Source organism: Bos taurus, chromosome 11, assembly GCF_002263795.3.
Source record: "Bos taurus isolate L1 Dominette 01449 registration number 42190680 breed Hereford chromosome 11, ARS-UCD2.0, whole genome shotgun sequence".
Taxonomy (NCBI): Eukaryota; Metazoa; Chordata; class Mammalia; order Artiodactyla; family Bovidae; genus Bos; species Bos taurus.
Genome location: NC_037338.1, coordinates 69,756,259 through 70,863,451, shown reverse-complemented (window position 1 = coordinate 70,863,451; position 1,107,193 = coordinate 69,756,259). Strand labels below are relative to the sequence as shown.

The 1,107,193-nt window shown below is 43.1% G+C and overlaps 4 protein-coding genes, 3 long non-coding RNA genes and 1 other non-coding gene across 13 annotated transcripts; 3 read left to right on the top strand and 5 right to left on the bottom strand.

The window, feature by feature from the left end:
- Positions 1-35,366: 35,366 nt before the first annotated feature.
- Positions 35,367-80,766, top strand: TOGARAM2 (TOG array regulator of axonemal microtubules 2). Its single transcript, XM_024999762.1, is given in 20 exon segments — positions 35,367-35,378; positions 35,874-36,027; positions 36,174-36,317; positions 36,996-37,277; positions 37,931-38,142; positions 38,842-39,029; positions 44,738-44,784; positions 47,082-47,248; positions 52,220-52,370; positions 52,597-52,761; positions 54,675-54,828; positions 55,697-55,802; positions 56,571-56,806; positions 58,913-59,071; positions 63,208-63,325; positions 63,716-63,810; positions 65,322-65,514; positions 66,388-66,604; positions 74,843-74,929; positions 80,375-80,766. Coding segments are annotated over 20 exon segments (3,279 nt in total).
- On the bottom strand, positions 71,132-71,204 carry TRNAS-GGA (transfer RNA serine (anticodon GGA)). Its single transcript has one exon. It is a non-coding gene; the product is annotated as a tRNA-Ser (tRNA).
- Positions 80,767-93,795: 13,029 nt separating the features above from the next.
- Positions 93,796-102,980, bottom strand: PCARE (photoreceptor cilium actin regulator). The gene is made up of 2 exons (XM_002691493.4): positions 98,775-102,980; positions 93,796-94,162 (listed from the first exon to the last, which is right to left on the bottom strand). The coding sequence occupies exons 1-2, from the start codon at positions 102,518-102,520 to the stop codon at positions 93,985-93,987; spliced, it is 3,924 nt and encodes a 1,307-aa protein (XP_002691539.1). The 5' UTR covers positions 102,521-102,980; the 3' UTR covers positions 93,796-93,984.
- A 12,830-nt stretch (positions 102,981-115,810) lies between these two features.
- CLIP4 (CAP-Gly domain containing linker protein family member 4) lies at positions 115,811-194,125 on the top strand. 4 transcript variants are annotated; one of them, XM_005212978.4, is made up of 16 exons: positions 115,811-116,057; positions 136,384-136,531; positions 140,049-140,188; positions 141,312-141,405; positions 142,728-142,889; positions 144,588-144,706; positions 148,358-148,594; positions 149,184-149,319; positions 157,342-157,482; positions 166,664-166,753; positions 167,758-167,901; positions 171,336-171,470; positions 174,854-174,977; positions 179,588-179,652; positions 188,966-189,038; positions 191,921-194,125. In XM_005212978.4, the coding sequence occupies exons 2-16, from the start codon at positions 136,399-136,401 to the stop codon at positions 192,240-192,242; spliced, it is 2,115 nt and encodes a 704-aa protein (XP_005213035.1). In that variant the 5' UTR covers positions 115,811-116,057; positions 136,384-136,398; the 3' UTR covers positions 192,243-194,125. The 4 variants fall into 4 exon arrangements, 3 of the variants coding, with proteins under 3 accessions (XP_005213035.1, XP_005213036.1, NP_001421943.1); XM_005212979.5 differs by lacking the exon at positions 115,811-116,057 and adding an exon at positions 130,807-130,959; NM_001435014.1 differs by lacking the exon at positions 115,811-116,057 and adding an exon at positions 130,807-130,963.
- A 6,158-nt stretch (positions 194,126-200,283) lies between these two features.
- ALK (ALK receptor tyrosine kinase) lies at positions 200,284-933,117 on the bottom strand. Of its 2 annotated transcripts, XM_024999478.2 has the most exons (29): positions 931,469-933,117; positions 705,048-705,167; positions 685,095-685,259; positions 526,660-526,861; positions 391,840-391,967; positions 328,709-328,840; positions 319,236-319,367; positions 316,735-316,835; positions 297,112-297,281; positions 277,061-277,155; positions 276,761-276,889; positions 258,424-258,586; positions 244,415-244,565; positions 239,999-240,130; positions 239,089-239,233; positions 236,347-236,529; positions 235,040-235,138; positions 234,410-234,562; positions 232,849-232,953; positions 230,696-230,882; positions 229,962-230,052; positions 229,769-229,833; positions 228,226-228,355; positions 221,830-221,927; positions 217,774-217,866; positions 215,147-215,248; positions 206,010-206,144; positions 205,187-205,277; positions 200,284-203,076 (listed from the first exon to the last, which is right to left on the bottom strand). In XM_024999478.2, exons 1-29 carry the CDS (start codon positions 932,151-932,153, stop codon positions 202,393-202,395), a joined length of 4,866 nt encoding a protein of 1,621 aa, XP_024855246.1. In that variant the 5' UTR covers positions 932,154-933,117; the 3' UTR covers positions 200,284-202,392. The 2 variants fall into 2 exon arrangements, with proteins under 2 accessions (XP_024855246.1, XP_059747785.1); XM_059891802.1 differs by lacking the exons at positions 239,089-239,233; positions 239,999-240,130; positions 244,415-244,565; ... (10 more) ...; positions 705,048-705,167; positions 931,469-933,117 and having other exon boundaries at positions 236,421-236,492.
- On the top strand, positions 353,098-367,620 carry LOC132346520 (uncharacterized). Of its 2 annotated transcripts, none has more exons than XR_009496344.1 (3): positions 353,098-353,198; positions 359,612-359,898; positions 367,164-367,620. It is a non-coding gene; the product is annotated as an uncharacterized lncRNA (long non-coding RNA). The 2 variants fall into 2 exon arrangements; XR_009496343.1 differs by lacking the exon at positions 367,164-367,620 and adding an exon at positions 359,994-360,424.
- On the bottom strand, positions 795,277-810,655 carry LOC132346519 (uncharacterized). Its single transcript, XR_009496342.1, has 3 exons — positions 810,571-810,655; positions 809,030-809,221; positions 795,277-795,423 (listed from the first exon to the last, which is right to left on the bottom strand). It is a non-coding gene; the product is annotated as an uncharacterized lncRNA (long non-coding RNA).
- Positions 933,118-950,664: 17,547 nt separating the features above from the next.
- On the bottom strand, positions 950,665-1,094,707 carry LOC132346602 (uncharacterized). The gene is made up of 3 exons (XR_009496495.1): positions 1,090,671-1,094,707; positions 953,396-953,499; positions 950,665-950,992 (listed from the first exon to the last, which is right to left on the bottom strand). It is a non-coding gene; the product is annotated as an uncharacterized lncRNA (long non-coding RNA).
- Between the last annotated feature and the right edge of the window lie 12,486 nt (positions 1,094,708-1,107,193).

The window sequence follows — 1,107,193 nt, the reverse complement described above, 5'->3', positions numbered from 1 at the left end:
AAAATAGTTCTGAGAAGAGCAGGGTGATTATAAACCGCACTTTATGGGGTGAGGAGTGTCAAAGGAAAAATCCCCAAATTGAAAGTCATCACTTAGAAAATTGCCTGGCATATTCTTTCTAGGTAATAATGGCTCAAAGGGCGAGGAGATACTATACTTCTTGGAGGCTGAAGTTTAAAAGGGATTTCCTAATGGAAATAAATGTGAAGGAAAACATCTTGTTACAGTCTTGCCTTTGGCCTTGTGTATTTTGTTCCAGTTTGAAAGAGGGGAAGGGTCCTGGTTGCCTGGCAGTGCGGTCTCTGAGGTCAGGGACAACTGGGCAGCCGCCTCAGCGGGCCCTGTGTGGATGTGATGGTCCGGAACCGGGCCACAGCCTCACAGGTTCAGAAACTTCATTTTGTCCTCCATGGAGTTGTTGTAATTTCATACAGTCAGAACACTGGCCAGGCTTCCAAGAGAAATTGATATTTAAATGGTGTATTTATTAATAGAAATACACTACATCTCTCAAGTGGAGCAGTGCTCATATTGGGTGGTGACCTGCACAGAAGAGTCACGCAGTAAAAACCAGTTTCGTAATGGGAAGACTGTCTTTGTGCCAGAGCGTGGAATTGGAATGGAAAAATGAACTGGATGGTCTTAATAGCTGAGGGTAGCGGCCCGTGGGTCGTCTGTACTGAAAGGGTCAGAATTCTTCCCTGCGTGTTGCTCTGGTCCTTCCTGTAATAAACAGGACTGTCACTGTGGGTGGAAGGTTGGTGTTGGGGTCTCCTCAGGCACCTACTGAGGGCTGCCTGTTAGGGTGCATTCCAGTGGTTCAGGGACCATGAGCACCACAAGACCTGGTTACAACTAAGAAACAAGCTCACTATTGTTAGTCAGTTCAGTCACTCACTTGTGTCCGACTCTTTGTCACTTTGTGGACTGCGGCACGCCAGGCTTCCCCGTCCATCACCAACTCCCAGAGCTTGCTCAAACTCATGTTCATTGAGTCGGTGATGCCATCCAACCATCTCATCCTCTGTCGTCCCCTTCTCCTGCCTTCAGTCTTGCCCAGCATCAGTCTTTTCCACTGAGTCAGTTCTCCCAACCTGTCAGAGTCTGTGCTCCCCCTCACTTTTTTTCTTTTGTTATGGTAAAATATACATACCATTTTAACCATTTTTAAGTGTGTAGTTCTGTATCATTAAGTACATTTACATGCTAGTTCAACTGGCAAAATCTCTTAATTGGTGATTTTTGTGGAAGGATCAAATCCCAGAAATGAAAGAGCAAACTAATACAATCCATCAGTCTGTTGTGGAGACACTGGATTTGAGACCAGAAACTCCGATGATGAGTCTACACTGCAGCATGGTGACGATAAACCTCTCTTTTTTTTTTGGCCTGTGACAGGAGAGTAAGGGCAATGTGGTTTGTTGCAAGGATGCTGTGAGCACATACACTGGAGCACAGCGCCTGGCAGAGGGCTGAGTTTTGGAACAATTAATTGTTGGGCATTCGCCCTTATGGGAGAGGAGGAGGGGCACATGTTCCAAGGGAAACCCCTTTCTATCTCTGGCATTTAAAAAAAATTCAGACAAAGTAAGAACAATTCCTCTTTTCCACGGGTAAGAAAGTGAACTTAAATCTTTTTAATGTATTTTTAAAACACATAAATGCATTTCATACATTAAATTTTTTAAAATACATTGTAAAATACAAATGGAGGTCCAGTGGTTAAGACTCCATGCTTCCCAGTGCAGGGGGCACAGGTGTGATCCCTGATCGGGAAACTAAAATCCTGTGTGGCATACAGTGGCTTAAATAAGTAAAATGCTAGGAATATTTATTTTAAAAAAAAGAAAAATAGTTAAAAGATATAGATACAATATAACATTACAAATGGTTCTCTCTCTTAACGTTTTATTTTCCTTCTTTATGCTTTTTGATATGTTCCAAAGTTTACTCAATGAATGTCATTATTTGTAAAACAGATTTTAAAAATACATTAAATGTATGTTAATACATTAAAAAAGTTTAATGTATTTTAATAATGCATTTGTATTTAAAAATGTGTTAAACATTTTTAATGTATTAAATTTAATGTATTTTTACATTACATTAATGCAGGAGACTTAAGAAACGTATTTTTACATTATATCCAATGCAGGAGTTGTAAGAGATATGGGCTCCATCTCTGGGTCGGAGGATCCCCTGGAGGAGGAAATGGCAACCCACTCTAGTATTCTTGCCTGGAGAATCCCATGGAGAGAGCCTGGCAGGCTATAGTCCAAAGGGCCTCACAGAGTTAGACAGGACTGAAGTGACTTAACACAGCACTTTCTCGTTAGAAGGATGTCAATGCAGAAAATAACCACTAGGTGTCAGCCTGGCTTTGTGCAAATTTCTTATCGCAGTCCAGGCATCTTGAGGAAAAGCTTCCCTTCTTGTGTAAACTCCCATGACGCTCGCGGGGCTTGTGTTTTCTGAACCCCACCTCTGGTCTTGGCCCAGAAAGGCTCTGAGGTGCTTCCAGCTCTCTTTTCTGGTGTCCTGGTCCCAAAACAGAACCTTGAATGTCTATAGCCCAGTAGCATGTATCATGAGAGGGACCAAAAGTGAATTCAATTCAGAGGAGATAGAATGTCTAGGCTGTGGGCCAGTACCCCCAGATACAGTGATTTGGCAGTGCCCATGGAGCAGGCAACTGGTCTACCTCCATCCTGGACTACCAAACACCAGTCTGACAATGGGCTCAGCTGACAGGGAAGCAGCAGCAGCTCTTAGTCTCTGAATCCCAGAACATGAGTATAGAAAGTTAGTCGCTCAGTTATGTCCAACTCTTTGTGACCCCATGGATTCCTCTGTCCATAGCATTCTCAAGCCAAGAGTACTGGAGTGGGTTGCCATTTACTTCTCCAATGCATGAAAGTGAAAAGTGAAAGTGAAGTCACTCAGTCGTGTCTGACCCTCAGGGACCCCATGGACTGCAGCCCTCCAGGCTCCTCCATCCATGGGATTTTCCAGGCAAAAGTACTGGAGTGGGGTGCCATTGCCTTCTTCGGTTCCAGAGCATAGGAAGCTTGAATTGATATTTCCCTGCATTTCCTTCAAAAATGAAGTAATAAGAATAAGGCAAAATCAGAGAAAAATCACAATACTGTTCATCAACTACATTAATTTCCCAGTAGACTTTGTCCATGAAAACCAGGACTTTACATTGTCAATGTCAGTGTGGAGGCAAAGTTTTTTTCCCTTAACTTCTTTTCCCACATTATGAAAATTTCAATACACAGAAGTTAAAAGAATAGTATCATTATCTCTATGCACACTGCTTAGATTGAACTGTTGTTAATATTTCACTTCATCTACATTTGTGTGTGTGTTTATTTTGGCTGATCTTTTAGAAAGTGAATTGGAGATGTCATGACACTTTACTCCTAAATACTCTAGTGTAAATTTTCTAAAAATTATGACCTCTAACATTATCACAATACCATATTACACCAAAAGAATCAAACAGTGATTTTTAATATCTTATATCTTTAATATCTTAATACTTAAATATTTTAATATTTAAGTTCATATTCAGTTTTTCCCAATCATTGCCCAATTATCTTTTATAGTCGGCTTTTCTCAAGCCAGGATAGTTAAAAGCACTCATTGGATTTGGTTGTTAAGTCTTCTTTTTTGACCTTGCTGCTTAGCTTGTGGGAATCTTAGTTCCCTGACCAAGGATCGAACCTATACTCTCAACAGTGGAACTGCAGAGTCCTAACACTAGACCTTCAGGGAATCCTCTATTAAATCTTCTTTGGTTACTTGAGACTCTAAGACTGAGTCCTCCTCTTTCCCCCTTTAGTTTTTTCTGACGTGACACATTGAAGAGACCAGGTTTATTGTCTTGTATTAATAGAATGAGACATGTGCTGGATTTGTTTCACTGTTGTGGGTTTAATTCATTTCCCTCTCCCTGTATTTTCTATAATCTGGATATTATATCTCAGTATTACCCAACAGAACTTTCTGTGATGATGAAAATGTCCTTTGCAATGTCCAATATGGTAGTCACTAGCCACATGTAGTCACTGAGCACTTAAAATTTGCCGGTGTGGCTGAGTAACTGGATTTTACATTGTATTTAATTTGTATGCATTAATTTATATTTAAATAGCCACACGGAGCTGGTAGCTGTGGTATGGAACAGCATGGATCTTAAGGCTTGATTAGATTTAGCTTTAGTAGTTTTGAAGACACCAAAGGTGATGCTGTGCATTTTACATTGCACCTCATCAGGAGGCAAGAGAGTAACACACTGTCCCGCTAGGAGTAGAGTAGTTTTTTGAAAAAACTTTATCAAGGTCTAATTTACAGTCAATGAAAGCATTCTAAGTGTATAGGTAAATAGGTTTCAGCAAATGTTTACTCCCGTATAACCATGACTCGATCCAGATATAGGAAACCTCTATCACCCCAAATGGTTCCTTTGTGCCTATTTCCAGTTGACCCAAATGTGCCCCCTCCTAACAAGTCTGGGGCAACCATTGATGTGCCTTCTGACACTATGGAATAGCTAGCTATCTTTCAAAGAGCTTCATATAAATAAAATCAATAAATGTACTCTTTTTCTTTTCTTTTTTTAAAACTTTTACTTTGTATTGGAGTATAGCCGATTCATAATGTTGTGATAGTTTCAGAGCAAGGTGACCCAGCCACTGCTGTTGTTCAGTCATGTTTGACTCTTTTCAACCCCATGGACTGCAGTACGTCAGGCTTCCCTGTCCATCACCAACTCCCGAAGCTTACTCAAACTCATGTCCATCGGGTTGGTGATGCCATCCAACCATCTCATCCTGTCATCCCCTTCTCCTCCTGCCTTCAATCTTTTCCAGCATCAGGGTCTTTTCCAGTGAGTTGGCTTTCACATCAGGTGGCCAAGGTATTGGAGCTTTGGACTCTTATGGACTCAGACATACACATGTATGTATCCATTCTCCCCCAAACTCCCCTCCCATGCAGGCTGCCACATAACACTGAGCAGATATAGCAGCAATATTGTGTTGGTTTCTGCTGTACACTAACATCCTAAAGGAGATCAGTCCTGGGTGTTCATTGGAAGGACTGATGTTGAAGTTGAAGCTCCAATACTTTGGCCTCCTGATGCAAAGAGCTGACTCATTGGAAAAGACCCTGATGCTGGGAAAGATTGAAGGAAGGAGGAGAAGGGGAGGACAGAGGATGAGATGGTTGGATGGCATCACCGACTCAACGGACATGAGTTTGGGTAAACTCCGGGAGAAGGTAATGGACAGGGAGGCCTGGCATGCTGTGGTTCATGGGGTCGCAAAGAGTCGGACACGACTGAGTGACTGAACTGAACTGAACATGAATCAGTCATGGGTACACATATGTCCCCTCCCTCTTGAACTTCCCACCCCATCCCATCCCTCTAGGTTGTTGCAGAGCCCCCCAGGACGAGCTCCCTGCGTCATACAACAAATTCCCATTGGTCATCTATTTTACATACAGTAACGTATATGTTTCCACGCTGCTCTCTCACTTCGTCCCGCTCTGTCCTCCCCCTACCGTATCCACAGTCTGTTCTCTCTGTCTTTGTCTCCTTTGCTGACCTTCCAAGGAAATATACTCAACTGAATGTTTTGAGATTCATTGATGTTGTAGCATGTATCTATGGTTTGTTCTTTTCATTGCCAAGTGGTATTTCACTGCATGGATATGCTACAATTTGTTTATCCCTTCTGTTGATGGAGACTTTGTTGTTTCCTATTTAGCACTGAGAGCTAAACTTTCCCTCTCAGTGCTCCTTTAGCTGTATCTGACAAATTTTGATAGGCTGTGTTTTCATTTTCAATCAACACAAAACATTCTCTGATTTCTCTTTTCTCTTAAGAGCTCTCCTTTTTAAAACCTATAGTTGATTTACAATATTATATGTTTCATGTGTGTGACATAGTGATTCAATATTTCTATAGACTGTACTCCATTTGAAGTCATTATAAAATATTGGCTCAATTTGTGAGTTCTCCTTTGACTCGGGGATTACTTAAAGTGTGATCTTTAACTTCTAAATACTTGGGGACTTTCCAAAGGTTTTTTTGTTAATTTCTAAGTTAATTCTGTTGTGGTAAGAGAAATTCCTCTCTGTAAATTATTTTTAAATTCTTCTTAAGACTTATTTTAGGGCCGAGTTATATGATCTATCTTGGTGAATGTTTCTTATTCACTTGAAAAGAATGTGTATCTGCTCTTGTTGGGTGGAGTGTTCTACGTTTGCGTTTGTTGTTTGGTTGCTGAGTCGTGTTCTACTCTTTTGTGACCCCACGGACTGTAGCCCACCAGACTCTTCTGTCCATGGATTTCCCAGACAAGAATATCGGAGTGGATTGCCATTTTCTTCTCCAGGGGATCTTCCCGACCTTGAGATTGAATGTGTATCTTCTGCATTGCACGTGGATTCTTTACCACTGAGCCACCAGGGAAGCCTGGATTGTTCTGTAAATATCAATTCAGTCAAATTGTTTGAGGGGCTTCCCTGGTGACCCAGTGGCTAAGACTTTACACTCCCAATATAAGGTGTCTGGGTTTGATCCCTGGCCAGGGAACTAGACCCCACATGCCTCAGTGAAGATCCAGCATGCCATAACTAAGACCCAGTTCAGCCAAATAAATAAATATTTAAATAAGTATATACCCCTTAAAAATTGTTTCATAGTGTTGTTCAGGTTTTCTACTTTCTGTGTCTACTTTCTTATTGATTATCAAAAGAAGTCTATTGCAGTATTAACTATAAATGTGGATTTGTCTGTTTTTCTTCAATTCTTCCATTTTTCTCTGTATGTATATTAAGCTTTGTTATTTCTTACATACACATTTAAGATTGCTGTATCTTCTTGATGAATTGACCTCTTTGTCATCATGAAATGTCCTTCATACCTGGTAATAGCTCTTATCCTAATGTCTACTTCATCTAATATTAATGTAACAACTTCCGTTTTTTTATGCTTACTGTTTGCACAAAAATCTTTTTCCATCCTTTTACTTTTAACTTCTGTTTTAAATTTTAAAGTGTATCTCTTGTAAGCAGCATGGGCTTCCCTAGTAGCTCAGTTGGTAAAGAATCTGCCTGCAATGCAGGAGACCCCTGTTTGATTCCTGGGTCGGGAAGATCCACTCTGGGATAGGCTACCCACTCCAATATTCTTGGGCTTCCCTGGTGGCTCAGCTGGTAAAGAATCTGCCTGTAATGCGGAAGGCCTGGGTTCGCTCCCTGGGTTGGGAAGATCCCCTGGAGAAGGGAAAGGCCACCCACTCTAGTATTCTGGTCTGGAGAACTCTGTGGACTGTATAGTTCGTGGGGTCGCAAAGAGTCAAACACAACTGAGCAACTTTCATTTTCATTTTGTCAGCAGCATATACTTACATCTGGCTTTTACCCAGTCTGACTCTCTTTTCCTTTTTTTGAATGTTTAGACTGTTTACATTTAATGTAGTCATCAGTATGATTGGGATTAAGTGTACCACTTTGCTAATTGTTTTCTATTTGTCTCCTCTGTTCTTTGTTCCTTCTTTTCTCCTCTTTTTGTGACTTTTGGGTGAATATTTTAAAAATTCCACTTTATCTTCACTACTCACTAATTTGCTCTACTTCTCTGTTTTATTTCTTTAGTGATGGCTCTGGGGTTTGAGATATTCATCACATGGTCCTACTGAATTCCCTAGTGAATGCCCTGAGTTATCATCAACAAGGACTCTCTCCTTCCTGGTTAGTTAAAACTTAAGCGCTGTGTAATTTCTGGGAGCAGTTCAGCTCAGTGTTTCTTGGTAGCTCTTTAACCTGGAGTTTCATTCTACATGTGAGCATCTTGTATTCAGTAAAGACTCAAGGGCACTCCTGGGAAGGTGTTTTTTTTTTTTTTAAGCTGTTTTTCTCCCTACTTCTCTCCATCAGAACTCAGTCCTTCAACTTCCAAACTTCCAGGTATCTCAGCTTCTCTGAACCCCCATCTCTGTCTCCTCGACACACTGGCTTGGGGTTCTCTGTCCTTGCTGTGTGGTCTGGAGGGTGCCTCCAGGAAGAAAGTAAGGACTCCTACCAGCCTAACTTCATCTGTTTCCTTTCTTTAGGACTCACTGTGCTACCTGTTGTCCATTGTCTGAACAAGTGTTTCATATGTTTTGTTTTGTCTGGTTTTCTAATTGTTTATTGTGGGAGGGTAAATCTGGCCTATGTTATTCTCTTACGTCATAAAGAGAAGTCTCATTTAACTTTTGATTATTGATCTTTATTATGTGGCTACATAATCTTCATTATAATAATTTAAAAATGCATATAAATAATCTATGTTCATAGCAGAAAATCCTTGAAATGCCCATTGAACTAAAAATCATCCACAATCTCCTCTATCCTGAAGTAAGCATAAATAATGTTTTAGCATATATCTTTCCAGACTTTTCTATGTGCATATGTATCTATAAGTATGAAACTAAGACTATACTATCCACTGCGACGATGGTTTATAACGGCTGCCTGGTCCCCAGGAACACAGGAGAAATGGCAACTATTTTTTTCCATATTATGACAACTCATGAGTTTTATAGGAGAGCCTCCTACATTTCAGACACATTTGTAAGACTCTGGATTTGAGAAATTTCACATGTAAAAGAAAACTGTGTGTACATGTATATGTATATAAAATTCTGCAAGTCTGCAAATGTAAAATTTTGAAAGAGAAGGAATTTTATATAACCTCCCCCCCCAAATAAAAAAATTACAGATTTAGCATCATATTTTTAGGCCTCAAAAGGGTTTGTCATCAAATGCACTGTTTGAGTGGGCAAAGACCGAATTTTTTTTATGGATTGTCAGATTTCAAGAATTTTGTTCAAGTCCGGACTGTTTATTAATTTGGACCTTTTAAAGTTAAAAAGAAATAAACCAAATAAGCCAGCCTGCTAAAAAAAGAAGAAGGTACAAATTAAAGTTCTGTAGCTCTTTTCAGAAAATGCCCTCTACTAGCCAGATCAGAAGTGGCCACCAGTCAGCAGGGAGTGAGCATAGCAAAAGCTTTGAGGTTAGAGTCGTGAGGACCCAGACTCTAGCTGCAAACTCTGGCAATTTCCTCATCCACAAAATGAAGATAAGTGTGACTCAGAGGCTGACTGTGAAGACGAAATGAAATAAAATTTGTAATGTGTCCAGTGACCAAAACCACACAGGTGTTCAGTAAAAAACCTCAGAGGTATTGCAAAACCAGCTCCAGATCATAGAGCCAGCAGAGTGTCAAGTACAAAGTCACCTTCTCCAGCCCTCAGTGTATTTATTCCCTTTATCTTCATATATTTTTCCAGCTAAAGTCTCTCTTTTTAAAGACACTTTAGTTGTTATGTTTTTCCAGAACACTGGAAACTCTATCCATGACCCCTTGGTTTCCACAGTCAGATGTGCTCAGCTGTCATGGATATTTTCTCCGTGTCTCTCTGTCTTTCCCTTCCCTCCCCTCCCCAAGTCGGTCGCTTTTCCTCTGTGCGTCTCTTTGGTGGAGGGGAGGCCATCTTGATTCTTCATACCTTTGTCCTTCTCCTCCAACCACATACCCTAAGAAAAGTGTGTGTGCTGGGTGTGCTTCTGGGGGATACACTCTTCTGTGTCACCCACTTAGTCCTTAAAGAGCCATTGCTGGACATCCCTGGGGGTCCAATGGTTAGGGATCCACCTACATGTGGGATCCGGGAAGATCCCATGCACCAGGAGCAACCGAGCTCGTACAACGCAACTACTGAGCCCGCACACCTAGAATAGGTGCTGGGCAGCAAGAGTCACAATCACAAAGAGAAGCACGTGCACCGCAACTAGAGAAAGCCTGAGCGTAGCACTGAAGACCCAGTGCAGCCAAAGATTAATACATAAATTTTAAAGAGCCATTGCTTCCATGACTGTGGTCCAGTCAGCATTCCAGAGGCACTCTTTCCCCCTCCCCCTCCCCCCTCAATTCCCCTCAGGTTCACCCTGCCTCCATCAGCCCCAAGAGCTCCAGGAATATCAACATGAGAGGAATGCAGGATATTTGCTCCTTGATCTCACTGGAGGAACGTGCCATCACTATCGGAGGCAAGAATGACAAATGTCCATCTATATTTTATGACAAACCGTCAGGACATTCTCTGCACAGATGGTTTTAGAAGGGTTCTAGCTGGGCTTCGGGGACTTCTCAAAGTCTGCAGGCTGCCTCTGGGGGTTGAGATTGGCCATGTGACCTTCAGTTCTGGTTTAGTGCCATTCATAGGTGAAAGTATTGGGTCTGTCACTGCCTGTCAGGGGGTACCTCAGATGACTTGGAGGCGGGGTGTCTTGGCCCATGATGGCCACCTTCCCAGGTGGGAGGTCAGAGGCTTTAACCTTTCTGTGGCCAGTGTGGCAGGACATGCCCACACCTGTAAGGCAGAGATTAAAAGATTGGAGTACCAAGGAGATCTGGGTTATTAGTGCTAATGGGTTCTTCTTGTACTCATGGCATCTCGATGTGCAAAAACAAGCAATAAAACATAATAACCAAAGATTTTGGAACCAGATCGACCTCTGTTGGAATCCAGACTCTTGGGCTTCCCAACTGTGAGGTCCTTGACAGTGGCTCTCCCCTTAGGTTCCTTGTCTTTCTTGTAGAACTAGAGATTAGCCACTGTAAGTAAAAAAATGAAACTGCTCTGTACATAGTAGGTGATCACTGAATGTTAATATCCTTTCTTTTTCTCTTTCCTAAACTTGGATTATCTTTGACATTGTTCTTATAGCAATCCTTGGACATAAACAGTGACTTCCCTGGTGGCTCAGAGGGTAAAGGATCTGCCTACAATGTGGGAGACCTGGGTTCAATCTCTGGGTTGGGAAGATCTCCTGGAGAAGGAAATGGCAACCCACTCCAGTATTCTTGCCTGGAAATCGAATGGATGGGGGAGCCTAGTAGGCTACAGTCCATGGGGTGGCAAAGAGTCGGACATGACTGAGCGACTTCACTTTCACTTTCACTTTGGTCATAAACAGGGAGAATATTTGTATTCTCATTTTAGAAATGAGAAAATGGGATTTGCATAAGATAACAGGAACAGGACTGGGTCTGGACCCCAGAAATTGATGCTACAGTAGAACTGCTATGGAAGAAGACAAGCTGAGCTTTCATCCTGGCCCTACCCCTGTTTGCTGGGTGACCTCCCTGAGCCTGTTTCCTCATCCATAAAGTGAGGATAATAAGAGAGTCTACCTCCAAATGTTATTGTGAGGATAAAGGAGCTAATATTTATAAACTGCTTAGACTGGCCAATAATAAACAGTGCATGCTAAGTTGCTTCGGTCCAATCTGACCCTTTGCCACCCCATGGACTGTAGCCCTCTAGGCTCCTCTGTCCGTGGGGATTCTCCAGGCAAGAATACTGGAGTGGGTTACCATTCGCTTCTCCAGGTGATCTTCCTGACCTAGGGACTGAACCCATGTTTCTTATGTCTTCTGAATTGGCAGGCGAGTTCTTTACCACTAGTGCCACCTGGGAAGCACATAATAAACTGCAGCTCTGATGATTAAATGAGACTTACAAAGCCCTCTCTCAGCGGCTTATTTTTGGATATTTTCTTGGGGCATTCTGGGAGAGTGTCCTTTTGAGTTCTGTGTGTCCTGAATCTTAATGAGGGATGCTGTTGTGCTGTGCTTAGTTGCTCAGTTGTGTCTGACTCTCTGTGACCCCCTGGACTGTACCCCAGCAGGCTCCTCTGTTCATGGAATTCTCCAGGTTAAGAATACTGGAGTGGTTTGCCATGCCCTCCTCCAGGGGATCTTCCCAACCCAGGGATTGAACCCAGGTCTCCCACATTGCAGGCAGATTCTTTACCATCTGAGCCACCAGGGAAGTCCAAGAATACTGGAGTGGATGGCCTATCGCTTCTCCAGGGGATCTTCCCGACCCAGGAATTGAACTGGGGTCTCCTGCATTGCAGGCAGATTCTTTACCAGCTGAGCTACCAGGAAAGCCCTAATGAAGGGTAAAGGGAATTAATCAGTATCCATCTACGTCCAGTTACTTCCCCCTGACAGGAGGGTATACTGTGTGGGCCTGTGAGTGCATGTGTGTTATGCTGGAAACCAGGGTGGGCTCCCTGGAGCAGGCGTCACTCAGGCAGCAGACCTGAGCTCGCCATCAGTCACCATCTCCCATGTGTATGTATCTTTTTGTGACGGTGGCTCAGGGAGAGTCCACTCTTAATATTCAACTGGCAATGACAGGCACCAAAATTTGATTTATATCCATGGTAACGGTCACCCAGGGGAACAGTGAGAAAAAGAGTCTTTTTTCCCATCCTCGTCAAACAGAGCCAGTGCCCAGAGACCATCGGGCTCTCCTTCTGGCTCTCCTTCTTGCTGGCCCCAGCTTGCCTCTGCAGAGAAGATGTGTATGTCTCTTCCTCATCTCTCCCACCCAGGGAGCCCCGGCTTATGGTTCGAGGCTGCAGATCAGCAGACCTGAAGGCAACAGAACAAGGACCCAGCCTTCTTGCCTCTGAAAACTTCCCTGAAGCCTGGCTCCTCAGGTGCTGCGTGGGAGGCTTGGGGAATCCGTCATACTCCAGATAAGGCTGAATTGCTCAAAAAGCTTACATTTGTGGTAGCTGATAGTTTTGCCAGCAAAGATTGGTGGTGGTGGAGGGCGCAGAGGAGATGCTTGACGGAACTTTCTGGCTATGGGAAGGCCTCCTCCCTCTCTCTCCTCACTCCTGAGGCTGCTGGCATGTCTTCTCTGAGGTATTTTTGCATGGGAAGGGGTTTTCATCCTCATCTGCTTCTGAAAACTTCTCTGTAGAGAAGTAAGGATGTTCTGGTACTAGATGGAGGGGGAGAGCCACACCCTGACCGATCTGGACAACTTTGTTGAGATCTGATGTGTCTTGATGGGCCCAAGGGGTAGAATATGGTTTGATTTATAAATCTGTTAGTCAGTTGGGCTTAAGTTGTGGGCTGGTTGCTTTGGAAGCTTTGAGACAGATCAGAGCATTGTTTTGTAACTTACGCTCCTTAAGACTGTGGTCCTGAGAAGTAGTTCATGAACAAACGGGTCTATGGTTGTATACATTTGGAAATTGGTTCATACTCTACTCTGTTTTGTTTTTTGACCTCGCTGCTCGGCTTGAGGCAGCTTAGTTCCCCGACCTGGAATCGAACATTGACTGCCATAGCAGTGAAAGTGCTGACTCTACCACTGGATCCTCAGGAATTTCCCAAGGCGGTTCAGTTGCTAAGTGGTGTCTGACTCTTTTGTCTCCATGGACTGTAGCTCACCAGCCTCCTCTGCCCATGGGATTTTCCAGGCAAGAGTACTGGAGTGGTTTACCATTTCCTTCTCCAAGGGATCTTTCTGACCCAGGTATCAAACCTGGGTCTCCTGCAATGCAGGTGGGTTCTTCACTGTCTGAGCCACCAGGGAAGCCATAAAGGGAATCCATATAGGGCTTTCTCATACTCTATCCCTTTATTGGAACATTACAACTCATAGAACATGTGAAAATGCCCTGAGATGTGGTATCTTTAAAGAAACTATTGCAGCATTATCTAAGTTCATGTTTCCTAGACATTCTTTACCAGAATTTTTTTTTTTTTTGCACTCACATTTGTTCCATAAAACAAACTGGGGAATGGCTGGAATGGAGATTCCCACTGGTCCTAATGCAGGTCTTGCCAATAGCATGATTTCAGAATACAGCTGGAAGGAAACAAGACCTAGCTGAGATGAAGAGGACTGTGTGGCCCATTTCCCCCACATTCCAGAATCACGGAGCCGTAAGTCTTCTTAGTGAGGTTGTTGTTGGAGGTTGGAAAGAATGAAAAATGCCCATTGAACTGAGAAGGTATCCTGAGGAAAAATGAGGCAGGCAGCTCTGTATAATCAATGAATTAATTTATTACAGGGTAATTTACTGACAGGGTAGATTTGGGCAGACAACTATCTGGAAGCTGCACAATTTGATAGTTAACCTAAGGTAGGGGGTAGGTGCCTGGAAACTGGACATACATTTCTAATCAAGATTTATGACAGGTAACTAGTCTCGTAGGTGCTGGGAAAATATCAGCAAAGTTCCTCATCATTGTTTAGGGACTAACAGAGCGTAGAGTCCACCTGGTTCTAATGATTATTAAACATTATCTATTAATTACAAAACCTCTGCCAACAGTGAAGTAATTTACTGCTCAGTGCAGTCTTGGGGAGGGTCAGTGGAAGGACAGGAGGAACTGAATGGACCCAAGACGGTGTCAGTTCAGTTACACTCACAGCTAATGGATTGGGGAATGGGAGGCTGGCTGGGAGAGCCTGGAAGAGGGCTGTCTGCCTTCTCCTCACACAGGCCTAAGGTTAGAGACTTCACTGCCTCCTGCGGGATCCATTTGTGAGCTTGTTAGGAAGCTCACCTTCCTGTCCATAAGTAGTGTCCCAGCCCCTGGAGTCATGGAGCTGAGCCCAATCCACTGTGGATTGTTATCCCTTCAGTCTGGAGAAGGGAATGTCTACCCACTCCAGTGTTCTTGCCTGGAGAATTCCATGGACAGAGGAGGCTGGTGGACTACAGTCCATGGGGTCACACAGAGTCGGACACGACTGAGCAACTAACACACACATGCATCCCATCAGTGGCTCAGTGGAGCCCTCACATTCCTCTCTGAGGTCTTTTTTCCTATGTCTTCTGTGTTGCTTATGTAATGTGGTCTAGAGCTCCTCACGGTCATGTTTTCATTCCTCTAGATAGGCTGCTGCTGCTGCTAAGTCACTTCAGTTGTGTCCGACTCTATGCGACCCCATTAGATGGCAGCCCACCAGGCTCTGCTGTCCCTGGGATTCTCCAGGCAAGAACACAGGAGTGGGTCTAGATAGGCTGTGCTTGGCTAATATCCTTGCACAGTGTGGTGAGGAGGAGTAGATCTGAACACAGACTGAGCATTTTCTTCAGAGCAGCACCTGCCCCCAGTCTTTGGCCCAGAAAGGTCAAGTCTGGTCTTACCTACTTGCCTCTCTTGTCCAGTGGCAACTCTTATGTGTTGGGGAAAGGTCCTTTGATTAGCCTGTCTGTGCCACACAGGTCCACAATAGGAATCTGATATGTGTTCATGTGGGTTAACAGGTCTTGCCCCAGTGAGAAGGGTTGGCTGAGGTTTTCTATTTAGTCATTACATTCTCCTCAGCATGAGTGTCTTTGGATAGGAAGTCTCAGTAAGCCAGTTGCCTTATCAGTTAGGATTCTGTCCATGTCAAATGATAGAAAACTCTCCTCAAAATGCCTTAAACAATTAAGACCTTTACAAGCACACTAGCCAGCATTTAGCTGTAGCCTGTGTGTGCTAAGTCACTTCAATACTGTCCAACTTTTTTGCGACCTTATGGACTGTAGTCCACCAGGCTCCTCTGTCCATGGGATTCTCCAAGCAAGAATACTGGAGTGGGTTGCCATGCCCTCCTCCAGGGGATCTTCCCACCCCAGGGATCGAACCTGCATCTCTTAAATCTCCTGCATTGGCAAGTGTGTTCTTTACCACTAGCGCCACCTGGGAAGCCCCAGCAGCAGCCTAAAATGCCTCAAATGTGCTCTTTCATTTTGTTTCTTGTCAAGAGTTTTAATTTCTTCTATTTACCTATAATCTCACTCTCTCTCTCTTTTTTTTTTTTTTGACATTGGATATGGCAATGACGGGGCTTCCCAGGTGGCACTAGTGGTAAAGAACCCACCTGCCAATGCAGGAGATGTAAGAAATGCAGATTCCATGCTTGGGTGGGGAAGATCCCCTGGAGGAGGGCATGACAACCCACTCCATGACTGTGGTATGTTTTGAAGCGGATTTTTTGGGGTTTATTTTGTTTGGAATTGGATCAACTTCTTGAATCTCTAGATTAATGTCTTTCACTAAATTTGAGAAGTTTTCAGCCATTATTTCTTTGAGTATTCTTTGCCAACAGTACAAATGTTACATCTTTGGTGTAATCCCCCAGGTCCCTGAAACTCTGTTCATTTCCTTTCAGTTTATTTTTTCTCTGTTGTTTATATTGGATAATTTCTGTTACTCTATCTTTAATTTTACTGATTATTTCCTCTGCCAGTCATATTTACATTGTGTTGTTTATTTCAGTTGTATTTTTCAGCTCTAAATTTCTAGATGGCTCTTCTTTATATCTTATATTTCTTGGCTGAGACTTTCTATTTTTTTAATGTGTTTTAAGCATGTTCATAATTGCTCATCAAAGCAATTGATGCTGCTAAAAATCCTTGTTAGACAACCCCAATATCCATATCATCTTGTTCCTTCATTGATTGTCTTTTCTCATTTAAGTTGAGATTTTCCTTGTAGGTATGATGAGTAATTTTCAGTTTTATCCTGGACATTGGGTGTTGGGTGTTATGTTGGGAGACTCTAGATCATATTTACCCTTTCTTTGCAAGCAGTTACCCTGTTTAGGTGAAGCCCACAGACCCAAGTAGGGATGGATGTTCAGTTTCCCACTGGATCCCACTCACACCATCCCAGTAAAAGCAGGTTACTGCCTCACACTGCCAAGCCTTGTCTCATTGCCAGTGAATGGAGATGGAAGTTCCATTTTCTACTGGACCCTGCTTGGTGGAGGCTTAAAAAGAAAGAAGCAGTTTAATTCATTTTGCAAATTGAGCCCAGGCGTTCTCCTCCATGGGGTCCCCAGGGGGGCCTTGTCCCAAGTGGTCCATGTGACCTAACCTTTCTGAGTGGCTAGGACAGTGTTAGTTTTTAATAAGGCAGTGCCAACCAAGGGGTAGAATCCCCTCCGCCCATCTGCCACCCAAAATGTGGTGCCCAGAGTGGTCTGTAGCCTGGAGATAACAGTCCCCCTGCCTGCTTCTGGGAAAAGCTGTTAACACTGCAGGGAAAGGGAACTCCATCCCCCTCCCCACCCCCTCCCCTCCACACTGTCACTCCCACCGTGTATTTTGAGAGTCTGCTGTGCACTCTGGCTGGTGCTGTTTCTAGGGAATCTTAAGACCTGAACTGTGCTGTCAAGGAGCTCACAGCCTACTGTGTGTGTGAGTGTGTGTTTGTGTGTGTGTGTATGTATCTGCTTGCACGTCCAGGTAAAGGGAAAGTGAAAAGTGAAAGTGTTAGTCACTCAGTTGTGTCCAACTTTTGCGACCCTATGGACTGTAGCCCGCCAGGCTCCTCTGTCCATGGGATTCTCCAGGCAAGAACACTGAGTGGGTCGCCATGCTCTTCTCCAGGGGAGTCTTCTCAACCCGGGATCGAACCTGGGTCTCCCGCATGGCAGGTACAGGTGGACAATTACAGCTCGGTGTGCTGTGTGGAGCCACAACATGATTAAAGAAGCAGAGGAGGCCCTGGAGAGTCAGGGAGGGATCCCCAAAGAGGGGTGACCAGGGGTGGTCTGTGTATGTAGAGGTGTGGGAAGGGCCTTCCAGGTGGAGGGAACAGCATGAGCAGAAGCCAGGAGTAAGGAAGAGAGTGGGCACTTGCACCCTCAGTGAAGTCCCTGCTGAGAGCCCAGCTATGTATAGAGAAGCCTCTTTGTATATTTAAACCAGGGAATCTGATACTTTACAATGGAACATATAGTCTGGGCACTGCTGGACCGAGGCAGTCTAATTTATTTTACAAATCAACAAGGACCAGGAGGACCTCAGTGACATTGTTATTGAGGGAATAGGGTCAACGTGTAATCGTCTTCCATTGAGAAAATTCATCAGCATGGGAAATTACAGAGTGTAAGTTTCTGCAATCTTGAGCTGCTTTCTGGGTAGACAAGGGCTGTCCTCTGTGGATGTGGTGGGGACGACTTCTCTGGTATTTTCAAGAGCCCTTCTCCTGGCTTGTGATCCTGCATGGTCGGTTAGTCCATTTAATCCATTCATGTCAAGTGTTTATTCAGTGCTTTCTGGGTAGTCTGGGCCTTGTGCCCTGAGCTGAGTGTTTGTAAATAATCACTCATAACCTTTGTTTTCAGGGAGCTTGCAGAAGGTGGAGGGACACAGACATGGAGTCATCAAGCTCAGCAAAGAGTGCGATGATAGGAACATGGGGACTGGTTGGAGACAGAAGCATCCTCGAGTTGGGTGATTGGAGCAAAGTGTCAAGAGGGTTTATGCAGGTGCAGGCAGGATATGGAAAAACTGCAGGGTGGTACAGCAGCTTGCTGGTCACACGGAACCTCCATCACTCATGGACGTGAAAGGAGTAGTTGTAAGTCCTCCAAGACAAAGAGGCTACCTGGCAGGAGCCAGGACTTTCATGTGAACAGCAGGACTGTGTGGAGGAAGTGGGGGAAGCCAAACCTTGGCCCCTCTTCTCTCGCCTCCATTAGCTAAACCCGAGGGAACCAGAAGGCAAGAGGGCCTGTTGATATAGCCCAGAGAGGTGGGCCTCCATCTGCTGATGGGCACAGAGCAGAGTTGGGGGGAAGGAGCACAGAGCAGGGTTGGGGGGAAGGGGCACAGAGCAGGGTTGGGGGAGGGAGCACAAAGCAGGGTGGGGGGAGGGAGCACAGAGCAGGGTGGGGGGAAGGAGCACAGAGCAGGGTTGGGGGAGGGAGGACAAAGCAGGGTGGAGGGGAGGGAGCACAGAGCAGAGTTGGGGGGAGGGGAGCACAGAGCAGAGTTGGAGGGAGGGAGCACAGAGCAGGGTTGGGGGGAGGGAGCACAGCGTAAAGTGAGGGGAGGGAAGCAGAGATGTGCTGCTCTCAGACTTTTGCAGGGAGCACAGGGGAGGCTTCCCTTTGGAGAGGATATTTGCGCTCCATGTTAGTCTCCTGGGCATGCCGTAACAAAGCACCACACACTGGGTGTTTTGGAACAGCAGTAATGTCCTGTCCCCAGCGCTGGAGGCTAGAAGTCCAAAATCAGCTGTTGGCAGGGCCCATTGCCACTGAAGGTGCTGGGGAAGGAAGTTCCAGGCTGCTCTCCCGGTTCGTTCGTGGTAGTTGCTTGGTTGTGGCAGCATCACTCTAGTCTTCACATGGTAGTCTCCCTGTGTGTGTGTCCAAAGTCCCCCTTTTTATAAGGACACAAGTCATGTTGATTCGGGGGTCCACCCCTTAATTTAGTTAATTACATCTCAAATACGGTTTCATTCTAAGTTCTTGGAGGCCAGTACTAAAACATACGAAATTTTAGGAGATTCAGATCAACTCATCACAACCTGTGTCTTGAAAGATGGGTAGGAATTCACCAGGCAGACAAGTACATGTGTATGTGTGTATGTGTGTATGTGTGTGTGTGTGTGTCCTGAAAGTTGAGTAGGGATTCAATAAGCAGACAAAAGATGGGTAGGGATTCACCAGGCAGACAAGTACATGTGTGTGTGTGTTTGTGTGTGTGTGTGTCTTGAAAGATGGATAAGGATTCACCAGGCAGACAAACACACACGTGTGTGTGTGTGTGTGTGTGTGTGTGTGGTGGGGCTGGGGGTAGAGCTATGACTTAAGAGGCCTAAGAGCCACGCGTCTGGGGCCTGTGAGCACTCGCACTTGAAGGTGGCTTTGGAGGCCCTGTGATCTGGTCTCTCCTCCCTCCACACCTTCCCTGCAAGCTCCCACCCGCTTGGATTCCTCCAGACCCTCTGCCCTGGCTAGCAAGTCTCTCTAGAGCATCTGCCTGCATCTGTGGAGATTGATGTTTAAATAACTTGGGGGCTTCTTTAAGAAAGAAGATAAAATTAGATATGAAAGTCAGTGAGGAGCAGAAAGGAGAGAGCCGGGACCAGGTTGGAGGGGCTTGTTGGCCGTGGTGTTGAGTGTGGCCTTTACCCCAAGGACACTGGGAGCCATGAGAGGTGTCCAGCTGGGGAGCAACCATCGGACCTGTATTTCAGAACCTCTGACTCTCACTGTGATGTGAGGATGAGTTTGGGAGGAAATACAGCCACCCCCTCCCCCCAACCCCTGGTGGAGTGAAGGGGCACAGAGGCTGACCTCCTCTTGTCTCCTCCCTGTCTGGCACTCTCATTGATGACTTGCTCTCACTAACAAGCTGTGGGACGTGGGCGAGGGCTTACCATGCTGGGTCTCAGCTTCCCCATCTGTTTCCCATCTTCATGCCAGTTTCTTCGTGCCTTCTAACCTTTCTTCGTGGATCCAGTGCAAAGCGGAGTTAAGTCTCTCCTCACTTCTTGCAGCCATTGGTCCTGGTTTCGAGGATGTGCTTCCTTCCTGGGGCCTCTGCTGGAAGGAGATCAGAAGTTCTGTTCCATTGACCAGCTTGCCTCCCGAGGGGCCATGGTGAAGGTCTCCCCCTGAGGCCCAGCAGGCCTGTGGGCTCAGAGCCAGTGTCTGCCACAGGGGATCTTGTTTCTGGTACTCACTGCCTGGTCCTCCTTGGCCCTCCTGGAGCTTGGTTACTGCCAGCTGCTCTTCCCAGGGCCTCAGGAGAGTCCCCCACTGGCCCAACCTCAGTGATGTCTGTGAGAAGAGGAGAGAAGCCCTGGAAAGGGCCAGGAAGGCTGGGAATGGGTGCAAGTGACAAGTCTTGTGTATGTCGATTCAATTGCCAGGCCTCCTAGATGTGTGAACAGCTTCCAGCCAACCCTCTCTGCTCTGTATTTCACATGCCTGCTGATTCTTCTGTAAAGAATGCGGGCGGGGGATCTGCCTGGAAAGATTCTTAGCATCTTTGGGTGAGTGGCTCTTTGCACGGCTGCGTAAAGTCAGTGAGGCCTCTTGGATGGTGAAGGTGAGAGGGAGTAGCATGAGGGGCAGGAGCAATTGTCCTTCCAGGTGGGAGATGCCAGCCCGGGATTTCTGTTCACTGGCCTGGACTCAGTGAGGATGTATACATGGGCTGCTAGGATTCATGTTTCCAAAAGTTGGAGCAGTAGAATCTGATTTGGGAGAAGGCCATAAGTGCTTCCTGCTATGCAAATATTTCAGTGATGGAGGGCCACGATGGGCTAGACAGACAGGGTGTTACACGCACCTGTTATTTCTTACAGCAACCCTAACAAGTCATACTGTTAATATACCCATTTTCTAGATGAGGAAACTGAGAGTGAGAAAGGTTAAGTACTGGCCAGATGTCATACAGCTGGAAGATGCAGAATCAGGATGCAAACTCAACTCTGCCTGCTGCCAAGGCCTGGATGTTTATACCACCTGCCCTGCAGCCTCTAAAAGTGTCTTGACAGTTGAAGCAGAATTGGGCCCAGAGGCCAACTGAGGCCAAACTAGGGGTTATTTGCCTTGGAGTCCCCACCCCAGGCCTGCCGTGCTGGCCCTTGTTTGGGTTACCACGAGCTTTCTCAGGCAGCCCCACAGGACAGGCTGGCCACTTGGGAGTGCCCAGACCTGGGCAAGCCCTGGAGGAAACAAGGCTGTGGGGAAATGTCTCCTGGCTCCCTCTACCCCACACAGGGAGCAGCGGTTGCTATGCAGCCTTGTTTGTTCAAGGCCAGCCAGGCGACGGGCAGGAGCGTGCCAGCAGCGGGGCCAGTGGCTGCCCCCAGCACCTGCCCAGACGAGAGGCCCGCAGCCCAGAGCTGCAAGGCTGGGCCGGGGCCAGGGCAGGCCAGGTGTGAGGCTGCCCTGTCTTCACCTCCCTGGACCCACGGCAGCATCATCTGCAGAGAGACCGTGGGACCTGGATTCCTCTGGTGGCAGGGGTCTGGCCTCTGGATGAAGAGGTGACAGGTGATGTGTCCGCCAAGCTGTGGGTGCGGGGATGGGAAGGGAGGGTGAGTCAAGGTGCTTTAAGTCCTTGGTGGGTTGTCAAGGAGCTGATCTGGAGCAAGGATGAGGGTGCGGTGAGAGGAGGGATACCAGCCGTGATGGAGTCTGAGTCACTGCCGGAGTGCCTTCGCCTCTCTGGGCCTTGCTGCATCAACTTTGCACGGGGAGGTTGGGTCCCTGCTCTCTGAGTGGAGACCCAGGAAGGAGGAGCTGTCCCGGGCTGTCCCCTCTCCGGCCAAAGCCTCTGCCAGAGCTGGGGGTCAACACTGCATGGTTCAGGCGCCCATTCAGCTGAGGCTTCCCGGGAGAGGGACATGGGTGGATGTGCATGCTATAAAGAATGTTAAGGGTACAGGGAACTCATGTGAAATGGAAGTCTTGGAAGGGTTCTGGATTTGAATTCTGGCTTTACTTCTTACCTTCTGTGTGGACTTAAGCTCCTTCCTCTCTGAGCCTCAGTTTCCTCACCTGTGAAGTAGGGGTTAAATAATACCTCCCTTGGCACTGCTTGTGAGGCATGGAGACCATAAGCCCCTGTGCTAGACAGAGGCCACTTCTCTTCATGCTGTTAGTATTGGAGAGATGACCCTGTTCCTTACCAGAACAGACTTCAGCTTCCTGAAACTGAGGTTTTGCCAGCCAGCCCTCCTGGACAAGGGCCCATGCTGGCCCAGGGGCCTCAGGAGGCTGATATGTCCTCGGGAGCACTGGGAAGGCTGGGGAGGACCGTGCTTGGTGGGTGGGTCACTGAGGTTGGTCTCTGAGCATGGGGTGCTGGCTCCAGGCGGGTGGGCAGGGCAAGTCATCTGGCTGGCCCTGAGCCCGCCAAGCCTGCACTGCTCTCCACCACATCCTGGGAGGATGGAGCCTGTAGCTCCCCGACCCCAGGCTTGCTGGATCCCAGGACTGGCTCTGTTTCAGCCCCTGGAGGCTTGCTCTGACAGATTTGAAGGAAGAGCATGTAGTGGGAGCGAGGGACGCAGAGACGTCAGGCTGGGCTCTGGAGAGACTTGCCTCTGAAGGCCTCCCAGTGCCCCTAGGGCCACCGCAGAGGCCCCGGACACTGCTCAACAAGTGTGGATACTTAGAAGTTGATTACTGTATGCTGATAGAGGAATGTATAGAACTCACAGTTTTGAAGAGTGAATGTCTGTGTAGCCACCACCACCAGGTCAGGAAACGGACATCCAGGCAGGACCCTAGAACCGTCCCCCATGGAGGTCTTCCTTGTCACAGCCGCCTCCCTCCCCACAGGGTCAGTCATATCCCCATTTTCCCTTGTTTTGCCATAAGGTTTTCCCATCTATGTATGTTTTTCTAAATGCTCAATTTAACCTTGTCTTCGATTGAACTTCCTATACGCAGAATTGCTCTCTCTGTGTCTTCTGTGTTTGACTTCTTTCACTAAACATTACTCTGTGCAGTTGTCCTTGGTGTTGAGTAGAGATCCGGTTTGTTCATTTCCATTGTCATGGAATATTCCATGGCGTAAATACACCACGACTTATGTCTCTGTTTTCCTGTGGGGCGTTGAGATGATTTCCAGATTTTGTGTGTATCATCAGAACTGCTGTGAACATTCTCCTCCTTCTTCCTTAGTTCACGCATACGAGGTTTGCTCTAGGGTAGACGCCTAGGATGAAATTGCTGGGCATAGGGTTTGCATGCCTTTCCCTAGCGGTTGACCCATTTATGCCTCACCCACCACACATGCTCTGCGTCTCTTCAACACTTAGTACCATCTACAATTTTAATTTTTGGCAACCTTTGCAGATGGGTAGTAGCATCTCATTCTGACGTTAATTTGCATTTCTGTGATGATGAGGAAATGAACACCTGCCCTCGCCTTTCTTCCTCCTCACTTTCCTTCCTTTTTGGTGCTACCATCCACCCGGATCTCTCTCTTAGCTCCCGCCTCCCCCACACTCTGCTCAGGTTCCTGACTTCCCTTTTTCTCTCTGTCCTCCTGCCCCTCTCCCCACTATCTTCTCATCCTGCTTCTTGGAAAACCAATCTCTCATGTGCATTATTTCTCCATCACTGATCTTTGAGCTGCTGACCTGGGCTCCAGAGGAGCTGTCTAGAGGTCTGAGATATTCACTTTGTCTCTGCTTCTAAATCTCTGCTTCTTGGTCCAACTCACATCCCTTCTTGGGCCTTGGATTTCCCTTCACTTAAACAAAGACAGAAAAAACAACGACCTTCTGAAGAAGCCGTTTCGATTTCCCAGGATAACCTGGCCTAGACGCTGGAGAGGCACGTGGAAGACTCTAGCTCTTGGTCAAGAAGAGTTGAGCTTCTCCTGGGGGCACTGGGAGAAGGACAGAGTGGTGCTCTGGTGTCAGCTGAGGTTCTTACAGGGAGATGGTTGTCAAGGGCGCTTTCCTGGAATGTGACAGACACTTAGATGCTGGGCATGGTCAGAACCAACTTTGCTGAGACTACGATGGGAAAAGATGTATTATTTCTTCCCAGTCTCTTCTGAGCCTCTGGTACCTGTAAGTGTTCGCAGACTACAATTTAAAGCTGGGAGCTCCAGCTACTGGGCAGGGATCTCTGAACAGCCAAACCATATACAGAAAGCGTTCTGGGGACAGTAGACCAGAATTTAAGACTCCAGAACTATGATCAAGCTCTAGGATGACTCGTTCCTGAAAGTGGGACTCTTAGGGTGGGCTGCAGGCTTCCAGGTCTAGCTGCATGATTTCAGGAAGAATTTGATTCAAGTAGCACTGAGTCCCACTAAGGAATTCAGACCCTGGGGAGACACTGTCATGGCTCTGACCAGGCTTTGCACTGCTGAGTGACCATTTTGAGAGGGCTCAGTAGAAGACTGGAAAAGGCACCTTTCTTCCCAGCCCTGCTCAGGGCCTTGCCAGCTAGGGGCTAGAATGATGCCTGCAGGTAGGCAGTGGTAGGCAGTGGCTCTTGACATTCCTGGGTATGTCATACAGCCTTTCATGAGCCCCTCTTTTAAGAGCCAGGAGAGTAGCTGACCTCTAAGATTTCCTTGCAGCTTGAAATTTAGTGGCAGGAGAAGCAAGTAAAGACACATCCTATTCCCACAGCGCGAAACTTCATTGAATTAACTAGGACAGGTTTTGATCTCTAATTTACATTTCCATTAACATTATATACAAGAGTGGGGAAAGGCTCAGAATATTCTGGATTTTATAAATTTATGGATATGTTACATACCTATTGTTCCCAGGACTGCCACTTGTTCATCTGGTACTTTTGTATGAGTTAGAAAAAGATGCCTCTTTAAGACATTTGGAGCTTCCCTGGTGGCTCAGATGGTAAAGAATCTGCCTGCAATGCAGGAGAAGTGGGTTCAAGCCCTGGGTCAGGAAGATCCCCTGGAGAAGGGAATGGTGACCCACTCCAGTATTCTTGCCTGGAGAATTCCAAGGACAGAGGAGTCCAGTGGGCTATAATCCACGAGGTTACAAAGAATCAGACATGACTGAGTGACTAACATTCACTTTTCACTTTCACATAAGATGTTTTACTTTTATTCATCAGAGAAAGGCTATAATAAATGTGCAGATCTGTAGCGTCTGCAGTGTGAATGGTGTCTCCCCTTAACTATGATGCTCTTGTGCAGTGTCCAACCTGAACAATCAGACAGGGCAGCCCTGCCTCTCTCCCACCTTCATTATTTTTCAAATACAGCCTAAGTAAAACTTTCTTTCATATGTAGGCTTTCTCATATCTTTGAGACCAATGATTCTTATATCAGAATTCCTGGGGAAGGTGTAGGGAGCTCTTTCATATGTCACAGACCTAGACATACAGGCAGCTGTCCTCTTCCTCTCTTTCACTCATCCCCCCAAAACACACACTGAGCTTTACAAGTTGAAGACCACAATCCTCAGCTGTGTTGGGGCATAAAAATGGTTGAGAAGTACTGCTTTGGGCTCCTGACCATGAGATTCACCCTGTCCCAGGAGGTCACTGAGATGTAGGTGTGTCCTACCCCAGCCTACCCACTGCCTCCTGCTCACCCCACGGAACTCGTGCAACAGACGGACATTCTGTTGCTTTAAGTGGTGCTTCCGCTTTGCCACCCAGCCTGAGCCAGGCCTCTTTAATTTTTATTTATCTTATAATTTATCTTTGTCTGTGTTGGGTCTTCATTGCTGGGCACGGGCTTTCTCTAGTTGCAGACAGCAACTCTTCACTGCAGTGTGCAGGCTTCTCGTTTCGGTGTCTTGCCTATCGCGGAGCATAGGTTCTGGCGTATGGGCTCAGTAGTTGTGGAGCACAGGCTTAGATGCTCAGCAGCTTGTGGGATCTTCCTGGACCACAGCTTGTGAAATCTTCCTGGACCAGGGATTGAACCCATATGCCCTGCATTGGCAGGCAGAGTCCTAATCACTGGACCATCAGGGAAGCCCAGCCAGGGCTCTTAGCTTCTAGCCTCAAAGACTTTCAAAAAGAGCATTTCCCGCTCCTTGAATGTCTGATTGCCTGCAGTAAAATTGTTATTAAACAAACAATAATGTTAATAGCCACTGTTTATTGAGTAGTCGCTAGGGCCCAGACACAGTGTTACGTGCTTGTCCTATTTTATTGAATACTGTCAATAACCGTGTGAGAGTGTTATTTCCATTACAGTTATGTGCGTGCTCAGCAAAGTTTAGTCACATGAAGTCACACAGCTAAATGGAATTTAATTCAAGTCTGTTGACTCCTAAGCGTCCTCTCTGGAGTACTGTGTACCACCACCTCCAAGAGCAGAGGACTTCAGCCCTGCTGCTTCCGCTTAGTTGCTCTGTGGCCTTGATAGTTACTAACATTTTTTTTTAATGAATTTTTTTTTTTCTATTCCAAATTGTGTGTGTGCATGCTTAGTCACCAAGTCATGTCTGACTCTTTGTGACCCCATGGACAGAGAAGCCTGGCAGGCTACAGTTACCAAGTGAAGGAAACTAAGATTTCTTACTTCCGTGTTGATATGTGCCAAGAACTGGGCTGCATGGTGCTAAATATTATGCCAACTTCACTTTCTAAATCCAATAACAAGGCAGATATTATTGTCCTCATTGTATAGAAGTGACTATGGAGAAGAAAATGGCAACCCAGCCCAGTATTCTTGCCTGGAGAATCCCATGGATTGCCATTTCCTTCTCCATAGTCACTCAACTAAGTCTCAATCTTCTTATCTATACAATGAGGACAGTGCTTGGCACATATCAACATGGAAGTAAGAAATCTTAGTTTCCTTCACTTAGTTACTTCTCAGTAAAGATGTGCTTTAATTTTGATTTCTTCATTCATTCATGATACAAGCAGTTATTAAGAGTTATTACTGGGATGTCCCTGGTGGCCCAATGGCTAAGGCTCCAAACTCCCAATGCAGGGGGTCCAGGTTTGAGCCCTGGTTGGGGAACTAGATCCCACATGCCGCAGCTAAGAGTTCACATACCACACCTAAAGAACCCGTGCATTGCAACTAAGACTGAGAACAGCCAAATAAATACATTCAAAAAAGAGTTATTACTATGTGCCAGGTACTGGGTTGGACATTTGTCTGCATTTCTGAAAATCCCCATGGGCCTACACCTGATACTGCCTGGAGGACAGAAGGGATATAGGAGTCTTGATCTCACCTGATCCCATGACAGCAGGAGAGCCAGTGGGTGCAGCTCCAGAGCTGGCGGAGGGGCGCAGAGAAGGAGCAGTTAAGGTGGGGGTGCCGTCTCATCTGGGCATTGCCTTCCTGCTGGCCCATGTGCCACCCATAGCTTGAGGCAGTGGTGGGGAGCGGGGTGCCCTGAGATGCCTCTCACAGAAGGTCTGGTGAGTGTGGGTATTCATCTCCTGGTTCTGGGTGGCAGGAGGCTCTAGGGATTCCCAGCGCCAGGAGTGGCCGAGTCCTTATCTGGAAGTTGAGAGTCACTGAGGAAATCAGCTCTGCCTCAGGCTAACAGAGATGGAGGCATCCGGCTGGGGCAAGGGTGGGAAAAGGAACAAAAATTTTTTTTTTTTCCTGGGGTCAAAATACGTCATATTCCAGGGCTTCACTGCTCTCATGCTCTTCGGCCTAACCTCCTATTTCATGGATGATATCAAAGCCTTCCTGCCCGTTCCCTCCGGACTCCCCTCCGCTGCCTCCCTTCACATCCAGGGACCTGACCATGCCTAAGCCAACCCCCCTCCGCCCCTCCACCTCACCTCCCATCCAGGTAGCTCTGGGATCCTGCTCCATCAGTTCCCCTGCCTCCCTTCACATCTACAGCCTTTCCCTTCTTCTGGCTCTTTTTCCTTCTCCTATGCACATGCTCCAGCAGTTCCTATCCTTAAAAGAGATACAGAGAACAAGCACCAACTTCACCCACCTTCGCTCCTCCCCAGCTGCCACCCACGCTCTCTCTTCTTTCCAGCAGCTCTGAAGAGTAATCCCTACCCATTGTCTCCTTGACATTCCACACACTTCTCAACAGCAGCTGCCTGTGATCTCCAGGTCCCCCAGGCACAGAAGCTGCTATAAGTAACCTGGTTGATGTCCTCAGGGCCACATCAATGGGCTTTTCTCACTCCTTACCCCTCCCGACTTTTTTGCTGTGTGGACACTTCTGCTTATTCTCTGCTCTCTGGGTTTTCCTGGTACCCACTCTCTACCTCCCTGAGTGTCCTCGCTCTGGCTCTCCTTTCTCATTGTCAGGGCTTCCTGGTTCCAGGACCTTTCCAGAGTCTTAGATGGTAATACTATAGAAATGAATATTGCTTCCGCAAGACTCTTTTTTTTTTTCTTCTAATCCACGCCCCTCCCCCCCTTTTTTTTTGCCATGCCATGTAACTGGCAGGATCTTAGTTCCCCAACCAGGGATTGAACCCAGGCCACCTGCAGCGAAAGCACCAAGTCCTAACCACTGGACAGACAGGGAATTCCTGCACAAGACTCTCAGGCAAGCAAAGCTTTTCATTGAAAGAGATAGTTTATGCTCAAGGTAGAAGGTGGGGAAAAGGGGCCAGCTCAAGGGGTGAGTTGCTTTTATTAAAAAAAAAAAAAAAGAGAGGGCTGGTCTCATGAGCACTGGTAATTTCCAGAAATAGTCAAACATCTTTGATCAGCAGTGGGTGGCTATCAGGAATAGGGAGTGTTTCTGTGGGGGAAAGGTTGGCATGAGAATTTTCTGCAAGAAAGCACAGGGACAGATAAGGTTGAAATTGACAGTTGAGCTTCTTGTCTTGTGGCCACTAGATATGCCAGGCATTTGTTCTTTAGCTTGTAGGGCTTGTTTTGCCCAAGGCTGTTCCCGGGTCCTGATTCCAAGATGGTTGTACTCTTGCCTGTCTTGTTCCTACTGACAACATCTGCTCTCATGGCTTCAATCGCTGTCTGATTCTCAGGGGTTTCCTGGCCTGTGTCTCCAGCCCAGATCACCCTTTCTTGAGTCTCAAACCAACTTTCTGGATGCCTTTACCTGGGGGCCCTGGAGAAGCCACAAACCAACCTGTCCAAACCAGGACTAAGGGTCTCTCCCAGGTTGGCACCTGCTACTGTGTTCACCATCTCAGCAGCAGAGGCACCCTGTGCTCTGGCTCTCTCTTCAGATCCCTAGACTCGGCTAGACTCTCCCAGCCCTCCTATCCTCATCAGTCTCTCTGTCTTGCTGATGTGGCTCCTGCTTCTTTCTCAGATCTGACCCTGTTCTCCCATTTGAACCACCTCTGCCCAAAATCACACTCTTCTCTTCTCTCTCCAGAGTTATTTCCACAACCTCCTGCCCTGTCCACTTACATCTGTCTGCCAGCTGCCGTGAGGTTCATACATTACAGTATGTATGTAGAATACATACAGTACAGTATGATGCCACGGAGTATTGATTGCTTACTAGGGGCCAGACTCAGTACTGAGTAATTTTGTGTTTTATTGAATGTATTATTGAAGTAGGGTAGGCAATATCTCTATTTTTGCAGTTAAGGAAACTTTGGCTCAGAGAAGTTTGGCAACAGGTCTGTGGTCACACATCTCACAGGTGTTGGAATTTAATCTCATTCACCTTTGGATTTTAGTTCCTCACATACAGCTCAATGAGTGAGCAGATCTCAGACTTTCAGTGATAGGCCGAACTCAGGAGGTCAGAGTCCAGGGGGTCACCTGAGAACATACAGAGTTTTCCCTGGAAGGCTATGGGGTAGGCTACCTCCTGTGGGGGGAGGGAACAGGGTATGTATGGGAGTGGAGGTGTGGGTGGGTGATTATTTTCAGGGGACACCTGGGGTACAGGCAGGGATCAGATCTAAACTCTGACATTAGAGGCAAATCTTGGTTAAGTCACGTATCTTTTCTGTACCTAGTCCAGAGGCTGAGCTAGTGTCTCTGCTTGGGTCCTAAAATTTTGTCAAAAACTTCCTTCCCTTGGAAAGTTCGTCCTGGGTCCCCATTGAGGGGTCTGCATGAAAAAAAAGGTTAGATGATGTCATTTCTCAGCTAGAAATCCTTAGAGCTCCCTTTGCCTGCAGAACAAGCCCAGACTTGACAGAGCTGTGCAGGTACCGGCCCTCGACTACCTGCCTAGACTTGGGCCCTCCCAGCAAACTATTTGGTCCTCCGTGCCTTTGCTCAGAGTTTCCTGAGCCTGGATTGCCTTTCCTACTTCCCTGCCTATCTAGGTCCTACTTCCTTCCCAGCCCATTGAGGATGCAGCTTTTCCACAGAGGGTCTCTGGGTGCCTAGTCAGATAGCACTGAGGCTCTCCCCATGTGCCTATCCCTACCCAGGACCAGGAAGGACTGGATTCTCCAGGTGTTGCAACAAGCATTCCCCGGGCAGTATAGAATCACCATGAAACTAGCTGGCGACTCATCTGGTTTGAGCTTCTTACATTGTAGACATGTCTGACTCTTCCTCGTGAGGGGTGCCTGTGTCACCTGGGTCTGTCTTGGAGGAATGGAGGGCTGGCCCTGGTAACTTTAAAGATAGCGTGGGTTTGCACGTTTGTGCGTGTGTGTTTATATGCAGGGTGGGGGAGGGAGAGGAAGAGCTAATACTAGACATTAGTGATTACCTACCAGCAATGGTACTAAATTATGTTTGTACACAACTTCACTGAATCTTAACAAAATCCTTTGTTAGAACACTTTTTCAGGTAAAGAAATCAAAGCTCAGAGGAATTAAATAATCTGCCCAGGTTCATTCAAGAGGGCCAGGGCAGGGTCCCAGCCTCCCTGTGTCAACCGCAAAGCAGAGTTCCAGGAGTCCCGAGTGGGTGTTCAGGGCAGCCTGGGGTGGGGGGTGGGGTGGGAGGATTACTTACCCCCAAGGCCCCTCTCCAGTGGGTATTTCAGCAGGGATATATTTTGGGTTCAAACTCTAGGTTTGGTGACTCAGTCATCTTTCCCTTCTCCTCTCTCTCCTCTCCTGGACATGGCGCCATCATTCCCATCAAACATATCTGAGTAGGTGAGCTCTCTGACTTACTGGAACCCACGTCCCAGGACTGGGGACCAACCCCATCCCAGTCCCCCTGTGCTGACCCTTCCTGCCTCCTCAGAGCCTTGCCCTCCTGCCTGAGGACTGTTCATTTGAGGACCAGGATCTGCCCAGCTCCCTCCGGAGCAAGGTGGACCCTGTGGGCTGTGTGAGGCACAGGGCGGTGGGGACTTTGTCCTTGGGGCTGAAGGCATTCTTTCCTGGGACAATACCTGTTTGTTCCCTTTCTACTTGAAACCTGAGTCCCCTTCCGTCACCTTTCTTCATTCCTGCGATGCTGGTCACCATGGAACCTCTTTAGCCATCGTTTTAGTGGAAGGAGTGGACAACAGTCAGTTACTTTGGGTCACTCCGTTTCCTGAGTGGGGACTCTGAGGCTGAGGGTGGAGGAGCCAGCCACCTTGGGTGATCCAGAGCATCAGGGGGTGAGGAGGGGACCCCGGTCCCCAGAACCCCCTCACTGTAGCCCTTTAGGTCAGGGACTGGTTTTCCCTTCAGGGGACAGTCACTCCTTGATGCCCAGGACAGTGATGGGTCAAACGGGGGTTCAGTGGATTGTGCCTCAGAGGTCAGCACTAAGTACTGTCCATGCCAAACCCCAAAGCTTTGTCCTCATTTGGAGTGGAATATCTGATTGCGGCTTTTATAGTTTGGGCATAGATCTTTAAGTTTCCACCAGGCCTTGGGGAGGCGCCACCCGCTGTCCTGACAGAAGACGTGGTTGTCCGTACACAAGTGTAGGCACCTCCCATTGGCAGGCGCTGAGGAGGCCAGTATGTAGACCCTGAGGGCCTGAGGGGTCAAAGGTGTGAACATAGGAGGGGGAGGCCTGAAAGGGACTCTGTCTCATTGGCAGGTGCTGAGGAGGCCAGTATGTAGACCCTGAGGGCCTGAGGGGTCAAAGGTGTGAACATAGGAGGGGGAGGCCTGAAAGGGACTCTGTCTGCTGGGTTGCCTGGGCAAGCCATGGAGTGTACTCACCTTCCCTTCCATACTGTTGGTGTCCCTCAGGGCGTGGAGGGACATGGGCCATCCTGGTCTGCCGGGGAGGTAGTAGTGAGAGGGATGGAGGCAGTCTTGCTCAGAAGGTGCCGTTGAACCTTATGTGTCTGGGCCCTCAGGCAGCTCTAAATCTTCTTTTTAGCTTCATAGACATGATTACTATGGGGAGACTGAGACAGCATATCCACTTTGATCGCCTAAGGTCAGAGTCAGGGCTGGGGTCTTCTTATACAGGGAGTCTGAACTACAGCCTGTGTGAACATCAGAGTCACTCAGGAGTTAAGGGAAGAAAAATAACCAGACAAAGCCCTGTGGCCGTTCTCTGGAAGAGTCTGCTTCTGTGGAGATCTGGGTATCACCTCGGAATCTGTCGTTCTAATCAGTTTCCAGGAGATTTTGATCTGCAGCTGAGACTGAGAACAAGGGCTATAGCCAAACACCACGTTTCCACATGTCATTCACACAGAAAGCCTTCACCCTGGTTAGATACAGGTAGCAGGAGTCTGTGGTGTCCAAAGCCTGGACTCCAGCTTGTTTACTTTGATTCAGTCTGTCCCTCGAGGAACGTTCTTTCTGGGTTTTGCTGGAAGCAGCCATCTTGACAAATTCTTGAGTCTCTCTTGCTCAGAGAGGTGAGAGGTGGGGTGTTGGGACCCATGGAATAAATCTCCCTCCACTTCACTCTGGAGAAGGGCCATGTCTCTCAGCTATTCCAGGCTGCTTGTTACTACTGTGACAGGCAGTTGTCTTCTCCTCTGATTGTGAGGAAAATTCTCCTCAGAGAACCGAGTGGCTGGAGGCTGTAATCAGCAGGACCTCAGAGGCTGGGCTGGAACCTCTCTTTGGCTAGGGGTTGCTAGGAGCTGCTCTGCCTGCTGGGGTCTGGGTGGGGACATGGTGGGCCGGCTTCCAGACAGAAGGCAGAAGTTTTCAGTTCCTGGGTTAGGATTTGTTGCTCAGCAAAAAGAGTCTGGCATTGCCTCCTGCCCTGTCCCCAGATGGTATCTCAAGGGACCTACTCTGGGGCAGAAACTGGGGGATATGGAACGTGTGGCCTTTGTCCTGATTTTATCCTTGATCATCTCTGGTCACCTCCCTACCTGTCAGGGTGGAAATGGGTCACTATAATATCAGCAGAGAATTTATAAAACTGAGTGAACTTGCAGAGTCTGCGGTGAGACCTTTATTACATGGGAAAAGAATGAAGTCAGGTCAAGGGCAGGAATGGACGACTGACCCCGGAGGGTTAAGGGAGGCTGGAAAGAGGCTTGGAGGGGTCAAGCGGTCAGCTTAGGACAATGAAATGGCTGGGAGTGTCTGAGGTTGGCTTGGTCAACAAATTGAGAATGAGGGCCAGGAACTTTGTGCAGAAGACCGGTGTGCCTGAGAGAAAACAAGGGAGTTAGTCTCTGCAGAGTCCCCTGCTGCATCCTTGAGTGATAAGAGGGGTTGCAAAGCTTGACTCAGCATGAGCTTCCAGGGCAGCTACCAGAGTAATGAGCAAAGTAGAAACTGGTGGGAAAAGGAAGTGTCAGACTCCCCCTTGATAAGCTCCACCTTCCCCAAGACCCTGAGGTGACCATGTCAACGCCAAAGCCACCAGCAAAATTGGGTTCATGCGTTTCACTGACACTGTTCATAATGGACTGTCTACAGTCATGCAAACTGTCTACATGGACTGTCTACATAATGGACTGTCTATAGTCATGCAGTCTGGAGAGTCCCTTGGACTGCAAGTAGATCCAACCAGTCCATCCTAAAGGAAATCAGTCCTGAATATTCATTGGAAGGACTGATGCTAAGGCTGAAACTCCAATGCTTTGGCTACCTGATAAGAACTGACCCATTGGAAAAGACCCTGATGCTGGGAAAGATTGAAGGCAGGAGGAGAAGGGGATGACAGAGGATGAGATGGTTGGATGACATCATTGACTTGATAGACCTGAGTTTGAGCAAGCTCTGGGAGTTGGTGATGGACAGGGAAGCTTGGTGTGCTGCAGTTCATGGGGCTGCAAAGAGTCAGACATGACTGAACGACTGAACTGAACTGAACAGTTATGCAACCTGGGGACTTGGAAACTTTAAAGTGTCCAAGAGAGTCCGAATGTTAAAAGTGCCCTCAGTCCATGCCAAGTGCCAAGTCGCTTCAATCACACCCGACTCTTTGCAACATTATGGACCATAGCCCACCAGGCTCCTCTGTCCATGGGATTCTCCAAGCAAGAATACTGAACCGGTTGCCATGCCCTCCTCCAGGGGATCTTCCTGACCCAGGGATCAAACCCATGTCTCTTTACATCTGTTGCACTGGCAGGTGAGTTCTTTACCGCTAGCACCACCTGGGAAACCAGTGGCAGATTTCTTTACTACAAGAATGCTTTAAGGGCTTCTCTGGTGGCTCAGCGGAGAAGGCAATGGCACCCCACTCCAGTACTCTTGCCTGGAAAATCCCATGGACGGAGGAGTCTGTCCATGGGGTCGCGAAGAGTCGGACACGACTGAGCGACTTCACTTTCACTTTTCACTTTCACGCATTGGAGAAGGAAATGGCAACCCACTCCAGTGCCGTCTATGGGGTCACACAGAGTCAGACACGACTGAAGCGACTTAGCAGCAGTAGCAGCAGTTGGTGGCTCAGTGGTAAAGAAACAACCTGTCAATGCAGGAGACACAGTTTCAATCCCTGATCTGGGAAGATCCCACACGTCTAGCAGCGACTAAGTCCCTGTGCCACAATTATTGAGCCTGTGCTCCAGCGTCTACAACTATAAAGTCCAAGTGACACAACTACTGAAGCCCGAATGCCTAGAGCCTGTGCTGAGGCAAAAGAAGCCAAGGAATGAGAAGTCCGTGCACCACGACTAGATAATAGTCTCTGCTTGCCGCAACTAGAGAAAACCCCGCACAACAACAAAGACCCGGCATAGTCAAACATAAATAAAAATTTTAAAGCTCTTAAAAAAATAAAAAAGAAGAAAGAATGCTTTAACTCCTGTTGGGCTTCCCACAAAGTGGTTTAAAAAGAGTTTGTGATTTGTACTGATCCTCTCTGCCTCTCTCCATTGTATGTCCCTGGATGTTATAGGTTGGGGTCCTCTGGATGCTTGAGGATTGTGCTCACGGCCCAGAAACTAGCTGCTGCCTCTGGACAACCCCCCAGGTACCTCTTCGACCCAGGGCATGGGCACCCGTGACGATGTACCCCCAGGTAAGGGGCCCCAAGGAAGGTTGTGGGGGTGGGGATCTTCCTTGAATACTCCCACGGGCTCTGCTTGGGAGATGTGGTCAGGCCGCCAAGCCTTTCCATCCCGGCCAGACTCTGTGGGCTCTCCCTGCTCAGCCTCCTGTGGGGGGCTCCCTATCTGGCTCCAGATTCCAGGGCTTTGCTTCCACTCTCTGAGCTGATGGGCTGACTGAGGATAGTGTTCTGTAGTGGGAATATGAAGACGGGCCAAGGATGCAGGAGTGGGTCCATGGGAGGGCTGGGTGGCCCCGTTTTCCTCAGCTGACAGGGCAGGAGACAGTGTGGCCAACTGTATCAGCGTTCCAGGCCTGGTGCTGCCGCTGGGAGCCAGCTGTGTGAGCCTGTTTCCCCTGGAGGGTGAGGGAGTCAGAGGTCCTGCCTGGAGCGAATGGGTGCTTGTGAGGTGGAGCTGCTTCTCCTGGGAGGGGCCTCTACAGGGGCCTGGAGACTCCTTGCTAGGAGTGTGGAGAACCGGGAACGCCTGAGCAGTTCAGGGAACAGGCCACTGTGCTCAGGGCCGAGGACCGGGAGCTCATGAAAGAGGCTGAGAAGGTGCAGTGTGGGGAGGGTTTGGAGCAAAGCTGGGAGAAGTCACACGGAGCGGGCTGGAAAGGTGGGCTTTGGTGGGGAGCACGGTGCCCTGGCCGGCTGGGGTTGGGGTGGCAAGCCCCCACCTGAGGGCAAGGCTCTGATTTGGGGGATGGGCCACAGAGTGCCCGGGACCATCTGTCCCCTATCCCGGCCTTAGTGGACTCTAAGACACTGCTCTCCCTGCCTTTCTGTCCCCAGCCAAAGTTCCGGCTCCTGTGGCCATGTACGGTGGCAGCGTTCCCCAGAGCAGTGCTGGGCCCCTTGCACTCCCAGGTGGAAGCAGTGACTCCAGCCTGGAGACTTTTGGAGAAGGTGAGATGGAGGGCCTGGTGACTCCATCACATCAGATGGCCTTCAAATGTCCCAGCAGCCTCTCTGGGGCCTTGGAACAGAGATGGGCCATTCCACCTGGCAGCCACACAGACAGGGTCAGTGACCACAGAGCAGAGCCTGGACCTCATCCTGGAGGGAGGAGATGGGTGTGTTTAGATGCCCAACTGTGTCCTCAAGCCATGGCAGGTATTAATTTTACCCAGGTCCCTGCTGGACATGTCCTTTGGTTTTAGGTGGGTCCTTGGGCTTCCCTGGTGGCTCAGATGGTAAAGTGTCTGCCTGCAATGTGGGAGACCTGTGTTCGATTCCTGGGTCGAGAAGATCCCCTGGAGAAGGAAATGGCAACCCACTCTAGTACTCTTGCCTGGAAAATTCCATGGACAGAGGAGCCTTGTAGGCTATAGTCCATGGGGTCGCAAAGAGTCGGGCATGACTGAACGACTTCACTTCACCTCACTTTTCAATTCTCTGCCTCAAAGGATGGAGGTGTACGGAGGGCTCCCGCAGGAACAGGGAATAAGTGGGGTTCTCCTAGGAATTGCAGGAAGGCCCCATGAACCCCAGGAAGGCAGCGCTGAGGTCCTGGGGCCTGGGTGGTGTTAGCACCCAGGGAAGTGGGGGGAGTGGGCTCCTCTAGCATAGCAGTTCTTGTCTCAGCCTCCCTCCAGCTAGCACCCAGCGCCCTCCTGGAGAAGCCATCACAGCTCTTGAGTGGACGTGGGGACCCTGGCAGCCTCAAACTGGATGCTCCCCTGAAGGGCTGGCAGGCCAGGAACGGCCACCCCAGGAACCTTGCAGCCTTGTCTCTGGGTCCCCACCCGCTGGTGCCGCTCCCTTCGCTGAAGTCAGAGGCCAACAGTGTGGCCCAGGACACCACCCAGATCAAGGACAAGCTCAAGAAAAGGAGACTCTCAGAGGGCTTGGCAGCATCTTCCCGTGGTGAGCCCTGGGCCCTGCCCAGACCCCAGCCCTAAGGTCAGGGACCCCAGGCCACTTGGACTGTGAGAGTCAGCAGGTGTGCAACTGGCAGCTGGGGTCAGAGGTGGTCGGGGGGCACCCTCTCTACAGCCCCTGCCTCCTCCATGGAATGCCATCTCCCACTTAGGCCTCTGCAGCGGCTCCCAACCGGACTCCCCATTCCCACCCTCGCCTCCTTCTAGTCTTCACTGCAGAGCAATTCTTTTTGAACACAGATCTGACCACCTTCTTCCTCCCACTCCTGCCAACTATGCTAAAGCCACCCAGTGGCTTTCAAGTGGATACAAGGACTAGAACCCGCTGCTTTCTCTCCTAATTCAGTACTGATTTTGTTCCCCTTTCTACCCAACCTGCCTCTGAATTTTAATTATTTAATTAATTTATTCTGAATTTTAAATAGGTGACTTTGACTGACACTTACTACCAAATTTTACAGGAGTGGGAAAGGACACTCAGCACAGTCTAGGGGTGGGCTTGGGGCTGGGGGAACATCTGCCCCCTCCTCTCACCATGCCAGCCTCCCCAGGACACAAGGCCCTGTTGCCAAGCAACTGAATTAACTCCACTCCCCACACTCTGGGGACTCACTTACTCCCCATCCCTACCACATACAGCCTCTCTGGATCCCGGTGGAGGCCCCAAAGGAGTTCCCCTGAAGACTGCCATCCCCCGGGCCACCTCTCAGAGGCTGCTGAGGGTGTCCAGGCCGATGCCTCCCATTCAGAGCATCCCCACCACCCCAGAAGCCAGCATAGCCAAGGAGAAGGGCCTGGACCCGCCCATAAGCCGTCAGGGTCCCCAGGAGCTGAGACCTGGTGCCCAGGAGGTAAGGCAGTTGGACTGCTCTGAGTCTTGCCTCCCTGTCCTTCTGTTTTTCTTTCGATCCTTTACCAATCCCTGTTCCTGGGCCCTGAGCATCTCTGAAAGTATCTTCTCTGGTAGTTGCCCCAGAGGTACCGAGCTGGCTCCTTCTAAGCAGATGCTGTGTGATTATCCATCTTACATGTGATGGTTCTCAAGCCTTCTCTGATCTAAATGTTCCAGAATTTCCTATGGTTCTGACCCTCCTCACTTTTGGCAAGGGACTGTGGCAGAGGGGAAAGAATACTGGGTTAAGACTCAGGAGATTTAGGTTCTGGTTTCCACTCTGCCCCTCACTGGCTGTGTGACCATGGGCAAGTCACTTCCCTCTCTGGGCCTCAGTTTGCACTAAGAAAAGGGAATTGGACCTGATGTTTTTGAGGATCCCTTTCAGCTCTGATGTTCTAGGATTTTCTGAAATGAGAACAGAAAAACAACTAATAATAATGACTAAAGGGGTTGGAGGAGGAATGAGAGGACCCCTTTTTGTTTAAATGGTAAGGAAACAATGAGCTCAGAGGTCCCAGGTTGTGCTATTAAAAAGAGAAGCAGGATACTTACCAGCGCTGTGGATAGAAGGGACCACTCGCACGAGGCACCTGGGAGCTGAGCATCCAGAGTGGACTGTTTCGTGGACCAGACCCTCCCCTACCTCTGCTCCCAGGTACAGATTTCCCAACAGTACCTGCACTGCAATGATGAGAAGATGCACAAGTCCCTGGGAGGCATTGTGATCCCACCCATCCCAAAGGCCAATGTACCCACTGGGACCTCCCGCACACCTGGCTCCCTTCCCAGCCTCTTGCCTCTGGGCCAGGACATCCTCACGGGCCTGAGGCCCCCCACCACACGGTAAGCAGCCCTAAATCAAAACTACCTATGGTCCTCTCTCCTCTACCCTCCAAGATCTGCTTGGACTCCCTATGACTGAGTCTCCACCCCAGGGCAGAGCTCTGGGAGCCAGATGTGTGGAGGGCAGGGTCCTCCACCATGAGCCTCTGACCTGGGGCAGTCACAGAGCTGGCCCTTGACTCCAGCAGGAGGGGTGCATAGGCTTAATTAACAATGTCTTGACCTCTGTTTTCTACCAATGTCCTGATACGTGTGGTTGCTGCCCTGATGAATAGAATATGAATATTTTTAAAGCACTATTGGATTCATGATAGCTCTTTGTGATGGTGCATTTTCTTAATGAATGGACGTTAAAAATGCAAGCATTATTGTGTCTATATATGGGGGTAGTCTACAAAAGTTTTGGACTAAAAAGGGAATCAAAAAACTGGGAATCAGTGAATAGGGAGAGTGAATAGAGAATCAGTGAATAGAGAGAGAGGGAGAGATTGAGACAGGGGGAAGTAGAGAGAGCGCTCTCTTTGGGGTCTGCTGTGCCCATTTCTCTCAAGGGTCTTCTGTCTCCCACATCGCCTCCCCTTCTGTCCCAATACATGTCCACATCTTACTGTACCCTGGTGAAGTGTGGGAGCCCATCTGTGGACCTGCTCCTGGATTTAAGCTCTCTGCTCGATTTTTCCACCGACCTCTTCCTCTACCGGCCTCCACCTCCTCACCATCGACACCGCCTCCTCGTTTCCTGCTCAGACATCCACCTCTTCCTCCCCTCTGAGAGTTCGTGGTGGCTTTCATGACTCTCTGGCCCCCGATAAGTGACCTTTCCACCCATCCCACTGCTCTTGAGCTGTTGATGTCCTTGAATTCTTTGCCTTCCTCACCTTCCTGACTTCCAGGCAGTTTCCTGTGTGCCCCCTCTTTCCTTATTTCTTAAGTGTATTCCAGAACTCTTCGCCTCCATCTCCTTGTTCTCCCCTGGGAGGCTTATCTGTGCAGGTGGCTTCCAAGGTCAAGTGGGATGGGAGACTTCCGCATCCCCTGGGCTTCCCTCCACCTGTTGAGCATTCCCAGGCCCTCAAGGCTGATGCAGATCCAGCGTTGGAGGCAAGGAGGGAAGGAGGGTATATCACCACCACAGCATCACGGATGGAGCTCTTCGTGTTTCCCCTAACTGTCTCTCCCCCATGACCCCCTAATTTCCACTGGGCTGCAGGAGTGCTCTTTGATCTTCCAATTTCAGCATCATTTTCAACTCTTGCCCCCTGTTCCTAACAGATTGCCACATCCCATGCGGGCTTTCTTAAGCAACGAGAGACAGTACGGAGGCTACCACCCCTGCTTGCCCTGCCTTTGCTCTTGGTTTGTACTTGCTGGCTCCCCTTTGACCTCCCCCTGGAGCTCCTACCCCATCTCCTGTGGCCCTGAGCTCTTCATCCTGATCTTTTGTTTTCATCCACCCCCCCTCCCCAAATATACCCCTTCTATGCACCTCACTTCTATTGACTTCCTGGTGCCAGCAGCTTAAACAGGAGTCTCCTTGGCCAGACATTCAGGGTGTTCCAGTCCACCACTTCACACTTCCTCCTGTGCTGCTCTCTGGGAGCCTGAGTGGCAACCCTCTCCACCCCCATACCCCTGTGTCCAGCCCTGGACGGCACCTCCCTGCAGCCCCAACATGAGCCTCTTATCCTTGGCCTGCTGGTCAGTTCCTACATTTTTCAAGCCCCAGCTCCACGTCCACCCTCTCTGTCAGGTCTTCCCTGGCCTCCTCGGGATGTGGGGAAGGGCTCTGTTCACACAGCACCCAGCCTGTGTGCGGTCCAGTCACCTCCCACCTACTTATTTGCTCACCTTTTATTTCAACCTCATTTCTATTCTTGAACTTGCAGCACTATAAGGCAGGGGCTATATCTGGACACTTCTGTGGCTCCCAAGGTGTCAAGCTCCCATGTGAACTGCCATGGATTAGTCACACGTGGATTAGGCAGATAACATCTGAAGTATCTGCCTATTTGCTGTCAGGTTGTGACATGGATTTCTCTCCATTGACTCCGTGAGGCTAGCTAATGGCTGGGAGGGAGACTCCATTACCATTTCATCCATCCTTCATCTGTCTGTCTGTCCATGTGTCCGTGCATCCATTGAGTCACTGTTAAGAACCACTCTGTGCCAGACACTGTGTCAGGCGCTATGAAAGCAAAGCCAAACAAGACATTCCCTGTGTTCTGGGAGCTCATAAGGGAAATTTACCAGCAGACCATTGACTAAAAGTCCCAGTGAGGTAAACACTAAGGTAGAAGGCTGCCTCTCATTCTGAGGAGCGCTGTGGAAAATTATTTCAATCAGGCCAGGAAGACTTCTCAGAGGAGGTGAGGCCAGTTGAGTTTTGAAGGCTGAGGCAGAGTCTGTGAGATGGAGAGAGGGAGAGTTGGGAAGGATGACTGACTGAGGCATTTAGGGCATGGCTAGTTTTCCAGCAGCACTGTATCTGTGTGTGACGGGGGGTGAGGTACGCAGGGCTGAAGGGCCCGTGTGCTAAACTGAGGAGTGTGAGCTTTACCCTGAAGCAGTGAGGTGCCACTGGGGGCTTTTTGGTGTGGAAGTGATGTCAGATCTGATTTAGGAAGGCCACTTTGGCCACGGCAGTGTGGCATGGGCTGTGCACACAGTCGGGGTTGCCTCAGGGATCCAGGGAGAAGCTGTGGGCACCTGAATGGGCAGAGGCTGTGGGGCCCTGGTCTGCAGTGGTCAGTGTGCAGAGGGGCTTGGAAAGTGAAGAAGTGGGGGAGGGGATTGGTGACTGGATGTGGGATGAAACAGGTAGGGAGCTGAGGCCCATGCCAGAGTTACTGGATAAACAGCCAGACAGATGGTGGTGGCTTCAGCAGGACAGGGAATTAGGAGGAGAGGCAGGCTTTGGAGCCTTGGGGTGGCAGCTTGTGAGTGGGTTCAACTTGTGCTGCTGGGGACACTGGTAGATGCTCAGATGTCTGGCCAGGTGCATGGAGAAGACTGTTGATGCAGTAGGGCTTTGCTGTTCCCATCATTTTCGTGTGGCCTGGTGGGACCGCCTCAGGTCACGGTGGGGGTTCAGAAGAGGGAGAAGGGGCTAGAACGCTGTGTGGACAAAAGTGAAGGCTCTCTGGGTGTGGGTGACCTTGGCCTCTGTCCTTTGTGCTAATGGGTCTCTAGAGAAGGAAAGGCGGAGAAGGCAATGGCACCCCACTCCAGTACTCTTGCCTGGAAAATCCCATGGACAGAGGAGCCTGGTGGGCTGCAGTCCATGGGGTCATGAAGAGTCGGACACAACTGAGCGACTTCACTTTCATGCATTGGAGAAGGCAGTGGAAACCCACTCCAGTGTTCTTGCCTGGAGAATCCCAGGGATGGAGGAGACTGGTGAGCTGCCGTCTATGGGGTCACACAGAGTTGGACATGACTGACATGACTTAGCAGCAGCAGAGAAGGGAAGGAGAGGTTTGCCAAGGTCCACAGCTTGAAGAAGGCTGAGCCACGTGCTCTGAGGCCACGTCCTCTGCTCAGAGGGGAAGGGAAAACAGCCTCCAGCTCGAGGTCAAAGGGGCGAGGCTGTGGGCCAGGAGCCGGAGATGGCTGGGTCTGAGGGAGGAAGCAGTGCCATGATTACTGGTGCCCTGTACCCACTCTGTGCCTAGCCAGAACCACCAAAGGGACTTCCCAGCTCACCTCTGCCCAAGCCCTGTTAGCACAGCTGGGCAGTGGTGGGTTCCAATGGCAAAGACCTAGTGCCCTAGCTGGGCGCCCTGGGGTGTTTGCCTGTGTCTCCAAGCCACACAGGCCCTCCCTGGGGGTCCTGATCTAGGAGGCTGTGCCTGTCCCACGGAGCAACTCAGAGTCTTGGTTGGCCCAGGCTCTGGCCCTTCCTGTAGACCTCCGGTCCCCTGACCTCCACGGTCCCCTCAGTCAGATCAGATTAGTCCCTCAGTCGTGTCCGACTCTTTGCAACCCCATGAATCGCAGCACACCAGGCCTCCCTGTCCATCACCAACTCCCGGAGTTCACTGAGACTCACGTCCATCGAGTCAGTGATGCCATCCAGCCATCTCATCCTCTGTCGTCCCCTTCTCCTCTTGCCCACAATCCCTCCCAGCATCAGAGTCTTTTCCAATGAGTCAACTCTTTGCATGAGGTGGCCAAAGTACTGGAGTTTCAGCTTTAGCATCATTCCTTCCAAAGAAATCCCAGGGCTGATCTCCTTCAGAATGGACTGGTTGGATCTCCTTGCAGTCCAAGGGACTCTCAAGAGTCTTCTCCAACACCACAGTTCAAAAGCATCAATTCTTCGGCGCTCAGCCTTCTTGACAGTCCAAGTCTCACATCCATACATGACCACAGGAAAAACCATAGCCTTGACTAGACGAACCTTTGTTGGCAGAGTAATCTCTCTGCTTTTGAATATGCTATCTAGGTTGGTCATAACTTTCCTTCCAAGGAGTAAGCATCTTTTAATTTCCTGGCTGCAGTCACCATCTGCAGTGATTTTGGAGCCCAAAAAAATAAAGTCTGACACTGTTTCCACTGTTTCCCCATCTATTTCCCATGAAGTGATGGGACCAGATGCCATGATCTTCGTTTTCTGAATGTTGAGCTCTGTGCCAACTTTTTCACTCTCCACTTTAGGGACCCGATATCTGGGCAGGCACTCAGGTGGGCTCTCCTACAGGCTGTGTTCCGGCCATCCCAGCCTGGGTCACCCTGCTGAGTGAACACTCTGAGGCCAGAGCACAGGATGTTGTGTCCCAGTTCTCGTGGCTTGTCACCCTGTCAGCCCCCCCAGAGCCTTCTGCTGTCTATGCATTTCCCAGTGAGAAGAGAAAAGTCCATGTTAGATAATGTATATCTGGTCTTCCTGGGAATGTAAGGCCCATCCATGCATCACCACCTGTCTTAGTGATGTTGTATTCTCAGTGTCCACACAGTGCTTTGTACATGGTACATCTTCAATAGGGTATGGTAACCCACTCCGGTATTATTGCATGGATAATCCCATAGACAGAGGAGCCTGGCAGGCTACAGTCCATGGGGCTGCAAAGAGCTGGGCCTGGCTGAAGCAGCAACATGCATGCACAAATGAGTAAACAGTACTGTTTACTTTAAAAACTGCAATTAAAACCAGTGCCAGGAATGCCTCATCTTCCCTTCCTGTGCTCAGTTTGAACTGAACGTCTCCTACAAAGCAGTGGTGATTTCCCATTAGCAGCAAAGGGGGTCATTCCCTCTAGACCCTGGAGGAGAGAAGGAGTGGGTCTCCAGAGTTGGGAGAGGACTTGAAGTCAGTCTGTCCTGAGGTGGGAGGAGATTCACCCCCATCTCCTTCGCTCACAGCAGGGGCAGGGCTTCCTGTTGGACTGAGTGGTTTACTCATGGAGGCTGGCTTCCTGGGGAATCAATGGTCTATGCAGCAAGAAAACAGCGTTCTGAGTTTTGTCTGGACCAAGCCTGCCGGTCAGCCTGCTCTCAAGTCCAGAAGGAGCTGCATCTCCTGCTGCCTTGAAAACCTGGCCAAGAGCCTCTTTACAGAGGCACCCACGGCCCCCTCTGTCTCATCCCCCTCTCAGCTGTCACCCCATCCTGGAGCTAGCCTGGGAGCTAGCTCTTGCTTGCTAGCTAGCGCAGCAGGAGCTCTTGCTTGCCATCTCTCATGGTGCTTTTTTCTCCCCCATTCTTTTAAGATTGGTCTGGGAGCATGGGCCTTGGGAGAAGACCCCCAGATCTCTGGGTATGTACTCGTCTTGCACCCTTCCATTTGTTATTTGACTCTCTGGTTCCTGGGTTGGATCATGGGATTGGAATTAGGGCTAGAGGAGATCTGGGTGCTCTTAGACTCATTGCCTTCATTTCATGGAAGGGGAAGCAGAAGTCGCTCTGGTCCCAGGGAGGGTGGCCCCTGCTCTGTGGTACCCTCCACCAGCATAGGTTGCTTCATGATCACCCGGCTGAGAGAGATGGTGCTGTCCCATCTGATGGAGGAAGGGTGCACTGAGGTTCACCAAGATGGACCTTCTTAGTGCACAGAAAGCACGCAGGTCCTTGCGGCTCCAAAGGTGGGGTTTGTCCCATCCTATGGCTGCCCCTGGGCTTCCCAGGTGGTGCTAGTGGTGTGGTAAAGAACCCGTTTGCCAATGCAGGAGATGCATGGATCTAAGCGAATAGAGGATTCCTCTCCAGACAGAGTGAGAAATTAAACTGCATCCCGTGAATCCCTTGGTCAGCTGATCCCAGGAGGTTTCAGCCTCAGGGGAAGAGAGCCAGCTGGGCTGGCAGTGAGGCAGGTGGTTGAGGCTCAGAGAGGCTCTCCAGCCTATGACCTAATTCGTGGGGAGGATGGAAGGTTGAGTGAGGGGACATGGGCAGAGTACCCTGGGCCACAGGCCTAGGGGGGTTGGCGGCAGCTGCTGTGCTGACTGGCAGGAGCGGGTGGACTGTTGCCCAGCTTCCGGGCAGGTCACCCTGTAATCAGCTCAGCAGCAGGTTAGTTGGTCAGGGGGAGGCTGCTGCCCATGAGGCCCCAGGGTTAGGATGCCCAGGTGGGCCTGAGAGGCAGGCCTGGCATGGAAACCTCTGCTGTGGCCAGTCTTCCCTCTCTGGCCAGGCTGTGGCAGGGTGAGCTGGGGCAGTCCAGTGTGACACACACGGGCACCCAGCGTCCCTTGAGAGCTTCCTGAGAGCGCTGGAAGGGGTTTTGGGCCAGGGGACGCCAGCCTAGAGCTACTCCCCTGTCTGCCCCACCAGGTTGTCACTTGAGAACCAGGTCCTTGTGGGGCAGGGGCCAGGCTGCTTGGACAAAGCTTTCCAGGGAGTCTCTTGGAGGCATAGGTGAAAGGGGGCTACAAACTGGCAGAGTCCTCAAGAAGCTCTCTGACCTTCCAGCTGTCGGCAGAGGACAACACTGCCCAATGTGGGCACCACGTCTAGCATGTAGTCGGGGCTCACGTGGTAGTGTCTGAAGCTAAGGGCTTGCCTGCAGTCCCTGCTCTGGTGAGCTGGCATCTGGGCGCCTATGCCCTTGGCCCTGCCTTACTTCCCGGCGGACAGAGGCTTCGCCCCTCCTCCCCCTTGGTTCTGGAGTCTTCTCCCAGGAGGGATCTTTGGTAGAAGGCAGGGGCTGGACAGAGATCTGGGGGTCCCCAGGAGCCCTGCCAGATCCCCAGACTCTATACCCTTTCCAGCCTCAGGCAGCCCCAGGTGGTGGCCCCTCTTCCCAGAGGAGCCCTGATTTGCAAGTTCTCTCAAGGCCAGTGAACTCCAAACTTTGTGAGCAGGAGAACCTGATTAACGCTGCCTTCATTAAAGGAAAACTAATGGACCTACCCCCACACTGTCCCTAAAACAAGAAACATGCTCTTAAAGTCTGGTAATTGGGAAAACATGGAATGACAAAGATATGCTATGGATTTGATGTCATTTGGAAATGAATTTGAATTTTATTAATCATAAGAGCATCTGAAGGTCACTGGGTCTCAACTTTCCCATCTGTTAAATGAGAGCGTTGGGCTGGCTTTAGTCCTCTGGCTCTTTCCTGTGGTGTTACAGTCTCAGACAGGAGCATGGTAGTGTATAATGATCAATGGGCTCATTTTGTTTTTCCTCTTTCTGAAGCACATGCCTCCCAGTTAAGACAGACTTACATTCTCAGGAAATATCTTAAACCTCTTAGATAACAGGTCTGCCCCTATTTCCTGCCCATGCTCCTCTCCACCCCACCCCACCCCACCCCACCCCAGTCTTAGAATAAAGTGTGCAGTAACTGTTGATAGATGGATGCAGGATGGATGCATGAAAGGGGAAGGGTGTTGGTCCTTAGGCAGCCTGTTCTGTTCCTCCCAGTGCTGCTCTGTAGAGTGAATTTAACCTGTGCTTTCCCTTTTAAGGCAGCATAGGGGAGAAGCACTGAGGGTAGAGGGCTTAGACAGTTGCATGTTATACCAACCCCAGGGCTGTAGAGCCTTAATCCCAGCGGCTGCTGCTCTCGGGTGCTGGGTGTCCTCAGTTTTACTCTTGTTCTCCACTCTTCAGAGCCAAAACCTTTGATCCCGCCTGTCAGAGACAGGTCTGCTGCCCCTGAGAAGCCTGCCCTGCCTTTATCTCAGTCTGCTCCGATGCTGACATCCTTTTCCTTCAGCCATGCCAAAGAAGCTCATCCCTTGTTAAAAGAAGAGGACCAGAAGGAGAGTGAAACCAAGGTACCTGGAAAGCGAGGGGAGAGGAAGCTGGGGTCAGAGCACACCACTGGCTGAAGGCACACATGCTTCTGAAATACGCAAGTGTGGGCCTGGCTTGAGGAGAGCAAGGAGGAACCCGAGGCAGCTGCTCCAGTCCTTAAGGCTAGAACCTGTAGATGGGTTGGGGTGAAGGCTATGGCAGAAAAGAGAGGAAAGAAAGGAGGAAAAGGACAGAGGTGAGGGGGCCTAGGTGAAGGGGAGAGTACAGCAGGGACCCGAGGGGTGGGGTTGAGGGAGGAGGCGAGGACAGGAGGAGGTCACACATGGTTCAGAAGGAAGCAGGATGTGGGGGAGATGGCAGAAGGGCTTAGGTGAACCAAACCAAGTAATCTGAACCAGCACCCAAGATAGCAACCTAGAGGCAGCTGACTCAGAGGCAGATCAGCCAAATGCTGTGTTTCACAGGCTGACAAATACCTTGTACTTCTAAGGTGACCTTGATCCAGATGATTCATACAGATCCTAGTCTGGATGAATTTAGTGAAACTTGGGGAGTCATTGGGCTTCCTACATGACCCAGTGGTAAAAGAATCCATCTGCCAAGGCAGGAGTTGCAGGAGACCCTGGTTTGATCCCTGGGTCTGGAAGATCCCTTGAAGAAGGCAATGGCAACCCATTTCAGTATTCTTGCCTGGAGAGTCCCATGGACAGAGGAGCCTGGTGGGCTACACTCCATAGGATCACAAAGAGTCAGACAGGACAGAGCATGCATGCATTCAGTTCAGTTCAGTCTCTCAGTCGTGTCCGACTCTTTTCAACCCCATGAACTGCAGCACGCCAGGCCTCCCTGTCCATTACCAACTCCTGGAGTTTACCCAAACTCATGTCCATTGACTTGGATAAGGTAATGGCACCCCACTCTGGTACTCTTGCCTGGAAAATCCCATGGGCAGAGGAGCCTGGTAGGCTGCAGTCCATGGGGTCTCTAAGAGTCGGACATGACTGAGCGACTTCACTTTCATTTTTTCACTTTCATACATCGAAGAAGGACATGGCAACCCACTCCAGTGTTCTTGCCTGGAGAATCCCAGGGATGGGGGACCCTGGTGGGCTGCTGTCCATGGGGTCACACAGAGTCAGACACGACTGAAGTGACTTAACGACGACGATGTCCATTGACTTCCCTGGTGGCTCAGACAGTAAAGCGTCTGCCTACAATACAGGAGACCCGGGTTCGATCGCTGGGTGGGGAAGATCCTCTGGAGAAGGAAATGGCAACACACTCCAGTATTCATTCTTGCCTGGAAAATTCCATGGGAGGAGCCTGGTAGGCTATAGTTCTATGGAGTCGCAGTCAGACACGACTGAGCGACTTCACTTCACTTCACATGTCCATTGAGTTGGTGATGCCATCCAATCATCTCATCCTCTGTCATCCCCTTCTCCAACTGCCCTCAATCTTTCCCAGCATCAGGGTCTGTCCAATGAGTCAGCTCTTCACATCAGGTGGCCAAAATATTGGAGTTTCAGTTTCAACATCAGTCCTTTCAATGAACACCCAGGACTGATCTCCTTTAGGATGGACTGGTTGGACCTCCTTGCTGTCCAAGGGACTCTCAAGAGTCTTCTCCAACACCACAGTTCAAAGGCGTTAATTCTTCCGCACTCAGCTTTCTTTATATCCAACTCTTATATCCATACATGACTACTGGAAAAACCATAGCCTTGACTAGACGGGCCTTTGTTGACAAAGTAATGTCTCTGCTTTTTAATATGCTGTCTAGGTTTATCATAACTTTCCTTCCAAGGAGTAAGCGTCTTTTAATTCCATGGCTGCAATCACCATCTGCAGTGATTTTGGAGCCCCCCAAAATAAAGTCAGCCACTGTTTCCCCATCTATTTGCCATGAAGTGATGGGGCTGGATGCCATGATCTTAGTTTTCTGACTGTTGAGCTTGAAGCCAACTTTTTCACTCTCCTCTTTCACTTTCATTAAGAGGCTCTTTAGTTCTTCACTTCCTGCCATAAGGGTGGTGTCATCTGCATATCTGAGGTTATCGATATTTCTCCAGGCAATCTTGATTCCAGCTTGTGCTTCTTCCAGCCCAGTGTTTCTCATGATGTACTCTGCATATAAGTTAAATAAGCAGGGTGACAATATACAGCCTTGATGTACTCCTTTTCCTATTTGGAACCAGTCTGTTGTTCCATGTTCAGTTCTAACTGTTGCTTCCTGATCTGCATACAGGTTTCTCAAGAGGCAGGTCAGGTGGTCTGGTATTTCCATCTCTTTCAAAATTTTCCACAGTTTATTGTGATCCACACAGTCAAAGGCTTTGGCATAGTCAATAAAGCAGAAATAGATGTTTCTCTGGAACTCTCTTGCTTTTTCAATGATCCAACAGATGTTGGCAATTTGATCTCTGGTTTCTCTGCCTTTTCTAAATCCAGCTTGAACATCTGGAAGTTCAAGATTCACGTACTGTTGAAGCCTGGCTTAGAGAATTTTGAGCATTGCTGTCCTAGCATGTGAGATGAGTGCAATTGTGCGATAGTTTGAGCATTCTTTGGCATTGCCTTTCTTTGGGATTGGAATGAAAACTGACCTTTTCCAGTCCTGTGGCCACTGCTGAGTTTTCCAAATTTGCTGACATATTGAGTGCAGCACTTTCTCAGCATCATCTTTCAGGATTTGAAATAGCTCAACTGGAATTCCATCACCTCCACTAGCTTTGTTCGTAGTGATGCTTCCTAAGGCCCATTTGACTTCACATTCCAGGATGTCTGGCTCTAGGTGAGTGATCACACCATCGTGATTATCTGGATGCATGCGTACATACATGCAGAGTCACTGTTATGGTCTTCCTTTAAAACAGACATATAAAAGTGCAATAAACGTATCTTGAAAGCCTGCTATGTGCATGTGCTGTGGGATCCAGTGATGCTGATAAGGTCCAGCTACCACATCCTCCCTCTCCAGCGGTGGTGACAGACCATGGGGCAAAGGAGGAAAAATTCAGGGCCATGAAATGATCTCATCCTCTACCCACCTTAGCCACTCACTCCCATGGTCATACCGTAGACCTTGGCACTGCAAATAACATCTTCCCTGCCATCATCTCAACCTCAAGCAGCCCATTTGCTCACTTCCCTCTCCTAATGTTCGAGCTCAATCCATCTGACATCCCGATTCTAGCACTGGTCTTTCTCCTGCATCAACAATAATTTCCTTGAAACTGGATCATTCCCACTAGTATCTTAGTTCTCTCTCATCTTAAGAAAACCAAACCGAAGCAAAAATTCTGCCTTGTCTCTTTACCAGTCCTCTCCTGAGTGTGGGCCAGTAGGTTTAGTCCCCACAGCCCCACTGAAATCACCCCCATTGAGGCACTGGTGGATCCACCTTCCCGTGAGCAGCAGTCACAGTGCTCTTTCAACTTGACCCATTGCCAGCTTTTGTGGCTCATCCTTCTTGAATTCCCCACCAAGGATTGGAAATGAGGGCTGCTTCTTTCTTGCTTCTCTGACTACATCAGTTACATCCTTCCTGGTCCTTCTTTGCTGGCTCCTCCTTGTCTTCCTGACCTCTATGTGATGGCACTCAGAACTCACACCTCTAGCATCTTGTCTATTTACACTGACTGCTGTAACCTGATACCCGACCTATGGTGGCATTAGGTACCACCTCTATGCAGCTGCTGCTACTAAGTCGCTTCAGTCGTGTCCGACTCTGTGCGACCCCATAGATGGCAGCCCACCAGGCTCCCCCGTCTATATAACTTTTTATTTTGACACAATTAAAGATTCACAAGAAGTTGCAAAAATAGAACCAGAATTTCCACGTGGCAGGACTTAGACTAAGATAGCCGGAAAAATGATAGAAAAAAGTTGGAAATATAACTAGAGACCTAAATGCAGATGTTGAGTATCAGTGCTATATAAATGCAGTCATATAATTTAACAGCTCCTGGAGTTCAGGGGAAGGTCTGGGCTGGAGAGGGAGATTTGGGAGCCCTCTAGGTCTCTAGTTATATTTCTAACTTACCTTATCCAAGATTTTAACTGTTGAATTCTCATCTACCCGACCCCAAAACTTCCTTTTCCTAGTGTCCTCTCTGTGAATGGCAGTAAAAGGCAACTCCAGACTTCCAGCTGCTCTGACCCCAAATCGCAGCCCCATCCCACCTCCTGTCTCTCTCTTATCCCACACCTCATGTATCAGCCAAAGCCGTGGGCTTTACTTTTGAACTTGTCCAGAATCCGGTCCTTCTTTCATTTTTCCGGCTATCTTATAAGTTCTGCCTGGAAATTCTTGGTTCTATTTTTGCAACTTCTTGTGAATCTTTAATTTTATCAAAATAAAAAGTTATAAAGAACAATACTTAGAGAATCCCCGCACCCAGCCAAAAAAAAAAAAAAGGAAAACAAAAAGAAAAAAAAAAGAGGGAATCAGATCATGTCATTCTTCTGTTCAGAACCTCCAGTGACTTGCTGTGTCCTCCAGAGGAGAAGCCCAAGTCCCCACCAGAGACCACCGGGCCAGTGTTCTGTGGCTCCTGCCCCACACCCACCACTCCCGACCTGTGTCCTGCCTCACCTCTGACTCTGGGCACACCAACCAGTGTCCTCCTCGGGGCTCACAGCCACATCCAGCAGCCCCCAGACTCAGGGTCTGCTCCTCACTTTGTTTCTGTCTCTGCTTCAATGTCACCACCTTGAGATTGCCCTACCTGAAACAAACCCCATCACCCTGTGTCCCTTACTTTCCTTCCCGTGCATGGTTGCCTGACATCAGAGGCTGGTCTGTTTGCTGCCATCTCACCACTCTACATAGTTCTTTGGGAGCAAGGCCTCTGAGTTTTTGATCATTTTCAGAACAGCTATTGGCACCCAGGAGCCACTCATGTTCCTGATGACTGAATGAATGAAGAAGGTATAGAAAGCACAATTGGGTCCGCAAGGTGATGGAGTTTGCTTTGACCTTGTGCCAGATTCAGGTCACCATTGCCAGGTCTGCCCAGGAGAAGATGAAGCTGAAGCAGATGAAGGAGATGGAGTTATTCCGCAGGGCAAAGGAGCCGGAGAGGGACAGAGAGCTCACTTCCCAGAGCCTGGGCTCCCGGAGGACCTTGATGAAGGAAGGTACTGGGTGTTTGGGGAAGGCACCTTCAGGCTGGGGACACTTCTTACCAATACCTGGGCCAAAAAGAGAACATTTCCACACTTCCCATCTACACAGTCTACATCCTGAGACTGGACAGGGAGTCACCTTTGCTCTCTTGTAGTTCACCGATGGGCCCATTTCCAAAGGGGGGCTCTGGGGCCAGGCAGGACCGGCTCTGTCCAAGGACTTTCTCTGCCTCCGTAGGCCTCCTTCCTCTCCGGGGCAGTGGGACCCTGTCTGTGCCCACCGGGCTGAGCAGCCCCCGCAGGAACAACCTCGGCGTCATCCTGAGGAAGCGGGCCAGCCGGGCCTCATTGCCCAGCATCCCCATCAGCAAGAAGGAACCCAGCTTTGCCCGCCATGCTTCAGGTGGGGCCCAGACTAACTCGTGGGGGGCACATATCCGTCTCTTGGTATGCTGTCTTGGATGCTTAGGGGCCTGGCAAGGGTGACCTCTGCTGCTCTGCTTCTGCTTGTTGCCCTTGATAGAGCAGGGGGCAGCCTGGTGTTGCCAGAGAGAGGAACAGTAGTGAGTCTATCGGCCAGCCCTGTTGTAAAGGGAATTGTGGATGGCTGGACAGGTGTGCCCAACCTGTGTGACATGTCCTAGAGGACCCACCAGAGCACCAGGATCACAGATGCTAATAACAGCCTCTGTGGAAATATCTGGAAACACCCAGAAGAGGAGAAAAGGCTTCTGGGAAAATCTTGGGCTTGTTGCCTCATAAAATGTCAGGGCTGGACAGGGCTGGTTACAGACTGGGATGCAAGGACCTGAAGGTTCTGTGGGACACTCAGGAAGGTGCCAAGGGACAAGGGGAGGCCCTGTCCCCATTCTACCAAAGGAGGGTCTATTTTGCCTCCCCTTTTGGCATATTAGGTTTCTATGTGGGATTTCATTTGAAAAGATTTTGCTACAAAAGAACATTTGAAAACAACCAACTTGGTTCAGAGTTTCTTTAAGTATAGGATATTGTAACACATTGGTGGGAGAATAGAGCATCATTTGGGTGCTAGAAATAATACCGGCTCACCTTTCTATTTCATTCTCTTTCTATTCTTTTGATACCATCAAGTAGAAAGCCCTAATCTGGTGCTAATTTTTAACCCCTTACTAAGACTTTCTAGTTTCCTTTCTAAACAAAGAGATCTTCCTGGCTAGAAACATCAGAATCTGACTGCCACTTTGTAGCGAGAGTTTATAATATTCTTTTACTCTGACTGTAAATATTTATCACACACTATGACAAACAATCATTTACAAATTATGGTAGTGATATACATTTCCCTTAAATAAACTTATTTAGGGGTTGCCATTTCCTTCTCCAGCAGCAGCAGCAGCCTTTGAAAAGGGAGTTGAAGGAAAAATACCCAGTAAATAAGGGTACAAGTATTTAAGAGATATGGCAAAAAAAAAACCCCCCAAAACCTATGGAAGTGGTAACTGAATGGTTGGTACTTGGGAAACATTGATCTTTCTAATCTAAGCTACTTCTTTTATAGACAACAGACTGAGACCCAGAGACTCAAAGTCACCCAAGGTCACCCAAGATCACGTAAGGTGATGGTGGCCCATAGGGACTTAGACTTTGTCTGATGACTCTTGATCCATTGGCAAAGTTGAGAAGAGAATCCAAGAATGAATGAGGTCTTTGTGTCTTGGCTTTAAGGAGAGTACTACCCCTCAGCTCAGTCTTGCCTTGGACTTCCTGGGTACCACATTGTGAAAGCCACGTAAAGATGAACCTCTGCAGAGAACTAGGCGGGAAGTGAGAAATCTGGATTCTGGTCCTAGCTCTGTTAATGAAGGAGCTAAGGGACTGTCGGGAGGACCCTGGCTTCACCAGAGGATGGAGAATTGGGGAGAAGGAGGAGGAGAAGTTGTAACACAGGCTCCTGGGTGGAGACAAGATTAGAGCCAGGGAGTCATTCCTTCATAGAATTGCTGGCCTCACCTCCAGCCACAGACAAGGGCAGGATGGGGGGGCGGGGGGTGGGCTTGGTTACGTGACATTAAGCAGCCTATCACAGGCCAGTGTGTTTATCATAATCAGGTTAGCAATGGTAGGGATAAAAACGGTCAATGAGAGGTTGGCGTTAGGTGGTCTCCATGGTTCCCCAGGGAGTGCAGCCCAGACCCTGGCTTCTAGCCCTTACAAGTCCATTCAGCCTGCAGACCCCCCACCCCGTCTTCCCTTTCTCAGTAAGGTGGCTTCAGTGCCGTGCTGTGGAGGCCTCAGGTCTTCTGGGTGAACCACTCTGCTCCTCTCGTTTTCTCACAGCTCAGTCCTTACCTGCGGTGCTCACTTTGGGGTCTCCTGAGTGGGAAGAAGAGGAGGAAGAGACGGATCTTCGAGCTTTCAGGGAGTTGAGGCCTTTCTCGAACCCTGAGCTGGGGCTGGTGGATGCCCTGCAGTGCCTGGAGAGCAGTGACTGGTGAGGAAACAGCCCGTGTACCCTGTGATGGGGTGGGGTGGGGCTGCATAGGAGCTCCTGCCCCGTGCCTCTCCCCCACTGCAGACCCTGGTCCCACGGAGATGGGGGGAGGGGACTGTGTGTGAGTCCCACGGCCAGCGTCTGTCCCGGGCTGCCAACAGTCCTGTGTGTGGCTCTGTGGTGCCCCAGAGCCAGGCCTAGGAAGTACATTCTGACTCTGCAACGCTTCCATGGGGACCTGAGGAAGGTCAGAGTCCTTCTTTTCTCTAAGTCAAGTTCATCCCGCTCCGGTGTTCCTCCCCCACACAGTCTTGTGTGCTGTGTGCTAAGTCGCTTCAGTAGTGTCTGACTCTGTGTGACCCTATGGACTGTGGCCCGCCAAGCTCCTCTGTTCACGGGATTTTCCAGGCAAGAATACTGGAGTGGGTTGTCATGCCCTTCTCCAAGGGACCTTCCCAACCCAGGGATTGAACCCGGATCTCTTATGTCTCCTGCACTGGCAGGCAGGTTCTTTACCACTAGCGCCACCAGTCTTGGTCGTGAGCAAAGTGATGACTTGAGGTCCCATTTGTGGGAAGGCCTCCTTCAGTCCTCATGTTAAGAGCCTTCTCTTGCAGGCGCAGGCTCTGTGGGTGGCCTAGGCTTGGGTTGTGGGGGTGGGCCTCTATCCTGGGTTGGGGTGGGTCACGGACCCCGTAAAATGGCCTGTATTGGGCTGTTGGCCTTTCAGCCTGGCTGTGACACCAGGACATTGCCGCTGATGCCATCAGATCCCTCCCCGCTGCGGCGAGGGTGGTGGCCGTGTGGGCGCCCTGTGTAGAGTGCCCTCCCCCAGTCACCTGTGACAGGGCCTGGACTTGCTTCTCAGGCAGATGAAGGAGAGGGGCCTGGTGAGCATCCAGCGCCTGGCAGCCTGTCACTCAGAGGTCCTGACCGGGAGGCTACATGATGTGTCCTTGGCCGTGACCGGGGAGGTAAGGGCTCCCGTGCCCCGTGTGCTCTGCTGGACCCCCAGCCAGTCCCCCTTCCCTGGTGCTACTGCCAGTGCCGGTCACACAGCAGCTGCAGAGGGGTCCGTGGCTCCCAGGGCATCCCTGCTTATTTCTCTGCTCTCAGCCACAGAGGTGGGAGCTAGACACCCATTTCTTAGACTGGAAAATTGAGGCCCAGAGTTTCCTTATTTCTAATCTCTGGGTATTTAGATCTGTCACAGCCCTGCATTGTCCTCTGTACTTAGAATACCTGAGGAGGGATGGAGTGTTCTGGGCTAGATCTCCAACTTGTGGGCAGTTGTAACATTTCCCAAATCCTTTCTCCTGTGAGGCTAGGGCTGGCTTGGCCTAAGGGCGGGCCCAGATGGGCAATAAGATGTATCTTATCACAAGCAGAGGCAATGCCCCCTGTCCTTGGGAGTAGACTGTCCCCGTTGGGGGGCCTTGTGAAGATCAAATTAAACATTAATTGTAGAAGTGCTTTCAAGACTAAGTGTTGTACAAATTCCAGATGATAATGATAATAGGAGGATTGATAATTATGATGATAACAAAAGTAATGATGTTTTTTAAAAATGAGACTACTTTGCCCAGAGCTACTGCAGGGTTTCCATTTCCAGTCTGGCGAGGCCTAGGCCTGCGTGAGGGTGTGGGCCACAGGAGGGCTGGTGCAGGGTTCCTCCTTCCTATGTGTTGGAGCCCTTGGCAGGGCCCAGCAGTCCTGCAGATCCCCGCCCATCTCTCTCCAAGGTCACCAACCTCCGCTCCAAGGTGTCCCGCCTAGCCATCAGCACGCTGGGAGACCTCTTCCGGGCCTTGAAGAAAAACATGGACCAGGAGGCCGAGGAGATCACCCGCTGCCTGCTCCAGAAGATGGCAAACACCAGCGGGTTCATCCAAAGGGCAGCCAACCGGTCCCTGGGGGCCATGGTGGAGCACGTGACCCCTGCCCGCTCCCTGGTGGCCCTCACCTCCGTGGGCATCTAGTACGTGGGGACCTGAGGGGGGGGCAGCCTGGGGAGGTGAGGCAAAGGGGAGAGGCGCTGGGTAGGGGCAGAGCAGGGAGATGGTGCAGGTGCCTCAAGCATTTCCCTTGGGGAGAAAGACCCCTCCTCCCCGGTGGACCTCTCTCCAGCCTCTCCTGGGCCAGGCTGGGGATAATGAGGGCAGCTTGTAGCTGTCCCAGGCACCAGCTGGGAAGGGACGGGTGCTACTCTGTGCTCAACACTGGGGAGCTTGAAGTAGCCGTGGTACTGTCCCCAGAGATGGGACGGCAGAGGCAGCCTTTGGCCTGAGTCTCACTCTACCCAGGGGAGGGATGCTTCTTTCTGATGAAATCTGGGCCGTGAGCAGAGCAAGGCACAAAATCTGCTCTAGCTGGCCCCACTTGGCCTTCTGGCGAGGAGGAGGGGACAGGCTGCTGTCAGAGCCCTTCTGCAGCCAGATCTGCTCTTTTCAAAAACCAACACCAACAGCAAAACCAGAAGCATTCCCCCAAGCCCTTTCTCCCACAGGGTGACACAACTCTCAGCCCCAACAAGATAGTCACTGACCGTTATCCCGGGTGGCCTATTGGGTAGAACCCAGGGTGAGCTGTCATAGCTAGAAGGCCTTTGCCCACAGACTCCTGAACCACATTACCTAAGTTCTCAGCCTGGATTGTTACTAAACTTCCCCCAAGCTTCTGTTTCCTCATCTGTAAAAGGAGACCAGGGATAATAATAAAATTGTTAGGAAGAGTACAGGAATTGATTCATGAAAGAGGGGTAGGGGAAGCGCCTGTCTCACCTGACATTGATTGAGTGCTGATTGTGGTTGTTTCTAACTAGGGAGAAAGCAATTGTATTTTTTTTCTGGATTCCTCCCCATGCCTCTGCTTCCTCGCCTGCAAGATGATGATGAAATTAGCTTGTGGAGTTGAGGAGACCCTGGTTCAAAGGTGTCTAGTGCAGAGCCTGTCAGGGAGGGTGTGCTCATGGTAAACCGAGCCAATTGATTCTTGTCAGGAAGAACCATGGGAGCCTGGAACAAGGCTGTGCATTGGAACTCCCTAGGGTATTGCTTGGAGAAGGCAATGGCACCCCACTCCAGTACTCTTGCCTGGAAAATCCCATGGGCAGAGGAGCCTGGTAGGCTGCAGTCCATGGGGTCACGAAGAGTCGGACACGACTGAGCAACTTCACTTTCATGCATTGGAGAAGGAAATGGCAACCCACTCCAGTATTCTTGCCTGGAAAATCCCATGGGTGGAGGAGCCTGGTAGGCTGCCGTCTACGGGGTCGCACAGAGTCAGACACGACTGAAGCGACTTAGCAGCAGGATATTGCTAAAGTGCAGATTCTGACTTGTATGCTAATGCGCTGGTCCCTGGGCCACATGGAGTAGGGAAGTCTCCCTTTGTGTTCTACTGGAATGGTCCCCAGTGGGGAGGAAGGGGCCAGTGTCACCTAATGCAATGGACTGTGGACACATTGAATGCACAAGAGGTGACATCCCAATGGGTTCCTCCTGTAAGATTTCAGGTTCCCCTAGAAATCACCCATCGATCTCCTATCCCACCTCCTGTTTCAATTCAGCTCAGTGAACACACAGTAAATGCCCACGAAGTGCTGAAGGGTCACCATGCCAGAGGGGAACAGGGGATTCAGTTGAGAGGAAGACTTAGTGTCTGATCCTTGGGAACCATGGGGTACTCCTGTATTTACCAGGGGACAAAGGACAGTGCCCTTCTCCCCCAGAAAGTACTAGTTTTGTCTGGGGGCTCAGAAGGCAGAAGTAGGGTATCCTAGGTAGAGAAAAGGTGAGAAGTGAATTTAGGCAAAGGCAGCACATGAGCTCAGGAAGGCACAGGGGTGGTGGGCACACGGTGGGCCTGGAGACGTCACGTGGCTTCAGTTCCATTGTCAGGAAGGGACTGCTCTTCCTTGAAGATTCCCCTGAGCCCTGGAGGGACAAAATTGGGAGCCCACTGTGGCATGAAACATGGAGACACAACTGTAGGTCCATGTGTGCCAGTCTGGGGATGCCCCCGACCCCCACCCAAAACCCCATTCCTTGGCTGAGCCCTTGCCTGTGACTGTGTTTCCTTTCAGCCACCGAAACCCCTTGGTCCGGAAGTGCACTGCCGAGCACCTGTCGGTCGTCCTGGAGCAGGTAGGCGCCGAGAAGCTCCTCTCAGGCACCAGAGACAGCACAGACATGCTGGTGCACAACCTGGTGAGACTGGCCCAGGACTCCAACCAGGACACCAGGTAATGCAGGGCCTGGGGGACGGCTGACCCGGCCAGCCCAGGGCAGACAAGGCCGTCGGCCACCCTGAGGGTCTTGCTCATGCAGCTCAGCTTCCCCAGGGCCACGGGGAGGGACAGTGATGGACAAAATTGTGTCCTTTCCTTGCAGCTGTCATCCCACCTCTCCACACCACCACAGCCAGAGCCAGGCCCGCTCAGGGAATGGCCACTACCCTCTACCTCCAATCTCTCACCTTTAACTCCCTCTCTAGCCATTGCAACCCTACCATCTGCCTCACATCCCTCACCTTTCACTCCCCCTCTAGCCACTGCAGTCTTGCTCTAGTTTCTGTCCCGGTAAATGCCCATGAAGTAGGCTCCATTCCCTATAAAGCTATCCATTCATTCATTTTTTTCAAGAGATATGCGATATGCATTCTGTTCATTACTATGAGCACAGGTGTGAACAGGAAAAATTAGACCCCCGTTGTCTTGGATCTTACCTCCTAGTTGCATAATAAACAAGTAAATAATTATGACAATTTTAGACACAGATAAGGGGCAAAACAAAAATGTAATGGAGAACTAGGTAGGGACTACTTTAGGTTGAGAGTCAAGGGATATCTCACTAAAGAGTGACATTTGAGTTGAGAACTGATTGGCTAGTAGGGCCCAGCTCTTTGAGGATTTGGGGTGCAAGAGTCCCAGCAAAGGCAGGTGGTACATCCCCTGGGATGGGCTAAGTTGGGTGTTGAATGATGAGAAGGCGAGGCTTCGTGGAGCACAGTGAATGAGGGGAATGGTGGGCAGTTCTGGGGAGGAAGCAAGGCCAGGCCGGGGAGGGCCTCATGGGTCAGGGGTTGGGATTTTGGTAGAAGTCTCTAAAAGCTGGAGTTGGGGTCATTTATCATACTTCTCAGTTCGTGATGTGTTATGTCTGAAGCCCCCACCACTCCTGGTTCAGCTCCAGAGGACACGTCCAGACTGTTCTGTGTTGTGTGCCAGGCAGTGCGTTCACATGGGCTGTCCCAGGGTGTAGCCGGGAAGGCGGCATTGCACGCATGCACCCTCCTCATGCACTCCCACAGGACTGCGCCTCAGGACTGCAACCCCATGCACTGCAGCCCTCCAGGCTCCTCTGTCCATGGAATTCTCCAGTCAAGAATACTGGAGTGAGTTGCCCTTCCCTTCAGGGAATCTTCCTAACCCAGGGATTGAACCCAGGTCTCCTACATGGCAGACAGATTCTTTATTGTCTGAGCTACCAGGGAGGCCCCTCCTCTCCTGCCCCTGAGGTGCCTACATCCTCACAAGCTTGCAATGTCTGGATTTCACATTTTTACCCATCTAGTGGATAGAAGTTCTAGGTCACTACTGCTTCTTTCCTTCCTCCCTGATTGCTAATGCATTTGGGTGCTTTTTGATATCTTTGCTAGTCTTTTACTTTTTTTGAAAAAAGTCTCTCTGACCACTGGAGGATTGATAGTTGGGGAGAGGAGCCAGGGTGCAGGTGGGATGCTGGGTGGATGGCTACCCCAGAATCTGGGCAAGTCATGTTGGAGGCTGCAGAAGAGGGAGAGGGTGGATTGGGGTGTATTTTGAAGGCAGAGCTGATCGCAGGTTGGTGGTGAGGATTTCAAAAAAGAATCAGAGATGACACTTAGGTTTTCAGATGAACTGTGGGGTGACTGAAAGGGCCATCTACTGAAGGGAGGAATATTGTCAGGGAAGTATTGAATAGAAGGTTTGACTGGTTTGTTCTTCATCATGGGTGGGGGAAGGGACGTTGAGATCTAATACCTCTCCAGATCTAAACCCCTTGCCGACCTCTCTCTCACACTGGATGGCATTGACTGCACTTCATTTTCTTTCTTTGAACCCTATGCTTCTGGTTTCCATGGTGCCACACTCCCTGGTTCTCCTCCTTCCTCTGTGTCTTTCTCCCCCATCTCCCCCCTCACCTGGATGCCCATGGCTTCAGGAGTGTCTTCAGTCCTCACCCCCGCCTTGCAGCTTTCTTTGAGCGACACCATTACTTCCTGTGGCTCCAGTCACAGTGAAACTCTGATGCTCCCCTGTGTCTGCCTCCAGGCGGCTCCTTCTCTGAGCATCCGTCCATGTCTCTGATGCCTCCCCAGGACCCATCATTGGGATGTCCCATTGTCATCCTAAATGAATTTACTGCCTTCTCCTGAAGGCTGCTTCTCTGGCTGTGTTCCCTCTCTTATTAAAAGTCACTATTATTTACTGAGTCATCTGAGATTAAAAATGGGGACGTTATACTTCATTTTTCCCTGCACATTTTAATGTCTTAGAATCCTAGGCATCTCACAGCTGTTGTTGGCCAGGCAGCAATTAAGACTTTGGTTTTACTATCTACACAATTGCAAACTTGATGCTCGTTGCTCATCATATAAACCTTTGAATTACTGTCTGTGTTGTAGGAACTACATTATGAGACTTTGTTTGCTGGTTAGCCTTTTATATTTATTTTAAGAAGTCCCTGTGGAGAATTGTTGAGTTTAATCGTTGTTTAAAATGTCTTTAGAAATATTACACTGTTTTTGGCATTGAAATGAAGAGTTATTGTATATGAGAAAAGGCATGGAAACAGAGTGTTGGGGCATAAATTCGATATTAATGCAAACATTCATCATTGAAGGAAAGACCCAGATTCCACAGTTTCTTACAAAGCAACCATTTGGTACTTTACCTGACCTAAGGAAGGAAGGCAGTCCCCACAAGAAGTGTTACTTGTGTTTCTGAGATAGCATGTAGAAGGATGGATGGCTTTCACATGTGGGGCCGTGTCACTGAAGGCAGTGGAAATTGCCCATGTCTTCCTTTTCTGTTTTTCTTTTGTAAATAAATTAATTGTGCATTTTTACAATTAATGAAGTTTTAGATTGAGTGAATATGATAATTCTGGATGCTTCAGGCTCCACCTCCAATCAGCTGCCAAATCGTTCAATTTCATCTTCTTTAGCATCTCTTGAATCTGATCATCCTTACTTAACCCCACCCTCCTGCCTATGTCAGGCCTTAGCATCTCTTGCCTGGATTATTATAGTGACCTCCTAATAGGTCTCCTGGACCCCAGCCTGGTCCTGGAAGATCCATTCTCCACACTGCTGCCTGAGACATTAAAAAAAAATTGTTTATGTATTTATTTTTGGCTGTGCTGGGTCTTCGTTACTTTGTGTGGACTTTCTCTAGTTGTAAGGAGAGAGGCTTCCTCTTCATTGTGACGTGCAGGCTTCTCACTGCAGTGGCTTCTCTTGTTGCGGAGCACAGGCTCTAGGCACACGGGCTTCAGTAGTTGCAGCAGGCACACAAGCTTAGCAGTTGCAGCTCTCAGGCCCTACAGCGCCGGCTCAGGAGTTGTGGGGCACCGGCTCAGTTGCCCTCGGCCTGTGGGATCTTCCTGGACCAGAGATCGAACCCGTGTCCCTGGCATTGGCAGGTGGTTTCCTTTCCTGGTTTCCTTTCCACCGCACCACCAGGGAAGTCCTGAGACATTTCGATTTTAGTGCAAATCTGGTCATTCCTCAGCTTCAAGCCCAGTTCCTTCACATCTCCCTAAACTGGGTCTTACCTTCCTTCTTCTCTATCCTGTTCTCTTCCTGGGTCTGGTCTCTGCATGCTATTCTCCAACTGCACTCCTGCAGGTCCAGTAGACTGTCTTATGGGGTCCCCCCACATAATACCACCACTATTCATCAGGTAGAGCTGACCCCTCCCTCCTAGATTGCCCCACCACATCCTTTCTCAGACTTCTAAATGTCTCATGCTAGAAAAAAAGTTATTACTCTTTGGTGTAGCCATCCAACAGAATATTACTTAGCCATTAAAAAGGATGACATGGGGAGATGACTAATGATAAAGTAAAAAAAGCTGGGTAAAAGTTGTATATACATTCTGATATCAACTAAAAATATATATGTAATATATAATAAAATAATATAAAAATTTAATAGTGGTTTTCTCCTGGTAGTGGGATTATGGTCAGTGTTTATTCTGAGTTGGGATTACTGTCACAATAGAAAAAGTATTAAAAATTCTCTTACTATAATTATAAAAATTATGCAGAACTGTAAAGCAAATTTGTATTGCATTCCTGTGGCTGTTGTTTCATCCTGATCTTTCTCCAATGGCAGGTTTTACGGCCGGAAGATGGTGAATATCTTGATGTCAAACACAAAGTTTGATGCATTTCTGAAGCAGTCCCTTCCATCGCATGACTTGCAGAAGGTCATGACAGCTATTAAACAGCGGGTGAGTTGGCAGGCGGTGAGGTGTGAGCTGGTCTGGGGTGGGCATCAGGGTTGAGCCTGGCAGCCTGCAACCCTCACTCTGGTCAAGGGGAGGGGTCATGCGCTCTAGAGGCTTTCATTTTATCCATGATGCCTGATGGGTAGAATTTCCTTCCCGGTACTCAAACCTGGTTCTGCCTCACGATGCCTGTGTCCCTTGTGCCTGCCTAGGTTTTCTTGCCTTCATCTTCTAAGTGGGGATCTTGACCCCTGAAAGGCTCCCCAGGGCCCTCCCAAGCTCTCCTGGGTGGAAGGGGTTATTCCTCTTGTTTCGGTCTAGACTGGAGCATCTGGCAGTTCCCCAGAGGTCCGCCCCTTTCAGCTCATGTTGTGTGTGTATGTATTTCTCAAGGGAATAGAAGATGGTGATGAGCTTCCATCCGCCAAAGACCGCAAGCTGTCAAGAAGTCTGGTGGTGTATGAGAATGGGCTGCCTGGCCAGGACGGGTACAGTAGCTCTTGTCTCCCTAGGGCTCCCCATCCAAGACTGCTGACCATGACATTCTGCTTGGCCTGGGGCCTGCAGTGGCCCTGGGTGGGGAGAGGGGTATGCATTTGGGCTGCAACTGAGCCCTACTTGGTCGGCAGGACTCATGGGTGAGTTTATGGGGAGAGTTCCCCCACCCACATCTCAGGGAGGGCAAATTGTGGGCTAGGGAGCATCTGCTGGTAGAGATGGGTTCCTGAAGTCTCAGCCATGTAGCTGCTGTTTAAGGGGGATGTGGTCAGGCTCCATGTGAACTCAGGGTTTCTCCATCCACTTAGAGCACCTTTTGCCATCAGAGGGGCCATCCTGGGACTAATTTAGAGGCAGAGGTAGAGTCAAGGCAGGTGAGAAGGAATAGGCCCAGGGGTGAGAGAGTGGGCGTCAGGAGGAGTTAGACACCCAACAGGAATCTGAAAGTCACTCCTGCACTTAAAACTAAACTCCTTCTGCAGGAGAACATCTGGACTCTTTAGCTGGACCCCTGGGGGAAGCCCCCTCCATGTCTTCTAGATTAACTCCCTGCTCTCAGCCAGACCTCAGCTCCCCGGCCCTCCGAGTTCTCTCTTTCCTGTGCCTCTGCCTATGCTGTGTCATCTGCACCTGGAACGTGCCTATTTATTCTATAAGATGTGACCCCACCGTGACCTTCCCCCAGAAGCTCTCTCTGCCCCTCTGCCCCCATGTCCCCTAGGTGGACAGGTTGCCCCGGCCTTCAGTCCTTCACCTCCCATTGGTCCATGAGCTCCTTGGGCAAAGACCACACCTCTCATCTCATCGCTCGCAGTGTCCAGCAGAGCTCTTGGCACACAGTTAGGCAAGGAGCCTGGGGATTAGAGATGACTGTCAGAATGGATGATGTTGGCCTCTGCTGGGTGGGACTCAGGTGTAGGGCAGAACTCAGAGACCCAGGTGAGCACTGGGGCTGGGGGATAGGAGTTCTGTGTGAAGCAGCTCTCTTGTTGGCTGGAACAGACCAGGGGAATATGATGGGCCTGTGATGTTAAGACAAATGTTAAGACAATAGGGCTTCTTAACATTTCCCTCTTCCCAGAGGATATGAGCAGAGCCTAGACAACCAGGGGTCAGGATGCAGGCTCCTGGCAAGACCTTCCCCAACAAAATGTGTCTGTTGTCATTCCATGGATTTCCACCCTCACTCCAAGCTCCCTCACCCCATTCCTAACCTACCTTCTGAAAAGAGGAAGGAAAAAAAAAAAGCAAGAATAAAGAGCTCTGCCCACTGATAAGAGGACAGAACCCCAGGCACCCAATTGGCACCCTCCTGAGGAAAAGGCACTTCGAGAGTTTCTGAGGCCTGTGACCCCAAGCAGTGGGTGGAGGGGAGGCTCGAGTGGACTAAGCTGCAGGTCAAACTCTGGTTTCAGCCCCATCTGTCTTTGGGGGCTGTGCATGGCACACGATGTATGTTCATTCCCTGGGGCTGCCCAGGTCAGATGCTTGTTCCATGCAGGCTCTGCTCTAATGGCCCACGGCTGGTGGGGCTGCGCTCCTCCATGCGGGGTGGCTTGGAGATGGTGGAACAGCTACGGGAGCTGACGCGGCTGCTGGAGGCCAAGGAGTACCAGTCTCGGATGGAAGGTGTGGGGCAGCTCATTGAGCATTGCAGGGCCAAGCCAGAGCTCATCACTGCCAACCTGGTCCAGGTGAGTGTCACCCCACACCTGTCCTGTCTCTCCCCCCAGTGTATGCAACTTCAATCTGGAAAACTCGGGAGAGGGTTGGACATTGTGCCAGACCCTCCAGGGTAACGGGAGCCTGACAAACACTTGCTTTTCAGTTTCCATGGTGACATAAGATTATCTGGAAGTGGCCAAGAGGACAAGGGCATTGCTTCCTGTTGGGCACCTTGGGACCACTCAGAGACGTGCTGGTCATTTTTCATCCTCCCAGCAGATTTATAGGGAGGAGGGTGGAGATGGAGGTTGCCATGGCTAAGGGCTGCCCCAACCCTGCTATGCACATGAGGTTTGGGGGTAGAACATGTGGTTGATCAGGCAACTGGGCCAGGATGGCTGGATGGGTGGGTTCAGAGAAAGCACAGGTTTCACAGTCTGGAAATGAAGGTAGATGCCTGCTTCTTCCCGGAGTGAGGCTGCTGACACTCAAGGCACATAGCAGAGTAGTTAAGACATAAGCTTGAAGTTTCTTACTAGCTGTGTGATCTGGGCAAATCATTTAACCTCTCTCAGCCTCAGGTTTTGTTTTGTATTTTAATGGTAAACTGAGGATGAGAACCTGTGCTTCATGGGTCATTAAGACTACTCTATGAGTGAGTGCAGAGTACCTAACAAGATGCTCTATGCCATTTGCTCCCAACGAGTACTCAGTATACAGTCCTTCCCCTCTTGTTGCCTCCCCCTTTGAGAGGTGAGCTCTTCATCACTGGGAATGCTCTGACATAGGCTGGATGGTCCCCAGCAGGGAGGAGGAATCCCTGCCGAGGGCAGCTGGTTGGGCTGTAGGACTCCTGCCCAGCCTGGGTTCCCATGGGCTCTTGGTTTCTGTTCCCTCAATAGGTCTTTGATGCTTTCACCCCGAGGCTTCAGGATTCCAACAAGAAGGTGAATCAGTGGGCGCTGGAGTCCCTCGCCAAGATGATCCCCCTCCTGAGAGAAAGCTTACAGCCCATGCTGCTCTCCATCATTATTGCTGTAGCAGACAACCTCAACTCCAAGAACGCAGGAATTTACGCGGCTGCGGCGACGGCGCTGGATGCAATGGTTGAGAGTCTAGGTGAGCCTACTCTGAGCCCCTGCTGGGCTCTGGTAGGTGGCTGGCTCCCTCCCTGGCCCCTCTGTTAAGCTTAGGATGGACATTTCCACCTTCCCTCCTTTGGAATCAGCAGAGCAGTGAAAAGGCATTGATTGGCTCTCAGGTCAAACACTGAACTGGCCGAAAAGTTCATTTGGGATTTCCTGTAACCCCATAAGTTTCATTTGGGGTCTTATGGAAAACCCCAAATTACCTTTATGGCCAACCCAATATTTCCTGAGGCTGCATAGGGCATGGGTGGGCAGCCCAGGGTCTCCCAGGTTCTTTATTTGTAGGCTTTTCCATGTCATGTCCATCTGGTAGAAGTGGAGACAACCTAGTCTTGCCTCCTCGTGGTACACATGATGGAAATAACTCGCCCTGGGTCATATAGTGCCAAGCAAGTGAGCCACTGGGGCACTGATGCAAAAACAGATCAGGATCACTGAGAAGGAGTTAGAAGAGCTGTCAAGTTTTTTTTAGTTGTAGAGATAGTAGTAGGGGATGTGGTCTGTATGGGAACCAGGCAGGATGCTGGTGAGACAGGAGGGCAAGCCTGTTGGAAAGGACAAAGGTGACCACCTTGACTGTCTGATATAGGAGTCAGGTTGGGATCCCTTTGACTTTTTGAGCATGGAATGAATGAGAATTGCCTTTGCAGTGATTTGGGGTGAGGAGTGGAGAGTGACAGTGGAGTGAGGGATGGGGGAAGAATGAAAAGAACAAAAAGGCAGAAGCCAAGGGAGAGACATGAGGAAAGACGGTAGCTCCTCTGTCCCTTATCAGCTTTGCAGGATCACATCTTGGTTCTGGAACATTAAGTGGGAATTTTGGTGCATCTATTTATTTTTTTTTCAGACATTATATTGTTAATTTTTTTTTTTTTTTTTTTGGAATAAAGCAGATTAACCAGGCTTCACAGGTGGTGCTAGTGGTAAATAACCTGCCTGCCAGTGCAGGAGACATGAGATGTGGGTCTGATCCCTGGGTTGGGAAGATCCTCTGAAGGAGGGCATGGCAACCCACTCCAGTATTCTTGCCTGGAGAATCCATGGACAGAGGAGCCTGGCGAGCTACAGAGTTGGATGTGACTGAAATGACTTAGCACGCACGCATGCATAGCTGATTAGCAAGGTTGTGGTAGTTTCAGGTGAGCAGTGAAGGGATTCAGCCATACATACACGTGTATCCCTTCTCCCTCAAGCCTCCTTCCCATCCACGCTGGCACATAACATTGAGCAGAGTTCCCTGAGGTTATCCATTTTGTTGTTGGATATCCATTTTGAATACAGCAGTGTGTATATGACCTTCTGTTATCCATTCCTTTGCTAGATGATTAGATGGTCATATCTGGTGTATCTAGTACACAGACTGAAGTGCAAGTTCAAAACCTCAGGTATGTGAGAACGTAGTAAATGATAGACTCATGTCCAGACCAGTAGTCTTTCACAAACTAGTCTTGCCTTGATGTAAGGAAATGTTTGATCTGAGAACCACTGTTGGCTCTGTTGCCATATGTTCCGATGAGCACAGAGCCATGTCCTGCCTCTGGAATGCACAGAGCATCCATCCCCATGGTGCGGCTGGAAACGCCGCCTGGCACACCTACCCCTCCTCCCCATCCCACACCCTGGCCTGAGCCCAGCTCCCTGGGGCTGGGACACCAGCTGTGTCCTTGGCTGGAGCCTCCAGGAGAAGTTTCAGTTACAAATTAAAGGCCTGGTCAGGCCCTTCTCTGCCTCTTGAGATCATAAATATTGTCAATTTCCTCTCTTCATCTCAGAGGGAATTTATGATTTGCTGAGTTTGTTGCTGTAGAACAAACAAAATAAATCCAGCTCTAAATTACAGCTTGTTCTCTGCACTGCTCTGGGTAAGTGAGATTGCTGTTGCCAATAACCAAGGCTCTTGGTAAATCACCGTGGGCCCTAGATTTATTGGGAAAACCAGCACCAAGCAAAATAGGCTTTAGCTATTTGAAGAGGCTGAGCACCCTTGTCTGGGGAGAGGAGCTTTTAACTCTTCCCAGTCCAGGGATTTTAGTTTCCCCTTTTCAGCCATTGAGCTGGCCTCCTTGAGCACACCGGAGCACCTGAACTTTGAGCTACAGAATCTGATGTCTCACACAGTCACAAGGCTCATGTCTCCTCTACCTGGGGCCCTGCTGTACCTACCTGGGCTGGACACCCAGAAAAGGGAGCCTAGGGATGGCCTGCTTTCATGATCTGACCCACCTTGAGGCAGGTTGCAGCATCCAGGAAGATGTCTAAGGTTCTCCTTTCCTCCTGGAACAGGGTCCCCTTGGGGATGGCTGATAGCGCTCCCTCTGTCCATCAGCCTGACGATTTGGTGCAAGGAGAATGGAGGCAGGGGAGGCGGCCCCGTCCTCTTCTCTAATCTTTAGGTTGGTGCTAGGCTGGAATGGAATGGAGTTGGCTTCAAAGGGATGGATGGAGCCCACTGACCCCCTGGCACAAGGCTCCTGTGGCTCCCAAAGTGTCAAGCCCAGGGTCTTGGCTCCTGGTCATTTGAGCCATGCCCTTCCAGCCTAACCAGTAATGCTTGGTTTTGGAAGTGTTCTTAACTGTGAAGTAATGAGCCTACTTCTCAATCCATGAAGGTCAGAACTGGTAGGATTCAGTTGCTAAGCTTTCCCAAAGAATAGTCCTCTTCTGCCTGGAATGGTCTAGGCCTGCCCTGCAGAGGAAATAATGGATGCAAGAAACAAAACTTCCCAGTGCCCCGGGGGACTGGGTGGTGGATGTAGAGACTGCAGCAGGTGTGACAGGAGAGGAGGGGCATACATCCTCTTTCCCGAATCACCCAGGCTGAGCCCGGCAGCTCTAGTTGACCCTTAGCCCCCACAGACCCCTCCTGTAGTGGCATGGGGTCCTTTGAGCAGAAGGAGCTTTCTCCCAAGCTGGCCTCTTCATGCCCCATGAGGGACTCTGGGCTCCAGGCTGGAGAGAAGCTATGAAATGCTATGAGATAATTGTGTGGAAAGTCACAGCACATTACTGTTTGTTTCCCACTCAGTGGGGCTCAAGGGGGTCAAAAACACAGACGGGGCAGGCTGTCTTCTGGCATAAGGTCCAGTTGACACAGCCAAACTGGGAGATTGGTCTTTTCAGGTGACCTCTTGTTTTTAGGTGACCTCTTGTTTCTAGAATCGGGTGATATAGTCTGGGCTGCTGCTGCTAAGTCGCCTCAGTCATGTCCGACTCTGTGCGACCCCATAGACGGCAGCCCCCAGGCTCCCCCATCCCTGGGATTCTCCAGGCAAGAACACTCAGATACCATATCTCTTCCAGTCCCTCACTTTTCCCCGGGGTGAGTGGGCCACTGGTGTGCTGGCTGACACAGCAGGTGGGATTTCTGCCCATGTGAAAAAGGAGACATGTCGGGAGCCTTGTTCCCTGTCCTCTGCCCTTGGTCACTGCCTGCCTGAGGGCGTCTCCGGGCCTGAGCCTGGGGTGTCATCTCTTCTACTCAGCACCAAGACCTTCTGATTTCAGGAGAGTTATTTCGGGGATCAAGGAGGTTCCTGAGCAAAGACTGGCTGGCTCTTTCTTTGGGCTCTGTTACTGGGACAGTTACAGAAGAAACTTCATTATTTAAAACATTAGGCTGCTGACAGCTCACCTGGTCAGACTGAGCGCCAAAGAAACTATTTAGTGCAGCCCCTGGCTATTGCTGCAGGGAGCAGATAAGCTCAGAAATGGGCAGCATCAGATCTACTTTTGCTCTTTTGCTCTGACTTTAAATTCATTACTTTATACAAATCATCTGACCAACATTGTATTGTTAATGAAACATAAAATTCATCCGAGGTGTCCCTCTGATATATCCACTGCTTAAAAATGTCTCTCTTATCTTCAGTTTTTTTGTCTGCATGTATACAAATTTCATAATATTAATAATAATGTAAATACAATTTTGACTTTGCTCCTTTCACTTGCTGCTGCTAAGTCACTTCAGTCGTGTCCAACTCTGTGTGACCCCATAGATGGCAGCCCACCAGGCTCCCCCGTCCCTGGGATTCTCCAGGCAAGAACACTGGAGTGGGTTGCCATTTCCTTCTCCAATGCATGAAAGTGAAAAGTGAAAGTGAAGTCGCTCAGTCGTGTCCGACCCTCAGCGACCCCATGGACTGCAGCCTACCAGGCTCCTCCGTCCATGGGATTTTCCAGGCAGGAGTACTGGAGTGGGGTGCCATTGCCTTCTCCTCCTTTCACTTAACACCACTCAATTTCCCATGCTGTTAAGTAGTCTTTCTAGTTAGCTTTATTAAAAATATAAAGTTTACTTTCCACCTCTGTAAAAGTCATACTTATTAATTACTGAGCAAAAGAAAAATGGAAGCATTTGGAAGGAAAATAACTTACAGTCTGGACTCCTTAAAGAAACCATTGCTGACAGTCAGCATTTTTCATGTTAGGTATTTTTTTCTGTGTATATTTGTGTACGGTGTCATGATAATATTACACATTGAAATTTGCATCCTGTTATCTTCCTGACCCAGGGATCGAACCTGGGTCTCCTGCATTCCAGGCAGACGCTTTAACCTCTGAGCCACCAGGGAAGCCCCTTTTAAAAAGCAGAGCATGAGTATTTACACATAATTATGCACTTGAGTCACTTTCAACAGCTCCATCACGTGCTATGTCATAGCTTGTATTTTTCTGTTTTGGTGGCTTATTCCCAGTTTCCCTGCAATGAACAGACCTAGATTTGGTGGCCACAGAGAATTCAGGTGTGTGACATAACTTACAGGTGGTGGTGGTGATTTAGTCACTAAATTGTGTCTGACTCTGCAAGTCCATGGACTGTAGCCCCCCAAGCTCCTCTGTCCATGGAATTCTCCAGGCAAGAAAGCTGGAGAGGGTTGTCATTTCCTTCTCAGGGGATCTTCTCAACCCAGGGACTGAACCCGCATCTCCTGTTTGGCAGGCAGATTCTTTACCACTGAGTCACCTGGGAGTCATAACTTACTGAGTCTTGTGCTTATTGTTGGGAGCCCAGTTTGACTCCAGTGTCTTTGCTTCCACTGTTTATGATACCATGTTTGTTTTTTTTTCATGCTTTCTTAAAAGCTCTTCTCTGGCTTCCCAGTAGCCTGGGAATGACATGGCCTGGTAGCCTTGGAATCACGTTGAATGAGACAGTTGTGAGGCCTGCTAGACCTCAGCCCACTGTAGAGAGGGGAGGCTCATTGTAGGCTCAGGGAGGCCGAGATGACTGGCTTGCCAGCCCATGGCTAATTTCTCTATACTGAAGGCTTTGCTTTCCCTTTTGTGTGGACAGCGCCAAGGCCAGTGTGGCTTCTTATGGTATGTAAAAGGAGCCTATGAAAACTCTGTGTTAGTCTAATTGAGCATGGATTTTAAGTTTTTGAAAGTTAGATTCCAGCCTCTTAATTGAAGAGGATTCAATTAAGGTTGCTGAGGTTCATGAAGGTTGCTGGGCTTTCAGAGTATTTTAGGGTAATTATAGTAATAGTAGCAACAATAACTTATATTTGCATAGTAACTGTCTTCTCAAGGCAGTATCCTAAGCAGCTCTATGTGGAAAGTACTAATATTATCCCCATTTTATAGATGGGTAAACTGAGGTTTAGAAAGGGTGACTTGTCCAACATCTCACAGTGAAATATGGAAGGGCCAGGGTTCAGACCCAGGCGATCTGGACCCAGTCTACCCCCTTAGCCATTGTCCTTTACTGACTCCCAGTAAACCTAGGAGTGACACAAACGGTGAGCTGTCACTATGGAAGTAGTCAGAGGCAGAAAGGCAACTACTTGGGGTGTTATCTGGGGTGCATAGACCAGTTTAGGCCAACTTAGTGTGTCTGCTTTAGCATTGCCTTGCTGTCCATAAGCATTTATTGGGCATCTGTTGTGTGTCATGCACCATGGGAGCATGGGCTGGCACAGATGTCCCCTGGCTGTGCATTTTCAAGTATTCCCCAAGATCTCCACTTCTCTCGGGCTCTGGGAGGTCATATCAGTGGCCAGGGGTGGGGAGGTCTAGCGGCACCCAAGAATGTTCTGGACTGAGTGTTGATGGGGGAGAGCAAGGGGAAGAAGTCCTTGTTCACAGAGGTGAGCTCATGGCTGTCATTAGCCATGGGTGGGGTGACAACCAGAAGCACCTGGAAACAATAATGCAGGTGATGTTGATATAAAAATCTATTCTTACACATTTATAGCTTTACCAGGACACCCTGAGACCACTTCTTGCTAACTGAAATATTCTAGAACCTGGTATCTCTTTTATCTTTCCGAACAAATTATTTTACTCTGGAACTTTTACAAGTTGCAGAGATGCACAGGATGTACATGTATACATTTTCCCCTCTGTGTTTCTTACAGGTCTCAGCAGGGAAGCAAGGGAAGCATAAGTTAGCTCTTAGCTAGAATGGCTGCCTGAAGGGAAAAACAAAGCTTTGATTGCCCATCTCTGGGGATGCTGAGGCTCGGTGCTGAGGCATGGAAGGAACTCAGAGAAGGTGGAACACGCCTGGAAAAACTTCCTTAGGCAGGTTGCTCATCTCTGTCTCCTGCAGAGAGATCTGGCCTTGAGATGGTCAGCTCCTGAAACAGGACACCCTTGCTGGGTGCACCTCACCTCCCAGAGCCACATCCCTGAAAAATGCATTTTGGTCCTTGCTCACCTCCCATGGAATTCTGCTGTGCCTGCAGTGATTGCAGATACTGAGAGCTATGTGTGCTGGGCACCTCCTCAGATCTTGAAGGGGGCAATCCAGGAGTAAAAGGAGTCCATTCCTGCCTTGTGTATAGTCTGGGTTAGCACCCCTTTCTCAGGTAAAGGGCCACTGGCTTAATCTTGCAGATCTTTGGTGAAGGATACAGGACTTCAAGTGTAGTAGTTTGGGAAACCAGGAGGTGTCAGTTAGAATGGGGAAGAGGGAGCAGCTTCTGAAATCAGTAGCTGTGGGATCTGGCTGGAGTTTACTTTAGAAGTACAATCAAAGAAGATCAGTGAGTCTCTTTATCCCCAGAACACCCCCTAGCCCATTTTCTGGGGCTTTATCATTAGTGGTCCATCTCTAATAAACACTCCTTTAAAAGGCAGAAGAGCTCCGGCCCCAGGCTTCACCCATGGGTAAGACTGGGCTGCTGAGTATAGGGGTGCAGGAAGGTTATAAACTACCGAGAGATCACTTGTGCCCCTCACCATCCCCAGCCTGCACATTCCCTCCTCTGATCCTACCAGAACCAGCCAGGGCTTCTGCTCCAGATAGGGTGACCAACCATCATGGTTTCCCAGGGATGCGGGGCTTTCAGTGCTAAAATGGGGAAGGTCCTGGGCAGATGGAGAACATGTTGGTCACCACAGCTCCAGAACCCCCAGGCTCTTGCTTACATGAGCATGGAGCCTCCCACTCTCTGTAAGAGTTCATGATCGAGTGTCTGTCTCTTTGTCAAAGGAGTCTCTTGAAGGAAAAGAGGAGCAGGAGGAGGACCAGGTTTCATTTAGTTCTTAGCTCCATGCCTGTTACGTAGTGGATATCAGTAAATGTTCAGTGTGGAAATAATTGACCAGCCGGCTGTGGGTATGTTCTATTGGTTAGAGCCCCCAAGTTCAGGCTTTGAGGAGATACATGTTTTCTGAATTCTGATCCTAGTTATGATTATGGCTCAGTGCCTCAGTTTCCACTAAAACTATATCTCTATATCCACATCTGTATCCATTCATCCATCTTTCTCTCTATATCATTCATCTATCTGTTTTCTCTTAATATCATCTATATCTATCATATTCTTTGTCTATCATCTACCTATTATCTATATCTATCATCTATAATACTGATCTACCTCTCAATTATTTAGCTATGTTGCTTTCTCTCTCATTTACCAATCATGCATCTATCATCAGTCATCTATATCTGTCTATCTACTTATTTTTCTCTAAAGCTCACAGCAGTTTTGAAGAAATATAGACAATATGAACCAGATCTTCTGGGAGTAAATGGGGCCAATGTGGGTGCCAGTCTAGCTGTCATAGGCCGCTCACTGTTCCTCAAACACTCCGTGTACATTCACTATTTTTCCAGGCACCATTGTAACCTGGAAAAATTAATCTAGCTTCCCAAAGGGGCTCTTCCCTATGAAGGTGCAGCGGGTACCTTGCCCTGAACAACTGGTGCCTCTGCTCAGGCCACGGGATCATGACCGCTGACACTCTCCTTCTCTTCCAGACAACCTTGGCCTTCTACAAGTGTTTGCTGGGCGGGTGCGCTTCCTGAGTGGCCGTGCTATGCTTGATGTCACGGAACGTCTGGCCGGTGAGTCCCAGCCTTCCAGCCCATCTCTCTTCTTCTCTTCTGGCATGTAGTTGAGCCACCCACTTAGACAAAAAAAACCATCAAATAATCCTATAGACCATTTAAAAAATGTGATAAGCTGCTTGTTTAAAAAAATGTATTATTTATTTATTTAGCTATGTTAGGTCTTAGCTGCGGCATGAAGGATCTTCGATCTTCCTGTGACAGGCAGGATTTTTTCTTTTTTAGTTGCTGCATGCGGGATCTATAGTTGTGGCATGTGGGATCTAGTTCCCTGACCAGAGATTGAACCTGGGCCCCCTGCCTTGGGAGTATGGAGTCTTAGTTCCTGGACCACGAGGGGAGTTTCAATAATCTGCTCTTAAAAAATAATTCCAGAGGTGCTCAGTGTGTGTTGCCTGCCTGAGGGCATCATTCCCGCTCCTCTGCCCACCCTCATCTCTTGCTCCTGGTCTTACCTCTGCACCCTGGTTCAATCCTCCCAGGGCCCCTGGAGTGGCCCCTTACTTCCGGTCCAGGTGCCAGGCCTGCTCTGAACAGATGGCCTGAGTGAGATTGGGCTGGGGGCTACGATGCAGCTTCAGGGCCAGGTTGGGGTGCCCTGAAGTGAGAATGGGGTCATGTAGCACCTTGGGTATCAGACGATGAACCCTTTCCTGTTACTCAAAATCAGCATTCTCTGATTGTATAGGTACTTTATGGGCCCCAGAGGTGAGTGGATATCCATTTACTGTAAATATTATCCATCTATTTCCAATTGAGCTCAAAAACAAGAGTTTCTACATAGTTCTTCTATTAACTCTGTGTCAGCCAGGAACAGGGAAGAAAACTTCAATTGTCACAAGGCATGGACTAATAATAGCACAGCTTAACACGGGAGTAAATCTTCTGTTAATTACTTTAGCTGCCTTTTAAGCTCGACTTTAATGGCATTTTCCTCATGATGCTGGGACTGTCAGCTGGGGGGACACCCAGCTCCCCTCAGGCAGGTGAATGTGGACTGAGAGTGGAACTGAGCTTTCTGGGGCCAGGGTGTAGATGTCTCACTGCCAGAGGGGAGAGTCCAGGGGAGAGGCGTCATGGGGGGAGGAGTGGCTGAGGTGTGACAGATTAGGGGGAGGTGAGCCCTTTACCCTTTGGTGGGGTCAGGGAGCCTGGGCTCAGCTGCCTGGGATAGTTTTCACCTCCATGTTCACAGGAGAGATTCAGTGGAGATTTAGGAAACCTTTGAGTTATTTGTTGTTGTTCAGTAGCTCAGTCGGGTCTGACTCTTTGCGACCCCATGGACTGCAGCATGCCAGGCTTCCCTGTCCTTCGCCATTTCCTGGAGTTTGCTCGTGTTCATTGAGTCAGTGATGCCATCCAACCATCTTGTCCTCTGTCACTCCCTTCTCCTTCTGCCTTCAATCTTTCCCAGCATAAGGGTCTTCTCCAAAGAGTCAGTTCTTCATATCAGGGGGCCAAAGTATTGGAGCTTCAGCTTTAGCAGTAGTCCTTCCAATGAATATTCAGGGTTGATTGCCTTTAGGCTTGACTGGTTTGACCTTCTTGCTGTCCAAGGGACTCTCAAGAGCCTTCTCCAGCATGACACTTCAAAAGCATCAGTTCTTCAGCACTCAGCCTTCTTTATGGTACGACTCTCACATCCATATGTGACTACTGGAAAAACCATAGCTTTGACTATATGGACCTCTATTGGCAAAGTAATGTCTCTGTTGTTTAATATGCTGTCTAGTATGGAGGGTTAATCGGATGATTCGTTTTCTTTCCCTTCCATCTGGCTGCCCCTGACTCCTCCCCCTTGCTCCCCCCCACCCAGTCCCTTACCCCTTTCCCTCCCCTTGCCCCTCCCCTCCCTTGTTCCTCCTCCACCACTTGCATTCCTCCCACCTCCCCTTGCTCTGCCCATCTCCCTTTGCTCCTCCTACCCTCCCACCACCCTTGGGCCTGACCAGGTGGCTTCATGGTTAACTGTGCCCTTCCTTCTCAGCCTGTTTCCAGCACAGGTAACATAACTCTCACTTCTTGGTTCCCATGTTATGACGTCAATGTGGCTGAGTTGGCTCCTTTGGTGCAGTCCTGCCTTCCCAGGAATGAGGACCTCTTTGACTTTGGAATTTTCCAGAGTCAGTTTTCGTTCCAATCCCTAAGAAAGGCAATGCCAAAGAATGCTCAAACTACCACACAATTGCACTCATCTCACACGCTAGCAAAGTAATGCTCAAAATTCTCCAAACCAGGCTTCAACAATATGTGAACCATGAACTTCCAGATGTTCAAGCTGGTTTTAGAAAAGGTAGAGCTCAAATTGCCAACATCCGCTGGATCATGGAAAAAGGAAGAGAGTTCCAGAAAAACATCTATTTCTGCTTTATCGACTATGCCAAAGCCTTTGACTGTGTGGATCACAATAAACTGTGGAAGATTCTTCAAGAGATGGAAATACCAGACCACTTGACCTGCTTCTTGAGAAACCTGTATGCAGGTCAGGAAGCAACAGTTAGAACTGGACATGGAACAACAGACTGGTTCCAAATAGAAAAGGAGTAGGTTAAGGCTGTATATTGTCACAGTGCTTATTTAACTTCTATGCAGAGTACATCATGAGAAACGCTGGACTGGAAGAAACACAAGCTGGAATCAAGATTGCTGGGAGAAATATCAATAACCTCAGATATGCAGATGACACCACCCTTATGGCAGAAAGCGAAGAACTAAAGAGCCTCTTGATGAAAGTGAAAGAGGAGAGTGAAAAAGTTGGCTTAAAGCCCAACATTCAGAAAACTAAGATCATGGCATCCGGTCCCATCACTTCATGGCAAACAGTTGGATAAACAGTGGAAACAGTGTTAGACTTTATTTTTTTGGGCTCCAAAATCACTGCAGATGGTGATTGCAGCCATGAAATAAAAAGATGCTTCCTCCTTGGAAGAAAAGTTATGACCAACCTAGATAGCATATTAAAAAACAGACATTACTTTGCCAACAAAGGTCCGTATAGTCAAGGCTATGTTTTTTTCAGTAGTCATGTATGGATGTGAGAGTTGGACTATAAAGAAAGCTGAGTGCCAAAGAATTGATGCTTTTGAACTGTGGTGTTGGAGAAGACTCTTGAGAGTCCCTTGGACTGCAAGGAGATCCAACCAGTCAATCCTAAAGGAAATCAGTCCTGAATGTTCATTGGAAGGACTGATGTTGAAGCTGAAACTCCAATACTTTGGCCACTTGATGTGAAGAGCGGACTCATTGGAAAAGACCCTGATGCTGGGAAAGATTGAAGGCAGGAGGAGGAGATTGAGGAGGAGAAGGGGATGACAGAGGATGAGATGGTTGGATGGCATCACCGACTCAATGGGCATGAGTTTGAGTAAACTCCGGGAGTTGGTGATGGACGGGGAGGCCTGGTGTGCTTGCAGTCCATGGGGTCGCAAAGAATTGGACACGACTGAGCGACTGAACTGAACTGTGTTACTGGGCATGCCCCAAGAGGCCCGCAGTGTGGGGTACAGGAACCCTGAGGGTATGGCCAGAAAGTCAAGATACACATTCCATGGGAGATGGCACAGGGAAGGCCTCAGGCTGAGCTGAGGGGGGCCAGGCCATCCTCGCTGGTTCACCACTGTCCCAGGCTGGCTCTGAAATCACAGGGGCACATGCTGCAAAGTATCCTGGGGGATTGGATGAAGTTGAGTTGATGAAGGAAGGACAAATTGGGGGTCTCTCTAAAAAATAAAACTCCAGACCAGCCCCTGAAATGTGGTACTCCTAGAAATCTGGGGCAGCGAGCAGTGGGAAGAGGGTGGGCTTGGGAGTCAAGGCAGGCTTGGCTTCTGCCTTCTGCCCTTGTTAGCTGTGGGGTCTTGGGCCATCTCCTTGACCCCTGAGTGTTGGTTTCCTTCTCTGTGAAACAGACGACTGTCCTGCCTCTCAGGTGAGAGTGAAATGGAGTCACGATAGAAACCTCTGAGCCCCGGGCTCAGGCTCAGGCAGTGCTAGTTTCCAGGATGTGTCTCAGCTCAGGAAAGCTTCCAGTTTCTTTGCCCATAAATAAATCAAGTGCTTCTCTCAGCAGTCTTTGCCTTCACCAACACTTATCCTTTGGCAGAATGACACGCAGAGTGTGCTGATTGTCAAGCAAGCATTGTTAGCATGAACGCACTTTAGTTGATGCGACCAAAGCTGAGGGCTCTAGCAACCTGTCTGAAGCGGCGTGGGGTACCCCTTGACATGGCCTTGACATTGGGGGCAGCCCTGGCACTTTCTGTGTGATGGAGGGCTTGCTGGCAGGTTTTAGCCTGTCTCTGAGTTTTCCAGGGTTTAGAGAAGGCAGGGGGCCTGGGGTAACCAGATTTGGAGGGTTCATCATTTGAATGAACGACTCTGAATGAGGATCCGTGCAGAGCTTGATGGTTTACAAAGCACGTTTGTGCCTCCTGAGTTACTACTGGGCTTGTCATGAGATTTGGCATTGAGACACCAGGGAGGCCATGATGGTCTTATCTCCTGCTGGCAGTTTTATTTTCCAGAATGCTTCATTTGAGAGAATCCTGATCTTTCTTCCTAGAACAAGTTTTCTCTGTGTGAGTTCTCCTAGGTGGTAATGCAGATTAAAGCACTTCTAGGGCTAGCTTCTCCGTCATGTGCATACCCGCACAGGCACTTCACCTGCATCTATTATCTAACAATCTCAAGACTTTGGTTCAGAATTCTTTTCCTCACTTTACAGGTTAGGGGATAGGCTCAGACAGGTTGGGTGGCTTTCTCAAGCTCACACGGCTAGTAAATAGCAGAGAGGATTGCAGCCCAGATGTGCCTGCACCTTCCCTTTGCCCTGGGCTTCCGGGACCAATTACTCCGTCACAGGCTCTGAGCTCTTTTGCCTTTGCATACCCCCTCCTCCATAAACCAACAGACCCAAAGTTTAAAATTATATTTATGATTGGTTGATATGAACTCAAATATAGAGCAGGTCCCCTCCTCCATAAACCAACAGACCCAAAGTTTAAAATTATATTTATGATTGGTTGATATGAACTCAAATATAGAGCAGGTCCCCTCCTCCATAAACCAACAGACCCAAAGTTTAAAATTATATTTATGATTGGTTGATATGAACTCAAATATAGAGCAGGTCCCCTCCTCCATAAACCAACAGACCCAAAGTTTAAAATTATATTTATGATTGGTTGATATGAACTCAAATATAGAGCAGGTTAGACAACTTCATACTTTTTTTTCCTTCTGATTTTAAAAGAATTTAAAATATTTCCATGGGTCCTAAAGCAAGTTGTGAGCCCTAGGTCATGTGTCTAATGACCCAGGCAGTCGGCCCCCTGGGTTGCCTGCCTTTTGGAGGACAGAGTTGGTGTCCCCTTCCAAGAGAAGGCGGTGAGAGAGGGAGAGAGTGCCTGATTCAAGTAACTGTCCCTCTTTTCTGTATGACAGTGATGGTGGCCTCGGTTTACCCCCGAAAGCCTCAGGCCGTGGAGCGCCACGTCCTTCCAGTCCTCTGGTACTTCCTGAACAGCATGATGGGGAACGGCGTCCTGCCCGGGCACAGCGGGAATGTCCGCAGGGCCGTCTGCCGGCTGTGCAGGAGCCTTCAGGAGCAGATGGGCTCCCGGCTGCAGGACTTGGCTGCCGGCCAGCCAAAGCAAGTCCTCAAAATGCTCCAGGAGCTCTTAGACACAGAATCCCCGTGAGGAAGCCCCGAGGTCATCGACGGGGGGGAAGGCATCCAACAGCCGGACAACTGGCAGCTCAGGCCCCTTTCTTCTGGGTTAAAGGTGGATCTGGGATGGGCGACTGTTATTTTTATCTTATTTTATTTTTTATGATGGAATAATCTCCTGGTCTATTTTCCCTTAGAGTTCCAGATGTATATAATATATTTTGAAGTAGAAATAAAAGAATTGCTTATTTTTCTAAGGTTTTATTATCTTGTATTTTTTTCTTACCTCAGAGAATTTTTCAATAGTTAGGTTTGTGCCAAAGAAAACAGAACGCGATATGGAAACACCCTAAGTGCCCAATTTTGGGTGAATGGATAAAGATGATGCAGCACACGCGCTGCCCACACGTGTAACATATGTGTGCACCTGCACACACACATACACACACACACACTGTAATACTAAACCATAAAAAAGATGAAATCCTGCAACAACATGGGTGAAACTTGGAGGTATTACGATAAGTGAAATAAATCAAGTGGAGAAAGACAAATACCTTAAGATTTCACTCATCTGTGGAATATGAAAGAACAAAAGCAAAACAAACAAACGAACAAACTAAACAGAAGCAAATAGTTACAGAAAACGGAGTACTAGTTACCATAGAAGAAGGGTTGTAGCGGGGATGGGCAAAAAGGGGTAAGAGGATTAATCGTAAGGTGATGAAAACCTTTGGTGGTAAATTCATTGTAATGTATAGAGAAGTCAAAATATAGTATTGTACACATAAAGGATGTGTACCTGATGCTGGGAAAGATTGAAGGCAGGAGGAGAAGGGGACAACAGAAGATGAGATGGTTGGATGGCATCACCGACTCGATGGACATGATTTTGAGCAAGCTCTGGGAGTTGGTGATGGATGGGGAAGCCTGGCGTGCTTGTTGTCCATGGGGTCGCAAAGAGTTGAACATGACTGAGTGACTGAACTGACTGACACACAAAGAATTCAAGAAAGAAAACAAAACATGGCAATAGTAAAACCAGTTGCTGATGCTACTGAGACAAAGAACTAGGGAGAAAAAGTGTGGCACAGACCCCCCCATGTGGCAGACCATGTTGCAGCATAGCTCCTGTCTGTGAAAAGCTGGAGAAGCCCTGCTGCACCCAGAGACCCTGAGCTGGTCACTCAAATCCAGCGTCATAAGCCTGATGTAGGGTGAACGCAAGCATCTCTGGAAGCATCCTGCTCCTGCTTTACAATATCTTCAGTGCGGCATCTGCTGGTCCTGTGGGAACCTTTTATTTTATTTTATTTTATTTTATTTGTGGGAACCTTTTAAAGGATCTAAAGGCAAGGAGAGTTTGATACTGACATTGGCATTACTAAAAGCCTTCTCTGGAAGGTGACTTTCTGGCTAGTTTCTGAAGAGGACTAGCTTATGTTTCACACTTGAAACTTTTTTTAAACTCTATTCACTTATTTATTTTTGGCTGTGCTTGGGCTTTGTTGCTGCACAGGGTTTTCTCTAGTTGCGGCGAGCAGGGGTGCCCTCCAGTTGTGCTGCAGGGGCTTCTCATTGCAGTGGCTTCTCCCGTTGTGGAGTACGGGCCCTAGGGCACGCGGGCTTCAGTAGTTGTGGCACGTGGGTGCAGTAGTTGTGGCTCTTGGGCTCTAGAGCACAGGCTCAGTAGGTGGCACACGGGTTTAGTTGTCATTCAATATGTGGGATCTTCCTGGATCAGGGATCAAATCCATGTCTCCTGCATTGGCAGGTAGATTCTTTACCACTGAGCCACCAGAGGAGCCCTCACCCTTGAAACTTAAAGGACCGGATGAAGAATAAAGCTCCAGATGTGCACATGTCTTGTGGGAGCTCTGAAACCACACAGGTTAATCTGGCTGGGTCAGATCATGGAGTTGGAGAGGTGTGTTGGGTGTGGGCTGGCCCAGAACACAAAGGTGGAGCCACTGATGGAGTGATGAGAGAATGGGAGACGGGGTCCTGGCAGTGAGAGGGGAACAATGTCTCAGGCTGGGGTTCTGGACACAGTGAGCGTGGCTCTGTCTTGCCTAGGGCCAGTGACAGGTTGACAACAGTATGACCAGGAAGAATTAGAGCTCAGATCATAACCTCTAACACATGGTACGGTGAAGGCTGAAGGGGCAACATCCCAGTGCCAACCAAGGAGCCATAGCACCTCTAGGGCAGATCCGAAGGCAAGTCCCCGAGGCCCGGCTTCAGACCAGCAAGTTTTCTGGCAGGCCCACCAGTGGACCCCTCTCCACTGTCACCCGCCCCCAGGTTCAGCATCAGGTCCACTTCAGTGTTCTGAGCCCCTCCTGAGAGTATAGCCCAGAGCAGGCTGGGAAGCTTTGAACCAACTCAATTATTTCCAAACCCCTGGATGCCCCCATCTGGGGAAGCCTCTTTTTCATTATGTGGTGTTGCCACTGCATAACTAGGCTCTCCCCTCCCCTTGGCATAAATGCCCTGGGGTGAGGCTAGCCGTGGTGCAGTCATCCTGGGACTTGGGCTTTTAATAGGCGGCTTAAGTGTGTGGGTAATTCCAGTCCCAGCCTGAGCGGCTTCTCACCTCCTTGTGACCTTTGCTGGGGCTTCCCCCTGCACCACCTCGCCCTTTGTTGATTCTGACTGCTGCTGCTGCTGCTAAGTCGCTTCAGTCGTGTCCGACTCTGTGCGACCTCATAGATGGCAGCCCACCAGGCTCCCCCATCCCTGGGATTCTCCAGGCAAGAACACTGGAGTGGGTTGCCATTTCCTTCTCCAATACATGAAAGTGAAGTCACTCAGTCATGTCCGACTCTTAGCGACCCCATGGACTGCAGCCCACCAGGCTCCTCTGTCCATGGGATTTTCCAGGCAACAGTACTGGAGTGGGGTGCCATTGCCTTTTCCCGTTGATTCTGATTGGCTGAGGTTAAAGACCTGCTAGCTGGTGAACCCATCAAAGATACCCAAGAGGCTGATTTTACACAATTTAATTAATTGAGTCTGCTTGGACTCTAAGTAGGCTTTTTCGGTTTGGTTGGGAGACTGACTTTTTCTGCTGGTCCAGATCCTAGAGCCTTAGGGACTTCCTTGGCATCCAGTGGTTAAGACTTCACCTTCCCATGCACGGGGTGAGGATTCAATCCCTGGTTGAGGAGCTAAAATTTTTTTTAAGAAAAAAAAAGTTCCTAGAGCCTGTCAGAACATTCCAGAATTTTTTTATAACTGTAGACATTCGTGCTAAGTTGCTTCAGTTGTGTCCGACTCTTTGTGACCCCATGAACTGTAGCCCTAGCCTGCCAGGCTCCTCTGCTCATGGGATTTCCCAGGCAAGAATACTGGAGTAGGTTACCCTGCCCTCCTCAAGAAGACCTTCCTGACCCAGGGATGGAACCCGAGCCTATTATGTCTCCAGCATTGGCAGGTGGGTTCCTTACCACTAGCGCCACCTGGGAAGCCCGATAGAACTGTAGGAGCTGAGGGATTTTGAAGGCAGAAGTTAAACTCAGAGACATTGCCCTGTCTTCCTGCACTTGTTCTGCCTTCTGTCTTCAAACCGGAAGCTTTCCATCTCCTATACTTTGTACCCATCCTCATAGTTGGGTGTTTAACTGAAAACATCTGAAAAGCAAAGAATAAATCTTTATGTGTGGTTTTTTTTTTTTCCTTCACTATCTTAGGATTTAATCTAGTCTCTGGGCAGCTGGGCTCTGTGGGTGACACTCCTGGCACAAATCAGTGGGGAGGGGCTGGATGCTTCTGGGTGCCTCAGGAAATTATGTGGAACCTAGGAAAATGGTAGAGATGATCCTATTTGCAAGAATAGAGAGGTGGATGTAGGGAATGGATGTGTGGACACAGGGTGGGGCAGTGGGGTGGAAATAAGCCAGGAGATTGTGATTGGTGTACTGCCATGTGTAAAGCACCCAGCTAGTGGGAACCTGTTGGACAGCACAGGGAGCCCAGCTCTGTGATGACCTGGTGAGATGGGATGGAGCAGCGTGGGAGGGAGATCCAAGAGGGAGGGGCCTATGTACATATACAGCTGACTCACTTCATTGCACAGCAGAGGCTGGCGAAACGTGGTAGAGCAACTATAATCCAATTAAAAAAAAAAAAAGTTCCTGAATCATTACTTTTAAAGCAAAGGGAAGACAGTTTATTAGTAACCTGGGCCTGTCAGGAGTGCCTGGAAGAATGAGGCTTATTGGGAATGAAGACTGTCCTGAAAACATGGCGGGTTTGAGCAGAGCCCACTCCATTCTTTGCTTGGTTGTGTGCAGCCAGGAGCTCTACTTACAAGATGCCCTTGGGGTGGGAATACAGCCTTGAGCAATGGAAGAGCTTTTTTCTCTCTCTCTGTCTGTCTTACTTTCTCTTTCTCCAGTGTCAGAATCAAGGAACAAAGGCTTGTCTTCCTTGCTTGGGAGTTTTTGACATTTTCTTACAGGCTCCACTTCTCTTATTCTCTCTTCCCTGCTTCATTTCTTGTCTCCTGAGTGAAGAAATGTTTCTCCATTCTGATTACACTTCAGAATCATCCAGTGAGATCTGAAAAAATGCTGAGGTTTGGGCCCGCCCGTGGGGGTTTTGATTCAATCCATATGGGGTAGGGCCAAGGCAGCTGCTTTTTCTGTTTTTGTTTATTTATTTATTTATTTTTTGAACTTTTATTTTTAAAAAATTTTTATTTTTTAAAAAATTTTATTTTATTTTTAAACTTTACAATATTGTATTGGTTTTGCCAAATATTGAAATGAATCCGCCACAGGTATACATGTTTGCAGGATACAGAAGTGAGAGGGGTGGGTGGGAGGGTGGGGGGGTGGTGATGGTCTGAGGCATGGGGAGTGTGGGGAAGGGTGATTGGAGACTGGAGATACAAGACTGTTGCTCTGTGCAGGTTCAACTAAGCTACATGCTTCTTCATGGGCTGCTGCTGCTGCTGTGAAGTCACTTCAGTCGTGTCCAACTCTGTGCCACCCCTGAGACGGCAGCCCACCAGGCTCCCCCGTCCCTGGGATTCTCCAGGCAAGAACACTGGAGTGGGTTGCCATTTCCTTCTCCAATGCATGAAAGTGAAAAATGAAAGTGAAGTCGCTCAGTCGTGTCCGACTCTTAGCGACCCCATGGACTGCAGCCTACCAGGCTCTTCCGTCTATGGGATTTTCCAGGCAAGAATACTGGAGTGGGACACATGTTCAAAAGACGATGGCCTTAGCATGTTCTGAGAGTGTAGTTTTTGGCCCTGTGACATCAAGAGGTCATGACATTTACACATGCCCATTTGGAGGATGGGTGGTCCCAACCAGTCTTAACTGGCTTGAGCTGGGCAACAGCTGACTCCAAGTTCCTGAAAAACAACTTGGGCAAACAATAATACATAATGCTTGGAAGACACACAAGTTTTTGTAAAAACAATTGAAGTGAGCTTAGTCCGTAAAGCCAGGTTACAGTTATTATTTATTAAGCAAGTTATAATTTAATGGGTCTAACTGATGACTAGTCTTGGTTTCACAACGTATTGTTTGATACATTTATATATTGCAAAATGATTACCACCATAGCATTAACTAAAACGTCCATCTGGTCACACAATCACTACTGTTTTTGTGTGTTGAGAACATTTAATATTTACTCTCTTGGTAACAGTCATCTATATAACACAGAATAATTAGCAGTAATAGCCATGTTGTATGTTAGATTCCCAGAATTTATTAGCCTTATAACTAGAAATTTATACAATTTGATTAATATCTCCCCATAGCACAGCCCCCTGCCCCTGCCCCCTACCTCCTCAGCCCCTGGTAACCACCATTCTACTGTCTGTTTTTTGAATTCACCTTTTTTGGTTCCACATGTAAGTGAAATCATGGAGTATTTATCTTTCTCTATCTGACATTTCACTTTGCATAATGCCCTGAAGTTTCATTCAAGTTGTTGCAGATGGCAGGGTTTCCTTCTTTCTCGTGACTAAATGGTATTCCGGGGTGTGTGTGTGTGTGTGTGTGTGTGTGTATCTCACAGTTTCTTTTCCCATTTCTTTTCTGTCTTCTCTTTTCTCAAGTGATTCTAATGGGTGACCAAATTCTGAAATCACAGTAAAATCAGAGGAGTAGAAAGCAGCAATGGCTTTGGCCCTGTGGGTGTCTGGCCTGTCAGCTATCCCCACCTGGCAGCCCTGGGGTGTCCTGGCTGGGGACCGAGACTGATGGAGGCCAGGTACTGGAGTCAGGCTAGACTCAAGTTCAGGCACTGTTGCTTCTGGTGCGTGGCCTTGGAGCCACTTGTCAACCTCTCTGATCTTCCCTTATCAATCTTGTGCGTGTGGGATAGGAAGTGTGGAAATCAATGAAGACCAACCAAATGAGAAGTACAAAGACTCTTTATTCAGAGCTTGCTATAGCCAGGCAGTGTTTTGGCAAGATCTCGTGCTTTGGCAGAGGTTCAAGGGCAGGCAGAAGATTGGGAAAAGGGGAAGGTTTCAGGTATGCCATCATTATTGGAGGCTGTTGTCCTGGGGAAGGTGTAGACACCATGTGGACCATGGCCTGCTGGCAACAGCAGTATCTCTAATGCTTGTTAAAGGGGGGACCCTTGGGTCATACTCCAGGCCAACTGAATCAGAAACCTCGGTTATCCTTACACACTCTGAAGCACCTGAGCCACAGCTTCAGTGCTCTGAGTGGTCGTTAGGGTCCCAGACTAGTCCACACTTGGGAATGAGCATCCCTAAGTCAGTATTTCTCAAATGCAGTTGATGAAACCTTTGTTTGGGAAGAGCCATGGAGACTGGAGAAGGGAGGGAGACAGGAAGCAAGGTGCTTGTTAAAAATCAGATTTTTATTCTCAGCTATAGACCTGTCCCTGGAGTGAGGCACCTGGGAGTCTGATCTGCCCAGGATCAGACAGGTTGCAGAAGCAGTGTCCTGATTGCCTGTTCTCAGCAGGGCTTCAGGAGTCCCTGCACAGGCTGGCAGGGCAGCATCACTGTGTGTACAGATTGCTCATCAGGTGGGCATTTCTGAGTCAGGGATCATTCAGGGGGCCCAGTTTGGTCCGTATCGTCACTGGGGCTTACTCAGAGGGCATTATGGTTTCTCTGTATCCTACCACCTGGTGTTCCAGTGAAAAAAGTTACAACATTTGAAGGTTTTGTTTTGCTTTAATCACAGCTGTATAATTACCTCTCTGTGGGTTGACGGCTATTATTAGCGTCACCTTGGGTTCTCCTTGAGAATTTTTACATCCAGAAAGTGATTCAGCACCTCTGTGGGCTGTTGTCAGAAGCTGTTAACTGAACCAAAGCTTTAACATATCACCAGGTTTTGTAAACATAGCCAATCCTTTCCCCTTCCAAAGGAGAAAAAAAAAAAAAAAAAAGCCAGATAAATAATTTTCATGAAGGCAATTTGTTTCTCAGGGGCTGTATTTCCTTTTTGTCTCATCCAGCAGTTTTTTACTGCTCTGGGACACTGACAATAAAGTAGAAGAGGTGTCTCCAGAGTAAGGCTTCGTCTGCTCCTGCCAGAAGGCTTCACCTGGAAGCCCACTCTGGGGGTCATGGCAATGAGCAACAAATATTTTTTGAAAATGCTTTTTTTTCCTTAATGCCAGGGAGAGTTTTATGTGGTTGAGGTGCATAGAGGGGATTATTATTTTTTTAAATTTTCTTGGAAATTTTGAGTTTCCATCTAAGTTAGTTTAATAGGAATGGCTAGCGCTATAGCTAGACTTTGGCTGGATATGAAACATAATTTCCTTTCTGTAAAAGTTGGAGAAAACAGAATTTCTTCCAGAGAAGTTTGTGGTTTTCCTAGACTGTTCCCCAGAATAATCTGAACATTGTTGCAATGTTGCAATTCTCTCTGGCCAGAGAATAGGGGACTTTCTTTGCCACAGGCTGACAGTGTGTCTTTGGAGGAAAACATCTGACATCTCTCAGCCTCTCTTTTACTCCATTTGTAAAAGGCAGTGAAAAAATACTGACTTTGTTCATCTCCTAGGATTTTTTGCCCCCAAAGATCTAATGAAACAATGTAGATAATTGTATTTTGAAAAAGTAGAGTGTTACAAAAAAATAATTATGATTAACTCTAGTCTTATCCCAGTAAAACCTGCTATTCTGAAGACATGCCAGTCATTCCTACCAGCTGACTGACAGATCACTTACAACTCAATGTGGGAATAAATGGGAGATTCAGAAGCTTAATTTGCTTTTCCCCTGTTTGGTATGTTTGACATATGTAGTTGCGATTGCCAGCAAAATGTTTTAAAGTCTTTTCACTTTGAAAGACACGGAATTCTTCAAAGAAGGAAGTCAATTCTAGTGGAGTTTGACAGCTGTTTTTATCTCTCTCTAAGGATCAAAGCACAGATCTAGGAGGGGGAAATGGTCCTGAGTTCTTTTCTTAATCAGAATCTTAGCATGCGGAGACGGCAGAACTGAAGACCAAAAACAAAGATGACAGAGGGCTTACGACTTCAGTCCCCCCAGATGGCTCCAAAGATGGTTTAGAAAAGGCAGGTTTGCTCATGTCTTACAGATGGCAGGATTAGTTGGTTAGCGTTGTTATTACTGCCTGGTAGATGAAGAAATGAGCCTGTAAAGCCAGGTCACAGGGCGGGTCAACGGAGGTGTCAGGTCTCCAGCCCAACCAGGAGGGGAGGGAGAGTTTGGCTCCCAGGGCAAGGATCACATTCACCACTTCCTCCCTTCTTTCTCCTTCTGCTTCCGTTCTGTTCTGCGTCCGTCGCTTCAGGCCCGTCTGGTTTGTCTAGGGGCATTACCTCAGTCCTTAGAATTGTTGCTTTCCGGTCAGACTGTTGCCTTGGGTGCCAGACTTCAAGGATGTCTGAAATTACAGCATTTGGAACCCAGACTACCAGGGTGGTCAACTTCTTCAGTCACCTGATGCCAGGCCCACAGACTATGGTAAAGTTACCTTCTGAAGTCCATGAGTGTAATCAAGCCAGCAGCATCCAGGGTCCTCCATAAAATTGAATTAGAGTCCCGAGTGAATTAACTGTTTGCTCCTTTGCGTGTGCAATGCATCTTTAATTACATTTCATAAAACTGTCTGAATGGATTGATGGAACTTTATTTAAACTTCTGGTAGTACAAGGAGGAACCCATAGTGCAGTATAACATGTTCTGTTAATATAGGCTTGAAACACATTTACTTTATGGCAGTTCAACAGACTTTGATGTAGGGCTACTTAAAAATATATTACCTTTGATAAGTTTGCTTTGGCAGATAAGAGTGGGTGTTGGCAGCCTATATACAGTCAATCAGATGATTAATTGACAAGCATGTTGACACTTAATAATTCGTGGCACCAGCTCCCCTGATACATACAAAAATACTGGGTTATTTTAGGAAAGAAGAGTATATTTCTCAAAATCCCTTTCATTCACCTTGTAGGGTTTATGAGGCAAGTCTTGTCAAACGTAAGCTCTTCACAATGAAAGTAAAGTCTCTTTGGTCTGTGTCTGCCCTGAATTTCCTATCAACGTGGGTTATTTTAGGTTCTGGACTGGGTATATGATGCGAGGAAGGAATATAGATCATGCTTATAGTAAAGAACCACACAGACCCAAGCTATGGAAGGAAGTTATATTTCATTCTGAAGATTGTTTTTATATTTGCAAAAAGCTATCACTATTCCACTTAAATATTATATTTACCTTTTTTACTCCATGAATCCTTTTGGCAGAACTAGGAAACTGTGGTTCTCCCTTGGGGCAGTACTCTTTGCTATATTACTAACGAGTTGGATAAAGAGGGGGCTGAACACCTCCCTCTCCACAGCTCTGGGGTCCCCATGGGCATGGAGGATGGCCGTCCCATCCTCCAAGAAGAAAAGGAGTTGGCCCCAAGAAGAATCTGGGTATGATATGCACCCCTTAAATGAATCTATGTGGACTTGCTTTGCCTTTATACTCAATATTCCTTCTTGGTTTCTAACTATGAAGAAAAAGAACAGACTCATAAGTCTTTAACAGGTTGGGTCCATTGGCTTAATTAATTAAAAAAGACAAAACAAAACAAAAAATCTCTGCTCTCCCTTCCCCTAGAGGACAGGAAGTGGGTTGGCCCCAACACGGACGCAGGTCTTAGGCACCGGGAGAAGGCGGGTAAGAGTGACCCATCTGAGAAGCTCTAGAGCTGGGCTTGCCCCACATGGCCACCAACAGTGAGTTTTTTCCAAGGCAGAGCCAAAGACACAGGTTTGAGGAAAGGCCTGGCCACAAGAAAGGTGAAACAATGGATTTTCACACAAGTGGTTCAATGGGGTGGATTTAATTTATTTTTACAGAGTTTAATTCAGAATGTAATTTGGGCTGAATGCAGTAGTTGGGATGAGTGAGTGGAAGGTAAGTGAAAGTCGCTCAGTTGTATCTGACTCTTGGCGACTGCATGGACTATACAGTCCATGGAATTCTCCAGCCAGAATACTGGAGTGGGTAGCTGTTCCCTTCTCTAGGGGATCCTCCCTAACCATGGGTTGAACCAGGGTCTCCCACATTGTAGGAAGATTCTTTACCAGGATTCTGAGCCACAAGGGAAACTCGTAGTTGGGATAGTTGGGTTGGGATAGCCAAACACATCTTTGGCTCATCTGCCCCTGGGCCAGCTTGGCACTGCTTCATCTTAGACCTTTACTGACCCCTAGCTCTTTGGCCTCAGCAACCCCTCCCCTTTGCCACTCTCCTGGAAGATGACAGGATTCTTGAAGCCTTTGGGTCCTTGGGCATCTTGATGGCTATACTAGTTCATTGCCCCTGCTGCCTGGGCCTAGAGGTTTCTGGGTCTCTCATTATATGACATATGAGAATATATGGCGGTAGCCTGGCCCTGTCCTGGCACAGCAGGTGCTCAGTGGAGGTAGGGGGAGGAAAACTCATCAGCTGCTTCACTTCTGATGGCAGGAATCCTGGGTGCCCTGGATCCCTCTACTGCTGCCTGCAGGACAGACAGGAGGGGTGGGTGTTGGCTGCTATTTTACCAGCCTAGCTTTCATGGGGGTGGGGCTCTCCTCTTACAGAACCACCTGCCAGGCACCCTCATGAAGGCAGCAGTGGTTCATTCCAGACCTTTTCAGGGCATTCTATCAGATACTGAGCCTCCTCCATTACACAATATGCTCCCTGGCTCCTAGCTGCCCACTTTTTCCTCATATCACTGCAGCTGGGTACACTCAGCCCACCTCCCACCCCTCCACACTCAAACCAGCCAAAAATCTCTAAGATAAGGCCTTTTGGGGGAGGGTGGCAGGGCCCGGGCTGGAAATCAGCCTCACTTTCCATTCTTTCAGATCTTGCTTCCCATTCTCATCCTATCACTAGACTTGTCATTGCTGGGTTTATGTCCCCACGTAGCATCCAGTTTCATCAGCTGGGTCCCTGTCTCATATCCTGGCAGCTGGGGTTCTATGTTGTTTCTTTAGACCTCCGGGAAGCCAGCCTCGAAACCTCGGACAGGGCAGGACCCCTTCTGACCAGTTCTTACCACTAGGCTGGATGGCTCCACACTGCTTGCCTCCTGAAAGCTTGCCTATGATAGGGGCCCAACCCTCGGCAGCATGCTGCCAGCCTAACCATGCAGGGAGATGTCCTGAACAAGTTTTATCCCTACCTCAAACAAGTTCCCTGAAGCTGGCTGCTCTCACACACTTACCCAGGGCCTGCCTGCTTGGGTGGCTTTAAACTTCCAGGGTTTCCTGCAGCCTAGGCAGTTCCCAGGATCCACCCTCCTGCCTGGGGTGTGACTCCACCCCACAGTGGCCTGAGTTCTGCTCTGAGGATTAGAGCAGATACACGGCAAACACGATCTCACGGTGGGCGTTCACAGGCATTTCCCAACAGAGGGGCAAGTTGTGGCCCCTCGTGGTAGTCTCATCAACACTTTCTTGGATGCCTTGGAAGAGATGATCCCTGTCACCTCTGTCTGAGTATCTGAACAGGTAAAGGAGGGATTCCCTTATTTAGAGCTTCAGCCTGTCCATGGGGGAGGTAGCTGAATTCTCAGGACCCAGTTTAACACGTTCTTGAGTCATGATCCACTGCAACAACACAGGGCTTGAAGACTTTAATATTTTCCAAACTTAAAAAATCAGCTTTGCAGCAAAGGTGGAGGATTGACCCTTTGCTGTACCCTGTGGGTGAGAATTCTTGTCTTTTGACAACCCACTGCACTGGCACTGAATCACCCAATTACTGCAATTTTTTTTCTAAATAGAAAGCATGCCACAGCCTCCAGTGGAAAAATTCCAAAAGCTGCCGCAAATATCTAGCTCAATTGGCAGAAGCAGAGTTTTGGCATGAACGATGGCTCTTCACTTTAATTTCAACTCCAGCAGAAGGTCTGCAGATGACTGGGAATAAAGTTGGCTGAGAAACCCCTGCGGGAGATTGGTTGTGTGTGTGTGTGTGTGCGCGCATTTGCACCCCTTACCCACATGTCCTTCTGTGCTTCAGTCCTCATGGGGCACAGAGAAAAGGCTGCCTTGTTTGGGAGGCTTGGTTGTACCCACTCAGTCTGAGAAGCATGTGGGTGTGTAGGACAGAGCATCTGAGACACGCTTAGCTGGAAAGGCAACAAGACTGCACCAATGGGCTGGATGCTTTGCTTTCAGGGCTTTGGAGTTGAGCTTGGGAAGCAGAAGAAGGAGGGTAGGTAGAGCTGTGTGTCTTAATCTCACCTCAGGCTTCTTATGTCTGGAGCAATCAGCTTCTCAGCAGAGCTCATAATGGATATTTGGATGCCGTGCCACTTTTTAACCTTAAAAAAGCTTTCTGTTTGTACAAGTAAGTGCATGCTTTAGGCAAAGGGAATGATGTGATAGTCAAGGGCAATGGAATGTTTAAAAAAAAGTAATGAAAGATAATAGATTCTAGTGCCAGGCACACCTGTGCAATTTTTCCTGCTCTTCCTAGCTGGGTGAGTTCAGACAAGACACTTGGAGGGTGAGTAGGCGTGGGGGTACTTTGGTTTTCTTGCTGCAAAACTAGGAGAATGCTGTCTGCTCCCTTCAATGTTTAGAGAATTAGATGGGTTCATGGACACCTGGCTCATCAAGCATGCTGGAAATACATTTTCCTGCGAAATTAAGGCCAACACTTGAAGAATTAAAGAGTATAATTGTGGAGTCCATGTTGATAGTTGATCTTTGACCCTCGAGGCAAACCAGGACCCAGGGCTGCACAGTAGTTGTTCAGAATTTGCAGACCCCTCGGGCAGTGCCCCTTCCAGGCCTTTCCTGCATCTCAGCAGGAGTCTGGTTGGCCTACCCTCTTTGGGGCTAACGCTTGGCTGTCACCCTTGCTTTCTGGGGTGACTGACATCAGTGTCACTCAGGTGGCAGCCCGTCAGGTCACTTCCTTCTGCTGGGACTTGTCCTGGGCATGGCCCACACTGGCCTCTCGCTGCAACCCGTGGCCCAGCACACAGAGCTCTGGGGATGGCACACCCCTGCTGTTGCCCTTCAGTTCTAGGCCACAGGGGCTTTTCCATGGCTCTGTGTCCTTGGGGCTCTCCTCGCTGCCGCTGCAGAGAGAAAGCATAGGTGCCAGTCAAACCCTCCTCGTTGCTTCTGGCCCCGCCCCCTCTCCATTCTGTCTCTCTCTAGCCCTCCTGTCTGTGTCACCCACAGACCTGGTGGGCCCTTGTGCCAGGCCTCTGCCTTTCTGTATCAGCTTTGCCTGCTGGTGCTGTCCTTGTGGGTGTCTCCTCTGGTGGGGCACCATGGGAGCCATGCTCCTGGCGTTTCGGAGGACAGGCTGAGTCTTGTTTTTTCCTGGCACAATCAGATCCTGCAGCTCTGGACAAAACAGATCCCTCAACTCAGGCTTTTATTTTGTTTTGTTTTAAAGTGTTAGTTGCTCAGTCGTGTCTGACTCTGCGACCCACAGACTATAACCTGCCAGGCTCCTCTGTCCATGGGATTCTCCAGTTTAGAATACTGGAGTGGGTTTCCATGCCCTCCTCCGGGGGATCTTCCTGACCCAGGAATCAAACCCAGATCTCCCACATCACAGGCACATTCTCTACCATCTGAACCACCACTTCTTATTCCATAAAGGGCTAGGCTTAGCTAGTTGAATTAAAAATAAAAGCAACACCAACGATAACAGCAAAAACCAAAATAAAACAAATGCAAAAACAACCCAGCTTTGCTCTGCTGCCACCCTTTTCCTGAACAGGATAAAATGAAAACTGCTTGGCCCAGACCTGGCCTTTGAATAAGACAGAGCTTCCCAGCTGCTGAGTGCCACAGTGAAGGGGCTCTGAACAAAGAGTGCCACCCAGTGTGCTCTGGCAGCACAGAATGGAGGGTGGTCCCAAGCATGGAGCAAGCCTAGGCCAGATGGGGAGCCAGCTCAGAGAGCCACCCTGGCCACGGGCAGCCAGGCTAGTCCTGTAACAACTGCATGGAAGGTGGAGTTGTCGGTTTAGGTTCCCGCCCTGGCCCTTCCACTTACTAACTGTGTGACCTGGAGAGTGTTGATTAATCGCCTTGATTCTCAGTTTCCTTTTTCGTCAAAACGAGGTAATAATGATACTCATCTCACAGGACACTCAAAGGTTTCAGTATTGGATGAAGCATGGAAAACTCTCCACACACCACCCAGCACACCATAGGCACTCAATAAGTAGTCAGCTGTCACTGGTACTCTTTTGTAGCATGACCAGAAATTCACGCCCGCAAGGGACCTGAAGGACCACTCTGTCATATGGCACCTGAGGCTCCGAGCCTCTCCATCCACTACCCCAGGGCCAGGACGAGACCCAGCTCTCCATGTGCACAGACCAGAAGCCCTTCTCTCTGCCCACAGCAGGACCTTCCTGACTGTATTAGGAGTGTGCTCGGCTCTGCATCCTTAGACTTACGTGGGATATCCAACCAGCAGAGGACAAGTTTGAGTTTGGACCCTGACCAGATCAGGGTGGCAGGAATGGGCGTGAGTGGGGTGGGCACTGGCATTGGCTGACATACATAATTTTCAGGCAGTGAGGAACCCACTCTGATCCTTAGAGCCAGTCTTATCTATGGCAGCCTCTGGCCCCATCATGAGTTCCTGCAGGACCCAGTGGTGTGCAGGTAAGAGCTCCCACCTTACTGTTTGTCTTCCCTGTGCCCCTTTGGAGGGGGGGAGGCATGATCCTTTGCTGCCCGTGGATGGGAGCGGCTACCAGGAACAGGAGGGGCAGGCCCAGGGGACAGGCTGTGGTGCCCAGCATCCGTGGATGCTGACACTGAGGTCTGACACAGGATTTGGTTCTAGCATTGTGTCTTCTCCATCCCCAGCCAGGTCCTACATCTTCATGAGGTTCAGGCCAGGAGGTCAATATTTTCAGTTGCTGTATGGCTGTGGCTCCACCTGTTCCCAGACCTGATAGGGAAGCAGGCTGCCCAGGTCTCTGGATCCAGCAAACATGGCTGCTGAGAGCCCCTGCCTGGCTAGTCCTATCCTGGCAGAGAGTAAAACACTGCGTTTGCATTTAGGGGAGCAAGTCTGGACACACTGAGACCTGGAGAGAGACAGCTGCCTCCACCAGAGGATTCAATACTTAAATAACAGTTGAGGCTTAGTAACTGAGCTTCCTGGGGAAGCCTCCAAGGACTGTGCCCAATCCCCGGGCCCCGAGATGGGGAAGGTATCAACACCATCATGTTTTCTAAAAAAGGGGCTCATGCCTAGCACAGAATGACAGATGGGAGATCAATACCAGATGCAGGCCAGTGCGTCCTGCAAGCCTGCCATGGCTGCAAGATACTATGGGTGGGGCTGCTCCTGCAAGTCCCCACTTGGGGAAACAGCCTGTTCTGAGCAGTTCCTGGCTTTCTGGCACTGACTTGTTGCATGATCTTGGGGAAATCAGGCTCAGTTCCCTGGCATTGTTTCCCATACACAGGAGGGCAGAAAAAATGCTTGTCTGCTACAGAGCTGCAAACGCCCTGCTCTTAGAGCTGGTTGGCTTTTGCTTCCAGATGCCAACTTTACAAAGGTTGGGTGGGGAGTGTGGAGGGTGTCTGGGGAAGGAGTGTTTTCCCACTGCTTCCATCACATGCTCACAGTCGCACAGGTTGGAAGAGCTTGGAGGTGTGGTCTGACCAGGAGACAGCAATGGGTGTGAGCCACTCTGTGACCTTCCACGTGACCTTGGGAAGGCTCCTGTTTATGCATCTTCCTCTTCCTCCCTCTTTCAAGCTACAATCACTCCGCACCCCACCCCATCTCTCCGCATATTGAAATTCAGGACCTAAAACAACATTTTAGGCTGCCCTATTCTGAGGAGAAGCCTGAGAGAATGGCAGTATTTTCTCCTTGAACAATTTTATGTTACTTTATTATTGCTCCTGCTGTTTTAAAATGTTAGTGTTTTTAATTAATGCCATTTTATTGTGCCTGTTCTCTCAAGCTCTTCTCCTGAAGGGCACAATTTTAGAAATCTAATCACTGAGTAAGTAGCAAGTGTGAGGAATAATGCATTAACATTTATAGAGGTTCTCAGATGAAAGGTACTGTGTTGTAGGAAGCTCATTTTAGATTTAAGAAAAGAGCAACGTCACATTAAGATTCGTGCAAAAATAATCAATATTTCATTTCTTTCAAGTGGCTGGGAAAGTTTATATAACTATAATCACGCACAACTTTCCCGAGATAATATCTTTATTTAAAATTGACTGCCGAGTACTTTGTGAAAAATTACCATATACGCCTCGACAGACTGTGAAGTCTGTAACACGTATCACTCTGGCAGAAATTAACTTCTGATTTACACAACTGTGGGCACGGAAAAGATAGCAAGGACTGGTGCAGGCTGAGCTTTGTCTGATCTGATATCAAGACACATTGATAAAAGTCCCTCTTTAACTGACCTCAGATGTACACGTTTCTCCCCATGCCACAATTCAAGAAAAGATACATGTCCCTGTATATCCTGTAAAATAACCACATCACCATATGAGTCCTTTCAACGGCCAGGCAGTGGCTATACTTTGAGTCATGTCCTCTCACAGCCGCCTGCCCAGGCCTGTCTGTGTGGCTGGGCCAAGGACATGCCCAGCAGCCGCCCTTCATGAGAAATGCGCACTCGGAACTCAGCCAGCCCAGGGCAGGCAGGGGGGCCCTTCTGCCTGCGTTCTCGAGCTCAGTGCTCATGGAAAGTCTTGTTCTTCCTCTACGCACTCTGAAAGGGGAGACGGAGAAGGAGGCAGGATTGGGCGTCCTCAGGAGTAAGAGGAAGCCAAACTTTTATACTCAATACCTCCAGGATCAGCCGTTCTTAAAGTGTGTCCCCTGGCTGCCTCCCAGAACTTTTCAAGGAAGGTGTTGTGTCTAAGTTGTCAAAACTGTGTCCATAACAATATTAAGATGTTATGTGCCTTTCCCACTCATTCTTTCATGAATGCAGAGTGGAGTTTTCCAGACTACAGGATGTGTGACATCACAACAGATTGCCTGCAGATGAAGGTCTGAGAACCCAGCTGTCTTTCTGTGAAGCCCACACACTAAAGAGGTTTGCAAAACTAAAGACAGTGTCACTCTGCTCACTCAATTTTTTTTGTTGTGAAAAAAAATAGTTACTTTTCGTTATATTATTTATGTTAACGTAGAATGGGGCATTTTAAAAATTAATAAACACTCTAGACATCTCTCAATTGTAATGCAGTAAAAAGCGATAGATGCAATGCACAAAGGCCCCTTGAGGGTCTCGGTTTTAAAGAGTTTAAAGAAAGTCCTGGGACCCAAAGCACCTCCCGCTAAGACGCTGGTCTACTGGTGTAAACCAGAAAGGACAGGAATCAAGCTGCTGGCTCCGGACAGGTAACAGGACTCAATTTTGGGGGCCAAGTCGCTTCATCTCAATCTCCCCACATGTGAAATGAGGGGCATATGTGGCTGGACCAACGTGGTTGTTTTAAACTTTATTTGTATTACAGCAGAGCCTCTTGCAATGAAATCTTTCATGGGGACCTGAAACGTGTAACAGAGGAAAAATTGTTGCTTCAGGTTGGGGCACTGGGAGACCAGATATCTTGATACCCCCTTTCCATCTTGTTCTTCTCTTGGAGCACAGTTTGAAAACTACTGACCCAGATGATCCTAAGGGCCCCTCAGCTCTGTTCCCCAAACCACAGGACTCTCCTTACCTGCTCTGGCCATGCTGGGATTCACAAGCACTGCTGGTGGCGCCCGGGACAGGCAGGTGAAGGCGGACGCCCGGCCGGGGGTCAGAGGCTGTCCTTCGGATGAAAGGTTGAGGGTTTAGGGCACACAGAGTTGTCCCTCGCTGTGAATCCGTCCTCATTCGTGGCCCTGAGCTGCCCCTCCAGCCTCCTGTGGGGGTCTCAAGAGGCCCCCCAGCTTCAGGGGGCAGTGATGATGGGGTGAGTGGATGTACTGTTGAGAATGGTAGTTTAGCTTCAAACAGAGAGGAGGTGGCTGGGCAGAAAATGGAACGTGTGTTTCCGGATGCTGTGGCTGCCCGACTGTCTTCAGAATCTTGTGTTTCCTTGGGCCCCTGACTGGGAGATGCTGGGGGAGAGGGGGAGGGGCCAGAGGCCAGGGAACCGGCTTCTGTGCGCTGGGGAGGGGGACTGGAGATCTTGTGCTGAGCGAGTGGGCTTGCTGAGGGAGGGCTGTGCAGCTTGTGCTGGAGGGGAGGGGAAGCTCGTTTCTTCACTGTTGGGAGGCTTAGCCCCCTGGGACTCACTGGAGGGCTGAGGGGTGGGCTAGGGGACCCATGTACACAGGGTGCACTTGGCTGGGCAGATCTGTGAGTGGAGGGCAGGCCCGAGTGCCTCTTGTCCACTCTGGGCGTCCAGTGTGCCCTTGTGGGAGAGGCCTTCCTGACTAGCACAGGGCTTCGGCCTTGGGTCTGCCTTGGGGCCTCAGGAGAATGTGGTCCCCGCATTGGCCTGCTCAGGCTGGGTTCTGAGATCCTGTTCTGCCCAGATGTGTGGCTGGAATGGAGCCAGTGGATGACCTTCCGGGGAGGCTTGGAGAGGCCTGAGGCCCGGTCTGCCCGTACCTGACTCTGCGCCCTGCTGCTCTGCACCTCTGGGTTTCCGCTAGCTGCTGGTGGGTGGTTGAAGTCCAAGGCGAGCTTTCCAGTATTGCAGCTGCCCTTGCTGTTCCCTGGTTCTGTGCTGCGGGCCCTGGTGAGGGTGGCGGTGCTCTTGCTGGGCAGCAAGTCAGTGGGGCTCATGGAGACCCTTAGTCTTGGGGAAGCCCACGTTCTCCGGGCAGAGCCAGTCCCTCCCAGCCCTGGCACATGGGTCCCTTCAAGGGGGCTCTCTGCCGGCTTGTTGCTCTCTGGGGGTTCCAGAGAAGTGAATGATTGGTCCATCAGAATTTCCAGAGGCGGTGGAGGGAGATCCTCTGGGTTCTCCTCTGTTTCCCAGTTGAGGTCCTCACTCTTGGTTGCTTCAGCTGTGAGCAGAGGGGGAAAGGTAGGAGCTAAGGGCCTCCAGCCTGGGCCCATCCTGAGAGATTCTCCACCCACTGCTGGAGAAATCCGAGGCTTTGGATACAATGGGGCCAGCCCTCTGTAAATGGGGAATCTGGGAGGCATGCTGGGGACCCCCCACTTCTTGGGGCAGGGGCTTGGCCCCGAGTCCTGGGAATCCCCCAGTGTCCTTAGACTCTCGGTGGGACTGAAGGTTTCAATGAGTTTCTTGACCGATGTTCTGGTGGGACAGCTCCTGATGGTCTGGTCCCTGACTGCTGGAGCCTCATGGGCCCTCTCGCCCGGTGGGATGATGCTTGGGAGCCCCTCAGCTTTTCCCTGCCCAGGCTGTTCTCCCTCAGGGCGGGAGCAGCACTTCTGCAGGATGCTCTTGTCCTGACTTGGCAAAATGCTGAAGTTCTTGGTGAAGGATGACTTTAGCTTGCTGATGGCACTGCTTGGAACCACCCAGCAGCGGTTGTCAGGCCTCAACGTTGCAGCTCTGGGCTGCATGACTGGCTCTTGGCTCTGCCCCTGCCATCGGGTGCCCAGGCTGTAAAACGCCTCCAGCCTCTGGCTGAGGTCCCTCTGGACCCTCTGCAGCTCCTGGAGGGTGGTATCTTCTGTGTGGCTCTTCAGACACCCCTCGGACTGGGACCTCCTCTGCCTCGAGGGGGTCCTCCTGCTGCCGCTGGCCGTGCTGGGTCTTGGGGGCACCGTGGTCCTCTCCTCTTCCTCCATCCAGTCCTGGTGCTCAGAGGGCACAGGAACAAACTTGATCTTTTCACTGATCGCTTCCTTCATCTTCAGAACCATCTCCCGGGCCTGGGGGCTCCTGAGTCTCCGGGGGTGTGGCTGAAATGGGCTTTCAGCACTGGCAGGTGAAGACCGTGGCCTTGGATGGGAAGCGTTTTTCCGCCAGGTGCATGGGCTCGTGCAGCTCCCTTCGTCCTCCTCCTCCTCTGAGCTGCTGTCCTCACCTTCACTGAAGGATGGAGCGTCCATGCACCTGGAGCCTTTAGAAAGGTGTGCTTCACCGGAAGTCCCCATCCCAGGGGGACCACACGGAGCACTTTGGCCTAGCCCCCAAGGCCTGGAGGCAGTATTTTCTGGGCCTGCAACAGAGGACCAGGGGCTCCCTGATCCACCCTGCACTGCTGGATGAACCTTAGCTGTGAGAGGCCTTGAGAGTGGGCAGTCCTGGGGTCCATCTAAACCCATCCGGAATGGACTTTGCTGCCAGGTGTGTCCTGACAGCCTGGCCTCCACTGTGGGTGAAATCGCTGGCCTCCACTCTGCAGCCTCCGGCACTAAGTCCCAGCTGGCTTGCTTGCCCAGCTTGTCTGCTAGCTGCACGGACTCATTGTCTGCACCGATGCCACTGTCCTCAGAGCACAGGGGTAGATCCCATGCTTCAGGGTCGCTGTGGCTGCTCGCCAAGCTCTCCAGGTGCCCCAGAGCCCTGAGGAGGTGTTCATCCGCGCCCCTCTTTGTGCTCAGCTTGTTCCCCAGGTGGGCTGCAGCAGCGTTGAGGTAGCTGCCGGAGCCCTCCAGGAGGCTGCTGGTGAGCAAGGCCACTGTGCTGCTGAGCTCCTGCAGCTTGCTGACTGTGTACTGCAGAAGCTGCTGCAGGAGATCTGGCTGCTCCTGGGGCTCTCCTTTCTTCAACGGCCAAGCCAGATCCTTCCGAACCTCCTGGAGGAGCTTGTCTCCATCCTTGGAGATCTCCCCCAAGAGCTGGTTGACCTCATCAAAACACAGCATCAGGAAGCTGACCATGGGCTGCAGCAGCTCGTGGGTCTGGGTGGCCTGATGGGTGATGCTCAGAACTGCTTCATATTTGGAGAGGCAGGCATGCAGATAGGTGTAAGTGCGCTGGTGGGCCTTCACCAGGGGGTCGGGGAAGTCCACCTTGTCTTCAGACTCGTGGGCAGGAAGGATGGTTTGGCGGTAATGGCCCTGTTTGCTTGACCTGTGACACTTTGGTCTCTTTGCCCATTTGGAAGTCTCCTGGGTAATACTTTCTTCACTCTCTTCCCCGGAAAAGGCTGCCCCCTGTGACCCATGGGAGCTCTGTCTCTTGAATGGAATGTCCGTAGCCATGCAGCTTTGTGATTTGTTCAGCTGGGATGGGGAGGTTTTGGTTTCTGGGATCAGTCTCTCCATATCTTTTGCTTTGCCTGCAGTGGGATCCCTGGTGGGCTGACAGAGACTGTCAGCCACGGTCTGGGTCCACCTGGGACTAGGCTGTTCCTCTTCTGCCCGTTGTCCCTGTGATGAGCCCCCTCCAGGGTCATAGCAGGTGGAACTTTGAACCAGCAAAGGGAGGGAGCCTCTTTCACTGGCCCTCTGATGTGCTGGCAGAATTGCTTTGGGCTTTTTAAAAAACTGGATGCCACTCTTGGCAACACTGTTAACAAGATCACTGTGGGAAGGTGTGCATCCCATGATGTCAGCCTGTCGTCATCTCCCACCTGCAACCCTCACAGTTTTCAGAGAATCATATTCAAAATAGAAACAGAGGGCAGTCTTACTAGTCCATCCAGGCAATCTGCAGGTCAGAATCCTTTGAAGTCCGATGCAATGTCCTAAACTTGCAACCAGCTCTCTTCACTTCCTTGGCCCCATCTTGCAGAGGTAGTAATGCTGCTCTCCTGGCGATGTTCTAAGGTTTGAGCCCTCTGCTGCTAGTAAGCAACAGGGCAATTCTAAAGGACTTCAGTCTCGTGGATTATGGGCCTCTGAGTGTTGCTCGTATCCTAACAGATGTGCATGGCAAGTGGAACTTTAAGCCTATTAGGTTAATCATGCCCCAGCCAGTCAGCACTCACAGTGTGTTCTAATATAGAACTTCTCAGCATTTACTATCTTGGGAAGTGGATTATTTTTGCACGTGCTTATGCTTTTAATTCTGCTCAGATGCCTGCCATATGAAACCTAGAGAAACGAGCCATAATTGCAAAAGGCTCTGGAAGAGACACATTTGTGGAGAGGAAGTAAAGGGCTCACTGATGACAGATCCTTAAAGAGAAGTGACCTTCACAGTTTAATAAGGGCACAGCAGGCTCCAACCTGTTACTACCCAGAGGACCCCAAAACACACAATAGATGGGAACTGAAGTGATGCATTGCTGTTTGTGTGGCTTATAAAATAGACCACGACTTTATAGTGCTGGTGAACATCTCTAAATAAGACAGGGAATAAAGAAGGTCAGGTGGCTTTCCTTTACACTAGAAAAGGAAGGTAGATTGCTTGGAGGCCTGGAGGGGAAAGCAGAAAAACTCACCACCGGCTCAAGGCCAGTTACTGTGGACTATAGCTGCTCAGGGAGGCAATGCTCTCACAGGAAAACACTTTTTATTAAACCTTTCTCATAGGAAAAGAGAACAAACAAACTGTGGAAAATTCTTAAAGAGATGGGAATACCAGACCACCTGATCTGCCTCCTGAGAAATCTCTATGCAGGTCAAGAAGCAACAGTTAGAACTGTACATGGAACAACAGACTAGTTCCAAATTGGGGAAGGAGTACACCAAGGCTGTATATTGTCACCATGCTTATTTAATTTATATGCAGAGAACATCATGAGAAATGCTGGGCTGGAGGAAGCACAAGCTGGAATCAAGATTGCCAGGAGAAATATCAATAACCTTAGATATACAGATGATACCACCCTTATGGCAGAAAGTGAAGAAGAACTAAAGAGTCTCTTGATGTGAAAGAGGAGAGTAAAAAAGTTGGCTTAAAACTGAACATTCAGAAACTAAGGTCATGGCATCCAGTCCCATCACTTCATGGCAAATAGATGGAGAAACAATGCAAACAGTGAGAGACTTCATTTTCTTTTTTTTTTTTTTTTTGCAATAACAACAGAATTCTTTATTTACAATAGCATTATTTAACATCAAATAAGCAAATAGCATCAGCAAAGCAATATTAACTTGCATAAATGTATTTAAAATTTCTCTTGAATATATCTACCTTTTGCATAAACTGCTCACACTAGAAATACAAACATCACTGCAGGTGAACAAAGTGACGTTTGGAGTCAACTCCATTTTGAAAATAAATCACAACCTGAAGCACTGTAAGCTTTCTCCTGAAGAACCATAGTTAATATATTGCTTAATTTTACCCTTGGATAATCTTTTCATATACACACATCTCAGATGCAACTTCATGAGGAACTGTACAAATAAAACCACAAATGGCATAAGAAAAAAAAAAGACAGTTAAATGTTTGAAGAAATGTATCATCATCACCATTCAACAACATAAAGTTTAAGTGATGATGCACTTATTCAAAAAATTGTACACGGTTCACTATACAAATATAATACATCGGACAGCTATGTAGGAATATACAAGACTTAAAAACAGATCTAAGGCATTATGCTAGATTTTAGCATTTTGAGGTTCTTGCACATAGCTTTTACCTGTAGTAAGAAACTTAAAAGGTTTCGTTTTAGTCTATAAAGAAACACCAGGGAGAAAATTCTAATTAAAATCTAAGCCACTACAGTAATTTTCTTTTGTGCAGAGAATGCTTTGCTCGGAGGCAGCATACTACCATACAAATACTAGAAAATTTTAAATTCACACCAACAATTAATGGCTTAAGTTGCATTTCAAAATTGATTGTGTATCTTTGGGTTCTGCAAGGGGATCTGTGCCACCCATTTCATGTGTTAAGCCCATAGGAACTCCGTTTTTACACACAGATTAAAAACTGCATTATATAAACTGCAAACTTCATTTTCTTGGGCTCTAAAATCATGGCAGATGAAATTAAAAGATGCTTGCTCCTTGGAAGGAAAGCTATGACCAACCTAGACAGCATATTAAAAAGCAGAGACATTACTTTGCCAACAAAGGTCCATCTAGTCAAAGCTATGGTTTTTTCAGTAGTCATGTATGGATGTGAGAGTTGGACTATAAAGAAAGCTGAGTGCCAAAGAATTGGTGATTTTGAACTGTGGTGCTGGAGAAGACTCTTGAGAGTCCCTTGGACTGCAAGGAGATCCAACCAGTCAATCCTAAAGGAAATCAGTCCTGAATATTCATTGGAAGAACTCATGCTAAAGCTGAAATCCCAATACTTTGGCCACCAGATGTGAAGAAATGACTCACTGGAAAAGAATCTGATGCTGGGAAAGATTGAAGGTGGGGGTGGGGGGGGGTGGAGAAGGGGATGACAGAGGATGAGATGGTTGGATGGCATCCCTGACTTGATGGACATGAGTTTGAGTAAGCTCCAGGAATTGGTGATAGACAAGGAAGCCTGGCCTGCTGCAGTCCATGGGGTTGCAAAGAGTCAGACACAACTGAGAGACTGAACTGAGCTGAACTGATAGGAAAAGAAGCTAAAGTGGGGGCAGTGGAGAGCAGTTATGAATAGAACTTAAGGGAAAAATGTGTTTTCCTTTCAACCCCAGCTTCTCAATCTGAGCCTGGTGCTCTTGCCCATAGCTAAGGTAGCAGCTGCCCATTTAAAAACTTCTTTAAAACTGTCTTTGCTGCCCATAGGGCTTCACTTGTGGATCAGCTGGTAAGGAATCCGCCTGCAATGCAGGAGACCTGGGTTTGATCCCTGGGTTGGGAAAATCCCCTAGAGAAGGAAAAGCCTACCCATTCCAGTATTCTGGCCTGGAAAATTCCATGGACTGTATAGTCCATGGGGTCACAAAGAGTTGGACACAGAGGTCACAAAGAGCTGGAAAGAGTTGAGCGACTTTCACTTCACTTGCTGTCCATAAAGTGCAGAGCAGACATTTGGAGTAGGAAGACTTGGGTTTAAATATTGACTCTTCTCCTTTAAGATGGGGGAATTTCCACAAGTTATTTAACTTCCCTGGGGCAAAACTCATCTTTGAAATGGAGATAGTGGCACCTACTACTTGGAGCTGTTGTGGGGATTAAGTTAATTAATGCGAGGTAAGTGAAGTGACTTAGCAGCAGCAGCAGCAAGTGCTTGGCACAGTGCCTTGCAAGTGATAGGTACTCAAAAGAAAAGAAAAGAATTCCTTATTCCTCTCCCCCGGCATCTCAGCCACTTATAATAATAAAAGTCATGAGAAAATTCACTAGTTTGCCCAGGACCAAGCCCCAGTCCTTTCGGGAGTTGTCTGGAAATAACTGCCTACTGAGGCTTGGAGGCCCAGATCGGGTTTCTGTCGCTCTGCTCTGCGTCTGTGCAGCCCCTTTGCTCAGGACTGCTGAGCAGCAACACTGCTGCCCCAGGACTTCTCTGAGACCTCCTTGTGCCATTTTTCTGTTTTTAAGCACACAATTGAAAGTAAGTGAAGTCGCTCAGTCGTGTCTGACTCTTTGCGACCCCATGGACAGTAGCCTACGAGGCTCCGCCATCCACGGGATTTTTCAGGCAAGAATACTGGAGTGGGCTGCCATTTCCTTCTCCAGGGGATCTTCCCCACCCAGGGATCAAATCCGGGTCTCCTGCATTGCAGACAGACGCTTTACCGTCTGAGCCACCAGGGAAGCACAATAATTCCCACCAACTGCAGGAGAGAGACAGGCTTCAGATTTGGGGATATTCAGCTTATTGACAATGTTTAATTTTCCTAATAGAAAAAAAAGATTGCATGGAGCACCTCCTAAAGTTACTGAGAATGGAGTTACATTCTGCCTTTATTGCTTTCATTTTCTCTTACTGAGTGCTGTACAACCAACAAAAATAACTGTAGGTTTTAGGACTTAGGGATCCCTTTTCTGCCGGGAGCAAGCTCAAGACTGGCTACCAGGCTGTGTGCAGAACCTGGTGTCTATCACAGCCCTATGCCCCAGAGTGCATAATTAATAAAGTTCTCCGATCTGTTTATTTGAAGCAAAGCTCGTGGGAAACACAAAGCTGACTCACTGCCTGGGGGCGAACTGTGTTAGGCATCAAAACGTTGTTTCATTTGTCAGAGCCTCGGCTGGCCCAGTAAACAAGCATGCCAAGTGGGAAGAGTTCTCTCTCTTGCATTTAACACAGTGCCACGCTCATCTGAAGGGTTCTTTATGTAAGTTCTTCTCCTCTTGGGCTTTTGCTTGAATCATCTTTGTGAAAACTTTTGATCTAAGTGGCTAAAATTATTTCCAAACCAATGATCAAAATAAAAGTATTTTCCTGGAGGATCAGCTGTCAAACAGCTTTGTGCCTTATAGACAGGTTTTCTTGACTATTCCAAATAATTTAGGAAGCACTTTCTCCACTGCCTCTCATTTTTCATTAAGACTCACTTTTGTTTTTCTTCCTTTTCAAACTTGTGTTGCTTCAAATTAAAAAAAGGGAGAAGAATTGCTTTGAGTGGGAATGTAAAATGACCCAATTTCTTTGGAAAGCAGTTAAGCATACACCCACCTCCTGACCCATCATTTCTATTCCTAAGGATTTACTCAAGAGTGTTGAATGCCAAGATCCACAAAAGAGACTGGTACAAGAATATTCCTACTAGCTTTATTCATAATAGCCTCAAATTGGAAACTATCCAACTGTCTGTTAATAGGGAAATACATAAATTTGGCGTTGGAATACTTGCCAACAATAAAAGGAACAAACTATTGAATATGTAACAACATAAGCTTAAAAATTGGTATGCTGAGTGAAAAGAAACCAGACGGGTCCCACCAGAGGGAAGGCTACAGGGTTAGGGTTAGAAACAGCCCTAACCTAAGCAAAGTAGTGAGAAGCAACTCTGGATTTGTTCTGCAGCCCAAAGAAGTTCTCCAGGTTGCCCTTCCAAATTGTCTCTGTCTCTGATAAGGCCCTTTGGATTGACGGCTTGGCTGGTGGTCGCTGGTTTAAAGTCTGTCTCTGGGTAGAGACTTTCAAATGACCCTTAGTGTGAATCCTAGACCCACAGGAAGTCCCAAGCTCTGCCACCTCTGCCCTCAGCCCAGATGGCTGGTTCTCTGGCCCTCAGCTGGCTCACCTCCCAGGGCTCTTGCCAGCCAGAGTGGCGGCTGGGGCCAGGAAACCGAATATGGTAAATGGCTTCATGCGCGTGTGTGTGAAGTTGCTTCATGTTGTGTCTAAGTCTTTGCAACTCTTTGAACTGGCTCTTCTGTCCATGGGATATTCCAGGTAAGGATCCTGGAGTGGGCTGCCATTCCTTCCTCCAGGGAATCTTCCCCACCCAGGGATCAAACTCACATCTCCTGCATTGCAGGTGGATTTTTTACTGCTGAGCCACCAGGGAGCCCAAACGGCTTCATATTAACTATCAATTAAAGTCTCTAACTGGTAAAGTAAACTTCTATTTCCAGTGATATTTTAAAGTAAGACATGTTGATTTCAGCAAAAAGCTTGTATTTTACATACCTTTTAATTTTAATTTTTATTTCCTTCTCTTTTTTTGTGCTTATATTTTACACAGGGGCTAATCATTAGGCCATTGTATTATCTGCATTAACTTAAACATATTATAGACATTTTCCATGTTATAGTGTTTTCCCATGGATGGAGGAGCCTGGTGGGCCGCAGTCCGTGGGGTTGCTAAGAGTCGGAAACAACTGAGCGACTTCACTTTCACTTTTCACTTTCATGCATTGGAGAAGGAAATGGCAACCCACTCCAGTGTTCTTGCCTGGAGAATCCCAGGGATGGGGAAGCCTGGTGGGCTGCCGTCTATGGGGTTGCACAGGGTCGGACATGACTGAAGCGACTTAGCAGCAGCAGCAGCAGTGTTTTACCACACTTGAGGGAAAGACAGAGATGTGTATAGTGAAGGCAACAACCTCTTACTTTAACAAAAAGGTAAATAGCCAAGAGTCTATATGTATAAAAGAAAGCACAGGTCATGAATTTACTAATTTTCCTTTCCTGAGGCAGATGTTTCTCAGTGTGAAATCCTTCATAGAAATGCGTATAGATGTAACCCCTATACCTACCCCATGGCATAGGTGGATAAAAAAAGACCAAATATATAGGATTTGTGTGAAAAGCTAGTGTCCGAGGCAGAGACAAACATCTTAATGAAGCGGTGAAGCTGGACTTCAACCTCAGGTCTGGCTGACTCTCAGGCTCTGGGTATTCCCACTGTTTCAGGCTGTCTGCTGTGAAAGCTCAAAATCAGCAGGTGGAAGTGTGTTGATGATTTTCAAAGTGCCCTCAGGAGCCATTGAGGGGTCTGAGGGACACTTCAGCTTTAACTGACCACTTCCACTTTTCTCTGCTTAACATATGGGTTTTCCTGTAAAATACCTTGTGAAGGGATTTAGTAAAGATGTGTTGGGACTTAGCCACCTGTGCCCAGCTCTAGGCTGTTACAATCCTTGAGTCATTTCACAGATGATTTCCAAGGTCTGTTCTGACTCTAACACCAAGGTCCCTTCTGACTCTAACAACCTTGTTGTTAAGACTGTGGTTCTGTAATAGTTTGGCTTTAAGAGAAAACAAAGTATTTTCCTTCAGAGCAATGATGTAGAAGTCTGATTGCCATCCCTTCCTTACGAGTGGTCATTAGGAGATCCCCAATCTTAAACCCTGTAACAGAAAAGCCCCCTCAATTGGTCCAGACTTTTTGATCTGATTTCAGCTCAGATAGTACAAACATCAATCAGATTATACAATACTTTCATGCTCTTCCAACTTCTTAATGCAGTAGTTAGTTATCATAGTATTTTTTAAATCAGAAGAAGATTTTACTATTTAATGTGAAGACAATTCATGCACACAAATTAAACTAAGAGGTGAACAATCTTAGTGACTTTGAGATGATGATGATGATATTTATTGTCATGAATGTTTCAGGCTCTGTTGCAAACACTTCACATATCTTCATTAATTATATTATATGTAGCTCATGCTTCCGGAGGAGCAGGTTGAGAAACTGAACATACGCAAAATAGAGTTTAGCATTATCATTAGACAAGACCCCACACCAGGAAGAGAGGAAAGATTAAATTAAGCCTAATGTCTCTGGGAGTTGGTCCCTGAGATGGTTGTAAAGGATACTCTGTACTGAAAAGTCCTTGATTCACTGGGTGAATGGATCCCTTCCTTTCTTCACTTCTGAGCTTTCTTCCACTTCTCAAGCCCAAGAAAAATCCCTAGCTTATTGCCTTTGACTTCCAGATCTCAGTCTCTCCTCCTATAACACAGGGATGGTGCAGGGGAAGGGCTCCTGGCTTTGAAGTCAGAATACAGCACATGGGGGAGGAATTAATTAAGATTCTTCCTAACTGTCAGATCACTGCTCACATGTTATTAGAAGGACCCTTAGAAAAATTGTGTTAACAAGCAGATAAGCTGTGGGACCACGTTAATTCCCAGTAGGGAAATAGCAGAATCTAATTTCTTGACTTGAAGACACTAGTTGTTTACTTGTATATTTACTTTAAAACATATGTACCCTGGGCCTTGGAAAGGTCTTGGTTGCTAGTTGTACAAACTTCTCAAAATAGACTCTTTACTCTTGTTATTTTTGGATTTGTGTATTTGGCACATTTGGGGAAAGACATTGGGTGATGACATGAATTCATGGTGGAATGTGGGTGAGGAGCCAGTCTCACAATTTCTCAGGGTTCAAAAAGCAAGTAGAGAGAGTTTTTGTAACATCGTAGCCTACTCTGTGCATTTATCCTTATATTTAAATACTGTAATATTTTCTGAGCAATTGCCCTTGGACTGAAGAGCAGACAGCAGATTCAGTTCTCTCTCTCTTTAACATTTTACATCCATAAGAATGGCTTGTCTGTGGTGACTGGGGGATGAAACGCCAGCCACTGCATATAACCTAACCTGGGAAATTTCATTCCTGTTCATTCACAACTTTTTGAATGCATTGCTTTTATAAATTTAGAATTATTAAGACAAAAACAGCCTCCCTCCAAACAGCCAAGTATTTACAGTAATGTTTAAGGGAGGTTAATTATCTAAGGATAATTGGAGAACAAATAAGGCAGGTGATAATTAAAATACTTGATATTTAAAAACTGAATCAGCTGAAACTTTGGATCTTGGACTTCTAGTCTCCAGAACTGTGGGAAAATAAATTTGTTACTAAGGCCACCCCATCTATCGTATATTGATATGGCAGCCTGATGAGACTAGAGAGAGATTATTTTTTAAGAATGGTATATTTTTATTTATTATAGAAACTTGTATATGAGTGTTCATAGCAGCATTATTCACTATAACACTATAGATAAAGGTGGAGACAATAGAAATGTCCATCGACTGATGAAGGAATAAGCAAAATGTGGTATAGTCATCCAATGGAATATTATTCAGTCATAGAAAGAGTGAAGTGTTGATAACATTGTAACATGTTAAACCTTGAAAACATGCTATGTGAAAGAAGCTAGATACAAAAGGTCATATCTGATTCCATTTACATGAAATATCCAGAATAGGCAAATCCATAGAAAGAGAAAGCAGATTAATGGTTGTCAGGGGCTGGGGTGAGGGGAGAATGGGAGTGACTACCTAAGGGGTAAAAGGTTTCCTTTTGTGGTGATGAAAGATTCTGGAACTAGAACTTAGTGATGGTTGCATTAACATTGTGAAGGTACTGAATGCCTGAAGAGGTCAAAATGACAAATGTTGTTTTATGTGCATTTTACCACAACAAAAGAGCAGTATATGCAAATGTAAGCATTTAGAAAATACAGATAAGCTCAAAGGGAAATAAAAATGATTATCTATCTATCTATCTATCTATCCTTTTCAATAAAGGCAGATTCTGCTGTACTTACCATTTGGCACCTAGCTTATCTCTTACTGTATCATGAATTTATACTCATATAATCAGGTATTCTTTACAGCACTTTTAATGGCTACACAATATTCCATTGAGCAGAGAAATGATAGCTTCTTTTGCCGGACTCTTACCATTGATAGGTTATTTCTATCGAAGTATTCTTGAAATGTCCTTGTAGATAAATCCATGCTCACATTTGTGATTATTTTCTCAGACTAAATTCTGAAATGTGGAATTGCTTAGCCAAAGAACATAAATTTTAAAAAATTGACTTTAGTTTTTAGAACAGTTTTAAGTTTACTTGGAAACTGAGCAGAGAGTTCCTGTATATGCCCCTCCCCCAGCACTCAGTTTTCCCTATTGTTAGTCTCTTACATTAGTGTGATACAGTTGTTATTAATTAAGGAACCAACATTGACACATGATTATAACTAAAATCCACACTTTATTCAGATTTCCTTAGTTCTTACCTGATGTCCTTTTTCAGGACCGCATTCAGAGCACCATATCACATTTAGTTATCACAGCTTCTTAGGCTCCTCTTGACTCTAACAGTTTCTCAGACTTGCCTTGTGTTTAGCGATCTTGCCAGTTAAGTCCTGGTCACCTTGTAGGCTGTCCCTCAGTTGAGTTCTGTCTAATGTTTTTCTCATGGTTAGACAGGGGCTGGGGGGTTTTGAAAGGAAAATCATAGAGGTAATGTGCCTTTTTTATTGCATCGTATCAAGGATATGTACTGGCAACATGACTTATGGCTGTTGATGTTGACCTTGATGCTGACGACCATGATGTTGGTGTTGACCTGACCGATGCAGAGCGCATCAGGTTGCTCAGTTGTAGTTATTCCCTCAAATTCTCTCTACTCTTTGGAAATATTCTGAGCAGTCCCTTAGGGAGAAGGGAGTTACACTCCCCATGAATATAAATATTTTTAAGGTTTTTGGTATAAATTGTGAAGTTATTCTTCAGAAACATTTTACCAGTTAACATTCTCGGCAGCAGTGTGACTATGTGTCTACTTTACTGTAAATTTTCCAACACTGGATATTATCCTTTAAAAAATATCTCCTGAATTTAAAGAGGAAAAATGGCATCTCATTTGCATTTATGAGTATATTAAAAAGTTGGTATATTTTAAAAATTATATATTTTGTTGGCCATATTAACATTTTGACTGATCATATAAGTTGTCACACTGCCAGTAAGTTTTTAAAAAGTTTTCTCTTTTCCTTTTAATTTTGTTTATGGTATTTTGGAGGGACACAGACGTTTTCATTTCACATGATCAATTCTATCAGTCTTTCTTTATAATTTCTATCTCTGTTGTCATGTTTAGAAATGCCAACTTTATACTTTGTAAAATACCTGGACAAATTTATATTCAGGGAGTTATTATTATAGTGTTCTTTTTCTTTTATTATTGCTCATTTTTTTACTTGTTTATTTTTTGTTGCTTATTATTATTGTTTCCTTGTTGTTGGTTGCACTGGGTCTGCGTTGCTGGGTGTGGGCTTCCTCCAGCTGCGGCTTCATTGAGGAGCATCTGCTTCCCACTGCGGTGGCTTCTCTTGTTGTGGGGTGAGCTTCAGTAGTTGTAGTGCATGGGTTCCAGTAGTTATGGCGTGTGGGCTTTAGTTGCTCCATGACATGTGAAATCTTTCAAGATCAGGGATCAAACTCATGCCCCCTGCATTGGCAGGCAGATTCTTTTCTTTTTAGGAAGCATTTTTTTTTTTTTTAAGTTGAGTTCCCATGAAATGGGAGGATGTGGCTTGACTAGATCAAGCTGTCCACTGAAACAGCTAACAGTGGACACATTTCAAGATGGATAATTGTAACTTATGGCCTCTCATGGAGATTTCTGGGACTGGCTTTAATATTTTGAGGTATTCTCGAAATGGAAGTGAACTGGCTGACGTATGATACTAAGTTATTTGGGAGCTACACAAATAACTGGCAAACAAATGGGATGACTTGGAAAATGTGTATGTGAGTACTTAGTGAAAGACGAGCTTTGAAGTTCATGAGGATAAAAAGTGTGACTGTTAAGCGAGGATACTAATTTGATCACCATGCTTCAGTAATCTACATATTTAAATAAGCAGTCAGATGTGAGGAGAAGGGGACTTGGGGTGCTGGGATGCTGGGGTAACCATAAACAGGCATTTCAACAAACAGCTGTTTCCCCAAAATACGTTAAAAACAATCTCATTTAGAAATTTCTTCTTGGACAGTTTCAATCATAAAATAAAAGTAATCTAATACTGTTAGTTGTATCTTACAAGATAAAATAGTGAATGGAAACAAACCAGACTATACTGTGGCAGAGTGGAATGTGGCATGTCAACGGATGTGCTCTTCTCTTTCCTTACACTCATCAGATTTCCGCCATGCATCTCACGGCGTCATCTGGAGGGTGCTGAGAGAAGAGGTGCTTGCATCCCCTCCCTGAACCACAGACTGAGGTTGGAGAGAGAGCAAGCCAGAAAGCCTTGGACAGAAGTGCTTAAAATCAGGTCACCTCATTGTGCCAGAGTAGGAATGGTGTGTGGTGTGAGGCATGTGAGGTGCAAGAGGATGGAGACTTGCTCATTCCCATCTCCCACAAGTCAGAGTGGCAAAGGAGGACACCCACAATATCCCAAAGGCTTCCACGTGGAGCAAACTGAGCTGAGAAAGAGACAGAGCCCAGGGGGTTGGCCCAGGATGAGGTATGAAAACCAGGTGAGGATAGAGCTGTCCTCTTGATGTGCATGTGTGTGAAGTCACTTCAGTTGTGTCTGACTCCGTGCGACCCTATGGACTGTAGCTTGCCAGGCTCCTCTGTCCATGGGATTCTCCAGGCAAGAATACTGGAGTAGGTTGCCATGCCCTGCTCCAGGGGATCTTCCCGACCCAGGGACTGAACCTGCCTCTCTTATGTCTCCTGCATTGGCAGGCAGGTTCTTTACCACTAGCACCACCTGGGAAGCCTTTTAATTGAGAGGATTAAATGGGAGTCCCCTGGTGTCCCACAAACTATCCAAAGGAGCTCGAGTCATCTGCTGCAGCCAGAGCCAGACAGCACAGACTAAGAGTAAGAAGCAGGTGCCAAGGGAGCTGAGATCAGGGAAGAGAAGGGGGCAGCAAGGATAAAAGAGGACATTTTCAGCTTAATTTTGACTGAATTATAAACTTGAATTGACTACGGAATGACTGAATTCAAACGAATTTATCTGAGAGTAACTAGATTAAATGTTCTCTGCTTTGAGGCAGAATGGAGACTCAAGGCAGAGATTACACTCAATTATAGGAGAATAGAGAAAATTAAGTTTTTGCACACTCGAGTCAGTGACGGTGAAATTTGTACTGGCTCCAATCATTCCAGGCAGCCAGGTGTCAGTAAAGTCTCAAGAATAGATCACAGAATCATTATGGGCTGCACTTCCAAGTTATTACCGCATCTGCGGCCACAGTGCAGAAGGTCCACACAATGTCTCGTCATCAGAAATCATGATGAAATCCTTTCAAATTTCTGTTCAAAATGTTCCCTTTATATTAGAAAGCAGAGCTAATGCTTGTTGGTGGAACAAGTACATTTGTTGAAGTTCTGAAGAGATTCAGTCCAGATTATAACCCTATGATTCTAAAAGCAGAAAGTATGCAATTGCAGGTTGCTGTGAATATCTTCTTGAGTATATCTTGTAGAACCATTGCCAAGACTCAGTGCTGAGGGCAGATTGGGGGGTTTGGGGGTGGGTGGGACAGGGCCTTAGGGTTCCTGCTTCTGAGAGATATTGGCAGGAACTTGGAGAGAGGGAGAAGAATGAGTCAGGGTATCGATTCTCCCATCTCGCTTTGGGAGAGTCTCCTCTGCTTCCTAGCCCTCTTCCTTGCTATGAAGTGAAGGGCCGGGCCATTCCCCCTCCTCTGCTATTGCTGCTGGACCTTCAGTGGTAGGTTAAGGGCCATAGCTGATGGCCTCTGGCCCTTTAAATCTGGTATCCGTAGCGCCACAGGCAATGTCATTATTGTGTAAGTGCTGCCTGTAGGGAAGCAGGCTGGCAGTACTCAAAGGAAGACTCCACCCCAGGGAGGCAAATCGAAGCCTGCCACCACCACCCAGGCTTTCTCCAATTGGAATCTGCATATGGGCCCAGGGGAGCCCATTATGAAAACACCTATTTCCATACACTCCCAACCAGCACTCTAAACAATTTGTGCTCTTGTTGAGGAAGCCCCATGAGAAATTGAAAATTTTTTTTCTGGGTGATGTTGAGAAGACCGTGACATGATTTGGGTAAGTTTCATCATGAAATGAATCTTGTGCCCACCTGGGCCTCTCTTGAAATCTCATTTCTGGTAAGGCACAGGTGAGTGTCCTGGACAAAGCACACTGTTATTTAATTTTCTAATTTAAATTAATTTATTTATTTTTGGCCACACCTCGTGGCTTTGTTGTTCAGTTGCTAGGTCATCTCCAACTCTTTGCGACCTCATGGATGGTAGCCCAACTCTTTGCAACCTCATGGATGGTAGCACGACAGATTCCTCTGTCCTAATTCCCAGAGCAGGGGTTGAGCCCGTGCCCCCTGCAATGGAAGCGAGGAGTCCTAATCACTGGGCAACCCCGCATACTATTATTTTAGACAAATTAACAGGGGTTTCAGTGATTGGACATATACTATGAGGCAATTTAGACATGTTTTACAGAAATGCACCCTCTTTTATAATTGCATCAAAAAGTCAAAATGTCAGTTCAGTGCTAAAAACCTGAAAGGAGTAGTAAAAAAGCTTCAAAATCTACCCTTTATTCCCTTTTTATAACTGACAAGCCAATATTAATGTATTATTTTTAATTAAAGTCCATAGTTTACATTAGAGTTAATTCTTTGTGTTGTACAGTCTATGAGTTTTGACAAATGCATAATGTTGTGTCTTCACCATTATAATATCATAAAAAATAATTTCACTGCTCTTAAAAATCCCCATGCCTCATCTATTTGTCCTTTCCTCCCTCCTTCCCCAGCCTCTGGCAACCAATGATATTTTTACTGTCTCCAGTTTTGCCTTTTACAGTATGTCATATAGTTGAAATCATATATGTCACTTTTTCAGACTAGCTTTTTTCAGTTAACAATATATATTTAAGATTCCCCCAAGTCTTTGTGTGGCTTGATAGCTCACTACATTTTATTGCTGAATAATATTCCATTGTACCACAATTTGTTTATCCATTCACTTATTGAAGGATGTCTCAGTTGTTTCCAATTTTTTATAAATAAAGCTGCTATAAACATTTATGTGCATGTTCTGTATGGATGTATGTTTTCAAATCACTTGAGTGTGTACCTTGGAGTGAGATGGCTGTATCATTTGGTAACACTATACTTAGCTTCGTAAGAAGCTACCAAACTGTGTTTCAAAGTGGTTGTACCATTTTTCAGTCCCACCAGAAATGAATGAGATTTCCAGATATTCCAAAGTCTTGCCAGAATTTGTGGGTTTTAGGGGTTCTTTTAGGATCATTGGGATTTGATTTTCACATATACCTCAGGGCAGGTATTTTGAACCCTTCGCTTTCCTGAGTCAGAATTACAGGCTCATTCCACAGAATGTTTCTAAAGAGAAACACTGTCTGGGGAAAAGCTATCAAAAGGGTCTGCAGCTTTTTCATTTGGTACAAGAGTAGAATTTCATGTACACACATCAGGAAGAAAGTAACTTGCTTGAGAGGTCAAAAATAGTGACACAAGGCCCCCTGGGAAGTTGCCCTGAGTTCCCTAGGCCCCACTGTCTGGCTGCATTGAACTCAGTCTCTTTGAAGGTCTCTGTCATTTCTGGCAGGCAGAGACCTCTGTGGGGGTCTCTGAAGACTGGGGAAAGCCAGGAGGGAAAAGCATGAAACCCATAGCTTTAATCTCTTCTTACTACTAAGAGAAGAGCAGATAGGACATTAAATACAGTTGTTTTTTTTTTTCTTCTTTGGTCTGAGTTAACTTACCTCAGTTCAGTTCAGTTGCTCAGTTGTGTCTGAATCGCAGCACGCCAGGTCTCCCTGTCCATCACCAACTCCCGGAGTTCACCCAGACTCACATCCATCGAGTCGGTGATGCCATCCAGCCATCTCATCCTCTGTCGTCCCCTTCTCCTCCTGCCCCCAATCCATCCCAGCATCGGAGTCTTTTCCAATGAGTCAACTCTTCGCATGAGGTGGCCAAAGTACTGGAGTTTCAGCTTTAAGCATCATTCCTTCCAATGAAATCCCAGGGCTGATCTCCTTCAGAATGGACTGGTTGGATCTCCTTGCAGTCCAAGGGACTCTCAAGAGTCTTCTCCAACACCACAGTTCAAAAGCATCAATTCTTTGGCGCTCAGCTTTCTTCACAGTCCAACTATCACTTCCATACATGACCTCAAGAGGCCACTTATTCAGGTCACCAATAATGACCCTGCAGGGATTAAAAAATTTTTTTTCACAGTGAAAGTACACATTCACATTCAGAATTTTAGTCAATAATTTCTCCACAGATGTTGTCTTCCTTCATAATGTCTCTCTGCATCCAACTCTTCCCACTCCTCTATTCCTGTTACCACCAGGTGAGTTCAGACTACCTACCAGACTATAAAGGTGGCCACATACTTCATCTCCTTGGCTCATACTTCATCTCCTTGGCTGCATAGTCCCTCTCATAGTGACTCAGGTTCAAAATATTGAATCCATTCTTTTCCTTCATAAAGTCTTATTCATTCTTTCTCTGAAGCATCTCTTCATCTTGATTCTCACCTTATCCCCAGACTCCAGCACCTTACCTCTAACTCTCCCATATATTCTGCATCAAATCTAGGCTCTTTAACTTGGATCCAAGGTGTTTTCTCCAAAAACTTACAAGACCCATGCATTGCTCCTGTCTTCAGTCCACTGCTGCTCATGTGTATCCCTCTATCTGGCATTTCCCCTTCCTTCTTCCTCTAAAGAACATTTGAATTCTACTTCCTTTATCTAGGGTTGCCATTTCAAGCAAATAAAATATCCAGATATCCAGTTAAATTTGAATTTCAGATAAATAACAAACAATTTTTAAAAAGTATAGTACATATTTACACTGAAAAAATTCCTTGTTAATCTGAATTTCAAATTGAATTGGGCAACCTATTTTTATCTGCTCACTCTACCACTATGGAAACTTCTTGTTACCTGATCCAATTATCTTTTTTGTGGGGCTGTTCTGTGTGACCTATGGGATCCTAGTTCCCTGACCAGGGATTGAACCCAGGCCCTTGGCAGTGAAAGCATGACATCTCAACCACTGAATCGCCAGGAAATTCCCCAATCCAGTTATCTCAGATCTCATTTTTTTTTTTAGTTCTACAAACAACTAATTCAGCCTTTCATTACAAGCTATCTTGTATTATTGATTGTATATACAGAATTAATACTTGTTGGTCAATTATTAAATACTAGACATTGTGCTTAGTTCTTTTTATACAATAGCTTATTGAATTCTTAGAAGAAATATGTGATATAGTAGGTACTACTCTGATATCCATTTTACAAATGAGGAAGCTGAGTCTTTGAGAGGTTATTTTGTTTGTTCAAGATCCCCAAACTAATTAAACTTCAACTTTCATTTGTCTGTGGAGTGACCAACTTGTTCTGGTATCCCTGGTACTGTTCTGGCTTTAAAACAGAAAGTGCCATATCCCGGGAGCCCTCTTGGTTCCAGGGAAACCCTATATCTAACTTCAAAGCCTAGAATCCTATCCTCCTTCCCCCCCCTTTTTTGTGAATTTTAATTTTTTGCCTAAGTTAGGCTATAATGTCCCTAATTCGGGGTAGTATCTAATGGCATTTATGATACTTAGAATTATTTAGCATGTGCTTGTCAAAGGAGAACCAGGAGCTCCCCTCACTTGTCATATCTCTTTTCTTGGGCCTCTTTGGATGGCAGGAGCTGAAGACTGGAGCAGTGTGCTTGGAGATGCTCAGTCTCAGATGCCACTGAGATTTGTGCATGGCCAGTAGCCTTTGCAACAGAGGCACGCAGGTCCATCCTTGCTTGCAAAGATGCTAGTCTTTTGTTACTATCAATAGCAGCAGTGCCTCTAAACTGATGAAAATGCAGCTCCTTATTAGCTGTGTGGTGCCTCACATGACAAGCTGAACTTGGAGAGACTTCCTTATTTGGATTCTGAGTTAGGACATGGGTGAGGCTGGAGAAACAGAAACCAAGGCGCCAAGAGGAGTGAAATGCCATATGATGGGAGCAAGCACATCAGCACCTTGCCGGATGGACAGCATCCAGGGAAGCCGAGTGGCTGGTGGTTTATTTTTTTTGCTGAGATAGTGCTTTTGTGCAATAGGCACATATCCAAAAGATTAATATATTATTACATTATTATGTAATAACCAAGTGGTTAAAATGATGATATGCAGGTCTTCTTGTTATACTGCAAAGTGGTTATGAGGTATGATGGAAAAGGCAGAAATAGTAGGTTTCCATCCCCTAGGGGCATCTGTAAAACTTGTTTCAACCTCATTTTGAATGCAGGTCATTATTGAGCATGTGTTAAATATAAAAACTAAGCTGTGCGTAAAGATATCATTTATAAAAATCATTTGCTATTTAAAAAAAGTTTGAAATTGAACTGATAAAGGCTAAGACTCTCAAGGTAGCTATTTTTAGGTGCTAAATTTCACTTCAAAATGCTTGAGTTTTAAAATGCACTTTTGTTTCAGGCTTTGTATTAAGAGAGTATACCAGATATGGGGCATAAAGCTTAGGTGCAATTTCCATTTTGAAGAGCGCTGACAGATTCTTTCATCTTTCCCTCATCAGAAACTCAGGTGTCTTTTCCTCATCCCAACAGGATAGGCTCTCAGTCTGTTAGTGTGACATTCAAAAACAACCACCTTGCCTTTCCAGCTCATCTCCAACCAGTAGGCACCATAGACTCTTCTCCACCTAGACTCTTTACTGTCTTCCAAACAAATGAGAATTTAGTTTTTCTGCCTCCAAGTCTTTCTCTTGTGAAGTATCATTAGATATTTACTCTCTTGCACTAGACTCTCTGGGTTCAAATGCTGGTTCTGCTACTAACTACACGATCTTGGGAAAGTTATCTAACTACTCTATGCCCTGATTTCTCCAACTAGAAAGTGAAGCTAAAATATTTCTCCTTCAGGGATACAATAATTCATGTCAGTGCCTAGAACAATGCACAGCATGTACTAAGCACTCGGTAAATGCTAGTTCTTCATTTATATTGCTGGATCTCATTGTTCTCTCAACTTACTTCAAAATACATCTCTTCCTTGTAAAGTAAGTCAGGCAGAGAAAGACAAATATCATATGATACCACTTATCTGTGGAATCTAAAAAAAAAGGCTACAGGACTTTAATGGTGGTCCAGCGGTTAAGATTCTACACTTCCACTATAAGGGGCATGGGTTTAATCCCTGGTTGGGGAAGTTCATGCCATGAAGTGTGGTCAAAAAGGAAAAAGAAATTTTAAAAGGGTACAAATGAACTTATCTACAAAATACCGAAATAGAGTCACTGATGTAGAAAACAGACTTATGGTTACCAGGAGGTAAGGTGGGAGGAGGGATAAATCAGGAGATTGGGATTGACATATAACACTGTTATATATAAGATAGATAACTAATAAGGACCTACTGCACAGCCCAGGGAATTCTACTCAATACTCCATAGTGATCTATATGGTAAAAGAATCTTAAAAAGAGTGGATATGTGTATACACATAACTGATTCACTTTGCTGAACACCTGAAACTAATACAACATTGTAAATTAACTGTATGCCAACAAAAATTTTAAAAATATATGTACAGCTTCAAGGATAAATATATATATAACTTCAAAATAAATAAATATAGATTAAAATATATATATATATATATATATATATATATATATATATAGCTTCAAAATAAATAAATACCCTCCTTGAAGCTTTTCCAGATCATCTCATCCTGCAGTGTGCTCTTCTTCTTGGGAAATCCCTAGTTACTGACACTGTTTCTTTGGCAGGTGGTTGATGTTCTTTTCACCTGCTCATGTCTTATAGCCACACACACACACTCCAGCCACACACTGTGCTGTTCAACCAGCTATTTGTTGAGAGTTGGACTGTGAAGAAGGCTGAGCGCCAAAGAATTGATGCTTTTGAACTGTGGTGTTGGAGAAGACTCTTGAGAGTCCCTTGGACTGCAAGGAGATCCAACCAGTCCATTCTGAAGGAGATCAGCCCTGGGATTTCTTTGGAAGGAATGATGCTAAAGCTGAAACTCCAGTACTTTGGCCACCTCATGTGAAGAGTTGACTCACTGGAAAAGACTCCGATGCTGGGAGGGATTGGGGGCAGGAGGAGAAGGGGACGACAGAGGATGAGATGGCTGGATGGCCTCACTGACTCAATGGTCGTGAGTCTCAGTGAACTCTGGGAGTTGGTGATGGACAGGGAGGCCTGGTGTGCTGCGATTCATGGCGTCACAAAGAGTCGGACACGACTGAGAGACTGATCTGATCTGATCTTGTGCCCAAGGCATCACAGGGAGGCAAGCCCTCTTTATGTCATTTGGAGAAAATTAAGGAGACAATTAAGGAGGAGACAAAGGAGAAAATTAAGGCTCAGAGAAGTTAAGTGATTTGCTGGGGTTTCAGAGGTAAGGGTTGATGATTCTGGGCTTCCAACCCAGGTTGCTCACTCTCCCTCCTTTACTAGGAAACAAGTGAATCTTACACCAAGGCTGCCCTTAACATAGGAGGCACTCAGTGTACTTTTCTGGTGGTTTAATGAATCAATATGCAGTTTGGTTGCCTTTATAACTGTCATTCAGTAGTGCATTATGGTTGTGATTATCTTGATAATGATAAAGATTCTGCATGAAAAATTTTTACGGGCTTTGAAAAGATAGACTATAACTTATTCCTCTTGGGTTGAACCCTGTGTGAATCTGAAAAAGCAGTTCACATTCATTTTTACTTGAACTGTTCCCTGCTGTTGTAAATACAGTTAGATATGGAATGTTAGAACCGATTTTATTATCACTGCTGTTTCTGTCACAAAGGAGACTTCCCCATGACTCAGTACCAGCTAATTGGCCTGTCAGTGGCTTTCTTTGTTAGGTGAGTCATTCGATCCATTGTTGACAAGGTGCAAGCTGCTTTCTACCCACACTCAGGAAGCTCCAGTGGGTCTGACATTCTCAACCCCTAATCAAGATGTTGTTAAAGCAGCTGATGATTTACAGTGAACAAGGGTGAAACTGTATTGGTTTTGTAAATGGCTGCTGGAAAGACAACTTCATGTAGCTTTGCTGATGTATGAATGCCTCCCCCCTCAGAGTATGTGCATGCATGTGATACAAAGGCAACTTCTGAGATTTCTAAATTCCTTGCATACAATGATCTATCTTTACTGAGAAATCTTAAAGAGCCAGGCCCATTCAATCAACAAATATTTTATTAAATTTTTACTATGTGCCAGATACTGTTGTAGGTACTGAAGCTACAGCAGTAACAGAAATAGACGAAAACTTCTGCCCTCCTCAAGCTTCTTCTTTTAAAACTTTTTATTGGGAAAAAATTGCAAACTTACATAGAAGGAGAAAGAATAATTTTCCTATTATTTGGCTGTAATAATTATCAATGTGTTTTCATTCTCTTCTCATCTATCCCTGCCACCATACACTTTTTTATTTTAAAATGAAGCATTTTAAAGCAAATCCCAGATATTAAATATTTTATCTTAAATATACTTTAGTATGAATCTCTATCAGATAAGAATTTTTTAAATAAAGACAAAATCATGTTAATATTATACCTAACAAAATTAGCAAAATTACTTGATATCATTTAATATCTAATTTGAACTAAATTTCCCTTGTCTCCAGAGTTTTTTTATATTTCTTTGTTTGAATCCAGATCCAGACAGGGTGTGATATTTTAGGTTGTAGAGATGGCTCTTATGTCTCTTTTAATTTATACCAATTCCTCTTAGCTATTTTTTGGAAGTGGTTATTCAACCTGGAGAAGTTCCCACAGTTTGGATTTGGCTGAATGAATCCTTTCAAAGTTTGTGATCTTCCTTTATGCCTCACATTTTCTATAGAATGATAGATATATCTATAAACTTGATTAGAGTCAGTTTCAATGTGTATGTTTGGTGGGGGGGTGGGGTGCGTATTGGAACTAACTTCCTAGTTGAAACTGGCCTGATGCTGTTTTTGTGTGCTAGAGATGTTTCTGGAGGTGTCTTGGTGTGCTAGAGATGTTTCTAGAGGTGTCTTGGTGGCCAAAAATTTGAGTGTGTGTGTTAGTTGCTCAGTCGTGTCCAACTCTCTGCAACCCCATGGACTGTAGCCTGCCAGGCTCCTCTGTCCATGGAATTCTCCAGGCAAGAATACTGGAGTGGGTTGCTATTCCCTTCTCCAGGGTATCATCCTAACCTAGGGATTGAACTCATATTTCCTGCATTGTAGGCAGATTCTTTACCATCTGAGCTACCAGGAAATTCCAAAAATTTGGGTGACCAGTATGAATAACTTAGCTCTTGTACAACTGTAGCAGTTTTGATCCTGATGCTATGACAAATTCCTTTTGTTCCTTCTTCTTTTATGCTTGACTCTAAAGAAAATTTAAAAGTGGTTGTGTCACGTGATGTTTGTGAGTGGCACCAACTGGAGGGCCCCAGAAGCAGTGTCCCACACGGGAACAAGGTGGTTTTGAAGAATTCATTTGATATTGTCTTCTTGGAAAGCAGGCTAACAAAAGAGAGAAAACACTTATAGAATAGCCTGAATCTAAACGAGATCAGTTGAACTAGAATATCTGAGGGTCTTTAGTGTTTATGTATTTTGTGAAAGATATCCAGGTGATTTGAAAGTGCAACCAGGAATGAGACCCATAGATTAATAAGGCTTATGAGATCTTCAGCAGGCAGTCCCCAGTTGAAGTCCTGAGAAAGAAAAAGAGGTAGATCAGGGAAAGGCAAGCCCAAACGAAGCATCAGTAGGAAGTTCCTGGGATCTCTGGTGGCTATCGATTTGTAAGGATTTCAGTGGTGTTGATGAATTTCTTCATTAATAAATTATGTTATGAACTTTTTTTTAAAGAATGACAAGGGGGACTTTACTTTGTAGAATCCAAAAATATGAAAGAAGGAAGGATGATTTTATGAGCCTACAGCAGAGGAGAGTTGCTATTTACTGACATGGGAAGGTTATAGGGAAGGGTTCTATTTTGAACATGTTATATTTGAGATGCCTATTAATGAACAGATGTCTATTAATCTAAAGCATATTCTAGATTAGAAGCCGAGTAGGCAGTTGAATACATGTCTGAAATTCAGGGCTGGAGGCAGACGTTTTGGAATCATGAAAATAGAGACGGTATTTAGAGCCATGGACTGGATAAGATTACCTAGTAAATGAGAAATTGGCTTCATGGAAACCACATGAACAAGATTCCTACAGGACCCTTGTAAGGGTTTCTCTGAGGTGTATCTACAAAGGTGGCTGCTGAGTCATAAACAATGCTGATAATTTTTCACTAAATATTACCAGATTGTTCTACAGAATGTATTTAGCAGTTTAAATTCCCATCAACAGTGCTTGAAGCTTCCCATTTCCCCATATCTTTGCGAGCGCTGGAGAGTATCTTTTTGAATTTTGCCAGGCTGATGGGTAAAGCAGTGACATGTTGGAGTTGACCCATGAGAACTGATGGAGCACACTTCTTCCCAATTACTTTTCAGTGGCTTCACACTGGAAGCTTGGAAGCTTGAAATCATCACGGGTGAGAGTATTTGTACCTTGGAAATTAGCAAACACTACAAATTAGGACTCTCCTTCAACTCCTATATATACCAGCAAACCAGTGGCTATCAGCAATATCACACCATCTGTCTTTCCATTCTCTCATTACTAGTGAGTTTGAGCGTCTCTTCTATGAATGTTTGCCATTCTAGCTTCTCCTTCTGTGACTTCGCCTATTCCTACCCCCCCCCTTTTTTATTATTATGTTGGGTTCTTTGATGTCTTTTTATTGATTTGCAAAAGTTACTTACATATTTTAGATACGAATCCCTTGCTGCTTTTGAATATCTGTTTTCTTCCAATTTGTCAGCTGTTAACTTTTTCCATGGCATTCTTCACTGAAGAAAAACCACAGGGATACAGCCAAATCTCCTAGTCTTTAGTTTGAAGGTTTGTGCTTTTGCAATCTTGTTTTATGAAGTAAATCCCTACCCCACATACATAAAGATTTTCTTCCACATCTCTCCTACTTTCTACCTACTTTTCAAATGTAGATCTTTAATTAATCTGGAGTTCACTCTGAATATGGTAGACATGGGGCATTCAACTCTATTTTTTCCTTCTTAAATTAAGCTCATTTTCCCCAAACCACCTTCTAAATAATTTGCAACTTTTCTCGTTAATTTGCAGTCCCATATTTACATATATTGAGGTGCCAGGGTCTGCTTCTGAGTGTTCTATTTTGTGTGGCTGTTCAGTTTGTTCCTGTACAAGTAGCATGCTATTTTTATCCCTATGTAGTAATGACATACTATCTGCCAGGGTAGGATTTCTCTCAAATTTCAAAATTGATTTGATTTATTTAACATTTGATTTTTCTTTATTGAAGTTTTCTTTATTGAACTTTATTGAAGTTTCTTAAAATTTGAGTTCCTGTTGGAATATTGGTTGGTATAACATTGAATTTAAAGATTAAATGGACATTTTTTACACTGTAAAGTCATCCTATCCCTAGTATGTCTTCATTTATTCAATCTTCTTTTATGTCCTTAAATAGAACTTAAAAATTTTCTCCATAAAGATCTTGTAAGTTGCTAGGTTAATTCTTAATATTATGCTTTAGTTTTATTGATATTGTGAATGGTCTCTTATGGTCTAGTATATTTCCTGGGTGCTTACTGCTGAAGTAGAAACGTCTGATTTTTAGAAACTGATCTTGTATTTGGCAACCTTGTTTGTTACCCTGGCCTATAACTTCTAATAGTTGATTCTGTTGATTTTATATGCTGTTCTGATATTCTATGTTTAACTACCTCTTTGTTAAATGTGTGTGTGTGTGTGTGTTAATTGCTCAGTCGTGTCTGACTCTTTTGCAGTCCCATGGATAGCAGCCCACTAGGCTCCTCTGTCCATTGAATTCTCCAGGCAAGAATACTGGAGTGGGTCATTCCCTTCTTCAGGGGATCTTCCTGATCCAGGGATCAAACCTATGTCTCTTACGTCTCCTGCATTGGCAGGTGGGTTCTTTACCACTAGTGCCACATGAGAACTACCTCTGCTAGTTGGGCTCCAATCTGGCATGCCAGTTCTAATAGCTAGATGTCTCTTGTTCACTTGCATTCTGGAAATGAGCCCCTGTCTTCCTCCACTGTGAATCATATCCAACCCTGAGCCCATGTACAGGAAGTAACATTGTGTTCTTTTGATTTTTTTCCCCCCACTCTTTTCTCATGGACTGCAGTCCTGTTAGGCACTGAACAGACCTTCCAGATGCTAATGTTCTGTTTGTCTACCCGAATTTCTCAAAGATCCCTGCTACTCATGCAGCATTCCTGTGTCCTGAATGCCCCCAAAGGACACCTGTGTAGATAATACAACACAGTGAATCATCACAGGCCTTCATGTTACACAGACTTGGATTTGAATCCTATTTCTGTCCGAGGATACAGTGAGTGAGTTCCACAGCCTCCTGGAGTCTGAGTCTTCATTAGTAAAGTGAAAACAACTAAGATCCAAAAGATAGGAATCAAACTGTGCTCATAATGAGCATAATGAGTCAGTAATGCCCCTGTCTCCACATTGATGCTGACTACAGATTCTAGTCAACTTTTGGGACTTGCAGATTATTGCTATATTGTCCAAGAACCTTGTTGTGCCTTCAGATATAATTGAATCTCAGCAGCTGCGGCTGGACCATTTCCCCGTGTGCTTTCCCACCCCTTTGGTGGTTCACATTCCAAATTCTGGCTCCATATCAGTGCCCAGTCCAACTCTTGGTTTGAGAACTGTATAGCCCATGGGGTGTTCCAAGAAGCATGACTCCAATGAGTGCTTGCATCCTTGATCATGGGCTAGGGAGTAACTTCAGTTTTTTGAGTAAAGGCAACCAGGTGAGTGGGAGATTCTTTCTCTAATGGCTTCGTATCCTTGGAATTTGCCAATGAACTAGACAATGTTTGGGTAAGGCAGAAAAAGCCAGTTGCCTGGCTGGTTCTAACACAGACTTTAATTATAGTGAGGAACAACCCAGCCAGCCACACCCTGTCACCCACAAAGTGTGTTCTCAGAGGGATAATTTAAATCAGCAATAAAAGTGAACTGTATAGGTGGAAAGTATAGCAACTTTTGTTACATAGAGAACTTTATGAGTTTCTGTGGCTCATTGACAATTGGGCTTATTTCAGTTCAGTTCAGTTCAGTCACTCAGTCGTGTCTGACTCTTTGAGGTCCCATGGACTGCAGCACACCAGGCCTCCCTGTCCATCACCAACTCCCAGAGTTTACTCAAACTCATGTCCATTGAGTCGGTGATGCCATCCAATCATCTTATCCTCTGTCTTCCCCTTCTCCTCCTGCCTTCAATCTTTCCCAGCATCAGGGTCTTTTCAAATGAGCCAGTTCTTTGCCTCAGGTGGCCAAAGTATTGGAGTTTCAGCTTCAACATCAGTCCTTCGAATGAATATTCAATACTGATCTCCTTTAGGATGGACTGGTTGGATCTCCTTGCAGTCCAAGGGACTCTCAAGAGTCTTCCAACACCACAGTTCAAAAGCATCCATTCTTCGGTGCTCAGCTTTCTTCACAGTCCAACTCTCACATCCATACATGACCACTGCGAAAACCATAGCCTTGACTAGACGGACCTTTGTTGGCAAAGTAATGTCTCTGCTTTTTAATATGCTGTTTAGGTTGATCATAGCTTTTCTTCCAAGGAGTCTTTTAATTTCATGGCTGTAGTCACCATCTGCAGTGATTTTGGAGCCCCCCCCCCCCCTCCAATAAAGTCTTATTTACTTACAGTTCCTTAAAGTCAGCCAAAGGCAGATTGCCTTCCTTCTTTCAACCAGTTAAACAGGTGGGTGGGGTCAGACAAGAACTGGGTGTGGTGAGAGCAGGGAGAAGGGGCAGGAAACCTCAAAGGGAGGAGGAAGCATCTGTGTTACTTCGTTCTCCTGAGAGTTTATGAGGTGCTGGACCTGCGGGGACAAAGAGACTGGCAGCTGACCAGGGACTGTGGGATGGTCATGGTGTTTACATATTGCATAAGCACTATGGATTTTAGTTGACAGTATGCTCAACCTGATTCGACAATGTGATGTGACTGTTGCAAATGAGTACTTTCATATTTTGAGCTATGCTAATAGAAGCACAAGACCAAGAAAGAGGTGGCAGGCAGTCTCTCCTGTCTGCACTCAACAGGACATCCCATTCATTCCTGGGCGTCACAATTAAGAGAGTTCTAGACAAGCTGGGATGCACCATAAAGAGGCCCTTAAAATGCTGGTGAGTGGATATTAACAGAGTCATATACGGAGCAGCTTAGGAGCACTGAGCATGCTTGTCCTGGATTCCTTGGAGTTGCGCATGATCTGAAGTCTAAAGGGGAGAAATGGAACCCATTAAGGAGGAGATGCAGGATACAGCATTTTAGCTCTCAAGGTAGGAAGAACTTTTCAACAAGGCTAATCAAAGATAAAATACCCACTTTCAAAGGAGGGGCACTCGTGCTTACTGGAGGTGCTCAACTATGGCTACTTGGTGGGAGGATATTGTAAGGGGGACTTAAGCATCTTTTCTAATGTCTGGAGCCAATTATTCTAACAGGAAAAGATGTTCTAGAGCCGGGGTAGCTCTTGCCAGGACTGTGTTTGGTCAACGTGGAAATACAGTGTAGCAGTTGGTGTATGAGATCAAAAAGGCCTCAGAGGGAGTTGTTACCGTGTAACACTACTGGCTTAGGGTTACAGGCTTCAGTCACGGGAAAACATGGACTTGTTCAGTCCCTTCATTAAGGGACTGTCAAATAACACCTATTCTTTGAATCAGGATGCCAGCATTCATCACCACTTTCTGGTTCTTAGGGGGCATGAAGAAGGGGGCCAGGAGAGAAGGGGGTGAGAAGGGAGCAACGTAGCAGGGGAAATAAACTTCTGGGACAAATACTGGTACATCCTCTTCTGCATCTACACTGCCATGCCTCTGCTGCTGCTGCTAAGTCGCTTCAGTCGTGTCCGACTCTGTGCGACCCCATAGACGGCAGCCCGACAGGCTCTCTCGTCCCTGGAATTCTCCAGGCAGGAACACTGGAGTGGGTTGCCATTTCCTTCTCCAATGCATGAAAGTGAAAAGTGAAAGTGGGTTGCCATTGCCTTCTCCCTACACTGCCATACTTGGGTGTAATTATTCCACTTGGGTATAGCCTTGACTAGGCTTTTTACAGCAAGACCTGCAAGCAGGTAATTGACTAATGGCCCTATTTTGGGCCATGCACGGAGCGATACCGGGGAGCCCCCAAAGGGTAAAACGTGATGCCTGCTCCTAAGCAGAGTATTGGAGCGCTGCTAGTCCAGGGATGCGAGACAGAGAAGCAGGTCAGATTGTTTTAGCTAAAGGCTTTGACGGAGAAGCTTCTGTACAGCAGGCCACGGGCTGCTTCCCCAAGCATGGCCTAGGGCCAGATGGGGTTCCGCAGAGATCCTGCCTTGTGTTGCGGTGGAAATATCCCAGTGGCGTCTCACCCCCTCAAGGTTAACGCACGAAGCCCACCAGACTTTCCTGTCCTCGAACCCCAGCCAGGGTCTGCGGAGAGGCTGCAGGGGAGCAGGCATGAGGCGGCGAGCACGGGCGCGCGCTTCCTTACAGTCCCCGCTCCTCGGCGCGTGCGCGGGGCCGGGACCGGGGCCTGCGCGCCGCCCGGGCGCCTGCACTGCGCGCGCGCACCGACCCCGCGTGGGGCCCGGCTCCGGCGCGCGCGACGCGGAGGTGGCAGGCGGGAGGGGCCGGACGAGGGCTGGGAGAGGCGCGGCGGGAGGCCCCGCGGTCGGCTACCGGAGACAGGCACTCGGGTGGAGAAGCGCGCCTCTTGGCCTTCTCTCCGCGCCCCTGCGTTCCCGTCGGCCGCCCGGAGAGGACCGGAGGAGGCAGGTGGGGCGGGAGCGCGCGGGGGCCCCGGGCCGGGCGGGCGGGGGCGCGGGGGCCTGAGGTCCGGTTGGCGGTTCGGGGAGGGCGGCGCGGAGGCGCTGGGAGCCCCCCTCCCGGGTCGCCTGCAGTGGGCGCCAGTGTCGCCGGCTCCTGGAGGCCTCCCTGGGGCGGGGGCGGGGTTGGGGCGGCCCACGGGCCGGGACGTGGGTGTCTGGTTTCCGTTTCTCTCCGCCTGTTTAACTTCAGGATGAGATACCGCCAGGTGTGTGGGACGGGCAGGACCCTGCTGCGCCGCCCCAACCTTGACCGCCCCGGCGCCCTTGGGAGAGCCTCTCGCGCGCAGTGATGCGCAGCGTGCTGTGCCCAGCCCTTCGTGGTTTTCCTGTGAGGGCCCTCTTCGCATCTCTCCTGCCACCCCTTTGCTTATTAAACTGTTTGAAGAACCTTTTGCCGGAGAGAATTCAAAGATAAATGACTAAGATAAATGACTCTGCCTCCAGTCGTTCGCTACCCCCAGATTGCTTAATTCTAAATCATGGGAAGTTGGGGGAAAACACTTGCTCAGAGACTGCTCAACAGAGACGCGGGTTAGACCTCATCCTTGTGAGCTGGATTGATGGGTTTATAACGTCAGCTTTCTTTTGAATTAGATGTCAGGTTGTTCATTAATCTAGAGACTATGTAGGCAATTTGGATTTTAACTCTGAGACAATGTTTTGATATGTATCAGAGGAGGATATTCTCATGGGATAATAACTTGCTGTATGTTCCCTGCTTGAGTGTGGTTCACATTGTAGCAATATCAGAGTGTATATCGATGCCTTTTAAAAATTTCAGTGAGGAAACACCCTCCTTTTTTGAAACATCAGCCAAATACTTTACTCGTACTTCACTTTCACATTGACACTTGTCATTTATGTATCTTCTGCACAACTTAAAGTCGTCTAAATGGCAGAAGATCACGCAGTGGAGGACATGGAGCAACTGTGTAGAGAAAGCAGAGAATTGGAATTGGCAGAAGTCTGCATTTTTATGATGCAAAGCCATCCTGGTTCTACCCTGTTTTGCTACCATAATTATGCATTTTAAAATACTGTCGTTTGTTATGGACAACCTGGGCGGAAAGAGTGAATCTTGAAATGGAATGAATATGTTTATTTCTGTCTTACAGAAGATTTGGCATATGGTATATTATTTGTAGGATTTATTTCAGACGTTTCATATTTACCAGAAACAATCCCACCAGTAAGGCTTTTAAAAAATAATATTTATATGATGTCTTTTATGGCTTGTAACAACTCCAGTTTTGAAACATACTAGTGATCTTCATGTAATAGAATCAACTGAACTCTTTAGCCCTGTGTAAATCTGTGAACATCTGGTTACTTTTAGACTTGCTATTCCCTTGTTAATGATGTATAATTAAGTACCACCGTGGGCTTGCTTAGTTTGTTAGCCTCTGTTTTTTATTTTGTCATTTCAGGCATTTTCTCATCTGGAATTTGAGTCCACATAATTTACTATTCTGAGGGAAGTGTTCTTCTGCAGTGTTCAATACGGTGGCCACTAGTCACATGTGACTTTTGAGCCCTTGTATGGGGCTTGAGCAATGGAGGAACTAAATGTTTAATTTGTATAGACACATGTGGCTAATAGCTACCTGGTTGGGCACTGCAGTTTTAAATTATTCCCTTAGGAAGCCTTCACTGGCCCCCTTGAATCCAGCACTTATTTCAGTTATATAGTAATTTCAAATTTCTTGTAGGAATTCTGTTCTTAACTGTAATCTACATGATGACAATCTGTTTTCTTTACCTTTGCTATGCCAGGCTAAGACTTAGTAAGAAACACTTGATAAATACTTGTTGAATGACTAAATGAACTTGTTGAGGGCAGGTATCTTTCATGTTCTCTGTAAGGCCTGTTGTTGTTCAGTCGCTCAGTGGTGTCTGACTGCAATCCCATGGACTGCAGCACACCATACTTGCTCAATGATTAAATAGATTTCATGTAGATAACAAATAAATAAATGGGTTATTAGAAATATACTTAAAATGCTTATTTTGGTAAGATTATGTATTTTTGTATCTTGTGAAAATAAACACTCATAACAGAATACTATATGAAAGTGAATGAAAGGGCCTCATGTTTCCAACTCATGTGAATGCAGCTTGGATTTCCTGATAGCTGAGTAACAACTTAAGGATATGAGTTTGAGTAATATGCCCTTGAACTGTATTCCAAATAAATCTGAGGGCATCTCTTGGTCTCAGTGAGGTTCCTTAGTGAGGTCCTGATAGCCGTGAACCACTCTGAAGAAGTTAATGGGCAACTCCACTCACCACCATTCAGTGTTAGGGCATTGACCAGGAATCTCTGAAAAACAATCACCAAATATTGGAACCATGTTACAAGTTGCTTTTACTCAGAGCTGTTTGGGGTGATGGAATTCCTATATAAATCATAGTTTAGGGAATTTGATTCTTGTTATTGCATCTGTTACATACACAGTTAATTAGGGCCACCTTTTTTTTTTTTTTTAATCTTAGGTTATTCTGCATAACCCATTATCACCAATTAGCCATAGTAGGATTTGAAATGAAAATATGTACTCAATCCAGCTCATCACAACTCTAGATTTGACCAAGATTCCCAGATCTTTAGATCCAGAAATCACTTTTAGGAAAGGATTCTAAAACTATACAGAAGTTTGTAGAGATGTATAGTTTTCTTAAATGGGACAAAAGGTAGAAGGTTGGGCTTTTCATGACAGAAAGGAAATGGGACCAGGGAAAAAAAATGAAATGAAGACACAAAATACCTGTTAAGAATGTTCACTACATTCTTCAGGTAATATTGTAGCTTTTTTGGGTTTGAAATACCTAACATGTAAAATAAAGTTGATTACATCTTGTTGAATGAATCATCTTTCCACCTTGAGTCTGGGTTTGAATATTTATTCAATGTGTATATTTAATAAATAGTTATTAAATGTGTTTTTGAATGGGAAACTCCACTTTTTGAAAGGGAAGTTTTGAAAAATGGCTCCCTTTTAACCAACTGAGGAAGAAAACCACTTAATCATTTTATTGAAGAATTAAGAGTGTAAAAAACATGGCTGAGTCCCAAAGTGTGACTATAGTCAAAGATTAATCTTCCTAAAACAGCTTGAATTAGGACAGTCCCCTTTTAAAAAGTCAGTGATTTCTCACTGCTCATGGAATTAAATGGTTGGTATTTGATTAGGTACATAAAGCATTACTAAGGAGAGTCCTAAAAAACCATGACAGCCTTACCTCTTACTAGATGTGCCCAGTTCCAACCTGCTGTTCTTTTGATGGGCTCCACTTTTAAATTTCTGCCTACTCATCTTTCAAGACACTTCTCAAATGATGCTTTTTTTCACTGCACCATTTCTCATTTTCAGGAGCTCATACTGCAAACGTTCCTTGTCCTGAGGTTATGGAATATATTTCACTCAGTTTTATCAACTATAGTTATTAGTACTATTTTATTCACCCTAGGAGAAGGAAATGGCACCCCACTCCAGTGTTCTTGCCTGGAAAGTCCCATGGGCGGAGGAGCCTGGTGGGCTGCAGTCCATGGGGTCGCTGAGAGTGGGACGCGACTGAGCGTCTTCACTTTCACTTTTTACTTTCATGCATTGGAGAAGGAAATGGCAACCCACTCCAGTGTTCTTGCCTGGAGAATCCCAGGGATGGGGGAGCCTGGTGGGCTGCCGTCTGGGGTCGCACAGAGTCGGACACAACTGAAGTGACTTAGCAGCAGCAGCAGTAGATTGTAAGCTACCTAACAAGCATGGGCCATATGTTACTCATTTTTGTATTCTCTGAAACATCTAGAATAGTGTAGTGCCTTGTACAGATTAATATTATTAAACTTTATTTCTGTTCCTTGGCTTCAAAGGACACTTCATACCTGGTATACACTGTTTTCCCCAAATTTACTGCTAATTAGTAGAGGCCAGCAAGCAGAAATCCTGACTGACTTCGAATACAGGGAAGCTGCAGTATTGAAGGAGAGCTGTCCTTGTGGTAGGCGCTACATTTTTTAGTATTTGAGGAAGTTCACCATGCCGTATGGCAACAATTTTTCCCATTTATGTGGCCAGGTTAATGTCAAAATGATTCAAAGTATTGAGTGGTGAGACATTTTAGCATCCAAGAAACGTTGAGAGCCTTTAACATAGTAATACTGGATTAAGTTATTTAATATATAATATCCATGACCATGTAAACCTGTCCCTTATGAGAAAAAAGAAATTGCCTTACTCTTTACCAGTTTCTGCTAGTATTTAGAAAACATATGAATCTAATTGGAAAGAAACCACTTATCTCAGAAAGGTGACTGCTTGGAATAGGGTGGTGGTGGTAGGGAAGCGTGATAGGTTAAGGTGATAAACTGCTGGTTACCCAAGTAGAATAGAGCACACATTGAGTAGTACCTAGCCTAGCATTATCTGCTACACTATCAGTTAACCATCTTTACTTATTCTATTCTTTCTACTGAAATAATCTATACTCATTTTTATTTAGCTTTGTAATATAGTTTTCTGCTTATATTTTAAATAGATACAGAGATTCATAATATTTCAGACTTCAAAGATTTGATGCAGAAGAAACTGGAAGGCTTTTAGCCTCATAGTTGAGGTTTACTAACATTTTCTTTTCATTCTGTGTCATCTCTGATATGTGGGTCAGGGTGCAGCGACTGTCTAATTTGGAGCAAATTTATTCTGAGTGCTCATGTTTCCTGGGAAAAAGAGGTAACATAAGTGATGTGGTTTAAAGGCATGACCTTCCATCTTCCGCTGGATGGACTAAGTAGATCCTCTACCTTGTTAAGAAGTGAAACAATGTCAGTAAGCTAGATTTAGATTTGTACGAGTGATGTGGTCAGTTTTCAATTAAGTTTTCTGGGATGTCAGAAAATAATAATGCTCTAAACTAGGTTATTTTCATGTGATGAGCAGATGGCACGAACCATTGGATGACATGATAGAAGCTGTGTCAGATCCTATGAGAAATTTGAGATGCATCTACCAGGGATACTATCTCCTTGCTTGTTACTGCAAGTAAAGAGGACATCACCCATTTAGATTAGTTCAGCATTTAAAAAATGTGTTTACCTATTATTGGGAAATACACAGTCATTTTTTATTCCTGAGCTTTGTCCAAAAAGATTACGTATGCTGTTGACCCTAAGAGACAGTGTGAAGCAATGTATATTCGTTTAACAGTGGTTTGCCAAAAGGAATTTTTTCCCCTTACTCTCTAAAGAGATGTTTGAAGGTTGACAATAGGTTAGATATTTTAAAAAATAAGCTATTTGTGATTGAAGGCAGTTATTCTAAGTTGCATACAAATATAATAGATATGCTTTTTTCCTCTCTCTCATTAAAGGTGGCTTTCTAGAAGATGACCATAGAGGACCTTCCAGATTTTCCATTAGAAGGAAGTTCTTTGATTGGAAAATACCCATTTTTATTTCAAGGTTCTGATACACCAGTTATCTTTTCCATTTCTGCAGCACCAATGCCTTCAGACTGTGGTATGTTAAGTAGCTGTGTTTATTTTCCATGAACTGGTAACTTGACTTCTGTTTTATACCTTTTTGTATTCCTAATTTTTCCTAAAACCATTTTTTGTGGTTTTCATAAAATTGCTAAAGTTTTACTTTTTCAAAAATAACAGTTGCTTATTGCTTTTCCTGCCTTTCAAGCTGAACACTTAATGTCTGCTGTCAGCATTTTTACTATGTAAAAATGTTCATTTTAAGCACCACAGTGGATTCAGAGGATTTTATTTTTAAAATGCAGTGGTGCTTAGACACCTAGCATCCTTCTGCTATTGATATATATATTTTGGTTAAATATATTGACTTGTTTAAAAAGCCATGTATGAAAAAAAAAAAGATGTAAAAACACTGTAAGGTAGCCTTCTTTAAGGGCCCTGTTATCTCTGAAATACTGGGATTCTAATTAACAAGCCAAGTAATCACTGCTGAAATGATCCAAATTTGGATGACCATGTAACAAAAAGTAATGTGTTTTAATACACAAACAAGCCTAATTTGGATTCTGTTCAAGTGTCTCCCATTGTAATGATCAATGTGTTCACAAATATAGTAAAATAAAACCAGATAAGCCGTGTACTTATGCAGAGAGGGTGAGACCTTTCCTGGGAATGTGGCTTGAGATTGATTCATATTTAAATTGGTTCATTAAATATTCTTTGTAAAATATAAATTTAGTAGTATTCTGGTTTTTAATCTATTTAGACTTGTTTTCCTGGGACTGTATTTTATCAGATAGGTGATAAAGGAATAAAAGAAAACTGGAAGGTAAACTTGATGGATGTGTTACATTTCTAATTTAGATAGATTTTTTTCAAGTAAAATATTGGGTCACCATTTCAAATTGTCTTTGAAGGTAGAGATAATGCAGTTTTTAAATATTAGTGAAAATATAATGATTGGATTGTGAATTTGTCTTTTTAGCTATATCCATTCTAATAACTATTCATCTCCAAGTATGCTATTTTTATATGTTCAGATTCTGTAGCAGCTTGCCTTGTAGTCATCAAAGGTGTTACATAAAACCCATGCCTAGATCTTGGGAGTTATTTGCAGTTTTTACAAAAACTGACTGGATTGATTTTCAGATATAAAAAAATCAGTTATGCAGGAAAAACCTTGAAAAGCACTTTGCACCTTGCTTATGGCACTTATCTTGTTCTATCTTGAGTCATAATTGTCTTCTTTCCTTTCCCAGACCACAGCTCTTTGGATGGAGTAGAAATCACATTTTGCTTTTGATTATCTCATTGGGCTAAGGTAGTCATTTGTTGATATTAGTTGCTCAGTCAGTGTTTGTTGAATAAATACATTGAAAGATGAGAATGGGCATTGATCCCTTTGTATAACCAAAATTAAACATTGTATGAATTCTTAATAGGTCCTTAGAATCTGAATGGACCTACAGTTCAGCTTTCCCTACTCATTTCCTAGTATAGAAATTCTGTTTCAGGATCTCTGATAGGTAACCATTCAGCCACTTGGACATCTTCAGTAGTAGGAAACTAATAGTTTATTTCATAGCTAAAGTTTTAGTTGTGGTAAAAATTGTTTTTGTATATGGACTCAAAGTATGCCTCCTTAAAATTTTGGCCAAATGGTTTGATATGTTTTTGGAACAAACACTTTTTTATGTGATAACCTTCAAACGTTTGAAGATAATTTTGATATTTTAAATTAGTCTATACTTCTTTAGGCTACACATTTCTGATTCCTCTACCAGTCCCTCATCATCAGGATCTCTAGACCCTTTTCACTCCAGCTGTTCTCTGTTTAGTATGCTGTAGTCAGTGTCCTCTTAAACCATGGCATCCAGAATTGCGTTTGTTGAGTATTTGTTGAGGGCCTGTTATGCGCTAGGTTGTTGTCCCAGGTGCTGGGGATAGCACAGTGACTGGGAGCGACATTCTAGGAAGGAAAACAGACAATAAAAGAACACAGGAATAAACAAAATGTGGATTTTATAGGTTATAATGAATTCTGTGGCGAAAAGAAATGGACAGAGGATAATGGAGCAGAGTGGTTGTTAGATGGGCTGGTCATCTGAAGAATCAGAAGCATCTGGTTGAGAGAAGAACCTGGAGAGACGTGTTCCAGGCAAAAGAATAGGAAATCAAAGACATGGAGTTGGGGAAAAAACTTTGGTGTATCCAGAGAAATAGTGCTTCTCAGCCACAATAGCCGCTGTGGCTGAGAAGCAAAGTGGTTGAAGGGTAGAATGGCAGGAGATGAAACTGGGGAGGAAGGCAGGGGCCAGACCAGGCAGGATCATTTAGGCTTCAGAAAGGAGTTTGTATTTTTCTCTAAATGTAATGGGAATGTAATTTTGTCTGTCTCCTTCTACAAAGGAATCTTGGTGAAATTTTGATTGATTAGAATTGAAATTATTTTAAATAATAATTAAACTTTAAAGTTTAAATAATTTAACTTATGTATGCTGCTAAAATCTCTACATTTTAGCTCAATAGTGAATTTTCTTGGGGAGGCAACATCATAGAGGAAAGACGATAGATTTTGGAGGCAGACCTGGTTTTCTGCCCCAGATTTGTCACTTGCTAGCTGTTGGACTTTGAGCAAGTATTAGTTAGTCTGAGCTTATCTATAAAATGAGACTAATACCTATCAGGTAAGGTGTTTGGTAAAGTGTAACCACTCAGCAAATACTGCTTTTCTAATGAGTCTCTTCTTTAGATGCTTCTGATTTTTTAAGAGTCCCTAGCTTCTTTTTCAAGATTAAAGAATCTGATTTTCTTCTGTTCTCTTTTATTTTCTGGCCATAGGATAATCCGTTCTCTGAATCTTAAGGAAGTTTTAAGGAATTTTAAAATCATGTTTAATTTTGTCTAGTATTCCACATCTTTACTAATACATATTCCAGATAACCCAACCTCTTGGCCTCAATGCTTCCTTTCTGCATTATCACATATTACTTCCTTATTGTGTGTACATAGCAGTTCCCCACTGGCTTCTCAGTGGGTAAAAAGTAATGCCTATTTACTATGGAAAATTAGGAAACTACAGAGAAGTAACAAGAATATTTAAAATTACACATCATTCTAGTACCACTGTTAATATTCTGCCATGTTTCTTTCTACTATGTATGTTTTAATCATGGATGTGAATCTACTATTCATGACATATTTATAATGTTTTGAGAGGTGAAAATACCTGTAAAATTTGGCAGATTTTCTGTGCTTTAGAGGAAGTTCTTGGACAGTTTAGGGTTTGAGATCAGTGCACTCAGATTTTTGTTTAATTTGTGATAAGATGTGGTGTGATGTGTGAAAATCTCATTCTCACAGCACTTCAGAAGTGTTTCGTAATTTTTGGTGATCCTGACTTGCTATTGAGACTTGCTTAAGGTAAAATATTTCTAGCACCTAAAAGTATTTGTGTCATTTGAGTCCTGGTCTTGTTGTTTATTATTTTTAACATATGCTTTTGGAAATTTTAATAAATATAATTTATGCCTTTTTTTTAATTCTTTAAACAGAGTTTTCTTTCTTTGATCCTAATGATACATCATGCCAGGAAATTCTCTTTGATCCCAAAACTTCTGTATCAGAATTATTTGCCATTTTAAGACAGTGGGTTCCTCAGGTCCAGCAAAACATTGACGTTATCGGAAATGAGGTGAGGAGTTTTTATATCATAAATCCTATGTTATTAGGATTGTTAATTGTAAAATATTCTTCCCCCATTGGAATGAATAGGTGGTGATAAAGGGGAAGCCTTTTAAAGATGCTGATGCTTGTTCTTTGTATCTCTGGATTTTTCACCAAAAGTGAATTAGTGCTGTATAGTCTTTCCATCGGGGCTTCCCATGTGGCTCAGTGGGTAAAGAATCCACCTGCAATGCAGGAGACGTGGGTTCAATCCTTGTTTCTGGAAGATCCCCTGGAGGAGGGCATGGCAACCCACTCCAGTATTCTTGCCTGGAGAATCTCATGGATAGAGGAGACTGGCAGGCTACAGTCCACAGGGTCGCAAAAGAGTGGGACACGACTGAAGTGACTGAGCACGCACACAGCACAGTCTTTCCATCATTCCCCTGTGCTCCTCACTTCCTTACATCTGGAGTTCTGACATTTGACTCTTGATGGGAGCAGGCATTTTTCATATTTTCATACAAATTAATTTATAAATTAAAAAAATACTTTCATGAGGGAATTTGATTACCATCATGTTTATCTATACTTTTGGGTGGCTTGGTAAAGATCTAGACTTAAATATAATTTAAAAACTCTAAATTTTTTGCAAGAGGAGTAAAAGAATAATGCTGGGTTCCTTGACCAGCTTACTGTCATGTGTTAAGGAAGAGGGGCTTATACTTTTTCAAATACTGTTACTCCCATTAGAAAGGAAATTTGCTTGTCCTTTGAGAGGTTAAGGAACCTATTTTGAGTGACAAATTACTTGGGAATACTCTTCAAGAGTTTCCTTTGATCTGGTGACAAGTTCAATTTTCATTATTGTTAAAATTCACCCGTAAGAGAAGTCAGTTCTGTCTACTCATTTTGTGCGTTATGCTCAGTTGCTAAGTTGTGTCTGACTCTTTGCGACTGCATGGACTATAGCCCACCAGGCTCCTCTGCCCATGGGATTCTCCAGACAAGAATACTGGAATGGGTTGCCATTTCCTCCTCCAGGATTCATTGAGAACTAATTCAGTAAGACTGACTATCCTGGTTCCTCAGTATTGGTTTGAAATCAGTAGACTCTTATATTGTAATCATATCTTCCTTGGTTTCCTCAGATTCTTAAGAGAGGTTGCAATGTGAATGACAGAGATGGATTGACAGATATGACTCTTTTGCATTACACATGCAAATCTGGAGCTCACGGTATTGGTGAGTATGTGGCGAGTCTGTTAATGGCTTGAGACATCTATGTTTGTGCTTGTATGTTTATGTCAACCAGAGTCCCTGCAAGGGCACCTAGGTGATGATGATAATATTCCTTGAATAGGCGAGGATTCAGTTAGGTCCTGCACACACCTTGTTCCTGTTCCTCCCTTTTCTTGAGGGAGTCTTTATAGTCTCCTGGTACCTCCCAACTTTTCTGGAACAGGCTTCATGCCTGCCTGCTTGCTAGGTGAAAGTAATTAGTAACACCCAGAACCTTCCTGAGGGTTTATAGCAAGGTTTAACAGTCCATGCTTTTTTCCAGGCATCCCGCTCCCTACAGACCTTGGTCTTTATGTCTGTCTAAGGTCTGTTCCTACATACATATGTGCAGTTTCCAAAATTGGTATTCTCCTGTGCTATACCTGGTGGCTCAGAGGTTAAAGCGTCTGCCTGGAATTCGGGAGACCCAGGTTCGATCCCTGGGTTGGGAATATCCCGTGGAGAGGGAAATGGCAACCCACTCCAGTACTCTTGCCTGGAGAATCCCATGGAGGGAGGAGCCTGGTAGGCTACAGTACATGGGGTCACAAAGAGTCGGACATGACTGAGCAACTTCACTTTCACTTTCTTTGTGCTATACCATTGCCTTTTAATGATAAATTGTGAATACCTATACCTGTTTCAATAGTCTGAGACAGTGCTTCTTAAACTATTGATGATGAAGGACTCTTCTGCTTTTTCTTTCTGCAGTCCATCATGGACTGATACTTTTGTAAAATAAAATAAAAATGACCTTGTAATAGAAAAATGAAATTAAAGACATATAAAATACAAGCCCAAGTATTTTTCAAAAGCATAAAATTGCATTTCAGTTAATATATTCAGAGGAAATGATTACACAGGGAAAAAGAGAAACGTTATTGGAAGTGCAAATTACAGTTTGGGACTGGCAGTGGTCCACAGAGTGCACCCTGAGCAGCAGGGGTCTGGCACACTGGTTTTAATGCTCTATAGTATTCCATTATATGGATGTCTCATAATTTATTTAACCAGTGTCTTATTATTGTACTTTTAGGTTGTTTCACAATTTTATTCATAATAAAAAGTGCTGTGATGAACATCTTTACAGCTATGTGTTTATCAATATCCTTGAGTATGATTATTTTGTTAGAAAGAATAAATTTCTTGTAAAAGTGACAGGTTTTGAGTTGTAAGTGTATATTCAGTGTGCTGTTTGCCTTGGCTTTTTAGATGAGGTAGTAGATGGCATGCATTGGAACTTAACATTTGTATTGAAGGAAAGTAATTTAGAAAACCTTTTCTAGGTGATGTTGATACAGCGGTAAAATTTGCAACTCAGCTTATTGATCTGGGAGCAGATGTTAGTTTGCGGAGTCGATGGACAAACATGAATGCCTTGCATTATGCAGCTTATTTTGATGTTCCTGAGCTTATAAGAGTGATTTTGAAGACATCTAAACCAAAAGGCAAGTACTACAAGATCACCACTGGATGTTATTAATTGAACACATTATTGATGGCAGAAAAATTATAACTCAAAGATATTTTTACTTGTGATCCATCTTGTTCCATATGACTTCCAATCCCATTTTATTTTTCAGAAATAGTTTGAATTTTGTAAATTGAAGTTTAGTTACTATCTTTTCACAAAAGATTTAGTACAGAGACATACAAAATAAAGTGTTATCTCATTTTTTTATATCTCTGCACATTCCCCAGTAGAACATGGATTTTATAAAGTGTAGTTGAATCTATGTATAGTTCTTTTGCCTTATTTGGGTAGCTAGAAATTTAGAGCAATAAAACCTTCAGAGCTGAGCGCTGAAATCATGAAGAATATTTATTTTAGGTGGTATTCAGTTCTGAAATTCTGTGATTCCATTAAAGGATAGATTTTCATTTTTTTTCTTCTTGTCTTGATGGTGCTTGATGTCCCAGAAATGAACATCAGGATGTCTAAATCGCAGTCGTGGTTCTTTTCAGTGGGCAGTTTTCTTTAGAGAAAAAATGACAACAAGTGCAGTAGTATTACTTTATGTTGAAGATCGTATGCGGTGTTTCCTCCATTTGTAGAAGACTTGTTTTAGAGATTCAGTAAATTTCCCAAACTCTGCTTCATATAGTTGTCCAGCTCTTCTTTCCCTTTTTGTGTTTTCACGTTTTGAATAATGTTAGGAAGAAAGCCTCTCTTGATGGTACAGTGTCTTTAATAACTCAGGACAGTGTTCTGAGTGTGTCTTGGTTTGTTTACAGTGTGGGTAGGGCATGTAAGGTGGTGAAGCGGTCGTTTGATTCAGGTAGGATTAGCAGAACCAGAGGTATATTAAACCCATGTTATAAAAAACAGTTGAAATGGGATATCCGAATCTGGAGTATATCTAGTGTCTGTGTATAGCATCCTGATGATTTGTTGAAAGTTCTTAAAATGTTCTTAGAATTGCAAGATTCTCATTCTTCCTGTGAAATCCAAATTCATCATAAAGTATTGTGAATGAATACAGCATGTAGCATATGTTTAATTACACTTTAATTTATTCCGGGTTTGAGAAGTCTCCATTGTTTTACCTTCTTTTTTCTATGAAGAGGCAGATAGTAAATATTTTAGGCTTTGTGGACCACATGGTCCCTGTTGAAACTACTTGATTCTACAGAGAGGTGTGAAAGCAGCCACAGAGAATATATAAATGAATGCAAGTGGCTGTGTTCCAATAAAACTTTATTTATGAAAACACGATGAGTTGGATTTGGCCATGAGCCGTGGTTTGCTAGTCACTGATCTAAACCCTGCTACATTATCATTGTTGTGGCAAATATCCAAGAGGTTTAGTGAAAGAGTGTGTTAAGACAGTTACTTTTACAAATACGAATTATTGCCATTAATTGCTTTTAAGTATACTTTAGTTTGTGATGGTTAGAAAACCCATGATAACATGAGTCCATTTGATAGTGAAATTTTATTATACTAAGGAAAAAATTAGTTAACCAGATTGTAATATGCAGATTTTATTCCATTGTGAGAATGGTCCTTCTAGTGGGTTGGTTTAAGTCTTGTCAATAGCTTATACCCCTATTCCCCCAAATAAATCCAACCCAACCTGCCTCTTTTCACATTTTAATAGATTAACTAAAAATTTTGTTAATATACTTGTGATGTTCAATTACAGATGTGGATGCCACTTGCAGTGACTTTAATTTTGGAACAGCTCTGCATATCGCTGCATATAACTTGTGTGCAGGCACTGTGAAATGCTTATTGGAGCATGGAGCAAATCCTGCATTTAGGGTAAGAGGTTAAATTAAAAGTGAAAAATATTAAAACATCCCACATTATCTCCCAGGAAAGAGTTGAATCTGGATGCTGTTGTGGAACTCTTATATGAGTAAATAATTTATATTTTTTTGTGCTGCATATAAAGAGTACTAATGATAAACTTTTATCTCAAATAAGTTTAAGGCATAGCAGTGAATTTCAGTCCTTTTATATCGATAAGCTCTACTAGCCTTACTTTCATTCAGCTAAATAAAATGTTCTTTAGAGTTTATCATCTTTGAGTTTAAAAGTATCTTTCATTTAGACTTTTGCTTTATTTATAAAGCCTTTAGCTATTAAATAAAAATGCATATATTAAAGTTTATAGTTCTGCATTAAACCATATTTTAAATTCTTTTGGAAAGAAGTTTTATTTCAGACAGTCTAAAAAAGGCCTATTTAAGAATGGAGTAAACCTTTAAAATTGACTTAAAGGAAAAATTTATTTTTTCACGATCAAGTTACATACTTACAAAGTTAACACACAAGACCGAACTTCATAAACTTCAAGTCCTATTTTATTGTCTTCACCAAAGTGGCTCTGCGTGTTCTTTTCTGTTGCATTACTAGCAGTGACTTGCTCTGGCAGGGATTCTTCACTGGGTCTGTGCATTCTCTTGAAGTGGCAGCAGTGGGCAGTGCTAGCAAAAGCCTCCTCCCCTTCTCTTTTCCTTGCTTTCCTGTTTTGCCTTCCCTCCCCAGTTCTTTGCCACTTTTCTTTCTGTTTAACCCCATCAACCCCTCTGTTCCTCCTTCCCTCCCTCCATCCTTCGTACCCTATTGTTTATTAGGCACTGGGAGAATACATGCGTCTGGGACAATACATATGGCACTGGGACAATAAATGTGTCTCTGTCCTCAAATAGAATATCATCTAGAGGAGGGGACAAACAAGAGAGCAGGCAGATTTACTCTAGGGTGTCAAGTTGAGTGTGTTAGGATGGGAGACGGGCGGGGTGTGGCACAGAGTGTCATGGGGTTCCATGGGAGGGGAGTCTGTCCAAGCCTTAGGAAGCCTGCTTCCTGGCATAGGTAAACTCGAATACTTAAACAGAGTTGAGAATTAACCAGGTACAGGAGGGAGTTGAGAAAGGCCCGTTAGGCAGAGAGAGCGGCGTGCACAAAGGCCAGGAGTTGATCGGAGTGTGAGGGTGATAGGTACTTGCTTTTGCTAGTGCAACTCTTGGCAAGACCCCATTAATGGAGCGAGTATTTTGAATCTAGTAAGATGCAGTGAGGTATGTCACGGAGGTGAATTACCAATTCAAGCCCAAAGTAATTAATAGATTTTACCCACTTTTGGTAGTTAATACTTAAAGATATCTACATGTGGGTCAGCAGTAGCCCTTGGATCAGACCCTAACTTAGCCCCTACTTTAGAAAAAAGTGAAATTCTATCATCATGAACAAGTCTTCTTATGTTAACATGACATCATTATTATTTTATTAGTATTTAGTATTTTTTAAAGACTGAAGTTTTAGTTGCTAAATTTTATGTAGGAATTAATAGAAGTGTGTGACTTACTCTAGAAAGGTGAGGACTTAAAAATCTGAAGTAAAATATTCATTGTAAAAGTAGCCTATCACTTAACAGAACAGGCTTGTTGATTTTAAAAAAGTTTTTTTCCCTTCTTTCTTTTTCTCAAGAGTACATATTAGCACTATAGATAATTTTCTTTATATTTTGTACTTTAAAATTGGGGATCAAAATAGTTCATCACCATCCCCCAAATTTGATAACATGTCTTCCTACCGTATTTTTACTTAGAACCAAACTGACTTGAATTTTAAAATAAAAATGTACCACAGCTTTCTTATCCATTCGTCTGCTGATGGACATCTAGGTTGCTTCCATGTCCTGGCTATGGATAAGAAAGCTGTGGTACATATACACAATGGAGTATTACTCAGCCATTAAAAGAATACATTTGAATCAGTTCTAATGAGGTGGATGAAACTGGAGCCTATTATACAGAGTGAAGTAAGCCAGAAAGAAAAACACCAATACAGTATACTAACGCATATATATGGAATTTAGAAAGATGGTAACAATAACCCTGTATACGAGACAGCAAAAGAGACACTGATGTATAGAACAGTCTTGGACTCTGTGGGAGAGGGAGAGGGTGGGATGATTTGGGAGAATGGCATTGAAATAGGTATAATATCATATATGAAACGAGTCGCCAGTCCAGGTTCGATGCACGATACTGGATGCTTAGGGCTGGTGCACTGGGACAACCCAGAGGGATGGTATGGGGAGGGAGGAGGGAGGAGGGTTCAGGATGGGGAACACATGTATACCTGTGGCGGATTCATTTTGATATATGGCAAAACCAATATAATATTGTAAAGTTAAATAAAATTTAAAAAAATTAAAAAAAAATGTGAAGCCCTTGCAAACTAAGTGTTCTAAAAGCCTCATTCTTTTATCCACATGGGTCATTTGAAGATAATTATCAGAGGGGAAGAAAAGGGAAAAAGGTTTCTGAGCCAAAGAATCTTGGTTCATCTCATTAAGAGAAGATTACAGTCTGGAATCTTTCTGATAAAATCTGAGTTTTTGGTTAGGGAGCCTAGAAGAAAGAGGGTTTGTTCGAGGGAAGGACAGCATGGAGCAGGAGAAGAGCTGAGAGTCCAGCGGTTGCTGCAGTGAGTGTGGGCTGACTGAATGCCGTCTCTGCAGTAATCATGGAGATGAATGACGCAGAGCGATCACTCAGTCATCTCTCCTTGCCTAAGTCTCCTAATTGGCAAACTGGAAATGGTAGTAATATTTTACTTGTTTAGTTGGTCCCTCCTGCTGCAATAAAAACAAATTTGTAACAGGCAAGGATTTTTACCTCTGTCATTCACAAGCTTTTTCTTGATGTGATAACCAAGTGAAAATCTATGGGATACAGTTTTGCTTCTATAAACACCATGCAAATGTTAGTGGGCCCTGTGACTGACCGTTTTTTTTTTTTTTTTTTTTGCTGCAGGATAAATCCCAGCCCCAATTTTAGAAGTGTTGAAACTATGGATTCTGTTCTCGAAATCTGAGTCGCACCATGAGTGGGCAGGGTGGGTTAAGGTCACGGAGTCTAGGGGGAGGCTCAGGAGACCGGTGGGAGTGTCGGGTCCAGGGTTGGGAAGCCAGGCAGTCCTGTGACTTGTATCTCCAGAGGTGCCTTCTCCAGGCATGCCACCCACTAACAGCCTGAGCTCCTGCTCTTCCCTCAGCCTGGACTGCCATCCCCACCAGCTAAGCTGCCCCATGTTCACTTCCCTAGGCCTCTGCACCAGTGCCGCTCAGCACCAAGGCCTTCTCTGCCCCCGTATCCATGTTCCTCTTCTCTGCCTTGTTCTTCTCTCTGCCACTTTTCACCCTTTGATACACCATACATTTTATTTATGTGATTATAGTCTGCCCCTCACTAGGCTGTGTGCTTTTTGAGAGTGGAGCTATTGATTTCTTCACTGTGTGTGTCTTTAGCACTTAGAATGGGCAGGTAGTAGGTGTTTAGTGAATAATTTTGAATAAATAAATGATCAATTTAACTTAAGTTTTTTCCCAGAATACTTTTAGGTGGCCATGTAGAGCTCTGAGCTGATATGAATTGAAAAGTTTCTCTTTATCTGTAGAATGACAAAGGGCAGATCCCCGCTGACGTTGTTCCAGACCCGGTTGAGATGCCCTTGGAAATGGCTGATGCTGCGGCCACTGCTAAGGAAATCAAGCAGATGCTGCTGGACGCAGCGCCTCTGTCATATGATCTCTCAAAGCCCTTGCTTCCAAATTACGATCGTGTTACTAGCAAGGCGATGCTGACGTCACTTGGCCTGAAGCTAGGGGATCGTGTTGTTATTGCAGGACAGAAGGTATGATAGTAGCTGCCGTCTCTAAAGCCATGTCCAAGGTCACTACGTGGCTTATGTGCCAAGGGTGCGGTGTGGCTTGGGGTGTTTTTTCGCTTTGTTTTTAAGTTCAATGTGTAGGTAGAAAGATACTTAATGGAAAACATGAGATTTAGATGCATGGTTACTATAAAGTATAACTTAAGAATATAAACTATTAGTCAAACTGAATAATGAAGGCATCTGTATTTAAATGGGAGAAAATTGGAGGGGCTGAGTGAATTTACAGGCTTCCAGTCTGCAGGTTTCCCCTTGCAGCTCCCTCTTCCCCGGTAGTTACAAGTTACTACCGTATGAAAATGCAGCAAACGGGACTCTCACTGTTCCTGCCTTAGTTGTTGAGTGCATATAGATTAAGGATTCTTATACCTTCTTGGTCCATCAGCTCTTTTATCATTATTTGTGTCTGTTTTTATCCCTGGTAATATTTTCCTTCTTCTGAAGTCTGCTTTGAGTGAGTGCTTTTTAAAGACTTCTGTGATAAAGTTACAAGAGTAGAAAATTTGGGATTGCAAGTAATACTCAAAAGTTACCCTGATTTATATTTCTTTAGGTTGGAACATTGAGATTTTGTGGAACAACTGAATTTGCAAGCGGACAGTGGGCTGGCATTGAGTTGGATGAACCAGAAGGAAAAAACAATGGAAGTGTTGGGAAAGTCCAGTATTTTAAATGTGCCCCCAAATATGGTACGGTAGATACTGCCTAATTTGATGAGAATTAATTTAAAGTAATACAGTTTTACTCTTTGATTAAAAAAAAATTTTTTTATGGTTGAATTTGATCCATAATGCTGAGGCACAGCGTTTAATGACCCATTTCAACTATTTCATAGACTTTTTCTTTTCTTTTTTTAGTTTATTTTTTAATTGAAGGATAATGCTATACAGAATTTTGTTGTTTTCTGTCAAACCTCAACATGAATTAACCATAGGTATACATATAACCCCTCCCTTTTGAGCCTCCCTCCCGTCTCCCACCCCATCCCACCCCTTTAGACTGGTACAGAGCCCCTGTTCGAGTTTCCTGAGCCATACAGCAAATTCCCGTTGGCTATCTATTTTACATATAGTAATGTAAGTTTCCATGTTACTCTTTTCATATATCTCACCCCTTTTCATTATTTTTAAATAAAACGTTCTCCCTGGTTATAAATGAATGAAGAGTCTGCCCTTTTCTTACTGAGCAGTCTTGTGACTGATAGAGTATGTCTTACTAGGAGTGCACCCAGCTCTGTGGACCTTCCTGAATCCCGCTGGTGGTGGTATCAGGACTGAAGAAGGGCTTTTATTCTTTATTACCAAAGAACTACAGTACTCTAGAGGCTGAAGAACTTGAAAAATTAGAAAAGCAAGTGAGGCCAACTTTATTACTGTGCTTCTGAGCTGGAATGATTGTTTCTGAGAAATGTTTGCTTAATTTTATTTTCTCTGCTTCTTTCTCTCTCTCTCACACACACACTCTGACACATTGATTTCTAATTGCTTTTGTCACTTACTATGTTGAGAATATTTTCCCAGAACATTAATTTCCCTGTTTGCACAGTATTTCATCTTGCAGCTTGATAGGGAGGCAGAACAGGGTAGTGTTTGAAGAGTATAGGCTTTGGAGCCTGATGGCTGGGGTGTGAATCAGCTGTTCTCTCTACTGGCTATGGGACCTTCTTTCTCTTCCTGTGTCACCTCAGTTTTCTTCTGTAAATTGAGGATAACAAACCTACAGAGTTCATGTGAGAGTTAAATGTATTGATAAATATAGAAAGCACCTAGAAAAGTGCTTGGTTCCCTGTAAGCACCCGAAAAATGTTAACTACCTGCTACCTGTTGTAAATGTATCAAATGGGGGGTTGTGTTATTACTGCAGGACAGAAGGTATGATAGTAGCTGCCGTCTCTAACGCCATGTCCAAGGTCACGACATGGCCTCTGTGCCAAGGGTGCAGTGTGGCTTGGAGTGTTTTTGTTTTGGAGCCTGGCCATTTGGGAAACTCACCAGTTTCCTTTCATCATACACTTAAGCTGGAGCCTCATTTTTGGCTCTATTAAAATTTTTCTTTATAAAAAATGTCCATGATGTTAGATTTAAAAAACATAAAAAAAGGAGGAAAAAATGTAAAATCGCCTGTATATGTATTCTGTTTATTTTTTCCCACACAATTTGGATTATAAGTAGATAGTCTGCATTTTTAACTGACATCCTACTAGAATTTCTGTAAACCTTTAAATATTTTTTGAAAGTATGATTTTTTATATGATTCCATTTCCTTTAATTTTTCTAATTTGATAGGTGAAAATTGTTTGAATTCATATTTCTCTTGATTGTGGTGAAGTGGAATGTCTAAAATGTTCTGTTGTAGCACATGTATTTTTTGTATTGTCTTGGTAATTCCCAAGAAATAATTACTCATATTGTTTGCCCATTAAAAAATTGGGATATTAGTGTTATTTAAACTGACAATAGTTTTTAAAATATGAACGCATGTTTAGGATGTTAAGCCTTTGTGTTTACTACAGATACTTGGCCTAGTTTGTCATTTTCCTTTGAACTCCATCTGCAGTGCTTTTGGACATGTAATTTTATGCAGTTAAAAAAGACTTTTCCTTTATAATTTCTTAAAATTGCTTTTATGCTAAGGTAGGTCATTCTTCCGAATCCAAGAATTCATTATAGGTTATATATTTTATTCTTTTGAATGTGTTTATTCTTAAATACTGTATTAGGCAATTAATTTGGAGTTTATTTGGTTAGTTGTATGAGGTTAAGAATTTAATTTTCCTCTATTAGCTAATTTTGGCAACTGTCCAGCAGACTAAGGGCAAGACCGAAACCATTAGCAGCAGAGAGAGCCGATGTAGATCAAAGCCCTGGGAGAGGCTTAGACTGTAGCAGAGTGTGTGTGGCCTCCCTAACCCCATCATCCCAAGGAGAGGCATGCATGATTAGGACAGAGGTGGATCCCCAAGGACCCTTCCTCCATTCCCCTTTCCATATTTCAATGGCAAGTTGGGTGGCAAGGGTCATATGTTGGATTATACAGAAATGGGCATAGTCCTTCCTGCTGAGCCAGCTCAGCAGTCTGAGCCCAGTCTTTGCTAAACTACTTGAGGTGTGGGGAGCAGGAGAGGTGGAGCACCCCATGATGAAGCAGAAGCCAAAGGTTTCTCAGCAACAGGTTTTTTTTCCCCTTCTCCCTAAATCTATCCTTTTCCCTTTGACTTGTTGTGCTTCCTTTAATATGAATTAAGTTCTAAATGCTGCAGTCTGTTTCAGGATTGTTTTGTTCCATTGATCTGTTAATTCTAGCACATATTAGATTTTTTAATTATAGAAATTTTATCTTCTTTGGAGAAATGTCTATTTAGTTCTTTGGCCCTACGGGGAGGGAGGAGGGAGGGGAGTTCAGGATGGGGAATACGTGTATACCTGTGGTGGATTCATGTTGATGTATGGCAAAACCAATACAATATTGTAAAGTAATTAACCTCCAATTAAAATAAATTTATATTTTAAAAAATGAAAAAAAAATGAAAAAAAGAAATTTTATAACAATTTTTTAAAAGTTTTTTTTTTAGAGCAGTTTTAGGTTCATAGCAAAATTGAGAGGAGGGTATAGAGATTTCCTGTAAACCTCCTGCCCCATACATGCATGGCTTCCCCTTTCATCAACATCCCTTCACCAGAGGGTACATTCCTTGCAATTGTTGAATCTATATGAACACATCATAATCACTCAAAGGCCATAGTTTGCCTTAATATGCACTCTTCATGCTGTGTATTCTGTGAGTCTGGACAAATATATAATGGCATGTGTCCACCAATGCCATATTATAGAGTATTTTCACTTCCCTCAAGATCCTGTGTGCTCCACCTATTCAGCCACCCTCCCCCCACTGCCCCCAGGCCCCTGACAATCAATGATTGTTTTACTGTCTTCACAGTTTTGTCTTTTCTAGAAGGTCATAGAGCTGGAATCATACAGTATGTAGCCTTTTAATATTGGCTTCTTTCACTTAGTAATTTGCATTTTTATCTCTTCATTGCTTGATAGTTCATGTCTTTTTAGCACTGAATAATACTCCCATGGTCTGAAGGTATCACAGACTTCCATTATTTCTCCATTCACCTACTAAAGATATCTTGGTTGCTTCTAAGTTTAGGCAATTATGAAAATTTTATAATTATTTTTACTATTTGATAAAACTGTTTTTATTCCTTTTAATAATTACCAAAGTAAACACAAATGCCTAGTTTAATTAGTCAAATTGTGTTGTAAAACAATAATGAAACCCTCCCCTGGCTTGTACTTCCTCACTCCAAGTCCCGTTCTTTAGAGGCAAGAATGTTTTTTACTTCTTTAGCTGTTATCTTCTGATGTTCATTTAATATTTTGACTAATATATTTATAGAAATCTTTCCAATTTTAGACATCTATTGACTTCATACTATGAAGAGAAAGATTTGATATTCTTACTATTCTGAGTCAGTTTTGTTTTGTTTTTTTTTTTGGTTGACTTCTTTGTTTTGGTGGATCACATCCTTCAGTAGCTTTTTCATAGAGGACTCATGGGAAGTAAATTTTTTGAGAGTTTCCATTCCAGAAATGTTTATTTCTACCCTTACACTTCATATGATAATTTAGTGGGATCAGGAATAGGTTGAAATTCACATTCTTTCAGTATTTGAAAGGTGATACACTATTGTCTAATGCAATTTGGCAAATGTTTTCTGTTAAGGGCCAGGTAGTAAATAATTTTGGAGAAGGAAATGGCAACCCACTCCAGTATTCTTGCCTGGAAAATCCCATGGATGGAGAAGCCTGGTAGGCTACAGTCTATGGGCTCACAAAGAGTTATGGGCCATATTTTAGGTGTTAAGCTGGCTTAAAACTCAACATTCAAAAAACTAAGATCATGGCATCCAGTCCCATCACTTCATGGCAAATAGATGGGGAAACAGTGACAGACTTTATTTTCTTGGGCTCCAAAATCACTGCAGATGGTGACTGCAGCCATGAAATTAAAAGATGCTTGCTCCTTGAAAGAAAAGCTGTGATCAACCTAGTTCAGTTCAGTTCAGTTCAGTTGCTCAGTTGTGTCCGACTCTTTGCAACCCCATGAATTGCAGCACTCCAGGCCTCCCTGTCCATCACCAACTCCCGGAGTTTATCCAAACTCATGTCCATTGAGTTGGTGATGTCATCCAGCCATTTCATCCTCTGTCGTCCCCTTCTCCTCCTGCCCCCAATCCTTCCCAGCATCAGGGTCTTTTCCAATGAGTCAACTCTTTGCATGAGGTGGCCAAAATATTGGAGTTTCATCTTCAGCATCAGTCCTTCCAATGAACACCCAGAACTGATCTCCTTTAGGATGGACTGGTTGGACACTCCTTGCAGTCCAAGGGACTCTTAAGAGTCTTCTCCAACACCACAGCTCATCAACCTAGACAGCATATTAAAAAGCAGAGACATTAATTACTTTGCCAACAAAGGTCAGTATAGTCAAAGCTATGATTTTTCCAGTTCTCATGTATGTGAGAGTTGGACTATAACGAAAACTGAGCACTGCAGATTTGGTGCTTTTGAACTGTGTTCTTCACATCTTCACCAGATGTGAAGAACTGACTCCTTTGAAAAGACCCTGATGCTGGGAAAGATTGAAGGCAGGAGAAGGGGGCGAGAGAGGATGAGATGGTTGGAAGGTATCTCCGATTGGATAGACATGAGTTTGAGCAAGCTCCGGGAGTTGGTGATGGACAGGGAGGCCTGGTATGCTGCAGTCCATGGGGGTCACATAGAGTTTGACACGAGTGAACTGAACTGATGGGCCATACAGTCTCTTGTTGCAACTCTTCAGCTCTCCTATTGTAGTGAATAAGCAGGCATAGACAATATGTAAACAAATGGGTGTGGCTGTGTTCCAACAGAACATTACAGAAGTAGGCGGCAGGGAGGACCTGGCTCTCGGGCAGTACTTTGCCAGCTCTTATCTTGAGATTCCATGTTGCTGTTTACAAGTTTCAGAGTCTTCTGCTTTTTCCTTTTCCCTATTTTTGGAAACTTCTTTGGAAGCTTTAGTGTTTTTTCCCTTTTTTTTTAATTTTATTTTTTCTTTAGTGTTTATGTTTTTATTTCTTATTAAAATTGTAGTGGAGTTTTAGGAGAAATTGTGGGTAAACAAAATGGGTTATGTTTATCTAGAAATTCATTACTCTTCTGTTTAAAAATAATTCTTCCTTAGATGTTTATTTTTAGTTAAGCCTTATAATTATATGTGAGGATCTGAGGAGAATCCTATCACTATTTTGATTAGCATGAGATTCTAAACAGGAAGGTTAGCATGTATATGGCGCACACTTTGGACTTTGATTGTATCCAGTCATTGCTTTAAATTTAGTTTTGCTTCTCTCAAATGATTTAGTTAATTAAAAAAAGCAAGGAGGATGAGAACTATATAGTTCATTCATTGAACAATGTTATTGTGACTTTAGTGACACAAACAAATTTGAAAAATAATTCATAGTCTGCACTGATAAATATGTTTTGGTTTTTGATTTTTTTTCAGTCCTTCCTATATCCACACATATAACTTCTCACAGATAATCATAATGCAGTCAAACTTACAGTTCAATTTTTGTTTTCTTGAATTTGCTTTTCATATTTTTATATATATCTACGTAATCTTTGTTGTTCTAGTTGTTAATGGTGATGTAATAGTTCACAAATATAGTTGATTCATTCCTTCTATTGCCAAATAATTGTTTTCTCTTATAATATTGCAGTGTTGGCATATTCAGGTACACAGTCTTTTCCTCCAATTTGGATTATTTTCTTATAATTTCCAAAATTGTGATTGGGTCATAGTAGAAAACTAGAAATTGCTTTTATTCTTGAAATCTATCTTCTCCTTATAATATACATGTGTAACCTTGTTCACTGGAGAAGGCAATGGCACCCCACTCCAGTACTCTTGCCTGGAAAATCCCATGGACGGAGGAGCCTGGTGGGCTGCAGTCCATGGGGTCGCAAAGAGTCTGACACTACTGAGCAACTTCACCTTCACTTTTCACTTTCATCCATTGGAGAAGGAAATGGCAACCCACTCCAGTGTTCTTGTCTGGAAAATCCCAGGGACGGGGGAGCCTGATGAGCTGCCATCTATGGGGTCACACAGAGTCGGACACGACTGAAGCGACTTAGCAGCAGCAGCAGCAACCTTGTTCACACCTCTTAAATATGAGTATTTCCTTATAGTTAGTATCATAAAGTAAATTAGGGCAGAATTCTTGTCTTCCAGTAAGATTTTACAAATGTACATCTCACAGTATAAAATAATTTATTTCTTCAATCCCATGACTTGAGAATGTATGTGTATTTGGCAAGGAAAATAATTTAGAGAAAAGAATAGAAGGTCAAATAAAAATCTGATAGTCGGGAGATAGAAGAGAAAAAACATTGTGGAGAAGTCAAAAGATCTGGGAAGATCAGAAGGAAGTACTGTAGAATCCAAGGGAGGAAAGAATGTCAAGATTAGCAGAAAAGCAGTATAGTTTTCACTTGTTAGCTATAAATAGAGCACTCACTTTTTGTTGTCCTTAAAAACCTATTTTAAAACAAGTTGTTTTAATGTATTACATTTTGGTCATAATGTATCTTTGTTAGTTTAGGTGTAAACACTGAATGGAAATGTATCGTACACATATTATGACTTTATTTTTTCTTCTTAAATGTCTTAGCCAAATAATCTTGGTATTTACAGTTCATATTCACTGTTTCTAATGTCTGCCTGTTTATATATGCTGGAATTTTATGCCCAGATAAACTTCTTTTTTAATGGAATTTTATACTCTCAGCTGCAGCAGAGAGGCTGCCCCTTCCCCCATCCCCACATGCCTCGCATCCCCAACACACACTGTATTGTTTCTGATTTTCAGGTGTTGAGGGATAAGCCTTTGGGGAAGATTATATTTTGTATTCAAAAGTATTTTATATCCCTACTATGTGTCAGGCACTATAATTAGGTACATTGGGGGAATGCAGAGATGAGTAATCTTGAATTTTGTCTTTAAAGTCTGGAAAGGAGATAAAACATGGACATAAAAAGTTATAATATGGGAAAAAATATGTCCTAAGGAGCTATAGAGAAAGTGATAAGGAAGAGTAGTTTTTATACTGTATAGCAGGGGTCCCCAGCCTCCGGGATCTAATGCCTGCTGATGTGAGGTGGAGGTGATGTAATAAAAACAGAAATAAAGTGCACACTAAATGTAATGCACTTGAATCATCCTGAACCATCCCTCTCACCCCAGTCCATGGGAAAATTGTCTTCCACACAACTGATCCCTAGTTCCAAAGAGGTGGGGGACCACTGCCTATATAGTACATCATTATTTGCTGGTACTTAGAAGCAATTATAATGTATAAAAGTATACTTATTACTTCTACTCATTCCTCTTTTTCCTTAGTTTCACTTAGTGCCTGACTATGTTACATGCTTCTTGAATTACTGTGTATGTTGTTAGTCTTGACAACTAGATTGTAACCTCTCTGAGGGCAAGTACTGATTCTTACTCTTTTCTCTCTCTCTCTCACTACAAGGACACCTAGTAGACACTCAAAAAGAACTTAAAGATGTTTTGCTACTGAATGGTTGTACTTGTCCCTTTATTTGAAATGCTTTCAATTGTTTAATATTAAAATTCTGCCTTCTCTCTTAGGTATTTTTGCACCTCTTTCAAAGATAAGTAAAGCAAAAGATCGAAGGAAGAATATAGCACACACTCCTTCTACAAAAGCTGGACCTCTCATCAGGTCCCAGAAAATTGATGTAGCTCATGTAACATCAAAAGTAAATACTGGTAGGTCAAACCAGAATGTTAGCTATCTTGTTTTAATTTTAATCCATGTAATACCTTATATTGCTTCAGACTTTTTGTTTAGCTACCTGTGAAACCTGAACTTATTGCCTGCAATGTATTTGGTTTATGATTTTAATTCCTAACAAGAGTATTTCAGATATGTACCTTCCCTTTCCCCCCAGCTATCTCCATACTTTTATCTAACCTCAAAGCTAGACTTTATACTTCTGATAAATATTTATGCAACACAACCAGCTTTATGTTTCTCACCTATTCAAGAATTTTAGTGACTTTTTTAAGATTTTTTTTTTGATGTGGACCATTTTAAAAAAGTCTTTATTGAATTTGTTACAATATTGCTACTGTTTTTATGTTTTGGATTTTTTGGCTAGGAGGTATGAGTGATCTTAGCTCCTTGACCAGGGAAGGCAAAGTCCTAACCACTGGACAACCAGGAAGTCCCGACTGAGTCTTTTTTTTTTTAATCAGAGAAAGTCATGACTTTTGAAACTGGCTGTCAGAGACCTTTTGTTGATGGAGGGTCTTACTGTTTTGCAGTTGAGCTGTGGTTGATCATGTCTCACTGTCTTTTGTATATATTGTCCTGGCTCTTCCCTTCATACTTGTCCCAAGCTGCTTCTCTGCAATGTTTGACTTCTCCCGGAGGTCCGTGTCTTTGTGTACCTCCTTACTCACATCCTGTTTCTCTGTGAGGACCCCCTGATGACCCAGGTCTCTTTGATCTCTTCATTGTTATCCACAATGCCTAGTTGCTATTTGTTAGCTTGGGTTTTGTCCTCTGATTGCCTTATCCATGCAGATCTTTTATTCTGTTGGCAAAATCTTAAACTTTAAATGGACTGTGAGAGTATTTTGTACTTTCATATTCACTGTGGCTTCCCTGGTGGCTCAGATGGTATAGTGTCTGCCTGCAATGTGGGAGACCCAGATTCAATCCCTGGGTTGGGAAGATCCCCTGGAGAAGGAAATGGCACCCCACTCTAGTACTCTTGCCTGGAAAACCCCATGGACAGAGGAGCCTGGTAGTCTACACTTCACGGGTTAGCAAAAAATCGGACACAACTGAGCGACTTCACTTTCACTTTTCATTCATTGTGGCACATAACACAAAATAGGCACTTAATACAATGAAACTAAGCCATGCCATGAGGTGCCACCTAAGATGGGAGGGTCATGGTGGAGAGGTCTGACAGAATGTGGTCCACTGGAGAAGGGAATGACAAACCACTTCAGTATTCTTGCCTTGAGAACCCCATGAACAGTATGAAAAGGCAAAATGGTAGGATACTGAAAGGGGAACTCCCTGGGTTGGTAGGTGCCCAATATGCTACTGGAGATCAGTGGAGAAATAACTCCAGAAAGAATGAAGGGATGGAGCCAAAGCAAAAACAGTACCCAGTTGTGGATATGACTGGTGATAGATGAGATGGTTGGATGGCATCACTGACTCGATGGACATGAGTCTGAGTGAACTCCAGGAGTTGGTGATGGACAGGGAGGCCTGGCGTGCTGTGATTTATGGGGTCGCAAAGAGTTAGACATGACTGAGTGACTGAACTGAACTGAATTGAACCCATCAATAGCTGAAGCAGGAGGGCTCTCTACCATGAATAAAGGAGTGTGTCCAGGAATTGGGTTGCCCTTTCTACTCTGTTCCACTGACTTATTTGAATATCCCTGTGTCAGTACTGCACTTCATGATTACTATAGGTTTTTTTTTAAAAAAAAAATCTTGATTTCCATTAGAGGAAAGCCTCCTCTCTATTTTCTTGAATGGTGTCCTACCTGTTTGGCCTTTTTTATGTTTTTATTATTTTTTTAAATTAATTAATTTTTTAACTTTACAATATTGTATTGGTTTTGCCATTCATTGACATGAATCTGCCGTGGGTGTACGTGTGTTCCCCATCCTGAACCCCCCTCCCATCTCCCTCCCCATCCCATCCCTCTGGGTCATTCCAGTGCACCAGCCCCGAGCACCCTGTATCATGCATTGAACCTGGAATGGCAATGCGTTTCACATGTGATAATTTACATGTTTCAATGCCATTCTCCATATCATCCCACCCTCTCCCTCTCCCACAGAGTCCAAAAGACTGTTCTATACATCTGTGTCTCTTTTTCTGTCTCACATACAGGGTTATCGTCACCATCTTTCTAAATTCCATATATATGCATTAGTATACTGTATTGGTGTTTTTCTTTCTGGCTTACTTCACTCTGTATAATAGGCTCCAGTTTCATCCACCTCATTAGAACTGATTCAAATGTATTCTTTTTAATGGCTGAGTAATATTCCATTGTGTATATGTACCATAGCTTTCTTATCCTTTCGTCTGCTGATGGACATCTAGGTTGCTTCCATGTCCTGGCTATTATAAACAGTGCTGCAATGAACATTGGGGTACACGTGTCTCTTTCAATTCTGGTTTCCTTGGTGTGTATGCCCAGCAGTGGGATTGCTGGGTCATATGGCAGTTCTATTTCCAGTTTTTAAAGGAATCTCCACACTGTTCTCCATAGTGGCTGTACTAGTTTGCATTCCCACCAACAGTGTAAGAAGGTTCCCTTTTCTCCACACCCTCTCCAGCATTTATTGCTTGTAGACTTTTGGATAGCAGCCATTCTGACTGGCGTGAAATGGTACCTCATTGTGGTTTTGATTTGCATTTCTCTGATAATGAGTGATGTTGAGCATCTTTTCATATGTTTGTTAGCCATCTGTATGTCTTCTTTGGAGAAATGTCTGTTTAGTTCTTTGGCCCACTTTTAGATTGGGTCGTTTATTTTTCTGGAATTGAGCTGCAGGAGTTGCTTGTATATTTTTGAGATGAGTTGTTTGTCAGTTGCTTCATTTGCTATTATTTTCTCCCATTCTGAAGGCTGTCTTTTCACCTTGCTTATAGTTTCCTTTGTTGTGTAGAAGCTCTTAATTTTAATTAGGTCTCATTTGTTTATTTTTGCTTTTATTTCCAATATTCTGGGAGGTGGGTCATAGAGGATCCTGCTGTGATTTATGTCGGAGAGTGTTTCACCTATGTTTTCCTCTAGGAGTTTTATAGTTTCTGGTCTTATGTTTAGATCTTTAATCCATTTTGAGTTTATTTTTGTGTATGGTGTTAGAAAGTGATCTAGTTTCATTCTTTTACAAGTGGTTGACCAGTTTTCCCAGCACCACTTGTTAAAGAGATTGTCTTTTCTCCATTGTATGTTCTTGCCTTCTTTGTCAAAGATAAGGTGTCCATAGGTGTGTGGATTTATCTCTGGGCTTTCTATTTTGTTCCATTGATCTATATTTCTGTCTTTGTGCAAATACCATACTGTCTTGATGACTGTGGCTTTGTAGTAGAGCTTGAAGTCAGGCAGGTTGATTCTTCCAGTTCCATTCTTCTTTCTCAAGATTGCTTTGGCTATTTGAGGTTTTTTGTATTTCCATACAAATTGTGAAATTATTTGTTCTAGTTCTCTGAAAAATACCGTTGGTAGCTTGAGAAGGATTGCATTGAACCTATAGATTGCTTTGGCTAGTATACTCATCTTCACTATATTGATTCTTCTGATCCATGAACATGGTATATTTCTCCATCTATTAGTGTCCTCTTTGATTTCTTTCACCAGTGTTTTATAGTTTTCTATATATAGGTCTTTTGTTTCTTTAGGTAGATATATGCCTAAGTATTTTATTCTTTTCATTGCAATGGTGAATGGAATTGTTTCCTTAATTTCTCTTTCTGTTTTCTCATTGTTAGTGTATAGGAATGCAAGGGATTTCTGTGTGTTGATTTTATATACTGCAACTTTACTATATTCATTGATTAGCTCTAGTAATTTTCTGGTGGAGTCTTTAGGGTTTTCTATGTAGAGGATCATGTCATCTGCAAATAGTGAGAGTTTTACTTCTTATTTTCCAGTCTGGATTCCTTTTATTTCTTTTTCTGCTCTGATTGCTGTGGCCAAAACTTCCAAAACTATGTTGAATAGTAGTGGTGAGAGTGGGCATCCTTGTCTTGTTTCTAACTTTAGGGGAAATGCTTTCAGTGTTTCACCATTGAGGATAATGTTTGCTGTAGGTTTGTCATATATAGCTTTTATTATGTTGAGGTATGTTCCTTCTATTCCTGCTTTCTGGAGGGTTTTTATCATAAATGGATGTTGGATTTTGTCAAAGGCTTTCTCTGCACCTATTGAGATAATCATATGGTTTTTATTTTTCAATTTGTTAATGTGTATTACATTGATTGATTTGAGGATATTGAAGAATCCTTGCATCCCTGGGATAAAGCCCACTTGGTCATGATGTATGATCTTTTTAATATGTTGTTCAATTCTGTTTGCTATAATTTTGTTAAGGATTTTTGCATCTATGTTCATCAGTGATATTGGCCTGTAGTTTTTTTTTTTTTTTCGTGGTATCTTTGTCAGGTTTTGGTCTTAGGGTGATGGTGGCCTCATAGAATGACTTTGAAAGTTTACCTTCCTCTGAAATTTTCTGGAAGAGTTTGAGAAGGATAGGCGTTAGCTCTTCTCTAAATTTTTGGTAGAATTCAGCTGTGAAGCTGTCTGGTCCTGGGCTTTTGCTTGTTGGAAGATTTCTGATTACTGGCCTTTTTATAAATCGAACTTCCATGTAAACTTTAGAATAAGCTATTCAGTTCAGTTCAGTTGCTCAGTTGTGTCTGACTCTTTGTGACCCCATAGATTGCAGCATACCAGGCCTCCCTGTCCATTACCAACTCCCGGAGTTTACTCAAAACTCATGTCCATTGAGTTGGTGTTGCCATCCAGCCATCTCATCCTCTGTCGTCCTCTTCTCCACCCGCCTTCAATCTTTCCCAGCAACAGGATCTTTTCAGATGAGTCAGTTCTTTTCATCAGGTGGCCAAAGTGTTGGAGTTTCAGCTTCAACATTAGTCCTTCCAATGAACACTCAGGACTGATCTCCTTTAGGATGGACTGGTTGGATCTCCTTGCAGTCCAAGGGACTCTCAAAAGTCTTCTCTGACACCACAGTTCAAAAGCATCAATTCTTCGGCACTCAGCTTTCTTTATAGTCCAACTCTCACATCCATACATGACTACTGAAAAAACCATAGCCTTGACTAGACGGACCTTTGTTGGAAAAGTAATGTCTCTATTTTTTAATATGCTGTCTAGGTTTATCATAACTTTCCTTCCAAGAAGTAAGCGTCTTTTAATTTCATGGCTGTAGTCACCATCTGCAGTGATTTTGGAGCCCCAAAAATAAAGTCAGCCACTGTTTCCCTTGTTTCTCCATCTATTTGCCATGAAGTGATGGGACCGGATGCCATGATCTTAGTTTTCTGAATGTTGAGCTTTAAGCCAACTTTTTCACTCTCCTCTTTCACTTTCATCAAGAGGCTCTTTAGTTCTTCGCTTTCTGCCGTAAGGGTGGTGTCGTCTGCATATCTGAGGTTATTGATATTTCTCCTGGCAATTTTAATTCCAGCTTGTGCTTCATCCAGCTCAGCGTTTCTCATGATGTACTCTGCATATAAATTAAATAAGCAGGGTGACAATATACAGCCTTGACGTACTCCTTTTTCTATTTGGAACCAGTCTGTTGTTTCACATCCAGTTCTAACTGTTGCTTCCTGACCTGTATACAGGTTTCTCAAGAGGCAGGTCAGGTTGTCTGGTATTCCCATCTCTTTCAGAATTTTCCACGGTTTGTTGTGATCCACACAGTCAAAGGTTTTGGCATAGTTAATAAAGCAGAAATAGATGTTTTTCTGGAACTCTCTTGCTTAATAGAATAAGCTGTTATGTTTCTTTAAAGAAAAATCTGTTGGGAGAGGGGTGGGGCACTGGGAAAAAGGGGATTAGGAGGCACAAAATTGTAGTTAAAAAATAAGTCACGGGGATGTAGTGCATAGCATAAGGACAATGATGCTGTTACAATTCTGTAGTGACAGATGGTAACTAGACTTCTTGTGGCAACTGATTCATAATGTCATATATACAAGTGTTGTACACCTGAAGCTAATATATTATTTATGTAGCTATACTTCAGTTAAAAAAATAAAAAGGAGAAATAAATAAATAAGATGATAAATGTATCCCCAGGGTAAGAGAATATTAGTTTGCAACTATAAACTGGAATTATATCTCAAAAGTGCTTGTCCAAAAATCAAGAGTTATTTTGCTCCTCAACAGAAAATTACCTTCTGGACAAATGAATTAACAAATTATGTTAATGATATTTTTAGTGTCAAAAAATAAAAAATTATCTGTTGAAATTTTAATTGGTATTGCATTTAAGCCTAAAATCAATTTGAGAAATGACTTTGATATTCAGTCTTTTAATTATAAGCTTGGGATATCACTTTATTTAATTGGATCATTAAAAAATGTCTCAGTAAAATTTTATGATTTTCTGTATATTTTGCACTTGTTTTGTTCTATTCTTAGGTACTTTGTACTTTTTGATTCTCTGTAAATGGTATCCTTTTAATGTGAAGCCCAGAAGTACACAGCAGGTATGGAAGGAAAGCTCAAAGAGGAGCCCTCTATTTCTGGTCTGAGGAGCAGGAAAAGGAATCTCCTACTAGACAAAGTGGAGGAAATCCCTGTTATCCTTTTCAATTGCTTTTAAAAAAATCTCTTTGGTTCTTTCACACCCTAGTCCCTAAGCAATCCTGCATCTTGTAATAGCAGCAGGGGATGGCCAGGCACCTAAAACCCCCAAGGGAGGGAATCCTTTTTTTTGGCCAGAGAAACTGTGGTCCTGAGAATGTGGATGGAGTCCCCATTAGTTTTTCTTCTTTTTTCTCACTGCTTGGCCCTCAAGAGATTGTATGACAGAGCAGAGCAATGAAAGCCTAGTCATTCTATCCAGAATATCAGGAGGAGGGTGCTTCTGGAGACCATGTGAGGAGGGAGCTCAAGAAAGTGCTCTCAGAATGGGGGAGCTTACTGCAAGCTGTGTGTACATGCATCTGACCACAGGCTTTGGTCTGCACAGACCTCCACTCAGATCTCAGGCTGCCTACTGGGTGGCACAACACACAAGCCAGATCAAAGAGGCTTTGGGAACCAAACTGACATTGGTACCACAGTCACAGAATGTGGATAGGAACTGCCAGCCTGAACCTAACTGCCTGTTGACTGTCCAGTGCCTGCGAAAACAGAGCAGAACAAAACAATCCACATTCTCCATAGAATTTTAAACAAGACCCAGAGTCCTATAAAATAATGTTTATAATGTACAGGATACAATGAAAAGTTGTTCTAAATATGAAAAACCGGGAAAATCTCGACAGCTCTGAAGGAAAAAGGCAATCAAAGATAACAACCCTGAGATGAACAATTATCAGGTTTTCAAAGAATATATCGTAACCTTCTAAGAATTAAGGGTGAACCCTCTTGAGACAAATGGAAGATTTCAGCAGAGACATGAAGATAAAAGGAAGAACCAAATAATGCATGTGCACACACACACACGAGCACACCCAGGAGCACAAGTAGCACTGAGGTAATCTGAGCTGGTGGATTGCAGCAATGTCAGTATCCTGGTAGTGATTTTGTGCTATAGTTTTGTAAATGTCACCGTTGGGGGAAACTGGACAAAGTGTGTGAGACATCGCCCAATATTGTTTTTCACAACTGCAGTGAATCTCCAGTTATCTCTAACAATTCAAGTAAAAGGAAAGGCTCAAATGGCTATGTTAGGACTGACAAATGTAACTGAAAATAAGAAATTTACTCTGTGGGTTGCCTTCACAAAGTCTCTCTTCCCAACCAGTCCATCCAGGGTCTGTGGTTGTAGTTCTGGCCCTCACTCCCGGCCTCTGCTTCCTGTCTCTCCTCCTTTTGATTCCTCCTAGACTTTGCTGTCCGGTTGACATTATCTACCTGTGAGTGGTCACTCCAGCCCTCCTTTCCACAGTCCATCAGAGGCTTGTTTCTTACTGAAGAGCGCCAGCCCTGTCACCCTCTAAGATTGTAATGTGACCCATCCATCCGGTTTACTTCTCCTGCGTCCCCCCAAAGTCCACTCCATTCCACCCAATCCACTTACTCTTCTCTGACCCTGTCTTTCTTTATTTTCTCTTTGTCTGTCCATAATGCCTACCCTAGTTCTTTCTGACCATACCTCCAGTATTCTCTGCAAGAAATCCGACCTGTCTCTCAAGACACGTATAGGAATGTGATGTTCTTGATGAGGTGTTAATTTATCTTTACAGCAATGATTATTGTCTCCTCCCTCAATGCTAGGGCTTGTATCAAACATGTCCTTGTATTTCAATTATTCATGTCTTTCTGCCATGCCAAATTGAAAAGGTCTTTCTTTAGGACTGAGACTATGGCTTGCTTTGTTTGTGATGCTCAGAGTGCCAAGCTCAGTTCTCCACCCAAAATTCTTCATGAGCAAGTAGAATTGGAATGGATTCCACATGGAATTCAAAACTGGATGTCATTCATTAGGTTTCTTATTTAAATGGTTTCATTCTGTAGAATTAAAACAGAAGTCTTAATAAAGTAGATTATTATTCACGAGCTTGTTCTTTTTTAAACTGCACTTTTTTTTTTTTGGTGGGAGTTGAGTGTAGATGAGAGTCAGGTAGTCATTTTCAGAATACCAGTGACAGAGAGTACAGGGTTTCTTAATATCTGACTTCCACTTAAATGAAAAGCTTCTATAATGATTTGCAAAAAAAATTTTTTTTTACCACAAATCCACTATCTGAATAGGCAGTCTGCCCCAGTGAATTTGCCTGCACACACCAGTGAAGTCCTGAGTTGTGCGCAGATCTTAATAAGTGTGCAGCTGCCGTAGGCATGTTAAGTTTGTTTTACCCGCGAGTACTAAGGAGTGTACTAAGTATCAGATGGTTAGATAGCTGTGTTTTAAATGCTTTATATTATATAGAATTCCTAAGTGGATTTTAAAATAAGTTTAAAAGATAGTTTAGGGATACTTGGGGAAATTGATTGGGGCTTTCAGATGGGCTAGGAATACATTCTTTCCTTTCCCCTTAATAAAATACTGGCCCCTGATGTCTGTGAATTTATTATCCAGTGTGTTCTCAGAAGTAGAGAAGATTTCAGTTAGGATTGTCTGTACTTTAAAAGTGAATCCGTATTTATGTTTAACATTAAAATTCTTTCTTGCTGAATGTGTTTTGTTTCTGTGTTCTAGGATTAATGACATCAAAAAAAGATAGTGCTTCAGAATCAACACTCTCATTGCCTCCTGGTGAAGAGTTGAAAACTGGGGCAGAGAAAGATGGTAATATAATTTACAACTTCTATTCTTAAAATTTAATGTACTGATGGAACTTTAAAACAATATAGTGATATAGCTTATATGAGGCTAAATTTTAAAGTTTGTAAGGGAAGACTCAGTACAGTAAAAATTTATACTTGAAAATCCCCTAAACATCTCATAGTAAAGTGCACACACACACATATATTTTTTGTATAAATTCCTGTGTTGTGATTCTTATGTACATGTAGTGAATTACAGGACTAGATGCAGAGAATAAAGTGAAATTCCATAGTGTAGATGGCTTGATAGAATTATTTAAAGTTACCTTTACAATTTATACTTGAAAGTTGCTGAGAGTAGATGTTAAGCATTGTCACCACTCACACACACAAAAAATGAACTATGTGAGGTGATGGATGTAAATGTGTTATCTTGATCTTGTTAATCATTCCACTGTATCTTTTAATCATAGTATTGTACACTTTATATACAATTATATTTATCAATTATTACTCAATAAACTTGAAATAGATAAAAAATTAAGTTGTCTTTAGCTGTCAAATCACTGGGTGAATAGAGCATGAATAGAAAATTCAAAAGTATTCCTGCTTGCCTTTAGGTTAACTCAGAACATTTTAAATTAAGCTTTTGTTACCATAAAAATAGATTAGTCATATTTTTTTATATAAATAAGTTGTGATTCTACTAACTCATCTCAAGTGAGAGGTGAGAGACAGTGGTGGTTAGAATAGGTAATTGGTCTAAATTGATTACATGACAACACTTTTCTATATAAGATTGTCATACTATGGTGTGGATCCTTTGGGTCCTTAAAATTGCTTGGGCTCTAAAATCTTGTGTGTATGAACTACAATGTATTTTGATGAAATCAGGCATTTAACTCAACACTAAGATAATCCACAATGGAAGAAGCTGAATGGAGGATTTACCTGGACAAGCATCTAATTAATTTACTGCTTGTTTTCCACCCTTTGATGTATTCCTTTCCTTTACTGTTGTTTTAGTTCCCCTGATTGGATCCATCAGCAGCTCCTCCTCTATATCTTCTTTGGAGCACAAACAGAGCCTCTCCAAGAAACTGAATGCACGTGGCAATAACAAGAAGACAATGAGCAAAAGCCCTTCTCTCTCGTCTAGAGCCAGTGCTGGTATCTATGGCTTTTTCAACCAGGCTTTCTTGGTGTTTTTTATCTTGGTTTGTTTGTAAGTAGATTTGCTCTTTTTAAACGTGTAGAAGGAACCCTTTACTTCAGTCAGATTGAGCTACTTTCCCCTTTCCTGTCTTTCTCCCAGCCCTCACCCCTCTCCTCTCTGTGAGCACACCCTGGATCTCTCTGCCTTTCTCCTCACGCTCCTGCCATTTTCCCTTGTCTGGATTTACTTCTTCTCTTCCTTGTGTATCTAAGGACTCCAGCCTCTGTAAGGTTCCTCTTAGAACTTTTTGACAGATCCTCAGATACTTGGAAACTGTATGATCTCTTCTCTTTCTTTATGTATCTCTTTTCTAATCTAAACCTAATATTAATAATTAACATGTCAATATGCATTATTTATTATTTCATATCTATTAAAGGCATTTTGCATATCTTATTTCACTTAATTCTCAAAATGAATGAAATACCATGACCACCTTCACTTTATGAATGAGGAAACTGAGGCTTAGGGATGTCAGGTATTGGTGCATGATGGCAGTTTCTAAGTGCACACCTACCTGGGCTGCACCCACAGGTCTGTCTGATGCTTCTCTGCTATTGTTAAACTCCACCTCCGTCTCAAGTACCTTCAGCTCCTCCTTGTGCTGTAGGGTCCTTAGGACCCTCCCAGCTGGCTGGTAGAGAGCTGAAGCTCTGCCTCTTAGTACAAGTCCAGCCTGAGGATGCTCATGCAATTTTGGTGACCACACTGTATCATTGGCTCAAATAGAGCCGAAAGCTAAGTTTCTTCATTTTATGGCTCGATGTAGGACTTTACATTTATTTTCATTTAATTTAATGGTAGAATTTTTATCCCTCTGAGTTTTGTTTTTTACATCTTGCGTGTAGCTTTTCACACACTTTAGAGTTATCTTCTTATTTAAAAAAGCATGCTTTCTCTATTTTTAGTCAAGTCATTGTCTAAAACTCTGTAGGAGAGGTTGACAATGATAACCTGTTTAGCTCACTGTGAAGCCTGCATGATCATTCCATTCAATCCACATTTCTTCAGTTATGTGTAAGCATATAGAAAACACTTTTTCTTGTTGGAATCAACACATGAATACTGAATTTATTGCAGTTCACTTATTTGCCTATGGGCTTCCCTGGTAGCTCAACTGGTAAAAAGAATCTGCCTGCTATGCGGGAGACCTGGGTTTGATATCTGGGTTGGGAAGATCCCCTGGAGAAGGGAAAGGCTATCCACGCCATATTCCGGCCAGGAGAATTCCATGTACTGTATGGAATTGGGGTCGCAAAGAGTCGAACACGACTGAGCGACTTTCACTTTCTTTCACTTTATATGCCTACTACATAGAAAAGAAATCCGGTCATTTTAACATAACTTGTTTTTAATAAGTCTCATAGTAATTACTAGATCCTTTTTCTAATACTTTTAATACTTGTGCTGAATCAGTATTTTATTGTGAAAAATGTTCAGGACAGGATTTTCTTAAAGATATTTTATTGTATGGGGGAAAAAACAAAAAAAATCCTTGATAGTAACATTGATGTAATAAATGTAAAAGTTCTCCGAAAGTGGAAAACTGGGAAATTTTGCTTGAATATCTATTTTCTGAATATATTCCCCTTCCCCTGAAACCAGTTTCTCTTTAATGCTGTGAGGAACAGAGGTGAGACAATGCAGTGATGTAGCAATCCTGTTTGTCCTCATTTTAATTATGTTTTAAGGCCTTCTTCATTTGGAATTTAGGCTTTGACAGTGACTTGATTTTAAAATTTATGTATGGGTATGGAATTGTCTTTTTTACCTTTTATATAAAATAGTTCTAGTGTGCCTTCTTATTAACATTTTTTTCTTTTTATAAATTTGAGGGGTTTGTAAGTTTAAATAATACAGATGAAAAGAGTTATCAGTTAGAGTAAGAAAGAGGTCCTTTTAAAAAGGGAGGGAGAGAGAATGGGTTACATGTGAGAGAAAGTCCATATTCCAAACCCAAAAATATTTCCTTAAATTTTTTTTTAGATTGAGTGATTTGCATTTGGGGAGGTGTGGATCGCAAAGAGTGGACATTATTGGAAGTTAAGGACAGAATTATTAAAGAGAAAGAGGAGCGGAAAGAAGGGGTTGGGGGATGGGGAGGTCGGGGAGGAAGTCTGTGAACTCAGCCCCGCTGTGCCCCACGTTGAACTCATTGTCTTGATCCATTGTCTGCAGACAAATCCATTGTCTGGGTTTTAAGTCAGGTGTGCCACCTACTCCCTGTGAACACCATGTCTTCATTGATTCCCGAGTTTGTATCTTGTCTATGATTATAATTCTCATGATAAGCACTTTGTAAACTGTGAAGTGCTTGGGAAATGTTAGTTATTTTGAGAGCCTAGGACTTCTTAGTATACAGTTGATCTAGACCTTCCTTCTCCCCGGGTTTGTGGGAAACTGGAAGGCTGTCATCTGAGAAGGGCTAGGGAACCCTCTGTGAGGGTACTGGATACAGGGCAAGTCAGGCTGTGAGCATGTTTTTAGTTTCTCCCTGTTCGCAGCCTGACTTGCCTTGTATCCGGTACCCTCACAGAGGGTTCCCTAGCCCTTCTCAGATGACAGCCTCCCAGTCTGTTTTTTGGACTGATGGGAGAAGCCTCAGACGTCCACCTGTCCTCTGTTATAACTGAGCAGCTTTCTAGGTAGTGTTGCTCTAGAACGTCTGATGTTCAGTAGTGGGCACTTGAGGGTTTAGGTTTGAATCAAGGTCTGAGGGGAGGTGGTGTGTGCTTTTGTTTCTAATAAGGAAATCAGTTTGTGGTTAATTGGAACCTTATAGCAGTTCCACTTTTAAATTACACTTGTGTATGTATTGTTTACACCAAGTCCCACTGAACGATTATGATTCTCTATTCTATTTACTAGAATAGAGATTGGTGGACTGCAGCCCATGGGCCAAATCCAACCTACCACCTGCTTTTGTAAATAAAGTTTTACTGGAACAACATTGTGCTTTTTGTCTCTGTCTGCTTTTGAGCTACAACAGCAAAGTTGAACAGTTGTGACAGAGTAGCATGGCTTGCAAAGCCTGAAGTATTTACTACGTAGCCCTTTGCAGAAAGGGTGTGCTGATCTCTGTTCTTGTAGAGTGCCCCCAGGAAGTCAGGATAAAGTTGATGCCTCACCAGGTGTCATGTGTAAGTTCCCAGAGCAATGATCATCTCAGGAAACCCTTCAAATTTCATTTGAGTAGCTTTCCTTCACATCTGAGAAACACAACTATAGATACTGTGTGTAAGGAAGAAAGCAGCATATATTGAAACCTCCAACTAACTAGACTGCTTAGAATACATGGTAATTTTTTGGCTAATGTGGTATTTGAGTTTCCCTTTGTTTTTTCTCTCTCTTCATGTCCCACCCCCTTCCCCAACCAATCCCCACACAGGTTTGAATTCCTCAGCAGCATCTGTAGCAAATAGTGGGCGCTGCGAAGGAGACCTCCGAATTGGAGACAGGGTGTTGGTGGCAGGCCAGAGAATTGGTGCCATTAAGTTCTTTGGGACAACAAACTTCGCTCCAGGTAACTCACCTGTACAGTCTTTGCTCAACTTGAATTCTTTAGAATACCAAAGGTTTAAGAATTTACATGTAAATAAAACGTAGAGTTCTGGATTAATAGTTCTTATGGATGGTCGCTCTGGCACAGAGCAAAATGCAAAATGTTGATTCAGATGCAGACTGTTTTCACGCAGGTCGATTATTTCTTATGAATTTTTCTTGCCAATTGTGTTTTAAATTGTCTAAAGTTAAAATCAGTTGTTACTCTCCAGTTTCACTCTCACTGATTGCCAAGTGTGCTAAATAACAGAGAAAACATTTTAGGATTAGATTTGTGCTAAGCACAATCTTTGAAATGAGTGGATAATGAGTTCATTGCATATAGCTTTTAACAGAATGGCTTAGAGAGAAAAGCAAACAAAGAGATTCAAAGGGAGATGAAAAAGGTTTTGCGCACCCTGGGACCTTAAAGATGCATGTTTGTGTATTTATATATTCATTCCAATCTAAACTTAATACTGCGTTTCCTAAAGTGAAGATAATCTTTCTTTTGCATTTTTGGTGATTGTAATTTCAAATAGAAGCCAGTTGAATAAAACATTTGTATTTTTAAATAGCAATATGCTGTGTTGACACATGGTGGCATTGCAGGATTTTTTAGGAAAAGGTTACTGAGAACATTGATTTTTTTTAAAAAAAGTGTGTAGCCTTCTGTCAGGAACTCTGAAAGATCTGAGATTTTACCCTATTTGCAAGATGGATGACCACAGTTCCATCGATGCTGGCAGAAGATGGTAGACTCCTGGGTCAGAGACAGAGAACCTCAGTGCTCTCATCAATAGTGGTGGCTAGAGTGGCAACATTTTCTTCTGTTGATTTCCTGGGCCCCAGTTCCCAGAGAGTAAGATAGGGAGGAGAGCCAGGCGACCCCAGTATACCCAGGAGTTGGTGCTGCAGGAGAGGAGCCCCAGGCTTAAGCAATCTGAACCTTTATAGAGACAGTAAGTATACCTGTCCTCTTGTCAGGGGAGGCCGTCTCCATCTCCCAAGACTGTCTTCTCTACAAACATCTGTAGACACATGGTCAGCACCTGTCTCCATAAGACATGGACAGAGAATGGTCTCCTAGCACATTCTCGTTTCATTAGTACAATTTATAATTGCAGTCCAGTTACTAATTGATTGGGGATGGGCTGTGTGTTTTATAATTCATGTCCCTTGAAATAGTAGTAGTAACTGAGGTAGTAACTTAGGTAGTAACTGAGATTAGTTAGAATGTTCTTTATATGGTTCTCAAATAAAAATTTAGAAATCCCAAAGGTAGTTTATTTTTCCACAGTCACCATGTCTTCTCAGTTTCCTTTCTCTGGTTTTGTTAAACAAGGCTTGAATGGTTTGATTCATTTGGACACGATTGTTCTTAGGTTGACTTTTAAGTTTTGAACTCCTAGTAAAGAGCATTTAGGGCTTCCCAGGTGGGACAATGGTAAATAATCCATCTGCCAATGCAGGAGATGCAAAAGACAGGGGTTAGATCCCTGGGTCAGGAAGATTCCCTGGAGTAGGAAATGGTAACCCACTCCATTATTCTGGCTCTTCCAGTGGAAGAGCCTGGTGGGCTACAGTTTTCCATGGGTTGCAAAAAGGTGGACACGACTGAGTGACTGAGCACACACAGAACACTTAGAAATTTGAAAAGTAATGATCAGATATTGGACTTGAGTTTGAGCAAACTCTGGGAGATACTGGAGGACAGAGAAGCCTGGTGTGCTGCAGTCCATGAGGTGGCAAAGAATTGGACACGACTTAGCGACTGTACAACAAATAAACAGTATAAAAACTGGAGATTTTTTGTTAAAGTCCTTCTGCCCTGTCAGAAAGTAGTAGGATATATTTCTTGTGGCCTCAAAATGTAGATCAGTCAGTTCTATAGAACTTTCTACCTCTGAAGGAAAGGTGCTGGTTGCGTGGGGCGATGTCCATCCTCACCACTGCTAGGCAGTGTGTGAGTCACGCTTGTTAACACTTGCTGTGATGCCTTCCTGCTGTGTGCTGTATACTTGCAAGAGGTATACACTACATACTTCTAGAGGTATGTAGTGATTGGTATATTAAAACGGGAAAATGTACAAATTATATAGGAAAGCATCAAAGGCAGGAGGATATAAAACTTGGAAAATTGTAACTGTGGCACTCAGAAATAACAACGGCAACCAGAATAACCTGGTTTAATGACATTCAGAAATGCAGTGCCCGGCATTAGTATGGCCAAGCAGTAGGTCTGTATACATCTCGTTGGACCTGTGCAGAGTAGGTTGTTTCAGTATAGAAGACTATCACATGCCTTATACTAGTCTTTCCAGTTCAAACTCCAATATCGGAAATCGACTCAAGTGTCATCATTTTGAATATAAGAGGAAAAAAAAGTTAAGAACTTCTGGATTGTCATTTTAGAGGTTATATAATTGACTCTCTGCATTATTAATCTGAAGGAAACAATATTCCGTATTTTGTCATTTGTAGCAAATTTCTCAATATCCATACCTTTATTTGATACTGCTTCTGAGAGACCAAATAAAATCATTATTGTATTCTCCTTTTAAATAAGAAATGAATGGACTGTTGGGTATGTTTAACTAATCTGGAGGTACCTTCATCCAGAGGCAGTACTCTAGGAGTCTATGTCCATTTATTTAATATTTGCTGCACTAAAAGCAACCTCACTGTTTTAATTTTATGCTCTCTGGAAAAGGAAATCCCATTACTCTCCTCAGAGTGCCCTTTTAAATACTTGAAAGCCTTTTAGAAAATTCTTCCTATTAGCTAACCTAAATCTTTTAGGTTAAAAATGATTTTTTTTGTCCCATCTTGGGTGGGGAAAAAAATGAAAGAAAAAGAGTCACCGTGAAGTCTAGCCATTTTCCATATCGTTTTTGTCCCTCTTTAATTATTTAAGAACTGTTTGTGGTATTCTCATGTTGGGAGAGTGAAATGAAAAGACCATGTTCTTTTATGACTTATGCGTCTCAATATTACGCTCCATTGTTCCCATCTCAGACTGTATTACCAAGTTAAGGACGGTTTCTTATTGTAGCTTTTAGATATATTTTGGTCAAACACTACTTGCATAATAGCTAATCCTTGCCAAATTTGTGTTTGTGCATTTTGTCTTCCTTAATGTACAACTCTGCAATTATGCTTGTGAAATGTTTTTCTGGTTCATTTCTGAAACTTTCAAATTTTGTTTTATAATTTTATTGTTTGAAGGCTTAATGATCACAATGATCTTCCATCACTTTGGTCATATGTGAGAATGTTAAGCCATCTAGACTGTGGGTTTGTGTAATAACATAACAGTTTTGGATAAAGTACAGATGCTTTTAAAATCCAGTATTCTTGTTCTAGGATATTGGTACGGGATAGAGCTTGAGAAACCCCATGGCAAGAATGATGGTTCAGTTGGAGGTGTGCAGTATTTTAGTTGTTCCCCAAGATATGGAATATTTGCTCCCCCATCCAGGGTTCAAAGGTGAGAAAAAATGAAATTTACATTATTAACAAGAACTTTTTGTAATGCGCAGTGAGTTAGAGTCATTAATTCTATATGAAAGATATGCACTAACTACAGACTATGTCTTCTTTCAACGGGTTAACCAACCACCTTCTTCAGAGGGTAGGCTCATGGTAGCTAAATTTGCTTTGCTGAGGATTTGCAGTTTTAAAAACCTCCTTTATTCCTCATTTGCAAACCCTATGAGTATGTGTAGGCTATTAGGAGTGGTGTTTGCTGCTCAGAACAGTGAGAGCAGCAAGCTTAATCTGTCATGCAAACAAAAGTGAAAATGCTCTCTGATTGCTTCAGTCACATCCTAACTACATTAAATTTCCTGCCAGCAGGCACCCCATTCATTCTCCTACAAACCTAATGGAAGCAAAATGGCTTTTTCCTGATTTCTTTAGTTTTCAAAAATAGATAGGCAGTACATCTTTGGGGGGAAGTGAAGCTTCAAGTATTTATATATAATATACCTCCTCGGTGTTTCTTCTGAAGATAGTACACTTTTGCTCCAGCTCACTCTGGCTTTTAAAAAACAAGTTGAGCAGAAACAAGTCCTTATGAAATTCCAGGTACACTGTGTGAAATGACTTAATGTGCTGAAAGAAGTTGGCTGGATATCTTTAAATAGGCAGTAACACGTATGGTACAATCACATTCATGAGACTAGACCTGCCATCTCAACCTGCAAGTCCTGTCTCATCCCCTTCCAACTGGACTGTGTGACTGCCTCCTGGCAAATTTAACAGTTTTCATATCCATTTTCTTTCTCATTTTTTAAAATTGAATAGTTACATATAGTTTTTGTATTCCTTTCCTTCTTCTATGATGTACTTGATATAACCCTTTTCTTGTTATTTATGATTTTATAACATTTAACTTGTAATGCTTTGCAGTTATAAGTTAACTGCAAAGAACTTGACTAAGTACCCTCAGTTAAATGTTTTGTTTGATTCTAATACATATTTAGTCAGGTAAACTAGAAAAGAATAACTGCCGATGGTCCCTGACTTACAGTGGTTCAGCTTACAATTTTTAGACTTTATGATGGTGCAAAAGTGGTAAGAATTCAGTAGAAACTGTACTTCAGATTTTGAATTTTCATCTTTCCCTGGGCTAGCTGTACATAGTATGATACAGTCTCATGAGGCTGGGCAGGGCAGCAGCTGCAGCTCCCAGTCAGCCCTGTGATCATGAAGGTGAACAACCCAGGCACCTACGACCCTTCTGTACCCACACAACCGTTCTGTTTCTCACTTTAAGTACAGTATTCAATAACTTAAATGAGACATTCAATGCTTGATTGTAAAGTAGGCTTGGTGTTAGATGGTTTTGCCAGGGTGTAGACTCATGACAGTGTTCTGAGCATGTTTAAGGTTGACTAGGCTAGGTGATGGTGTCCAGCAGGTTAGATGTATCAAATGCATTTCAACTCAAGATGGGTTCGTCGGGACATAACCCCATAGTAAGCTGAGGAGGATCTCTACAAACATTTACTGAGCATTTAATGAGTGGTGGGCTCTGTACCATGTACTTCATCAATTTCCCCCAGACCTATGAGATATAAGGTATTACGATTATTCCTATTTTGCAGGTAAAGAAAAGTTTCACGAGATACAGTAACTGCTAAAGTCATGTAGCTGGTGTAGGGGATGAAAAACTTGTCCCATACCATCTTATGTTCACTAACTGGAGGGGGCGGAGTCTGTGAATTAAACTGACAACAGATAAACAGAAGAAAAGGCATAGCATTTATTAAATGTTAACTTTACATGCATGGGGGAATCACAGAAAGTGATGAAAGCCCGAAGAAATGGTGACATTGGAGAATTTATAGACCATCTTAATGGGGGAAGGGAAGGGGGGCGGAAAGGCCGCTTATGGGAGAGCAGATGATGTTAGGGAAGATCAGTGGGCCTTTAGGAAAGTGGATGGGAATGTGATAGTCTGTGACAGTGTCTGTCTGGGTGTGGTGTTAACTCCCCATCTCCTCTCCTGTGATGCAAGTCAATCTTCCATGCTTGATGAAATTCTGGGGAGGGGATTTATGACAATTGAGTTCTTCTTTGGGAAGATCTGTTTTAGGCAGATAACGGGAGTTCAGAGAAAGCCTCTTTTTGTAATTGTTTATTCTCGAATGTCTTTAGCCCAAAATAATCCCTTGTGCTAGAGCAGCCTGTTTGGGGTAAGGTATTTTGATCTCCCACACTAGTTAATGGTGGAGCTGGACTCAGCCCAGGTTTATTTCTTTGCTTTTTCCTAAGCCCTTGCTTTTAGACAGTTTGCAGGGGGGCTTTTGGTAGTTATTTTATAAATAAAGAAAAAGAGGCAGTAGCTGATGGCACTTAGATGTGCTGGCACTATTTTAAGTGCTTTATATGTATCGTTTAGTCTTCTGTAGCAATCCTGTGTGTCAGGTACCATAACTATCCCTATTTCACAAGTGGGAAAATAAGGCACAGAAAGATTAAGTGAGGTGTGCAATTGTGCCCAGGGCCCAAGTGAAGATTTGAGCCCAGAGAGTTTAGTGTAAGAATCTGTGCTCTTAACCATTATCCTGTTATGGTTAAGAGAGGCTCAATGACTTTCTTCAGGACCTATATCTTATAAGTGATTGATTTGGGAATAAAATCCATACTGAGTCACCAGTCAGTCTTCTGGGTTCTTATATTACTTTGAACAAATCTTCATTAACATATTGCTACAGTCTCTTAAAAGTTTGCTTTGTCTCCTAGTCATGAGGACTGGGCTTCTCTGTTTCCTATTTGACTACCCGAGGAATATAGTTTGGCATATTGTGCACGCAGTAAATGTTGACCAGCTTTCATTCAGTGTCTTTTATGCTGTAACAGCTTTCTTCCCTGTTATATTGTGAAGCCACTTTCTCCAAGTTTTAACTTCTTTTTCTTGCTTTGTTTATAGAACACACATTTTTTGCTTGCTTTCTTTTTTTTTTGGCATCTATTTGGTCTTCTTTAAGGTGATTCACTTAAAAGCAGCCCCCTCGTCTTAGACGAAGCACGGCTCTCTCTAAATGAACTGCTGTCTCCAACCAGCTGTCTTCCTGTCATCTTCTGATTGTCTCATTCATCATCATCAAATACTATTAAGTGTCTTTTAGCACTTTGTGCTGTGCTCGGCATTCTATAAGCGAATAAAACAGACATGATGCCTGATTTTGAGGAGTTTCTAATTTAAACCAGCTTGGGAGCTCTTTAACAATCACACTGATCTTCATGAAGGGACTCCTGAGAACAGTTGTTAATCACATAGTGACCAATCACAACCTCACCTTGCATCACTCTCCTCCCCAGATTGTTGCTGGCCTTTTTTTTTCTTAAAAAAAACAAAACAAAACATTTCCATTAAAAAAATGTGCCCCTGTCCCAGAATCTTTGCACATATTACTTGCTTTGCTTGTATGGCTTTCTACTATCACCCAACTATCGTCTAGCTAATTCCTTTTCTTCTATCAACATATATAAAAGCCAGTATTTCTTTAGAGAAATTCTGAGACTCAGTGACTAGATCTAATCTCTCTCTCTCTCTCTTTTTTTTGCTCAAGTGGTTTTTTATCAGCATAGTATTAATTTTCTTATTCTTAGTTCATACCATTAGGTACTTCTTACTAATGAACTGATCACTTTTAGAATTAAGTTTTCAACTCTCCATCACAACTAAATTCAAGTATCTGTCTGCTTCATCAAGTCATATTCTTTGCATTCATTAGTCTTTCATTGATTGCTCTGTGTTATGTATCATGTAAAGATGATGCACGTGGATTGCAAGATGAAGTTACAATTAATGCAAGAGTTGCAGGATTTCTTTATGGTAACAAAGTGTGCTGCAACAAGTGATGGATAGAATGAAGACTTTTCTGGTTTAGGCCAGTAAACAGTTGAAAGAAAATGAGACTGTTATAGGATTGGCTTTTTAAAAATAAAGAATGATTTGAATATAAAAAAAATAGACCTGTAAAGAATATGTCCTTTATGATTGTGCTTAGAGTCAAGTATAACATAAAAGATGTTGGTTTTATAAGAAGAATCACATATATACACAGACTCAGCTGATGTATTTTTTCAATATAAAAATGTAATGTTTTTATAATTATAACCTAACATTTGTTATATTTAACGTAAAATAAATTTTCACTGTTTTTAGTTCCATCTTTGAAAATAAACCTCCAAACAAAGTTGGGCCCCTATTTGAAATGAATTCACTTGAAGCTGACTTTCTCTGTACTTGCTATCCTTATATAACAAGGACCTCTTCCGTCTGATTAGTGCCTGTCTCTGGTGCTAAATTGAAATTCACTTCTGGCTTATTAATAAATACTCAGTAAATGCTTGTCCAGCGAGTAAAACAAGAAATGACCATTGAATACATGTATATGTATGACTGAGTCCCTTCGCTGTCCACCTGAGACTATCATAGCATTGTCAGTTGACTGTACCCCAATATAAATCAAAAAGTTAAAAAAAAAATATAGCCATTGTTGTGAAACTCTCAGTTAAGTGCGAGTCTTAAATATGAAGACCAGCTGCTTCTACTTAGATTTGCATTCCTTCTTTTATTCACAGGGTAACAGATTCCCTGGATACTCTTTCAGAAATTTCTTCAAATAAACAGAATCATTCTTATCCTGGTAAGATTATGATTTTGTGTTCCTAGTAACTGTTTCTTTTCTTTTCCTTTATTGAACTTTTTTTTAAATTGTAAAGTGTATGTGTATATAGAAGAATGTATGAAATATATTTGTATAGCTATGTAATCATAAAGTGATATCTATTACCCACCCCATGGTCAAAGATGATTACCTGTGTGTCCTGAGTATTGCCCAGTCTCATCTGCCTCCCTTTTTCCTATACCCTGTCTCCAGGCTATGTATCTTGCATTGAATGTTGATTATTCCCTTGATTGTTTTTAATGTCTATCCATCATATATAGATGGCAGTGAATAATGTATGTTTAGTTTTGATTGTTGTTTACTATGTTGTGTAGAGGTGATGGTGGTTTAATTGCTAAGTCATGTCCAACTCTTTGTGACCCCATGGACTATAGCCTGCCAGCCTCCTCTGTTCATGGGATTCTCCAGGCAAGAATCCTGGAGTATGTTGCCATTCCCTTCTCCAGGGGATCTTTCTGACCCAGGGATCGAACCCAGGTCTCCCACATTGCAGGCAGATTCTTTACCATCTGAGCCGTCTGGGAAGTCATGCTATGTAATGTTCCATTAAAATATATTGTGCTTGTTTGCTAAGTCACTTTAGTCGTGTCTGACTCATTGTGACCCTATGGACTGTAGCCTGCCAGACTCCTCTGTCCATGGGGCAAGAATACTGGAGTGGGTTGCCATGCCTTCCTCCAGGGGATTGTCCCAACCCAGGGATTGAACCCACGTCTCTTATGTCTCCTGCACCGGCAGGCAGGTTCTTTACCTACCACTAGCACCATCTGAGAAGCCCTAAAATACATTATCCATTCTATATTTGAGTTATATCCTGTTTTTGACTATTCAGAAGCTATGCCATTGTACACATTTACAAAAGTTCCTCTAGGATTGCCAGGCATGGGATATCCCTATCTTCAGCCTTCCTAGTGTGTCAGACTGTCCACATGGGAATGGATGAGAGTCTCTGTCACTCCTCACCTCAGCAACAGTAGTCCCGTTTGATTTAGAAGTCTTTGCCCATCTGGAGAAGGCAATGGCACCCCACTCCAGTACTTTTGCCTGGAGAATCCCATGGATGGAGGAGCCTGGTAGGCTGCAGTCCATGGGGTCGCTAAGAGTCAGACACAACCGAGCGACTTCACTTTCACTTTTCACTTTCATGCATTGGAGAAGGAAATGGTGACCCACTCCAGTGTTCTTGCCTGGAGAATCCCAGGGACGGGGGAGCCTGGTGGGCTGCCGTCTATGAGGTCGCACAGAGTCGGACACGACTGAAGCGACGCAGCAGCAGCAACAGCAGCAGCCCATCTGAAGGATGCAGATGGCATCTCCTTGTGGTTTCAATTTGCAGTTTTCATATTACAAATGAAGTTGAGCCCGCTTCCATGTTTATGGACCACATACATTGCCTTGTTTATGACATACCTGTTCAGGTCTTCTGCTCATTATTTTTTTTTGAGGGGGGGGTTGGTTTGTTTTTATCTTATTAATTTGTAGGTTTCTTTATATATTTTGGGCACTAATATTTTGTCAGTTTTGTTTGTTGCAAGTATCTTTCTCCTTTTTTTGCCTTGTCTTTTGTCCCCTTTCCTTCCCTTTTTTGATGTCTTTTGATGAGCAGAAGCTTTTAATTTTTAAGTAGTCAAAATAGCAAACTTATGTTCTTCCTTATTTTGTGACTTGGCTTTTCGTTGTCTTAACAGTGTCTGTCATAGAGCAGAAGTTTTTAATTCTAATGAAGTCCAAGTTATCAGTTTTTTCTTTCATGACTAGTGCTTTTGGTTTTGTATTGAAAATGTCTTCACCAAACCCAAGGTTACCCTAATTTTCTCCTATCTTCTAGAAGTTTTATAGTTTTGTGTCTTACATTTATATCTGTGATTCATTGAGTTAATTTTTGTGAAAGGTGTAAGTCTATGTCTAGATTCTTTTTTTTTTTTTGGATGCAAATGTTGGTTGGTCCAGCATATTTGTTGACGAGACTATCTTTTCTCTGTTGAATTGCCTTTGCTCTTTTGTCAAAGAGCAGTTGACTGTTTGTGTGAGTCTATTTCTGGGCCCTTTATTCTGTTCTGTTGATCTGTTTGTCTTTTTCTTTACTAATACCACATTGTCTTGATTACTGTAGCTTTATAGAAATTCTTCAATTGTAGTAGTAGACTCTGATCATCTTCCTCAACTTAGTGTTGGTTATTCTGGGCTTTTTGCCTTTCTGTGTAAACATTGCAAATGGTTTGTTGATGGCTACAAAATAATTTGCTGGTATTTTCATTGGGATTGCATTGAATGTATAGATGAAATTGCAAAGAACTGATGGCTTAACAGTATTGAATTTTCCTACCCATTGATATATTTAGATCTTTGATTTCTTTTCATCAGTTTTATAGTTTTCCTAATGTAGATTTTTATATGCATTTTATTATATTTATACCAACATGGTTCTTCCATTTTGGTGTTAATGTCAGTGGTATTGCTTTATAGTAATTCTCTTTATCTTGTATCAGCCTTCTTGTGGTTAAGTATTTGTCTAAAAACTTTTTTTCTAGCCATTGCCTTAATCTTTCTATGTCTTCATGTTTTTGGAATATCTTCTAAATAGAATATAACTGGATTTTACTTTAAAAAAAAAGACAATCTTTGTCTCTTAATCTGAGAGTTTTATCTATTTGCATTCATTGTATAACTAATATATTTGGATATGTTATTTATTTTTTTCTAATATTTCAACTTTTTTGTCCTTAAATGTTTTCCTCTCTTGACTTCATTCTGTTTATATTCCTACCCTCTATTTTTCTCGTTTTGTTTTCTACTTGTATAAAAGTTATGCTCTATAAATATGCTTCATAGTAATTACTGTAGGTACTTTGACATACATGCTTAACAAAGCCTAAAGTAGATTATTATGTTTACTCTTTTCCAAATAATAGAAAATCCTTATAAATTGAGTTATTCTGTTTCTACTTTATTTTCCTCACAAATTTCACATTATTATAATAGTTTTTATATAATTGATATTTATTTAATTTGCTTATACATATTTACCAATATCTTCAATCATAAATCCTCTGAATTTCCTCTTGAAATCATTTTGTTTTTAACTCATTTGTATTCTTAAAAATTTCTTTAAGAAAAGGTCTATTGGTAGCAAATGCTCTCAGTTTTTAACTGTCTTTCCTAATGATAGTTTTACCAGGTAAAAATAAAAATTGATGGAATTTTTAGTTTGAAAGCTGTTTTCTCCCTGCACATTGACATTATCATTCTTCTGTTTTCTGTCTTCTGTCAGTGTTTTGAGGAGTCAGTTATGAGTCTGTCTAATCTGTACCATTGTAGGTGGTTTCAGTTCAGTCAGTCACTCAGTCATGTCTGACTCTTTGTGACCCCACGGACTGCAGCATGCTAGGCCTCCCTGTCCATCACCAACTCCCAGAGCTTACTCAAACTCATGTCCATCGAGTCGGCAATGCCATCCAACCATCTCATCCTCTGTTGTCCTCTTCTCCTCCCGCCTTCAATCTTTCCCAGCATCAGGGTCTTTTCCACTGAGTCAGGTCTTCGCATCAGGTGGCCACAGTATTGGAGCTTCAGCTTCAGCTTCAGCATCAGTCCTTCCAATGAATATTCAGGATTGATCTCCTTTAGGATGGACTGGTTGGATCTCCTTGCAGTCCAAGGGACTCTCAAGAGTCTTTTCCAGCACCACAGTTCAGAAGCATTAATTCTTCGGCACTCAGTTTTCTTTATAGTCCAACTCTCACATCCATCCATACGTGACTACTGGAAAAACCATAGCTTTGACTCTACTGACCTTTGTTGGCAAAGTAATGTCTCTTCTTTTCAATATGCTGTCAAAGTTGATCATCGCTTTTCTTCCAAGGAGCAGAATCTTTTAATTCATGGCTGCAGTCACCATCTGCAGTGACTTTGGAGCCCAAGAAAATAAAGTCTGTCTCTGTTTCTGTTGTTTCCCCATCTATTTGCCATGAAGTGATGGTAGATGTTTTATCTTCGCTTTTTGACTGCTTTTTAAGATCCTTTCTGTTTGCTTTATTTTGTACAGTTTTACTCTGATTGTGTCTAGGTGGAGACTTCCCTTTGTTTATTCTGTTTGGCATCTTGGGTCCTCCTGGATCTGGGAATTAGTATCTTTGATTTACTCTGTAAAATTGTTCATATTCTGAAAATATTTCTTTCTTCATGCTCTTTATTATGTCCTTCTGAAACTCTGATGAGTAGGATAGTCCAGTTTTTCACTTTTCCATGCCTAGTTTATATTTCTCAGAACTTTCTCTCTCTTGACTGCATTCTGGATATTTTCAGAGTTACCTTTCTGTTTCTTTCTTCTGCTGTGCTTATACTACTGCCTAATTCAGCCACAAAGGTTTTTAATTATAAATTTTTCATTTGTTTTCTTTTTGTAAGTCTGTATGGTTGTTACTTATTGTCACTTATTATTTTCCTTTTTTTCCAAGATTTTTTCTTTTATGTTATTAAGCATTTTAAATATTATTACCTTTTATGTTTAATATTTCAATATCTGAAATCTTTGTGAGTCTGATTCTGCCATCTATTTCTGTTGAGCCTAACTTGTGGCACTTTCTTTCCTTGTGAGTTTTGTAATTTATTGTGAAATACTTATTTTACCTACTTAGAATTTAATATATGGAAATTCTCTGAAGCCTGGGTTGATGCCTCTCAAGAAGATTATACAGGCATATCTTGTTTTATTGTGCTTTGCTTTTTTTGTGCTTTTCAGATATTATCTATATATGTGTATATATATATATTTTACAAATAGAAGGTTTGTGGTAACCTGCCTTGAGCAACTCTCTCAGCATCATTTTTCAAACAGCATTGTGCTTACTTTATGTCTCTGGGTTGCATTTTAACCCAGAGACAGGGGTTAAATTTGAAGTTTTAAACTTTTTTAACATTAATTTTTTTTAAGTTTCATTTTTGGCTGTGCTGGTCTTTGCTGCTACACAGGCATATCTCTAGTTGTGGCAGACGGGGGCTTCCCATTGTGGTGGCTTCTCCTGCTGTAGAGCTCAGGCTCTAGGCTGCGTGGGCTTCAGAGGTTGCAGCACATAGGCTCCCAGGTTCTAGAGCACAGGCTCAATAGTTGTGGTACATGGGCTTAGTTGCTACGTAACATGTGGCAGCTTCCCAGACCAGGTATTAAACCCATGTTTCCTGCATTGGCAGGCTGATTCTTTACTACAGAGCCACCAGGGAAGCCCCAGACTTTTTTGTTATTATGATATTTTTTGTGGTGGATCTGCAATCAGTAATCTTTGACATTGTTTTGAGGCATGGTGAACCTCGTTCATATAAAACGGCAAACCTGATCAATAAATCAACAAAGGTCCGTCTAGTCAAAGCTATGGTTTTCCCAGTAGTCATGTATGGATGTGAGAGTTGTACTATAAAGAAAGCTGAGTGCCAAAGAATTGATGCTTTTGAACTGTGGTGTTGGAGAAGACTCTTGAGAGTCCCTTGGACTGCAAGGAGATCCAACCAGTCAATCCTAAAGGAGATCAGTCCTGAATATTCATTGAAAGGACAGATGCTGAAGCTGGAATGCCAATACTTTGGCCACCTGATGTGAAGAACTGACTCATTTGAAAAGACCCTGATGCTGGGAAAGATTGAAGGTGGGAGGAGAAGGGGACGACAGAGGATGAGATGGTTGGATGGCATCACCGACTCAATGCTCATGAGTTTGAGTAAACTCTGAGAGTTGGTGATGGACAGGGAAGTCTGGCGTGCTGCAGTCCATGGGGTCACAAAAAGTCGGATACAACTGAAACGACTGAACTGAACTGAATCGATACATGTTGTTGTTCTGACTTGCTCCACAACTGGCTGTTACTCCATCTCGTTCCCCCTTCTTGGGCCTCCCCATCCCCTGAAAACCAACAGTATTGAAAGTAGGACAATTAAGAACCCTACAACGGCCTCTGAGTGTTCAAGGGAAAGGAAAAGTCTCATGTCACCCACTTTAAATCAAAGGTTGGAAATGATTACAGTTAGTGGGGAAGGCACGTCAAAAGCAGAGATAGGTCAGAAGCTGGCCTTTTGTACCAACGGTTAGCCGTGTTGTGACTGCAGAGGAAAAGTTCTTGACGGAAACTAAAAGTGCTACTTCAGAGAGCACACAGATGGTAAGAAACAACCTTATTGCTGATGCAGAGAAAGGTTTAATGGTCTGGAGAGATCAAAGCAGCCACAACATTCCCCGAAGCCGAAACCTAATCCAGAGCAAGGCCCTAACTCTCTTCAATTCTGTGAAGGCCGCAAGAGGTGAGGAAGCTGCAGAAGAAAAGATTTGAAGTCAGAAGAGGTTTGTTTATAAGGTCTAAGGAAAGAAGCCATTTCCATAAGATCAAAGCACAAAGTGAAGCAGCCAGCGCTGATGTAGACGCTGAAGCAAGTTACCCAGAAGATCTGGCTAGCTCATTAATGAAAGCGGCTCCACTAAACAGTGGGTTTTCAATGTAGACATGGGTACATATGTGTGCTCAGTCGTGTCCAACTCTTTGCAACCCCATGGACTGTAGCCCACCAGGCTGCTCTGTCCATGGGATTTTTCCAGGGAAGAATACTGGAGTGGATTGCCATTTCCTCCTCCAGGGGACCTTTCCGACCCAGGGATTGAACCCATGTCTCCTACATTGGCAGGCAGATTCTTTACACTGAGCCACCTGGGAATCCCTCAATGTAGATGATATAGTCTTGTATTGGAGAAGATGTCATCTAGGACTTTCACAGCTAGAGAGGAGAAGTCAATGTGAGGCTTCAAAGAAGGGGTAGCCTTTAAAAAGAAAGATTGATTTGGCTGCATCAGGTCTTAATTGTGACATGTGGGCTCTTTAGTTGTGGTATGAAAACTCTTAGTTGTGGCATGTGGGATCTAGTTCCTGGACCAGGATCAAATGAGGGCCCCCTGCATTGGAAGCTCAAAGTCTTAGCCACTGGGCCATCAGGGAAGTCTAGGCTGACTTTCCTGTTAGTGGCTAATGCAGTGGGTAACTGTTGAAGTCAGTGCTCATTTACCATTCTGAAAATCCTAGGGCCCTTAAGAATTACATTAAATCTACTCTGTCTGTGCTCTATAAATGGCACGATAAAGCCTGGAGGACAGCACATCTATTTATAACGTGGCTTACTGAATATTTTAAGCTCACTGTTGAGGCCTATTGCTCAGAAAAAAAGATTCCTTTCAAAATATTACTGCTCACTGACAAAGCACTTGGTCACCCAAGAGCTCTGATGGACATGTACAATAAAATTAATGTTGTTTTCATCCTATGAGTCAAGGAGTCATTTTGAGACTTCCAACTCTTAGAATTTAATAAATTCTTTTCATAAAGCTATGGCTACAAGAGATAGTGATTCTTCTCTTAGATCTGGGCAAAGTTCATTGAAAACCTTCTGGAAAGGATTCACCACTTTAGGTGCCATTAAAAATATTCATGATTCATGGGAGGAGGTTCAAATATCAACATTAATGGAAATTTGGCAGAAGTTGATTGTAGCCCTCATGAATGACTTTGAAGGGTTCACAACTTCAGTGGAGGAAGTAACTGGACATGTGGTAGAAATAGCAAGAGAGCTAGAAATGGAGCCTGAAGATGTGACTGAATTGCTGCAGTCTCATAATAAAACTTGAACAGATGAGGTATTGCTTCTTATGGATGAACAGAGAAAGTGGCTTGTTGAGGGGGAATCTACTTCTGGTGAAGATGCTGTGAAGACTGTTGAAATGACGATAAAGGATTTCAAACAGTACATAAACTCAGTTGGTATAGCAGCAGCAGGGTTTGAGTGGATTGACTCCAATTTTGAAAGAAGTTCTCCTGTGGGTAAAATGCTATAAACAGGCAGGCTGCACAGAGGAATCATTTGTGGAAGAGTCAATCGATGTGGCAAGCTTCATTGTTGCCTTATTTTAAGGAACTGCTGCAGCCACCCCAATTTTTAGCACCCTTCACCCTGATCAGTCAACAGGCATCAACATCGAGGCAAGACCTTCCACCAGCAAAAAGACTGTGACTCACTGAAGGCTCAGATGATGGATAGCAGTATTTAGCAATAAGGTATTTTTAAATTAAGGTACATGCATTTTTTTAAAGACATAATGGTATCACACACTACGGTGTAGTGTAAACTTTTATATATGCTGGGAAACCAAAAAGTCTGTGACTCACTTTGTTGAGATATTTGCTTTATTGTGGTGGTCTGGAACCGACCCTGCAGTATCTCTGAGGCACGCCTGTATTTACTTCTGCCAGTTGCCTACAAGGCACTGCCAACTTTAGTCTACATTCTCTGCAGTGTTGTTGCCTTTATATTACTCAGATAAAATGAACTTGCCTTCTGCAAGGTAGGGTTGACACAGGCTGCTTTCCTTTGTGTTCATCTGAGTGGTGCTTCATTTTGTTTCTCGTTTAACTTTATACTGAGGGTGAGCTGCTGAAGACCCTCACTTTTGTCAGAACCCCATCTTGGCAGGCCCCAGGTTCTCCAGAAGGCAGTCTAGTCCTGGGGTACAGGGTGATGGATTGTTTGGGGGGAACCTCTCATGGTTTCTCTTTTTGGTTTTTGGCCTTTTTGGAATTGTGCCACTTGTATGAGCTCAACAGTATTTTTCTTTCTTTCTTTTTTTTAAAGATTATTGTTGTTTAAAATTATACTTGCTTCATTCAAGAGATTGATTGAGCACATCTGGTGTGCTGTAACTGCCAGAATTGGAAATCCCATTATTTTTTAAACACATCTTTTAAAAATTTTACCTTTTGTGAAGTCTCTCTTTTTTTTTTTAAAAAGAACTCTGTCATTTGGAGATGCCAAAACCCAGAAGCTCTGAAATTGATTGTTCACAATATATTTAGTAGTAGTGTTTTTAAAACCATTTTAATCCTATTTTTAAAATGTGATTTATCAAGATTATAATATTTGAGAGTAAAAAGATTCAACTCTATCAATATATAATCTGATTTTATTTGGTATTCAGGAAAGTTTATAATAAAAACTTCCAAAAGTAATGTCATGATCTTGCCTTATTCATGTAGTGCATGGTTTGATGAGAAAGGTAAAATAGCAGTTGTCAAGAAATCTACACTCATGTTACACTCCACATGCACTTATTTTCTTTTCTGTCTGTTTTCAGAGAACCATTTAGTAAAATAGAAGTCTATAGAAGAAATGATAAAAGATAGCTTTTAACAAGAACTGCGAATTTGTGATTTATTTTTCCTCTTCTGACCTTGACTTTCATATTTAGGTTTTAGGAGAAGTTTCAGTACAACTTCTGCTTCTTCCCAAAAAGAGATTAACAGAAGAAATGCTTTTGCCAAGTGAGTATTAAGAAGATTTAGAAAAACATCTTTGAAGATGAATATGACAGGATTCTGTGAAGGAAGAAAAGTAGAGTTTTGTATCTTTTACATTGCATGGTAGAATTTTAACACCTAGGAGAAAAGGTGTGATGAGTGTGTCAGTGAGAAGAATTCTTTGTCCCTCCTTTGCAAGCTCAATTAAAAATGTCACCAATGACTGAAGGTAGTATCCTGAATATATTTTCAAAGAGGCTTAGTACTATTAATAAAAGTTGGAGGAATTTACATTTTGTGTTATCTTTGAATAGGGTGGATTGATTTTACACTCTGTTTACTTAATTAGAGAATTGACTTATTTTGGGGAGTCCATAATAGAAATGTCAGGCCTATTTGCATAAGGTAATCTTACTATTATTTTAAAAAATATTCCTGCTTCCTCTTGTATAATATACTGCTGAAAAGGCTTTTATTGTTGTTTCTTTGTAGATAGAATCTCCTTTTTCTCTTTCTCATTTGTATTTATTTCCCCCAGACACACTTTATTTCGTGGGTAGAATAGATAACTTAACAGATAACTATTAAGTTATCTGAAACTTTCAGAAACTTAAAAAAGTTTTTTTTTGAGGAATATGAGGCTCTTCTAGACTGATTGGGTTAAGGAGTTTATTATTTTTTTCAATTTTAAATTCTTCCAGTTACTCTATGAACTGCGCCCTGGGGGGCAGAGGGGAGCGTCTAGCTGAGTTAGGGACATGCACTAGTCATGGGGTCCTCAAAGCCACCTGGAATTACAGCCCATGCATCAGAACTTAGCAAACAGATGAGCATCAGTCAGGTGGTTTGTGTAATCAGATGGTCTGAAGTTACTGGGAAGCCTCACAGAGATCTGAGATTTGACGTGAGAACCCTGACGGGGACTGAGGCGCTACCAGGTACTATTTCATAGAGTTGGGTGGGTTTGGTTTGGTTTCTACCCCTTCCTCAAAACCTTTACCAATTGTGAGCTTTTGAAATTGGTCTCCTCACATGACTAGCTGAAAGAGTTTAAGGGCAATAACTTTATGCTCCAGTTTGTTGAAGATATTCAAGAGTTCTTAGGCAGAATGGAAGAAATTACTAAGAAGAGACAACCAGGATATAAAGGATTTCGAAGGGGGAGAGGTATCAAAATCAGTGTCAAGATGTTGGTGAGTGAAAGAGCATGACACAGAGAAACCAGGGAAGGAGAGAGAAATCTGAACCGTGGGGATGATACAGCAGGTATGGATACGTACAAGATGATGAGTTGACATGAGAAGAAAATATCAACACTTCTGTTGGTTTTCCTTGAAAATAAAAATAAAGGAAGCTTTACTCATCCTTCTACAGATTGACACTAGTACCTGTTTTTTTAAAAAAAACATACTCTTATTGAGGAAATATAATCAATTTAAAATGTAAATTTTGCCATATTATTATCTTTCAGCATTTTCTCAATTATTAATACTCATTGAGGTTGTGAGCAAGAGCCTGGCCTTTGTCCTTGGATAGCTTGGATCTGAACACCAGCGCTCCTCTTTGCCACCTCTCTGACCTTATGCAAATAGCTTAACTTTTAATTCCTCACTGGTTTGGGTGAGGTTGGATGAGATAATGTATGTGTTTGGCACATAGTAAGTGCTCAGGAAGTGGTAGATACTGTCACGTGAAATTCAGAGTAATTTCATCAAGTTGCCAAAAGACATCACTTTGGGGAGGATACACACACACACATGTATTATGTATTTCTTTGTTAACTTTATCATTATATTTGTACATTCAACGTGGTAAATAATCTTTTTTTCCCTTTGCATTTTAAAACTCAGATTTATCAGATAGGACAGGTTTTTTACCTCAGTTTTCCTACCCAGAAAATTAGAGTGCTCTTCCTTTCTCCAGCATTAATAGGTAGAAGTATGTAGGAAGGAGACACGGTGTGTGATAATGTATTTAAAAATACAGAGAGTGAAATAAAATGGAAAACAAGCAGGACCCAGATTCTGCTCACATCAGGCTGCATGCAGTTTTGGTAACAGGTTCTTTGTTATCTCTACTGTGTGGCCAGGATAAGGGTTTCTCTTGGTGGAGAGATGGTGTGGATGGTGGGTGGATGGCTTCATGGTGGTGGTTTCTGGATGACTGTTTTGGGAGGTCTCAGGTTATAGAGCAACAAGATCCTGGTCATATTTCTATTTGGGGCAGGTTTCAGGATTAGCTACTTCCCAGGGACTGGAAGAAGCTCTGGGCAGTGCTGGCAGAAGGGCTTGTCTGGGCTGCATGTGGGTGCCTGGTGGTTGTGTCATCAGGTCATGTGGGTGGCAGGTGCTTGGAGGCAGTACCTTGTAAGTAATGTTTTGTTGTCGAGGAAAGGAGAGGAATCCTGTTCTAGGCAACTAAGATCCTTCTTGATGTTAGTGACAAGGGGGAGTGGCGAACCCTTAAATGTAACTGGAGTTCCTTCATAGAAGGTGTGTGTGTGTGTGTGTGTGTAGTTTCCAAAGCTGTGGATTCACAGTTTTTAAAAATGGTTTTCATGTAAAGAAATATTTGAAAGGTGAACAAAAGGTAATTTTAATTTACCACGGCCAAATACCAGGTTTCATTCTTTTTGCTTCATTAAATAGGTATAAAATGTGTGTGCACATACATAAATCGCTAGTGAAATCTTAAATCCAGATGAAGGTAGCATTAAAATAGCCCGAAGAGAAAAACTTTAAGCAACAGTATATCCTAATGTTGCTGCGTAGAATAGGAGAGATCCAGTTGTGAATGCCCAGTGTGCTGTTTGGTGAGTGACTTGTGGACCTGGCCTGGAGGGGAGCATGGCACACGGCGTCGCGCAGCTTCATGCTGAAGCATCTCCCTCGGTCCCCTGTGCGCAGGTCAAAGCCCACCCTGCACCGCAGCTGGAGCAGCAGCTCGACGGCCGGCGGCCTGGAGGGTAGCGTGAAGCTGCACGAGGGCTCCCAGGTCCTCCTCACCAGCTCCAACGAGATGGCCACCGTGAGGTACGTGGGCCCCACCGACTTCGCCTCAGGGATCTGGCTGGGCCTGGAGCTTCGAAGCCCCAAGGGAAAGAATGACGGGGCAGTGGGAGACAAACGCTACTTCACCTGCAAGCCCAACCACGGGGTCCTCGTGAGGCCCAGCAGAGTGACCTACCGGGGAATAAACGGGTCCAAGCTGGTGGATGAGAATTGTTGAGTTAGGCTTCTACATTGTTAAAATAAATGAGCTTACACACACAGACACACACACACACACACACACACACACACAAAGTCCATGACTAGTGGTTTACTTCACTTAGCCATTATTTAAAATTTGAAAATACAACTATCTTCATATAGACCATTATAACAATTCAGAGAGACCCCTTTAAAAAGCTTGAAATATGAACTGTAGGAATCATGGGTCTCTTAAAACAATATAAAACCAAGATTTTTTTTAAAAGCTTTTAAAGCTTTAGACCCAAGAAAATTCTTAAACTTGGGGAAAATGTGCCATGAGGTGACTGGCTGCTTTTGCGTCTCATTTTTGCACAGAAGAGTGGATTTTCCATGTACCATCATTGTGCAGGTTTTCACTAGCTTTGGTTAATGTTAAGACGTTCATGTGACCTTGTCTGGAGTTTTTCTTTCTTTCTGTACCATTGAGGACAAGGCGAGAGCAGCTGCATGATGTGCGTTTTTCTTGTCTTTGGGTTTCGTTATTTGCCCTTCTGGGAATGTCCCACCTACAGACACTTTAGAGCTGTGGGGGTAGATGGGCCCCCGGGGCTCTGGAGCTCAACCTCTGCTGCTGCGGGGTTCTGAAGCTGCTCTTCCTCACCTGGGTCATGAGCTAGCTGGTCACCAGACCGTCCAGCTAGAATGCAGGTCTCCCACCTGTGGCCTGGGCCCTTGCTGCTGCCCAGTGCGTCATCTCAGACCGTTCTTCTGTTGGTGACTGCCTCATCTGGAGGAGCTCCAAAATCCCATGATTAGGGTCATGAATTCAAGTCACAATTGGAACTATTTGCACATATTTAACTTCCTTATTAGACATATCTATAAAACACACACACGCGAAGCACTTTGAAAATAAAACATGATGCACTTTCCTCTGTGGAGAATTTGCCACCATTTCCTCTGGGGATGAAAAATATTAAAAAAAAGTATATTTAAGACAGAGCAAATTAAGATATGTTAAGAAGAATGTAGTAGCTATTCATTTAAATGGTTATGGTCTTCGGTGTTTTATTATTCATAAGATTGGTGTTGCCTTTGCTGTTGCTGCTGGTTTCATGTTTTCAATTGTTGCAGAATTCAGCCTGTTATAAAGCTGCGGAGCTGTAACATGTCTTTATTTTCCTTTTGAGTACATGTTAACAAACTAAGCTTCATGATAGAGTGATATAATAATGCAAAACATTTGTGTTGTGGATATGTATTGAAGTTTGTCCTATATGTACAAAGATTTATCTTTTATCATAGATATTCAGACTCTAAACTACCACAGAAATATCAGAGCAGTTTGCTTTATAAGATAAAAAGCATCCTTCAAAATGGAGCTTGCTTTGTGCTTTAGAAAGAATACATTGAACTATTTTGCAATATACTGTTTAAAATCTAAATTCTGTTGCTTTGCTGCCTTTTTTAAAAAAGTATGAAATTACAAATATTGCTAGAGCTATTTTCCTGAAATACATTTGCAAAGTAAGGCTGCTTTATAATCAAGGAATATTTTTGATTGAAGAAAGTGACTGTACTATGATTCAAAAGTAAACTTATTTTATTATATAGTTTATTTCTTAAAAACTCTATTTATATCTTACCATGAAATCCATGACTACACTGAACTTGGGTGTCCATAATTCTTCCTCTTAAATGGAAAACCCTATAAGTTAGTAACAGTAATGTCAACACTGAATTTATTTTGAGGTTAGAGAACCAGTTGTTCTCATATTTAGATTAGGATTATTAAATCCATGTAATGTGTATGTTTACATATACTATACATAAAAATTAGGTGTTTTCATTTGTGTTTTGCTTCTGTCATTCAAAGTTCCCATCTTGAACATTAATAAAAAGGGAAGCTGGTTTGGAGTGGCATGTTGTCATTGACCCTGCCTGCAGTACCTTTTCTCAGATACTCAGATTACATATGCTTTGTGTTTAATTTTTTTTCTTCTTACAGTAATGACTTGGATTTGTCCTATACCTATTGAGAGTCTTAAAAAGTGCCATGCTTCTACTCAGCAAATAAGGTTATGTTTTCAGCTACTTTCTTATTACTTTGTTTTGATGCACAGAGAGTCATTTAAGAAAATAATGTATTTCTGTGGTTTTCTAAAATTGCTTAATTACCTTTTATACCAGTGGGATTTCATTTATTTAGAGTAGGATAGAAAACATTGAGTTTACAGATTTAAAATTATATATAAATACATGTCTACTGAAAGGCTTTTGCTTCTATATTTTAAGGTAATTTGGTGGCAGTATGTTTAAGTGCTTTAAATGTGTTCAGATAGAGACATTTGCAGAGTCTGAGCTGAGACACTAACCATGGTGAGTCCCTCGTACCATCCTCTCCTGAGCTTCTTATCCCTCTCATGTGTTATTATTCTACTTAGCATTTACCACCCTTGGTTATGTTCAACTTTGTGCTCATTGAGGAGTGGGTTCTAATTGTTTTGTTCATCGCTTCATCCCTAACACTTGGAATAATACTTGGTACCTAGTACATGCTGAGGAAATACTGCTGAATGAGCCGAGGCAGTGGAGGCCATCAATGGTTTACAGTAGAGGTTGCCAGCTTCAGCCAGGTGGGCTTGAGAAGCCAGGCCACGGACAGGTACATTTTGCTGGGTAAGGGAGGACAAGGGACAAGAAAGGTTTGAATCATGGTAGCCCACCTTTACCCCAAATAGTGACATGCTGGGTGTCAAGGGTAGAAAAGGGAACAGGAAGGACAGTGTGGTCACCTAATTGCCCATCTGTTTTCCCTGGGGCCGACTCTGAATTTCCGTTGTGCTGGTGCTAATTCAGAGGACACAGTAACATGTGTGCTCCAACACAGAGAGGGTGGACTGGATCTCAGCCACGTGTGTACAGCACTGGTTTCTGGAGTCAAGCATTTTTATTTCAGAGTTTTATTTTGGACCTACGTATTTAGACTATGTGATATTATTTAAACCACATTGACCAATGGCTAGAGACCTAATGTGTTCAGAATCATCTTAACTAGGATCTGGATCTAGTAATTAACTGTTCACTGGATATTTGTTATCTAAATGACTGACCCAGAGACATATAATACATTTCATTGCATGACAAGCAAGTAGGAGAATTTTTTATTTTTCTTCATGCCCTTTGCTTTACTACACTCATTTATTATACAAACACAGTAGTTAATACAAAGCTCACATTATCACATATGATTTTAGTAACTGTTTAGTAATATCCCTTGGTACATAGGCCCTTATTTACAAACAATGTCATATAAGCTGCTTGAATACACAACAGACATTCTTAATGGAGACTGTGTGGGGTTTGAACAAGTTACGTAAGTTGTGTTAAGATTTTATTACAAGCAGAATATGAGGCCTTTGCATAGGCAAAAATAATTTTTTTATAGCAAAATTTTTGCCAGTGCTCCTTTTAAGGAAGGAGAAAGAAATTTATGTGGAGGAGAGTGGATGGGCACATTACTGACAACAATGTATTTTCATTATGCGTGGTAGAAATGAAACTCTTTTCTGCTCATAGCCTTTTCCCTTGAGGAGAAAGGCACGGGTTGGGGGGTAGGATCCTTGTTTCTTCTCATTCTTTAAAATATAACAGAATTTTCATGATAAAGCAGCAGTAGGTCTTGTCATTTTTTAGTTCAAATTGAAAAGTGTGGTCCTGGTGCTGAGGAGAGGCTGGCTGTAAGTTCTGAGCTGTGTTAGTGAAGACACTCTAGGTGTTTAAATTGAGGCTGTTTAGCTAAAACATAACCTGTCTCCAGCGATCACTGCCATCATTTGACCAGCGATCGTGAATATGATTTAATTGCAGCTCTAAAATCCTTCATGCACCCCCAGGTGTCAAGCTTGTTGCTCCTGTAGATACTCAGGTCTTCACGCGCACACCTTGTATGCCTCTGTTCTCAGAGGAGCCGGTCTCAGGACTGGATGTTTTGTCAGAGTTGTTTGAATTGGATAAATTAAATTAAATATGGAGTCTCAGGAAGCTACTTGCGCTGAACTGAATTTGAAGCATTCCTAAAGTTTAGGAAGTTTAAATATCTACATGCTGTGTTTTCTTTGACCTGTGTTGATCTCATAGAAGCTAAGTTCTTTCAGCTCCAGCCTGAGAGAGGCATTACTTGAAGAACGCTTACCTTCATGAAGACCAAATCAGTGATTTTTCATGTAACAAATCAAATAAGACTGACATGGAAATGAATCATGTTAAAATTATGTGCACAGTTTCAAATCATCCTTTTTATTCTATGTCTAATATGACTTCTGAGATTCAGCTTAAGTCTTAGTCAAGTGTTGATAATATTGGCCATCCTTGACAGTTCTCGTTATGAAGGATAGGTGTTGCTATGCAGTATCTTTGGGAGAATATCCTAATGTGGATTTTTGAATGAATTTTAATAGTCGTAAAAATTCCATATTGATGGCAAGGGAAAGTGGATTTTGCATTATACACAACAGAGAAGAGGATGAAAGTGAAAATTTTCAGTTTCCTTTATTGAACCTGCCAGTAAAGATAGATTTCCATTAAGAATTCCAATAGATTATATGTACCTGTTAAAAATGTGATTTTTCTCAAGCGATCTTTTCTCTTTCTTGAAGGGACTAGAGCTTAGGGAATTAAGAAATAGCATGAGGTTTCTTGAGGCCTCACTTCACACTCCCTGGTGTGAGACAGAGGAAAATCCAGTCCATGTCCTTCTTGAGTTTGTTTTCTTTTATGAAACATCACCTGCTGCTTACTGGTTACATTCATGAAGAAAAATAATTTGTCTTTAATCTTACTTCTCTGAGAACTGTGAAATATCACATAAATATTCTTGTGGAATAAAGAAAAAATATTTTAAAATACTTTTCTCAACTGTTAGATACACTAAAATATAGAAAATTGTCTGCAGTCGTCACAGTCTTCTCTTTTGGTGGGACACTTGAATTGGCTATCTTTTGGGGATTCCCTATTTCTCAGTCCACTATAAAGCTATATAATCCAGCACAGGTTTCTAAAAATTGCCCTCCAGTGGCAGTGGGTGTCTCCACAAAGCTGAGAAGAGGGATTCTAACCAATCCGATGGTGGTTGGGAGAGAGGACTCCAGTTACTATGAATTCCTCATCATAAATGGTTCCACGATGTTTGTTGAGGGAGGCCTGACTCCATGGACACGCCTGGTCTCCAGCATGCGGCTCATCATGGGCTTTGTTACGCTGGGAATGGTCACGGACAGAAAGTACATGAGATCTGTCATTGGACATTAGGCATGGTGAAGGAGAACCTTCGAGTGATAAGTCACATGATTTTACCTTGCTAATAAGGCTGCCACTGTCGCAAACGTAACAAAAGAGAAATAAGTCGTGTCATGGTAAGTGTGAAGGTCATTAAGATATGATTTTCATAGTCCTGTGTCAGCTTTGCTTCTTTCAGGAAACCATCTTGAATTAACCTCATTTTGCTATGTTAATGATTTTATGATTTATTAAAGAGATCTTTGAATAGAACAATAAACAGAGAACTGATGCTAAACTTCTTTCTGGTCTCCTTTTGAATGAAGATTAAATATAATTTGCATCACTGGGATTGTGCACTGAATTAATTGGCTTTGAATGAATTAAGAGTCTCTCTCTCTGTCTCTCTCTCTCTCTCACACATATACCCACACACACACCCCTCTACCAACTGTGGGCCAGATGTAGGGATTTACCTTACACAGGAGTAAAGTCTTACAGAATCAGACTTCAGAGCTGGAAGGGGGCCTTTGAGACCAAACTGCTCATGTTTTTAAATGAGAAAGTGAGAATTTAACTTGCTGGAGTCATGTAAGTAGGTAATTGCTGTCTAATACCTATACTCAACTCCTGCACTTGGTCTGCATGCTACTTCTCAAATAATTGGTGAGTGCTAAACCATGCAAAATATTACAACTGTGTGAGGTTTTTATCAGTCTGATAATCATCTGTACTGGCAAATAACCTCTCACAATGTAAGTGCTCTAGGGAGCACTAATATACTAAGGCTTAGTGGATTCATTTAGTAAGACTGCCTTTCAACTAACACTGGCTGAAAAATCTGCCTGCCCAATGAGGCTTTTAGTGATGGCAGGATAACTTATTTTGAGTAATTGCTTTCAGGGAGGCAGTAGGCCTTAGTAGAGGAATGGAGTGGGGTAACTGCTGGAGCACAGGTCAAACAGAGGGATCTGAGGAATGGACAGAGCACAGTATTGCAGATAAATGCGGTATCTGGGGTTCTCTTGAGGCAAGCCTGGTGGTGCCATCTTTACGTGGAAAGGTAACACGCTCATTTACATTTACTGAACACTGAAGCCGTGTTCCTCCCGCCCCCAACACTATGTCATATTATTTCCTTACACTGAGCTTTTCAAATGTTTTAAAAGTTATTAACTTAGAGCTAAAAATAGCTTTGTGTTTGAGTGGTGCATTAAAAATTAAATACACCTACTCAGGATACCAAATCAAAACAGAATCTTAATAGAAGCCTTAGTATTTGTTCTCAATAATTATCTTTTGTTTTAGGGCATCTTGTGGAAGAATATAGGAATTTCTGGTTTTTGTTTTATATGTTCACACAACAGCACAGGGAACCATCTGCTGCAGTGAAATTAGCAAAGTCAAGTTGTGTGTTCTTTGGGGACCCATTTAAAAAGTCATTAGCTAAAGACAGATTGACAACGCACTTCATACATTTTATGAATCTTGCCATGGGAAGTCTGTTATTCAGAGTAGTCTAAATTCATAAGCATCATGTTTTAGGTCTACAAAGCTCATGTGAATTTTAATTCTACTATTACTAGAGAAAAATCTGTTAAAAATAGCCTGATCACTTAGAATTTTTAGTGGTACATGTGTGCTTAGTCATGTCTGCTTCTTTTCGGCCCCATGGACTGTTAGCCCTGCTGGGCTCCTCTTTCCATGAGATTCTCCAGGCAAGAATACAGGAGTGGGTTGCCATTTCCTCCTCCAGGGGATATTCCCCACCGAGGAATTGAACTTGTGTCTTCTTCAGCTCCAGCATTATAAGCAGATCCTTTACCACTGAGCCACTGGGGAGTTTTGGTGGTGCGCCCTGTGAATCTGGAGGTAAAAGCCCCAAGTGTTACGGAATAAAGTTAATCTGTGGTTATGTAATATTTTACAGCTGTAGGTTTATAAAAAACTATATGGAGAGGCCAGACACTTCAAAAAGAATTCATTAAGTTGATTAAATGTCTTCCTCTGTTGCTCATTTTTTAACACTTAAGTGTAGCAGAGAGTCTTCACACTCTTCTTTTGAGCTGAAAGGACTTGGTTCTGGTCGAGTTCTTGCTACTGTCATTAAACAACTGATGCCCACGTGGCACAGAAGGGGCGCTGGGAGGACCAGATAGGACTAGTGGGAGGGCAGGCATATAGAGACACATGCCAACTTTTGAAATTCTCCCCACAATCAACCCAATTCATTAAGGAATTCAAGAGGTATGAGAGGGAATGCTTGTGCTTTCACAGTTTGTAATCTCCCTGAGGGCCAGGGAGAAAGGGACATTATTGTCCTCAATTTGTATATGGAGACACTGAGGTACAGACACATCTGAGAACCCATAGACAGCCAGGACGCACATCCTAACTGGACCTGAAGAATCTGGTCTTTCAACTACCAAGTAGATCTTACACTTTCTAAAAAAATAAAAGTTTGTTCCTGATATATTGATCTGCTAAAATATTGAAGTACCACCTATTGATAAACCAGTCATTCCTCACAAATTGTCAATTTCCCAATGGAATGATTGTGAACTTATGATGAGCTTCTTTATAGATATGGGACATGAATAATTATACTAGCTTATGGCTTAATTAACGTAACTTCTACAGACTTTAATTGTGCCTGTCCATGTTCTAGGTGGAATTTTCCATCATAATTAATAAATATGTGAGTCCATAGCATTAGTATGAATTGCTGGAGCCATATGGCTGGAGTGCTGATACCTGGGCGATTAGCAAGTTAAATGAAACATCTTGAGGTCATCATATCTCGGTGTGGAGTTGTTTATTATCCATGTATACAGGCTTTTAAGATTGGACTACCATTTACATGAAAACTGATACCAATAAAGATGATTAGAGAGAATCAACAAATCAATCTCCGTGGTAGTAAGGCACAACCTGAAAATGTAGTGGATGTGTAATTTTTAAGAAGAGAAAGGAATAAGATTTTTCCCTTGTTAATGAAAGAGTTGGCTATTTAACCACGTAGCATGCTCCCTGCTTAATTGGTTACTGGTGTCACAAGTATAAAGTAAAATTGTTCTCGTTATGACAGTTGCTCTGTCATCCTTTTAGGAGGGTATTTTTCAAAGTGTGATTCTTGGACAACTTCAGGTGGTTTATGAGTTAATGGTTATATAATTAGACTATTTACTTTGTGCCGGGCATGAGCTAAAACTTTATTGATACAAGTATTTAGTGATGAGTTCATTGATGTTTCATCTTCATGTGTGTCCGATGAAGATACTTTTGGCAGTCAAGAAGATAAAGAAAAGTGATGTCCAAGGTATCTGAGCTTCTAAAGATGTGAAGAACTACTGACTAGGCAAGGCTCTGCCATAGGGGAATCAACACTCACTGGTCTGGTGTTGGCTTAGAACAGAATGGCCTCATGTCCAGGTGAGACTGTTGATGCAAGTGGAGTTGAGAAGGCAGGGGAAGGTGGATAGACACAGTCCTTTTGCTTGGGAATGTTTAGTGCTTAACAAGTGATAAAAAATGCTTTCGTCCCAAAGTGAGGTTCTGGCACAGCTACCACCAGAAATGAAACTGGGAAAGAGAATGGAGGGGAGCAGAAAGAAAGAGATGAAAACTTTCTGATAAAGCATCATTGCATACTTCTGTGTGTAAGATTTAACAGATTCCTAACTTGTCTGCAATGGAGATAAATTTCACGTGTGAAAACCAAGTTCAGAACTCTTTGTAACATGTCACTACCAACCTCAGCACTCCATGTGTTCCTTAATTCCTTCACTTGTCACCCAGAGAAAAAAACTGTTTTGCTCTGTATTTGACAGGTATACAAATTATGCCTTGTGTTTCAGTCAATTTCTGTTCCCATATGTGCTAGAATCACACACTATTAAGGAGCCGGAACTGGGGAAAAGCCTGGAAGGAAGGATACTGAATCAGTACCTCTCCTTAGGACCACTGGAGGGCCTGCTGCTCCTGTGATTCATCTCCAGGAGTAGAAACTTCAGCTTGGTAACCTTCATGATTGAAATTGTTAGAAAGTGTGACACTAATGCTCATGAATGGATACATTTTTATGCCTCGATGTATCACTGTTGCTTACATTAAAAAAAATTTTTTTTTAATTATATCGGAGTTTATTTTAGTGCTAAGTTTTAAAATAAGGAATTAAAATTTTAAATCTCAAATTTCCGACGCAGTAGGAAACCTCACACTCCACTGTTCACCGTTAGTAGTAGGGTTTTCTTAAGGCTTGAGGTATATTACCAGGATGTTGGACTCTCTGGATCTTACCATCCTCAAAGCACTTTGAGTACTTGTGTTTCATTCAGATGAGTGTATACACATTTTCTCTCTACTACTCTTAACTATTCACCACATTTGTATGATATGATCGTCGATGACTCAGCACAAGTGAAAGCACCCAGCATCCACAGTGACCTTCCAGTGAGTTCTCTATGATTCTTTTCCAAGTAAACAATGTCCCCGCGCTGACACTAAAGAGAACTTTATTTCGGTTCCCTCTGCTCTCAAGTGGTCCAGGCCCACATTGACCAGGTAAGGGAACACATATGACTCCGACTAGCAAACACGGGAGCGGCTAGCTCTGTGAGCGTGGAGCAGAGCACACGGGACAGGGAAAGAAGCAGGAGCAGGTGGGCACCAGCCATCCGTCAGAACCCTACGCAGCCCCGTCCCGGCCTCGCGTTGATCACTCGTCTTTATATGTTCTCCTTTTGCAAGACTGGGATGAACAACGTGTTCCAAACCTTTAGAAGCAATTTGAAAACACAGCTTTTGATGTGGCACTTCAAAACAAGTTGGCACAGAATGAAGAGTGACATTTGGTCAGTGGTTTGCGGAGGAGCCGTAGCCTGTCCCTCCACGGGCCGGGCTGGGGCTCAGGGCGCAGGCTGGCTCTTGGGCGCGGGGTCCTCGTAGCGGCCCGGGCCGGGGGCGGCCTCCGGGGGGAAGCCCTGCTGCTGGTAGCCGTAGTTGACGGTGCCGCACGGGAAGTGGCGCAGCCTGAACAGAGGCACGTCCCGCAGGCTGGCGGTCAGCGCCGACGGCTCGAGGAGCAGCGAGGCGCCCGGGTGGCGGGCGGCGGGCGCGGGGGCCGGGACAGCACGGGCGCCCTCGCCGCCCGGGGGCCCCCGCTCGCGCTGCTCCTTCTTGGCCGGTGGAGTGTTCTTTTTGGTGGGTTTCTCTGTAAACCAGGAGCCGTAGGTGGGGTTCCAGAGGCTGGTGGGCTTGTTCCTGGAGCCCTGGACTTGGGGCAGCTCCGAGGGCGGGTTGGACTGCGAGAAGGCCATGTTGACGTGTCCCCCCTCCACGGCCGGCGGCCGGGCGCCGCCTCGGACACAGGCCTCCGCGACCGCGGGCTTCTTGCCGGCCTTGCCGGGCGGAGCCGAGGGCAGAGCGGCGGGGGCGGCCGGCTCGCGGCCCTCCTCTCGCTTGGCCTGGGCCGCCGAGACCAGGAGAGGAGGGATTCCCTCGGGGTCCTGGGGCCTCATGGGCACCTTCTCCTCCTCTTCCACGAGGGGCCCGTATTCTACCGGCAAAGCGGTGTTGATCACATCTGGGTCCTACAGGCGGGAGAGATGGACGGATGGAGACTTTGAACCATAGGCCAAACGTGTGGATGGGAAGATAACCTTAGCGATGATGTCATCCAAACTTACTTAACAGATGAGGAAACCATTCAGGGTTTACTGGGAATATATTAATTTGTAAGCACGGGAGAATAAGAAACACGTGCGAAAACGTCCTCATCTTTGTAGAGCTTGGAGGAGAGGCGCTATTATAGAAGAGCGTGCTGGGACAGGGTGCCCAGAAGCGGCCCCACTACCTGGGGAAGGGGAGTGGGCTCAGGAAAGAAAGGCTTTGCAGAGACCAGCTTTAGGCAAAACTTACAGACGAATGGATTTAAAAAATTATAAATTAGTTTTTTAAAATGGTTACAGTCTGTTTCCAGTGAAGTGTGCTCAGTCGTGTGCTGCTCTTTGCAATCCCATGGACTGTAGCTTACCAGGCCCCGTCCATGGAATTTTCCAGGCAAGAGTACTGGAGTGGGTTGCCATTTCCTTCTCCAAGCGAACTTCCCGACCAGGGGATCGAACCCACGTCTCCCACATGGCAGGCAGACGCTTTATCCTCTGAGCCACCAGGGAAGCCCAGTTCCCAGTGAAATACGTAAAAAAAAAAAAAAAAAAAATCTATATGTTTGACTTCAAAATGTGTCTGTTGAGAGTGAGAGGAGGGGAGGCGAAGGGAGGAGGGACACACCATGCTGGCTGACAAGGTTAACCTCTGGTTCTCCTAGCATTTCTATCACCTTTGGATGGAGGCTGCACTGGATCATAACGTTTCTGGGTTATATCATCACTTCATTACACATGCTGATATCACAATGCAGTGGTTTTTCAACAAGTTTGGATCTGATGAAACCCAGGAAATACTGACGTGCTATGAGGAAAACCACTTACAAAATCAACTCTGTGCTAGATCATTTTTACAGCGACAGACTGATATAGAAAAGCAGAAGGCAGCTGCTAGAGATTTGAGGAAGATTTGTGGAAGAAAGCTTAAAGTTGGGGAAACTTAATCCTGTACTATTTTGTGCAAATTGGGAAAACCATCACTTCAGGTTAATAGAAAAGCACATAGGTCCAGTATTCATCAGTAAAAAGTTTAAGCATAAAAAATAACTACCTTCTAATTCTCTCTGCTTTAGTCTTTAGTTCCTTCTCTATTAATTATTAATTTCTAGAATGAGTCATTCAAAATATGCTTGTACAGAGCTCCCAGCTTTTAAGAGGGATCTTATGTGCTTTGGAGAAGAAAATTACTCCAAAGTATATGTACTTAAGTGGATGCATCCCATTAATATTACAACATAATAACCTAAAAGCCACTGAACATCAAGTTCTCTAAAACAAACAAAAAAACCCCCAAATAACTTGAAGTCTATATAGATAAATGCTTTCTGAGCTCAAAGGACCCAAAAGAATGGAATCATGAGGACAGGAGGTGACTCCAGTGTGAAAATGTATATGTCTATTGTTACAACTAAGAGGAGAGGGAATTTAGAGAGGTAGCGGTTTGTTGTCTGACTTCTAAAAGGTTCTCCAGAATCTGATATTCTGGCAGAATGAGAGGCAAAAAAGAGGGAAAGAAATTCACGCAGCCTGGAGGTGAGAAGTGTCGGTGTGAAGGTCCCTGAGACGTTGAAGTAGAGGAGCACACCCCTCCACCGAGGATGGTGCAGACAGACGGAGGAGATTGGGGGCCAGGGCTCTCACTTGATGGCCTCCACTCTTGAGGAGGTAGAAGGCATAGTTATCTGCTGAAAATCTCCCCATTTCTATTAACATCAAAACAGGAAAAAGGCAGTCCTTACTGACGGAATTGGGAGTGGAATCTGGACAGGGACCAGCAGGACTTCGGGAAGCTGCGTGGCTTGGACAGACCCTCTCCCAGCTCAACTCCTCTTAAGCGATAGCAACTAGTATTTGTTTACAAAACAGGCAGACTGAGATACCACTCATTGTACTTATAGATAATTAACATTCATCTTCAAGAGCATAGCTTATTTCTCCTGGCTGGTGTAACTGTTATTTCACATTTTGGCATTTGCCATCTTCAAGACTTTTCCATATAAATACTAGCTGAAGGAGGTGGGGGGGATGTGTATACCTGAGTGCAGTATTCAATCCTCTCCAAAATTATGGCAAAGTTGGGCCTGTCTTCAGGCTGATGTTGCCAGCACTGGGTCATTATCCGGTATCTAAAAGAACAAGGACATAAATTAAAATCAAGAAAAATGGGATGAAAAATAAGTCCCGCCCTCCCCCCCCAGCGCTTTTCTAATAGGACTGGAACAGCACTGTCTTCTAGGGTGGGGACTCATCTTGTCTCCGTGTTTGCACGTGCCGCCCTCTGCTGATGGGCAGGGTGTGAAGGTATCACACAGGGCTCATTTGTTGCATTCCTGAATTACCGTCACCTCTGGGGCAGAATATTCTAACTGTATTTCCCATCTGTCTTGTCTGTGGGAAGGAGGTGAGACAGATCGGTTCAGTTCAGTTCAGTTGCTCAGTCGTGTCTGACTCTTTGCGACCCCGTGGATTGCATGAGGTCCGTGGTGAGACACACAGGACAGCAGAAAACCCAGGGGATAGAGATGCTCTAGGGAGACTCAAGACCTGTGGAGTAAGGCAGCAGGGACGGAGCCCACGACACAGACCCAGGAGATGCCTGAGGCCAGTGAGCCTGGTGAGTCCACAGCCTCCATCCAGACAATGTGTACCTTTTGGGGTGTGGCATTATTGCTGTCAAGGGGCAGGTAAGAATAAACCATCTCATTGAAACTACAGACACACTCCTATCTTGGGGCATATTAAATGAGGTCAGCCATCTGTTCCTTCGTCTTAAAAATTAAAATGCATATGTGGCTGCAGATATTTTTTGAAAAGGAAAATTGTGCTTAGTAAATTGTAGAAAATCCTCAGAGTCATACACAGGCCCTGGGCAGTTCTTAGGTGGGTCCATCCGTCCTCCACTGGTGACGAACTCCAGGACTTCCTGGTTGCTTTTGCTAGGGTATGGCATGTATCCAAGAGAGAAGATTTCCCATAGCAGCACTCCGAAGGACCTGCACACAGGACGGGAGGTGTGGGTGTGGGTGTGCACACACACATACACAGAGACTCAGACATACACACAAATACATTCACAGATGCTCATACACAGACACACACACACACATGTAAATACCCCGACACACTTACAGAGACATATGTATATGTATACACAGAGACATAAACATATACACAGTCTCAGACACACACAGACATGCACACATGGAAAATTTTAATTGCTTAATTTCATTTTTCCACAATAAAAGTTTTTAATATGGAGAAATAGAAAAGAATGAGAACGTAGCCCTACGTGAAGATCCATAAAAGGATAACTAGCATGTTATGTTTCTTCGTTCAAGATTCTGGGCTTAGAATTTTTTTACATAATTGCTGTGATTTTCTTTTTTTGGGGCAAATTCCATTATAACATAAACATTTTGCATGCTAATACAAACCCTTTTATAAATAGAATTTGACATAGCTATAAAAAATTCCACTGAGTAGTTGTGCCATAATTTGCTCTATCATTTCCATATTGTTTTCAATTTTTGAAGTATTTTAAAAACATTGTGATGAACATTTTTATACATTTTTAAAAGGACAGTTTCCTTAGAATAACTTTCCGGAATTTAGGATTAGGATAATCTAGTAAAATCTAGGATAATTCTAATGGAATGACTAGATCAAAATAATATGAACGCAGAAAAATTATTTCTGTATATTGCCCATGTGACTTTCTAGTGCATTGCTGATCATCAACCAGCACTGTGCATCAGACACTCTTACCAACACTGAGAGTTCTTACTAAAAATGAGAACTTTTGCTGATTTTTAAGGTAAAAAAATGGTAGATTATTTTAAATTATGATTATTGATTGGATAATTAACATGGTTGAATGTGTGTGTTAATTCACTCTGTTTTTTTCCTGTGAATGTTTCATGTTTAACCACATATAACCACCCTAAACCACATATTATATTTTGATTTATAAACATACTTTATCAAAGATGTTAATCTTTTATTCAAAGTTCAAACACTTCTATTAGTTGCTTTCTTATTTTCCTTGTTAGCATACCAAAGATTTTCATTTTTAGGTAGTTGAATCTATTTTAAAAAATTCTGTGATTTCTTCCATCTGTTTCAGAGATGGTACAATCCTCTCTTTACCAATGATTAGATGAATGTTTGCTATTTTCTTCCAGTTGTATTAATATTTCTTTTTTCTTTCTTCTCACATCCAGTTGGAGTTGAGTTTGGTGTAAAGTGGGAGGTAAGGATCTCATTTTATTCGCTCTTCTAAAACCACTCTTTAACACTACCTATTCCTATAATAATTTTCTCGTCAACTATTGACTTGTGAGTAAGATAGGTCTGTTCCAGGATATCTATTCACTTCATCTATTTGTCTGCTTCTTGCATTGATACCATTTTCTTTTACTTTATTTTTTGGCTGTGCCGAGTCTTCACTGCTGCACGCAAGCTCTTCTCTAGTTGCGGTGCACGAGCTTCTCACTGCACTGGCTTCTCTTGTAGAGCCGGGCCCTAGAGTGTGGGCTTCAGTAGCTGTGGCACACAGGCTTAGTTGCCCCTGGGCATGTATAAACTTCTTGGACCAGGGATCAAACCTGTGTTCTCTCATTGGCAGGCAGATTCTTAACCATTGTGCCACTAGGGAAGTCTCTCTTACTTTTTGTGTATTTATGTTTTAATATCCGGTAGGACATTTTTCCTTCTCTCTTTTTAAAGAAATGTATCTGATTTCTCACAATCAAATCAAATGTATTTTGATTTCTCAAAATAAAAAATACAAAAAATGTATTTGATTTGTTTTAAATGAACTTTAAAATGATTTCTATTGTGTTTCAAAATCATCTCCTTTGATATTTTGCCTAAAACTTTAAAACATTTAATTTCATAATTAGTTTTTTTAGCCAAAAAAGGCTATCTTTGTTTTAGTATTTGGTTGCAGTTTTATAATGTTAATATTACCTCAAAAATTTACGGAACTATAGCTCCTCTGGAACTATAACTCTTGAGTCACTTGGACTGCAAAGAGATCAAACCAGTCAATCCTAAAGGAAATCAACCCTGAATATTCATTGGAAGGACTGATGCTGAAGCTGAAGCTCCAGTACTTTGGCCACCTGATGTGAAGACCTGACTCATTAGAAAAGACTCTGATACTGGGAAAGATTGAAGTCAAGAGGCGAAGGGGATAACAGAGGATGAGATGGTTGGATGGCATCACCGACTCAATGGACATGAGTTTGAGTAAGCTCCGGGAGATGGTGAAAGACAGGGAAGCTTGGCGTGCTGCAGTCCATGGGGTCGCAAAGAGTCAGACAGAACTGAGCGACCAAACACCAAAGCTTCTCTGGGCTTCCCAGGTGGCACCTGTGGTAAAGAACCTGCCTGCCAATGCAGGATACTTAAGAGATGTGGGTTTGATTCCTGGGTTGGGAAGATCCCCTGGAGGAGGGGTGGCAACCCACTCTAGTATTCTTGCCTGGAGAATCCCATGGACAGAAGAGCCTGGCAGGCTACGGTCCATAGGGTCCCAAAGAGTCAGACATGTAGCAAGTGATTTACACAAAGTACTTTTATTGACATCATTTAAGTGAACTTTCAAAGATTCTTTTGGGGAGAATTGGGCAAAGGTAGCTTCTATATTTTTCAGGTGAGAAGGCTGAAGCAGAGATTATTATACAGTTAATTCAAGACAGACTGGAATATGTTATTAGATTTCTTGATTCTACTGACTACAAATTGCCTGGTGCATATATTATTCTTTTCTGTTTGGTGGTCTTTCTGCCTCCCCCCAGGGCAGAACAAAATAAGCAAAATCATGGATGAAACTAAATAGCAGGGCTTAAAGAATCCCAGCAATATGTTTTCTGCCTATCTGGATAAATAGCTAAGGAGACAAATTGCAGTATTCTTTGACAGAATCACTGTATGGATTGCAAATAGATGTTTATTTTCTTAGAGTTCAAGGGAGTGAGAAGTCATGTTGGTTACAGAACACTGGTAATTTCAGGTAAGTAATGTTGTGAGATTTAACAGATAACCATACAGGATACTCATTAACATTTGAATTCCAGATAAACAAGAAATACATTTTTAGTATCAGTATATCCCAGTTGGATTTCCCAGGTGGCGCTAGTGGTAAAGAACCCTCTGGCCAGTGCAGGAGACATGAGAGATGAGGGTTCGATCCCTGGGTTGAGACGATCCCCTGGAAGAGGGCATGGCAACCCACTCCAGTATCCTTGCCTGGAGAATCCCATGGACAGAGAAGCCTGTGGAGCTTCAGTTCATAGGGTCGCAGAGAGCTGGATGGGACTGAAGCGATTTAGCACACATTCATATCCCAAATACTGCATGAGACATACTTATACCGTACAATTTTCATGTGAAATTTCATTTTAACTGGCCATTTTGTATTTTATCTAGTAATCCTACAGATCAGGTAAATCTATATTTTGTATGCCAATTTTTTTTTAAATCACCTATAAGTTAAGCCTGTCTTAAACAGGAGCCACAAGGCCCAAAGCTTTGCACCAAAGCATTCAAAAATCAAATAAGACAAATATTTTTTAAAAAATCCCACATTGTTTCTTCTGATATAAAACTTGCTCCTCTGCTTCATGAGGCCTGGGGTGGGATTGAGAATTTGAGTTTATGACAAGGTCCCAGGTGATGCTGATGCTGTTGCTGTTGATCGGAGGAGCACACTTTGAGACCCACTGGGTTTGGGTAAGTCAAATCTCAGTGGCTTCAAACAACAAAATCTCTTATGCACATTATCAAAAAATGGATCAGAGGAGGGACTCTGGTCACCATGGCTCCTCTGTCTTCTGACCTTATCTCAATGCAAGGCTTTCAGAATCTGGAGGATTCTTGTCCATTTTCTTGGTTTCCCACATTGCTGTTGAGAAATTCAATTGTTTGGATTCCCTGTCTTTCCTCTCTGATAATTGTTTACTATGACTTTATTTGTATCTTTGGAAACTTTTACCACCTTGATCACCATTTGTCTGAAATTTCACAATGATATATTCATGGGGTTGCTCTTTTTATTCACAGCGCTTAGCACTTTCTGGATGCTTTCATTCTGAAAACGTACGTCCTTCTGGGAAATCTTGAATTATTTCTTTGATGTTTTTATTCCCTTCATTTCTGCTCTTCATTCTTTCTGGGACACCTATTTGTCAGCTTATTGGGTCTAATGGTCTAATTCTTTTAATTGTCTTTCTTTTCCTATCTATCCGATCTATTTATAGTCATTTTATTTTCTAGAGGATTGATTCAACTCTGTCTTCCAACTTTTCTTTTACTTTCACACATCTATTATCATCTTTTTTTAAAAAAACACTTTATTTTCTTAAGAACAGTTTTAGGTTGTAAAGAAATTATGAAGATAACACAGAAAGTTCCCACAGGCCTCACACGCAGTTCCATTTTTAGCTTCTTACATTAATGTGATACATTTGTTACAATTAATGAGCCAATACTGAGGAATTATTATTAACTAAAGCCCATAGTTTATTCAGGTTTCCTTAGCTTTTGCTGAATTTCCTTTTTGTGTTCTAGGACTCCATTAGAATATCACTTTATATTTAGCTGTCATGTTTCCTTAGGCTATTCTTGACTTTGGCAACTTCTCAGACTTTCCTTGTTTTTAATGACCTGGACAGTTTCAAAGAGTTCTGGTCAGGAATTCTGTAGAATGTCGTATTAGGATTTGACTGTTTTTCTTATGATTAGACTGGAGTTAATGGGTTTGGGGAGAAAGACCTCAGAGGTTAACTACCATTTCTTCATATGTCAAGGTACGTGCTATCAACATGATCTACCGCTGTTGATGTTGACCTTGACTGCCTAGCAGAGGTAGTGTTTGCCAAGTTTCTTTCTTCCCCCTGCTTTTCTCTCTCTGTGCCTTTTGAAAAAAATGCTGCTGTGTGCTGCCCACATGGGCTCCAGGGAACTAGGCTCCATCTCCTTGAAGGCTCTCTTATCACATTTTTCTATACAGGAGTTTTTTCCCTAAGAACATTTAAAATAATTAGTTAATTGATTTTTGGCTGCATTGGGTTTTAGTTTTAGCATGCAGGATCTCTCCTTGCGGTGTGCGGACTCAGTCTTTGCGGCAAGCGGGCTCAGTTGCCTCTTGGCATGTGGGAGTTTGGTTCCCCAACCAGGGATCAAACCCGTATCCTCTGCATTGAAGGCAGATTCTTAACCACTGGACTGCCAGGGAAATCCGAAAAAACATTGTTTTAAATAATCTTTTGTCCTTAAGATTATGGTTACAATAACTTAACTTTCTGAGGATATTGTTTTTAAAAGTTTTCCTAAACTTTCTACATTCTTATTCCTCCAAGTTCCTTTGTATATGTTTGCTTCCTTCAGATCAGAATCTTTCCTCAAATGTTTGTAGATTCTTGGCTCTCTGTTCATATATTAAGATTGGAACCCGACAAGATGGGAAGCTCTGTGTAGATGAGGCTTGCTAACTGGAGAGCAACTGACTTGCTTGTTTCACGAGGGGCCTTCGTTTCCTGGCTGCTGTAACAGTGTACCACAGACTTGATGACTTAAGACAACAGAAGTTTATTCTTTCACAGTTACGAAGGCTGGATGTCTGAAGTCAGTATTGAGAGCTGAAAGTGAAGTATATGCGAGACCACACTGTTCCTTGCCTCTTCCAGCTTCTGGAGGCTGCTGGAACATCTTGACCTGTGGCCACATCTCTTCAACCTCTGCCTCTGTCCTCTGGGTGTGAGGCAAATCTCCCTTTGCCTCCTGTGAGGACACTGGTGATGCAGACTCCTTCTCCTGATGAGGGTTTCTGGGATGAGATCCTGATACCACTGGAGGGCCATTTTTCAGCCCACTAACACTCACTACCACACAATTGCACTCATCTCACACGCTAGTAAAGTAATGCTCAAAATTCTCCAAGCCAGGCTGCAGCAATACGTGAACCGTGAACTTCCAGATGTTCAAGCTGGTTTTAGAAAAGGCAGAGGAACCAGAGATCAAACTGCCAACATCCACTGGATCATGGAAAAAGCAAGAGAGTTCCAGAAAAACATCTATTTCTCTTTATTGACTATGCCAAAGCCTTGACTGTGTGGATCACAACAAACTGGAAAATTCTGAAAGAGATAGGAATACCAGACTACCTGACCTGCCTCTTGAGAAACCTATATTCAGGTCAGGAAGCAACAGTTAGAACTGGACATGGAATAACAGACTGGTTCCAAATAGGAAAAGGAGTACGTCAAGGCTGTATATTGTCACCCTGGTTATTTAACTTATATGCAGAGTACATCATGAGAAATGCTGGACTGGAAGAAACACAAGCTGGAATCAAGATTGCTGGGAGAAATATCAATAACCTCAGATATGCAGATGACACCACCCTTATGGCAGAAAGTGAAGAGGAACTAAAAAGCCTCTTGATAAAAGTGAAAGAGGAGAGTGAAAAAGTTAGCTTATAGCTCAACATTCAGAAAACTAAGATCATGGCATCTGGTCCTATCACTTCATGGGAAATAGATGGGGAAACAGTGGAAACAGTGTCAGACTTTATTTTTGGGGGCTCCAAAATCACTGCAGATGGTGATTGCAGCCATGAAATTAAAAGATGCTTACTCTTTGGAAGGAAAGTTATGACCAACCTAGACAGCATATTGAAAAGCAGAAACATTACTTTGCCAACAAAGGTCCGTCTAGTCAAGGCTATGGTTTTTCCAGTGGTCATGTATGGATGTGAGTGTTGGACTGTGAAGAAAGCTGAGCACTGAAGAATTGATGCTTTTGAACTGTGGTGTTGGAGAAGACTCTTGAGAGTCCCTTGGACTGCAAGGAGATCCAACCAGTCCATCCTAAAGGAGATCAGCCCTGGGTGTTCTTTGGAAGGAATGATGCTGAAGCTGAAACTCCAGTACTTTGGCCACCTCATGCAAAGAGTTGACTCATTGGAAAAGACTCTGATGCTGGGAGGGATTGAGGACAGGAGGAGAAGGGGACAACAGAGGATGAGATGGCTGGATGGCATCACCGACTCGATGGACATGAGTTTGAGTGAACTTCGGGAGTTGGTGACGGACAGATGTGCCTGGCATGCTGCAATTCATGGGGTTGCAAAGAGTCATACACGACTGAGTGACTGAACTGAACTGAGCACTTGCTATGTCTAAAGTTTTTCTCTTCATGGGTCGGTTCCTTCACTGAGAATCTTCTCATCTCCTCCTGCCTAGCTGCCATGTGCTTGGCACTGAGGGGAGAGAGGATGCATGCACCTTTAGGTAGGCAGACTTCTTAAACTCTACTATTTCTGCTTATAGTAGAGAATCCATGTTTGCTGATGTCTGATATCCCCAAGGTCAAAAAGAATTCAATTCTTCAGAGAGGGAACCCCTAGCCTTGTGTGGTGGTAGAGGAGGGGCAGAGGTGAGGGGATGATCTAGTTACTTTTTAAACAGATCTGTAACTCATGTTCCTCTCTGCAACACCTCTACTTAGAGGTGCTGGCACCTTCCACTCCTGGGCCTTTCTGGGGCTCCTGACCAGGCCGAGTGAAGCAGGCTACTTCAAGATGGATGTAGGTGTCAACTTTCTAGTCTCCTAAGTAAGGGACCAGGCTTCCCTGGTGGTTCAGATGGTAAAGAATCCATCTGCAATTCAGAAGACCTGGGTTCGATCCCTGGGTTGGGAAGATCTCCTGGAGAAGAGAAGGGTTACCCACTCCAGCATTCTGGCCTGGAAAATTCTATGGACAGAGGAGCCTGGCAGTCTACAGTCCATGGGGTCACAAAGAGTCAGACACAACTGAGCCACTAAGCACACACACACAAGTAAGGGACCATTTGTCTGTAAACTTTCCAGTTTCCAAAGTTATGTCATTGTTGTCTTTGTCCTTGTGGATTTTTATGCAAAGAAGATTCCTCTGTGTATGAGTGTATTTTGGGAGGGAACACAGGTTGACTGCCATTTAAAATTATGTGTTGCTCTTGTAGGAATTATGTAAAACAGTATGGAGAGTGCTCAAAAAATTAAAAATAGAACTACCTTAAGATCTAGCAATTCCACTTCTGGGTATACTACATCCAAAGGAAATAAAATCAGTATTTTGAAAAGGCATCTGCACTCCCAAGATCATTGCAGCATTATTCACAATAGCCAAGATATGGAAACAACCTAAATACTGATGGATGGGTGAACGGATAAAGAACATGTGGCATGTATTTTACACACACACACACACACACACACACAGAGGAATATTATTCAGCCTTAAACAAGAAGGAAATTTGCCATTTGCAACAACAGGGATAAACCTGGAGGACAGTATGCTGAGTGAAATAAATCAGGCACATAAAGACAAATGTCACATGACCTCACTTATAAGTGGAATCGCAGAAACAGAGAATGGAATGATGATTGCCAGGGAAGAAGAGTCTAGTCAAGGAGCACAAGGTCTCAGTTTTGCAGGATGAATGATTTCTGGAGATCTAATGTGCAGATATTGTTTTCCAAACTGATTTTTAGCTGTAGATCACCATCACTGATATTTTTGTGCTGATAATAATTTCTTTTTCTCTGTTATTCTGTCAACTGGAGAATTTCATTGATCATTTTTCTAATCTTAACTCAATGTTTTCCTGGGATAAATCCAACTTTGTTATTATGCTAAAAAAATTATGTGTGGCCCTGTGTGTGTTTCACCAGCCTGCAGTATCAGAACAGCCTGGGAATTTATGAGAAATGGAACTTCTCAGTGACCTCAGACTTCTTGAATCCTGAGCTCTCAGGGTGGGGTCCAGCATTCAGTTGTGTCTTACCAAGACTTCCTGGTGATTCTGATGCTCTGTTGATGTGGGCCCTGCTATAGAGGTATGCTGTCTTCTCTCTTATCCTTCCACAAGAGAGTGTGGGCTCGTTTGACTCATGAGCTCTACTTGAAGGCTCATGGTGAGACCTGGATGAGGGCAGCAGAAAGACTCACCACGTGTCTGTTTTAGAAGTAAATATTCCTTCCATGAAGGCCTCTGGGGGCATCCACTTGACTGGCAGCATTGCACAGCCTCCCTTTCGGTAGTAGCTCGCTCTGCAGGGAGAAGAGAAAAGCAGACTTGGTTCTGGAGATGGCTCCGAGCCAGGTACCTTGAGGGAGTGGCAAAAAACAAGGTCTGTGAACTGAAATTAACGAGGGGCTCTTGTGGTTCGGGGGAACAGCAGGGGGCACAGATCATCTAGTTAACAACCTTAGTGTCACTTAATAGGAGACGAAACAGCCTGCTGGAGGTGTGAAAGAAAAGATCTATGCAATGACTCAAATACCCACTAGCAGATGGTTAGATTTCCCTGATGGATTTTGTTCACTGTAACTCACAATGAATAACATTACTCCAACCTTATGAGTATAGTTCCTGATGATCCACGGTAATGCGAGATGCACAATGGGAGGACTAAGAGCGGGGCTGGTGTCCTACTAGTCTGGGTCCTCCTCGGCACTTACACAGCATCTAATTCAACACAGGCACGTGACTCCAAGTCCTCTAGGTGGCTGGCGGGAAGCTGCTTCCTTTAGCACAGCCGCCAGGGAAAACACAGGCCTGGGGTGGAGCTGGCGTCCGAGGGATGAGGTAACTAGTTTTTGTCAGTGACATCATCAATGCAACTCACTCATAAAAAAACTAATGAATCAATTCCTCCCTCTGAAGCCAGCTCCACCCCAGCCCTGTGTCCTTGTGCCTGGTATGTTATGGGAGGTGGCTTCCTACCAGCTGCCTAGATTAATTACTTCAAAAAATAACTGACTGAAATATGAATTGAGTGGTTAGCTGACTCATTGGAAAGGACCCTGATACTAGGAAAGTTTGAGGGCAGGAGGAGGAGGGGTCAACAGAGAATGAGATGGTTGGATGGCATCACTGACTCAATGGACATGAGTCTGAGCAAACTCCGGGAGATAGTGAAGGACAGGGAGGCCTGGCGTGCTGCAGTCCGTGGGGTTGCAAAGAGTCAGACACATCTGAGTGACGGAACAACAACGTGTGAGGTATTCTGCCACATGCTGAGGACAGAAATAAGTCATAGTCTCTCTCTTCCAAGGATGTGGTTTAGTGGAAGAAACAGACATAATTAACTGCAGTAAGAACACACATATGATGACAAAAGTATGTATTCAAGAGGAAACTCAGTGACCAAAGAAGAATGGGTTTGTTCTACCTGGGGTGGGGGTGGTGGGTGGAAAAGTACAGGAAGAGTTTCTTGGGGGTGCTGATGAAGCTGAATGGCAAAGAAACTCTCACAGGAGACATTCGTGACACATGCTGTCGCACGGGGCCTGTGGGAGGCAGGGGGCTGTAGGGAAGCTAGGGTACTGAAGTCTAGAGTTGGGACCTGTCAGTGCTGAGGATGGAGGGGAAGGGCCGGACCACATGACTCGTTTAGTCTCACTGCAGAATTCGAGTCTTAGAGGACAGGCAGTCCTGGGTGCTCCGAGACAGGAGGTGAAGGAACGCTGAGGCTCCGGGTGGTGGAAGAGGGTGAAGCGGAGCTTTCCCAGGTATGCGGTGGATATCAGTGGTAGTAACAGTAGGTGAAAACATTGCTAACTCCTGAGTTTCTGTGTGCTGCTGCCCTGCGGTAACAGGATGCCATCAGGAGATTGCTACCAGTTCCTTGGGAGGCTGACAGGGGTCTCCCTTATTGTCCGAAGACTGAAAGGTCTGCCTGACCACCTCTCCTCACTCTACTGCTGGATTAGGGGAGGTGTGATTAGTGACTGTGTCAGACAGTGGCTCACTCAGCTCATGGAGTGAGTCACTGTTGTTAATAATTAGACAAAGATGAAACCCGGGGTTGGGAAGAGAAGTGTGGGATAGTATACAGTAGAGGTTTGCTTTTTCCAGTTAAATTTTTTATTTTATTGGTTTCTTTTTAATTAATTACTTAATTGGCTGCACGGGGCCTTAGTGGTGGCACACAGGATTGTTGAATTTTGTTGCGGCATGTGGGATCTAGTTCCCTGACCAGGGACGAAACGCAGGCCCCTTGCATTGGGAGCGCAAGTCTTCACCAGTGGATCACCAAGAAAGTTCCCTGTTTTTTTTTTTTTTGATGTAGCCTCGAGAATGTGACAGGGAAAAAGAAATGAAGCTGAGCTAAGTACTGACGGGCTTTGAACTATACTTCCATTTCTCCTGGCGTGGGAAATGCAGAGCAATGCGCTGGGCCCAGTCTCTTGTCAGTTCTAAGGTGCTCTTGCCTAGAGTAATGGAAGCTAAGTCTGTTTGGAATTCCTGAGTATTGAGGAAAGGGGTTAATTAAGCTAAAGTTTACCTAGAAGCTTTTTCCAAGTGAAGTATCCAGGTTATTCTGTCTCAGAACATGTTAGGACTAAAGAGTTGGAACCAGAAAGACAATCTAATTAACAGGTTAGTGTCAATTATTGCAGGCAGAGAGATCCTAGAATTAGTCCTTCAGGCATGAACAATAATTCAGGCTGCCCCTGTGCTGAAAAGAAACTTAATGCCATTTTCGGCGGCAGGTTGACAAGGCACCAAGGTGTTCTGGGGGATGCGGTTGAGAAGTGGGCTCTGATGGGTGAGGGCACTCTTCACTCACCTGTAGATGTCACGGGCCATTCCGAAGTCTCCGATCTTGGCCACTCTTCCAGGGCCTGGGCGGGTCAAGAGGCAGTTCCTGGCAGCAATGTCCCTGGGATGAAAAAAAAAGGTAAATGCATTTCGTAATTTTATTCCTAAAAAGATAAAGGTATAAGAATCACAAGAATTTTCACCTCCAATCTAAAGTTCAAATAGTTCCCTTTTCTTCTCTGCATTTCCTTTACATTAGACCTCAGTATGAAAGAAATAGCTAAGCAATTCTAGGTCTCAGAACCAACAGGGAAATGGAAAAGGATTAGGGGAGATGATTGAAAATGTTTAATGGGATAATAATAATGAAAATAACTATAATAGGAACTAGAAAATTGATTGTCCTTTTACTAGGTACTTGAGCACTGTTCTAACTGCTTCATATCTAATTCTCACCGTAGCCCTGTAAGACACAAGGTGCTAGTATTATCCTTATTTTATCAAAAAACTTGGAAGATAATAGAGGGACATAGAAATGTATTTGGCCTTTGGCTATTGTTCTGTACAGATTGCTGGTTGGTTTCTGCTGGTTGTTTGACGGAATGTTCTGGAACAGCATGGTTCCCATGAGATTCAAGTAGGTCAAGGCTTTCCCCAAATAGTTCTAGTTTTATATTTTAATATGCCATCATGGTTTTTACATCCGTGATTTTATCTAAAGCCTTTGTTAAGCTGTATGCATCATGGCTATGAGGCCAAAGAATCACTTCTTTCCTGTTATAAAGTTATCTTGTCTTAGTCATTATGTTCCAGTCGTTAGGGCCTATTCTTCCATAGCATGAGTGTAAGGCTGGATCAGAAGCTTTCCAAGACTCATCAGCTTCTACTCACTGACTGCTAACCCATTCTTGAGCTGCACGTGGGGGTTAAGGATGCAGCCAGACGAAGTCTGGAATGTTGTTGTTGTTTAGTCACTAAGTCGTGTCTGACTCTCTGCGGCCCCATGGACTGCAGCATACCAGGCTTCCCTGTCCCTTCACTATCTCCTGGAGTTTGCTCAAACTCATGGAATGGGTTTCTAATAATATTAAAGTCCTGGACAGAAAAAAATGGTGCTTCTTGGGGGGAATGGGTGGTGTTTTTATACTTTCAACTGGTTTCATGATCATTGGCTGAGAAAGAAGGATCATGGAAAATAAACAGCTGGATATTATTTTTTAAAAAAAGATCTGGATGCAGGATGATGGCTTAGGATAGCAGAACAATTGGTCAGGGTGGGAGATGGGTGTTATTAATGCCATTGCCCTAATCCAGAAGGTTTAAGTTGAATTTTGAGGCACAATGGTGCATAAAATGCCCTAAGAAAACCATAAAAGCATAACATATATGACATCAAAAAGAAGAAAATATAGTAGGATATATAGCCATTGCTTCTCAAGAGAAATATAGTGAAGTCGACCAACAACAATATTTATGGCTCTGGAAAGGTCTTTCTGTTGATGTGCATGGAATGGTTGCTTAAAAAATGAATCTTGAATTTGATGGCAAGAAAGTAAATGTAATATCATAGAACACACCAAGAATTGGTAGAATGACACATATTTCTTGAAATGGCAATAAACCATGTCCAAAGGAAACAGATCTAATAGAAAAATGGGAGTGTGTGGATCTGCGAGGGAGTCCGCTCTGAATTCACGAGGTGTGTGTGCATGGGAGTCTGTGAATCTTAAGGCAGATGGTGAAGGAGAGAGAATTAAAGTAAACCTATTGGGGGAGGGTGCCATCAACCTCGAGCCAGTTAGAAGATATAAAAAGATGCGTTCCTAAAACCAATTACCCCAGAGACAGCTTTGATTGAGATGGACAATTTCTGCTAATCGTCACCTTTTGCTTATAAAGCAGATCATCGAACACACTGTTGATTCAATCTTTGACAATTTCATTTCTTGAAAAAGATAAAAGAAGCAACAAAATATTACTCTGGGATCTTATTGTGACCTTCAGCAACTATTTACAGATACGGAAGCAATAGGAATCTCGAGTGAATTTTTGCTCCTTGTTATCTTATTTTCAGTAATAACAGGGCACTGGATATAGTCAAAATGTATCACCCCTTAGGAAAGCAGATTTCAAAACGTCAGAGGAAAAGTAGACACAATCCCTCAGTCAGAGAATCTGGACACTTGGTGATTAATGTGAGGGTGGAGATGAAAAGGCAGAGACGACCTCGGGGAGAAGTGAAGGGAGAGATCTGACGTCACTAAGGTGATAGGTCACATTGCTCTCAGATGGGCTCAGACTTGGCGCAGGTAGACATGAGCTGGAGAGACTTTATTCTTTCCAGGTACACCAATCTGAGAAACCACAGTGGAAAAGAATGTGAAAAAGAATGCATACTTTGCCGTACAGCAGTAACACAACACTGTAATTCTGCTATACTTCAAAGAAAAAAAAAAAAAGATGGAAAGATGGCTCTAGCCAAGGACTTATTCTAAAAAGGGCACAACCCTGTCACGTCTGAGCAACAATAAAGCCCCGAGCTGAGATTTATGGAAAGTTCTGGACACAATAAAAAGGGCAAGAACAACAGTGGCAGTGCTGTGAAGCAGAGAGTGTGGCTTTGGGTGAGAACAGAAGAACTGGGGCTCGGCTTCTCTCTTGCTTCTGTTATTTCTATCAAGCACGAGGATCTGCAAGCTGGAAGGACTGAGGCTCAGGAAGATCTGGGGGCCAAAATGATGAAGCGACAAAGGATGAGCCAGTGTGAGCGTCCGGCCTTGTTTTCAGAATGATTTCAGTAAACTAGGCCAGTGTATTTCTTGATCTTTAACATCCCCTTTATTAGGGAAGAAAACATAGCTTGTTATCTACCTCCGTGCTCTTCTGTTTCTAAACTCTTACAGCGCTTCTTTTTCATTCTCTACGTTATTTTTACATACTCTAATGATTAGCAACATGTCTTATACTCCTTGATGGGTTCATGAATGTTTATTAGTTCACCGGGTTATTATTTACTAAATGAGAAACAAATCATTAAGAAAAGCTTTGCAAAGAGTCTAACAATCTATTTGACTTTTCAAGTTTCAGAATCAAGCTGTCTGTTGAGAAAGCCATGGATAGCCACGTGGAAAGAAATATGTGTCATCTCTCATGTCTATAGCGTTACACATGGACTTGATGTACCAGTGCAAACACCATTTAAACACAAGGGTCATATAGAGTAGAGGAAATGAAGTACAGAGGTAAAGAAAATAATTCTCATTCTTCATTTCTGAGTATTTTAGAAAAAAATAATTTATCCAATAAACATTTATTGTGTGCCACTATATGCTGGGGATATGAAGATGAATAAAATAGGGTTGTTGCCTTTGATTTATCCATAGCCAGAGATCCGAAAATACAAACTCCTTAAACTTCCCTTAAGGAGCCCGATTTTTTAGATGATATGGCATGCTTGGTCACTCAGATGTGCCTGACTATTTGTGATCCATGGACTGTAGCCCTCCAGGCTCCTCTGTCCGTGGGGATTCTCCAGGCAAGAATACTGGAGTGCGTTGCCATTTTCTTCTCCAGGAGATCTTCCCTACCCAGGAATTGAACCCTGGATGCTTTGACAGGCAGATTCTTTACCATTGAGCCACCTAGGAAGCTCAGTGTTCTAGATATGGAAACATTAACATGACCTAGGGCTTGACACAGGCGGGGGTCCCTGCAGGAGGTCAGACAGAGCTCATCCAGGTCTCCAGCGCTGATATAGACGTTTTATGATCCCACTTTGCTTCCCTGGTGGCTCAGTTGGTAAAGAATCCACCTGTAACATGGGAGACCTGGGTTTGATTCCTCGGTCGGGAAGATCCCCTGAAGGAGGATATGACAACCCACACTAGTATTGTTGCCTGGAGAATCCCCATGGACAGAAGAGCCTGGCAGGCTATAGTCCATGGGGTTGCAGAGTCAGACACGACTGAGTGACTAAGCACAGCACTACACATGATCCCACTTTACATATGGGCCAAACAAAGCCCTAGGGACACGTAGGGGAGCATCTGGAAGGTGAGGGCAGAGCAAGGTCACTTAGACTCACCGGTGGATGAAGTGATTCTCCTCTAGATACTGACAGCCGCAGGCAATGTCCCGAGCCACGTGCAGGAGATCCAGCATGACCAGGGAGGAGGGCTGGTTCTGTAGGAGACAGTAGTGACCGGCTGGTGAGGAGCTCTCAGGGGAGAGAAGGTCTGAAACGCTAGGCTCCCGTGTTCACCAGGAGGTCAAAGGCAGGCTGGTCACCCTGGGGTCTTGGCCCTGGCTGCACATTGGCGATCACCGGTAGATTTATACAAATGCACATGCCTGGGCCTCAGCCCAGAACAATGACTCCACCTCTGTGCGGGCGCAGCGTTTACAAAGTCACAGCTGCCAGGTGAGTGGGGCTGGAACCCACATCACAGACGTCCTGCCCCTTCGTGTTTTTTTCTGCCCAGTCTTCCACCACTATCTTCATAAACATTTGAATACCCTAAACGTATAAACAGGCCTGTGAGGAAATCAAGGCAGGGTAGTGTTGCTTTAAAATGCTCTATTTCAGGTTCGATGCACGATACTGGATGCTTGGGGCTAGTGCACTGGGACGACCCAGAGGGATGGTATGGGGAGGGAGGAGGGAGGAGGGTTCAGGATGGGGAACACATGTATACCTGTGGTGGATTCATTTTGATATTTGGCAAAACTAATACAATTATGTAAAGTTTAAAAATTAAATTAAAAAAAATAAAATAAAATGCTCTATTTAAATGCTTAAAAATATTTTAAAAAATTAACTTTCTTCAAGAAGACCTAGATCTGAAGTGGACTGAAAAAGCAAACCTTCCAGAAAATACTGGGCAGCTGAAGAGCCATCTCTGGCTTTCCTGCATGAAGTCCCTTTTGTGCAAAAGTGGCTGCCCGCCCCTCCTTGACCCCTCCCGGGATGCAGCTTGGCTCTCTTTCCCCCCGTCTGGTGGGGTGGCCAGAAGTCTTTCCTGAGGGCGGCGCCCTTCTTGGTGTCTTCTCAATTCCTAACCCTCCAAGTCCGCAGGCAGCTTCATGTGCACTGTGCTGCTCTGGGCTTGTTCCACCACGTCCCCAAGGAAACTTTGAGGCTCCCGAGGCAGGGCCTTTGGCGTCCACTTCCATGGTCTCCAGCGTGATGCTTAGCTTGCTGCCGAGGTTCAGTGAACAAGGGGGTTTGTTGGTTGATCACAGCTGAACTAGGGTTTTCCAGATGCCGCCACAGATCAGGGCCTCCCTGGGACTCTTTGGAGCAATAGCGTGGGTCTGGGGGAGGTGGCGAGGAGTTCGTCTGGGGCCTGCTTCAGTTCCAGGGGAGACGACTCAGGGAGGGGAACATTTGCTGCCCATGGACCATCAGGCAGTCCCTTACCTGCAAGAGGGCAAGTCCCAGGACCTTTGATGCAACATCCTGTGTGGTCAGTAGGCAAGCAAGGTTACCTCCATATTGACAATGAGAGGGCTGAGGGCTCAGAGAGGCTCAGTGACTCACTCCAGGTCACACAGCTAGTAGGGTGGAGCTGAAACTGCCCTGAGCTGGGCTTTAAGGGTTTGGATTGGGGGAGGCGGGATTCTAGGAGTTAAAATTGAGTTTCTTAGGATAGCATGTCTGAGAAGGGCTGGAGTTCCCGTGGACTCAGTGCATGGTACCCACGTGAGCACAAATACAGTGCACAGGGTACATTTCAGTGCTCGGTTGAGCTGAGCTGGGCTTCATCCTACTGGGTCCCTTACTGGCTGTGTGCCCTAGAGCTGACGGCGCTCCCTCTGTCCAAGCCACCGTGTCCTCGTGTGTGAAAGTGATGTGACACTCTCAGCCTCCCTGGTTGTTCTGAGGACTCATAGCAAGAGGAACAGAGTGAGCGCTTCACAGAGGGCTCTGCATTCATGGAGGGGGTTACTCCATGGAGGGCGCTGTGGGGACTTGAGAAGTGGCTCGTGTGTTTGGCTTCTCCCAGGACCTTGTTCGGGTCAGAAGTACTGGGCACTGGGAGAGAGAGAGTCCCCATTTCCTGGGGACAAGAAAAGTAATATATTTTTGAGAGAAATATTCATCCATCTTGCTATAGCATTAGGACTATCTTTTCTCTTTCCAGGAAAACTCTTTCTGTTCCTGCCAAAGAGGACCATTCCTAGCGCTCATGGAGTCTCTTTGTGTCTTAGCCCCCATCACTCAGGATGCAAGGACCATTGATGTCTCAAATGCTCCATAAGTCTGCTACACTGCAGGGGCTAAATCTTCTCAGGCATTAACCCAGGGGCTGCATTTATTGGGGCTCCCTGTCTATGGCTGTTCAGAGCAAATTAACTGCGCCGATAATCAGTCTTCACAGAAGCAGATTGTCTGTAACCCAAGGGGTGTGTCTGCATGTCTGTGTGTGTGTGTGTGTGTGTGTGTGGTCTTGGGGGTCTGCAGATGCTGTGACCAAACCGATATTGAAAACGAGCAGTGCAGAGCATAGCCAGTGTGCCATCTGTATCCAGCCTGGGCAGAGAAGGAGTTGGAACCAGGGCTCTTTTTCCTTGATTTGCTACTGAATATGGCCCTTCCTTTGGCAACTTCAGGCAATTTTTATTCTGTCCAATACTCAGAGAGGATTTTGTCCAGTACCTCCCAAAGCAGGCTGTAGGATGGAATTCAATCAAATAGGTATGGGAATTCCTGGCTTCTTCATCAGAGGAATTATCAGAGTCTTTGCTACATACTAGTGTGTATTGAGAATCAATCAGAGGGGAGTCTGTGTGGCTCTGAAACTGGCTTGACCATGGAGTTCTTTTGAGCATGCCTGTGAGTGTGTACCACTCAGGGTTCTGACATTCCCATCAGGACACTGTTTTGACCAATATCTTACTTTTACAGGGGCAAAAACAGGCCCACTGAAGTGAAATGATCTCTTTGCTCACAGTTCTTGAGGTGCTATTTCCAAAGGATAATGTATATACCGATAAAAGACAGAATAATATTAATAATAATAATAATACTTCCTTAAGTAGCTCCTGCATTTAGAGATGAAGGATCACAGGACATGGGCAGGGGTGGGGTGGGCAGGGGAGAACTGTTTCACCAAGTGAAAAACAGAATAAGGATACATTTTTAAATTGATGGCTATGGGAATAAGAGGGAAAGATGAAAGGAAGCAGCAAAGAATGAAGACAGGGGACACAAGATATTAAAAGTGGCAAAAACCCATTTTGAAAAGTGATGAGAATGGTGCTGGCCTCAGATTCCTGGCTGCAGACATGGTCAACAAAATGCGCTCAACGAATTGTGGAGGCAACATTAGTATTTAGCAAAATCGAAACCAAAGATGAAAACCTAAGCACTAGTTGCAATCAGAAGTTCTCATCTCCGTGCTGTGCTCTCTGGCGTCCGAGGAGCCACCATGCATATGGAGCGTCTTTTCCTGAGCCACTACCTACCAGACTACCATTCCCCAAGCAGGTGCAGAGGCTATAGTGGGCAATGACCGCCCCCTTTAATACAGAGATTACTGACTCCTTGATGGCCTTTGTCATTATGGATTGAATCAACTGATACTAAAAGATAGCTACTAGCCTATATCTGGCATATATTAAATCCTCAATAAAATTTTGTTCAGTAAAGAGGGGGGTCTGCAAAATTATATTGACATTAAAAGGGTCCTTCCTTCTTGAGGTGGTGGGGTCCTGGGACCGAACAATGTTTCCTTCTGTACCCATGAATTTCATTTCCATGACAGACATAGTTGGCCCTGGCACCCATTCTGTCCTATGAGTCTGTGTATCTATCATTACTTCATATCCATGCATTATCTGAAGCCAGAGCCTCTTAGACCATCTCTGAGATTCTTCCATCCTGATGTCTATGGAACTGCTGAACCCCAGGGATGGCAGGAAGTGAGCACAGAATGTGAGTCTGATTCTGAGCACCCAGCTGGGAGCCTGCACACAGCAGGTTAAGCCTGGAGAGATGCAGGGGCTTCAAACAAATGAACCAGGTGGACCTCAGGCCTTTGAATTCAGTGAGTTCCAGCTTGGAGGCACAGCTTTGCCCACCCCCTCCTCAGGGTGTGTATGTCTCCAGCCCCTATGTCCATCAGCCAGTCCCTCCCTCCTTCTTCAGGATTTACTGATATTAGCTACCTCGGTCCACTGTAAATCCTGCTCCTTTCTCACAGTCAACCTGGTCCTCACTCACTAAGTTGGAGTTTGTGGTTCTGAGAATCCATGCGGGACACCCAGCAACCTCCCACCCACCCTGCTCCCACCCCGGCTGGAAATTGCTGCCACAAACACATTTGCATGGGGTCACTCTGGAGGGCTGTCATCTGACATTTCAAATCACCCATCATGGGCAGTAAGTACCTCAGGAAGGACCAGCTCATCTGAGGTAAGTGGGTGTGTAAAGGAGTAAGGAGGATACCTGGGCTGCCACCAAGACCTGGGAGCATGGTTGGCCAGGAGAGTCACACAAAGATCAGGGTCAAGGGTTAAAAGGAAGATTTGGTGGGGGGATCCTGACCCTTAGAAGCACCTCTCTCCCAAGTAGAGTTGACCTTCCCCTGGCTGTGGGCATCCCTGGGGTGGTACCTGCAGCCAGAGGTTGGAAGCTGGCAGCAGGCTCCCACTGCAGGCCTCCTTGAGGCGGCACTTGGGCTGGGAGGTGGTGGGAGATGTCAGTGATCTGTCTTCCTCGCTAGTGCTTTGTTCTTTGAGACAACATCCAAATCATCATCAAGAGAGATACCTTTGCCTGTGAGAGAGGTTCTTGGTCTTGCCAAGTGATGGGTTCTCAGATTCCCTTTACAAGGAAGTCACAATACTCTCCTGTCCTCAAGCCTCAGGAGTGTCCAATGGGAAACCCAGAGCTGGACCTTCTCCCAGAGAGTGACGTCACATGTCATCTGCCGGAAGCACTGCTGAGATGCTCAGGGCATGAGGCTGAAGGCTCTGCCCTGGTGGGTAGGGGTGGGGAAGCTGAGACTGGTGCCCAGACCCTGGCAGAGATGCCTGCATAGCTGGCGACCTTTGCTCTCAACCACCTGCCCTCACCTTGGCCCTCAGGGCTTCCCCACAGGGACCACAGGGATCAATAACATAGCAGGCTGGAGTGAGCAAGGAATGAGGAGCCATAAGGCCTGAGTTCTAGTCCCAGCTCTTCCACTTCCTGTGTGACCTCGGCAAGTCACATAACCTCTCTGAGCCCCTGTTTTCCCATATCCAAAATGAAGTGGGATCTGTACTGTCTACTTCATAGGGTGGTTTTGAGAAACATGAAAACTCTGGGGAGGAGGAGGATGGTGCTGCAGACGAGGGTTATCATGAGGTAGGGTTAGTCGTTCTCCCCTTCCTCCTGCCAGGGGTGCTGAGTTGCACACGCTCACCCTCTCAAGAAGTTAGATTGGATTCCTTTTAGATGGTCAGCCAGAGGCTTGCAGGAATGGTGTGGAGGCTCTTAAGAGCCCGAGTGAAGGTGGGAATTGGAGCAGGTGCGACTTTCTGAGGTTTCCACCACCATATTGGGTCCATGTGAGGAGGGTGTTCAGTCCTGGTCTTGCTGTGGCTGCGTGGCTGTCGGCCTTTCTCTGCTTTCCTGGGGGTGGGGAGGGTACAAGTCTTCCCTGTGGTCCTCACAGTTCAGCAGCAACTTTAAGATGGCAGGTCCTAACTCATTGGGGAGGGTACAAGTCTTCCCTGTGGTCCTCACAGTTCAGCAGCAACTTCAAGATGGCAGTTCCTAACTTAGAGGGTCTGCTCTGCTCCAGTTCCCTGGGCCCAGGACCTCTTGAAGACCCTGGCAGTGATGGGAATGGACAGCCGGCCCCTGGGCTCGCCCAGTGTGCTGTGTTTTATAACTAGCTCTGACCAAGATGTTCTAGCCTGACCCTCAGAGTTCACATCACAGATCCTCAGGTTAGAGGGGGTTGGCTGCCCTAAACCAGGTTGTCTAATAATCAATTGGGGGGAAGTGTGCGTGGGCCCACCTAGGTTTCTTCACCCCCATGAACTCTAGCCCTTTGACCATAACATGTATGCAGCACCTTCCTAAATACCTCAGCCCTTCATTTTGATTGTAAAACTACAAGGTCAGGAAGTCCCCATCTGAGATGAGGACACTGGGGTTCACAAGGGGTGGAGCAGAGTGACCTGCCCCAGGTCAGATGGTTGAGTGAGTGACACAGCTGGCATGAAAGTCCCCCTCTGTGCTTGTTCCTAGTTTGGTTTTCCACAATCAGCGGGTCATAAAAATAGATACTGGCTAGAGGAGACATTGCTCAAGGCTTGGGCAAGCTCCCTCGGACCAGGCTCAGCCGTTGGATACCTTCTGTCCCTTCTCTCCTGCCCATCCCCCAGATCAGAGCCCAGGGGCTGGCCCTGGCTGCCCACCCTGGCTCCTTCCACCCCCTGCTCTGTATCCTCAGAACCCCCAATGGGAAAGGTGTTTCTCACTCACCGGACGAGGACGCGTCTCCCGGAGGAAGGACTTGAGGTCTCCTCCCGCCATGAGCTCAAGCAGGATAAATCGGGGCAGGGCTTGCAGACTCACACCAATACAGCGCACGATGTTCTGGTGGTTGAATTTGCTGCAGAGCGGAGGGGAGTAACCGAATTTAACTGAGCTGAGTCTGCAAAAATCTTAACTGGGTGAAGCTGGGTACAGAGTTATGTTTTCAGAGCCACGTTATGTAAAAGCTTTCTGTAAATACGGGGAGCAGGGGTCCCAGGCTGGGCCTAAGCAGAGGAGAATCCGGTTGCTGAGCAGCTGGAAGAACCAGAGGGCAGGCCTGGTTGGGGTTCAACACGCATGGAGTGTTCTTGCTTGGAGTGGGGGGCTGGGGAGCGGGAGAGAGGGCTGTGCATAGGCACTGAGCAAGAAGGCTGGGATGGAGGTGGGCAGGGAGACAAGGGTGTCCAGGAGGCTGGCACCAGGACTGCTGGCCAGGATTCACAGGATTCTCGGAGGAAGGCCTCAAGTGGAAGCTGGAGGGCTTGCTTTCCCGAGGGCCTGCCTGAGACCTGCCTGCTGACTGTGTGCAGAAGAGAACAAGGAAGAGGGCCGCTGGATCCCACCATGGACTCTTTGCGGGGGCTCTGAGATTCGGGTTTTCTTGTTAACATGATCCTATGAGGACACATGAGGCAGTGGGGCCAGGGAGCTCCACGTGGGCACGTTTGGGCAGAGCTGATGGAATGGGTGACCGTGCACCCAAATACAGTGCTGCTTACTTAACTGCAGAGGAGGGAGACTGAGTGACTCGGGTCTCCTTCCATCTACTCTTCTACTTTCCAGGTTTTATTCAATAATCACTATTACATGGGCAACCAGGAAATACGTCATTTAAGCAGGAGCTGAAGCTACCACGTGTCCTCTTACGGACACAGCACATCACACATGCTGCTCTGGCCTCATTCCCTCGGCTGCTTCCGCCAAGGCCTCCCTAGCCTGTCAGGATGTTTGAGGCTCCCCGGTGCACCAGGAGGCCATGAACCTGGCCAGCTCTCAAGGTCGAACCTCTGCTGTCTGAGCCTTGGACACTGTCACTCCCAGTGGTGGGCCTCAGATCCACCAGCTGAAGGGTCGGGCCAGCTGGGTGGACCAGGGTGGGCACCTTCCATCACGTGGGGGCCCATTTCCTTTACTTGAGAGTTGGGAGCTGGGATGGGTGAAGGACCTGGTGGAAGAGTTACCTGGAGGAAGATTGTATTTTCCACTGTTAACAACCAGCATGCTCTGTTTCTTAAGAAAAGGGGAAAAGAACCAGTGGGTGACACAGGGGTGCTGGTAGAAGGCCAAGTGACATTGACTGGGGCTACAAGATTCTTTTCCCGAGAAAACCAGATGGGGGCTGGTCCACTCTGGTAAGATGTGCTAAGGACTTCGGGGGGCGGGGAGGTCTCCAGTTAGAGAGGAGGGATGCCCTGCAGGACAACCCTGTTTCCCTTGGAGATGTGCCTGTTAGAAGTGTCTTGTGTCCCTCACAGGCTTGGGCCATTACCTGATGATCAGGGCTTCCATGAGGAAATCCAGTTCGTCCTGTTCAGAGCACACCTCCGGCAGCGTCTGGGCACAGAAGGGAGGGTGGGAAGGAGGAGAAGGCTGTGAGCCACAGAGGTCAGAGGCTGTCGGCAAAGGGCCGTGCTTACAGAGACCCTGGCCAAGGTCAGGCCCATGAGGAAGCCCCCTCTTACCTTTACAGCCACTTGCAGGGGGCTGGGGTCGTTGGGCATTCCAGACACCTGACCTTCATACACCTCCCCAAATGCGCCGTGGCCCAGACCTCTGTGCAGAGGAGAAGGTGTGATGAGGCAGGGGTACACTTAGAGGCCACTCACAGGAGGCAAGGAGTCACGCACACCCTCGGGAGTAAAGCCCTCAGTGTGGCTTTGCTCCGCAATCCCCAGCCTCTATTGCTCTATGGGCAAGAAAGGATCCAAGCCAGGCTTCATGACGTTGGCTGATATTCCTTCCGTGAACACTTACTGAGTCTCTAGTATTTGCCCAGGTCCTAGAGGTGACCAAGACATGGATCTGGTGGCAGAGGACAGATGGCTGGCAGACACCTCCTGGGGAGCGCTCAGTGAATGACAGACATGTGCAAAGGGTTCTCTGGGAGCTGGGAGGGGGAGGGGAGCAATGCTTGGGGAGGGGCATTTGGGTGGTTTTGAGGAGCACCCCATTTCTCCCATCTAGTCCTCCTGTCATTGTTCCAACCTCATAAGTTAGATAATTAAATAATTAGACCCCCAAATGGCCCTGGACATTAAACCTTCTCCCCCCGGGAGGGCTGGGGGTGCTCCGAGGGGTGGCTGTGCTGGCCTCTTGTTGTTGGAGGAATCTGTGGTCCAGGGATGACATCTGGCTGCCTAGAGCTCTCCCTTCTCTGCCTCCCGCACCTTCCACTGCCCCAGAAGACAGCACTCACCGGATGAGAGTGATGTTTTTCCGTGGCACCTCCTTCAGGTCACTGATGGAGGAGGTCTTGCCAGCAAAACAGTAGTTGGGATTGTAGTCGGTCATGATGGTGGAGGTGCGGAGCTTGCTCAGCTTGTACTCTGGGCTCTGCAGCTCCATCTGCATGGCTTGCAGCTCCTGGTGCTTCCGGCGGTACACTGCAGACAGATGGCGGTCCATACAAGGTGGCCTGGGCCAGGCCACCTCCTCCAGGTAGCCTTCCTGAATCTCTAGCTCCTCCGCTGGGGTCTAAATCTTTTTCCATCACTCTTAGTCATACTAACAAAATGATTATAGATGTGAAATTATACTTTTCATTGAAAGATTAAAGCAAATTAAAGCTTAAAATCATATGAATGAAAAGATTTATTGTATCATGCAGGGGCAGAGGCACATTAGCTTGGGTCCTCTGAGAAGCAGACCCAGGACAGAATTAGAAGTGCAAGGATTTCATTTGGGGAAATGTCTATGAGAGATGATCCAGGGGGAATCCAGGAAGGCTGGGAAGCTACTAGACTGTTTTGACTCCATGTGAAGGACAGGGTGAGGGAAGGTTGAGCAAAGACCCTAGATGGCCATTCAGTCTAAAAAGGTTCCAGCAAGGCTGTTGGGAAGTTCTGGAGTCAAAGTGGGCCATCAGAGGAGTCCCACCCCTCCAGGAGAGGGCTTGCCTTGGTAGCTCTGCTCTGCCCAGGTGCTGCATGAGGCAAATGTGGCAATAGACTTGAGAGTACAGCTGGGGCTCTTGGTCACCTGTGTTTCCTACAGATGAAGAACCACCAAGCCACATAGCTGGATACAACTGCAGAGTGGAAGGTCTCTAAAGTGGCTCTAAGCTGGTGCCCGAGGACCTGAGTTCTAATTCCGCCTTTGATACTTACAAGCTGTGACACTGACAAGTGACATGTGACCTCTTTGGATCTCAGTCTCTTTCTCTGTAAGCAGGGACAGTAACGCCTGCCCTGTCTCCTAAACCTCCACTCCCCATCCCCTGGGATTGTGATAATGAAATGAATTCACCAAAACAGAATAGTTTCAGAGGGAATTCCCTGGCTGTCCAGTGGCTGGGACTCAGCGGTCTCACTGCTGGGCCTGAGTTCAATCTCCGGTCAGGGAACTTAGATCCCACATGCCGAGTAATGCAGTCAAAAGAAATGGTTTTGGAAAGTTCTAAAGAGCTCCCCAATACAAGTGACCACTATCACTGTTATTACTATATGTGAGAACATTCTGTATATAAGGCAAACTGCATGGGAGGTGATTCACAGGGTGGATTCTGCTTTTAAAGCTCATCCCCACCTCTTACGGGCCAGGGCAAGTAAGTCAACTTCTGTGCACTCAGTTCCTCCTCTATGAAACGTGCCAACTGTGATCACAGGGTTCTTTGAGGGTTTATGAACTAAAATGTGTTACTCACTCAGCGTGTGGTGAGTGTGCAGCAAGGTAGCTCTTGTCATCCTGCTCTTTGCAGGATGGTGTCATGGGAATCACAAAGGTCCACTGAGAACAGGGAATCCCTGTCCACCCCCAGACTCCCCCGGCCCCATGGGGCTGGCCTCAAAGTGCTGCCTGGAGCCTTTCCTTTCCTTTCCTTCTGCCTCCCCTCAAGTTTCTGCCCACCTACCCCAGGCATTTCCAGCAGAAAGAGCCTGGCTGGGTGCTCTGTGATGTGCAGATCAGTGCCCCTTGGCTCACAGGCCTAATGGGAAACACTGAGAAACCAGCTCTGCATTCTCTGTGGAGAGGGGAAGTGTGGACTGGAGGTGTGAACCAGACTAGAAGAGTCCGCTGAAGCCCATGTCTGATGAGAGCTAAACTGAGGTCTGGAGGAGGCTGGGGAGTGGGGGCGGTGGTAGGCTTTAGCCATGGTGTTCTCCTCTGAAGACCCCTCCTTGAGCAGCCAGCAGGCTCTACACAGGGCTGAGGTTCAGAATCAGGGCTCCTAGGAGCCAGGAATGTGCTGGAGGCAGGAGAGGGGCTTCTGCTTTGGCTTGGGCTGTCTTCATTACCACCGCCCAGAATGACCCTTCAGCCTGAGATGGCACAGCCTGAGATGCCACTCTATTCTGCCAGATCTTCCTTCCCTGCCCTGCTCAGGAAGTGCTGGGGCTCTGGGACACTCACCGATCATGATGCCAGAGAAAGCCAGGACGAGGGCGGCTACAAGGGCAGAGGTCACGACGGACAGAATCAGCGAGAGTGGCAGGTGGGGCTCCGGGGTGGGCGACACTGGAAGACAGTCCCCACGGGGCACGGATGACCACATTGATTCTCCTCTGAGTTGCCCCCACATCAGAAAGACCCTTCCCAGCCCTGGACCCACGGACTGCCAGCCTTCTCGGAGGATGAGGGCGTGAAGCAGTTTCATCCTGGTTTTACAACTTTTAACAGCTTTTGTGGAGAGGCACTATGTAACAGGGATAAATACCACAATCTTGACACTGATCTGAAACATCAACTGCGCATGACAGAATGAGGATGGAAAGTGAGCCAATAGGGGCTGTAGAAGTGATTCAGGTGCCTTGTGTGTGCGTGTGAAGTCTCTTTAGTCGTGTCTGACTCTGTGTGACCCTAGGGACTGTAGCCCACCAGGCTCCTCCGTCCACAGAATTCTCCAGGCAAGAATTCTGGAGAGGGTTGCCATGCACTCCTCCAGGGAATCTTCCTGACCCAGGGATCGAACCCACATCTCTTACGTCTCCTGCAATGGCAGGTGGGTTCTTTACAACTAGCACCGCCTGGGAAGCCCTTCAGGTGCCTTAGTGAGTGAGTGAAGTCGCTCAGTCGTGCTGACTCTTTGCAATCCCATGGACTATAGCCTACTAGGCTCCTCCATCCATGGGATTCTCCAGGCAAGAATATTGGATTGGGTTGCCATTTCCTTCTCCAGGGGATCTTCCCGATCCAGGAATCGAACCTGCGTCTCCCACATTGCAGGCAGATGCTTTACCCTCTGAGCCACCAGGGCAGCCCTCAGGTGCCTTAGGTGACTACAAACTCAGTATGACCCAAAGATAGAGTGTGCCTGTCAGTTAGACTCTGGAGGCTGAATTGATGCTTTATCCATGAGAGCACTGGGCCAGCGCGTGGGAGGGAGAGCTGGGTGCATGATGGTACTGACCACACCAGGCACCGAGCCTGGTCCCGGACACGGCATTTCAAAAGGGATGTGAACAACTGCAACAACAGGATGGGAAAGAGACATAGACTCGTGTCCCATAGACTGGATGGAAATAAACGGGCTATTTAATCTGGAGGAGACTTGAGGAGGAAGAAGGCAGCATGCTCTTCAGACGCCGTGTTCAAAGGGCCACTACAAGCAGGGAGCCGAGGGGTGGAAGTCGGGAGGAGAATGGGTCTGGCTCCGTAACTCCCCAATGGGAGACCCTGTGTCTTAGGAGTACTGAGGTCCTTGGTGTTGGGGTGTCTGGTGGAGATGAGCTGGCCCCTTGGTGGGGATGTGGGGGTCGCATCCTGGGCTAGTGGTGGGACCAGGTGACTTATGACTCCTTCCCAAGCCATGACCCACCTTTCGCACACAGGTCCCTTTGCCTGTCATCTGAGCACCCATGCTGGGGGCAGACACAGTGTCAGGAAGTTTACAAAGCTGCATCTGAGGTGTCCCAGAACCATGGAAACTAGCTGTGGCTCAAGCTCTGTGCCCGCCCACCGCCCAGCCCCTTACCAATGCAGGAGACGCCATCCTCAGCCAGCACGGTCCCGTGGTCGCAGAAGCAGATGATCTTGTGGCTCTCGGGGTCCATGTGGCACTCGTCTACCTCGCAGTGGCTGCAGTTTAGGTAATGCTTAATGTTCACTTCCCCGTGGCCCTCCATCACTGGTGACAAGGAGGAAGGGTCAGCCTCAGGCAGAGGCCACCCTGCACCCCACCCCGGGCTCTGCGCTTCATCTCCAGCTGCCGGTCCCTGTTCCTACATCCCACTGCCACTGGAAGCACCGCCTGTGCAGGCAAGCCCCTGATGCATCTGGTGAGCAAAACTCAGAGGACCTGTAGGCAGGCGGGAGGGTCCACATGAAGGACCCTTAGATTGGCTGCCACAGGCACAGGGCCCATTACTGTTGCATTTACCTAGGGCTGACCTGCCTGGAGTCAGTCTTCTTTTGTGAACGTATCAGATCACGCATCCTGATTTCCAGAAAACTTGGCGAGGCGACCACTAGGAAGACTTGCCTGCAAGGGACCCACGATCACACCTGTGTGTCCTGGACTCATTGAGTAGCCCTGGGGTTTCAGCTGAGAGGGAGGGAGCACTGGCCCAGGGAAGCGGGCTCTGCTACTTGGCAGAGGGTGTACCTTTTAAAGCCGGGGTGTACAGGATGCCCAGTGGGTTGATGAAGGAAACCCCGTCCTCCCCGTCCATCTCGGGGTCATTGTTTGAGGCTGCATTGCCACCTGTGGCAAACCAGAGAAGAGTTTAACGCAGAGAGGTGGGTGCCTAAGTCTGGATACACGTGCGCATCAGCGGGGTGAGCAGCAGGGTCAGGGAGGGGCCTTGAGGGCGGGGCGGTGGGAGGGAAGGGAGCTCATGGCACACAGGATGCAGTTGGGGCTCGGTTCTGTAGCTTCTGGGTGCGTGGGCCACTGTCTCCTCCAGGGCCACAGTCTCCTCTGCTGCTCTGCTGGGCTCTCCCAGGAAGCAGTCCATGTGATCAAGAGTCAGAAAAGTTCTAGTCTCCCCAGGCTGGGTTGGCCCCTTGGCCCCTCTTCCAGGACTGCCTGGGGGGTGGTGCTCCTGTCCCATCCAGTGAGGGTTGGGGCAGGGGGATGGGCCCCTGTGCCTTTAGGCTCCTGTCCCTCCTTTCAGCGGGGCTTGGGTTATCTTTGGGCTCCCCGCCTTGGGCTCCTCCCACCCACCCAGGGCTTGGAAAAGAAGAGCATCTGGTTAACACAAACATCTTACACACAGCCTTAAAGCAAAACACAGACAGTACATCACAGCGCGTGCATGCATCGTTTCCTAATCTAGGGGGCGCTGGAGCCATCATCTCCCAGCCTCTCAGCTTCAGAAGGCTCTTCTGCTCTGCTCCAAAGCCCAGAGGAGAGCCAGGGCCAGGGGCCAGCTGCGTGCTGAAGGGCTGGGCTGGGATTGCCCATGGCTGCTCTCAGGAGTAGCCCCCATCAGTATGGGGAATGGTGCCCCTTCTGGAAGCTGGTGGGCTGGGGTAGGGAAGGGAAAGTAGGGAGTCCCTGAGGCCAGAAGCTGCAAAACAGGCCCTCGGGGAGCTGGCTTGGCAAGGACTGTGGGCAGGCCATCCAAAGGGAGGAGTCTGGCCTCCAGGGTTCTCATGCGTCCTTGGGGGTGGCTCAGAGAGGAGCCTGGGAAGCCAAGGCCCCTTTATCATCAGCTTTGGGGAGATCAAGAGTCAATGGGATCTTGATGCTGTCCTGCCAAAACCTTGAGGCAGGATGCTGGCTCGGGAGCCAACACCCTACCTCTGGCTCGTTTGGCAGGCTGGGAGGAAGGCGTGCATGGTCACATCACAGTCCACACGTGGGGCGGGCCAGGGGCGGGCAGGCGAGGGCTGGGGAGAGGACAGGGGAGGGAGGTGCCTAGGACTAAGAGGGGAGGGAGTGACACCTTGAACACGAATCATCTTTACCTATATATCCTCCGCCTCCTCCACCGGAGGAGCACCCCCCTCCACCCCCTCCGAAACCCCCTCTTGTCTCCCACCCCCACTTCTTCATGGCCTGGGGGCAGGAATGTCCTCCGGTGGCACCTTCCAGTAAAGATTTTCCAGACCAGAGCAAGGAAGTGTTATCACTCCAGCCACCTCCACCACCTGTAGGCAGAGACAGAGAAACACCTAAGTAAGGATTCTGGCTGGTTCGGGCGGCTGCTGGGTCTGGAAAAGAATGCAGGACTTCTGTCTTCCAGGGGTGCTTGTCCCTATGCAGCACCCAGGGGGTTTGTCTTCAGTGGGGCCTGGGGCCTTCAGAGTCCACGGCTAGAAAACCAGGCATCTGCCCTTTGCTGGAGGGAGACCTGCTCTGGCCACAGCTGTGCATGTCCAGATGGAAGCGGGCCGTGTACCCCTGCTTCCTGTCAGGCCTCTGGCTCAAAACCCCAAACTGTGCTCATTAAGGGACGGGGGTGGTGGGGGGGACAGGCGGCATGACGACTAAATCTGTTCCTCTGCCTTCCCTCTGGGCCTGCCAACTCCTGAAGCTCCTGGCCTTCATGTGGTTAACTACTTCTCATCCCAACAAGAACAAGGACCAACTGTCAACACCCCACCAAGGTCACAGCAGTGAAATTCGTAGCAGCAATCCTGGATTAGACACCAGATAACCCAAAGGGCTATAATTGTTTACTAGGCAAGAGCTTCCCTAGGCTGAGCCTTGGTTTCCTCACCTGTAACTTGGAGATAACGAGACTCGCCTTATGGGGTGGATGTTAGGATCAAAGGAGAAGGGGAGTGTGTGAGATGTTTTATAAGCCACCAGGTGGAGGGATCGTTGGACATCTGTGAGACACACACTCATGCAGAAGGCCTCACACCCCAAAGCCCAGGCAGGGTCTTGCCAGCGGCGTCTAAGTTGCTCTAAGGTCAAGAGCAAAGAGGGCTGGAGTCAGAGGCGGTGATGCTCTGGCTACAGGGGCAGCAGCTGGAGCTGTGCTTCCCTACGCCTGGGCCTGCTCTGAACTCTTGCAAAGGGTCTGTACAGAGCTAGCTTGATTGCAACTTTATCTTAAGGCCACAGGCAGACCGTAATACATCTCTCCAGAGACCCTTGAAACCCCAGGATCCCCACTTTGTCTCCCCCTATTGTTTCATATGACATTTCATGAGGCAGTTTACTCCCAGAGACTCCAAAACCCTTTCTGCTCCAGCAGAAGGTCGAGGGCGGGAACCTAGAGAAATAACAGTGCCTGCGTCTGCTGGGACCGTAAGGGTTAATCTGCCTGGACACGGCTCAGTTCTTCGGGAGAACTCCTGGCCAAGGTTCTTCTGGACCCAGAGGGGGCAGCAGAGGAACGTGTAGGTGGGGGGAAGCTGCAGACAGGGCTGACTCTGGTGCGAGCAAGAGGGAGACAGGTTTCAGGAAATGAGGTCAAGGTCACGAATAAGCTTGGGTATAGAACAGGGATAACCAGAGCCCTGGGCAAGTCATGGGGACCATCTGCCAGTTCTGGAAGCAGCAGGACTTCAAGAATCTGGCCTCCCTCTGCCAGCCGGAGAGTGGGTGTGGGCCTGTCGAGGCTCTTTTCTATGTCACGTGGTGGGGGGAAGGCCCCCTCAGCTTCATTAGCGGGAATCGGGCTCTGCTGGCTACGTGGGGCCATGAACTTAATAAATTAGGATGAGATGAGCCTGAAACCAAGTCTGCCCCCCAGCACCCTACCCTTGCATCCTGCACGTCCCAGCCTTCAAGCAAATGTGTGGAAAAGAAAACAATGGGCGTGAAAGTAAAAACACATCAACAACAGCGTTTTAAAAAATGGATTAAGTATGAAACTGTTTGGTCATCCTGAGGGAAAAAAAACCCCTACAACTTTCAATGAGCTTCTTGACACTTCTGTAAAATGAAAATAATATGTCTGGAAAACCCTACAGGACTGTTTTGAAAAGAACATGCATGATAGATGTGGAAATGTTTCGTAATTTATTAAATGCTGACTGACATAAGGGGCGCTGTAAATATCACTGGGGTAATCCCTCGCTGTGGACACAATGACTGTTTCTCCCTCCTCTTTCTCTAGCCATCTCTCAGTTGAAGAGAAAGTTTGAGTATTTATTTTAATTAAGCTCAAATCTCTAAATGCCTTCAAAAATCCTCCCTCGGTCTGAGTGTGGAGAAAAGAACACTCAAAGATGAATGGTTGACTTCAGAGGAATTAGGGAATTCACATCTCCTTCAGAGCCTGTCCCCATCTCTGTGTGACTGGCTCTCACTAAGGAGGCAGACAGCCCTACCATGGACAGAGATTTTCTTTCCATGTGAGGAGTGTGTGAGCTGGCAGCCCAGGGCCTGGAAGTACAAACAAACCACAGGGACCTGGGAGGCTGACCCCACTCAGATCTCTTCCATCTGCTCATATCTAGTTGCATTTGATAAATCCCAGGGAGGGTTGGGTTGGCAGTCAGAACGCTGCCTCCTGCCTCATTTTGTCAATGACCTTCTGCAAGTCCAAACCCCACACCAGCAAGACGGCCTCTGGATTCCCAAGGTATGACCTGTCTTTCCTCTTTTGATCCCAGTACCAATATCCAGAGCTCCCAGCATCTCAAGGGCCCACAACTAAAGTGCCCACAGGTATGTGATGGTGCCCAGCCAAGGTGACGCTCACACAGTCCTCGGGGACCATTCTGGGAGAGGCTGGGCTTGCAGAGATTTACCTGCAGCTCCAGAATTGCCGTTCAGCCCTAGGACTGAGGAGTTATTCTCCAGTCTCTCTGGGTGGAATGTGTCTGTCTTGGCCCCATAGGCCCTGCCACCACCGCCGGCTGCAATGATCAGAGGCACCGGCACGCCATCCTTCATCTGCCGGGGAGAGACATTCAGAGATTGAGAAGCTGAGCAGGGCTCCCACCCTGGAGACCCCTGAGCCATTTAAATGCTTAAACATGTCTGAGTGTCTGCTGGGTAGTGGGTGACATCTCGGTGGTCCGAGGGCTCCCATCTCATGTTACAAGAGCCCATGAGCTCTTCTGTCCCCTTCAACCCCCAGCTCCTGTATCAGTCCAAGTTCGTAAATGAAGCAAAAGCATCAGGAGATATAAATGTCTATGAACACTGGGAGGCGAGGATCATTCTTTGGGGCTGTTTATACCACCCCTTTCCTGAAGCGCTTCTCGAGCCTCAGGGATCTGGGAGCTGGTGCTCAGGGCAGGTCTCTTTTCTCTCCTTCCTCTGCATGCAGGGCTCTCTGCTTTGACCACACAACTTCAAGATTAAGCCCTCAGCACCGCTGGCCCTGCAGGAGGACCCAACAGGAAATCTTTGTCTATCTTTGATGATATCAGAAAAGTCCAACTGAGGACACAAGAGGGCACAGTGGGACCCTCTGGGGCTCTGAAGCAGGATGATGAAGGCCTGCCTAGTGAAATCGGGCTGGGACATCAGCATGAGAAGGGCCTGCCCTTTCCTGGACAGACAGGGAAGCTTATATCCCTATGGGTCTCCGCTTCCTCAACTTTAAATGGAGCTAAGAGCACCCAAGGTGTGTGGTTCCTTGGTTTGTCCTGAGGATTCAAAGCCAGGATGCAGAGAAGGCACCTGCCCTGGGAAATGGTGCACAGACCTCACCTTAAACACGTAGGTGGCTCCTCCCCCTCCTCCGCCCCCTCCTGCCCACTCGTGCACGCTTTTGTTCACGCGGATTTCTTCTTCTATCACGTTGTTTTCTCCAATGCAGACTTTCTGGATTAATCGGTTTGTCTGGAGAAACAAAAATACCTCAGGTTTGTGCCCAGGGTCCTCCGCCTCCCAGCAGACAGACCTTCTATACTAAAACATAGGGTCTGACCATCTCTCAGATAGCTTATGGTCGAGTTGAGGAGACAAAAAATACACATGGATAACTGTCACTCTGGGAAATATTGGAGAAGGACTACAGGGACCTCTTAGACAGAAAATGCACGGGAAGTTGAGGAGGGAGAGTGAAGCTTTGTTGCTGGACTGCTGAGCATGGAGGACTGCCTGGGGGAGGTGGCATTCAGTTGGGCCTTGCAGGATGTAGAGCTTTTTAAACACTGAGAATGGGAGAAAGTTATGACATTGCAGGGGAGGAGATCAGCAGGAACTCAGAGGGAAGGCGCTAAGTGGGGGTATTTGGGGGAAATGTGTAAGGAGTTTCTTCAGCTCAGAAAAATCCATCTTAGGACAGAGAGGTGGTCCAGGACGACTTGTTAGGACCCTGTGAATTCTGAAGAGGGGATGACAAAGGCCCCATGAGGTAAGACAGGGCTGGAGGGAGTCCAAATGGGAGTGGGTAGAGGAGGCTAAACCAAACAGTCAGATCATGGCCAGAAGCCTCAAATACAGAGAAGGACTTCATTCTCTAAGCAGCGAGAAGCCATTGAGGTTTTTTGAGAAGTTGCAGTTTGAAGCATCATGTAAAGAGAAAAAAAAAAAACAAAACAGTGGGTAGCCAAACTTGGATTTTATTCCACCTGATGCAGACCTGGGCATCTGGGAGTCTCTGGGGACATGCTGGAAATGCCTGTGACCCAGAATCCTGGAATCCCTGAACAAAGAGGGTGGGGTTTCAAGAAGAGCTACTATGCTTGTAGGTCACATCAGCTGAGATGAACTCACCACACATTGGTCTGACCTCATAGGAAAACAAATTTTCTTTCACTTAATAGAAAAAAGGCCAATAAAACATCAAATTTTCATCAAATGTGGCTGGGTAACCAGCCAGTGGACATGGCAATTCATCTTGAGCCACTCCTTACGCTAAAGCACTCAGGGGTGCCGGGAATGAGTACTAGAGAAATTTCCAGATAAACAGCTGAGATGCAATTTGTTTTATGGCATTTTGGATTTAATGATGGAAATAATTTGATATTTTCTAGAGTGGATTTAGTGTGCTTGGAAGGCTGTGAATTGCTATTGTAGACAGCTGACATTTCTCCTATGTACGTGCAGTGCTGGTCAGGGCTGGGGTGGGGGCAGAGTGGCATGGAGTCTGCTGGAAGGAAACCCTGCTAACTGCCACCAGGGGGAGGCCTTGAGATGCTGGGGGCATTCCCTGTGGGCAGAGCCAGGGACAGGGGATGGAAATGTGTGCTGCCAGCCGGGCAGAGCAGAGCAGAGTTCAGGGTCCAGTCTAGCTTCCTGACTGGAGATTTGCTGGCCCATCTGCTGGATCTGCCTCCTCCATAAATTGGGGAGCTGCCCAGGGTGCTAAAGAAGGTCTGTCCCTCCGCCCTGCTCCTTTTCCTCCTGTCCTTTGTCCGGCAGCAGTGGGGGCCCCCACCCCTTGGGGAGGCCCTCTTCTGAGCAGAACTTGCAGATGGCTGGAGATCTCCGGAGGAAGCAACTGGGCTGAAGGACGGCCTTTTGGTTTCCTAGAGCCCAGACTCATGGCCATGCCTCACTGCCCTGGGTGAGGTGACCCCTTGATTTGAATCTCAGTCTGCAGCTTGCTGGGCCCACAGCAGCATTTGGAAGAGATCACTTTTCCATGATTTGCTTTCTTTTTCTGACCTCTGCGAGGTCCTGAATACATTTGAAAGACTTAGGAGCTGGGTGAGTGTGGGCTGACTCCTCACAATATTTGCCTCAGGAGTGATGGGAGTGGTGGGAACTGACTTTTAGACCGATGGTTTTGCTGTCCTGGAGATGTTTGGAAATGTCTGGGGGCATTTTTGATTGTAATTTCTGATGGATGATACTGGCCAGGGATGCTGCTCAACAGGGTGTAGAGGGCAGGGATGCTGCTAAACAACCTACTGTGCACAGGATCGGGACTGAGGAATGTGTGTGTGGGATGGGAGGCGGGGTTCCAGCAGCTGGAGCCCATTCCAGGCTCTGGTTGGCCAGGCACACAGGAAGAGCCACTCCATGCAGCACCAGTAGAATTGCCAAAACCTGAAGTTTAATTCTTAGGGTCCACTTCATTCTCTAGAAGATCCTCTCTACACACCATTTTTCAGCCTTGGGAGGACCAGAGATTGAGGTGGTGCTTGTACAAGGTTTTCTCCCTTACTCAAATGGGCCCCTGGGGGGAGCGGAGGTCTGGAGCTACTGGGAAGACTAATTCCTTTCCCCAAGCCCATGCTATGCCCAACCCGATCAGAAGAGAAGGCTATCCTCTGTCCCTGGCTTCTCTGAAACTTGCCCGGCATATCCTCAAAGTCTAAGAGCAAGTAGATTGATTAATGGGGCTTCCCTCGTGGCTCAGACAGTGAAGGATCTGCCTGTAATGCAGGAGACCTGGGTTCGATCCCTGGATCAGGAAGGTCCCCTGGAGAAGGGAATGGCAAACCTCTTCAGTATTCTTGCGTGGAGAATTCCATGACAGACCATGGGGTTGCAAAGAGTCAGATGCGACTGAGTGACTAACACTTTCAGATTGATTAATAAAATGATAAAATGCAGCAATCCAGAGGAACAAGTAGATTACAACTGAATTAAAAAAGAAGGATGAAGTCTTGTGAAAAGACATAACTGATTACGATCCAATCAAATAAAAGTCCCTTACAGAAGTGAATGCAATCTTTTTGCTTAGATGAAAGAATTACATTAGCACTCAATAAATTCCTGTGAAAATTACAGCAGCTTGTAATTTAATGACTTAATATATTATATCAGGTTGGAAAGTCTTGATTATAGCTGCTAAATAAAAGGGTCCACGCGTTTCTCAGGCACGAGGCTGCACCTGTGAAGCTTACTCCTGCTGCTTCGTGTGGGGTTGGGGGTGGGACCCTGTACTTTACCCCTGGCTCCCAGCCTGACACCTGATTCTTAGGAACCCTGAGGTTATTCTGTGGAATTGAACTCATCACCTTTGTTACCACTTCTGTCTTCCAAATCTGCTCTTGAATAAATTTCTGGAGAAGGAGCCCTGTGTCCTGGTCCCAGAAGCTGGATCCCTGCCCCGACCTCGCCCGGTGCAGAAGTTCACCATCAGATGAGGGTGTGGCCTGCCCAGTGTGGAGACGCCCTGTGGAGCGCTGAGTTCCCATGTGGAATAGCCAGCACTGCTGCGTCTTGCCGCCTCCAGCACAGGCCAGAGGCATGGCTGCAGCTTTGTTAGTTCTCACTGTCTCCCCCTGCTGGTCACCTTAGATCACTACTGGCTTTCTTAAGTGTTGCCCTTGGAGCGCTCAGTGTGGACACCCCAGTGGGATCAGGAACCAGAAGGAAGGGCTGTTTCGGGCTGGAGAGGATGACACCCTAGCTAGTCTAGGGTGGTATGCTATAAGAGGAAAAGGGAGAAAGGGGGTAAAAACTGAAACCCCAGCACATTCGGGGCATCAGAAACAGGAGGCAGAGTCTCTGTGAGCATTATGAGTGACTCTGGACAAGTCCTTTCACCTCCGTGGTCTCCACTTTCTCATCTGTGAAATGGGGTTGGGGGAAGTGGATTACATGATATTCCAGCTCTGATTCTATGCTTAAGAAAACTTAAAAAAATTAATCACACAAATAATATGTGAATGCATTCTTTTTCTAACAATATCAGACATTATGGACAAAGTATCCTCAACTCTAGTCCCCGCTCCAGAAGCAACCACCATTGTCTGTGTCCTTCAGAACTTTTTCTGTGGTTTTATATACATATATTGGCTATGAGTCTGTGATTTCGAGCTGAATAAGACATGTTTGGTCTGGCATTTTCCTTTTTATAATGATACGGCTAAAAAAAACTATGCCCTTGCAAGAAAGCTTAGAAAGGGGGCTTTGACTCACACTTGTGCTGAGAGAAACAACCGTTTGCCCATTTCAGCAGAACTCAGGACTTCAGTTTTAAGGACTGCTCATGAAACCCATGCCTCAGCCTCCATCCTCATACGGATGTGCAGCGCCCAAAGCCACACCACCCACTTTCTTAGGCACTGGAAAGGGAGGAGCATTTGCAGGCAGAACAAGGGGTGAGTCCTGCCGTTTTTGAACAAGAGCTCCCTGATGGGGTGTGTCTGGCGTTGGTGTCCCTGAGGGACCTGCCTGGGTCCTGGGGAAGGTGGAGGAGAAACTCCCACTCTGGGTACTTACGCTGGGGCAGGCGTCTTCCCCTTGCTGCCCGACCAGGATGTACAACGTGTCGTCCTTCTCCAGGTTGAAGATGCCCAGCACAGACACGCCGTGGGACCGCATCATGGTGTTCTTCCCACCTTTCCCACCAGCCGCCCCATAGCCGGAGATGCTGCAATAGGACAGAGCGCATGGGCTCCTGCCATGGGGTGTGAGGACCGACTCCCTTCTTGCCCACCCCACAGCTCCCAGCAGGCTGAGCACACTGCCCTCGCGCTGGAGGGCTGGCCCCTGCATCAGCCCACGAGGTCAGCAAGGAGGGTCCTCTGTCTACTGTCAGGAGAGGGCTGTCAAGTTCAGAGAGGGACAGGAAATCGCCTCATTCACAGAGCTAGGAGGATAAAGAACTAGTAAGGGGTACAAGAGAAGGAGAGGGAGGAGGAAGAGGGAGACAGAGAAGACAAGACAGGGAGAGTCTGCATTAAGGTGGGGTGTTGCAGTGACGGTGTCCCAGATACCTGGAGTTTCCTATTATGGATTTCTCTCCCTGTCGAAGATCAAAGGACTCATGTGGTCCACCTTAGACAAGCAGCTTTCCTGTTCTTCATCTATAAAGTGTTCCTGAACGTTCCTGCTCCTCATCGATAAAATGGGGATGAGAAAAACCTACCTTCTAGCCCATGTGTGTGGTGAAGGGTAAAGCAATGAGGTCACGTCTCAGAATTGTGGCTGGCACATAAGAAGCACTCACGGAGTATTTGTTATTATTCTTACTGATGGGAGTAGCAGTAATTGACTTGGTACAAAGTTTTAAAGTCTCCCCACAGGCTCTAGACACAAGGAGTCCCACATGGAATGACTGAGGAGAGTGGTGTTTACGAGCACAGACTGTTTATTCCCATCTCGCCAGTAACTCCTTCTGGAGCCATGTGTGTGCAGAAAACAAACAACCAATCGTGATGAAAATAAAACCAGAGTGTGGGGATGCAGGGGTATTCCTGCTACCTCTGAGGCTGTTGAGATGAAGTCAAGCAAGGATGGGAGACAAAGAACGCAAATGGTGAACTGTATGAGAAGAGCAGCGTGCCATGGAGACAGTTCCTGTGCCCACTACACGTACCTCCCCAGAGACTGGCTGCCAGGGAGAGGGGTCTGGGGGCTTTCGAGTCCCTGCATATTCAGACCCAAGGTCTTTTATGAAAAGCTTTGAGGGAGAGCTGCAAGGTGATTTTGTTCACATGCACACGTGGTGGCTTCTCCACCTTTAGTTCTAGGAATGTCTTGTGTTCCCAGCATGGGAGGGGGATCCTGGGGGCTGTCCTAAGGCAGAACTCAGGCCTGTTCTGCAGAGACAAGGCTGCTGGGCCAGCTGATGGCTGACGTGGCAGTTTAGAAGCCAAGATCTCCGTAGAGAGTGAAGGAGAGTTGAGCCCATCATTCTGTCTCCAGGGCCAGTTCCCCTGCGAGCTCGTTGCACATTGGTGTAGGGTGTGTGCCTAAAAGGAGATGGGAGACGGGCTCCAGGCCCTCTAGGGGCTTACAAAGAAACTGGGGAGATAGAGTTATGACCAGAGAAATCTCCCTGTGGGAGTGCTGAGACAGGGGAGGCAAAGTGGAAGCACCGAAGGGCTCTGGGCCTCCACGCCCAGAGTGGACCATGTGTGTCCCCTCAGGGTCCCAGATTCTTCCCTTGTCAAGGAAGAACCATTTATTCCTCTCCAAATGTACAGGGGCATGGGGAGGTCAACGTCAGGAGGAGATAATGGTGTGAAGCTCTGAGAAAGCGGCAGCTCTCTGTGCAAATCGGGGCTGTCAGGTGCCTGGGGCCCAGGAGGGGCGGACGACAATGACAGGCATGGCGGCAGCAGTGCTGGGGTCCTGGCTGCTTTTGGGGGGGTGCGGGGTGTGCGTTTGAGGTCTGCTTTGTGATGGAGATGAAGGATGGGTAGGACTCTCAGACAAGCAGAAAGAGGTGGAGGGTAGCAGTCAGGCTTGTGTGAGCAGAAATGAAAAGGGAGAAAAGTCAGGGGGCTGGGGTAGGGAAGAGGGGGCTGGGAGGTCTGCAGAGGGAAGTAGGGCCGATTCCTGACCATATGCTAGGCGTGAATGCATATGGCATCCTCCTCAACCCCCGAATCCAACAGCCAAAAGCCATACACAGGAGCTGTTAGCGATCTCATTTGACAGATGAGGAAACCAAGGAACAGAGGGATTCACTGGACCATGCAAACCCTGGTCTAAAGCTCCACACTTCCCCTCATGGAGGCCATCTGCCCTCCAGCATGCTGCTGCGGGTTATATGGTCTGAGAAGCGACTGGCCTATCCTGACTCACTCAAATTGTCTGCCAAACCCTCGGTTCCAACCCATTAGAAACAGAGAGGTGATGAGGGCGGTTAAAAAGGCTGAGGAAAAAGGAAGGCTCATTGGTGAAAGGAAAGCAGCAGAATCATTTAGCTCAGAGAAGGCAGACTCGGGCCGGGGGTTGGGTGTGGTGGGCGTTGCAGAGACCCGGTCGAGTGTGGAGATAGTGACGTGGACGTGTACTGGCCACATCTGTCCAGGGCCCTGGGGCCTTGGCACATTGCCTCAGAAAGTCATTTTGAAGGTGAGGTTTGCTTGGAAGACTGCTGCCCAAGAGGGAGTCCTTGCTCTGCCCACTCCTGCTATGGTTGAGAGGTGAGCTGTACCCTTCTCTTCCCTCTGCCTCATTTGCATAGTCATTTGCATCAATCTGCATGTATTATGAATCATTCTGAACTCTCTCACATGTTTAAATTTAGCCAAAGCATTATATTTTAGATGTTGTTTGTTCCTGACACTTCCCATCCCTCAAGCCTTCTTTCCTATTTCTCCTACCCCCAACCAAGTCTGAACTCCAGCCCCATCTGGGTCTTGACCTAGTTCTTGGCAGAGAAGTAGATGGAAAAAGCCCTGAGTTCTGAGTCATATCTGGGCACTCTGTTGGCTGTGTGACTTGGGACAACTTGGTTCAACTATCGGAGCCTCAGCTTCCCCTGGCCAAGGAGAAAATGAGGAGAAGGACCCCTGCCCTCATGAGGGTAAGTAGTGGATTTGAAAAGACGGCAAACTGCTGCCAAGTGCAAGGTAGGGGGGACTCTGGGCTGGGGACATGGGGGAGCTTGGCACCCAGGTGTCAGCAGCTGGACTTGGCTTTCCTGTGTGATGGCCTCAGCCCCACGTTTCCACCTGGACTAACATCTAGACACAGGGAAGAGGCAGCTACCTGCTGGGACCACTTGTAGGGGTGATAGTGCCCCTCTGGTCAGTCTGGTGAGGCCCGGAATTCCACCACTGAGCTTCACTCCCTTGGAAGCTTCTAGCTACTACAAGGCCCATCTCTTCCAGGTGGCTGAACCACAGTGAAAAAAGCACAGGCTGGTGCAGACAGTTGTTGCTATTGTTCAGTCGCCCAGTCGTGTCCCTCTCTGTGACTCCATGGACTGCTGCCCGCCAGCCTCTCCTGTCCTTCACCATCTCCTGGAGCTTTGCTCAAACTCATGTCCATTGAGTCGGTGATGCCATCCAATCATCTCATCCTCTGTCGACCCCTTCTCCTGCCTTCAATTTTCCCCAGGATCAGGGTCTTATAATGAGTCAGCTCTTCTCATCAGGTGGCCAAAGTATTGGAGCTTCAGCTTCAGCATCAGTCCTTCCAGTGAATATTCAGGACTGATTTCCTTTAGGATTGACTGCTTTGATCTCCTTGCAATCCAAGGGACTCTCAAGAGTCTTCTCCAATACCACAGTTCAAAAGCATCAATTCTTCAATGTTCAGCCTTCTTGAGGGAGAAGGAACTAGCAACCCACTCCAGTATTCTTGCCTAGAGAATCCTGTGGACAGAGGAGCCTGGTGGGCTGCTGTCCATAGGGTCTCGCAGAGTCAGACACGACTGAAGTGACTTAGCAGCAGCAGCAGCAGCCTTCTTGATGGTCCAACTCTCACAACCATATGTGACCCCTGGGAAGACCATAGCCTCAACTATAAGGACCTTTGTTGGCAGAGTAATGTCTCTGCTTTTCAACATGTTGTCTAGGTTTGTCATAGATTTCCTGCCAAGAAACAACTGTCTTCTGATTTCATGGCTACAGTCACCATCCACAGTGATTTTAGAGCCCAAGAAGAGGAAATATGTCATTACTTCTACCTTCTCCCCTTCTATTTGCCATGAAGTAATGGGACCAGATGCCATGATCTTACTTTTTTAAATATGTAGTCTTATGTCAACTCTTTCACTCTCCTCCTTCACCCTCATCAAGAGTCTCTTTAGTTCCTCTTTGCTTTCTGCCATTAGAAGGGTATCATCTGCATATCTGAAGTTGTTGATGTTTCTCCCACCTATCTTGATTCCAGCTTGTAATTCATCCAGCCTGGCATTTCTCATGATGTGCTCAGCGCATAGGTTAAACAAACAGGGTGACAGCAGACAGCCCTGTCATACTCCTTTCTCAATCTTGAACCAATCACTTGTTCCATACAGGGCTCTAACTGTTGCCTCTTGACCTGCATACAAGTTTCTCAGGAGACAGGTAAGATGGTCTGGTATTCCCATTTCTTTAAGAACTTTCCACAGTTTGTTATGATTCACACAGTCAAAAGCTTTAGCATAGTTGATGAAATAGGGGTAGATTTTTTTTTGAAATTCCCTAGCTTTCTCTATCATCCAGTGAATGTTGGCAATTTGATCTCTGGTTCCTCTTCCTTTTCAAAACCCAGCTTGGAGATCTGAAAGTTCTCAGTTTGCATAATGCTGAAGCCTTAGCATGCAAGATTTTAAGCATGACGTTATTAGTATGGGAGATGAAGGCAATTGTCTGATGGTTAGAACATTCTTTAGTACTGCCCTTCTAGGGAATTGGGATGAAGATTGACCTTTTCCAGTCCTGTGGCCACTCCTGGGTCTTCCAGATTTGCTGACATATTGAATGTAACACCTTGATGGCATCATCCTTTAGGGTTTTGAATAGCTCTACTGGAATCCCATTGTATCCACTAGCTTTATTAACAGCAGTGCTTCCTAAAGTCCACTTGACTTCACTCTCCAGAATGTCTGGCTCTGGGTGACTGACCACAGCATCATACTAATCCAGATCATTAAGATCTTTTTTGGACGGTTATTCCATGTTATTTTGTACAGTTATTCTTTCCATCTCTTCTTGATCTCTTCGGCATCTACTAGATCTCTACCATTTCTGTCCTTTATTGTGCCCATCTTTGGACGAAACATTCCCTTGGTATTTCCAATTTTCCTAGAGAAATCTCTAGTCTTCCCCTTCTGCTGTTTTCTTCTAGTTTTATGCGCTGCTCATTGAAGGAGGACTTCTTGTCTCCCCTTGCTGTTCTTTGGAACTCTGGATCTAGATCCAGCTCTGTCCCTCATGGCCGGGAGCTGGGTGGGACATCCCCCACCCGAGTGCTGAGTGAGACATCGCCTACCCAAGGAGCTGGGTGAGACATCCCCCACTCAGGATCTGAGTGAGACGTCCCCTATTCAGGTGCCAGCCTTGCACTTGGGTCACCCTGAGAGCCAGAGCCTCCTGGACTTTTGTGTTCAAGGCACCTTGCTTCCCTCTTCTGGTTCTGGCCCTGTTACCCACCAGCTTTGTGACCTTGAGCAGGTTATGTACCCTCTCAGAGCTCCAGTTTCCTCATCTATAAGAGGTGGATAATAATACTTACCTTGAAATGTTGTTGTGAGAGTTCCATGAGATAATGCCCCTTATAAGGGGCCTGGGGCTTCCCTGGTAGCTCAGCGGTAAAGAATCTGCCTGCAGTACAGGAGCCACAGCAGACGTTGGTTCAATCCCTGGGGTTGGGAAGATGCCCTGGAAGAGGGCATGGCAACCCACTCCAGTATTCTTGCCTGGAGAATCCCATGGACAGAGGAGCCTGGCAAGCTACCATCCATAGGGGCGCAAAGAGTTGGACACGACTGAAGCAACTTAGCATGCACGCATGCTAAGGGGCCTAGTTCAGCCCCTGGAGGGTAACTAGTGAGTAACAGATGGTAACTGTTCTAATGTACCCCTGGTGAGCCTGTCCACTCCTCTCTTGGAGTGACTTCCGGGAGGCAGAAGGGGGTGACTGGATGAGGCCCTGGATTCTAGAGAGCAGAGCAGTAGGTGGAGTAGAGTGTGGCCAAGGGGCCAGGGTCAAGGGTGTTCAGTTTCACCCTGGACCTACCTCCACAGGGAGTACAGGCCAGCCCTGGCGCTTCTGAAGACCCCCTAATCATATGAATCATGGTACACAATCTCCTGCCAGGATAATAACCTCAGCCTGACTCTCTGAAGCTCTCTTCCCATCCCTTGTAAACAGCTTATTTTGATGGTTGACAAATGCCAACAAATTAATATACCTGCCACTCAAGTGGGGAAAACGACTCGCCGTGATTCCAATTTACTGGAAATTACAGGATACTGTTCTCAACGAGCTGATGCTGTAATTTTTTTGTTTTTCTTCATCTAAATCCATGTCCCCTGGTCAGAATGAATGTTTATTGGGTTTGCGTTTTGTATTATTGACTGTGAGCTATTGTTACCTGATGTAATTGAGTTGTGAATCTTTTTTAAATAAAGAATTAGCAGCAAATCAAAGTGGCTGTCTGCCGGAGCCTGAAAGGAGAGCGCAGCTGGTGTGCGGCACGGGGCTGCCAGGGACGATGGAGGGGAGGGAGCGAGGGGACCCCACTTGGAGAAGCAGGGACACCTCATTTCTCTCCTACACCTGATCTGGGCTCTGCCTTTAATACCTAGCTGGACTTCGGGCAAGTCCCTCTGTCTTCTGAGGCTTGGTTTCCTCCTCTGGGAAATCAGAACAGTAAGGTCCACCTGTGTATCCATCCAGCCTCTGGGGTGCTGTGAGAGCGTGGAGATGCTGGGTGTGTTCGGAGACGCTGGATGTGCGCAGGGCTTTGGCAGCACGAGGTCTCTGTTCATTTGTATAGTCAGATGACCCAGATGGGTCCTGCAAGCCATCAGGTGACACCCAGGTCAGCAGTAGAGGCTGTCCCTGTTCCAGTCCAGTTTTGCACCGATGAGCAAGACCCATTGTCCACTCGTGTTCCTTACCGCCTTCCTGACCCAGGAGTACGAGAGCTAGAAGAGACCTCAGTGACCTCTCCCTCTCACCCCTCCTTTGCAGATGAGGCCCTAAAGCAGAGGGAAGGCACACTTCCAAGGTCACACACTGTATCGGAGGTAGAACCCAAGCTTCATTCTGCCAGTGGCTCATGGATCTTCGCTCCATGCACCCCCCAGGCCCACATTCTGACTTGCCCTGCTCTATGCTCCCTAGGGCGATGGCCATCTGCACAATTACCCTGGCAAGGAGTTATGCCTACAACTCTCCTCTACGCTTGTCTAGAACTGTCCTGGCATTGTGAACTGTTACTGAACTTTTCTGCTCTGCAGTCTTTGTAAAGACCAGAGGCTCAGTCCTCTCTACAAGGTCTGCGGCTCCAGACAGACAAGTGGACACCACCCCCACCCTTTTCCTGGCTCAGAGCCGAGCACGCAGTAGGTGCTTCATGGCTGTGGGTGGATCTGAATAATGGTGTGATCCAGCTGCACTCGCTGGTCTCTGGAGCCAGGTGAGGAAATGAGTGTCAGGGACAGAGGCCATCAGGAACAGCTGCGGCCAAGTCTGTGGGCGGGCTTGGCTGGCTGCAGCTGCAATCTGGGACCTCCTGCACGCTATGTCTGAGAAACAAGCGAACCGTGTGAGAGCTGCTGTCAGGAGCTGTGGGCCTTGCTTGACAAATGAGACAAATGATTTTATGGACAATCTGTGTGAGCATGCATATGTGTGTGTGTGTGTGTGTGTGTGTGTGTGTGTGTGTGTGTGTGTGAAGCTGGGGGAGGAGGAGGGCTGGGAAGGATGTGGAACCCTGGAGAAGTAGTAAGGAAGGAAGACAGGCAGGTGGGCTGGGGGAAGGGAGAGAAAGATGAAGACGGGAAAAAGTCAGGAAGAGCCAGAGGCTGGCTAGCCAACACCTCTGGCGTGTGGCTGCCCCAGCACGGGTGTGTCATACATGGAATCCTACTAAATACCTCAGAGCTGGGCACGTGCCTCCATTTCACAGTGAGGCTGAGACTCTTGCCCCAGCACAACCCACAGTCCATGCTCACGCTCTGACCCACCTCGGTCACCCACCCCCACAGGCACTCAGAACCAAACTGGAAAAGTGAAGTTGCTTAGTCGTGTCCGACTATTTGCGACCCCATGGACTGTAGCCTACCAGGCTCCTCAGTCCATGGGATTTTCCAGGCAAGAATACTGGAGTGGGTTGCCATTTCCTTCTCCAGGGGATCTTCCCGACCCAGGTATCAAACCCAGGTCTCCCGCATTGCAGGCAGATGCTTTACTGTCTGAGCTACCAGGGAAGGTACCCCCCTCCCTGTTATCCTTGCCTGTCCTTCCCAGTCAGGCTCCTTGGGACAGGAGGTGTCACTCACTGTCCTGGCTTCCTCAGCCCCTGATTCACTGTCCTCCTGGTATTGTCTGCTGCCCTATCCCCCATCCACTCAGTCCTCCAGTCACGCTGACTCTGCCTCCCAAACGTATCAACCCCTCTCGCCATGTTTCCCCTGCCCTGGTCTAGCTCCACTTGACTCTTGCCTAGATGACCTCAACAGCCTTCCCTCTGCTCTCTTGCCTCCCTGCTTGTTTCTCTCCTCATCACACCATCACCAGAAGGAGCAAGATGCGTTTGGGAGGTGAGGCTCCAGTCTCAGGGCCAGGTCTTGCCTCAGCTCCTGCAGGCCCCGGCTCCCCCAGGAGCTCTTTCCACCAGGAAAGCCCTCCCCTCTTATTCATAGACAACTCTGTCACCTTCAAGACTGAAACTCAGGCTTCTGTCTCCTCGTGGAAGCTACCCGTGAACTCAGGCCCTTCCCCTGGCCTCTGATGCAGGGTGGTGTGAAAACCTCCGGTGTGGCATTTGTACATCACACCGAAATGCTTTGTTCCTACATCCACCATTGGCTGGGGCTCCTTTGGAGGCAGAGACTGCATCTTGTACCCTCCATATACTTAGGTGTCAGGCACAGTGTCCTAATAGGTGCTTAGTATGGTTCTCTGAGATTTGCAAAGCAGGAGGAGAGCAGGTGTGGACCCCTCTCCTGTTTTGACAGAGAAAGTAGAAAATCTAGGGGAAAGGGAAGCTCAGGACAGTACAGCTTGTGTGTGTGTGTGCGCGCATGCACGCACGTGCGTGCATCTGTGTGTGTGGGGGGGGCTTTCAGTACGATATAAAATAGGTAACTAATAAGAACCTGGGCTTCCCTGGTAGCTTAGATGGTAAGAATCTGCCTGCAGTGCAGGAGACTTGGGTTTGATCCCTGGGTTGGGGAGATCGCCTGGAGGAGGAAATGGCTACCCACTCCAGAATTCTTGCCTGGGGAATTCCATGGATAGAGGATCCTGGTGGGCTGCAGTCCACGGGGTTGTAAATGGTTGGATGCGACTGAGCGACTAACACACATACACAAGAACCTACTATACAGCACAGGGAGCTCTACCCAATACTCTGTAATGACCTACATGGGAAAAGGATCTAAAAAAGAGCAGATAAAGGTATAACTGATTCACTGTGCTATACAGTAGAAACTAACCAACATTGTACATAACTATACTCCAATACAAATTAATTACAAACAAAGAGTGGGGGTGCTTTCACCTGTACACATCCCTGAGGAAGCCTCAGACAATGATGCCCCACCTTGGCAGACAGTAGGTGCTTGGGAAGTAGTAGTTTCTTTTCCTTAACCTCTCCGATCAATAGGTAGTGCCGGGTCTCAGGCTGCAGTCAGACAGCACTAGCTGAGTGCCACACTCTTCCAGGAATAGATGGACTCCCTAAGGAATGCTCCCAACCTTTCTGTTCTCAAGAACCTTTGATCACATCTGTCTTCTGTGTGTCCTGTTTGTGTCACCAGATGAACTGTACTTACTAAATGAGGATTAGTACTAGTTACTATGGAGAAAATATCTTCCAGAAAAAAGGTGCCTGATCCCTCAACCTGGATATTCTGACTTTGGGGCCTCCCAGGGGGCTCAGTGGGTAGAGAATCTACCTGCCAAAGCAGGAGACACAAGTTCAGTCCCTGGGTTGTGAAGATCCCCTGGAGGAGGAAATGGCAAACCACTCCAGTATTCTTGCCTGGAAAATTCCATGGACAGAGGAGCCTGGTGGACTATATAGTCCATGGGTTGCAAAGAGTCAGACACGACTGAAGCGACTAAGCATGCATGCACGCATAGCACTTTGACATGCTGTAATGATTTATAGCACATCATTAAATGGTCTGCTTCTTTGATGCGACATTATGTGACCAACAGACATTATTGTCCAAGTTTCAAGCCTCATCTAAGGTCAAGGATTAGATGAGGGTCAAGAATTAGATGAGGGTCAAGAACATCTGTAACAGCCTTTGTTGGGTTAAAAAACAAGGAATCAACAGCAACAACAAAACCCAAACCAAACATTTTGGGGTTTGATTCTTTCGTATTGATATGGTGCTTCTCAGGCCAGTTCAAAAAAGTCCCCTTTAGCAACGTGGACATTTCAGTGTCTTGCTTCAACAGAAAAACAGCTCCTGTGTGTGCTTCTGGTAAGTGTGCAGTAGGCAGTGCTAGGGGCTTCGAGCTAGCTAGTCTCAACATTCCAAAGAGAGAAATGGAAACAGTTCTCCCATTTGGGCTGGGCTTATAGCAACACCGGAGAAGGCAATGGCACCCCACTCCAGTACTCTTGCCTGGAAAATCCCATGGATGGAGGAGCCTGGTGGGCTGCAGTCCATAGGGTCGCTTAGGGTTGGACACAACTGAGCAACTTCCCTTTCACTTTTCACTTTCATGCATTGGAGAAGGAAATGGCAACCCACTTCAATGTTCTTGCCTGGAGAATCCCAGGGACGGGGGAGCCTGGTGGGCTGCCGTCTCTGGGGTCGCACAGAGTCGAACACGACTGAAGTGACTTAGCAGTATAGCAACACAGGGTGGTGATATTGTGGCAATTCACGTAGATCAGAAACCTGGCTAGACTTAGACATGGCTGTGATTACTAAAAAATGGGGAAATGAATTAATTATTATTTAATAAGTGTAGTTTGGCAGGCATAATCTTTCAAAAAACCAGAAAAAAGTCCTTGGAAGCACAGAAGTTGGAAACTACTATTGTTCTGGAAATGCTGTCTGGCCACTGCCTGACACTATGGTTACTCCAGCAGATTTCTTGCAGATGTTGGGCTGGGCAGCACCTATCACGTGCAGGACACGTGTGACATACTTGTACATGATCTTTGCAACCAGCTGGACAGGTGTCAGCAACTCCCAACCCTCACCTTTAACAGATGGGAAAACAGAGTCTCAAGGGATTCAGTGACCTGCCCAAGTTTGGAAGTGGGTCTGATTCACCCTGTCTCAGGGGAAACACAGCCTTAGAGGACCTCTGTAAGTCTCAGGGGACTTTGAGCCAGTCTAACTTGGGAGTCGCCCTGGGCAAGGATGGGCCAGCAGGTCTTGCTGGAGGTAACTGTTGAGGTCTCTGTCTGCCTTGCCAGTCCTCTGCCGCCTTCCTCATGTTGCTTTTCATATGTGGGGATTTACATCAAGTGCTGGGCTGGCCAGTCTCCCTTCAGGCAGTGGGGCCTCCCCTCCCAGGCTCTCATTTCTGGAGGCTTCCGGGAGGTGGGTGCTGCGTGGGTCCTATGGATCCCCCTGCCCCCATTTCCTGTTTCTTGTGTCTCAGACTCCAGATGTGAGTTTTAATGTAGGGAACACAAAGACTTTGAGCCTGAGGGTCCTTGGTTCAAATTCCATCTTTGTCACTGAGGGCCTTTTTAGGGGGGCCTTAGGGGGGCTTCTCAGGTGGCACCAGTTGTAAAGAACCCACTTGCCAATGCAGGAGACGTAAGAGATGAGGGTGAGATCTCTGGGTCAGGGAGATCCCCTGGAGAAGGAAATGACAATCCACTCCAGTATTCTTGCCAGGAGAATCTCATGGACAGAGGAGCTGGTGGGCTACAGTTCGACTCTTACAAACAGTCAGACACGACTGAAGTGACTTAGCACATATGCATGCACACACATACATGCGGCCTTAGATCTGTTGCTTAACTTCCTGACTCCAGTTTCTTCATATGGAAACAAGGGAATACAGATAAGAACAATAATAATGACATCTACCTCATTGTTACAAGGAAGAGAAATACCTAGTGGGTCCTCAACAGACATGCATCCTCTTCTCTCTAGGACAGTGGTGACCTCTGGAAAATCGCCCAGGCAGGAAGGGAGGCCCGGCCTGCTCAGTGTGGTAGGAGCAGGGGTAGCCGGATGTCTTTGGCCATTTACTGGGGATTTGTGGGACCTGGAGCTGCTAATCTCATTGCAGCCAAACCTTGTTATTGCATTCCTGCCCAGAATGTCATTTAAAAAGCACTTAGGGTTTCCCCAGAATGCATTTACACGAGGTCCCAGGGGGTGGGACTGCACATAAAACAGGGCAACCTGAGAAGCTCCTTTCCTTCCCTGGGGGCTGAGGCTGTATGGGGGTGGGGTTGGGCCTGCAGGAAGGGAAGCAGCTCATTTCCCACTCCCCTCTGGGGAGGGGAGGGGGCATTTGCATGAACAATGGCACAATTATGCTTCCTGTTTACTCAGCCCAGCCATGTTCTGTGCAAGGAGCCTCCACTGGCTGGGCCTCAGAAGTCTGGGCCTGGAGGCAATTTCTGGACCCCGTGGCTGTGGGGAGGCTCCTGACTCTGAGCTTCAGTTTCCTCCTTTGTAAAAGGAGGATTGCGGCATTGACCTTGCCCCCATCATCGAGCTGTGAGAAGATGACAGTCTGGGGTGTGACGAACCCAGTGGTTTTCGGGGGTGGCATCAACATCACATGAGAACTTGCTAGAAATTCATATTCTCGATGAACGAATGTGTGGATGGATTCCAAGAGTACAATGAATACCACTTAGGTCTCCCTCCTCAACCTGCATCCAGTAAACGTCAATGTGTTGTCATATTTGCTTCATTAATGTAAAAATGTTTAGCATGAAAAAAAAAAAAATGAAATGCATATTCTTGGGCCCCACTCCAGACCTATACAATCATACTCTTCGCGAGGCTTCCCTAGTGGCTCAGATGGTAAAGAATCTGCCTGCTAATGTAGGAGACCTACATGAGGTCAATCCCTGGGTCAAGAAGATCCCCTGGAGAAGGAAATGGCAACCCACTCCAATGTTCTTGCTTGGGAAATCCCATGGACAGAGGAGTCAAACAATCAGATACAATTAAGTGACTAACACCTTCACTTTTACTTTGCGAGTAGGCCCAGCAATCTGGGCCTTGTACATGGCTGGGCTGCGCAAATAGGAAGCGTAACTATGCCATTGTTCATGCAAATAACTGGCCTTCCTGTCATTCCGATGCCCGTTCAGGGTTAGAAGCCTTGCCATTAGCTTGGCTTAGCTGTCTGCCCGTTGGAGTTGGGCCTCCCTCAGCCTGGCCTTGCTCTAGTGGAATGCTCTAAGGTGGGGGTTGGGCCTGGGATGATAATTCAAGAATAGTCACTTTACTAGCAAACAATGAAGGCCCAGGAAAGGAGGCTCAAGGATAAGAAACATCTTTCATGTGTATCATACTTTTGTTTCCCAAACATTTTGACATTCATTGCCTCATTTGAACAGCATGAAGTAATAGTCAAAGAACAGCCCATTCAATTTATAATTATTAATAAAACTAGAGAACGCTCTGAAGCTAGCTCATGCATGCATATTTTCTCCACAAATGGTCTGTGGTGTGGGCGCCTGGCAGAGGACATAGCTACCTTTCCTGCCATATTCCATTATCCCCAATCTCCCCATCTCCAGCCCTCACTTCCAATGTGGGCCAGAATCTCTGGCCTTGGCCTGCCTGGGCACCCCAGTGGGTCAGGCATGCACCCACAGGCAGGACCCCAGTCCTCTTCAGGAGGGCGGGTCTGCCCTTGACCCTCCCCTCCTCCATACCCACCTGTAGGTGTCGGTGGCTGGCACCTTCCAAGTCTGGATGCCCTTCAGGGGGCCCTCGCTGCCCACCACCACGCTCAGGTTGGAGTTCCGGTAGGCATTGTTGCACTGGGCCTGCGTGGGGCCGTGGGGCCCACTGGCCCCGCATGTGGTGAACAGCCAGTGAACTGCACACGAGAGGAAAGGCAATCACTCACTTGGCCTGGCCCTCCCTTCTCCAGGGGTCTCCCTCGCTGCCCCTGAGCTGTTGGCTCCATGGTGCCAAGCCCCTGTTCCAAGATGGCACCAAGGCTGGGGCAAGGAACACTAATCAGTCATTTGAACTGGAAGCTTCTGTGAGGATCTGCTGTGCGCCAGGCCCTGGACTGGAGGTAGAGACACATACATGGAGCAGACTAGGACCCTGGCCTTCACAGACTTACAGGCGACTAAAAGGAGACCCAAAGGGATGCAACAACACAGGCCAGGAAGGGAAAGAGTCACAGAAGGGTCCAGCTAACTCTGCACCGTGAGAGTTCTGAGGAGGGAGAGAAGACTCCTCTCAGGTGAGACAGGCACGAGCGGGTGCTGGTCCTCTCCTGGTTCTCACCAGGTCCAGGACAGCGCTAGGCAAACAAGAGGTGCTCAATGTGTGCTACCGTGACTGGCTCTAACCTGACTTTCGCATACAGGATCCTCTCAGCCTGAAGAAGGTCGAAAGAGTAAACTGGGCACAGAGTCAGCTCCATGCCATCCTTCCCCTCATTGGTTGTGCTTGGAAACACAGTGGAAACAGCTCTGTGCTCTCTATTTAATGTAAAAATAGGAAATGGATCACTTGTGCCTCCAATGCATGTCCTCCTTTTCCAAGCCCCTCACCACTGTCTGGAGGTTTGTCCTCACCCAGAGCACCCAATGCTTTTCCATGGCCTTTCGGGGGTGTCTCAGGAACACTCAGCATACCTCCACCCCTCCACAGCCGCTGGGCCATTTCCTTACATTTTATCTTTGAGTCAGGCTGGACCTTGGAGAATTGTCAGATTTCATCCTGGCGGGAATTCTAGCATGTTTAGATCTATAAAAACTTTCCCCCCAAATGTGCTCTTGATAAAGTTACTTTTACTTAAAATACACAAATCTCATTATAAGATTGGAGAAATTATTTCCCTTTAAAGAGATGAAGTCGAATCCTACCTACAGAAAATTATGAAAAAATTAATTTGGGTGTATATAGCTTTATTCGCTCGGAGAAGGTGATGGCACCCCACTCCAGTACTCTTGCCTGGAAAATCCCATGGACAGAGGAGCCTGGTGGGCTGCAGTCCATGGGGTCGTAAAGAGTCGGACACGACTGAGCGACTTCACTTTCACTTTTCACTTTCACACATTGGAGAAGGAAATGGCAACCTACTCCAGTGTTCTTGCCTGGAGAATCCCAGGGACGGGGGTGCCTAGTGGGCTGCTGACTGTGGGGTCGCACAGAGTCGGACACGACTGAAGTGACTTAGCAGCAGCAGCAGCAGCAGCTTTGTTCTCTAAAACATAAAATTCTTTTTGATGACTTTCAACTAACTTGATGCAAAAATGAGAAGTTAATTTGGGTTGCTAATTATCAGCAATCAGATTGAGATTACACAGGGGCAGTTTTGATAATCTAAAAACCAGGCTGATTGCCGTGGGCTTTTGTCATGCTGCCCCAGCCCGGGGTCAGGAGAGCAAAGTTCTAGTTGAGGTTCCAATGCACACACAGCTACTCAATACTGAGCCCTCAGGGCTTTTCTTGGCTTCATTTTCTCCAAAGAAAGATGTTGATTTCTATTTGGTTTCTGAAGGTCGTTTCAAGGGCAAGAAGGTAATGAATCCATTCATCTTTGGTGTGAATGCTTGAGTGTTAATTTTCTCATCTGTTTGCATTGTAAGGGGGTAATCTGTTAATTCAAAGGACTGACTCTTTACTGGAAGCTTTTCAGCAGAGCTGTCATGGCCAGTTGACTTTTCACCCTCTCCAGTGCTCAAATTACACGTGTGGGCTGTGCCAGGGGGAGATGTGGTAAGGTCACGGACTCTGAAATCAGCAAGAACATTTGGGCTTGGGAGCAGTCTCATCACTTGTTGATTATGGGACCTTGATCATCTTTTTTGTCTGTGAAAGGGGCTAGATTGGTATGAGAATTAAAGGGAAATGAGGGGTATGAAAGGTTATTATAAAATCTAAAACTCTATAAATGTAATAAGTTATGTTGCTGACTCCTGCCTACAACCCAAGTCTGGTGCTGTTCCTGACAATGGGAAATGTGGACAGGCTTTCTGTGAATATGGATCCCCCTGCCAACAGCACCTAGGAATTTAAACTCAGTGAACTGGGGATGAGGGTAGGAGCAGGAAGAAAAAGAAAAGCTCAGAAAAGAAGTTTAAAAGTCCATTCCACCCCATGGTCTCTAGCTCCTCTAAGTCTATTCTGCAGGTCAGTCTGTGCCTATAGCATGCAGCCTGGGTTTGGGGGCAGCCTTGTCAATCTGGGGCAGAAGCATGGTGGTTCATTTAGTTATTCGGTCCTGGAAACCAAAGAATTCAGACATAAATGTGTTTTTCCTCCCTGGAGAGCGTGCTGAGGAAGACAGCTAAAAGAAGGCATGGACTTGGCGCCTTACCTGAGCATCTGTCTTCAGCAGGACCTCTTCTAAAGCCAGCCTCGCTTAACACTGTTGTGAAGGTTCTGAGATGTTCTCAGAGAGTCTGGGTTTCTACTTCCTGGCCAAGTTGGGCATCTGATGAGGTAGGAAGAGGGGCATGGGCTTTGAATCCAGATGGGCCAACTTTTCTCACTGGATTTTACCCCTGAGGAGGTGTGAAAACTGGGGTAAACCCTGTAGCCTATCTGAGCCTCAGTTTCTTAAGCTGAACAAGTGGAGATACAATACCCAGTACTTAGACGTGCTGTGAGTATTAAATGATGACCATTAGAAGAACATTATGCATTAGAGATGCATAAAGAATATAGTTTATAAAGTGTGTAACTTCCTGTTCAATTTTTGACTGTAGGAAAGCAGAGACACCCAGTCTCAAGATTTACATTCCTCAGTCCATAAAGAAGGGACTCTAAGGCTGTTTCTCAATAAAAGGAACAGTATTTTCCCAACTCATTGGACAGATATTATTAGTCTCAGGTGGTCTATATACGCAAAATTCTGTTTTCATTTGCAGCGACTGCAGATGCAAAGGTCCAGAGTGGGAATTCTTTCTGAAGTGGATTCCGCAGAATGAGGATTCGCCATCCCAGGTCAGACCCATGATTCATCCAGCTGAGGTCTGTTGCGATCGCAGCCTTTGAGGCATGGAGGTCCTCTTTGCTCCCTTCGATGGCTCTGATTCTCATAAATCTGCCCAAGGTTGTTTGGAATTAATTTCTGTGTCCCTCGAGCAGCACTTCTTAGGGGTATGGAGTTTCTGAGTTTATTGCTCATTGAACAAGAGCTGTCCTGCTTCTGCTGTGTATGGGCTTGCCTTGCTGAAGCTTCATCTTGTTGGTTCTCTTTGCTCATCTGCCTGGAATCTCATAGACACCATAGAATGCCACAGCAAGATGGGACAACCCTGGAGATCTCTGAATTTAGTGGTTCCCAACCCACCTAAGGACCTTTAAAAATACCAGTTCCAGGGCCCTGAAGATTCAGATTTGTATGGAGGAAGGACAATATTTGCATTTTGTGAAAACTTTTCCAGAAAAGCCAGACTGCTGTGTGCAGAGTGGATAAATAGTCAAGCTAGGAGTGAAACATGGATCTTCAGAGTTTAAGTTCAAGACTTAAAAAAGTGCTACAACTACCATAAAATCCTCATGGAAACTTTCTGTGAGTCTGGTTTTATTTTCCTTATAAATCCATGAGCCCAGGGCTCAGTTAAACCCAAACAAGTTTGCTCAGGCCCAGAGAGCAGGCAGGCCACCATGAGGGGAGAGGTGAGTTGCTCAGGGTATGTGGTAGGTAGACCCTCAGTTCTAGAAGGTACCACAGTGGCTTAGCCTAGCAGAGTGTGGGTTTTGGAGTCATAGGCACAAACCAGGGAAAGCAGGTGATCAGTGTCAGGACTCTGGTCCCCTGAGAGGTCATGGGGAGCCAGGGGTTGTCAAAAGACTCCAGTAACTGGAGTGTTTGCAAGATCAACCAGCAGACATATGAGAGGGACTGGGTAAAAAGCAATGAGGTAAAATCTTGGTTTTTAAAGAGAAGATCAAGGTCATAGTGAGACTGGCAGTGAGGTGGGCTTGATGTGAGCTGCCAATCTAAGAGTCCAAGGGTCCTCGCATTTCCCCAGCTGAGAGTCTACATTAATCCCTGAGGCTCCATGGAGCTGTAGGAGGATTAGATGGCCCCCAAGGAACAGCCTGGATTGGAAGCACGGGAGGGAAGAAGCCAGGGAGGAAAGAAGCCCGGTTCTTTCCTCTTCTCTTACTTAAAAAAAAACAACAAAAACCAAACTATTATATTAAAACTCATTTATGAGAGACAGAAAGAGAAAAAAGAACTGCTTTATCTTGTTCTCACTTATACCACACACTGGAAACCTAGTTTAATACTCACTCACATCTAAATTGTGTAAAGAACCCACAAACATCAAAATACTGAATGGTTATAGACAGCTGAGTAAAGAAAAATCCATTAAGCACTGGGTTTCATTTTAACTATATTGTAGCATCCTCCAAGAAGAAACAAATCAATTAGTAATATACAGCACAATGTTAAAAAAATAGGCTAGATAGTGATTGTGCTGGTTTTATTACTGTTCCTAAGCCATCTCATCTGCTCAATTGAATGCAAAGAAATAAAGCGTGATACAAAGGAAAATAAGTTCTCCGCTATCACTATTAATCACAATAATAAGGATCTGCCTCACGTCGAAGGCCTATATGGTTGTGCCATGGAAGTGAGCTCAATGGCTCCTGTGGATCTTTTATACTATTTTGATTCTGATCCATGGAATTGAATTTTATCCATATTTGTTGACTGAGCTGAACTTTATGGGAGCTGTGGCATACTGAACCATGATGCCACTGTAGATCCCATTAAACTAAATAATGACCCCAAATCCAAGCAAATACAGTCATTCACCATCTATAAATGTATCTGATGCTATTCTTTATTATAAATTGGAGAAAGTAACCCTTTTTGTGAGTACATGATGAAAATTAACCAGCTGTTTGCCTTATCAGGGAAAAATGAAAACAATACATACTGTTGCTATTGTGAGGTTAAAACATTTTAACTCTTTAAACAATGGAGCAGCAACCTCTTCCAGGTGCCAGATCAATGTCTGATTATTTCTGTCTTTTTTTGATGTTAGCAGTTGTTGAAGCATAATGCCTAGATATGTTTATTTACTGAGAGTTGCAAAATTATGATATTCAGATTATATCCTTTTTCCATATTTATTAGTTGGGATATATTTTTAAAGAGGTGCTTCTTCTCACCTACTATTTGGTTGCCCAGTGATACAGTTCGTATAGGGAAGGCAGATAAATGCTCCATTCTTTCTCCTTGTTTGGAGCATTCAATGTAATGAATTGGTCATCTACCATGCTCTGAAGTTGACTAGTTGTTTGTATATCACTATGACTACATGAATTTAAACATATTTTGAGTTTTAATTAATAATTATTATTTCTTAATAGCTCAAACTGTCACATTTTTGGTGAGTGGTAGCGTCCTGAGTTCTTTTTTTTTGTTGTTGTTATTTAGTAGTTAAGCTGTGTCCTTTGGCCCCTTGCTATCTGGTGTGATGAAATGTTCCTTAGCCAGACCTGGGCTCAGCCATTTTTCAAAAACTTTGGTTTCTTTTATTGAAAAAAGGTATTTTAAGTATACAATCTGGGTGCTATAGAGACTTATTGCTAGTGGGTATGTGATTGTTTCTAGGCTTTTTAGTGGACAGAGCTAGGAAATACACAGGCTATATACACATGTGTGTGTGATTGTTTCTAGGCTTTTTTAGTGGACAGAGCTAGGAAGTACATAGGCTGTAAACACACGTGTGTGTGTGTGTGTGTGTGTGTGTATGTATACACATTTATATGACAAAGTATCCATGAGTTTACATCGACAGTTCCAAATCAAATTCAGGACTAGAGGGTTTTTAATTTAATCTCTTCTATAGTACATCTGTATTTATTTTTCCACACTGCAAATCTTGCTTCTCAAGAACAAAGGTGATAATGGAATTAGAATATTCTCTAGTTACGCGTACACTTTATGGTGCTTTGTCCTCACTCCTTTGTATTTGAGAGTTGGAAGGGACTACCTTACTAAAAATTTTTTGCTGTAAATATCCATGGGTTTTCAGTTTTGATATATGTTTGCTCAATTTTTGCATAGAGATTCAGAGAGGTTAAAAAAAATATGCTGTTACCACCAAAGGTGCTGTGCATCGTTCCAGGATCCTTAAATTGTTTTTAAATTTAGGAATCACTTGATATCTCTCTGGTCAGGCTCCCCACTTTTATTCCTACTCTTGGAACTGCAGGGTTTTTTTTTTAGATTTTATCTCAGGGACATCCCCAGTGACTACTGTTGCATCATATTCTGCCTTTTTTTTTTTGATACAGCCTACTGAGTATAATTTAACTTCTTCATGATACTGCCATTTGGACTTGAGTTGACGGGGCTATTTGACCCTTTACTAAATGACTGTAGACATAAATATTTTCTATTAACTCACTTTCTTCTCTCTTTATTGTCAGGTTTACTTTCTTAGGGCTTCAGGATGTTCTATGATTAGTCTTATTTGGTATCTAGTGTTGGGTGAGGGTGTGCGAAAGCACAGAGAATCTCTGTGCATTAGACTGAGGGGCAGCTAGATGCACAAAATCTTTATTTCAGGGTTTTGGAATGTATTCACATTTGATACTTGTATTTGGTGGATGGTGGAGCATACTAGAAGAATCTTCTAACCTCAGGTAAAAGGATGTTGTTGTGATTTTTCACCAACAGAACTGGGAATCTTTGGCCCTCTATTTCAATGTATTGAATTACAGTACACTGATGGGTCACTTCCACTCTCCAGTTTGTTTAATGTCTTTAAAACATGTTAGATCAGTAGATAGGGAATGGGGAAGAACTGTTACTTTTATCTCATAAGATGATCAACCAGGCAGAAAAGTTTAACAACTGGCTTGCGATTATAGAGTAAAGTGAGGAGGGGACCATCACATTTATTCTTTTTACAACGTTGTTTCATTTGATCAATTTTCCATGTTGTTCTAGCTTGTTTCTCACACTGAACTATTTTGCATCTATACACACACACATATACATACACACACGCCTTGTTTGTTCATGCATTGCTTCTTGGTCATTTCTCTCTTATTCTGTTTTGATGATGAGACGTTAGGAGTGGGTAACAGTGGTAACAATAACAGCCGCTCTGACTTTCGTACTAGACATGCTCACAGAATGATCTGTTTTCACTTTTACATCCTTGTCTCCTAGGGGCCTCACACTCCCTCTGGATGGGCAGGATGCCTGCAGAAGCTGAGGTCACCCGGGGAGCAAAGACCAGAGGCCCACATCCCTGTCTGCTGGGAGCAGACATCCCTTCATGAAGAAGAACCTTGGAATGAGCCAGCTCCCCATCAACAGGGAAGTAAGTCTGGGCTGTTGAGATAAAAGCTGCTTTCAGGACTGAATTACCCTAAACAGCTCTGACACCCAGCCATCTGAGGCAGTTTTTAATGGCTCCTGTGATGGCTTCTTGTGTTCTCAGCCACCCTCTGTTCCCTGAGGGAAAGTGAGTAACACATGAGAGAAGAAATGTCACAGGAAAAATACTATCCTGAAAGCAGAACTGTAAAAATTAAGTTAAGGGAGGTCTTGGGGCTAATTTGGTTATTTCCCGAGTTGGCGTCAGGCCAGAGCTGTGTTAATAAAGTATTGGATATTGAGATGGGTGCTGTGGACTCACTCATATGGGGGTTACACACAACGGGTTTGGTTTTGAGGCTTAAGTGGGCTTAAGTGAGTCTCTAAGGAAATGCTCAAATCCTGCTGTTTAGCAGTAAGGACATATCCCTGGCTCCATGGTTGATGGAGCTGATTGGCTGATAGACCGAGTGAACTAGTTAGTAGGATCCAAGTCAGAAATCTGGGTGAAGGAAAAGAAGTGCTTCTCTTTTTCAGGGAGCTCTTCTGACTTTCAGTTGTGTTGCTGGACAAGCCCAGGCAGTGCCTTATTTTCCTTACTTATGAACTTTAATTCCAGAATTGGATTATTTTGTCAGTCACTTAATAATAAATAAAAATTAAATGAATAAAATATGTTATTACATTATTACAAAGTCACTGTCAATATTCACTATAAAAACCAAATCAGGCCTTTTAGACCCAACCACCTGGATTGGTTTAGGAAGCTGTCCTGGAGAAAGTTCTGGAGTCCCCATTATTTCTGGGACTCTGACACTCTTTCAATTTGTATTAAGGAGTGGGTCTTCTGGAGGCGTTCTTCTATGTCCTCACTCAAGTTACATGTTTCCCCCAAGTAGAGTATGAGGATTTCATCTACAAATTGATGATCAACTGGGTTGGAGGAACCGATTGAACAAAAGGATCCCACATGCAAAATGCTGTCCCCTTTTCCCTTAACACGGTTGGTTTTAAGAGGTCAAAAATTAGAATGTGTTTGAAAGTTTTGCAAAAAAAAAAAGGAAAAATATGCCTAGAACACATATTTATGTATAAATAAAAAACTGCACAGCTCACAGGTGGAGGAGGATTATAAATGAACTGAAAATGTATAGAAGGCAATCTATGAGGGAGAAGTGAACTGGCCCAATCTTTTCTGTAATGTAGTTTGATAATGTTAATAATATCACACACTTTATATTAGTATATTCTTTTATACCTTTCAGAGCAAATGATCTCATTTGCTCACCACAATAGCCAGCTCTGAGAAAGAACCGTGGCAGGTAATTATTATCCCTACTTTAGGGATAAAGAAAACACTGGGGCTGAGACTATATGACTCTTCTGAAGTCCCCAAGCTGGAACCACGGTCTCTAGGATTCTTTCTGATTCATTTTCCATCTGGCTATGGACTGGCACTCAGTAGGTACTTTGTGATATTTGAGTGTCTATGGAATGTTGAACAGAGAGGCTTAAGATTGCTGCCAAGATTTTGCCCCATCAGAATCTACAATGAACTCTCAGAGCTTCCTGGTGACTGGTTGCTCTCCTACATACAAAAGCCACTGCAGGTAGGCTGTTAGGGGGCCCGAATGATCTCTACATCCTGGTGGCCACAGCCTTGCATAATCCCCTCTCTTTCAGTACAGGCAAGACTTTTGAGTTGCTTCTAACCAAAAGAATATGGCAAAGGTGATGGGATATTATTTCCATGACTATGTGACATAAGACTGTAACTTCCATCTTGCTGGCAGACTCCCTATCTCTCTCTCTGTCTCTCTTTCTCTCTCTCATCAACAGCTTCTCCAGGAACTACTAACAACCACATGAACTTGGGAGTAATTCTTTCCCTAGTTGAGCTTTCAGATGAGACCCAGCCCTGGTGAACACCTTACGGAACTTTATGAGAAACTATGAAGCAGACGACCCAGCTAAGCTTGTACCTGGTTTCTTGACCCACAGAAACTGATATAATAAATACGTGTTGTTTTAAGCCACTGTGTCTATGGTAATTTGATACAGAGCAATAGATAACTGTCTGCATAACCCAAATTCCTCCCCAGAAGCCAGTGCTTTCTCTGGCCTCCTCTTTTCTGTGAGCACCCAGCTTGGAGGACCCTGGCTGGTCTGAGTTCTTCTCTGTGCTCTCTCTCTCTTCCCTGAATCAGTGAAGCCTAAGCTGATCCCACTTCTTGGCAATGGAGGGGCAGGCAAAAAGGAGCTGACTTTGGGGACCTAGCATTAGCATTTCAGGCATTCCTGTCATAGTTTCTCTGTTCAGTTCTGTGCCCAAACAAATTTTAAAAAAAGTCTTTCTGTCCAGGATCACTGAAGCTTTGCTGCAAAAAGCAAAGAGCTGAATAGGCTCTGAGGGGACGTGGGGTTGTTTTGCAGGCAGAACCAGCAAGTCTGAAGGAAGGATGGTAATTAAAAGTGGACTTCCCAAGTAACAAGTGCTTAATGCACCTGCACTGATGGAGGGGCCTTTGCGTCCTGCTGGTCTTGGAGCTAAACGGTACTAAGGCGTGCTGAGATCGGAGTTCCCGGATCATTTATTGTCTCCCATTTATGTAACCTTTCACTGAAACAAATGGGAAAAAACAACATGTTTTCTCAAGCCAGCCAAGAAGAGAGAGAAAGGCAATAGGTCCTCTCTGTTGCTGACAGGGCCATGGCATGGTGTGAAGGCATTTTGTCTGCAGCTTTGCTGTAATGCCAACCAGCACATCACGTCAGACTGGAGGTTCCTGAGGCCTTGTTGAGTCTGTCAGAGCTGGATGCTGCTGCACTATTTTTCCAGTGGGGCCCGGGGTCGGAAGGTTATTGGGAAGTTATGAATCCACTACTGATTCGTTGCTTTCTCAGCATACACTGGATTTCTCTTCAAAAATGATGCTCAGTTCAGCATAATTGGCAATGCTCCAATCTTGGATAGAGACCTTTGCACCACAGGGCAGGATAAAGTCAGAGCTGGGGCTTGGGGGACCAGTCTGATTACTAGCTGTGCTCAGGAAGGGATGCTGGAAAGGGACCTGGAGACTCCCTGTGTTGGGGTAATAGTGGCTTCCTGTCAGGCTTATGTGGGCCCAGCTCTGGGTGGTGTATTTTCCATGAGGGGCACTTTGGATTGTCCCCAGCTGCAGGCCCCGAGGCACCCAGCACAGGGCTTGATACAGAGCAGGCACCAGTACAGACTTGTTAAATGAAACTCAGCTTCGTGTGACTTTTATTCCCCCCTGGGACTGAGATTCAGGGCTCTGTGAACACATTAACTAGAAAGCAATGATGTCTTCTGTGTTGAACACTCAGTTGCACCTCCGAGTGGAAATGCAAGAGAAGTGGAAAGAGAAGATGGATGTAGCCAATCTGGATGCAGCAGGAGCATCTCCCTAACCGTGGTCAGCAGCTGTGTGGTATTTGGGATTGTTCCTAATGGGCATGGAAGCTGACAACTTTGGGGTGAGCTGACTTAGTGGGAACCCTGGCTCTGCAGTTGACTGGTAGGGCAGGCGGCATAACCCTTCTGATTATGTCTCCTGAGTTTTAGAATGGGAAAATCATGATGGTTCATGCAGTACATTTTGGGTCAAGCGCCTCTCTAAGCCCTTGACACCGATTCACTCATGTGAACCTTTCATCAGACCTGTGTGATGGAAACCCGAAGAACATAAGCTCCATTTTTTAATGTGAGGAAACAAAGGCACAGGAAGGAGAAGTGAATGGCTTTAAGTAAGTGGCAGAGTTGGGACCCGAATAGTGAAATCTATCCTGGGGGACTGGGTGAGGGGAGAGGCCGTAAGGATCATATAAGTGACCCCAAGAGTACTTAGTAGCTGGAGACACAGGTAAGCAGAGGAAAGGGGGCGTCTGCAAACCCATGAGACTCCGCTGCCCAGGGAGGGAGGTCAGCCTCTCTTCCAGGCTTTGGTGCCTCCCTCTACCTTCACCAGGTCCCTGCGGAAGTGCTGCCTCTCCTTCGGCCACCAAGCAGCCCCTGGGCCTTGGTGTCGGCCACTGCCTGGGGATGCTGACTACGCTGGAGGGACTTGAGTAGCAGGGATCATGAGTCCCGAGTCACGAGTCAGTTCTACGCCACCTGCCTCCCCGGAGCATGGCCATGCTGGCTCCCGGGGAAGGGAGTCTGTGCCCAAATGAAGCGTGACAGCCCAATAGGAAGGGCGCCAAAGCTGCTGCAGTGACTAGGACCCATGGGTCTTGTTAGGGCTCGTGATTCCTGCGTCATCACAGCACGCTGGCTATAAATAGGTGATAATCTAAAATTAGTGAATGAGAGAACTCGCAGCACATGGTTTAACAGCAGGCCAGCTGAGCAGGGAGACGGCCAGTGACCGAAGGGGTTCCAAGGATTATATCTACAGAATCTGCCCAACTCTTACAGAGGTGCTCCCCCCAACTGAACCAGTGCCGACAGAAGTGCCTTTCATGTGCACCCGTGAAGGCTGGGGTGCACGGGAAGACGCCAGTTAGCTGCAATGATCGGCTCTCTTACACGTGCGGGAGTGCATTGTACCTGCTGCACCGTTTTGCATGTTAGTGAAGATGCCTCTGTGTTCTGTTTAAACAAAAACTAACATTTTCAGTTCAGGGTGTTTCAGAGAAGAGAGATTCCTCCAGAAGACCCACTCAACAGTGGGATTCCTTTTAAGGTTTCTTTAAGGAACTTTGCCCTTCCGAATGTTATCTGGCTTAGGAAACTTTATTTTTCACATGATTTTAAAGAAACATTCTTTAGCCTTTTACACAGCTGATATAACTTAGGGCAAGTTACTTCCTCTTTGTGGACGTCATGCTCCTCAACTGTCAATATTATCATACAAGCAAATGAGACAATGCATATGAAAGAGTCCTGCATACTTCCAGCACCCGGTGGTGCTCAGGGATCGTGGTTATTATTGCTGTGTGAAGAGGAGACCCAGGAGGCAAGGCCTTTGCTGCCTGAGAACTAAACCCTCGGAGCGGGCTGTGTGGCTCTGAGCCCGCCTCCTTCCCATCTCCAGGTCCACGCCCATCTGTAACGAGGATGTCAGGCTGTGGTCTGGGGCTCCTAAACTCTGTTTTAAACCAGGATTTGCTTGTGAGTTTGTTAAAAAGGCAGAGTTTGCCCTCTAATCCTCAGACATGATTTTACAGGTCTGCTGGGCCCAGGAATCTGCATTTTAACCAAGAGCACTCGTGGGTCCCCCTCACCCTGCCAGGTGAAAGAAACAGATGACGTGAGAACACACGTGATGAGCCCTGGGCTGGATCTAGGTCCCTGACAGCCGACCTGCTTGCTTCTTTGTTCCTGCACTCCCAGATGGTCACTGGTTATTTTCCATTAACGATGCAATGAGACCAGGAGTCTAATCCGGGGTCCCCCTGGAGTGAGTGGGCTTCTACCCTTCCTTGTTGCCTCCCTCCCAGTTCTCTGGGGGCCTCCTGCCTTCAAAACTGGCACACGGTAAAGAGCCGCAGTTAACACAGGGGTCCCAGCTTCGTCTCTGCCTCCAGCCTGGCAAGAGGTTGTCGGCAGTGCCCACAGGTGATAAGACAACAGGATTTTCTGGAACCGGATTAGATACATGTTCTTTACTGGGCTTGCAGGGCTGGGGTGTGGAAGGCTCTGATGGAAACAAAGACTTCCAGTGAGTGAGAAGACAGTTCTGAGTGAGGGAGGCGGGCCCTGTGAAGCCTGCCTTCCAATAATGCTGTCATCCCCAGAAGGGCTTGCTTGGAGCATAATGGCTCTAGCTACAAATTCTATTAACTCTAATAGTTGTTCTGTGGTGAATGGATAATGCGTTTAGCAGAAATAGACCCAATCAATTTATGTGAAACACATAAAACTTTCTCATTGGAATTGGCATCTGTTGTTGAGTCATAGGAGCGTGTGTGTGGACAGTCTGTCCTTCTCACTTCTGGGCACGTTAGCAGTGCCATGGGTTAGTGAGCTCTGGCTCACTTATACTCTGTCCCTTCAGCCCGAAGAACCACAGAGCTGGGGATGATGAGGGGCCTGGAGACAGTCTACTTTAAACTTGTCTTTTAAATGCAGCAGTTTTTAGCCTTTGTTTGTGTTTGTGTTGGCCCCGCAAACACCAGCTGTTACTTGGGGCTTTGCTGACAGGCATCAGCCATCAGATGAGGGGACAGAAGGCCAGGGAGAGGTGAGCCCTGCCCCAGGAGGACAGTGGAGGCCAGCAAGTGTAGGCCAGCTGGGGGTTCTGACTGGTTCTGACCAGGGTCCAGTGCTCTTTCCCACTCCTTTTAAATTGCCGTCCCTCCCCCCACCACCTTTGGCAAGAGACGTGTACTCAGAAAACAGTAAACCAACTGTCATCAGCCAACTCAGAGGCAAGACTTTGGCTTGAAGCCAAGATTCTGCAAGTTATGGATACTTGTGGGTTGGGCTGGTTCTCATATAAACTGAGATGATTCCATCCTGCCCTCCTACATAACATGTAAGCTCACAGGAGAAGGAGAGAGAGGTTAGAAAGCTGAGGCAGGGTCCTGAGGCCCAGGGCAGGGGATGGGTGGGGATCCTGCCTGTCCTTCCCTGGGCTTTTAGAGAGAGAGAGAAGGTGACAGAGCCTGCCTGCGCCTCTTCACCCCTAATGTTCATTACTGCCGGGTGGGGAGCAGGCAGAGAGAGAGAGAGGAAGAGAAGAGCTCTGCACCCATGATCGCATTATCCCAACCATTTGGATAGTGTAATTTTATGTGCAAAGCTGACAAATGTAATTTCCTAGCCTTAATACTTGCCCCATTTTCTCTCCCAGTTTCTTCATCTGATTAGCTGAAGTGACCCAGAAGCTTCTGAGAAGGTTCCATGAAGCACCTGGACAGGCTCTTTCCTGCCTGGATGCTCCAGTGGCTCAGCTCTGCCCCCTGGGCTGGGGGAGAGGAAATCCCCAGACTCCGAGGGTTAGGCCCTCATCAGAGGGAAGGGATGGCTTGGGGGATGTGAGGAGTGTTTAGAAATTTGGGAGCTTGTGAGTGATGGTTTTTGGAAGACCTGACTGGCCTTTGCATTTCCAGGAGCTGCTCTAATGCCTGCCAGAAGGAGAGTTGAAATGCCACCAGCCACCTCTGTTCCAGTCGAGCAGAAACTGACAGCACTGAACTTTGGGGAGAAATCTTATTATCCAGCCTCCTCCGTCCTTTACAGGGATGGCTGGGAGCTGCTTTGTTTACTGATCATACAGGGCCTCTTGTCTGGGACGCTCTCCCACCTCTTTTCCATGTAGAGTGTTATCTCTGAGAGGGAATTGGATACCCAAAGTAGTTCAGTTGGTTGAAGGATGCAGATTTCAGGGCCACATCCTGGCTCATTTTCCCACCAGCTGTATGGAATGCTTATGTTCCTCCCCATCACCTCCCTTATCCCTGCAGTGCTAACAACAGCAGGGGGCCCTGGGCTGGAGTGAGGGCTAGAGGAGTCAGTGCATGAGAGCCCCCCAGCCCAGGGGAAAGCATACTCACTGATTGTTCTTTCCTTTTCTTTCCTCCCGGCCTCAGCCCCCATTTTCTCTCCAGAGTCCCTCCCTGGGTAGAAACTCTGAGTTAGGTTAAGCTTGTCATCTACAAATTGGCACTTGCCATCTACCTCTACAAGGATCACATCACTAGCTGCTGCAACTGCTGACCTTTAACAGTCCCTGAAAGGAGTTCAGGGTGGAGATCAAGAATGAGTCACTCTGTGCTCTGGAAAAAGTGGCAGGACAGGCCATCAGATAGTTAGGTATTTTCAGGAGAAGATTTTATGAGCCCAATTCTTGCATTTCATCACATCTGAAAAAAGCACTAAAATCTTTCATGGTGACATCTACTCCTTGTGGCTACCAGTAACCTTCACGAGCCTAGCAGTGGCCTTCTACAAAAATGTGTGCCCAATTGCATGTACCCCCTTTCACCAAAATCACATATACACTGACCTTTCCCTCTGCCTCTTTAGAGCAGTTCCTCAGAGCTATCTGAAATGCTGTCTCCCGGCTACAGTCCTCAAGTTGCTCCAAATAAAACATTGTGCATTTTTTTCAATTGACAAGCTTCACATTGCAGACTGTGACTTGTGGGTTCACTGGCTGCCCTCTCTCCAGGGGCTGGAATTTCCAGAACCGGTTCCCCTCTTTGTTGTTGGAGCTGCACAGCCCCAGGGGCATGGGAGGTGCCAGGTAAACATTGCCAGGTGATTATCACTGAGTGGCTGTGGTCCTGACCTTGGCCTCTCAAGGAGCCGCCTGTACTTCCCCCTCCAGGTCCCTCCCTCATCACCACTTCTCTCGCTGTGGGCACCTTGAGCTCCACAAATCTTCCCAGCGTTTGTCCTCTTGTGCTCTCCTATTCTAGACGGTGAGCTCTCTGAGCTCCTAACCTGGGTCTGGACTGCCCACAGAGGAAGTGTGCAAGAACTGTGTTGGGGGGGCAGGTTAGATGAAAGCCAAGATGGTAGGCCTGTGCATGAACCCAGGGGGTGGCCTGTTTTCCCTGACCATGAAGGTGGGTCCTGGCTAAGTGCCGCTCCAAAGGGCTTAGTGTACCTTGTCGTGCAGAAGGTGGGGAAAGGAGGCCCTGCTCCCTCTCCCCTCATTAATCCTCCAGATGAAGACAGACACCCTCACCCTGGCAGGCCCATCAGATGGGAAGGTGCCTCCTGCTACAGGAACACAGCTGGGAAGGGGTGTCAGGAGCCCGCCTCAGCTCCTCGCTCACCTGAGCTGCTCCCTGACGTGGCAGTGGGCTCCTGGGAAGCACAGGCTCTGTTCGGTTCTCTAAAACCTGCCTGAGGAGGCTACTAAGGCTGCTTGGGAACGTGTTTGCCTCAGTGTCCTCTTCCTTTTGAGTTGGGGTCACCCTGGAAGGGGTCTAGAGACAGAACACCGACCCACAGCCACTTGTTGACACTCCTGCCTGAGGCTGGGGTCAGGCAGCCAAGAAAGGTTGTGTTCCAGCCCTGGCATCTCCACCCTCTCAGGCATCCACTTTCTCCTAATTTTATTTGGAGGTGTTGGTGGGGCACTGCCACTTTCGAGCCACTGTGAGATTTCATTAGTCTGAGTGGCCACTGGACAGACCCTTATTGATCAACCTTTTAGGGGCAGTGGGAGTTACATGGCAATAAACCTGGGAGTCAGGCAAGGCGGATGTCTGCCTCCTAAATGCTGGCTGCGAGGAAGACGCTGCTGACATTGGAAGATCGTACTCAAGCATCAATCACCTACAGTCAATCAATAAGTGTTTTTGGAGCCCCTGCTATGTAATCAGGGGCTGGTGGTGACGAGAAGTAGGGCTTGCAGTCATGTTTGCTGGGCATGTCCTGTATTTATCGCAGGGAGGCAGTGGTTAGCCAAGGGCTATGGAGGTGAGTTGCTGGGATGGGGGGTGGGGAGGGTGTTGAACGATTAATAGAAAGCTGCCCCCATCATGTTAGATGTTCTTGCAAACCACAGGGCAGAGGGGGAAGTAGAGATCATGGTTTAGGAGACCAGGTTCCCTGTTGCATGAAACAAAAGACAAGATTTTTTGAGGTTCTAGCTCAGGTGAAGGGAGGAAAGGGGGAAGGTGATGGTAAAAGCAGCAAACTCTTTCCTCTGGTTTGGCGGCTGGATTAGATCTGGTGGGAACTGGAAGGGATGAGAGTTAATCCTGCGACAGCATTTTAGGGGAAGGAAAGGAAAGGGTTTCTTTCTTCAAAGACAAAGCAAAGCTAATAATATTTGTTTAATAACTTGAGGGTCAATGCATTTAGTGAAAAGACATAGCCTTTACTTTCTTTTTCTATACTTTGTACTCAACAAAGATTTCACATTAAAAGTAGAAATAAAAGACTATCATTTATCTCTTGCTATCTTAATACAGAATTACCTTTTACAGGAAAAAGAGTATGGGTGGACTGCGGCTGTACCCCTGCCTCTCCGAGTTACTCATGCTGGATGGAGCCTCATACCTCCATGCACCGCTGGGTGACCCCCTCGACCTGCTAGTGTCGGGCTGGGTGGCCTTCATCAACTTCTCTGGGGCTGATCTAATAATCTCACAGATCTAATAATCTCTGACCAACCTCATACTGGGTTTAGAGACTCATTCCAAGAGACTTTCTCCTGGTACAGAACAGCTGAGAAGTCACGTCCATGGTTTAGGGCCAGGTGCTCAAGACGCCTGTGTTTGAGGCAGCAAGGGCCCATGAGAGGTCTTCCAGCCCACGGGAGGCTGAATCGAACAGCTTCAAAGGGGAGCCAAGCTTTGGGGAAACTCATCGAACCTGAAGCTTTGGGGTTTCACCACTGACGAGCTAGTCTGCCTTTGTGCAACAGATATCCTTGACCTTGGGCCCAACCCTCTTTATGAGGAGAAATCAATGGAAAGTTTGCTTTGTTCAGTAAGTGTGGAGTGGTTTCGAAGGACTGAGTTGAGAAAAGGATACCAGCTTGCTTCTCCCTTTTGTGTTGGGGCCTGGGTATTTCCCTGGCATGGAGGACAGTTGCTGCTTTGCACAACTTCTAGAAACTTTATTTTCCCAGAGAAACAGCTTCCTCTTGGAGCCCACTAACCAGGGTGTAGGTGATGTTCTTCCTAAAGGTTGACAATGTTATTCTTTAAACACAGCTCCCCACCCCAATCACAGCATATATTTTTTTTCTGCTTTTTGCAACAAAAAATTACTTCACTCAGACATGTGAGTTGAACTCTTACCTGTAGGGTCAAAGATGGGGGTTTCTTTCGATGGGTTCACCCAGGGTTTCAGCTCATTGTTCAGGTTTCTCTCAAACAGATTTCTTGACTTGGGTGCTGTGTTCTGTGGTATCTTGTCCTCCCCACTGACTGTAGAGTAGAGAAGAGCCCATGGGCTGAGTTAAGGGAGGTTTGGTTTAAGGGACATGGAGGAGTATGCCCCAGGGAAGGTGGGAGAGACCAGGGCTTGGGTTGAGGAGGGACAGTGAGGCTGGGATAGTCTGGGCTGGGGGACAAGTGCCAGGGACAGGGAGCACTCACTGGTGAGGTAGCAGTCCAGGCTGACGGAGATGTTGTCAAAGGCCACCGTGGCTCTGGATCCTTGTCCCCACCACGCGACAATCTGTAGCCAGAACCTGTACGTGTGTCAAGAAAATGTGTGAGGGACGACAGGGGTGTGTCGCATCTTAGGATTCAACATCCTGCCCCATTTAATTGTGAAGACCCAGCTCGCCTAATCCCAGGGAGGTGGTGAGGGGGAGCTGTAAGCATCTCCCTACTTTTTCAGCAAAGAACACTTCCCTCTCTGAAGGACTGCTCCACAGGTTAATGAAATGTGGGGCTTGGGGACTGAGAGCAGGACTCCCCGATAGTCTGAGGAGACTCTTTGTGCTTTCTGTGTGGACAGGGTAGACGGGAAGTACTGGGCTCCATATCTTCTGGTACTCATGGGCAGAGCTGAAGCCATTATTAAGCTACTGAGACGCTTCTGTGCCCACTGAAGAGGGCCTCTGTCCCCCATGTGTCCTGTGCTTGGTTACCTCAGGTAGCCTGATCTGCCCCTGCCTCCCCTGGATTCCTCATTATCCAGCAACTGAAGGGTTAACTCCTCACACAGAGCGAGGTCTCTAGAAACCTGGGTCTTGTTCAGTATCAGAGATGACTGGGGTTGGTCTGTGCAGTGCTTGACTGATTACTAAATATTAAGTGATTTGACTATGATCTTTGGGGGTGATTGTAAGTAGTATAGAGTGGACTGTAAGTGTTAACAGTAAACCCATGAGATACTGCTTCTTTCCATTTCTTTCACAGCCTTGGAGGGTCAGATCCTGGGACTGTGGCCAGGGGAGGCTTTAGAGTCTGATAAATGGAAAATACCTTTCATTCATTTGTTTCCTGGGAAGTCATGCTTCTGGAAGACTTCAGTCAGCCAGGCCTGAATTGCTGTAAAGTGAATTTCCTCAGAACTTAAAAAACTCTCCCACCTTTCAGAAAGTCAGTCCTAGAGGACCTGCAGAAACATGCATGGCCTCTGGTGTGGATGTTAAAACATCAAGAGAGACAACCAGTGCCCATCAATTGGTGACTGGATGAACCACGTACAATGGAATACTATCCCTGATAAAAAGGATTGGGTGTAGTTCTAGGTGGGGCTTCCTCAGTGGCTCAGTCATAGAGAATCTGCCTGCAATGCAGGAGACACAAAAGACAGGGGTTCAATCCCTGAGTCAGGAAGATCCCCTGGAAGAGGGCATGGCAACTCACTCTGGTATTCTTGCCTGGAGAAATCCATGGACAGAAGAGCCTGGGGGGCTACAGTGCATGGAATCTCAGAGTCGGACACAATTGGAGTGACTGAGCACATGCACATAGTTATAGGCTACAAAATAGATGGATCTCAAAAACTTTATACTAGGTTTAAGAAGCCAGACAGTAAAGACCTCATGACCCTATTCATATACATTTTTCCATTTATATGAAACATTTAAAATAGGCAAGTCTATACTCAATATGCCAGCAAATTTGGAAAACTCAGCAGTGGCCACAGGACTGGAAAAGGTCAGTTTTCATTCCAATCCCAAAGAAAGGCAATGCCAAAGAATGCTCAAACCACTGCACAATTGCACTCATCTCACACGCTAGTAAAGTAATGCTCAAAATTCTCCAAGCCAGGCTTCAGCAATATGTGAACCGTGAACTTCCTGATGTTCAAGCTGGTTTTAGAAAAGGCAGAGGAACCAGAGATCAAATTGCCAACATCCGCTGAAGGAGATCAGCCCTGGGATTTCTTTGGAAGGAATGATGCTAAAGCTGAAACTCCAGTACTTTGGCCAGCTCATGCGAAGAGTTGATTCATTGGAAAAGACTGATGCTGGGAGGGATTGGGGGCAGGAGGAGAAGGGGACGACAGAGGATGAGATGGCTGGATGGCATCATTGACTCGATGGACGTGAGTCTCAGTGAACTCCGGGAGTTGGTGATGGACAGGGAGGCCTGGCGTGCTGCAATTCATGGGGTCGCAAAGAGTCGGACACGACTGAGTGACTGATCTGATCTGATCTGATAGAGATTTAAAGCAGAGTAGTCAGTGAGTGAGTGAACGGCCACGGGGTAGAACCCCCCGCCCTTGTGCCCATGAGCAGATGAACTCTTCTCCACGTGCAGAAGGGTTAGATGCTAGGGTCAGAGAAGAACTACTGTCTCTGGTGGAGAAAGACTTGAAATCAAAGGCAAACTTTTATCTAAATATGTACTGTGTACGTATTTGTACACAGTAATTCCATCTATGCCTTCACCTGTCAGGTGAAATCTGCTCACTCACAGTCCTTCTTATTTGAAAGTCACACTTAGAAGATCTCAATCTGGTCAGTTCTAAAGAGGAAATAACTGAGTCCGTTGTACTCATGGCCAACCCTACAGTGCCCGCAGGCCACACTGCCCATGATGGGGTCACAAGCCCCTTTAGGAGAGATGTGTGAAGAGGGTTGGTGGTTGGCTGAGTGTGGAAAGACGCATGCCCAGTGGAGGATTCCCAAACCTGTTCTGGGACACCTGGGCTGAGTGACTGTGCATGAGGTATGGGCAGCGCTTGAACCCACCTGCCTTGTCTGGTCAGCTGTTGGCACCTGGCACTTGCCCCTGAGAGGCATCTTTCATTACGACCTTGAAAAGCACCCACTGAAAGGATTTTCATTTCACATAGACCACTCATGTCTATCCACTGGGTCCTACTTTAGATCTCTAAGAAATCAGACAGGAATGCTGCCTTCAAGTTCTCTCCCAGTGAAAAGACCAACGGTGTAGAATCAGTTAGAAGAAGGTGACTACCATACAAGAGGTGCAGGTAAGATGCTCTGAGAGCTCAGAGGAAGGAGGCATTCCACCAGGCTGGGGGGATGCAAGCACATCACAGAGGAGGTAGTCTTCAGGTTGGTTCTGAAGGAAGCAAAGGACTCAAACACGTGGACATGGGGATGGAGAGCAGTGAGGGGAGGGGGTCTCCAGGAGAGGGGCTGGACTGGGAGGTGGGTCAGAGTGGGAGAGGGCCCCCCGAGCTCCAGTGTGAGGGCTGTGGAAGGAGGAAAAGATGGTTAGGGTTAGTCCAGGTTCGATGCACGATACTGGATGCTTGGGGCTGGTGCACTGGGATGACCCAGAGGGATGGTATGGGGAGACAGGAGGGAGGAGGGTTCAGGATGGGGAACACATGTATACCTGTGGTGGATTCATTTCAATATTTGGCAAAACTAATACAATATTGTAAAGTTTAAAAATAAAAAAAAATAAAGAAAGAAAAGATGGTGAGAGGCCCGTAGGTCTCATGCACCTGCATCAGGTTTCTCCAAGAGTCTTGGCGAGGTCGGAGCTATGGTTTCCCTGGATCTCCCCAGAGGACATGGTGTATAGATGGACTCTGGACTGGAGCCTGTGTAACCCCCAGACACAGCCAGACCCAGGATTCTCAAGGGACAAGCACGTGCTCTAATAGTGCAGTCTTACAGTCCCGGAGGTGAAGGAGACACAGCTCTGAGGGAGCAGGAAAACAGGTACATAGGTCCACTTGGAAAGGACGACCAGAAAGAATCCTGCTCCCAGGTGGAAGAGCAGGGAGGCCAAGCTGCCTGATGCTCCCGCACGTCAGTGGGGAAGGGGTCCTCCATCCACCTTTCCAATTCTCTACTCTGGTTGTCATCTCCTAGTCTGACCTCCAGAGGCAAAGGGGCCAGGTCAGGCACTGGTTTCACTGTTGAGCCGCATCATGGGAGTACCTGCCGGGAGGGCCTGGGGTACCCCAGCAAGTGACATCCGGTACCTGTGGAGCATGGGGGCGAGGGCCAGAATCCCTTTTATCCCTAACTGAGCCCTTGCCCTAAATGCATGTCTCCTCTTGTCCCTCTGCTCTCCCTGCCCCTCTCCTGCCTTCTTTCTTATGACTAAGCGATTGAGAGCTGCAAAGTTCTCAACCAGCCCCTGGGCCTCTTAGCATGGATGGCAGGATGCAAGCTGGTGCTCGAATGGTTTCTAAATGGAAGAGTTTCTAAAGTGCTCTGCAAGGCAACGGCAGTGGCAGCTGCTGTTTAAAAGAGTTTGATTGACACTGGGAATTGCACATATTTTGAGTCAGGAACACTCATAACAATCAGGGAAGACTCAATCAGATGCCGAATCAGATGTAAACATGTGATGCTGCCTCTGTCCACCCAGGAGGCCATGCTGCCAGTTCTTCCCCAATGCTCCAGACTCCAGAAACTGCAGGGAAGGGACAGGTGGGACAAAGGTGGGCCATGCTGGGAAGCAGAGGAGGGCAGGGGTGAATCGAGACAGTCTGGGAAAGGGGTCTGGGGATGCTGGTGATGGGGCAGGATGGGAAAGAAGACCCAATCTGGGAGCTTCTTGCTGGTGGGGGCACTGGCCAAGAGATCATGTGGCCATCAGGGCCACCCAGATTCAGGCTTCTCTACTTTGGATGGCATCGGATTGTGTATCTTTCCCAAAGAAGACTCTTGAGAGTCCCTCAGATAGCAAGGAGATCAAACCAGTCAATCCTAAAGGAAATCAACTCTGAATATTCATTGGAAGGACTGCTGCTGAAGCTCCAATACTTTGGCCACCTGATGCGAAGAGCCGACTGACCCTGATGCTGGGAAAAATTGAAGGCAGGAGGAGAAGGGGATGACAGAGGATGAGATAGTTGGATGGCATCACTGACTCAGTGGACACTAGTTTGAGCAAACTCCAGGAGATAGTGAAGGACAGGGAAGCCTGGAGTGCTGCAGTCCAGGGGGTCACAAAGAGTTGGACACTACTTAGCGACTGAACACCAACAAGTGAAGAAGAGTTTGCTCCTGGCTCTGCTCGCTCTCCTTGCTGGAGATGGTGGGAGTCCTCAAGGCTCTCAGAGTCTTTCTGGTTTAACTACTCTTCACTGTTGAGCTCCCCCAAAGTACAGACCCTAAATCACTTTGCACAGCCAGCCAAGGTCTTGGGTCTTGGGTTTTGCACATACCAGGCAGCCTGCTCTGGGTCTGAGGTGAACAAGGTCCATGCCACATTACTGCCCAGATGGCAGGGGCCGGGTGGTTCTAACACGTGCACAGGTCACTCTGCTGCCCCAAAGCCTTTGCTCTGTGTGGGGAAAGGAAGCAGAGCCTCATGGCTGGCCGAGCCTTGCTCTCCCTCTCCACAGGCACCCTGGTCAGGGAGAAGGAAGAGCCAGCTCCCTGGTGCTTGTCCAGCTCCTTTACGGAGCTGTGCCATTTCAGAACATGGCAGTTGAGACCCTCTGTCCAGCCCTCCACATTGGGGATCTCATTCCTTGTCCCTCTGTGGTTCACACCTGCTCAGCTCTTTCTCTTTCTCCAAAGAAGACATTTTTGATGGCCTGGGTGATGCTGCCTTTTTCCATTTTTTTCCAGCCAGTGGCATTTGGAGCTTGTTGCTAAAACACGCTTGGCTAGAGATCTTGGTTGGAACCTGGCTTTGCATAAAGAACACATCCCCTGACTCCATCTTACTTAGCTTTACAGAGAGGCCTGTTGAAAACTAACCTGGGGGTTGGGGGCTTCTGGGAGGTGGCCGTTGGGGCAGAGGGCCAGGTTTAGAGGGGCAGCGGCCTTGGTACTGGTTACCTCCCAAACGCATGGGGCCGATCTCTGCCTGGGTGATGCTCAGGCAACTCACACACAGCTCAGAAAACACACAATCCTGCTCAGGCATCAGACTGTTAATGGACAGTGGATATAATGCCGTATTTGCCACCCTGCCAGCCTGAGGGATGGAGAAACCTAATTAAGTTCCCTTAATGATTCTAAGTAGCTGACAAAAAGGTGTATGTCTGAATGTGGACTGAGGGAATAGGGAGGCTTTGCAGGGAGACTAGAAAGAATGGCTGGGCTGGGTAACAGGCGTTTAATGGATGGCACAGCGTCTTGGATTCCTCGGTAGAGCACTTAGTGTGCTTGGAAGGCAGAGCACTCCACCTCCCTCTCTGCAGCTGGGGCTCATCTGGGCTCTGTCTGCTTAGGATAGAAAGGGGAGATGCTGCTGAGGAAAAATGCTTTCTCTGGTTTCTCACTGTGCACTTGATTTGCTCGGCAAAAGTCTTCTAAAATGGACTGTCACAGAGCTTGGGCCACTGTATGCATTTCTATTAGAATAATGTATGTGATGACAAAGCCCTCTGCACCCATCCTATTATCTGTGTAATTGACTTCAGTTACCGCTGAAAAGGAGGGGCTGATGGCCAGCCTCAGGGGCCTGGAACCAGTCCTGGCTGGGATCAGTGTGGCTAGGGCTGGGCTCTTGTGCCCTGATGCTAGGGATCTTTGGCTCTGGCACAGAAGAGTAGGGGTGGGCTGGACATTCAAGGCCAGAGTTATTACTGGGAGATCCCTCTGCCTCCCGAGGTCCCACTCACAGAGTAATTTACCATCTCCCGACTTGGTCTCCTCTCTGGGCAAAATAAAACCAAGAACAGGGTTGGCAGGGGAGGTTGCGGGGAAGTCAGTACAGAGCAATTCCAGGGCTAATAAGGGCCACAGAGCTCTTTCACAGTGAATCTGGCTTCTGCAAGGGAGCCCTTTGGGGTGGAATAGGGGAGAAAATGAATTTTCAGTTCAGCCGTGCACGCGTGGAGAATCACTCAGACTCAATGTTGTTGGGCCCAGCCTTCCAGGTGCTGGCTGTCTCTGCTCATTTTGGAGGCTGCCACTTACGGATCTGGTTCCCACACTTGCTCTGGCATGCCACCCATCAGAAAGGAACAAGGATATTCTGCCAGATCACATGGTGGGGAGCAGCCCTGTGCTAGCAGGTTCCCAGTTTACTCTTCCACTCTCTCATTCTGGGTCCTGTGTATTGAGTTCTCTCTGGGCCCCAGGCTTTCAGGAGGAAAGCTGAAAGGGAGATCTTGCTTCCTGGAGCCCTGACCCATCAGGGGAGGTATCTGTGCACAAAAATACCTGCCCCAGGAGCTTGAGGGTGTCATGGGTCCCAAGGAAGGAGAATTAATGCATTTTCCCAGGGGGAGAGGCAGGGAGGGAGAGAGAGAGTGTGTACACTTGAGAGAGAGCCAGCTTCTTAGGCTGGATGTCCCCTTCTGAGTTACTGAGGCTAGATTATCTCTGGGATGCGAGCATAAGAATAGAGTTTATGAAGGAAGGGCAGGGACTTCTGGGAGCATGGTCTGACTTGCCAGGTCACACAGGAAGACAGTAGCTGAGGGAAGATGGGAATTCGGGCCTCTTGCTTTCCAGATAGAACCATCGAAATTCATTAATCTCATGTATCCTCTTACGTCCTCCATACTGGGTTTCCAGGTGGCGCAGTGGTCAAGAATCTGCCTCCCAGTGCAGGAGATGCGGGTTCAATCCCTGGGTTGGGAAGATCTCTGAAGTAGGAAATGGCAACCCACTCCAGTATTCTTGCCTAGAAAATCCCATATACAGAGAAGCCTGGCAGACTACAGTCCATGGGGTGGCAAAGAGTCAGATGTGACTGAGTAACTGAGTATGCACATAGGTCCTTCATACTACTGGTGAACGTACATACAACAACATGCATACATCATACATACAACCAGCTCCTTGGAGCCACTGGGGGCTTGGAGGGCCATCCAGAGCTGGAAAGCACCCATACCCTCTCATTTCAGAAACACTGGGATACCTGTTTCACCTTTCTCAGGACACCCAGGCATTTCCAGCACAGACCTCATCCTCCACTCCTGCTTCTGTGTGGCCTGTGGCTTGAGGCCTTAGATGCTGCTGCTAGAGATGGTGGCAGTCCCCCATTCCCTGCCCTCCCCCCCACCATGGAGAGGAGATCCAGGGGAAGGGTGGTTGCTGACTCCCTTCACCCGATACAAATATCTTCATGAGAGTGAATAAGTGGCCTTGGCTCTCTGTTTGGGGAGGTAGTTTCAAAAGGTAGAGTGACACAAAGAACGGATTGTATACTTGGCGGGACCCCAGGGAAGTCACTGAAACTTGTCAGGTGCTATCTTGTTTTTTTTTAAATGTATGTAATGTGAGTATTTCCATCAGTTCAGCCGCTCAGTCGTGTCTGACTCTTTGCAACCTCATGGACTGCAGCACGCCAGGCCTCCCCGTCCATCACCAACTCCCGAAGTTTACCCAGAGTCATGTCCATTTAGTCGGTGATGCCATCCAACCATCTCATCCTCTGTCGGCCCCTTCTCCTCTCACCTTCAATCTTTTCCAGCATCAGGGTCTTTTCCAATGAGTCAGTTCTTCACATCAGGTGGCCAAAGTATTGGAGCTTCAGCTTCAGCATGAATCCTTTCAATGAGCATTCAGGACTGATTTCCTTTAGGATGGACTGCCGGGAGCCGGTGAGGCATTCCACTCGTGACAAAGGTCATGAGGAAGGAGGCTCGGCATACGCAAAGGCGGGATCAAGCCTCAGGAGTCCGCCCGGATATTCTCGAGCATCTACCCCACAAAAAACCAGAGTCTGCCTACTTTATTGCTTTGTGCTCTCACCTCTGACTTTACTGGGGGCTGTCCCTTACCACCATCTCTCTCTCTCTGTCAAAGAGTTAACTTACAGCTCCAATTAATAAAGTTCCTGGGCAATTAGGAGTGTTTAAATCCAAACCCCTTAGATGGCTCTCTAACTCGCCTGACAAGTTTACTGAGACTCCTACAGCTATGCATACGATTGTTTACAGTCTCCCAGCCTTGAGAGGCACGGGAAGCTTAAGATATTCAAATAGTTTAGAGCCTCTCAGAGAGTTAGAAACTGTCAGAATAAACTAGTAAAGGATTTCATTGATGAGCCAATGATTGTTGCCAAGTTTTCACATCCCCTGAATTGTATCCTTGAATATGTGTTAATTAATAGTTGGTATGTAGAAAAAATAATTAGTGACCTTGGTGTTAGTAACTTTAGACCCTTAAGGTAGTAAATTCTTTTCTTTGTTGTAAACCCATTACACATCCGCCTATAGGAATGCAATTTTATCTTCGGAAGATGGTACCAAACATTAAAATAATTACTCTTAGAGAAAATAAGTCTTTGTTGATAAGTCCTTGTCAAGAGTCATAAAATGTTAGTAGGCCTTCTGGCCAGAAGATGATGTAAATCACCTAAACCATTTGTATACGATAAATTTGCAGGAAAGAAACCCTGGTTTTTGATAAGGATCAAAAACTGCTGACTTTGCATACCCTATTATCCTCTATGTGTAACTTAGGGTATATAAGCCCCAGTTGAAAATAAAGCTACGGGCCTTGCTCACCAACGCTTGGTCTCCCCATGTCATTCTTCTCCTTAACTTCCGGCTGAAGTCTCCATCTGGAGCGCAGATATCCTCTGCGACCACTTATTTGCCTGGGCTTCTAAGACCCACTCGAGAAGGTGTCTAAGGTGGGGCACCTTCCGCTATTCGAGAGGGCGCCTGCGGCCTCCGTGGTCAGAGCTAACCTGGTGTCACGGGTTATATTGATTTTCCGCGTAAACCAAGCTACTCAGCCTCTTTTCTCCACTGAATTTTCCTACTGAGCTATCCTCATTCTATTACTCTTTATATCTCTAATTACCATTTGAATAGGTCGCCGACGCCGTCTCCCCTTCGAATACCCTGGATCAGCCGGGGCTGGACCTCGGTAATGGACTGGTTGGATCTCCTTGCAGTCCAAGGGACTTTCAAGTGTCTTCTTCAATACCGCAGTTCAAAAGCATCAATTCTTTGGTGCTTTCTTTACGGTTCAACTCTCATATCCGTACATGATTACTGGAAAAACCAGAGCTTTGACTATACGGATCTTTGTCGGTAAAGCAATGTCTCTGCATTTTAATATGCTGTCTAGGTTTGTCATAGCTTCCCTTCCAAGGAGCAAGCGTCTTTTAACTTCATGGCTAGTCACCATCTGTAGTGATTTTGGAGCCCCCCAAAATAAAGTCTGTCACTGTTTCCAATGTTTCCCCATCTATTTGCCCTGAAGTGATGGGACTGGATGCCATGATCTTAGTTTTTTGAATGTTGAATTTTAAGCCATTTTTTTTCACTCTCCTCTTAACTTTCATCAAGAGGCTCTTTAGTTCCTTTTCACTTTCTTCCATAAGGGCGGTGTCATCTGCATATCTGAGGTTATTGATATTTCTCCCTGCAATCTTGATTCCAGCCTGTGCTTCATCCAATCTGGCATTTCACATGATGTATTCTACATGTAAGTTAAATAAGCAAGGTGACAATATACAGCCTTGACATACTCTTTCCCAATTTGGAACCAATCAAATGTTCCATGTCTGGTTCTAACTGCTGCTTCTTGACTTGCATACAGATTTCTCAGGAGGCAGGTAAGGTAGTCTGGTATTCTCATCTCTTTCAGAATTTTCCACAGCTTGCTGTGATCCACACATTCAAAGGCTTTGGCATAGTCAATGAAGCAGAAGTAGATGTTTTTTTTTTTCTGAAATTCTCTTGCTTTTTCTATGATCCAATGGATGTTGGCAATTTATCTCTGGTTCCTCTGCCTTTTCTAAATCCAGCTTGAACATCTGGAAGTTCTCAGTTCACGTACTGTTGAAGCCTAGCTTGGAGAATAGTATTTTCATAGTGGACGCCTTTCTTTAGTATGGGAGAGTCTAGTTCATTGTTCCTTGTTTATATTATTTTCTATTAAAAATCTGTACCTCCTCCAGAAGTATTACAAATTATGTATCTCCTCCTCTGCCTTCAAACAAAGATTATTTGAGCACCTCCTGTGAGTCAGGCACTGTGTCTGGAGCTGGGAGTATAGTGGTGCATAAGACATGGATCTTGACCTCAGGGACTACGGACAGATTTTTAATTCATATTATTCACTGGCCATGAGATTTCTAAAGTCCTTACTGGTTCTGCCCCCAACAGAACTAGTGCCTTCACAACCTGAGAAAACATCAAATCTGGGGAGTGAGAGGAATCAAGAAAGACTTTGAAGAACTGAGTGCCTAGAAAAGAATGGTAGAGCTGGGACAGGAGAATCATTCAGGACTAGGGTGAGGGTAGAAGTCTAGCTGCTTTGCTTCAGGTATCTCAGCAGTCCAGGTATCTCCTCAATTCCAGACTTTGTGCCTGGGGAGAGAAGGGACTGAGAATACATGGCTGTGTTTTCAGAGGCAGTAAGTTATGAAAAACATATGCCTCTGTTGACTTGTAAACCAAGCTGTGGATATTACCAGGAAAATCTTGAGCAGATCGGAACATCCTGTTATTCTAAAGTGGTTCACTTACTGCTGTTTTGAGTGATTACTTCTTAAACCAGGCTCACAGGCTGGATCTATCTTACTGCTCTGCGCTCTTGGTTGTGGAAACTTAGCAATCAAAAGCAACAACTTTTTTCAAATGTCACAGTAAATCAGTGTTAGAAATAGGATTTAGAGCTTGGAATTGCTAATCTACTCCTTGCTCCAATGATCTGGGATGTTTTCTGAGAAAGAAACAAGGCTAGATCCTCCCACTGTTGCAAGGAACGTTTGATTTGTATGTATCAATGCCTGGCTGCACACTGCATTGCTAGGATCTCAGCCACACTCTCCCACTCTTCTGCCTGACCCAAGCCTGTGCTGGCCGATGGTGCCATTTGGTAGGCTGTGGCAGAAGGGCTCTCTCCTCCTCCAGCTCCTCCTCTAAGCTGCACTCTGAGGCTCACAGCAGTTCATATCTGGTCCCTCAAAAGAGCCTCCAACAGTCCCCACACTCTGGTTTCCCATCCTCGATTTTATCTCTGTGTCCAACGGCTCCCTATACCCCACAGCCTGGAGTCCAAAATACTTGACCTCTTATCCACTCTCTCTAAGGAGATTGCTCAGAATTCTCCGACATAGAATCCTCTTGAGTATTCTTGAACCTGCATAAAACATTCCTGACTCTAAGCCCCTGCTTATCCTGATGGTCATCTCCAGAATACCCTTGTCCCTTTCCCATTTCCCTAAGACCTAAATTGTCCTTAAGGTCCAGCATATATATAATAAACCCATTTTCTCCATAATGACTCCCTGACACATAGAAGTCACTGAGCTACCTGAAGACCAGCCACACTCTGCCGGACCCAGCACAATGCTCTGTGTGCTGCTGTTGGCCTCTCAGTGTGTATGCTCCACATCCCCACAGCATGCAGCTCCTGTGACCCAGCAAGAGGCTGCATCATACACCCCTTTCCATTCTCTGTGCTCAGTGGAGGCTTAGTACATAACTGCTGACAAGGTGACAGCCAGTGACACTTCTCCAGTCACTTGATTCCCTCTCTTGTCCATAAGACAGCTGGATCTGACATTTTATGCCCGTGACTTTCCAAATGTGGTTGACCCTCTCAATTTCTTAGGAAACTTAAAAAAAAATATTCTTGGGTCCAGTATGTGATTGCTGAATCAGAATCTCTGTGCATGGGGTCCAAGACTGCATTAAAGCCAGTTTTCTAGGTAAGTATAGTGTTCAGCCAATTTTGGAAACCACTGTCCTAAAATGTCCTGCTAAAGTCTTTTCAAAATACGTTTCCTATTTATTTGCTTAATTAATTAATTAATTAATTTTTAGAAAGACTATTTTACTGAGAGAAATTCTCCCTAAAAGTGAGAAAGTGAGGTTTTGCTACATCGTAAAATTTGGGGAATACAACATTCATACCTTAGAATAGAGGAGAAAGGCATGGCAACCCACTCCAGTATTCTTGCCTGGAGGATCCCATGGACAGAGAAGCTGGGCAGGCTACAGTCCACAGGATTGCAATGAGTTGGGCATGACTGAAACGACTTAGCATGTATGCACATGTGCACCTTAGAATAGATCCTGGAATTGATTTCAGCCTTGAATTATGAAGGTTCTTGGAGAAGACTAATCAATGCTCAGAGTAGCTAGATAAGGAATCAGTATTCTCAAATGACAGTCTGATTGATGCCAAAGATGGAGGCTCTATTCCTTGGTTTAACCCATAACACAACACACACACATATTTTTTCATCAAACCTGTTTCACTTTTTTCTATATATCCAAGCATCTGCTGTATGCAGTTAGTGATGGCTAGGTAACTGAGTTGTAGCCAATGGAAAGTGAGCTGATGTGATGACTCATAAAAATCTTCCTATGCAAGGATCCTCCAGTGCTCTTTCCTCATTGGCTGTCTGAAGGCAAAGGAGTCAAAACTGGAGAAAATGATGGATCCACAGAGAGAAAGAGGCTGGACCTTTGAATGACCAGATGGAAGGCTACTCGCCAACTGGCACATTCATTTTTGCTATGTTTCTTTTTGTACAGCCCAAGGATTGGAGGATTAATGTTATTCTGGGTAGTGTTACCCCAACTACCATATCGTGTATCACAAGCCTAGTTACCCAAGTGTGTTCAATGCACCCAACACGGTTGGGTCAATGACTAACCGCCCCTGGGGGTGGGGTGCAGGATAAAGTTAGCCCTAGGTTGGCTGCAGGCCTCCCTGCAGCTGCAGGCTTCTCCCTGCACAGCTGCACTACGGCAGGATGAAGGACAAGCTGGGGGAGGCAGAATGGGCTTTAAGGAGTGGGGTCTAGTGCTCTAAGATGCTAGTTCCTCCTCCCTCTGGGAAGTTAAGGATAGCAAGGGCAAGTGACTTGTGAAAAGCTTGAGCTTGATGGGCTTGTATGTGCATGCTCAGTCACTCAGTTGTGTCCAGCTCTTTGTGACCGCATAGACTATAGTCTGCCAGGCTCATCTGTCCATGGAATTCTCCAGGCAAGAATACCGGAGTGGGTTACCATTCCCTTCTCTGGGATCTTCCCAACCCAGGGATCAAACCCACATCTCCTGCATTGCAGGCAGACTTGTTACTGTCTGAGCCACCAGGGAAGCATCAAAGGCATACCAGAGTGGTGATTTAAAAAGGCACATGATGACCAGCACAATTTTTCCAGTAGTCATGTATGGATGTGAGAGTTGGACTATAAAGAAAGCTGAGCGCTGAAGAATTGATGCTTTTGAACTGTGGTGTTGGAGAAGACTCTTGACAGTCTCTTCGACTGCAAGGAGATCCAACCAGTCCATCCTAAAGGAAATCAGTCCTGTGTGTTCATTGGAAGGACTAATGTTGAAGCTGAAACTCCAATACTTTGGCCACCTGATGTGAAGAGCTGACTCATTTGAAAAGACCCTGATGCTGGGAAAGATTGAGGGCAGGAGGAAAAGGGGACGACAGGGGATGAGATGGTTGGATGGCATCACTGACTGAAAGGACATGAGTTTGGGTAAACTCCGGGAGTTGGTGATGGACAGGGAGGCCTGGCGTGCCGTGGTTCATGGGGTCGCAAAGAGTTGGACATGACTGAGCAACTGAGCTGAACTGAACTGACCGGAACAATGGCCTGGAAGGAAGTGGGTAGAATCTTCTTTGCTGGTGATGCTGGCTGGCTGGAGGTGTGAAAGAAGGAAGGCAGGGAGGGTAGTGCTGGGCAGGGAGAGGCCTTTAGCAGGAGCTGGTGGTAGGGAATTAAGATGATGGATTTCAAGGAGTGGATGAGGTAAAGGAAACTAACTCAAAATGAGTAAGAGGTGTAGCCTAAAAAAAAAACCCAAACCAAAATATTTTGTTAATTATAATGGCTACCATTTACCAAGTTTTCAACTACATGTCAAGCACATTTCTTCACATATGTACATAGGAAGAAGACTAGCCTCAGGATCAAGGGAAAATTATTTCTCCTCTTTAGACCTCAGTTCCTCTTATTAAAAAGAGGATTAATTATAGAATCTATCCCAAGCAACTGTTTTAAGGTTGAAATGAGATAATGCATGTTAAGCACTTGTTACAGTGATGGCCAGGCAGTGAGTACTCAACAAATGTTAATTTTAATCATTGTCTACAATTTCCATGGCTCTATGAGGAAGTTGTGATTCAACTTAAAAATATATGAATCAAATACAACTTTTTCAGGAATGTGCCTAGGCCTGCAAACTAAGGTTTGTTGGAGCTCTCTGGATTTCCACTCACTGTGTACTTCTCTATTCAGGTGAGAATAAGCAATGAAAATGTCCCTCTCATGCTGGTCTCATCACAGAAGACACTACACAAAGAGAGAGTATTGTGTATGTAAAATGGGGATTCTGTAGATGAGAAACAAGAACATATTAGGAGAAAAACCTTGCCTCTGTGGAGTTTCTGGGCTAAGTACATGAAGCCACAACTCTCAGCCCAACTGATCCCGTTTAAAAGATGTGTTTGTGAAGCACACCACTTGTCATTAGGACAAAGGATGCAGAGGGAACAGACATCTAAATATCTCCAGAGGGAACATTTTCTTCTTGTTAGACTGTGTATTTAGTGAGCAGTTAAAAGCCTTTATAATGATAATGCTAGAGAATGAAGCCTACATATGTGTGGTAAGTTATGTACGTTCTACTTGGCTGTACGATGCAGTGATTTGTGGGGCACAGTTTGATCCATGGTGTTTCCAAATCCACCTCATAATGAGTTGAACTTAGCACCTGCTTCTGTGCTGTAAGCACATCAAAGCTTAGCATAGTGTGGGAGCACTGCGCTTAACTTACTAGGATATATCATTATAAAGAGGAAAACTAGGGAATCCCTGCAAGAGGCTGGAAATTAGAATAAGGGGAGAGAACTTGTCCTTTTTTTTCTTTTTTTCTATTTTGAGAAAAGGTAGAATTAATTCTAGTGATAAGAGTGGCAGTTGGATGGCAGGGCGAGGAGGGAAGCTGATGAGGTGGGGAGAGAATACAGAAAGCATTTATATGAGGTAGAGGTAAAGTAACAAGATAGCTTTTAAGCCTACATCAAGCCAGTATTTGAATTAGTGCTGTCCTTCAAAATTACCTTGAGAGCACACATCTGTATTCCAGGGATGTTACCACTGCTCAAAACATCTTGGGCACTTACTGCTCTTGGAGATTTCTCTTGTTACTATTTATAGTAGGTTGTAAAGTTAATACCATTTCATAACGATGACAGACTATGGCATTATTTCTATCACTTTCCCTGTTTGTAAATGGACAGGAGAAATATCCTTCCATGGATCAATGCCTCCCTGTCAGCGGCCTTTATATACCTATGGCATATTCTCTGAGTCTTTACGGAAAGACTACTGTGTGGTGGGAACAATCTGAATATAGCTCTCAAGTGCCCAGTTCTGGATCTCCCTACTTACAAGGACCAGGGCACACAATTAAGATCAAAGTCTTTTTTACAAAGTGATCCTGACAGGAGAGTGCCCAGAGACAAAGGAAGCACAGGTACCAGGCAAATCTCTAAAGAAAATACCTTGTCACAAGAGTAACAAATGCTGTTTGGGTTCATCTGATGGGACACAGGCATTGCTTTGATATACAGAACTCTGTGTAGTAGTATTTCTTATAACGTGATTTTATCTGCTCTGTTAGACGCAGGTTGAACAGAGGAGGAATGTTAGATGGATTCCAACAAGTGAAATTCTCACTTAATTCAGCCGGAATTTGAGAATACAGCAATTTCTCTCGATACTTCATTCTGTCAACATGCATCTCTTGGGCATACTATGTGTTAGGTATGGTACTAGATGATCAGGAAGCAGCGCAGTATAAGTCAGACCTGATTCCTGCCTCGTTGATGTGTATATTCAGAAAATAAAAAACAGATATCACTGAGTGAAAAGGTATCATAGGAGTGTTTCAAGAACCATGAGACTATATTGTAGCTATACTGTACAGTCTAGGGATTTTGGGAGGCTTTTTTGAAAAGCTAAGGAAAAGTAGCAGTGAGGAAGATGGAAGGTGGAAGAATGTTGCATGTGGAGGGAACGGCAGGTGCAAAAGTCTGCCAGTAAGAACTTACCACGGTGCAATTGAGTTGAAAGAAGCTTAATGAGGTTAGCAGGTAGAATAACAGAAGAATAGTATAAAAAGAGGCTGGTGAGATTATGGTTGGGTAGATCACATGTGGGGCTAAATAAAGAGTTTTTTAAAGGAAATTGAAAGGCACTCAAAAAACCACAGAAGCCATGGAAGCATGTTAAAAATGGGAAATGATTAGATTTACATTTCAAAAAGTTTATTCCAGCTTCCTTGCGCAGACTGGATTGGGTGGGGATAAGACATGCAGGCAAGGAGGCAAGACTGGATGTCACTCCCAGGTCTAGGCAGGCACTAGTTTCACGTAATACCCGGGGGCTATGAGGAATGTCCAGAGCCTGGGAGCTCTTTAGGGCTAATCTTTAAGCACTAATAAAGTTGCTTTTAAAACTTGGTAATGTGTGGAGGTTGGGCAACCTCGGAGCAGACGGTGGTTTGGGACAGCACAGGGAATGAAGTCTCGCCCTCTAAAGGGCCATGACTGGGGAGCTGTCCAGGAGGCAGGTGCTGAATAACGGAAACAAGGACTTGCTTAATGATACTTCATGGGATGTGGGCAGATGGTAAGGTGCTAACACCTACCTCAGGGTCAGGAGGAAGGGAGTTAACCTTTGGTTTTTTGTTTTTATCCATTTTCTTTTTCTCTTTCCCTCATTTATTTCCTTCCTCTACCTTCACTATCCTCCCATTTTCATTTTCTGGAGATCCAGGCAGCTAGAGCACACTGTCTGAAAGTAAGAAGGATAATGTGCTTTCCCTTATAAGAAGCCTACAGAGCATCGATGACCACAAATTCATAAGAACCCTAACCCCCACCCTAGGGTTTCATTACTGGTTACTATTGCTAAATTGGCCATCTTAGCCTCTTCTGACACATTAGATGGGGAGATATTATTATTACTACTAAATCATTGTTATTATGAGTAGTTATTACTAAGCATTTACCATGCAGCAGGCAGTTCACCAAGTACTTTACTTCTCCAAGCCTAAGAGGTAGACTTTATTATCTTTGTATAATTGAATATGGCTTGACTTAGAAGATTGGAGTTTGTGGTTTGTTCCCTTCATTCAATAAATTATCTGAGGCCATAAACTAAGGGATGATGATGGAGGGTGTGGGAAACAAAACTTATTGATACGTACTAGACATAGATGCTTTCGACAGTCATTTTTAGTCTTATAATAATCCTGTAAAGTTGCACTGGTATTATGCTCATGTTGCAGTTGTGGGTGCAGTTGCAGGCCTGGAGAGGTTCAATTGGCTGAGGTCACACAGCTAGTAAGTGGCTGAGCCAGTTTTTAAACTTAGGAGTCTCTGACTCTAAAGCCTGTGCTCTGCCATCCACAGTTCTTCAGTTTTATGGGGCAGCCACACATACAGTGAGGTGGATTTTAGCATGTGAAAACTGCTCTGCCTCCTCCTGCAGTTCCATTGCCTCAGGGTCTGGATGCCTTCCCCTATCACCTCTAGTTCCAGGGAGGGGGAGGCCAGCATCCCACATCAGAGCATGTCAGTGGCGTGCAGGCTCCTGGTGCGCAGGGCCACTCGCATAATTGCACATTTATTAGGTCATGAGGCATCATCCAACCAGGCTGGCCTTTGTCTCAATCCCCACTGGACAGTTTGGTCTCACTATTAATATTGGAAATGTCAGGCTGGTAACCAGCTTTTAACAGGAAGGAGGGAGGCTGAGAACAAAGTCTCCTTCAAACAAAACTGGAGCCGATGGAAGTGAACAGAGTCAACATCTTACTGGCCTTAAATCCCCTGGAGTGGCTATGAAAGAGAGAGGACTAGCTGGATTGAGGAGGAAAAAAACCTTTTGATTCATCTGAATTAATTTAGCATCTCCCAGAAGGGAGGACTCTGGCATAACCTGCCTGTTCTCCATCCCCTGCACACAGCCCCCACAATCCCAAAGGACAAAAGACTAGTCTAGGGTGAGGGCGCCCACACTGCCCCTTCCTCCACTTTAATTAAATCCATTTGTCCTGGGGGCAGCACTGAGCCCTGGGATGTCCGAGAGCTTTGATCTTTAACCCATTTACATCTGAAGGAGTGGGGAGCTGGTGCTCAGAGGCCGATGGCGTCTTCCTGTGACAGCTCAGCTTGAGTTATGAGCTCTTAGAAATCAGCAGACTGAAGTCTGGGTGAAGAATTTGAGATTCAGCTTTATATTTACAAACTGTGTGCCAACTGGCATCACCCTCCCCTTTACCTGAAGCCCTTTGCCCTCATTTTTCGAAGGATCCACTAGGACGGCAAATTGGGGAGTCGAACGCAGAAGCTGCTCTGGATCGTGTGGTTTGACATTTAGCCTGTTAAAGATGGCTTAAAGATCCCTTTCAGATCCATTTATATACATGACTCCCTCCTTCCTCCCTTACTTTTTGGTCTGGAACAGATCAGCTCCAATCATTGAGGGTTCAGTGTGACACAGTGGAGCACCATGTGAGCAGCTGGGGTGGTCAGGCGCTGCTTGCTCCAGACTGACTGCAGGTGGCAGACTGGTGCCATCCTGGGCAGACAAGTGGCAGCCGAGCAGTTACTGCTCCATTTCAGAGCCACAAGGCATTAAGGATCTTGTAATCCAACCCTCTCAGTTTAAGATGAGGAGACTGAGGCCCAGAGGAGTTCAAGGTTACAAAGGTCATTAATCTTAGAATCTAACTAGGAATCTGGGCCTCTGGTAGAAGCACTCCCTTCTTTACTGAATAATTCTTATTCACCTGCCTCACAGACTAGACTTCTAGGAGCACCAGAATGGGGTTGGCTGGAGCATCTGTCCTCACTCCAGTGCTGACCTGCTGGTGCTTCATCTCTTTGGTTCTCAGTGAAGGAGAACCTTGTCAAAGGGCAGGAATGGGGATACATGAGGTATGTCCTACCTATGTCACAGGTTTTCTTGTCGCTAATAAGGAATAACTAAAACGTCAAATGGGAAAGTAAGGCAATATCCATTAATTAAGAGAAAATGCCATATACATATAAAGCCTGATTATTATCATATGAGTTGTTCGGTTTTACTTTTTCCTACAGATACCAGAGGGAGCCAATCAGGCTAGGCCAGAGGTGTGAGAGATGAGTGCTCATTAGCATGGAAATCCCTCAGAGTATCAGTGCGTCCTGTAGGTCTCCAGAAAGTGTGTGTATGAACATTTGTATGTGCGCATGTGTGTGTGAGATCTGGATAGAAGGAGTGGCAGGAGGGCAGACAGGCCCCCTCTTGCATTCTGGCTGACAGAGGAAGCGGGACAGATGGGATGGGTAAAGGCCCACCTGTCGGCCACCTCGAGGAGAGGCAGCACCGTCCACTGCCACAGGCTCAAGCCTTCCAGGGTGGCAACACGCCAGATCATTCGGCTTTGTTCCTTCCCGGTTTTGTTCTCCACCAGCATCAAGGAGACATTTCCCTGCAGGACTCCACGGATGAGCCACGACATTCGGAGCTGCAAGGAAGAGAAGAGTCAGAAGGACAAGGTGTTACTGTTGAAAGGAAACTGTAGGTCGCATTTCTGGAATTCTCAAGAATTTTGCTGGAGACTCAGCCCAGGTCTTCCTGTGAGGAGAGCCAGCCAACCATAGCCTGACTTGGTTCATTGTCTCCCGTTTTCACCAAGGTTCGAGGAGCTGGGAGGGGAAACCGATGGGCAGTTTCGGAACTTTGTTCAGGTTGATGGCATCATCCTAAATTTCACAGGCTTCTGCCTTCTAAGATGAGTGGGGTATTAAATGAACTTTCTAAAGAGGATTCAAAGAGTCTTGTCTGTGGTCCCAATTCACTTTGTGACCTTAGGCAAGTGATTTGGTGATTTAATTTCTTTTAGTGATTTAGGTATCAGTGGTTTTTATTCCTTTTAAAGACTAATAATCTTGTTTGAATGGTACCACGTCATTTGTTAGCTAACTGGAGACCCTATGACTTGATACCTGTGGCCATTGGTGGGCAAGGGTGAGACAAGAACCTACCTATCAACATTTTAAAATATGATTTCTTTCAGAATGAGGGTGTACACTTTGCCTAAAGCAAGATACAATTATATGTTTTCATTGTATCTTTATTAAAGGTTTCTATGGCATTGTACCCTAAGACATACGAAAGGGAATAACTAATTTATCTCAGAAAGCTTCAGTACAGTCATGCCCAGAGGCAGTATATACTATAAACAAGATCTCTGGTCTTTGTGCTTAAAATAATAGAGGTTGTATGTTTGATAGAAAGTCTATAGCAACATTTAAAACTTAGGACAACTACAGCATATCACTGCCCCAAATATTCCTGTTCAGATCCTTGTAATAGAAATGGCTATTATAGAAAGGAAGACAATATATGTCCTATGGCAACCTGGAGTTTTCATCAGCTATGGTGCCTCCTTTTCTCTGATTCTCATTGTCTGGAGACATGCTTCTTTGTAAATCACTACTCCTTTTCTCTCAGTCTCTAAGTTCACAGTTGCCTCACAATTTGATTAAGGAGGTTACATACCATGAAGCACTTGAAGCAGAAGACCCCTCACTCTGTTGCATACCAACGCTTCACTAACAAGCCACCCCTGGCATTGCAGTGCCCATGTGCTCTTCTATTTCTGAGAGCTGAGCCTGGTGAGCCTGGTCTATATAACCATAACCTCTTCACTTCTATCTTTCCCATCTCCCTGCATCCTGTGTACCAAATACTTGTCTCCACTGCACATCCCTAGCGTAATTTCCCAAATCTGTTACATTTTTTTCATTGGCTCCACTTGGTTTTCTTGAGCAGTCTGGATGCCATGGTTGGAAATTTTAAACCTACTCTTGCTAATGAAGCTCCCTCTGCCCTCAGCTCATCATCCTGCAGTGCCCGGCTTGGGATGACGCTTGCCACATACTTTTTGCTTTTTTTGCTCCCTGGCCACAGAATAGTGCTGATTTGGACCGTTGGAGCCTCAGTGTCCTGGATGACTGGTGATACTTATTCATCCGCTGGTGACTTCCATAGCTGATTTCTTAACACATGTGGTACAATGGGTGTTTCAAACTCTTCCTCAAACATTGATTTTGTCACCCTCTGGTCCCCAACACCCAATTTATTCTTTTGATTCCTACCTTACTGATGAAGATTTACTATATCAAGTGCATTCTCCTTCAACCTCTTTTTTTTCTCCATAGCGTAAGTATCTATCCAACTTCTCCCTTTCCTGTTTTAGAGGAAGATGTACCCTCCGCTTTCTTCTATGTTAACCCTTTCTCTTTTCATCCTGCAACCTCTGTCCTTCCTTTCTTCAGCACCTTCGAAGTCTCTCTACTTTCTGGCTCCTCTGTCTACAAACAAGATCAGGTTTCACTTCTCCTAGAAAAATATCCTTTATTTGATCCTGCTGGCTGCTCTGGCTTACAATATATTTCTATATGTCAATTCACATGTTAACATCTTGGAAAACTGGTATGTAACCACTGCTTCAATTTCCTTGTTGCCCATTCTCATAAATCCTTTCAACCTGTCTTTTATCCTCACTAGTCTAAAGTAACATTCACCATGTCCTTTACAACTTACTCATTGTACTCTAGATTCCATAGCCTCCAAACGTGCCTCTCTATCCGTTCTTTCTCCCTTCTAAATTCTTTTGTATCTCTGTCACATTTTCCTGTTTATCACTGCCATCTGTGACTCTTCAATGGTTTCTCACTCTCTATCAATTAATAGCAAGCCATTCACATTCCTCTATAATCTAGGCAAATCAACTTTCCAGTCATTCAATAGATGTTTATTGAGGACTTTTGCTGAGCCACATGTATCATCCTAGGATGGTCTAAGAGCTCTGGAGTCTGAGAGATCTGGATGCAAAACTTATTCCTGCCACTTTGGAAAATGTGAAGCTCAGTTCTCTATTCTCTAATATGGGAATTATTTTAAACTTACAAGGTTATAGAGACAATTGAATGAGGTAATAAATAGTGGAACAAAAGGTTAAAAAGGAATTCTGGCTGAAGCATGGAGGCAATAGATACTGCATTTCAATGGAAAGTCTGACAGCACAGTGCGGTACAGGGCTTTCAGAGAGGTGGGTGAAAACAGGGTACACAGTTCTTTATCCCTTGTCCATATATTGGATGTAAAAAAAGTTGGTGGCTGACTACTAGGAGAGAGTTTTGGGAAAGTGCTTTTGGTGTATCACGAGTTCCACCTCACTTTGAGGAAGGCTGTTTCTTCACCCCAACTGATGAGAGTGTGGTTTCAGTGATCCCACATCAAGTACTCGACATTCACCCCCTGCAATTTGGGAGCACAGTGGATTAGTGTCTATCTCTCATCTGGAAAAACCTGAAGTATGAACAAGAGGATGGTTAGCTTCTCTGATGGCAGAACAGAGGCAGAGTGACAATTTTGGCAAAAGAAAAAAAAAAAGCATGAGGGCTTGCACATAGGCTACACCAGAGTGAGCTGTGTACAAAGGAGCCCATGTCAGTCATTTCAGATCTTACCTGAGAGGGCTGTTTGGAGGGGAAAATATAACTCAGCAGAAAGCAGCTGCAGGTATACTGAGATGCTCAAGGGCAGGGGAAGGATTAAGTGACCACCTGGACGGGAGAGACACATATGCCCTAGCCAAGGTAACAGATGCCCAGCCATAGTGGAGGGACTGGGGAAAAAGCAGATCTCCAAAGAAACCACAAATATGTCCCCTGTAAGAAATAGTAAATCCTTAAATACTTGTCATGTCTGGAGAATACCAGTGAAGATCACCACAACGGGCTGGGCCCAGTAAGAGATTCCCTGTCCCCTTATCTCTTCTCCTTCCCCACACTTAAGATCTTGAAGGGTCAGTTAGCAAGAAGAGGAGAGTTGGGTGATGAAGAGAGAGATCAATGACCACCCTCTCCCTGATTTCAGGCTTTTCATCTGCAATAAGGCCAAGCATGGTGGGTGGAGGGGAAAGGACGAAGCCCTGACATCAAAGTGAGAGGGAAGTTTTGATTTCTACATAGGCCTGTGTTTGGGGTTTTGAAGTGACTTTAGGTCTGCATTACCTTAGAGTGACCAGGTAAGTAGTGGGATCTGCTGAAATTTTTACCCAGGAGTCCACACGTGGGGGCTCAATGAAGCGGGTTCCTAGATCCCTCCCACTAGCCTACATGCCAGATTCGCACTTGCCATTCATTTTTCTGCTTCTGTGCTTTTGATCCTTCCATTCTTCTATCTGCTTTTTCCTTCTTGCCACTTATAAAAAATAAACCTTTTTGTTCATGGAGCCATTTCTTATCTATCTCAGAAATGACCTCCCACTCATCTGAAATCTTATAACTGAGGCTGGTGGGGGCATCACAGGGTATAGCTCTGCCACCTCGTCTTCCCTCCCTACCCTCAGCCCTCTTGGGCCACTAGTTCCTTCAAAGCAGGGACTGCTTTATTGACCTTGGATTCACAGTAGTTGTCAAGTGTACGCACATGACAGGCACGGATCGATGTCAAAAGGAACAAAAATGTACACATACACAGGAAAACCCTCCTCTTTACCAGGTCCTCCTCTCAGGGATGCTAACCAGCTCTGCATCCTGTGATGCTCCTTAGCATTTTCCTGCATTCCAGGGGTCAGGTTCCAGGAAAGCGGGGAGGGTCTACCCACTTCACAGCCAATGACTATAGTCAAAACTGCATACCTCTTGGCTATTCTTAGGAAACTACATTTGAAATAGATTCTGCTAGTGGTATGAGCATGTTGGTGAGGTCTAGTCCTGTCTCATAGACATTGGGTGCCACTGGCCAGTGACTGCTGAGCTTTCTCCATCTTTCTGCACTATTCACTATATTTTATGACAGTAAGCCTGGGCAAGAAAGAACTGGGCTGGCTGCCAAGAGATGGTGCTAAGGATGGCATCCTTAGCTTCTGAGGTGGTGACCCAGGATCCCTCTTGAAAAAGATGACCATTCACTCATTCAGCAAATAATTATTGCATTATCTACTCTGAACTGATTATGCATATCTTCCCTGCCTTCAAGGAGTTTATTATCTAGTGAGGAAGTCTGAATTTAAATGAATAATGGCAACTGTGCTGAATATGGCAAGGGGGAAAATAATCAGAGCCACTTGACAGTGTAGACATAAGACAGTCAAGGCACCTGACATAAGATAGTCAGGACTTGGGTTAAGATGGCCACTTGATCCAACTGTTCAGTGCTATGGATAAAGAGAGGAATTAAACTTTCATTACAGTATTACCATCTATTTAGAAAACATATATCTATAGCCAAACTCAAGCCCAGGGATGCACTGTCTGAGTTTCAGTGAAGTCTAGTTCTAGAAACAGATGCAAAAGGTTTAGAGTAAGATTGCCTCCTGGTAGCCAGTGAGCAGCTAGCAAAGCTTGTTTTTTGGCCATTTATGTTTTCATCCATTGACTATTTGGTAAGATGATGTATCCAGGCAGATGCTGTTCTTTTTCAAGATACAGGCAGTGCAGAACATATAGTCTTTCACTTAACCATCTTCACCTGTACTTTCCCCAGTGGTTCCAGATTCTGCCTCTAAGAGTCAGTCAGTGCTTTGCCACTCAGGGAGTGATCTTCAGACTGATATCATCCACGTTACCTGGGAACTTGTTAGAGATACAGAATCTTTGGCCTGACTCCAACCCTACTGCATTAAAATCTGCAGAGAAGCCTGGTACTAGAGAGTAGCCTCTAGGGTCTTGTCCTTGTGCTCCTACGACTCACCCCATTTCCTTTCTAGAAAGTACCAGAAGAATCTTTGTATCAACATTCATTCTCCAGTGGCTTGTCAGACTATCTTTGTTTCCTTGCCTGTTGACAATGGGATTACTTGGAGTTTGTGCTCCAAGGCCAACAAAAATTAACTGTATGACTTTAAGCCAACCACTTGCCCTTTCTGAATCTCTGTTTTCTTAGAGACAAACTTATGATAATAATCATATCTTCCCTGTTGGCCTTAAAAGGTGGTTATAAAGATTGAAGGAAATAAAGAACATGAAAGTAGAGCTCACACTATGGTGAATCAAATGGTTAAACAGGGGTTTTTCAACCTTTCTGGCAGATTAGAATCACCTGGAAGTTTCTTGCTCCCTCACACCTTTGTACTCCACCCCCAGAGGCTCTGACTTAATTAGCCTTTGATAGCTCCTGGGCATTGGCCACTCTTCAGATCTCTCCAGGCGATTCTAAAGTGCAGCCTAGGCTGAGACCACTGGGGAGAGCAAGCTACTTTGCGCAGGAAGCAGCCTGGCCTTCTTGGTGGGGTGTCCATTTTCATCTTGGACTTTGAGTAAGAAGCAATTCGTAAATAGCTAAAAAATGACTTATGATGTGCCCACCATCACTAAGGTAAAGAGCGTTTTTCCTGCAGTGCGGGAGGATGTATTCCTCAGCAGAGGGTCCTCACATGGCTGCTACATTACCCCTGGACAAAGACTCAGAATGACCTTGAGAGTGAGAGATTTGTGGGCTTAGAGTGAATAGGGATGATCTGAGGATGCAAACAGGACCACAACTTTCATCTTGGACGTACAGCGTAAGGTCCTCTCCAATTTCTTAGAAGGACTGGATGATTGATGTCAGTTCTTACAGAATATCTCTTATTAATTACTTGTATCTAAGGACATGACTTGGGAGAAGGCAATGGCACCCCACTCCAGTACTCTTGCCTGGAAAATCCCATGGACGGAGGAGCCTGGTAGGATGCAGTCCATGAGGTCGCTAAGAGTCGGACACGACTGAGCGACTTCACTTTCACTTTTCACTTTCATGCATTGGAGAAGGAAATGGCAACTCACTCCAGTGTTCTTGCCTGGAGAATCCCAGGGACAGGGGAGCCTGGTGGGCTGCCGTCTATGCGGTCGACAGAGTTGGACACGACTGAAGCGACTTAGCAGTAGCAGCAGCAGCAAGGACATGACTTAGTAACTGAGCATGCAACTATACAGAGGAACTATATGCGATTACCAGAACAGACTGAAGGCTCAAGACCTTTTCAAACTCTTCCATTTTCCTTATATAGTCCTAGGTTCAAAAATCCTCTTGATATCACTTTATACAGATACTCAAATCAGGTAGACTGGTTTGATCTTGCAGTCAAGTTCAGGTACCCAGAGCAGGCAAAAAGCAGTCTTGGAATTTGATCTTAGTAAGACCAACTTCTCTCTAGGTTGCCTATAGGATAAAATACTTCATCAACTGACTTTTTATTAAATATTAGAGAGCTGTACTATGGACTTGTATATATTCTGTCTCATTTTACACTCATAACGTCCCTTCCTACAGAAATTATCACACCCATTTTTTGGATGTGGAATCTAAGACCATGCACATAATGCCTGGTCACTAAGTTCATATACTGCAGACCTGGATTCCATACTATGTGCTATGCTCTTTCCACCATGTCTATAGCACTATACAAGCGTAACATATTAGGTGATACTTAAATCTTTTGGGTGTGTTATTGTGAAGGTTTTCTAGATGCTTGTTGCTCACAGTGTGGCCTATGAATCATCAGTGCTGGTGTGTCCTGGGAGGTTGTTAGAAATGCAGGTTCTCAGGCCCTACCCTAGACCTGCTGAATCAGAATTTATATTTTAACAAGGTATTATCATAGAAATAATATTGGGGAGAATAATGGAGATAGTGGATTTTAAGCCATGTACAACCTTTTTTTCTGCCTCTGCCAGAAAATTAAGTTACAAATGTGTGTGTGTCTGTGGGTATCTCAAATGTATTCACACAAATATGAGAAATGCTATACAAATCCTACATAATATTTATGGGATGTAAAACTTGTTGGAACCTGTAACAATAAAGTTTTTATCCTTTCGAGGCCCATTCTAATAGATATAGGCTATAAGTGATAGCTTTTGACTAATAAATTCTTTTACATGCTGACAGCAAATGAGACAAGTGAAGAGAGACAATGCCAGGAGCACGCCACCAGCAATTACATCTTCTGGCTCCAGCCCGCCCTTTCCAGGCCTTCCCCCTGCTCTTGGTGGGCCTGATAGACTTTCCAATTATGCACCACCAGTGTTTGTAGTTTTATTAATTAAAGTTCTGTATGTAAAGCAGGACCAGCCTTGTGGCTAGGCTTAATGCTATTTTTTCTCTCATGGCCCTTTCCTCCTCCACAGGTAATTACTGCAATTTGATGTCTAGAATATGCCCCGTGTTTGCTATGAATATCTCACGGGCAACTTCACAAGATTATCTTGAATCCGTAAAAAAATTCAGCATGGGATGGAATGTAGGCTGAAGTTAGACAAAAGAGACCCAATGGTATCCATAATGTCCATTAACATGCAGCGCTCTCAAACATAGGGAATGGTATGAGGGGGAGGTGCTATGTTTCTTTGAATTTCTAAAGGGCGGTATATATTCCAGCAGTAGATACAAGACCAAGGACAGATGCTCTAGTGTGTATTTCATTTCAACAGAAGAAGAAAACACTTTTTAACAGACTGTGACGCTCAGAGATGAGCTTGTTTCTAGCGGGTGGGATGGGTACTCCCCCAGTATTCCCCACACTGGGGGTCGTCCAGTAGTGACTGGATGGCCAGGATTGGGGACGTTGTCAAGGACATCCAAGGTTTGAATGGAGGTTAAAGCTTCTTTCTAATCTAAGGTGCCAGGGCTGTAATTCTGGGTGTGAACCTGTAATTTTAAGAGTTTTAATGTGGTCTTATTAGTTTTAACTGAGACTATTGACACTGCAAAACCCAACATTTTGTACACCATCTTCTAATTCACCTGGAAAAAATAAATACCAACTCTCTAGCTATAAATAGCCTAATGGAAAATCAACCGAACTCAGCATGAGGCAGGCCAGATGTGGATTTCTGATAACAAGCAAATAAAATATGCTGGGAAATACTTGCAATTACAGAGGCTTAAGGAATGCTGGATTCCTGGCCATGTAAGAGACTTAAAAGATTGAGATTGTTTCTGAAAACAGCACCCCACGTCTTTCCTTCTTTCTCAGGCATCACAGTGAAGCCAGAGAACACCCTGCCAGGGTCATCCACATGCCCCCTTAGTAAAAACACAGCAAGCAGTGAAGATTATATACAAAAATAATAACTGTGGGGTTCCTAGCTGGTGAAGTTACAAAGTTATGGCTATATTATTCCTTCTTTGGCCTTTTCTTTTCTAATATTTTTATAATGAACATCTATTACTTTTGATAACTAGAACAGACTCAGTGTAAAAGCATATTTTTTGAAGAATAATATTGATCTAGGAAAGAATAATATTAAGCAAAGAAAGAAGATACAAAATGCTTATATGGTATGATTTATATAAATCCTTTGTCTATCCCTCTGCTCAAATCTACATTTATCTGTCTGGACAGAAATGTACAAATACGGTGACAGGGGTTATCTTTGGAGGGTAAGGTTGTGGGCAATTTCAATTTTCTTCTTTATATTTTCCTAATATCCTACAGTGAATGTAGAGCATTTATGTAATCAGAAGAAACAATAAATACTATACTAAAAAAGGCATCAAGGGAGGATTCTGATATCACTGGAAAGTGGGAAAAGAGTGCCATCTTTCCAGCACTTTGAGGAGGATCTAGTTCTCTTGCTTGAACTGTGGGCTTTGCAAGGAAGACTAAGGGCAAGTGGGAGCTTCTGGGGAATGAGATTGGGTCATGCTGTGGCTCTGAAATCAGAAAGAACATTTCTGTCTTTACTTATGACATAATATTGAATCACAAGTTGGAATTAAGATTGCCGGGAGAAATATTAACAACCTCAGATATGTAGATGATACCACTCTAATGGCAGAAAGTGAAGAGAAACTAAAGAGCCTCTTGATGAAGGTGAAAGAGGAGAATGAAGAAGCTGGCTTGAAACTCAACATTCAAAAAAGTAAGATCATGGCATCTGGTCCAATCATTTCATGGCAAATAGAAGGGGAAAAAGTGGAAGCAAAATCATTGCAGATGGTCACTGCAGCCATGAAATTTAAAGACGTTTGCTCCTTGGAAGGAAAACTACGACCAACCTAGACAGTGTATTAAAAAGCAGAGACATCACTTTGCCGACAAAGGTCTGTACAGTCAAAGCTGTGTTTTTTCCAGTAGTTATGTATGGATGTGAGTGTTGGATCATAAAGAAGGCTGGATGCTGAAGAATTGATGCTTTTGAGGTGTGGTGCTGGAAAAGACTCCTGAGAGTCCCTTGGACAGCAAGGAGATCCAACCAGTCAATCTTAAAGGAAATAAACCCTGAATATTTATTGGAAGGACTGATGCTGAAGCTGTGAAGCTCCAATACTTAGGCCACCTGATGCAAAGAGCTGACTCATTTGAAAAGACCCTGATGCTGGGAAAGATTGAAGGCAAAAGGGGATAAGGGAGGCAGAGGATGAGATGGTTAGATAGCATCACTGACTTAATGGACGTGAATTTGAGCAAACTCTGGGAGATAGTAAAGGACAGGGAAGCCTGGTGTGCTGCAGTCTATGGGGTGACAAAGAGTTGGACACAGCTTAAGGACTGAACAACAACAACAAATCTCAGGGCCTCAGTCTTTATCTGTGAAATGGGGCTAATCATACTCTCCTTATAGAGTTGCTGGGAGACTTTAGTAAGATTATGTAAGCCCAGTACCCAACTTACCAAATACATTTATCAATGTTAGTTCCTTCCTCCTGTATTGGAAAAAGCAGGCAGGGAATAAGTTTAGAAATAAACAGCTCACACAAACAGAATAGGACAGGATGAAGGATGCTGTATTAAGATTTTCAGTCCAGTGTTTTATCTTCCGGGCCCCCTAGAGGATTATCTTTCCAATTTGTGTGAAGAAAACAATGTTTTCTTTTGAGTTACACTGTAATGAGGTGATCTTGGACAGACAGCCTCCTCTGTGCCTCAGTTTCCCTGTGGGTAATAGAGATGATGCTGAGAAATAGCTTTAGAAATCCTTATACTGGGGAACAGGATCAACTCAGTGAAATGAAATTCCTACAATCTTCATAAACAGCCATCAGAAAGAATCAGTTCTAATGAGGTGGATGAAACTGGAGCCTATTATATAGAGTGAAGTAAGCCAGAAAGAAAAACACCAATACAGTATACTAATGCATATATATGGAATTTAGAAAGATGGTAACGATAACCCTGTATGTGAGACAGCAAAAGAGACACAGATGTATTTAACAGTCTTTTGGACTCTGTGGGAGAGGGTGAGGGCAGGATGATATGGGAGAATGGTATTGAAACATGTATGTTATCACATGTGAAACAAATCGCCAGTCCAGGTTCGATGCATGATACAGGGTGCTCAGGGCTAGTGCACTGGGATGACCCAGAGGGATGGGATGGGGAGGGAGGTGGGAGGGGGGTTCAGGATGGGAAACACGTGTACACCCATGGTGGATTCATGTCAATGTATGGCCAAACAATACAATATTGTAAAGTAAAAAAATAAATGAATAAATAAAACTGTGATTAAAAAAAGAAAAAAAAGAAAGAGAATGGACTTCAGGCATCTCCAGGTGTCTGCAGGACCCATAGCCACTCAGGGAGTATATTTATTCCCTGGGAGAGTGTGCTTTCAACAGGTTGGCCCCTGTGCATCCTGGCCACATGAATGATCGCCACTAGTGGGAGCCACGAGGGTGTTTGATTAACAGATAGACTTGGAATGGGACCTAAACCGAAATCTCTGCCAAGTGCCCGGGAGGTTTTTTATTCACACCCGTGAGCCTTGACAGTAATTCTTCTATGCCTCAGTTTCATCATGTAATGTCTGAGGTATTAATTTTGAATGACTCAAAGGTATTAAATTAATTATGTCCGACTGTAATTACAATGACTGTTGATTACTTTAGCCCATTAGCATGTGTTCTGGCAGCATCAACCACATCGCAGGAAGTGGTGACAGAATGCTAGGTTCCAGCGGCTTCCCAGCTCTAGGTACTAAGGTAAGAATGATTCTGGCCCCAGATCTCAGTAGGGCCATATTTGTTGGGTCCTTGAGACTTAATGAGGAGTCACCTTGTTTGCGCTCATCCTGGACCATGGCCATGCTCACGATTGAGAGGCTGCACAATTAATTAATTAATTAGGATGAAGCAGGTTCGTTGGGCACATCCCCCCAGTGCTAATGATCGGCATTGTGCAAAATAATGCTCCCAAGCTGCCTGCATTGCTAATTGACTCAGAGGAGAAATAAGAATATAGCCTGTCTGAATTTATGTCAGCAGTGACTTCTTCACACCTATGCAGAGTAAGAAGAGGGATCATAATAATTGCTGCCATTCATAAAAGATTGAAGAGAATACAAAGAGTTTTTGCATTTTAATCTAAGTCTCGAAGCAAGTAACACAGGCATTTTTATTCCCAATTAGGGACACTGACTGACTTGAGGTCCTATGGCTCATTACATGGCAGTATTGGGACTCACGCTCAGGTGACCTGAGTCAAGTCCAATGACGTTAAGAGTGTTTGCAGGATTGGCCTAGGAGTTGGACAGACCTGTTTTGAATCCTGGTTCTGCCTCTTAATAGCAAAGGTGACTAGCAAGTTACTTAAGCTTTTGAAGTCCCAGGTTCTGCATCAGTAAATGGGGCAACAATTCCTTACAAGTCTCTTTTGGTAATGAGATAAGGCAAGTGACCTGCTTAGCACAGTGCCAGCCACACGGGAGGGGATCACTATTTTAAAAAAATACAGTAGTCCTCTTATCAGCCATTTCACTTTCTGTAGTTTCAGTTTCCCGAGGTCAAGTTCAGTCCAAAACTATTATATGGAAAATTCCAGAAAAAAACAATTCTTAAGTTTTAAATTCTATACCATTCTGAGTAGCAGATCAAAACCATGAAGACTCATGTTTTCATGAGGACAGAGGCTGACCCCCTCTGTCTCGCCTGAGACATGAATCATCTTTTTGGCCACTGTGTCCATGCTGTACACACTACCCACCTGCTAGCATAGGAAAAAATATAGGATATACAGGGTTTGGTACTATCCGTGGTTCCAGGCATCTGCTAGTGGTCTTAGAACGTATCCCCTCCTTTGATGGGAGGTGGGTACTGCACACCTTTAGTTACTTTATGGTTATTAAGGGTCCCTCCCTTGGCCCCAGACTAAGGGAAGGTTTCTTTCTCCTAGGAGTACAAAGATTTAGGGTGTCTGAGGGCTCTAGTTAAGGATTTTGGCTTGCGTTTTGTAACATAGCCGTGATTCATAAGTAACTTGGAGACCAGGACCTGTCATATTGGAAGTAAGTGTTCTTAATTTTCTGCTGAATAAACACTCTTAAAAGATCCCAGATTCCTGTGGTCTGTCTCCTGCATGGCTGGCTGGTTACATGGTGGGTTTGAGAGGAATACTTGCTGGCTCACCGCCTGAGTGAGGACCTCCAGCCAGCCATCTGTGTGTCCGTCCAGCCCAGCCAAGTACCATGCTACCTTTCTGGCCCTGTCCTGGCAGCTGCCACGCTTCTTGTCCTGAGAGTGAGGACCCTCGCTTAACTCTCCAGATTGAGGGTCATTGGATAGGGCAGGTCTAGCCTTTGATCTTGGAGTCATCACAAAAGTCAGATACTAATAGTAACAGCAGCAGTTACCTGCAATGCAGGAGCTGCTGGAGACATGGGTTCGATTCTTGGGTTGGGGAGATCCCCTGGAGGAGGAAATGGCAACCCACTCCAGTATTCTCACCTGGAGAATCCCACAGACAGAGGAACCTGGTGGGCTTTAGTCCATGGGGTTGCAAAGAGTCAGACATAGCTTAGCACACATGTATACACACAGCAGTGGAGAAGCAGAAACCACACTTATTAAACATCTACTATGTGGCCAGATACAGGCTGGGCGCTTTTCTAACTTGTCTACTTGTTTATCCCAACAGCTCTGCAGAGGACCCTGAGGCTGAGAAAAGTGAGGTGACTTGCCCAAGGTCACCCTGCTAGAAAGTGGCAGGATTCTACCAAGGACTGTGGGACCTCAAGGAGCTGCTCCAACCACCATACCACGCTGCCTTCATGATGCTCCTTTTGCCCTGGCCCCAGATGACCAGCTGGGTTCCTCTAGACACAGGAGATGTCGTGCTTGTTGGGCCGTAGGGCAGGAGGCAGGCAGCTGCCTGGGGCCACCATGCTGCTCTGACTTACTTCAGATGTCAGCGTTACCCCATGGGAGCCAGAGGGAAACTGCTTCCTGCCAGGCCCACCACGATGTCCTGGCCAGGGATGGACCACCCAGCTGGGTATTGCAGAGCTACCATGGAGTCTGTCTCTGCTTCTTCAAGGCTCCCCAAAGCAAGAAGAGGAGGGGTGCAGAGAACAGAGGGTGTGAAAACAAGCCCTGGTGAGTCTAGCTGCATTTGCTGTTGATTTAGGCAAACACTGAAGCCTGCAACTACCCAAAGATGAGAGGGATTTGCTGCTGAGTCGGTGAGCATTCTGTCACTGCAGTGGATGTCACAGTGTTAGATGAGATGGGAGTTGGATATCCAGTCCAACTCAGGTTAGTGGAGGGATCTAGGGAGGGTATTGCCCCAGTCTGCCCCTGAGCTTGGCACTGGGCCCTCACTGTTTACAAAGAGGGTCTCTACGGTCACCAAAGGTGTCTGTGCAGCATCACTTGGCCACACAGGGGCAAAGGCTGTCCTAGGTGGACTCAGCAGGAAACTGCTTGTTCCTCTACCAGTCAACACTCCGCAGAGACCGAGGGGGAGGACAGTGAATAGGAAGAGAGCAAGGGGCACTTTGCTTCCCCCAGGCGGGCACATGTTCAATGCAGAAGATGGGATGGATTCGGGACACAACAGCTTTATTCAGGATCAAGCTCACGAGGCCTCTTGAAATAGCCTCTCCTTCCTGATTTGCTAAAATAAGTGAGAGCACGTGAGGCTGGGAACAGCGCACACACAAGGCACGAATAACACCGGGCTTCGGCGGGTAAGCGGCAATGTCCCCTTGTTGCCTAGGAATTAGACCCAGTGACCAGTCCCAGCTTGAGGAGAGATGAAGCAGGTAACTAGTCTGTTACAAAATGGTTGGTATGTCTTTCCTCCCTGTCTCTGGAGATGAGGACCCCGTGGTGAGGAGGATGGGGTCTCTGGGTGAGGTGGGAGCCACGCCAGTCCTCAGGGATGCTTCCAAGGCCCACGTCAGCTCCCCGGAAGCTGAGAAGGTACCATCTGCCCCTGGCAGGGGCAGGGTAATGTGACAGAAAGAGCACAGGGCTCAAGTCATAAGACCTGAGTTTGATCCTGATTTTGTATGTTCTGGCTGTGCACATTGGGGACATTACTTTCCTGTCTTGTGGAGATGGGCTGTTCTCTTCCCTGGGCCGCCCTGCACGCACCCTGACCCAAATCACCGGCGGGGCAACCCCTGACACATAGGATCTTCTCCAGGAAGTGAGCTACATAGAATATTCTCAGCATCTTTAGCCCCTGCTTGTGAGGGTTTGGTGGGGTTGACACAGGAAGAGCCCCTCAGCTTTTGCATTTTCCCTTGCCCCAAGTCATCCTGTAGTAATTATGATTACTCTTATTTTTCTTTTCTTGACCATTCCAAGGGGGATTTTGCCATTGAATTAATAAACTGTTAAAACCCAGGGGTCTCAAAGTTCCTTTCTTCTTCCTATCTGGAAATCCTATTTGTTTACCCAAGGGGAGGGAGTGAGGCCAGACTGACTAAGCCCCATCAACAGAGCCATGACACTCACTGAGATACGGGTTTACACTGAGATGCTGGAGAACGTCTCACCAGCCAAATCCCCAGGAAAGGATGGGCTCTGTGTCCAGGAATAAGCTCCAGCAGTCTGGAAAGCCTTACAGTATCAACCAGAGAGCAATTTGCTGAAAAACTCCCTGGCTTCCTGCCACAAGAGGCTCCTTCCTAGTGAGGCTTTGCACAAAATTTAATGGACAGCAGAGGGCAATTCCAGAGGCCAAACTCCTCTCCCACCTTCCTCTGGCCATATTCATTGGTTTTAATGACTGAATGGAGGTCTCCTCCCTGTGGACTAGATAGCCCATGTCGACATGGAGGAGTCCCGCTGGTCACCTTCTGCCCTGGTCTCAGCAGCTCCCAGTCACTAATCAAAGCTTTTATCACTACAGGGCAGATGCCAGAGACAGAAAGGCCAGGTGTGTTCCAGCCCCAGGGTGTGTGTGCCTGAGTGTTTGCACATGCGTGTATGGAGAGGACAGAGGTGGCTGCAGCTTCAGCAAGGTCAGAAAACCAGTAGCCGAGAACTGGCCTGCCCTAGGGTATCAGCATAAATTAAGTGGGTCACCTCCCACTTCCTGGGTCCCTTTCATTTCTGCAGCTCATAGAAGGAAAACTACTACATTGTGGAGGGGGAAAGAGACTGAGGGAAGCCCACTTCCCCCCCTCTCCCCCCCAGGCCTTGTTCCATCCTGAGAACATGGTTTAAAATATTCTAGTCACAGCTCAGACTATTCAAATAAAATAGAATTTCAAACCACACGGGGCTTGTTGAGACATTCAGTCTGCTAGGATGTGTGAAAGGCAGGGGGAGGGGCGGAGACGGCCCCTGCCACTCTCCCGTCCTTTTTATTACCAGCAGCTGCAATGCTAGACACATCCCAGTGTGTGTCCCCACCCGGGGGACGCGAGCAGTTCTGACAGCAAGCAAGTGCATGAAAGCCACTGCAAGGCTCCCCTCCCCAGTGGCAACTTTAATTATTTGAACTGGAGCTCAGCAAAATCAAAATAAAATCTGAATGTGTTTTAAGTGGCTCCTCAGTTTCTTGCAGAGAATAGTTTGTGGGTAGGAGAGTGGGGCAGGGCTGGGCAGAGGTCTTTAAATATTCATGCCCCACATGCCACAGTGCAGAGCCATTGAAGTGGCAGCATCTGCACCAAGGCCAGGCAGTGGAGAGAGGCCCTGGTGACAGTGGCTGCAGGGATCTGGAGGGAGGAGGCCAGAGCTGGTATGCTTCTGAAATGCCCTGGAAGCTGGTTGGCACAAAGGCACACCCTGGGTATGTCTCCATCATCGGTAGGCCACTGACCTAGATCCACGTGGCTCTCAGAGTGGCTCCCACTTCTGTCTCCACCACCTCTGTTCCCCACCCCATCAGTCAATTCTAATCCCTCCTCGGACTCATCTTTCCAAAAAGGCAAGTTATATCATAATCTTTGGCACCCCAGGTAATGGAGGATAGCTCTCAGCTTGGGTTCAGAATAAATTTCGGTCACAACAGGCAAGGACACCTATGGATAGTCACTCTTAAGCTTCAGTGTGCATCCAGATCACCAATGGTGGGGCTTGAAAATGCAGATTCCTGGGCCCTTGTCAGTGATGTCATTCAGGAGGTCTGGGGTGGGGCCCAAGAATCTGCATTTGTCATATTTTCCAAGTGACTGCAACTGGAGAAACACAGACCTACTAGTAGCTTGTAGCCAGATTTTCAAGGAAATGCATTGAAGGCAAAACCAGTTTCCCTTTGGGATCCACTGATGACTGTAGTTTCTCAAGAGTATTTTGAGTTATTCGGCAATTACTTCAACTCTCTGGAGGCGTGGACCAGGACTGTTAGGGTTTAGAGAAGATGCTCAGGGGTGGGTGTCAGCTGGGAGCTCAGTGCTTCCAGCCTGTCCCCAAGGGCCTGACTCTCACCAGAGACTTCCACCCATGGCTCTATTTAGTGTCCACCTTCCTGCACCAGGGCTCCATAGCCAATGGAGGCCCCTTTAGGGTTGGAGGGAGGTTAACCTCACACAGTCCCACACAGCAATGCAACATCTGTTTCTCTGTCACCGACATTCAGCCAACCTGGGAGAAGGAAATCAACTTCCTGCCTTCTGTATTTAGGATTCGAGAGAAACAGATGGCAGGGCTTACAAACCTGGAAATGCATATTTCTATTTTGGCCATTTATTTTTCTGATGAAAACATTTCTCCAACATTGGGAATTCAAAGACCCAGCAGCCTGAGATGAATGATCTGAAACCCTGAATGTGAAATAACTGTGAGCTGAAAACGGAGTGGTCTCCCTGCCTTCCCTTCACTCCTCATGCTGAGCCAAGCTCTGGAAAAGGGCAGGAAATAGCAGAAACTGCCCAGAGCAAATGTGACTGGGGGAGTAATAAAATAGGCCAGTAAAACAAAACACCTGTTTAAGCTATTGATCAACCCAAAGGTTATTAGAGAAATGATGACGTATTAGAAAAATATCATTTTTACCTTGACATTTCTTTTTTTTTGAAATCAGGCTCACATGAAACCTAGTGAAAAATAAATTTGAAGACGAAGTGACTTTAAGGATTCCCCTTGCCTGTCAGACAGGCCAATCACCTCTCCTCATTTAGACTTCCTCTTAAGAAACTTCCCTTTCTAGGTGATGCTCTGAGACACCCGAGAAGTATCAATGATGACTGAGTAATTCCACCATTTGCAGCGGAGAGCATGGTTTCTCAAATACAATTTAACATAATGAATCTACTTATTTGTGCCCTGACTTCTTCCAGAAAGGATTTAAGGTGGCTCACAGAGATACATAAAACATACACTAGGAGAAGGTGAGGTTGATGGGGGTAGATGTCAAGTAACAATATAAAAGCGAATCAGGAGCGAGGCTGCTGCAAACTTACTGGGTAAAGACAGACTTAATTCTACCATTCTTCTGATTAAAAAACCATCACTGATATATCTTTTCCATTCTCCTTTGCTTTATGTCTGTGAGTTTTTATTTCACAAAAAGACTAGAGGGCTTGGATTTGCCTGTACAGGAAACGGCAACCCACTCCAGTATTCTTGCTGAGGAAATACCATGCACAGACTGGTATTACATGGGTAACTCTGGCGGGTTACAGTCCATGGGGTCACAAGACTCGGGATTCAGGGACTAAATCACCTCTTTCCTGCACCTCTCGTGGTCAAAGCCCCGCTTGCCGGGCACTGCTTCCAGCCTGCTCAGGGGATGTGAATGTGGTCAGTTTCACAATATCCACAGCTTGAAAGGCAACAAATTGCTCCGAGAGCACAAAGCTATTCCTGAAAGAAGCCAGGAAGGAGTTTCTCCTGTGAGTTTCCAGAAAGAGAGGACTGGCCAAATTTAAATTCAGTCCTGACTTCCTACATGTGCGTGGTACTGTCGCAATGCTGGGCCAGTGTGGAGAAGCGCAGTCTGGTTGTTGGCTAAAGTTCTCTTCCTCATCCCCCATTCTTCTTTGCATATTTATACAGGGTTTCAGACATTGTTGGTTAATCTTTGTGCTACTTACTTTGTACTAGACCGCATGACAAGCCCTTTACAAATATTAAGCTATTTAAGCTTCACCTCCCTGGGGTAGGCACTCTGAGTCTCTACTTCCAGGTGGGAAAACTGAGGCACTGAGAGATTATTAATGGATAAAACAAATTAGGCCACCAGTCAGCGGTGGAACCTGGATTGGACCCAAGTAGTTGATTCCAGAGTCCATAAGCTTACTCACTGGGCCCTCTGGGGGTCTAAGCTCATCTCCTGGTCCCTAGAGAATATGACCTTGGGCTAAGAATCCTGGCACCAGGCCCTCAGTTCCCACACTGAAGGGGTAACAGCTACGCTAACTGTCTGGGCCAGTGGCTCAAAGTGTTGATGCTTTGAAACTTTGAAATGTATTGTAAGAGACTGACATCTTAGACTGACATCTAAGGATTCTATAAAAAGTTGCTGTTACCATTGCCTCTTATGTCTTGGAAATATTTTGGAGGTTTGCTGCCATCAAAGTTCTATTGCAAATAGTTCAGTGCAGCTGAGTGTGGTGTTTAAGGTGAAATTCACTGCCATGCCATGTTGCTAACTACTGTCTGCCTAGAAGATGGTGCAAACGGTCTTCTGGTCCTCCCACAGGAGAAGAAGAAGCCTGACCATCAGTCTATTTTGTGTGTGTTCACCTGGAAGTGCCCTGAAGTGGGAGGAGCAGGCAGAGAACTAGAAGAATACCAAGACTTGCCTCACACGGAGAGTTCTTCATGGGCGCAGGAAATGTAGCGCTGGTCACTGTGGCATTTTCAGAGGTGGGGGCATCAGTGATGCTGAGCAATAGGGCGTGGCCTGGGCAGAGAGGAGAAGAGTCAAAACTGCACCATCCTTGTGCACTGAAGGGCCTTGGGGTGCAAGGTTAACGGGCCCCACACTATTCTTCTCTAGCCTCGGGACTGAAGATGCTGTTACTTCTGCTTCCAGTGGGTAAGACAGCCTGCTTATCACTGACTATGAGACTAGGCTTGTGCAGAGGTCTTCGTTCTAAACAGCCTGTGACACTCCAGCACCGTACATCTGGGTTACTGCATTCCCTGATCTCCCATGGCCACCAGCTTTCGCTCATAGCCCGGGAGCAGCCTGAAGCACGCTGGACTTCCCCAGGTCCACCCTGCCCCCCATTTCCAGTCATGCCCGTGCTTTGCCCTCCAGTGGTCTCAGAACCTTCACTATCTACTCCCCTCTCCGGAGCTCAGGTCAGCCTGTGCCCCATCCCCTGACCAGGAAGACTCATTTATTCTTTTCTAAGCACTGACCTGCCAGAAAACCTGGCAGAACATGAGCCTCAGTCCAATGTGGTGGTGGGAAGGAGCATCTGCAAATGTCCAGGAGTGCTTGCCGATGTTTGGTGCTGTGGAGGTGGGGGACAGAGTGAGCCCAGGGCGCTCACTTTCAGGGGGCTCACAGAGCCCCAGATGGGACTCTAGTTATTCATTTCTGTGTTTCTCTATCTCATAGCAAAATGTTTATAAAGTTACTAACAAGTAACAAATTCAGATGGGTCCAGAGGAAAGTAACTAGACCAGGCCAGAAATCTTGGAAAACACCCTCCCACCCTTGAGGAAAAATCAAATGGCCAGGGTTATGTGACCAGGGAGGGAAAAGACCTGTGGTAGAAAGGTCATAATGGTTGTCTTCAAATATCTGAAGGGCTGCCTCTGTGGGAGAGGGCACAGTTCAGTTCTGTGGGGCTCCAGGAGATGGAAATCATGGTCACTGAGAAGAATTTACAGAGGGGTGGGGCTCATCTCCAGGTAAGGGAACGGATGTGTGACTCTGAGCTGTTAAGCAACAAAAAGGGCTGCTTTTGGAGGCAGGGAGAGACCTGTCACAAGAGGTATTCAACAGGGCTGGACACATTTGCTATGGGTGCTGTCGGGGACCATCAGAGCAGAGACGAAGATCACGTCTCACGTCGGGCTGTGAGCTGTTTGTCTTCTCTGCTCCTGAAGACCAGGCACTGGGCATGAGGCAGTGCAGTGAGAAGGCTGGAGGAGAAGTGAGAGCTTTTGGCCTCCACATCTGGGGAGGGCCCTGCAGACTCCCCCATGGTCCAGTAACTCAGCCTCCCTCCCAGCCGGGCCCAAAGCCAGCTCACTAGATGCAGCCGGCTCTGGGGACCACGGACAGAACTGCAGGGCTGCTGAGATCCTCAGTGGTAGATTTGGACCTTGTCCTCTCTCATACTTTTTACTATTAATTCTTAAAGGAAGCTGTAGGACGCACAAGCTTTGCTTGGAAAGAGAGGAATTTTGGTACAAGGGACTTCAGCTGGAGCAGGTAAACACAGGGGAGGGGGGAGAGACCCCCTCCATCCTACAGAAAGCTGGGGCCCCCAGGCCTGCTAGGCCTATCCACGGTGCACAGGCCAAGGAGAGGCCCATGACTGGATGGTGTGGCCTCTCTAGGGGCCCAGCTCTGGGAGCTACACTGGCCGCACAGACCACCTCTGACCCATGTCCAGGCCAGCACTTCCAGGTGTGGAGTCAGCCCAGTGTGGGTGGCATCTCTTGGGTATGTGGAGACCCCATGCCCCCCTGGCAGTCAAGCAGGGCCTGTGAGAAGATGAGCTACAATGTGAGAAGGGTGGGAGTTGCCAGTTTCAGCCGGATATAGTGGTAGGGTTTGGCTGAAGAATTTGGGCCCCAGGGAATGATCTAGATAAGCAAAGTTCCTAGGCACAATCCTGGGGCAAATGGCAGGAGGACCTCCCTGAGTCCCAGTCTCCCACGTCATAAAGTCTCCCACCTCTCTGCAGGATGGAGGGGGTCTCTCTCCCCTCCCCTCTGCTCCCCTGTGTTTACTTGCTCCAGCTGGAGTCCCTTGTACAAAATTCCTCTCTTTCCAAGCAAAGATTGTGCAATAAGGAAAAAGAACAGTTTTCCTTATTTCTCAGTGAGTTCTGTGCCTAATACACAGCAGGTTTCAATAAACTTGTCAAATTATTATTATTGTTATTGTTGTTCTTATTTTTTAGCTAATCTTTTATCAAAATTCTCATTTTAAGGATCAAAGGATCAAAAGGTAACGTCAGCCTTGGCTTGATTTAATCACTCTAATGCCCAAGGAGGTCTGAAGAAATTGTGTGGGCGTACCCCAGGGCAGAGGCAGGGAGGTCCAGTGGCTCAGGGTGGTGCCCCATTTCTGTCGTGTGGCCAGGTAGGGACCAGGGAAGGGAAGAGAGGGTGGTACCTTGGTGGTCTTGGAACCGGGCATCCTTTAGGGTCCGGACTTGCCATTGGGTTGTGTGGGGTGATGGTGAGCTTTGGGTCCAGCCGCAGAAGCCGTCCTCGAAGTCGCAGTAAAAACCAGCAGGGAGTTTACCTGCAGGGAGAGCACAGGGGCATGGTCATTGCCGGGACTGCTAAACCCAAATCATCAAGTAAAATTACCCAGGCATGACCATTCTCTTTAATAACAGCTCCCTAACCAGACCCACAATGTCTAATGCTGCTCATAGTGAAGAGAAGCCTAATCTCTAACTTGTACGTGTGCTGGTTTCCTGTTTTCTGATCTTCTGAAAATAATAACTTCACAGCATGGGGTATTGTTAACCCAGCTTTATATATGAGAAAGCAGAGGCTCAGCGATGTTAAGCAACTTGACCAAGGTCACAGAGTAACCCAGCTGGGATTTGAACCCAGCTCTTCTGCCTTATTTGGAGAAGGCAATGGCAACCCACTCCAGTACTCTTGCCTGGAAAATCCCATGGATGGAGGAGCCTGGTAGGCTGCAGTCCATGGGGTCTCGAAGAGTCGGACACGACTGAGTGACCTCACTTTCACGCATTGGAGAAGGAAATGGCACCTCACTCCAGTGTTCTTGCCTGGAAAATCCCAAGGACAGCGGAGCCTGGTGGGCTGCTGTCTATGGGGTCACACAGAGTCGGACATGACTGAAGTGACTTAGCAGCAGCAGCAGCTTCTGCTTTATTTATTTATTTTTGGCTATGTTGGGTCCTTGCTGCTGCGCACAGGCTTTCTCTAATTGTGGAGAGCAGGGGTTACTCCTCGTTGTAGTGGTTGGGTTTCTTATTGTGGTGGCTTCTTCTGTTGCCGAGTGCAGGCTAGAGGGCATACGGGCTTCAGTAATTGCAGCACACAGGCTCACTTGCCCCACAGCATGTGGGATCTTCCTGGACCAGGAATCAAACCTGTGTCCCTGGCAGTGGCAGGTGGATTCTTAACCCCCAGATCACCAGGGAAGTCCCTCTTCTGCTTTTAAATTCTGTGCTCCTCACACAGAGCCACCATGAACAGGACCCTAGAAAAGCCAGTGTGTGTATATATATATCACTGAAGTACATTTCCAGTGATCGGCACAATTGATAAGACTGTGGTGGTGGCAGTGGTGGTGTTGGTTGGGAGGTGGTTGCTTTGGGTCCCTCAAATCACCTCTGTCTGCAGAGACACACACTGCTCAACGCTATCTGTTTGTTTCCCAGTCCCCTTGCAGTTAAGTGAAGGCCCATGGCTGGTTCTGGCCAATGACATGTGAGTGGAAGTGATGTGCATCTCCTCTGGAGTGAGGCTGTGAAAAGCCCTGGTGTAGATTTCAGTCTCTCTCTTCTCCTGCTGAAGTGACTGAGGAGAATTCTCGTTCCTGGGAGCGCTGCTGCAGGAAGATGGCGCTTCTGCCAGCAGGAGAGATCCTGTGGGGTAGGGGCCCCTCCCCCCAACCCTCAGTGGACAGGAAGAACCGTAAATGTTATGTTAAGCCACTGGAATCTGGGGATGGTTTATTACTGCAGCATAACCTAGCCTATCCTGACTAAGCAACCCCAGCCCCTGGGGCCTCTTTATATCATCTGTTGGCTCAGCATAAACGGTCCTGTTAGCACTTCTCTCCTTATCAGCCCGACCTCAGGTCCCATTAAATAGGCCACCGTCAGTTCTAGAGACCATATATTTCCCCACGGCCCACAGAGAAGGACAGGAACAGAGGGGTAGAGAGAGCTCCCTTGCTTCAGCTCGCTCATAGAATGGCTGGAAGCCTCTCAGCCCTGAGGAGTTAGTGGGTTTTCCAGACTACCCTGATGGTGCCCAACAGCCCCGGCCAGGCCTGTCTCCACACGGGAGCTCTCGAGCAGGGACCAGCACCTCCAGTGTCCTTTCTTTGTCTCAGCCTTCTTGGCAGCAGCAGGCTGACAACGAGGGCCCTAACACTTCCTGGCTGTGACAGCACCTTAGTGAATTATTACTCATTTCCCCCTGATTCTCTGTGCATTTCACACAGAGGCAGAATTATAAATTAAAACAGGCTGTCACTGACTCTGAGCATCTCTTCCCATTTATACCCCCCTGAAGAAACCATCCCCACCCCCAGCCCCACATGTTCCTCTGATTAAAAATCCAAAAGCAAAGGAGATCTTTCTATTTTATTTTTTATGCCCCCCTCAAGGAATTTCACATTCATTTCTTTAGCAAAAACTAACTGGTAGCTGGAAGCGACCTTCCAGAAAACGTCCTTCACACATGTGCTTAAACCAAGACCACAATGGAAAATTCCAGCAGGCAACGACAAGCTTCAGGTAGAAGGAAGGCACAGGGCTGAGCTGGGTCCTGCACAGCGTATCGCCCCCTCCTCACCCTTCCAGGAAGTGGAGGCAGAGAACTTAGCCTGACTTATCGGTGTTGGTGCCTCATCAGTACCGGACACCTGCGCTCTGGTCCTAACTTCTCTGCTTTCTGCAGGTGACTTCAGATAAGTCACTTCCTTCCTCAGATCCCTCATCTGTAAAGTGGGGTAAGGTAGTGCATATTTCACAGGGCTGTTTTGAGGACAATGTAAGAGAGAGAGTATGGAAACATTCTGTAACCACAGCAGTAGTGGCATTATGAATCATCATTCATATCTAGGCAGGGAAACTCAACATCTGAAACTGCCAACACTGCCCTAGGGGCCAGAGATGAGTCCCTCAGCTCCTCTCTGGAAACGCCTGGGCCTTCCACTGAGACAGGAATGAGGAAAGCCATTGGCATTCTCCACCTTCTGGAAGCCCATTCTTGTCCTAACTTGACATAGGATCCAGGGTGAGCTGAGGTCAGAAGCCCCTTTCTTTTTGGATGATTGAATAAAGAGAGACGAGATAGGCCAAAATAGGTCAAAGGGCAACTTATGTGACAACGAAAACCTTGAAGGGTGGGCAGGGGTGCTGAGAGGATTTCTACCGCTGTAAGAACATCAGAGCATGTGCTCAGCAAGGAGCCAGTCCTGAGGAAGATGGTGGGATGGTTGCCAGCATCAAGCCCTTGGCGGATCAGGCCGGGGCGGGGAAATTGCTGCTAAGACCATTGTTGAGCAGTGTTAGCACCCCGTGTTGGATCTAAGGTGTTATGTTACCTCATCCATCTCAAGCACCTACTCAGTGCCTAGCATGTTGCAGGGCCTCAATACTCATTTGTTGAATGAAATGGGAGTTGGTCAATCTCAGGGTCGGGAAGGAGGAAATGACAACCCACTCCAGTATTCTTGCCCAGAGAATCCCATGGACAGAGGAGCCTGGCAGGCTATAGTCCATGAGGTTGCAAAGACTGAGGACACGATTGAGTGCTGACACTTTCACTTTCTTCAGTCCCCTAACTCTCTGCCACTTAGAATGTGGTCCAGGAGCCAGCCACACCTGCATCACCAGTGAAACTGTTAGCTGTGCAGAATCTCAGGTCTCCCCTCCCTTCCCCCACCTACTGAATCAGAATTTGTACTTTTAATGCTCTTCACATGACTCCCAGACACCTTAATGTCTGAAAGGCACTGCTGTAAGCCACCTTCTTCTTGGGCTGCAGCCAGGTACTTCGCTGGCTGGATGGCCAAATCAGCTATGTGTGGGTCAGTCAGTCCCACAATATTCGGCAATTATGACACCTGATTCCACTCTAAGAGAGACAAATTGGTCGGGTCACAGAGATGTGACCTCAGAAGCAGCTGCAGGAGCTGCCAAGTATAAACTCCAGGCCAAACGACACTACTTCTTTTCCTTCCTGGGTGACAACTCTGTTAATATTTTTGATAAATATGTGTTATACATTTCTTTGAAAATATAGAGTCATGGGAAAAATGCTAGAAGAAATACATCAAAATATTATGGTTATCTCTGAATGTCTGAGAGGGAGGATTATGGGAGTTATTTCCTCCCGTGTACTTTTTGATTTTCCAAATATTTTACAACCAACATGTTTTATTTTACAATAAAGAAATAAACCTAAAAAAAAAAAAAAAACCAAACAAACTGTTTTCGCCTGACGGGAAGAGTATCCCAATAAACAGAGGAGATTATTGAGTACGTGGAGGGGGAGTGAGCTGCCTGCAACACTGAGCGAATCCACGACCCACCCAAGGAATGAAGGGGGGCAGCCTGAGGGACACTGCATGCCTTCAAGGCCATTGCTCAGGACACAGAGGGAACCTTGAAGACACCCTTCAATGGGTCACAGCATTCGGGGATGTAGACATAAACTGGCTATGTTTAATTAGAAAAAGGTGTGTGGTATATGCAGAGAAGGCAATGGCAACCCACTCCAGTACTCCACTCCAGTACTCTTGCCTGGAAAATCCCATGGGCAGAGGAGCCTGGTAGGCTGCTGTCCATGGCGTCGCTAAGAGTCGGACACGACTGAGTGACTTCACTTTCACTTTTCACTTTCATGCATTGGAGAAGGCAATGGCAACCCACTCCAGCGTTCTTGCCTGGAGAATCCCAGGGATGGGGGAGCCTGGTGGGCTGCCATCTATGTGGTCGCACAGAGTCGGACACTGAAGCGACTTAGCAGCAGCAGCAGCAGTATGGTGTATGGTGGTGGGCTTGGAGGATGGGATGTGAATGGACACGTTCCTGATTGGATGGAGAAGTGCCACCTCCATTTCAGGTCCCCAACTCGTCTCAGTCAGAAATGCCCCTCAAGCTTGAGCCTGATAATCTGAATGAAGCTTAGTGTGAGTGTGGGGAAAGTGTAGGGAGTTGAGGCTGGGAGTTGCCAGGATACAACCTACTTTTTCCCTCTGAATTTCAACCATGGTTGAACACCCTGGCTTAAGTTTAGTGACCCTCATGGGGACATCCCCAACAATCTTAAATGACTACTGCTCAGAGAATATGTTCCAACAGGTTCCAGACCACCTGGGAAGGACCAGATGAGGTCAAGAGCATTATCTTTAATGCATCATGGACAACAGCACCTCAGCAAGCATCATGTTCCAACTCGTAGTACTGATGACGAAACTGAGGCCTAGAGCGTGGAGACGAGTGATCTGAGTGACCCCTAGAAGAGCTCTGGACCTTCCCTGCCTTTTCCTGGCCTCTTCTTCCTGCGTGGATATGTGATGAGAGTTGTGTTGGAAATTGCCGGAAACTCATGAAACTAGTGAGTCCGGCTTGCAGTGACTGAGAGCATGGGCTTTGAAGTCAGTCTGGATCTGAATCAGTGCTCAGCCACTGGCTAGCAGTCTGACAGACTCCAGGTTCCTCATCTGTAACACGGGCACAATAGCATTATTGCACTAGGACTGCTGTGAGGGTGAAATAAGTTATGTGTGAAGAGTGTTCAGAGCAGCTTCTAGCATATAGAAAATTCTCAATGTTAGTTGTTACTATGCCTATTGTTATTTTCATGGGGTTGGTTTCCAGAATCAACATTAGCCAGTGTGATGGGGAAAACAGCTTAAATGCTGAGAGAATAGGGGTGCCCATAAAAGAAAAAGGATATTTACCAAGAGTACAACCAAGATCAGAGTGGCAAAAATATCAGAATAACCCTCCTTCTAATTGGACTTTCCTTCTATCAACCGACTTCTGTAGCGAAGAGCTCGGTGGGGTGTTCTCCAGGATGGAGCGGTCATTCTGACAGCTGGTCAGAGCAACTTTTAAAGTCTGGCTGAAAAGGTTTCTGGGCTCCAGGTGCCCACCCTCCTTACTGGAACCGGGCTGCCCTCAAGCTTGGGGTTGGCCCTGAAAACCCATTAATGGCAAGCCCCAAAATGGTGGGAAAGTGCCCTCAACCCACAGTAATGAGCTGGATCCCGCAGGTTCAAAGCTCTAATCATAGCTCTGTTCCCGACATGCTGTGTGACCCTAAACAAATCAATTACCTTCTCTGTGCTTTCATTTTCCCAATTGTAAATCAGGGCATGGACTGCCTGACCTGTGTCCCAGCTGGGAAGTGGGTATCACAAACTTTAAAAAGGCCAAGACAAAGTCACACAGTTCAGAGGCACTGCTGGAAATACTATAGAGACAAATAAGTAGACAGAGACACACATACAGGCTGGGTCCGGGGCAGCACAGGTGGGCCTGGCTTCTCGTTGGTCCCTGTGTGTAGTGAGAGCTTGGAGAAAAAGCCAGGAGCAGACCAGTGTGGAACAAGCCAAGGGCTTACCTGCAGCTCATTACCGAGTTTTATCTAAACCACTGAAAGTTTTGTATAAAAAGGAAGATTTTAAAATGGAAAAATGGATTTCTTTACTGTTTCACTTGAAAGGGAATATATAAAACCTTTTTTCTGTTAAGGGAAAAAATCTGTCCTCCAAATGACCTTGGGGACACTGTGAACTTCTTAGAGCTGTTTGGCAGGCAGGCCCCAGCGTCCTGGAGCCACTGTGTCTGAAGGGGCACTGACTTGGCTGCCCAGGGCCACAGCACCCAGGCTGCTGTGTCCTTTCCCAACCATGATCCCCTTGTTTCACGCCCTGCCTGTGTGTTGGATTTTCAGCTCTCTGAAGACAGAGGCTGTGTTATTTGTCTGTGCTCCAGGATCAAGTGCACTTTTTAGTTCACTTTACCTGTGTTCTGTAAGTGCTTGTGGTTTTCCTGGAAGAAATGTCTCAAGTGTTCACTTCTCCCCAGGCAGCTGCTGAGAACACCGTCTTCAAGTGGAGTGAGCACTGGGCTGGGAGTCAACTCTGCCCCTAACTCCCAGTGAGACCTCAGCAAGCTGTGTCCTCTGGGGAGCCCAGGCTCCCCAACTCATGTACTCATTTTAATCAACAAGGAGTCAGTGAGCACGTATGCTACACCAGGAATCATTTGAGATCTTGGTACGGGGAAGAGTACCAGACCCACTCTGTCCACATCAGGGGAGAGAGGCATGGAAACCACCTCCAAGAGATGTAATGGATGCACCCCCACTAGGATGGCTAACATAAAAAAGGCAGACAACAGTAAGTGTTGATGAGGATACGGGGAAGCTGGAAACCCTTATACATTGTTTGTGGGAATGTAAGATGGTGTGGCCATTTTGGAAAACAGCTTGGAAGTTCCTCAAAATGTTAAATATAGAGTTATTATATGACCCAGCAAATCTGTTCCTACGTAGGAAATCTCATTTCTAAGAGAAATGAAAACATCTGTCTACACAAAAACTTGTATATGAATATTCACAACAGCCCAAAAGTGGAAACAACCCAAACGCTCATCCACTGATGAATGGATAGACAAAATATGGTACAGCAATACAATAAAACAGTTTCTGGAGATAAGAAGGAATCGAGTACTGACATGTTCTAAAACATGGATGGGCCTCAAAAACATTATGCTAAGTGAAAGAAGCTAATCACAAAAGACCACATATTATCCGATTCCGTTTGTATGAAATGCACATCTATAGAAACAGTAAGTAGATTAGTGGTTACTTAGGGCTAGCGGGAGCTGAGGAGGGAAGAGGGGGAGGAAGCTGAAGGGGGAGGGATCGGAGGGAATTGAGAGATTGCCAGGGGTTTCTTTTTGGAGTGATAAAAATGTGCTAAAATTAGATTGTGGTAATGGCTGCATAGTTGTGACTACACTTAAATTGTACACTTTAAACGAGTGAATTGTATGGTATGTAAATTATATTTCTCAAAAGATGTTAAAAAGTAATGAATATTACGGTGCATGGATTCGGGGCGGGGGTGGGGTTGCATGGAGGAAGAAGAATAAACTGTACTGTTTGGCCATGGTCAGAAGACGCTTCTCAGAGGGACTGACTTTTGAAGTGAGTTTTGAAAGGGCAGATGTGACTTAAGATGGGAAAGTGCCGGGAGCCGGCATATTGCATACTGAGTGCATATTGCGTATTGAGTGCAGCACTTTCCACAGCATCATCTTTCAGGATCTGGAATAGCTCAACAGGAATTCTATCACTGCCGGGAGCCAGTGTGAGGAGCTCCACCCATGACAAAGGTCATGAGGAAGGAGGCTCGGCATACGCAAAGGCGGGATCGAGCCTCAGGAGTCCCCCTGGAAATTCTCGAGCATCTACCCCCAAAACCAGAGTCTGCCTACTTTCTGCTTTGTGCTTTCACCTACACCTCTGACTTTACGGGGGGCTGTCCCCCACTACCTCTCTCTGAAAAAAGAGTTAGCTTACAACTCCAGTGAATAATTCCTGGGTGTGACAGTGTTTCAACCTACAAACTCCTTTGGAAATCCTCTAGCCTGCCTGAATAGGTTTTTCTGGCCACATGTGATTGCTCAGAGCCTCCCAACTGTGAGGGCATGAGATGTTCTAAACTGTCTAAATATACATTCCTTTGAGCAGTTAAAAGATTGATTAGAAATTGTATTGGTGAAGGGTTTTTCACTTGTTGGGCCAATGTTTGCTGCTAAGTCTCCATATCCCTTACCTGCTGTGTCCCTGGCAGTGTATTGATTGATATAATTGGTGTAAATAGTAGCTTTAATATTTGTAACCTGGGACCCTTGAGTTAATTTCTTTTTCTTGTTATAGCCCACCATACCTTTGCTCTGTAGGAATGCAACTTTATCTAATGCTTTTGGAGGGTGGCGCTTGACTTATAACCTTTAGAGAAAAATAAGTTTTCTGAAGAAAGGGTCATAAAATGTTAACAGGCCTCCGGGCCAGAAGATGATGCAAATCACCTAAACTTTTGCGTATGATACGTTTGCAGGAAGAAAGCCTGGCTTGCTGCATGACTCTACCCCTTCCCCCATTATCCTCTATGCATAACTTAAGGTATAAAAACTACTTTGGAAAATAAAGTGCGGGCCTTGTTCACCGAAACTTGGTCTCCCCATGTCGTTCCTTCTCTTACCTTCTGGCTGAATTATTCAGCCTCTTTTCTCCACTGAATTTCCTCATTGAGCTATCCTTATTCTATTACTCTTTATATCCTTAATTAAAGTTTAATTAAGCAGTTGTTTCCTGATCCTCGCCGATGCCGTCTCTCCTTCAAATACCCTGGATCAGCTGGGGCTGGACCCCGGCAGGAAAGGGCATTCTGGGAAGGGAAGGGACACAAACAAAGCCTGGAAGGTGTGAGAGCGTTCAGAGGAGGTTTGATATGGCTGGAGCTGGGGTACCTGGAAGGCTGTGAGGATAAGGGAGGCATGTGGGTGATGAAAGAAAGGCTTAGAAAGTGCAGGAGGTCTGGGCCTCGAAGGTTTCGCACATCATGTTCGAGTTGGGCTGTAGTCTGCACATTTTCTCTATACATGAGGATGCTGAGAGCATAACATAAGATCTGGCTTGGTTCTTAACTATACGCTTTTTCTAGACCATGGGTCTTAGCTCCATCTTTTGAAGACTTGTGTAAATTTTGAAAGTTGCCACTGAGAGGACATAAGTGTCATAGGACATAAGGGAGGTTGCTCAAGCTTGCCTACCTCGGGTGGTGGGGGGAAGGAGGGGATGTGAGCACAGGGTGGGGTGGGTGGGGCAGCCCCATCTACTCACGGCACAGCTGGCCCTCGTCTTCTCCCTGGGCACAGTCCCGGTGGAAGTCACAGGCCTGCCCCAGCTGAAGGACTGTCCCGTTCCAGCAAGTGAAGGAACTCTGCAAGGCCATCTTGGAGCCTGGAGATGATCCTGGAGCACACACAGAGACACAACCCTGGTCAGCTCAGCAGTCCCGCAGGAAGGCTGTCGAGAGGCATCCCTCCGTACCATTCACATCTCATGGCCTGGGACAACCCTGGCTTCAGTCTGGCCCAAACCAGGGTTAACCCCAGGAGGCAGAGAGGAAGTCAGAGCCCTGACCCCACAGACCCCTGGCTGTGATGTCAGTGGTAGAGTGGCCTGAGCTTTGAGCCATGCTCCCCCAACACTGTGGGGTCCTCCAATCTGTGGCTTTCATGTGCCAGGTGGACAGCCTACAGGGCCACGAAGCTGCCCTCTCCCTCTCACGGCAGGGGCTTGCTGGAGGTGGCCCTGGGCCCTCTTCCACAGGCTAGTCCCAGAAGGGCTCAGTTTGTCAGCTGATGGCAGATGACCTCTTGTCACTGTCAGATTGGCCCCCAGCCTAGCTGCACATTCTCAGTAGCTCTTGGGCATGGGCAACACACAGGCCCTGCTTCCTTTGGGAATCAGATCCAAACTCTACCTGTTCTTAAATGTCCTCTGTGATCTGGGTCCAAATTTCCTTTCCTGTCTCACCTCTCTCGGTCTCTCCCCACGACCCCTGGGCTCCAGATCCTTCTGGCCTTGGTTGGATGCAACCTGGTGCTAGAATATCCATTCCCAGAACATCTTCTCCACCAAGTTGCTTGAGCCTCTGTGTGTTCCCAGCCCTAGCCAGTGTCCAGTTCACAAAAACTATGAACATCCGGTGACCTATCAGTGGCTGGCTGAATAATGCCTCCTCATCAACATCCATATCCCAATCCCCCAAAGCTGGAAATATGTTATTTTATGTAACTTGTTGTGATCTTTAGATGGCAGGTTATCCTGATTATCCAGGTGGGCTCAATGTAATCACAGGGTTCTTATAAGATGGTGATAAGATAGTCAAAGTGAGAAGTAGACCTGATGATGGCAGCAAGCTTTTGGAGTCATGGGAGGAAGAGGTTGAAGGTATTTAGGATAACAAGAAAAATTCTCCTGTACTTTTGCTTGGTGATTTCTAGTTTCCAAAGTATTTTTTTCTTATGCCTTATACATGCTCATGAAATACACTTAGGACCTTATTGCCCTTATTCTCAGTCCTACCAAAGAAAACATGAGCAAAATAAAATGCTTGTAAAGTCTTCCCCAGCCTATGAAACAAATGTAAGCCGTGTCCTGTTTTATTCACACCTTCTGATTAGGCCTTGTTTCTCATCATGTGTTTTCATGAACACGCGCATGTTTCATACACCAATTACTTGTCATTCCCCAAATAGCTTTTACTTTTACAGTTTCTTTTACTTTCCTTCATTTGAAAAATATATGCCTATTGTCTAAAGTTCAAAACCAGGGTAAAAATCAACAAAACAATGCTCAGAATCCCACTACCCAGAGGCCATAATTTTTAACATCTTGGTAGATTTCTCTTTTGTTTTTGGCCTGTGCTTTAAAAGTGTGTAGAGTTGTGTCATATGTGTAAATTGCTTAAATCAATTGAGGTTATATTGCAAGCTTTTTCTAGGGTTTAAAAATTCCCCATGAGAATACTTTTTAATGGCCACAATACTACGTGATATGTACCATAATTTATTTCAACATTATTCAATGATCAGATTGTTAGACTGTTTATAATAACACTTTGAAGAATATCTTTGAGCATGAATTTTTACCCACCTTTCAGATTATTTTCATAGGATAGATTCCCAGAAGTGGAATTACTGAATCAAAGGGTATAAACATTTTAAAGGCCCTTGATACATATTGCCAAATTGCTTTCTAGAAGTTAATCCAATTTATACTCTCACCAGCTGTGTTCATACATGCATGCCCCTCTTACTACATCCTGGCCAGCTCTGAACATTATCGTGATTTTTAACTAAAAGTATTTCCCTGCTGTTTTATTTGTATTTCTTTGCTAGTGAGGGTGTATATTTTTTTTCCACATGTTACTAGCTTTATCTTACTCTGATTTTTAGGGAATTGCCCACTTCCTTTTGCCAATTTACCTTTTAGGTTCTCCATGTTTTCCTACTGAATTGTATGAGATTATTAACAAGGATGTGAAATTATTTATCACATGCTTGGCATTTCCCCGCCCCCCCCCCCCCCCAGTATTTTATATTTATTTTCATTCTGTTTATAATGCATCTTGATATCCAGGAGTTTTAAAATTTGTATGTAATCCAAACCTACATATTTTCCTTGGTGTTTTCTTCTTCTTTTGTGCCTTAGAGTGTTTGTTCCATGTGGGTTGGTAAGTAAGGTGTGGGTTGGCTTTTGTAGTCTTTGAGTTGCTCTCTCACTGCAAGGTTGCCCTCTCATTAGTGATAAAGAACCCGCCTGCTAATGCAGGAGACATAAAAGATCCCTGGGTCAGGAAGAGCCCCTGGACGAAGGCACAACAACCCACTCCAGTATTCTTGCCTGGAGAACCCTATCGACAGAGGAGCCTGGCAGGCTTCAGTCCATAGGGTTGCACAGAGTTGGACATGACTGAAGTGACTTAGCACGCAACTAGCTATTTGGATGCCTGTCTTCTTCACCAAACTGTAAGTGACTTGAAGGGAGGGATCAAGTCTTACTTCCATGAATCTACAACAGTGGCTTGTGTAGAGATCTCCTCACCCCAATATTTGGGACTTGAACTGTGGTATGTATTAACTATGGATGTGATCATCATGCCTGCTTTATATTAACAGTTGATAATACAAAGGTTCAGAGTGGTCACATGGCCTGCTGAGAGATTGGTGGAAACCCACATTTTCACATCTTGATCTCTATCTTTTGCACCCTGTCTATGGGGTCCCCCCACCAGGTGATGGGTGGTATGGAGGATGTGCTCAGGACTGGTGATAATGGGTACAAAAGGGCAGGGAGTCAGTACCCTGTCCTTTACTCACAAACCCGGATGGAGGAGGGGCCCAGTCATGGGAGGGGTGCTGCTTTCATTCTCTGGATGCCCTGGTGTTTTCTCTGGGTGCCCTGGTGTTTATCCCCAGGACCTCTCTGCTGCACAGCCACAGTCCAGAGAAGCCGTCTCCTCCAGCCCTGCTTCTACCAACTCTTCCTCATTTCCTTTCCCCAGTTGGATACTTACAGGCTCCCTGGCATAGCCTCCTCCATACCACAGGGAACTTTATGCTTGTGAGAGATTCAATTAGATGGACGCCTGGTACTCTGATCTCTACTGCCAGCCCAAACTCAAAACTAATGAGGCGCAACAAAAAACAACCGCTCTGTCTTCTCAAGTTCTTTTTTTATGGGGCCCATAAATTTCAAGGAGGAAAGTACCCTTGGTGAATGGTTTTAATCAAGGGCCCGAGTTTCTGAAACAGCATCCTTTCTGTGGTTGTGAAATGATAATTCTGGCTTGTGGAATAGGGTAAACTGAGGCCCTGGATGGTCGCAGCCTGCCCCAATGCAGCAAGGAAGGGACAGAGCCTGGAAAAGAAGATCCAACACCCTCTTCTTGAGGTCTTCCAGCCACAGGTTCTGGTGATTCATGGAAACCACTGAAACACCAAATGCCCTAATCACAGAAAGATTAGGGAGAGCTAAGATCAAGTCACTTCAGGGAAACTGATGCTGGGGTTTTTTGGTTAGTAGGGGTCTTCTCTATGGAAATCTATTTATTACCTTTGAGGAGGCAGTTCTTTCCAGAATAATAGTATAAGTCACTGGGCTTCCCAGGTGGCGCTAGTGGTGAGGTGTGGGTTTGATCCCTGGGTCAGGAAGATGCCCTTGGAGGAGGGCATGGCAAACCACTCCACTATTCTTGCCTGGAGAATCCCATGGACAGAGGAGCCTGGCAGGCTACAGTCCATGGGGTCTCAAAGAGTCAGACATGACTGAAGCAACTTAGCACACATACATACATGGGTGTAGTAAGCCACCATCATTCCTTACCTTTGTACAGCACTGTAATAGCTTAGAATGTGCTTTCCCAATCCTTCTCTGTTTGAACCTCATAAAAAACTGGCAGAACAGTTATTCGTATTTCCATTTGATTAATCAGAAGAATGAGGATTCAAGAGATTAAATAACGGAGAAAGAAATGCTATCTAAACAGCAAGGCAGTACAAAATCCAGCCAGTTATTTGCTAGGTGCTTTGCCTGAGGTCTCACAGGGAGTAAACCACAGGGAAGGCCCAGAACATGGTCAGATGACCTCAGATGGGGTTCTTCTCCCATCACTTGTGTTAGATCACCTTCTGAACCAGCACCCTGACTGCCCAGGGAATCACTTGGGAAGTTAGAAATACTGTTGATATTCGGGCCCCACATGGCCCAATGAAACCAGTATTTCTGGAGGACAGACTCTTGGTACCAGGGTATGAAAAGCTCCTGGGGGACTTTTCTAGTGGCCCAGTGGTTGAGAATCTGCCGCCAATGCAGGGAACACAGGTTCAATCCCTGGTCCAGGAAGATCCCACAAGGCACGGAGCAACTAAGCCCGTGCACCAAAACTACTGAGCCTGCGTTCTAGAGCCCGTGCCCCGCAACAAGAGAAACCACCACAGAGGGAAGACTGTGCGCTACAATGACGAGTAGCCCCTGCTGCCTGTGTGCAGCAATGGAGACCCTGCACAGCCAAGAATAAAATAAATAGATAAGTAAATAAGTACAAGCTTCTGGAATGATTCTCATGAGTGTAGGGTTGAGGGCCACTTCCCTGAAGGGCTGGAGGATTTGGCCCTGAGCGCCTATGTGTCATAGGTGGGTCTTTTACCTCCATGGTTCTCCAATGCCCCCTGGTACAGTGAGGGAGTGGTCTCAGACCTAACCTCCAAGACCCCTTCCATCTTCAACATCCTGATTCTGGGGTTCTGAGCAGTGGTTCTTGGTAACTATCTGTTTAAAGGGTTGCTCGGATATAGTTCGTGCTGCCTTTATTAATGCTGACCACTTAATGGCTTCCTTGGAGCCTGCTGCCAAGTCACTCACCCAGCGAGCTTCCCCTGTTGTCTCCTGCCATCTCGGTCATCTGTCATTTCCATCTTGGAATATCTCTCCTGAAATAGCATGCCACACTTGCCTGCCTGTTTATCTTCTCTCTGGGTGAGGGAGAAACCAGTTCAGACTTGCACCTGAGATGCATGGGGCCCCAGTCGGGTTACGTGAACCGCTGTTTGAAGCTGAGTAATTCATTGGGTTTGCTCACTGGGAATGGTTCCTTCTCCCTAATTGCTCATTCAAAACAGAAACCCACACCTATGCCCCTCCTTCAATCGTGTCTCAGAGACTTCATGCTACAAAATCTACACAACTCTCCTAACTCAAATTTCTTTTTTAAATGAATGTCAAATTTTAGGGCACTTAATTAATTTTTAATTATGGTGATTTATGTGACATTAAAAAAGGCACAGTTGTATCAGCTTTTGGGCTGTCTCCCACCTGCTTGCTCTTGCCTAACTGATGACACTCATTAAAGGGGAAAAATTTGAGTGCTGCATCAGTGGAGGGGGAGTGCAGATCTTGCTCTTAAATGAAAGAGAAGCAGAAACTATGGTGGGAGGAGGCCGGCTTCTAGAGTGTGGGGAGGTCAGGAGTGGGGCTGGAATCTGAGCCAGGCTCCCAGTGGAAACTTACTGTTTCCCAGGACGAGGAGAATCAGGTGTTCAAGGGTAAACAAGCCCAGAGACATGAAAATGGATGGTGACATGATGAGGATGTAGTCAAACAATGCACACAGGCTAACAGCCGCCGCCACCATGCTGATGTTAATGGAGGTGTTGGAAGGCCTGGGAACTGTGTAAATTAAGCCTGGCAGAGACCAGTCCTGTTGAGGGCTTTGGCCTCATAAATTGTAGTGCGGACAACCTCATTAAAGAACTGGCATCTTCGGTTCCTACTCAAAATGTAAATTGGTGTGGAGAGGGCCTGGCTTCAGAGGCCAAGAGGGTGGGATGAGGAAATGCTGTGCTAGGAGTCAGGAGAACTGGTTTGAGGACTTGTCTTGCCACTAGTAAGACTCATGGGAGCATGAGCCAGTCACTCTTCTGGGCCTCAGTTTCCTTGTTTGTAGACTGTCCACAGCCAGTCACTCACATTTACCATGGGCTAGTTGTGTTCGCAGACTCTGCATCAAAGTCACACTGAACTTGGTAATCATGCTACTTCTGGGCCTCGCTGCAGACCTACAGGGTCTGAAGATCTCAGAGTGGGGCTCTGGATCCAGCATGTTCCACAAGCCCCATGGGGGACAACTAGGTACACCACAATCTGAGACCTCTAGTGCTCACAAGGTTAACTGATCTTCAGTTCCTTCGCTCCTTGGAAGAATCTCAAGCCTTCCAGCACCACCCCTCTCTCACGGTGACAATTCCTTCCTTGATGCAGGGCTCTCATTTCTGTTATGACTCCAGCAGACCCGAGGCACCACTATGTTCAGTCTGTGCTGACAAGACCCCTAAGGGGCAGAGACTAGGTTCCAAGTGCAAGGAGGTTCCACTCTCCTCTTCTACTAGCTGGTGGTGTGAACTTGGACATATCCTCACAGGCTTCTCTCTTCTATAAATCAGGGAGGCTGTCTAATATACAGGATTTTTGTGAGGATCAAATGACGTTGGGTTTCTTAGGAGCTAAAGAGCATCCCAAAGAGTTTGGGAGAATTGGCCATGGAGGTTGGGTAGAAAGTTGTCAATGAAGGGGTTGACCAGGCCAAATTTTGGAGGCAGACAGTACCTCTGGAGATCCCTTATGCCTGATGTATTAGTTGCTCAGTCATGTCGGACTCTTTGCAACCCCATGGACTGTAGCCTTCCAGGCTCTTCCATCCATGGGATTTTCCAGGCAAGAATACTGGAGTGGGTTGCTATTTCCTTCTCCAGGGGATCTTCCTGACCCAGGAATTGAAGCCAGGTCTCCTGCACTGCAGGCAGACTCTTTACCATCTAAGCCACCAGGGAAGCCCTCATGTCCCAAGAGAAGATGAAACCCTTTCAGCAAAACAAAAGTTCAAACAAACCCAATAGTAATTTGTGACATAAATAATAGCTATGAAGAGTAATTGCAAGGAAGAGTTTCTAAGATTATCTGTCTCTAGTGTCACCTCCACCACCAGAGTTAGTTTTCTGAGCCCAGCTCCCTTTAGGTCCTAATCCTAAACCTTCACTGGTTTCCATGGCCTTCAGTTCAAACTGAGCCTTTGCACACCCAGCTCAGCCCACTTTCCCAGCCTCACCGTGTGGTTTGCATCTTTAGCTGAAGACCATGACTTGCAGTTTCTTGAACATGCAGCCATGGCTACAGCCTTTGTGTAACCCAATTTGGTGGGCTAGATTCACCTTCTCCATCTGAGCAATTCCTTCTAACTCAGATGTCACTTTCCCCGATTGCTTGTTCTTCTCCCTTGAAGAAAGATGTATGCCTCCCTCTGCGGTTCTCTGGTAATCACTATACACCTTTAATGGTGAACTCATCGTCCCCATTGGTGATTATGTTTGCATTGCTAACTTCTCCCACTAAATTCTAAATTCTTTGAGGCAGGGGGTCTATCTTATTTTATCTCCTGGAGAGTGCCTGGCACATAGTAAGTGCTAATAAATGTATGCAGAAGAAGTGCAAAATAGATCACTAAGTTTAAGTAGAAAAATGGGATGAGGTAGAATTTCCTGGCATTCTGGAAATTACTAGTTCCTTTAGGTTGCACTGTAGCAATTCCATACACACATCTTCCCCTCTCAGCCGAAATCCCGTGCAAGCTTTGGATTAGTGAACAATGTTCAGAGATTCTACTAAGAGCCTAGGGTTAGGGTAGTGAACAGAAGGTGACATGGGTGACCTGGTTTGATGGGTAGGCCATGGGAACCTTCTCTGGGGAGGAGATGTTCGAGCTGATACTGAAGGAGAAGAGAAGTCAGTCAGCCATGTGGAGAGCTGCAGAGGAGCAGGAACTGCATTGCCAGGAGTGGGAAATGATACCAATGATCTAGAAGCAGAGCAAAGGCCAATGTGGCGCAAAAGGATCACAAGGGCCAGGAGGGTCATGAAGAGTGGATGGGAAGGGAGGCAGAGGCCCAGTCAGGCAAGATCTTGCAGGCTGTGGGGAGGGGTGTGAATTTTGCTTAAGGAGTATAGACAAGAGACTGAAAATAACTTGATTTCTAAAAAGGTTGTTCTGAGCAATTTAGGGGCTTCCCTAGTGGACCACAGCCTTGTCTGACTCAGTGAAACTATGAGCCATGCCGTGTAGGGCCACCCAAGATGGATGGGTCATGGTGGAGAGTTCTGACAAAATGTGGTCCACTGGAGAAGGAAATGGCAAACCACTTCAGTATTCCTGTCTTGAGAACCCCATGAACAGTATGAAAAGGCAAAAGACAGGACACTGAAAGATGAATTCCCCAGGTCGGGAGGTGCCCAATATGCTACTGGAGATCAGTGGAGAAATAACTCCAGAAAGAATGAAGAGATGGAGGCAAAGCAAAAACAACACCCAGCTGTGGATGTGACTGGTGATGGAAGCAAGGTCTGTAAAGAGGAATATTGCATAGGAACCTGGAATGTTAGGTCCATGAATCAAGGCAAATTGGAAGTAATCAAATAGGAGATGGCAAGAGTCAACATTGACATTTTAGGAATCAGTGAACTAAAATGGACTGGAATGGGTGAATTTAACTCAGATGACCATTGTATCTACTACTGTGGGCAAGAATCCCTTAGAAGAAATGAGTAGCCATCATAGTCAACAAGAGTCTGAAATGCAGTACTTGGATGCAGTTTCAAAAATGACAGAATGATCTCTGTTCGTTTCCAAGGCAAACATTCAATATCACAGTAATTCAAGTTTATGCCCCGACCAGTAATGCTGAAGAAACTGAAGCTGAACAGTTCTATGAAGAGCTACAAGACCTTCTAGAATTAACACCCCAAAAAGATGTCCTTTTCATCATAGGAGACTGGAATGCAAAAGTAGGAAGTCAAGAAACACCTGGAGTAACAGGCAAATTTGGCCTTGGAGTACAGAACGAAGCAGGGCAAAGGCTAATAGCATTGTGCCAAGAGAACGCACTGGTCATAGCAAACACCCTCTTCCAACAGCATAAGAGAAGACTCTACACATGGACATCACCAGACAGTCAACATCGAAATCAGACTGATTATATTCTTTGAAGCCAAAGACGGAGAAGCTCTTTATAGTCAGCAAAAAAAAGACCGGGAGCTGACTGTGGCTCAGATCATGAACTCTTCACTGCCAAATTCAGACTTAAATTGAAGAAAGTAGGGAAAACCACTAGACCATTCAGGTATGACCTAAATCAAACCCCTAACGATTATACAGCAGAAGAGAGAAATAGATTTAAGGGACTAGATTTGATAGAGTGCCTGATGAACTATTGACAGAGGTTCGTGACATTGTACAGGAGACAGGGATCAAGACCATCCCCAAGAAAAAGAAATGCAAAAAAGCAAAATGGCTGTTTGAGGAGGCCTTACAAATAGCTGTGAAAAGAAGAGAAGCAAAAAGCAAAGGAGAAAAGGAAAGACATACCCATGTGAATGCAGAATTCCAAAGAATAGCAAGAAGAGATAAGAAAGCCTTCTTCAGTAATCAGTGCAAAGAAATAGAGGAAAGTAATAGAATGGGGAAGACTAGAGATCTCTTCAAGAAAATCAGAGATACTGAGGGAATATTTCATGCAAAGATGGGCTCAATAATGGACAGAAATAGTTTGGACCTAACAGAAGCAGAAGATATTAAGAAAAGGTGGCAAGAATACACAGAACTATACAAAAAAGATCTTCACGACCCAGATAATCATGATGGTGTGATCACTCACCTAGAGCCAGACATCCTGGAATGTGAAGTCAAGTGGGCCTTACAAAGCATCACTATGAACAAAGCTAGTGGAGGTGATGGAATTCCAGTTAAGCTGTTTCAAATCCTAAAATACGATGCTGTGAAAGTGCTGCACTCAATATGTCAGCAAATTTGGAAAACTCAGCAGTGGCCACAGGACTGGAAAAGGTCAGTTTTCATCCCAATCCCAAAGAAAGTCAATGCCAAAGAATGCTCAAACTACCGCACAATTGCATTCATCTTACACGCTAGTAAAGTAATGCTCAAAATTCTCCATGCCAGGCTTCAGCAATACGTGAACTGTGAACTTCCAGATGTTCGAGCTGGTTTTAGAAAAGGCAGAGGAACCAGAGATCAAATTGCCAACATCTGCTGGATCATTGAAAAAGCAAGAAATTTCAGAAAAACATTTTTTTCTGTTTTATTGACTATGTCAAAGCTTTTGACTGTGTGGATCACAATAAACTGTAGAAAATTCTTCAAGAGATGGGAATACCAGACCACCTGACCTGTCTCTTGAGAAATCAGTATGCAGGTCAGGAAGCAACAGTTAGAACTGGACATTGAACAATAGACTGGTTCTAAACAGCAAAAGGAGTATGTCAAGGCTGTATATTGTCACCGTGCTTATTTAACTTATATACAGAGTACATCATGAGAAATGCTGGGCTGGATGAAGCACAAGCTGGAATCAAGATTTCTGGGAGAAATATCAATAACCTCAGATAAGCAGATGACACCACCCTTAGCAGAAAGTGAAGAAGAACTAAAGAGCTTCTTGATGAAATTGAAAGAGGAGAGTGAAAAAGTTGGCTTAAAGCTCAACATTCAGAAAACTAAGATCATGGCATCCGGTCCCATGACTTCATGGCAAATAGATGGAGAAACAGTGGAAACAGTGGCAGACTTTATTTTTTGGGAGCTCCAAAATCACTGCAGATGGTGACTGCAGCCAGGAAATTAAAAGATGCTTACTCCTTGGAAGAAAAGTTATGACCAACCTAGGTAGCATATTGAAAAGCAGAGACATTACTTTGCCAACAGAGGTCCATCTAGTCAAGGGTATGGTTTTTTCAGTAGTCATGTATGGATGTGAGAGTTGGACTATAAAGAAAGCTGAGCACCGAAGAATTGATGCTTTTGAACTGTGGTGTTGGAGAAGGCTCTTGATTGTCCTTTGGATTGCAAGGACATGCACCCAATCCATCCTAATGGAGATCAGTCCTGAGTGTTCGTTCATTGGAAGGACTGATGCTGAAGCTGAAACTCTAGTACTTTGGCCACCTGATGTGAAGAGCTGACTCATTGGAAAAGACCTTGATTCTGGGAAAGACTGAAGGCGAGAGGAGAAGGGGACGACAGAGGATGAGATGGTTGGATGGTATCACCAACTCAATGGACAACAGTTTGAGTAAACTCTGGGAGTTGATGATGGACAGTGAGGCCTGGCATGCTGCAGTCCATGGGATCACAAAAAGTTGGACATGACTGAGTGACCGAACTGAACTGAACTAGTGGTTCAATTGGTAAAGAATCTGCCTGCAATGGAGGAGATCCAGGTTCAACCTCCAGGTCGGGAAGATCAATTTAGGGAGAATGGATTACAGAGGGCAATAGAAGTGGGAAAACGAGTTCATAGATCATTGTAGCCGCCTAAGTAAGAGATGAAGGCACCTTGCTGGAGCCTGGTGATGGTGGAGATGGAGAGAAGTGAGTGATGGATTTTGTGTCTGAGGTGACGCTGACAGAACAGGCTGGTGGCGAGGATGGTGCTCAGGTGAAACCATGGCTGCCAGTTGACATGACAGAACCACTGAGAGTTTGTTTCAAAATCCAAGTTCCTCAAAGCCAGTCTTCGTATAAACTTATGAAGAACCACAAGGATGCCTATGGGCCATCAGTGGGATGCAGTATGTCTCATTTTTGCAGTTGAGCTCTCCAAAGAAATTAAAAATTTTCTTATCTCTTTGTGGCCTCAATATCCCTTGATTTTGTTGCACAGTCCTCTTCCCAAAGTTTCTCTATGTCACATTTATCTTCATTGCTTTGCTGAAAAGACACAGCAGTAATTTTATTTTTAATGTTATAAATGACCTCTGTGTGCATTTACCATTAATCTCCCTGAAGAGTGATGACATTTAACCAATCTGCACCATAGCTCCCTATAAACTATGTCATTTTCTCCTCTTGCTTGTTCAGTAAACAATGAACAATCCCGGTTGCACCTTGGAGAATTAATACTAATCATTAACAAATCACAGCTACAACTGAGCACCCTGGAGGGACTATGCAGAGTATGCGGTGGAGAAGGCTGCATGGAATGAAGAGTGAAGGCGAGCCGGGATCATTGAGACTGGAGGAACAGAGACAGGAGTGCTGATTATGGGGAGTGGCCCTATGAGGCACCTCCACGGAAGGAAGTCGGGTAGACTTGGCTTCCTGAAGACAGATGGGAGGTCATCTTGCCTCCATTCCATCTATGGAAGCCATGGTGTGAAGGATGACTGCTTGAAGAGACAAGGTAGTCTTGAGTGCTGATGCAGAAATCAATCACAGTGAGATTAACAACCACCCTCACTGTTTACTGGGTGCTTAGCTTTTTCTAGGGACTATATTACAGGCTTTATATGCGGTGATTTATTTAGACCTTACAGCAACTCTATGATAGTTATTAGTTCCATTTCACTGAGAAGGAAACTGGGACCCACAGTCACGGAGACATATGTTAAGTCTACCTGACTCTGAATGAAGCCCACGCTCTTAATCAAGATGCTAGACCCACCAGGTGGTAAAGGCCTTGTTAGAAGCCCAGGGATAAACAAGGGGGAGGCTGGTGAACTGCAAATCAGTGGAGTGCCAGACAGAAAATGAGCAGCAGTCTGGAGAGAGAGAGAGAGAGACCCTGGTCTTGGGAATGTGGAAGGATGGAGAGTGAGACTGCTTGGGACTCTGGACTGGATTCTAGCCCCTCAAATGTTGGTAAAATATTTTTAGGGGTGTGATGCACCAGGTAGGGGCTAAGGCAGGGTCCAGACAAAGGGGAACAAGATTGGACTTGAATATCAGAATTCATAGTTTATCCCCTGGGCTGGGCAAAAATCCCATCTCTATCAGAGCCTGTTGGGATCAAAGGAGATAGTTACAGAAAAGTACTTGGTAAACCACTGTGCTAGCAAATGATTCAAGTTGTATATTTATTATTACCTGACATTCATATAGGCTCTCACCAAAGTCTCAAGAGGCTCACTCCTCTCCTCTCTTGTCTTTATGAAATGTTACCTTCTCAGTGAGAAGCTAATCTGGTGATCTTGTGTAAACTTTCTCCCCTGACACCACCCTAGACATTTCCTGTCTCCCTTCCTTGCTGTATTGCTTCTCCTACGACGGGCAATGTGCGCTTTCCCTATTAGTTTTGTTGATAGTCTTTCTCCTCCACTAGCATTACAGGGATGGAGAGCTTAGTTTGTGTTTTCACTGCTGAATTCCCAGTTCCTTGAACAGTGCTCGGCATAGAGTGGGCTCTCAATATGTCTGTTAAAAGAATAGGCACATATGCTCTGTAAAATTTTTTTAATTTATTTTAATTGGTGGCTAATTACAATATTGTGCTGGTTTTTTGTCATACATTGACATGAATCAATTAGGGTGGGGAGGGAGGTGGGAGAGGCGTTCAGGATGGGGGGACACATGTACACATATGCTCTTTAATAAGTAATTTTGGGCAATGGTTTTAGAAGCAGGATTTATGTTTTATTCATGATTTAAAACTGGTAGTTCTGAGAAAAGGCATTTCACTGAGGAGAACTTCATGTAGTCCCAACTCCCATGGCTACATGTGTACATAGCTGGGATTTGTCCATATAAAAACCAAATCATGTAAGAGGCTTACTGTGGTGAATGAGGCCGTCTCTGTCTAAAGACCTTGCTCAGTGCTGCCAACCCAATTCAGGATGATGGCTGCATACTCATGTGTACAATGAAGCACTAACTGGGGAAGCGGGGGTGTTGATGAAGCTGCAACAGGCACGGGCTGCTGGGACCTCACCACACATGGAGGGAGGAAAGAAGTGCTGGCCCATTCACAGTAAGCAGTGAGAGGCTGAGAGCCTGTCAGAAAGTATTTCTATTCCAGGCTCAAAGCTAAGAGGGAGGCTGGGACCAGGCCCCAAGTTATGAATGTTCAGTGGATGGGCTCCTTCTAGTTGGAGTCAAGATGAAGCAAAGCTTTCTGGGAGGAAATGTGAAGAGCTTCTGGGTTACTCAGTTTGATAGGCAAAGAAATCTGGAAAGCGGGGAGTCTTCTATGAAAAGATCAATGTCACTTGCTTTGGCTAGGAGTCAAGAATCTCTACATTTTTTTGTTTTTAATTCTTTTCTAAGACTCTTACATTGGGGTCTGACCTTCTTAGAACCACAAAATTGAGAGGAATCTAGTGAAATAGGAAAGGTGGATGACAGGGAAGAAGGTTACAAAAAATAATATGAAGACATGATATTCAATGGGTACCTACTATGCACCAGCCATTGTGTGTGTGTGTGTGTGTGTGTATTATCATTCACTTGATTTTTTGAATGGACATAACTGAAATATATAAGAAGATAAGTGATTTAGAATGGTTACTATAAAAAATGGAAGATAGCAAGTGTTGATAGGATGTAGAGAAGAAATTGGAAAGCTGTGCACGGTTGGTAGGAATGTAAAATGTGTAGTTGATATGGAAAACAGTATGGTTGTTCCTCAAAAGATTAAACATATAATTACCATGTGATACAGATATTCACATCTGGGTATATATCCAAAATAACTGAAAGCAAGGTTTGGAAGATGTACTTATATATACACGTTTGCTGCTGCTGCTGCTAAGTCGCTTCAGTCGTGTCCGACTCTGTGTGACCCCACAGATGGCAGCCCACCAGGCTCCCCCGTCCCTGGGATTCTCCAGGCAAGAACACCGGAGTGGGTTGCCATTTCCTTCTCCAATGCATGAAAGTGAAAAGTGAAAGTGAAGTCGCTCATTCGTGTTCGACTCTTAGCGACCCCATGGACTGCAGCCTACTAGGCTCCTCCGTCCATGGGATTTTCCAGGCATGGCAGTGTTATTCACAATAGCCAGAAGATGAAAGCAGCCCAAATGTTTATCAACAGATGAATGGATTAATCAAATGTGGTATGTACAAGCAATAGAATATTATTCAACCTGAAAAAGGAAGGCAATTCCGACCCATGCCACAACATGGATGAAGCCTAAGGACATTACACTAAGTGAAACAAGTCAGTCACAAAAAGACAAATACTGTATGATTCCAGTTATATGAGGTACCTAGAGTAGCCAGATCCATAGAAATTCAAATTCCACAAATAGAATACTGGTTTCCAGGGGATGGTGAGAGGGGGAGAATGGGGAATTATTGCTTCATGGGTACAGAGTTTCAATTTTGCAATATGAAAAAGGATGAAAAGGTTCTGATAATTGGTTGCACAACCTGAATATTTTTAACACTACTGAACTGTACACTTACAAAGGGTTTCATGTTATATGTTATTTTACCACAATTAAAAAAAAGCAGAAGATGATTATGCTGGCCTTCCCACGTATGATTATCAGCCTATTGATTATGCCAGCCTTGAAAATAAGCCCTAATTAATGGCAGGATGGCAGGGCAAGAAGACATCAGTATGGCCTCATGAGAAAAACCCATTGCAGTGGCTCTCTGAGGAGTTTAGGTTTTTCTTCTTTCCTCTTTTTAAAATCCCCTTCTGTTTGGCTTCCAGTGGAATATGCTGGTGTGTGAGGCAGTGGATACAGCAAGAATACACTGGCCTGGCAGGCAGGAGGTCTCAGGTCTGCCTGTTGCTGCCATGCTCTAGCCGAGTGATGCTGGACAAGGTCTGTGCCCTCGTGGTCTCAGAGTCTACTAATCTGTGAAGTGATGGGGCTGAACCAGGTGAGCTGTAGGGGGTTCCCACCCCACTACCGTGGATCAAGGTCTTAGCCAACAACAGGGAATAGCAGAGAAGAGTTCGATATGTAGGAGGAGGGTGCAAGTTCGGGGGAGCAGGGGCCCTGGAAATAGTGACATATGTGAATGACAACTTGGAAAGCCTGTGGGGAGACTCCCAGGTCAGCTGGAGTCCTCTCAACCTGCACTCTTGCTATTAAATGTGAGGCCTGTCATATGGAGGGCTGCTGCAGGCCCAGCAGGTTCCCAGGCACAGGGGGCTCCATTTCCACTTTTATGAGTATTTCCTGAACACTCAGGGGGGTTTCTGCCAGGTACTATAAGTTTGAGAGGGAAGTTGCTACCTAACAGAGTTTACAATTTTGTTTCAAGAAAATAGGTGAGAAAAGAAATGAGATTTGAAGGAAGAGATCTGTGAGGACACCTATAGGACTGTTCATGCCCACAGGTCTCAGGCAGACCTGCCAAGTCACAGGGGCACAGACACAAGTGTCCTCTCTCAGCTCAGGGAGGGTCCAGAGAAACAGCTCTGCTAGGGAACTCCTCGGAGTACAAGGACAACCCATTTTAGATGGACCCGATGGAAAGCCCATTTAAATTGTGTGACTGTCCTCAATCTCCACTGGTTTCTGTAATTTGCCAAGCATGTGGTCTGGAGACAGATGGACCAAATTTGTAGTTTTGGAGACAGATGGACCAAATTTGTAGTTTTGGAGACAGATGGACCAAATTTGAATTCTGACTTCACCATGTGGTCTTGTACAAAGTACTCTATTGTCTTGAGCTTCGGCATTCATCTTGCAGGGTTATTTCAAGGTTTAGAAATACTATAAGTAAACGCCAGTGCCTGGTACATAGTAGGTGTTCAATAAATAGTAGATGATGCAAAAAACAGTCTACCCTCTTAAGGCCATCCTGTATGTTGGGACAAGTGAAAGTGAAAGTGTTAGTTGCCCAGTCATGTCCAATTCTTTGTGACCCCATGGACTGTAGCCCACCAGGTTCCTCTGTCTGTGGAATTCTCCAGGCAAGAATACTGGAGTGGGTTGCCATTTCCTTCTCCAGGGGATTTTCCTGACCCAGGGATCGAACTCAGGTCTCCCACATTGCAGGCAGATTCTATACTGTCTGAAGCCAGTAAGCACCAGGGAAGCCCCATGTTGGGGCAAATATGTGGACAAATAGTTACCATCATGATTGTCATCATCTGATAAGAGATAAAATATGTATACTGTGACAGTTTTAAAACTAGTCTGTAAATTCTTTAATAATCCTCTTGAGAGGGTTCTTGGGAGGTGGGGATGTCGGTTTTCTCTTCTTGAACCCGGGCAGGTTTGTGACTGCTTGGACTAACTGCGTATGGTAGAAGCCACCACGTGATTTTTGAGGCTAGATTACTTGCTCATGGATACATTTGGCCTTGAGCTTCTGCATAAGAAGATGGACTCCTCCAAGACTACCAGGCTGGAGAGGTCACGTGTAGGCACTCAGAGGACAGTCCCAGCAGAGCCCAGCCTCCCTGCCATCTTGGCCGACATAGCAGGCATGCAGCAAAGCTGTCCTGGATCCTGCACATCAGTCCATCTGCCAGCTGAATGCCATTGCGGACCTCTATCAATGCCGTCCCATGCCATGCTAAGTTGCATCCGACTCTTTGTGACCTTATGGACTGTAGCCTGCCAGTTTCCTCTGTCCATGGGATTCTCCAGGCAGGAATACTGGAGTGGGTTTCCGTGCCCTCTTCCAGGGGATGTTTCTTATCCAAGGATCGAGCCCACATTTCCTGTGGCTCCTGAATTGTAGGCAGATTCTTAACCTCTGAGCCACTGGGGAAGCCCCTATCAATGCTATCCGGTACCAAAAATATTACCTAGCTGAGCCCTGCATGAATTCTTGCCCCACAAAACTGTGAGGTATAATAGCTGTTGTGTTAAGCGGCCGTACTCCGGAGTATTTGCTACCAGGAATAACTGAACATATGAATGACAGACACACGGAGGAGAGGAGTCTGATTATGGGGTAAAGGGAGGCTTTAGAAAGACATGACACTTGAATTGTCCTCAGAGAATGGATGGGGGTTCATCAAATAAGGAGAAAGGACAAGGGAACCCCAGGAAGAGGACAGCATGCTCAGGGAACAGCAGGTTGTTCTGGGTGACCCCAAGTATGAGCTGGGGGTTTGGGACAAGCTGGAAAAACAAGCCAGAAGCAATTCATGAAAAATCAGAGTTCAGACCTTATATGCATTATCTTGTTCAGACCATACGGCAACTATATGAAGTGTTTGTTATCTACATTTTACTGAAAGCAAACTGCAATCCAAACATTAGTATAGTGCATCTGAAGGTCATAGAGGATTGGCAGAGCCAGAATTTTAACAGGTCTGACTGACTCTGAAGCCCAGACCCTTAATCAATATGGTAGACCCACTAGGGTGGAAAAGGCCATTTTATTTATTTATTTATTTATTTTAATGTTTTAATTATTTATTTTATTTTTAAACTTTACATAATTGTATTAGTTTTGCCAAATATCAAAATGAATCCGCCACAGGTATACATGTGTTCCCCATCCTGAACCCTCCTCCCTCCTCCCTCCCCATACCCTCCCTCTGGGTCGTCCCAGTGCACCAGCCCTAAGCGTCCAGTGTCGTGCATCGAACCTGGACTGGCGACTCGTTTCATACATGACATTATACATGTTTCAATGCCATTCTCCCAAATCTTCCCACCCTCTCCCTCTCCCACAGAGTCCATAAGACTGTTCTATACATCAGTGTCTCTTTTGCTGTCTCATACACAGGGTTATTGTTACCATCTTTCTAAATTCCATATATATGCGTTAGTATACCGTATTGGTGTTTTTCCTTCTGGCTTACTTCACTCTGTATAATAGGCTCCAGTTTCATCCACCTCATTAGAACTGATTCAAATGTATTCTTTTTAATGGCTGAGTAATACTCCATTGTGTATATGTACCACAGCTTTCTTATCCATTCATCTGCTGATGGACATCTAGGTTGCTTCCATGTCCTGGCTATTATAAACAGTGCTGTGATGAACATTGGGGTACACGTGTCTCTTTCCCTTCTGGTTTCCTCAGTGTGTATGCCCAGCAGTGGGATTGCTGGATCATAAGGCAGTTCTATTTCCAGTTTTTTAAGGAATCTCCACACTCTTCTCCATAGTGGCTGTACTAGTTTGCATTCCCACCAACAGTGTAAGAGGGTTCCCTTTTCTCCACACCCTCTCCAGCATTTATTGCTTGTAGACTTTTGGATCGCAGCCATTCTGACCGGCATGAAATGGTACCTCATAGTGGTTTTGATTTGCATTTCTCTGATAATGAGTGATGTTGAGCATCTTTTCATATGTTTGTTAGCCATCTGTATGTCTTCTTTGGAGAAATGTCTATTTAGTTCTTTGGCCCATTTTTTGATTGGGTCATTTATTTTTCTGGAGTTGAGGTGCAGGAGGTGCTTGTATATTTTTGAGATTAGTTGTTTGTCAGTTGCTTCATTTGCTATTATTTTCTCCCATTCTGAAGGCTGCCTGGAAAAGGCCATTTTAGAAGTCTCAGGAATAAACATGAGGGAGTGCAAGACCAGAGATGACAAGGAATATCTAAAACACTTTCAGAAGGTACAGGATCAGATTAGAGAAGGAGATAGGTCTAGGACTATGTCCTAGAGGGTGTGGAGGAAGGCGTGGGGTGGGGTCAGGGGGGTGCAGAGATGGTGGTGACCAGAGGGCCATCACAGGAGTCTGGGAGACCCAGGGAAAGACAGGGCTGTGGGGTGGACAGGAGGGGGCTGGTGAGAACTCTTTCAGAGGTAGAGTTGTCAGGATAGGATTGTGGAAAGATGAAGGAAGAGGAACAACATGCCACTGAGGCTTAAGCATCCGGGCACCTCAGTTTAGTTCAGTCCAGTTGCTCAGTCGTGTCTGACTCTTTGCGACCCCATGGACTGCAGCATGCCAGGCCTCCCTGTCTATCACTGTCTCCCAGAGTTTGCTCAAACTCAGGTCCATTGAGTCAGTGGTGCCATCCAATTATCTAATTCTCTGTTGCCCACTTCTCCTCTTGCTCTCAATCATTCCCAGTATCAGGGTCTTTTCCACTGAGCCAATTCTTTGCATCAGGTGGCCAAAGTATTGGAGTTTCAGCTTCAACATCAGTCCTTCCAATGAATATTCAGGACTGATTTCCTTTAGGATGCACTGGTTGGATCTCCTTGTTGTCCAAGGGACTCTCAAGAGTCTTCTTCAACACCACAGTTCAAAAGCATCGATTCTTCAGCGCTCAGCTTTCTTTATAGTCCAACTCTCACATCCATACATGACTACTGGAAAAACCAAAGCTTTGACTAGATGGACCTTTGTTGGCAAAGTGGACCTTTATCTGCAAAGGCTGATGAGAGGAACAGGTTTTGCTGGCTGGGACAGCACCGAGGGACAGTGAGCTGGATGACCTGCACCCCTTCTTCTTGCAGGGCCTCCAAGGCCTCCCGGGGTGGTTGCTGTGGCATTGGGGCCCTGGGCAGGGTTACCTCAGGGAGCTTGGGGAATGCAAGAGGACGGCAAATGTGGCTCAGCGGAGGATGTGCAGGAGGTGAGTGAGCATTCTGGGAAGGCAGGGCTCTAAAGGGGCCAGCACAGGGGTCCTGTGGGTGGACACACACCTTGGCTCTCTCTCCTCTGGGGAGAGAGCCTTGGTGACCCAGCTGGCACTGGTTCCTGCTAACTCGGCTTCCCCATCACAAGCTCCTCCCAGCTGCCACCCTGCCCCAGCTCCCTGTCACGACAGGTGGTCCAGATGGCTGCACAGGCCCTCCCTACCCCACAGCCACCACAGTGGTTTATGTGTTGTGGATTCTTAGTGAAGCTAAGACTGGCCAGAAGATGTAGGGGTGCCTTGCCCCTCTCCTCCTCTGCTCCAAGGGTCTATTTCTTCTTCTTCACCACCTGCACATGTGCCAGCAGTTCGTGTAGCCCACCAGCCCTAGTGTGACTCAGTCATGGTATCTGGGGAGAGGTGGGCAGTCACATCATGGCTTTGGCCCTGCTCCCACTGGTGAGAGATGTGGTGGAGAAGACACAAGGGTTTCTCCTTGTGGGTCCCAACCTTCTCAGCTGCTGCCACTCTCTCCTGCCTTCAAGCACAATGAGCGGAGGGAGAGAAGGCTCTGGAGGTAGCAGACCACATTCAAGCCCAACTCAGCCACTTACTCTCTGAGTGACCTTGAGTGGGCCAACTTCTCTGAGCCTCAGCTTCTTCCTGTTCTTTAAAATTAGAAAAAAATCTCCATTTTTTCTTTTCTTTTCTTTTTTTTCCAGGGTAATTGATTAAGCAGCATTTAGCAGAGCAGTCAGAGAGAGGCTGGCCCTCCCACCTGGGACTCCATCTTCCCAATGAGGTGAATGGGCAAGGAGCTCTGTTCTGAGCTCAGACTGGTGGTCACTGGTCTGCCTTGTCAGCCGAGCACTTTTGGGTAGACAAGAGCCCCTCTTCCCTTGCTTGGCACACACCTGCCTCTTGATGGACGATTTGAGGCCCTGGCTTCAGAGGGGGCTGCTCTGTGCTGGCTTCCTCTCGTGGCTCTCAGTTGAAATGCTTGGCACCACCAAGGGGAGAGGGCAGGTGCCAGGTGGGAGGAGGATGCTGGCTCAGATCACAGGTCTGCAAACTCTGTGGTCTGATCCTGGAATGTGGAGCAGCATCTTTGCCTATTGCAGGCTCCAGGCTGAGGACCAACACCATCAGTGTTGATGACTGGGACTCATCCAAGTTGTTAATAGGACTGGTTCTGCTGGCTCGAGATGTCTTATGTCTAAAGTAGATTCAAGCAAAGAGAAGACTCTTCAGGATCATGCCTGAGTACTGACATCTTTAGGCTGAGCAGACTACTTCCTGCAACGGTCATGTCAAACTTCTGAGGCCTCCTGCCAACTGAAGGTAGAAGCGGGGAGGGGGTGGGAGTAGTAGGTGTGGTGGGGTGGGACTTATTCAGGACGTTTAACTTCTACCAAGACTCTGGTGCTGGAGACCTCTGTGTGAATCACTTTGAGTCTGATGTATGGCAAAATCAATACAATATTGTAAAGTAATTAGCCTCCAATTAAAATAAATAAATTTATATTAAAAAAGGAAATGAAGGTAAATACCACTAGCAAGAACTTCTTATAAAGTGGCACTTTACTGAAAGCAAAGTTACTGTCTTCAGTGAGAATAAAGAAGCTCAAGTCCTTGAAGATAACAGAAGAAAAGTTCTACTGCTTCTGTGTTGTTCAAAAAAGGATTTAAAGTGAGCAATTACTTGCAATAAAAGCACATAAATCAATAAATCAGGGTGATCTAAGGTAATATTTTAGTACAAATGTGCCATAAGATTTCTACATGATAACTAAAATTTGGCTGAAGTATGTTTCTGTGTTCTCTAGTGGCCAAAGCAAAAAGGGAAACAGGATCAATTATAAGAGTTCTTAGGAGAATGCTTTTTCTGACACTGAGCTCTAACAGAAGTTGTTTCCCAGTCCTCTTAAGTGCTACAGTTAACATCTTCACCTGCATCTGTAAAGCCAATACAACAGCATGTTCATTTAGCCATTTTTATAGTGCTATCTCTGAAGCACCTAAGTCAACTGAGGGTTAGACTAGAAAGTTGGGCTGCATCGAATTAGCAAAGATTTTAAAATAATATTTGTAACTAGCCAGGATGTAGTGAGTTAGGAACATTTATGTACCACTGGTGAGAATATGAACTGATAGAACTTTTCTAGAAATGTTTGGAAATTGGTTATAGGAATCTCAACAATTTTGTTCAGACTCTAAAACCCCATAGTTCCCCTTCTAGGAAACATCCTTGAGGAAATTGAGAGTTATACAGATATTTAGACCCAAAGACATTCACAGTGGATTATAATATCATAAAAGGAAAAACAGAGAAGCAAGAAATCCAATGATAGGGAGTGGTAATAAAAGTTGGAACACCTGTACCACACACAGAGATGTTTCTAAACACTTTTACTAATATGAGAACATTTTCATGATAAATTAACTGAACAAAAAGACAAACTCCATCTGTATCTAAGAATGTTGAAACCGCATGGCAAAACCCATTTATACACGCAAAGAGAAAAACTAGAAGGAATACATCAAATTGCTAGTCAAAGGTGCCTCTGAGCTGGAGGATTTTGAATGGTTTGAGTTTTCTTTTTCCTACCTTTCTGAATTTATGTGATCTATAATACGCATGTATCTTCTGTAATCAGAAAAAAGGAAGTGAAGTTACCTTAAAAGAAGCATGAAAGAATCAATCCTCCCCTCTTCTGGACCAAGGCTTACATTCTAAGGAGACTGTTCATCCTGCATTTTTATTCGAACACTTTCATCGCCATTCTCTTATTAGTTTCTCACAATCACCCCAGGAGGCAGGCAGGGTAGGGATTCCATGCGTTTTTAGAGAGGAAAACATGATACTTAGCAAGGTACTATTTGAGTGGAGTGTCTGCTTTATTTTCAGGAATCCACATCTCATCCACACCTCTGACCTTCACCCAAAAATCTGCTGGTACAGTGAGCCCTGCAGTAGGTAGGGATGGGGAGATGGACTTTACCCACAGCTGGATCACCAAGCTGTTGGCACGCCTCAGCCATGCAGTAGCATGCACGTCTCAGGGCTACTGCATGCCCAAGATGTCCATGGTGCTCCGGCAAGCTTCTAAATCACCATTTAGACCCACACTTCTGTCAGAGGCACAAATTGCTACTTTGCACTGCAGTGAATCTCACATCTGATTTCCTTTGACAGCTAAATTAACAAATCAACTGAACTCCGATACATTTTATGTCCTGTCTTCTGCCAGATTGAATGTGTTCCAGGCACAACACAGTGCAGAGGAGTTTGGATTTACTGGCTCAGGGGTAAATAGTAAACTATTCACCGCGTCCATTTCACTCACTGAACTAGGAAGCAATTCCTATGTCCATCTGTCAGCCTCTGAACTGGGAGGAGATGAATGCGTCAGAGGCAGCTGACCTGGCGAGGCAGTCCCTAAGAGCTGGTCATTCACTCTGCAACATGCTTTCCTTGCAATCAGTGGGATAATTTCACTTCTAATTTCTGCCCTGATGGTCAGACTTGTCTACACCTGATCCCCTGACTTCCCTTGGCTGTCTTGAAGAGCAGTGACTCAGAATAATAAAGACCTTCATCTGCACAGCATTCTTCATTTTTTGAAGCTCAATAACATAAATTATTTCACTTGATCTTGTCTATAACCTTATGAGATGTTACTGTCCACCTCCATTTTAGAGATGAGGAAGCTAGTTCAAGGTCAGATAGGTTATAAGGGGTAGAGAAGGACTAGAATCATGATCTCCTGATTGCCAATCCAGTATACCTTCTAGAACATCCTAGAACCTTCTAGAATCTTCTAAGAGTACAATCGCTTACTCTATTGGAACAGAGGGGCCCTGACCATTCCTCTGAAGCTCTGATACCCTCCCTCTGCTGGAACCTGGTTTTCCAGATGGGCTTCTATGTTGGTACAGGACACAGTGACCAGGCAATATGACATAGTAAGCCAGCCAGCTACTACTTCCTCTTTATATGTAAAATTTTTTAAAATAGCTTTAAAATACACATAAAATCACCATTTTAAGTGTACAGTTCAGTGGCATTATATACATTCACATTGTTGTCTTACCATCACCACCATCTATCCATCTCCAGAACTCTTTTTGTCTTGCAAAACTGAAATTCTGTATCCATTAAAAACTAACTCCCCATTGCCCTCTCCTTAAAGCCTCTGAAAACTGCTCCTCTACTTTCTATCTCTATGAATTTGACAGTTTAAGTACTTCATTTAAATGGAATCTCATTTAAGTGGAATCATGTAAGTGTCCTCACGGATGGACCCTACTTATTTCACATAGCATAATGTCCTCAGGGGCCATCCGTGTGTCAGAATTTCATTCTTCTTTAAGGTATTCAGCCTCATTATTCAAATAATTCACTTTATGCACATACCACAATTTGTTTATCTACTGATGGACATGGGTTGCTTCTATATTTTTGGCTACCATGAATGATGCTACTATGAATAGTGGTATACAAATACCTATTCAAATCTTGACTCTTCTTTTTTTTGAATAGAATAAGCACGTAGCCTACATTTGCTGAATCATCCTCATAATAATTTGCAGGATCTAAGACATCTCCCCTTCTTTTTTTTCTGTCAACTTTATTGAGGAATATTTTATGGATAATAAGCAACATTCATTTTGAAGTGTACAAATTGGTAAAGTATGATGACAGTGATATACACCTGTGATGCCATTGCCATAATTAAAATACAGACTCTCCGCATCACCCCTGAGCAATTCCTCACGCTCCTTCTCAGTTCATCCTTCCCCCTAGCCCTGGGCCCTGGTTCTGTTCGGCATTTTGTCACCCTAGATTCGGTTGCATTGTAAATAAGTGGAATCAAGTAGTACAGAGTCTTTCTCCTTCTTCATTCTTGATAATGCCACTCACTGAGCTCAGAGCCCAGACGCTGGCTGTGGGGGACTGCAACGGGGGAGCTTTTGTTTGGGTTTAGTGTTTCCACATGTGGAAAGACTCATGACAAGCTTACAAGAAGCCGCTGCAATTAGCGAATGGCCAATACCAATTTCAACGATTGGTGTGGCCAGATCATTCCTTTATTTTTTTTTTAACTCTGCAAAAGTCATTATGCAAGTAATTTGGAGTGTGTTTTACTCATACTTTGGGACTCCACAATCCTATATCCTTACGTCAAAATATTGAGTCCCCAGAGGGTCTGGGGAGAAGAGAAAGTGACCCTATGGCATAAGGTGCTTTATATATGATCGCTTACTTGATTCTCACAGCAACCCTGCAATGTATGTTTTGCTCTCTCCCTAATCCAGATGAGAAACAATTTTCAAGGATCTAATAACTTGCCAAGGACCACTCAGTAGTTTAGCTTTAGAGTCACCTTTTGGGCTCTAAAACCTGGGCTCCTCCCCTTGCCTCCTGCCTCCTCATGGGTGGACAAGTCTCTGATGATGCAGACAGGGGATGCCAATGGATTCTCTGCCACAGACAATGCCAAGATCTTTGTTAATAATTTCTGCCACAGGCCAGTCTCAAGCTTTCCCTGACCTGCATCGTGAGTCAGATCCACATCCTTGCAGGCACTGACTTCAGCAAACCCCAGCCCTCCAAGGGTGGCTGCCTGGCAGTTTAGCACTGAACATTGTGTTCCTTCAGCCCAGGCTCTGCTGATAACACTCTGGTGAACCCAGGGCAGATTTCCTCCCATCAAAACAGCTACAAGAGACCCCTCCACATGCCATGTGGGACTGCAGAGATAAATGAGACACAGCATGGTCTTTGGCCCTGAGGTTCCCAAGTCAGATAAGACACTTTTTCTGGGGGATGGCAGGTTCAACAAAAAGTGTACCTACTTGCTTCTGATCTCATCCTGGTTATTAATTAACCTGGAGCTACCTGTCAGAGCAGATATCCATGCTTAGCAATGAGAGGTGGGAGCAGTTCCATTAGCACTTGGAAGAAACACCAAACAGGACCAGTAAAGAGAATCATTTGGTTTGGATGGCAAGGGGTGGGGTGGGGAGGGAGTGACGGGCCTGATGCTCTGAGCTGCTGAGGTCTGCCTGCAGCCAAGGTCTTGGTGCATTTCTTAGAGGGAAGAGAGGTGATTTAGGTCCAGATTCTGGGCCCCTAAGCAAAATAATTTGAGGAAATTATTAAATTTTATAATATTAAAATACATTTTATAATATTAAAGTATTATAAAATAATTAATTATAAAAGAACTGGATTATGGTACCATCCACTCCTAAGATGCAGGGGCTACTTGGGACCAAGGGGGAAGGAAGGGGCAGTAATGGGGTTGTGGGGGGAGACTTTAATTCCAATCACTTTTCAGCCTCCAGCCCTGGCTGCCATGGAGCTAACCCTCCACGTCTACAGAATGCCTTCCGTGGTCACAGATGAGCTCTGCACCTGAAACTGCGAATTACTCCAAGCAAGTGGTTTTAAAATTTTAGCATCAAAATCACTCTTCTTAAAATCCCCCAAATCTTTCATTCAGTATGTCTAGGGGAGAGCCCAATAACTTGTATTTCTAATTGTACAAATTATGATGGTTCAGTTCCTCTAACCACATCTTGAGAACCTCTGCGGTAAGGGTTTGAGTACAAGGAACAGCTACGGGGCTTCTTTGCTGTGTCACCTTGGGGGCCTTCCCAGTAACTTGATATCGGCTGACAAACTGGTCCCTAAGGACTGGGGAAATTTGGGAGTGAGGAAGTCTACTCTCTTCTCTCAGAGACAACACCATCTGTGCCAGGTTGGGCATGGGTGGAAAGCATGAGCTACAGGATCCCGCCCCATCCCAGTGAGCCAGTCTCCTCATTTCTCCCAGGCTGACTTGGCATACCCACCCAGCCAGATGGTCCCCCGGGGTGGCCCATATGGGTCTGCTTAGGAGAATGAATGAAAAGTGTTTGTAAAGAGCTGGCAGCTTTCCAGAGAGGGCATCTCAGCCCAATCACTGTCATAACTAATGCTTTTCACTCATATGGTGCACTGTGGATTCTCATGGGCCTCCGCTCCCTGGGGCTTTACAACAACTTGGACAATCAGGTTGGTAGGAAATGAGGTGAGAAGGTGGCCATGTATCAGTGGTATCATTCTATGGTTGAAGAGCTGAAGCTGAGAGGTACCAATTCACAAAGCCAGTTGGTAACAGGACCAGAGATCTTCACACCCTGGTCCTTCATCTAACAGCAAGCCCTATTGGTTCATATGGTCAACGTCATGGTTTCTGAAGCACTTTGACCTGTATTATGAAATTTAATCTTTGTAATAATTCTGTAAAGTCATTATAAAACCACTATGAGGTTTGGTTCTTGTTCAGATCCCATGGAAGGAATGAGGCAGTGGGTCCTGAACTGGCCTCTGAATTTGGGCTGCCTGAGTTTGATTCTTGGCTCCACCATGTACTGGCTGTCTAATCTCACCCAGATTCAGTTTCTCATGTAATGGGGATAATAAGAGAAACTTTTGCATCGGGTCGTGGAGAAGGGCAAGTGAACCAGTGTCCATAAAGTTCTCAGCAGTGTCTGACCTAGGGTAAACCTGATGAACAGAGGTTGTATTACCATCACTCCCTCCCTGATGAAATGGGTTGCAGGGCCGTTATCTCCATAGGCTTAGAGAAGACAGTGGAATCTTGCCTTCTGTGGGGCCTGATGGGCCCTAATTACTGGAAACCAGTGGTTTCCATGGCCCACAACACAGTCTTCTCCTTCACTCTTGACCCCACTCTGACTCATGTTTTGACAACAGACCTCAGCCTGAGTTCTGGCCTCTGTTTGTGGCCTCATCCAGGGAAAATAATTTCAAACTGCTTGCTTATGATCGCTGCCTTGTAGGATAAGATTCATGGGGCCACTGGCTTAACAGTCCATTATGAATCACAGTGGGGAAATCAGAGTGCATTATGTGGGGCAATTGACATGGTGTTTACCAGGGTAAAGGGCAGTGACCAAAGAGAGAGTTTCATTTATACACAAAACAATTCCACATCCACAAAGCAGGGTTCTAGCACACTGGGGCTGTTTATAACCCTCCAATGCAATAATTGGTGGCAATCTGTTCCCTGGCTGGTGATCTCTCCTTTCATTACTTCTGGTTCCTGAGGAACACCTTGCAGGTAGCATCAAGGATGCATAGAGGTTGGCCAGGTGTCAGCTCATGGAGAGGGATCAGATGATCAGAGGGGGAAGGATGGAGGCATGGATTACACATTCAATGCCTGAAGATGTGGTGAAGCCTGTGGGGGTGGGGGTGAGGCTTTAGCCAGACAAGGAGAATCAGTGCCTGCAGGGTCCATGTCACCATGGCTACTGGAGACAGCTGGTCACAAGAAGCTGGCTAGGCAGTCAGGCCCACTGAGACAGGAAGACCCCACATTAGGGGTGGAGGTAGGCAGGCCCCTGGGCCCTGGAGAATGACTGAGCATCAGTAAGAACATGTCCATTGGGCAAGGCTGACAGACTGTTGATCTCAGGGCAAAGACTTGGGCAACTGGCTTACTCTTTCCAAGCTTGCATTTCGTATCTGTAAAAGAAATAATTCCTGTCCTAAATATCCTACAGGGTTGCTGGGATCAGAATTGTCCCGTAACACAACTCCAGGGCATTGGAAGTGAAGTCTGTGTGAGCACCTGGTTGAGGTGATGAGACAGAAGTCATAAAAGAAAGTTCTTTGTGAACTTGAAATATCTGTGTAAATACAAGTGACTTCGTTCTTTTATTTAGAGTGCTGGATGAGAGTGGACAAGGGCCAGTGGGCATTTGCTGTGGCCAGAAAGAAGTCAGTAGTCCATTGGTGATCTCTGGTTCTGGTAAGGGGGTGGGGCAGGGAGGTGGACTGTGGGAAGATCACTGCGCTGAGATGTGTGTCTGGAGTCAGCTCATCCCACAGTGCTGGTTGCCACCAGTTATGGCCTTGCTGGGTTTCAGTTGGCTACACGGGGCCTTCATTGTTGTCTTGTGCTTCTGAGTGAGCAATGCCTGAGCACCTGCTCCAGAGCAAACTCAGCCCAGAGAGGTACCAAGAAACCAGCAGAAACCATGCATGAGGCATCTGCTCAGGGCCAGCCACAGCGCCAGTCTCTCTGCCTACACTGGATATCATGTCATCCTACTGACATGTATGAGTAGGTATTACCTTTGTTGAGTAGATGAAGAAACCCAAGCCCAGAGAAGTTACGTGACTTGTCCAAAGCCACAGAGCCAGATGTGAACTACGACTTGCCCACACCTGAGTCTAAACAACTTCTGCTATATCAGTATCTCCCAGATGTTTTCTGCACAAAATATTGGTTCTGGGAGCTACTTCTTGTGTTTCATGAAAAGGTAATTTTGTGGCAAAAAATACAAGAAGGTTACATATTCTATGTTCAAATTGGAGATTTACATTGCATTGTGGCTCAGATCGTAAAGAATCTGCCTGCAATGCAGGAGACCCAGGTTCAATCCCTGGGTTGGGAAGATCCCCTGGAGAAGGAATGACAACCCTTCCAGCATTCTTGCCTGGAGAGTCCCATGGACAGAGGACACTGGTGGGCTACAGTCCATGGGGTTGCAAAGGGTCAGACACAACTGAGCAACTAACACACACGTAGCAAATGAAAGGCTCTGAGCAGTCCTATACTAGAGGCACTGAGTTATATCTTGGCTTTTCTTGGAGTTAATATATAGAATTATTACAAATAGAAACATATTCTTTTGGGATATTATATATTCTTGTGGGGGTGAAGACCTATGAAAAAAGACCTGTATCAGAGGGGGCAGAGATTTATTACTGTTATCAGTCGTGGGATGTAGGTAAGGGGGCAGAGATGCTTTCAAAGGCCATGCAGGGGGCAGCGATACTCGGGGGATCCCGGGGAGCCAGTCTCCAGCTGAGGTGGACCACAAGGTCCTGAAGGAAGTGCTACAGGAGGCCACCTCAGTCTTGCTCTCCTACGTCACCCCCTGAAGTCACATGCCTGTCCAGGGGTGGTCTTGAATATGCTCAAGGGAAGGTACAGAAAACAGCATATTGGGTAGGAAAACTGAGAAGTGGATGGGTCGTGTAAGATCATGATGCTGACTACTTAATCAGCAATTAGCAAGTCAGGTCCTTCAGCTCCATCTGTAGAAGGGTGACTCCAAGGCACCGAGACTGTGGTGGGCAAGAGGAAGGGGAAGAGAGGTCAGAAGTGGTATCTTGGGGGCAGCGAGGAAAAGGGGGTAGGAAGCGGGCAGAACACAACAGTGCCTGGAGGAAGGGGTCTCTAGGAAGGGAGAAGGGTGAGAGGGGGTCAAGAGAGTGGGGGTGGATGGGCAGGGAGCACTCATTCACTGTCAGTGTTGGCACAGGGCTCACCGGCTGCTGCCTCTTGTTGCAGGACATCTTACTATGGGCACCCCTGTCTCAGAGATCACGATGCTGAACTGGAGAGAGAGTACACCTGACTGATCGCTCATCTTGCTCATGAGGAATCTGAGGCCCATAGAGGGAAGGGGCCAGTCCTGAGTCCCCTGGCACTAGGAGCTGCCTTGGCCCCCGGGCCAGCAACTTCCAGACTCTGCCTCAGCAACCTCCTTTTCCTCAGTGCACACCCCCACCAGGCCCAGCTAGGCCATGGTGGCTGAGAAGAGCTGCTGGGCTGGCCAAGGGCTGCTCCAAGGGAAGGTAATGAGCTGGGTCCCTTGTTCTTCCCTATCAATCAACTGTCAAGTTTTTAACCTTTTTTGGGTATTTACATATGCAATGACTCTAATTTCCAGGAAAGAGAGAGAGAGGGAAAACCATGATTGAAGAGCAAACTCATCTCTGGAATTTTCCAACAGAGCTTCCATTGTGCTGCCAAGTCTGGGTCTGGAACCATGCTCGCGAGTCCCCATCTCGAGAGGGCGGAGGGCAGGGCAGTTACAAGGCGCTGTCTGCACTAAAACTGCCTGTCTGCACACTGGGGAGAGGTGTTTCGTCCATTACACATTTGTGTTCAGCTATAAATGACCTGAAGGCAGAGTGCTATGGTTTCAATATTTTCTGGTGGAGGAGGTTATGGTGAAGTGAGGGGCTCATGGGAAAGTATTGAAAGCTTCCGATTAGGTTGCAATTGCCGACAATGAACCGTTTTCAACCCACAGACATCACTATTTCATATGGGTCAACCTAATGTAGACAGATGCTGCGGAGTTCTTCATAAACACTTCACAAGGAAAACATCTCCACTGCTTTTTGCCTGATTACGAGAGGGAGACTCAAAGGGAGGGAGAGGAACGGATGAATGCTGAAACTTTGAACGAAGGACAGCCATTTGGTGCCTATTTAGAGAAGAGCCTTGATTCTGAAGGGCTTCCCCTGGTAGCTCAGACGGTAAAGAATCTGTCTGCAATGCAGGAGACCTGGGTTTGATTCCTGGGTCAGGAAGATTCCCTGGAGAAGGAATGGCAACCCACTCCAGTATTCTTGCCCAGAGAATTCCATGGACAGAAGAGCCTGGCACAGTCCATGGGTCACACAGAGTTGGACACGACTGAGCAACTAGCACTTGACTCTGAGATGGAGGCACTTTTTTCACTTTCAGCTCACACGTCCCACACCTTCCTCCCACTGACACTTGCACCTTTTGTGTGACCTTCAGGTGGTCTCATGTGCCAGCCACAAGATCTTTCAGAATTTTATTTCTGAGTGTACAGGGGCCACACAAAGACTAGAAACGTGTCCAAGGCAGGAAGGGAGTTGCAGAGAGGCTGCTTTCTGCACCGGCTCTAAAGGAGTCTGTCTGCCTGACCTGGCCGGTTCTCTCTGTTCTGTGGGACCCCTTCCTGACCAGAACTGAAGGGTACCCCTCCACAGGCTAGCCTTCCACCTGTGATTTCGGTGGCCTTGTTTGAAAAGCTCACCTTTGATACCATCTAAGTGGCGTCTGGGCCACTCAGATGCCTTTCTTTAGAACTTGAGACTGAGGCAGTGGTGGCTGCCCACGAGGGCTCAGCTGAAGGTCCTGGGGTGGATTGGGGGCAGAGGGCTCAGCTGAAGGTCCTGGGGTGGGTTGGGGGTTGAGGGCTCAGCGGAAGGTCTTGGAGTGGGTTGGGACTAAGGTAGCCATTCTGAGCCACGTTCCAGCAAAGGTTAAGAAGCAGCTCTTTAGCAGAGCAAGGAGACAACAGCATCCCATCAGAGGTGCAGGGGACATCGGGCCAACTCTTCACCTTGCTCTTTATCCTTTCTCCTCCTCATCCCAATTTTAGACATAGAAGAACTTAAACTCAGAGGCTTTAATTATCCCTGCCTCACAGGGGCAAAGATGAGGTGCTCACACATCTGCTGTGAAGAGTAAGATGAAGAGTCACTATCTTGGTGCCTGGAGGGTTCTGGTTCCAGTCCCAGACCGTGAATACCCTTACAAAGCTCCCACTTTTCTTGGTGGTGACATGAGTGTGGGTCCAATACCCGCTCTAGCAGCTGTCTGGTTTTGGAGGCCTTTATCCAATCCATGAGTGTTTTGCCTCTATTGTAATGAGTAAGGCTTAATCCTTTCTATCTATATACAGTTTTCACAGATATCATTTCACTGGATCCTACAACACTCCTGTGAAGAAGGCATGGTGGGTATCATGAGTCTCACATTCTCAGAAGGTTACCTTCTCCTAAGCTAAGTCCTCAGTTTATAAGTTCAGTATTCCCAGCCCATCCTGGCCTGTGCTCCCCTCTACACACAGACACATGCACACACACACTCACACACTGTGTCTATCCTGGCCTGTGCTCCCCTCTACACACACACACACACACACACCTCTACACACACACACACACACACACACACTGCATCCTTGGCAGTCTCTGCAATGATCACAATTATGCCATGCTCTCACCCCTCCACTGAGGCTCATTGCCCGATGGGCCCTGGCAGTAATTGAATGGCTGCACTCAAAGGGAAAGCCTTTAAGCCACAGGAAGCAGTTCTGCTGATTCAATCTCATCTAATTAAGAGACACTGAACTGTCAGACATATTGCCTCTTGGATTAGGCATAAAATTAAGACCTCGAATTCTCCAAACTTTTTTTCTTCTTGCTTCATACTCTACCCATTCCGTGACGTTTGCCCAACATTAGGGGAAGCTTAGCTCCAAAGTCTGGGTTACCCTGAGGCAGAATATACAAAGCCAGGGCTAGGAGGGAACAAGATTCTCTGGGTTCCTCACTAGGCTCCTCAGAGTCCTAGGGCAAGTGGTACACTGGAGCCAATTAGTTGCCCGCATCTCTTCTCAAGTCCACATACAGTGACTTCAGGATGGTATTTTTAAAATCAGCTATGACTGAGATGGTTTATACTGCAGAAACTGGCAAATACTAACATGAGGGCCCTTTCTCCCATCCCTCCAGAGAGGCAGTTGTTAAACATGCGCTGGCCCACCACTGCCCAGGGCCCCCAGGGGGACCACGGGAGTCTGAGTGGTGAGTATGGGTAGAGGCTCAAGGGGCAGAACCAGAGACCTCTCAGTCCCCGTGCCACCCGGGCAGCCCTCCTTTTGTCTGTTCCATGGACTGGATTGATAGCCTCTGACCTTTACTGGGCACTCACACTTGCCAGGCTCTGGGCTGAGGCTCTACAAGCATCGACCCTCTTTATCTCCTATGACCCTAAGAGTAGGTAGCATTATTAACTGCCTTTTTGCAGATGAAACAAATGAGGCCCAGAGAGGTCAAGTAACTCACTGCAGACAGCTAGTAAAGGGGGCATCAAGATTTGAATTCAGGCAGGTAGACTCTTAATCCTCCCTCTTAACCTCTATGCTATTGTTTCTCCACATTAGATTTAATTTGGGGAAAAAACTCCCAGGTTAAAAAAATGCTAGAAAATTAACATTTTCACTAAAGTATTCACTGAGGGGCCTGAGTACTCCCTTCTACCCTCCTGTACTTCGCTGCCTCTGGTTCTATATTTAGAAGAAGCTGCTTGCTCAGAGCTGGCTCAATCAATAAATGATAAGTATACTTCAGAAACCCCACACTTGCTCCACTCCTCCTGTCTGATTTTGGGATGGGAGACTGAGCAGGCCCACTGGGGTGGTGGAGTCACTCAATCATACTGAGAATGACATCTAAATAAATAAAGAAAATCAAGCACACCATCTGGGCTCTGCACACAGCATGGGCTCCCATGCAGCTGCTGGGTGCTGTTTATTCTGGGCTGTCTTGGACAGGGAAGGAGGGACCTGAGTTCAGCTGAGGGTAAAGAATCTTCCAGGTTCCTGGATAGGAACTGAAACTTACTAATGCCTGAAACTTACTTACACCACTTGTAACTCCCAGCCCCTCAACTGCTCCAAGTCTCCCTGTCCTCAAAAACTCCCCATTCCACCCTCAGGACTTTCACACATCCCGCCTCTGGTCAGTTTCTTAAGCAAGTCCCAGGCTATTTCCCCACAGAACTGAATGAAAAGATTTAGTCAGGCCAGGGGCTGTCACTTTGTTCTTGCATATTAGCTCTAACTAAAGTCTCAGCATCTCCTGTTCTCTGTATTAAAATTGGGATAGTGAGCTACCATGTGGGTTTATGGTGAGGAGTATGAGATAACCCATCTAAAGTGCTTAGCGCAGGGTTTGGAACCTGGCCAGGACTGAATGTGGGTCATCACTGATTAATGGTGACAGTGTGGATATTCATGCTTTGTCTCCTCCTCACCGTCATTCTCACTGTCCTCTCTCCTGGGTCACCCTCCATGTCTCCCTGTCTGAGTTTTATCCCTGGCAAAGCCCAGTTCATACAGTTCTTCTCCGGTGGCTCTTCCAGGGAGAAGTGGTCTCTCTTTCCCTTCACACAGTATGTCACAGCACGGCTTCTAGCATCCAGGAAGATCAGATGTATTATTTCTGAAGTCTCAGCAGTCTTGACAAACTCTCATGACAGATGCCTTTGCGGTTTAGGGTCATACCATGGCCAGATTCAGATATCATTCTGTCCTGCTGGTCACAAATGAGTTCGGTGGCAACCTCCCTGGTTTCTCTGTTCCCTGGAATATTCAAGGTACCTTGTGTGACGTGCCAGGCTCTGGTTGGGATTCAACCTGACATGTTCCTTTATGTTGACAATTACCCTTTGCAGAATCTGCAGGCTGACTTAGCAGGGTTTCCTTGATGGGAGGGCAGAAAGAGCTCTCTATTTGCACACAGTGGTCAAGGGTGCATCCCCTTGATTTCTCAGATATTTAATGATATGTCATGGGCTTGGTCATACCCTGGGTCTTTAAAATACAATAACTAATAGTTATCAAATCTCCCTATGTTCTAATCATTGTGCTAAATTCAGAATATGAGATATCTTATTTACTCCACTGAGGATCTCTATGGGGTAAGTACCATTATTATCAGTATTTTACAGATGGATAAGTTGAGACTAAGAGAATAAAAGGAACTGACCAAGTTCACAATGCCAGTAGATAGCAGGATGGAGACTTGAGCCCAGAATATCAGACTCCAGAACCAAAGTTCTTAACCAGTATGATACTAAGGTTGTCAGAGTATCACTGAAGTTGTGTGTGTATGTGTCATGAACAACTTCTGCAAGTGTAGGAAAAATCAAACGATAGCCTTTGTTCTTTGAATTAAGCAATGATGTATTCAGAACGTATTTTATTTTATTTATTTGGAAATCTAATTCTCTGAATGATGACTGATAGACTAATTCAATTCCTGATTTTTAATAAATGTTCTAGTCTAAGGTGAAAAGTAGAGATGAAGATCTCTTACTCAGATAAATATGTGAGCCTCATGAGGACCGTTAGGGGTTTAGCCGACCATGCAGGGCTCTTCGTCTTGTTTGTCTCCAAATAAGAACTGAAGTCTCCCAGCATTGAGCCCCCAGGAAGCAGTGTGGCTGACAGTAAATTCTTCTAAGGGCTCCGGAGGAACCATTCAATCTCAAGTTTGCTCAAGCGACGAGAAAGTCGATTGTTCACCAGTCCCACTTGAATGTGCATTTACTCTGCCTGCGGGTGCCGGATGCCGGCCTCTCTGTACATCTCATCTGCATCTCCATAAAATAAATGGTGTGGGTGTGTGGTCTCAGAAAGAGGCAGGTACCGCCGCCCCCTCTCCTGTTTGGAGCCCCCTGCTCCTTGCTCTGTGTCCACAGCTTCCCGCATGGTGGCATTTCACTTGGTTATAACTGGTTGTCATCTATCCTTCTTGACAATGGCACAAGCTCTGTGAGGACCCACGATTCCCTACTACACACATTCCCGGATGATTAATACATATTTGGGGGATTAATAAATAAATGGTGTCAGTACAGGACTTTTTCAACTAAGGGATGAACAATTAGAAATATTCTAAGTTTATCTAGAAGGATGATCCGGATTTAAAGAAAGCTTTTCAATTTGCGCAATAGTATCGCCACTCATACCAGCTGGAACTGGTGTCTTCCCTGGATCATCAACTCAGGGTTTGTACTGCACACAGATCCCATGCCTTGACAAGGACATTATTTAGGCTGGCCCAGTGCTCTTCTGCATCTGCATCCTAACCTCCGTCCCTTTCAAGCCCCACTGAGACTGTGTGATGTAGCTTTCCGATTGCACCCCTTCCCCACCCAGGCAGCAGGGTTCCTGGCAGGACTGGTGTCCCAGCCTTCTCATCGAGGAGCTTAGTCAGTTAGCCAAGAAATCCTATTCCCTCTTCCGTGGTGCTTTCCTGCAGTTGGGCCAAGTCATGGTGTTTCATTAGGATAATAAAAAGCGAGAAAGTCAAACTCTCAGAATGTGAAAGTCTCCCACATAATAAAAGCTGACTGGCAATTTATGGCTGTTCCACCCGAGGGTGACTTTGGGATCAATACACTCTCTAGTTGGACTTTCAGACACTCAATTCACATAGGCTCTCTCTGTCATTAGTTGGGTGCACCAGCCAGCTCACCTCCCGGAAGGTGGCCAGTGCCACCCAGCTCATCCTCAGACTGGAAATCTCATGAACAAGCCGTCTGGTTGAGTGGTCTCACCACCTTCTGCCCTCCTCTCTCCATTTCAGAGACAATTCTACCTAATACAGAATTTCTGCAGCTTGGCCCTTTGGTGGTGCCTATATATTTGCAGAATTTGTCCAAATGTTTCCTCCTTGCTGTGGGGAAGATGTGCATTTCAACTCCCTTTTCATGTCCAGGGAAGTAGGTGTCCACAGCTGAAAGGCTGATTTATAAGCCACGAGTTGTGACTTTTACAGCTTAGCTCAAGGGTCCCTGGCCTCCTGCCGTCCACAACCCTTCCCAGGCAGAGTCCACACAGCCATGAGAGAGCCTTCTGGGTCAGTCTCCATTTTAGCCTGAGTGGGCTCTGTTTCCCTTCTTTCTGGATAATGAGCTGCTGGGGAGTCTGTGCGCTATCCTGAGCCGGCCAGTCAACCCTCCCCTTTCACAGGTCTAGGCTCTGGGCAGCCTACTGGCCTCTGCAGAGTAGGAAGTACAAAGGGCACACATTACCCAGAGCTTTTACACCAGGCTCACCCTACACACAGTGGGTACTTTTCTCTAAAACCATGTATTAAACCTGTTTTGTTAGTGACTTCATGTTAAGGTTCTATTCATTGGGCATCTTCCCTGTGTATAGCTCTGGTAGGTGTCAGGTGCTGCAGAAATATAGAGGTGATTCATGGATTCTTATCCTCAAAGAGTAGCAATCTTAGGGCAGATATGACAGGAGCACAAATAATAAGGAACTGTGGTAAACCATAAGTACCATAATGGTGGTAAAAATAAAAGCCCACAGGCATTTAGAAGAGGAGATGTTATTTCCAGGTTGATGAGATGAATTAATTATGCTTAATTTATGTGCTTTATGGTTGAGATCCTTGTGCATGAGGTTTGTTTAAAGAGGGGTGGTAGGAAGCCTACTCGTTCTTGGTTCTTCCCAGAATAAAGTGTTTTCTCTGAATCCCTGCTCTCCACACAGCCTGTCACTGGTGGCTGGAACCAGAGAAGCTGCCAGGGGCTCGATGAGAAGCAAGGAGAAATGGAGAAGAACAGCCACATCTGAGGGGGGCTCCCGGAGGCCGAGCTGTCAGAAGTGGAGTACAAAGTCGCCCACATCCTCCTTGTTGGAGGGACTCTCTCAGGAGCCCTCAGGAAACTGATGAGCCTCCTCCAATCCGTACCCTTGATTGGCAAAACAGATCCCACGCTGTTAGTGCTGGTGACAGCTTTCAGACGGGGCATAAACTAATTGTTAAAGACCCCTCAGCATTATTCACGAGGGTGGGAGAATTGGTTTTGGTATCCGGGAAAAACAGCCGTTTGGGTAATTACATTCTGTTTCCCCGAGTCTCCTCTAACGCATTAGCGGGAGATAATATTCCACATTCTAAGTCCAGAACCATCCCACAGAGCTGCTATTAAACAGCTGTCACCTACCTTCCCATACTGGGCGCATTTCTCTGCAGGAAGAACGACTCCCTGTGTGTGTGCGTGTCAGCAGCCTCAATCCTGGCCTGCAGGGATGTACCGCCGGCAGCGTGGGCAATGCATCGTAGTGGGAAGAACACTGCACTCCTTGTCTAGAGACCAGTTGCTGGTTTTGGCTCACTCGTGACTTGCTGTGTGACCTTGGGTCAGTCACTTAGTTTCTCTGCTGCCTGGCTTGCTGTGAAGTGAGGAGGTGATGCCTGTGAGATCTACAGTTTGGGCTCACTGGGTGGGCCGTTCTTTAGCAGAGCAGAGGCTCTAACTCTTGCTTTAGGCTGGGAACACTCAAAATGGATTGGCCACATGGTCCTTGGATACTGTGGTCTATCCACTGTCAGCAACCCAGAGAGTGAAGGCTGTGGAGGCATAAGCCCCAGTTCTTATTTGTTCCTCACTGACCTAAGGCCTAAGAAGACTGGAAACAAGTTACACTAGGCTCTTCCTTTCCCTCAATTCATGGTCCATATCAGACCCCTGACCTCACTAAAGTAATGGGAAATTAGGGATAGAAGGATGGAGAAAGGACACAAAGGCTTGGGGGGTAAGACAGGAGGTGGGAAGTAGAGGGATATGGAGGAGAAACAGAGAAAGGGAGAATATGGATGGAAAGGGGTGCAGGACTGGAGGGAGGGTGAGAATTAGAAGAGTGTGGGAGAAAGAGGGACAGGCATGGAGAAGGAGGTACTGGAAGGAGGCCAAATACAGGAAAAAGGCAGAGGCTATGGGCTTCCTTGGTGACGCAGACAGTAAAGAATCTGCCTGCGTGCGGCAGACCCAGGTTCGATCCCTGGGTCAGGAAGATCCCCTGGAGAAGGAAATGGCAACCCACTCCAGTATGCTTGCCTGGAGAATCCCACCAACAGCCAGGCACAGTCCATGGGGTCGCAAAGAGTCAGACATGACTAAGTGACTAACACACACACACGGAGGTAAGTGCTGAACGTTTAAGAAATTCACTCCCTCCTTCCCATCTTGTTTCCCTTCCTTCTTTGCTTCTGACAAACACTTATGAGGACCCCACAACCTGACACACAGTATTCTACATCAATAGTCTAGGTGCTAAAGGTGCAAACACGAGCACGACGTGGTCCTTGCGTGCAAGGAGCGCACAGTATATTGGGAGCAAGCAGCGTTTACCGTGTGGCTAGGTGTGGAAAGACTACCATAGAGGGGTGTGTACATGGCAAAAGGAGTGGGCGATTCTGCGGGCAGAGGGAGGGCCAGGGAGGCTTCAGGGAGATGGGTGGGTCTCAAGATGGGAGGAATTTCTGGGCTCTTCTACATGCAGCTTCCCCTCTATAGCCTTGCTGAATTATCTTCACACAAGCCCTGAGTTAGTCACTCTAGTTTCCATATTTCCATGACGCTGTGAAACAATTTTATCTGCATTCACTGCACTGTATTGTAATCACTTCCTTTCATGTCTGTCTTACTCACTGGACTGAGCTCTTTAAAGCTTAGAAACTTGGCTTAATTGCTTTTATATTTATATTGCCCAGGACCTAGCATGGAACCAGCAAACAGCAGATGTCAAAAGAAACCACCTCCTACACCCCAAACCCCCTAAAACAGTAACAAAACCACATTGACTGGAAGTATTAGGCATATATAATTTCTCTTCCAATGGTTCCCATTTACATGGGTTACCACAACAACTAACTTTCTAGCTAGTATTGCTGTCACATTGCTGACATTTTATGTGGAAAAAGGTTAAGGTGTTTCTCTGAATGCTTTCATTAACATCCACGCATTTTCCCCATCTTTCCCCCACCTCTCACTTCCCTTTCTTTTGCACGTGCCTCTTTCCCTTTCTAGGGATCCTGAGTGGAAGTGGGTGAGCCTGTTTCCCTTTCATCCTGGCTGTCTAGAGCCTTTCCCTATGAGTGTGAGGTTTCAGGGATCTCTTCTCAGGCACAACTTGGGCTGTGTACTAACATAATGAATCGATGGCTCTGGGAATGTCTGTTTCCTGGGAACACAGACCCTACTTTGGCTTCCTCATTCCTGGGGACTTTATCCATTGCTGCTGGGCTATTTTTTGGAAAACAACATATCCAGGGAACTGAAGGCATGACCTTTTCCATGGAGTGGTGCCTGTCTGAGCTCATACCACTCAGCCTAAAGAGGCTGGTCTCTTGACTCAGAAATCAAGTGTAGGTGGAAGTCACATGTCCTCCTCAGAAAAGCTTCACTTCCACTGGGACATGTCTGCTAGGTCTATGAGCTCCCCGAACCACTGTTACCCTGGATCTGAGACACAGGTTTGTTGCCTGTCTAGACTGTAGTTCATGTGGCCTATGTAGAGGTTACTCAGGGTATTTTGCTGAAGGAATTGTGTCTTTTAATCTTTGTACTCAATGATGGACACATTTTAAAAAGAGAAATAAATAACTTCAATTCATCATCCCTACTCTGAAAGCAGGATATTTGGAAAGCTGTACAGTTTGAGTCAACAATTCAGACTCAGTCATCTCTTCAGAAAGGTTATTATGAAATGTATGGAAGAGACCAGATTGCAACCTGTGAAAAGCATTGGGAGAATATAATACCTTAGCTGGAAACTGGGGTACTGCTGCTGTGAACTGACACCCCCACCCCTACAAGACTTCCTTCTTCCTCCCATCTTGGGAGTGAGATTATAAAACTCTCTAATGATCTCACTGAAATAAATCTAAGCCCTTAAAAATGTCATCCAACCTCACAGTCCCTCATTATTATGGGCCATAAACATATATTCAAAATGGGAAAAATCTAAATATGACTGGGTTAATGTTCTACATTCAATTGAAGACTTTCATGATGAGAGATTAATTAAAGGGAGGCTTCTATCCAGACTCCTATATCTAAGAGCTACCCCACCTCCATGGCCAACATTTGGCATTCTCAGACCTAGAACAGAAGTGCTCAGCTTGGGTAATGATCACATTGTCTCGTGGCTCCGGGAAAGGGGAATGAAGTGGTATGAAGAGCTATGGTGATTTCTCTGAGACAAAGGACAGGTGTTGACCTGGGGAAGGTTCCAGACAACGAGGTTAGCTTGCTGTGGGCCTCATGTCACTGCTTAGGAAAGCTGGAAGCCCCTAGCACACCTGCAGTAAGAAATTCTGCCAGTTCTTTCTGAAGGACACACTGTCCTTTAAAAAATAGCCACTAATCATTCCTCAGAAGTGCCCAGGTTTTCACTGTCAAGGAAACTGAAGCCTGCTGAGGGATCCTTGCCAAGCTCTTCCTTAGCAAAATGAATGAAGGAGAGCTGGAGCTCAAAGCAGTGGTCAGAAGGCCTCCCAGAGGCTGGGTGAAGCTGCCCTGGTAGAGATCAAAGGTGGAACAGGGAGCCAGTGTGGGTAATAGAGTGACCCTAACATGTCGCTTGTTCTCATTAATTAATTCATCAGTTATTGTTCATCCATCAAACACATTTTTATTGAGGATTTATTATGCTTCATGTATCAGGCCATTGTGTGAACTGGTAGGATCCATTTTGGTGAGTAGGGGCAAGAAGGAGGAAGAAACATATAGAACTCTAAAAACAAAGAAGGAAGAGAATTTTTCAAAAATTTCCTGTGCTATTTTCTTATACAGGTTGTCTCATTGAGTCTAAGCCCATCCCTGCAGAGTTGGCATTAAAATGATTCTCATTTTATGAAGAGAAGCAGGCAATGCTTAGAGGGGCTGAGTTCGGTGAGTGCTGTGTGTGGCTCCAAAAATCTCCTTCACCATGGGGCATGGTCCTCAGAGAGTGTGCTATCTAGATGGGCAGGGACACATTCTCAGGGAAGAATCAAGAGTTTGTATACACTCTACCTCAAACAGACTAGTTATAAAAGTGAAATCACTTTCTATGAGAAGCTGTGAGCAGTAGATGCCTAAGGCTAGTTAGTGCCAAATGAGCAGTTTAAACGATGATACTGTGGGAAGTTCTCAGCCACTGGGGGATGATGAGATGAGATGATATGAGACTTCTGATGGTTGCTGATGAATACCTTGGGCTGGGACCCACGGAATGACTATCCCTGGCTTGTTCAGAGGACAGGTTGTTGATCTGGTGGGCTGGAGTGGGATTTAGTCAGAGGTCAGTCAGATGGGAGCAGACTGAGGATGCAGCTTGGGGCAGAGAAGAGAGAATTCAAGGTCTCTGAGCTTGATTTGACATGTTATAGGAATCTTGAGAAGGAAACAGATGAAGAAGTGCTTTCAAAAAATGAATCTGGCCATCACAGAACCCAGACTGGGTTTGCTTTAGGTTGAGATCTCTTGTCAGGGGAGATTCTGGGCTGGACCACAGAGATGCTCACACTGTACTGTGGGGCTCTGACCCTGACTCAGGGTGACAGTCCACATCCAGAAGGGATGGATGTTGGCTGCACCATCGTAGAACTTTGAAATATTTAGAGGTCTTTGTCTCCCATCAAAATAGTTGTGGAACTCTTTCCAGGAAGATCATTGAAAAGGGGGAACTGAAAGCTCTCTCTGGAGATTATTTAGCTGGAGGCACAGCTGGACAACTGGAGTCAGGATCTGTGATAATATGATATTATCATGATTGGGCTTCCCAAGTGGCACTAGTGGTAAAGAACCTGCCTGCCAATGGAGGAGACGTAAGAGACATGGGTTCAATCACTGGGTCGGGAAGATCCCCTGAAAAGAGCATGGCAACTCACTCCAGTATTCTTGCCTGGAGAATCTCATGGGCAGAGGAGCCTGGCAGAATAGTCCATGGCGTTGCAAGGAGCTGGACATGACAGCGACTTAGCATGCATTCATTATCATGATTAGGAAAATTATGATTCAAATTATGATGGTATTTTTGAACACCCCTCTGAGGTTTCTTTATTTTGAGCTTTGCAGACACTTTCCCTCACTTCTATTTAGAGAGTTGCTATTGCTTTCTCCAGGCATTGCCTTTGATGGGGGAGGCCACATACACTTGAAAATACAGATTTTCAACAGTAAGATCAGGACTTTTTCAAGAGCAAATTAGACCTTGGAGTCAAAAAATTGAGTCTTGAATACCTAGAACCAAAAATAATAAGACTCCTAAAACATAGGCCTTAAACCCCATAAATAAAAATCACAGAGTGAGATAGAACCTACAATGGTGTGGAATAGACCCCATAGACAATAAGAAAAGGAGAACAAATGATGTGGCTCTGCTAGGGCAACAAGGGTTATACATTTCCTACCTGGGGAAAGGCTTGGCCTGGTGAGGGCATGGGACAGAGACCAGGAAGTTTGAGGATATTTGCAAACAGGAAGACCTGTGTGCCCTGGGTTAGCACCGGGCTGCTTCAGTAGGGTCAGGAGAGAGGGATGGGGCAGCTGGGAGGCTGAGGGCAGAAAGGGACTGTGAACCCAGAGCAGCACAGGAGGGTGTCAGGAGCCTTAGTATCTCCTTTGAGGAGTCCAGAGGTGGCTAAGTGGGTGTGGACAGAGCTGGAGAGGCTTGTGGATGGAGCTGGAATGATCCACATGGACCTGCAAGCCAGGACTCACTCCCTCAGTCACACTCAGGAGCCTGGCTCAATGACCAAAGACCAACAGGGAGTGAATGAGTCTCTTAGGGAAGGCCAGAGTACATGGTTCTTTCATTACCAACTGGCACAGGGCCTTCGCATTGTTACTGGCTCCCCAGAGGAATGGGAAGGGCAGAGGGGAGGAGTCTGAACTAGCCAAAAGGGACAGAGAAAATTCCAGTTCCGAGTTGACTCTTAGAGTTGACTTTCGATTAAGCTATTTGCCATCCACAGAGATGGGAGCCAAGTGAAGTTTAATTTGTAAGTTTTGCATATAGACTGTAAAATTTACATCCTCTATGTGATATTTAAAATCCTTTCCAATGGGCTGCTTCTCATAACCTGGTTTGGATTTTCTTCCCTGCCATAACTCTCCTCTTAGGCATGCCCTTTTCCTGGGCTGAGCGTGGGCTGGTATCTCTGAAGATACAGGCTGAGACAGAAGGTTCCAGTATGCTTATCACCCATTAATACTTTATCAGGATGCTGTGCATTCCATTTGTTTCAATTAAAACCTCTTATTGAACATCTGGTCTGTGCCAGGCTCTTGTGCTGGATGGTGAGGATCTGGCATGAGGCTCTGTGGGCAGTGGGAAACAGAAATATATAGATGCTAAAGCCAATTTCTAATCTTTCCAATGCTGAGAAGTAGTAGGAAGAGACTGAAGGAAAACAAAAATGGGATAGGACGTCAAAAGCCATGACTTGGCCACTTGGTAATTTTAGAGCCCTAACTTCTTTGGGTCCCAGTATGCTACCCTGTAAAACTGGGGATAGTGGGGGGGATTAATTTAGTTCCTTTCCGGATGCTAAATGATATCAAACTTGTGATTTTCAAAAGTGAAGAACTGTAGAGTTCACTGAAGCCGCAGAACGCAAGAGAGTTGATAGAATACAGCCACCACAAGCACCTCTGCTCTTTGATTCCTCTGTAACATCCTCAGAGCCACCTCAAAGTCCTATTTTGAGTAGATAGCATGGAGGTGAGTACATCATGGGTCAGCAACCTGTCTAGTCCTGGTGGTGTTCAGGACTCCAGAAGGGGTTTCTAGATGGTGTATACTGGAGGGTCCACTCTTGCAATAATGATAACAATAACAATAATAGTATTAATGATTTTTATTATTATGTTGGCATGGAAAATCTGGAATTTAAGCTCATGCTATGGGTGTGTTTGTCTGCCTATACTTACAAAGTAGAAGTTCCACCTAAATGACTAAGGGGACATCTGAAATCATCTGCAATGTTGATACATTTGCCTTGTTTACACTTTCCAGCTGCTGATCTCAATTTTCCACTCGGCTTTGCATTCACAGACACTTTCCACACTGCTCCCTCTTGACTCATTTGTTCATTCACTCATTTAACACTCTGTGAAAACTCAAAGAGCCCCTATTGTGTTGCAGGCTTTGAACCAAGTGCCAGGGATACAGAGATGAGGTGGAAGGCTTGCAACTTAGCAGGAGGGGAAAATAACAGAAGCGAAAGTCAAAAAGACTGTGGATGATCCACATGAGTCCTACAAAGCCTTGCTGAGCTCTGTGGACAGAGCTCATAGCACATGAATGGAGTTGTCTGCATTGGAACCAAAGGCTGGGGTGGGGTATGGAAGGAGGAGTTATACACCTGACAAAAGAGCCCACAATAGTGACTGTGACTGTGTGGCTCCTTTTCTATTTTTTGTCTCTGAAAAGCAACAACCAACAATTAGAGACTGGGGGACCTCATATGTCATCGGAGCCTCTGATGAAGTTGTACCAGTAATACAGAAACATGGAAGAACAAAGAAAGATTTTTTAAAATCTAGAAAAGCCTAAAGAGTTTGGGTTCTTTAATAAGGTCTCCAGCCTTGGTTCTGGGAGGCTGGGTTTCTATTGTGGAGTCCAGTTTCGAGATGGTGGGAAGATGGGAAGCCCAACTGATGCATCTGCACATATCCCAGGTAAGGAGATCCCACCTTCCTTATCAGTGAAGATCAGAATCTTCAACTTTGGTCCAGAAAGAGAACTTCACAGTGGGGGGAGTGGCTAGATCTCAAGACTTGGCTCCCTCCCTTCCTCTTTTCTTCCCTCCTTTCCTCCCTCTTCTTTGAAGATTAGCCATTTCCCTGGAGATTCCTATAAATCACTACTACCATCTTCAATCTGGTCTCAGGAGTGACATTTAAACCCTTTAAGACCCGAGACAGTGCCCATACAAAACTCTTGGACTACAACCAAGGTAAGCTGGAATGTTCAATGTGACTCTACTGAAGACTGGGAAAGACAAGGGACAAAACTTCAGGTGTGCCCCATGAGTTTAGACTCTGTGTTTTGCTGACCCCAGAAGAGAGCTCTCCTAAACCCAGTGACGTTTCCTTCTTGGCTTCTAGTGTCTTCTCATGCAGTGAGTGCAACCTCAGCTCCAGTACCCAAGAGCTCACTCCCATTTCATTTCTTGATGCTCAGAAAAAAATACCAGATCCTTTTATCTACCTAGATCCTTGCCTTTGCCATGTGATCAACACCAGGAAAGACTTCCATCTTAGGTAAGACCTCACTCAACTAAAGATGATGATCTTGTCCCATAGGCACTCTCTAGGAGTCCCACATCCAAATGTCCCTCAAAACCTCTCCCTGTTCCTGAGCATGTTCATGCCTTCCCCCCCCCTCTCTTTCTGTGTGTGTGTGTGTGTGTGTGTGTGTGTGTGTAAGAGAGAGAGCATATGCATTTCGGGTGGGTGAGGTCCTGAATGAGAGGGTGACAGGTTCATGAAGGGAAGGGAGGAAACATGGGGAAAGGGAAAAAGGAGGAGAGGAGAAAATCTCTGCTTAGAATAAGAAGGAAAAGACAGGAAGACTCTACATATGCACGCCCCAGATCCATCCCAGATCCATCCAACCTGCCTGTCTCAGCTTCTGTCCATGGGTGCAGAGCCAGAGGTCTGTGCCTGGAATGAAAGCGGAGCAGGCTCACTGATAACTGAAGTGGCCACAGTGATTCCATGGCCCGATTTTCTTCTTCTCACAAGGAAAGGAAGAGAGTTGAGAAGATACTGGGTTAACAGACAAACAAAAAGATGAAGACATCCACAGCCTAGGGGAGACGGAAGGAAGAAAGGCTGAGAGTGGGGAGATGTAGGGACAGGCTGTCCACAGGATGCCCAAACAAACAACTGAGAAGGGAAATGATCTGTCTGCCTTTACTTATTTCTTATCACAGAGTAAACAAAAGGTAGGACTCTGAATGGAGTAGAAGCTTTGGCATTGCACATGCCACAGGTAAGGGATGAGAGAAAGGAATGGGAAAAGGGCCACATCAGGAGAAGGATGGCAGAGAATGGCCCGACAACAGGGCTCTAACATTACTGTACATATGTGCCGTGTGCATAACATGAGAGCACATGACAGCCAGTGAGCAAAAGTCTGTGCTTGCATACTAACAGTAAAGAAAAATATCATTCCTGAGATGGTAAGATAAGCAGAAAAACATCTCTCCTTGTAATTACCATTACAAGGAATATTTTCCATTCTTATCCATATAATGTAATTCTGGGCATTCCTCACCCTAGCTTTATATACTCGTGGGCCCAAGTTCATAGGACAGAGACTTCAGGCTACTCACAGGCTCTCCTTGACCTCTTGGGCCTGCGGCACAGGGAGCTTGCTTCATTCCCAGCCCTCACAGAGACCCAAGTGACCTTCTCCCTTCTGCTGCGCTCAGCTGTGACAGCTCATTTGCCTGCCCTGCTCTGTGCTCCTGAGCCATAAACCTACAGACAGGCTGCCTCCTGACCCCAGACTCGGGCTACCTGTCCCTGGAGCAGTGGGGAGCTCTTCAGAGTCAATGTCCTCACTATATTTACATTTCACAAACGATTGAAAAGATCAGCTTATAAAAGCAAAAAGAAAGGCGAGGCATTTAACCTCTTTGGGCCTTTTAAGACAACAGACTTATTATGTTCATATGAATTTCCTGGAAGAAGCCTCTAATTAAAGCTTATTGCCTCTCAGCTGCCATTGGCTGGCAATGTGGCTCGTCCTTCCTGTTCGTTAGAATAGAAGGGCATCCCAGTGTGGTTGTAGCCTCACAGAGCCCATGCCCACCTTCCGGCCCATTCCCCTAGTGAGCTCCGGAATATCCCAGTGCCGCCATGATGACCCCATTGCCCCCTGAGTGGGAGCTGGGGTCCAGATAGGATATTACACCCGTGTTCTTAAAGGAAATGGTAAGACCCTGCTGTACCAGCTGCATGAATGGTTAATGAAGGGTAATTAGTTAATGTTCGTTAAGCGTTTTCTAGATACAAAATTTTGGCTAAGAGCTAAATGAAGAAGCAAAAGCCAAAAGACTGCATTCACCCACATGCTGCTGAGAGAATCCCAGAATGATGGAGCTGAGAGAACGAGGGATCCCAGAGACCGTCTGTCCTGTGGTTTGCAAACTCTACACTGCAGGGCTTTCCAGGAAGCTGCAGAGCAACTAGTCTCTCAGTGTTTCTTCCCCAAACAAATCACAACAAGAAAGGCAAACTAAAGTTCCACAAAAACCATGATCACAGCATGACTTGAGGATGTAGAATGCCAAAAATGGCAAAATAACCATGAGGGAAGAGAAAAAGCCTCACATCCCAGCCACTTAGGCTCCAGCGTTCTGAGTCTATGCCCCCCAGCAAGCAGAGCAAATGGCTCCTTCAGCCCATACTACCCCGGAAGTTGCTGAGCCCCTGAAGTGAGGAGCCCTGTGCAGGGGTGCCAGAAGAGAGGAAGTAAAATGTCTCCCAAGTCTTCAGATAAGGTTTACAAACCCCTCCCTGTATCCTCCTTCAAACCAAACCAAACCAAACCAAACCAAACCAAACCAAACCAACTCTGAGATTAATTCTGTCCTTGAGGAAGTTTAAAAGCTCTAGGTCAATGCACAGGGGACTTTGCAGTCTAATATTTGGTTAGTTTGTCCCTGACCTGGTACCTAAATTTTAGGAACTGAGCCTTTCTGGTAGCTTAGGTAGCTCAGGGCCCTGCTGCTGGTTTCTGGTGTCAGTGGAGTTCTGCCTGCCACCCTGCCCTTCCTCCGTGGCTTGCACTGAGAGGATACCTCCCCTTTGGTACCTGCTTGACCCCAGGCCTGTCTGTACTTCCTCTGACCCATGTCCCTCTGTCCCCCTGAAATGGTGCTTCACCAACATGTCCTCTGCTGTTCTCCCAGTGGCAGAGAAGGATGAAGTCACCTTCCAGAATCTGGGGGATCGCTATGAACAGAAAAGGTATTTTATTAATTGTGCACAGTTTGCACTGGAGCCCAACATATAGCCTGCTAATTTCAATAGAAAATGTCCCCCAACTCCAATCTGGAAAGACATATCATGTTGATTCTGTGGAATCAACCCCCACAACATCACTACACAAGCATCCAAGTTCGAGAAGCATTGGCCCCACTTCACCTCAAGCCACTTATTGGATCCTGGCCCCTCCCAATTTGCCTATAGCCAAATGACTTTAGCCATTTCCTGTGTGGATGACACTCTGGAGGCAGTGCAGTGAGCCTGATCTCAGACCTATTGGGCAGAGTTAACCTGTCCCTCCTCTAGCGGATGTCCTTAGACTTCACTGAGCCCCTGAGTTGTACAATTCACTATGGCTGATTTTCCTTGATGACTCATACCAACTGTTTGTGTAATAGCACAGTTAGTTAAGAGTTGCTGAGGCCATTGGCACACCACCATGACACACTCTTTGGACTTAGAGAAGAGTAGAACTAATCCTGTTTGGTTTCCCACTAGGTTCTAGGTACTGTTTTACACAGGCATACAGATGAACACGTTCAAACCCCACAAGGACCCTGGGGCAGGTACCATCCACGGTCTGTGTTTCACACATGAATGATCTAGGACTGCAGGATATAATGGACACGTGGCACCCAAACAACTCAAGACCCAAATGCATGTTTTCCTCATCCAAGTCCTATCCTCCTTCCACTATTCAGTATTGGGTGTCCATTCTTTCTGTTGCATCTTTTTGTTCATTTCACCTGTTATGGCCCCTATCAAAGAATGAAAGAAACAGGAGGCGAGGTTGGAATATATGAATTTTGCTGTCAGCTCTTTCAGGAAGATGAAATGGGGGTGGGAGAGGTAGTGGATTGAAACCAATGTTCAAACTGACACTCTTCTTATTATCTCCGGAATTAATTTATCTGGGTCCACCCTGTTTGCCTCACAGCTCCAGGGCCAGGTTTTACGGAATGGCTACAGAGGAACCTTAGAGATGCAAAAAGGGAACACAGTTTCACCAAGCCCCTCATTCATCACCATCTGGAGCAGTAGTCTCATTAATAACTGGGGCTTAATCCTCCAAATTCAAAGAGACTCCCATTACCCAAAACAATAATTTTTTTAATTACCCAAGCAGAATGGCAATCGCATATTGAATACTAAGAATGACTTAAACTAATAAATACTTTTGGAAGTTCCTTGAACATTTTAATGAATTAAAAATTATGAAATATTTATAAGCAGTAACAACACCATTTAGTACCATTAATAAAATAAATACATTAGTCAGAGAATGGAATTCATTGCTATTTTACTACTAGACATTGATGTCAATGACTGAATATTGCTCCAAATTACTTGTAAAATAGACCAATTATTTTAGTGTGATTAATCTTTTCAATTATTTCTTTTATGTAGTTGTAATTTGAAAGTAATTTTCTTTTGGGAGTACAATGACCTCAGCACACTGGTTCCTTATTTATTTATATTTTAAAACCTTTTGTGTCTGCCCCCATTTCCAGGTGATTTTTCAATGGTCGAATGTTTAAAACAGTCACCCAAGCAATCATTCTTGTTCCTAGGCACTTTGTGGGGGCATTTCTAATTGGCTTTATTAGTGATTATGAGTAAGCCATTCCAGAATATAAAAGTCTCTGCCAACAGCAGCTATGCATCAGAAGGGAAAGGAGGGGCGGACAAAGTTCTTTCCTGGTTCCACCAGCTGGGGCCTGGCTGTTTTAGATTGCACGCTTAATTGGCTTGAGGAGGCAATGTGATAGTCGGGTCAATGTACTTTTAGGGTCTTCCCTGGACTTCAGCCATCCCCATGGGATTAAACGGTCCTTTTCCTTTGGGGAAACCGGATTCTGTGCACTTGAGTCACAAAAGAAAAAAAAAACTGACTTTATTAAAGATAAAAGCATACAGAAGTAGCTGCCTTGGAAATTAAAATGTAGATCTGGGTTATCAGGATCTCTGTTGGAAATGGGGTTTTAGAGGTATATGCTGAAATGTCTATGGATAAGATAATATAATGTCTGGGATTTAGGAAAAACAATCTGGGAAAGGAAGAGTGCAGTGGTGGGTTATAGCCAGCTCACACTCACTGGTAAGAGCTGATTGTTACATTTTCAGAAATCTTGCAAGCTAGCTGGTAAACATTTACTACTGAAAATTAAATCTTATAAACTGACAATTAAATAAAATAAATGATTAAAAAGATAGTATATTAAATGAAAACAAACAGCAACAACATAAATGAAAGGTGGGTAGGACCCTGCCAACATATAACACACCATGGGCTAGTCCTACAGAATTATTCAGTCCTGGTTCCTGAATGGGGACATTCAGCTCAGACGGGGGACATGGGAGAGAGAGGGAGATGGTATTCATCGTGCCAAGGACTGTGCTAGGGGTTCTACATACAATATCAGTTTTAATTTCCCAAAACCCATAATTATATATTACAGATGTTCAAGCTGGTTTTAGGAAAGGCAGACAAACCAGAGATCAAATTGCCAACATCTGCTGGATCATGGAAAAAGCAAGAGAGTTCCAGAAAAACATCTATTTCTGCTTTATTGACTATGCCAAAGACTTTGACTGTGTGGATCACAATAAACTGTGGAAAATTCTGAAAGAGATGGGAATACCAGATCACCTGACCTGCCTCTTGAGAAACCTGTGTGTAGGTCAGGAAACAACAGTTAGAACTGGACATGGAACAACAGACTGGTTCCAAATAGGAAAAGGAGTATGCCAAGGCTGTATATTGTCACCCTGTTTATTTAACTTCTATGCAGAGTACATCATGAGAAACGCTGGGCTGGAAGAAGCACAGGTTGGCATCAAGATTGCCGGGAGAAATATGAATAACCTCAGATATGCAGATGACACCACCCTTATGGCAGAAAGTGAAGAGGAACTCAAAAGCCTCTTGTTGCAAGTGAAAGAGGAGAGTGAAAAAGTTGGCTTAAAGCTCAACATTCAGAAAACGAAGATCATGGCATCTGGTCCCATCACCTCATGGGAAATAGATGGGGAAACAATGTCAGACTTTATTTTTGGGGGGCTCCAAAATCACTGCAGATGGTGATTGCAGCCACGAAATTAAAAGACGCTTACTCCTTGGAAGGAAAGTTATGACCAACCTAGATAGCATATTCAAAAGCAGAGACATTACTTTGCCAACAAAGGTCCATCTAGTCAAGGCTATGATTTTTCCAGTGGTCATGTATGGATGTGAGAGTTGGACTGTGAAGAAAGCTGAGCACCAAAGAATTGATGCTTTTGAACTGTGGTGTTGGAGAATGCTGGGAGCCAGCGTGAGGAAATCTGCCCATGGCAAAGGTCATGAGAAAGGAGGCTTGGCATCCGCAAAGGCAGGATCGAGCCTCAGGAGTCCCCCTGGAAATTCTGGAGCATCGACCCCCAAAACCATAGTCTGCCTACTTTACTGCTTTGTGCTCTCACCTACACCTCTGACTTTATGGGGAGCTGTCCCCCACCACCTCTCTCTGAAAAAGAGTTAACTTACAGCTCCAGTTAAAAAAGTTCCTGGGCGTGACAAGAGTGTTTCAACTTACAAACTCCTTTGGAAGTCCTCTAGCCTGCCTGAACAGGTTCTTCCGGCCACATGTGCTTGTTCACAGCCTCCCAACCATGAGAGGCATGAGATGTTCTAAACTGTCTAAATAAAGATTCCTTTGAGCAGTTAAAAGATTGATTAGAAATTGTATTGGTGAGGGGTTTTTCACTTGTTGGGCCAATGTTTGCTGCTAAGTTTCCATATCCCTTACCTACTGTGTCCCTGGGAGTGTATTGATTAATATAATTGGTGTATAGGAATGTAAGTAGTAGTTTTAATGTTTGTAACCTTGGACCCTTGAGTTAATTCTTTTCTTGTTATAGCCCACCACACCTTTGCCCTGTAGGAATGCAACTTTATCTAATGCTTTTGGAGGGTGGCACTTGACTTTAGAATAATCACCTTTAGAGAAAAATAAGTTTTCTGCAGAAAGGGTCATAAAATGTTAACAGGACTCCTGGCCAGAAGATGATGTAAATCACCTAAACTTTTGCATATGATAAGTTTGCAGGAAGAAAGCCTGGCTTCGATTAGGATCAAGGACTGCTGTCCTTGCATGACTCTACCCCTTCCCCCATTATCCTCTATGCACAACTTAAGGTATAAAAACTACTTTGGAAAATAAAGTGCAGGCCTTGTTCACCAAAGCTTGGTCTCCCCATGTCGTTCTTTCTCTCACCTTCTGGCTGAATTCCCATCTGGAGCATGGAGGCTCGTTAAACCTACTAATTTTGCCTGGGCTTCTAAGATCTGACCAGGGAGGCCTTAGTGTCTCCTCTCCTTCAGGAGAGTGGGAGGACACCCATGGCCTACGTAGGGACTCAAATTCCTTATCTTGGAATTTTATTGGCTTTCCACGTAAACCAAGTTATTCAGCCTCTTTTCTCCACTGAATTTTCTCACTGAGCTATCTTTATTTAACCACTCTATATATCTTTAATTCTATCGTATCCTCATCGCCGAAGCCGTCTCCCCTTCAAATCCTCTGACTCCACCAGGGCTGGACCCTGGCAGGAGAAGACTCTTGAGAGCCCCTTGGACTGCAAGGAGATCCAACCAGTCCATTCTAAAGGAGATCAGCCCTGGGTGTTCTTTGGAAGGACTGATGCTAAAGCTGAAACTCCAGAACTTTGGCCACCTCATGCGAAGAGCTGACTCATTGGAAAAGACTCTGATGCTGGGAGGGATTGGGGGCAAGAAGAAAAGGGGATGACAGAGGATGAGATGGCTGGATGGCATCACCGACTTGATGGACATGAGTTTCAGTGAACTCCGGGAGTTGATGATGGACAGGGAGGCCTGGTGTGCTGCGATTCATGGGGTCGCAAAGAGTCGGACATGACTGAGCAACTGAACTGAACTGAGTCCCACTTACTTATGAGGAAAACAAAACTCACAGATTGGAAAAAAAAAAAAAGAAACCTCCTCTGAGATCAAAAGGGTGGTAAATGATGGAGCTGGAATTCCACACTCATTCTGATTCCAAAGCCTGTAATCTCTCTCCTACATTGTAACAAAAAAACCTTTATTCACTACTTACTATGGGAAAAACACTGTTAGTTGGTAATTGGGATGTAGAGTTTTTTTTTTAAAAGACAGTCTTTAAAAAAATAGAACCTAGCATCTATTGAGCAAGACACATAAATAACTCTGGAAAGAAGTAGGCTGTTTTAAAACAGAAATATATAGAAACACAATTCTGGGCTGAGACTTCTGGGAGAAGATAATATTTGAGCAGAAATCTGAAAGATGTGGCGGACTGGGAGAAGCAGATATTGGGAATGGAGGGGGCATAGCTAAAAAAAAAAGCTTAAAGGTGGGAAGGCACTCAGGGAAATGTGAGTAGATCTCAGTGGCTAAATGAAATTTTAGTCATTCTAATGCCTATCTTTTAAAGAGCACAGTCCACAGGTAAAAAACAGGCAAGAAGTTTTAGAGATCGGGAGTCAAGAAGGGGAATGTTTGGTAAACGAGGTTCACCCTCCACCAGGTAGTCACAGTGAGAACTAAGTGAGGACACCAGGCTGTGGCTCAGGGTCCTCTCTGGTTTTCACTTCCGAGCAATAGATCCACCACCACATGATTGATTCAGTCCCTTGAAGAGACCAACCCAGGTGTTGGCCACCTGGATGCTGGCATCAGGTTGGCGATGCTGCAGCTCCCATCACCCACTTGGCACGTTGTTGTCATTAACATGAAGTGTTTGTTTCAATTTATTTCTGTGAATGGTTGTTTCACCATGAGAAACTGAGTGGCAGAGAGGGAGTAGCTTCATTTTCAAAGACTTGAGGCCAGAGAAGTCAGGGAGCTCAGAGCAACATCCACAAACACACCTCCACAGCCATCCTCTCCTTTGACCCTCACGATTAACGTCAATTTGGGGTCAGCCGTTGACATATTGTTATTCCTGTTTTAAATTTTAAAAAAGTGTGCCAATTCTGGGGGAGACCTGATGTCTCTTTTGATCCACAGTGTTGCATTGTTTGCTGTTGTTTAGTAGCTCTGTCATGTCTCACTCTTTGTGACCCTATGGACTGTACCCTATGGACAGGCTCCTCTGTCCGTGGAATGCTCCAAACAAGCATACTGGAGTGGGTTGCCATTCCTCCTTCAGGGGATCTTCCTGACTCAGGGTTTGAAAGTGAAAGTGTTAGTTGCTCAGCTGTGTCCTACTCTTTGTGACCCCATGGACTGTAGCCCGCCAGGGTCCTCTGTCCATGGAATTCTCCAGGAAAGAATACTGGAGTGGGTTGCCATTCCCTTCTCCAAGGGATCTTCTCAATCCAGGGATCGAACCTGGGTCTCCTGCATTGTAGGCAGACTCTTTACTGTCTGAGCCAGACAGTAAAGAAGACAGAGAAGCCCAGGGGTCAAAAATGTTTCTCATGCTTGGCAGGTGGATTCTTTACCACTAGCGCCACCTGGGAAGCCTAAAGAGGTGGAAGTGAAAGAAATGAAAGTGTTAGTTGCTCAATCGTTTCTGACTCTTTGCAACCCCATGGACTGTAGCCTGCCAGGCTCCTTGGTTCATGGAATTCTCCAGGAAAGAATAGTGGGGTGGGTTGCATTCCCTTTTCCAAGGGACCTTCCCAACCATGGTATTGAACCAGTTCTCCTGCATTGCAGGCAGGTTCTTTACTGTCTGAGCCACCAAGGAAGAGGTAGAAACATGACTTAAATTCCCTGATTGCCGGTTCAGCATTCATTCTGTGTTCTTTCTGAGAAAGGTGCATTGTAACTAGTTTGGAGGAAGACATCTCTACAAATGGAGCACCTATTCAATACCTTGGGCAAACTAAATATAAGTCAGGGATGCCCTTGGGGAGCAGTGTTTGTCCTAAGTAGAATAGAGATCTTAAAGCCATAACATCAAAACTCAATCTTAAGACAGAAACAAGTTTATATCAAGGTCACTATGCATTTAGTTTAGTACCGCTCAGTAAATACCTGTCGTATGAATGGGTGAATGCACAGACGGTTGGATGAATGAGTCTGCTACATAGACAGGTTTTTGCTGGCAGTCCCAAGACAGCATTCCACAGTAATTTCACAAGCACAAACTAAGGAAGGTGCTGGGGTGCTGCTTGCTTTTGGAACAGAAAATGCCCAGTTTGGGCCAGGCTGCCAGGAGCCCATGAGGTTATCCTTCATTTTACCCAGCTGGATTTTGGATCTTACTCTAAAGGTTAATTGGTTCCACATGGCTGGCCAAATATTGGAATCTATTTGTGTAGCTTCTCTCATTTCATCTTGTCCCCTCTTGGTCTAAGGAGGATATCCTCCAGTGCCCATCACTGTCTTTGATAAAGTAAGAAGAAAGAGAAGGGAGAGAGGGCCAGGTGATGCCATGCGTGTTTTATTGGAAACAATCATACCGGCTCCATACTTAGCATCTCAAAGCCAGGACCCACAGTGACAAAAGTCTGTCTGGGGAAATGGCCCATAGTCAAAGTACAATAGCCTTGGGCTTAGTCTTAATCATTTAAAGAAGGTCTGGTTAATGTAATTCCGTTTTGCTATTACATTTTAAATAAGTACAGTATAATAGGATCAAAAAGCTGGGGTTAATAGGAGAGTTAAAAATCAGACTGCCCAGCAACTCTCAAGCTGTATTTCATGAAAGCCCATTTGGAAGGTTTGTCAAAGACTGGTGGGCTCCTCACCGTCACTTCCTCTAGGCCAGCTGTACTTGTGTAATTTCATATCCTGGGTTTTTATATAAGACTTTGTTTGAACTAAGAGTTAAGCCTCTAAAAAATGTTTGAAGACTGTGGATCTAGTTTACATGTCCTCATTTTAGGCACAAAGAGGCTAAGATAGCTGTCATCTCCCACTCTTTCGGGACACGTGTTTTAAGGTGTCTGCAGTGGTCTGACTGCATTGTATTCCTCGGATTCCTCCCCCTTCCTGAAGTATAGAAGTCAGTGAAATCACCCTCAGCACCATGGATAGTGTGAGTGAGGCTTCTGACACCCTCTCTGAATGGATTAGAAGTAATGTGTGTGACAATGTCTTGATAGAGTAAGGGACCATGAGTGCTTCTTGGGAAAAGGTCTGTTAGTGAGCTGAATGTGGCTCTCATCTGGGAAATCTCAGTTCTGATTCTTGTAGGTTCATGAAAGAACTATGGCCACCTGCAGTAAAATGTGTTTAGGCTTACATCCTTGATTTTCATGGATGGGGGACCCACTATTGATAAGGGTGTGGTGGTCCTCTTAAACTGCCTTTGACCCGTCTGGGCAGGGAAAGGGAAATTCTGAGTTGGTTTCTTAGAAAAACTGAGAACTTGATGACAATGAGATGGAGGTAGGAAGCACATTGGACTAATCAGTAATTTAGTGTGTTAAAGTTCAAGGTAAATTTTTGAGTGTTTGTGCATTCAGTTTCCACACGGTGAGGGAGGCAGATTAGATGCTTTCTGGGGTCCTTAGCAGCAGTGACCTTCCACAGGCAGCACCAGCGTGTGGCAGCTAACAGCATGGATGCTGGAGCCAGATGGCCTCCATTCCAATATCAGCTGTGAGACTCTGGGTACGTGACTGCTGTGCCTAGTGATGATAATAATAATGCATACCTCACAGTGTTGCTGGAAGGATTAATGAGTTAATATATGAATGTGCATAGGACAGGACCAGGCACATAGAAGGTGCTAGGTGGGTGTTTGCAATATGTAATTTTATGAACACACTGACTGTTTTCAAGTCCTTTTCAAGATGCTAGTACTGCTCTTCTGACGTATTTTTCAGCAGGTTCCTCTGAACCTGAGGAGTCCCAATGAGTGTACTGCATAATCCTATGCTTTAATTGTCTGCTGAAGAAAAGTCATTATGAAAGGGTTAAGGGTTCCCTGGGAGCCTGGGCATGTAAGGGTTGATATCCCTGCCCTCAGTACTGAATACACACACCACTCTTTCAAGATGAGGGAAAAATCTCTTCCAAGTAATTTCCACTCACTGCTACTTTCTTTTGGGAGTAATACGGTAATAGCCCAAAGCTATAAAAGCAGGAACAGCATTTGTCAATTGATTGATTAGCTGATCAGTCAACAAATATTTACATTGTGTTTCTTATATGTTTAGCATGGTGTTAACTGCACTGTGGAGAAATAAAAGCAATATAAGACAAGGTTCTGAACCTCGTTAGGGCCCCAAAATGACTAACTGAGAAATAATTATAAAATAGCTACTAAATTTAGATGCAGAGAACAAAGTCTTCCAAGAATAATTTCTTTAGCTGTGAGTGATGTTCTGGAGGGTTTGGGCCCCAAGCTGGATCTTAAATGATGAATCAGTGTTCAAAACATAAGGCCTGGGATCAAGTAGGCATTATTGGCATAGTGTAGAGAACACCAGTCTGTTAGAGGAGAGGTATGGGGAAACAGAGGGCATAATGTTGGGCAGGTACAGAAGGGCCGGATTGTAAATGACTGTGGAAATCAGGCAGAGGCACTGTGGCTTCCCAGGCAGGATTGAGAAGTGGTGAAAGCACCAAGGTCAGAGTCAAGGTGGTCCTGATGTTAATCCCAGCTCTACCATCAACCAGCTGGGTGATCTGCAGCCATCACTTTTCTGATGTGAAGTGGTCTTCACTTCTGAGTGAAGTGGTCCAGCCCAACCTTCATATTCCTGATGTGGTAGACAATAAGAAGTTACTGGAACCTCATGAAAATGCCACAAGCAAAGGGAATTTGGAGGAGATTTTTCTGGCAATGTGTGAAGGATGGATAATGGTATCAGGGAGACTAGCTGGAAGTCTATTTAGTCTATTTAGTCTAATAGCTAGAAGTCTATTTAGTCTAATAGCTAGAAGTCTATTTAGCTATTGCTGAAGTCCCAGAATACATATATGAAGGCCTGAATAAAGCACGTGGCTGAGGAAATGAAGTCAGAAGGATAAACTCAAGAAGCAGTAACAGTAGCATCTAGACAGCAACAGATAGAATGTGAGGCAGCCACAAGCCTAGAGCCCAAGGCTTGATCATCCGGATGTAGGGATAAGAGGAAGAGTCAAAGATAATTCTAAGGTAAATAAAACTCCAGCCTCTACACATTCCATTAAGGCAGCAGGATGTCATGGATAGAAATACTGGCTTGGTGATCAGACTGATTTGGGATTGAGTGTGGCTCTACCTTTCCCTAACTATACAATGATGGTAACTTTAGAAACATCTGTGAGGTTCAGTTTCCCCATATGTAAAATGAGGATAATAGTACCTGGTTTTTAGTGTTATTGTAAAGCTCACAGGAGATAACTAACACGTGTAAAGGGATCAGCACTGTATCTGTGCACATGCTAAATGCTCCATAGATGTGAGCTTTCATTGCTTACTAACTGATCAGCTAATAACTGTTACATTCTATGATAACAGGTGTTAGGATTCAGAGGGAGTCACGACCTCTGCCTTCATGGCACCCACAGATAGATATCTTCTCTTTTGCGAGCAGAATTGTCCCAGTGACCCCATCTCCAGTTTAGTTAAAATGGCATTTTTTTTCTTGTGGGACAAGGAAGGGTTGTAGAAGTCTATATAAAGCAGACCAGATACCCTACAAGCTGAAAAGCTGAAAGTGAAAGTCATGTCCAATTCTTTGTGATTCCATGGACTATAGCCCACCAGGCTCCTCTGTCCATGGGATTCTCCAGACAAGAATACTGGAGTGGGTATCCATTCCCTTCTCCAGGAGGTCTTCCCAACCCAGGGATCGAACCCAGGTAGAAAGTAGACTAGATATCCCAGAAACCTATCAACCTGATCAGCCCCTTCAAATGCACTACTTCTCTTAGCTCCGCCCCTTCAAATGCACTACTTCTCTTAGCTCCTCCCCTTCATGACCTAACTGAAGTAATGATCTCAGAAAACACAGATGTTTGTCTACATCAAACAGGCCTTGGGTATGCCTGCAAAACAACTCCTTCTCTTTAAATATATGAGGGTAGCTTTAGGATACTTCTTATGTTTTCAACTTGTCCACACCACCCGATGTGCACCTGAATTTGTTCCATTATAGGAGAAAGAGTTAGAAGTTCTCAGGAAACACTGGGATCACTCTGTTCTCTGCCTCACAGGTCCACAGTGGTCCTCTCATACCTCTTGGTGGCCACAGGATTCCAAACCTGAGAAGGAGCACAGAGGACACCTGCTTCCCCATGAAAACCATCTGTTCTTGGACTTGGAGCCTCTGAAGGAAGGTAGCTGGGCCATGAGAACCTTCCTGGGTCTCTTGGCAGGTCCACTTTCCTTAAGGAATCAGAGACAGATTTCTTTTCTTCCTCCTTAAGAGAGTGTCCTGCCAGAAGAAACACTTTCTGGACCATTAGAGAAAGTTAGAGAGGTCAACTCTCTTGGTTTTTTAAGGGTAGAGAAGCAGAAAAGAAACATATCTTGTAAACTGTGCAATGGATTGCTGCAAATGCAAGACAAACTACAGAGGGAGAATACTGTAGGTGAAAGGAAGTCGTAGGCGTAAGGAAGGAAAAATGTGCACAACTGGTTGAGATCTTTCCCAGGTGCAAAGAATTTTTGCAAGAGTATTTGTGCTGGGCCTAATACTTGGAGTTTTATAGCCTCTTATTCCCTTCTGATGCTGCTGAAATGAGATTAGGCCAATTCTGGGAACTCATACCTTCTTCCTGACACATTCCTGATAACTGGCTCCATTTCAACACATAACCTCTTTTGGACGGTACGTGGACCCTTGACATCGGTGAGGACTGATGATGTCCAGAGACGTTCACAAATCCCTAAGTTAGTGAGTGTGGAAACATTTGTACAAGCTCCTGGCTTTCTCCCAAACCATATGTTTCTTGTACAGCGTCTCACATCACAGGCTAGGCACCTTTTCAATTTGAACTGAAGTTCAATCTATCATGTTATGATAGATTTTTCTTTTTCTGACACATAAACCAGTTTTGATTAAAAAAGAAAGAAAGAAAACCACTTTGTGAAAGTTCTTGCAAGGCTAGCAGTGAATGAAGAGCAACAGCAAGGTAAGGAACTGGGTGGTCAGTAGGGTCCCTACCTAAAGGAGTCCCTTTTGTATTCAGCTTCAAAATCAAAACTGGGCCTCAACATGCAATCAATGGCTATGTGTTATGAGCCTTCATGGCTGCTGATGAACATTCTAAATGGAGAGGTTAGGCCTGGGAGTGCCACAGACTCCCTTTCTGTCTATACTTCATTCCTGGGCCTCCAGACCACAGATTCCATAGCACAGGTTAGTGAACCTCGAGGAAGAGGCAGGCATGGCAGGAGAATAGTGGCTATGAAAACAACTTGTTTCCTAAAGATTTGTACAATTCAAGTCCATCTTATATACCCTTTACATGTGGAAAAATAATAAAGGATATTTATAATGATGACCCTAGGTCTTTTGAAGAATCAAGGAAAGATCAACCTCATATCTATATCAATGATCAGTCTTCTCCTGCATACCAATCACACTTGGAGCAATGTCTAATGAAAAATATATATAAAATATCATCTTGAAAATAGGAATAGAAGATCAAAAACTCTGTAGAGGGAAGGGAAAATAAGTTTATCAAATAACGACACAGATATAATTTACTGTGATTGAGTATTGCATTTAGCTCAGAGTTTCCTGGCAACAAAGACAAAAAGAAAAAAAATTGACAAATTACTCTTCAGGAAAGAGATGTCTTCTCTTGTTAATAAATCTTGAAATAAATTCACAATGTGGAGTTATGCAAAAGGAATTCAATGACACATGCCTTAATGATTTTTACAAAATAAGCAAGAATTTTCACATATAACCATTTCCCACATTGTCCCTTAATAACAGCTTAAATCAAATCATTAAAAATACTTAATTGTAAATTTTACCTCAGGGGGGAAAAAAGTAAAGTACTAGTCATTATCAAGTTAGTAGGATGGAGATACATGTGAAAAAAAAAAAAGGCAGAATGTTGATAATTGTTGAAACTGGGTTGAGGGTATATGGGAGCCCATTGCACTATTCTATTCATTTGTAAACATTTGAAAATTTCCACAAAACAAAACAAAACCATAGCTGAAAGCATCTGGACTCCAGGGAAATTAAGCTAATGTGTTATCCAACAAAGACTATATTCTATTTGATATAGCTTTAAGTTAAGTAGATATAATATTATAACTCAATCTTTGAAAATTGATCAGCTGGGCTGTGAACCACTTGGCAATATTCAGAATCAGACCCAAAGCACTGGAGACACTTCTGTATAAGTGTGCACATTTTCAGCTAATTATGGTGGCAGATTACTGACCTACTTAAGACAACAAGCTACCAAGGAGTGGATGGGGAAAGCCAGATTCAGATACCTTCACTGCAGTTCTTCAGGGCAAAGAAGTCCACTGCAGATAAGCTTCGGTTTCCATTTGAGATATATTCCAGGGCCACTCGGAACGGGTTCTCTGGGCGCCCAATTCTTCCCTGCAGCACAGTCCAACTGGTTGCATTGGAAAGCAGAGGGGGAAAAACACAGAAAAACAGTGATGAGAAGCAGACCTAACCTATAGAGAGGTCCCATGCCTGCCCTGACTTTAGGGCCCATGTTCTCCATTCTGTACGAACCCTAAGTGGGTGGAACCCTAAGTGGTTCTGAGGATGGTCACTGACAGCAACACACACACACATTTATTTCCTTCTTGTCCAACTAACTCAGAGACCCAATTCTTAAACCTACTGCGGCCACTGGTGTGTCTTTTGTCTTACTTTTTAGGCAACGCCAGACCTTTGGACTATTTCATACAGGAAAAAATATGTACACCTGAGAAAATCTGCCAGCAGAGTGAAGGAATAGTCTTCAAAGCATTTATCAGTGTACTAATAATTATCTCTGGAAAGAATGCTTGGTTTTGGGAATTTTATCTCATCCTCAAATCTCAGAATCCTCGGGTTTGCTATATAGTTACTTAAGGGAAGCTAGCAAGTGCTATTTATTGACTGCGGGAAAATTAAAGTGCATTGAAGCATGTATTTTGGGGTAAAAGCTACCTAAGATTGACGTGGACTCTGCAAAAAGGTGCAAACAGAAGTAGACAGAAGCAGGTCAAATGTGAGCTCTGCATCTGTCTATAATCAAGGACACTGACACAGCCAGAGAATAGAGAATAAGCTAAATGAACATTTTTACACCTCACTCAGGCTATTAACCTCTTGGAATAGCCTCCTGTCACTGATTGCAACATCAAATTTACTTTCCAACATTGATTCAGGTTTTTTAAAATACATAATTATTTTGATAACTTTGTGTGGAGAATGGAAATTACCTGGACTATTTCACATTTTCTTTCCTTTTAAAGAAAAACAATTTTATTGAGGTATAATGCACAATAAATTGCACATCCAAAGTGTACAATTTGATGAATTTTGACATGTGGATTCACCTTAACTCATCACAATGTTTCATACTGTCTTACCACTAGGTTGGGCTTAGGTATGGTAGTACGCATGCTAAGGAACTTAGGGAAAGACTAGCTTTTTGTTTAAAAAAATTTTAAAGCACCCTCCCAAATTTCAAGTATAAAGGTATTAAAAATTCAGAAAAGTTGGTAAAGGAAAGTAAAAGTCACCTGGAAACTCATCTAGAGACTACCTTGGTAAACACCTCTGTAAGCAGCATTGTAGCTTACAGCTTTACACATATAAGGTCATACACACACGTGCTCCCTCAATGGTTTGTCATAAGACAATCAATATAAATTACATGATCAGGTCAAAGGCTGCATTTTAACGATTTGTGCATTGCTCCTGGTTTTTCCTCCTTATGATCAGGCTGAGGCTAGCCCTGTGAGTTTATCTTAGGACTAATTCTTAGAACCTGGGTCAAAGCATATATGTATTTAAAACTCTGAGGATATTGTCAGTCCTCTAACACTGAATTAGAGGGTTCATTTCTCCATTTGTTTGTTGACATGGGATCCCATCAAATCTTTTCCATTCATTAACTTTTGGTGAGGAAGGCATCACGCAAAGCAATCTATGGTCTTCAGGGGGGTGTTCCTGGATGGGGATTGTGTGTCTCTGGTTCTTGCCATGTTGCTGGGCATGCAATGAGGTTTGCTGGATGAAGAAGGCAGTGCTGTTCCCTTTCCATGCTCTTTTGTAGTTAATTCTGAGCAATGGAGTCAGTGCCTCTGCCATTTGATAAAAGCGTATTAAGTTTCCCCACAATAGATGCTGTAGAAGAGACTATTGCTGTTGTGAAGTTTGTTCTCTGTTTCTGTACCCAACAGGATTTCTATCCAAAATAAAACCAGTGCAATTGAGTAAGGAAAAGGGGCCTTTCCATTTAAATGTGGAACTGTCAAAGAAAAAAAAAATTGAAAAGAAAATGTAAATGAGGGGTTCTTAAGGAAAAAGAGACAAAGAGAGCAGAATTTTTCTTGTTCTTCTGAAAAATAAAGGACTCTATTTTTGAGGGAAGATGGTGGTGAAAAGGCATGACTATTCATATTCTTCCACAGTCATAGCTCTCTGCTCTGAGGAATGATGGATTTTAATTCCAGGTACACAGTGGCCCTTGATGATGATTTCCATTTCTGTATTGGCAGTAGCCCTCTGGATAAATGTGTCAAGAGTTTTAGGAATTAGTTTCTGAGTTACTGATGCAATAACTTTTGTCTGAAATTCTCTGGCCTCCCATAGTTTACTGCTGCAACTTTAATAACTTTCAGAGCAGTTGCCAAACATGATTTTATAACCAAGGAAGTTGGGACTGAAAAAGGGCAAGCTTATACCTAGGGTCAGATTTGTTTAAGAGACAGCAAAAACCCTATGGGGGGTGGGGTGGGGAATACCACACACTCTCTTTTCTCTCTCCCTCCATTTTCTTGGCTGACATCCCAATGGTCATGAAACTTGCTCCTTAGGGTCCTATTTCCCTCTTTAGCTGGTGGCAACTCTACTTGTGCTTGCAAGGCGGGAAGTGATGTTCTAACCTAGAGCCTCCTAGAGACAAACGTGCAGCTATATGCACATGCTGGGGATTTGCAGTCATCTCAGCACTGGTGCTTCGATCAATCAACATGACACTGTGGGGAGTCCATCTGGACTTCAGGAAGCCAGAAGCATGGTCTGGATGGCCTGTCATCATCCATTATCTTCCAGTTGTCTCTCTGGAGCTCTTTACTTCCAGTTCTGGCTCTGCCCACGGTTTGCCTGATGACTTTGAACAAGGCACTTTACTCCAAATGCCTGAAATTTTAAATGTTTTCTAATCAGTTGTATTCTCAACCACAGAAAGTATCTCCAACTTGGTGTAAATTTGCTGAGAAAACAACTGACTACACATTTTTTGCTGAGTGGCTGCATCATAATGAATCAGAGTCCACTGAAGAAGGCAGAAGGGTTGGTTTGTGAATAGCAAGGTCCATTTCTGACCTGGAGGTTGGAAGCTGTATATTCAAAGGCCATCAGGTTGGGAACTGAGTCCCAGATTATGGTCCTAGACTTTCATGGGGTATGGTAAGTCCCAGAACCCATTTGGGTTTTAGTTTCTTCATTAGCAAAATGTTAGTGTTCTCCAAGGTCTCATACTGATCTGATACCAATACTTCTCTAGCAGATCACCCAAGTCCTAGTGACAAAACACTTTACCAAAACCCTGAAAGCTTCAGTGGGCCAATAATATTCTACAGAAGGTGGAAGAAAGATTTGTCAAATAACTCAGACTTATTTCTCCAAAGAGACTCAGTTCCACCCCCTCAGAGAAATGAAGAGACTGGTTCAAGGTCACCCATTTGGTTATCTGAAGACCAAAGATTAAAATCAAATATATTATTGCTCCACAACTGCAAGAACAGGAGACAATGTGACCCATGAATCAGTCTGTATATTCAGTCACATTTCGTATTGCTAGAATCATGGAGATAAAGAAAGATGTGTTGACTTAGCATTGCTGCAGGGAATCACCAGTCTGGGTTTTGAGGACAGACAGGCCAGTCAGAAAGTGAAATACCTTGTCAGAAAATGCACACATAAAAGCAAAAAAAGTCATAAGAAGATATGACATGGAAACAGAAACTCTAAGGTTCCTACTGCCCCATACCAGGACAGTCTCTCCAAGTTTAAAGGAGACTGGCACTTCTAATGTGAGCCAAGCTGCTGATGATATTGAAGGGTTGGCAGCATGTCTCAAAAGGATGAAGGCAGAAAGTTATTTTAAGTCCAGAACGAAGGGGCACTTTCTGACAGCACTTGAGGGCCATGGGTGGCACCTGACAAGATGGAGGAATGTGTATTACTTCCTGCTGTGTGATCTTCCAATAGGCATGATGTTGATGTAGGGCTGGCTCACAAAAGTGAGCCATCAAACCTACATGCTGGTCAATGGAACCCCTTTCTGAGATGGTTTTAGCTGCTTCAATATCAGGAGGCATACATTCACTTCTCAGCTCCATGATCTACTAAGCAACCATAGGCAAATTATATACTTACTCTCACCTCCTATTTCCTTATTTTTAAGGTGGGAGTCATAATGCCTAGCTTTCTAGATTGTTGTGAGGATTTATGAGAAAGATGTACACAAGAAACGTCCTTATCAGGGGCTCCATAAATGGGAGCTATTCTTACAGAAGACCAGAACTTTTTTTCATAGAATGGCACTGGGCCATGAAACTATTTGCATCTCAATTCATTTATAAGATTCAAGTGGGAGAGTAAAGTAGACAAAAGAAGGTAAGAAAGGCATTAGCAATTTATGAATAGCAGCCACCTTTTGTTGAAATGAGGAAAAATTTTTAGTTAAAAGAAATTATGTTGGAACAAAAAGAAACTATGTTGAAACAAAAAGAAACTATGTTGAAAAACTCCTACAACCAAATACGTTATAATTGGACTATGATAGCAGATCAATATTCTGCCCAGAACTCTCTAAAGGCCCCATCTCACTTTGGAGTAAAATCCTCTATTTAGCTTCGCATCTTTCTGTAGCATGTGAAAAGATGCCTTATGTCTAGATGTTGGTTAGGATTTGTTGAATTGAATTTCATTTCTCGGGCATTTATTGGTGCATTATTGTACACTAGATAACATATTAAATGCTCTGAGGATCCTTAGAGTTGAGAATGTAGTTTTGTACTTAAGGAGCTTACAGACTGGCGAGGAAGAGTAAAAGTAGGAACTGAACTTCACAGTGAACAGCAGTATGTTGCTGCTGCGTCACTTCAGTCGTGTCCGACTCTGTGCGACCCCATAGACGGCAGCCCACTAGGCTCTTCTGTCCCTGGGAGTCTCCAGGCAGGAACACTGGAGTGGGGTGCCATTGCCTTCCCCGAGAACAGCAGTATAGAGGAGCTGAATGAGCAGCACAGGCACTATGTGCTGCTGAATCATAGAGAGCAAAGTGATGTCTTAAATCCGGTGATCAGGGGAGGTGTAACTTGAGGATGGGTTGTGAAGAAGGGGCAGGAATTGGGAAGAGGGTGATGTAGAAAGGGAGGCTGGCATGAGCACATGAGCAGAGCCCATACAGACTGTGTATACAGAAAACAGGTGGTTCTGTCTGGTGGGAGTCAATGTTTTTCACTAATTTCTATAGGAAGGAGGTCCTCTGTGTCTTGCCACTCCCCAACCTCAACCTCCTTATGGTCAGGGTGATGGATCATTCATCATTGCGTCTTCTGGGCCTGATACATTTTAGACACTTAAGTATTTGTTGAATAAGAGAATAAATGTACCAACAGATTTCTGTTAAATGAGACAAGATTCTGACATTCTTTATATTGCAGTTTGTACTGTTCGCTGAACCCAGGGTAGTCAAGACACGAGCTAAGAGGCTGGAAGGAAACTCAAGGAGCCACAGGAACTGCAGAAACATTTATTTTCTCCTGACTGGCATGGCAGCCATAACATAGCCTCTCTCCTGGCTGACACAGCAGCCATAGCAGCAGCCATAACATAGCCATAGCATGACCTCATATAACATATCCATGATATTGCTCCAGTGTAGCCCTGATGCAGCAGCAGCCAGGGCTTTCATGGTGAAACATACACAGGTGTACTGCATAGAGTAGCCTGTGACCAAGCGGCTATCTTGTGACACACATGCACAGTGCTGTAAGTGGTCTCACCTGTTACATAATCATTATTTACAAAACATGGGGCAAGAGTGAGAGGCTGTGGGGCAAGAAAGCCTGACCATGCCATCTTGGCTAATTTGCTCTTTCCCTATAGTAGTGAAGTTGAGTTAATTTCAAAGTTCAAGTCAATTCATTATTGTTGGCTCTCATCCATTCAAGTGGTAATGATACCTTCCCTTAGGAAGAACCTAAAGACTGGGAAATTTGGGGGGGTTGAAGGAAGTTTGGGATTTTTTCACTGTATAGTTCTTGGCTCCCCCTTTGCCCACACATAGGCCCCACTTTAAAGGGGAAGGAAGGGCCATGGAAAACCATCAAACTAGCTTTTGTGCAAGGACCTAGAACCCAAAGAAGGAAACCCAAAGAGTTATAGTATGTCCTGAGACATGGAGGGGACCTGAGTGCTCAACTAGGAGAGGTCCCATCTCATGCATGAACACCCTCTAGAACCCAGTTCAGCCTTGAACCTTGTTAATGAATATTAACAAGGGCAACAATTCTAATGATATTAATAACTGCACTAATAATGTGATCAGCAACAACAGTTAACATTTATTGAGGGCCTACTCTGTGCTCTGCTTCTAGTTGAGTTTCAAACCTAGTGTCATGTGACTCCATAGTCTTTACGAACACCTTCCTAAATTGTCCTTTTAAGCTTCTTGAGGTTAGAAACCATGTCTTCCTGGGCCTTTATTTCAATTTCTGGCTCTGATGAATACAGCTAGGGATTCGAAGCTAAAAGATATGGTCATCCCACATTCTGTAATGGCTACAAGTGCCAAGCCATTCTGGTAGTGACTACCCCCTTGCCAGGATAGCTAAGCTCACAAATTAATTGAGGATGATGGAAACCACACAAATTAGACAACCAGCCACGTCCTTTTCACATGGAGCTTAGTCACATGATTACTATTATTACTGAGCATAAGACTGTCAAGGCTCAGGCCACACAGCTGACATTCCTTCACATATCCCTTTGCTAAGACTCTCTTTTGACAAGTGTCGGGATGTGGGTGTGAAGGTGTGAAGGTTCATTAGAAATAAGGGATTGAGCCTGTGGCAGCTCATCTAGATCGATTAAAAAAAAAAAGTCAATTGCACTTCTCTCCCTAATCTTATCCTAAAGGAAAGAAGCACACATAACTTTCAAGGTTTTTTAAAAATAGACTTTGTAGTAATTCTACAGCAAATATAAACCATTCAGCACTATTTTTTATTGTTTCCATTAAATCAGCCTGCGTTTAAAGCATTTTTATGGGAGATAGCAGGGAAGAAAATGCCAGATCAATGTAAATTTTACTGTAAAGTCCTTTGTTGCTAGTTAATTTTCTGTAATAATAATTACAGTTGGTATGTGGTGTGGGGTCTTTTACCCAAGTAGCCCTGGCTTTGTTATTCCTTGCCCTTCAAGATTTCCCAGAAGTTAGATGTGTGTGCCCGGGAGAGAATTGGAGCTGGATGGAAACTAGGTTTCCAGTTGATTCAGGATGTGGTTCCCACCAGCCCGTGGTGGAAAGAGATGCCCTGAGGCTGAGGGTGGCTTCTGGCTCTTCTGGAGGGAACTGTGGGAGCAGTGAGGTGCTGAGACATGGATGGGCTCACTGGGGCCACAGTGGACTCGGTAGAGACCTTAGCACTGATGGTCGGAAAGCAGTTTTGGTTTCTATCAGAGATGCTGTGTGGGTGACAGGGATCTGGAAGGTGGCCCAGCTTTCCCTAGGTGGGGGCTAAGAAAATGTTCCCAAGCTGCCTTTCCCCTAATTCTTCTGTCATGCTCTTGAGCAAAGAAAAAAGTTGAATGGTTTTTGGCTCTTCTTCCTGGCCTCTCTTTAGCTTCTAATTTTATCTCCTTCCCTCTCTCCCTCCCTCCTTTCCTTCCTTAATTCCTTTCTCATTTACTCCCTCCCTTCCTTTTTTCTTTCCTTCCTTCAGGAGAAGTATACTGATTAAGAGCACAAACCTTGGAGGCAGGCTTCCCATTTTATAATCTCAATCCTACCTCTTACTGACTGTGACTTCTGGCCAGCTACCTACCTAATCTCTCTGTGCCCAAGTTCCATCATTAAGAAGTAGGGATAGTAAAAGACCCTATAAGAGGTGTGTTGAAGACCATGTGGATTAACAGATGCACAGGACTTAGCTGACACTCAAGAAGCATCAGCTAATACTGTTACTATTAGGTTAGTGTTTCTTGTCTCTCTTATACCCGCTATGGCAGATGACCTTACGAGGAAGGACTTTACAAGAGGGTGGAACAGGAAATTGACTGAGTATGATGGGATTTCAGGGATTAGGGGGGAGCCTCCCACCCCAGAACACCCAAACTTTGGGGATTCTTTCCAGTCTCCCATGCAGCACTGAAGAGACAAATGCAAAAATGCAAATACCCCAAGGAACACTGTGCCAGGCACTCGATATACATCTCATTTATTTGTATGTGTGTGTGTGTGTTCATTTACATTCTGCTTCATTCCAGAAAGGATTTAAGGCAGCTATTTTACTTTATTTCATTTAATTTTCACAATAAATGCATGAGACAGATATGACCATCTCCATTTTATAAGGGAGAAAATTGAGGCTCAGAGAGCTTATAAACTTGCCCATGTAGTAAATAGTAAAAGGTGATATGAACCCAAGATGATTTATCTTCAAAACTGTTGCACTTCCTACTACATCACACATGGGTGTAAATTTATGTTAAACGTAAATAACTTGTTTATTAAAAGAATTTTTAGTGGGTCAGAGGTGGCTAGTATTTGAAGAACAGCAGTGCTCAGAAAAGGCTGTATCCAAGAAATATTTGGCTTTTTCCAGTGCTGTCCCAGGCTATCTTATTCCTTTTCCCCTCAAGCTCTACATAGTCACAACCATGTGGGAATACATGGGACTGTGGCAGCAAACATCCACCTGGTTCCCTGGCAGAGAGCTTTTCTTCATTCTATACACCAGGCCATGCACAAAGAGGAGCCTGAGAATGAACCTCTGCAGACATAGCCCCTAGATCACTGGATGTGAGGTGGAGACCATTAGACTGATGATAGCCACATTTGTAAGAAAAAATGTTAGTAGAAGGAATGTTCTTAAATGACCTCCCTGTGACCAATCTGCTTGCTGGATTAGCATAATCTCTACATTTTCTTTTCAAAGGTACACCCTGTGCTCTGAGTGCTCAAGGTCACTGAATGTTCAAGGTTACTCTCTCATGCTCCTAGACCTTCCACTCCTATCACTTGAGTTAGTTTGGCTTATTCCCAACTCTGTTTATGCCAATTGTACTCACTAAGTGGATGCAACATGAGCAAGAACAATCGGAATTACTTTTTGAAGACACCCCACTCCAGTACTCTTGCTTGAAAAATCCCATGGATGGAGGAGCCTGGTAGGCTGCAGTCCATGGGCTCACTAAGAGTCGGACACAACTGAGCGACTTCACTTTCACTTTTCACTTTCATGCATTGGAGAAGGTAATGGCAACCCACTCCAGTGTTCTTGCCTGGAGAATCCCAGGGACGGGGGAGCCTGGTGGGCTGCCGTTTATGGGGTCACACAGAATCGGACATGACTGAAGTGACTTAGCATAGCATAGCATAGCAGAGGTAAGTTATTAAAAATAACTCTTGTTTAATCTTCCCTGGTGGCTTAGACGGTAAAGCGTCTGCCTACAATGTGGGAGACCTGGGTTCAATCCCTGGGTCGGGAAGATCTCCTGGAGAAGGAAATGGCAACCCACTCCAGTATTCTTGCCTGGAAAATCCCGTGGACAGAGGAACCTGGTTTGGCTACAGTCCATGGGGTCGCAAAGAGTCAGACATGACTGAGTGACTTCACTCACTCACTCAGGGCAACAGAAAAGATTAAGAAAAAGACCTTAAAAAATCCTGAAAACTTTCAGAGTGGTTCACAAGGACTTGACAATTATTTCCATTTAAAAAAAACTGAAACTGAAAATCATGGATGTGCTGTCAGGAATGCGATTTATACAGAAAGACACTGTAGAATATCCGAGAAACAGGCCAACACTGGAAGCAAAAGCCTGGGCCCTACAGCAAGAGCCTGGTGGATTAGCATATGTTTAGAAACTTCTGGTGAAAATGTATAAGGATGTAAGTTGATTCTCAAGCAACTATTGGTCTCAAGCTTACTGTCTAAGAACATTTCTTTTAGCTCTAGTATGTATTGAAAAATGGGCTTCCCAGGTGGCACTAGTGGTAAAGAACTCACCTGCCAAGGCAGGAGACTTAAGGGACGCAAGTTTGATTCCTGGGTTGGGAAGATCCCTTGGAGAAGGGTATAAGAGAATCCCACGACAGAGGAACCACAGACAGAGGAGACTGACAGTCCATGGGGGTCGCACAGAGTCAGACATGACTGAAGTGACTTAGCACGCAAGCACATATTTAAAAATCCATAGAGGATTCACTAGAGCTTTTCTTCTTTTAAAGGAGGGAACACTGAATATTTAGGCAAAAAATCAAACGAGAGAAAACTTCAAATCAGAAGTAGTGAGCTGTAGGATCCTGATACTCCTCTTTCCATTTCTCTGAATACTGGATTAGGTCTTAGGTAAGTCACTACCTCCTTCAGCATCTAATGAACTTCCCTGATCAGGGGACTGTGTGCAGGACCTGCTGGATGCTGAGCAGGGGAAGTGAAAAGACAGAGTTTGGTTGGTGTCAAATTTCCAGAAATAACTTAAAATTACAGAAGAAGTACAAGAGGGGATCCCAGTGGGGTTCCCCATTCTACAGATTTACCAGACAGTCTCTTTGGCAGGCTGGGTGGTAGATTTTCTCTGAGTAGAGGCCTAGGTGATCATTCTGTCTTTGGAACTTTTTCTGTAAGGAGATTTGGGCACATCACCCACCAGCAGCCAGTGGGATTCTTGAATCTGTTTTCCTAACTTCCTCTCTGTTCAATAACTTCTTAGCACCATCTGTTCTTTGTAAACACAGTCCTTTCTCTCAAGCCAACTCAATGCAGTTCTTTGTTTTTTTTTTTTTTTTAACACATCCTCCCCAGAGCCAGATGAAGAAATATAAAGACAACACAGAAACCTTAAATGTGGCCATTTTCTGGAGGATTCCTCCTCCAGCCCAGTCTGCCCCAGCTTGAGCCCTGAGTCCTGAGTGGGATTGGGGGTGGGCTTTCATCCTGTGTCCCAGTTTGAGGCCCAGGGTTTCCCAGGCCTGGAATCTGTCCTCTTCCCCTGGGCTCAAATGACAGCCAGTCTCCCATCCCGGTCCCTAGAGAGCCAGCTTAAATGCCATTTAATGTGTTATCGTATTGATTGGTTCAATATGAACTCAAGCCTCTGTGCCAAGCAAAATGCTGACGCCCAAGCCCAGAGGCTCCATTTCAGTCATAAATCTCTGGCCAAGCCAGGCCTCTGTGCTGAAACCTTATACAGTAGTGTAGACCTGGCCATAAAACTGTGGCCCTGTAAGCAAATTCTGAAGCTGGGACAGTGGTCAGCTGGAAAAGGATGGAGGGGCCTGGCCAGGTGAAGTCAGGACAGCCCACAGATTTGTCCCTATTAAAGATGAGGCCTCATTTCACACTCTGCTCCTGTGCTGCCCTCTTCAAAGTGGCCATCCAGGGGCATGGAGGCAGTTGCCAGAGGCATTGATCGATCGTGTCCTGGGCCCCTTGGCACAGAGAGGCTAAGTGGCCCTGCTGCAGTCCCTGTACTGTACCGTGCCCAGTATAGTAGATGATGATGCTATTGTAGGGTTGGAAGATGTAAATATGGCATGAATCTTGGAAATCCCCATGTCTAATCCTCTCACAGGGCAGAGAAGGACTGTGGCCTAAACTATTCACCTCTACTCTGCAGACAGAGGAGGGTTCTATTCTATACCTTGTGTCCGAAACAATTTCTTTAAACTCAAACATGACCATGCTCTCCACCGGCCTCAAGACCCACCTCTGGTTCCCCGAAAATGCCAGGGCTCTTTCCTGTCCTTGTGCATGTGATCAGGGGGTTCCCTGTACCCAGAATTCCTTCTATATGTTTTCTCTATTAGGCTGTTTTTTATTGACTAAGGAATCCAACTCCCAGGTTGCACCAGGTGACTGGTACAGGGGGCAAGGATAAGGATATGCCTGACCCTGCCTGGGGCGTTTTAAGAAAAGTTTCTTGGCGGAAGTGACATCTGTTATTTTTGGATGATCTATTCTGGTCCTAGAAGAAATGGTCAGAAAGGGGGGTGTTTTGTGTTGAATTGCATACCTCCAAAAAGCTGTGTTGAAGTCCTAGCCCTCAGTGCCTCAGAGTGTGACCTTACTTGGAAGTAGAGTCTTTAGAAAGGCAATCAAGTTAAACTGAGATCATGAAGGTGGGCCCTAACCTGACATGACAATGTTGTTATAATTAAGGGAAATTTGGACACCAAGACCGACACAAGCAGACTGCCACGTGAAGACGAAGATAGAGGTTTGGGATGATGCGTTTACAAGCCAAGGGATTCTAAAGATGGCCAGCAAATCACCAGGAATTAGGAAAGAGGTGTGGGGCAGATTCTCCTTCATAGCCCTCAGAAGGTGCCAACCCTGGTAATGACTCCCTGAGCTTAGACTCCCAGAACTGTGAGACAATAAAGGTTTGTTGTTTAAGCCTTCTAGTTTATTATAGTTTGTACTTTCTTGTGGCAGCCCTAGCAAACTAATATAGGTGGATAGTTCAAAATGATCTCCACCAGAATGTAAGTTGGTGCAGCCACTATGGAAAATGATACGGAGGTTCCTCAGATAACTAAAGATAGAATTACCATATGATCCAGGAATCCCACTCTTGTGTATATATCCAGACAAAACTCTAATCCAAAGAGATACATGGGTCTCTACATTCACGGCAGCACTATTCACTATCGCCAGGACACGAAAGCAATCTAAATGTCTATCAACAGAGGAGTGGATAAATAAAAGGTTGTGTGTGTGTGTGTGTATATATATACACACACCTACACATATATATATGTATATACACACACACACACACATATATGAATACTACTCAGTCATAAAAAAAGAATGAAACAATGCCATTTGTAGCAACACGGATGCAACTAGAGATTATCATACTAAGTGAAGCAAGCCAGAAAGAGAAAGGCAAATACCATACGACATCACTTAGATGTGAAATCTAAAATATGGCACAGATGAACCTATCTACGGAACAGAAACAGACTCACAGACGTAGAGGACAGACTTGTGGTTGCCAAGGGGGAGGCGGAGGGATGGCGTGAGAGGCTGGGTTAGCAGATGTAAGCTATTGCATATGGAAAGCATAAATAACAAAGTCCTACTGTATAGAACGGGGAACTATATGCAGTCTCTTATGATAAGTCATTATGGAAAAGAAAAAAAAATATCATCCCCACTAAGTGGTGAAACAAACTTTAAAATATTTTTACCAACTGTGGATGATGGATGGCGTCATCTTTCCATGTGACAACCCCTGCCATGGACAGGAGCCCATAGACTGAGAAAAACAACTAATTTCTCTCAAAGGAGTCCAGTTTTCCTTGGGGCCAGAAAGAACACCAGACATTTTCCTACACATTTACCTCTGCCTCCCAGATGAACAATATCACCTTCACCTTCGGGGAGGCTCTACTTCACAATGATACTAGGAAGTGCTTGCTAATAACCCAGGAATCATGGGCCTATTAGATTCGCCTGGGTAATGCTCATACTTTTAAGCCATGCTTGAGGAAACTAATGGAATTTGAACTTAAGGATTCTACTGTGTCAGCCATGTGGGAGCTTTCCAGAACGTAGCAGACAGAACCGCTTGAGAGGCTGAGATTGTGCCAACGGTATGTTCACCTGGGAGCCAATTTCTGGGCTGAAATTTCCACCACCAATTTTCACATGACATTAAAGGGTCAGCTTGGAAGAATGACCTGGAACTCTGAAGGGATGATGAGCCTGCACTAGAAGTGGAGTACATGGGAAGCAGAGCCAGAAAGATCTGGGCTCAGGCTGGGGTGGGCAGGAATCCCCAGGCATGGGGCCAGGCTTTCCTCCCCTCTCTCAGTTCATCTTAGACTTTGAATATTTACAATAAGAATGCCCTGAACACTCAGAATCTTTTGACACTGGCCCTGGCCCTATATACTGGAAGCTGCCATTTTCTGGAAAGGGCGGGTTCCCCTTTTCCCCTTCAATGATCTGTTTAATCAATAAGGGCTTGGGGAACAGTCACCTCTAAGACAGGAATAGCCAATCTTCCTTACCTTCCTCTCAAGAGATGTATATAAAGTATCTTAGAAAAGGCTGCCTGGATACCCAGTGTATTATAAACGTCACCATAGTCACTAGTAAGCCTGCAGTGCAGTTTTGTTAAAACCAAAGCAAGCAGAGACCTCCAAAGAGTCAATAAAAACTAGCTTCTGGGGATGAGGCTATAAGACCCATCTATTTGCTAAGCCTTGTACCGACAGATCACTGAAGCTGGAGCCTATTCAAGTGTTTAGCATGCTTCTCGTGGAGCTCAGAGGGAGAGCTGAGCCCTTTTCTCCTCCCAGTTTAAGGCATCCTCAAAGGACAGAGGACTGCAGGAGCAGACAGCGACAAAGGCTGGGAAGACAAGGTTCAGCACAGGATCTCCTGGCTCGTGTGAATGTCGTGGATGATTCCAAAGGTCTGCCAACACCTTTCAGGAGGTTCAGAGACATCATTCGAAACAGCCTTGAGCCTTTGGTTCAAGGGGCTGCTGGCCTCTGCACTGAGCAGGTGGCGGCCACTCATCTCTGGATCTTCATGCTCACAGAGCAGGGGCTGGATGGCAGGTTCTGCTCTTGGCGGGTCCTGGATGTGGAAGGAATTGGTGGTCTGCGAGCCTCTCTGGCTTTGGACCCCTGCCAGTGGTGTCATCCGGCAATGATGGTAATAATTGTTACATTGCTATTAGATTATTATAATTCTTATAATGCATACCACTCCCTGGACCTGAAGGAACCCTTCACAGCTATCTCATTTAATCCCTTAGGGGTTGTGAGAGGTAGGAGTTGGTGGCCCATTGTACAGATGAGGAAACTGAGATTCCAGCAGATGAATTATCTTCGTCTGATTTAGTAAGCAATGTTTAACCAGTTGAGAGTCAAACTCAGGTCTGTCAAACTTCAAGTCCATGGCTGTCTCTCTATGCCTTGGCTTCCCACAGAAGCAGGGTGCAGACAGGGCTGCTGTAGGAAATAGGGGAGGCTGGCCTCAGACACTGAGAGATCCCACAACGTCAGAGCTGAGATGGTTGAGATAGTTTCTTGAGGGTCCCTTGTGTGCAGAGCACAGAAATCACTGTGTGTATCAGGAGATTTAAAGGTGAGATGTTCTCAGGGTGAAGATGGACCCCCCAGTCCAGAATCCTCAGGTTCACAGGGTGAGTGCCTCTAGGGACAGCCATGGGACTGCTGCCTCAGCACACTGGCTCCCACCTGAAGGGCTCCATGTTTCCACACAGCCTCTCATCTGATTCTTACAGCACCCTACCCTACCCTGCCTGGCCTAACCTGGGGAACATGCACACAGGTGCTCTTATCCTCTGTCCCACAGCCAGGTAGACTAGAATAAAGGGTTACAGGGCTTGCTTGGAGGAAATACCAGAGCTTGGTCTCATGATTTGCAGGCTGGTGCTCTCTTCTCCATCCCCTGAAGATGGGCCTCAGCATGTGGGGACTGTCTGCCATGATGTCTGCCTGGCATTGGTATGTGTGGAGCCTCATTGATTAAGGTCTCCTGTTTCTAGAGCTGTCCCTTGGCAGGGGCATGAGAGGCATGGGTGTGGGGAGGTGGGGGGAGGTGGGAAAAATCTGAGTTGGGAGCCTCCTCTATCCCTTACACTTTCACTTGGGAGAAAATGAACATCAGTTCTTTTAGGACAGGAATAATACACAACTCTTCCCATTTTGCAGGTGAGAAAATTTAGGCATGAAAAGCAGAAGGAAATGGAACCTAGCCTTTTAGACAGAAAAAGATCACAAACGCTAGAATCCTAGGGCCAGTATCTGACACCTAATCCTTGTGGCCTCTTACTGAACTGAGTGAAGGTAATTGGAACCCTTTGGTCCTCACCTATGACTTGGCTCTATGTATGCCTGTGGTTTGTGGGAAGCTGCCTGGGGTGGACCAGGGGCTAAGGTCCCATATTGAATTAAATCATATGTCACTGTATCCTTCAGTGTCAAGTACATCATCTAGTTTAAAAAGATCTTATTACCTCTTTCCTCTTTTATAAAAGTCTTTTGAGCATTTACAGATACTCCTCTCAATCTAATACCAAATATTAGTAAAATTTAATATCTTATTTTTAAATGAGTCATATATGTCAGTTGCTATGTTAATAGTACCCTCAATGAATCATTTTGCCTATGAGGTGACTGCACTCTGTTTGGAGATGCACCTCACCCCATTGCCTTGTTAGGTCACACTCAAGTGATGAAGGCTCTTGGTGCCTTGGTCCAGTCCACTAATTGCCTTCTCACAGGTTGTGCCTTCCAGTGTAGGCAATCCCCATGTAGCCTATGAAGGGCTGCTGACGGAGGGCCTGGGGTACCTCTTCACCAAGGTCTGGGAGTCTCATTCCCTCTTGGCTGCCTCTATGCAAGGTCAAGTCCTGGAGCATCAGTGTTCGAGGCCCTGAGTCCCGGGCTTTCTCTTTGCTTCCCAAGACTCTGGTGAATTCCCCTTTCCCTAGTCTGAACCTTGTCCCCCACCCAGCCCGCTGTCAAACAGAAGCAGATGTATTCGGCCCACAGTTAAACCTCCTCTCAGCCGTTGGTGACTGGACACCGAGCTGGGCATTTCTCCCATACAAATATTGCTGTTGCCAGACATAGAGCATTAGTGACAGCTCAGAGGTGGCCCCTTAGCTGCCCCCGCCCCAGGCATTCTGTCTTAGCCCCTTTACTGTGCCCTGGTCCAGCTGGGCGTTTGGGAAGAGGGCAAGAGCCTGCTGTCACTGCAGCCCTTCTCTCCTCTCTGTGACATGGCTGCCCTTCACAGGCAGTTTCTCCTCCTGTACCCTCATTTTGTCCTTGGTGGTGGGGGTTCCTTTCCAATCCTGCACACCCCCTCAGATAGCATCTACTTGTACTTTTCCCCAAACATCATCGGGTTCCCTAGGGCTCAGTTGAAGGATTGCTCCCTTCTCTGACCCTCCTTCCAAGCATATTCCCTTAAGCGATTTCCTATGGAAAATTTTCCAATATCATTTGCCTGTTTCCAGAATTGTACAGCCTTTACAACAACCATCGTGGAACATGTACATCCTAATGCATTCATTTCTTGCCTCCTATTCTTGGTTCATTGGTGGCTCAGATGGTAAAGAATCCACCTGCAATCCGGGAGACCCACCTGCAATCGGGAAGATCCCCTGGAGAAGGGAACGGCAACCCACTCAAGTATTCTTGCCTGGAGAATTTCATGGACAGAGGAGACTGGTGGGCTACAGTCCATAGGGTCACAAAGAGTCGGACACGACTGAGCGACTAACACACACATGTTGGAGAATGGTGGGGGAGGGGTATTTGGGGGCACAGCCACTAAATTCACGACTACCTGTGAGGAGAGATTCCTAAGAACCCTCCCAGGTTGCTGGTGGAACTGCTTGTTAGACATGGTATCTTCAAACTGGACCCAGGGCTAAAGCCTCACATGCAGGATTCCAAAAGGAGGTGACACAGGAGGGTATTCAGATTGGCCCAATCCTGGGGGCCACTGTGTGGATATAATTGAAGTCTTTTAACAGAGGTGTCTAAGAGAGCGATTAAAAGGGAATTGCAATTATCGAGCCCAGAGGTAACATTTCAGAATTGGCCCATAAATCCTGATTTGACATAAAATTTAAAACTCCCCAATGGTCTCCAATGCCATATTAAAAGGGCTTTAATACTAAGAAGTAGAAATAATGAATGGTGCTCAGGTGTTGTTTCCGGGAATGGGGGCAGCTCTGAGGGCCAGGCTGGCAGAGAACCACGGGTTTGCATTTGGTTGTGTTTTATACCCCTCACTTCACAAGGGAGCAGTGCGGGAAGGAGGGCGGGCTTGGTGGAGGGGCGTTGAGTGACAACCCGGCAGAGCCCTTCCCCGGTGCACTGCAGCTCCAGCTCTGCTGAGAGCCAGGGCCCTTGTCTGTTATGCAGCTGCTCTGCGCCAGCCGGGGGAGCAGCTGCCGCATGAGGGCTGGGGCCGGGAGCTGACCTGGATAAGCAGCATGGCTCCGAGGAAGAGCACTAGCTTGAGTCCAGGGATCCTGGCTTGAGATCTAGCTTTTGCACTGGCTGGGTGGTCGGCCAAGTCACCCCACCTTTCTGCTCAAGGTTCCTTTATTTCACTGACTTCCTCAAAGAATAGCTGGAAGGCCTACATGGTGGAATGAATAGGAGACAGCTTTGAAAATATATGTTGTAATTGATTTATATTGTTTTGATATTTGCTACTCGCCTCTATGTGATTGTTCCCTGGACACTAGGATGCACTGGTTTGGCTGACGCAGACAATGCTGGTCAACCCTCCCTGGGCTTTGCTTCTGCACTCACTGCGGCCCCTTAGAGTGTTGTCTTCTCAGGCAGCTGCAGGAGACTATAGTTCTATGTCAACTTTAATCAATCGGAACCTCTCTTCACTCCCACCCCTCTCTAATCCCCTTCCAGAAAACTGTTTCCAAGCCAGATTTTCCATATTTTATAGGTTGTGACTCAAAGCAGTAGACTGTTTTGAATCTGAGTGTAGGACCATCATATTTCCTGCAGCAACTGATTTGATCTCCAGAATTTAGAATCTGTAGTACTAGTCCTCCAACCACGCTTCGTGTCATCAGTAGACCAGCCCCTACCCCTACTGCCACCCCATCCATGAAATGAGGTAAAGATCATGTAGCTTCTAGAATGTCACAGGTCTGAACAAATGTTGATTCCCTCTCTGTCACCATTTCAGTCATGCATTAAAACCATGGAAGAGTCAGAGTTCAAGGCAAAACCTTTTTCAGTTTTCTTAGAGACTCCTTTCAGATGGACAGGGCTCACTCACCATGCCTCTTTGGATATAAATGTTCAATTTGTTACAGACTCATCTACCAGAATATTCAGGGAAACGCTGTCAAGTGGGGTACTTAAATCAAGATACTATGTCACATCCCCTTATCCTCCTAATCTCACACCCCTTCTGAAGAAGGTGTTTTCTAGGACTTGCTTTACATGAGGCTGTGTTGACTCTTAGAATCACCACCTTCTTTTCTAAAAGTTCCAAACCACTTCAGCAATTCATTTAGAATTTAACTGATATTAATATTTTCAAATTCAAAAAATTTTCTGATTGACTCCCTAGAATCCTAAAAATATAGACCCTTGCATTTAAACCTAAGAATAAAATTATCTATGAAAGGAAACCTAGTCAGATTAGCCTAGTTTCATCTTAGAGAGAGCATGTAACTATTTACTCCAATGGGACACTTTATAGTTTATGCTACACTGTACTTAGTCGATCAGTCTTGTCTGACTGACTCTTTGCGACCCATGTAGCCCAGAGGAGGACAGGCTTCTCTGTCCTTGGGGATTCTCCAGGCAAGAATACTGGAGTGGGTTGCCACGCCCTCCTACAGGCTATCTTCCCAACCCAGGGATTGAACTCAGGTCTCCCTCATTGCTGGCGGATTCTTTACCATCTGAACCACCAGGGAAGCCCAGTTTTTACTGAGTAGATAAAAAAATCTGACTTTGAAAAACAACTAACATGGCCACCTAATATGTGGAGATCCTGTTACATATATAAATCTGTATCAAGTGTTTCAGCAGTAGGGCAAAGGGAGAATAACACAGGAATCCTACCCTCAAGGAAATTTTCAGTTGAAGGCTAAAGAAGTAGCATGGAACAAGAAATAGATAAGCCCAAGGCACGTACAATCAATTTCACCGAATTCAGTAAACACTTATTGAGCATATTACGTACCGGGCATGTGGTAGGTACTAGATAGAGATGAGACATAGCTTCTGCCCTAAAGGGATTTATATTCCAGAATTCACACACCGAGACTGCTTAAGAATATTCAAAGTCAGGGAGAGCCTCGCTCAGCATGGGACAAGATTAAGAGGTTTGAAGGAAATAGAGGCAGGGAAAGGCACTGCACGTAGGCATCATGACAAGGAAAGGCAGCACAGAGGTCCTTCAGTTTCCATCACCTGACTGCTCCAGCTCAAAGTGCAAATCCCTGAGACCGAGACAACAGTAAAGCGTCGAGAGAAAAGCGTAATTCAAGTTGAACAAGAATAGATAATGTTACAGGTCAGGGAATCCATTTCAAAATAAGACTTTCTTTTTGACAGCGTCCCTTTAATGATGGGTCTCTGGGGATCTTTCCTTGCTCAGCATCTGCCACCCTACACAATAATTAGCCAGCGATGCATTTTCTTTGTTGTTCATTAAAGATTAATGAGAGGCAGAGCTTCAGGCCTGGTTAGATGGAGAAATCCTGAAGGGTTCATTTGAACCTTTCATATCTGTTCATTTTGGAGGTTCTGGTGAACAGGTTTTTAATACAACAATGCCTTCTGTCTTCTAACCTACAATATGACTTTGTGGAAACTCAGACGTTTCTGGCAGGCTGTCTCCCACCATCAGCTTAAAAGCACATGCATGAAAGAAGGCAGAACAGATGTTTGGAGCTCTGCAGTGGGTTGAGCATTTTTCATGCCGGGGTGATGGGTGTTTTCAGCATGGTGTGTCTCCTCACTCTGAGCTTGGTTCCTAAGGTACAGTCAGGTAGAAATGCCAGGTAGCAAGGTGCCACTGTGCAAACACAGCAAGCTCTGGCCAATTTGGAGGCAAGTCCTCCTTCAGCTAGTTCTCCTCCTCCAGACGGCCACATGGGGAGAGACTGAGAGGTGAAAAAGGAAAGTTTATTTAACAAAAGGGATAAAAGAATACTAATAGAAGTTTAAATACTTCTAGTTAAAAGTAGACAGCTGAAAATAATGGAGACAAGAATGATAAAAAGGAGTGCGGAATAATTAATACCTTTCTGAAATTTATAAGGCTCTGGCCCTTTAAGATTAGCACACATGAATAGATTCAGGCTGATTTAAATCTTGCTACTCAGAATGATGCCTGGTTTGGTCCACTTTCTGCTCTTTTGTGGCTTTCATTTCTGAATTTGGCACCGTTTAGCATCTTGTTCAATGCCCTGTACCCAGAGGAGCTCAGAATCCATTAATAGATGATGTTGATGATGCCAATAATCAGAGCTGAGAGCTGTGATTGTATTATAAGCAAAGCATTTGAATAATTGCAGAGCCAACAAGGCACAGAGTGACATTTCTCCATCCCTATCACTGATGAGCATGACCTTGGGACAAGTTATCCCTTACTCTCCCCAGGGATGCAATTCAGGGAAAACCATGGCACCTTCTACAGAAAAGGTCAAGGGAACAAACACATCATTCCACCAAATTGGCCTGTGTCTTCCCAGGTTTCTCTGGGAACCCCGACCTCCTGCAGCCCCTCTCCCACACCTCTTCACTCTCCATTCCTCTGTCCAGAACCCCTTTGCACTGAGACTCCTTAGGATTTGAGGTGGAATGAGAATCTAAGGCTTTGAGCTGAACTGTTCCCAGCCCATTCTCAAGACTGCCTTCAGTAAGTATGAGGTCTCTGCTTGGCTCAGGGGCCTCAGCCTGACAGATGATTAACAACTGTGAAGCCAAGTCCACCCAGCACTGATGGATTCTCTATTCATTTTCAGAGTCTGCATGGAGCTGAGAGGACTGCCCAATTTACAGACCTTCTGTATTATGAAATTAAAACAGAATTTTCAGAAAAAGAATCAGCCTGAATATTGATGGGGAGGCAGAACTTCCTGCTCCCCCATTCAAGGCACACTTTGATCTTGTCTGTGTGTCTGCTGTCCCCATCAGCAGCACATCTAATACTGTGCATGGACTCCACGTCCACCTATGCTTTGTGTTCAATCCTGGGCGGGAAGAACTGCCCCTCAAGTCTCCAGCCAACACTTCTAACTGCCTGGAATTCATAACTTCCTGATTTGAGGCAGTTCTTTATCCTCTTAGCAGACCATATTTTTCACCCAGGCTCAACCATTAATGTCTTTCCCTGATGGCTCAGATGGTAAAGAATCTGCCTTCAGTGCAGAAGACCCACATTTAATCCCTGGGTCAGGAAGATCCCCTGGAGAAGGAAATGGCAGCCCACTCCAGTATTCTTGTCTGGGAAAGCCCATGGACAGAGAAGCCTGGAGGGCTACAATCCATGGGGTTGCAAAAGAGTTGACCATGACTTAGCAACTAAACAACAACAAATCTAATCTTTATATGTACTAATGACCCTGAGTAAGGTCATTTCATTGCTCCCAGACTAGTTCTTCACGCTAAAAAAAGAAAAAAATAGGATGAGTAGATGAGATAATTTTTAGTTCCAGGAATTTCAGGCTGAGAAGACAAGCATTTGGGAGACAGGCAGACCTTTCTGAGATTGCTGCCCCAGCTGACTGCTTCAAGGTCATGCTTGAAAACATGCTCCAATTTTGAGCATGAGAATACTCATTTAGAAAACTGAATCAAGAAAAAAGCAGGACTTGCTGATATCTTCTCTGGAATGGAATTTCCCTGGGAGAAGGAAATATACAAACATCCATATCAAGAGGCTGATTTATTTCTGTGGCTTCTACATCTCAACCCATATTCTCTAAAGGAAAAGAAAGCCAAGGACTCATTCAGTCATCGTCTGAATTCTAGAGACAACAGAGATGTCATCTCGTGAGTGAACAGTGATGTAAGTGAAGAAGAGGCACAGACAGGTGGACCTGATAATATGTACCTCCAGGAGGAAAGTCCATTTATTCTTGTGTCATCTAAAATGCCACTCGTCCTTTCTCCCGCCTGTTCTCAATACATACTTCACTATCAGCCTCAAGTAAGGTAAGAGGATAGGTCACCTTTCAGTTTGCTTATCTGGCCAGAATAAGGGTGTTCTCTCAGATTGTCTTTGACTCTTCCTTTCTCTGCTCTCTGCAGAGAGCTTGCCCATTCTCAAGGGATCGGTGCTGCTTTCAGTGGGGATGACTTTTAGATCTTCAGCTCCAGCTCTGATTTGATGGCTCGTGTGGGCCACCAGCACTGCACTCCTGCTGCTTTGAACCATTTCTCCCTGGCTGTCCTCCACTACATGGCATTCCTTTCAATCAGCCAGTCCTTCCATTCATTATTCTACAGGTCTCCAGAGGACAGGAAACAAGCCCAGGGCTTCCTCGATCTCCTTTAATCAGAGAAGATACCTTTGGACCTCCAGCCTTGTAATTACCACTATTGGCAGGGCCAATGGCTCTCCATCAAGCCTCATTCTCTTCTTTGGGAGTTTCACTTTTCTTTGCTAAGGTTCTTCTCTGGGTCCTTCATTCCTAGGGGAATCCCCACCTGCCTGCTCTGCTGGTGATCTCTTGGCTTGCTGAGCTCTAGAGTCTCATGCCCACTTCTCAACCCCATTGCCCATTTCTGGATTCTCTGGTTGCTCATTCTCTGTGTGCCCTGTTGGCTGCTCATCTATTCTCAGCTTGAACACTGACTCCAGTCAAGTTCTTTCAGTCCCATCCTCTTGCCTGAGCCTTTATGCCAGGCACATATATCATTAAATGTATATTCAGTCTTCATAATTGTAGTTCAGAAACCTTCAGAAAATCACAGTATGGGAAGAACTCCTTACTGTTGTCACAAGGAAACCCAGGGGTGGAATCAGATGATCTCTATGATCTCTTCCAGCCCTGAAATGCCATGATTTAACAGCACTGAGAGGTAAACTCATTCACGAGAGATGGAAACTGAGACCCAGAGAGATAAAGTCACTTGACTGAGCTGAGATTAGAATTCAGGTCTTTTGAGTCTGAACTCTTGCCAAAACTCTCAAGCTCTGCCTTTGTTGTCTCTCTTTCTCTCTGCAAGTCAGTTCAGTTCAGTTGAGTTGCTCAGTTGTGTCCGATTCTTTGCAACACTGTGGACTGCAGCAGGCTAGGCTTCCCTGACGATCACCAACTCCCAGAGCTTGCTCAAACTCGTGTCCATTGAGTCGATGATGCCATCCAACCATCTCATCCTCTGCTGTCCCCGTCTCTTCCTGCCTTCAGTCTTGCCCAGCATCAGGGTCCTTTCCAATGAGTCAGTTCTTCACATCGGGTGGCTAAAGTATTAGAGCTTCAGCTTCAGCACCAGTCCTTCCAATGAATATTCAGGACTGATTTCCCTTAGGATGGACTGGGTGGATCTCCTTGCAGTCCAAGGGACTCTCAAGAGTCTTCTCCAACACCACAGTTCAAGAGCATCAATTCTTTGGTGCTCAGCTCTCTTTATGGTCCAAGTGTCACATCCATACATGACCACGGGAAAAACCAAAGCTTTTTTTTTTTTTTTTTTAGCATAAAGACTAGACAAACCTTTGTTGGCAAAGTAATGTCTCTGCTTTTTAAAATACTGTCTAGATTTGTCATAGCTTTTCTTCCAAGGAACAAATGTCTTTTGCTTGTTCCTTTTTCATGGCTATAGTCACCATCTGCAGTGATTTTGAAGCCCAAGAAAATAAAGTTTGTCACTATTTTCATTGTTTCCCCAGCTATTTGCCATGAAGAGATGGGACCGGATGCCATGATTTTCATTTTTTGAATGCTGAGTTTTAAGCCAGCTTTTCACTCTCATCTTTCACTTTCATAAAGAGGTTCTTTAGTTCTTCTTCACTTTCTACTGTAAGGGTGGTGTCATCTGCTCATCTGAGGTTATTGATATTTCTCCCAGCAATCTTGATTCTAGCTTATGCTTCATCCTGCCTGGCATTTCACATGATGTACTCTGCATATAAGCTAACTAAGCTGGTTGACAATTACAGCCTTGACATACTCCTTTCTCAATTTGGAACCAGTCCGTTGCTCCATGTCTGGTTCTAACTATTGCTTCTTGACCTGCATACAGATTTCTCAGGACACAGTTAAGGTGGTCTGGTATTCCCACCTCTTTCGGAATTTTCCACAGTTTGTTGTGATCCACATGGTCAAAGGCTTTGGTGTAGTCAATAAAGCAGATGTTTTTCTGGAACTCTCTTGCTTTTTCTATGATCCAATGGATGTTGGCAGTTTGATCTCTGGTTCCTCTGCCTTTTCTAAATCCAGCTTAAACACCTGGAAGTTCACAGTTCAGGTACTGTTGAAGCCTGGCTTGGAGAATTTTGAGCATTAGTTTGCTAGCATGTGAAATGAGTACAATTGTGCGGTAGTTTGAGCATTCTTTGGCATTGCCTTTCTTTGGGATTGGAATGAAAATTGACTTTTTCCAGTCCTGTGAACACTGCTAAGCTTTCCAAATTTGCTGGCATATTGAGTGCAGCACTTTCACAGCATCATCTTTTAGGATTTGAAGCAGCTTAACTGGAATTCCATCACCTCCACTAGCTTTGTTCATAGTGATGCTTCCTAAGGCCCATCTGACTTCACATTCCAGGATGTCTGGCTCAAGGTGAGTGATCACACCATTGTCGTTATTTGGGTCATTAAGATCTTTTTTGTATAGGTCTTCTGTGTATTGTTGCCACCTCTTCTTAATATCTTCTGCTTCTGTTAGGTCCAAAGCATTTCTGTCCTTTATTGTGCCCATCTTTGCATGAAATGTTCCCTCCAGTTCAGTTGCTCAGTCGTGTCTGACTCTTTGTGACCCCATGGACTGCAGTGGAACCAGAGATCAAATGTTCCCTTGTTATCTCTAATTTTCTCCAAGAGATCTCTAGTCTTTTCCATTCTCTTGTTTTCCTCTATTTCTTTGCACTGATCACTGAGGAAGGCTTTCTCATCTCTCCTTGCTATTCTTTGGAACTCTGCATTCAGATGGGTATATCTTTCCTTTTCTCCTTTGTCTTTAGCTTCTTCCTGCAAGTGGCCCTAGTACAATCCCCTCAGCCATCTGTTAGATTGTTGTTTACTTGGAAATAAGAAGGAAAATAAAAGACCCTTGCTCCCAGGTCACCCCTTGCATTAGCAGCTTCAAGATGGCAGTGGGAATGTGCAATCCACTTACGAGAACAAAGTGTTTTTAAGGACCAAGCACATTGATTGTCTGTGTGCGAGTGGCACCACTAATTACAAATAAGTCCTGTCTATTTATTAAAGCAACCCCCTTTTGGACATTTCCCGCATGCAAACGATCCTTCCCCACAATTAGGGTAAATTAGTAAGGTTTTACTGAACTAATGAGACAGTGTTTGTGCGGCTTGTCTTTCTGTTTTCCAGGCTGTTTTGAGACAAGAGTCTATAATTGGGATTCTCAAACTGCCACATGCAAGGCAGGCTGCATGAGAAGGGAGGTTATCAAATCCCTCGGTCACATCAAGGAATGCCACGAGAGGTGTGTCTGCAGGCCCAGGGACACGCCCACACCTGCATGTCCACACAGAACATGTGCACACTCACACGTGCACACATATGTACCTCACACACATGTACATAACACATAAAACAAAATCACATGTTTCTATTCACAGTTAAGCTTCCTCTTCCCTCACTAACAAGTGACTATCCAGAATGCTGTGGTGCTGACATGCTGGGTCTGAGATCTTGCCTGATTCATGAGGGATAATATAGTACAAATACAGCAAAATAATAGCAGGAACCTTTTACTGCAAACTTGACTTTTGTTAGTGACTATCTTCCAAAGGAAGTGTTATTATCGCCATTCAATTGACATAGACACTGATGCCCAGTGACCCAAAGCGCATGGTTAGTACACTGAGCTGGCTTTCCAGCCGTTATCTTTCCACTCTGCCCCTAAAGCACATTCTTTATCCCTAGCCTAGTTCCTTGTGCTGAAGCTCTCTTTGGTCAGCTAACCTGGCTTTTGAGCTTTTCTCAAAAGCTCTTTTTATCCTTTTAGCATAAGATGGAGTCTAAACTCATGTAATTGACCTCTCCCAGGCCTCACCCTGATCCCTTGGATCCTTCAGATCACCACCCTCTCCATCTCTACAAGAGACCGCAGGCCCATTGAGTTTGGACTGAGCAGAATCCCGAGTCAGAATCACTGTGTTGGGATCCAAAGGCTGCAGGTCAGGAGAAGCAGGGTGGGAGGAGTACAGAACCTGCTCTTCACAATCTCTGCCAGGTGCCCGAATGCCCATAGGCCAATCCAGTAAGAAGCTGGGGGCGTTGGGGAATGGGATTAGGGAATGGAACTCCAATTCACAGGACAGCCATCCTTTAGCTATTTCTTCAAGTACTTGATCTGTGATGTGACATAAGACTAAGTCCTCTTTTAGCTTTTAGAATTATGGCACCCAAGGTCCAGGTTTCAGAGGTTTGGTTTTGACTTTTCCAGAGGTAGTTTTCTAAGAGATTTGTGTGTGTTAATAGCAGATGGTTCAATAAAAATTATTAAGGGAAAAAAGAGATTTTCAGAGGCTATCAAATGCTAGGGATAGTGTTGGGAAGCACAAAGAACTCACTTTAGTGGAGCTAAGAGGAAGAATATCAAGATTTCAGATCCAGGCTCAGGCTCCAGAGACTGCTGTTTTTGGTCCTTCTGTCTCAATTCCCAGGAATTCCTCTGACTGCAGCAGTCAGAGGAATGAGGGTTCAAATTCTGATTTCACTCACCAATGCCTACCTGACCTGTGCCAATTACTTTACCTATCTAAAAGTCAGTTTATCTAATGTAAAATCGCATTAGACTATAAACTTTATGCTGCACCTCCAATATCTGACTGAACACCTGTCTTGTAGTTTGCGTAATAAATTTGCATAGTGAAAGTGTTAGTTGCTCAGTCATATCTGACTCTTTGCAACCCCATGGACTATAACTTGTACGCTCCTTCATCCATGGGATTCTCTAGGCAAGAATCCTGGAGAGGGTTGCCATTCCCTTCTCCAGGGGATCTTACTGACTCAGGGATCGAACCCGGGCCTCCCACAGTGCAGGCAGATTCTTTACATTGGAGCCATCAGGGAAGGCCTTGCATAGTAGTATGCATCAACAAATATTTGTCCTTAAGGCAAGAATTACTCGTCTTATAGATGTTTGGTGCATTTAAAACATTCAGTGAGGTCAGTCAGTGTCAGCATTCTTCCTTTGCTTTGTGAATCAACTTTTGAAACATTTTTTCTTCTTTTCCTCAAAATTCCTGAATATGTTCAAGAGGCAAACTTACACTTACAAGTCCTATACATGCTACGAAGAACAAATATTCACAGACTCATAGAATTTCATCCACAAGCACAAGAGTTGAAAAGAGAGGCACTCTGTTCTAATCCCTTAGTTCACCAGATAAAGAGACTGATAGGGAGGGAAAGACCTGATTTGCCAAAGACCACATAGCTGGTGACAGAGTATTTTCATTCCAAGGAAAGCCTCTTTATTTTCTGATTAAACAGTCACTAGCCTTTATCCTGTGATCACCAACTAGACGATTTCCAACCCAAACATCAAGCCCAGATAGGACACCAGGAAGAAATTCTTTTCCAGTGCTGTCCCATCCCTTGTGCTTTATATGCATAAGCAATGGAAGTGCTGTGTTCTATTCTTTCAGCTGCTAAGTATGAGGGTCCAATTTATTGGAATCTAGCCAAATACCATGCTTAATATTGAGAGTGACTTACCCTAGTAGCTGGGCTTTTTAATCTGTATGCTTAAGGACATGTTTATTTTATGTATTTATTTTCCACAAATACAGCTGCAATTCTACTTGTGCAAATCAACAGAAGAGACTTAAAAGCTTCACAGTTGGGGGTACGTGCTTCCTGGTTTTCTTCTCTTACCTTATAGTCACAAGCCATAATCATAATAAGTACAGGTTGAAGGGTGAAAAAGTGTGAAGGTTGGCTAAAAATGAGGAGTGAACTTGCTTGGCTGGAGTGGAAAGTGTAAAGTATTAGTAAGATAAAAAGCAAAACACTTTACCTACACTGCATAGGAGTTTGGGTTTTGTTTGAGAGGCAGTGGGGGAGCTTCTGAAGGTTCAGCATCATCAAGCAAAGTGGTCCATAGGAAAAAAGCCTTGGGATTAGCAGCAGCGAAGATATTTTGGGATAAAGGAACAGGGAAGAGTGGAGACAGATCCATTTTGGGAAACTAATGCAAGGGGAGCACTGGGGAGAGAAGGCTTGAATTAAGGCGGTGATAGTTTGCTTAGAAGGATGGGGCTGCCCTGGAAAAGTATCCAAGGCATCACATCATTTAAGAACAATGTTTAAGTTCAGACCTTCCCCAGCTTCTGTAATACAGGGACCAAAGATAGTCAGTAGACAGAAGTGAAGATATATTAATAAAACACATTTTTAATGGTATTTTAAGGGTTTAGATATTGCTTACAATTGATCAGAAAAATAGTTGAGTGCCCAGAGGCAAGACTTTCCCCCTGATGGAGCTGCTCCCAGGTTCATTACCGTAGTTATTCAGTGGTTATTCTCATTTGAGGAACACATTCCTACCAAGGACTGATTTTTTTCCTTCAAGCCACCCACTCCAAGCCTGTGAAACCAGAGCTTCCTATCATAGCTGGTTCAAAGGAGGGAAAAATCCTTTCCTGCTTAACATTCTGCAAAAGGCACAGGCAAATCTCTGAAGTCAATCATCATGAATGAAGCCATTTAAGAGTGAGGCCCACGACTTCCCTGTGCGGATGAATAACCAGGCAGAGTGAGTCGCCATCAGAGGAGACTGCAGGCGGCTCTCTTTCTGCTATGTCACCCTTTATGACCTGCCTTACTGTCTCAGCGCCCTTCACGGGAATGTCTTGCTTTGCGAAAAGAAACAGATAATAACCACAGAGAGGAGAAATGCTAGCCCTGCAGCCTGTTATTTTTTAAAAAAGTCTGCAGAAATGGAATGCTGGCCAGACCTTAACTTTATACTGACACACTTGCCCCCTTAGCTTTGCAATAACATGCCCAGAACAGCAGCAGAAGCAATCTGGAGGCTGTGTGCCCTCCTCCATCATGGAACTTGCCAGGGAAAACCATAGCCAAGGGGGCTACTGATGGCTCAGGACCCCTCTTGCCTCCACACTGTTAGTCCGTGTTCAGCCCAGGATGGCTCTGGCAGGACAGCGCTGTTGGTTCCTTCCCTCTTGGTATCCAGAGGGGAAACTGGCTCCACGCCATTCCCCAAGTCAATGGGTATCATCTGCTGGTCCTGCAAGCTGCAGCCCTCAATCTAGAGGTCAACCGAGCAATGAGAGGAAAAGCTCTCCAGATTGAGTGCAAGCAGGGGGCCATGTTTTGTGAGTCTGCCTTTGGCTCCAAATGACTGTGCTTGAATGTGCTGATTAACTTGTGCTAAGTGTTGACTTGATGAGTGATGGGGTAGAAAAGTCAGTCTTGCGTGCTCATTTTAGCTCTGCCACTGAGTTCCCACCACAATGTATATTCCTTCATTCAACATTTGTTGAGCACCTGTCGTATGTGTGGAAGTGGCTGGTAGCTGAGAATATTAAGATACCCTAAGGTGCAATCTGGGAGAGGAGGCATTGGGAAGGCTAACTGATGTCTCTGGGCTTGTTTCCTTTAAAAGCAAAGATGTTGGACATTATTTCTAAGGTCCCTTTCTCCTCTAAGAGTCTATGGTGGGAGACTGGGCTCTCTGACCCTACCAGAGATGAGCAACGGGTTAGAGATGTGGGTCCTGATTCCAAGTTTACAGTTTCATGCTCAGCTTGGCTGCTGCCTATGTCTCAGAAAGCCAGAATATCTGAGTCAAGCAGGAGAATCCTAAGTGCTGGACCTTGGTCAGGTATATTGAGCAACCTCTGCCCAGATCACAGTTACAGTGTGGGTAAAGAAGAGCCCTTATATTTGAACTTCCCTGCAAAGCTCCATTCTGTAGATCATAAACTCTACGGAATACCCCCATTGTCCAGTCTGCAGGAAGAGCCTCTGTTTGCTAGAAATTCTAGAAAAGCAACTCATTTTGTAGTCAACTTTTTTTTTTTCTTAACATCTAAGAATAATTAGGATCAACTGTTACATGAACTCTCCATTCTGGAATTTTCCTAGACAACTTCATTCTACACTGAGGCTCCTTGGGCTTTGTCTATAAGGAGAGGACAAGGAATGAGAGTCTGAGACTGAAACTGGGTGGTCTCTTAAGAGCCTGGAGGTAAGGCAGGTGTGACTCAGTCCCTCTAGAGCAGGATCAGAGGCAACAGGCTGACTTTAACGACAGTCATGTCTTTTTCAGAAGAAGCTAATGGTACCCAGCAAAACTGGGTGAGCTCAGATCACTAAAAAGACACAGTTTCCCTTTACTCAGGGACAGACTTAGGAATGACTGCAGGCCCCAAACTGGTGGGATCTACTCACTCAGAAAAACCTCAGCCCTTTTCCTATGGGAGGCTTCTCTGGTCCCAGGCCTCTTACAGCCTGGAGCAGCACTTCAGCCTGAGCAGAGCTGAGTGTCTGTCAAGGTGCCAGTCAAATGTGATGTTCCCCTCTCCATCTTCCAGCTGCCCTGACCAAAGAAATGTTTGATGAAGGTAACAGATTGATCAAGACATTTTTAGTTAGTTTTTTCTTCTTTCTGAGACTTGTTGGATATCCTTTATACCATGCTTATCAAATGAAAATAAGAAATGCCAGTGACATCTCCTGCCAGTTGCTGTTTCTCCATGAGAGTCCCCATCTAAGGATGGAAGCATTCAGCATGGCCTGTGGTCATGGCTCCTCAAGGGTCCAGAGTCTCATTCCTCCTATAGATATTGGAAGTCTTTCACCATAAAAGCTTTTTCAGAAACTGCTTCAGAAGTGGTGCCTGGGTCTGTGACAACCCCAAGCCTCAATCAAAACAGTATTTGGTGCTTTATTATTTTTCTTCCCTCATCAAATTTCTGTTTAGTCCAAGAGATCTTATCTATAAGTGTCGCTAACAATGCCAGGGGAGATGGGCATGGGTAAGGACTGCTCTGCACATTTTTAGAAAGAGAAATGGAAAGCACATTAGTGTGAAAAGAAGAGTTTTTGTTTGTTGGTGCTGTGTTTTTTGTTTTGTTTTGTAGTTTTGTTTCTGTTTTGTTTTCGTCTTAGCACAGGGAAAGAAATCTGGCAGTCAGTCATAGACCATCTTTCTGTTCCCCAGCATTCATGAAACTATGTTCTTTCATGTGTTATTTCACTTAATTCTAGAAGGAGGAGGAGAAGGAGGAAATGGAGGAGAAAGCAGAGCAAGAGAGGGAGGAGTGGAAGGAGGAGGGGGAAGGGAGAAGGAAACTAAAACTGGTTAAGAAGTGTGACTTACCTATGAACCCTTCAGCTAGAGATGAAACTAGGATTTGTATCAGGAGTGAAACCCTGAAGTCCTTGCTCTGACACCTTGCATTGGGCTAAGCAACAACCTTTTGTGACTAACTACGTGGAATCAATTAGCATCAGTTGGGAAGATGGTCAGAGTGAATGCCTGGATTATGCTGTATGTCAATCTGTCTTCCTCAGGCTCCCTCAGGTTGAATATGTAAGCTAGTCAGCATCCTGCTATTGGTAACAGAATATGCTTTTAGAAGTACTTCAATTCTCTCTGCTTCTTCTTCATGATCAAGCTGGTGTTTACAGGCAAATACTCTAAGCAATAAAACTGCCATAAACTGCAGCAGACCAAGCTAATAGAAAATGTACATTGAAGATGAAAAAGTCACAGGCAAGAATAATGATACTCCATTTCTCCAACTCAGTAGAGAACAATTAAGAAGGGGTGAGTGGTTCCTCTGGACACTGGGGAGGCTCAGTAGGAGCTTTTGGCTGAATTTATCTCGCATAGGGATTTACACATTCTCACATGTTATACTAAGAATGACAGAGAATGAAGGGAGCAAAAAGAAAGAGGAAACATTCTCTCTGTAAAATATTAAAACATTGCAGATGAGCCTAGTGGCCTCTTTGACCAGCAGACTCCCTTCTTCGCCCTCCCATTCTCATTCCTATAGGTCATTGCTATATTAAGCTCAGATATATCTCTTTAGGTCTTTTTTCATGTGTCTTACAAACATACACACAAATATGTATCTACAGAAATTCCACAAGAAGAATAAATTCATATGTTACTTGGGTAATGAAATTTTAATTCGAAAAAAGAAAGAGGAGAAGAGAAATAAAAAATGGAACTTAGGAAAAATAAAGCTTACTTTAGGAATGAAGATACTGATTCAACTTTTAAGGTATTCAATAGATCATTGCATTTGTCAGAAATAGACTCAGGTACAATCATACTGTGAATAACATATCTGATCTGAGTTTCTGAATAATACAGCACTAAAGATCACCCATCTAAAAGGTTTCAAGCTGACTAAAATACAAAAATCAAATAACACACAAAATAATACTACTATGCTCTCACAGAAATAAACTCAAAGGAAGACCTTTTGCAAATTCCAGACAGCTTAGTATTATACTTCCTAAACATTACTATATAATACCCAGTGATTTAATAAATTTAGGATTAAAGCTGTTTTTACATATTATGATTGCCATTAAGCAAAGGAACTAATCAGCAAAGTCAGAAAGGTTGCTGTGAAGATGATCTAATCAGCCTGAAACCAAAATGTGAAGGGAGTGAGGATAGCTATGTGCTGATAGATACTCCTGGGCTTGTTAGGCCTAAGCATTCACTTATTTATCCAGTCATTTGTAATTTTTTTATTCATTCAGCCAGCACTTGTATTCCAAGCACTGTGCAGACACTAGAGCACAATGGCAGCATGGGAAAGTGGAAGACAGACTTTAGAGAGAGAGACAGGGTTTGGGTTCTTGGCTCTGACACTTACTAATGGCGAGATTTCAGGCAAGTCATTTACACTCTTTAGCTTCAGTTTCTTCACCTGTGGAGGGATGATAATAACCAACTCACTGTTAAGGGGATTAGAAATAATATTCACAGAGCACCAAGCATAGTTCCTGACACAGAGTAAACGCAGGCAGCATTATTATTTGGATACAGCCCCTATTCCTCTCTCATCTGGTATGAGAGAAAGATAAGAATTACAGAGGGGTTTCCACTTTTGGAATGGTGATATGAGGGGTTCTGAAGACCTGTTCCTCAGTGAAAGAAGCATATCTTGTGAAAATTGTTTTTAAAAACCTACTCATGTAAAGCCTCTGAAAATTATCTTAAGGGCATTCAGCGCATGAAAAAAAAAAAACCTTTATTCAAGAAAATAGACTACAACTTGGTAAGAACAGTGAGAATCTGTGACATTTGACCCCTCCATCCCTCTCCCTGCTCAGCATGATGGATATTCTACTCCAGGCATGTTCAGCCAGAACACAGGGCTTGCTCTGCCCCCAGCTCCTGATCCTGGGTTCTGGAACCTCTCAAGAGGGGCAGTGCTGGTACAGTATGTCAGCATTCCAGATGAAGTGCGGTTGGGCTGCAATGCAAGGTGAGGACAAGGAGCTATGCTGCAAAGGGATGGCTTTCTTCTGTAACTAGGGGGCAGGTAAGAGTAAGAGTTCTTGGAAACATAATCACTTCCACAAAAGACAAATTTGGAGATGCCAGAGACTAGGGAATTATTGTAAAGAATAAGCCAGAAAGGACAACACTAAGTTAGCTGAAAGTGAAGGAAAATGGATTTAGGTGATGTGGTCAAACGATATCTCATGTAAAGCACAAAGGGACCTAGGAGTTTGGAAAATTAAATGAAATGATAAATATGAGATGATAACATGCATCCCCCAAGAGTCATTACTGTGTATTTAAGGCTATGTATACAAGACAGAAAACAACGTGAAAAGCAGAACATTTGGGCTAATGGATTAACCAGGAGATGGGAGTCAAATCTCTTGACTCCTGTAAGCAGCTGACTCTGAATTTTAGCAGAAACCAAATCACAGATAAAACTACCGAAGTGATTTGTTCATACACAATGATCTATTCTAGGCTCATGAGAAGTGACAAACCAGTCTGGCCCAACCTTCCTTCTTGCTCAGGATTCTGTGCCAGCTCTCCACTGGTCCCTTGACTCAGCTGACTGACAGGTGTGTGCACCACACCAACTGCAAGTGAGAACAGCAATAGGGACTTTGGTGGTATCCAGGGGTGGGTCTATGCCTCTGGTGATGGCTGCTGGCAGATTTGGGGCTCCCTGAGGCTGCTGCAGTCATTCTTGCTGAAGACTGACTGCTGAAGTGACCTGCGATTTATAAATGAGCACCCCTGAAGTTTCCACCAAGCAAATAGGGATTGAGGGCCTACTAGGGACTGGATGTTTTGGGGAAGCAGATATAAGTTAGACGTGTGTTCTGTCTTTAGGAGCTCCCAGGTCGATATGTGAGTGAGTGTACTGCTCCACTTTGTCTCATTCTGTTCTCATTCCCATTCACTGAGTGGAGGAGGTGGCGTTTTAGGTGGCCCTTGAAGGATGGAACTTGAGGGTGGACCTTCTAGCATAAAAAGGACTCTAGGTAGACCACCTCAATCCCTATAGCCTAGGTTACAGGTAGGTAGGCCTCTCTCTGACATACTCATTTCCTGGGCTTGTCGGGGGACAAATAACTTTAGATTGTAATGATAACTTGGTCATTTATTTGATGATTAAACATGGCCAGTCTCCATTTTCTTTCTACTCATGCCATGGCATTAATTATGGTAACAATGACTATGTTATTATGATTCCACTTTTTCCCCTTGAGAATTTGGTTCTGAGCAATGGATCATCCAATGGTAAATTATATTTAGTCTTTTTTTTTTTTTTTAACTGATATGATCCATTGAATAGCAACTGATTTGTAAGTGAGTCATCCAGACATGCCCTTGGGCCTCTGTGTCATTTCTCAGTGAAGTGGAGGTGAGTAAGCACTAGACAGTGAGTTCAGAAACCTCAGCTCCAACCCCAGCTCTCCCACCTACTAGCCATGGGCCATTGATTGTTTCCCCACTCTGGGTTTCCTTGTCTCTATCAGGAGGGAGTCTGTAGTCAGTAAGATCCTACCAGCTGTATCATATATGATTTCATATGATCAATAAAAATGTCCTCGTTGTCAGACTTGTAGAGAAAATCTGTCTCCCAAGTGACTGCTACTGCTGCTGCTAAGTCACTTCAGTCATGTCCGACTCTGTGTGACCCCATAGACGGCAGCCCACCAGGCTCCCCCGTCCCTGGGATTCTCCAGGCAAGAACAATGAAGTGGGTTGCCATTTCCTTCTCCAATGCATGAAAGTGAAAAGTGAAAGTGACGTTGCTCGGTCATGTCTGACTCTTAGCGACCCCATGGACTGCAGCCACCAGGCTCCTCGGTCCATGGGATTTTCCAGGCAAGAGTACTGGAGTGGGGTGTCATCGCCTTCTCCGCCCAAGTGACTAGGCAATGTTAAACAACTATAAAGTCTGTTCTGACAATACCAGATGCACAGTAGATACTTCAGGATGCCCCCTATAAGTACTCTTTGATTGACGAAGTGATGATTTCTCAGACTCACTGGTCTACAGCAGTTCTTCTTAAAGTTTAATGTTCATGTAAGTCACAGGAGGATTTTGTTTAAATATAGATTCTGATTCAGTAGATGTAGGGTAGGGCTGAAGATTCTGTATCTCTAACAAGGTCCCAGGCAATGCTGATATGGAACACACTTTGAGTGATATGCCACTTTGAGTGGCAAGATTTTAGAGGGTTTTGATGAGAGGACGTGAGGCCAGTATTAGAAGGCTTGATACTTAAGAATACCAAATTTCAGCTAACTTGTTTTCTCTCCAAGTGCTTTCCCCAAGGCCTTGCTCAAAGCAGGTTCTTAGCAAGTGCTTGCTCACTGACTGCTGGATTTTACTCTTTCGTTAAAGTTTAAAAGAAAATATATCTCTTTGCTCTTCATTATCTAGGGCGATTAAACCCAAATGGCTTCTCCTACTTGGTATTAAGGCTTTCCTGCTGGCTCAGTGGTAATGAATCTGCTTGCCAATGCAGGAGATGCAGGTTCGATCCCTGGATCGGGAAGATCCCCTGGAGAAGGAAATGGCAACCCACTCTAGTATTCTTGCTTGGGAAATCCCATGGACAGAGGAGCCTGGTGGGCTACAGTCTATGGGGTCACAAAAGATTCCAAGATGACTCATCTACTCAACAACACAAAAACAACCTGGTATATTCACACCACATCCTGCTAGCAATTTCTATTAAGACTTTCTGGATCTCTTAGGCCAAGTTTAAAGGAATATTTACAAGATGTTTTAAAATTCAGAGCTTCTTTGACTCCAACCAGTTGGAACCATTCAATGAGCATTTGTAAAGGAAAAGTGTGAAGAAGTAGAAGGCACACAGATACACAGTTTTGCCAGCAATTTTATAAAGAACGTTTTCCATATCATATTACCACTTGTGCCTGTACAAGAATTCCTAATGTGTTATTCTTGGTTATATTTCCAAAGAGAGTGCATGCAATTTTTAATTGAATATGTTCAAAAACTCCTATATCAATCATATACAATAGCTCTCTATATGATACACTCCAAGTAGGTATATTGTCCTTTAAAAAAGAGGATGGTAGGCATAATAGACTAGTGAAAATACGACTGGGGCTACAGTGTGATGTGGTGGATGCTTATTCCTTTTCTGAAAGTTGACAAAGCAGGATCAGTACCAAGGTTTACTCTCATCCCAACTTTGTCTCCAAGGAATATCAAATTCATATTGGTTGCTCTCTGATGAATGATTTGCATGGCTAAAATGGAAACATGTTCATCAGTTTAAGGCCTGGATTGCCATAATGTGTTTTTTTCTGAAGACAATGTGCATTACTCGGAAGCAACACCAGTTGCATCATAAATATTTCAACTGTCAATGTTTGGGACTTGTTTCTTTGACCTGGTTCTGAATCAGTCAATGAGTAATAACAAGAGTTTGGTCCTTAGAGTTTGAAGAGTGCTGACAATCCACATGATTAAAATTCATAAGATAGGCATTTATCAAAATAACACTTCACCCACAAAGAAAAGGCATGGATCAGTCCCCAACACATGTAATATCCATTTACAATGGAGACTTGCCTTCCAATTCTAACGGACATTGCTGGGCTCATGGTTGAGAGATGAGGCAATTGTATTTTTCCCATTAGGTCAATAGGAAATCCATTTGCAAGGGAACAGTCAATTTTGGATCACAGATCATTAGAACTCAAAGGAATAATAGAAATCTTTCGGCCTGAACCTGCCGTTTAGTAAATAAGAAAACTAAGGCTAGAAAACTGATCTGATTTGCCAAGGTTGCAGAACTATTTCAAGCACCCAATATAGTTCAAGAAAGCACCTGCCTTGTTTTAAGCAATGCCTTGGACACTCCCAATTTAGTGTGCCATTTTTATTTCTACCAATAGATGGCTGTGGCTTTGACCCAAAACACAATGGAAATGAACTAAATAGTTAAAGGAAACAACTAAGTGTCTCTACCACTTGCCATTCATTCATTACATAAAAAATACACTGAACCTACTGTGTGCCTGGCACTCAAATGACGAAATCCTGGATAGTCATCAAACTCTCTCATCTGGAATGCCGAAGTTCATTTCTCAACATAAAGACTTGTAAGAGACTTCAGCACCACCAAAACCACCCTGCTTAATCTACTTCAAGAGTAATCCCTTTACGCATCTGTCAGAGGTGGCCCTGCCAGGTGCTAGAAACAAGAACATAACTGAGAGCAATATAACATCTCAAAGTTTCTGAACCTCCCAGTACAATGTCAGGTGCTTTCATATCCATGATCTTATCTGGTTCTGGCATTACACAGTGAAGTATTGCTGTCTCCCATATATACATACATATATATATATGTATGTATATATATATAAAAGTAAGAATTCAGAAGTTTGTACAAATTTTATGAATCCAATCCAGGGTCACAGAGGTAATAAAATCTGGAACTAAGATTTGAATACAGGTAAAGTTGCAGCTATGAAATTAAAAGACACTTGCTCCTTGAAAGGAAAGCTATGATAAACCTAGATAGTGAATTAAAAAGCCAGAAACATCACTTTGCCAAAAAAGGTCCATAAAGCTAAAGTTATGGTTTTTTCAGTAGTCATGTGTGGATGTGCAAATTGGTCTATAAAGAAGGTTGAGCACTGAAGAATTGATGCTTTTGAACTGTGATGCTATAGAAGAGTCTTAAGAGTCCCTTGGACTGCAAGGAGATCAAATCAGTCAATGCTAACGGAAATCAACTATGAATATTCATTGGAAGGACTATTGCTGAAGCTGAAGCTTCAATACTTTGGCCACCTGATGCAAAGAGACAATTCATTGGAAAAGACCCTGATGCTCGGAAAGATTGAAGGCAAAAGGAGAAGGGGGTGGCAGAGACTGAGATGACTAGATAGCATCACTGACTCAATGGACATGAATTTGAGCAAACTCTAGGATATAGTGGAGGACAGAAGAGCCTGGCATGCTATAGTCCATGGAGTTGCAAAGAGTTGGACATGACTTAGCTACTGAACAACAACCACAAAGTTGCCTCCAAAGGCAATACAGTTTTCACCCTTTTGCCAATTTTATTGAGGAACTGTGTCAAGAGCAGTTGCCTGACAGATTTTGCCAACATTAAGCCTTAAAGTAGTGCTGCAGACTGAATGTTTGTATCTACCCTCCACCTTAACTTAATATTTTGAAGACTGAATTCTCAATGTGATAGTATTTGGAGGCAGGGCCTTTGGGAGGTGATTATGTCATGAGGGTGGAGCCGTCATATTGGAATTGGTGGTGTTATAAGAGTGATTCCCTGGTGGCTCAGACAGTAAAGAATCTTCCTGCAATGCAGGAGACCCAGGTTCAATCCCTGGGTCAGGAAGATCCCCTGGAGAAGGGAATGGCAACCCACTCCAGTATTCTTGCTTGGAAAATCCCATGGACAGAGGAGCCTGAAGGGCTACTCTCCATGGGGTTGCAAAGAGTCAGACATGACTGAGCAACTAACACAAGGGAATGAAGAGACTAGAGCTCACTCTTTTCACCATGTGAAGATACAGCAAGAAAGTGGCTGTCTTCAAACCAGGACGTAGGTTCTCACCAGATGCCGAATCTCCTGGTGCTTTGATCTCGGACTTCTCAATCTCCAGAACTTCGAGAAAAATGTCTGTTGTTTAGGTTCCCTAGTCTGTGGTACTCTTATCATAGTAGCCAGCATGTACTACCACAGGTAGCACAAGTAGATCCTACCTAAAAGGTAGGCTCCATTTAGTCATTAAGACTCTTTCCTCTTCCTTGTTCACCATTTAATTTTCCACCTCTGGTTTGGATATTTCTATTTTTCTGTATAAGACATGGCCTTAATAATGCTAAGATTTGGCCTTGAGTATAATTCTGCTTACAAGAAAAGATAGCTAGAGGCCAAGAAGGCCTAGCAAGTACAGCCAGAGAACTTCTTTAGTAATGCAAGAGAAATGTAAAACCCATTTGTTACAAAACCATCAGTAAGACTTGAACTTCTTAGAAGTCAGATAGCCATTTAAAAAATTTTACTGATAAATGTCAACCAATTTTGCCACATTTTCCTGAGACAAGGCTGACAGAAATGAGGCAGGAACCCTTTGCTCCCTTCTAACTTCCATCACACATGCCTGTTCCCAAGGGGACGGGTTTCAGAATGTCATCATTGTTCAGCTGATATCTCTGCATCAAATGATCACCTCCAAACTCTTCTCCTACATCATTTTCATTAGCCCCTTTAAATTAATCTGATTCAACTGATGCTATTAACTGAGACATAGCAGGTATCAAGAGTCCATCTTCTACTGGGTATCATGAGGTCTTTGAGAAAAGCCCCTTTCAACAGAGGCCAATTTGTTGCTATCATACTGATTTTCACTCATCAGCTGGTAACTCTCTATTAGCCCATCAAGTTCAGCTTTTAATGGCCAAACTGTATCTGTGACCGCAATTCAATTTCCACTCTGCACTTGTGGTTCCTTGATACTTTGAAATTCTTTAAACCTGCTTGATTAGCCACCTGAGGTAAATGGCTTAGTCATTTTAAGTTTTATGAAACATCTGTGCACTTTGATCATAGACCAGAGGAGAAAATGGCTCTGGAATCTTCCTCGAAGCATTAGGAAGCACAGACCCCAAGAGCTAGGTGGCACAGATTTCAGGGGGAGTGGGAGAGGTAGTCAGGACCAGAGCCATAGGACTTGATGACACTGGAGCCCCATAGGGGAATGGAGTTGCATTGGTGTATCCTAGGCTGACCTTTGGATGCTGCCTCCAATGGTGGCCAATTATGAAATGGAATTAACTCAGTTTGAGTTCTGTTCCTGGAGAGTCCTGGGGTGCATGAGCATACACACTACAGCCTCACAACTTCTTTTCCTCTTAGTGCCTCTTTCCCTCCTCCTTATTCTTCTCCCTCCCTTCTTCCTTCTTGTTCTTACCTACTCTAAGTGCATCTATTTTTGAAACCCCATGGGGCCCACGGTCCTACAGAAAAACTGTTGGTTTGAACATGTGCGATGTGAGAAAGAAGAGCAGCCCCTGACATGCAGGAGCTGGCCTGGCACTCCACAGCTTGGTCATGTTATTCTATCAGACACGAACACAGAATGCTGAGCTCAGGCGAGGTTACTCTGAGATCATGATAAAAATGAGACAAAGCATGGCCACTTCTAAGCACAGATAAAAAATATGTAACTATGCTGCATACAAAACACCAAACGTGTCTCTCTCAACCAAGATGAGTTGCTAGTGCTTCTTAACCAATTACAATTACAGCTTGATCCTCATTCTAGTCTTTTCTCCCTGAGAAGATTTATTGAGACACACAGGCATATAATTGCCCCCACTTTTGGACAACATCCAGTTTAGAGCAACCGCCTTCTTCCCTAAACCTCTTGCAAATCATCCAACCAAAGCCCAAATCCTATAGTAGGTTCCTTCAGCACTCTCTTAGTGAGACCCACAATGTTTTCCATGGTTTCTGTTCTGTACTGCAGCCAGTAACAAACCCAGTTTGTTTAGTTACAGGTGTGTTACTGATGGCCTTTGCTTGAAGGACATTGACAAATGATAAAAATAACTCACACTTAAGTAACAATTTACATTTTAAAAGTTTTCACAAGCATTATTTTGTTCAATCTTCATGACTATGAGGAAGATGGGAAGGTATTATTATACTCATTTTCCGGATTAAGAAATTGAGGCCCCGTGTAGTTAAATGGGTTAAGTAAGTTCAAACGTCTATTAAGTATTGGAATCAGGGATTGAGACAAATCTGTTTGTTCCATACTCTGTGCTTTTTCCCTGTTCCTGATCCTAGAAGAAATAAATCCCTCAACTATTTGTAATTTAGTGCTTCATCAACTGAAGACTGTAGCTGAGAAGGGAATGAGGTTGGTGGTGGGCAGAACATTCTGGGATAAACCTGAAATATCTTTCAGAATCATTGATTTTAATATAAGATTTTTGAGGAAACAAGTTAAACTTTTTTTTTTTAAAGAATGAGGTTTAAACATTTTAGAATTAAAACAAAACTCAAGAAAAAGTTAAAAATAAAAAGAGAGCAAAAAATTTTGTTATTTGCTGCAAGTGACTTAAGACTGCTATCCCAGGCCTTGTGCCCACCCTCCAGGGGTCTGGATTTAGGGATACTAAAGTAGAGCTGAGAATTTTGTCAAAGGTCCTACAATCCATCTTTGGATGAAAAGGCATGGAGCAAACGCCTCGGACTTACGTTCAAGCACTCTTGTAGTGCTGAGGGCAAACTTGTCCTCGGGGCCATGAGGCTCAATGGAGTAGGGCTAAGTGTCTCCTGGGGCCCCTGTTGACCCTTGGGGAGGCGAGCTGTGGACTTTCCCTGGGGGTCAGTTCTCTAGAGTTCTAGGGGGCATCCAGCTTTCTGCAGCTTGGTGATCTCCAAACCTGACCTCCCTGGGGGACTCAAGCTAGAATCCAGCCCCTCTCTAGACCAGCTATTACTGCTGAGAGGCATGGAGGGGGGTGGGTGGGAGAAGACCCTAAGGGAACTGGCCTTGGCTCCAGGCCATGTCAAAGCCCAATGTTTATTCTTAGACATAGTCATAACAGGTACACAAATCTGCAGGGAATCTGAAATCTGACCGTGTTCCCAGGCAAGCTGCTTTTAACACATTTACTCATACATACAAAGTTTGGAAGGCTATCATCTCCTCTCACATCTGGAATTCATAGACCCCAGGGGCTCTAGTACTGAAACAACATGCAGTTACTTAAAATAGAACAAATGAAAATCATTAAGGACTACCTGAGCTGACAAATTGTATTATAATGTTATTTTTAAATATATAACATAAAAGTGGGTATAAATTCCTTATGCTTATAGCTTTTACATGACGACTAAAGCCAAACAAAATAATTCAATAATTATTTGCAACATGTGAGATGTGTATACTCAGTCACTCAGTTGTGTCTGGTGCCCAACTCTTTGCAACCCCATGGACTATGGTCCCCCAGGCTCCTCTGCCCGTGGAATTTCTTCAGGCAAAAATATTGGAGTGAGTTACCAGTTCATCCTACAGAGGATCCTCCCAACCCAGGGGTCAAACCCAGGTTGCCTGCATTGCAGGCAGATTCTTTACCATCTGAACCACAAGGGAAGTCCCGCCTTGGTGTATACCTACCACCTAAACATCAACCCTGGCTTCAGACTCACAGGAGAGCTGGTTACATGCTTCCATGAAGTCCTTTGGAAGGGGCTGTATGATTTCTCAAGACCTCGATTTGGGTATTATGATTATACCGAGATTAAGGAGGAGCAATGTCTTTTCAAACACTGGGATGAACAGGAACATCCATTATTCCTCTGAAGGCCAGCAAGTCCCCTCTGATGTGTCCATCTGGCCCATTGTGAGAAGAGTAAAAAGTTATGGTCATAGGAAAGAAAACAACTTTCAGTTATGCTGTCTTGTAGAGGCACAAATCATTTCCAAACAAGCTAAATTAGCACTGATTTAGAAGCAGATGTCCAACTCCTTGTCTGCGTCTCATTGGTTTCATCATTCAAATCTTTGCAGGAAGCAGGCTCATAGGTACATCAAAATGTACCTAAGATTACTAACGATGAACCCAAATCATGCCTTCCCCTCCATTCTCCTCTGGCAGGCATCTTACCCTTCCTTTATACTCCTCCTGATAATGCCACTTGACCAGTAAAAAGAGCATCTGTCGAGAGAAATGCACTGAAACAAAAAACCTTACAGTACAGGGAGCTTTGGGGTGTTAATTACACAAATTGCCCATCAACTCCATTGTTACTCTCTTTCCTTTGATAAATTAAAAAAACGTTGAGACTTCTAAGCATGAATGCAGTTGAGCCAAAAGTTTTCCTATAAATATGGATGGAAATCTTGGCTCCTTCATAATAGCCACAGTCAAGAGCTCTGGACAGTTGGCTCAGAGGCAGTGAGGGGTGTTGGGAAGTATGGGGCTGGGGGTCAGGAGACTGGGTTTTATACCAGAATTTCTATAACCTGGGGGATCTTGACTACTTCAGCCTGTTTGAGATTCAAATTCTTCTTTGGTAAAAATGGGGCTGTATTACTCATTTTCCAGGCCTAGTCGCTGTAATTATAAATAAAATAAAGACTCCCAAGCATGTGGAAATGTGTGTGTATGTGTGTGCATGTATTCAGACACATATGCACACATACCTAAAAGCCCTGTGTACTATAGTGAAATGGATACTGGGGGCATCAGAACACCTGGGTGTTAGTCCTGGCTTCTTTGCTGTGTGAACCTGGACAAGTTTCTTAGGCTTCTGGGCTTCAGTTTTCTCATCTGTAAAAAAGACAACTTTGGACAAATGATTTCCAGTGTCCTTCCTGGGCCAAAGGCCTCTAATTCTAACTCAGACATGAAAGGGGCAAAGTCACAGCTCTACCACTGGCCAAGGCTGTCACCTGATAGTTGCAATGTGACAAGGATGCAGGGGGCAAAGAGAACTTCCTGGGTGGCGTCCTGCTCCAAAGATGACTGTGGGTGGAGAATGAGGGCCCAGGCCTAGAGTGACACGCCGGCTACAGGGTGTCCTTGCCCTTTCCTGTGACTTCCTTCTTTCCCTTTTCTCTTCACTCTCTCCCTTCTCATTCCTGTTTCCTCACCCTTAGACCTCAGCCCTGCCAAGGGGCTGGCCAAGGATTTCAGAAGTGGTTGGGAAAGGGCACTGCTAACTCTTCAAGCTGAATCAACCACTGGTTCACAAGCCTTTCACAAGCTATGGGGGTGGACTGAGAGTAATAATAATAAAAAAAACAGAACCCTTTCACTAGTGATGAAATTAACGGAAGGCAATTCAGGAAGGACATGGAGGAGGTTGTTAAGTCCTACGAACACAGGAAGTCCTTATGCCTGGGCACTCTGAGAGGCTTGAGCTCACTGATAACCAGGCTAATATTAACTCCTAGCTCAGGTAGAATGTTTCTTCTAAAGGTTCTGCATCTATCTAGCAATAATTTCATTCTCTTTGCCATTGCTCCTTACAAAGCTGTTTTTATTAGCACCAATTTGCATATGGGGAAACTGAGTCATGGAAAGGAGAAAGTCGCATAATGACTGGCATTGGTTCTCCTATGTTCTCAGAAGTTTATATCAAAATACAACAAAGAACAATGTAACTGCTAATGAAATATTTATTTAGGCTGTTCGAATAGTCCCTGAATGAAGAGGGGAGAAGACAGAGGTGTGCCATGGGACAGGGAGTCAGGGACTCCTGGTTCTGCACTCTCTACTCTCTCTGCCTTCTCTTGCTTGTCTTGAGGGAGTGGGGGGCTCTGGACAGGAACATGAGGGAAACTGAGGAACATGGAAAAACACTGCCAGACACAAGACACAGGGTAAGCAAGTAGCCAAGTCTGGACAAGCCAGCGGTCATTTGGATATAAATGACCTTCTCAGTAAGGTCAGTTCTCAATGGGCATCTTGACCCCCAGTTTGGATGCTCTTTTGTAAATGAAAAGATGAAGACTGAATAGGTGAAGACTGGATGCCCAGGGGGCAAAGAGTCAGGCTGTAGCATCCGGGGCTGCATTATGACTTCCAAGCCTGGGTACTTTTGCTGTCATGGGACCATTCCTCTGCAAAACGAATTAAAAATTCTATTTTACTACTGCATTGATGTACAGATATATTGATATTATATATTAAAACACTTTATTCAAACTAAAGCCTCGTTTTCCTTCCTTCTGATTTTAAAAGAAAGTAATGACGAAGCTGAAACTCCAATACTTTGGCCACCTCATGAGAAGAGTTGACTCATTGGAAAAGACCCTAATGCTGGGAAGGATTGGGGGCAGGAGGAGAAGGGGACAACAGAGGATGAGATGGCTGGATGGCATCACCGACTCGATGGCCAAGGGTTTGGGTAAACTCTGGGAGTTGGTGATGGACAGGGAGGCCTGGCGTGCTGCGATTCATGGGGTCGCAAAGAGTCAGACATGACTGAGTGACTGAACTGACTGAAGTGAACTGAAGGACTTCTCTAGTGGCACAATGGATAGGAATCCACCTACCAATGCAGAGAACAGGTTCAATCCCTGGTCCAGGAAAATTCCATATGCCTGGGAGCAATTAAGCTTGTGTGCCACAACTGCTGAGCTTGTACTCTAGAGCCTGTGTGCTGCAACTAGTGAAGCCCGTGAATCTGGAGCCTGTGCTCTCCAACAAGAGAAGCCATCGCAATGAGAAGCCCATGCACTGCAACAAAGAGTAGCTCCTGCTCACTGAAACTAGAGAAAGCCCTCAGTTCAGTTCAGTCGCTCAGTCATGTCCGACTCTTTGTGACCTCATGAACCACAGCAGGCCAGGCCTCCCTGTCCATCACCAACTCCCAGAGTTCACCCAAATTCATGTCCATTGAATTGGTGACACCATCCAGCCATCTCATCCTCTGTCGTCCCCTTCTCCTCCTGCCTTCAATCTTTCCCAACATCAGGGTCTTTTCCAGTGAGTCAGCTCTTTGCATCAGGTGGCCAAAGTATTGGAGTTTCAGCTTCAACATCAGTCCTTCCAATGAACACCCAGGACTGATTTCCTTTAGGATTGACTAGTTGGATCTCCTTGCAGTCCAAGGGACTCTCAAGGGTCTTCTATAACACCACAGTTCAAAAGCATCAATTCTTCTGTGCTCAGCTTTCTTTATACTCCAACTCTCACATCCATACATGACCACTGGAAAAACCATAGCCTTGACTAGACGGACCTTTGCTGACAAAGTAATGTCTCTGCTTTTTAATGTGCTGTCTAGGTTGGTCATAACTTTCCTTCCAAGGAGTAAGCGTCTTTTAATTTCATGGGTGCAATCACCATCTGCAGTGATTTTGGAGCCCAGAAAATAAAGTCAGACACTGTTTCCACTGTTTCCCCTGTTTCCCCATCTATTGGCCATGAAGTGATGGGACCGTATGCCACACTCTTATAAAGCCCTCACAAAGCAAGAAAAACCCAGCACAGCCAAAAGAAAAAAGAAATTAGAATGTTTTCATGAGGCCCTAAGAGTAATGTGGGCCATAGGCACTGCATCAGCTGGGCTTCAGGGATTAATCAGCTGGCATGAGAGCATTCCTTGCCTCCTACAATGACCAGCTACAGTAGTTGACCCCTATGGTCTGCCCAAGCCCATCTGGGCCAGGCTCACTCAAATTCATAGAATCAGCCTCAAAGCATCAGTTTGAGCTTCTAGGAGGTGCGGATGCCTCATTGCTTTTACAGGTGAAGATACTGAAGCTCAAAGATGTCATGGTCGAGTTATCAAAGATGGAGGGGCCAGGTTTTGAACTTAACTCTCTCTCTCCCCAAAGCCCTTGATTTGACTCCTACTTCCCACAGTGTATATCTGAGCTGCTACTGAACACCACTCCCCAGACTAGACATTGTCCTGTCTGGGACCTACACCAGAAACATCTATATATCTACAGAGATGGATGTTTCTAAATAACTATCTACACCTTAGCAAATATGGAAATTAGTAATTAAGCAAGAGTAGATAGGTGATAGCAGAAAAGTCTGAAAATAAAGTCTACATAATGCAATGGAAAAGGTCCCACAGAGATACTCAGAGGGAAAAAGACATCATCCCCAGAGGATTAATGTTCCAGTAAACTGTAAGCTGCTTATATTTTCACCCCATTTCCATAACTTTCAAATAACTGTCTCAAACAATAAAAGGCCAGACAGCACAGGCTAGGCGGCACTGTCTCCGAGACATCCGGGGCTCTCTTGTAGTTTCCCAGTGGCAGTGTGGAGGCTAGAGAGGACACACTGGATTATCAGTGAATTGGCACATTTTGCCTCTTGTCAGGGGAACTCTGGATCAATCCTCAAAGCATCAAGCCTCTGAGGACCAAGAGGCCTAGATGTGGAATAAATCTCGGCATGACCTCTTACAACTGTGATACGAGCAAGTCACTTTACTTCTGTAATCCCCTTGCTAATGAGAAGTTCATAACAACCCCAGCCCTACCAAACACACAGGTTTTTGTGAGGCTTAAAGGAAATAAAGGATATAAATTGGTTTTGTGAGCTACAGAGCACTGTCCAGATGCTTGAAACTTGACCCTGCCCTAGAGTCCCCTTTCTCAGACTTCTTTGTCGCTGTTGCCCCCTGCGGTGGTCAGAGCTTCCTAAAAGCTGGCCCCGTCACCACCAAGATCCCCAAGCTGGGCTGCCGTACAATGCCAGTAGATTACACTAATTTGTTTTATTTATTTGACATACTTGGAATTAAGGGTTTTTGAAAGCACTATGCAAATATATGTAAATGACTATATTTCATGCAAATAATGAGCAAACAGTGTCCGTGTATTTGCTTAGAAAAATCTGATGGCCAAAGGCTGTTTGTTTATATCCTCGAAAGAATCAGGAAGAATATTTTACACAACAGTCACTCTTCCAGGTGTTTAAAAACTATGGATGTTAAGGAACCTAGTGTTCAGTACGTGGCTTACCAGCTGGTTATGATCCTTTTTCAGTATTCATCAGGATATCTGACATCAGTTAAGCAGTCTCTCATTCATTAATCATTTAACAATGATGGTGCCAGGGATTTGATGATTAGCAGAGTAAGGTACGCATCCTTCCTCAAGGACTCTCTGGCCATGTGGATGCCAAAGTTGGCTCTTAAAACACAGCTGGGGCATCGGTTTCCTGACACATATTCATGGTTAGTACCTGACTGCATTCTGAATAAAGTCCAAGTAGCTGATCGCAGGGCACTCAAGACTCTTCGCAACCTAGACCAAATTGACTTTCTACCAGAATCTCTCCCCTGACCCTTCTTCACATAACCTCTGCTTTCATATGTTTAGTATGTAATATTTAGTATTCTTCCAAGTATATTTACCCCTCCCCTACTCTGTGTCTCTGATAATGCTTATTTTCTAAATACCAAAGTGCATTATTAGTATGTATCATTGCTTCTGTTCTGGTAACAGACAAACAGGAGTGTTTTGCTAACTTATGCTTCCAAAGCCAAAGAGAGAGCAGGTGAGTCTTCAGTGATCAACTAAATAATCCAACGCCCTTGTTCTACCAATGGGTAAACCAAGGCCAAGAAAATGGAAGGGGCTTAATCAAGGTGATAGAGCTGGAACAAGTACCCAAGTGTGCTCATCCAACTCCAGGACTCCGTAACAACTGCATCATGGTCATGGCTCATAGACATAAGCACAAAAAATAATCAAGTTGACCTGCTTTCTAGGGGTCACCTTAACAAATCAGGCTATGTTAACCGAACACTTCCCAGGGTGGAAACTAGTGAGGAGACACAAGTTCTGGGACAAGGTCATCCCCTCCAGGTCATTACAATCCAGATGCTCCCTGGATGTGCAGCCAGCCTTTGTATTAACAATAATGGTAATGAGAGTAGGGCACTAAGCAACCTTCTTCTGCTCCTCCATAGTCTAGACAAAGGCTTTCAACCCTGGCTGCACACTAACACCACCTGGAGAGATCTGAAACCTATCAGTGCTCACCCTCCACTTTGACTAGTTAAACGGAATCTCAGCAGTAAGGCCAAGGCATCAATACTTTTCATATACCTGGGTGAGCCATGCTGCAGAGAGGCGAAATGAGGCAGCTGCCTCCCTGTGCCCAGAGACGGGCTCTAGGCCCACTGATTCTGCCACCCACTTGGTTCATTCCCCATGGTGATGGCCCAGCTGCACTGACGTGTCATCCAGCCTCCTGCTCCCACCCATCCTGGGCTAACAGAGCAAGCAGGGCACAGACCTCTCTTAACCCCGACCGACTGGGGCGAAACCATATTTACTGGTCATTTGCTGTTGGTTTTTTAGAGCAGTCCGTTATGATTTCTTGCAGAAACCACTCTAGCAGGTGCACTAGCACGGGGCAGGCGGCATTCAGATTAAGCCGCCACTACGTCTCGGCAGGATGAGGATGGAGAGGGCACGCAGAACAGGTCTGCTGACATGCGGTACTTTTGTTAGCTCGGGAAATTATTTTGAGCAGCACAGGGAGCAATGGCTTCAGGAGGGGGAGAAATCCTATGTGTTTATTATAATGCAGTCCAAGATGATTGCCCTGAATGAACGAAATAGAATAGAATTGGTCCTGGTTTGCTGAGCACACATAAAAGAAGAGAAAATGGAGGCAGGCCCTGTCCTCTCCACAGTCTGTTTCTATTAGGAAATGACATGATTCAGTGGCACCTCTGGTGAAAAAGAGGGGGCTGGGGAGAAGGGCAGGATTTCCCCTTGAACACAGATGGCACTTTACATCTCAGATCAATCAGACAGGGTCAACAGTTCATCTCACTGGTCCTCCAGCTAAGTTCCTTCCTTTGCTTCCTAATCAGAAACCCCCACACACCTCTGGTCTTTGGGGTGCAGGGCCCTATCACTTTCAACGTCTCCCTATCTCTCAGCTGCTTGAATTTGGGTGGATTTTTCCACACAAGTGTATTGCCTAAGCGAGGGGTGGGGAGAGAGTGATGTTGCCTTTGATGCAATTTCAACACTTGGTGAAGTGAAAGGGTGAACGAAAAGGGATGAAGAGCCAGAAACCATTTTTTTAAAATGACAATGGAGAGTAACATTTTTAGTTTCTGGTATTATTGTTTTCTTTATAAATTTAAAGCCAGATGCAGCAGTTTATGGTTTATTATTCTTTCCCGTGGCGCTTGCTAAAAATTTCAGTTATACCATACTGACTTTCTTTCCCTTTGTGTTTCGCTGCTAGCGGACACAGTTTGAATCAAATCTCTAACAAAGACAGAAGGCTCAGAGCCTGCTTGTTTGCTGAAACTGCTGGAAACCTTTTTGATTTTTCAAGAAGCCACGGAGGATGCAGGGGCTTCCGCAGTCCACAGACTTAATATACAAAGTAATTTAGGAGAAAGGCTGGCTTGGTTTTGCTGGTAATGTGAGTTCATTTGCAATTCTCTTCCCTTCTCAGCCGGATTGAAAATGAGTATTGAAATTCAGAAGAGGGTATGTGTGTGCCTCTTGGGCGTGTTAAGCCAGAGGGTGTGTGCTCTCTGTCTACACCCTGGGGAAGAGATGACTGGCCATGCATCATTTTTTAACAGCTGTATTTGCACAGGTGGGAAATAACAGTGTCATCTTGGAACAGCAGACACAATGATATATGTTTTGGGGGGCATCTATAGAGCACAGTGAATCATGCAACATGAGATTCAACCCTACCATAAGTCAATCCATGCTGCCCACCAAAAGCTCCTTAGGTAAGTGGAGAGGCTGCCTTCAGATTACTTTGGAAGATGAAAAATATTCCCATATATATTCAGCCAATAAAGCAGCCATGCAGGTAAATAAAAACAAATTCAGAAATCAGAGTCTCAAGGTTGGAAGAAACTTGAAAGATGTCTAGATCAGCCACCTGTCCAGACACGCATGCCTGTGTCCTCTGAGCATCTCTGTGTATTCTCCTCCGGTTTCTGCTTTGAATCCCTTTCATGACGGGGATCTCATTGCCTCCTCCACGGAGATTAACCCGTCTCAACTTCCCAGTGTCCAGATGGTTAAAAAACAAAACGAAACAAACCCCTCTACTTTATGTTGTTAAAATCACAGCATCTCCTGCTTGATCCTAGCTCTTGATCCTAGTTGCACAAAGGGCAAAAATAATCCTTTTGGCATGACAATCTTCCAACAGTGACAGCCATGTTATTTATTTGTTCATTCATTAGCTAAACCATCTATTATGGGCCAGAAAGCAGGGTCCAAGGCTACAAAGTGAAGACCATAGAACCTGCCATCACAATACAGTTGGGCACTTCTATAAGGTACCACTGGGCACCTTAAGGTACTACTGTAAGGTACCACTGGGTACCTTACCAAATGAATTGAATTTTCTGTGGTTAAGTGAAAGTCTAAACAATTTCCTGGGGGCTTAGGGGAAAGCACAGCTATTTGCCTAGTGGGAGGTTGGTGGGTGGAAGCACAGAAGGCCTCCCAAGGTGGTGGTTTTGGTCTTGGACTCCCAGGGCTATGTTTCCTACCTTCTCTTCAAGCTGCTTGCTAATTTCTCATGAGAGGATTTGCACATCAGGGTCTGCCCAGCCATTGTGTTGGAGTCTCCATTAATGTAGACTCTGACAGTCTCAAGTGTTAGGTACTTTTCTGCTCACAGTCCAGACACAAGTTGCTTCACTTGTCTTGCAACCTGGAGGCACTGCATCTGGAGCAAGAAAGCCCTTGGAGAGGACGATGCTCCTGAGGATCTGGCTGTAGGACCCAAGGGCTCTTGAATGTTACTGGTCTCCCCTGTCACTTCCCTGCAGAAACTGTCTGTGCAGATGAGGCTCCTGTGTCAAAACCCCCATCTGTGTCACAGAGGCATGGGTTGCCGAGGGGAATCTTAAAGCATCTTCTGCAAGCAGTTTGTCTGCTTGTGACACATTTGGAAGAAAGGGGCAGAGTTAACTGTGAAAGTGCCTTACTTGTGTGGATTTGGAGGAAAGGTCTGTAATCATCACCCTCTGGACTCCCCAGGGACCTGTGAATTGGGAACGCTCCTCTTGAAGGTGGGCTAATGGAAGAACTGACTGTTAGGGCAGATGGTGCCTGGGTGCAAGGCACTGGAGAAATTGGAAAAGTACTAGAGGAAGTGAATGACAACAAGCAAAACCCTGAGGGCAAAGGGGAAGATGCTGTCACCCTCCCGCTCTCCCCTTGACAACAGGGCTCCTAGAACGCCACGGAAAAAACATCATCACCAAACAGCTATTTTCTCTGGGCCCATGTGGTGAAGGGTAAAACCAGGACGAGGATGCTGGGTTCAGAGACCTATGTTCAAAATCACTCAGTTAATTGCTATGTGCCCATAAAGATGTCACTTAAACTCACTGAGATTGGGTAATCTCATCTGTAAAACAGCTTTGGTAGAGACTCTAGTTTGGCAGGGTTATTAGAAGCATTGTGGTACCAGCTGGGCTAGAGCTCTGAGGGTCCTACAAGTGTTAGCTGTGGTGATCCCAGCCAAGCCCTGCGAGGTTCATGGAAGTGACTCGAACAAAGTCCTAGTCCTCACAGAGTTTTTAGTGGTACAGGGCAGACAGGGCAATGCAAAAGTAATGTCACTATAAGGGAAGCATGGGAGAAGGGTGGATGATCAAGTTCTGGGAAATCAACACTTGGGATAAAAAGAGAAAATTGAAGGGATACTTCTTTAAACCTATTTAAAGTGGGTAAAATAAAAAGAAATTGTAAGGGGAAAAATATGTTACAGTTCTCTTAAATCTACTAGTTCATGGAGGTGGGAGAAAAAGGTATAATGAAACCTTTATTATTTCTTTTTTAATATCTGTAGGGCCATAGCCTATAAATAATGATAAGGGGAATCTGTTAACTGGAAGACAGAAAACTTCTAAGGAAATAGGACTGGCAATGTTTCTTGTGTGACTTCCCTCAGATTACTGCTTCTTTTGTTAAGATCCAGGTCTCCAGACCCCATCCCATACCTAAAACATCAGAACCTGAAATGTGGCCTGGCACTGTGCTGTAACAAGCTGCTCAGGTGACTTTTATGAAGTGTAATATTTAAACATATTGAACCTCTGATTTGGGTGAATAAACACACACAAAGAGCACCTGTTTATCAAATACCCAAATCAGATCCTGTGGGCTTTATAAGTTAATATTAATTTCATGGTTTCAGTATTTTTACTATGGTTATGTAAGATATCTGCTTGCTACAATGAGTATTTTAAATACTCCTTATGGCAAAATAAAATAGTGTATTTTCAATTCTCAAAGTTTATTTCAGAATGTTGTATTTCAAGCAGTCTGACTTTATCTGCTTGAGAATGATTTTAGGTTTTAGAAAAATTATATATACACTGGGATAGGAACAATCTCACGTTTGCTCTACTGCAAATGGATTTCCAACATTCTCCCTGCAGTCTGTCTCTCCCCACCACAGTCCACCTCACATACCACAGACTGACCAGTCTTTCCGAAGCACAGTTTTGGTACGGTTACTCCTTTGGTGGAAAAACAAAAAAAAAAACAAAAAACCATGAATGGCTCCCCACTGCCTATGGGATAAAACTCCTTAGCCTGGCTTCCAGGTCTTTCACACTATATGGCCCACCTACCAGCTAATCTTTCTCTCACATTTTTCTACACATACACCCAAATGCCAGCCAATCTGGACTGCTCACCATCCTCATCTGCCACTTTATGTCTCCAAAACTTTAGCTCACACCAAACTTCCTCATCTCAACTCATCAGAATCTTACCATCTTTCTAGATCTCTAGACATCTAAGTGCTGGTCATCCAGTTGTAAGCGCTTCATCCAAACTCTACAGCGCTTTTTTCTGTGCTACGCCCCTGGTCTTAATATACGACACCTGGTATTGGAGAAGGAAATGGCAACCCACTCCAGTGTTCTTGCCTGGAGAATCCCAGGGACGGGGGAGCCTGGTGGGCTGCCGTCTCTGGGGTCGCACAGAGTCGGACACGACTGAAGCGACTTAGCAGCAGCAGCAGGTATTGTACTTATTGCTTATTTGTCTACTAGACTTAAAGTTATGGAGAGCAGTCCCATAACTGGAGAAGAAAATGGCACCCCACTCCAGTACTATTGCTTGGAAAATCCCATGGATGGAGGAGCCTGGTAGGCTGCAGTCCATGGGGTCGCAAAGAGTTGGACACGACTGAGCGACTTCACTCACTCACTCAATCAGTCCCATAACACACTCCACTCTGTATTGCCCATAGAAACAAACATGGTAAAATGACCTCCAGAAGGCATATGTAAGAGTGCTGCCCAATAGAACTTTCTGCCATGAGGTAAATTTTATATACCTGCATCATCCAACAGGGTAGTCATTGGCCACAATAGTGGCTCTTGACCACTTAAAATGTGGCTACGGTGACCAAGGAACTACATTTTCAATTTTATTTTATTTCAACTGATCAAAACTTATATTTAAGTAGCAGATGTGGCTAATGAATAGACTATGGGACAGCACAGACAGAGAACATATTTAATGAAGGAGGATGCACTGTACTTAGAAAACTTTTAAACTTGCTACTCTACCCTCAGGGTTCACCTGATCTGGTCCTCCCTACCTCTGCATCCTTAGCTCAGCTCCCACCAGTTCCCCCCTTACTCCATCTAGCCATGCCTGGCTAGTTTCCTTTTCTTAAGTAGGCCTTGCTCGCTCTGGTTTCCAGGCTCTTGCTTTTGCCCTGTGCTCTGCTTGGAGTGCCTTCCTCTCTGATCTCATTCAGCTGGGTTGTCATTCAGGTCTCAACTCAAATGTCACTTCCTTAGAGAGAATGTCCCTGATGTGCCATCTGAAATAGACCTCTCTTTCTGTTACCCCACCTCCTTAGATTTTCTTTACAACCCTTTCACTATCTAGAATTTATTTTATTACTTCTTTACTGTCTAACTCTTCCGAATAAAAGATGAGCTTCTTGAGTAAGGAAGCACTCAAATACCAGTGTGTAATAAAATCAGTGAGTGAAAACATGATGAGAAGGAAGATATTTGCACAGTTTCAAACTGTCTCCCAACAAGATACTAATTAACTCTAAGGGAGAAAAGGCTATTTTTACTACAGAGAAGAAACATATTAGACACCACCTTTACCAAGTGCTAACCTGACAAGTGTAATCCAGGGTTAACAGCAGCAGTAACAAGACATTTGACATCACGTACCTCCTTGGTGTGACGACTGAGGACACATCACTTCTGTGGTATTGTCTCAATAATGAAGAATCTCACTTTAAGTGTGAGACATGAGACAATCTCAAATTGAGTGACACTGTACAGAATATCTGACCAGTTCTATTCAAAAGCATCAAGGTCATGACTGAAGGATTGTGAGACTGGAGAAAAATAAGAAATGATGTTTAAACATGATACAAGAACCTATATTGTTTCCTGGATCAGAAAAAAGAGTAGAAAAAGTTGAAAAAAAATACAATAATATTGGTGGGATTGCTAATAGAAATGTATCAATGTTAATTTCCTGGTTTCAATATTTACACTACCTTTATATAAGATGTTGGCGGAACGGGAAGTTAGGTGAAGGATATATAGGAACACTGTACTATTTTTACAGCTTTTATGTTGTCTAGAATTATCTCAAAATAAGACTTTAAAAAAAATACAAGCTTTTGAGAGGAGGGACTTACCTGTCTTGTTTTAGAACAGTCCCTTTTACATAGCAGGTATTAGCTAATCATTTGTGAATAGAAGGAAGGTGAGAAGGAAGAAAGAAGGATGAAACTGAGGAAAGGAAGAAATGGTGAAGGGAAAGAGGGAGGCGAGGAAGGGAGAAGAGCTGGAGGAAGTGTGGGAAGAAGGGAGTGCGTGGCTTTGGGAAGACTTCAGGTGTCTCTCGAAGAAGATGTGAACATAACAGCTCTGTTAAGGCCCTCAAGGGAAAGGCTCACCCACAGCATCTGTCATATATGTGTCCTCGGTACACAGAGGCTTGGGGATATCCCCCAAGCAGGGGCTGTGGCTGTTTATCTTTGTGTTCCTGGGACCTAGCGCCTATGCCACATTCTAGGTGTTCATACAAATTTACTAAATTTGATTTAATTAAAGTAGTTAATGACTTGGATTAGATGCAATGGTTGGATTAACACATGTGATGCTTTCCCAAGAGAACTCTCCAGCTTTTGGTGGGCAGGTTAATAACTTTGGCTACTGAATGGAACTGGCACAGTCTGAGGCTTGGGTCCTGAGGGCTTGGGTAAATGAGTCTCTATAGATTATTGAAAATTGGAGCAAAATTAACTCAGTGAAAGAGCCTATCCCGGGGTGGCCTACAGAACTGAATTTATTTTCAAATGCAGGATGTATAAAATCATGTGCTGTGCTGTTTTCCAAATTTAAGGACATAAAAAGGGCTCAAAATCTGAAGTATCTTTCCAATAGAAGGGATGAAATTTCACTGAAGACCATTATTTTAATTCTCTGTATAAATGACTACCGATGTGCCTAGCATCTAGTTATATACTTCCTTAGTTCACAATAAAAACCCTTTGAAATTAAGTTAATATCTCTGCTTCACAGATAAGGAAAATCAAGCTGAGAGAGTGAGATGTGAAAGTGAAAGTTGCTCAGTCATGTCCGACTCTTTGTGACCCCACATACTATACAATCCATGGAATTCTTTAGGCCAGAATACTGGAGTGGGTAGCCTTTCCCTTCTTCAGGGGATCTTTCCAACCCAGGGATCGAACCGGGGTCTCCTTCATTGCAGGCAGATTCTTTACCAGCTGAGCTTTCAGCGAAGCTTGATCAGTCCTAATTTACACAGCACTAAAGTCTTGAAGTCATACATTTAGGCCCAGCTCCCTCTCATCCAAAGCTCTTGAAACGGGTCCTAGACATCATCTGCTCTGACTCCACACTGCTCTGCCCCATATTCCATGCTGCTAATGATAGGCATTAGCAGGTGAGACAGACTAGACTTTAAGAGAAAGGGGTCCCCCCTGTCACCGTCTTTCACAAGATGTCGAAGCAGGAGGCCAGTGGAACACAGTCCAGAAGCCCAGAGAAACTGCCAGCAAACTGGAGGCCTTTCTAGCCTTGCATATTGTTAGCAGTGGGATCTCAGACAAAGGCATTTGCTCTGTCCAAGCTTTGGCTGTGCCTTCTGTCAGATGACAAAGATATGGAAGCCTCTCCTACCCCAGGAAAGCTGCAAGGCGGGAGCCTTGTGTCTGGTCTGCAATTGGAGACTCCCATCATCCTGTATGCCAGGGACAGACACAGAAGTTGTTCAAGTGGCTGAAATGCTGTGCCACGCTAATTACACCAATCTCAGAATATGCTATCTTTTTCTTTCCCTACTGCTTCTGTTTCATAGTCTTTGTCTCTCTCACTCTGAATTTTCAAATAAGAACTGTGCGTTAGCTCCACAATCAGAACGATTGAATTGGCTGCAGAAAGGAACATGCATGATGTCCTCAGCAGGAACCTTGTTTGGAACAAGGTCAAAAGCCACTTGACTGACCAAGAGAAGTAAGAGAAATGAAAATTCAAAAGCCTCTATTTATAACTATGGAAACTGAAATTCCGAGTTGTGCTCTTGACCTGGCAATTACACCAGGAAACAGTCTGCCCATCCTTGGATGGCTATTGGAAATAAAAACAGACTCAACCAAGCTCTTCTTTTAAGTGGGACTCTGTTCTCTATGGTTCTCCTAAGGGCCCTCAGTTCCTAGCATGGTGCTTGGGCAAGGAATACAGCAAAAAGTTTGATGCCTAAGAGCTCTAGACTAGAACCGAGCCCCTTTTGCTTACTAACAGTTTGATGTTGAATACGACACCCCAGATTTCTGACCTTCAGCTTCCTCACCTATACAATGGTAATGTCACTTCATGTCCATTAGGATGGCTATGATCACACAACGATAACAACCAGAAAATAACACGTGTTGGTGAGAATACAGAGAAATTGGAATCCTCATGTCTTGGTAGGAATATAAAATAATGTAGCCACTGTGGAAACGGTTTGGCAGTTCCTCAAAAAGTGAAATATGGAATTACCATATTACCTGGCAATTCTACTCCTAAATAAAAACCCAAGAGAACTGAAAGCAGGGACACAGATCTTGTACACCATTGTTCATAGAAACCTTTTCACAATAATCTACAAGTGGAAACAACCCAAGTGCCTTTCAACAGATGAATGGGTAAACAAAATGTGGTATGTACATAGAGTGAAATATTTTCAACCTTAAAAAGGAAGGAAATTCTGACATACACTACAACATACATGAACACTGAAGATATTATACTAAGTGAAATAAGTCAGACACAAAAGAACAAATGCTGTCCCCCATTCACATGGGGTACCTAGAATAGTCAAATTTAGAGACAGAAAATAGCATGGTAGTTGCCAGGGGCTGGGAAGAGAAGGGGATGAGGAGTTTGTGTTTAATGGGTACAGTGTTTCAGTTTGGGAAGATGAAAAAAGTTCTGTAGATGAACGGTGGTGATGGTTGTGCAACAATGTGAATGCCACTGAACTTCACACTTAAAATGGTTAATTTTTTGTATAGTTTACCATAGGAAAAAAATGGGAATATTACCACTAACTTGCTGGGTTATTTTAAAAATTGAAATAGATATCATATGCAAAATATCTAGAACAATGCCTGTCACATTGTAGTTGTTCCACATACAGGGATTTCCTTCTCCACAAGCATATTTAATTTACAGGGAGCCTCTCTTTGCGTTCTTAGAAGATTATAACTGAAAAGTGGCCACACAATGGAGATGGCATACAATAACATTTCTGCACAAAGATGATCACACTCAAAGAAGGAAGACATTAATTATAGGTCAGTCTGGAGACTGCTTCCTTCCATTTTATGCCTTAAGAATAATTTATTCCTTAAAGCAAACCGAATGCAGAAAGATGCACCAGAGGGACCATTGCAAATCTCTTTTGAGTTTAAAACAGGAAGGGAGAAATGTCTTTCTAGGTCTCAAAAGTGAAGGAAAGCATTTTTACCTACCTAGTTAAGCAGGCCAACAAACAGCACCAGCTTGATTCGGATGTGGGAACCAGACTCTCATCCACCCTGCGGTATGGTGTTTCTGAGTGGGGAGTCACCACACCTGCCCATTTATGCTCAGGTGACCTTCAGAAACAGGATGAAGAAGTACAGTGAAGGCCAGTCCCTGCTGGAGGCAGGAGTGGCGAGAGGTTCTGCGCCTGGCCCAACCTGGACCTCTAAAGGACGATGCCAAAGAGTACTTTCCCAAGGCTCCTTCCAAATCCAGCTTTGGTTGCGTCTGCGGCCTCCATGTTGGAGAACAGGTTGCAGCCTGTGGGTTTCATGGAGAACTCTTCCAACAGGCCAGGCCAGGCTGGGACTGCCCCTTTTTCTCTCAGGTGGTGCCTTTGAACACTATGAATCAGGGCACTTAGGCTCAAATCACTTCCTCAAACCTATCGCCCTATAGAGGATAGTAAAAGTAAAACTAACAGTGGTTTACCAAGGGCTCACTATGTACTGGTGACTATCCTAGGTGCTTTATATTCATTATTCAGTTCAATCCCCAAACGAGCCTGTGTTGTCGGTATTATCATTCTCATCCTATTAGTGCAGAAATGGGAGTTGAGAGAGGTTAGGTGACTCGTTCAAGGTAAAGATCCTCCTTATTTCCATCCTCTTTTCCTGCTCCTTCCTAACTTTTCAGCACCTTGAAGGTACCATTATCATGTTATTAATAGGAAGTTTAGGAAGTTCTCATATGCCATGCTTACAAATATGCTTTGTGCAAGCTCTAGAGGTGTGCTAAGCTTGTAGGAAAAAGGCTCAAAGAATAACATATGAACATTTGGAACCTGCTTTTTTAAACCAATAACCATGGTCACCATGTGACCCCCACAGTATTTTTACCATGTGTGTATAAATGTACGTGTATTATATATATGTATATATATAGATACACATTTAAATATATATGTATATATGTGTATACACATCTGCATATATATGTGTGCATGTGTGTATATATACACACATATAAACAAATATTTTTCAGATCCAGTTATGCAACTTGGGACATACAGCCTAAAACAATCACCTATAAACTTGATTAATTTGTTTTAAAATAAATGGAAAGGATCTGCTCAATCATACCCAGATATTTTTAGCTTCAGACATGCTAGATGTGATGTTATGTTATGTTATTTAAACCTTTTACGCATTTCTGTCAAAGATTTTGTAATAATTTATCACCTGTCCTTCCCAACACTCTGAGCTAAGGAGATGGCACTAATCATTACGGCTTGAATTTGTTTTAGGCTATCTTTCTTTTGCGGGACTCAAAAGATACTACATAAGTCTTGCAATACCTTCAAAACAATCCTGAGGCTCAAGATTTCTTATTGACTTATGGAAGGCATTGGAAACTTCCTACTGTTCCCTGTGGATTGAATTAGGAGACTTCAATGGTGTCTACTGCTAGCAGGCTTGGGCAATAGTGACTTCATTTCACAGACGGTGACTAAGCAACTGAACCATGGCTGAGGTTTTCATTAAGATCTAGGTTTCCTGGTGCTGGAGAAAATTGCCAATAATAATAAAAGTTGCCAACATTATTGAGTGCTTACACTGTGTTTGGGGTTTAAGAGATGGTGTGGTTGCTAGTCAGCAGTCTACTCCTCTGTTTGGTGTTCCCCTTTCTTGGGCTTCAAAACACCCACAGCATGTGCATATCTACTCAAGAAAACCTGGTTCTGCCTCACTGTTGTACTGGTCACGTGGGCCCATGAGCCTCCATTTTAAGGGGCATAAGGATTACTTGAGAAATGTATTAAAATACAGGTTTCTGGGACCCATCTAAAGTTTAAGTAGTCTGAAGTTATATTTTTACTTAATCTTTCTGATGCCTTCTAATATAGGCATCAGGGGAATATACTTTGATAATCATTGATTCAGGACTTGCAAAGACATTCTTATTTTTTACCAAAATTTCCCCCTTCATTCACTTCTCAAACATTCACCAAGAAGTTAACATAATGGAGAATCTCATTTGGATGGTGCTTTTACAGTTGGAAAATAATTTCCACATACACCCTCGTTTGAAGCTCACAGTAGCCATCTAAACTCCATCATATAGGTATGGGAGCACATGTGGCAGACACCAGTGAGCTCTCTTCTTCTCCTCTGCCAGTTTGATTAATTTGGACTTGATTAATTTATTTTAAAATCAACCGGGAAAGGATTTGCTCAATCATACCCAGATACTTAGCTTCAGACATGGTATGTTGCTATGTTGCATGGACCTTTTCAGTATTTCTGTCAAGGATTTTGTAGTACTTTATCCTCTGCATTCATCGGTTGGGCTGGAGATCCCATGAAACCTGGAAACATGGGTCCTCTATCCTACCCGGGGAAAACTTTTTGACAGGTGCAAACAAATTACTTTAGGAAACTGATTGGCAAAGAATGGGCATGTTGGGGCTACTGAGCTATAAAAAGAACTGTATTGGGGAGAATCTCCCTTTTTGAACTAAAAAACAGCCTCCTGAGGTGAATGCCTGCCCCTTCTTCTTTTCTGAAACTCATAAATGAATAGCTATCTCGTGACTATAATGCAACAAGCACAAGGATAAAAGCCAAAATGCTAAATATGATGGAGCAGAAAGAGAAAAAGACCTCCGACAACATCACTTAAATTGTGGCGGGCGGGGGCGGAGGGGGGGAACCACAGCAACTATATACATCTGAACTTGTTTTTAATTACAAAAAAGAAAAATCTCTGGGGTTTTTTTTGGGGGGTGGGGCAATCTAAATTAGATTTTCTCTGTCACCTTTAGCCAAAATCATCCCTAACTGATCCAGAGATGTTATAATTATTAAAATCCTATTTTATATAGAATAGCCAAAGAGAAGGTTAAGTTACTTGTTTAAAATCTCTGAACAAATAAATAATGAGTCCTTGACTTGAAACTCAGATGGACGAACTCCAAATCCTAAACTGTCTACCCTGGAGCCTCTCTGTACAATGAAGGGGCTCCAGTGACTCCCACGAAAGAGAAGTGGAAGGAAGCCAGTAATTGGGGGTCTGAGCTCCCTATCCCACGTCAACTAGAATAATTCTTACTGACCCATTTTATAAATTAGACTTTCACATAAAACATAATTTAAAGAAAGTGTTCTGTTGATTAAATATATAGTTTAAAATAAAATAGCATTATGCCATGCAGTTTTCCTCTGATACATAAGGCATTATAAAGAGTACAATACTTGATTTTTGATTTTAGCACACTGTTACCTAGTTGAGGAGATAAGACATACATGCATACCATGTTGAGGAGCAATGCAAGAGTTAAACTAAAGCTGTTTAAAGCAAAGGCTACTTTTGCTACAATATGTCTCTGAAAACAGTGTTATAAAGCAAATAATTATAAAATGATTCTTATTTTTCCCATAGGAATTATGTCATAAAAAGGGTTGTGCTCCTAACCAAAGACGTAGAATCCAATTAATTATAAATATAGCCAATAACAAGGCTCAAGAGCAAAATGTAACATCATTTGAAATAATAAAATGATGTTCCAACTCCTATAAAATGGGAATAAATATATTGAACACATTATAGCACATTTGGGCTTACTGTATAATCAAAGTAGTCATATAATATGAACATAAAAATCTACACCATAAATATGACCTAAAACTAACATGCGATCAACAATAAACCAAAAACATGCAATGAGTGATAATTGTATTTGCTTCTCTGAGACTTTAGATGGAGTTTTACAGGATAATTTAAGTGCTCACTTCTCTTATAAGGGTGAAATATCCAAGGAAATTAGTACTTATGTGCTCCCTTATTTTGGATTGACTCCTGCAGCAAGCAGATGTATTCCAAAGATTCACTTGAAATACCATGAAAAATAATGATTGTTGTTTGGAGATCCACAATGGCAGGTTGTGGGATTTTCAATGCTGAAAAAATGTTTTAAATGTAAAAGTCTGCTATTGCTTTGGTTTATTCAAAGCTCCTCACAAGACTTCCACTTCTGCCTATGTGTATTAACTGCTACAGGGATTGGCCTCCTGTCATAAACAAATAGAAAACCAGAAATCCATACAAAGTGATGGGTTTCAGGTATTGAACAGCAGACATCACAAGACCGTGGTACAGGAGAGAAGGAAAAGAAATGAGATGAGCCTTATAATTTCCCCAGGTTATTTCCTGGAAGCCGCTTCTAGGTTGCAATTCAGAGCAAGCAAACCTAAACAGAGCGAGCTGACTTGAGACCAAAATGGGAGTTTGGGGGTGCCAAAGAAGCTATGGTTTTCAGGCAACACACCAAAGAGGAAGCTCGAGAGAAATAGAGAGAAAGGAAGCGAGAGAACACGAACAGAGGAAATCCCTTTGGTTGAGTTTGAATTCATGCATGCATGTAAGAAAACCATTGCAGGACAAGAAAAGAACCAAGAATAAAGAGGCTAAACAATTTCTGGAGGCAAGACTGTGAATACAGTTTGTGTTCCAACCAGCCAGAGTGGACAGATCTAGTAATACCATTCAGTAAAGTACTGTGTACTTCAGTAAGGTACACAAAAAAATCGCACTTTAGTAGTAACAGAGTTAAATTAACCTCAGAATGGGAAAGACTGATAGCAGGAGGAGAATGGGGTGACAAAGGATGAGATGGCTGGATGGCACCATTGACTCGATGGACATGAGTTTGAGCAAACTCAGGGAGACAGTGAAGGACAAGGAAGCCTAGCATGCTGCAGTTTATGGGGTTGCAAAGAGTCAGACACGACTTAGCAACTGAACAACAAGCCTCAGAATAAAGGCTGCTCTGAATCTGACAGAGCAAAACTTAAAAGAAATCCCTGAAAGGATCAAATTGATCTGCAAGTTACTTAACTGCATGCCAGAATGAAATCCAGCACTCTTTAAGGGAATATAACAAATATTCACATCAACTATGTATAATAATATTCAAATATATGCTGATGTTCTAATAGTAAAAATTTATTTTAAAATATTACTAAATTGATGACTTGCTGTCATTATATTTTAATCAGTTAATGTTTATGACTAAAACAATTACTTCTACAATATGGGAGTCACTAAAAGGGTTCCTCAATTTTGAAATGGCCAAGAACCATGGAACCACTGTGTTGGATGAAAGAACTTAGCCTAAAGAGTTTGAGATCCTTTCTGAAAGGTAACAAGCAATCACTGATGGTTTATAAAGCAGGTGACACCTGACAGCAATGCTCTCACATCAAATTTTAGATTAGATGATGTGAGATAGAAAAAAGTCAAATAGTTTGTTCTGAAGCTCAGGGACTAAAACTAAATTGAATAATCATAAATCAATCACCCAGTGGTTAACTTGGCTGGCATACAGTTTTCTGGATCACTGAGTGACCAGACCACATATTGTACATCTGATAATTTGAGTTACGTGATTAGATAAGCCATTTGTTGATAGGTTATTACAGTATCTTTAGTAGACATCTGTAATTTTGTGTGATGTATGCTCAGTGCTCTTTCTTTTTAGGAATTACCACATATTCACTTGATTTGATTCTGGTGGAGCTGCTAATAATCCAGCCCCTCCCTTTCTAAGCTGATAATACCCATTCCCCTCACATACAATAATTGATTCAGTTTGGGTTCATGGCCCAAGAAGGATCAATAATCTTTCTTTCTTGGGGATATGGATGCAATGTGAAGGAAAGGATGACTTCTTCTCTAAGATTCTGAGCACTGAGCACCATGTGTGACCAGAGCTTCTAGGGAGTCTTAGAGATAAGGGAAAGAAATAAGAGGCAAGTAGAGTTGAGGAATGGAAACAGAGTTCTGCTAACAATATTTAATCTATTGTTTAATTAATCAGCAAACATACATTATTATGTGTTTACTATGTACTTATTATGTGTTTAGCACTGCTCCTGGCCTTGAGTGGGTAACAGTGAACAAGACCTCTAAACACATTCTAGGGAATTCTTGAGCTACTTGACAGGGTGGAATCTGAAGCTTCAGTTCAGTTCAGTCGCTCAGTGGTGTCCGAGTCTTTGTGACCCCATGGACTGCAGCACACCAGGCCTCTCTGTCCATCACCAACTCCTGGAGTTTACTTAAACTCATGGCCATTGAGTCGGTGATGCCATCCAACCATCTCATTCTCTGTCGTCCTCTTCTTCTCCCACCTTCAATCTTTCCCAGCATCAGGGTCTTTTTAAATGAGTTAGTTCTTTGCAGCAGGTGGCCAAAGGATTGGAGTTTCAGCTTCAGCTGAAGCCTAGTTTTAGTATTTTAGACTTTCCAGTTACATGACCCAATTAATCTTTATTTTTCACTTAAATTAGTTTACCTTTAATTTCTGTTGCTTTAAAAGAGTTCAAACACACTCTTAATTCTGATTTTTAAAATGGAGAGGATCATTTAAAAAGAAGATCCTGACTGAAGACAAGAACTTGGAATCCTCTCACTCAGTCTGGAGTAAAACTAATCAGCTAGACAAGCGCTTCTTCAATAGTGGTTCAGAGATCCCTGGGGGTTCCTGAATGTCTTTCAGGGGATCCATAGGGTAAAACTATTTTCATAATCATGTTTAGATGTTATTTGCCTTTTTCACTCTCATTCTTTCATGACTATGTAGTCAAGTTTTCCAGAAACTACATGACTTCTATTCAACCAGACTTTAAAAAGATTTGCAAAATAATGTAAAACAATGCCACCCTTCTCAATATATTTGTTTTGGTTTTGGTAAAAATGGTTACTTTTCCTTAAACTATGTTATGTTTACTTGTAATGGATTTATTATTATTTGCAAATGAATTAGTAGATAAAATTTTTTAAATTTCTGAGTTTAATAATAATGCGATAAAGTCAACCTACTTAACCCACACAAACATTAATTTTTATGTTACTCTATGATATAATTTTATATCATTCTCAAGTGATCCTGGGACAAAATGTTTGAGACCTGCTAATTTGGGCCAGTGCTGAACAGTTGGTGGGTTAATATATTTTGTGGTGAAACTGAGGAGCCATGGTGATACAGACAAGAAGAATGCCAACTCACTGGAGGAATAAGTGCAATTTTAGTTCCTGAGCATACATTTCTCCCTTTTATCCTTATAGATGAAAAGTACTGGTTCACAGTGGTTTGGCACAAAACAAACTGCAATAATTGCTTCACTATTCATGGCACAGAGAGATGTGTCTTGGAAGTAACCAGCCCTAGCAAAGACTGAGGAGATAAAGATGGTGCTAAGAAGCTTTCCAAAAGAAGCTATTCTCATTGACACTCTGAATGAAGGAGGAAGTATCCTGTCAACAAGCTAATGAAAGGTTAAAATGTTCAATCTATCCACATCTGTGGAGTTATCCAAATTGGTGATCACTGGCCATTATCTTGTGCTAAAGTGACTTCTCAATATCCAGAACCTTTGATTTGACAGGGACTGAGAAGAGCCTGAACTGAGAAGAGCCTGAACTGAGAAGAGCCAGTGATGACAACAAGAATATCAAGTAAGGAAGTAGCAGGTGGTCTTTACCAGCTGAGCCACAATGGAAGCCCTTTGGATATTACAGCTTTTATTAGCCTAAGTATTTTTTTTTTATATTTTATTTTATTTTTTAACTTTACAATATTGTATTGGTTTTGCCATATATCAACATGAATCCGCCATAGGTATATACGTGCTCCCCATCCTGAACCCTCCTCCCTCCCCATACTATCCCTCTGGGTCGTCCCAGTGCACCAGCCCCAAGCATCCAGTATCGTGCATCGAACCTGGACTGGTGACTCGTTTCATATATTATATTACACATGTTTCAATGCCATTCTCCCAAATCATCCCACCCTCTGCCTCTCCCACAGAGTCCAAAGGACTGTTCTATACATCAGTGTCTCTTTTGCTGTCTCATACACAGGGTTATTGTTACCATCTTTCTAAATTCCTTATATATATGTTAGTATACTGTATTGGTGTTTTTCTTTCTGGCTTACTTCACTCTGTATAATAGGCTCCAGTTTCATTCACCTCATTACAACTGATTCAAATGTTTTCTTTTTAATGGCTGAGTAATATTCCATTGTGTATATGTACCACAGCTTTCTTATCCATTCCTCTGCTGATGGACATCTAGGTTGCTTCCATGTCCTGGCTATTATAAACAGTGCTGTGATGAACATTGGGGTACATGTGTCTCTTTCAATTCTGGTTTCCTCAGTGTGTATGCCCAGCAGTGGGATTGCTGGGTTGTATGGCAATTCTATTTCCAGTTTTTTAAGGAATCTCCACACTGTTCTCCATAGTGGCTGTACTAGTTTGCATTCCCACCAACAGTGTAAGAAGGTTCCCTTTTCTCCACACCCTCTCCAGCATTTATTGCTTGTAGACTTTTGGATAGCAGCCATTCTGACTGGCGTGAAATGGTACTTCATAGTGGTTTTGATTTGCATTTCTCTGATAATGAGTGATGTTGAGCATCTTTTCATGTGTTTGTTAGCCATCTGTATGTCTTCTTTGGAGAAATGTCTATTGAGTTCTTTGGTCCATTTTTTGATTGGGTCATTTATTTTTCTGGAATTGAGCTGCAGGAGTTGCTTGTATATTTTTGAGATTAGTTGTTTGTCAGTTGCTTCATTTGCTATTATTTTCTCCCATCCTGAAGGCTGTCTTTTCACCTTGCTTATAGTTTCCTTTGTTGTGCGGAAGCTTTTAAGTTTAATTAGGTCCCATTTGTTTATTTTTACTTTTATTTCCAATATTTTGGGAGGTGGGTCATAGAGGATCCTGCTGTGATGTATGTTGGAGAGTGTTTTGCCTATGTTCTCCTCTAGGAGTTTTGTAGTTTCTGGTTTTCTGTTTAGATCTTTAATCCATTTTGAGTTTATTTTTGTGTATGGTGTTAGAAAGTGTTCTAGTTTCATTCTTTTACAAGTGGTTGACCAGTTTTCCTAGCACCACTTGTTAAAGACATTGTCTTTTCTCCATTGTACACTCTTGCCTCCTTTGTCAAAGATAAGGTGTCCATAGGTGTGTGGATTTATCTCTGGGCTTTCTATTTTGTTCCATTGATCTATATTTCTGTCTTTGTGCCATACCATACTGTCCTGATGACTGTGGCTTTGTAGTAGAGCCTGAAGTCAGGCAGGTTGATTCCTCCAGTTCCGTTCTTCTTTCTCAAGATTGCTTTGGCTATTCGAGGTTTTTTGTATTTCCATATAAATTGTGAAATTATTTGTTCTACCTCTGTGAAGAATACCGTTGGTAACTTGATAGGGATTGCATTGAATCTATAAATTGCTTTGGGTATTATACTCATTTTCACTATATTGATTCTTCCAATCCATGAACATTGTATATTTCTCCATCTATTAGTGTCCTCTTTGATTTCTTTCACCAGTGTTTTATAGTTTTCTATATATAGGTCTTTAGTTTCTTTCAGTTCAGTTCAGTTGCTCAGTCGTGTCCGACTCTTTGCGACCCCATGAATCACAGCATGCCAGGCCTTCCTGTCCATCACCAACTCCCAGAGTTCACCCAGACTCACGTCCATTGAGTCAGTGGTGCCATCCAGCCATCTCATCCTCTGTCGTCCCCTTCTTCTCCTGCCTTCAATCTTTCCCAGCATCAGAGTCTTTTCCAATGAGTCAACTCTTCACATGAGGTGGCCAAAGTACTGGAGTTTCAGCTTTAGCATCATTCCTTCCAAAATCCTAGGGCTGATCTCCTTCAGAATGGACTGGTTGGATCTCCTTGCAGTCCAAGGGACTCTCAAGAGTCTTCTCCAACACCACAGTTCAAAAGCATCAATTCTTCAGTGCTCAGCCTTCTTCACAGTCCAACTCTCACATCCATACATGACCACAGGAAAAACCATAGCCTTTGACTAGACGAACCTTTGTTGGCAAAGTAATGTCTCTGCTTTTGAATATGCTATCTAGGTTGGTCATAACTTTCCTTCCAAGGAGTAAGCGTCTTTTAATTTCATGGCTGCAGTCACCATCTGCAGTGATTTTGGAGCCCTCCCCAAAATAAAGTCTGACACTGTTTCCACTGTTTCCCCATCTATTTCCCATGAAGTGATAGGACCGGATGCTATGATCTTCATTTTCTGAATGTTGAGCTTTAAGCCAACTTTTTCACCCTCCACTTTCACTTTCATCAAGAGACTTTTTAGTTCCTCTTCACTTTCTGCCATAAGGGTGGTGTCATCTGCATATCTGAGGTTATTGATATTTCTCCCGGCAATCTTGATTCCAGCTTGTGCTTCTTCCAGTCCAGCGTTTCTCATGATGTACGCTATATTCCTAAGTATTTTATTCTTTTCGTTGCAATGGTGAATGGAATTGTTTCTTTAATTTCTCTTTCTATTTTCTCATTATTAGTGTATAGGAATGCAAGGGATTTCTGTGTGTTGATTTTATATTCTGCAACTTTACTATATTCATTGATTAGTTCTAGTAATTTGCTGGTGGAGTCTTTAGGGTTTTCTATGTAGAGGATTATGTCATCTGCAAACAGTGAGAGTTTTACTTCTTCTTTTCCAATTTGGATTCCTTTTATTTCTTTTTCTGCTCTGATTGCTGTGGCCAAAACCATGTTGAATAGTAATGGTGAAAGTGGGCACCCTTATCATGTTCCTGACTTTAGGGGAAATGCTTTCAATTTTTCACCATTGAGGATAATGTTTGCTGTGGGTTTGTTATACATAGTTTTTATTATGTTGAGGTACGTTCCTTCTATTCCTGCTTTCTGGAGAGTTTTTATCATAAATGGATGTTGAATTTTGTCAAAGGCTTTCTCTGCATCTATTCAGATAATCATATGGTTTTTATTTTTCAATTTGTTAATGTGGTATATTACATTGATTGACTTGTGGATATTGAAGAATCTTACATCCCTGGGATAAAGCCCACTTGGTCATGGTGTATGATCTTTTTAATGTGTTTTTGGATTCTGATTGCTAGAATTTTGTTAAGGATTTTTGCATCTATTTTCATCAGTGATATTGGCCTATAGTTTTTTTTTTTTTTTTTTGGCATCTTTGTCAGGTTTTGGTATTAGGGTGATGGTGGCCTCATAGAATGAGTTTGGAAGTTTACCTTCCTCTGCAATTTTCTGGAAGAGTTTGAGCAGGATAGGTGTTAGCTCTTCTCTAAATTTTTGGTAGAATTCAGCTGTGAAGCCGTCTGGACCTGGGCTTTTGTTTGCTGGAAGATTTCTGATTACAGTTTCAATTTCCGTGCTTGTGATGGGTCTGTTAAGATTTTCTATTTCTTCCTGGTCCAGTTTTGGAAAGTTGTACTTTTCTAAGAATTTGCCCATTTCTTCCACATTGTCCATTTTATTGGCATATAATTGCTGATAGTAGTTTCTTATGATCCTTTGCATTTCTGTGTTGTCTGTTGTGATCTGTCCATTTTCATTTCTAATTTTATTGATTTGATTTTTCTCCCTTTGTTTCTTGATGAGTCTGGCTAATGGTTTGTCAATTTTATTTACCTTCTCAAAGAACCAGCTTTTGGCTTTGTTGATTTTTGCTATGGTCTCTTTTGTTTCTTTTGCATTTAGCCTAAGTATTTTAATAAGATCTCTCTCACTTTAAGTTTTGACTTGTATTTCAAGGCAGTTCTCTTCACTTAGTTAAAATCACTATCTATTCAGCCCCAACATTGTTTCATAGGCATGCTCCAGCTCAACAATCAAATCCATCCCTGTTCTTTCCCAATTTTGATCTTCCTTGCAGCTCTCTTAATGGCATCATCCTCTTTGTTACTGAGGTTCTCAACTTAGGGTGTTTGACTTCTCCTCCTATCTTGCTAATCCTAATCACCCTCTTTGTTCCAGCCACCCTTATTTCTGTTTTTTAATAAGTTGCTGGTTTCTACCAATTCTACCAAGCCTTTATGGAGACCCCACAGCCCTGAATCATCTACTCCTGATTAGATCAATATGAATCTGCCTGTCAAAGAAAATAAAACTTCTCTGAAGAACAGTATCATCCAGAACTTCTGGCATTTCATAAAATATTACCACAAATGACAGGAAACAGAGCCAAAAGACCCAAAGCCCAGATAAAAAACAAACAGAAAAACAGACCTTGAAGCCTGGTACTGGAGTAATCAAATACATACTTAAAAATGATTTTCTGAAGAATATAGTTAAGAAAATCAATGAAATATAAAGTATTTCATCAGTGAACATGAATCTATGGAATAAGAATCAAGTGGAAATTCTAGAAGTGAAAAATATAATGTCTGAAATCAGTAATTCAATAGATGGACTTAACAGTTCATTGGACACAGCAGAAGAGAGAATTAGTAAACTAGAAGAGAGTTCAGTAGAAAATAACTATATTGAATCACAGGGAGGAAAAAAAAGGATGAAAAATGCGAGAGTCAAAGAGACATATGGGACACAATGAAAGGTGCAAGATATATGAATTTGATGTCCCAGAAAGAGAGGAGAAAGAGGAAAAGACAGAGGCAATATCTGAAGGAAAAGATTTTCTTTTAAAAATGGACAAACACATGTTTCTTTATAAGCCCCAAACAGAATAAATGTAAAACAAATTTATTCATATCATAATAAAGCTATTTAAAATCAAAGACAAAAAGACAATCTTCAAAATAGCATGACGGGTAAAATTATTACCTCTAAGGAAGCATCAATAAAACTGAAAATTGACTTTTCAACAGAAGCAATGAAGGCCAGAAGAGAACTGAGTGATACACATTAAGCACAGAAAGGAAATAACTGCCAGCCAAGAATTATTTACCCAGTGATTGCTGTCTTCAAAGATAAAGGTAAAATAAAGACATTTTCAGTCAAAATAGCTTAACAGTTATTTCCAAGCAGATCTTCACTAAGAGAAATATTAAGAAGAGCTCTTGAGGCAATACAAAAATGGTCCCAGATAGAAGCTGAATAACGTAAGGAGCTCAAGAGCATTGGAAAGACAAAAATATATATATTGTCATTTTGACACAGTAATAGTGTCTTGAGAGATTTTAAATATGTGTAGCAATAAAATATATAACAAAAAAGGACAAAAGATAGTGCTGGAGTAAATGGAATTTAAATAATCTAAGGTCTTTGCCTTGTTTGGGAATGGTAAGCATACTAATTTAAGATATACCCTAGTGATCTCCAGGGTAACAATTAACAGCACAGTAAAATGATAATTGGGCTTCCCACGTAACTCAATGGTAAAGAATCTGCCTGCCAATGCAGGAGAAATGGGTTCTATTCCTGGTCCAGGAAGATCCCCTGGAGAAGGAAATGGCAACTCACTCCAGTATTGTTGCCTAGAAAAACTCCATGGACAGAGAGCTATAGTCCAAGAGCCTGAATAGTCCAAAGAGTCTAAGTCTAAGCTGCATAGTCCTAAGAGTCTATAGTCCAAACAGTCTAACATGACTTAGCCACTGAACAACAACAACAATATGATACATAATTAAGTACCTTCCCACAAAGGTCATTCTAGGCCAAGATGGCTTTACCAGTGAATTCTTGCAGATATTTAAATATGTGGTAAAACCAATTTCATATGAAGTCAGCAGCAATAAAAATATTAAGGGAGACTTCCAATTTTGTTTTATAAGGTTAGCATAAGTTTGAAAACAGAAGCTTTGAAGGCTTACATGAAGTAAAAAGTATAGACCATTCTCTCTCATGAACATAGATGTAAAATTCTAAATAAAATATTAGCAAAACAATATGAGTTACATATAAAGTATATAATCCATCACAACAAATTGAGCTTATTCTAAGATATAAGATTAGTTTAATTCTCAAAATTCAATCAGTGTAATTCACTACTTTTTTAATAGAAAAAACAATAAACATTCTATAAATGACTTGATAGAATCAGAAAAAGAATTTGATACAGTTCATCACCCAATCATGATTAAAACCCTTAGTACATTAGATTTAAAAGTCTGGCAGACTGTACTTTAATGGCCACAGCCATATTGCATCTCTCCATGCTGTTCCAGAACTTGCAGGACTCTATGACTATCTTGTTAAATACAATACAGTAGAAATGTTGCTGTGTGACTTTTGAGGCTAGACTATAAAAGGCAGTACAGTTTCCACTCTGACCTCTTGCAGGACACTTGCTATCGGAAACTCTTCACCGTGCTATAAGAAAGTTCAAATTAGCCTGTATGGAGAGACTGCATGGAGAAAACCCAAGTAAAGAGGCCCCCAGCCAAGAGCTAGCATCGAACATCAGATGTGAGGGAACACTCTTCCTAATGATTCCACCCACTCAGCTTCAAGTCTTCCAACTCCAGCACATTGTGAAGCAGAGATAAGCCTTCCTTACTGCTCTCTGTCTAAATTCTTGATTCTCAGAATCTACAAGCATAATAAATGGTCATTTTTTTGCCAATAAGTTTTGTGATGCAACCATAGGAACTAGAACAGAAGGAATCTTCCTCAATCTGATGTAAGACATTTGTGAAAACTCTACAGCTAATGTGATATCTAATGATGAGATACTAAAATCTTTCCTCTGACCTAAGGAATGAAACAATGATACTCATTATCACCACTTCAAATATATATTTTATTGGCTCCTTTAGCCAATATAATAAAGCAAGGAAAAGAAAAGAAATAACTAGAAAAGAAAGATAAAACTGTCAACTTTGACAGATAACAGGATAGAAAATCCAAAATGATCTATCAGCTTTTAGAATCAATATGTAAATTTAGCATGGTCTTTGGATCTGTGGACTTCCCTGGTGGCTCAGACGGTAAAGCGTCTGTCTACCATGTGGGAGACCCAGGTTCGAGCCCTGGGTTGGGAAGATCCCCTGGAGAAGGAAATTACAATCCACTCCCGTACTATTGCCTGGAAAAATCCCATGGACAGAGGAGCCTGGTAGGCTACAGTCTATGGGGTCGCAAAGAGTTGGACACAACTTCACTTTCACTTTCACTTCACTTTGGATCTGTATCCAAAGACCATCAATACACAATAAAAATTATATTGTAAAAAACTAGTCATAAAAGAAAAATAAAAATTTTAAACAACTTTTACAAAAGTATTTAAAGATCACAAAGGAATAAATCTAAAGAAATATTGGCAAGAACACAAGGAAAACTACAAAATATTACTGAGAGAAATTAAGGAAGACCTACATAAATGGAAGGCTTTATCATGCAAATGGATTAGAAGACTCAATATTGTAAGCATATCAATTCTCCTCAAGTTAATCTATAGATTCAATGCAATCTCGATCAAAATCTCAGCAGGTTTTGTTTGTGTGTGTGTGTTTGTGTGTTTAAGAGGATTCTAAAATGTATATGTAAATATAAAAGGCTAAGCATGGCAAGAACTATGGATGGAGGTTCATGACCTTGTACAGGAGGCAGTGATCAAGACCATCCCAAAGAAAAAGAAAGGCAAAAAGGCAAAACGGTCATCTGAGGAGGCCTTACAAATAGCTATGAGAAGAAAACAAGTGAAAGGCAAAGGAGAAAAGGAAAGATATAAGCATCTGAATGCAGACTTCCAAAGAATAGCAAGGAGAGATAAGAAAGCCTTCCTCAGTGATCAATGCAAAGAAATAGAGGAAAACAATAGAATGGGAAAGACTAGAGATGGCTTCAAGAAAATTAGAGATACCAAGGGGACATTTCATGCAAACATGGGTACAATAAAGGACAGAAATGGTATGGACCTAAAAGAAGAAGATACTAAGAAGAGGTGGCAAGAATACACAGAAGAACTATACAAAAAAGATCTCCATGACCCAGATAATCATGATGGTGTGATCACTCACCTAGAGCCAGACATCCTGGAATGTGAAGTCAAGTGGGCATTAGGAAGCATCACTATGAACAAAGCTACTGGAGGTGATGGAATTCCAGTTGAGCTATTTCAAATCCTAAAAGATGATGCTGTGAAAATGCTGCACTCAATATGCCAGCAAATTTGGAAAACTTAGCAGTGGCCACAGGACTAGAAAAGGTCAGTTTTCATTCCAATCCCAAAGAAAGGCAATGCCAAAGAATGTTCAAACTACTGCACAGTTGCACTCATTTCACACACTAGCAAAGTGATGCTCAAAATTCTTCAAGCCAGGCTTCAATAGTACATGAACTGTGAACTTCCAGCTGTTCAAGCTGGATTTAGAAAAGGCAGAGGAACCAGAGATCAGATTGCCAAAATCTGTTGGATCATCAAAAAGTGAGAGAGTTCCGGAAAAACATCTTATGCTTCATTGACTATGTCAAAGCCTTTCACTGTGTGGAACACAACAAACTGTGGAAAATTCTTCAGGAGATGGGAATACCAGACCACCTGACCTGCCTCCTGAGAAATCTGTATGCAGGTCAAGAAGCAACAGTTAGAACTGGACATGTAACAACAGACTGGTTCCAAATTGGGAAAGGAGTACATCAAGGCTGTATATTGTCACCCTGCTTATTTAACTTATATGCAGAGTATATCATGAGAAATGCTGGACTGGATAAAGCACAAGCTGGAATCAAGATTGCTGGGAGAAATATCAATAACCTCAGATAGGCAGATGACACCACCCTTATGGCAGAAAGTGAAGAAGAACTAAAGATCCTCTTGATGAAAGTGAGCAAGGAGAGTTAAAAAGTTAGCTTAAAGCTCAACATTCAGAAAACTAAGATCATGGCATCTGGTCCCATCACTTCATGGCAAAGTGAAAACATGAAACAGTGAAAGATGGGGAAACAATGGAAACAGAGATAGACTGTATTTTTGGGGGCTCCAAAATCAACTGCAGATGGTGACTGCACCCATGAAATTAAAAGATGCTTGCTTCTTGGAAGAAAAGTTATGACCAACCTAGATAGCATATTAAAAAGCAGAGACATTACTTTGCCAGCAAAGGTCCGTCTAGTCAAAGCTATGGTTTTTCCAGTAGTCAGGTATGAATGTGAGAGTTGGACTATAAAGAAAGCTGAGCACTGAAGAATTGATGCTTTTGAACTGTGGTGTTGGAGAAGACTCTTGAGAGTCCCTTGGACTGCAAGGAGATCCAACCAGTCCATCCTAAAGGAGATCAGTGTTGAATATTCATTGGAAAGACTGAAGTTGAAGCTGAAACTCCAATATTTTGGCCACCTGATGGGAAGAGCTGACTCATTTGAAAAGATCTTGATGCTGGGAACGATTGAAGGCAGGAGGAGAAGGGAACAACAGAGGATGAGATGGTTGGATAGCACCACCGACTCACTGGACATGAGTTTGAGTAAACTCCAGGAGTTGGTGATGGACAGGGAGGCCCGGTGTGCTGCAGTTCATGGAGTCGCAAAGAGTTGGACACAACTGAGCGACTGAACTGAACAGAAGCATGGCAAAGACAATCTTGAAGAAGAACAAAGTTGGAGCGCTTAGAATACCATATATAAAGACAGATTTTATAAAGCTACATGAATGAAAATGAAATGGTACTGACACAAAGATGGACACATAGCTACCAACTGAAGAGAATAGAGTTCAGGAACAAACCTATAATCACCTCATTTATAACAAAGATGCCATTGACATGCAATGACAAGAAGATAATCTTTTCAACAAATAGTGCGGGATTAACGGACTATGAAAAAGCAAGTTTGCATCTCTACTTCATGCCATACATAAAAATCCACTTAAATAAATTATAATCCTAAAATATGAAAGGCAAAACAACACAGCTTCTAGAAGATAACACAGGAGAATATTAAACATGACATTGGCATAGGTAAAGAAGTCTTCAACAGGACCTAAAAAGCACTAATCATAATTCCAAATTGGTAAGTGGGAGTTCACAAAAACTTAAGACTTCTTCTCATTAGAAGACATTGTTAACTAATTGGAAAGGCAAGTCACGAACTGGGAGAAAATATGAGAAATATCCATAAGGCATACATCTTAAAAAGGACTTCTGTTCAAAATATAGAAGGAACTCCTAATATAAATAAGAAAACAAAATCTACAGTATAAGAACATCAAAAAGAGCAAAAGATTTGCAGAGGTTCAATAAGCATATGAAAAGCATCAAAGAATTGCAAATTTAAACAACAATGAAATACTACTTCACCCAGCGGAATGGCTAAGGACAAAGAGAACAGAGCAAAATAAACAAAAACCAGACCCTACCAAGTTGAGAATATGGAGCAGCTGGAAGTCTCATATATTGCTGGAGGGAGTGTAAATTGGTATCACAACTTTGGCAAAATGCTTAGCAATATCTTCTAAGGCTAAATGAACACACGCTTTTGACCCTCCTAGTAAATATCCAAAATGAAATGTATACATATGTGCAATAAAAGCCCTGTACATGTACAATCTAATTCACTGGATAAACTGGTACACATTGATAAAATGGAATATTATTACACAATGAAAATTGAATTAATACATACAACTAAATGGAAATCACTCACAGACAAAAAACAGTTACTACTATTCATATGCTCATTCATATAAAATTATATATATTTTAAAAGCAGGAAAACCTAATCTATAGGGAAAGAAGCCTAAATAATCTGTAATGACTAGAAGAGGCATAGGGAGGCTTCTCACGTGCTGGGAAATGTGTGGTAATTATTCATTAAAAAATATAATTACATTTTGTAATAATTCATGCATTCATATACGGTTTTTAGTGTATGTATATCATATTTCATTTAAAACATTCAAAGAATAAAAAGAAGAAAAAACATAAGTGGTAGCTGGGAATGCTGATGGCAACAATGATGACTTTCTGTTCTTCAGAAGAACTGCGTTTCTTTTCCCAAACGCCCAAGAAGTGGGCACCACACAAGCCTCACGTACAGAATTTCAGTTACCACTGTGTAACCAACTCTGCGACAGCAATACCTGAATATTTTGCCTCTGGGGGAAAAAAAATTTGTGAACTCAGAAATACGCTCTCTTTCACAAGATGGCATTGCAGCATAGAAACTTACTCCTGAATTCATTTCTTATTCTGTTGGATTTGGGGAAGTTTAGTTTGGGCTGGTCTTCTAGAGGAATAAAAGTCAGTCAGGGCGGGAGGAGAAAGATGGGCGTGGGGAGGAGTGATTCATAGATCAAGTTGAAAGGCAAAGACAGAGGAGCACAAAAGCCTGAACTAATTATCTACTCAAAGTGCTCTGCCAGTCAGGCCCGTCTGCCACTCCTGCCACTTGTCAGTGTCCAGGCTTTGGTGTCACTTTGAAGGGAGACCTTAGGGGACCCTTGAAGTTCCTGCAGAAGAAGCTGCCTCGGCTCCTCTGTCTAATCTGATATCCTCTCCCATCTCCCCCTCTCAGCATCAACCCTCCCTCCAACGGTTCAGCTCGCCTTCTGGAGCAGCAGTGAGCGAGGCGAGTGGAGAGCAGTGAGCCAGGCAGCTGGCAGGTGAGCCGCCGGTCCTGGAGGAATCCCTTCCTTGCTGGACAAGAGGCACATTTCAGAGGACAACGGGGCCATGGGGAATCCAAAGGCAACAATGAAAGAGGAGAGCTTTCCTTTCTGCATGTCTCCTCGTGCTCCACGTGATCTCAGCTCACACCATTCCCATTTGACTGATGAGGAAATAGGCTCAGAGAGGTGAAAGGCCCTGCCCAAGGCCACATACTTTGTAGGTGGTAGAATCTGCTTTTCCTTCCAGCATATCCCAGATGCCCTCCCTAATCTGCAGGGCTTCCCTCCTCCAAGCCTTCACACTGGTGAACATTCGGGGCATCTCAGGTTAGCTGCACGAGATGACATGAGGCAGATGTCACCATCCTCACTCCCTCCCATTAGCGAGTGGCCGAATCCCGGCCGGCTCTGTGGAGATACTGGCAACCCCTGAAGCCAGTCTCCACTTGGCCCTGGCCTCTCAGTTAAAGGTTTGAGAATTCTGGCTGAAAATTTAAGCTGTGCCGAGGGCACAGCTAGCTCCCACTGAGTAAACAGCACTGAGCCCCGATAAAGGCTCATTCATCTCCAGGAGCTTCATGCTTGAAAGACTCTGAGTGCCTGAAGAGAAGCTGTGCAAACTGCCATCACAATAAACAGAGAAAGGATGTCTATAAAATCCCAGACAGGTGGCAATGCGACTGGTGACATCAAGTTCCACAACTGCAATGAAAGGGGAGTCTCAGTTGTGCCACGTAGGGTAACTTCAGACAGAAGGGTGGGCACAGCGGACCAGAGAGCCCAGGGAGCTGCAAGCCCACCAGCACTTGCTCTGGGAAACAGTCAAGAGACTCCCCGGGAATGATCTATTAATTTATGATGCTGACACCAATGGGAATTGTTATTTACTTTCTTGATTAACCTGAGGTTCAGATTCATGTCTTTAGTTGCCAACTCAGTTGCTACCCTCTTCTCTCCATCCATCCATCCATCCATCCATCTGACATATAATGAGCACACAATAGGTTCTAAGCTTTGAAAACAAAACAAAAAAGACCTGATTTCTGGCCTTGATGATATTGCAGAAGTGACAGACATAAAATAACAACAATCTTTAAAAAATACCAGCAGTTTTTTCCTCCATTTATAAAAAAAATAATTGTAGGAAAGATACGTTGTAGAAAAAATGGAAAATATCTGGAAGTATCCAGGAGGAAATAAAAACCAGACTTAATCCCACTATAGAGAAGTAACTAATGCACTTATTTAGGGATATAGCTCATGGGCCTTCCCAGGGGGCACTAGTGGTAAAGAACCTGCCTGCCAGTGCAGGAGTTTGATCCCTGGGTCAGGAAAATCCCCTGGAGGAGGAAATGGCAACCCACTCCAGTAGTCTTGCCTGGAAAATCCCATGGACGGAGAAGCGTGGTAGGCTACAGTCCATAGTGTTGCAAAGCGTCAGACATGACTGAAGCGACTTAGCACACATGAATGCACATATAGCTCATGACCAAGGCCATGGTGGAAGAGGCAGAAAGTGGGGAGGAGCACAGAAGAGAGAGGGAGTTGGAGGCCCAGGCAGTCAGGAGGGCTTTTCAGGTAGAGGAAGGGGTGCTTACCTGAGGGGGAGTACAGCAAGGGGCGGGAAAACATGGTGTGGGCTGGGACTCAGGGTATGTGTAGGCACTCAGGGGAAAGAGGTGAGAGGAGAGAAGAGACAGGTCAAGGAAAGTGAAAGCAAAGTGAAGTGGCTCAGGCGTGTCCGACTCTTTGCAACTCCATGGACTGTAGCCTACCACGCTTCTCCGTCCATGGGATTTTCCAGGCAAGACTACTGGAGTGGGTTGCCATTTCCTTCTCCAGGGGATCTTCCTGATGCAGGGATCAAACCGGGGTCTCCCGCATTGTAGGCAGATGCTTTACCATCTGAGCCAGCAGGGAAGTCCCTAGAGACAGGTCAGACAGGCTGCAAAAGAGCCCCTCTTCCAGAAAGAACTTGGATCTCATCCTCAGCCTTTTTCGCTGTAGTTTTGCATGTAGAAATTAGTTGAGATGCATTGCTAGTAATTCCTTAATAATGATTCCTCAATACTGACTGACATGCCTTTTTATAGTTGTTTTTCATTAGAGCAGTCACTGTGCACCACACTCTGACTCACTTGCATTCTCATCAGTTTCAAGAGTAGATGGGAAAGGGATAGAGCAGAGCCAGGATGGTGCCCCGACCCATTCCCCTGGAAATGAGCATCAGCATCATAGTTCTGCCCCCTTGATAACTGTCTCCTTTCTCTCCCCTTCCTGCCCTGAGTAAGTTCTGTGAGGGTGGAATCCATATCAGTCTTATCATTTGCTATATCCCCAGCCCCTAGCACATTTCGTTCATTCATTTATTGCTTTAATAAGTATTGAATGTCTACTCTGCACTGCACAACCAACTCACTTCACTCTGTTGAACACGCCCAGATTCGTGGAATTTAAAGTTTAGTCGGGGCGGGAGGGGCAGCTTTTAAGTGAATAAACACACCAATAAATGTTTCATTACAAATGGTGACAAGTTCTATCGAGGAACAGCACAGGGGTTCTGCATGGGAGGAATAATTAGACTGGGAGCAATGAAGAAATCAGTGAGGAAATTACACTTCACTTGGTTCCTAAAGGGGCTGGAATATACTAGGCACCAAGTAATTATATACTGAAGAGAAGTTAAAATCTGCATATGCCAATAGACGTGCGTCCTTCCTGAAGTCTGTCTCTATCCAAACCTGGCTGCTGTGGCCGACAGCTGAATGGCTTGCAGAGTGCCAGTGGCACAGTCAGATGTGTGTTTTCAAAAGATGACCGCTACTTCTGTTGGACCTTAGCTTCTTTTTTTTTTGTAATTACTGGTAACAGGCGTAGATGATCCCTAAGAATTCTACTTCTCCCATTCCAGAATCCTTGACTGATCATCCAACAACTATCTGGCCCTTAGGCAAACTCGGCAGGGGAGTGAGGTTATCTTAGTCTCCTGTCATCCCTCTCCCACCTAATCTTCTTCTCAATCGCTTTTCTTAATTGTCCTTGAGCAACTTCAGTGGGCTTATTAATATTCTCTTCTTATCAAAACTGCCTTCATAAAGTGAAATCAAAGAATGATATAAATGCCTAATAAGGCTTAGCGCATTATTACCTCCCCAATTCGCAATGATAAATTCTGAAGCCAAATAATGGAATGTTAATAATGGAATTCCAGCCACACAGAGGGACCCCAGATGGCTGTTCTGGGCCCTGCACTATACCTTCAGGGACTTGACTGGATCATGGGGAGGTGGGATTCCCATTTACCATTTGATCGGTGGAGGATACGGTATAGAGTGGGACATCAGGCTAGAAAGGCTGTGGATCTACAGGAAGAGGTGTGCCATCAGACAGAGCTGAGCTGAGCAGTGCTGGCTAGGTTAGGTTTGGGTTAACTGAAGAGGAATAGGGAAATGACGCCTGGCATAGAAGGTCTGAATAGCTTACAGAGATCAGAATGAACCAGGGGGCCTGGAAATTATATGCCCATACCAACATGCTTGGGCTTCCCTGATGGCTCAGTGGGAAAGAATCAGCCTGCCAATGCAGGAGATACAGGTTCAATTCCTGAGTCTAGAAGACCCCCTGGAGGAGGAAATGACAACTCATTCCAGTATTCTTGCCTGGGAAATCCCACGGACAGAGGAGCCTCATGGGCTATGGTCCATTGGGTGGCAAAAGGGTTGAACACAACTGAGAGACTAAACAAAAATCAACATGCTTAGTACCACCTTATCCCACAGGCCAGAGGTGCACCGCACAACACAGAAAGCTGCTCTCTTACTTACCAGCTGTGTGGTCTGGGACACAATATTCACCTTTCTGAGATTCTGTGTTATAAAGTAAACTACAATACTTGCCTCTCTAGTTGTGGTGAGGCTTTAAGAGGGAAACTATGAAATTGCCTAGGAGAGTGCCTAGTACACAATGTGTATTCAATTGATGATTGATATTTTCCTTCCCAGCTAAGGGCTTCCCTGGTGGCTCAGCTGCACCTGCAGCTTCAACGTGGGATAAAGAATCCACCTGCAATGTGGGAGACCTGGGTTCGATCCCTGGGTTGGGAAGATCCCCTGGAGAAGCAATTGGCTACCCACTCCAGTATTTTGGTCTGGAGAATTCCATGGACTATATATTCTGTGGGGTCACAGAGTTGGACACAACTGAGCGACTTTCACTTCACTTCATTTCTCTTCCCAGCGAAGAAAGTCAGTAAGTTCCTACCCTCAGGTTCAGGCTGCTTCATCAGAGACATTATATGATTCTTAATAACATAGAATGGTTTCCAGATTCTGAAGGTCATAGACAAAAGAGGGTAACATCTGGGGTAACATCTTGAAATTTCCAGCTCTTTTGCTCTGGGAGACAGCGGTTCAGAGGGTGATAGATGCTACCAGCAGGGATGGCAAACATTGGGAGTGTGGAGAGATGCAAAGGAAAGCGGGGTCCCAGTACAGTGAGGGGCACTGAGAAAGGCGGGGACTTAGGGCAGAGTGCTCACCCAGCCAGCACGAAGTCAGTGGTCAGGAAATGTGAGCTTCTTCTGAGTGTGACTTAGAATCTGACAGCACGGGTCCTCACTTGGAGGTGCCATGTGAGAGCATAGAGGCAAGGCGAGTCAAGATCTTTTGCTAGCAGATAACACATTGATTTAAACAAAAAAGAAAAAAGGCTATTTTCCCAAGTCTGAGCTCAATATTGATAAGCTGTGCAAAGCACTGCCCCACGTGGTGTATGCTTTTCCATCCATCAGAAATGAAGAGACTGCCTCGCTTTCAGCTTCCGAGAGTTCCCCCCAGGCTCCCTGCTTTTGGCTCCCCATCAAATAAATAGAAATATGAATATTAACAAAATCACAAATATGAATATAAACATACATGTGAACATAAATATGTTCATACATATAAAACACGATCATATGAATAAATGTGGTCTACCTTTCCCTTCTGTAACTTCCTTTTAGGGTCAATCAACAAACCATCCTGTTCTGTGGACATGACTGACTATCATGACCTTATCTTGTATAAAGGGCACTGTAGCCTCAAACAGCCCTCACATCCATTGTCTGCCTCAAGTCACACAAGCTCCTTCCAAGAAAGGTGGGAGGGTGCGGTCTGCTGCGTATGCACCTGGAAACAGCCGGGGCAGGTGGAGGACTTATTTCCCTGATGGTCGCCGCTTTCTTTCCACTACTCCTTACTGTGTGCTTTTATAGGAGAGCTTTGAAGTAAAGGACTTCTGTGCTCTCCAGGCTTCTACAGACCGACGAGGAACAAGCTTTGCATATGCAAATCAACCCACACAACCTGGTTACTTAGGGGAAAGTTTCCACCCTGAGCTTTCTAGGCTCCAGGCCTGCCTGAGAGTGCTGTAGGATTTGAGGTCACAAGGATAGGTTTCTGGGAGCACCGCTTGGTCACCAAGACCTAGGAGGGAGCTAATAAGAAGGCTAGGGGATGCTTGAACACATGGATCTGAAACTCACTTTTTATCCATGTGGTGATTTTGGAATTAATTAAATATCCCATTTAACCAAAGCTTCAGGGTGTTTTTGCTCTAGATAGCTTCTTTTCTCTTAACTAAATTGAGGCCCATAAATGAGAAATACAGTACATGAAATCTCTGGATGTCATACCATAAATCTCAGGCGTGCGGCTTTGCAAATCTCCTTTAGGATAAATTGTAGTGATAAAGTATTTGCATTTTTTCCATGTATCACTGGGTGAAGGGAGCTGAGCCTTTCCCAGTCATGGACACTTAGATTGCAGACCACAGGGTAAAACAGGGTGCCATGAGGCAGCTTGACCCCTGGGACTGTGAGCCCCAGGGGTTGCTGGTTCTCTGTCCTTCTGACATCACCAAGAGACATGAGTAATTCTGTTCTGGAAGTGGCCTTGGGAGAAGTTAGGAAAATGTAGGAGAGAGCATTCATTCAAGTCAGGGGTGGAAAGCACAAGTTTAGACCAGGAAAAGGAGCATACGATTCTTGGAATCTGGTACAGAATTTCTATATCAGACCTAAAATATACTAGATAAAGCATTAGAATTTGTTAAGTTTTTCTTTTTTCATTCCTTTAACCTGTGACTCACTGTTGTATTCATTCAATTAAATGCTAAAAACAGCTTAAAAAGAATGAACAAACTCCCTATATATCAACACAGAAAAATCCCCCAATGTGGAGTGAAGAAATACAAGTTCTGAAAGATATATAGTGTCATCAGAACAGAATATGCATTGACTTTGGACACACTCATATGTAGAAAAAGTACCAAGTCACACATGGAATAACACCCAGCAACTTCAGGAGAGTGATGGAGGAGGTAAAAGAGAGTGGAGTGATGCTTTAGTTTATCTTTATCAATTAAAAAGGAGGAGGAAAGTATATAGGGCAAAATGTTAATATCCATTCTAAGCAGTGGGTACACGGGCGTTTGTTATATTATTTTCTGTATTTCTGTAATATTTCATAATTAAAAGCAAAGTATTATTTTAAAAAAGAATAACAGGCATATTGTTTCCATTTGGAGAGATGCTGAAATGGTATCCTGTTGCTTTAATTTGAATTCCCTGAGGTTGAGCATAGTTTCATGGATTTACTGACCATTCTACTTCTATTTTGTGAACTGCCTATTCATATTCTTATTTTTCTTTTATTTGTCTATTGTGCTTTTTATTCTTGACCTAGAAAACCTTGTCTAACAACTCCTTAAATAGATATAGCTTATATTGTAAGTATTTTCAGAGTTGGTTGAGTTGTCTGGGACTGTTTATCTCTGAACTTAGTGGTTCCAAGTTGTCTGTTTATATTTCTTGTCTCTGCTTTTTTGTTGTCCCCCTGCCCCAGGGACATGTTGACCTTGCTATTGTCTGTCAATCGACTCACTTACTTCACACACCAGCCTGGAGGAGAGGTCAGTGAGACAGAGGGAAGGGAGCAGAACTGGGGGTTGCTAGGTCAGCTAGAGCACCACAGGCAGGTCAACACATAGGTGATGCTAAAGTGGGCACTGAGGAAGGTCCAGGAAAAGCCAGTTATCATTTAGGAAGCTGGACAAGGTATCCTAAGCCAGTGCTTCTCCATGTGCATATGAATCTTCTAGAGATCTTGTTAGAATGCAGATTGCGATTTGGCATGTCTGGGTGAGGCCTGAGATTCTGCATTTCTAATGAACTCCCAGGTGATGCTTTGCTGCTGGTGAGAAGGATCACACATTGATCGAAATCTTAAACCAGGAAAAAGACTGAATGTGGTCCTTTGAGTTACTGCATGCAGCAACTGAGTGTATTCTTCTACTGGGAATCGTGCCTGAGGATGGGCATCAGATTAAGGGAAGGAAAATATTAGAGATTATTCTAGAACAGTTGGTGAGGAAATAGCTGCATATGGAGGTTCAGTTTCGCATCCAAGCCCACATAACTTGTTGGGGGTAGAGCAGGACTAGAATTTGGATTTCTGACCTGTAGTTCATCGCTTTAACTATTTTACCATTTCATCATTTTCATCTTAGTAAGAAAACAAACTCAACAGTAAGAACTCATTAACTTGCCAATATATTGGGCTTTAAGCAACTCTCCTGTGGACAAACCCAGATTAAAAATAAAAGAGCAATGGGGAAGGGAAAAATTGTTTTGCAATCTTTATCATAGGACTCCTATAAACTACAAGCTCCTATAATAAACTTTGCTTATAATTTGATTTTACTAGAATCAATTTATGTATACTATTTTGTTAACATACATAAATAAAGGCCCATCTTAACTGATTCTGTGTCTGCCAGACCCTAGGTCCCTGTCTTTCTTTAGTTTTCTACAGTCTCTGATTTTGGCAAGGCTATTTCTTTAGGCTTCAATTTCTTCAATGATGTTGGACTCATACTCTCTAAGTCTTTTCATTTCTAATAATTTTGAGTCTAAAGTTTTCTTTTTTGTATATCTTAAATACAGTTTTTTGGGACTCCTCTCTGCAGCTGTCATTTTTCTCTTTACATGGTTCATAGCTTTCCTGCCCAGGAAAGTGATAAGTAAAAGGAAGGACTATTGATACAGTGGTTACTTTATATTCAGGAAAGAGGGTCAAGGTACTATTTAAGACCCAGCAACAGAATGACTTATGCATTGATTTTCAAAAGCTCTTAAACCTCAATTCTCACACACATGCAAAAAAAAAGTAATTGCCCCACAGACTATTTGCTTTAGAAGAAAGAATATGGTCAGTTCAGTGGGCCTGTTAGAAACCCTAATTAAGCCAACTGTGCCTTTCCCTCTGTATCTATGACCATAGATCTCAAGTGGACAAACTATAAACCTTTAGCATAAGCCCTGGGTGAATTCTAACCAGTCATTACCTTTTTCCCCTGAGACAGTTCTGGTATGAGACCAATATTAGAAATGAAAACTCCATTAGTGTTGGAACCATAAGGCTCTCTCTGGGCTTGGAAAGGTATTGCTTTCCAAGGTGTAGGATACAGCTGTTCAGTATGAGATATACCACTGGACAGCATGCCATGAGTAGGAGTAAGTTACCCCATAGCTAAGGTTTTTAATTTGCAAGATTTTCTAGTTTCTAAACTCTAATAGTCTATAGTTCTAAGTATTTTGTATCTGAAGGTGGAGTTGAAGTCCAGGCATACATCCTACTTGTTTAAGGTGAAGGAGAAATGAGGGTGAATACTGTCAATGTGTACATCTGAGGAAGGGTTATCAAATCAGGGTGGATTAGTAAGGAAAAATAGAGATTAAGGCTAGAAGAAAAGAATGGAAGCTGGGAACATTTGGGAAAAGTTCACCTAACATTTTGAAACTGTGTTGAGCTCATGGTGTGACATGAGGTCATGCACTAAGGCATAGGATACACCCGTGGATCTCGTAGGTGCTTTGGACATAAATGTTACTGGTGCAGTGGAATGACTGCAGTGTTGTTCACTTCAGCTGATGAGAGAGCAGGAGAGTGCTGTGCAAGAGGAAAAAAGCAAAACAAAACAAAAACAGAAAAACTTGGGAGAAGAAAGTTCTTCACTCTTTCATGATGTCACTTACTCAAATCCAAGGCAAGAACTTCCCCAAGAGTGTTTCCTTTTATGCCTGGAGGGGGCAGTGGATGGGAAGGGAGGTAGCTGAAGAATGCCACTGGCAGCCTGTCTTGCTTTATGACTATCGTACCCAGTTATTGGGCTTCCCAGGTGGAACAGTGGTAAAGAATCTGCATGTCAATGCAGGAGATGCAGGAGACATGGGTTCCATCCCTGGGTTGGGAAGATACCCTGGAGTAGGAAATGCCAACAAGTCTGGTGGGCTACAGTCCATGGGGTTGCCAAGAGTCAGACACAACTGAGCACTCATGCACCCAGGAATTGTGCTAAGAGGGAATGAGCAACAGGCACCTGAAAACCTGAAGGGCAGAAACTTGGAAGAGATTGAAGCAAAATTTTTGTTCCTGGAAAGAGAACTGGAGTGGGAATTGCAAAAGTAGAATCTAGTGGCCAGCAATCTGTGCGATGTGTTCCGCCTCTCCTGAGTCAGTTTCCTTAGCTACAAAATGAGCTGCATTCAATTAAACCACGTTTGCATGCTAGGATCACTTAGAAGCTTTCTCAAAGTACCATTGTCTAGGCATTACCACCCCAAGCCAACTGAATCAGAATCCCTGGGGCTGGGGCTGGGGCATAAACGTTAGGTTCTCTTTGAAGCTCCCCATCCAACTCTATGTATGTCCAGGTTTGAGAACTACTCTTTCTACCCAAAGGGTATTCATGTACCAATAGCATCAATATCACCTGGGAACTTTTTAGAATTACAGAATCTCAGGCCCCAGTCCAGGAACCTACCCACTGGGCACCTGAAGTTTAATAAGATTCTCATATGATTTACATGCACATCCAAGCTTGAGAAGCCCCAAGACAAGTGATGCCTGGTGTGCTGTAGTCCATGGGATCGCAAGGAGTCGGACATGACTGAGCAACTGAACTGAACTGAGCTGAAGACAGATCTCTAAGTAATATTTTACTTTAAATTGTGAAATATTTTTGACACATGGAAACCCTTAAAGAATAATTTAAGTAACACCCATGCACCCAACTCGGCTTCATCAAATCATTAGCTTTTCACCATTTTGATTTAGGTTTTGTCTAATGTAATAATACATATTTTATTACAAAGCCCCTCTATTTATCCTCCTGAATCCCATTTTTCCCCTCTCTTCATAGATGTAGTCATTATCTTGAATTTGGTACTTTTTAATTTCACGAATGTTTTTATATTATTATTACATAGGTGGGTAATTACATATGTAGATAAAATGATTTTGTCTATTTAATAGGTTTTCTGCTATTGATCCATCTCTGCATTCTGGGGACAAATCATAATGGGTTATGGTATGTATACTTTAGAAATATACTGATGGATTTGGTTGCTTGTATTTTATTTAGGCCTTATTAAGGGGGCTTCCCTGGTAGCTCAGCTGGTAAAGAATCCGCCTACAGTGCAGGAGACACTGGGTTCGATCTCTGGATTGGGAAGATCCCCTGGAGAAGGGAAAGGCTACCCACTCCAGTTTTCTGGCCTGGAGAATTCCGTGGACCAGTCCATGGGATTGCTAAGAGTCGGACACGACTGGGCAGCTTTCACTATGGTATTAAATGAGATTCGTCTGAAGTGTTCCTTTAGTGTTAGTTTTGTTATCAAGAGTATGCTGGTTGTATTAAGTGAGTTTGGTAGTATTATCTTTTTTTCTATTCTTTGAAATACTTTGTAAACCATTAGGTTTATTTATCTGTTTCTGGGGAGTTAGAAAGGTTTTCCTAAAACCATCTGTATCTTGCATCTTTGGGGGGTGTTCAAGGAGCTGATTATTGATTCACTTTTTTAATAGTGAAATAATATTTGATGAAATAATATTCATTTGTTTATATCAGTTTATTTGGAGTTTCTATTTCTTTTTGAGTCAATGTTGGCAATTTATCTGTTTCCAGAAAACTGTGTTTCATCTGAGTTTTCAAATTTATTAACATAAAATTGTTTATTGAATTTATTTATTTACAAAAAAAGTTCTGCTTTATCTGTAGCTATTGTCTGATTTTTTTTTCTCTTTTGCTTGATTTGTTCATGTTTTTTTCAAAGAACCAGCTTTGTTAACCACTCTTTATTATCTTTTTTCTTATATTTTCTCTGTTTTATTAGGTTTTATATTTGTGTCTTGTTGAGTTGAATATTATAATTTTTTTTGGAAAATGTACATAATGTTATAAATTTGACCTCAAAATTCACTGTAGTTTCATTTCACCAATTTTCCTTAGTACTGTCTTTCATTCCTATATATTTAGTCATTTCCACTATGGTTGTCTCTTTAATCTATGAGTCATTTTTGACATGTTTATGTTTTCAAACATATTTTGGTATTGCTTTTAACTATCTTTTATTATTATATTTACTTTTAATTTAACTGCACTGTGATCAGAGTACATGATTTCTATGGCATCAGTCCTGGGTGAGAAGTCTGATACTCTGATTGTAGCTAATCCCTTTAAAAATATTCTACTTGGACAATGTATACAAATATTGAATCATTATGTTATATTCCTGAAATAAATATAATGTTACATGTCACTTATGCTTCATTAAGGATATTCTACTAATTTTTAAAGGTTTTTCTCTTTATTATCCTTGATAATTTGAACATATAGGTGTATATATATTCCTTAATTGTGCTACATACTTGGAGTGGACTTTTTATCTAAATAATTCTGCCTTTCTTCATGTCTGTAAAATTCTTATAATATTTTTCCAAGTATCAATTCTCCTCTATTTCCTCTACTCTCTCCTGACATCTGTTTGACTATGTAAGACCCTCTCTGTCTTCCATATCTTCAACTGCTTTTCAAAGACTTGAGAAAATCTCTTGTCTCTCTCTGCTGTATTCTGGGTGAATTTTTGAATGTAATCATAAATTCCACTAATTTTCCATTGGAAGAAGACCACTCCAGAGTTTATCTTATCTACAAAGCTGTTAAAGTTTACTTAAATTTTTATTTTTATTCTATTTTTAATGACTTTATTTCTAATATTTAAAATTGGTTCCTTTTCATATCTCCCTGTTTTCATTTCATGTCAGCCTGGTTTTTTTCATAACTTTTGGTTCCTAACGTTTTAAACAGAAGTTCCCTTTATGTATCTATTTGAGTATATACTAAATGTACTCATATTAAAACCAGTTCAGACTGGTACATAAATTTCTTTTCATCTGAAGAGCATTCATATCCTGATCATTGATTTTAGGCTGTCTTCTTGGCATGATTTCACATTTTGGAACTTTGACTTGAAGCTAAGCTCATCTGGAGTGGTTTGTTTGTTTACAAGTCTTCCTCCTCCCAGCCAGGCTCACCCCTCCTTGTGTAGCTGTTTGCATTGCACTTGCAACTCTATAAAGGCCAGAATCAGATCCAACCACTGACAATTTGGTACAATTTCACGTCAGAAGACATTGTCCATAGGACTACAGCTTGCTAAAAACACTAGTCTAGGCTCCCTGTATGCCTGGGGAAGCTTATCCCATTGTCAACCCCGACTGTAAGCACTGACTGCTGAACTCACATCCTGGTGGTCGCCCTGAGAACTGCTTACCAGTAGTGGCCAAATTCCTAGCTGAATGGACTGCTTCTCCACCCAGAACCCTGGACACCTGCAGCAGCTTGATCTAGTCACTCTGTTTTCTACTTCTGATCTGGATTTGAGAGGTGGTATCTGTCTGTCCTTTGGCACTCAGCTAAGCTGTTCTGTGCTTTTCATTATAAAATATTTAGTGGAGGATAGTGCAAAACACATGATCTTGCTCAAAGTCTAGACTTGAAGAGAATGGCCCAGGCTTTGTCAGGAGGTTAATGGGAGTCCTGTCTTCTTGGAGGGTTGGAGTCAGTGCATATTATGTTGTCTCCTACCCTTTAGAATACAAGTACCAGAAGGACAAGGTCTGTGGTCTTCTATCATGCCATATATTACCAGGACCCCAGGAGACTGTTTAGCATGAAATAAGTTCCTGACAAATGTTTTAGAAAAAACTATAGATAAATAAGCTTCTCTGGACATTTTTCTGAACCTTTCTGATAATGTTCTTAGACTTAAATTCAAACATCTACCCCCTGGACCATATCTTCAGTGTTGCACATAAAGTCAGCACATTTTTAAGATCAATGATGTCTTGAAGTCAGCCATTAACTGCAAAAGTCAGAGCTGCTTAAGAGAGATATGAGCATGCCCCATTTTATCACGAAGGAGCAACATGGAAAAATATCCCTTGATAAATATCCTACCAGTAAATTAAAAACAATAAGCAAATACCTTCAAATTGCTTCACAGTGTGCTTTGTTCGTCTTTCTCTTTGAATATTATTTATGAGGGATAATTTACTGATATTGTTGTTACCCCAAATTATATACCAAAGAAAATTAAAAGCACTACCCAGGAGGAAATAATGAATAGTAGCATTTAATTAAAACCAAAGTGAGTACAATCAATGCCTGTCTAATACAATAATGAGCTTAATTTAATTTTCACTTAATGGAAAAAAAATGAAGCTTAAATCAACTGCCTATGGAATTAAATGACAGCCATTTCAAAAATGCAAGTTTTTCTAAAGTAGAGTTTTAAGAGAAAAATAATGACCCAAAACAACACCAACGAACAGGTCCATATCCATTTTCCAGAAGAGTTAGAGGGGGTCACTGTTAGCAGCACTATGCTTTTCGAGCTCCTAGAAGGTAGAATTAATTAAAAAGCAATACTCTTAACTTCCTGAACTCCAGAGTCATCAAAAAAGTAGACAAAAATTGGATTTCTTAGGATTGTCAGTTTGGGATCATGGTCCAAAAGGACTGAACTATTAATAAACAGAGTAGATGTGGGGGAGATTGACTGGATGCTTCTCTCAGCTCTCTGCTGTATGTAGAACAGCAGCCAAGCATGAGGTGGGGGAGCTGTGTGGGAGGGAACTGCTGAGCCCCCAAACATGGTCTGTGGCTCTGACCGAATCGAAAGCTAAGGGAACAGGATTCTGGTTAAAAAAAAATAAGGTGAGGAGTGTTTTTCTAAGTCCCAGCTTGGATTTTGAGGAAAGGTGGTTGCCTCTGATTAGAATGATGCTGTTTATGAACTCTAAGGTCAGCTGAAGAAAGGACTCGACATTAGATGGTTTAATCCATGAACATGTGAAATGGAGACAGCATGCTACAGCGTCCAGAGCACCAGATTTAACAGCTCTGTGACCCTGGGCAGCTCACTTAACCTGTTGGAAGCTGTTTCCCAATCTGTAAAACGGGGATAACGGTAGATGATTCAGGAGATGGGAGACACTTCCTCAAAGCGTTCTCTGTCCCAGTCACCTTACTAGGTATTAAACATTATTTCATTGGATTTTCTGCTCGTTTACTGATCTGTCATTTTATGAGACAGAGACAGAATTGTAGACAGAGCCGGACCCAGCACTCACATCTCGTGTGTCTGACCCCCTCCCCGCAGGCTGTGTGTTATCCTGGGCTTGTTCCTGAATCTCAGCCCACATTCAAAGGCAAGAGGGACTCATGTGGCTGGAGTTATTTTGATCTTCTCTGCTCAGCATCTTTTCTTGGATTGTTATTTTTGTTTCTTTTGGACTCTTCCATAATAGTTATGCACACATGCGTGCATACATAGACACACCAACAGCCTTCGACACTGCCTGTCCTACTTAGAGTTCATAGCAGTGGGGATCACCTCACAAGCAGGTCGAGGTAATCCCAGGACAGTTCTCTGCACAAAGCAAGTGCTATTAATATACACCTATGTAAATGATTAAACTTCTTGCATTCTCTTAGCTTTACAGGCTGCTTTTCGGGCAACTGATAAGCTCCTGTTATTTACTCCTTGATAATTTGTCACTGTGCTCTACCAGGTGCCTACTTCCTATTATATAAGTCTGCTGTTATATTCAGCAGAATGCTGGGGTCACTTCCTAAACTGATATTCAAACACTGGTGACTCCACCAGCTCTCCTAATTAGTCACAGCAGCATTGGAGCAGTTCAGGGGGTGTCAAGCAGTCCCCCAGCATGACTGATTGCATTGGCTGTAGGGTTGGTTTAGGTCAGATAATTTTGGTAAGGGTCCATATAGCCTTCATGGTCTTATTTCAAAAATTACACTGGGGTTAGTTGAAAAAGCAAAGGACGGGGGAAAAAATGACATCTAATTTTCTTTTCCTCATAATTTACTCATGATCTCCACCTCTCATTTAGTAACTGGTCTATGGGGATAACATAAGATTTTTCAGATCCAGTAGAACCCCATAATCATGGTGTATCTTCAAAGGGAGATGAGGGCACTGGAAGTGCGAATATCAGGTAGACTTAGCAAGGAAGTTAGAAGTTAGTTGAGCAACTTTTAGTCACAGCCTGGTCCTCCTCCATCTGGGAAAGCACATGACTTTGGTTTCGTGGAGCAAAAGAGAGGGATATCACTTTATTAGCCCCAACACAACAGCAGTGATCACTGGGATCACTGGGGTGGTGAATGGACTATAGAAGCTCTGAGAAGAAAGCAAAGGACTAAAAGCTTACCAAAGGACAGTTCATAACCACTCATCTTTAGGACTGGAAAGAAAAAACAAACTCCTCTTAAAAAAGAATTAGAGATGAACTATTAATTAGAGCAGAACAATGGAAATGAATATGCAAAGGAGATGAAAAGACACCATAATTATTTATTTATATGTTTACATTTCATATTATTCTGTGCATTTCTTAAACCAAGGTCTGTATTGGAGTTTTTCTTATTTATACCCCAAGGCTTGGCATGATACCTAGTACTTAATAGATGCTCAATAAATGGTTAATTGAGCTAAATACTCCACAGGCATAAGCACCTCCAAAGGTGTTATATTAATCTCTGGGGCTTGATATTGCCTCAAATCACAAAGCATGGCTAATGCATTATCTGGGGCATGATAGGTTATGTCACAATGAACTCCAGAAGGATAGGTTAACTGAAGAGGCAGAACCTGGGCCAGGAAGCTTATTCCAAAATGAGGAGCTGTCTCAGGTGCTGAAGGAAAGGTATAGCTGGTTATGCAGGTATTCTGAAGAGGACACAGACCCACAGAAGACAGAAACATGTTAAAAAGAAGACAATAGAAGGCAATGCTTAAAAAATGCAGGAAGACTGGAATTCCAGGAGGTAACAGGGACTCAGTAATTGCATTATCCAGACTAGGACTACAAACTCTAGCACGAGGGCAGGCATGGCACTTGTCTAATAGGGGCTAGGGCATGAGTCAAGAATTTACGTACCATGGAATAAAGGAGAAGCCATGTATCATCCCTACGGACAAGGGCTGGCGAGGCTGTGTATATGAGTTGATGCTGAATCCCAGAACATTCAGTGCTTCTTAAATTGCCCCTGCCTAAACCAGAATTGGAGCGAGAGGCAAAAGAAGGGCCCAGCTTACAATGAATAGGGTCACAAGACCTTGGCCAGGGGCAAAGGGGAGGCTAAAGCTCAGCATGGCCTGACTAGCAGAGTCAAAGGGTGTGTTCCTGTATCGCTCTGAATCATTGGCTAGCACTCCAGTGCCCTGAAATTGTTCATGTGCCAGGTCAAGTGGGGAAGAAACATGTCATTCTTAGTGTGTGCTAGGCCAGGGCTCTCGCAATGTGGTCCCTGTGCAACATCAGCCTTGCCTTACCCCAGGCCTCTTGAGTCAGAAATCTGGGGGTAGTAGACAACGGTTTCTGTTTTAACAAAGCTTCTAAGAGATTTTGACACAGATCAATGTTCAAAATCACTGTAGTAGACACTATCTAAGTCAATGTTCTTCCCTTTTCACAAAGACCCCTTTGACAGTCTGATGAAACTACGGACCCCTTCTTAGAGTAATGTTTCCACATTCCAAACACATAAAATAAAATACATAGCATTACAAAGGAAACCAATTAAACTGAAATATAGTTATCAATATCTAAAAAGTTATGATATAGTAATCTGTACACTTCTTTATTAACACATTTAATAACAGTATCTCATGGCAGATCTAATAACATCTGTCAATTTGAAGTAGTGATGAGCTTCAATAGTATTTCATGATGTCTGCCACAGTTGTAATGAGATTTGTATTTGTGACAAAGTCACATATACTACTACAGTAGTAGCAGATTTATCTCCTATATTCACAATTGTAGAAACACTAAATTTCTGTCACAAGTTCTAAAAATAAAGATGTAATTTTTCCCTTCCAAGTTCATAGGCATTTCAGTTATATCCACAGTTCTCTAAGGATCCATGGACCCAGGATTGCAACTTCTGCTTATTAAGCACTTAATAAATATAATTTTATTCTCTGAACAATATTATCCTTAATATTCCCATTTTGTGTGTGAGGAGATTGAGGCTCAGAGAATTGAGGAAATATATCCAGTGTCTTCCACAGCAAGCAAGACACAGAGTGCAGGGTCAGAGTCCCTGTGAAATGCAGCTTTCCGTGTTTCTTCCCAATTCCCAGAAGAGGGCCAGGTTCCCAATATGTGCTCAATAAGTATTCCCTGAATGAATGAATGAACTGCACCAGACTGGCTGAAAGCCAAGCCTACCTACCTCAAAAGTCCATTCTTTCTATTCCCCAACCACACTATGCTACTATTAAGATGGGACATGTTCTTCATATTTATCCAGAAGTCAGGAAAAGGTAAGTTCAGTTCCCTAATCTGCTAGACTCGACTGCTGAGCTCTGATTCTAAAATTCATGTTGAATACACAGATTATGAGCAACATTATACCATCAAAATTGGAAAACAATTCAACAAATTGAGGAGAGGAGCATCTCAGCAAGGAACATGAGTCCCTCTGCTTTCTCTTGGAAGCCGCTGAGCTTGTTTATGAAGCCGGGTGTTTCTTTCACTCAACATGTGTCCTTCTTTAACTGGCAAATTAGTTGGAGCCAGCAGGAAAGAAGGAAGATGGGAGGGGACACAGAGGACCCAGAATCTGGGAGAAAAACAAAACGAGGGTACAGAAACAGAGAAGGCCGCCTTCTCACCTGAACAAACCAAATTTTTGTCAGGCGCTTTTCATAGAAGTCTAGTGCTCTTAACTAACCACACTTAATTTGATTACCTTAAAGGTGAACTGGATGCTGAAAAATTCATTAACATAACAGCAATTAAATCCTTAAGAACAAACATATAGACTGTAAATGAAGTATCAATCAAAAGATTAATCAAAAGCTAATCATGGAAAATATCACTCTTGGCCTGACTGGAAGAATATGCCATGGTTACCATTCCAAATTATAGTATTGCAAGATCTGTTTTAATACTCAGTCATACTAATTGGCAACATTATAGTTAATGTGTTTTATAATCCTTTACTTCTGAATCAGAAATTAAATTATCTTTAGGTTGTATCTTCTTTCCCCAACCCATCAGCAACACTGTTATCCTTGTCACAAGAGTGCATTGAGTGCTTTTTCCATAGACGACATGGGGCTCTCCACTGGGGAGGCATGGAGAAATAAAAAAGATTCTGCCCTTGAGGAAAGAAGAAACAATAGTCCTTGGTGGTTCAGATCAGAGCTGCTTAAAAAGAGTGGGAGAGGCATTAGGAGAGGCACAAAGAATTAGGGCCTTAATATGAGACTTGGCATTTGCCTGGCCTGCACCCTATTCAGCTCTGGCTTCTCCAGGGCCTGGCTCAGTGTCTGGCACAAAGTAGGCACTTAGCAGAAACTCTTGTCTTTACTTTGGTCCAGTGGTTCTGCTAACAAGAATAAAACTGAGAGTACAGATGGGGGAACTTCCTTCTGTTCATAAAGATCTTTAAAGGTGATTTCTGAGGCTGGATGTAACATCAAGGGTGTGGTCACCTAAGCCATGGAGGTAACTTAAGGCTGTCTTGGTTACACAGATGCTATTGAAGATTAGATGTAGGTAAGTGTTCTGAACTAAAAAACTAACTTTATAGTGGGAATACCAGCATAGAAACCTGGCCAACTTTTAATCCAACCAGATGGTTTGGGAGCATTTAGAAAAGAACACAGGGATCACCAAAGAGCTACCAAGGGTAAACTCAGAATTAGGCATGCAAACCAACCTCATTTTCTCACTGTTAGGCTTGGCACAGGTTGGGGAGTAATGCAGTAGAGAACATGCATCTCATTTCAGCTTTTGATGAAATCTCTCTTGCTGTGCTTTCAAGTAATAAGATAGATGTGGATTAGTTGATAACAGCATTAAGTGGATTTACACTTACTTGAGTTTCAACAGCAAAGGAGTATGGATTAACATCTTTCTGTCCTCTGCCCTGTCCTGTTGGAGGTTTTTATCCAACACTGGGATGAAGACTGGAAGGATAGCTGATCGGATTTTCAATGACTTTACTGGGTAACTCACTCCTACAACTCTGGATTTCCAGTTTTCTAAGGGAATCCTCTAGTCCAGGCCCTAACCTCCCCTCACTCTAAGACTCTGTCCCCCAACCCAGTCAAAGACCAAAGAAAGGTATATTATATCAGAGAATGTTTTCTCCAGTCATCCCATAGCAGAATGAGCTGCCTTTTAGGAGGTCCCTACATCGGTGACAGGTCAATCCAGGTGACCTCTGAAGCTTTCCTGTCTTCCCTTTTGTCTCTCATTATCTGAGGGGACAGTGTGTAATGAAAAGAGTATTTGCTTTTAAAACAGAACTGACTTCTCTTTATATTCTTTTGGTAAATCTCAGTTTCCTCATCTGTACAATGGAAATAATTTCTATTTCCTAAGGTTGTGGAAAGAGTAAGTCACGTGGACTACCTGAAGCACAGAGCACAGAGTAGCTAATGCTTATCCTGGATAAACATTAGCTCCCTCCATATCCCAGCACCCAGGTCTAGGACAGGCATGTGGTAAAGAGGTTGAACAAGGCTCCCTGAGAAGTGCCCTGCAGAGCCCTTGGGGTTTGTTTAATGACATAGCCCACAGAATCCCTCCTTGTGGGGCCATTGCCAGGGTAAAATGTCCCCAAACACTGAAGTAGCAGGTTCTTCCTACCCTGGAAGGTCTTTGATTCTGGCAGAGCAGGGGGAGACAATGGAGAGAGTCCAGTGAGATACATTAAGTCTCTCTCTGACTTGGCAGGCAGGCTGCTCAGCATCTAGGGAAACTGTCCCAGTGTCCTCAAATGAAGATAAGAAGCAGAATCCCCAACTTGATGGGTCTGGGAAGGGCCAGTTGAGATAAAGAATGTGAGATTGTCTGGATCAGAGCCTGGAGCCCAGGAAGTGCTGAATAAATGGCAGGGCTTTTGGTAATATTAGTATCAAGAACAACTTAAGCCTTTAGGTTTTCAGACCTGGTACTAGTCCACTTCAGGCTTCCCTTGGGGCTCAGCTGGTAAAAGAATCCACCTGCAATGCAGGAGACCTCAGTTCGATCCCTAGGTTGGGAAGATCTCCTGGAGAAGGGAAAGGCTACCCACTCCAGTATTCTGGCCTGGAGAATTCCATGGACTGTATAGTCCACAGGGTTGCAAAGAGTCAGACACGACTGAGCAACTTTCACTGGCTTGGCTAATGGTGAGGGGGAGTGCAGCTAAGACAACTTGGGCAGAAGCTGTGGGAAAATAGTGATGAGAGGTGGATTTTGGCAAAGATTCTGGCAAAAGAGAGGGTGTTTAGAAGGCCCACAAAGCTTGGAGCTCTGAGATCTTTTAAGATATTAAGGATTTTTAACCAGAAACCTTTCCCACACTCACGAGAGCTGCCACACTAGAGTGAGACATTGAGTCCTAAAGGGGGCTGATGGGGAGAGGGGGCTGGGCATGGCTCCAACACAGGCTCTGCCCCATCCAGGTGGGTATCTGACAGCCAGACCCTTCTACAGCTCAAGGAACCTACCCTGCAACAGGAAGGGGGCAGGTTGGACTAGCTGTTCCCTCAAGTCCTCCCAGGACCTAAAATCCTGGAATTCCAGGTCTGCCCAGTCTTGTGACATAGATAGCAATAAACCTTTAAGGTACCTCAATAATTCTGTCTCAAGGCTTGGATCTCAGAAGTGACTCCCTGCGTAGTAAATTCCATGCTACTGTGAGATGCTCAAAGCCTTTCGAGGCTGTTAGTGCCTGTGCACGCGGTATGTGTGTGCATGTGTGTGTATGTGTAGAGGGTCATAGTTCTTTGTGGTTAGACTTCAGTTAGAGCTATTTCCTTTCTTTCGTGTATTTATTCATTCTGTAAATGTATTCTGCTCTCCTTTTGTGGCAGACTCCATGCTTTTTGCCATGTTCTCCTAAGTTTCCAGCACATTCTCTACTCAAAAAAAAAAAAACACAAAAAACAAAAACAACACATTCTTCTAATGTGTTTTCATTAGGCATGTTTAAGAGGACAGGGTGTTTGATGTACATTAAGTGCGTTCACATTGAGTGGACTTCAGGTGAGTGCTGGGCATCTCCTGCCCACCCCTAGGTCCCCTCTCTGCCCTTCTCTTCCCTGGTTTCTGCTACATGGGGCTGAGCTGCATGGAATACATCCCCAGCCCCCTTGAATTCTGTCTTCTGGTTAGGTTCGGCCAATGCAGAGCGTCGCAGGAGATTAGAGGGAGGGAGAAGGAGAGTAGCATTGGGGAATTTACTTCTCTATTTCCTTCACTGTTGCACACCTGTCTATCCCTCAGCAGTGGTCACTGCCCTTCTCAAGGCAGCCTTCTCTCCACAACTCTGTCCCTCTGGATTCTCATAGTGCTAGAAGTGCCCTCTTCTCCTTCAGGACTGGGGTAGCAGTGGCCAGTGGTTACTGGCCCCTGGGCTACTGCTTTATCCCTGGTAGTTTCCTTACTTTGCCTACACCTTTATAAAGAATCTTCTCTCTTCAACTCACTTCAAATTATCTAATTTGAATATATCATCTCATTTCCACCTTGAATGATAAAAATCATCTACTCCCATCTCATTTTCACAGGGGAGGAAACTCAGGAGGTGACTTGCTAAGTGTCACTCAATTACAGAAAGCCAGGACTCACATGGAAGAAGTCCATGATGAATATACAGAAAGTTGACCCAGATTATCCTACCTCCTTGTGTTTAGTCTTTTTTTTTTTCCTCTCAGTCCCTGGAAAATGCTGTCAGGAGGATTCACAGTGTAATTAATTATGCTGGCACATCCAATGAATGGAGCTATGATTTAGCAAGTCTACTCGAGATGCTGATGAATCAAATAATGAAATGCACATTTCAGCCTCAGCTAAGAGAATCCAAACCTAGTTTAAGAAAGGAGCACAACTTTACATGCCTTTTTTTTTTTTTAAATGGAAGCTTTTTATAACTTCTGCTCTAAGACCCACCTACCTCCTCCCACTTCCTGACAACTGATGACAATTCTTTGCCAAGAAATCTACTGTAGTTCCACATGTAGAGATCAAATGAAATAAACTATTCAAAGTATTTTTAAAAGTATAACATACCTCACAAAATGTGAAACATTATAGGTACTCAACCTATAAATGTCTGATTTAAGGAGAGCATATGCATACAAACAGCCCTTTTGCACATTCACCTATTACATCAGATCCAAGCTCTTTAGGCAAAATTTTAAGGCCCTTTAAAAACTTACTGCCTTTCCTCTACAATTGCCTCACTTTTTCATTACGGCAGTATGGGGCAGGGGAACTAATACAGATCATCTCAATTCAAATCTTGGTTCAGGGTCATCATGTATAGCTGTGCAGACAGGGTCCTGAACAAGGATGCCACATCTAAGACATTCACATCACAGATGCTGTAGATCTTTATGTGTTTTATGACAATTTTCCAGGAGAAGATAGTAGAGTGGCTTGCCCTGTTAAAGTTGTTATATTATGGCAATTTTACAACATAAAGTAAAATGTCTTGAAAAAAGGATGCCTTTTCCTAATATGCTTCACAAAAAGCAACTATATGACTTTATGAAATTTCTTTACCTTAATCCTTGTTTCCTAATCTAATCAGCGGGCATTTCTTAGAATAGAGATGGCAAATATTTGCCATGGGTACCACATCACTGTCAGCCAATGGCAGACCTCAGCAGCCCATCAGGACTCCTTTTCTCACCAAGCCTGGATGCCACCCACTTCATGTCCCAGGCAACTGCTACCAACCAACTGGGGGTTGGAGTGTTGGCTGATGCCATTTGCCATCACTACATGAGGGAATAGTTGTGAGGATTTCAAGATGATGAATCTACAGTGCCTGGGATATGATGATGACTGTTGCTGTAGGAGAATATAAAACTTCCACCAGAGCTCTAGGAATGTCGTCCATGGCTTGGATATCATTCTCTCTACAATACCTGGTGCTTGCCTCTCCACCAATCTATGCCCTGCTTCAAACACTGATCGAGTATGAATGAAGCCTGGTCTGTGTCAGACATTGTGCTTGTGACCCAGAGTGACCTAGATTCCCAGCTCTATGCATATCCTCACCAAGCTCAGCTCACTCAGGGTCCTTTTCTCTTCTATAAGCTCCACACAGGCCTGTGCTCTGTTGTTCACTACTAATCAGCACTTGGTGGTGATTTGTAAGTCTCTGTAAAACTAATTAGAACTCTTTTATGTGTCGAGGCCTTGTATTCTCACCAAGAAGGCAGGTCCCTTAAAGACAGAATCTCTTCCTTCCATTTGGGTTCAATACTCTGCTCTCATGGGAACTCTATAAACCCTATTTTGGGCATGTAAGGTGCCTTGACAAATAAAGCATGATCATTTGTTATAACTAGTCCCCGGTCACCTTTTTCATCCGAGGCTAAGAAAATGAATATACATAGTCATAAAAGGATTATTACTCTCCTGGTCCAGAAAGTAAATTGAGATTTCTTTTCTCTCTTTTTAAGTCCAAAAAACACAGAACTAATTGAAAGCACCTGAGATCTTTATAATACTATCACTTATAATAAGCAATAATAGTATAAGTCAAAATACAATTTCTTCATGCCATCACTATTAACTTCTATAGGATTAATGTCTCTCTCTCCCCTTCTCATTTGGCCAAATGCATTTTAGTAAGTGCGTATGGGAACTGAGAGGATGATAAAGAGTTATGGGTTTCAGAATTTATTCTCTGCTCTCTTAATATTGCAGCCATATTCCTTCCAGATTAGATGGCATTTTGACTGCGGGTGACGGGATTAATGTCCAAATATGGTTTGGAAAATGGACACGGAGGCATGGTGACTGGATTGTGGGGTGTGGAGAAGATAATGTCCATGAAGTGTTGAGCTATTTTGACAAGGAAATACTCATTGATACACTCAGTCACTCAGCTGTGTCCGACTCTTTGTGACCCAATGGACTAGCCTGCCAGGCTCCTCTGTCCATGGGATTTTCCAGGCAAGAATGCTGGAGTGGGATGCCATTTCCTCCTTCAGGGGATCTTCCCAATCCAGGGATTGAACCCACATCTCCTGTGTCTCCTGCATTGGGAGGTAGATTCTTTGCTGCTGAGCCACTCATTGACTACAATATGGAAAAAACAGAAGAGTTCTGAAATGTGACCATTTTCAGGACTCCAAAGCAGTAGAGTTGGGGTATACGTGTGGAGGGACCACAAGATGTAGGAGAAATTACTGAAGCTTTCCAGTTTCTGATTTCTTCCTCTGTGAAATGGGAGTACTGACTTGCCAATCAGTGACACTTCTGTTGTCACAAGAATCAAAGTCAGTCGCAGCTGTGCAGGTTGGGGCTGAGGGGAGGAGAAGGGCCTGGCTCCAGTCCAATCCAGCCTGGCTCCACCTGCCAAGCCTCAGCCTTTTGCTCATTTGTCTCCAAAGAGCTGGGGGGCTGCTTCTAGTTTGGAAGAAGGAGCTGTTTGTGCTCACAGCCACCCGGATTAAGTATGTAATGACATCATTATTCAGCCAAGGGCTTCTACTTTTTCCTAATGAGCATCTATCTCTCCCACCAGTGGACAGAGTGTGGAGTTGCATCATTACAACTGAACACAGGCTAAAGTGGTGGAAGGAGAAGACCAAGGACACAGGTTCACAGCACTGCAGCATTTTGAAGCTGGAAGATCACCTACTCCAAACACCCCCATTCTGCAGAAAAGGAGTCCAGGACTCAGTAACTTCTCTCACCCTCAAAGGGGGGGGGGAAGGTTTATTACTTAGGTTCATAAAGCTGGCTGGTGGTGGTTGGAATGAGAACCCTCATGTCCTGACTGGCAGGCCTGCATATTAGAAGGAGTCCTCTAGTTCCAAGATACATGCTTGTCACCGTGGTCTTGAGGCACTTGAGAATCCACCCCTGGGCCCTGCTCTGGGCCTCCTTCCTGGGGGTCCTCTTGGTCAGGTTGAGGGCTTGCTGGTTTTATAGACACTTGGAGTTTGAGTGCTTTCCTCACCACACATCTCCCTGAGCCCTCCGTCTGCAATTCCCTCCCACCCCTCTAGTTCCTCTAGCCTGACTCCTCATCCAGCTCATTCACAATTATTGCTCAGGTTATAAACTGCAAACACCAACACCTTCCCCATTTGGCCCGCCTTTCTTCATGGGTAGCCTCAGCGTCTCACAGTGAACCCTCTTCAGTGGAAGCAGACTTAGGCCCTCAGCCTGTTTCTTCCTGACTGACTGGCGCCCTCAGCTCCCATCCCCGACGGTGGTGCCTCTGTCTTTCAACAAGTTCTTCCTCTCCCTGTCCTAGCCAGCCAAGTAAACTTTCCTTGCACTATCTTCCCTCCCCGTGGTTGGTTTTCTCATTCATCTAACACTTGTTCCCACCTCATCACCCTGTCACTGTCCCTGGGGACATTGCAACATACCACAAATACATGGACCTGGCAGTCCCTGTACTGGGATGGTGTCCACAACTTGTCAGCACGCCTCACCTGGGTGCTGCCCTCCCACACAGATGCTCCTCAACCAGGATTTCAGACTCCAAAATTCCTTCTCTTTCTTCCAGAACCATCTCCTCACCTTCATCAGGAACTTCAGTCCCTACCTTCATGCCTTCCTAGCTCCTTGAATCCTGATTTCCTTGCCATCCAGTCCAGACCTGGTGGACGTCAGCTTTATCCATGCTCTTGGCCATCCTGGGAAGCCTGTCTCTCTGGTCTGTTGCTGATTCTGTCTCCCTGGCTGGGAAATGCTCCATGCGCTCTCTTCCTTCAGCTAACAGAGGTTCCCCACTTGCACAGGGGCTCTAATCTCAGCTGGATCCAAGTTCACACGCACTACAATATTGTCTCCTGCCTCCCCGAGGAAACATGAACCCTTCAGCTCCCCCTTTTCTGCCTTATCTCCTCCTGGTACCTCCTGCATCTCCTTATCCTGTTCTCTTGTTTCAAAAGGAGAGGGAATCCCCCAAGGCATCTCTCCCAACCATTCCAGATCCTTCCAGAACCTCTCTCTTTTACTTTCAGTCCCCGTGTCCCTTGCTAAATCTTTCTTCTCTCCCATCCAACTGATCTTTTCAAGTTTCTGCCATCATTCTCCTTCCTTTCCTATCAAACGTCTTATTCTCCATTCATGTGGCATTTAACCTTTTGCAGCCTCATTGCCACATTCACAATTCTTTGAAGAAGCTCTACTAAGGGCTGCATGTTCCCTTCTTCTTGTCAAAAGCAGAGGTTTTGGTCAATGACTGCCGTGCAATCTCCTTGGAACTCTCTGATCCTTTACTTCCACATCCCTAACTGGCCCACTGCTCCTGGAAGTTCCAACCACACTGCCCTTAGCCTACTTTCTTCTCTGGAGTGAGTCCTCAGCATAATGCTATGTCCTCTTCTTCTCTCCCTGGGAAAGCACATGTCCTCCCAATGATTCCCTTCTCATGGAACATTCCGTCGCATCTCCAGCCTCAAGCTCTCTCTGGACATCTGATATTCTTTCAAAATTTGTTGTTGTTTTTGTGGTAAAATGTACACAACACAAAATTTAGGATCTTAACCATTTTTAATGTATAGTTCACTGGCATTAAGTACATTTACTATGATCTACAACCATCATTACCATCTGTCTCTAGAATATTTTTTATCGTGCAAAACTGAAACTCTATACCCATCAAACTATAACTCCTCATTCCCTCCAACCTCCAGCGTCTGGCAACTACCATTCTACTTTCTGTCTCTATGAACCTGACTTTCCTGGGTTTCTCATATAAGTGGACTTATATAGTATTCATACTTTTGTGGCTGGCTTATTTCACTGAACATAATGTCTTCAGGGTTTGTCTAGGTTGTAGCATTGTCAGAATTTCCTTCCTTTTTAAGACTGAATAATATTCCATTGTGTGTATGTGCCACACTGTGATATGACAGATTTTTAATGAGCTTTTCTGTGATAGGCACTGCTGTACACCAGAGCTTGCTGTCCATATGGTGCCCTCATTATTGGGTATGAGTTGCATACTCCCTTTTGGGGGTCCCCCAAGGGTACAGGCCATAGCTGGTTTCTTTGGCAGCTTCAAATCCCCTAACAGAGCCTCTTGCAGAAATAAATGTCCAGAAAAAATGTGTTGGATGAGTGAATGAATGAACTCAGTAAGCATTTGTGAATAGATCAGTTTTATAATACCAACTTTGAAATCTTTCTCTTGAAGTTTCATCCCCAGAGAGTGTTTGCAGTTGAAATTACCTCCAAACTCAGCATGGACCGCTCAAGTTTGTATTACTGAGAGAATCTTGTTACTCTCTATGTCTTGCATTCCCCCAATGTAAACTGCCATTGAACAAGCAGAACAGTGGCACGTGCACTCTCTTTATCAAGGGCCTAGTATTAAGACAGATTAACTTGAAGGGAACAGCTCCGGCCCGGGTATTTGCCCCATCCCTCATTCTTATTGTGATTAATGAGATGAGGCACATATTTTTTTTGCATTTTGCCTGAAAACATATTGAGTTTATGCTTCATCCCACAATGTTAAATATTGTCTTAGAATTACATTATCTCATACACAGATGAATGGGCTTGGTGCTGTGTGTACCGCTGACAGTTTTCCTAAAGTGGAACCGGGATGGGTTAGGGGATCGTTCAGCCATGATTATAGATGGAAAGCAAGCAGAGACCTTCAGTAAAACTAGACTATACTGATATGCAGTGAATCCAGAACCAAAGGGTTAATGCAGACAGAAAGATGCAACAGACCAGGAACCAAGTCAGGAAGAGGCAGACTCATCTTTACAGTGGGCAATTAATGCCATCTTGAAGAAGTAGAACCCTTTAAGGGGTCATGTCTCTATTTCTATAACTTGAGTGTCTCAACACTAAGGAAGGACTCAATATATATATTTTAAATGAATAAGTTTATATTTTTCAAACTGTTTTGCATTTACTATTTTATTTTATTCTTAAGCTAGCCTACGGAATAGATAGGTAATGATTTATTATTCCCAATTTATAGGTGGAACCTGAGACATAATGTGGCATAATCAGTTACCTGATCACCAGGGAGCAGAGATGAGTAACCTGGCTTACTGAGTTTACATGCAGGGACTACTCTTCCACTTCCTTCAGCCATCTTTCAACAAATGTTGGTGGAGCAACTGAAGTGTCCCAGGTTCTGGATTTGATCATGGATGAAAGTTGGGGAAATGGAGACGTGCTCTATTTCCTCAGGGACTACAGAGTTTACAGAGGATGCAGATATGAAAATGAATCATTACTACCAAGTTTCTGAGAGCAAGAACAAAGGCCTGGGCACCACACTGTGGCACATGCAGGTCTTTGCTTGTCAGGCTGGAAAGGCTTTGGAGAAGAGATGACATTTCAATCACAGGAGTCTTCTAGACACACACAGTGCATCAAGAGTCCCAGCCCAGGGGCGTGTGCAAAGGCACAGAAAGGGAAAGCAGCGTGCGTCTTCAGGGAGTTCCAATCAGCATGGCTGGAATATGGGTATAAGGGTGAGGAGTGGCAAAGGAGAAAGACTGAAGGAGCAGCAAGGGCTGGATTCATTTAGCATTTCATGGACAAAATTTATAGAGAGCCTACCACATGCTATGAGCTGTATTCAATATAGCTGATCCAGTGGATATAGTGAAAGAGAGAGCTTCTTGCCCTGATGATGCTTTCTTTTTAGTAAGAGAATCAGATCAGACAACAGGCAAGAAACTGAGTATACTAATTAGTTACAGATTGTGACTAGCACTAAAACAAACTAAAGAAGGTGGTAGAATAGAGAAAAACAGGTCATATCAAGCATTCCTGAGGTGGTGATGTTTCAGCTGAGACCTAGAAGATGAGCACCAGATGAGAGTACAGATCAAGAAAGGGTGTTCCATGTTGGAGATGTAGGAAGTGCAAAGGGCCTGTGGTTGGTAGAGACAGATGGACAGTGACTATAGAGAATGGTATGAGAGGTGGTCAGATATGTGGGCAAAGCCAGGTTATACAGAGCTTTTGGTCAAGATTTTATTCTAAGACCAATGAAAAGCCATTCAACTATTTCATAGTGAAATGATGTAATTTGAATTATATATATATATATATATATAATGTATACATATACATGTATATGTATATATGTATGTATGTATTTGGCTATACTGCTCAGTGGCAACCTGGGATCTTAGTTTCCCAACCAGAGATCAAATGCATGGCCCCAGGAGTGGAAGTGTGGAGCCTTAACCACTGGACCATCAGGGAAATCCCTGAATCATATTTTTAAAGTTTATTTTGACATTTATGTAAAGAATGAATTAGAAGGGTACAAAAGCGGAAGTGGGAAGATCAGTTTGGTGGCTACTGCTGTCACCTGTTGAGAGATGATGGTGGCGTGGACCAGAGTGGTGGGAGACAGGGATAAGTGGCTAAGTATGTATTTTGTAGCTAGAATGAATGGGACTTGCTCTCAGCATGGGTATGGGTGAGGGTGAAGGAGGAGACAAGAAAGCATTGCAGGCTTGGGTAATGTTGAGATGGAGTGGAGGAAGCAGCCAAGGTGGACCAACCCGGAGAACCGAAGTGACCTAAAGGTTTGGCAGTAAGATCGGGCTTGATTTCATTAAAGATGGATGCCCTGATGCTGAGCAGAATAACATGGTCAGACTGGCATTTTAGAAGGTTGTTTTGACAACTGGGTAGAGAGGAGGCAAGGAGCCTCGAGACAGAGAGGTGAGTTGAGGGTGACTGTAATCATCAGACAAGAGGTGATAAGGGCTTAAAGTAGGACAGAGACCCCAGGCTGCTTATGGTCTGCTGACAACCCCAGGTGTACAGCTGTTTGGACTATGAAAGAAAATGTGGTTCCCACTGGGCTGTGCATGCTAAATCGCTTCAGTCCTGTCTGACTGTGCAACCCTATGGACTATAGTCTGCCAGGCTCCTCTGTCCATGGGACTCTCCAGGCAAGAATACTGGAGTGGGTTGCCATGCCTTCCTCCAGTGGGTCTTCCTGATCCAGGGATCAAACCTGTGTCTTTTATTTTCCTGCATTGGCAGGGGGCTTCTTTACCACCAGTGCCACCTGGGAAGCCCCTCCCTTTGGGGAGTGGTTAGTAATTGAACCACAGTAAGGAAAGTCAGCTGGGTTGAGAATAACTCCAAAACCCCTGGGGCTTCTCGATGATGCATAACTTGGGAGCAGCTGGGATGCTCTGTGGTTCTCAGGGCAGGAAGGCTTATGAATTCCCTACTGGATGATACCTGCTGATGGCAGTTTTATAACCATCCAGGGCACCCAGGCCTCACACCATCCTCAACATAGCTTTCCCAGGGCTACCGGGAAGGGAACGGGTGTTCAGGGATTGGCTCTTACCCCAGAGCTGGGCAGGGGACTGCTCCTGCGTACACACCAGCTCCTTCTCAGTAGACTCTTGGGGCCTCAACAGCTCCAGAACAAAAGTGCTGTCTAGAGATGACTGAATTGTCTTGGGGGCAGTGAGTTCCCTATTACGAAGTTCAAGTAGACTGACAGCCCCGTAGCAGGGGCTTCAAATACCAGCTGGAAGTTGTCTTGAATGTCTTAAAGGTCTCCCTCCTGGCAGAGCTTCTAGCTCCCCTCTGGTTCTGAGAGCTTGGGAGATGTGTGTTGGGCCAAGCACTCTTGACATGACTGAAATTCCATTCTGGGTGGAAGAGCTTGAAGGGACATTGGAACCTAGCCCTCTGCAGCCTGTGTTATTAGTGATGGCTGGGGCTTCAGGGAATTGCTTCACGCTGTTAAATGGGTACAGGGCAAGCCCTGGACAGCAGAGGCCACGTCACATATCAGAGCATTCAGGTGATGGCAGAAAAATCATCGTTCCAAGAGGCCAGCCCCAGCACTGCTCAGCTCTTTCTGTAACATAGGCAGCCAAGGGTTTCTATCGCACCCCTAAAGAGAACAAATGAAAGGTTGAGAAGATTTCAAACTCAAAAGGGGGCAGATAAATTGGGAAAAAAGTAAGGTTTGTTTGGTTTGGCAGCAACAGCCCTACTGGGACTGTTTGCTGGCATCCAGCACAGGGTAAGATGTGGAAAAAAACCCCGCTCTTGTGTAATGTAAATGGCTGCAGATATTGTAATAAAACTCATGCGGACTTCTACAGCAATCCCCTGAACTAATGAATTCTGGCTTGCTATGATCGGTGGTTAGCACTTCCAGAGCCAGTTCTCCTCTGAGAAGCCTCTCTCCTCTACCGGTGATGCTAGGCTCAGTGCTCTCCCAGGTCACTGTGGCCGGGGGACGGGGGCTGGGGGAGGATGTCTGATGAGACAGAGCAAAGGCTTTTAGTAAGCCTCCACCAGAGACAGTGTTTTGGGGCAACAGGATTCAGTCTCTTTGTTCCATGTAGAGTTCTCAGATCAGGAATCAAGCTTTGTGCACTTGATCCCTTTTTGTCGGCATACATTTTGCTTTTCATATATTATTCTACTGAATGGGCTATAACAAATGCCAACTGAAAGCAGTGAGCACAGAACACGACTTGAAGTAAGGAGGTGATTAGAGAATGAGATACTAATCATCGAGAGAAAACAGGGTCCCAGATGAAGATGGAGTGAGTTCATCAGAGGCTGATGTCATTGGACTTTTTAGAGAACGTGGGAGTTATCTTTAGAGACTGAGCAAAATTTGGAGGGGACGGGGAAGACTGAGAGAGTAATTTGAGTGGGACATTGTTGCAATGGCCCAGATTATAGCTAAGGAAGTGGCCTGATGTAAGAGGCAGAAGTATTGGCAAGGATATTGGAACCCTGTGCACTGCTGATGGGAACATAAAATGATGCAACCACCATGGCAGTAGAATGGTAGTTCCTCAAAGAATTAAAACCAGGAATTAGCACATGATCCAACAATTCAACTTCTGTATATACCTAAAAGAACTGAAAGCGGGTCTCAAAGGTTTCAGTTCAGTTTAGTCGCTCAGTTGTGTCTGACTCTTTGTGACCCCATGGACTGCAGCACACCAGGCTTCCCTGTCCATTGCCAACTCCTGGAGCTTGCTCAAACTCATGTCTATCGAGTCGGTGATGCCATCCAACCATCTCATCCTCTGTTGTCCCCTTCTCTTCCTGCCTTCAATCTTGCCCAGCAAGATTTTCCAATGAGTCAGTTCTTTGCATCAGGTGGCCAAAGTATTGGAGCTTCAGCTTCAGCATCAGTCCTTCCAATGAATATTCAGGACTGATTTCCCTTAGGATTGACTGGTTTGATCTACCTGCAATCAAAGGTATATGTACACACATGTTCATAGCAGTGTTTGGCAGATTAATGGACTAATAAAATACAGTATAAAGATGCATGGAAAAAAGGCAGTGGAATATTATTCAGCCTTAAAAAGGAAGGAATTCTGATGCATGCTACATCATGGATAAATCTTGAGGACATTATGCTAAGTGAAATAAGTCAGTCACGAAAAGACAACTAGTGTAGATTCTACTTATATTTGAGGTACCTAGAGTAGTCAGATTCATAGAGACAGAAAGTAGAATAGTGGTTGCCAGGGACTAGGGGCAGAGGGAATAGGGAGTCATTGTTAAATGGATACAGAGTTTCAATTTAGGGATGAAAAATTCTGTAGATGAATAGTTAGTAACAGTTGCACAACACTGTAAATGTACTTAACACAACTGAACTTAAAAATCCTTAATATACATTTTACCAGTATTAAATTTTTTAGATAAAAATTATTTTTAACCAGTAAGAGATATGAAAGCTTCCAGATGCAAATCAGGAGGAACAGGCTCAATTTTCACTAATATTTCTATGACTCAGTGCCCAGTACAATACCTTGAGGGATGAAGGAATGAGTGGAACAAAAACACTTCATATGGACCTTTATGGTCAAAGTAATGTCTCTGTTTTTCAATACGCTGTCTAGGTTTGTCATTGCTTCTTTTCCAAGGAGCAAGCATCTTTTAATTTCATGGCTGCAGTTACCATTTGCAGTGATTCTGGAGCCCAAGAAAATAGTCTCTCACTGTTTCCATTGTTTCCCCATCAATTTGCCATGAAGTGATGGGACTGGATGCCATGACCTTCATTTTTTGAATGTTGAGTTTTAAGCCAGCTTTTTCACTCTCCTCTTTCACAGTCATCAAGATGCTTTTTAGTTCTTTGCTTTCTGCCATAAGTGTGGTATCATCTGCATATCTGAGGTTATTGATCTCTCTCCTGGCAATCTTGATTCCAGCTTGTGCTTCTTCCAGCCCAGCATTTCGCATGATGTACTCTGCATAGCAGTTAAATAAGCAGGGTGACAATATACAGGCTTGATGCACTCCTTTTCCAATTTGGAACCAGTCTGTTGTTCCATGTCTGGTTCTAACTGTTGCTTCTTGACCTGCATACAGATTTCTCAAGAGGTAGGTCAGGTGGTCTGGTATCTCCATCTCTGTGAGATTTTTCTACAGTTTGTTGTATGATCCACACAGTCAAAGGCTTTAGCATGGTCAATGAAGCAGGAGTAGATGTTTTTCTGGAATTCAAGTGCTTTTTCAATGATCCAATGGATGTTGGCAATTTGATCTCTGGTTCCTCTACATTTTCTAAATCTAGCTTGAACAACTGGAAGTTCTCCATTCTACTGTTGAAAGCTGGCCTGGAGAATTTTGAGCATTACTTTGCTAGTATATGATATGAGTGCAATTGTGTAGTAGTTTGGCATTGCATTTCTTTGGGATTAGAATGAAAACTGACCTTTTCCAGTCCTGTGGCCACTGCTGAGTTTTCCAAATTTGCTGGCATATTGAGTGCAGCACTTTTGCAGCATCATCTCTTAGGATTTGAAATAGCTCAACTGGAATTCCATCACCTTTGCTAGCTTTGTTTGTAGTGATGCTTCCTAAGACCCACTTGACTTCACACTCCAAGATGTCTGGCTCTAGGTAAGTGATCACACCATCGTGGTTATCTGGGTCATTAAGATATTTTTTGTATAGTTCTTCTGTGAAGAGTGAAGTGAAGTGAAAGTCACTCAGTTGTATCTGATTCTTTGCGATCCTTGGACTATACAGTCCATGGGATTCTTCAGGCCAGAATACTGAAGTGGGTAGCCTTTCCCTTCTCCAGGGCATCTTTCCAGTCCAGGGATCAAATCAAGGTCTCCCACATTGCAGACAGATTCTTTACCAGCTAAGCCATGAGGGAAGCCCAAGAATACTGGAGTGGGTATCCTATCTCTTCTCCAGTGGATCTTTCCAACCCAGGAATTGAACCAGGGTCTCCTGCATTGCAGGAGACCAACTCAGCTATCAAGGAAGCCCAGCTCTTCTGTAACTCACCCTAAATTATGCAAAAATCAAGGCCATCTAACTGGAATCTATTGCAATATATTTCTAACAGAATGCCTTTTTATAACAACAAAGAAAATCTTCTGGATAAGCATTTGTAATGGAGACTTGTTTGGGCTTTAAAAGAGAGCCAGGAGGAAAGACAGAAAGAAAGAAACTAGTGTTAGAGAAAAAGACAGAAGGAGAGATTAGGAGATTATAAGTAAAGGAGTTTTACTTGCAAGGTACTTGTTAACTGCCTGTATTCACATTTGGGATTTGTCACCTTGCAATCAGAAGACGAAACAGTGGCTATAGTCACCACTCCCTGCTCTAGAATTCCTTATGGAGTCATGGATGTAGTGGAAGTTCTTCCATTGGTTCTGGGTCAAGGTGACCAGTCAATCCCTTGACATTTCTGTGGCTTTTCTTGAAGGAAAGAGAAATCCCAAAGGAGGTGGAAAGGTAGCTGGAATGAGGAGACAGAAGGAAGACACTCTTTATCTTGTCTCACCAAGGCAGTAACAAGAAGCCTGGAGCTCCTTTAATTAATTTCTTCATCTGCTTTGGCAAAGACGATGTGTACCTAATAACTGACATCCTTAAAACCCCTTAGGAGCCCCTCATGGCAGATGGTTGCTATTTCAAAGCATAAAAATATTAGTTGAGGAAATCAATCAATATTTCTTTAGCATCTGCCATGTGCTTAGCACCATAACAGTCACAGAGGTATGCAAAGTAAGTATAAAATGAGGTCCATGTCTCCAGTCTTACAAACCTTGTCTTACAATCCACGTCTTACATACAGGATTTAGAACTCAGAACAGAGAATTCAGAACTCACAAAGACCAAAGTTCAAATCTCGTTATGCTGCTTTGGGAAGTTACTTGATTTCTCTCCTTAGCCTTACTGTCTTCCCTGAAAACTGAGGTTAGTAATATTTACTTCACATACTGTTCAATATGAATTGAAAGTACTCAATATGTACAATATTTGTAAAGTGCTTAACTTACGCAAAAACGTTCGATAACTAGTAGCAAAAAACCAGTAAGAACAGTTGCATCAGGGAAACCAGAAACACCTACACAAAATGATTTGTGAACAAAGAGAGCACCGGAGGTTGACAGACTAAGTAAATACACAGCTGAGTATAGCAACCTGCAGGCATTCTCTGATGAGATGGGACACCACAGTGCACTGAGTTTCGATAGTTGTATGGAATTGAGAAATAAAGAGAACAGAGTGGGCTGACGTCTCCTGGAAGCAGAACAGAGTGGGTTGATGTCTCCCGGAAGCTTCATGAGGGTGGGGGTTCCATCTTGATTAGCTGTATCTGAGCCTTGCTTGGGGCACAGTAAGTGGTCTTGGCTCCTCTGCCCCTCCATCCGCCATCTCTCACCAGCCCCAAGTTAACTGACTGCACACCCACTTCCTCACCTATCAGTGCCATTTATATATCTGCTTTTGTGTAGTGTCAATGAAAGTCTTTTGACCATTTCTTAATTGAGTGGTACAAGCCTTTTGTCATAGATAGAAGTATGAAAAATGAAAGTGAAAGTCACTTAGCTGTGTCTAACTCTTTGCAACCCCATAAAGTGTAGCCTGTCAGGCTCCTGTCCATGGGATTCTCCAGGCCAGAATACTGGAGTGGGTAACTGTTCCCTTCTCCAGGGGATCTTCCCGACCCAGGGATCGAAGCCAGGTCTCCCACATTGCAGGTGGACTCTTTACCAGCTGAACCACCAAGGAAGCCCTGATATAGATAAAATCTTAAATATTATATTTCTCCTATTCTGATTTTTCATTTTTAAATGGAATCCTTTGAAAATGAAAAGTTTTTAATTTTGATAAATTCCAAACAATCAATATTTTGTTTTATAGTTTATGCCTTTTGTGTGCTATTCAAGAAATCTTTGCTTACCTAAGTTTGCTAAAATTTTCTCTATCTTTCCCTCCAGAAATTTCGTAGTTCTAGATTTTACATTTAGGTCAATGATTCACTACCAGCTAATTTCCTAAGCATTTTTATACATTCCCATTGGCTTCAAAGTCAAGCCAACACGTTAACAATTCCGAAATTTACTTTTTTTATCCCAGCCCAGATCTTTTTTCTGAGCTTCAGACTCCCCTGTTCACCTGCATATCCACTTAGGTGTTTATAAGTTTCTAAAAAGTCCATGTCCAAACTGATTTCTACTTTCCTCTCCACATGTGTGCCTCCTTCTCTTTTGCCTGTTTTAATGAATCTTTCCATCCACCCAACTGATCAAGGCAAAAATACCTTCCTCTCTTTCTCACCTGTATCCACTTCAGAACTAATCTTGTCCATTGTACCTGGTACATATACATGTACACACCTGTTCACATCTCTCTATACCTCACTTTCTGACTACAGGACTACCATCCCTGGTCTCTGGACCACTGAAGAAGTCTGGAGTCTCCAGACACTTCTGTCCTACCTCCAATTCACTCACAGTTCTCTCCTTAAAACTCTATATTAGGGCTTACCTGGTGGTCCAGGGGTTAAGAGTGCAATGCAGGGGACACTGGTATGATGCCTCGTCTGGGAAGATCACACATGGCTTGGAGCAACTAAGCCTGTGTGCCACAACTACTGAGCCCGTGAGCCACACTACTGAAGCTCACTCGTGTAGAGTCTGTGCTCCACAGTAAGTGAAATCACTGCAATGAGAAGCCTGCACACCACAACGAAGAGTAGCCCCTCTCACCATATACATAAAACTCTACATTAGCTTTCCTTAGCTCTTAAGTAAAGACTGTGAGCTTTATGGCTGATGGCTCCTCTGCCTTTCTCCCCATCCTTTACCCCAGCAGGGTCTCTCCTTATTTTCATGCCCGGATACATCAGTTTTCCTTGATTTCTTCAAAAATATCTCACCTTCAGGACCTTCATATGCTTTTTCCCCTCCCAGAAAGAATCTCCTCACTTGTCATACTATAGCTCTTTCTTCAGATTCAGTTCAAAGGCCACTTTCTCTGGAAGGCTTATCTGATCCCCTGGTCGGGGTCACGTCGTGTTTTAAGAGTTCACGGAAGTCTATATTCCTTTGTGGCGGTGGTTCAGTCACCAAGTCGTGTCCAACTCTTGCAACCCCATGGACTGTAGCCTGCCAGGCTCCTCCATCCATGGGATTTTTCCAGGCAACAATATTGGAGTGGGTTGCCATTTCCTTCTCCAATATACTCCTATACCATGTATCACGATGGTAATTGCATGATTATACATGTAATTAGTAATAATGTTAATTTCCTCCTTTAGAATGCAAACTTCATGAGGACAGCAATTGTTTCTGCTGGTTCTCAGGCTTTTTTTCCCACCATCCATTTCCCTTCATGCAGTAGAGGAACACTTATTGAGGTAAATATTTAGTAAATAAAATGAATGAATAAGTGAATGAATGAAGACAAAGAGAAAGGCATCTGGACCAGAAGAGGGGTGGAGGTGGGCCATGGGGCAAGATTGCACCAAGATGGGGGTTAGAATGGAATTATGTGCTTATGGGAAACCTGTTTGTTGAATTTTCTTTTGGAACTGGGAATCAATAGATAATTTTCTTTCCCCAATCATGTAAGCAGGCAACTAATTATAGCAAGACTGGTGAGACCTACATTGTTCCCATCAAAATCAACCTGTACAGCTTTAGGAGAATATGGTAAAATAGTTTCAGCACAAAAGATCCAGATGTAACTCTGAATTCTCTGATCACAGCGGCTTCCTGTTTAAAAGCAATTAAGTGCAGGCATCAAAAGGCATTAGTAAAAGGGGAAAGTTCAGTTCGAGGAAGATATTTTCATAAGCCAATTGGAAAAGAGATTTTTTTTCACTTTTCCTCTAGAGCTTTTGGGAACCCTATTCACACAGATGCAAAAAGTTCAGTTCAAGCCTGACTGAGCAGGGCTGAGGCGGGCAGGGTCCAGTGATTTGAGTCAGGGCTAGGGCAGTAAGGCAACAGGAGTCTGGGGCAGCGGTGCGGTGGGTGGGGGCGGGGGGGTCCATCTCAGCGGGGATTCGCATACAGCAGCAGCATGCATGCAGACTTCCTTATCTCCATCCCGCCTTGGTTTATCCAATAAGAAGTCATGGATCTGCCCCTTCCCTTAGTGGTCTGTTACTCAGTTTCGCCTGCAAATAAAAGGAAAGGACCAAGTGCACTGCTGGGGACTTGGTAGAAGCGCAGATCTGATTCTTTCCCACTCCATCTCTACGCGCTCTGGAGTAAGACTCTGGGGTTCAAATCCCAGCTCTGATCATTCCTAGTGGGACTAAATGGGGATAATAATAATGTCACCTCACAGGACTATGGTGAAGGTTACATGGGTAGATGCAGGCAGAGGCTCTTGGAATGATACCCACCATATATTAATAATAAGTGCCAGCAAGTGGCAGCAGTGTTTTCTGTACATGATGCTCTATCTCTGGTCAGAGATTCTACTGTTCTCTGCCTCCTGGTACAGAGGCACATACCCTTATCATCTGCTTCAACTCAGAGGTTAGCATGACAATATGTTTTAGTTTCTTTTGGAAATATTTCTCAGTCAGTAAGTATTTACTGAATGTGTGTTGTGTGTCAGGCACTGTTTTGGACCTGGTAGACACCAAAGATGAAAGCCTGCATGAAGTTCGGGCTCTACTGTGCGAAATGGGCAGAAACACATATAGCTGGTGAGTTTCCATGAGACTGGAGCCATTACTTACAAGGGGCCCTAGGGGCTGAGAGAGAAGGACACACAGGGACAGAGCTGTCCGGGCAGATTTCCCTGAGAAGGTGCCATCCTCACAATCCTCACAGTTGTTCATCTCAGGCTTTGAGACCTTAATGGTGGCATTATAAAATTGATATTTTCTCTTGTGTTACCTAATGCATCATCATATCTCTGAACATAGAATTAAAAGACTGAATAGATTCAACATCCTTTCACTGAGGAACTGCGCTAAGGGCTTTCATAAGCATTATATCATTTAGCCAATTCTCTACGAGGACGTCCGGATTTCTTCAAAAACCAGGATGCCAGATGGGATAATTTTTTGATGGATGAAGTCCATTACCAGTTTAGGCCACAAGCCCAGGTGATTGAAAAAGCATAAATCAGGCAGTTGTCCTGGTGATGCCACTCTCTCCAATTTTTAAACCTTCTGCTAATAATGGAGATATTACCTGGCCCTCTCAATGATAAAAGAATTAGTTCATCGAATCACGACCTGATCACATGGATGGCAGCTCCTCTTTTTCAGCAGTTTCCATAGCATTGTTTAATTTTTACACTAGAGAGGGCTACTGATGTCTTTTGTTTCTTTGTGTGTGCTTTGCTTTACCACCAAGGGCTTTGGCAGTCTGGTTTGCGCTTAAACCTAGATGTCGTATGTGTGCCTGATGGGTGATGAGAGAGCGAGAGATGCTTGCCTCTCATCATCTCCAACTCCCGGCTGTGTTTCATTCTGAGATCACCAAGTCAAACTCAGTTTGTCAATCAAGTTCCCAAATCTGAGCTCTTAAAAGATCTCACCTAGTTCAAGCCTTCCCTAGAGGGATGGAGAGTAAGACAGGGCTAGTGGTGGGTTACAGGGTTCCCCAGTTCCTTTTTGTGAAGTCCAGCCACAGAGAATGAGTCAGAATAGTCAGGAGGCTGTCCTTCTGGCACTAACCCCAGACCCGTTTTAAATAACGCATCTAAATGTTAATGCACACTTAAGACAACAGTGCAGCTCATACTCTTTCCAAATTGATTCATTTTGCAGTGAGCCTGATGCAATTTACTCAGTATAAAAATGTCTCTGGCAATTAGGGGAACAAAGGGGCAAAGCTGGCAGACCACAAGGATGACAAACAAAGCAAGATGACATGAAAGCTGGGGCTGGAATTAAATTTCTTTTTGAATCAGACATTTTTGGGAATGTCAATAGTAAACAAAAGCATTCTTTTTAAGAGAAACATGAGGATTCTCCATTGGCAAAAACCAATGCAAATAGTCTGAGACGTGATTTTGATGGACTGCTCCGGAGCCTCCCTGGTTCCTAATGGTGTCAACTTCAGTGTGTCTGGGCTTCAAACAGCAGATGCAGAGAGTGGAAGAGAGAGCCAAGTGTCCCCTACAGTGGCAGGTGGGGTTTTCCAGATCACTGAAGAATAGGTCCCTGACCCCTTCACTGGTCACATTGGAAGAATGTGGCTCTGAGAAATATGCTACAGAAGAAAGTAAAATTGTTTAGCCTGGGGAGAAAAAAGTTAAAAAGAGACATGAAAACTATCCTCAAATGAAAAGTTGCTATGTAAGGAGAAATTAGGCTTGTTCTGTTCAATTTTAGAGGAGAAAAAGAGGACTGGCAAGATAATGGTGAAACAGGAGATGGGACTAAGAGATATTGTCTACTCAAATGACCCTAGGTGCGTTGTATACATTATCATAGTACTACTTCATAGGGAAATCATGGTATTAAATGTAATTGTATGCCTTGCTGCTAAGACCATGGTGCGCACTCAGTATATATTAGCTATCATTGTTACAAGCAATAATCCTCAAAGATCCCACAAGGTAGGTATTACTATTCTCATTTTATGGATGAGACACCAGATATTTGAAGAAATTAAATAATTTTTTAGAGACATTCAGTAACTTTACAAGGTTACAAATCCAGTGAATGGGCCCTTAATAAGTTGTTCCTAGCAGCTCTAGCTGCCCCACGGTGGGGTGGTCTGCTGGGCTGTGATGAGTGTTCTACTGCTTGGAGCAAGGTAAGGTGAAGTAGAGGAGCTTATGAAGAGGCTCTTGCGTTGGTTTGGACTAGTAAAGGGGTTGAGTTGAATAATTTTAAGGTTCTTTAATGCTTGATAATTCTATGACTGAAATATTTTCCAAGCTCTGCTGGCTGGCTAGACCATGCCTTTAACTTATCTTAGCATAAATGGCTCAGTGGGAATGTGAACTTGGAGAGGCAGCCAGAGAAGAAGGCCAAGGACCCAAGGACCATGCATGTATAGGGAAATCCAGAGTTTTTATTCCTATCTGAATTCTGACTTTGTCAACCACCAAATTTCCTGGCTCACATTCCATACACAATGAATCTGCTGTCATTGGCTCCCCAAACTTCAGAGGCCAGTGAGACAACTTAGACAAAGTAGCAGAAGGTTAATCAAGAAAGATAACAGCCAAGTGGGGATTTTTAGAAATGGAAGTCATCTAGGTCTATTGCGAGGATGACCCCAAAGAGCATCAAGATACTCCCTAGGGAAAGTGACCAGGGTGGAAAACTCCAGACAGAGAAGTCTCTCTGAGGCCTGCAGGTAGATATCCGATAGAATAATAAGCAAAATTTCATGCAGTCAGGGAGGAATGGTAGTCCTGGGAGAGAAAAACAAGATAAATGGAGGGAATATTCAAGGAACACTGAAGAGAATGCAACTGGAATTCACCCTGGCTTATGCGAAAAGATAAAAAACTCAACAGGAGCCAGTGTGCTTAAGTGGAGATGTAAAGACTAGTAGTGAACTAAGGAAAGGGAGAAACCAGGGGGAAAGTACCAAGTAGAAGTCTCTTGTGGAAGATGAGGAAACATATAGAAAGAATATGTAGGAAATTACTTAGAAAATTGGAGAGGATAAAAGGATCACAGAGCGGGTAATCAGAAAACATCAGAACCACCTATTTCCAAGGCTGATATGTGTCAGCCTTTGCTTAGCAGTGTGGGATGGTTAGGGCTACAGAGGAAGATGACTCAGGCTGAGGACAGTCAATATATCTGAGGTGGGTAGAAGGAAGTAAGCTGTTGTATAAGACAGAGGTAGAATTTTGGTCAAGAGCTTTCTAGATGTGTTCCCCACCCCTCCCCCCCAAAAAAACCCACCATATTTCAAGTTCTTGAGTTCCTGGCCCGATTCATTTGCGAATTTGTTCCTATAGTTAGCACTTTCTTTTTCTTTCTTTCTTTGCCATGTGGAGTGTGTGTGGAGGTGGACAAGAGGGCTTGAAACAACTTGCTTTACTCAGCAGGGTAACTGAACAGTTTGATATAAATGAAGTATGGGTCCAAAGGAATGGGGTGATCTAGGCCTAAGAGGGGTGCATCCCAGTTGGGTTGGTGCCATGCTAAGGAGCTCAGACTTGATCTTGGGTTGGACATGGTTTCATTGAAGGGTTTGAAGTAGAAGATTAACAGCCTGCAATTTTCATCTGTCCGTTCTCTCCTCAAAGTCTTGATGTGCTTCATTTGGGACTTCCTAATACACAGGAAGAGTCACTGAGCTTATCATCCTCAGAGGCTTCACGCAGCATTCCACAGAATTAACGGAACAACACAGAATAACAATTTGGCTCTGGCCTCTCCCTCACACTCCTTCAGAGAGACTGAAAATCTGAGTCACAGAGCTGAGCCAAAGATGAACAGCACAGCACACAGCTGTCTCTCCTCGGAGGCCCACTGCTCAGCAGTCATGTGAGCAAAGCTGCCCTGTGGGGTGGAGGAAGGCTCCGGACCCTCAGGTAACCTGGAGCCCTGGAGGGAACAGTCTCAAGGACCTTCCAAGCCACTGGGGATGCTAGTTCTCATGCCTGGGCTCGGCCTGCTCTGCTGCAAGCTGTGGCTTTCCTTCCATGGCCTCCCTTTTCTTGCCACTACAAGACTTATAGGGAAAGCTATCAGTAATTTGAAAGTGGTGAGAACTCTCCTCTTGGAGTTCAGTGATGTAAGAATCTCTCAGGAATAGACATTGCACCAAATCCCTGAGCAGATTTTGTAAAGCCTTTTAAATGCCAAATCCCATGGTTGATCAGCTCTTAACTAAGGCTCTGAACCATAAGAGAATGCATTTCTGTTCTAACAGCAAGGAATTTAGTTAGACATGTGAGTGTGGAACTACAAACAAAACAGAAAGGGAAAAGGAAAACTCAGGAGCAGGCCAGGTAATGAAAAACAGGGAGCTTTATTTTGAGACCTGGAGCAAACGCAGGCTGACCTGGGAGATCATGCAGGTGGTGGTGTTTCTTTACTCGTCAGCACTGGCTACCTAACCTTTTTCCATTACAATTAAAAGAACTGATGATTCCATCACCTATTTCTGCTACTTTACCACAGAAAGAGACCTGAAACCAGCAAGCAGTGAGGGGTAGGATTGGAGGAGAGCTTCACAAATGAGCAATCACAGGAATCTAAGACCACATTCTTTAGTTAGACTTACTATGACCTTCTGCAGGGCCAGACATAATGTTTTCTAGTTCCTGTTCTCAGGACTGCCTGCTCTCCAAAATGTGCTTCTTCTGTGGGCTGAGGCCTTAGAACTTTGCCCTTGATTTTGGATGGGAAGGATTACATATATACCATAGAAAATATGTAACTGGGCATATCAAAGGTTAATCATCACATATATATAATAATGTATTCTCAATTATTGGTGTTAGGGAAGCTCACTGCACAGTGTTTGGGAGTATCAACTGTGGAGCTGGACGACTTGGGTTTGAATATGAGATGTGTGACTCTGGCCAAGTTACTTAACCACACTGAGCTTCAGCTCCCTCCACGATAAAATGGCTCTTAGAATAATGCCCGATACCACACAGGAAGCACGAAGTAACTATTCCTCTCTCTCCTGGTTATGGCCTGTGTGTGCTCCCTGCCCCCATCCCCAAATTCCTATGTTGAAATCTACCCCCCAGAGTGGTAGTAAGAGGAGACGGGGCTTTTGGGTAGTGGATCGGGTCATGAGGGTGAAGGCCCTATGAATGGGATTAGTGAGCGCTCTTATCAAGAGGTCCCAGAGAGCTCTCTTGCCCCTTCGGCCACGTGAAGACAGAGAGAAGGCACCAACTATGAACAAGGAAGGGAGACCTCTTCCTGCTGACACCCTGATCTTGGACTTCCAGACTCCAGGGAAAGTGAAAGTCGCTCAGTCGTGTCCGACTCTTTGCAATCCCATGGAATTCTCCAGGCCAGAATACTGGAGTGGGTAAGCCTTTCCCTCCTCCAGGGGATATTCCCAAGCCAGGGATCGAACCCAGGGCTCCCACATTGCAGGCAGATTCTTTACTAGCTGAGCCCCAAGGTAATCCCCCAGACTTCGGAACTGTACAAAATAAACTTCTGTTGTTTATAAACTGCCCAGTCAGTGGTATTTTGTTACACTGGCTCAAACAAGGACTAAAATTTTCCATTTCATCATCATTATTACTATTATACAAATTAAGAGGAATGCTGGAAGAGAGGTGAGCCCCTACTCAGGCTGCCAGGGTGCCTGCTCATCCCTGCCCCCCACCAGCAGCCTCACTCTTCCTCTGTCCTCTGTGTGTTGGCACTCAGGAAGAAGCCAGCTGTGAAAGGGCACCAGATCCCTGTCAACCAGTGGAGAGACAGGGCTGCAGCTGGACTGCCACAGGGCCACAGGGCCAATGCCACTCTGGGGACCCTAAAGGGCTTCTCAGAGGAGGAGACACTAAACTGGCTGCAGAAGAATGAGTAAGGACCTCTGGTGGAGAACAGGGTGGAGGGCAATCCGTGAGGAACAACCTGCCCAAGCTATTCTTCTTGCAAAGAGAAAGGAGAGGAAGGAGGATGACAAGAGAGGTCTGAAATTGGAGCCAACAGCAGCCAAAATCATAAGGCTGGCCCAGAGAAGACAACTGAGCTGGCTCTGATGGGAGAAGGGGAGTGGTCAGGTGCACACCAATAGGAAGGCATTCCACACAAATCGGGCATGTGTGCCGAGGCCTGGTGATGTGCTGGGGCCACAGGATCACTTGGCCACCCCGCACCACCCCACCCCTCGCCCCAGGTCTCTGTCTCTCGGAGTGCCTGACTTCCATGTGTGTGTCCCACTGGCTTGTGTGGAAGCAGAACCCAACCCCTCCCCACCGAGGCAGTCTCCAAACACAGAAGTCTCTGGACCCCACCCCCACCCCACCTCTTCTTGTGGCAAACATCCTGTTGCTGCTGCTGCTGCTGCTGCTCCTAAGTCACTTCAGTCGTGTCCGACTCTGTGTGACCCCATAGACGGCAGCCCACCAGGCTCCCCCGTCCCTGGGATTCTCCAGGCAAGAACACTGGAGTGGGTTGCCATTTCCTTCTCCAATGCATGAAAATGAAAAGTGAAAGTGAAGTCACTCAGTCGTGTCCGACTCTTTATCCTGTTTCAAGTGCTCAAAAGATTTCGCCCTGGGTCCAGGCACTTCTCACTTTCTCTTTCCCTCTGGTATGATCTAAAGAGAGTCCACATGTGCAACTATTTTCCGCCTCAGCACAAGTGGATTTCAGGGGACAAGCTCTTCACCAGCACCCCTGTGGCACTGGCGCACACACCCATCACAGCATCAGATCTGTCCCTTGTCGTCCAACACCAAACCTCACTCTGAGGCCTTGAAGGCAGGAAGAGCCACCAGAGTCCAACCAGTGCCTGGGATAGAGTAAGACTTGTAAACATTTGCTGCCACAGTGCATGATGGAAGGAATGTGTCAATTCTCTGACACCACTGGTGTATCACCTAATTCCTCCATCTATTTTTAATATCTCCCTCCCCACTGGGAAGTGGTAAGTACTTGGTAAACACTCCTGAGATGAGAAGTGATTGTTTTTATGCATTTTGATTTCTCTTTGTATACAACATATATTTATCATTATGGGATTTGCCAGGATGCCATTCTGACAAGCCGAGGGGTTTATAGGTATTCACAATTCTCTTATCTACCTAGTGTTCAATCCATCAAATATCCAGGGCAGAGTGGAAAAACGAAAGCAACCAGCTCAAAAGAGCCCCACTACAAGCCTTGGGCTGTCAAATCTCGAAGGTCAAAGCTGGCAGAAGCCGATGGTCTTTTCATTTATTTTTCTTGACGCTCATCAATGAAGGCAATCGTGAGTAAAAGTTGTACCTGCCAGGAAAGGAATTGTCCTTTGTACTTGGTGGCAACCTTCACAGTTGAGGTGCATTCTGACAGCTGCTTCCCGAACCCCAGGGAGAATCACACATCTATCCCTGGGTGTGGGCAGAGGGTGGGGAGAAGCACTTTTTATCTTTTCACTGATTGGAGACTCTTCTTTGATCTTGGCCTGGACTTTTAACTTTTAGAGCTTAGATTTAGGAAGACTCGCATCACGGAACTACCGTAAACTGATCTGGTATCTGTTCACCTAACACAGAATATCTTCTGTGTTCTAGATGCTGTGCCAGGCACTGCAAGGAAAAGATGTGCAAACCAAGGATCTAGCTTCAGGGTGTGTAGCCTAGAGCCAGATGACCAAATATCAGGTGAGATTTTCCTGACTGATTTCCTCAGAGCCAGGTGTGATACAAGGGTTCACCTGCAAGGCTTCCTTGGGGGAAATAACATGAGATAAAAAAATGAGGCAGAAGATCTGTGTTCCCCACTGTGTGTTACCCACGACTATGGGCAAATCACTGAACGTCTTTGAGATTCAGTTTACTTATCTGTAAAATGAGGGTAACAACATATAAGGCACAGATTGTAGTGAAGATGAAATGAGTGGGTGGATGTTGATGTACTTTGTACCCTCAACATGCACAGGGCAGATACTTACTGCGAATACTGACAACATAGTGTCTACCTCCTAAGAACACAGAGGAGTGCCGTGGTCCTGCTGTTAATCTGAAGATGAGATGAGAGTCAACATATGACATTCTGAAGATCAAGAGGCATGGTGGATAGTGTGTGGATAGAGGGTGGATGGACGCATGAAAGTATGCATGGGATGGAGACCCCCTCTGACTCTAAAAGGTCAGGCTTTCTCCAGTCCACGGTGTATTCTTCTCAGTCTCCAAGGCCTTGAACACCACAGTCCTTTTGGAGAAAGAATAACACATGTGTCCTGAGAAGACCCACCAGAGGAGACCAGACCCATCCATGACCTGGGATACATAGTTTTCCCAGCTTGGGGGTGCACAGCAGGCAGGATCAGGCCAGGCTTAGACAGCCTTGTCACTAGCATTTCTCCCCATAAGGGGGAGAAAAATGACTGTCCACCCTGCACAGAAGTCCATCTCACCTCTCCAAGCTTTCTTTTTTTAATTTTTTTCTTAGCATTTAGTAAATAGTTATAGAAAGCCACCTGTTTATGTGATGACGCAAGTCAAGCTGAGATGTTAGCTGTCATTACTAATTCTTGATGCACATCAGAATCCCAGTGGCACTCTTTAAAAATACTTATGCTCATGCCCCTTCCCAAGACTAAAATCAGAATCAATTGGAATGGCCTTTAGCCATATGGATTTTGTAAACTGTGTACTTATGATTTGTACCCCCAAATCTTGAGACCTACCATTTCAATGGCTTAAGGTCCATATGCTAGAGAAAACTAGCATTTTAGTTGTTGCTTCAATATTACTACTCAAAGGGGTGAGAAATATGATAAATCCAGGCATAGTTAGTGGGACTGGTACTTTGGGGTACCACCTAGGTCATACCGAGGGGTATGAAACTGATAACCTTGGCCCATCTCACAACCACTCTCCCCAAATGCTGAGCAGTCTGGAGGAAGGCTGGCCCACCTTTATAGGAGCAATTGGTAGGGGATGAGGGGAACACCCACTCCACATTATTTAATTTAACTTCACAACCACCCTATGAGGTGGTTCAGTTACTACCATCACACAGAGAGGAAAGCTGAGGCTCCAGAGACTAGCCTCAGAGCACACTGAGTGTGTGTGCTGGGGGAGGGGGTGCCTCCCTGCGCTCCTAGGACTGGAGTCTCACAACTGCCTCTGCTCGAGAGTTCCCAGCTGCATGACTGTTCCCATGACACCGTGACAGGGCTGAGTGTGAGTTTTAAGGCTTTTAAAAATTATCTTTAAAGCCTTTGAATGGCTCTCTCTTTTTAGTGTAAATCACCCGGACATTAAAGCCCTTATTGTATATTTATTAGTGTGTTATTCAGACCAAGGGGGAAAAGAGAGAAGCTGACACTACGAATGACTTTGAAAGCGAGAAGAAGCGGGGCCTGAAATTAAATCACTGTGACAGTGCCACTCGAGGGCATCAATTTCAATAAATGATCACCTTTTGTTCACTCCTGGTCCCGTTTGTCATGCGGGCAGGATGCGAGGAGAACTTTGCCCGGGACGCTGAGTACCACAGGCCTCTAATTTCCTCACGCTGGCCAGGCCTGCCACAGTGCCCTGAACCAACTGAAGGTACGCCCAGCAAGGCTGAGCAGAGGCCGTCGGGCATCCTTTCAGAGGCAAATGCCCTGTGTCATCTTTCCACACTGCGCTTCCCCGCTCCTGCCCCTCGCTCAGCCTCCTGAGACCATCCAGTATATTTATAGGGAAATCCAGGTTTCTGTACAAAAGTGGTGAAAGGTCTCTGTGGGTCAGTAGTAGGTAACTGTATTGTGTGCCAGACTAGTGGGCCCATAAAGCAGACTCTATCACTTTCTGCTCCCCTGTCCTGACTGGCAACCTGAGGCAGGGGTGCTTGCATTGTGCGATGGAGGAAGGGGAGGCAGCGGTGAAATCTCCACTTCAGGAGGGAGGAAGCTGAGGCCGGGAAGGCGGTGGTTGTTCTATTACCACACTGCAAACTAGCAGCTAGGACTGAGGGCTCACCCCTGACGCCCAGCAATCAATATTGCTTTGGGTTAAATTCCTTTGGCAGGTCTTCCATTGGGACTGTTTCTGGTTTTAAAGCTGGGATCTTTAGTCAGAACCAATCGGTTTAAATAAACATGGCAGCCGTGTGGGTACCCAGCACAGACGTGAGTTCTTCTTCAACTGAGAGGGGAGTGCAGATTTTAATCTCAGGGCAATGAGGTTGAGGACTTCTTGATTGAGATTTTCTGTTTAGCTGGGAAACAGACAAATGGAAGCACTGGAGGATGGGGCTCTGGGGCCCAACACGGGCGTGGGTCCTGGCTTTGCCAGGAGCCTGCACTTTGACCTTTATCACATCTCATCAGGCATTGAGCCCTGGCTTCCCACATCAGGAAATCAACGAGACAGATGGAACTCAAGTCTCCTCTGAGTGTAGGGGTTAAGCTCCCACAGATAGGTGAAGTTCTGTGCTGTGGAGAATCTTATTTCTCTGCTACCCTCTGGAATGAGTCTCATTCGTGTTGTGAAAAGGCCCTGATGGCTTATCTTGGCTCAAGCCCAGGTATCATCAAATCCTTTAGGTTTAAAACATCTTTTCAAGTATTAGTAATTCAAAAGATTGGCAACTTCTATCCCCCCAGGCCCAATTCTTCCCTCCACACACTGTAGTTCTGGTCACACGTAAGAAAAGTCCCCAGATACCCAGGGCTGCAGGAGAAAGCTGTATGCGCGAGGAGGAAGGCAGACTTGTGACAGATGTCATGGAAGCAGTCTTGGAGAGTCGCTCTTACAGTCTGAGACACCACCAACCCTTGGGCTTGTGTTCTTGAGTCCAAGAAGCTGCTGATTTTACATTGCCAATTGCTGCTGGACAGACTGCTCTTTCTAAAACAGCTTTCAGTTGAAAGGCAGGGGAGCACAGGAGAAGAAGGAACTGAGATGCCTGTGCTGGCTTTCCTGGACAGTGGTCTTAGCTCAGCCTCTTAAAATTTCTGGGCCCTAATTTAAAAACATCTGCATAAGCATCTGCTGTTGCTGTTGAACTTGTGTCTTCCTTACTGAACTGGATGCTTCTTGAAAGAAAGCCTTTGTCATCTCCGGCTGTGTATTCCCAGCACCAATGATACAGGTGGCACTCCATCCATGGTGCTTACATGAATTATAAACTGAGAAGGATCTATTAATGTATCAAGTATCTACTACAGTTGGGCACCGTGTGCGCCATTCTCCTCATGCCATTCCAGTTTGTTGTTCAGTTGCTCAGTCATGTCTGACTCTATGCAACCCCATAGACTGCGGCACGCCAGTCTCCTCTGTCCTTCACTACCTCCCAGAGTTTGCTCAAACTGACATCCATTGAGTCAGTAACACCATCCAACCACCTCATCCTCTGCTGCTCCCTTCTCTTTTTGCCTTCCATCTTTCCCAGCATAAGGGTCTTTTCCAGTGAGTTTGTTCTTTGCATCAGGTGGCCAAAATACTGGAGCATTTCACAGTATACCATGTTAAATAGGTATTATATTCGTTCAATTCACAGAACTCTGTGGCCTCTAATTTCCAGTTAGGATGTCCTCTGCCTGCTAGATTCTGCAGTCAGCGGGGTTGGGCAGTTTGACAGCCCATTTCTCTGCTTCCTTGAGTCTGTGGCCTTTCTGGCTGGGAAGATGAGCAGATGAGCAGGCCAGGCATTCATTGTCGGCTGTCCCCTGGGAGACTCCGGGCAAAGCCTGACTGTCTTGGCAGACTCAGGCGTTCTCGCCCTGTGAATCATTTAGATCTCACACACTCTGCTGCTGCTGCTTTCCAGGCGACTGGGAGGGGAGCATCTGTTGGGATTCCCCAACCGCTGCCCCTGCTTCCTGTGCCTCCTCGCAGGCTGCCGCCCCGCTGGTGTTGCACTGAGTGGTCTCCCAGGGACTTGCTGGCCTCTGACTTGTCGTTCCTCTGAGTCAGGCTCTCCCGAGTCGACAGTGTTATGACAACTTCCTCCCTTGTTACTACAAATGCTGACTGTTGTTTTCCCAGCAGCGTTCCCCAACCACCGTGTTCTGTTCTGAGAGGAAGCCAGCCTTATCCGTAGTCATCACTGTCATCACCACCACGATTTCACCATGTCCCCCTCACTGCATTGATCACTGGGCTCCTGGGGTCATCTCTGACATTATAGGGAACAAGCTTCCAGCAAGGCAAACTGCCAAGGATCCCCAAATCAAAAGATTCTTGAGAGTGGCACTGACCTCATAATCAGAAAACAGATGAGTTGCAATCCTGTGTGATCCCAAATTGTAAGCAGAGTGGAGTAGATCAGGGTATTAAGTAAATGGCCTCTTACATGTGTTTCCTGATCAGAGTGTACAAAACCCTTCACATCCTTAACTGCACGGACCCCACATGACTATGTGAGAAGGGCAGCACCATCATTCCCACTTTACAAATGGTAAATCTGAGGCTTAGGTAGGGATGGAATGTGCCTGAACTCATAGAGCTCATTCATGAAATATCCTTTCACAAACCATCAAGGTTGGCTTTCCACATCTCTAGCACCTCTATGGTCCTAACAAATACAAAATACCCAATAAATGACTGTTCATTGAACTGACAATTGAATAGTGACATAGGACTTAAATTCAAGACTTTGATTCACAGAACATTATTATTATTATTTTTGCTGCACTACTGTGGTTCAATTGAGCTCTTGCAGCAATGGGTGAAAACAATCTAGAGTCAGCCTGATGAGGTTCAGATGCCCTCCACCCTGTCTAGTCAGTGACCTTGGACAAGTTATTTGGCTTCACTCAATTTCCTCATCTGTGAGATAGAAGATAGTAACACAGTACCTGTGTTGTTGAGTATTAAATAAGAAAACACATTTAAAGTGCATAGCAGTGATTGGCATAATTAGTGCATAATTAGTGTTAACAAGTTACTACTCAAGGGTGGGAATGGGCCTTATATGTCTGTGAAACCCAGGACTTGGCACAGCGGCTGGAACATACACACGCCTGCCAACACTGACACATATGTGACGGGAAGCAAGTCCTTTACCCCTCCTGGCCTCAGTTCCCAACACTTGTGAACTGACATGGTGGGACCAGGTAAATTCCAGTGTTCTTCCCCACTCTAAAATGCTCCATTTCAGAGGTCTCAATGGGACAGTTTTGCCCCCCAGGAGACATCTGGCAATGTCTGGAGACATTTTTGTTGTCATGACCTGGGGAGGTGCTACTGGCATCTAGTGGGTAGAGGCCTTGGAAGGCGGGGGCCACGCTCAGGACAGTGCCCACAAGAAGAACTGTCTGGCCCCAGATGTCAATAGTATCGAGACTGAGCAAACCCAGATCCAGCTGGACGTGAACAGCTAGAGTTCTCTGAATTGATGGAAAGGGCCTGTGGCCTGCAGCTTGCCAGGGTGCCCAGGGAAGCACCCTCAGGGCTGGCTCAGGTGTCTTTAATTTAAACCAGAATCACTCTTATCATCAAACTCCAAAATGACTCTGCCACGGCTAGGAGAGAACATTGTGGCACAAGACTCACGGAGCCTGGCCTGAGGCAAAGCCCCTAGGATGCAGGGGCAGCCCTACCAAAGCCAGGGTCAGTGGGCTTGCCCATCACCCCTGCAGCATTTCCCTTGCCTCAGCTCCCTCCCTCCAGGGGACAGATGACTGCCAGTGATCAAGGAGTCATGCTGGGAAGAAAATGCTTTGGCCTGCGAAATGGACACAGAAATGGCAGCCTCAGGGAAAGGTCACAGCCTCCTGCATTGTGCAGTATTGGTCTCTGTGTTCTCACCACATATGGAGGGAAGGTCACCATTACATGCCCCCCGGATCTTCAAAGAAGCTGCTGCTGCTGCTAAGTCGCTTCAGTCATGTCCGAATCTGTGAGACCCCATAGATGGCAGCCCACCAGGCTCCACCATCCCTGGGATTCTCCAGGCAAGAACACTGGAGTGGGGTGCCATTTCCTTCTCCAATGCATGAAAGTGAAAAGTCAAAGTGAAGTCCCTCCATCGTGTCCGACTCTTTGAGACCCCAAGGACTGCAGCCTACCAGGCTCCTCCATTCATGGGATTTTCCAGGCAAGAGTACTGGAGTGGGTTGCCATTGCCTTCTCTGTCAAAGAAGCTAGCTTGTCTCTTTTCGCAAAGTTCCTTCACTTCCATCTCCTCTTTCGCAAACTCATCGGTTCTCCCTGAATTCCTGCCGAGAGGCTATGGGTTTCCCAGAAAGAGGAGAAATGACCCAGAAAGACCCCAAATGAAGAAAGGGGAGAACTGAAGTCTTGTTTAGGTTACTATAAATAGGCTGCCGATCTCCTCTTTGTCTCAGTTTTCCTGTCTGTTAAATGAGCAGAGACATTATTTTGCCAACAAAGGTCTGTCTAGTCAAAGCTATGGTTTTCCCCATAGTCATGTACAGATGTGAGAGTTGGACTATAAAGAAAGCTGAGAGCCAAAGAATTGATGCTTTTCAACTGTGGTTTTGGAGAAGACTTGAGAGTCCCTTGGACGGCAAGGAGATCCAAACAGTCCATCCTAAAGGAAATCAGTCCTGAATATTCATTGGAAGGACTGATGCTGAAGCTGAAACTCCAATACTATGGCCACTTGATGCAAAGACCTGACTCATTTGAAAAGACCCTGATGCTGGGAAAGATTGAAGGCAGGAGGAGAAGAGGGTGACAGAAGATGAGATGGTTGGGTGGCATCACCGACTCAATGGACATGAGTTTGAATGAACTCCAGGAGTTGGTGATGGATAGGGAGGCCTGGCATGCTGCAGTCCATGGGGTTGCAAAGAGTCAGACATGACTGAGTGACTGAACTGAACTGAAATGGGACCTCAGATGATAGTTATGAGCACAGGAAGATAAAGAGGGGATGGCTTTTTGTAAGCCCCCACAGCGAGTCACACCAAGGAGCAGTCATCTTCCTGAGGATGCTGGACAGGGACCAGGCCCTGCTACTTAGGACGTGCTGAAGTCCTGCGGCATTTGTCCCCTTGCAGGCATGCATGTTCTCAGCTGGCATTTCAGGGAGACCCCAAACTCCAGGTCCCCCTGTGACATCAGTGAGTCCTCTACCCGCTCCCCACTCCTCCAGCACTTTAACAGATTGATAGCCTGAAGTCCCAGCAGCACCAGGCAGCACTCTCTGGACTCTGCCAGGCTTGGTGGGGCAGGAATGGTGAGCAGAAGGCAAAATAAATAGCTCATGGGGCTGGGCAAACACATACAGGATGGCACTGCGGCTGAGGCCACCACCAGCCCCACTCATGGATGGGAGACTTTGCCATCTGGTATTCTCACAAGAAAAGGAGGCCATGATGGAGGAAGGCGTGCCCATGGCTCACCCCTAACACCTGGCATTCTTGATTTCTTGTGAACACAGCAAGAAACACTTGGTGGCCGGGCCCCTCCCAGTCAGGCCAACGAGACATTTCTGAGGCAAGAAGACGCATGTGAGTTTCGATATGAGGAGAACATCCTTTCTGAAGCCAAGATTTCATTCCTGCTGGGACAGTAGTAGCAGTTCTTTGAAACACAAATAAATACAGATGGGCCAGTAGCAGGGGGAGTAGGGTGAAGCCTTTCAAGAAATGAGTAAGAGGCTGTATAGTTTTATTGGAATGGTGGTAGGTAGGCTCTCCCCACTGACCCAGTATAGCACAGAGGTGGAGATGGGCAACATCACTGTTCAGTTGGAGTCTCTCTGAAAGATATTTTCTTAGAGGAAAGTTAAGCCCTGTAAGCTTAGCTAGAAATGTGAGGTCAACTAGCACACATGCCTCTCTCACTCTTGTTGATTATCAGAGCAGGGACCCCTCAAAGCTGGGGTCTTATGGAATGAGAAGAAAGGCAAGCGCAGAGATTCCCTTGTTCAAGTTTGCTTCCCAGAGTCACCGTTTCTAGAGGCCCGACAGATCACTGAGGAAGCAAATGAGTATGTCCAGGAAGCTTAAGTTCAATGACAAGGGTACTGGGTATGACATCAGTGCTGTGAAGCCTTGCTGTGAAGCCTGTCTTGCTCCTCTCCTCAATCGGCACCGTGCGGCAGCCCTGATCTCTTCCACCGTGGGGTCCCGCACTGCTGTGGGACCGCTTAGGCAGCCACAAAGGTTTGCTCTTTCCCTTCCTGCCAAAGTTCCCCTGGTAAAAACCAGTTTCCAGCATATTAAATTACTTTCATTTTGGCCTTTTAACACTCCCCTTGGCTGTTTTCTTCTTGGCTCCATCTGGACTTTGGGAAACGAATATCTTTAATACCCACTCATTAAATGTCCACTCTGCCAGCTGGTCCTCTGGCCTCTGGAAGGACCGCCAGCCTGGGCAGCCAGAGGGCCCCACAGATCAGTGCCCGAGACACCACCCAGGGAATAATAGCAGTAATGGCTCAATCTGGACCCTACCCGTTAAAGGACGATTGTGAGTTTTAAGTAGATGTCATAGAGTCTGGAAATTTGTAGCCAAAAGCCACATCTCCATTCACATACTGGATTTGGGACACGGGGAAGGACTCACCCATGCTTTCCCGGAGTGGGTGCCAGGAGGATCTCTCTTCCAGCCTCGTTGTGGGGCAGCAGCTGAGCGACGTACCTGCCCGACGGCTGCAGGTGCCGATGCACCGAGACGGCCAGCCGGCAGTGCTCGCTGCTGCTCCTCATCCACGGGCTCAGGATCGTGTGCTTGGAGTTTGCCGAGGTGTTGAGGAGGAGGAAGGCACCTGCCAAGAGACACGGAGAGTGAGTCTGCAGTGTGTCCAGATGAGAGGACCAGCATCAGCTCTGTGGTGGGATTAGAGAGACCAACGGCATTAGAGTCAACGATGCTGGAAGTCTTCCTCCAGCCTCTCACCTTCTTCACGCAGCCAATCTCTTCCTTGCTCTCTTAGGCTGTTTCCATAAAAAGTAAAGCCTCAGGCAAAGATAGTGATCTGGGACTTATTATCAGGAAGACCGAGCTTCTCACCTCAGCTTCCCTACTGACTAGTTCTGTATCTTATCTTTGAATCTCAGGTTTCTCGTCTGTAACGCGGACAGCCTAAGAGAGTCCCTCACTGCATATATGATCCCAGAGTGGAGCCAGGGTATCAGTTCCACCTCATAAACCTCCATGTGTGGTATCTCCAAACCTCACAAACCAGGACACTCTGGGGCATCTCAGGCCACCCAATGGGTCACAGTTTAAATCTGAGCTGACCTGAGTTCTTCATATGACACTCAAGCCAACTTCAGACTAAACTGATATCTGTTGGACAATTTAGAGTTTCTGAGGAATGTTTGGGTTGGCTCCAGGCTGTCTAATAGTTATGACCAGTTCAAGATTTTCTTTGTGTGGCTTATTTTGGTCACTTATTTTGTAGCCAAGATCATGGCTACAACTTCTTTGCTTACTAGCTAAGTGATCTAGAGCAAAGCATTAACTTTTTCTTGTTTCAGTTTCCTCATGTATAAAAATGGTATGGGAAGGGTTGGCCGAACTCAATAATCTTTTTTTTTTTTTTAATAATTTTTTAAGACCCATTTCAGCCCCTTAGTCTATGAATCATGTGAATCTGCAACTATTCTCCACAAAGAGAGCCCTACAAATCCATCCTGGTGCCATGTCTGTGGCAGAGTTTCCCTCTGGGGCAAGCCAACCCTAATACCAGCAGCACAGGCCAAGTGACCTACACAAAACCTGTGTTTATGGGGATTACTGTTGGCATAAAAGAACAGCATTATTTTATTGTTCCTGGTATTCCTTCTGATGCATTAATATCACTTGCCACACTTCTCCATTGAAGTTTTGGACCATTAGATGCTGCTCCTTTTGCAGTGAAAGCCTGTCTCATAAGATCCTTGATTTCTCCTGTGGGAACCAGCTAACGAGTATTCAGCTTCTTTAACCACCCCCAGCACATAGAATTAGTCTCCTTCACAGATAACCCAATTTATCGAGTAGGCAAAGGAACCATACTTTTTGTTGATAAAGAATGATATGGAAGAAAGAAGGGGATTTCTACCAGAAGCTAAGTATTTCCAAGGACACATATTGTGTCAGGAATTTGGAGAGTTGCTATATTTTAGAAGTAGATAAATATGACTTCTAGTTACAATCAGGATGAAGTCAGCACAAGACTGTTTCTGAACTGAATCAGGGACACGGGTCAGTACTGGAAACTGAACCCTCTGTAATTAGTGGGAAGTTTTCAGCATGGTGCACGGGCCTTTAAAAAGTGCTTTCTGACCCTCAGTAAATAATCTGTATTATTATCCTATTTTACCATGGGGAGACATTCTTGTTACGGGCACATAGGTTAAAAAAAAAAAAAAAAAAGATAATTAGAATCAAAGACTCAGAAAGCACTTTAATTTGATCCAATGTAATGCCCTTGCTTTTCTAGAGAAGCAGACTGGAGATCAGAAGTGGGAAATAACTTGTATAAAGTCTCAACTTGAAAGTCCAAACCAGATTCCAGGTCTCTGAACTCCTAATCAAGGCTCTTTAAACCTTGCATCTTTCTCATTGCCCCACTGTATTCTTTATCCTAAAATGAAATGTAACCAGAGTGCCTTGTGGCCAAGTTGTATAACGCAGGAGCCAAGAGGGGTGGGACAGGAGAAAGACAGGCAGATGGGTGCTGGACCAAATCCATTTGTTCATTGGCCTCTTTACTCACTCCTTTCTGCCCTCAGATTTCATTTATTGGATGCCTACTTTGAGCAAACATCCAAGCACTGGCTCTGCCCTGGGGACACAGACATGAGTCAGACACAGTTCTGGACTTCAAGGAACTCTAGGTCCCATAGGGGTGATGAGACGTCTGCACTAACTTTAATCAAAGGTAGAGGTTATAGAGTCATAAGACACATACAGACAAAGTACTTTGGGAGGCTCCACAAAAGATATTAGGTTCAGCTGGGAAGATTCATAAAGAAGATGATCTTTGAGCTAGGTCTTTAAAGGAGAGAAAAACAAAGATATTGGCAGAAATGGCTATGCAAAATTTGAGAGGAAGAGGAGTCAAGGCAGAAATGCAGAAAATGTGTCGTGGCATTTGGATGCAGAGTGGGGCACATGAAGAGAAGGCTGAGAAATAAGGAAGGCTGGTGCATGTGGGCCAGACCACAGAGAACATTTCATTTCCAGCTGAAAAGTATTCAACTATACTTTGGACAATAGGGAGCCAGAAAAGATTTTTGAGCAGGATAGGCACCTCATCAGAGTGATGTTTCAGGAAGATTAATCTGGTATGGTGGGGGAGAAGCCGGATCAAAACTGACCCAACCTCATCCTCCACCATCCGTCCACACCAGGCAAGGACAAGACTAAATGCAGATGTGATGTGTTTAGTATGTTACGTTGTAAGCAAAGGTGCTGTGTTAGGGACAACTCTGGGATCTACTGAGGCTTCCAACCATCTGTTCAGAGCAAGTGAGAGCCCTGGAAGTATCTCTGGGGCACAGTCTTGTGGCAGATACTTTGGGGTGCATTCTGAGCTTAGGATGAAACCACACATGCCACATATAAGGGAGCACAGTAGTGTGTCTGGGTCTGAGACCCTACGCTGGTATTTTTCATTGGGAAAAAGTTGGATTGAAACCAGCTTTTTGAGCTACTGAGAGAAAGAAAGCAGGCAAAATAAAAGAGGTGCTTCCCTTTTTTGTCAGTGAGCACACACTGATGATTGGGTATTAAAGATATTCGTTTAACCCCTGGGAAACTCGAGCTCCCAATAGGAGCAAATCAAGCTGAAGTTGCTGGGGCTTGGGGCTCATCCTCTCCACTGTCCCTCCCTCCTGGATGTGAAACCACATGTAAATTCTGTCCTTGTGATTCAGTACCTCAATAATGAGACTCTTTCAAAGCTGACTGGAAGATGGATTACTTTTCCAGTTCTAATATGTGAGATGATGTTTATATGAATTTTATTTTGTGCAACTGGACTATCAATAAGGGACTGAGCTTAAAGTATTTTCACTCTCAATAAAACTCTATAGTTGAGAGCTATCTCTTCATCAGCAGCTTTCCTCTACCCCTAAAAAATAAAATAAAAGGAAAAAATACATTTCATAAGCTCCTTGGGATATTGTCAGTATAAATCTTTTAAAGTCAGTGAGAATTTATCTCTCCTCTTCCTCTTTCCCATTTCCTGTTTATTTTGCTCAGAATAGCTTGGGGCTATGGGAAGGCTCCTGGGGTCCCTTCTAATTAAGAAGGATGGCCTGGCAGCTCACAGACCTTCTCCCAGAGTGGGCCATAGTGGGTGGAGAAGCAGATCAAAGAGCCCTGCTTACCCGGTGCCACGATTGTGGTTTCCTTATTACGTTATTGTGTTGATGTGTTCAATGATTAAATATGAAATGGTTATTATTTCTACCTCTGGTCATAGGCATAGGGATGTGTCACTCTCATCTAAGCCAGCAGGGCTCAAATTATGAGACAGAAACCAAGGGGCATGAATCTTGAGATCAGACAGACTCTTTTATATTCAGGCTCTATCTCTATTTCATTCTAGGCTTTAGACAAATTATTTAACCTCTTTAAACTTTAGTTTGCTCAGATTTAATATGGCTATAGCCTACCTCCTATGGCTGTCATGGAGATTAAATTGAATTGCATATGTGAAAGTGGCTAGTACAGTGTCTGGCCCTTAGTAGATACGTGATGAATGTTGATTTCCTGCTTTGAGGGGTGTCAATCTGGAGCTCCTTTTATCTATCCCTAAACTTGAAATCAGAAGGACCAGATTTCAGCCCTGGCTCTGCTACTACCAAGGTTTCTTTGTTTGTAAAATGAAAAGGTTGGATAGAATCTCTCTGAGGACCCTTAGAGCTGCAAACTGTCAGTAATTCTATCTGCCTGCCTAGAATATTATTAATCTAAAGGAAACATGTCAAGTCTCCAAGCCCCTAAGTCCTAAAGACTTCTTCTCCTAATTTAGCTCTCTGAGGCTTCTAAACCAACAGTTTCTATCAATTGACCAAATATTCTGTGGACTGTGATTCCCGGTTCTGCTTCCTCTCTTCTAATTTACACGAACGCATCTCTGTGAAGGGCTCCTGACGGAGCATCATTTGTTCTGTAGATGCTTTTGTTACAAGACTGGTACCACCTCTAAATGTTTCATATTTAACACAATGCTTGCCATATGGCAAGCACTCAATGACTACAAATCAAAGTAATTTATACATAAAGCAAGGAGTCAAGTAGTTCAGAGTGGCTTGTAATAATAATAATAATAAAAACTATCCCCAATCATGCTCCTCACACCAAGTCCCAAAAATACTTTTAAGGAATTCTGATGTCTTTGGCCAGCTGCTTTCATGAGTCTAGATATCTGGATTTAGAGTGTTATTTGTTGGTGCAACAACTTTAGGCTCATTAACATTGATGGTACAGTAAGAAAAATGATCCTATCCCCCTTCTATTGGGTTGGTCAAAAAGTTCGTTTGAGTTTTTCCACACGATCTTAATAATTCTTTATTTCTTAAATCCCTTTTTACTTTTTTTAATTACTTTCCTTTTTAACTCTTCATGGCAAATTTATCATTTGTTCCATCAGCTTTACGCAGTATCACCTGACTCTCCTCCCAGGAAGGTGACGCCATTAGCCTTCCTGCTCTTCCAGACTTTTTCACATCCACCTCCTAAAGCAGCTGTGTTTTCCTCTATATTGTCAAGGTTGTGTAAGAATGATTAAGTCTTGTGTTTTGCTTACAGGTTGATGCTAAATGTTGAAAATTAATAACAGAGCTTTTTATATTGAAAACTATATACATATTTTCACTGCAGTGAACAAAGGTTATATTTATAAATGTCTTTATTGGTCCAGTAATGCATCCCATTCCACAGAGAATGTTTCTAATATCAAGATGAAATGAATATTCATTCTCTCTCTCTTGGTCTTAACATTGTCACCTGTCAAAATTGTGGCACATTATGATTTGCCTTATATTTGAACCAGGAGTCTCCTGTGCGGTTTGTTTTTCCAGAAATTTCTGATTGCTTTTCTCTTTTATTTATTTTCTATCTGCCTTTTGCACTATATCACTAATGCTTCTACAAATTCCTTAAAAAATCTCTCCCTTTTTCTCGAAGACCCTGACTTTATGTTTTTAATTTATACCAGTTGTTTTCTGGGCCTCCAGTACAGCTATTATTCTGGAATTTCTTTTCACTGGGTCTCTTCCATTAGTCCCACCATTCTAGGAAATTTCCTCAGGGGAAAACTTTTTTGAAAATCTTTGACTATCTCCAATATTTTTATTTTGTTTTCACACTTGGTTGATAGATTGTTTGGCTATAGTTTCCAGATTAGAAGTTTTGCTTCAGAAATTTAGAGGTCTAGCTTTAGTATTGTTGAGCATCTGTGTGACTGAGGTGAAATCTGACGCTGGTTTTACTGTAATTTCTTTATGGTCAATCTGTTTGTTTTTCCTTTGGAAGCCTTCAGGACCTTTCTTTAACACTGATGTGCTTGAATTTTGGTACAACGGATCTAGGAATGGATCTCTATAAAAATTCTGCCGTGACATTTGGTGGGCTCTTTCAATCTGAAAATACATTTCTTTCTTTCATTTCTGGTAAATCTGTTTCATTATTTCTCTGATATTTTCATTGCCCTCTTCTCAGTCTTAAATCTTTCTGAAGACATTTATCTCTCAAGTTAACTTTTTAGCTACTTTATCTTTGTTTTCTCTGGGGTCAGTTTTTTAATGTTGATATTTCTTTTTCATTCTGCTGGGCTATCACATGTAGGGTGGTCCTGGCTCAGCCCCTCGTATAGAAACAGGAGAAGCTAGGAGCACTTCTAGAAACTTCTTTACCCATAGTTAGTGCTTGCCCTTCATGTCAGCATTGGCTTGATGGACTGTGGGGAGCAGGCCACCCTGCAGCACCTGCTCCCCAACTCCAGCATCGTGGACTCATCTTCATTCTCTACATGAGCAATGAACACTCCCAAGAGTAGCCCTGGTTTTCTAGGTCCACTTGAATTTTTAGAGAAAAGTCTTTGTTTCTCTCCCTTGGGGTTAGGTATCTTACTAATTTTTCATCTGGTAAAATGGGGTTGAAAGGAAGTGACCATATGAGTTAACACACCCAGAGAAATCACATTCTTCCTCCTGACTCTCATCCTTCCTTCCAGAGAATCACTTATCAGTACCCATTGTGGTGCTTCCCAGCAAAGGAAGACCCCTCCTCTGCTCCTCTGCTCATCTTATTTCCTCTGTCAGCAGCTTCCATCTCCTCTTTGTGCTCTAGAAGTCACTCATAGATCCCCTCCTGTTCTGTTTGCCATTCAAGGTTTATTCCTCCTTTGAATCCTTTATTATCACTTTAGTGGGATTACAGGAGAGAAGAAGACAAAAGTGTGCTCAGTCCACCATCCTGAACCAGAAGTCTCTTAATCATATTCTTTGCGTGAGAACATGAATAAACAAATGTATGAATGGACAGATTTCTATCTCAATAAACCACCTGATTCTGGCACCACTGGTTAATTGTCTATATTGAAATTAAACTATTAAATCATTATTTCAAGCTATTACTTGATCACGATACCATTTGTATTAGGTGGGGCCTCAGGAATAGCAGAAGTTTATTGGCTGGAATGTGGACAGAAGAAGTGCAACACGGTACAAGGTGTAGCATAGGGAATGATGCCGTGCCATCCCCCAGAGTATGTTCCACAGCACACCAGCCCCACAAGGTGTTAATAGGTATTATGGGAAAGCTCAGGGGTCAAGGAAGGTTGAGGATTATCGGGTTAAACAAAAGTAAACAAGCTCTTTCCTTGTGGGACTTCCTAGAAACTTAATATGCCAATAAGAGTTTTGACTCTTCAAGACTGAAACATAAAACAAAGATTTCCAAAACTCCTTTGGGCACAGAATCTTTTGCTATGGTGTATAATGCACCATGGAATATGCTTTGAAAACCCTACTCTATTCTATTTGTGCTCTAGAGACCATGTGCAGAAAGCGAGAAAGGAAAAAAATCCATCGTGATAAGAATTAAAGTAGTATAAAAGTGAATAACATATCTCTACCATCTCTTAAACTGTAAAGCTCTGTTTGTATGACTTTCAAACTGTCCTCCCATCAACACCTAAGATTCTTGTGGCAGAATCATGCTTTTAGAAAGGCTCCTCTGGGTTACTATTTTGGTCTCTCTACCTGAGGATACTTAAAAATGCTACGTTCTATATCTGACTTTCAGAATGTCAGAGCTAGAAACAAACATGGTGGTCACATAGCTAGCCCCTTGCTCTAATGGGGAGAAAGCAAAAAAGCTGAGGACTTGCTCAAGGTCATACAGCAAATTAGTGGTGGATCTGGGACTAACAGCAAGATTTTTAGATCCTGTCCAGTGGAACACTCAGTATCTGCCTGCCCATGTCAGAGATCTATGATAGTATTTTTGGTCAAATGTTCTATGGCTTGGTCTCCAGCTGTCCCAGACATCACTTTCTTTCTTTTCACTTTCACAATTCTGAGGATCAGGTCCATCTATCTGACTGTCTCAGATCCAAGGAAATAGACTAAAGCCTGGGCAAGGGGCACAGATGACTTATCCTCTGGAAATCACTCCTAGGGGCTTAGGGTAGTCCTTCAAGTCTGGAAAGTATTTGAGGGTCTCCTCTCTTCATGTGGTCTTATGAAGTACCAAACCACATTGGGAACACTGAAAAAGTTCCTTTATTGTTTATTTTTCAAATTTGAGTTCTGCTACCCTATGTAATCTCAACTCAGGTTTTAGGTTTTAGGTTTTAGTTCAGAGTTTTGAAATATATAGGAAGGAATAGTTAGGATTGTCCTTATCGCCATGCCTTGTCTAAAAGTGGGATAACTTAGGAATCCAGACCTAGAGTTCTTGCTAGTTATTTAGCCCAACTGTTTCACCTTGCAGGTGAGGACATTGAGGCCAGAGGGTTGAAGGGGTATGCCTGGGTTCCACAGCAGGCAGCTGAGCTGTGTTAGGCCTCAGCTCCTCCAGTTCCAGACTGGTGCACCTTTACTGTCTCACACTGCTATGACGTCAAATATTCGGTAAAAGCTCTACTACCCTCCACCACCAGGACTTAAATGTACTGCTTTACTGCACCTTTATCAGGAAGCACTTGAAGAGAAATGGAATCGGTTTTTGAGGTCTAATGACAGAAAAACCAAGTGTGTTCATTAAGGGAGGAAAGGGAGGTAGGAGTTGATTTTTCTTAACAGTATTATTAACCTTAACACTATGAGTTCGGCTGTAGCCAAAAGTGGTAGTACACTTGCCTATTTGGTGGATTGCTGTAAACTACCTCTCTGGTCCAGGTTAACTGTGGCAAAAGTTGCCTAGAAATGGTAAAATATATTTATGCTTATGTGTATACATACTTTATAGTGTGTATATGTATGTATACATATACACACACACACACACACGTGTGTGTGTATCCTGTATATGTGTGTATGTTCAGGTAGGCCCCATTTTAGATCTCTGATCCTGTTATAAAGAACAAATCTTTGGGCAGGGGGAGAAACATACTTTTTTTTGTTTTTGTTTTTTTAACCCATAGGCTTCATTTAAGAAAAAAAGACCAAAAATCTTTATATACTGCCTCTGTGTTCTGGGGAGTCAGCAAAAAAAGATAATAAAAGGCAAAGCAAATAAATAGAAGGAAACAAGCTGAAGTGCTGAGAAACCTCTTTTCCCTAAGAGCTCATTGTGGTAATCCTCAAAGAAAATAGAACAGCACTTGATCTGATGAGAGGGAGAAAGGAGAAGCCAAATGAAAACTAAACAATTGATTTAATTCAATGAGAAGCAGGAGGCAGGAGAGATAAAAGTATCTGCTGCTATCAGGGCTGGGAAGGGAGGAGTTAGGGGACAAAGTGCCTTTGGTGTGACAAGATCCACTTTAGATGGAGACAGCAGGAAATCAAATTTTCCCTTTTCCATGTAGGTTCATAGCTCTGGAATCAGATTGTTCAATTTCTGCTTTAAGTCCAAGATGTCAGGGTATAAAAATCTTTCATGTTACTTTTTAAAATTTCGCTAAGAGGTATCAGATTTTATCACTTTATTTGTGTAGTTCATTGAATTTTTTAAAATTAAAAATTTTAAAAAGCAATTTTGGACCCATGTTCTTGTGGGAGTGTCACAGGATCTCAGCCTCTTGTAATAATTTCTGACATTCTGTGTGCTGTGGCTCTCAGACACCCTAGTGTTGAGGAAGGAACACAAACCCTGGGCAAATGCTGACAAGGGAAGGGAGGGAAGGGAAGCGAGGGAAGGCCACCAGGTCACCACATGCCACTCTGGGAACGACCCACAGGGCACCAAGAGGCGGTCCCACCCAACTCTTTGTCCTTCAGAAGAGGGAACTGAAGAGGGAACTTACATGCAGGAAGGTGAAGGAACTGTCTGAAGAGGGTTAGGCAGAGTAAAAGGGCTAGGTTGAGCTCTCAAAGGTTCTAGAATGATCTGGCTTTTTCTAACTGGTCTTCCCACTTCCCACTCACCCTCCCCCCCATACATTCTGCAAACAGCAGCCAGAGCCATCTTCTTAAATAGGATTTAGTTAGTCACACTCCTTCTTTTAAACTCTTCAATAGCTTCCCAATGACAATAGAATAAATCCAAGTTCCTTACTATGATCTACAAGGAAGGTCAGAGGGGAACCAACCTGTGGCAGGTATCATAGGTTGGCTCACTTAGCACCCTCACCAACTTCCTTCTTTCTTGCCTTTCTCTTTTACTGAGACTGGAAGTTAAAAAACAATTTAACAGGCCTTCCTTACAGACCACTGACACAGTTCTAGCCTATGAAATGTAAGCAGAATTGTGCTTATAAGGTGGCCAGAGTTAGCTAATAAGAACACAGGACACTCAGTTAAATGTAAATTTCAGAAAAATAATGAATAATTTTTTCAGCACAAACATATTACATGGGGCATACTTATATTAAAAACATTATTTATCGCTTATCTGAAGCTCACATTTAACTGGACAGCCTATATTTTATCTGGCAAGCCCATGTTCTGGAAAATTTGGGGAAAACATTCCCTCTCTGCCTCTTTTTCTTCTTGCCTGGAATGTAGACTTGATGCCTGGAGGTGTGGCAGCTGTCTTGTGACTATGAAGTGACAAGAATAAGCACACAAAATGGAAAGGTAACGAGCATTGTCACTAATGGTGTTTTTGGACATTTGTACCATTGCCTGCCCAAGATCTTTATTTGGCTAAGCCGCTGTGGTGAGGGCTTCTGTTTTTACAGCTGATGCTCTGTGATCAGGGATCTTGTCTGTCTTGAGCCAGCTATCTAGTGCCTAACACGATGACAGGAACAGTACTCCTTCAACAAACATTTCCTAGATGGGCAAAGACATTACACTTCACAAAGACACGGGTAATTCACTGATTTCCTTGTATCTTATCTAAAATAGTGTCATTCTTATTTATGTTAGGAAGAACATTTCCCCCCTTGAACTGACTGGTGGCTACAGAAGGAGTATTATTTGCAACACAAAACAAATAATTTTTTAAATGCCTGGAAGTTTGGACAGTTAACGTGAGTGTTTTTCAAATAGTGGTTTGTAACCCTTTAGTGGGCCATGAAATCAACTTAGTGGGTCATGACCAGCATTAAATAAAAAGGATGAGAAGGAAGAAGAAAGGAAGAGGAAAAAAATGAAATTAAAAAATATCCATATTGTAATTTCCCCTTGGGAAATAATGGCTGCTGATCTATATATATACACACACACAAAGTCACACATGTTTCTGTGTCCTATGCTGTTATATAAAATATATTTCTTACTGTGGGTTATGGTTAAAAATAATTGAAAGGCTCAAGATGAGTATTGTTCACATTTCAAATGTTCATACATGGAAAGTATACTGGGTGGTTCTGTTCCCTGAGCTACCTCTCATTAGGTGGGTGATTTGGGGAGAAGAAATCTATTTGGACAGAATTTTGTGATTTATAAAACTTGCCCACACAAACAATTCTATAACAACTCAGTGAAACAGATGCTTTCCCAGTCGTGGCTGTTCCTGCCATGGCAGCCATTAGCCACATGTGGCTACTGAGTACTTGAAAAGAGGTGATGAAACTTGAGAAACTGAATATTTCATTTTATTTAATTTTTAAAACTTTAAATTTAATTTAAAAATTAAATTTAGAAGCCAACACTTCATTTAGTCATTAGAAAAACATGTTTGGAACAACTTGGGCATGTGAATCTAACTGTTCAATCATAAATTTTATGAAATACAGATCCACTATTTAAAATGAAAATTTAGCCTCAAATAGACATGTACTGTAAATATAAAGCATATACTGGATTTCAGTGATTTAGTACTGAAAAAATACACAGTATTTTATGAATAGTTTTATATTGATAACATGTTGAAATGACAATATTGAATATATTGAGTTTATATATTATTAAAATTAAGTTCATCTGTTTCTTTTACTTTTTGTAATGCGGTTTCAGCAAATTCTAAAGTTACATTTTTGGCTCATATTATATTTCTACTCGGTAGCACTGCTCTGAGGATCAAGTGTCTTGCCCTAGGCCACTGGATGAGTCAAGTGCTTCAACCACCATTATGATCCAGATCATGTGACTCAAAATTCATGGCTCTTTTTGCTAAACTACAAGTAACATTTCTAACAGGCCTCATTGTTACCTCTAAAAACAGTGGGGACGATAGGACAATATTATTGTCCTGAACTTTAGGACAATAATAATATAATGATGATGATGGCTAACATTTAATGTGTGCCTAAGTTATGACCAACCTAGATAGCATATTGAAAAGCAGAGACATTACATTGCCAGCAAAGGTCCGTCTAGTCCAGCCTATGGTTTTTCCATTGGTCATGTATGGATGTAAGAGTTGGACTGTGAAGAAAGCTGAGCGCCAAAGAATTGATGTTTTTGAACTGTGGTGTTGGAGAAGACTCTTGAGAGTCTCTTGGACTGCAAGGAGATCCAACCAGTCCATTCTGAAGGAGATCAGCCCTGGGATTTCTTTGGAAGGAATGATGCTAAAGCTGAAACTCCAGTACTTTGGCCACCTCATGTGAAGAGTTGACTCACTGGAAAAGATTCTGATGCTGGGAGGGATTGGGGGCAGCAGGAGAAGGGGATGACAGAGGATGAGATTGGCTGGATGGCATCACTGACTTGATGGACGTGACTCTGAGTGAATTCTGGGAGACGGTGATGGACAGGGAGGCCTGGTGTGCTGCGATTCATGGGGTTGCAAAGAGTCGGACATGACTGGGCGACTGAACTGAACTGGACTGAACATGTCCTGGGCGCTAGGTTAACATTTTACAAGGTTTACTGCATTTGATTTTACAACAGCTTGGTAAGGTAGGCATGTGATTATTATATCCACTTTTTAGACGAGGAAACTAAGGTTTGGTGATACCAATTAATCTGCCTATCAGCTCAAGGTAGCGCAGTCTGAGGGGCCCAGAACCTAGGAGGTCCATACAAATGATTGAATACTAAATCCTTCCCCAAGATGATGGCCATCACAAAAGCATCCGGGCTCTGTGTGGGTAACAAGCAGCTGTATCTCCCAGAATCCTGTTAGATTAATTTCCTTTGGGAAATAATGTTTGCTGATCTTGCTGCTGATTCCAACACCATGCAGTAGAAATCTCTAAGTACCACAGTCTTTGAATAGATAGATAAGGCTCAAGAAGGTGACTTTGTATCTGAAAAATTTTCAACCAGAAAATTGAAATATGGGCTTTATTACTATGGGTGCTTATTTACAGATCTATTTGCAATTTAAAATTAAATTTAATAACAGCTTTCAAATATAGGGACAAATCATACTTTCCTCATGAAATTATTTTTATTTTTTTTATAAACACTGTGCATACTCATTAAGTACAATTTAGGAAGAAAAAGTAAGACAAAACAATTTATCTATACCTCTACTATTCGAACTTTGTATTGTGTTTGTTTTGTTCTTCCATATGCCTGTGTGCTTAGTAGCTGAGTTGTGTCTGACTCTTTGAGATCCCATGGACTGCAGCCTGCCAGACTCCTCTATCCATGGCGATTCTCTAGGCAAGAATACTGGAGAGGGTTGCCATGTGCTCCTCCAGGGGATCCTCCCAACTCAGGGATCAAATTCAGGTCTCCCACATTGTGGGCAGATTCTTTACAGACTGAGTCACCAGGGAAGCCCCATATGCATAGAATTTAAAAAATTTATAGTTTCACTAAGTATACTTTTTCCCTTGCTCTTTCCTTTAACGTTAGGTTATAAGTATTTTCTATATGCTCTTATGTAGGCTTTCCAAACATATATATATATACACACACACACTTGTATAATATTCCAATTCAGTGGACATAACATTTAAACTATTTTTTTAGTTTAAAGAATTAGGTTGTTTCCAATTTTTTGTGATTACAGAAAAAGTTGTTCTCTTGCTCCCTTGAATAGTACAGTCTTTTTTGGAGGGTCAGTCCCCCAACATGTATCAAAAACTTTAAACTGTGCATATTCTTTGACCCAACAGTTCCTTTCTAGGAATTTGCTTTAAAAAAAACAGTTATCCAAAAATACTTCTTTGCAAAGCTGCTTAGCACTATTTACGTGAGCAAATATTCAGAATTGGTAAATGTTGGACATAGGAGATTAGTTAAGTAATGTATGGTGTATTCATGTGATGAAGTACTTCATGAAAACACTACAAATACTGTCTTAAAACCAGATATATGATATATGTAGGGACTTCCCTGGTGGTCCAGTGGTTAAGACTCTCTGCTCCCAACAAAGGATACCTGTGTCTGATCTCTGGTCAGGGAACTAGATAACTACATGTCACAACTAAGAGTTTGCACGCCACAACTCAAGACCTCAGATCAGATCAGATCAGATCAGTCGCTCAGTTGTGTCCAACTCTTTGCGACCCCATGAATTGCAGCACGCCAGGCCTCCCTGTCCATCACCGACTTCCGGAGTTCACTCAGACTCATATCCATCGAGTCAGTGATGCCATCCAGCCATCTCATCCTCTGTCGTCCCCTTCTCCTCCTGCCCCCAATCCCTCCCAGCATCAGAGTCTTCACATGAGGTGGCCAAAGTACTGGAGTTTCAGCTTTAGCATCATTCCTTCCAAAGAAATCCCAGGGCTGATCTCCTTCAGAATGGACTGGTTGGATCTCCTTGCAGTCCAAGGGACTCTCAGGAGTCTTCTCCAACACCACAGTTCAAAAGCATCAATTCTTTGGCGCTCAGCCTTCTTCACAGTCCAACTCTCACATGCATACATGACCACAGGAAAAACCAAGACCTCATATACCACAACTAAAAAGAGATTCTGTACACAACAACGAAGACCTGGCGCAGCCACATACATAAATAAATATGTTCATGTAAGTTAAAAAAGTGGGTATATGTATATGTGTAACTGATTCACTTTGCCAAATACCTGAAACTAAACAACTTTGTAAATCAACTATACTCCAATTAAAATTTAAAAATAAATAAGGAATAGATGGGGAAACAGTGGAAACAGTGTCAGACTTTATTTTTGGGGGCTCCAAAATCACTGCAGATGGTGACTGCAGCCATGAAATTAAAAGACGCTTACTCCTTGGAAGGAAAGTTATGACCAACCTAGATAGCATATTGAAAAGCAGAAACATTACTTTGCCAACAAAGGTCCATCTAGTCAAGGCTATTGCCTGGAGAATCCCAGGGACGGGGCAGCCTGGTGGGCTGCCGTCTAGGGGTCACACAGAGTCGGACACGACTGAAGCGACTTAGCAGCACCAGCAGCAGTCAAGGCTATGGTTTTTCCAGTGGTCACGTACGGATGTGAGAGTTGAACTGTGAAACTCCAGTACTTTGGCCACCTCATGCGAAGAGTTGACTCATTGGAAAAGACTCCGATGCTGGGAGGGATTGGGGGCAGGAGGAAAAGGGGACGACAGAGGATGAGATGGCTGGATGGCATCACTGACTTGATGGACGTGAGTCTGAGTGAACTCCGGGAGATGGTGATGGACAGGGAGGCCTGGCGTGCTGCGATTCATGGGGTCGCAAAGAGTCGGACACGACTGACCGACTGAAGGATTGTTAAATACTACTACTACTGATAATGATAACTTTCCTTGATTGACTACCAGACATTGTGCTTATCCATATTTAGGATCTAATTTAATCCTCAACAACCCATGTGTTTGGTACTATTATTATCATCTTCTTTGTACAGATACAAAATAAGTTTAGAGGGTTAGGTGACCTCTCAGGGCCAAAAAACTGGTAAGCAACAGAACTGAGACACAAACTTGTTATCTCCAGGGCTTGCACGATTAATCACCATGATATGTTAATAACCAGGATGCTCACCGTCTATTGTTAGATGGAAAAGGCATTTGCAAAATAATGTTGATAGTATGATCTTGGTATTGTAAAACACATATAATAAATATATGTATATGGAAAAAGAAAATACTTGAGGATATTCTCCAAAAGATTAAATGGGTAGCTCTGGATGGTGGAATATTTTTCTTTATATTTTTTTGAATTTTCCAAAACATCTGCTACTTTTTTGTTATTTATTATTGCAATAAAATGTATACAACATCAAGTGTACTATTCTAACAATTTTAAGTGTACAAATCAGTGGCATTAAGTACATCACAGTGTTGTTATTAAACTGTCACAACCATACAATTTGAGAAGTCTTTCATCACCCAGTTATCCACTTCCTGCCCCTGGTAATCTTTATTCTACTTTCTGTCTATGTGGATTTGACTACTTTAGGTACCTCATATGAGTGCAATGATAGAGTTTTGTCTTTTTATGATGCTTATTTAGCATAATTTCTTCAAGAAATTCTTCAAGAAATTTAGCTAAATTTCTTATTTAGCATAATTTCTTCAATGTTGTACCATGGGTCAGAATTTAATTTCTTTTTAAGGCTAAATAATATTCCATTGTGCATATATATATATATATACCACATTTTGTTTATCCATTCATCTGTTGCTGGATATTTGGGTTGTTGTAAATAATGTTGACTATTGTAAATCATGTTGCTATGAACATTGGTGTACGAGCATATGTTTGAGTCCTTGCTTTCAATTCTTTTGGGGATATGCCTTGGAATGGAATTGCTGGGTCATATGGTAATTCCATATTTGTTGCTGCTGCTGCTGCTAAATCGCTTCAGTCGTGTCAGACTCTGTGCGACCCCATAGACAGCAGCCCACCAGGCTCCCCCAGGAAACACCAATTTTGAGGAACTGCCAAACTGTTTACATTCCCATTGGCATTGTACAACAATGTCATTTCTCTACACTCTTAACCAAAATTCTTTTTTTACTTTTTTAAAAATAATAGCCACCTAATGGGTATGAAGTGGTATCCACTGTAGTTTTGATTTGCATTTCCCTAATGGCTAGTAATGTTGAGCATCTTTTTATGTGCTTATTGGTCATTTGTATATCTTCTTTGGAGGAATGTCTATTTAAGTCCTTTGCCCAGCTTGTAATTGGGTTGTTCGTTTTCATCTGTCACTTTTTAAATTAGAAAGTAAACTACAGTGACTTTTACGAAGGATTTAAAAAATGCACATCTAATTGGGTCTTTCCCTACTTCTATACCTTGTGTTGCCTCTGGATTGAGGTTCGTGCTGTCAAGGTATAGGTCAGCCAGCCTCCATCTGCAGCCTCCTGCTTCACATAGGATGCTGCAGCTGTTCCAAACTTCCTGCAGACATCAGGTCTCTTTGCCCATGCTCTACCTTTTGTAGAGACTGCCTTCCCTTCTTTTCTTCCTTCTCATTGCCCTTCTTTATCCAGCTACATCCTAATCACCCTTTAAGAGTCAGCTCAGGGTTATTTCTTCAAATAGTCCTTCCAAACCCTCCAGGCTAAGTGATGACCTTACTCCTGCTTTTGCCACACGTTGCGGATGCCTCTGCCATTCACCTTTTAATGATGGAGTGATGTGTGTCTGTCTCCCGCACAAGACACACTCACTCACTGAGAATAAGGGCAGGCCTTTGTCAGCGGCACACACCAACGCCTAGCTCACAGAAGGAGCTCAATGTTTACTTAACAGAATTGAACTCTTGGTTTTTATTAACTTATTGCTTGCTAACAAAACAAGCCTTTCTATTTTGTCCATCAGCAATGCATGGAGGTACCTGTTTCATTGCAGCCTTGTCAACAATGGGAATTATAATATTTGTTGTTTCAATTTACATTTATTTAATTACTAGTGAGTCTGAATCTTTCCCCCATATGTTCTTTAATTAGTTGTCTCTCCTCTTTTGTGAACTGTCTGTTCATTTCTTTTGTTCAGTTATCTATAGGAAGTTTAGCATATGCCTCATTGATTTTGTAAAAACTCTTTAAAACAAGGCTATTAACCCTTTGTCTATTATATTTGCTAAAAGAAATTACTCCCATTTAGTCTTTGTCATTTAATTTTGTTTTTAATGTAAACAATTTGAGTCATTTTATGCTATCAAATCTTATATATGAAGTTTATCAATTTGCCTTTTTATATCAATAAACTTGAATGTTCTATAATGGCTTACCTTAGTATTAACTTCAATAATATTTGATAAGAATAATTACTATATTTAAAAGCATATCAATTGCGTTATGGGTATTGAATGGAATGTCTAAGTGTAATTATATCCAAGGAAATCATTAGGTGAAAACAAAGGAAACCTAAGTGAAGTCACTGAACTTATATTGTAAACTGAGCTTTAAGACTTCCTTAGCTATTGCGGTCAGGGAGGGAGAAAGGCTCTAAATTTCAAGTGAGATCTAAATTGCAAAAAAATAGTCAGACCTGGAGAAGAAGGTTTAGGAAAGGGTGAATCATCAGTCCCCAGAGGCCACTGTCCATGGGTAGCTTTCCTTTGGCCCAAGTCTTGGTCAGCACTGGCTTTTAAATTTGGATTAGTATCAATGCTTAAAAGTCAGGAAACATTAGTCACATTAATACCTGCATATCCAGCAGCTCTGAGGGAAAAAAGAAGGTCTAGCAAGAATGGGTCTGGTGTTTTGGTGGCAATAATTGACCAGGGTTGAATTTCTGACCCTCTCAGGGCTCTCAGGACACTCTTACTTCCCCATGATCCCCACCACTCTCTAGTGTCCCATCACTGAGGCATGATGGTGAGTGATCATTATCATCCTACTAAAATTATCTGACTAAAATTAGGGATACAAGAAATACAGCAGGGACACATTCTCCAAGGTCATAGTCATTGTTTAGGGACCTGAATGGAGGTGGGCCAGGGAGGGGCATAAGAAAGGCAGCCACTGTGATTTCATGGGTTCACTCTCCTTTAAATAAAAGTTGTTATCAAGAAGTCTTAGGTTTCCCTAGTAATTTTAGTGAGATAATGGCCCCAAAATGAGCCAAGAGCTCATTTTGCTCAATTACTTTGTCTACCAGGCTACCACGGGATTTGAGTTTTAATTTATGACATCAGATCAGGCTCTGGAATCTGTGTGATAATCTCAATCATAGAGCTACAAGGATTAATTTTAAATCTAGTGCTTCTGTCCTGGAAACAGTCAATCTGAGTATTTGATCTGCCCATTTATACAAGTGGAACTTGCTGCTTGCTTCCCATCTCTACCCACCATTTCTCTCTCATCCTTGATCCCTTGGTTTGGACCTAATAAATATGATTTATTTTGACTTCAATTTAGACACTCTATAACTAAAGCCCAGCTAAAGAAGCAGACGGTTAAACGACACTCATTGTGAGAGTCTGAAGATGCAGCTGTATCTTACATCTTGTATCTTAAATCCTAATTGTCACAGGTGATGACGATAAATAAATAAGGGCAGGCTCTCAATTTCTTTGGAATACAAGAATGCTTTGATTTTCAAAAATCATAAGAAAAAAGACCAGTCAGTTATTTAGGAATAAAGAAAAAAAGGATAATTGTTAAATATTTATAAAAATTTTTTAGAAAAAATATTTGGTTATTGAAGAAATAATGGCTTTTCAGGCTGTTGAGGTGTAAGTTTGTACAGAAGGAAACTGCCTTAAGAGTCAGGCTAAAGGATCATGATGTAGGAGAAAGGGATTGGAATCCTGAGAAGCTGCACCCCTATTGAGTGAAGAGATAGTCAAAGCTGGCCCCAAGGGAAACTTGGCATTAGAACTCTATACCTGCAATGGTCCAGGAGCTTACCTGGGAGAATACTGTAGCCTGGAGTGGTATTGCCCCAGCACTGGGAGCTCTGATCCCTGGGCCAAATCCTGGCTCTATTATAGGAGGTGTGATCTTAATGAAAACAGCCTCTCAAAGGCTTTGTAAAATAGGAACAGCGAGAGGACCCTCCCATAGTGTTGTGGTGAGACTTCTTGGAGGAAAATTATGTAAAAGCACTTAGCATCCTCTCTGGTCTTCACAAGGACTCAGGAAGTGTTCACTCTCATTATTACTTGCCTTCACAATCACTACTATCACCAACAAGACTGTTGTGAGCACTTACGTTGTCGTTGACAACTTTCAGTGATGAGGGATACAAGAAATGCAGCAGGGACACATTCTCCAAGGTCACAGTCATTGTTTAGGGACCTGAATGGAGGTGGGCCAGGGAGAGGCATAAGAAAGGCAGCCACTGTGATTTCATGGGTTCACTCTCCTTTAAATAAAAGTTGTAATCAAGAAGTCTTAAGTTTCCCTAGTAATTTTAGTGGGGCCTGTGAGAACTCTCCAGGTTTCATTTAAACCTGGAAATGACATCCAGCTTAGGGTTTTCTGATCAATATTCTACCTGCCCAGGTTTATACTGATGATATATTCTAGGTTTCTAGAAGGCTGTTACTAGGCCTCCAGGGGCCTGAGTTAGCCTCCATTTGCAGTGTGTACACTTAGGTGGTTTAGCCTGTTACAAGTATCTCTCTTCCAGAAAACTTAAATTACAGTCCCAAATTTTTATTTCTTCCTTCTATTAATACTAACTAGTTAATTCAGAAATATCTTTACAAATGTTTCAGTTATATAATCTGACTCCAGTTTACAATATTTCATACAGCAATGTGGTGTATTCCACGGATAAGAACATTTATCATACAAATGTATAATAAAATCATATATACTTTGTTCTCTATGTACTTTGCATCTTAGACAATTATATATTAACTGATTAATTCATGACTGGAAAAAAGCAAACACAACCTTTTTTAATGGAAAAAAGAAAAGAATAAGAGCACTAAGCATAACCCTGAAATTGAGACATATCCTCTAAATTCTGCTTGTAAGTAGCCTAGAGCAGATCATCAAATAGCCCATTTGGAAACACTAAGACATATTGAAAGTGCTTGGTTTTCAGGAACCAAATGATTGTGAGAAATGTGGGTATTTCCTGTCCAGCCAAGGATGCTGAGACTCTCTTAGGGAATGACTTTTGAAGTAATTCCAATCAGATCCTCAGGGCTCAGGGCTCAGAGCTCACTGGTCTCAGATCCTGGGGCACTCGGCAAGAGGCATGTTTCAGCAGGGAACTGGAAACAGGTAGTAGAAATATGTCAGCAACCTTTAACCCTTTAACTAACAAATAATAAATAGCTGCTAGATAAAACTGACCAAGGGCCCCCAAATGAAAGCATTTCCCTTCATCTGAAACACTCACTGATAGGCTACAAAATAGACATTCAGTTCAGTTCAGTTCAGTTCAGTCGCTCAATCATGTCCGACTCTTTGCGACCCCATGAATCGCAGCACGCCAGACCTCCCTGTCCATCACCAACTCCCGGAGTTCACTCAGACTCACGTCCATCGAGTCAGTGATGCCATCCAGCCAGCTCATCCTCTGTCGTCCCCTTCTCCTCCTGCCCCCAATCCCTCCCAGCATCAGAGTCTTTTCCAATGAGTCAACTCTTCGCACGAGGTGGCCAAAGTACTGGAGTTTCAGCTTTAGCATCATTCCTTCCAAAGAAATCCCAGGGCTGATCTCCTTTAGAATGGACTGGTTGGATCTCCTTGCAGTCCAAGGGACTCTCAAGAGTCTTCTCCAACACCACAGTTCAAAAGCATCATTCTTCGGTGCTCAGCTTTCTTCACAGTCCAACTCTCACATCCATACATGACCACAGGAAAAACCATAGCCTTGACTAGACGGACCTTTGTTGGCAAAGTAATGTCTCTGCTTTTGAATATGCTATCTAGGTTGGTCCTAACTTTCCTTCCAAGGAGTAAGCGTCTTTTAATCTCATGGCTGCAGTCACCATCTGCAGTGATTTTGGAGCCCCAAAAAATAAAGTCTGACACTGTTTCCAGATGTACTATATACTACATTAAATTGAGTGGGTTGTATATAGACTCTCCTTGTTATCAGGGAACATATAGGATAGATGAAATAAAAGCAAAACCAAAGAGCACAGGTAGGCCATGGGGGTGCCAAAGAGTTGTAATATAATTGATGCTGGGATTTTAGGATATGGGTTAAGATAGACATTTGCATATGTGCAGTCTTCTCTGTCCTCTCCTCCAAGCTGAATCGGGGAATCTGGGCTTTCATGCATGTGTTCTTTTGAAGTCCTGGAAAAGGGGTCCTCTGGGCTAAGAGTCCATAGTGCCTCTAAAGAGATGAAAGGCTGTCTCTTTCTTCCTCCCATGTCTGGCTAATGATATATGCACTGCATTCCTGATTTGAGTCCTTGTGTTTCAGAAATCCTTCTGGTTGCTGGCAAAGACCGATGCCAACCATATCTCATCTGAAAATTCTTCCTTCTTTCTGGTTTCTATAAATACTACATGATCACCTTTAATCAAGGGCCTATCTCTTCTTCATTTTCAAACATGTTGGTTTGTTTCTGGCACGTGTTATAATGCTTCAGGCATTCACAGAATCAGAGAACTTTGGACTCCTAGATTTGGAAAGCTTTTTTGACACACTTTTGTTCATCTCAGGATTAATCCTTGACTAAATGCTCTCAGTCTGCCTCTCTCAAGAGTCCTTATTACTCTTAAGTTTTGCCTATATAATGAAGGCCAAACTCCTTAGCCTGATTCAACATCATTTTTACACCTCTCTCCTCCCAGTTCTTAGGTTCACTCCGTGACCCAGCCTGCAATCCACAGAGCTGGTCATTGCTACCCTGGGCTATTCTCTTCCATAACATCGAGGCTTTTCACAGACCATCTTCTCTGTCTTTCCTCCTCTTCTGCACCTCGAAATCTCCTTCAAGGCCTATTCAAAGGTTGCCCTTCCGGTATGCCTTTTCCAACTTCCTCAAGCAAAGTCAGTCTTATTTTCCTCTCCTACAACCATAATTTTGTGTATAACATTTTCCAAAACTTAGTACCTTATTATGACTTGTGCCCACATTTCCAGGTAGCCTATATTCTCCCCAAGGGTATACATCACCATTCATTCAGCATTCAACTATTCAATTTATCCATTTATTCTCCCCAGCATTCTATCCTAGTCCTGGCACATAGCAGATACCCACAAGTGACTCCTGAATTAAACTGACAGGGAATTTAGGTTTAGAAATGTGAAATAATTCACTAATTGCTATAATAGATCAAACTTGAAAAGTTTAAGAGGGTAGCCTATAATTTCCTGTTCATAAACACTAGCATAATCATATGCATAGGTGGCAAAGCTACTTCTCTGGTCAATACACATCCAGTATCTATACACTTTGAAAGGTTCTGACAAGTGTACCCAGATATGAAAGCAAAGAGAGTTCCTGAAAAGTTGGGTGGATGTTAGCTTAGCTGCCTTCAGGGTATGGATAGCCCCAAATCGAACTTCAACAGCCTTTCCAGAAATCTGTGTATTGAAGGTGGACCATCTGATGGTCTTGAGACCTTTGCTCTGTAAGTGGTTTTGAAGACTAAGAATTATATCCAGAGCTATTTGTTAGGAATTCAGGGAGCCAAGAGACCACACATGTTGGGATTTTGGATAACTGGGTCGAAGTGATGAAGTAAGTAGGAGAAGTAGTTTTTAACTCCTGCCAGAAGAGGCCCTAGCTAAACACTTGTCATCACTGACAAGTAATAGAGAGTTCCAGAATTATGATAGGATTTTTAATATGTTCAGCTTTCTAATCTTCGTTGTCTCTCCATATTCTTAATATTTGCCATCAACGCTTAATGAGGTTCTATATCTTCATTTAGGGGGATATACTTCTGTTAATTTATCACCTTCTGTCCCATGAGAAATGTATTTCAGCAAGCCATGGATAAATTATTGTAAAGCATATTTATTTAGTACAATATAATTATTGCAACATTCAGTAAAGGCAAATGATAAATCATGAAAGAAGAGAAATATGAGTGGAACTGCTGTGTATCAGTTTATGATGACCATATATGTGCGTGTTTAGAGATGTATGTACATTTGTGTGTGTGTTTGTGTGTGCTTTTCTGAGCTGGCTTTGGATTTGAATAGGATTTCTGTCCGGGCAGAGACACTTTTGATCTGTATTGTCCAATACAATAGCCCTAAGCTCCATGTGACTATCGAGCTTTTAGAATGTGTTTAGTCCAAACTGAATGTGTTATAACTATAAAACACTCAGCAGATTTTAAATACATTTTTTAAAATGTAAAATATCTCATTATTCGGAAAGCAGCTTTGAAGTTTCTTAAAATGTTAAACATAAGTTAACATGTATCTAGCAATTCTATGATGTACCTACCCAAGGTACATAATAACCAAGGTACATAATACCCAAGGTACATAACCCAAATTAGTCTACACAAAATTTGTATGTGAATGTTCACAGGATTTTATTCATATGTAATAGCCAAAGACTAGAAATGACTCAAATGTCCACTAACTGGTGAGTGGATAAACAAATTGTGGCATCATATCCTTACAATGGAATATTATTCAGCAATAAAAAGGAACAATCTACTGATACATGCTACAACATGACTGGATGTCAAAAACATTATGTTAAATGAAAGAAGATAAACCCAGAAGACACATATTTTACAACTACCTTTAAAGCTATAGAGATGGGAACTAGATTGGCAGTTGCCTGGGCTGGGGATGGGAACTGAGAATGACTTCAGATAGGCTGAATGATTTGGGGGAGATGATGGAACTGTTTTAAAATTAGACTGTGGTGATGGTTGCACAACTCTGTAAAATACTAAAAATCATTGACTCTTACACTTAAAATGAGAAAATACTGTAGTATATAAATTATAGGTAGATTCTTTCCCACTAGTGCCACCTGGGAAGCCCATATTATATGATATTTCCATGTAATTTTTAATGTAATAATTTTACATAATTTTCATGTTGAAATTATAGTGTTTTGGATATACTGTGTTAAATTAATTTTATCTGTTCATTTTGACTTTTTTAACATGGCTACTAGAAAATTTCAAGTATCTATGTTGCTTGGACAGCACAACTTTAGAAGGTCCCATAATACCGACTAAGCACAGGTCCACAGGTCCTTACCATTTCAGAGAATGTGCTTGCCTTCCTTCTGGCTCGCAACAAGCCCCATATGGGAACAGAGTGCTTGTACCCTTCAACAGACTTTAAAATAAGGGGGAACTGCCTGGATTACTTAACAGCAGCAGCAGCAGCCCGGATTACAGTTGTTTATGTGACTGACTATATAACAGCACCCTGGTGACTGGAAGAGGAGTGTTGGGCTGGGCATAGAAGATGTTGTGACCCTTTGCTGGTTGAGGTACAGGAGCTTAAGGGGAAACCACGTTCAGTGTCAGTGGAGCATCCATCATGTTTGAAAATGGATCATGTTCAAAAATCAGTTGGGGGACTCTAAACATGTACAGACGCCTGGGTTTCATTCCTAAATGTTTGGATTTAACTAGTCTTGGTAATGCTATTGGAAAGCTTTTCAAAGTGATTCTAGCATAGGCCAGAGTGAGAGTCACAGATTCCTGGCTTTGCTCAACAAGGATTTAATAATGGATTTAGAATTAAGAGAAAGAGGAGGAGAGGAAAGCAACAGACAAAAAGGAAGCACCGACTCCCACAGGCCATGTGAACCTTGCAATTCTCTGCCCATCTAGGAATATGCTACCTGCAGCTTACGAGACAGCACCTGCGGTGTTGGACGAGATTTCATTGTGAGCTGCGTCTGACTTAGCCCAAGCTCAAACCTGCTGTATTTTAACATCTACTTACATCTCCTATCCTGCCATCTGGACAGGACTAAGGAAGTCTATCCTCTCCCCACATGATGGTCTTTCCACTATTTGAAAACAATTATTAGCACCTCAAGTTTTTGTCTTTTCTATACTATATACTCCCAGTTCTTTGATCAGACGTGGCCCCTTCTCCAGGCCTATAACCTAATCTAAGCACAAATTTGTCAATTTCCTCTTTAAAATGTAGAGACTCCAAATGCCCATCTTCCAGATGGTGTCTTCCCAGGGCTGTGTATGGAAGAACAGTTTCACTCCTTGATAAGGTCATTGCATCCTAGTAATGTGACCACCAGAAAGAGGAAAGCAAAGAAGGGGAAAAAATGAGAGCTAGATTCCTGAAATGTTTCACCTGTACAGCGTTCACATTTGAGTACGGTACTTCACAAAATTTGCACTGGAGTGAATGTGGAGCCAATTTATGAGAATGGAGGGCTTATGGGCAGAGAAAAGATTGCTCTTTTTCCTAACTTATTTCTTAACTGTTAACCTTCTAACAAGTGCTCCAGTGACCAAAGTTGGGGATCACTGGCAAAATGACAATACTCAGGAAAGGGTTTAACAGATCTGAAAGGGCTGGTCTATCCTGGGTAGGGTACCTTCTATGCAGAGACTTGACTTGGTTCACAAAGATAAGAGCAAAGGCAAATTATATCCCCTGCCTGGACAAGCCTTTTTAATTCCATGCTGTTAATTGAAGCTGGTCCTTATAGGCTTTGCTCACAAAAACATAGCCTCCCAAAGAGCAGTGGCCATTTGACTTCTCTGTAATGTCATAGGGCCCAGAACATAGTAGAAGATATCTGCTGTTTAACAATTAATTACCCACATCTCTCTCCAAAAACAATTTATTTCAAATTCAATTTACTTATATTGAATATGCACTCTGTGCTAGATAGGTAGGGTGCCTTTACATATTTTTTTAATTATATAAATGCTTTCAATTGTTTGCAAGTGGGTAACCAGGATTGCTGAATGAAAGGGAAACATTGACTATAGTCAATAAAGATCACTGGACACCAGGGGGTTGGAGGGTTGGTGCTGGAGTTGAGAGAAGACTCAGGGAAGCACCAGAAAAACTCAGGAATACCTAGTCTTTGTGCATGACCTTGAGGCTACCTGTAGACTTAGGACGATTTTCAAAGCCTAACGCATCCCTGTCCACAGTGCCATTGCTTGCATGGACATAGACCACCCCCTCACCACAACTAGCGAAATGCTACAGACAGACATGGCAGAGTGCCGAATGGCACACCAGGGGGAGGCGGGACAATGGGTGATTTTGTGACATACAAACCAATAGTCTCTTTCTGATGTAGGGAGTTGCCTCCCTCATTGCTGAAGATAATATAACTTCCTCTCAGGGGATACTCCTTCTGAACCCTGGAAACAGACTATTCCAACCTGGACTTTCAAAGGCCAGTATCATGTGGGTGACAGACATTGTCTCTTACCTATATTATCTTTTTAGCTATCAAAGTTGAAACAAAAACAAATCAACAGAGGCATTGTTGTGGTTCAGCCTTTAAGTTATGTCTGACTCTTTGCAACCCAATGGACTGCAGGATTCCAGACTCTTGTTTTTCACTATTTCCCAGTTTGCTCAAATTCATGTTCTTTGAGTCAGTGATACTATCTAACCAATAGAGGTGTAGACACTGGCAAATGCGTGTTCAAAGAGCACCTATTCCATGCCTGGCATGAAGGATCTCCACCACCACTTCCCACCCTAGTAAAGGGAAAGGCCACTGCTTCCTAGCTCTGTTGAGACAATGTGGCAAAATGCTCATCTCCTCCAAGATTTCCTGTGCTACCAAGGTCATCTGTGTAGATGCCTCACCCTGAGTTGCTCAGCCCAGTCTTCCATTTATTTCTTTTCTTTCTCCACTTCCCGCCTAAGAGATAAATGATAATAATAAAAAGCACCCATATTTTCAGAGTCCTGGAATGGAAGAGTTCCGTTTGTCCATTGAGATCCTCACAAGTGGAGAGTCAGAGGCCTCAAGATGCTCTGCTCTGAGTCAGAGACAGGCTGAGCTATTCTTATTATCTCTGGGTTGTTGCTTTATTTTTTGGTGTGTTTGTGCTGCTATCACTTTGCTTTCCCATGGTTCTTCCAGGATTTGATCCAAGAGGACCCCTGGGCCTCATGCTTTATTACAGAGAGACCGGGGAAGGGGGTCCTGCCTGCTGAGGGCAAAGTGATTGAAAACTTCTACACCGGTTCACTTTCTCTTAAGGTTCTCACTATGGTATCTGCAAAATGTCCTCCGAGTTCTCCCCAGGAAAATAGAGATTAGATGTTATGCCTGTGATGTACATGGTAAGGAAACCTTAGAAAAAGACATAACAGCATCCAATTAATGGAACAAAACACACACCATAGTGAATTTCCCAGCAACCCTTCTAGGGGACAGGCAGCACCATGGTGGTCCAGATAACGGCACGCACGGACCATGCTGGGATCTGAGTCACTGCACAGTCTTCACCTTCTTTTCACAGGCCAGTGGTTCTCAAACTGGTCTGCCATAGGAATCACTCGGTGCCTTGAAATAACCCTGGTGTCTGTGTCTCACCCCTAAGATTGTGACTAACTGGTCTGGATGAGACCTGGGCTTTGACAATTTTTAAAAATTTCCAGGAAATTCTAATGTGCAGATAAATGTTGGAAGGACTAGGATGAATCAATGGAAAGCACTGTTTCTAGAGGGGATCCAGGGGTTGCAGAGTTTGATAATTAGGTCAATTCCAAACTCTGAGTGAGTGAGCCTTGGCAATCTGCTGGGGACTTTAGGGCACCTCAGGTAAGGCAACCAGTTTCATTCTCACAGGTATAGGTAGAATCTCTACGAGACTGCTCTGCCTGGACAATGGACATGTGATGTGCCTTCAGAAGCAGTCTTCCTTGGGAAGAAGAAGAAGACTTTGTCTGTCTTCAGGTCCACCATTCATGGACCTTCCAGAGAGGCAGGACAGCTGACCCTCTCCCTGGGACCCAGACTTGCAGGCTATGTATAGCCAAGGGCATTCATCAGAATATCCTTTGGGGATAACCGTGCTGCCTACTGACCTGAGGCTGTTTTCTGAAGGAAGCAGAAAATCATCACCATCATCATGACAGCTTCCATTTACTGGTCACTTGCTCTATGCCAGGCATGGAGCATGAGAAGATGACTACACAACACAACTCTAGCTGACAAAGTGAATTCTGGGTCTGGTGCTATTGTGGCTTTGCATGGCAGAACGATTTAATATATTCTCATTTAATCCCTACATAAATCCCTCAGAGAGAAGATTATTAAACTCACTGATGAAACGTGAGGCAAAGAAGTTTCAAGTCTAAGAACAGAAAGACCCCAAATGGTGAAATGGAGATTGAAACCCAGGTTGGAGAAGGAAATGGCAAACCACTCCAATGTTCTTGCCTGGAGAATCCCAGAGATGACAGAGCCTGGTGGGCTACTGTCTATGGGGTTGCACAGAGTTGGACACGACTGAAGCGACTTAGCAGCAGCAGCAGCAGCTTCCTAATGGTGAGCATGAAGGGGACTAAAGTGCAGGAAGATAGATGGATAGATAGAGATATGGATATAGATAAATAGATAGATGTGGATAGACATCCCAGGATAGCAGAGCCTGGCAGGCTACAGTCCATGGGGTCACAAAGACTTGGACATGACTGAGTGAGTGGGCGTGCACACACACACATATACACACACAGATATCCCAGGATCCTGTTTGGCAAGCCTAAGAGAAACTTGCAGTTGGTGAGAGGGTAACAAGAGCAAAGGGAGGCAAAGAAAACCAATTGAGTGTTAGAAACCAGGCATCAAGCAAGCGATTATGGGAAAATAATATTTGCTGGCTACTGAATAAACAACAACAGAGCCTAAACAAATGAGAGGCGCCCGGGAGATCTTCTCAGTCAGATTATTCAGAGGAGAATCCCCAAGGCAGTGGCCCAGCTCTCTTCATCGCCAGCAGCTACCTTTCCACGGGCTTAGCTTATCACATGGAAAAACAGGGCAGCCAGACAAAGGCAGCCGGCCTCTCCTCCCCCAGTCCCTCCCCATCGCACAGCAGCAACTTCACAGCATCTTGCAAAATACAGAGGTTGTTATTCTAAACATAAACTCTCTTTTTCTCCTAGAAGGATTTTATTACCTTTTGCATATGAGTTCAGTACTTGGAGAGATTAAATTGGAGCCATTAGAAAAAAAGAAGAGGAGGAAGAGGAAGGAGGGGAAAGGGGAGGTGAAGAGGAAGAAGAAAAGAGGAAGAGAAAAGAAAGAGAAGAATCTCTAGGCCTGTGTGGGAACCACTGCTGATACTCACAATTTTGTGTATCAGCACCAAATCAGGTTTTACTGAATTGAGGAACTTTTCCAGTATGGGTAGATACATAGGGTCTCCTGGAGCTACCCTTTATGGCAAGTTGAACCTGGCGGCCCCTGCTTGAGCTACAAGCTTGCAGGAAGGAATGACAGGTCAGGAAAACAGGCAAGACCCAGCCAGAGCCACCCTGCCTGGATCACTTTATGAGCCGTCCAATTTATCCAGGCCTGTTGGTGAGGCACCCACCATGGCTGAATTCTAATCAGTCATTAGGGTCCCAGAGATTTCAGTGTCCACATCATGCTTTGTCAGGACATCCTGGGTTTACACAGAACTCACTAGAGCATCAAGGAAGCACTGCGAGCTTGTCTCATATTTAAGAAACCACTAATAATAGTAGAATTGACATGCTATCTTCCAATAAAAGAAATAGGGTGTCCTGGGTGTACTGACTCAAGTCTACATGGAAAGTTGATATTACCGTGGGGCAAGGCATCCTCAAAGCACTCACATGTTGTTAAGACTTTAAAACTTGTAAGCAGCCAAGGCAAGAATGTGGAGAAACAAGTTGTCACACACATTGCGGGTAGGAACATAAACTGGTTGAAGGTTTTTGGTGGAAAATTTGGCAATAACCTTAAAACTCGGCAAAAACCTTAGCCTCAGCAATTCAAAACTTAGAATTTGTTTAATAGAAATGATATGGAGGTGAGTACAATTTAGTTTCCAGAATATGATTTACTGATAATACCAAGAAAAGAAAGAAACAGCCTAAAATGGAGAACGGTTAAGTGAAGTAATTCAGGCATACAGTGGGAACTGGAGATAAGGTTGGAGGAGAACAGTTAATGACCTGGAAGATGATCATGACATATTTATACACGATAAAAAAAAGTCACAAAACAGAATTGTACTGAGATCTATAAACTATGTAACATAAATATATGAATAGAAAGAAAAAGAGACTGGGCAGACATGCAACAAAATGTTAACTGTGGTCATCTTTAAGTCATACAGTTACAAGTAATTTTTCTGAATTTTTAGGCTTTGTTTTCTCAAATTTTCACAATGAATATGTTAGCTATTCTCATCAAAATAAATAATAAAAGTTTTATTTTTTAATATGCAAGGAACTCTGGGTGGTGTTTTCTATAAACAAGTCTTAGTGAGGAGAGGCCTTTAAGTAAAGCCAGCTGCTCTGTGACCAAAGGCAACAGAGACTAGGTCATGTCATTTGGCTGTCTCAGTGCCCTTGGTATTCTCACACATTAAAAGCTCACTAGATACTCAGTACAACCTGGCTGACAAATTGATTACCTATGGCTTAGATAACTGATTCCCTATTGATATAGTGGGATCATGTGACCAGGGCCCAGAAAATACTGGCCTTGCTAAGAGCCAACTGGCAGCCCCACTAACATAGTCCATCTTGGTTCATTCGCTTATAAACTCATGGGGACCAAGCTCATGTTCTCCACTCGCCCAGCACCTGTCCTGAACCTGTACAAAATAGGTATTCAGGTGTCTTTCTGGAATCAACAAAGCTTTTATCTGCTCTCTGTTTGGGGCAGGAGTGACATTTCAAAGACTCTGATCCCAAAGGATGTCTACAGACAGAAATTTCACAATCCTATAATATCATCAACTTTTTGCTACACTTGAGTTCTGACAACTTTGCACGCCTTGTCCTCACTGAGAGCCACTGCACAATCTCCCTGAAACCAGTCACTCACTGTTCCCTAGGCAAGCCTTGCCAGGTTTCTACTTTCCGAGAGAAGTGGAAAAGATGAAGCAATTATCTGGAGGGTTCAGGTAAAATGTCAGCTTTCTTCTGAATCCTCTTTCTAGTCTAAATCTCATTCCATTTCTAAGAAAGCATTTTCCTGATTCATTCTGCTACATTTTCTCAATTCCTAGCTTAGTTTCAGAGAGAAGGCTCAGCCTATTAGCGTTAAATACTAGACTTGGGGACGTGTGCACCTCGTGTCATCTCTTGGAGGAATATTTTACCATGAAAAATGGGCTTTAATAACAGAACGTTGAGAGAGATGACACAGAGATGATTTACCTAAGTATATATTATGACATATTAAATTGCAGACAGTTTGGGTGAGACCAAGTCTTAAATGAAATATCTAATATCTGCACCAGAACACAGCCCAAGAAACTGCAGAAAACAAAAACACGGAAACATCCGTTATGTCCTCGGAGTGGCAGGGCCAAAGCCAAGCTTCCCCCCAGCCTTTCTGCAAAATGGCTCTGCCGTGAGTTTTTGCCTAGCTGCGGAGCACTGAACTGAAAAAGTGGTTAATTAATGAAAAACTTAAAATTCAGCAATGAAATTACCTTTCCCAGTGACTGACAAAAGCAGTATAAATAATTCTGTCTCTCCCACAGTTGATTGAACAGAGTGCCTTTCCTCTTTTGTCAAAGGCATAGAGACATTTTTTTTTTTCCACAGCCACATGTTCATAGTGGCGACAAGTGTTAATGCTTAGGTTTAGCCAGGGAAATGAGAGGGGGCAGAGAAAATCAAATGAGAACCAGTTTCAGTCAGTGATTTTGAATGTGTATGTGCTTTTCAGGAGCAGGTGACTCAAAGCGTAGGGCAGGCCTTTCAAGTCCAGGTTCCCAGTGGTGTCTGGGCACAGCAAAGCCGCTGGAACCTGGGTGCCAAGTGGTTCCCCCTTCCGTCCCTTGCTCCACCTGCTCACTGATCCCACAGCCCCCGAAGTGAAGAAAGGGAAAATGCAGCTCAGTGCCTGCTCAGCAGAGACAGTAAAAATGGGAGAAAAGAACTAACTTGAATTTGGGAGAAAACCCTTCTTTCCTTCTGGGTCCTATTTTCTTGTTTGTAAAATTGGTATGTGTTGCCAGTGTGTTCTCAGTGGGACTGGGTGGGAAAAGCAATTGCTTGGCACTGGAGTGGTTATGGGCAATAGCATTTCATCAACCGGACTCCTGTGTGCAGTCTGCAGGAGGGACTGACAGGGCATGCTCCAAAATTATGATACATCTCTCCACTTCTTGCCCTGGGGGAGAAAATGAGTCTTTCTTTTGAGACTATAACCTGGGCCTTCTGTAGAGGCCCTCTTTCCACCCAAGGAAGGAGGCTGGACTGGAGGAAGGAGACAAAAGACCCTACGGAGGGAGGCTTCCACCCACACAGCCACACTGGCAAACCCTCTGGATATTGACTTAATTTGCAACTGCATGTGGCTTAAACTACTTGAATTTCATCCAATGTACGAGGCTCCTCATCCTACCCCAGAGAATTCTGCATGTTTCCTCTCATTCACCCTTACAGTATGGGCTTGGAAATCCAAGAGCCTGGTTTTGTATAACTACAGCAGTGATGGCAACAGTGATCACCACCTACTGACCCCTTACCATTGTTATTTTAGGTCCTTACCCAGAATAAATCACTGAAGAGTGGTCCCATCTCTACCACTCCATAATTGCATTACACTTGTAATTGTAATTGTAATCACTGAGCCTTACTGATGGAGAAGGAAATGGAAGCCCACTCCAATATTCTTGCCCAGAGAATCCCATGGACAGAGGAATCTGGTGGGCTACAGTCCATGGGGTTGCAAAGAGTCAGATACAACTAAGTGACTAACACACACACAGGCCTTACTGAGCCTGAGTTCTTGTCTGTACAGTGAGATGGATACTAAAATGTGCTTTGTAGCAATCAGGGGTAATAGCAGAAGGGAAAACACAGGATGTCACTCATGCTCAGTAAATGTGACTTTCTTTCCTTTTTCTTCCCCTAAATGAGGTTGAGAGAGTGTCTCCTTTTACAGATGAGGACATGAAGGCAGTAAAAAAATTGATAGGGTTCCTTAGCCATTGCTCAAACAATCAGAGGGCGCAAAAGCACTCCTGGGGACAGTCTGGAATCCATCCTATGCCTGGGCCCTGTGTTAGGACTTAAGGGAACAACCTCTGCTGCTGCTGCTGCGTCACTTCAGTTATGTTCGACTCTGTGCGGCCCTGTGGACAGTAGCTCACCAGGCTCCCCGGTCCATGGGATTCTCCAGGCAAGAATACTGGAGTGGGTTGCCATTTTCCTCTCCAGGGGAACAATCTCAGAGGCTAAGAAATGATCCCAGCCCTGAAGGAGCCTCCTACCTAGTTGGGGAGTAGTCTACCACTGCTGAAACAATTAACAAATCTCTTTAACAAGAGCCTCTGGGTAAATAGCATATCTCTCATCCCCAAGGGAGGCTACTTAAGGTTATTTATCTTCATCGGACTCTCCAGGGCATGCTAAGAGCTGCACAATTAAACTCCTTACATCAAGGAAGCAACTATTAAAACCCAGGATTCTAATGGACTTCTAAAAAGAAAGAGAAGGTAAACACAACTAAGATTGATTCTCAAGATATTAGAGACACTAGACCTGAAAGGTGATTTAAGGAAAAGAGTTGTAATGTGCATACGTTCAGTTCAGTTCGGTCACTCAGTGTCCGACTCTGCAACTCCATGGACTGCAGCACACCAGGCTTCCCTGTCCATCACCAACTCCTGGAGCTTGCTCAAACTCATGTCCATCAAGTCAGTGATGCCATATGTAGTTGTCTCTATATGTGTGTGTAAGTTGCTCAGTTGTGTCTGACTCTTTGCAAGACCATGGACTGTAGCCTCCCAGGCTTCTCTGTCCGTGAAATTCTCTAGGCAAGTATCCTGGAGTGGGTTGCCAAGCCCTTCTCCAGGGGATCTTCTGGACCCAGGGATTGAACCCAGGTCTCCCGCATTGAGGGCAGATTCTTTACGGTATGAGTTACCCAGGAAGACCCTCTCTGAATGTGAAATCAGCTTATTTGCAGGACTTTTCCTCTAAGGGAGAGAGTTTGCACAGGTAGGACTGAAGGTGCTCAAGAATGCGAAAATTCTGGGAGTGCTGTCTTGGAAGGGGGAAGCATTTGAACAGAAGAAAGTATGTGGGCCTGAGAAAGTGTTCTAGGTTGGAAGGGCCCACAGGGTCACAGCATCCAGTCCAGACCACTGGGTCTCACACAGAGTTGGGAACAGTCTCATAAGGAGAGGGATCCAAGGCTAAGTCCTTGGAGGAAGTTCTTCCTCTTGTTAGGTAGGTAGAATAGGGAAAAGGAGTCCAAAATTGCGGTGGCTAAAAGACAAGTAAGGTCAAAGGAAGATCCGAGGACCAGAGTGAAGACTTCAGGCAGAACAAACAGCACTCCTGGCTAAGCCCAATTTGCATAAGGCAGGCCCAGGTGGAGGAAAAAACATATAAAAGGAGACAAAGCGCTTTCTCACGGACTCTCTCTTCCGCGTGCCCCGACTCTCTCTCTCTCTTTCTCTCTCCCGTGTGTGTGCACTCTCTCTCTCTCTCTCCCTCCCCACGCACTCCTCCACTCTCTTCTCTTCAAGTCTTGGATTCTCCTGCTATCTTCTAAATAAAATGGAGCTGTAACACTGATTTGCCTAAGAGCTGTAGCACGGTTTGTCCAAGACCCAAGAGCTGTGATGCACTGAGGGCTTTAATGTCTGTTGCTCCAAATCTTTGTTGTGACGAGACAAAGAACCGAGGAACATACACTCGCGTGACACTCTAAACGTGATACTCTGAACGTGATGACTGCAGCTCCAGGGGAAGGATCCTTGGTGTTCTCTCTCTGAGTTTGCATTCTCTCCACAGTAAAGCTGGCTCCTCGGGAGTGATTTTTATGAGGACAGAGTTCCCTGGCCTGGGGCATCCTTATGTAGATGTAGAGAGCAGATGGCCAACATTTTAGCCAGTGGGGGTTCATCCACAAAGAAAAACTTTTATTTACTGGTTTCTGAGGGATGAATATAAAACTGTTCTTTCATCAGACTTTTAAACGAGAAACAGGAAACCTAAAAAAAAATCTTTTCAAATAATTAAAACAAAATAATAAAATCTTCTGTTTCTGTTACGGATAATTGTGGAACAGAAAGGTGGGGATAGGGGTGGGGGGCCAAAGAGGGGAAAGAGACAGTTGGAGAGAAAAACGGAAACAGAGGGCCACAGAAGGAGCCTACAGGCCCAGAGGGCATGGCGCAGCAGGGCATCGCAGGCTTCCTTTCTCCACTCAGGGTGAAAGATGAAAATGAATACTCTGCAGAAGGACCAAGGAGTCCTAGGCTGAGCTACATACTCAGAGGTATCCAGAGACCCACAGTGGCTCAGTCATGCAAAGGGGGTGGTTGATAAATCAGGACACCTGCAAACATGAAGAATATCCAGCTGAAGAATGTGTCAGAGTGAGTGATAATAGGTTAAGAACCAATGTGAGGGAAATCACTTTATCCTCACTTTCTCTGGAGACAACCCTGAACTTTTCATCCTGCAAAATGGGTAGAATCACATCCCGTTTTAAAGAAAATCAGGTCTGTGTTAGAGTATCATTTCCAAATTTTGCTACTTTGCTTAGACTATCTCGGCTGACATCACAGAACTGACTGGGGTTTGCTCAGCCCTAGGTATAGATGGCAATTTCTTTTCTTGGAAGTTCTCCTGTGAGGCAGATTTGATAAGAGGTCTTGAGCCTTTGATGGAAAATTCAAGATTTTATACCGAACCATCCAGAGAGGTGGTTGGCCACCATTCAAATGAAAAATTTTAGACTAAAAAAATATTAGGGTTAAACCCAAACTCCTCAACACCACACACAAGACCCTAAGGCACTGGGCACCCTCTCAGGGGGAGTCCTCACCCCCACTCCCCAGCACACATCTAACAGTGTGGCCATCCTGAAGGTCCCTTCACACCCCTGAGCCTTTGCACAGCTCTGGCACACCCCTCCCCACTTTGTCTTGCCAGACTAACCTACATTCTCCTTGGCACCTAGCCTGGGTCCCTATTATATCCTCATAACTACCTCTATTTCTTCTCCATAAGCACCTACCATCAATTTAATGAAATAATAGTTAATGTCTATGAACCCCTTGCAATTGTTGAGTTGTGGCTCAGACAGTAAAGAATCTGCCTGCAATGTGAGAGACCTGGGTTTGATCCCTGGGTCGGGAAGATCCCCTGGAGAAGGAAATGGCAGCCCACTCCAATATTCTTGCCTAGAGAATTCCTTGGACAGAGGAACTATCGGGCTACAGTCTGTGAGGTTGCAAAGAGTCGGACACGACTGAGTGACTATACTTTCACTTTTCACTTAAATACAAAGGTCATGCCTGTCTTTATCTTGAGCTCCTACCCCAGTACCTCTCAACACTTGGTACTTGAATGTATGAATGAAGGTGTTTCTCTGCTATTTCCTCTGAGGAATGTCTCTGATCCACCTTGTTTCCCCACCTGTGGGAGGGGCCTCTTCCCTGCCTTCCCAGTGCAGTCTGTCCCCAAACCAAACACACAGCACTGTAGTTGTCTGGGTCTCTGCTGCTGCCGCTAAGTCGCTTCAGTCGTGTCCAACTCTGTGCGACCCCAAAGACGGCAGCCCACCAGGCTCCACCATCCCTGGGATTCTCCAGGCAAGAACACTGGAGTGGGTTGCCATGTCTGGGTCTCTAGGGGCAAACATTCTGCAGTGTTCCTTTAAAGAACCAGGCCTCCAAGACAACACTGCCCTCCTCAGGCCCCGGCTACCCAGTTCTCTTCTGTTCTTTTTTTTTTTTTTTTTTTTTTTAAGTATTTTTTTAAAGTATTTATTGAAGTATAGTTGATTTACAATATAATGTTAGTTTCAGGTGTACAACATAGTGGTTTGCTATTTTTTTTTACAGATTATATTCCACTAATAAAAGTTATTATAAGATAATGGCTGCAATTCCCTGTGTTATACAATGTATCTTTGGTGCTTATTAATTTTATACATAGTAGTTTGTACCTTTAATCTCATACCCCTAATTTGCCTCTCTCTCTTTGCCCTCTCCCCTTTGGTAACTACTAGTTGTTCTCTATACCTGTGAGTCTGTTTTAATCATCCTGTCTCTTGACCAGAGGGCAGCAATCTATGGCCTGAAGCCATATCCAGCCCAATATCTGTTTTGTACAGCCCATAGAAAAGGTAAGAATGCTTTTTATAGTTTGAAATGGTTGAGGGGGCAGGGAGAATATTTTATGACACATAAAAATTATATAAAATTCAAATTTCATCGTCCATAAATAAAGTTTTGCTGGGACACTGTCTTGCCTCTTTACGCCTTGTCTGTGGACGCTTTCATGCCACAGTGACAGAGCTGAATGGTTGCAACAGAGAATGTACAGTCCCCAGAGCCAAAAGTATCTACTTTGTGGCCCTTTATAGAAACAGCCAACTCCTAATCTAGACAGAGGTATAAAGCAAAAGCAGGATGAGGTCTCAGCTCTCATGGCTGGACTTAGAGGAAGGAGACAGGACACTGACAAATAAAAAGTGAGAAATGCTATGGAGAACACTTTACGATGGTAAGGAGGATAAATTTGATGGGTAAGGGTGGGTTTGAGAAAAGACCTCCCTGGTGAGTTGGCATTTGAGCAGAGACCTGAGGGATATATAGGAGGAAGATCTGGATGTATGGGGGAGAGGATTTCGGACAGTGAGAAACTCGTGTCAAGGCCTCACGGGAGGAGAGTCTTTGGCCAGAACCTTCCATTTGGATACCTTCCCTGCAGCCACCCTTGACGCTGGTGCAGAGCCAGCAAGCACCTCTGTTTCTTATCTTGAGGGAGAGGAAGTGTGGTGCAGAGGTCACAGGACCTCAGCTGTGCTCAGGGATTCGCTCTTGGCATTCCATCTCCCTGAGCCGCCTCACCTTTAAAGCGAGTGGACACCTCCACCCCTGCCCCATGTTGAATAAGATGAACATGAAGTCTCTTTCTAAATGGAAATGCGCATGAAGGGGTTAAGTATCCTTACCATGGACTTCTATTATACCTGCCTGCCTTTTTGGTGTTCCCTGCTTTTGATTGTAAGCCCCCCTGGGTTGGCTACCATTTATCTTGAATTTTCTGGGACAGCTTTGACTTCATGTGTGTGGTCCCACTGGCTCTATAAACTATTGAAATGTCCTAGAAAGTCACATATTTCAGCCTCCAAACTACATCTTCTGACTGCTTCTCACATGAAGTGCCTGCCCCTTTGCAGACCCTTGTTAATGAAGATTTGGTGCAAACAGCCTGACCTCTGGGCAGGAATAGGGAAAAGTTCCCTAGAATTGCTTTGAGGTCAGTGCTTCCACCATTGTTTTGGGGGGTGGGGGGCAGTGCTACACTCTTCTCTCAGGTACTGCTCAGGTACTCAGGAGCTTCTTATGGGCCTGTGTTTTCTGCTCTGGGAAATGGGATGATGATACACAGGCTTACATACCCCCTTTCCTAAAAGGATGCCCGAGGGACGACAGTGAGCTGCTGCAGTGCCCTTTGATGGGAGATGCCGAGAGAAAAGGAGAATGCGTAAACCAGGTGTTACATTATTAATACCCGTTCTTTGACAACTTCAGAGAATCCAGGCGGGCACAACCAGGGGCATTTCAGCTGCAAATGCAATTCCATTTCCTACTGCAATTCTCCTCTGAGAGCCTCTCAAAATCAAATTCCAGTTCTCATTGTGAGAACTTTGTTTGTGATGAACTTCGATTCACAAAGTGGCCACTCTAGGTGAAAATTTTTATAGGACTGAATTTAGCCAAATTGATTGTGGTTCGTTATAAGAGTGAGCGGGGGAAAAATTCACGACAGGACACCAGTAATGCCAAAACAACTCTTGAGAAAACCACCCAAATGATAGCTTTTTGCTTCTTGCAAGATTCCATCGACACCGCCTTGCCTTCTTCAGATGCTCATTTCACGGCAAGCAGTGAGTGTTTTAACTGTTTTGATCAGTGCTCATTCTTACTCCTCTAAGTGGTGGCTGAGGTGTGACACCAAATGACAGCCTCCCCACCCCCACTGCACCACTCCCAACAGACCAGTCTCCTAAAGAATCCTGGAGCTTTGTGACATTTTAATTTGCTGGAATGAGACAGGATGTAAGCAGGAAGGCTTGGGTCTGTGCATTTATCTTGCTTGGGAGAAATTAGTGCCGGCGCAAGAGCACACCCATTGTATACACCAATGAAAAAATACAATTCAATTTGTGTTGGCAGCTTTAGGAGAGCAGGGCAACCATTTGTTAAGTGCGGGGTAATTCAGTGCCTGTTTTGCAGAAAAGCGGCGCTGAATCCCCAAGTTGGCAATTTTGCCAGCAGATAAGTGAGTTCCCAGCCTTCTGGAAAGTTTCTGGGCAGAAGATTGCTCTTTTACAGTGCAGTGGCCCTGGAGTGGTGTTTCTGTCAGCCAAGTCTGCCTAGCGCCAGGCTCGCCCAAAACGCAGGCAGAATGAAGTGCAGGGGGCTTCAGTGATGGCACGTTGATGTGCTCCTGAAAGGCACACCCTGAGAGCTACAGAGTGTCGTGGGGGCGGCGAGGGTGTTTTTATTTGAGAATACCTTTTTTTCAGCCTCCCTGTTCAAGACTGCCTATATTTTCCTGCCCGTCTCACTCCTGAATAAAGGATCAGGAGCTGCAGGCAACAGCCAGCAGTCGCTTCTTCTGTGAGAAGGTAGATGCACAGGGGTGTGGTTGCCTGATTCTCTAAAAGTACATTTCAGAGAAATTAACGAATTTCATTTCACATGAAATGAATGAAATGGAGAAATATGTTGTATTGATAAAAAGGGAGGATGGCCTATATATCCCCAAATAGTCAAAGTGTATTCAGAAATGGCCCAGTTCACAAGTGTGCTTTGTGCTAGGTTCACCTGGTCTTCAAGATCTCAGAAGCCAGGAGCAGAACTCCAACTCCCCCTGCCCTGCCTCCTCCAGGGCCATGGCTGCAGGTCCCGGTCTGGATAGAGCTCTTCATTACCCGCCCCCTCAGCTCCCCTGGGACTGCAGGCTACCCCTCAGCCCCCCTGGGACTGCAGGCTAGCTTGGCAGAACCCCCCTCTCAGTGCCAGTGCCAATGTGGTGAGGGAGGAGCTGGCGTTCTTCGCAGGTGCTCTGTCAGGTTTGCCCAGGAGGACCCAGCCCTTGAAACCTCCTGGTTCAGATCTCTTTTTGTGCACCCAGTGCCTTCAGGAGAGCAACCTGCTGATTGCAGATGCCCTAGGCAGTCCTTTCTCTAGTCCTCTGGAGAATTTCCAAGATACCTGTAAGCCCTCTCAACACTCCTCAGAGCCCAAGACTTCATACTCTTGGGTGAAGTGACACTGAAGTTCATCAAACATACTCTGGTGTGTCTGGATTCAAATTTCGGGCCTGCTCTTTATTCTTTTTGAGTCATTATATCCCTCTGAGCCTCAGTCTTCTCACTTGAAAATAAAGATATCCACATCAGATGAGCTTAAAACAGATGACTGTTCATAGCAGTCTCTATATGCCCTGTGCTGGCACCCAGCAGTCACTGAATAACTTGCACTTCCTTTCCTGAGGTGTGAACAAAAGCAAGAAGGGACTTGGTGAGCAGTCCGGTGCTGGCAGTGCATCTAACTGCCTGACATAGATAACAACACATGGATAATACCATGAGTGCAGGGGCTGGGTGGCTAAGTCCACATAGAGGGACTTTGGGGCTGACACGGTGAAGAATTAGTAAAAGCAAAGAGAGGTGATGAGGGTCCTGTCTGAGGGGATGCTGCAGCTTGTGACCCCTGCCCATCATGGGACCACCGTTCTAGCGCGTGCAGCCCACCCTCAGCTCTGCAAATACAGGAGCGTGTCTCACAACCTCCTTGTTTCCAGATGGCTTTGAACACTGATGCGAGAGCAGTGCATGGACTTGGTGAACCTCTGCCCCAGTTCTCATGGGAACTGGCAGGGGACAAGTCTTTCCCAGAAACCTAAACGGACAGCCTAATCCAGTTTTCAAGACACCTCAGGTCTTTGTTCTTGCAGGATAGGATCTTCAATCCTTGAAGTTATGCTGCTTCTGGGATTGGGGAAAAGCTGAGAGAGATGCACTGGGTACCAGGGAGGTAGGCAGGCCCAGGGCAGCAACCCCTGGCTGCATTGGGCTCTTTCGCCTGGTCAAGGAAAAGCAAGAGAGGATCTTGATCTGTAAGAGCTCTGGGAGGGTCCATAGGGTATCGTGCCCTGTATTAATACCATCTCTGTTCAGACCCCTGAGTCCTGACCATTAATAAAATCATAAACTGCAGAAGCTGAAAGGGCCTTTGAGGCAGTTTATTCCAGTGATTTCTACCCATGTTCTGCAGAGCCCTGCGCTTCAGAAGGGATCTCAGGGTCTGCTGGGGTGTGCGGAGGGTAGAAAGAAGGCACATGTTTCTTCCCACCTTCAACCAGAACCACTCGACTCCATCTCTTTCTTAGTGCTTGGGGGTGTGGCCAATGAAGGGTTCACCTGGTATAAAAGGATTCCACTGCAGCAAAACAAAAACTACCACGGAATCCCCAGGGATAGCTTATTTCATCTCCACATTTCACAGCAAAGGAGCCTGACTTCCCCAAGACCCCCCAGCTGGTTAGTACAAATCCTGGCTAGTTAGTCAAGCTCTTCCCCTGGCCTGCCCTGCAAGCAATCTGAGTGCTCTCCAGACTGGTGATGCCAGGAGGTACAGTCGTGGACAGCAGAATGTGGGAAGTGGAAGGGGTTCTGAGCAACATCGACAGGGAACTGCACAATCTGGAGGAAGCAGCAGCTATCTGCTGTGAGATACTCTGGGGAGTTCTTGGTTTGCCAGGCCCTTTCTATAGCATCTGTAGGTAGCCCTGCTGAATGGGCCTGGGACTCTATGGGACATGGAGAAGCACCAGAGAGCCCAACACCCAGGGTTCTAGCCCTGCCTCTGTAGCCAATTTGCTGTGTGATCTTGGACAAGTACTTTTGTCTTTGAGTCTCCTCATCTACAGATGGATTATTTCTAATATCATTCCAGCTATAGAATTCTAGGCTCTCTCTGATCTTTAATGATGAGCTCATCCTTGTACCGATGTCTATATTTAAGATCAACTTGCAGTGAAAAATAAGTCTATTCCTCCATTCTGTCCTCACAAGCTTTAGGTGTCTTAAAGATGCTCATGGCTTATTTAATCTGACCTTTAAAAAGGTGATATTCTGGTCCACATGGGGGTGACATGAGAGAAAATGCTCAGCCTAGCTCTGATGAGAACCTGTGTGGGTATCTGCACAGAAACTCCAGTGGCCTCCTGCACAGCCTCCTCCATGTCCTCAGTGCTCTTTGCTGAAATTTTGCCCTTTTCCTCTGTGCCCTGCAAATGGACTTAGTGTATGTGAGCCACCCCAAGGCTTGTCCAAGAGCACCTGCCACGTGCCAGACTTGAAAAACTGCATACATCCAACTAGTCAAACTATGAACCAGCTGCTCTGAGGCACGGGAGCGCCCCTGTGGAGCTCTTAGGACTGTGGAGACGGTGCACGTGGCAGACTGAAGGCAGTTCCGTGCGCTCTGGATACTGGGTCTTTAGAGGAAAGGTGAACAGACCCCTCAGTGAAGACTCCAGTCTTGACCAAGCAACGCACATGGATAAATGGCTCCCGAAAAAGGCATAATTCTAGGATTCAACAGCCCCAAGTTCTTCACCCACAAGAGCCCAGCCTCACTGTAGGAAAAATACTGATTCACTCTGCGGCTTCAGGATGGTATTAAATTACTTGTCCATTATTTTGTGATTTATGCTGGGATCAGTCTGAGAGGTCCCTGCATTGCTTTCTCCTCCTCACCCCACCCACCCCCATCTCAACCACTGCCTAAACATCCACAGAATTTATAACACTGGAACTGGCTCTGAGACCCAGCGATGTGGCATTTTTCTTTCTGAAGGGGTTTTTGTGACTGTGTGGGTTTTATGCATATATCCAGATGATTCTTATATTAAGCTGCAGGAAAAAAAATTCAATTTGTTTTTTATTAAAGTCCAACCACTGCCCTGCCAGTCAAACCCATTTATCTCACTGAGCATGGATTGCTCATGTCAACCCATGATTACCGTGCACTACCTCGATAACAGCCTGCTGATTATCCCAACATCTGAAAAGCTGCCTTTTGTAAATTACATTGCAACTAATGAAGCCCAGATGTACTTGCTTCCGTGTCCTCTCTCGCCCTCCCTCTCTCTGTCACGCACAGTAGCCAAACCTCAAGGCCAGCACTGGCATCTGAAAGTCATTATAACCTAAGCCTGAGATTTTAGGCCCAGTCACAATGGAGGTCTCCTTTGCTGCGGCCACTTGAAATCAGGTTTACGTAACTCCCCTCTGATTCAATACGTCTTCTCCCAAAGTTAGACTGGGATTCAGACTAGAGCTCCATTATTATGGTCAATGCAGAAAATCCAGACACCAGGCAGCGCTTTAATTTAGGATAATAAGGAAGATGAACAACATGTGGTGCCGATCGTGTAGGTGCAAGGGCTGTGATTTTTAAATTACGCTAAACAGCTGTGGAGGGGAAAGTTGCCATCCATATGACAGTTTAGTTCAGCCTGAACAAAGACAGGCCCTGACGTGGTTCGGGGCTATTTATGCCGTCCTGCTGCCCAGTGGCAGCAAGTCAAAGCGCTCGCCCGCAGGCTCCGCAGTGGTCAGCTCTGTCAGGCTCTGCTGAGTGATGGCATAACGGCCTTTCTGTCTTAGTTTCCTCATGTCTCAGGCAGAGAGAAACAAGTATCAAGGCCAGGACTCGGGGTGAATTAGTATTGGTGAACATATGGTGTCTCTTTCCCCAAGGTCGAGTTCTTCTCCGCCGCTCTAAGTCCTTACCAAGACTGCCTGGTGCAGAGCCTGTGTGTAGCAACAGCTCAGAGGAAGGGCCTGCCCTGGTGGAACCCATCTGGAGTCCCAGAGCTAAGGGGACAGTTGCAAGGACCCCTTCACTGTGCCCACATCCCACCAGGCTCTGCTCAGCACTCCCTATGGTCAGAGCACTGGAGGAGGAGACAGGCAGAAGGTGATACATGGCTGATGGGTGTCTTGTGGTCTAAAGATTGCAGGTCAAGACCAGAGGTGGGAATCACCTGGACCAAGAGCCAGAACTCCAGGAAATGATGACCGTCAGAGATGAGTAGGGTAGTGTGGGTGAAGCAGGGACCCCAGCCCCTGGTTTCCTTAGTCAGGAGGAGTTTCCTTCTCTCTTTTTACTTCCTTTCAAATTAGAATAACTTTTGAGAAGATTGGCATTTGGCTCTAAGTTTTTGCCCAGTGATGGCTTAAATGCCCATCTTGCCTCATCTCCTCATCTCTTAAGCCAAGAGAAAGCAGAGTCAGGATAAGGGTAGTGTGGGCCTAGGTGAATATATGGGACCTCTGCAGAGTGGACTGCAAGGTAATGGTCATGGTGCAATTCTCTCTCCCCTGTCCCTGAGTGTAGACTCAAGCTGAACATTGACTCAATAAGCATTTATTAGGCTCTGTCTGTTTGCAAGGCCTGATCATTTGTTGTTTGCACTGCTTATACAGGAGAAGATCTGCATGGACAGAACCATATCTGGAGGAGAGAGATGGACAAGAGCCTAAGAGTGTTAGAAGCAACACACCATGCAGGTGAAGCCGAGGGGAATGGCCTTCTAGCTAAGGCAATCTTAAAGGCTCAAGGAGGAGGGAGATTTGACTAAAGCTTAGGAACTCCATCCCAAACCCTGAAAAAAATGGGAATCTCACTCACTTTCCTTCTATGTGTTTTTATTTTTTCTAAATGAAGAATGGATTTTTTCCCCTCTGTATTTTAAATAACAAGGCCCAGAGAGGGAATTTGAAGGAGAAAGCTTATAGGCTCAGTCTCATAATTAGGACCTAAAATTGAGGCCTTGGGTTTGGGTAAGAGCCATGAACGTTTCAGATTGTTCAGAAATCCCATCCTAGACATTCTCACCTGTCTTGTAACTGCCAGTTTTTCCAGGGCTAGAGAGTCTTACAAATTAAAGACACTGCAATGCCATCTCATTTTGTTAGTTCCTATGCTGATGCTCGAAAGAATGTTCACTTGCACAGTAATTCTAGGGAACAGGCTTCTCGAAAGTCTGACATCAAGATTCCCTTCCAAGAAGTGGTCAGGTTTGTTTCATAGATACAACTAGAGAAATAGAGTACAAGAATGGATACAAAGAAGGACAGGCAGGCTGAATCAGAGAGAGGCAGATTTTTTTCCAACATCGTCTTCGCACAGAGAAAAGAATGAAAAGTCAGAATTCAAGGCCAGCACTCTTCTTAATCCAGAGAAATCGTTTTTTTCCACTACACTTTGCTTCCTGCTGTTATTTACATAATGTTATAATAAAATGAAACATTTGCATCATGCTTTACAATTTGTAAAACATTCCTAATCTCACTATCATTTGGTGATTCTTCCACCACCATTAGTCTCTATTTAGAGACAAAGAAATTAAGTCACACAGACATGGGGTGATCTGCTTAGGGCCACACCACTGGCCAACAGGAAACTCCACCTCCTGTCTCTCTAATTCAGGGAAGCTTCTCCCATGAAACCAAACATCCTGGCCCTCTGTAGATCTCCAGTCACAGCAGAGCCCTGAGCAGAGAATAGGTCTTGATTCTAATTCCAGTCTCTCTTGACCTCAGTTTCCTGATTTTTAACACCGAGATAAAAATGCTCCATCTGTTCTCTTCCTTTACCATGGCAAACCTGCTTCCTTCTGCCCTAAACAACAAACAAACAAACAAACCTTTCTTAGGTGCTATTCTCTGGTTTCTTCTGTGGCCATAAATTGAAGGACAGACTCCATGTGTACCAGCATGTGCCTTGCTTGCTGTCACTTGTCCCTTTTCCTACAGACACAACCACTTGATGAGCCAGATGAGCCCTCTATAGAAAACCTTGGAATGTTAACAGGGTGATAGCTGGCATATGCCTCTAGGGCATTGCAAGGCCTCCAGTAGAAATCTCATTATCTGCCTAAATTTGTTTACTAAATAAATGAGACAACCTATTTATTTATCATGTAAATTTAATTAGAGGCCTGATGTATTTACTCTGTGTCTATCAGGGTCTCACCACCTTCTCTGCATTCTGGCCACTCTAGCCACAGCACGCAACAAGGAAAATGAGCTCTGTATTTCCTGGATCTTGGCTCTGAAGCAGCAGGAAGAAGAGGACTAAAGCCAAAGCCAAGATGTGATGAGTGAGTGGGGGCGGAAGCTCAAAAGACAGAGCTCATTTCCCCCTCCCCCAAACTTCCAAAGTCACCAAGTCACCAAATCTGAATGGGGTTTCTGTTGAGAATGAGTCTCTAGGAAGACTCCTGGAGTCAAATCCAGTAGGATTTAATGTAAGGTCATGGACGTAGTAAATCCATAAGAAACCACATTTACAGTTACTCCATCTATATAGGGAGCTTCTGCTTTCATTATCTGTTAAATGTTGTTCCTCTACTTTTAAAAGCAATAAATGTTCCCTGGGAATTTTTCCAAAGCAAAATATGACAACTAATGGCTGGTTCATCAGGATCTCAACAGGGATTTTGCAAAGATATTAGTCAAATAAATTTGGGCAAACCTGAATTAAACAAAATCTGGTGTAGTACTCATGCACCGGGACTCTCAGAAAGGCACACAGAGTACACAGGTGTCTTTATATTCCTATGATCATGGAAATGATTCTTTTTCTTACAGAGAAATGTGGTCATCAAGGATCTGCAGAAATCCATAAACATAGTATGTCTTTTCATCTGTTTGTCTTCTTCAATTTCTTTCATCCACGTCTTACACTTTTCCAAGTACAAGTCTTTTACCTCCTTGAGTGAGTAAGTGAAAGTTGCTCAGTTGTGTCCAACTCTTTGTGACTCCATGGACTAAACAACACATGGAATTCTCCAGGCCAGAATACTGGAGTTGGTAGTTGTCCCTTCTCCAGGGGATCTTCCCAACCCTGAGATCGAATCCAGGTCTCCCGCACTGCAGGTGGATTCTTAACCAGCTGAGCCACAAGGGAAGCCCAAGAATACTGGTGTGGGAAGCCTATCCCTTCACCAGGGGATCTTCCCAACCCAGGAATCGGACTGGGGTCTCCTGAATTGCAGGTGGATTCTTTACCAACTGAGCTGTCAGGGAAGCCCTTTATCTCCTTAGGTAAGTTTATTCCTAGGTATTTTATTCTTTTCAATGTGCTTATAAATCAGATTGTTTCCTTAACTTCTCTCTCTGATAGTTCATCATCAGTGTATAGACATGCAATAGATTCCATATTATTTCATATCCTGCAAATTTATTAAATTCTTTGATGACCTTTTGTTGTTTTTTTTGTGACATGTATAGGATTTTCTATGTATAGAAAATTCATGAGGTCATTGATGGCCTTTAGTAGTTTTTTGATGACATCTATGGGATTTTCTATGTTATCTGCCAACAGTGATAGTGTTAATTCTTCCTTCCAAATCTGGACTCTTTTTATTTCTTTATCTTGTCTGATTGCTAGGACACCCAATACTATGGTAAATAAAAGTGGTGGGAGTAGGCATCCTTGTCTTATTTGTGACCTCAAAGAAAATGCTTTCACCTTTTCACCATTGAGGATGTTAGCTCTTATCTTATCACATATTGTCTTCATTATGTTGAGGTATGTTCCCTTTAAGGCCACTTTGTTGAGAGTTTTTATCATAAACGGACGCTGCATTTTGTCAAACGCTTTTCCAGCATCTATTGTGATGATTATATGATTTTTTTCTTTAACTTGTTACTGAGGTGTACATTGATAGATTCTGAACCATCATTACATCCCTAGGATAAACCCCATTTGATCATGTTGTATGATCATTTTAATGAATTGTTGGATTCTGCTTGCTAATATTTTGTGGAGGATTTTTGCATCTATGTTCATCAATGATATTGGCCAGCAATTTTCTTTTCTTGGATATCTTTGTCTGGTTTTGGTAACTGGGTGATGCTGGCCACATAGAATGAGTTTGGAAGTATTCCTTCCTATGTAAGTTTTTGGAATAATTTAAGAAAGATAGGTGTCAACTCTCTTCTAAATGTTTGAAAGAATTCATTTGTGAAACTATCTGGTTCTGGATTTTTGTTTGTTGGGAGGTTTTTTTGGTTTGTTTTTAAATTATGGATTAAATTTCATTACTGGTAATTGACCAGTTCACATTTTCTATTTCTTCCTGGTTTAGTCTTGGAAGATTGAACACTGAATTTGTCAGTTTCTTCTAGGTTTTCCATTATATTGGTATATATTAATAGTTGTTCTTAGTAATCTCTCATGATTCCTTATTCTTCTGTGATGTTGGTTTTAGCTTCTTCATTTTCAATTCTGATTTTACTACTGTGGACCCTCTCTCTTTTTTTCTTGAAGTATCTGGCTAAAGGTTTGTTAATTCTGTTTAGCTTTTCAAAGAACCAGCTTTGTTTCTTTGATCTTTCCTCCCCCCGCCCCTTTTTTTTGAGTCTTATTTTCATTTATTTCTGCTCTTATCTTGATGATTTCTTTCCTTTTACTAGCTGTGGGTTTTGTTTGTTCTTCCTTTTCTAGTTCCTTTAGGTTAAGGTTAGGAAGAATTAATATTGTTAAAATGACCATACTACCAAAAACAATATAGAAATGCAAGGTAATCCTTATCAAAATACCAATGGTATTTTTCACAGAACTAGAACAAATAATTTAAAAATTATTTAAAGACAACAGACCTTGAACAGCCAAAACAATCTTAAGAAAAAAGAGCAGGGTTGGAGGTATCATGCTCCCTAACTCCAGACTACAAAGCTACAGTCATCAAAATAGTACAGTATGGGTACAAAAATGGACACACAGATCAATGGAACAGAATAAAATGGAACAGAACAGCCAGAAATAAACCCAGGCTTATATGGGTAATTAATCTACAACAAAGGAGGCAAAAATAGCCAATGGAAAAAATAAGTGGTGCTGGGAAAATTGGACAGCTTACATGTAAAAGAATGAAACCAGAACATTTTCCCATACTATATACAACAATAAACTCAAGATGGATTAAAGATCTAAATGTAAAACTGGAAACCATAAAACTCTCAGAGGAGAACATAGGCAGAACACTCTGACATAAATTATAGCAATAATTTTTTTTTTTTTGATATGTCTTCTAAGGCAAAGGAAACAAAACTAAAAATAAACAAATGGGACCCAATTAAACAAACCCTTTTGTACAGCAAAGGAAACTATCAACAAAACCAAAAGACAACTTACTGAATGGGAGAAAATATTTACAAATGATATGAATGATAAGGAATTAATTGCCAAAATATAGCTCATATAATTCAATGTCAAAACAGCTCATACAACTTGATTTCAAAAGAAATCAAACAACCCAATTAAAAAAGGGTAAGAAAATCTGAATAGACATTTCCCTGAAGATATACAGGTGGCAAATAGGCTCATGAAAAGATGCTCAACATCATTAATCATCAAAGAAATGCAAACCACAACCACAGAAAGGTATCACCTCACACCTATCAGAATGGCCATCATGAAAAAGACCACAAGTAACAAATGTTGGGGAGGACGTGGAGAAAAGGCAAACACTGTACAATGTCGGTGGGAATGTAAATTTCTGCAGCCACCGTGGCTGTATTATGGAAGTTCCTCATAAAACTAAAAATAGAACTACCATATGATCCATCCAGCAATTCCACTCCTGAGTATAATCTGAGGAAAATAAAAACACCAATTTGAAAAGATACATGTACCCACATGTTCATAGAAGCATTATTTATAATGTCCAAGATATGAAAGCAACCTAAGTGTCCATAAATAGATGAATGGATAAAGAAGATGTGGTAGATAGAGACAGATAGACAGAGAAATACTTCTGGTTGTTTGGTCACTAAATTGTGTCTGACTTTTTGCAACTTCATAGACTTTAGCATCTCAGGCTCCTCTGTCCTCCACTATCTCCTGGAGTTTGCTCAGATTCATGTCCACTGTGTCAGTGATGCTATCTAACCATCTTATCCTCTGCCACCCCTCTCACTTTGCGCCTTCAATCTTTTCCCATCATTAGGGTCTTTATCAGCTCTTTGCATCAGGTGGCCAACTATTGGAGCTCCAGCTTTAGCAACATTCCTTCCAGTGAATATTGAGTGTTGATTTTCTTTAGGATTGACTGGTTTGATCTCCTTCCTGTCTAAGGGATTCTCAAGAGTCTTCTCCAGTACCACAATTTGAAAATATTAATTCTTTGGCTCTCACTCCAGTGTTCTTGCCTGGAGAATCCCAGGAATGGGGGAACCTGGTGGGCTGCCATTTATGGGGTCGCACAGGGTCCGACACGACTGAAGTGACTTAGCAGCAGCAGCAGTCTTCTTTATGGTATACCTCTCACATCTGTACGTGACTACTGGAAAAAAGATTTGACTATATGGACCTTTGTTGGCAAAGTGATATCTTTGCTCTTTAATATACTGTTTAGCATATACTTGAATACTACTCAGCCATAAAAAAGAATGAAATTTTGCCATTTGCAACAACACGGATGGATCTGGAGGGTATTATCCTTAGTGAAGTAAATCAGATAGAGAAAGACAAATACTGTATGCTATCACTTATATGTGGAATCTAAAAAATAAAACAAACTAATGAATATAACAAAAAACAAACAGATTCACAGACCTAGAGAACAAACTAGTGGATACCAGTGTGGGAAGGGAGTGGGTAAGGTACAAGATATGGGCAGGAGATTAAGAGATACAAACTACTAAGGATAAGATAAATAAGCTACAAGGGTATATTGTATAGCAGAGGGAATATAGCCAATATTTTATATAACTTAAATGGAGTATAATGTATAAAAACTTTGACCCACTATGGTGTACACCTGAAACTAATGTAGTATTGTAAATCAACAGTCAGTCAGTCAGTCAGTTCAGTCGCTTGGTCGTGTCCAACTCTGCAACCCCATGAATCGCAGCACGCCAGGCCTCCCTGTCCATCACCAACTCCCAGACTTCACTCAAACTCATGTCCATCGAGTTAGTGATGCCATCCAGCCATCTTATTCTCTGTCATCCCCTTCTCCTCCTGCCCCCAATCCCTCCCAACATCAGGGTCTTTTCCAATAAGTCAACTCTTCGCATGAGGTGGCCAAAGTACTGGAGTTTCAGCTTTAGCATCAGTCCTTCCAATGAACACCCAGGACTGATCTCCTTTAGGATGGACTGGTTGGATCTCCTTGCAGTCCAAGGGACTCTCAAGAGTCTTCTCCAACACCACAGTTCAAAAGCATCAATTCTTCGGTGCTCAGTTTTCTTCATAGTCCAACTCTCACATCCATACATGACCACTGGAAAAACCATAGCCTTGACTAGATGGACCTTTGTTGGCAAAGTAATGTCTCTGCTTTTGAATGTGCTATCTAGGTTGGTCCTAACTTTCCTTCCAAGGAGTAAGCGTCTTTTAATTTCATGGCTACAATCACCATCTGCAGTGATTTTGGAGCCCATAAAAACAAAGTCTGACGCTGTTTCCACTGTTTCCCCATCTATTTGCCATGAAGTGATGGGACCAGATGCCATGATCTTCGTTTTCTGAATGTTGAGCTTTAAGCCAACTTTTTCACTCAAATCAACAGTACCCCAATTAAAAAAAAAGAACTTGCAAAACTCATTCTAGAATGGCTGGTTTAGGTCCTGGAGTCTACTCAGGGATTTAGCTAAATGATCAGAATCGCTTTTCTGATTTACATCTTGATATGGTGACATCAGCTTGTATTTAAAGGTTAATGTAAACAATGCTGCATAAAATGCACCTCTTTGGTTATTATTCAGATGATGTTGAGTGTTTTCATCTCTCTTTAAGAACCCATGTAAAACATTTCTCTCTGGTCATAGTTTCAGACTGGCAATTGGTTTGATTTTACTATAGACACACTGTGAACTTGTAATTAAAAGCATTTCATGCTTCACATGGGCTGCTAAAAGCCTACAGCCAAGTCTGCGGTTTCCTCTACCAGTATATTATAATATATATGGTACGGTTTTTGTACTGGGGATATTCTAAGATACATGGTAACATTTTTATCCACATTCTCTCCTTCATCTTAATTTCTTATTTTTAATGTATTCTATCTAGCTCAATTATTCATATTTTTAAGACCTAAGTTCTTTTTGGAATAAGGCAAGGCATAAATGCATAATTAAAAAATTTTTAAAGCTCATTTTAAGTGATGATACAAAGAAAAAACATCAAGAAAATCAACTGTAATCCTAACATCTAGATAAAGTTCTGCACTGCTAATATTTTGATGTATTTTCTGTCAATCATTTTTACAAAATTAGAATCATATACTATATACAACTTTGTGTCTTGCTTTTTCCACTTATAGAATCATGAGCATTTTCTTATTACTTTAAATAGTCTCTCTATATTTAACATTTCCCTATTTGCAGGCATTTAGCACGTTTTCAGGGGGTTGTTTTGTTTTTTGATGTTATAAATAATACTGTGTTAAGATCTCTCTAGAATATATCTCTGTTCAAGTTTTAAATTATTATTTTAGGATAAATTCCTAAGAGAATTAGTAGTCTAAAGGATACAAAATGTTTTTTACTGATGTAGAGATGATTTAAAATATTATATTAGTTTGACATGTACAACATGGTGATTCAAAATTTTTATAGATTATACACCATTTGAAGTTATTATAAAATATTGGCTACATTCCCTGTGCTGTACAATAAATCCCGATAGCTTATTTATTTTATACATAGTGATTTGAATCTGTTAATCTCTGATCCCTATTTTGCTCCTTCTCCTTTTCCCTCTTCCAGCTGGTAACCATTAGTTTGTCCTCTTTAAGAATATAAACATTTTTAATGTTTTTGATAAATATTATACAACTGCTTTCCAAAAATATTGCATCAGTCTGCATTCCTTCTAGCAGCATAGGAAACATGCCTATTTCATCCTGACTTCACTGGAATTATGTTATTACCATTAAAAAATGTTATTAATTTTATAGTTAAAAATAATTTCTTAATTTGTATTTTTTCATTGTTTAACATCTACTGCCATACAGTGTTAAAAATTTAATTTTCACTTTTGATTACTAGAATCTAAATCATCTTTCATCTCTTTATTAATCTTTTCCATGTGTTTTTCTTTGAATTGTTGCCCATATTTCTTTTCAGGGTATTAACACTTTTCATTTTTATTTACATGAGGCTTTTTACATATATCTAATACATCAACTATTTTCCAATGTGGTTTTGGAAAATATGCTTGTGTTTCCATTTTGTTTCTCATTTTTGACTGCCATTTTTTATTTCTTATGTAATTATCTCAACAGATCTGTTCAATTTAATTCTTACCTACATTTGAGGACAAGATAACTATCCACACATAGTTTTGTTAAGTTTTGAAAAGTGTTTTGCTCTTTTAAGTTTAACTAAATTTAGCTAAATTTTAGAATTTATTTTGGTATATTTTGGGCTTCTGTTGAAGACTCAAGCCCTGAGCCCATGGCAGTGCATCAGTCCTCTCTAAGATGCTCTCAGCTAGTGGTTTTGCTATCTAACCTGGCAAATAAGAACACTTTTAATGTTCATTTAAGCTGGCCTCCTTTTTTTTTTTTTTAAATTTTATTTTATTTTTAAACTTTACATAATTGTATTAGTTTTGCCAAATATCAAAATGAATCCATCACAGGTATACATGTGCTCCCCATCCTGAACCCTCCTCCCTCCTCCCTCTCCATACCCTCCCTCTGGGTCGTCCCAGTGCACTAGCCCCAAGCATCCAGTATCGTGCATTGAACCTGGACTGGCATCTCGTTTCATACATGATATTTTACATGTTTCAATGCCATTCTCCCAAATCTTCCCACCCTCTCCCTCTCCCACAGAGTCCATAAGACTGTTCCATACATCAGTATCTCTTTTGCTGTCTCGTACACAGGGTTATTGTTATCATCTTTCTAAATTCCATATATATGCGTTAGTATACTGTATTGGTGTTTTTCCTTCTGGCTTACTTCACTCTGTATAATAAGCTGGCCTCTTTGAAGAAAGTAATGCAGGTAACAACTTATACACTGTGGTTAGAAGTGAATCAGGATGATCTCCCCCCACAAGCCATTGTCACATACAGTACATTTAGCATCCAGGGACAAAACCCAAATTTTCCCATTATACACATATTCCTTTTCTTTCTAGTAGGATACAGCAAACAAACGAAAACCAAAAACCAGGGAAATAAAATCCTTGAGACGGTTCCCAGAGTTAGGGGTGATTGTTTTCCGAGAATTTTAGCCAAGAGTTCCAGGTTCAACAGGACAAAATCCGGAATGAAGGAGCATTGGGGTGGGGGTGGGCACAGCCTTACCTGCTTGTGAGGGTGGGGCCTAAATCTGAGTCTTTGTATCTGAGTCTTCCTGCTTCTTAGTCCCCTTTTAGCCTGAGAGTTAGCTCTGTTCCTACAGTGGGCCTTTTTCCACTCTGAATTAGGAGTCATCCCAGTGCAACTGGCGGGAAGGCAATATAATTCCCCTATATGTGGAAGCGGGATGGGATGCTCCCAAGTTTCAGACCCAGCCACAGACACCAAGTCCCTGGTCTCCTGTACAGCAGACCCGTGATCCCTGGCTGCTACTTGATGTGTTATATCTATCTTTCATAACAGGCTGAGGTTGTGGGCTTATTTCTAAGCACAACTCAAAGCTCTTTTAAGTTTAACTAAATTTAGTTATTTTATTTCACAGTGAAATATAAAGTCCCAAGTGATATGGCCCTGAATTTTTCCGAGAGATCACTTCTCCTTCTGCCCCTACCAGAGTCAATCAGGTTTCCTTCTCCCCTGAGATGGATTAGTTGTAGGAACCAAAGGTCTCAGCACTTGAAAACCACTTCTTATTTCAGTTCAACCACAGGCTCCTGTGTCAGTTCTCTGGCCTGGGGCAAAGACTTAGCATTTTGCTTTTGGTTTTCTGGAAAAAGCCTAAGTGACAGCAGCTTCATATTTCTTTCTTTAACTTCTTTCATTCCAGATTTCTCAAACAACTACAGGATGCGTGATAGCTATTAAGTTAATTTCAAAAATGAATAAAGGTAAGAGACTGCATTTACGTTGTGTTCAATATTCTCTTATGTACTAAAAAAAAAGAAGAAGAAAATAAGTAGCTTATCTCCTCAAAAGCAAGAATGTATAGAAATACTGAAATATTTCCTAAACAATGAGGTTGTGGGAGACAGGAAAAAAGTAGGTGGGCAGAGTAAAGAGAAGTCAGCTGTCCCAGGTCCAGTCATACTCTACAATCCTGAACAGAGATGCTTCTTCTAGTTCAGGAAGCCAGAGAACAAATCCCTTAGAGTCTGGGTCACCAAAGCCTTCTGTCCCCACCCAAGACAAACTTACTCTAGAGAGTTTTTTCACACCAAGGATTTTAAGTAGGGTGCCCATGTGTCCCAGCTTTCCCAGGTCTGTCTCAGTTTACACCGCTATTCCTTTCACTCTCTACTGTGGTCTGAATGTGTGCTGAAATTCTAATGCCCTGTGTAATGGAAGAAAAGTTATGACAAACGTAGACAGTGTATTAGAAAGCAGAGACAACACTTTGCCTACAAAGGTCCTTCAAGTCAAAGCTATGGTTTTTCCAGGAGTCATGTATGGATGTGAGATTGAAAGTCACTCAGTTATAAGTGACTTTGCGACCCCATGGACTATATAGTCGATGGAATTCTCCAGGCCAGAATACTGGAGTGGGTGCCTTTCCCTTCTCCAGGGGATCTTCCCAACCCAGGGATTGAACCCAGGTTTCCTGCATTGCAGGGGGATTCTTTACCAACTGAGCTATCAGGGAAGCCCATGGATGTGAGAGTTGGATCATAAAGAAGGCTGAGCACTGAAGAATTGATGCTTTTGAACTGTGGTGCTGGAGAAGACTCTTAAGAGTCCCTTGGACAGCAAGGAAATCAAACCAGTCAATTCTAAAGGAAATCAACTCTGAATATTCACTGGAAGGACTATTGCTAAAGCTGAAGCTCCACTACATTGGTCACCTGATGCAAAGAACTGACTCATTGGAAAAGACCCTATTTCTGGGAAAGTTTGAAGGCAAGAGAAGGGGGTGTGAGATGGTTGGATGGCATCACTGACTCAATGGATGTGAGTTTGAGCAAACTCAGGGAGATAGTGAAGGATGGGGAAGCCTGGTATGCTGCAGGTCATGGGGTCGCAAAGAGTTGGACATGACTCAGCAACTGAACAACAACAAATGGTATTAGGAAGTGACCCTTTGGGAGGTGCTTAAATCATAAGGGTGGAGCCCTCACCTGATATGCTGGGACCCTGATCTCAGACTGCCAGCCTCTAGAGCTGTGAGAAATAAATTTCTATTGTTTATAAGCTACCCAGTTTGTGGCATTTTGTTACAGCAGCCTGAACGGACTAAGGCACTCTCACAAAGGTCTTAGTTTGGACAATAAATTATATAGTTACCCTAATTATTTGTAGAGAAAGAGATTAAGTATGAATTAAACTCTCATTCTCTCTAGATTTGGGATTGAAGTAAGACAAGTCACACTCCGTTCCAGGAATTAGTGTACACTGTTCCAGGAGCTGGTGAACATTTTCTGTAAAGGGTTACATAGTAAATATTTTAGGCCTCATGGGCCAGACAGTTGCTATTACAGTTAACTCAACTTGGTTCTTGCAGGGAAAGTGGTCACAGACAACATGTAAACAAATGTGCCTGGCTGTGTTCCAATAAAACTTTATTTATGGACACAAACACCTCAATTTCATATAATTTTCCTGTTACAAAATATTTTTCTTCTTTTGAAGTATTTTTTTAACATTTGAAATGTAAATGTCATTCTTAAATCCAGGGCCAGATTTGGCCTGCAGGTCATAGCCACCCCCTGTGCTCTTCTGTCACCTGTGTGAACATACTCGGGTACTGGTAGACAAACCCCTTGTTCTGCTCTGGGAAGGGCTCTGTTGGATCTGTTGTCTGTATACATTTATTATCATCATAGTCAACAATTATATTTATAGTCTGGACACACGATGAGGCTTGAGATCTTAAGAGGTGGAAAAATCTTATTATCTCTTCAGTTTTCAAACATGGAGTGGTGATAGGTGAAGTGTATCATAATTTGCTACCAGTAATAAACTACCAAAGCTTGCAAGTGATTAATGCCTACTCATAAATTAGAGCACATTTGATGTTTTCATTATAAGAGTGCTGTTCTCTCTCACTTCATCCTGATCTGCTCTTAGGGTACTAAGAGGGGTTCTGCCGAGGGGTTCTGCCGACACATGAATGACCAGGACCAACTGTCAGGGATGCTCCACAGCTGCATGATGAGTGAAGGTGGAAAACCTCTGACCTAGTCCAATCTCATTCTTTTTCAGATGGGTAAAGGTCTTCACAGCAGCCCTGCATAAGAAAGGGTCCAGGAAAAGATGTCATGGGCCTGAGTCTGCACACAGAGCAACTGAGGGGCAGAGACAAAGCAAAATGCTCAAGGTCACACAGCTGATGAGCAGCAGACCTGGAACTCGAATGGTGGTCTTTAGAGTCCTAAACTTTGTAGGCTTTGCTACAGCACACAGTTTTCAGTATCACAGGGGTCAGAGAAACCTCAAAAACTCAGTCTGCTGTCTTCAGGCTCTGACTGCAACAACAATATTCCAAAGCACTGGGTAATTCTACCCCTATTGTACAGAGTCCGGGCCTTCTCCCCTCTGGCACTAACATGGAAAGTTCACTATTCCCATTTTATGCATAAGTAAACATTTTCAGCACATGACCTAGATCAAAAGAATCCAATTGATATTCAGAAAACTGGTATAAAGTACTTCTGCAAAGACAGAATTGGTGACCAAAGAGTGGTTATCTCTGTGCCAAGTGGAAGATCCTTGATAGAATGGAAAGTAAACAGTAAAGAGCCCTGTAGTAGGCTTGTCAAATCGCCAATCTGGAAGGACTTTGGGGTCACCATGTCAAACTCTCTATGTCCCAGGGAACAGGACATTATTAAACACATTAGGGAAGAGTCATCCCTGAAGGCCATCCAGCCAAAGCCGATTTGTCGGCTTATCATCCAAAGGAGTCTTGTTAGCCAACCTGAGCCCACATCTACAGGGTAATAATGACCATGTGCATAATGATGACTAAGAGCACTCCAAGAAGGACACGCGCATCCTTAACCATGAAACCATTTAATTCTTCTAAACATAATGTTATCGGTAATTTTATTATGTTTTAATTCCTTGAAAACTGGTCACTAATTTGCATTGCATTGAACCATAAAGGCTGAGTGTCAAAGAATTGATGCTTTTGAATTGTGATGCTGGAGAAGACTCTTCAGAGACTGTTGGACAGCAAGGAAATCAAACCAGTCAATCCTAAAGGAAATCAACTCTGAATATTCATTGGAAGGACTAATGCTGAAGCTGAGGCGCCAATACTTTGGCCACCTGATGGGAAGAGCCGATTCATGGGAAAAGACCCTGATGCTGGGAAAGACTGAAGGCAGGAGGAGAAGGGGGTGACAGAGGATAAGATGGTTAAATAGCATCACTGATTCAACAGACATGAGTCTGAGCAAACTTCAGGAGATGGTGAAAGACAGGGAGCCTGGTGTGCTGCAGTTCTTGGTGTTGCAGAGAGTCGGACATGACTTAGTGACTGAATAACAAGCAATTAGTCTACAGTGAAATACCCAAATCATGCATGGCTCCAGAGTTTGTTTTCAGCTGGTTACTTTTAAAGGCTGAATTTTCTACACCCAAGCTCATGTTCTTATTCAGCAGCCCCCATATTAAAACCAAATGGTCCAATGCCACCTAAACAATTTCCTTTACTAGGTCCTTTGAAGTTCTTCATTCTGACACTAAACGCTCCTCTCATTCCTTTTTGTCACTAGGGAGAAGTTCAAAGAGTTAAAGCTCCTCTTAAATGTGGGATCTCCAAGAATATCAGGCTCACCAAAGCATCCAGCCAGCCCCAGCCAGTATGGCAAACAAAGGGAAGCACAGAAAACAAGACAGAGGCACATGCAGGAGGGCTGGACTTTGGCAAGTGGGCCTCTTCCACTGAACCACAATGCCATGAATGATTAATGCTGAAGGCTGGAGAGACAGGGGAGTATAAGACACCAGAGGAGCACAGGCAGAGGATGGACTCGGCCAGAATTTAAAGAGATAGAAATAAACAGAGAGCACTAAAGCAACCCCTGGGAGACTGTGTTTTGGCTTTTTCTTCCTTATGGTCAGATGGAAAAGGGAGGCAGGGAAGGAAAGCAGCAGACAATAGGATACCTGGAAGAAGAGGAAGAAGGGGGCAGGAGAAGGGAGGAAAACAGGAAGGCTTTTTTAAAAAAAGGAATCAGTGCCCAGGACCTTAGGTATGTATATTACATTGTCTTCCCCTCGTTTTCAGTTATCAGAGCTAAAACAAACCTGTTGGGCTGCCACTAGCATTTTTCAGGGCCTGAACTCATTCTGGGTTTTAGTCTTTCCACTGTCCTTCTCACAGGTCCATCTTTGGCCTTTTGGCTTAAGATGTCTTTTTGCCTGTCTTTTTAAGATCACTTTTTACCTCAGGTACAAAGCCAAGGCTACCAACTTTTAAGGATTAGGAAACTGTCACTGGGGAACTGACCCCAAGAAAGCTCAGATGACAAATTCTCAGTTAAGGGCCTAAGGGAAAGGAATGAGAATGGGGAAGGGCCCAGCCCCCCCTGAGTCACTACAGCTGATGGCTCCTTGGGTGTTCAGAGGGATCTCAGAGCACCTTCTGCGCCCTCCAGGGCTCCTCCCATTTCCTTTTCCAGGAAATCTTCCCAACTCAGGGATTGAACCAGAGTCTCCTGCATTGGCAGGTAGATTCTTTACCACTAAGTCACCTGGGAAGCCCCTTCTTTTCCTTATACCCCTCCAAATCCCCAATTTCTGTATTATCACAGGCTCTTTTCCAGTCTTGGCCACATCACCCCATCTCTTTGCTGATCTGGGCACTGGCTGGTGAAACAGCATGTACCTTGGGGTCTAGTTTTCTGCTTCTTGCAGGTCAGGCCAGTAACGCTGCAAGCCTTCTCTGTTTCTTTAATCTGCTCTGTTTAAGCAGACAGCTAGGAGCTGGAAAGTGTTCCTGTTGGCTGAGCTCTCAGGGCTGTTCCCTGACATGAAGCTGGCAGAAGAAAGAAGCAGTGCAAGGGTATTTCATCTCTCCCTACACCCAGAGAGAAGGATCGCAGGAGGCCACGGCTTCCTTTTGCTCGCTTCCTGGCTAGGTTGAGTGTTGGGTGGAGCAGAAGAAAGGACCCTCATACCCAATCTCCTGGCAGTGGGTTGAATAGTGTTCCTCAGGTAGATGCGTCCTAGTTCTACAGTCCAGCACCTGTGAAGGTGCCCTTATTTGAATATAGGATTTTGCAGATGATTTTAGTTTTGATGGCATCTGAATCCAGTGATGGCCTCCTTACAAGAGACAGAAAAGGGAAATCTGAGACCCAGAGACATAGAAAGAAAGACGAGTAACGATGGAGGCAGAGACTAGAGTACTGATGTGAGCTAAACAACACCAGGAGCCACCAGAAGCTGGTAGAGACAAGGAAGGACTCTCCCCTAGAGACTTCAGAAGGTACCTGGCCCTACTGACACCTTGATTTCAGACTTCTGGCCTACAGACCCGTAAGAGAATAATTCCTGTTGGACTGTAGCCTACCAGGCTTCTCCGTCCATGGGATTCTCTAGGCAAGAATACTGGAGTGGGTTGCCATTTCCTTCTCCAGGGGATCTTCCCAACCCAGGGATCAAACCCGGGTCTCCCGCATTGCAGGCAGATGCTTTATCTTCCCAACCCAGGGATCAAACCCGGGTCTCCCGCATTGCAGGCAGATGCTTTAGCCTCTGAGCCACCAGGGAAGCCCCTCTTAAGCCACCTAGTGTGTGGTAATTTGCTATGGCGGCCCTTGGAAACTAATATATCTCCCTAGGTAAACTCTACCAAGAGTAGAATAATTTCTCTTGACACAAAAAGGATCAGATCAGATCAGATCAGTCGCTCAGTCGTGTCCGACTCTTTGCGACCCCATGAATCGCAGCACGCCAGGCCTCCCTGTCCATCACCAACTCCCGGAGTTCACTCAGACTCACGTCCATCGAGTCAGTGATGCCATCCAGCCAGCTCATCCTCTGTCGTCCCCTTCTCCTCCTGCCCCCAATCCCTCCCAGCATCAGAGTCTTTTCCAATGAGTCAACTCTTCACACGAGGTGGCCAAAGTACTGCAGTTTCAGCTTTAGCATCATTCCTTCCAAAGAAATCCCAGGGCTGATCTCCTTTAGAATGGACTGGTTAGATCTCCTTGCAGTCCCAGGGACTCTCAGGAGTCTTCTCCAAAACCACAGTTCAAAAGCATCAATTCTTTGGTGCTCAGCCTTCTTCATAGTCCAACTCTCACATCCATACATGACCACAGGATAAACCATAGCCTTGACTAGAAGAACCTCTGTTGGCAAAGTAATGTCTCTGCTTTTGAATATGCTATCTAGGTTGGTCATAACTTTCCTTCCAAGGAGTAAGCATCTTTTAATTTCATGACTGTAGTCACCATCTGCAGTGATTTTGGAGCCCCAAAAAATAAAGTCTGACACTGTTTCCACTGTTTCTCCATCTATTTCCCATGAGGTGATGGGACTGGATGCCATGATCTTTGACTTTCATCAAGAGGCTTTTTAGTTCCTCTTCACTTTCTGCCATAAGGGTGGTGTCATCTGCATGTCTGAGGTTATTCATATTTCTCCTGGCAATCTTGAGTCCAGCTTGTGTTTCTTCCAGTCCAGCGTTTTGCATGATGTACTCTGCATAGAAGTTAAATAAGCAGGGTGACAATATACAGCCTTGACGAACTCCTTTACCTATTTGGAACCAGTCTATTGTTCCATGTCCAGTTCTAACTGTTGCTTCCTGACCTGCATACAGATTTCTCAAGAGGCAGATCAGGTGGTCTGGTATTCCCATCTCTTTCAGAATTTTCCACAGTTTATTGTGATCCACACAGTCAAAGGCTTTGGCATAGTCAATAAAGCAGAAATAGATGTTTTTCTGGAACTCTCTTGCTTTTTCCATGATCCAGCGGATGTTGGCAACTTGATCTCTGGTTCCTCTGCCTTTTCTAAAACCAGCTTGAACATCAGGAAGTTCACGGTTCACATATTGCTGAAGCCTGGCTTGGAGAATTTTGAGCATGACTTTACTAGCGTGTGAGATGAGTGCAGTTGTGCAGTAGTTTGAGCATTCTTTGGCATTGCCTTTCTTTGGGATTGGAATGAACACTGACCTTTTCCAGTCCTGTGGCCACTGCTGAGTTTTCCAAATTTGCTGGCATATTGAGTGCAGCACTTTCACAGCATTATCTTTCAGGATTTGGAATAGCTCAACTGGAATTCTATCACCTCCACTAGCTTTGTTCGTAGTGATGCTTTCTAAGGCCCACATGACTTCACATTCCAGGATGTCTGGCTCTAGGTCAGTGATCACACCATCGTGATTATCTGGGTCATGAAGATCTTTTTTGTACAGTTCTTCTGTGTATTCTTGCCATCTCTTCTTAATATCTTCTGCTTCTGTTAGGTCCATACCATTTCTGTCCTTTATCGAGCCCATCTTTGCATGAAATGTTCCTTTGGTATCTCTGATTTTCTTGAAGAGATCTCTAGTCTTTCCCATTCTGTTGTTTTCCTCTATTTCTTTGCACTGATTGCTGAAGAAGGCTTTCTTATCTCTTCTTGCTATTCTTTAGAACTCTGCATTCAGATGTTTATATCTTTCCTTTTCTCCTTTGCTTTTCGCTTCTCTTCTTTTCACAGCTATTTATAAGGCCTCCCCAGACAGCCATTTTGCTTTTTTGTATTTCTTTTCCATGGGGATGGTCTTGATCCCTGTCTCCTGTACAATGTCATGAACCTCATTCCATAGCTCATCATGCACTCTATCTATCAGATCTAGGCCCTTAAATCTATTTCTCACTTCCACTGTATAATCATAAGGGATTTGATTTAGGTCATACCTGAATGGTCTAGTGGTTTTCCCTACTTTCTTCAATATAAGTCTGAATTTGGCAATAAGGAGTTCATGGTCTGAGCCACAGTCAGCTCCTGGTCTTGTTTTTGCTGACTGTATAGAGCTTCTCCATCTTTGGCTGCAGAGAATATAATCAGTCTGATTTCATTGTTGACCATCTGGTGATGTCCATGTATAGAGTCTTCTCTGATAGTGGGTTACAAATTGGTTCTCACAAGTTCGGATGAATTAACTCACAGGTTATGCTACCCCTGTGCCTGGTTGGCATATACAGTGGAAGCTTTTACCCAAAGGTAATTTTGGTCTGTGAAGGGTCATTGAGTATTTGGTTAGAGTAAAACACAATGAGGGCATTATGAGGTCATGAAAATCCCAGAAAAGAAGATGGTTGGAGATGACTTCAAATAACTACAAGGGCTAAACTGATTGCCTAGAGACAGGAAGGGTCCCCTCCCTCAATCCCCGTACCCCCCCCACCCCATCCCGGCCCCCATAGATTGGCAGAGCTCTCAGTCACATTTTCACATTCCAACTCCCCCTTGTCCTGGAGTGGAGAGTTGGAGACAGACTAGAATTTCTTATTCCAGGACACAGTCTCTCCCAAGACTGGGAGACCAGGCCCTTCCTCACCTAGATCACTGCCTATCACTGCCTTAGCGGCTCATCCTCCTTTCACTCTCCAAGCCTTACCTCCCACTCCAAAGCTGGCTTCCTTGGAAAGCATATACAAATCTAGGCGAGGTTCTTGAGTTTGGCTGAGCAGAAAATCACATTCACTTAGAGGGAACTCTGGGGCTGTGTGCAAAGCAAAGTCCACTTTGGAAGAAAACTAGACAGTCAACCAAGACACTCTTTAATTCATAGAAATGAAAGAAAGATGTTGTGATGCTTGTTGGTATGGGACAAACCAAGTGGTTAAATGCAGAAACCAAAAGTGTCAGAGAGTGTAGTTGAATACTCCTCTTTTTATTTCCTCTGATATACTATGTGACCATGGCAAAGCAGTACATTGTCTGGACAAGCTTCTCTATGGGAGACAGAGCAGTGAGCGAGCAACAGCTGATTGCTTAATTTTCAGGAATTTTGAGAAAATGTTGTTCAGCACAGCCATTATTAAAATTAAAGTATAAAACTTACAATTAAAATCAGTGCTTCTTGCTAGGGGGTGATTTTGTACCCCAGGAGACATTTGGCAATGTTTGGAGAGGTTTTGATTGTCACACTGAATAATGCTACTAGTCTCTCGTGGGTAGAGGCTAAGGGATGCTGCTAAACATCCTATAACCACAGGCCAGATCCCTAATAAAAAATTACCCAGCCCCAAATGTCAATAATATCAAGGGTGAGAAATCCTGAATTAAATCAATTAAATAAAAAACAGGTAAACAGCACATCAAATTCATCACTTCCTGTTTACTAGTATCTCTCTTTTGAGGCGACAGATCTCTGCATGTATTGCATCTGCATGGTAGAAATACTTTATTATGGTGTGAACTGTGTATCTCTTCCCAACTCCACATTCAGTAAATCATGTCAGTACCTTCAAACTAGCCATGGTGGGTGGATTTACACCAAGGAAATAGGCAAACATTACCTATAAGGTCTCCCCTTGTTTTTGGAGATCCAGTTGTTAAGTATTCTACAGTACACCACTTTAGGTATATATAGGTATAGGGTACCTGAATTGTGGTGGGATCTTCTCCTTCATTTTTCACTTCTCTCAAAAGATCACAGTGAAATGGAGATCTCTGTTTTTCTAAACAAAAACTGGGAGGGGGTACAAAGGTGGCTAGAAAAATGAAGTCTCATATAAAAAGGCAAAAGAAAGAAATGGAAGAAATAAGGTGTTTACAAGAAACAACTGTTAATGGAAAGTTAAGTTATGCATCTAAATCTATCTTTTTACACTATTAGAACATCTGGGTGAAAACTGAAAAATCAATCCTTCACCCAGATATCTTTTCTGAGTGATACCAGTAGACGAATACTCGAACATTCAGAGTCCATGAAGCATAATATCAAAATACTAGGAAATAGTAGGATGAGTTTCCACTCTTTTTCCTGCTGTTTAGATATGTGAAAGCAGTTTCACTTTTACTAAAGTAGAACTTGACTTCAGGATGACCCACACTAGAAACCAGCGAGGGCACTAGACAGATTTGCCTACGTGGCTCATGTAGAATTTGAGATTACTCTGCGTGGTAACAGACTTAAAGAGCCTCCCTCAATAAGAAAATGTGATGGGGTGATAGGGGAAGACAACAAGAAAAAAAACAAAACATTTTAAAGTAAAGGAAAATTTGTACGAATTTTAAAACCAAGTACATGAACGAAATAAGTCTGGTGAATAACATGGTGGCTTTGAGAGCAAAGCCTGGGGGAAGTTTCTCTGAAGCTGAGAAAATTCTGAACTGGGCAGAGAGCCAGGAGAGCCCCGGACACTGACAGGTGTGGGCTGTGATTGAAGATGAGTTATCTTGCAGTCCAGGAGCTGGGAGTTGGCCAAACAGTGAGGGAATGGGGCTAGGACTGTGTTTGAGGAGGTGTGGGTAAAGGAGAATGTCCACTCAGATCCTGTGAACCCAGACAACCGACCCTAGTTCTTGTTCTCCAAAAGGTGGAAGTAGGTGGAGAGCGCACCAGTTCCTGCTGGGCATCTCAGATGTTGGGTTACCAATGGTCAAGTCAGCTTCAGCTTGAGGGGCTACATGAAAAATTAGTTTCCTAGAAAAAAGACAGGAGGGACCATTACAAAATATAAAACAGGACATCTCCACTAGCTAGGGCTATGGGTAGCCCCTATTCTCTTCTTTCTACAGTTTTGTATTTCTAAAATGTTCTATCATAAACAGTGTCTAATTTATAACCAAAAAGAAAAAAGTTGGTTCTAAAAGGAGAAGGTGAACACAGTCAGTATATGTAAAAGTGTCTTTTTACATATGTCTTCCCAGTTTGTAGTATAATCCAAGATAGTCAGCCTGAAACAGCCCTGAACTGTCCTTGTTGCAATTTGGGTTTGTTTTCCCTAATTTCATGATCACTGTCTAACTAATGATACTTTGGCTATTTAGTAAAGACTCAGATTGACTTACATCTATCTGATTTTAATACCTCAAAGGCAGAGCAATTTAGACCAGTGATTCTCACACTTCTTTGCCCAGCTCCTCAATTTCAACTCTAATTCCCACTGTTTTCTAACTAGAATGAAAATATATTTGAATATTCACTTTATTTGAGTGAAGTGAAAAAGTGTATGAAAGTATTAGTTGCCAAGTCATGTCTGACTCTTTACAACTTCTGGACTACAGGCCTCCAGGCTCCTCTGTCCATGGAATTCACCAGGCAAGAATACTGGAGTGGGTCTCCTGTACTGCAGATCAGTAATTTTTACCTGTTATTCTTGAAATTTGAATTTTAATATACTGTCCTAACTATTCGAGTTCTGAAATGTGATAATGCCTATATTTTTGTTTTAGATTAATAAAAGATACATATCTTTTATTTATTGTCTACTGATAAATATTTATTATCTATGTTTTAGGTATAGTTTTATGTTCTGTGGACACAACAGTGAACAAAATAGGCAATGTTTCTGCCTCATATAGCAGTATATCTGGTGTGTATATTTCCTGTAAAATTCACTGAGATAGGATTATGGATTCCAGAAAGAGTTGGAAGGCCAAATCCTTTAATAATGTATCCCATTTCATAGTCATGAAAAACGAAGTCAAATGCATTCGTGACTTAGCTAGTTAATTGAAGAATTAAGAATAGATCCTCTGTATTTCTAGTTCAGTCCATCTTCTATTATACTTCAAAGATGATAAATACTAATAAAAACTAGACCTTATACCAAGGGTCTCATCTGTTAATAATTATCAGTGACTTCCTTAGCTTGATTTAATGACAGTTTTCAACCTTTATCCTACTGGTCTCTGCAATATTTGGCACTGGAATCATCTCTGGGGTGAACCTGAACTTTAGGTTTGAGTTTCAGCTACGAGTGTACAAATCAACCAATACAGAGTTGGCACTTACAACAAATGTTAGCTCTCTTCTCTTACTTACAATAACACACTATTATTTTATTCTCACCTCTGATGTCACCAGTTGAACCTGTTTCTACCTCACCCTTTTGCTAGATTCTTCTTTCCTCAAGCCCCACTAGAAGCTCTGTTCTGAGACCTATGCACTTCTCCCTATATTTCCACTGATGAGTTTAATCACCCTCTCTTTGAAAATGACTTTTAGATCCACAGCTTGAGTCTCAGTCTCCTGTATTCCCTGTGTCTTGTATTTTGTGTAGCCTGTAGGAATCCTGAGTATTTTGCTGTCAGCTTCATTCAACATGTGCCAGGGACTTCCCTCGTGGTCCAGTGGTTAAAAATCTGTCTTCCAATGCAGGGGATGCAGGTTCGATCCATGGTTGGGGAACTAAAATCCACATGCTGCAGGGTATCTAAGCCCATCCACAAGTAGAGAGAAGCCCACACACCACAATGAAAGATCTGCATGCTGCTACAAAGACCTGATGAAGCCAAAAACAAAAAAACAAACACATTTAAATGTCCCAAACAATTCATTATCTCTTTCTCCAAACCATCTTTTCTTTTCTAGGCAACATCTTTTTGTGTTTTAGGCAAAGGAAGAAATATATCTGAAGACTGAAAGAAGAGAGGAATGTGTATCTCTAAAGAAATGACAGAAATTCAGGATGACTGGAAGATGGAGATGGGGAAGCAGAGCCTGGAAGGGATGATCAGGACCAGATTCTGAAATCCTGGAGCCACATTAAGGATTTATGAGTTGCTCATGAAACCTAGCGGGGACCTCTTAACAGTAAGAAGCTAGCTACTGACAAAAGAATCTTTGAGAAAACAGACTCCAGAAGAGTATTGGCATGGCAGCAAGGACTCTGGCCACCTGAGAATTTCCTTGGGCACACTAGGGCAGATCTGACTCCTAATAAAGAGCATCAAGAGCATGTATGGAGCTTCCCAGGGATATTTTTGGAGTGCATACTGACTACTGCATCCTGAATGAGGTCAGACCTCATAAAGTGGTCCATGAGGTCTTTCATTTTTTTGGTGAGAGCCAAAGGAGCCTGGAAAATCCCATGGACGGAGCAGCCTGGTGGGCTGCGGTCCATGGGGTCTGGAAGAGTCGGACACGACCGAGCGACTTCACTTTCACTTCTCACTTTCATGCACTGGAGAAGAAATGGCAGCCCACTCCGGTATTCTTGCCTGGAGAATCCCAGGGACAGGGGAGCCTGGTGGGCTGCCATCTATGGGGTCGCACAGAGTCGGACATGACTGAAGTGACTTAGCAGCAAAGGAGCCTTGCTGGTAAAGAATTTCTCCCCAGTGAGGACATTCCAGCCTGTGTCATTGGGTCTAGTTTGTATGTCTGTGGATCAGTAAGTCCCTATATGTCTTAGCACCTCCAGACTTCAAAGTAGACATGAAGATGCTACCCGCTCCAACACTGGGAGTAAGATAAAGTCAGTGAAATTCTTGAAGGCCACAGAAAACTGCCTGGTAAATATGAGACTATTAATAAAAAGTTAAATGAAGAAAATCTGAAGAAAAGAGACAATCTTTTGGAAATCCAATCCCGACTGGCCGTGACAGAGGTAGTGGACAGCAAGCCTGGCCAACCTCACAAATCAGACTCTCCTTAAGTAGCTACTGTCAACAGGGTGGTGAGGGAGAGATTTAGTGCTCATCCCCAGACCATCACATCTGTTGTGCTTCAGAGCATGTGAAAGATGATAAATCATATAGGAATATGAATTGATGCTGCTAATTTGGTGCTGAGTCCCTTCCATTTGCCATGGAATCATCAGAAATACCTCAACAAAGCCAGGTGCCCTTTTCTTAAAATTACATAACCAATCAAACAATAAATTTATTAATTCCTAACATAAGAGTGACTCATACAGAGTTTTACATTAGGGAAAAAAAATCTGACAGCCAAGAGGTCTCACTGGTTCTAATGATCTAATGAGTAATTCTGTCCATTAAGGGAAGATGTGGCTTCCTGATTAACGTGGAACCTTAGCAGTGTTTTTAATAAAAGTTTTAACACATACTGCTGTTCAGCTGGTGTCATGTTTAATTAAAACCTTGAAAGCTCCTAGAGAGCTCTCTCTCCTCTTCACCAGATAAGGAGATGCAGAATGCCTCTGGGGGATAGGAAGAGGACAGGGCAGGTAGGGGACGCAGGGCTGAGGAGGGTGGAGAGGAGAGTGGCCAAGCAGTGTTCACATGAGGGCTCTGCTGGTGCCAAGGCCAGTTTCTGCCAAAGGAGGCTGAGTCAAATTTTATCAGCTCTCCTATCTCCTCACTGTAATGGAGGGAAAAAAAAAAAAACAGAGGACAGAGAGTACTCTTAAAAAACACACACTCGTGTGGTTTTTGTTTTGTTTTCTTTGCACTTGGACTAGTGTAATAGGACTCAGCACAGAAACCTAGGGGTGACACTAGGCAGTGCATGACCCTAAAACACATTGCTCTCATCCTAATACCTTTTATTAGGGACACCATGAACGTGCATGGCTTCATCGCTTCATGAAAAAAGGAAGGGAGGGACTTCTCTGGCAGTCCAGTGGTTAGGACGTCTCGGTTCCACTGCAGGCGGCATGGTTGAGATAACTGGTCAGTGAACTAAGATCCCACATGCGCAGTGTGGCCAAAAGAAATGAATTTTTAAAAATTGTTTTAAGTTTACAAAAGGAAGAGAGCTGTAAGAGATCTAGAAAGCAAAAGGCAGCTAGCTCTTGATTTAAAATTATACTATACTAAGTGAAAATAGTGCAGAATAAAAGTGATACATATGTATATATAGGCATAGTGTGCATATACATGTACTGATTCCAGTTATGGAATATATAATATACATGCACACTTACATACATTCAAAAAAAGCTAGAGGAAATGCTCCCTATTGTTAATAGTGATTAAAAGCCTTTGGTTGGTAGGAGTATCAATAAATTTTATTTTTTTATTTTATACATTTAAATATTCAATGAATAGTCTACAATGAGTATGAATTGAAAATACTATAAACATATCATTTATATTACTCAAATAAGCATTGTTTCAAATTATAAGGCAACTTAAGCCATACCTCTGTTCTCAAAATACAGGAACAAAATACAGGAACACCTAAAACTACATGTAAAAGGACACATAGAAAATCACAGGCCAAAAAAAATCTCTACTTTAAAATAACAATGTCCAGGCACTTAAGTTGCATGGTGTGGAACACTGTAAAAAGATATAGCTGTGTCATCAACAGATAAGATACCCTCAGAGGTAACTTAAGAAACAGTGGCTGGCTTTAAAATGACTAAAAAGAAAACCTGACAATAAAATTCACTTAAATATCTGACTCTGCAAAAAAAAAAATTACACTCTGTCCTAGAGGAGTACTATGTAATTGAAAAGCCTATGGTGTAACAAGAACATCCTTAGTGTAAGGGACAATCCCAAAAGTGATAAAATAAAAATGTGAGCTCTTAAGCACTTTTTAATGTTTCAAAGGCAATGGGGGACTGACTGCTAGGAATAGGATGGTGGCTGTTTCACTTGATAATATGTTTTTAAGCTGAAAAATCCCTTAGCAAGAGATGAGAAGTTGTCATTAAGGAAGCTGGAGGCTCAATCAGGTACCAAGGGGGCTTTTAGATTAAGCTGTTGAATCAGTCTGCTTTTGGGATATAAGAATGTGACCAGTGCTTTGTTGGCAGGAAAATGCAAGCTCCCAGGGATCTGCTGGGACCATAAAGGTAGTATTTGAACTTGTGCTTTCTGTTCAAGATGGGAAATTGAGCATAGTCCATACCTCATTTTTGCACACCGAACATAGGAAAAGATAGAACAATCTTTGAATAATCAGACTTAACTAACATGTATCTCACACTGAAATCCAAGAAAGAGACTTCTCACTAGACAAATAGTGATTCCTTAAACCTTGAAAGAGGTAAATGAAAAAGAGAATCCTTAACGGGCAATAGGGCCAATGCTTTCACCTACAATGAAGCCAAGACCACCCTCAGGTGTCTGGAAGTTGGGTCATGGGGCTCGCTGGTATTACAGAACTAAACTGTTCTGCATCCCTGCCATCAGCCAAAGGTTGGGGTTGGGGTGGTGTTGAGCTGTTCATCAATGTCAAGGTTAGGAAGTCTTCAGTCATACGAGACCAGAACCGAGAGCTGCCCTGCACCAGTGAGGATGGGCTTGGAACCACACCACCCATCCAGGAAGGGGTTAAACCAGTAACCAGCACAGGCCTGACCTGGAGCCATTTCCCTTCAAGCCTGGAGCTGAGACCCTGCAAGACTGTTTTCCTGGGGTATCACCTTAAAATACTCAAGAGGTGAAATCTCTGGTGGAAGACGAGTTCACAAACCAAAAATCCTTCAGCCTGTGTGGGAGAATAACACCTTGAAAGGGAGACAACAAACAGAAGAACTTATCTGAAGTGAATAGAGATACTAGAATACCCTGATGAGCTTTTGACTATCTTTAAGAAACTCAAAGAGATAAAGGAGGCAATAGCATTCGTGGAAAAGAATGTAAGATATGGAATAACAAGAGGGGGTTCCAAGAAAGAAAACCCTTAGAAATTTTGGAAATGAAGGCTGCAAGAAAAGAAATTAAATCATTGTTTATGTGGAAAATGAAACGTTGAGGCTAAAGACGTAGCTCCTGGCATCAGAAGAAAAGCAAAGAAGACAGAGATGAAGGAAGTAGACTCTCATATAGGCAGGGAAACCAGGAGAGATGTCCTGCTGAGACCATGGAGCTGCCTGGGCACAAGGCATTGCTTGTATGCTACGTTGGTGGCATGATGTGGTAGCCCTGAGAGCTCAGTGAATTTTGTGGGAGGTAGATGGTAGGAAGAGATGATTCAAAGGGAGGGGCTAGAGGCACTTTAACAGCTGGGCTAGTGAACAAACATAAAATAGAAATTAGAGCACAGAGGCATGGTGCTGGGTTAGTGTGAGGTAGGAAGGAACTCAGGTCATATATTTGGAAATAGGCAGCTTAGCTTGGAGAACTAAGAAAGGGCTAAGTGTCTCCACTGAAGCTTACTGGCAAATTCCTTAACAGGCAAGCCCAGGGGACATCCATCTAGGTGGAAATGGAGAGGGTTGCTTGGGTCACTGACCATATTTGGTTAAAGGTTTCAAAATCGGATTTGTAACTTATTTATAATTCCTCAGAAATCACTCAGTTCTGGAGCTCAAATTTGCTGTAAAATCGTAAAAAATAACCAAAATTGCTTTTGCACATAGCTCTGCCTGTATGCAGAGAAATTTATTCTGTCTGATGCTTCTTCTACAAGTATTCAAACTAGCCAATTCAGAGCTTGGCAAATGGCCTTTGTGAACAGTACAGAAATATCAGGGAAGACCAGAGAGGGGGAGCCTAGGGTTGAAACAAGCCCCCAGACTGGTTCTAAGTACTTTACGAATATTAATTTCATACTTAATCAAGATCTTGGGTACCAGTCATAGTTCCATCCTGATTCAATGACTCGATCCTGGTGTCTCAGCTTCCCCATGGGTCCCAGTAGATAATCGTAACTCCTCTACCTACTTAATGAGGGTATTTGGAATATCTATTGCAAGGATATAGGACTTCCCCAGTAACTCAGCTGGTAAAGAATCCACCTGCAATGCAGGAGACCCAAGTTCAATTCCTGGGTCAGGACAATCCCCTGAGAAGGGATAGGCTACCCACTTCAGTATTCTTAGGCTTCCATGGTAGCTCAGATGGTACAGAATCCACCTGTAATTCAGTAAACCTGGGTTTGATCCCTGGGTTGGGGAGATCCCCTGAAGAAGTAAATGAATGGCTACCCACCCCAGTATTCTGGCCTGGAGAATTCCATGGACTATACAGTCCATGAGGTCACAAAGAGTCGGACACAATTGAGTGATTTTCACTTTCACTTTGCAAGGATATAAATGAAAAGACTTTATTAACTGTGATGTAAAATCAGGGTAGTGACTTGGGGGGACATTCCCAGGGGAAGGAGGAATTATAACCCAAGGCCTAGATTATAGACTTCATTCTTCTCAATGGGAGCATCAAGAGTAACTGTAGATTTGTGTGATGGCTGTACAGGAGGGCAGGACAGAAAAATGGTGCTCCCTCAGCTTCTTTGAGTGTCCTGTAGAGTTAAGAGAGCCATGGGAAGAGATTACCAGAAGTAAAAAAAAAAAAAAAACAAAGGGGGCAGGAAAGTCATACGAATAAGCCTGAAGAACACGTCCAGGGGAGCAGTATTGGGTTCAGGTGACTCAGAATACAGTTTGGGCAGATTCCAACAAAAAGGGTCCCGAACCTCGCCGTTGCATTTGTGGCCTGGATGGCCTTCAGCAGACCCAGATGCAAAGCTTACCAAATCACCAGAGCCGAGGGGCAGATAGATGTTCTGATGGGAACAGCCTTAAGGTGACACAGAAGGAAGCTGGACAGGGCTGGCCAGAGGCCCTGATGTTGCCTCCTACGACACTTGAAGGTGTGAGGGGGCAGGAACTCAGCCCGGCTCAGCATTCTCTGGGGTGTGAGCCTCTCGTAGTAGGATGCTTATTTACTGGGACGTTAAAGGCCTGCTACCTAGTTTATGTTACCAATTGCCTGTGGTGCCACTGAAATGATAGCGATCTGAAACAACCTCGATATGAATCATATACTTTTGTTTTTTTCCTGATAGTGTGCCAACAAGATGCAGTTATCATTTTCCTGAAGAAAAGGGCTGGATTTTCCCCTGATTCTTGTTAGGGAGGGCTGGGATGGAAACTTCCACATTCCATTTGCCTGGGAGCAGCCAGACCTGGGTTGCCTCCTAGCTCAGGATCCAACACAGACAGGTCTGGAGAAAAAGACTCTTCTCACAGAATCACTGAGAGCCAGGCCTGGGGAGGACAGCAGTCACCAAGTCCAATGGCCTTTCTTGGAACTCTATTTTTGAATGAATGGCTCTGAAGGGGCCTGGAGTCACCTGCCTGGACTCTTGATGTATAAAAGTACTTTATTTTTTGGTTTAAGTAAGGTTAAGCAATGTGCCCAGGACCACATGACAAGGGATTAGCAGTACTGAATCCAGAACTCAGGGTGCCTGACTCTCAGTTGGGGAGTCCCTGTTCTGCTTCATAATGTCACTGCCTCTCACCTGCCTCCCAGCGGAGGAAAAATAGCAGCATGAAGAGGCCAGAACCTCTGTGAAAACACAGAATGACAGTAAGGAAGGTCCAAGAACTCCTTCTGTGTCACGTTCGGAGAAGAGGTGGTTCCCTCACACTGTCCCCAACACACCAGGTACCACATTCTCTCTGAAAACTTCCTGGAGCATTTGCTTACCTAATAGGACTGCGAAGGATAAAACCCACCATTCAGTTTATCAGTCTGACCTTATAATTCTCCTCTTCCTGGAAGACTTCCTTTTTTAGCCACTCTTTCCTGGCTAGATATTACTCATCTTTTGGTCTCTGTTCTCATTTCATTTCCTGATTCACCAATTTAAATGATATTTCCCTGTTATAATTCCTAATTAACCCTTTATTTTCCTTCCTATGCAATTAGCAATTACGTAAAAACTATTCAAATTATTTCTTCAATATCCATCTCTCCCATCAACAGTAAGTGGCACGAGGCCAGGACTGTGTCCATCATTGTAAGGTCAAGCACAGAGGCTGGCAAACTACAGCTTGTGGGCCAGATCTGGCTTGCCACCTGTTTTTGTATGAACCAAGAGCTAAGAATACTTTTTACACTTTTAAATAGTTGGGGAAAATATCAAAAGAAGTGTATTTTGTGATGTGAAAATTATATGAACTTCAAATTTCAACGTGCATAAATAAAACTTTATTGGAACACAGCTATTTTCCTTCATTTACGTATCAACTCTGGCTGCTTTCAAGTTACAGTGGCAGAGCTGTAACATGAGAGTAGTTACAACAGTGAAGAAAAGCAGAGAAAGGCCATGCTAAAGTTCAGACATGTGTCAGGGATTAAACTCAGACCTTTCAAACTCCTGCAGTGTTTCCACTTATTGGATTTCTCCAAACTGACAACAAGGACTGCAAAAACCATGGCCCAGAATCTACCCGGGCCCACAGCAGGTTTTCTAGATATCCATGATAGGTAAATATCCCTGAGGACCTGGGATAAAAGGTGCTTTGTTAAAAGCCACTTTAAATACCTCCCTGAGAAAAGATACTTACAGGGATAAAAGCATTTCTGCTGAAAAGAGGTCTGATGTGTTCTGTTTATGCGGAAGTTGAGGTTTCTTTCCATTCTGTTACAAAATGCAACAACCCCAGGAGTTTTATGTTCTGATGCCACATCGCTCTGCTTTCAGATCTTGCTTTTGTTCCTGCTCACATTTCCGACATGGGAACAAAGCCACAGGCTTGTGCAAACAAATGTCCCTGGATTAGAGTGCCCTGCTCGAGCCAGTTATATTAAGATGGCAATACTGGTATTAATTTCAGTCTCTTGAAAGTCAATGAATCCTCCCTTCAATCATTGCTGTTGGAATATTCAGGCATATTTCATCCCAACTAATAAATATAGGTGATGTTTAAAGACAATGAAAATTGTTGGAAGAAGCTAGGCAGAAGAGAATAATCTACAGCCCAGAGGAAACCATGTTTGAATTGATAGCTTCAATCTCATAAACTCTCTGGATTGGAAGAGGTCTTAAAAGATTGTCTAGCTGTAAAAGACAAAATATTTATGTCTTCCTAAAATTCATGTTTTGCAGCCCTAAACCCCAAAGTGATGGTAAAGGTAGGGCCTTTGGGAGGTAATTAGTTTAGATGAGGTCATGAGAGTGAGGCCCCCATGATGGGATTAGTGTCCTTATGGAAGGAAAGTTATGACCAACCTAGATAACATATTGAAAAGCAGAGATATTACTTTGCCAACAAAGGTCCATCTAGTCAAGGCTATGGTTTTTCCAGTGGTTATGTATGGATGTGAGAGTTGGACCGTGAAGAAGGCTGAGCACCGAAGAATTGATGTTTTTGAACTGTGGTGTTGGAGAAGACTCTTGAGAGTCCCTTGGACTGCAAGGAGATCCAACCAGTCCATCCTAAAGGAGATCAGTCCTGGGTGTTCATTGGAAAGACTGATGATGAAGCTGAAGCTCCAATACTTTGGCTACCTCATGTGAAGAGTTGACTCATTGGAAAAGACTCTGATGCTGGGAGGGATTGGGGGCAGGAGGAGAAGGGGACAACAGAGGATGAGATGGCTGGATGGCATCACTGACTCGATGGACGTGAGTCTGAGTGAACTCCAGGAGTTGGTGATGGACAGGGAGGCCTGGTGTGCTGTGATTCATGGGGTCGCAAAGAGTCGGACACGACTGAGCAGCTGAACTGACTGAACTGAACTGAAGAAGAGGAAGTGAGACCAGAGTTTTCTCTTTAACATGTGATGCATCCGAGAGGGAAACTCTGCAAGACTATGCACCTGCAGGTCGGAAAGAGAGCTCTCACTCAGAGCTGGATCTGCCAGTACCTTGATCTTGGCTTCTCAGCCTCCAGACTGAGAGAAATAAATGTTTATTTTTTAAGCCTCCCAGTCTCAAGATGTTGTTATAGCAGCCCACAATGACTAAAAAGCCAGCCCATCCACGATCTGAATATTTTTTTTCTTTCTTTTTTCTTTTTTAACTTTACAATATTGTATTGGTTTTGCCATATATCAACATGAATCCGCCATAGGTATACACGTGTTCCCCATCCTGAACCCTCCTCCCTCCTCCCTCCCTGTACCATCCCTCTGGGTCGTCCCAGTGCACCAGCCCCAAGCATCCAGTATCGTGCATCGAACATCCATGATCTGAATATTGACCCTCCTCTCCACCACTTCTGCTTGAATATGTATGTGATGCTACCTCCCACGCCTCTGCCAGAATCAAAATGGCAGATCATCAGTGGAAATTTGTGCCCTCTAAGTCTGACCTCATGTTCTTGGTTCATCCCTTGGATTACATTTCCCTTTCATGAATCAGCCCCACAACCATGCCGTGTCCCTACCTCTCACCCCCATTGCCACATACTCATAACTGTACCAGCTTTCTCTTTTCTAGGCCCAACAAGCTAATACTTCCTGATCATTCTTTATATGACATGGTTCCAAAATTTGTTTTTCCACTGAAGCTTTCAACTTCAGAAAATAAGCAGCCAATATGGTAGATGCTCACTTCATTTCCCTTCCCTGACTCCTTCCCAGGAGTGAGGAAATGAGCTGCAAGTAAGTCAAAGGCTTACTGGATAAGGTACAATGTGGATCATGAAGAGTTGCTCTCAATTTAGACCCAAAAGGTTGTCTAGTTAAAATGGCATAAAGAGTGGATTTTCCTGGTGTCAATCATGGAGAAAAGGGACAAGACCATCGGAAGGAAATGGGAATCCAAATGGGCCATTACAGGTTTTGGGCCCCTGTGCCAAACTTCAAAGAATTTAAGTGTATTTGAGAGTGCTTTTAAATATAAGGAAAAGAAACAACAGCCCTTGTCATATAGAGGTAGCTAGAAACTGGGCATTCCTGTGGGCAGTTAGGAGAATGAGTTTACCTCTTGATGCAGATTATCTGGTTCAATGGTTGGCCTAATCTGACTTGTTGCTTATTTTTGTAAATAACAGAGTCACACCTATGATTTACCTATTAACTATGGTTGCTTTCGTGCTACAATAGCTGAGCCTAGTAGTTGTGACAGAGACTAAGGCTCATTGAGCCTAAAATATTTATTAGTCCTTACAGAAAAAGGGCTTTCCTGGTGACTCAGATGGTAAAGAATCTATGTGCAATGCAGGAGACCTGGGTTCGTTCCCTGGGTTAGGGACAATCTCCTGGAAAAGGGAATGGTGATCCATTCCAGTATTCTTGCCTGGAAAATCCCATGGACAGAGAGCCTAGTGGGCTATAGTCCATGAGATCACAAAGAGTTGGACATGACTGAGTGACTAGCAAAAAAAAAAAAATACAGAAAAAGTCTGCCACCAGTGATACAGTTCCGTATTTCCAGTATTGAATGCCTCACCACATTAGTCTTGAGTGACTAATGTGGTGAGGCAACAAATCTGGGGGGTAATTCTTCACACCAGGTGCCCCTCTTGAAAATTCATGGTGTTACTAATTGAGTAAAGGCTTCCAGAAGCCCTGCAGCACACATGTCTGTTTAACTTTGTTTAACTCAGCACTCCTCAGACTCACTTGACCCTATCAACATTCCATTGCAGCATAGGAGCACACTCGCAAAATACCAATCTTGTTGCTTATTACTGTTCTTTGAATTGATTTTCTATTTTTTTCCCCAAGCCCAGGGATGCACCTTGCTTAGATTTTCCAGTCTAGTGACAGTTATGTTGATGAGATCTGAGGGAGGGCTGAGGTGTTTCCTTTAGGCCAGAGTGGTACAGTGAGTAGTGCCTCTCAGCCCGAGGAAGTGGCAACACTAGAAATTTGGGAGAACCCCCAGTGGCCTGCAGGAGTCCCCGTCCAATGCCATCATATTTTCCTTCTTTATTGGATTATTTCTATAAGCAAAGAACATAATTTTTTCATCTCAAAAAACAAACCAACCCTCTCTCGAATGCCATCCCTATGCCACTACACCCATGCCTCTGCTGACATTTGCATCAGAATTCCTCTAAAGCATTGTCTATATTCATCCCCTCCAATCCCCTCTTCCTACTCTTTCTTGAATCCACTCTAGTGAGACTTTCTCCCCTACCATTCCCCTAACATGGCTCTTGTCAAGATCACCATGACTTCTGTGAGGCTAAACCCAAGGTCAAGGCTCAGTCACTGTACTCGTAATATTTGCAGTATTCTGTACAGATAATGCACAGAAGGCAATGGCACCCCACTCCAGTACTCTTGCCTGGAAAATCCCATGGACGGAAGAGCCTGGTAGGCTGCAGTCAATGGGGTCGCTCAGAGTCGGACACAACTGAGTGACTTCACTTTCATTTTTCACTTTCATGCTTTGGAGAAGGAAATGGCAAACCCACTCCAGTGTTCTTGCCTGGAGAATCCCAGGGACGGGGGAGCCTGGTGGGCTGCCATCTCAGGGGTCGCACAGAGTCGGACACAACTGAAGCCACTCAGCAGCAGCAGCAGCAGCATACAGATAATGACTCTTCTCCCCAAACACTTCCTTCTCTAGGCTTCTGGGATCCTGCTCTCCTGTGGCTCTTCTTCTACCTCACTGGCCCCCCTTCTCAGCCATTCCCTGGGTCACTATAATCTCCCTGACCTCCAGATGCTGGAATTCCCCAAGGCCCCCACTAGAATGCCTCCATCCATCTACATGGTCTCTACATGAGCTCATCCTGTCTCATGGCTTTTGATGCCAATGACTCCCACATTTCTATCTCTATCCTCAATTTGGAATGTCCGTTACCCCAAAATTTGCTTGGCTCACTTCATGTTTTTGCTAAAATACTACAGTATCCATACAGTGCTCTCTGACCACTCTATAAATATATGTATAAATAACACCCTCACCCCTCACTCCTGCCAGCCAGTGTTCCCTTAGCATACTTTTTTTTCTCCTCAGAACTTATCACTATCAGAAATATTTAGTTATTGGAACATAAGCTTTATGAATGCAGGTACTCTTTTGTTCTCCAAAAGAGTTAATACAAGGGCTTAGATCCCTGGAAGACACATAGTAGGCACATAGTAATGTTGTAGGATGAATGAATAGAGGTGTGAGTTGTCTATGTTGGGAGTCTAGGAGTCTACATGATTTCATAGCTGGGGGAGCTAAATTTAGGTCTTTTTTGCCTCAAATCACATAGCTTGCAAGTGGCAAAGCTGATATATGAATCCTGGTCATGTGCTTGATGGGGGGTAGACACAAGTTCCATTTCTGCTCTCATGGAGTTTTTCAGTGGTTTTTCAGTTTTTCAGAGCTGTTCGGTCTGACTTTGAACAGACAATGGCAACTCACCCCTTGACCTCTAAGCCAGGTTCTTTCCATTGGCTTCTTGTTACCACCATCAAAATGACCCTTTGAGACTAAGGTCTTTATTCTTAAACAGCCATTACTCCTTCTCAAGGTATAATCTTACAGGATTCTGAGGCATAAAATGAATTTTTACCTCACATTTAAGATAACTTTTTCATCTCTCTAAACTATGACTGTTATTAAGTGTTGAGTCTCATCTTATGTGGTTTGTGAGGAGTCCTTGTGTCTCCTGGCTTGTCTCTCATATTTGTACTTCTAGTTTTTAATGATCATTGGTTATCAAGGTGCATGGTTTTAATCTTGTTACCTTCACCAGAGTCTAGTCCAAAGTACTGTGATTTTGCCCTTCCCTTCAGAGAAGATTCTGCTATACGGTGGCAAGTGGGAAATGGCAGGGGCTCTGTGAGATCTTTAGCCCAAACTGGTGGCCCACACAAGAAAAATGTTAAGAATTATTGTTTCAAGGTCTTCATTCACTCATCTTTCCTTTCAAAGTGAATAACATCTTATAATTCAGAATCTTAGATCTGGATGGAATCTCAAATGTCATACTGTCCCAACAGTTAGCAACAATCAGTGATCCCTGAAACATCTGTGACATGAAGGGCACCTCTGCTTGAGCCGCTGTATCAACAAAATATTTTTACTCTCATACAACTTTCCTTAGGTTGAGTCAAAACCAGCCTCTCTAAAGCCTCCGCACATTGGTTGTGGTCTTTGTCTTTAGACCTAGCTCCTATAAACCTCACTTTTTATTTTTTTGCCAGGTTTTCAAATAGGCCTGTGAGCATAGAAAAATACATCCGACCCATTCGTGTTGAACCTAGATACCAATATAACTTTTTTGGCTATTAAAATAAATACAGGTTAATAAATCTTTCTATATATCCCCAGGCAGCAAGAGAGTTAAAAGTACTGCCATTACCATGGCGCGGATGGAGAAACCAAGGCATACGGATGGCAGATGACTCACTGTAGGCTCAGTGGACAGATGATTCAGGATTCAAGACTGCTTGTCCTTTGCTCTGACTTGGATTCCCTAATGCAGTACATACTCCAGAGAAAGCTATTATAATAACAACTCCAAGAACATTAGAATTCCTATTACTGAGAAAGATGTACTTTCATTTAAAGGGTTTCATTCTCCTTAGATGAGTTCTACTTTCTGCTTTCCCTTCATTCAAATTCCATGTTTATTATTTCCACTCCAGTGATGGCCTGCTAAAGCTAAAATTCCACTCACACGAGCCAGCAAACGCAACTCCAGGCAGCAGCAGACAGGGGCACTTGGTCTGTTGGAGACAATGGTTTCTCTCCAGTTTGGTCAGCAAGCCGGATTTAAACTGACAAGATCATAGCTCTACAAAAACAAGATTTATTAATTGTCCTGAGGAAGGAAAAGGTCACTGGGCAAATGGTACCTTGTATCTCATTTTTCAACTGGGGTCTGGGCATCAGTGTCAAATCATTTCTCTGTAACTAGATTCTGCCTCTCAACAATAATTAAAAAAATGACCCGATAAAATCATTCTGCAGGTCTGCTTGTGTATTTCGTTACTTGAATACATTTCACTTATACTGAAATCAGTCTGGAGTTGCTGACACTGGAGTTTCTTCAGGACCCCACTGAAAAATGTGTTTGAGGGACCATTTATTTCTTCTCCCAGACCCCTGCTGTAGTCCATTTCTCAGGCTTCAGCTCCTAAGGAAGGACAGAAGCTTCCTTCACGTGATCTGGGTCACTAATAATGGCAGGGCATGGGAGGGGGCAGGCTGGGTTTCTACCCATCAGACCAATTGCAATTCGCCTGACAGACTCCAGGGATGGCTGGGCTCAGGGAATGGCAGCAAGAACACCACCATCACAGGTGCAGGCCTTGAGGGGCTGAAGGTGTGCAACATTGTACAGGGAAAGCAACTCGCACAGGGTATTTATTTCTCTAGCTCTCCTGGGCTCCGTTGTGGGCAAATACCCACGATGCCTTGCTTCCCTGGGCTGTGGAAGCACATTTTCAGATTCAACAAACATTTACCGAGTATATACTATGTGCCCATCCAAAAAAGGAAACATTCTCATAAATAGGACTTCATTTAAGCCTCATTACAACCCTGTGAATGAGATGGAGTTGTAATGTCCTGGTCTGGGGGGTTTTGCCTGCTTGTTTGCTATTAAGTGATTTGATTACATGGCTATGTCAGCCATCTTAAATCTTACTGGCAGGAAGGTTGGATAAATAAATGAACAAACAGCTGACAGACACATAAGTTCTCCTCTACAAAATGAATCCTTACCAGAGCAGACCCAGGCAGGATGACTTGCCCAAGATCACATGACCTGGAAGTGGCAGAGTTGGGACCTGACACCAGGGCAGGTACCAGGACCCACACTTCCTCCTCTTCCCAGCCCTCTGCCCTACATGTTAATGATCTGTTTAACACCTTGGTACTCAAGAGGTACCCTTGTAATCCCATCTCAGTAGTGTTCTAGCAATGTTTCAATTTTAAATGTGAAGAAAGTAAAAAAGTAAGCCTTTTCAAATACAACTTGCACCTATTCCCTTCTCTTTTAACTTCAAGTTTGCTGTTTTGCTTTGACCCCACTGCACAGCCTGTGGGACCTCAGTTTCCTGCGAGGGACTGAACCCCGGCCATGACAGCGAAACCATGGAATCCTAACCACTAGGCCACCAGGAACCTTTCCCAAGTTTGTTTTTCATTTTTACCTGGGTAGTCAATAAAGTCCCTGATAAGTTTCCTTTCACTCTGCTTTCCTGGTCTCACTCATTCCTGGCAGTCATGCCCACGTCTCAGGGTTTCATGCTTAAGACAAATGTAGGAATTCTGCTTCCAACCTGGATAACTCCTCTCCTGTCCCCAGCGTTATCATGAGATCAACCCATGGTGAGTCAGCTGAGGAGAGTTCTCTCTGGAGGTCATTCTCTTTCCAGCCACTTCTCTTCTGACCTCCTCCTCCTTTTCTCTCAGCCTCAAGCCCTGCAGACTGGCCTGCTGTGGCGGAATCCAGGGTGGTTACTTCTCCAGGTATTTTAGCTCACCAAAGGGATGGAGTGGGAGTGGTAAGGCTACATGGTGCTTACTGAGGGGTTGGGCTATTAATGTGAAAGTGAAGTGAAGTCACTCAGTCGTGTCCGACTCTTTGCGACCCCATGGACTGTAGCCCACCAGGCTCCTCCATCCATAGATTTTTCCAGGCAAGAGTTAATGTTAAGGAGGAGGTGAATGTGGGAACAGGCAGTTTTGCTGTCTCCCCTCCTATCTTCTGAAAAAGACTTTCAATCCTCCTGTACCTTGACCTTCACTGTCCCTCCTTGTAGGTCTACACAGCCCACATTTAGTAAGAATCCTGTCAGGTCAGTTTATCCAGATCCTTACCCTTGACCCCTTGATTTTTGATCAAATTACTCATGACTGCTCCCCATCCAGGTTATAGCTGGTCGCCCCAGCCTGCCTTCAGCAAGAATCCTGTTAAAACCTAATAGGATTTAACCTACTTTCCTAGCAATTTTCCACTCACCAGATACTCTTTGGCAATAAGTGCCCACCTTTCCTTGTCGTATTCAGAATCGAGCCCAGTTCTGCACTAAGGTTTCTTTTATCCTACTGCAATTCTTCCTGAGTAAAATCTGTTTTTACTGCTGTCACCACGGTCCAGCTCTGGTTCTCCTTGATGTGTTTATAAATACCCATCTCCCTCAGAATAATGCCAGACCAGTTTGGGAAGAAAGAATTCAGAGCAAACATAAATCTTCGAAGGCATGGCTTCCTCTCACTCTGGTGTGCTCACATAAGGGGTGGTTGGAGTGAGTATACATGTTAAGGTATATGAATGGAGAGCAAGTTCATGAATTCTAGTTCTATTCACATTTCAATACCCAAATTAAATGTCTAGTCATAAGTGTTCTGCCACAATTGTGGTCATCATCAGTAGCTTTCTGTAAATGAACCTAAAAAACTTTATTAACCCAAATTATTTTTTGAATGCTTGCGCCAAAAGGAAGCCTGGAGCTAAATTTAGTGTTCAACCGCAATCATAAATTTATCCCAGATGCCTGGCATTTCTCATTCTCCTCTCCTTTTAATTAGTTTTGGCTTCCTTTCCATTTTTAATTGTCAAGGTTTATTTGAAATTTAACATAATAAATCGCCTCAATCCCTTTCTCATTTCTACTCAGGAAGTCAAATTAGCTAATATTTTCAGATGTTGACATTTCTTTCAGAGGATAACCCCTTCCTGTAAAAAATCATCTTTGGAAACAGAAGGTAAATGGAAACACAATCCACAGGCTCGCACACTGCTCTTCCTTGCTGTGGATACCAGTAGACATCTGGGCTCCAGTTGGACATGTATCACATAGGAACACATGCATCTTACACATCTGTATCTCCTCCACCAAAGAAATAAACCCTCTTCTCTATGGAACAGAGGCTTTGAACACCAGGGAGTAGGCCTGATTTCAGTGTTTTTCCATAACAAATAAATAGCATTTTGTACCATTAAGTGAACTTGCACTGTCCAGCAGAATGGCTTTGCATACTGCCAAATGTGATTATCAAGACTGATTTACTTCTGCCCTATGGTAACCTAGCTACTTAGCTTTGTGAAGATTCAGCTGGACTTGCTTCTTCTTTGGCTAAGCAGAGACAGGGCCACTTCCAGCAAGTCAAGGAAAAGAGGAGCTCCACAGCATAGGGCCTAATAGGCAACAGAGCAGAGCCATTGTGCTTCCTGGCTCCATCATCTTGCTTCCAACTATAGCAGATCTGGTCCAGGCAGCTCAGACTATAAGAGACTCACCAGGGATGCCAAGGAGCTTAAAAAGTGAGGAGGAGCCAGGGGCAGGGTTACTTTCGCTCCACCATTCCTGTCATTCCTGCCCTAAACCAGTGCCCTCCTTTTCTTGGATCCCTGGGTCCTTGGACACCCGATGGCCAGCTCCATTTGCCTTCTTATCCTCCCCTTGACAGCACCCCGCCCCTGCAGCTAGTTCCAGGGGTGCTGGCGCCCCTGGGACTTGGCTTGTCACTCCAGCTCTGCCACTTGTAGCTCTGTATCACTGGACCCCTTGAACTTCAATTTGCTCAACAGTGAGACTAATCCCCACCTCGTGATTAAATGTTAATGTATTTCACAATGAAAACAGAATATCAAAAGGATATCAGCACCTCCAGGTTTGTTGTAGTGCTACTCACAATAGCCAAGAAGTGTAAACTCAAGTATTTGTCAATGGATGAATGGATGAAGATGTGGTATGTATGCATGCATGTACATATGTCTGTATATACATACATACAATGGAATATTATTCAGCCATGAGAAAGAAGGAAATCTTGCCATTTTGTGACAATATAGATGGACCTTGAGGGCATTATGCTAAGTGAAGTAAGTCCACTTGAGAAAGACAAATACTGTATGGTAACATTTATATGTGGAAATTCAACTAGGCAAACTCAGAGGAACTGGGAGTAGATAGGTGGTTGCCAGAGGCTGGGGGACGGGGGAAACGGGGAAATTTTGCTCAAAGGGCACAAACTCATACTTATTAGATTAAGAAGTTTGGAAATCTAATGTACAGTGGTGATTGATTTTAGCTAATAACGCTGTATCATATACTTGAATGTTTCTAAGAGAGTAGATCTCAGATGCTTTTACCACAAAAAAGAAATGATCACACTGTGACAGGATGGAGGTGGTGACTAAAGCTATTGTGGTAATCATTTTGCAATATATAAGTATATAAAATAAATATATTGTACACTTTAAACATACACAATGTTTTGTGTTAATTATATCTCAATAAAGCTGGAAAAATTTTTTTTAATTTAACCTGTTTCAAGTGACTGACAAAATATTGGGGCACTAGTAAAGGGTCAGTTATGGTTAGTTTCCCTCCCTCTCTATCCTCCAGCCCTCACTCCCTGCAGACTCACCTAGCTTGTCTCTCCTCTTCAAGGTTCTCCCCTCTAGACTGATAATACTATCAGTCTATTCACTACAAATGATTCAAAGACTGACAAATATTCTCTTTTTGACCAAACTTTAGTCAGGACCTCTGAGTTCAATGAGGCCTCAACCTCTAAAAGCCCAATTTAGCAAGAATTCTGTCAAGATGGTTTATCCAGAATCGTTCATTCTCAATATCTGATCACCCTAGCCTGCCTTCAGCAAGACTCCTATTATGCCCCTTTAGTCAGAATTCCTCATGTTTTCTCCTGATAGTTCCTCTCTCTAATTTTCCATACCCACCCCTCCAATCCTTGGCTATAAATTACGACTTCTCCTTACATTCAGGACTGAGCCCAATCTCTCTTTTGTACTGTAGACTCTCTATCACAATAGTCTTGAATGAGGTCTGCTCTATCATTCTTTAGAAGTGTCATGAATAATTCTTTTCTTTAACAAGACCTCATGTATCTGTGCTCTCGCTTGTGACTTAGAGAAAGTCGGTTTCCTGTTCTTGTTTTGCCTAGTTGGTTAAATGATATTCACTTTTATAAATGTCAGCTTCCTTGTGCAATTTTCAGTGGACAACCCCCACCCTCTACTGCCACATCCTGTCTAGTACAGGACTCTGGAACCAGACAGCCTGGAGTCAAATTCCAGTTCTACCTTTCTTTAATTTTTGACCTTGGGAAAGTTATTTAACCTGTCTGTACAGTTATTTAACCTGTCAGTTCCCCCATCGATAAATGAGGTTAATAATACTACCCACCACATGGACTGTTGTTGCATTACTTCTATTAAGTGCTTGGATATAGTATTTGGCTCATAGTAAGTGCTCAATAAATTTTACCACTGTTATTATCTCTTCTCATGTTTTATAATGATCATTGTTATTAATACTATCTGCCCTGCCCATATCCTCAATCCTTGACAAGGAAGATCCTTAATAGCATATGTGGGTCTCATTTATTTTTGCAGTTTCCCTCCAGTTTCACATCATCATGGCTCACAATATGTCACTAAATCCCTGGGCTGATAACTGGTTGGATAAAGGATTCATAGCAAATGTTGATGGGGGCCAAAAATGATCTCTCTGGCAGTTTATTTGTATTTTTTCCAACACTTTCACTGAGATATCTTCGATATATAAAAACTATATTCTTAAGGTATACAACTTGATGTTTTGATATACATTGTGAAAACATCACCACAATCAAGCTAATTAACACACCCATCACCTCTATAAATTTACCACTGTGTATGTGTATGTGTGTGTGTGGTGAGGAGATTAAGATCTATCCTCTTCACAAATCTCAAGTCTACAGTGCTGTGCTGTGCTGTGCTGTGCTGTGCTTAGTTGCTCAGGTGCGTCTGACTCTTGCGACCCCACAGACTGTAGCCTGCCAGGCTCCTCTGTTCATGGGATTCTGCAGGCAAGTACTGGAGTGGGTTGCCGTTTCCTCCTCCAGTCCAACTCTTTAGAACCCCATAGACTGTAGCCCTCCAGGCTGCTCTGTCCATGGAATTTTCTAGTCAAGAATACTGGACCGGTTGCCATTCCCTTCTCCAAGTATACAATATGGTACTGTTAAATACTATCCCCATGCTGTACACTATATCTCTAGAACTTATTCATCTTACATAATTGAAACTTTGTGTCATTTGGCCATTTCCATCTTCTCCTGGTCCCTGGTAAACACCATTCTACTCTCTGTTTCTATGAGTTGAACTATTTAAGATTCCCCTTACAAGTGAGATCATACAGTATTTACCTTTCTGTGTCTGGCTTATTTCACTTAGTATAATGCCTTCCAGTTCTATCCATGGTATTGCAAATGTCAGGATTTCCCTCTTTTTTAAAGTTGTGTATGTATGGGTGTGTGATATACATTTTTCCTTTATTTCTGTATCACATTTTCTTTGTCAGTTCATCTGCCAAAGTATAGGCTGCTTTTCTGTCTTGGCTACTGTAAATAATGCTCCAGAGAACATGGGAGTGCAAATGCGTCATGATTCTAGCTCAGCTCCTTCAGATACACGTTCAGATGTGGGACTGTTGGCTCGTATTGGTCTCGGCAACAATCTTTTGGACGCGACATCAAAATCACAGGAAACAAAAGCAAACACAAATGAGATGACATGAAACTAAAATGCTTCTGCATAGCAAAGAAAACAAGCAACAAAATGAAAAGGTAACCTATGCAATGGGAAAACATATCTGCAAACTATGTATCTAAAATACAGAAGTTTACCTGCAGTTTAACAGGAGCCTTCAGACAGTGCTTGCACGACTAGGAACACTTTTCGCATGTCACCTCAGATGTCAAATTATCTAATATTGAGAAGGACGAGACAGACACTTTTGAGCCTAACCTCCAAATCTAATTTACTGTATGACCGGATCATCCACGTGAATGCCAGGGCTTGGGCCTCACCTAAATGACTTTTACTTAAAGACAGTTTTTCAGTCAGGGATGGAGGGGTCTGAAGAAGCTGTGAGACAACTGTATCAGGTCATCCCTCCTGTCTGCATTGAACAATCCAAACATGCGTCTTCTCTTTCTACAAACATTTCTGAGGAAGGAGCTGTCCACCCATGATGTCAGGAACCATTATGCGGAGAGAGCTTTGGGCTTGGGTAATCAGAGGACACTGAAATCAAATCTAACATCTGATTGGCTATGTACCACGGACAATGGATGTGCCTGTTTCCTCTTCCTATTTAATAAGGTGGTCTGATGATTGATATCAAAGGATATAACCCCATGCCTGGCATTGGGTGCGCACTCAGTACTGACAAAGACTCTCTTTGACCAAACTTTGGTCAGGCTCCCCTGAGTCCACTTGTCCACTCAGCCTCCACCTTGAACCCCATCCTGTCTACAGCCTGCCAAGCTCAGCTTTAGCAAGAATCATGCTAAGTCAGCAAGAATTCCTCTACTTTTGATGTCTCCTCTTAGAACTTTTTATTCGCTGAACCCCTCCCCACACCTTGCTCCTTGACTGTAAGTCTCCCCTTATCTTTCCCATATTTGGAGTTGAGCCCGATCTTTCTTCCCTATTGCAATAATCTTGAACAAAAGTCTTCCTCACTGTTTTTCACAAGTGTTAGAATCATTCCTCTTTAAAAGTACATGCCAATGATTACTGCCATTATCTTTCCTCCCTTCCAGGGATCAAGAGGTTGTGGAATTTTTCTATCTAGTTCCTAGTTAAAAAGGCAGCACTTCCACAATCATGTGGAAACTCTACCTTCTTGGCATCACTTTTGGACTGGGGAGACCTACCCTGATATGGTAACTACAGGTAGGTGCCTTGGGGTCAAAGAGAGGGGCAGGTACAGAGCCTGCGTCAGCACATTCCTCAATCCCTTTCCTTGGGGTCAGTATGGTAAACTTCCTGGGAGGGGCTGGGCCAGTTCTTTAGAAAAGCTCCTAGTCTCTGACCCACGTTCAACCAAGTTCATTGTAATCAAATCGGCCTTTTTTCAGGGAAAGCCTTCATCTTAGAAAACCAATGTTTCTGATCAAAGGTCAACCTCAAAATCCAATCCAGAAGCAATTATAGTAGTGTTTTAAAAACCACAGTTGAGGTTCAAAATTCAACCTTTTATTTTTTTTCTTTTTCCTAAAACAAGTTGCCTCCACCCTTTGACAAACAGAGTTGAGTCTCAGGGGACTATAATACAATTCTAGTTTAAAATCTAAAGCTCTGTGCTGCTTTCAAGCTGTCATCAGTTTGCCACACCGCTTTGTTGAAAAAACTCAAGGTGAGTGGGCATGAGCTCTGCCCTCTTCTTTCAGCTCCATTTCAGTGTTGCTCTGTCCCTGAACCCACTTGCCCTCATTCTGGGGGAAGAAGGTCCCTTCTCTCCAGAGATAACCCCCTCCCTGTGTGCTGTCAACCTGTCCACTCTCTCTCTTCCTCCAGGATTTGAAGGTACTGGCCCTGCGCCTAGTGCTCCTCTCCCCATCACCTGCAATCTCCTGGTGCAGAGTTGCCCAAAGTTTGAACAGGTGGTTACTACCAGTGATGTGCAAGATGATTAAGAATAAACACTTCAAAATAGTTATGCATTTAATTTGAATTTGTATTAAGAAAAAATTATATAACTAGCACATCAAACACATAGTTTTGCAGATATTATTGCTTTAAGTGCAGCTAAATATATGTAAGTTTTTTAAAAAGTAGATTGACTTATAATAATACCAAGTAAATGACAGTGAGAGTGATGTGAGGCTTTGGAAACAATGGACTGAAGTTTGCAGGTCTGCACAGTAGAGAGCCCTGGGCTGGCAGCCAGGAGTCCCCGCTCTGCCACTCATCCTCCATGTGGCTTCAAACACATACCTCAACCTCTGTGGGCCTCCACTGGGATTGTCTGTGATTTCTTGGGGCTGGCTCCTTTCCTGATTTTCAAATGTACTCGGGTTTTCCCAGTATGTTTACAAACAGTCTCCCAAAACTGTTCCTAGGGTGTGCTGAACCCTCAAGTTCTAGCTCTCTGGGTTCTCTCCCTCCTGTTTTACTGTGTGAATTCTGAGGTATTGCACTCTTCATCCTTTCCCTTTCTTAAAAGCCCCACAATCTGCCTGTCAGCCTGATAACCCCACTGAAAGAGCCTTTCAATGTTACTGTGACTTCAAAAGTAGGACTGCTAGTATGCAGCTTCTCGAACAATACAACTCAAACAGACTTTGTGGACAGGCTTAGGAATCCATCCTAATGCACAGTCACTCTATCCCAGGAGAATGATTTCTGAGCTGCCAGCATCTCATTTACAAGAAGACTTTCAGAACCTATCTCCCTTCATTTGTGCTTAACGACCCCTCCTGGATTGTCAAACAGCATGCAGCAAGGGTCCCTGGGCTTCTGCCCTCACTTGGCAGTGCTGCTGCCTTCTGATGGAGTGAAGGATGTTGGAGGAATGCCAGGAAGCAGTTCCTGGGGCACTGGCTTATGTGATGGGCTGACTCGGGTGCCTGCACCCACAGTGAGGGCTTCCAAGGGACATCAAGCAAGGGTGGCTGCCCAACTGCAGCAGCCCCAAGAGAAGTCTGGGGTGAGTGAGGATAAGCAGATGGGCTTCTGGGTTCGACAGGGCCAAGTGATTCCCTTTCTTCCTGTCTCAATCTCCTAAAGTGCTAACCAGCAATGATTAGTATTAAGAGTAGGAAAGTCTTTGTGTGAGTTTTCTAGGGTTGCTATAAAGAAGTACCATAAGCTTAAAAATACAAAAGTATTGTCTAACAATTTTGGAGGCTAGAAGTCCAAAATCAAGATGATGACAAAGTTGATTTCCTCCAAAGCTGTGAGGTAAGGATCCCTTCCAGAACTTTCTGCTTGGTGTTGAGACTGTCTTCACACGTACATGGTATTCTCCCTCTACGTATGAAAACTGAAAGTTGCTCAGTCATGTTCGACTGTTTGTGACCCCATGGACTGTAGCCCACCAGGCTTCTCCGTGCATGGAATTCTCCAGGCAAGAATACTGAAATAGATAGCCATTCCCTTTTCCAGGGGATCTCCTATGTGTGCTTGTGTCCAAATTTCTATGTCTATAGAAATGAGTTTGTCCGAATTTGTGTCTGTGTGTGCTTGTGTCCAGATTTCTCCCTTTTATAAGGACATCAGGCAATTGGATGAGGGTCCCAACCTCCTCCAGAATGACCTCATCTTAACTAATTACAACTGCAGTAACTCTACTTCTAAATCAGACCACATTCTGAGGTACCGTGGAGTGAGATCTTCTATATACGAATATTTGGAGGGGCACACTTCACTCCATTACAGACTTGAAGAACTGAACAAGCAGTCAGGACAGCTAGATTCCAGAACCAACTTTGTGGTACAGGGTATGCTGAGTAGGTTCTCTAGGCCTCAGGCTTTTCCTCGTCCCCTAAGTCTAAAGATTTAAGACCAGACCATCTCAAAGGCCCCTCTTGCTCTAACAGCGAATAGCTTCATCATCTAATTGAAACGGATCCAAATGTTAACAAAGCATTTAAAACTTCTCACGTGGAAGATACAGTATAAACACTAAGAAATAATAACCTGGAGCCTCCATAGAAAAAGTGCAGACAAGTTCAAAGTGGTTTTCAAACATTATTTCATTAATCCTTACAAATCCCCTGTGAAGTAGTATTATTAAAGAGCAAACTGACAATTGTGCTATAATCTGGTCAAGTAAAAGAACAATATCTCAGACAAGATAATAGCAGACTCATCTGCCGCAAGAGAGGGCTGAATATTCAAAGGCCACGCAAGTTGGAAACAAATAGGAGATTTCATCTCAGGTGGCTTCAAAATAGGGGTTGGAAATGAGGCTTTGGCTGCCATCCTGGGGGACTTTCCAAAGGAGGGAGGGAGATTTACGAGCAGAGTTTCCAGAACACATGCATCATTCATGGCCTCTAATTTTTCATGCATAAATGTTTGAGCTGATATTTAAGATCTAGGAAATCTTCCGGGAGGGAATTACAATGTTTTCCTGAGGAGTGAAAAAACACTGTCCTAGATGATTTTTTTTTTTGTTTCCTAGAAGGTGGAGAAAAGATGCTATTTTTTTATACAGGGCTAAAAAGGTAGGTGTGGTTGAGACTTGGAAATGTGGCCATTTCACAGATGCCCTCCCCCTCCCAGCTACTGGCCATCATCCTGATTCTGACTGGCTTTCAGAGATAACTGACCACACCCTCTACCCCAGGACACCGATCCCACAGTCCATCTAGAAGGCAAGAGGAAGCAGGCAACGGAGTGAAGGAAGTCAACCTTTGGTCATGGGACAAACGGTTACATCCAGCTTTGGACTTGCACAAAGACCCTCTGCTATGCTGGATGATGGAGGGGCTGGGGAGACACAGCTTGATCAGCCCAACCTTAAATCGTCCCTTCACTGGCCAGCCTTCTGGCCTGATATTCCAACACTAGAGATTTTTTTTGGTTGCAAGAATTTCTATCTTCAAGTGACTCCCTTTAAAATCCAAAATACCTGTATCCAATCTCCTGTAGTTCTTCAAATAAGCCAGCCCCCTCACACCTCCCCTGCACATGCTGTTCTCTTGGTACGGAATGCCCTTCATGGCCCTTTCCACCTGGCTAACCATTATTCTTTATTCAAGACTAAACTCAAGCCCACCCCTTCCAGAAAGTCTTCCCTGATTTCCCAGGCTAGGTGAGGGTCACTTCCCTGCACCCTGTAGCACTTGTAATTGTTAGTTTTCCATTCTTCCTTGAGAGCATAGCCAATGGTCTCCCTCCTGACATCCCTGATGGCAGACCCAGTTCCTAGAACCTAGGAAATGCTGAATAATATTGATTGTGAATGAGCCTTTTTTTTTCACCTGTCAAATTTGATGATTTTTAAAAAGACAGAACTCAGCTCTGCTGAGAATGAGCTGAAACACTCATTTTCTACTTTGTGGTGGAAATTGACGCAAGGCCCTTGGAAAGCCATTTGGCAAGACATATCACAAACAAGAGTGACTTCATAGCATTTGACCCTGACACTCCTCTTCTGAGAACCTCTCTTCAGAAAATAATATAAACTATGAAAAAGTGACCACCATGAAGACATTCAGGGCAGCATTACTTAAAGTAGAAAATATCTGGAATGAACTTGCACGCTTGCTAAGTCGCTTCAGTTGTATCTGACTCTTTGCAACTCTATGGACTATAGCCTGACAGCCTCTTCTGTCCATGGGATTCTCAAGGCAAGACTACTCAAGTGGGTTGCCATGCCCTCCTCCAGGGGATCTTCCCAACCCAGGGATGAAACCTGTGTCTCTTATGTCTCCTGCACTGGCAGGTGGGTTCTTTACCACTAGCACCACCTGGAAACTTAAATGTCCAATTATCAGAGAAGAGGCTAAACTGCAATCTGATGCAATATTTTCCATCTACTGAAAATCATGGAATAAGCCAATCAAAAAATGGGCAGAAAACCTAAATAGACATTTGTCCAAGAAGACATACAGATGGTCAACAGTCACCTGAAAAGATGCTCAAGATTGTTAATTATTAGAGAAATGAGAATCAAAACTATAGTAAGGTACTACCTCACAAAGGTCAGAATGACCATCATTAAAAAATCTAGAAATAACAAATGCTGGTGAGCAAGTGGAGAAAAGTGAACCCTCCGACACTGGTGGTCAGAATGTAAGTTTGTGCAGCCACTATGGAAAACAGTATGGAGGTTCCTCAGAAACCTAAAAATAGAATCACGATATGACTCAACAATCTCACTCCTGGGCTTAAATCCTGACAAAACTCTAATCTGCACCCATATGTTCACAGCAGCACTTTGACAATAGTTAAGACCTGGAAGCAACCTAAATGTCCATTGACAGATGAATGGATAAAGAAGATGTGGTACATGTATACAAATGGACTACTACTCAGCCATCAAAAAGAAAGAAAGAATGCCATTTGCAGCAACAAGGATGCAACTAGAGATTAAGGGTGCCTTACTTTCCTTCCAGGTTCATCTGATTTGTGGTCTTTTATAAAGGCAAAATCAATCCTGCAGAGGTCTTGCACAAAAATATTTCTGGGTAACAGAGAGAGGTTTAATGTCTGTAGATGAGTAAGAGCAATTCTAAGGAGAGTGAGGACATGAGAGAGGGGAAATATAGACATGAAGGGTAGGGAAGAAGGCCCATTTCCACTCTGGTGTTCACATCTGCAAGAAAGGTGAATGGATCTTGATTTGGAGGAACTATTCCCATGGACTAGCCTGAGGAGGAACATCAAAGACAGGGTCACTCAATACCTAAGACTCACTGCTTCTGCATTCTGCCCCAGGCACTATAAATAAGCACATTCATTTAGCTGATATCTAGGGAGAGGTACTCACTGTGGGCAGAGTCTGGGGCTAGATGAGCTAGGGTGCCTCATCTCCAGAAGTCTACCAGCCATTGGGGAAGTAAGATTAAGACTTGGGGGAAAGGTAAGTGCTAGTTTTGTGCTGTGTGGGATTCACCATGCATGAGCAGTGCAGACACTAGCAGCGCCAGGTCAGTGACACTTGCGGTATGAGTGGGAAACAGGATGGGCATCTGGACAGTCTGCAGGCACCATGCTGGGCAATTCCACTTTTTCATATTGTGTTAGGGTTAGCAAGAGAGTTCCAGAAAAACATCTATTTCTGCTTTATTGACTATGCCAAAGCCTTTGACTGTGTGGATCACAATAAACTGTGGGAAATTCTGAAAGAGATGGGAATACCAGACCACCTGACCTGCCTCTTGAGAAACCTGTATGCAGGTCAGGAAGCAACAGTTAGAACTGAACATGGAACAACAGACTGGTTCCAAATAGGAAAAGGAGTACGTCAAGGCTGTATATTGTCACCTTGCTTATTTAACTTATATGCAGAGTACATCATGAGAAACACTGGACTGGAAGAAACACAAGCTGGAATCAAGATTGCCAGGAGAAATATCAATAACCTCAGATATGCAGATGACACCACCCTTATGGCAGAAAGTGAAGAGGAACTAAAAAGCCTCTTGATGAAAGTGAAAGTGGAGAGTCAAAAACTTGGCTTAAAGCTCAACATTCAGAAAACGAAGATCATGGCATCCGGTCCCATAACTTCATGGGAAATAGATGGGGAAACAGTGGAAACAATGTCAGACTTTATTTTTTGGGGCTCCAAAATTACTGCAGATGGTGGTGACTGCAGCCATGAAATTAAAAAACGCTTACTCCTTGGAAGGAAAGTTAGGACCAACTTAGATAGCATATTCAAAAGCAGAGACATTACTTTGCCAACAAAGGTCCATCTAGTCAAGGCTATGGTTTTTCCTGTGGTCAAGTACGGATGTGAGAGTTGGACTGTGAAGAAGGCTGAGTGCCGAAGAATTGATGCTTTTGAACTGTGGTGTTGGAGAAGACTCTTGAGAGTCCCTTGGACTGCAAGGAGATCCAACCAGTCCATTCTGAAGGAGATCAGCCCTGGGATTTCTTTGGAAGGAATGATGCTAAAGCTGAAACTCCAATACTTTGGCCACCTCATGTGAAGAGTTGACTCATTGGAAAAGACTCTGATGCTGGGAGGGATAGGGGGCAGGAGGAGAAGGGGACGACAGAGGATGAGATGGCTGGATGGCATCACTGACTCGATGGATGTGAGTCTGAGTGAACTCTGGGAGTTGGTGATGGACAGGGAGGCCTGGCGTGCTGCGATTCATGGGGTCGCAAAGAGTCGGACACAACTGAGCGACTGAACTGAACTGAACTGATATTGTGTTATCCTCACCAACATCTTATTTTTATTTTCTTGATTTTACAAATGAGAAAGCTAATTATTAAAGATTACATAGTTAGAAAGGGACTAGAGTTCAACTTCAAAATTAACTGTTTGACTTTCAAATCCATAGGTGGAAGGAAGGAAGAATACCCCTGCATGTATGTGTGTGTGTGTGTGTGTATGTACATATATATTCCAAAAAAAAAGCCTTCCAAAGGTTTTAAATCAAACAATATTTTACCATTTACAAAGATCTTCTCCTCCAGGTGTTTAATTCAATCCTCTCAATAGCCCAGAAAAGTAGCAATTATAATTACCTCAATTCAACAGATAAGAAAACTGATAACCAGAGAGTATGAGGAATAAGTAAATTTGGTTAAGTGGCAAAGTAAACATGTAAACCCACTTTTTCTTACTATTAAGCTCATACTTACTACACTCACTCATTCAGCCACCAAGACTTCTCTGACTGCTGCTGGTAGGCCAGGCAGGGCCCGGCTCTGGAGACACAAAAAGTCATCTGACTTTCCCTCCCTCTAACAGACCCCAACTCTCCACACCCCTCCCTGTAAGAAGTAGATCCCGGCACTTTGTGCTCCAGTGGGGAAGTTAGACCATGTGCTGGGTTGGGGCATGTATTGGGGTGTTTTATGGTCTACCTGGGGAGCTAGGATAAGGCTGGGAAGCACTTCAAAAACTCCTCAATCTGCACCTTAAACATGGGTTTGCCAAGAGAGGCAAGATAGACAAAGGTATTTCCATCAGAGGAAACCTGTACAAAGGCAAAGAAGTGAGAAGCAGCACAGGGCTCTGAACAACGGTAATGATACGTGTAAGGAGCCAAACATTTGCGTCCCCTCAATTCATATATTGAAGCCCTAAACCCCCAGTGTGGTGGTATTAGGAAACGAGGCTTTTAGGAGGCAATTAGGTTTTGATAAGGTCATGAATGTGGGGCTGTCATGACAAGATTAGTGTCTGTACAAGAAATGGGAGCTCCCTCTTTCTCTACCATGAGAAGACATAGCAAGAAGAAAACCACTGTAAGCCAGGAAAAGGGTCATCACCAAAAACATGACCATGCTGGCACCCTGATAATTGACTTCGCAGACTCCAAAATAGTGAGAAATAAATGTTTAGCCTCCCTGTCTAAGGCATTTTGTTATAGTAGCTCGAGAAGACTGTGACAGTTTGCTGTTTTCACTGTATTTTTCTGTTTTGACAATTGCCTTCTAGTAAGACAGGCCTCTATCTCTGCAGAGATGATGATGGAGGTCCAAGGAGTAGGAGAGACTTGCGGTGCAAAGAAACCTCTGCTTATTCCTTCCCCAGGGCCTCCTCCAAACCACCTGCAACCTACCCACTGCAGTTATTAGACCTGCTTCTTAGGAGCCTGGCTGCCGTTTCCAAAAGAGAAAGATACCCGTGTCAGGCAATCGTGCTCATCATCCCCTAATGATGCTTAATGCCAGGCACCAAGGTGGCTCTGAGGCCCGGCTGACGCAAGGAGGCTCGACTGTGCACAACGCACTCCGGAAGGCTAACAGCAGGCTTTTCCAGACCACCACGGCCCTGTATTATAAAAGATTTCTCTCTAGCCCAATTATAACAGAAAATTCTCTTCTGTTCTCCGGCCCCAGCTGCCCTCTACACAGAACCCGGAGAGAATAACACATCATTTCAAGCATTCTAAAGCAGGGCTTTTTGCAAGGAAGAACACTTGCCTGCTCTTCACTCCCCCTCTCCCCAAACACTGCTCACTGTTGATGCTGCAAATTTCTGCGTTAGATGGCAGGTAGCCCATTTCCGTTCCCTAATTTAGCAAATGAAGATGATTATTGTATTTAGGTTGTGTGAACTGCAGTGGGCCAGGGAACTGTGAAGCATTTGATTCATCCAACTTAAGTCGCGTTTCTCGCAAACGTGTCTCTGGCTGGCTTACTGCTAAGACCCCAGCAGGAGAGAGGAAGGAGAAGGCATGAGTCATGTCTTGTTTGTTACAACACGAAAATGTCCCAGGACCTTTTGAAGCGGGAAAGAGGGTGGAATGATGAATACTTCAAGTTCTATGAATCAAATATGAATTGAACTGTAATCAGGGCTTAAAGTAGATGGCTGCATAATAAGTGCTAAACAATTCATCTTTCTGTCAGGTGGCAGAAAGTAATTTATTCATTACCATTTAAGCAAGAAGAGAGCTTATGTGTTTAAAGACAGAAAAGTTTAGCGTGCTCCATTTTTGATGGCACTGCATAGGGCCCAAGTTGAAAGAAAGTGCTGAAAAAGGGAAAAGGAGTGAAGTAATCTTTAGAGTATCAAACTTTGATTTGGCTTGGGAAATATCATTAATTCTCTTTCAGCATTCAGTGGAGAAATCAACAGGGCTTAGTTTAAGAATTCTTCAGCTGAAGAATTAGTAAATTCAGTGAAGCTTCATCTTACTTTATGCATCTCAGGCAGTCCCCAAACATCCATGTGTAAAGTTAAAAAGTATGTATTAAGCTATATTCTTTTCCCTTTGACTTCCATTATGATTTCAGAGATATGTTTCCTTGAGACCCCAAAATACAATAAAAGCATCATTTAGTCCTCTTATGATTCACTGCAAGCATTCTACCTTTGTCAACATGCAATCTATGAGCATTAAGTCGTCCTACAAAACTGTAAGAAAAACATATGCTTTTCTATATAATCTTAGTACATTCAGGATGAATCACATGTATTCCCCATTAAAGCATGTTATATAGCTAATTTTCACATCATTGCAATTTTTCATGACTCCATGGGACTTAAGTGAATAAGCAGCCATAGTTACCAGGAGAATGCTTCAGGATTTCAGCCAAACTTATGAGCTAGAGGAACCATATGGCAGAATTTTCTTGGCCAGAATTCAGTTGCACTACTTCACAAGTATTGTACTATATTTATTTGCTATTGCATAGCAAAAACTTACTATGTTGTTATAAAGAAGCTGGTGTACAGTCTGACTTAAGACAGTATAGTACTGGCACAAATACAGAAATACAGATTAATGGAACCAAATAGAAAGCCCAGAGATAAATCCATGCACCTATGAACACCTTATCTTTGACAAAGGAGGCAAGAATATACAATGGAGAAACGACAATCTCTTTAACAAGTGGTGCTGGGAAAACTGGTCAACCACTTGTAAAACTAGGACACTATCTAATACACAAAAATAAACTCAAAATGGATTAAAGATCTAAATGTAAGACCAGAAACTATAAAACTCCTAAAGGAGAACATAGGCAAAACACTCTCTGACATAAATCACAGCAGGATCCTCTATGACCCACCTCCCAGAATATTGGAAATAAAAGCAAAAATAAACAAATGGGACCTAATTAAAATTAAAAGCTTCTGCACAACAAAGGAAACTATAAGCAAGGTGAAAAGACAGCCTTCAGGATGGGAGAAAATAATAGCAAATGAAGCAACTGACAAAGAATTAATCTCAAAAATATACAAGCAACTCCTGCAGCTCAATTTCAGAAAAATAAATGACCCAATCAAAAAATGGGCCAAAGAACTCAACAGACATTTCTCCAAAGAAGACATACAGATGGCTAACAAACACATGAAAAGATGCTTAACATCACTCATTATCAGAGAAATGCAAATCAAAACCACAATGAGGTACCATTTCACGCCAGTCAGAATGGCTGCGATCCAAAAGTCTACAAGCAATAAATGCTGGAGAGGGTGTGGAGAAAAGGGAACCCTCTTACACTGTTGGTGGGAATGCAAACTAGTACAGCCACTATGGAGAACAGTGTGGAGATTCCTTAAAAAACTGGAAAGAGAACTGCCATACAACCCAGCAATCCCACTGCTGGGCATACACACAGAGGAAGCCAGAATTGAAATAGACACGTGTACCCCAATGTTCATCACAGCACTGTTTATAATAGCCAGGACATGGAAGCAACCTAGATGCCCATCAGCAGACGAATGGATAAGAAAGCTGTGGTACATATACACAAGTAATACTAAGGAGTATTACTCAGCCATTAAAAAGAATACATTTGAATCAGTTCTAATGAGGTGGATGAAACTGGAAGTGAAGTAAGCCAGAAAGAAAAACACCAATACAGTATACTAATGCGTATATATGGAATTTAGAAAGATGGTAATGATAACCCTGTATGTGAGACAGGAAAAGAGACACAGATGTATAGAACAGTCTTCTGGACTCTGTTGGAGAGGGCGAGGGTTGCATGATTTGGGACAGTGGCACTGAAACATGTATAATATCATATGTGAAATGAATCACCAGTCCAGGTTCGATATATGATACAGGATGCTCAGGGCTGGTGCACTGGGATGACCCAGAGGGATGGTATGGGGAGGGAGGTGGGAGGGGGGTTCAGGATGGGGAACACAGATATACCTGTGGTGGATTCATGTTGATGTATGGCAAAACCAATACAATATTGTAAAGTAATTAGATTCCAATTAAAATAAATTTATATTAAAAAAAAAAACTTAGTAGAATTCTGTTTAAAGTGCTTGAGTCAGAAAAATATGTCTGGCTACCTTAGTGACTAAAACCAAACCTTTGGCAGAGACAAGAACGCAAAACCTGTTTGTTGATTAGTTCCTTTATAATCCCAAGCAATTCAATACCAATAATTTTTAAATTAAGGAAGCTTTGAAGAAGCTATCCATATATCAAAAAAAAATTGTAAGAAAAAAAAGGGCCATAATAAAAGACCTACATAATACAGCTTAAGTATGTTCAAGACTCAATGATTTGCCTCTCCACAGAAGCTGGAGCACATCACCAGAGAATGACCCCATACACAGGGATGTCATTCTCTCTAATGAAGATTCAAGGAACCAGATTAAAAATTGGGATGACACCTGCCATGAGAGCATTCAGAAGGCAAAGTTACATGCTTTCTATTATAAGCTGCAAGTTGTTATGTAAACCGGGCACACAGAGCTCTGCCCAGTTACATGTGTGCTAGAGCAATGGGATCAGATCTAGACCTGGGCACCCTGGGAGAATTTCCCTCTCACCCATGTTTCTGAGTGCTTAAGAAGCCCTGCATTCAAAGTCAATCCACAGGACTATTGCCTATAAACTATGGTTAAAATATCTGTCATCATATTTAACAAAGTAACCATATGCAAATGCTAGAAAGTTCAAGAGTCTAAGGAAAGAATGGAACAAGTGCAAATTGCTTTCTAACCAATTATCATAGAAAATTGGTATCTATGATAATGAACAGATATACAGTGGCCTACAACAGGAGTTTTCTTTGTTTGAATCTTTCTTTAAATGGAGTATTGAATTGCCTTATATAGTAGTCAGAGTTTTCTTTTAGGATTTTTAAAGTTAAGGTATTGCATACAGGAGAATCTTAAATTGAATAATCTTAAATTGTTCTTGTAATCCTTTCTGTTACATCAAGCAGAGATTATAAGAAACCACAGTCCAAGGCATTGTTGTCCACTTAATAACCACTATCTATCTCTCAACAGCAACATTTAACATTATTGAGTTGCCAGGCCCTGTGCAGTCCTTTACCTACATGATTTCTGTTAATCCTGATAGCCACCTCTGAAGTGAGTGCTGTGATTATTCCCATTTTATAGATGGAGTCTTAGAGCAATAAGTCACACTGCAGCAGGTTATGGGACAGGAACTGAATGCAGGTCAGCCTGACCCCACACCCATAGTTTTAACCATTAAGCTAACTGAAAACAAGCTGACCCTGAAGAGGTCATTTCATATTTCTAGATCTATAAAATGATGGGCCCTACAGGCAGTAGTGTACCCAATAAATGCAGCTCCCATTCTATGCTCCATCAGTACCTATAAAAGTTCTTTAATAATAAATAGTAAAACATTATTTTTTAGGTAGTTTATGTCAGTTGACTTCCTCAGGCACCATAGCTACAATTCAGAGTCTAGACAGGAACCGGACTGAATGTTAATAGCCACACGTACCTTCAAGTGCTGGCAACGCCACGGAAGAGGGTGAGGTGGAAGGCGCTTGGTGGGAGAGCAGTAGCTGTGGATGCACAAGGAAGGCACCCTAAGTGGATCATAGATATTCCTCCTTCTATCAAAGCCAGTGGGGAGAAAATGAAAGCCTCTCTTCTCAAAGAGGGAGGAAAATAAAACAGTAGCTAAAAGGGGATGTTAGGGATTTTCTAGTAATAGAGCTATCACAGATAGAGTTTTATTTAATTTTTTTGAAAGTGATATTAAGCCTAAGTACAGGGTCTCTAATTCCAAGCACTGGGGAGTTATACAGTAGCTCAGGGACTCTGACACTCAAACTACCATAAATGAGAAGAAAATGCTTTCATTGAAAGCAGAGAAGGAAAAGAGAGGTGGAATTAAGGTTGTCATTATTGAGTGCCTGAGTGTACTAGGTATTTACAATTTCAATAAAATTTTTAAAATGTTATTCTTAAGGGTATCACAGTAAGTGTTATAGTATACAATGTTCCTAGATTAATGCTTTGCTATCTTAGTAAACACGTTCAGTTCAGTTCAGTCATGTCCGACTCTTTGCGACCCCATGAATTGCAGCACGCCAGGCCTCCCTGTCCATTACCATCTCGCAGAGTTCACTCAGACTCACATCCATAGAGTCAGTGATGCCATCCAGCCATCTCATCCTATGTCGTCCTCTTTTCCTCCTGCTCTCAATCTCTCCCAGCATCAAAGTCTTTTCTAATGACTCAACTCTTCGCATGAGGTGGCCAAAGTACTGGAGTTTCAGCTTCAGCATCATTCCTTCCAAAGAAATCCCAGGGCTGATCTCCTTCAGAATGGACTGGTTGGATCTCCTTGCAGTCCAAGGGACTCTCAAGAGTCTTCTCCAACACCACAGTTCAAAAGCATCAATTCTTTGGTACTCAGCCTTCTTCACAGTCCAACTCTCACATCCATACATGACCACTGGAAAAACCATAGCCTTGACTAGACGGACCTTTGTTGGCAAAGCGATGTCTCTGCTTTTGAAAATGCTATCTAGGTTGGTAATAACTTTTCTTCCAAGGAGTAAGTGTCTTTTAATTTCATGGCTGCAGTCACCATCTGCAGTGATTTTGGAGCCCAAAAAGATAAAGTCTGACACTGTTTCCACTGTTTCCCCATTTCCCATGAAGTGACAGAGGAGGAAATATATACTATAGTTATCGTAGGTGATCTTTTGAAATTTGGTTACCTATGTCTTCAGGAAATTTGAGCATTCACCCCACACGACTCATAGCCTAGTTACACACTGATAATCTATTTTTTCTTGTGGCCTAACTTTACAAGCTGCAGAATCACACTGGCCAAAGTGTGATTTGTGTAGTGCATGGCACTTTAGGTTCTTTGTGAAAGATGAGGATATAAAAACGAACACTTTCAAGTTAGCCTAATAAAGTCAACTCAGTGGGTCTATAGATGAAATGATCAAAGTGAAAACTGTACTAAATATATGCAAACTACATAAAAATTAAAGAATATCAAGCTCTTACAGCTATATAGACAGCTTTAAGATTTATAAAGCATTGATGCAATCTTTGCATCACAAATGTTTATTAAGATTCATTTAAGAAAATTTTTCATTAATAGCTGTCAATGAACAAGTGATGATTTTGGCCCCTGGGCCATATCTTATGATGAGGGTGATAAAGACTAAGTCTAAAACTCTAAAACAAATCAAAGTAAACCTAGCCTTTATCATCATTCCAGGTAGGAGTCTAAGCTGTTCATACATTCAAGTGAATTGAGATCAGTTAGGGAAATCTTGGATTTCCCTAACAAGGATTAGCCTCTACTTTTGGCTCTGCTAATATATGTGAATCTCTGAGAATGAAAATGGGCTTTAATTCCAGACCCCATGCAGGGAATGGTTGTGCATTTCTACGGTAGCTGGCAGGACAATAGACAAACGACTAGAAGCGGAATCAGAAATCCCAGCTCTGCCAATGTGACACCTTGGCAAATTAACTTCTCTGAATTTTTTTTTTTTTTAATGACTAAAACTGAGAAAATAGTATCTGTTCTGCACATTTCAAAGGATCATTTGTACATCAAATGAAAATGGATGTCTGAAGATCTTCTGAAAGTTGTAAAACAAGCACTGAACCCCACAGGAAAGCTGCTTAAAGAATAAAACTCAGATCTTGCAACATAGCCTCCAATGCCCTACACCATCTAATCCCATCCCATGTATTCTGCCTCAGTTTCCTCTCCCCTGATGAACATACCTTCAAAAACCACCATTTTCTCCCAGTGGCAACTTTGCAAAGTTTTTAATTCTGTTTCCCATGCATACATCATCTGATCAGCCTAATGGTTTGAGGCAGATAAAATAGGGATTGTCTCTAATTAGCAGATAAGGTGGAAGTAAGTGAACTGCAGAGGTCTCACACCACTAAGTGGTGGAGTCATGAGGTGAGTCTGTCTCTTTGAGCTGCCTGCTGTAGAGAATTTCTTCAAGTCTCTTCCTGGAGTAGGCAGTAAATTCCTAAAGGTTCAACTCCTCCTTCTCCACCTCTGTGCTTTCTAGTGCAGAACTTTGCATGAAGTATGAAGTCAACAAAAAAATTAAAATAAGAAATGCTGAACGGAACCTGTGACAGCTGAGAGCACAGGTTGTCTCCAGGGTGTGGGGCTGGTGGGAACGGAGGAGTTATGCACTGAATTGTGTCACTCACCCCAAATTCATACGTTGAAATCCCACCCACCCCCACCCCAGTGACTATATATGGAGATACAGCTTTAAAGAGGTAATTAAGGTTAAATTCAAGTAATTTAGGAGATAAATAAGGTTAACATTAGAAAGCAATTAAGGTCAAATTTAGGTGATTAAGGAAGTAATTAATGTTAAATAATAAAGTTTCAAATAAGGTTGAATAGGGTTAAGATAGAGAAGACTAAGAAAGTTTAAATAAATAAGGTTAAAAAGGGTAATGAAAGGTTGGGCCTCAATCCAATAGAGTTGGTGGTCTTTTTAAGAAGAAGGAATCTCTCTCTTGTGTGAGGACACAGTGAAAAGATGACCATTGAGAAGCCTGGGAGAGGGCTCTCAGCAGAAACCAGCCATGCTGGTACTCTAACCTTGTACTTGCAACCTGCAGAACTAGGAGAAAATGAATTTCCATGGTTAAGGCCCCCCAGTCAATGATGCATTGTTATGGCATCCTTAGCAGAAAACAGCAAGAGTACATACTGCACCTTGGGCTGGAGGTGAACTGAGTCTACGATGACCTACTTCATGAGTTTAATGGGCTTCATTTCTTACTTCTTTCTCTGATAGAATCTGTTTCATCATAGTCATGACAATGATCATGTCAAAAATTATCTTTTGGAACATGAAGAGGCTCCATTTTTGAATATGTGATCAGAAGGTGTGGGGTAGCTTTATCATGTCAAAAACTACCAGGGGGTCAAAAAATTATTCTCAAAGGAAGTCTAAAAATACATTGAACTGAACAAAAATGAAGGACAAAATAACATAAATAACAAAAATAACATATCAAAATTTGTAGGACACAGATAAAGCCAATATATTTGAAAGGGAATTACATATCACCAAATGCTTGGATTAGAAAAGAATAAAATTCTCAAATCAATAATCGTCAATCCTAAGTCAAGAAACCAAAAAAATAAAGAAAAATAAAACCCAAATAAACCCCAAAACAAGCACAATAAAGGGCATAATAAATCTAAGAGCAGAAATCAATAAAATTGGAAACAGAAAAAAAATAGAATAATCAATAAAACAAAGAGCTAGTCCTTTGAAAAGATCAATAAAACTGACAGACTTTTAGTAGAAAAATAAAGGAAAAAGGCAAGATGCAGATCATCAATAAGAGGACCAAATCAAAAGATCCTACAGATTCCAGACATCAAAAGAATAATAAGATTATATTACAAACAATTTCACATATATCAGTTTAATAATGAAGATAAAATGGACCAATATCAAAACCACAAACTACCATCAGATCAGATCAGTCGCTCAGTCGTGTCCGACTCTTTGCGACCCCATGAATCACAGCACGCCAGACCTCCCTGTCCATCACCAACTCCCAGAGTTCACTCAGACTCACATCCATTGAGTCAGTGATGCCATCCAGCCATCTCATCTTCTGTCATCCCCTTCTCCTCCTGCCCCCTATCCCTCCCAGCATCAGAGTGTTTTCCAATGAGTCAACTCTTTGCATGAGGTGGCCAAAGTACTGGAGTTTCAGCTTTAGCATCATTCCTTCCAAAGAAATCCCAGGGCTGATCTCCTTCAGAATGGACTGGTTGGATCTCCTTGCAGTCTAAGAGACTCTCAAGAGTCTTCTCCAACACCACAGTTCAAAAGCATCAATTCTTCGGGGCTCAGCTTTCTTCACAGTCCAACTCTCACATCCATACATGACCACAGGAAAAACCATAGCCTTGACTGGACGGACCTTTGTTGGCAAAGTAATGTCTCTGCTTTTGAATATGCTATCTAAGTTGGTCATAACTTTCCTTCCAAGGAGTAAGTGTCTTTTAATTTCATGGCTGCAGTCACCATCTGCAGTGATTTTGGAGCCCAGAAAAATAAAGTCTGACATTGTTTTCACTGTTTCCCCATCTATTTCCCATAAAGTGATGGGACCAGATGCCATGATCTTCGTTTTCTGAATGTTGAGCTTTAAGCCAAGTTTTTCACTCTCCACTTTCACTTTCATCAAGAGGATTTTTAGTTCCTCTTCACTTTCTGCCATAAGGGTGGTGTCATCTGCATATCTGAGGTTATTCATATTTCTCCCAGCAATCTTGAGTCCAGCTTGTGTTTCTTGAGTCCAGCGTTTCGCATGATGTACTCTGCATATAAGTTAAATAAGCAAGGTGACAATATACAGCCTTGACGTACTCCTTTTCTTATTTGGAACCAGTCTGTTGTTCCATGTCCAGTTCTAACTGTTGCTTCCTGACCTGCATATAGGTTTCTCAAGAGGCAGGTCAGGTGGTCTGGTATTCCCATCTCTTTCAGAATTTTCCACAGTTTATTGTAATCCACACAGTCAAAGGCTTTGGCATAGTCAATAAAGCAGAAATAGATGTTTTTCTGGAACTCTCTTGCTTTTTCCATGATCCAGCGGATGTTGGCAACTTGATCTCTGGTTCCTCTGCCTTTTCTAAAACCAGCTTGAACATTAGGAAGTTCACGGTTCACATATTGCTAAAGCCTGGCTTGGAGAATTTTGAGCATTACTTTACTAGCATGTTAGACGAGTGCAATTGTGTGGTAGTTTGAGCATTCTTTGGCATTGCCTTTCTTTGGGATTGGAATGAAAACTGACCTTTTCCAGTCCTGTGGCCACTGGTGAGTTTTCCAAATTTGCTGGCATATTGAGTGCAGCACTTTCACAGCATCATCTTTCAGGATTTGAAATAGCTCCACTGGAATTCCATCACCTCCACTAGCTTTGTTCATAGTGATGCTTTCTAAGGCCCACTTGACTTCACATTCCAGGATGTCTGGCTCTAGGTCAGTGATCACATCATTATGATTATCTGGGTCATGAAGATCTTTTTTGTACAGTTCTTCTGTGTATTCTTGCCATCTCTTCTTAATATCTTCTGCTTCTGTTAGGTCCATACCATTTCTGTCCTTTATAGAGCCCATCTTTGCATGAAATGTTCCCTTGGTATCTCTAATTTTCTTGAAGAGATCTCTAGTCTTTCCCATTCTATTGTTTTCCTCTATAATTTACCCAATATGAAACAATTTGAACAGCTGTATAACTATTCAGATAATTGAATTTACCATCTAAAAACTTTCCCCAAAGAAATCTCCAGGCCCAGATGGTTTCATTGGAGAATTCTACCAAACATTTAAAGAATTACTACCAGTTCTACACAATCTCTTCTAGAAAATAGAAGAGGTTCACTTCCCAATTCATTTATAAAGCCAAAACTACCTTGATACAAAAACTGACAGAGACAGTACAAAAAAAGAAAACTAAGGACCAAAGTCCCTCCTGCATATATGCATATATGTGCAAAAATCCTTAACAAAAATATCAGCAAAAAAATAATCAATATATAAAAATAACTATGCACCATGACCAAGTGGGAATTATTCCAGAGATACAAGGCTGATTCAACACTGAAAAAGCAATCAATTTAACTCATCACATTGGCAGGTTACAAAAGAAAAATCACATAATCGTATCAGTTGATGTAAAAAAAAGCAGTAGATAAATTGAACATCCATTCATGACAAAAACTCTCAGGAAACTAAGAACAGAGGGGAACTCCTTTAACTTGATAAAAGAAGTCTACAAAAAACCCAGTTAATTCCATATTTAATGGTTAAAGAAAGAATGCTGAATGCTTTACAAGTTAAGAACAGGCAAGATGTCCACTTTAAACAATCGCTAACTAATATAGTACTGAAAGCTACAGCAAGGACAATAAAGCAACAAAAAAAAGAAGGGGTTGGGTAGAATAAAAGTAATACATATCAACAAGGAAGAAATACAATCGTTCTTATTTTTATACTAATGGAACTTTTATTAAAAAGTGTAGTTGATTTGGGCCCCCCTGGTGGGTCAGCAGTAAAGAATCCACCTGGTGGGTCAGCAGTAAAGAATCCACCTGCTAATGCAGGAGATACAAGAGATGTGGGTTTGATTCCTGGATCAGGAAGATCCCCTAGAGAAGGAAATGGCAACTCACTCCAGTATTCTTTCCTGGGAAATTCCATGGACAGAGGAGCCTGGTGGGCTACAGTCCATGGGGTCACAAAGAGTCAGACACAACTTAGCAACTAAACAACAAAAACAATAGTTGATTTATAATATTTTATGAGTTTCAGCTGTATAGGATAGTGATTCAGTATTTTTGCAGATTATACCTCATTGTAAGTTATTATAACAACTATGCTATGTTATTATATAGCTATATATACATAATATAGTTATTGTAACACTTTTCTATGTTATGCAGTATATCTAGTCATTTATTTTATACATGGTAGTTTGTAACTATTAATTCCACACCTCTAATTTGTCTTTCTCCTCTTACCTATCCCCTTTGGTAACCCCTAGTTTGTTTTCTATAAATGTGAGTCTGTTTATATTTTGCAAATACATTCAGTTGTATTATATTTTAGATTTCACATATCATTGCTTTCATGCAGTACTTGTCTTTCTTTGACTTATTTCAAATTTCAATAAGCATAATATTCTCTAGGTCCATCCATGTTGCTGTAGATGGCAGAATTTCATTCTTTTTTATGGCTGAGTAATATTACATTGTCACATCCCACATCATCTTTATCAATTCATGTGTTGATGGGCATTAGGATTGCTTTCATACCTTGGCTACTGTAAATAGTGTTACTATGGACATTGGGGTACATGCATCTTTTTTAATTAGTTCAGTTCAGTTCAGTTGCTCAGTCGTGTCCAACTCTTTGTGACCCCATGAGCCATAGCATGCCCGGCCTCCCTGTCCATCATCAACTCTCAGAGTTTACCCAAACTCATGTCCATTGAGTTGGTGATGCCATCCAGCCATCTCATTCTCTGTTGTCCCCTTCTCCTCCTGCTCTCAATCTTTCCCAGCATCAGGATCTTTTCAAATGAGTCAGCTCTTTGCATCAGGTGGCCAACGTATTGGAGCTTCAGCTTCAACATCAGTCCTTCCAATGAACATCCAGGACTGATCTCCTTTAGGATGGACTGGTTGGATCTCCTTGCAGTCCAAGGGACTCTCAAGAGTCTTCTCTAACACCACAGTTCAAAAGCATCAATTCTTCGGCGCTCAGCTTTCTCCACAGTCCAACTCTCACATCCATACATGACCACCGGAAAAACCATAACCTTGACTAGATGGACATTTTTAATTAATGTTTTCATTTTTTCCCCATATATACTGAGGAGTGGAATTGCTGGTAGTTCTTAGCAACTAAACAACAATAACAAATGTGGGTTCTTGGCTCCCCAACCAGGGATTGAATCCACATCCCATGCACTGGGCCACCAGGGAAGTCCATATGCAGTATTCTTGAAATTATAAAATTATAGAAATGAAGAAGAGAATAGTGGTTGCCAGACTAAAGGAAAAAACAGGGATGGAAGGGAAGTGCTGTGGCTATAAAAGGACAATTATAAAACATCTTTGTAATGTTGAAACTGTTCTGTGTCTTAACTATGAATCTCATCATCCTGATTGTGATATTGCACTTCAGTGATCCAAGGTATTACCATTGGTGGAAACTGGGTAAAGGGCAAATGGAATCTTCTACATTATTTCTTACAACTGCATGTGAATCTATAATTATCTAAAAATTAAAAGTTTAATTAAAACTATATAGTTGCTATTAAAATTCAATATGCATGTCACTGAAGTGAGTGGAGAGAACTTGTATTCAAATCAGAGCTTTACGGAGGTCTGTGAAATTCATTCCTCTTTATTGACTCCATTTTCCCTAAAGGGGTACACCTCATCCTTAATACTTAGAGAACTCTCCTGATCATAGTTAGCATCCCAGCAATGATGGAAAATGAAGGCAGGAAACTGGGGCATCAGTTTCTTTGCTTACAGCATGACCATGGACAACCTCTGTAATCATGTAACATGTAATATTGTAACCAGGTACATGATTACAATGTAATCATGTAATGATCTCACGGCAATGCAGAGATAATAATGTCTACCATGCTAGGTTTTTGTGAAGCTTAAATAAGGTAAGGCCTCTAAAGGATCCAGAACATGATAGTACCTCAATACATAGCAACTTTTGCCAATATCAAGAGTCAGTGATTAGTATTCACCTTCAAAATGCATCTCCTCTCCAGAAGAATGCTGTGGATATATCTATGTGTTTGTATGTGTCTATATTTATTTCTATCTAATTTCTAAGAGGCAAGAATGCTTAAAGCCAGGATAGCCTAGAGTATCGGGGAACTTGTTTGCAGCAACAGCAGTATACCAAAGATGACAGAATGGAGGAAGGAGATGGAAGCGGGTTTGGGTTGGAGCAGTCTTGAGGCCAGGGTCTCAGCGTGTTCTCTTCTTTTCTCTTCTGCCTGCCTCTGAGTCCTTCCTCAGATCTGTGTGTGACTCACCCATTGAGCAGTCTTTTTTTCTGCCCTAAACATATTCTGCTTTCACGTGATCTTCCCAGTAGACTGTAGAAGGTCAGCCTTGTTGGGCTCAGAAGGTATGACTATAATCCTGGCACCATCTTCCATTATCCAGGTGACACTGGCCAAGTCTCTCCAAGCCTTGTTTTATCCACATACAAAATGCAGATAATGAGCCTAGTGCACAGGGTGGATACAGGAGTTAAAAGAGCTCCTATGAGGTACATACATAGTACCCAGCATACAGTACATGTACAACATATGCTCATTCCTGCTTCCCTTAGACACAGAAATGGATTCTTATAGAAAATGTTGGGCACTAAAGTAGAATTGGAAAGTAGGTGAAATTACAGTCTTCCCTACAAAAGTATTCTAATTCAGACTTCATAATAGAAGACTTATGCCAATGAAAATCTAGCTCTCATATAGAATTTCAGAACAGATTACAAGGCTTATTCTATTTAGTCACTCTCCCCAAAAGGATTCAGACTCCAAGGGGAGGATAGGGCCACTCACACTTCTGGGTCATTTGAGGATAGCTTTGGCAAGAGATCAGAAGCAAAATCACCTCAATAAGCTGTTTCAAAAGGGTTCCCTCTCCCAGAAGCTCTGCCATGTCTTTGTATGGCAAGGAACACCCTTGCCAGCAGGACTCTTGCTATTCACGGCTCCTGCCAGTACCACCTGTAGAAAGGAACCCTCTGGACTTTAAAGGGAATGTATCTCAGAGCCTCATGAATTTCTTTCTTTCATATATCTCCCTGCCTCATTCCACTAAGGATTTGAGGAAGCCTACAAGACTTCATACTCTAAAATAGAAAGCTGTAAATATTTAATAAATCAAGAGCAGAGAAAATATATTTAGAATAGAAAATCAACACCAGAGCAAAGTTATACCGCAAGTACATGTGCCGCACCCGCGCATGCTCAATTGTGTCCACTCTTTGCGACCCCATACATTTTCACACTTAACGAAAGTTGAGCTGAGAATGTGACTTTGAGCTTCTTGGCAGAGAGAAAAATATGGTACAGAAATTCAGTGGACATAAGGAAAACACTCATCAGTTTCCCAAGGATGCAAGACTCTTCCTGATATTAAATCTAAACGAACCATTTCTTGAGTAGGTCTTTCCATAGGGGACACAGAGTGCTGTAGCTAATGGCATCCACAACAGTATCTCCTCAGAAGTTCTGGGCTCTGCAGAGCTTCACCCACAAGTCCTCCAAGAGGAACACTGTGACAGAGCTTCTAGGAAGTGAGATCCAGCATGCTGCACTTGATGCTCAATTTAGGAATAAAATATTCTACTCATTTAAAGTATTCAAAAATGTACTGGCAGGGGCAGGGTAGATATGGATCTGGGAAAGGGAGGGCAGTCCTTCACTCAGAGAATTAGACAGGAGGAGGCCCAGCGCCTTTGTTTCCCCTTAGATCTCCAGGATTCTGCATGGTCAGTTCAAGAGCCTGGTGATTTTTTTTTTTTTTGCCATGCTGCACAGTATGTGGGTTCTTTATTCTCCAACCAGGGATCAAAACTGTGTCCCCTTCATTGTGAGGTGGATTCTTAACCACTGGACCACTAAGGAAGTCCCACGCATGGTGATTCTTACACTCATTCCTCCAACAACTATTAAACCAGGTAAGTGTTGAACAATGAAGAATTAGCTTTGAAAGGACAACCATGTCCTTTTGGGGTTTATCATGAGTGAGGGAAGAAAGATACTGAACAAGTAATTACTGGTATAATCACTATTACCAATGGAGAAGCACCAGGTGTTAAGGGAGAGAATGACTGTGGGTGTTAATTTTGTCAGATGTTTAGGGAAGGCTCCCTGAGCAACAGAAATTTAAGCTGAGAGCTGAAGGGTGAGGACAGGGTAGCTGGGTAAAATCTTGCAAACGGAGAGAAAAGCATGTATAGAGTTCCTAGACGAGAGATGTTAAAAGCTTCCAAAAACTGGAGATGTTAGACTATCCCAGAAGCCCAAAACAGTGTGGCAAGAGGGAGAGGAAGACTGGCTGGTAATCAGGCCGCTGAAAGGAAGTGGGACAGTTTATTAAGGGTCTGGGAACTCTCGCCAAGGATTTTTATTTTATCCTAGAAGAAACTGGCAACAATTGGCAAGTTTTAAGCAAGGGGATTCTAATACTGGTTCAAGTTCTGAGGATCACTAATCGCGGTGTGAAAGAAAGGCTGGGAGAACGACAAAGGTGAATACCAGGAGACCACAGGCTTCCTCAGATCAGGTTGTTTGAGGGTGGAGGAAGCAAGAATCTTGAGTGAACAACAGGTCAGCACCAGGAAGGAAAAGATGACACTGGATTCTGAAAACTAATCCAGTAGTTTACAAGTTGAGCACTGCAAGTACGGTACGCGGTGAATCAGTCTGCTGAATGCAATAGCCCCTGGGAAAGGCAGGGGCCCTGAGACAGACACTAACAACAATGCAGAGTCATTCACGCTTTTATTGTTTGATTATAATGAGTCCACTCATCATGGTAATAATAATAATGATGTATTTGAATTGCATAATTGCTTAATGGCCATTCCTTACCACCACCCACCACCACCCCCTACCATTAGGATGAAACTAAAATAATCTAGAGTATTTATCACTCTAAAAATGATTGAAAACATTGGTTTTCTATGTTAGTAGCATCTAAGGAATAAATTATATACAGGATCCAGTTATTTCTGTGGCTTTAAAGGGGAGCTGTAACAAACTGCATAGGAGTAATTGTTTTAAGGAATGTTACTGTTCAGATGCTAAGTTGTATCCTACTCTGCGACCCTGTGGAATGCAGCATACCAGGCTGCAGGTTTTCAGGAAAACCCCTTTCAAATGGAAAAAATCTTTCTTCATGGAATTCAAATAGTCTTTGGTCCTCAGTTTTGCCATCCCTATATGGTAGTGTGGGTCAGACAATATTTGTAGTTCTCAAACCTAGCTGTAGTTCTCAAACCTAGCTTTACATCGGAATGAGCTGGGAGCTTATTAAAAACTCAGCTGTTTGGGCCCCATACAAGCCTCTGGCTGGGGAGCCTGGTGAGAGAGTCAATTCCTAGGCAGGTTGATAAGAAGTCTGCGGTCCCCAAGGAGGAGAAAAGGGTCTGGGTCTCTCAAGGAGAAGATAGGGGCCTGGAATTCTCAAGGAGGAGAAAAGGACAAATGTCTTTTCTCTACGTTCCTTAGTCTTAATCACAAAAAAACCATTTTTTTTTTTCTTTAAGCCCAGAACTGATAATTACACAGCAAACAACTCAGTTTCAACTCCGTTCTAAGGATTATAGAACAATACTGTATCCTGCTTGAGGACAGTTTTTCCTTCCTGAAAACCTTCCGGCTAATCCTGTTATCTTAAACTGTAAATTATGGGAGTGGGTGGAAAAGGAAATGGCAACACCCTCTAGTGTTCTTGCCTGGAGAATCCCAGGGACGGGGGAGCCTGGTGGGCTGCCATCCCTGGGGTCGCACAGATTCGGACACGACTGAAGTGACTTAGCAGTAGTAGTCTTTACAACCTTGAGACATTCTTTTGATTTATTGTAATAACTAATTTAAAAGGTATATAACCCCCTTACTTAGACTAGTGAGAGGGACACTCCCCGTCCCCCTTCTGATGTCTGTGTCAGAAGCTTTCTCTGTCCCTTTTCTTACTTGAATAAAACTCTGCTACACAAAAGCTCTTGAGTGATCAAGCCTGGTCCCTGGTCCCGAAGCTACAATCTTCTTTGGAGATCACGAATCTGACATCATTCACTGGAAGCTATCACTGGTATCTGTATTCTTAGATGCTCCTCAAATTATCTCTGAAGATGACTTGGGGCTGTGAACAACTGGCTTGGCTGATCTCTAGGGTTTCTCCTGTATTCAAAAGGACCCTGTTATTAAGTGTGGTCCATCTGTGAGTTTGTTAGACATAAAAGTCTCAGGGCCCAGCCCAGACCTACTGAAACAAGACTTTTTTAACAAGTATCCCAGAGATTGAATGCATATTAAATTTTGAGACCTCTGGTCTAGGACTCCAGACTAGAGTGGTCTAGATTTGTTATAGATTTGCTATGACGTGGTCCTTATTTGCTATAGTTCAGAAAACTTGGCAGCTAGGTAAGAAAGCAACTTTCTAAGAGTTGTAAGGCAACTAGGCAGCTAAGCCTAGAAAACAGTTCAGTTGTCCTTTATCAGCAAGGACACAATGCCTCTCTCGCAGCCATAAATAAGTTCAGAGAAAAGAAGCCGAATCAGCAAAGGTAAATCAAGTCCAGGATTGTGCTGGCTCATGCATATATAGGGAGACAAACAAAGCAGCACTAAAATCTGGTGCACATTTCTTTAAAATATATAAATAGTAGATAATCGGAGGTTGACTCCAAATCTGGGTCTGCATAAATTTCTTCTCAGGGGTACCGTATATCCTTTCCCCTTTCAGCTTCCTATTTCACTAGACCCTTCTCATCCTGGGCTATGTTCTGCAGTTTCCCTGACTCAGACCTGGATCTCACCTGTTCATCTACCCTTAAAAAATAAAGCAGCAGCAGCAACCATAAAAACCTGCGTAATTCTCACCATCAATAGAATATGAAAATACCCCCAATTTTTTTCCATTCCTACCTCTCTACTTCATTCTAATCCAATTTGTCTATTGTCTTCAGAAATTTATTTACTAATATTCACTTAGTCATTCACTCAATTAACATTTATTGAGGACCTACTTAGCATTTTATACCCAAGTATTTTACTAGGTAAGATTAAGTTAAACCCATCGCTACCCTCTGGGGGTTTATAATTTAGGAGGAATTTAAACTTCAGGAATAGTAATAGCTAACAGAAAGTGAAAAGTAAAGATTTCTAAAGAGCTGCTACTGCTGCTGCTAAGTCGCTTCAGTCGTGTCCGACTCTGTGCAACCCCATAGACGGCAGCCCACCAGGCTCCCCCGTCCAGGCAAGAACACTGGAGCGGGCTGCCATTTCCTTCTCCAATGCATGAAGGTGAAAAGTGAAAGAAAAGTGAAAGGGAAGTCGCTCAGTCGTGTCCGACTCAGCGACCCCGTGGACTGCAGCCTACCAGGCTCCTCCGTCCATGGGATTTTCCAGGCAAGAGTACTGGAGTGGGGTGCCATTGCCTTCTCCTTCTAAAGAGCAAAAGAGATAAAATGGTGAGAAAGCCAAGGAAGAGAATCCTTTTGTCTAGAGAAGAATAATAAAAAAATTTTAAGAGTTACAGTGGGTTTGAAACACATATTCAAGAGTGAAAATAATAATAATATGGGTACATATTTAATGTTCCGGGCTGGCACTAGAAAGAAAGACATCACCAGCAAAGAGAACACCATGTGGCAAAGGCTTACCACATTCATAGGGTTAGTGGATAACTGAATCTAGCAAAGTCAACTTCAGTGTAAAGTAATGGGAAAATATACTGGAACAATGACACTGAAGGCTTTCTCAATAGACGAGTGACACAACCAAGTCAGATTCTGGAGTAAAATCCTGATAAAAGAGTATTAGACATTGAAAGTCCAGAGGAAGGCATCATCAGAGTCTTGGTACGGCAGTGAAGGCATGAGCTAAGAGCAGGCAGAGAAGAAGGGGCAGGAACAAGAGATGCAGTGATGATGGCATCTAAAAAAAGGTGAATGTTAGTTGCTCAGTCATGTCCAACACTTTGGGACCCTGTGGACTGTAGCCCATCAGGTTCCCCTTTTCCATTCTCCAGGCAAGAATACTGGAGTGAGATCTTCCCAGGGGATCTTCTCAACCCACAGATCAAACCCAGGTCTCCTGCATTATAGATCGATTCTTCACCATCTGAGCCATGAAGGAAGCCCTGATGGCATCTAACTAGATTGCAATTTATTGGGATTTTCAAGGAAGAGAAAGAAGTAAAAATATTGTTAAAAGTTTAGATCTGGATGTCTGGGAGGAGAATGATACTAATCAGGGAACCAAGACAGATATTTTGAAGGAAAGGTGATAAATTCATATTGGGCATCTTCAGTCTAAGATCCTAGTGGGAATCCAGGAGGAAATGTTCAACAGGCAATTGGAAATATGGAACTGGAGACTGGAAGAGACTGAATGAAGTGATTTGGGGATCATTTATCTTAGAGATGGGAGTTGAGGTCACGGGATTGAACGAGATGGGAGAAAGAGAAAAAAGAGGAAGGTACCAAGGGTGTTTAGTTGGATATTCTAAACTCAATATGATAGCAAAGCTAAAGATCCCTTCCTACCCTCCCTCTACCCTTCACAGGAGCTTTCCTTGTCCATCTCCAGCAAAGTTCCCCATTCAGAAATATCCCTTAAGGTTTAAACTTCACAGAGGGCTTAAAGATGTCACTGGAGCATTAGTCTTGGTTCTGCTCTAATTCCCTTGAGCCTTGAGTAGATAATTCTACTTCTCTGATCTTGACTTTGCATCTAAAATACAGAGGAACAAACCAGAAGATCCACAGTCTATGAATCTTTCCACTGTGACATGAAGGAGTTTATGAAGACCAGATGTTTCACTCTTTATGATATCACTCAACTATACCACATTTTCTCCTTTCCAATGCCCAGTCACTGATCATTTGACACTTCTATTACTAAATTTACTTGGCCTGCCCACTGCTTCAACTAAGATCATTTCAGGTTCCCAATGACTTATTTCTTCCCATATCAAACTATAAAATTTGGTTTGTAGTATATAGTAGGTCTGTTAATAATGACCCATCATTAGTTGGGTCCTCCCTGTTTCCTCCCATTTTCTACCATGATTAGCGGCTCAATATCAAGTAGCACAATTTTAAAATTTATGCTATACATTCTGAAGGAAAGTTACATGGCTCAAAATAGCCTGGAGTTAAAACTCCCCTCCAGGTCCTCCCCACCATTCTATGCAAAACAAAGAACTCCCTCACCCGAAAAAAAAAAAAAAAAATGGACATTAGGTTGATTATGCCCAGCTCCCAGCTGGTCCAGCCTCTGGCAGATCTCCAAAATTCCTTGCCCCAGCCATTTAAGAGATAACTACTCTGAACAACCTTGCAGAAGAACAGGCCCCCTTAAGACAGTAGCTTTCCACAACATGCCTATATATACTTACTCTTTTCTTGGGTAAGTGAAGCAGCTCACTAATCTGACTGCTGCCTCTTCTCGCCTCATTAAAGGTGATCTGTTCCTGTAACGTGCCGGGCTCGTTCTTATTCTGAACCTTGCTTTCTCTAACTCCCTTACTCTACACATTCATGCACAACTATTTCAAGAAATAAACATCCACATAAAGTTATCCTTTCAAGTGATCTTAAATTCATATGATATTTAATTTTTCCTTTATTAACAGAAACTCCAGCATTTTTATCTTACTCATTTGATTTGTTATTGAATAGGGTTGTTCAGGAGCAATATAGACTTCTTCTGGGAGAATCTATCTTCTCGGTGTCACCCACAACTCTGGCTTCCACTCTCTTCTCTGAGCTGACTCAAAAAAATCAGGGGAGGAGAGGCAGTGAGGTTCAACAGCGATAGAAATCCTGCAGTCCCCTGTTATCTTTTTTATTCCTTGCTTAAAGTTGCTCTCTGCTTTCCCTGCAGTTTCATCGACTCAGAGATTATAGCCACGTTGGGTGTGTCTTTGTACTAGCAGAATAAATGCCAGTAACTATTTTTTTCAAATTAAAGGGTTTTGTTGTTGTTGTTTTGTTTTGCTTTGTTTTTGACCCTCCAGGGATAGCAGAATCTTTTCCATTCATGCAGGAATCCAGTTGTTAGCTATTATGTTTACTGATAATTTAAAGAAGTTTATATCCTTTAGCAACCAGGTATTCTCACAGTTTGTCTCTGACATGAATGGAAGACATTAAATATACAAAACTCAACTTCCATTAAAAACAGTTTTCTAAGAGTACTTCTTCAAAAAGGTAATTTTAAAAACAATGCTTGAATAGATAAGTTCTTAAATAGGGAGATGAAGTGGTTTCAGAAAACCAGGATTAATTTTGAGGGCCTTCATGTACTCGGTTCATTTCCTCAGGAATACTCTGATTATTCAAGATGTCTAGGTTTCACTGGCTTTGGATATAAGGAACCCATGACAAGTCCCAGGTGTCAGGTCTCCATAGGGTCATGCAGATTCCCACAGCCTTGAGGGCCTTTAAGACCTCATGAAGTCATAATGCCTGGAAAGACCTAGGACCAGTCCTTGGGAGCAGTGAAATAAGAAAGTCTCAGTTTTTCCTCTTTTCCTTTATTTTGTAATATTTTTGCTACCACCAGGTGGTAGTAGGTAAGTGTATCCATGGCAAAGGTGGAGCTATCAAATGCTCTCTTTCAGGAAATTACCAAAACAAACTCTATTTAATGAGAGTCTGAAAATCTTAATTAAATGGGATCAATATTACACACAGAATAAAAACAAACACACAAATGCAAATGAGGTGTCTTTCCTTGTGGGAAAAGTCAGAAAACGTGTGTGTGCATATGTGTTTCATTATCTTGAAATAAACTACAAATTAACTTGGCTTCTATTACATTAGACCCAATGGTCAGTTTGCTGAATGTCTTGCATTTCCACCCACATTTTCTTTGCTCTGAGGAAGGAGAAGCCTCATAGGCAAGTTTCAGATTCCAAATACTTTCGGGGTATCAGTTTTATGGAAAGAATAACCTGTTTTATTGGAGTCATCACAAATCTTTTAATTTTAGAGCCATAAGAGGCTTTAGAGATCTTCAGACACCCTCACTTGACAAATGAGAGAACTGATTCCAGAGAAGTTGCATGATTCATCCAAAATCATCCAGCATGTTGACTCCAACCAGAGCTCAGCAACTATGATTCCAATCAGGCTTTGGTCCCTACCTCTCACTAAGATGCTCCTCTCAAGGTCACTGGTCACCTCCCTGTTATTAAACCCAGTGGTCAGTCCTCAGCCTCAGATGCTCCTCCTGGACCATCAGAAGCATTACCATGACTGATCATTCCCATTCCCACACTTTATTCGTGTGACTTCCAGGACACAGGACCTTCTTTGGTTTCTTCCTACCTCACTGTCCTCTCTTCAATCTCTTTTGCCAGTTGCTCCTTATCTCCCCAGCTTGTTGGAGTTCACCAAAACTCAGCCTTTGGGTCCTCTTGTTGGAGTTCTTTTCTCGCTACATGTATTCTTGGCTAATACCATCTCCCTACTAAAGACCCCAAGTTGTATCTTTAGCCCAAACCACTTCCCTGAATTCCAGGTCCATTTTATCTCTCTGCCTTCTTAAGATCACCACTTGAATATCTAACAGATGTTTCAAATTTTTAATGTACTGATACCATGAATTCAGTTTTGTCATAAAAAATTTATTCTCTTCTAACACATTGTATGCTTTACTAACTTATTTTTTCTGTTTCTTTCTACAAGAATATCAGTACCAGGAAGCAGGAACTGATGTCAGTTCTGTTCACTGCTGGCTCTCCAGTTTATAGAACAGTTCCTCAGTATACATATTGAATAAACAGCTATGGTATGAATGGATGGACAGAGTGAATAAATAAGTGAAGGAGTGAATGAATGAATGGCTCCAAGTCTAGTCTGCTATTATAGCATATGGTTCCTCTTCTACTTTCATATTCTTTTGGGCTTGGAAAAATCAGTGTCTAATACCACTGCTCCTAATACTGTAATTAATGTTGGAAGATTCAAAAAAAGCAGTAAACTTCTTCCATAACTTCTTTATTTGGGAAGATAAAATTTGTTCTCTAAGAACTATGTATTTCTTCATAAGTGTATCCTTGCAATTCAGATGGCCTGCTGCCAGGTGGAACACTGGGCCTGCAGTCAGGAGCTCTACCTCTCTAATCTGTCTCCTCTCCCTACACTATCTTAGACCAGGCCATAGTCTCCTCTTGGGTCACTTGCAGAAGCTGCTCTGTTTGTCTTCCTCTTCTTCAGGCTTTCTTCTTTAATTCTCTCCCTGCCTCACCTCCAACCAGAATGATCTATTTCAGTGGTCTTCAATCTTTTATTTTTTAATGGCAACTCTTTTGTTTTTTACTCATAGAAAGGCTTCAAGAACAAAGAGTTGTTATTTGAAGCTCTAACTTTCACCTTAGGACCACCTCTGAAAATGTCTCTAGGTCTTAAAGATCTGTAAAAGGCAGTTCATATTCTCTGAATTGATATGGGACTCAAAACTCAGCCTGCACACGCTGCCTCATTCAAATAACCAAGGCCTTTCTATCACTTCAAAAAGTGTTTCCTCTACTTTGATCATCCACGTGTCACCTTCATTTTTTGCCACAACTGTGTGTCTCTTATTATTAATATTAACATTTTTCTTAAAACCAACTCATATTTACAAAATTAATTTAGTTTCGGGAATTTGTATCACTATTACCACCACCATCAACTAAAAGTCAATGTCATTTGCTATGAATAGAAGGCACTTTAAAAGTAAATACACAACTATTCAAATGACAAAGATCATCAGGTAAGTGCACATGACACTGAAAATGTTTCCCTAGAAAATAAAGCTCCAGTTCCTTCCCATGGCCTCTTTTAACACCCTCCAGGAAGGTACAACTTCCTATGGTTCTTCCCATGCTGTTTCATGCCTTCTTGACTTTGTTCATGCAGTTCCCTTTGCCTAGAAAGCCTATTGCCTTAATATTTGCGTGTGTGCTCAGTTGCTAAGTCATGGCCGACTTTTTGCAACCCTATGGACTGTAGCCCACCAGGCTCCTCTGTCCATGGGATTTTCCAGGCAAGAGTACTGGAGTGGTTTTAGTTAAAACATTTTTTATTAAAGTATTACAAACCCATATAACAGAAAGCAGTTTTCCCTTCCTTCTAATTCCCACTTTTCAGAATAAACACTTTCAATTATTTTTTTTAAATTGTAGTAAAATATACACAACATAAAATTTACCATTTTAACTATTTTTAAGTGTAGAGTTCAGTGGCACATTGTTGTGTAACCATCACTATGATCTATCTCCTGAACTGTTTTCTTTTTATCACAAACTGAAACTCCATACCCATTAAACAGTAACTCCCCATTTCCCCATCCTCCTAGTTCCTACCAGGCACCACTCTACTTTCTGTCTCTATGAATTTATTAATCTAAGTACCTTATAGAACTGGAATCATACAGTATTTGTCTTTTTTGAGACTGAGTTATTTCACTTAGCATAATGACTTTGAGGTTCATCAATGTTGTAACATGCTACAGTTGCAATTCACCGCAGGTATTTCTCCAAGCCAGGCTTCAGCAATAAGTGAACCATGAACTTCCAGATGTTCAAGCTGGATTTAGAAAAGGCAGAGGAACCAGAGATCAAATTGCCAACATTCGTTGGATCATCAAAAAAGCAAGAAAGTTCTAGAAAAACATCTATTTCTGCTTTATTGACTATGCCAAAGACTTTGACTGTGTGGATCACAATAAACTGTGGAAAATTCTGAAAGAGATGGGAATACCAGACCACCTGACCTGCTTCTTGAGAAACCTGTATGCAGGTCAGGAAGCAACAGTTAGAACTGGACATGGAACAACAGACTGGTTCCAAACAGGAAAAGGAGTACGTCAAGGCTGTATATTGTCACCCTGCTTATTTAACTTATATGCAGAGTACATCATGAAAAACACTGGGCTGGAAGAAGCACAAGCTGGAATCAAGATTTCTGGGAGAAATATCAATAATCTCAGATATGCAGATGATACCACTCTTATGGCAGAAAGTGAAGAAGAACTAAAAAGCTTCTTGATGAAAGTAAAAAGAAAGCTGAGCACAGAAGAATTGATGTTTTTGAACTGTGGAGTTGGAGAAGACTCTTGAGCGTCCCTTGGACTGCAAGGAGATCCAACCAGTCCATCCTAAAGGAGATCCGTCCTGAGTGTTTATTGGAAGGACTTAGGTTGAAGCTGAAGCTCCAATTGTTTGGCCACTTAATGTGAAGAGCTGACTCATTGGAAAAGACACTGATGCTGTGAAGGATTGAGGGAGGAGGAGAAGGGGAGGACAGAGGATGAGATGGTTGGATGGCATCACCAACTCAATGGACATGAATCTGGGTAAACTCTGGGAGTTGGTGATGGACAGGGAGGCCTGGAGTGTTGTGGTTCATGGGGTTGCAAAGAGTCAGACACGACTGAGTGACTGAACTGAACTGAACTGACTGGGTATGAAAATATAGGTTGAAAATTATTTTCCCCTGGGATTTTGGTTGCATTTATCAATTGACTTCTTGATATTGTGAAGTCCAATTGCAGATGTTAAGGTAGATACTATTCTGATTTCTTATTATTTATATACAATCTATATTTTTTCTTCTGAAAGATGTACAATCTTTCCTTATTCTCTAGTTTTTAAAAATTTCACAATTATGTGCTATTATGTATACCTTTTGTATCTTGGAGCTAATTGTCACAGTTATCATTTGTGTGTGTGTGTGTGTAAGTTTTATTCCTGCTCTCCACATTGATTCTGAGAATCCTCTCCCCCTCTTTGTTTTGCTTCTTGGTTTTGGCTTTGGTCTCTATTTTTTCTTTAGAACTCTATCACCAAAAGTCTGCTGGTCTTTGGCTGTCATTTCTAACTTAAGATTGAGAGAAATTTAAAGCCAGTCGGAATCTCTGTGTGCATGGATGGGAGCCACTGCCTTGTGAACTTCACAGGATTGTGTAAACAATCCCCCTGTCACCTTTTGCTTTCTTGCCTGGCTAAGAAGCTATAAGCTCGACTCCCACTCTTCTTAAATCTTATCATTCTAGGATACAGAATAAGCTAGGGAATCCACTGTTTAGGATACAGACTCTCCCTTAATCCTCTAGTAGGTAGTATGGTTGTAAACCCATGACGTCACCTCTGCCTGTCTCCTGGACTCTCCTTAGATTCTGTTTTGGGTCCCTCTGTTCGTTCCCTCAGGTCACCCATTTCCACCCTTTAGCCTTTACATATGGCTCCCCCATGGCCTGTTTTCCTCCCCTGCCAGCCTTCAGTTCTGACAGAATATCCCCTGATATCTTTTACTAAACCCCCAATTTTTATATTTCACATAAAAATAGAGCCTATGTGTAGACCCCTAAATCTAGGCAGGGGATGAAGATTCTTTGGAGTCAAACTCAAAATGCTTGGAACCACAAGGAAGGGAAGGAAGAAAGGAAAATACCCAATTCATTTCTTTCAGAGTTTCAGATCCCCGACTCTAAGATATCAAACAACAAGAGATTGAAGATGATCATCATGAAATATTTAGACTGAAGCAAGTCTTCAAGTGACTATGCACATCGTAGATGCTCTATGGAAACATATTAAGGTGAATTTAACACATGGGTAGGGTAGTAGGTATATGGTAGCTTCTTACCAAAACTAAGATTTGGGGTCTTCAGATGTCTTGGTGCCTCATCAACAATTGGCTTCCTTGTTCGATGATGCACTGCCTCTCGTTTAACAGAGACTTTAATTTCTAACCTAATCTTATTTGTCATGATTCTCTGAGACATGCCAAATAAAGCTTTCAGGTCTCTATGTATTTTGGTATCTGGATATGTCTGACTCACTTAAGGGCTTTCATCCAGTGACAGTAACCATACCCAGTGAGGTCTCCATGCTAACAGGGCTTAAATGTTTTCTACCCCTCAGGCTCTTTGGGTGATGATTCAACCAAAGAGAAAATGGGAAATGAAAGTTTGTACCCCCTCCTTTTCTGACTCCAGTGCACTGCAATAGGGCTACTTTTAATGTGCTTAGCAACAATTAGCTCTTGAAGCTGCAACAGCTGCACAATGCTGATGCTCTCCAGATGCAGCCAACGAATTAAATCATGCGATAATTCAATTGGAAAATTGGGTGTAATTATGGAGAATGCAGAGTCTGCTAGTGACTTGGAGCTCTCGAAACAACAGTGGTGTGGGCTGTTCAGAGAGTGTGTGGCCTGCACAGAAATTGATATGGGTGTTTGCAGGAATCTAGGTCCTCTCTCTGACAATGACAGCATTACTCAGTGCTGTGCTCAGTTAAGAGTAAGCTGAGTGCCACCAAAGTAAATCTTTTTAACTTCAAAACTTTTCACAGACCACCCTTCATGACATAATCATGTCTATACTTTGAGTATCTGCTGGTTGAAAACACATAAAGCAAATAAAGGCTAGAGTCCCCAAGGACTAGCAGTTCATATATTAATCCCCAAAGGCAGCTAAGTCAGAGAATTGTAAAATAGGATACCATAAACATTCTATTTTAACTAGAAAACATGTACAGAGTTTCATATACTGATCTTGATGTAGGGCCAAGGGCAAAATCTTGGGTCCTCCATGTCATCTTTCTTACAATCACCACATCCATAACTTATTGCCTATAATTTCCCATTTGGGTTTATATAAAGAAGAACAGAAACCTAAAAGGATTTGCAGAGAATTTTGAATGCAGACTTCTTAAAGATACTCATACTCTTCCTTCAAACTTTTATAGTCATCTTACTCCTAATGCAAAGGCTCTGTGCACTGCCTTGCTGTTATGCCCTATGCAATCTGAGGGGGTGTCATTAAGAACGTTCCTCAGAACTGCACTGTGACAACCCGCAGAGCCTTTCTCAGTGGCCTTGCATCATTTGGCAGCAACTTCTTTTTTAGTGGCTTGCCTTTATTGACTCTTTCCAAAGCATTCAACTGAATTTTCATAGAAACAATAGCTCTCTTCTTGCATTGTAATTGAATTTTGTAATTACCATAAATATCTTTGAGAACAAATACAACAGGGGACTCTTGGGAAGCTAACATCTTAACTGATGGCCACATAGAAATGCAGGTATGCTAGAGAGTAGCCTGTTGACCTCGAGTATTCAGGACACTGCATCAATCAGGATGTTTTACAGGGGGAGCAGTTATTATAGCGGGTTGGTAAAAGTGGAAGTTAATTAAGAGAGCTTCTACTGTCCTGTGGATTAAGGGATGCTCTTAGATGAATTTATATTTTGTTTATTCTATTCCTTCTACATAGTTTTGAAAAATACCATCTAGAGGGGTGAGACATTTTACCTCTTTAGTCTACAAATGGATTTTGGGATTCCTTATCATAGCTCCTCAGCAGAAGGGTCCTCAAATTGGGACCACCTTCCCTGGCTGAGAGTTTCCTGCCCATAGTAAAGAATGACTGAGGCTGGTTAATGAAGTGGTAAGAAATTCTCTGTGTCTAACAGTGATTTAAAGTCATGGGGAGAAGGACAAAAGTATTCTACCATGAGACACCCTTTACCATAATGAAAGTTTCCTGAACAGTTTGAATATCACAAGAAACATGGATCTCTAAACAGGAAGAAAGTCATCAATTTATCCATTTAAGACTTTCTCCAATTCCTGTTCTTTTGGCTCAGCCTTTGAGTACACCATGTCTTTTAATCAGATCAGACCAGGAAATAGCAACTTCTTATACCTGAGAAACACTGTTAAAGAAAAGTGCCCTAGAATCAGACAGTCTTCTGCTCAAATCATGACTCTACCACTTGCTTACCCAAGTTCACTTAATTTGAACATCCGTCTCCTATCTGTAAAAGGTCATGGCAATAAGTACTCCACCGAGAGAATGTGAGGATTAAATGCTTCAATGTATGCCAAGGGACCAGGAATGAGCAGATGCTAAGTAACTATTAGGCAAGAGCAAAAGGTAACCAAAATTTTATTGGAAAGTAAAGGAACTGGGAAAGATGTAAGGTGTAAGAAACCAAAGATTCAAAATAAAGAGAGAAAGAACATGAGAAGGAGTAGTAAAAATAATATACAAAGTTTTACAGTTATAGAACATATTTATGCACACCGTATCACTGGCATATTCCCTGGTGGCTCAGCAGTTAAAGAATTCACCTGTCAATGCAAGGGATGCGAGTTCAAACCCTAGGTTGGGAAGATATCTTGGAGAAGGAAATGGCAAACCGCTCCAGTTTTCTTGCCTGGGAAATCCCATGGACAGAGGAGCCTGTCCCATGGCTACAGTCCGTGGTACTGCAAAAGTCAGACATGACTTAGTGACTAAACCACCACCACCATCAGTGGCATATCCCAACAACCCTGTGAGACAGGACAGGCATTAGTACTCATTTTATGGATGAGGAAGCTACAGTCCCAAAGAGTAAGAGTTGACTAAGTTGGAAAAGAGTTGGAACTAGACCCAATGTCTCCTTATTCCCAGCCTAATACTTTGCTCATGAGTCCGCATAGTCTTCAAATTTCTATCTTTACCACACCACCTTGAGGGATTTTGTGATGAATCCCATACTCCAGATGGCCTACTTCTGGTTTAAGGAGAACACATATGAGCAGAATCGGGACTCTAGGAAGCTGCTTTGGGTTTTCCAAATCTAGCATAGCTTCAAAGAATTATTTCAAGAGACACAAAGATGAAGAGAACCTATGAAGAAGAAAAGCTTTGGCCATGATGTTATTTGCAGGGGAACACTGAATATGAAAATTGAAACTGGAGATCACTTGATATTGAGAGCCAGATAAAAGTGATGTTATAAGTCCTGAGTTGTTTTATTAGTGGTTAGAAAATTACAGGAAGTGATATGTTTTGAGGATGAAAAATTTAAAGGTCTAATATAACTCTCCAGGCATATTAAAAGACGTTATTTCCATATTCTTCTTGGATAATCAATCATGCCATAGCAAATTAAGAGTTCTTATTTTTAGCCCTATTAGCTACACAATGATAATGAAAATTGATTACAGTCACATTCTACTCCTTAAGACATTGTCAGTAAATGAACTGAAATGCCCCAGAATCAATCCATTTCAACAAATGTATCAGAGATTGAAAAAAAGTCCTCATCAATTACTCTGATGTCTGTTAATAAAGAAAAGATGATAAACCAGCTGTTTCTGTCATTGGTAACTTACTGTAGGCCACACAAGTTCTTTTATTCTACCAACTAGAGACAGCTTCAAGAAGCTAAATGGATCAGAGCTGCTGAAGATCAGATATTGATTTCCAGAAAAAAAATTCAGAGAAATATCCGAAAACACTATTTGGAATATGCAAAAACCAAAGAGAACTAGTCATGTTTTTCTCTGATTTATCGACCTTCAAAATCTAAGAAAGTTCTGTGTGTCTGGACTGGAGAAAAGTGATCTCAAGATACTCCTGCTGGTGGAAAAGTGGCAAGTTTGGAATATTGTAGAAATGTTGGTAGAGATTGAATGTGGTGGGATTGATAAACTAGAAATTCAGAGAAAGTGGGAAGTGTGTATTTTGTGGACCTAATCGAATGGTTCTGAGATCCATGATTTTGGAAAGATATCAATTCCAATGGAATAGTAAATTATAATATACCAGTTCTCTATCGTGTTTCTCCAAGCCAATCTTCTGGGTGCTTGGAAAGATACTGAAAAGGGTATCTTAGGAGATGTATGTGTGTGTATGCTAAGTCTTTTCAGTTGTGTCCAACTCTTTACAACCCTATGGACTGGAGCCCACCAGACTCCTTTGTTCATGGTATTCTCCAGGCAAAAATACTGGAGTAGGTTGCCATGCCCTCCTCCAGAGGATCTTCCTGACCCAGTGACTGAACCCGGGTCTCTTCCATCTCCTGCACTGGCAGGTGGGTTCTTTACCACTAGCATCACCTGGGAAGCCTGTAGGAGATGGACACTAACACTGAAATCTTAATAACAACAGATTCCATAGGAACTCATCAAGTTCTCCTTCTGATTATTCTGAGCTATGTCCAGGGAGGCCTAGAAGGGCTCAGTAATGAACACATTGGGCTGAAAGATAACCCTTTACTTTCTAGTCTTATGGATCTCTGGACTCTACCATCTTCACCTTGTTTGTAACTTGTGTCTAACTTGATCTCAGTTAGTTCCAGAGGTCAAGTTTCTTAGCAACAGGGCTAAGATGGGAGGAGGGGAATGTAAAAATCTGGACTGTAAAGATAACACAGGCAAACAAGGGACCAAGAGACAGCTGTGATAGGTTAGAAAGAACACTTGACTTGGAGTCAAAAGTTTTGGCCTTTATACCAGTTGCATCTTTCTATAGAAGTATAATTCTGGATATTTTACCTCCATGAGCCTCAATGACCTCATCTATAAAATGGGGATAGCACATAAGGTTTTGTGAAGACTAAAGATGTCTTTGAAACTGATGTGAACATTGTAAATCACATAGCAAATCTGAATTAAAATAGCAGAGTACCAATAGCAGAGGCCAGGGGAGTTGGAAGTATGGACACGGATCAGCCAGAATTACCGTCTTTCCAACAAATGCCTGGGATAACAGACACAAAAAAGCTCTGCTGTCAAGATAAAACAACAACTATAAGTAGATATATTTGAAAGTCATTTCTGAAAGACACCTTGAAGAAAGGATGGAGGATGTTGGGGGTGGAGAGAAACTCCTCCCAGCAAGATGATGAAAGAGGATAAGTTAGGTCACAGTGATTGCGGAGGAGACAGTGATTTGTTGTCTATCTCTCCAGCCACGATGGGACTGTAACTAATGAGGTTATTCTGGTTACAAAGGAAGCATTCAGCCCCCTAATGGAAAACTCTTTGATGACTGGTGTTAGGGAAAGAGAAAACAAACCAGCAGCTTATTAGTTCCACAGCAAGTTAATTAATTTTTGCCAGTCACTTCAGGTCACTTGCCGGCCAGAGCATCTGTCTCACTCAACTGAACAGCTGGAGGGATGGCGGGCGTGTCTCCAAGACATTCATTTGTCCTGGTTCTGGGAGTAGGAGGTGTGGCCAAACACAAGGCTGAAAAAACAAGAGCTTCTGGGGTTCTTCCTGCTCCCAGCCCCTGCCACTGCCCACTGCTCCGTAGCTCCACGATCTACTCAAGGCGAGTCAAGACTGCAGTAATTCCACGAGAAACAAAAGAAACAAAAATACTTAGAATGAGGTTATTCCTGCCTCAGTACATCATTTAAATGCGGAACAGAGTGCTAGCAGAAGTTCTAGCCCAGACTACAGGCCCTCCTCTCCCACCAAAGAGCTTTAGAGCCATGATAAGGTTGCTTAACTTCTCCAGGCCTCCCTTAGCTCACCTGAACTGCCGACCTGCATGCAGAGATGTTCATTTTGGCATCTCTTATAGTGTTAGGAAATTTGAGTTAATAAACACATCCTTTCTCAAAGAAATGTCAAGCCTTTGGAAGATACTGCTCAATACCCTTTCAGAAAGACATCAACAGCTTGGTAGAGCCCCTCTTCGGAGATGGGCAAATGAGGGTGAAGAAAGTGCTCGAATAAAATAACCACATACTTGTACAGAAGTTGACCTGGCCTCAAAAAATACTAACAATTTTTTATTTAAAGATGTGATATGCAAATACAATGAATGCTATTTTGTTGAGCATGCATATTCATGCTAGTATATTTACTTTCTAGGGTGGATTAAGTGATACAAATTTTCTTAATTATATGCTTTACATAATATATAATACACATATATAATATTTACTGTACACTCACCCCCAGAATAGACCAAGATAAAGAGGCTCATAAACTACACTGAAGCAGGGCCCATAAGTTTAGTCCCCTCCTTGGGCCAGAAGCTACTGTTTAGCTTCTGTGGTTTTTAAATCTTTTATATTTTAAGATTATAAAGTTTTCACTAAAAAAAAAAAAAATCAAATTGGGGAGGGGCTAATTATCTCAAGTTCTCATATTCATTTTATCAGGCTCTGAAATTAAAGCCAGAGTTTTTGCTTTGTTTTAAAAGTTTTTCAGGTCATTGTTTATTTGACAAATAATGGTATCTTTTTATAAATAAAGCCCATGTTTTAATGTCTATCTAGGTGCTCAGGAACTGTGGAGTCCCCCTCCTGCCATCTCCCAGCATGCACATTCACTGTTAAGCCTACTGCAAGTAGTTAATAGGAATGCTTGGGATCCTCTAAACCCACTGTTGGAAAAGACCCTGGTACTGGTAAAGATCGAAGGCAGAAGGAGAACAGGGTGAAAGAGGATAAGATGGTTGGATGGCATCACCAACATGAACTTGGCAAACTCCAGGAGACAGTGAGGGACAGGGAAGCCTGGCATGCTGCAGTCCGTGGGGTTGCAAGAGTCGGACACAACTTGGTGACTGAACAACAACAACAAACCCATTCAAACAAAAGAATTAGTGGCTGATAGGGAGATTTGCAATTTCATCAGGAACAATTCTACTTAAAGAAAGAAGCATTGCATTTACAGACAGCACTTCATGTCCTGTGGCAAATTAGCTGGTGAGGGTCCCAGGTAGGCAAGCGTATAGGATTGACATCACTGCAACTGGGAGCAGGCTCCTCTGCCTTGGGCAACTGGGCTGAAGAGATGGGATGGAGTCTCCTCTATGAGTTGCCACTGATGTCTACTGTGACCTAGCACTTCATAGTACCTGGACTACTCAAAAGCTTTCCAGACACTTTATATGAGCAGGAAGATGAGACATTCAAGTTGTGTTCTACATCAGGAGACTGAAAATTAGAGGAAATAAAGCAAATTACCTAGTCTCTCAGGTCTAAGACTACACTCAATATATTAAAAAAGCAAGCAAACAAGCTGCACAAATCTTCCAGGCAAACAGATCCCAAAATAAAAGCCAACGCATCTTCACATTTATAATATTTGTCATCAGGGGCCAGAAACTTCTAACAATTCACTCTAACTCAATATTTACCTGGAAAGTGAGTATAGATGTTAGTTTTAAAAAATTGAATCCATGTATTTATGTATGTATGCATGAATGGGTGCATCTATTTTTATTTGGGAGTCTTGGTGTTCATAACAAATTTAATATAAGTAATTTAACCAGCCTCTTAGGAATATGCTTTTCCCCTTCGTTCTCTTCTTATCTGCACTCTTTATATTCTTTTTCATCTTCTCACTTGGTCTCATCTCTCCTATCTTCTGCCCTATTCTTTGCCCTAATATGACCCTTTCTTATATATCCTTATTTTCTGTATTATTAGCTAGAATATATCTTTTGAAAAGATCAACACACCCTTCCCAGGACATCATAAAATAAACAACCCTTTAATATTAATATATTGGAAGGAAGCCTTGACCTTAGTAAGCAAGTCCCTGGTGTAAGGTGGAAAATGGAGGTGAGATGTGTCCCTCTGAGGCCAAGGCCCAGACAGGGCTCTGCACTCATAGACCCTCAGATATCCTGGCTGACTGGTTATGTGATTAAACTCTGGTCTAGGAGATGCTGTGCCAGCTGAATGAGGAAAGCACATGAACTAACTGTGAACACAGACCAAAGAACACTTTAAAGCTTGAGTCATCTGCGTCCAGCATGTTCAGAGGAGTAGGGAACAAATAGTCCAAGAAGAGTGCCCAAGGTGGGTCTGAGCTGTTCCTCTGAAGGTCACTCTCATCTGGAAGCCACCTATGAGGCTGGGGCCACCCTGGATGCCAGCTACCAAGCTGTCAACCCTCATACAAGTGCTTAATGCTGTCCCCTCTTTCCAATAGATGGTGTGTGATGAGGCAGGAAACAAGGAAAGATATAAAGGAGGAAGTGAGGGCAAAAGGGGGTAAAGAAAATCAGGAGAAAACTGGGAAGAAGAAAAAGAAGAGAAATAGAGATAGGGCCAAGGGAGAAGGGAGAAAAAAGACAAAGAGGGCTGGTAAGAAGTATGGATAGTGACAGCTGCAGAAAGTCGGGAAGGCTGGAACTTTCCTTCTAGTCAAGAGTGCACACAGCTGCATCAAAGTGCACTGCTTTTCTCTTTGGGATCTTCATGTCCATTATTTTCTGCAGTTCTTGTCTCCTGCTAAATATGATTACACAGTGTCCCCCCCGCCCCAACCTGGAAGTACTGCTTTGACCATAAAGGCACAGAAGAATTAGACTGCACATTGCCCTGACTAAAACCCTGGTGCTCACCCTACTCATTCATTTGGTTGACTTCTCCCATGAACCCCTCATGGTAGGCATCTTCCTATGTGATCAAATGCACTCAGTGCACCTTGATCCTCTTTATCTCCTGGTGACACAGTTATGGAAAGAAAGGGAAGACATCAATATGCACTTGGTATTAATTACTGGGCTAGGGATTTTATATTTTAAAATACATATTTTATATATTATATAGATATAATATATATAATATATAATATATTATATATAATTATATATAATATATCTATATAATATATATATTATATATATATAATATCTATATTATATATTATCTATATATTATTATCTCTCTATATATTATTATCTATATATATCTATATATAGATCTATATCTATATATATAGATATAGATCAAATATATATAGAAATAATATATATATTAAATATATAATATATATATATATACAGATATAGATTAGATATCTGTATCTTTATATAGATATATAGATATAGATTATATATCTATATCAATATAATATATATCTATATAATATATATAATGTATCTATATATCTATATCTATATAATATATATATTATATTTTAAAATCTATATTATATATAATATAGATTTATATCTTTATTATATATATAATATATAGTTTGACTCTGAAATCTCATCATAGTCCTACAAGTAGGTATTATTATTATTAGGCCTATTTTACAGATGATAAATTAATTTCATCAACTAATAAATAAATTAACAAACTAATGTTTCCATTTCTATGATTGAGATAAGAATAGTTTATGGCAATGTTGTGAGAACACGTGAATATGAAATCCCTCTGAACTCTAACAACAGAAAGAACAATGCTTGTTTAGGACTTAGAGGTGTTATTCTAAGGCCTTGCCATGTAATAACCATTTAATCCTCACAGTAACCTTGTAAGGCAGACTCTTTATTTGCATTGTGCATATAAAAAATAAAGTGACCTTCCCAAGGTCATACAGCTAATAAATATGGAGCCAAGACATGAAGTCAAGTAGTTTGACTCCATGGTCCCTGTAACCACTCTATATTTACACACTTACTGAAATAGCTGTTCTACATCATTTAGAATCTGCGTAACAGAAAACGGGCCTCTGGTTTAATGGGGGCCAATGTAAGGAAAGCCCTTATCTGTTAAATGCTCATTCGTGCAGCAGGTTTCACACTAAGTCTCTCACAGCTGCCTTTTCAATGCACACGCCATAAAAACGTCAACTAGGGCCATCTTTCCCATCCTTTGAGGTTTAGGGAAGATGAGCTTAAACTTTCAATTCCACACCTTGTGGAAGTTTAAAATTTTCAAATTCTCATTAAGATTTCCAAAGTTCCCAAGTGCCCATGACCATTTCTGGTTTCAAACTGGATCGTCCATTTGTGCCAATGTCCTGCCTGCTTTATAACAAGCTGTCGCCAAGGTGAGACTTGATCCCTTCCTTGAAATCTATCAGAAAGGTCACGTATACACTAACTTCCCACTAGATACCTATTTTAAACATGGTCATGTATATATTTCGATGCTATATAACTTGGAGCTCATCTTGGAGCTCTGTGATGACCCAGAGGGGTGGGATGGGAGAAGGGGGAGGGAGGCTCAAGAGGGAGGAGATACATGTATACTTGTAGCTGATTCACATTGTTGGATGGCAGAAACCAAAACAACATTCTAAAGCAATTATCCTCCAATTAAAAAAAAAAAAAGGCCACTTATATAGGGCAATGTGTGTATTTACTATAAAACAATAGTTTTGCTGGCAGGGACAGCAATAATTTCAGAGAAAGCATTACGTCAGAGGAACATGAATAAGCTCGAAATGAACATTAGGAACGCCAGCCCCCACAGTCCGTCAAGCACTCCTTCAGTAGAGACCATCAAAGGTGGTTTCACCGATCCTCGCCCCTCTCTCTTCTTGCAGGAAATGTCTTCTCATTATTTTCATCAGAACACACAGACATCCGTGACTTTGTATAAATTGCTTGAGGGGTCTGCTGCTTACCGGTCAAGCAATTTATATGAAGATGTTTCTTTTTCCAAATAAAGACAGTTTCTTCCCCAAAGGAAACTGTGTGCCAACTTTTACAATACACTTAAATCCTTGCCACAAGTGTGTGACATCACTTTTATCAAAGTGTAAGCTCCTTGGAGAAAGTAACATACCTTTACATGCCTTATAGTATTTCCCACTAGGACTGGAATAGTGTCTAGTAGATACTAAGTGCTTAAGAACTGTTTGATGATTGACAAGAAAGCAGAGATTCACATGTTCAAAGAAAGGTGGACTCACAAAAAATGTGACTGTTAGTTTGACTAATATGCACTCCACATTCTCTGAACAACACTGACTTTCCATAAACCCGTGTTCAACTATCACTATATTTCCTTAAAGGGCAATTCATAAATCAGAGCAGACTAAACTGTGTGCCTAACTTCTCCCCTTGAAACTCATAATATTCATCTTCCTAAGAAACCATAAAACATGATTCTAAAATGACCTAGTGGTTATGTCTTAGGGACACTGAAAAAAGTTTAAGTAAAAATGTCTTGATTATGCTGACACAAAATTTTTTCATGAAGCCATGCTCTTATTAATCACTTCAGGTGAGTCAAAGTAAACATAATCAGTCAAAGCTTTAAGAGAAGAAATTGAAAGAAAAGTCTTGGTCCAAAAATGATTGCTCTCCCTCTCTTTCTCCTTCTCATCATCTTCCTGCATTCCCTCCCCCGTTCTCTCAGCAACTTTTACCCAGAGAAGAGCACAGACAGTGATGACAGCTGTGCTGGAGCAATTTCCCTTCACGGAGTTAAACCTCATGAGGTCCATTTCAAGAGGACTGGATTATATTTTGGGTGACTCACAAGATGTGTCATGTGTCTAAGACATATTGAATATCTTCTCACAACAGGGTTCAATGAATCAGGCATTCTCTTCTGCTATTTTTCATCCTCGTCTGTTTAATGTTTAAGGGAAAGCATAGGACAAAATCTAACACTGGATTTCACATCATGGGCTGTGAAAGTTTAGACGTGGTTCCACATGTAACAATGCAGAGAAATTACAGCAAATAGACCTAGTCTATACATAACCTTACATGTTTCAGGTCAGGATATAATGTTTCTCTCTTTTGTTTGCCTATATGTCAAATAGAGAAACAATGAAATGTTTGGCTCTATGCTGAAAACACCCTGAGAAAGATTTTCGAAAATGTTTTTTTGTTATGCTGAAACAAAAAAATAAGAGGGGGAAAAAGAGAGAAGGTTAATCTCTGGGAACGCCTTTGTTTTCTTAGTCCCTCATTTATTTCCTCTTGATTAGTATAGTTTTTCCAGTTCTTCCCCAGGTAAAACCTCCTGAGATGTTTCTCTTATAACACCACCCCACTGTCAAATACTGAGACCTGGGAGAGATGGCTCAGTGTCAGCCTATTAAAACTTCACTTCTATAAGCAAGGTAGTAATGATGGAAATGCATTCTCACCACAGTTCTGAGACACAATTTGCATAAGTCCACAGAAACTTTCCATGGGATGACAGAAAATCAAATTCATGATCCACTCTTTCCATTTCTGAGCCCCATTTTTCAGATAATGGCATTACAAAATATCTAGTTGCTGAAACCATATGATCAAGTTAATATTGATTCTCTTTCCTTCAGTTATTAAGACAGACCTCAGATTCACAGCCTTTTTCCATCTCCCAGTGGAACTGCCCCAGTTTGGATCTTCATTTGTACTTGAGTAAGTAGCCTCTTACCTGGCCTTGTTTTGGCCACTCTTTCCTTGTATTCTTCTTCCATCACTATCAGACTGATTTTGGTAAAACAAGGTCTGGCCAAGTTGCCTCCTCTGTTTATAAGCCCATCAATGTTCTCCTATTGTCTACCTTATGAAGTCTGGATTCCTTAATGTGACTTTCAAGATCCTTCTTTACAAGTTGGTTCTAAACATGCCTTTCCATCCTTGTGTCCTGCCGAACCCCACCCTTAACCATCAGCAGCAGCATAATGCTTCCAACTGTTGAACCTCTATTCTGTGCTCTGCTCTATACAGACAACCCCTCACTTTATCCTCCCCACAACACTTAGGGCTGAAATGATTACTGTTAGAATTACACAGATCAGTTATGGAGGTTGGGTAACTTGTCTCTATCCTCAACCTGAATTTCCCTTTCCTTCCCCATCTTGCTGCTGCTACTGCTGCTAAGTCGCTTCAGTCATATCCGACTCTGTGTGACCCCACAGACTCCCCACCAGGCTCCCCAGTCCCTGGGATTCTCTAGGCAAGAATACTGGAGTGGGTTGCCATCTCCTTCTCCAATGCATGAAAGTGAAAAGTGAAAGAGAAGCTGCTCAGTCGTGTCCGACTCTTCATGACCCCATGGAATGCAGCCTATCAGGCTCCTCCGTCCATGGGATTTTCCAGGCAAGAGTACTGGAGTGGGGTGCCATTGCCTTCTCCTTCCCCATCTTACATAATATTTTTTAAGACTCTGGTCAAATAGTACCTCCTTTTAGAAGTGGGCCTCAACAGCCTTTTGGCTCTCCCCAATTTCCCTTCTCCTCCATCTAACGTTACTCTTAGACTTCTATATTTTCCATAGAATGTTCTTTAAATTTGATTACTGCAGTGATTATTATCAGTTTAATGTGTCTGTCACCTACTGTAAACCATGAACTATCCTTTCTGTCTTTTGCATTTATAACATTCTTTATCCTTTATATCTACCATGGTCCTGGCAAACAGTAGATACTGAGGGTTGATTTTAGGGTTAAATGCTGGGCTTCAAGATATTAGGGGGTTCCCAGGTATTTAGGGGTTGAGAGGAAGCCTATGAAGGATAAGGGCATGGTGACAAGGATAGGTAGGGCTCTTGGCTAAGACTTATGTTTAACTCATCATTCAGAATTAGAAGGGCTTCCCTGGTGGCTCAGATGGTAAAGCATCTGCCTGCAATATGGGAGACCTGGGTTCAGTCCCTGGGTTGTGAAGATCCCCTGGAGAAGGAAACGGCAACCCATTCCAGTACTCTTGCCTGGAAAATCCCATGGACGGAAGAGCCTAGTAGGCTACAGTCCAAGGGGGTCACAAAGAGTAGGACTGACTGAGTGACTTCACTTTCACTTTCCAGAATTAGAACTAAATTTCATTACAGGACCACACTGTATGATATTTCTTGCATACACAAGGCTTCTTCTGGGATCCAGACCAAGGCTATACCTGGGACTGGAAACCAGGTAGACTTGCTAGCTTTCAAAGGATTTTTTCATGAAAGCACAGAGATAAGATATAATATAAATTTCACTCACGTAAGAGCTGCCTCCTCTTCTTCCTGAGAAGTAATGAAATAATTAAATAGAACTGACCCCTAACCTGGACCTCCCCGCCCCAAGTCTCCCCACTATGATACATCGCTGTTTCTCATTCCCTTCTGCTGTCCTGCTACCACTCTGAAGTTCACGCAACAGTGCTCATCTCTAGGCCATTTTCAATTAATTTCCTGAGTAAAATTTCACGAGACACTATCAAACCTTTTGCTAAAATCAAGATATATTACATCTACTCTATTCCCTTAGTCTACTAATCAAAAAAGCAATCAACTTTGTCTGGCATGATTTGTTCTTTTAAAACCCATAATGCTTATTGCTCATAATTCCATTATCTTAGATAGTATTTTTTTCCTCTTAATATTTGTTCCACTATTTTAACAAGGATTGAATTACTAGATGGTCATTTCTAGGATTGCTACCTTGCTATTTTGAAAGTTTGCTACCTAATTTGATACAATCAGCGTAAGGGTATTTCCTTATTTTGTTATATCACAAAAGATTAAGAAAGGGCCTTGCAGAAGTCATTTGGTCAATGCCTTTTTCTTCACAAGGCTCTCATCACCTTCCTGAACCATTTCAGAGCACTATACATTTTTTAGCATTTCCCAAATAGGAGAATTTGAGATCTCTACTGATACCTGAATCAGTGATTCATAACTTTATGCTTAGGAAGCACTTCCAAATTTCTCATCCAATTTCCTTCTAGAGGAAGTTATGGTGAAGAAGGCATAGATCTGATACTGAGGTCAAATCCTGACTGTGCCATTTACTAGCTGTGTGACTTTAAGTAACTTTCTTTTTTTTAATGAGACAAAAATAAGAATTTTAAAATAAAAACATTTTAAAATATTATATTTCTTTAATTACAAAAGAAATATATGAGAAATTCTAATTGACACAGAAGTGTATTATCCCCTTGGCTCTCCAGTCAAGATCTTACTCTCTAAAAGTAACCAGTGATAATGGTTTTATATGCATTTTCCAGTCTTCCCAGGTGGTGCTACAGTAAAGAACCTGCCTGCCAATGCAGGCAGCATAAGAGATGTGGGTTCGATCCCTGGGTTGGGAAGATCCCCTGGAGGATGGCATGGTGACTCACTCCAGTATTCTTGCCTGGAGAATTCCATGGACAGAGGAGCCTAGAGGGCTACAGTCTGTGGGGTCGCAGAGAGTTGGACATGACTGAAGAGACTTAGCAAGCATACACACACACATACATGCTTCTAGGATATTTTCTATAAAAAATAAATGCATATAAATCAAAATGAGGCCATAATATTCACAATGCTTTACAATCATACTTAGGTCTGTATTTGTTTTGAGTTAATTTGTATGAAAACTAAAACTCCACCTATCCAAATTTTTTTCACAATAAGTATCTATTAGGTTTGTAATTAAATTTGTTATGGTTAAATCATAGTTAATTTGGCCAGTCCTTACTAACAGACATTTAAAGTAGCTTCCAAATTTTTCTCTATTCCTACTACTAATGATAATAAACTACAATAATGTCTAAACAATTAATGAGAATTGAGGGAATGAGTGAGAACTGTGAAACCATGAGGGTTGCCCAGTGAAGGCAAGCTGCTTCTTCCTCTTCCTCTCCCCACAAGCTCCCCTAATAGCAGAACGCTATGGAACAGGGATACTGGAGGTGGAGCATCCTTGGTCACCACGAATGATGGGATGGTACAAAGGAACACCTTTTAATCACCTAATGTGAAGCTCACTCTGAAATTTTCTGAATTCTCCTGGGTACTGCCAGGTAGAACCTGGTTCGTGCTATTGCTTATACCCTGAGTGTCCTAGGGCAAGTTCTTTACCATCTCTGGAGTTCAACTTGCTTATTTATAAAATAGTGATAACTTTTCTAATCATAACTATCACTGCCATATATTATTCACTATATGCCAAATATTGTACCAGAAGAGAGCTTCAGTGCATAACTTGTTTAATTTTCACTAAATCCCTTTGAAGTGGATGATATGAGTCTCATTTTTAACTGGATTTTCAGGCTTATTATTGAATTGCAAGAGTTATACATACCTTTTATGTAATATATAACTTGCAAATATTTTCAACCAGTCGGTGGCTTATTTCATTTTTCTTAATGGTGTCTTTTAAACACAAAAGTTTTAAATTTTGATGAGGTACAATGTATCAGTTTTTTTTTAATTGATTGTGATGTTAGTGTCACAGGGAAAATCTATTTTCTCAATTTAGAGTAAAAGATTTTGGTCTTTCTTTTTCTCTAGAAACTGTAGAGTTTTAGTTTTCATACTTAGGTCTGTATTTGTTTTGAGTTAATTTTTGTATGTGGTGTGAGGCTGGGGTCTAAGTTTTTGTTTTTTTTAGTATGGATATCCAATTATCCCAGCACTGTTTGTTAAAAAGACTACCTTTCCTTCATTGAATTGCCTAGGAACCTTTGTCAAAAACCAACTGATCATAAACATTAGGGCTCTCAAATATGTTCTGTTGATATATATGCCTTTCGCCCCAATATCACACTGTCTTTACAAAAAGTTTTGCAAGAAGATAATGTAAATCCTCCACTTTTTTCTTCTTTAAAAAAAAATTGTTTTATATATTCTAGGTCCTTTGTGTCTTCATATAGATTTTTAGTAAAGGAAGGAAGGAAAGGAAAAGGGGGAAAAAAGCCTGCTGGGGTTTTTGAAGAGATCAGGATTGCACTGAATTCACAGAGCAATTTATAGAGTAACACCATCTTACACTATTGAGTTTTCCAATGCATGAAAATACAATGTCTCTCTTTTTATTTATATTATCTTTTTATTTATATTATCCCTTAATTTCTTTCAGCAATGTTCTGTAATTTTCAGTGTGCAAGGCTTATATTTTTGTTGAATCTATTCCTAAGAATTTTGTGTTTTTCTGACACTTTTATAATTTGAATTGATTCCTTAATTCCCTTTGGGGAATTGTTTTTGGTTAGAACATAGAAATATAATTAATTTTTGTATATCAATTTATATCTTGTGATCTTCCCAAATTCATTTTTTTTGTTCTTTTAGTTTTTTCTTTCTCATGTGATTTCTCTTGAGTTTTTCTAAATAAAGGATCACGTTACCTGGTAATACTAAAATTTCTTTTTTCCCTTTTCAATCTGTTTGTCTTTAATTTCTCCCTTCTCTCCATCCCTTTCTTCCTTCCCTCCTTCTTTCATCTTTCTTTCATGTCCTTATTAAACTGGTAAGGTTCAATGCTGAACAGAAATGATGAAAGCAGATATTCTTGCCTTTTCTACAATTTTGGGAGAAAGCTTTGAGTCTTTCATCAAGTATGTTGTTAGGTGTGGGTTTTTTCATAGATGCTGTTTATCAAATTTAGAATATTTCCTACTACTACCATTCTGTAGAGAGATATTATCATAAATGGATGCTGGATTTTCTCAAATTCCTTTTCTGTTTCTATTTAGATAGTCATGTCCTTTATCCTGTTAATATATTATATTGATTTCTTTGTGAACGTTAAGCCTTGTATTCTTGGATAATTTCCAGTTGGTCACAGTGTCATCCTTTTCATATGTTGCTAAATTTTGCTTGCTTATTTTGTGAAGGCTTTTTCTATCTATGTCTATGAGGGATAGTGGGGTTTTGTTTTTGCTTTTTCCTTGTGATGCCTTTTTCTAGGTTTAGTATCAGGGAAAAGTCCAAACCTATATGTCTTCACTGGTAAATTCTATCAAATATTTAACAAGCAAATATTGTTAATTTTTCATATACTCTTTCAGAAAATAGAGGAAGGAACATTTCAACTCACATTATGAGACCACTCACGTTTTCCTGATTGTTGTTGTTCAGTCACTCAGTCATGTCCTACTCTTTGCGATCCCATGTACTGTACCCCCAGGCTCCCCCATCCATGGGATTTTCCAGGCAAAAATACTGGAGTGGGTTGCCATTTCCTTCTCCAGGGGATCTTCCTGACTCAGAGACTGAACCTGGGTCTCTTGCATTGCAGGCAGACTCTTCACTGTGTGAGCCACCAGTGAAGCCCTCTTTTCCAGCTTAAAAGTTACTTTTGAGGAAGAGAATTTGCAAGTAGTGACTCAGAGAGTAAAGAAGCTGCCTGCAATGCAGGAGACCCAGGTTCAGTCCCTGGATTGGGAAGATCTCCTGGAGGAGGAAATGGCAACCCACTCCAGTATTCTTGCCTGGGAAGTTCTCAATAGACAGAGGAACCTGGGGTTATAGTCCATGGGGTCACAAAGAGTCAGACAAGACTGAGCAACTAACTCTTTCTTTCATTTGGTCATACCTGGAAATCCTGCCTCACATTATTTCTTTGAATTTTATTTTATTAGTCTGAAAGATGGATATTCATCTTTCTAAAACTATTTTATGGAACTATTTTGAGAATCATATAAAGCATAGTATTATAAGGCTACCTACCCTAGTATTCTTGCCTGAAGAATTCCATGGAAAGAGGAGCCTGGCAGGCTACAGTCCATGAGTCACAAAGAGTCAGACATAACTGGGTGACTAACACTTTCACTCTTTTCATGATAAGTGCTTGGCATAAAGTAAGTTCTTGGTAAACACTGATAGAGCCATTGTATGCAGTCGGGTGGACTGTGCCCCGTACAGATGTGTTAAGCGAAGGGGCGAGTGAGGCTAAGCATCAGTCCATGTTCTGCTTGCCAAGCTACAAGTTCTAGCACTGGCTGCACCCAGCCAGAAGAAGCATCTTTTCCTAATTCCTTCACCCAGAGGAGGTAATGCTTTCAAACTCACACAGAGGTGCCATATAGTCTAGTTGGTCTCAGGGTCATCATATTCCCTCTCGTCAATCTTAGTCCTTCACGATGCAGGCTAAGTCCTTTTTCTTGAGCTGGCTCAACATGTTCACAGGAAAGCTCCTTATCAATCTCATGCCTCTTGGTTGTTTCTCCCCTATTTTCACTTTATTTTCCCTTTTCCTTTTTCAGGGTAAATGGTTTGAATGACTTTACTCATGCATTTATGGAAACATGAATTTTAAAAAGTTGTGGGCTGCTCCTGCTGCTGATAGAGGTGTCGGGGAAAGTACTGCTAATTACATTTCCTGCAGAAACTCAATCTCTAAATCCTCCTGAAAGACAGGAGTCGTTAGGAATCCTTCTTCCACTCCATCTAAGCACCTGGATGCCTTTTGAAGAACGCTGACTTTCCATCTTGACTTTGACCTCAGGGGTAAAGAAGCCAATTGACTCAGCTTACTTTTTTCTTACATGAGGTTTTAATTATAATCATTTCCTCATGGAGCACAAGACTTCCAGAATTTGATAAACGTTCTTGTTTCTCTAGCAAGCAATATTTCTTAAATGTATGTTTGTACACATGCCACAGGAAAGACAATAAGTCTGAATTAATCTTTATTGGCAGGGGAAGCCCACTTCCGGTCTGTGTGCTGGCTCCTCACGCCTACTCTGCGTCCAGAGTTATAGATGGGAAGGACGCATTTGCTTTTAAGGAGAAAATAGAGGTTGAGGAGGGAAGAGGGCCACTAAAACAAAGATAGAAGACAGAGGGAAAAGCAAAGACAGAAAAAATGAGGGAATGAAGCACTTGTGTGAGGGCTCGACAACTGCACTGGAGGGCTGCCAATCCCATAGAACTGAAACTCTTACCTTCTCTAAATTCTTCATTTTGAAAGCACTAATTATTTTGGTTACACTATTTTTTAATATGCTCAATGTTTTTGATATAATTTACAGTTAAGGAATAAATAGGGAAGAATCAGTGTTAAAAGCTTGGATGAAGGAGGAATAGCAACAAATGCACTGATTCCTCCCACACTCGGCAGCTCCCAGAATATACACCACTGTTGGAATGGATACTTTTGGGGTATAAACACAGTGTCTTAGTCAATGAAGAAAAATAATTCTTAGGCGAAGCAGAGTATATGATCTGAGGAATGATACTTGAACAATATTTTCTATTTGTGTAGCACAAGCAATTGGAGAAGGCGATGGCACCCCACTCCAGTACTCTTGCCTGGAAAATCCCATGGTTGGAGGAGCCTGGTAGGCTGCAGTCCATGGGGTCACTAGGAGTCGGACACAACTGAGTGACTTCACTTTCACTTTTCACTTTCACGCATTGGAGAAGGAAATGGCAACCCACTCCAGTGTTCTTGCCTGGAGAATCCCAGGGACGGGGGAGCCTGGTGGGCTGCGGCCTATGGGGTCTCACAGAGTCGGACACGACTGAAGTGACTTAGCAGCAGCAGCAGCACAAGCAATTGAAGGTGAAGATATTAAACAGGAGCATTCAATGCCGTTGCTACAAAAGTGAATTTAATTTCTATCTACTTCAGAATAAAAAAGCCACTCTCATTTGAGACATTCTCATTGTAGACCATTCTTGTTTTATTTATGAGGAATAAATAAATAATTCCTTATTGCCAGCATAATATCTCTTATTGCCTTGTCCAATGCTTCCTGGTGAAGCCATACCAACATATCAGAGAGAAGACAGTTGCTGAAAAGAATACAAGTTCAGGTCAGGGTACCACAACAAAGACACAAGGAGCTTCCACACCATGTATGCAGCCAGTTTCATTAAAAGTAAGCCTAGTAAATCGAGTAAATCCAGCATACTTCCAAATAATAACAGCTTCCATAAAAATTAACTAACAGCCGATATCCAATCATGTGTTTTTATTAAGTATGACTAGCAAATAGTACTAAGAATTATAAAGCAAGAATTGGAAAGAGTCAAAATTGATTATAATGCTTTAGGTAAGAAAAACTAGACTACCACGATAGCACCAGGTAAAAGGTCCGTATGTATTTTTCAATGGGAGAACTGGACCCTGGATCTGAACCCCCACCTGATGCACTTCCACATGTAAATGTGCTCAATCCTTCTCAGCGAATTCTTTTGTCATGTCCCCAAAGTCCTAAATACGTTATGCATGGATACCTAGGCCATGTAAGCCTCCTGTCTTTTAGGGTCAATATTGCCTATTTTTAAAGTTTTTTAAAAAAATATTTGTTTGTGCATTTGGTCGCACAGGCTCTTAGTTGTGGCACATGGATTTTTGATCTTCCTTGTGGTATGCTGGTCTTTCCTTGTGGCATGCTATCTCTTAGCTGTGGCAAGTGGGATCTAGTTCGGTGACAAGGGATTGAAATAGGGCCTCTGCATTCAGAGCACAGAGTCTTAATCACTGGACCACTAGGGAAGTCCCAGAGGGTCAGGATTCTTAAATCAAGAAAGAGCAGCAGCCCCTGCTTCAGACTGCTATGGCTGGGAAGTCCACTATCAGACTGCGCCTTGTGTTACTATGCTATGCCGTTTCCCTGTTTACAGAGTGGTCTCTTGTGCATTATTTCCACTGATTTTTATAACAAGTCAGGAAAAAAAAAAAAAACACAGAAGTAAAATGACCCCCAGATCTCTCTTCAACTTATATCAGACCAGTCTTTCTCCATCTTAAATGAGTAAAGATTATCTTTCCACTCTAAGGAGAATTACACTGTAGTTATCTCCACTCAAAAGAATTTTATTTTATTCCTCTTTGCAAGGTCCTGGCTTTCCCTCAACTCTCTTCAAACATAAATTCCGAGCGGTTCATAGCTTTTCTTAAACAGAACCCATATTTCTTTAAGATGTGTCGTCTCTGAACCATTTGATATATAGAAATCAGTGAGGCTAAAAAATCCAGATAACAGTAATAAAAGGTATTAATAAGAGGAAGTAGGAAATCAGAAAGACAACCTCACATACTCTTGGAGCCTATCTAGTCCATACCCACTCAATTTACCAATTGAAAAACTTAGGCCTGGATTCACATGGGCACCACTCCCGGTCTCAGCACAGCACTCCCTATATTTCTAAAAAGGCAATTCAAGTCACAATAACCTGACTCCACACTGACTGCCTTGCTATGTCGCCCAGATGGCAAGCTTCATGCTGTGGCTGCCTTAGGCAGCACTCCTTGACCTGGCCATCTGCAGAGAAGACATGGGTGAGAGTAGGCTTCCCAGGATCCATCCGAAAACATTGCCCTTCCCAGATGCCAGGGGATCTTCCCGACCCAGGGGTCGAACCCAGGTCTCTGGCTTTTTCTGCATTACAGGCAGATTCTTTACCATCTGAGCCACCAGGGAAGCCCCACAGGTACCAGAGTGGATATAATTTGGTTGTGTTATCGAACAGAAGGAGTCCCCCAGCATCACTGGTGTGAGGACGATGCCCTGAATTTCTGAATACTGCCAGACATCTAATGAGAGTCTTATGTAGGAGAAACCTGGGAAACACTGTGTTTCACGAGTTTGATATAATGGAAAGAACATAAAATTTGGTATTCAAAAACTAGAATTCAAGATTTGACTCACATTCTGGCTTTGTAGACTCTGTAGATGAGTAACTTACTTCATCTCTCTAAGCTTCCATCTGTGGGTCAAGAAATATTTAGTGAATGTCTATTTTATACTGGGCATTGGGCCAGGCTCCTGGGACACTCACAATGCAAGACCCAGTCTCCTCTGAGTAAACATGGGACATCATAATGAATGAGAAAGACCCATCTTCCTCTTTTCAAAGCCTACTGGTTAGCCTTAGTTTACCAACCTATACATTAGGTACACTAACACTACCTGTCTTGTTGTTTTATGAGAATCAAAGGTGATCATGAATAGAAAAGCACTTCACAGACTGTAGCTCTTTCCAGTTTCCCTTGCTGGGCCTGACTGGCAGCCACTCACCACAGGCCCTGTATGTGCACTTTCACTGCATCATCCAGCCACCTTTGACAAGACTTCATAGATACTGTCCTGGGCAGCAGCACAGCTTCCTTCCACAGGTGACGTCACCTCACCCAAGCTCCCCCATTTTGAGCAATGATCCTCCCCAGACCCTTCTGTTGGGTGCTTTCTGTCCTCCTTACCCACAGGAGCCAGACCCTCAGATGCAGCTGCATACTTCTAGCTTCAGCTCCTGCTGCTGCTCTTTCTGTTCTATTTCTGGCCCTGTTTGCCTGTTCCCTGAGCAGGAGGAAATCTGTAGACTGCCCTCCTAGGATTAAGTCAAAGGATACCTACAGTAACTACAAGAAGTGTGTCTCTGAGGCCCAGTCAGTCCTCTGAGCCCTGCCTTTCTAGAAAAGTGCCTTAATAACCAGTTTTCCTCCAGACTTGCTCAGGACCAGCAATATTAGTGTCTTATGACTACTCTTACAAATTATCAGAAACTTAATGGTTTAAAGATCTTCTCAGGTGATGCTAGTGGTAAAGAACCAGCTTGCCAATGCAGGAGACGTTAAGAGATGAGGGTTCGATCCCTGGGTAGGAAAGATTCCTTAGAGAAGGAAATGGCAACCCACTCCAGTATTCTTGCCTGGAGCGTCCCCATGGACAGAGGAGCCTGGTGGGCTACAGTCAATAGGATCACAAAAAGTTGGACATGACTGAAGTGACTTAGCAAGCATGCAATGGCTTAAAACAACATAGGTTCATTATTGAACAGTTCAGGAGGTCAGAAGTCTAAAATGAGTTGGGGACTGTATTCCTTCTGGATGAAAGTTGAGGAAGAATGCTTTTTCTTGCCTCTTCTGGCTTCTGGAAGTGGCCTGCATTCCTTCTCTCACAGCCTCTCCAACACCATCAGCTGCTATGCTGTCACTTTACATGGAACTGTGTCCACCCCCCTGATTTTGGATGTTCCCTTGACTTAGATTTTAATATACAGTGCATTGCATTGAACTGTAGATTACAGTAGGGAATTACCAATTATTAATTTAGTGAGGAAATACACAATTTAAAGAATAAATGGAATTTTTAAATTGATACAAATAGCATGTAATTAAATGATCTTCAAATCTGTTTCTCTCTGACCTCTGATTCATCTGGAGTCATCATCACATGTTCTCTGACTCTGGCTCTCCTGTCTCCCTCTTTCACTCACTAGGATCCTTGTGATTCCATTAGATGCATCTGGAAAATTCAGGATAATCTCACCTGTGAAGTCCCTTTTGCCATGTCAGTTCAGTTCAGTTCAGTCACTCAGTTGTGTCCAACTCTTTGTGACCCCATGAACTGCAGCACGCCAGGCCTCCCTGTCCATTGCCAACTACCACAGTTTACTCAAACTCATGTCCATTGAGTTGGTGATGCCATCCAACCATCTCATCCTCTGTCATCCCCTTCTCCTCCTGCCCTCAATCTTTCCCAGCATCAGGGTCTTTTCAAATGAGTCAGCTCTTCACATCAGGTGGCCAAAGTACTGGAGTTTCAGCTTCAGCATCAGTCCTTCCAATGAATATTTAGAACTGATTTCCTTTAGGATGGACTGGTTGGATCTCCTTGCAGTCCAAGGGACTCTCAAGAGTCTTCTTCAACACCACAGCTCTCACATCCATACATGACTACTGGAAAAACCATAGCTTTGACTAGACAGACCTTTGCTGACAAAGTAATGTCTCTGTTTTTTAATGTCCTGTCTAGGTTGGTCATAACTTTTCTTCCAAGGAGCAAGCGTCTTTTAATTTCATGGCTGCAGTCACCATCTGTAGTGATTTTGGAGCCCCAAAAAATAAAGTCTGTCACTCTTACCACTGTTTCCCCATCTATTTGCCATAAAGTGAGGGGACCAGATGCCATGATCTTGGTTTTCTGAATGTTGAGTTTTGCCATATAAGGCGACATATTCACAAATTCTGGGAGTTAGGACTTTTTTGGTGGCCTCCATTTTACCTGCCACACCAAACCCACAGGCTTCCTAGCCTCTCAAGGAGCTCTTCTTTCAACCTTCCAGGGTGCCACACAGGTTTCCAGAGGCAGTGCCCCATCTTGATGCTGTGGTCTGAAGAGCGACTTGAGCCATGAAACTATCCAGATTCCAGAAGTCATGGCTAAATTTTGGGGAGTGGGTATATCTGTTAAGGCTGATGAGGATTTCTGTGGCTAACAATTTCTGTGTCAGGTACATGGCTATCCTTGGTGTTGGATATACCTACACACAGTCGTGTATCAGAGTGGGAACGAGCCTTAGTGATAATCTAGTCTAAAACACTGACCTTACAAATGAGGAACCTACAGCCCAGAGAGGTAAAGTGACATCCCTTATGGCAGAGTTGCAATGAGTCCAGGTCCCTTTTCCCTCCAACTCTTGTCCTCCTTTCTTACTCCACATGCTCCATGGGCAGGATTATTAGATTCAGCTAAGGAAGGGCATAATCATCACCAGACAACCACAATCCATCCCTTCCCAATGAAGGCTTCCCATAGACGGCAGAAGAAACACCCTGGAAGAGGCCTATACTGATGGGGAGGCAAGAAATACTTCACTAGATACCCCGAGAGCATGCCACCTCATTAAGGCAAGTTCTTCTCTGGAGCTCAAGTTCCAGCTGCCAGGCTGGCACCAGAATCTCATTAGGATGAAATAATCACAAGTCACAGCTTGTTGAAAGGTCAAGACCGAAGGCCCAGTGACCTCACTTCTTGGGAGACGAGGGTTACATTTCTGTAGGCAGAATCAGGGAACCAGTGTGGCCTCTCATGGTGAGTTCCAGGGGAAGGACAGGGATAAGAGGCCACAAACAGCACCACTGACTTTAGTATGATAAGAAGTGTGTTCAGATGAAACACATGAGAATTCCCTGGTAGTCCCATGGACAGGAATCTGCCAGCCAATGTAGAGGACATGGGTTCAATCCCTGGTCCAGGAAGATTCCACATGCTGTAGGGCAACCAAGCCTGTATGCCACAACTCCTGAATCGTGTACTCTAGAGCCATGCATCACAACAAGAGAAATCTGCATACTACAGCTAAAGAGTATCCCCCATTCACTGCAATAAGAGAAAGCCCACACACAGCAATGAAGGCCCAGCTCAGATAAAAACAAATACATTAATTAATTAAAAGTAAAGTTTAAAATCCCATTAAAAAAAAAAAAAAGTGGGTGTATCAATTTACATTGCAACAGGGTTCCCTTTTCTCCACTGATGGCAGTAGTCAACACAACATTGTAAAGAATTATTCTTCAGTTAAAAAAACAAAAAACACACAACCACCCGCAATCCTTCTGATACATCTGAAGGGGCAAAGATTGAATTGAAATAGGAATGTGAATTGAATTGAAATGTGTTGATGTCATTCATACTTTTGTGCTGCACTTAGTCCCTGGGTGAATTCCTGAACCTTATGCACAAGTGATTACCCTTTGTAACCCTCCAAGCATAAATCAAGCACAAATAGGGTCCAGCAGGGGTGCTCTGGATTTGTGAGCTGAAGCGAACTGTTGGTGCCCTGTACCATACCCAGCAAGGCAGGCTTGCCCATTGGTTTGTCTCACTCCAGCCAGTACCACAGGCTTTTTTGGTGGTTGTTGTGGCAGAAAATAGCTAACATGTTCCCTCCCCCAGGAAAGTCTAAAATAATTCAATAAGACATACCTTCAAATGAGAATTTTTATCCCCTTATATTAAAAAATAATGATGCTTTATCTTATTATAAAAGTAATACATAATAATGGACTCAAATTTGAAAATACTAAGAGTACACAGAAGAAAATAAAAATCACTGAAAAATTGAGTCATCTAGAAATAACTTCTGCTATGTTAGTATATCTCCTTATAGACTTTTTTCTTACGTACATATACATTTTTCTCTTTTACAAAACAATTTATGTAACATACATTGGTTAATCTTTTGAAACAAATCTAATAATAGGCCTTGAATATGTTCCCATGTTATTGTTTTTACATGGCATACATATAATGGCTGCATAATATTTAAGTATACTGCCTGCAATGCAGGAGACAAAGGTTTGATGCCTGGATTGGGAAGATCCCTTGGAGAAGGAACTAGCAACCCATTCCAGTATTCTTGCCTGGGAAATCCCATGGACAGAGGAGTCTGGAAAGCTACAGTCCATGTGGTTGCAAGAGTCAGATATGACTTAGCAATTAAAAAACAATAATATTTTATTTAACTAAATCCTTATTGTGTGAGCATTTAAATGAATTCTAGTTTTCAGTACCAAGATACCTTTTTAGATAAGCCGGTAGAAAATATTTGGTTGCAACCCTGTTCCTCAGGTCTGTCAAGTAATCTTAGAGAAAAATATCTTTTGATTCTTGAGGGTGAGTTAGTATGTTAATAGTACTTAGACAGGAAGTGATTTCTTCCTCTGCAAACCATATTAATTCTGAAAAAAGAGACTAAATGGTCTTTGAAACTCAGAGAGACCACAAGAGCTAAACCTATCTGTAAGGCCTTCTTGATGGAGAGTACCCAGCCAGCATAGCTCAGGAGATGGGAGGTGAACAGGGAGAAATCTGCCCAGGCAACTTCCTAAAGGACTGGAAAGGGACAGATTCATCAATGACTCTGGGGCTGGGTGACATGTCTTAGCAAATCCTGAAGTTCAGTTCCATTTGTAGAGGACAGATGTCCTGCAGAGGCTCCAAAGTATGTGCATGATTACATTTATTTTAAAGAAGTAAGAAGCAAAATAAGCTTTACCAATAATATTATATAGCTAGAAAAAATATATATGCATATAATTGATGAATACACACATAGCAAGAGTGCTCAGAAATATTTTACTAATGGGGAATATAATAAAATAAAGTTTAGAAACCACTGCCTTAAAACAGAAACTCCATAGTAGACAGAGGGAACAGAATAGGTGGGGAGATTCTGGGAACCACTTGGCGTAGACAGTCCCAGTTTGGACCACCGCATTTGACACACGTGAAAAGAAACATCGTTCTATTCTGGAATGTGTGTGTGTGATTCCAATTACATTCTTCTTCTAGTCCAGTTTGCCTATCTCTCTTGACTACTCTCCCAGCTTCAACAAACTGCTAAAACCAGAGGTCTTTGCTAAAGACTGCCTATAGAGACGAAGTGAGGGGAGCAATTACTGATCACCAGAAGCTAGGAAAGAGGCATGGGAGGGATTCTCCTGCAGAGCCTCCAGAAGGTGCCAACCACGCCATCACTTTGATTTCAGACTGCTGGCTTCCAGAAGTGGGAAAACATTAATTTCTGTTGTTTTAAGTCACCCAGTTTGTGTTTACTTGTTGCAGCAGCTACAAGAAACTAACACAAAAGGGTAAAACAGGAGTGAACCTAAAGACCAGATGACCCCACCTACCACTGTGGCCCCGTCACCCGCGGCAGCTTCGCTAGGCATCTCAGAGCTCCAGAACGGTATTCCTCAACCTTTTTGAAAACTATTATGCTACCTAGATAAACAGAAAAATCTCAGGAGCAGAGTTTCATTCAGGCCTCACACACAGAACAAAATAAAGCAAAAGCCTGAGAATCAGTGCCCTGGAGGAGAATTCAGTTGATACAAGAAGAACGTGAGCCCCTCCCAGCTGAGTCTACGCCTGGTCTTACTGTGTATGCATCTGCGTGAAGGGCTGGGGAGGCGTTTGGGAGGGGGGCTGCTAATCTGCTTCCCATTTTAAAGCTAGGATTTAGCTAGAGATCAAAATCTTATCTTGCTGAAGAAGAAAAATATGTTCCCTTGACTGCATTCCAAAATACCGGAAGGAGTAGACATTGAACATGCCCCTGGCACTTCTTAAAAAGTCATAGAACGCCTCAACCTGATGATTCCTCAAGATTTTATTAATTTATAATATTATGTTCCATCAAGATCATCACTTTTTATTATCTTGCTGCTCTGCATTGTATCTCCCTTATTATTCTCAGCTACAGGGGCCATAAATTAAAATCATTCAGAATTTATACTCCTACAGTTCATTATCTATGATTGGTATTATCTCACCGCCTTCTCTGGCCCCTCTATATCCCCTGACAAGAAATATTGCAATAGAGTCTAAATACCATCCAACCAATAAATGTTGAGTTAAAAAAAAGGAGGGGGGGGGGAGTGGGAAAACCCTTTATTGAAGGGTACTCCATCACTCCTTCTTATCTCCATCAACAGCAATTCTTTCTGTCAAAATGACAGAGAAATAAGCTTCTAAAGAGTTGAGAGTTAGGTCCTTGCTTTGCTCCTGTCTGGACTGGACATGTAATTTTCTCTTCCTTTACCTTCTTCTACTCTTTCCCTGCAGGTCAAGGGACTGATGCTTCACGAGAAGCAACCCTACTTCAGGGAACAAGCAGGTAGCAATGTAATCAATTGATTTCAAAAACAACAGGTGGTCCAAAAGCTACAAAAGCTGGGAGGCTGGTCTTTTGTTTCTAAGACTGATCAAGACAGAGTATAGATACCTCCACTAGACCCCAGGAAGAATAAACGCAAGTATCTGACAATGGTGAGATTCCCCCAAATTACATTTGGATGTGTTTGTTCACTAAAAAACTTGATAAAGTAAACTGGTGTATCCACAGAAGCTTTTGTCATGGTTGTTCCATCAATATCTTCAGAGATGTGAGATCCTGCCACACTAGGAAGAGCAATAATTTTTCAGAGAGATGGAAATTAGCAACACTTGCTAAAAAGTGGATATTCAAATCCTGACTGATCCTGAAAGAAAGCTGAATGCCAAAGAATTGATGCTTTTGAACTGTGGTATTGGAAAAGACTCTTGAGAGTCCCTTGGACTGCAAGGAGATCCTACCAGTCCATCCTAAAGGAAATCAATCCTGAATATTCATTGGAAGGACTGATGCTGAAGCTGAAGCTCCAATACATTGGCTACCTAATGTGAAGAACTCACTTATTGGAAAAGACCCTGATGTTGGGAAAGACTGAAGGCAGGAGAAGGGGACAGCAGAGGATGAGATGGTTGGATGGCATCACCGACTCGATGGACATGAGTTTAGCAAGCTCCAGGAGTTGGTGATGACAGGGAGCCTGGCATGCTGCAGTCCCTGGGATTGCAAAGAGTCGGACACGACTGAGCAACTGAACTGGACTGAACTGACTGATTCATATAATGGAAAAGTTCACATTTAGTGTATGTCCTGGCCTTGGGATCTAGCTTTTTAGAAACATAAAGCCCTCAATATATATCCACTTTCAGGACCACTGCAAAGTCAGTATTTCTTCCTCCCCTCCTCTCCTTCCTTTTTTTTCCCCCTCTCACGACACTCAGCATAACATGCAGATGCTAAAGATCATAAGACAGAGCATGCTGCTGCTACTGCTAAGTCGCTTCAGTCGTGTCTGACTCTGTGCGACCCCATAGACAGCAGTCCACCAGGCTCCCCTGTCCCTGGGATTCTCCAGGCAAGAACACTGGAGTGGGTTGCCATTTCTTTCTCCAATGCATGAAAGTGAAAAGTGAAAGTGAAGTCGCTCAGTCGTGTCCGACTCTTAGAGACCCCATGGACTGCAGCCCACCAGGCTCCTCCATCCATGGGATTTTCCAGGCAAGAGTACTAGAGTGGGGTGCCATTGCCTTCTCCCAAGACAGAGCATAGGGGAGGAGAAACAGGTCAGAGTGTGGCAAAACACAATCTATTGGCACTGCTTTAAAATTGTTTAAAAATGTAAAAAGCATTGATTTTCAAAGTTATAAAGCCTGACACCACCATATCTGTGGATAATTGCCACTTGTCCTTCTCTCCTCACTCAGTGAAATTTGATCATAATTCAACCTATGATCAATCATAATTAAAAACCTATGATCAAAAACATGTTTACACAGGACGACTTCAATGGGTTAGGAATTGGGATCCAGAGACATCACTAGCAATGGCTGAATGTGAGTAAGCCTGAAAAAGGGTCCACACCAATAGTACAAGAAACCTAAGAATCACCTGAGAAACTTATACAATCATAAAATAAAACAGAGCCCCATGGAAATCAAAGTTGCGATGACATACTGTATTTCATCTGCCAGATGACCAAAAATGACAAAGTCTGGCAAAACCCAATACTGGTAAGGATGTAGAATCCTGGATGCACTAATATATCATTAAAGAGAATATAAGTTGGTGCCACCACTTTGGAAAATACATTGGATTATGTATTGAAATGGAAGGTGAACCATGTTGACCCAGAAATTCCACCCCAAGTTCTATGCTCCAGGGAAACCCATGGACATGCACACACTCTAAGAGGCATGTAGTGGTGCTGTTGGTAATAGCATAAACTCAGAAACAACCCAAATATCTAATAACAGTGGAAGAGACAAACTGTGGTATTTTCATGTAATGGATCCAATACAAAACGAACCACAGCTATATGTATTAAAATGGGCAAATCACAAAACACTATTCCATTTATACAACAGGTTGCAAATCTAATCAATATGCTGTTTGAGGCTATATACATAAGGGGTAAGGCCATAGAGAAAAGCAAATGCATGATTAAACATAAAGTATGGGGTAATGGTTACCTCTGGGGAAAAGGAGAGATTTTTGATCTAGGTGGGAGAAGAAAAGGTTGTAAAGGAATTGACAACATTCAAATTCTTACACTTGGTGATGAGAATACAAGTACTGATTATGTTGTAATCTTTAATCCACACATATATATTATGTCTACTTTTTTGTACATGCTTGATTTTACAATAAAGTTTGAAAGTCTATAGATTCCTAGGCTCTACTTCACATCTACTGAATCAGAATCTTAGGTTATAGCATTTAGACAGTATTTGTATAAGTTCTCCAGAAGATTTGGATGCACTATTGGGTAAGAGCCACTCACTTACACACACACACACCCCACATTACACATCAGTATCCAGGTGAAAGCAGCTTTAAATACAAATCATAGTCAAGAAATTTCAAGAGTGTCATAAAAATAGAAAAGGTCATCCTGGGAGAGTGTGTATAATAGAAAGAGGCCTCACAGTTCAGGGCTCCAGGCTGAGGGGGAAGCCTGGGAGCATTAGTTACTAGTTTTTAGTCCTCACCAACTTCCTTGAGCCCTGTTCCTGTGTGCTTCCCAGGAGCATCTGTCTGAGATAATCGCCCCTAAGAACTGGGCCCACAGCAGCTCTCACCACAGCTTTTGCTATAAAGACAGAGGCATGATAAGGTGGAGAGTATTCCTGTCTATGATTCATGAAGGCAGACATCTAGACCTGTAGACCTACATGTATAAGCTGATCGTCAGCAAGTTGCTTCCCCTCTCTGAGCCCTGGTTTTCTCATCTGCCCTGTTGCCCTCGCAAAATTGGAACCCAATGAGACGATGCAGTTGGAAGGGCTTTGCAATTGGAAGTACTACTCTGCCATGCCCAGTAAATCCAGTACTATGTCAGTTATTATTTCTTCCTAAAATCTAAAAATACAGGCTGTCAATGCTGGATCGGTAGAATTTTCTGGGTCCAAGGAATTGGGAGCTCTAAGATTTGCCTTAGAGAGACCTGAGAAAGGATTAGGTCTTAGTGCCTCTGTATCTCTTTCTAAAAACTCGGCAAATATTTATCAAGCATCCATCACTTATCCTGAGCCTATCTTTTCCAGTACGGATAATTCAGAAGAGGATGTTCATAAACAGCTCAGAACTACTGGAAGCACCTTACAGAACTAATATGCAGTCTGAATAGTCATTAATGGCTTTGAAACTAACATTTAACTCAGTTATACAACATACTCCAAATTAGGATTGCCAGATTCAGCAAGTAAAAATGCAGAACACAATAACATTTGAATTTTTTAGGATAATTGGAATAATTTTTCAGTGTAAGTATGTCCCAACTACTTACATGAGACACACTTATACTAAAAAAATCATCTGTTGTTTAAAGCTCAAATTTAACTGGATGTCCCATGTTTTAGAGATGACACCATTCCAAATAAACAAACAGGTTACCATTTTTTTCAACATCTTACATTGGGAAATCTGCGTGAAACAGAGCTATGAAATCCTATTTCTAAACCCTTCAATCCAAAGGGTTGGATTGATCTTGAAACTGAACTTGTAGCCTCCTCTCCCTTGTATACTGGAAGGCATGGAAAGGCACAGATATTAAAAACAGGTTTCAAAGGAAACAGGACAGAACAGGGATGGAGAAGTCACAAATTTCAAACAGAAACAGACATCCCATCCTCATCCTGGACCACTCAGGACACTTTGCATTGTCCTCTACCCTTACCTCTGGGCATTTCCTTGGAATGCTCCGCCTCAGGCCCATCCAACAGGTCCATCTGAGAGGCCTCCTCAGAAGAAACATGGCGCCAGGACCAGCTCTGGTTCCCGAGGTTGTGCAGTGGGGGGGAATACTCCAGCTCACAGGGGAAGTCAAAGCTGCACTCCAGACCTGCAAGGAGCAGTCCATGGTCAGTGGAGCAAACTGTCTCCCAGATGTGACCTTCCAGCCCCACTCCACTCCAGGAAGTTGGCCTCCATCTCATCCAGGTGTGAGGAGCTATAAATTTCACAGGCAGCTTAGCTCCATATGGATGAGAAGGAGACTAAGAGATAAAAATAGAGTGCTTTGTATAACTCGGATTATGAGAGATGTCTTCAGAGAAGGCAAGTAGAAAAAAAGAGCTAAGAGGTTGAACCATGAAAAGATTTGCATCCTGTCAAGTTACTTGGCGACATGAAGAAGGCTTGAGGTCAACAGGTTAGAGCTGGGCTTTGCAACCAGAAAGGTGTGAATCTAAGTCAGGCAAGAAAATTAACCTCTCTGGCTTCAACCATCCTCTCTTGTACATTAGGGATGATAATTTCTACCTCTGGAGATTGCTGTAAGAACCAGCAGGATAACACAATATCTACACACACAACTGGTGCACAACTGATGCTCAGCAAAAATTCTTATCAGGTTCCTAAATAAGAAGAGGAGGCCAAAGGGAACTTAGGCTTCTCACAGCCCTGTTTGCCAACCATATCATCTATTCTTCAACCACCCTCCAGGGAGGAGCGCAAAGGCTAGGATAGCTAATCTGAGTTCTATTTTCTCTTGGAGAGGGAATAGGGAAGGTCACTGATTAGGGAGAGAGAGAAGAGGCAAGAAGAGGCCGTGCTCTGGGACTTTGTATCATCTTTTCTGGGCTTCTTTGCAAGAATCATCACTGTGTCCAATCCTTTCACATCTGCTGCCCTACTTTTAAGATATACTCACCTTCTATTTCCCTTGCCTTGCTCATTATTTTCTACCCAAAGTGGCTGAAGGCTCTCAATGCTTGCTCATGGATCAATAGAATATGTGTTAGAAAGCAAATTAGTCATCTACTCTTTACTTCATCATCTCCATCTCCTTTTTGCCCTGGAGATGTGAAGAAAGGGAAAATTTGATATAAAGACCATTGAATGGGACTTTGGGGAATTTTGTTGGTATCCAGGCTTCTCACATTTGGTTGGTATCTTCTTCTCACATGTAGAACTTGGTGCCCTCATTCATAAATAAGAGGTTTAGACTCAATGATTCTAGAAACAATTACCCAGAGAAACCTAGGTTCCAGCTCCAACTTTGCCATTGATTTGCTGGTTACCTTGAATAAGCCACTTTACTTTTCTGGGCCTTAAGTTCCTCAAATACAGAATGAGACCCACACTAGATGTCTTCTAAAGTTCCTTCTTGATTTGACTTTTTTAAGATTCCAAAGTCCCTACTCTTAGAAGCGTTATAACTAATTTATTAAATCAATCTGTTTGGTGGTGCTAATGGGTAGTTTTAGTAGCTAAGTTGTGTCTGACTCTTGAGACTGCATGGACTGTAGCCTGCCAGGCTCCTCTGTCCATGGCTTTCCCAGGCAAGAATACTGGAGTGGGTTTCCACTTCCTTCTCCAGTGGATCTTGCCGACCCAGAGATTGAATCTGCGTCTTTACAACTGAGCCACCAGGCAAGCCACTAATGGGTACTAACTCCCAATTATCACTGTGCATTTTAATAGCTGCTTCTGGAGCTACTGTTACCTTGATCTCCAAGACAAGTTCTCTGTTGGGAATTCCAGAAGGCAGAGGAGGAATAGTGCCAAACCTAGTGCAGATAGCCAGTCACTGGAATGGCCTTTAGTAACACCACAGAAGCTGGCCCTGCCCTGGAATCTAGTGCAGATAGCCAGTCACTGGAATGGCCTTAGTAACACCATAGAAGCTGGCCCTGACCTGGAGTAGAAGTAAAATAATTCCCAATGACACTGGCCAAACTAAGTTTAGAGGGGAAGAAAAAAATCCTTCAATTACCCTTCTATTAAGTATCTTTCTACTCCTCAACCAGCAGAGATTTATGTGCCAGCTGCTCTCCAGAGCTGCCATCCTCCTGGTCCTAAGGTTAATACCATTCGCCCTTTCATGATTCAGACAATTCACCTTTATAATGTCAAGCTGAAACAGGCAGAGCTAGGCTTGTTTGAGTTGACATGCCACTTGCTGCCTACATATTTTATCAGCCTTGAAGACTTTCTACATGCTTCTGGGGGCTGAGCTACTGCTATGAGCTAGTATCCATGAATTGTAGGCTGCCTTAATCTTCAAGACTTGCTTGCTAGGTCCCCAGTTTCAATAACAGAATGCAAAGAGAAGGAAAAAAAACCAACATTTTGTACTTTGTAGCACAAAATTATCCTTATAATGAAATGTATCTTATAATGAAAAGTATAGCCATTAAGCCTGGCTCCTCTGTGGATGATCAAAAAGACCCAACCACATTAGCGGAAGATCAAGTCAGAAGGTGGCCACCTCCACCCCACATCAACAACTATCGGTGCCTTTCCCAGAGCTTCAACTTCTGAAGCCCATCTTCCATCTTGACTTTTCTTCTCCAATTAGAGTCATCCTGCTTCCACGTGGAACAGAAGGGTGGCATGCCAGCTCAGACACTGCCTAGCAAACATGCTCTGTGCGCATGTTACACAAACAGATAACAGAACATTCAATTCCAGCCTCAAGTATCATCAATCCTTGAATCTTTGAACTCTGGAGAGACTGATGATCAGTTGTGTATGGATCAGATTCTGCCTAGTAAAACAGGCCAGGCAGATACTCCTATTATCAAATAGGTTTGTTTTGAAATTCATACTCTGAGGCAGCTTCTCTTCAGCTGTCAAAGATGTACTTTGTGCTTTAAATAGAAATGGAGCCAACATTATTGCTTATTTGGGGTGAAATTAGATTGGGCTTTTCTACATTCTGATTTAATTTCTTATAAAATTTCAACACAGGTTTCTTCTGACCTAGCTTTAGTGCCTTTTGAGCAATAATATCTGGGACTTGTCTTCTCTAAAAATGGCAGATTAAGTCTCATTTTCCTAAGCCTTTTCTGAGTTTCTAGATCTAGGGTGTTTCTTGGATCTCTCTCTTCAGCCCTCCTTGACTCTGTCCCCAGGAGATAGGTGCTATAGAGTCTCTCTTACAAATAGGACTCAGAGGAACTAAGGGCTTCAGTGAAGTGCTCAGCCTTAAGCAACCCAAAATGGCTGAACAGGCCCATACCCAAGGGAAGGTGTAGAAACAAACATTCAATAACCCCAGTTGTCGGCCAGGGACTGTGCCAAAGAGATTTCTTATATCACTATATTTAATCTGCTGAACAAATTGAGAAGTGAATTGTGTTTTCTCTTTAAAGCTGAGGAAACTGAGACTCAGAAAGTTTACTCTACTTGTACAAAGATGAAAGGACTGCCCTGAGGCAGAGCCAGAATGTGACCCAGGGCCGACTAACGCTGAAGAGCTCACACCTCCACAGCTTCAGAATTTTAATCCAGGGCCAACAGATCAAATTAAATAATATATGAGAAAGCTATGAAGTGCTATGTTTTGGTTATTATTAGATACTATGTCTGTAACTTTGTCATATCCATAAAGGCTTCTATACTACCCTAAGGGGACAGAGCTATATTTCATCTGTGTCAGGTCCAAAACTGTACTTTTCACATATCCATTTGGAACCAGGAGAATCTAACCACTGAGAAAGAGCAATGAGAAAAAGACTTTCCAGAACCTGCTAATCACATAGTTGAAATCACTGTGACCAACAGAAAGTCACTTCCATCATGGAAGAAAGATAAAGTAATGGAATCTTCTGGAAATAATTGGCCTGCTGAGAGGAGTGTCAAGTGCTTTCAAGGGAAAGGTCTTGGTAGAGCAGTGAGGGTGACTCCAGGCTCACTCCTGCACACAGCAGCTGAAGGGCCTCAGAATGTCCATTCCTTTTTCTGCACCTGGCTTTCTGCAATTTGAAAATGATGGAGCATAGTCCCTCTCTGATGCTCTCCATTTCTGAATTCGGTGATTCTATAGAGCTCACCGTGAGCCAACACAACCTTACAGACTGTTGGTCCCCTCACTCTGTCTGCCTCTAAATGAGGGCCTGCTGTTATCCCTAATGGGTTCCCCAGGAAAGGAGGTGGAATGTGCATCACACTCCATAGGGACTCAGTTTGCCTCAAGATTCTCAAAGAATTAAGAAGGAGAGTTCAGGCAGATTTTACAGATGACTGCCAGGGTGAGTGTGTGTGTGTGTGTGTGTGTGTATTCACACATTTTTATCAGTCTGTACCCATATTCTTAAATCTTCCAGGATATGAGTTACATTTCTAAAACTGAATTAACAGCTTCAAGAAATTGTTCTAGTATAAAATACAGCCATTCAGAAGAACTGTTCAGTAACCCATCAGAAAAACCCTGTGGTGGCCCTTCCCAGAGAGATGCCCAGTTCCCTTGGCTGTGGTGAGTTGGCAGTGACCAAGCACTTTGAGACTGAATCTGGACTCTGGGAATGTGTGTGATTACCACAGCAATCTTGCTCAAGGCCTGAGCCTAGGAAGCCAGCTGTGGCTACTCTGGCAAAGGTGGGAATCTTCCCAGCCTGAGCCACAGGAAGGAGACTGCATGGAAGTTTCAGGCACTGTCCAAGCATAACAGGGATAGCAGATGTACTTTGAACTCTAGAGTCTTCTCTTGAGTGGACTTAGAAAGTCCCACAGTCTTCCTTTATATCCAAACTGACCTCAAGCTTCCCCAAATCCCTTAGATCAAGGTCCTTTGTACCTCCTTCACCCCAACCCTATAAATGCAGAGACCCCCCACTAGTTTCCTAAGTCTCCTTTAGACAACCCAAATTAAGGGACCAACAGCCTCCTTTAGACTTTAAGACATGTCTTCTGAGGCTGGCTGGTTTCTAGAGGCCACAGGTGGCAGGTGCCAGCCTGGGCAGGTTCATAGGAGCCCATTGGATGATGTTGCCCAGCCTCAACCCAACACAAGGAGTGAAAGCAAAACCACAGAGTGAAAAGCAGAGTCATAGAAAAAAGAGAGAAACAGTATGTTTATCAACCTCGTGATACTTCACCCTTCTTCATTTTGTCTCTTATTACAAGTGTCCCAGGAGTCAAGCTTGGACTTATGTTCTCGACTCTGGCAGCAAGGAGTGTATGGTTATAGAAGAGCCCCAAGTAAGGGATCTCCCTGGGGGAGATGGAGAATAGTTCCAATGGAGGAATTATGAAATTCCTCCATTTCATAATGGATAGCATGTACTGAGAGTTTAACATGGTCAGGCACAATCCGAGGCACCCTATATCATTATCTTATTGAGTTCCTATGAACTAAATGGGATTTGTATCTCAATTTGATAGAGGAAGACACTGGAGCTTAGAGAAATGAAGTCACATCTGAAGTTACTTGCTCACATAGGAAGTGACTGACTTGGTTTCCACTGACCTGCTTCCTCCATGGGACCCCAAGGCCTTGACATCAGTAGCTCACTAACAGGGAATTATGAACTGAAAAGGCAGCAGAAAGACTTCCCTTCGTTCAGAGCCACAGACACCAATAACAGTCAAGACCTGCAGTGAGGCAAGACAGGAACTGGGACAGGCAGGGTCAAGACAGGAAGCAAAGCACTGAGCTGTCCTTGAAGAGTGTCCTGCTCCCCCCTTCACAAAGCCAGACCTGGGATACCCTAGGCGAGGACTGAGTCAGTGTGTCCATCCCCAAGAGCCAAGTCTTACTCCCAGTGGGAATGACTCAGAAAGTCAAACCTACAGCGGCATTGAAGTCTGGGACTCCATGTTGATGTCTGTTTTTCCTGATATCCTCTGTGGTATCCTTTGTGGTTCTTGGTAGGCTAAGGGTCTCCGTTAAGGGAACTCAGAGTGGGATGGGCAAGGTTTTTGGACTATCTGGGGCCCACAAGAGAGTTTATTCAACTGTATACTCAGCCCTGGGATCTGCATCTGAAAACAGAATTAACAGGTTTGCTACTAGTTTAACATATGGCAACATAATTGTGATTTTTGCCTCGGGGTTATTTTCCTCTCTCTAGTTTTCTTGATCCAGTGCTTAGCTGCCAGGATGCTGACAGCCTGACATGGGGCCTGAAATCTCTCATTTGCTGAATGGTGGTCTCTATGGTCCCACCCAGCTCTGCAGTCTTTTCCTATGCATACTTGCCCATAGGTCTTATTAAGCAACTTAACACCATCAGGACTGTTTCTCAGGGATAGAGCACAAGTCCTGAGATTTGACTCCAGTCCTGCTACTTGTCAGCTGTGCAGTGTGGGGCACTCTCTCCCTCTCTCTGAGTCCCAGCCATCTCAGTGATAAGACTAACTTCCCAGGACTGGTAGGAGGACTCAATGAGAATGATGCATGTCTTTAGAATGGAGAAATTCCTAATGCACATTAGCTGGTTCAGAATTTACTCATGCCCTTTTGAACACAGCTTTCTGTTCACCACGAGAAACAGTATTTAATGGGGCAGTCAACCAATAGCACATGACCATTTCCTCAGTATTTTGTTGTACCACAGGAAGGTTGGTGTTTCTGCCTTAAGGTGATATTCGCAGTCAGCTGTTAGAACTTGAAGCAACATTTAAGGTTGTTTTTCCCATTGGACAGGTGAAAACACCAAGACCCAGGCCAGGGAAGATTTACCCAGGGTCATATGGCTGGTCAGGGAGTCCTTCACATACAGAGTAGAGGGCATCTCTCCTGGCTGTGGAGGCCTTTCCGAATGGCATCCTCTCCAGGCAGCACCAGGCCTGAGCTAGGTTGAAAATCTGTTACTGAATCACCAGCTCTCACCTCCTCAGGCTTGGCTTATTGGCACATTTAAACTAAGGCTGTAATGATTCATGGGTGGCCTTACAAATGCCAATGTATTCCTGACAAGCCTGATTTGTGTATTCAATAAAGAACCATATGAAGCACCATACACATGTGGCAATTTTCTTGTAGGTGACCTTTAGAGGTCATAAAATAGAGCTTCATATTCGAAACTTCAGTTCATTAGATAAAGCTCCAGGAACCAGCAGTCTTGAAATACTGTCAGGCCTTAAGAATTGTATCCAGCTCAAGAGAACTCCCTTGGCTGCCACCAATCCTGGGGCACAAGGTGGGGTCTCCTTTTCTCAAGAGATTTCCCTGAACTTTCCAAATGTTGACCTCAAGATCATGAAAGACCCTGAGGACCATCTTAGAGGAAGACACTGAATCCAGAGACATAGAGGAGCTTGCCAAAGGATGCACAGTGGGTGAGTTTAGAAGTGTTCTAAATTCCAGCTCCTAACCTGGTAACTTTTACTATTATCACTCAAAGCTGTGAGCAACAAACAAGTAAAATGATATCTTAAAACAATTTTTAAAATTCTAAAAAATCCATACTGTGTTTTTCTGGATAAGCTGGCAAAAGCATACATAGCTAGGTTTCAAATATTCCACAATGATTTGATGGCTAAAATAATCTCCAATAAGGCTTCCTGGCCTCTCGCATCCTAAAAGTCCTCTTCTCCTGCTTTTTGGTGGTTGCTGGACAGCAAGTCTAGGCACAGGCCAGAAGCTATGTGAATACAAAGGGAAGAGAAAAGGGTGGTCTAGGAGTCAAGTGGGAAGATCCTCTTTTGCCCTGTTTTATATCAAAGCCTCAGAGGGGCACCAGGGTGTCTGGGGAGTAAACAGAGACATAAGCTCCAAACTGGGGTCTGACTGCTCGAGGTGAAAGCTTGCCTCTGTCACTTACTGGCTGTGCTATCTCAGGGCAAATTATTTAACTTCTGTGTGGCTCGATTTTGTTATCACTTTAAAGTGGGGATTAAAACAGGGGCCACCTCAGGGAATTATGAGGAGGATTAAATGCAATACACACATCAAGCACCTGGCATGGGGACTCACACACACAGTCTGATTCTTACTAAATGATGGCAAGCCTTGTTCTTGCTCTCCAGTTGGCTCCAGGCTCAGTCACCACAGAGCAGAAATAAAGGGGCGCATGTTCAGCAATGAAGGCAGAACTATGTGAAACTTTGTGGAAGCTCCTCCTCACTTTGACAGGCTGATCAAGCTTTCCTTTGGAAGTGAAGTCACGCTAGACCTTGAGTAAGAAGAGCTGGGTTCAAGCCCTGGCTTGAGATATTACTTCAAGAAAGTCCCTCAACCTCTCTAGGCCTGTTTCCTCATCTGAAAAATGAAGTAGTGGAATAAAATGATCCTCAGATCTCATCCGTCTCCATCATCCTAGACCAATTTCACCTTTGGGCATGGCTGAAACAAGCTTTCTAATCTGGCTCTAGCCAGCTGGTCAGCAGAATCCCAGGAGTCCTGACTTCCAGCTCAGGCTCCTTTCTCCTTTCTCCTCTGGGTTTTCTTCTTAAGGAGCACTTAGCCCACCAGTCATCTTCTATGTTAATCCACCAGCTACCGTCAACATTCTGGTCACACTCTTTATGAGATCTGCCCCCTGCTTGCCCTCCCCCACCACTGTTCACTTGGAGGGACCCCAGAACTGAAATCATTCACTTCCTCCCCACCAGCATCCTCCCTACAATGTATCTGGGAACCAACCACCAAATTTAAGACATCTGCTCGGCTCACTTATAATCAAGATGCAGCAAAAAAGGGCCAAGTCTCCTTCAATCAATCAATTATATAAACACAGCCTCGGAAGAGTCTCAGAGGAGGGTGTGTGTGTGCATGCATGCCCACAAGGGTGGAAGATCAGCACAGAAAGCTCAATTCTCATTTCCCTTATCTGTGGCCGTAACAATATTACAGATTGAAGAAATGGGACTTGGCTCTTCATTCCAGAACAGAAAATTAGAAATAATTTAAATTCTGAAGTTAATAGCCTCTTCATTTTACAGATAGGAAAACTAAGGCTCAGGAAGGTGAAATAACTTGGCCAAAGTGGCATAGCCCAGGTTCTGGAGAAGCAGAAAGCTAAGACTAAAGTCTAAATTGGACATCTAGGCCAGTTTTCTGCCTGCAATTTTCAGGAAGCGTTTATGCAAAACATGGTATCTCTAACAGAATGAGGCCAGATCTGGAGAGCATGGTGAAAACATGCTCTTTGTACACTGCTCAGCATGGTATCCACCCAAATGAGATCATTCCTGAAACTAGATGGTTGGAGGAGATCTCTGAGTAGTGTGGCAGCCCCAACAACCGGAGAAGGCTGAGGGTCCTGGGAAGTCTTGACCTCATGCAAGGTGGCCCTTCCCACTCGCTCATCTGTCTCTGCTGGTGAGGACCCCCTGAGTGTTGGAGGTGAACATGAGGTTCCTCCCTGGTGCCAATCTCAGAACACAGGCTTCCCTAACACAGACTCTGTGACCTTCAGAAACTCCTAATCTGGCGGGAAAGAAAGACTTACTCACACCTGACTTTCACCATAAGCAGACCTGGGGAAGCCATGGGAACACAGAATAAGAGAGACCTGCCTGGAAGGATCACGGGCTCATGGAAGAGGCAACTTTTGGGCTGCAGTTTGAAGGGTGAAAGGATTTTGACAGATGATAAAGATTAACTAGGAAGGTTAAGAATAGAGGAAGGAATGAGGTTATTCCAGGGAGGGTGAGGAAGTAGTTTGCTTATTTTCATGGAGTCATGTGGATTTTGAAGCTGGACTTCTCAGCATTAAATCCCAGCTCAGAGAGTATCATGGTTCAGGATAAAGTGATCTCAGGTTCCAGAGGACAAAACTAGGGACTTAAAGAGTTTTAAGGAAAAATATTCTAGCAAATAGTCATGCCACCAAAATGCAGGCTATTGGCCCCTCACTGGAGCAGCTCTCATTCCTCTTCAGAGAGCACTAGGGAAGCAACTATGCTCCAGCACATGGAACTCGGTCCTCACAGCTAATCCTGACAGTGATGCTCTCAATTAGGAATCATGACCATTCCCACTCTTCAGATGACAAAGAGAATCAAAGACGGTGGTTGTCACTGATGGTAAAATAACAACACTCTTAAGAATCAGAGCTGAGAATGAAATTCACATCTCGATCCCAACTGAGCTTCTTCCCCATCATTCAAACAGAGGCTGGAAGATGTCTTGCTTCCATGTCACAGAGGAGATTTTAATAGGCAACTAGGAGGTGTATGAAAGATCTATGGTTTCTAAGCCCAATCCTACAGTCCCCACATCCCAGAATCTTGTTTTTAAGCTCTCCAGGGGACTTCCCTAGTGGTTCAGTGGTTCAGTGGCTCAGACTGCGCATTCCCAATTCAGGGAGCCTGGGTTCAATCCCTGGGCAGGGAACTAGTTCCCACATGCCACAACTAAGAGTTTGCGTGCTGCAGTTAAAAGACCCTTCATGACGCAACGAAGATCGGAGATCCCACTTGCTGCAACTAAGAGCTGGCACAGCCAAATACATAATCAAACAAATATTTTAAAAATTATTTTAAAAAGAAGCTCTCCAGGTGATGGCGAAGCAACTAGACTGAGCTTGTATGTGAGCTTACCCACATCAGGATGGTACTGACCCTACACTGATGTAACCTTTAGGGCAGCAAGAACCACCAGGCTGACAGAGACCCATAGAATTAAAGTGATAATGTGAGTAAAGCAATATTTGGGAGTAACATGTGAGGAAATGCTTTGTAGCTCAAGTACCGAGAAAATATCAACCACCACCCAGGGGGCAGGAGCAGGGGACAGTTGTAGGGTCTGTCAAGCAGGTGGCCTGGGTCTGAATCTCAGCTGTGTTACTAGCGCTGGGCAGATCAATGACCTCTCTGCGCCTAATTTACCCGCTGTAAGATGAGGCTATTTGATGAGACTGCTGTGGGCCCCGAAAGCTCACCATTTCTGTGAATTTCTCACAGACCAAATTATTCTAGTCATCTATTCAAATGAGCTGGTTAAAGTCTTGTTAATCTGAGGTCTGTTCTGTCATGAAGTTCTGCCCCTGAGGTAGCTCTTCACATAACATTTCACTTTAAGAGGATTTCCTCTCATTTTTATCACTGTTGATCAGTCATTTTCCTGCATATGTTTTGGACACATGTCTTTCTAGACTGGTTAGAAATGCTCTGTATACAATATCTCAGATGTCCCAAAGCTGTCAAAACAAAAATTCCTCAGCTCACTCATGTCTGCTGAATGTGCTTTTTCAGATTGAGATTTTTTTTTTAAAAAGCCTGCCCTAAGTAGTTAAAGTCACAGCTTTTCTTTCTAAATGAAAATATGTCCAGCCTAGGAACTGTTCTCCCCTTACACACATGTCTTTCCTGATTAATACGACATTAGGAGTAACAGGGCTTAAGGGAACATCCATACCTTTTACTAAAATAGAGATCCCCAGGGGCAGAAATGGCTGGGAACTGAGGGACTTGAGTATACTCCTGGCTGGCCCCTGGACCGTTCAGCACATGCTGTAGTTTCATCCAGGGTATGTTTAAGAAAACACTGGGGATGCAGAGGAAACAGGATGTGGATTATTGACCTCTAAGAGCTTCCAGTTTAGGAATCAGGATGATTCAGGGTCATACATAACTAAGATATGAAGAAAGTGTGACACAGACATGCAAAGTGCTGCAGAAAGACATTATATAACCTTTCTTGCTGAGAAGATGGGAACAGTGAGGTCTACAACCTTGTAGGTTGTCCTAATTTGGGGTTAATTTGGTCACTAGCTGTGGGGTGTGAATGCTCACTACATGGTTTCCAAAAAGACACTCTAATAGGCAGACAGTATCTTTGCTAAAGTTGAAAGTCTTATTTCCCAAGTAAACCTTCCTATAGGTTTGACAGTTCATCAGATCCAGGGGTACAGATACAAAACAATCATACCACAAGTGTTTAAGCAGCACCATTCAGACGGATATTCAGAACCACCTTAGACCTGTGACCTATGATAAAAGTGAACTAGGCTAACTGATGAACCTATCTGCAGGGCAGCAGTGGAGACGCACACACAGAGAACAGGCTTGCGGACACAGTGGGGGAAGGAGAGGGTGGGGCCAGTCGAGAGAGCAGCACTGAAGCATACACATTACCATACATAAAGCAGATAGCCAGTGGGAATTTGCTGTGGGACACAGAGAGCTCAACCTGGTGCTCTGTGACAACCTAGAGGGGCGGTATGGGCTGGAGGTGAGAGGGAGGTTCAGGAGTGAGGGGATATATGTATACCTATGACTGATTCACGCTGATGTATGGCAGGAGCCAACACAGTATTGCAAAGCAATTATCCTTCAATTAAAAATAAATTAATTAAAAAGGAAATAAATAAATTTTAAAAGTAGGCTAGAATCTCTATGAGGGGCAGGAGCAAAGAGCTTGGCAAACTGTAGACACCCACTGTATGAATGAATGTACAATAGATAGATAGATGAAAAGTCATATTTAACATCTCTACCTTGGGTTGAATAAATTAGACCCATCCGTGACTGCTTTAACAGGTGACCTAGTTTACAGTTGGACCATAAAAAGGATGAAATACAAATTAGGAAAGTAATTTGGTTCATTAGAAACATCAGGAAAGCCCCAGGTTTTGTGGAGCGGGTATCACGAGATGGGATTCTTGGAGAATTTGGGATGCTCAAGAAAAAAACCGTTCCCTATACAAGTCAGAATCTTTTCAGATTTCAAGAGGGGGATGATGCAACCCTAGTATTATCAAAAATTTTCATTAACTTTCTCCATAAAAAAAAATTACAGGGAGAAAGAAACATCAGTGTAGCCTGGGTACTCAGAAAAAGGCCTGAGGTAAAAGCAGGGACTGAGCTGGGCTTTGCAAGCTAGAGCAGTAGGATCTAGGGAGACAGGTTCAAGGAAAGGAAAACAAATTAACCAGGGACAAAATGGAATGAGAAAGAAGGAAACACAGGGGAAGGAGGGGAATGTAAAAGAGAAAGGGTATTTACCGGAATGACAGTGCTTGTTCTCTAGGCAGCTTTGACACTGCTGGTGACTCCCGCATGTAAAATTCTCATCCCTTCGGAACCCGTGGCTGTTCCACCTTCTGGTTCTCCTCCTATCCTTTCAGTTTCTCCACCTCTGACTGTTTGTCATGCTCCTCTTCAATCACAGCCTCCATCATAGTCTGTGCTAACCACTCTCTATCACACCTGTCTCCTCAAAGCCAAGACAGATGTACAGTTCTCTACTGACCATCTTTACCTGGGTGTCCTGAAAGCACTTCAAATGTAACTGGTTCAATACAGGTCTCGCCATTGTCTCCTCTCTCTAGATGTAATAGTCCCCACCTCTCCTTGTCAAGTATTTCTCCTCCTCCATCCTCTGATGGTGGGATCTTCATCTACTCAATTACTCAAGCTGGACTCTCCTACAAGGGCAACCTAGTCATTCTCACCTTATAGCTGGAATCTCTCCTAGGTTCCCCTCCTGCCCTTCCTTTTCCAGCCTATGCTTCACACATAGGATCATATCTAAACACTTAGTATACCCAGAAGTAACTGTTTCTCCAGGCTCCTCTCTCCCAGACCATCTTTACCCTGAGTCACTGGGCTTGACCTGCTTCTCATCACCCCACTGCACATTCACTCCCTCTGCCTGCAAAGCCCTTCCCAGAGATCTCAGTGGCACCCAGGGTCCAGGGCCCAGCTCAGCAGTCCCTGTCTCCTGAACGTCTACCTTCCGAAGTCCTTCACAGAACTGGCTCTCCCTCCCTGTGTTCCAGGGAGCTTTGGACATGCCTCTGTTACTGCACCTGTCTTATAGCAGGCAGGTCTGCCTCATCCTCAAGACTTCTTGTGCTATTGGTATTTAGCATGGAAAGTTATAACCAACCTAGATAGCATATTCAAAAGCAGAGACATTACTTTGCCAACAAAAGTTCGTCTAGTCAAGGCTATGGTTTTTCCAGTGGTCATGTATGGATGTGAGAGTTGGACTGTGAAGACAGCTGAGCGCCGAAGAATTGATGCTTTTGAACTGTGGTGTTGGAGAAGACTCTTGAGAGTCCCTTGGACTGCAAGGAGATCCAACCAGTCCATTCTGAAGGAGATCAGCCCTCGGATTTCTTTGGAGGGAATGATGCTAAAGCTGGAACTCCAGTACTTCGGCCACCTCATGCAAAGAGTTGACTCATTGGAAAAGACTCTGATGCTGGGAGGGATTGGGGGCAGGAGGAGAAGGGGACAACAGAGGATGAGATGGCTGGATGGCATCACTGACTCGATGGATGTGAGTCTGAGTGAACTCCGTGAGTTGGTGATGGACAGGGAGGCCTGGCGTGCTGCAATTCATGGGGTTGCAAAGAGTCGGACACGACTGAGCGACTGATCTGATCTGATCTGATGCCTAGAGCAGAACCAGGCATACAGTTAGTGCTCAAAGATTGTTTATATCCATTATCCCATTCTTGTGTGTCACAGACACACTAAGGGGGAAATGATGCAGGCAGATAAGTAGGGGTGCAGAAACAGCTCTCAGGAGGATGATGCTCAAGATCAGAGAAAGCTTTGGGGAGCCACCTTCCCAGGCGTGAGAGCTGAGACTATGTTCACAGGAGCATGAATGCATGACCAGGAGACCACACAACACTGAGTGATGCTCTCCACATTGCTTATCTGTCAGTCTGTCCCTGTTCCTCACCCATCTCACTCTTTCCCTTTTGTTAATTTCTTTCCCACTCTGTCTGTGACAGTCATTTTAAATGGATCTCTTTTGATTTGCCTTTCTTGCTTTTGTGTCAGTTGGTCAATTATTCTTTTATTATTATTTTTTATTACCTTTTAATCTGACTTGATTCCTTTCCATTTCAGTCTGCCATTAACATAGAGGTAATTCGTTGGTATTTATTGAGTGGATCTATGTGTCCTTATTTTAAAGGCAAAGGATATGATCGAGTAGAGCATTTTAAACAAATCTCTCAAAACATCTAAGCCAACTACTTTCCACTTGATTTCCACAGACTGAGCTCATTGGTTCCCAGCAGGTCACTGGTCCTCATGGTGACACATGTTGCCTGCTCTTGGTCTTGTACGACAGCTGGTACTGCTTTTCCCTACAGGACTCAGTCTTTCTGGTGACGACATCCAGAGCCGTGTGCTTATCAAGTAATAGAGAAAAATACAGAGGCATGGACAAGGAATGAACTTGACTTCCTGGCTCAGTGGACTGGGAAGAGAACGGGAAAAGGCCTGGCCTCTCAGGGCAGAGGAATTGGTAAGAAAGCATCAGCTGTGACAAGGGCCCACTAGGGTCCCTTGTGGAGCTGCTTTTCACTGAAAACGCCAGGCTCTTGAGGGCAGTATGTCAGATCATGGCCAGCCACGTCACGTGTGTAATTTCAGAAATGTGATCAAACTGACTTCCTGCCAGAGCTATGAAGTGTATCCCACGGGGGGCTGGAGGGCTTTTTGTTTACCATTTTTTATTCTGGGGTAGGTTGATTTTTTTTTTTTTTTTTTTTTTTTGAGAAAGAGATTTAAATTGCTCAGTCTTTTCAATCAAAGAAATTGATACATTAACAAGACTGGTGATGGTGGTAGCAGCAGCAAGGGAAGTAATTAAAAAGTCTAATCTTTCTTTGTTTCCAAAAACACCAGTCCCTGAATTGGATGGGTCCCAATGCGCTTGAAAATAGACAAAGTTTTAATAGAACTTTTATTTAAAGTCCAACAATGACTTTGTTGTTCTCTGATGTTGAAATGTTGGCAGGAACCTTTCTTTTCCAGGATTCAGTGTTCTGGACATTGGAGGACTGGAGGGATGAAACACTACATTATTTTACCAGGACGGTTATAACAAAATACTACAAAATGGCTGGTTTCAAATAGCAGAGAATTATTCTCTCACAGTTTTGGAGGCCAGAAGTCTGAAATCAAGGCATCAACAGGGCCATGCTCTGAAGGCTGTAGGGGAGAATCTGTCCAATGACTTCTCCTAGTCCTGGCAGTTGCTGGCAATCCTTGGCATTCCTCGGCTTGCAAATGTATCATTCTAATCTCTGCCTCCATTATTACATGATGTTCAGCCTGCGTGTCTGTGTCTGTATCTTTGCTTTCTCTTCTTACAAGGACATCAGTTATATTGGATGAGGACCCGCTCTAATCCAGTGTGGACTCAACTGCATCTACGAAGGCCCTATTTTAAACTAAGGTCATACTCACAGACAGTGGGGGTAAAGACTTCAGTACACCTTGTTGGTATACTGAACCAGAGTCGATAGTAGGGGAGGCAAGACTGCCCATGCTCCTGGGTTGGGGGCGGTTACATTCACATCTAGGAAGAGGTGAATTACCCTAGCTTCCTAGGAATAGTCTCAATTTGGGGATATCAAGTCTTGGTCCTAGAGCTGCCCAGATCTTGGATATCAGATTGGTCATTCAGTCCCAACTAATGCTCACCAGCTCAGTAACTTGGTAACATGGTTGATAAATATCTTGAGCCCTCAGTTTACATTTCTACAAAGTGGGATATAAAATAATTTTCACCCACCACAATTTTTTAACACACTTAAGTGAGAAAGGGGGCTGTGGAAAAGTTTGGCAAAGTATCAAACTTCTTTTCCCAATAAATGAAAAATCTTTTTCTCATCCTCATTTGGGCAGAAACTTTGGTTACTTTGCTTTAAAACATGATCTGATTCTTCCTAAACCCAGAATGGCAAACATGAATTAAAGCTGGGGGGGAATATTATCTGCTTTTGTGGTTCTAGAACTCAAGGTGATCAAAACCCTGTAATCTCTTATTACCTGGAGCTTCCAAATGAAACAGATTTTTATCTGGGTAGGGAGCTGGAGCCCAGTCTTTTAACCAAACCTATAAATAAGTCCTAAGGCATCAGAGCTGGATGATAAAAGGAAAAAAAAAATTGTTTCTTTATACACCCCTCCCCCCCTTCTTCAAAGCCTTGAGGGAAGAATGTGCAGCTCTGTTTGTTGATGATGAAATTAGCAGGCTCCCATCATTCAGGACAAGATGAGAAAGAGCTGGAATCTGATACCAAATGCCATTGAAAAGAATATATTTTACACAACATAAAAGGCCCCAACGTAAATTAGAAGAAATATGGGGAGACTTCAAAAAGGTAGGTCAAACTTTTTCCTCAAGCAGATAATTACGGTTGGGGTGAGTAAATCTTATTAGCCTCTATCCACCTCGTCTCTTCTCATAAAACACCAGTGGAGAAGAAAGCCATACTCAATTCAGTCCTGGACGGCTTGCCTGAGAGGGCTGGCCACCACTGTCTGTCTTGATGCCTGTGGTTGTGCTGCTGAAGCCTACCCCTGCCGCCCCCTCCTACCTCCCCACCAGCCGTTCCCTCCCACCTTCACCCCAGCGTGCAGGTGAGGACAGCCAGCCAGCACCAAGCTCCATCACTCGGCCCACACTGACTTGCTGAGTCTTAGTTGTTTCTTACTGTCTAAAGAACTATCCCTTCGGGCAGAAATTTTCCAGTCAAATCTCTCTGCCCAAGTTTGAGGTCTTAAAATTAATGAAGTTGTTAACATTTCTTAAAATGTCTTTCACAGCAGTTGAAAGTTGTGAATTTATAACCAGTGAGCCTGCTGGCCTCTTTGGTTCATAGACACAGGCTGAGCCCCACAAACATCCTTAAGGCGACAGGAGTCTCAGCCTTCGGTTTTCTCTGCTGTGTGTCTCGGGACTAGTCTTCAACCTCCGTGTCCCAGAGGTGCTCTTTGTGCAATGGGTTGAACTGCCTACAGAACTGTTTCTCTGGCCAGTGAACTCAAAGAGAGGAAGAGTAAGTCTCGCTCATGTTTGTTTTTGTATCACCTCTAACATGTGGCACGGGGCCAGGCTCACACAGATGGTGGTGGAGACAGCTAAGTCCTATGGTCTCAGCTGAATTAAATACGGGAAGAAGACGAAAAGGCTCTGAAATTACCACTGCACTCAATCAAGGAGCCACCAACCAAGAATCATCTCTTCTCACCCTGTGAATCAATAGCAATGATGGTGCTGACTTTGGTACCTCATTGAGCATTTGGGCAATGTCCGACCAATGGTTTTGGTTCTCTCCTCTGCCAAGAAGGGAAATCCTGAGGATTCCAGGCTACAAGGAACATCTGAAAGGAATCTTGGGAATCACCCTTATCTGTTCCTTTCCCCCTGGAGCATGCCACCGCACCCTCATTCTATATATGAGAAAGGGGAGGCCCAGGAAGAGGAAGTAGGTATATTAGAGTCAAACGGTGGAGCACTAGCAGTTTAAATAAGCTCCAGTGGTTTTCTTCTCTTAACCTGAAACCTCTTTTCGGATGTTTCAGAGAGAATAAATGCAATGCTCTCTGTGTCATGCAAGAAGCAGACCTGACTTTTTTGGACATTACGTTTTATAAAAATTGTGGAAATACTGAGGGACTTTGAGAGCAAATACAAAGACATTATCCAAAGACTGCTTCTATCACAAATCTGGGTTTACAAAGCAATAACAGTACAAAGGACCAGATTTCAATTATTTATAAACACCTTTTCTTATCCTAAGATGACACTCAGTGTCTGGCCTAAATAAAATCAAGAAGTAATTTTTATCTGGAATCTCCGGAAAACTAATGACCTTCCCCTCCTACCAGGGGCGGCTTAGGAGTAGCAGGAAACATCCTAGAAGAGTACCATTCTAAACTGCCCTCGGGGTTTTGATGCATTTATTTTTTAAGTTTGAATTCAAAGTTACAGTTAATCTGAACCCAGACTTACTGCTTTACAAATGGAACACTAGCACATGGAAGATCTCTGTTAGGTGCACTTTAAAAAGCTCAAGCCCAGGGGCAGAAACCGGGTGGCAAGAATAGGCAAATATGCCCAGAAGGGAATCTAGAACTCAGAGTTGTACTAGGTTCATAAATATTTAATTGAATCAGGCCTGATGAGTGAATTCCATCCCGGAAGGCCTCTGCATTCATTTATCATGGACGATCCTCTATGAGTTTCTTCTTTGTGATAGGTTAAAATGAGAAGCAAACAGAGCTTTGTGCCTGCCCTCACAGGGTTCACCCTAGAGGAGTTCAAGAGAAGAAAAAAATGTTCAAGTAGAAATACATTAGTTCTCCTCCAAACCTTCCCTTTCCTCTGCAGAGGCCCAGCTTCTGTGAACTATCAGGATGAGGGCAGAGTTTGAGGAATGCTACACCATGTAATTCTGGCCTCAGCCTAACAGTGTGAGTAGGTAGCTCCCTAGGAGAAAAAGTGAAGGGAAGAATTCTGCTTCTGTAGTTAGAAAATCCACTTTGTATGATCTTGTTATGCTCAGTTTCTGCATCTGTAAAAATGAAATGGGACCTACTTCCAAAGTTGTTGCAGAATCAAATGAACTGAAATAATATCTAGGAACATGTCTGGGTACTTTTAAGGAGGTACCTAAATGTCAAGGAATCACCTGAGGGGCCCCTGGTCTTCTGAGGGTCACAGGTCTTCTGGGGCCCCGTAAGTGATTCCCTGACATTTCAGCTCAGTTCAGTCGTGTCAAAGAGTCGGACATGACTGAGCGACTGAACTGAACTGAACTGAAATGTCAGGGAATCACTTGAGGGGCCCCAGAAGACCTGTGACACTCACAATAATCCTCTCTCAAGAGATCACTATAGAGACACTCATGGATTAGAACCATGTATCTAGAAAGCCACAGTCAAAATGCAAACAAGTATTACATCTCATGGTGGGTAAGGGGCAGTCAGGAATACCACACATGCATAAAGGCAGCTGGGATAAGATGTGGCAGCCACAAAGCCTTTGGCTTCCTTCAGGATACAGAAGACGGCTGTCAGTCTGGAGAGGCCAGGCCTGAGGGCAATGGTCTTATGGAGGTGGCTGTCAATGGAAGACTAAGGGCACAGAAAGGCTTCCTTCTTGACAAGCCATACATCACTAATTGCAACTCACAGCTTCTTTAATTATGAGATGGTAACTATACATTACAAATAACTATCAAAATATACTTACCATATCGGCTGCGATGAGACAGGAAAGGGAAGGAATCTTTCATTATCCAGGTCAGATTCCATGCAAAAGAATCGGGAGGAAGAGAAGGCAGGTTTGTTGGTGACTCCAAGGAGCTCTGACCTGAACATAAAAAAGACAAAGAGAATACTGATCTTTGTGCTTGGGATGTGTCTTTTAGCTGTCACTCATATGGCTTATAAAAGAAAATTCAGAGGAGGCTTTCATGACATCAATTGGAAAATGAGGGAGAAAAAGACTGAGCCACTAGGAGATTGAATTGACCTCAGGACCTCAATCCACATTTTCTACCAAGGGCAGTAAGATCTAAGAAGTCTGAATCTTGTGACTAGGCCATGCCAAAGATGTCTGGTAGAAGAACTAGAAGCCAGGATACTTAATGGTTTGATCTAGTAGTTCTATCCAAAGTCTGTTCTGCCTATGAGAATTTGAGCAACTTTACAGAGAATTTTAATTCATCGCATTCAAATAATGCCTCCACTCTACTTTGTGTTCAGATTTGTAACTTCATCTAATGTTGTTTGCTTGGGTTATTGTCTTATCAATAAGAATGTTGAAACTGCTCTCAGAAGTTATGAGTTTTGACAATTATGCTATTTTCAGGGGGAAAATGCTAGGTGATGAGTTTTCCTATAGCTGAGAGTTCAGGGGAGCCACAAAGGATTAATGTTTCTGATTTGCATGAGAGAAAGAAGGATTGAGAGAAAAAGAGTAAAAGTACCATTATTCCTTTGCTTAAAAGTACCTCAAGTGGGTTTCATGTGGTGAAAAGTAATTATAATATATCTACAAATCAAACGAACATAGGCTGCATGCTCTTATGCAGTTCTTCCCAGAAATCCCCAACCCAATTGCTATTTGCTAATGTCTTAAGGCAGGTAAAGCTTTTTCTGTTAAAGAAGGACCAGTTTGATCAGTCTGAGCCTATCTGTTTAGGAGATAGGCTGAGTGTGGGCAGGAGGCAAAGAAGGGAACCAGAATTTCTTCTGCAGCTTCCATGGATGAGGCACCATGCTGGGCTCTCAACTCACATAATTTCACAATGACTCCCTGAGATAAGCATTACCATCTCAGTTTTACATACGCAGCAACTGAGGCTTAGAGGGCAAATGATGGAATCACGAACTGCAGCCAGATTTGCCTGACCTCAAGAGGCCATGCTCTACCATGAGTGGGCTGGCTTGCTACTCAAACAGAAAGTGTTAAACCACCTGGAGTGATTTCACAAAGAGAAAGTAGAGGAAGAAGAGAAAAAAGAAAAGGAAGCAACAGTAGCAGAAGCATTTCTCAGCCTGTTTGCTTTGCAGATTCTTCCACATCACTTCCAGCATGCACTCCTCCAGGCCCTATTATGCTTTCAATTCCCTTATAGTATCAGTCCCTCTGCATATGTTTAGGAAATCATTGCTCTGAGTGGTCTCAGCAGCCTTTTGTTTCCAGGCTGCTCCACTTTTTTATCTACAGGCGCTGCCTTTTCGTGAAGCCCACTTGTCCCTGTAACTAGAACATAATGGGCATTCTATACTCTCCTTCCAAAGAAACATTCTTCTTTCTACCTTCCAAAGACTGGAGTTGGAAGTGCTGGCCTGAGTACCTCAGTTCAGTTCAGTCGCTCAGTCATGTCTGACTCTTTGTGACCCCACGAATCGCAGCACGCCAGGCCTCCCTGTCCATCACCAACTCCCGGAATTCACTCAGACTCACGTCCATCGAGTCAGTGATGCCATCCAGCCATCTCATCCTCTGTCATCCTCTTCTCCTCCTGCCCCCAATCCCTCCCAGCATCAGGGTCTTTTCCAATGAGTCAACTCTTCACATGAGGTGGCCAAACTACTGGAGTTTCAGCTTTAGCATCATTCCTTCCAAAGAACACCCAGGGCTGATCTCCTTTAGAATGGACTGGTTGGATCTCCTTGCAGTCCAAGGGACTCTCAAGAGTCTTCTCCAACACCACAGTTCAAAAGCATCAATTCTTCAGCGCTCAGCTTTCTTCACAGTCCAACTCTCACATCCATACATGACCACAGGAAAAACCATAGCCCTGACTAGACGGACCTCTGTTGGCAAAGTAATGTCTCTGCTTTTAAATATGCTATCTAGGTTGGTCATAACTTTCCTTCCAAGGAGTAAGTGTCTTTTAATTTTGTGGCTGCAGTCACCATCTGCAGTGTTTTTGCAGCCCCCAAAAATAAAGTCTGACACTGTTTCCAATGTTTCCCCATCTATTTCCCATGAAGTGATGGGACCAGATGCCATGATCTTTGTTTTCTGAATGTTAAGCTTTAAGCCAACTTTTTCACTCTCCTCTTTCACTTTCATCAAGAGGTTTTTTAGTTCCTCTTCATTTTCTGCCATAAGGGTGGTGTCATCTGCATATCTGAGGTTATTGATATTTCTCCCGGTAATCCTGAGTGCCTAGAAAAGATTTTTTGAATTTTCTCTCACAGGTGATCTAAACAGAAATGAGTTGAATTGGTTGGTACCTAGATACATCTTTTGTAACATTTCTCCAAAATGGCTCAGAGGAATGCACTGAAAGGAGTCAGATGTTATACTAGTAAGTTTGAGAGAGCAGCCACCTCATTTCACTCTCATATCAACTCTGTTTTACAGATGGGCAATGGGGCTGAGAGAATTGAGGTCCAAGATCATACAGGTCTACTTAAGAGCAGGCTTGAGGTTATTAGACTTTTAAAGAATTAATAATGCTAACTGAGCACACATGGAGTAGGCATTGTGGTAAGTGCTTTAAATGTGTGATTACACTCGATTCTTACAACAACCCTGTGAATAAATACTATTATTGGGCCTTATTTTGAGAACAGGGAAACAAAGCCTGAGAGAGGTTAGATGCCCTGACTGTGGCCACATGACCAGCAGGCAGGAGACCACAGAGTCAACAGATCAGGTTGGCCTGATGCTATAACCCTTGCTCCTTATACCACCCTTCAGGGACTCCCACAAACTACTCCATGGTGATCAGTTCTCTATAGGGCCCTTCAGCGTCCCCACTAGTCAATGGTTAATACCAGAGATAAGAGTCTGCTCCAGAATGGGTCAACAGTGTGAGGGTTATAAGAAGGCTTTGACAATCAACTCCTTGCGAAGAACCCCATGTGAATAAAAATTGGCATCTCTATGTCTGAGTCATCAGCAGAGCTCAAATTTTAAGTAATTCTGAAGCAACAGGAAGATCAAGTCTAGGTGATATTTCCCAGTTTCAGAATGATGTCATTTTTCTTAGCCATACAGTTTGGGAATGGTATTAACTTCTTCCTGGATGTGAAGCACCAAGCAAATGGGGCTAGACATCAGGAGGCGCCTATGAATCTGTGCATGGGCATGGATGGCAGATTAAGTTAATAAGGATAAGGGTCAGGTTATATACTCAGGGATAAAAAATATCTGAAATAATTCAAAAGGAGGGCTCTGAGGGTTGAGTCATGGCCTAGCAAGGAGCCATGGACCTCACTGTGGGTCACTCTTAATGACGTGAACTTAAACCATTTTACATCCAAAAGTGAAAGTGTGAGTCGCTCAGTCATGCCCTACTCTTTGTGACCCCATAGATTGTAGTCCACCAGGCTCCTCTGTCCATGGAATTCTCCAGACAAGAATACTGGAATGGGTAGCCATTCCCTTCTCCAGGGGATCTTCTCGACCCAGGGATCAAGCCTGGGTCTCCCACATTACGGGCAGATTCTTGACCATCTGAGCCACTAAAAATGCCAATAAATAGTTGAGCACCTTCAAAGTTGAATACTGGAGAGAAAGCATGCATTTTTACCCCACCGTTATAGGAATTCTCAGAATTTCTGCTAGTAGGCTGGGTTCACACATGGTCCCCAGAGGGGAGTGGATAATGATTTGCTACATGAGACTGGGGGAGCTAAAGGAGGTCAACCAAAAGGATGGGTCTCTTCACCTGAAAGTGTAAACACTAAGAAAAAGCACAGTCTACAAGAATGAAGTTGTTTGTCAAAATCAGAAGCACTGACACAGAAGTGGGTTCTAGTTAATGTTAATAGAATATGCATAAACATAGACTAGAAAGAACTGCATTTAAGTGCAGGGAAGAGGCTCTCTGCTCCCTTTACAATTCATTTCCACCCACTACCTACCTTCAGCCCTGGTGGGAATGGGGGTTTCCAGCATGGAGAAAAGCTATGCATAAGAAGTAATCCGTTTAAGCAAGAAAAAAGCTTGGGTTTTTGGTGCTTTCCTCTGGAAATGTGAGGATCCAGAGTGAATCTCACTAGCACAGACTTATGGGGTGAAAGTGTGAACTGAGACCCTCTGGTTCAAACGGAGTGTATCTTGGACCCTGAGGGAGGAGAGGGGTGGAAAGGAAAGGAGAGGAGTGGAAAGGAAAGGAGAGGAGAAAGTAGGAGCAAGGGCTTCCAGGTGTCCAAGTGATAGCCAAAACCACCTGAGGAGAAAAGTAATGTACTCCGGACTGAGGACATTTTTGATTGGCTACAGATAAGATTGTTTTAGGTTTTGGAGGGGATTAGGGGGATCTGGGGTGATATCCTGAGTCCTTTCCAGGTACCACAGGGTATCTAGGCACAGTGAAACCCCTAACTTCTTGACACTACTCTTTTCCTACCACGTGTCACCCCTCTTGCACCCTCAACTTAGATTCCAAGATTCATCACTATAATACTTCCACTACAATAATTCCCTTGCAAACAGGTGCAACTCCTGTCCTTTCGTCCTTCACGGTTGTCCTGAGCATCTGAATGTGGTGGTAGGAAAGGAGGGGAGGAGCATACCAGATGCTTAAAAGTTTCACTTTAAAATTATAACCACAAACCTCAAGAGGACCCTCAGGACTGCCCAGGAATTCTTCTGAATTCCCTGATGGGCTCAATTCACCCTCACTCTTCTAGTCTCACTACTTCTAAGATTTTCTTACCCCTCAAGCCTCCAATCCCTGACCCACATTGCTCCACTTTCTCAGCTAGTGAACTTGTTTTTTATTTTATTGAAAAAAGAGAAGCAAATCTACCAACTCAGAGGTATCAGTAACTTTATATACTACCTTCTCTCCTGCTAAAACAGGTTGACCACACTCTAAGCAGTGGCAGCCTCTCCACCTAGTTGCTAATCTCATCACGTCCCAAGAAATCCACTGGTCAGTAGTTTGCCCTTTCTTCTGTATCAACAGTTTCCCTTCCTCTTCCAAGTCAATCTCATCTGCAGCAAGTATATACATCTTAAAAAAAAAAAAAAGAAAAAATTTCCCTGACCCGCACACTCTTCTTCAGCCATCCTCCCATTTCCTGCTCTCCTTCACAGCTAAGTGTCTTAAAAAGATCTGTCTATGCGTCTGTCTCTACTTTTCCTCTTTCATTTCCTCTTAAGTTAAATTAAATCAGGATCAACTCCACTTCGCTGGGTCAAGGTCACCAAAGACCCCACGTTACAATGAATGAGTCTTGGTTCTTCTCTTACTGGACCACTCAGCAGCACTGGATCACACTGATCTTCCCTGCTTCTTAGATTCTTCACATCTCAGTGACATGCAGTCCTTGGCTGCCATCGTCCTCGTCTCCTACTTCAATGGCAGGTCTTCTCTACTCCTCCAGATCTTCCCCATTTTCCAGGCTGTACAAAAGGAACATTCTCCATTTCCTAGCAGTAACTGCCCAGGAGATTTCACGGCTGAATATTCAATTTCATCACAGTAGTTTTAACCAGCTGACAATAAACTCTGACCATGAATTTCAAGTGAGCCCAGGACACCAGACCCTTAAACTTCACTAAAATCTCTTGACCCATGAACAAGGGATTTGCTTTAACCAAGCATGTTCAGACTTATGAATTCATTCTCTCCTATCTAAAGTGCTGATTTTCAATTCTGAATTAGCATGACCACCATATAACTCTTCCTAGGACTCTAAAAACTCTGAATTTTATTCCTTAGAGAACTGCTCAGTGAATTTCTTGCCTGACATGTAAATAAGCTCAGCTGTTTTTCTTTTTTAAAAACTTGATGGGGGAGGGAATTTCTGTTTTATTATTTTACAGGTGTTGAAAGTTGGGTAACTTGGGACATGTCTCTTCCCCATCTATACTCACTCCCCAAAATGATCTCATCCAGTTTCATAGCTTTAAATATCATCTATATATTAACACCACTAAATTTATATCTCAAGGCCCAAGTGCTCCCCGGAACAGCAGAACATATATCCAACTGCCAGTCTGAAATCTTCATTTTATTCCTGGGTCAGTATCACAAACTTAATACATGCAAAAATAAACACGTGATGTCTCTCCATCTAAACCCCACGTGTTCTCTATTTCAGAAAGCGATGGCAATACTCTCCTGGTTCCTTGGGCCAAAACCAAGGAGGGATCCTTGACATTTTTTCCCCATGGCCCACACCAGTTCATCAACCAATCTCAATGGTTCTACCTACGTTATGTCCCTCTCTTCTCTCCCACATCACCTCTCACTCTGACAACTGCTATGAGCTCCCAGCTGGTCCCCTGCTTCTCCTATTGCTCACCTTCAATATGTTCTCCACACAGCAGTTGGATTGGCACTTCAGCCCTGAAACAGCATTAACATTTCTTGCCATGACCTAGTCCTTTAATGTCCCACATGATCTGGCTCCTGGTCTCTTTCTGACCTCATTTCCAACCATTTTTCCCTTGCTCGTGGAGCTCCAGCCTTATAGGCCTCCTTGCTATTCCTAAACTCAACAAGCAGGCTCTCATCTCAGGGCTCTTGCACTGGCAGGTCTCAGCCTAAAAATTCCTCTGCCCTACAGGCACGAGATCATCCCATCTTTCCATCCAGGTCTCTGCCCAAATGTCACCTCCTCAGAGAGATCTTCCTAGTCATTCTATAGTTGCTCAGTCATGTCTGACTCTTTGCAACCCTATGGACTGTAGCCTGCAGGCTTCTCTCTCCATGGAATTCTCCAGGCAAGAATACCAGAGTGGGTAGCCATTTCCTTCTCCAGGGGATCTTCCCAACCTAGGGATCAAACCCAGGTCTCCCACATTGCAGGCAGATTCTTTTTTTTTTTTTTAATGTATTTTTAATTTTAATAGGATTATCAGACTGCCTTCCCCAAAAGGCTGTCACAATTTCCAATTCCACTAACAATACATGAGTCCCCTTTCCCCTGTATTCCACCAATAATAGATATTAGGAACTTTATGGTTTTTGCAAGGATGTTTGGTATAAAGGAATATCTATTACTTGATTTTTCATATCCCTGACTATGAGTGAATTTGTACATCTTTTTGTGTGGCCTTCCATTTACTAGGGGAGGGGAATAGTGGTATTAATTTGCCATTCTCTAAATTGACTAATATTTTTGCCTATTTTTTGAGTTGTTTTCTCATTGTCAGTTTGAAAGATATCTTTATTGCAATAAAGATATATATTATAGCTATCATAAAAGTTATATATTACATATTGTAGCTATTAAGTTATATTTTTATTACATCTTTTTCCAAAGCTAGTATTTGATTATCAACTTTAAATTTTCTTGCTGTGCATTTTTATTCTTAAATTTTATTTAGAATATTTTTAAAGTTACAGAAAAAGTTGCAAAGATAACTCAGAGGCTTCCCATATACCCTTTACTCATATATACATGTATTCCTGCAGGCAGATTCTTTACCATTTGAGCCATGAGGGAAGCCCACACACTCCATTAACAACTCTATATCACATTGATCTGCATTTATTATTTCTTATATTTATATTTGTCTGTTTATTGTGTCTCTCCTGCATTAGTCACTGCTATGTCCCCACGCCTGGCACATAATAGGCACTCAGTAAATATTTGTCAAATAATTAAACCAGAGTTTTGGAGAAAATTATTAGCTCTGATACTTATTAGCTGTTTAACTCAGGCCAATCACATACTCAGTGTCCTGAAAAAATGATAAAAACAAGAATAATGGATGCAAATTCTCAGGATTTTGTACAGGCCAGATGAAATAATGCACACATGATGTATCAGTCACACCACTATTGAAATTTTATGCTTTTATTTCTGTTTCAGAATCCAAAATGAATGAGAGTCTTGGTTCCTCTTCTATCTGAAGATCTAGGATACAATGTCCAAAAATCAAAAGTGCTCCAAAGAGCTGTTTCTCTGTTATTCACTAGTTAATTATTAACTCTGCCAACTGTCTACAATCTCTACTACCCCAATTTCAGCCAATTGGCAACGTCTCTATATTCAGTGTTTATTATTATACATCTTACTGTGTGTCTATTTATCTCTAAGCCAATGTACATAATACAATGAATATATCATACTTGCATTGGCATAAATAATAAAGAGCTATGTGTGTGTGATGGTTATTTACATGAATGCCCTGGGTTCACTATCAAGCATGTTTTACAAACCTCCATCAATAAAATGTAAAAATGCTTCCCTTCTAAATGCTCTCTGGAACTGCTCCTGCCTTGCCTTGCACACGTTTTGCTTATTTATTTTCCTCCCAACAATAAAACAATCAGTGACTGCCTGCTAGTTTTTCTCCCTTATTTGAAAACACACTTAATAATGCATTCTTTAACAATGATTTTGTGTCACACGAAACAAAGCTTAATGTGGCCAAATAAATAGCCATTCAGATGTCAAACAGTGGTGAGCAGGCACAGCAGGGCTGGGCACAGGGGAGGGCTCCCGCCTGGGATTGGCAGCCCAGGGAAATAGTTTCAGTATTCACAAGATTGAGCCCACACCTGTGCAGCCAAAGAAACCTCAGTGAATTTACATGACTTCTAGAGTCAGCAGTGATGTTGGAGCAGTGACAGGCAGTTCATTTAGTCTGAAAAACAGATGTGATTTTCAGACGCAAGAGGGAGAATTAGCAGATATGCCCTTTGTCCTAAACACACAGACCTCCCTACACCTTCTCCAGGCCTGGAAAATGAAGGGGCTGAACTTTCGGTTCAGTCAGCTCCTCTCCAGTTCAGGGAATCAACTCTTCTGCAGTTTGCTTTCACATTTCCTTCCAGTTGGCTCATTCAGAGAGCAGCTATTAGTGTCAGGGCAGAATCTGAATAGAACGAAAAGCTCCCCATTTCACCTTACCTTTCACTAAACTCCACTCCCCCTCTGCCAGGAAGGTTTGTGCTCTTTCTTGGTAGCTCGAGTCCTGAAGCAAAATTATTATTTCTCATAAAGTTCTCTTGTACCATTGAAAGTCATAGTTTCAACACATGTTCCTTGCCTCTCTCCCCAGTACCCAAAAGGACCTGTGTATAACTACCGAGTTCATTCAGTGGTGAGCCCCATCTGTCAGTCAAATGAAAGCAGGCATTCCTTCCCAAGGCATGGCATTAAGGAATATTGATGGAACACAACGGAAATTGTCAGCATGGTCCCAGCTCTTGGGGATTGGTTACCTGCAAGGTATATTAGACCCACACATAAAAGGGAATTACAAAGAGGTTCCAGCAGAAATGGCTGAAATGTGTAAATATGAAGCCAACACACTTTGGCCACTACTTGCTTTTTCATTCTTATTTCCCACACAGAATCCTTTCATATTCTATCTCTGTCACACTTAAGTCTCCAAACCTTTGCCCAAGTTGATCTCTACCTAGAATGTCCTTCTTGACCTGCTGCTTTCCTAAATCCTACCCTTTCTTAAAGGGGCAAACAAAATCCCTCCTTCTCCAAGGTTTCCCATCTTTCCTGAGCTGCAGTCTCATCAGAGCAGCTGATCTGGGATTCAGAGTGGCCCAAAGCAAAACTGGAGTGTGCCTTCTTAACCACCATGGTTTACTGTCACTTCGGAATGTGCCATTAAACCATTTACCAAACATGTTGTTCAAACTACCTTGGTTGTTCATGACAATGAAGTAAACTAGTTTATTAATTTAATTCACAACCTTCAAGTGCACAGATTTAGAAGAAATTAGCAAAAGCTTTTCATAAGGGCTGCTATTCTGTCTCATATGGGACATACTGACATGCTTTCCAAGGTCAAGGCCAAGGCCAGATCAGGGGCATAGACCCCAGGGATACCACGTCTGTGCAGGCCACCAGTAACTCATAATTCAAGGCAAAGCCAGATAATGAAAGTAATAAGACATTCAATACTGCCCTTTAGAATTTGTGTCCCAAGTTGCTACATTTTGACCTATGCAGAGATGACCTCAGCATTCCAAGGAAGAGCTCCTGACTGGCCTGTGAGCCCTGCTGTATCTACAGCTCTGGAATCCCTGCTCCACGTGTGCTTGGTTACTGGCCCTACTTACCTAGTCCAGCTGGACTCTCTGGCTTTCAGTAGTGGAGGAAGGCTACTCGGCATTTATACTAATCCAAGAGTGCAATGGAGAGGATATCACTCTCCGAGTAGCCTGATGCTTCTCTCTCTCTGTGTGTCACACACACACACACACACCATGTCTGAGTGCTCCCATTAGCAGGGCAACAGGACTTTATGTTCTGGGTCCATTTCTGTGGCTTGCTTGTACTCTATGACACTTACTCCACTGTTATTTCAATCCTATCTTCTTGCCTCAAAATCTACTGACTAGAATAATAATCAAAAGGAAGACTTTGAACTACCACTAGGCCTTTTATCTTGTGATCTCAGAAAGCTTTACCAGGCACTAAATAATTAATGTACTGCAAGTGACACAAAGCCCAGGCAGCGGATGGAACCAGTCCCTCAATGAAGGACTTTTCTCTTTCCAAGTGAGGGCATGCTGTGGGAACAACCCACCGGCAGGCCCAGTAGTCTCTGGGTAAGTTGGACAAGAAGCTACAGACTATCCAGAAACAAGTCTTCTCTTGACCTGATATTTCTAGTTAGAAAGTGACAATTACCAGGGTGACCCCTGGGGACGTCATGGCCCACTTCTACCAGAAGAGGTGGCCTCCAGCATAGAAGAGTAGATGCTAACTATTTACACAATCACTGTGATTTATGACTTACTGATGCCTTTCAGCGGAGAAGGCAATGGCACCCCACTCCAGTATTTTGCCTGGAAAATCCCATGGACGGAGGAGCCTGGTAGGCTGTAGTCCATGGGGTCGCTAGAGTCGGACACGACTGAGCGACTTCACTTTCACTTTTCGCTTTCATGCATTGGAGAAGGAAATGGCAACCCACTCCAGTGTTCTTGCTTGGAGAATCCCAGGGACGGGGAAGCCTGGTGGGCTGCTGTCTATGGGGTCGCACAGAGTCGGACACGACTGACGCGACTTAGCAGCAGCAGCAGCAGATGCCTTTCAGAGTCATTCACTCTCATAATCCTCACGACGGTCCTATGGATTAACCTCTTTTACAGATGAGAAGGCTGAAATTCCGAAAGCACAACTGCCCTACCCAAGGTCACACAGGGAGAATCAGGATAGGACATTCAACTGAAGACCCTGATAAATGGACTAACTGGAAATGCCACTCTTCAGTACAACCTCTTGGAGATGATGTTGACTTCCCTGGAAAATAGTGACATTGTGTTTAATAAAGCAGAAAGATTCATCAGATTGCAGGTGCCTGAAGCATTCTCCTGAGGATGATCGAAGCCCTTCAGGTCAGCCAGGAAGGTGACCTAGAAACACACAACTTCAGTCAGGGTAGCTGGCTCTCCAGGGCCTCAAGCTCAGCTAGCACTGTTTCCATGACAACCACCAGGTCTGATGCTTGGCCTCGAATTGGGGCCTTGGCTGGTCCAGAGAAATGATGTGTGGGATGGAGAGATGGAGACGGACAGAACACTTTGTACTAACTTACAGGCCTTTCAACCCATCTTTATCTACTTGTCACCCCACTCATTCCAGCAAAAAAGAGTCTATCCTCCAGGAAACCACACTTTAAGTACTATTTTGCTCAGCACAAAGACCTCTCACCCATGGCTGGACACATTTCTGGAAACCAGAAGCAGAATGCTCTAATAGGTTGGTATGTGAGACAGAGACCTGGGTTCCGGGGAACAGTGATGTTGCTGTGAGACTTCGGGTTAGCTACTTAACCATTTTTGAAGTTTTTTTTCTCTGCATTTAAAACTGAACTCATCATGCTTTCCCTTCCAACTTTAGGAATGCTCTGAGAATTACTGCAACAGTACATACAAAGCCCTCAGGTTCTTTTGAAGAAAGATACACTAGCAATCCTGTGCAGTTACAGAGGGGCATTGTCATGATGATATATTTTAAAAACATTCTTCACTTGTATTACTAAAATAAACTCAGTTCACATTAAACTAGATCGGCCAATAACCTAATTTGCTTCTGTGGTTCTGGTGCTGCATTTCCCTCTTACCCCCATTCATCTTGCACTGTGAACAACAGTGGTCAGTGTCACCCTTGACTCCTATGCAGAGACCCATGGTGAGAGTTGGGAAGGACTGCAAAGACCATTTATCTACGTCTTCCCATCACATGAATGAGGCAACTGAAACACAGGGCCAGTGCTTTCCCCAAAGTCATCTCATTAGTGAAAACTCAAGACTGATCTTCCGACCCTTCATTCTGTGCCTCACCGAACCATGAAACAAAGTAATAAAGAAAGGAGGAGGGAAAAGAAATACAGAAACATATGTTTTTGTCCTTTAAGCCTTTCAACTACTGCTCTGTGCAATACTCGAGGATGTAAAAGAAAGTAAGGGAAAAACCAATACTTCATGAGTGCCTATTATGCACAGAGGCCCCATATTAGGTATTTTTTAATTAATTTATTTATTTTAATTGGAAGCTAATTACTTTACAATAGTGTGGTGGTTTTTGCCATACATCAACACGAATCAGCCATGGGTGCACGTGTGTCTCCTCATCCTGAACTCCCCTCCCACCTCCATCCCCACCCCATCCCTCTGGGTTATCCCGGAGCACTGGCTTTGAGTATTCTGTTTCATGCATCGAACTTGCACTGGTCATCTATTTTACATATGGTAATATACACGGGAGTTGGTGATGGACAGGGAGGCCTGGCGTGCTGCGATTCATGGAGTCACAAAGAGTTGGACACGACTGAGCGACTGAACTGAACATACATATTTCAGTGCTATTCTCTCATATCATCCCACCCTCACCTTCTCCCACAGATTACAAAAGTCTTTTCTTTACATCTGTATCTCTTTTGATGCCTTGCATTATAGTATCATCACTACCATCTTTCTAAATTCCATATATATGCATTAATATACTGTATTGGTGTTTCTCTTTCTGACTTACTTCACTCTGTATAACAGGCTCCAGTTTCATCCACCTCATTAGAGCTGATTCAAACATGCTCTTTTTTTTTATAGCTGAGTAATATTCCATTGTGTATATGTACCACAGCTTTCTTATCCATTGGTCTGCCAATGGACATATAGGTTGCTTCCATGTCCTAGCTATTGTAAACAGTGCTGCGATGAACATTGGGAAACACGTGTCTCTTTCAGTTCTGGTTTCCTTGGTGTGTATGCTCAGCAGTGGGATAGCTGTGTCATATGGCAGTTCTATTTTCAGTTTTTTAAGGACTTTCTACATTGTTCTCCATATTGGGTATTTTATAACCACTGTTCAATGTAAATCTCACAATTTTCTCAATGGGGAATTATTATCCCCATTTCTAATGAGAGACCTGAGGCTCAAAGAGAGATTAAGTAAATGGCCCAAGGTCTTGGAGCCAAATGGGATGCAGCTAAGATTAATTTCATTTGATGAATATTTATTGAGTATCTCCTACGTGCCAAGCTCTACCCTTGACAGTTAGGATGCATTAGTGAGCAGAATTAAATACCCCCCTTTTAAATCTCACAGGTTAAGGAGCTTGTAAACTGAGTGTGGTGGGGCAGCAGCAGACAGCAGTCCAACAACCTCACAAATCCTTATAACATCTCAGTGTTGGTGTGTGTTATAAAGAAGAGATAAATGGCCCTAACAGAATGTACAAAAGAGAGACTTGACTCATCCTTAAGCCCAGGGGAGGACTCCCTGAGAAACTGATGCTTGAGCCGAGGCTCTAAAGCAGAGAAGTAGAGTTAACTAGTGAAAGAGAGTGAGATGGGGTGGGGAGCCAGAGAGGGTCCCCTAACCTCTTCACTGTCTCTTCTATAAGATCGTCTAGGAAGGTCACCTAGAAACATACACCTGTAGTCAGGTATATGTTATGTCAGCCCTCTCCAAGGCCTCAAGCTCAGCCAGCACTCTTTGTATGGACACCAACACCAGGCCTGATGCCTGCCCCTTGAGACAGGGCCTTGCCTGATCCAGGAGGAGGATGCTTAGTGTGAAATCTGTCAGAGGCCTGGCAGTCTTATGGAGGATGTGCTGAGAAGGAAACACAGTGGATTAGACCCTCAGAACTCAAACACACCATCATACACCAAAGGGAAGGACTGGGACCTGGTATCTGGATTCCAGGCTCCCTCTCTACAGGAAGGTTGGCTAACAGGTCAAGCACTGGATAAACGACGGGGGATGACTAATGGCACAGGGTAGTCCTGCCAGTGGGATGAAGTCATTCTAAGTGTCGATTCTAGGGGACCTCCCTGGGTGGCCTGAAGGAAGTCCTGTCCTCAGTTGGGAGAATGCTGCAGGTGTCTGTGATTTGATCAGTCTTTCTGCGGCATGTAATTCAAGGTCCTTGTTTTCCAGGATAATCAGCATCATCTCCAGGAGATTCTGAGTGGGACTGCAGAATCGCTGGTTGGTCTATACAGCAGGTCCTTTCTTGGTGACAAATAAGGAGCAAATGCTCTGGACTGAGACAGACTCGGCCCCATCGAGACCCCTACCCTCTCTGGCCACCCACCCCATCTCACTCTCTTTAACTAGTTAACTCCCCTCATTCACTTTAGGGCCACAACTGAAACATCAGTTTCCCAGGCCATCTTCCCTTGATCTTAAGGGTGAGAGCAAATTAAGATGTATTAGTTACAGGTCTGAAAACTGAAAAGTAAAGGGATGAAACTGCTTCTAGAACCAGTCTTGAAGCCACTGACCTCCTAATGATAAACTCATATTTACTTTCCCCTCACCACAACTTGGGCAATACCATCAAATCTTTTCTTTCTCACTACCGTGTTTTATTTTGCTTTAAATATTAAATGAAGAGAGATGAAACAGGGGGACTGGGCTGGTGCAGCAGGAAGAGACTGAAGAAGAGGGAGGAAGGTAAAGCAAAAGACAGTGAAGAGACAAGCAATAAGGAATGGGCAGAAACAAAAAAGAGAAAAAAGTGGAGAGAGACAGAGAAGTCACCTGATATTTTCACTATTTGGAAGTTACCGAGAGAAAGTTATTCAAAGTACCTTTGTAAAAAGGCCATAAAACACCTTGGGGAAAACATGAAAGTCATGCTGCCACCATACAGATGAGCACCCTGGAATTAGCTGCCAGAGCAATGTCTGAAAAGAGGAAATTCAATGGCCCACATTGCTGCCTCCTCCCCCTGCCTCCTAGCTTCCATCGCCTCCAAATCGCCTGGCTCTGAAGACAGAGGCAGTAATTTGGAGCCAGCAAGTGTGAAGGAATGTTGGAGCTGTTATTTGCCTTCATGCAGCACATCTTGAGTGCTTTTAGAAAGATAATTTAAAATACTCTTCCAGTTTCACTATAGAAAATCTGAAAAAAATCAGGAAGGTCTAAAGAAGAAAATAAATATGACCCATACCTCCATATCCAGAAAGCCAGTGTTAACTTTTTATGGTATATTGTTTTGTGATTTGGTTTTCACAGGTTTATCAAGGTAGCATTTGGCTTAAGTTCTATTGAGGAGAAGGAGAGTTCCTCCCTCCCTGTGAGATATTTGCCTGCAGGACTGAGAGAAGTCATCTCTGGAAGCCCTGTGGACCAACACCAGCCATCTCACACCCTGGAACACAGATGCTAAAACCACAAAAACCTGAGATGCTCTCTGCCCAGGGCATGGGCCTGCAGTCAAGGGCAACACAGGCCAGTCTTTAGTGGGAACGCGGGACCCTGGCTTGGTAGACTCGACAGCAGCTGGCATGTGAATGTCGATAAGTCAGGAGATACTGTGCACCCTCAGCTCACTGGGCAGAGAGGCAAAGAACTTCTGTTCCAGTAGATGCTTCAAAGAAGTCACAAGAAACAAAGATTGTAGAAAATGTATTTCAGGGCTTGAACATCAATGATAGATGCGGTACGTTAATTTTATAACTTAGAAAAGATCTTTTAAAAGTGAAATTCCATCCTATTCTCAAAGGGACAATCAATGAACTAAAGATACAGTCTTATCTCTCTGTGGCCAGTGAAATACCCAACAAACATATCGTAGTTCTTAAAAGCCTCTTTGTACAGGGCTTCCCAGGTGGCTGGTGCTAAAGAATCCACCTGCCAATGCAGGAGACACAGGTTCGATTTTCAGGTCAGGAAGATTCCCTGGAGTAGAAAATGGCAACACTCTCCAGTATTCTGGCCTGGAAAATCGCATGGTCAGAGGAGGCTGATGGGCTACAGTCCATGTGGGTCACAAAAGAGTTCGGACACAACTTAGCAACTAAACAACAACAATAACACCCCTTCATGTGTGTTCAAGCCCTTGATCCCTACAATGATCTTGTTAAGATAATTTTAAAAATCCCAACTTAGGAAGAAAATGAAAATCAAAGAAGTTAAGTCAGTGCTTCCTAACATTTTTCTATATCATGACACAGACAGAATGATATTAATAATCTGGGGTAACCAGATGGCAACTGACTTGGGTAGGGGTTAAGCTTCAGCATAGCTGGTCCACATCAGCCTCCCAGAGTGCCTAGGGCCTCAGCAGTTTGGTATCTCGGCATGCTGGTGAACTTCTGCAGCACATACATGGCATGGCACACTGCTGGGGAAGAAAAGCTGTGGGCCAACAGATATGGCCTCAGTCACAATTGTGAGAAGTGACAGACAGCAGCATCACCATACATCTCATCCTTGGGACATCTTGAAACAAAATCAGAGATGTTAGCCACAGAGGAATCTAGGGCTTACTCCACGGGCTGCTGGTGCTGCTGCTGTTGCTAAGTCACTTCAGTTGTGTCCGATTCTGTGCGACCCCATAGACGGCAGCCCACCAGGTTCTGCCATCCCTGGGATTCTCCAGGCAAGAACAATGGAATGGGGTGCCATTTCCTTTTCCAATGCATGAAAGTGAAAAAGTGAAAGTGAAGTCGCTCAATCGTGTCCGACTCTTCGTGACCCCATGGACTGCAGCCTACCAGGCTCCTCCGTCTGTGGGATTTTCTAGGCAAGAGTACTGGAGTGGGGTGCCATTGCCTTCTCCGACTCCATGGGCAGAGTCAGGAAAAGAGCAAGTGTGCCCAACACTGCATCATCACCTCCATGAAGCAGGTGATTCGGGTGAATAAGGGTCTTAAAGTTGGATCTGACAGGACTGTAGAAAGTTCACATTAAGTGTTTATAAGTGCTGAGATGCTTCACCAAAGAAAAGGGGCAAAATTTAGCTCCTTTCTGTACCCTGGGAAATTCAGAAAATAATTTCACAGGATGGTTATTGAACGGCCCAGAAGTAATGATTACAAATGACTGAGTTAACTGCTATACGTGGCCTCATCTGTCATCATACCAGAGTCTTATCAGAAGTCTCGTCAGGATTAGTGGCTCATCACGACTGATGACATTTGCCGACCAAGCTGGCTTGGCTCCCTCCCTTGCCCCTTCAATCAAAGTGGCAGGAGGAGTTTTCTATAGTTGGAGCATAAACTCTGAGAAATTGCCTTCAGCAATGACTCCAGGAGTGGCTTCTAAGATAATGGACTCTTTTTCTGTAAGTGAAACTCTGTCTCCCCAAGACTTCCTGGGTCTTGCTGTCAATGGAGATGCTGGGCAGCACTGGGACATGAGGGTACCAGCACCATGTGTATGAGAACCTAAACCCTGTGAACAGAATCCTGCTGAATCCAAGGTTATATTCAGTAAGAGTAGTTACACTCAGGCAGCGTCTACACAACATTAAACTTCCAGACGGGAAATGAAAATACTTCCTCAGTTTCCTGTCTCCAAATGTAAACAAAGGTTTCCATTCTCATCAGGATAGCGTGCCTTATATTGATCCAACCTGAGAGAGCAGCTGGGATTGAGTATTAAAAATATTTGGACCAGATGAATGAAACACAAGCTAAATGGGTAATCTTACTTACATCACTTATAACTGTGTAAAAAGAGGATGCCTGACTTCTAGCAAGGTGCTGTCCATGACCTGGAAAGGTGTCATAGGCAGGTGAAGTCAATTCCCTACTAATTGCTCACACAGCAATAGGATTCGCAGTGGGAGGGGAGGAGGTACCACTTTTCCCTGGGCTTTTACACATCACTTTGCACACAGGGTAAATAAACTCCTGTATTTTGGTGCTGGAGGCATCCAGAGACTTCTAGAATCCCAACATTTGTCAACTAGCAGCATATCATTTCCTCCATAAAATGTACTGCCACAATAAATGGGAAACAACAAATCACCCACGTCTAAATGAGTTGTAACCACACTTAGCCTAAGAGTATGAGGCTTTCAAATTCTTACCTCAACAAAATGATTTGTTACATATAGTGGAATTTGGAGACACTTGCAAATAGTAGAAACTGTGACTCTAAAATCTGCCACTACTAAGAAGTTGCTGTAGTCAGAATATAAAAGTTATGGGGAAAAAACATAACCAAAAGCTACTTTTCTAGGTACCTTGGGGTTCACTGGGGGGTATGTTGGGGTTCCAGACCCTGAAACAAGCAAGGGGAAGCAAGAATTGTTAGCACACAGAAGTTCTCTCTGTGGCATTCTCATTGTCCAGATTTGTAGATCTCTGCAGTTTTATGTCTAAGAAAAGAAGCAATTATATCCACAATAGGGCTAACTCATTCATGAGGTGAAAAGACTGAAGGAAGGCATGCTTGTGGGTTGCTAATTGTTAGAGAAACCCCTGAAACAAAGACATTGAGCTCCTGACATTTCAGGGTGGATATAAGTGGAATGAATATAAGACCAACAGGGAGAAGCTCTAGAATGTGAAGCAGCCTGCCAGCAAAAGCAAGAAAAAAGCTAGGAAGCAAGTAGAAGAAAATCTACTCACAGAGCGAATAGGAGAGCATGACAGCAAAGAGAGAGACATACAACTGACTAGTGAGGCCCTCACCCTGCTAGTGCAAGGGGGAACTGAAGAAGAATAACCCAGCCAGGCTTCCCAGAAGTCACGTAGAAACTAACAAGCATGATCAGGGAGGACAAAAACCTGATGTCACCTTAGGAGAATGAAATGGCATCCAGGGCATCTCCCAGCTTTGAAATTGTCATTGTTTATAGAGATATGTGATAGGAGGTGCAGGTTTATAAAAGGGGCTATATACTAGATTAGGAAGAGGAGGCTAGATGGGGAATCCCAGATGGTACCGTATCATCTTGGAGTTTAGAGCATGGGCTTAGACATCAGACTGACCAGAAATTAACTCACAGCCTCAACACCAAACTACCACCAGGGTGACCTCAGGCAACTTACTGAACTTTCCTAAGCTTTTCTTTCCTCACTTGTGATGTGGGAACAATGATAGAGCCAGATTTATATGCTCGCCTTGAAGATTCCATGAGAAAGTGCTTATGGACCGCTCAGCACAACGCCTTGCCTAGAGTAAGCGCACAGTAAATGCTACTTCTAGCACCACAAACAATAATGTATTATTATTAGAGTAAATAAAGGAAATGCTGGACAAAATTTGAGCCCATCCATTAAGTCTGAGTTCTAAAATTTCAGGGAGAGTCCATATGGTGCCTCAGAGGGAGAACATGAGTTTTGTGGGCAGCAGGCAAAGACATAGAATCCATACACAGCCACTTGGATAGGGCAGGTTTTCAGAACTGTATAGACAGTGACAGGAGGGTTGAAGGGATGGTCTCCGGAAAACGTGGCGATGAGAGCTTGGGCCTGCAGATTCTAGCAGGTTATTGACCAATGTCAGAGAGGCCAAGAGTCGATGGCCTTAATGTCGAGTTCTGATGCTTACAGAGAGTGGAGAGGATCAGATACATTGTCAGTCTGAGAGCCAATAAAGCATAAATGAGGTTGCCAAGGTGAGAACTCAGGCATGGAAAAACAAGTTAGGTACCCAATTACGAAGGAGACTTGGAGAATAAGCAGTGTGACAGGGCACAGAACCAACCCTCGACCCAGGTGTCAGCCTCTTTCTGACCCTGTTCCCTGGATTCGTTGACTGCAACTGAGTCATCTGTGCTCTCTACATTCATTCCCCTCACCCACATTCAGGTCCAGACAAACAGTTCTTTTGCAGACAGTCTCCATCACCATCTGGAAGCTCTGAGCAATCACAGAGATATCAAATTGTGCTAGAGAATAGAAGACTGGCTAATCTTTTCAGATTTTTTTTTTTTATTTGAGAAAAAAGAATGGAGTTCAGAGACCATAGACTTAAAAGTTTAACAATGCTCTTCTGGCACAATTCTAAAATGGGTAATTAAACAGATGGCTTGGAAAACTTTAGAAACATATACTGATCATAGGGAAATAAAACTAGTTCAGTAGGGATAAACCATGGTCAGACTAAGGATAACATTCTTACTATCCAAAGAACAACACATCTCCTCCTCACAAGAATAAAAGAGAAGTATAAAACTAAGACCCCTGTAAAATAAATAGATTCTGAGCTCTTTCCCTTCCTTACTCCCTCCTTCCCTGTGTCTGTTGTGCCCGTCTGTCTCCCCTTCCCTCCCCTTCCTACAGTCATATATAGTAATACAAATGGCTAATAAATATTTGACGAAAGTTCCACTCCAACAGTAATGAAAGGAAAGCAAATTAAAACACTGAAATGCTGCCTTTTACTTACTGAAGTAGAAAATATTTAAAGATACAAATAATTTAAATAGTTTGAGTTAAACTAAATTTAAAATAAATTTTAAAATAATTATGCTCAACACTGGGCAAGGAGACAGAAAATTTTATACTTTCCTGATAGGAGTATATGTAAAGAAAGCTGAGCACTGAAGAATTGATGCTTTTGAACTGTGGTGTTGGAGAAGACTCTTGAGAGTCCCTTGGACTGCAAAGAGATCAAACCAGTCAATCCTAAAGGAAATCAGTCCTGAATATTCACTGGAAGGACTGATACTGAAGCTGAAACTCCAATACTCTGGCTACCTGATGCGAAGAACTGACTCACAGGAAAAGACCCTGATGCTGGGAAAGATTGAAGGCAGGAAGAGAAGGGGACGACAGAGGATGAGACGGTTGGATGGCAACACCGACTTGATGGACATGAGTTTGAGCAAGTTCTGGGAGTTGGTGAAGGACAGGGAAGCCTGGTGCGCTGCAGTCCATAGGGTCACAAAGAGTCGGGCACAACTGAGAGACTGAACTGAACTGATAGGAGTATAAATTATAGATTTAATGTTATTTGTAATAATAATTTAATGATGGCTATCACTGAGTATTTACTATATATAAAGTGCTATGTGTGTGTGTGTTAATCGCTCAGTCGTGTCTGACTCTTTGCAACCCCACGGACTGTGACCCACCAGGCTCCTCTGTCCATGAAATTCTCCAGGCAAGAATACTGGACTGGGTTGCCATTCCCTTCTCCAAAGTCCTATACACATGCATTGCTATTTATTACAACAGCCCTATGAAATAGATACTGATATCCTCATTTTACATATCAAGAAATGAAAAGGATAAGAGTTTCCAAATGCCCCAGAGATTCTGATTTCACATGTCATCCTAGAAAGAAAGGCTACAGATGGGTGCAGAGAGGATGAGAGGAGAGATTAAAAAGTCCCACAGGGGATCCTGTTTGGACATAACTATCTCTCTGATGAGAATAACAATACTGCATCACACTGTACATAAGCAATTTTGGCAATATTTAGAATCTTAACAGTGTTCCTAACAGTGTTCCTCTCTGAATTTGATTCTATTTTACAAAACATTCTCAGGTTATAAAAAGGTTTGTGAAGAATTATACTCTACAGTAATTTTATAGTAGTAAATGCTATCTCCATGGGAAACAAGTTAAATATATAACAATACGTAGAATGATTAAGTAGCAATAGGAATAATAATAACTTTTATTGTATGCTCATTATGTGCCAGGTACCTGTTTAAGATTTACTTGAATTGTCTTATGTATTCCCTAAAGAAACTTTAAAAAATAGAGGTACTAATTATTTTCATTTTTGCATATAAGGAAACTGAGCCAGAGAAAAGTAACTCCTCAGGATCAGAACTAACCATGGCAGCATCAGACTAGAACCCCTGCAATTTTACTCCAGAGTTTTCACTATTAACTGTCAAATTCTATATATTTATTTCCATGATAAAATATTATGAACTCATTAGAGATAATGTTTTCAGAGAGTTTTTCATAGCAAGAGGAAATATTTACATTATATGCTTGAAAAATTGCCTATATAGTATGATCTTAGCTATGTAAAAAATATACAAAGAAAATGCCTGGAAGGAAATATGCCAATTAACAGTAATTGTCTTTGAATGGTTTGGTTATGAGTCATTTATTTTCTTCTTTATACTTTTATGAATTTTTCTAATTTGCTAAATAAGCTTGTGCTTTTTATATTTTTAATTTTTTTTAAATCTAGGGTGAAGAAAAAGGAAGTCATATGCATGCCAAATAATTCTTATTTCCATTTGGACAATGTATTTTAGAATTTGACAAAGTAACATATTTAGTGCATTAAGAAAGGGAACAAGTATAACAGAAGATATCTTGAATTATTTATTAATGGAACAATACTTCTTATATTAAGTAAATAAAAGAGGATCAAGATTAAAACTTACACACTCTTGAATTTCTACTCCCTTTACTCCAATATCTAACAGAGTGCCTTATATAGTGTTAACTTTTGGCGAATATTTGCCGAATGAGTGACATTGTCTTGTTTAGTATTTTTTAAAAAAATCAGTGACAAGACATGGAAGAAATGCTTATGACACTTGTAGTGACAACTGACACAACAGAAAGCAGAGTCAAGATCTGAAATTATCTAAGCCAAATGCAAGACGAAATGTAATACTCGTTTGAAGTTTTCGGTATATCGATCGCTTATGTATCAAAAGTCTTAAAATGATTTAGCCATTGATTTGCTTCTAACTTTAGAAACATCCCAAGAAAATAAAGAAGAATATGCACAAAGACTTAGCCTGAGAGATGTCCCTTGTAATACCTGGAAACATCTAAAGATTAGAAACATATATAATAGTGATGATATGTTGCATATACTACGGGCCTCCTTAAAATAGAACATTATTCAATAAAAGGATATTGTAGAAATTTAAATTGTTGATTTAGAAATATTTTCATAATATGTTAAGTAAGAAAGGCAAGTTATTATATAACAAACAGTGTAATTCTAATTTATAGATAGCTATAATAATGTGATAGATACAATAATATTATTAATATTATTACTGGTAATATATAATAAACATATAATAATATTAATACATAATAAGTGATAGATAGCTAGAGATAAATGCATAGAATACACATCAGAAGGCTATACATGAAGTTTCCATGAAGGAAACTTCATCACATGGTATAACTATGGGTAATTTATATACTGTATTTTTTTCATCTTGCTCTATTGAATGTGAGTTACTTTTTAAAAAAAAAAAGTAAAAATATCCTCATACAACTATAGAATGTGTTTTGGGGTATTGTAGTTGGTGCTGATTTTACAATATTTCATGTACAAAAAAAAAAAAGCCGGGATGTATGATTGCCCTAAGCTCTTCCATAGCTAGCAAGGCAGCATAGTAGCTAAAAAGACGTTAATTCCAATCTTAAGTGACACTCCTAGAAGACAAACCTCCAAACTCTAGGCAGCAGTGACTCCCCTGGGCTCTGTAGTGAGCAAAGCACATTGGTAATAACTGTATTCAGTTCCTGCATTGTTTTAGGGAAAAAAACCAACGAACCAGGGAGTCCAGAGCAAAACAAGCAGGTGGCAGGAACATCTGCTGTGAGCAAGGTTTGTGCAGGAAAGAGGAGTCTGTTGAGAGGTGTTACCTCTGCCACCCTTCCCAGCTTGGTATCTGTTCTGTTTTACATAATCCTCCTTGAGTATCTACCACTAGGAACCATCCTGGGCTGATTCCCAAGAATAACATACTATGTCTGCGAGGAGGTCAGGCAATGGTTGGAACTGAACTTTAGACCCTGGAATTTAGAGCCAGGAGGAACAGAGTAATCCTGATGAGAGTATCTGAGCTAAGCTGAGAAGGAAAAAGATAGGAACAGGAGGGGACAAGAGTAAAAATACAAGCCTGGTGGGGCTAATGAGAGTCCAGAGACCCAAAGCCTGGGGTGAGAAGAGCTGAGAAACAGAAAGACTGCCAGCAACAAGAAGACGGAAAGATAGCTTGGGCAGTCTCAGATCAGGGAGGAGCTCATGTTCTATTATAGGATTTGAGTGCTATAGACATAAAACTAAGTTTAAAACCCAAGTGACCCTAGCCCTCGTGGAGGCTGGCACTTGTGTCAATAGTAAAAGAGCAACCAAATGGACTTTGTTGAAAAGTAAATGACACTTTACAAATTTACATGTTCTTTTTGCAGAAGAATCATGCTCAAATTCTATGTATCATTACTTTTTAATCATAAAATAGGCTTTCGTGTTTATGTCCTGACAGCATAATTTAGCATATGAGCCCACAGGGCAAATTCTTTAACTTGCACAGTCATGGATTATTTTGTTATCACTCTAGAATTACAGGGTGGTGATAATGCAGCTCATGAAGCAGACCCTGCTCATTTTTAGAGGAGGCTGCCCAGGTTTTCAAGACTAAGAAAATTTTGAGACATGTTTTGGATATACATATCTTAGAACTTTCAACATGGGGAAAGGGTGTCAAATGAAAAATTGAAATGGTCAGACAAGGACTACTGGAGATAGACTCATTTAACCCCTATTGGAACTGATTCATTAAAGAGTAAACTGACATAAGGACATCATCTGCCCTATCCAATATTTTGAAGCTCTATGAAAAGCTTCATTCGAAACTAAATGTTTATAAGTTAGAACATGGGAGAATAGTTGTTATTGATTACTTAAATATCAACATAGCAAAAAATAATTTCGGTGACATGTGACTTGAAGGGTGCACAGAATAGGGTGGGAAGAACATGGTTGGATATTTTGCAAAGCCTGATAAACCTGGATTTACATCTTTATCCTACCACTTATTAGGTACGTGAGAGAGTCAGATTAACGAACGTATTTGAGTCTCAATTTTGTCATCTGTTAAAAAAACAGAATGGGGATGAAAATTTCACCTTCTGTAATTACTAAAAGATTTCATGAGCTGTGTATTGTGAATACCAAGCATATATTAATGACTGCTTTAATGTCATTAAATCTCCTTCTCACCCTCTATTAGAATCAGAATTGTAGGAGGCCAGCACGGGTTTTGACTGCAGCCACTGATTCACAGTGTAACAGCGCGAGGGACTCGATCGTCATGCGTGCCTGGAGCTCAGGATATAACTAGGAATGTAGATAAAATGTCAAAAACATCTTTCAGTGCATGTAATGAAGTTTTAAAAAATGCATTTGTAATGCCTCTTTTATCATTTTTATTGCATTCAATTCAGCAAACATTTATTGAATGCCTACACCATCCGTATTCATTCTCTAGTTTAGTTGACTTCAAAGAGCTATTGTATTTCTCTGTGAGGTCAGAGACTGGTGTTTCACATCTCCCATTCTGACATTGAGAACTTTTCTAGCCCCAACTCTGCAGGGTCAGTTTATTTGACCATTAAGCTCTACTTTCGGTTCTATCAGCTTCATGAATTAACAAAAAATAATGCTTCCCACATAGTAGATCAAACACTTCTTCAATTAAAAAAAAAGGGTTGAAAGGAAAGGATGGAAGAAGGGAAGACATTCTGAAAGAGAGAGGGAGAGGGAAACTTGGTCAGTCACATACACAGGGGAGTCAGAAAGAGAGATAAAGGGCAGTCAGATAGATGGACAGTTGGTTAGACACACGGAGGGACAGTCAACAGACTTACAAAGACTCTTATTTATCTTCTTGCTCTCTTATCTTTTGACCATGACAGTTCTTAACTATGCCATGGGCGACTGAAACAAACATTTTAAAAATGAGAAAAAGCAGAGGGTCACTATTAAATGTCAAATAAAACAGACACACTACCATAAGAATGCTTGATTTTTTAAAAATTCCTATAATCAGAATACTGAAGCCAATCAATATTCTCAAAAAATCTAAAAAGAGGTCAAATTCATTCTGAACTTTTTGGTTGAGTTGCTTGGTTAATAAATCTAACCAGCACACATTTCCCCCAGTGACATTCATCTAGTCATTGGGAAGCTCGCAGGGACCAAGCTCTACTCCCTTATTAAAATTAGAGAGTCATTCTGATGATTCTTCCAAGGCAAAAGCCTCTTTGGCCTCCATTCCCTTACAAACTCCCTGGGGCAAGTTGAAGTAGTCACATATATAGACTGAATTGGGCTCAAGCTGCATGGGTCCTACATAGCTATGAGGGACTTTAGATGGTAAGGCCTAGCAATTATATGACTGGGGTCCAAAGGCAGTATGGAGGAGGAGCTGTGGTAGGGATGAGAGTCACTCAGCCAAAGTGCTGGCACTCAAGGTCTCAGTCACTCATGAAAAACAAGTTAAATATTTTCACAACAAAACTGAAATCTGCCTCCCCTATCAGTGAGCACACTGGTCTCCTGCACACCAACAACTTCACAGCCACAAGGCTCCCCTGGGGCTTAGAGACAGTCAGTCTCTGTCACTTGACATGGCCTGAGTTTTCATTTGGCCTCTCCTCAGGCAGGGCCTGAATGACTATGGATGAACTGGGGAAGGTGCTTCTTTTGCCCGGGTCCCTATTGCTAGAGGAGACTTCAAGGCCAAGTTCATTATGTAAGGTGCCATCTTTAACCCTAAGGTGGGTACTGGTGACAAGTACTCATCAGGCAAGCACTCTAAATTGCTCTGCCCAGAGCAGGCATAGGCTACTAGTTCTAACACTTTCTCTGATCACTCTTGTGATCAATGGCCTATGTTTACAGGTTGCCCAACTTGGACTGATACGTGGGCTGGAGTTGAGAGAAGAGATGGGCAGTCCTGTCTATGTTACAGGTTGTGGGAAAATCACTCCATGGCTGTGAGTCTCAGTTTCTGCGTTCATAAGACAAAGAGGCTTGGCTAATTGTCTGCCAAAGTCCCTCCTGGCTCTTATTTTACCTACAGCCTTTATATACACATTTTAGATCCTCTACCCAGCTAAGGATCCAGCCCTGGATGTCAGCCCCTTAGTCTAGTGCTCTAACCAACTGAAACCAACGACCACAGCTCAGGGACAGAGATGCCCAGGCAGGAGACCTCTGGCATGTTGAACGTGACCTACTCGCCCATTCTAGCCAGGTGAGCAAAGATGCCTTAGGTTTCAATCTCAATAAAGTTGCCAACCCCAAACCTCTTATCCCCTCTGTTTCCTTTGCTCTAAGATAGATAAAGCATCCCAGAGTAAGAGTCAGCCTTACATACAGCTGCAGCCAGGACAAAGCCCAGCTGAGGAACAGGTTTCTTCGTGTGCCAGCCATCCTCAGTTATGGACTTATAACACCAAGCACTTCTTGCACTTTGGCAACATCTCTGCCAATATTGCAATAATGGTCAAGTTTTAGGCAGTAGAAGGAGAGAAAATCCAACATCCCAGGGATATAATCCAATCTCAGCAGCCTTAAACAGACCAAGAAAAACAAGTCACATTCCCGCTGGGCTCTCAGTATTAAGATTTTCTGACATTGAGTTTCGTGATCTGCCTGTGCATGGTTGGGGGGTTAGATAAACAAATAAATCCATTTTTCCATATTGATATCCCATAAGCTATCTGAGATCTCTAAAGCTTCTGCAATCTTTTTTTGTTTTCTCCAAAGCTTGCCCAGAAGTTCTCTTTAATTAGAAGAGTTTCTCCTGTTTCATTTAGAGGTGTGATATTTGACTTGGAGACCTGGTTTTCAAAGCAACTCCTTTCAGGCGGGCTAAGCTTTTGTTCATCAGAGAAGCCTAGCCCATGACAGTCAGTTACACACACAAGACAGAGTGGGAATCACCTCAGTGGTATGAAATTAAAGAATAAATGAAGGAGGCAATAGACTTCAAAAGAAAAGTCAACCCTTCAACACAGGAAGGAGATGAGAACAAGGAGCCTCAGAAGGGCCCAGATCACTTTCACTTTGTCATTAGAGAGCCCCTGAGGACTGATTCCTGTTTGAGCTGGAGCCTGGCGTTTTGACAAAGTCCCCGAACATGACCCCTAAATTGATTTTAAATCCTTTCTCAGAAGAAACTGAAATGATAAAACACACAGCACCCTTTAGAGACCATCTGCCAGAAAGCATTCAATAGACGGGGGCTTAAAACTCTGCCAGCCTGCAGCCTGCCAGTCTTTGTTTAAACTTTAAGAGAATTTACAGGTGTTAAACAGGCCCCCCAGGATTGTAAGCCTCTTCACAGCACAGGTTCCAAAGAGGACTCTGTGAAAATTACTAGACTACTGGATCAAGACAGACCTGCAAGGCTCCAACCATGCCCATTCATGATTCACATGGAGGTCTTGAGATATAAAATCTTCCTCTCAAATCAAAAGTGCTAAGATTATATTTTCTTTAATTGAAAAATCATGAAGAAGGCTCTCAGATAACACTGGGTTTCTATACTACAACATGCAAAACTTCGACACACAATCCAAAATGCCTGAAGACTGTAACTTTTCCTATTTCCATACTGGTTTCCTGCATGACTCTGGGACTAGCACATGCCTGAGAGAGTATCTAAGTCTAAAGCCACCACATGCAGGAGCGAACTAAAGCCCACAGAGAAGACGCTACATGCCCAAAACTTTGCAGGGTGCTGGTACAAGAAACAAGACCTCATTACAATACAATGTCCTTCCTAATTATCTCTGCTACTCTGGACCCATGGTCGGTGGAAGGAAAGACACTATGGTAAGGCGTGGCACTGACCAAGAGAGGGAAGAGTGATATTTCAGTTCCCTGTTGCTATGGATCAAACCACTACAATACAAAGGGCTTAAAATAATGACAACATTTATTTTGCTCACAAATCTTCAGTTTGAGCAAGGCTTGGCAGCTGCAGCTCATTCCTGCTCCATTCAGGGTCAGTAGGGGCATGAGAAGGCTGCCGTAGGGGGTGGGGGTGGGAGCTGGAATTACCTGAAGTCTTAGTTACATGTCTGGGGGTTGATATTGACTCTTAGCTGGGACCTTATCCAAGGCAGTGGCTGGAATATCTGTAAGTGGACTTTCCATGTAGATTCCTGACTTCATCACAGCCTGGTGACTGAGTGCCAAGGGTGGTGGTAGGGAAGCACCCCTGGCTCTAAAGGGATGGAGCCAGGTGGAAGCTAGTATGTTTTCTGATATAGCCTCAGAAGTCACTCAGTGTCCCTTCTGCTGCTTTTTGTTAGTTAGATGTGAGTCACTCAGACAAGTCCACTTTTAAGAAGGGAATTAGACCCCACCTTTTGATAAAAGAAGTTGGCAAACATTTTTCAAAGCCACCACATATGCCAAAGACTTTTTTTAACCACATGAGGTAGAAAATAGGGGTGGTTTACACTATTTTAGAGCTTCCCTTGTGGCTCAGCTGGTAAAGAATCTGCCTGCAATGTGGGAGACCTGGGTTCGATCCCTGGCTTGGGAAGATCCCCTGCAGAAGTGAAAGGCTATCCACTTCAGTATTCTGGCCTGGAGAATTCCATGGACTAAGCAGTCCATTGGGTCACAAAGAGTTGGACACAAATGAGAGACTTTCATTTGACTTGACACTATTTTAAACAATCCTACAGTAAAATTTTTGGGGGCTCCAAAATCACTGTAGATGGTGACTGCAGCCATGAAATTAAAAGATGCTTACTTCTTGGAAGTAAAGTTATGACCAACCTAGACAGCATATTGAAAAGCAGAGACATTCCTTTGCCAACAAAGGTCCGTCTAGTCAAGGCTATGGTTTTTCCAGTAGTCATGTATGGATGTGAGAGTTGGACTGTGAAGAAAGCTGAGTGCCTAAGAATTGATGCTTTTGAACTGTGGTGTTGGAGAAGACTCTTGAGAGTCCCTTGGACTGCAAGGAGATCCAACCGGTCCATTCTGAAGGAGATCAGTCCTGGGTGTTCTTTGGAAGGAATGATGCTGAAGCTGGAACTCCAGTACTTTGGCCACCTCATGAGAAGAGTTGAATCATTGGAAAAGACTTTGATGCTGGGAGGGATTGGGGGCAGGAAGAGAAGGGGATGACAGAGGATGAGATGGCTGGATGGCATCAACGACTTGATGGACGTGAGTTTGAGTGAACTCCGGGAGTTGCTGATAGACAGGGAGGCCTGGCGTGCTGCAGTTCAGGGGGTTGCAAAGAGTCAGACCCAACTGAGTGATTGAACTGAACTGAACAGGAAAATTTGCTTTACTCTATGACTACTATATTTAAGGCACTACACTGAACACTCTATATGCAATATCTCATTTCAATTTCAATTCTAACAACAAAAGAAGCTATACTCACATTTTACAGATGAGAAAACTAAGACTTAGAGATTAATTTGCTGAAGCTCACTCAACTAGCAAGTCGCACAGAAAGGCTATATTCTGGTTCTAAATCTCTTTTCACAAGTTACATTTCTTCAGCAGTGGATAAGAACTGTATCTTGGTGATATGTGATGGTTAATTTTACGAGTCAACTTAACTGGGCCAAAGGATGCCCAGACATCTGGTTATATATTATTTCTGGGTAGTCTGTAAAAGTGTTTCCAGAAGAGATTAACACTTGAATTGGTGAGCTAGATAAATCAGATGGCCCTCCCCAATGTGGGTGGGCACCATCCAATCCATTGAGAGTTTGAATGGAACAAAGAGGCAGAGAAAAGTTGAATTTTCTCTGCCTGACTGGTTAAGCTGACCATCAGTCTTCTCCTGCCCTTGGACTGGAATTTATACCATCAGCATCATTCCTGGTTCTCAGGCCTGCAGACTTGGACTAGAATTCATACCACCAGCTTTCCTGAGTCTCCAGCTCAGGCAGACGATGGGACATCACAGCCTCCATGTTCTTATGACCCAATTCCTTATCATAAATCTCATTATATATATATATATATACACACATATATATCTCATATTGGTTCTGTTTCTCTAGAGAACCCTAATACATGGTGCAACATGCTAAAATACGCTGAGCCCTAGAGAACTGCGATATGATTGAACTTTTCATCATATGCAATAAAATTACAAAAACTCTCTTAGATGCTGGCAAAGTCCACTTCCTTACAGATCAGAAGAAAGCTGGGACTACCAGCTTATATTGAGTACTCCTGGTGAAACTCTGTCTACCTCGTGTGCTAATGGAGGGATTAGTAGCTCTTTGTTTGGCTGAATCTTTTTCATCCTTCAGGCTCAGTTTAGGTGTCACCTCCTTACAAAGTCCTCCCGTGATCATCCTATCGGAGGAGGTTCCCATATACTGGTATGATCCATCACTGCCCATTATTTGCTTTCTTCACGCTGCTCATCCCAATCTATAATCCCATATTTGTTTATTCTCTTGCTCACTGTCTGACTCCCCTTCCAGAGTACAAACTCCATTGAGGGATAGTATCTATCTTATGCATCTATACCACGTGGTAGAATAGAATCTAGCAGAAAGTAGGTGCTAAATAAATATTTATTAGAAGTGAAAGAAGGAAGGAATCCTAGACTGTGAAAATCTTGAGATCAATTATTGACCTCTAGGATTTTAGGACATTAGTCCACATCCTCAGGCCCCACTATGAAATAATCGAGTTTAAGAAAAATGATCTTAATGAAGTACTTCTTGCTATGCGTCAGATACTCTGCCAGCGCTTTGTGAATATTATCTCATTTAGTCCTACAACAGCCCTATGGCATAGATATTAGAACCATTTCCATTTTCCAGGTGACAAAACTGAGGTCCAGAGAAGATACATAACTTGCCCTCATTTAACACTGCTAAAGAGAATCAAAGATAAGATTCTCACTGAGGTCTGTTTGACTCCATAGCCTGATCCCTTACCTAGTGGGCAATATTGCTAAGAATGTTGCTGTTGTTCAGTTGCTAAGTCATGTCTGACTCTTTGCGACCCCATGACTGTAGCACACAGGCTCCCCCACCCTTCTCTATCTTGTGGAGTTTGCTCAGATTCATTTTTGTTGAGTTGGTGATGTTACCTAACCATCTCATCCTTTGCCACCCCCTTCTCCTTTTGCCTTCAATCTTTCCCAGCATCAGGGTCTTTTCCAATAAGTTGGCTCTTTATGTCAAGTGACCAAAGTATTGGAGCTTCAGCTTCCGCATCAGTCCTTCCAATGAATATTCAGGGTTGATATTGAATATTGAATATTCAGGTTGACCACTAAGTATGGGTTTATTTAAAGATGTGATTTTTAAAAAGCAGTTGGAAATCAGTTTTGAACAATTAAATTTTTTGTGAAAAACAATAAGAATTGTGTACAAAACTCTCTGGAAATGCATTCCTGACACAAAGATAGAATTTGGACTGAGTCTCTGCATGCTGGTGATAGGTACCCAAATTATAGGAGAACTATTTATCTTCAAGCCTGGATCTTTAGAAGACAAATAGAGAGTGATATGACAAGATTTGGCTTTGTTGGGACCCTTTAAATAAGAGGACATCTTGATTCAAATTACACTAAACTCTCAGTTTTCTGCCGAGTTGATAAGATTTTATGCAGAAATCAGCTCCCATGCCTACTCCCAATATCTCCCCTAGTTGGGTCTACCGAGACATACTGAGGTAACTTAGAGACCCATTAGTGAAAGAAGCCTGAAGTGTTCTGGGCTTCTCCACAATTATAGTATTTTAGGCCAATTTAGGAGGAAAAATCCCTATAATTTTTATCAGCTGCCAGTTTTGAGATGTCTATTGCCCTTTATGCTGTTTTTAATTCTAATTCTCTTGTTTTCCACTCAGTTCATTATATTTGAACCATATTCCCAACGTCGTCTCCCTTGGGAGAGGAAAATAGAATCTGGCTTGCATTTGCCAGCCCTTCTATTCATCCTGCAGAAACATAATGGAGTAAACCATATACATGTGTTATGCTACAAGAACTACAGCCCTTGAGATGAATCTCATGCAGTCTTGTATTCCTCACAAAATTTCAGGGCTGGAAGATACTTGAAGCCACAAAGTACACGTCTCCTCTCAAAGCCCTTAGCAATGATGGTGACACTTCTGTCTCTCCTCCAGCAGTTCCATGTGTGTCTGTGTGTTGGGGGTTGGGGGCGGGGGTGGTCACTAATCCATGAGTGGCCAATACTGACTGATGGAACAGTCCTCCTCATTCAGAATTACAATTTGACTTCTCTCAAATCGCCCTTTGGGAAACTGGAGAGAAAATAGTTCTTCTTTTCTAATCAGTGCTCTATTCTTTATAATATGTTCCAACTAGTCTGAAATTTTTTTAACTTATCTTTGGAAGCAGATGCTTTTAAGAAAGATTGCTTCCATAATAAAACCCAAGAACAAATCTCAGGAAGAATTACCTACAAGTAATAGATATTTTTAAAAAATTGTTGAACTAATGAATGAATGAATAAATGAGTTTCTTCACACCCAAAAAATGCGGAAATTTTCATTATATTCTCTAGAGATACTACTGGGTCACTCCAGGTACATCCAGTCTGAAGTGAAAGAAGGAGAATATCTCTGTTCCCATCTCCAACCCCAGTCTGGGAGAACAGAAGAAGCATCATTTTCAATTTCCCATCTCATATCAATATCCAGCACAGGGCCCAGCACAGAATGAATGTTGAACAAATACTCCAAAGAATTTCTAAAAAAGGAAAGAGCCCCAAGAGCCTCAGGGACCATTCAACCCAACTACTTCCCTTGTGGAAATACAAAACAGAAACAAATATTCAGCAATACTCATTGCTGAATAAGTACCTAAGTCTAGGTACTGAACATGACCTTGGAGTTCTTGGAAGGCTCCCTACTTGAATGTCCCCCTCTTCCAAACATCTTTCCATCTGCTATTGTCACCTAAATTTCCTTGAATAGAAAAGTAGCCAGTTCCAGAACACACTGTCAAGCTTTCCCTTCAAAAGTGTCAAGACCCAGAGAAAAGATGAATTAATCTTAACTCACACTAAGGTGTAAAGAACTGTTGGCAGGCATTTTCCAGAAAGCTATTCAGTACATGAAATCAACTGCAAACAAAAGAATGAGTCAAGTGAGTTCTAAATCTTGCCTCTCTGGGCTAGGTCATAATGAGTGAATTGGGATTTCCTCTTTTCTCTGAGGAAAAAACAGTGGCTTGAAAGAATGCTTGAGTGAACTTTCCTTCTTAAAAGATGCAAGACCCACAGTCCTATACTCATTAGGTGACCAGCTCTCCAATGGCTTGCAAGGTCATCTATTATCCTGTTAATTACATGGCACAGAATGCTCCATGATATCTGAGTCAGGACACATGAGACACTGGTAGCATGAGTCCTTGGTCTACTCTGGAGTGGCACTTCCCACTCAAGACTTTAAGAATCAGCTGCCCACATATAGCAGGTGCTCCAAGCATATAGTCTAAGGCAATGCTTCTCAAATATTAATATGTGTATGAATCACTTGGGTATCATTTTAGAAATTCAGGTTTTGTGTGTTTTTTGAGATAGAACATATTCTTTAATGAGCTGTAGGTTCTCAGTTATTGGTTGATAATATTCAATTCATTCTGTTAAAGATATTTCCACCATTGGAAATATCTTTGAACGCTTTAAAATAAGAAATTTTAAATTTTTAAGAAATTAAGAATTTGAAGATATTTTGTACTTATATTTCTCATTTATGGTAAATGTTTCAAATGTTAAGAACCTAAATAATGTTGTTAGCAGAAAATTGTCTTTCTATGAAAATTAGAACTAAAACACTGAATAGAAAATCTCAGGGTCTGGTTAACATGACTCTTAAAAGCACAAAAGAGGCAAGGAAGTATATAGGAGTTTCATGTCGTATAGGTAATGTCATTCTGACTTCTGGGATGAGGAAACAGAGACTCAAAAAGCAAAGGTAATTACATAAAGCTACCACTGTCTGCTGCTGCTGCTGCTGCTGCTAAGTCGCTTTAGTCATGTCCAAGTCTGTGCGACCCCATAGACGGCAGCCCACCAGGCTCTCCCGTCCCTGGGATTCTCCAGGCAAGAACACTGGAGTGGGTTGCCATTTCCTTCTCCAATGCATGAAAGTGAAAAGTGAAAATGAAGTTGCTCAGTCATGTCTGACTCTTAGCGACCCCATGGACTGCAGCCTACCAGGCTCCTCCATCCATGGGATTTTCCAGGCAAGAGTGCTGGAGTGGGGAGCCATTGCCTTCTCTGGACCACTGTCTAACCCAGGTCTATCTGTCATCAAGACCTTCCTAGTCCTCCATACCCTGCTGCTTTTGCCCTCACCAAGGATACTAACTTGGTAGAATGTTCCTGAAAGGTAGAAAAAAGGAAAAATAGTCTTGTCATCTGACCATCTGGGTGATCTAAAAGAGTCTTTCAGCCTGATTGAGCCCCAGGCTACTTAATTTCCATTGTAGCTATCACACTGAGGATCACACACAGTGGAATTTACAAAAGCATTTATACTTTACAAATGTCTGGGTCTAAGGAAGAGGATGTTTTTATTTTATTTTCAAAGATGGGTAAATAGTTCAAATCTTTGTCCACTGACAATGTAGAGTTAGATTTTCTATCATAATTCATATCACAGATTTCCTATCATAATTCATATTATATATATATGGGCAGAGAGTTCCTAAATCGAGGTTACTGTGTTTCTCAAGAAAATTCAATTACATTCAGTTAATAAACACTTTTCACAAACAAAAACAAACAAAATTACACCAACACCATAGGATGGTCCTCAAAGGTAGGAAGAAGGAAAAACGCTTTTGTTATTTTATACCAGCCTTGCTCTCCAAGAATTCAAGGGACCCACCTAAGACTGAGCAAGGGAATTCAGAGCTGGAACAGGGACTGGGGCTCATCTGGCTAGATGGCCAACCTTCAGCAGCAGCTAGCTGAGCATCTGCCAGGGTCTGCAATGAAGCCAAAGGAGATACCCTGTGCATTGCACATGTCCAGCTGCCATGGGCATTTGAGGTTAGAGGGAGTGGAACTGTGTACGTTCCAACCCTTATGCTCATACCAAATCCAGGATAAGTGCCTGTCTGCTCACTAGGCCCATCAGTCTCATTTCTCCTTTTGTCAACATCCTGCTAAGAGTCTGCCAACTCAGACAAGGCTTTTGAAGCTAACATGGTTCTGCCCACAAAGGGAAGAGAAACAGGTCGAGAACTTCAGAATGTGCAATAAAATGGAAACCCTTCCCATGTTGCCAGCACTGAGGCATTAAAATAAAATCATTTGACAATTATTTGCTTGGATCGAGAAAGTGAAGTCATTTTCAGAGCAGCCACTAATCTTAAAAAAAAATAATGAATGTGATTTGATCTGAGCAAGGAACCAGAGCACTGGAAGATTTTGCTGCCGGAGGCTCCACTCTTTCATGAGGTTATCGACAAAGATTGGAGGGTGAGTTATGGTAGGGGACGGGGTGGGGGAGCGCGACCACCGTGAGCATTTCCAGAAGTGGTAGAAGTCGACTAAGTTAAGATCAATGATTTCCTTGATTACCTTGCTTCCCCCTCTCACAAGCTTGGTCTCCGTCTCAATTTCTATTCCTATCGGCCAGAAAAATAAAGATTGTTTACAGAGCTGAAATAACACCTGCTTGGTTTATCTTATTTTAGAAACAATAAAAGCTAGGGAGTTGGAGGGATTAAGGAGGAAAAAAATCAATTGTGTTCTTTCATGTTGGAAACATTAAAAAATAAGTCACCCTGCTCTCTGCTCTAAGGCCCAATTTGGCTCTCCATTACCCAGAGCAGTTTCCAATCTCAGACTGCAAATTCCCAAGGTTTAAACTGGACTGCACTATAATGGGGTGCCCTTGAAAGACTCAAAGAAACTTTTTCTGGTCAGTTTTTTATAATCCCAGGCCATGAATGTGATCCTAAACATGCCAAAAGAAAACATTTACTTTTGGCACTAATACTTAAACACAATCAGCAACCTGAATACGGCTGAATTGCTTTACATGTTTTCAAAGTGTTTTACATTCTTGTTATTTTATGGCATCTTTGTAAAGAAGGCAAGGGAGATTTTTACCCACCATTATACAGACGTGTGTGTTGAAACCAAAAAGAAAAGAAGGATGAACTGACTGACCCCAAATCTCAAGGATAAGTGGTTAATCTGGATTAGAATCCAGGTGAGAATACCAGACTACCTGACCTGCCTCTTAAGAAATCTGTATGCAGGTCAGGAAGCAAGAGTTAGAACTGGACATAGAACAACAGACTGGTCCCAAATAGGAAAAGGAATACATCAAGGCTGTATATTGTCACCCTGCTTATTTAACTTATACACAGAGTACATCATGAGAAACACTGGGCTGGATGAAGCATAAGCTGGAATCAAGATTGCTGGGAGAAATATCAATAACCTCAGATATGCAGATGACACCACCCTTATGGCAGAAAGTGAAGAAGAACTAAGGAGCCTCTTGATGAAAGTGAAAGAGGAGAGTGAAAAAGTTGGCTGAAAGCTCAACATTCAGAAAACGAAGATCATGGCATATGGTCCCATCACTTCATGACAAATAGATGGGGAAACAGTGGAAATAGTGCTGAATTTATTTCTTGGGCTCCAAAATCACTGCAGATGGTGACTACAGGCATGAAGTTAAAAGATGCTTACTCCTTGGGAGAAAAGTTATGACCAGCCTCAGTTCAGTCGCTCAGTCGTGTCTGACTCTGCGATCCCATGAATTGCAGCATGCCAGGCCTCCTTGTCCATCACCAACTCCCGTAGTTCACTCAAACTCATGTCCATCGAGTCGGTGATGCCATCCAGCCATCTCATCCTCTGTCGTCCCCTTCTCCTCCTGCCCCCAATCCCTCCCAGAATCAGAGTCTTTTCCAATGAGTCAACTCTTCACATGAGGTGGCCAAAGTACTGGAGTTTCAGCTTTAGCATCATTCCTTCCAAAGAACACCCAGGACTGATCTCCTTTATAATGGACTGGTTGAATCTCCTTGCTGTCCAAGGGACTCTCAAGAGTCTTCTCCAACACCACAGTTCAAAAGCATCAATTCTTCAGTGCTCAGCTTTCTTCACAGTCCAACTCTCACATCCATACATGACCACAGGAAAAACCATAGCCTTGACTAGACGGACCTTTGTTGGCAAAGTAATGTCTCTGCTTTTCAATATGCTATCTAGGTTGGTCATAACTTTCCCTCCAAGGAGTAAGCGTCTTTTAATTTCATGGCTGCAATCACCATCTGCAGTGATTTTGGAGCCCCCAAAAATAAAGTCTGACACTGTTTCCACTGTTTCCCCATCTATTTCCCATGAAGCGATGGGACCGGATGCCATGATCTTCGTTTTCTGAACGTTGAGCTTTAAGTCAACTTTTTCACTCTCCTCTTTCACTTTCATCAAGAGGTTTTTTAGTTCCTCTTCACTTTCTGCCATAACCTAGACAACCTAGACAGCATATTAAAAAGCAGAGACATTACTTTGTCAAGAAAGGTCCGTCTAGTCAAGGCTATGGTTTTCCCAGTGGTCATGTATGGATGTGAGAGTTGGACTACAAAGAAAGCTGAGCGCCGAAGAATTGATGCTTTTGAACTGTGGTGTTGTAGAAGACTCTTAAGAGTCCCTTGGACTGCAAGGAGATCCAACCAGTCCGTCCTAAAGGAAATCAGTCCTGAGTGTTCACTGGAAGGACTGATGTTGAAGCTGAAACTCCTATACTTTGGTCACCTGATGGGAAGAGCTGACACATTTGAAAAGACCCTAATGCTGGGAAAGATTGAAGGAGGGAGGAGAAGGGGACGACAGAGGATGAGATGGTTCGATGGCATCACGGACTCAATGGACATGAGTTTGGGTAAACTCCAGGAGTTGGTGATGGACCGGGAGGCCTGGCGTGCTGCAGTCCATGGGGTCTCAAAGAGTCAGACACGGCTGAGCGACTGAACTGAACTGAACTGAATGTAGTTCTTTTTGCTCTGCTATGCTCCTTTGCAGGGTGCTGCCAGCCCTAACATGGGAGTGGGCTTATCAGATAAGACAGCCAGGCTGTCCAGGGTGATCCTGAGCAGGTGTGGCAGAACACAGGATATAACATCCTTTCTTCCCCAGACACATCTCCCTGTAGAAGGAGATCTGGAGAAGAACAGGGCAGTTTTAAGAGTGACCGAGCACTCTTTCTCTCTCTCTCTCTCTTTCTCTCTCTCTCTCTCACACACACATCACCCACCTTTATGACTAGGTGTGACACTAGCAACTCCCTGACTCAGTTTCTTCATCTTTGATGAGGGAATACCAGATATTCTAAAGTGATGTTCCAGAACTATATGACAATGAAGATCTATTTTCAGGCTAAACATTTGCCAACATATGCATGTTAGTTGTACCTGAGTAGCCACTGATATTATTATTTATCAACAAGAAAAATGATCCTGAGTGAGTTTATATTTTTCTAATAGCACAGCTTCTAAATTCATTTGAAGAAAAGTAGTATAAAGCATGCAGGACAAAATAGCCCCTCAGCCTAAGGAGCTGACAGGAGCCAGCATGGAAAGGAGATGGGCTCTTTCCCAGAGCTGGTGTGGAGCGTGTATGAGTGGGTGATTTTGGGCTCAGTTTCCTGTGAAGGAATGGTTATGAAGTTTCTTCTCCATCAGCTTCTCTAACGACACTAACTTTAGGAGGGGAGACTAGAGGATCAGTGGGGAGGAGCAGTGAGGGACTCCAGCAGTTTTCCACGATGAAGTGATTTCATTCCGAAGCTAGTGGCCAACACCACTGTCTGTGGGCTCTTAATGTCTTAGTCCCAGCTCCCTTCAAGGGACCAGCCTGCTTCAACATCAATGCTGCAGTCAGGGGTCCTGACTCTTCACAAGGGAGAGGCACTGTATGAGGGCCCAGGCTACATTGGCCAAGAGGCCCCCGTGTCAAATATCCAAATATCCTCGGGTCTGTTCTGAGACAAAGCCATTGGTTGATGCTTTGAGAAGGAACCTTGATGTTTGGAGTATGTATTCTCCAGGGACCAATTTTACAATGGTATCTATGTCTGCAGCCTGTCTCAGTGGACCAAGATTCAAAGCCCACATGGTGGAAAATGCTAACCTGACATCTTCATTCTCCTCAAATGGATCCTGCCTATAGAAGAGGGCTGAGTTTCAGAAGGGGGAAGTAGGAGACAAGAGCTGGCCATGCCTGGGTGCCTTGACTATGCCTGGCAACAAACCGAGCACACTTCATCCCTTCTCATATAAGTCTCTCATTAACTTTGTGAGGTACAAATTAACACCCATCTCCCCATTTTGTGTATGGAGAAACTGAGGCTCTGAAAGCATAACTAACTTGCACAAGGTCATATAGCGGATCGACAGAAGAACACAGTCATGGCTGGAAGCCTGTGCTTTTCCTAATAAATGTAAGAAAATTGCAATGAAGGGGGTTTGGGGCCCTCACAGGATCTATGCCACACTGTCAACCTATGGATTAATCTTCAGATGTGCCAATTCCTGCCTTTCCACCAGTGCTAAAATGACTCAAAAAGAATAATGTGCACAAGTTTTTAAAAATATATGCTAGGAGGCTTCTGTTAGCCCAGATTCATCCCTGCAGTGCTAACAGAGCCTGGAGTCAGAACAAAAAGAAACCTGAATGCCACATGCAGGGCAGATAGGTTGCTGAACATGAGACACCAGCCCACACCCCCCAGCCTCCTAGCCCACCTCTGTGCTCTGCAGATATGCCTCTAGGTCTCTGTGCGTGCTGTTCCCTCGGCCACCAGAACACTTCCCCCACTTTACCTGGCTAACTTCTGGTCTTGTTCAGGACTCAGCTCAGAGGCCCGTCCTGGGAGAAGCCTTCCCTGATGTTCCTGGCAAATGCTCTCAAGGTCTTTAAGACTTTTCTTTGATGGTCCTTTTCAGATTTTCTACTTCATTGTTCCTAAGTGCTTGTGTAATATTTGCCTTCCCAGCCAGGCTGTGAACTCAAAAGGGGACCGAGACCCATCTGTTTATTCCCACCACATAGTAGAACCTTGAAAACATGTGTTGATGGTTTTAGAACGGCCTCGGGACTCTGAATGAAGCCCTGAATGAAGTATACTTCTGAACAAAGTATGGAAGTATAATCCATCATTCACTCATTCATTCATTTATTCTTCAAATAAGCACCAGATACTGTACTGGGATTTGGAGGCATAACCACAAATAAAAACAGCAAGATCCTGCCGCCCAGGAAACTGACATTCTAAGTGAGAGAGCAGATCAGGAGCAAAGAGCATAGATGTATAATGTCAGGGAAAGGTAAAAGCTATGACAAAGTAGGTCCGAATGGAGGTTAAAGAGTGACGCAGTAGCCAGGGAAGACCTCCAAGAAGACGGCAGTTGATCAGAATCCTATATGCATAAAGGTCAAAAACAGCAGGTGACATTGAAAAAAAAAAGAGAGAGTTCTGCACGGGAGGGTGCTACAATTGCAAAAACTTTAAGGCAGGAGCCTGTGTGACGAGATCCAGGAAAGGCCATGTGGCCACTGTGGCTAAAGTGAAGACTGGGAGGGGAGAGAATTAGGAGGTGAATTCAGAGAGGTGGCCTGGAGCACAATGACATAGCTGCAGCAGCTGGTGCCAGACACTGTTCCGGGAACCCTATGAGAACCCATCATCCCCATTTTACAGATGACAAGGCAGAGGTATAGAAAGGTCAACTGGTTGTCCAGTGATACAAGTGGCAGAGCTGAGATTTGAACCCAGGTGATCTGATTCCAGAGGACAGGGCCTTATTATACCATCCCGTTATGCCCTGTACATAGGTTGCCAGATAAAATACAGGATGCCTAGTCACATATGAGTTTCAGATAAACAACAGGCATTTTTTTAGTTTAAGAGTATCTCAGATATTTTGTGGGTATCCTGTGTTTGTTTTTGTTGCTACTGGTTTTTTGTTTCTGTGTGTGTATGTGGATTTTATTTTTTTTTTTTAAAGGTCTGTCAACACTACCTGGATTTTTTCCTAAATGTTCCAAAATCCTTTAGAGCAGAGGTCAGCAAATTTTTTCTGCAAAGGATCAGAGAGTAAACGTTTTGGGCTTTGAAAGCCACATACACCTTCTGTCTTGCATTTTTCACTTGCTTTTTTCTTTTTTTGGTTGCTGTTGTTTGTTTTCAACGACCCTTTAAAAATATAAAAAAACATTCTCAGCACATAGGGCATGCCCTCTGCAGTTTCTGATCCTTGATCTAGAAGCTTCTAAGTACCAGACAGACATGATCTTACTTAGGCCTTGATTCTCTGCGCTCGAGAATCAACTCACATCTTCCTAAGAGATAGTGTTTACCACCTACCCACAGTACTCTTGTTGGGGGAGCACGGAAGGGTTGCTACTTTTTGGTTCAACATTGGCTGGAGGAATGGCTGCCTGATGGCCTCAGGGCTGGGACTCGGTTTGGCATTACTGTGCAACCATGGCTCCTGTTAATGAGGCACTGGACAAGCCTTTTCTGAGGGTCAGGTTGTCTTAGTTGTGTCTGGGTTGGTGATATGACCCCAGGGCTTCCACGCCAAGGGTCATGCATCTGTACCTTGTGGACCAAGTCTCCTTGGGCTCTTCTCTGCTCCCCATCCCTGTGTGTGTGTGTGTGCAAATGGGACCATGGGCTTACCTCAACTTCTTCTCTCCCCATGCTCTGCTTCTGTCTTGTTCATCCCCATGGGTGACCTCCTCCAGGCCTGTACTGTTTCTTTCTTCTTCTCCTTATTAAAAAGGTTTCCGTTCAAAATACATTTCCTACTCCATTAGACCTTCAAGTTTCCCATTTCCTGGACATTTCAGATTTGCCTGGAAGAGTCTCAAAGCTAAAGTCTTGTTTTCCTCTTGTTCTCTCTATGTCCTACCAAGTCCCTTTGTGTGTGTGGAAACCACTGCCTCTTTATATGCTTGGTGTACACTGTCCTACAATTTAACTTCTCTGAGAATTAAAAGCTGTCTTTCTCTCTCTTTGCAATCCACACTTCACTTTGCACATAATGAAGGCACTAGATTATTTTCCAAGTGGAATTCTTTCATGTCCCATCCCCTTTCTCTGTGTTTCTAACCTGTCTCCTCACTGCTTGCCAACCTCATCTCTTTTCTGAAGTTAACCAATTTAAATGCAAGTCTGCAGGATCCTAACACAAGATCTTTTTCTTCATTATTGTACCTTCCTGTTCCGTGAAAACATTCATCATCCCTCATCTAACTTAGGTTTTCCATCTGCCTTTCCATTTAACCAATTTAGTGGGTGATTTAGCTCACTCTATGGGACCTGGTGTACAAGAAATGGTAAGTAATAATGAAATAGCCAAGCAATACTATTGACTGAGCCCTCCACCAGGGACTTAGGAAGTTCTAGAGAAATAAAAGATCCATGGATATGCATGTGTGTGTGTGAGCATGTGTGTGCATGTATGTATGTGTGCATGCAACTGTGTATGGAGAGGGATGTCATTTTGATTTAATCTTCTAGGGACAGGATATAGCACAGGAGGTCTTCCCCTGGACATCCTCTCTGGGGAACATCAGTGTCTGGCTATGACCAATCTGACTGTTTTAAATCAGAAACACTCTATGGCATTCAGACAGGATTTAAAAATTATAAGAAAGATGTCCCTAATTTCTGTCTCCCTTTTCTGTCTCTCTTTTGGGCCTTTGGGTTACCTCATCCTATGGAATATGGAGCTGGAGAAACCCATTAGTGATAGGTGCCATGCTGAACAGATCTGAATAACTATTTAACAATACTGCCCATGAAAACATTAATAAGTCACTGCTTCCAAAGTCAAAAGCCATTGTCACATTAATTCGTTTGTGCACAGAAGATGTCCACAGCTCCTAAGAGTGCAAATAATAGCTTTGCCACTATGAAAGCAAAACATAATTACTCAACAATAAACACACTGTACACTAGTACCAGCTGTTATCAACAGCATGTTTGAAGCCAAAACAAAGGAAGTATTATAGGATTTTTTTTAACTGCTGCCTATCATTCTCATGGAGGGAAAGTCACAGGAAGCGTGACTAAGCTAGAAGTATTTCACTCAGCTACCATTCTACTCTTGCTTTCAGACCAGGCAAGATGTCTGGCCTCATTCTGTCTAGCCAGAAAGTGGGAAGATGAATTCTAAAGTAGAGTTACTTAGATCTTTAGGACAGCTCTAGTCAGCAGTCATATATGAATTTTTTTTTTCTTGTTGATATTAGAGGACTAGCTTTGATTACTGCTTTACTCTGGCTGTGAATTTTGTATTGGCCTTCCAGATAAATAGAGGTCCATATAGCAATGACTGATCACCATTTATGGGAGAAGGCAATGGCAGCCAACTCCAGTACTCTTGCCTGGAAAATCCCATGGGTGGAGGAGCCTGGTAGGCTGCAGTCCATGGGGTCTCGAAGAGTCGGACACGACTGAGCAACTTCACTTTCACTTTTCACTTTCATGCATTGGAGAAGGCAATGGCAACCCATTCCAGTGTTCTTGCCTGGAGAATCCCAGGGACGGGGGAGCCTGGTGGGCTGCCGTCTATGGGGTCGCACAGAGTCGGACACGACTGAAGCGACTTAGCAGGATCACCATTTATACTGAGAATCTTGTCTGATATGTGTAACTGTGGGAAAGAAAGGGACGGTAAATACAGTTCATTTTGTGAATATCTATATACATATTTGGTTTTTTCCACAGAGTCACAGAAATCCCAGCACAATTTAAGACACATGTGAGGCAGGCCAAGTCTTCTCCCCTTTCACCACTGCCCCGCCCCCAACCCTGTGCACATGTGTGCCTGCCAGTGCACAGACACGTTTAGCCTGAGTGACCAACTCAGGTTGGTCACTCTGGAGCCTGAGTGACCAACTGGCATGAGACTCTTGGTTCCCATACTTATTATCTGAGTGACCTCAGGCAAGCTAATCAACCCTCCAAGTCTTGGTTTCTTCTTTTGAACATGGGGGATAATAATAGTATTTGCATCCTTATTGGGTAAGGATGAAGTAAGAAAATGCATGTCATACTCGTGGCTGCCACACCTGGCACATAGTAAGGGCTTACAGATATCAGCCAATATTATTATTTTTGGCCAAGATCCCCCACTGCAGAATCTCAGGGGATATCCCAACACTAGATCTCAAAAATTAAATAGACCTATCAGATTCCATAAAGCCCTCTCCTGTGATCTTTGCTAACTAATCTTAACTACGATCTGGTCCAGGTGAGTGCCATGGATTTCAGAAGTTGCCCTTGTTTGACGGGCATTTGCCTTTTCTGCAACAGATATTATAGACACAAATGTGGGATCCTTGCTAATTTTTGTCTAGTGTGGAAGAAGTGTTTGGGACCCTGAAATGCAAGGAGCTTTGCAGACAACTCACTAATCTACAGACAGTAAGATCAGTGTGCTGTCTTCAACATGCCTCAGCATGCCCTTGTCTCCATCCTGGAACTCTGAAGGTACGTCTGTTTTCATGCCTACACCCCCCCAGAGCCTGATGGTTCCCCCCTCCTTCCCTTGTGGTCTAAGGAAAGAAACAACTGATTGTGGCTGCAGGTTTCCCAGAAAGTTCTGGTGAATTATCTCTGCCCCTCTGATCTGCCTCCCAGGGACACAGAGCCCACCAAAGAGAGAATATCCCTCTCTTAGGAACTACTGTTACATTGTAGAATCTGGCAACTGCAGGGCAACATGACTTAGAGGCCTCTTGCCATTAACAAAGAATGAGCTTACGGGGCAGACACAGGGCTTCATTACTGAAGAACCAAGAAACCAGGCCCTGTCTATAACTGTGGGAAGTAGCATAGTAGAGAGGAAGAGTAAGCAGAAGTCTAAGGCAGACAGATGTGGGTGGAACTCCTAGTTTTTCCAGGCACTTCATGAAGTGGTTTAGAAATCCTTGGAGCCTCAGCCTTCCTGTCTAAATGGAGGTGATGAGAAGGATGAGGACTCCCGACCAGAAAGGCAGGCACTCCTGAGGAGTAGTTCTCTCCTTCTCAGCTGACCTGGAGGGCAGCCTTACTTGGGCGAGTGCAGTTAACACACTTCTTGGAGAAGTAAATCCTTTAAAGGCACAAGGACGAGCCAGCATTGGCAAACAAGACAGAAATAGATTAGAAATGATTTCTAGTAGAATTTAAGCAAAAACTACAGCATTGCCTTCCCCTGCTGCTGTCTGCTGGGGACTCACTGGGGAGTTCCTTGGTGCCCCCAGTACAGAAACCACTGAGCTTGTCCTCTGGTTCCACACATCAGATAGAGGGGAATGTTTGTGAAACAGCTCGCCCTCTGTGGATGAGAGTCACTCTTTCACAAAAAACAGACTTCTGGATGGGGTGAGCAGTCTGTTCCCTTGGGTTCCAGTAATGATTTCAGAAGTTTAGAAGGACTTTAAATAGGAGGCAATGAGAATACAATGTATATTTAGTATCTAATTTAGATGGTTCATTTAAAAATCAGAAAGCATTCACCTCTACTCAAAAATGGACCATTCTAGGTTAAATTCTTAATTATTCTGGAAAATGCAAATGAGAAGCTATAAATATAGAGTCAGGGAATAATCACTGTCTGCACAGTGTAAATTCAAGTCAGTCGGTAAAGGGGGAAAGAAAATCATTTGCCTTTGACATTAAATCCAGCTGTTCTTTTAAAGTTGGTTTTCCCTAGCCAAGGATTTTACATTTGCTATGACCAAACCAGCTCCAAAACCTTCTAAGTTTAGACAATACTTAATCTGGACGTCTAATAGTTCATTCTTTTCTAACATCATTGAACACTTCCATTAAACCAAAGTTATTATTATCAACATTATGAGGCCTGACAGAAGCAAGCCCATTGTTCAAACGAATTGACCTCCACTACAATTGACCTTAACATTGCTCAACTGCTTGACAGTCAATTATCTCATGATCTCCCTTCAAATGGGCCTCATCGCTGAAATAACTAATCCATTACAGAGGGAAGGTTATTTTAATAGCTGAGCAGAGGGTTGCTTTTTGCAGTCGCCCCTCGAGTATATGTGGAGCAACTTGTAGCCCTCGATCTACCTGACAAGAGAAAGCACCATGCCAAATCCATGTTGCAGGAGAGAGAGAGTAAAGGACTGGTTAGGACTCAGTTATGACTGAGATGATGTCAGCGCTTAAAATATACCAGCTCTTGCAGACATACCCTATTGTGTCTCTAAACTGTGAAGCGGAAGAGGATATGGGGCTATAGGGAGGCTTAAGCAACTAGCTGAAGGCATCCAGCCACACAAGGAGACTGGGGTGGGGGAGCTCTAAGGCCCTTCCTATGTCCAGGAATCTATGGCAGTGCCTCAACAATGTCTTCTGGAGTCAGGTGACTTGGGTATAGGTTTCTACCACCACTGTCAGGATGTATGACACTGAGCAAGTTGTATACCCTTGCTAAACCTCAGTTTCTTCACCTGTATAACAGGGGTAATGATATCCAACATACAGGGGTGCTCTTAGGATTGGATGGCATATAAAGTATCAGTCTAGGATCAGACCCATAGTAGGCACCAAACTAGTATTATTACATTGATTATAAATGCTATTATCTCTTTCTAGTCATTTTGAAAGTCAGCTTTTCCCCCAGAGGTGTGACCCTTGAGCATTTCTATGTCTGTATGGCAATCTTGGCATTGACAGCTTCAAGGATGGGTATTTTCCCAGACCATGAATGAGACCTAATGAAATAGGAGAGTTAATAAAAAACCAGTGCTTCATAAATGAGTGCTTCATTAAGTGTTTCCCCATCAAACCAAGCTCAGCCCCCACATTTATTGGATGTTGGAGACCCAGCTGCCTCTGAAGGCACTCACAGCACCTCTGCTTCAGGAAACCAGTTGGCCTCGCCTGACAGGTCACAGGCCGTAGCAGAAGGGTCAAGTGTTCTTGCTTGGAGAATTCCATGGACAGAGGAGCCTGGTGGGTTACAGTCCATGGGGTTGCAAAGAGTTTGACATGACTGAGCAACTAACAGTAGTATCAGGCTTAGAGCTGGAACTTAATAAATTATTGTTAAATAAAATCCTTTATATACCTAACCTGCAAGACCTCAACTTACCCTCCTTTTGAATAAGAAGCATGCAAGTGTCCTTGACAGAACTGGAACACCTGTCCAGGGGAAGAGGAAGACATCTTTACTTCCAGCTTCTGGGTGTAGGTCCTAACTATCCCAGAGCCCAGCTTCCAGAAGGCTTGTCTGGAAGCCACTGTACACCCTCAGACTCCTGGCTCTTGGATGAGGGCAATCCAACCCAAAAAGGGCAGAAGAGACTTCCTTAAATTCAAGGGTTTTTCCAGTAATAATGACATCATTTTAGTCTACTTTTGACAATGGTCTACATGCATTAACAATGACAACCATGGCTAACATATAATAGGATCTACTTTGTGTCAAACACTGTGATCAGAAATCTTCATATAATTTTCATTTTTCATTTGATTCTCAGAATAATTTATGAGGTATTCACTGGTGTTACTCTAACTGTAGAGATAAGGAAGTAAAATCTAGTTTAAAGGTTAAGGAACCTGATCAAGGTCACCCAACTTAATGTTGGTCTGCTTCGCAATACCTTGGTGATTCTTACTTCAACTTTTTAAAGGCAAAGCAGGAATAGATATCAGGAAACAGTGGCTCAGTAGGATAAATGACATGGCCAAGGCCACATAGCTAGTCTAGGAGACCAACCATTCCAGTGTGCCTAGGACTACTGTAATTTTAAAATGAAGCGTCCTGTGTTCTGGGCCAACCATCAGTCCCAGGCAAACCAGCACAGTTGGTCATCCTAAGAGAGGGTAGAACCTAGGATCTCTGAGTACTAGTACAGTTCTCTTTCCATCACAAACTGTACTTTCTCTCTTAATAATGAAAGATGAAGTCATTAGGATGCATGTATTCATTTTTTCTGGGCCCTCAGTGAAACAGGCATTTCAGAATCTGTTTATAACATCAATCACTTTAGCTCTCAAGAAGAGACAGACCCCAGCTGGAACTGTTCTTTCTCGTACACTCTAGTGATGAAATGCCCAGTCTCTCCCCTGCCTCCTCCCCCCTGCTCAGCACACCTGGACTCCTGCCACTCATGTGTATAATGCTCCTAGAGCCATCTGGCCCTGCATTTCGTGTCCTGTCAACACGGATGTCAAGCAGGCAAGATGAAAGGACGTAACTCCAAGGAACACTGCTCATCTTCTAGACCCAGTCTGGGGGAAGTTCTAACGATTACTCATTAGATAGCTACAAAGAGGGAAAAATGACTGGTTACCGTCCGGCTGTCAGTTGGTGCCTGGAGCAGCCTTTGCTATTTCTTGTTTAAGCAAGTCTTCTGGGGACAGTACCAAGACTTTCAAATTAAGGTGGATTATAGACTGGATATATAAGGGGTTACCCAGGGAATTTTCATGGTTTAGAGAACTGATGATAGTTGTGGCAATGTTTGTGGTTCTGCCAGCAGCCAGCACATCTTCTCTGTGAAAGTGGCAGAAGGAACAATGGACACATTTAGCAAAGGGAGCCAAAGCCCTATAGAGCCGAATTTTTACAACTATCTGAGCCAGCCTGTAGATTCCAAGTAAATGTGAGTCCCATAAATGGTAATTGAACAACTGCAGGAAAGTGTGACGGCTTTTTGAGAAATAAACCTATTCACGTCCTTCTTAGGACATCTACTCAGAATACTTTTCTAGTATAAAGCAAGTATAAACTGCATAGAGAGAAAGTAAGCTTTTATTACATAAATATCTACTAATTGGTATATATCAGAAGGTGTCAAAAGTAAAAACAGAAACAAGAAACCAAAGGAAAAGATACAACAGAAGGTTGATTATATTGACATATAAAGTTCTTGATCATCAATTAAAAATTATAAACCTGAGAATAATAAAATGGGCAAAAGTAAAATAGTGATTTGAAAATAGATACTTAGCATAAGTAGATAAGTAACATAAAAAAATAAGAAGGGGAAAGTTTAATATGGAGATGCAAACCTAAAAATTGAAATTTGCTTCTGAAATACTCACACACACACACACACACACAGTGTGAGGGACTATAGAAACTGTCACTTTATCCTTGGGTGGTGGTACTGAGAGCAACTTTTATGTTTAGCAACTTGATAATAGGCATTATGGTCTTTTAAAAAATCCATTCTCTGTAGCCCAGTAAACCATTTGCATAAATTCTAAACTCATAATTAGAAATGAGTAAAATGATATCATAAATGATTATCAATTAAAGCATTATTTATAATAATGAAAAATTTAAAGAGTCTAAATAGTTTAAAATATAAAATACATCTACAGAATAGAACTTTACAATCATTAAGAATCATGCTTTCAAAGGAAATTTAGTGGTGTGAGAAAAGCTCACATTGTAATACTGAATATAAAAGCTGTATATATATTGTAATCAATATGACTCTAAATTATGTGTGTGCATATTTGTATATATGGGGCTTCCCTGGTGGCTCAGCGATAAAGAATCCACTTGCCAATGCAGGAGCCATGGGTTCAATACCTGGGTCCAGACGATCCCCTGGAGAAGAAAATGGCAACCCATTCCAGTATTCTTGCCTAGAAAGTCCCATGGACAGAGGAGACTAGTGGGCTATAGTCCATGGGGTTGCAGAAGAGTTGGGCATGACTCAGTGACTAAACAACAACAGTTACCAAATACGGAATGACCTTGCATTACTGCACAGTCAGAAAACACTCTTTCATGTAAAAAGAGGCAAAGAAGAGTATGGAAAGGGGCTGAGGTCTCTTGATTTTCACTCTCACACTAGCCCTTCCTCTTTTTTTAACCATCTACAGACACTGTGTCTGTTTCTAAGCTCTCTTTCACATCCATCCATGTTTCTTTTCCTATAAGGAGAGAGCAAGGAAAGCTTGTGGCTAGAACCATAACTACTTTCTTTAGCCACTGAGGGGCCAAAAGTCAGAACCAGACCTCCTATTGGAAGGAGGAAAATAGCACCCAACCATAAAATCCTTGAGGGCAGAGACTGGGCCTCAGCAGCTAGGCCTGTGCTGGCCAGGCCACTGAAGTGACCTCAGTGTAGGTACATTTCAGCACATGCTGTCTCTCACTGCTAAGTACTGAAGGCTACTGAATAAGTGGGATGCATCTCTTCCTTCAAAGGAGCTCCCTCTTCAGAGGAGAGATTAAACAGGTTTACAGTGAACTATAACACACAAAAACAGGTGCCATGAAATGAACGTGCAAGTATAAACTCGCAAGGACAAAGAGAATGAGAAAGCAGACAGCAGCAGCAACAACTTGGAAACTGGGCAGCAAATGGGCAACTAGGCTAATACCTAACTGACTTACCAGATCTGAGACAGTAGTATCCTCAGCTGACATTATGGGGGCCTACAAGCAGCCCCATTTTCCCAGTAGAACTCCTCAAAAGAATGAGAAATTGACTCTACTGCCTCTGCAGGTATGGGACAGAAGGGAAGCTAAGCCAAGAAGCTTGGTCAAAGTCCAGAGGCTCTGTATCAACCCAGATGGGTGGGATGGGGAGGGAGGTTCAAAAGACATGGGATATATGTATCCTTATACATATCCCTGGAGAAGGCAATGGCACCCCACTTCAGTACTCTTGCCTGGAAAATCCCATGGATGGAGGAGCCTGGTAGGCTGCAGTCCATGGGGTCACGAAGAGTCGGACACGAGTGGGCGACTTCACTTTGACTTTTCACTTTCATGCATTGGAGGAGGAAATGGCAACCCACTCCAGTATTCTTGCCTGGAGAATCCCAGGGACAGGGGAGCCTGGTGGGCTGCCGTCTATGGGGTCACACAGAGTCGGGCACGACTGAAGTGACTTAGCAGCAGCATACATATCCCTATGGGTGATTCACGTTGAGGTTTGACAGAAAACAATAAAATTCTGTAAAGCAATTATCCTTCAATTTAAAAATAAATTAATTAAAATAAAAAAAGAAGCAGTGGAATCCACAGCATGACTGAGAGGTGCATTTGCTCTCTGGACTGGGAGAGGTGGAGACCCACTGGGTTCAGGGGATACAAGGCACAACTAGAGGTAGGGAGCAGAGTACTGGACATGCAGGCAAGAGTGGGTGTTTACATGTTAAATGCTGAGACCGCCAACCTTCTTCCTCACTGGGTTTCCCAAATGTAGTTACCAGGCCTGTACCTGTAAGCAGGAGACTGGCAGGGCTTTACCAGGGGGAAAGAGGGTAAGAGGAAAGACCTAAAAATACTGACCCTGAGTTTCTCCAACAAAATAGCCCAGCCACACTCTTCAGTGAAGCCCACAGGTGACAAGCCTCAATGGCAAGCTCAGAGCCTCCAGACAGTACTTGAGTGCTCTGTTCTTAACAAGAGAGAAATTAGAGTTCACAGACATGTGAGAAAAACCTCTAATGTGAAAGATGGAAATCAAACAAACACGCAGGATAAAAGCAACCTAACAGGAATTATTCAAAGAAAACATTTTATATTCAGAATATATTTAATGTCCTACAAGATACAAAAGAAGATACACTGCATTTATGCAAACAAGAAATGGATAATTTAGAAAAAGAGCCATAAGAGAGCAAAAAAAAATTATTATTGAAATTAAAAATATTATGGTAAAAATGGGAAAAGTCAACAGAGGGTTACAAGATAAAGAGACAGAACATAGAAGAGAAAAGTGGAGAAAAGTAATGACAAATCCATGTTGGATGCCCAACATGCAAATAATAAGCATTCCTGAAAGGAAAAACACAGAAAGTAAGAGACAGAAAGAAATCAACCACAAAATAATTCAAGGAAATGTCTCTTAGTTCATACTTGACTTTCCAGATTAAAGCGTGTCCATACAGCAATATTAAAATAAACTCGAAAGGCACAGTGTCATGAAATTTTAAAACACAGAGGGCAAAGACACAATCAAATAACTTGCAGAGAGAGAAAAATAAAACAAATCCCATTCCAAAGACTGTGAATTTGAATGGCTTTGAACTTCTAGATAGAAATGCTGGAAGATAAAAAACAATGGTGTGATGCCTTCAAAAATCTGAAGATAAATGACTTTCAACCTAGAATTCTATACTAGGAGAAACTACCAATCAGACCTGAAGATAAATTAATGGCTCTGTCAGATATACAAGGTCTCAAGTGTTTAACCTTCTGGTACTGTTTCTCAGGACGCTACACGGGGACGCGTTCCACCCGATTCAGCAGCACACTGGCTGAGAAGGGTGGAACACAGGGCAGGCAAAGGGAATTCTTGGGATGAGGCAGAAGGGAGGTCCCAGGAAGCCAGAGGGTAAGACCCTCAGGTGAGAGCAGGGGAGAGGGTTCCAGAAGAGATTTCTTAAAGAAGATGTGATTGGCAGGTGAATGAACACATCTGATGTGTGGAGAAGACATTTAGACAACTGGCAGAGTTTGGGGTTGAAGCAGTGATAAATTCAGAGGAAACTAAGGGAATATAAAAGGGTATAATGTAATCTAAATGTAAATATAAAATAAAACAAAACCCCTAGGGAAAACAAAAGATTGTGCATGAAAGGAAAAGAAAAGGTTTAGCCATGAATCTAATTTTCATTGCCATATACAATAAACACTGAATATTGACTTGAACAAAATTAAAATGTAACATGATAGGGAGAATGGAGGGAAAGAAAGGCTTGGCTTGGCTTGCCTAGTAAACAAATGATCAGGGCAGAGGATTGATATGTTCACTAACAAGTCTTATACACTATTTGCTATTTTAAACTACAGGCAGGCACAAATTTTGATAAAATAATAAAATGTAAGGAAAGAGTGAATCTCAACTCTCCAAGTGCCCTTTCCTCTCCCAGATCATAATAGTGTTTTCCTATCTGTTTTTGTGTTCAAAGCAGAGGACTGGCTTAACAAGCAACATGAGGGCTTTGGGCTAGACATGGGGAAAAGGGACTCACATAACAATGTACTGGAGTTCCAACCTATATCTTCGCTGTTTCATGTTTATCTTACTTATTAAAGTAAATAAAAATATCAACCAACATTGATGCATGAACTCCACATATTTGTTAATTACAACCATATGTTGACTACAAATTTTTTAAATGGTTGAAAATCAACAGAAGCATTCTGTGAGAATCAAGTTTAATTTACAAAGAAAAACTATTGATTATTATCTGTAAATTGTGCACTACATATCTTTTTTATCAGTAAAATATATATTAAATGAGTCTGTGCATCTATCTGTATGTGTGCATATGTCTATATACACAAGTTTTTCTTTACAGAGTATCAACAAACATTATTGGCACACCACTGGACCTACAGCTATTGCTCAGGAATGAGTTAGGAATAAGGAAGTCTGACTAGAGAAATTTAGCCAAATGATCCCTCAGGAGCCTGTATTCTTACAGTGACTTTTACCCTCCCCTATGTTCTCTATGACTTGGGGAAAGGAAGTCTCTGCCTTTTGAGAGGGTCAGCTCTGACTTCACAGATTAATAAATACCCTGGTGCTCATGTGCTCAGATGCTCAGTCATGTCCAGTTCTTTGTGATGCTGTGGACTGTAGCCAACCAGGCTCCTCTGTCCATGGAATTCTCCAGGCAAGAATACTGAAGAGGGCTGCAATTTCCTCCTCCAGGGGATCTTCCCAACCCAGGGATTGAACCTGTGTCTCCTATATCTCTTGCACTGGCAGGCAGATTCTTTACCACTAGCACCACCTATAGATTTCCCCAAAGGGCATTGTCATTGATGCCCACAGAAGGCAAAACTTACTACATAAGGATGGGTTTCTTTGGAATAAAATTAAGAATTATTGATAACTTAAAGATATTATTTTTCAAAGAAATACAAGTAAAACATTTATCCATTGGAATGGATGATAGAAATGACAGTTGAACTATTTATTACTTTAAGCACTACATGCATTTTGGGCTGAATTTTGTTTCATGAATTTCCTCATAAAATTATATTATTTTAAAAAAGCATCATAAAAAAAGAACTTAAAGGAGAAAGAAATTAATTTATAATCCTGAAAGGAACAGGAGAAGGAATAGATTCTGTGAAGATACCTTTAATGTGAAGACTTCTTTAAAGAGAAGGTCTTGGAACTAGAATGGCATCAGAGTTTTTAAAATATTGGGAAAAAATACAATTTTTTGTATTTTTTTGTATTATTGCAGGACAATATTCAACTGAAAGCTAATCCTGTTGAGGAAAATGTCTAAAAGATATATGGTGCCTGACAGTGCTCAGAGCCATTGGAAGCAGAGCACAGTGGTGGCGGGAGCAGCACAACTCTGGTTGATGCCACCTCCTGAAATGGCGCAGGTACGGTTTGTGTTATACGATTTTCAGTGCTATTTACAAACAGGATATTCAACTGCTGCTAAGTCACTTCAGTCGTGTCCGACTCTGTGCGACCCCATAGAGCCCCACCAGGCTCCTCCATCCATGGGGTTTTCCAGGCAAGAGTACTGGAGTGGGGTGCCAGTGCCTTCTCCGGATATTTAACTAGTGTTCATTACATTGGTACAAGTGACTGTCAGCTCATTCTCTCAGTGCTATTTGGAAACACCCTGACTGACACATTACTTACTGAAAGGAATGCTCAGTTCTGAGACAACTTAATCTCAATCCCTCCCTAACATCTGCAGACACATGCTCCAGATAGATAAGAATCAACTGTAAAGTTGAGAGTCTGAGTTCTCATGCTCTCTGGCTCCACTCCTCCATACTTATCCATTTCATAACCACTCTGTAAACCCAGGGCTTTGGCTTTGTATTTTCCATTCTGTATTACCATTTACTGAGTGCTGTTACATAGATTCCCTATTTTGAGCCTCTCAATAATCCTATGACAAGAGCAGAGCTGGCAGAATGCCCATTTTCCTGGGGATTCCCAAAGGTTAATGCCTTGACTGAGGTCTCAGGGCAGAATCCAACCTAGGACTCACTCAGTTGTTTTGGCTTCTAGCCCAGTGCTTTTTCCATAAAATGCTGACATTTGGACTCTGAGGTGAACCTAAGACATAAAAATAGAATGCCACATGTCTGATAAATTTCTTCCAATAAAATACAAAAGGTACAGTTCCTTGAGCCAGAAGAGAAATATAAAAATTGGAGACAACAATTAAATGACTTTGGTTGTGTGTATATGGCTTCTCTCTGAAAATGGATGGTATTAATTACACTGTCAAGAAAAATCATTACATGAAACAAGTTTCACCAAAGAGTTGCCAAAAAGATGATTTCAAAATACTGACTTTGGGATGGGTTAATTTAAATTTACATAGTTAATCATTCTATGATTGAAATGATTCTATGATTGAAATCCCTATTTCTTTCCAGATGTAATCAACCTGGATATTCATGTCAAGCAGACAAATAAAGTTCTAAGAAAAGATGGAGACAAGAAAAGAAAGCCAGATTGAAAATTCAGGAAAAGGCAAAAGAAAAGATTTTTCTTTTAATCACTGGACGTGTCAACAAGCACCAGGCAACCTTTGACTGACTAAAAGATAAACCAAATCACAGCATGATGCTTGGTGGAAAGTTATAAAGGGGAGTCATAAATTGATGGGAATTTGGACAAAAGGGCCTTTAAAATCCCTTCTCACACTCAGGTCTTGATTAACTCTGAGTAAAACCATTGTCTAACTTGGGCCTCAGGGTCATGTTTCACTGAAACTATTTCTGTTACCCAAACACTTCACCTAAAGGAAAGTGACACCGTCTTATTATTTTGCTAACCAAAGAAACGGAACATAGCTACCAGCAGGAGAGAAGGAAACCTCTCCCAAGTAGCTGAATACTGGAAAAATGAGATGGAGGACCAAAATGTCATATCCCAAACCTCTTATTCACAATTGGAAACCAGTTCCACCATGTAGGATGTGAGTAGTCTCCCCTGCAAAAAAGTCAAAGCAGAGGTGAAAAATCAAAAGAGAAAAAAAGGGGGGCTCCATATACCTTTAACAGATGATAACACAGTGGTTAATAGCTTGGGCTCAACTAGATAAAATTCTCTGTTGCCACCTATTAACTGGGTGACTTTGAGGCATTTATTTAATCTATAAAATGGGGATAATAATAGTACTGACTCAGTTAAATTAATTTAATTAGAGCTGCTTAGCCTCCTGGCTAAAATATAGTAACAAGCCAATGAACATGAGAATGATCATTTGCTGTAATTTAAAGTTTTGGTGAGAAAGTGTTGCCTTGAAGGAGAACCATAACATTTATGGCAAGAAAAGTCTTGGTATCACGGGGTGCTTCACAAATTCTTGATCATTTGAAAAAGTCACATGACTTTTCAAAGAATAGAAAACACCAGGTCCACTAGAGTAACAGCTATAAGGCAGTGGAGAAAGACATTTTCTAATTTGCACTTTTGAAGCAGTGAAACATGTGATTGATGGTGTAACAAACCCTTCTCTGAATTAGACATATGTTGATCCTCTTCCTGCCAGGCATGGTGCTAGGCACACACAAAGCTTAATTATACTCAGTGCCTCTTTGAAGAAGCATGTATGCAGATAGATAGATCGATACACAATAGCTTTACTGCTGAAAAAACAAAAACACAATGGAATTCAGGAAAAGAGAGTTTATTGCCAGTAAGACTTTGTGACAAGTAAGCTGGCCCTTTAAGCAAGAAGGGTGTTCATCAAAACTGACAAGTCACAAGCAGCCATGATTCTTAACCACCTCCACAGTCCTTCCAATCCCAACCTAGAGTCAGTGTTGAGAGACAAGTGGCTAAATAGAGGTTAAAGATGGCCTTTGGTAGGGCAGCTACCCCTTTCTCTCCTGGCTACGCTGACCTGAATGGATCTGGCAGGGAGCCAGTGCGTCCGTCTGATCCTTCTCAAGCATAGAGTGAAATGCTGGTTGTTGAATGACTAGTTGCCTTATTTCAAGTCTGAGTCAGTTCTGCTTCTCATCAGCATCCAGATACCAAGCTGTGGCTGAAGTCAAAACAGGTCCTAGTTTGTGTCAAGCCCTGGAAACCAACGTTATTTTCATGATCCATACAAGGTACCAGCTGTGCCAAGGTGGACAGGATTATCGGTGACCTGAGTAGAAGTGCCTCAACAAGTGGAACCCAGAAACCAGGTTCTGGCCCCCAGTGTACTGGTATGTGGCTCTGTCACTTGGAGGGAGTCATGGAGCTGAGACTTCAGTCCCTCATCTAGTGTCAGGAATGAGTCTCCTCAAACCACAGCAAGGCCAAGACAAGGGTGCACTGGGCAGGGGTCTGACTCCCCAGCGATGTGCCTGGGGCACCAGCAAAGGTGGGGCTCACACATGAAGCTCCAATTTGCTATTTGAAAGCAAAGATCAAATTATTTATTAATGGGAGAACCAGAACTTCATTAGATTTTTTATACCTGTTTTCAGCTCACTGTTATTTTTAGTTGTATGGCAAGAGTTAGGGAATAAGCACACTGTAACACTCTTAGAGACCAAGGTCTCTTAAATCATCATCCAGCCAAGAAGTGGGCATCCATGAGGTTAGTTGCAGAGGGTTTATGGGGAGTGAAAAGAGGAGAAAGGGATGTTAAGGAAGTCTGTGTCCACTCAAACATTCCCGCTGTGTCCTTTCATGCCACCATCTATCCCTTTGCCTACCCCTGGGTTCTTTGGTCCTTCTGCCACCTAGTGACCCCAGAGTCAGAGATCCATGCTACAAATTTTGGCTGGCTTGCTTCTTTTCCATTCCCCATGTAGACATTTTCTCAATACAATATATCTCAGAGGGACAGTTATAAGAATAGCCCATAAGAAGAGGGAGTTGACTGGCCATTTTCTTTTACTTGTCTACAGATCACCCGGGGCTCCTGTGAAAATGCAGATTCTAATTCAGCATGCCTAGGTTGCAGGCTGCAATTCTGCAGGCTACCAAGCTCCTGGATGGGGTTCATTTCTCCGGTCCTTTGGCCACACTTTGAGTACGGAGGTGCTAGAGACCCTTCCAGTTCTGACTGCCCTAAGCTTGTGAGCTCACCCAAAACCACCCTTTCCAGAAGTTCTCAGAACAAGAGAATCTCAGGGGTCATTCTCACAGGCCCCTTGATTTCTGTGCCATCCACACACCAGCCCTGTCTTCCACCTCATGAAAACAGGGAACTCGGATGCAGAAATGCTCCAGCAGTTGGATGATACCTCAGCCTAGGCACAGAGGTGTTGCAGAGGAAGCTTACAAACATGCCAGAATGACTACGGCAGGTCTTCAATAGTTCCAGTTATCTTCCCCAGGGGAGTCCTCGGGAAAGGATAAAAAGTCCAGAAGAAACCCCCTAAATCATTTGCATTCACGGTATAGGAAATATAAAGGCATTAGGATGCATCCCACAGTCCTTGGTGTCAGGTGGCAGAGCTAATCACCTCATGGTGAATCAGATCAGCTTGGTGGCAGAAATTTAGCCTCCCTTAAGCATCATTGAACTGTGGTGTTGGAGAAGACTCTTGAGAGTCCCTTGGACTGCAAGGAGATCCAACCAGTCCATTCTGAAGGAGATCAGCCCTGGGATTTCTTTGGAAGGAATGATGCTAAAGCTGAAACTCCAATACTTTGGCCACCTCATGCGAAGAGTTGACTCATTGGAAAAGACTCTGATGCTGGGAGAGATTGGGGGCAAGAGGAGAAGGGGACGACAGAGGATGAGATGGCTGGATGGCATCACCGACTCGATGGACATGAGTCTGAGTGAACTCCAGGAGTTGGTGATGGACAGGGAGGCCTGGCGTGCTGCGATTCATGGGGTCGCAAAGAGTCGGACATGACTGAGCGACTGAACTGAACTGAACTGAACTGAACTGAAGCATCATTGTGGACTCACATATGAGGATAAAAGACTGAAAACACTCTCAAACAAATAAAGAATGCCCTTTGTGGTTGGACCAGGATCCCAGGAAGGGCCACTGTCACTGAAAAAACTTCAGCATGAATGCTAGACTTGGAGAAGATGTCCTGCCACCAGGGTGAGAACAGGCCAGAAGGACAGCGCATGTGCATTTCTGGATGGCTTTGAAGATGCAAGGCTGTATCTGTGCCTGTGTGCCTGCATGTGTGTGTGTGCACATGCATTTACATTTGTTTGTGTGTGTCTGTTGGGAGGGCAGCAGGAGCAAGGCTGGGAGGAAGAGGTAAACACACTGATCCTTTTTCTATGAACGGCTGCCATCTCCTTAACATCCTCCTCTTTATTTCCCTGGAAAAGATGACACTAAAACTCTGTCCTTCAAAAATCTATCAAACATGAACAGGAAATAGAGTGTACTCTCATGAGGTGAGAGGAGAGTTATTATTATGACATTGACCACCCCCGCCCCCCAACTCCCTGCCTGTCCTGTCACAGGTCTTCCTATCTGAAAGGACACGGAATAAAGGAAAGCCTTGTGGGGGTGGGACTGGGCTCTCAGGAAGGACCAAGTGGAGATGATTTGCCAGCATCCTGAGGCAGGCTAGCTTTCCTTCTGGCACCCACTGAGCTTCTCTGACTATAACTCATAGACATGGATAAAAGCACACTTTCAAAGACATTGAGGAAGCTCTAGAAAAGTGGTCTCAATGGGGATTAAATCAGGTCTCCCAATCCCTAATTCAAGTCAAGGATTTCTCCACACTTGCTGCATGGACGCCTGAATTGAATCCACACAATTCTGTCTACAGATTCTTCAGTGGGCATTCATAGTGGCCACCGAAACATCAAATTGTGCAAAAGAAGTTCTCCAAGAAGCCAGTTCTTCTTTTAGCAGATAATACATCATGTGCTAAATCATTCAGGCAAGTGCCAGCCAGTTGTTAGAATAAAGATGGTTTCATTGCTAAATATTGGGCTTTAAAAACCAATCAAGTGTAGAAAGTAACTTTAATTAGACCGAAGAATCAGATAAACAGAGTGTAAAAAGCTTAGTGTTTGAACAGCATGTATCTCACTGTGCCTTTATTCTCTAAAGACACAGAGTCAAAACAGAGATTAGGCCTCTGCTACCCACTCTGAGACAACTAAGAAGTAAATGGGATGAGTGTATTACTTCACTCACACCCAGAAACACTTTTATTCATGGGGCTTTTGCACAAAACTCCTTGATCCTGGGAATGCTGAGAAACAAATAACCAGCATCAATTATGGATAAAGCATCCCAGCCCTGAAGACAATGGATATTGACTCCTGATCCCCACATACACACTCAAAAACACAGAAGATTATCAATCGACTTGCAGTCAATACTGTCTAAACACTGCATCTATCTTGGAAAAATACATTCAAGACATGTGATGGCCCTCTTTGACTCAGGCATCTCAACAACTTTCAGGATCTTATCCTGTGCCCTCCTGTCTTCCACTGAGTTGAGGCTGCCAAGTGACAGAATGCCCACCTTCCTACTCTGTCTTTCACAAAGCTCATTTCCGGAAGCCATGAAAGTGATGGATTCATTTCAATGAGTGCAACATCAAGCTCTCCAGACCCTTACCTACAGGAACAGCTTTGAACTGCACTGCTTGGGCCTCCCACTCACTTGGATATTTTTAGAACTGAACATGGAACAAAAATGAACTTTTCAAACAGGGAAGGAATGCAAAGTGCTTAGGGCTGGTTTTCAAAGGGCAAAGCTTACTTTAAATGACTATTGATTGGACCTAACTGCAACATGACAAGCTCACATGGGGTCAGGAGCTTGCAGAGGAAGCCAGGTGTGGAAAGCTAATCTCTAGATACCTAGGGGAGGTCTGAGCTCCACTCTTGGCTGAAATGAATGGTTCAGTTAGCACAACGCAAGGATTCTAGGGGGAACAGATGCCACAAGCAAGAGTCCATGTTACTTGAAATGTGATGTTGGTGAGTTCTCCAGATACATCCAACATCCTTTCTGTTGACAAAGCTTTAACCTTATCACCACACAGAAGCCTAAGTTCTAATTTTTAAAGATCTGTTTCTTGCCTACTCAGCAAAATGTTTTTGATGACTTTTAGACACTTAGTGTAGTTTGAAGAGGAGGCCAGGTAGGAACTGACTAAAAATACACCAAGGTAGCCAATCATCATCTTCAGAAAAGACAGAACTACCCCACACTCTGCTCTCCCCCTTTACACACTATTTTAACAGAAGTAATTTCTGTGTATCTGCTATGTGTCTGGCAGCTGCCAGGGATGAAGGAGACAGAGGTGATTCTGATACTACCCCAGGGAGTTCAAGGTATAATGAAGGAGAAACATACACACAAACACTTAAAGCATATCCACCCCCTTCTGGGATTGGGCACAAGGGTAGCAGCTTGATCTGGAAAACACGGACCTCGTTTTCCATCCTACCCTCTGCCTTGGCAGGGCCAGCCCCTCAAAGAAATATATCCCATCATGTGAGCTTTTGTGCAAATCCTGCGTTCTAGAGATACCTGGAAACCACTCTCTGGGCTTCTTCCACGCTTACCACTAGCCCTAGCATACCAGTTTCCCATGGGCCTTCCAGGTCAGAAGCCAGGATCCCCACCTCCAGGAAGGAGACAGAATGTGCCCAAGATCACACAATTGACAGGCTCGGCACATTTTTCAGAAACAGATCATCTGCAAAGTGACATAAAATCATTACAATTTACAAAGCAAACAAATAAATTTTCTCATCTATATAAAAATGACAGTTCATACTTATTATGATGGGTTGAGTTCAGTCCAGTCACTCAGCCGTGTCCGACTTTGCAACCCCATGAACTGCAGCACGCCAGGCCTCCCTGTCCATAACCAACTCCCAGAGTCCATCCAAACCCATGTCCACTGAGTCAGTGATGCCATCTAACCATCTCATCCTTTGTCATCCCCTTCTCCTCCTGCCTTCAATCTTTCCCAGCATCAGGGTCTTTTCAAATGAGTCAGCTCTTCACATCAGGTGGCCAAAATATTGGAGTTTCAGCTTCAAAATCAGTCCTTCCAATGAACACTCAGGACTGATTTCCTTTAGGATGAACTGGTTGGATCTCCTTGCTGTCCAAGGGACTCTCAAGAGTCTTCTCCAACACCACAGTTCAAAAGCATCAATTCTTCAGGGCTCAGCTTTCTTTATAGTCCAACTCTCACATCCATACATGACTACTGGAAAAACCATAGCCTCGACTAGATGGACCTTTGTTGATGAAGTAATGTCTCTGCTTTTTAATATGCTATCTAGGCTGGTCATAACCTTCCTTCCAAGGAGTAAGTGTCTTTTAATTTCATGGCTGCAATCACCATTTGCAGTGATTTTAGAGCCCCCCAAAATAAAGTCTGACACTGTTTCCATTGTTTCCCCATCTATTTGCCATGAAGTGATGGGACCAGATGCCATGATCTTCGTTTTCTGAATGTTGAGCTTTAAGTCAACTTTTTCACTCTCCTCTTTCACTTTCATCAAGAGGCTCTGTAGTTCTTCTTCACTTTCTGCCATAAGGGTGGTGTCATCTGCATATCTGAGGTTATTGATATTTCTCCCGGCAATCTTGATTCCGGCTTGTGCTTCCTCCAGCCCAGCGTTTCTCATGATGTACTCTGCATATAAGTTAAATAATCAGGGTGACAGTATACAGCCTTGACGTACTCCTTTTCCTATTTGGAACAATCAGTCTGTTGTTCCATGTCCAGTTCTAACTCTTGTTTCCTGACCTGCATACATTATAATAGGTAATGAGTTGCATTTTTTCCCTCTCATCTCCCATTATGTGACCAAAATGCTGTAAACCATAGAATATTAGACTTAGCCAGGTTTCTCATGGGCCCTTTCCTCTGTACCCTATCTCACTCTACAAAATAGACTGTGGCAGGACTTTTGGATGTGTGAATTGTCCACAGGGAGAATTTCTCCTTGACGAGAAGCTGATGGACCCATGTTCAGGTCTACCGGCTGATCTGGGTGCAGGCTTCAAAAGCCCAGGAATAGGGTTATTGTTGAAAGAAACACATATGAAGTAGAGCAGGGTGACAGTTTGAGATAATAACTGATGGGATTTTTATTCTATATATTTTTGCTTACCTATTAACATCCCCCTTCCCCATTTACTGCATCAGGAAAGGAGTAGAAAAACCAAGAAAAGCAGCTGAAATCCAAGAGCCAAAGCTTTAGCTTTGCAAGAGCCTGGGCTTTACAATAGCCTAAATCTGAAAGGCTGGAGGCTTACACAAGGGATTCAGAATCTGGCTCACAAATTACACTCTCACGCCCTGAAATCAGATTTGGACTCTCTGGAATTGTGCTAGAGATGAATTAGAGAGAGAGAAAGAGGCCGGTGGATCAGACATGAGTTTCTTCATGGGACTCAGTCCAACTTTCTGCCCAGTGTTCACAAGCTGGTCTGTCTACAGGTTGGCCTCAGAATCCTAGCAACCCTTGCACACTCAGGGGCCAGAGGAGTAAAGCATATTCCTCCCTCCACTGCATTGCCTTTCACCTCTGTGCCCGCCCATCATGTATTCCCTCCCCATCCCAGCAGAATCTCCCTTGGCCTCAAGACAGCTCTGCACCTGTCGCCCTTCCCAGACTTCAACAGTCTTCCAGGAAAGGAGACCAATTACAGGGACTACTTTTAGGAAGCTGAGTGAAAGTCAGGACTTGATTTCCCATCAGCCATCAAGCCGTAACAATTCCAGCAGTTTGGGTTTGAACTGAACCAGTGACCTGCACTGAACTGAAAGGCTCCAAACACCATTATTGCTCCCCAGGGCAGCCTTCCCTGTGCCTTTGCCTCTCACCTCATCCATCTGAGAGCACAGATAAATGAGCCTTCTTGACTTGTTTATGCCAGCTCTCCCCTCCTTCCCCTGTTCTTACTCTCAGACCCCTTTGCAGAGTGCCCTCTGACCGCATTCTAGATGGATGTGCTGTTGTGTAAGCCATTCTCCTCAACATTAACATTACTCAAAACAGCTTTAACATCATCACTCCTGCTGCCTTTGATGGTAGAGGCATTGAGCTCGACTTCCTGTCTGAGTGAAAGAAATCCGAGCCAATGCAAGACATATGTCATTACTCAAGGACATTGACTTAAAGATAGCTGCTACATTATAGGCTCCCCGTTTTTCCTGCCTTTTTTCCTTGGGGATGTGCTTTTCTCTCTGCAGCATCATAATCAATAGTTCATCTCTGCTTTGTAATGGATCATATCAGGCACCACTATGTAAACTGTCGCCTGACATTTAATGTGGACGCTGTTCTCTCAGATGGAGCACAATTTTCTCCGTCTTCAATGCCTGGAATATTGAAAGGACCTAAGCAACAATGTCCAATTAGGTGTCAAGTCATAGCCTTGCTACAGGACTAAGAAAAGAGAACACAGCCTCAGCTGCTCCCAGCTCACCTGGACCAATGAAAAGCAAACTCAGTAAGTGTCAACCTGTCTCATAACAAAAGCCGATTTATTACTGAGAAAGCAGACACACACAAAAATTAGATCAAAGGCCCTCTACTCTTCATTCATGATGTACTACCCCTGCTGAGCAACTGTGGATTTTTTTAATGACAAAAAAATTTTAAATACCCTAAGTTCAACAACAAGAAAATTTCAAGAGAAATCTCAGCTGAGCTTTGCTGCCCCAGGAGATGAGCTGGTTTAGCTGTTTTATCAAAGAGCTTTGAAATATAAAATGCTCCTGAGGGGTTAGAAAGGAAAGAAGAAAAACACTATCCTTAAGGGAGACTGAGCTCTATAACATCCTTGTCCTAGCAAGGCTCCTTGGGGATAGACGTCCCTCACATGTTCACCCCCAGAGACAGAATCATAAAGGAGCAGAGAGGCTGAGTGCCACCTGAGTTCTCCAGGATTCCATATCTGGTGATCCTGTGTAAATGTCTCTTTCCTTGGGCTTCAGTTGTCCCATCTGACACACAGGAGCTGGATCCAAGAATATCCAAGAGATGATTTAGATTTCAAATTTTATGACCCTTACATGGAAGAGAGAATAGGAATACCATAATATTAGATGTAAGAAAGAGGAAGAAATTAGGAAGTTAGGAGACAGAAAATAAAAAGCCAAAAGAGTAGTATAACAGGAAACAGAAGGGTAGACAAAGTGGGCAGGTGAGGGTAAAATAAAGGTGAGGTCAAAACAACTTTAATTATTTAGTTCTAGTAAACACTAATGATAGTGATGGTTTCTATTCGTTCAACATCTACCAAGGTATAAATACATTTTCTCTAATATTCACAGCTTTCTGAGGTTGTATTAATATATCCATCTTACAGATGAGGAATCTGAGGTTCAGAGTGGTTTAAAGTTCACACTGCTAATAATTAATTAATCACACCATGATTGAACCCAGGAACCCAAGCCAGCCTTTCCCCTATGTTATACTACCTCCTAAACCATTCTCTCCATTGTTTAGCAAGAGATCCAGTGCTCTCTTCTGCTTTAGTTCATAAAGTGTAGTTCAAGTAGAGGATTCATGAAGAATCCAAGAAGGCAGCATCTGTAACCAAGAGCAATTCTGAATGTGCCTCTGACAGAGAAAGGGAGGATCAAGGTGAGCGTTCTGACAACTGACAAGAAGTACTACACCGTGGGATGAATCCTACGATAGGGAGATGGTATAGCAAAGAAAGGGACAAGCACTTGTTTAGAAATCAGGAGAATAAGGTCTGGTTTCTTGCTACAAGTTTCTTGAAGGGCTGTGCATGAGCCCTACCTGCCCTATGTACTCCAGGCACTACAGAATATCTGGGTGCATGTGCTATTAGGTACAAGGGGCTGGATACAAGCAAAGGGAGTAGGTGAGGGGAGTGGGGAGATCAGAGCTCTTTTAGCAGAGTACAGGGAGGTCCTACAAACTGCAGACATCTATTCATTGCTTCAGGAGAGTCAGGCTCAACTTTAAAAAAAAAAAAGAAAACTACTTTTCAATGAAGACAAACTGGTATGTGAGTGGGATTGCTAGTCTTTTTCATGTTGTGCAAGACTCAAGCCTGGCTCCTGTTAAATGGAACGCTCCCGAGTACATTTGAAAGATGATTAGGTTTACAAAAGTTCCATTTGTCTACAACCTTTCACACAGCCTTGCATTAATAAAGAAGAGTTACACAAGTATGAGTCCATGTGATATGGACACACGTGTAAAACATGAAGCAAGGCAAATGAATTTGTGCAGGCCATGAGGCTAGGACCTAGAAAGAAAGCAGATGAGACTGAAAACAAATCCTGTAGCAGGAAAAAGAATTTACTGTGAACCACACCCATGAACCTCCACTGGCCCCTACTCTTATTTCCCCTTCAGCTTTTCCTTATGGGTTCTGACTACTTCCATTGCCTTGAGATCAGGAAGCACAGGAAAGATTCAGAGGAATTTCATTTACCTGGGGAACATTTTAGAGTTGATAGATTTCTTTTTTACCCTATCTGCAAGGTTGGGACTAAATATTCTTCTTATTCACTGTTCCTGGATAAAGTGGCTTTTAAACGTTATTCACCATTGTCATTTCCACTTGCGCCTTCACTCACACACACAATGAAAATAAAATGAGACTGAGAATGATTGATGCTGCTCTTTTTAATGATGAATGCCACCAATTTTTGTGTCCTTTGGGAAGTTTTTCCATACTCCTTTTCTTTACCTGACTTAGTTTTCCCCCTTCTTCCATCCAATATTTTCTTTCCCTTGGATTATCTGGAACTTCCATAGAGCCCTAAAAGGACAGGCGCTGCTCCCCTGGCCCTCACCATAGCCCATGAGCCAACACAAGTGGCAGTTCAAGTATTATGAAAATAGAAGCACCTCATTCCATTTAATTAAACATCAGTACAACCATCAGAGATTCTTTTTGAGCACAATTCAAAGGCAAGCAAGTTGCACCTGAACAAATAACTTTGCATAGAGAGGCATTCATAATGACCAATGTTAAACCAAAATAAATGTATGTTAGGAGAGATGGTGCTAAAGGGTTTGCTGAATAATGTAGAGATCACCATGTGGTTATTCATTCAATAAATATTTATAAAGCACGGATTGTGTACCAGGCACTAGGCTAGGAAATTAGAATTCAAGGGAAAATAATACACAGTCCCCAGACTGGAGTTTAGGTGGTGGGAGCCCAAAATCCAGGCAAAAAGTAAATGCAAATGAAAAGTTTCCCTCTATTTCTTGAGTTTGCAGAAACAGATGTCCCTAGGATTGCTCTGAAAGCCTTTGAAAGGGGACGGAAACTGACTCAACAGAAAAAGTTTCCTGAAGTCCAGTTTCCTGCATATTCTATGCCAGTTCAATCTAACCCAAACAAACACCATTTTTAGATAGAGCATATTGGCATAACAGAGAGCCATTTGGTAACAGTTTATTCATCTAGAAAATATATATTATATACTTGTATGTACTAGACACAGTGCTAGGCGCTGGGTGAAAGATACAAACATGAATTAATCAGGGCTTCATTCCTTAAGCCACTTACGGATTGATCAAGAAGTAACAGATGGCAATCCAAGGCTCCATGTTTGTTACTTTGCATTCAAATTTATTCACTTGTGCCCAAACAGTTATTTCACTCATACTGTATACATCATGTAAGGTACTCAGACATGGAGAAGGATAGTTCAGGGAAGGCTTTACAAAGGAGTTCATATTAGGGTTGAGGTTTGAAGGATGAGTAAGAATTCCCTGGAAGAGAATGGAAAAAGGACATTTCAAGAGTGAGGAAGCAACAAGTGTAAAGATATGGAGGTTTGAGAGAGTAGGGTGAATTCCATAAGGGGGAACATCTCAGTTCTCTGAAGAAGAGAGGGACTTCCCAGATAGCGCTAGTGGTAAAGAACCAACCTGCCAACGCAGGAGATGTAAAAGATGTGGGTTCAATCCCTGGGTCAGGAAGATCCCCTGGAGAAGGAAATGGCAACCCACTCCAGTATTCTTGCCTGGAGAATCCCATGGACAGAAGAGCCTGGTGGGTCACAAAGAGTTGGACAGTCCATAAGGTCGCAAAGAGTTGGACAGGACCAAAGCGACTTAGCATGCATGCATGCTGAAGAACAGGCAGGAAATGATGCTAATAAGGTGTCTGGGACTTTGTAACCAACTCGGCTCTACACCAAAGAATGGGATCAAAGTCACCAAAGATCTTTGGTACTGTCCTGCAAACATTAATTCCACTAAAGTGAGACAAGAGTCCATGCCTTTATTGAAAGAATTGGTATGTGAAAATACTGGTTAGCCAAGGCATGTAAGCATAGTTGTAGAAATGGAAACACGTCATCAGTTGCTGCAGACATTAAGTACTTCTACGAAGGCAAGAGAGTTTCTTGAAAGCAAACAGTGATTACAGTTAATAAGACGTGCTGCAGAGCCTCTGTCTGGTCTTTAGGCTGTGACCTATCTTTATGGACAGCTAGTTCAGTTGTTTAGCTCATCCAACCATCTGGTGGTGAAATAACTGTTTAGTTTAAGGAGCCTAGTGCAATAACTTGCTGAGTGCCTCAGTGATGTGGCTCATGACCTGGTCACATAGCCATAGCATCTGTCAAGACAGGTTTTGAGACAAGAACAGCTAGTGGGTTGTGAGAGGCAGATAGTGAGGGGTTGTTCCAGTGGACAAGTGAATATAACACACTTCATCAGGGAAGGAAGGGAGAGGTCTAGCTGCTGAAGCCAGAGAGGTCTAGACAGATTCTCAACAGCCTGCCTTGGGACCTGAGAACATCAAACACTTTCTTTTCATTTTTGATGCTGTGTGATGCACAGGCTGGTGAGACCTGAGGTTGTACAGGGACTCAGGGACTTATAAGAAAGGCAAAGGGAGAGAACTAGACCAGAGATCAGTTTTGGAGTAAGAGACAGGAGATAGCACGCAGGCAACCTAGTGAAACTCAAATCACTGGGCAGGACTTCAACGAGACTGGCTTATTATCAAAGACAATAAAACTGAAAAGGGCATTCAGAACCACAGAGCTAGGGGACAGTGATCCCAGATTCTGGGGTCAAGGGGCTTTGGCTTCAGGAGCCAAGGGCTAAGGAGCAGGAGCCATGGGACCCACCAGAGCTGTAACTCACACAAGGCTAAAAAGAACAGCTTTTTCTTATTCAGACATAGCTTTAGATGTTTGTGTTTCCAGTTCCCTAATCAGTGCCACTTTCTGTGCTATTACTTTTTCCTGGAGGTAAAAGAATGAATAGATTGTTGTTTCTTCTTCCCACTTTCAACTTTAGCCAAGTTTGCAAAGACATAAGTCTAAAAACATGCTCCCTACTGTACACTATATATGTGTGTGCCTGCACACACATGTGCACCCATGCCTGTCTAGACCTGGGTCTAGGTCACTGCAATATCTCAGGGCAATGTGAGCATAAAAATTGCTACCGTTTATCAAGCACTTACTATGAGCACTGAGGAACTCCTGAATCTCTAATCCCTATAGTGCCAGAGGACAGGATTTCATCTATTCTTTACAAGGCTAATGCTGAACCTCTCCAGTGCTCCCCAGAACTGAGCTTATTATAGAAAATAATACAATATATGAATATAATATTACCACAGTTCAGTTCAGTCGCTCAGTCGTGTCCGACTCTGTGCGACCCCATAAACGGCAGCCCACCAGGCTCTTCCATCCATGGGATTTTCCAGGCAAGAGTACTGGAGTGGGGTGCCATTGCCTTCTCCGAATATCACCACACCTCCCTGTAAAAGGCAAGGTCTAGGAAAATAATGTCTACACTTAGACAACTAGCCAGACCATTCTACCTGAAATGGCTAAGTCAACCACCAACTGATTTGACTGATTTTGTCCAGTGAACTGACTGGTTGCCTGACTGGCTTGGTGGAATAACACAGTTACTTCAGAATCATGTTGCCACAGCTTTGCAATGTGTCTCTGCTGATGAAATGAAGTGAAAAGGGATGAAATTACTACAAATACTTCCCATTTCAAAGATGCCAGCCTAGATTGTCAAAGCTAAAGAACTTTTGCCAAAAACCAACAGGTATGGCAGAGAATGACAAAGGGACGTCATGAGTAGATCCCTAGGCTGGAGTGTACAGCACTGCTTCTCTTCCAGGGTTTGCTTTTATCCACCTAAATCTCAACTGGCTACTCATTAGAATCATCTACAAAGCTTTTAAAACCATTCATGGAGGGAGGTCCCAAAGACACTGAGTAAACTGATCTGGAGTGGAACCTGGACAAGACTACATATTTTTAAGGCTTCCCAGGTGATGACATCACCAACTCAATGGACATGAGTTCGAGTATACTTCGGGAGTTGGTGATGGACAGGGAGGTCTGGCGTGCTGCAGTCCATGGGGTCGCAAAGAGTCGGACACGACTGAGTGACTGAACTGAGACTGAGACTGAGGTGATGATAATAAATAGCCATGATTGAGAGCCCTGGATTTTAGTGATATGTCCCCTCTGGGCCTCAGTTTCCTATTTATTTAATGAGGATATTAGACCAGGTGATATCTGGGGCCCTCTACAATTCTAAGATTCCTTGTTAATTTTGATCCCACCCCATCTGGCAGGCAGCTCTGAAAAGCCCACTTTCTCTCTGCATAATTCAATTCCCAAATGCTACCAAGATGGTTGACCTACCATAGAGGGCTGGCATGTGGGTTAATGAGATCATATTTGCAAAGCATTTGGGGCTCTAGGGAAGGAATCTCTAATATATGCAGCTAAAGAATGATTACAGCAACATTAATGTAATTTTTTTTAAGGGAGAGTAAATCACAGTTCACAACCCCGCATCTGCCATAATTAGACTATCTTGCCTGGATGGAGAGAGGCAGAGTGGAAAGTAGATTAAAGAAGGTCTGCTCTTGTTAAGACTAGATGCCAGGTCAAGACTTCATGAGACATGTCTATGCAATCACAACCGATATGGACTGGACTTTAATCCATGCAAAGTCCTCTGGTCCTCAAGCACATCCCTAGTAGACTTCTTTCTGACCTACATCTTTGTGGAACTACTTCCATGTAATAAGGACAAAAGCTTAATCTTGTGAGTCTTGTCCAAGAATAAATAATCATCACTGGGTCTCTATATCTAAGATGTTATTATCTGCTGTTTCTGACACATTAAAATTAGAAGAGATCAAGTAATCTTCTTAAAAACCTGATTCATTTGACCTGCACATGCATAGACTACAGGAACAGAAACAGACTGAAAAGACTCTAGAGACCAAGAGACGTGAATTTATGTTTGGCTCTACCTCTTACAAACTCCATGATTTCTGGCAAGTCTCTTACTTTCTTCTACCTTAATTTCTTCTCTTAGATAACACATGAAAACACCTAGACAAATGCCTGCTGCTGCTACTGCTGCTAAGTCGCTTCAGTCGTGTCTGACTCTGTGCGACCCCATAGACGGCAGCCCACCAGGCTCCCCTGTCCCTGGGATTCTCCAGGCAAGAACATTGGAGTGGGTTGCCATTTCCTTCTCCAATGCAGGAAAGTGAAAAGTGAAAGGGAAGTCGCTCAGTCATGTCTGACTCTGTGCGACCCCATGGACTGCAGCCTACCAGGCTCCTCCGTCCATGGGATTTTCCAGGCAAGAGTACTGGAGTGGGGTGCCATCGCCTTCTCTGAGACAAATGCCTAGCGTAGCTCAATAAATAACTTGGTTTCCAATCTCTGCGTCATACATGGGGAACCACTGGTGGATACTATCAGACTTGCAATCAGGGATTTCCAAGTAACAGTCTCTCTGCCCAGATGGCACTGAAGGCCTCTGGTAAGTCAGATCTTTTGTTTTTCACAGCTCATCTACAATCTCAAAGTCATATATGCATTAATGTACAATCAACTAGTTTCTATATTTTATCTAATATAGACCCAGAGACAGACTTTACCATTAACAATCAATTAATAATTGAAATTTTAGGGAACTTGAAACACACCATTTTAGAGTTCTTTCCAAACAATTGGGATGCAGCAATTGATCTGAAAATTTGTCTTACTGCTTTATTTATGAATCAGTAATTCTGATCATAACATGAACTGATGAAATAAAAATTAACTTGGAATCTTGAAGAAGGCTGGATTCATGCATAGGTTTAATCATTTCAATAAAAACACCAATCGATTTTCTTTGGAACTTGGAAAAATTATTCTAAAATCCCTCTGTTACAACAAATAATTTAAAAGGGTTTTAAGCTTGTTTGAAAAAGAAATTTGAAAAGTGTGATGCTGACAACAAAAATAGACCAGTGGAACTGAATGGAGACCCCAGGAACAGACTCAGGTCTATGTAAGAATTGAACACATGATAAACAGAGTATCTCAGTTTATTTGGGAGGGCAGGATTAGTTAATAAATAATGCTGGAGCCATTTGTTAACTATTTGGGAAAAGTTCAATTGGCATCTCAATTCAAATCATTTCACCATAATAAATGGCAAATAGAATGAAATATGTTTAGAAAATGAATCTATAGCAAAAAAATGGAACTACAAAGTAGTATTTCATGGATCTCTAGAAAAGAAAGGATTTTCTAAGATTAAAAGTGATTTTAAAAATTAAAAGAAAAAGGAAAAAACTTTGACAACATGAAATTTTAAAACTGCATAAAAATTATGTAAAAGGCTTTCAAACTGGGAAATTTTATAGCAAACAATAGTTATTCCTGACATTCTTCAAATAATTTAGAAAAACACAGACTAGCAGGTTTAAAGTCTGTGGACATTAACAAAAAGCACACACGCACACATACAAATTACTAACAAACATGAAAAATTGTTTAAACTCACAAGTAAGTTAAGAATTGCAATTTAAAGTAAGATTGAATTTTTCTTTACCTATTAAATTAAAAATGTTTTTAAAGTAATATTCAGTTCTGGCAAGTGTTCAGTGAGATAAGCATTCTTACATACGCTAGTGGGAGTATAAATTGTTCTGATAGAGCATTTTTTAAAACTCTTTGAAGGTAAATATAGATAGTCTTACAATGTTCCTACTTTTTGACCCAGTAATTTAACTTATTGAAATCCATCCCAAGAAATGATCTGATGTACACATAAAAGCTTTTTGCATAATATTCATTGCTGCAATCTTTATGGAAAACACAAATCAGAGCAATGAGGAAGCAAACTAGCTGCCTAAAATAAGAAATGACAAAGTAAATTATGGACATCCACAAGGTATGCTATTATATAACCTCTAAAAAAGATGTTTATGAAGAGTTTATGCAATATTAAGTGAAAATATAATCTTTAAAAGGTTACATGTAATATATTTTCACTTCTATGTTTAAAATTCACAAAGTAAAGACTGACAAGAAACATTAAGCTGTTAAAATGATTATATTTAGTTGGTAGAATTATGGACTATTATTTTATTCTGTATTTTCCATCATTCAAAAACAATACATATTATTTTTACAAAGAGTTTTATAAACATAGATGCACATTCCAACTATTACTTTGCAACACTTAAAAAATGGGATGGGTCTTCAAATTCAGTCGATCTTTCTTTCTACCATTCTCTTGCGTCTTAATCTCTCTCTATTAAGCCCACACACATGGCCCTGAAGGAGGAATAAAAGGATTGCTTGCTGCAGGCCTGATTTTTCTTTTATCCCAGCTGCCAAATGGGAAAACTGCCTCTAAACAGGAGGTCTAAGGCATTGTACAGGAAGAAAAATAGATAAACACTTGACAAAGGCTCTCTCTGCTGGGGAAGAGGTCCTGGAATGACCAGAGGTTTTGTGATAAAGCGTTCAGTCGCCAAGGCTGTCTTCCAAATAAACCAGAAGCACATTTACTATATAGCCTGGTAGGTGATGATCAGCAAAACTTACCAAAAAATACAGCACGGATTTCCTCCAAGTGTTAGCAGCCAGTTTCACTCTAGGAGGTAAAATTACTGGAACTGATAAGCCAATATTAAGGGGCCACAAAAGCTCCTTAAATATTCCAAAGACCAATTTGAGCCATCAGACTTACATCTGAACAAACGGAAAGATGGCAATCTGGAAATTATAATAAGAATGAATTGATTTTGTACCTCTTCTTCAGTTTCATTATGATCTGTGACAGCGGAATGGATTCATTTTATGTCATTTTCTCCTAAGCCTCAGAATACTTTCTTTCAGATCCTGAGGTATGAGCAGAAAGCACAGATGGCCCTGTCTGCTCCAACCCAGCAGAGACTGCAAACAACTTTGGAGTTGTTTAAACTTGTTCCTTTTCTCCAAGCAACCTGGCTACTGGGCAGCTGTTCATTTCAAGGCTCAAAAAGATGCAGGGGGAGATGAAACTACCCTAAAGGGAAGTCGGGGCTGGGTTGTGAAATGTACATGATGACTGTCATGGGGTGGGGGCAGTTGAGCTACCTTTTAATAAATTATTTTTGTCAATATCAAAGAATAAGTAAAAATAAAATCCTACTTGTTTGGTTTCAGGAGATAGACACAGGGTCATGGTATAGACACAGGGTACAACTTTCAGTTCAATGACAGCAATAATAACAAAAAATTATATAGAGAGGTACACAAATATGTATTTTGTCTCTTCCCCCAGTTCCTGGCACAGAACTCCTAAAACCCTTGTAATTTCCTGATTGACAGGAACACTAGGAGCATCCTTTGTCCTAATGAGGCGACTCTGAGTGGACTCATGTATGGCTCCTGCATGGTGGGTGGGTGGTCACCAGAAAGATCAAGCCATAATTAAAAGTTTAGAATTTACAGCTTCACCATCTCCCTCATTCCTCTAGAGAGAAGAGAGGGGCTGGAAATGAGAGTTATTGACTGTGCCTATGTGAAGAAGCCTCTACATAATTCCAATAGCAGTGGGCCTGGGGGACCTGTGGGTTGGTGAGCACACGGAGGTGTGAAGAGAGTGACAGGCTCACGGTGAGTACGCAAGCGCCTAACTCTTCACACACACCTTGCCCTACGCATCTCTTCCATGGGGATGTTCATCTATATCCTTTATCATACCCTTATAACAAACTGGCAAATGTTAGCTAACGTTTCCCTGAGTTCTGCGAGTCACTTTAGCAAACTCACTGAACCCAAGCGGGGAGTCACTGAAACCTATTTATAGCTGGTGGAACAGAAAATCAGGTGATAACCTGGGCTTGCAACTGGTGGTCTTAACTATGTGTGGGGGCGCTGAACGGGCAGGCTTGTGGGACTGAGCCCTTAACATGTCAGATCTGATGCTGTCTTTGTGTAGACAGTATCAGAATCAGGTTAAATTATGTTGTGGCGGAAATCTTCCACATATATTCTGAGAAACGAAGTGTTCTCTGTGAAGGTAAAAGAGACACACAGGATAACGAAAGGCACAGTAGGTAAGAACTGTGTTTTTCCTTAAATAGAAAGGGAAAAAGCTGAGTTTTCCTTTTCAAATATATAAGTATATACATATATATACATATCTTTATACACACACTAGATCATCGAAAAAGCAAGAGAGTTCCAGAAAAACATCTATTTCTGCTTTATTGACTATGCCAAAGCCTTTGACTGTGTGGATTACAATAAACTGTGGAAAATTCTGAAAGAGATGGGAATACCAGACCACCTGACCTGCCTCTTGACAAACCTATATGCCGGTCAGGAAGCAACAGTTAGAACTGGACATGGAACAACAGACTGGTTCCAAATAGGAAAAGGAGAATGTCAAAGCTGTATATTGTCACCCTGCTTATTTAACTTATATGCAGAGTACATCATGAGAAATGCTGGGCTGGAAGAAGCACAAGCTGGAATCAAGATTGCTGGGAGAAATATCAATAACCTCAGATATGCAGATGACACCATCCTTATGGCAGAAAGTGAAGAGGAACTAAAAAGCCTCTTGATGAAGGTGAAAGAGGAGAGTGAAAAAGTTGGCTTAAAGCTCAACATTCAGAAAACGAAGATCATGGCATCTGGTCCCATCACTTCATGGGAAATAGATGGGGAAACAGTGGAAACAGTGGCAGACTTTATTTTTGGGGGCTCCAAAATCACTGCAGATGGTGACTGCAGCCATGAAATTAAAAGATGCTTACTCCTTGGAAGGAAAGTTATGACCAACCTAGATAGCATATTCAAAAGCAGAGACATTACTTTGCCAACAAAGGTCCATCTAGTCAAGGCTATGGTTTTTCCAGTGGTTATGTATGGATGTGAGAGTTGGACTGTGAAGAAAGCTGAGCCCCGAAGAATTGATGCTTTTGAACTGTGGTGTTGGAGAAGACTCCTGAGAGTCCCTTGGACTGCAAGGAGATCCAACCAGTCCATCTAAAGGAGATCAGCCCTGGGTGTTCTTTGGAAGGAATGATGCTGAAGCTGAAACTCCAGTACTTTGGCCACCTCATGCGAAGAGTTGACTCATTGGAAAAGACTCTGATGCTGGGAGGGATTGGGGGCAGGAGGAAAAGGGGATGACAGAGGATGAGATGGCTGGATGGCATCACTGACTCGATGGACGTGAGTTTGAGTGAACTCCGGGAGTTGGTGATGGACAGGGAGGCCTGGCGTGCTGCGATTCATGGGGTTGCAAAGAGTCAGACATGACTGAGCGACTGAACTGACTGACTGATACACACACAAACACACACACAGTACGTAGCAAAATACCAAGAACTGGAAAAATCGCATTGGAGAAGGAAATGGCAACCCACTCCAGTATTGTCACCTAGAGAATCCCAGGGACGGCGGAGCCTGATGGGCTGCCATCTATGGGGTCGCAAAGAGTTGGACATGACTGAAGTGACTTAGCAGCAGCAGCAGCAGCAATGGAAGTGTATACAGAGGTTTATAATACTACTCTAGCCACTTTTCTTTAGATTTTAATCATTTTTTAAAGATTTATAAAATAAATTAAATTTACAAACTATTTGTTCTGTAACCCTCTTAATTGGGGGGTACGCACTGTGTTCTAAAGCTTCCCTGTGGCTCAGTGGTAAAGAATCTGTCTGTGAGCAGGAGCTGTGGGTTCGATCCCTGGGTCGGGAAGATCCCCTGGAGAAAGAAATGGCAACCCATTCCAGTATTCTTGCCTGGTAAATCCCATGAGCAGAGGAGCCTGGCAGGCTACAGTCTATGGGGTCACAGAGTCAGACACAGCTTAGCAACTAAACAAGAATAACAACAACTGTATTCTATAACAACAACTGTATTCTAGCAAGTCCAGATAACTCTGTTTATTGAGCACATTCTTACTTCCCCACATCCGTACCTTTGCTCATGCTATCCCCCACTTTCTGCTATGATTTACCAATCTTTCATATATTTTTTTTTCCCAAATACTCCTTGGTTTCTTTCACTTGAATCTCCCTTAAGACCCAGTTGATTATAATAGCCTTCTTGGCTTGAAGGTCCCAGAGCACCCCATCCTCCGCCCCTATCAAATCACTTATTACTCCTTATTGTCACTGCTTGTTTAATTGTCTCTTTGCCTTTTCTGGACTGTAGCTTTCCTGAATGCAGGGACCTTGTCTGTCTCATTTATAAATATATCCAAAATGCTGACACAGGGCCTGGCATAGAAGTACCACCAAATATTTGTTAAATGAATGAACTACTTATGCAATGGTTAGCAATTTGTCTACTCTTAGAATTTTAAATCTCCTTAAGATCTTTCTTACTTATGTCCAAACCATGCACAAGGTAGGTATTCAATAAATATTTGTTGAATTGAGGATTTAAAAAGAGAGGGAAATGTGAGGAATTTTTCACTTTCACCAAAGGACTAGACTTGTATATTCATGCAGCTACTGAACCAAGAGCTTGAGTTCAGTAAGGCTTAGCCCTGGCCATCCAAAGGACACAAGAGGAAGGCATAAGTGAGTGGTGGATCCATGTGTAAGTGAGAGTGGGTGGTGAACTTTAGATCTCCCTGTCAGTAAGCAAGTTGGTGGGTGGGAGGGGTGAGACTGCTTGATAAAGACCAAGGGGAGTACTGCATTGGAACTGTCACCAAGCACTCATTTGGGAAGGTGAGAGGAGCACACTGCCAGTGTCCTTTACTACATTAGCTAATCAGGAAATGAGCTCAGAAATCTAAATCCAGAAGGGGAATAACTGCCATCATTTTGGTAATTATAATGCCGCCAAGTCTTCCTCTTCTATGTGCATGAAAGCATTTGGAGTGTTTTATTATGAAATCAGTACTTTCACCAGATTTTATCCACTTTGATATAGCCCAGTGCTCTCATCCACAGGTTCATCCACAGGGACAAAATTATCCACATTTGTCCCCTGAAAGGAAATCTAAGAAACAAAGAACTATTTTTATTGCAGCTGGAAAATTATGGTTTCAAATGTTTTTGGAATGAGAATCATCAGTCAGAAATTAGAAACAATACATTATATAGGTTTTGTGTTGGATAGAAAATGTATAGAATTTGGTCTTCCCATCACAAACTACAAATTCCCTGCTCCTAGTATCTAGGTTTTTTCAGCAAAGGTAGTTTCATGTGTATTTAAGGGATAGTGAAGCTCTCAAGAAGTAGAGGATGGAAATTTCCCTGGAGGATTAGTGGTTAAGACTTCACACTTTCAATGCAGGGGGCATGGGTTCCATCCCTGGACAGGGAACTAAGATTCCAGATGCCACACGGTGCAATCAAAAAAAGAAAAGAAGCAGAGCAGGATTCTTGGCCACGTTCTATAAACTGCCACCACATCTAGAACCTGTCATGTCTCCACGAATACCCAAAGGTAGGATGATAATAACCCAAACGATTCTACTCATCCTTCAAATCCCACTTAGGTAGCAAAGGTTTTATCCTGCCCCTGAGGTAAATGTGCACAGAAAGTCTGCTCCTAAAAGGGGATGAATACTGATCTTGCTACAGAATTTTCCTTAAAAAGGGGGGTGGGGGGAAGAGGAGAACACTGGAGAGTGCAGTGACTAGAACACTGCATTCCGTCACGGGGCCTGGCTCCAGTCATGCCTCTGTGCTCACAAGCATTTCTTGTGACACTGAGCATTTCTGAGTATCTGCTTTACCCACTTGAAAATGGGAATATCAAGATTTGCTCACCTATGTCACAAAGCTATTGTAAGGAATCAGTGAGATGCCACGCCAAAGAAGTCGAAGTTGAACAGCTCTATGAAGACCTACAAGACCTTCTAGAACTAACACCAAAAAAAAGATGTCCTTTTCATCATAGGGGATTGAAATGCAAAAGTAGAAAGTCAAGAAATACCTGGAGTAACAGGCAAGTTTGGCCTTGGAGTACAAAATGAAGCAAGGCAAAAGCTAACACAGTTTTGCCAAGACAACACACTGGTCATAGCAAACACCCTCTTCCAACAACACAGGAGACGACTCTACACATGGACATCACCAGATGGTCAATACCATAATCAGATTGATTATATTCTTTGCAGCTGAAGATGAAGAAGCTCTATACAGTCAGCAAAAACAAGACCCAGAACTAACTGTGGCTCAGATCATGAACTCCTTATTGCAAAATTCAGATTTAAATTGAAGAAAGTGGGGAAAACCACTAGACCATTCAGGCATAACTTAAATATAATCTCTTATGATTATACAGTGGAAGTGGCAAATAGATTCAAGGGATTAGATCTGATAGATAGAGTGCCTGAAGAAATATGGACTGAGGTTCATGATATTGTAGGAGGCGGTGATCAAGACTATCCCCAAGAAAAAGAAAGGCAAAAAGGCAAAATGGTTATCTGAGCAGCCTTACAAATGGCTGAGAAAAGAAGAGAAGTGAAAGACAAAGGAAAAAAGGAAAGATATATCCATCTGAATGCCAGTTCCAAAGAATAATAAGGAGAGATAAGAAAGCCTTCCCAAGTGAACAATGCAAAGAAATGGAGGAAAACAATAGAATGGGGAAGACTAAAGGTCTCTTCATGAAAATTAGAGATACCAAGGGAACATTTCATGCAAAGATGGACACAATAAAGGACAGAAATGGTATGGACATAACAAAAGCAGAAGAGATTAAGAAGAGGTGACAAGAATACACAGAAGAACTATAAAAAAAAGATCTTACTGACCCAGATAACCATGATTGTGTGATCACTCACCTAGAGCCAAACATCTTGGAGTGAGAAGTCAAGTTGGCCTCAGGAAGCACCTCTATGAACAAAGCTAGTGAAGGTGATGGAATTCCAGCTGCGCTATTTCAAGTCCTAAAAGATGATGCTGTTAAAGTGCTACACTCAATGTGTCAGCAAATTTGGAAAACTCACCAGTGGCCACAGGACTGGAAAAGGTCAGTTTTCATTCCAATCCCAAAGAAGGGCAATGCCAAAGAATGTTCAAATTTTGTACTGCAAAATTACATTCATTTCACATGCTAGCAAAGTAATGATCAATATTCTCCAATTCAGGCTTCAACAGTACATGAACCGTGAACGTCCAGATGTTCAAGCTGGATTTAGAAAAGGCAGAGGAACCAGAGATCAAATTGCCAGCATCTGTTGGATCATAGAAAAAGCAAGAGAATTCCAGAAAAAATATCTACTTCTGCTTCATTAACTATGCCAAAGACTTTGACTGTGTGGATCACAACAAACTATGGAAAATTCTTAAGGAGATGGGAATACCAGACCACCTTACCTGCCTCCTAAGAAATCTGTATGCAGGTCAAGAAGCAACAGTTAGACCAGACATGGAACAGCAGACTGGTTCCAAATCGAGAAAGGATTATATCAAGGCTGTTTACTGTCACCCTGCTTATGTAACTTCTATGCAGAGTACATCATGTGAAATGCCAGACTGGATGGAGCACAAACTGGAATCAAGGTTGCCAGGAGAAATATCAATAACCTCAGATATGCAGATGACATCACCCTCATGGCAGAAAATGAGAAGGAACTAAAGAACCTCTTGATGAAAGTGAAAGAGGAAAGCAAAATAGCTGGCTTAAAAGCTCAACATTCAAAAAACAAAGATCCTGGCATCCAGTCCCATCACTTCATGACAAATAGATGAGGGGAAAATGGAAACAGTGAGAGACTTAATTTTCTTGGGCTCCAAAGTCACTGCAGATGGTGACTGCAGCCACAAAATGAAAGAAAGTTATGACAAACCTAGACAGCATATTAAAAAGCAGAGATATTATTTTGCTGACAAAGATCCGTATAGTTAAAGCTATGGTTTTTCCATTAGTCATGTATAGATGTGAGAGTTGGCTGAATGCTGAAGAATTGATGCTTCTGAACTGCAGTGTTGGAGAAGTCTCTTGAGAGTCCTTTGGACTACAAGAAGATCAAAGCAGTCAATTCTAAAGGAAATCAGTCCTGGCCACCTGATATGAAAAGCTGACTCATTAGAAAAGACCCTGATGCTGGGAAAGATTGAAGGCAGGAGGAGAAGGGGATGACAGAGGAGGAGATGGTTGAACAGCATCACTGACTCAATGGATTATGAGTTTGAGCAAGCTCCAGGAGATGGTAAAGGACAGCGAAGCCTGGCGTGATGCAGTCCACAGGGTCACAAAGAGTCGGATATGACTGAGCAACTGAACAACAAGTGGGATGTGAGGATGTGAAAATACCTGAAATCTAAAACCTTGGCTGCACCAGCTAGCTTTTTAGTTTTTGTGGCTGTGCTGTGTCTTCACTGCTACATGCAGGCTTTCAATCGTGGTGCTCAGGCTTCTCGTTGTGGTGGCTTCTCTTCTTGCAGAGCATGGGTTCTAAGGCCCACGGTTCAGTAGTTGCAGTCCTTGGGGGCTCTGGAGCACAGGTTCAGTAATTCACACAGGCTTAGCTGCCCTGAAGCACGTGGAATCTTCCCTGGTCCAGGGATCAAACCTGTGTTCCCTTCATTAACAGGTGGATTCTTTACCACTGGACCACCAGGGAAGTCCCAGCTAGTTATTTTTAACATGGCATTTCTTACCAGATAGATAGCAATAGAATCAATAAAACTTCCAGAGATCTTCTTTCCCTGTTTTTTTTTTCTTTTTTTTTTACTTCCTTTTTATTTTGACCAAAGAAGAAACATTTTCAGGAACCTCTGCTGCTGCTAAGTCGCTTCAGTCGTGTCCGACTCTGTGCGACCCCATAGATGGAAGCCCACCAGGCTCCATCGTCCCTGGGATTCTCCAGGCAAGAACACTGGAGTGGGCCACCATTTCCTTCTCCAGTGCGTGAAAGGGAAAAGTGAAAGTGAAGTCACTCAGTCATGTCCGACTCTTAGCGACCCCATGGACTGCAGCCTACCAGGCTCCGCCTTCAATGGGATTTTCCAGGCAAGAGTACTGGAGTGGGGTGCCATTGCTCTAGTCTAACTTAAAAAACAAACAAAAACCCTCCTGAATGATCCACTGAGATCCAGCCAGGGAAGCAAGAAGGATGCTGAATTGGTTCTGAATGGGGCTGTGGGGAAGAAATGGGTTGGAGAGAATGACCAAGCATCACTTTAAGAACCTTAGAATTTTGCATTTTTTTTAAAGTTAGAGAATAATTGGCCCCAAAGAAAAATGGATTAAAAAATCACAATGAAAGATTTCAAAATGAGAGACATACTATTGCACTATCATTAACAAATCGAATTTAATTGAACAAAGAGTGTGAAAGTGGATCTCCAAAAGGCATGATGTCAACAGTCATATATTCATATATTCAGTCAGTGCATCTGTGTTCAGAATTTCCTCTGTACCAGGCACGATGCATCTTTTAGGGTACAGAGCAGGGCAAAAGGCCCTGCCTCCAAATAGGGGAAGCAAATATGCAGAGTAACAACTGTGGTATATTAGAAACTTCAAGAATGATGGCCCACAAAAGAGACATCTGTAGTGCTTAGAAGCAAGTGGTGGGGAGAAAAACGGGAGAGGGAGGAAATCACTTGGAGGAGGTGATGCCTGAATTGAGTCTAAAAAGGGAGAAAGGTAGGGTAGGAAATTCATGGCCAAGAGACAGCAGAATCGATCTCTCAGACAGTAAAGACCTAAGGTAGGTGCAGCCACCACCATGCTGGCCAGAGGAAACGCTACGGGTCAGACCTCAGTACCAATAAATCCTTGAATGTACCTTCATCATTCTAGCAATTCTGAAGCCATTCTTTCATTTAACTTATTTGTTATTTATACCCTGCCTTGTTTTAAAAGCAATCTAACATGGTTATATAAAAGTGAGCTGGAAATAAAAGTTTAGGTCTACACAGAGAATAAATTGCTATGGAACAGGATCCCTTTTAGGAGCAGCTGTTCAGTGGGGACAGGTTGCTCACAACCCCTTAAAACATCTGTCTGCCCACGCCAAAAAAAAAAAAAACCAACCCATTGAGATTAAGTGCCCTGAAGCTTCTAGCTGGCAACTGGAGATCTTTCAGAAGGGCTATGGCTATGAGGTATTCGAATTTCCCCCACACTGGATTTAATAGCCAATTTTTCTCTTGGAGACCCAAGAAAAGTCCTTTGGCGCAAATCTATCTCACTAAGGAATGCAGGCAGAAAGGAAGAACTGACTTCCTTTCCAAGGCTTGGGGCCTCCAAGTCCTAAGCAAATCAATTTGGGGAGCTAACTCACAGCCTACTCACATCACAACTCTGAGAGATGAGAACAGAACAGAGCCTTCCAGCTGAGGTTATCCATGCTGTTGATTCCTATGTGTGCTCTCTTTCTCTCTCATCTAGATTCCAGTGGGTCCTACTTAGAGCGAAGATCAGCCCTAAGAACATGCACAGACTACTCCTTCCCCAGAGAGGAACAGATGTTGAAGCAGTCAACCCAGGTTCCTAGGAACTCACAGATAGCAAGACAGGTACAACATTTAACTTAGGAAAGATCATGGAGTGGAAGGAGACTCCCCCCAACACACACACCTACTTAATGGAGGGAAAGAAAAACTATATGTAATAACCAGTGGGTGGTGTGAGAAATGTCTACTACCAAGAGAAAGAGAAGAAAACAGGAAACACAGGAAATGATAACCCATTTGCTTTCCCAATTTGCAGTTCCCCTTCATTGCACCTAATTTGAAAAATGCATAGAATTTTTTAAGCTCAATGACTAGTCATCTATCGCTCGGTTCCAGAGACTGTTTTGTTTAAAAAAAAGAGAGAGAGAGAGAACGCGATCATTCTAGTTGCTACCTGTACTGAGCAACACTTCGGTTTTCTCATTTACTTTTAATGATTGTGAATTCAGCTCCAAGACATATAAGTTTTTCCTGCATTGTGCATTGTGTATGCCGTTGCGGTGCTACCCTCAGCCTTCAAGGATCAGAGAAATGACACGGCTACTTCAATAGAAACTGGTCTCTATTGTCTGTTTTTGCTTCCTTTTCTCTCCCTTTAATGTTTTCATTTTTGCTTTCTTTCCTTCTGCTCAATCTCTGACTTCTTTCTTTTTCCAGGAGGAACGAAATGTATCTCTCTATTTGCCAGGAGTACACAGACCATTAAAGTTAAAAGAGGCTCTAGAAATCTTCCAGGAACCCATCATTTCATATTGAGGAAATTGAGGCTGAGAAATCACAGCCTGAGTCACAGTCATTGACTGAAGAGTCAGCTCTAGGCTGGGATCCCAGGTCGCTTAACTCCTGTGTTAAGATTCTTTCTCCCACTGCACTGCTATGCATTTTTAGGGCAAGTCAGTTTGGGATGATATGATTAACAATTTCTTAACCCCTAGGTCTAGAAGGGCATAAATCATAATGATGACAATAATAATAATAAAGTCCAAATCAAAACCTACCTCTAGTTCTATAAGGTAAACTGTACTATCAAAATAGTTCTGTTTCAAATGTTGACTTGGTTTAAACAACAAAACAAAACAAAATGAAATCTCCCAAACCTAATTAAGTACAAATATGTTTTACTCAGTCACAAAAGAAACCCATTCATGTCTCCCAAAATAGTCATGCACTTAAGTTCAGTCAAGTATGGAGACTGAATGAGAGGAGAAACTTAACAGTTGACTGCAGTGCCATGGTCTAGCCTACCATTAAAGGGAAAGGGGATGGGCCCTCTATAATCAATTCTGCATTCAGGGGCTGGTTATCAAGTTGGCAGATTATTCAGGATCTTTGTTTTTCCCATTACTCTCTGCCAACATGATTTTCAGATCTTTATTCTATTTCCTTGTACCTACACTATAAAGGGGGAAAGAAACAAAACACTGAAATTAATCTGGTTATCAGTTGGGTTTATAACAACAATGACAAAAGAGGAGAAGGTTGAAAATCAAAATTAAAGTCCAACACATATTCTAGACAATTATAGCCAACTCCTCTATACTAATCCCTAAACCTGCATTTTGGCTTACATCCAGTTTCTCTGTTTCCCTTTGAATGTGCAAATAACCTAAATGGGGTGTTTAAAAATAAGTGAATTTCTTAAAATAGTTAAGGTGTATTCAAAGAAATTCTTTCTTAATTATCTGAATGGCTTGAACTATAACACAAGTAAGGAATTGCTTTTATTAAATGCAAAATCTTTTTTTAAAGCAACCTCAATGAGCTGCTCTCAATGAGCTGTGTTGTTGCCAGCAAAACGAAGTGGTAATTTGGGCAAATGTCCACGTAATTCAGATCAAAGAAATATGCCATTGTCACAACTCCATTAACCTGAGATTCTGAACAACTTAGCTCATTAGGCAGCAGACTTGGGGCAGAGAGTGGGCCAGAAATGATCCAGCTCACTCAAGCTAGTATTGAAAAGCAGCGTATGGACAAGCAAACCCTTGTTTATTGAATTTAATTGGTTGTTTAACAATCATTAAATGACTAGCAACTTCATTAACTTTTAAAAATAGCAACTGGTTGTTTGCAAGAGTCTACCACCCTTACTATCGTGTTTAGGGTATCCTTCATAGTCAAGTGTGGAAAACTGAATAGAGAGTTTTAACTGTTAAGAGATAAAAATAACACTGGTCCGTCAGGGTGCTGGTCTTCATCTTCTTAACCATTAATTCATATGGCTGTGTATTTGTTCAGATCCATCATGTGGAAATTGTCTTTTTATCCTACTAAGAAAGATAGGACTTCACTTTTCACTTTCATGCATTGGAGAAGGCAACGGCAACCGACTCCAGTGTTCTTGCCTGGAGAATCCCAGGGACGAGGGAGCCTGGTGGGCTGCCGTCTATGAGGTCACACAGAGTCGGACACGACTGAAGTGACTTAGCAGCGGCAGCAAGAAAGGTAAACTGGCTGCACCAGCATTGACTCATAGAGGAAAAAAACATTGTTTCAGGTTGTCTATAGTGAAATGTAGATTTAAGACAGTTATGCAGATAGATAAAGAGATCCCAAGCTTGGAGTTTGGGCAGGCGTGAGGGCAGGGGGCCCAAACCATTGCGTGGATCTGTGCCTCAGTAAATTACACAGCTCTCCATTTCCCTGTTCATCTCCACGGGCTCAGCCTCAGTGTCCCTTGAAGGCAGCATTTTCAGGGAACAAACAACTTAGACTGAGGAAATTAAACTTCCCCAAGCAACAGCGGTAAATAGATAAGTAAGCTGGGAGACATAATATATGTACGCTGAGTATTAGAAGCTGAGTAAGAAACACCAAGTCAATTGTTTTTGAAGACAATTAGACAATACTCAGAGGCAAACCAGGAAAACGAAATCTCTTTTATTTTCTCATTACTGTATTGCAAATGTAAAAGACTGCCTATGTGTGAAGCTAGCAGTTAGAATATTTTCAGAACAATAATCTCATCCTCCAAGAGCTAACTACTGTATTTACAGATGAATTTTTTAAATGAACATTAAGAGTGCATGCCTGCTGTCCTGGCCCCACAGACAGGTGAGTGAGGGTCACAAGCAGCCAGGGCTGTGGCCCCTTCATGCCATTTCATTCCACCTGGAACTAATGAGATTTTAGGAACTAGACAGGGTCTGGTGGGTGTAGGGTATGTATTGGTCCTTGAAGCCCTACATTTGCCCAGCATTCTTTAGGTCACAAAGAACTTTCATACCCTCACCTCATATGCAGCTTGTGACCATGACTAAGAGGTGAGGCAAGTAAAGCCTGGAAGACAGTCTGTATTTGACAGATAAGGCAACAGAAGTTCAGCGAGATCCTCAAGCTGATAATATTAATAACTTCCTTACCTGGAGGTAGGGCTCATGGGTCCCACTGGACCTCTGGTGCTTTCCATTTTCTGGAGGAAGGCCAGCATTGGGTTTAGGGTGCTCACCAGGAGTGGGGGTGCCACTTTAGTCCTACTTTTGATCTTTCAGAATATGCCTACCCTCTCCGATCCTGAGATTCATTACTATAAAATAAGTCAACAATTGTGCCAAGATGACTAATTTTCATGACAACTTTCCCACCACAGAAGGAACATCCAGGCTTGGACAGGGAGCCAGGATGCTTCAGTTGGGTCCAACTCTTTGCAACCCTATGGACTGTAGCCTGCCAGGCTCCTCTGTCCATGGGATTCTCCAGGCAAGAATACTGGAGTGGGTTGCCATGAAGCAAAATGAAGGAATCACAGAAGAAGGTCTCAAGTTAGATGGTGGTAAAAATAACAAGCAGGGGTCTTGAAGGAAAAGATCTTAGGTCCACATTAGATAGTTTTCAGGGAAAACATAAGACACACACACTCCCCTTCATTAAAGAGATCTCAGACAATTCGATCACCTAAAGCATTTTCAGACTTTAAACTTCACTCGGGAGCAATCCTCAGCAAGGATTACAATCTGTGCAGACTGAAGATGACAATTAAAACATTAATTTTCTTAAAAAACCACAAATAGCACTTTGGGTCTTTACGGTGAGTTGTCAGGTGCGACAAAGGGCTCATCTTTCTAATCTCTCCCTTGACAACCTAGAAATATCTGTCACTCTCCTCATGTGGTTACAACAGTGATACAATAAGAAACAAGGGAGGAGATGAATCTCTCCCCAGACTCTCCTCTAGGGAAGCCAAAGGAGGTTGAATGAAAAAGAATGGAAGATAACTGGAGCAGTGTGAGTCTAGTGCTATCGATTCTGCATCTGTCTCAAAACATTACTCACTGGAATGGCAGCAGCCCTCAGGAAGGGAACAGAGGCTTCTTTCCGCCTGGGAGGGCTCCGCACTCAAGTGCCTAAGGCGTGCTGGGAGCAGGAACAGTGTGCAGGGGGGATTCTCAGGGGCTCCATCCTTGGCCTGCTGCCAGGTTCCAGTAATTTGCTATTTAAGTGTCAATAGTTTTTAATTAGCATGTGGGAGTTTTTTTGAAGGTGCAAAGTGCTGGGTGGGTGGTTCAAACAAATATCAGTTTAGTACAGCCAGTAAGCAAGTGAAAGTGGAAGTAGAAACAGTTGATTAAGTGATCATTACGGATAATAGATGGCAGTAATAAAAATCTGGAGTTGAAAGGGAACTAAAGGTTCCTAGCACAGTTTTCCCCAAAGTATAGGATTCATACCACTGTTAGTATCTTAGGATTTTAGATGGGCCAGAAAATGCTGTAGGTGACACAAGGACAAGTTATTAAATACCATTAAATTACATTGTGAGAAAACTACTCCTGCTTCAGTTCTCTTTATCCCTTCTGAGTACCTCAGAACAAAGTCTCAATTGGGTGCTATTATGTCTCTAACACTTACCAAGCTTTTTTTTTTTTTTTTAAGAGGGCTTTATTTATTTATTTGGCTACATGGGGAGGGATTGGGGGCAGGAGGAGAAGGGGACGACAGAGGATGAGATGGCTGGATGGCATCACTGACTCAATGGACATGAGTCTGAGTGAACTCCGGGAGTTGGTGATGGACAGGGAGGCCTGGCGTGCTGCAATTCATGGGGTCACAAAGAGTTGGACACGACTGAGCAACTGAACTGAACTGAACCGAACTGGGTCTTAGTTGCAGCATGCAGGGCCTTTGATCTTCATTGCATCATGCAGGGTGTTTTTTAGTTGCATCAGGTGGGATCTTTTTGTTGTGACATGCAAACTCCTAGCTAGTTCCCTGACCAGGGATCAAATGCGGGCCCCCTGCATTGGGTGTGCGGAGTCCTAGCTACTGGACCACCAGGGAAGCCCTACCATGCTCCCTTTTTAACAAAAAGTGAGCAAGATTCATGTGTAGAAACTTTGATTTGGCCAAAGCATCTAGGCAGAAATCAATCTCACTGCTTGGTTTTCATTTTATCTATTCTTTCAAATATTTTTCATATACTTTACTACAAAGATATAAAGTTTCTTCTTTAAACATAAGTTTATTAAAGTAAAATATTAGTCCATTAAAAATATATTAAGGACATGTTACACAGACAGGACATGGATGATGTGGCACTAATGTGACTGGAGCTTGGAGAACAAGGATGTTGGGCCCAGAGCAGGAATGACTTGCCCACAATGGCATATGTGGTTGATGTCATCCAATCCTGCTGCTTGGCCTCTGTGAAGGAGAGACAAGATGAAAGTCACCTTCGTCCAAGAAGCATGTGGAGCTCAGAGGAGCCACATGACTTTTCTAAAGCTCTGGGTCCCAGGAGTCTCAGCAGGAGTCAGTCTTTCCTTTTTAGGCATACAACCAACAGTCAGCTGATACACTAGGCACGTCACATGGTGGTGACAGAATTAGTCACTTTGCCTCGTTTTCTTTTCCTTTTCCATCATTCTCTTAGATCACTGAGCAATAAGAAGGGAGCTCAAGCCAGGACACCTCTCCAATGGAAAAACAGACACACCATTATCTTACACTCCCTGGTCCATTCTCCAAACCCCCTGCTGTCCTGAATGTGCCACTGTAGGAAGTAGTGGCTGCAAAGAATGGTATAAGTACAGCATAGTGAGACTCTGGAGAGCTAATCGTCACCGCCTTTCTATGTGGCAGCCCAGTGTGGCCAGAATACAAAGTGGAAAGCAAAAGTCCAGCCTCACGCTGCCTGCCATGCATCACATCCATACACAATTGCATCTTGATGGATGCAGCAAACACAACTTTATATATCTGCCACGGCCCCAGTGACCTTTCAGATCCCTGAGTTAAAGGATCCATTATTCATCTTTATGTACAGCTTTCTATGACAGGTCTGCAAGATAAAGCCCAGAGATACTTTGATGAAGTAAATAATTTAGCCCCATCCATAATCACCTGCCATTCTCAAATCCTAAAGCCTTTCCAGGGGTTACTTTACCAAACCAACGAGTCCCTTATTGATGATGCCAGGGAAGCATAAACTTTATGCAGAAGCTTAAGTGCATCCAAGAGCATATGAGTTTTAGAGAAGAATATGGATGAGGGACATGTTCTTATACAAGGATTTGCAAACATAAGCCTAGCACACACATCCATTTCTTAAATAATAGATACTGTTTTCTGGGCACCTACTATGTGCCATGCGTGTTGTACTTGGAACTTTTACACATTATTTTGTTTAATCTTCCAAATAGCCTTGCAAAGTGACTGTTGGTATCTCTATTATACAGAGAGTCAGAAGTCAGTTAAGTATCTTATAAATGTCACCTCCCTGGCAAGTAGCAAGGCAGCAAGATTTTTAAAATTTTCCCTGGAACAAGAAAGCATATGAAAGAATGAATGGGTGCACGGCAGAATGTGAATGATACTTGGTCTGACTCCATCCATATTCATAGGCTTCATGGGGCTTTCAGTGTGTCTTCTGCTGCCCTGTCCTGAATTCAAATGATTACTTCCCAGAGATATACAAAAGGCCAGACAATTCCTGAGAGCAACCAGGATTGGCCAGCTGGTTTGTGAAGAGAGCAACAAGGTAACTGCCAGATAGTCCAGCCTGATGGGAAAGGACCAGTCTATCTGCAACCAGTGTCTACTACTTGGACTTGTATCTTCCTGTGGCTTTGGAATCCTCCCAAGTCATTGATTGGAAGAGCTTGACGAGCCCATGGATTTCCTGTTCCAATTTACTCATTACAACTGAGTCTAATGAATATAAATGGACAAAACTTGAAAGGTAATACAGATGAAGAGCAATGATGTCAAGATGGTGGTGTTTTGAGTACAGTTTCTCCTTTTACGATTTAAAAAAGATTCATCATTAAAAAAATAATGGGCATGCAGTCATATTGTTCGACAGTGTCAAGGAGATAAAGACTGAGAAAAGACCACTGGGTTTTGTAGTTGGGGATAAGTTGTGTTGAACGGCTTCAGAGAATAATGAGAAGAGTTAGAAAACAGGTTCTCTCCTCAGTTTTGACATTGACCTGGCAACCTATGCAAGGCATTTGATAACACTGTGAGCTTTCTGAGCTTCAGATCCTACGCTGATAAAATGGCAGTCACAATGCCTATCCTACTGCTCAGGCCTTATATTAAGGGTCTGTTATGGACTGAATTTTACTCCCCCAGAAGGTATAGGTTGAAGCCCTAATAGAAATTAATGGAACGGGGCCTGTAGGGTGAGTACCATACAGATAATAAAGATGAGGTCAAACTGGTCCTGACTTGAAGATGTTTGCTGTCTTGCCAGGGAAACAAGACTTATTTGTGACAAAAGCAAAGTGTGACACTCTCTTAAGAGGTAATAAACTTCATGATATTTTTAGATTGGAAGGCATTATTTCTAGATGAAGATGCAACCAGGAAAGACTTCCAAGGGGAAGTGATGGAGGACGGACAAGCATCCCAGTAAATGCGGCTGATTCTGGGCACAGCACGTTCATGCCTTCCTCCAGCCAGCACATGCTGAGCACCGACTACATTTCCACACTGCCAGATGTCAAAGGAGATACAAAGATGTCTCTTCTGTGGGCCCCCACCCTCTGATGGTGTGCTCCTTCTTATATTTAGGTGAAGGTACCATTATCCCTTTCAGTCTGGCCAGCAAGCTTCAAAAAAAGAGCACAGCAGAGATGTCACAAGCTAGAATCTCTGGCACTAAAGACAGAGGTGTAAGAGGAATTAGGGAGTAAATGGAGGAGGAGGAAAGCAGGCTAAGGAAATAAACCCATCGAGAACTCAAGGCTGAATACACATTCTTGTTACATCACAAATGGGAGGAAAGGTCTCCCTCAAGACGGTGTATTGAATTCATTACTTAGATTAAAAAAAAAAAAAAAAGCATAAATATCAACCTCCTAGAACTTGCAGAGCTATGGTTTTATGTCTCCTCCAAAACTGGGAGGTCCTGTTTAATGTTCCATTATAGTTTGACAACATGTTACCTAGACCAATGCTGCTGAACTCTACAGCACACCCTTGTAAGCCACACCTGCCCTGCCAGCCCTGAGCCCCCATCTAAACTACCTGAGCATGTTCTCTCTGCAGAATCCTTTAATCCATAATTGTGTGGCAAATAGCTGTTACCCTGCCAGTCTCATAAGCAGCTGCCTGGGAAACCTCCTTCTATAACTCATACCAAGAACTAATAGAACTTTAGTGAACTGAAATTCTATTAAGTCTGTGGCTGTCATGGCTGAAAGAAACTTAAGGAGAGGAAGAAAGGATAAGTTAATGCTTCTGTAACATCTTTTAAGCCTCTCTTCACAAGTCTGAGCTGAATCTCCCCTCCCGGTGGTGCGAGGGAGGAAGAGACATGCAGCTGACCTCCTCGGGAGAGGGAGCAAGGTTCTGGGTTATGGAAAAAGAAAATGAAACAACACGGAACACTTCAGTATCTGTCCAGTGTGGCTCTGAACACCCTAGACAGGTGAACTGAGCAGTAAAAGAGGTGGGAGTGCTACTGTTACCTCATTTTACGGAAGAGGCACTGGGGCTTAGGAAGGCTAAGTAACTTACTCATGTCACACTGTTCTTAATGTAAGTGCTGGAGCTGTGGTTCAGCAGTGCTCTTCCCGGGCCCTTGGGAAGATAGATCACACCCGTTCTCCAACCCTGCACCTCACCTTTGCTCAGGGGTTAAGAGTCAGACATACCTTAGCCCCAATCCTGGGTCTGCCTTATTAACTGTATGAACTTGAGCAGATTATTTAACTTCTCTGAACCTCAGTTTCCTCCTCTGTGAAACGGGACTAATACCTATGTCATAGGACTGGTGTGAGAATTACATGCAATTAAGTGCACATAACAGAGCCTGGCAACTGGTAAGCTGTCAATGCAGGGAAATATTAGTGGCAGTGGTTAGTGGTGGTGGTTACGTCCAGGAACCACAGAATTTCAAGTCTTAGAGACCCTCTGATCCAACCTGGAATGAATGAAAACATAATACATGAGCAGATCCAGCTGTACTATAACATACTTTCTGGCATGTTGCAGGCTATAAGCAGAGAACCATAAAAATCTAGAGTACTTTGTAAACTGTGTCTAGAACCAAAGATATTTTTGGCACAGCAGTTCTCTGTCACAATAATTAGGTGACTTTGGATAAGTAACTTAGGCTTCTTTAGCCTTTATTTTATTCTCTATCAAATGTGGATGATAATAGCCAATCTGCAGTGCCATGAGGATGTCAAACTTTGTACATTATTTAACATAGTACCTACATTTCTTTATAAAGTCACCACTAAATCCCACTTAAGTGTGTACTTTAAAAAAAGAAGTGCATAGCAAACACTTTCTGACCTCCAAAACATGTTCAAAAGTTTCTCTCCCTCCCAAGGCTAGGGCCTTTGGTATCAGTCACATGAATGTGGTCACTGCATCCAATATCTCACACTGGTAGTCAACGTTGCATCCTGCCCCCAAAGTCTTGCTTATCCTACAGTCTTCTGTGTCATTTCGGAGACAACGGCACCCCACTCCAGTACTCTTGACTGGAAAATCCCATGGATGGAGGAGCCTGGTAGGCTGCAGTCCATGGGGTCGCTAAGAGTCGGACACGACTGAGTGACTTCACTTTCACTTTTCACTTTCATGCATTGGAGAAGGAGACGGCAACCCACTCCAGTGTTCTTGCCTGGAGAATCCCAGGGACGGGGGAGCCTGGTGGCTGCCGTCTATGGGGTCACACAGTGTCGGACACGACTGAAGTGACTTAGCATATCATAGCATTTGTGTCATTTTAATTTGTTTTTATTTATATCACTTGTCAACACTTAAAAGCAGAGTCTTCATTTATGGCTCCAGATGCCCATAGGGCAAGAATCTACCTAAGCCTGATCTCTTTAATTGAAGTCAGCTTGTCCTATTTTATTTGGCTGAGCTGTTTTCACTCTTTCATTGCATAATCACCCACACCTATAGGCATTTAAATTTGTGACCCCATTGGATTCAATTAAAATTTTCTATGTTACTACAGATCTTCCTAATTTACTTAAAAAGGAGGAGGTAGGGGCTGTTCATTCAAGTCTTTGAGTGACCCCAGTACTCTTGGTCCACCATCCATCTAATGTAAACAGATCTCTTTATGGGGACCACGGAGGCAAGGGAGGCACCTGGATGCTGCACTGGCCCCTTCCTGGGCTGGTCGTGCTCTGAGAGAGGAGAGGTTTGCTCTTGGAAGCTTTCTGCTGTTAGACTGTGAAGAGGTCTTTCTTATGGGATTCAGAGAGGAGGCCGTGCCGACTTGCATAGAATCAACAGCTTTAATGAATAATATTAAGGTGGCAGTGTCATCATTAATTCATGAAACAAGGATGTAATTAAAGACTGAAGGAACAGGGTGTGGGAGTGGGTTAGTCCTGTGCCTCCCTCCCACCTCCTACCCATCCCCCTCCCCCCAACTTTTGTTTCCTGACACAATCCTGAAAGACTATCCGATGATGAGCCTCTGAGGCGCCCACACACACTCTTTCTCCTGGGATTATGCTGAAACAGCCTGAGGAGTCCACAAAAGTTTAATTGTCAGCCTGATCTTAAAGCATGATCAAAAATTTGAAAGAAGGCAAACAGCTTTAACCACACTGTACAGAAGAATAGAGAGATCACAGATTGGGAAGTACAGAAAGTGGATTAACACTGCACAGCCAACGATATGTGTGTATCTGGACAGACCCTACCTCTTTAGGGATGGAAGCAGCAGTGAAAACTGTTACTTATCTCTTCAACAAACACATATCATGAGTTTGTTGTGATTACTGTAGACTCTTTGAAAATATAAATCATTCTTAACACATGGCCCAGGTCTACTAGTGAAGGAAACATGACAAATCCATGTGAAATGTTAAGTAACAGATTCCTTCATTTGCAAACAGGCAAAGTAGGGCCATTTGCAGACAGACAAGTTCCCCTGTGTTGGCTGGGTGGCTCTGAGCAATCCTATTCCTTTCTCTAAACCTGCTTCCTCTTTTCCGGAGAAGATAAAAATTAATCCCTGCCTCTTAGCATTGTTAGATCATGATAGCAACATTATCAGGAATTACTTTATAAATAACAGTGTCCTGATCCAATTTTTCCAGTAGTCATGTATGGATGTGAGAGCTGGACTGTAAAGAAAGCTGAGCGCTGAAAAATTGATGCTTTTGAACTGTGGTGTTGGAGAAGACTCTTGAGAGTCCCTTAGACTACAAGGAAATCCAATCAGTCCATCCTAAAAGAAATTAGTACCAAATATTCATTGGAAGGACTGATGCTGAAGCTGAAACTCCAATACTCTGGCCACCTGATGCCAAGAACTGACTCATCGGAAAAGACCCCGATGCTGGGAAAGACTGAGGGCGGGAGGAGAAGGGGACGATAGAGGATGAGATGGTTGGATGGCATCACTAACTCAATGAACATGCGTTTGAGTAAACTCAGGGAGTTGGTGATGGACAGGGAAGGCTGGCATGCTGCAGTCCATGCAGCTGCACACAGCTGGACACGACTGAGTGACTGAACTGAACTGAATCCAATATAGCTTATTCTTATTATTAGTGATACCAAGTATGGACCCAAACAACCTGCTTAACACATGAGCATGTAAGATTAAGCAAGAAAGTGTATTCTAAAAGTGATTACTAATCACATCCTATTAAAAAAGATGTCACAAGAAAACAAGCAGAAGGAAAGACACCGAAATGAAGAGCCCTGAGTTCCAAAGAGGGAGGCTGGCCGGTGTCAGAAGAAAAACCAGGGCTGCAGGGTTGGTCCCTGGGGTTTGGGGCCAGTGTTCTACCAGCCAACTCTGAGACCTCGAGCAACTGGCTGAGTCCCTCTGTGCCTCTGATTTCTCATCTGTAAAATTAGGTTATTTGGATTTAATTATCTGCACAGCTCCTCCCAGCTTGACAGGCTGTGATCTATGGTCTATGAGGGGCTAGGCCTTGAAAGCTGAATCAGATTTTAGTAGAGGAGTGGGAGCTCATGAATAAAGACTCAGGGACAGAGACAGGAATATACAAGAGAAAGAGAGTTAAAAAAAAAAAAAAGCTGATATTTATTGACTGCCTACTCTGTTGCTGTTGTTCAGTCACTAAGTTGGGTCCGACCCTTTGCAATCCCAAGGACTGCAGCATGCCAGGCTTTCCTGTCCTTCACTATTTCCTGGAGTTTGCTCAAACTCATGTCCATTGAATCGTTGATGTCATCCAACCATCTCATCCTCTGTTGCCCCCTTCTCCCCCTCCCTCAATCTTTCCCAGCATCAGGGTCTTTTCCAATGAGTTGGCTCTTTGAATCAGGTGGCCAAAGTATTGGAACTTCAGCTTCAGCACCAGTCCTTCCAATGAAAATTTAGGGCTGATTTCCTTTAGGATTGACTGGTTTGATCTAGCAGTCCAAGGGATTCTCAAGCATCATTTGTGCACTTATGCTAAGTTGCTTTAGTCATGTCCAACTCTGTGCAACCCTATGGACTGTAGCCTAACAGGCTGCTCTGTTTATGGGATTCTCCAAGCAAGAATACTGGAGTGGGTTGCCATGCCCTCCTTCAAGGGATCTTCCTGACCCAGGATCGAACCCACATCTCTTAAGTCTCCTACACTGGCAGGTGGGTTCTTTACCACTAGCACCACCTGAGAAGTCCCCAAGAGTCTTCTCCAAGTGCCACAATTCAAAAACATCCATTCTTTGGTGCTCAGCCTTCTCTATGATCTAATTCTCATATCCATACATGACTACTGGAAAAACTATAGCCTTGACTGTACAGACCCTTGTCAGCAAAGTAATGTCTCTGTTTTTTAATATGCTGTCTAGATTAGTCATAGCTTTTCTTCCAAGAAACAAGTGTCTTAATTTTATGGCTGCAGTCACCATCTACAGTGATTCTGGAGTCTAAGAAAGTAAAGTCTGTCACTGTTTCCATTTTTTCCCATTCTATTTGCCATGAAGTGATGGGACTGGATGCCATGACCGTAGTTTTTTGAATCTTGAGTTTTAAGCCAGTTTTTTAACTCCCCTCTTTCACCCTCATCAAGAGGCTCTTTAGTTCCTCCTCACTTTTTACCATTAGGGTGGTATCATCTGCATATCTGAGGTTTCTGATATTTCTCCTGGAAATCTTGATTCCGGCTTGTGATTCATCCAGCCCAGCATTTTGTATAATGTACTCTGCATATAAGTTAAATAAGCAGGATGACAACATACAGCCTTGACATACCCCCTTCCCAATTTTGAATCAGTCTGCTGTTCCATGGCTGGTTCTAACCTGTTGCTTCTGGTCTTGCATAGAGGTTTCTCAGGAGGCAGGTAAGGTGGTCTGGTATTTCCACCTCTTTAAGAATTTTCCACAGTTTATTATGATCCACGCAGTCAAAGGCTTTAGTGTAGTCAATGAAGCAGAAGCAGATGTTTTTCTGGAATTCTTTTGCTTTTTCTATGATCCAGTGGATGTTGGCAATTTGATCTCTGGTTCCTCTGTCTTTTCTGAATCCATCTTGCACATTTGGAAGTTCTCAGTTCATGAACTGCTGACACTTACCTTGAAGGATTTTGAGCATTACCTTGCTTGCATGTGAAATGAACACAATTTTATGGCAGTTTGAACATTCTTTGGCATTGCCTTTCTTTGGGATTGGAAGGAAAATGGAATTTTTTCAGTCCTGTGGCCACTGCTGAGTTTTCCAAATTTGCTGGCATATTGAGTGACGCACTTTAACAGCATCATCTTTTAGGAGTTGAAATAGCTCAGCTGGAATTCCATCACCTCCACTAGCTTTGTTCATAGTGATGCTTCCTAAGGCCCACTTGACTTCACTCCAGGATGTCTGACTCTATGTGAGTGACCACACCATTGTGGTTATCTGGGTCATTAAGACCTTTTTTTGTACAGTTCTGTGTATTCTTGCCACCGTTTCTTAATCTCTTGTCCTTCTATTAGGTCGTTGCTGTTTCTGTCCTTTATTATGCCCATCTTTATATGAAAAGTTCCCTTGGTATCTCCAGTTTTCTTGAAGAGGTCTCTCATCTTTACCATTCTTTGTTTGCATCATTTTAAGTGCTTTCTGTGTATTAACTCATTGAATCCTCATAAGAACCTTATAAAGTGGAAAAATTATCCTCCCTCTTTTATAGGGAGCAAGATGGAGCCACAGGGAGGTAAGCAGTAATTTTCCCAAGGTCACACAGCCTGGCAGAGTAAGGCCTAGGATTTGAGGCAGGATAAGACACTATTTGAATGCAGAATTTCAAAGAATAGCAAGGAGAAATAAGAAAGTTTTCCTCAGCAATCAATGCAAAGATATAGAGGAAAACAATAGAATGGGAAAGACTAGAGATTGCTTCAAGAAAATTGGAGATACCAAGGGAAAATTTCATGAGAAGATGAGCACAATAAAGGACAGAAATGGTATGGACCTAACAGAAGCAGAAGATATTAAGAAGAGGTGGCAAGAATACACAGAAGAACTATACAAAAACGATCTTCATGACCCAGATAATCACAATGGTGTGATCACGCACCTAGAGCCAGATATCTTGGAATGTGAAGTCAAGTGGGCCTTAGGAAGCATCACTCCGAACAAAGCTAGTGGAGGTGATGGAATTCCAGTTGAGCTATTTCAAATCCTAAACAATGATGCTGTTCAAGTGTTGCACTCAATATGCCAGCAAATTTGGAAAACTCAGCAGTAGCCACAGGACTGGAAAAAATCAGTTTTCATTCCAATCCCAAAGAAGGGCAATGCCAAAGAATGTTCAAACTACTGCACAATTGCACTCATCTCACACACTAGCAAAGTAATGCTCAAAATTCTCCAAGCCAGGCTTCAACAGTATGTGAATCACGAACTTACAGATATTCAAGCTGGATTTAGAAAAAGCAGAGGAACCAGAGATCAAATTGCCAACATCTGTTGGATCATAGAAAAAGCAAGAGAATTACAGAAAAACATCTATTTCTGGTTTATTGATTAAGCCAAAGCCTTTGACTGTGTAGATGACAACAAACTGCAGAAAATACTTCAAGAGATGGGAATACCATACCTCCTGACCTGCCTCCTGAGAAATCTGTACGCAGGTCAAGAAGCAACAGTCAGAACTGGACATGCAAAAACAGACTGTTTCCAAATTGGGAAAGGAGTACATCAAGGCTGTATACTGTCTCCCTGCTTATTTATCTTATATGCAGAACACATCATGCAAAATGCCAGGCTGGATAAAACACAAGCTGAAATCAAGATTGCCAGGAGAAATATCAATAACCTCAGATACGCAGATGACACCACCCTTATGGCAGAAAGCGAAGAGGAACTGAAGAGCCTCTTGATGAAAGTGAATGAGAAGAGTGAAAAAGTTGTCTTAAAACTCAACATTCAGAAAACTAAGATCATGGCATCCGGTCCCATCACTTCAAGGCAAATAGATGGGGAAACAAAAATGAAAACAGTGACAGACTTTATTTTCTTGTGCTCCCAAATCACTGCAGATGGTGACTGCAGCCATGAAATTAAAAGACACTTTCTCCTTGGAAGAAAAGCTATGACCAACCTAGACAGCATATTAAAAAGCAGAGACATTACTTTGCAGACAAAGGTCCATCTAGTCAGAGCTATGGTTTTTCCAGTAGTCATGTATGGATGTGAGAGTTGGACTATAAAAAAAGCTGTCAAAGAATTGATGCTTTTGAACTGTGGTGTTGGAGAAGACTCTTGTGAGTCCCTTGGACTGCAATCCAAGGGATTCTATCTTAAAGGAAATCATTCCTGAATATTCACTGGAAGGACTGATGCTGAAGCTGAAGCTCCATACTTTGGCCACCTGATGTGAAGAACTGACTCATTGGAAAAGACCCTGATGCTGGGAAAGATTGAAGGCAGGAGGAGAATGGGATAACAGAGGATGAGGTGGTGGTTGGATGGCATCATCGACTCGATGGACATGAGTTTTAGCAAGCTCTAGGAGTTGGTGATGGACAGGGAAGCCTGGTGTGCTGCAGTCCATGGGGTCGCAAAGAGTCGGACACGACTGAACGACTGAACTGAACTAAACTGATGACCCCAGAGCCTACACACTCAGCAACAAGCCACTAGAATAAATCATAGGTCACACAGCATGAATCTGGTGAGGGGACGAGCTGTGAGATGAATACTCAATGTGACCGCAAGATGGTATCTTTTCTAGGGATCTTTTCTGCTCCTCTTAGTAACAAGGCCAGATCATGTATTCTGCCACTACTCTGTCCAGCCAACCACTCTGTCCCTGCAGAGTGAACTATGAGGCCAGAAAAAGTAAAGCCTTTTAAGTGGAGAGTCAGAATAAAAAGAGTGTTTTGATGTTATCTGCCCAAACTCAGTTCACCTACTGTGGAAGCCTAGCTTGAAGACTTTGAGCATCATCTCGCTAGCATGTGAAAAGAGCACAATTGTACTGTAGTTTGAACATTCTTTAACATTACCTTTCTTTGGGATTGGAATGAAAACTGACCTTGTTTTACTGACTTGAACACAGAGGCCCAGGGAACTTAAATGTCTTTCTTAGGATTTCACTCGTTCATTCATACTAAGCATCTAATAAGTGTCTTGTATTGTACAAGGTCATGAAGGTATAGGGCTGAGCTAAACACAGATTAAACAAGAAGCAAGGCTTCTAATGGGGAAATGGCGGGGATGTTGGGAACTTGGAGCTAACGAACTTAACTCAAGCCAGGGGACACCTTCTACAGGGAGTTAAATTTAAGCTGAGCTCTTAAGAGTGAGTTATTTAATTATAGATAGAAAGCGAGGAATGAAGCTAGAAACGAGGTGCCCATGGACAGTTCTCCTCAGGCTTTGTGTTAGAAAGATAAGGACTTGTTTCTTCCCAACATCTAGTATTTCTCTGCAGAGAACGAAAGTGCATACAGGCACCCGCGTGGCACACCAAACTCCACTGTGCAAGAAGCAGAAGTAAGATTTATTATTCCTCTTATTATCTCCTATTACTGTTTGCTTCCATTTGTCCAGGGCTTTGAATTTGTAGAACAGATAGGAGTTCGGATGTGACCTGGATTATACAAACACCTGCATGGATGTCACCACTCTTTTGTCTCTTCAAGAAAAATTACTGCAAGTGTGTGTATTTGAACCCACTTGGCCATTATACCATTTGAGCTTTCTCCTTTTCCATGGCCTATTTTTAGATTCCTTCTCCTGTTTTCTGAGCCCTATTAGAATAAGGTTTTCATTTTAATCACGCACTCTGGGCAGGCCAAATTTAGGCATAATGAAAACAAAAAGTGTTATGCAAAATGAGGCGTTAGAGAAAGCCCAGCCTGGTACGTGCACTGCATCCCCAACGTGTGCTGGCCAGAACAGTGCACAGGCTTTCCAGCCTGGGACCTGCTGTTCTCCCCCAAAGCAAGGCAGCCCATTAATGCTCTGCTCCAAGAATATTCTGTTGCATAAGAAATGCAGCTCTGAGCCACTCTGTTCCTAACCCCTTCAGCAGCTCCAGAGCAGATAAAGGGTTTAATAATGCCTGGCCCAGCATAGGGCAGCCCTCATCTTAGGGACCCTGTGCCACAGCTTCTAACGAAAGAAATAAGTCTATTCTTGTCCCAGGCTGCAGATTTATCCCTAAGGAATTGGTTCTATATCCTAGCTGCACATGACAGTCACCTGGAGTGCTTCTAAAAATATTGTTTCCCCAGGAAGACACCCCAGACTAAGTGAATCAGAATCTCTACAGGTGGAACATTGGCAGAATTGTTTTCATTTCTGTTTTCTTTAATATCTCCCTCCTCCACTCCACCCCTGTGATTCTGAAGTCCAGATTTGGTGAAGAACCTTTATCCCAAAGGAACTGAGAAAGGGAAGGGACATCTTGTCACTCAAAATGTTCCCACCCTCTCTAGCCCCTATCAGCATTGCCTGGGAATCTGTTAAAAACGCAGAATCTCAGCTTCCAGCTGACTTACTGCATCAGAATCTGCATTTTAACAGATTTCCCAAGACTCTAAGAGATGCATACTCACATTACAAATCCAGAAACATTACCTTCTTCCCTTGTTCTTGTTGTTTTCATTCAAGGCTATATGTAAAACCACTAGGACTTTTATGTAAGAGCCCAGATTCAGCAACCAAATGCTGTTGGGCTCAAAACCATTCTGCTGCTTACTTGACTTTGGATATATTATATGCCCTCTTTTTGTTTCAGTTTCCTCGTCTGTAAATGAATTACAGCATTTATTTCAGAGAATTACTGAGTGAAGAAAATTAGTTAACACTTTAAAACAGTGCCTGGTTCATTTTAAGTGTTCTCTTGGAGAAGGCACTGGCACCCCACTCCAGTACTCTTGCCTGGAAAATCCCATGGGTGGAGGACCCTGGTGGGCTGCAGTCCATGGGGTTGCTAAGAGTTGGACACAACTGAGTGACTTCACTTTCATGCATTGGAGAAGGAAATGGAAACCCACTCCAGTGTTCTTGCCTGGAGAATCCCAGGAACGGAGGAGCCTAGTGGGCTGCCATCTATGGGGTCTCACAGAGTCGGACACCAACTGAAGCAACTTAGCAGCAGCAGCAGCGCATTATCAGTTATTACCATGACAGGGATGACTGGGTGAAGTCCTAGACTCCCACCCGCTCTGATGTTTTCACATCCCCCTATTGTATACAGAAAAATTCACTGCCATGCCACATTGGTGTTACCACTTGATTGGCAGCACTTATGTCAAGGTGTTAGGAAAGGGTTAAACAAGTCAGTGCAGCATGAGGATGTATGTACCTTTGTTCTTTTTTAATAATTATTATCATTTTTATTATAGTATAGCTGATTTACAACACTATACCTTTGTTCTCTTTTGCTAAAAGAACATTCACTCTGAGAGGTAGAGTCTCCACAGTCAGCCGGGCACAGAAAGATGTTACCAGAAGTGACGGCTTGCTCTACATCATCCACGTCCCTGGTCCATGATGTTAACTCAGTGGGCCACAACGCAATGTGTCTTTCTTGGGGTTGGTGAAGAACAAAAAATTTCTTACTACAGAGAAGGAATAGAAAATTCCAATGCCCACATTCACTTGGCATGAAGATAGAAAACATCTGCCCCTAAGATTGAGATGCCTTGAGTAACAGGCTGTTCACAAGTTCTGTAACACTCCTCTTTTCAAGAGATGGAGTTTAGTTCCTCTCTCCTTGAAAGTGAGCAGGAATTAGCAACTCACTTCTTTTCCTTTTTCTTTTTTAGCAACTCATTTTGAATGAATAGAATGTGGTGGAAGTGATAGCATATGACTCTACCACATCATGAGCTCAGTCAAGTAGCCCTACTCAGAGGTATGCATATGGAGTGACTGAAGCCAAAAATGAGCCATCGTGGAAGCAGATCCCCCAGCCCCAGTCAAACTTATGGATAACTGTAGCCTTGACCAACAACCTCAGGAGAGACCCTGAGCCTGAACCATCCAGCTAAGCCACTGCTGGACAACTGACCCACAAAAAAAAAAAACTGTGATATAATAAACATATCATATGTGGCACCAGGTAGAGACCATCTTATGTTTTTCTACCCAGTGGTGCCAGATCATGAGAGTAATGGAAGGTACTCACCCTGGCCCCACCTTCTGCCCTCTCCCACCCTATTTGGTTTTCATTTTCTCTGTTACTGCACCCTTCTCCTTAAGAATCTACCTCTTGGGAAGACTGGGAGGACTAGCAGTAATCTGGATAAATTTATCTTGCATGGGAGATAAAAGTAAAGAAACTCTGAACTTAGGACCCTGGGGCTTCTCACTAAGAAATTCTGATCCCTGAATTTCCTCAGTCCTCTTTCCTTGAAAGAGCCAAGACTAGCCCCTACAAATGAGAATGAAAAGGAAGTAATCATCACCCCCAGTCTTGGCCACCCAATCCTGATCAAGTACATCTGGAAGAGTCTTGGGGAGTTGTTACTCCAGACCACTCAGGTCTTGACATCATCCCAGCACTAATGGGAAGATCTCTGGAATGCATCTTACAAACTGAACTGTCCTGATCTCCCTCTGTTGTTACCAGTCCTCAGACCTTGGGGAGCAGAGAGAAACTCAGTCTCCTGTTGTCAGCCAGATTAAGTTCTAGCAAAGGAAAATCAATCTTGTCTGAACTGCCCCCGCCCCAAAGATGAGCACAGGCAGGGAATGTGAGGGCTAATGGGTCACTCCAAAGTGACTATCCTCCATGTTCTCCTGACATTCCTCATGGTCTATTAGTAAGCAAAAGAATCTCAGAAAGCTTCTCAGTCCTTATTTGCTAAGCTTATAAACCTTAAATTGTGTCTTCTTTACACTGTCCTTTTCCCTAAGGAGCCCAAAGGCTCTTATGCACATTTTCATAGTAATCCAGTAAAGTCACCTCTCAGACCCTGGATGCCTCCTGATTCAGTCAAGGGAGGAATCAAAGCACAGGAAGGTGAGTGGTTACAAGGCTCCCCACTGCCCAAGAAGTAGATTCGGAATTCCATCTGAATTCTGAGTTCTGAATTCTGAAATCCACCAGAATTTTGAACCACTACCCAGAATCTGTTGGCAGTATACAGGACCTGCCAACGGTACTACAGTGCCATAGCAGTTAGGCAAAGGGAAGACAAAGGCAGAACCAGCTCTCAGCTAGGGGAGGGCAGAGGAAATGAGAAACTGACATAGCTGAATCTGAACTATATTGGCTAGGGGTACCATCCTGGCCTAATGAGTAGCTAAAAGTCATGTGCTGTTGGCTCAAGAACTGGCTCATTTCTTCCTGACTGGTGTCCAGCTGTTCTCTAGGACTAGGCAATTTGTGAAAACTGGCCTGGAGGAAGTCCCTTTACCTCTCTGATCCTCAGCAATGTTCCTCACTCATAAAATGACAAAGAAATTCCTCCCAGCTCTAAAGTTCTAAGAGTTGACAAATATGAAAATTTGAGAGATATATCAAGGGATATAGGATTATCAGAACAGGTAGCAGAAGACCTTGATTCTAGTCTTGGCCCATTAGCTGTTGTCTGATGTTGAGTGAATCATCTGACTTGGTTTCCTTACCTATATAATGAGATGGTTAGCTATATTCTCCCTGAGGTTCCTTCCAGTTTGGCATCTATCTCCAAATTCAATGACTGTATGTGGAAGGAGCTACAGTAGAGAAAGTTTTCTCCAGACATTGACTCTTCTTTGTTTCATCTCTTCATCTGTCCATCCATTAATTCATCACATACGTACTGAGTGACTATCATATGGCCACGTTCTCTACTAGTCACTGGTAACAACAATGAGAAAGATGGGCATGGTTCAGTCCATGTGCTAATTACATTTGAGAAGGAGAAGCACAGAACTAAATATCACAATGAGCTTGTGAAGAGCCAGAGGAATAAGGGACCTTGGTACTTCAAGGAATGTGAAGCAATAGGATTGTACAATGAAGTGCAAGGCAGGGAATGGTGGCAGTTGAAGCTAAAGAGCTGGCAGGAGCCAGATCTGAAGGACCATATACTCCAGCTTAAAGATCATTTTTGTGTAAAAGAATTCTAGTAGAGATCACTGGGTGATTTTAATCATGATTATAATGGAAATAGGTTTTTATCTTGAAAAGATAATTTTATGTTTAAATTTTTTAAGATCACTATTGTGTACCAGGATTGACTAGATGAAAATGAGGCCAATGAATGGTTCAGGCAGGAGATGATTTGAACTTGGACTAGGAAGGAGATGAAGAAACATGGAAGCATCTGACAAATAGTTACAAGCTAGAAATCAAAACAACAAAAAAAGCAGTTAGATGTGGAGGTGGTGGAGCTTAAAAGACAGTGATTAAAAGGAAGATGTTCGGGAGGCTGAGAAATCATTTCTAAGGATGCCTGGTGATCCATAGCTTGCTTTTGTGACTCAGTGAATGCTAAATCAAACAAAATAGATTTTCTTCACACAGCTGCCCTCCCTGAGTCCCTTTCAGGTGACAGATACCACCTGTGACTGGCCCACCCTGTGCTGCCTTATCACATCCTCCCCAGAAGCTCTGTCATGGCCCTATAATTTTGTAGGAAGGACAAACACACCACAGTCTATAGTTCTATAGGAAGGACAAACACACCACAGTTCTACCATCTACATGAAGCCTGCTTCTCCATCTAGGGCAGTAGAAATTCAACTATAAACCTCCAAACTCTTGAAGGAAAAGGAAGACAGAGTGGTTGGGATTTTATAAGATCTTTTTTGGGTGTGAAAAAAATCAACCAAAAACAGAAACATCTCTAGTTTGTGACATTTGGGGCTTGATTTATCATGGGCTTCAATATATCACCATAACAAATTCTACAATAATAATCATCAAAACATTTTGAGTTACTACAGACCATCTCTCCAGCTGATAAAAAAGGCAATCTTAGGTCTTTACCAGGCTCGCTCTCTCTTTCTCTCTCTCTCTTTCTCTGTCTCTTTATGTGTCAGGGTTTAACATTCATATACTCAGTCAGTCTTATACAAGCCTCATGCAATATTAAAATGTTTACGCAACCCTTTCTGTGCTTGAAGCAGCAGCAAATGTTCCTGGTGTGCAAGGAATGAGGAGAATAATGTTCTCACACTCTTGGGAGAAAACTCAACACCAGAGCAATGCCTGCCTTGTCCTCCATGATTAATCAGTGCAATAAGTCAGATCGCATTCTCCCCGGCTACCTGCCACCTCTTGGGGACCCCAAGTGTTGACTGAACACTGAGGAGAGGGCATTGACTGGTTACTTAGCTGTAAGAAACAGAGAACTGGACTGCCACTCATTAAAAGAATGCTTTTAACTAAGTTCACAGCTTCAAGTCTACAGGCACATGCTATGCTGATATTAATCAAATGTCAAACTTTAAACCATCTAAGGGGTCATGTTAATGGTGTGACATTTCAGAAAGGTTTGCCTTCAGCTGGTATTTTCTTACAGAGATTGATTTCCAAATAAATGAACTCAAATCCAAGTGCTGAAGACTAACAGAGAAATTGGTCTCAATCCAGTATCTTTCAACCAATGAGCATGAGATATGTGATGGGGGAAATACTGCTAGAAGGAAAACAGGGGCTTAGAGATGTCAGGTAACAGTCTCAGAACAGCATACAGTTCAGAAGCAGCTTTTATTTTATAGTTTTTGTCCAGCACAGGAAAATTAAAATATCAAAGCTGAAAACGTAGGCTTCTAAGATTATTTTATATGTAAGGAGTCAAGATCCAGAGATGCTAAGGAATTTGTTCAAAATCCCTAATTTGTGATTCACTGTCTAAAGCAAAACACATTGACCTTCTAAGAAGGAGCAAGCCAAACATTTCCAATAGAAAACACACTTTCTCTACAGAGTTCGCTGCAATGATGTGATGTTCTGTAATGTATAGGTCTTCTCTGCCTATGAACTGCTATCAAATGATGAGTGCTTTGCAGAATTTATATACTAGAGATGCTTTTAGTTATTATTTCCGGTCTAATTTGTTTAGTGAACTCTCTTGGCTGAGGGCAGGGTCAGGGACTTAATTGCCAGCCTCAAATTCCATCTGAGATGACTCAATGTCCCTTCTAAGAAGCTAGCTCCACAGCCTGAGAAACCTTCCCACCACTGGCTTTGCAAAGAGCCCTGGGAGGAAGGGTGTATGTGGCTAAACTAACCCGCTCTACCCTTAGTGCCTATTGGAGCTGAGCTTGTAAATTCTGGTGTTCCTCGCAAGACCAGAGAGCTAGGTAAGAAGCAGACCAGATGTCTGCTTATAAGATCAGAGAGCAAGAACATCCCTTACCCTCAGTCTTACTGCATAGAGCCTGAGAACATTAACCAAGCAAGGCTGTACGTGCCTGAGGCTTGTCACAGTTGTTCTGGGTACAGTTTATTTAAAATCAGATTACAGATCTACACTCCTATGAAGAAGGTGAGTCCACTACTAAGATCATTTTCACCTACAGAAGGAAATATATTATTCATTAGATTAATTCTCAGTGAATAGTGGATCCATCCTACTACTACTGAGTTCTCATGTTAGGAAAATCCCTGGGTACCAATGCAAAGCTTATCTAGATTATCTGAAGTCTGTTGCTGCAAGCTACGAGTGTATATACTTACTCCTCAGCCTGGTATGGCCCTGATCTGTGAGGCTCTTTCCTGTTCCTTGATTTCATCTCTCTTCTCTGTAGCTACAAGTCTCAGAAAATACTCTGGGCTGATGGGAGCATGGAAGCTGTCAGCCTCTGGGTGAAGATTTGAGATTTCCATTAAGTTGATGCCATAATTTGCTGTCTCTCCCAAGGCTCTGCTTTCCAATCTGGGCATCCTTCATCACTTCCTTGGCAAACTGAAGTGGCATGGAGCCACTGGCTGCTGAGAAGTTTAACACTGACTTGGCTCCGATTTGCTGCGACAGAGTGTTTGTGTAGCCTATCACCCCCTCTATTCAATGTGTAGTGGATGTTTTAGTGGGGCTCTTGGCTGTAAATACCTTCAGGAAACCTTTTTTTCTGTCATTTCTTTCAACTCTGTGAACAAATACACACTTTGTCCTTCACAAAGACACTGACAGCAACAACTTCTCTCTTCTTTCAACTGAATTAATAACTGCAGGGGGTGGGGGTAAATTCATAGTCTTCAAACAGTAGGGTTGCTGCTAACGCAGTCTGAGAGAAAAATCACTAGCCAATTCCCAGGATGTGGCATAAGCTAATATGCCCCATTGACAGCCATTACTTTCCAACCCTAGAACCAGGTCTGGGGCTTTCAACAGGAGTCCTACTGGACTTCTTCAAACAAGGTCTTCTCCAGTCCCAAGCCCAGGGACTGAGACCCTGGCTATTCAAGGTGATCCAGTAACTGACAGCATCAACATCACCTGGAAGCTTGTTATAAATGCAGAGTCCCAGGCCTCAACACTGACTTCCTGAATCAGAATCTGCATTTTAACAAGATCCCCAGAGATCAGTTTGATATACTAAACTTTGAGAAGCATGCTTTAGATCTCCTCTCCTCTGTGCCCTTAAGGATGAAAACTCCACTATAAGTTTAACCCTAGTTCCTAATCAGCTCCTCTTCTGTTTTGACCATGTGCACTGTGTCCCAACACTGTTGACCTAAGTCGGTTTACATTTTTGACTTCTCATCCCACACTCACTCCTACAGCTTTTGCAGCACAAGTCTACCAAACACAATGCCTTCCCAAAGTTCAAGACCTAATGGTTAACATTGGTTTTTGATAAAAATCATTTGACCTGTCTACGTTGTGGCTTCCCCAGATGCTAAATGGCCCTATATATATGTGTCACTTTCTACGGGATACACATGCCAGGAGGACAAATGGGGTCATTCATATTTAATAGTGCTCATTATCATATAGCAAATCCAAGATAGTTTCTGTGAGCATCTGTCTGGGTTAATGGCCACTATCTCCTGAAAAAGCTAACCATTTTCATTGCATGCCTAAGTCTGAGACTGCTGGAAAAGTTGTGGTTTTCAACTGGGTAATGGCTTCTCAACTGGGTAATGTTTTATCATTCAGATATCTCAATGTACTTAACAGGCTATTTTAAGAACCTCTAGCAACAGGAAAGGAACCTTGAGTAAGGGTGAATCTTCACTATTATACTGAGAGGTGAGGTCTTTTGTCTGCCTTGTCATCTCTGTGGAAATAGACAAGCAAGGGACTGTTATGTAAGACACCTTGCTCAACATCATGAAAAGACTGGGTTGGAATTCTGGATGCTCGCAAGTCAATTTCATAGGACTCTGGACAAATGACAGCAAGGGAGAGGGCAAAGCAAGATAATGGGGCACTTTCTGGCAGGAGGTTTCACAAGGATGAGCATGTCCAAGAAGCAAAGACAGAGCTCAATGCATTGGAACTAGGGAATGGAGGTGAAAAGAAAGGGGTGGATCTCTCAAAGGGGTACACAACAGAATAACAACCAAGAAACCCAAAATCGGTGTCTGTGGAGGGGTGGAATGTATAACATGCCCATGAGAGAGAGGCATGTGCATTCTAGGACCTACACAAATGCCCTAGCCCAATTAAAAGCACTTTGTAAACTGCAAAAGGCCATGCAAATATTTGATACATTATTAAAAGTGTTCTAATATACACATCAGGAATGTGAGATTCTAAAATGCTAGTAAAATTAGATAATGTGTCCAGTAAGGTCACACATTTGGTAAGGTCAAAACCACTGACTTCTCAGCTAATGCTGTCTGGGGACAATGTGAGAAGAATGCTTCTTACCAACTGAGTTCTAATGACGTGGTATGTCTATGGTCTATACGGTACCCACCCAGTTAGTAAAACAGTGAACAATTCAGCTGAGTGAGCCAGGTTTTGAGGACTTGACACAATGCCAAATAGTCAGTCTCATCAATTTTCTCAACTCGTTTGATAGGTTGTCTTGATAAATGGGTTGACAGAGCTGAAGGCAAAAAATTCTAGAGTAAGGATCAACTCTAAACAATTAGGGCAACACTAACATGTAGAAACTAGACAGAGTGGGAAGGGACAGTAGATATTTGCCAAAGTTAATGGTGAAGTTGGCTTAGATATCAGCTATAATGCCAACATAATAAACATTCTATCAGGTTAAAGATTAAGAGGAAGAACTGAGATTGCAACAGGAAATATTCTGTCCAGATATTTCAACAAACAAAAGGGGTGTGAGTATGGGGAGGGGAGATCATAGAAAACGGAGGGAAAGAAAAAGAGGGGTATGATTCTACACTCCAGAATTGACAATTGATCTCAAATCACTTTATTGTGCCTAATTGAGAAGTCTTTCCACATTACTCACACCAAAACCAAAAGATCAGAGTTCCTCAATCCACCTTGAGCACTAACTATACCATCAACTACAGCAAAAAAAGCACACACCTTTTTGTGTGCCCTACCTTTCAAAAGAGCAGAAAAAGCATTGTAACTTATTCAACTCTCTTAGTTAAGAAAAATTTCCCCTTAAGACAAGCTCCCCAAAATCATGATCTAAGCCAAATAAGAAGGCAGCCATCACTCCAGCTGGGTAAGTGAGGGGGTAAATCAAGTGTTGACAAGGAAACAAGCAACTGTGACCATGTCTTTTTATATAGGGAAAAGGTCTAAGTACCCTGCTGGCAGTCAGCAAATAATAAATAACATGAGCTGAAGGCAAATCTTGAACTCTATTTTACTCTAAATTGATTCAGAGGCTGAGAAAGTAGGAGAAATTAGAAATATTTAGGAGAAAAATTCAGTGGCTCTACTATGGAATATATATTGACAGTCAAAACATACTGATATAAGGAAGAAATGGCCTTTCCATCTGAGAATTCTGCAACCACTAGCATTTCGATCCTCAAATAGTATTACAATGCATTTTATTCCATGCCACATTCCTAGAAGATAAATTTATGAGTTTTCTTGCACAACACTGGAAATGAAGGTTCACAGCCTTTTCCTCCTGCCTTGTTCACCTAGGTACATTTCTACCAAATCCACATGCAGCAGCCTCCCCTCCCCAACTTTGGCTGTGTGTAGGCATAATAAAGCCTAACTCTCTTGCTCTGAGTTGGGAAAACACCAAGACATAACTTAAGTTCAAGGATTCCCCTGTAAAATCAGGCTGCAGTACTATCTGAGGGAATTTTGCCTGAGATCACACCTTTCTTCCCTTCCCTATACCGCTTTCCCTACTCCTTTAGAAGTCTCCTCTGGGAGCACTTCTTAAACAAGTAACTTGCATGCTAATTTTCACCTCGGGATGCTTCAGGGGAACCAACATAAGACAATCAAGTTTTATCAAAGTTTTCTTTAACATTCAGGATAGTTATATCATGAAAACACACAACACCCCAAATTTCAGTAGTTTAAAACAAGGATTATTTCTTGTTCATGTCACCTGTCCCCTGAGAGTTAAGAAGCTGTCTCTGCTCATCTTAATCACTCAAAGACACTGGTTTGCAGAAGAATCATCTTGAATATTGCCAGTTACCATAACATAAGGAAAAGAGAAACTGGGAGACTCAGAAAGCAGTGAGTGTTTACTCAGAATTAACACACATTGCTGCTGCTAACAACTCATTGTCCTGAACTAGTTTCATGGCCCCACCTGACCAAAAGCACCCAGGGATGAACTTCACTAATGACTACGATAGGAAATCAAAGCTTAGAACCCTGATATCTGTTGCCTGTTTATGAAATATGCTTTGGTGTCCATGAGTAGCAATTTATCGCCATAATGTGCTTACAGATACTTCCTACAAAAGACTTTGTGGTAGGTTTAGAGAAATCCAGAGATGAAAAATGTTGCTATTATTCCAGCTTTCCCTGGTAATATAGTGATAATATAGTAATATAGTGATCTTTGACAATCCATGGTGAGTGTCTTGCAAAAGTGAAAAGTGCAAGGGTTAGTTTCTCAGTTGTGTCCAACATCACACGGACTGTAGCTTTCCAGGCTCCTCCATGGAATGCTCCAGGCAAGAATACTGGAGTGGGTAGCCATGCCCTCCTCCAGGGGATCTTCCTGACCCAATGATCAAAGCCAGGTCTCCTGCATTGCAGGCAGATTTTTTATTTCTCCATATTCAAAATGAACTACTTTGTGTGGTCTTTTACTTGGTCAGGATAGAATAACTAGTATGGAGCTATATGGTTAATGAAAACATCTACAAAACCAGAAAAATACATATGAAATCACTATTACAGAAATTGGATAGCAAGCAGCAAAAGACTGTGATCCCTGGGAAAAGGACAGCAGATGAGATAAGCCTGCAACAGACTCAGTTTTCTACCTAAAGGCACTTGTCACAGGGAAATTCAAACATGATCCTGCTGAGCCCATGAGACAGATATTGAGGTTCAGGGGTACTGAAGTCATTGGAAATTATGGGATATGGTACCAGAAAAGAGGGAGCTATACCAAGAAGGTGATCCACAAATCTGCAGAGAAGTCTCCTTTAGTCTTTGGCTGACCACTACACTGCACACGTGCAGGAAAGACTTCACAGGGCCAGGAAAATACCATCTACCAGAGAGATAAAAAGTACAAGAGGATAACCATTCCCCTGTATCTTAGAGATTGTATTTCAGTCTAATGAAGGTTGCACAGGACTGAGAGACATTAGAGCCTCACCAAACACACTGGAAAATCCTGAGTTAATTCAGTATAGACCTCAGAAAGTTCATGCCTTAACAGTGGGCCTAAGCTTGCCTTAGGTTAAAGGTCCTTATTAAGAAAGTTTAAAAATAAGCCTCAAAAAGATTGAACTGATTGACTACCTATCAGAACAAAATAAAACTATCAAGGAAGACAACAAAATCCAGGCAGTCAATGATGTAGCAACAATAATGCCCAGCATAAAAAAAAAAAAAAAAAAGTAGATAGGCAAAAAAAAGCAAGAAAATGTGATATACCTTCAGGAGACAAGTCAGTCAGTAGAAACACACTGGAAATGATACAGAAGAATAAGTTAGTAGTCAATGACTCTAAAATAGATATTATAAATTTGTTCAAAGATTAAAAGGAAAAGATAAATTTAATGAGGAAACAAAGAAGAAATCACAATAGAGGAATGGTAAGTGAAAAGAAGAACCAAACGGCAATTCTAGAATAGAGATATACAATATCCAAAATGAAAATTTCACTGGATGGGCTTAACAACAGACAACACTTTGCAAAAGAAAAGATCAGTGAATTTGAAATGAAGCAATAGGAACTAACCAAACTAAAAAGTAGAGAGAAAAAGATGACAGGAAAAAAATGAACACAGTCTCAGTGATCTATGGGAAAATATTAAGTACTGTAACATATATGCAACAGGCCTAACAGAAAGAAAGGCTGGATCAGACAAAAAATATTTGAAGGAATAATAAAAAATTTTACAAGTTTTATGTAAAATATTGACTTATGGATCTAAGAAGTTCAATGAATCCAAAGCAAAATAAACAGAGACAGCTACACCAGAACACATCATAGTCAAGTTGCTAAAAATTAATGATAAAGGATTTGTATACAAATGTGCATAGGAAATTTATAATAACTCTAAATAACTGAGTTAACTGTAAATAACTCAAATGTCTGTCAACAGGAAAATGTATAAACAATTTTTGATACAGTTATATAATGGAATATTACTAATCAAAAAAACCTGATATATATAACTTATGGATTTTACAGATATTATGCTAAATGAAAGAAGCCAGACACAAAAAAACACATATTTTATCATTTCACTTATATGAAGTTTTGGAACAGGCGAAATGAGTCTATGTGAAAGAAATATGACTGGTTGCCTATGAAGGAGGTGTTACGGGTAAGGGGAAAGAAGGGTCTTTCTGTGATGATGGTAATGTACATCTTGATAAGGATAAGGGTTCTACAGGTATATGCAATCATCAAAATGAATTTGTACATGAAAGAAATGTGCATCTCAGGGAATATATATTATTTTTCAATAAAAATATTAAAAGTAAAAATAAAATCATAATCTGCATATAAGTGGTGAATAATATACTTTTATATTTTTAAGTATCTGGTACCATTTTTACCACCCAAAATGACTTCCATATGTGCCTATGGATGCCTGAAATTCCAAGTAATTTACTTTGAGGCCCTGCTGCTGCTGCTGCTAAGTCGCTTCAGTCATGTCTGACTCTGTGCGACCCCATAGACAGCAGCCCACGAGGCTCCCCACTCCCTGGGATTCTCCAGGCAAGAACACTGGAGTGGGTTGCCATTTCCTTCTCCAATGCATGAAAGTGAAAAGTGAAAGTGAAGTCACTCAGTTGTGTTCGACTCTTAGCGACCCCATTGACTACAGCCCACCAGGCCCTCCATCCACGGGATTTTCCAGGCAAGAGTACTGGAGTGGGGTGCCATTGCCTTCTCTGCTTTGAGGCCTATGCCTCTTCAAAAATCAAATGGCCTTTAAATGAGAGTCACATTGAAAACCATTTGTACCTATAGTATAAGAACGTGTTTTTGTGGGGATGGCTGAAACAAATACCATGGGGGTTATAAGAGACAGTTTTTCTCTGTGTTCTAATTTCTCCTCAATAAACATATTTTACATATATATATAAAGAAAGATGAATGAAGTTTTTTTAAATAAACGAAGATCCGGGCTGACTGGGTAGAGTGGGTGGCCCAGCAAGATGGAAAACTGGCAGAGGAAAAAGTAGCTCAGAATTCCAGAAGAAAAATGTCATCATCTTCAAGATTTCAAGTAACTGCCTTCCAATTCAGACCAGCAAAACATTAGGATAATTGAGGCAATTTCCTACACAGAGAAACATGACAAGCTATCTTTATGGAAATTTCAAAGTCAGAATGAATACATTAAGTAGATCATAACATGAGCTTTTTGTTCATGGCAAAATGAATGTCTCGCCATTCCCAGAACTTGCCACGTTCTCTCCTGCTTCCCTACTTTGCTCATATCCCTCTCAAAGGGATGGGCTTTTGCTCCTCTGGAATGACCTTTTCCTTATCTGCCAATGGAAAATCCTTTTATCCTTTAAGTGTCCCAAGGGTCATTCCCCAAAAGTCCTTCACTGAATGCTCCCTTCTCTGAACTTCCAAGGTTTCCAGGGTCTGTCTTATGAAATCTAGCATGGCGTGGTATTGTGACTCTCTACAACAACAATAATGATTCGGATAATAACTACCATGTATTGGGAGTTTATTATACGCTACTCACTGCGCTTTACATACATCAGGTCATGAAATTTCTACAGCCACTCTTCAAGGGAGACAGCATTAACTTGATTTACACAAGAGGAAACAAAGACTTAGAAAAACCAAATAATTTGCTCAAGGACAAAGTCAGTCTACTAAGCAGATTTAGGATTACAACCAGGGCTGTCTGACTCCATAGCTTTTGTTCTTAATCACTATATTACCTCCTTGGCATTCATGTCTCATTTAATCCTAAAACAATAAAAACAAAATCTATCTCTATTTATATATCATTTACTAAGTGACAGAGTGTTATGCTTTCCTTGAATGGAGGAATCATGGTTAAGACATCTTTGTATTGCTCCTTGCATCTGACATGGTTTCTGGCATATAGGTAGATTTCAACGTGCTTGAAAGGACGGATAGGCAGACAAGCCCATTGCAAGACTCTAGCTCTTTCCCTAATTTCAAAAACTGTAATCCTAGAGTGCCAAACAACCAAAATTAATGAATATATGAATAAATAAACAGATCCCCCAAAATTTTATTTCCTACTTCAAACACAATCTCAAGATTGGGTATAAATCACATGATTTTGCTTGGTCTTTTGGCCAGTTCTAAGATTTGCAAATCTAGTTCCTGTTCCTCTGCACTTCAGAAATATTTCTTTTCTAATTTATTTTCTATTGAAAGAATATTACAAAGAAAAACTACGGCAATAGTGTAGTTTGTATGAGATCTTCAGTTCAGGAAAGAAAGGACTCAAGGCGTTCACACATACTGTGTCACTAAATTAGTGCCATGCAAGTTATCTAGTAACAAATGAACACTTGTGTGACACTGCAATAGGCAAAGTACTTCTGCTGCACCGTCTTATCTGATCTTCACACTTTGGAGTAGGCAAGGAAATTTGTATTAACCCAACTTCAGAGGTGAAGGAACCGAGATTCAGAGAAATAAAGTGATTAGCTACTAAATAAAGTCAACAATCCAGCCATTCCCTTCTCCAGGGGATCGTCCCAACCCTGGGATCAAATCCAGGTCTCTTGCATTGGAGGTGGATTCTTCACCATCTGAGCAACCAGGGAAGCTCTCTTTTGGTTAAAATTAACGTCATCTTTCACTCTCACCACTCACCATATTGTCTCTAGCTCATTACTGCACTCAACTGTTAATCTAAATGTATAATAGGACCATTTCATTAGGCCTGTTTTGGGGGTCAGCATTAACCCCCTTCCTTTAACAAAAGAGTAAGCCATGTTTTGTTGGCTTGTTCTTGAATGTGGCTTCCATCAATTATAACAATATTAAGGTTACACCTGCAAAACTCTTAGAAAGCCAGGCTCTATCTCAGGAGCACCTTATCATTTTCTTGAAGTAAAGCTTAGAGGAATTAAGTGATTTTTTTCCCCCAAGACAACAGTTCACATCTAGCATACTATATGCATTCTGTATACAAGTTAATCTAATCTGAACTCCCTCCAATGTAGCAACTTACTCTATTGCATTCATGACAGGTTCTCCTTCACTTGCACCTCTACCATCTGAATATAGTTCTATCCATTAGGGTGTTAGGTAAGCATAATAATTACTGCCCTTATAGACGCATCTCTCTGGGTGATGACTTCCACCCGATTTTGCTCAGTATTCTTGAGAGCCCTCTATTGGCTTTCTGGGGAATAGCAGGCGGCCTCTGAGAAGTCTCAGACAGCTTTACTGAGCAACCAGCTCAGTACAGCCCAACCAGCGCTGCTCATTTCAGCACCATCTGAAACACAAAACACGGTGAAGAAATCTGTGTTTGCCAATTGAAACACACAGACTTGGCAGTGAAATAGACTTCCATTTTCTCAACTTCCAAAAATATCCATCAAAACTAATTTCTCCAAAAATAAAATTCTGCTCTGAATCAAGGGCTTGTCGAGCTTTTCTTCAGCCAATAACTGTTTTTCACCCTCATCAAACCTCCTCCTCACTCTTACCCAACCATGGTGTACAGTACGATGGCATGCAGGTTGTAAATGTCACGTAACTCCTAAAACCACTTCCCCCACCTCCTCCCTCCATCCTTCTTTTTCCTCTTCCTTTCTTCTTACTCTTCTTCCTTTCTTCTCTCTTCTTTCCCTCTCTCCCTCTCTCCACTCCGCTTCTTCTTTCCACCCCTCCATCTCTTTCTCTCTCTATATTCTAACAAATTTGAATCAGAAGCTAGAAAGATGACTATTAATTGAAACCAGCCTCTTGAAGTTTACAGTCAAAAAGGAAAAATATGACAGTTATATTTATGACAAAGAATATATTAAGAATCCTAGGACAGGTTCTGGGGCTTCCCAGGTGGCACGGTGGTAAAGAATCTACCCTCCAATGCAGGAGACACAAGGGACAAGGGTTTGATTCCTGGGTTGAGAAGATCCCCTGGTGTTGGAAATGGCAACCCACTCCAGTACTCTTGCCTGGAAAATTCCATGGACAGAGGAGCTTGATGGGCTGCAGTCCACGGGGTCTCAAAGAGTCGGACACAACTGAACAACTGAGAATGCGCACAGCAAAGGTTCTATCTAGACAGACTCTTGTGGTTGCAATGAGTTACCTCAGGTAACAAGGGATTTATTGGAAGGAACGGAAGGGAACTTGAGCACAGGAACTCAAAAGAGCCCTAAAATCACATCTCAGAAAAAGCAGAAACTGGAGGGTGAATTTGAATTGGGCAGGGCCGGGGCGGGGAGAGGGGGGCAGTTAGGAGCTCACCACCAGGGTGCACAGGTACATCCTTTGTGTCCGGTTTTTGGTTTTTTTCTCACTTAATGATACATTTTCTCACCCACTACACAATTACCATTCAACTCTCCAAGGATAGACACTCATGCTTCTGGGTTAGGGGCAGCTGCAGGTAAGGGGCAATAAGGGCTCTAGACATTTCCAACAGCAGTAGGGCAGGATCTGACTACCACCATCCTCCAGGCCTCCAGAGCATGGACCAGTCACTGGGGAGAGAAGAAGCTGAGGCAGTATCGAGCAAGCAGGGCTCATTTTCATGACAGCAGCCCTGCCAAGTGCCACATTTGACTGGTAGGCTCAACAACAACAACAGTGTGCCCTGAGCAGCTGGCGCTGTGGAAACATCCCTTTTCACATCTAGTTCCAAGCAAACTCCTCCCTTGCAAGTGGGGAAATAAGTTATATCTGGGGAACTTTGGGCTCAAAATCCATAGATATTTGGGTAGTGGGATGAGGAGGGGGATAGAAACTTTTAGCAAATGTTCTAACATTAAAGGTGGAGAAAATGATAAAAGGGAAGTCCTCTGACTTCTCACGTCTTGGGAGGCTAGGTTCACATCTGTCCTCTGCATGGTGTGAAATACCAAATGGCCAGTGAAGGGTGAACAGGTAAGGATGACTAAGCTTTAAAGAAAGCAGGACTTGAGACTTGAAATACTGACATTGGCTGGAGAGAAGAGGAATGTGACTGAGGGTGGAGGGCAATGGACTTCTCCTTGAGAAGGATTTTAGTGCCCCACCACCACACAGAGTTGGTTTCAACTATGAACTGAAATTACTGGGAGTGAAATTGCACCCTACTCTGCACCCACTTCCATTCAACAGGTACACACATACACATACAATTTCCTCCAAGAGTTGTGTGTATGTGTGTACAACTTCCTAACTCCTGAAGGTGACTATGCAAGTACTATAAGAAAGGAGAGAGACAGATAGAAAGAAAGAAGAGGGGAAATAAGGAAAGAAAAAAGGGAGGAAGAAAGGAAGGAACAAACTGTAAATGGAATTGTGTGGATGGCTGCTGATGGATGTGGTTATCACACACTCTTACAGCAAAGCATGGGTAGAGCGAAGTTTAAGGTCTGCCTTTAGATTTAGTTATTGAGGGAAATTCACATTGTAGAGACCTAGCCAACAGCTTTGTAAAAACTAAAGTGCTCATTGATTTACCTAGAGAAGAACAAAACTTCTCACAATTTGTCAATATAATGGACACAAGCAATAGTCACTAACCAAAACCAGAAGTCAACAGAAACCCTGGGACTATGGAATGTGTTGTCTAGAGATATAACACACACTGGTGACCAAACAGCATTCTTTCATCCCACACACAGTTACCATGAACCACCAGCTGTGTGCCAAGCACATCATTAGGCCCCAAACACCCAGTTCCTGCTCTCATGAAGCTTACTATCTAGTGGGGATCCAGACACCAACCAATTAATCTCACAAAGAAAGGTAAAACTCAACTATGACAAGCACTTTTGAAAAAAAAAAAAAAATCCACAAGTGCTATGAGAACACAGAATGGAAAATCTAATATATAGAACCTGGTAAAGGTCAAGGAAACCTTCTAGAGAAACTAACCCCTGAACTGCTATCTGATGGAGAAGGCAATGGCACCCCATTCCAGTACTCTTGCCTGGAAAATCCCATGGATGGAGGAGCCTGGTAGGCTGCAGTCCATGGAGTCGCTAGGAGTCGGACACGACTGAGCGACTTCACTTTGACTTTTCACTTTCATGAGTTGGAGAAGGAAATGGCAACCCACTCCAGTGTTCTTGCCTGGAGAATCCCAGGGACGAGGGAGCCTGGTGGGCTGCCGTCTATCGGGTCGCACAGAGTCAGACACGACTGAAGCGACTTAGCAGCAGCAGCCGCAGCAGCTATCTGAAGGATAAGAAGGATTTATTGGGGTTTGCATGGGCCTGAGGGATCAGTAGTTCTTCCTCTAGATGGAGAAGAAAGACCATATTAAGTAGTGGGAACAGCATATGCAAAGGCCCTGTAGAAAAAAGAAGCACAGTGAACTTAGCCTCAAAGTATAACAAAGAATACACTCATCTTCACACTGATTTCTGCCTCCATGTCTGTGTCTCTGTCTATCTGCCTCTCTGTCTCTCTCTCTCTTTTTCACACACACACACATTCACACACATGCTGCCCCTCCCAAGGAAAGGCCTCTCAAAGGCTATAGATATCAACCCCTTCAGAACATTGGCACTGGAGGTTCCCAGGGCTGTTGTCTAAGGCCCAAAAGCATTTTCATAACCAGTTCAGTCACAGCTAAGCTGTTGTGTTTGTGTGGTGGTGTGTGTGTGGCGGTGGGGAGGGATGGGTGGGGGTGTGCGGGGGTGGGGGGTGGATTATGAATGCATGTCTACTCACTTCCTCTCTCCAGACTCTCCCTTGATCTGCCGCTGCTGCTGCTGCTAAGTTGCTTCAGTCGTGTCCGACTCTGTGAGACCCCATAGACGGCAGCCCACCAGGCTCCCCCGTCCAGGCAAGAACACTGGAGTGGGTTGCCATTTCCTTCTCCAATGCATGAGAGTGAAAAGTGAAAGTGAAGTCGCTCAGTCGTGTCCAACTCTTAGCGACCCCATGGACTGCAGCCTACCAGGCTCCTCCGTCCATGGGATTTTCCAGGCAAGAGTACTGGAGTGGGGGGCCATTGCCTTCTCCGCTTGATCTGCTAATGAAGTGAAATTAACAGCAAGTGGATCAAGGCAGAAAAAGGCACAGTTGACACTCAGTGATTTGAGTCACTGGAGAGGATCATCAGAGTTAGCCATTGTGGGCACAAGTGGTGAATCATCCACCTTGGGATCCCAGGGCTGAAGCTACTGATCACTCCCGCCCATGAAAACCTGAGTTTTTATTTCAGGAATGATTCCCAAAGAGTGCTCCTTGGTACCTTAATTCTAGGGGATGTTAATAGGAGTTCTGAAAATAAATTTGATTGTATGGTCAAGTTGAACTGTTCTATGAAGACCTACAGGACCTTCTAGATGGTCCTTTATAACACCCAAAAAAGATGTCCTTTATATTATAGGGAACTGGAATGCAAAAGTAGGAAGTCAAGAGATACCTGAAGTAACAGGCAAATTTGGCCTTGGAGTACAAAATGAAGCAGGGCAGAGGCCAACAGAACTTTGCTAAGCGAACACACTGGTCATAGTAAACACCTTCTTCCAAAAACACGTGAGATGACTCTATATATGGACATCTGCTGCTGCTGCTGCTAAGTCACTTCCATCGTGTCCGACCCTGTGCGACCCCATAGATGGCAGCCCACCAGGCTCCCCCATTCCTGGGAATCTCTAGGCAAGAATACTAGAGTGGGTTGCCATTTCCTTCTCCAATGCATGAAAGTGAAAAGTGAAAGTGAAGTCACTCAGTCGTGTCCAACTCTTGGCGACCCCATGGACTGCAGCCTACCAGGCTCCTCCGTTCATGGGATTTTCCAGGCAAGAGTACCATCACCAGGTATCAATAATGAAATCAGATTGATTATATTATTTGCAGCCAAAGATATAGAAGCTCTGTAGAGTCAGCAAAAACAAGATCGGGAGCTGACTGTGGCTCAGATCATGAACTCCTTATTGCAAAATTCAGACTTAAATTGAAGAAAACCATTCATTTTGATCATTCAGGTATGATCTAAATCAAATCCCTTACGATTATACAGTAGAAGTGACAAAGAGATTCAAAGGGTCAGATATGATAGAGTGCCTGAAGAACTATGGACAGAGGTTTGTGACATTGTATAAGGAGGCAATAATCAAGACCATCCCCAAGAAAAAGAAACACAAAAAGGCAAAATGGTTGTCTGAGGAGGCCTAACAAATAGCTGAGAAAAGAAGAGAGTTTGCTAAAGGCAAAGGAGAAAAGGAAAGATAGACCCATTTGAATGCAGAGTTCCAAAGAATAGCAAGGAGAGATAAGAAAGTCTTCCTCAGTGATTGTTGCAAAAAAATGGAGGAAAACAATAGAATGGGAAAGGCTAGAGATCTCTTTAAGAAAATTAGAGATACCAAGAGAACATTTAATGCAAAGATGGGCACAATAAAGGACAAAATGGTATGGACTTAACAGAAGCAGAAGAGATTAAGAAACGGTGGCAAGAATACACAGAACTATACAAAAAAGATCTTCATGACCCAGATAACAACAATCGTGTGATCACTCACCTACAGCCAAACATCCTGGAATGCGAAGCCAAGTGGGACTTAGGAAGCATCACTACGAACAAAAGCTAGTGGAAGTGATGGAATTCCAGTTGAGCTATTCAAATCCTAAAAGATGATGCTGTGAAATTGCTGCACTCAATACGCCAGCAAATTTGAAAAACTCGGTAGTGGCCACAGGACTGGAAAAGGTCAGTTTTCATTCCAATCCCAAAGAAGGGCAATGCTGAAGAATGTTACTACCGCACAACTGAACTCATCTCACACACCAGCAAAGTAATGCTCAAAATTCTCCAAGCCAGGCTTCAACAGTACATGAACTGCAAAATTCCAAATGTTCAAGCTGGATTTAGAAAAGGTAGAAGAACCAGAGATCAAATTGCCAACATCCATTGGATCACTGAAAAAGCAAAAGAGTTCCAGAAAAACATTTATTTCTGCTTTATTGACTATGCCAAAGCCTTTGACTGTGTGGATCACAACAAACTGTGGAAAATTCTCAAAGAGATGGGAATACCAGACCACCATACCTGCCTCCTGAGAAACCTGTATTCAGGTCAAGAAGCAACAGTTAGAACTTGACAGGGAGCAACAGACTGGTTCCAAATTGGGAAAGAAGTATGTCAAAGCTGTATATTGTCACCCTGATTATTTAACTTCTATGCAGAGTACATCATGCAAAATGCTGGGTTGGATGAAGCACAAGCTGGAATCAAGGTTTCCAGGAGAAATATCAATAACCTCAGATACACAGATGACACCACCCTTGTGGCATAAAATGAAGGGGAACTGAAGAGCCTCTTGATGAAAGTGAAAGAGGAGAGTGAAAAAGTTGGCTTAAAACTCAACATTCAGAAAATGAAGATCGTGGCATCTGCTCCCATCATTTCATGGCAAATAGACAGGAAAATAGTGGAAACAGTGAAAGACTATTTTTTTGGGGAGGCTCCAAAGTCATTGCAGATGGTGACTGCAGCCATGAAATGAAAAGATGCTTGCTTCTTGGAAGAAAAGCTATGACCAACCTAGACAGCATATTAAAAAGCAGAGATATTACTTTGCCAACAAAAGTCCATCTAGATAAAGCTGCGGTTTTTCAAAGAAAGCTGAGTGCCAAAGAATTGATGCTTTTGAACTGTGGTGTTGGAGAAGACTCTTGAGAGTCCCTTGGACTACAAGGAGATCCAACTAGTCAATCCTAAAGGAAATCAATCCTGAATATTCATTGGAAGGACTGATGCTGAAGCTGAAACTCCAATACTTTGGCCACCTGATGCAAAGAACTGACTCATTGAAAAAGACCCTGATGCTGGTAAATATTGAACGCAGGAGGAGAAGGGGATGACAGAGGATGAAAATGGTTGGATGGCATCAAGGACTCGATGCACATAAGTTTCAGCAAGCTCCGGGAGTTGGTCATGGACGGAAAAGTCTGGCATGCTTCAGTCCAAGGGGTCGCAAAGAGTCAGACAGGACTGAGCAACTGAACTGATGGTCAAGTAAGCTTGGGACACTTTGGATTATAAAAAGTGAGACAGGTATCTGTTTTTCAGGAGTTCCCCAGCTGTTCGTGGTATCTCTTCAACCCTGGAGAAGGAATTCTAGTTTTAATTTCCTAAAACTGTTAAAATACTTTCCCAGAAGCCTTTGATTGAGGAGCATCTCACACATGTACTGTAAGACAGATTTGGGGAAATCTGGCTCTCCAAATTCTCTTAAAAGACCTTTGCCCTGGCTTTCTTGACCATGTCAGGACTCTCTTTAACACAATGGATAGCCCCTATTTCCCATTCAAGACTTGTATGAAATGCTACCTCATGAAGGAAACCTTCACCAATGCTCTAGTCTACATTTAGTGTTTGTATACTGGATCATACATTTTGGGCTATGTTTGTAAGAAATTCAGGACTTGGGAAATGTAATGTCTTATTCTATGGTCTGGTCCTGTTAGTCTCTCGTGTTTTATTTTTTCCACAATATTTACTTCTATGAAAAATTGCCTTGCACATATATACATATGCTTATCGGTTGCCTGTCTTCCCCTCTAGAATATGTGCTCCATGAAAACAAGAACTTGTCTCATCTGTCACCTACAACCCAGCACATAGTAGGGGTATAAATATTTGTTGAATGAATGAATGCTTGCTTTCAATGGTCTGTGGCTTATAACTTTTGTCCCATAAGAAGTATTACAATCCTCTTGAAAACGGGGACATATCAGTATGCTACAGCAGAAAGGGATCCAAGGTAAGTGAGAGGAAGCCTGAAATGAATCGTATCCTGCCGCTGTGTCCCCTGAGGGAAGGCTCCCGACCTCTCTGTGCTTCAGTTCCTCCTTCTGCACAGCAACTCACCATTGTACACCTACACCCAAATTAGAGTAAGCACACAGTAGGTCAATGAGTGACTAAATAAGCATTTATCACATCTACTAGATACTCGGTGAGTGTCCAATAAATATTTATTGAATAAAACGTAACACAATACATTCTTTGTTTATATGGTAAAGTGAAAGTTAAGTCACTCAGTCATGTCTGACTCTTTGCGACCCCATGGACTATAGCCTACAAAGCTCCTCTGTCCATGGAATTTTCCAGGCAAGAGTACTGGAGTGGGGTGCCATTTCCTTCCCCAGAGGATCTTCCCAACCCAGGGATCAAACTGGGGTATCCCACTTTGCAGGCAGACACTTTACCATCTGAGTTTATATTGTAAGGGGGACATAATCCTTTGGCAAAAAGAAATACGCATTTACTTTAAGTATTAGTGAATTTTACTGGCACATACGTTGGTGTCCAAAGGTTGACATTAGTCCATATTTAGACTTTCTCAGTTTCCACAGTCTGTTCTGTCTACCCTGATGAATGGCTTCCTTTTCCACTCATGGTCTTCTGAGTGGCTCAACGGCCACCTCCTCTCCCTGGCATTAAAGGACATTCAACACTGCAAGAAAGGGAGGCCTTGTTCCTCTGAAGACTGCCAAAAGCTGGGCAACCTCTTTACTGGTAGAAGTACTACTTCTGCTACTACTGGTGGTGGTTGTAGTGATGGCAGTAGTAGTCATTTGTCATGACAGTCACAGACACCACTTAGTGAGAGTATATTCTTATATGCCAGCAACTATGTGATGCTCTTTTTGTATATATCATTTACTCACCACAAGAATTCCAAGAGATTGATTCTATTATTTCCACTTAACAGATGAGGAAATGAAACTTGGAAAACATCATTTGCTCTAGGATTCATAAGCAGGTCAACCTACCTCTAGAACTACTCTTGCTGAGCTATAGAATCTATAAACACACATGAAGGGACTAGGAGTAGAAACAGCTCTGACATCCTCGCCATTTCCCTGCACAGGACATAGGAAGAGAAGCCAAGTGGCCCCACTGGCTAAGCCACAGGGGAGAATCTCACTCAGGTTGGATGTGGTTCAGGAATTGCCCAGAGAAGTTCTGGTTCCAGGGGTTCCCTCCCATTCTCTGGGGGCAGGGGGGTGCCTCAGAACTCCCTTATGAATAGTTATCCCTCTTCTGGAGGTGAAAGGAGCTGCTCACCACAGCAGGCAATGTACTACAGCTGGAAGTAGGGGGAATATGTTGACCAGGACCTCTGGATGTCTACTCCTTTCCCCGCTGAAGCTGAAACTTTGCCAGCAGCCCAAGGAGCTGAAAGAATGTTCCAGGAGCCCTGAGGTGCTAGGAAACCAACAGGGGATTTTAATTAAAAGCAACTTGCTGATCAGGTACATACTTAATGTTATAATTACCCAGTGATGACAGCCCCATGAAGTACAAGCGAGCAGGAAGTACTGACCAAGCAATTTTAAAAGGTTGGTCTAATGCTCTTCATTTTTCACTAAAGCCTAAATTGAGTTTGTGCTTTCAGGGAATAATGAAAAAGACAGAAAGGTGAATGACAATCCAGTTCCAAACATCCCAGACTGAAAAAAAATGAGTGAACTTTCCTCTGAAGCCAAATAATGACATTCATTCATTCATTTATCAGACTTTATACAATAACTGTTTTGTCCCAGGCACTGGGCCCCATGGTGGAAATATGGACTGTGGGAGGTGGGGGTATGAGGAGAAGGAAGAGAAGAAGGGGGAAGAAAAGAAGTGGAGAAGAAGAAACAGTCTTGCCTTCAGATGAGCGCATTATCTAGTGGGGGAGACAGACTCCTGGCTCTGAAACTGTAGGCTCAGCTCAGGAGCCAACTGGATCTAAATCCCTCCATAAGTGGCAAGAATTTCCAAGTCTCCAAGAAGTGTCCTCTTGGCCACTGGAAAGACTGGGTATGCAGCTGCCAGGGTCCCTAGGGACTCAGAGACAGAGTGGATTCACACTCAGAGCATGAGTGTGCCTTATTTCCCCAGGGAGGGGTCAGGAGGAAGCTTTTCTTCCCAGCCAAGTCAGCAATACAGTGGGACTTCAATTCTGAAGTCAGCGCAAAAGGTATAAATTGCATAGAGAAAAAACTATACTTGAAAAATCCCTTAAATTGTCTATAAAGTGCAGCATAGATGCTCTGCTTCATATTTACCACCTGGTTCAGAAAGGCTTTTTCACAAGATGGTTTAAGAACCACTGAGCTACATATACAAGGAAGAAGGAAAGGATCATCTCTATGCAGATGATGGACTTTCAAACCATATGGTCTTCACGATAATTATTAAATTGCTAGTGGTGAAAGGGGGATGAGCAGAGAATTTTCAAGAATTTTCTGCTAGCCTGCAGGGCTTTCTGCACAGTGTTTTAGTACCCAGCCTCTAAAATCTCAGTAAGTGTTAAGGGATTTGTTTGTTGTCCAGAGGGTTCCCCAGGATGGAGAGAAGGTTAAGATCTTAGGTCTGTGGGGACAAAAATGCTCAGGCAGGTCTGGGCTTTGTGCTGCCTGCAGATGGGATCCTACAACAGGTTCAGGAGGACAATATGGGTCAGCCTCTCCAAAGGGAGGCCAGACCTGGAGGTGGTGGGCTGCAGCTGAACTCATAGGAAGGGCACAAGTCAGGGCCACAGAGATTTGGCTACCAGACAGCCAAGTAGTGGCCAAGTGGCAGAGACCTGGGCTGGACAATATCAACTCAGGCAGCACTTGGGTGGACTGATCTGCCACAGTATCCTCCTAGGGTTTGTATTCTGAGTACAACCAGGATATGCCTACTCTCCCCAGGGTCTCACCTCCTCTGGCAGACTCCCCAGACCCCCATCAATCCTGCTCCTTGCCCACCCAAGGAGGGCGCTCAGGCTGGTCACCCGTATCCCAGGACCAGCTTGCTCTCTTCCACCTGCATAAGTATCATCCCTTCTTCAAGGTCCCACCCAAACTCCACCTCCCCCCCCACCACAGCCCACATGGGAATGGCTCCCGGTCTGCCCATCCTTCCATAGCCCTTACCACTGGCTGTGTTCATCTGATGCCAGCTGTGTGGTGGCAAAGAGCACAGATCAGAGCCCAGCCTCCTGGCTTCCCATGTTACCCATGACACATTCATGAATCAAGAGCATGGACGTGGAGGTGGCTTGGGCCAGTCATGCCTCAGTTTCCCATCTGCACGTGGGGGGCAAGAAGAGTGCCTATCTCCACAAGGCTGTGAAGGAACTACAGGAGGCAAAGGATGTAAAGCACCTTGGGAGTGCCTGGCACAAGATGAAGTTCTCCACAAACATTTTTCTCTTTTTCAAAACTGAAGTATAGTTGATAGCTCTGATATGAGGTATTATTTTGCTGCATTTTAACCTCACAACAGAAACTACCTAAATGTTCATCAACAGTATAACGAATGAATGAATGAATAGCCATGCACTCACCCAACAGATGAGCACATAGCAATGAGAAGGAATAATCTATGACTACAGGCAATGATCTGGATGGATCTTACAAATATGACATTAAGGAAGCCAGAAACAAAGAGTACATAAGATACAAAAAGAGGACAGTGATTCTCTAGGACAGAGATACACCCAGAAGGGAAATAATGGGAACAGGGAATTTCAGGGTGCTGCCATGTCCTGCTTTTGATCATGGTGGGTGTAACAGAGGTATATTCATTTGGTAAAATTCTTTATGCTGTTAATGTCTGTGACTTTTTCTATGACTAATTTGTTGCAATAAAAGAATTTAAAAACAAGTGTGAAGCAGTCAACTATCAAGGATGCCCAAGAGCCTGGGAAAGAGAGAGAGAAAAGATATTCTCAGTGGTGACTGCAGAAAATGGCCATAATTCCCTTCTTGAGGTCTCCCGGCAGGGCCCTTGCCCACAAGCCCAAGGATGGCTTCATCTGGGGCCAGGATGGTCTAGGGGCTTCCCCTGCCTGGGCGTGGCAGCACAATCTGGTCTCAGACTGCTTCTCCAAGCATATTTTCCAGTACTTCCCAACGTGGACTGTAAACTCCTGTCAAGGCTGTTTCCTCAGGACACGGACAGAGTCCTTGCCAATCCCTGACCCTACACTTTCTCCCAATTCCTCCTCCTCTGCCCCGCCAAGCTTTATACCCACCTTCTCCAGGAAGCTTTGTCTTACTGCCCCAGCACTTCCTTAACTACCTAGTCTGTGGAATCCTGCCACAGCCAACCCAGGCCATTAGCGACTTAATGTGAAGAGATTCTTCACTAGGAGTTGTGTGTGTCCTTTCATCTGTCTTCTCACCCAGGTTCTCAATCCTTTGAAAGGAGACATCTTTTTCTGCATCCTTTCTGTCATGCCTAGCACAGTGCCAAACACACAATTAGAGGTGAATATATTCTCATTTGTTGGCCCAGTAGTTACATTGTGTCTTTTCCTGAATTAGAGTGGTAATTCTAATTAAGACAATTGACTGCCTTATTGGATTGTAAGGAAATGTTTTAAAATTACAATAGTACTTATTGACCAGAAAAAGCCCTTCCCTGCTCAAATCTCATTAATGGCTCCCCATTGACCTGAACATAAACTGCAAAGTCTTTCCCGAGGTTTACAAGGGCCTTTCCACCTGGCTGCTCCGTTCATGTCCTTCTCCACTTGCTCTTCCTTTGCTCTACCACACTGGACTGACCAGTTTTTCAAAAAGACCGCATTATCACTTGTGCCAGGACCTTCCTCTGGAACAGTATTCTTAACCCCACACTTCCCTCTCCTTTGACCAAATTTAATTCTCTCTCAGGTTTCACTGAGCTCATTTTCTCAGGAAGACCTTCCCTAAATGCCTGGACCAGTGGTTCTCAGTCTTTGGCAGGGGTCAGAATCTCCTGGAAGGGCTTGCTAAAACACAAGCCCTTAGTCTTTCTGAATCCTTAGGTTCAGGATGGAAATCTACGTGTTTAACCAGTTCCCAGGTGATTCTTGCCCAGATACCACACTTGAGAACCACCGGTCAAGACGAAGTGCCCCACCCCCTTGTTACAGTCTCCAAGGACATCTCTTCTTGCCCCTTCTATGTCTGCACTTGCTAGTATTTGTTCAGTGTTTAGCCTCCTCAACAACTATCACTGCCATGAGGACGAGGGAGTGCCTGAATGAAGGAAAATAGAACTCACGTATTTCTGTGGCACTCTAACAAAGCACTTTCACCTGTTGCCTCGTTTGACCTTTAAGACAGTTCTGGAGAAGGGCAGATGAGGAGGAGATTGCTCCTGTTCCTCAGATGGACCAGCTGAGGTTCAGGATGCTCAGGGCACATGAAGTTAACAGGCAGAGAGGAAATAAGAGGGAGAATATGAACTAAAACCTGCTTTGTCTTGTGTTTCAGACCTGGAGAACTTTTTCACTTTGTTACTCTGGTCTGGCCATATCTGCCTGTGGGGGAAGATAGAGAACAGAGCAAAAACTATTATTGATTTTTCTCTTCCATTCCCCTAGGTGCTTCTACAGCAGAAAGAACACCAGCCCATTATGTAGTGTTTATCCCATGACCTGTGGCACAAAGCTTGATTCCATGGAGGGGCATATGCTAAGCTAGCTAAGATAGTAATGCATTAATAATTCATAAACCTTCTCACCTTTCCTTGAGCATCACAGCCTTCCACCCAGGTGACAATAAGACAGGCAGATGGGGTGTGTCAGTGGCAAGGCTGTGAACCTTCTCTGCAGTGAGATCTATGTGGCCTCCTAACCTCTGGCTGTAAGTCAGGCTGTAAATCTGGCTGTAATCAGGCTGGCAGCCTCACTGACCATCACCTAGGTTCACCAAGACTGGCCACCCAAGGTGGGTCAAGGAGTGTGACAGTGCCTGTTGATTCATTCTGAAATGTGGAGAAGGTCTCTCACACCATGGGACAGATGTCTCAAATCCAAGCTGTAGGAGTCAGGACTGGAGCAGCAAACTCCCAGCAGAGATTTCCAACAGTTCTGGAACCTTCCTCCATAAATACTCTCCCTGTCCTAAGTCACTCAGTTACAGTTCCTAATGGTACACAATCTAATGGGTATATTTGACAGCTGGAACTGAGAACAAGAGAAAACGCATAAACTTGTGGCTGCTATTATTAAGTGGGAATGTTAAGCAACTTTTACTGATGTAGACTATAAGCACTGTCAATATGGCTGAGGACTTCCAAACTTACACCTCCAATCCTAATGCTTCCACAGTCTGTCTGATTCCTCCACTTATATATTTCATAGAAATCCAACATATTCAGACTGAATTTTTTGTTTCTCCTCACAAACCAGTCTTCCACATCTTTGTAAATGACACCTTGGTTCTTTCCTATTATTTAAACCAGAAATTCAGGCTTCACCCTTAATTCTTTACCTGCTCTCACCGGATGCCCAGTCTATCACAGGTCCTTTTGGTTCTGACTCCAAACAATATCTCAGAGCCACCCATTCACTCTTCGCACTTGGACCACGCCAGCCCAGCTGCCATCATGTCTCACCTATGCTGGTCCAGCAGCCTCTCAATTGGCTTCCTGGCTACACCTCTACCCTCCTCCCCATTCATCCTCCATGCAACCATCTATGCAGTTTTCTTAACATGTATATCAGATTGTGCCATCCTCCCACTTTAAAGCTTTTCAATGGCTTTTCATCTATACTGTGTGGAATAAACTCATTTAAATAACTCATTCCTACAGCCTGAAGATCAGGCAATATCAGACCCTGCCAGGCTCCCCAGCCTCTTCTGTGTTCCTTTTGTTTGGGGGTCATATTTCAAACTTGTTTGGCTTCTCCCCACCTCTCAGCCTTTGTATTTACTGTTCCCTCGACCAGAAAGTTCTCCTCTTATCCCAAGCCCCCACTCAACCTGAACAGGATGGGTCTTTCTCAGCCTTCATATATCAGTTTTCACATCCTCAGAGCCTTCACTACATGCAAAATCTATATTAACACTCCCTGGGTTCTCTTTTATTTCACAAATTAATATAATTTACTTAGTCTTTCCCTTCAATCTTTCCCAGCATCCTGGTCTTTTCCAATGAGAAAGATTGAAGGCAAAAGGAAAAGAGGGTGGCAGAGGATTAGATGGTTAAACAGCATCACCAACTCAATGAACATGAAACAGAAAACTTCAAGAGAAGTGGAGGACAGAGAAGCCTGGTGTGCTACAATCCATAAGATCGCAAACAGTCAGACATGACTTAGTGAATGAACAACAAATTACAACAACTTAGTCATCTACTGTTTGACATTTAGGTTGTTTACAACTTCAGATTAATAACCCTGAGTTAAATATCCTTGCAATTAAATCTTTGCATATCCCATGATTATTTTCTTAGAATAAAGCCCTATATTCATACACATTTATTTTACTTGACATCCATTGATTACCACTTTCTCTGTACCAGGCAATATTCGAAATGTTTTACTAATATGAGCTCCTTCACGAGTGGTGTGTGCACACTTTTTTTATAGTTAAATACAAGAGCTTAGAACCCCATGAACAGTATAAAAAGGCAAAAAGAAATAACACTGAAAGATGAACTCCCCAGATCCGTAGGTGTCCAACAGGCTACTGGAGAAGAGTGGAGAAATAACACCAGAAAGAATGAAGAGACAGAACCAAAATGAAAACAACACCCAGTTGTGGATGTGACTAGTGATAGAAGTAAAGTCCAATGCTATAAAGAACAATATTGCACAGGAACTTGGAATGTTAGGTCCATGAATCAAGGTAAATTGGAAGTGGTCAAACAGGAGATGGCAAGAGTGAACATCAACATTTTAGGAATCAGCGAACTAAAATGGACTGGAATGGGCAAATTTAACTCAGATGACCATTATGTCTACTACAGTGGGCAAGAATCCCTTAGAAGAAATGGAGTAGCCCTCACAGTCAACAAGAGTCCAAAATGGATGCAATGTACTTGGATGCAATCTCAAAAACGACAGAATGATCTGTTTGCTTCCAAGGCAAACCATTCAGTATCACAGTAATCCAAGTCTATGCCCAACCAGTAATGCCAAAGAAGCTGAAGCTGAATGGTTCTATGATGACCTACATGACCTTCTAAAACTAACACCAAAAAAAGACATCCTTTTCATTATAGGGGACTGGAATGTAAAAGTAGAAAGCCAAGAGATACCTGGAGTAACAGACAAGTTTGACCTTGGAGTACAAAATGAAGCTGGGCAAAGGCTAACAGAGTTTTGCCAAGATATTACACTGATTATAGCAAACACCCTATTTCAACAACACAAGAGATGACTCTACACATGGACATCACCAGATGGTCAATACCGAAATCAGACTGATTGGATTCTTTGTAGCCAATGATAGAGAAGCTCTATACAGTCAGCAAAAACAAGATCGGGAGCTGACTATGGCTCAGATCATGAACTTACAAAATTCAGACTTAAATTAAAGAAAGTAGGGAAAACCAGTAGACCATTCAGGTATGACCTAAATCAAGTCCCTTATGATTATAAGGTAGAAGTGACAAATAGATTTAATACCAAAGAATATTCAAACTACCACACAATTGCACTCATCTCACACACTAGCAAAGTAATGCTCAAAATTCTACAAGCAATTCTTAACCAGTATGCAAACTGAGAACTTATAGATGTTCAAGCTGAATTTAGAAAAGGCAGAGATCAAATTGCCAACATCCATTGGATCACAGAAAAAGCAAGAGTTCCAGAAAAACACCTACTTCTGGCTTTATTGACTACGCCAAAGCCTTTGACTGTGTGGATCACAACCAACTGTGGAAAATTCTTCAAGAGATGGGAATACCAGACCACCTTACCTGCCTCCTGAGAAATCAGTATTCAGGTCAAGAAGCAACAGTTAGAACTGGACATGGAACAACAGACTGGTTCCAAATTGGGAAAGGAGTACGTCAAGGCTGTATATTGTCACCTGTCTTATTTAACTTATATGCAAAGTACATCATGCGAAATGTCAGGCTGGATGAAGCACAAGCTGGAATCAAGATTTCTAGGAGAAATATCAATAACCTCAGATACACAGATGACACTACCCTTATGCCAGAAAGTGAAGAGGAACTACAGAGCCTCTTAATGAAAGTGAAAGAGGAGAGTGAAAAAGTTGGCTTAAAACTCAACATTTGAAAAACAAAGCTCATGGCATCCAGTAGATGGGGAAACAATGCAAACAGTGAGACTTCATTTTCTTGGGCTCCAAAATCACTGCAGATGGTGACTGCAGCCATGAATTGAAAAGACGCTTGCTCCTTGGAAGAAAAGTTATGACCAATCTAGACAGCATATTAAAGAGCAGAGATTACTTTGCCAACAAAGTTCTGTCTAGTCAAAGCTATGGTTTTTCCAGTAGTCATATATGGCTGTAAGAGTTGGGCCATAAAGAAGGCTGAATGCTGAGGAACTGATGATTTGTGGTGTTGGAGAAGACTCTTGAGAGTCCCTTCAACTGCAAGGAGATCAAACCATCAATCCTAAAGGAAATCAGTCCTGAATATTCATTGGAAGGACTGATGCTGAAGCTGAGGCTCCAATACGTTGGCCACCTGATGCAAAGAGCTGACTCATTGGAAAAGACCCTGATGCTGGGAAAGATTGAAAGCAGAAAGAGAAGGGGAATATAGAGGATGAGATGGTTGAATGGCATCACCAACTTGATGGACATGAGTTTGAGCAAGTTCTGGGAGTTGGTGATGGACAGGGAAGGCTGGCGTGCTGCAGTCCATGGGGTCTCAAAGTGTTAGACATGACTGAGCGACTGAACTGAACTGACACTAGTTTATATATGTATATATATGTGTACATATACATGTACTGACATATATATGTATAGTGACATATATATGCATAGTGAACTGACACTAGTTTATATGTATATACACACACATATCATAAACATATATATGTATAGTGAACTGACATTAGTTTTTATATATATATATATATACACATATCATATACATATATATGTACATATATATGTGCATATATATACACACACACACACACATATATATATATCCTGGAGAAGGGCATGGCAACCCACTTCAGTATTCTTGCTGGGAGAATCCCCATGGATGGAAGTGCCTGGCAGGCTATAGTCCATAGGGTTGCAAAGAGATGGGCATGACTGAGTGACTAAGCATATACATATATATAATTTTACTGTTCTAAGAACACTTAACATGAGCTCTACTCTCTTAACAAAATTTAACAGCTTTGCACAATACACAGGAGAAGGCAATGGCACCCCACTCCAGTACTCTTGCCTGGAAAATCCCATGGATGGAGGAGCCTGGTAGGCTGCAGTCCATGGGGTTGCTAAGAGTTGGACACGACTGAGCGACTTCACTTTCACTTTTCACTTTCATGCATTGGAGGAGGAAATGGCAACCCACTCCAGTGTTCTTGCCTGGGGAATCCCAAGGACAGGGGAGCCTGGTTGGCTGCCGTCTATGGGGTCGCACAGAGTCAGACACGACTAAAGTGACTTAGCAGCAGCAGCAGCACAATACATTATTGCTAGCTACTGGTACAGTGCTGTCCAGCAGCTCTCCAAAATTTATTTATCATCTGTAACTGAAAATTTATACCCATTGAACAACAACTTCCCATTTCCCTTTCCCTCTAGCCCCTGGCATATTCATTTTTATAGTTCTTTTTCTTTTCCATGCCCTTTATCATATTTTTTAATTATATATTTTATTTGTGACTTTTTTTTTGGTCTGTCTTCTTCATTGTACTGGAGGTCTTTGAGAGGACAGGAACAACCTACCTTATTTTCCCTGTAAACAATGCAGCCCACTGTAATTCTGGTGCATGCCATGGCCTGGCATACAAGGGGGCTCAATAAGTATTTATGAAATGAACCAGTAAAGGAGGAGGCACTGTGGCCCTTAACATACATTATGAAATTTAATCTTCACAGTCATCCTATTACTATCATCATTTCGTCTCCACACTTGAACACAGCAAGGCCCACAGGTAAAGAGACTTATGCCTAGGTCAGTCTGACTCTTGGCATGCACTCATGTCGCACAAGCTGCACCTAGATGCCCAAGTAACCCATCTGTTTATGCAGTGCCATCCTCATTTCTTGAGAACAATGGAAGATTTACCCTCTTCTTCCTGCTGTGAAGAGACTGCTGCCTCACGCTGCTGGGAAAAAGGAAATGTAAAGATAAGAATCTTGATTAATTAGGCTCATATATAACCTTTAATTAATTGGTCAATATTCAAGGATCACATCCTTGAACTTTCGAAAAAATTAACAGAAGAACTCCTAAAAATTAATTAGTAGAAATCAACACACTGACAGAAGTCTCCCTGCTTCCCTTAAATAAGTGGTTGCAGGAGTTTACAAGTTCTGGTTCTTGCTCTAAGTGGACTGGAGAGAATAGAGGCCCCGCCTATTTTGCATGTCCATGGCTCTACAGGTCCTAGGCCAATCCTCATCAAAACTGTTTAGTCTTTCCAACTCTTCAATTATTTAGCTGTTTATTTCCCTGTAATTTTCTATGTGTGTAGAATCATCAAATTTTAAAATCAAAAGTACCCTAAAGATCATGTTTTGTTTCTTTAATGTGTGACCCCATTAATACAGATGACATTAATTTAAATTCATGATTAGATAGACATCAAGTGAGAGGTATTGTGACTCCTTCAGTTAAAATATGCATATTCTCTTTACTGATATGCCGTCTCATCCCAAGAAAGATGTGAGGAGACTGCCTGATTAATATACTGAACTTCTCTGATGGAGGAAGGGCGAAAACGGATGACATGGAGCTGTAGGTCAGGACTCTTTGCTCTAGCATCAGGAAAATCTGAGGTTGAATTTTGACTCTACCACCTTCCAGCTATGCAGCGTTGGGTAAGTGATTTAACCCAGCCCCAGATCTCTCATCGGTAAAGTAGGAACTTATAATAGAGCTGGAGAAGACTCTTGAGAGTCCCTTGGACTGCAAGGAGATCAAACCAGTCAATCCTAAAGGAAATCAGTCCTGAATATTCATTGGAAGGACTGATGCTGAAGCTGAAACTCCAATACTTTGGCCCCCTGATTCGAATAACTGACTTACTGGAAAAGACCCTTGTGCTGGTAAATATTGAAGGCTAGAGAAGGGAATGACAGAGGATGAGGTGGTTGGATGGCATCACCAACTCGACAGACATGAGTTTGAGCAAGTTCCAGGAGTTGGTGATGGACAGGGAAGCCTGGCATGCTGCAGTCCATAGGGTCGCAGAGTCGGACACGGCTAGTGACTAAACTGAACTGATCATAGGATTGTTGTGAGGAGTAAAATAAATACTGCATGTAAAGTGCTCAGTACAGCATCTGGATCATAATAAGTGTTCAGTAAATTACTACAGCTACTGCTAGTCATGTAAGTTGTCATACTGAAAGCACCTACTGTGTGCCAGGCATTTTACATACAGGTCCTCACTTACTTCTCCTCTATCTATTGAGGTGGATTTCACATGTGAAGAAGCAGTCTGAGGGTGAGTTAGTAATTTTCTGAAGGTCACCAGCTAGTAGGTACAGGAACAGATATTGAACCCAGATGGATGTTAATCCACCATCAGGCTGCTTTCACCAAATCACACCTCCCATTTAAGTGGGTAAAGAAGGACTGGTGATGTTGTCTGTCTCCCTTTGACATGCACAAAAGGCTGAAGGTGTGTGTAGGTGTTACACAGAGGGGACAGAGGTTTCAATTTGCAGAGAGGCATCATAGGTAGAAGGACCTGTGTCCCTCCTGAGGGCACACAGCTGAGAACTCAGTATAAGAAAGAATGTCTAACAAGTGAAGTTCATGAGTTAGAAGGAATGCTTAATTGGAAATAAGGTGTCCTCACGTCTTTTCTGCCTCTAGGATTCTATAGTAAGTTAGACTGCATTTCTTAGTTTTACCTTTCAGCCAGGTAATCATAACTGTTCTTATGTAACTGCACGTGCTGGGCAGAGAACTGTGCGGATGGTATCCAGCAAACTCAGGACCCTGACCCAAGGTAGGAAACATCTAGAAGGTGTGAACGTGCATCTCTGTGGGATTAGAACTGGGTTCAAGATTATTTACTTGTTTATAAATTACTGAGAATATGAATGTGGAATACATGCTCACATACTGCAGATGACAAGTTTTTTGGGTATTAAATCAGCAAATTGATGAGAAGAAATCACAGGATCCTCTGAGACTATGCAATTAGGTGGGGAAAGCGGGAGGAGGAGTTTTCTCCCAACTTCAAGAATTCAGAGTTCTCAGTTAAAACCCATGCAATTCATCTTGGAGTCTTTCCATGATTGGGCCCCAAAGGCTTCTATGTAATGTGTTTCTATAGCCAAAAACATAGGAAAGAAAAAAAGGAAAAGGGAAAATAAAAACCAAACAGAAGATCTCATTCCGACTGTACCAAATCATGGTACAAATACCACTGGGCTGTAGCTGAGTGTGATCTGATCCCTGACACTTTAGAAAGCAAAAAATTCACAGGTGGGAAACCAGAAACAAGCGGTTTTAACAGTAAAAGGAACACTGGGGTTGCTCTAAATTATTGGGATTCTTCAGTTCATGTGCAAGAGCACTAGGGGAGGTATAAGTGATGTCTACAAAATTATAAATTAAAATATAAGAACACGGAAGAAACTAAAGGCAGAGGTATATTTTGGAAAGTAAGTGGAAGCATTCTCTAATTAAGTGAACAAAACCCCATGAAACCTATTACTCCCACGAGGCAGAACTGGCTGAAAGAATAAATGGTTCAGTTCAACAAATACCAATGAGAATTAGAATTAAGAGTGCTAACATTTTTTTAAATTAAACTTTCTATCTTGAGGTAAATGTAGATTCACATGTAGTTTTAAGAAATAATAAGTGATCCTGTTGGGTACCTTTTACCCTCTTGCCCTCATGGTAATGTCTTATACAACTAACAACAGTGCAACCAGGATACTGACAATGATACAATCCAGCAGTCTTAGTCAGATTCTACCAGTTTTACTTGTTCTCATGTGTGCACACATGTACATGTATGTGTGGTTGCTGCTGCTGCTGCTAAGTCGCTTCAGTCGTGTCCGACTCTTAGCGACCCCATGGACTGCGGCCCACCAGGGTCCTCCGTCCATGGGATTTTCCAGGCAAGAGTACTGGAGTGGGGTGCCATTGCCTTCTCCATGTGTGGTTAGTTCAATGCAATTTTATCACATCCTGTATCCACCACCACCAGTCAAGGTACAAAACATTTCCATCACCACAAGGATGTCTCGTGTTGCCCTTTTACAACAACACCCACCGCTCTTTCATTCCCATCCCCAACACCCAGCAATTGCTAATTGGTTCTTCAACTCTATAATTTTTTCATTTTAATAATGTTACATAAGTGAATCATAGGAGCTCTAACATTTTATGGATAACAGCATATAATTAAAGATGAGGAACATCCCTTGAGGTAATAATTCAAAACCAAAGTTGAACTATCCTTTTCACAAAGTATCTCTCATGTGTTAATAGGGGGTTACATAGAAACAATGGGTCTTATGGAGTTGAACTTTTGACATTCACTTTGTTTTATTTAGCAACTTGAGTGGATGGGGCAGGATGCAGAGCATCCATGTCTCACTAGAGGGGCCATGTACCGGAGACAGGATCCCCCCTATAGACGATAACAGGAGTGACAAGAAGATGCAGGGTCTGGAGGGTCCAGTGTAGACAAGAGGTTGTTCAGCAAGTGGTCAAGTCTGGGTAGGATCCAGGCTGGGACTGCAAGAAAGACCGTGGAGATGAAATTGGCCTCTGTTCACTCAAGAGCCAGACCTATGCATTAGAGATGTGTGTAAAGAAGGTTGAAAGAAGCTGAAGTTGTTGAAAACAAACCACTTCAAGAACTTTAAAAACATGACTTCACTGTATGTATTAAATAAACAATAGATGGTTCCAAATAAATGGAAGAGAGGCAGGGAGCAAAAAGACCAGGGAGGAGGCCACAGTAGTAAGAAGAGAATGTGAATTAAGATAATGGCAGAGAAGCTGGCAAGAAGAGAGTAATCACTTGTGAAAAAATAAACAGAAGGTTCAAGACTGACTAGAAATGTAGGGGAAAGGGAGGGGAAAGTCATGGATGACTTACCCCAAATTTCAAGCCCAAGTGAACAAGAAGATGGAAGTGACCAAAGTTTCAGCCTGAGTGAACAGGAAATCCACAAGTGGGAAAAGACTAAGGGGAGGACAAGATGGTTTGGTCAGGTTAAGACTGAGTTAGTAGGAGGACTTCTTTTAGGAGAAATGACCATAGGAAGTTGAAAGATGTGATATGAAGTTTGGAAGAGATAAAAGAGATTGCTTTCGACAATCATGTTCCCAGTTCAGACACCATGATCAAGTGGGAATTCATTCCAGTGATGCAATGTGGGCTCACCATCCACAAATTAATCAGTATGATACACCACATTAACAAAATGAAGGATAAAATCATATGGTCATCTCAATAGATGCAGAAAAAGCATTTGACAAAATTCAACATTCTTTTATGATAAAAACTCTCAACAAGTGGGTATAGAGGGAAGATACCTCTATAGAATAAAGACCCATATGTGACAAGCCCACAGCAAACATCGTACTCACCAGTTAAAAGTGAAAACTTTTCCTTTGAGATCAGGAATAAAACAAGGATACTCACCCTCACTTTTATTCAACATAGTATTGGAAGTCCTAACCAGAGCAATTAGGCAAGGAAAAGAAATAAAAGGCATCCAAATCAGAAAGGAAGAAGTAAAACTGTAACTCGTTGAAGTCAGGGGAGATTTCTAAGGGAAAGTGTGTTAAGAAAGCCATAAGGTTCTTTTGAAAAGGATGAGAAAAGGAAGACAGCAGAGAATATAGATATGGACTAAAAGATAGGGAAAAGGGTTAACAAAGGACTCAAAACAACATGGACTCATGAAAAGGAAGGTGAGAATTTCAAGTAGAGGTTAAGCGATATTCCAAATTGTTGAAAAGGAAAAAAGAGACAAAGAATGACAAGGATAAGCCTTTGAAATCTTCTGCTTTGGGAGCTGTGATCTGAGGCTTATCCAAAGGAAGAAATTTTTAATGATGGAACTTCTGGTAATGTGATAGGGATTTTTGTTGTTGTTGCTAAGAAAAGGTAATTTTATTGGAGGGCTTTCCTGGTTGCTCAGTGGTTAAAAAATCCACCTGCCAATGCAGGAGACCTGGGTTCAGTCCCTGCGTTGGGAAGATCTACTGGAGAAGGAAATGGCAACCCACTTCAGTATTCTTCCTGGGAAATCCCACGGACAGAGGAGCCTGGTGGGCTACAGTCCATGGGCTTGAAAAAGAGTCAGACAGGACTTAGTGACTAAATAACAACAAACAATTTTATTGGTGTCTCTCAAATCCCACCATATGGCAACTACCAGCTCTCTTATTAGAAATGCCTTTGCTCATCCATGAGCATGGATAATGTCCAGAAGTTCTACCAGCTGGCTATGGAAAAATCAAGGCAGAGGAGAAAAAAAATCAAGAAAACAAGATAACAACAGTTATTATTGAGATTTCTTGGTAGTAATAATTTATTAGCAAAATCTACACTTAATTTTAACATCTATTATGCACTGGAGGGTCTACTAAGGCATATACACTGTTGGCAGCCATGAAAATGCACTGCTCAGATCTCCTGTTACAGGAGTACAGCTGACCAAAAGCCTCAGTAGCCATTCCTCTGGCTCCATAGCAAGATCATGCTTCAGCCAGACAATGACTGAGAAAAGCAGTGGTACGATAATATTACTATCAGCCCTATCCTTTGAGGGGTGAGAGCCTACCAACAAGTAGCTTTGGCCCAAGGGCTCCCTTCTGGCCTGGCCAAATCTTTATTGGAATGCCTTCCTTCCACTTGCTTGCCTTTATAGATGTCAGACCTGCATCAAGATCTGAAAACCAACCACTTTTTCCGGCTTCCTTTACTTTTTCTTTCAAGGCATTTCCCCCAATAAATCTGTTACACATGTAATCTTGTCTTGGCATCTGCTTCTCAGAAGACTTGGACAGAAACAATGCTTTATTCCTTTTTGCAATTATGATAACCCAAGATATACATACTATTGTTCCCATTTTCCAGATAAGAAAACTGAGGCACAGAGTACTTAAGTGCTTGCTGAAGATCATTTAGCTAGTTCATCGGCAGAGCTGAGGTTCAAACAAAACCATGTGTGCCTGACAAGAGTCAGCGCTCATCTCCCTAGCTACCCACACTTGCCAGTCTTTCCATCATCTGTCACACTGCAGCTACATGGGCCATATTTCATGTCTTGAACACACCTGGTTAGTCTGCCTTGGGCTTTGGCCCACACTGTTTCTTCTATCTGAAATGTTCCTCTTCTCTAGAAGGCAGGCTCCTTCTCCTCTTTTGGGTTTTGGCAAAGGAGTACTCCCTGACCTCCTGAAGTAAGCAGTGATGTTTTTGTCTTTCTCTACCTCTGCCCCTGGTTTATTTCCTCCACAACACTCACTTCAATATAAGATTATTCCCACTGCTTTTCTGCATAGTGTTTTTCTCTGGTTTTGCCCCTGGAATGCAAGTCTCATGATACCAAGTGTCATGTCTTTCTCTTTCTAGTGCATTGATAAACCCTAACTCAGAGCTGGGCACACAGTCTATCAATACATGTGTGTGCTGAATAAAGCAATGTATTTGCATGGCACTTTACCATATACATTCTCTCATTTTAAAAAGCAAAGAGAACACAAAGAGAAGAGGTTAAATTCATTGAACTGGGAGAAAAAAATCATGCTTCACATTTCTCTAATGGTCCCAGGTGCCAGGGTGTCTCTAATAATGGGAAAATCTGTAGCTTGAGAGAGCAAGTCCACCTTGAGAGAAATTACAGTGTTTTTCCTGGAAGGAATGTGTATAAAGCCAGCAGTTCATGCAAGTCACATTGTGCCAACAAACACCTCCTATCTTCAATCCTGAAGGACACTGGATGTCAAGCAGGGCTGATATCCATCAGAAGTGTTGGAGATGTCAGCCGAGTCCTCTGGCTTGATGCTACTATGTTCAATGGGTTTGCCCCTGACAATCCAGGACAGAACTCTGCTGCTGACAATCGGCAGAGTCAGTGGCTAATTCAATGACATCTACTCAATATGATTGTGACCTCTTTGCCACTTTAAAGTGACCTTTTCAGGGCATGTGCACTCCGTGGGACTGCTCCTTAGCCCCCACTCTTACTGAGCAGCTAGTGAGAGCTATTTCAAGGCAGTGGGGTTAGAGTTAGGGTTGCCAGAGGTAGAAGGAGGAAACACACTCTGCCTTTCCTAGCTGGGAGGGAGACCCTTTCTGTTAGATCTACGACAATAATTCCTGAGACTTTTAAGAGGAAATGCAGCTGCTTCCCTGGAGCAAGCTTCTTCCTCACTAAACTCCAACACCTAGATCAGCTCCTACATCATCCTGGAAGCCACTGGGTCCAGCACCAAATTCTGATCTATTCCACCCAACATCAAATAATACCAGCATCATTTGACCTCTATTGGAAAACTGTCACCTTACACCTTACAGAGGACTTCACTTGTCTGTCATTGTATGATAGTAATCATCACCATCCTCATCATTGCCTTCATCATGGTCATCCTCATCATCCAATAATCCCATGCATTTCAAACATATCCTTAAAGTGTCTTCAGGCACATGGTCTCATTTAACTCTGACAACAATTCTCCTTTCATAAAAGAAATGCACTGTTTAGGACTTTTGTTACAATGGCTAGAGTGCTAGTTCTTACTAGCTTCACCCAAAAAGGGAAGATGTTGCTAGGACTCAGGCTATCTCAGAGAGCTCACGAACAGGCAAAGAGCTGGGCACACTGGTGCCAGAGCATACTGGTACCTGGGCCTGCAAAACTCCCACAACCCTTCTCACCTTCTCTCGTCTGCACCTTTCTGCTAATCTGCTTTGTTTGTTTTTCATCTGTGAACTGACTTCCTCTGCTCCTCAGCGACCCCTCAGTTTGACATGTAACAATTCACATATCCAGATACTTATAGATTCACATTCTTTTTTTCTCTCCTGACACAACTCACTCCTACCCCCAAATGCCAGGATAAGAAACTGTTGGCCCACCTTTGTTCAGATATCCATCCCTAGATCACATGACCATGGCCATGGGAGCATGAAGGTAGGGATTGTGGTGAAGGAAAACCTAGGCTGGCAAAAAGTCTGTCTAGTACAAAGAAACTGAGAGTTGAAGAGACAAATTTACTTAAGTAGATAATGTGTGTGAAATCACCTATTATTCTTCCTAGTATATGCCACTGCTCCAAAATACAAATTAAAATTGTTATTGATATAGTTATCATTGCCCAAAGTCATATTGCCAGTAAGAGAGAACTCAGAACTTGAAACCAGGTCTCTGGATGATCAAGGTGTCTCTACCCAGAGCCCAAAGTTCTCTGGGGGCAGGGACTAATCTATTCAGCATCGTATCCTTGGCATCTAGCCTGGTGCTTGGCAGTAAACTAGCTCTTTACTTTTTGAAAAATAAACAATTGTTTCCACTATTGTTGGAAACACAGCAACATCAAAGTTCTTCTCAGGGCACAGAAAGACAAGGATGTGGGGAAAAAAACGCAGCCTGACTCTGAGCAGCCTGGAGGCTGTAGGGGTGTTCTCCCACTCCTGCTCTTCAGGAAGTGGAAAGAGGTCACTCGGATCCTCAGGAGATGGGGTCTTCCTCCTCCACGTCATCTCCCATCTCTATCTCAGCTCCAGGAACTGAACTCACTCCAACTCTCTGGTAACTGGAGTGAAAGGAAGGGCAGTAAAACCTGTTCATGTGTACAGAGCGGCTTTTGACAGTATGATGAGCAACACATTGGGGGTGTGGAGCAAGGGGAGCTGGCAGCATCTCCACCTTTCAGAGAGATGCCAGCTCAGTGTGTGGCATGCACAAGGCTTTCACAGCCCACTAGGAGTTGGCGGGTTTAGCGGACCTTGTCTAAGGACCAAAACTACATGGGAGTGGAAGAATTTTTAATTTCTATGGTAATAAGGAGCTTAAACTCCAGTTCTATTTACAGGCTAAACTTATGAGCTACATCCCTACGCCCCAGGCTGATCACTATGATATGCAGATTTACCAGGGACTAGGGAGAATCTACATGCAGAGGAATTAGAGTTCGCAGATGAAAAGAACTACTTGATTAAAGGAGTCGACAAAGATGGAAACAAAGAAGGGACTAAAGAAAAAAGTCCTTAAAGACCTATCGAAAATATGCCACGTGGAGTACAAGTCACCTGTCTGAAAATCCGAAACTCTTGCAACAGCTATGTGGGCAAAACAAGTGTACCAGGCATCCTGGTGTGGTTCCTGGGAGCTCTCTGCTTCTGCTCTCCCTGATCCGTGGTTCATAGGCAGTAGTGTGTAATGGAAATCCAGGGTGCCTGTCACAACTGTGCATTCCTAGGCATTTTTGCCACTTGCAAAAAAGCCAGTTTCTACCTTTTGGCAAAAATATATACACTGGCTCAATATTTGAAAGGCAAAATTCATTATCTGGCTGGCACTAGATGACAGTTTCCAGGGCGGTAGAAAGATTAATATATTTACATAAAGAAAGCCTGCAGCCCACTCTACATTCTGCAGGACACTCCACTGAACAACAGCAGAATGATAGGTTGAAGGGGAACCTTCTAGAAAATAGTCCCTGTTTCACTGAGGCCTAGAACTCAAATGAGCACATCAAAGAAGGCAAAATAAAGTTATTTTCTTGTGTCCTTATATCCCTTCAAAGAAGTTTATTCCTTAAGAAAAAAAAAAAAGAGATTGTAAGGAAATGTTCTCCAGACTGAAGGTAACTGGAGTAGAAGTACTATAACCAAAACAGTCATTTGCTTGGTATGTAACTTCTGTATTAAGTATAGTCAAAGTGATATTTCTGCAAGGTGATCTGATCAAATTACAAGGTTCACTTGTCCTAAAGAGATATTCAACCATTTTGTTGTTCTGCTCATGCTATTCAGCTGATTGATGAATTGCAACAATGCTGTTTTGTCCGGGACAACTTGAGGGCTTACAACTGTCTTATGAATTAGGATGTTTTGTAATTCCCTTTGAAGGTGAAGGAGTGTTAAGATGCTCAATTGTGTCCCACTCTTTGCGATCCTATGGACTGAAGCCTGACAGACTCCTCTGTCCATGGAGTTCTCCAGGCAAGAATACTGGAGTAGGATAGTCATTCCCTCCTCAAGGGGATTTTCCCAACCCAAGGATCAAACCTGGGTCTCCTGTATTGCAGGCAGATTCTTTACCGGCTGAGCCACCAGGGAAGCCCTAACTGAAACACAAAGAGACTGAGAAGTGGCCCAGAGTCACAAAGTAAAACCATCACCGCACCAAAGGGAAGTGGAGACACAAGGACTCCAAGTGAAAGCATCTGAGCTCTAGCCCTGTTGTTACCTCGGCAAGCTCTTTTACTACACTGGCTCTTCAATTCCCTTGTTTACAAATGAAGGTTTCCAAACTTGGCCTTCCTGCCTCCCAGGGTTGTCCTGAGGACAAAGTGTCCTTGTGCTGCTTGAGTGCAGAGTGTAGGGGGAGGAGGTGACACAGTCACAGTTGGTGAGGATGGAGGAATAGGCAGCTACCCAGACAGCAGTGCCTTTAGTTCCCATTGAGGAGTGAGGACAGAGAAGCCATAGGCCCTGAGGTAAAGAGCAAACAGGTGAAGAGCAAGTGTGGCAGAAGCAGGTATGACAGACCTGGGAGGCCCAGAGCCTGGAGAGTGCTCCTCATGCTTCAGCTGGAACAGACTAAGGACTACTCATTAAGGAGGGAGCAGTGAGCAGAGAGGTTATAGAGTTAGAGCGGGAAGGTGGGAGTATGTATTCCAGAAGCCAAGAAAAGGAAGGAAAACAGACAGGTTGATTGCCTTCTTTAGCTTCAAAAGGAGCCCCAAGAAGTAAGGTGGCCAAAAAAGGAAAGGGATGAGGAGCCCCTGCCCTTCATTCATCTATTAATTCATTAAATAATTTGGAGCACCTACTAAGTACCAGTCACTATTCTAAGCACTTATGAGACACCCATAAACATTAACAGAAGAAGATTCCGCCTTTGTCAAGGCAATATTCTATGCAGAAGAGATAACTAATAAATAATAACATAATAACTAGGTTAATGAGATTGCATGTTAAATGATGATAAGCATTACTGAGGAAAAGATAAAGCAAGGAAGGGTAAAAAAGTGTTGCAAGATGTGGGTGAGGTCAAATTTAAATAGGGTGATAAGGAGAGACTTCATTAAGAAAGTGGCTTTGAGCAAATATATAAAGTTATGAGGCAATGGACCATGTGGGTATCTGAGAGAAGAGAATATCAAGCAGGAGAGATTCCCTAAGCCTCACATTCTAGCCCAGCTTGTCAAAGTCTCCTGCTATGGCAATGCACCTCATTCATAAATGGCCACAACAGGATCTCCTATCCCACTCGCTTTCTTTATAATGCAACTTTGACACTCCTTCCATCACCTTGAATCTGGACAGGTTTGAGACTATGGCAGAAATAACAATAACTTCTGAGGCAAAGCCATAAAAGGTAGTAAAACACATATCTGGTTCTCCAGGGACACTCACTCCTGAAACTCAGCCACCACACTGTAAGGAAGCCCACAGAGGCACCTGGAGGGACCGCAAGTAGGTATTCTAACTGGCAGCCCCAGCTGAGATCCCAGTTGACAGCCATCTTCAACCAGTAGGCAAGGTGAGTAAAAATATCACTCAGAAGATTCCATCTCCAGCCATTTGAGTCTTCTCAGCTGAAGCTGAGCTAAAGTCTCCATATCATGGAAGAAAAACAAGACATCCTTGAAGTGCCCTTACTAATTCCTGAATCATAGAATCCATAGGCATAATAAAGTAGCTGTTTCATGCCTCTAAGTTTGAGTGGTTTTTATGCAGCAAGAGACAACTGGAGCATCCATATTAGAGTGTGTATTACCCCAGCTAATAATAAAATATTAATTTGCTTGTCCTCTGTGCCTATACCTTCCTTAGGTACCCCACAAGGGAGGAAAAGTGGTTAAGCTAACAGGTAAGATTAATGTGTTTCTTTGTCCCTTGACCTCCTAACTGCATACTAATCCCAAGATTACCCCTAAGAGAGATTAGCAACGACAACAAAAACAAATAGGCCAGAAACAAACCTTATTAAAAAGTTCAAAAGAAGTATCAGAAATCAGTAGAGAAGATTATTTAAAAATTGATACTAGAAGAACTGGTTAACTACTCAGTGGAAAATCAATTTAGATCCTACACTTGAAGAAATTCAATATGATCAAAGAGCTTAATGTTAAAAATAAAATAATAAAGAAGAGAATCTGGATAAAGCAATACGTTATTTCTTGAGGGGAAAGACTTTCTAAATTTAAAAGCAAAATAATTACAAAGGCAAATACTGTTAGACTGAATTGTATGCCAAAAATTATAATATTAAAAGACAGTGAATAAGGAATAATATCTGTAACAAAGATTATAAGCAAAGAACAAATACCAAAAAACAAACAAATTAAACAAAAACACTAAGATCCCAATTGATTAATGGGCAAAGAATGCAAACAGAAGAATTCTAAACGAGAAAATCCAAATGGTAAATACCCAACTTGATGGGTTATCAAAGAATTTCAAATTAAAATAATAATGAGGTAATAATGATCTTCATCTGCAATAACAGCAAAATGACAATAACGGTGTACTGTGAGCTGAGTATTCTCATACATTGCTGGTGGAAGTGTACATTTAAAAAACCTTTGGTGAAGTAAACTAGCAATATGTACACCAGCAAATAAAACAAGAGTAACTTGAAAACAATTCAGGGTAAATATCCACCATTAGAGAAATAGTTAAGCAAATTGTGATATATCTATTTCATAAAATATTATGCATTTATTAAAATCGTGTTTATAAAAATATTTTAAAGATGTGGAAAATGTAATTAAATTTAAATAAATAAAAATACGCAAATATATGTATACTTCTGCAAAGAAACAAACCTAAGATGTGCCTCAAACTTATAGTTCTGATTAGCTCTAGGGATTATTAATGAATTTTCTTTATCTATTTCTTAAGTTTCTGTTTTGGTAGAATATTACGGGGGGAAAAAATCAGGGCAAGACTGATTAAGATTTGTTTCCCAATTCCCCTGTAAGAGGAGTTAAGTGCTATAGGTCTGTGATGAAGAGCAACCCTCATTGCTCACAAGAACTACAAGGCCATGCCAAATCATAGGGCAGTTCAAATAACCACTGTTGGAGTAAAGGGGATCAACTATAATGACTCCAGGACCGTCTTGCACCTCAGCCTTCAGTTTTTTGGATAGGTGTATTTCATGTTCTTTTTCCAGTCCACTGTGGGAACAGAGAGGTGTGACTAGTCAACACACGTGAACCTTGGTATAGACCTCATTAGGCTTCCCTGGCTGCTCAGTGAGTAAAGAGATCATTGGTTTCAGGGAAGTTTGTAGAAGCCAAGTGGTGAGGAATAGGAGACCTGACTGCCGATGAGAGATACCAGCAAAACCAAGCCTACAGCCGAACACCACTGCAGGCCTCCTCTGGTCTAGCAGAAATTTGTATCTAGACTAATCCAGGCTCCCCTGGTGTTAACTCCAAATAGAATGAAGACCATAATATATCCATGCAGCTCTCCTGCACTGACCCCTTAAATTCTACTGGACAGAATGTCCTGGACAGGCTTCATGGGATCAGCCACTACATTCCCTTATGGGGATCCTCCCACTGTTGCCTAGTCAGTCCTCCAAAGACAGAAGTCCAAGACTGGTTGTTTGCTAAGCACATGGCAGTGAGAAGCTTAGGTCCATTAGAAACAGGCAACAAGAAAAGGGAAAAGTAAAATCAGAGTAGGTCTAGCAGCTAAGAGCAATAAAACCTCTGAATCTGGAATTAACTCTTAACCAATGGTTCCAATTACATTCCTGGCCATAAAAAGGCTGTGAGACATGTAGAAATTGAAGATGTGCTTAAAAAGAGGTTTGAGATTACTCTACAGTAAATGCTATTGATATTGCATGGGTCATGAAATCTTGGACTCCTAAAAATCCCTAAACAAGCAATTCTCCTTGTTTTGCAGAGGAGAAAAATTGAAGCCCAAAGAGGAAAAGCAACTTGTCCAAGGTCACACAACTTGTTCACAGCACAAAAAGTGAAAGTCACTCAGCTGTGTCTGACTCTTTGTGACCTCACAGACTGTAGCCCACCACGTTATTTTGTCTATGGAGTTCTCCAGGCAAGAATAATTGAGTGGGTAGTCATTTCCTTCTCCAGGGCATCTTCCAGACCCATGGATCAAACCTGCATTTCCTGCACTGCAGGCAGATTCTTTACCATCTGAGCCACTAGGGAAGCCCTGGTTCAGACCTAGACCAACCCTGACAGAAATTTGGAATTCATTTTAAAGAAAGCAATCACAATGTGAGAATCATGATATTACCTGCCTCAATAGATTGAAGAAAAACCATGCTTATCTAGTAGAGAGGCCTGACTTCTAACACCCCCTCCTTCCCAAAGAAATCATGCAGCCTGTTGCCCTCCAACCCCCAGGTTTTATATCATTACATACAGGGCCGATAACAATCTTATGACCCAGACTCAAGCTTCAGGAAACCTGACACTCTCTAGCTCCCTCTCTTGTATATAAAATTCTAGATACTTTCATACAAGAGCCTCTAATATATTTAAATAATGACAGGAGGTTGACTGAACTGGTCTCTCCAGAACATCCCTAATTCAGAAGAGCTGAAGACCTTAAAAGTCCAAAGAATTTAAGAACAGAACCAGTCAGGGGGAAAAGCTGACTGATAAAAAGCTGTATGACACTAAGGACATCCTGTGATCTGTCTAGGCCTGTTTTCTCATCTGGTGAGGAGACAATACAGGTGGACAAACTGTATAATCAGTATGGTCTCTTATAACTATGTAGTTTTAAAATTTTCTTCTTCATCTTTGCTATAGGTTTGTTCAAAACCAGCACTTCTCCTCACTTTCAAGTTGGCTAGCGCATTTAAATGTCAAAAGTACATTGTCCCATGGACTGTACCTCACCCGGCTCCTCTGTGCATGGGATTTTCCAGGCAAGAGTGTTGGAGTAGGTTGCCATTTCCTTCTCCAGGGATCTTCCCAACACAGGGATTGAACCTGGGTCTCATGCACTGCAGGCAGATTCTTTGCCAACTGAGTACCAGGGAATTCCCTTACATATTTTCAATAGAAAATATAACGTGTGACACAGATGATCCATGTATAAATGGTCAACAGTGCAACACACTGAAATTCTACTATTTAATACCAGCAAATATCCACTCTTTAAGACTTTGAATATGATTGAAGATAATAAAGAAATAACATTATTCTAAATTTTTTTTAAAAGTAAGTCGTTTAAGAGATACACAATATCTTTCCTTGGAAGAGCTCCAGAGGATTTCCAAAGTCTACTTTGGAAGTGACTTAGACTATGTGGGCTCCTCAACTGGCTGTGTCCCCATCCATATACCCTCCAGGAATCTGGGGCATGGCTGGGGTCCACTCTAGGTTGCAGCCCTTGCCACTGACTCTGATGTTTTATCAATACGACAGGCCAGCATATGCCAAGGGAGCAACAAAGGCTGAAGCGCAACCAGAGCTCTGACAGTTAACACATCCAGGCCCTCAGAAAGGAAAACCTAGTGGTGATGATGGGGAGACAGAAATAATAACTGTGTTCATATGGTGGTTCCAGCTCAGATAGGAAGTAGAGGGGCAACTAAAATCAGTGCAGCAAACCAAGAAGCTAGAAATCTGCCCAGAGGCAGAAACCAGATGATGCCTAGAGCCAAACTCTAGGAAGAGATTTGAGCATCAGGAGTCAAAGCAGCATCTTAATGGAAGCCAGACAGGAAGAAGCAGATGCCTCCCAGGGGCCACATCATAAGCAGAGCAGCAGCCAACTGAACGAGGGTTGCTCTTCTTGGGTGCCTGTGACATGGAAACATTGCCAGAATAATTCAGAACCCCCATTGTTTCCTCACCACCCAGATCACAGTTGCTTGGGAAGCACTTCCACTCTGCATTGGGCCTCAAAAGCCTGGCTCTTTAAATGTTTCCAACAAAGTGATGGCCTCTGGCCAATAAAGCAGCTATCTGCTCATGTGTCGTGGAAACCTGGTTTGTTCTAGAAGCTCTTTTTCTGCATGGCCCAAATTTAGCAGTAGAGAAACACAGGATCCAAAAAGGGCCATTCCACAATGACCTCCTCAACTGTGAATAGAAATTGCTCTGTTCTCAAAGCACCCACTAACCACTGACCAAATTTATGAGGCAAAGAAATGTATGTACAAATCCTCCTGTCTCACCGCCCCAAGATTTGGGCATTCCAAAACACTTGGTGTGATTGCTTTTGTGGTTTTAAAAAATTGTAAGATTATTTCTTCATCTGGAAACCTCATATGGTTTCTTTCACTGGCCCCCAACCCTACCACCCAGAACCGAGCATCACTTGACATCTGTCACCTGAAGTCCAGAAAAACAAAAACAAAAAATGATCTGTTGGTATGACAAAGGCTGACATACTTGAAAGAAAACTTGGCAATGACAAGCTGAATCCAAAGGGACTAAGTGAAATATCAGACATATCAGATCAGACATTTCCCTCCCTCTTGAGTGGAACTCAAAAACTGATGAGAAAACTCAGATGTGTACAGTAAGGGACACTGCTGGAATGCTTACCTAAAGCAGTTACCACATCATGGTCAGGAACTCATGGCCCACACACATCTGGAGAAAACTGTTTTATACTGCTCAAGCAGCTTCAGAGAGTGTGTCTCCAAATTACCAATGTCATTTTTTAACACGCCAGGAAGAGAGAAGGAAAGCAGGCATGACATGGGTTCTTACATGAGGAAGCTGAGACACATATGCAGAAATCATTCCAGAAAGTTCGACAAGAGGCCAAGGGCAGAAGCCAAGAGTGGATTATGGACTTGCATAGGGGTATTCTAATATCGGGGGCAACTTCATAAGTGATATTGGAGGTGAGTTTGCCCAGATACAAACACTATGGACTTAATTACCAAGAGCTGCCTTGACTCCTAGTTCTGTCCTTCCCCTTCCATCAGATGAACCTCCTTAGAAGTCCTCACTTATAATCAGTCTTTATCACTCTCACTGCACATCAGGATTTCCTGAGGAGCTTTTGAAAACACACAACAGTTTCTCAAAAAGTTAAACATCGAATTATTATATGATCCAGAAATTTCACTTCTGGCTTTACATCCCCAAAAACTGAAAGTAAGGGCTCAAACAGATACTTGTACACCAATGTGCATAGAAGCCAAATGGTGGAAACAACCCAAATGTCTATCAACAGATTAGTGGACAAAATGGGGTATATGCATAGGATGTAATGCTATTCAGCCTTGAAAGTACTAAAATTACAGCACATGCTATAACACAGATGAACCTTGAAAACATTTGCTAAGACATAATCTAGACACAAAATGACAAATGTTACATGATTCCACAGATATTAAACATCTAGATAAAGGGAATCCATTGCGACATAAAATAGAACAGATGTTACCAGGGATGAAGGCAGGGAAGAATGAGGAGCTATTGTTAAATGAGCACAGAATTTGTTTGAGGTAATGAACAACTTCTAGAAATGGATAGTGGTATTGGTTACACAATGTTACAAATGCATTAAATGTCAATGTACACTTAAAATTGATTAAAATGTTAAATTTTATGTTATTTATATTTTACCACAATAAGAAATATATATATATTTTTTAATTGTATCTGTGCTCCAATCTCACCTAATATCAACTGAATTATGATTTCTTAGGTGTGGTTCATGTGTTTTTGGAGAAGGCACTGGCACCCCACTCCAGTACTCTTGCCTGGAAAATCCCATGGATGGAGGAGCCTGGTAGGCTGCAGTCCATGGGGTCGTTAGGAGTGGGACATGACTGAGCGACTTCACTTTCACTTTTCACTTTCATGCATTGGAGAAGGAAATGGCAACCCACTCCAGTGTTCTTGCCTGGAGAATCCCAGGGACAGGGGAGCCTGTTGGGCTGCCGTCTCTGGGGTCGCACAGAGTCGGACACAACTGAAGTGACGTAGCAGCAGCAGCAACAGGATGTGTTTTTAAACATCTGACCACCCATTCAGACTTCTGTTCACCCAGTCTAGCCTTTTCCCCTAGATAAAAAAATGAGCACTAACTGAATGCCTTGCATATGTTGAACAGTATGCTAAGAGCTAAAAATGAGCACTCCAAGGATGGAAAGATAACAACCTGAGGAGGCTCCCATGGCTAAAAAGTGGATGTAGTAATTTTTGAAAGTCCACAAACTCTTACACACTCTTTTCCTGGAGTGTGAGCTGGACCTAAGGACTGGCCTTTACCTAATAGAATAAAGTGCTGCTGCCTCCAGCTTGCTCTTTCCCTTTCGAGTCCCTCATGCTGGGGGAAGCTAGCTGCCATTATGAGGTGCAGAGCCAGAGCTTGCCTCGCCCTAGTCCCAGTCCTCATTTTGGTCTTTGTTCTGGGAAGGACACTCCAGCAGACCTATGGAGAGGCCCTCATGATGAGGAATTGAAGTCCCCGCTAACAGCCACACAAGGGATCCATCTTGGAAGCAGGTCTTCCAGCCCTGCTCCAGCTTTGAGGTGACTTCGGCCCTGACTGACAGCTGACTACAACCTCAGGGGAGTCTGAGCCACCACTAAGTCATTTCTGGACTCCTGACCCTTAAAAACTCTGTGAGTTGATAAATGTTTGCTGCTTTAAGCTGCTGCTAAATGTTGATATAATTTGATGAACATCAAAACCTGTATCAAACAAGCCCTGGAGCTGAACTAAATTCTCAGGACTGAGAGTGACCTGAAAGTTCATCAAATCTAACCACCCAGCCCTTTCCTTCCCAAGTGCCTGCTTCATTCTTGAGTTTAGCTTTTCTTCCCATCCCTCATCTGTCTTCCTGACTTCAAGGTCATTCAGCAAATATTACTGAGTGTCCCTTTACCAGATATGAAGGTTAAAGGGTGGAAGCCAACAAAGATACCACCCCCATGTACAATGCCTTGATCCCAGATTTTCTCTGCTTTTATAGCCTCCCAGTACCCATAACAAAAAGCAGTCTCTAAACTCCATCTTATAGAAGGAGCAAACCTAATCTAGCACAGTTATCAATACATCATAAGTGAGTAAATTAAGGTCCAATTAAGTAATTTGCTCAAAGATCAGTGCCTCCTTTGACCCATGTGGGGTCACACTTACATGTTGGAAATAAATATGTAATTTTTTGCTTCTTTTAAAGCTGAAGTTAGAGGCTGATATGGACTAAAATACACTCTCACCTTAGACTTTCATGCTTGCTCTTACTTCTACCTAAAGATCTTTCCTCCAGGCATGCTCACAGCTCCATCTCTCACGTTGTTCCCATTCCTACTCTAACATCACTGGTCACAGAGCCTGCCCTGCCCATCCTATAAATGAGCACTAACATCACTATCCATCCTCATACCAGGTTTCACTTTCTCCCAAACTTTTACTGCCCCTTGATGTGCTATGTGTTTCTTGGTCTATTCCTGCTCTCCCCTCTAGAATAGAAACACCATGAGAGTGGGAACTTTTCCCCTTTTTGTTCACCACTGTATTCCTAGTGCCTAGAATGGTGTCTCACATACAGTAGACATTAAATAAATAATTCCTCATTTGTTCATTCATTCATTAAGCTATCCAGTTGATTCCTGAGGCCCTCAGTTCAGTTCAGTTCAGTTGCTCAGTCATGTCCGACTCTTTGCGACCCCATGAATCACAGCATGCCAGACCTCCCTGTCCATCACCAACTCCCAGAGTTCACTCAGACTCACGTCCATCGAGTCAGTGATGCCATCCAGCCGTCTCATCCTCTGTTGTCCCCTTCTCCTCCTGCCCCCAATCCCTCCCAGCATCAGAGTCTTTTCCAATGAGTCAACTCTTCGCATGAGGTGGCCAAAGTACTGGAGTCTCAGCTTCAGCATCATTCCCTCCAAAGAAATCCCAGGGCTGATCTCCTTCAGAATGGACTGGTTGGATCTCCTTGCAGTCCAAGGGACTCTCAAGTCTTCTCTAACACCACAGTTCAAAAGCATCATTTCTTCGGCGCTCAGCTTTCTTCACAGTCCAATTCTCACATCCATACATGACCACTGGAAAAACCATAGCCTTGGCTAGACAGACCTTTGTTGGCAAAGGAATGTCTCTGCTTTTCAATATGCTATCTAGGTTGGTCATAACTTTTCTTCCAAGGAGCAAGCATCCTTTAATTTCATGGCTGCAGTCACCATCTGCAGTGATTTTGGAGCCCCCCAAAAATAAAGTCTGACACTGCTTCCACTGTTTCCCCATTTGAGGCCCTAGTCCACCACTAATTTAATTGGTCAAAAATCTCACAGAATGTAGAGGCAAATTATAGGCACTTCAGCACTTTCTACACAGAGGCTACTCCTGTGGGTGCCCCTGGTTCAGTGGTAGGAGGATGTGCCAGACTGCCCAGGAGGCTGCCATTCCCTGAGGCATGACCAGATGGGGCTCCCAATGAAGCAGAGGCAAGGAAGCCCCTCTTCCTCCTACCCAACACCAGGACATTGGTCTCCTCCCAAGGCCCAGAGGAGAAACATGACCACTGGATCGGAGGGCAGGGGTTGCGGGGCAACCTGCTTACTGCAGTCTGTATGGGCAATTATCCCATCCACCTCAACTTAGGAGACAAATTGAGAGTACTGTTTGGTGAGAAGGGTTTTTCTGTTATTGTACAGAATAAAAAGCTATCTCTTTCATTTTGTTGGATTGCAGGATAAATCAAGTACACAGCTTTTTGTTTACCAGGAAACCACCTGTTTACCATTTGCAAAGAGACTTGATTGCCTCTGAGAAATATTAGCGTGGAGCTTCAGTTTTCTACCCACTGAGGAGTATAGAAGGTACAGAAACCAGACAGGAAAAATAGAGAAGAAAGTCGTGAGTCTTTAGGGAAATTAGATCTTTGGGAGGTTGTGGAAACTATAATAAGCCAAGTCTTGTGTTAAGTGTGTGTTCACTGCATCTATTGTCCTAACATGTCCCTGTGATTGTCCATAGTTTACAGATTGAGAAATTGAGGTTTGGTTGTTACATGACTTGACTAAGCTCCAAAAGCTGGTAAGCTATTAACCTCACTCCAGTACTCTTGCATGGAAAATCCCATGGACAGAGGAGCCTGGTGGGCTGCAGTCCATGGGGTCACTAAGAATCAGACACGACTGAGCGGCTTCACTTTCACTTTTCACTTTCATGCATTGGAGAAGGACATGGCAACCCACTCCAGTGTTCTTGCCTGGAGAATCCCAGGGATGGGGGCGCCTGGTGGGCGGCCGTCTATGGGGTCACACAGAGTCGGACACAACTGAAGCGTCTTAGCAGCAGCAGCAGCAGCATTAACCTCAGATTTAATCCCAAGCCTCAGTTTTGTTCTCTGGCAAGTCTGCTGCACTGTCCTGCTGGGGCATTTTCTAATACAACTTTTCCCAGCTCACTGTCCTGCTGGGGGGTTTTCTAACACATCTTTGCCCAGCTCAGATCTAGATGTTACCAGCAGACCCAGGTCTTAACAGGGGTCTTGGAATTTCTAGTCCACTCTGGAGAATGAAGCAGTTGCTAATAACTATGATGAATGAACTCTTTGGCCATAGGATTAGGGAGTAAAGAGAATTTCAAAGTAGGGGAGCTAAGCCAACACAGGGCACCAAGCCCAGTAGAGAGCTGGGCTGAGAGACTGGGAACCATTACAGCTGGCAAGGGTATGGGTCACCAGGTCACTGGTCGATGAGAAAAGTGGCATCAGGAAACAACATAAGCCAGGAATCCAGAGTCAAGAAGACAAGGTTGGTAGATGGAGCAGGAAGAGAGGCTAGAGCAAGGAGCTCCACAAGAACACAGCAGGCTGGCTTGGGCAGAGCCTAGGCAGAGGGGCTAAGCAGAGAATAGGCAAGAAACAGGACTGATACTAAGTAGTGGTCACCCTAGTGGGCCCCTGTGCCCCCAAGGAAGGTAATTCTACTCAACATCCTTTGCCAACAATGACTCCAGGACTATGAGGTCCTTTGCACTTGATGATTAGGGCACTCAGCTTTCCCGTGTATGGTCCTGAAGGGCTACTATTCACAGGGAGCTCCGGCCGGCATGGTAGCACTAGGACACACAGACCTGACCCCCTGGACAAGAAGCCCCCCTCCAATCAATTCTTCTGGATCCTGAGAACAACTGGCCTGGCAAACTTCCAACCTCTAGATAAAGCAGTTTGAGGAAATACTTTTACTTTCAATCAGTGCTTCTCAAAGTGCCAGTCCATGATGGAATAAGAAGTGCATACCAAGCAAGCAGAAACACACTGCATCCTCCTTTAAGAAGATCTTGCAATGAAAAAAAAAAAAAGATATATATATATATCAGCTGAGCTAACCTGCAAACTCAGTGATGAAGGTGATTTATACTCTGCTGCAAGATCCTTACCTCATCAATGACTGGTAATGGTGTGTGACTGGACAGCCTGTTTTAAACTCTTCTGCTCCAGCTCCTTGGTCTAATGCCTTCCCTCCCCTCCCCTCCCAAACCAGGTCCCAGGAGACTGACAACATAGAAAGTTGGGGTTTCGAGGACAATGGTGTATTCATTCGGTTCAAAAGATGGGGTGGCTCTAATGTACCAGCTTATTCTGTCCTTTCGCTCTCAAAAGCAACAGAGTTATCATTCCTTGGAAACAAACACAGGCCCACTTATGAATCAGAGAGGAAGGAAGATTGCCAGACCAAAGTCTTAGGGAGAAATTTCTCTTCCCTTTGGTAAAAAGCAGCCAGTACATTTTCTGTAAATCTGGTAACTAACAAGACTGAAACTTCATGTTTGAATTTGTCAGGGAAGAAAGCCCACCTGAATCACCTCAAAGGGACAGTTTATTATTTCACAGTCATCTGATGCTAATCAACTCTCTATCACCTGTGATGATTTTCTCTGACCATCAACATTCCATGGCAGATTCAAAGCAGATCCAAGAAACCCCATCCTATAGATTTCTTCAGCATCTGTTAAAGACTGGGTCTTGTCATAAGCGATTGGGGAAGTGCTGTCTTTTCTGCAGACCCATCCTTGAAGAGATATCTGCCTCATTAATGACAAGGCCACTTTGTCATCTCTCAGAGCCAACTCCCCTCTGGCTGCCTTGGGGAAGAATCTGCTCCTCTCCATAAAGCTCCACACCTTTGCTGCCTGTCAGGTTCTATCTCAACTGGATTGTGGTCACTTGGAATTAGTTGTGAAGTAGGAAAAACCAACTAGGAAGGCTGATATGGCCCAGGGCAGGAGGGTGTGCTGATATGATATATAAAGGAAGCAGCAGCGTGGGTTTTGGGTTTTTGTGTGTGATTTTTTTTTTTTTAAGTTGAGGCATGCAAACTCTTAGTTGCAGCATGTGGAATCTAGTTCCCTGATCAGGGACCAAACCTGGAGTCCCTACTTTGGGAGTGCAGAGTCTGAGCCACTGGACAATCAGAGAAGTTCCAGCAGCTTGGGTTTTGTCAGAGTCCTTCACTGACTTGCAGAGAAATCTCAAGCAGTAGTTCTTAAATACTGGGGGTCATCAATCTTACTGAAATCTGATGAAAACTATAGACCTCTCAACGAATCAAAAAAGGCACCCATAAGTGTGTCATACAGACACACATACACACAAAATGATTCTCCAATCTGCTTGTGAAACACAGCTTAAAAGTCACTGACTTAGGGGCTCTCTCCACCATAAGACCTACCTATGCTCCTTCTTTCCTCTATTATAGGTCTTTGGGGATCTATGGATACATGGATTTGGATTTTCAGCACTGAAACAATAACTTAGGTAGGTGGGTTTATTATAAGAGCACATGCTTGACAGGGAGGAGATCTGCATTTTAATTCTTCCTGAATCTAATTGCTTAGATGTAGGAAAGCTGTGAGGCTTCCCTGGTGGCTCAGTGTGAAAAAAATAAATAAATAAATAAAAATCTGCTTGCAATGCAGGAGACACAGGAAATGCATGTTTGATCCCTGTATCAGGAAGATTCCCTGGAGGAGGAAATGGCAACCCACTGCAGTATTCTTGACTGGGAAATCCCATCGATAGAGGAGCCTATGGACTACAGTCTGTGGGGTCACAGAGTCTGACACGACTGAGCACACACACACACAAAGGGAAGCTGTATTTCCTCTAGTCCCACAATTTTAAAAATGAAGGTAATGAACACCTTCTCCAAGGTGTCTTAAATGTTCCATGGAGCAACCAGGGGCTATAATGAGAGGCAAGATGGAGGTGAGGTGAGCAGGTTTTGTTGGCATTCTTACCCCTTCCCTTCAAGTAGAGCAGCTCTTCTGGTCTTAAGAAATTTGAAAGTCTCTTGATTGGAGGTGCTCTAAGGTCCCTTTCAGGGCTACCTTTCTAGGATACTCAGTCTGGCCAGGACAGAGAGCTGAGCCAAGAATGGATGATTTAAAAGGGGGCTCACTGGGATCTATATACAATATCTCTTGCCTCTACCCTCAAGAGAATGTGGGTCTGCCTTCAACCTTGCAGCTTCAGAGGCCACTGACTCAAGTCAGATGCACCTGGCATGAGATGCAAGTAGTCTGGAAGACAGCAAGGAAGAACGACCTCACTGGGTTAAAGAAAGTTGCAGGCTACTTAGTCTTCTCTTGCAGTCCCTCCAGTTACAGGGAGTTGAACCTTGCAAGTTTCAGGGGCACCGCATGAACAGCAGCCTGCTCCCGACCCATTCAGTGTCAAGCTGTGTTACTGGTATTGTTCTGCTAACTTGCTAAATAGCTATAATTAAAACAGGGCTATTATCATTAATTATGATCTTCCGTCTTTGGATTGGCAGGTCGGTGCTTTTATCAAGTTTCAAAGAGCAGCATTTCTGTATGCTATAGGAAGCAAGGGAGATACATGGGGCTGAACCGTTCCGACCCTGGAGCAAAGGCCACGGTGCCACTGTTGGGCAGAGCAAACTTTTGTGTCCATGGGGCGGGGTCCCCAGCCAGCTTATCCAGACACAACAGGCTGCTGGCTGTCTCCCTGACTCCTCCATGTGCTGTTACAAGTTGGACTAAATTGTAGTTTTTACAAGAGTAACACAATGGAATGGGGAGAGTGGATGAGATTCCACAGGCAAGGGATAGGGTAAAACTTCTGCTTAACTTCTTAATGCTGAGCTGAAATGTCATTTCTTCCACAAAACTTTTCCTATTTCTTCACCCTCCCTCTTCTCCTTTACCATCTCCAGGTCAAAATGTATCACTCTCATCATTATCTTCATTGCATGTCCTCCTCCCCTTTCCCTGGTCTCAAACCTCAAATTCGCTACAATTCTGTGCCATCAAATTGGAGGGAGAAACTAGAGGCTCCTCAGTCCCGTGAGTTCTGGGATGGGGTATGCCCTTTTGAGTTACCTGATCTGGAGCCTGGTGAAGACCCCCCCACCACACTACAGCTCTCACTCAGTGTCTCCATCTGCATGCAGAGACACTTTCTGAGGCTGTCTAAATACATAAACATTTCCAGGAAATGCAAAGGACAATGAAGGATTATCAATATGAGAGCCTCGGTGTCCCTCACAGCAAATCTTAGCTTGAAGGAGAACACCTTCTGAAACTAACTGTCACATTTGAAAGTCTTAAAATCAAGAGAATAAAGGCAGACATAAGGAAACTAAGTGACAGGTTGCAAATAGGTCATTTTTTAAAAAGAAATAAAAAATAATGTATAAAGAAAACAATGTCTTAATATAAACTATTACACTGGGTTAAACAGAAATATCTTTTATTCATAAAAATTAGATAATTTTTTAAATTTATTAGAAAAATTAAATTAAACCACGTAGGTTTCACCTCATTTGTGGAATAGACATGAGGCATCCAAGGGGCTATTTATGTTTTCCTAATAAAAAGTTGTCTGATACAGAATACTCAATTACATCTGAATTTCAGATAAACAAAGAATACATTTTTAGCGTATCTGTATCCCAAATTTTTCCTTGGCCTACAAAATGTACTCCAAGTTTGTCCTTAGAGTACAAAAGAAAGCAGGGCAAAGGCTAACAGAGTTTTGCCAAGAGAACACATTGGTCACAGCAAACAGCCTTTTCCAACAACGCAACAGACAACTCTACACATGGACATCACCAGACGGTCAATACTAAAATCAAATATTCTTTGCAGCCAAAGATGGAGAAGCTCTATACAGTCAGCAAAAACAGGCCAGGAGCTGACTGTGGCTCAAATCATGAACTCCTTATTATAAAATTCAGACTAAAGAAAGTAGGGAAAACCACTAGACCATTCAATTATAACCGAAATCAAATCCCTTACCATTATACAGTGGAAGTGACAAATAGATTCAAGGGATTAGATCTGATAGAGTGCTTGAAGACATTGTATAGGAAGCACTGATCAAGACCATCCCCAAGAAAAAGAAATGCAAAAAGGCAAAATGGCTGTCTGAGGAGGCCTTACAAATTGCTGAGAAAAGAAGAGAAGTGAAAGGTAAAGGAGAAAAGGAAAGATATACCCATTTGAATGCAGAGTTCCAAAGAAAAGCAAGGATAATAAAGCCCTCCTCGGTGATCAATCGCAGAAGGCAATGGCAACCCACTCCAGTAACTCTTGCCTGGAAAATCCCACGGACGGAGGAACCTGGTAGGCTGCGGTCCACGGGGTCGCTAAGAGTTGGACACGACTCAGTTACTTCACTTTCACTTTTCGCTTTCATGCACTGGAGAAGGAAATGCCAACCCACTCCAGTATTCTTGCCTGGAGACTCCCAGGGATGGGGGAATCTGGTGGGCTGCTGTCTGCGGGGTCACACAGAGTCAGACAGGACTGAAACAACTTAGCACCAGCAGCAGTGATCAATACAAAGAAATAGAGGAAAACAACAGAATGGGAAAGACTAGAGATCTCTTCAAGAAAATTAGAGATACGAAGGGAACATTTCATGCAAACATGGGCACAATGAAGGACAGAAATGGTATGGACCTAGCAGAAGCAGAAGATATTACAAAGAGGTGGCAAGAATACACAGAAAAACTATACAAAAAAGATCTTCATGACCCAGATAACCACGATCATATGATCACTCACCTAGAACCAGACATCCTGGAATGCGAAGTCAAGTGGGCCTTAGGAAGCATCACTATGAACAAAGCTAGTGGAGGTGATGGAATTCCAGTGCAGCTATTTCAAGTCCTAAAAGATGATGCTGTGAAAGTGCTGCACTCAATGTGTCAGCAAATTTGGAAAACTCAGCAGTGGCCACAGGACTGGAAAATGTCAGTGTTCATTCCAATCCCAAAGAAAGGCAATGCCAAAGAATGCTCAAACTGCCGCCCAATTGCACTCATCTCACACACTAGTAAAGTAATGCTCAAAATTCTCCAAGTCAGGCTTCAACAGTACATGAACCATGAACTTCCACATGTTCAAGCTGGATTTAGAAAAGACAGAGGAACCAGAGATCAAATTGCCAACATTCGTTGGATCATTGAAAAAGCAAGAGAGTTCCATAAAGACATCTAGTTCTGTTTTATTGACTAAGTCAAAGCCCTTGACTGTGTGGATCACAACAAACTGAAAAATTCTCAAAGAGTTGGGAATACCAGACCACCTTACCTGCCTTTTGAGAAATCTGTATGCAGGTCAAGAAGCAACAGTTACAACTGGACATGGAACAACTGACTGGTTCCAAATTGGGAAAGGAGTACGTCAAGGCTGTATATTGTCACTCTGCTTATTTAATTTCTCTGCAGAGTCCATCATGCAAAATGCCAGGCTGGATGAAACACAAGCTGGAATCAAGATTTCCAGGAGAATTATCAGTAACCTCACACATGATGACACCACTCTTATGGCAGAAAGTGAAGAAGAACTAAAGGGCCTCTTGATGAAAGAGGAGAGTGAAAATGCTGGCTTAAAACTAAGCATTCAGAAAACTAAGATCATAGCATCCGGTCCCATCATGTTGTGGCAAACAGATGGGGAAACAATGGAAACAGTGACAGATGTTATTTTAGGGGGGCTCCAAATTCACTGCAGATGGTGACTGCAGCCATGAAATTAAAAGACGCTTGCTCCTGAGAAGGAAAGTTATGATTGACCTAGACAGCATATTAAAAAGCACAGACATTACTTTGCCAACAAAGATCCATCTAGTCAAAGCTATGGTTTTTCCAGTAGTCATGTATGGATGTGAGAGTTGGACTGTAAAGAAAGTTGAGTCCTGAAGAATTGATGCTTTTGAACTGTGGTGTTAGAGAAGATTCTTGAGAGTCCCTTGGACTGCAAGGAGATCCAACCAGTCCATCCTAAAGGAAATCAGTCCTGAATATTCATTGGAAGGACTGATGCTGAAGCTGAAACTCCCATGCTTTGGCCATGTGACGTGAAGAACTGACTCACCAAAAAAGACCCTGATGCTGAGCAAAACTGAAGGCAGGAGGAGAAGGGGACGATAGAGGATGAAATGGTTGGATGGTATCACGGACTCAATGGACATTAAATTTAAGCAAGCTCTGGGAGTTGGTGATGGACAGAAACATCTAGAGCACTGCAGTCCATGGGGTCGCAAAGGGTCAGACATGACTGAGTGACTGAACTGAACTATCCCAAATATATTATGGTACACGTTTATCTTAAATTCAAATGTGACTGGGAATCCTGTATTTTTTATTTGCTGAATCTGGCAGTTCTAGCTAATATCCAAACATTATAAAAAGTTTTAAAGAATCCCTAATTTCCCCATTAGGAAGGTCAACAGGATGGGGTTTCCCTATCCTAGCTGCACCCTCCCAAATCTGTATACACAATGCAAAGCTTGAAGCTAACTCTAGCCACTGAAGTCTCTGCCATTCCCCAATCCTTTCTGGCCTTTTCCTCATTTGAGGGCTTTGCTTTAAGTGTCCCCCTCCTTAGATGCTCTTAACCTCATCTCTGGTGAAATCTGCAAAGGCCCATATGAGGCCAACTTCTCTAGAAAACCTTCCTTGCTTTTCCCACACTGTCCATCCTCTGGTCTCTGCCCAGTGATATTCATTAGTGCATAATGAGGAATTCCTGACAGCGGTGTTGAATCTCTTTCTTCCCCATAGTGTTACCTCCAACAGTGCCATAATTCCACCAAGCACACAGTGGCACTCAGTAGAAGATGTTGAACTGAAATACTTTTCTCTCCCAAGAGATGAATACAGAGAAGCTCCAACTCAACGGAGTTAACATCTAGGCTCAGATCTACTTACTCATCAAAGATTAAGATAGAATTTTCTCTTAAGCCAATTAAGTACATTTGAACCTGTTGCCTAAGAACAATTCAACACATGTTTGTAGCACCCTAGTCCTATATCTACCCACTCCAGTGTTCTTGCCTGGAGAATCCCAGAGACAGGGGAGCCTGGTGGGCTTCCATCTATGGGGTCGCACAGAGTCAGACACGACTGAAGAGATTTAGCAGCAGCAGCAGCAGTCCTATATCTCTCTAGTTACCTGCATCTTGGTCTTTGTTTAGCCCTTCCATCAGATATTGGATTTTAAAAAAGATAAAACTCAAAACTCAGGCTATTTACAGCCATGTCTGTTTCCTCCCAGGAGGGAAAAAGAGTGCCCTTAGCTCACAGTACATTGTCTGGCCTGAGGGAAAATACATCTCAACCATGGCCATGAAGAGAAAACCATGTACCATCAAGAGAAATTCAAATCAGAGAGACCTACATTTAACTTATGATAGTTTACCTTGAACAAGTTATATAACCTTTTTTGCTTTAGCTCCATCATTTATGACATAGGAATAATTAGACCTCACTCATAGGGTTGCACGAAGAATAGCTGATACAACCCAGTAAAGCACTTAGCTCAATGCATGGCAGTGTAGACACTTAATAGATGTCAGTTTTCAAATTCTTCTTATAAGACTTTCTGTGGTTTACACAGTAAAGGCAAGAAAGATTGAACAAGCAGCATTCCCACTTGAAATCAGGAACATCTTAACTCACCCTAGCATTTGACATGTCTTTTAATGCCTCTCTGAGTGATTAGTTGTTGTCATTTGTCTAGTGAGTCTCAAAATTTTATTAGGCATACAGTACATCTGACACAGATACATTTTAGATAACAAATTGCCACAAAAAAATGTAGTGGATTAAAACAAGCACCATTTTATTACATCTCACGAATTCAGTGATTCAGAAATTTAGGCAGGACTTGTGTTAGGTGACTCTTCCAAACCCTATGACACCAACTAGAGCCACCTGGTGGTTTTTCAGCTGGTGGATGTGTTAGTCTGGAGGGTTCCACGGTGGCTTCTCTCATACATCTGGCATTTTGGCAAGGGTGTCTGGAAGACTAGGCTTGGCGGAGACAGATTACCAAAGTGCCTTACTGAATTTCTGAGGGTGCTCAGATTTCTTACATGATCACTAGTTTCTTCACAGTGAACATCTCAGGAGAAAACTACATGGCCATTTCTGACCTACTCTCAGAAGATCACACAGGGTCACTTCTGCAAAACTAACTATTGGTGAAAACAGTCACAAATCTGCCTAGATTCAAGGAGACATAACATAGGCTCCTCATCTCTCAATGAAAGTATCAAAGACTTGGGGCCCAATTCTTAAACTGCCACTCTGAGAATCTTATAAAAACGCAGATTCTGGTTTAGCAGAGGTGGGGTGGGGCTTAGGATTCCGCACTTCAACAATTTCCCAAGTTAGAAGATACTGCTCTTCATATATTATACTCGAGTAGAAACAGTTTTGACAACCCATTATGTTGCATCTTCCATTATACCCAAATCCTTCCTGTTTGTTACCGTTTCTATTGTCTCATTCTTTGGTGTTATCCTGTGCTCAGTTGTGTCTGACTCTTTGTGACCCCATGAACTGTAGCACATCAGGCTCCTCTGTCGATGGAATTTTCCAGACAAGAATACTGGAATGGGTTGCCATTTCCTATTCCAGGAATCTTTCTGACCCAGGGATTGAACCTGTGTCTCCTACACTGGCAGTCAGATTCCTTACTATGTTCTGGTAGCGTCCTTTAATTTAGAACTCATCCAGCCAATCTTTTCTCAGACTTACTAGAAGGGCAACTATGTTCAAAGACCTTTACCTTAAAAGAAACAAACACCCTTGTGTTTAGATTTCACAGGGAGCTTAAAATGGCTAACAGGAAAACCTCTGGCAAATGAGGATGTCAGGTCAGGTAATCATAAAGAATTTGGGGTATGTTTTTCTCCAGCATTTGATTATAGACACATCCAAAAAGATGACTATGACAAGAGGACTCATTGGTGGTTTACCACCTCTTGGAGGCTCAGACAATATCTGTGACTCAGCTAGTTGCTGGCCAAGAAGTATTGATGCCTTGGGTTCTGGTCATACAAGTCAATGTCCCAATTATTATGGTTGGGCCTGGAGGCATTAGGCACACAGTTCAATCAATTTTGTTTCTATAAAAAAATGAACTTTAGCTGATCATCAGTGTTAACACAACTATATTAACGTTTTCTTACTTGAGGAATGATAAATTCAAAGCAGGATTCAAAGATATACAAACCTTTAGATACGATATGGCAATTTCTGGACTAATTCTCAACTGTTACAAATTAACATCTTGTAACACCTATTTTTAAGTGGACTTTGCCCTTTGTTCAACCAAATTAAGCACAGGTTTTTATCCTGTGTTAGAACTTCCAGGAGCCGTACTGCTCTAGTTACTGAACCTGGAGTAATTCAGAACTCAGAAGCACAGGGCTCTGGCTGTCTTGAAAAAGGTTGCAATTTACCCAAAAGGAATCATGAATCTGTTCGTTTTCAAGGCAAACCATTGAATATCACAGTAATCCAAGTCTATGCCCCAACCAGTAACGCTGAAGACGCTGAGGTTGAACAGTTCTATGAAGACCTACAAGACCTTTTAGAACTAACACCCAAAAGAGATGTCCTTTTCATTATAGGGGACTGGAATGAAAAAGTAGGAAGTGAAGAAACACCTTGAGTAACAGGCAAATTTGGCCTTGGAATACAGAATGAAGCAGGGCAAAGACTAATAGGGTTTTGCCAAGAAAATGCACTGGTCATAACAAACACCCTCTTCCAACAACACAAGAGAAGACTCTACATATGGACATCACCAGATGCTCAACACCAAAATTAGATTGATTATATTCTTTGCAGCCAAAGATGGAGAAGCTCTATACAGTCAACAAAAACAAGACCAGAAGCTGACTGTGGATCAGATCATGAACTCCTTATTGCCAAATTCAGACTGAAATTGAAGAAAATAGGGAAAACCACTAGACCATTCAGATATGACCTAAATCAAATCCCTTATGATTATACAGTGGAAGTGAGAAATACATTTAAGGGACTAGATCTGATAGACAGAGTGCCTGATAAACTATGGACGAAGGTTCATGACATTGTACAGGACACAGGGATCAGACCATCCCCATGGAAAAGAAATGCAAAAAAGCAAAATGGCTGTCTGGGGAGGCCTTACAAATAGCTGTGAAAAGAAGAGAAGCAAAAAGCAAAGGAGAAAAGGAAAGATATAAGCATCTGAATGCAGAGTTCCAAAGAATAGCAAGAAGAGATAAGAAAGCAATCAATGTAAAGAAATAGAAGAAAACAACAGAATGGGAAAGACTAGAGATCTCTTCAAGAAAATTAGAGATACCAAAGGAACATTTCATGCAAAGATGGGCTCGATAAAGGACAGAAATGGTATGGACGTAACAGAAGCAGAAGATATTAAGAAGAGGTGGCAAGAATACACAGAACTGTACAAAAAAGATCTTCACAGCCAAGACAATCACGATGGTGTGATCACTGACCTAGAGCCAGACATCCTGGAATGTGAAGTCAAGTGGGCCTTAGAAAGCATCACTACGAACAAAGCTAGTGGAGGTGATGGAATTCCAGTGCAGCTATTTCAAATCCTGAAAGACGATGCTGTGAAAGTGCTGCACTCAGTATGCCAGCAAATTCGGAAAACTCAGCAGTGGCCACAGGACTGGAAAAGGTCAGTTTTCATTCCAATCCCAAAGAAAGGCAATGCCAAAGAATGCTCAAACTACTGCACAATTACACTCATCTCACACGCTAGTAAAGTAATGCTCAAAATTCTCCAAGCCAGGCATCAGCAATATGTGAACCATGAACTTCCTGATGTTCAAGCTGGTTTTAGAAAAGGCAGAGGAACCAGAGATCAAATTGCCTACGTCTGCTGGATCATGGAAAAAGCAAGAGAGTTCCAGAAAAACATCTATTTCTGCTTTATTGACTATGCCAAAGCCTTTGGCTGTGTGGATCACAATAAACTGTGGAAAATTCTGAAAGAGATGGGAATACCAGACCACCTGACCTGCCTCTTGAGAAACATGTATGCAGGTCAGGAAGCACAGTTAGAACTGGACATGGAACAACAGACCAGTTCCAAATAGGAAAAGGAGTCCATCAAGGCTGTATACTGTCACCCTGCTTATTTAACTTATACGCAGAGAACATCATGAGAAACGCTGGACTGAAAGAAACGCAAGCTGGAATCAAGATTGCTGGGAGAAAATATGAATAACCTCAGATATGCAGATGACACCACCCTTATGGCAGAAAGTGAAGAGGAACTTAAAAAGCCTCTTGATGAAAGTGAAAGAGGAGAGTGAAAAAGTTGGCTTAAAGCTCAACATTCAGAAAACGAAGATCATGGCATCCGGTCCCATCACTTCATGGCAAATAGATGGGGAAACAGTGGAAACAGTGTCAGACTTTATTTTTGGGGGCTCCAAAATCACTGCAGATGGTGACTGCACCCATGAAATTAAAAGACGCTTACTCCTTGGAAGTAAAGTTATGACCAACCTAGACAGCATATTCAAAAGCAGAGACATTCCTTTGCCAACAAAGGTCCATCTAGTCAAGGCTATGGTTTTTCCAGTGGTCATGTATGGATGTGAGAGTTGGACTGTGAAGAAGGCTGAGCACCAAAGAAATGATGCTTTTGAACTGTGGTGCTGGAAAAGACTCTTGAGAGTCCTTGGACAGCAAGGAGATCCAACCAGTCCATTCTGAAGGAGATCAGCCCTGGGATTTCTTTGGAAGGAATGATGCTAAAGCTGAAACTCCAGTACTTTGGCCACCTCATGCGAAGAGTTGACTCACTGGAAAAGACTCTGATGCTGGGAGGGATTGGGGGCAGGAGGAGAAGGGGACGACAGAGGATGAGATGGCTGGATGGCATCACTGACTCGATGGACGTGAGTCTGGGTGAACTCCGGGAGTTTGTGATGGACAGGGAGGCCTGGCGTGCTGCGATTCATGGGGTCGCAAAGAGTTGGACACGACTGAGCGACTGAACTGAACTGATAGTAGCTCTGGAGCACTAATTTCACAGAAGTCAAATTCAAAACTTCCTATTAATTTCCCAAAAAGGATTTCCTCTTACTATACCCACAGTCTTTACATCTTTTATACTTTCATTTGAAAAGCACTTGGAAAAAATACCAAGTTACATGTCAATTTCTAAAATGGTTTCATTACCATTAAAAAATCTTAACGTTAACCTTGTATTCTAGCATTTCCTACTGATTCCTGGGAAACTCACTGTTGGTATAAAAGAGGATTTGCATGTAGACTGTTTGTTGGTACACATTTTGTCAAGTGAAGTCCTAAGAGAATCTCAATGTATAAAACTAATGAAAATCAGTAGCTATAACAGAATCAAAAGAGGGGGCATTTCCATTTCCATACACAGTTTGAAAACCACTCAGTAAAAGTTAATTTATTTATTATTTTTTAATATAAATTTATTTATTTTTGACTGGAGGCTAATTACTTTACAATATTGTATTGGTTTTGCAATACACTGACACGAATCCACCACAGGTGTACACGTATTCCCCATCCTGAACCCCCTCTCCCACCTCCCTCCCCATACCATCCCTCTGGGTCATCCCAGTGCACCAGCTCTGAGCATCCTGTATCATGCATCAAACCTGGACTGGCGATTCGTTTTGTATAAGTTAATATACATGTTTCAATGCCATTTTCCCAAGCATCCCACCCTCACCCTCTCCCACAGAGTCCAGAAGACTGTTTTATACATCTGTGTCTCTTTTGCTGTCTCACAGGGTTATCATTACCATCTTTCTATAATCTGTGTATGTGGGTTAGTATACTGTATTGGTGTTTTTCTTTCTGGCTTACTTCACTCTGTATAATAGGCTCCAGTTTCATACACCTCATTAGAACTGATTCAAATGTATTCTTTTTAATGGCTGAGTAATACTCCATTGTGTATATGTAGCACAGCTTTCTTATCCATTCGTCTGCTGATGGACATCTAGGTTGCTTCCATGTCCTGGCTATTATAAACAGTGCTGCGATGAACATTAGGGTACACGTGTCTCTTTCAATTCTGGTTTCCTTGGTATGTATGCCCAGCAATGGGATTGCTGGGTCATATGCCAGTTATATTTCCAGTTTTTTTTTAAGGAATCTCCACACTGTTCTCCATAGTGGCTGTACTAGTTTGCATTCCCACCAACAGTGTAAGAGGGTTCCCTTTTCTCCACACCCTCTCCAGCATTTATTGCTTGTAGACTTTTGGATAGCAGCCATTCTGACTGGCATGAAATGGTACCTCATTGTGGTTTTGATTTGCATTTCTCTGATAGTGATGTTGAGCATCTTTTCATGCGTTTGTTAGCCATCTGTATGTCTTCTTTGGAGAAATGTCTGTTTAGTTCTTTGGCCCACTTTTTGATTGGGTCATTTATTTTCCTGGAATTGAGCTGCAGGAGTTGCTTGTATATTTTTGAGATTAATTCTTTGTCAGTTGCTTCATTTGCTATTATTTTCTCCCATTCTGAAGGCTGTCTTTTCACCTTGCTTATAGTTTCCTTTGTTGTGCAGAAGCTTTTAATTTTAATTAGGTCCCATTTATTTTTGCTTTTATTTTCAATATTCTGGGAGGTGGGTCATAGAGGATCCTGCTGTGGTTTATGTCAAAGAGTGCTTTGCCTATGTTTTTCTCTAGGAGTTTTATAGTTTCTGGTCTTACGTTAGATCTTTAATCCATTTTGAGTTTATTTTTGTGTATGGTGTTAGAAAGTGATCTAGTTTCACTCTTCTACGAGTGGTTGACCAGTTTTCCCAGCACCACTTGTTAAAGAGATTGTCCTTTTTCTCCATTGTATATTCTTGCCTCCTTTGTCAAAGATAAGGTGTCCATAGGTGTATGGATTTATCTCTGGGCTTTTTATTTTGTTCCATTGATCTATATTTCTGTCTTTGTGCCAGTGCCATACTGTCTTGATGACTGTGGCTTTGTAGTAGAGCCTGGAGTCAGGCAGGTTGATTCCTCCAGTGCTATTCTTCTTTCTCAAGATTGCTTTGACTATTCGAGGTTTTTTGTATTTCCATACAAATTGTGAAATTATTTGTTCTAGCTCTGTGAAAAATACCATTGGTATCTTGATAGGGATTGCATTGAATCTATAGATTGCTTTGGGTAGTATACTCATTTTCACTATATTGATTCTTCCCATACATGAACACGGTGTATTTTTCCATCTATTAATGTCCTCTTTGATTTCTTTCACCAGTGTTTTATAGTTTTCTATATATAGGTATTCTGTTTCTTTAGGTAGATATATTCCTAAGTATTTTATTCTTTTAGTTGCAATGGTGAATGGAATTGTTTCCCTAATTTCTCTATTTTCTCATTATTAGTGTAGAGGAATGCAAGGGATTTCTGTGTGTTGATTTTATATCCTGCCACTTTACTATATTCATTGATTAGCTCTAGTAATTTTCTGGTGGAGTCTTTAGGGTTTTCTATGTATTCTGGTGGAGTCTTTAGGGTTTTCTATGTAGAGGATCATGTCATCTGCAAACAGTGAGAGTTTTACTTCTTTTCCATTTTGGATTCCTTTTATTTCTTTTTCTGTTGTGACTGCTATGGCCAAAATTTCCAAAACTATGTTGAATAGTAGTGGTGAGAGTGGGCACCCTTGTCTTGTTCCTGACTTTAGGGGAAATGTTTTCGATTTTTCACCACTGAGGATGTTTGCTGTGGGTTTGTCATATATAGCTTTTAGTATGTTGAGGTATGTTCCTTTTATTCCTGCTTTCTGGAGGGTTGTTTTTTTTTTTTTTATCATAGATGGATATTGAATTTTGTCAAAGGCTTTCTCTGCATCTATTGAGATAATCGTATGGCTTTTATTTTTCAATTTGTTAATGTGGTGTATTACATTGATTGATTTGTGGATATTGAAGAATCCTTGCATCCCTGGGATAAAGCCCACTTGGTCATGATGTATGATCTTTTTAATGTGTTGTTGGATTCTAATTGCTAGTACTTTGTTAAGGGTTTTTGCATCTGTGTTCAAAAGTTAATTTAAATCAAAAAGTGAGTTTGAATAAACAATAATCTGGCAGCCTCTTTTTAAAAAGTTCTGTCTTTTTACTTTGTTAACACAAAAAAGCACATTTTAATAGAGTGAAAGATTGTAGAGCTGTACAATGGTTTCTCTGTGGAAGGGAGAGTGAAGAGAAAGAAGGAAATCAAGATCTATCAATAAAGAGAAAAAATGAAAGAGAGGGAAGGAGGGAACACATTAGGTAGATGGTCAGGCAAGGTAAAGACTCTGATGAAGATGGACTCGAGTACTCCTAGGCATAGACGACCAAGGAGTCATTTCATCTCTTTATGACCCAGCTTCTTAAGGGAAAAGAACAACAACCAGCTAATCAGCTCTTACTAGATTCTATTGTGCAAATAAGCTGGTAAAAGAAGACAACAGGGTGCTTTACAAATATTATAGAGCAATGTTTCCAAAACATATACATCCTGAGGTTTTTAGTCCTCTAAACAAGTATTTCTAGGCCATTACACTTTGAGGTAGGACACAAAGCACATACCTACAGTAGGAGAGAAGCAAGCTCCATCCTCTGTCTTAACAAGACATTCACTCTTGTGACAGACCCGATACCCCATACCATTCTGTATTGTGATTGAACTGTGTTGTGTAAGTGTGCCTTTTCCCAGGACCAGTCAGACTGTATGTCACTAGAATCAAGGGACCATGTCATCTTTGGTAACCTCTGTTAACTCCTAGCCTAAGCACTGTTTTAGGATGAAAAAGTGGAAGTTTCCAAGCCAAAAGAGCCTGGGCCTGAATCCCTGAATGCCTTTGGTGAAAATCTGGATTTCTGTGCATTGGATTGTCTACAAGTGAGTTTGAAATTCTACCTTTCATTCTCTCAGAAGTAGCTACAGATGTCATACTCCTTCTCTTGCATCCTAGAAACTTCAAAACAAACATTTTCCAGGATTCAGTTCACTTCAGTCACTCAGTCATGTCCGACTCTTTGCGACCCTATGAACGGCAGCACGCCAAGCCTCCCTGTCCATCACCAACTCCCAGAGTTCACTCAGACTCATGTCCATTGAGTCAGTGATGCCATCCAACCATCTCATCCACTGTCATCCCCTTCTCCTCCTGCCCCCAATCCCTCCAAGTACCAGGGTCTTTTCCAATGAGTCAGCTCTTCGCATCAGGTGGCCAAAGTATTGGAGTTTCAGCTTCAACATCATTCCTTCCAATGAACACCCAGGACTGGTCTCCTTTAGAATGGACTGGTTGGACCTACTTGCAGTTCAAGGGACTCTCAAGAGTCTTCTCCAACACCACAGTTCAAAACCATCAATTCTTCGGCGCTCAGCTTTCTTCACAGTCCAACTCTCACATCCATACATGACCACGGGAAAAACCATAGTCTTGACTAGAAGGACCTTTGTTAGCAAAGGAATGTCTCTGTTTTTGAATATGGTGTCTAGGTTGGTCATAGCGTTCCTTCCAAGGAGTATGTGTCTTTTAATTTCATGGGTGCAATCACCATCTGCAGTGATTTTGGAGCCCCCAAAAATAAAGTCTGACACTGTTTCCACTGTTTCCCCATCTATTTCCCATGAGCTGATGGGATCAGATGCCATGATCTTCAGTTTTCTGAATGTTGAGCTTTAAGCCAACTTTTTCACTCTCCTCTTTCACTTTCATCAAGAGGCTTTTTAAGTTCCTCTTCACTTTCTGCCATAAGGGTGGTGTCATCTGCATATCTGAGGTTATTCATATTTTCTCCCAGCAATCTTGATTCCAGCTTGCGTTTCTTTCAGTCCAGCGTTTCTCATGATGTTCTCTGCGTATAAGTTAAATAAGCAGGGTGACAATATACAGCCTTGATGGACTCCTTTTCCTATTTGGAACTGGTCTGTTGTTCCATGTCCAGTTCTAACTGTGCTTCCTGACCTGCATACATGTTTCTCAAGAGGCAGGTCAGGTGGTCTGGTATTCCCATCTCTTTCAGAATTTTCCACAGTTTATTGTGATCCACACAGCCAAAGGCTTTGGCATAGTCAATAAAGCAGAAATAGATGTTTTTCTGGAACTCTCTTGCTTTTTCCATGATCCAGCAGACGTAGGCAATTTGATCTCTGGTTCCTCTGCCTTTTCTAAAACCAGCTTGAACATCAGGAAGTTCATGGTTCACATATTGCTGATGCCTGGCTTGGAGAATTTTGAGCATTACTTTACTAGCGTGTGAGATGAGTGTAATTGTGCAGTAGTTTGAACATTCTTTGGCATTGCCTTTCTTTGGGATTGGAATGAAAACTGACCTTTTCCAGTCCTGTGGCCACTGCTGAGTTTTCCAAATTTGCTGGCATATTGAGTGCAGCACTTTCACAGCATCGTCTTTCAGGATTTGAAATAGCTGCACTGGAATTCCATCACCTCCACTAGCTTTGTTCATAGTGATGCTTTCTAAGGCCCACTTGACTTCACATTCCAGGATGTCTGGCTCTAGGTAAGTGATCACACCATTGTGATTATCTAGGTCGTATAGATCTTTTTTGTACAGTTCTTCTGTGTATTCTTGCCACCTCTTTGTAATATCTTCTGCTTCTGCTAGGTCCATACCATTTCTGTCTTTTATCGAGCCCATCTTTGCATGAAATGATCTCTTGGTATCTCTAATTTTCTTGAAGAGATCTCTAGTCTTTCCCATTCTGTTTTCCTCTATTTCTTTGCATGGATCGCTGAGGAAGGCTTTCTTATCTCTCCTTGCTATTCTTTGGAACTCTGCATTCAGATACTTATATCTTTCCTTTTCTCCTCTGCTTTTCACTTCTCTTCTTTTCACAGCTATTTGTAAGGCCTCCCCAGACAGCCATTTTGCTTTTTTGCATTTCTTTTCCATAGAGATAGTCTTGATCCCTGTCTCCTGTACAATGTCATGAACCTTCGTCCATAGTTCATCAGGCACTCTGTCTATCAGATCTAGTCCCTTAAATCTATTTCTCACTTCCACTGTATAATCATAAGGGATTTGATTTAGGTCATACCTGAATGGTCTAGTGGTTTTCCCTACTTTCTTCAATTTCAGTCTGAATTTGGCAATAAGGAGTTCATGATCTGAGCCACAGTCAGCTCCCGGTCTTGTTTTTGCTGACTGTATAGAGCTTCTCCATCTTTGGCTGCAAAGAATATAATCAATCTGATTTCGGTGTTGAGCATCTGGTGATGTTCATTTGTAGAGTCTTCTCTTGTGTTGTTAGAAGAGGGTGTTTGCTATGACCAGTGTAGGGTAAGATTTCCTTTTCAGGCAGAAACTTCTTTAAGATGGGAAGTGGTAGTCAGCTTTGTTCTCCATTCCTTCTAAGAAGAACCACCATCAATGCCTATATTTGAATAACATTAAACAATTTACAAAGTGTCTTCACATTTATTGTTTCCTCACACTCTCCCAGAATCTCAGTGGGGTAGGCAGAGCTGGTATCATAAATCCTGTTATATAAATGTAACAAATGTAAAATCACTGAATTAGTAAACTATGAACGGGTTTTGAAAACAAAAGTCTCCCCGTAGCTAAATGTTCCCTTGCCTCAATTCTATAGTATCAGAGTTCTGCCTCAGGCCACACAGGCCAGAAGCAGACTCAAGTCTTAGGAAGAGACCCTCAACTTTATCTCGGTGTCACATCTCATCAAAACATAATAAAAGGGAATGGAAACTGCAATCAAACAGACCAAAGTTTGCAACCTAGATCTGCCATTCTTGGCTGTATGACTGCGGTAAGTTCCTTTCTTTGGAACTAGGTTTCTCATCTGTAAGGTGGTGATACTTCCTTTAGAAGGTGTTTTTGAGGGCTAAATAAGTGAACATAAATGTAAGCATGGGGCTTGGTGCTCTATAAATATTTATCAAATTAGGGAAAAGAAGAAGAGGGGCTTTCCTGCCCTAAGTGTCTTCCTTTTCAAGCTTGTCACATCATGGTATTTAAAAGTCATTCTTTGGGAGGTAAAGAGGAAATAATGATCAATCATGCACACTTTTGTGACACCCTGAAACCTTTCAGCAGATTTGAAAGACTATGTAAGAGAAACCAGCACCCCAGGGTAACAGGAGACCTGGAAAGGGTGCTGGGTGACAATTACTATTTTTATAGTAATGTGAGTAGTACAGCACAGGTTTAGTGAGCATAATGTTGCCATTAACACTTATCAGTATTAGGGAGTTTCAGATCAAGTATTTCATACATGCCTCCTAAACACTTGTCAAATCATCACGGTCAAAAACCACAGAAACTAGAAATGGCCTTAGAGATCACTCTGCCATTTCTCACCTTAAAATGACAAGTCTGAGGCCCATAAAGAAGGATATTTTATGATTCTGGGGAAAACTAAAAGAAATCACTGGATTCTGATGCTGCCTGGGAACAAGTGTGAACACTTACATCCAACTGCTTATGTAAGTGTTCACACTTGTTCCCAGACAGCATCAGAAGACATTAGGAGACACTGATTCACCATCAACTCACACAGACCAGGAACTGCCATCAGAAAGCTGAGAGCTGAAGGGTAAGTTAGGGAAGTCACTGCCATGTCACAGGTGGAGCCACAGATGCAGTAAGACCTAAGGGCAACAGTGGTGGGGAGAACCAGGCACAGCCCTCCTGACATCCAGCCTCTCTCCACACAATGCCAAAGCCAAGAGCAAGATTCCACAAAAGCCCATTCTCTGAATGCACATCCACTGTTTACCTTCTTAGGTAAACGGTGGCTTGACTGAGTTCAGTCTCCTCCTGATCCAGTCAGGTGACTTTACACACACAGCCATGGTCCCAAGCATACCCCCTGAGGTGGACTTTATTACTGTCCTGCAAATATTTAGTCTCCCCTTCCCATCCACTATGGGAGGATATACTTGCCTGCCCCATCAGTGTTGGCCTTGGCCTAGTATTTCCTTTATCAATTGGAATGTATAGAGAAGTGGAGAGGTACCAGATCCAAGCAGAAGCTCTGAGAGGTCTCTTCCATTTGTTTCCTCTGCCATGAGAATATGGAGGCTCAGATAAGAGGTGCCCCTTCATCATGAATCCCAGAATGAGAATATGCTTGAAGTAGATCTGAATCTACTGACAGCCTGGAGCAGAGAGTAGCCACCCATGGCACCAAGAGGCAGCATGATTGAGAAATACAGCAATCTTGTAAAGCAACAAGACTCTGAGGTTATTTATGCAGCATAACTCAGAGAAAGATTTCTGCTACACTCTTCATTTGTTAATTGTGATTTCTGAATGGAGAGATATGCCCTACTTCCCTCTCCAGTGATGGCTTCTAGTAATGTACTATGTACTAGACCCTGTATCAAGTGCTTTACAGTTCTTAGTTCATTCGATCCTCATGACGAACTAAAATTGAGATATTATTGTCACCATTTTACAGATGATAAATTTGAGGTTTGGAAAACTTGAGAGCTGAGGGGATTGGTCACTGGTGGCCTATCTGGGACTTGGAACAAACACTATCCCTGCCACCAGCACCATTCCAGACTGCTTCTATGGGCACTGATAGAATTCAAACACACATAAGCCTAAATACTCAGAACCTCTCCTCTGCTCCCACACACATTATTTCCCAACAGAGTATAATCTTTTTATTTTAAATAGGCTCTTTGGTGAGAGAAAAAATGACTTGTGCATCTTCAGAATAATCTAAGCAACCCCTCAGGTCCATTTTAAAAACTGAGTTGAATTTCAAGCCTTCCCAAGGTTGACACGGTCAATTCCATCATGCCCCAGAGCCAAGGAGACCCAGCTTTCATAAAGCCCTCCAGCCCATTCCCCATTAAGGCACCGCAGTGCCTTGTGATGGCTGTAAGACTTCTCCTTGATTTATAGCTCCATCTATTCTGGGCCACTCCTGATGGGCCTTATCATTCCCCGCTGTCTAACAGCTTTAGGGATTCCTCTCAGGCCATAACTTCTGAATGTTTCCACCCCTCCCCTTCCCTGGCTCTGGAATTTCAGCTGCCTTCCATTCAGAAAAAGATTGCTCCATTTATTCTCAGCTTCATGGTCTTTTTACATTTATCTACTGCTCAGCCACCATCCTGATCAGGTATTTAAAGATAAGCCTGTCTACTTCTGACAAGTGACCCTGCTCCTTTTTCTCACTGCTCTGAGTTTCTCTTTGGCAGACTCAATATCATTTTATATATTTGCAGCCTTCCAACTTATTCTTCTTTTCCTCTTATCAAATGATATAATGGATGGAAAGGCCTGGGAACCTATAAGGAGGTGTATAAATATTAGTCCTTTGCTATTGTTGTTGTTGTTTTTATAACTAACAACTTCCCAAATTCAATTCACCAGGGTGAAATGTTAACTCTCACTGCAGTAAAGGTTTCCAGATTCATTCTCAGCCTCAAACAAACCAAACCCCACATTTGAGGCTGTTTAGATCTGAATTCTCTGGTATACAGTGCTGCCTATAATAAGCAGGCTGTGGCCCAGGCTTCCAGCTTGCTTAGTTACCTAGAATTTTGTTTTCATGATATCTGTAGTCATAAAAATGCAGCTTATTAAATTTCCAGAACAGTAGCTCAAGAAGTTGCTTACATGGGAAAGATCATGGAGCTAATAGAGCTGTGTTCAAATTCTGCTCTGCCATTTATAAATGAAATGACCTTGGCCAAAGGAACTTTTCTGAGTCACTATTTCCTCATCCGCAGTCTCTCCTGGACTCGGTATGAGGACTAAATTCAGTAATCCTATAAAAATCCTTAGCAGAATGCCTGGCACACGACAACCCTCCAACAAAAGTACAATGTTATTAATATTAATAAAGGAATGGAAGACCAGAAGTCATTGCAAGTAGTTTAAATGCTCAGAAGCTTTCAGGTTAGAAGGGATATCAAGGACCAGAACTCTTTTCTTATGAGAGAAGATCAAAAAACCCAGAGAGAATTTAACTGCCTTGATTGTCTTGATCTGCAAGCTCTGAGAACAGGGGCCACCCCGTCTCCATCCCTTCCCCGTGCCTGGCTCACAGGAGGCACTCGGTGAGTATGGCACTGTGGACAGTGTTGTCAGACTCAGAACAGCAGCACAGCATGGTGGCTGATGGTGGGTGTTGAGGGCCCGAGAGCCCGAGCAAGAGACTAGTTCTACCACCTCGGCAAGTGACTTAACCTCTCTAAGCCTCTGTGAAATGGGAAAAGCATCCATACTTCCCTCATAGGGCTGCTTAGGAGGGTGATATAAGAAATGGAAACAAAACTCAACTCAAAACACAACACAACAAAAAAATAACCAACAAAATGTTAGCGCTTAAACTCTCAATACCTTATCTAAGATCACCTAATTAAGTAGTGAGAGACCAGTGAGAACCTAAGTAGCATGACTTCTAGTCAGGATATTTTCTTCTAAAATTTTAAAAAATCAGGGTGCTCTAATGTTTCATTCTTATTCCTAAGTGTTTTTTTTTAATGCAGTATGTTCTTTGACTTTCAACTTTTTTAAATTCTCAAGTATTTTGCTTTTCCCTTTGGAAGAAGACAGGGAAAAGCCAATATATAAGTATGACAATATTTCAAACACACACAGACATACACACACCAAAACACACACACTATTTACACATAATCCTCTTAAAATGTACTTTTGAGAAAATATTTTCTATAGAAAGATACAGTATTTGCTTAATAGTCAATGGAACCTATAAAAACTAACATTTCTATTAGTGGTGAAACCTCAACATGTCAAATCATATACCCAGACTCCTTTCTGAAAACTTAATATCAAGGGGCCATCATTATCCATAATGCATTTTTGAATCAGGTCTTAAAACTTAATGTGGCTTTTATGCCTAGAGATAAGGCGGGATTTGGGCTTGGCAAGTTACAGTGGCACACATGAGGACTGTTGGTTGATCCTAATTCTCTGGGATGATTTAAAACCTCAATTAGCCCTGAAAGTAATTATTCAGGATAGCCTCCTCCTTGCCATCTTGTTCTGTGAATTAGTGACAACCTGGGGAGGAAGACCACACTGGAGTGAATCAGGGTTCCATTAGGAGATCTTTTTTTCATTCTGAAAGACACAATGTGAACAAGGGTTAAAAGACAAAGCTTTGCTCTAAAAGAGAATGGGCTAGGAGTTTAAAGTTATATGACTGAAAGTCTTGGCAGAGAGACAAAAACTGAAAATGAAGCTGCAGCTCCAAGAAAGTCTGTGCTGTGGCTGTTAACCTTGCTAAACTGTGGTCCAGCTCCTTTACCATTCCTTTGGAAACCGACTGGGTGACTGATTAAATAATGTGGAAAAGAAATCACGGACTCTGTAAATGAGTATTGCATGACTGGCCATAGTTTCTCCTTCTAGATAATATCTGCAGCTTAACAGTATTTCCACAGGCTTAATTCAGTAGGTCCTTCACCATCTCAATTCAATAGTTAATTGTGAGTCCCAATCTGGTTAATTATTGGTTTATCAGTCAAGTTACTGACTCTCCTAGGACTTTCTTTGGGGCTTCCCTGGTGGCTCAAACGGTAGAATCTGCTTCCAATGCAGGAGTTCTGTTCAGTTGAGTCGCTCAGTCATGTCTGACTCTTTGAAACCCCATGAACTACAGCATGCCAGGCCTCCCTGTCCATCACCAACTCCCGGAGTCCACCCAAACCTGTGTCCATTGAGTCGGTGATGCCATCCAACCATCTCATCCTCTGTTGGCCCCTTCTCCTCCTGCCCTCAATCTTTCCCAGCATCAGGGTCTTTTCAAATGAGTCAGCTCTTTGCATGAGGTGGCCCAAGTATTGGAGTTTCAGCTTCAACATCAGTCCTTCCAGTGAACACCCAGGACTGATCTTCTTTAGAATGGACTGGTTGGATCTCCTTGCAGTCCAAGGGACTCTCAAGAGTCTTCTCCAACACCACAGTTCAAAAGCATCAATTCTTCTGTGCTCAGCTTTCTTTATAGTCCAACTTTCACATCCATATATGACTACTGGAAAAACTATAGCCTTGACTAGACAGACCTTTGTTGGCAAAGTAATGTCTCTGCTTTTCAATATGCTATCTAGATTGCTCATAACTTTCCTTCCAAGGAGTACATGTCTTTTAATTTCATGGGTGTAATCACCATCTGCAGTGATGTTGGAGCCCCCCAAAAATAAAGTCAGCCACTGTTTCCACTGTTTCCCCATCTATTTCCCATGAAATGATGGGACCAGATGCCATGATCTTCGTTTTCTGAATGTTGAGCTTTAAGCCAGCTTTTTCACTCTCCTCTTTCACTTTCATCAAGAGGCTCTTTAGTTCTTCTTCGCTTTCTGCCATAAGGATGGTGTCATCTGCGTATCTGAGGTTATTGATATTTCTCCCAGCAATCTTGATTTCAGCTTGTGCTTCCTCCAGCCCAGTGTTTCTCATGATGTACTCTGCATATAAGTTAAATAAGCAGGGTGACAATATACAGCCTTGACGTACTCCTTTTCCTATTTGGAACCAGTCTGTTGTTCCATGTCCAGTTCTAACTGTTGCTTCCTGACCTGCATATAGGTTTCTCAAGAGGCAGGTCAGGTGGTCTGGTATTCCCAACTCTTTCAGAATTTTCCACAGTTTATTGTGACCCACACAGTCAAATATAGGATATGCAGGTTCAATCCCTGGGTCAGGAAGATCCCCTGGAGAAGACATGTCAACCCACTCCAATATTCTTGCCTGTAGACTATCATGGACAGAGGAGTCTGGTGGGCTGCAGTCCTTCGGGTCACAAAGAGTTGGACACGACTGAGCGACTAACACACAGGACTTTCTTTATGATCAGTGGGTATCTGAGAGGAGGACAGAAGTGAGCCAGTGGCTTTCCAGGATTGCTAATGGCAGGAGTGAAAAGAGGGGCTAGCTGTAGGTTATGGACCTGTGACCTTTCCTGGCCTTCCATGCATTTCACAGGCATTGTGTTTGGTGCCAGAAGATTCGGGCATATGTCTCTCCATTCTGAAGACAGGCACATATACGATACTAAATGTCCCATGGGGGTGGGGGGGCACAAACTGTTCCCTGCAATGGGATTATGGGAATGGCAGAGGGGATGCAAGCAGACACTGCCATAGAAATGACCAGGCAAGGCATGCACCCACAGCTCTGAAGTAGCAAATCTCTCTTGAAGGAGGCAGGGAGGGGGCTAGAGTGACTACATGCCTTGGAAGAGCTGAAATTTATGTAGAGACTTGAGGTATGAAAAGCATTTCCCCAGTTGGAGCAGAATGGAATGGCACCTAAAAGAGGAAATAGTTTAACAAAAGCACAGAGCTGTGATGGTGAATTGAATGTCAACATGAATCGACATGTGTTGTCCCCAAATTCATATTCTGAAGGCTGAAACTCCATATAAAAAGATAGGGAAGGAAAGTAAGGGAAAAGAATAACAAGACCTCATTTCTATGCTGCTGATTCCCAACAACAGACCCACAGAGACACACTCTCTCCTGCACCTTCCCTTGGCCCCAGACACACCCAGAGTTGTCCATCTCCTACTGACACCAGAAGTAGAATAGGTCGATTTTATTCAGTGAGCCCATTTTGATTTCTTCTTCCAGGTTTAGGTTTAAAAGCACAGAGAAAGGCCACATTTCTAACCAAAGATGGAAGAGAAAAGGGTTTCTTTGAAACTGATCAAATGCAATTAAGGCAGAATATCCAATTCATACACCTTTGATTAACCTTTATCTGGAGAGAAATGATTGGTGATTAAGAATTAGATGAGGTGAATAATTATATCAGGAATCTGCCTTCGAAGAAATCTCTTTTAGTGCTAAAGAAAAAGCTGATAAAAAACAATCATGGCTGTTAATAGTGTCTTTTAAGGAGAATAATTAACCTGTAATAACAATTTTGGCCTCAACTTAAGCCCTATAAAATAATCCTTTTTCATTAACTTCAAGTTCAATTAGCATCAATAATGAGCATTCATTTAGAAGTAACCACAGCGTCAAGCTCCCTGATGACTGAGCCTGTGACTGCTCAGATACCAGCTGTAAAACCCTCAGCCTTTGCTGCCACACAGCCCCAAAGTGGAAAACTTGGAGTGGACATATTCAGGACAAGGAAGAATTTGGTCCTCTGAAATATAGACGTTTCATACAATGCCAAAGTTTGTAGAGACAAAGAAGAGGAAGATGACAAGGATGAGGAAGAAAGGGAAGAGGACCAGCCACCACCATCTCCAGGATCTGCTAATCTTAATATTTGCTTATCCAAGAGCTTATGTAACAACATGACAGTTAATTTTATCCCATCTTCAACTGAGTTGAACTGGTAATTCAGACACTATATGGCATTGTCCTAAATGAAAGGAAAGCCCCCTACAAGATATGACCCAGAGGGAAACAAAAGCTTTATATGAAACCTTCTGCCCTTTCTGTATCTCCAAAAATTAAAAATGATGATTTGACTACCCATCAGGCATTTTTCCCCGTCCTTCTTGCTAACAGGGTCTCAACTTTGATCAGGTTTGGAACACCTATGTACTTCAAGAGCACTATTTTCGACCTGAGACATGACTGCTGAACAGTTTAAGGCAATGGTTACTAAGTAAGGCCCCTATATAATACACTAACAGGGGCTTCCCAGGTGGCGCTAGTGCTAAAGAATCCACCTGCCAATGTAGGAGACATAAGAGACACAGGTTCAATCACTGGGTCAGGAAGATCCGGTGGAGGAGGGCACAGCAACCCACTCCACTATTCTTGCCTAGAGAATCCCAGGGACAATGGAGTCTGGCGGACTATGGTCCACAGGGTTGCAAAGAGTCGGACACAACTGAAGCAACTTAGCCTGCATGTATGCATGCATGATCCACTAACAGAGTACTTGTTAGTAATTCAAGTTCACAGGCCCACCCTAGACATAATGACCCAGGAGCTCTGCGGATGCAGGCCAGCAGTGTCTGTTTTAACAAGCCCTCCCAGTGATTCTGACACAAGGTCAGGTTTGAGACTATGTGAATTATGTTATTTCCTCTAGATTTCTTTTTTATTTAGGCAGTCCTTGGAAAAGTTTTCCTTTTTCTTGTGTAGGAACAAAAGACAAACACTTGCCCTTTTTCAGCTGCATGTGAAGGTGCCTAGAGCTTCTGCAACCACACACCCTGAGGAAGGCAGAGTGGAAAGACAGAAAGGATCTGGGTCCTTTAGATTCTCAAGTACTCCTGAATTAACCAACCCTAGAGACACACCAGCTCTTGAATTGTCATTATATAAGACTGTTCAGCTACTTTTAGTTGAGTCTTTGTTATTTGCAGACAAAAGTATTTTAGTTGATCTCAATAAGAACAAGCATAATCACAATACAAATAACATCTAGGACGCACTTATCATGTGCCAAGTCTGCCTCATGTGCATCATCTCAATTCATCTTCACAGCTGGCTTTGCCTCCTCCTTGATTATTAGCAACACTTCTCTGGAAGGCTGTAGTCAACATGCACTGACTAATCTAGGAGTCCTTTGAGGAGCCCTGGCCCAGTCCAATTTCCCTGTCTTGCCCAGATAATAGGTCCTCTGCACCTCCATCTACCCTAAGGATAGGTCAATTCATCCATTGATTCATGTATTAGATTTCAGAGGAAAGGGAAAGAGGAAAGGGAGTAAAGTATCTGCATGAAATGTCACCCGAGGGATGTCAGTGGAAATGGGCTTCCTAATAAATAGTCTTGAACATGTGATGACTGTGGACCAAAAAGTGACAATGTAGTGGAACCAGGGTAGGTGGCCAGGGCCACACATCAACCTGCCCTTGCCTTCTATCTCCAGGAACTTGTTAGCTTCTAAGACGAACTGCTATCTGCTCTGCTCTCTTCACCACTCCTTTCTCCTTGGGCCACCATTCTTAAATATTCAGTATTTCAGTTCAGTTTAGTCACTCAGCCATGTCCGACTTTTTGCAACCCCATGGACTGTAGCAGGCCAGGCTTCCCTGTCCATCACCAATTTTGGGAGTTTGCTCAAACTCATGTCCATCGAGTCCGTGATGCCATCCAACCATTTCATCCTCTGTCATCCCCTTCTCCTCCTGCCTTCAATCTCTCCCAGCATCAGAGTCTTTTCCAATGAGTCAACTCTTCGCATGAGGTGGCCAAAGTACTGGAGTTTCAGCTTTAGCATCATTCCTTCCAAAGAACACCCATGGCTGATCTCCATCAGAATGGACTAGTTGGATCTCCTTGCAATCCAGGGGACTCTCAAGAGTCTCCTCCAACACCACAGTTCAAAAGCATCAATTCTTCAGCACTCAGCTTTCTTCACAGTCCAACTCTCGCATCCATACATGACCACTGGAAAAACCATAGCCTTGACTAGACGAACCTTTGTTGGCAAAGTAATGTCTCTGCTTTTCAATATGCTATCTAGGTTGGTCATAACTTTTCTTCCAAGGAGTAAGCATCTTTTAATTTCATGGCTGAAGTCACCATCTGCAGTGATTTTGGAGCCCCCAAAAATAAAGTCTGACACTGTTTCCACTGTTTCCCCATCTATTTCCCATGAACTGATGGGACCAGATGCCATGATCTTCGTTTTCTGAATGTTGAGTTTTAAGCCAACTTTTTCTCCTCTTTCACCTTAATCAAGAGGCTTTTTAGTTCCTCTTCACTTTCTGCCATAAGGGTGGTGTCATCTGCATATCTGAGGTTATTTATATTTCTCCCGACAATCTTGATTCCAGCTTGTGCTTCTTACAGCCCAGTGTTTCTCATGATGTACTCTGCATATAAGTTAAATAAGCAGGGTGACAATATACAGCCTTGACGTACTCCTTTCCCAATCTGGAACCAGTCTGTTGTTCCATGTCCAGTTCTAACTGTTGCTTCCTGACCTGCATATAGATTTCTCAGAAGGTCTGATATTACCATCTCTTTAAAAATTTTCCACAGTTTGTTCTGATCCACACAGTCAAAGGCTTTGGCATAGTCAATAAAGTAGTACTCTGGTACTCTCTTGCTTTTTCAATGATCCAACAAATGTTGGTAATTTGATCTCTGGTTCCTCTGCCTTTTCTAAATCCAGCTTGAACATCTGGAAGCTCACAGTACATGTACTGTTGAAGCATGGCTTGGAGAAGTTTGAGCATTGAATATAGGAAGTTTGAAGCCTGGGTACAGGAATTTTCAGAAGAGGATGGTACTGTGCATGATGGCCGCTTGGCTTGACAGACAGAGCCCTGAGTTGCAAAAGTACAGATGACACAAGATGGCAGAGTAGAGGGATGTGTGCTCATCTTCTCCTGTGAGAACTCAAAAATTACAACACACTGCTGAACAACCATTGACAAGACCATGTTGGATCCCACCCAAAAAAGATACCCCATGTCCAAGGGCAAAAGAGAAGCCCCAGCAAGATGGTAGGACTGGCAAAATCATGTTTACAATCAAACCCCATACCCGCCACAGATGCTTGGAGGGTACAAACAAAACCTTGTGCACATCAGAAGGCCCCACAGAGACTGAGCCAGACCTGCTTTTGAGTGTTTGAGTGACTGCTGTGGAGGTACGGGTCAGCAATGGCCTGCCACAGAAGCAGGGGCTCTGAGTGCAGCAGACGTGGGTATGGTATAAGCCCTCTTGGAGGAGGTCACCATTAACCCCACCAAAGAGCTGCCAGAACTTACACAGGACTAGGGAAACAGACTCTTGGAGGGCACAAACAAAACCTTGTAAGCACCAGGACCCAGGAGAAAAGAGCAGTGACCCCACAAGAGACTGACCCAGATTTGCCTATGAGTATCCAGGAGTCTCCAGCAGAGGCGTGGGTCGGCGGTGGCCTGCTGCAGGATCGGGGGCACTAAGTGCGGCAATGCATACATGGGACCTTTTGAAGAAAGTCACCATTATCTTCATTACTTCTACCATATTTTGGTCTCAGATCAAACAATCTAGTTCCCTCAGGTCATGGGAGGGAACACAGCCCCACCCATCAACAGAAAATTGGACTGAAGATGTACTGAACATGGCCCTGCCCATAAGAACAAGATCCAGTTTCCCACACAGTCAGTCTCTCCCATCAGGAAGCTTCCATAAGCCTCTTATCCTTATTCCTCAGAGGGAAGACAGAATGAAAACCACAATCACAGAAACTAATCAAACTGATCACATGGACCACAGCCTTGTCTAACTCAATGAAACTATGAGCCATGCCATGTAGGGCCACCCAAGATGAACAGGTCATGGTGGAGAGTTCTGACAAAACGTGGTTCACTGGAGAAGGGAACAGCAAACCACTTCAGTATTCTTTCCTTGAGAACCCCATGAACAGTATGAAAAGGCAAAATGATAGAACACTGAAAGATGAACTCCCCAGGTTGGTAGGTGCCCAATATGCTACTGGAGAAGAACGGAGAAATAATTCCAGAAAGAAGTAAGTGACAGAGCCAAAGCAAAAACAACAACCAGTTGTGAATGTGACTGGTGATAGAAGTAAAGTCTGATGCTGTAAAGAACAATACTGCATAGGAACCTGGAATGTTAGGTCCATGAATCAAGGCAAATTGGAATGGTCAAACAGGAGATGGCAAGAGTGAACATCGACATTTTACGAATCAGTGAACTAAAATGGACTAGAATGGAAGAATTTAACTCAGATGACCATTATATCTACTACTGTGGGCAAGAATCCCTTAAAGAAATGGAGTAGACATCATAGTCAACAAAAGAGTCTGAAATGCAGTACTTGGATGCCATCTCAAAAATGACAGAATGATCTCTGTTTGTTTCCAAGGCAAACCATTCAATATCACAGTAATCCAAGTCTATGCCCCAACCAGTAATGCTGAAGAAGCTGAAGTTGAACAGTTCTATGAAGACCTACAAGACCTTCTAGAACTAACATCCAAAAAAGATGTCCTTTTCATTATAGGGAAGTGGAATGCAAAAGTAGAAAGTCAAGAGATACCTGGAGTAACAGGCAAGTTTGGCCTTGGAGTACAAAATGAAGCAGGGCAAAGGCTAACAAAGTTTTGCTGAGAGAACGCACTGGTCATAGTAAACACCCTCTTCTAACAACACAAGAGAAGACTACACATGGACATCACCAGATCATCAATACCATAAACAAATTGATATATTCTTTGCAGCCAAAGATGGAGAAGCTCTATACAGTCAGCAAAAATAAGACCCGGAGCTGACTGTGGCTCAGATCATGAATTCCTTATTGCCAAATTCAGACTGAAATAGAAGAAAGTAGGGAAAACCACTAGACCATTCATTCAGGTATGACTTAAATCAAATCTTTTAAGATTATACAGTGGAAATGACAAATAGATTCAAGGTATTAGATCTGATAGACAGAGTGCCTTAAGAAATATGGACTGAGGTTTGTGATATTTTACAGGAGGTGGTGATCAAGACTATCCCCAAGAAAAAGAAATGCAAAAAGGCAAAATGGTTTTCAGAGGAGGCCTTACAAATAGCTGAAAAGAGAAGAGAAGCAAAAGACAAAGTAGAAAAGGAAGATATACACATTTGAATGAAGAGTTCCAAAGAATAGCAAGGAGAGATAAGAAAGCCTTCCTCAGTGACCAATGCAAAGAAATAGAGGAAAACAACAGAATGGGAAAGACTACAGAGCTCTTTAAGAAAATTAGAGATACTAAGGGAACATTTCATGCAAAGACGGCCACAATAAAGGACAGAAATGGCATGGACCTAACAGAAACAGAAGATATTAAGAAAAGGTGGCGAGAATACACAGAAGAACTGTACAAAAAAGGTCTTAATGACCCAGATAACCACAATGGTGCGATCACTCACCTAGATCTAGACATCCTGGAACGCAAAGTCAAATGGGCCTTAGAAAGCATCACTAGAAACAAAGGTAGTGGAGGTGATATAATTCCAGTACAGCTATTTGAAGTCCTAAAAGATGATGCTGTGAAAGTGCTACACTCAACATGGCAGCAAATTTGGAAAACTCAGCAGTGGCCGCAGGACTGGAAAAGGTCAGTTTTCATTCCAATCCCAAAAAATACAATAACTAAACACATTTTATTTTAATTTTAAGGAAATTTCAATTTATTCACTTAAAAGTAATTTTTCTAGTACCCACTATGGTACCTTGTATATGGTAGGTACTTCTATCAATGTCTGTCCACAGTCAACATGAAAATCAGAAGCTATAATACAGCCAAACTATAGTAGCCACATGCCCTTGACCAGGCTCCACAGAAGGCTGATGAAAAATACACAGGATACCCTGAGAAATGAAGAACTTGGCGCTGTATTTCCATACTGCTCTGCTTCATCCTTCAGCCTGTTCATCACAAGATGGAGAACTGTAAGGAGGGAAGAGGGCATCCCATTATGATAGGTGGAGAAGAAAAGAGAAAGCAGGAAGGTAAGAGGGATAAGCAAATCGAGCAAACTAGCTGAGGAGTATGTGGATCTGAGCACTACTGGATTCTCATCCTACCCTACAGGCCTCTGTAAAATTATAATCAAGTGTCCTTTAAAAAATAATTTTTCTGTGTAATAAGGATAGAAAGGAAGCACAAGCTTGGACAAGAAAGAAACATTCAGGTTTAGAAACCTAATCCCAGTTCAATTCAGTCTCTCAGTAGTGTCCAGCTTTTTGTAACCCCATGGACTGCAGCATGCTAGGCTTCCCTGTCCATCACCAAATTCCCTGAACTTCCTCAAACTCATGTCCATTGAGTCTGTGATGCTGTCCAACCACCTCATCCTCTGTCATCCCCTTCTCCTCCTGCCTTCAATCTTTCCCAGCATCAGGGTCTTTTCCAATGAGTCAGTTCTTCACATCAGGTGGCCAAAGTACTGGAGTTTCAGCCTCAGCATCAGTCCTTCCAATGAATATTCAGGACTGATTTCCTTTAGGATGGACTGATTTGATCCCCTTGCAGTCCAAGGGACTCTCAAGAGTCTTCTCCAACACCACAGTTCAAAGCATTAATTTTTTAGTGCTCAGCCTTCTTTATGGTCCAACTCTCACACCCATACATGACTACTGGAAAAACCATAGCTTTGACTACATGGACCTTTGTTGGCAAAGTAATGTCTCAGCTTTTTAATATACTATCTAAGTTGGTCATAACTTTTCTTCCAAGGAGCAAGCATCTTTTAATTTCATGGCTGCAGTCACCATCTGCAGTGATTCTGGAACCCCCAAAAATAACATCTGTCACTGTTTCCATTGTTTCCCCATCTATTTGCCATGAAGTGATGGGACCAGATGCCATGATCTTCATTTTTTGAATACTGAGTTTTAAGCCAGCTGTTTTACTCTCCTCTTTCACTTTCATCAAGAGGCTCTTTAGTTCTTCTTCACTTTCTGCCAGAAGGGTGGTGTCATCTGTGTATCTGAGGTTATTGATATTTCTCCTTGATTCCGGCTTGTACTTCATGCAGCCCAGCATTTTGCATGATGTACTCTGAATACAAGTTAAATAAGCAGGGTGGCAATATACAGCCTTGACATACTCTTTTCCTGATTTGGAACCAGTCTGTTGTTCCATGTCCAGTTCTAACTGTTGCTTCTTGACCTGCATACAGATTTCTCAGCAGGCAGATACGATGGCCTGATATTCCCATCTCTTTAACAATTTTCCACAGTTTGTTGTAATCCACACAAAGGCTTTGGCGTAGTCAATAAAGCAGAAGTAGATGTTTTTCTGGAATTCTCTTGGTTTTTCTATGATCAAAGTATGCTGGCAATTTGATCTCTGGTTCCTCTGCTTTTTCTAATCCCAGTTACAGGATCCAAATCCCAGTTCAGTCACTTAATAGTTGCATGATTTAGGCAAATTATATAACCTCTCAGAGCCTCATTTGTGAAACTGAGGTTAAAATATCCATCTTTTGCAGTTCTGAAGATTAAATGAGAGAATGACTATAAAATGTCAGCATATAATAAATGTTCAATAAATGTTAGCAACATGTGTCTTATTTCCCCAACTTCTTCCTCCTCAATACCTTTTCTAAAGTCAAGTCTGATACTCTCTGTTTCAGGTAATGTTTGAGAACATTTAAGCAAATTATTGAAAATTTTTTTTCTTTGAAAGGGAGGATGATGAGGATAAAGTAAGTTCAACTTCTGAGTTCTATACCTGCTATTTGTGCAAAGTCAGTTCAAATCACAGATGAAATCTGGATGCCAGGAGTGGAGTCCCAACTTCAAGTCCATCCACTAGGTCTGAAAAATCTACTTCATCTGATTAAATTATCTGCCAAGCAGCTCTGTCTCTGCTGAGAATCACTGCTTTACTTATGAAAAGCTGCAAATCAAACAACAGAGCTGTCCAGGGAACTGAAAATTTAGCTCTTTAAACATTTCCTCCTATAAATAAATATAAATGGTTGCTTTCCTCTAGAGAAAATTTGTATCCCTCTGATCTCTGAAGGATTGGAGAAGGTGCCAAGAGGATTGCACATTTTCTGGTGAACATTCCCAATCACCTTAATCTCTTCACTGACAATCTTCTGATCTGACAGAAATAGAGGTTACTGTGTCCCTCAGTTTATAAAGTATTAGGGGAAGGGTGAGTGGATCAGAGAGAAAAACAGAATACAAAAATCATCAGGGAGATGGAGGAGCAGAGAGAATTACTTTTAATACGGTTGCATAATCCATAATTCAGCAAGCTTTTCATTTCTCTTATCTTCTAAAAAAACATGAAATTAAGTTCTAAGCAAAGTGCATAATTTATAAGTCTCTGTGCTGATTATTCCCAAATCCCCATGCCTAGCCCTGACTTCTTACATGAGTTCTAGTCTCATATTTCCAATTTCCTACAGAATGTTGCTGCCCTGAGTGAGCTATCATCTCAGCTCCCCATGTGTCAAAAAAACTCAACTCTTCCTCCAAAATTTCTTTTCTTTCCCAATTCTTCTTTCCTATCAAATGAACCATTGTTATTCTAGTCTTACTGGCAAAAAGCTCTAAATAAAATTGGATTCCCCCCTCTTGCCTCTGACACCTAAGTCTGTTAAATTTTTCTGGACTCATCCTTTTCTCCACCATCCCACTTTCAAAATATTTCCCCACCCTCCACTCCAGAATACTGACTCCAGTCTTTGCAATACTAATACAGACTGTAAATTCTTAACAATTTCATTTTCCTAAAATTATATTCATATCAGACCTATTGATGGCAGCCTATTTCTTGCTATGAGGAAGTTAAACACTCTTGCTTGCTCTCCCAGGGCTCTCCTATCATGACCTGATCCCATCTTGTTCTTTCCAACACATCCCTTCTCCAAACAGAAAGGTTCCAGCAGAGCCTGACATTCATATTAGGTAATCTAGGAGAGCTGGCTGAGTTAACCAAACTGAACTGAGCAGCCCTCACTCCAAGCTCCATATTCTATTCTTCCCACCTAGAATGGTCTCCTTCTTTCATTCTGAGTCTCCAGAACCCACTCATCTACAGGAGCCATCAAGCCTCAGTTCCATCAAGTCTCAACTCACTAACTCCCTACTCACTGTTCTTTGCCCCAAGACCCTTAGCTTTTACAATACATTCAAGCATTGAATCTCCAACTTTTGACTCCAAGCCCCATATTTTTGGTTTTTCTTATTAGACTATAAGTTATTTAAAGTCAGGGATCACATTTTATAATTACTGTTTTTTACCCTATAGAACTTTACGAAGTTCTAAACACACAAGTTTCTATTAATAATTGTTGAATGGAGAACAAAGTCAAGGAAAGAGTCAATAAGCCATTAAGAAGTATATACCATGTTAATGGATTGGAACAATTAATATTGATAAAATGACCATACTACCCAAGGCAATACACCTATCAAAATATCAATGGCATTTTTCACACAGCTAAAAAAAAATAATTCTAAAAAAATGTATGGAAAAACAAAAGAACTCTAATTACTAAAATGATCTTGAGAAAGATCAGAGTTGGAGGTATCATGCTCCCCAGCTACAAAGCTACAGTAATCAAAACACTATGGTACTGGCACAAAATAGACACATCAATCAACGGAACACAATAGAGAACCTAGAAACAAATCCACATATTTAACAGTCAACTAATCTAAGACATAGGAGGCAAAAATATACAATAAATGAAGTGTCATCTGTAAAAGTTTTGAGTCACTATGTTGTACCCCTTAAATTAGTAAAATATTGTAAATCAACTATACCTCAATTTAAAAAAATTAAATGTGAGTGAATAAACTTGTAAGACACACACTGTGTTCATTGGGGTATGGGTAATTAAAGATGGAAAGGATCTGTTTAAGTAGTCCTCTTAATATACCATATTAAATGTACCATACCTCCTGTCCTTCACACTGAGATAGATGAATCAAATAGTCCTTATTTCTCAATTTTTCCCCTAATATAAACCCTATCCAAATAAGGAAGAAGTTCAGCTTTTAATACATGAAGGTAGATAAATAATAAGTAGTGATCAATCTAGTTATCTATCTGTTTGTCTATGTATCTAGCTTCTTATCTATCACCTCTGTCCACATAGCTGGTCCCTGATAGAACAGAAAGCCAGAACAGAGTATCTTGGATATATTCTGCATATTCAGAAAAGTACCCCCAAAACTTGGGTTTTCCTTTGGGGTAGAAATGAAAATAAATTTATTTAATCTTATAGTTTCTAGGCATATTAGTTAGCAGTAAACAACACTTATAATCTGCTAGTTACCAAATACATAAGAATCAGAGAAGGTTATCCTTTCCTACCACTGCTCTGTGAAATTCTAATTAAGCCTGCAACTGTTTATAGAAATAGGATTTTCCCAGTATCACTTCAAAACCAGTCCTGGAAATAGGTTAGAATCACATAATTTTAACAGGAAAGGGATAGTAGAAATTAGAATTCATTTATTTCACATGACTGAAACTAAGACTGAGAAAGTTTAGGTGATTTGCCTAGGTTCAAACAGGACAAGTCAGCACATCCTAAGATGAAAACCTAATCCCATGACTCCTGGTCCAAATCTCTTCCCTCCTTCTACTGCTTCAACTTACAAAGGTTTTCAAACTTCATAGTTAATTACAGAAATACGAACTTTTTCTACTATGAAAGTAAAAGATCTTATAATGAATATCTTAAAGAGTTTAAAAACAATCTTCATGACTTAATTAAAATTATTTGACATTAAACGTAAATAAAGAAAAGACTTGCTGGATCCATATGCAACTCTTAGGAAATACACAATGCGATGGCTCTGATTTTCTGATCATTTTAGTTCTTTGAGCAAACAGACTGCTTTAGTCTACAACATCTCAAGATTTCTTTTGGGTCCTTTGCTTAATTGTATTTTATACATGATAAATTCTAATTTTGAATATAGCTAAATTTCAGCAAAGATGATACTAGAAAGAAAGACACAAAAATGTTAGGGGATGCTTTTATTAAGAAAACAATAATACTAAAATAGAAGATAACAAATAATATTTTCAACCCTTTAACCATGTGGCAGGTGCTACACTAAACTTTTTTTAATTATATCATTTACTTCCCATCAGTCAGTCAGTTCAGTCACTCAGTCGTGTCCGACTCTCTGCGACCCCATGAATCGCAGCACGCCAAGCCTCCCTGTCCATCACCAACTCCCGGAGTTCACTCAAACTCATGTCCATTGAGTCGGTGATGCCATCCAGCCATCTCATCCTCTGTCGTCCCCTTCTCCTCCTGCCCCCAATCCCTCCCAGCATCAGAATCTTTTCCAATGAGTCAACTCTTCACATGAGGTGGCCAAAGTACTGGAGTTTCAGCTTTAGGATCAGTCCTTCCAAAGAACACCCACAGCTTATCTCCTTTATAATGGACTGGTTGGATCTCCTTGCAGTCCAAGGGACTCTCAAGAGTCTTCTCCAACACCACAGTTCAAAAGCATCAATTCTTTAGTGCTCAGCTTTCTTCACAGTCCAACTCTCGCATCCATACATGACCACTGGAAAAACCATAGCCTTGACTAGACGGTCCTTTGTTGGCAAAGTAATGTCTCTGCTGTTCAATATGCTATCTAGGTTGGTCATAAATTTTCTTCCAAGAGGTAAGCGTCTTTTAATTTCATGGCTGCAGTCACCATCTGCAGTGATTTTGGAGCCCCAAAAAATAAAGTCTGACACTGTTTCCACTGTTTCCCCATCTATTTCCCATGAAGTGGGGGTACCTCCCATAAGAACCCTATAAAGCAAATGTTATTATAATATCTATTATTTCATAATCTCTATTCTATAGATAAGACTTCCAAGAGCAGAAAAGTAAGCTGTTGTCTCATTATTTTATGAACTTTTAAATAATAAGTTCTGGAACTGAGTATCAGATGCAGAATTAAGTTCAGATTCCATTTTCTTAACACACTGAAATACTGTGATATTTCAGAAGTGAATGGGTTAACTAACATTCTTTAAAAATAGAAAAAAAAGAAAACACCTTTCAGAGCCTACACTCTGAAAGAGATACTGCTGCTTCTGATGATAATTGAGTATGAGGTAGACTACAGAATGACACTCTAGGCTGAAGGATTATACTTCTATCAGGAATTACACAGCTGGAGCAAGATAATTCTCCCTGCTTCTGTTTTAACAATAAAATGTCTTTAGTAAAATGGGGATAAGTGATTCAAGTAAAAATGCGTATATATAATATTTTTCATTTAATCAAAGAACAGGGCATGTGGATTGTGGATCTTTCCCTGGAATGCTAACCAAACCACATCACACAGATATATAAAACTCAAACACAATTTCAGGTCACAAAATACTTTCTTGATGTTATCAAGCGTTCTCATTACCTACCAGGAATCACTTACCACTTCATTCTCTTCTGATTTTTCAGAATGCTTTTTCAAAACATTTTCTGTTTTCTGAAATGTAAACATCATGGCTTATATACTGCTTCCTTAAAAATTTTTATGATTCTCATAGGCCAGAATCTCCATGTAAATTAGATGTAAATCTAAACTATGTTTCTAAATATTTAAGGACATAAAAAATCCCTATCCATCCTGCTGTCACTTTAAGCTATTTGACATTTATTGTTCTGAAGAGAAGAAAGGTCAGATGTATCAAATCTGCATTTGTACTTCTTGACATTTTTCTTCAACTACAGTTTTCCAAACTATGGTATTAAGACTAATACTATGAAAGAAAAAAAAAAAAAAAAAAAAGGAAGGAAGAAAGAAGGAAAGGGGAAGGGAGGGAGGGATGGGGTAGGGAGAGCTGAAGGAGGGGATTAAAAGGGAAGGAAAGAAAGAGGGAAGGGGGAAGGGGAAAAAGCCTTCCTTGTAGCACATTTCCAGCCTTAGCTGCCCACTGTGACACATGCATTTTCAGTGCTTTCCTCCTCAGCTGCATTTGTCAAGCAGATGTGTGGGTACAGACAGGCTGGAGCATGAAGGGAAAGGCAGGATCTGTGGAATGGAAGGGGACGCATGGTTTCATGATCTATTCAGCATGACCTTTGCTCATACTTCATGGAACGGATTGAGACCATCTGGCCCCACTCCTGGGTTCTCTATCCTTCATCTCTGCATAGCCCTCTGCACATCTGTCTTCTCTCCAGTCACCCCGGCCTGCGGGTCTGCCCATTCCTACCTCTAAGCTGCAGTAACACAAGGATTCCTAGTTAATTGCTTCAACGTGCTCCACAATGGTCAGATCACAGCAGAAGTTGTCTTCCTTTGAAGGAGACCCCTTAAAAGGATAAGATGTCAGGAGTAAATAAGCAAACACAGTGAGCACTCCAAAACCCAGAGTTTATGAAGAAGGCTAAGAAGGGAAGCTAGGATGTATGGTTCCTTCATAGCACTCACTCATCATCATTTCTTATTTTATGCATTTGTTACTCTGCATACTTAAAATGCTTCCCTCTAGTCTACAAACCTCATGAGGCCAGAGCCCTGGTCTGTTTTATTCATTGCTGTCTGTGCAGTACCTAGCACAGTGTTTGATATTCTGAACCTGCAAGAAACATAAGGTGAGAAAAAGGAAAAGAAAGAAAAGAAGGAGGAGACTAAGGAAATTATCCAGCGTATGTAGGATAACTGACTGATGTAAAGGGCCCTCATACTGGGGAAAGAATGACAGTCATCAAGTAGAATGACGGACAAGAGTTAAACTGGCTAGGACTTAAATACCAGATCCTTCTCTCCTTAGCTATGTGATCTTTGTCAGTAACTTTAATCTCTCTGAGTCTTAGTTATCTGAAAATAAGAATAATAATATAATCAACCTTGTAGTAGTGAGGACTAAATATTGTAATTTGTGAAAATTGTTCAATGGTAGCTGTTATCATTAGTATTAAGTTACAGAGGAGTAGAATTTAGCCATTATTAAATATTTTTTCAACATATATGTCCAGCAAAAATAGGGCAGCCTTATAAAACAGTGATTCCCCATCTTCTAGAAATATTTTAAAGGATGAGATTGTAGGAACACTATCAAAGAACAGACTGCAGGAGCAGACAAAGCCTGAGTGGAGTGGCATCTGAGGCCTGTATAAGAGGCTGAAATGCCTAGGTTGAGTGGTCTTGCTACAAAATTATTCCTTCTTTCTGGTACCTGAAATCTCCTTTCTCTTTACCTTTTCCCCTTCTGATTTTCAACATAAAGAAGGTTCATCCATCTTTAATACACTTTTTCTTCATTCTGCAGCATCACTGACATCTCAGTCTCTCTCTCTTCCCTTTTTCCTTTCACAGATGATAAACTTCTTGAACTACTAAGCAAGCACATTTTGCTCTGATTTCTTTAACACTACCCTTACACTTCCTTGTGCATATGCCTGCTCTCCAGAAAGCTCTTGGCCAAACCCAATGACCTTTCCAGTCCATCTGTGGAAATCTTCCTCCTTCAGTTTCCATCACACCACTGGATCCAGTAGCCTCTCCTCCTTCTTGTAAGAAAGTTCTCTGGGATGAAATCACTGACTCCATTCCACCTCTTAATTATGAACTTTCTTAAATCTTAGGTGTGACCTTCCTTCCATATAAATAGCTCCCATATCCATATCTTCTGCCTGGACCTCTCACCTGTTCCTGCTTCTACTCTATATCTTCATGTGCATACAAGATAACCTGATCCTCAGATGGATGCCCACTACAACTATTATCATGCCAGTCACTCTCTCCTAGACCAGATCCTCATTCCAACTGACTGCTTTATCAGCAACACTACCAGTCTACAGGGTCCCAGGTCCAAAACCTTGGACCTTTGACTTCTTCCTTTTTGTTCCCTTATATCTGGGCATCTTTGAGTCCCCTACTCCTGAGCCAGGGTACAGCCTCTCAGGGCTCAAATCCAACTACCAGCTCTCCCTGTGGTCCAGGCCTGAAATGCATGACCAAACTACATTTCCTAAAGAATCTGCAGTCAACAGGCAATCAACATGCATCACCCCTACTCACAAATTCAACACTTTCTGACTCTTCAACATCAAATATAAATCCTGACTCAATAAGCCAGCCCCACCGCTAATTCAGAGTATCTGACTCAGCACCCATCCTCTCAACTCCCAATATTCCTTAGACTTTTCTGTTCTGGCTAGTCCTACTTTCACACACACACACACACACAGAATCAGTCTGTCTCTCTTTCTCTCTCTAATCAGTTTTTTTTTCCTCTGGGCATTAGTTTGTGTTAAGGTCCCATCTTCCCAACTTGAAAGTCCTTTGCCATTCTCTTTTCCAAGTCTAATTATGTACCCACTCTGCTGAGTGCTTAGTTGCTAAGTCATGTCTGACTATTTGAGACCCCATGGACTGTAACCTGCCAGGCTCCTCTGTGTGTGGGATTATACTGGCAAGAATACTGGAGTGAGTTGCCATTTCCTCCTCCAGGGGCTCTACCCAACTCAGGGATTGAACCCACATCTCCTGCAGCTTCTGCATTAGCAAGCAGATGATCACTGAGCACTGTATTCACCGGGAAGCCCTGAGAAGCCCTGTGTTCACTCTAAGACCTCTCAAATCACCTCCTTCTGGACTATTTTGTAACTCACTTCTATTGTAGTCCCCAAAGAAAACCATCATTCTCAGCAGATATCCTTTGCCTTGACTTCCTGCCAAAAGGTAATAAGCTTATTCTTTCTAAAATTTCAGAGATATAATTTCCTGTCTCAGAGAAACTTCACCACTCCCATCATACACTGAACAACTGGAGCTCATCTGACTTTAAAGGAATGGTTTTTGAGATCTGGAGGTTCAGAATGAACCTGCTCCCAATCACCCCAGCAGGAACTGACCTCTCCAAGCCTCCAGTGAACCACTACAACCATTTGCATCATTTGTTCACCATTCGAGTGCTACCTTTCACTAGAGTTATTTATTAGCATGCCTTGTCTGCCTTTTCCCCTCAACTCATTGTGAACTCCCCTGGAGAAAGAGATTGTATTTCATTCAACTCGGTAAGTGCTCAATAAAAACCAAACCAATAAATAGCATTTCCTCAGGCAAAAGTCCAAATTTACAGATATCCAAAAAAGAATCCCTCTGTCTGATTTCTATTTGGTGAGTTCTCTCACAAACACCTATATGGTGTCTCTAGAGACAAGCCATTATGACTCTGATCTCCAAATTCATCACACAGACTCCCAGCCATGATGGAGTACTAAACAAGCACTGGACTAGCCTTTCTGTCATAAAAAGCAATAAAATTAGACAAAATATATGAAAAAACTATTTTTCTTGGATACTCAGTAGCAAAGAATTATAATCTTTGAAAGAAGAAAAATAAAATGTGGGAGGTCTTAGTTAGCACTGCCCTGACTTTCTGCCTGGAGGAATTTACTACACTCTGAAATAGGAAATGAACTGAAGTGTTAGTCATTCAGTCATGTCTGACTCTTTGCAACCTCATGGACTATACCCCACCAGGCTCCTCTGTCCATGGAATTTTCCAGGCAACAGTACTAGAATAGGTAGCCATTCCCTTCTCCAGGGGATCTTCCCGACACAGGGATCGAACTTGGGTCTCCTGCATTGCAAGCAGATTCTTCATCATCTGAGTCACCAAGGAGGCCCTTGATACAGGAAGGAAGAATCCAAGTAGAGCATGGTGGTCTCACAGGCCTGAGGTAATAGCAGAGTTTGGGAAAGCTGATGCAGCTTCAATTATCAGGGAGCAGACCAGAGAAGAGACATCTAGAGAAAGACATAAAACACTCCATAAAACTGCACAGGAGTCCCCTTGAGTCTCTGGCTGAGTATTAAGTTGTATTCATAGGATGAGATTACACAAAGCTGGGTAAACAATCAGATCAAATCAGATCAGTCACTCAGTCGTGTCCGACTCTTTGTGACCCCATAGCTAAAGGGAAAAGAACATATGAGGGAACTGCAATCTGAACAACTTCTGTAGCTCACACTGAATTAGAAAATGCTTTGTTGTTGTTGTTGTTCAGCTGTATAGTCCTGTCCAACTCTTTGTGACCCCATGAACTGCAGTATGCCAGGCTTCCCTCTCCTTCACTATCTCCCAGAGTTTGCTTAAACTCGTGTCCTTTGAGTCTACAGTGCTCTCCAACCAGCTCATCTTCTCACCCCCTTCTCCTCCTGCCCCCAGTTCAGGGTCTTTACCAATGAGCCAGCTCTTCGCATCAAGTGGTCAAAGTACTGGAGCTTCAGCGTCAGCATCAGTCCTTGCAATGAATATTCAGGACTAGATTTCCTTTAAAACTGACTGGTTTGATCTCCATGCTGTCCAAGGGACTCTCAAGAGTTTTAACCAGCACCACAGTTCAAAAGCATCAATTCTTTTGGCACTCAGCCTTCTTTGTGGTCCAACTATCACATACATACATGACTGCTGGAAAAACCACAGCTTCACCTTTGTCAGCAAAGTAATGTCCATGCTTTTAAATATGTTACCTAGGTTTGTCATAGCTTTTCTTCCAAGGAACAACTGTCTTTTCATTTTGTGGTTGCAGTCACCGTCTGCAGTAATTTTGGAGTTCAAGAAAATAAAATCTCTCCCTTTCCACTTTTTCCCCATCTATTTGCCATGAAGTGATGGGACCAGATGCCATCATCTTCGTTTTTTGAATGTTGAGTTTTAAGCCAGCTTTTTCGCTCTCCTCTTTCACTTTCATCAAGAGGCTCTTTAGTTTCTCTTTGCTTTCTGCCATTAGGGTAGTGTCATCTGCATCTCTGAAGTCTTTGATATTTCTCCCGGCAATCTTGATTCCAGCTTGTGCTTCATCCAGCCCAGCATTTCACATGATGTACTCTGCATATAATTTAAACAATCAGGGTGACAATATACAGCCTTGATATATCCCTTTCCCAATTTTGAACCAGTTCACTGTTCCAAGTTTGGTTCTAACTGTGGCTTTTTGACCTGCATACAGGTTTCTTAGGACATAGGTAAAGGGTTTGGAGAAGGAAATGGCAACCCACTCCAGTGTTCTTGACTGGAGAATCCCAGGGATGGGGGAGCCTGCTGGGCTGCCGTCTCTGGGGTTGCACAGAGTCGGACATGACTGAAGCTACTTAGCAGTAGCAAAGAGGTCTGGTATTCCCATCTCTTGAAGAATTTTCCAGTTTGCTGTGATCCACGCAAAGGCTTTAGTGTGGTCAATGAGGCAGAAGTAGATGTTTTTCTGGAATTGCTTTGCTTTTTCTATGATCCAGCAGACATTGGCAATTTGATCTCTGGTTCCTCTGCCTTTTCTAAATCCAGCTTATACATCTGGTACATCTGTAAGTTCCCGGTTCATATAATTTAAAGCCTAGCTTGAAGGATTTTTAGCATTACCTTGCTAGCATGTGAAATGAGTGCAATAGTGCAGTAGTTTGAACATTCTTTTGCACTGCCTTTCTTTGAGATTGGAATGAAAACTGACCTTTTCCAATCCAGTGGCCACTGCCAAGTTTTTCAAATGTGCTGGCATATTCAATGCAGCACTTTAACAGCATTATCTTTTAGGATTTGAAAGCTCAGCTAGAATTCCATCACCTCCACTAGCTTTGTTCATAGTTATGCTTCCTAAGGACCACTTGACTTCACACTCCAGGATGTCTGGCTCTAAGTGAGTAATCATACCATTGTGATTATCCGGGTCATTAAGATCTTTTTTGTATTTTCTGTGTATTTTTGCCACCTCTTCTTGGCATCTTCAGCTTCTGTTAGGTCCATACCATTTCTATCCTTTATTGTACCCATTTTTGCATGAAATGTTCCCTTTGTAACTCTAATTTTTTGAAGAGATCTCTGGTCTTTTCCATTCTATTTCCTCTGTTTCTTTGCATTGTTCACTTAAGAAGGTTTTGTTATCTCTCCTTGCTATTCTTTGGAACTTTGCATTCAGATGGGTATGTGTGTCAAGTCACTTCAGTTGTGTCAGACCCTTTGCCACCCCATGGACTGTAGCCTGCCAGGCTCCTCTGTCCATGGGATTCTCCAGGCAAGAATACTGGAGTGGGTTGCCATTTCCTACTCAGATGGGCGTATCCTTCCTTTAACCAGAGAGAAGAACCTCACTGTACACTTCAGGCTTTCAATGGAGACCCTAGAAAGATCAAACCTTAAGATGAGAACAAACTTAACAGAAGAATAAAGGCTCCTCTAAACTCCTTTAGCAAAGCTTGACAATAATCCTTGAAAGTATCAAATTGACGGGCAAGAAAAATTAATTGCCTGGCAAACAAAAGTTAACAGTCTTTAAATGAAGACAACAAAATCTATACAGTCAACAATGTAATATTTATAATATGTACCATCCAGTAAAAAATTATTAGGTATACCAAAGAGAAAGAAAATGTGACATTTAACTAAGAGAAAAACTGATCAATAGAAACAGACACAGAAACGACAAAATAATTTAAGTAGCAGAAAGAAACTTTAAAAAATTATGAGAGTCAATGTTTATTGAGTGCTTATTATGTGCAAGGTACTACTGTTTTAACATTAGGTATTATCTCATTTATTTTCAAAATAGTCCTCTAAGAGATAATCTCTTTGTACCATTTTGAGGAAACTAAAGCCCCATACGGTTCGTAAACAACTTGCCAATGATCAATCCAGCTTTCAGATATAAAAGCCAAGATCTGAACCCAGGAAATCTGATTCTAATGGCTATCCTCTTTTCTATAGTACCAGACTGCCTCAGAAAGAAATTTAAAGCAGCTATTATTAATACATTCAAGGACTTTTTAAAAACATAATGAGGAAAGAAACACAAATGGAAGTAGATATTCTAGAGCTAAAAAATATAATACCTAAAGTAAAAATATATTAGATGGGCTGGTTTATCATTGAATTAGACACTGTACAAGAAAATGGAACAAACTCTAAGACAAGCAAAAAAACTATCCAGATAAAAGTAGGGAGAGAAACAGGGCTGGGAAAAAAGTGAACAGACCCTTAATGAAATGTGAGAATTCATTAATTGTAATAACAATTATAATTAAATTCTTAGGAAGAGGGAACAGAAAAAACTACTTGAAAATTTTCCAAATATGATGAAAAATATAAACCTGCAGAATTGAGAGTCTCTCAGCAAATCCCAAGCAAGAAAAACACAAAGAAACCACAAGACACATTATAATCAAACTGTGGAAATTCCATGATAAACAAAAAATCTTACAGCAACCATGGGATGATGGGAAGGGGAACAAAAGGGAAAATAGAGATAAGAATTTATCTGACTTCTGATCAGAAACAAGACAAACCATGTAACAATAGAACAATACTAAAGTGCTGTCAACCTAAAATTATATCCAGTGAAAATCTTCAGAAATAAAAGCAAAATAAAGATACTCAGCAAACAGAATCTGAGCAAATTTTAATACTGAAGAATGGCACAACATTAAATATTAATGGATGAAAGAAAAATATTGTAGATGTAAAGTGATTCAAAAAAGAACAAGGAACTTCTCCTGCAGCCAAGACAGAGTAAGTCCACTAAATCTTATTACCCTGAGGCTGACAACCAAAAACTCTGGACAAAATACAAAAACAACTATCAAGGGACTCTGAAAAGTAAATAAAACCAGGAATATTTAGAAAGAAAGGAAAAGGAAAAACTTGGAAAAGCAACTCCTAAGGATTCTTGGAGAAATCATTTCTTTCTGGCCAAAAGGCCAGGTAAAGGGCATTGTGATCCAGAGAACATGTATCTTTGACATTCTTTTTTTTCTCTCTCAATTCATGATAAGTCCTCAGGAGAGTTAGCTTGGCTGGTGATGTCAACAGCCAAACTCTAATAGAAATCCTATAACAATCGTTATCATTCAGACCAGAAAACTGGAGGTGGGGGTGGGGTGGCCTGGGGCTCGAGAAGGGACCCCTTCAGGCCTAAGAGTGTGGAGGGAATCCCTGTTCTGGTTATCTTTATTAGCTCTTTGTTTTGCCTGAAGCCAACCTTAGTTAAAGGAGTTGTGCTGCAGTAGTACAAGTGGGTAAAACTGTGAATTTAAGGAAAATCTAAAAGAAGAGAGAGATGGAGAAGGAAATATGCAAATTCTGTAAAGAAACTGGCCACAGGTTCCAGCTCACCTGTGAGCAACACACGTGTGGACAGACTTAAAGCAAAGGCCTTAAGGACAAAACTAAGTTTTAAACCATAGTCAAGTCTCAGACCAAAGAACATTTAGTCAAATTTTCCTGAAAACAACCTAAAATTACTCAATATATAAAGAACAACAACAAAACAAAGGACAAAGTCTTAAGGAGAAAGATGATCAACAGATGCCAATAAGAAGATGATAAGATGCTAAAACTATCAAAGACTTTAAAGAAGCTATTATAACTATGTTCCATGAGTTAAACATACATATCTGAAAAATAGATGGAAAGGTAGTTGTCAGTAAGTAAATAGAAAACTTTTAATGGAAAATTTAAACTAAAAAAAATATCTAAAATAAAAAATTATCATAAAATGGAGATAACAGAGTAAAGATTCATTAAACTTGAAGACAGAGCATAGAAACTGTCCAACCTGCAGAACAAAAAGAAAAAAAAAAAATGAAAAATGAACTGAGCAGAGCCTCAGGAGCATGTGAGACAGTATCAAAAGGTCAAATAGTTGTTCAATTAGAGTACCAGAGAGGAGGAGAAAGATAATGGTGCAAGGGAAAAAATAAGGAAATAATGGCTGAAAACTCATCAAATATCATGAAAGACATAAACTTACAGATCAAGAATCTCAACAAATCACAAAGAGGACAGAATCAAATAAAACTTCATGCACAGATTCATCATAATCAAACTTCTGAAAACCAAAGACCAAAGAAAAATCTTAAAAATAGCTACATATAAGGGACAACAATTTAATGACAGAATTCTCACCAGAAACTGTGAAGGAGAGAAGAACATCATTCTTGAAGAGCAAAAAAACAAAAAACAAAAAAAAACACACAAATCAAAAATGTCCACCCAGAATTCTGCGCCCAGTAAAAATATTCTTTATGAGTGAAGATGGAATAAGGACACTCAGATAAGGGGAAAACTAAGAGAATTTGTCACCAGAAGACCTGCTCTAAAAGAAATGCAAAAGGGAACTTTTTAGGTTGATAGAAAATGATAAAATAGGGAAAATTGGAATTTTAATGAAGATGGAACAACAAGAGAAATGCTACATATCTGAGTAAATATGAAGGACTAGTTTTCTCCTCTTATTTAAAATATGAATAACTGCTGAAAAAAAAAATTAAAACTGCTGTCTAGCAAGATTCTAAGTTATGTAGATAAAACATATATGATAACTGTAACACTAAGGGGGAAGACAAATGGACATACATAGTTGTAGAAAGTGAAAGTCACTAAGTCATACCTGACTCTTTATGACAGTCCATGAAATTCTCCAGGCCAGAATACTGGAGTGGGTAGCCCTTCCCTTCTCCAGGGGATCTTCCCCACCCAGGGACCGAACCCAGGTTACCCACATTTGCAGGCAGATTCTTTACCAGTTGAGCCACAAGGGAAGCCCAAGAATACTGGAGTGAGTAGCCTATTCCTTCTCCAGCTGATCTTCCCCACCCAGGAATCAAACTGGAGTCTCCTGCATTGCAGGCTGATTCTTTACCAACTGAGCTATCAGGGAGGCCTTACACATAGTTGTAAGCCATCTATATTTTACTTGAAGTATTAAAATGTCAACTCAAAATAAACTGTGAAAGCCCAAACATAAATAAAATCCCAAGAGCAAACACTAAAATAATAATATAAAAAGATGTAATGAAGACAAAAATTAAAACAAAAAAATATTCAAATAACTCAAAAGGAACCTGGAAAGGGATAATAGAAGAACAAAAAACATAAAGAGAAAATAATAATAACAAATGGTAGACCAAATCCAACCATATCAAACATAACATTAAATATATGTGTCTAACACATCAAGTAAATGATAGACATTGTGAGACTGAATTTTAAAAAGACACATAAAATCCAACAATATGTCTTCTACAAGAAATTCACTTTAAATAAATACATAGATTAAAAGTAAAAGGACAAATATTGCTCATTATTAGAGACATGCAAATCAAAACTACAATGAGATATCACCTCACACCAGTCAGAATGGCCCTCATCCAAAAGTCTACAAACAATAAATGCTGGAAACGGTGTGGAGAAAAGGGAACACTCTTGCACTGTTGGTGGGAATGTAAATTGATACAGCCACTATGGAAGACGCTATGGACATTCCTTAAAAAACTGGGAATAAAACCACCATGCTGCTGCTGCGTCGCTTTAGTCGTGTCTGACTCTGTGCGACCCCATAAACGGCAGCCCACCAGGCTTCCCGTCCCTGGGATTTTCCAGGCAAGAACACTGGAGTGGGTTGCCATTTCCTTCTCCAAAGCATGAAAGTGAAAAGTGAAAGTGAAGTCGCTCAGTCATGTCTGACTCTAGCAAGCCCATGGACTGCAGCCTACCAGGCTCCTCCATCCATGGGATTTTCTAGGCAAAAGTACTGGAGTGGGGTGCCATTGCCTTCTCCGTAAAACCACATGACCCAGCAATTCCCTCTAGGCATACACCCTGAGGAAACCAAAATTGAAAGAGACACATGTATCCCATTGTTCATTGCAGCACTATTTACAATAAGCTAGAACATAGAAGCAACCTAGATGTCCATCGACAGATGAACGGATAAAGAACTTGTACTATATATACACAATGGAATATTCAGTTCAGTTCAGTCACTCAGTCGTGTCCAACTCTTTGCGACCCCATGAATTGCAGCATGCCAGGCCTCCCTGTCCATCACCAACTCCTGGAGTTCACTCAGACTCATGTCCATTGAGTCGGTGATGCCATCCAGCCATCTCATCCTCTGTCGTCCCCTTCTCCTCCTGCCCCCAATCCCTCCCAGCATCAGAGTCTTTTCCAATGAGTCAACTCTTCTCATGAGGTGGCCAAAGTACTGGAGTTTCAGCTTTAGGATCATTCCTTCCAAAGAAAGCCCAGGTCTGATCTCCTTCAGAATGGACTGGTTGGATCTCTTTGCAGTCCAAGGGACTCTCAAGAGTCTTCTCCAACACCACAGTTCAAAAGCATCAATTCTTTGGTGCTCAGCCTTCTTCACAGTCCAACTCTCACATCCATACATGACCACAGGAAAAACCATAGGCTTGACTAGACGAACCTTTGTTGGCAATGTAATGTCTCTGCTTTTTAATATGCTTTCTAGGTTGGTCATAACTTTTCTTCCAAGGAGTAAGCATCTTTTAATTTCATGGCTGCAGTCACCATCTGCAGTAATTTTGGAGCCCAGAAAAATAAAGTCTGACACTGTTTCCACTGTTTCCCCATCTATTTCCCATGAAGTGATGGGACCGGATTCCATTTTAACATTACATGATTATATTTGAAATAGAGGGCAAAAAAATCTTTAATCAATGATCTTAAGAAACTAGAAACAATTAGAGCAAATTAAACCCAAGGCAAACAAAATGAAAGAAAGACAATAAAATGAGAGCAGAAATCAGTGAAATTTAAATAAGAAAAATAACAGAAGAAATCAATATCACAAAGGTCATTTCTTTAAAATTCAGTGAAGTGGTAAATTGGTATTCTCTACCCAGAATGATGAAAAAGAAAAGAGAAAGATGATGCAAATTACCAGCATCAAGAGTAAAAAAAGGGCATCACCACTGAGCCTACAAACATTAAAAATAAATAAATAAGGGAATATTATGAACAACCTAACTTGTTTTAATTCAACAAATTAGATGAACCAATTTTTTTAAGGATAAAAATGACCAAAGTTCACTAAAAAATAAACAGATAATATGAATAATCCTTTAATTAGTATTAAATAAATATATTTAGTATTTAAAAACCCTCCAGCAAAGACTACACCAGGCCAAGATGGCATCCGTACCGAATTCTACCAAAAATAATTCCAGAAAGAAAAACGTACAATTCTCTTCCAGGAAAAACAAAAGAAGAGGGAGCACTTCCCAACTCATTTTATGATCCCAGGATTACCTAGACCCTAAAGCTTGTCAAAGATAGTAAAAGAAAACTATACCAATAACTTTCATGAACATGAAGAAATTCTCACCAGGTATTAGGAAGCAGATCCAACAATATGTAAAAAGTATGATAAGTCATACCCATGTGGGATTTATCCAGGGAACTTAAAGCAAATCAACATTTGGAAGTTAAATACTGTAGTTCACATTTATCAAAGAAGAAGAAGAAAAACCACACGATCATCTCAATAGATGCTCAGTCTGAGGGAAGCCAGACACCAGGACACAAGGATGTTCCAATAATCCTGTGGAGAGGACCACCTGGTGAAGAACTGAGACCCCACCAATAGCCAGCATCAGCCAGCCAGTCATGTGAGTAAAGCACCTTGTAAGTAAATCCTGCAACCGCAGTCAAGCTTTAGGATGCCTACAGTTTTGGCTGATAGCTCATGAGAGACTCCATGCAAAAATCACCAAGTCAACTGTTTCCAAATTCCTAATTCATAGGAACTATAAAAGATATTTATCATTATTTTGAACCACTAACTTTGGGGGTGATTTCCTATGCAATGTTAGATAACCAATACCTAGAAATACAAATCAAAAGCACAATGAGGTGCCACCACACACTGGCAATGCCAAATATTTTGAGGGATGTGGATAGAGCCAAGTAGAACTCTCATACATTACTGACAGGAGCAAAATACAGTACATATACCTTGGGAAAATGTTTTTTCAATTTCTAATAATGTTAAACATGCATTCACCACACAATCCAACAATTCTATAATGGATTTAAGATAATTTATAACGTATGTCCACAAAGTGAATTATATACACAATGTTCGTAACAGCTTTAGTCATGAGTGACCCAAACTGGAAACAATCTAAATGTCCATGAACAGATGAATGGATAAACAAATTGTTGACCCTTAAACAATGCAGAAGTTAGGGATACCTACAATCCTTGCAGTTGAAAACTTGCATATAATTTTTATTTGGCCCTTCCAATACAGGGTTTAATTCCTCCATACCAGCTGTTCCACATCAGTGGATTCAGCCAACTGTGGACTGTGTAGTATTTGTTGTTGAACAAATCCACACATAAGTGGACCCCCTCTAAGTTCACACTCAAATTGTTCAAGAATCAACTGTCTGTTCATACAATGAGATGAATAAAAAGAAACAAACTACTATTATAATACATACCAACTACACACAAAAAATCTTAAAAGCATTAGAATTCTAAGTGAAAGAAGTCAGATACAAAAGAATATACTGTATGTTTTCATCCACAGAACAGACAAAACAAATCTATTGCAATAGAAATCAAATCAGATATTGCCTAGAGCAGGAAGTACTGGGTTCATTGCAAAAGGTCAAGGAAGACCCTCGGGGGTTTAGGAATGTTCTGTATACTAATTAGGAAGGTGGTTACACAGGTGTACACATTTATCAAACAAAACACTTAAAATAGGTGCATTTTATTGTATGTGAATTCTATTTCAATAAAATTGAAAATAACCATTATATAATGTTGGTCATAGGTTCAGATACAAGGTCAAAAATAATCCTTCCAGGCCAAAAATAATCAAGTGTTCCTTCTCACGTCCTTCCCTCCCCAACCCCTATTCTCTGTCACTCTTGGCTTCCTTTACTACATCTATGCATCTCCATATCCAGAAAATAATCCCTGTCTTCTGTTTTCCTCGGTTACCTCTTCTTACACATTCCTCTCTGTTTTCCCACTTATATCTCTGTCATTCTCATTTTTATCTTTCTTTATATAAATATAGTTGTGCTCCTGCCCACTTTTTTCTGTCCCCTCTAAACTCTTTCTCTTTTCTTTAACTCACTTGAATGTAAGACCAAAGAATTTTGAAAATTTGATTTATTATTTGAATATTTTGTTAAATTTAAGACTGAGTACAAGAAATATTTGCGTTTTATTTAAATTATTTTATTTAAAATGAAATTATTAAGAGTTATTATGCACAATTTATTACATAGTCCTTGGTTGCTACTTTTCCCTCTTTGAGTTAATGACCTCACTTGTAACAGGGCTCCCTTTCCCTACTTTAGGAAGCTTTTGAAGCATCCATTCTGGCCACCAATGGAAGAAATGCAATCAAGAACTGGGGTAAAAAACTAATACTTGTTGAATACCAACTGTGTGTCAGGACTTTCTATATGCCTTATCCTATTCTCACAGTAACTCAGGAGATGGGTATTATTTTTCTCACTTTACAAATAAGAAAAACCAAAATTCAAAGAAGAAAATAAGTAGCCTTGGGCCAATAAATGGTATAGGAGGGCTTCAATCCCAGATCTTTTACTTATTCTACTATGGTTTATCCAAAGTCATGTATGGACGTGAGAGCTGGACCATAAAGAAGGCTGAGCACCGAAGAATTGATACTTTTGAACTGTGGTCCTGGCAAAGACTCTTGAGAGTCGCTTGGACTGCAAGGAGATCAAACAAGTCAATCCTAAAGGAGATCAACTCTGAATATTCTTTGGGAGGACTGATGCTAATCTGAAGCTCGAATACTTTGGCCACCTGATGCAAAGAGCCAACTCATTGGAAAAGACCTTGGTGCTTGGAAAGATTGAGGGCATGAGAAGGGGATGACAGAGGATGAGATGGTTGGATGGCATCATCAACTCAATGGACATGAGTTTGAGCAAACTCTGGGAAATAGGGAAGGACAGGGAAGCATGGTGTGCTGCAGTCCATGGTGTTGCAAAGAGTTGGACACGACTGAGCAACTGAACAACAACAACCCATTATTTAGAATAGGACCTTTTACTTTTGACTTTACAGAAGTCCAATTCCTCGATAAGAAAATGTATAAATGAACGGTGTCATATTCATATAAAGGAATACAACACAGCAAACTAAGAAAAAGAAAGACTGAATGTTGGCGCACAAAGACTGAATGTTGGCGCACAAAATGACCAATGAATCCTACATAAATCATGCTGAGTAAGAACAGTCAGACACAAAATAATATATACTATATGATTCCATTTTACATGAAATTCAAAAATAGGCAAAACTAATTGATGATACTGGAGAAGGAAATGGCAACCCACGATACGGATGATAAGGATGGTTATCTTGGTTAGGGGTTGAATACAGACTGCAAAAGGACAGGAGGGAACTTTCTGGGGATGCTAGAAATGTTTTGTATCTTCATCTGGGTGACGATTATATGGATGCTGTACATGTGAATTATCATCAAGCTGTACACAAAATCAATAGACTCAATCCACCTTATTTGTCATCCCTCAATTAAAAAACAAATCATTTTCTGATGCTAAAACACAGGTCCTATGTCCCACTACCAGAGATCCATTTCCAGAAAAGTCTGAAATTGAGCAAACTGATTTCAATGAAACAACCTCACTTTAGGAACCTTGGGAAGGGGCTTTACAAACACTTTTCAATGCTTCTGAGCTGTTAACTGAACCTTACGGCCTGCATCAAAGTCTGGGATGTTGCATAGCTGCTCTGAATGCCAAAGGTTGGGGGAACTATGTATGGATGAAGTAGAATCTTAGCACCTGTCATGATACTTATATATTCATTTTTCTACTTCCTTACATATTTATTTCTGAATAATCCAGAGTAGAGCCTTCCACATAGGTTATCTCATACAATGCAACAGCAACTCCGTGAGGTAGTCAAGACAAGATCTGTGTTATCTCCTTTAGGAAAACAAAACTCAGAGGCTCAAGGTGTTTAAGGGATTGCACAAGATTTCAAATACAATGAAGGCTAATATCATAAGAGAATCTAGGCCTCCTAGCTCCTAATCCAGTGTTCTGTTCACCAAGAAAATATATACATATATATTTATTTATTTATTTATTTTAATTATGTGGGCTGAGAATGTAAAAAAGATCTACAAAGAAGTTCCACCCATGCCCAAGTTCACAAATCCATATTCTGATGAAAACTGAATAAAATATAAGTGAGAGAAAAAACCATAACCAATGGTTTAAATTTTCCTTCTGATTTCCTTTGGTTATCTGCCTGATTTCCTTTAAGCTTGCCTAGATTTGCTTTGTTTTACTTTCATACTTTTTTTCATACCTACCCTTTAGCCTTTTCCTTACTCAAGGGAATTCAGACTGCCTACTTCTTCATGCACCTGCTGTCACTTAGCCAGAAAGGGATGATTCAGGGAACAAAGTCTCTTAATTAACCATGTGGTTAGGTGTATCTGCCCCAAAGGAGCTCTCTTTCTGACATGTTCTTGGGCTTCCCACTTTCTGGAATGTCTATGTTGTATCACCAAATGGATTTGATAAAATTTCCCTGGGAAAGGACCTAAGCTAAGAACAGTTCTGCTGGAAAATTAATCATAATATTTACTGAAGAAAAAAAAAAGCTATTCTGAGAAATCTGGCTCACCCAAAAATATATGGGGTACCTCCCACCTCCTTACTATCTCACCACCAGGCCAACACTTGCTTTGAACTGCTCCAATCTCACACCTTGACTGTGTGAAAGAACTCACGTAATTACTAGGTTAAGAAACACTAGCCATGCCCTAGACTGGAGGACAAAGCAAAGGTTCTAAGAAAGAAGGCATTCACAGGGCTCCTTACTTGCTATTCACAGGGCTCCTTATTTGCTATTCTCTCTACATGACCCCTGGATCTATAACCATCCTCACCAATACTCATGTTCATCTACTCTCAAGCAGAGATGATAACAATGTGCATCTTTTGGAGGCAGTGGTTCATCTATGGCTCACAAAAAAACACCATCTATAAAATGCAGTGTGGATGCTTAGCAACTTATTTTAGGTTAAGGTGATTTCCTAAGAAATTAGGAATGTGGTCCACTGGAGAAGGGAGTGGCAAACCACTACAGTACTCTTGCCTTGAGAACCCCATGAACAGTATGAAAAAGCAAAATGATAGGATACTGAGAGGAACTCCCCAGGTCGGTAGGTGCCCAATATACTACAGGAGATCAGTGGAGAAAACTCCAAAAAGAATGAAGGAATGGAGCCAAAGCAAAAACAATACCCAGTTGTGGATGTGACCGGTGATAGAAGCAAGGTCAGATGCTGTAAAGAGCAATATTGCATAGGAACCTGGAATGTTAGGTCCATGAATGAAGGCAAATTGGAAGTGGTCAAACAGGAGATGGCAAGAGTGGACATTCTAGGAATCAGCAAACTAAAATGAACTGTAATGTGTGAATTTAACTCAGATGAACATTATATCTAAGAAGTGGAGTAGCCATCATGGTCAACAAAAGAGTCCAAAATGCAGTACTTGGATGCAGCCTCAAAAATGACAGAATGATCTCCGTTCGTTTCCAAGGCAAACCATTCAATATCATGGTAATCCAAGTCTATGCCCCAACCAGTAATGCTGAAGAAGCTGAAGTTGAACGGTTCTATGAAGACCTACAAGACCTTTTAGAACTAACACCCAAAAAAGATGTCCTTTTCATTATAGGGGACTGGAATGCAAAAGTAGGAAGTCAAGAAACACCTGGAGTAACAGGCAAATTTGGCCTTGGAATACGGAATGAAGCAGGGCAAAGGCTAATAGAGTTTTGCCAAGAGAACGCACTGATCATAGCAAACACCCTCTTCCAACAACACAAGAGAAGACTCTACAAATGGACATCACCAGATGCTCAACACCAAAATCAGATGGATTATATTCTTTGCAGCCAAAGATGGAGAAGCTCTATACAGTCAACAAAAACAAGACTGGGAGCTGACTGTGGCTCAGATCATGAACTCCTTATTGCCAAATTCAGACTTAAATTGAAGAAAGTAGGGAAAACCACTAGACCATTCAGGAATGACCTAAATCAAATCCCTTATGATTATACAGTGGAAGTGAGAAATAGATTTAAGGGACTAGATCTCATAGAGTGCCTGATGAACTATGGACAGAGGTTCGTGACATTGTACAGGAGACAGGGATCAAGACCATCCCCATGGAAAAGAAATGCAAAAACCAAAATGGCTGTCTGGGGAGACCTTACAAATAGCTATGAAAAGAAGAGAAGCGAAAAGAAAAGGAGAAAAGGAAAGATATAAGCATCTGAATGCAGAGTTCCAAAGAATAGCAAGAAGAGATAAGAAAGCATTCCTTAGCGATCAAGGCAAAGAAATAGAGGAAAACAGCAGAATGGGAAAGACTAGAGATCTCTTCAAGAAAATCAGAGATACCAAGGGAACATTTCATGCAAAGATGGGCTCGATAAAGGACAGAAATGGTATGGACCTAACAGAAGCAGAAGATATTAAGAAGAGGTGGCAAGAATACACAGAAGAACTGTACAAAAAAGATCTTCACAACAGAGATAATCACGATGGTGTGATCACTCACCTAGAGCCAGACATCCTGGAATGTGAAGTCAAGTGGGCCTAAGAAAGCATCACTATGAACAAAGCTAGTGGAGGTGATGGAATTCCAGTTGAGCTATTTCAAATCCTAAAAGATGATGCTGTGAAAGTGCTGCATTCAATAGGCCAGCAAATTTGGAAAACTCAGCAGTGGCCACAGGACTGGAAAAGGTCAGTTTTCGTTCCTATCCCAAAGAAAGGCAATGCCAAATAATGCTCAAACTACCGCACAATTGCACTCATCTCACACGCTAGTAAAGTAATACTCAAAATTCTCCAAGCCAGGCTTCAGCAATATGTGAACCGTGAACTTCCTGATGTTCAAGCTGGTTTTAGAAAAGGCAGAGGAACCAGACATCAAATTGCCAACATCTGCTGGATCATGGAAAAAGCAAGAGAGTTCCAGAAAAACATCTATTTCTGCTTTATTGACTATGCCAAAGCCTTTGACTGTGTGGATCACAATAAACTGTGGAAAATTCTGAAAGAGATGGGAATACCAGACCACCTGATCTGCCTCTTAAGAAACCTATATGCAGGTCAGAAAGCAACAGTTAGAACTGAACATGGAACAACAGACTGGTTCCAAATAGGAAAAGGAGTATGTCAAGGCTGTATATTGTTACCCTGCTTATTTAACTTCTATGCAGAGTACATCATGAGAAATGCTGGGCTGGAAGAAGCACAAGCTGGAATCAAGATTGCTGGGAGAAATATCAATAACCTCAGATATGCAGACGACACCACCCTTATGGCAGAAAGTGAAGAGGAACTAAAAAGCCTCTTGATGAAAGTGAAAGAGGAGAGTGAAAAGTTGGCTGAAAGCTCAACATTCAGAAAACTAAGATCATGGCATCTGGTCCCATCAGTTCATGGGAAATAGATGGGGAAATAGTGGAAACAGTGTCAGACTTTATTTTTTTGGGCTCCAAAATCACTGCAGATGGTGACTGCAGCCATGAAATTAAAAGACACTTACTCCTTGGACGGAAAGTTATGACCAACCTAGATAGCATATTAAAAAGCAGAGACATTACTTTGCCAACAAAGGTCCATCTAGTCAAGGCTATGGTTTTTCCAGTAGTTATATATGGTTGTGAGAGTTGGACTGTGAAGAAAGCTGAATGCCAAAGAACTGATGGTTTTGAACTGTGGTGTTGGAGAAGACTCTTGAGAGTCCCTTGGACTGCAAGGAGATCCAACTAGTCCATTATAAAGGAGATCAGCCCTGGGTGTTCTTTGGAAGGAATGATGCTAAAGCTGAAACTCCAGTACTTTGGCCACCTCATGCGAAGAGCTGACTCATTGGAAAAGACTCTGATGCTGGGAGAGATTGAGGGCAGGAGGAGAAGGGGACAGCAGAGGATGAGATGGCTGGATGGCATCACCGACTCGATGGACATGAGTTTGGGTAAACTTCGGGAGTTGGTGATGGACAGGGAGGCCTGGCATGCTGCAATTCATGGGTTCGCAAAGAGTTGGACACAACTGAGTGACTGAACTGAACTGAACTGAATTTTCTAAGACAGCCTCCCATTCAAGTCCCTGGGTTCTGTGTCTCCATGAAATTTCAAAGATTTAATTGCTTTTCATGGGCTCATGTCCATTAACCACTTAGGACTTCGCATCTCTCCATGGCATCTGGTCCCATGACTTCATGGCAAATAGATCGGCAAACAGAGGAAACAGTTGCTGACTTTATTTTTCTGGGCTCCAAAATCACTGCAGATGCTGACTGCAGCCATGAAATGAAAAGAAGCTTGCTCCTTGGAAGGAAAATTATGACCAACCTAGACAGCATATTAAAAAGCAGACATTACTTTGCCAATGAAGGTCCTTCTAGTCAAGGCTATGGTTTTTCCAGTAGTCATGTATGGATGTGAGAGTTGGATTATAAAGAAAGCTGAGTGCAGAAGAATTGAGGCTTTTGAACTGTGGTGTTGGAGAAGACATTTGAGAGTCCCTTGGACTGCAAGATCTAACCAGTCCATCCTAAAGGAGATCAGTCCTGAGTGTTCACTGGAGGGACTGATGTTGAAGCTGAAACTCCAATACTTTGGCCATCTCATGCCAAGAATTGACTCATTTGAAAAGACGCTGATGCTGGGAAAAACTGAAGGCAGGAGGAGAAGGGGATGACAGAGAATGAGATGGTTGTATGGCATCACTGACTCAATAGACATGGGTTTGGGTTGACTCCGGGAGTTGGTGATGGACAGGGAGGCATGCCGTGCTGAGGTTCATGGGGTTGCAAAGAGTCAGACATGATTGAGTGGCTGAACTGAACTGAACTGAACTGCATCTGACAATGGGGGGCTTCCCTGGTGGTTGAGATGGTAAAGAATCCATCTGCAATGTGGGAGACCTGAGCTTGATCCCTGGGTTGGAAAATCTCCTGGAGGTAGGCATAGAAACCCACTCCAGTATTCTTGCCTGGAAAATCCCCATGGACAGAAGTGCCTGTGGGCTACAGCCCATGGCGTCAAAAAGAGTCAGACATGACTGAGCGACTAACCACAGTATACATCTGACAATGAATGATGAGGCTAGAAATGTACAGGAAGGGCACAGCTCCAGCTAATTACAATAAAGGAGTTGCCAGAGGCCAGTGGTCCAGCATGTCTACGGACATGGTAAGGCCTGGACTGCACAGATCATTCTGAGAGAAGATCCACCATCTGAAAACTACTGCTCTATAATGCCTCTATCTTTTTCTTTCTCAGCATTCATTTCCTTACTTTCACAAAGTTAAGACTTTGTTTATTTCTAGACAAAAAAAAAAAAGAATCGGATTGTAAATATGCCACTTGATTCTCTGGACTGAATCCAAGGTCAAAAGGCCTATAAGAAGATAATGTGAAGTGAAGTTGCTCAGTCGTGTCTGACTCTTTGTGACCCCATAGACTGTAGCATACCAGGCTCCTCTGTCCATGGGATTTTCCAGGCAATAGTACTGGAGTGGATTGCCATTTCCTTCTCCAGGGTATCTTCCCAACCCAGGGCTCGAACCCAGGTCTCCCGCTTTGTAGACAGATGCTTTACCATCTGAGCCACCAGGGAAGTCAAAGTAAATGCCGCACCTCAACACCTCTTTTCATCTACATTTCTGGCAAAGACAGGTCTTCCGTGATGGAATAATAGAAACTGTCATCCTGGTCACTCCCCATTTCCTCTGGATCTCACCTCTCATCTCTTAGGAGTTAGAAGTTAGTTGTATGGGGAACACACAGCATCACAATTGCTGCCAGGGCTGCCACGTATTGCCACACACAAGGACTGCACAAGTCCAGACGGCACCATTCAAATAGGCTAAAATGTATATGGAACCCTTGTAATTGCAGAGTACACAACCTGCACAACCAGATGCTGGAGTGGTGCTGCTTCTAGGAAAAAATATAATTGTGCATATTGATGGAGCAGTTTATGATGTTTCAGGTTTTGGATTAAGATTTGCATGTGCCATGCTTTGTCGCTCAGTCATGTCTGATTCTTCAAGACCCCATGGACTGCAGCCCACTTGTCCATGGGGATTCTTCAGGCAAGAATACTGGAGTGGGTTGCCATGCCCTCCTCCAGGGGATCTTCCCAATCCAGGGATTGAAAACAGGTCTCCCACACTGAAGGCAGATTCTTTACCCACTGAGCCATCAGGAAAGCCCTAAGATTTACATGCATCACCTAATTTAATATTCGGGACATGATCTTGAGATAGGAACTATTTACTACAACCATTTTCAAATGATCAAACCAGGCCTTAAAGATTTTAAGAAATCTTTTTTTTCCAAGTCATGGCTATTGCCCACCAAATATTTATTATACGACCTTCTGAAAAAGATAACGTAAAGCTTTTTGTCTATTTACATGTCTTGGTTATTTATAGTATGCACCTTGAGATGATTCCCTTAGTGGAAAGAGCTCTGATTTGAAGGCAGGATATGTGGTCCCAGTCAGTATTCTAATATATCCTTTAGCAAGTCATAACCTTTCAACATATGAATGAAAGTTTTCAGGTCTAAAACTTTCTACCTAAATGACCTTGAAACAATGTTATCAAACTTCTGGATTTCAATTACTCTACTTACAAAATAAAGCAAATATTTGCCCTTCCTACTGTATGATTGGTAAAAATGACAAATGTTAAAATGATTTATAAATTATAAAGTCCTATACAACTGTAATAGGACATTAATAATGATTATTTTAAAAAGCAAAATATCCTTTCCAAATCAGGATGGGCAAATTTCTATGAAGTGTTGTCAGGCAGTAATTCTGAGAGTGGCAATAAGCTGCAACTTTTGCTCACACAACTCTCCTTCTTTTCTCCTACCCACAGGCCAGTCCCTCTTTACCGTCTGCAGACAAACTGCCTTATAAAAGCTTTCATTTTTATTCATGATACTACTCTCCTCCCACATTCCTCATAAAACCCCTCATGAACCTTCTTTCTCTTTTGTAAATTTGTGAAAGGATCAATAGGATTCAGAAGAAGTGCATTTTTCAAATAGCTGTATATATTCTCAGCATTTCAAAGGGTTTTCAGTAGCCAGTAAGAGTTCACCAAATCTAGAACTGATCTCATCTTCTCAAGATCCAAGTACCTTTTGTCTTGCCCAATGACTTGATGCCACACACATGAATAAATATATCTTTAATGTATAGTTCTGGGTGAGTGTGACTCCCTCTAGTGAATATACAAAAACCTCAGAGAACATTCTTGTTTAATCTAGGGATAAAGAAGAATAAACTCATTAATTTCAAAATAGTATTTTCAAGATACCAACAATGTTCTTGTAAGCACTTCCCACAAACTTCAAAGATACGTATGCAATTATTTTCTCTTCCCCCTGGTAACATCAAAACCCAGAGGCTCTCCAGAACTGCATCCCAAAAAACCCAACTCCTGATGCTGTTCTCCATCCCAGCTCTTCTGTCTTCTGCAGCTTCTCAACATTTGAAAATATAGAACTGATTAATTATGAATGCTGTGGCTTGTCTGACCCACATCTCACCTTACTCTTTTGCTCCTTTGGAATTCCATTCCATAGTCAGAGGAATATCAATTTCAGAAAATAAGGTTTCCCTGATATCTAACCTGAAGTTTCCTTCTGCAAGTCTCATCCTATTACTTCTGTGGGCCACACTAAATAACTCTTCCCCTTCACTGCCACTCTCCCTCTTCAGAGATTTGTAGATTGTTACCATGGCTTCCCCTTCATCACCACTTAGCCCAGCCATATATATTTAATTTTTTTCATCTTTTGTCTTAAATCAGTCCATTCAACTCTTAAATCAGCTCTCTGCTCTTCTCTGGACTAACTCCAACTCTCCCAATTCACCTCCAATAACTGATATCCCTTCTGGGAGCTCCAATTTACTATCTTCCTTCCCTCTCTTTGCCCTTTCCAGAAATGAAATAGGAAGGGACTAACAGATATGTGAGGTCAAGGGTCAGGAATATTGCATTGTATATACCTACTCTAAATTGCTTAAGCCTCTCCATAGTACATATAAAGTCCCAAGTCATATATCCCCTTTCCTGGAATGAGAAGGCAGGTATTAACAGTGAAACAAGCCCTCTTATCCCACAGATCATTATCCTCTAGGCTTCTGCCTGGAGGACGGCAGAAGCAAGATGTCCAGACATTTACACAACAGGTTACAAAGTAGAGCTATGGGCAATGTGGTAGCCTCCAGGCAGACATCATTTTTGAGGTTTGGGCTGTCCCAAGATAGGGCACACCATTTGTATAGTCCCAGTAACTCTCTGTACCTCTTTTCAATGAATGGGTGTTCTGGAGAACTACTTCCGACTTTTCATATGTTGATCCCATTTATGAATTCACAATAACCCTCAAAGAAACACCATGTTAATGTCTCTCAGACATCCTTTTGTTCTCTCAGATAGCCCAAACTGCAAGTGATATGAAGGTATTGCTTTGTTCTAACTAGGTGCTTTTCCATTTTTTACCACATTCCTAGTCATGGTCTGTTCAGGTTTGGTACCCTACCTTTAGTCTGAGACAAATGGGCTACCCCAGGCCTCTCAAAACAAGGGTTGGCAGAAGACCCATCCTCTCCACTTTCTTCCCCACAGACAGCCCACCAGCAAGACCATTCCCCTCTAGATTAGACCATCAGTTACTCAGGCAGAAACAGGGAGAAATTTACTGAGCTGTGCCTATTTTTCTTCACTTAATTGAAGATCCTATGTCACACAACAGTTAAATGCCTTTTCTGTAAGTCAGAGTCTATATAAAAAGAATAAATCCATTTCCTCAAACATGATAAATAGCATAATTAGTCCAAGTGTGACTAATTGAAGATCCTATGTCACACAACAGTTAAATGCCTTTTCTGTAAGTCAGAGTCTATATAAAAAGAATAAATCCATTTCCTCAAACATGATAAATAGCATAATTAGTCCAAGTGTGACTAATTGTTCCAAGTGTGAGAACCTAAACTTCAATTTTGATACAAGAAAATTTGATAAAAAGAAAATGAATGAAACCACAATAATATATATTGCCCCAAACATAAAACATGATACAGAAGGGTGTGCCCAGTCCCTCCACAGGAAGTCTGCAGTAGAGACTGTATCTAAATGAGGCTGAGGAAGCAGTGATAAGGCGAGAACCTAGTCCTGCATGGCCAGCTGCCTAACTGCAGACAGCATATGTCTCAGAGCAGGAGAGTCCAGCCTGTTCCAAGTGTGATCACCACAAGGCCTGAAGTGGTTTTCAATAAGCTGTCTGTCTCCCTGGAGGTCATGGGGAGCTCATCCAGTTACACTTAGTGTCTTATTTGATCCCATCAATAATCATTTGATCCCAATACTGCTGAAAAATGCTTGGCTAAAATTTCTAGCCTTTTAATGGCAGAATCCTGGCTCTTTCTAAAACTAGCATTGCTAGATGTGTCAAATGATGCATAAGGGCTTCGTCCTGCTGCCAAATGGACTGTGTTGCTGAGGGAGGATTTGGGATGTTCACTGTGCTTCCCTACAACCAGTAGCAGAGCAGCTCCCAGAGCACACTAATCTCTACATGAAACTCCCTCACTCAGAAGCTCCAACTCCTCATCAAATGTTTGACTGGAGTATATTCTTCAAAAGCATTAAGTGTGTGACTCCCCAGAGGCACCAGTGATAACTTCAAGCAACCTGCTTGTTTATAGTAGGTAAGTTCAGAGCTGTAGAAAGGACCCCTTTGCCTATACCATCAGCATCTAGACTGCTAGGGCCTGCCTATATAACAAAAAATGATAGGAAAGTTTCAGAGATGCTCAGAGACATGAAAGTGGGAGAAAATCTGCATTCCCAGAGAAGTAATTTTTATATCCATTACACAAACATTAGGCACTAAAAGGGAATGTTGCATGTATAAACCATGGAAGCCAAGACAACATTAAAGCACAGCTGTTCTTTACAAAAGTATCTGTAGCGAGACAACAGTATTGGTCTCTATCTCAGTTCACAGAAAGCACTATCAAATTCATCAGATCTTGTCTCTTGCCACAGGCTAGTATAAATTCCAACACTGAACATAAAGGGGTCATTTTAGGTGCCAATACCACTAGCGCTAATGCTGAAATATGTATCCAGACTCTGATTTCCATGGGGATCACATACCAGTGTATTTTCTCTGCAATGACTGAGAAACCTCAGCTTCAGAATATCCCTTCATGAAACTACTGGGTATATGTGGGAGTGTGTGTGTGTGTGTGTGTGTGTGTGTGTGTGTGTGTGTGTTGGGACAAACATGGGAGATACTTGTAGCTCTATATTAGGCTTTTTTCCAATGCTTTCCATCCTATTAATACAGAGACATTAGTAACCAGTGGAGCATGAGAATTTCATTTATTTCTGACAACGAGAATGATAGAAAAGATGCCGGGTTTTACTCAATGAAATTAGTGTAGGCATTTAAAAGGCATGCTTTCTCTTCTGTGCTTTCTCATTCATTTACATTTTATATTTTATTCACAAGACTTTCCCCAATGGTCTTACAAAAGAAACATCCATTCAAAACCACCTGGTTTTCCCAGTTAAAGGATATTATAGGAAGACTTAGAAGTAAGTGCCTAAATACACAACCCCAACTCAGTGAATATGGGAAGAAAATGAGAGTAAATGAAATATAAACCTCATTTCAGGAGTCTCCAGCAGCGAGATCTGCAGAGAAATGGGCCTTCCAGAAACAGGCATTCAGATCTGCTAACACAGATACTCAAGCTAAGAACTGCAGTGAAGGAACTGGGGGCAGGGAGAGAAAGGGAAATCAACTACTGTCTCTTCCTGGCTTCAGAGTGACTCCCCCAAAGGAAAACAATCTTGGCTACTTTGCTCCCTCTCTCCACATCTCCCTCCATTCCCCTGTCACCTGTCCCTTAGTTCCTCTGGGGCTCTCCCAATACATCCGAGAGAAAGAACAAGAGTCTGTGAGTGGACAGGAACTGGGATTAGGTGGAGAGCAGAATGAATTAATGAAGAAGAGGCCATTCCTAGGTAAGTCAACATTTGAAGAGGATAGCTGGGTGGGATTCAATAATAAGGAGTTCTATATTCCCTGAGAAAGTATATCACATTCCCCAAATTTGTGGAGGCCAGGAAGAGTAACAAAGGGAAAGAAAGAAAGGTAACAGCTGAAATCTAGAACTAAGCTCTCAGAATGCAAAAGTAATAGAGGGATTTCAACTGTCCTAGGAGCCCCAAATAAAGGACATCCAATCTTGGCTGCAACCCTGTGCCTGTCAGTAGAGTCATTCTATCAAGAACAGGAAACTTTTTCCCCCGCGACATGGTTGCTGAGAAGGAAGGGAGAGTCCCTTGGGGAGTAACTGCGTTCAAGGAGTAAATATAGTCTAACTGGGGAAGGAGGTTTGAGGAAGAAAAAAGAGCTAAGAACCATGGGCTGAGGTTTTGGAAATCGGGGTTAGTTGACAGTGGCTGTAAATTGATATGTGTTAAAACAACAACAACAACAACAACAACAGCAAACAAATCCCGAACCACTCAGGCGGGAGCTGCTCACCGGTCCCAAAGATCTGGAAGAGAAGGCGGGGCTGGGAGGCGCGGATCGCGGCGGACAGTCTTCCCTCTCTGCCCACTTCAGACACCTTCTTCTCCGGCATCAAGCGGATCCTCAGCCGCCCTTCGCCGTGTCGAATCCACCAGCTGAACAGATCAGTAAGGTTGAACTGAAGCAGCCCCGTAGTCGCCTCCTCTGGAGGCCCGACGCAGCCCTCTAGGATCGCCTCCTCTCCAAGCTCCAGCACCAGCTGCTTGGCGCGCCGAAGCTTGCGAATTGAGCCTCCCTTCAGCACCCTGGACAGCGCCCGTGCTTGAGCCGGGGTGGGAGAGCTGGCGCCTGCTGTCCACGAGACCCCGGGTGGTGGCCCCACCAGCCTAAGCAGTGGGGCGCAGTCGAGAGCCAGCGAGCCGCGCGCCTCCAGCCGGCCAGCCCTTGGCTCCGAGGGGGACGGCGGCGGCAGCAGCAGGTCCCGGGCGTAGACGCGAAAAAGCGAGGGCACCACAAAGTCCACCGCCAGGCTCTTCCTCTGCAGACGCGAGTAGCTAAGCGGCTCCCGGGGCTGCAGGGCCGGCCCTATGGCCGGAGAGCCCATGCGCTGGCCGGTCTCGATCCCAGTCCCGAAGCCTGAGGCTGCCGGTGAAAGCAGCAGCAATACCAGCAGCCACAGAAGCCCTATGGCTCCCATCCCGCCAAAGGATGACTGTTAATGCTAGAGCTTCGACTCCCCGGGATCCAGACTCACCCTCCGCTCCCCCTCAGATGAGAAGGGGTTCCTAACAGTCGTTGGTCCTGACAGGCTCGTTCCACCAGATATCGGGGGACTGTCCGTGCACTAGATTTCCTTTCCTCCAACTGCAAGGAGGAGAGCAGGAATCTCAATAAAACAGGACTGGAAGCTCAGGGGCGTGTCAAGAGACCCTGAAGCGCGAAGGGCTCAGCAGCTGGGACCCTATGCCTCTCGCGCGCCGCGCAGAATGCCGCGCCCCCGTCCGTTGATCGCCGCGCTTTGGAATGAGAGAGACTACTATGGTTGACGGGAGATGGCAATTAGGTACCGTCCTCTCCTGCCCCTCGCGGCCTGAGCTGTGGTCTATCCACTCTTGAGCGGCCTCCAACCCTTTGCAACTTTTGTGCCGGGAACGGTGGCTCCGAGCTGGTATTTGGTGTCCCGGCCGCCTCCTGAGCTGCTTTCGGCTCTTCTGAGCTCCTCTTCCGCGTCTATTAGGGAAACGAGGGCACCAGCTGTTTTCTCGCGCACCCTCCCTCGACCCTCCGCAGCGGGAGGTCTTTGAACTGCACTACTAGCTGAACTTCTGGACCTGAATCGAGCCGTCGCGTTGCGAAGCAGAGGCTCAGGCCGCCGCCGTTCAAGTTTACATCGTCCTTGCTATCCTCCCGCGTCTGGTCTCAGAGTTCTCAGGCACCAAAGCGGCCCCGGCGGCAGAAGCGGAGTGAAAGCATTCAGGGACCAAAAGCCCGAAATCTTGCTGCCCCCTCCTCACTCATCGGCAGCTCCTGCGGCTTCAGTGGCTGGGCAGAAGGTGGCCGGAAGTCGCCTCTGTGCCCCGCGACCCTCTGGGCCGCGGCAGCCAGGGTGCCAGCTGCTACTGCCGCTGCAGCCCCGGGAGCCGCTCTATCGCATCTGCCTGTTGGCCCGCCACTTGCAGCTGGCGGAGCCGCGAGCGCGCGCCTAGAAGGGGCCGGGCCGAGGCGGGGGCGGGGTTCGAACGCCAACTCCTCACCGCGGCTGGGCCCACGCAGCCCCGCCCCGCCCCGCTCCGCTCACCCGCCAGCCAATGGTGAGGCGAGGTCGACTCTTATGCAAATCTGCAGAGAGCCCCCCCGCTTTCATTGAGAAAAGCACAAAGCCCGCCCTAGCCTCCCTCCACCCCTCTTCCCTCTCTCGCTCCACCTCTGACAGATTCCCTGCCCTATGTCGCTTCTGTGTGAACAGGAGCGTGTATCAGATAAATAGTAGGACTGGAAGAGGCCTTTGTAATCAAGTATTCTAATTTAGCATTTAGAGAAGTAAACGAATCCGACTTCGGAAAAAGCAGTTCTGGAATAAAACTGGAGGCCAGGGGACGGGCAGAAGGGAGGGGCAGAGTGACACTGCCAACTCTGGGCTTGGATTAGGGCCCTTAGACAGAGTCTTATTTGACCCTTCCATTATTTGAACGCATTCCTGGAGAACCTGGTGATCCCATCATCCACACAGGATAAAATGGTGCGGAGGTCGGAGTGAGAATTTGGGGGGTTAAGAGGGAGGGTGGAAGTGGCTCGCGTTCTTGCAGAGTTGCGATTCAGCTATAACAAATATTTCAGACCGCAGTCACGCCGTGTTTTCTCAGAATGGTGTTTAAATAGTGTTACTTCCTTTACTCTCTGCAAGGTAAATATTTTAAACTCTAGTTTTAGAGGAAACTGAGTCACAGAGATCTTAACTGATTTTCCTAGGATCTAATAGTCCTACGTGCCTCCCAAGCTCTTACTCATGCCTCTTAACCACTGCTCTTAATCATACCCCTCTATGAGTAACAGGCTAAGAAGTCTAGAAGTGACTTAGCTAGAAAGAATGATCTGGCATTCCTGTTCACAGTCCTGGGAGTGACAGTTCAAAAGTGCAGGCCATTTCTATAGCCCTGTGAAGTCAGGGCTATATCTCCAGTCTCTCTCTTCTCTCTTGAGCAGTTATCACAGAACCTGGATAATGGCTGTGTTTATAACAAGTGGTTCACTGGAATCGCAGACAAAACTACAATCTTTGGTGCACACAGTGGAGCTGACTCTCCCTCACTGAGCAACAAAGAATGACCTGATTCATAGAAGAAATGATGCTCCTGCCTTGGTGGAGCAAGGGAAGGAGGGAGAAAAGGGAAGAGGAAGGGAAGGGTATGAAGGTTAATAGTTTCCTAGTATGTGAGCAAATATGTTTTGATTTTCATCATATTTCACTGGCATGCACACTAGTGAGAGAATAATTTTCTATGTGACATATTAAAAAGACTAAAACACAGGTCCTTTCATTCCCCACTGCAGCCCTTCCTTATTTCTCTGTTTAATTCTTGTCCAAAGTCAAACTGACTCCAGGCATTTAATAACTATGAATCCGCTACAATCAACAGCCACTAGGGGGCTGCAGAGACTTTCAACTTAAGATACCTGCCAGAGTTGAACATTTTCCCAGGTATTCACCAGGATCACTGCCTTTTTTGCACCTTGTGAACACAATGGTCTCAATTCTCATGCTTTTATAAATTTTCTCCAATATCCCCAAAAGAAGGACAAGTGCTTCTCTCTACAGATTAAATCACAATGAATCCAAAAATTTTTCCCTTTTTGTTAAATTAGAAAAAGAGGCAGAAATGAATATTGATAGTCTATCAGTCACATATGAGGCATATATGTATATGCATATACATATGCATCTGTGTGTATGTGTGTGTGTGTGTGTGTGTGTGTGTGTGTATCGCATCACACAGTGGCCTTTTGAGAAAAGTGAAGTGAAGTGAAGTCATTCAGTCATGTCCGACTCTTTGCGACCCCATGGGCAGTAGCCTGCACCAGGCTCCTCCGTCCATGGGATTTTCTAGGCAAGAGTACTGGAGTGGGTTGCTATTTCCTTCTCCAGGGAATCTTCCCAACCCAGGGATTGAACCCAGGTCTCCCGGATTGTAGACAGACGCTTTACCATCTGAGCCACCAGGGAAGTCCTAGGTATGTATTATTATTTCCATTACAGAGACAAAACAACTAAGGCTCAAAACAACTAAGGCTCAGAGAGGCAAAATAATTTGCCCAAGGTCAAACAGCAAATAAATAAGAGTTGGAATTCAAACCAGTGATTTTTTTCCCTAAAAATTAACACATCTCACTGAGATAAATTTGGCCTCTTGCTCATGCTTTACAGCTATAATTTTGCCACTTCTCCCCTATGTCATTAGCTTCCCCAGTGGCACAGTGGTAAAGAATCCATCTGCCAATGCAGGAGATGCAGGAGTCATAGGTTCAGTCCCTGGGTCAGGAAGATCCTCTGGAGGAGGAAATGGCAAACCATTCCAGTATTCTTACCTGGGAAATCCCATGGACAAAGGAACCTGGTGGGCTACAGTCCATGGGTAGCATAGAGTTGGACACAACTGAGCAAGCACATCTATTCTGCCTTATATCATTTCCATCTAGAGCACAGTAGATGGAAAAGAGAAATTAAGAACAAGTGGGGGAAAACAGAGATAGAAAGATTTAAAATGTGGCAGCAATGATAACTAACATGGTCTGATGCACATATTATGGACCAGCATATTTCAAAATAGGGGGCTTCCCTTGTGGCTCAGGCGGTAAAGCGTCTGCCTACAATGCGGGAGACCCGGCTTCGAGCTCTGGGTTGGGAAGTTCCCCTGGAGAAGGAAATGGCAACCCACTCCAGTATTCTTGCCTGGAAAATCCCATGGATGGAGGAGCCCAGTAGGCTACAGTCCATGGGGTCGCAAAGAGTTGGACACAAATAATTTTCATGTATTATCTAATTTAAGAGTCACACTAACACTATGAGAAGAAGTAATAATATCTCTATTTTACAGATCACAAATGGAAGCTCAGAGAGGGTAAATTCCCAACAACAGACTACAAAAAGTAACAAAATTTGTTACAGAATTTGAACCTGGATATCTGACTAAGAAGTCCATGGTATCAAATCCTGGATGACCTCACAAGACAGAAAATGGAGTATGGTGGAATAGTCTGAGATGGACAGAGGTGAACAAGGAAAAAACTGAAAACTCAACTCAAAAAGAGAGATATAGGGTGTGGAGTTACAGTGAGAGCGGACAGGAGATAATGGAAGCCATGAAGACACATTTGATAAGACGGGCTGCTCTGGGTCACCTTGCTGATAACTTGGGCACTTAAGGTGAGGAGGAAGGAAAGTGAGATCATGAAGGAAGAAAGGAAAGGGCCAAGATGGACACTGAAAGCACCAAGACCCTCCTCTGGAAATTCCCAGTTTCTGGTAATGGTAAAGTGAATAACACTGATAAGCAGGGGTTTGAGTTCTCTGTAAGAAAAGCAGTAATAAAAACAGCATTTCAAATCCAGGCAGTGTGACATACCACCTCAAAACTGGAAAATCTGATTGAGACCTACAGAGTTAAGTCAGGCATTCAGTTGGTCAAAAAGAAGGGGGGGAAAGGAGAAGAGAGGGGGAAGGAAAAGAGCAGGAGGAGCAAGAGAAGGAAAAGAAGGTAGGAGAAAAATCATAAGTTGAGCTAAAGCTAGTCATTAGAAGATGTTTACTGCTAAGACATTTGGAAACTCACAGCCAGAGTATCTTATCTTGGGACAAGAGTAAGGAGTGTAATCTAGGAAAAACATTCAAATGAATGTGAATTTGTATTCAGGAAACCAGATTTTAATCACCATCTTGCTTCTCGAGGCTCTATGAATCTTGGGGAATTCCTTGATTTCTCTTGGCTCACACATCAAACTAGAAGAACCAGGTATAGCTTTAAGACACTGGCCACTCTGAATTCTGTGTGAGATTCTCCAAGTGGCCAAAAGGTCTCATCCAAGACTGAGGACCAGAGCTGAGGTGGCTCAGACGGTAAAGAATTTGCCTGTAATGCAGGAGACCTGGGTTTGATCCTTGGGTTGGGAAGATCCCCTGGAGAAGATAATGGCAATCCACTTCAGTATTCTTACCTGGAGAATCGTATGGACAGAGAGCCTGGCAGGCTACAGTCCACGGGGTCACAAAGAATCAGAAGGAGAAAATGAACTTCCAAGGGAACCAAGGAAAGAGTTTGAACCTAATGCTGAAAAGAGGAAAAATAAAGATTTATTTCCAAATATGTATCTCTACTAGTAAACAGACTTCAGTTCTGAAACTATATCTGCAATTACTGACCAGTCATACATAAGATATCTTCTAATACTAGAATTATTAATTCAACCATTATTTATTAAGCACCTACTATTTGCTTGGCTTTACATGGGGTGCCAAGGAGAGATACTGTGATGAATAAAACAGACAAGGTTCCTATTAGCATGAGGTCTTGATAAAAATTAAATGAAAAAATCAAGAATGGAAATTGAATTCATGCCTGTTCTATAACTAAGCAAAAATTACAAATACAAAACAAAAAAAAAAGTGGAGGAAAACATAAATAGATTTATTTATAAATAGACTTTTTGGGCATGGCAAATTATGGGTGACTTTTTTTCTTTTTACAACTATTAACAGTTTTGTAAAATAAATAATAATAGAATTTGATTCCCATAAAGGAAATATATCAGTCAGGATAGCTAGGTTATGCTGTTATAACAACAACAAAATCTCACTAACAATGACATATAATCTCATAATCCATATCTATTTCAGGTCAGCAGAGAGCTCTGACTGTCATAATCATTTAGGGATCCAGGCTATGGAGGAGCTATTATTGTTAACTTGGAGGGTTTTGAATGAAAAAGTTCCAACCTGGAAATGTCACATCCTTTTTACTCATGACTCTGGCTGGAAACAACCATATGGACCTCTTCTATCATGAGAAAGTCCACAAAGTGGAGAGTCACAAATATCCAGCAAACAGCCTCAGCGATGTCCAAGGAAAACCTGTTGAAGTGTTGTCTTAGATGACTCAGACCAGGTAGGGTCTAGAAGACTGGTGTTACCCAGAGAAAATATAATCTTAATTTGCTTGAGATCCACAGCCAACGGGAGAGCCCAGCCACATGAGGCTGCACGGCCTCTCACTGTGTCCATATGTCATTGTGGAACAACAGAAAAGCTTGGTCTGCTCTCATCCCTCACAAGGCATGATATAAGAGGCTGCACAGACACAATAAAAGCCCTTCTCAAACACCAAAGAGTGACAGCTCTCTCCCAGAAACTATAAACAATCTCACATTTACTGAAAAGAGAAGAAACAACAGAGATCAAAGCAAACAGTTCACCACTATGTATTTCACAGCAATCCCTGTGTTTGCTGAAGCACAGTACATTAGGGAAGAAGGCCGTGAGCTATTACTACAACTAGCATGTGTTGGTCTTACCTGCTGCTGGCCTAATATTTTCTTGTCTTTTTAAATATCTTTTTTGGTCAGGGAAGATGAAAGTAAAACTTTTGGGGTAATTTGATTATCAATGCAGTCCTTTTAAAAGACCTTTCAGGGGCTCCAAATCAACACAGTATCCATTCCATTTAGTTTTTTCTGACTTTCAGCCAACACAGGTTAGTGTCCTGGCCTGTGACTTTTAGTGACATCAAGAAGCCGCCTTTGGTATCTTAGAGCCTAATCACGTCTCTGTGACAGATCAGATCAATCATAGGCAGATCAATCTCTGAGCAATAGATTACATCTGACCTGCTCCAGTTGTCCTAATGATCAAAATTAACAGGCAATTCCCACTTGCCGGTCCTATCTGATTCATCATTTCACATCTGCATTGTCTTGGTTGGTCTTCTCTCCCTGACTTTCTTCCTTATTCAGACTCAGGGGTGACTAAACACCTTTGACTGAGCCCTACCCAGATGGAGAGACAAATTTTGGTTCTACTTAGGAGGAAGGGGGCGACAAAGGATGAGATGGTTGGATGGCATCACTGGCTCAATGGACCTAAGTCTGAGCCAACTCCAGGAGATAGTGAAGGACAGGGAAGCCTGTTGTACTACAGTCCACAGGTGGCAAAGTGTCTGACACGACTTAGCGACTGAACAACAACAAGAGGAATCTTAATGGCTTAGCTCAGATGGCTTATCATCAATTGCCTTTCATGCTAATCACTTTGAATCCTATTCAAATAACTGCTTGTCTTGTCCAGTGACCAAGCCACACCTTATTCCTAATTCCTTAAAGGGCTAAGCTTAGCCTATTGTTATAGGACTCTCCCCCTAATCAATACCCTTCCTCTGAAATCCTTTCTCCACTGACTGGCTTCTCTGAGCCAGTCTCTTGCCAGCCCAACTGTGTGTATACTAGTTCTCAGTCTTCTCTCCTATGGATGTGAACTAGAGAGGCTATCTTCCTCTATTTCCCCCTTCTTCTGACTGGGCACACAACCAAGAGTTCAGTTCAGTTGCTCAGTCGTGTCCGACTCTTTGCGACCCCATGAATCACAGCACACCAGGCCTCCCTGTCCATCACCAACTCCCAGAGTTCACTCAAACTCACCGTCCATCAAGTCGGTGATGCCATCCAGCCATCTCATCCTCTGTCGTCCCCATCTCCTCCTGCCCTCAATCCCTCCCAGCATCAGAGTCTTTTCCAGTGAGTCAGCTCTTCGTATGAGGTGGCCAAAGTAATGGAGTTTCAGCTTTAGCATCATTCCTTCCAAAGAACACCCTTCAAAGAATGGACTGGTTGGATCTCCTTGCAGTCCAAGGGACTCTCAAGAGTCTTCTCCAACACCACAGTTCAAAAGCATCAATTCTTCAGCGCTCAGCTTTCTTCACAGTCCAACTCTCACATCCATACATGACCACAGGAAAAACCATAGCCTTGACTAGACGAACCTCTGTTGGCAAAGTAATGTCTCTGCTTTTTAATATGCTATCTAGGTTGGTCATAACTTTCCTTCCAAGGAGTAAGGGTCTTTTAATTTCATAGCTGCAGTCACCATCTGCCGTGATTTTGGAGCCCCCAAAAATAAAGTCTGACACTGTTTCCCCATCTATTTCCCATGAACTGATGGGACCAGATGCCATGATCTTCGTTTTCTGAATGTTGAGCTTTAAGCCAACTTTTTCACTCTCCTCTTTCACTTTCATCAAGAGGCTCTTTAGTTCTTCTTCACTTTCTGCCATAAGGATGGTGTCATCTGCATATCTGAGGTGATTGATATTTCTCCCAGCAATCTTGATTCCAGCTTGTGCTTCTTCCAGCCCAGCGTTTCTCATGATGTACTCTGCATAGAAGTTAAATAAGCAGGGTGACAATATACAGCCTTGACATACTCCTTTTCCTATTTGGAACCAGTCTGTTGTTCCATGTCCAGTTCTAACTGTTGCTTCCTGACCTGCATATAGGTTTCTCAAGAGGCAGGTCAGGTGGTCTGGGATTCCCATCTCTTTCAGAATTTTCCACAGTTTATTGTGATCCACACAGTCAAAGGCTTTGGCATAGTCAATAAAGCAGAAATAGATGTTTTTCTGGAACTCTCTTCCTTTTTCCATGATCCAGCAGATGCTGGCAATTTGATCTCTGGTTCCTCTGCCTTTTGTGAAACCAGCTTGAACATCTGGAAGTTCACGGTTCATGTATTGCTGAAGCCTGGCTTGGAGAATTTTGAGCATTACTTTGACTTAATTTTGAGCATTAATTTTGAGCAAATTAATTAACAAAATTAATTTTGAGCATTACAACCAAGAGTAAGCATTGCTTATCACTATGGGACACAGGTCATGACCATGGTTGATTAGATAAGAAGTGAACACCTGACTCCAGAGAGGCCCATCCTCAGGCTGGGCAGAGCCAATCAGCTTCCCTCTCCAACTAGGAAGCAGACTATGTGGAACTGACATGTGAGTCATTAATAGTGGGGCATCAGAATGCCCCCTAAAAACTGATGGTTTCCATCAGTTTTCCAGATGTTTCTTAAATGAACATCTCACTTAGAAAATTTGGGATGTACTCTGCTCCTGGCTAATCAAACTAAGACAAGCTGGGACACTGCCCTTTCTCTCGCACTAGTGCTTCCTGGCACTAACTCCTTACAGAAATCCTACCTAGACACTGCTCTCTCAGCATAGGTGTACCTGACCCCAACACTACTCACCTTGCTATCCGTAACTGACCTAGGTCTGCCCTCTTCCTGCTTCCTCTATTTTCCCAAAGCCTGCTGAAGCTGGGCAAGTCTCACCGGCAGCCCACCTGAGTTATGGTCACAGGTAAAGACAAGAAGCCCTGCAGATGAACAGGCATATCTACAAACTGTCTACTGCTCTCCTGTACCAAAGCAGGGCCACTTTGAAAAGTGGTCTTTGAACACCCATGAGACCCATAGGCAACTCTTGTGGTTAGAGTCAAAGGTGGTGAGAAGCGGCAGCACTACTGAACTGCCTTTAAATTGGTCTTTAAGCAAAAGAGTAAAGCAGCTCAGCCCATTAAGGAACACTCACTCAGAAGCTGTCCCACTGACCTGCTTCCCAGGGCCTTCGGGGACTCCACTAACGAACCTCCAGCAGCTACGCCAGTTACTTCCCTGCAAGTCACACCACATCAAGGCGAGTTTGCAGGGTCATGAATGCATGCCTGGCCCATTGAGGGAGCCCATCTGGTAAGTTTAGCTTCTATTTTCAGCAGCATGACATAATGAAGGAAGCTTCTTTGAGGGAAGCAAAGCATTTTTCCAACTTGTCTCTCCACTTCTTTACAGCAGTGAGTTTCAAAGCCTGATGAATGCAAGAGGTCTCCCTTCCTTCCGGGAATGATGAGCTGTTCTGTAGACTTTCATCATGACATGGGACTCTGGGGTACTTAGTAACAAACTGAGTTATCGAGGTTATTAAATGTTGGCGTTCATAAACTAAAAATGGCTCATTTTTAGAGTTTGCAGGGGAGTTTAATTCAGTATCCACTAAAAAGTGAGTACACTTTGCAAAGCCTGGCCCCATTTCCCAACTCCAGCTAACTATGAGTGCAATGCCTTAGAGGAAATTATACTCCAGTAATCTTCAGGAAGTCGGCTTTCGTATCACCAGGTACTCAGTGCCACTGTGAATTGCACTGAATGAAAATAATACTCCAGGTGATTCTACTAGCATCAAGATTACCACACTGTTGTGAGATGGTAAGGTTTTAAAGAGCTGCTACTTTTCAAAATATGAATTGTTGCTCATTTAGCTTCATTAATATTGTTATTGTTCTTTAGTCACTAAGTCCTGTCCGTCTCTTTTGCAACCCCACATACTAGGCTACTCTGTCCGTGGGATTTCCCAAGCAAAAATACTAGAGCCATTTCCTTCTCCAGTGGATCTTCCCAACCCAGGGATCAAACCCATGTCTCCTGCCTTGCATGCATATTCTTTACCACTGAGCCACCTGGAAAGCTCTTCATTAATATTAGAATATTATCAATTATTCAGTTAACCCTACAGTATGTAGTGATATATGGTTGCATTAACAGTATTTGGGGCCTATAATTTTTCCAATAATTAAAATTTAACATTAATCCACATCCCTGGGCTAATTTGCTTTTATAAGGACACAGTACATTATGTGCTGCTGGTGAATTTGTGCCACTGGAATAACTTGAACTTCTGTCAAAGAAAGTGTGATAAAAATCACTGAGTTGTTTTAAAATTACAAGGTACTGTTTAAGCATATACAGACTTTATATTCTCACTTTCTTCTTTTATAATGTGAATAATATGTAAGAAGTATTTTTCACTAGCAACAAATTTATCACAATTTGTTCTTCTCCAATTCTTTTTTATCCTCTCCAACTTCTATCCATCACCAAAAGAGGGGTTGGGTGGGCCATGGAGTCTTTTGCCTCATACAAGTGGACTATGATCAAAAACACTTAAGGACTATTTAAGTTGGAAGGCCCACGGATGGGAGTCAAGGCCCCCACCACTTCACCAAAGCACCACCAGCTTGCCTAGAATCTGAGCACACACTCAGTTTCTATGTTTGCAGAAAGAATCCTGCTGCAAAAAAATGTTTGAAATCTCTACACTACACATTTCTATTATTTAAAACAACGCTAGAAAAATCCAGAAAGAAAACACTACCTTCTTAGTCATGGGAGTTGCTTTATTTTAAGAAAAGGGACATGTAAATGAATAGTCAAAGCAATGAAAAAAACAAAGGTGGAACTAGATAAAGAAGAAGGTTTCACTCAGCTCAATTTAACCTAGCAAAGGACTCAGCTGAGTGTTGGGAGAGAATGGAGTGGGGATGACACCAAGATGAATGAGATAAGATCCTAGATTGTTTTGGTCCAAGAGAACAATGAGAGAAGTTCAAAACTGACTATGATACAGAAAAGGGAGATGCAAAGTGCCTGGGGAGAGGGATGAGGCGGAGGGATGAAGGAGGAAGCTTCTCCCCCAACCCTGGGTTGGCATGACTTAGTCAATCATTCCGCAGAAATTTACCACTGAGAAGGCACTTGGCAAGGCCAAGGAAAGGATACCCACAGCCAGGGATGCCCCTGTTCACCTCAACACCAAGGAAAGTGCTTTAAGAAAAGGCTTCTCAAACTTGATTGTGCATACAAATTACCTGGTTGGTGGGAGAAGTCTTGTTAAAAAGCAGATTCTGATACAGTAGGTCCAGGATTGGCCTCAGATCCTGCATTTCTAACACGCTCCTAAGTGATTCTAATGCTGCTAGTCAGATACTTTGAGCTGAGGGATCTAAAAAACCGTGCCACAGTCAGATGCTAATGACACATTATAAGGCATTAAGTTCTGTGACAAATACTGCTCCTTGCCTACCCAACATCTTCTCCTTTTATTTTACATTGAAAGTCCCAGTTTTGTTTGGTAGGGTCATATGCTCAGCTAACTGTTTAGTTCCCCAGTATTCACTGTAGTGGGGAGTTTGAGGGGATGACACAATTTGGACAAAAAAAGTGCAAACAGAACATTCTGGAGAAGGTATCCATTCCTGTTTAAAATCGCAAAACCTCTGATAGAGAAGGTCTTCATTTCTGTCTTGGCTTTCCATCTCCTTTTTCCTGCCTGAAACACGGACCTAATGCCTGAAGGGGCAGCAGCTCTCTTGCCACAATGACATTGAAAACCACAGTCATGATGATGGAACTGGAAGAAGCAGCCTGGATCCTTCATGCCTTGTGGACTGTGCCTTTCTGCCATTTCTTGGTATCTAGGTTTGGGTTTCCCCAGAAGGAGCCCTGAGACAAGAACTGAATTGTTGTTTATTTAGGAAGTAATCCCAGGAAACACCAGTAGGGGGATGGGAAGCGACACAGAGAAGAGAAGGAAGCCAAAAATGGTATGTCATCTATTCAGTGGGAAACTGAATCTTAGTCCAACTGGGGAAGTCCAGGACACCGTGCAGAGCACACCAGAAAGATCCCGCCAAGAGGGTAGGGAGTTAGAGTATGCACCCAGGCAGTCCCATCCTCTTGGGGGCAGGGGGAGAATTAAGCCCTGTAGGGCATTAATTCTCCAGCACACTGGCCTGCCCTACATACAGGCCAAACATACTCCCACAGTCTGAAAAAGCTCTCAGATCAAGATTGGGGGTATTTTCAGTAGCAGTGAGAAGCGTACAGACTGACATGAGTGTGGTGCCAGTGGGATCTGCTACACCTGGTAGACTCAATCCAGACTCTATTACCCAAACACAATTCAAGCTGAAATCACCTTAGGAGTATTCTCAATCACAAGAACACAGAGGGCAAAATTATTTAATATGAAATCATGTATCTGTAATGGCAATGTCCAAGGCAACATATTTAGAGGCAGGAAGCTTTTTCTGCTACTGCTGCTGCTGCTGCTAAGTCGCTTCAGTCGTGTCTGACTCTGTGCGACCCCATAGACGGCAGCCCATTAGGCTCCTCTGTCCCTGGGATTCTCCAGGAAAGAACACTGGAGCTTTTTCTAGCAAACTTTAAAACACACTCTATAGGTAACCACGTGCTCTGCCAATGGGAAAAGGCAGCAGGCTTCTCCACAATATAGAGATTTTGATATAACACCCAGAGCTTATAAATATGTTATTCACACAGAATATTTTCCCACTTAGTCTAGATTTTATTTTCTTGCTTCTTTGGCAAATCAAAGAGACTTTCAATGAGTTCAGGAGAAAGCATTCTCCAGGTAGGTAAAGCTCCCATCCTTCTAAATGATTAACATCCTTTTGAATGACCTAGAAGATGAAATAATAAGAAAGTTACTCAGAAAAGCACATGGTAGCAAGCTGAGACAAAGCAGAAATGTGAAGAAAGATGAAAAGAATGAGTTCACAAAGTTCCTGAATGTAGAAACTGGAAGCAAGCACACTGAGATCATCCTTTATTCTTGCCTCAGCCCTCTGGCTGACCTCCGAGGGAATGAAAGCAGAGTGGTAAGAAGAAGAGCCCCAGACTCGACTTCATTCCACTGCCCATCACCCCACTCTGCACAGCACCTAGGTTAAGGGTTGGCTGCAGCCAAGGCAAGACAGACTAGAGATTAAGCAGGCCTAAAAATTCCAAGGTCAAAGATTTCAAAGAAAAACTCAGTAGAAAAAGCAGCAATCACTAAGGGGTAGAGAGCAGCAGTATCTGCAATCATACTATAAACCCTGCTCTGCTGACCCAAGGGATTTGGGCAGGCAGGGCCAGAGTCCCACCAGGGAAAAAAAAAACAACAACAACCAAGAAGCCCAAGGTCATGGAAGAGATGGGGAACTGCTTTCTTTCTTTTTTTCCTTTTAAATATTTTTATTTCTTTCTTTATTTGGCTGCACCAGGTCTTACTTGCGACACGCAGGATCTTTGTTGTGCCATGTGGAATCTTTAGTTGCAGAATGTGGGATCTTTAGTTGCAGCATGTGAACTCTTACTTAAGACAGGTGGGATCAAGTTCCCTGACTAGGGATTGAACCTGGGCCCCTGGCGTTGGGAGCATGGAGTCTTAGCCACTGGTCCACCAGGGAAGTCCCTGGAACTGCTTTCTTTTTCTGCTTTCTTTTAAAAGAATTTTAAGAACTTTTCACAGTCTCAGATATTTTCAAATCAGGTTTCAACATAGCCAAAGGACATGCAATTAAGCAACTGCTTTTACCACATAACAGTGAAGACTTTATTTTCTTTGCTGTTGTGCAAATCACAATGATGGAACTGCCCCTGTTGAATCACCAGTGCAGTCCCCTGAAGTGATTTCATCATTTCTTTCTGAGGAGATTGTTGGCCTGTCACTTTACCTTTGCGAATCTCAGCTTACAAGCTTATCCATAACATGAGATACATCTACCCTCTCCATGTCTTAGAGCTGTTTCAAAAGGCAAATCAGAAATGGTATCATCTATTTGCAATGGCTTCTGAACTGAGAGTAAATGTAAAATACTGTTATTACTCACATAGTGTTGTCCCTTAAGAAGATCTGGATTTTTTGTTTATACAATATTAGTGTGACCTTGGAAAATACAATATGACTGAGGATTACACGAGTTCCTATGTACATAGACTTAGCACGGGACTTAGCATACAGTGTATGTTCTAGAGACTGTATGCTCTGTATATGCTGAATACTGTTATTCTCATCACCACCACCATCCTCATCATTATCAACATGTTGCATTTATTTTAAATTATAAACACTCCCAATTAGTGAACATTTTCTTGCTTTGATTCATGAGAATTTGGCTGCTTGAGTTTCCTTTTGAGCCAACCTCTAAACCACTGAACAGCACTAGAAAAGTGATAAGTAAGGCTTTTACTGACACCCTGAGAGGCTTTTCTCTTTCAAAAGACAACGAATGAATGTGAGGTTACTTTGAAAACGAAATAATGTACTCTCCATATTGTTATTGCTTTTGCCCAATTTTTATTTTTGTCAACAGCATTCACACTGGTATTTTCACCATCAAGCCTAGGAAATGTGGAAAAGGAGGATGGACCTTTCAACCAGTCATGGAGCGTATTTTTCATTATCCCTGGAGCTAGTCAAAGGTAGTTTTGCCACCTGTGGACACATCAGGTCCATCCTACCCATCTCTCTTCCAAAAACCTCATAGCATCATAAAGTGAATGCTGGAAAAGCCCTCAGCAATCTGGTCAATCTTTTCATTTTATAGATAGGGAAACTGGGGCAAAGGAAAATAAAGGATTTGCACAATACCGAGATAATAAGAGGTGGGAACAGGGCCAGAACCCATGTCTGTTTAACTCTCAATCCAGTGTTATTTCACTACCCGGTGCAACCTCTTCTTGCAGTCAGATGGCATGGCCAGAGTCTTGGCAGCAAGGGTGGCAAAAAGGAAGCCTGTGCACGTGGGAGAAGCCAGGAGCAGCTGGAAAATAGCTGGCTATACTGAAGATGAAACAAACACAAAACAAGCCCCAGGAACAGATAGAGGCAGGCATGAAACAAGGCAAGAATGGGGCAGGCCTATCCAAAGAGTAGGGAGAACAGATGGGAGCCCAAACCCAGCTGGCAGGGACATCTAGCCAAGCTGCTTAGAGGCAATTACCTGGGATCCAGACTCATGGGACTCCCTGTGTTACAGATTCCAAAACACTCTTGGAAGTCCAGCTCTGACCTGGAGTGACCAAGACTGAGGGCTGGACTATCATTCTGATATACAAAGGATTGATTTTGACTTCTGATGCTATTTTGATTATGCCTGTTCAAACCTTACCATTCTAAAAGGTCTCAAGTGATAAAAGCCCAGGTCAAGGGTGGAAACCGCAGGCTGAGAGTAAGAGTTCCCCAAATCTTGAGTATAAAAGCCAGGAGAAATGAAGCAGGAATTTCCTCCCAACCCCGGATACTGAGCGCATGCACCAGACTGAGGTTCTGCGACAGCTGATGATTAGGAGAATCAGAAGAAACTGGTCCTTAATGAAAGGAAATTTTCATGTGTTTGTCCCATGATTTACATATGACTTTAAAAATATATCTAAAAAGTCAAATGCTTTTATTCTGAGGCAAATATACAGAATGTGTGAAGACCACATTTCCTACCTATCAACCTCCCTTGAGTAGAATAATGGTTTACCTCTGTGGAGACAAAGAGGGTATTTTAGACAGAAAATAGTGTGTGCAATGTCAGAGAAGCAAGAAACAGCCTTCCATGACCAGAGAACAGCAAGGATGACTGGAAAACGGGGGGTGTGTCAGACGGCATCCACAGAAAGAACTGAAAAAGCAGACAGAAGATAGAATGTGGAGGGCTTTGCACACTAGATGGGGTCCTTTGGATGTTATCAAAATAGACCCTCGTGATAAATCTCAAGTACAGTCAGTCATCATTATTTATACATTTGGTATTTTCAAACTGTCCTACTTTTTAAAATTTATTTGTAACACCCAAAACAATACTTGCAGTACCCTCTCTGTCACTCACAGACCTGCAGAGCAGCAGATATTTTTATGTACATTTCCAGATGAGGTGAAACAAGAAGATGTTCTTTTGGTTTCAGCTCTCATACTATAAACCAATGCCCTTTCTGCTATCTATTTAGAGTCACCTTTTTCATGTTTTGTGCTCTGTATTAGTGATTTCACTGTTTAAAACAGTCCCCAAGTGTACTGCTGCAGTGCTGCACAGCAAGAAGGCAGAGAAAATAAATGTGTTAGATAGGCCGCACTCTGGCATGAGTTACAGTGCTACTGTCATGAGTTTAATGTTAATGCATCAACAATATATATTAAATGTTTTGAAATAGAAACACAAATGAAGCAAGGTTATGTATTGATATATTAATTAAACTACTGTGGCCAGAGGCTCACAGGAACCTAACTCTGCATTTCCCCTAGGAGTACTAGTTCAGTACTCACTAATTCAGAGTTTGCTGTGACTTTACAGAACATCAAGTTCAGTTCAGTTCAGTCGCTCAGTCGTGTCCGATAACATAACTACCACAAATAAAAAGAATCCACTGTACTTGGCACAGTTTTGTTTCATTTCACTTTTAAATTCGCATTTCCCAAATGGTTAACCAAAATGACTTCCCAGGTGGCTCAGTGGTAAAGAATTTGCCTGCCAATATAGGAGACACGGGTTCAGTCCTTGGGTCAGGAAGATCCCCTGGAAGAAGAAATGGCAACACACTCCAGTATTCCTGCCTGGGAAATTCCCATGGTCAGAGGAGTCTTGTCTATAGTCCATGGGGCCACAAAGAGTTGGACATGACTTAGCTATTGAGCATGCACGCAGGAACCTGGTCTCACAAGGCTCCCTTGCCCAAGGCTCATATTTACTAAGTGATGGAGCCAGAACTTGAAGCCAAATGGCGTGGCCCCCAATTTCCACACATTTCTACTCTGAAACACTGCAGATGCTAAAATAACAGAAATGCTAGTGTCCAGCAGGCCAGGTGTTAGAAATGTGCAGTCAGCCATGCCACAAGACTGAAAGATAATTCAGTGCAACTCTGTAAAGATGCCTGGCTGACTCCTGATTGGAGGGACAGCCATGTAAAGTGCTAGAATCTTGTGTGGCTCCACCTGAGCAGGGCTTTACAAAGACTAGGATTACCAGTGGCTTGTTACAGGGTCCACGGTGAGCTGCTGTATCTTAACATTCCACATGCAGTAGAGACTGGTGGCCTGGAATCAGATAATTGTGGTTTGCCTTATGAGCCCCAGCTTCTCCTTCCAAGATCTTCTGCCTCCTCTGACACTCGGGACCCCATGGTCTCACCTTATGTCTGCCCTCTAAGAAGCACAGGATTTATTGTTAAAAAGGACCCTGCGGGCCAGCTAATCAGGATACACACCTTGGTACTATTAAGGCAATCTTTCAACCTCTACTGGAACACTGTCCTGCCTGAGAGGTTGTAGGGGAAGGGTTCCTCAAACGACAGGGTCAGTAAACTATGGCCCATGGACCCAATCTGACCCGCCATCTGCTTTTGTAAATAGTATTTTATTGTCATACAGTCATGCTTACTATGTACTGTCTATGGCTGCTTTAACACTATAGTTGCAGAGTTGAGTAACTATGACAAAGACTGCATTGCCCATAAAGCCTAGAATTAGTTAATTAATTAGTTAATTAATACTGTCTGTCCCTCTACTGAAAAGTTTTCCAAATCCTGCTTTTAATGAAATGGATGGGGGTTTTCTTACATTACCCTGAAGTCTGCAATCTGCCCTGTTGGCCGTCATTCTCCCCTGGAGTACCATGGGAGGCTAAGTCCTCCTTCATCAGACAGCTCACTCCTGTCCTCCATCAGACAATCCTTTGGTATATATAATCAATATTGTGGTTTGCTCTTGGTTCTCTCTTCCCTGAGATGGAAACCCCTGTCCTATTCACTCACTGCTTGTATTTTAGAAGGGAGCCAGTGCACACCCCTGCCTGATCAAGCTCTGCCTTCTAAGGAAGCTCTGTATTTCTCATGCCCACTCCTACCTCTCAGCTACCTCTGCCCCAGAAATCTTTGGCTTCTTAGACTTACATACTTAAACATATACTGTTACATATTACTTGTACTTATTCAGCCATCAGTTCCCTTTACAAAGAGCCTGTCTGGTGAGGTTTGCTTTGTCTATTAATCAATTTGTAGCCCCCAGCCAAGCGGATAAGGTAACAACAAAATGTAGAAAAGAAGGGAAAAATGCTTCAGCTCAGTTTGGCTGGATATGAGAGTCAATGACTGCTATAGAAAAAAAGGCCTTATAGACCAATTCTTTTCTTTGAAGATGAGTGGGCTGAGGCCCAGACAGCTTATGGAACTTACCAAGGTCACAAAACTGAGCAGTGGTGGAATTTAGATGAAAGCACAGGTGTTCTGACTCCAGGACCATTCTTGACACTGTCACTTTTATTTCTGTCTCTCCATATGATTAATTTCCTTAGATCCATAGTAAAAAATGCTTTGGGTATCTCAATGAACATAACCTGGGAGAGGAGAAGATCTGTTTTAGGCCATATTACCCTATATCCAAAGATTCCCCTTTATCCCACTTCCCCCAAACTCTCTGAGTCAGGCCTGGGACATTCAGGAAAAAAAAAAAAAAAACCAACATTTACATAATTGATATAATTTACTGAGCACTTATTATGTACCAAGAAGTCTCACAACTTCTTTTACACTCATCATCTCATTTAATCCTTACAACAAAAAGAAATTATTATCCACATTGTATGACTCAGAAAACCGGCTTTTAAAATAACAGCTGAGTGGCCATTTGCTGGAACCGGGAGCCCACAGTCAGAAAATCTGACTCCAGAGCTGGAGCCCCACAGCCCCCATGCTCTGTTCCTCCCGCTGTCTAAGCCTCAGTGGAGCTTGTTTGCTGCATGGCACAGAGCGAAGTCTTTTCACAGAGATAGACATGAGCCTAAGAGGCACTGCTTGATTGTCCTTTCCCTAATACTCTTCTTTACTTTCTCTTCTTCCATTTTCATATTCAATCAAGCAATGATTTTTTTGTTCAATCAGCAAAGATCTATAATGGGCCCATTACAAATCTACATTTCCTCTTCCTGTTTCTCCTCTTATTTTCCTCTCATTTAATTTTTTCTTCTCCCTTTTATGGCTTACATCTACCTAAAGCACCCAAAGGTATTCTTAGCTCAGACAAAGCTTGAAGGAATAAGTGTTTGCTTTCCTTTGGATCCTACTCTGTTAAAGGCACAGATGATGCTATTCAATCTACCTCCTCCAGCAGGCACCTGACCCTGACTTAGAAAGGGACAAACTTGTACCCTGAATTCAGTTCTGCTCGTATTAAACCTTCCTACATCACACACTATAAGTGATGCTAGAATCAAAAAGAAAAATATAGTCCATGCCCTCCTGGAGTTTATTGCCTGGTAGGGTTCAGGGAAAATTCCAGGCAAAGAAAAATGCTTAATCTGAGTAGTTTAGGATCATTAAGATGCATCCACACCCAAGAAGAAAAAGAAGGTGTGGGTTCATGTAGAAGATCTGATATGCATGGATGCTTAGTCTGGGGTCCACTGAAGATAGAGGAATCCCTTGAGTCTATTCTTAGGGTAAGACTGAGTCCTTTACTCATATAACAGCCATGATTCAACAAGCGCTTACACTGTATTTTATGCCTTTTAAATGTTATCTCACTAATTCTTTACAACAAACTGCTAGGTAGGTAGTTTTAGCCCCATCGCCAGTATTCTTGCCTGGAAAATCCCATGGAGAGAGGAGCCTGATGGGCTACTGCCCATGGGGTCACAAAGAGTCAGACACGAGTGAGCACACACGTGCAGGCATAGATTACTGGAGCTTAGAGAAACTTAAGTTCCTTGCCCAAGCTTGGGCAGATAATAAGTGACTCAGGTGAAACTGGGAAAGTGCTTATTCTGATTTTCAAGTTCATGCTCCTGATCTCTACATACACTTCTGCTCTTCCTGGAAAAGTGTGAGCTTCTCTCTTCCAACCTGAGACATGCTCACCCATCATTCACTGGGAGCTTTTATAAGAGGTGAAGTTGGGGGTGAATATGCTCAAAAGGGTTACATGAACCCCGAACGCAAACTGCCAGGAACAGCATGGGCAACTGTGCCTTCCCACTGGCATCTGCCTCCAGAGGTACTTGGTGGCACAGTAAGAAAGGCACATGGTTTTAAAGGGCAAGGTACCGGGTTTGTGTGCTCTCTCTCTGCCACACTTTGCAAAGTTAGCATTTTTGCAGGGCCCCTTAGACTGACTCTTGGGGCCTGTGTCTCTCACCCCACCACTGCTAGGCCCCTGCCTTACACCTCAATGTCTGAATGCTTGCTAAAGCAAAAGGTAGCTCTGAAGCCCCTCAGGGCTCTTAGGACCCCTAGGCTCCAGACACCACTGAAGACCGGCTCCAGCACAATCTTGGCTTGGAAATTATCAACTGCTTTTGTACTGACATGGGCAGTGATGGATAAGTTTTACTCCTTCTTCCAGATTCTTTACTGAACTTTAAGTATCCAGTACTTAAAAAAAAAAAAAAAAGTCAGCAGGTTTGCAATAATTAAACAAAGCCCTGCAGGCTGAGCTGATCCAAAGCCCATGTCCAGATCATGGGTAAGCTGCAAGTTGGAGCCTGTGTTTGCACCTCCCTTTAGGGCCAACTGCTGGAGCCTAGCTATGTGGGGCTGAGAACCAGGTGCAAGATGGGGAAACCAGGCTTCCTTAGAACAGAAGCTAGTTTCTAAGACTAAAAGAGTCATGTGAGGCCAATAAACCCTGGCTTGTTTTCCTCTAAAGGCCCCCAGGGTATTAGTTATAATCAGTACAACCTTTTTAAACCAAACTGTTCACCAATCTTATATATGAGCAGAGTTAAGCTCCAGGAGACAGTTACCTGTGGCAGGTATCCAACACTTGAGAGCGCAGAAGAGTCTAAAGTCAGAAGAATTGGATGAAGTGATGCCTCAGTCACTTGCTGGTTGTGGAACCCAGGAACACCTATAAGGTGAACAAAAGATTCTGAGAATCCACTGAGTTAATCTATGGAGGGGGCAGACAAATAGTAGGTGTTTAATCCCCTTTGGTGAAGACTTGTTTGTTTAGATGTCAGATTCTCTTTTATGTTCAGAAAACTTCAGAACACATTTATTATACTGTAATTATTACTTCATAACTCCCTTTCCCCATTTGATTTAGAACCCCTTAAGAAGAAACATTCACCAAATGTTTGCTGAATTTGTGAATAAAAAGATGGAATTTAGAAAGACGATAATGACAATCCTACATGCAAGGCAGCAAAAGAGACACAGATACGAAGAACAGACTTTTGGACTATGTGGGAGAAGGCAAGGGTGGAATGATATAAGAGAAGAGCATTGAAATATGAATGTTACCATATGTAAAGTATATGACCAGTGCAAGTTTGATGCATGAAGCAGGGCACTCAAAAGCCAGTGCTCTGGGACATCCCAGACGGATAGGGTGGGGAAGGAGGTGGGAGGGGGAGTTCAGGATGCAGGACACATGTTCACTCATGGCTGATTCATGTCGATGTATGGCAAAAACCACAATATTGTAAAGTAATTATCCTCCAATTAAAATCCATAATTTTTTTAAAATTGTCTATTACTCCTTCCAATTCTGCCACTTTTATGTATTTTGGAGCTCTGTTGTTAGGTGTTTATAATTGTAGTATTTTCCTAATGTATTTACCCTTGTATAATTATGAAATTTCCCAGAAACCTAATTTGTCTGATATTATTCATAGCCACTCCAGTTCTCTTTGGTTATAGTTTGCACGATACATTCTTTACATCTTGTGTTTTTGAATCTAAGGTGGCTCTCTTGTAAGTGTCATAGAGTTGAATCTTACTCTTTAAATCCAATCTGATATCCTCTGCCTTTTAAGTGGAGTTTTTCATCTAGTTATATCTAATGCAATTATTGATATATTTGTATTTATATCTACCACTTTGCTATTTTTATCTCTACATCTTTTGTCTTCTTTTGTTTCTCTATTCCACCTTTAGTGGATTTTATATTAAACAAGTAATTTTTGTCTACCATTTTAGTTGCTCAATTTATTTTTCAGCTATACTTTTTTCAGTTATTTTCTTTGTGGTCACTCTAACGGTAGTATTATATTTCTTTAATTTACCATAATCTAGTTCAAGTTAATACTATCTTAACTCCAGGAAAATGTAACAAGTTTGCTTCAACAGAGTTTAATTTTCTCTACTCTTCTTTACACTTTATACACACGTTTACCATTTCTGGCACTCTTCATTTCTTCCTATATACTCAATTAACATCAAGTATCATTGTCTTTCACTCCTAAGAGCTTTCCTCTGAATTCCTTGCAGGAAAGGTGTGTTAGCAATAAACTCTCTGTTTTTGCTTATCTGGGAAAATCTTCATTTTTGTCTTCATATTGAAAGGATAGTATTGCTGTATAGATTATTCTTGGTTTATACTTATTTCTTCTCTTAATACTTTTGTGTTATGTCATTATACCTTATGACCTTCATTTTTATGTTAGATATTAGATTATTATTCCCTTGTATACGATGAGCAATTTTTCCCTTATTGCTTACAAGATGGTCTTTGTCTTTGAATTTTATTACTGAATACGTTGTGTTGAGATATGACCCTCTTTGTGTTTATTCTACTTGGGATTACTTTGGCCTCTTGGATCCGTAAATTCATCACTAAAATCCAATTTGGGAAGTTTTCAATTATTATTTCATAAATGTTTGTTCCACTCTTTCCTCTCTTCTTATTTTGGGATCCCCTTTACAGATAAGTTGGTATATTTCATATTGTCACAGAGGTATCTAAGGCTCCATTAATTTCTCTTTAGCCTAGATAACTTCATTAAATGATTTACTTCATTGATCCATTCTTCTATTTCATCTCTGCTCTTGAGCAAACATAGTGATTTTTTAAATTATTGTATTTTTCAATCCAATTCCATTTGGTTCTTTTTATTGTTTTCTCTATTTGAAATTTTTACTTGCTGAGTCACTGTCATTTATTTTTACTTGCTGAGTCACTTATTTTCCTTTATTTTTTTGAATGTATTTATAATAGCTCTTTAAGATTCTGTTTGCTAAACTAACATTCTGGGCCCATTCAGAATCCATTTCTATCGGCTTCTTCTTTTCTTGAGTATGGATCATCCTTTCCTGTTTCTTTGCACACCTCATTAAAAAAATATGTAGATAGTATTTTATAACAACTCTCAATTCTGATTTTTTTCCCTGAGGAATGATTTTCTTTTGTTTTTAGCAAAAGCAGTTAACATGCCTTGAGTTGAGCTGCAAAATTCCTCTTTGCCATGGTGAACACACACTAATATCTCTCATCAGTTTTTTATTCCTCATTTTTTAACCTGGCTTTCTATGGCTTATATAGATTGAGGGCAACCAACAATTTGAGTAGAGTTTGCTCTCAAACACTCTGATCTCTTAACAGTGTCCACCCACCCCTCTGCGAATTTATCTATCTATGGGCTAGGGCGAATTCAACATTCAGCCAGTTCTCAAGTCTGCCTTGACTTTCACTTTCCACTGGACTCTCCTGAGACTCTCCTTAGTCTACACCTAGTTTCACGGTGAGTCAAGGGTAGGTGGAGAGCTTACCGAGCCCTTCGAACTGTGGACTCTCATTTCCAGAATTTCCTTCTTAAATATCTGATGATCCACCATTTGTTCAGACTATCTCTGCAACCACAAAATACCTAAGTTAGTAGAGTTACAGGTTTCCACAGTTCATTTTATACTGAATTCTGTACTTTTACTGAAAATACCCAGATTTCCTACCCTCTGCTCCTTATTAAGTTCACTCTCTCTGGCAGCAAAACTGCTTGTTCTTACTGGCCAATTCTCCAATGGCAAAACCACAATTCTTGCCAACAGATCTATGTGGGGAGGTGGGGATGACGGTGGAAAGATGATAGCAATCCTGGAATACAGGTTGCAGACTCTAATGTTTTCATCCAAATCTCTTGCAGTTTTCCACAAATAAATGCACCTCAAGTTCTGTCTGCCTTTGGTCAATCTTTAGATTCCAAAAATTATTTTTCTTAAACTTCTTTTTCAATTTTATACTTATTTTGAGGGGGAAAAGATATGTCGATTTCTTGATGCTACCATAGCCAGAAGTTCTGCTCTCCCTTTGAACCATCTTTAGTTTATTAATACATACTGTATGAATCTAATTTTATCTTTCACTATATGGCTATCCAATTGCCTCATATTATTCATTAAAATAGCTATCTTTTCCCCAGTGATTTTAGATGCCACATTTATCATGTATATTAAATTTCTGTACATATTTGGTCTGCTTCTGGATTTTCTATTTTATTCCACTGGTCTATATATGTTCCAGTACTATTCTAATTATAGAGACTTTGTCGTGTGTTTAATATCTAATAAGCCTGGTTCCTTCTCTCTTCTCTTCTCACTACACACACACACAGCTCTTCTTTCATGTTTATTTTTTACATAAACTTTCAGGATCAGCTTGTCTAGCTACAGAAAAAAAAAAAAGTACGTTAGCATTTTTGTTGTAGTTACGTCAAATTTATATGTTAACTTAAAGAGAACCAACATAGTATACTGATGATATTGAGATATTTATCCAAGAACAAAGGATGTGTTTCTACTTGCTCCAATCTACTTTTTTGTCCCTCAGAAGTGTTTCATGTTTTTTTTCATATAACATTTGCACATATCTTTTTAAGCTTATTCCAAAAGAATATATCTTTTTTTGTTGTCCTAATCACATTTAAAATTCTAATAACATTGATCTTTAGCCTCAAATCAAAACTCATCCATGATGTGATTTAAAAAAAAGAAAAATATGGACCTCAGAGTCAGCTAAACTGGAATTCAAATTCTGACCCTTTCTCTTCTTTACCATGTGACCTTAAATAAGTTATAACCTTTCTGAGCCTCAGATTCTTTACCTATAAAATGGAGATGATGAAATCTACCCTCTAAAGGATATTGTGAGGGTGAAATAAAATAGTCCATATAAACTGCACATAAACTTGTCACCACCACCCACCTTTGCTTGGACTTTGAGCTTTCATTTCCTTGTTGCTTATCCTCACAGCAACATCTGCTGGATCTCTTATCGATGCTTTATCAATAAATTGGTGGGGTTAGAACTGGTATGTAAACAATGAAGCACATGTATTTTTTTAATATTTTGTATCAGAAACTATTCAAAGGGTGCAATGTTTGCTTTTCAGTTTTCCTAATAATTATCTAACACCCACTTTAGGATTATTTCATTGGCAATATTTTGAGGAATAGAAATAAAATTCAGATCCAAAAACATAATCTCCCTCGTCTTAATTTCAAGCTCTACAAGGAGGTAGGGAAGAAATCCCATCAAATTTCCAACAACATTTCAAAGTGTCCTGTAGCCCAGGATTTATTCATGACTCTCCATTCCCTAACTATTTCATCCCTCAAGCTCTGTTCATTCTTGTCTCTATTTTCACTCTGCACAGCTGAAGTAATCACACTTAATGCCAGATGAGGTGCTTTGAGATCTAAGACAAAAGGCTTGGACCCCCAAACATGGAGTTTACGACCGCTTGACAGTATATATCTCTGAACCTTTATTCAGCTCTGAACATCTCTGTAATCTTGCTCCCTTTCAAAGCGGGAAGCTAGGGTATACTGCCTTAAAGACACCAAATGTCCTATTTTCAGAAAACAGCCTGCTCATTTCTGAGGCAGCCCCTGGCTGCTGCTCTGGATTCCCTGAGCCAAACAGAACCTCCCAGAGCAGCTGGGAGAGGCAGGTGCTTCCTGACTCCTCCAGATTCACATCTGGAGTGTGAATATTTGAAGTCCCATTCTTTGAGACCTCCTCTCTCTACTATCAACTGGAAACAACAGCTACCGCCACCTATTCACTATTCACTATTACCTTTGACCCCCAAGCCCCAGAACTGGCAATAAAAGGGGCATGGTTTCCCCTCAGTGGTGGTTTTCATATTTTTCTTTTTTTGGCAGTGGAATCCTCATTTTAAATTCAAATTTTTTCTGATATCCAGGCTACATGACAAATAGTAGTGAAGCAGTTCTAGATATGGCAGAAAGCTAAGAGGAACTAAAGAGCTTCTTGATGAAGGTTAAAGAAAAGAGCGAAAAAGCTGGCTTAAAACTCAACATTCCAAAAACTAAGATCATGGCATCAGGGTCCATCACTTTATAGCAAATAGATGGGGAAACAGTGACAGACTTTATTTTGTTGGGCTCCAAAATCACTGTAGATGGTGACTACTGCCATGAAATTAAAAGACGCCTGCTCCTTAGAAGAAAAGTTATGGCCAACCTAAACAGTATATTAAAAAGCAGAGACACTACTTTGCTGACAAAGGTCAGTCAAAGCTATGGTTTTTCTAGTAGTCATGTATGGATGTGAGAGTTGGACTGTAAAGAAGTCTGAGTGTCAAAGAATTGATGTTTTTGAACTGTGGTGTTGGAGAAGACTCTTGAAGAGTCCCATGAACTGCAAGGAGATCCAACCAGTCCATCCTAAAGGAAATCAGTCCTGAATATTCATTGGAAGGACTGATGCTAACCTTAAGCTCCAATACTTTGGCCACCTGATGCAAAGAACTGACTCATTAGAAAAGACCCTGATGCTGGGAAATATTGAAGGCAGGAGGAGAAGGGGACGACAGAGGATGAGATGGTTGGATGGCATCACCGACTTAGTGAACAAGAGTTTGAGCAGGTGCCGGGAGATGGTGAAGGACAAGGATCCCTGGCGTACTGCAGTCCATGGAGTCGCAAAAAGAAAGACACATCTAAGTGACTGAACAAAAACAACTAAGTTCTAGATAAGGGGGGATTGCAGATGAAGGACCCTGCTTATTTACCACCACTCCCCGCCCCCAGTCCTCTCTATGCTCACATTCCAAGGAAAAGTCACAGTCACAGAACCCTGGGTTTCCTTGCAAAATAATATGAAACTAATCGGACAGGAGGAAATATTTACCTCTACAAATGAGATTTAAAAAGAAAAAGGGAGATTGTAGCACCAGATGACATTCCTAAAAAAATAGTGCAAAGTAGCATTTAAACTTGAGGGATTCCCAGGTGGTGCTAGTGGTAAAGAACCCACTGGCCAATGCAGGAGAGGCAAGAGATGCGGGTTTGATCCCTGGGTCAGGAAGATTCCCCTGGAGGAGGGCATGGCAACCCACTCTAGTATTCTTGCCTGGAGCAAGAGAATTCCATGGACAGAGGAGCCTGGCAGGCTACAGTCATAGGGTCGCACAGAGTTGGACACAACTGAAGCGACTTACCAAGCACGCACAGCCAGTGCATACACTGGGAAGTCAAGCCACTTGGGCTACACAATCCCCCTGCTAGTGAATGACAGTGGCAGGTTACTTAGGTTCTTCAGCCTTCAGTTCCTTCTTCAGGTAACAGTTAATGATATTGGTCCATTCCCTTACATCTTTCTAAGCAGTCACTGCAAAAGTCTTTCCTCCTCCAATAGTATTCTATGAGTATTAACGAGTATTCATTTTGATGACAAAATGTCTTTGCTGTTTTACAACATTTTGTATAAGCCAAAGGTAATCCCAATTATATGTATATTTAAAATAATTATTCACCACATAGTTACTCTTCTTTATTGGAGTCTAAACTTGCATGTGCAAGGTGTCTGTATTTTACAGCTTTCTATATGATGCATTTATTCCCTCTGCTTTGCAATATATTCCCACTAAAACTTGTTCAAGGTAAGTCTGACATTTTTAAGGCATGATTTTTAAGGGGTATCTGTGTGCAAATTATATTAGCACTTCCAAATTAAATTGTTTTTATTTTAATGCATAGTGTCAAACAGATAAATACCTAATTTGTATTCTCGGGGGTAGAAAGAATGGTATTAAAACTATCAATATAATAACAGGCTTAAAATCTTAAGTTCAAGGAAAGTTATGAATATATGTTGGGATTTTATCTCATAAAACCATTTTCATCTTAAAGTTAGTCTTGGAATATCTGGATCAAATAAAATAACATCAGCACCCCCCCCCACACACACAGAGTAGACAGCCTATAGGCAGAAGATAGAAGGAGATAAGGAAAGAAAACCAGCCCTATTTTACCATTCTCCTTTCTTCTTATCTTGTTTTCCCTCTGTAAGTTTTGCCAACCTTGTTCCTTGACTCTGTGTTATGATATTCATTTTTATGACTGTTTACAATTTACAAAACACTTTCGCACTCATCTCACTTGATTTTAGTCTCACAAGAATCGAAGCATATCTGGAGGACAGTTCTTTTTGTACCCATTCTTCAGAGGATGAAACAGGTTCCATGGAGTAACTGATTACCCAAGCTGCCAGATTGCTTTTCTTACTCCCCAACCAGTCTTCCCAGCACTCGTATCGTGTCAGGCGCACATCCCAGCCTAGCCACCTTCTAGGGTTTCCCTGAGGACCTTCCCCAGGAGCAGATGAGACCTCTGGTGAAGGTGCCTGGAGCAGGTGACTCCCTTAGAAAAAGCACTGATTACAGACCTAAATTCTAGTTCTAGTCTTGGCCCTGCCTGACTCATTTAGCAACATCAGGCCCTTCGCTCATCTTGTCTAGGCCTCAGTTTCCCCATCTATAAATTAATGAGAGCCAGAGCCACTACCACTGCTCTGAGGTGCTAGGAGCTGGCCCAGTACATGCCCCCATGGAGCCTGCTGGAGCAGCTAAGACTAAGAAGAGGGGCGGTGTGCAATGAGCACAGATGTGAGGAGCAGCTGTTCCTCCAGCTCCTGTTCCCAGCCCCAAGGGTCTGTTCCCCCCTCCTCCTGACCCCGCAGGATGGAGTCCACTGCATTCTATGCTCATTAAATGTTTATCTGGGTAAAGCTTCAAGGCCTGGATTAGGCAGTTCCTGGCTGGGAAAACCTGCACCACTAACAAGGGACAGCCAAGCAGGGGCTGGGGGTGGGGTGGATTAAGAAGTCATCCTGGATCCAGCATTAGAGCAGCAGCCCTAGGAGAATAAAGAGGAGGCTGAGGATTGTGGACACCCTGAGTTAGGAAATGGGGCAGGAGAGGGTCTCTGCACTTGGTGTAAGCTTTCAAATGTGCTTCTGAGGCTTTACAGAAGCGAGGTTCACCACATCCAGGGAGGGAGAGCCACCTGCCAGGAGGCCCCCTCCATTTTCATAATGGCTAGAAGATCAAGCCTAGAGACAGGAGGCGTCTGCAGGGTTCAGTGGGCCTGGTGATAGAGCTGGAAGAGTTGCCAGTCTGCTGTAGGGAGCCCGAGTCTTTGGAAGATTCTCACTGTCAACTGTCTAAAGTGTTTTAATAGGGTAATAATACTGTTGGTGATAGCTGGCATTGGTGAATACTAAGCACTGCACTGCTAAACCATGTGCATGCAGTATTTCATTTAATATTCAAAATGATTCTAGAAAGGAAGGACAGTGAGAACCTGAGGCTCACCTATGCAAGTTGACACAGCCTATCATTATGTGACAGCAAAGCTTTAACTAGGGCTGGGGTCTGACTTTAGAGTCTATACTCCTAAGCAGCCTGCTGTTCTGAACTGACTCTCAGACATGAACAGACTACTAAATTATATCTGAGGGCTCTTTTAAGGAGAATGACAAAAATGCATCTATTAAGCCCCGACTTTGTGCTAGGCATTTTACATTTATTACCTTGTATTCCTCATGACAGTCCTGTGAGGTAGGTACTCTTACCTCCAGTTTACAGATTAGAAAGCTGTGACTCATGGATGGTAAATGATTCACTCAAGTTATGAAACTGGAAGTCAAACTCACGTCTGTCTGACTCTAGAGTCTATCCCCTTTCCATGAGGCTCATCTGGATGTTTTTATTCGGGATTCTCACTCAACTTCAGGGGCTCCTCATTAGAAAGAGAAGCCTCCCCTGGAGAAGCTACAGGATTACAGGGGGAAAGAACTGGAAGTTCAGGCTGGGAAGTATCATTCTAGAGAGGTTTCTTCAAATCTCCAGATCCTGGGAGTTACTGACGTGCATTTTGAAAATCTGGTTTCCAGAGCACACTGAGATATAAAGTTACATATTTTTGAAAAGTCTTTCAGGGGAAAACATCAGGCCAAGAGTCAAAAGAATTTTGTCCAGGTTCTCTCCTGAACTCTCTGAGGGACTTCCAGTAAGTCAATTATCCTCTCTGGGTCTCAGTTTCCTAATAAGACTTCCTAATGATCCTTCCAGCTCTAGTTTCTGATCCTGCAGTCAAATCTATCTTAGTCCATGAAAACGGCTCCCAGTAGAGATGAGACAGGAAGAGGGCAGGGCATAACCTTTAAAAGAATGACACAGCCATTGAGGACATGGCATAAACTGGTTAACCAGGGAGAAGGCAATGGCACCCCACTCCAGTACTCTTGCCTGGAAAATCCCATGGACAGAGGAGCCTGGTAGGCTGCAGTCCATGGGGTTGTGACTGAGTGACTTCACTTTCACTTTCATGCATTGGAGAAGGAAATGGCAACCCACTCCAGTATTCTTGCCTGGAGAATCCCAGGGACAGAGGAGCCTAGTGGGCTGCCGTCTATGGGGTCGCACAGAGTTGGACACAACTGAAGCGACTTAGCAGCAGCAGCAACTAGGTCCAAGATGGCAGATGAGTCAACTTTCCCTAGACCTTGAGCCTCAGTATATGCTCATTGTAACACATCAGCAAGCTAAATGACACACCCACAGGTGCCATGACAGTTCCGAGGCCAACTATAAAAGGCGAAAAAGTGGAGGGGGCCCAATTCCTGGAATTCTCTGCCCCTTTCCCAAAATAATGGGAATAATTTTTCCACTCATTAGCTTATGAAATTAACCACTCCTATAAAAACTTAAAACCCCATACCCTGGGCCTCTTGCCTTCTGAGACAGCCCTCACTCTGTCTATGGAGTGTATCTCCCTGAATAAACCTTCTTTCGCTTCACTATGGTTCACTCTTGAATTCTTTCCTACAAGAAGCCAAGAACCCACACTTGGCAGCCTTCACAGGGACTAGATTGAGACGTGGGACATGACCAGGCCTCACACCCCACTTTATTTCCTGTAACAGAGATGTCCTAACACATTAATTGTGAACCATACTACAAATCAGCTTGTTACTAAGTGTGCCAAATTAGAGACCATCTGTATAACATCACTTTCACTCCACTATGATGAACAAACAGGAAAGAATGGATGAACTTAAACCAATACTAGTAATGACACAGATACATCAATACTGGTTGATGTAGGTAAAGGGTTAGCAAATTACAGAGCTGAAGCATCAGGAAGGCAGCACAGAGAGCATGCCATTTACACTAGGTCTTGAAGGACAAGGACTTTTCCAGGGAAGAAGGGCCTTCCACGGAGAGGACATATTAGATTCGGATTGTCTTCCCCAACCATGATGACACTATTCATTCAGAGCATGACAATCCAGCCAGTATCCTCAGGGGAGACCTCAGGGAGATCTACCCTTGCTAGGGATCAGCAATCCATAATGTAAACAAGGCAAGCAGCCTCCCTCCTGCAGGGAGGATGAGTTCTGCGGTGGCAGTTTCTAGAGACCACTGGGAACAGAGGACATTTTCCCCCTTTTAGCAATTCCTTCCAGAGTCTGAGACCCAGTCCTCTTATATTTTTGTCCCCAGCCCAGACCTGCTCAGTCTTGTTCTGTTTTGCCCAACCTTGCCTGACTCTGCCCTGCTCCATTCAGCTCTAGAAGTCCTGTCCGGGTCTGCCCTGAACTGCCTAGCTTAGGCATCCTTGCTCACACCTGCTGAACACAGCACAGCCAGTACTGCTCAGTACTGTGTGGTCCTGTCCAATATGTCTTGCCCAGCTAAGCCTTGCCCAAACCAGTTCGTGTTCTGCTCAGTCATGCCCAGCCAGCCCTGTTTGGCCTAGCCCTTCCCAGTCCTGCCTTGGTCTAGTTCAGGACTATCTGCTGCCACCCACCTCCTTCCCCCTGACTCAAAGGAAGTCTCTTTTCCCCAAATATCCTCCTCCCTTTCTAAGGCTACATTTGGGCCATGATGAAATATAACCCTAAGAAACCCACTACTGAATCTATTTTAAGAATTCTGTTGAGACATTGTTTACTATAGGAATACTCTTTATGGAAATCCTTGGGAGATGTTTCTCTCTGGATTCAGTAACAACAATTGTTCTTCACAGCTGACTGTTATTTTAACTTCAGGGAACTGTGACCCTGTGACAGTTCCAATTTGTAGTGTCCTGCAAGAAAGCAAGAAGCAAATAAATGGCCCGCCCTTGCAAGTGTATGGGATCACAGTGCACATTTCTGCACTAATGTCTTTTTCAGCTTACATTTTTTCCTTTGCCTCTTTTACTTCTCATGATTAACTTACTTTTCTTTTAAACTATCCTGAATTCTTCCTAGAAAGAAGTTGGGCACAAATAATAAGGATCATCTGTTAAACTCCCATTCTGCACAGTGTTGCATGGATGAGGGTCCCCTGCTCTTTCACACACCTGGACAAGGCACATGGAAAAGCCCCCATTTTGTGGTGTTCCATTTCATACAAAGCCCCTCCGGGCAGAAGGAAGAACTCACTCAGCAACATAATTGCTCTCATGCAGGAGAAAAACCCTGTAAATGCTTAAGAACTGGTTTTACTTGCTTTAGGGATTTTAGGAGAATCAGGTTTGAAAAAAAGATCTGAAAAAGATAAGTCATTTCCAGCTTTAGAGCACTAGAAGCAGAGCTCACTAATGAGTAAACATTGTCAGCTCGTTGATTATCTTAAGGCAGAAGGAGGGAGGGGCTGAGTGGATACAGGAAGAAAATAAACCCCAAGAGATATCAACTTGCAGGCAATGGGCAATGGACTTCAATGTCACCTTCACTAGCATTAAAAAGGACCTGAATTGGGGACTTCCCTGGTGGCCCAGATGGTAAAGAATCCACCTGCAGTGCAGGAGACCTGGGTTCAATCCCTGGGTTGGGAAGATCCCCTGGAGGAGGGCATGGCAACACACTCTAATATTCTTGCCTGGAGAATCCCCATGGACAGAGGAGCCTGGCACGCTACAGTCCATGGTGTCACAAAGAGTCAGACACAACTGGGCGACTAAGCACAGCACTGGTGGTCCAGTGGTTAAGAATCCACCTGTGAATGCAGGGGACATGGGTTCCATCCCTGATTCAGGAGGACCCCACATGCCTCCGGACAGCTAAACCCGTGCATCGTAACTGCTGAGCCAGTGCTTTAGAGCTCATGCTCTGCAAGGACAAAAGCCCACACATCTCACCTAGAGAGTGGTCCTGGCTTGCTGCAACTAGAGAAAACCTGCACAGCAACGAAGACCCAGGGCAGCCAAAACAAAGACCAGAATTCATGGAGGCACCACTATGTAGAGACTCTGAGGATACAGAGAGGAAAAGAGATGTTTTCACCCTCAAAGACCTCACATTCTCAGTGTGATATGAGAGAGAAGACAAGAAGTCAAAAGAGAAAAAATTACACGGTACAAAGCTGTCTGTGTTGAGCGTTCAGCTGATAACAGGGTGCCATATAGTACCATATAATGCAGAGAATGAATGGAAGCATTCAGGAGGCCGGCTATCCAGGACCCTAACAGCAAACCAGCAGTCCAGAGCACAGTGGTGACAGAGGTGGCAGAAAGGAATGATAAATGCCAACATAACCAAAGACAAAATAGAAGGCTGCCTGTGGAGAAGTATGCATTTGGAACTGCTGCCTGCTGGCTGGTGTGACCACAGCTCTGCTGTGGCCTGCTGATAAGCTTACATTCTGAGCTGGGCTAGTTGGTGCTGCACAGGCTGATTTCTACTAAGACTCTGTTATAAGATTTAACTGACCTTAATCAGAAACTTTGATAATTGGCAGTTAGGTACAGGAATCCCTAAATGGGACTAGCACTTTCTTCAAAGTTACTCTGGGTGGTATGTCATGGCCCAGATCTACCCTTGGGTCTCAGAGTGGACCATGGGTCTTGATAGTACCATAAGCTGAGCCTAACCAACTCTTGGCTCACAGAATGACTCTCGAGAGAACACTCAGGGATAAACATACAACTGTGCCATTGGTGGTTACTCATGGAGAAAGAATAAATAAGTATGTGGTGCACTGAGGTACAAGCCCCACAGGGCACCTGGATCACCAGGTCTCTGTGGCTGAAAGCGCCTCTGTTGCTGCTTTGCTTCTGTCAGAAAAAACGATCCCGAATCTCAGCACTGGAAAGGGAAAATGTGTGATGCTCTGTGATGCTAATGAAAGCATACCAGAATATGTCATCCCAACTCCCCACAGGGGCCAGAGGAAACTATACATTACTAGAAAATTGAAAAAGTGATCACCAAAGACTCTGGGTACCACCATCTTTCAGTATGCTCAGCAGCCATTCCAACCCCACCTTGGAGCACAGCCTTGTAAGTCAACAAATCAAGTGGTATTTGTGGGTAAGATTATGTGTGCGGGTGAAATTCCTGACACTAGCTGGAATTCCCCAGATGGAAAAACTTAAAGACAGGACAGGACAAGACCTCCCCCAAAGAGTTCCATATAACTACTCAAAGATCCTTTATTCAGGTGGAGGAAAGAGAAACTAAAACAGAAGTCTGTGATTTGTCCTATTGGAAATTCAAAAGTAACTCTAAGAATTTATTCAATGTGAAGATGAAAAGTTGGCTACTGCACCTCTATAACACAGTGAATTGTTATATCAAACACAGAATTGATGCTTTTGAACTGTGGTGTTGGAGAAGACTCATGGGAGTCCCTTGGACTGCAAGGAGATCAAATCAGTCAATCCTAAAGGAAATCAGTCCCGAATATTCATGGGAAGGACTTATGCTGAAGCTGAAACTCCAACACTTCGGCCACGAGATGCGAAGAACTGACTCATTGGAAAAGACCCTGATGCTGGGAAAGATTGAAGGCAGGAGAAGAAGGGGACAACAGAGGATGAGATGATTGGATGGCATCACCACCTCAACGGACATGAGTTTGAGCAATTTCTGTTTGTTGGTGATTAAAAGGGAAGCCTGGCGTGCTGCCAGGGGTCACAAAGAGTCAGACACTACTGAGTGACTGAACTGAGACTGAGACTGAACACAGCTAAGAATTAATGTTCACATTTGCTGAGATTTGTTAATTGGCAGGCATACTTCATGACCCCCAAGCTAATAATTTATTGAGCAACCCACTGATCTATTGAAAAGGGACCATAATATGCACCCTCCCACAGCACACTAGAACTTATCTCCCTGTCTTTCCTCTCATCTACTGGGTCTTCATACCAGGGAAATGACTCTATCCCCCTGCCACCACTGTAAACTCTCTTGCCTTCAACAGCTGGAAAAACTTCAAAGAAGAATAATAGCTACTATGAAAAATTGGCATGGTACAATGTACTTATTATTACTTTGTGAAACATCCCAATTAACCAGAAGCACTTACTACTCGCAAGCAGGGCCTCTTGATTCTGTATCAGACATTTTTTTTTAAATAGCACCCCCAAAGAATCAAGAAGACTTACTTGTGCCTTTTAACCAGGCTGCCACTATTTTTTATAAAAAGAAAGAGAGCAATAGATGGCCTAGCATTATTTGTTGCCTCACAAAGGACCTCCAGGCAATCAGCCTCCCCCTAAACAACAACCTCATCAAAAGGCCTAATATTGGAGATTCTGAAGTCTAGATCTCCTTAATCATTTAATCTTCGGCACAACCCCTGAGGAGATACAAGTTTCATTATAGCGAGCTATGTAAAAGCTACAGGGTATCCAATGCCGGGCCTCACAGATATACAGCAAGTTGCCTCCAGACCTCCCTGACTCTCATGCCCCTGACACCCCAAAAGCCCACTACCCAATGCCTTGGTTTTAGGCAGTGGCAACTGCCACAAACCTGCTAGGTACTCAGCATCTCCCAGAGGTATAAGCCACCAGCTGGGGACAATTTGCCACTATATCTCTCTAGTGGTTCATGGGTATCCCCACAATTGGCAAATCTTCATGGCCTTAGTCAATACTGGGCTCAAGTAACAATGATACCAGGGGTCCCAAGAAATTTAAATAAGGTCTCACCTATGCGCTTAAAGAAGTTACAGGACATTAAAATATAGGGCAAATAGCAATGTCTCACCTTAACCATCAGTATTATTTGTCTTACCTAAATTCCCCAAGGTCATAGCACTCATTTCCCTAAAATACCCCATAGTGGGCAAGGTCACTTGACTCAATAAGCAATAAGTTTGAATAAAACAAAGTCTTTGGCACTTAAAGTTGGTCTCACAAAAAAGGATCCCATAGGCCTCTCCACACCTCCACTGAACCTGGTTAAAGTGGTTAACACAGAGTAATATATTTTGAAACAAGACCTGCTGCTGCTGCTAAGTTGCCTCAGTCGTGTCCGACTCTGTGCGACCCCAGAGACAGCAGCCCACCAGGCTCCCCTGTCCCTGGGATCCTCCAGGCAAGAATACTGGAGTGGGTTGCCATTTCCTTCTCCAATTCGTGAAAGTGAACAGTGAAAGTAAAGTTGCTCAATCGTGTCTGACTCCTAGCAACCCCATGGACTGCGGCCTACCAGGCTCCTCTGTCCATGGGATTTGCCAGGCAACAGCACTGGAGTGGGTTGCCACTGCCTTCTCCTGAAACAAGACCTACTGGAATCAAAAGCCATTACATAAGACTTACTGAAGGAAGCGGACATTGTTTCCACTGTCTCCCTCTTTGATAAGCCAAATTGGCCAGTACTCAAATCTGATGAAAACAAATGATACTCAGCAGTGGTTTACCCTAACCTTAATATCATAATTCCTTCAATTAAGGTTCCCATATCTAATATCATTGATATTACTGACTCTACTCAATCCGAAATTGCAAAGTACTATGCTGTTATAGACTTGGCTAATATGTTCTCTTTACTGCTCATTTTGACAGCCTTTCAATGGAAATATGCCCTCCTCTTTGAAGGGACACAAAATACTTTTGCTTGCCTCCCCATAGGGTGTTTCTACAGCCCTGCCATCATACTCATTCTTTGTAGGCAAGATCTTAACTGCATTCCATTTTCTCCAGAACTCAAGTATGACACCACACTGACTACTTCCTCCTTAGAAGAGATTCAAAGGACACATTCACACAGGAGATATAAACATACATCATAGACTTTTCCAATTAGGGCTGAGTCATTGTTCCACAAAAGATTCAAAGCTCTACAACTTCAACAACATTTCTGAGCATTATTTGGTCAAGGAATCAACTCCTCACTTATCTGTACCCACTGATTTAAGGCAGACCCAAGAGTTGCTGGATCTATTCAAATTTGGAGGCAACATAGTTCTCACTTACAAATTTTACTAAATCCCATTTATGTTGTTACTCACAAATCAGCCCACTTTGAATGAGACTCTTTACAACAAAAGCCTCTAAAATCTATTCAAACTGCAATGCAACAGGCAATCCTTTTAGTGCCCTCTGGAGACTCCTCCACTATACAGGCATTAGCAACCCCTTCCTGAAGTTTTTGGATCACCCATGATGGCCATAAATTGCTTATGGGCTTCCAGTGCAAGTAACTCTTCAGCTTCATACAATACAATATTAAAAGAGCAACTGTTGGCCACATAATGGATTCCTCTTGGGATGCGTGGAAGCTCTCACAGGTCCTGAGCCCAGATTTTACTCAGCTTTACCAGACCAAGTTTTATCCAGCTGCTCATTATGTCTTGAGTCACCAAAGCAGCATCTTACAGGTTCAGCATAGCCACAGAGGCCTCCTTATTGAGATGGAAATAGTACTTAAAGGTTAGGGCCAAACCTGGGCCCTCTGGAATATCCTACTTACAAGAGGAGATAGTCTCTCCTTTCCTCAATACCTTGCTAGATGCAATGGCACCAGAGGTGATAATCCCTCTCCCACACCCCCCGGCCACATGGAGGGTCAGCAAGGGGAGTCTATACACTTATGGGTGGCAGTGGCACCATCACACATGATAGAGCCTATATCCCCTATCCAGGACATCCCTAGTCAAAGTCATCCCCAAGGTCACACAACTGGCTAACTGTCATGTGGCCACCTTAGCACTAGAGAATGCCCTGGCCAATAATCTGTCCCATCTGCATGTTTGTACAGTGCTGCGATCTCACTCAGTCTCTGCAGGCAAGATCTTAACTGCCACAGCACAATGTCAGGAGTAGGGCTATGGTGGTCATGACAGCCTGGTGGGAACTGGAGCCAGAAGAAGAGGAAACACAGCCATTTCTGGAGACACCATCTGAGGTGGAGTAGTTGGAGAGTAGAAATAACTCTGTTCACCCCTCATCCCTCACTAGTGTCTTTGGTAGGCCAAACCAACGTAAAATCCAGCCAAAATGAGAGCCCTGGAATGCATTCTGTCAGCCCCATTATAATGCAGAGAAGGGAAGGAACAGATCAGAGCGCAAACAGAAAAAAGATTAACACAGTAAAGGTAAAATTGAAAACAGAAGGTAAGGTCAGATCACCTATAGTCTTGTAAGTGCTTTATCCTAAACACAATGGGGGGCCATTGAAGGGTTTTAAACAGAAAGTATATGATTGAATTTGTCTTAAAAGTTTACTAAATCTTTTAAGTTTTTTACCTATAGTACCTGAGCATAAAAAAAAAAGAGGTTTCATCGCGGTTGATGTGAACATAAAACACCTGAAAGTACGATCTCCCCATTTAAAAGCTACAGTGTTGAGTTACGTGATCTAAAGACTGGAAGCAAGAATAATGAGGCATCTGGGAACCACGTCATCAAAGCACCAGTTTGAGGGGATCAGTTAATTTCTCCTGGAGAGCTGAGCTCTGACAGAAGACATGACACCTGTCATATGATATGAAAAGCAGCCATGTAGAAGGAGGTGTAGGTTTCTCTGTTGTTGTTCCAGAGGGAAGAGTGAGGAGTCAGGGGGGGAATAATGGGAAAGCAAATTTCATTTCAATTTTGATAGAAGAGCTTCCCAACACTTAGAAATTTTAGCAATGGAATGGACTCTCTCTGAGATGCTAAATTGTTCCACAAGAAAGTAAGCTCACAGTGAGGAAAAGTGATCAGATGAAACCTTGTGTTAGTTGGGGCCAGGTTAGGAGGCAGTTATAACACTGAAAAATTCAGTGGTTTAATATGACAAAAGTTTAGTTTCTCGCTCACACTACTCATCCAATGTGGGGCAAAAGGGATCTTTCTTCACTATGGTTCCTCAATAAGCAGTGATGGGAACACAGGCGCCCTGATCACCACAAAAGTGGGAAGAGAAAGGTCCCCTTAAAACCTCTCCATTGATGACATGATCCTTCCTCATCTTTCACTGGTCAGAGCATGTCACACCAGCACAACTACTTAAAAGAGTTGTGCTCAGAAAACAGAGAAGGCGATGGCACCCCACTCCAGTACTCTTGCCTGGAAAATCCATGGACGGAGGAGTCTGGTAGGCTGCACTCCATGGGGTCGCGAAGAGTCAGACACAACTGAGCGACTTCACTTTCACTTTTTACTGTCATGCATTGGAGAAGGAAATGGCAACCCACTCCAGTTTCTTGCCTGGAGAATCCCAGGGACGGGGGAGCCTGGTGGGCTGCCGTCTATGGGGTCACACAGAGTCGGACACGACTGAAGTGACTTAGCAGCAGCAGCAGAAAACAGAAAGCCAGAAATATTTTGAGACTAGCACTAAGGACAGGCGTAAACTTCATGTCTCGATTGTACTTGTCCTGCCTACTTTGCCGGATGATTAGAGGATAAAGTCATGTGTGAAAATTCTTCATCAGGGTAAAGTGCTATGAAAATGAACAGTGTGCTGATGGCCTGCACCTTGTTCAGTTTCCTCCTCAAGGCCTAGTGCATGAAAGAGGCTCAATAACTATCTGCTGAAAGACTATACGGATCAACAGATATTTTGAGTTGATTTGACTTCTTCCTGGTGAAATACAAGTTGAGTCTAGATGTATTTAGGAAAAGGTGACAAGTCCACTATCATTTATCGGGTTGTTGAAAAAGAGACTCCTTTATCTAGACGGAAGATGAGTTAAATGATCTCAAAAATTCTTTTTAACAACAACAATGGTAACAACAAATGCTACCTGCAGTTTTCCTCTGGAGACATAAAATACAGTAGTTACCCTGAAATAAGGGCCCAGATTTCATGACTTGTGAAAGAGATTTTATTCTTCCTAATAAACCCCTCCTCCACCTACTCTTAACTTTGTGGCTTGGCTTTATTACCTTGACAGCAAAAACACTTTCTGAACTTTATTAACTGTGTCCTCACCGTGTGTAGTAGCAACATGAAACAGGAACATAGTTTTGCTCTCTCGGGAAACCCCAAGGTCAAGAGTGCTGGCCACATAGTGGACATCCAGTATTTGTTAAATGGGTGCTGTTAAATAGAGGCCTCAGTCTCCAAACGTCAAGGCAAGGTGTCCTAGACAAGGAATCTTGCTTCTCAAACCCAGCCATTTCAGTTGCCAAGGAGAAGAGGAACCTCACTGGTAAAACACAACCCTTTTGGGGAAAGAACCCTGGCCCACACAATAGCAGTTTTCTGCCGAGGTGGCACTTTTCCCAACACATTATGTTAAAGCCAGTTGGAGAAGATGCTGAGGACTGTTATTTCCTAATTTGATTCTGCCATTTCCAGTAATGGAAAGCTGCACTCCAGCCATCCATCTTAATAAGTGACAGATGCATTTCATTAAAACTTCCTTAAATAATTTCTTGTAGTTTAGGAAGGAGGGAAAAACAAGAAAGAGTGCTATTTTGTGCTCCCATGCATGTCAATGTTTTGAGAGCCATTAAACAAAGCAAGAGCTTGTCTTCAGTTGAGAATTAAGTGGTCAACTGATGCCAACCCAAGTGCATTTCTCAAATGCATTTGCCCACTGGACAAAGGCAAGAAAGCCTGTTACAATGTGTAGGCGAAAGAGTAATAATAGTAATTACACATGATTTGACACTTGGTATTGCACTGTCTGTCCCTAAACACACTGCAGAATGGAGGCAGGACATTCTGTAAATGGACTCTTCTCAACTTCGCAACTTCTGTGGCTAAATAGGTATATAAAAATCCAGTATAGTGAAAACAGCATTACATTGGATTCGGAAGATTTCAATTCAAGTCTTGTTTCTACTGCTTAGGAGCTCTGTGACTTTGGCCAAGTCAACAAATTAATCTCTCTTTGTTTCTATCTTTTCCTTTGTATGGTGAAGATATAAAACTTGTCAAAACAACCTCACAGGATTATTATGAGGACTAAATGAGACAATAAAGAGAAAGAACTTGCTAAACTATGAAGAAACTTTCACCAAAAAAAAAAAAAAAAACCACCTTCGTGAGGCTAGGGATTTCCTTCCTTTCTGCCTTTCTCCTCCTCTCCCTCCTTTCTCTCCTTCCTTCCTCCCCTCCTTCCTCTTTCTCTTTTCTTTGCTTGTGTTCTCGCTCTCCGTCCTTTCTTTCTTCCTTTTTCTCACTCCCTCTCACCCTTCTATTCCCATATTCCTAGTACCCAGAACAATACCTAACATACAGATATTCAATAAACATTTTTGGATTACATGGTCATTACTTTTATGTATAACTTGACTGTACAAGGTGCCCAGATATTTGGTCAAACACTATTCTGGGTGTGTCTGTGAGGGTGTTTCTGGATGAGATTAAAATATTTGAAATGATGTATTAAGTAAAACAGGTTGCCTTCCCTAATGTGCGTAGACCTCATCCAACCAGTTGAAGGTCTGAATAGAACAAAAAAGCTAAGAGGGAACTTCAGCCTCCTGCTGGCTTAAATTGAGACATCAGTTTTCTCCTGACCTTGGACTAGAACATAAACCATCAGCAATTCGAGTTCTTTGGCCGTCAGCCTAGACTGGAACTAACACTACCAGCTTTCCTGGGACTTCAGCTTGCTTGCTGCAGATCGTGGGGCTTTTCAGCATCCGTAATTGTGTTATCCAATTCCTTAATAAATAAATAAGCAAATAGAGAAAGAGAGAGCCCCATGTCTCTACTCCATTCACTGGTTCTGTTAACTAACTTCAATACTTAAATACAATGGATAAAGCACAATAAGATGGACTGTGTTGTTATTAATTAACCATTTAAGTTGAGTTGACCTTCTAAGAGGTAGACACAAAAAACTTTGCAACCCTAACTTAAATACAATGAATAAAGCACAATAAGATGGACCATGTTATTATTAATTAACCATTTGAGTTGACTTGACCTTCTTAGAGGTAGACACAAAAAACTTTAGGTGAGTGAATCCAAGAGAAGTGTGACAAGGAAGTTCAATTATAACTAAGGACATGTCATTTAAACTCAAAATCCCAGGTAGGATCCTTCAAAGTGGTGTAGTTTATATCAGTACTATTATGCTACTTTACTCTGAACTCTTACTATATGTTTAGCAGTGATATGCATTATCTCATTTAATCCTCACAAGCTTATTTTCCTTACCTATTCTATGTATGAGAAATACCGAGTCTCAGAAAATGCAGATAACTTCTCCAGTATCAGAGCTGGTGAGGGAGTGGTGGAGCCAGAACCAAATTCCTAACCACCATGCCACTGCCACTCAGTTTCCAACTTTGATGGCAGGATTACAGCTGCATCACTTAGCATGCACTATGTTATAAATATTAATAAAAATTCAAATCAAATTGACTTAAGCATGAAGGAAATGTATTGATTCATACAGAGAAGCACAATGTAGAGCTGTCTTCAGGGTCATCTGATTCAGAATTGTGTTCCATTTCTCAGGTTTCACCCTTATTCATGTACTTGCTTCATCTCTGACTGAAGCAAAGTGATTATGGTGATTCCAATACAATATTCATGTTCTACATCATCCAGAGGGAAAAGACAGACTTGAAACATTTCTTTTCCAAAACCTGGAGCAGACTAATAATCTTCACTCTGATTTAGACAAACCTGAAAGAATCAAAGTAGCCAAGGTACATCATGCACTGATGATTAGCTCAGGCCTGGGTTATCACTTGGTCTTCGCTGGTAGCTCAGCTGGTAAACAATCTGCCTGCAATGCAGGAGACCCCGATTCAATTGCTGGGTCCGGAAGATCCCCTGGAGAAGGGATAGTATTCTTAGACTTCCCTTGCGGCTCAGCTGGTAAAGAATCCACCTGCAGTGTGGGAGACCTGGGTTTGATCTCTGGGTTTGATCTCCAGGATTTGATCCCCTGGAGAAGGGAACGGCTGCCCACTCCAGTATTCTGGCCTGGAGAATTCCACAGACTGTATAGTCCATGGGGTCACAAAGACTCTGACACAACTGAGCAACTTTCACTTAAATCAACACCCAGGCAAGGAAGATGGGATTAAACTAACTGGCTAAAGTTGAGGTAATCCCCACCTCAGCACAGAAATAAACTGTGTGCTGTCAGAAAGGTGGGGAAGGCAGTAGCATGTGTTATGTGAGCTACCAAAGCTCTTTCTCATTCCTCTGAGCAAGCTGTGGGCCTCACCACTCTATATTCCCCCTCCCTTATAATAACTCACTAGTCCAATACCATGCAATAGAAACCTTACTCTGTAGAAGCGCCAGAAGACTGACATTCAAAGACAAACATGGTTTTTGTCTGCAGAGGACCTGCAGTCTGGTAAAACTGGAAACTGACCACAACAGTGGCAGAGGGGTAGAGAAGGAAATATTTGAGAGTTGGATGAATGAGTACGTGTACAGTGGACAGCCAGAGTCTCATTAACCTTTTCTTCTGCACTGGAATCAACCCAAGGTATTTAACCTTCCTTCAAAGCTCATTTTATCATTTTCACTGCTTTCTTTTGGATCAGTGCCCCCCTCTCTTTTCTGAGACATTGAGTCCCATGGCATATGCAGTATTCAGAGGATACCCTGATTCACACTGAGTCTAATCCCACACCCCTTCTACCCTTAGTACATTTCTCATTTATGCATGCTTGTCCTGTTTTTCAATCTCCTTTAATTGTAGATCTGGGAAGGGGCTGCGTTTAAGTACTCTTATTTGTAGCCTGTCTAGAGCATGGCTGTGGTTCAGTAGCTGTCTATTAATGATAGTAACTAGGTTGATAAGAGATTTAAGTTCCTGGAGCTATTCAGCAAGTGCTTTTTGACCAATTTTAAATTTGTTTTAAACAAAAATATTTACAGTTTTTAGTCACTGGCAAGCTGCTCTGGTTGCTTATTTTCTACACCCTGCAATAGAGATATTAGAAGCCGAGCCTCCTGTTGATTTTTTTTTTTTTAATTCTACAGATTTTTCAGTCCAAGGAGCTCAACACATTTACCAAACCTCGTGAGGTTAGGAAGAATAGGCTTGACTACTCACATTTTTAAGGATGTAAAAAAAAAAAAAATGTACAGAATAAGGCTGCATCTTATCCATGCCAACAGCAGAACCAAGACTACAATTTCAGTTACCAGTTATGCCTGACCTACCCTCAGGGTTTTCCTCCTCAGGGACAGGGCTGAGGAGTAGCTGAACACACCGCAAACAGCAAGAAGGGAGGAAGCAGATATTTACTAAGTTCTTGATATGTATCACATACTTTTCATGTTTACATGTGAACCATATCATTATTCCTCACAACTGTGTTAGAAAGATAGTTATCTTATTCTCATTAGACAAAGAAGAGAGTAAGATTCAGAATTATTTACTTGCACACAGCTAATATCTTGTAGAGCTGGGATTCAAACCCCAATATCACCCCAACCTTTGTCTTTTGCTCTGTACCTTCAGTTCAGTTCAGTCGCTCAGTCGTGTCCGACTCTGTGACCCCATGAATCGCAGCACACCAGGCCTCCCTGTCCTTTACCAACTCCCAGAGTTCACGCAAACTCACGTCCGTCGAGTTGGTGATGCCATCCAGCCATCTCATCCTCTGTCGTCCCCTTTTCCTCCTGCCCCCAATCCCTCCCAGCATCAGAGTCTTTTCCAATGAGTCAACTCTTCGCATGAGGTGGCCAAAGTACTGGAGTTTCAGCTTCAGCATCATTCCTTCCAAAGAAATCCCAGGGCTGATCTCCTTCAGAATGGACTGGTTGGATCTCCTTGCAGTCCAAGGAACTCTCAAGAGTCTTCTCCAACACCACAGTTCAAAAGCATCAATTCTTTGGCACTCAGCTTTCTTCACAGTTCAATTCTCACATCCATACATGACCAGTGGAAAAACCATAGCCTTGACTAGACGGACCTTTGTTGGCAAAGTAATGTCTCTGCTTTTCAATATGCTATCTAGGACCTCCCAAAGTTAACAGATGCCTGAATTTGAAAGTGTTTAGAAAGTGGCTTCTGAAGACTGATGGAGATGAGCAGCTCTCACAGCCTGACCACACCATCTTGGAACAATGTTCTGTTAATGGTCTGGTGATGGTGCTGAGTACAACTAGGGAAGATGACTGTGTTCTAATTCCATCTCTTTTTTGTCTTAATTCCATCTCTGCTGCTAACTGGCTGAATAACTGTGAACAATTCTACTTCTCCAAATATGTCCAATAAATATTTTTAAATAGCTAGATGGATGATTATATTAGTAAATGCTCAAATGAAGGGGTTGTTGGTAACTTTGTTTTTCTCTGCCCCTTGACAATCCTAAAAGACAACTAGAAGTTTGGTCATGACTTAAGTTCAGACTTCATCATCTATGCCAGTCCAAACACAATGGTATAAAAGCATAAAATTTAGAGCATCTGCTAGTAATAGTGGAAAGATAAAAAACACACAGCTGCTCTGTGCTGACTTTTCTTGGCAGGTCCCTGACAACGTCCCACACTTACAAGCTTCATATGAAGAACAGGCTGGAAATTAAATCATAGAACAGAGTGGGGAAATAGAAATCCCTTAGGCCACAAAAGGATGAAAAGGGGAAAACAAAAGCAAATATAAGATTTTGACACATGCAGGGAATCCATCTTCCTAGGAAGAGACCAAGGGGATCCTTGGGCATCAGAGTGTATAGAAGAAAAGCATTAGATTTGGAAACATGAGACAGAATTCAAGGATAGCTCTATAGTGACCCCTGGGTGACTGTAGAGAGGTCATTCACCTTCCCTGCAACTTCCTTTCCCACTTGTAAAATATGGATAACAGATCCATCCCACCTACTTCACAAAGTTACTCTAGAGTTCACCAAGAAAAATAAGAACAAGAAGAGCAGGTTTCTGCATCCCACGTGGGTTTCAGATTGCACTGCATGTCATTTTAATTATTCTTTCTCCACAGAACAAATAATTTATATGTGAATATGCTTGCTTTTGTACTTTTTTTGGAGAGGGAGGCAACCGACATTTATTGGGAAACTATCACAGGGAGAGTCTGTAGATGGATACAAAAGTGTGTGAAAATACTCTCAACCACCTTAGGGAATGGAAATACCTACCCATCCACCAATTATAAAGCTAGTTTGCAACTCTGGGCCAAGTCTGCGCAAAAGCAGAATAATGGCCCCCAATAATGTCTGTTTTGATCCCCAGAAACTGTGATATGTAAGGATATAGAACAAAAGAGAATTAAGGCTGCAGATGGAATTGTTTGCTAATTAGTTGACCTTGACATGGGAAGATCTTCCTGGATTTTATAGGTGGTGGTGGTGTAGTCGCTAAATCATGTCCAACTCTTGCAACCCCATAGACTGTAGCCCGCCAGGCTTCCCTGACGGTGGGATTCTCCTGGCAAGAATACTGGAGTGGGTTGCCATTTCCTTCTCCAGGGGATCTTCCTGACTCAGGAATCTAACCTGGGGTCTCCTGCATTGCAGGCAGATTCTTTACCAACTGAGGTACGAGGGAAGTCCTGATTTTATGAGTGGTTCCAGTTAAATCACAAGAGCCCTTATAAATGGAAGTGGGAAACATAAAAGGGAGACCCAAAGAGACAGCAGCACGTGAAAGACTTGGCCCAATATCGCTGCCTTTGAAGATGGAAAATGTATCCGTGCTGAGGAATGTGAGCTGTCTTGGGAAACAAGCAAAAGACAAGAAATTAGATTTTCCTCCGGAGCCTTCAGAAGGCATGCAGCCTTACTGAGACCTTAGTGTTAGCCTACTGAGACTGAGACCCATTTTGAACTTCTGATCTCCAGAACTCAAGATAATACATTGATGTTGTTTTAAGTTACTATGTTCTTGATAATTTGTTATGGCAGTCATAGGAAACAAACAGGAAATTTAATTTGTTAGTTTCTTATAATTTGGAGAGACAGTCCTTCTTATCATATTGTACTTCTCTGCTGGTAAATTTCTTTTCTAAATATTTTTATTTCTGACTCTTCCTTCATAGCCACCATCTAAGAATTAATGAAACGGTAGCCAGAATACAAGAGATATGATGTTCTAGTCATTCATTACAGATTATTCTACCATTTAATGGTACAAAACAGGCATTTATTATGCTTATGGATTCTGTGGGTCAGCATTTCAGACAAGGCATTGTGGGGATGGTTTTGCCTCAGCTCACAGTATGTGGGTCCCCAGCTATAATATTAGAAAGCTGAGAATGCCTTGACATCAAGGGGCTAAAATTACCTGAAGAATTACTCATGTGTCCAGTAGTTGATGCTATCACCTGGGACATTAGCTGGCACCGTTGTCTGGAACACCATCATATAACATCTCCATGGACTTGGGATTGCCTTCCAACATGGTGACTTTTCCAGAATGTCGTACAGGAGGAATCATATGTAGCAATTTCAGACTGGCTTCTTTCACTAAGAAAAATGCATTTAAATTTCTTCCATGTCTTTTCTTGGCCTTCCTGATAGCTCATATCATTTTATCACCAAACAATATTTCATTGTACAAATGTACTATGATTTGTTTATCCATTCACCTTCTGAAGGATACCTTGGTTGCTTCCAGTTTGGAGTAATTATGAATGAAGCTGCTATAAATAATCACTTGTAGGTTTTCATGTGAACATAAGATTTCAACTCATTTGGGTCAATATCCAGGAGCACAAGTGCTGAGTCACATGGTAAGACTATGCTTAGCTTTGTAAGAAACTGCCACACTGCCTTCCAAAGTAGCCGTACTGTACCATTCTGCCTTTTCATTGGCAATAACTGAGAGTTCCTATTGCCCCACATCCTCATCAGTATTCAGTGTTCTCAGGTTTTTGGATTTTATCCATTCTAATAGGTGTGTAGTGATATCTCATTATAGTTTTCATTTATAACCCCCGATGATATCTGAGGTTGAGCATCTTTTCACATATTTTCCATATACATATCAAGTTGGGAAGAAATGCTATCTTAACAATACTGAGTCACTTTTGGAAAATACAGTTTGCCACACTTCATGAAGGCAGGGACATTTTGCCTCTTCTGTATTATATCCCCAAAATCTAGACAAGCATTTAATAGGAAATAAGTGCTCAACAGATACTTTTATTCATTAATAAGTCTTGCCTTTTTAAAATATTTATTTTTATTTGGCTGTGCCAGGTCTTACCTGCAGCACGCAGAATCTATCTTTGTTGCAGCATGTGGGATTTGTGGCATGTGGGATCTAGTTTCCTGGCCAGGGACTGAACTCACGCTCCCTGTGTTCAGAGCATGGAATCTTAGCCACTGAACCACCAGGCACATCCCAATAGAATGTCCAACCATTCATTCTACATCTTTTAAATCATCACCCTGCTCTAGGCTCTGGCCAAACCTGGGTGTGGTGGTCCCTATACTCATCTGGACTTCTCTGGACTCATCTGATGGAACTTAGAGCCTGAGGCTATAATCTCTTCCATTAAGGAGTACAGCATGGGGTAGCCTATCATATACATACTTAGCCCACCTCTTGTTAGCAGCCTTATCAAATAAGGTGCAGGCCTCTTCCTCTCTGGCATTCTACCTTCTGTTTTAAGACCCCGTGTGCCCTGGCTGGAAAAACTGCCAGTAAAATCATCCCCAGACATCTGTTCTCTGCCCATCATAACCCTTGGGAGATAGTTTTCTTATTAAGGACTCTGGTGATATCAGTCTTTGATGTCTTTTTATCCTAGAAAGAGATTAAATTTTGTTTTCAAAAATAAAATCAGAGATAGGGCCTTAAATTTCTCATTCTATGAGTTTCAAATGTCTCTGTATCCTCCAGGGAATTTCAGAGACATTGTCAGTGTAATTTAACAAAGCTACACTTGTATTATCTTCCTTCCAAACACTGAATAAGCCACTTTATATCAACCCAAAGGTTTAAAGCATTCTATGGCACCCTTTCAAACAGAGTTTCATCGCTAGTGAATGGTGTTCTCCAAATCAGCAGTGACTTCTAAGAGTTCACACTCAGAAATGTGAACATCTCTGCCTACCAGTTTTCCAATAGAGAAACGATGATTTCCTCAAAACCAACCGGTCTCACTGCTATGGTAATAAACAATCTGTGGTATAGATATGTTTTACACTGGGATTCTTAGTAGTCCCAGATGAGGAGCCCATGTGCATGAATTTATTCCACAAAATAGAATATAAGAAATTTCACATTATTTTTATCTCCTGAAATAAAGTTAATCTTTTCTGAGTCACCATCCCATTGAGTTGGTAGGAATTCAACATAGTTTCAACCGTGCCACAGTTTCAAATTCAACTGCAGCACAGTTTCCTCACTCAGGGTTGGCAGAGTTTCTGGGACCTGGCATAGTGTAAGTCATTGAGAAATGTTCTATGGTCCATTGTCTATCACTAAAATGCTCAATTTCCAAGCCCATGAAATCTCACAAAGGTGAGCATCTCCTCTTTCCTGGGCTCATGGCCAAGGCTGAGTGTCCAGAGTGCCACATCCTGCCTGTTTTGGTGCCCCAATGAGCCACTCTTCTGAGACCTTCCCTCTTCCCTGAAGTACCTTCCAGGGCCAAGCACTGGTGCCTATTCTCCTATGAACCCAAGAACTTTTCTTTCTCTCCTGGCCTTAGGGGATATTTTAAAATCTTCTCTCTCCTCTGGCAGTTTCAACATCAAGAGCCTCTTGAATGCCAAACACTTGCCTCTACTGTCTTCCCTTCTCTTGAAGCTCAACGCATTCCCCAGAAGCACAGCTTTTGGCAAAAGAAAAGCCAGGAGAATCACTGTCTTCTTAGGGGAGTAGGAAGCTCCTGGGATGAAGAAACAGAGGCCTTGGTGGGTTACAGAAAATGTCCAGTGTATAGCTTTAACAATAAAGCCCCAATTACCATTGCTGCTACTAATGGTACCAAAAATCATGCTGTCACAATTAAATAAGTGCAATTATAGGAAATAATATCTTCTCCAACAGTTTTTTTAATCACCCGTACATTCCATAGCAAATTTGAAAAGGTCCTCCAGCTACCTATAATCTCAATCATCACATCTTCTTCAGCCATTAGCATGTTGCCTTCTGTCTGTCTTTGATTAAGAATGGTTTTGTCTGGAACTCTCTCTCCTACTAAACTGAGAGTTTCTTAAGAGCAGGGTCTGAGTTTTTGTAACAGGTTCCAAAAGAAAACAGATGGCATGTTGAAACTGGATAATTCAAAGAGGGTTTATTTACCATGATGCAGGAAAGACACAGGAAACCTAAAGGATAGTGTGGAAATCCAGAGCTAGCAGAAACCCAGAGGAAAGAGAGAAGGTCAGGTAAATGGATCCCAGAAGGAAAGAGTGAGAAAGAGTCAGCATCTGAGCCAAGATAACCACAGAAAAGGAGCCATGGTATGCCAATACCCTGGCCTCTCTCTCCTCCCACCAACTGGGTTCTCCATTGGTCAAAGCCAACTATAAACCAGAGAGCATCAGCACCATTAATGTAATCCATACACCTCAGCCTTGGGGCAAAGAATGAGGTGGTTTCTGTGGGCTCCAAATATAAGTATTTCTTCTCCCAGGATCAGCTTTAGTCTTAGAGTCTTAGAGCCTAGTAATAAAGAAGGAACCCAAACCCAGGTCTCTTCATCACAAGTTTAGAGCTTGCTCCACTCCCCTGTATGTAGTGAAATCCCCTGAGGATTCTGAACTCTATAACTACCTAATTCTTAGTCTGAGATATGCAACCCATCTCTTGCTTATAAGGTGTTCTGTAATTCACACTGGTTGTATTATTACCCCTAACTCGACTGTAAGCTCTTCTGTAAGGACAAGACTTGTATCCTATACCTTTCTTGTAAATGTTATAGCTCTGAATATGGTATATTATCCTTAGTGGCTGCTTGATACTTGTCAAGTGAGTGAGCTATTGAAGGGATCTTAGAATCTCCCTACAGATTTTAACTGGAGGCGGGCATGGCAACCCACTCCAATATTCTTGCCTGGAGAATCCCTGTGAACAGAGGAGCCTGGCGGGCTAAAGTCCACGGGGTCACAAAGATCGGACACAACTGAGTGACTAAGCACAGATTTACGGTACAAGAGTAGGGAAGGCACATCTTTTTAATGACAGCCATGCCCAACTCCCATAGAGATTTTCAGGGAAAAAACTACCTAAGAGGAGGCTGGTATAGCTTCAAACCTCCCTCTTCCCTTGCTCCAGTAATTAAAGCCCCAGAGGCAGTCCCATACATGCCCCAAGAACAGAAAGCTAAGACAGAGGCATGGACTCATTCATTAATTTAGTCTTTGAATTAACAAATAGCTACTGAGGCTCTACCAGGTTCCACACACTGAGCTAAGTATTGGGTATACCGTAGCAAATAACACAAGTATTAGACATACGAACTGACCAATTAAAAGAAAATTGAAAAATGCAATAAGTGTAGTAAATATTTTTTAATGAAAGAAAGGATGGATTAAGAGATTAGCAAAGACATGGCCTAGGTGGTCAGTGCCTTGCCCACATTCCCAGCTTAGCCCAGAGGTCACCATATAGTTTTTCCCACGTGGATGGCTTTCTGCATTGCTTCTCTGCTTCAAAGCATTTTCTGGCCTCCAGTCTGCTTTGGCAGTTGGTACCCCAGGGACAATCTTTACCAAATAAGGGCTGAGAGCTGTGGATAAATACGCTGACTTCCTCAGCCTTCGGAGATAATTCTGAGGCACACTGCACACAGGCCTTCTCAGGGTCTGGGAACAGAGCCCCAGGTTCCACAGCAATGACTTACTCATTACCCCATACTTGGTTGGCTTGGTTCCCTTCCCTTTATTGCTTTCTCACTCCCCTACTGGTACTTCCTGAAGCTTCCCCCCAACCCAAATAAATAACTTGAATTTATATTTTTATCTCAGAGTTTCCTTTTGGGGGAGGCAAAAGTAAGACCATAGAAAACTCACTTATATTAAGGTCAACACACATAATAGTGCTGCTAAGTTGCTTCAGTCGTGTCCGACTCTGTGTGACCCCATAGACGGAAGCCCACCAGGCTCCCCCGTCCCTGGGATTCTCCAGGCAAGAACACTGGAGTGGGTTGCCATTTCCTTCTCCAATGCATGAAAGTGAAAAGTGAAAGTGACATTGCTCAGTCATGTCCGACTCCTAGTGACCCCATGGACTATAGCCTACCAGGATCCTCCATCCATGGGATTTTCCAGGCAAGAGTACTGGAGTGGGGTGCCATTGCCTTCTCCGACATAATAGTGAGACAACTCCAAAATGAGGAGTCTGTGACATCAGTTATATACTCCAAAAAAGAGACAAGTCACTGAAATTTTGGGAGAGGTGAGTCAAAGGCTGGTGGTCCTTCTTTATGGGGTGGAGAGTGATGAGAAGAGAAGCTTTGTACTGGGAGAGGAGTACGAGAGGAGGTGGATGGAACAGGGAATGATGTCATGACTGCATAACAGGAGCAGCTGGCAGCCACAGGGAAGAGGGAAACAATTGTTTCACTCTCATCACAGAAAGACAAAACTCAGTTCCTTTTTCACCACCTCATGGTGACTTGGATTACACAAAGCCGAGATGAGGGCATTAAAATAGCAAGTGATGCCCCATGTGGATTTCTTTTCTAAACTCAAACGACAGAAGAAAGCACTGTGTGAACCACTGATTGAGTTTAGAATTTACGTTTAATAACCCCTCCTCTCCCAATGTTAGATTTCAAAGAAAATACTACTTATTACTAAGGTCATGATTTCTCTAGTAGCCAAGATAACGTCATTAAATCCTTGTCATATAGCACAGAGAAAGAGAAGATGCTTAAAAATATTTGATGGACAAATGAATTGAGTATGGAAGGTGAGTTTGGGGAGAGTATTTCTTCCTTTTTTCTGTGTTTCTTCCTTCTTCCCATGAACATAGCACTACTGGTTCCTCCTGTCCTATCACTCACTGTGCCCTGGGAGGTATACTGAATGGCCCATCCAATAGCTGCATTTGGAAGACAAACCTGGGGAGGGTAGCCTAGCCCTTTTCTCTCCTCCTTCTCTTCAAAGTGAGGCATCCACGGGTGCATGCATTCTCTCAGTTCCAGTACCTCTAGGACAGGGTGGACAGCTTTGCCTAGTAATGGAGTTCAGCCTCCACCTAAAGGACAATCATCATTTCTAATGTCAATTATGTGATTAATAGCAATATTGTGGTCCCCATCAACTCTTTCATCTGATGTCTTAAAATTCAGTTGGCTCAACACCCAACATTATGGAAAGAGAATCACACAACTTTAATGGAACAAAAGCAGTTCAGTTCAGTCATTCAGTCATGTCCGACTCTCTGTGACCCAATGGACTGCAGCACGCCAGGCTTCCCTGTCCATCACCAACTCCAGGAGTTTATTCAAACTCATGTCCATTAAGTCAGTGATGCCATCCAACCACTTGATCCTCTGTTGTCCCCTTCTTCTCCTGCCTTCAATTTTGCCAGCATCGAGGTCTTTTCCAATGAGTCAGTTTTTTGCATCATGTGGCCAAATTATTGGAGCTTCAGCTTCAGTATCAGTCCTTCCAATGAATATTCATGACTGATTCCTTTTAGGATTTACAGGTTTGATCTCCTTGTAGTCCAAGGGACTCTTAAGAGTCTTCTCCAACACCACAGTTCAAAAGCATTAATTCTTTGGCGCTCAGATTTCTATATAATCCAACTCTCACATCCATACATGACTACCAGAAAAACCATAGCTTTGACTAGACAGGGCTTTGTTGGCAAAGTAACGTCTCTGCTTTTTAATATGCTGTCTAGGTTGGTCATAGCTTTTCTTCCAAGCAACAAGCATCTTTTAATTTCATGGCTGCAGTCACCATCTGCAGTAATTTTGGAGCCCAAGAAAATAAAGTCTCTCACTGTTTCCATTGTTTCCCATCAATTTGCCATGAAGTGATGGGACTGGATGCTATAATCTTAGTTTTTTGAATGTTGAGCTTTGCCAGTTTTTTCATTCTCCTCTTTCACTTTCATCAAGAAGCTCTTCAGTTCCTCTTCACTTTCTGCCATAAAGGGATGTTATCTGCGTATCTGAGGTTACTGATATTTCTCCAAGCAATCTTGATTCCAGCTTGTGCTTTATCCAAACTGGCATTTTGCATGATGTAACCAGTCTGTTGTTTCAGGTCTGGTTCTAACTGTTGCTTCTTGATCTGCATACAAATTTCTCAGGAGGCAGATAAGGTGGTCTGGTATTCCCATCTCTTTAAGGACTTTTCACAGTTTATTGTGACCTACACAGTCAAAGGCTTTGGTGTAATCAAGAGTCAAATTTCCAACATCCGTTGGATCATAGAAAAAAAGAGAATTCCACAAGAACATCTACTTCTGGAACAGAATAACGGGGTGAAGAAAAGAAGCCTGAGTTTGGTTGGTCTTCCCCTTACCAGCTTTTATAAACTTGAGGTTTTACTTTACTTCTCTGGGACTCAATTTTTTCATTGTTGCAAGAATTGGACAAGATGAATTGTAAAGTTTCTTTCATGATTCTCATAATGTAGGATTTGCAGGGTCTTCTGCCTCTGGGAAGGTTTCCCTGTGCTACCTGCTCTGAGTGGGATATCCCTTCTCTGTGCAGCTCTGGAACCCTGTTCTGTCCTTCATGGCAGCACTTACTACCCTGCAACAGCCTGTATCCTGGGCTAGCGGATGAGCACCAGGGAAGGCTTCATGATTGCCTTGTTCCCTGCAGCACCCCCAGCACTTGATACATCTCATGCTGCTACTGCTTAGTCACTTCAGTCATGTCTGGTTCTTTGCGATCCTGTGGCCTGTAGCCTGCCAGGCTCCTCTGTCCATAAGATTCTCCAGTCGAGAATACTGGAATGGGTTGCCTTGCCTTCTCCAGGGGAATTGAACCTGCATCTCTTACATAGCCTGGGGAGCCCCTTGATACATCTCACGGCAGATGAGATAAATATTCACTGGATCCATAAATGTGATATAATCTAAGGGGGCAGAGTGCCTCTGTGACAGGGTGACCCCTGTCAGCCACCTCCTTCTGGATGAAAGGAAAAGAAAAGCATCACACTGTTGGATATAGCCACATCTCTCATGCCACACACCCCCAAAGAATCCGGGAAGTAGACTGAATACTGGAGAGCAAGCTTGGATTTTGTATCTATTCTGAAAAAAAAAAAAAAAACTTCTTATATTGTTTTGCAGATAAATCTGCTAATGCTGGGTAAACAATATGTCATCTTTAGGGGAGAGGCAACTCTCGCCTAGATTCATCCATATTTATGGGCCTCTGCATTGGGGCTATTGCTGCATGTGCTCAGATTCTCAGTGAGGTTTCAGCTAGTTGGAAAGCACAATAAACTACTCTCTATTCCCATCTGCACAGGTTAAACTACAATCCTTTCCCTCTGCAAGTCCTACCTGACATCATGAGACCTCTCCTCCCAGGGATTGGAGGAAATGAGCAAATCAACCCTGAGCACACTTCAGGTGGCTCTGTGACCTTGCATTCCTCCTGTGACCTTTTCCATGTTACTCTTTGCATGGGCAACTTCAGCCATTACATTAGCAACACACAATTACACCTTCAAGGTAGATTCAAGTTCAGCCTCTGCCAGGACATAAATACCTTAATGAGGTGACAGCCATGCAAAACTTTTGAGTAGTGTAAATCTAGGCTCTGATAGATTGCAAAGATACGTTGGCAGGTTCATGTCCCAGAACAACGAAAGGAAAAGAGAGGAGAGAAAGGATGGAGGAAGGGAGGGAGGGAGGGAAGGAAACAGGAAGAGAAGGAGGAAGACAGCAAAAAGAAGAAGTATACCAGATATATACTACCAGCATATACCAGAAGTTATGCTGGTAGTATGCAGCACAGTGTTTTTCAAAGTGATTTCTACTGTTTTTAATCCACACTTGCACCCTAATCCCTACTGCTTTAATTCCTCTGCTGGTTAAAATTCCTGCTGTCATACTCAGGGTTCCATACTCACGTTGAGCACATACTCCCAGAGGACAGAATACTCTTCAGTGCTAGGTTTTTCTTGCCTCTCTTGATATCCTCCCAACTGCTTGGCCCATGAGGTGCAGTGAACAGACTCCTAACTTCTGTTAGGGGTCCAAGGGAATATAAATCTCTCAACCAGAGGCAGAGTGCATGGCGGCCACTAGCCAGCCTCCAACAGCAGCCAGGAAAGTAGAAACCAGTGCTGGTGCTCTGGCCATAAAGTGATAGAAAGACCCTCTCATTCCTGAACCTGCTCGTCCATACTCAGTGTTTAGCTCAGTTCTATGTTGACTGCATGGGAAAAAAAAAAAAATTAAAAAAGGCTATTATTCAAAATGTTCCTCAAGTCCTCAATCCCAAATATGTGCCAGATCCTAAGAAAGTAATGAAAGGTAAAACCCAGGGTCAGAGGTCAAATAAAAGGAAATAACAACCGGTCTGTGAAATGCAGTCAACCTGCAGCTATCCCTGAGACTGCTTTTCCTTTAATGGTACGGTGGCCACTCCACAGGCATGTATTTGCATGTCTTAAAGGCATAACTGTCTGAAGTGATATGACATTTATTGTCCTGGCTATTTTCCTCACAACAGTCCCATCATCTCCTATGAGTTTTACAGTGGTTGTCCCCATGATAATGAGAATAGAATGAGTAACCATCTTTCCCCAATTTACCCTGGGAATGGGAGGGACCCTGTGTAGTGCTGTTCATAGAAATATCATGTCACTTCAACATACAATTTTAAAGATCATTATTTGAAAAATTAATAATAGCCAGTGTTGGTGAAGATATAGAGAAACTGGAACCCTATACTGCTAGTGGGAAAATAAAATGGTACACAGCTTCTCTGGAAAACAGTTTGGCATGTCCTCAAAGAGTTAAACATCATATGACAAAGCAATTCCATTCCTAGATATATGTGCAACACAAAACTTATATACAAATGTTCATAAGAATATTATCACAGTACCCCAGAAATGAAACAAATCAGATATCCATCATTGATGAATGGATAAACAAAATGTGGAGAATCTGTCAATGAATGATTATTCAGCAATAAAGAGAAATAAAGCATGCTACAACAGGGATGAGCCTTGAAAACTTTATGCTAAGTGAAAGAAGTTGATAACAAAGAGGACCACATATCACATGATCCCATTTACATGAAATGTCCACAACAAGCAAATCTATAGAAAGAGAATAGATGAGCAGTTGCCAGGGCATCAGGGGATGGGGTAACAGGTAGTAACTGCTAGCTGGCACAGGTTTATTGTGGGGGTCACTAAAATGTTCTGGAATTAGACAGTGGTGGTGATAGGTGCACAACTGTGAATGGACTAAAAACACTTTTAAAAGGTAAATTTTACGTCAAGTAAATTATATCTCAAGAATAGGAAAGGTTTGGGCCTTACCCAAAGGTAAAGCCTTTGGGCCATGTGCCATTCAGCAACTCATCCTTTTTGTCATAGTCTATTCCTGGCCAACTAGAAATAACTGGCCACATGAGAAAAAAATAGTTATCTAGTATTATGTCCTCAACTTTCCAACCTTGCCCCTGCCCTTTCCTATTTCTGTGAAACCAAGCTATAATGAGTATTTTTCCCAAAGATTTCCCAATCCAATTATTAAAACTCATACCCCTATTAAAAATTTTCTTTCCATTATCATACATAATATGTCCTCCTTTCCAAGGCCAATCTATCCATGGTGTCAGTGGCCATACCCCCTCCAGGCTCTTAAGTCTTGCTATATCTCCAAAACTTCTCAGTTTATATCTCCAACTTCCCTTTCCAGTATATCTCTCTTTCTTGTTATACTGAAAATATGCTCAGATGGCTCAGGTCCTTAAGAGGAAATCTTCCTTGCTACTGGATCCATTTCCATTTACGATCTCATCTTTTCCCTCTCTTCTCAAAGAATGGTCACAGTTATTCTATGAACTTTGACTTACTCTACTCTGTTTCCCACTCCCATCCTTCCTCTACTGAACCAACTCTATGACCACTAAATGACTCACATACCATAGGCAGTCGGGAATTTTTTTTCCCACCTGTATGCTACTGCATGTGATACTGATGATCACCCTCTCCATCTTGAAGTGCTATTCCTTGATTTCTAGGAGATCACACACTCCTAGTTTGTCTCCTATCTTTCCAACCATTCTTTCAGGGCCTCTTTTGACAGCTCTTTTAACTCCAGCACAATGCTTCACTATCAGTATACTCAGGGTTTTTCTCGAACGTGCTTCTTTGTACCCCACTTTTCTCCTTAGATGATCATTTTAACTATATGATGATGATTGCTAAATGTCTCTCTCCAATCCAGACCTCTCTATCAAGCCACAAATTCATATATCCATTTGTCTGATGGGTTTATCTATCCAGTCATCCCTCATGCACCTTAAATTTAGCATGTCCAAAACAAAGCTCCAATACTTTAATGTGAAGAACCAACTCATTGGAAAAGACCATGATGCTGGGAAAGATTAAGGGCAGGAGGAGAAGGAGGCAACAGAGAATGAGCTGGTTGGATGGCATCAACTCAATGGACATGAGTTTGAGCAAACTCTGGGAGACAGTGAAGGACAGGGAAGCCTGGCATGCTGCCATTCATGGGGTCGCAAAAGAGTTGGACATGACTGAGTGAACAACAACAAAGGACAATGCTTGTCCTTCCTCTGGGGTCACCTACAGATTGGCGCAAGCTGCTGCATGCACAGTGGCCACCAACACCAGGCTGCTGACTGTCTGAGGGGTGGGTCGTTACCGACAGCACCAGCAGCAAATGAGTCTGTGCCAGGCAAATGTCGCAGAGCAGGCAGAGGCCCTGGTTGGGAAACCTTTTGCCTTACAGAGTGTTGAGTATTTATTTGGATTAATGGCTTTCAGGGTTGCAAGATTTCATATGTAAATCAAGTATTTATTGGTGATAGATGGCAAGAAGAAAGAGTTTAATTTGAGGGTAATCATTCATGTATTTCCTCTCCTCTGTCATTGAATTTTAAACCCATAAACCAGGGGCCCAAGTGGTAATAACCATATTTATAATTCCTTGCACTCATACAGCGCTTTAGCACTTGGAGTCTTCCCATAAGTTATTCATTTTGGCTTTGAGTCATATACCTGTGCAAGTAAGATCTGTTATTCCCATTTTACTGATGAGGAATATGAGACTCCAGGTGTTGAGTGATTTATCTATAGGTCAAGGATCAGAACCCACACTGCCTGATACCAAAGTCACAGCTCTCACCAAAATACCACACTGCCTCCTCACCTCCTTTCCTTGAGAGTCCCCACAAAGCACAGCAATGATACTAGCTGAGGGTTTTTCAGGTTGCCACACCCTTTCATACACATACATATTTTATATACATTTTATATTTACAACAACCTGTGAGATGGATACTACCATAGTTTTTGATAAGGGCTTCCAGATCAAGAATTGTGACTATGACTAGACTAGAGAGGTGAGTCAGAGATAGAAGGTACTGCTTGACCAGACACTATTTTCCTCAAATCCTTTACTGTATCTGGCTTCCCTTGAGAGATCCAGATGAATGCCAGGTCTTGGCTATTTCTGATCATTAATCAAATGCACAGCACACTCATCACAGAAACTTTCTTCCTTGAGCATTCTTTCAAAATGAATCTGTTATATCATCTTAGTTTAAGTCCTCAACCATCATTCTTATAGATAGTTGTCTGTTTGTACAAACCAAACTTCCGACCTTTTAAAATTTTTATCAGTCTTAGAGACGATGAGCCTTCACTTTCCAGGTGTATCTGACCTTTCTGGACTCTTCAGTGTCAGCCAACAGCTCTTTTTCTTGACCCACTTAAGCTTCCTTTTACATTTGTTTAACCTCACAGAGAATTTGATGAGTTCTCTGTTCCTGATAATGGCCAATCATCTCCTACAATCATAAAATGAAATACTTCTTTTCACTGTGGCTGCAAGGCTAGGCTAACTCAATGACCTTGGATACACTACAGCAATAAGATCAGTTGTGTTGCTACATGACTCTATCATTCCTGAGTCACCATGTAACAAGGAAGGCACTTTCTATACTTCATATTATGTGTTTTGTTAACTTTTTATATCACAGAATACTGGGATCATAATCCGACCTTTCCTGTCTTTAGATAAACTAAACTCTTCAAAGTACCTGATATAAAATTTGGCTGAAGAGTATGAACAATTCCTCCTATACCAAGATAACAGACAAGATCCTTCTTCCTTAGGTTCTCTTAGAAAATAAAATTTAATGATATCTTAATCTATTTTAAACTCTAGATTCCCCTGCCTTGTACATTCTCACACTAATTTCTTCTTTATTGGAGTCGTAATCTATTTTAAAAAGATATATATTCAGTGATGTTGTCTTCCACGTTAATGTGGTAGAAAGAATTCTAGGCCTCGACTCACTAGGTCTGAGTTCTAGTCCTAGCTCTACCACATCTGACTCTGGGGGTACCAGAAAGCCTCTATGAGTCTCCTCTTCCTGATACATAAAACGAGGTAACACCCAGTCATCAGGGAGCGCTGTGGCCTGAGAGCAGCTCATACGTGTAGGAGGAATACTACTGCTACCACCACCACCATCACTTCCAGACGACTGCTAAAGACTGAGGGAGGAAGACACCATATCTGAGAATTCATTCAGGCCAGATGACTATTTTAAAAGATTATTAAATAATTATTACATCATTACCAAATCACTAATATTATAATTTGATATTATTATTAAAAAAGAAAATATCCATGGTCTTTGACCACCTTTCTCTTTAGAGAAATGGACCTGGGACACATGGAAGGATGAAGAAAGAACAATTGATACAGCACTCTCTGCTCCTGACAGCATCATCTATGCAGATGATATTGCAGGAAATATAATGTTATTTTTCCTTTATACCACTGCTTCAGAGAAATACTGTGTGTCTCTGTGAGATGTCTGTGTGTGTTTGTGTGTGTGTGTGCATACACACACATGTGCAGGTTTGAAGACAAGGAATAAAGAAGGGACCTACAGTCACAATGATGGATCTCCAGTGGGCGTCAGACCTTGGAGTGCCAAACTCCACCCTAGAATATCCCATTCAAGTATCTCTTTTCCATCCTATTTACGCAGTTACAGATCAAGTCCCTGATTTGAGGTATAGTGAAACAAGTAGATTCTGGGATGAGATCAATTTCTGGGATACAGTGTATGAGTTTTATGTTTTCAAAAGGTGGAAGTTTTATGTTGGATAATGGAAAAAGTCTTTCAGAAAGGAGTTGAAGAAGAATACTGAAGCACAGGAGGCAAGGCTAGGTATCAGGGGGGTTCCAGTGAAAATTAATTACCTGGTTGACTTTTTCCCCCTTGAACTATGGAAAAAGTCAAAGTAAGCATTGGTTCATCACCATTTTACCTCTAACTCTGTCAGTTCAGTTCAGTTCAGTCACTCAGTCATGTCCGACTCTTTGCGACCCCATAAATCGCAGCATGCCAGGCCTCCCTGTCCATCACCAACTCCCGGAGTTTACCTGAACTCATGTCCAGTCAGTGATGCCATCCAGCCATCTCATCCTCTGCCATCCCCTTCTCCTCCTGCCCCCAATCTCTCCCAGCATCAGGGTCTTTTCCAATGAGTCAACTCTTCGCATGAGGTGCCAAAGTATTGGAGTTCCAGCTTCAGCATCAGTGCTTCCAATGAACACTCAGGACTGATCTCCTTCAGAATGGACTGGTTGGATCTCCTTGCAGTCCAAGGGACTCTCAAGAGTCTTCTCCAACACCACAGTTCAAAAGCATCAATTCTTCAGCGCTCGGCTTTCTTCACAGTCCAACTCTCACATCCATACATGACCACTGGAAAAATCATAGCCTAATTACCTTAATTTATTGCCAGCAGCCATTCAGCTTTGTATGGAGGTGGGATGGAAGATGGAAGATGCAGGCAAGTGTGTAGCCTTCCCCCAATCTCCCTTCTGCTGAGGTCTGCAGGACTGTCCCAGCATCACACTGTGTGTGATAGCAGTCCTTGAGTTATAGGTGATGACAGCAGTGAGGTAAAGGGACTAGTGAAGGAACTCTGAGGGATGAAGGCCCTTGCCTCACAGAGAAGTGAATACCAATGTAAATTCAGTGGCAGCTATGACCCTTAGGGATAGAGCTTGACAGGTGACAGGCATGTGACAACAGTCTGAACTACTAAGACCACCCCGGTAAGACAGATTATCAGAGCTGTAAGACTGTCCTCTCTGTGGTTCTTACTCCTCCCCAGGTCTCCTGTGGCACTATCTAATTGTCAGAGAGCAGCCACCTCTCCCAGTTCCCATCCACAGTCCCTGTGTCCAAAGGTTCCGAAGGATGCTCTCCTGGTCCCCGGCAGGAAGGAGGAAACTCAACCTGTGATGGCATAGGTCAAAAATTTTCCCATACCAGTCACTGGGCATTGCCAGAGAACTTCCAGACGCTTAGCTATTGCTATCTTAGATAACCTTGCTGTTTCCCACTGCTTGGAACAAGAGCATGAATGTAGTAAAGTAGCTCCTACTCCTTGGCTCCCCAGTGCCACAAGGCCCTCTTGAGAACAATAAACTGTATACTGATCTGAGACAATCACTTTATTTCCCCTTGATTAACTTCTTTAAAAATCAAGCCACTATTCCCCAGGGTAGAAAGCCCCTCCTCAGTCATAAGCTGCCTCCAGTGCCTCACTGTGGTAACATTTTCATCTTTGCAAACCTGAATAAGGTACCCACATTGCCTCAGCAGCCAAACATGGGGAATTCCCCATCTTGCAGAGGCACCACCTCTGGGATTTAGCTGAGATCACAGAGCTGGTTCTCACCTCATAGGGGAGGTACATCCTTATCTTTCAAAGTAGGGCCCAATGGATTACTTCTGGAGCTCATAAATCAAGTAATGGGAATACATACATTATTAAGAGATATGGAAATAACCTCCAGGAACTCTAAAACCAGAGACAGTCAGGCATGGTTATCTTCAGGGAGTAATATTTGGGAGGATAAAAGGTGGAAAGCCAGGCACTTTTTTCATTGTAAGCACTTATATATTATTCAAAAATTTAATGTATTAATTGAATTTTTAGACTGATTCATACAAAAAGATAAGTAAATAAAGGGAGATTAAAACACGTTAAAACACAGACTTCCCTGATGGCACAGTAGATAACAATCTGCCTGTCAATGTAGGGGACATGGGTTCGATCCTTGGTCTGCAAAGATCCCACATGCTGTGGAGCAACTAAGCCTGTGTGCCACAACTATTGAGTCTGTGTTCTAGAGCCTAGGAGTCGCAACTGCTGAGGTCACATGCCACAGTTACTTAAGCCCACGCACCTAGAGCCTGTGCTTGGCAACAAGTGAAGCCACCACAGTGAGAAGCCTGCTCACCCCAACAAGAGAGTAGCCCCTGCTTGCCTCAACAAGAGAAAGCCCATGCAAAGCAATGAAGAGCCAGCCTAGCCAAAAATTAATTAATTTTAAAAAATCAAACCACAATGTAAAAAATGAGTATTTATGAATTATAGAGTCAGAGAATCCTTAGAGCTAGAGAAGAAAAAAAAATCTTAAAATTCCCTCTTCTATCCCAGATGGCACAATTGGTAAAGAATCTGCCTGCCAATGCAGGAGACACAAGAGACATGGGTTCAATCACTGGGTCAGGAAGATCCCCTGGAGTAGGAAATGGCAACCCCACTCCATTAATCTCATCTAGAAAATCCCATGGACAGAGGAGCCTTGCAGGCTACAGTCCATGGGGTAGCAAACAGTCGGACACGACTAAGCATGACACTATGCATCTCACCCTCAATCCTCTACTTATTTACAAAAGATGAGAAAAACAGGCTCAGAGGAAGAAAAATTACTTTCCTAAGGTCTCACTAGGAATTGACTCCTACAATAATCTTATTTCAACAACACAGTCTTAGAGCAGTAGTTGAAGCAGGGAAGCAGAGCCAGGAAAAATAAGGTCCAAAATCCAATCTGTCATTCCTGAGGGTCATGTGGGTTATATTAGCAGAACTAATTGAAGCTCTTACAATTCCACCCTCTATGGTTATAGGGTTTAAGTGAGTGGCAGGATGATGCCTCGGGACATTCAGGCTATAGAAGCTGCTGGACCCACTGGCTGATAAGGAGAGAAGTGCAAGAGGAAGCTTTCTATCTGATTTAAAGACCTGAGTTTGGCGATATTCTGGACCTGTGATCTTGGGGAAGCCACTTAGTATCTCTGTGCCTCATTCTCCTGGTCTATAAAATGTAGATAAAGAATACCCACTTCACAGAAATGTTCCAAGTAATAAATAAGCTAGTGCATGTTAGTAAGTACATAGCATACACTCAGTTCAGTTCAGTCACTCAGTCGTATCCTACTCTTTGCAACCCCATGGACTACAGTATCCCAGGCTTCCCTGCCCATTACCAACTCCCAGAGCCTACTCGAACTTATGTCCAAAGAGTTTGGTGATGCCATCCAACCATCTCATCCTCTGTTGTCCCCTTCTCCTCCTGCCTTCAATCTTTCTCAGCATCAGGGTCTTTTCAAATGAGTCAGTTCTTCGCATCAGGTGGCCAAAGTATTGGAGCTTCAGCTTCAGCATAAGTCCTTCCAATGAATATTCAGGACTGATTTCCTTGAGGAAAATCAGTTTGATCTCCATGCAGCCCAAGGGACTCTCAAGAGTCTTCTCCAACATCACATTCCAAAAGCATCAATTCTTCGGCATTCAGCTCTCTTTATAGTCCAACTCTCACATTCATATATGACTACTGGAAAAACCATAGCTTTGATTAGACAGACCTTTGTCGGCAAAGTAAGTGTCACGTAAGTGTCATGTAAGTGTTAACTTCCCTATCATTCTACCTTAAAGCCCTAAAAGTTTATTTTAATAAATACATCAAACAGAAAAAATTTGGTATATCTGAGGTTGAGAGGCATACTGAGGGGAATAAGTAGAAAGGAAGGCATGTTATAAGCTAATATTCCACAGGGTATACTACCCTGGGAAGACTACCTGGGAAGACAATGCAAGACTAACATGGGAAACTGGTGGGTCACCACAACAGGAAGCACAGGAGGTTGTCTTACCTGCCATGCCAAGAAATACCTGATGACACCAGCTGAGAGGGCATCTAGATGCTTGGAAAGAAATCAGCATGTCCCAGAGTCACAGGGAAGAGTGCTCTCACTAAAAATTAATGAGAACCAAGAACTACTAAATATCAGATGAAGGTGAACACAAAAGGTAACTCTCCAATAATGCAAAGAAGTTCCATGTGGGGAAATATTCATAGAAAAAATTTAAAGGACTTTTCAGAGATGTAGTTAAAATCTTCATAAAAATTAAATATATATTTTTTCAATAAAATAGGAATAAAAGGTTTTCAAATGAGTAATTTCTTCAAAGAACCAATAAGAGATTTTGAAATTAAAAATACATATAAGTGTTTAGTAGTAAAGTAGACATAACTGAAGAGAAAATTAGAGAACTTGAAGATAAATCTGTAACAATATACAGAATTCAGTGAAAGACAAAGAGCAGAAAATATAAAAGAGTATGGTAGATGAAAAAGTATGATGAGAAACAGGACAGTATCTCCCCCATGAGAGGAGATAATTAATTAATTACAAACTATAATTAATTATAATTTATAATTAATTACAAATTAATAAGTTAATTCTTATTAATTATGAGAGGAAAAGAATGACTTCTATGTTGGATAATTCTGGCAGGCAACATCCTAATTATAGGTTGAAGTTAACATTACCAGTAATATGACAAACCAATAACATGTCCCCAGATATGATGCACTAAAAAGGGTACATCATCTCTGTGGTATTCTTGACAAAGATGATTAATATCAATCTACTCAAAAGAAAACATCAGACAAGCCTAAAATGAAATATATTTTACAAAATAATTGGCATGGATGTTTTAAAAGTGCCAAGGTCATGAAAGGCAAAGAAAATCCAAGAAACCATCAGACCGAAGGAGTCAGAGACATGTGCTAATTCAGTGTGAAATCCTGGATTAGATCCTGGACCAGAAAAAAGAACATTAGTGGGAAAACTGATGAAATTCAAATGAGGTCTGTAGATTAGTTATTAGTCTTGGATCAGTGCCAATTTTCTGGTTTTGAGAACTGTGCTATGGTTACAGTAAGATGTCAACATTTACACAAAGCTTGATGAAGAGTACATTAATATTCTATATTCTATGTACTATTTTTTGCAACTTTTCTACACACCCCAAATTATATCAACATTAAAAGTTTTTCTTTAATCACTTAGAACAGTGCCTAATATAGAGTAAGCACTCACTATATGGTTGTTGCTATTATGGGTTTTTCTTGGAAGTCACATTTGAGAGCATTTCCAACTCCATGGTTCCTAACTTGTTTTCTGAAAATCCACTTCAAATACTGTCTTTAAATAGAATATCTCTTCTACTATTATGTACTAATACTTTTCAAAAGTATAGAAAGTGCATTTGTGGACTAATAAAAAGCACACTGATTTTAAAAATAGCAGCTAATACAAGTCAACAGCTGTTTATTATTCTGAAAACTTGTAGCAAATGAGAAATAGATGGTGAAGTTCTTAATTAGGTGAAGACACTTATCAATATCATGTAAGAAAAGAATGTTTATTGTCATTGCTATTATTCAACACAGTGCCAAAGAAGAAAAACTGTCAAAGAAAGAAATTAAAGTTATTTAAAAATTGTAAATAAAATAAAACTGCTATTATTCACAGATTAGATTATATACCTAGAAAACTGAAGAAAATCAACTGGAAAATAATTGGAATTCATGAGAGAGTTTAGCAAAGTACTTAGATCACTACACAAAAGTCAATGATTTTTCTATAAACTAGGATTTATCAATTTAAAATATTTTAGAAGAAAAATCTTACTCATGACAGAAAAAGCTACCTAAAAATAAACCTAACAAAAATAATGCAAAGCATTTTTTTATTAAAAAAAAAAAAAACATAAAACCTTACTGAAAAGTTTTTTAAATGAATAGAGACCAATCATGTTTATGTAGAGATTTAATATTGTATTTCGCCTCTCCCCAAAACAATCTATATATTCAATTCAATCCCAATCAGAATCTCAAAATAACTGTATCATTCAGGGTCCCAGTAAGAGACTAAGAGCACAGGTGGATTAGGATGATTCTGGGGAGAGGAGGGGGATGTTGATAAAGGGACTATTTACACACCAGCTATTCACACAATACAGATCAGGAAATCACAAAGAAGAATGCCATCCCTATGCCAGAACATGCAACAATGGGGCCATTACCCCACAGGAAGATAATCCGTAATCCAAAATCTTGAGAAGGGTGGCCAGGGAGGTAAGAAGGCTATCAGGAGACTCTGGCACCACACACCAAGATTAAGAGGTTTTACAAAAGGCTTAATATTTCTGTTCTTGTGATAGCTGAAACAAGAGGTTCTGAATAGATGTTAGTTTTCTTTCTTCCCCGAGACTTAGATATTCATATGTTAATAATACCTATATGCTAAACCTTTACATCAAAAGAACCGTTCTCTATTTGTGAGATTTAAATATTAGCCTACATACCAGGTGCTGAGGGGAAGGCGGAATAGTGATAATGAAAGCACATCACATATCAAGACATATATTCTTTGTCCATAAGTAAAAATTTCTGCTGCCAAGAGACTCCTTAGAAATCATCTAGTGCCCTACCTTATACAGTTAAGACCAAGCTGGTGACATCAATAATGAGTATCACATGATAAAGTCACTTAGAAATACTAATAATGTACCAATCACCAGTCACTCTGGAGGTGGGATCTGGCAGCAGGGCTTTAACAAGCCATCCAGGTGAGTCTGCCACATTCTCCAGTTTGAAAACCACTATATCACAAGAGCCTGCTGGACTGTTTACTCTATTCCCAGCTAATTGGCAATGTAGTGGGCACTCTGGAATAAACACATCAAAACTGATGCTGATCATCAGGCACAGCCTGCCATGTCAGCCAAAAGTGACAGAACAAAGGGAGTCATCTAGGACTTATCCCAGGGCCTCTGGGGGGACCCTACAGGTAGCACAGCAGTCAAGGACCCTGACTCGGTTGGACCAAAGCCCCTGGGTTATAATCCCTTCTCAAGGATTCTCCATCTCAGTAATGCTGATATGCCAGGGGTTATGGTCAAATGAAAATGCATTTAATTGTAAATCACCTTCCCCACCTGAGCCAAGAGAAGCCCTGGAAGAATTCATTAAAGTCTGATGGCACCTGAACCTGTCATTGTTGCACATCTCACTCTAGTTAGGCCGCAGAATACAGATTATTCACCCTGAATATGGTCACTCCATAATGAGCCCCTCCAGGGTTAGCTCCTAGCAGAAAGTAGGAAATAGTGAGGCAGAAACTTACAGCAAAGTGTTTCTAAGAATAGCAAGGATGCTGGCCTGGAGGCCTTGTCCCATCTCTTCCACTAGCTCATTGCATGTCCATGAGCAAACTGCTTCCATTCTGGCCACCATCTCCTCAACTGAGAAATAAATTTTGCTTCCAGTGCTGCTCAAACTTTACCATGCACGAAAGGAAGGAACCAACCATCTGGTGTTGCCATGACTGAGGGAGGTCCTGGGACATCAGAGTTTTAGTGCTAAAACCAGGAAAGTTCTAGGCAAACCAGGATGACCTGGTCACCTCTGCACCTGGAGAGATTGTTAAAACAGTGCTAGGCCTCATCCTTAGATTTGTGTTTCTAATTAGCCTTCTGAATGCACTGTTACAGACTAGATGGTATGGAGGCTTTTAAATGCCTTTCTATAGACCAGCTACATTAAAGAGACATGAGGAGCTTATTAAAAAATATAGATTCCAGGGTTCCAAAACCAGAGATCCTTATTCAGTGGGGCTGGCTGCTTATCTTTAAAAAGCTTCCTGAGTGATGCCCAGCAGACTGAACTAGATCATCTCACAGGCCCCTTGCAATACAAACATTCCATTGTATTTTCACTGTCTATATCCATCCCCATTTAGTAAAAGCTCCCCCATGAATTGAGGGAGCTCACCAAGTCACTTTCTCTGTGCTTGGATCAGTCATGCCAGGCATCAGGCATTTCTATTTCTGCCATGAGCAAATACATCTGTTAGGAACGACACAGGGGTCCCTGGGAGATAGGAGCATAAATTTGGTGTGGGCAAACACAGGCGCTTACCCATGGATGCTGCTCTCACTTGCCCTGGGGAGATCCCAGTGTGCGTCAAGGAGCTCCAGAGAGCTGCCCGGATATGAGCCCATCACCAGGGCCTCACTGGGGATGAGTGTGCCCTGGTCTGTGTGTGTCATGCCAGGTGAAGTCAGATGCAAGCAGAGAGGGAGCAATCAGTGCTTCCTGTACTCAGGGCCTGGCAGTCTGCGGGCAGTCATGACCCAGGATACTCAAACAACCTGCAGTGGGACATAAGTGAAGAGTCCAGTCAGAAAGCTCTACAGCAGTAACAGCCCAGAACCCATGGCTGCAGCTGAGGCTATGGGCTCTGAACAGGGCAGATGCTGCCACCTCCTGGCCCCGGCTCAGTCTGAGCCAGCCATAGCAGTCTTTTCTTGGACCTGGAATCGCAAATCACGAATTCTGAAGAGTTTGATCTAAAGGAGACCCCAGAGATTATCCAATTCTTTCTCCCACTGTGCAAAAGGGGAAACTAAGCCCCTTAGATGCTGCCAGGCTCCCACACATACACCCTAATATGTGGCAAAGCCACAGTCAAGCCCAACCTAATGCTTTCCCTTTCTCTAAGCACCTTGCTAGTTTCCTGCTTCTTTAAGCCAAACCACTATATCCAGTAACCCTGACTGCCGAGGGAGGTGAGGTTTGTAGAATGATCTTTGTAAGAAAAGCAGCTGGTTGCTGTTCAGTGTTGTAACCATCTGCCTCCTCCATGCTTAACCTTCTACTAGAGGGAAACAAACACTGGCCAACAAAGAGTGCTTGCTGCTTTCCAGAGAAGAGCAGAGAATGCTCCACAAACGCACATTTTACTCTCCAAAGCAACAAGCATCCTACAGAAGAAGGCCCTATCTTCCTGATACCAGACCTTGTTGACTTTACAGTTTCTTTGTTCTTCTCCTTTAAAATTTGTTTGGAGTATGGACAAGATGGAAGAGTAGGAAGACACTGAGCTCATCTCCTCCCAAAGTCACACCAAAATTACAACTATTTACAGAGCAACTATTATGAGAATGGACCTGGAGACAAGCAAAAAAATCTCCACAACTAATGATATAAAGAAGGAACCACAATGACATGGGTTGGAGGGGCAGAGACAGTATAGTCAAGACCCACAGTCCCAGGTAAGCAACCCACAAAAAGGGAAACAATCACAATTGCAGAGGTTCTCCCTAGCCTGGCAGTCCTGCGCTGGAAGATAACCCCTCAAAACATGTGGCTTTCAAGGGCACAGGGCTTAAATATAGGACAGTCAAAGGGCTGTAGGAAACACAGACTCTACTCTTAAAGGGTGCACACAAAACCTCACATACTCCAAGACCCAGCACAGAGGCAGTTGACTTGAAAGAAGCCTTAATCAAATGCACCTGTTGATCTTGCAGAGGCTCCCAGAGAGGCAGAAAGCAACTAGGCCTTCTTCAGGAGACATAAACCAGGTGCCAGTCACTGGGGGGAGACCATTCTAACACACGTGTACTACTGCTCACACACACTGTTTTGGAGTCCTACCTGTAGCCTAAAAGTACCAAGGATTACCTGCCTACCTGTAAGTAAGCTTCAGTCCCAAGATGCCCCAGGTTGATTAGCCAGCCACTTGGGGACCCAGCCCCTACCAGCAGGGATACACCAGCCCAAGGACCCTACAATGGGCCTTATAGCTGGATACCTTAGGACAGGGCCCTCCCAGCAGCATGCCTAGGGCCTGATCCGCCCACCAGTGGGCCTTCGCCAGCCCCAGCCCCTCCCCCAAAGCTCCATATGCAGCCCCACGAGAACCTGGCCCTGCTTAGTAGCAGCCCAGCAACCTGCACGTGAGGCAGGCCTGGCAGCTAACTGGGCCAGGAGCTGGTCCCGCCTATCAGTGCACCCAGGAGTCCCCACCAAGACAGAAGGGCCCGTGCAGGCCACACACAGGGTGCCCCAGAGCATATGGCCCTCCCCAGACTAATACACTGCTGGGCCCCAAAGGACACCTCCTACATAAGGCCATTTCTCCACAACAGGGAGACATAACTGATCTACCTACCACAGAGAAATAAAAACAGCACACTGGGCAAAATGAAGAAACAGAGGAGTATATTTCAAACAAAGGAACAAGATAAAGTCCCAAAAGAATTAAACAAAGGGGAGATAATCTACCTAATAAAGAGTTCGTGGTAATAATCATAAAGATATTCAACAAACTCAAAAGAATGGATGAATACAGTGAGAAGTTTAACAAAGAGCTAGAAAATATATAAAGGAACCAAATGAAACTGAAGAATATAATAACTGAAACAAATAAATATACTTTTTTTATTTATAAGGAATCAAGAGTAGATTTGAGGATACAGAAGAATGAATCAGCAAACTGTAAGAAGGTATAGTAGAAATCCTAACCTGAAAAGAAAAAGAAAAAACTTTTTAAATGAGGATGAGACTTTTGGGACAATATCAAGCATACTAACATTCACACTATAGGTATTCCAGAAAGAGAAAAGGGAAGAGAACTTATTAGAAGACATAATAGGTGAAAACGTTCCTAAACCGGAAAGGACTAGACTTGCAGATCTAGGAAGCACGGAGAGTCTCCCAAATAAGAAAAACCCAGAGATCCATGCAAAGAAACACTGTGATTACAGTGGCAAAACTTAAAGAGAAAATCTTAAAAGCAGAAGTCAAATGCAACTAGTTAGTTATGTATAAGGCAACTCTTATAAGACCGTCGGTCAACATTTTACCAGAAACTTTGCAGGCCAGAAGGGAATAGCACAATATATTTAAAGAGATGAAAGGGAAAGACCCTATAAGCAAGAATACTCTGTTGAACCAGACTATCATTCAGATTTGAAGGAGAAATAAAGAGTTTTAAGACAAGCAAAAGCTAAAACAGTTCAGTAGCACTAAACTGGCTTTAAAAGAAATATTAAAGGGATTTCTCTAACTGGAAAAGTAAAGACCAAAAATACAAATACAAAATTTATGAAAGGAAAAATCCCACTGGTTAATGCAAATATACAGTAAAACTTCCCTTGTAGCTCAGTCTGTAAAGAATCTGCCTGCAGTGCAGGAGACCCGGGTTCGATCCCTGGGTTGGGAAGATCCCCTGGAGAAGAAAATGGCAACCCACTCCAGTATCCTTGTCTGGAAAATCTCATTTACAGAGGAGCCTGGTGGACTGCAGTCCATGGGGTCGCAAAGAGTCGGGCACGACTGAGCGACTAACACTAACACTAACAGTAGATCAACCACTTATAAAGCTAACAGAGAGGTTAAAAGACAAAAGTAATAAAATCATCTATAATATAGTTACAGGATATAGTTAAGTAGTTAAGGGATACACAAAACAAAAATATGTAAAATATAACGTAAAAAACATTAAACATCACTCAGGGGGAGTAAAAATGCAAGGTTCTTAGAATGCATTCATATTTAAGAGATCAATTTAAAATAACCATACAGATAGACAGACAAAATAGACTTTACAACAAAGACTATATAAAGAAACAAAGAGGACATTACAATAATGATGACTAGATCAATCCTACAAGAAGATATAAAAATACAGTAAGTCCCTTTATACAAATCTTCAAGTTGCAAACTTTCAAAGATGCAAACGTGCATTCACATGTCCAATCACGTGAGTTCACATGTCTGGCATACATTATCATGTGCATGCATCTTCTAGAAGTGGTTGTGCTTTTGTGTACTTTACTGTACAGTACTATATAGTATAGTATCTTTAGTTCAAGTCCAGGACGTCTACAAGCAAGTGCAAAAGCAGTGGTGATGCAGCTGGTTCTGCTACCAAGCACCAAACAATAATGATGGAAACAAAAGTGAAAATAATGGAGAGAGTGGAGCAAAGCAAAAAGACGGTAGATATCGCTCATTCTTATAACATGAACTGTTACAACCATGGGCAGTAATTCTAAAGAATGAGGACAATATCATGTAAAGTGTGATGTCTGCTGTGCTGATCATGTCAACAATAATATCAAAGAAGCATGGAAAAGTGATAGACAAAAATGGAGAAATTTATCAATTTGTGGATATAGGATCAGCATTAGTGTCAAGTTCTGCTCAGCTTAATGTCGATTCAGTCAGTTCAGTTCAGTCGCTCAGTCGTGTCCGACTCTTTGTGACCCCATGAATCGCAGCACACCAGGCCTCCCTGTCCATCACCAACTCCCGGAGTCCACCCAAACCCATTTCCATTGAGTCGGTGACGCCATCCAACCATCTCATCCTCTGTCATCCCCTTCTCCTCCTGTCTTCCATCTTTCTCAGCATCAAAGTCTTTTCCAGTGAGTCAGCTCTTTGCATCAGGTGGCCAAAGTATTGGAGTTTCAGCTTCAACATCAGTCCTTCCAATGAACACCCAGGACTGATCTCCTTTAGAATGGACTGGGTGGATCTCCTTGCAGTCCAAGGGACTCTCAAGAGTCTTCTCCAACACCACAGTTCAAAACCATCAGTTCTTTGGTGCTCAGCTTTCTTTATAGTCCAACTCTCACATACACACATGACTACTGGAAAAACCATAGCCTTGACTAGACGGACCTTTGTTGGCAAAGTAATGTCTCTGCTTTTCAATATACTATCTAGGTTGGTCATAACTTTCCTTCCAAGGAATAAGTGTCTTTTAATTTCATGGCTGCAATCACCATCTGCAGTGATTTTGGAGCCCCCAAAAATAAAGTCTGACACTGTTTCCACTGTTCCCCCATCTAATGGCCATGAAGTGATGGGACCAGATGCCATGATCTTAGTTTTCTGAATGTTGAGCTTTAAGCCAACTTTTTCACTCTCCTCTTTCACTTTCATCAAGAGGCTCTTTAGTTCTTCACTTTCTGCCATAAGGGTGGTGTCATCTGCATATCTGAGGTTATTGATATTTCTCCCAGAAATCTTGATTCCAGCTTGTGTTTCTTCCAGCCCAGCGTTTCTCATAATGTATTCTGCATATAAGTTAAATAAACAGGGTGACAATATACAGCCTTGACATACTCCTTTGTCCTATGTGGAACCAGTCTGTTGTTCCATGTCCAGTTCTAACTGTTGCTTCCTGACCTGCATACAGATTTCTCAAGAGGCAGGTCAGGTGGTTTGGGATTCCCATCTCTTTGAGAATTTTCCAGTTTATTTTGATCCACACAGTCAAAGGCTTTGGCATAGTCAATAAAGCAGAAATAGATGTTTTTCTGGAACTCTCTTGCTTTTTCCATGATCCAGCAGATGTTGGCAATTTGATCTCTGGTTCCTCTGCCTTTTCTAAAACCAGCTTGAACATCTGGAAGTTCACGGTTCACATATTGCTGAAGCCTGGCTTGGAGAATTTTAAGCATCACTTTACTAGCATATGAGATGAGTGCAATTGTGTGGTAGTTTGAGCATTCTTTGGCATTGCCTTTCTTTGGGATTGGAATGAAAACTGACCTTTTCCAGTCCTGTGGCCACTGCTGAGTTTTCCAAATTTGCTGGCATATTGAGTGCAGCACTTTCACAGCATCATCTTTTAGGACTTGAAATAGCTCAACTGGAATTCCATCCCCTCCACTAGCTTTGTTCAGAGTGATGCTTTCTAAGGCCCACTTGACTTCACATTCCAGGATGTCTGGCTCTAGGTGAGTGATCATACCATCGTGATTATCTGGGTCATGAAGATCTTTTTTGTATAGATCTTCTGTGTATTCTTGCCACCTCTTCTTAATATCTTCTGCTTCTGTTAGGTCCCTACCATTTCTGTCCTTTATTGAGCCCATCTTTGCATAAAATGTTCCCTTGGTATCTCTAATTTTCTTTAAGACATCTCTAGTCTTTCCCATTCTATTGTTTTCCTCTATTTCTTTGCATTGAATGTTGATTCAAGAGGAAAGCTAAAAACCTTTATGATGACTTGAAAAAAAAATACAGGGAAGAATCAGAGGGCACTTCTTTTAATAGCAGCCATGGCTAGTTTCCGGAGAAGGCAATGTCACCCTACTCCAGTACTCTTGCCTGGAGAATCCCATAGACGGAGGAGCCTGGTAGGCTGCAGTCCATGGGGTCACTGAGGGTCAGACACGACTGAGCGACTTCACTTTCACTTTTCACTTTCATGCATTGGAGAAGGAAATGGCACCCCACTCCAGTACTCTTGCCTGGAGAATCCCAGGGATGGGGGAACCTGACGGGCTGCCGTCTATGGGGTCGCACAGAATCGGACACGACTGAAGCAACTTAGCAGCAGCAGCAGCAGCATGGCTAGTTTCATCAGTTCAAAGCTAGAGCCAACCTTCACGATGTAAAAGCAAGTGGTGAGGCTGTGAGTGCAGATACAGTAGCGACCTAGGAATTTCCTAAAATGCTTCAAGAAATTATTGATGAAGGTGCAAGTTTACCCAAACAGGATTTTAATGTGGATGAGATAGGACTGTACCAAAAGAGGATACCAGACTGAAGTTATATCCCTAAGGAGGAAAAATTGATACCAGACCATAAAACAGCAAAGTATAGGCTAACTCAGCTGTTTGGTGGAAATATTTCTTGTGAAATGAAGCTAAGTCTCTTTTAGTTTATCATTCAGAGAACCTAAGAGCCCTTATGGAGAAGGCAATGGCACCCTACTCCAGTACTCTTGCCTGGCAAATCCCATGGACGGAGACGCCTGGTAGGCTGCAGTCTATGGGGTCGCTAAGAGTCGGACACGACTGAGTGACTTCCCTTTCACTTTTCACTTTCATGCATTGGAGAAGGAAATGGCAACCCACTCCAGTGTTCTTGCCTAGAGAATCCCAGGGACGGCGGAGCCTGGTGGGCTGCCGTCTACGGGGTTGCAGAGAGTCGGACACGACTGAAGTGATGCAGCAGCAAGAGCCCTTAAAAACAGCCAAGGGCTCCCTTCATGTTGTGTGGAAGAGTAACCCCAAAGCCTGGGTAACACAGGTCATTTTCTAAGACTGGTTTTTCCACCACTTTATCCTGGAGGTAAAGAGATATTGCTTGGAGAAGGACATCCCATTCAACATTCTTTTCTGGGCCACCCCTATTCATGGACAGCTTTCATCTCATTGTAAAAATAGTGCATCTGCTACCACATAACAGTATCACTCATCCAACCTAGGGACCAGGGAGTTATAGCAACTTTCAAGAAATATTACTTATGTCACACTTTTCATCAGGCAGTAAGGGCAGTGATGAATCAGGAACAAACAATCTTGTGACAATTCTGGAAGGACTATAACATCCACAAGGCCATAAAAAAGAACACTGACTTTGCTTGGTGTGAGGTTACAGTCATCACCATGAATGGGGCTTGGAAGGATCTTTGCTGCAATTTGTTCATGATTTTTGTGGCTCTGTGAAGGTCAATGAGAAGTCTAAAGAGGTTTTCAGCAACTTAGTGACCTTCAGCAAGAAGCTGGAGCTAGATCTGCAAGAGAACAACTTAACTGAACTCCCTGCTGTAAAACACAGGAAGCTTACTAATACAGACCTGATGGAATTGGAGGCCCAGAGAAAGGACGAAAAGAAACAAGAGGAAGAAGAAGGAACTGAAGAACCAAAGAGATTCACAACACAGGAAATGACAAGAGGATGTTCTTTATTTTAGGAGACACTGGTAGTTTTTGAGGCACAAGACCTGAAGGTAAAATGGTACATGAAGGTTAAAGTAGCCATTCAGAATGCAATCCAGTATGACCCTGTCATTTATGATGAGAAAAAAAAAGCCACTATCCAGACACCACTGAATTGATTTTTTAAGAGAGTACATAGAATCAAACCCATCAAGGAACCAGAAACTGTGCCATCAATGTCACGTGTGGGTGAGATTGTGGCTTGCCTCCGTCTCCTGATTGCTGATGATCCTTCAGCTCTACCATCTCCCACCTCCTCTCCATCCTACAGTCAGTAAACTCTTCTTGACTGTTCACTTGATGTCAGCCCCTGTAGGCCAGCTGTTGTACAGTACTGCACTTTGCAGGTACCAAACTGTAAAATTAAAGATGTTTTCTTTATTTTTTGTGTTTGTTTTTTATGTATTATATGTGTGAAAAGTATTATAAACCTATTATTGTATAGTACTACATAGCCAATTGTGTTAGTTGGGTACTTAAGCCAAATCTGTTTGGCTTATGAACAAATTGAACTAACAAATGCGCTCTTGGACTAGAACTTGCTCATGTGTAGGAGACCTACTGTAGTAAATATATATGCACACTCAACAAAGGAGCACCTAAATACATAAGCAAACAAAAACATAAAGGGAGAAATTAACATAACTACGTAACAGTAAGGGGCTTAAATACCCCTTTACATCAAACCCACACATAATTAATAAGGAAACATAGACCTTAAAAAGAAGCACATTATACCAGATGGAGTTAAGATAGATAGTTATATAGAGAACATTCTATTCAAAAACAGCAGAATATTCATTCTTTTCATGTACAGAAAAAAGATCTATTTGTGTCCAAAATAGATCACAAGTATGCCACAAAATAAGTAGCAATAAATTTAAGAAGACTGAAATCATACCAAGCACATCTCACTAAGTATCTTTTCTGACCACAATGAGACTAGAAATCAACTACAAAAAAAAAAAAAAAAAAACTGCAAAAATCCACAAATATATGGAGACTAAAAAATATGTCACTGAAAAAACTAATAGGTCACTGAAAAAAATCACAGAAATGTTTTAAAAATCTAGAGACAAATGGAAATGGAAACATAACAAACCCAAACTCTCTGGGACACAAGAAAAGCAGTGCTAAAATGAAAGCTTAGAGATATACAGCCTATCTCAAGAAACAAGAAAAATCTCAAATAAACCATCTCATCTTACACCTAAAAAACTAGAAAAAAAGAATAAAACCAAAAGTTAGTAGAAGGAAGGAAGTAATGAAGATCATAGCAGAAGTACAGACTCTAAAAACATAGAAAAATGAAACTAAGAGCTAGTTATTTGAAAAGATAAACAAAATTGATAAACCTTTGGCCAGAAAAATGTAAAAAGAGACAGGGACCATATAACGAAAATCAGAAATCAAAGAGGAGATATTATAACTGATACCACACAAATGAAAAACATTAAAGAGATTATTACAAAAAGAAAATAACAAACACTGTACATCAATAAAATGGACAACCAAGAGGAAACAGATACATTCTTAGAAACATACAATATTCCAAGACTGAATAAGGAAGAAAAAGAAAATATGAATGGACAGATTGCCAGTAACAAAACTGAATTTGAAAAAAACTCAAACTCGGGTAGGCTGCCATCCATGGGGTCGCGAAGAGTCGGACACGACTGAGCAACTTCCCTTTCACTTTTCACTTTCATACACTGGAGAAGGAAATGGCAACCCACTCCAGTGTTCTTGCCTGGAGAATCCCAGGGACGGGGGAGCCTGGTGGGCTGCCGTCTATGGGGTCGCACAGAGTCGGACACGACTGAAGCAACTTAGTAGCAGCAGCAGCAGCAGCAGAGAATTAAGATACCACATGCTGCAGGGCCTGCAATGCAGGAGACCTGGGTTTGATCCCTGGGTTAGGAAGATCCCTGAAGAAGGAAATGGCAATCCACTCCAGCATTCTTGCCTGGAGAAGCCCATGGACAGAGGAGCCTGGCAGGCTACAGTCCATGGGGTCACAGTCAGACACGACTAAGTGACTAACACACACACATGCTGCTACACATGCAACTACTGAGCCCATGTGCTCCGGAGCCTGTGCATGGACAACTAGAGAGTCCACACATAACAAAAGATCTGGTGTCCCAAGGCAACCAAATAAATAAATAAATATTTTTTTAAAACCCTTAGACCAAAAGTAATAAATTTTAAAACTCCATTTAAAAAAAGGACCACAAACAATAAGTGCTGGTGAGGATATGGAGAAAAGTAAACATTTACGCATGGTTGGTAGAATATAAATTGGTACAGCCACTGGAAAACACTATGGAGGTTCCTCAAAAAATTAAAAATATAACTACCATCAGTTCAGTTCAGTTCAGTTGCTCAGTTGTGTCCGACCCATTGTGACCCCATGAAACGCAGCACGCCAGGCCTCCCTGTCCATCACCAACTCCCAGAGTTCAACCAAACTCATGTCCATCGAGTCAGTGATGCCATCCAGCCATCTCATTCTCTGTCGTCCCCTTCTCCACCTGCCCCCAATCCCTCCCAGCATCAGAGTCTTTTCCAATGAGTCAACTCTTCGCATGAGATGGCCAAAGTACTAGAGTTTCAGCTTTAGCATCATTTCTTCCAAAGAACACCCAGGACTGATCTCCTTTAGAATGGACTGGTTAGATCTCCTTGCAGTCCAAGGGACTCTCAAGAGTCTTCTCCAACACCACACTTCAAAAGCATCAATTCTTCGGTGCTCAGCTTTCTTCACAGTCCAACTCTCACATCCATACATGACCACTGGAAAAACCATAGCCTTGACTAGACGAACCTTTGTTGGCAAAGTAATGTCTCTGCTTTTGAATATGCTATCTAGGTTGGTCATAACTTTTCTTCCAAGGAGTAAGCGTCTTTTAATTTCATGGCTGTAATCACTATCTGCAGTGATTTTGGAGCCCCCAAAAATAAAGTCTGACACTGTTTCCACTGTTTCCCCATCTATTTCCCATGAACTGACCATATAGTCCAGCAATTCCACTTGTATTTTTCTGAAAAAAATTTAAACACTAATTCTGAAAGATACATGCACTTTTATGTTCACTGCAACATTATCTATGATAGTCAAGATATGGAAGCAGCCTAGGTGTCCATCAGCAAATGAATGGATAAAGAAAATTCTATGTGTGTATACACACACACATATATATATACAATGGAGTACTGTGGCTGTTGTTCAGTCACTCAGTTGTGTCCGACTCTTTGAGACCCCATGGACTGCAGCACACCAGGCTTCTGGGTCCTTCACCATCTCCCGGAGCTTGCTCAAACTCATGTCCATAGAGTTGATGATGCCATCTAACCATCTCATCCTCTGTTGTCCCCTTTGCCTCCTGCCTTCACTCTTTCCCAGCATCAGAGTCTTTTTTAATCAGTCAGCTCTTTGCACCAGATGGCCAAAATATTGGAGCTTCAGCTTCAACATCAGTCCTTCTAGTGAATATTCAGGATTGATTTCCTTTAGGATTGACTGGTTTGATCTCCTTGCAGTCCAAGGGACCCTCAAGCAATTTCTCCAACACCACAGTTCAAAAGCATCAGTTCTTCAGCACTCAGCCTTTATGGTCCAACTCTCACATCCATACATGACTACTGGAAAAACCATAGCTTTGACTAGATGGACCTTTGTTGGTAAAGTAATGTCTCTGCTTTTTAATACACTGTCTAGGCAAAGAGTCGGACATGACTGAGCGACTGAACTGAACTGAACTAGGTTTGTCATAGCTCTTTTTCCAAGGAGCCAAGTGTCTTTTCATATCATGGCTGCAGTCACCATCTGCAGTGATTTTGGAGCCCAAGAAAATAAAGTCTCTCACTGTTTCCATTGTTTCCTCATCTATTTGTCATGAAGTGATGAGACCAGATGCCATGATCTTCATTTTTAGAATGCTGAATTTTAAGCCAGCTTTTTTACTCTCCTCTTTCACCTTCATCAAGGGGCTCTTTAAATCCTCTTCCCTTTATGCCATAAGGATGGTGTCACCTGCATATCTGTTATTGATATTTCTCTCCCTGCAATCTTGATTCCAGCTTGTGCTTCAGCCAGACTGGCATTTCTCATGATGTATTCTGCATATAAGTTAAATAAGCAGGGTGACAATATACAGCATTGACATACTCCTGGTCTCAATTGGGAACACGTCCATTGTTCATGTCTGGTTCTAACTGTTGCTTTTTTACCTGCATTCAGGTTTCAAAGAAGGCAGGTAAGGTGGTCTGGTATTCCCATCTCTTTAAGAATTTTCCACAGTTTGTTGTGATCCACACAGTCAAAGGTTTGGTGCAGTCAATAAATCAGAAGTAGGTGTTTTTCTGGAACTCTCTTGCTTTTTCTATGATCCAACAGATGTTGGAAATTTGATCTCTGGTTCCTCTGTCTTTTCTAAATTCAGTTTGAACATCTGGAAGTTCTCAGTTCATGTACTGTTGAAGCCTGGCTTGGAGAATTTTGAGCATTACTTTGCTAGCATGTGAAATGAGTGCAATTGTGTGGTAGTTTGAACATTCTTTGGCATTGCCTTTCTTTGAGATTAGAATGAAAACTGATCTTTTCCAGTCCTCTAGCCACTGCTGAGTTTTCCAGATTTGCTGGCATATTGAGTGCAGCACTTTAACAGCATCATCTTTTAGGATATGAAATAGCTCAGCTAGAATTCCATCACGTACACTAGCTTTAGTCATAGTGATGCTTCCTAAGACCCACTTGACTTTGCACTCCAGGATGTCTGGCTCTAGGAGTATTACTAAGTCATAAAAAAGAATGAAAACTTTGCCATTTGCAACAACATGGATGGACCTAGAGGATACTATGCTAAATGTAACAAGTCAGAAGGAGAAAGATAAATATATGATTTCATTTAGATATAGAATCTAAAAAAACAAATGAACATACATAACAAACAGAAACAGACTCATAGATACAGAAAACAAACAAGTGGTTGTCAGAGGGGAGGACAGTGGAGGACTGAGTAAAATAAGTGAGAAAGATTAAGAAGTACAAACTTCCAGGTACAGATATGAGTCATATGAATGAAATATACATGGGGAATACATCCAATAATATTTCAGTAACTTCGTATGGTGACAGATGATAACTAGATTTATCACAGTGATCACTTTGCAATGTATATAAATATTGAATCACTACATTATGTCCCAGGAATTAACAAAGTGCTACAGGTCAATTACACTTCAATATTTAAAACTCCAAAAATATATTGTTAGAACCATCGAAAACCCCCCATATAGAAGGAATCACCACTTGGAGAAATCAGGTATGCCCAGCAGAACTATTTAGAGACCAAGGCTTAGGAGCAGGTGTCACAAAGGAAAAAAAAAAGAGGAAAAAGAAGGTAAAGAAAGAAGAGGGAAAAGTAAGGGAGCAAAATAGAGAAGGAAAGGAAAGATAGACAGAAGCAACCACTGGGTGCCAATATGGGCCAAAGACTGCTAACCCTTGTCTCAATAAACCTCTCATTCATTTATCAAACATTTTAGGAGGACCACTCAGTCCAAGACATCCTGCATGACCCTAGAGTAGACACAATAAGGAATCACTGTATTCCTGCCTTCAAAGAATATATGAGGTAAAGACATGCAGGAAAGAAACCATACCAAGCAACTATAACAAAAGTGGAAGGTGATGAGTATTATGGTAAGAAAGACACAGTACTGTGGGAGCCCAGAGGAGGAAGAGGCATGTCTAGTTTGAGGAGAGGAATTAAAGAAGGAAATATCATTTCACCAGTGTTCTAAAATCATGAGGAAAATGGCAGTATGCAAAGATGAGATTTGGGGCATTTGGGGAAGAAAAAAAAAAGACATGAACTACAAAAGCAGGGAAAGAAGTTATGCGGAAAACAGTGGCTGAAATGCAGGGCACAAAAAGGGAAGCATGGGTGACGTGGAAAGGCAGAAGTGGAAAAATCAAGGAGAGGATGGTAAACTTGAGTGCCACTCTATGCTATAGAGAACCCCTCCAGGTTCTTAAACAAGAGAAGGATGTGACCAGAACTGCACTTGAGGAAAATTAATCAGTAACAGAGGAATAGAGAATCTTATTGTAAACACAGCAGCTTGAGAGAGGAGAGGGCATGAGCTCATGGGAAGAGGAGTCTTCCGTCCACCCGGATTTTATTTTGCAATTCAACTGCAAGCGCTGAACAATATGTCCCAATGTTCATACTGCCAGAATTATATCCACCAGTTACTGCTTCCTATGCATTCATTGCCAGGTTTTCTCTCCTATGAGCTGCCCTGGAGAACAATAATAATATCCACAGCTTCCTATGGCCTCCATTCTGTTCCACTGTCTCAACGAAGCATTAATCTTTGCTCCCAGCTGGATAAGGCCTGTTTCTGAGGGATACTCACCATCAAAAGGCAAAAGCTATTGTGCTGGCACATTTGGGTGCTGGGAGGAAGGTGGTCTAATGGTCACTCCTGCAGATAGACCCCCAGGACTCCCTTGCTCAGATGATATCATTTCACCAGTGCTCTAAAATTATGAGGATAGACATGTTCAAACCTGTAGGATAGACATGGAGGGCTTCTCTGACTCAACCCTACCCTGGCCCTCATGAAAGAGTGACATCAAACAACTAAAACAATTAAGCATCTCAGAACGTACAGAGAGAAGATGAAGGAAGCCTGACCATCCTGGGGCCCCACCCAGAACAACTAACTGATCAAACAAACTCACCAAATATCTAAACTTTAATTTTAAATGACTAGGTCCCCCTGTTCACAGCCAGATAATCAAATCCATATATTGGAAACACAGGTTAGTCTTTTTTGAGTTGGTTTTTTCCCCAATTTAAATTTAAAAACAGAGCTTTTTTCCATGGCATTTTTTTTTTAATTTCCTATGCCTGATTAATGACAGACTCAGCTTTACAAAAAGCCAAGGAAAGGAAAAAAAATTAGTGTGAAAGTCCAGCCATTTCAGGTCTCCTCTGGCCTTCCAAAGGTTCAGTACACACTGATACTCCTGGAGATGACACAGCTTCAGACCTGAGCTGGGCCCTGGGGTCAGGTGTAAGATAAACCCACATGTGTGATTTAGCCAATTATCCTTTCTGTTCTAGCCTAAACATTATCTTGAAAAACCAAGCAGAAATCAGCAGTATTCTACAAACTTCCAACCCTTTGGTTTCTGCCAAGTGGGAGTATAGGAAGCAGGGACTTGAAGTTAAAGGACCAGGATTTAGACTTAAATATGCTCTTTACCAGTAGTGGGACTTTAGCCAAGTCATTTTCCTCTCCAACTTCAGCTTCCTCTTTTAAAAAGGAGCTAACCTCTTTAAAAAGAGATTACTCACAGGCTTTAATAAAACAAAGTGACTTAAGGTACAACAATATGGTATGAAGGCTAAGTGCACCCTCTTCCTACCTGATGATGGGAGAGGTCATGTAGGTAAAGGGCTTTGAAATCCTTATGAGGACATTAAAAGCAGCATTAAATGGTGAAAACAGCACAGGATTTGGGATCAAGCAACCTTATTTAGGATCGTGGCCCTGTGGTGTTAAGCAATTCACGAACTCATTCCAAGCCTCAGTCTCCTCAAGTGTAAAAGCAGATAATGATGCCCACTTCAAAGGGTTTCAAAGGGGCTGATTCCAAATCTCTTAGGGAGAGATTCCTTTGTGGGAAAGCTTCCCTGAGAAGCTCACCTGGGTTATACATTACCTGTAAAGCATGGATATTGCTGGTACCGAGCTCAGAGAAGGCAGTGAAACTTCTCTGCATGTGACAAGAAAAAGGAATTCTAAAAGAAAAGGCAAAGAAAAGCACGAGGGAATGACAGGGGAAAGCTAGGAAGATGGCTAGTGGCTTTAACAGGCAGAACACAACCTCCTGCCCCCTCTTCCTACCCCACTCCATCATGCCTCAAATCTGTAGGAAAATTACTAATAAAAAACCTTGGTACAAGCGAGGGGTGTGAGTATGTCATGAGGCTGCATTTTACATCTGGCCAATCCAGTGCAACTTCAGACCATGAATCTGCATAAACCCAGAGGAGAGGCTTAGGCCTTCCTTGGGCTCCAGAGGCCCCAGGTGACATCACTGTTGTATTATTGTTGTTTCAGTAAGAAAGGGGTATAGCACATCAGCAACATTTCATTCAAATAATTAAATTTCTAAAGAATGGGCTTAAACCAGGCAGAACTTTAATACCTTGCCATTCCACTCTGCACATTTCCTAGGGAACACAGAATGGCTGGAACACCTGACATGAACATGGAACAATCAGGAGCCTCCTTTCCATTTTCAACCTACTATGAACATTTGAATGGGGAGAGAATGGGGAGTATCTCTTCCTGAGTCTTAAATGGTAAAGAGGACAGAGCTTCCAAACAGGAGGGGAAAAAAAAGATTAAATTCATTTCAAGAGGAAACAGAACTAAAACTTCGTTGGCAGGTTAGTTTTCTGTTGCACCTGTTCTACAGACCTCCTTCCTTTTGCCTCCATGGAATTTTGCATATTTTATAGATAGTGACTTGCAAGAGTTTAGCTTTTAATAGGTTGCTTTTGGGCATTTCTCCCAACCTAATTAGGGAACTGCCTAGAAAGTGACACTTTCTCTGGCTGAAGTTCTTTCCAGGATCATAAGCATGCCCAGCACATCCAAGTTCAACACTTACAGTGGACATTGTTTATGTAGCTTGACTAGGAAGGCCCCTGATCTTTCATCTTCACCTGATATCTATAGTCTATTGGACTTCATTTGAAGAACATTATCCATGGTATTACCTGCCAAATTATTCATCCTTTGGGTTATGGTAGTAAACTTGTAAGCAGAGGAGTTTTAGATTTTCCATCCTGTCTCAAAGAAAAATGGACAAGGAACACAAGACACCTACAATCCCTCATCCATCATTGCCCACTGGCAGGTGATCTGCTTCAGTTATTCATACAGCACACAACTCCTGCATTTCTCTCTTCTATTCTGTTACCAGGGAGAGATGTGAATCAATAACAACTCTGATGTCAGTGATAGCCAGATGTTGGGCCCTCCCTCTTCCTGTGTAGGTCTCATGTTCTGGCCTCTCCTGGTTCCTTACTGACATTTATTCATAAACCCTAGCTCTGGCTTCCATTCACTTTTCGCCTCACGTCCCTAATCCTGGCCTCATCTTCAAAGCTTCTTAGTGCTCCGCTCTAACAGACCAAAATTTCCTTATTTTCATCAGGGTCTATCTATACTGGGTCACTAATTAACTTCTGGCTCTCCAAGTTACAGAGCTCATTTGCTTACTCACAAGAGACTACCAAAGGAAACCCTTCATTAGCATTCCTGAGCTGCTCATTAGCCACTAGGAGAATCACACCATCCAAACTGTCAAATCCACCAGTCTGCAGGAAGGAAAAATGACTGACTCTACTTGGATTAATGGCCCTTTACCTCCACAACAGCTCACTGCACATCCAGCACTATTGGGAGAGGGCTATCAAATCTGTGCAAGGCAAACCCCTGTTCTCAAAGCAATAGGGGCAAGACCCACATTTATGCAACAATTAAAATACAGTATACAAGAAGAATATAAGACATCAAGACAAAGGCAGTTTTATTCCAAAAAGTAACACTGATTTAACATTTTGAGAATGTATCAATGTAATTTTCCAATTTAATAGAAAAATAATTTTTAAAAATCAGTTTAATAAGGAAAAAAATCATCTGATGAAAATCAACACATGATTTAAAAGAAAAAACTAACTTAGCCAACAAGGATTAGAAGGAACTTTCTTCATCCAATAAAGGATGTTGTTCAGTCATGTCCGACTCTTTGCAGCCCCATGGACTATAGCCAGCCAGGCTCCTCTATCCATGGGATTTCCCAGGCAAGAATACTAAAGTGAGTTGCCATTTCCTACTACAAAAGAATGGCTACCAAAAATCCTACAGCAAACACTGTATTTAACTGTGAACCATTGAAAGCTTTTCCTCTGACACTAGGAACAAAACCAAGATGATTACTCTTATCATTTTATAATTACTGGGTAAACTGGATATTCACCTGGGGAAAAAATTGACCCCCTCTCGCATTACACATAAAAATCAATTCCAGGTGGATTACAGGTGGAAATATAAAAAGCCAAACAATTAAGCTTCTAGACAATAACATAAACCTTAGTGGTAGGCAAAGATTTCTTAAACAAGATACAATAGCACAAAACATAATTTAGAAATTGGTAAGTTGATATACATTAAAATTAAGAACTGCTGTGCTTCAAATCACAACATTGATAGAGGAAAATACATTACATATAACTGAAAAAACAAGCTTATCCAAACTATATAAATAGCTTCTGCAAATCAATTACACAGACAACTCAGTTAAAACTGAAGCAAAAGACTTGAACAGGCATTTTACAAAGGAAGTATCCAAATGGCCAATAACCATAGTTTCTTAAACTCATTAGGGATCAAAGAAGTGCACATTAAAACCACAATACAATACCACTACACTTCTTTCAGAATGGTTAAAATTTGGAGAGTTGACTACATGAAGTGTTGATGAACATGTGGAATACCTGAGCTTCTCAGACATTGCTGGTGGGGGTAAAAATAGGTCTAATCATTTTAAGAAAGTAATATCTACTAAAGTTGAATATTTGTAGACTCTATAAGCAATTCCACTTCTCTGTATATACTTGATAAAAATGCCTACATATGTGCAGCCAAAGAAATGCACAATAACATTCTGAGCAGCAGCATCCAGAATAGTTCAAAAATAGATTCAACCCAAATGCTAATCAACTGAAGAATGGATAAATACAGTACACTTGCACAATGAAATATTAACAACAACAGAAATGAACAAACTACTGCAACACACAATATGGATGAATCTCACAAACATGATACTGGGCAAAAGCAGCCAAACTTGAAAGAGTAGATACTGTATTATTCCATTTATATGAGATTTAAATATAGGCAAAACGAATCTGTAGTATTACAAGCGAGTCTTCCAGGGCGCTGATGGGTGGTGGTTCATGAGTGTGCTCGCTGTGTGATATTTATCAGCCTAAAGAGGTATCCCAAGGAAGGGGGACCGTGAGGGTGGCCTATCACAGCAAAGATGAGTATTTTATCACTGACATTGTTTAGAATGGCCAATGTACAGTGGTAATAAAAAGCAGACTGATTGCTTTTCTCGTTTTCAAATTTTCTGTGGACGCAAACCCCTCTTTATCACCTAAAGCTGCAATGAACTGCTCCCACCACCCCCTCCACACTACTATTGATCAAGCTGTACACTTAGAATTTATACAACTTCTATAATACATTTCAAGAAAAATTTTATTTAAAATTTTAAAGGCAATGATTAAAAGAACATAAACATAATCTATCATTTCTAAATCAGAAAACATTAATATAAAATATAAATCCAAATTCATGACAGCAGTTGGCTTTAAGAAAGGAAGAAAACGGAACTTCAATTTTATCTGTAGGTGTGCGTGTATAACAACAACAACAAAAAATTCAGATCAAACGGACACCTACACTAAAATCATTTCTTTGGGATGGATAAGTGTAGGCAGACACCATCAATCATGCAGGACAGGTCCAAAGGAAAGGATTCATCCAAAAACATACAAGAAAATAGCATCAATGAAAAATGCCCATGGTGCCCCATTCTTTCATTCTCCCTCAATCCTGAGGACCAGGGCACATGCAGGGGATGAGCTCAGGGAAAGGAATGTGATAAAGAGAAGGGACTGGTGTCTGCTGCCCCTATCTAGCAGGGTCTAAACTCATGCAGGAGGCAAAAATACCTTAGGGCCTGAAACTGTGGAAGGTGCTTCTGGAAATCCCTTAGGACACCCCAAGGGAAAGGGCAACCTGAGGGGAAGGTGGCAGGTACCACAGCAAAAGTGAAACAGAACATCAGGGTCTCTGCCAACCTCTAATACAAGCATACCTCATTTTATTGCACTTTGCTTTTTTGCACTATAAAATAGTGGGTTTTTTGTTTGTTTGTTTGTTTTTACAAATTTAAGGTTTATGGCAACTCTGTGTCAAGCAGGTCTATTAATGTTCTATTTTCAACAGCATTTGCTCACTTTGTGTCTGTGTCACATTTTGGTAATTCTCACAATATTTCAAACTTTTTCATTATTACTATATTTGTTATGTTGATCTGTGATCAGGGATCTTTGATGTTACTACTGTAATTGTTTTGGGGTACCATAAACCATGCCTATTTAAGGTGATGAACTTAATGATAAATGTGTGTGTTCTGACTGCTTCATTGACTGGCTGCCCACTTCCCTCTTCAGGTCTCCCTATTTCTTGAGATAAAACAATATGAAAGTAGGTCAGTCAATACCCCTATAATGGCCTCTAATAAGTGTTCAGGTGAAAAGAAGAGTCATATTTTTTTTTTTTAATCAAAAGTCGAAAATGGTTAAATTTAGTGAGGAAGGAACACCAAAAGCTGAGACAGGTCAAAAGTTAAGCTGAAAGTTAGGCCTCTTACACCGAACAGTTAGCCATATAGCAAATGCAAAGGAAAAGTTCTTCAGTTAAAAAACAATGATAAGAAACAACTTTCTTGATGCTACGGAGAAAAGTTTAGTGGTCTGAGTAGATCAAACCAGCCATAACATTCCCTAATCCAGAGCAAGGCCCTAACTCTCCAATTACATGAAGGCTAAGAGAGGTAAGGAAGCTGCAGAAGTAAAGTTTAAAGCTAGCAGAGGTTGGTTCATGAGGTTTAAGGAAAAAAGCTATTTCCATAACATAAATATACAAGGTAAAGCAGCAAGTGCTGATGTAGAAGCTGCAACAAGTTATCCAGAAGATCTAATTAAGGTCACTAAATGAAGATGGCTACACTAAACAATAGACTTTCAGTGTAGACAAAACAGCCTTATATTGGAGAAGATACCATCTAGGACTTTCACAGCTAGAGAGAAGTCAATGCCAGGCTTCAAAGGAGAGGCAGGGACTTTCCTGTTAGTGACTAAGGCAGCTGGTGACTTTAAGTTGAAGCTAATGATAATTTACCATTCTGAAAATTCTAGGGCCCATAAGAATTATGCTAAATCTGCTTTACCTGTGCTCTATAAGCGGCGCAACAAAGACTGAACGACGGCACATCTGACAACATGGTTTACCAAGTATTTTAAGCCCACTGTTGAGACCTAGTGCTCAGGAAAAAGATTCCTTTCAAAATATTACTGCTCACTGGCAATGCACCTGATGACCCTGATGGAGATGTACAATAAGATTAATGTTGTTTTCATGCCTGCTAACACAAACATCCATTCTGCAGCCCATGGATTAAAGAGTAATTTTGACTTCCAAGTCTTATTTAAAAAATATATTTTATAAAGCTATAGATGCCATACACAGTGATTCCCCTGATGAATATGGTCAAAGTCAACTTTTAAACTTTCTAGAATGTATTTATCATTCTAGATGCCATTAAGAACATCTGTGATTTATGGGAAGAGGTCAAAATACCAACATTAATGAAAGTGTAGAAGTTGATTCCAATCCTCATTGATGACTTTGAGGGGTTCAAGACTTCAGTGGAGGAAGTAACTGCAGATGGGGTAGAAACAGCAAAAGAACTAAAATTAGAAGTGGAGCCTGAAGATATAGCTGAATTGCTACAATCTCATGACCAAAGTTTCATAGATGAGGAGCTGCTTATTATGGATCAACAAAGAAAGTGGCTTCTTGAGATGAAATCTACTTCTGGTGAGTAAGTTGTGAAGACTGGAAATGTCAATAAGGGATTTAAGAATATTACATAAACTTAGCTGAGAAAGCTGGGCAGGATGTAAGAGGACTGACTCCAATTTTAAAAGAAGTTCTGTGAATAAAATGCTATCAAACGGCATTGCATGCCACAGAAGTCATTTGTGAAAGAGTCAACTGATGTGGCAAACTTTAATGTTGTCTTATTTTAAGCAATAAGCCATCCCAACCTTCAGTAGCCATCACCTGGATCAGTCAATTAGCAGCCATTGACAGCAAGGCAAGACCCTTCACCAGCAAAAATATCACTACCTGCTGAAGTCTCAGATGATGGCAAGCAATTTTTAGCAATAAAGTACTTTTTAATTAAGGTATAGTCTTTTTAGACATAATGCTACTTCACACTTAATAGGCTACAATATAGTATAAACATAGCCTTTATACATGCTGAAAAACCAAAAAATTCATATGACTTGCTTTATGGCAATATTCACTTTATTATAATATTTGCTTTATTGAAATGATCTGAAACCAAACCCACAATATTGCCAAGATGTGCCTGTAACATCTCCTTGAGTTTTGAGGACCCAAGGGTAAAGGGCCTAGCAAAAAGAGCACCCCTTCAACAAGCAAAGGGAGACCCACTGAATCATAGTGCCTCAAACCCACAAGGGTAACCCTCATGACACTTTGTGGTTTTCAAAGTGCATCTAAACACATTTTGTTTCATTTACTGAACAATTCTGTATAGTTGATAGAGACTACGCTTTTTTCTTTTTTTCTAAACAAAAATAATAAATACTTATTCATGAAATTGGGAAAATACAGGAAAGGAAAAAACTACCTGTAGATTTCCATGCTTAACATTTCTTAATAGTATACCACATTCTAAGAGTTAATTGTGTTGAGTTTTTCATTAACCTTTAATCATAGTAAATACACAAATATACATATCAGGGATTATTACACCCATTTTAAGGATAAGTAATCTGAGGCTCAAAGCAGTTAAATAATTTGTCCAAAGAGACAGGGCTACTGAGTGAAAAGTCTGGGTCTAGAACTAAAAAATTCAGATACTCTGTTCTAGTTTTTGATGAATTTGAGAAATAAGTAGAATCTCTCACTTGTCAATCTACCACCTCAGGCAAGTCATTTCCTCTTTTATCTGCCTTTGCTGGCAAGAAAAAAAGAGAAAACACAAAGTCTCTATAAAAAAAAAGTTCTGAAGCTGCCGCAAGAGAGTTGGGATCCCCTGCAGTTATGGATGGGGGATTAGGGAGGCTGCAGTTGGCTCCCACGATGTGTTTCTTCCTTTGGACAGTACATGAGTCGGGGACCTGGCAGAAAACAGGCAGCTCCTTCTAAAGTGGGTAAGAAAAGCAAGTTTAATAAAGGCACAGTTTACACAAAAGTGTGAAAAGAGCTAAGAGAGCACACCAAAGAAAAATGACAATCCTGAGTCAAGAAATAATGGGATTGGAAGCTGCAAAGATTTGGGACTATAGGAAAGGAACTGTTTCTCCAGTCCACTGTAGCAGGGAGGGAGCTGAGAAACAAGCACCCTGAACCCCCCACCCTCTCCCTTCTCATGCTCTGAATACCTGCCAGTGTTTCTAAGATACTGAAATCAACCAGAGGCAAGAGGGCAAAGGGAGTTGATGAAGCTACCTAGGGTTAGCCTACTAGGACAGGGGCAGTAGGGAGAAATGAGGAGAGTGCATCTGGAGGGCAAGCAGAAAATATCCAAGATGGGCTTTCCTACCGCAGGAGGTCAAATGTGGCTGTTCCCAAATTAATGACTTACAGGAAAGATCAGAATTCAGAACCATTCAATGAGTCTATAGCAGGGACAGGCAAACTATAGCCTACAGACTAAATCCAGTCTTGTTTTTTTTTTTGCAAATAAAATTTTATAGGAACATAGCCACACTCATTTGTTTATATATTATCTGTGGGGCTGCTTTCAGGCTACACAACCAAGTTAAGTCTCTAGGACAGAGACTGTACTGCCTGCAGAGTTTAAAATATTTACTATCTGGTCCTTTGCAGAAAAAGTCTGATTTTCTTTTTCTTTTCAAGAATCACATTCATTTAACAAGAATCACATTCATTTAACATTCATTCTACAAGTATTTATGGAATGCTTATTGTTTTGGTTTGGGGGATATAGCAGTAAACAAAACAAACAAAAAACTCTATCCTTATGGAGCTAGAGGGAGGAGATATATACTAAACAAACAAAGTAAATGATGTAGAATCTAAAAATTGATGAATGCTATGCAAAAAATAAAGGTGAACAAAGGGCAGGATGTACTGGGGAGCTGGGGAGAGGTCACAGGATAATTCATATCATGCTTTATCTAAATCAATCCACTGAATCACAACATTTATGCAATGAGGTAATCTTCTCCCTACTTCCTAATTCAATGAAGCTATGAGCCACGCTACACAAGGCTACCCAAGATAGTGAACAGTTCTGACAAAACGTGGTCCACTAGAGGAGGGAATGGCAAACCACTCCAATATTCTTGCTGCAAGAACCATGAATAGTGCAAAAAGGAAAAAAGTTATGACACCGGAAGATGACACCGTCCCCCCAAGTCAGAAGGTGTCCGATATGATACTGTGGAAGAGCAGAGGGCAATTACTAATAGCTTCAGAAATAATGAAGTAGCTGGGCCAAAGCGGAAATAACGCTCAGTTGTGGGTGTGTCTGGTGATGAAAGTCAGGTCCGATGTGTAAAGAACAATATTGCATAGGAACCTGGAATGCTAGGTCCATCAATCAAATGGAAGGTAGTCAAGCAGGAAACAGCAAGAGTGAACATTGGTATCTTAGGAATCAGTGAATTAAAATGGACAGGAATGGGCGAATTTAATTCAGATGACCATTATATCAACTACTATGGACAGGAATCCCTTAGAAGAAGTGGGAGTACCCCCATAGCCAACAAGAGAGTCCAAAATGCAGTACTTAAGTACAATCTCAAAAACAATGGAATGATTTTGGTTCATTACCAAGGCAAACCATGTAACATCACAGTAATCCAAGTCTATGCCCCAACCACTAATGCCAAAGAAGCTGAAGTTCACCAGTTCTATGAAGACCTACAAAATCTTCTAGAACTAACACCACAAAAAGATGTCCTTTTCATCACAGGATATTGGAATGCAAAGTAGAAAGTCAAGAGATACCTGGAGTAACAGGCAAGTTTGGCCTTGGAGTACAAAATGAAGTAGGGCAAAGGCTAACAGAGTCTTGCTAAGAGAATGCACTGGTCATAGCAAACACCCTCTTCCAACAACACAAGAGACGACTCTACACATCAGTTCAGTTCAGTCACTCAGTCATGTCCGACTCTTTGCAACCCCATAAACCACAGCACACCAGGCCTCCCTGTCCATCACCAACTCCTGGAGTCCACCCAAGCCCATGTCCACTGAGTCAGTGATGCCATCCAGCCATCTCATCCTCTGTCATCCCCTTCTCCTCTTGCCCTCAATCTTTTCCAGCATCAGGGTCTTTTCAAATAAGTCAGCTCTTTGCATTAGGTAGCCAAAGTATTGGAGTTTCGGCTTCAACATCAGTCCTTCCAATGAATACCCAGGACTGATCTCCTTTAGGATGGACTGGTTGGATCTCCTCACAGTCCAAGGGACTCTCAAGAGTCTTCTCCAACACCACAGTTCAAAAGCATCAATTCTTCGGTGCTCAGCTTTCTTTATAGTCCAACTCTCACATCCATACATGACCACTGGAGAAACCATAGCCTTGACTAGATGGACCTCTGTTGGCAAAGTAATGTCTCTGCTTTTGAATATGCTGTCTAGGTTGGTCATAACTTTCCTTCCAAGGAGTAAGCGTCTTTTAATTTCATGGCTGCAATCACCATCTGCAGTGATTTTGGAGCCCAGAAAAATAAAGTCAGCCACTGTTTCCCCATCTATTTCCCATGAAGTGATGGGACCAGATGCCATGATCTTCGTTTTCTGAATGTTGAGCTTTAAGCCAACTTTTTCCTCTTTCACTTTCATCAAGAGGCTCTTTAGTTCTTCACTTTCTGCCATAAGGGCAGATGGTCAATACTGAAATCAGATTGATTATATTCTTTGCAGCAGATGATGAAGAAGCTCTATGCAGTCAGCAAAAACAAGACTAGAACTGACAGTGGCTCAGATCATGAGCATCTTAATTCAAAATTCAGGCTTAAAATGAAGAAAGTAAGGAAAACCACAAGGTCATTCAGGTGTGACGTAAATCAAATTTCTTATGATTATAAAGTAGAGGTGATGAACAGACTCAAGGGATTAGACCTGGTAGACAGAGTGCCTGAAGAACTATGGACAGAGGTTTGTAACACTGTACAGGAGTCAGTGACCAAAATTATCCCCAAGAAAAATGCAAGAAGGTAAAGTGGTGGTCTGAGGAGTCTTTACAAATAGCTGAGCAAAGAAGAGAAGCAAAAGGCAAGGGATAAAAGGAAAGATATACTCAAGTGAATGCAGAGTTTCAGAGAACACAATGGACTGAACTGAACACATTTAAGAAGGCCTTCTTAAATGAACAGTGAAGGATGAGATGGGGAGGGAGGAGGGAAGGGGGTTCAGGATGGGGAACACATGTACACCCATGGCTGATTCATGTCAATGTATGGCAAAAACCACTACAATAGTGTAAAGTAATTAGCCTCCATTAAATAAATAAATTTAAAAAAAAAAGAAATAGAGGAAAACAATAAAATGGAAAAAACTAGAGATCTCTTCAAGAAAATTTGAGATATCAAAGGAACATATCACCCAAGGATGGACACAATAAAGGACAGAAACAGTAAAGATCTAAAAGAAGCAGAAAAGATTAGGAAGAGATAGCAAGACTACACAGAAGAGCTATACAAGAAAGGTCTTAACAACCCGAATAACCACGATGGTGTTGTCACACACCTAGAGCCAGGTATCCCAGAGTGCAAAGTCAAGGGGGCCTTAGGAAGCATAACTATGAACAAAGCTAGAGGAGGTGATGGAATTCCAGCTGAGCTACTTCAAATCCTAAAAGATGATGCTGAGAAAGTGCTGCACTCAATATGCCAGCAAATTTGGAAAACTCAGCAGTGGCCACAGGACTGGAAAAAATCAGTTTTCATTCCAATCTTGAAGAAGAGCAATGCCAAAGAATGTCCAAACTGCCATACAATTGTGCTCATTTCATATGTTAGTAAGGTAATGCTCAATATCCTTCAAGCTAGGCCTCAGAAGTATGTGAACTGAGAATTTCCAGATGTATAAGCTGGATTTAGAAAAGACAGCAGAATCAGAGATCAAATTGCCAACATTCACTGAATAATAGAGAAAGCAAGGGAACTCCAGAAAAACATCTACTTCTGTTTCATTGACTATGCTAAAGCCTTTGATTGTGTGGATCACAACAAACTGGAAAATTCTTAAAGAAATGGAATACCAGACCACCTTACTTGTGTCCTGAGAAACCAGTATGTGGGTCAAGAAGCAACAGTTAGAACTGTACATGGAACAACTGATAGTTCAAATTGGGAAAGGAGTATGACAAGACTATATATTGTCACCCTGCTTGTTTAAATTTTATGAAGAGTACATCATGCAAAATGCCAGGCAAGATGAATCACAACCTGAAATCAAGATTGTCAGGAAAAATATCAACAACCTCAGATATGCAGATGATACCACTCTAATGGCAGAAAGTAAAGAGAAACTACAGAGCCCCTTGATGAGGGTGAAAGAAGAGAGTGAAAAAATCTGGCTTAAAACTTCAAAAAGCTAAAATCTAAAATCATGGCATCTGGTCCCATCACTCTGTAGCAAATAGAAGGGGGAAAGTGGAAGCAATGACAGATTTTATTTTCTTAGACTTCAAAATCACTGTGGACAGTGACTGTAGCCATGAAATTAAAAGACACTTGCTCCTTGGAAGGAAAGCTGTGACAAACCTAGACAGCATATTAAACAGAGACATCACTTTGCCAACAAAGATCCATATAGTCAAAGCCATGATTTTTCCAATAGTTATGTATGGATGTGAGAATTGGACCATAAAAAAAGGCTGAGCGCCAAAGAATTGATGCTTTCGAATTGTGGTGCTCAATAAGACTTGTGAGAGTCCCTTGGACTGTAAGGAGATCAAACCAGTCAATCCTAAAGGAAATCAACCTTGAGTATTCATTGCAAGGACTGATGTTGAAACTGAAGTTCCAGTACATTGGCCACCTTATGCAAAGAGATCCCTCACTAGAAAAGACCCTGATTCTGGGAAAGACTAAAGGTAAAAGGAGTAGGGGCAAGCAGAGGATGAGATGGCTAGAGAGCATCACCGACTCTGTGGACATGAATTTGAGCAAACTCCAGGATATAGTGAAGGACAGAGGCCTGGTCTGCTATAGTCCATGGAGTCACAAAGAGTCAGACAGGACTTAGTGACTAAACAACAACAACACTTCCAAGATGAAAAGAAAAATGAGACTCACAAGCTGACCCAAGAGGACATGGCTAATCAATGCTTTTGTTGGGATTTGAACCCACATCTGGCTGCTCCAAAGCTCTTGTTTGTATAACAACTCCTGAAAATGAGCACACCGGCTCAGAAAAATAAAAAATAAAGTGACTTCCAATAAGTTTTCTCTTTTAATGCCAAGAGAGCCAAAGCTATTTATCTTTAACCTCCTCAGGGGAACTAGCCCAAGCTCACTCTGAGTTACCAGACAAGCAAGACTTAGAATCCATATCTTCTGAAGCCAAACACAGATATTTAATCTACAGCAATCCAACAGAATTCTTAGCAAAAAATGTTTTGAGGAGTTGATGGGAATTGAGAAAAGTTAAAAATGAGTGTGGAACAAACTCAAAGAAAGCAAAAGAGCAGTTTTAACACCATAAACTGGGTTGCATGTGTGCTAAGTCACTTCAGTTGTGTCACATTCTAGGCAAGAATACTGAAGTGGGTTGCCATGTTCTCCTCCAGGGGATCATCCAGACTTGGGACTGAACTGGTGTCTCTTATGTCTCCTGCATTGGCAGGCAGGTTCTTTACCACTAGCACCACCTGGGAAGCCCCAAACTGGGTTACACAGAGATGCAATTAAGCAAGCAAACATAGAATGACAATGCTACTAAACACATACTTACCCAAAGACAGAATGAGGAGTCAAACAACATCATAGCTACTAGCTTGCCAAGGTTAGACATTGCCAAACATCTATCATCAATTGCTTTCCCATTTTCCAAAGGCCAGATGATAATCAGTTTGATATATAGGATGTATGTCTGGGTTGTAGAGAAGAGGAATAAATATTTTGGATATCGTTGTTGTTCAGTCGCCAAGTCATGTCTGACTCTTCTCTAACCCATGAACTGCAACATGTCAGGCTTCTCTGTCCCTCACCATCTCTTGAGTTTGCCCAAGCTTATGTCCATTGAGTCGGTGATGCCATCCAACCACCTCATCCTCTGCTGCCCTCTTCTCTTTCTGCCTTCAATCTTTCCCAGCATCAGGGTCTTTTCCAGTGAGTCCAGTGTTTGAATTAAGTAGCCAAAGGACTGGAGCTTAAGCTTTAGCATCTGTCCACCCAATGAGTATTCAGGGTTGATTTCCTTTAGGATTGACTGGTTTGATCTCCTTGCTGTTCAAGGGATTCTCAAGAGTCTTCGCCAGCACCACAGTTTGAAAGCATTAATTCTTCAGCACTCTACCTTCTTTATGGTCCAGCTCTCACATCTGTACATGACTACTGGAAAGACCATAACCTTGACTACATGGACCTTTGTCAGCAAAATTATGTCTTTGTTTTTTAACACATTGTCTAGGTTTGTCATAGCTTTCCTGCAAGAAGCAACTGTCTTCTAATCTCATGGCTGTAGTCACCATGTGCAGTGATTTTAGAGTTCAAGAGGAAATCCTGTCACTGCTTCCACCTTTTCCCCTTCTATTTGCCATGAAGAAATGGGATCGGATGACATGATCTTAGTTTTCTTATTGAGTTTTAAGCCAGCTTTTTTCACTCTCCTCCTTCACCCACATTGAGAGGTTCTTTAGTTACTCTTCAATATAAAACCACAAAAAGAAATTTTTATCTCTCAAACATCCATTCTAAGACGACACAGTTCCTGTTCTTAGATGGAATGGCCTAGGGAGCACTAAGTAGGAAGCCCTGGGTTTTAAAGAGCCTGTCATTGATTTTCCCTCCAGTTAATGAAGTCCCTAGGCTGGCAGAGCTACTAAATTTCAGTGCCAAGTATTAGTACCTTTTCCTGATTGTGGTGATTCAACAGCCCCCAGTGAGGGTGAATCACAGGAAGATCTAGAGGGCTGAATGTGACCCTGGAGTCCACACAGTCGTCATGTTCATGGACATCACCTGGCATTAACACCAGCCAAGCAGCTGGGCCTATGGAACATATATCACCAGAGTTAATCCACCTGGTCACCATCATTCCAGCCATGGATGTTTGGTCCTTGCCCTCAAAGCCAGGGCACACTGAGGCTGGGGCTGCTCTTACAACAGATAAAGAAAGGGAAGTTTCCAAGAACCATGTGGGATCATAAAATATATGCCCCTAAAGGCCCTCCAGATAGTCTAATCAAAGGAAAGACAAAAGCATCATTAAAAAAAAAAAAAAAAAAAACTGAATTAAAGATTTAAGTGATAAAGGAAATAACATAAATGATCTCTGAATAACAGAGTTCATAGAGAATAGAAGGGAAGAAAATGGAATCTTTATAATATGCAGTGTCTTGCCAGGACAGAGGCAGTTTCTTAAAAGAGCTGCACAAAACCAGGCAACAGCCACCCTCATTTGGCACTTATACTAGCAATCTCCATAATGGACTTCTTCAAGATTGCCCCATCCACAGGGCGAAAGTGGATACCTGATCCCAGATGCCTCAATTTCTGCCCCCAAATGACCAGCAATACCAAATAAGGACAATCAGAAACTGAGCCAGTCAACCATGAGGAGTTAAGCTGGGCAGTGTTTAGGTTCAGAGGCTCCACTCTGTAGAAGCCAGGATGGACTCTGAGCAAACAGATGTAGAAACAGATGCTCAGAAGGGCAGAGAAAGAATAGGCTGACAACATTAGGTTCCTCTGACTCCACTGAGATGCCAAGTTCTATTATTAGGAGCGCCCCCTACAATTTTAGTTTGTTTGAATGAGTGTCTCTTTTTTGAAATGGACCAATTCTGGACTAAAGGGTTTTGTCCAGTTAAACTAGCCAGATTAGGCCCAAGATGGAGTCCCTCATGCTAAGCCCCAAGTCAGCAGCACATCAAAACTTAACCAAGTTTCTACCCTTGGCTCTCTCAGAAAAGGCAGGCCTAGTCAACCAATCAGTGCTTGTCTGATCAGCACAAGTTACTTGACCAGGCTCCAAGACGCCCTTTGCTCCATAAAAGGAAAGTGATCCAGCTTTAACCACTCAGCGAATGCCCAATGTAACTTCATCGTTCCCGCTCACTTTGGTGAGAATCTCTCACCTTGTATATAGCTTTTCAGAGTTCCTTTCTATCTGCTAGATTGGACGCTACCCAATTCATGAATTGCTGAAGAAAAGCCTACTAAATCAGTACACTGCTGTGGAAATCTTTAACAGTCCTCTGCTGTCCTTTGCAGAGCTTTGAAGATAAAGGGGAAGAAAAATGGCTTCCTTTTAGGGAAAAAGAAGGGAAGTATAGCAGAAGAAATGCTATCCTAGAGTCAGGGGGTCAGAGTTCATAAACAGGTTCTGAACTATTCCACAGTGTGATGTTGGGCAAGTCACAACCCTTCTCATGGTATCAGTTTCTTCATCAATAAAAGGAACAATGGTTCCCAGACTGATATCCATGAACTCATCCTAGATGTTCTTGCAGGTAATAATAGGGTTTCATTATAAATCACCAAAATCCTAGTAAAAAGCAAACATTTTTCCACCAAAGGACTGCAGAGGCCACCCTCTCCTTCCTATGCATAGCTCTGTGTGGCTTTCTATATATACCAGCTCTGTGCACTCGACTATCCCCCTCATCAGATTTGTGAGCTCTTTGAAGGGAGGGGCTGTGTCTAATGCATACCATATGAGGATGGAATACACTCTGCTAGGTAAGTTCCCAGGAGAGAGAGAGGTGAACGTTAAAAAGGTATCACACACATGAAAAGATGTGCAAATCAGAAGTATAATGAGGTACCACCTCACACAGGTCAGAACAGCCATCATTAAAAACTCTACAAATAACAGATGCTGGAGAGGATGTGGAATAAACATCCTGTTGGTGGGACGGTAAATTGGTGCAGCCACTATGAAAAACAGCATGGACGTTCCTCAGAAAACTCAGAGTTGCTACAGAATCCAGCAATCCTATTCCTGGGCATATACCAGACAAAACTATCATTCAAAAAGATCCATGCACCCCTATGTTCACAGAAGCACTATTCACAACAGTCAAGAACTGAAACTACCTCAATGTCCACCAACAGATGAATGGATAAAGAAGATGTGGTGCATACACACATGTAATATTATTCAGCTATTAAAACAAAGCAACGCCATTTGCAGCAATGTGGATGGAACTAGAGATTACCACACAAAGTGACGTAAGTCGAGGAATTTCCTGGCAATCTAGTGGTTAAGACTCCTACTGTTAGGGCCCAGTTTCAACCCCTGGTTGGAGAAGTAAGATCTGACATGCTGCATGGTACAGCCAATTTTTTTTTTAGTTTTTTAAAAAATAAGTGAACCAAGTCAGAAAGAGAATGATAAACATCACATACCACTTATATGTGCAAGCTAAAATATGACATAAATGAACTTGCCTAGTATGAAACAGAAACAGACTCACAGACACAGAGAACAGACTTGTGGCTGCCGAGGGGGAGGGATGGGGAGGAGTGGATGGAGAATACGGGATTAGCAGATGCAAACTATTATACACAGAATGGATAAACAACAAGGTCCTACTGTATAGCACAGGGAACTATATTCAATATCCTGAATATCAATATATTCAACCATAATGGAAAAGAGTATGAAAAAGAATGTGTATATATATATATGTGTGTGTGTGTGTATATACACACACACACATAGGTATAACTGAATCATTTGCTGTATAGCAACACACTATAGTTAACTATTCTTCAGTAAAATAAATTGAAACCAAAACTACTGCATCTTAAGTTTGAAGTGACTGCCAGAGGTAACCACAAAGGCCCTCTAAGACAACACATCAGGTAAACCACTTCAATTCCACAGGTTTCATTCAGTTCATTTATTGTTCATGGTCACTTTCTAGCTCTGTGCTTTGCTTTTCTACTGCCATGGAACAAATTTCCACAAACTTAGCAGTTTAAAACAAGACCCACAGTTCTGAAGGTCAGAAGTCCAGGCCAGTATGACTGGATTCTCTGCTCAGGATATCACAGGCTGAAATCAATGTATCAGCCTGAGAAAGCTCTTGCTTTTAAAATCAGGGCTCATGTGATTAGGTGAGACCCACCAGATAATCTTTTATCTTAAGGTAAACTGACTGCTGCTGCTGCTGCTAAGTCGCTTCAGTTGTGTCCGACTCTGTGCGATCCCGTAGATGACAGCCCACGAGGCTCCCCTGTCCCTGGGATTCTCCAGGCAAGAACACTGGAGTGGGTTGCCATTTCCTTCTCCAATGCATGAAAGTGAAAAGTGAAGTGAAGTCGCTCAGTCGTGCCCGACTCTTAGTGACCCCATGGACTGCAGCCTACCAGGCTCCTCCATCCATGGGATTTTCCAGGCAAGAGTACTGGAGTGGGGTGCCATTGCCTTCTCCGAAGGTAAACTGACTAGTTTTGTTAATTACACACGCAAAATCCCTTCTGCCATGTAAGATATGTCATCACAGGAGTAGCATGAGGAGTGAAGGTTATGAGAACCATCTTAGAATTCTGGCTGTCACACTCTACTACAGTTATTATTATTCCAATACTTTTTTATCCTTTCACCATTTCTTATCTATTACATGTGAGTAAGGATACCAGTCTCTGTCACTTCATTTGCCCTTAACATCATTATGGAATAATGTCAGCAGGTTTTAAGCATCAGTGGAGTTAGTTGTTAAATAAGTGTAAAGTATCATTACTTGAAGGTGAAGGAGAGAAGAAATAAGTATCTGCAAATTTTATGAAAAAATAGATTTCTACCCTACTGAGCTCCTGAATAACAACTATGAAAAATACTTTCACTCTTAAGATTTGGGAATTACATCTGTCAAAGTGCTTTCTGCAAAACATGAATCCTGCCAGGATCCCCTTAATAAAGAAGCTCCAGTCAAATCAGTTTTTAAAATGCTACATAGAATATTTTCAACCTCTGCCAATCCTACTGCCTCCACCCCCTAGTAACTTAGAAATATACAATAGTATATTAATGCAGGGCTTCCCTGGTGGCTCAGAGGTTAAAGCGTCTCCTTGGAATGAGGTAGACCTGGGCTTGATCCCTAGGTAAGCATGTGAGAAACTTCAGTTAATGTATATGGCCATAAATCCCTCTTATCTCTTATTTTTTAACCTGTTCATACTAAATCAACTATAACATAAACCCTGTGAGAGTACAGATTTTGTTTGGTTCCCTACTGTAACCCCAGTGCCTATAATAGAGCTGGATTTAATAAATGGTTATGAGAAAATGAATGAACCAGTGTCTCAGTGAACACAGTTTAGGAACCAGAATCATTTTAGGATCTAGAATCATATATATGAGCCAGTAAGTCCAGATGACAAAGGCTAATCTGGTTCAAAGATAGGAGAGAACAGGGTCTTGAACTCCACTGATTTTGTTTCCACTGAGACTGACTTCCAAACCAGCAAATCATGCAGTGCAGTTATTCACAAGACTAAGGGCACAAATAAGTTAGTGCAGCTCTCCAGGGACACCCAAAGTCTGATGACCTGTGCAGCCCTTACAGAATCAGGCTAGTGCAAGGCTTCTCAAACTTTAATGTGCATGGGAATTACCTAGGACTTTTTTAAAATGCAGATTCTGACTCATTAGGTCTGGTGTCAGGGGGAGGGGAGGGCTGAGATTTTTGCATGCCTAACAAAACTCAGGTGTAAGGATGCCCTTAGTCCACAGATATTACTTTAAGAAGCAAGTGTTAGAGGATCTCTGATATCGGGGGCTGCCAGCACTCACAGGTTCATTCTAAAACTATAGAAGGAAATTACTGCTGCACCACAGTGGTATGTTTTCTCTTCTATTTCTTACAGAGTCACTGGTCCCACAACAGTCACTGACCATGACCCACGAGTCATTGACCTTATGCTTATTAGCAAAATTACATTTACCCATGTAGTAGAATAAATATTCTTCTATAACATGGTTTTTAATGGCTGCATGCTATTCCATTATATAAAATTACATTCACTTCAGTTCAGTTCAGTCGCTCAGTTGTGTCTGACTCCTTGCAACTCCATGAATCGCAGCACGCCAGGCCTCCCTGTCCATCATCAACTCCCGGAGTTCACTCAGACTCATGTCCATCGAGTTGGTGATGCCATCCAGCCATCTCATCCTCTGCTGTCCCCTTCTCCTCCTGCCCCCAATCCCTCCCAGCATCAGGGTCTTTTCTAATTGCATGAGGTGGCCAAAGTATTGGAGTTTCAGCTTCAGCATCAGTCCTTCCAATGAACACCCAGAACTGTTCTCCTTTAGAATGGACTGGTTGGATCTCCTTGCAGTCCAAGGGACTCTCAAGAGTCTTCTCCAACACCACAGTTCAAAAGCATCAATTCTTCAGCACTTAGCTTTCTTTATAGTCCAACTCTCACATCCATACATGACTACTGGAAAAACAGTAGCCTTAACTAGACACACCTTTGTTGGCAAAGTAATGTCTCTGCTTTTGAATATGCTTTCTAGGTTGGTCATAATTTTCCTTCCAAGGAGTAAGCGTCTTTTAATTTCATGGCTGAAATCACCATCTGCAGTGATTTTGGAGCCCAAAAAAATAAAGTCAGCCACTGTTTCCACTGTTTCCCCATTTGCCATGAAGTGATGGGACCAGATGCCATGATCTTCATTTTCTGAATGTTGAGCTTTAAGCCAACTTTTTCACTCTCCTCTTTCACTTTCATCAAGAGACTTTTGAGTTCCTCTTCACTTTCTGCCATAAGGGTGGTGTCATCTGCATATCTGAGGTTATTGATATTTCTCCCAGCGATCTTGATTCCAGCTTGTGCTTCTTCCATTAGTTTATTTAATAAAATCCCTATATGACATTTAGAGTGGTTAACACTAGAAAATATTAGATTTGTTTTTCACTATTACATACAAAATGAAATGAAAAACATAACTTAAACTTTGTTCATGTACTTAATTTTTCCTTAGGATAAAATCATGGAAGTAGAAATATTTCATTTAATGTTATGCTTTTGACTTCTATATTGTCCTCTTCATTTCTAGCTCCAAATGTCACAGCTGTTATAAAGGGATGTGTCTGTGTATAAAAAGATAGAAAGTAAGATAGTGAGAGAAAGAAAAGAAGAAAGACACAGAAATTAAGAAATATATTATTTCTCATAATCATTAATCCAACTCCTATTCTGTTCCAACTTTTATTTGCCCAGCATAGGAAAAGTTTGCTATTTCTTCTCAATGTGGAGCCCTAGACCTCTAGGAGATTCCCTAAAAATAATCATCAACCACAGAGTAAGCAAAATATTGTCATTCAATAAGGAACATTTACATTCTCCAGAAGCATAAAATGTTGCCATTTGTGGAAACAGACGGAAAAATCATTTTCTTCACCAACACATTAAACAAAGGCAAAGTGGGGAGTGGCAGGGGGCGTGGAGAATGGGGTACTATAGCATCTTCAAAAATGCAAATAAACAAGCTCAGATAAAAATTTTTGTGACCTAAACTAGGGTTTTTTTTAATGTTTTTCAAAATAAATCTGATCTGGATTTAGGTTTTTATCCCATTTTACCTCCAACACTTCCAGGAAAGGTGTGCTCAACTACATCTAAGAGTTCACATGCAGAACTACTGAAAGTCCTCTAAACTAGCCACAAAAATTCATGCCACCACATACTGCCACCATGAAGGAAGAAAAACAATCACAGCTAAAACAAAACACTTTTTAAGAGTCCTAGAATAAAAGCCAACTACTTGTGTAAATGTTTTCTTCAGAAAACCAGTATTTTTCTATATTTTATTGAAGTATAAATTACTTATAATTCATTTATTTCTTTCTTTTCACTTGTTTTCTTAATTTTATTTTTTGGCTGTGAATTAGTGTAAGGCATACAGAATCTTAGTTCCCTGACCAGGCTTGGCCTCCGAAGTGGGAGTGCAGGGTCTTAACCACTGCACAGCCAGGGAAGTCCTGTAATTCATCCATTTAGAGGGTGTAGTTTAAAATGTTCCCTTATACCTATCTGCAGCCAATGCCTGGCACTGGGGCACAAGGCAGTCACTTATCTACTTTTTCCAATGATCGTTTTGCCTTTGCCAGAGTGGAATTACTTGATACAGACTCTTCTGTATCTGACATCTTCAATTTAGCATGATGGCTTTAAGATTCATCCATGTTGTGTTTATCAGTAGTTCTTATTGCTGAGTTGTACGCTATTGTATGGATATTCCATATTTTGGATATTCCATATTTTGTTTTCCCACTCACCAGTTGGTTGACATCGGGTTGTTTCTAATTTTAGACTATTATGAATAATGCCTCCATATATGATCATGTGTTTTGTTTTTTTTCTTGGATAGACAGCAAGCAGAATTTCTGGGTCATATGGAAAGTGTATATTTAGCTTGAGTTAAAAAAAAAAAAAAAACTGCCTAACTTGTTTTGAAGAAGGCTGTATCATTTTTCATTTCCACTAGCAATATGAGAATTTCAGTTGTTCCATGTTATTTTCAATACCTCACTATTGTCGATCTTTTCAGCCACTCTTGGGAATATGAAAAATATCTCATGGAGGTTTTATTTGCAGTTCCCAAAGAATTAATGATGTCGAGCATCTTTTCGTGTGCTTGCTAACCATTTCTGTACTTTCTTTTGTAAAATATGTTTTAATCTTTTATTTAAATTGTCTTCTATTATTGAGTTACATAAAAGTTCCTTGCACTTTTGCACATGCCTTATCAAATACATATTTTGCAAATATTTTCCCCCATGCATGGCTTTTCATTCCCTTTTGTATTAGTTTCTATAAGAACAAAAGTTCTACATTTTGATGAAATCTAATTTATAATTTCTTTCTTTTATGATTTAAGCTTTTTTGTCCTTATATTAAAGAAATCTTTGCCTAACCCAAGTTTTAAAAATTTTTCCTTTTTTGTTGTTTTGCTTTTTATTTTTATTGAAGTATGGTTGAGGTACAATTCTGTGTTAATTACTTCTGTACAGCAAAGTGATTCAGTTATACATACATACATTCATTTTCAGACTCTTTTCCATTATGGTTTATCACAGGATATTGAATATACTTCCTGTGCTACACAGTGGTATTCTGTTGTTTATCCATCCTCTATATAAGATTGCATCTGCTAATCCCAAGCTCCCCCTCCTACTTTCCCATCCGCCTCCCCCTTGGCAGCCACCAGTCTGTTCTTCATGTCTCTGATTTTGTTTCTGTTTCACAGATAGTTTCATTTGTGTCATATGTTGTATTACACATAACAATGATATCACATGGTATTTTGTCTTTATCTTTCTGACTCAACTAACTTAGTATGATAATCTCTAGCTGCATCCATGTCACTTAAAAGATTTTATGTTTGCTTATAAATTTGTTATGATTTTTACACTTCTTAATTCATTTTTAATTAATATCTGTGTATGGCATGAAGGGTCAAAGTTCATTTTTCCATATAAACAACCATTTGTCCCAGCACTACCCACTGATAAAATTATTCTTTCACCACTGAATTATCTTGACACCTTTACTGAAAATCAACTGATCACATAAGAGTGGTATGTCCCAGGACTCTTATTTCTGTGCCAATGATATGCAAGTCTATCTTTATGCCAGTACCATACTGGCTTGATCACTGTAACTTGAGAGTAACTTCTGAAATCAGAAATGTAAGTCCTTCAACTTATTTTTAACTATTTTGATTGTTCTGGGTCCTCTGTATTCCCACATAAATTTTAGAATCAGCTTGTCAACTTCATTAAAAAAAAAAAAAAAGCTTACAGGAATACTGAATTAGAATACATCGAAATTATAGATCTATTTTGGGAGAGTAGTCATCTTCACAATATTGGGTATTCCAATCAATAAACTTGACATAGCTCTCTACATATTTAGCTGTTCTTTAGTTTCTCTCAACAATGTTTTTATATTTTTTCAGTGTAGAGGTCTTGCAAAGCTTTTGTTAAACTTATTTCTGGGTATTTTGTGTAATGTGTGCAAAATTTCTAAAATTTTATTTCTGCCTTGTTATTTGCTAGTATAAAAAAATACAGTTAATATTGGCTTATTGATTTTATATCATGCAATCTTACTAAATTCACTTACTTCCAGTTTCTTTTTTTGTAATTCCTTAGAACATTCTATATACATGCTGACTTTATTATCAAATAACGTTTTATTTCTTCCTCTCAAATCTCTATGCCTTTTTTTCCTGCCATACTGCACTAAGACCTCCATTACAATGCTGAATTGAAGTCATGACAGCAGATTCTTCCTTTATTCTTGATCTTTGGTGGAACACACTCACCATTAAGTGCAAGGTTAGCTGCAGGTTTTTCTTAGATGTCCTTTCTTAAATTAAGGATATTCCCTTCTAGCCCTAGCTTGCTGAGTTTTTACCATAAATGTTTGATGAATTTTCTCAAAGGTATTTTCTTCATTTATTTAGATGACTAAATGGTTTTTACCTTTTATCTTAATAACATGGTGTATGCACTGATTGATTTGATAATGATAAACCAAACCTTCAATTCTAGAAAAAATTCCACTTGGTCATGATATACAGACATTTTTACATATTGCTGGATTTAGTCTATTTATGCTTTGTAAAGATTTTTAAGTCTGTGTCCATGACAGATATTAATCTATGGTTTTCTTCCTTGATTCTTATCTAGGTTTGGTGATACTGGCCTCATAAAATGAGTTGCATAGTAGTCCTTCCTCCTCAATTTTCTGCAAGAGTTTACATAGGATTATGATAACTTTTTCATTAAATGCTTGAACAAATTCACCAATAAAGTTATCTGAGCTTGGAAGGTTTGTGTTTTTAATTATGAATTCAATATATTCAAATAGATTTGAGACAATTTATTTCTTTATGAATAAGCTTTGGTAATTTATGTCTTCTAAGAAATTTATCCATTTTATCTAAGTTGTCAAGTTGACTGGCATAAAATTCTTCATACTATTACTTCATTATCCTTCAATGCTTTTAAAATCTATTGTGACATCCATTTCATTTCTGATACTAATAATTTGATGTTCTGTTCTCTCCCTTTCAATCTCTCATTAATCTCCCTCTCCCTCTTTCTCTCTTTCTCTCTCTCTCTGTGCTATTAGTCTAACAAAAGTTTTATCAACTTTACTAATCTTTTCACAGATAAGCTTCTGATTTCATTGATTTTCACAAATACTTGTCTGATGGTATGGGGAGGGAGGAGGGAGGAGGGTTCAGGATGGGGAACACATGTATACCTGTGGCAGATTCATTTTGATATATGGCAAAACCAATACAATATTGTAAAGTTAAATAAAATAAAATTTAAAAAGAAAAGTTCATTGATTCCTTCTCTGTTCTTTTCTTTCTTCTACTTTCTTTGGGCTTAATTTGCCCTTTATTTCTTATGGTAGATTAATTTATTGATTTGAGTCCTTTCTGCTTTTCTAATGCAAGCATTTAAAACTATCAATTTCCCTCTAATCATTTCTTTAGATGCATTTTACAAATTTTTATATATTGTATTTTCATTTTTCATTTAAGCTCAAAATATTCCCTGATTTCCTAAGTAGTTTCTTTTTGATCTACATATCATTTAGAAGTCTATTGTTTAAATGTTCACATATTTGGGAGTTTTTCAAATACGCAAAGGGTTGATTTCTAATTTAATTCCACTGTGATCCACTAATTTTAAGTTTCTAAGTAGAGAGTCATTTCTCTTATGGAAATCAAGAATAGCTTTATTATATGCAATGAGAAAAGGGAGGAGTGCCAACAAGAATAACCAATTGTTCCCACACCACATATTGAAAAGGCTCTCCTTTTACCACTGAGTTACCTGACACTTTTACTGAACAACGATTATATAAGGATGATCTGTTCCAGGACTGTCAATTCTATGCCAGTGATCTACAAGTCTATCTTAATGCCAATTCCATACTGATGGGATCACTGTAACTTTACAATCCAGTGAGTCTTAAGTTTCCAATTAGAGAGTCATTCTTACATGAAAAACAAGAATATCTTTACAAGGAATAAGACAAGTACTAGCAAGTCCTTTACTTCCTACAATCATATATTTCTTCTAAAATTCACAAAGGCTTGAGGAGACCCTGCCCATATAAGCAGTGAAGTGTATTACTTGGTTTAGAAGTCCTTTTCTTGATAAAGCTTTTCCCAAACATCCCAGGCAGAATGACACCCTCTGACTTCTCATCTTTGTTCCAAAGAACTTAGTCCCTATGTTTAGAGTAGTGGCTAAAACCAAGATGGAACTATAGAGGTCAAAAATTTGGCCTTGATTCTCCTCTGCTCTGAGTTTTTTAGTGTGTTACTACAGCTGATACAATTGGAGAAGGAAATGGCAACCCACTCCAGTATTCTTGCCTGGAGGATCCCAGGGACAGGGGAGCCTGGTGGGCTGCCGTCTATGGGGTCACACAGAGCCGGACACGACTGAAGCGACTTAGCAGCAGCAGCACAGCTGATAAAACTGCCTTTACGCCTTTCACTCTTGGACTCAAGAGAACTACAGCAGATAAAGGCAAACTACTTTTCATGCCTTAACTTTACTCTCTTCTGTACCTTTTGAATACCTATTCAGTCATTCTGTAGCTAGTATGTGGTTAGAGTCCAAAAGACATCATCATACAAAATACTATTTTTCATTGCAAGGCCTGATAAATTTTTGTTCAAATTGAGTAAAAATCTTTTTTCACATCCCAAAAGCCATTTTAAGCTGGCATAAAATGGCCTAAAAAAAGTTTCTCCTCAGAACTTTAAACAACTCAAAATGGGAATGAAATAATAGAAATTTCAATCCTAACCACAATCTGATCCTCTGGTATAGTGTTAATTTTTGAACAACTACTACTGTAAATGACTAACTTGTTTGAAGTGTCCTTGTATTAATCATGAGTACTTTGATTTAATATATATGTATGTGTGTATATATATATATATATGCACATATAATACTATTAATATGTATTTTAAAGCATGAGGCAGGAAAAGTAAAATCATCTCCCTTCACATTACCTAAACTGTCATTTCCCGGAGGAAACTACTGATTAAAATTTGACTGCAGACTTCCCTGGTGGTCCAGTGGTAAAGAATCCAACTGCCAATGTAGGAGACACAGATTCGATCCCTAGTCCAAGATTCCACATGCCACAGGAAAACTACTGAGTCAGAACTCTAGAATCAGAGCTCTACAGCCTGTGAGCTGCAACTACTGAGCCCTCATGCCACAATTACTGAAGCCCAAGTGTCCTAGAGTCTCTTGCGGTGGCAGCAAGAGAAGCCACCACAATAAGAAGCCCACATACCCAAAGAAAAGCCCCTGCTCACTGGAACTAGAGAAAGCCATAAGCAGCAACAAAGACCCAGCACAACCAAAACAAACAAACAAAAAATTGATTGCTATTTGTAATATTTAAAAATTGTTATTGAGCAGCCTCTTAAACTCTACTAACAAGGTCAGTTCAATCGCTCAGTCGTGTCCAACTCTTTGTGACCCCATGGACTGCAGCACGCCAGGCTTCTCTATCACCAACTCCCGGAGCTTGCTTAAAATTAATGTGCATAGAGTCAATGATGCCATACAACCATTTCATCCTTTGTCGTCCCCTTCTCCTCCTGCCTTCAATCTTGCCCAGAATCAGGGTCTTTTCCAATGAGTCAGTTCTTCACATCAGGTGGCCAAAGTTTTGAACCTTCAGCTTCAGCATCAGTTCTTCCAATGAATATTCAGGACTGATTTCCTTTGGGATGGACTGGTTGGATCTCCTTGCAGTCCAAGGGACTCTCAAGAGCCTTCTCCAACACCACAGTTCAAAAGCATCAGTTCTTTGGCACTCAGCTTTATGGTGCAACTCTCACAACCATACATGGCTACTGGAAAAACCATAGCTTTGATTAGATGGACCTTGTCGGCAAAGTAATGGCTCTGCTTTTCAACATGCTGTCTAGATTTGTCAGAGCTTTTCTTCCAAGGAGCAAGTGTCTTTTGATTTCATGGCTGCAGTCACCATCTGCAGTGATTTTGGAGCCCCAAAAAATAAAGTTTGTCACTGTTTCCACTGTTTCCCCATCTATTTACCATGAAGTGATAGGACCAGATGCCATGATCTTTGCTTTTTGAATGCTGAGTTTTGAGCCAGTTTTCACTCTCCTCTTTCACTTTCATCAAGAGGTTCATCAGTTCCTCTTCGCTTTCTGCCATAAGGGTGGTGTCACTGGCATATCTGAGGTTATTGATATTTCTCAAGGCAATTTTTATTCCAGCCTGTGTTTCATACAGCCCAGCATTTCGCATAATGTACTCTGCATGGAAGTTAAATAAGCAGGGTGACAACATACAGCCTTGATGTACTCCTTTCCCAGTTTTGAACCAGTCCATTCTAACTGTTGCTTCTTGACCTGCATACAGGTTTCTCAGGAGGCAGTAAGATGGTCTGGTATTCCCATCTCTTGAAGAATTTTCCACAGTTTGTTGTGATCCACACAGTCAAAGGCTTTGGTGTAGTCAATAAATCAGAAGTAGGTGTTTTTCTGGAACTCTCTTGCTTTTTCTATGATCTAATGGATGTTGGCAATTTTATCTCTGGTTTCTCTGCCTTTTCTAAATCCAGTTTGAACATTTGGAAGTTCTCGGTTCACATATTGATGAAGCCTCGCTTGGAGAATTTTGAGCATGATTTTTCCAGGTAGATGGAGTCCTAGCATTTATTTCTGATTTCATCTCAAACCTCACTAAAATGAATAAAAGGACACTGGACTAAAGGAATAAAAAGGACACTGGCCCACAAAGACAAAGAAAACAACATCAACAAAGTTCTCTGAAGATGAAAAGCAAGTCGACCAGTGTCTTTAAATAGATAAAACTGAGAACACACTAAGGGCCATAAACTGCATGTTAATAGAAACAGAAGAGAAATAGAAGACAATCAAATTAAAGAATTGGAAGCTTTTACCAACAGTGAGAACTCTAAGGTGAGTGGAGTAAACAAAGAACTACAGTTTTTCAACATAAACTTTGCAGTATTAGTTGATTTTTAAAAAATTATATACATGTATTAATTTGACAAAAATTAAAATTACGTTTCTAAGAAGCCACTAAGTTATTTGTTTGTTTAAAAGAACTTTTAATTTCTATTTTACCCAATGTTTTTGCTCTTACTTTAGGAAGACAGCTTCAAGTGGTTAACTAGTAGTTTTACATGTTTGTATCGCTCTTTGTGCACCTATACATCACTTGGAGAATTCCCAACTGCATTTCATAAAGAAATATTTAAATCAGATGAATACCATGTTGCAGTCACACAAAAATATTTATCTATTATAACCTCCCATCCAGCTATAGACACAATGGTACTTATTTTATTGGTTCATTAAGCAAATTCTCTAGGCTCACTATTTTTAGATCTTCAGTTCAGTTCACTCAGTCATGTCCGACTCTCTGCGACCCCATGAATCACAGCACGCCAGGCCTTCCTGTCCATCACCAACTCCCGGAGTTCACTCAGACTCACGTCCATCGAGTTAGTGATGCCATCCAGCCATCTCATCCTCTGTCATCCCCTTCTCCTCCTGCCCCCAATCCCTCCCAGCATCAGAGTCTTTTCCGATGAGTCAACTCTTCGCATGAGGTGGCCAAAGTACTGGAGTTTCAGCTTTAGCATCATTCCTTCCAAAGAAATCCCAGGGCCTGACTAACCTGTGTCAAGTGCTCACCATGCACCACACCCTGAGCTAAAGCCTTTTCCTATGCATTATTACACTTAATCCTAACCACAACTTTATGAGGTAGATGCTGTTATCCTCCATTTTACGGCTAAGGAAACTCAGGCCTTAAGAGGTTAAATACTGCATCCAAAATCATCCAACTAGTAAACAAGGAGGTCAGTTTTGTCAGACTTCAAAATTTATGTGCTATCCACTACATTATTCTGCTTCTATTTCATAGCAAAATTGTTCTGCTGTATATGTTTCCTGTTTCGGTGCTTTTGCACCAGACTAGGTGGGGTATTGTCAGCAAAGCAATAATTCCTTTCCCCACATATCGTCCATCTATATGCATAAGTGTTCTAAGAGAAAAAGCATCACTGTTTCTCCTTTGCTCCATGCCATTTCCCACTCAGTAGGACTGTGAAGACATTCACTCAAGAGCCTTCAGCAAATATGAGACAGTCTTCATAATTTAAACATTCCTTCTAAGGATGCTTTTAAGGCTATTCAATGTAGCATTCAAGAATAGAGAACTCTTAGGACTGCATGACCAAGGTAAATCATCCTACGTACAATGACGACAGAAGTGTAGGAATTTCACTCCCTGGAATATTTGATTTCTTCAGGATTTCAAGGTGACAATACCGGCATCATAAAAGCGCTATAGAAAAACATCTAGGTGGAGAACATGGGTGAAATTCCTGGCACACTCATCACTACGGCCCTCGCATTCATAGCCACAAGACAACCCTCACACACCAATACACTCTTTGTTCTGCTTATTTCCTTGACAGCATTTGCAAATCAGGTTTTGTTTTTCTCCTCCAGAATAATTTGTACTGCAGAAATTCTTCCATATGTCAAAGTTGGGCTCATCATTTTGGTTGGAGGAAGGAGGCAGTCTGGGTTCAATTCCTGGTTAGGGAAGACCTTCTTTCTTCCAGTGTCTGCACTCACAGGAGTCCTCCTCTTCCTGCTCAGAATTTTTTTTTTTGATCCCCTGGTGGCTCAGACAGTAAAGAGTCTGCCTGCAATGCAGCAGACCCAGGTTTGATCCCTCAGTTGGGAAGATCCCACGGAGAGGGAAATGGCAACCCACTCCAGTATTCTTGCCTGGAAAATCCCACAGATGGAGGAGCCTGGCAGGCTACAGTCCACAGGGTCGCAAAGAGTCGAATATGACTAAGCTACTTCACTTTCACTTTCATAAGACACAGGTCTAGGTTCTGAGATGGAGGCTTTTTTTCCTATTTTCCCTCTAGGAGTCTCCAAACCTCTGCCACCTTGTAGGCTTAAATTCTGGGTTAATTACAATGTACTGTTAATCGTGTTGAGGATGGGGAGGTGAGAGGGACAAACACAGAGTTGCACATAAATAATGAAGAGTAAGCAAACAAACAATTTTAATATAACATTCTCTACAATGTCCTCACTTCACTAACACTGTATAAACTTGTACATGCACAATTTTAAATGTTCCTAAGAGATGCTTTTCTAAAGTAAGCCATATCATTAAATGTCAAAAGGCAGCATCCAACAGGGATTCCAGTAGGACGGCAATCTTTGAAGCTGTCTGACCAGCCTGGAAACGTGTGAGGCCTGGGCTTCCTGATCCTCCCTAGATCCATGTCCACTGTTTCTGGTCTGAGGCTGCTGCTACTGCCCTATATGGCTCCAAGGCCTGCAATCTTGTTCCATAAGGCTGCCATAATTCCAACAGCTGCTACACCCTTATGTACCTGCACCCTTACACCCCAAATCTTCACTCAATAATACCACCAATGGCACCACCTGGCTAGAACTATAGCTAGCTGACTCCATCTCCTGCAGTTACTCCACCAGAGCTCAAAGCTGCTGTAGCACTGTCTGCCAGACAATCATTTTATCCCTCATACCCTACTCTTCCCTTACCTCACTTCCACAAAGCTATCATTGGGGGCAACTCCACTGCCATCACCGAGACCTTTTCCTGGTTAGTCAATTGATTGCACACTAATGCTCAGATTCCCACATGTATCATAGTTTACTCAGGACACAGTTTATTAAGACAGTTTCACCGTTGACTTTCCTCTAGTGGTTCTCAGCCCTGGATACATTAGAATCACTTGGAGAGCTTTGAAAACATATTGATGCTTGGACCTCATGCCCAGAGAGGCTTTAATTGGTCTCAGGTAGGGCCCATGTATGGCTATGCTTTACAAGTAACTCTAATGTACATCCAGAGTTGAGAACTACTGCTTTATTACCTTTATGTCTCTAACTATATAAGAGGCATGGGTGGCGCTTATCAACTTAACAGGCCACATCAAACACAAGTTAATAGGATACTGATTCATCTTAACGGCGTATGTCGGTAACATCTTAATATGTTTATAGCATTGAAGAACTGTTCTTATAGTGCTCATAGTCTGAGTGCCCAGGGGATGCAAAGCTGCGTACGTCTTCCAACACTAGTTCCAGAGTATCTACCACTCCCAGAACTCTGAGGTCTTAGCAGCTACATATTAAAAATCTATTCACACAGTTTGGGTCAACATGAAGCAAGAGGTAACCCTTGCATTCAATAACATGATGAATTGTCTTCTTTCCAACATGATGATGAAATGCTCTTTGCAGGCCAATATATGTGTAAGAATTGTATTTTACTACCTGTTCTCAATGAATGGGGCATGTCATATGGGGTAGTATAAATAGTCAGAAATGAACTCGCAGCACCTCTGTGGGGTTGCCTGACTCTGATCACTGTGGTATCCCCACAATAAGACCTTGGCTGCAATGGACAGATGTCACTGTACCATGAAGCCAGGCCCCCAGAGCAGACTCACTGATTAGCTATGTCTTCACTTTTAGTGAAACAGAATGTGGTACCATTTTATGGTAAAGAGCATAGGCCCTGAAGTCTCAGGTAATATGCCTCTGTCAGAACTCCAGCTTCAACACTTTCTGGCTATGTAAACTAGAGGTGGTTATAGTAACCTAATTCATAGAGTTCTTTAGAGGATTAAATGAAGTAATGCATGTAAAGCTACTTCAGTTCAGTTCAGTTCAGTCACTCAGTCGTGTCCAACTTTGCAACCCCATGGACTGCAGCATGCCAGGCCTCCCTGTCCATCACTAACTCCTGGATTTACCCAAACTCATGTCCATTGAGTTGGTGATGCCATCCAACCATCTCATCCTCTGTCACCCCCTTTTCCTCCCACCTTCAATCTTTCCCAGGATCAGGGTGTTTTCAAAGGAGTCATCTCTTTGCATCAGGTGGCCAAAGTATTGGAGCTTCAGCTTCCAATGAACACTCAGGACTGATCTCCTTTAGGATGGACTGGTTGGATCTCCTTGCAGTCCAAGGGACTCTCAAGAGCCTTCTCCAACACCACAGTTCAAACATGTCAATTCTTCAGCGCTTAGCTTTCCTTATAGTCCAACTCTCAGATCCATACATGACTACTGGAAAAACCGTAGCCTTAACTAGACAGACCTTTGTTGGCAAAATAATGTCTCTGCTTTTGAATATGCTCTCTAGGTTGGTCATAGCTTTTCTTCCAAGGAGTAAGTGTCTTTTAATTTCTTGGCTGCAGTCACCATCTGCAGTCTGCCACTGTTTCCACTGTTTCCCCATCTATTTTCTATTTACCACAAAGTGATGGGACCAGATGCCATGATCTTAGTTTTCTGAATGTTGAGCTTTAAGCCAACTTTTTCACTCTCCTCTTTCATCAAGAGGCTCTTAAGTTCTTCTTCACTTTCTGCCATAAGGGTGGTATCATCTGCATATCTGAGGTTATTGATATTTCTCCCGGCAATCTTGATTCCAGCTTGTGCTTCATCCAGCCCAGCATTTCTCATGATGTACTCTGCATATAAGTTAAATAAGCAGGGTGACAATATACAGCCTTGACGTACTCCTTTTCCTATCTGGAACCAGTCTGTTGTTCCATGTCCAGTTCTAACTGTTGCTTCCTGACCTGTATACAGGTTTCTCAAGAGGCAGGTCAGGTGGTCTGGTATTCCCATCTCTTTCAGAATTTTCCACAGTTTATTGTGATCCACCCAGTACTTTGGCTACCTGATGTGAAGAGCTGAATCGTTTGAAAAGACCCTGATGCTGGGAAAGATTGAGGGCAGGAGGAGAAGGGGACGACAGAGGATGAGATGGTTGGATGGCATCACCGACTCAATGGACATGGGTTTGGGTGAACTCCGGGAGTTGGTGATGGACAGGGAGGCCTGGCGTGCTGCGGTTCATGGGGTTGCAAAGAGTCAGACACGACTAAGTGACTGAACTGAACTGAACACAGTTAAATGCTTTGGCATAGTTAATAAAGCAGAAATAGATGTTTTTCTGGAACTCTCTTGCTTTTCTGATGATCCAGCAGATATTTGCAATTTGATCTCTGGTTCCTCTGCCTTTTCTAAAACCAGCTTGAATATCTGGAAGTTCACAGTTCACATATTGTTGAAGCCTGGATTGGAGAATTTTGAAATGAGTGCAATTGTGCGGTAGTTTGAGCATTCTTTGGCATTGCCTGTCTTAGGGACTGGAATGAAAACTGACCTTTTCCAGTCCTGTGGACACTGCTAAGTTTTCTAAATTTGCTGGTATATTGAGTGCATCACTTTCACAGCATCATCTACGTAGCAAAGTGCTATGTAAGTAAGTACGTCAAGGCTGTATATTATCACCCTGCTTATTTAACTTATATGCAGAGTACATAATGTGAAATGCTGGGCTGGATGAAGCACAAGCTGGAATCAAGACTGCCTTGAGAAACATCAATAACCTCAGATAAGCAGATGACACCACCCTTATGGCAGAAAGAGAAGAGCAATTGAGGAGCCTCTTGATGAAAGTGAAAGAGGAGAGTTAAAAAGTTGGCTTAAAACTCAACATTCAAAAAACTAAGATTATGGCATCCAGTCCCATCACTTCAAGACAAACAGATGGTGAAACAATGGAAACTATAACAAACTTTATTTTCTTGGGCTCCAAAATTGCTGTGGATGGTGACTGCAGCCATGAAATCAAAAGATTCTTGCTCCTTGGAAGAAAAGCTATGACCAACCTAGATAGCATATTAATAAGCAGAGACATTCCTTTGCCAACAAAGGTCTATCTAGTCAAAGCTATGGTTTTTCCAGTAGTCATGTATGGATGTGAGAGCTGGACCATAAGGAAAGCTGAGTGCTTAAGAACTGATGCTTTTGAACTGTGGTGTTGGAGAAGACTCTTTAGAGTCCCTTGGACTGCAAGCAGATCCAACCAGTCCATCCTAAAGAAAATCAGTCCTGAATATTCACTTAAAGGACTGATGCTGAAGCTGAAGGTTTAAAACTTTGGCCACCTGATGCGAAGAACTGACTCAATGGAAGACCCTGATTTTGGGCAAGATTGAAGGCAGGAGGAGAAGGGGATGACAGAGGATGAGACGGTTGGATGGCATCACCGACTCAATGGACATGAGTTTGAGCAGGTTCTGGGAGTTGGTGATGGACAGGGAAGCCTGGCGTGCTGCAGTCCATGGGGTCGCAAGAGTCAGACACAACTGAGCGACTAAACTGAGCTGAACTGATGTAAGTAAGTCATTACTGTTTGCTAACAGTACACATAAAAATTTTCACTTTGCCTAACTTTAGAAATCATTTAAGAGAACAAAAAACAGAGGACATTCTAAAGACATCCTAAACATGATTTTTTATTGTTAATTGTTTAAACAATTTAGAAGTGGAAATGCAGAGTCCTTGAGAAAGAAAAAACTGAAAGAAAATAATGTTTTCCTGTTCCTCACCCAACGCCTCCTTCTTGTAAATAGTGAAAAAAAACTCTTTCTCCTGGATCCAACAGAAATAAATTCTTCTCATTCTCCCTCCTGATAAAAGACTGGAGGCCAGGGCAGAAAGGAATAACCTGAATCAGACAATTCCCAAAGAGTCTGAGCCCAGAGAATGGCCTTTGCTGTCCCACGTTATGATCTCAAGGGCTTGGCAAAGCTCTGAGACCTCTGCTGAGCACTGCTTACACAAGTCACTGAGCTCTCCCAATGGCTACTGCAGCCAGGGCCATTAAGCAAAGTTGACTTTGCCCTTTAGACAGCAGAGTGAAGTTCTCTTTTGCTCCACAATGCACTTCCCTGAGTGTTTATGTGCCAGGGCAGCTAAGTCAGGCTGTAATGGTTCCAAACTGACTGTACCCAAACCTCCTAACATCCTTTGCTTTACTCACAGCTGAATAACACTGAGGCAAGAGAAATTCACTCTCATCTTTGGTAAAAATGAAAAAGATAAAAAATCAATAAAATAATTTCCAATCTGTTCCTTACAATTCAATGCCCCACTAATCAGAATGAGTCAGAAACAAATGTATTAGCTCAAAAAAAAAAAAAAACAGCTTTCAGAAATATGATTTGATCTAGTTGGATAAGCAATCATTATGCTTGAAATTCTCTGTGTCATATTTGCCATTATGCTTGAAATTCTGTGTCATATTTGCCAGTCAATAGAGCACACGGGATATAGACCACAGGGAAAGCTCCTTTCATATGGCACCAGCTTCCAAACTGCATCTTTAATTGCTATGAAGATCATCAAGCCATCCACTGACTTCAGGGAAAAGCTTAATTCTCACCAAAATGAAGCAACTAGTTTGTAACAAAATAATACAGTTACCTCTGGGACCCAGCTTCTCATTTGAGCTTCTTAAATTGGAAATTTAAGAATTCTTTATTTTACTAAAGATCTGAATCAAAGTAGAGTTCTTGTTAGCCCGTGCCTTACAAGAAAAAAGGGTTACAAGAACAAAACTTAACACAACCAGATAGCAGATCTACTTTGATGATATCAAGGTGCAAAAGCAGACTGGTCATGGGTTTATCTATAATTCCAATCAACATGGAAGTTCATGGTTTTTCATTAACAAAGTGTAACAGTTTCTCAAACTGGGGCTTGTAGAGACAGCCTCAGGAATTCAAAGCTCTAAGAATTGTTCTTCCCTTTGTTAGCCCCTGTTCAACAAAGTCTTTAAGGATCATCCCCACACAGTCCCCAAGCTAACCCTGACAAAGACAAGGGCATATCACCCTCCGGGGACAGGATAGTTATGTTGACACAGGTTTGGGGGGATGCTTGGGCCCTTCATGTCCCATTTCAGAATTTCTTTGTTACCCACCTGACTAAGAATGCCATTTTATAGAGACCCCAGTGCTGTCCAACTCACTGGATTAGAGTCTTTTGGATGTTACAGGCTACTCTCCTCCCTAGACTATGCTGTAACTAGTCAGTTCCAGTAGGGCCAGTCCAGTCCCAGAGTGTCTCACCACCAAGCCTGTTCTAATTATAAGACATGTTTGAGGGGTGGAGGGGTTGCTTTTGTTGTTGCTATAGCTCCACTCTAAGAAACAATCTCAAATGAAGCATTTTAACTAGAAGCTACAGGGCCTTGGGAAAATCACTAAATACCACAGAAGCTAGGTTAAACTTTAAGGAATGCAGGCTGTATCTGCAAAGCACTACATGTGTGCTCCTAAGCAAGTCAATTTACCAGCTATCAGCATCAAATCTGCATTTTAAGATTACCTAGTATCATGTGCCCAGCTCCTGCCCAGCCAGATCATCTTTTCTAGCACATCACCCATGTCCCACTGTTGTGAGTACTTGCTGCTAATGCTCACAGCTGCCCCTCCTCTTTGAAGAACTGTCCTTGGCCCATCTCCACTAGCCACAGAATGGTTGACATGGGGTGCAAAGGAATGGCCCCTTTGCCTCAAGACAGGACCACCTCTGTGGTGCCATTTCTACTCCAGAACATCCCACAGGATCAAGCTGAAGCAGAGCTCTAGCTGAGACCATATCCTTACATTTTTTCCTCCTCCTATGTCCTGCTTCCCTTATTCTCCTTCTCAAGAGAGCATTCTCTCAATAAAGCTCATACACTGCCATTCCCAAACCCCAGCTCAGGCTTTGCTTCTAGGGAACCTGACACACATAGGTGAGCTGTGAGGAAAATGGATTGGAGCAGATGAAGAGTGATGACAGGGAAACAAGATAGGAGGCTGCTGCAACTATCACTTAATCAATGCTGGTTCTTTTCTGTTCCGTTCAGAAATTCCATTACCCTCTGGGTCGGATCCTGCTGGTAATCATAACAAGCTCGTTAACTCTGTTCCATATGTTAGAACAAACATAGGTCAAACTGGCACAGTGAGTTATTTAATCCATTGGGGCTGATGGTCAGAGAAATAACAAACAGAGCAAAACCTGAAACATCTACTTTAACAAGTAACCAGACTAGGAAAACATATCATCTCCCAGTTCTTCAATGGAAATTTAAAATAATATCTGCTGGGGATCCAATGACAGGTCTCTTGACTTAGTTTGCTACTGATTACTCATAGATTATCCAGGAACAATTTGCAACCCTGAGTCATCCACCCTCTGCACTGAGCAGTTTCCCCTGGAGTCAATGTGTTATTGTATAGCACAGGGAATTCTACTCACTATTCTGTAATAATCTATATAGGTAAAGAATCTGAAAAAGAATGAATATATGTATAACTGAATCACTTTGCTATGCACGTAAAACTAACACAACATTGTAAATCAACTATATGCCAACATTTTTTTTTTAAAAAAAGGGTTATAAGAACGAAACTTAAACACAACCAGATAGTAGATGTACTTTGATGATATCAAAGTGCAAAATTATATCTATAATTTATTTATATATATTTATAATTCCAATCAACATGGAAGTTTATCTATAATTCCAATCAACATGGAAGTTCATGGCTTTTCATTAACAAAGTGTAACAGTTTCTCAAACTGGGGCTTGTAGAGACAGCCTCAGGAATTCAAAGCTCTAAGAATTGTTTTTCTATTTCCATTTTTTATGATAACCTTTACAAATCAATCTAAGTTTATTCTGTATCTCATGGATGGCCACTGATAACTGAATATGAGATTTCAATGTTAGTGTCATAACTGGGTGTTGACATACTGACACCACGTGATTACCCAGAACTACAAGTGCTTAACTTTTAGTGAAGGATCTCTCAAACTGTAAATGTGCAGATGTATTCTCAAGAGGCTATGAATTTTCCTATTTGAGAAACACTGTGAAATAAATTTATCTCTAAAGATTCCAATTGCCAACATGATAGCAAGTGGTCAAAATGAGGAGCTGGTGTTCTGACTACCCTGCCGTCAATCACAGAACAAAGACTGATAACCTAGCCAGGTGGGGTGAAGGCACACCTGTGAAAAGTCAAGTGACATCAAGTGTTCGTATTCCAGAGTTGTGGGTTACAGTTCCTGTTATGGTTTATCTCTAATTAAAAACCAAACCAATTATTAAAGCAGTGACAGTAAAGTTGTTTCAACCTGAATACAGGGTCTACTTTTACCTCAGAACCCAACTTCTGGGCTCTTAGGAGATGCTCACTAAACATTTAACAAAATAATCAGATCAGATCAGATCAGATCAGTCACACAGTCGTGTCCGACTCTTTGCGACCCCATGAATCGCAGCACGCCAGGCCTCCCTGTCCATCACCAACTCCCAGAGTTCACTCACACTCACGTCCATCGAGTCAGTGATGCCACCCAGCCAACTCATCCTCTGTCATCCCCTTCTCCTCTTGCCCCCAATCCCTCCCAGCATCAGAGTCTTTTCCAATGAGTCAACTCTTCGCATGAGGTGGCCAAAGTACTGGAGTTTCAGCTTTAGCATCATTCCTTCCAAAGAAATCCCAGGGCTGATCTCCTTTAGAATGGACTGGTTGGATCTCTTTGCAGTCCAAGGGACTCTCAAGAGTCTTCTCCAACACCACAGTTCAAAAGCATCAATTGTTCTGCGCTCAGCCTTCTTCACAGTCCAACTCTCACATCCATACATGACCACAGGGAAAACCATAGCCTGGACTAGACGGACCTTTGTTGGCAAAGTAATGTCTCTGCTTTTGAATATGCTTTCTAGGTTGGTCATAACTTTCCTTCCAAGGAGTAAGCGTATTTTAATTTCATGGCTGCAGTCACCATCTGTAGTGATTTTGGAGCCCCCCCAAAATAAAGTCTGACACTGTTTCCACTGTTTCCCCATCTATTTGCCATGAAGTGATGGGACCAGATGCCATGATCTTCGTTTTCTGAATGTTGAGCTTTAAGCCAACTTTTTCACTCTCCACTTTCACCTTCATCAAGAGGCTTTTTAGTTCCTCTTCACTTTCTGCCATAAGGGTGGTGTCATCTGCATATCTGAGGTTATTGATATTTCTCCCGGCAATCTTGATTCCAGCTTGTGCTTCATCCAGCCCAGCATTTCTCATGATGTACTCTGCATAGAAGTTAAATAAACAGGGTGACAATATACAGCCTTGACGAACTCCTTTTCCTATTTGGAACCAGTCTGTTGTTCCATGTTCAGTTCTAACTGTTGCTTCCTGACCTGCATACAAATTTCTCAAGAGGCAGATCAGGTGGTCTGGTATTCCCATCTCTTTCAGAATTTTCCACAGTTTACTGTGATCCACACAGTCAAAGGCTTTGGCATAGTCAACAAAGCAGAAATAGATGTTTTTCTGGAACTCTCTTGCTTTTTCCATGATCCAGCGGATGTTGGCAATTTGATCTCTGGTTCCTCTGCCTTTTCGAAAACCAGCTTGAACATCAGGAAGTTCACGGTTCACGTATTGCCGAAGCCTGGCTTGGAGAATTTTAAGCATTACTTTACTAGCATGTGAGATGAGTGCAATTGTGCGGTAGTTTGAGCATTCTTTGGCATTGCCTTTCTTTGGGATTGGAATGAAAACTGCCCTTTTCCAGTCCTGTGGCCACTGCTGAGTTTTCCAAATTTGCTGGCATATTGAGTGCAGCACTTTCACAGCATCATCTTTCAGGATTTGGAATAGCTCAACTGGAATTCTATCACCTCCACTAGCTTTGTTCGTAGTGATGCTTTCTAAGGCCCATTTGACTTCACATTCCAGGATGTCTGGCTCTAGGTCAGTGATCACACCATCGTGATTATCTGGGTCGTGAAGATCTTTTTTGTACAGTTCTTCTGTGTATTCTTGCCACCTCTTCTTAATATCTTCTGCTTCTGTTAGGTCCATACCATTTATGTCCTTTATCGAGCCCATCTTTGCATGAAATGTTCCTTTGGTATCTCTGATTTTCTTGAAGAGATCTCTAGTCTTTCCCATTCTGTTGTTTTCCTCTATTTCTCTGCATTGATCGCTGAAGAAGGCTTTCTTATCTCTTCTTGCTATTCTTTGGAACTCTGCATTCAGATGTTTATATCTTTCCTTTTCTCCTTTGCTTTTCGCTTCTCTTCTTTTCACAGCTATTTGTAAGGCCTCCCTTAATTATGCAATAAGCCACAGAAGTGGTCCCTCTATTAAAGGCTAATAAAAACATGCCCAGATTATAAATGCTTATTTGACTGATCTAAAAACAGTCTGCATTCATAGATGCTATAACTAGAAAGAAAAGCAACAAAGTTATTACTGTACTAGTCAGGAGAGTGATTACTTCTAGAGGGAGGAAAGAAGGGGGCTGAGACCAGAGTGGAGGACATAAAAAACTTCTGGGATGGTGGGTAATGTTTCTATTGCTAGATGACACATGGGTGTTTTATACTATTCAGTATACTATAAATTTGCATTTCTGCAACAACAACAGTGAAGCACTAAGCTCTCCAAAGAAATGCAAATCAATGCAACCACTGTTACAGGAGAGAAAGAGTACTGGGTCTAAAGTCCAAAGCCCTAATTTGAATCTCAGGTTGGCAACTTATCATTTGAGTAACTTTGAAAGTGAAAAGTTAAAGTTCTCAGTCGCGTCCAACTCTTTTTGACCCCATGGACTGTATAGTCCATGGAATTCTCCAGGCCAAAATACTGGAGTGGCTAGCCTTTCCTTTCTCCAGGGGATCTTCCCAACCCAGGGATCAAACCCAGGTCTCCCACATTGCAGGTGGATTCTTTACCAGATGAGCCAGAAGGGAAGCCCAAGAATACTGGAGTGGGAGTAACCTTGGTAAATCCTATAACCTCTCTAAGCCTCAGTTTTCCTATAAGTAAAATGTAGATGTCACAAGGTACATTGATTCTTGAGATAATACATGTGAAAATCCTTTGTTACAAAAGTGTAAACTTGAAGCTCAGTTGGTAAATAATCCACCTGCAATGAAGGAGACCCCGGTTCAATTCCTGGGTCGGGAAGATCTGCTGGGGAAGGGATAGGCTACCCACTCCAGTATTCTTAGGCTTCCCCTGTGGCTCAGCTGCTAAAGAATCCACCTGCAATGAGGGAGACCTGGGTTCGATCCCTGGGTTGGGAAGATCCCCTGGAGAAGGGAAAGGCTACCCACTCCAGCATTCCAGCCTAGAGAATTCTATGGATTGTATAGTCCATCGGGTCACAAAGAGTCGGACACGACTGAGCAACTTTAAAAAAAAAAAAAAAAAAAAAACTTGGTTGATATTATTTGGAATTGTTATTACAATTGTGTGAGACATTATCTAAGAAAATGAGGGTCTGGGGCCCACATACCACTAAATGAGTTCATTGGTTTTGTGTCCTGTGTAAAGCACTTCCACATTCTCACTGGTCCTGGGCCTGCCTCCTCTCTGGCTTTCTCCCTGTGACACAGACCTTGAGCTCATGCTCTACTGTGGCCTTACACTCCCAATTGTGTGTCATGCATTCTCTGAACCCTGCTTCCCATATACTGCTTCTCCTGTATGGAATTCTTTATTCCCCTGGCCCACTCTTTCAGTTTATCACTCAATCCATTCATTCAACAAATATTCACTGAGTACCTACTATGGGGCAGGTACCAAGGATAAGTTGCTACCCTCATGAAGCTTACATTCTGATGATGGCTAACTCCTACTCTCCCCTCTGTGGCTCAATTCAAGTATCACCACTAGCTCTAGGATTCTTTCCCAAATGTCCTCTACACATTAACTTTCCATAACCACCAGTCAGCAATCCCCACTGAGTTGTTACTATACTTCTTTGCCCTCATAGAATTCTCTGCATGCAAATACTAATCTGTCTTGCCTATTCATGTAGAACATGATCTCTTGAGTATAGAGAAAAGCACATAATAATAATAAACAGCTGTGCACCAAGTGCTTAATACATGGCTGGCATAATTCTAAGTACTTTTACATATTAATGTATTTAATTCTCATAAAAACTATATGAGGTGAGCATTATTACTGATCCAGTTTGAAGGTGAAGAGACTGAGGCACAAGGAGGTAAAGTGACTTGCCCAAAGCCACAGAGCTGGTAAGCAGTGGAAGCATAACTAGATTTGCTGACATTCCCACACCTGGTCACTATACTCCTACAGCCTCACTGTTAGGAGACACTATAGATGTTAGGTGGCAGAGGAAGGGCAAAGAGAGGGTAGAAAGGAAAGCCATTCACTCAGAAAATAATAGGATAAGGAGGCCTTTTTTATCAGGTACTTGTAGCTGGAATGAGCCTAAGAGAAGGAGAGGTTTCTCTCTAAATTTCTGCATCTATTCCTATTTCCTCTATCCCTTCGCTCCCTTAAACTTAAGCTACCTTGGGATTATCCAATCAATTAGAATATGCTTTAATTAATGGCATTGTTCAAGCTGGTCTGTGTTCTTTCAAGCCCCAAAAGACAACTTCAAGAACCAGGGGACTGAGGACTCAAGGATTGCAGTCCTCCCTGTCAGTCAACCTCAGATCCTCATGGTGTGAAACACGGCTGGGGATGCAATGTGAAGACAGGTTTTCAAGGCTGAATTGGGCCCCAGAGATCACCTGATCCAGCAGCAACAAACTTAAAGGCCTGTGAAGGAGAGCAGCTACGAGAACTGTGGAAGCAGGCAGGGTATGGGACAGCAGGTGTGAAGTGGCCTGTACAGAAATCAAGCACAACAAACAGTGCAAAGTAATTCTGCTTTTTATAACTTTGTGTAGAACTTCTGGTTAAACATAGCACATTGAAACCATGCATTTATCTCTACTTCCTCCTCCAACACTAGTAATATGACAATGAAAGAATTTAAGTGTGAATCTGTAAGGACAAAGAGGGAAAACAGGACAACGGCAGTCAAAAGATATCAGCAAGCCTTTGAAAAATGGAAGTGATCCTGACTTAATAATAATACACAGAAAGCTGAAATTATAATACACTTATAATACACAGAAAGCTGAAATTAAGCAAAGCTGAGAATTAAGCATGAAGAAAGTGAAGTCATTAAGAAGCAAACCAATCTGTCCCTCAGAACCACACAAAAGCTCTGAATTTGCACAAAACAGAAAACTCAAATGACTGGGGCAAGGGATGAGGATGAAAACAAGATTAAAAGCAGCAGAGAGGCCCACTCAAGTACCCAAGCGATTACAATTCTCTACTTTGGTAGAAGACTGGAGGTTTTGCCAGTTCTCTCTTGAGCACATAAGACTTATCAGAAAATGAAAATTAGGTACCTCAGTGAAAACAGCAGCATTAAGTGAAATTATATATACAGAAGAGGGAGACCCAACATAGAAGTTTTACATATCTTTCTTTAAACTTATTCCTAATACAAGGTGTATTGAAAGCAGTATTTTTTTAATTTCCATTTTCTAATCACTTGTTGCTATTCACCACTGACCTTGTATCCAGTGACCTTACCAATTTCGTCTAATAATTCAAATTCCACATCTGTGGGATCTTCTGAACTTTGTGCGCACAATTATATCATCTACAAATAATAAGAGTTTTATTTCTTCCTTTCCATTCATTTTGTTTTTCTCCTTATTTCCCCGGCTAGTACTTTCAGTACAATGTAAGACAGAAGTGGCACTGGGAACGTCACTGTCTCCTGCCTGATCTTTCAGGAAAACTTTCCAAATTTCACATTATGTTTACTATAGCTTTTACTATTTTTTGGCAAATTCTTATCTTAATAAGGAAGTTTCCCTTCACTCCTCATTAGCTAAGAGTTTTGGGGGATTTTTTATCATGAATGAATGTTGAATTTTATCAAACGTACTTCATCTACTGAACTCATCATATGACTTTTCTCCATTATTGTGTTAATTTGGTCAATTGCATTGACTAATTTCTTAATGTCAAACCAACTTGGATTTCCTACATAAATCCAACTTGGTCATGATGTATTATCTTTTCTTTATGTTGTTGAACCAGTTTGCTAATATTTTGTCAGAATTTTTGTATCATTATCCAAGAGTGATTTACCTATAATTTTCCTTTCTTGCAATGGACTTTAATAGCTTTGTAAAATGGAGACAACTCACCATAATGTATAGTGTTGTTCTGAGAATTAAATGAGAAACCAATGTGAAATCTTTTAGCCCATATCCTGGTACACAGTAGATATTCAACAAATATTTATTGAAAGACCAGAATAAACTCCAGCTCTAATCACATAAAACTTGAGAATAAAATGTATACAAAACACTTGAAAGAATAAATCAATAAAAACAACAAAGGCTTCATACATAAAACCAGTAAATAGGGTTTGATACATAACAATCTAATTTCTAGAGCCTCAGTTGATGTTCAGACCCTTACTCAAAACCTAGAGCCCAGTGAAGACAAACTCCAAACCAGGAAGAATAGGAGAGAAGGACTAAAATCCCTATCATACCCACTTTTTCACTCCCCAGCAGTAATTTCCAATTCCACCATCTTTATAAAAAATGGACTAAAGAGGGTGGCATCCTAAGATGGCAGAGGAATAGGACGAGGAGACCACTTTCTCCCCCTACAAATTCATCGAAAGAACATTTGAAAGCTGAGCAAATTCTACAAGACAACTTCTTAATGCTGGCAGAGGACATCAGGCACCCAGAAAGGCAGCCCATTGTCTTCAAAAGGAGGTAGGACAAAATATAAAAAATAAAAAGAGAGCCAAAAGAGGTAGGGATGGAGATCTGTCCCAGGAAGGGAGTCTTAAAAAAGAGAGAAGTTTCCAAACACCAGGAAACACTCTCACTGGCGGGTCTGTGGCAAGTCTTGGAATCTCAGAGGGCAACGTAACTGGGAGGAAAAATAAATAAGTAAATAATTAAAACCCACAGATTACGTGCCTAACGGCAACTCCCAGCGGAGAAGCGGCCCAGATGCTCGTATCTGCCACTTGCAAGTGGAGGCTGGACAGGGAGGCGCGGGCTGGACAGGGAGGCGTGGGCTGCCTTGCTTAAGGTAAGGAGCGGGGCATTCTGAGGGAACTGACTTGAGATAGCAACCCAGACTGTGGGATAGCCAGAGAGAGAGAAAAATAAGAGAGAGAGAGAGAGAACTATCCCACTAAAAGCCCTAACCTAAGACACTGCCAGGCCCACTCACAGAACAAAGGACTAAGCAAAGCTAGCTGGCTGCAGACCAGCCCATCCCCCAACGAAGACAGGCAGGCGAGGGCAGCCAGAGCCAGAAGGGGGCAATCACGGCCCCAGAGAGGCATCCTCTACCAAACTGCAAGCAGGCTTCATTGCTAACCAAGACTTCTTGGGATTCTGGATGGTTGACATCCGCCAGGAGGGTTGCAGCCAGAGATCAGCTCCCCAGAAGAGACACACGGCACACCTGAGAAGGTGCACCCGCTGTACACCCAGAAAACCGAGCAGCTGGGATAGGGGGGGCGATAAGATACACCCCCTACCTGGGGGTGACTGCGCCTGCCAAACACCTAGTCACCTGAACTGCTCGGACCTGGGAAGGGCACAAAACACAGGCCCACTGAGTCTGCGCCTTTGTGGAGTACCCGAGAACCTGAACCTGAGCAGCTTAGACCTGGGAAGTGCACGCAACCCAGGGCCAGCATCAGACAGTTCATGCCATAGCAACCTGGAGCCTGAGAAATGTAGACCATGAAAGCACACACGCCATGAGTGGGGGCAAACCCAGTGCGGCTGACACACTGCAAGCACTCCCCACACATGCCAGTGATGTTTCTTTGCAGTATTCCTCCCTCCCCACAGCACGACTGAACAAGTGAGCCTAAAAAAGTGACCACCATTGCCCCGTTGTGTCAGGGCAGAAATGAGACACTGAAGAGACCAGCAAACAGAAGAAGCTAAAATAAACAGAGGGAACCACTTTGAAAGTGACAGGTGCAACAGATTAAAATGTTGTACTTAGCACCGACTACATAAGAAGAGGCCTATGGATCTTGAGAAGTATAAGCTGGATGAAGGAACGATCTGAAAATGAACTGACCCCACACTGTCCGCAACAGTGCCAGAGAAAGTCCTAGATATATTTGTACCATTATCACTTTTTAATTTTTTTTTATTTTTAAGTCCTCTATTACTCCTTTAATTTTCATTTTTATAACCCACTATTACCTTGCAAAAAAAAGACCCTATTTTTAAAGCAAACTTCATATATATTTTTTCTAATTTTTTGACTTTATTTTGTTCTTTTAATATTGTATTTTTGAGAATCTAACCTATACTCTAGATTTTTAATCTTTGCTTTTTGGTATTTGTTATCAATTTTGTACCTTTAAGAACCTAATCTTAGTACCCATTTTCACTTGGGAGCACGATTACTGGCTTGATTGCTCTCTCCCCCTTTTGACTCTTCTTCTTCTCCACCAGGTCACCTCTATCTCCTCCCTCCCCCTTCTCTTCTCTACCCAATTCTGTGAATCTCTTTGTGTGTTCCAGGCTGTGGAGAACACTTAGGGAACTGATTACTGGCTGGATCTGTCTCTCTCCTTTTGATTCCCCTTTTTCTCCTCCTGGCCACCTCTGTCTCCTTCCTCCCTCTTCTCTTCTCTGTGTAACTCCATGAACATCTCTGAGGGGTCCAGACTGTGGAGAGCACAAAGGGAAGTGATTACTAGCTAGCTTGTTCTCTCCCCTTTTGATTCCCCCTCTTCTCCTCCTGGTCACCTTTATCTCCCTCTTCCCTCTTCTCTTCCTCATGTAAACCTCTCTGGGTGTCCCTCACTGTGGAGAAACTTTTCATCATTAACCTAGATGTTTTATCATCAGTGCTGTATAGATGGAGAAGTCTTGAGGCTACTGTAAGAATAAGACTGAAAACCAGAGGCAGGAGGCTTAAGTCCAAAACCTGAGAACACCAGAGAACTCCTGACTCCAGGGAACATTAATCAATAAAAGTTCATCAAAAGCCTCATACCTACACTGAAACCAAGCACCACCCAAGAGCCAACAAGTTCCAGAGCAAGGCATACCACACAAATTCTCCAGCAACACAAGAACATAGCCCTGAGCTTCAATATACAGGCTGCCCAAAGTCACACCAAACCCATTGACATCTCAAAACTCACTACTGGACACTCCATTGCACTCCAGAGAGAAGAAATCCAGCTCCACCCACCAGAACACCAACACAAGCTTCCCTAACCAGGAAACCTTGACAAGCCACCCATCCAAACCCACCCACAGCGAGGAACCTCCACAATAAAGAGGAACCACGAACTGCCAGAATACAGAAAGGCCACCCCAAACACAGCAATATAAACAAGATGAAAAGGCAGAGAAATACCCAACAGGTAAAGGAACGGGATAAATGCCCACCAAACCAAAGAGGAAGAGATAGGGAATCTACCTGATAAAGAATTCAGAATAATGATAGTGAAAATGATCCAAAATATCGAAAATAAAATGGAGTTACAGATAAATAGCCTGGACACAAGGACTGAGAAGATACAAGAAATGTTTAACAAGGACCTAGAAGAAATAAAAAAGAGTCAATATAAAATGAATAATGCAATAAATGAGATCAAAAACACTCTGGAGGGAACCAACAGTAGAATAACAGAGGCAGAAGATAGGATAAATGAGGTAGAAGATAGAATGGTAGAAGTAAATGAAGCAGAGAGGAAAAAAGAATTAAAAGAAATGAGGACAACCTCAGAGACCTCTGGGACAATGTTAAACACCCCAACATTTGAATCATAGGAGTCCCAGAAGAAGAAGACAAAAAGAAAGACCATGAGAAAATACTTGAGGAGATAATAGTTGAAAACTTCCCTAAAATGGGGAAGGAAATAGTCATCCAAGTCCAATAAACCCAGAGAGTCCCAAACAGGATAAACCCAAGGCGAAACACTACAAGACACATATTAATCAAATTAACAAAGATAAACACAAAGAACAAATATTAAAAGCAGCAAGGGAAAAACAACAAATAACACACAAGGGGACTCCCATAAGGATAACAGCTGATCTTTTATTAGAAACTCTTCAAGCCAGAAGGGAATGGCAGGACATACTTAAAGACAAAAACCTTCAACCCAGATTACTGTACCCAGCAAGGATCTCATTCAAATATGAAGGAGAAATCAAAAGCTTTACAGAGAAGCAAAAGCTGAGAGAATTCAGCACCACCAAACAAGCTCTCCAACAAATGCTAAAGGATCTTCTCTAGACAAGAAACACAGAAAGGGTGTATAAACTCGAACACAAAACAACAAAGTAAATGGCAATGGGATCATCAGTTCAGTTCAGTTCAGTCACTCAGTCATGCCCAACTCTTTACGACCCCATGAATCACAGCACGCCAGGCCTCCCTTTCCATCACCAACTCCTGGAGTTCACCCATGTTGGGAAGCACAGTACAAAATAGCTGGTTGGAGGAAGTCCTTGGGAAAATGGCAAAGGGCCAGAAATACCCCGGCTTGGTGTGATGCAGACAGAAAAACATCTCCTGCCTTTGGTTATGCCCGGCACCAAGATTTAATAATAAATATTAAAGATGTTGCTTGAAAAAATGGGTTATGGGGTAAACACATGGGTCACTTAGAGCGCACTGTCCTTAAAATATTTTTACTGATTAAATGTTAACCCCGTACACACTCTGCTGGCTGTATACTCTAAACTCTTTGTTCCTGCTTCTATAAAAAGGCTTGACTACAAAAATAAACTTGTCAGTCCTTACAAGAGACTGTTCGAGTGTCATTCTTTCAGGTTCGTCGCTTCCAAGTCCCGGAGAAAAAATCCCCAACAACCCAGACGTACATCCATCGAGTCAGCGATGCCATCCAGCCATCTCATCCTCTGTTGTCCCCTTCTTCTCTTGCCCCCAATCCCTCCCAGCATCAGAGTCTTTTCCAATGCCTCAACTCTTCGCATGAGGTGGCCAAAGTACTGGAGTTTCAGCTTCAGCATCATTCCTTCCAAAGAAATCCCAGGGCTGATCTCCTTCAGAATGGACTGGTTGGATCTCCTTGCAGTCCAAGGGACTCTCAAGAGTCTTCTCCAACACCACAGTTCAAAAGCATCAATTCTTCGGCACTCAGCCTTCTTCACAGTCCAACTCTCACATCCATACATGACCACAGGAAAAACCATAGCCTTGACTAGACCTTTGTTGGCAGAGTAATGTCTCTGCTTTTGAATATGCTATCTAGGTTGGTCATAACTTTCCTTCCAAGGAGTAAGCGTCTTCTAATTTCATGGCTGCAGTCACCATCTGTAGTGATTTTGGAGCCCAGAAAAATAAAGTCTGACACTGTTTCCACTGTTTCCCCATCTATTTCCCATGAAGTGATGGGGCTGGATGCCATGATCTTCATTTTCTGAATGTTAAGCTTTAAGTCAACTTTTTCACTCTCCACTTTCACCTTCATCAAGAGGCTCTTTAGTTCCTCTTCACTTTCTGCCATAAAGGTGGTGTCATCTGCATAACTAAGGTTATTGATATTTCTCCCGGCAATCTTGATTCCAGCTTGTGTTTCTTCCAGTCCAGCGTTTCTCATGATGTACTCTGCATAGAAGTTAAATAAGCAGGGTGACGATATACAGCCTTGACGTACTCCTTTTCCTATTTGGAACTAGTCTGTTGTTCCATGTCCAGTTCTAACTGTTGCTTCCTGACCTGCATACAGATTTCTCAAGAGGCAGGTCAGGTGGTCTGGTATTCCCATCTCTTTCAGAATTTTCCACAGTTTATTGTGATCCACACAGTCAAAGGCTTTGGCATAGTCAATAAAGCAGAAATAGATGTTTTTCTGGAACTCTCTTGCTTTTTCCATGATCCAGCGGATGTTGGCAATTTGATCTCTGGTTCCTCTGCCTTTTCTAAAATCAGCTTGAACATCAGGAAGTTCACGGTTCACACTTATCAATAATTACCTTAAATGTAAATAGGTTGAATGCCCCAACCAAAAGACAAAGACTGGCTGAATGGATACAAAAACAAGACCCCTATATATATTGTCTACAAGAGACCCACCTCAAAACAAGGGACACATACAGACTGAAAGTGAAGGGCTGAAAAAGATATCCCATGCAAATAGAGACCAAAAGAAAGCAGGAGTAGCAATACTCATATCAGATAAAGTAGACTTTAAAACAAAGGCTGTAAAAAGAGACAAAGAAGGACACTACATAATGATCAAAAGATCAATCCAAGAAGAAGATATAACAATTATAAATGTGTATGCACCCAACATAGGAGCACTGCAATATGTAAGGCAAATGCTAACAAGTATGAAAGGGGAAATTAACAATAATACAATAATATTGGGAGACTAATATCCCACTCACAGCTATGGATAGATCAACTAAACAGAAAATTAACAAGGAAACACAAACTTTAAATGATACAATAGACCAGTTAGACCTAATTGATATCTATAGAACTTTTCACCCCAAAACAATGAATTTCACCTTTTTCTCAAGTGCACATGGAAGCTTATCCAGGATAGATCACATCCTGGGCCATAAATATAGCCTTGGTAAATTCAAAAAAATTGAAATCATTCCAAGCATCTTTTCTGACCATACTGCAGTAAGATTAGATGTCAATTACAGGAGAAAAACTATTAAAAATTCCAACATATGGAGGCTGAACAACACGCTGCTAAGTAACCAACAAATCACAGAAGAAATCAAAAAATAAAATACGCATAGAAACAAATGAAAATGAAACCACAACAACCCAAAACCTGTGGGACACTGTAAAAGCAGTGCTAAGGAGAAGGTTCATCGCAATACAGGCTTACATCAAGAAACAAGAAAAAAAGTCGAATAAATAACCTAACTCTACACCTAAAGCAACTAGAAAAGGAAGAAATGAAGAACCTCAGGGTTAGTAGAAGGAAAGAAATCTTAAAAATTAGGGCAGAAATAAATGCAAAAGAAGCAAAAGAGACCAAAGCAAAAATCAACAAAGCCAAAAGCTGGTTCTTTGAGAAGATAAATAAAACTGACAAACCATTATCCAGACTCATCAAGAAACAAAGGGAGAAGAATCACATCAACAAAATTAGAAATGAAAATGGAGACATCACAACAGACAACACAGAAATACAAAGGATCATAAGAGACTACTATTAGCAACTATATGCCAATAAAATGGACAACTTGGAAGAAATGGACAAATTCTTAGAAAAGTACAACTTTCCAAAACTGAACCAGGAAGAAGTAGAAAATCTTAACAGACCCATCACAAGCACAGAAATTGAAACTGTAATCAGAAATCTTCCAGCAAACAAAAGCCCAGGACCAGACGGCTTCACAGCTGAATTCTACCAAAAATTCAGAGAAGAACTAACACCTATCCTATTCAAACTCTTCTAGAAAATTTCAGAGGAAGGTAAACTTCCAAACTCATTCTATGAGGCCACCATCACCCTAATACCAAAACCAGATAAAGATGCCACAAAAAAAGAAAACTATAGGCCAATATCACTGATGAACATAGATGCAAAAATCCTTTACAAAATTCTAGAAAACAGAATCCAACAACATATTAAAAAGATCATACATCATGACCAAGTGGGCTTTATCCCAGGGATGCAAGGTTTCTTCAATATCCACAAATCAATCAACATAATATACCACATTAACAAATTGAAAGTTAAAAACCATATGATTATCTCAATAGATTCAGAGAAAGCCTTTGACAAAATTCAACATCCATTTATGATAAAAACCCTCCATAAACCAGGAATAGAAGGAACATACTTCAATATAATAAAAGCTATATATGACAAACCCTCAGCAAACATTATCCTCAATGGTGAAAAGTTGAAAGCATTTTCCCTAAAGTCAGGAACAAGACAAGGGTGCCCACTCTCACCACTACTATTCAACATAGTTTTGGAAGTTTTGGCTACAGCAGTCAGAGCAGAAAAAGAAATAAAAGGAATCCAGATTGGAAAGAAGTAAAACTCTCACTGCTTGCAGATGACATGATCCTCTACACAGAAAACCCTAAAGATTCCACCAGAAAATTACTAGAGCTAATCAATGAATATAGTAAAGTTGCAGGGTATAAAATCAACACACAGAAATCCCTTGCATTCATATACACTAACAATGAGAAAACAGAAAGAGAAATTAAGGAGACAATTCCATTCACCATTGCAATGAAAAGAATAAAATACTTAGGAATATACCTGCCTAAAGAAACAAAAGACCTATATATAGAAAACTATAAAACACTGATGAAAGAAATCAAAGAGGACACTAATAGATGGGGAAATATGCCATGTTCATGGATTGGAAGAATCAATATAGTGAAAATGAGTATACTACCCAAAGCAATCTATAGATTCAATGCAATCCCTATCAAGCTACCAACGGTATTCTTCACAGAGCTAGAACAAATAATTTCACAATTTGTATGGAAATACAAAAAAACCTCAAATAGCCAAAGCAATCTTGAGAAAGAAGAATGAAACTGGAGGAATCAACCTGCCTGACTTCAGGCTCTACTACAAAGCTACAGTCATCAAGACAGTATGGTACTGGCACAAAGACAGAAATATAGATCAATGGAACAAAATAGAAAGCCCAGAGATAAATCCACGCACCTATAGACACCTTATCTTTGACAAAGGAGGCAAGAATATACAACGGAGAAAGGACAATCTCTTTAACAAGTGGTGCTGGGAAAACTGGTCAACCACTTATAAAAGAATGAAACTAGAACACTTTCTAACACCACACACAAAAATAAACTCAAAATGGATTAAAGATCTAAACATTAAGACCAGAAACTATAAAACTCCTGGAGGAAAACATAGGCAAAACACTCTCTGACATAAATCACAGAAGGATCCTCTATGACCCACCTCCAAGAGTATTGGAAATAAAAGCAAAAATAAACAAATGGGGCCTAATTAAACTTAAAAGCTTTTGCACAACAAAGAAAACTATAAGCAAGTTGAAAAGACAACCTTCAGAATGGGAGAAAATAACAGCAAATGAAGCAACTGACAAAGAATTAATCTCAAAAATATACAAGCAACTCCTGCAGCTCAATTCCAGGAAAATAAACGACCCAATCAAAAAATGGGCCAAAGAACTAAATAGACATTTCTCCAAAGAAGACATATAGATGGCTAACAAGCACATGAAAAGATGCTCAACATCACTCAATAACAGAGAAATGCAAATCAAAATCACAACGAGGTACCATTTCACATCAGTCAGAATGGCTGCTATCCGAAAGTCTACAAGCAATAAATGCTGGAGAGGGTGTGGAGAAAAGGGAACCCTCTTACACTGTTGGTGGGAATGCAAACTAGTACAGCCTCTATGGAGAACAGTGTGGAGATTCCTTAAAAAACTGGAAATATAACTGGCATATGACCCAGCAATCCCACTGCTGGGCATACACACCTAGGAAACCAGAATTGAAAGAGACACATGTACCCTAATGTTCATCGCAGCACTGTTTATAATAGCCAAGACATGGAAGCAATCTAGATGTCCATCAGCAGACGAATGCATAAGAAAGCTGTGGTACATATACACAATGGAATAACACTCAGCCATAAAAAGAATACATTTGAATCACTTCTAATGACATGGAGGAAACTGGAGCCTATTATACAGAGTGAAGTAAGCCAAAAAGAAAAACACCAATACAGTACATTAACGCATATATATGGAATTTAGAAAGATGGTAATGATAACTCTATATGCGAGACAGCAAAAGAGACACAGATGTATAGACCAGTCTTTTGGACTCTGTGAGAGAGGGCGAGGGTGGGATGATTTAGGAGAATGGCTTTGAAACATGTATATTATCATATGTGAATCAGATCGCCAGTTCAGGTTCGATGCATGAGACACAGTGCTCGGGGCTGGTGCACTGGGATGACCCCAGAGGGATGGGATGGGGAGGGAGGTGGGGGCGGGGGCATTCAGGATGGGGAACACATGTACACCTGTGGCAGATTCATGTCAATGTATGGCAAAACCACTACAATATTGTAAAGTAATTAGCTTCCAATTAAAATAAATAAATTTATATTTTTTAAAAATGGACTAAAGAGAAGCAGCCTGAGTTGCCATCCAGAAGACTTGTCCTTTATTAGTACTATGGAGTTTCACAAATCACCTAACCTCTTTGGACTGCAATTTCCTCCTCTGTCAAGAAAGCAACAACAATCCCCATCCTGCCTATTTCATAGGGTTTTTATAAGAATGAAATAAAAGGGCTTTAAAAAGTTCAAGAATGTTAAGTGCTTTCTACTGATATCAGTTTATACTTAAATAAGCCTATGAGGTAGGAAGAGATCTTAGGATCAGAAGGACAAAGCATATTGCCCAAGATCTTAGAGCTAGTAAGTGTTGTAACCAAGATTCAAACCCAAGCAGTCTGAGGCCAGGTGTCTGTGCTCTCAATCTTTCTATCATGATATAGACTAAGAAAAACACTGATCTTCCACTCAAAACAAAACTTTCATGTTGTGATGAGACTGATATACAGTATTGCGATTCAACATTATTTAACACAAGAAAAGAAAGTGAAAGTGTTAGTCACTCAGTCATGTCCGACTCTTTATGACTCCGTGGACTGTAGCCCACCAGCCTTCTCTGTCCATGGGGATTCTCCAGCAAGAATGCTGACATGGGTTGCCATTTGTTTCTCCAGGGGATCTTCCCAACCCAGGGATTGAACCTGGGTCTCCCCTATTGCAGGCAGACTCTTTATCAACTGGTGGCTCAGACGGTAAAGAATTCACCTGTAATGGAGAAGACCTAGATTTGATCCCTAGGCTGGGAAGACCCCCAGAGAAGGGCATGGAAAACCACTCTAGTATCCCCATGGACAGAGAAGCCTGGTGGACTACAGTCCATGGGGTCGCAAAGAGTCAGACACAACTGAGCAACTAAGCACAGCACAGCAACACAAGAACATCTATTAAAGAGGGGCAAGAAAAGTGCTTCATTTTATAACTATTACTTTTCCCTTTTGAAAATCATTTATTTCCTCTTTCATGAAAAAAAAAAAAAAAACAGTCATAGGAAATGTTTCATCCCATAAAACTCCAGCTAATCAAAAGTTTTCTTGGTCAATTGCCCCAGCTGGGCAACTAGAAGACATTAAGACTTCAGGGAGCTCACAGTTCTAATAGTCAACACAAATCTGATATTAAATTGCTCTAACACTTCACTGCCTCAGAGATTGCTCTCTAACTAACAGTAGGTCCTGCCTCGGGGTGTCTCTCTTGCCTCACTGTAGACAAGACGATGGTGCGATCACCATCTTGGAGTGCAAAGTCAAGTGCGCCTTAAGAAGCATCATTATGAACAAAGTTAATGGAGGTAATGGAGTTCCAGCTGAGTGATTTCAAATCCTAAAACATGATGCTGTGAAAGTGTTGCACTCAATCTGCCAGCAAATTTGGAAAACTCAGCAGTGGCCACAGGACTGTGGAAAAGGTCAGTGTTCGTTCCAATCCCAAAGAAAGGCAGTGCCAAAGAAAATTCAAACTACCACACAATTGCACTCATTTCACACACTAGCAAAGTAATGCTCAAAATTCTCCAAGTTAGGCTTCAACAGTACAGAAACCGAGAACTTCTAGACATTCAAGCTGGATTTAGAAAAGGCAGAGGAACCAGAGATCAAATTTCCAACATCTGTTGGACCACAGAAAAAGCAAGAGAATTCCAGAAACACATCTACTTCAGCTTCACTGACTACACCAAAGCCTTTGCCTGCATGGATCACAACAAATGGTGGAAAATTGTCAAACAAACAGGAATACCAGCCCGCCTTACCTGCCTCCTGAGAAACCTGTTTGTAGGTCAAGAAGCAACAGTCAGAACTGGACATGGAACAACAGATTGGTTCAAAATTGGGAAAGGAGTATGTCAAGGCTGTATATTGTCATGCTGCATATTTAACTTCTATGCAGAGTACATCATGAGAAATGCTGAGCTAGATGAAGCACAAGCTGGAATCAAGATTGCTGGGAGAAATATCAATAACCTCAGATATGCAGATGACATCACCCTTATGGCAGAAAGTGAAGAGAAACTAAAGAGCCTCTTGATGAAGGTGAAATAGTAGAGTGAAAAAGCTGGCTTAAAACTCAACATTCAAAAAACTAAAATCGTGGCATCCGGTCCCATCACTTCATGGCAAATGCATGGGGAAACAGTGACAGACTTTATTTTCTTGGGCTCCAAAATCACTGCAGATGGTGACTGCAGCCATGAAATTAAGAGACGTCTGCTCCTTGGACAAAAAGCTATGACCAACCTAGACAGCATAGTAAAAAGCAGAGACATTACTTTGCAGACAAAGGTCCGTCTAGTCAAAGCTATGGTTTTTCCCATAGTCATGTATGGATGTGAGAGTTGGACCATAAAGAAGGCTGAGTGCTGAAAAATTGATGCTTTTGAACTGTGGTGTTGGAGAAGACCCTTGAGAGTCCCTTGGACTGCAAAGAGATCCAACCAGTCAATCCTAAAGGAAATCAATCCTGAATATTCATTGGAAGGACTGATGTGAAACTGAAACTCCAATACTTTGGCCACCTGATGCAAAGAGCCAACTCATTAGAAAAGACCCTGATGCTGGGAAAGATTGAATGCAGGAGAAGGGGACGACAGAGGACAAGATGGTTGAATGGCATCACCAACTCCATGGATATGAGTTTGAGAAAGCTCAAGGAGGTGGTGAGGGACAGGGAAGCCTGGCGTGCTGCAGCCATGAGGTCACAAAGAGTCAGACACTGAGCGACTAAACAACAAGTCAATCAGAATTGCACAGATATCCCCATGAAAAGTGAAAGTGAAGCCGCTCAGTCGTGTCAGACTCTTTGCAACCGCATGGACTATAGTCTAGTAAGCTCCTCCATCCACGGGATTTTCCAGGCAAGAATACTGGAGTGGGTTGCCATTTCTTTCTCCAGGAGATCTTCCCAACCCAGGGACTGAACCGGGGTCTCCTGCATTGTAGGCAGATGCTTTACCATCTGAGCCACCTAAAAGTAAAGCCTGAAACACGTGCTGGATGATGGCTCCAAGTGTTGCTGCTAGGAATTTTAAAACCATAAGAACACATACTCAAAATATATGGGATATATTAGACCTGCCATGCTAAATACCCAGAACAGAAGCTGATAGGAAGAGGAAAATTTATAGGGTGGGGAATAATACATTATTTTAAGGCCAAGAGTGACACCCAGTGGCCATGGCAATCACTCCAGGCTCTCAATATTCCCTTTTGTTCAGGGCACAAGAGAGTTTACTCCCAGACATTAAGCCAGGGCTGCCCTCCGGTGACATGTGCATGTAAGGCTGAGGGGTGATTAGAATTAGGTGACAGTGGGCAAATTACCTAAACTCTGAAACACACAGATCCTCTGCCATGATGAGAGCTGAAAAGAGAGAGCTTCACAATCTCTAAAGCATTTTCATATTTGTGACCACATTTGATCCTTATTTGAGCTAGTGGCTCAGAGGTTAAAGCATCTGCCTGCAATCTGGGAGACCTAGGTTCAATCCTTGGGTTGGGAAGATCCCCTGAAGAAGGAAATGGCAACTCACTCCAGTATTCTTGCCTGGAGAATCCCATGGACGGAGGAGCCTGGTGGGCTACAGTCCATGGGGTCTCAAAGAGTCAGACACGACTGAGCGACTTCACTTTCACTGTGATCGTTATTACAAACTCACGAGGCAGGCAGAACAAGCCATCACAGCCCCATTTTAAGGTAAGACTAAGCCACGGAGAAATTAACATATTTATGTACAAACCCAGGTTTCCTGATCCTAAGGCAGGTGGTCATTCCTTAATATCACATCATCAGGACTTGGCCAGGGAAATTCCTTAGCTGTGGGGGTGGCTATCTACAGTCCCACATATGGAGCTCTAAATGCTAAGACATAGCCTCTGAGTGATACCAAAGTCTTTTAGTAAACAAATACTTCTGGTGCACACACTATGTGCCAGGCACTACATGTACAAAAACAAAAGACAGTTCTGTCCTAAAGACATTTTTAATCTAGCCAAGGAAGCAGACAAGCACAATAGGAAGGGATGAAATGGGATGGGGCTCAGGGTACAAGAGCACAGCTTTACGAGCAGGTCTAAAGACTGGAAGGGTGAACATCTGTTCCAGACACACAGGAGGCCTTAGCCACCAGCAGCTTAACAAGGGCTCTCTCTGGTGCATCAAACTACCTCTTTCCAAAAAGGATGGAAAATGAAGAAAATTTGCCTTTAACAAAATTAAGAAAGAGCCAAAATCCCAAAGCTTAGTTGAGGGGAGTAACTGTTATCTGAACCAAGTCAAGGGAGGAGAAAGAAAATGCCTTTGGGTGGTACACAGTTCTGGTGAAATCTGCAAACATCACAAAAGGCCAAACCAGCAACCATTAACTTGAGTAAAGAAGGAGAGGCATCTCAGAACTCTGCTCAACACCATGAAGGGAGAAGGGAAGCAGGAAACTAGACCAATTCAAAAATCTTCACAAAAACTAGCACTCCATGGGGCCAGGTAGCAAACAGCTATTCTATTTCTGATTGAAGACAGATGAAAAGAATTAAATGCTAAAATACTATCCAAAAAATCCTGTGACAATGCAGAATTTTATGATGAGTAAGCAGGTTTGCTGCTTACTCTAAAAACAGGAATACTGGAAATGGAAAACATGAAGCAGAGATACACTCCAGGGCAGGAACAGGCAGTAGGGGAGAGGAGCTTGTCCTACAAGCATGTAAAAGTATGGGATAGGTATAACAAACATCTTTTGATTGCATAGCTAAGCTCACAGGAAAGTAAGGGGGAAATCACAAGGTCTAAATATGCAAGTATGGGCTTCCCAGTGGCTCAGTGGTAAAGAATCTGCCTGCCAACGTAGGAGATACAGGTTTAATCCCTGGTCCGGGCAACTAAGCCCTTGCACCAAAACTACTGATCCTGTCCTCTGGAGCCCAGAAGCCACAACTACGGAGCCCGTGCCCCTAGAACCTGTGTTTCACAACAATAGAAGCCACCACAAAGAGACGCCCGCACACCGAAGCTCAGAGTAGTGCCCCCACTCTCACAACTAAAGAAAAGTCCACGTAGCAATGAAAACCCAGCACAGCCAAAATAAATAAAATTATTTTTTAATAAATAAAAAAATTATTTTTTAAATAAATAAATAAAAATGGAAGGCTAACTGAAAAGAGATTGATGAGAGAAACCTAGGCTTGCCCTGGATTCTCTACTTAGAACTCAGAAGCCCTGTTTCAACAGTCCCATAGAAGATCCAAGACCAGGCACTAAGAAACCCAAGATGGAGGCTGGAAGTGAGACTTCAGTACACATCCAGGATCTCTGAAAAGCTACATCCTTGCAGAGGCGTAAGCTAGAGGGAAATGTTAATGTGGGAGCTGAAAGGGAAAACTGTCTGTCTCAGGCCATAGCACAGAATTGGAAAAAAAGGAAGTTTCCCTGGGAATTTATAAGCAGAAGTCTTCCCTCCCAGAGGAGGGATTTGAAAATATACTATCTATATGCAGGGAACCCCAAAGGGAAAATTAAATTTCAAGTGCTTCTTTGTAAAAAAAATCACCCTGGGTGGGTCCCTGACAGATGCAAATACAAAATTGCTCAAATCTCTCAGGATTCCCACAGTCAGCAAAATATGATCAAGTCAAAATTACCAAAAACATAAAAACAAACCACCAGGAAAAAATGAACAAACAAAGCAAAGATTTAGATCCCAAGTGACTCAAATATTTAAATTATCAGAAAGAAAATATAAAATAAGTGAAAATGGAAGAGGACATATGTTAACAAAAACACTTACCTAGTGATGTTCATGGAACTTTTACTAATAATGGCCAAACCTGGAAACAACCCATATGTTCATTCTATGTGGTGTACTCATCCAATGAAGTACTACTCAACAATAACAAGGAAATGAGTTAAAGGAATTACTACAACATGGATAAATCTCAAAAAGTTATGCTGGGAAAAAGAAGGCAAATGTAAAATCCACACGTAGATACTATATGATTCTACTTGTATAAAGTTCAAAAAAGGGCAGAACTAATCTATGGGAGATAAAAATCAGAGGATTTCAGGGAGAAGAGGAAAATCAACTAGAAAGATACACAAAGGAACTTTCTGGAACTATGACAATATTGTACATGTTGACAATATTCTATATGTTGATTAGAATAGAGCAGGAGAGAGGTTAGGATATACAATTGTAAAAATTCACTAAATTATACTGATAAGATTTATACATTTTATTGTATATTAATTACACTGTGATAAAATATACATATGCATTTAATGAAAAGGGAAATGGGAATCATGTTCCAGCCTATTAAAAATGATGTAGAATATTTTTTAAAGATCCAGAAAGAAATTAGAAATAAAAATATAATCAGATCAGATCAGTCGCTCAGTTGTGTCCAACTCTTTGCGACCCCATGAATCACAGCACGCCAGGCCTCTCTGTTCATCACCAATTCCGGAGTTCACCCAGACTCACGTCCATTGAGTCAGTGATGCCATCCAGCCATCTCATCCTCTGTCGTCCCCTTCTCCTCTTGCTCCCAATCCCTCCCAGCATCAGAGTCTTTTCCAATGACTCAACTCTTCGCATGAGGTGGCCAAAGTACTGGAGTTTCAGCTTTAGCATCATTCCTTCCAAAGAAATCCCAGGGCTGATCTCCTTCAGAATGGACTGGTTGGATCTCCTTGCAGTCCAAGGGACTCTCAAGAGTCTTCTCCAACACCACAGTTCAAAAGCATCAATTCTTCAGTGCTCAGCCTTCTTCACAGTCCAACTCTCACATCCATACATGACCACAGGAAAAACCATAGCCTTGACTAGACGGACCTTTGTTGGCAAAGTAATGTCTCTGCTTTTGAATATGCTATCTAGGTTGGTCATAACTTTCCTTCCAAGGAGTAAGCGTCTTTTAATTTCATGGCTGCAGTCACCATCTGTAGTGATTTTGGAGCCCAGAAAAATAAAGTCTGACACTGTTTCCACTGTTTCCTCATCTATTTCCCATGAAGTGATGGGACCGGATGCCATGATCTTTGTTTTCTGAATGTTGAGCTTTCAGCCAACTTTTTCACTCTCCACTTTCACTTTCATCAAGAGGCAAAAACTGAACAGGTTCTGCTTAAAGCTGTGGCTTATATCAAACCAAGTGTTCTATCAGGAATATTCAAAAAGCAGGAGAACACATCTATTATTTTAAAAGATGTTTCCAAACATCAAAGAGCTACCAAAACAGTCAGAACTTGAACCTAGACCTCAGAGAGAAAAGAAGTGTAGAGATGAGAATCAGAAAAACGATGCTATTTCCTCTCACACTATTTACTGGAAGTGACAGCAAAGAAGCCAAGAAACTAAGCAAAGCTTCTGGTAGTCTTGAGAGTTAGTGAAATCAATAGTAGAGACAGGAACTCTGTAAAGTATTCCCAGGAGGGCACCTAGCAGAGGTATATTCTCAGAGTAAGAGTAATAGCCCTCACAAAGATCAAGTGAATTTCAAAATGGATTAAATCTGCACCTAGCACAATCGCCTGACTAAAGCAAAAGGAAATCACCTCTGGGGAAAGATACTATCCACAGCCTCAAATTATTTTCACAATTTTTCAAATACAATGTCTCTCATTCTTTGAAAAACGGGGCAAAAGTCCCAGAGGGCATCCAAGACAGTTGGCTACCACTTCAATGCCTACTTTGGTTCCTCGAGCACCTTCACTGTGCTCAGTAAGGTTAGGAAACTTACAATTCAAAAGTAGAAAGGGGGACTCTAAGTATAACAGGAATCATCTCATAAGATGGAGATGTTTCTCAGGAGAGAAAACTTTTCTCAGGAGAGAAAAATTTGACCCCTCATTTGTTTTTGGTAGTATCTCCAAAAATTCCAGATGACTGGATCAGCTTCATGGACTGGGAGAGTGCCATTCCAGGAAAGAGGGGAAAGAAAGAGATTCCACTGAAAAGAGACTTGTTCCAGCTACATTTCTTGAGATAATTTTTCCATTCTCACTACCATAAGATAAATTTGTACAATCATTATTTCACACAATGCTCTCCTTCAGGAATAAAGTGTCTGCTTATCTTAGAGGGAGGTGGGACTATAGTCCAGCAGTCACAACTAAACATATCATATTAGGAATACAGAAATTGCTAAATGAACCAAATTGTTGTTATTGTTTAGTCACTAAGCTGTGTCTGACTCTTTGTGACCCCATGGACTGTAACCCATCAGGCTCCTGTTCATGGGATTTTCCAAGCAAGAATACTGGAGTGGGTTGCCACTTCCTTCTCCAGAGGATCTTCCTGACCCAGGGATCAACCTGCATCTCCTGCAGTGGCATGAGGATTCTTTAGCACTGAGCCACCATATTCAAGATCAAAATTGTGTAAAAGGTTTAAGAATTCACTGCCAAAACAGTATTTAAAAAAAAAAAAAAAAAGTCTGTGCACAAACCAAGAGTTTTGTACTCTTGTACATATCAACAAATGATATCTTTCTTAAAAATGGATATTCAGGTAGAAACTTACCTAGGAAATGTTTGCAAAATCTAATTTTACTATCTGCCGCTGCTGCTGCTGCTAGGTCACTTCAGTCGTGTCTGACTCGGTGCGACCCCATGGATGGCAGCCCACCAGGCTCCCCAGTCCCTGGGATTCTCCAGGCAAGAACACTGGAGTGGGTTGCCATTTCCTTCTCCAATGCATGAAAGTGAAAAGTGAAAGTGAAGTCACTCAGTCGTGTCCGACTCTTAGCGACCCCGTAAGTAGACTGCAGCCTACCAGGCTCCTCCGTCCATGGGATTTGCCAGGCAAGAGTACTGGAGTGGGGTGCCATCTAATTTTACTATCTACAACTACTATTAACTTAGCCAAAGACTTGTATTATGACATGTCTCCATTCCTGTGATTTGTATACATTTCTAAATTTGCTGAATTGCCCTTAATTTTCTCATGCATAGTTCCTCCCTTAAGTTTTTTTAAGTTGCTACATAAAACTTGCTTTTATTTAACACTGATGTCAGTATCTCAACTGCTACAAAATCATGTATTTTTATACTATAAATACTCTAGCACCTGGTTTCCTTTGCTGATTATTCCAGTTATTAAGATAAGCCTTCTTTATTTTGCTCTTTGATGCTGCAACTGAGACTCTATATCACATTTCTGCCTTACCAGCTGGCTTCCAATAGTTTAGCTCTGCCAATAGGAGGTGCCAGAGGCAGAGTACAAGGATGCAGGAGGAAGAAGGGAGTTTCTCCTGTTGGTTTCTTGTCTGTTTCCTGTTCCTGTGAGCATCACCTTAGCAACACATCTTCATTCAGGCAGCAGGAGTTTTTTCTCACAGCAGCAGCTGCATTAGGTTTGCAGTTTCTCAGCTGCAGCAGAACAAGACTCACTGGATACCCTCAAAGACACCAGCATCAGCCAGCTGGGCCCCCTCTTCAGAGGTCTAGATCCCAAACTCATAAGGGCCTAGGAGATGAGCAGTACCCTCTCTCCACTGGCCTACACTTTAGCTTCAGGAGACCCCTCCTCAAAGTGTGCAAATTTTAGTAATTTTAGCTTCTTATCTTTGCTCCCCCAGCTTTAGGGATGGTATCTACACTTGCTACCTCTTGAACAGCCCTCATTTTTGGTTGTTTTTTTTTTTTTTTTCAGAAAGCTAGGCAACAAATTTATACATGATTAACAATCCTCCAGTTACAATTCTCCATGTTAAAATAACTGGTATATCTCTCCAATCAATTAGGTCTTTTCTGACTTTCTCTTCACTGTTTTATAATTGAAGGAATGCAACTCTGCACATAATTTGATAGACCTGGACCACATATTTCATTTTGGAGTGCTATATTAAATGGTACTTTTAAAATGAAATAAGGATTGAAGGATTCATTATTGTTAAGATGTCAGTTCTCCCCAAACCCATCTATAGGTTCAATACAATCCAGACCAAAATCCTAGTAGGTTTTTTTCTGGCAAGCTGATCCTGAAATTTATATAGAAAGGCACAAGGAATCAAATTAACCAAAACAATTTTGAAAAGGAAGAACAAAATTGGAGAGTCCACACTACCTGTTTTCAAAACAATATGAAGCTATAGTGATCAAATAGTTTGGTATTAGAGAAAGAAAAGACATACAGATGAGTGGAACAGAACAGGTAACAGACCCACACATATAAGATTAACTGATTTTCAACAAAGTATCAATGCAATTCAATGGAGAAAAGACAATGTTTTCAGCAAATGGTGCTGGAGCAATTAGAGAACCATATTAAAAAGTAATACAAAAAAGTCCAACCCATATCTGACATTATACACAATTTCAGATAAATAAACATTAAGAATGTTTATCATCAACTATTTTCACTAGAAGAATCTCTAAGAATATTTCAAGAAGAAACCATTGCAAAAAGAAAAAGTGAGAAAAGAAATTGATAAATGTGTGTAAATCTACAAAAATATGCAATATCTGTGTAAAAAGCAGTAATATCTAGTTTGTGGAGTTTTAAAATGATTTTTAAAAAACACTACGTAAAACATCTAACACAGGAAAGGGCAATTGGGGTTGAGGTGAAATAATATATCTTTGCATATTTCAGGAAAATCTGTAACATACTTAATCATTTTCAATTTTAAGCTAAATATAATTAAAATATGAAGAGCAACAATTAAAAAAACTAAATGAGTAAAAACAAAAATAAAAATGTATAACTTCCAAAACAGTACAAAATTGAATCCAACAAAAAGTAAATAAATCCTAAGATTGCTAAGAAATGCACTGAAAATATGGGCAAACAGCAAGCCCAAAAATTATATATAAATATAGTATAAAAAAATAGTGACTATAAAAAAGAAAAACTGATTACACTCAAACTTAAAATAAAAAGACTGTCATTTTGGATAACAAACAAAATCCAACTGTGTACCACTTATAAGAGATATACCTAAAAGATGACACACAGTATTTGAAAATAAAAGACAGAAAGATATACCATGCACACATTAACTTATAGAACTGATAGATAGCTCTCTAGTAACACCAGACAAAATATAATTGGACAGAAAACATTGTGAAAGATAAAGAAGGCCACTATCTAGTGGTAAAAGTTTCAATTCTCAAGAAGATATAGCTATTCTACACTTTTATGCAACTAATAACCTATCTACAAAATATACCAAGCAAAAATTGACTGAATTATCACAATAAAAATCTTTTAATGTACCTTTCTCAGTTATTGAAAAGATCAAAAACTCAAATACTAATAAAGCTATAGAAGATTTTGAACAATAGATTAAGAAGCTTGACCTAATGGACTGTTGCAGAACCCTTCCCCCAACCATTAAAGAATATGCATTTTTCTCAATCTCTTGTTGAACTATTACAAAAAACTGACCATGAATCGACAGTAGGGAAACCACAAAGCATGTCTCTATTAAAGTTCAAGGAATATATATGAAATAGTTCATATTTTCTGATCACAATGCAATTAATTCAGAATAACCAAAAATGAACAAAAACACTTTTATTTGCACATTTAAAATGCACATTACCAAATAGAGTAGTTGATATCTCCAGTGGTGCTCAAACTTAGAAGTAAAAATAACTAGACACCTGACAGTTATAACAGCCTCAGAAGAAAATCAACAAACTGAAGAAACATATACCCATCTGAAATAGAGCAGAGCAGATGAACCAAGGTTTGTTTTTTTTAATAAGCATTAAAAGTATAACTAATAAACAAAATATTAATAATGCAAAACAGAAATTACTTTTAGAAAACAAAGTAGAACTATTAGATTTGGTGACTGTAATTGTTGAAATAAAAAAATCATAATAAAGGAATAAATAGAAGGATGGATTCAACTAAAAAAAATAATTGGTGAATTTGAAAATTAGATTGATAAACTGTCCCAAAATCAAGCACAAAAAAAAATTAAATATATAGAAGACTTTAAAATATATATATATCTATCATGGGAATTGTCTGGTGGTCCAGTGGTTAGGACTCTGCATCCACTGCAGGGGACCAAGGTTTTGATCCCTGGTCAGAGAACTAAGATCCTGCAAGCTTGGTGGTACAGCCCAAAATAATAAATAATCTACCAAATAGTGGTAGAAGCCAAACATCAAGAAAGTAGGGCCTCCAGAAGAAAAAAGAGAAAATATTTGAAGAAAAAAAGCAAAAATAAATTTCCTATAATGAAAGAAAATGAACATGTTTGAAAGGGTTCAAGGAGAAGCAAACATGATAGTGATGCATAAGAATACCAAAATAGGGAGAAATAGATAAATTAACATTTGCCATTAGAGATTTTAATACACGCCTCTCAGAAGCTCATAAATCAAGCCAGACAAAAATAAGCAAAGATATTGAAGATTAGGACAACACAATTAATAAACCTGGACTATCAATAAAATGACTCTATGCCCCAATTTGTCCCCAGACAGTACTGGGTTAATGCCTATTACCCTGGATAATTATTAACAGTATCTCTCTCCAATTTGTCATAGTTTGGACAACAAATTATAGATCATGGTGGCTATTTGATGTATTTAGAATTTTACACTCAACAATAGAAAATATAATACTTTTTAGCATACATGTAACATTTACAAAAACAGATTTTTGTATTAGGCCATAAAAGAAACCTCTATAAATTCATTCATTTAATCATTCTTTCATTCAAGAAATATTTGTTGAGCACCTAACATGTGTCTTAGCATTTTTCTAGCCCTGGGAATACAGCCACAGTGCTAGCTACATGGTACAAGCTCTCAGGCAACCATTCACATCTTGATCTAACAGAAATACAGCCAGGAATGCCATGTAGAACCACTCCAATGCTTGGTGATCTATCAGAATGGCTACTTAGGAGTTTTACAATGCACAGACCACATGCCATAAGTGACAGTCTTGGGTATAACAGTGAACAAAACAAAAATCCTGTCCTACTGGAGCTTATATTCTAATAGAGACAGAAAAAGAACAAATACAGAAAGTGTTTAGCATTAAAGAAGGTGTAAGTGATATAAACAAGAATAAAGTAGACAATGAAGATAGGGGTACCAGAAGTCAGGGGTGAGGAAAGAGTCATAATTTTAAATAGAGTGCTCAGGTCTACTAAGAAGGTGACATTATAGCAAAGATTTAAATGAGGGAAGAAAGTGAACCGCAGGGATATCTGGGAAAAAGCATATTAGGCAGAGGGAACAGCCACTGCAAAGGCTCAGTCATAGGAACTTTCCTGGCACATTTCAGGGAAAGCAAAGAAGCCAGTGTGGATGAGTTCAGAGAAAAAGGAAAGCTTAGGTGACGAAGGAAGGAAGGTAAAACTGGCCAAATGGTATTGAGTCTTCCTGGCCACTGTATGGACACTGGCCTCTACAGTCAAAGAGACTGGAAGACCTCTGCTGCTGCTGCTGCTAAGTCACTTCAGTCATGTCCGACTCTGTGCGACCCCACAGATGGCAGCCCACCAGGCTCCGCCGTCCCTGGGATTCTCCAGGCAAGAACACTGGAGTGGGTTGCCATTTCCTTCTCCAATGCATGAAAGTGAAAGTGAAGTCACTCAGTAAGTGTCTGACTCTTCGTGACCCCATGGACTACAGCCTACCAGGCTCCTCGGTCCATGGGATTTTCCAGGCAACAGTACTGGAGTGGGTTGCCATTGCCTTAGAATTCTAAATAAAGGAATGACATCATCTGACCCATGTTTTAAAGGATCACTTAGGCTTCTCTGCTGAGAATAGATTGTAAGAACACAAGGTTACCCAAAGAGAAACCTGCTCAGAGGCTGTTACAATAATCTAGATGACAGATGAAGGAGGCTTAGATTAGAGTGGTTGTAGTACAGATGGTAAGAATGGTCAAATACTGAATTTATTTTGAAAGTAGAGCCAAAATAATTTCCTGACAGTTAATATGCAATGTGAGAGACGATCAAAGGTGATTCCCCCCAAGGACTTTGCTCTGGAAACTGCAAGATTGAACTTGTCTTTAACTATGATGTAGAAAACCAAAAATAAAGCAGTTTTAGGACAGAATTGTTTGGGGCATGTTAAACTTAAAATGTCTGTTAGATCCAAGTAGGGATATTTCTGAAAGCACCTGGATATTCAGTTCAGTTCAGTTCAGTTTAGTTCAGTCGCTCAGTCGTGTCCGACTCTTTGCGACCCCATGAATCACAGCACGCCAGGCCTCCCTGTTCATCACCAACTCCCAAGTTCACTCAGACTCACATCCATTGAGCCAGTGATGCCATCCACCCATCTCATCCTCTGTCGTCCCCTTCTCCTCTTGCCCCCAATCCCTCTCAGCATCAGAGTCTTTTCCAATGAGTCAATTCTTTGCATGAGGTGGCCAAAGTACTGGAGTTTCAGCTTTAGCATCATTCCTTCCAAAGAAATCCCAGGGCTGATCTCCTTCAGAATGGACTGGTTGGATCTCCTTGCAGTCCAAGGGACTCTCAAGAGGCTTCTCCAACACCACAGTTCAAAAGCATCAGTTCTTGGGCACTCAGCCTTCTTCACAGTCCAACTCTCACATCCATACATGACCACAGGAAAAACCATAGCTGTGACTAGACGGACCTTTGTTGGCAAAGTAATGTCTCTACTTTTCAATATGCTATCTAGGTTGGTCATAACTTTCCTTCCAAGGAGTAAGCGTCTGTTAATTTCATGGCTGCAGTCACCATCTGCAGTGATTTTGGAGCCCCCCAAAATAAAGTCTGACACTGTTTCCACTGTTTCCCCATCTATTTCCCATGAAGTGATGGGACCGGATGCCATGATCTTCGTTTTCTGAATATTGAGCTTTAAGCCAACTTTTTCACTCTCCTCTTTCACTTTCATCCAGAGGCTTTTTAGTTCCTCTTCACTTTCTGCCATAAGGGTGGTGTCATCTGCATATCTGAGGTTATTGATATTTCTCCCGGCAATCTTGATTCCAGCTTGTGTTTCTTCCAGCCCAGCATTTCTCATGATGTACTCTGGATAGAAGTTAAATAAGCAGGGTGACAATATACAGCCTTGACGTACTCCTTTTCCTATTTTGAACCAGTCTGTTGTTCCATGTCCAGTTCTGTTGCTTCCTGACCTGCATATAGGTTTCTTAAGAGGCAGGTCAGGTGGTCTGGTATTCCCATCTCTTTCAGAATTTTCCACAGTTTATTGTGATCCACACAGTCAAACGTACTCCTTTTCCTATTTGAAACCAGTCTGTTGTTCCATGTCCAATTCTAACTGTTGCTTCCTGACCTGCATACAGATTTCTCAGGGGGCAGGTCAGGTGGTCTGGGATTCCCATCTCTTTCAGAATTTTCCACAGTTTATTGTGATCCACACAGTCAAAGGCTTTGGCATAGTCAATAAAGCAGAAATAGATGTTTTTCTGGAACTCTCTTGCTTTTTCCATGATCCAGCGGATGTTGGCAATTTGGTCTCTGGTTCCTCTGCCTTTTCTAAAACCAGCTTGAACATCAGGAAGTTCACGGTTCACATACTGCTGAAGCCTGGCTTGGAGAATTTTGAGCATTACTTTACTAGTGTGTGAGATGAGTACAATTGTGCGGTAGTTTGAGCATTCTTTGGCATTGCCTTTCTTTGGGATTGGAATGAAAACTGACCTTGTCCAGTCCTGTGGCCACTGCTGAGTTTTCCAAATTTGCTGGCATATTGAGTGCAGCACTTTCACGGCATCATCTTCCAGGATTTGAAATAGCTCAACTGGAATTCCATCCCCTCCACTAGCTTTGTTCGTAGTGATGCTTTCTAAGGCCCACTTGACTTCACATTCCAGGATGTCTGGCTTTAGGTGAGTGATCACACCATCGTGATTATCTTGGTCATGAAGATCTTTTTTGTATAGTTCTTCTGTGTATTCTTGCCACCTCTTCTTAATATCTTCTGCTTCTGTTAGGTCCATACAATTTCTGTCCTTTATTGAGCCCATCTTTGCATGAAATGTTCCCTTGGTATCTCTAATTTTCTTGAAGAGATCTCTAGTCTTTCCCATTCTGTTGTTTTCCTCTATTTCTTTGCATTGATCATTGAGGAAGGCTTTCTTATCTCTTCTTGCTATTCTTTGGAACTCTGCATTCAGATGTTTATATCTTTCCTTTTCTCCTTTGCTTTTCGCTTCTCTTCTTTTCACAGCTATTTGTAAGGCCTCCCCAGACAGCCATTTTGCTTTTTGCATTTCTTTTCCATGGGGATGGTCTTGATCCTTGTCTCCTGTACAATATCATGAACCTCAGTCTATAGTTCATCAGGCACTCTATCTATCAGATCTATTTCCTTAAATCTATTTCTCACTTCCTCTGTATAATAAGGGATTTGATTTAGGTCATACCTGAATGGTCTAGTGGTTTTCCCTACTTTCTTCAATTTCAGTCTGAATTTGGTAATAAGGAGTTCATGATCTGAGCCACAGTCAGCTCCTGGTCTTGTTTTTGTTGACTGTATAGAGCTTCTCCGTCTTTGGCTGCAAAGAATATAATCAATCTGATTTCAGTGTTGACCATCTGGTGATGTCCATGTGTAGAGTCTTCTCTTGTGTTGTTGGAAGAGGGTGTTTGCTGTGACCAGTGCATTTTATTGGCAAAACTCTATTAGTCTTTGCCCTGCTTCATTCCGTATTCCAAGGCCAAATTTGCCTGTTACTCCAGGTGTTTCTTGACTTCCTACTTTTGCATTCCAGTCCCCTATAATGAAAAGGACATCTTTTTTGGGTGTTAGTTCTAAAACGTCTTGGAGGTCTTCATAGAACCATTCAACTTCAGCTTCTTCAGTGCTACTGGTTGGGGCATAGACTTGGATTACTGTGATATTGAATGGTTTGCCTTGGAAACGAACAGAGATCATTCTGTTGTTTTTGAGATTGCATCCAAGTACTGCATTTTGGACTCTTTTGTTGACCATGATGGCTACTCCATTTCTTCTGAGGGATTCCTGCCCTCAGTAGTAGATATAATGGTCATCTGAGTTAAATTCACCCATTCCAGTCCATTTTAGTTCATTGATTCCTAGAATGTCGACATTCACTCTTGCCACCTCTTGTTTGACCACTTCCAACTTGCCTTGATTCATGGACCTGACATTCTAGGTTCCTACGCAATATTGCTCTTTACAGCACTGGACCTTGCTTCTATCACTAGTCACATCCACAACTGGGTATTATTTTTGCTTTGGCTCCATCCCTTCATTCTTTCTGGAGTTCTTTCTCTACTGATCTCCAGTAGCATATTGGGCACCTACCGACCTGGGGAGTTCCTCTTTCAGTATCCTATCATTTTGTCTTTTCATACTGTTCATGGGGTTCTCAAGGCAAGAATACTGAAGTGGTTTTCCATTCCCTTCTCCAGTGGACCACATTCTGTCAGACCTCTCCACCATGACCCGCCCATCTTGGGTGGCCCCATGGGCATGGCTTAGTTTCATTGAGTTAGGCCAGGGGCCACGGCCGGGAGGAGCAACCCCACCTCCAAGGAGTGGTGGCTGCACAGGCACAGGAGGGCCTAGAGGAGCTATTCCACATTCAAGGTCAGAAGGGGCAGCGGCGAGGACATACCCCTTGTCCAAGGTAAGGAGCAGTGGCTGCGCTTTGCTGGAGCAGCCGTGAAGAGATACCCCACGTCCAAGGTAAGAGAAACCCAAGTAAGATGGCAGGTGTTGCAAGAGGGCATCAGAGGACAGACACACTGAAACCATACTCACAGAAAACTATTCAATCTAATCACACTAGGACCACAGCACCTGGATATATAACTATGTAATTAAAGGGACAGCCCTAGGCTGTAGATTAAAACTTGTAAATCACCAGCAAATAGATTTTAATACATGGGACTGGAAAACCATGAAGATTGAGTATGGAAAGAGGACTGAGCTGTGGAGTGTACCAACACTGAGACTGATGAGAGAAGACACTGAAGAACAGGCAGTGAGGCTGAAGGCCAATTAGAGTGCGAGGTTCTGGAAACCATGTGGGGGAAAAAATCATTCCAAGGGGGATGCTGATAGTAGATTAAGTAAGATGAGGAAAACTAATCCTAAAATTCAGAAAATAGTTTATACTGTTCTCTTGGTAATTGGTTGAGGGGAGAATGGAAAGAGAAATGGAGAAAGTGAGTATAGAAAAATCCTTTCAAAGAGTTTTGCTGTTAAGGGAAGCAGAGAAATGGGGCAGTATCAGAAGTGAGAACTGCAATCAAAAGAAGGTTTTTAAAAAGCAGTAAGGAGGATGGGGTGGGAAAGAGCAGGCTGGTAATGCTAATGAGAAGTGGAAAACCCAGTAAAGAGGAAAATGATGATGCAGGAACTGGATTGGAAATGAAGGCGACTGCAGAAGCAATGCCTCCCAGTATTCGCGAGATGGCCAAATTTAGGAGCCTGAGGATTAAATTGAGAATTAACAGGAAGGCAGAGGGAGCAAAAGAGGACAGATAGGATGGAAGGGCGGAGACAGGGGTGGGTGGGGTTGCAGGTTCTCTCCTGCTGGCTTCCACTGTCTCAGAGAAATAGGCCAGGAGCTCTCAAGGGTCACAGGTTAGAGGGGAGCGCCAAGTAGCCATGGCTAGGGCCACTGCCAGGCCTTGTGGAGCGGGAGCTGAAGCTTTGTGAAGCTGCTTGTACGGCTGACACCACTTATTCAAGAGGAACACCGGTCCATACAAGCAAAAGAGAGAGTTCCAGAGCCCCCACAAACCAGGGTTGCCCCAGCAAACTGCAGAGGCCCACCGGGCCCAACGCCCCGCGCGGACCGCCTCCCCTCAGACATGCCTGGCCAGACACAAAGGAAGATACCCGGGTCCTCTGGCCAGATACGGAGAAGCTATGCGGCCCGCGCAACAACTTTGTGTTCTGGAATGTTCCTCCCAAGCAACCTGCACGCCTCAGAAGATGAGGGTTCTCTCTGAGGCAAGCAGGGAAACTCACCTCCACTCAGTCCCTGGGATGTTGCAACGTTGTTGGGGATCCATCCGTCACTGGGGTCCACATCTCCTTCCCCGGGGTTCTGACCTCAGCTGACCGCCACCCGCCGCCATAAGTCATGAGACATCCCTCTCCCCTTCAAAGACCCACGAGACTCCCAAGACTCGCGAGACCGCTGAGACCCGCGAGACCAGCGCCCACCCCTCCCCCACCCTGGGATGTAACCTCCGCCTAGTTTCCCTGAGGGGCCATCCTGGGCGGGCAGCAGGACATCCTGAAAACCCAGGCTTCTGTCTCCTCTGGAAACAGCAAGAGATCCTTCCTCTCTTAGGTACAATGAACCTCACTCCAGTGTCCGCGCTTGAGCCAGCCTGGGCCAGGCATCCCCAGAACCCTTCGATGGGAACAAGCGAGGGCAGTGTGGGCAGCGGAAGTTATTTCACTGAGCCTCGCGTGGAGAAATGATCAGAAATAGATGGGGAACTGGTCAAATGGGGAGCAAGGAGAGAAGCGGGGAGGAAACCTGCAACTTTAACCTGGATGCACGAGGACTTTAAACCTACATACAATATAGCAGGAAAATGAGAAACCTTGGGAAGTTTGTTTATGTGGACTCAGTAGGGCTGGTTGAGGAGGTCTTAGTGTGAGTGCACACCCTCCCCACCCCTCTCCACCCAACACAGCAGTCCTCTGCACACTCGTTGCTCAGTGGCAAAATGGGGACATCAGTAGTCACGTGGTGTTTGACGCGCAGGTCCCAAGATAACCATGATTTTCATAATGTCCTCTATTTACCCTTTCCTTTTGAAACAATTTCCAGTGTCTTTTATCAAAATCATGTGAAGATTCCTTTCTAGTGTACCTAGTTTAAGTTGCAGCAAATTCCAGAGGACCTCAGATCCAAGACTTAAGTGTGTTTTGATACTTAAACTGTAAGTCAAGTTTTGCAGCTCCTTCAGATCAGATCAGATCAGTTGCTCAGTCATGTCCGACTCTTTGCGACCCCATGAATCGCAGCACGCCAGCCTCCCTGTCCATCACCAACTCCCGGAGTTCACTGAGACTCACCTCCATCGAGTCAGTGATGCCATCCAGCCATCTCATCCTCTGTTGCCCCCTTCTTCTCTTGCCCCCAATCCCTCTCAGCATCAGAGTCTTTTCCAATGACTCAACTCTTGGCATGAGGTGGCCAAAGTACTGCAGTTTCAGCTTTAGCATCATTCCTTCCAAAGAAATCCAGGGCTGATCTCCTTCAGAATGGACTGGTTGGATCTCCTTGCAGTCCAAGGGACTCTCAAGAGTCTTCTCCAACACCACAGTTCCTTGTTCAGATGCAAAAGGAAAACAAAGTCAATATAAAGCAAGCTTTACCTTGGTCAGGTTTTTTAATATACATAGTTTTTAAAATTTAAAAGTTTACCAACTTCCCTGGTGGTCCAGTGGTTAAGACTTCACCTTTCAGTGCAGGGAATGCTGGTTCTATCCCTCCTCAGGGAGCTAAGATCAGACATGCCTCATAGCCAAAAAAAAAAAAGCATAAAAAAAAAAAGAAGCAATATTTTAACAAATTCAATAAAGACTTTAAAAAGTGTTTAGTTGAGGTATAATTGACGTGTAGTCACATACACCTGTGAAACTATCCCTACAATAGAAAGAGTGAGTATATCCAGCCTTTCTAAAAGTTTTGTTGTGTGCCTTTGTAACACCTCCATTCTGCCCTTTTTGGCTTCCCCCTACCAGTCAGGTGGCTGATTTACTTTCTGACACTACAGATTAGCTTGTATTTTCTAAAATTTTCTACAAATAGAGTCCTATATTATTTATTATTTTTGTCTTGTTTCTGCATAATGATTTTAGACTCTTTCATGTCCTTGCATGTATCAGCAGTTCATTCCTTTTATTGGTGTGTAGTATTTCTTATATGAATGCACCAGTGTTTATTTTTTTACTTATTGATGACTATTCTGATGGTTTCCATTTTGGGCTATTACAATAAAGCTGCTGTGAGTATTCTTTCATAATTACAATAGAAAATATGAGCAAAATATCGGCTGTGAAAGGGGGAGACAGCAAATGGACTATGAGACTATGATAGGACTGCTGAACAGGTGCAAAGGCTCCACTGAAGTTTGTAGTATGAACTTAGAGTAAGGCCAATCAGCATGATTTTGTGTATCTTTCCAGCCATCTTCAGCTGCATGAGTATAGGCATAAAGACAGAGTTACATTTAACCAAGGTTAGAGTTTTTCTCTGAGAAGACTTTAAGGCAGAAGGGGGGCAAGATATTTGAGACTGCATCCAACAGAGGAAGGATGCTGGTTGGCCTTCAAGTTTGGAGAAGGACTTGACTGTGTTTGTGTTCAAGTATATATACATGTGTGTATGTATACACACATATATAGATAATTTTATAATTATAATCTCAGTATGTATATGTATGTATATATATAATATACATGTATATATACACCAAATGTATATATTTCAATCTTTTTCTGTACCAAACTGTCAGCTTAATAAGCTCTTAGTTCATGCCAAGAGACATGAAAAAGAGAGAATGGGTGGTTTATTTGTAGGACTCTGGGACATTCCAGAAAGGCTATTCAAACATATTTGAAGGGAATTCAGCAAAGAAATAGGATGGACTCATCCATATCCACCTTTTTCTCTGCCACTCTCCACTGCTCATCCTCAAGCTATAAGAGGATGGATTTGCATGTTAATACACACTGCAGGAGGTCTGTGGTGGTTTGAACCACTTTGTGGGGGCCTGAACTAAGTATATTTCCACAACGAAAAGTCACAACATACACAAATGTTGGCAGAGTCTACATAGAACACTAGAATGAGCACTCGTCCCCTGAACACGCAAACCTAGGCTCAGCTTCCTGTGTACTGTACCCTAACAGGCAAGTCTCCTAACCTTGCTGAGCCAGTTTCCACATCTGGAAAATGGGATCATTCTTGATCTGCCCATCTAACAGAATTAAAACAACAATCCTTTGGAAGAGCAGAGGGTATGTCTATCTCATTACTTACTTGAACCCTTGTATCTTGGACAGTGCTGGGCTCATAGTGAACTCAATAAACATTGACAGTTAAATGATAGAGCAAATGATGAATGTGAAAGAACATTTTTAAACTAGCAAGTATGACACACATGTTAGAGAATCTGCATTGATTTTCTGACTTATACATTCTTCTTTCTCCACACTGGTATTGTTCCAGACAGTCCCCCTATAACAGCCCCACGCTTCAACCTAAAAGTTTTCCCCAGGCCTCCCCGGCCAATGTGATATCCCAAAATATCCAATCAGCCAACCAATAATCGAGAACAACAATCCCCAGCACAGCTGAGCTCTCCTAGGTCACCTAAGTCACAGTGCTCCCAACATCTTGAACATACCAGTCTCCCAGGGCCACCCCTTGCCCAGAACCCTCCCTTCCGCAGACCTCCAGGGATATCTAATAGACTTGGTCCACAGAGAGCCCTCCCTAGGCAAACAAATTTCACTCAAGACCTCACCTTCTCCATCTCAGCCTAGCTTCTCGGCACCCTTTTATCCCCATTTCAGCCCAGGACTCCAGTCTCTTTAAACAACCCTCCTGGCAGCTGGTAGAGGAAGAAGTGGAACTTAGTGGCAGCAACCAAATTATTGGTCCCTTTACCTTTACTTTTTAGCAACTCTGGACTTCCCTGGTGGCTCAGACGGTAAAGTGTCTGCCCGCAATGTGGGAGACCTGGGTTCAATCCCTGGGTCGGGAAGATCCCATGGAGAAGGAAATGGCAACCCACTCCAGTTCTCTTGCCTGGAAAATTCCATGAACTGAGGAGCCTGATAAGCTATAGTCCATGGGGTCGCAAAGAGTCGGACATGACTAAGCCACTTCACTTACCTTACCTTACCTTTACTTTTTGCTGCTAAGTCGCTTCAGTTGTGTCCGACTCTGTGCGACCCCAGAGATGGCAGCCCACCAGGCTCCCCTGTCCCTGGGATTCTCCAGGCAAGAACACTGGAGTGGGTTGCCATTTCCTCCTCCAATGCATGAAAGTGAAAAGTGAAAGTGAAGTTGCTCAGTTGTGTCCGACTCCTAGCAACCCCATGTACTGCAGCCTACCAGGCTCCTCCGTCCATGGGATTTTCCAGACAAGAGTACTGGAGTGGGGTGCCATTGCCTTCTCCTACCTTTACTTTTTAGCAACTCTAAAAGCAATGTCATGGGTAACCTTAGAGTAATCCAGAACAAATTCAACAGAATACTATCCTTGCCAACACTTCTCAGGTGAATGTGACAAAGGGGAAAAAAAGGTTTCAAAAGCTGATGCTACCACTTAGACCATTTATTAGCCAAGTGATATGATGCTTAATGTCTCCAAGCTTCCATTTACCACCTAAAAAGTAAAGATTATAGTATCTTTTGCACAGGATTGTTGGATGGATAACAGAAATCATTTAAGTACCTAACACAGCACCTGGCACTTTATACCTTAGTCAGTGTTAGTTTCTGTCCTCCCCTGACTCAAGACATCCAACTGCAGCCACAACCCAGACCCAGATGGAAACCTTTCCCATGATGTTTTACTTGTGGACCCTTCTTCCTCCATCACTGCAGGAAGGAAATTAACATTTCCCGGCACTCTCCTCTTACCTGGCCCGGGGATGACTCTCTCTTTCACAGAGGCTCAGAAATGTCAGGTGACTTTCTCAAGGTCACATAGCTCCCTCAAGGCTTAGCTGAGATTCAACCCTGCTTCTCTGGAACTCGAGTCTACTTTTATGCTTTCCACAGCTTTTCCCTTCAAAAGGATGCATATGAATCAGAATCACAAACTGGTTTAAATGATTATACAACATCAAGGAAAGAAACATCATCCAAGAAGGGTAGTTTACTCAAGGGACAGCTTTTTCATATTTTCGAATATCCAGCTGTCCTTCAGTCTCCTTCTCTCATTTGAATTTTCCACTCACTCCACAAGGTGGCAGTATTCAGCAAAGTTATGTGTGAAGCAATGTATTTACCAGGGATCCTTGAGGGTATCAACCCCTCATCTTTATCAAGCCCCTGCAAGGGAAAGCCCCTCACTAATAAATACCCTGGAATATGCTGGGAAGAACAAAGATGAATACCGCAACAGAAAAGTGTCCTTCAACTCCCCTACCCCGTGAAGACAAAAAGTGTACTTTCAGGGGCTGACCTGCTGCTTGGTTCCTACATTACAAGTCAAGGCAGAGAAACAAGAAAAAAAGAAATGAAGGAAGGGAGAGAGGGATAGAGGGAGGAAAGAAGGAGGGAAGGAAATGAGATAAGAAAGAAAAGAAAGAAGGATAAAGACAAAAGAGGCTGGCAAACAATAAAGGAACATGGCCATGCTTAATAGTCAAGGAAAGCAAGAAGGGAAGAGAATGTTTTGATAGTGAGGACCTTACATTTCCAGCAACCCAGGTCAGTACATGTAGGAAATTCGAGAGAGACTATCACTTAGGCAGAGTCATACAGCTGTCAGGGCAGAATCACCATTTGTGCAAAGCTAACTTTCAGCCATGAGGCACCAGTAGGGCACTGAATCCAAGTAAACTCCATAGGGCTCCAGGGTCAAAGACCCATGGATTGCTAGAGTTAAAACTGACCTAGGGCTAATACTTCCAGAAAGAGGAGCAGGCATATTTTTCCCTATGTTTTCTGCTAAGTACAAATAAAAACCTTAGTCTCAGAAAAGACAAGCAGACTAGAGACCTCATGACACAAGGAGCTATACAATGGTGAGTTCTCTAAGTTTTCTTTTTTACAAAATCCAGTTTGTGATATTTTCTTTTTTTGTTGTGTTTTTTTTTTCTTTTCTCTTTTTTCCTACTTTCTACAATAGACATTTATTTCTCACAGTCCTGAAGGCTGGAAGTCCAAGATCAGGGTGCCAGCACGGTCTGGTTCTGGTGAGAACTCTCTTCTTGGCCTGCAGACAGCCACTTCCTTGCTAGGTCTTCACATGAAAGAGAGAGAAATAGATCTTTTTTTTAAACATTTTATTATTTATTTATTTGGCTGTGCTGGCAACACACAGGATCTTTGATCTTCGTTTCAACATGCTGGATCATTTTGGTTGCAGCATGCAGGATCTTTAGCTGTAGCATGTGGAATCTTCAGCTGTGGCATGTGGGATCTTTAGTTGCAGCATGCAAACTCTTAGTTGTGGCATGTGGGATCTAGTTCCTTGACCAGGGAGAAAACCTGGACCCCCTACATTGGGAGTGTGAAGCCTTAGCTGCTGGTCCACCAGGAAAGTCCCCTTCCTCTTTGATAAGACTATAGTCCTATTGGTTTAGGGTCCCAGCCTTATGACCTTACTTAATCTTAATTGCCTCCTAATGACTATCTCCACATACAGTCATATTATGGATTAGGGCTTTGACATTTGACTGGTGGGGGGCACAATTCAGCTCCTAGTAGTGGGGGAATTGATGGGTTGGGTTATCTCAGCCTAATATCATTAAGTATTCAAAGGAGACAACTATTTCTCTGTGTCTAGAGTCCTTGCCCCCCAAGCCACCTTCTAGTATTCTTGCTTTCAGTGGTCTTTAAGGAAATGCACTGGTCTGGCCAGCACAAAAACTTAGTATACTTGGTGCACATTAAATATTATGACATAATCAGTGTAGGTCAGAATGCTCAATACTGAAAACTTTTGGCTGCACCTACAAAATGGAGACCCAGATTCTGGACTTTGGTGAATTCATCACAGTACATACAACTGCAAGAGGTTTCCTAATAGTCAGCCAGACTCACTCAGGAAATATTCTTCTGCACCAACAGCTGCTATCTTGCCTAGCTCATGTAGAAGGAGGAAACAACAAAGAGAAAGGGCTATGGAGCAGGCCCTTGCAGTCCATGGGAATAAGATTCCCTGGAGTTTTGCAATGCCCAACCTATGCAGGGGCCCTGTTTGTGGTCACTAAAGCAAAGTTCAAATGCCAGTGCTTCTACTTACCTACTATAGGATTCTAGGTAAGTCATTAACTTATCTACCTTGGAAAGAGTATGTTGAGAAAAAAAATATACACCTCAGAAAAGTGAATTGAGTGGAAAATGGTGTGTGAACCTTTAGCCCAGTACCTTGCATTGGTAGGCAATCAAAAATTATGACTCTTTTTATTTTTAGTGAAGAAAAAAAAGAAGGAATAATAAAAGCCATTGGGGAGGCATTGTGCATTTTGTTTCAACATATGATTTCCACTGCTGCCAACCTAATATTGCAATGAAATGGTTATTCAGAACCATTCCATAAAATCTGCAGGGGCTGTGGGGCATAAGAGAATAGTAGATGGAATTGCCCATGAAATGGCATGCAGTCCACATTTCTGCCCAGAGGGGATCCATTTTCAATTTTGATCATCACTCCCCCATCAGTAAGATACTCTTCCTGCAAAAAGCAGCTAAAAATTCCCCCTAATTGGCATGAGGGAACTTCCAGGAATCATATATATGTTCATTATCTTGATTCTATATGTATCTATGTCAAAACATCAAATTATATGCTTTAAATAGGCACAGTCTGTTGTATATCAATTAACATTGATCCAGGTAAAGAATACCACATATGGGGTGGTGAAGGGGAGGGGGTGGAAGGAGATTAAATGTAGGATAAAATGTGCATGGATTACAAGGAGTTGTCAGAATTTTGAAGGACATGGTAAAAGGAATAAATCTCCTAGGAAAGTGACTGATCAGGACTGCTGTTAAAATAAACCTGGAACTATTTTTATATGGGATTAAAGACCTAAAAAGAAAGTGCCATCCCCCCAGAGAATGGGACAGAAATGACATGAAACACAGCAAATCCTTAAGAGGAGTCCTTTCACAGTCACTTCTAACCCATCCTGTGTACTGCTGTCAGAATCATTTTTCTCAGAGATCACTTTCACCATGAGCTCTCCCATCTCCTGTGGTCCTGCATGTCTCATGTGGACGAGTACAATACCTGCCTTGCCTGTCCCCAACTTTTCTCCTCTACTGTCCAGTCTAACAGGCCCACTGGCTTTCCCCAGCACGTCCTCAGCAATCCCGAGGTTACACGGTTCCTTTCCACTCCATGGCTGTCCTTCCCCTTTCTCCTTTAGAATCCAAGCTGCCCATCCTTTTAGACCCAACTTAATTTCACATCCTCTGCAAATCCATTCTTGGCTTTACCACTAGATGATAAATTATCTTTCCTTTCATTAAAAACCTATCTATAGAGACTATATTTCTGAACCCAAAATGGGGACATGTGGATGTGGAATTTTCTACTGTTGACAGATGTGAAAGACAGTCTGGGAAGTGTTGCTTGAATGCTCAAAAATTGGACTCTGGAGAATGTTTTCATAGTTAACGGGGCCAGCAAACAGAATGTTTGAAATGGTGATAGGATAGGGCATTCAGGATGCATGGCTGTATCTGTCCTTCAGCTTTTGGCATGATCTACATACAGTGCATTATTAAATGCTTTTATCCATATTATTTTTCCCAAAGTAAGCTTTAATTTCATTGGGAAGCGGCACTATATTAATACCTAGATTTACTCCCAACACCTAGGTAGAGCTATAGAGCAAAAAACTGGTTATGAATAAATAATTCCAAACTCTTAATCTCTGTGGGAAAATAATTCCCATATGGTATCACCATCATCCACACATCCTTATCTATTTTTCTGTGAACAACACCTCACACCTGGGATACAGCTCGTATGAGTGATACAGAGAAGTAGAGTCAAGAATTTTCGGGGGGCCCCAAGAGTAGACACAGGAATCCTGTGTCATTTGTGGGAATTCCCTGGTGGTCCAGTAGTTAGGACTCCATGCTTCTGTTGCAGCAGGCATGGACTCAATCCCTGGTCAGGGAACTAAGACCCCACAAACCACTCAGCATGGGCAAAAACAATAAGAAATAATAAATAAATAAAATCCTGTCATTTGTACCAACCTATAACCCATACCTACAGTTCAGTTCAGTTCAGTTGCTCAGTCCTGTTTGCAACCCCATGGTTGCCAGGCCTCCCTGTCCATCACCAACTCCCAGAGTTTACCCAAACTCGTGTTCATTGAGTCGGTAATACCATCTAACCATCTCAACCTCTGTCAGCCCCTTCTCCTCCCACCTTCAATCTTTCCCAGCATCAGGGTCTTTTCCAATGGGTCTGTTCTTCCCATCAGGTGGCCAAAGTATTGGAGTTTCAGCTTCAGCATCAGTCCTTCCAATGAACACCCAGGACTGATCTCCTTTAGTATGGACTGGTTGGAGCTCCTTGCAGTCCAAGTGACTTTCAAAAGTCTTCTCCAACACCACAGTTCAAAAGCATCAATTCTTCGGCACTCAGCTTTCTTTATAGACACTCACATCCATACATGATCACTGGAAAAACCATAGCCTTGACTAGATGGACCTTCGTTGGCAAAGTAATGTCTCTGCTTTTTACTATGCTGTCTAGGTTGGTCGTAACTTTCCTTCCAAGAAGTAAGCGTCTTTTAATTTCTTGGCTGCAGTCACAATCTGCAGTGATTTTGGAGCCCAAAAAAATAAAGTCTGCCACTGTTTCCACTGTTTCCCCATCTATTTCCCATGAAGTGATGGGACCAGATGCCATGATCTTAGTTTTCTGAATGTTGCGCTTTCAGCCAACATTTCACTCTGCTATTTCACTTTCATCAAGAGGTTCTTTAGTTCTTCTTCACTTTCTGCCATAAGGGTGGTGTCATCTGCATATCTGAGGTTATTGATATTTCTCCCGGCAATCTTGATTCTAGCTTGTTCTTGATCCAGCCCACCGTTTCTCATGATGTACTCTGGATAGAAGTTAAATAAGCAGGGTGACAATATACAGCCTTGACGTACTCCTTTTCCTATTTGGAACCAGTCTGTTGTTCCATGTCCAGTTCTAACTGTTGCTTCCTGACCTGCATACAGATTTCTCAAGAGGCAGGTCAGGTGGTCTGGTATTCCTATTTCTCTTTAAGAATTTTCCAGTTTGTTGTGATCCACACAGTCAAAGCCTTTGGCATAGTCAATAAAGCAAAAGTAGATGTTTTTCTGGAACTCTCTTGCTTTTTCAATGATCCAGTGGATGTTGGCAATTGATCTCTGGTTAGGGATCAATTGCCAACATTGTCTAAATCCAGCTTGAACACCTGGAAGTTCATGATTCATGTATTGATAAAGCCTGGCTTGGAGAATTTTGAGTATTACTTTACTAGCATGTGAGATGAGTGCAATTGTGCAGAACATTCTTTGGCATTGCCTTTCTTTGGGATTGGAATTAACACTGACCTTTTCCAGTCCTGTGGCCACTGCTGAGTTTTCCAGATTTGCTGGCATATTGAGTGCAGCACTTTCACAGCATCATCTTTTAGGACTTGAAATAGCTCAACTGGAATTCCATCCCCTCCACTAGCTTTGTTCGTAGTGATGCTTCCTAAGGCCCACTTGACTTCACATTCCAGAATGTCTGGCTTTAGGTGAGTGATCATACCACCATGGTTATCTGGGTCATGAAGATCTTTTTTGTATAGTTCTTCTGTGTATTCTTGCCACTGCTTCTGTTAGGTCCATACCATTTCTGTCCTTTATCAAGCCCATCTTTGCATGAAATATTCCCTTGGTGTTTCTAATTTTCTTGAAGATATCTCTAGTCTTTCCCATGCTATTGTTTTCCTCTATTTCTTTGCACTGATCATTTAGGAAGGCTTTCTTATCTCTCCTTGCTATTCTTTGGAACTCTGCATTCAAATGGGTACATCCTTACTTTTCTCCTTTGTTTTTTGCTTCTCTTCTTTTCACAGCTATTTGTAAGGCCTCCTCAGAGAGCCATTTTGCTTTTTTACATTTCTTTTTCTTGTGGATAGTCTTGATCCCTGTCTCCTGTACAATGTCACAAACCTCCATCCATAGTTCATCAGGCACTAGTCCATACTTTAGGGAAGTAAAAAGTAATAATAAAATAAGTCATTGCTAAAATGTAGAGTGAGCTTCTAAAACTTTAATATGTGTAAGAATCCCCTGAAGAGCTCATTAAAATATGATTCCCAGACCCCATCTCCACAGATTCAGTATTGAGATGGTGCCTGAAAATTTGCTTTCCTCATGGTCTCTCAACTGAGGCTAGTGCTGCTGATCTTTGCACCACGCCTTGAGGAGAAATGATGTAGAATGCATGCTGAAGGAAACAAACATTATTACTAAGACCTTTTTGCAAAAGTGGTAGAAATCCAAGTCAGGCCACCTTAAGTAAGAAAATGGATTTGTTGGAAGGAAACTGGAATAGGTAATGCACAGTGTGAGTGGAAAAGTTGCAGAACTGAGTGAAATTCTGATGACCTCGGGGATCCATGTTTCAATTATTTATTGCTATATTACAAGCCATCCTAAACTTTGTGGCTTAATACAACAATAATTTATTTTGCTTATGAATCCAAAATAATTATTGTTGTTGTTTTAGTCACTAAGTGCGCCCAACTCTTTGTGACCCCATGGATTGCAGCCTGCCAGGCTCCTCTGTTTTCTAGGCAAGAATACTGAAGTGGGTTGCAATTTCCTTCTGGGGCTTTTCCCGACCCAGGGATCAAACCCGTGTTTCCTGCATTGGCAAGCAGATTCTTTACCACTGAGCCACCAGGGAAGCCTGTAATAATTATTACTATTACCTACTATTTGGTTTGGGTTCTCATCTTTAGTCTTTGTGGTATCAGCTGGGATTCAAAGACTAGGGGTGACTTGACAGCTGAGATCTGGAACCATCTAAGGGATCCCTCACCCACTTATCTGGTGATTGATGTTAGCTGCTGATTGAGACCTCATTGAGGCTATCAGCCAGAACACCTATTCATGGCCTCTCCATGTGGCTGCAGGCTTCCTCATAGCATGATGACTGAGTTCCCAGAGTAAGTGTTCCAAAAGAATCAGAGGGAAAGCATGGTATCTTTTATTACATATCCTCAGATATCCAAAAAAAATTTCATTTCTACCATAATCCTGAGCTTACCCAGATTTAAGAAGCAACATAAACCCCATTTCTCAATAGAAGGAATGAAAAATCACACAGTTAAAAGAGCTAAAGTCTAGGAGACATTGTTGTGAGCATTTTGAAAAATACAATCTACCACAGTTCCTCCCCTGAGATATCAGATTTTCTCAATTGTTGTATGAAATATCCCAGGGAAGAGTTTTGACTGACCTGGCTTTGGTCAGTGCTCACTCCATTGACCAATTATTGTGGCCAGGAGGATGAAGTGCAATGAAGAGCCTAGCCTGCTCAATGCTCATTCTGCATCTGGTTAGGGAAATAGCCAAATGACAAGTGTTCACTATAAAACAGAACTTCCCATGTTTTGGTCATTCTGGACACCAGAGTCTTAGCTATACTAATCAAGAAGGGTTCACTGAACTGACTGAATAATCATAACAAGAAAGACCAGTGAAGGAGAAACTATGACTAGGTGTTGAGTCAGTGAGGAGAGTTCTGACAGACCTGTGAGTCAGGTATGTCAGACCCAGTCCTGGAAGAGGCTACAGGACCAGAGTCAGTCAAGATGGACAGGGCGGACACACACTTAGGGATGGCAGCAAGATGCAGAGTCCAGAGAAGCCAGGAAGGGAAAGTTGGTGGGTTCTGTGGTGGGAAAAGCGAGGCCCATGACAAGTGGGCACAGCCCAGCATACTTCTGCTTATATTACCTCATTAATTCTCATAGCAACCCTGTGATACAGATATGATTTCTATTTTCAAATTAGGAGATGGATGTTCTGAGAGACTGAGAAATTCTCCCAAGTTCATCCAAGAGGTAAGCAGTAGGTTGTTTGAATAGAGACAAGTTGAAGTTCCAGGAACAAATGGAAGTCACACCAGTAAGCAGGAGACCTGGGTGAGCATACTCTGGAACTATGGCAGCCCTTGACTCCTCTCATTCCAGCACTGCCCACAGTGTCTGGTCCCCAGACCCACATGCTAACCCATGGGCCCCACCCCAGACCTCTCTTGGAGTAAAGTCTTTGAGCTTTTCAACAACCTTCCAGCTGGTCTTGAGTACACTCAAGTCTGAGCAGCTCTACTCTCAGTTCAGTTCAGTCCCTCAGTCATGTCCGACTCTTTGCAATGCCATGGATTTCAGCAGGCCAGTCTTCCCTTCCATCACCAACTCCTGGAGTTTACCCAAACTCATGTCCATTGAGTCGGTGATACCATCTAACCATCTCAACCTCTGTCAGTCCCTTCTTCTCCCACCGTCAATCTTTCCCAGCATCAGGGTCTTTTCCAATGAGTCATTTCTTCCCATCAGGTGGCCAAAGTATTGGAGTTTCAGCTTCAGCATCAGTCCTTCCAATGAGTATTCAGGATTGATTTCCTTTAGAATTGATAGGTTGGATCTCCTTGCAGTCCAAGGGACTCTCAAGAGACTTCTCCAACACCACATTTCAAAAGCATCAATTCTTCAGAGCTCAACTTTCTTTATAGTCCAACTCTCATATCCACACATGACTACTGGAAAAGCCATAGCTTGGACTAGACAGACCTTTGTTGGCAAAGAAATGTCTCTGCTTTTTACTATGCTGTCTAGGTTGGTCATAGCTTTTCTTCCAAGGAGCAAGCGTCTTTTAATTTCATGGCTGCAATCACCATCGGCAGTGATTTTGGAGCCCCCCAAAATAAAGTATCTCACTATTTCCATTGTTTCCCCATCTACTGGCCGTGAAGTAATGGGACCAGATGTCATGATCTTAGTTTTTTGAATGTTGAGCTTGAAGCCAACTTTTTCACTCTCCTCTTTCACTTTCATCAAGAGGCTCTTTAGTTCTTCTTCACTTTCTGCCATAAGAGTTGTGTCATCTGCATATCTGAGGTTACCCATATTTCTCAAGGCAATCTTGATTCCAGCTTGGGCTTCTTCCAGTCCAGCGTTTCTCATGATGTATTCTGGATAGAAGTTAAATAAGCAGGGTGACAATATACAGCCTTGACGTACTCCTTTTCCTATTTGGAGCCAGTCTGTTGTTCCATGTCCAGTTCTAACTGTTGCTTCCTGACCTGCATATAGATTTCTCAGGAGGCAGGTCAGGTGGTCTGGTATTCCCATCTCTTTCAGAATTTTCCACAGTTTATTGTGATCCACACAGTCAAAGGCTTTGGCATAGTCAATGAAGTCAAAAAAGTAGATGTTTTTCTGGAACTCTCTTGCTTTTTCAATGATCCAGCAGATGTTGGTAATTGATCTCTGGTTCCTCTGCCTTATCTAAATCCAGCTTGAACATCTGGAAGTTCATGATTCACATATTGATGAAGCCTGGCTTGGAGAATTTTGAGTATTACTTTACTAGCATGTGAGATGAGTGCAATTGTGTGGTAGTTTGAACATTCTTTGGCATTGCCTTTCTTTGGGATTGGAATGAAAATTGACCTTTTCCAGTCCTGTGGCCACTGCTGAGTTTTCCAGATTTGCTGGCATATTGAGTCATATGAGCATCATATGATGATGAGCATCATCTTTTATGACTTGAAATAGCTCAACTGGAATTCCATCCCCTCCACTAGCTTTGTTCGCAGTGATGCTTCCAAAGGCCCACTTGACTTCACATTCCAGGATGTCTGGCTTTAGGTGAGTGATCACACCATCGTGATTATCTGGGTCATGAAGATCTTTTTTGTATAGTTCTTCTGTTTATTCTTGCCACCTCTTCTTAATATCTTCTGCTTCTGTTAGGTCCATACCATTTCTGTCCTTTATTGAGCCCATCTTTGCATGAAATGTTCCCTTTGTATCTCCAGTTTTCTTGAATAGATCTCTAGTCTTTCCCATGCTGCTGTTTTCCTCTATTTCTTTGCACTGATCATTGAGGAAGGCTTTCTTATTCTCCTTGCTATTCTTTGGAACTCTGCATTCAAATGGGTATATCTTTCCTTTTCTCCTTGCCTTTAGCTTTTCTTCTTTTCTCAGCTATTCACAAGGCCTCCTCAGACAACCATTTTACATTTTTTAATTTCTTTTTCTTAGGGATGGTCTTGATCCCTGCCTTGTATACAATGTCATGAACCTCTGTCCATAGTTCTTCAGGCATTCTGTCTATCAGATCTAATCCTTTGAATCTACATGTCACTTCCACTGTATAATTGTAAAGGATTTTATTTAGGTCATACCTGTATGGTCTAGTGCTTTTTCCTACTTTCTTCAATTTGTCTGAATTTGTCAATAAGGAGTTAATGATCTGAGCCACAGTCAGCTCCCGGTCTTGTTTTTGCTGACTGTATAGAGCTTCTTCATCTTTGGCTGCAAAGAATATAATCAATCTGATTTTGGTATTGACCATCTGTGATGTCCAGGTGTAGAGTCTTCTCTTGTGTTGTTGGAAGAGTGTGTTTGCTGTGACTGAGAGAGTCAATTCCTAAGCAGGTTGATAAGACGTCTGGGAGTCCCCAAGGAGAGAGGGGTCTGGGGTTCTCGAGGAGGAGATAGGGGTCTGGAATTCTCAAGGAGAAGGAAAGAACAAACTTTTTTCCCCCTACATTCTTTAAGATTATATAACAATAATGTATCCTGCTTGAGGACAATTTCTGGAAAAAAACCTTCTGGCTAATCCTGTAATCTTAAAATGTAAATTATCGGAGTGGGTCTAGTAAGGTCTTTACAACCTCCAGACATTCTTTTGATTCACTGCAATAGCTAATTAAAAAGTATATAATTCCATTGCTAACACTAATGAGGGGGCACTCTTTCTGCCCCTTTCTGACGTCTATGACAGAAGCTTTCTCTATCTCTTTTATACTTTAATAAAAACTATATTACACAAAAGCTCTGAGCAATCAAGCCTTGTTTCTGGCCCCGGATTGAATTCTTCTCCTTCAGAGGCCAAGAACCCTGGCATCTTTCATGGTTCAGCAACAACCTTTCATGACCACTGTGTTCTCTTAGAAAAACTCTGTTAGCCTTTGACCTGCTTCATTTTGTACTACAAGGCAAAATTTGCATGTTATTGCAGGTATCTCTTGACTTCCTACTTTTGCATTCCAGTTCCCTATAATGAAGAGGACATCTCTTTGGGGTGTTGGTTTTAGAAGGTCTTGTAGGTCTTCATAGAACCGTTCAACTTCAGCTTCTTCAGCATTACTGGTCAGGGCATAGACTTGGATTACTGTGATATTGAATGGTTTGCCTTGGAATAAACCAAGGTCATTCTGTCAGTTTTTAGATTGCATCCAAGTACTGCATTTCAGACTCTTTTGTTAACTATGATGGCTACTCCATTTCTTCTAAGCGATTCTTGCCCACAGTAGTAGATATAATGGTCATCTGAGTTAAATTCACCCATTCCAGTTCATTTTAGTTCTCTGATTCCTAAAATGTCGATGTTCACTCTTACCATCTCCTGTTTGACCACTTCCAATTTGTCTTGATTCATGGACCTAACATTCCAGGTTCCTAAGCAATATTGCTCTTTACAGTATCAGACTTTTACTTCCATCAGCAGTCACATCCACAACTGGGTGTTGGTTTTGCTTTGGCTCCATCTT

What these genes read in the sequence shown, in the direction of transcription:
- PCARE (XM_002691493.4), bottom strand. Translation starts at nt 102,520, where the DNA reads ATGGGATGCACACCTTCCCACAGTGATCTTGTTAACAGTGTTGCCAAG. An exon ending in TCCCAGCATGGCCAGAGCAG is followed by an intron (nt 94,163 to 98,774) that starts GTAAGGAGAGTC and finishes TTCTCTCTGCAG; the next exon opens with CGGCAGCGAGGAGAGCCCCA.
- CLIP4 (XM_005212978.4), top strand. Translation starts at nt 136,399, where the DNA reads ATGACCATAGAGGACCTTCCAGATTTTCCATTAGAAGGAAGTTCTTTG. An exon ending in GAAGACATCTAAACCAAAAG is followed by an intron (nt 142,890 to 144,587) that starts GCAAGTACTACA and finishes GTTCAATTACAG; the next exon opens with ATGTGGATGCCACTTGCAGT. An exon ending in AGAAGAAATGCTTTTGCCAA is followed by an intron (nt 189,039 to 191,920) that starts GTGAGTATTAAG and finishes CCCTGTGCGCAG; the next exon opens with GTCAAAGCCCACCCTGCACC.
- ALK (XM_024999478.2), bottom strand. Translation starts at nt 932,153, where the DNA reads ATGGGAGCCATAGGGCTTCTGTGGCTGCTGGTATTGCTGCTGCTTTCA. An exon ending in CTCCTCGAGGTGGCCGACAG is followed by an intron (nt 277,156 to 297,111) that starts GTGGGCCTTTAC and finishes ACACACGTACAG; the next exon opens with GTTCTGGCTACAGATTGTCG. An exon ending in CCAGCCACCGACACCTACAG is followed by an intron (nt 244,566 to 258,423) that starts GTGGGTATGGAG and finishes GTCCTATTGCAG; the next exon opens with CATCTCCGGCTATGGGGCGG.